The 1,153,433-nt window shown below is 41.0% G+C and overlaps 2 protein-coding genes and 3 long non-coding RNA genes across 18 annotated transcripts; 3 read left to right on the forward strand and 2 right to left on the reverse strand.

Moving 5' to 3' along the window:
* Nucleotides 1–13,122: 13,122 nt before the first annotated feature.
* On the reverse strand, nucleotides 13,123–70,771 carry ICE2 (interactor of little elongation complex ELL subunit 2). 8 transcript variants are annotated; one of them, XM_008953237.4, is made up of 17 exons: nucleotides 70,645–70,771; nucleotides 70,210–70,302; nucleotides 69,579–69,711; nucleotides 67,706–67,810; nucleotides 59,696–59,957; nucleotides 58,235–58,354; nucleotides 48,313–48,450; nucleotides 46,973–47,089; nucleotides 46,650–46,809; nucleotides 45,250–45,431; nucleotides 40,451–41,444; nucleotides 39,575–39,750; nucleotides 34,035–34,164; nucleotides 27,848–27,932; nucleotides 23,648–23,698; nucleotides 20,129–20,387; nucleotides 13,123–15,435 (listed from the first exon to the last, which is right to left on the reverse strand). In XM_008953237.4, exons 3-17 carry the CDS (start codon nucleotides 69,617–69,619, stop codon nucleotides 15,307–15,309), a joined length of 2,949 nt encoding a protein of 982 aa, XP_008951485.1. In that variant the 5' UTR covers nucleotides 69,620–69,711; nucleotides 70,210–70,302; nucleotides 70,645–70,771; the 3' UTR covers nucleotides 13,123–15,306. The 8 variants fall into 8 exon arrangements, with proteins under 8 accessions (XP_008951485.1, XP_054954438.1, XP_054954439.1 ...); XM_055098463.2 differs by lacking the exon at nucleotides 23,648–23,698; XM_055098464.2 differs by lacking the exon at nucleotides 20,129–20,387.
* Nucleotides 70,772–79,940: 9,169 nt separating this feature from the next.
* RORA (RAR related orphan receptor A) lies at nucleotides 79,941–823,643 on the reverse strand. 4 transcript variants are annotated; one of them, XM_034938859.3, is made up of 11 exons: nucleotides 817,311–823,643; nucleotides 270,235–270,264; nucleotides 123,217–123,302; nucleotides 106,312–106,453; nucleotides 102,925–103,320; nucleotides 97,212–97,333; nucleotides 95,237–95,369; nucleotides 94,467–94,574; nucleotides 92,643–92,753; nucleotides 91,577–91,689; nucleotides 79,941–89,252 (listed from the first exon to the last, which is right to left on the reverse strand). In XM_034938859.3, exons 1-11 carry the CDS (start codon nucleotides 817,474–817,476, stop codon nucleotides 89,088–89,090), a joined length of 1,572 nt encoding a protein of 523 aa, XP_034794750.1. In that variant the 5' UTR covers nucleotides 817,477–823,643; the 3' UTR covers nucleotides 79,941–89,087. The 4 variants fall into 4 exon arrangements, with proteins under 4 accessions (XP_034794750.1, XP_034794752.1, XP_063452767.1 ...); XM_034938861.3 differs by having other exon boundaries at nucleotides 268,729–270,264; nucleotides 817,311–817,429; XM_063596697.1 differs by lacking the exons at nucleotides 270,235–270,264; nucleotides 817,311–823,643 and adding an exon at nucleotides 184,620–185,561.
* On the forward strand, nucleotides 80,173–191,531 carry LOC103783214 (uncharacterized). Of its 4 annotated transcripts, XR_008621082.1 has the most exons (5): nucleotides 80,173–80,244; nucleotides 102,100–102,225; nucleotides 186,233–186,420; nucleotides 190,159–190,223; nucleotides 190,595–191,531. It is a non-coding gene; the product is annotated as an uncharacterized LOC103783214 (long non-coding RNA). The 4 variants fall into 4 exon arrangements; XR_010109929.1 differs by lacking the exons at nucleotides 186,233–186,420; nucleotides 190,159–190,223; nucleotides 190,595–191,531 and adding exons at nucleotides 120,037–120,218; nucleotides 120,998–121,180; XR_001337181.5 differs by lacking the exons at nucleotides 186,233–186,420; nucleotides 190,159–190,223; nucleotides 190,595–191,531 and adding exons at nucleotides 120,037–120,184; nucleotides 120,998–121,180.
* Nucleotides 273,140–278,807, forward strand: LOC130540834 (uncharacterized). The gene is made up of 2 exons (XR_008954833.1): nucleotides 273,140–273,566; nucleotides 278,285–278,807. It is a non-coding gene; the product is annotated as an uncharacterized LOC130540834 (long non-coding RNA).
* LOC134729078 (uncharacterized) lies at nucleotides 816,733–853,686 on the forward strand. The gene is made up of 3 exons (XR_010109930.1): nucleotides 816,733–816,870; nucleotides 846,315–846,419; nucleotides 850,906–853,686. It is a non-coding gene; the product is annotated as an uncharacterized LOC134729078 (long non-coding RNA).
* Nucleotides 853,687–1,153,433: the final 299,747 nt, after the last annotated feature.

Here is a 1,153,433-nt window from a genome sequence, read left to right on the forward strand (position 1 = left end):
GGATAGCTTGAGCCTATGAGTTTGAGGCTGCGGTGAACTATGATTCCCACCACTGCACTCCCCCATGGATGACAGAGCAAGATCCTGTCTCTAAGAAGAAAAAAAAAAAAAGATAAAAAGAAATCTAATTTGTTTTGACCATCTGAAAAAGCTGCCAGTATCTACCTGATTATAATAATCAAGGAACCCCCAAGAGTCATTCAATTTAACAAACATTGAGTATCCACTAAATGCCAAGCCAGGCAGGGCTACACAGCACATATAATAGGAAGAAACATCAAATTCCACCTTAAGGACTAGTGGAAGTTAATATGTAATGATAATTTGACAAATGCATCAGATATGAAATCTAAGTGCCAGGAGAATACAATAAGAGAATGACTAATTCTGTCAAGGAACAGTTCACCATTAGAGAAAGGAAGTAAGCCATTCCATCTTGGCCAATGCATTAAAGTTGTTCATAGTTAGTTGAAGCCATTGCACAACCATGAAAGAGGAAATGTAACATAAACCAATGTATTCTCTATCAGCAGGAAGTGGCAATGTAGAGAGGTGTGACTGTTTATTTTTAAACAAATCATCCAGTATAAAAACAGGTGAAGAGAATTAGTCATTAGAGAAGGTAGGTATTTGATTAATGCCATCATTGTGAAGATAGTTTTGGAAACCCTCTGCTTAAGTATTTCCCTCAAAGCTGAAGGCAAATTCTGGTCACTTGAGAGGAGTTTTGAGGAAGAGCTAGCAGTCATTCTGGACCAGGGCTGGTGATTAAGAGGGGAAAAGATAGTAGCAGAAGAGGATACTGATTTGATCAGGCCCTCATTTGATAACATTGTTCAGTGAACTCAGCAAGATTTATTTTCTGGTTGTAAAAAATATTTAATCATTCTGATATGAGGGCTGAAGTGGATATCTATCAGTCCAATCAAGATTTTGGACTTCCTGAAATACTCAATATTCAAAATCATGTAATATTATTTAAAAGTAATAATTTGGTGAGGGTAAAAATGTTCAAAAATGTAGTGAACTGAAATGGAATATTCAATGATAACATGAATAATGTACTTACACAGCAAAAAAGAGTTTAAAAATCCAGTATTCCCACAAGCAAGGGAATAGCTAAGTGTGATGTGGTTTCCAATGAATGACATCAGCCCTATGTAAGTCTCCACAGAAATAGGCTAACATCTGCCATCCCCTTCCTCTTCCAAAACCTGTGGTATTCTTGTGGGCATTCTGGATACCTGGAACAAGCTGAAACATGAACCCAGACAACAAAAGAGTTAAGAAGGTACAGACAGGCCGGGCGCGGTGGCTCACGCCTGTAATCCCAGCACTTTGGGAGGCCGAGGCGGGCGGATCACAAGGTCAAGAGATCGAGACCATCCTGGCCAACATGGTGAAACCCCATCTCTATTAAAAGTATAAAAATTAGCTGGGAGTGGTGGCGGGCGCTGTAGTCCCAGCTACTAGGGGGGCTGAGGCAGGAGAATAGCTTGAACCTGGGAGGCGGAGGTTGCAGTGAGCTGAGATCACGCCATTGCACTCCAGCCTGGGCAACAGAGCAAGACGCCGTCTCAAAAAAAAAAAAAAAAAAGGAAGGTACAGAGTTAGTGGATGCAGGGTTGGACCTGAGACATCTGCCACTCACCCAAGCCAGTCCTCAAAGATGTTGACCCCTCTCCTAGGGCTGCAGCTACTCTTCCTTCATAAACAGAAATCATATCTTGGAATAGTCAACATTGCTTCTGTTAGTCTACTAATAAATTATGTATATTATAAAATTATCTGCCCTGTTTTGTTAAAAAAAACATGAAGCCCTTATATCCTTAATATCTAATTGAAAAGGAATGGCAGAGAGGTAGGGGAGAATGGCCTGGGACCCACATGGGCTGACAGTATAGGTCTCCATATTACCATTTTGTTTTAACTGGTTTTTTTTTTTTTTGGTGTTTTTCGTGTTTTTTGAGATGGAGTCTCACTCCGTTGCCCAGGTTGGAGTGCAGTGGCGTGATCTCAGCTCACTGTAACCTCTGCCTCCCGGGTTCAAACAATTCTCCTGCCTCAGCCTTCCAAGTTGCTGGGATTACAAGTGCCCGCCACCATGGCTGGCTAATTTTTGTATTTTGAGTAGAGATGAGGTTTCACCATGTTGGCTATGGCTGGTCTCAAACTCCTAACCTTAAGTGATCCACCCGCCTTGGCCTCCCAAGGTGTTGGGATAACAGGCGTGAGCCACTGCGCTGGGTTTGTTTTAACGTTTAAGCCCAATTTTCTCTTTCAAGGCTGCAGCATCTTTTTTTTTTTTTTTTTTTTTTTTTTTTTTAAGACAGAGTTTCGCTCTTGTTGCCCAGGCTGGAGTACAGTGGCATGATCTCAGCTCACCACAACCTCTGCTTCCTGGATTCATTCAAGCGATTCTCCTGCCTCAGCCTCCTAAGTAGCCCACCACCACGCCCAGCTAATTTTGTATTTTTAGTAGAGATGGGGTTTCTCCATGTTGGTCAAGCTGGTCTCGAACTCCCAACCTCAGGTGATCTGCCCACCTCAGCCTCCCAAAGTGCTGGGATTACAGGTGTGAGCCACCGAGCCTGGCCTTTTTTTTTTTTTTTTTTTTTTTGAGACAGAGTCGCACTCTGTTGCCCAGGCTGGAGTGCAGTGGCGCCATCTCAGCTCACTGCAACCTGTCTCCCGGGTTCAAGCAATTCAGCTGCTTCAGCCTCCTGAGTAGCTGGGATTACAGGCACGTGCCACCATGCCCAGCTAACTTTTTGTATTTTTTGTAGAGATGGGGTTTCACCATCTCTACAGGCTGGTCTCGAGCTCCTGGCCTTAAGTGATCTGCCCACCTTGGCCTCCCAAAGTGCTGGGATTACAGGCGTGAGCCACCAACCCCGGCCCAACATCTTTTTTTTTTTATTTTAATTTTTATTAGATATGGGGGGAGGGGTCTCACTATGTTGCCTAAACTGGTCTCGAACTTCTGGGCTCAAATGATCCTTCAGGAATAATTAAAAATTTGTTTTTGTAAAGCCAGGGTCTCCCTGTTGCTCAGGCTGGTCTTGAACTTTTGCTCAAGTGATCCTCCTGCCTCAGTCTCCCAACATGTTGGGGTTATAGGCGTGAGCCACTCCTGGCCAGAGCCACTGTACCTGGTTCGACTTTAAAAAGGTTAGGAGAAAAACCAGCTAGATAAAAAGTAGCATTTAAAGAGTTATCCGGCCAGGCGTGGTGGTTCATGCCTGTAATCCCAGCACTTTGGAAGGGCTAGGCGGGCGGATCACAAGGTCAGGAGATCGAGACCATCCTGGCTAACACGGTGAAACCCTGTCTCTACCAAAAAAATACAAAGAAATTAGCTGGTCATGGTGGCGGGTGCCTGTAGTCCCAGCTACTAGGGAGGCTGAGGCAGGAGAATGGCGTGAACCTGGGAGGTGGTGCTTGCAGTGAGCCGAGATCACGCCACTGCGCTCCAGCCTGGGTGACAGAGCGAGATTCCATCTCAAAAACAAATTTAAAAAGGGTTAACCATTATTTCTTTAAGTGACTTTCTTGGAAGGTTACCACACTTTTTTCCACATTCAAAGTTCACTTCCAAATGATATAATTCAAATGTAATTCTCCAAAGAAAAATTTTGAAAGGAACCCCTATCCCATTTAGCTTTGGAGCCTAGAAGAAGGAGAGGCACCTGCCCCACTGTGTGTGAGGGTCTGTAGTTCTTACCCCCTTATTACTTATTTGTTCCACTCCAGTAGATTTAAAATCTGCACCTTCCATCTCCTTGGCTTGGCTGCATTCTCACCATATGTCAGGCATATTTAGTACACAGAAACAAGAGTGAACAGCTTGCCAAGTAGGACTGATCACTGTAAACTTAGGGGTGTTTTTGTTTTTGTTTTTTGGAGACAGGGTCTCACGCTGTTACCCAGACTGGAGTGCAGTGGTGCAGTCATGGCTCACCTCAGACTCGACATCCTGGGCTCAAGTGATCCTCCCACATCAGCCTCCTGAGTAGCCAGGATGACAGGCACATGCCACCATACCCGGATAACTTTTTAAAATTTTTTGCAGAGGCGAGGTATTTTCATGTTGTCTAGGATGTTCTCGAATTCCTAGGGTCAAGCAATTCTCCTGTCTCGGCGTAATCCCAAATTGCTGGGATTACAGGTGCGAGCCATTGCACCTGGACAGCCTTAGGTTTAGGTTTAGATTGAAAAATAAGGTCTCCTGAGCTCCATGTCCTCAGACTTCCGTAGTTTCCAACCTGCCCCCTCAATTTATCCTATCTATTGTAGTCATACTTTCCATTCTAGAAGTTTAACCATCTTGCCTATCCCAACTCCCACCCACCCCCCCCCCATTAAAAAGCTTTTGATTATTTCCCATCTCAAGATAACTTCCACAGTCTTTTTTTTTTTTTTTTTTTTTTTGAGATGGATTCTCTGTCCCCCAGGCTGGAGGGCAGTGGTGCGATCTCGGCTCACTGCAACCTCTGCCTCCCAGGTTGAACTGATTCTCCTGCCTCAGCCTCCTGAGTAGTTGAGATTACAGGCGTGTGCCACTACAATACTTCACATTTATACAGTGGGTTGCATTTTTAAAAGAACTTTCATGTTCATTATTTATTAGATGGGTACTACAGCCAGTAGGATATGCTAGAAAGGCATTAATATCCAGGTTTTGTTTTGTTTTCTTTTTTGAGACGGAGTCTTGTTCTGTCACCCAAGCTGGAGTGCAGTGGCACGATCTCTGCTCACTGCAAGCTCCGCCTCCCGGGTTCGCGCCATTCTACTGCCTCAGCCTCCCCAGCAGATGGGACTACAGGCGCACGCCGCCTCGCCCGGCTAATTTTTTTGTATTGTTAGTAGAGACGGGGTTTCAGCGTGTTAGCCAGGATGGTCTCAATCTTCTGACCTGGTGATCCGCCCGCCTCGGCCTCCCACAGTGCTGGAATTACAGGCGTGAGCCACCGCGCCCGGCCATTATCCAGGTTTGACCGATGAAAATACCAGGACTTGAAGAGGGAAGAGATAGGGCCTTAGCAAATGGCAGAGTTGAGACTATGTTTCAGTGCTCTTTCCCCTTTCCTCCCCTAACTGCTTCTTCCAACAAAATCCAACCCTGAGCTGGCTACTTCTAAGACTCAACCTCTCATACTTTTCTTCCTCTGAAAGTTGCAGCTGACAGTCTTAACATTCCGAAGACTTCCTCACTGCTGGATGTGAATTAACTCTAGCACTGGGCTCCTGGGAGGCAGAAGGCTTGGCTGACAGCCTTGTATGCAAAATGACATTTAGGCCTTAGGCACTTAGTCAGTTACAGAGTCCTGCTCCTTAAGAGTAAAAGTTTTCAGACGCTAGAGTGTAATATCAAAAAAGCCAAACCGAATTAGGAACGGACCTATCACTTTATTAGCCTCCCAACATGCACACATAGACAGAGCTATGCAAGCCTGCTGCACTGTGACTTCACACGCTCCCCCACCCCACTTTCCGAACTCAGAAGAAACTCATTGCGCAATTCTACGAGACTGCAGATTGGTGCTGGACAGAAACTATTTCCAGTTGCCCATTGTGGCACTTGGGAGTTATAATTTGCATCACTTTTGATGGGGCAGAGGGGAGACATTATACCTGCAAAAAGTGTTCAATTATTTATTTTTCACAATAGTAAAACTCTTGTTTGGGTATTGTTGGGACCCATGACTAGATATTAGTTAAAAATAAGACACCAATTCCCTAAAATACAGACCAGACATAAAATACATTCTATTTCTTAGTTGTATAGAAATGTTAACTTTTTCATTCAATTAAACAGGTGGATCTTAATCCCTTGATCATTTATTCTGGATCCCTTTCTGACTTTCAGTTGAAAACTTCAGGGACAAATGTAAATATTGTCTCATGAAGGATTATGTAGTCAGTGAGACTGTTCCCAGACATGATACTCTCATTATTTATTTGGAGTTCCATCTGAGAGGTTAAACCAAAAAAGCTTTGATTTTTTTTTTTTTCAGTTTCAGCGGCTTAAGTTGGACAGATGTCTGCTGAAAAACCAGTTTGCAAAACTGTGTATGACTCATGTTTACTTGGCGTTGGAGAACATTATCTATGGATGGTGAGGCGTAGGAAAGAGTGGGCATATTTTCAGCACACCAGTGATTGGGTACAGGTCTCTCCCTGTGAGAAGAGGTAAGTTTTTGTTGTTGTTGTTGCCCCAGGAAGAAGAACAGACTACATACTTAGGTGGAGACAAGTTTTGGCTGAAGGGTAGAATGGTTTTGTTTGTTTTTTGAGACAGGGCCTTGCTCTATTGCCCAGGTTAAGAGTACCGTAGCGCGATCACAGCTCACTGCAGCCTTGATCTCCGTGGCTCAAGCAATCCTCTCACCTCAGCCTCCCCAGTAGCTGAGACTACAGGTGTGTGCCACCACGTCCAGCTAATTTTTTAATTTTTATTTTTGTAGAGACAGGGTCTCACTGTGTTGCCCTGACTGTCCTCAAACTCCTGGGCTCAAGCGAGTCTCCTGCCTCAGCCTCCTGCGTAGCTGAGATTACAGGCACATGCCACCATGCCTGGCTAATTTTTGTATTTTCAGTAGAGACGGGGTTTCACCATGTTGATCGGGCTGGTTTTTTTTTTTTTTTTTTAAGACAGGGTCTCACCCTGTTGTCCAGGCTAGAGTGTAGTGGTATGATCATAGCTCACTGCAGACTTAACCTCTTGGGCTCAAGGAATCCTCCCACCTCAGCCTCCCAAGTAGCTGGGACCATAGTCATATGCCATCACGCCCAGTGAACACTTTCTTTCTGGTGCAACGTGATGTTCCAGATTCATCTTCCATTGTCCCTGACTCAGACTTACAATCAGTAATTTCTTCAAAGAGCCCTGGTTTCTTTTAGTGAAGAACGGGATATAGAAACCAAGATCTGGATGTTACATGTGCCATTGCTACTAAATTGTCACTGCATCTAGACCCTCTCAGCAGAATAAGGAAATATGGGACGGGCACAGTAGCTCATGCCTGTAATCACAGCACTTTGGGAGGCCAAGGCGGATGGATCACTTGAGGTCGGGAGTTTGAGACCAGCCTAGCCAACATGGTGAAACCCCATCTCTACTAAAATACAAAAATTAGCCAGGCGTGGTGGTGGGCGCCTGTAATCCTAGCTACTCGGGAGGCTGAGGCAGGGGAATTGCTTGAACCCAGGAGGTGGAGGTTGTGGTAAACTGAGATCGTGCCACTGCATTCCAGCCTGGGCGACAAAATAAGACCGTGTCTTTTAAAAAAAAGGGCCAGGCAAGGTGTCTTATGCCTGTAATCCCAGCACTTTGGGAGGCCAAGGCAGGCAGATCACCTGAGGTTGGGAGTTCACGAACAGCCTGACCAACATAGAGAAACCCCATCTCTATATTAAAAAACAAACAAACAAAATTAGTCAGGCGTGGTGGCACATGCCTGTAGCTACTCAGGAGGCTGAGGCAGGAGAATCGGTTGAACCCGGGAGGCGCAAGTTGTGGTGAGCCGAGATTGCACCATTGTACTCCAGCTGGGCAACAAGAGTGAAACTCTGTCTCAAAAAATAAATAAATAAATAAAAATAAATAAATAAAATAAAAAATGTATGCATATGTACTCACACAGCTGTAACTGTTTCTTCATCTCTCTCACTGTATATTAAATACCATGAGTTCACTCTGATACTTCCAATTCCAATCGAATACCACAGGGTTTATTCTTGCCTTCCCCTTTCCCATTATCTGTATTTTTTTTTTTTTTTTTTTTTGACAAAGATTCTCATTCTGTCTCCCAGGCTGGAGTGCAATGGCTGAACTCAGCTCACCGCAACCTCCACCTCCTGGGTTCAAGTGATTCTCCTGCCTCAGACTCCCGAGTAGCTGGGATTACAGGCGCCTGCCACCATGCCCAGCTAATTTTTGTAATTTTAGTAGAGACAGGGTTTCACCAGGTTAGCCAGGCTGGTCTCGAACTCTTGACCTCAGGTGATCCACCCGCCTCGGCCTCCCAAAGTGCTGTGATTACAGGCGTGAGCCACCACGCCTGGGCCCCATTATTCGCAATGTATTTATTTGCTTAATGAACCTGATATGTAACCTAAGTCCAGGCCCTTGGCCCTAACAAAGGGGAAGAGGAGTGTCTTAGTCTATTTTGTGCTGCTATAACGGAATACCACAGACAGGGTGATTTATAAAGAACAGAAACGTAATTCTCACAGTTCTGAAGCCCAGGAAGTACAAGATCCAGGCACTTGCGTCTCGTATGTGCCTTACTGTGTCCTCACATGGTGGAAGTCAGAAGGGCAAGAGCGGATGAATTTTGAATCCTCACATGACAGTAGATCAGAAGAGGGTGAACCCACCCCCATACACCCTTTTCATAATGGCCTAATCCATCCATGACCTAGCCACCTTCCCAAAGGCCACACCTCCCAACACTGTTGCATTAGAGATTAAGTTTCCAACACATGAATTTTGAAAGGAAACACATTAAAACCATAGCAAGGAGAAAATAAAAAAAGGCCAGGTTGGTCTCAGACAGGCAAGCCCCACCTTTCCTGGTGTCTCAGCGCAAAGATGAGCCCTAAACATAACATGCCTATCTATTCCTCCCCCCTAAGTTACAGACCCACATTTTCAGTGTTCTATAGGACATCCCCGTAGTTGTTCTGCTGACGTTTAGTTGAAAACACAACTTGTCTTTTCACCCCCTCTCTATTCTAATATTTTCATTTAAGTCAGTGGCGACACTTAGTAAAAACCTCAGTTGTCTTTGAAACATCTTACTGCATAATTCTGTACATACATGCTATTTCTTCGCTTACTGAGCGATCTGGGCCCTATGTTCGCTTACTGAGCTATCACACCCCTACCTCCAACCTTATCAGCTGGAGAACATGCACACATCAATAATCCAGATGCTCATTAACTTGTGATGGAATTATATCCAGATTAACTCATTGTGAGTTTAGGCTGAGCACAGTGGCACATGCTAATAATTGCATCACTTTGGGAGGCTGAGGTGGATCACTTGAGGTCAGGAGTTCAAGACCAGCCTAAGTAACATACCAGGTCCTCATGTCAACAAAAATAAACAAACAAACAAATAATAAGTTGAAAATATTGTAAGTTGAAAATGCATTTAACATACCTAACCTACCAATAAAAAAACAGAATGGCTGTATGGATACTTGAAGTATGATTTCTATTGACTGCATTTTGCTTTGGCATCATTGTAAAGCCCAAAAATCCTAAGTTGAACCATTGTAAGTCAAGACCATCTTTACATATTGATTAAATGTTTGCTGCTTGCCAAGCTTGATTCTAGATACAGGGGAAAAATAAGATACGGTTTTTAGGTCAAGTTTTAGCTCATTTATGAGATCTTTTTTGATGTCTACAGGTAGAACAACTCCTACCTCTTCATGTAACTCTTACCCATTACAGAAATTAATCACAATATTTACATTTTTGTACCCATTTAGATGTCTGTCTCCTTCTGTGAAACTGTAAACACTGAAAAATGTGTTTTAACTTTGTATTCCCAACGCCTAGCACAATGTCTGTTACCCAGTTGTGATTCAATGTTACAAGTAAACATTTATTTTGAGGATAGGGTAAAATCAGATATCTGCTGCCTCTTAAATAGCTTTCCAATCTATACCTTTTTAATACACCTGCTATATGTCTTTAATACACCTCCTTGCCATTGGTCTTTCTCCTCTCTAAATAATTCTTTATACTGTAGCCTTCCTAAAATTCATCATTTTGCTTAAAAGCCTTTACTGCCTCCTCATTGCTTTCCGATTCAAACCAAACTAGGCATAACATTCAAATCTCCTACTATTGAGCTCCAACATACCTCAACTTCATCTCCCACTTATCATATTTCACCCCCATGCTTTTCACATGACCAACTTCGCTACTTCCTAAATCCAGCTCCTCTCATGATTTTCCCTCATGCTGCAACGCTCCACTTCCTTTTTGTCCACATTTTTACTTGTCTTTCAAACAGCTTAAAGGTCATTCCTACTAAGCCTTTCTCTGATTTCTAAGTGTCCCTTTTTCTTACTCCTTTGCACTATTGTGTCAGTTGAACATTTTCACTTATATTATAGCTAATTATGCATATCTATCTCCTGAACTAGATTAGGAAATACTCTTAAGGCAGAAACCAATCCTAAATTTACCTTTAAATCCCAAGAGATTGGTATAATGCATTACATCCAATAGATACTCAAAAAATGCATTACCAATTCAACAGAGGACAGGCAAGGTTTTGATAGGTGATAATAAATCCAAGTAGACACAGAATCATGTACAATAGCATGCAGGCAGGGACAAGAATAGCTAATTTATGCAATGTTAAAGCCTGGCTAGAGCAGATGTTGCATTAATGGCAGTGCTTGGAAGGGACCGGATACTCATGTTATCAATGTGGCTTTGCCCTACTGGCATATGTCTGTTAGGATTATGTGTAAATACTCTCCAGCGCTGTATATTATTATTTTTTGAGACAGAGTCTCACTCTATCGCCCAGGCTGGAGTGCAGTGGCACAATCTCGGCTCACTGCAAGCTCCGCCTCCCGGGTTCACACCATTCTCCTGCCTCAGCCTCCCGAGTAGCTGGGACTACAGGAGCCCACCACCACACCCGGCTAAGTTTCTGTATTTTCAGTAGAGATGGGGTTTCACCGTGTTAGCCAGGATGGTCTCGATCTCCTGATGTCATGATCCACCCACCTCGGCCTCCCAAAGTGCTGGGATTACAGGCGTGAGCCACCGCACCCGGCCTCCAGTGCTGTATATTTCTAAATAAGCAAAATCTAGGATAGGGAGAATAGAAAATATTCCTTCTCCCCACACCCACAAGAAACAGATTTTGAAGAAAAGGGAAGAAAGTCAACCCACTAATCACAGAATCTTTATAAGGGTTCTTCACTTTCAAAACAGCAATAAATTTATACTCAGGCTTTCCTCCTACTTTCTTAAAGAATCAACCAGGCTATAGCTCATATATTGAAAGCAAACACATCTGCCAAGGCAAACTCTTGACTGTTTAAATCTGTTTGATGAAGTAATCTAGAGATCCACCATCTTAGAAACACAGGTCTGGTTCTTGACTCTTTCAGTAATTTTTGCCTGGCAGGGCAGATCCAAATCCCAGATAGATGCCTTGTAAATGTGTCTGCCATTATATACCTTGATAAGTAGTCTGGACATGAGTGAAGGGGACATGGCAACAGTAGATGGATAAATGAAATGGATCCCCTTTATTTCTACATCTCAACAAGAAACTCAATAAATCTTAATATCAAATACGTTAAGGTTTGATTAAATACTACATACCAAACAACAAAACAGAACAAAACAAAATACTACTATATACCTATAATGCATAGAAAACATCTTAACATCTTTACAACATGCCCATTAGGAACTACAGATGCAGTATGCTAATGAAAAGTTAAAGTTTTCTTTCCTCTCCCTCCCCTAAACCTGTTCATAGCATATGTGATTTAAAAATACGTTCACAAATTCTTTCCAAACTTCTCCCTTCAAGGGTGGAGCTTAAGTGTGGGCTTAGCGACTTACTAATCCTTCAGATGACTGCAGCCCTAGCCAAGAGCCTGACTGCAACTTCATGAGAGACCTGGACTTTTGACTTACAGAAACTGTGAGATAATGTTTGTTGTTTTAAGTAGCTAAGTTTTGGGATAATTTATTATTCAGCAAATTGGTTATAACCAATATAGCACACAAACCTAGAATCCAAAAGTAGAAATGACTAAAAAAAAAATAAACATTTTAAATTAACTTTCTTCCCACTCTAACCACACTATTTTCTCAATGGGCTAACACCATCATTTACTCAGTATCTCAAATGAGAAACCCAGAAGCCATACTTTACTCTCCTTACCAACAACAAAACTGAGTTGTCATTTTTTTTTTTTTTCCCTATACATCACTTGAGCCCACTCCTATTCTTGCTGCTTTAATTCTGGGCCATTGCCATTTTTCAGTTACTACAACACAGGCTCCCAACATTTCTTCTTTCGCTTCCCAGCTCCATCGCATTCTCTAGACTAATGCCAACAAGAGCCCTTTTCAAATACATATCTGATCATGTCAATTAATTAACCTTCACTACTGGTTCCCACATTGCACAGGACAAAGTTCAAATGTCTTAGCACAGTGTTTCTGTCCCTATCCTGCAGTTTTCTCTCTCATCTCCCATGTTCATAGCCTACAATCTCTCCAACTTTCACCTTTTCATAGGCTGCTTAGTTTCACTTAGTTTCTTTGTGGAAGACCTTTAATTTTCCCTTATAAATCCTACTATTTTTAAAAGACTCAGCTCAAGTTCTATCTCAGGAAACCTTAACTACCAAGATCTGGTTAGATGACTTGCTTACTTTATCAAAGCACTTATCACATAAAGCAGTATAGTGTCTTCCACTAGAATGTGATCTCCTGAAAAAAAAAAATCTTTGATACCTACACATTCATGCATCTAACTAATATCTGCTAAGCAACTACACGACAGGCACTGTATTAGGTGTTTATTACTTAATGGTGAACAAAACAAATATGCCCCTGTCCTTGCAGAGCTTGTAATCTATAAGAAAAGAAAATCAAAGAAACAAATAAATATGGTGAGATCTGAAAAAACAAGGCTATGAGAGAGTAACTGTGGGGACCTACTTTGGAGTGCATGGCACATAGTTGCACTCACTTACTGAATTAAACTGTTTTCAAAGAGGTGTGTATAAATTACACCTTCACTGCTGAGGTATAAATGGGCCAGGGTGATCACATCCTTGCTAGCCCTAAGTCTGATTTTCAAAAAAAAAACTTGCTCATTTTTTGAGATAGGGTCTTGATCTCTCACCCAGGATGGAGTGCAGTGGCACCATCATAGCTCACTGCAGCCTCGAACTCCTAGACTCAAGCGATCCTCCCACCTCAGCTTCCCAAGTAGCTGGGATTACATCCTGCTAAACATATTGTCAGTTACTTCTTGGCTTATAAATTCTCAGTACTAAAAATCAAGAAAAAGAACATAAAGCATATCAAATGTATGTTAAAAAAGGAGGCTTCACTAAGCACAAGCAAAAAACTACCTTTATATATGATCAGTGTTATTCAAATACATGGATAAGATAACACATTTTATGATGTAAAAAGTAATATTTAAAAATTACAAGGCAAGTCTTTCTGGTATTCAGAAGTCTGAAGCAACCACTGTCCAGCTCTTTAAAAAGAGCACATTCCATTCTGGTGCACACAAATGTGCATTAAAAATAAAATAAAAAAGTGTAAGAGTACATTTCAAGGGAATCCCTGCCTCTCCCTTGGCTCGCTGGCAAATGATTCACAACCAAAACATTTCTGGGATATGTGACTTAAGGAATAAAAAAACTCAGTGTTTTATAAAAGGGAATGGCAGGATGAGGAAATGATTTATCAAGATACAATTTTACTAATAATTACTTCTCAAATAACTTAAAAATGTTTTATAACAAAAAATCAAAATGAAACAAAACTTGGTAGTTGAATATAAGTATTTTCAACTGTTACAACACTTGAGGAGATTTTTCGGTCTAATTTCTCAGAAATTAGGCCAAAAGAATAGCTATTCTTTAACACAGAATAGCTAAAAAATTTCAATGTGAAGCAATTATCTAGGATTACAAAACTTATATTTTACAAATGACATACATAATTTCTGAAAATTTTAGTGTAAGGGTTCTAAAGATTAAACAAGCCTGTCCTGTTTTTTTTTTTTTGTTTGAGACAGGGTCACACTCTGATACTCAAGCTGAGTTCTGTGGTGCGATCACGACTCACTGTAGCCTTGACTTCTTGGGCTCAAGCAATTCTTCTGCCTCAGCCTTTTGAGTAGCTGGGACTACAGGCACACCCCACCATACCCGGCTAACTTTTTTATTTGTAGAGATGAGGTCTATGTTGCCCAGACTGGTCTCCAACCCCTGGACTCAAGTGATTCTCCCGCCTCGGCCTTGCGAAGTGCTGGAATTACAGGTGTGAGCCACCACGCCCAGCCCTGTCTGTAGTTTCTTAAGTCCAAATTTGCTACAGCAACATCAGTTGATTATGCCCTTTTCCAATCATCTGCAGGCCCGGAAAATTTAAATCAATCAGTATAGATGAGGATAAAAATAGCTTATGCTGGCCAGGCACGGTGGCTTACCCCTGTAATCCCAGCACTTTGGGAGGCCAAGACAGGCGGATCACAAGGTCAGGAGTTTGAGACCAGCCCGGCCAATATGGTAACACCCTGTCTCTACTAAAAATACAAAAAAAAATTAGCCAAGCCTGGTGGTAGGTGCCTGTAGTCTCAGCTACTCGGGAGGATGAGGCAGGAGAGAATCGCTTTAATCCAGGAGGTGGATGTTGTGGTGAGCTGAGATCATGCCACTGCACTCCAGCCTGGGCAACAGAGCGAGACTCCATCTCAAAAAAAAAAAAAAAAAAAAAAAAGCTTATGCTTTACCACATTAACCTTGTCATTTGGAGCAATGACACTGACTTTTTTTCTGGAAAACATACCTATCTCTTTGCTTTCAGCAGTGTATTTCAACACTCAGCTTGAATCTAGAGATAGAGGCACCTGTCATCAAACATGTTATACCACCAAATTTTTTCTTTTATTAAACAAACTGATGGTTGCCAAACAAGAAGTCAGTAATCTGACTTTTCAGAGGCAGGGAGTTTTTATTTTTGGCTTCTGTAATGGAATTTCACCAAGTTTTTAAAGGTATTAACTTTATTAACCTGTAACATTCGTCATTTTAAAGGAGTATATAAAAACTGTCAAAAGGGGTCAGAAATAAGGTTTGCGATGCTCATAATCATCTTCAGCAGTGGCAACATTTAACTTTTTGAGTCAGTCGCAACAGACTGGCAATATAACTAACACAATACATAATGATAAGTGTTGTTCTTGATAAAAAAACCGAATTATTTTTCTATTTACAATTTTTAGAAAAGGTTTAATGTAAAAATATTTTTCTTCTTTATATATTTCCCTGCCATGATAATGTTAAAACATATCAAGATCCTCCTCAAACTTTAAGGGTGAAAAGCATACCATTCCATTTTAGTTGAAATATTCCTTCACATAGCCAACACATTTTTTCAAGGCACTCTAGCTACTACAGGAAAAATGTTCCTCTTGCCTACTGATTATTTTCCCTCAAACTTATCTAAATTAAACACTGTTATAACTGTTTTTTTAAATTTAGTTTTCCATGGTACAGTCCTCAAGTTATTTTTCTTTTATGTGGAGCCCCTCCTTCAGTTTCAACTTGCTGAGCAGGCAAGCAACTGCTTTTGGTTTCCATGGAAACTGGATTCCTGTGGCTGCGTGTAGGCATTCTCGTTCCACCAATCTAAGAGATGAAGCAGAAAACAGAATAGCTTAATGTATCTACAACATACCTATATACAGTCAACTCTGTAGTATTTATACATGTATTAACCACCTTGCAAATAAGCTCTTATATATTTTTCATCTCCAGCTAGCTGGCTGTTTCTAAACAAGTTTTAATCTGACACATTTTTAAGTACTAAACTTTCAAATAACCATCAGAGAAGTTGATAGATCTGAGTAGATGGGGAGAGAAGTGAATGGGGAAACTATTCTCTGTGTTAAATTTATTAGAGGTTGAAAAGATAAATTAGAAATCAAGGGAATGACAGGCCTTATGTGTGATGTGTTTGAAATTATTAAACTGAAGGACAAGAAAAAGGAAGGAGTAATAGGGAGGAAGCGAAAGGAAATACAAGAAGGTCAGAGGTGGTAAACAGGGAGAAGAAATTACATGGACAAACAAGAAAGATAATAAGAAGGGTAGGGAAGATAAGGAAAGAAAATGAGGAAAGAGATGAAGATTAAGAAAAAGGGAAGTAAAAAAAAAAACAGTAAAAGTGTAAGGAAGTTTCAAGACAAGAACCCAAGTAGCAGGGAAATCCTGAAGGGCTGAAAGAGGAGAGCAAGAAAGAAATAAGAAAAGGGGAAGAAAAAACTGGAAGGGGGAATACAGAGGATGGGCAAAGGGGAAGAGGGGGATTAGAGTGGGGGAAGGAACTTTGCTGTGGTTCTACCTTCAAGTCTACCCTTCCTTACCCTCACTTTCTAGCTCACACAGTCAAAGAGAGGTGGTCTATTTTTTTTCTTTTGAGACAGAGTCTCGCTCTGTCACCCAGGCTGGAGGACAGTTGGCGCGATCTCTGCTCACTGCAACCTCCACCTCCTGGGTTCAAGCGATTCTCCTGACTCAGACTCCTGAGCAGCTGGGATTACAGGTGTGTGTCACCACGCCTGGCTAACTTTTGTATTATTAGTATAGAGATGGGGTTTCACCACGTTTAGGCTGGTCTGGAATTCCTGACCTCAAGTGATCTGCCCGCCTCAGCCTCCCACGGTGCTGGGATTATGGGCATGAGCCACCGCGCCCAGCCAAGGTGGTCTATTCTTAAGACAGAATCCCTTGCTATGTAGTCATGTTAAAGATGTGATCTATAAAAACAGCAATGGAGAAGGCCAATCTCACAGAGAAGGACCAAAGCTGTATAGCCTGAAACTATTTCCACAGAACCTGCCCATATCTGCCTTTATTTTCCCTGGCCACCTTGTTCTCCTCTATTTCTTCATATCCCGTCCAGTCAATTTCAGGCCTGGGACTGAAGGGTGATAGTGTAACTCCAAGCACTCTCTCTCATAATGCTAGCCCAACAGAAATACTATTGGCATTTGCTCCAAGGGGTTACAGACTCACTGAAAAAGCTCGGACTCTGGCTTCCTTTATTTAATATCTACTGTCCCTTTACAAAGCATTTTTTTTATTTACATTTACCTGACCAGAAAGGACAAATTGAGTACAGATTTGTCTGTGTGAATCTGATGAACTTTTGTAATATACTGATTAGAAAAGTGCTGTGACTTTTGGATGATCTATACCACTCCTCACTCAGCTGGTATTTCCTATAAAGGTATATTGACCACACTAAATCTATCTGTTAAAATTTTTGAGAAAAGCAAGCATTTTGAAAACCTCCACTGCAAGACTGTGTGTGTCTGAATGTGTAAAATAAATGTTTATTACAGAAGATGTAGAAAGAAAAAAGGGATAAGTGTGAAGCTGCTGCAAGAAGACTGGAAGCAGAACTCAAAAGTAGCCCAGGAAGCAAATGGGACCCTTAAATACAATCTCTACTTGATGCAGTAGGGAGGCAGATGCAGGCTCTACTGGCATATCTCTCAGGGTTAGTACCAAAGGCACTATACAAGGATGAGATCAGAGTTCAAGTGGACTTGTGACTATGGGATCACATTAGAGGCAGAAACGTTTGAACAAATTTTTACACCATGAAAATATGCAGATGATTTCTATTTCATATAGGTCTTACTTCCCTGGTTTCCTGAAAGCTGTCATCTTACCATTGCTGCTAAAACTAGAATCCATATTTGCACTTAGATTGGTTGGGACTAGAAGGCCCATTCCCATGGCCTAGCTAGGAGGTAGGGAAGAAGATGGGGTAATTCCTATCAAACACAGGGCTAGATTGTGGGGAGGTGAGTAGATCACCAAAAACTTTCCACTGGCTTTCAAAAATATATCAAACCAACTATTAGTTATCTAATTGTCCACTGTACCTAATGCTGGGCTCTACAACAACCTGGGCCTGGATAATCTCGTTAAGTATTTGTTCCTGGACTGAATGCATGAAGCACACTCCGTGATACACATGTAACTGAACTGTTGTAACTATGTGGCCAAATTGTGAACATATGGAATTTCTCCTTTTCCAAATACAGTCACATTTTGGTCAAAATGAACTACATATACAACAGTGGTCCCAAAAGATTATAATGGAGCTGAAAAATTTCTATCATCTAGTGATGTCGCAGCTGTTACAACATAACAGTGCAATGTATTACCTTGTCTACGTTTAGATATCCAAATACCAGTGTATTACAACGGCATACAGTATTCAGTACAGCAACATGCTGTACAGGTCTGTAGACTACCTAACAGCAATAGGCTATACCATACGGCCTAAGTGTGTAGTAGACTACACCCTCTAGGTTTGTGTAAGTAAGCTTATGGTATTTAAACAAAGACAAAATTGCCTAGTGCTGCATTTCTCAGAATGTATCCCTGTCGTTAAGTGATACATGACTACAAATTGTGTTATTGTACTAAAGCACATTCTAGACATTATTTAAAAAAAATCAAATCATTAAAGTATTTCCAAAGCATAAAGCATTCAACACTATTTTAGTGTCAGTCTATATCAATAAGGAAAGTATATTACTCATTTTTTTAGAAACACCTTGCACACACATAATACATTTTTCCTTTCACTTAAAGTTGTTCAATTCCAAGGTATTAAACTGTTCATTTTCACTAAAAAGGAATAAACCACTCCCACACAGAATTACATGTTATAGGTGAGAGACTATAATCAGTGTTTCTAAATTAAAAGGAAATCATTCTCCTAGAAAAACACAGATCCTTCAAAAATAGTTCTTCAATTATTTTTGAGTTACTTAAGAAAATTTTTCCTTAGGTTATAAAAGTTACTACTTCTAGTAAACTGGAAACAGACAACCAAAACTGAAGATAAAATAGCTTAAAATGCTAACAAGTAACTTTCTCCATTCTTTCACTTGTCCCAACTTAACATTTATATTTTCTTGGCCAAAGCTAAGTAGGAATGTACAAGGAGTTCTCATTTCTAAAAGGATACTCCCAAATAGTAACTTAGGGTGGAGAACTGAAAGACATAAACAAACAACACTGTTTACTTTAAATTATTTAAAAATCCTCAGTATTTGCATTCCAGCTGTTTCTCATAAGGATTTGAGGACATTTACAGATTAATTCAGTATAGTACAGACAGTGAAAAGGAAGAATACACAAGTGATAGATGCTCTGGGGCAACCACAATGAGAAGATAATGACTCAGACAATAATTCTGACTCAAAGACTTTTGGCAGTAAGTAAGGAAAATATACTGGATCGCGTCCTGAACACATTCAGAGTCATTTGTAGAGAGCAAAACTTTTTTCTTTCCTTTTCTTTTTTTGAGACAGAGTCTCGTTCTGTAGCCCAGGCTGGAGTGCAGTAGAGTGATCTTGGGTCACTGCAACCTCTGCCTCCCAGGTTCAAGCGATTCTCCTGCCTCAGCCTCTCCAGTAGCTGGAAATGATTACAGGTGTGCACCATGATGCCCAGCTAATTTTTGGTAGAGATGGGGTTTCACCATGTTGGTCAGGCTGGTCTCAAACTGCTGACATCAAATGATCCACCCGCCTTGGCCTCCCAAAGTCCTGGGATTATAGGTGTGAGCCACTGCGCCCAGCCCAGTGCAAAACTTTTCTAACAACTAAACTCGAATTGGAATTTCCTACACAATATACAGAATGAGTGACATAGCAGAGAATAACTCTAGCTATGGGTTTATAAGCTTCAGATAATGTCATTCAACTGTTACTTTTGGCAAGGATTCTATAAAGAGAGTAATGTTAATTGTAATTCAGTAAATACTGAGTTACATAATACCTAGAAAGACACAATTTAGTCCTTGATACTTTAGGTATATTTTTAATTAGGCACTCTGTTCACAAACTACTATTACTTCTTTTTCCTCATCCTAATTAACAATGTTTAATTATATCATAATTTTATTACATGTACTCTTCCGCAAATTGCCTAAAATACTTAATGAAATGAAACCCAGTATATATAAATAAAAATTACAAAAAACCCCACAACTTTGCTTTTCATAGGAATATAAGGATTTAACTACATGGATGCCTTACCCATACACCCACTGAGCAAGCTAAGAGAGTTTTCTTTAGTTGACTTATAAATCTTGCAAAAATAAAAAAGTTCCACTACCACGAAGACTGGACTCACCATGGCATACAACTTTATCCTTCCTATGGATATAGCTTTTAGAATGGTGCTGTGATTAATATGACAATGAGAACATCAGGGTGAAATATGGTAAAGTCAGTGAAATAGACAAATAATAAACAACCTAATGAACCTTTAATTTCAAAAAAGATCTTACCTTTTGTTGTGTTGTGGTATCCAGTGATTTAGGTGGAAAAGTACAAGGTATTCTTCCATGATGGATATGATATGGTAATAACAGGCTGGGATCTAACGGGACCCAGGGAACTGAGAGACTGGAAGGTACACCAGGAAGGCCGCAATGTGTTTTATACAAATTGTATGCTGTCCTAGTAACTTTTCCATCAGAGGCCTTATAAATCAGGAGTGAAGAATCTTCTGCTGCATGAGATAACAAGTAGGAACCCTCCTGCAAGCTAAATTCACACAATGAAACTCAACCCACTGGCTCACTGTGTCAATTTCAACATCACTTTCTTAATCATAATCTATTAGTAAAATTGAAAATTATGAGAAGATCACACCACCTCTAAAAATACTTTTATGACAAAATAAGATTTAAGAAATCTTTAAAACTATTTTTATGCTTTTTAGGCAACTAATTTTAATTCTTATTCCAAAGTTCAGAATAGTTGATCATTTTCTTTTTACTTTTATAGCAATTCGTAAGTTTTCATTTAATGGGAAACAAACAGTGTGCCTAATTCTCTAATCCATAGATTAGATATTTATAGGTATCTATACTGAAAAGCATTCCTACAGCATTTTCATTCATTTAACACTGCAACTATTTTGTACCTAATAATAGATAGATGACTAGATACAAAAGTGAAGGTGATATGTTTGCTACACTGAGTAGTTTAAAATAAAGTGGAAGAAACAGTCAATGGAACAATCACAGTACAACATGAGGTGCTATGAGGATAACAGAAACAATAGCAGCTAGCAGGTATTAAATGTTTATTATGAGCTAACTACTGTATTATGGCTTCAAATTTATTTTCTATTAGATCTTCCACAATAAACCTTCAAGGCATATTAATTTAGGGTGATAAATAAACAAATTAGAGATGCTAAGCAATTTGCCCAAAGTTGTGAGTGTAGGCTTAGATATAAACCCAGGCATTGGAACTCCATAGGCCATACCCTTAATCACGATCCTCTACTGTAGCAATAACAAACTATGTTGAACATCAAATCCACATTTTTCCTTTCTCCTTATAAAGTTTTAAATAATTCAATGTATCATCTTAAAGAACTAAAGGGATATGAATAAATATATTGTGCTTTCTTAGGATTACACAGTCCTCTGGATCAAAGATGTTAAGGAGAACATCCGTTCTTTACAATATATTATGAAAAAATAAAGATTTATCATACTTTAGCTATACAGATTTGCCTATAAACCAAATCGGTTACATTTTCATCAATTTTTAAACTGAAAATAGGTGTTGACAATTGCTCTTATCCTCTGGAAATTTTTTTTCCCAATCATTTTCATATTTCCATATAAAGAAATGAATAATTATTTGATAGTAGGAATAAATAACATTTCAAAGATTGAGTTTTAATCAATGAAAATCATATATCTTAACCACTTCCACTAAAAATGGAGAAAGCTTTCATTTACAGAAGAATATATTAATATTTAATTCATGGAGAATGAGAGATACTCTAAGGAGGAGTACCTTACAAGTGCTGTACATGTCTAATGTACATAGATGAATATAAGCTATGGTAGACAGAATAATGGCCTCCTAGAAATGTTTATGTTCCAAACCTGGAACCTATGAATATGTTACATGGCCAAAGGGAATTAAGGTAGCAGATGGAATTAAGGTTGCTAATCAACTGATTTTAAAATGATCATATTTTACTAATCACAAGAGCCCTTAAATACAGAAGAAGAAGGCAGAAGAGACTCAGAGGGAGATGCGACTGTACAAGTCCAGAGAGATGCGACTTAACTTGGCTTTGTAACTTTGAAGATGGAGGAAGGGAGCTACAAGCCAAGGGATGCAGGTGGCCTCTAGAAGCTACAAAAGGCAAGGACTAGATCCTTCCCAGAGCCTACAGAAAGGAATGTAGCTTTGCCAATGCCCTGATTTTAACTCAGTGAACCCTGTTAGACCTCTGACTTGAGAACTGTAAAATAATAAATTTGTGTTGTTTTATAATCTTAATTTGTGGTAATTTGTTACAGCCACAATATAAAGCTAACACACAAACTAAATAAAATATTGATAATAAAATTTCAAAAAATAGCTGGCAAATTTCATGCATAAGCTTTGTATATAGCATGAAGAACAGAATATATAAAATAAAAATCCTGTCACATAATCACAGAATATCAGAACTGAAAAGTACCTAGGAAGTTATTGCACTTGACACCATCATTTTACAAATAAGGAAAATGACATCAAGTTAGATAATAGAATTCTTCAGAACTAGAGCTTTGAGATTTTGACTGTAAGTTCGTTTTCAAGTTTAACATTTGGTAAGGGCATAAGAGAAGGAATGCAAACATTCATATAACAAAACAGTTTGGCGAATCATCAGGGGTAAAATCCATATCCTAAGACTTGCCATGGATCTAAATGACTGTTCATTTAGCTCTATGTTCTTTTTTTTTCTAGAGGAAGTCTCACTCTGTCGCCCAGGCTGGAGTGCAGTGGCACATCTCAGCTTTGCAATCTCTGCCTCCCGGGTTCAAGCGATTCTGCTGCCTCAGCCTCCTGAGTAGGTGGGATTACAGGTGCACGCCACAAAACCCAGCTAATTTTTTTGTATTTTTAGTAGAGATGGGGTTTCACCATGTTGGCCAGGATGGTCTCCATCTCCTGACCTCATGATCTGCCTACCTCGGCCTCCCAAAGTGCTGGGATTACAGGCGTGAGCCACTGCGCCCGGCCTCTATGTTCTTTTTTTTTTTTTTTTTAATCTTGAAAGTGAAAATAATATAGCTATGGTGGGCTGAATAATGGTCCCCCACCATGATGTCCTTATGCTAATCACCAGAACCTGTGACTGTATTATATTTAATCGTTTTGCAGGTGTGATTAAATTAAGGATTTTGAGATGAGGGGATTATCCCAAATTATGTGAGAAGGCCCAAAGTAATCACCAGGAACCTTATAAAAGGGAGGCAGAGGAAGATATTACCACAAAAGGAGAGAAGGCAATGTGATGCGACACAGAGATCCAAGTGACATGCCCTGAGAATGGAGGAAAGAGCCACAAGTCAAGGAATACAGGTGGTCACTAGAAACTGACAAAGGTAAAGAAATGATTCTTTCCTTAGTCTCCAGAAAGGACCACTCCTGCTGACACCTTGACTTTTACCCAGTGAAACTGATTTTGGATTTCTGAACTCCAGAACTAAAAAGAGAATCAATCTGTTTTGTTTTAAGCCACCAAGTTAGTGGCAATGTGTTACAGCTGCAATAGAAAAATAACATAATAATAGACTTACAGGAAAATGTACTTGCAAGCTCATTAAAGCCAGATACTAAATTACTTTATATTTTTACAATATAAATGTTTACATTTGACATAATAATTTTTGCATTTCTAGGTTATTTTGTCTCTAATCCTAACAGTACATTTTCAAAGTTTCTAAGAATTTTCATCTAAGAAAATCAGAAGTATCAAAGCAAAATGCCTAAAAAATACTTACCTACTTAATTTCTTTAGAATGTGTTGGAGGATGTTAAATAAATTGGAAATCCTGATAAACAAAAGAAATTCATGTAAAATTAAACTGCAAAAAACTTACTTTTAGCAATTATAGCTCCTCAGGCAGAGAAATGCCCTCAAGTAACAAAAACAGCGGATGAGATAATGTAATACAAAAAATACTGAAACTTATTTCTATTTGGATTAAATTATGATATTTACTTAATTTTTTTAAAAAAAATTTCTTTTTTTTTTTTTTTGAGATGGAGTTCTGCTCTGTTGCCCAGGCTGGAGTGAGTGCAGTGGCGCAATCTCTGCTCGCTGCAACCTCCACCTCCCGGATTCAAGTGATTCTCTTGCCTCAGCCTCTCAAATAGCTGGGACTACAGGCATGCGCCACCACATCAGGCTGATTTTTTTGTATTTTTAGTAGAGACGGGGTTTCACCATGTTGGCCAGGCTGGTCTTGAATTCCTGACCTCAGGTGATCCACCCGCCTCGGCCTCCCAAAGTGCTGGGATTACAGGCATGAGCCATGGGGTCGGGCCAATTTTTGCCATTTCATGATTTCCTTTCATTATCATAATGTATTTGGCTTTTTGTGAGTCAGAGAGATCACTATTTTATGTTCAAATTATATACTTAAAAAAAAACGCTGGCCGGGTGCAGTGGCTCACACCTGTAATCCCAGCACTCTGGGAGGCCAAGACGGGCAGATCACAAGGTCAGGAGATGGAGACCATCCTGGCTAACACGGTGAAACCTCATCTCTACTAAAAATACAAAAAATTAGCCAGGCGTGGTGGCGGGCGTCTGTAGTCCCAGCTACTGGGGAGGCTGAGGCAGGAGAATGGCACGAGCCCGGGAGGCAGAGCTTGCAGTGAGCCGAGATGGCGTTACTGCACTCCGGCCTGGGCAACAGACCAAGAATCCGCCTCAAAAAACCAAAACCAAAACCAAAACCAAAACCAAAACCAAACAAACAAAATGCTAAGAGGTCTTTAGTAAAGCTAATATGCCGAAGAGTTTGTCTTTCAGAGATGGTGGTGAATTAGCTTCCAAAAAAATTGATAGGTACGTTAAACCTGTGATGACAGAGAAGCCACTCACTCGGGACAGGATAGCTAAAGGGAAATAAAACACAGGTTTGTTTTTTTTTTTCTTGCTCTGTCGCCCAGGCTGGAGTGCCAGGCTGGAGCGATCTTGGCTCACTGCAAGCTCTGCCTCCCGGGTTCACGCCATTCTCCTGCCTCAGCCTCCAGAGTAGCTGGGACTACAGGTGCCCGCCACCACGCCCGACTAAGTTTTTGTAATTTTAGTAGAGATGGGGTTTCACCGTGTTAACCAGGATGGTCTCATCTCCTGACCTCATGATCCACCCGCCTCAGCTTCCCAAAGTGCTGGGATTACAGGCATGAGCCACCGCACCCGGCCAAATACAGGTATTTTAAAAATTTCTTTAGTAGTTCTTCTAGACCTAAAGTCCGTCTGTTCATCCTTCCTTTCTTCCTTTTCTTCTCTCTCTCTCTCTCCCTCCCTCTCTTTATTTTTATTTTTTTGAGACGAGTCTTGCTCTTTTTGCCCAGGTTGAAGTGCAGTGGCACGATCTCGGCTCACTGCAACCTCCGCTCCTGGGTTCAAGCGATTCTCCTGCCTCAGCCACCCGAGTAACTGGAATTGCAGGTGCCCACCACCACACTTGACTAATTTTTGTATTTTTAGTAGAGATGGGGTTTCACCATGTTGGCCAGGCTGGTCTCGAACTCCTGACCTCAAGTGATCCACCTGCCACAGCCTCCCAAAGTGTGGGGATTACAGGCATGAGCCACTGCGCCTGACCTCCTTTTTTTTTTAAAAAAAAATGTTTTTCATTGAGAAAAGCGAGGCAGGTGGAGAGTAGGGTATGGAAAAGCTTTTCTATTCACATATGTAAAAAAAAAGTTACTGTTCAAGAGAAGCAGTCCTTGTAACAGAAGCAGACATACTGAAGTACAAGCAGAGAGTTCAAATTTAGATCTGGGACCCTTAAAAAACAATGTCAAGCCTGTGAAAGCTGGAACTATGCGGCTAGTAGAAGTCAGAACCATTTCTTATCCTAAGTAGGAATCAAACATATTAACTACCAAGACTGCAACTAGCTTAGCTGTGTGCTCTAGGGCATACCACTCTAATATTTCCTCATATAAAAAATGGAGATAATACTACCACCAGCCTTTCCTAGAAGTTGTGAGATGAAAATGGGATAATAATATTCATAAATTATTTTGCTTTGCATTTAGACATTTAGAGTTCTGAGTACGATAAATTCATTTCAGTCACGTGTATAATGATGCTTGGTAGAAGGGCAAACTTTGAGAAGTTAGACTCTCAGAGTTTTTGACTGTACTATCCTTTCCCTTTCCTGTAATGGAGTAAAACGTTTGCTTCCCATGCACGGTGGCCACTTTGGCTCTAGCCTCCCTTAAGTAAAAAGGCTGGTGCCACTGGCATTATATTTAATTTGCAGATGGAGATAATATAAACGGATCACAAATTGGGTCTGTGCTCCATCAATGGATGAATGAATAAAATGTGATTACACACACACACACACACACACACACACACACACACAATGGAATATATTCAGCCATAAAAGAAATGAAATTCTGTTATTTGCATCGTGGATAGAACTGGAAGTCATTATGTTAAATAAATCAGGCACAGAAAGACAAATATTGCATGCTTTCAATCATATGTAGAAGCTAAAAAAGTGGATCTCATGGAGCATGGAGATACAGAATAGCGGTTACAAGAGGCTGGGAAGGAAATGGATGGGAGAAATGAGAAGCTGGTTAAGGGATTAGACAGGAGGAATAACTTCTAGTATTCAATACCATAGTAGAGACATTACAGTTCATCATAATTTACTGTATATGTCCAAATAGCTAGAAGGGAAGAATTATAATGTTCCTAACACAAAGATAAATGTTTGAGGTGAAGGATATTTCATTTATCTTGATTTGGTCATTACACATTGTATATGGGTATTAAAATATCACATGTAGGAGCCGGGTGCGGTGGCTCACGCCTGTAATCTCAGCACTTGGGAGGCCGAGGCGGGTGGATCACGAGGTCAGGAGATGAGACCATCCTGGCTAACATGGTGAAACCCCATCTCTACTAAAAATACAAAAACTTAGCCGGGTGTGGTGGCGGGCACCTGTAGTCCCAGCTACTCTGGAGGCTGAGGCAGGAGAATGGCATGAACCCGGGAGGCAGAACTTGCAGTGAGCCGAGATCACGCCACTGCACTCCAGCCTGGGCAAAAGAGCGAGACTCCGTCTCAAAAAAACAAAACAAAACAAAACAAAACAAAAATCACATGTAGGGCCAGGCGCAGTGGCTCACACCTGTAATCCCAGCACTTTGGGAGGCCGAGGCAGGAGGATCACCCGAGGTCGGGAGTTTGAGACCAGCCTAACCTATATGGAGAAACCCTGTCTCTATTAAAAATACAAAATTAGCCAGGCATGGTGGTGCATGCCTGTAATCCCAGCTACTCAGGAGGCTGAGGCAGGAGAATCGCTTGAACCCAGGAGGTGGAGGCTGCAGTGAGCTGAGATCACACCACTGTACTCTAGCCTGGGCAAAAAAAGCAAAACTCTGTCTCAAAAAAAAAAAAAAAAAAAATCACATGTACCCCAAAATACGTATAACCGTCATCTACCACTAAACAAAGAAAAACAAAACAAACAGTACATACTGCTGGCCAGGCATGGTGGTTCATGCCTGTAATCCCAGCATTTTGGGAGGCTGAGGCAGGCACATTGCTTGAGTCCAGGGGTTTGAGACCAGCCCAGGCAACATAGTGAAACCCCGTCTCCACAAAAAATACAAAAATGAGCTGGGCATGCTGGTGCACACCTGTAGTCCCTACTTGGGAGGCTGAGGTGGGAGGATCCCTTGAACCGGGGAGGCAGAGGTTGCGGTGAGCCGAGATCACACCACTGCACTCCAGCCTGGGTGACAGAACGAGACTCTGTCTCAAACACACAAAGAACAAAAAAAAAAGACAAAACAAAACTGAGTCCAATGAGACCTCTATACATAAAAAGACTAAAAGTCTTGAAAATAATTTAAGCTTAAACAATATTTACAGAAAAATTAATGATCACATTAACAAATTTTTCAATTCTCACCACAAAGTAAACTTTCTTACTTGAGTGCTGAAAGCTTTTCTTTTAATTCTTCTGAGGTAATTTCTTCCAGTAGAAAAAGTTTTGAAGTAAATGCATCGATATGCCCTAAAATAAAATATCAAACTTAGAAAGAACAAGCAATTGCAGTATATAGAAAAAAAAACAAACCAAGTTATCCTGTCTCCTTAAAGATTACAAATTTTAATAACTGTGAAGAAATTTTACATTTTAAAAGGAGAAATACACATTTTATTAAGTCTTAAGTAAAGCTATATTTTAAAATGACATAATTCGGATTATAAAACATTTATATTCATTCTAAAATATTTGCTGAATATATGTTTACACATGTCCACACATACGAAATCATTTCAAAGCCTACAATTTATGAACAACAACTATTAAAATACTGGTGTTTCTAATTCCTATTAAAGTTACATTTAATTAGCCAGGCGCAGTGGCGGGCGCCTGTAGTCCCAGCTACTCGGAAGGCTGAGGCAGGAGAATGGCGTTAACCCGGGAGGCAGAGCTTGCAGCAGTGAGCTGAGACTGCACCACTGTACTCCAGCCTGGGTGACAGAGCCAGACTCTGTCTCAAAAAAAAAAAAAAAAAAAAGAAAGTACATTTGCATGGCGTTTATGAGGAGAATTATGTATGTATTATCAAAATAAGCAGATAAAATCAAATGTACGGGGCTAAGACACACTTGGTTCTTAAGGTAAAAATTAGATTATGAAAATCTGGCTTAATATTTTTTAATTAGACTGGGTGTGGTGGCTCACGCCTGAAATCCCAGCACTTTGGGAGGCCGAGGCGGGCAGATCACCTGAGGTCAGGAGTTCAAGACCAGCCTGGCCAACATGGTGAAACCTCGTCTCTACTAAAAACATAAAAAAATTAGCCAGGCATGGTGGTGGGCACCTGTAATCCCAGCTACTTGGGAGGCTGAGGCAGGACAATTGTTTGAACCCAGGAGATGGAGGTTGCAGTGAGCCGATACAGTGCTACAGCACTCCAGCCTGGGTGACAGAGTAAGACTCCGTCTCAAAATATATATATATATATATTTATTAAAGCACACCATAAGATTTCCCAAAGTTAAAAAAAAAATCAAAGCAGTCAGTTCCAAGTTTTACTTTTTTTTTGAGACAAAGTTTCGCTCTTGTTGCCCAGGCTGGAGTGCAGTAGCATGATCTTGGCTCACTGCAACTTCTGCCTCCTCAGTTCAAGTGATCCTGCCTCAGCCTGCCGAGTAGATGGGATTACAGGTGCCCACCACCAGGCCTGGCTAATTTTTTGTATTTTTAGTAGAGACTGGGTTTCATCATGTTGGCGAGGCTGGTCTCGAACTCCTGACGTCAGGTGATCCACCTGCCTCAGCCTCCCAAAGTGCTGAGATTACAGGCGTGAGCCACTGAGCCCGGCTGAAGTCTTATTTTTATTTATTTATTTATTTATTTTTTTAAGACAGAGTCTTGCTCTGTCTCCTGGGCTGGAGTGCAGCAGTGAGATCCTGGCTCACTGTAACCTCCACCTCCGGGGTTCAAGCTATTCTTGTGCCTTAGCCTCCTGAGTAGCTAAGACTATAGTTGTGTGCCACCACTCCCAGCTATCTTTTTTTTTTTGGTATTTTTGGTAGAGATGGAGTTTCATCATGTTGGCCAGGCTGGTCTCGAACTACTGGCCTCAAGCAATCCACCTGCCTTGGACTCCCAAAGTGCTAAGATTACAGGTGTGAGCAACGGCACCCGGCTCCGATTCTTACTTTTTTTACAAACACAATATGAAACTAGAATTCCAAAAAACAAAACAGCAAATTCTCAATATGATGCTTTTGTTATAACAAGTAATGCGTATGTTCTAAAACAAAACAGGTTGAGAGCTAACACCAAGGTCCTGAAATATACCAAGGAAGAGTGACATAAAAGAGTCCTGGGTTAAATGTTATATAAGCAAGTCAACACAAAAATCGTATGTATTGTACCATAGTTAAAAACATCAACTAGCATGATGAGAATATAACACGTATCAATGTTGAAGACAAATTGTTTTTATTTTTTTAACTCCTAATATTTAGGTATCAAAACAAATTACCTGGAAAGCTGATGTCAATCACTGGGACAATTAAAAATGCACATAATTTAATGTTTCATTTTCTTACCAAGCCCCCTTTCATTTGCTTTATATGCTCATACAAATAATTAGAAACATTTTTACCAAATGGCTTCCTTCTAAGACACCAAATTCATTTGTTCCCATACCTACTTATTATATGTAACACTCATTACACAGTGGCATTTCTAATAACAAAGACACATTGTAATGATTTAAAAACCATAGAAAGGAAATACTAAGCATAATAACTTTTAGATGTTTACTAATTATGTCTTTGAGAAGACTAATAGTTCGTACCTTTTGAAAGAAATTCATTTAAAAAAGTTTTATAGTACATGTCAAATATGGTCTGTCAAAAGTAACTATACAGAGAATACCATACTAAGTGCTCTAAGGATCTACCTCCTCAAGGAGTTCACAACTCTCTCAACATTGGAGCTTTCTAACCTGTGGGCCTCAAATAAGATATATATGTGCTTAAGATACTCATCACTTCAGCCCTTCACGCAGCTCAGCAATGCTTGGGATGGCAAAAGCTTCCTGGCTATTGCCCTTCAGCCACAAGCAATCTCTCTTATATATCACAGTGTGCTGTACAAATATTTATGTGCATCAAGGTTGGAAAGCACTGATTTATAGAGGACAAATAAAATCTATACATAATAAAAATAAAGCTTTTATATACAAGCGTTCATTCATATATATATGCACATAAACATATACATGCATACATGCATTCATATGTGTATAGGTAGGTACTCCTTGCTTTGCATGCAGTGTGACCATAAAAATGCCCATACAGGCTGAAACCCTACAATTGTAACAATCAATAGGGAAAATTACAACTGTTTGGTTACCTTTAAAATTTTTATCAAAACACTATAAATTCTCTATCAATCATAAATGTATAGGAAAACGAAAAGAACAGTAAAATATTTTAGTATACTGTAATTCAAAAAATTAAAGTGTTTTCTTCATGAAATGTTAATGAAGAGCAGTTTGAACAGTGCTTGTTACCTTCTTGCACAACTTGTCATAGGAAGGATGCATCTTTTCTTTTTCTTTTTTTTCTTTTTTTTTGAGACAGGGTCTCTCTCTGTCGGCCAGGCTGGAGTGCAGTGCTGCGATCTTGGCTCACTGCAACCTCCGCCTCCCAGGCTCTTGCGATTCTCCTGCCTCAGTCTCCTGAGTAGCTGGGACTACAGGCGCATGCGACTACTGCCCAGCTAATTTTTTACATTTTAAGTAGAGACAGGGTTTCACCATGTTGGCCAGGCTGGTCCTGAACTCCTGACCTCAAATGATCCACCCACCTCGGCCTCCCAAAGTGCTGGGATTAGAAGCTTGAGGCACCGTACCTGGCCGGATACATCTTTTCTATGCCATGGTGAACCGTTATATTCCTAAGGATCAGCTTCTGACACTGTATCCTTGGTGCCTTCAATGTCATGAAATTATCTTCAGGATTTGTTTACTGTAAAATCTTATGCCAGTGTCACTTGTTCATCCTTTATGTCACAATGCTTTCACTAAGTTTGTCTGGCAGCAAATCTAGAGTCACTGGAACAATAGCAGTGCCAACATTCCCACTCTTTGCTATTTCCTCTGTAATTCCATTTATGTTCCATTCAAATTTCACTTCTGGCAGTATCACCTTTTGTTTCTTTGCTTTGCTTTAATATTGTTTGGTCAATTCTTTTGATTATCTACTTTGGTAAAATATCACATGGGTTTATCACTGGGAGACAAAGAGTCAACACAACTGCACATTCTGCTTTCTGTGCATGAACTCAATGGGTACACAATAAACAATTATAAACAGACTTTGAAAGAAGTGACATGACTGGTCACTGATCATGATTTGCCTGTTACTTATGTAGTGATCTGTGGACTGAAGAGCCAGCAGTGAAGCTTATACTTTATACAATTACTCACTGTTAATACACGGTCATAACTAAAACTTGTGCTTATTGAAACTGTGTGCTAAGTGAGGACTGCCTATATACCAACTATATAGAATTGAAAAATATTATAGGGTTGGAGGGTGAATACAGAAGTTGCAGTGAGACTATGTGGGAAACTGTCTTGAAGGAGTAAATCTTCAAGTTTTTATGGGGAAAAGATAAAAAGAGTACTGCAACTAGGGAAAGCGGGGAACATGTTTATAGCAAAGCAGAGCAAACAAACAAATCACACGTGTGTTGATTCTACTGCAAAAAGAGACTATAAGCTATAGAATTGATTCTCAAAGTGTGGTCCCTAAACTAGCAGCATCAGTACCACCTGAGAAAGTCTTAGGTCCCAATACAGACCTAGTGAATCAGACACTCCAGGGTGGGGCCAGCAATCTCCACTTTTAAAAGCACTTCAAGTGATTTTCTTGAACATCTTCCTTAAATTAAAAGAGTATTATAACATTTTTAAAAACTCAAAAACTCAGATGTTATCCCCCCATACCTACACCCCACCAAAAAACCCCGAACAAACCAAAATCCCACAACCATACAATATATGCTTTTCACCAAACACTTGTCACAGAAGCCAAAAATACTATCCCAGTACATTGAAATGAAAGGCTCACAAGAGGATAGGATTCACAGAGAATAATCAGCAGTTAGGATTACTTAGGATTTTACAAAATAATTAAAATGAAGTAATCCATACAGTTGATGTTAAACTGTACATTTAAAAACTGAAAACTTAATTTTTTTTTTTGTCATGAATCTCCATTCTCTGTCAGTACTTTAAACAAAATTTCACTCGTAAGTTTTTAACTGGGCCTTTTCTAAAATGGATGTGGCTGGCAAATTGCATTCAAGTAGCTAATGTTGAGATTGTTGGTGTGAGGTCTTTGGAGGAACATTGAAATTTTGGTTACAGAATGAAAATTACTACAAAAACTTCGAGTATGTGTATGAAGGAGGAGGAGGCAGGCAGTACATCACCAATTAGTGCATTTAGCTACTTCCTTTTTTGAGTTAAGCAGAAAGAATCAATTATCTACTTAATACTCTCATAAAACATGAAAACAAAATGCTGATTAACCAAAACAGGAAAAAACATTTTAAGTGAATAACCTTTCTTTAAGAAACACACCCTCATAGGATTTATTACATACAAGCAATCAAGCTATGCAGTATAACACAAAATTTTATTAGACTCAACACAGAATTTTATCAGACTCTGACCTTAAGCTGTTTATTGTCTAACAGGAAGAAGGGATAGGTGTTAAGAGAGAATAAAGTACAAAGTAACAAGTCAGAGAAGTAAAAGACTGCACTAAGAGATCAAAGAAAGCAAAAGACTACACAGAGGAGCAGTCTGAGATGATTAGAAGGGATTGAGATTTATGGGATGCATTGAGATGTTCGATATTGGACATTCCAGTGGGAGGAAATACTACCAATAATGACTAGCAAGTAATCTATTATGTGAGGATGTTAACTGTACATGAAATGAGCCAATGCAAATTGAACTTCAGCCTAATCCCCATACCCCAGCAGAACAAAAACAAAGGAAAAAGTCATTTCATCAAAATATTTGAGGTTTTAAAAGTAGTGTCATTGTAAGAAAATTTCAAAATAAATATATAGGTCAATAAATAGTTAACCAATTAAACAGTACTCTAAGAAGCTAGAAAACAAATGTGTATTTTTGATTATACTATTAAATAAGTGTTTCTAAAATAGGTCAGCATGGTAGGTCATCCCTGTAATACCAGAGCTTTTGGAGGCTAAGGTAGGAGGATTGCTTGAGGCTAAAAGTTCAAGACCAGTCTGGCAATATAATGAGACCCCATCTCAAGAAAAAACAAAAAAATTAGCTGGGCATGGTAGCACATGCCTGCAGCCCCAGCTACTTGGAAGGCTGCAGTGGGAGGATCACTTGAGGCCAGGAGTTTGAGGTTACAGTGAGCTATGATCACATGACTATACTCCAGCCTGGGCAACAGAATGAGACCCTAAAACTAATAAATACATAAATAAAAACGAAAGTAAAAAAGGGCAGAATAGAAGTATTCACAATTGAATTTACAAGTATGTAATTACAAGAAAATTAAAAAGGAGAATAAAGACTTTTGTATAACTTACCAACATAAAATGAGCTGTTGGAATGCAATAAACTTTCAGTCCATAAGCGACAAAGTTCACTTTCAGTCAGAGCTTCAACTCCATAACAAGCTTGATACTCTACTTTTGGTAGTACATAAACTGGAAATTGCTGCAATGCAAAATTATACTTTTTCAAAGCTTTATTAATTTACTATTAATAGCAAATACATTTGCCTATACAGCTTTGCCACTTTCAAAATGCTTTCAGGTAATCTTATTTCATCCTTTCAATTACAGCAGGAGTCACACTGTAAGGTGGATACATTCAGGCCTGATGAACAGAAGAATGTTTGGTGCCAAAAGGTGGATGGATGAAAGAGATCTCTCCTCACCATTCCCATTTGTGACCAAAATCAACATACCTCCCCACATAGGCAAGGTTTGATTTTGGTCAGGGAATGTGACTGACAGCAGACTCCTTGCAACAAAGCCTATCATACATAGTTGCCCAAAGGCTCAAAGCCAGATGCTGGGAAGCACTGACTTTTTTATATACTAGTCATTTTCAAGAGGATAAAAAAGGTAGAATTTTTTTCTCCTTTAAAGCATGAGTCACATCGTCTTAGGCTCAAATACTCTGAGCAGCTCGTTTCATTCTACAAATGAAAGAGCACTAATGCCTACATTAACACCTGTTTGTCATTATCTTCAATTTAACGGCTTTATTTCAGACACGAAGTATCTGACAAATTATCCATCCAAATTCACTGGTCAGGACACTACATAAGTAAAATGACTGTACCTATTACTGGCCTAAGGGAGCGTAAGCAAAGAAATACATGTTGTTCACTGTGCTTATGCTATCTCATTATCTTCAAAGAAAACTCTACTCTTAACAGGAGTCTATTTCCAGTTGCAGAAAGAGAAACACGATTTAAGGTACTTAACTTGAACTTATAAGGCTAATTAGTACTTCTGACATTATACTGTGTCACCATTTACAGATTTGAAAATATTTCATCAGTATTTCTTAATTCTTGATTTTTACAAAGTGGCAAAGAGTGGCCTTGGTACAATGGTGGTGTAAGAACAATTCAAATCCACTAATATTTTTGTTATCAACAGTAAGTGCTGTTTCATGTGATTTGCCCTTGAACTACGTGCATGTGAGAAATCTGGTGATCTTGTTAAAATGTAGAATCTGGGGTGGAGCCCAAGATTTTACATTAATAACAAGCTATTGTTCCAGGGACCATACTTTCAGTAGGTAAGGCCTCCAGTGTGTCTTCTCAATTAAAAACAAAATTAAATGTGATTAAGATTTTACCAATAAAGCATTTTACTATGTAATTTTGCAAATAGTTATCTGCATATGATTTAGTCTCTCGTAACTTCAGAGCAAATAGGAGGTCGAGATAAATTTGCTCAGGCTGGGTGCAGTGGCTCATGCCTATAATCCCAGCATTTTGGGAGGCTGAGGTGGGAAGATTACTTAAGGCCAGGAGTTCAGGATTAGCCTGGATGAAACAGCAAGACACTGCCTCTACAAAAAATTAAAAAAAAAAAATTAGCTGGGCATGTGGCACATGCTTACAGTTCTAGTTACTCAGGAGGCTGAGGTGGGAGGATCACTTGAGCCCAGAAGTTCAAGGAAGCAGTAAGCTATGATCGTGCTACTGCACTCCTGCCTGGGCAACACAGCAAGACTCTTGTCTCTTTTAAAAAAAGAATGAATGAAATTTGCTCAAGGACACATAGCTAGTTTACAGCAGAACTGAAAAAAGTTGACTGAGAAAAAGGATCACATTTCTGGATTAGAAATGGGTAAGAGTTAATTCCATATATTTTAAAAAAATTTTAAATATGTATTATTTCTAAAAAGCAAATACTTTGGGAGATTTTCTTTGATAAAACTACTCTATCTATAAAACCAAGTCCTAAAACCAGTTTAATTTCTGTATGTATTCTACTGCCATCTCCAGGAAGCCAGGGGAAAAAAACAGGCCTGAACATTTCATCTTTCCTTAGTATCCCAAAATTGAAGTAAAAATTTAAGGATAATCAAAATTTTCATACTGTAAAGTTTACTATTTTTTTCCCTTGATAAATGGCTCCCCAAGTAAAAGCTTTTCTTGGTTCTGTTCCAATTTTTCACATAAAGCACTTAGGATACTTGGTTCATTGAGACAGACACTAATAGATATTATGACATCATCCAAAGTTCCTGGGTATGGATTTCATAATCATGTATTGAACTCAGTAAATTCTGTTTTATATCTTGTGGTCCAAATTAGCCTCTTTATTATTATTGTTTTTTTGAGATGGAGTTTCACTCTTGTTGTCTAGGCTGGAGTACAATGACGCAATCTCAGCTCACTGCAACTTCCGCCTCCTGGGTTCAAGCGATTCTCCTGCCTCAGCCTCCCGAGCAGCCAGGTTTATATGTGCACCACCAGGCCTAGCTAAGTTTTGTATTTTTTTAGTAGAGATGGGGTTTCACCACGTGGGCCAGGCTGGTCTCGAACTCCTGAGCTCAGGTGATCTACCTGCCTTGGACTCCAAAAGAGTTGGGATTACAGGCGTGAGCCACCGTGCCTGGCCTAGCCTCTTTATTTTATCCCATCACTTGAGACTGGCTGATGTTTTAGGTTCTCCTTTAAAGTGCAACTCTTATTAAGCAGAGTTTTGGTAAGGAAACATAAATGATACTGGAAACTAAAATGACAACTAAAATAATTGAAGAACTGAGGAAAAATAAAGAAGAGATGAGGTTCTTGGACAGCAGAGGTTGAAGACACTTCTAAGTATTTCAAAGCTCTAAGCAAGTTGGTTTTTAGGTAGGAAATACTAATGGGGGATGTAATTTTGCTGAATTAGTTTAAATAGTACCACTTACAACATTTTCAAACTGGTGCCTCAACCTCCCTAAAGTTCCCTTAGTCAACAATATCACCCCCTCACCATTTTCCTCATTTACTCGGTGCCTATTTACTGAATTTCCATAGGATAAAATATTTTGGAGAAACAGAGATGAATAGGACATAATTCCAAGGGGCATACATTTTACTAAGAGATTTAAACCATAAACTACTACATATAATAACGGGGGCAATGTAAGCATTCATTGAAAATTTTAAAATTTTATTCTGAGTTTGACACAATCAAAAATATAAGGCTTCTATTTAGACAGTCTTTAGGGTGTGACTATTTTGATATATTTTGATGAAGAATGAATTTTCTTCTATAAGGTTATGTCTTGAAATTTACAAATTTCACCTTAGTCAAGTGAATTACAATGTCCTTACCAAGCTGTCTTGTTCAAGAATTAAACTGGTATCCAAAATTTCCCTAGGCTATTCTTACTTAAGAGATACCGGCCATCAACAATTTCTAAGTGCTGTAAGCTGAAAAAGAAATACAAAGTGGTATGGGTTCACAGAGTAGGAAGTTAAAGAAATGAGGTTAGCCTCAAAATAAATCAGAGAGATAGCAAGAATCAAAGAAATAAAACCTTGAAAATACAATCTATAGGACTGATACTATATGTATTCAAGATGTTCAAGCTTATGGTTATTAAGTTTATTAGTTAACACAGATGAGGCAGGAAAAATTAGCAAATAAAGTCAAATCTTTTAATTCACAGGATGTTATAGCATTTATCTAGGAGGAGACTATCAAACCTACAGAATTTTGTCATTCCTTGAGTTTCTCTTGTAAAGAGCACTAAAACCAAACAGTTTTCAATTAAAGCCATTTGGTTTCTAAAATTTCAAGTTTGAATCAATGATAAAAACTAAATTATGTGAATTAGAAGTTTAATAATTTAGGACTTTATAATCTTCCTTCTATTTAACAAAAGATAAAAACATTATCAAGCACAAGTTCCACCAAGTCCACTGGATTTGGGTGGACAAAGTGTACATCCTGGATCTGGATGGGTTGGCCTTAGTTTATCATAGTAGTCAAACCCTCATGCCGCTGTTATTAGCAATGTGGAAAAGTTGGCACTTTTAAAAAATTTTTTTTGAGATAGAGTCTCACTCTGTTGCCCAGGCTGGAGTGCAGTGGTGCGATCTCGGCTCACTGCAAGCTCCGCCTCCCAGGTTCACGCCATTCTCCAGCCTCAGCCTCCCACGTAGCTGGGACTACAGGCGCCTGCCACCATACCCGGCTATTTTTTTGTATTCTTAGTAGAGAGGGGGTTTCACTATGTTAGCCAGGATGGTCTCAATCTCCTGACCTCGTGATCTGCCCACCTCAGCCTCCCAAAGTGCTGGGATTACAGGCGTGAGGCATCACACCTGGCCCAGTTATTCTTTAATATGATACAGTAGTCAGGAAGTACTCCACAATGATCAATAGTAGAACATCACTAGTCTGGATTCACCTGATCCCTACCTCAAAACACAGACATTCAAAGTGGTCAGTGATGATTCTTATTGGGCAGTGGGTTAGATAACAAGAGACAGAGACACCAAAACTTGTTTTTTTAAATGTGTACTGTGACAAATACATACAACAGAAAAAGTCCTCAAGAAAAATTAAAGGAAACACACTTTAATATTACATACTCAATTATAATATAGAAGATTCCCTTTATTTACCAGAACTCAGTAGTCATACACACAAAAAAATGCAAACTAATCTGAAAGAGAATTTCAAATATGAAAAATTTTTAAAAGAAGTAATTATTCAAATTGCAGCAATACATTTTTTTTCCTGAGGAAAATATTTATAAACCCAAAAGAAACAACAGGGGAAAAAAGAAAGGAAGAGATTTGGTCTTCTAACAGTCCTGAAAAGACCTTACATATGTGTGAAAGGCCATCTTTCAAAAGTTCTACTTGGACTTCTAAAGTAAGTCAACAAGAGCCCCAAAGTGAAAAGAACTCGAGTTCACATGTAATAATGGAAATCCAAATTCCCAGAGAAAACAGGTATATATGTGCCAATCTAGATGTAATCTATGATGATGCCATTTTTAAAAAAGTTTATAAAGGTGGAGTACCCCTTATCTGAAATGCTTGGGACCAGAAGTGTTTCAGATTTTGGATTTTTTTCTGGATTTTCGAATATTTACATATACATAATGAGGTATCTTGGGGACAGGACTCAAGTCTAAACACAAAACCCTTTTATGTTTCATATCCACCATATACATAGAGCCTGAGAGTAATTTTATACAATATTTTATATACTTTTACACATGAAACAAAGTTTTGACTGGAGTTTGGACTGTGACCCATCATACGAGGTCATGTGTGGAATTTTCCACTTGTGATACCATGCCGGAGCTTAAAAGTTTTCAAACTTTGGAGCATTTTGAATTTTGGATTACGGCTGCTCAATCTGTATATTCCAAGCATGAATGTTACCGGCATTTATGGCTACTATATACAAACACTTTCCCTTATTAAAATCGATCTCAGCATTTTAGTAAAAACAAAACACAAAAAACAAAACTCAACCTGAAGATACTACTATGAGTGCTCAACAATTTAAACTTCACAGTAATGGCATGTTAAGTATCTATTGATTATTTATGTGATCATATTCTAACTCCGCAAATAACAACTTACTCTTCTGATTTTCTTCCGTTTTTTAGAACGTGGTCTTGTCTCTATCCTCTGGACACTGCAGCGTACGAGTAACAACAGGTCTTGCAGGCTAAATAACTTATAAACAAAATTTCCTTCCTGAGGAGCTAGGTATTCCGATGTATCTTCAACATAGTCCTGAAGTTCATATGGCAATCCTTTAAAAATAGTATTTCTCATTTTTAAAATACATTAGCTCTTACCCATCATAAGCAAGGATACAACAATTCAATTAACTATTTTTAAACTTCTATCATCTTTAATTTTCTACTTCTCTGCCTAAGGGACCCTCACACTATTACCATTTCTGTTTACTTTTACTGGAACTGCAGTAAGAGCTGAAATCCTAGCTTTAAGGTTCTTCTCCTTTTAACCTTCGCTAACTCTAGGCAAAGTATAAATTCGTGAGACAGCATACCATGTGAGAAAAATAAAGTTTAAAAAGTAATGTTATTCCTAATCTAGGCAGAGCTGAGGAGCAGATTTATTTCACAAAACCAAAAAGTATAAAACTGCAGTCCAACACCAAGTATAAATAAATTTTAAATCAATCAATGTTTATGATTATTCTGGATGCACTTACCCTTCACCAATTTGACAAATCACATTACCTATAGCTTAGCAGTCACTGTACATGTTAGATAAACACAAGTTGCAAGACCCATACGCCTTTGTATACATATCTAGAGAGGATTATTTTGGAAGCTGAAATACTGATCAATAGATTGAAAAAATGAAATATCAGTGACTATATGACAATTACAAAACAGGTTATGACAAAGTAAAGGAACGAGGGAGAAAAACCTAAGGAAAAAGAACAAGTAAAACACTGTAAGCTCTTTGTAAATATTTACTTACGTCCTTTTGGCTTCTGAAATGCAGAAGGCCATCCAGATTTCGGCCAACTAGAGGAGTCTGAAGGACCAGACAATTGCTCAGAAACAGAAGGCTGTTTAGAATTTTCTAAATTCATTAAGGGCAATTCGGGTACTTTTCTGGAAATTGGCTTTAAGAGCTCATCCTGCATTTTTAAAATCTCTCCAACTGGATCAAATTTTTTATATACTCGTTTGATAGGTTTTTTTAAAACACATGACTCTTCAGGACTACAAGCAGTATTAGCCTGGTTTCCTACAGAAGCCTGTCCTGAGGAAGAATTTGGACTAGCTGGTCTAGAACTTAAGTTAGAACCCACAACAGCTGTCTTTCCATCACTATTATTTTTACACTCTGTATCAATGATTAAACACTCCTCATCTGTATCACTGCTGCAGAGAACTGTATCTTCGGTTTTTGCTGCTTCTGATCCAACAGTCTTTTCCTTTGAGTTGTCTAGGTTTTCCAGAACATTAGGTCTTTCACCATCAGCATGTACCATATCTATAGTCATATCATTTTTATTAGAAGTTTCAATTTCCTGAGAATTTTCTAACTGTAAGGCATCAGATATTTTCAAGTCACTATCTTGTATCAAAGGCTTGTCAGAATTTGATACCTTTTCACATGATTCAAATCCCTGATCATCTTTATTTTTGCATTCCTCAGGGCCACCATCCATACCAGTGACCAGCTGTTTCTCCTTTTGCAATTGTTCCATCAGAATCTGAGATAAACTTCTAGAATTAGCAGAAATGTCTGGTGCACTTGGTGCCACAGTTGTAGTTCCTGCTTTGGGGGCTGTAGGAGCATCTGTCATGTTAGGTACTGTGGAAGTACTTGCTGGACTTGGTGATTTTGATGCTTTGGTGGTGGTTACTCCAAAAGTTTCAAGTTCTGTGACATCATCATCAAAATCCAGATACAAGTTTTCAAGACTCTCAATTTTTCGGCACTCGTTGACTTCACAGGACATCTTATGTAAATAAATTGGTAAAGTATTAGTAAAAATTTCAAGCCACCCTACCTATCTCTTAATGTCCCTATCCCTGTCATACATACTTCCTGCTCTTTTAAAGTAGAAAGAAAAGTCTAATGATTGTAAAAGGTTCTTGTTTAAGATGACAACAAACTACTACCAGCTATTATTAACCTTATCTTCCCACTGAAATGTTCATGATAACAGGCAAATTTGCCAAGTTATAATAGCACAAGAAATGGAATATTTACAAACTACCACATCTCAAGAGGAATTTCAACAAATCAAAAAATAGACAAGACCACAAAGAAGAAATGTAGGGCCAAATGGGAGGCAGATTTTCATTTATGTCTACTCTATAGGCTCCTGCAGAGACACTTGGTCTTAGCTGACCAGGAGGAAAGTCCCTCTGCCACTGTGAGGACGCTGCTTTCTAATGCGTCCAGAGAAGTGTCGCCAGCTTCTGGTGCACCCTTAATATCAACCAGTGACTTTCTTTCCACAACTACTCAGGGAAAACAACTCTCAGCAATAAAAGATGGGGCAAAAATTGACAGAAGGTGGTTTATTGTATTCTGAGACATGAAGTCATAAATGTTGTTTTTCATGTACTGTTTTGGTAATGGAAAAACTACACACAGCTTTAACTTATTCAGGACTACACTGTCCCCTCTACAAGGAGACAAGCACCAGAAGACCTCTCTTCAATCTGACAGAGCACTTTAAATACCACAGAAATTTCGTAACTGGTTATGTACATCCACTAGCCTTACAGTTGAGGATTTAAGAGAAAGGTTCTAACAGTCAACAGTAGTGAGTAAGAAAGATCAACTCATGTAAGTTACTTAACCTCTCTGAACCTCAACAGCCTCATCTCTAAAACAGGTACAGCAGGGGCATCTTCTTGGATTTGTTCTCAAGATTAAGTGAGAAATTATATATAGAAAATCTCTTGGCATAGTGCCTGTCACATAATAAGTAGCCTCTCAGTAAATGGTAGCTAGTGAATGGTAATTCCTACTAAAAGACTACCAAATTTAGTAAAAAAGTATAATTAAACTATATGCTGCTTATGTGAGGCATTCCTACACAAAAAGGTTAAAAACAAAACAACTACAGATGCCATCAAGAGATAAAAAGAGGAAGAATAGCAATGAAAGTGTTAGACAAAGCAGAATTCAAAGCAAGAAGCGTTATATAGAAAAGGGAGAAATGCTAGTTTGAAAAAAGAAAATCCATGATAAACAGATAGTGGTCATAAATTTTTATTGTACAAACTGAAAAATAAAAGAAAAATTTGACAGAGACACAATTATACTAAGTCAATGAGATACTGTCTCTAAGTAAAAAATAAAAAGGAATACAGAAAGTATGAATAATATTAAACGATGAGAATATATATGAAAGATTGAAAATACATATATAAACAGACTACAAAGATATACTTTTTCCCTTTCCAAGAATCCAAAGGGCATTTCAAAAAATGAACTATAAATTAATATACAAAGAAAATCTCAATATAGACCAAAGCAGAATCTGATACTCTTATTCTATGTTCAGAAGGAAATAAAATTAGATATCATTAAGAAAAATGTAAACAAACAATAAACTCAAGCACTTGAAAATTTAAAAACATTCCAAATTGTTGGACTACAGAAATCAAAATAATTCCAGAACACTTAGCAACATAAATTAGACTAATAGACATTAAGAAGTATAATAATTTGAGGCAAAAAAGGCATTATCATCCTCTCATTTTTACTTACTTTTGCTAGTAAGCAAAAAAAGCATTATCATCCTCTCATTTTTACTTACTTTTACCTGCACAATCCAGAAAAAGCATTTTACTCCAAGTTCAGGGCCTGAAAACTCAGGCTGTAATTTCAGAGAAAGCTCATTTACTTCTGGTTCACCCTGACTCCTGAGGTGCAGCCCCTTTGGGGTCCAGGCCCTTGGTGGAAAACTGAAGTTTTCCTTTTATCCCCCTAGTCCTATGATGCTGCCAAAAGCACAGTTCATTTTCTTAGTTGCCTCTTCAGAACTGGCACATATAATCCAAGGAAAAAATGACCCTAAGTAATAGGCTTACCTTCTGGGAATCCTGTTTTCTTCAGTATCTCAGCCCTACAATTCCTCACTATCTTGTTAGCTTTTTGATACTTCTAAGAAAGACATTTTAATATTTGTCCAGCTTTTTTAGATGTCATCAATAAAAGGAGGGTCCAAATTACCTGGTCTACCATTACTGAAAGAAGCCACTGTCAATTTTCATCCCTCTTAACCTACCTCATGTTTCTTCTTGTTACTGCCTGACATTCACCTCAATATAAGTTTTAGGCAGATTTTTAAAAGTAAAATGTGTAAGAAGAAAACATAAGTTAAAAATGCTTTATGACATATGTATCATAAAAATATTAAAAGGCAAATGGCAAAGAGACAAACATAAACAAATATAAAAACCAAAAGGCCAATATCCTTAAAATTGTATGAGCTCTTAAGTACAAGAAAAACATTTTTATATTTTAAAATTTTGTTTGCTTCCTCATTTTACTCAAGTTTCTGTTCACATTTCCTATCCTCAGAAAAACCTTCTTAATCGTGAATATAAAATGACCCCTTCCCCACCCATCTCTCTATTTCCCCTTAACGTACTCTATTTTTCTCCATAGCATTTACCACTACCCGCTTTTTTACTGTATCTGGGCCCTCTGCCACTTATTTAAGGTCTGAGGGAAAACAGGTTTTGTTTTTATTCACTGCTGCTTCCTCCCTGCATAGAATAGTATCTGCTTAATAAAAACTTATGGAATGAATGAATCAAGTTCTCTATAAACAATGTATTTAAAAATAATGGAAAAAATATTTTAAAATACAGAATAATAAAAGCTAATATTTACAGAGTGCCAAGTGTTACTCTAAATGCTTTATATGTACAAATTCATTTAAACCTAAACAATCCTATGAGTTAGGTAATATCATGATGCCCATTTTACAGATAAGCAAACTAGACACAGAGATATTATGTAATCTGCCCGAGGTCACATAGCTACTAAGTATACTGAAGATTAACAATCTGGCAAAATACTTTCTGTAACAATCAAATTAAGCTCACCTGTTCCTTTTCACACTTAAAAACTCTTAGATATGGGTCAGGTGCAGTGGCTGACGCCTGTAATCCCAGCACTTAGGGTGGCTGAGATGGGTGGATCACCTGAAGTCAGGAGTTTGAGACCAGCCAGGCCAACATGGCGAAATCTCATCTCTACTAAAACTACAAAAAATTAGCTGGGTATGGTGGTGCACACCTGTAATCTCAGCTACTCGGGAGTCTGAGGCAGGAGCATCGCTTGAACCCGGGAGGCGGAGGTTGCAGTGAGCAGAGATCGCACCACTGCACTCCAGCCTGGGTGGCAGGGTGAGGTTCCATCTCAAAAAAATAAAACTCTTGAATATGAATGAGACCAATTAAACAAAACCTCATATTAACCACCACCATCAAGGAGTTTTCACTACATACATAACTAAAAACCGTGCTCAGCCTTTAACATAAAATATCAAACTTAACCCTCATAATAACCTCGTCAAGTAGGTACTACTTCCTTTCATGTATGAAAGGAGAAAACTTAGGCTGAGGGAGGTTAAGTTAGTTGCCTAAAGTCTAGCTAGACTCAAAATTCAATTTCAGTTTGAATCTAAAGCCTGTATTTTTAACTACTAGGTTTAGGGATTTGCAATAAAACTTTATGCTTCAAAAGGATAAACAAGTACATTCCCCTTAGGGGAAAAAAAAAGCATTACATACGTCCATTTCAGATATAAACTCTTCAGGTTTGTCCATAAAGACTGCAGAGACTGGAACAGATGTGTTTTTGGACATCATAAATTTTAACGGAACTTCATGAAAGATTTGATTTCTCTCTCTCATAGTCATTTTCTTTTGGGGAAGTGGTGAATTAATATATATTACTTTAACTGGTTTTGAACCTTAAAACAGAAACCAAAGAAAAGAGGTGATTAGTAGCTAATTGTGATATATTTTTTAAAAACAGGATGTATGACATGAGGATCACCAAACAAAGAGACACAGGAGAATGGCAGCACATGTCCCATATATTTGCTACCCTTAGACTAGCAGATATTAAAGTCCTTTAGAAATCTAAGGGCAAGAAAATCCAACTGGCAGGAGAAAAATGTCTTTCTAGCAATGTTTAAAAAGGATTTTCTGGTTTTTACTATTATATTCTTACTGTCATTATTACTCAGTTTCTTATAGGAACTTGCAAAAAGTGATGAAATATTTACCACATAGAATATATTACATTTAACTCTAATTTGTAGTTTTGTTTCAATAGACATAGTCTTTCATTTATTGTATTTATGCTGTGACATATATTAACTCTGAAAGATATTTAAAAAATTAAATATCAAAACAGTATGGACATAATTTCTTATATACAGGAATATGCAAATATTAATTTTATTGTCAAAAGAAAGACTACCCTATTGCTTATATGTATAGACTTACTGTTATTCCAAATTCCGATAATGAACAAGTAAATAAGTCATAAAAACTCACCCATTTGAGGTTGTCTACTAAAGTACTACGTTCCTTTCATTTCAGTGAAAGACAGAACAACCTGACCATTTCATGTATTTCTTGGCCACCCTATGCCATCATTTTGTCTCTAACTCTCACCCTTAAACATGACTACAGGTGCTATAGACCTAATTAATTCATTTAGTAGTGCTGAGCCTAAAGTAGCTTTACACATAAAAAAGTTTTACTGAATGTGTCAAACTTACATCCTCCTTAAATCAGTACTTTGATATCTGACAACTGACCATCTATATTTAGACAGCTGAAATGAAATGGTTCCAACCTCTTTTTTCTTTTTTTAAAATTTTACTTTAAGTTCGGGGATACATGTGGAGAATGGGCAGGTTTGTTACATAGCTATACATGTGCCATGGTGGTTTGCTGCACCTATCAACCTGTCATCTAGGTTTTAAGCCCTGCACGAATTAGGTACTTGTCCTAATGCTCTCTCTCACCTTGCCCCCCATCCCCTGACAGGCCCCGGTGTGTGTTGTTTCACTCTGTGGGTCCATGTGTTCTCATTGTTCAACTCCTATTTATGAGTGAGAACATGCAGTCCAACTTCTCTTTTTTGAGAGCATTATTTGACATAGCAAATTACAAACCTGCAACAGGTATTACTTGAATACACACTGGAATTTCCCACTGTTCCTTGTACGTTGGTCCATGATTATTTAATAAGGTAAATAATGACTGACTAGTTAGAGCTATCTGAGGGTGATATCTGGAAACAAGCTTCTCTGCATTTGGATCTTTACTAATATCCTGAAAAACAACAAGTAATTTGTTACTTGGTTATACTTATTGAAAATTTCTTCAATAAAGAACAAAAAAAGTCAGAAAGGGGACTTTGGGACAATCGGGTTAGATATATTTTGTGAGATATCAAAGATTATTTAGGAAGATCCAACGTTGCCTTGGTACTTACATAATGCATAGCTTCAGCTGTTTGTTCTGACGTTTCGATGGTAGTTATATCGTCCTTTGAGAGCTGCAACTTTATAGGCATTGAGGGAAATACTGTTTTCACATATTTTACACTGCCCTAAATATGAAAAAAAAAAATCATTTTATTGCAAAAATCGCAATGTATTTTTTTCTAAGAAAAGTATCTTTCATCATATGAAACTCTTAACTTGAACTTTATAATTCTACTAAATGTAAACATCAGATTTAGAAACTTTATGCCAAGATATTCATGTTTTTGCTTAACAACCACTACCTGTGGGTTTTTTTTTTTTTTTTTTTTTTGAGACTAAGTCTCACTCTGTTGCCCAGGCTGAAGTGCAGTTGTATGATCTCAGATCACTGCAACCTCTGCCTCCTGGGTTCAAGCAATTCTCTCACTTCAGCCTCACGAATAGCTGGGATAACAGGTGTGTGCCAGCACGCCCAGCTAATTTTTGTATTTTTAGTAGGAACGGGGTTTCGTCATATTGGCCAGGCTGGTCTCAAACTCCTGACCTCAAGTGATCCGCCTGCCTCGGCCTCCCAAAGTGCTGGGATTATAGGTGTGAGCCATCATACCAGGCCAGTTTCATAGAATTTTTCCTGCCACTTTAAAGTCTATCCTCTCCTTTCAGGAGATACAAATCATAACAGGGGATGGTAGAAACTCCAAAATATCCTCTCCACACACTTATTTCCAATATGTTTGTCAATAAAATCCCATTAAAAAAAGGGGCTTTCTGCTTGTATTCAGGGGCATTCAGATGGGTGGTAAGAAAAGAAAATCAAGGAACAAAGTAGTGACATTCTTAAAAACATGAAGTATTTCTATCCACAGAATAAAAAGAAAGGGAAACAGATTGGTATTACATATTTTAAAAGTTATCTAATTATTGCTTAAAATTTAAATACAATGTCTATATAAAATATACATGAGCCAGGTGCAGTGGCTCACTCCTGTAATCCCAGCACTTTGGGAGGCTGAGGCAGGTGGATCACCTGAGGTCAGGAGTTCGAGACCAGCCTGGCCAACATGGTGAAATCCCCACTTCTACTAAATATACAAAAATTAGCCGGGCTTGGTGGCAGGCGCCTGTAATTCCAGCTACTCGGGAGGCTAAGGCAGGAGAATCACCTGAACCTGGGAGGTGAAGGCTGCAGTGAGCCGAGATCATGCCATTACACGCCAGGCGACGAAAGAGAGACTCTGTCTCCAAAAAAAAAAAAAAATATATATATATATATATACACACACACACACAGACACACACAATATTTCAGACAAAAAAAAAGCTTATATCCTCTGATAATAAACCTTACCAATGCAAGAAGAGTTTTTTCTAACTTTAATCCCATCTCTACTCTGAATGGGAAGAATCCCATTAAGCTGGTGACCTCGTGGAGAGTATAGAATTCTGAATACTTTTTCACTTGTTCAATGCAAGCTCTTAAAATTTTCTGAGAAATAGAAATTAAGAAAAATTCATTTGTATTGTATTTCTCTAATAATGCAAAAAGAAAATTTTTAGTTACATGTGACTATGTAATTATTCATTGCAAAAATTAGCCCGATTTCATTAATCAAGCTACTAATACACACATTGTATATTCTTTATTTTCATATTTTTAACCCAGTTACTTACAATATTGATGTTTAATACTAAAATTAGCAGTCTCATTAAAATTTAAAATTAGAGAAGACACATATTTTCCATGTTATTTAAGAAACTGTTAAAGGCACATAAAAATTTCAACACACTTTTCTGCAATCAAAGCAGTTATATGAATAATTAGAAATTAAGTAGTATACTCTAAAAACATTCCCAAGCACAATCAATTAATGAAGTAGTTATCTTACAGGTCACTCTAACCTATAATCTAAAAAAAATCAATGAGAAATGTTATAACTAATCCAAATGATGGAGTACTTAGTATTTTCTTTCCTCCAAACTGTTTTCAAAATATTAATGACTTATCAGGAAACGTAATCAGTAAGTTAATAAAATTCACAGCTTTCTGTGAGAATAATATGTGCCACTTCTGATAATATAGAAACAATTCAGAGATGCACAGCTGTTGGGGGTGGGGAAGAGTTGTTTGATTAAAACACACACACACATTATCTTCTAAGATACATATTTTTTCTTCTTCTGTCAATGAACCTTATCTGAAATGTCTTAGAAAACATTTTAGGTCATAAAAGCTCTTGACATCTTCTTTATGTATTATCTTTATCCTATATATCTACATCCCCTCTCCCTTCACATATTTGTAAAATATGTCACGTTACAAATCAGTAACTTTACTCCAGTATATCTTTTCATCTATAGTTTCAGAACCCCTTCCGCCCTTTTCTAATCTCTACTGCCTGCTATCTTTCACATTTTATCTCTTCATCTATGCTTTTCATGGAAGATCTATTTAATTCATGGTATCATTTGTAACTAACACAGATGTGGACTAATATGGAAAAGTTTTAAAAAATCTGAGTCAACTGCAAACTCGTATCTGCAAAATATCTTTGCTCCTTATTTGTACTATTAGTTAACTTTCACTTGCAACATTCCCTTCCTATGGTAGTTATTACAAGAATTTGAATATGCAAAGGAAGGTGATAAATAAGAACTACGTGAAATAGAGACCATTCTTGTTAGATATTCATTGGCACATCATTCCTGGTAAAACTGTGGTGGATGTTAGTGTTTTTAACTGAATTTACTTAATTCAGTAACTACAGCAAGAGAGTCAAAGGAAAATCTAAGACAGTTTTACACCTATACTCTGATACATTATACAATTATCAAAGTATTTTACAACTGGTATGTATTCGATTAACTAAACGATCATTATTTAGCTTATGTAGCAAAAAAAGTTTTATATTAATAATTTATCTTTCTTTGAAAAATAACTAACTGAACACAGGAAGTTAAAAGATTCAGGCTGTTCCCCATCACTCACCCACTGAGTGCTATTAGTATTTAATACTCAAAATATCTTTGAGAATTAAATACACCAAAAGCAAATGCATTTATACAATACAGATCTATCATTATAAAAAAATGCCCCCTAAATTTTATTTTGGGCTGGAAAGGAAAAATATTTCTGGGCTTGGTGAAAAGTGAGGAAAATATGCAAAAACCATAAATCAACACATAGAGGAGAAACTAGAGCAGTGAGCAGTAAGAAAACCTACGAAAGGTGAGGTGGCTTGAGGGCTAATTCTTCAACCAGTTCTAAGATCAGGTGGGAAGCGAAACATAAGACTTCTACATTTAAGCAGGGATTTGAACAGATATATGTACACTTATGTTCGTAACAGCATTATTCATGACAGCCAAAAGGTGGAAGCAACTCCAGTGTTTATCAATGGATGAACAGATAAACTAAATGTAATACACACGCGCACACACAAACACACACACACACAATGGGATATTAATCAGCCTTAAAAAGGAAAGAAATTCTGACACATGCTACTACTTGGACAAATCTTGAGGACATTATGCTAAGTGAAATAAGCCAGTCACAAAAAGACAGATACTGTATGTTTCCTCTTATATGGGGAACCTAGAATAATGAAACTCATACAGACAGAAACAGAATGTGGTTGCCAGGAACTGAGGGGAAGAGGAAACAGGGAGCTACTGTTTAATGGGTACTCAGTTTCAGTTTGGGAAGACGAAAAGTTCTGGAGATGGATGGTGGTGATACTTGCATAACAATGTAAATGTATTTAACGTTATTGAACTGTACACTTAAATGGTGAAAACGGTAAATTTTGTTATGTATACTTTACCAAAATGAAGGAGAAGCAATCACTGAAAATGGTTGAGAATTCTCCAGAACTAATGGAGGCTATAAATCCATAGACACAATAAACACAATCAGCCAGCAGGATTTTATTAAAAAGCATATTTTTATGAAACTCTAAAACACCAAAATTAAAGTACAGTAAGAAAAGACAGAAGCCCTAAAAGAAATGACAATTAGACAACACATTTTTCAACAATAACATGAAGAAGTAGGATTATCTTTAAATATTGTGGAAAAAAGGTAACTGCCAACTTTGAATTGCGTATGAAATACAATGATCTTACTAAAATGAGAACAAGAGAGATAAAAGATTTCCAAATAAACAAAAATGGAGATTGTTCACCATTAAGAGACCCTCATCAAAGGCACATCTAGAATACACAGGTTTTCAAGAGGAATGAAAGAATCTCAGAATGTAGGTTTGAGAAGAAACGGTGGGCCAAAATCTAGCAAACCTGTAGATAAATTAAAACAAATATAGTCCATATAAAACAATAATGTGGGTAAGTTTAAAAAAGAAACAGCATTACAACAAAAATAGCATACAAGTCAAGAGGGATGTAATGAGAGTCAATATGCTCTATGATTTCTATATTGTTTGGGAGGCTAGTTGATATTGAATAATGGAAGTATTGACTATAAAAATTCAAGAGTAACCACTAAGAGAACACAAAGTAGACATGTAAATTCCAAACCAACAGAGAGGGGGAAACTAGGAAAAATGTCAATCCCCTCAAAAGGAGTTAAAAAAAAAAAAAACACAGAAAAAGTAAAACAAGCAAAAACAAATCAATATATACCGTCATTATAATGGATGTAAATCACTAAACTTTCTAATTAAAAGAGATTATCAGATTTTATTTTTAAAACAAAGGAAAGCAATCTAGCTGAACAGTTTTAATCCCACCTACATTTTTGTAGAAATGGACAAGCTGATTCCAAAATTTACATAAGAATGTAAAGAACCCATGATCTCAGGACTACAAAACTACAGTTAACAAGACCATATGGTTTTGGCATCAAGACAGACATACAGATTAATGGAACAAAATAGAGTCAAAAAATTGATCCAGGCTGGGTGCGGTGGCTCACACCTGTAATCCCAACACTTTGAGAGGCCAAGGAGGCAGGTGGATCACCTGAGGTCAGGAGTTCGAGGCCAGCCTGGCCAACATGGTGAAATCCATCTCCACTAAAAATACAAAAAAATTAGCTGGGTGTGGTAGCAGGCGCCTGTAATCTCAGCTACTCGGGAGGCCGAGGCAGGAGAGTCGCTGGAACCCGCGAGGGAGAGGATGCAGTGAGCAGAGATCACGCCACTGTACTGCAGCCTGTGCGAGAGAGGGAGACTCCGTCTCCAAAAAAAATTGATCCACATGATGGTGACGAGGTAACTCAGTAAGGGAAAAAATACCCTTCTCAACCAAACTCTGTGCTAAAGCAGAGTTTCTCAACATTGGCATTACTGACATTTTGGACCACATAATTCTTTGTAGTGTTAGGCTGTCCAGTACACTGTAGGATATTTAGTAGCACCTCTGGCTCTACCCACTAGACGCCATCAGCACCCCTACCAAGCTCTAGACATTGCCAAATGTCCATTAGGAGGCAAAGTCACTCTCAGTTGAAAATGACTATGCTAGAACAACTAGATATTCATACGGGAAAAAATGAACTTTGATCCTTACCTTGTATCTTACACAAAAATTAACTTGAAATCAACATAGACTTATTTTCATGTATAAGTTAAAACTGTAAGCCCTTTAGATTAGGGTTTCTCAATGCAAGCACCCCTGACACTTCCAGCTGGATAACTCCTTGTTGCGGGGGACATCACTCACATGCATTTAGTATGTTTAGCAGCATCCTTGGCCTCTACGCAGTAGATACTAGTAGCATTCCACCAGTTGTAACAACCAAAAATGTCTCACCGTCAAAGTCCTAGGGATGGGTGGGGTGGGGGGGCGGGTCAGGAAGGATTAAAACTGACTCCAGTCTGAGAATCACTTGGGATAGGCAAATATTTCTATGCTAGAACACATGAAATCACTAACCACAAAAATTTTTGATAAATTAGACCATTAAAATTCTGTTCTTTGAAACACTATTTTAAAAATTTAAAAATACATCACAAACTGGAAGAAAACTATATATAATGGAGTTGTATTCAGACTATATAAAGAAACTTTATGGCTTAATAAAAATAAAAGCAAATAAAAAAATCAGCAAAATACTTCAATAGACATTTCACAAAAGAAATGCACTTAAAATGAGTAATTTTTATACGTAAATTATACCTTAATAAAATTGTTTTAAAAATTAAATGTGGATTTAAAAGGGAGGCTTTAGTATTTAATGGCTATATGATGCTCTAACAATAAAAACACAGTGCAATCTTTTAAAAAATGTGGGGGAGAATGAGAAGAGCATAAGAAAAATAATTTCAACTGTTTTCAGTAATCGTATTGATCACTAGTATTAATATTGTTATTTTGAGGCTGTTGTGAGTGTAATGTGGGATAAAGCAAATGAGACATATGAGGTATTTTTCCTTTAAATCTATTTCCTAGTTCTATCCACTGAATTATTCTCAAAACAATGATCAACCCAGGAGCATCCGTAGTGCCCAGATTGTAGTCTTGAAATATCATTTCACACTAAAAGAAACAAGGGCTCTTGAAAATGGCTGATTCCAGGGCCAGGGCAGGAAGTGTACAAAATGAGCCTCAAAGACTACCAGACTGACTGAAAAGCCAGCAGGAAGAGCCTCTCAGTGAGTTAATACTATTTGAGGCTTACAAAGGATAATAATCGTAGTGGACAGAAACACATATATATTTAACTCCATGATTTAATAATAACATTTTAAAAAAAGAAAAGACACCAACATTGGAGAATAAGAAGGAATTTTTTTTTTTAAAAGTGGTATTTAAAAGGAAAGAATCTAGTATTTATTCTGCTACATGGTAAGCTACATGAACTGGGAAACCAAATAGTAAGTAAGGGAAAGCATATCTTTTAAAAAGTATTCCAATGAATAAATGATGCAATCAGAATATTACAACTGTGCAAACCACAGTGAATGAATCCATCTAGGCAGTGAGCATTAACAGCTGGGGTGGTGGGGAAAATGTTAGTTAACATAAAATTTCAGTCAGGAGGAAAAATTCAAGAGATCAATTATAAAACATGGTGATGATAGTTAATTACAATGTATTGTGTTCTTGAAAACTGCTAAGAGAGTAGATTTTAAGTGTTCTCACAACAAAAAAACAGGTTTGTGAGGTAATGCATATGTTAATTAGTCCGGTTTGGCCTTTCCACAATGTATACATATTTAAAAAACATACAGTACAAAATAAATATATACAATTTTAACTTGTCAATAGAAAAAGATAAAATTCAAAACAGAAAAAGAAGAAAAACTGCAACATACATAGCCCATAAAGTTTTTGTATTTGGAATATACAAAGAAATCTTACATATCAATTAGAAAAAATGAACAGTCATTCTGCAAGAAAAAGTGAGCAGGAACATATGAAAACATGCGCTCTCTCTGGCTCTCGCTCTCTCTCTCTCTCTCTATATATATACATATATATATATGTCTGAGATGTGGAGCAACAGAACTCTTAAACACTGCTGGTTAGAATGTAAATTGATATAACCTGGTATAGCCACTTTGGAAAACCATTTGCAAATCTACTCAAGTTGAAGATACGCATACTCTATGACCCAATAATTCCACTTATAGGTATACAAACAGTTCCCAACTTATGAAGGTTCCACTAAATGATTTTTCAAATTTATGATGGTGCCAAACCATTGCAATTTTGTCACAACGTACAGCATTCAATAAAAGACACTCAATAATTTATTATAAAATAGGCTTTGTGTTAGATGATTATGCCTAATTGTAAGTAAATATAAGTATTGTGAGCATATGTAGAGTAGGATAAAATACACTATGATATTTGGTAGATGAGGTGTATGCATCTTTAATTCATTACAGGTTTACTGAGATGTGACTCTATCGTGAGTCAAGAAGCAACTGTATATCCAACAGAAACGTGTGCATATGTGTACCAAAAGAAATGTATGAGAATTTTCTTAAGAGTACTGCTTAGAATAAGCTCCCAACTGGAAACAACCCAAGTTCTGATCAACAGGATAAATTGTAGTTTATTAATATAATGGAAAAATGGACAGAAATGAAAATGAATGAACTACAACTCACACAACCTAAGAATCAAAAAGCACAAAACTGAATGAAAGATGGAAGGCCCAAAAGGATTCTGTTCCCATAAAATTCAAAATCAGGCAAAAAGGGCCAAGCACGGTGGCTCACGCCTATAAACCAGCACTTTGGGAGGCCGAGGCAGGTAAATCGCCTGAGGTCAGGAGTTCGAGACCAGCCTGGCCAATATGGTGAAATCCCATTTCTACTAAAAATACAAAAATTAGCTGGGCATGGTGGCAGGAGCCTGTAATCCCAGCTACTTGGAAGGCGGAAGCAGAACAGCTTGAACCCTGGAGGCAGAGGTTGCAGTGGGCTGAGATCGTGCCATTGCACTCTAGCCTGGGTGACAAGAGCGAAGCTCCGTCTCTTAAAAAAAGAAAAAAAAATCCCAACAAAATCAGGCAAAAGAGAAGTATAACTACCACCCTCCATACACACACAAAAAGCACAGAACTTATCACCACCAAAGCTGGAACACTGATTATTCATTCAAGTAAGGAGAATGTTATTTATTATACAAGAGGACTACACAGGGGGCTTCTGAATTACTGGCATTATTTTATTTCTTGACCTGGATAAGAGTTACGTAGATGTTTACTATATAATTATCTGTTAAGCTGCATCTATTTTTTCTTTCGTTCTATATACTTTTCCATATGTACGTGACATTGTACAACATAAAATTTTAAAACTAAAAGATCTCAGAAAAATATCAGTGAATCTTTGGGATGGGGATGTAAAATACAACTTAGAGAAAATGTGCTGCCACATCAATATGGAAAAAAAATGATGATGTTTATCATTTATCATTAGCTACCAAGTAATGTACTTTGTTAATAAAGTACAGTTTTATATTCACCTAAGAAATATCTACATTGAGCACCTGAGCATTTAAGCGTGCCAGACACTATTCTAGTCATTGGAAGACCACGAGTGAATAAAACAGCACTTACAAAAAGGCACTGTTTTACAAAAACAGTGAGGGGAAGGACAATAAGCAAAAATAAAATGTGGTAAAGGGAAAAGTGAGGGTCATACTACATTCCATAGGGTAATCAGGGACACCCTCATTGATAGGTGACATCTGAACAGACAGAGACCTAAAAGAATCAAGACACTACTACACGCAGAAATCCAGGGAATAGATTGAGAAAAATAGAAACCCCAAATGCCAAAGGACTTAAGGCAGGACTATGCTTGCAGTATTGAAGAAATGTAAAGGCCAGTCCGCAGGTGGGGGAAGAATAACTGATAGGGCAATTTGTAGAAAGTGAGGATGGGGGATGGGAGGGAGGGGAGAGATCATGCAGGCCACTGTAGAACTTTGTAAAGACTCTTCCTAAGAAAGATGGGCTGTAATCCCAGCACTCTGAGAGGCTGACGCAGGAGGATTGTTTGAGGTCAGGAGTTTGAGACCAGCCTGGTGAACACAGGAGGCCCTGTATCTAAAAAAAGTTAGCTACAGTGGCATATGCCCATGTCCTTGTTATTCAGGAGGCTGAGCTGGGGAGGATCACTTGAACCCAGGAATTCAAGGCTGCAGTGAGCTAGGATTGTGCCACTGCACTCCAGCCTGGACTATGACTTATGTATTAAAAACATCATTCTGGTCTTTTAAAAGGCACTATCAAAACAAGAATAGCTGCCAGCTCCTTTTCCACATAGAAAATTATGACATTCCCTTTGGATATATTTAGGTTCACAGAAAATAAAAATCAAATTCGTTTATTTAGAAGAACCATTCTTCTGGTTCGTATTAACAACAAAATTCTTCCTTACAGTGTTTTTTTTTTCCTTCCTTTTTCTGAGACAGGGTCACGTTCTGTCATCCAAGCTGGAGTGCAGCAGCACAATCAAGGCTCACTGCAGCCTCCACCTCCTGGGCTTAAGTGATCTTCCCACCTAAGCCTCCCAAGTAGCTGTGACTAGGACTACAGGCACATGCCACCATGCCAGCTAATTCTTTTTGTATAGATGGGATTTTATTATGTTGCCCAGGTTAGTTTCAAATTACTGGGCTCAATCCTTCTGCCTCGGCCTCCCAAAGGGCTGAAAAAATAGGTGTGAGTCACCGTGTCCGGACTTTTTAAAAAAACAGTGAAAGTGTAACACTCCTGCTGTCCTTCAACTTAGACTGGCTAGTTTTGTTTTTTTAAACTATGGTAAAATTTACCATCTTATCCCTTTTTAAGTGTAGAGTTCAGTAGTGTTAAATATATTAACACTATTGTTCACAGTGACCAGCTTTAAAGGCTTAAACAAATTTAGAATGATATTTGTAAACTCTACTACAAATATATGTGTGTGTGTATATATATATATAGTTAATATTTAAGTAGTATACTTTATTCTTTTTTTTTTTTTGAGACAGGGTATCGCTCTGTCACCTAGGCTGGACTGCAATGGCACAATCTTAGCTCACTGCAAACCTCCACCTCCCGGGTTCAAGAGATTCTCCTGCCTCAGTCTCCTGAGTAGCTGGGATTACAAGCGCCCACCACCACGACTGGCTAATTTTGCTATTTTTAGTAGCGATGGGGTTTCGCTATGCTGACCAAGCTGGTCTCGAACTCCTGACCTCAGGTGATCCACCCACCTCGGACTCCCAAAGTGCTGGGATTAGAGGTGTGAGCCACCACGCCTGGCCTGTTTAAGTAGTATGCTTTAATTTTCTGGTAGGCTCAATGAATGATGGTAGGGTACAAGCTGGGATGATATACAGGTCTTACTAATAAATTTGCATGAATGAGTGAAGTATCCAAAAATGAACTCAGAGTTGAAATTTATCATTTTATGGCTGGTTACCACAAACATAATGAGCACAAGTTCACTTGACCGAGTTTTAAAAGGCCATTCAGACTTTTAGGGACCAGGATAACGCTTTAAACGCTATTCTCTCACAAGAGAAGTCAGTGGGTCAGTTCAAACTATTATGTGAATAAAATGTAATGATACAATACAGTAGTTGGATTGTTAAAGAATATAAATATACATAAAAATATACTATAGTACACAATTTTGAGATGTTAGTTTTTCTACTATTTTAATGCATGATGAAGAAAAGACCTGTGGTTTTTAAATTGGTAACACTGACAGTTCCGAATGCTTTTGGTGGAATCATCACACATTTCAGAATGCTGCTATTGCCTATCACTTCGCAATTTACACAAATGTGAGTTGTTTTTTTACCTCTGTGAAGAGACGGGCATCATCAGAAAGCATATTATAATCCTGCGCACATTTCTTTGCAGAATTCTGCAAAAACTTTAGGAACTCAGTAACTTCTTCGTTCACATGTTTTTTCATATCCTGATTTTTAAAAAAGTAGACATGTCTTGGGATAAAAAGTTTCATTAAAAAGAATCACATTCTTAATCATTGCTATAATAATTTGGACTTAAAGAATAATTAAAGTATCAAATCCAAAGCAGAAATCAAAGAAGTCAGTAAAAATTATTATGTAGTAATGATAAACTGTTATTAAAAACTCCACAAAATAGAAAAGGAAATGACTAAGACTATACAATACACGCTCAGGAATTGAGAAGTTGATTTTATAAAATGCTGTCAAAAAAATTTTTTTTTTAATTTATTTTTTTGAGACAGAATCTCGCTTTGTTGCCCAGGCTGGAGTGCAGTGGCACGATTTCGGCTCACTGCAACCTCCGCCTCCTGAGTAGCTGGGGCTGGCTATATAGGCGCCTGCCACCTCACCTGGCTAATTTTTTGTATTTTTAGTAGAGATGGGGTTTCGCCATGTTGGCCAAGCTGGTCTTGAACTCCTGATCTCAGGTGATCCACCTGCCTCAGCCTCCCAAAGTGTTGGGATTACAGGCATGAGCCACTGGGCCTGGCCTCAATTTTTTTTAAAAAGACATACATCCGAATAGAAAAACGAGCAAATAATATAAATAGGCAAGTTACCAAAGAAAAAATAAAAATGGCTTATACACATATGGAAAATGCTTACTGTCATTAGTAATCATAAATTAAATTAATGTAAAGCAAGAGATCATTTTTCCCATTTTAAATTAAAGGCAAAAAAGGTAATGTCCAATATTAGTGAAGACAGTTTTTTCTTTTTTTAAATTTCATTTCGATTTTCTTTTACCTTACCCCTGTAGGATTAGAGAAGATAGTTTTTTCAAAACCTGTCATACAACAGAGGTACAAGCAAACTGGTTTACTTTTTGCAGAACAATTTATGCATGTGTAACTGCAGATCAAAGCTTTGAAAACATGCATAGGTTTTGATCTGGCAGTTTTAAGAATTTATCTTATGGAAACTATCATTGATATGAACAAAGATTTTGCTACAAAGATGTTCAGCACAGCATCATTTATATAATTGAGAATTTGGAAGTCTTAATTGAAATAATTAAGCAATAATTTAAAATTGGTATAATCTATGTAAAATTCTACTGCTAGTACTTAAGATGAACTGGAGCGAGTCATGCTCAGAAGTAGAGCAAAATGCTTGAACTACAATGGAACCAACAAAAGAATTAAAGCACCATTGCTCTCTCAATCTCCTTACGTTTTCCATTTTAAAAAAGATGACGGGACCTAAAAACAAAAATGTAAATTTAAGATAAAAATATTTCCTAATTTTTATTATTTTTTCCTGAAACTGAAGAACACAATACATACCAAGTACTGCAAGTAGTCATTTTTATTTATTCCAACAGCTTTGGAATTTGCAGGAATCTTTGCGTATTTAACCAACAAGTCCACATAACTCCTCTGCTCTCTCTGTGAGAAACGAGAGAAACGAGGATAAGGAACTCTTGGTTTTGGAAGAAGAACCATTCCAATTGTGGTTTTAACTTTTTCCTTTGCTTGAGTTGCTGAACTAACTGCCGGCTCATTTTCTACAGAACTTGCTGAGGCATTCAAATTTTCTCCTATACGTCTGGAAAACAAAATATAATTTACAAATATGTGCTTTTCACATGAAGATTACTATCATGGAACTTCATGATTCTCAATCACCAGGGAGAATATAGCGTGATTAACAGAGTAAACTCTGGATTATTATCTAACTCTGCCACCTGCATTTTGATGTTTAGCCATTTAAAGTAGATTAAGTATTCTGTGGCATATGATCACAATGCAAACTTACCTTCAATTACCTGATGGAGAGGAAGAGGTATACTTATTCAATTTAGAAGTTTTTTTCCCATTAATAAAGAGGGGAAAATCATTCTTGCCAATTACACATGCAGGTACTTTATGTTTACATTTTATTAAATTTGAGTTTTTAATACTTAAATTCATCACTAAGATTTATCAGTTAATATGGTGAATAAAAGCTACTAAGAACAGAATGTAAAGGAATCACAAATTTGAGATTAACAAAATTCATTGAGATTCTAAATGTTCTGATTTCCTCTGCTTATCTCAAAAATTAAGAAAATTCTAACATTATGCACGATATTTTTTGAAAGCAGTATTGGTTTTGGAAAAGTTGTACAATCCTCTATCACTCTGGTACATGGCTGAGTTCATGGAAATCACTTTATGCTTTTCATGGATGCCAAAGAAAAATCCTGGCGTATCGTTAATGAAATGTACCAGAAGAGAAAGTAGTGAGTAGCTTCAGAACCTGTTACCATATGTGTTTATGGAATGTGTGAAGGTTGTTAGAATCACAATGGAGTCACCAATGTTTAAAAATCCCTTAATATCATGGAATACTATGCAGCCATAAAAAGGAATGAGATCATGTCCTTTGCAGGGGCACGAATGGAGCTGGAGGCCATTATCCTCAGCAAACTAACGCATGAACAGAAAACCAAACACCACATGTTCTCACTTATAAGTGGGAGCTGAAAAATGAGAACACAGGGACACAGGGAAGGGAATACACATGGGCGTGTTGCGGGGTGGGGTTGGGGTAGGAGAACATTAGGAAAAATAGCTAATGCATGCTGGGCTTAATACCTAGGTGATGGGTTGGTAAGTACAACAAACAACCATGGCACACGTTTACCTACGTAACAAACCAGCGCATCCTGCCCATGCACCCTGTAACTTAAAAAAAACCAAAAAACAAAAAACGCAAAACCCCTGATAATAAGAGCTAGTGAAGGCCATGAAGACAGAGTTCTCATGTTTGAATTCCTCATAAAATATTTCTGCAAGGGTATTTGTTCAGGAACTGCCGGTCCTTGGATTGGTGTCACCTTTGTTATTCATCTTTCAAAGATCAAGTATAACTATTTCAAAACAATCAGATAATCCTAATTTTTTACTTTAAAAATCTTTGTCCTCCTTTACCTCCCTGAATACGCACATAGTTTACCATGGCATACATACTCCCATTGCAATGCTTTACTCCCAAATAAATTTCTTTTATTTTAGAGAGTTTCTCTGTTACTTAGATTCACAAATGCTACCCCTGCTTTTAAGAAGTCACCTTATCCAAATTAAAGTATATGAACACAACTTCCTTATCTTATTCATAATCCATCTCTATTTTTGCTATTCAGTTATTGTAATCTACATTTTAAATAAGAGACTTTAGAAGTGCATCAAAAACTATACTTCTTGGCCTGTACACTATAACTTCCACCACAGTAACTGCTCCTATAACCTGGTTCCAAATTACACAACAATCCACAGAGGAAGGGAAACTAAAGAGAAAGATGGACATCTGCTGACTCATTCTTCATTCCTCCATTTGTTAATATTTATTAACTACCATGTGCCAGCCTATGCCAGGTACTGGAAATACAACACTAAGTACAGTACCATCTCCAATCTCCAGGACATTATAATCAAGTGCATTAGACAAGTCAATGAAGAAGAAAGAAAAGTAGATATGTACATCAACACAATGGGACTATGGAGAACTTAGGTTTCCAAAGTGAACATACCAAATACATGACTGAAGAGAATCCTAAGAACATAATGATCAGGGATTAAGGGAAAGAAAGAGTAGAAAGAGAAAATATCCATAGCAGTGGTTCTCAATCATGACAGTTTTAATGTCCCCAGGGCATTCTGGAAGCCTGTAGGTGTATTTGGATTGTCACAAAAGGGGGGAATTAAAGGCATTCAGAAGGGGGGAATACTAAATGCCTGCAATATGCAGTACTATCCTGCATATTTTAACAGTCCCCTTCAGGCTTTCTCTTACCAGGTACAAATAAGTCTAGTCCGTTATTATCTCTTACCAGGTACAAATAAGTCTAGTCTGTTATTATTTATCCTAACAGTACATTTTATTTTTCCTATGATGATTTTATGGTATGCTTCAATGTCTCTTAAATACTTTAAATGAACTTAAAATAAATGAACTATATTCATTTTAACTGATGCATCTCACTACCTCATTATATCTCATAATGCAGTAGCCTATGAGTTTAAATACTAAAAAATAAATTATTTCACACTTATAGGTATAGGATATATTTATTGTTTTTTAAAATTATATCTATTAATTTCATTTTAAGCTAGTAAAGGAGGTATCTTATTTCTTATAAATACACGTCATAAAAAGTGGGAGGGTATCAGTCTGATACGGCTGAGAACTACTAATTTAGATCTGCATCTGGACAAAGGGTGAGTTACATTCCATCCAAAACTACTACTGATTAGTTTTAAATTAACTTTATAATACTAGAATAAATATGGCAAAAATTCCAAAAGATGACAACACTATTTTAGAAATATGTAGGTCCCCAAATAAAGCAAAAATATTTAAGACCACTCTCTCAGAGCTAAACAATGGATAAAAAACTACTCAAAGAGCTGATAAGGGGATGAGAGAAGAATTTTGGAAATTAAAATTAGGATGCTTAGGTTGGCTCTGAAAATAACACAGGTAAAAAAAAGACACAGCTACTAAAGTTTCTCAAATAATTGTATAAAAATAAGCATATTTTAAGTAAACAAAATGAACATTAACTGCTGATCTTGGGAGAAATGTATTACAGCAAATTGACTTCTCACTAGAAAACGTCTTGAGAGCTCTTCAAACTTAACAGTATTGTGTCTTCACTCTTAACAGTACTGCTTCACAGCTGTCACTCTGAATATGAGAACATGTCCGTCCTTGTGCCACAAACTGGCAAATTTAATTAAGCTGCTGCAGCAACAAGATGCTGACTCAGATACGCCAGACTAGGAATGTCAAGAAATTCTAGCAGTTTAAATTGGCTACATTCAGCAAAGAATGAAATGGTAGCACATCAAGATCATTTCCTTTTGCAGTGCTGTCAAGAACTTCATCAGGGTGTAAACCAAAAGCATCTGACAGGGTTTTTCTATTCACGTATACAGCATTATATTTTATTTTGGTTGATGGTTTGAAGTTTTGCCCCTGCATTGTGTCAACTACCCATTCTCCTTTCTCAAAGTTTCTATGGAAAAAAAAAAAAAAACAGGGTAGAATCCAAAACTTTGAGTTTCCTATACTTTAAGTACTGGTTTGGTAGCTTGTTTAAAAGTAGCATTTGGAAATGGTGCTTCTAGTCTCCATTTCAAGTCTACTAGTATCTTCTGAGTTTGATTTATTTTCCTAAGTTAAACGTGTTAAAGCTTTATATATATATATATATATTTCCATTTAAAGCTATTTCCCCGCTTGTTTGCTTAAAACTCAGTTACGAGTATCTGCAAACAGAAACTTTAATTAAAAAAAAAAAGGTAATTGTTTACAGTGGCTATTTCTACATGAACGGCTCACGGGTCATTTTAATATCCTCTTTTATTTTCTTGGGGGACTTTCCAAATATTCTATAATTTTTTTTCATGCTTCAAAGAAAAGTAACACAATATTAACTTTTTATATTATTCATTTGTAAAAACACTATTCGAGTTGTTCTTTCACTTTACAAACACTTATGGAGCACAGAGAGTAAAAGGAAATTTTTTTTTATCTTGAAATTAACAGAATAAAAGGCCTTGTTTTTCAACAAGAAAACAGTTGTAAACAATAAAGCCTGAAATAATTGTAATAATTATTACAGCAATTAAGAATTATTACAGTAATTACTGTAACAATGACTGTAATAATTCTTAATAAAACAAAGTTAGGAAAAAAGACTAGAAACATCATATCAATAACTTGTGTATTTTTTCTATAGTACAAAGTAAATTATACTAATAGATTATTTTGTGCTCTATAGAAATCTAAAGAAAACAAGGATATTCTAAGAAAAAAATATTTTAGGAGTTAGGTATGCCCAACTTCCAGCAAAATGCCTTTTTCCTTGTACAAAGCCAGGCTATAACCCACACCTGGGATATGCTGAACAGAAGTGGACTTGAAAAGAACCGTAAAAATAAACTTGGCACACTGGCGTGCACCTATAATCCCATCTATTCAGGTGGCTGAGGTAGGAGGATCACCTGAGCCCAGGAATTTGAGTCTAGTCTGGGCAACATGGCAAGACACCAACTCTAAAATTAAAAATAAAATGAGAAGCAGTGGCAAGATGAAGATTAATACCTGAAATTTTTAGTATGAAAAGAGAAAGGCTGAGAGAAAAGTTCAAATAAGTTGTTTTTTTGTTTTTTTTAAATTTGAGATAAGGTCTCAAATTTTGAGATGGGGTCTTGCTCTGTTGTCCAGAAGTGCAGTGGTGTGATCATGGCTCACTGTAGCCTTGACCTCCCAGGGTCAAGTGATCCTCCTACCTCAGTTTCCCAAGCAGCTGGGACCACATGTGCATGCCACCACACCAGCTAATTTTTAAATTATGTGTAGAGACAAGGTTTTGATATGTTGCCCGGGCTGGTCTTGAACTCCTGGCCTCAAGTGATCCTCTTGCCCCTAGCCTCCCAAAGTGTTGTTATTATAGGCATGAGCTACTGTGCCCAGCCAAGATTATTTGTGTGTGTGTGTGTGTGTGTGTGAGTGAGTGAGTGAGAGAGAGAGACACACAGAGACAGAGACAGAGAGGGTCCCACTCTGTTGCCCAGGCTGGAGTGCAGTGGCGTCATCCTCGCTCACTGCAGCCTCAACCTCCCTGGACTCAGGTGATCCTCACACCTCAGCCTCCCCAGTAGCTGAGACTGCAGGCACACAACCACCACACCTGGCTATTTTTTGTATTTTTGTAGAGACAGGGTCTCACCATGTTGTTCAGGCTTGTCTTGAACTCCTGGGCTCAAGTGATCCAGCTGCTCTGGCCTCCTAAAGGGCTGGTATTACAGGTGTGAGCCACCTACGCCTGACCTGAGATGATTCTTTTTTTTAAAGATAGACATATGTTCTCTAAATCCCAGGACAACAGAATTTATAGGCATTTTTTGATCCAAATAAACAATGGCAATTCTTTAATTGGTAGTAAGTTTTAAGAAATTAGTTATCCTCAAAAAACTTTACAAGTTGAATAACAAATAGTTTTTTAAAATATCCATAAATGTACATACATAGGGAGTCTATTGCTTTAACTTTGTATATCTGACATTAGCACAGACATTATAATTATGCACTTTGGCAAGAGGAAAGTTGCTTCTGAAACTGCCTCTTTAAAACGTTTATTTTTAAAAAATTGTCTCTTTTTTTTGTAGACAGGATCTCACTCTGATGCCCAGGCAGGAATACAGTGGCACAATCACAACTCACTGCAGTCTCAAACTCCTGGGCTCAAGTGATCCTCGTGCCTCAGCCTCCTAAGTAAGACTATAGGTATGTACCACTACACACAGCAAATTATTTTTGGAGAGACGGGGTCTCAATTTGTTGCCCAAGCTGGTCTCAGACTCAGGCCTCAAGTCATCTTCCTGCCTTACCCTTGCAAAATGCTGGGATTACAGGTGTGAGCCACTGAGCCTGAACTAAAATTGTCTCTGTAATATAACTTCTGCTTGTTTTTATGTAAACTTACGCATTCATTTGATGGAATCAAAAAAGCACTTTTTTCTTTAATGCTTTTTAATGGCAATCTGGCAATATCTATCAAAATAAATATATATACGTACCCTCCACTGACAGGAGTTTATCCTACTTATACAAACACATGTAAAAAGGCTGCTCACTGTTTCTAACAGTAAAGGAATGGAAACAAGCTAAATATCAACAGAGGTCAATTTAAAAATTATATACACCCAACTATAGAATACAATACAGCTGTAGGCCGTGCATGGTGGCTCATGCCTGTAATCCCAGCAAGTGTAGTAGGATGTGCAGTAAATGGAAAGTTGTTAGTCCTGTTTTTAAATCCATTCTGCCAATCCATCCTTTGATTGGGGAGTTTAATTAATTTACATTTAAGTTATTGATAGGGAAGGACTTACTACTACTGTTTTCTGTATGTCTTACAGCTTTTTTGTTCCTTATTTCTTCCCAGTGAGCACATGTAAGTCTTTAAAGAAGTCTAAATATAAATGAGAGAAAAGGTAAGAAAGTAATTAGGAGAATATGTGGAGTCCAGGGATTATTTAAAATAGGAAAACTTGAGCATGTTCAAATACTGATTAAGTTGGCCAGGCAGAGTGGCTCCTGGCTGTAACCCCAGCACTTTGGGAGGCCAAGTTGGAGAATCACTTGAAGCCAGGAGTTCAAGATCAGCCGGGGCAACACAGCAAGACCATGTCTCTTCAAAAACAAAACAAAAACGAAAAAGTAATCAAGATGACTGAAAATGGGAGAGAACAAAGATAGAGGAGTAAGAGGGGACAACGGACAGAAAAGATAAGTGAGAAAGCAGGAAAAGATGGGGAGATACGCTTCCTCCACTGTAAAAGGAGAAACGAAGAAAGTAAATGTTGAGCTTCCCTGGGGGAGTTTCCTAATTCCTCATTTGGTGTATTTATACATTTTTCTAGTAAACTCAATTACTTGGTTTCCGGATTCATCAACAACAGAGTAGAAATAGTCGATCAAAAAGCTAAGAAGAGCTACTACAGGCAAGTTGGCAGTAAGAAGTAAAAATTATCAGTTAATAGTCATTAAATATCAGAGAGGAAAAAAACCTTTAGCAATTTGGCAATATCTATTAAAATATAAACTGTACATATTGTCTGACCAAACAATTCAATTTCCGTGAGTATATCTTACAGAAATAACTATAAAAATTCACCAATATATTGTTTTTAATTACCAAAAAAAAAAAAAAAAAGGGAACACAATGTTTTGCAACACAAGACTAGTTAAATGAATTAAAAGTACATCTATAAGCTATATAGTGAGGTAATATGCAACCATTAAGATTGAACTAAATGCTGGGACATGAAAAGATATTCAAAAAATCACTTAAAATGACAGATAACTGCAAAACAGTTTTATAGTATATTTTTAGTATGATCCCATTTTGTATTATATACCTGTATATTTATGTGTGCGTGTACACGTTATAAACAGTATACTGCTTAGTACTATACTAAACAATTATTAGTATAATATTGGTACTATACTAAAACATTTATTGGTATAAATGTTTCCATAGTATTATACTATATTGGTATAGTATTATAAAAATATTGGTATAGTTTAGCATAGTATTATAAAATACTATAAAACTGTTTTGCAGTTTATGTGTGGAGAAAGGAATGAAGATCTGAAAAGATAAATACCAGTGTTAAAAGTTGTTTTACTTTAAACATTTCTATAATCTGAATGTTTAATACTAGAGATACACATAAAACTTCAACTATCAGAAAAACGACAATCAAATATGGAAATAAATAACCAAATAAACATATTACCTGTTGGATAAAACACGTAGTTCTTTTAAACTTGGAGCCATGGAATGATCTTTATAATTTTCTCGAGAGAAAAATGCCTTAAGGCCATTTTTGGGGGAAATATCCCTGTGAAACAAAGTAATTTACTTACATTTGACAATTCAAAATCTCATGCTAGACTACGACACATAATGGCACAATTGTAACTTACAATTTCATACCTTCTTACCCCCCCCATCCCCAGACAATCTCTTCTTACTACGTTTAATTTCATATACCAGATCTGTGGGCTTAGAAGTGTTACTTCTTGGATAGCTTTAAACCCAGGCCCATTATGGAATTCTCCAGCTCCAATAATCAGCTCTACATTTTCTGTAGTACACAATTAAATAAATGTCACAGAGACTGGAAAGTTAAAGATAGAAAAGTCTGAAGTATAATCAAGGGTCTGTCAAAGGCTGGCCTCACTTCTGGCTCTAGGACATAACATTAAGATATTTGGTTGCTGAAAACACTTCTCAACTTATTTTTGTTTCATGCACTACTGTGCTGAGCCAAAAGACACTACAAAGACTAAATAGCCTAGCTATTTTGTTTACTTTGGCAAATGGGATAACTGGTTTGCTAAAACCACCTCAAAGGTGATATGATTTTTCATAACACCATAATTAATTTAGAGACTAACATATTATATTCAATGCGTTCCATATAGTTAGGCATCCAAAAATGCTGTTTGAATGAAGGAATTAAAAATTTGAAAACACTGAATCCATTAACGTTACTAGGGAGGACAAAGGTCAGTAAAATTCCGTGGAAAAGGGTAATTCCAAGGGCTACAATATTGTGCAAAGGTTCTAAACCACAACTAGTTCCACAATGCCGGTGGTATACAAGAGCATCTGTGCTACATCTGAATGCATACTTTATAGCACTGGCAGGGAATGCAAATGTGCATACCTCTTACCTAATCAAATGGTAACTTCTGGGTGTCCTAGTGCCCAGATAGGAAATTCTAGCATATTTGCTCCATACTCTTCTCCTTTTTAAACTGTTCTTAAAGGCATTTATCCAAAAAACTATATTAAGGTATTAATGGTAAAATTAGAAAGTCTTATTTGCTATGTATCAGTATAGTTTCTTATTACCTTGTCGTGGTATTGTATCTGTGACATCTCAATAAATTCTTAAGTTTCTGCACATCATATAAAAACAAAGTAAAGGGTCTCAGGGATTGTGAGCTCCCTGGGGATGGGAGTGTTGTTAGCAATAAACAAATACTCACTGAACATACTGACTTAATAGTCTGAGTCAGGTACTATTTTAATACTCTTTGTAACCATTTATAACATTTGATCCTCCTTGGCTGGCTTAGTAAATGTGTGTTAAAATGAACTAAAGCAGCACATGTATTAGCTAGATGGCTACAAAACCACTATGTTATTTAACCAGGCTCTCTATTTGCAAAGTTCTCATACACTTTTAAAATACAGTCTATGCATTTATATCATTTGATATAGATTTCAACATAACAAAAAGCATGTCTATTCTTAAAGAGGGTCTTTTTTATTACTTGTATGGAAATGGGCCAAGGTTCTTGGACTCAAGAAAATTCCAGTATCTCTCCTTCACAGGAGACCAACAATAAATACCCGAGGGAATTATACCTAAAAATAATTTGAGTGCTGAACTGTGTTGTTCCACTATAGGAGTGGAAGTACAGTCAGCCATAACTCTAGCATTCCGTATGTGAAGATGAGGATAGGGTAAATTCTGAGACCCTAAACTTGTATTTTGTTTCCTCCAAATCTCTCTATGCCAGAAATCTATTTTCTTATGTCAACCATCAGCCCCACTACACTCCTCTTCAGTGGATTACAAAGTGGCTACAACTCACCAATTCAGTCCTGGTTCACTTATGACCATCTTGGAGCTCATCTTCCTAGATTTCTCCTTCACTCTAGCTCACAGTTCACAGCTGCCTGGCTGCGAAGGCTCCAAGAGGCAGGATCCCTCCAGAACTTACTCAGCTGAGTAAAAACAAAAGGCCAAGATCAAAAACAAGTGATTGGCTAGGCCAGGTGCTATTAGGTGAGGAAGAATCTCTCCCTAAACATCTACCCTCAACAGACTGTGGCACCTTAAACAGAATACAGCAGACCCAAGGTTCTTTGTAGCAGAGCAGCAATGACGATACAGGACGAGCCCTTTTCCATTTAATCTACTCCGGGAGTGTTACTCTTAGGACACTCACTATGGAAATAAGAGCTGAAACAGAACGGTGTTCTCATTGCTTACATACTAGGCCACTTGATGGCATGGAACGGGAAGTCAACTCAGTTTTCCATTCCCTTACTGCCAAAATAAATCTTTTGTTTTCCCGACCATGCTTTGTTATGGGGCAGATTCTGGCAGGCACTGCATGACAAAAGCTACCTCGATATCAGGAATCTTAGGCCTTTCACAAAGAACCTCACATTTGAGGAGACTTGAGGTCAACTTAAGTGACATTTCACAAGATCACTTACAGACATCATCAGGACTACAAATCAGGCTTGATCTCTCATGTTCAGTACTTCTCCTGTGACCCCAGGCAGACTGATAAAGTGACGTGCGAGAACCTAATCAAATTTAGGAGTCGGTCTCTCGGCACCGAACGGGCCCGACCGGCTCCCACTTAATCTACCTCTCACACTTCGACCCAGTGTGGAGCTGGGGGGGAATAGTCGAGGAAGGCAAAAGAAACGGCTGAGGGAAAGGGGACGGAAAGAGAGGGGAAACAAGGTTCCAGAAAAGCAGGTAAAAGGACAAGCAAAGCAGGGGTAGGAGCCGCGCAGAGCCAGGAGCAAAGGGTCCTGGCCCGGCCGCCATGTTCCCTCCTCCCGCCCCTGCATGAGCACGCCCGCTGGCCCGGCAGCGCCCTCCCGTCCGCGTCTGGGCTGCAACACAGCCTTTCCGCCCACCTCATGGTCCGCGGCGGCTCTTGCCCAGGCCGCAGCCACACACCACACACGCTCCACCCCACTCCTCACATTGTCGCGCGCGCCCAAGAAAGACCATATTTAAAGGATGTAGCAGCGCCGACTCGGCCCTGCGTGATGACGTCATCAACGACATAGTGGGCGGGGCCTTGCGTCTTGACGGCTGCTCCCCTCCTTTCCTCCCGCCACAAGCGCTCGCTGTGGTTCTGGCAGCGAAGGGCGAGACTGGGCTCGCCAGGCGGAAGTGGTTGGAGACTGCGTGTTTTCCTAGAAAGTCCTCGACCTTCGTCGGGGAGAGGAGGGGAGTGATAAATTGGAAGGCGGACAAGCGACAAGTGCAGTACTGGAAAGACCCAAACATACTTGGTTGTGACCTCAGGCAAGTTTCCTGACTTCCCTAACCCAAACTCCTCATATGTAAAATGGAGATGAAATTGTTACTGCTGCATCATACGGTTTTTTGGAAAGGATTAAATGAAACAAAGGAAGAAGCTGTGCTCTGCACAGTACCTGGCACATAGTAGGGCCTCATTAAGTGCTCCTTTACCTCCGCTCCACTCCCCATCCAGTTTTAGCTGTGAGTTCAAACACTAGTTTTGTTCTCATCCATTACGGAAAGATTTATTGACCATAAACAGAGTACTTTGTGCTTCGTGCTGGGTACACATGGACTAAGACTGAATACTGATTTTTCCAGTGCTTTGGATCTCTGGCAATCTAAGACATTTACATTAAATACAATAGAAAGTAATAAACTACATAAGAAAGGTGTATAGATTGAGGTTAGAGGGAGAGGAATAGCTAGTGTGAGGGGCAAAACGCAGCTTTGAATAGTATTGAGTACTTACATGTCAGTTACTGCACTGAGCACCTGCCATGTGAGCTCATTTGAAGAATGTGGGTATGTGGAATGAAGAGAAAGGGCATTCTAGACAGACCAGCACAAGTGTCAAAAGACAAAAATTTGACACATCTAAAGATCTCAGTTGGCCTTATTGCGATTCTGGAATCAGGCAACACTTCATTCCATAAAATGGAATGAGTGTCCCAATGAGTGGAACAGAGGAGGTTGGCATTACGGACAGAAAAAAGGGCTGTAGAAAGTAGAAACAAAGAACAAAAAGCAGATTGATCATTTCAAAGTTACTTTCCTGGTAAGGTGGAGACAGACAGTACAATAGAAAGATAACTGATTGGTTAACATCAGGTTACTTCAAGTTACTCTTTGCTGTAGGGACTAAAACAGAGGAAATTCATTATCTTGCTGATTGAAAATTGAAACTGGCCTGTTACCTCTGTCTCCTGATTTCTTGGAGGGCCAGATAACTCAGTTTCGGTGTGGTGAGCATGAGTGATTCCATTTTTATTTTAGTCTGGTCTCTTGGGGTCTAGTGCAGAAGTTCAAAACAATGGCCTCCTATAATTTTTTTTAATACAAGGAACTGCATAAACTTATTGCATAAACAGAATCTAGTGTGTGCTATTAGGGAAGCATGTTCTACATTTTATTTTAAGACAGAGTCTCCCAGACTGGAGTGCAGTGGTGCGATCTCAGCTCACTGCAACTTCTGCCACCTGGGTTCAAGCGATTCTCCTGCGTCAGTCTCCCTAGTAGCTGGGACTACAAGTGCATTCCACCACACTTGGCTAATTTTTGTATTTTTTTTTAGTAGAGATGGGGTTTGCCAGGGTGATCTTTAACTCCTGACCTCAAGTGATCTGCCCACCTTGGCCTCCCTAAGTGCTGGGATTACAGGTGTGAGTCACTACACCTGGCTGACATTTTAGACTGATTTAGAATATTGTTAGAAATTATGTTAATGTAAAAAATATGCTACAGGATACCATAGGTAGTTTATTTTGCCTGGAATGCAAGGTCTCTGAAGAGTAGTAGAGGAAAAGGGGTTGGAAAAACTGGTTGAAGCTAGAACACGTAAGATTTTATAAGCCAGACTAAGGAAGTTTGACTTTATTGTATAAGAAATAAAATGCTAGGAAACAAACAAACAAAAAAGCTTACATAATGACACAATCAGAACTGGCTGGCTGTGCTTCAGGAAAGTTCACCTGGCAACCTACGGAATTCATTGAAGGGAGGAGGCCAGTTAGGAGACAGTGTTTGTGAATGCTTAAAAAAATCAACCACTACAATGCCTGGCACTGTGCAGATAGCATTTCTTTTTTTCTTTTTCTTTTTTCTTTCCTTTTTTTTTTTTTTTTTGAGATGGAGTCTCCGTCTGTCGCCCAGGCTGGAGTATAGTGGGGCGATCTTGGCTCACTGCAACCTCTGCCTCTCGGGTTCAAGCGATTCTCCTGCCTCAGCCTCCTGAGTAGCTGGGATAACAGGTGCATACCACCATGCCCGGCTAATTTTTGTATTTTTAGTAGAGACAGGGTTTCACCATGTTGGTTAGGCTGGTCTTGAACTCCTGATCTCGTGATCCGCCCACCTCGGCCTCCCAAAATGCTGGGATTACAGGCGTGAGCCAACATGCCTGGCCGCAGATAGTATTTCTTATTAGGTAAGTGATGTGGATGGCTTGCGTAGGACAAAGGCAGTGTAAAAGTTCATGTGTTGGGTACTGTCTCACAAAGCATGCAGTCAGGAAGAGTTGGGGACACCTGACCTGGCCTGAAGGAACTGCTCTAATTGTTTAAGAGCTCATGCTGCTGGGAGGTACCTGCCCATGGTAGTGTGATATGGTAGCATTACCATACAGCTCTGTGTTGAGATTTCAGATCATCACCAAACAGTATGCTCTGAACTGGTATATCTGAGTTTCAGTGGTTGCAAGATAGCACACAGAATCAGAATTTTTAGAATCAGAACACGATTTGGAGATTATGTAGTCCAACCCTCTTGTTTTCCTTACAAGGAAATGGGCTCGTTTCAAGATTGTCAAGTGACTTTTCCAACATCACATGATCAGTGATAAAACTGATACTAAAACTCAGGTCTCATAATTCTTGCCAACGTGTGCATTGTGCATCTTCCCAAAATTCATATCTTATATGAATATGTAATTCATATGTCATATTATAGGAGCCTAATGGCCTCCTATAATTTTTGTTTACTACAAGGAATCCTAATGGTATTTGGAGGTGGTATCTTTAGGAGGTAAGTAGGTTTAGATTAAGACACAAGGGTGCAGCCCCAATGATGGAGTTCATGCCCTTGTCAGAAGAAGAGAAACCACAGCTCATTCTCTCCCCCAAGTGAAGACACAGCAAAAAGGTAGCCATCTGCAAGCTAGAAACAGAGTTCTCACCAGGAACCAAATTGGCTGGCAGCTGGATCTGGACTTCCAAGCCTCCAGAACTGTAAGAAAATAAATGTCTCTTGTTTAAGCCTCCCAGGCTATGGAATTGTCATAGCAGCCCCAGCGGAGTAACATACAATACAATAAATATATGCATCCTTTCTTTTCTGTTTTGTGAACCACAAGAAGCTTAGTGGCAAGAACATGGACTTCTGGATTCCAGTAATCTATCTCAGGTTGGCATCTCAGTTTTTCTGTCTACTGGCACCGTGATCCTAGGCATGTCGTGTGTCCTCTTGAGTCTCAGTTTCTTCATCTGGATAATGGAGGCAGTGATACCTCACCTACAGAATTGTTGTGAGGACTAGAAGTAATATATATAAAAAGTGCATTGCAAAGAGTAAATGTTCAACAAATACTAGCTCTTAGTATATAATTTTTCTGAAAGAAAAATCAAAGATGAACAAAACACAGTGGAGATGGCACTGTACAAAGACCTATAATGCAAAGAAGAAATGGTGGGCTGGCCGCGGTGCCTCACGCCTGTAATCCCAGCACTTTGGGAGGCTGAGGTGGGTGGATCACCTGAGGTTGGGAGTTCGAGACCAGCCTGACCAACATGGAGAAACCCCGTCTCTACTAAAAATACAAAATTAGTCTGACGTGGTGGTGCATGCCTGTAATCCCAGTTACTTGGGAGGCTGAGGCAGGAGAATCGCTTGAACCCGGGAGGCATTGGTTGCACTGAGCCGAGATTGCGCCATTGCACTCCAGCCTGGGCAACAAGAGTGAAATCAGTCTCAAAAAAAAAAAAAAAAAAAAAGGAAATGGTATACATATATATATAGAAGATTCCATGGGACCACAAATGAGTAAGAAATTCATTCTGATGGAGATAATTTAGAGATTACTTCAGAGGAGTTTAATTTATTTTGGGTCTTGAAGGATGCGTAGGAGTTCACTGGGTAGAAAAGGGGTTGTGGGTTTTAACTGTGGAAAAAAAAATCACAGAAGTGTGAACAGCTCCACATATTCTGGGGAAGAGGAAAAGCTATTGCATCACTGTGTTGGGGAAATGAAGGTTGTTGGACTGGAAATGGTGAAGCGGACTAGAGATGGTCTTCATTGCCATGCTAGAGATTTTGGACTTTATTCTCTGCATTATGGGGAATCTGTGTGTGTATATGTTTGTGTATCTGTGTTTTAAATAGCTTGAGTTATAAGCTACATACCATAAAATTCATTCATTTTAATTGTACCATTAGGTGACTTTTAGTAAATGTGTGAAGTTTCACAACCCTCAACATGATAAAGTTTTGGAACATTTCCATTAACCCCCAAATCCTGTGTGCCCATTTGTAATCAGTCCCTCTTTCCAGCCCCAGGCAACCATTAATCTACTTTCTGTCTCTATAGGTTTGCCTTTTCTGGACATTTCATTTAATGAAATCATACAATATGTTGTCTTTTGTGTCTGGATTCTTAGCATAATGTTTTAAGGATCATCCATGTTGTAGCATGTATTAGTATTTTTTCCTTTCTGTTGCTCAATAGTAACTCATTTATGGATATGCCCATTTTGTTTATCCCTTCAACATTTGATGAACATTTAGATGGTATCTACTTTTTGGCCTTTCTGAATAATGTTGCTGAGGGCATCATTTATGTGTACAACATTTATGTGAACATTTTATATGTACAAGTCTTTGTGTGAACTTTGCATTTTTATTTCCTTGAGTAGATAACTAGGAGTGGAATTGTTGTATGGTAAATTTATGTTTAACTTTTTTTTCTATGTTGCTGACACTGGTTTCAAACTCCTGGCCTCAGGTGATCCTCCCCTTGGCCTCCCAAAGTGCTGGGATTACAGGTGTAAGCCATCATGCCCAGCCTATGTTTAACTTTTTAGAAAACTGTCAGATTGTTTCCCACAGCAATTGCACCATTTTATTCTGGGATTTTTAAGCAGAAGAAAGATGTGGTTTTCCATTTCTGGTAAACTGGGGAACAAACAAACCCAGAAGTTGAATGAGAAGCCAATTTAATTTTGAAAGAGTTTATAACAGTGTGTACTTCTTTGAGTTTACAAAATGTTTAATTGGACCAGAATTTAAAAAAAGAACTCTAAAAACTGCAAACATTAACTAAGCAATTACTAGGTGTTCATTTCTTCTTGGGGACCAAATCAAGACAGAGAAATGTGCAAGATCATCTTTTTTTTTTTTTTTAATCAGTAATAAGTCATTTTCCTACCCCTCAGCTAATGAGCTGCCTTTGCTTGATTTGGGGTGAACTTGGCCTTGGAATAGTTTACAGCTTGGTAACTGCTTCACTCAGGGAATTGCCTCATGAATTTACAATTCTCCATAAGGTATTTTCAAAATGAGAATCCAGAAATAGTCCTCTAGCAAAAAGGTTTCAATCTAGTAATTGATTCAGAAACTTTTGGGGAAAATATTGTCGCTAATTGCAGTTTGTTCAAATCAGGCCTTTCAGCAATAAATGGTGTTTCAAGTGGAGAGGGAATCATCAATGCCAAAAACCAGCAAAATACTCTGGCCTAGGATATGCTATGTAAGAATAAGAATGGCTAAAGTTTTCGATTTTTTTCTACTCAGAAGATAATATTTTCTAAAATATATTTAGATATGTTCTGTATTATGTGGCCCCTGGGCTGAAAAAAACCCCAGAAATCATTGTTCACTTGAAAGATGGTCTTTTATAGCGCGTAAGTGTTCTACAGAGAGAAGTTGATAACAGAGATAATTCCAAGCAGAATAATTTAAAAATTGTATTTGTCTTTAGAATGCAGTGTGTGTTTTATCAGAGGAGTAGAGAGAGAATGGTAGAAGGGGTGGGTATGGGGCTTGTTAGGAAGTCATTATAATAGATTTTGGGCGAGGCTAATATTAAAGTTAATTTTTGTCCTTCAAGCAAAGAGCAATTGATAGATGATATAGCTTCTTCCCCACAAAAGGGAAGTTATCCTGGAATTAAAAATATTGTTTGAGAAGTCTATCAAGTGGTTAAATAACAAATGGATTACTGAGATGACTGTATTATACTGGAGTAGACTGTTCCCCTCCCAAGGAGAAAAAAATGTAGAATCAAATTAAATACAGGAAGACTGGTTTCTCTCTTTCCAACATGAGAGATAAATGACATTAGAAAAAAACCAAGAGTTTTCTTTAGCTCACCACCGGTGGCAAAGTGAAAGGAGAGAGCTCCTGTTAATCTCCTAGAGTGACGCTTCTGCCACCACTGGGAGTCCAGGCTTGCTTCAAAAGCTGGGGGCGAGGAGTAGAAGCAGTAGGGGAGCCATCAGTGTGAATCTGCTGGAATCTAGGGGGGTTCTCTTGACCAGACATTCCCTTCTCATCCTCAAGTTCCCGAAATCCCTTAAGCATGGAAGTATCTTTTTTTCTTCCTGTCTCTGATGACTTACATTACATTAATAATCTCTTTTGGACCATGGTTTTGAACACCACTGGGCCCTGTCTTCAATTTCTTATTCAAAAGGGGAAGCCAAGGTGCTTAACTGCATCTCAGCACAGCAGCAGCTATCTTTCCTACCACCATGCATGTGGCTCGGTGTTTTCACAGACCTGTTAGGAGAAGCTGAGGCCTCTGCACCTGCCCATTTGGTACAAATGCACGTTAGATGTGAAGTCCGCTTTTGAGGGGCTAGACTTGCCCCTTGCTTCCTCTTGCCTCATGAAGAAAAGTTTAGTAGTAACAGTAGCAACTAAGACATTCTTGAGGTCATGTCTTACTGACCAGTCTATGGTTATTACTTTTGCTTTCTTTCCTAGACTTTATTAATAACCTGACATTTGTTATCCCTTCTGCTTTTCCTGTGAGATCATCAGGAACAGAATTTTAAGAAGTCTCTTCTATATTCCCGTTTACCCTTTTTGAAACTGAGCAAGCTAATCCAGGATAAAGAGGTGGCTGAAAATCATTATTTTTGGCAAAAGGAGTTTAGGCATGAGTTTGGGCAGAGATCTAGAGGTGACAGATTTCATATTTTAAACTCTGTTTTCATTAACTCTCAATTTCTGCAGACACCGGAAAGTGTAGTGTTTATAATTATGTAGAACTTGATGGTCTACAAAGATTTCACATGCATAATATTTCATTCTTTTTTTCTGAGGTAGTTGAAAATAAAAGCAGGATTAGGGATTGTTTACTACTTGCAGCAACTTTGGGGAATAATTCAGATATTTATTGAATGCTGCTGAGTGCAGGGGATGCTTAGGCATTATGGTATGTGGAGGAAAATGCCAGCTCAGTTGCCTTTATTCTGACTTCAGAGTATTTTATAATTTGAATGTCCTTGATATTACATTGAAAATAATTGATGATGAGGTTTTTGCACCATTAAAATGGTGTAATACTAAGCTGATGCTAAATTTATGGTTCACCCCTAAGTAATTTACTCAAAGGAAAGGGTGGGAGTGGGGCCATGACACTGCAGGTAGTCAGAGACTCTATTAAAAGTCTTTGGCAACATTTCTACAATTCAATTTTAATGACTTCTAAAGCAAAAATGACAATCTATGCATTCAGGTTTTCTCTCCTTCTGCACTCAGGGAAGATAGGACTAATCAGTCATGGCACCCTTTTCCTATGAGACAGGAAGCAACTTCAGAATTCTCAGTTCTGCATTTCCAAGAGTGACTGTCAATCAGTGGGTGTTATCTCACAAGTTAATACCTTTTTCTTTGCCTTCTCTGATCAAAAGCGTTGCTTGATCCTTTTAAACATTATTTTCCCTGCAAAATGGCAGCAAATAATTTTTTTTTTTTTTTTTTTGATGCAGAGTCTTGCTCTGTCGCCAGGCTGGAGTGCAGTGGTGCGATCTTGGCTCACCGCAACCTCTGCCTCCCAGGTCCAAGCGATTCTCCTGTCTCAGCCTCCTGAGTAGCTGGGACTACAGGCACGTGCCACCAGCCTGGCTAAATTTTGTATTGTTAGTAGAGACAGGGTTTCACCATGTTGGTCAGGCTGGTCTGGAACTCCCGATCTCGTGATTTGCCCATCTTGGCCTCCCAAAGTGCTGGGATTACAGGTGTGAGCCACTGCGCCCAGCCAATAATTTTTTAAAAAGTGCCTGGCCAATAATTTTTAAAAAAGTGCTACACCGGCCAGGCGCAGTGGCTCATGCCTGTAGTCCCAGCACTTTTGGAAAGACGAGGTGGGCGGATCATGAAGTTAGGAGTTTGAGACCAGCCTGACCAACATGGTGAAACCCCGTCTCTACTAAAAGTACAAAACTTAGCCGGGTGTGGTGGTGTGTGTCTGTATTCCCAGCTACTTGGGAGGCTGAGGCAGGAGAATCTCTTGGACCTGGGAGGCAGGGGTTGCAGTGAGCCAAGATCGCACCACTGCACTCCAGCCTGGCGACAGGGCGAGACTCCATCTCCAAAAAAAAAAAAAAAAGCCAGGCACGGTGGCTCACACCTGTAATCCCAGCACTTTGGGAGGCCGAGGCTGGCGGATCACCTGAGGTCAGGAGTTCAAGACCAGCCTCAACATGGAGAAACCCCGTCTCTACTAAAAATACAAAATGAGCCGGGCATGGTGGTGCATGTCTGTAATCCCAGCTACTCAGGAGGCTGAGGCAGGAGAATTGCTTGAACCTGGGAGGGGGAGGTTGCGGTGAGCCGAGATCTCCCGCCATTGCGCTCCAGCCTGGGCAACAAGAGCGAAACTCCGTCTCAAAAAAAAAAAAAAAAAAAAAAAAAAAAAGGTGCTGTGGTATACACCGGTGCTTCTCACACTTTAATGTGCATACGGATCACCTGGGATCCTATAAAAAGGCAGATTGATTTAGTAGGTCTGGGTGGTGCTGGGATTCTCCAGTTCCAACAAAGTCGCAGGAGATGCGGTGCTGCTAGTCTGGACCACACTTACCTACTCTCTCCTAGACCCTTCACTAGAGACAGGATGTAAGCTAGGAAACTATGTACAGTCCAATTCAATAACCAAGAAAAAAGAAGAAAAACAAGGCAAGTGTTCCATTAGAAGCTGAAGTTTTATTATAGGATAACAGTACATAAAGCACATCTAAAATTGATGTGTTCAATGCACTTTTAATAAAGGTAATGTAATATTAAAGGTACAGTTTCTAAGTACAATATAACAACATTCATATTAGAATGAAAATTGGAGTATTTAAAAGACAACATTAAATCTCTTTTGTACAGCTTGTATTTACAAAATGAATCAAAATATTTTTTTTTTAAATTCAGGACTCAATAAAATAAACAGCTGGAAATAAGCAGACTACTGTAAGAGTGAATTGAAAAGAAAACCCAAGGTAAGTGAAAAGTTGGACGATCCTCTAATAAAGATCATTAGCAAAGTTTTAGTTCAATACTAGTTTTAGGATTCCCATAAATGGCTTGCATTTTTAGTGTGGCAGAAAAGGAGTTTTTACATACTGTACACAAAACAGACAGCATATATTTATAGGTACAGTATTACTGTTTCCAAACTTGCATGTATATTTACAGAAGGCTGAGTTTGTTTACTCAAACAGAGGTTTGTGAAATTTGTGTGCTTAATCCTCAAGACCTACACACAATTAGAATCAGCATTTCATGTGGTCTTTTTAAATGTGGCTTTAATACTTGGTTGTAGAGGAGAATGTTAACCGTAAGGCTTGGCTTACTTTGTAAATTTAACAAAACAACCCAGGAAAAACGTTTTAACTGGGGCACACTTGTTATCATTTAACAATTGTCAAATGCTGACATGTGCTAGCCATTGTGCAGACGCAAAAAGATACATACAATCTCTACCCTCAGGAAGCTTAGGTTGCTAAATGGTGCTTTAAAAAAAAGGTTTCAATCTCTTTCCAAGAGAGGCAGTTAAGGAATGATGTGATTTATATTAAAAGAGATTTCTCCCTCAACTGTAGCCAATCCACTTTAAAAGGTTAACTACTAGCATTAGCTCTCATTAACCACACAATTGCATTTATAATTAAGGTAACAGCAACTCTTCCACAAAAATGGAAAATGTCTAGAATTGTGGGTAAATATTGCAGTGCATGGAAGCCAATAATCATGGCTTGAGAATTTATCACCTTCAATTACAAAAAGTGCAGTAAACAGAAACATTTGCTCTACATTTATAAATTGCTCAAAAATCTTTGCTAAAGATCTTACAAATTCAGTAATATTACAGAACAATTCTAATCAATATTTAATAAGGTTAACTACATCCTTAGTTAGATATTTGATAAACTTTGCTTTTCAATAATGCCAATAGATCTTGGGAGAATGGGTAGAAAGGCTTAATTAAGCTACTTATTAAATAACTTTAAAAATGAAGGTCCTTCACTCAGTTCATGGAACTGGTTGAGGTCATACTGAAACAGAACATCCCGTGTCGAATTTGCTTTATGGCCCATGTTATGGCAGAGGACGTCTCCATCCTTCTCATGACTCAGGTAGGAGGGGAAAGGTTTATTCTGCCATCAAGCCATCTAGGATATTTTATGTAAATGCCTATTATCTATAATAGGAGCTAAGAATACAACTGTGTTAGGTGCCAATAAGACAATTCCTTAATAAGAAAAAAAAGTATGTTACTCCATTAAACAAGTTTCTTTAGGATCTTGAAGGCCTGGCAAATTATTTTTCAGCGTAGGAGATATGCTGTAAAGCCAAGTAGCAAACATAAAGTAAATGCTAATAAGTTTCCATATAGCCATATTTATAAACAAATTCACCCTATAGATGTCAAATATCCATACTAAGGAAGTAATTTTATCCTAATTAAATACACTCTAGAATAATTTATATAATGATATTATGTATTTAAAGAGAAAAGCATGTCCCAAATCCAGCACTCTGATACAGCTGCCAGTTGGGCATAGGTAGATATATATATATATGTATATATATACAAATATATAGTTATACTCAGTGAAATTAACAAGACCCAAAGGTGGTATTGTCTAGGAATAAAAGGGATAATTTTTGTTGTTCACAAAAGTAACTTGTCTAGCACCACACATCAGAAAAACACAAAAATAGCACACTCTAGTTCTAAACAGCTATGTCTAAAATAGATTATATAGTAAAACCAGTATTATACAGCATATTGTGGATTTGATAAACAGATAAATATTTGCACTGAGTTGGCTGTTTATAATATAACATTTTCTTATCTATACAGAATGAAAGCCAAAAAGTTAACTGTATAGAGATGTGCAGAACAACATTAAATATTATGACTCAAAAGCAGGGACAGGTAAATTTGAAAGAAGAGTAAGAGAGAAAATGTTTACAGGCCATTACAAGTTCTTAAGTTAATAGTAAATAAGGAATCGATTGCTCAAGTTGAAGAAAGCAGTAAACAAGAGATTGCATTTACATGCAGATGTCTAAAATTTGTATTTTTTAAGTCTATGCACAAAAGTCATTTGTTTTATTGCTTGACATTCAGTTATGGCTAGATTATTTAACCTATTTTTTTTGTACTTTGGAAACAAGAATATTGTTAAAGGTGCCATAAAAATGGACAACATTGAAAACGGTTTGCAAATAAACCACCTAACACTGCAGTTCTTTATACATATTAAAAGCCTTGTCTGGGGTTTGTCATATGTTAAATATTATTTAAAGTGGGAAAATATGTTGTAGCTTGAAGCCTCCCATTGGCCCAAACATCCAATACAAAAACACATCTCCACAAAAGGAGCAGGCAGACAATACAGGTACATTTATAGAAGCAGCCAGCTAATGTCCTAATGTTTAAAAATTTACCACTGTTTAATATGAGATTTCAAACTGTGTGGATAACAGGAGAATTTTGGATTCAGGAAGATGTATACAGTACATATGGATTTTTTTTGTGAAATCATTTTCACTATATTGCTCAAGAATTATCTGCATTTACATATGCAATCTGTTCAGTGATAATCAAGTTCCTAGAAATAGTATTCATCCACATTAAAGTAATAATGATGAAAAAGGAATCACACATGAACACTGGAGAGAATTTAGTTGTTCTTAGAGAACAACATAATGGCATGTGCAACATGTCAAAGCTAATAGCAAGCTATCTTTCATTAGTTCTTAGAAGGATGAAAGTAAAAGAAGTGTGGTACTGCTAATGTGGCAAAGTACATTAAATGTAAACAGCAAACACAGATTTCCTAGGCATCTATTTAAAATATTCATATTCACTTTCTCAATATAAGACTCCATGTTATGTTGCATCACTGACAAAAGGTTGTTTCTATTTGGATTGAATATTCTGTCATTCATTTATAAATAAATGACTGAATGTATTTATTGCTCTAAGTTCTGAGGGTTTGGTTGAACATGGAGATCCCCCCCTGCCCATCTAGGATGGCTACTTGGTATGAAGTCAGGCTTCTGGATTCTTTTAAAAATTATTCTGAGAGCCTGACAACACTGATCTCACCTACACAGACAGACAGACAGACCCAGAAGTGAAACCAATTGCACTGTGGAGACATTGCTAGTCAGTCTTCTCATCTCTTAAAAATAAATAGCAATAGGAAGGTCTCTATAATACAATCTGATGGAACCTCTTTACTAACATTATGTTTAGGGATAGAATGAAGACCTGTATCATAGACTATTACCAATAGATCAAGATTTACTGTTGCAATTGCGTTTCTGGGCACATTATTTGATCTATAATATAAAGTTGTTTTCATGGGGTTCTATATCATAACTTTATAAGAAGTGGCAATCACATGTTATGTAAAAATGTCAATAACGTGTGTGTGTATACACACATGTACAAATATACATAGAGAGGAGAGATTTCTACCATTTTCCATATTCTTTATTATCAAAAACAACATGGTAAAGGTATCCTTTTCATCTTATAGACATGGGAAGTTTTCCCAGATTATGTTCCTCTATCATAGTAAGAAAATATATAAATCTTCTTGTGAATGTGAATCCCAAGGTGGAAGAATCAGAGCCAACAATTACATTGAACTTCTCTGACTTTATGGAAAGTAATATGTGGAATATGATAACAAAACTGTATTTCAAAAATATAACATGTAACACTAAATGCTGGCTCGAGTTGCTGCTGTCATACAGGCAGGTTTTGTTTTGTCTTTAAACATTAGCTCTTGTAATGCCTCAGATATAAACTACACATGTAGAAGTAAGAATTGTTTTCCATGAAGGAATTTTTGGTTTGCTTCTAGAGGAGAACACATGAAAACAATAGTTAATTGCTGGTATTTTAAAAACATATTTCATCTTTTACCTATATCACTGTACTGATAGGCAGGTCTCTCCTCTTATTACTGGATTTTAAAATTTTCATCCTTAATATGTAGAATTTGAAATAGTTTTTAACATATGATGCTATATATATATTTATCATGAATATTTTAATTATTAGAGAAATGGTAACTGGAATATGCAAGGACTATACTTTGAATGATGTTCTTTGCTGGTACATTATTAATTTATCTTTTGAACACACTGGCATAACTTTGCTTTGGAAGTTATTCAGTGTTTTGAAACACAAGACTGACGAGCACATCAAGTTCTAAACTCAACAAAATGAGACGAGAGTAGAGTTTACACACACGCAGTTCTATATAGTTCACTTGTGCCTTGGAGGGATAGTATTATTATCATTATTATTGATAATAAAAAACACAATTTGTCCCAGTAGTACTGGCCACCCTGTTTTAAGAGTTTTAGGAGATCCCTGAGCACATTGTTTCTGACTCTTAACCCCAACTCCAAAATGATAGGGCTTCTATCGTTGATACCAAGATGGATTGTCATTCACAGTAAGTCAATTATAAGGTGCTTATTTACCCTTGTTTTTCACCAATCAGCACAAAGAACTGCCAGAAAATAACTTTTTATTATTATCTTAAAATAATAGCATTGGAAGGAGATATGATTTAAACAATCAATGTTTGAAACAGTGGCTTTAGGATTATTATCTGGCTGCCCCTCAACAATAACAAGTGATTCGATCGACATTCCTTAGCCAAAAACAAAAGGCAAAACAAAAAAAACCAAAAAACAAAAAAACCCCAAAAAACTGTACAAATATGTATTTTTCCCTGAGGGATCAAGGTACACCCGCAAGTGCTCTATGTACATATTGCACTAGAGAGGAATGAAGAACATGTGCAAAAAAGCAACAATGAGAGAAGCTTACATACTACTTAAACCTTTTCATGAAAGATACTACTAGGTTGTTTTGCATTTTGGAATGTCGGAACACAACAACTAGCTATTCCTTAGTCTAAAACTAAAAACACACATTTCTACTATGGCACATTCAATGAAATAAAAAGTTTTCCAAAGACAGATAGACAAATTCCATCAAGAAAATAATACAAAAAGTTTGTTTGTATTTTTTTTTTTAGAAAATTACATTACTTTCTTTCTTTGTTTCACATTACAAAATCTTTTTTTCTTTACACAAATCACATTTTATTGCAGGAATATTTCAAGTGCCATCAAATATTTATAGAAGGGTTAAAAAAATAGAAGTCTCTCTAAAGTGGTCCAGACAAGGCTTTGTATAGAATAAATCTTTTTTTCCCCATCTTCTAGTTTTGATTTAAGTATTTTGAATACATTTTCTTTTCCATTGACACTTAGTAGCCTAGAAGCGGTCCGACGCACACACATCATACACATGCAAATCACACACACACACACACACACACACTCCTTCCTCACCTGACCCTCAGCCCACCCCCATACGCTCACAGATAACTGGGTATCCACACTATAAAGAACAACCAAACTTAGAAGCAGTGTCTTAAGTCATGTTTTTCTTAAGTTAGAAAGGGTGAATTAGGATGCTGAAGACTTTAAAAAAATCCATAGCTTTAATACACGTTAAGATGCTGAACACTTTAAAAAAAATCCGTAGCTTTAACACAATTTGCAAATGTCCAAAAAGCACTTTCATCTGTACTTTTGTTTGCATTGTGACCAAGGCCAGGTTTTTCACAATATAATAACCATTTGGACACCATTGGAACAGAAGGTATTCAGGCTTTGTACAAAAGCCTTATTTGCCTTATGTAAAAAAATTGTATAAAGGCATTGTAGCAGCGGGGCTGACAGTGATGTGGTTCCAATCCTTAAAAGACTATTGGAGATTGAAGTTTAGGAAACTTTAATTATAAAAACTATTAAGGATAATTGTTCTGATATCACCCAAGTATTTTATGTCATCACATAGGTGTTTTTATAATAATGAAGAAAGGAAAATGCAGTTTTTCACATCCTTTTCTGAGCTCCATATTTTTTTTAAACTGAATTTATTGTTTAACATCAGATCCCAACTTAGATCCAAATAGTAGTCAGTTGTTTCCTTGTTTCATGGAGCATGTCTCTGTCTACAATTCCATCCTATTATGTCAGTCAGTGGACTTGGCTCTTAAGCTCCACCGCTGCTTTTCTTTCAGAAACACCTGGGAAGAAGCATCATATTACCTATCTTGGTTTACCGTAAAAGCAATGTCACCATGGCATGACTATTACTGTGGTTAGAGCATGATTGTTTGTAGGTACATGCAGAATCCCTTCTGGGAAAAGGAATTTCTTTTTAAGTTCATCATTATGTTCTCTCTCACCCTTAGAGAAATTCAATTAGCTTTTATTATTTCACAAATCGACACTGGAATTAGGTTTAGTTGCTCTTTAATGCGCTAGCACCTGAGGCTGGTCATATTCAGAAAGCTTTGGTTAAAAAGAAGTTAATATACTTTAATAAAACCATTCCCAAATTTAGTGAATCTGAATGACAAAAAAACAAACCAAAACCAAAAAACTAAAACACAAAACTCAAACAAAAACAAAACACCATTTCCCCCCAGAGGAGAAACAATAGAAAAAAAATGGATGAATAAATAACTGAACTAAGCTTGGTACTCTTTTCAGAGTATAAATACTATTGATCTTTAAAGGAACTATGCTTACTTAAATTAAAGATTTGATTTAACCCTTCTTGCCCCAATATAAATACTATATGCTGACAGTTAGCATCTCTCTATAAACACATAAAATTTTACATGCCTGTAAGAAATTTAAAGGAATATTACTCTTCTATTTATGGTTAAACTCTTACTATGTTTTTGGAAAAAAAGTTGGATGTTATTTAGGCTTCATACACACATCTGTGTGAATAATACCTTCCCCTTTTCCAAGTCCCTCAAGAAACAAGTCAGAAAAGTCAGTGGAGTTAGAAACAGAGTGAAGTGCTCTGGGAAGCCCATGCTGGTAACCTAGCATGACGTGAAGAGCTGCAATTCCTGTAGAAGATTCCGCAGGGACCCCAATGGCAGAGGAGACTATTTCTCAGACATAAAGGGCTGCATGGAAACTCCTACCTTAACACCCATCGGAGATGTTCCCTTTTCTGTACAAAATGGTCTTTGACCAGTAGTTTGAATCCCACCCCTAGTGCGACTAAAATCATCGTCTAAATGCCTACATTCCCAAAAGGTCACTTGTTTTTAAAATATGCACATCTGTTTATCAGACTGTTCCTTTCCCCTTCCCCCACTAGGGATTATTAAAAAAAAAACCATGAAATTAAACAAAAACAACTCAGTATTTCTCACCTGAACACACAAGCCAAATAATCTTCTAAATATTTAATAAAATAAATTACAGTCCACAGTTTCCTAGTGAAGATAAATACAAGAGTAAATGTTTGCAGCTAGCATCAACTTCACTTTAAAGGCTTAAAGTATTTAATATTTAAATAAGAGAAACTGGTTCAACATTGTATGCTTCCCTCACCCTCCTATCCATCGTTTTTCAAATATGGAGAGCAACATTCTTGAATTATAGCATCTATTGACAACAAATCTAGAATTAGTTCACTCTGAGATAAACTCATAGGGTTCCTAGATTATACCAAGAACATAAACATTCACAAAGTAAATGCTTCATGTCCTCACATGGGGAGTGTGCATTTGCTCAGGATATAATCTTTGGGTCCTTCTTATAATAAAAGCTAGATTCCAATAAATATTCTGGTTATTGATTTGTTCTCAAAGCATAAGAATTCCAAGTTGAGACCGAGTCCATATTTAACTACTGAATTGTGTAAAATGAGATTCTCCTCCCCCTCGCCTCCATGAGGTGGCATTTTAAAAAGCTTTAAAAAAAAAAAAAATGAGCATGATGGTATATGTCCACCATGCCAATCAATCATTCAACTTTGTATGAAGCATAAACACATCTATCATTAAACTTACCAAAAAGCAAAGTATAATTTAGGGAGAGTTCTGTTTCTAATTCCAAATTCACATGTTAAAAAAAAAAAATCCAACGTGGTGATTTCTAGATATGACCAGCCAGTCTCTTAAAAGTAATTTTGTAAACAGCAGCATAAATACCTCCCAACGTACCTTCCAAGCCTTCTCAGTTAAACTTGTGTTTCTGGTGCACATGCGACACGACAGTGAACACGCTAGCATTTAATTTAAAGAAAAAGGTGCAAAATGAAAGTGCCTTATCAATTCAACAGGAAAAGCTACACCAGTAACTACATTTTATATTACTTAAAACAATATATAAACAATATCTCTTTTAGCTATATATAGTCTTCATGCCCATTTACCCTGTAATATATTATAATGCTATTGTTGCTACTGCTATGGACCCTTTTCATGCCATCCTGCGGACTGGCAATAATCGGTGAAAAAATAAAAACTTCCTTCATGAAACAAAGAGCTAGTTGTGCAAAGTAATGCCGCAACCTCCGCTATGCACACCAGTCACCGATTATTGCTGGACTCTCTGTTGTTACTGACAGATTGGTGACTCTGTAGAAAGTCTGTGGGCAGTGAGCTACAAGAAAAGGAAATCCTCCGACTTTAGTACCCTCCTTCTGTTGTAAACAGAGGTCAATGATCAAGAAGTCAAGACAGAAAAAGGGTCCATATCTGTAGGCATAATGGAAATCATATGCATGAGAAAAACAAGTTCAACTTTTATTTGTTTTCATTGTTTCCCCTCCTTTGCCTGACCCCGATCACCAAAAGATGTGCAGTGTGTGGCGCTCCAGGTCTGTGCAGGGCCATATAAAGTGTCTCGGTTAATTTTTTTGTTTGTTTTTCATGTTTGTACTTCAGACATTCTAGAAGTGCTTAGGTGATAACATTTACCCATCAATTTGCATTGCTGGCTCAAATTCTGAAGTGAACAACTCCTTGTATAATGGAGGAAAATGAAGTCGCACAATGTCTGGGTATATTGCTTTAAATGCCATTAGCTTTTCTGTATGTCGTCCACATAAGGCTCTTAATGTAGACACCTTGCATATTAACTGTAAGTGAAAGAAAGGACACACCGTCAGGCAAGAACAGGCATAAGCATCAAAGATCAGGGAACCTGAATGATCTTTATGACATTGTTTATAATGGTGAAACACACTTAAAGCAACTTAAACATCCAGTAGCAGAGGATTGGTAAAAATAAATGATGGCTGGGCGCGGTGGCTCATGCCTGTAATTCTAGCACTTTGGGAGGCCGAGGCGGTTGGATTGCCTGAGCTCAGGAGTTCCAGACCAGCCTGGGAAACACGGTGAAACCCTGTCTCTACCTAAAAAAAAAAATTAGCTAGGCATGGCAGCGTGCGCCTGTAATCCCAGCTACTCGGGAGGCTGAGGCAGGAGAATTGCTAGAACCCGGGAGGTGGAAGTTTCAGTGAGCCGTGATCACGCCACTGCACTCCAGCTTGGGTGACAGAGCAAGACTCTGTCTCTTAAAAAAAATAAATAAATAAATGATGATATAGTCATGTCATAGAATGCCAAGTATACATTAAATATGATTTTCAAGATGAATAATTCAATAACTAGAAAAGATGTTCATAAGCAAAAGTTGGCACAGCTTGTCAGCAGCAGACTCATACAGAACCCAAGGCTCTTGACTTCTAGTCCAAGATGCCTTCTGCTCTACTTCCTGGAATCCTGCCTTCTACCACTGTGCAAAAAGATGTCTAGTGATAGAGAAGCGGGTGAGGGTCAGTGGTGGGTGGGTAGTGAAGGCACTGCAACTGGAGGTGATGGCATCCTCTACACATTTTATCCAGAACTGGCACTAGTCAACTCCGATAACTACACGTTTCTTTTCGATAAGGAGTTTTGCCTGTAATAAAGCACTGCTGGGTCTGAGCAAAATAATAGAGTCAGAAGGCCTGGATGGAGGTCCTAGCATTGACCATTTACCAGCTGAGGGTAATGACACAATTTGCAAAATTACTTTTAGATTCCAAAGCACCTCACAAAGGCAAACTGCTTATTATTTTAACCCAGAATAACCTTCTCTAGGAAATGTTTTCACCAGATCTTGTCCACATGTTAAGTGCTGTTTATAATCAGAGATCCTAATGGTACTCTTGCATTTGGGCAAAGAGATGGAGAGTGAAGCTCCTGACAGGGCTCCTCCCTTCTACTTCCCATTCCTGCCCCGTTTGCTCATTTAACAGGTGCAAAATCAAAAAGCAAAACAGCAATTAACCCCCAGTTACCCCTTTCTGACCTAACAGGTGCGAAATCAAAAGCAAAACCAGCAGTTAACCCCCAGTTACCCCTTTCTGGTCTAACATAGCTATAAAGGAGAAAAAAAAAACAAGCAAACAAATAAACAAGAAAACAAAACCAAAAACTTCTCACATCATCTCACACAATAAAATACATAAAATAAGAAAGAACAGGGCTGATTGTTCTAAGACCAAATACATACTACTAGCAATGGTACTGAAGGATATTAGCACATTTAAAAAATTGACATTATAATCATTTTTATTGTGAAAGATAATGATTGGTAAAAATGAAACCTTATGCTTGGAATACAGAGTAGTGATGGGAAATTGACAAAAATGCAAAAGTCATTTACTGTTGATGACCAATAAATTTAATGGAAGTAGAACTAATATTAGTATATATGGTCATCCTGATTAAGTCTTTTAGTCCTTTATAACTTCTTCCTAAATTCAAAGATTATAGGCTGGGCACAGTGGCTCACTCCTATAATCTCAGCTCTATGGGAGGTGGAGGAGGGAGGATTGCTTGAAGCCAGGAGTTCGAGACCAGCCTGGGCAACATAGCAAGATACCCATCTCTACAAAAAATAATAAATAAATTAGCCAAGTGTGGTAGCACATATACCTGTAGTCTCAGCTACTCAGGAGGCTGAGACGGGAGGATCTTTTGAGCCCAGAAGTTCAGGGTTGCATAGAGCTATGATTGTGCCACTTCACTCCAGCCTGAGAAACGGAGTGAGACCCTGTCTCTAAAAAATAAATAAATTCAAAGATTATTTTTCCAGTTTATGTCAGTGCAGAATATTAACTCTGCTTTATGCCTAACTTTGATGGAAGAGAATTTCTAGAATGTAATTTTTTTTCCTACATTGCCTTATTGTTGCAGGACACTTTGTAATCAACGATAATAAGTATAATTTAGACTGAATAATGAGCTGTGGCTCAACAGAATTTTTTTGAAATGGAAATTTATTTCTTTTTAGTAGCCTGTTGCCTTCTGATACTTTTGGGAATTGGTCATATGACTTACATGACCATACTGGCAGCATGATTTGTGCCAGGGGATAGTCAGGCCACGCCAACTAGAAGCCTTTGGCACTCACCTTTGTTAGTATTCCATCTTCTCGGTGATTCTTCTGTAGGACGTGTTGAAGAGCTAGCTGAATTTTCTGTTGCAGTTTTTCAATTTTTACCTTTTCTTGCAGCCATGAGCGATCTAAACATAAAAAAATGATATTCTTTAGCATTCCTCTGACATGGTGTCAGGATCCTTCTTCTCCGAATTCTTTTGATACGGATAATTATATCACAATGAATATTTAGAGACTCAGAGGCCAGTTTCACTCCTCTTTCAAAATTTCTCCTAATGGAATGAAAAGTGATCTAAGGAAGTTATAAAACAGGGTGTTAAACCTTTCCATTTTTACCAATACTTAAAGGAAGGATCCTCCCTTTCCAAAGGATAAACAATTAAATATGAGGCCATACTCATATGAGTGCAAATGAAACCATCATAGCCCCTCGAGACGTTCTAATAATTATACTTTGGAATGAAATATTCATTATCGATCCTGCTAGCTTTTTTGAAAAATAGGAAAGTTTTCTTGTAATCCTTGTCAACTAAAATTGTCAATAGAATTCCAACTGACTTAAGGGTTGTTAATTTAGGATAAAGTCTTTATGTCTAAGTCTTCCAAATAGAAGGTAGTAACTTAGCAAAAGTGATTATCCCCAAACATGCACTACTGGTTGAAAACACAGATTAAATTCAGATAATCTAGTGGATGACATCTAAATGGATTTTAACAAAAAATAGGATGTCTTAAAAATCACGTTATCCTGGAGACTGGTGTTAAGACAGGCAACCCTATTCTACCACAGCATTTCTCTTGGTATCAGGAGGTTAATTCTGGACTGGATTTTGTTCAATTCTCATTTCTTTACATTTTGTCTGAAAGGCATGAGGTTTTCTCAAAAGAATATATGTTTGTGTTGGATGGGTGGAAAAGAGAGGGTGTTATTTGAAGACTTAAAATCCAATTTAATAAGGGTGGAGACCTCTCTTAGTAGCTCCCAAATATTTTATAGCTATTAAACGCATGGGCCTTGTAAAAATTCTTTATCTTAGACAATTCTAAAACCATTTTTATTTTTATTTGGTTGTCTTACCTGCTGACATCAGTACAAATGCAGAAAATAATGCAATTTCATCTTCAGTCAGGTGCATAGAACATAAACTCTTTCCAAATTCAAACACAAAGCTAATAAAGTCTTCACAACCTGCCAAAATGAAAACAAAGACAGTTTAGAATTTTGATTATTGTCTTAGGAGAAAAACCTAGGTCTTAGGTTTTCCTAAGGTTCTCCTAAGTCCAATAGAAGGTCTTAGGAGAAAAACATGGGGAAGGTGAAGAGAGATCAAGTGGTTGAAGATCAGAAGGAATAGTAGTAACATTTCTACAGTATAATAGTTTAAAATCTTAAAAGAAAAATCTGTTTAGCCATCACCACCACTTCCATCACATCACCGTTGCCACTGTCATCCTCATTGAAAATAATGAGACTGAACTTTTGTTGTGTGATTACTGTGGCAAGTACTGCTCTAAGATATTTCTTTGGGTTTCTTCTTATTTTAAAACAGCTCTATGAAGGAGGGATTATTATTATCCCAATTTTAGAGGTAAGGAAACTGAGACTTGGAGAGGAAAGTAATGCACCTGTGGTCACACAAGTAGAAAGTACAGCTTAAGAAGAAGCAAAGCTAGGCTGACTGATTTCAGAGCCTACACTTTTAACCTATAGAGTCTAATAGCCATATTCTAACTGATACGTTAAATTAACTCATTTTTGTTTTCAACTCTATTTCATCTGAAACATCCTTAAAAATGTTAACAAATGACACATTCTGGTGGTAAAACTATTATAACTATTTACCAGCCTGAAAACACAGAATGTGAAAGTCCCCTAGAATAATAATCCGTTTTCCAAAAGACTGGTTAAGTTTGGTGTCTATTCCTTCAGATTTGCATATTTTACATATAAATGTATATATTTAAATGACAATGTGCTACATGACAGTTCATTATATATATCATCTGTCATATAACTTTAAAAAAAATCACTCATTTTAGATACTTATCCATTCTTCTTAATAACTATGTTCATTTTATTTAAATTATAGAAATCCAAAATTTATTATTAATTATTCTGAGACAGAGTCTCAATCTGTCACCCAGGCTGGGGTGCAGTGGCATGATCTCAGCTCACTTAAACCTCCACCTCCCGGTTTCAAGTGATTCTCCTGCCTCAGCTTCCTGAGTAGCTGAGACTACAGGCATGTGCCACCATGCCCAGCTAATTTTTGTATTTTTAGTAGAGATGGGGCTTTGCCATGTTGGCCAGACTGGTCTCAAAACTCCTGACCTCAGGTGATCCGCCTGCCTTGGCCTCCCAAAGTGCTGGGATTACAGGCATGAGTCACCGCGCCTGGCCCAAAATTATTTATTATAAAAAATTATTTATTATAAATGATATATCATGGTTTCACTTAACTGTAACTTTTTTATTTCTTTGATATCTGCATTTCAGTCTCATTAATGGTTACTGTTTGAGGGGGATGGAAGGGCAAAGCTTTTGCCCTTTGCTTAATTTTATGTATCAACTCACATCCTAAAGGTCATCTGAATAATATATCACCAGCAAATCTGGTTTCTTAAAATCTGGAAGGGAACTGGAAGGACACGTCATATAAATCCCTTTGATTACCAACTAGATAAAATGCAACTCTACATCTTTACATGTAATGTAGACAAAAAACTTTTGAGCTATATGACTTTTCTACAGTGACTAACTAGAAAGTAAAATAGGTATAAAACCCCTTAATTTTTGTTTCTAAATAAACAGTTTTCATTTTGTCCAAGCAGAGCTTTCACTCAACCCGCATCTTTTCCTATAGCCCCGATTTGAAGAAAAGGCACCTTGATATCCTCTTACCTAAGGATTTGAAGACGTCGGGGCTGGCATACTTCCCATCAAAGTACACGGTGTTGTTCTGAGAGTCAAAGGCACGGCACATTCTGATAAACACCACCTCTAGAGAACCTAAGCAGAGGCAGAAATGGTTGGGGTCATTTGGGTCATCTGATGTTAGTGAGTTTGTTTCTAAGGTGCTCATGTAGAGACTCCTTCTGAAACAGCATGGTGGGTGTCGTGTGCAGTTTAGCTAGCGGGTTCTCAGTCACATCAGCTGTCTATCCAAAAGGGCAGAGTTTTCTATGTAATTAAAAGACTGTTGTGCTGAAGCTAAGCCCTGTTTAACTGAAGTGAGGGTTGATTTGTAAATTACTTCCTTAGCACTCTTCTGCCTCGCAATGCAGAGTCTCAGAGTTGCTAGGAAAGCATTTATTCATATGTACTAAAACCAAGAATCAAAAACAAGTATATCTTTCTGAGTTCTACTTCCTTCTTCCTAACATCATAAACTCGGAGGACTTGGAGTGTAGAAACAAAACACACGTGATGGGAAAATTTGGGAATGTAGGTGACCTTCAAATTAATCTTTTCACCCAGAAGAGAAGTGGGGGGAATGTTTCCTGAATATATCTTAAAACCTTTGAAAAGAACTCCATTTCTGCTAAGAAAAACCTGAGCTATTATCATTGGAGAAAAACTGTTCCCGACACCTTCCTTACCAAGCATTTCTTTAATAAGCGGGTGAAAGCAGGTTAGGAAGAGATCTCAAAATTTACTTGCAAAGCACATACCTGCTTTTAGAAGCACAATTTGATCATTTTGACACAATTCCATAAATCCATCAATGCGTTTGGCAAACTCCACCACATACTGTATAGCTTCTGTAATTTTGATGGCACACAATTGCCACATCACCTCCCGCTGCTGTTAAAGAGGGAAACACATTAACATCCTCCAGGAAGATGTTAGGTTTTGTAGCAGAAGCTGCAGAGTTATGAAAGCAAAGCATGCCACTGCTTTAGCCCTGGGCCACGAAGAGTGGCAAAGTGGGATCTTATTTTATTTTATTTTATTTTTGAGATGGAGTCTCGCTCTGTCACCCAGGCTGGAGTGCAGTGGAACGATCTCAGCTCACTGCAACCTCTGCCTCCTGGGTTCAAGTGATTGTCCTGCCTCAGCCTCCTGAGTAGCTGGGATTAGAGGCACCTGCCACCACACCCAGCTAATTTCTGTATTTTTAATAGAGACAGAGTTTCACCATGTTGGCCAGGCTGGTCTTGAACTCCGGACCTCAAGTGTTCTCTGCCTGGGCCTCCCAAAGTGCTGGGATTACAGGGATGAGCCACCATGCCCGGTCTGGATCTTCTTTTAAGTAATTATTTTACCTTGGGAAATTTAACACCACTTTACTTTGGGGGAAGGGAGAAAAGGAGGAATCAGCTGAATTTATTGTGCACCTACTGTGAGCTAGGTGCTTTATGACATCCTTGTTTTAATTCACTTTCATAAGAATATTTTTTTCTGGCTGGGCATGGTGGTTCACGCCTGTAAACCCAGCACTTTGGGAGGCCGAGGCAGGGAGATCACTTGAGGTCAGGAGTTCAAGACCAGCCTGGCTAACATGGTGAAACCCTGTTCCTACCAAAAATACAAAAATTAGCCAGGCGTGGTGGTACACACCGGTAGTCCCAGCTACTCGGGAAGCTGAGGCAGAAGAATTACTTGAACCCGGGAGGCGGAGGTTGCAGTGAGCCGAGATTGCGCCAGTGCAACTGTCAGCTTGGCGACAGAGTGAGACTGTCTCAAAACAAAACAAAACAAAAAACTGGTGGATATGGGAGCCAGGATTCAAATCCAAGCATCTCTGACTCTAAAATCCTATTTCATATACTTTGTTGCTTCTTACTGTTTTCTTGCTTCTCCTTTGTAGCTTTGGCTGCTGGCATTACCTGCTACCTCAAAGGCAAACAAAGCAATGTGTTGCTATTCCCCAACATGTCCTGTTAAATTCCTTTTATATTCGCACTCTCCATTTCAGTTACAGAATGATCTGGATCTTTTTCGTTGCTAACTTGTTTCCCCAATCTTAGTTTCAGACTGTTCCCACCGATATGATGGGGTGGAAGAAACACTGAATTAGGAGCCAGGAGTCAAGGTCTGGTCTTGATGTTTCACTCTCCAGACATGCCAACGGATGTTAGTTTTCCTCAAATGTAAAATGGATTCACCTAGATAATCTTGTTGATCTGGGTGTTTTATAGAAAAAGGCAAGTAGGGTACTATTTGTCAGCCTCATATTGCTAGGTTCAGACTGGAGTTATGATCACAGCTTCTAAATTTTTTTTGTATATACTCCCTAATACAACTTCCAGAAACATGAGGCTTCCTTGTCAACTTCCAGAAACATTAGGCTGAGATTATTTTACATGAACTTCCAGACCTTAAAATCTTGATTGTGATATTGAGACAATTCTCAATTCATTTAGACTTTTGGAAGCTGCTTAATCTATTCTCCTGTTGACAAATGGAAGGAGGTATGTGTATACCTAGAAAGCACAATAGAAATTATTTGCTATTGCTGAAATTTTGCATCTCAGTTAAATGGCAAAGCTTCAAGTACATTAGTAGCTTCAGAAAAAAGATATTTAAACAGAAACCTGATGACATTCATTCTTTAGTCTGTGTGAACTCTTGACCAACTTTCCTATACCAACACCCTTCGCAATATTGCCCCAATCCTAGGAGGAAAAATTCCTCAGATCATACCTTGTTTTGATAGTTCTCAATTTCTTCCTGTAAAAAGGTCTGCCACGTTATCTGCTGGAGCTCTTCTCTCAAGTATTGGCAGGTTTCCAGATGCGATTTAGATATATTCTGTGCAAGGTGTTCTAAGGAGAAAACGGGAGATCACAAACATGAAAAGCGAAGTTCTTTGAATAATTGGTGATTTAATATTTGCTTTAAGAAATAACAAGTAGAAAACAATGTGCTGTGCGAGTTTTGACTGTCTTTACACATTTAAACAAGTAATTTGGAACTGTTTTGTATTTGGGAACGTGAAGGAGGACAGGGACTTTGCAAAGCCAGCATTTGAAGATAAGACCTGGTGACTTCAAAGACCCTCCTGACTTTGCCCTTGTTCTGTGCCTTTATACCAATGTCTAGGAATGAAAAAATATTGACCTAGATAGACATAGGAAATGATTGACGTGGTGCTTCTTCTTGGCATTTTTATGAAGACACATCTGCCATATAACATTGACCTGGGAAGGATTATTCTTATTCTTGAAAAACTAGAAAATGATATTCTTTTATGGTGACAACTAGGTATTTCTTTTGTTTTTCCTGCAAATTGCAGAACAAGCATTACTGAGGGCCTACCATGTGGCTATGCATAGTGTAGTTGTGAAGCCACATACTCTGGAGCTAGACCATTTGAGTCTGTATCTCAGCTCTGCTGCTTACTAGCTGTGTGATCTCAGGTATGTTATTTAACCTCTTTGTGCTTGGTTTCCTCATTTGTAAAATGAGGGAAATGGTACCTATTTCACAGGGCTGCCATGAGAATTAAAAGAGTTGAGCCCTTAGAATGGGGAGGATTACTTAGAATGTGCTACAGAATATTAGTTATTATTATACTTGAGCATAAGGAGTTTGAAGATATGAAAGACCTAGAGGCCAAAGTTGTTTTCTCTAGGAGCTTGTAATCTGGTGAACATGTATGAACACACTGGAAGGACAATTCAAGTCTAGATAATAAGGTATAAAGTTGAATTACAGAAGAAGAGAATGAAAAAAGTAATTGAAGCTGTCAGAAAAGGAAGAGATTGGCTGGGCGTGGTGGCTCACGCCTGTAATCCCAGCACTTTGGGAGGCTGAGCTGGGCAGACCACTTGAGGTCAGGAGTTCAAGACCAGCCTGGCCAACATGGTGAAACCCTGTCTCTATTAAAAATACAAAAAAAATTGGCGTGGTGTTGGCTGTCTGTGATCCCAGCTACTTGAGAGGCTGAGGCAGGTGGATCACCTGAGGTCAAGAGTTCAAGACCTGCCTGGCCAACATCATGAAACCCTGTCTCTACTGAAAATACAAAAATTCGCTGGGCGTGGTGGCGGGTGCTTGTAATCCCAGCTACTTGGGAGGCTGAAGCAGGAGAATCGCTTGAACCTGAAAGCTGGAGGTTGCAGTGAGCCGAGATCACACCACTGCACTCCAGCCTGGGCAACAGAGCGAGACTCCCTCTTAAAAAAAAAAAGAAAATTATATCTGGGGAAATGGAACAAGCAGTTTTGTGCTTGGTGGATTGGAGCACAGAGAAGCTCAGGCAGGAGGACCACATAGAAGGCTGCTAGAATCTAGATGCCAGGAACTAACAATTTGGAGCAGCTTGATAATAATTGTTCTGGAAGGGAAGGATGATTAAAGAAGTATTTTTTAAAAGAATTGACAAAATCCCATGAATATAAAACCATATCAAAAAATGATCCCTCTCCCTAGGGTTTTGAGTATAGAATAGGCAAGTCATTTTAAAAGAACGGTGCTGAATGCAAACTTGGCAACACTAGGGAGAATATCTACTTGTTTGGAAATTTGTTACTGCTTTTGTCAAACAGAAGCAGACTTGTTTGTGTGAAAACAGAGCAGGTTCACCTAAATGGAACTGGAAACCAGAATCTCCTTAGAGACACTGAAACATAATAAACCTGAATGGCCCTACTTGGCAACACATAGACACTAAAACAGCATGAATAAATAACATAAAAAATAAAACACAAATAAAAGAACAAATGTAAAGGAAAGAATGAGAAACTGAGAGTGAGAGGGAGAAGCCAGTAAATTACATGTCTTAGAATCAGTGACGCTGGAGAATAGGTGAGTAAAGACAAAAATAATGGGGAGTAAGAAACAAGAAAATACATAAATAAGGTAGTGAACTACCTCTTTTGGAAAGAACTCTCACTATATAAGATCATTTCTAGAATGTAAACCAATTTTTGCCGATAAAAAAATGATGAAGAGTCTTCGCAGGGAAGTAGGGGGGGATGCTGTGGAGTGAAGGATGAGAAGAGGCTCATATCATTTCCTTCCAGGTTATGTTTCATTTCTAGTTAATAAGATACTTAGCATCTTGTGGTTTCACTTTGTCTTAAGAAACTGTGGCCACTTATCCCTACCTATTTAAAACAGCCAATAAAAAGTGAGACAACAAATCATGCAGTGCACATGACATACCAGTAGAGGGCAGTGGTTGCATTCACACCATCTGCTCACCAACAGCCTTTCATTCCAATTCATAGTCGCTTTGGCAAGTGTAAGATTTTAGACACTTTGCTATTTTTAAATCTCCATTTCAGCAAAGGCGAGTATGGTCAGGCTGAATAAAATTCGAGAATTTAAGCGTGGTCTCTCAGATAAAGTCTGGAATAGTGAAATACCTCGGGCTAGGAGTTAGGAGACCTGGCTTCTGTCTGGGCTCAGCAGATAATCTATAGTCTACCTCACTTTGTGACTGGGGCAAGTCATGTGCCCCAACCATGACTGCTTCAGCAATACAGCCAGCGCCTCGATACTTCAGATGGGAAGTCCTCGCTTCTGAGTTAGTCACAGATTTTCATAGTGGGAAGGAACTTTAGACAGCATCTGGTCCAAACTGTCCTTGTTTAACAAATAATAATGACATTAATAATTATGATAGCAGTTAACACATATAGCATTCACTATATGCCAGTCCCACATAATTTGTGTCTATCCTGAATATGTATGTTTTCTCACTTAATCCTTATAACAACCCCAAGAGAAAGGTACTAGTATTATCTCCATTTTACAGAGGAGGAAACTGAACCACAGTGAAGTGACTTCTTCAAGGTGTCACAGCTGGCAAGTAGCAGAGCTATGATTCAGACACAGACCTTTATATTTTAGGAGTAGAGAAACTACAGCTCGCAGATGTTATGTGATGTATACTGGGTTGTATAACTTATATTAATGCCAGGACCACAACCCATATAAGCGGATTTCTTGTCTCATGCTTTGCCCAATATATCAGTTGTTTCTCCTGCGCAAAGCTTTAGATATCAATTATAGTAACAAACATAATTTGCACTTAAAACCTAGGTCGTTTATCTGGAATGTATAATTCAGGTACTAATTGTACACCAAGGGCAAAATTTCCTAGCCAAGGATGAAGACATATTTTTCACTAAAAGTAATAGGTTGTGCATACTACACTTGAAAGAGAGAATTGGACTTAGGATGTGTTGGTTTATAATTTATTTTCCTATTATACAATTGGTTTCACTTGTTTAAAATCTGATGACAAAGTTTAGCCTAAAATGAAGTCAAGAGTCTTAGTTAAAGAGATAGCAGGCTTTAAGCCCCAAAAGAAATACCAGGGAAATTTAAGTAGCTTTGGAGAAGCAGCAACAAGACTTGGGCCACTTTCATGATACTCTTAGCTCCCTGAAACACTTTGCATGTATAAATGGGATAAGAGAATTAGAGCCCAATTATATACTTTCCAGATAAATGCTAGTTTAGTTTTGGGTTTGGGAATTCTCCTAGTGATGATCTCATTTAATTTATCCTGGTAAATGCCACAACACCTGTGAAAAATCCCTAATTTAAAAGCACATAGAGCAAGCACGAGGGGCAGGGCTCCCAGACTGCACTGGAAAGTGAGACCATGGAAGAGGAAGCTGACTTGTCCGGGAGCCTCAGGGAATCGGCTCAGCCATTTCTGGCCCCACTTCGGTATGAGTGCATTTTTTAGCCAAAGTGCCATGTTCAAGGTCACGCTTTGCCTAAGGCCTATGGATTTATTTCAGGATTGAATATTTGACAAGCAAACAGGACAGAGTCACTAGTATTTATGGTAAGGTGGAGGCAAACCTAAAGTGAGTCAGGTCATTTTTCATGGTATCATGTCAGCTTTCAATCAAATCCTTATTCATATCTGAAAATTGTACTTTCATTACAGTTCTGCTTAAGGCTCAGCCAACCAAGATTTCATGACAAAAATGGAAGGTTTTTGTTCTAGTTCAAGAAAAAAAAAAAAATCAAACCTACCTCTGCTCAGCTTGGCTTCTAGTTCAGAGGTTTCTCTGTTAATCAAAAGAGCTGCAATACACCTTTTAATGCTGTTCAGTGGTTAAAGACCAGGCTTAAAATGTCCCTGCTCTTGAGGATTTAAATTTAGACCCATAAAGAGATGCTTGTGTAAAAACCGTAAAGAACATTCAATTTGTTCTATTTGGAGAAAGATTTTACTGGAAATATAAATTTTCACTTAAAAGATGTTTTATGGGGTGCAGAGGCAGAGAAACCGTCTAAAGAACACAGCCATTATTTCTGTGAACTGAGGATTTCTGTGCTCAAGTCTGAACCTGCTGTTTCTTTTCCGTCTGAAGTCTTCATTCTCTCCTCGTATTAACTTAGTCATCTCCACAGCAACTAATTGAAATATCCCAAAGGATTATAACCTTGTGTGAGGAACCACCAGGAGGAGCAGATCAAATTTAAAAACTACAAAGGTTCTTATCAAAGTTTTTCTAATAATAGTGCTGTACTTAAAAATCGATTAAATATAGCAGCGGATGTTAACACAACTTCCTCGAAATGGAAAGTTGCCCATTGTCTGTGTTATCAACATTTCTAGGTCACATCTCCCAAGAAGCAGTAACGTTCCAGCAATAAGAAAAGGACAGTTTTTTGTCTTTTGCATGGTGAGCCTTATATGAATTACATCAATTTTGTCACCAATATCCATCATCAGAACATTTTGGTAAGTAAAGAAGCTGATTTCTGTTGAACATTTATACTATATATCAGAGTTGCAAAAATGAGATGCCTACAGGGGCTGTGCATATGATATAAATGGCGGGAGTCAGGTGGGCCCATTGAAAGGTGTAATCCCCTGGCTGTTGCCAGTTGGCTGTTGACATTCACAAATGTTGGCCCAGTGTAAATAGATCATTTTTTCCCCTCCCACAAGAAGCTAAAAAAGCTGAACTTTTGGGTATAATTATCCAAATTTAAATAGAAGCAACTGATTCAAAAATTTTAAAACTCTGCCCTGGGCAAAAAAATATGTCTGTGGGCCAAGTTCAGTTTGTGGACTGCCATTTTTTTTTTTTTTTTTTGTCACCTTAGGTATAAAGCAATCCTTGGAATATAACTAAAGTAAACCACTAATGAAGTTAATGTAGCCATTTCCTGAACTTACAGTTTTCTGCAGAATTCAAAGACTGCTTCCGTTGGTTTTGCCCCATTTCTAATGCTGAGAGGTCAATGCATGTATTGGATAAACCATGGGAAACAGCAGAGGGTCAAAAGCAAGGGGGCAGGACAGAAAATTAAGTGGCCCAAATGGTAAAGGTGAATTGCATCATTTAGCAGAACTCATTAGAGGAAAGTCAGACATACCCCTTTTACTTCAAAGGGCATGAATAGAGCATCCCAGGAGAAGCATGCATGCCATTACCTAATTCTGCCATGGACACAGTTGGGGAAGTCTCGCCGTTGGTGAACGAACAGTAGGGAAAGAAGCCTGATGCTGGTGTGTAGTCACATATTGGTTCTGGTTTGATTCCATTGATATCAAGACCTGACTGGTCTGGGGAAGGCTGTATGTCCAGGTAGAAGCTGCTGACGGCGGAGTCTGCCTTACTCCCCTCAGGGGTGTGCCCGTCAATGTAGTTACTGAGGTCGTCGTGAAGTTCCGTCAGCCCGTTGGCCGAGATGTTGTAGGTGGGCGTCAGCGGCTCAGCCTCTCCAGGCTGCTGCTGGTGGTCGCGCTGCTGCTGCTGCATCCGGTGTTTCTGTACTTCTGCATACAAGCTGTCTCTCTGCTTTTTTGACATTCGGCCAAATTTTACAGCTGGAAGAAAAAAGCCAAACCATACTACATACAATGCGCTTTTCTTCAATATTCTCTCCTGCGAGCTTTGGGGTTTCCTTTGAAGTCTCACACAATCTCAATCCAAAACTGCATGACCACAAAATAAGGACATATTCAGAAGTGAAAACAGTTCCAACCCACACAGACTCGCTCCAGCTCCCCAACAGCAAACACACATCCCAGAGAAACTCATGTTTCAGAAAGAGGCCTGGTGCAGGTAGGAGGGGCCCAGAGAGATGCCACTTCTGTTTCCCTGCTGTCACATCCCCCCTGTTTCCACTGCGCCCCACTGATAACTTAATGGGCTTGTTCACTCTCCCCCCCGTGCAGCTGGCTTAGGCTACCTCTTTCTCTCCCACGTTCAGACCAAGGCACAGGGAAGCAAAGACTCACAGGGTTCATCAAGGAATAAGCAGTCAAACCTCAGCGTTCATTCAGTTCACCGTCTTGTACGCTCCGACAGTTCTCCCTGATCAAATGGCCACTTCTGCAGCTTCATTGTGAGGTCTGAATGAACTGGATGAGGCCTCTGTAATTCTTTGAATTACATCAGAGTACCTGACCTAAGAAGCCCCCTCCTCCAGTCATGGGTCATGGGTCATGGCAGCCCCTGTGGAACCCTGAGACCCATCTTTATTTATTTAGTTAGTTATTTTGAGACAGAGTCTTGCTCTCTGTCACCCAGGCTGAAGTGCAGAGATGTGAACATGGCTCACTGCAGCCTCAACCTCCTAAGGTTCAAGCGATCCTCCCGCCTTGGCCTCCTACGTAGCTGGGACCACGTGTGTACACCACCACACCCAGCTAATTTTTTCACTTTATGTAGAGATGGAGTTTCGCTATGTTGCCCTGGCTTGAGGTCTGGAACTCCAGGGCTCAAGCAATCCTCCAGCCTCATCCTCCCAAAGTGCTGGGATTACAAGTGTGAGCTACCACTCCCAGTAGGACCCATCTTTAAACACTTTCTGCTGTTCCCATTTAGCCTCAAGTAATCACAGCATCAGGATTTGGAAAGGACAAATATGGTATTATAATATAAGATCCTTATAATGTATGATCCTTGTTGGGCAGATTTCTGTTTGTAATGCTTCTCTTTGGGATGTGTCCCCATATTTAAAGTGGAGCAGTCACTATAATGAATAACTTTCCAATTCATTCAGAATATCAAATGAATTCTTGTGAAACACCAAGATAACTGAAAACAAAAACACACAAACAAAAAACCCTATGATTTCCTGGTCTGAATTCTTGCATGAACTCATTTATTTTTCAGCTAGACTCAGTCTTTGCTGGAGGGACTTAGTTCTCCTAATTGATTGTGGTTAAATTTATAGCTGATGGGGTGGATGCATTCATCCATTTGACTATGATCGTAGTTATAAGAGTCTAGGGCAGGAGGCAGGATAGATGGACACGAAGTTGGGAACCAAGGCCCTCACAGTGGCCAGGTGGTGAATTCTTTTCTTGCCAAAGAGGACGCGCTGTCCTTGTTCACAGAGGAAACAGGTGAGCTGGAATACTGGTCACTTTCCAGTTTCCACAACTCAGATAAGAAACTTGGGTGGGGCTGCTCAGGCAGCAACCAGGCTGATGTGGGCTCTGAATTTCAGAACCATAATTTCTTAACCTCCAGAATTCTTTCTATGCCTACAACAACTTGTGCTATTTCTTATATGCAAAATTTTCAGAAGGCATACTGAAGGTGCTTAATTTTTTTGAAAAAAATTTTCTAGGACTCTCAAGGGGCCTAATACCCACAGGTGAAACTTTCTGCTGTGACTCCGCAACTATGATTTAACTTTTGTATTAATATTAACGACAGTAATTATATCCTGTAAGTGAAATAAAGGGACCAGCTCTTGAGAAAATGCACACACAACTTGTGATTTAAACTTACAAATTGATGAGATATACCTAACTTTGTCAGTTTAGTACCATCGGAAGATGAAATCTGCAGAGTTGCATGTCACAGGAATTTCTGAGAATATGGTGGAAGTTCTGTGATTTGTATCTTCCAATGTCAAAAGCTTCACTTTTGTAGTGGTGCACAGAGTGCCTCTTAGAATACGCAGGAACAAAAGTGAACTCGTGCCTATGTAGATCTACAGGCGCTAAGAACATCAGATTATGGGGAAGGCAGACTGTTGGAAAGCCTGCTCCGCATTCTGAAGTATTTTTCCACAGGCTGAAATTCCACTGGAGGAGACATTTTCCTTCAAAGGGATCTCTTAAGAGAGCCAGCTGGTATATTTGGAAAAATCCTTAAAATGGACCCGCTGTGCTTTCTGCCCAGTTTCCACTTATAAGCATAACTGTCTTGAAATCTGGTGTTGATTATTCAGTGCACTTAAGATAGTTTTCCAGGAAGATCTTGAAATGTTTTGTACTTGAATGGTAGACGGTCTCTATTCCTTAAAGTAGCTTCATTTAATGAAAAGAACACTTGTCATTGAGCCATGCTTTGCACTATTTTCACACATTCTGTATGTACAAATATTTGGCTTTGGCATGTGATTCAAAATATCCAGTTAGCATAAAAGCGGCTTCATCCCAACCTCCAATAGACTTACTAGTGTAAAGCAAGTAACAGTTGTGGTTCACATTTCCTGCAGGGGAAAATGCCTAGAGGAGACATCTTTATTAAGGCCTTCAGATGACACTTACCGTCAGTCAATCGACCCACCTATAATGGCTGAAATATCAAAAATCTGAAGGTGTTCTGAGCACAAGACACTTCTCCTCCACACCACCCCCACCCATCAGCCAGCCGGCTGACTCTGAGGATGAGGAGGAGGAGGAAGCAGCTGCTGTGAGTTCCATGTAGCTGCCAGAGGAGCATGGGGGGCGGGGCGTAAGGTGGAATACTGAGGAGGGGGCAGGCGGGGCAGATATTGGCAGATCTGAGTCCAGGTTTCAGAAGGCACTTTCACAACCCCGTGCAACTGTACAACTCAAGCTGTGAGAGCTCACCATCTCGAGACATCCCTACGGCAAGGCATTTCTGTAATCGACAGTGTTGGCAGCGGTTTCTACTGGTTCGATCAATCAAACAGTTCTTCTGACGAGGACAGGAGTAGGTGGCATTGCTTTGCTGACTTCTCCTGAAAAAGCCCTGTGATATGGTTGTAAAATATAAAACAGGTTAGTGTCAGAATGAGTGGTATGATACTAAAGGCAGGATGCTAAGCACTGAGTGGCATTAATATTTAATGGAGAATTAAACTTGTAGCAGAATCATCCAGGAGACCATTAATGAAATTAAAGTCACTTCTTTATCCTTGAGTAAAATTGATCCCCAGAGCCTAATCCTCCATCCCTTATACCTGCAAAACTTTCTTTAACTTCAACAGACAGTTGCCCATGTAAAAGGCACAGGACCAGGTCCTTGTTCTTGGCTTCTGATGATCAAAAGCAATGTGCCTGATGGAATGATACAAAAGGACTTACCTTTAGCCTTTATGTCTAAGAGATTTTTTGTAAAATAAATACAAAACACTTCCCTGGAATATCCAAGTTAAGGAAAATGCAGCCACACCACAACCTAGGGCACTGTGAACCTGGTGAACCATGGTAATCTTCACTAGCCCACTTCAACACACGGCCCTTTAGGCGTTTCTCACTCCCCAAGTCTGAATCTGCTATCGCAAGCATTAGATAACACTTGGATGGATTATTTTGGCAGATCAGATTGGGAATATTCCCTCATCCCTGGCAGTTTAGAAATACCACATGTTCAGAACCATGGCCTTTAAAGATGGAACAAATCCAGTCCAATGCTCATCAAGTTCCTCTCATGTCAAGTGCTGTTTGGGAAATGAGAGGGGATACAAAGATGTATAAGGAGCTACTGACCTCAATAACTTTATTTTTGTTTGTTTTTGCTAACTTCCTGAGCTGTATTCTTAGCTGATTTTCACTGTTTATTCTTAGAGTGTCAAGTTTTCCTTTTAGTGATGTTTTAACAGCAACCCAAAAGCTTTACTACGTAGTATTTTCATTCTCATTTAGTGAAAAACATGTTCTAACTTTCAATAGATTTCTTCTTTAATCCAGATATGATTTAGAAGCATATTTCTTAATTTCCAAACACATGGGGGCTTTTTTTCGGGGGAGGGGGCAGGGTCTTGCTCTGTCACCCAGGCCAGACTCCTCGGCTCAAGCCATCCTCTTGCCTCAGCCTCCTGAGTAGCTGGGACTGTAGGTGCACACCACCATGCCTGGCTAATTATACATACATACATACATATATATATATATTTATATATTTATATATACATTTATGTATACATTTTTATATATTTATATATTTATATATATTTTTATATATTTATATATTTATATATTTATATATATTTATATATTTATATATATATATATTTATATATATATTTTTGGTCGAGATGGGGGTCTCGCTGTGTTGTCCAGGCCTGTCTTGAACTCCTGGCCTTAAGTGATTCTCCCACCTTGGAGTCCCAAAGTGTTGGGATTACAGGCATGATCCACCTTTTTATCTTTTTATTGCTGATTTATCTTTCAGTGATTTTGCAAGCTAGGGATGTATGCAGAAAAAAAATAAGGTAAGTAGAGTCATTTCCATGAAGCAAAGCCATGAAGGGTACAAAAGAGAATTATTACCTTCAAAGCTTTAGTTGTGAAGATAGATGACCCCAATGAGGGCGACACTAGTGGGGAGAGGTAAAATCCTAAAGAATTAACAGAGTGGTAGGCAAACTGATAAGGGTGCTCTCCCACCGAACGATTTTTCTGGAGGTCAATTTGGCAGTTGTATCAAAAATTTTTAAAAAGCCTACCCACTGAGCTAGGCTTTTAAGGAATACACCTTAAAGAAATATTTAGAATGGTAGAAAGATTTTCCTACAAGGGTGTTCTTCACAGTACTATCTATAATATAGAGAATGTAGAAAGATCCTAACTGTCCAACATTACTGAATTAAAAGAGTCATATTGTATACTCATACAATGGGATTCAACCACTACAAATGGTATTTCAGAAATATAATTATTGATATAAAAGGTGATAAAAATATACCATTGAATGTTTAAAAAAGGAACTAAAGAGCTAAACATAGTATAATCCAAGTTTTGGGGAAAAAAAGGACACCCATATATTTACTATAAAAGAAGATTTGGAAAATTATGCCCCAAATTGTTGGCAATAGTTGGTGGGGCCAATCAGATTTTAATTTTCTTTTGTTCATCTGTGCTTTTTTTTTTTTTTTTTTTTCCTACAATAGGCAGATGGGAAGGTATGTGGGCAGCTTGAGAAGAAGTGCACCTGCCTTCCTTTGTAATGGCTGGGGGCCTTTGTCGACCAAGTTGATGTATATGACCTCAGTTTCCAGTTCTTTGGAAAATCCATCCTGGGATGGGACAGGGCAGGACCCTGACTTCTCACTCCTCTTGCTTTCAGCCAAGCTGCTTGCTAACCTTGACATGGGCAAGGCTGGGGGCCTCATGTCTCAGACTGTCTCTCTGTTGTACTTTAACTCTACCCTTGATCAAGTCCCGCCTCTTCTGTAAAGCAATCTCTCTCTTCTGAAAAATATCTAAAGCTATGTTTTTTATTTTATTTTATCGTTTGTGTGTGTCTGTTTCCCCTGTGAAAAGGAAGTAGGAAGAAGTAAGGCTTTCTTTGGGGGCTTACTAGAGAGAATTCAAGAAAATATAAATGGTCACAGAGGCATATAATCCTTAGAAAGAGATACCAAGAGGTCAGCTGTCTAGGTATTCATTTTCCCCTGAGACACATAATCTCTGTCCAAGCTGAAAGGTGTTTATCTCTTTCTTGAGACTCTCTCACCGTTCATAACCTTGTGTAAAGGCATCACTGTGGATGCTTAAAATCAGGAATGTATTTGTTTTTCCTTTAGCTGAAGTTGGGTTTTGTTTGCTTCACATTAAGCCTGTTACAGTTTCTTGTATGATCACCGAATATGAGGAATGTCTGAATGATCTCTTCTTTTTTTCTTTAAGTGGAGCTAGTACTTGAGGGCTGCCATGGTATTTCCTAGATATCTCTTATGAAGACCAAATCCCAGCATCTGTCACCTTTCTTTCTAGGCTCTTTTCCACCTTGCATATTTCTTCTCAGAATCCTTTCCAATTTCTTCACTACTTCTTTTTTTCTTTTTTAAAACTGAGGCAGGGTTTCGCTATGTTGCCCAGGCTGGTCTCGAACTCCTGGGCTCAAGCGGTCCTCCCACCTCGGTCCCCCAAGTAGCTGGGATTCCAAGTGCGAGCCCATGTATCTGGCATTATTTCTTCATTTCTTTCAAAAGTCTGAAATCCCTAACTAGACATAGCTCTTGAATAATGGTTGGGTCATTAATGAAAAGGATGCCACTTTTTAGTTTGCACACACACATTAAGTTAACTTCCACCCACCATTAATAAAGTCCAAGACTGCTAACATAGAAGCCATATATTAATCATCAGTTAGCTCTGCTTTAAGGGCATGAGGATGATGATGACAGATTATCAGTCTTACTGAGTACTTGTAGTAACCGTATCTTTTTATTCTGTATTTTGGATGCAGACATCTTCGGGCTTTGCAGACAATGGAGGGACTGCCCTTGCAGGGCTGGATAACTCCTACATACAGCAGACAACCTGCTGTCAGCCACCTCTCACACAAAACCAAGTGGGCTAGAGCCCACACCCAGGACACCTTCTTCATCAGGCCCTTACGCTTCTCGCCATGATTCCCCTGCCCTGGTCATCCTACGGCTAGGTACCAGACAATTAGGGACAGCCCCTACCTCCTAGCGCCGTCTGTAATGATTCAGACTAGCCACTTATCCTAATCCTGCTCATCCTGCTGCGCCTTCCTTCCTGTGGAAAACACCATGGAGGCTCTTGGCAGTGTTTCCCCACATCCCTCTCCCCTTCACTGACCCTGGCGCTTCCCCATGTGTCCCCTGTATGGCGTGGCATGGGCCCTGTCTCTAGGGATTTGTGAGTCCAGCACTCCCTCCTTAATCATCGTTTTGCTTTCCTCGTTTCAGTTACTTGCGTCAACTGCAGTAAAAGAATATTAAGATATTTTGAGAGCGAGAAGGGAAGCAAAGAGAGAGAGACCACATTCACATAACTTTTAATACAGTATATTTTAATAATTGTTCTACATTATTATTATAATAATTGTTCTACATTATTATTATTGTTGTTAATCTCTCATTGTGCCTAATTTATAAGTTCAACTTTATCATAGGTCTGGATGTATGGGAGAAAACAGTATCTAAAAGGTTCGCAGTTTCAGGCATCCCCATGAGGCTAAGGGGGGACTACTGTGTAACAAACTTCTTCCTTCATGACAGTCATTTCCAGATCTGTGTGTCTTATGGTACCTGATTAAAACAAATCCCAAATACCATTAAAACAGCACTGACTTCATACTCTATGCTTTATGCGGATTGTGACATTTACTTGTGACAAGGGCAATATTGGGCAAATCTTATCATTTCCCTGGTTTTAAGGCTGAAAAAACGGAGGCTTAGAGAGGTGTAGTGACTTGCTCACAGTCCTCGCTGTAGCATGGGGTAAAGCCAGGATATGACTTCACATAGTTTAACTCCAGAACTTACACTGTCATCTTGTTTTGTTTTTCTGCTTCTCTTGTGTGTCAAAATAATTCCTCCTTAGTTGTTCTCATATGGGGCAACCATTAAATTAGGCAGTGTAAAAAACAAGTTATGCAGAATAAAGTAGCAAGAGCAATCTACTCTGAAATTAGTGTTTTCCCTCACTTTAGCACCTTTAGCTGACCCAGCTTCCTACCGCCCAGACATTTTACAAAATCTCTCTCTGCAGTTGCCTCCTGATCTGGATTAGGAGTCACATAAGAAAATCAGTCTCATGAGTCCATCATTTTTCCTCATTTCTGACCAGAAGTATTCTGCCCCATTTGCTTCACCTTACTTATTTCTAAATCACTCTAGCTCATTTAAACAAACAAACAAACAATGAAACTTACTGCAAGGGCACAGAATAACTATCATTAAAGATGTCTGTGTAATTAGGCCATAAGTTGCAAGGCAAACTCATGAAGCATTCCGTATGTTCTTTGAGCAGTGGCACTGTGGCTCGAACCAATGTCCAGCTTCCACACTATCTGCTTGGAAGAGGATTACCCTTATTTGGAAGTCTCAGTTTTGAGGATTTGGGGAAAGCAGGCACGCAAGCAGACACACCTTATTCTCTACAGCATCATTTATACCTCAACTAAGTCAGCTGAGCAAATGCCTGCTGAAAAGTTCTGGGAGTGGCATAGCTAAGAACCAGAAAGGCGATCTTTCTTTTGGATTAAGTCAACAGAGTCATACCCACAAGGAGAACTATCAAATATCAGATGCGAGAGGTGAAGTGGGGTTATAAGGTGAGAGCTGAGAAGGGAGAAACAGGGTGAGTAAACCTCCATCACTCAGACGAATACTGAACTTTGCATTTCAGGAAGAATGAGGGTTTGGGTTGCTTCTTTTTCTTTTTAAAAACCTCTTCTTTTCAGTATTCCTTGGGGGGCGGGGTTCTCAGAGGATTAAGGGTTTGGAAAATTAAACAGATAAGATACTAAGAGTTAAATAACACATAAGAGGAAGGATTAGAAAGAGGAAGAAGAAGAAAAGTAGAAAGTGTGGTAGGTACCTTCCTACCTCAAGGTAGAAGTAGTGTGTTTCTAAGTACAGAAATAGATTTTGTCTGACTGGGGAGAAATCCTGCAAAAGGATTAGGAAGTGAGTGAGCTGAGAGACGAATTCCAGGGATTGGAAGTCATACAGAGAGCAGGGGAAGCACAAAACTAGGGCATGGAGTTTTGGGTGGAACTGAGGAGGCATAAAAAAAAAAGTGCTGAAGTTGTGAGCTGGGAAAGGTATCAAGTACGTAATTTGGCAATTTTGTTATTTCTAAAAGATGAGCTAACAAATTACTTGGCTGTCATAAAAGTTCACTTTTTATGGATGTTAAAATACATGGAGATGTTCATTTACAAACATGGTGGGCTTGAGCCAGAGAGCCACCATGATACATTTCAGGTAGTATATGTTTAGTGTGACTGTGGCGCACTACCACCACCTAGTGGCAGCAGATTACCATGCAGCTATTGCAAATAGAAAATTAGAATAAAACAAACAGGCCTTTGGTGCTGAAAGACTTTGAGAGATTATCAGGTACAGCAGTTGACATATAGGTGATGCATCAGAAACACCCACAGAGCTTTTAAAAGATACACCTTAGATATATCAAACCAGAACTATATATCAAACCAGAACTTTTGGCGATGTCGTCCAGGCATACATAATAGTTTGAAAAATGAGAAATTGCCATTTTTATAAGTCAAAAAGGAAAAAAATTGTCATTTTTTTTTTTGAGACGGAGTCTTGGTCCGTCACCAGGCTGGAGTGCAGTGGCATTACCTCGGGTCACTGCAACCTCTGCCTCCCGGGTTCAAGTCATTCTCCTGCCTCAGCCTCCCGAGTAGCTGGGACTACAGGCGCGCACCACCACGCCGAGCTAATTTTTGTATTTTTAGTAGAGACAGGGTTTCACCATGTTGGCTAGCATAGTCTAGATCTCTTGACCCCGTGATTCGCCGGCCTCGGCCTCCCAAAGTGCTCGGATTTACAGGCATGAGCCACCGCACCTGGCCACAATTGTTATTTTTATAGTAAATATTTTTTAAAAGCTCCCCGAAGACTTTGATTTCCTCTTGTTAAGAACCAGAGATTGATTCTAGTTTTCTGATTTGCCAAAAACAAAAATGAAGTTTAGAATGTTAAATGACTTGTCCAAGGTCCCATGGCTGGGACTCAATCTCTTGTCCTGATTCTAAGTCCAGTGCCCTCTCACTTATGTGTATCTTCTTCATTGTGGGACAAACAAAACAATGTCACACATTCTCGATTTCCTGACACAGAGTCCCTACATATCCACCTTTTGTTTCAATTCCTACTGTCTCAAAGACATCTCTCCAGTGTTCCTCCCTTATTTCACCTAGCTTTTCAAAACGCCTTGTGCTTTTATTTCTGATACGTGTCTTACCTTCTCTGGAAATTCTATTCCCTAATACTTTTTCTTTAAAAAAAAATGACTGCACACTATGAATTTTTCACTGACCCCATTAGATGGGCGCTTGGCAAACTGGGACAGAGGCCATGGTGTTTAGGAGAAGGCTCATACCAGGTTGCAAGAGCTGAGTGCTAAAATGTCAGGAATTTTGTTATTAAGGCTAGTTATTAAATCTGTTATTACACATTAACTGACGCATTCCTGACATAAAAAATTAACTACTTTTTAATGATTATTTTACTATTATCATTGTTCTTCAGGTTGTCTACATCAATTATCCTTATATCTGAAGGTGGAAATACTATACCATGCTGTGCTGCTGTGCATCCCTTCCCTACTCTGCATTCTGTGAAAGAGCGGGTCGGGTGGCTTGAAAATGGCCATTGGTGGGATTATTTACACCACAGAAATTGGCAAATGTTACAGATCAGGGTTTGATTTATTATTTTGCTTTATTGTCTAGATTTAAAAAGTGATGGCCCAATGCAGTGGCTCATGCCTGTAATCCCAATACTTTGAGAGGCTGAGGCAGGAGGATCACTTGAGGCCAGGTGTTCGAGACCAGCCTGGGCAACACAGACCCTGTCTCTACAGGAAATAAAACAATTAGCCAAGTGTAGTGGCATGTGCTTGTAGTCCCAGCTACTTGGGAAGGTGAGGTGGGAAGATTGTTGGAGCCAGGAGTTTGAGGGTGCAGTGAGCTATGATTGTACCACTGCATTCCAGCCTGGACAACAGAGTGAGACCCTGTGTCTTAAAAAAAAAAAAAAAAAAGACCAGGTGTGGTGGCTCACACCTGTAATCCCAGTGCTTTGGGAGGCCAAGGTGGGCAGATCACGAGGTCAGGAGTTCGAGACCAGCCTGACCAACATGGTGAAACCCTGTCTCTACTAAAAACACAAAAATTAGCCAAGCTTGGTGACAGGTGCCTGTAATCCTAGCTACTCAGGAGGCTGAGGCAGGAGAATTGCTTGAACCCAGGAGGCGGAGGTTGCAGTGAGCTGAGCTCGCACCACTGCACTCCAGCCTGGGCAACAGGGCGAGACTCTGCCTCAAAAAAAAAAAAACAAAAAACAAAAAACTGATGAAAATTATAATAATGCAGATTAAACTTAACAGTACATCATATCCAGTGCTCCCATTGTGAATAACATAAAAAGTGGAAGAAATGTTCCTCTAGTATTTGAAAACTATTAACTGAGTCAGCAAGGAAGTGGTTCATGTCATTGTTGGCGAATGAATGAAGTTCCAAAATGTCTTCGTTGTTTCACTCTCTTCTTATTCATTAATGTAAACAAAATATCAACCAACATTCATGTTGGAACTAGTCTTTCCTCAGTTGTAACCATGCAGATAGATGTAGGAGTTCAGCAAAAATCATGAGAGCATTCAGTGAGAATCATTTGTCTATATGAAATTTAAAATAAAGAATATTGTATATTTTATTATTGTTTGAAAATTATGTGAAATTATATCAGTGAGATAGATACCAAAGTTATCTACATACAGATAGACACTTTTTGCTTTCCAGAGAGCCAGTTGTTCACAGCTTACCAGCATGTGGCTGGCCTGAGCCTCATCCTTGCTGTGTCACCAGCTCTCCATCACGTTGTTTCAATGCGTCCCCCTGACTTTGGATAGGCATTCACCCAAAGTTGTGGTTTGGCCTTCTAGAGCCCCCATTGACTTTCTGGAACAGAATATATATATTTAGAGATAGGGTCTCTGTCACTCAGGCTGGAGTGCAATGGCGTGACCACGGCTCACTGCAGCCTCAACTTCCTGGACTCAAGTGATCCTCCCACTTCAGCCTTCTCAGCAGCTGGGACCACAGGTGTATGCCATCATGCCTGGCTAATTTTTAAATTTTTTGTAGAGGAGACAGGGTCTCGCTTTGTTGCCCAGACTTGTCTTGAACTCTTGGCTTTCAGTGATCCTTCTGCCTAGGCCTCCCACAATGCCGGGATTACGGGCATGAGCCATTGCACCCGACCTAGAAGAGAATGACCCACAGCCTGTTTCCCAGCTGTCCTCTCCAGTGTTTGCTTGCTCAGTGACAGGCATCATCTTTCCCTCAGTTACTCAAGGCAGAAAGATGGGCTTCACTTAATCTCTGCCTCCTCCCCACCCATATTCAAGCATCACCAAGTTAGGCTGCTTCTTGGCACCTTCCTATTTCTCAGATCCATCTACTTGTCTCCATCTTTACTGCAGTTTTCTTAAGTTTCCATGTCTTTCACTTCTTGAGTTGGTTATTATACAACCTTCCAATTGGGACTCCTGCTTCCATTCTCATTCCCTCCAATCCATTTCACACAGTTACTAAAGATATCTTTCTAAAACATCAAACTGATCAAGTCACTTCTCTGCTTATGAGCCCTTAATGGCTCCCTGCTGATGACCAGGCAGTGACCACATGTCCGGGCAGCTCTTCTCAAAGTCATAGAATGACCAAGCCTAAACTTCTATGTTCACAGTTCCCCAAAGAAACTCTCTCCTTCCCTTCAGGATTCACTGAGAAGACATTCGGTTGCTCTGGGAACCTCTCTGACCTGGGCCCTCTCAAAGCTGGTTGAGGGGCCCCTCCCATGTGTACCTTTAAGAGTCCTCTATTTATCCCCCTCCTAGCCCTTACCTTGTTGTATTATTAATGTCTACCTTTTCCAGGGCCTGACTGCCTTGTTTCTTTGTTTCCAGTAGCTAACCCAATACTTAGAGAAGTCAACAAATACTTGTTGAATGAACAACCAGAGGAAAAAATGGTGGCAGTGATAAAAACAGTGGTGATGATATGCTGCGCACCTGCTCCCTACTAGGCACCATGTCGGACACTTTGCCATCATTATTTGCAATCCACAACAACCTACAATTGGCAAAGTAGGGATACGTATATCTGCTTTACAAATGAGAAAGTTAAACTTAAGAGAGGTTAAGCCGTGTGCCCAAAGTCACAGAGCAGGTAAGGGGAGGGCCCAGGATTTGAATTCCTGAATCCTAGGTGTATCTTATTCCAAAGGCCATAGACTTCTTAATACACCACCTAAAAAGCACCAAGACAAACATGTAGGGCCGACTGAATAACAACAACAACAAAAGATGAACAAACAACAAAACAAACACGCAAAAAAACACTTTTCAATTTCTGTAGTCCGAGTTCCCTCCAATGGTTCAGATGAGGGAGACGGCATTTTATAGGGTATCAAATACCAGGTTTCCATACAGGTAGGAAAGCACTCATTTGTCAGATAAATTTTAAAAGCCTGGAAATATGCCTGGCACTTCCTACTGGAGTTTTAATAGTTTTGTCTAAGTTCATGGGCTGGCTGGACGCTGCACTGTGGGTGTGGCTGGGAAGGTGAACGGGGGTCTGATTCTGAGTTGTCCCCTCCTGTGTGGGGCTCCTTCTCAGTGAAACAGAGGCTGAAATGCTGATCTGATGTTTGGTCTTTTGACAATTTTCACTTAATGAATTGATTCCTACAGTTCATTAACATACCCACTTCCACTTCTGTATACACATATGTCTTAATTAGCTGCTCATTGGCTGTTTAATTACAAGAAAACAGCTGACAGCTGCCTTGCTGAATTCTAATGGCAGACGCTTTGGAACGGCTACACACTTGCTTTTGACAACCAAGATTTATTCATAACTCTGTGATTTATTGTGAATGCTCATATGCCTGCCCAAATTATTGTATTTTCCAGTACAACTAAAAATTTGGAATTTGGGGTGTATGTCTACCTTTCATTTTACGTCTGAGACTAAGAAAAGCAGAGATGAGAAAAGCAGAGAATCTTCTATGTAGAAGCATGTACTGTGTTGCAATTTTATTTATCTTGGCAACTTTCTGTTGAGAATGTTCAGAAGCATGGGGGTGAGAAGGAAGAAATATCTCTGGATCAGTGTGGGCCAAAAGTTAATTATCTGGCTAGAGGGGGAAAAAGAGGATAACTTCATTTTATTGAGGGGTAAACATAAAGGGCATGCATGGATTAAAATCAAGCAGATGAAATTATAAAATTAAAGTTGGGTGGGGGTCAGAAATAAGAGTCCTCAAAGAAGCATATGAGGAAAAAAAGTTGTTCTTTAGAAAGAGCAGGCAGCCTCATTCACGAAAGTTAGCTGGTCCAGCCCTATACTCATACATCTGGCAGCAATAAATCACAGAAATTCAGATTTCCTGAGCTACGTTTTTGTTCAATAGTGACTGGCCTCCCTGTAGAATTGTATGCGCAAGTGGTCTCTGATTAAAGCTGCCCACGTGTCATATTTGGTAAGTGTCGATATCTGCTTTTGACTGTGCTTTGCCATACTCAGATCCAATCCAAGTGAAGACATTCAGCAATGGTTATTCCCAAGCACGTACGAGGGACCTGCCCCAAACCAGGTGCTGTGTCAGGGCCCTATCTACAACATGGCTTCGAGCCCGGCGTTTTCTGTGAGCTGAGGAAGGGCAGCAGTTACTGAGACATGATTAAGATCTAAACAAACAAATAAAAAAAAAATCTGAATCATCTTGATGCAAATTGGGTTTTAACACAGCCCTACCACTTGCGCATTTCATCACAGGACTGGAAGATTTAGCTAAACAAAAATTTTCGCTTACTGCCTGTGTATAACAGAACCGAAACTCAGGCATCGTAAGGATGCAATAACAGCTTGTCCTCCCCCAAGTGGAATTTTCATTTTAAATGCCCAGCTCTAATACTGGGGCCACGTATTAAAAAGCATTAAAATAAAAATGTTGAGCATGAATGTATCAATGGTGAAAAGTGGACAGAATTAGTTCACGACTAGCGACATTTCACAACTGAGATAATAATATTAGAATCCTCTAAAAGACAATTTGAGCCTAAAAGGAACATTCATATAAAGCTTCTTTTTAACCTAAACATAAAAAGCTCCAGAAATGGCTTTAACTACTTCAGTGGGGGAAGGTGTCACTTATACACACCAGATATTTTTGAAAAGCCTTTTTTATTGTTTAAGAAAATATATTTGTTAACGCAGAGACATTGTCTCAAATTATCTTTAGTGGGTAGAAGAGGAAGCTTTGAATAAGATATCATCTTAAATGTATTGATTGGTAAGTGTATATTGGACAAATGAATGCCAGTTTGTTCTTAGTGTTATCAAGAGGAAAAGGTTTTAAATGTAATCAGAAACCAATTCACTAACCCCAATACTGGATCGTGCATTATCATTAAAAAACTTGCAGTTAAAATTGTATAGCCAAAATATCTAAAAGGATATGGATTAAAAAATGTATGTGTGTCTATGTATGTGTGTCTTGAGATCAAATGTTCATCCTCATCATCTGAGCAGCCACTGTATCTCATGATGAAATTAGGAACAGAAGTTGAATGGCAAACAAGATGATTTCTCAAAAGCAAACCTTAACCAATGATTATTTTCCTCCTAACACTTCATATTTTTATTCCCTTTGAAGATTGAACTTTAACATCTATAGCCTCTAGTGTTACCATGGCCTTTTCCTGTGCTGGCATGGGGCACGACCTGCCCCTCCTCCCTGGCAGGCCTGCCCCAGCTCACGTTATGCCCCCTCATCATGCTCACCCAAGGCTGAAACTAAATTCTTTTCCAAGAGCTCAGAAATGTCTGTATGAACAGAACTAAAAACCTTGCAGGCCTGGATTCTAACATATGTTCTTCCGAAATGCAATATTCAGGCTGAAGCAGTGCCAATACATTGTTCCCTGATTCTTTCCAGAGAACAAGTAAAATACGTTTATAATAAAAACCTTGGCATAATGGAGTCCTTAAAAATTTGAGGATGGTGTGCCTGTCTACCCTCATCTTCCACTAGCCACAGAAAGTGACCCTTTGCTTCAATCAAACTGAGTTATGTGCTGTCCCCTAAATACAACCAAGACTGCCCTTTTTCTGGGCTTTTGCCTCTGCCATTCCTTGTTCTCCTTCTTCCTCAGCACAGAATGCCCTCCCAGCCACCTTGACTGGGAAAATCCTTCCTCAGCTCCAGCCCGCGGTTGGTTCCTCCTCAATGAAACCTTGCTAGGCCAGCTCTCCTTTAGACCACCTAGCTATGCTGTCTAGTGGATATGTGCTTCTTTTTTCTTTTTTTTTTTGAGACAGGGGTCTTGCTCTGTTGCCAGGCTGGAATGCAGTGGCGCCATCATAGCTCACCAGGAGCCTTGAACTCCTGGGCTCAAGCAATCCTCCTGCTTCAGCCTTCCGAGTAGTTGGGACTTCAGGCAAACACCACCATGCCTAGCCAGTTTTTTTTATTTTTAATTTTTTTGTAGAGACAGAGTCTTGCTGTGTTGCTCAGGCTGGTCTTGAACTCTTGTGCTCACATCTTCCTCTCAACTCAGCCTCCCAAACTGCTGGGACTACAGGTGTGAGCCACTGTGCCCAGCCTATATGTGCTTCTTATGTATATCATAGATTGTGGCCTTACTCTATATTAGTTCTTGCATTGCTATTTAGCTTTCCCTACACAGGCCTCATCTCTACAACTAGACCATAAACTGCTTGAGGGAAAGATGTGGTCTATGTCTTTGGATCCCTTACAGTGCTTACATAGTGCTTGGTCCCAAGGGAGCGCTCATAGTATTCTTTTTTATTGGCAGATTCTACATAACACATTGCAAATGGTCACAACAATCAAGACTATATCCATAGATGTCCCAGAAATAATATCTGACTATACAGAGCAGCATTACCAAGCCACCAAGAAGTCTGCCTAGTAATGACAATGATAACAACAGCTAACACTTAGTAAGTGCTTGTGATGCATCTGGCATTCTTCCAGGTACTTTCCTTAAATGCATGTGACAACCCTATGAAGTTATTACAATTACAGTCCTCATTTGACAGATGGGGGAACTGAGGCACAGAGCAGTGGTATAGGTGCTCAAGCTGGTAAATAGCAGAGCTGGGATTTCAACTCGGGCAGTCTGGTTCCAGAGTCAGAGCAGAAGCATGACACCTGCTGTCTCTCTACAGACAGCAAAGGGGTTGGGGAGAGGATGAACTAGGAACAGCCAGAAATGACAGAAAGAGCTACTAAAGCTTCTACCATTTTTGCTGTTCATGTGCAATGCTTAGCAACTATGTGCCAAAATCATTATTTCAGCAATTAAACAGGTCCTCTAGTTTCTTATGGTGTCAGCTTGTTAATTTAAAAATGCAATTTAAAATACGTTCACAAAATGATTAGCTCAGAAGATGACTGATCACCTTCTTCTCTCATTAGATATCTATTTGATATGTCTAATGTGAAATTTTTCTTATGTTTAATTACACTATCTCAGCAAAGTTATTTACAATTGATCATGATAGAACCACCTTTACCTGGTTAGAACATGATAAATAATTAACATAAAATGGCAAAAATAGAAGTCTTTTGACTTCTATTTTTATAACTAGGAATAAAAGTGTTAGTTATAGCAGAGAGAAATTATAATGGAGAACAAAGAGTATATGTATCAAATATAAACAGGTAACATTGTTCAAGTCCCTGGCTAGGCATAGGCCCAATCTGTTAATAAAATTATGTTTTATTTATTTTGTGGTTTTCATTGGATAAAGTCAACAGAGCAGAGGAACAGAGCCACAGATAACTGAAAACCACTTTGGCACTGAGGAGGTATGCAGACAAGCTCTGGAAGGGAATCTAGAAAAATGGCAACTTTGGAATAATAGATACCTTTTGTTTTCTTATCGCTTTAATTTTTGTCATGATAAATATTAAGAATAAAAAGAAAATTCACATTGTTTGTGCCATGGTACTCAGTCAACTTAGGTTTTACTCAATAGCATGTTGTTAATTAATCTTCCAAATTGTTGGGGTATTTCATATGAAGTAGCACCTACCCCCACCTTGTCCTTTCCCCAGACTCCATTCCTAGATAATCACTTCTGTCAACTCCTAGATAATCACTTGCCTTACTGACAGATTCAGAGGAAGCCATCAGTTTTTTGGGCAGAATGAAGGGACAAATGGTGAACTGGTATCCGGGATGCTGCCTAGAACCCTGTCCATTTAAGAAGACACCCAGGTGATACGCAATGCACAAAAAGCACTGGAACTCCCAGCAGGCAAGCACTGCAGTCTATAAACCCTCTATTGAGAAAGGCCATGACATGTCTACCAGGGACACAGATTTGGGAGGCAGAACACAAGACAGGGTGAGGGTGAAAAGCAATGGCTACCTGGCCACGTCAGCCAAACCAGCTCCAAAAATCAATGCGATGACAGTGGTCACAGGCAGATCACTCTAACCTGGGATGGCACAGATCAGACAGATTATTTCATTTTGTTTTGTTTTTCATTATTTTTATTTACTTTTTTGGAGAGAGGGTCTCACTCCATTGCCCAGGCTGGAGTCCAGTGGTGTGATCATAGCTCACTGTAACCTTGAACTCCTGGACTCAAGTGATAAACCTGCAGCTGTCTTCCCTGAGTAGCTGGGACTACAGGTACACACCACTATACCGGGCCTCTCATTTTGCTTAATTTATTTAATTAGTCAACTAATTTTGAGGGAGGGCAGATTTTGGAAGTAAAGGGCATAGATGGTTCTGTAGTATGCGGAAATCTGAAGCTTTGCTAAGATGGGATCAACATGAAGCATCTGTACATGTACAAATTAGCAAATGTTACCATGACTAACAGTAAAATGAAGAATTAAGGAAATTATAAGGTTAATTTCCTTGAAGTCTCTCAGTAGTCATTTGTGTCTATAGGTGATTTTGTATTTTACAACGTTGTATTTTCTAATTTCATGAAAGGAAAGCTAACCAAATTCGTGGATTTTATTTTTTGCCTCAGCCTCAAAAAGCCTTAGGGCTGATTCAGGCCTGGTTGTAGCAATCGGCTGTCTCAAAGGCCTCCTGCATGTTTAAATAGCTTCTCTCCTGTTTATTTTGCACTGTTTTATCCTGTAAGCTGTCTCGAGGCCCTTCCAATATAAGCATGAGGATTTAAATCTTAATAAATTGAGATTTGAATAACAGAGGTAATCTGGGCTTGGGGGGGGTCTTGAATTATTGGGATAAACATCTCTGTTTCTCATCTGCACATTATGCATGTGCTGTACACATTGCCCCATGACCAAGGTCAGAAATAATAAAATAGTCATAGCAGAAATAATACTGATAATATTTAGACTTAAATAGCACTTTTCTGTTTGTAAGGACTTTTTTATGTACAGATTCTCCTTCTATTCTTGGAATAGTCCTAAACAGTAGAAAGATCAGGTGTTATACCCACTTTAAAAATGAAGCAACTGAGTGACAAAGAGATTAAGACACATTCAAAACAATATGGACAAGTGGAGGCAGTAGGACTGGAACTCAGGTCTTCCTGATAGCTTTCCCACAATTTTGCCAGATGTGTTAACATTATGTGTGCTAACAATAAGACTCAACTCAATGACATTCCAATTAAACTTACTGGAGATGTCTTTTTATAAGCTTATGACAGGGACATTGTAGAAGTCTGGAGTTAGCTCTTTTTTAAAAAAGATTGCCACAGAGATTGCTCATGAGTTCAACTCTGGGGTTGAAAGTAATAAACAAGCAATGCTCAAATACCTTTTTGTAATCTATTATTTTGAAGGAAGGAGTAAAAATATATATAACTTCTTTAATTGTAATTTAACACCAAAATATTTCTTCTATCCTGTAATTTCTTATCATTCAAAATTCTAAGGAGTTGAATTTTAAGACATAAGTAGAGACATACAAATCACAAAGATATATTCTAACAAACATTAATAGAAACAACAACAATTAAAAAGGCTTACCTTGCAGCCTTCACATGTAATGACACCATAATGGATTCCTGATGATTTGTCTCCACAGATCTTGCATGGAATAATTTCAATTTGAGCTGCAACAGAAGCACGCAACCAGTTAATTACATTTTCTTTTAAACACCTTATAAAAGCGTTCCCTGATCAGCATTTGTATAGTGAAAACTAATAACCTGCTAAACATTATACTGCATTAACTATTCATTGCTGAACTGTGAGGGTCCCCCTAGAGCCCTGGACTAAATTATGGCTGCTCCTTATATAATAGCTTTCGGGTTATTAAAATGGGTCATTTGAGAAGGTGTTTAAGAACCCACAAGAAGACTGGAATCAGCATTTCAAAGCCTTCAAGAACTGGAGAGTTCGCAGTTTAGGCCTCAGAGCAAAGCAGATACTGAAATGTTTCCTCCAATCTCATTTTCTATCATTATTTTTAAAAGATCATAAATCTGTCTTGGCTGAGCATTATAGCTTGACTGCTAGAGAAAAATACACTCTAAAAAGTCAGGTCTAGTTAGGAAAATGATTCAATTCAAAATATTAATCAGTTACATATGATGGTAAGAATTCCTTATCTTTTAAAAAATTAACGCAGTTGCCACGTGTTAAAAATTAGTCCATTTGTGTACAATCAGAACCTTTCAACCATAGAGTTAATATCTTGTTTGAATTTAATAATGATGAATCCTGACAAATAGGATGTGTTGCTTCTGAGTTCTTTACACTGGAAATTTAGTTCCTGGTACAGAGGGCATGTGTTTCTACCCAACTGATTACTTAAAGATGCCTCATGCTGGAAGACCCGCAAATAACATGTATCACACCAAAGTTCTCAAATAAGGCAAAGCACATTTCTAAGCAAACACATTATACCTCAGAGTTAAAAAGAGCATAATTAAGGATAAAAAATAAGGAATAATTAGGCAAAAGAAAATCCTTAGATCAACTATTAAATAGAATTTATATGTGAAATAAAGACCAATGCTGAGCTGTATAGACAGGATGGGAACAGTCACCAGTTTACCTGGAATGTGTCATTACGCTAAATTCATTTTCCATGGTTTTCACTACTGGGTATCATGTTAGATTACCTACTGAGTTACACACACAAACACAACTGCAAGTGCCCAAGTCTATTTCATTTCTGTACAGCCCTTACCTAGCCCCAGACCTTACACAGAGTAATTTCTTTGTCCAAAGAATATGTCACATAGTGTAAGTACCACACAGAGACACACAGCCCACTCTTTCTTCCAATGTAATCCCATATCCTGGGATGATTTCACAACCACTTACTTTGGATTTAAGGTGATGTTGCATTCGATACTTAGAGCGCACATGAAACTATTGGATTTAACCTCATTATAAACCATGTGTACTGCTAACTCCCTTTCTCAGGGCCTAATACAAGTACTGTGGTGACTTTTAGGGAGTGCAAGCTATTCTAAAAGCTATCCATCATTTTTTTAGTGCTTGCATACTGAGTCTCTTTGCTGTCCAAATTTAGAGATTGTTCCAGATCTCACATCCAGTGTATTTTCTATACTCTGGAGGCTTTCTAATACCCCAATAATGGTGACTTTGGACACTAATAGGTATAGTTTGAGTTAAGCAACTTAAGCAAGTTAATATGTTTAAGGTTGCATTCAACAAAAGTTGTCATTTGCAAGTCTGCCTCATGTTAACACTTGGCTTGATTTCTTCAAGAAAAATTCTTTATGAAATATGATATCTAATAATGTCTCATACTGCACAGTCCTTCCAATATGTTTAATATAGTCAAGGCAAAGGTTTGTGCCACAGATCTGCAACTCTAGAGAAAGCAAGTTACGCCTAACATTTTTCAGAGACGTGGAAAAGCCAAGTGGAAGTAGAGAAATCCTGAAAGGTGCTATCAGCTGAGAGTTATTGCCTGCTTTTCCCTACATGAATTGAGTAGGCTAGAATGAGAACCAGCCTCCTTACCCTGATTCCTAGGAATGTAATAATTAGGCAACATGAAGTCCTTGAACCACCTGTTAAACAGAATTTATACATGAAATGAAGAAGACCTACTTGGAGCTGCTTCTGTCCATGTCTCACCTCAAGGTGTAATGACAGAAATTAGGGATGAACAAAAACCTCTTTAGGTCCTAGCATTTAAGTCAGCATCAAAACTACCTGACGCTAAACTTGGGCCTTTCAAGAGTTATCTTCATTCCATCTTAACAATGAGGGAGATCAAGCATGTCTATTTAGTCCTTTACAAGAATATGAAGGCCCTGGGCAGGGCATATTGAGAACAATGAGTAGAACTGCATCTGGACAAACTGAAAATGATATGCAGTATTCCTGTACAGTCGGCCTGGACTCACAGTGGATTACTAATTAATTAGAAGTGAAGCAACGATGTTTAAGGCTGTGACCAAGATGCCTGCCTGGCATGGAGGTCTGCTCATGATGGGGGTGGCCTTGGGAGTACTATACTGGCCCCAGCACTTCCACCCTTGGAATGGCTCATGTCCTGGCAGGGGTGAGGGTAGGAGTGCGGGTGGGGAGCAGTTGTAGTACAGACCCCAGAGTTTGGTGCCACTGTGACACAGGACTGATGGCCTGAGTCAGGCTTCAGCTTGCAAGGGTTTTCAGATCTGGAGGATATTTGAGCGGAGACAGTCACGAGATCTGTGGAGGCCAAGACGCTTAGGATAAATGGACTCACTGTAGATTGACTTGTATTTCCAAACAGGGGGGCCATTCACTTAGATCTTTGTCCCCATGTGTCTGTGCTTAGTTCCAGTGGGCTAAAGAATCAGATTTAATTGAAACAGGCTTCACCGGGAATCTCTCGGTAAGGTGGTAGAAGGGTTTCTGGATAGCAAGTTGAGGTATTCTGATTGGTTAAACTGTTCTCCTAGGCTTCCTCCTGCTTGGTTCTCTTATCTCAGATGACAATTTCAGTTGCAAATGCACTTTAGGAAATGACTAAAATCCTCCTACTCCAAAAGCAAACCCTCTGAATGTGATCTGATCACACGTGTTGATATTCCCAGAAAGCGAGCATTTGCAGATTGGAGCAGGGCACTTGCTCAGCCCTTCATTTAACCCAACAATGCACAAAAGCCCTCCCCATCCCCCATTTTAGTCAATTTCCAGAATTCAAATGAATCCATGAGAAAAAAATGCAGTCAATGCCTTGCAAATTTTTCAAAAGGAGGCAGTTTAGTTTTGTGAATTTGAGTTTTCAGTCCAACAAGAAGGAGGAAGACAAAAATCCCTCTGCCCTTTGCCTTTCATCGTGTAGGCTTTTCAGTTTCCCACCAGGTAGTGTGGTGTCTTCTCAAAACAATCTTTTAACACAAATTATGAATCTTGGCCCATATATATACTGCGCACATTAACTCAGCCAGCATTTCAAAGGATGAGTTCTGTCAGACAGCACTACTGTCAACGTTCACAAGTATATTGATTAAATTAGCCCACATACATATTCATCCCAGCAAAGAGGTTTATTGTGTAGTGGAATATCTGGAGCAAGATGCGCACATATAATCATGAATTGGCTTCACAATGAACAATCTTGCTATGAAAAATTCTAATTTGCCCACATTTTCAGCTCTATTGCCTAAATAATTTGCTCTCTCATGCACCCTGTGTAATTCAAGCAGGCTCTCCACACCTGCAGAGGCAAATGCAGTTTCAAGGAGCTGACAACAAGTGGCAGCGGGCATCAGGAAATCCTGGAATGCAAGGGTGCTAATTAACCAAGTGGTCCTTGGGGCTAGGCTGTCATTTAGCACTGCACTTCTAGAAGAAGTTTGCTTTGAATTTTTAATTATAAAAGGAACAAGAACTTGGGCACTAGCATTCTTAAGATGACATTTATTCCTCAGGACCTACCTTAGGAGATAACATGGTCCAGAGAACAATGCCCATTTTCCCAAAGAATTAAAAAAATAAAAATTGTATGACAGGCACCCAGTACTTCATTCTGTGGGTGAGTAGTGATCTCTCAATAATAATCTAATTTATAATAATAATATCTACATGTATTTGTGCTAATAATGTGTCACGCATTATATCTCACTCACTCCTCCAATACCCTATGCGGTAGGCATCACTTACTTAATTGTTACTGTCATCATTGTCATCATCATCATTGCACTCTTATTAAGCAATCACTAACCAGGGCTCAAAAGACATCCCCTAAGTAGTTTGTTTAAACTTAACACACTACTCAGGAATTGATGTCAACATCTCTTGCTGGGAGTTATCCCCTTAGTTAAAATAACCATCAACCTTCTAGGCCACTGATCTCAGTTCCACAAAATTCTGGTTAGAATTTTAACCCTAAAATGACCAATGTCAACGTTTGACAGTTCTTAAGGCCGGGCAGATTACTTAACCTCTCTGAGCCTCAGTTTCATACTTGAAGATTCAAGGATGTGATACATAAATGACATACCGTATATATGATATCTGTATGAGCATTTTATATATGTATTCTCTATATATGCCCATCACATAGTTCTTAGAAATAGTTGGCACTCAATAAATAGTAGTTATTATTATTGTTGTTGTTGATAAGAACTCCTGCCTTATAGTGAAATGAAATTCTTTCCTCCAGACTTTAAGCTCTTTCCGAGGTGGGGATAGAGAAAAGCTGCTTATCCTCCAAATAACATGAGAGGCAGTTCCTACCAGCTACCACAGCAATCCTTCACAACATTGCTGCTTAACTGTTTGCCACAACACAGTGGTATGTTGCAATAAGTTGCAGGAGTGTCACAGGGAATTGGTTACTAATAAAAGTTTTACAAAATTAAAGTTTTTTATTGGTTCACATAAAAACTAAACTAATATAGACCCAAGGTTACCCCAATAATATCGTTCACTCTAGCTCAATTGCACAACCAAATATTTTCTTGAATTGGACTGAATGGGGTGGGGTTACTGCTGGCTTGCCAGGAAACGGCCAATGGCCGAACCTTGGGTACACCTATGAGAACATGTCTGTCATACTTATGAATGTCAACCAATTTTGTGTGTCTTGCAAAAACGGTCAAAAACTAGTGCTTTAAAAAGCCTATCTTTTACGCAGATCTGTTGATGGTGTTTTTTTCTGGAGTGCAGAGAATATGGAGGACTTTTCACTTGCTATGTTACATATTTCTCTAATGTTTGAATTTTTTACAACCAGCATGTATTACTTTTCTAAGCAGAAAAACCAATAAAGATTAAAAAGAAAAACCCTAAGGCATTTGATTTTATTTTCAGTAAAATGGCTTGAGTCCTTTATGGATTAGTCACTTTATTTTATCCCCTGTTTAAAACTGCCAGGGTATTAAAGGCTTCTGCAGCTGCCTGAATGGCGGTCTGGCTTGCGTGTCAAGGTTAGCCGGGGGAGAGCTGCAGAGTCTTCACCTTATTCCCTGGAGGGCCTTCAGGAGCACCAGGCTTCTAGAATTTTGTGGCCCCCTTGTTTCAGGGCTTCTAAAGATGGTCATGCAGGTTGTGCTCTGCCCAGTGCGGCCTAGCTGAGGGGTCAAAAGTAGAGGTTGAAATGCACCTGGCTGTGAGCCTTGCTGCAGAGTGACTGCAACAGCCTGGATAGAGGAAACCTTTCTTCAATCTGTCTACCCAGACAAGCTCCCTTTTTTCAAACCCTCCTTCCAGGGGTAGTGCCCCTTCTCTGTAGTGCTAGGAGTGGACAGTTCAGGGAGCAACATGCTTTCTCTCCACTCTGCCATGGGAGGCCCCAGGACACCATAAGGGTTTGCAGAGAGCTCTCATTACATCTCCATGTGGAAGGGGAACAGACCATCGACCTGGACCTGTGGCTTGGAATAGAGTATGGGTATGTTCCATAGCACAGGCATGTTCAATGGCCATCAGGGATGAGTAGAGCCGAGTTATAGCTGCATCCTATGCAAACTAACGATGAACTTGTTTGGCCACTTGGTCTACTAAGTTCATTTTAAATATAACACTAATATGTTTCCTTAGTACATTATTTTCTTTTCTTGATTTTGGATTCTTTCATGACAGTATTTCATCCTTGCTGAACATCACCAAAACAATTAGATCTCCAAATAGAAAGCCCTACTCCTTCAGTAAGCAGTCTCGCAGTCATTTTTGGCAAAAATAGTAATGCCTGAGTTTTTGCAGAATTCTATATAGTTTTCAAAGTTTTTATCCTTGTTAGCTTGCTTTGATTTTGGTGCTTTCAACATCCCTAAAGGAGGCAGATAGGTATTATCATCCCCATTTTACAGATACGGAAAATGAGCCTCAGGAGGGTTAAATGGCTTCTTCTCTATGTCCAGATTTCCCAGGGTTTTGATGTAGACATAGCCACAAGAAAGACAGACTTGGTGTCTCTTTCCTATTCAGGATTATTTGATGTGTTTAGATTTATGCCATCACTGATCTGGGGCTCTCAAGAGGACATGACACCAAAAAGAAAGCACTGGGAGTCAATTCAGCTAAGAGGTGGAGTTGGCCCTTCCAGGTCTCCTTCTGAGACTGAACTCCCTGGGTGGCCTCAAGCAATTCACTTACACCTCCACTTCCTCCATCCATAAAATGGGAATAATTCTTACCTCCCAGGCAGGTGGTGGTAAATGAGTGCTCACAAAGCTCTTTGAAGATGAAAAACCTATATAAATGGGAAGCTTCAGGAAGCTTGCCACATCATTCATGGCAAAGATTGCAATGCTGTGTCCTATTACCCATATCCAGCTATGCCACAAAGAGAATAAAAATTACACAGTACCATAATTCTCATCTGCTAGCTAGACTTACTTAAATGTTTTTTAATCATTGGTTTCCAAGATGCTTTCCCAAGGGACTGATGGGTCCAGATGTTACTATCTTATTCACAACTTAGAAGAAAAAGAGCACTTAGATGGAGAGGTCGCCTCTCTATGCAAAGTCCTTGACCTAGCTTTATCTAGGGCTTGTACAGTCTTGTCGGGGCATCATGGAAATGGCACGATTCCCACTTGTTAACATAATAAACATATATGTCACCCTCTGACATCCCAAGCCTTATTATTAAGTTGACATCTGACTCAAATGAGTCTATCAAATTATAGCCATTTAAAAAAATGTTCTGCATCTTACTAAACAAGCCACTTCTCAAAAACTTCAGTTGGATTGTAATTTCTCCGGAAAACTTAATGGCTTAAAAAAAACCATTTTTCAATAAAAAGTGTTGAGTATACCTGCCAAATGCACACACACACACACTCCTCAAACCATCAAGAGATCAAACATTTGTGAACTAAATTTAAAATAAGACAAAATTGAAGTTTTGGAACTTTGACGATTTTTCTTCAGTCTTTTAAAGACTTAGGTGTGTAAGAGTTAAAATACTGCGCCAGAATGCCCCATCTGAATTAAGAGAAAGCTGAGCTGTGTGTGCAGGAAATCTCTGAAGAATAAGGAAGCCAGGCACATCTTCTCATGTGGCTTTCTGTGAATATGCAGGTGGTTCTGACAATGGGAACTGAATATTAATCCTTTGTAATATATTTCCATCCCTACTAGATTAAGCTTTCTAGAGAAACTGACTCACATTCCCTGATGCATATGTATCTCTGCTAAAAGCCAAATCCAAATGAGCACTTTTATCCCTAGACAGGGAAATTCTGTCAAATCAGAGAGGAAACAGATTTTTCATATAGAAGAACAGTGGGTGGCTTTTTTAGATCCAGTTCTCTCTAGAATTCTCCTATCACATAGTAGTGCACAAACTGTTTAACTTTAAGGCAATTGACTCTATACCTTTTTTGGTATCTACCTGGTAACCAATTTAAACCTTGAGTGAAAGACCTGAACAGCAAAATAAGCTTCCTAATACTTCATCCTACTCATCCAGTGGGTCAGATACTAAATAAGTAAGTTCTCACCCAATAAATGATGCCACCATGATCAGCAATACAATCCTTTTTTTTCTTTTTGTTTTTCCTCTCTTTTGCCTTTGTAAACAACAGAACGTATTTGTTGTTAAGGATTTGTGGGGTTATGTGATATCAAGGGCTAAGATAAAGGTAATTGGCTATTTAATCAATGGTTCTCAGTTGGCATAAGGTCCCTCTAAGATTCTAGAATTAACTACATTTTAAAATATAAAGTCCTTGAAGATTTTCTAGGACCCTGGGATCAGTAACATTTAACAAAAGTCCTCTTTCTCTAGAATCTCTCGGGGTGGGTTAAATGTCATTTCATATCAGCAGGAAAGAGAACCCATTTATTTTGCTAAGTGATTAGACTGTGCTCAAGGGAAATTCCTAATAACGTTGTTTCCAACAATAGTGTCCCTTACATAATTCTGGATAATACTAGACAAGAAAAGTCATCTGACTCACAGAACTGCATACGTATTTTCTTGCGATCAACCTCACTCTAGATACCAATTCCTTTTTTTCTCCTTAACAGGAACAATTACGCTACATTTAGGTGAAATCTTCCTTACAGCTGAGAGCACTGGGGTCAACTCTTTGCTTTCATTGCTCAAGGTCTGTTTTTCACAACAGAAAAGAACATCTTTAAAACCATACCAAATCTGGTGATCTAGTTTCTGCTCAACCAAAAACATCAGAATTACACTTACTGCATTTTATGAAACAATCTTACTTTAACCAATTACCCCCAACATTCTCACACCTAAGCCTACGAGAAAACCACTCCACTTTGCAGCTGTCTTAACTTCACACCAAATTTCACATAACCCCACAAATTCTTAACAACCATTGATTACCAATTCCACCTGCACAATTTCCATGACCCCCCCCCCCCCCTATAACTGTGCGGTCACAAAACCCAGCTGCATGAAGTAAGATGTGCAGAAATGGGTCAAAATAACAAGAATCCAGATTAAGTCATAAAAGCTTACCAGGTAAAGGAACCCATCATTTCTTTCCATGAGCTCTGATGGCATTCTGAAGATCTGCTACTGCTCACTGAATAGATGTCACTCAAGAAATATTCCCCAACTAAATAAACTGGACTCATGGTAAAAGATTGGAAATAACTTAGAACATTAAACCTTGAAAATGCATTTACATCCCTCTATAGCAAGCCCAGAACACTAAAAAGACAACACGTTTATAGTCACAGGAACATGGTGTCATGACACCAAAACTTTCTTGGTCCACAGATCATTTTAGTGGGTGAGGACTGTTAAGAGAATTAGCCCACAGCCTGTATTTCTGCTCTACCTCTGTGCTGTTTTCCATTTCAATAAAGTGTCCTTAGAATTAATAAGAGGATGAAGCTTTGGGTGAGAGATGAGGGAAGGGTCCGGTTTTTATTAAAAATCACAGGCAAATTATTTAGGCTTGCCAGAAGCGGAAGTGTAAATGTTTTCATATTAACCACTTTAAGATTGTAAGATCTTGAAGAATTAGTGACCAACTCCTAGAAATTCAACTAGTTCCTTCACCTCCAGTTTCCAGGACATGGTCATTAACATCTAAACAAAAAATATGGCAAGTTCTAAGCCTTTCAAATACATCACAGATATATTTCTGAACTGTGGCTCAATGGTATTTCAAAAAATTCTCTTTTGTAAGGCTTTTCTAAGACAACCAGTTCAGCCAGGCATACTAATGACCAAACAACCTGAGGACTTGTTTCTGACTTTCCCTAAATGCATGGTCTTTAAACTTGCTGATTAAAGAAACATTTCCATTCTTAATTACAACATATAAGCTCAACCTGAGAATGGATAGCAATATTTGTGGATAGCTGAAGCACAGTTATTTCTGTGCCTATTCCCAAGGGGAAGTGGCAGGAGCTGGTGGCTATTTCTTAGTAGGAAAGGGAAATACAGAAAGAGGCAGCAGAGCTTTGGGGATTTAAGTAGTTGCGAGACATAAGGAGAAGAAATGCTCTGGACCAAGCTAAGAGATTGTCAGATTTATTTTAAGAAGGTCTGACATCTGAGCATCAATGCACACACTATAACACCTCATAAATGTCATTTTTTCCCCCAAGAAAACGAAATGTATAGCCTGTGTATTTATCTTGAAGCCACTTATTTTTATGTAAGTCATGCACTAGAGGCAAAGTAAGAACACAACAGCCATGTAAAGATATCAAAACGAGGCCCGCACCACTGTCCTTCCTATTCCATTTTCAGTTTCTGCTCCTCTAGTCCAAGGTGCTTCTTTTGCCTGCAGAGACAAACATTTCAGATGACATTCTATGACTGTCCTGAAAACACTGCTATCAGCTATCCACTGTTTGGCAATGTGTGTCTCTGTCACTTAAGATAGCTTGAGTGAGTGAGTGTGACATTATCACTGCAATAAGTGAATCTTTCTAATTTGCAGTAAAAGTAAACCATTCACACACTTTGGTACTTCACTACGGCAAGGTTTTGAAATCCATTTCACAAGTGGTGGCAGCACATTTCACATCGGATGGAAACACACTCTGATTGCTAACAGCTGCTGTGGGCACAGCTTACTGTCAAAGCCAGAGCTCAGAATAGCAGGTCCTTTTTAATGCCAATAGCTGCTACCATCTTAAATGGTAACACAGGCACACACACACCACACACACACACACACACACACACCCCACACATGCACACCGTATGCTCACATGTACCACACATACGTACACTACACACACATACCATGCTCACACACACCACAGATGCACACCTCACAGCACAGCACACATGCACACCTCACACACACGGCACACAGGCACACCTCACACACACATGGCACACAGGCACACCTCACACACATGACACACATGCACACCTCACACGGCACACAGGCACACCTCACACACGGCACACATGCACACCAACACATACACACGGCACACATGCACACCTCACACGGCACACAGGCACACCTCACAGACGGCACACATGCACACCTCACACACGGCACACATGCACACCTCACACACATGACACACATGCACACCTCACACGGCACACAGGCACACCTCACACACGGCACACATGCACACCAACACACACACGGCACACATGCACACCTCACACACACGGCACACATGCACACCTCACACACAGCACACAGGCACACCTCACACACGGCACACAGGCACACCTCACACACAGACGGCACACATGCACACCTCACACACGGCACACATGCACACCTCACGGCACACACGCACACCTCACACGGCACACACGCACACCTCACACATGGCACACAGGCACACCTCACACATGGCACACAGGCACACCTCACAGACGGCACACAGGCGCACCTCACACACGGCACACAGGCACATCTCACACATGGCACACATGCACACCTCACACACACGGCACACGGGCACACCTCACACACACGGCACACGGGCACACCTCACACACACGGCACACATGCACACCTCACACACGGCACACATGCACACCTCACACACACGGCACACATGCACACCCCACACACGGCACACATGCACACCACACACACGGCACACGCACACCTCACACACGGCACACATGCACACCTCACACACGGCACACATGCACACCTCAGACACACGGCACACGGGCACACCTCACACACATGGCACATGGGCACACCTCACACACATGGCACACATGCACACCTCACACACGGCACACGGGCACACCTCACACACACGGCACACGGGCACACCTCCCACACACGGCACACGGGCACACCTCAAACGACACACAGGCACACCTCACACACAAGTCTATTCAGCTGCAAGTCCTGCCTCCACTTGCTGAGAACCTGCATGACTGGGCACCAAGGATACGGCACACACACACACCCACCCCACATACATACAGTCCACACACACACAACACATATACACCACACGCACCACAGATGCACACCACACATGCCACACACACATACACTGCACACGCACCCTACACACACACCCCACATGCTTACACATACACCTCACCCCCCACCCCCAACATATGGGCCTACACACGAGTCCATCCAGCTGCATGTCCTGCCACCACTTGCTGAGAACCTGCGTGACTGGGCACCAAGGACACAAAAAGGATGCACAGAACCCACCAGTGCAGCTCATCTTGTTACATTAGCTTCACTGCATAGGAATTAAGGATGAAAGTGAACTTTTTTTTTTTTTTAAGGAAAAAGAAGAGTTGATTATGACCTTGAAGACAAAGTGTAGAGATTTGATTTGCAAAATCTAGAGTCTGGGGTTGAATCTCTACCCTGACATTTGTTAGCTATGAGAACTTGGACACTTTCTTAATCTCTCTGTGCCTCAGTTTCCTCACCTTTAAAACGAGCCCTATCTCATTATTACAGGGTACACAAGTAAAGTGCCTGTAGCATCAGTGCCCACCACATAGTAAGTGCTCCATAAATGTTAGCTATAATCATCATCACTGTCTTTTTTTTTCTTTAGACAGGGTCTCACTCTGTCACCCAGGCTGGAGTGCAGTGGTGCGATCACAGCTCACTGCAACCTCCACTTCCTGGCCTGAAGCAATCCTACCACCTCAGCCACCTGAGTAGCTGGGACTACAGGCACACACCACCACACCTGGCTTTTTTTATATTTTTTTCAGTAGAGATGGGGTTTCACCATGTTGCCCAGGCTGGTCTTGAACTCCCGGACTCAAGTGATCTAGCTGCCTTGGCCTCCCACAGTGCTGGGATCACTGTCTATCTTTTAAGGATGATAGTATTTGGCAGGGGCTGCAGCTGGAGTTGAGGGAACTATCAGAAGAATGAAGGATAGGTCACTGTATTCCTTTTGTTGTATAACGACATGGAGTTTAGCAGCTTTATTTCTAACACAGAGGCCTAATGTGAGAAACAACATTAACCAGGGCACGATAGAAAGAAACCAGTGTTTCTTTCTAGGGAAAGCCCACAGTGAGGCTGGCATCTTGGAGAGGTGGTAAGTGGAGGAAGTGGGAGAGAGGCCTCACACACTGGTAAAGTGGGGAAAAGACTGAACTACAGGGTTCGGAGGCTCTCACAACTGCCTGTGCAGTGAGCAAAATTCACCAAATGCCTGTAACGCTTTGTGACCCTCTTTCTCCAGAGCTCAGCCTCCTCTTCTGTTCTTAGGCATAGTGCTGCACTACATAATCTTCCAGAGCCAGTCCTGCTGTATTACACTGTGATGTGAAGAGTGAGCTGAACTCTCATTTCCCCAACAGGGACCTCTTTTTATGGCAAAACCCAGCAGGTTTCATCTCGTCAGGGAAAAGGGATAGAAAGTGGAAAAGAATTCTACCTAGTAACTAATTTTTCATTTTCATTGGTTTAGGAAAGGAAATACAATGAACTGTTCTCTTCGAGATCCAGAAGAAAAGTTCTGGCAGCTAGAACACCGTTTTTATACACCGAACCCCTCGTGCTCTCCCTGCTTTTTTGTTGTTGTTGTTGTTGTTGTGCTTAATGTTAGAAAATAACATTACTACTATGAAACGAAGAGAATTTTTTTTCAAAACCATGTCTTGCCATTACAGATGAGACAAGGCAACACCATGCTAATACGCTGTTGATGTAAAAATAAAAGTTTTTTTTCCCTTCAAAGTAAACAAGTTAATTGAACGTGCTAGGACAGAGTTAGGTTATTTTTTTTTTCCCCTCTCTTTGAAGGCCACTAATTGTGCCCTTTTGCTTTAAATCAATAGAGGCAAAGCCCACAGCAGATAGTGTCAGTAATGCAAATCCATTTCCTATTGTAATTCACTTTTCAGAACAAAACCTTTTCCATCAGCAAAGCATTTTAGAACCTCAAGCTACACTGTTCCCACCTGCAACTGTCTAAGGTATTGGAGGTCAAGGACAGTCCAAGGCCAAGTCAAGGACCATCAGGACACAGAGGAGTAACTTCTGAGGCAGCCCCCGGTGGTAACATAAAAGCGTAATATGCATCAGACAAGTGCCTTCGCTGTGAGATGTTGGGGAACCAAGCCCAGTGGGGTGGCTGGCGTCAGCTCAGTGTTCCAGAAAAGCCAAACTGTTCACCACGACTTGCCCTGATTTTGCCTTCACTGCTATTCAAAGAGGCCTGAAGCAGTTACTGAAAGCAATTCCAAGAAATTGAGTTAAAAAAAGAAAATTAAAGTTTAGAAAAAAATCATTTGAATAAGTGCGTAGACTTACAAATAAATTCTGAATGGAACAGAATATTTGAGGGGTTCATAACCTTTGGTATATTTGTTTTAAAAACCAGCCGCACCTCAAACACACCCACCAACAATGAGACGAATGGCTAGCACTTATGAGGAATTATTATTCATTTAAAATACCCTTTAAACTATGTCACAAAGATAAATTTGTTTAGTCCTTACCTGTCCCCATGCTTCAAAATAAACCATAATATTTCTATTGAAGCCAGTTTCTTGTTCTTGGAATCAGCTTTTTGAGTTGTCAGTTAGGCTAGATGAGCTGATTAGTATGGAACTTAACACTGTCAGTAGCAAAACAGGTGCTCTATCAGAGAAATATCAATCCATTTTAGGAATGTTTTTGAGAGTGAACTGTGGTATCTATGAGAGAAAAATCAAGCCTTTTCCCTCTTCTGGTCTGCTACGGTAAATGGTGTGACACAAGGATGTTTCACTGCCCAATTAGCATGGTCCATTTTAAAGTGAATCTGTTATTTTCCTTTCCTTCCTCATTCTTGACTTTTAGACACTGCAAGTTAACCTCAAAGAATGTCTTCTTTGGGCATAATTTTACAAATATTCTTTAAGATCCTTTATCACATTTCAAAGCACTTTGCGAAAACAAAATGTCCTCAGTGGGGCAGGTGAGATCTCAGGAATAGTGACAGAATTCATTTTAAATAAGTCTGTGTGATTTTTCTACTGTATCATTGCAGGGACTTTGCTTAAAGAGGCTTTAAGGAAGAACTTAAAATGGAGAAAGCCAACTTTTGAACGTGGTGATCAGGTTGCCTTCAGTCTCTTCTACGTCAGGGAGTCAAGGGGCTGTGGAACCATCCGTTCCACCTGCTACATGCTTTCTCACCCTTCTCCTAACCTGACAAATACTATGTGGCATCTCCATCATGGTTGACATTGCTAGGCCCTACCTTATTCAACTCTAACTGAAAAATGGGGAGCAAGACGGGATTATGTAAGAAAAAATGAAAAACTTTGAGGGCCAACTAACAGATTTCCTAAACTAATGATGTATTTTAATATTCCAGGGATTTGATTTAGGACAAATTGTTATTTGGATGGATGCTTGTCTATTGAGAGAGTAATTGTTAAACTAAAGGAAACTGGTCACAAATACTTTAGCAATGGCTATAAATGACCAGTGGGCCAAGGATTTTGAGATCGTGAGAGACTTCTCCAGGAATGTTGTCATTCATTTCACTCCAGTGTGGCTCTTTTCCTCCATCGGCGGTAAGCCAAAACAGTTCCCAGGAGAAACAGATAGAGACAGGAAAATAGGTAGCAGTTCTGTATAGTCTTCACTAACAGCTCATAAACCTTAAAAAAATGGGATTTTAATAAAGCCCATTTTTATATTTTTAAACATAAAATGGAATAAAATGCTGATAGTTCCAAAGGACTTCCTGTGGGGAAAGCTTCAATGTCACAACTAAAATTTACATCAAATTCCCCAGCACACCCTTGTCTTCAACCGGAGTTTGCGTAACGGAGGTTTGCTGAGCCTGGAAACAGGGAATTCTGTGTGACTGCAGTAAAAGCACCAAGCGGCCTCATGACCAAACTCTCCTGCCTCTTAGTGATTTCTGAACTGGTGGCTGAAGTCAGAATTGTCCGTGATTACTGTCAGATTATGACAATGAAAGTCACCATTCTGTGTTCTTTTGAGCAGGATTTTCCCTTGTGTTGTCCCTCCCTTCAGCTTCCCACACTCACTGCTTGCGTAGAATTTTGTTAGGGGAGTAGCAGTTCTGACACAACCAAAGATGTGTACGATCAACAGTGGGGTAATGTGGATAACTGACACGTACTGTGGGCGTGGAGATGCTCCTATGTTGTGGTGGATGATAGCCTTCGAAAGTTCTTTGTTGTCTTCATTGTCATCCACTCTATTAATGTTCTAGAAGAAAGCTAGTGGCCAATATTTTCTTCCAACAAATTCACTGGCTCCAACCTTGACAGCAAAATGAGGATGGGCGTCAAAGTTCTTATGTTGTCATTGCCCCAAACTACTTGGAGCTACTTCTTATGCAGCTGCTCTCAGTGCCAATGAGATAAGACACAGCTGTACTTTATAGTCCCTCTCCTCCTTTTTTTTTTTTTTTTTAAAGATAGGGTCTCGCTCTGTCACCCAGGCTGGAGTGCAGTGGCGTGATCTCGGCTCACTGCAACCTCCACCTCCCCCAGGGTTCAAAGGATTCTCCTGCCTCAGCCTCCCGAGTAGCTGGGATTATAGGCGCCCACCACCACGTCTGGGTAATTTTTGTATTTTTAGTGGAGACGGGTTTCTCCATGTTGGCCAGGCTGGTCTTGATCTCCTGACCTCAGGTGATCCACCCACTTTGGCCTCCCAAAGTGCTGGGATTACAGGTGTAAGCCACCATGACTGGCCTTTTTTTTTTTTTTTTTTTTTTTTTTTAAGGAAAATGGCCTGGTTTGGTTTCTTCACTTACCTTTTTCAGCATATTAACTATTGGTTGTTTTCAAATATCAAGCTCACTTTTCTAGGAGAACTATGGCCACTATGGAGAATATGAAAACATTGCTGAAGGAGGTGAAAGCCATTTCAGAAGAAGAGTTATATATTAGCTTTTGGCAGTGACAGCGTTATGGGCACGGACATTCAGCCTTTCCAGTTGACTGCTTTGAAGGGGCAATGTTCACGTGGAAGTATACCTCCTAGTACGTTTGCTAAAATAAAATCAGCTTCATTACCTAATAACATAAATGACTTTGGGAGAAAACTCTGAGTCTCATGTTTTATTTTTCCTGATAATGCTGTTCAATTAGGGCAGACTTTGTGGAAATTCTGATTTCATTACCCATCACTGCTGCATGAAAATACGCTTTCTGAAGTCACGCTCTGAAAGAAACTAAGTTGTTTGCTACAACTACCCCTACACAGAAATTAGAAAATTATATGACAAGAAGTTTACTTCAGCCTGCAGTTGGGACATAGGTTATTACTGAAAGTAGTCGTCGGCATGGTTTCTGGTTTCACAGTAAAAGAAGACGACTTGAAAGGACTCAGTGGTTTTGATGCTCTTCTGAAATGAAAACACTCAGTGAGCACATAGCATTGGGTTGTCATTAATGTCAGCCAAGCGAAAACACTGTCTCCATGAACACTGCAGTCATTTCCCCGCCGAGACCATGACTTTCCACTCCCTGGCATTTTGGGCACTGTGCTAGTACTTTTCCAAAAGAGACTCTTAAGGCAATTCATTCTAGATAATCAAACACACATAACAGTCTTAAATGAATAGGTGGCCTGAATTTGCTAAAGTCAGCCAACAATTTCCAGGGGAGAATGTGTTATTTTCTGAGAAATACTGTAAGGCAATGATGAAACCCTCAAGCGCTGGGAGGCACGAAGTATAACTACTACACTTCATGGTAAATAGCATTAGTTTATTTATTTATTTATTTATTTGAGACAGAGTCTCGCTCTGTTCCCCAGGCTGGAGTGCAGTGGCGCGATCTCGGCTCACTGCTACCTCCACCTCCCAGGTTCACACCATTCTCCTGCCTCAGCCTCCCGAGTAGCTGGGACTACAGGTGCCCACCACCATGCCTGGCTAATTTTTTGTATTTTTAGTAGAGACAGGGTTTCACCGTGGTCTCGATCTCCTGACCTCATGATCCGCCCGCTTCGGCCTCCCAAAGTGCTGGGATTACAGGCATGAGCCACCGCGCCTGGCCAATAGCATTAGTTTTAAATCATGTTGTGGATAAAAACGTAATCAAGTAGCTTTACATTGCTCCTATTAAACTTGATACACACAGTTTAACATGGTCTTGTGGAAGAAAACAGGAAAAATCTCTGGCATTCTCAATATGTTCTATGATATGTAGCAGCTCTTATGTTCTGTGTCTGTCGCCCATTTTGTAAACAGGCAACAAAACACCATACTTCATGCCAAAGTTACGAGAAACAAGGAATTAAGCATGTTGTGTTGGATGGAGTTAATGATATAACGTTAAAAAATAACCCCACAGTTTCCATCTACTCTCTTGCTCTCTGCAATCAAGCTGGGCATGAGAGAAGAAAATAAAGTGATTTTCTTAGGTAGCGAGCAAGTGTTGGAAAGTGGCATTTACTATATCACCAGGGCATATTTGTTGTTGTTATTTTTCCTCCCCCACTCATTGCCCATGAATTAATTTCAGAAACAAGGCATCAGGGAATAGACTAAATATAAAACAGTATTTGCTATGTTTTTTAGTGTCAAACACTATAAGACCAAGGTACTAAACTTCGAATGAGAAAATATTCTGCAGTTTCTCAGGATCTCACATGTTTGTCATACTTCTTACAGTGGTAGTATACTATTTTTAATATCACTTTTACATTGCCGTGATTTTTAAACACCAAGGTAAATTCTCACAGAAAGATTGCCTGGGGATAGGTATGTGTGTGTGGGAGGGAGGATCTGGCGATACTCATATGGTAATCTTTTTATTTCATCCATTTTCTCTGCTTTCAAATTATAAATTCAAACTATAATGTCACTCTCCACCCCCTCCCATCTCCTTCCCAATCAACAAAACAAACAATAAAATTCATATTTTACTATGTGTATTGTGAAACAGCCTACAATAGGACACCAGTGCTTTTTAAAGTCCTACTTTTTATAAAGGGTCTGATTTTCTTCTGGCCATCAACTGGATTGTAAGGACAACATAGCTCATTTTATGAAACGAAAGTGATATTCGAAAACTAAGTGGCTGAAGATGTAATTGTCTATATGTGAGCTGCTTCTGACCTTGAAAAAAGTGTAGAAGAGGGGCCGGGCGCGGTGGCTCACGCCTGTAATCCCAGCACTTTGAAAGACCGTGGTAGGTGGATCATGAGATCAGGAGTTCAAGACCAGCCTGGCCAAGATGGTGAAACCCCATTTCTACTAAAAATACAAAAATTAGCCGGGTGTGATGGCACACGCCTATAATCCCAGCTACTCGGGAGGCTGAGGCAGAGCATTTCTTGAACCTGGGGGATGGAGGTTGCAGTGAACCAAGATCGTGCCATTGCACTCCAGCCTGGGCAGCAGAGTGAGACTCTGTCTCAAAACAAAACAAAACAAAACAAAACAAAACCAAGAGGCACATTTAAGACTTGAAATTTAGATGGAAATTTTAAAGTTTTAAGTTGTTCATATTCTACCCCAAACACATTCATCTCAAAAAATAATATTTAAAGCCATAGAATTTATAATTTATGCGTCAATAGTTTCTCCTTTAAGTGGTCACCAAAAAGATATCAAACTTTTTTTGCTATAAGAGCATATTTAAAAAATATCAATGAAAGTGTTACCAGTTTTCAATCCTCCTCACTTGGACATTAAAGGGATTAAAGTTATTGTCAGCACACACATGGATCAGCTTTCAATGGAAAAAAATTAATGTTTTTTGATGTTGTTTCTTTTCCTTAAGGCTCAAGGACACTAGGAGAAAGACATAAATAGAAGTATATATTATCATCTAGATGGTGACTCTCCAAGGGGATGATGAGGGAACAGAAGTAATGCTACCCTAATTCTGAAATAATAAAAGCTCAAGCAATGAATGGCTGAATTCACACCTCAAAATTTCATGGAAGACAGGCATACAAAAATAAGCTTTCAAAATTGAATGAACTCATTACCACAATTAAAGAAAACAAAAAGAAACATTTTGCATAACTGCTGGTTTTGCTGCTCCTTCTGCTAATTTAGTTTGTCTGGAAGAGCCACTGTGTGGACCACCCATGCTTCAATGCACTTAACCAACACCTTTAGAAGAAAACAGGATAGCTACAAAGTCAGTGGTATCTTTTTATGTTTCAGATTTCCATAAGGCGATTTCACAGTATTGCAGAGTGAAATCAATTAAGAAATAACTATAGCTATATAGGGAATATGCAACACATTAATATATTTATGGAGACTATATCTAGGCACATTTATTTTCAGCATTTGAAAATTACTGGTGAGAGTGAGTAACGTCCCTTCCCTGTTGTTTTGATAATCTCATGTCTTTTAAGCAAAAGGAAATGTATACTGCAAAATAGCTTTACCACTCTGACCTCAATATGGAGTAAAATGACAGATAACAAGCAGAAGCCAGTCAGTTTCACAAGTAAGTGATTCTGATGCTTTGGCTCATCCTGGTCCCTGCTCAGTTCCCACATCCTGATCTGGCTGACTTAGTTAAAACCTGCCATTTCTAAAGTTTAAGAAATTAAACATAGTTTGGGAGTACAAAGAGCCATCTTTGCTCTGATCTCATTAACAACCTCATAAGAGTTCATTTCCCTCACTAACTGTCCTCAGGAATGAAAGTTAAAAGACCTTGAATAATTTTTCCTACCGCCCCACAATGATACTGTACTACTGTCCTCTTTCCTGGTCTGAAACTCCTCTGGAAAGAGATGCACAGCCTCTAGTAAATCATAGTTTTTGTTTTGTTTAGTGTACTCTAAAGAGCTACATGGAACCTTTTAAATCATTCAATGCCAGGTCCATAAAGACCTCTGTGATTAACAAATCAAACCCCTTTCTTTTCAGTCAAGGCACCTGAGACTGAGAGGTAAAGTGACTGTCCTAAGGTTACCAAGCTGGGGCAAGACCAAGGTGATACTGCCACCATCTGTTCATTCTCCTGCCACCTTTACAACTGGGGTTTATCCCAACCTCCTCATTTCACAGAGAAAAACAGAACCAGTGTGAACAGAAACAATTCACTTGGGAAGAGTGAGCCGAGGCTCTTTTATCAGTGTAGGTGGTTGAACTTCGGTAGCCACAGGGGACCTGACTTTGAGGACACAAAACACAGGATCCTTCGTGGTTCACAGTGGTGGTGTTAGGGAGAGGCAGTGAGCCTTGCATCATAGGTAGAACACGATGCAGCTGCAGGTGCAGACAGTTATCAGGGAGAGAAGGGCCCAGAAGACTGGGAAAATGATAGTGGTGTCAAACAGGAAAATTACACTGAAATTACACCATGTCTTTTTACATTTTCCTCAGTCTCCGTCCGAGCCACAAGTGCACTGCAGTCATTTCAGAGATACAGAAGCTTATCTTGCTTTTTGAAAAGTTTTTCTTAATATTTGTCCTAGGGTCCACAGGAAATGAAAAACCCAAGGCATCCCTCGCCCTCTCCCCGCAAGTCACCTGCTATGAATACCTGCATTCATTCTTCAAAGCCTTTATCACTCCCTGGAATGCCACGTATTTATTAGCTGTCTCCACACATTAAGAATAAGATGTATAGAGCAGGAACCTGTCATTCTTCTCCATCCTATCTTCTCAGTGCCTGCTTCAGTGCCTGACACATAGCAGGTGCTCCAAAGGAATAAATAAATTAGGAAATCCTACCACCTGCTTCTAGCATGTAATATCTACTACCCTGGAGTGGAATGAAAGGGTTATTAAAATACCCAATGACAGCCTCAGGTCTTTCCTTCTAGTGTGGAAACTCTACAGCAAGAACCAACACAAATTAAAGTGTCTAAAAAAATCAATTGGGGCAGGCATCTTCTTCTGAACTACATTTACTAGAGCCTGCCACCCACAGATGTCAAAGGAATTCACAGGATTAAAAGAAAAGGCTGGAGGTGAGAAAGTTAATAATTACTCTTGCGACATCTAGGGCTGGGCTACAAGTGGTCAGCACATGGACCTCTCCATATATGTTGTTAGATGTCAAGGAGTGGCTTTACAGATAGACAGCCTTGGACCCCAATGCTAAATCTTCCACTTATTAGCACTGTGATCATGGGCAAGTTATTTAACCTCTCCAAACCTCTATTTCCTAATCTCTACCACAGAGATAACAGTACCTACTTCACAGGGCTGTTATGAGGCTCAAATGCAAGAATATATGTAAGCAACTAGCTCAATGCCTGGCATACAATGGTAACTGCTATTACTATTGTTATATGAGCTATTGATATTTTTATCTGATCCCAGATAATACTCAATAATCAAAGTTAATCTCCATCTGCTTTTCTGAACCAGGAATTACTGCTTTATCCTGGGATTACTATAAGGTCAAGATGGCAAGTGAGTTTCAGCTCATATTCCGAGTCACATGGATTTCAAGTGAATGCTTGGGGGCTGGTTGAGATGCACTGTGCTGTGATTGATTGTGACATGTGCCAAGGGTGTGGAGCCAGGCTTGTTGGTTGGTTCTAATATTAGAATTGGTAAGCCTCTTGTCGTAGTATCACAGAGACTAACAGCTATTTTAATATTGTATAATAAAGCATAGAGAAATCAAAAGAATGGGCTAAGAGTCAGATGGTCTAAGTTCTAATTTTAGCTCTGCAACTAACTGATGAGAAGATCAGAATATGCCACCCCAAATTATGACACTTTGGCATGAAGATTATTTTGAGCTGAAAGCAACTGAGAAACAGCAGAAAAAGCTCTCTACCCTACCCCTATCTGCCTATAGGCAGGGCATACATTTCCCCTTGTAAAGGTGCCCTCTGCCCCAACCCCATACCAGGAAGAGGAGACAACCCTTATCACTACAGATGGGCACTGACTTAAATCTGCTAAAACAAACCTTATTGAAGTAACCCTTGTCTTCCATTAGTTCCCACATATATTTACCTTCCCACAATATATGGCCCCTAGAAGCCTCAAACCATTTTCCTTTATCTTGTCACTTATCCATAAGTTTATTGCCCTTTGTTAAAATGGTATATAAGCCTCCAGATCTGATGACCTTCTTGGGGGTATTCACTTAATTTCTGTGAGGCTCCCTCACATGCATATAAAATAATCCTTTTTCTCCCATTAACCTGTCTTTTGTAAGTTTATTTTGTGGGGCCCCAGACACTGAATATAAGCGGGTAGAGGAAGAAGTTGGGTTTTTTCCTCTCTAACACTGAGTAAGTGATTTTAATCCAGTCACTTCTCTTTCTCTGTAAAGTTATTTCCCATTGAAGTACTGTGATTTGCTGATAATTGATTTTTTTAAATGTAAGTAAAGTGAAACACATATAGCTATGACAGGGCCTGGGGTACAGGATGGGTATGTGTTATGATTATTTGAAAGAAAAATAAAAGCACAAGGCTATTATATGGAAGTGTAACAGTTAAATATTTTCTGTCCTCATTCAAAAAGATTGACTCTTCCTATCAATGAGGAATATATTCACAATGAGATAAAATTGCAATATTTTTGGCACTAAAAAAAAATCAGCAAATGCTTAGTAATTCTCCAAGAAAGACAAGACTGTTGTGAATATGGGGGCTCTTTAATAACCAAGGCACCATTTAAAAATAGCTAGAATTAATTACAGGGCTAATGACCCATTGAAAGGCTTATTTAAATACCAAAGCCAGCACTGAACAATCATGGAAAATATGACTTAAAAGGGCTTTAGAGAGCAGAAACCAGGAACCGCAGTTCAAACAAAAAACACATTATCCTAGAACTCTAGCTACTTTGGTGAGAAACATTCAGGATGCGAAAAATCTCAGGGGAGTTCTCAGGCTGGGTAAGAGAAGCCACTAGGATCAACAGAAAGACAAGAAGATGACACATACGGTCACCTGTTTGGAAAAGAAGGACTGCCATTTAGCATTCACCCAAAGAGAAGAGAGAAGAGCCCTTCAAAAACCATTCTCCCCCAATCATCAAGGCTTTCTTTCCCCCACGCTCACCCCCTGGTTTTCTGATGTACCCATCCATTTTTAATGTACCATAGGATAAAATTAAAATTTCCACAGAGAGGAAAACATATATTTTAATAAGTCTCTGTGGCCACTTTAGAGCTGCATTATCTCCAAGAGCTTCCTGTGTCTTGGTCCTCTGTGCCCTGCATCCATGCCATCATAAGCCAAAGAAGAGGTGATAATCTTCAGCGTGCCCTACTTGCCAGGCAAAAATGATGCCACTGCAGTTCTTAGCTTCTCTCTGTACCAAAATGGCCTTTCTGTACGTCAGTATCCTGGGAGCACACCAGGTGGCCAGAGCTGAAACAGTTTCATTACTTCATTCATGCCCATTGATTAAATGCATTACTCTTACCCTTATTTACTGTGGCCTAGACATGCCTTGTAGTTGCCTTGCTAAGTTAAAAGTGTCATAAAATCAAAAGGTTCCAAAGCCCTTGAGAGCTCAAGGTGGGGAGGTAGGAGAGGGAGTGAGGCACTCTCGACATATATTGGTTTCAAGGAGCAAATATAAATTTTAGTATAAATTGCTGTTCACAATAACGCTTTTAAACCAGCAATTATTTACACTGTACTACTCGAGAAACCCTATAATTATTCTGAAAGCACTTGCCAACGTCTACCCTGTTTCATAATTGCCAACACAGCCTTGTTCAAAAGAATTAGTGGCAATGTTAAAATTCTGTTTGGTACTAGGTTACTGTTTGAAACAATTAGTGATTGCACGATGTTGGGATATGCAAGCAGAATGGGGCCAATAAAGTACCCTAAGAATGAAATGGTCTTGTGTTCATATTCACAGGTGGGAAGAAAAGGAAGGTGGTGGCTGAAAGGGAAGAAAAATTGCTTGAATTTTTTTTTCCTTTTTTTTTTTACTACTTTCCCAAGAAATACTGTCATCTGTTGAGCAAAATGACTTTAAGAAAATGTTTTTTCAAATGCTGGAAATGGTAGTGATTTGAAGGAAAGAAGATAACCCACTTCTCCCTCTTCCCCACTCCTTCTTGCCTGGAAAATATGTTTCTATTTCCGGCCTTTACTCCTGATATTTGTAAGTGAATCTGGGTAGTGATTGTGGAACCTCGGCTTACACATCTCAAAACACCCATCTGTGCAGGTCACTTGACTTTGCTGACCTATTTTCTGCTGTTTCTTTCTGTTACACAAATCTCCCCCACTTGAAAGAGCAATAGTCCCTCTACTTTCCAATGAAGCACAGACAGTAGAGAGATTTCTCACTCTCTGTAAAAGCAAAAGCTTTTGGAATGTCTGGCATTTCAGGTGAGTGTTTAGGAAAAAACGGATCTCATCCTGGGTGTCTCTCTCATCTTTATTTCATGCTTTCTCTTCTTATAAACCCACAGCTGTGGACAAGGGGATCTGTGTTCCCCATCGCCAAGTGAAAATACATTCTAAATCGACCCTCAAAATTGAGGGTGCTGTGCAAAGTTTCATAAATAGAAACAGGGAGGAGAAAAATCTGGCATGACAGCTTCTGAATTTAAGCCATTTATTCTCACCTCCACCCCACTTCTATCGCGCCTTTTCTCTTTTATGAACAGGTGATATAAAAGCAGAGAACTAAGGCAGTTACCTAAATAAATTTTGTATTACTTGTCTAAATATTTTAGGGCAGTGTTTTTTCTATTCTGAGTGTCCAGGCTATTTTCTTAGTTCTCGTGTTCACTCTGCAGGTGAAGATATTGTCACTGACTGGGGAATGTGCCTGTGGACCATAACCCAAAGGTGGCATCTTTTGTGATAAAACAGGTATAACCCTGTTTCATGAGTCTATTGGCCACGAAAGAGATCCTCTATGCCTGGAAGTTCACGGCTTCCCCTTTCTCTTCATCATTTTCTGGTTCTGCGGGAGGCTCCATCTTTGATTCAAACCTCACTTCTTCCTAAAAGCCTTCGTAAATGAAGAAACCTTGCAAATTACATTGGATGTTTCCCCTCACCATTCATGTATCCAGTTTGTACTTCCTTATCTTCCTTTTGTGAATATGGTGGCTTGCCATTTTGCCTCCAGGAACACTTGTTTGTCCACCCCAATCCAATGATAAAGGACAAAGAAAAGATTTATCAGAGCTTGTATTTATGCATAGCACATCCCCAAATGCTTGAACAGCAATAAGTACCCAAAAAAGTACTGTTTAGGTAGCCAACTCCCACTGTCTAATTTAATCCCACTGAAACTGGATGTGTCTTTTTCTCCTTTTGTTCTAAAGAAACTTGTTCTACTACTATTTGCTGGCAGGAATAATTTTCTGCCACCTGTAGTACTCTCTGCTTCTGTGAAGGCTGAACTTCAAGTTGCTGTGAAAGAATTTGCATTATCCCTCTATAGTCATACCTAAAATTAACCCACTGTCTTAAGTTAAATAAGATATAGAATGCTCACAACTGTTATGGTTATCGGAGAACTAGAGAGTGAGGCTTTCTGGCACTACGAGAGGATGTAGAAGATGACACATGTGGTTTGGCCTTTATTTGGAAGCAGCAAAAATCACAGAGGTGGTGGTTACAAGACAAAAAAGGCCAGGTGAGTGAACACAAAGTTTTGGCTGAGTTACTTTGTACTATTATGTAATGAGATACAAGCTCGGCCTTGCTTGAGTTTAAATAACCATAATGAACTGTTATAAACTCTGGGATGGAGGCATTATAAACATAGGAAATTCTGTACTTGGTCCTCCAGTTGGTCAAGTCTACTTGTATTCATAAGGAACACATTCCCTTGGGCTACAAGAGAAACATTCTGCAAACTGGAAATAGAAGTTACTTTCTGGATAGTTCTCTCAAAGAATATAATGAAGTAAACCCGAACTTCAGAAATCTCTGTGATCATGTATTTTAGAACATCACCAGAGCAAATAGCAATGAATCTCAGCTGATTAGAGCTTTAGTAAGTAATTGGGATAGCTGAATATCCAAATAACTGGAGTGTTATCCAAGTAAACACATGAAAACAAAGAGGGCAGTTATCGTAAATATTTTTAAAGAAATATTTCTAAATTATGACCTATTTCTTTTCTTTGTAGAGAATTTTGAATCGAATTTACTTTCTTGATGATAAACAGTCATCAGAAATTTTATTTTAAAATTTATTAGAAATTTGGAGAGCAGGATGTTTGGCCTCTGAATGGGAACCTTAGTAGTGCCAATGACGAAAGAGAGAATTAAATATGGGTGATGTTGAGAAAACCAAGATTTTTGTCTAGAAGTATGCCCAGTGCCACACCGGGGGAAAGGGAGGCAAACACAAGACTGGGCCACATCTCCATGGTCTCTGGACGGAGGACAGGTCAGGCCTTTGGATTCACTTACACAGACGCCAGTAAGAACAAAAGCATCACCTGAAGACAGGATACACTGATGGAGTATTTGGAGAATCCCAAAAAGTTCATCCCTGGAACGAAAATGATAGCCTATCTCAAAAAAGCTACTAATGGGCATTAATTAGTTGGCCACTGCCTTGTTTATTACAAAACAGGAACATCTCATGACTTTTTTGTGTGTACCATAATTTAATAGATCTCATACACCAGAATTCAGATCATTAATGTCTGACCGAATATTTTTGTTGGGCAGTCCTGTTAACTAAGACTGGATTGTGGTTAAATGCGTATGTTTGATGTTTCTTTGAATTTTAATAGTAATTTCGATTCAGTAAATGCTATCACTGTTTCCCCCTTCTAAAGATATGGTTGGACTTCATTAGTAATGTTCAACTCTTCATAAAGATGGTGAATACCACCTTAAAACCTATTGGAGATTGGTTTTATGTTTAGATTTATATAACTGGTTATGTGAATATATTTAAATACTTGGGAATTTCCTTCATTGTCTCAGAACCAAGCAAGAGTCACCTGTATTTTGTGTTCTGTTGCCTCTTAAAGGCAAGGTCTGAAGATCAGGTAGCAATGTCTACTTTATATTTTTGGCTTTGACTATGCCAATCTAATTAGAATTCCCTGTATCTAAAACGGTTCCCTTTACTTACAGAAAGGCATTTTAGTGTAGGCTTTAGAAAAGTGTGCAATATTTAGAGTGATATTATACACTAAAGTGTAGTAGTTGAGAAGAGTTAAATATTTTTTATTTGATATTACACTTTGGTGTGTAGTGTAATATCAAATATACTTTATAAATAATAAAATCTTATAAATAACAAAATCTAATAAAAATCAAATAAAGAATATTTAATATTACGCACCAAAGTGTAATACCAAATAAAGAGTATTTTACTCTTCTCAAAAAAATTTATTAGACACTTATGAAAAAAGTATAAAATTATTGTATATGCTGTAATGCTCTGAAGGCCTTCTAAGATTTATATGACATTTTGCCCCAACACTAAATGGCCCTGGTTTTTATCCTTTTTATGTTTTTTCTTCCTCCTTCATCCGTAGTTTTCCTTCCTTCTGTAGTCATATGCTAGATCTTATGAGGCCCTCCCTCTACTTGTAATTAATATTTTGTCTTAGAATTAGCTATGTCTTGGAACCCAACCAGATAACTAAGCTTGTGTAAAAACCAATTATAAATAGGATGTACTGGGTCTAAAGAGATTTCCTCTGAAATCAAGTGCATTCACTGTAGTGCTTGAACTTTGGGACTCTGTTTTGGCAACCTAAAGGCCTATTTGCTTACTTCCTAACTTCTCAGATGGTTTGTGACAGAGAAGGTTGCCAGAGGACAGATTCATCACAGGTGAGGTATTGCTGTAGTAGGAAGGCGAAAAAGGTAATTGAAAGACCCTGTTCTTCAAATTACCAAGAGAAAGATGTCGTGCAAGGAATAGGACAATGACCTTTCTGTTATTTGCATTACGGCTTGATAATTATCACAAGTACATTCAGTTTGAGAGTTTCTCGATCTCTTCTCAATGCCTTCAAATAGATATGTTATAAGACATGGCAAATTGATTCTTTACCTAAGTGAGGCCAGTTTCACATTCCAAAAATATTTCAAAGCCAAATACACATAACTTTATAAATTTAGCCACTGTTTTTTTTCCCCTTGACTGTTTTATTCTTGACTGCAATAGCCAAGAGTTAATATAGTTGCGTTTTCTTAAGGAAGCAACATAAGTTCTAACAATAAATCTGTGAAAATGAATTTGTGATTTTAGTTCATTTTTGGATGATTTCAACCAATCATTGTAGCCCATACCTGGCAAAGCAAAAAGTTTATCACAGCAACTCCTTATTTTGCTCCGTATGAGATTGTATTAAATTTAGATCTCTCCAGAACATTTGACTCCCTTCTTAAGGAGATTTATGTTGAAAATTATCATATAGCCACAAAACGCAGTCCATTTTATATTAAAATGTGAGTGTATTTCTAAAATTTTTTCTTTTGTTTTGTTTGTGTTCTCAAGAATGCTTTCTAAAACAAACTCATGTGACATAAACAGGGCCAGCTTGCCCTAGTTACACCCTTACTATTTCATTAACAAAGGAACTGGGCTGCCATTCTGTTTTTGTTACGCTTATGCTGAATAACTGTACTCAGCCAGCTGCCATGACTTGTCTGCAATCCCAGCACTTTGGGAAGCCAAGGTGAGAGGATCACTTGAGCTCAGGAGTTCAAGACCAGCCTGGACAATATAGTGAGACCCTGCCTCAAAAAAAAAAAATTAGCCGAGTGTGGTGGTGCCAGTCTGTGCCTGCCTGTAGTCTCGGCTACTGGTGGGGGAGAGGGGCCTGAGGTGGGAGGATCACTTGAGCCTGGGTCACGGCTGCAGTAAGCTGTGGCAACAGAGCAAAACCCTGGGTGACACAGCAAGATGTGTCTCAATAAAAATAAGTATATAACTGTATTCAAATGACTTTCTTCTTCTAATGTGGCTGCCTGGGCAATTTGTCCATTTTTTCCCGGCAGCAGCTGCTAATGTTTAAGTGTAATTTTACGCTAAATTTTTTTTAATTAAAAAAATTAAAAGTTACACCAGCTTATTGAAGCAAATATAGAAAATACAGAAAAGTATACGGAATAAAAAATAAAACATATCGTCTTCACTGCAGAGACAACCAAGTCTTTAAAAATGTACATGTCTGAATATACACATCTGTACTCACACATGAGCACACACACATGTTGGCAGTGATGTTTTAAAATGTAAGTGTTTTTATACATGGGAAGTTTTAACTTGTGTTTTTTTAAATATGGAGAATGCAAAATAATAATAAATAATGAGGCATAATTGTAATTGTGATGACAAGAAAGTAATAAAAAAATGTTAAACTCTTTAACTCTGAAACTAACGTTAAGAATTTTATCCCGTGTTGTAGATCCAGGAACACGAGGAAGATGCTTTAACAACATGGCTCTCAAGGTTTTTGGACCCCCTTCCATAATGTAATAGATTCTGAATTGCAAAATACCAATACATTTTGTTAAAGGGTCAAGAACTATAGAAGGAAAGTACATCTCAATCCAAAACTATATCCATTGAGAAAAGAAAAATAGCTCAGAACCGTATGAGCTATATGAGTGATGCAAAATTTATCACGCCCTGAGAGACATAATATAGGACTTCAGTCACACTCCCCCCATGCAGGGGTGGTGGTGGGGGACTATTTAAAGCCATTTTGTTCCTGACTAGATGCCGCCTCCATTATCTTCATGTTACTGGAATCTGTGATACACAGAACAATAGCTTATGGGTTTAACAAAAAAAAAATTTTTTTTCTTTTTTTTGAGATGGAGTTTTGCTCTTGATGCCCAGGCTGGAGTACAGTGGCGTGATCTCGGATCACCGCAACCTCTGCCTCCCAGGTTCAAGCGATTCTCCTGCCTCAGCCTCCTGAGTAGCTGGGATTACAGGCCTGCACCACCACATCCGGCTAATTTTGTATTTTTAGTTTCACCATGTTGGTCAGGCTGGTCTCGAACTCCCGACCTCAGGTGATCTGCCCGCCTTGACCTCCCAAAGTGCTGGGATTATAGGCATGAGCCACTGCGCCCTGCCAGTTTACAAAAATTTTGTTGAGACAGAGTCTGACTCTGTCACCCAGGCTGGAGTGCGATGGCACGATCATAGCTAACTGCAGCGTTGACCTCCTGGGCTCACACAATCCTGTTGCCTCAGCTTCCTGAGTAACTGGGATGACAGGCATGTGCCAATATGCCCAGCTAGTTTTTACATTTTTTTTTGAGGTGGGGTTCGGGGGGGGTTGTTTTTGTTTTGAGACAGAGTCTTGCTCTGTCGCCCAGGCTGGAGTGCAGTGGCTCTATCTCGGCCCACTGCAACCTCTGCCTCCCGGGTTCAGGCGGTTCTCCTGCCTCAGCGTCCCAAGTAGCTGGGACTACAGGCCCATGCTATTATGCCCAGCTAACTTTCTGTATTTTTTTTTTTTTTTAGTAGAGATGGGGTTTCACCATGTTAGCCAGGATGGTCTCGATCTCCTGACCTCGTGATCCACCCGCCTTGACCTCCCAATGTGCTGGGATTACATGCATGAGCCACTGTGCCTGGCTTTGAATTTTTTGTAGAGATAGGGGTCTTGCTATGTTGCCCAGGCTGCTCTCAAACTCTTGGGCTTAAGTAATTGTCCTGCCTCAGACTCCCAAAGTGCTGAGATTACAGGCATGAGCCACCATGCCTGGCCAATAGCTTATGTTATTTAAATATAAATTCTTGGTAAACAATTTAGAAACTGCCTCTTATTTCTTCCTTTAAAAATTCACTTGTAACTGCTGTTAATCCGAGTGTACAAGGCAACTTGAATCTATACTCCCAGGTGGCTATCCTCAAGTTTGGGCTCAAATAAATGCTATACTTAATCATATTTTCTGAATCTTGTTACTTAAGGCTGACACGTATAAGTTGAAATTCTCCCAAAGTGAACATGGAGTCAGTCTACCAAAGTAAAACCAAACTAAGGTGAATATTTAAATATTCAGACAAACATCCCTGCTATTGAAAAAATCACAAATATTTGCTTAGCATCCACTAAGTGCAAGATGCTGATGGTGCAAATACCAGGTGTGCCAGACAACTGCTCAGCCTTTTATACCTCTTGGCCTAACTAGACACACCTGCAGTTTTCCACATGGAATTCCTCTTCTTGCACTTTGGCTTAAGCATGCATTTTTTCTAATGGTGGAAAATATTAAACAGACTTTTGCGTTAGAAGGTATCTCACTTCACTTCAAAGCAAAGTCTACCTTGTGAATTTAATTAGGGAACCTTCATGAGATTTTAGCCCTTATGTATATTTCCAACTATTTTAGTCATCAAGAACACTTACTGTTCCAATTCTGCCACTGATGTGGTCAATCTTAGGGAAATTTCTTTGAGCCTCAGTTTCTTCATTTGTAGCATGGGGATCTTACCCACCTAAAACCAAACTGAGATAGCACAGTGCTTGGGGGACAGGAGACTCTCAGTAAACAGCAGCTCTTATTGTTGTGCCCCAGAGAGTCTCTTAGGAAACGGGCTCCCCAGAGCTTCAAACCATGGCTTTTCCTGTGTGGCTACATCACAGACATTGTTTATCAGAGGACACATCTTCTAGTTCACTGTGGTTCTTTCTTGGTGGTCATTGGAAGTTTGCTCCATTACAGCAAGTACACACACAGGTAGCGATGGCCTACATATTTATTTTCAAGCAATGTTTTCCAGCAGACATGGCATTCAGTGTTGTATGAAACATCCCCATACTATTCCACAGACCTGCATGGGGCTTTCACTTTGCCCTCTATTGTACAGCCTTTCATGGGCTGCTTGACTTGAGCACACTTCTCACTACATACTTCATTTTATTGGGATATGAATTTTATATCCAGATAATGAATCCAAAGTCTGAGAAAGATGCATGCTTACAATTGGTATACAGCACGGCTGTGGAGACATGTTGAGAAGCTCTGGGATGAGACACCTAAATTCAAATCCCAGCTCACACTTCTGTGTGAACTTATGCAAAAATTTTAACCTTTTGGATTCTCAGTTCCCCTCATCTGTAGAATGGTTATCCCCATTATGGGTTATCCCCAGAGTTGTTGAAAGTTAAAAGTGATCATGCTTGTTCAGTGTTTAGCCCAGTGTTTGGCATAGAGAAAAAAATGCAATAAATGGCATCTTATAATGCAATTGTTACTGATTTTATCTTAACATAATGCTCTTTACATTTGGCCCACCAAATAAGATCATCTTTTGGAGCCATTTTTTACTGCCAGTGAGAGCCATTTGGTGAGAATGATCCACACTCTCATCTAGTTGCTTTTACCTTCACTTATGAGAGAGCTGACTAGGGATAGGGGTAAACTGAGGGTGACAAAAGACTATTTTCCTGTGTTCTAAGTCTGCTGGGCTATATTAAATCTGATCTTTTGGTCTCATCAGGACAATCCTTTAACCAGGAAAGGGGGGGGCCTGGGAAGACTACAGCTTGCTAGAGCAAGTCATCCTTGACATGTTGAACTTTCAACAAGTTTATCACTCAAATATATTTGGGGGATAGGGAATCTGAGAAAATCCTTGATTTAAAGTATTTTATCAGCGCAAAACAGTGATTATTCTAAGACAATTATATGACAGCATAAAAGTATTGATATTTAAATATCTCAATACCCCAATGACACCCGAACGCAAACCCTGCAACCAGTACAATAATAGCATTATTATACATTTTTGCTTCACTTTGTGGGACTTTAAATTTAATGCCAGAACCAACAGCTTACAAACTGCTGTGGACAAGCAGTGACCCCCTTGTGAGCTCGGTAAATGTTATCTATTGTATTCTACCAATATCTCAGCAAAAAGACAGAGTGTTCCTGAAACAGTCTCTAAAGTCGTCCATCAGAGCTTTGAAGAAGAACACTGTCTTCTTTTCATGTGGGCTGATTTTAAGGGACAATAGAGGTTTAACAGAGGACAACACAATTGGATTGAGATAAAACTGCTATATTCCCAAGAATTCTCCCATAAAGGTAAATTCCACAGATAAGACATTTACTTTTTTCTTTTTACATTTTTTGGTTTTAATTTTTAAAGTTGCTTTTTCTTGCAACTAGAAGCTCAAGTACTATTGCTATTCAGTGTTGGTTTCAGATAGTGCTAGAGGTGGCAAAAATAATTCTGCAAATGCGACTCACAGTGTGCACATTATATGTAATCTATTTTCATGTATTCATTAGCAGAGACATTTGGAATACCTTGTTGCTGAATAATGAAATAAATTGCATTTGTCCAATATCGTCCCATCTATATCACATTTATTCCAGACTTGAGCCTACACCAATGTTATTCAACAGCCAACTCTGTCTCATTCATAATGGATTTTTCTCCAAATGGATCTGTTTCATGTTAAAATTAGTGATAAAGTTAGTTTTTAATGGAATAGGCAGCAGGCAACAGCAGCTTCCGAAAGTATAACCTAATGGGGATAACTTAATTATTAGCCATATCACCCTCAGAGAACCAGGATTATAATAAAACTCAATTTGGTACAAACATATATAGATACCACCCCTGTTTTTTTTTTTAAATTAGTTAATTATGATGTGGCCTGAATTGATAAAGTCAACACATCCTCTCAAAGAACCACTTAAACACTTAAGGAAAATGAATAGTCCTTGGATGCAAGGCCAGGTATTTGACGGATTTATGAATGTCACTCACCTCCTGGCTTGAACAGAAGTGAATTCTGATACAAGTTTCTTGCCCACCTACACTCTTGATGCTGGTAAACTGTTAATTAAGCATTTCGGTAATATAATGCAAAGTTAATAACAGAGACCTATAATTAACATACACTCATATGTGCACTCTAAAAATAGGGTATCAAGGAAAGTCTTCCTATTAGGTGATGTGATCAAGGATTAATTGGTTAATGTCTATATAGCCCACCTATACATAAATAAGCTTATGATTATTATAATTATGGAGAGCAGAGTTCAAAATCCACTTCAAGTTCAAAGAATAGTAATTTATACATCTAAGTATAGACGCAAATATTTAACTGTAAAAATACTTATTTTAATGCTATTCCAAATGTTTAATAAGTATTACTCGTCACTCAAGTTTTACTTTTTCTTAGTAAAAAAATCATAGATGTTTCAAAAAATAATTCCCTTTTGCCGTTAATAACATTTTAATGGTATTTTAATTTTTTTTGAAAACTTGGTCATAGGCAGGGAAGAGGGAACGTTTGGTGTTAATGCAGAAACTGCCTTGTTAATCACAGTGCATACTGGTGGATGGATAAGCAGAAGGTGATTTAAATTTATTGAAAGCTAGGTTTATATGAAAAATAGAGCAATAAAGTTGGCTTCCCAATAAAGTTGGGTTCCTAGCCTCCGAGTCTTACATATTACTTGAGGTTGGGGAGATGACTGGATGAATACATGGTAGCAACTTATAAAGATCATAATAACAGAATATACCAAACCAGATTTTTTTTTAGGGAATTTGGGAAGATTATTTGTCATTTGATTTGGGCCACAGAGAATGACTATCACACTTCCCTAGGCAGTGAAAGTTGCGATGGGAGTGAAGAAAAGCCAAGGAGAGGTCCCAGCATGAACATGCGTGATGTGTTCAAAGAGAGGCTCACTGTGTCTCAAGGGCAGGGTAGAGTGGAGCAAATGGCTCAATATAAGGATAGAAAGTGGGTAGCCAGGTTGGCGGGACCTAATCCTAAAGGGCCTTGAATACTCTGTGAAGGAGTTTGGACTTATTTTCTAGGTGACTTAAGCCTTCAGAACAGAAAGGAGTCTGTTTAGATTACGTGTGAGAGCTCATCTGTCCAATGTTCAACCACACAATCTCAATAATGATAAAGATACTAACAAAGATGAACTAGCCAAAACCATTAATCTGCTTCCATAACGAGCTAGCCTATGAGTTTTTAAAATATGTTTCTAGCCATAAATAACCAGGGGATTTCACATTAAAGTTCAGATTTATAGATTCTCTTAAAAAAAAAAAAAAAAAGACCTGGTGATGACAGACCAGTTATTCCAAACGGCGACAGAGCCAAGGGAGGTGCTCCCTTTCCAAAGCATATGTGCCATCCAGCGGTCCAAGTGCCTCCTCTACCTGCCACACTCACACCACCTGCCTAGGGGCACTAAATGTTTGGGTTTGCACCTTTTCTTTTAGAGAGATGCCCTCTTTTATTATCATTATTATTATTATTATTATTTTTTTTTTTTTTCTGAGACTGAGTCTTGGTCTGTTACCCAGGCTGGCGTGCAGTGGTGTGATCTCAGCTCACTGCAACCTCCATCTCCCAGGTTCAAGTGATTCTCCTGCCTCAGCCTCCCGAATAGCTGGGACTACAGGCATGCACCACCACACCCAACTCATTTTTGTATTTTTAGTGGAGACAGGGTTTTACCATGTTGGCCAGGCTGGTCTCGAACTCTTGGCCTTAAGTGATCCGCCTGCCTTGGCCTCTCAAAGTGCAGGGATTACAGGTGTGAGCCACCAGGCCCAGCCGATACCCTCTTTTATTAGCAAGAATAATTCTACCATTGCATGAGTTCATACATACTGATTATCTCCAGCTTCTTTTGGTAATGCATTACTTTCCCTTTTTTTCTTTCTCATGCCAATAAAGTTTTCCATTTATTCCTTTACTTAAAATTGAAGTTATACGGTGTTAAATAAAATGTGTTTGGGTTGAAAATGAAAATGAAGATGTCATATGTAAGGGGCCTAGAAAGCATGCTCTGTGGCAGGGTTTCTCAGCCTTGGCACTACTGACATTTTGTGTGAGATAATTCTTTGTTGTGGGGGCTGTCATGGGCACTGTAGAATGTTTAGCAGCATCCCTGGCCTCTACCCACTAGATGCTAATAGCACTCTCGAATTGTATTAATCAAAAAATCTCTCTAGACACTGATAAACGTTCCCTGGCGGTCAAAATTGCCCGCAGTTGAGAACCACTGTTTTATGGAGAGAATGGTTTCCAGGAAAATAAGCTCTGGATAGGACAGTGGTGCTCTGCTGGAAAATGGATAGGACAATGCTTATGTCTCCTGCTGTTACCTCTGCCCCTGTGCACCTTTCTGTTCTGCCAGAGACAAGGGTTGCCCCACCCACAGAAAGGTGGAACAGCCAGGCATCCTGAGGGTAGTGATGCCAAAAGAAGCCCAAAGTCCTCTCCTACCTGGGAGAAACTTCAGCACCTCCATGAGGCAGCATGGCAGTGAAGGCTTTCTCTGCTCTCTACTGCTGATGTAGTTAAGGGAAACAAGAAAGAAATTTGCATGATCTACTCTCAAGACCCAAACCTCCCTGTTTGCATACCCCGGGCTCAGTGTGGTGTCAGAATGCTTCTAAGGAAGGAAGAAGCCTCTTTTCTCTGACAAGGCACTGGGGAAGTCTAGTCTAGATCTCACTGGGGAAAGCAGGACTTGCTGCTGCTATGGGAGGCAGGAAGCAGGCCAGGCACAGATCCTGGAACACATCAGACCAAAGTTCAGGACCTCCTCTCCTTTGGCTCGAAGGGCCTTGACCCAGAGCTCACTCACCTGAGAGCTTCTTTCACTTTTCTTGTAATATACATTTATCTTGAATCTAAGCACTGTTGTTGTATTATCAAACTGTCAGGATGGTTTTATATGTTTTCCTAGTACAAGTAAAAAAGATTAGTTGCTTTGCAAGGACGGAACAGGGAGTTGTTGATGACAAAGTGAAGTAGGTAAAAGTTGACTAAATAGTTTTGATATTTTTCATATGGATTTCAGTTTAGATGGTTTTGCGCTAAAAAAAAAAAAATCTCAAGATTATGGCATTTCCTGGAGTTTAAAATAGGCTGACAATACAATTTACAAAAGGCCTTTTTGTGGTTAGTGTCTTTTCACACCTCTATCTTCTGGCATTTAGAATCTAATCATTTCTTTGTGGTAAGAGGTATTATATATAGAAAATTGGTTGAATTAAATTAATCAACGAAAGTGGCTTGTTCATTTTGCACTCCTTCTCAAAAGAAACCACTGAGGTGGGAGGACTGCTTGAACCTAAGAGTTCGAGACTAGCCTAGGCCACATGGAGAGACTCCATCTTTTTAAAAAATTAAAAAAAAAAAAAAGCCATGTGTGGTGTCACATGCCTGTAGCCCCAGCTACTGGCGAGGCTGAGGCAGAAGGATCACTTGAGCCTAGGAGTTCCAGGTTACAGTGAGCTATGATGGCAACACTGCACTCCAGCCTGTGAGACCCTGTCTCTTTAAAAAGAAAAAGAACAGAAAAAACCCAAAGGATTCATTTTTACAAAATTCAAGTCTTCTGAATGATGCTTAGTAAATATGTAGTAGATGCTCAATACAGGCTAGCTAATGACAACAGTGATTTTGGTCCTCACCGTAATGGGGCGGAAGGGTGGTGGTTAAAAGGGGAAACAGGGCAACAGCAAAGAAAAATGACAATTAGTCTCCTCATTCAGTAAATAATGAGTAAATGAAATCGCAGTCACTCCCTTACAGTAACGACAGCTCAAAAGGGTGAATGGCTTGAACAGGGAAGGATGAACAATACAAGGGTAAAAGAGGGATGCAGACAAGGAAGGTTTTGAGTAAGTTAAACCTACTGGCGACAAAGAACGTACAGAGAGCAGGGCCAGGCAGCTGAAGCATTCTTTTATTCACAAATCAATGGAAGCTATTCAAGCCAATATGGTTTGATTTCGCAGATATTAACTGCAGCTAAAGTGATGCAAATACGTCAGCAAAAGGAGAGCAAGATAAACATGAGAAACCCACACTCGTTAAAAAGGGAGATGAGAACAGAGACTGACATTTAAAGATCAGATTAAAAGGATAGGAAAAACGAGAGAAAAGTAAGACAATGTGAGTATGAGATCCTTCGACAGAAGGGAGGTGAAGGGGACAGATCCAACAATCCCCCTGCTTATTTGACTCCGAGACAAGAGAGAAGATAGCCGATCACGGGCCGTCAGTAACACAAACACAGCCCGGGCACTTCATAAATATTTGTTGAGTAACTAAATGTGCATGAAAAATGCCTTCCTTTCTGGATGTGAAGATAAACTGAGATTTTATATGGTACCGTATTAACAAGTTTTTGTCTTCAGGAGAATGCTTAAAACCATGGACAGTATTATTTTTGTTTTGTGTGGGTGTATGTGTTTGTTTTTCAGACGAGGTCTTGCTCTGTCACCCAGGCTGGAGGGTAGTGGTATGATCACAGCTCACTGCAGACTTGACTTCCCCAGGCTTGGGTTATCCTCCTACCTCAGTCTCCTGAGTAGCTGGGACTATAATGCGTGCCACCATACCCAGTTTATTATTATTATTATTATCATTATTTTGCGTTTTTTGTAGAGACAGTGTTTCACCATGTTGCCCATGATGGTCTTGAACTCCTGGGCTTAGGAAATCTGCCCACCTTGGCCTCCCAAAGTGCTGCGATTACAGGTGTGAGCTACTGCGCCTGGCCCATGGACAGTTTTAATGATGATTTTAAAACAGCTATTCATTTGGATAAATTTCCATGAGCCTCATCTTGTACCCCTGACACAGGTGCCATCATAGATTCAATTAGAGGGTCACGGTACAGTAGTTGGAGCACTAGACTGAGACTCAAGAGACTAAGGTTCCAAAATTGGCTTTGCTGCTAAGTGTGTGATGCTGGGCCAGCCACTTAACCTTTCCGAGTTTCTGTTTTCTCTGGGGTAACAGGAGTGGCTTGGACCAGGTAACTCTCAGGCCTCTCTCATGATCCTACATGTGCAATGAAGTACATTACCATATTAATCAGCTATTTCGCCCTGTCTGTATCCTGCCTTGTATGCCCAGTGTTGAATGGCAGATAAAAGTTCTTTTTTTTTCTCTCCTCATTTTGCCTGCTAGTGGCTTGTCAACAGTAGTTTCTATAATCAATTCTGGAAATGTTTACCCATCTGTATTATCTGAAGGCTGTTATTTACTGTTCTTGGTATTTTTTTTTTTTCCCGGGGGGTGTAGTAATTTCGATGTGCCTCCCACAGGAGACCACAGCAAACAACAAGGATACATTTTCACAATACTCAGCATGAAGGGACACTGTTTTGCTGATGTCCCTGACACAGTTTGAATTCATCGTAATGGTATATTTGAAGTGGTTTCCTGTGTTTTTGTGTGTGTGTGCGCCTGTAAAGACTAAATTAAAGCTCCAGTGCATATGAGTCCTACTGTGTGCTGTTACTCTTAACTAGAATTAGTTTTTTCTCTTTTCTGTGAAAACACAAATAATTGTGCAGGCCAATTAAACCTTTTGATAGAAATGAATAGCCTAGTTTTTAAAAGAGTTAAAGAGGCCTAAGACATCACTTACAGCACTTTTTGGTATCATAATATTACATTTGAGCTCTCTGTGGCACTCTTAGATGAAGCATGAACTATGGAAAGATCATGAAGAGGCATGAGGGGTCCCTGATTTTAGTCCCTGCCACTAACTTATCCTGGCATGGTGTTTAATCTCCCAACTACCCGATTATAAAGTTAGCAGATTGGACTAGATGACTGCTAAGGTCTCTTGCAGGTCTAATAGTCTATAAAATGCCCAGCTAGCTATGAGACTGTTGTATTTAGCTATGTCACCTTCTACGATGAAAATTTTCTTCCCTGCTGGGAAGTTATCAAAATTCGCTTTTTAGAATGTTATGCCAACACATAAATTGACCTCACTGCATTTGTTACCTCATTAAAAAAGTAATAATCCATGAAAAAGTACAAGGTGTGAGGGTGATTTATGTAAACAGAATAATACCTTACCTTAAACACACCAGAACGTACTGCAGAGCACATAGGAGTAGCTCATGAATCCCAGCACTCCCAGATGAGGACAGGGAGGCCTGATATCTAAATTCCATGCATGAGATTCCATAAGTCTATGGAAAAAATACTAGGTATACCCTCATCCATTGCTCACTAGCCATGCTTTGAATTTGGGAGCCTTACAATTACATAGCAAAGTTGAGTAGCTTTAAATGTAGAAAGCAGGTCAGTGAGTGGCTTTAATGTGGATTCATCTGTTGGAGAAGATGTGGTCCTGCATTTCACATGGCCAGCAAAGGGCAAAGAGGGGACAATCACTCAGAAATGTGTATGTTGGGGGAAAGAACCCCATAAGAAACCTACCAGAAAATGGGCATCATCCCTCATATTTGCAAAGCCTTTCACAACTTTACTAAACACTTGAATGCTCTGGGCATAGTGAACCATAAGAAACAGAGGGTTTATAACCCACAGGGTTTAATAAATGCATGGCTATTATAGACAACTGGATCATCCGGCTTTTACCATTGGTAGCAAGAAAAAAAAAAGAGGGGCTTTTTAGTCATACTCCCTCCTACCATTTAAAAACAAATCTATACATAATATAGATAACAAAACTATATTTATGAAGAAGCGCTTATTGATGGGCCAACCACCTGAAATGTATTACCTCATTTAACAACCTCAAAATAATCCAATGTGGTTGATGCTGTTTTCATCCTGGGTAGGAGATGAGAGCTGAGTGAGTTAAGCCACTGGCCCTGTGGCAAGGAAGTCAGATCACCACTATTCTGGATCAATTTGTCAAGTTTCAAGTGTTTACCTTGAATACAAAAACAACCTGAGAGGCAGCTGGCAACGAATACTTCTTCACAGTTTGGGCATGAGTCCTGACTAACGTGTACTAAATTACCAAGCATATCTTTAAATAAATGTGTACCACAGCAACTCTAATTCAAACAACAATCTTTAATGTAATAATTACACTGGCTGTGACACGAGCTCAGCCGAGAGTGTATTTTTATTTTAACAAGGCTGAGTAAGTACATGAGTGTGGGCTGAGCTTTTTGCTCGATAGTCAATACTTGAAAGCTGGCTCCAACCTTTAATTTAAGCATTCGCTTGTAGCACCAACAGGGCTACAGGGTTTCTAGTATCAAAGACACAATCCTCCGTCCTTTCATGGCCCTACTTCTGTAAGCAGCATGATTGAACCGCGGCACCACAGAAACTTGTTTTCCCTCCTTCTGGCAGCGTTAAGCCAAAACACTACTGCCCCATTCATCTTAGCGACATCATAATGAAGTCCCTGAATCAATTTATATCAAGCAAAGTGCAGAAATCCATTGAAGACTCGTGGCGGATGCCTTTCATACATCTCTCAACACCATACAAGAGGCAGAGCGGCCGCACAGAAACCCAAATCATACCGCAGAAGAGACCTTTGCCGCATCCAAAAAGCTTTTTTATCTCTTGAAAGAATTAAGGGAAAGGAAGACACTGAGAATATCTGATTGTTTCTCGTGTTTCTTCACGTGCCTTAAAAATATCTGGCAGCCTCCCTCCGTGGCCTCCCGGCACCTTCAGTAGAAAGAACAACTCCCGTAGAATGAGGGTGAGAGCCTGTCATAGTTCAGACCCCACCGGTCTCCTCTACATGCCTTGTCTCCTGCAGTCCCCGACTTGCCTTGCTCGCTGTCTAGCTTTCAAGGATTTTCACAAACTACCATTTGTTGGCAATAACCTTCCTTTGCTTCAAAGCTCAGCTAAGCCTTCACTTCTTCCAAAAAGCTGTTCCTAACCCCTCAGTCTGATTTGTGCTCCTCCTCTGTGCTCCTATCATCTCCTGCATTCCTCTGCTCTAGCATTTACACTATGTCATGATTTTATTTCCACCTTGGGCCCTCCCTGGCCTGTGAGCTCCTTGAAGGCAGGGACCACTTCTTTTCATCTTTCTGGTTCCAGCACTTTTTATAGTGCCTGGCACACATCAGATGCTCAATCCATTTCTATGTGTATTTTGTCTACTTCCATTCTACTGCAGTGTTCAGAAAAAGCCCCTAACCTCAATTTGCATGATGACCTAATCTCGGAATCTGGAACAATGCGAGTTTCTGAGACTCCAGTGGTGCTGGGGCTGTTGGGTCAGAACAGAGCAGGGTTAGCCCAGCCCTGCGAGTCTGGCAGACTCAGCCCCCAATTGGAGCTATGTGCTAGCCCTGTGATCCTAGACAGGTTGCTCTGCGTCTCTGAGTCTCCGCTTCCTCCTCTGTAAAAAGGAGGATGAAAGGCTAATGTAAGTATTAAATGTGGTAATCCATTTCATGGTGCTTGGCACACAGGAAGCGCTTTATAAATGATAGGCTTAGAACATATATTACTGGTTACAAATAGCAGGGCTTGGAAAATGCAGAATTAGAAGCCTCTTATGTTATATGATGAGAAATTTCATGCAAGTTCTTCTTCCATCAGCCCCCATCTGACCAGACCACATAACTCATATGCTTGGGCACTGGCAAAGGCCCCTGTTAAAATGCAATGTGTACCGGCTAAGACTGGATGAACTCATTACCCTAACTTCAAACTTGAATGCGTGATGTGTACCATTTACCACGTGTACAAGAGGATGAGAGGATGGGGATGTTAATAACAACACTTCTTCAGTGCCTGCCATATGCTAAGTGCTTGTCACATGTGAGACACTGCATTAAGTACCTTCCACGTGTTACTTCCTTCTTCCCAAAAATCCCTATGAGGTAGATGTTATTATCATCTTTATTTGATAGATGATAAAACTGAGGTTTAGTGAGGTTACATGACTTGCCCAAGATCCATCAGCTAATCCGTGGCATTTCTGGGACTTAAGCCTTATATTTGGAAAAATTTCCAGATCCATGCTTGCTCTTATGCCTATGCCAACTTTCTGAGAGTCTTTCTTATTTCTGTATCTTGTGTCACCCGGAAGAGCCAGGAGAGAACGGGACAGAAGATCAAACTACTGAGTCAGGGGCAGGAGAAGAGGAGGAGGTCTGGAGATTGTACTACTCGATTTTTTACGTGGTGATTAGGCAACTCTGCCCTCAGCTAAACCAGAAGGCCACCGAGAGCCCGAAGAGAGGAGATGATAAAGTTTGAAAACATAACTCCGTTTGTCTAATGCCAGCCTTAACCTAGGGCCAGAACCTTCAGCAAAGAGCTAGAATGTACACAGACAGCATTAAGTCTTAGAATACCTTCCTATTCCTATAGCAACGTCACCACATCTTCTGATTCACTTTTTCCTTCCCATTTGACTAGCAGGTCATTCAAAAGCCAATGGTTATAAAGCAAGAGAACAATCCTGTAAAGGTTGATACTTGGCCTTCATGATACGGAGTTACAGCTTTGTACATGTACCTGAAGTATAAATGCCTTCAGTTTCCCTACTGTAAGGTCGTAGGTCCAGTTTACCTCTGTGAAGTGGTGGTACAAAGGAACTGAGAATAAACAAAATGTTTAGTAAATGACAGAGTGAAAAATTCCAAAGTCGAGTCTAGAGAATATTTTCAGTACTGAGAGTATATTATTTACAAAAAAAAAATTACTGGAATCCTCCTGCCCTTTGGTAAGCTTTTTATTGAAGTGCAACATGCAAACAGAAACAGACACAAATGATAAATGTAAGCTTTATGAATTTTCACAGGCAATACTCCCAGATCAAGAAAAAAAAATGTCCCTTTGGTTTTTTAAAATAGTTTTCCATGCCTGGGTCAAAATCACCGAATAATGCAAAACTTAGCTTACAAAATTTATGTTTAAAGTTCAGTTAGCCAGGAAATGCTAAAAGTTTAATAAAATACAATGCCTAAACATGAGCCATTTTATTTTACTTCAAAGAGAGTAATTATCTTACACTTGTATTTCCCAAATTGGAAAGTTAGAAGTTTTGTTTTCTTTTTAACCACGAATGGGCATGTAGTTATTTCTCTCACCCTTTAAACGGCCAGGGTTTCCTCAGCTGCACCTTCCCAACACCCTCTCCAAGAATAGAGCATGGCTTGCCTTGCTTTCCTTCCTCTTCACTCCCATCCTTCCCCCACATCACCACTGTGAGTTGTTCTGAAACGGGGCCATCTCATTCTCCTCAGCCCTCCTAATTTTGGGTAGATCCACAGAAGACAGGAGGTGCTTTTTCTCATGGGCAGCGTGGCTGTGGGCCATTGCACAACCTCTGTTTATACAGTGAGTATGCTTCAGCCTATCCCTTTAACTGGCTAATAAAACTATGCTGGGAGCAACGTATCCCAATATTCTGAGACTGATTTGGCTCTGGGGGCACCAACTTCTCTCTTAGTTATAACAGTCAGAAGCCAGACCCTGGAAATGCAGAATGTGCCAAAACACATTTGCTCCCACTCAATGGACAGCCTTTTGATAGGAAACCAAATGGAATGCAAGACCTGAATGCCCCCTATTTGATAATAACAAAGAGGCAGATGGCCCAGCCACAAAGGGCAATGTGAATGTCTATATGTTAGATGCCAACAAAGTGATTATAAAATTAAGGACAAGTATTTGGGCATTGCTTTCTAACTGCATGTTATTTTTCACAAGAAATTTCAGGGAAGGTTGGGCTTTCACATATTTAATTAGTATAATGGAACTGATTCTGCCAAGTGTATCTGTTAGTCGAGGGCTTAGACTCCTTGTCACACTCAGGTGCTGACAGCTATCTGGGCAGAACTCTTCCCCCTTGGAGAAGGTCTGAGGGGGAGTGAATGGTGTATGTGTTAAGGTGCCCATCACTTGCATGGTCGCAGGCCTGCAAGGGCTTTCCATCTCTACACACAGTGATAAAATTCTCCAAGGTGCCTACATTCATGACAAAAGTTTCACATCTTTCAGGAGCTGGGATAGCTCTGGAAGTGGTACTAATTGTATAAAAGCTTTTTCCTCCACACCAGCCCAAACTAAAAAGAAAAACAGCCATCATTTACTAGTACTATTTTTGCTAATATAGGTTGCAGATGATTAAAGATAAACTGTAAAGCCTCTGTAAACCACAAATTTTATGCCCAGATCTTTGCTATATTAATAAAAAAAAAAAAAAACCAAAATCTCTGAAAATAGAATATCACAAAAGATTCTGGTCTTCCACTGTTATGAAAGATGAAGACATTATAAAGAAAATGAGGATTACAAAATTTGCTCTTGAATTCATGTTTGAAAGTGCTTTCTTTAATATAATTTATAGCTCATCTGATAAATCTGTCTGAATTTAAAGCCCCTTCTATTGCTACCTTGTGGTTTGTCATACAATTTTCAGACTATGTCTCCTACAGTAAATTGTAGAGCAAGAGCTCTCAAACTTTTTGGTCTCTGTATACTTTTATGCTTCTAAAAACTGCAAAGAGGCCTGGTGTGGTGGCTCACGCCTGTAATCCCAGTACTTTGGGAGTCTGAGACAGGCGGATCACCTGAGGTCAGGAGTTCGAGACCAGCCTGGCCAACATGGTGAAACCCTGTCTCTACTAAAAATACAAAAATTAGCTGGGTGTGGTGGTGCGTGTCTGTAATGTCAGCTACTCGGGAGGCTGAGGCAGGAGAATCACTTGAACCTGGGAGGTGGAGGTTGCAGCAAGCCGAGATCGCGCCACTGTTCTCCAGCCTGGGTGACAGAGTGAGACTCTGTTTCCAAAAAAAAAAAAAAAAAGCTGCAAACAGCTTTTGTTTTTGTAGGTTATACATCAGTCATTGCCATATTAGAAGTTAAAACTGGGAACATTTACACAATTTACTTATAATTCAACTTAAAATAATAGTAATAAACACATTGCATATTAACATATAAAAATAAGTATATTTTATAAGACAAAAAGTTAGCATGAAGAATACCATTATTTTACATTTTTGCGAATCTTTTTATATCTGGCTATTAAAAGAAGACAAGTAGATTCTCATAGCTGCTTCTGCATTCAATCTGTTGTGTTATGCTCTTATGGTTGATGTATGTGAAGAAAATCTGGCCTCACAAAGATATGTAGCTAGAAAAAGGGGAGGTATTATAATAGCCTTTTCAGATAATTTTGGATATTCTTCTGTGGTACTACACTAAAACTCAACAAGTGGTAGTTTCTTAAAGATTAGTTAGAATATGGAACCTGAAGCCATATCACTGACTTTTTGTACTTTGTTAAATTAAAATACACCGGTATATTTTGCACTTTGAGTGGATCATTTACCTACATATATTTTTATAATATCATCCGTGGGTCACTTGGAAACTACTGGTTCACTGGGTTTTGTATATCTTCCAGATTTTGGCACATTTCATTATTAGATGTGGTTATATCAAGGAATTATGTTGATTAATATCACTACCCATACCATCAGAAAAGTTTTTAAGTATTGGGAAGCTGTCAGATTCCTGGGGTTGGATACAAGTTTTCCAAAATTCAGATTTTTGCCTGAATGTATGGGCAGTAAATACTGTGAACTGTTTTTCAGGAGATAACAGACTCAAAGTTCATTTTTGAGAAAATATATGAAACATATCCACATCTGAATAATTATAGTCCGTTATTCTATTAAGTGGCATTCCATTCAAAAAACAGCTAGTTCAGCTCTTAACTCAAACAATGACACAAGTACTTTTCCCTGGAGACAAACATCGTACTTAGTAGTATAAAGCAGAAGTGCTTTATGCAAACTTCCAATTTTGTCATAAATAACATTAAAAAGGTATGGACTCGAGGGTCAAAATTTAATAAAGTTAATAAATTTTTCTGCTTCATCAAGCACATTCTTAAATGAAACTTTTTTTTTTTTTTTGAGACAGAGTCTAGCTCTGTTGCCCAGGCTGGAGTTAAGTGGCACAATCTCGGCTCACTGCAAGCTCCACCTCCCAGGTTCAAGCCATTCTCCTGCCTCAGCCTCCTGAGTAGCTGGGACTACAGGCGCCCACCACCACGCCCAGCTAATTTTTTGTATTTTCAGTAGGGATGGGGTTTCACCATGTTAGCCAAGATGGTCTCGATCTCCTGACCTTGTGATCGATCCGCCTGCCTCGGCCTCCCAAAGTGCTGGGATTACAGGTGTGTGCCACCGCGCCCGTTTTTTTTTTTGTTTTTTGTTTTTTAACAGCAACTGCACAGTAATGAAGAATACCATGACTGCTGGTACAGCTTGGCATTACTGTCCTGCTTCCTGCTAAGGTGCCAGCAGTTTTACCCACCAATGCTTTGCACCATTAATACAAATGGTCACCGTAGTAAAAAGGGGAAACAATGCCTCAGTATTGTTATGGAACTGGTTTTTATCTCTTGGAGCTTCTGAGAGGGCCTTGGGGCCCCGCAGGGGGTCCCTGGATCACACATTGAAGACCACTACTGTAGAGGATATTATCTATAAATCCAAACGCTCTCTAATCTGCTAAATGCTTATGTCCTTGTGGGGTTCACGTAAAGAAGATTTAAAAGGTTTATTTCTGTCTCCACTCTCCTGCCCTTCCTGCTTAAAAAAAAAATTCCATTGTGGTAGTTCATCATAAACTGTGTGTATAGAACAAAGAAATTACAGTACTGTTGATTTCATCAGCATTTTCTCCTAACAAAGAAAACTAGCTATTCTAACATGCTATTGAGAAAACTATTGAACTACCATGAGTTATAGGAAATATGACATGCTCAGTCCCCCCTCCATCTCACCTAAGTCCCAACTCTCTCCCAAACCTTTCACTTTGGGGGTATTTTGGATGAGCTCTTAGTAGTGTCCTCAGAAATAATTGGTTGTCCTAATTCAGCCCCATGCAAATTAATGCTCCCCTAAAGAGGCCTTATTATAATTTTCAACCCTTGATGTCTACATAATCCCCTATAGTTCTTTAACTTCTTGCTTTCTAACTTCTGTTTACCGATGCACTACTTTTGTCAGCTCAGTATAGCATCAATTAGTAACACAGTTGTGTTTATTAGGTCTCCCTAGAGCCTTGAGAAAGCTGCTTTGTATTTATTAATGACTACACAGAGCACTACTATTTTTCAATAGCACTTAAAAATGAGTAAATTACTGAAGATGAACTATAAAAGAACTTTAAATTTCAAAGGCAAGCAAAAAAAAAGCACATTATTTAAAACCACTCATAATACTTGCATGGTTAATTTTATTTTCAATGTAATATCAAGAGAGAGGGAAGAAAGTCAAACCCAGACTCTTCTTCCTGTTCTACTTTTGGCATTTTGGAGTACACATGATTCGAGTTAGAGAACTGAAGCACAGATCTGGTGATTAATTAAGAGCTGGTTTAACAGGTCTAAATTTCATTATCTCACACACCTGTTAAGTAATGCACACCTGATTCAGCAGACATCCACCCACAAGGTTAATCTCAAAAAATTAAGCAATCAACAGGAAAGAAAAAAGAGGCATACTGCACTAACTTAGGTCCAGTTTTATGTTCTCAAGCATAATTCCAATCCACCAATTTGAAATGTATCCACTTTGTTTTCTCTTATTTTGTGAATAATTCCCTGTACTACATTAGGTGAAGTTAGAGTTGCCCACACTGGTATAGAATTCACTACTCAAGGAAACCAGAGAGACCAATCGCTCCTGTGATGAATCTTTCCGAACCAAACTTAAAGTGATGCGAGCAATTATGGCGTTCATTTGCCCTGCTTTTATATTCCTGGTCATTTATGAAATGAAGACGCTGATCTGCAAAAATCACTATGCATTCATGAAAGGAGCTCTGGGAGCTCCCCCTGAGGATCTGGCTATGAGGCAGAAACATACCTCAGTGCACTTCCTTTGTCTTGTGCTCCCTCTTTGATGTGCAAGTCACTGGTGGAGTAAGCTGTGATCGCTTTGATGTTGAACTTCTAGACTTTATTGTTACTAGCATGCCTACAAAGAGAGCTGTCAGTCATTTCTTACATCTGAACAACCATGTTTCTTTACAGCACCTCTTTTACAAGCATCAATCCTTAAATACATGTTTTCACATTCCTGCTGATTACCACACTATCTTTGTTGGGGGAGGGCTGTGCTCAAATATAACTACAGCACCCACATTTTCTGTAAACACCCTGAGGCATCATCAGATGGCTGGTAACCAACCTTCTTCAACAAGAGAAGCCCCAGTGCAAAACATATTTCTAGCAAACGAAAACATTCTGAAAACGCTCGATCCATCTTAACAGTCGAAATGAGTAGTTTAGCCAATATTTCCCCTAAGCAGCCACTGAAATTGCATAGAAACTTCCAAGCCACTTCAAAAGGGATTCTGAACGCAACAGCAGCAGGGGGCTTAGAAAGACTGCCAAAACTCTGAGACATCTTAACTCATCTTAAACAACTTTGTTTCTCTGCAATAGTGGAAACAAAATGCTTCTGTTTTACAGGATTTTGCTTGTGGTAGAAACATGGCTTTTGAAATGGATTTCTATCAAACCAATTGTTTTGTTACACAATATCATTTTCAAAAGTTGCTTGATGTTACGGATGCAACTTAAGAGGAGGATGATTTTTCATAATCTTGTGTCTAGGGCAAACGTGGCTGTGAATGCAATGTAGGTACAATTTCTTAGATATATACAAAATAGGCGGTATGCAAATCTTTAAAGATCTCTGTTGAAAAAGATATGGCTCTAATTTCATTTACCAGCTCCCATCAGATTTTCTTTTCAAACTCCTTTATCGCTTCTGAAACTGCTGAATATTATCAAACCCCACTGGGAAATTCCACACAAGGAAATAAACTTAAGGTGCTTACATCACACCATGCTGGTTTATAATGAACTGCTGTCTTTTTGAATAAATGTTTCAATGAAATCCAAGTTTTTAAAGATGCCAGGTCTCAAATTAGGAAGTTAAATGATATTTTTTCATGCTGGAGCTTAGTTCTGTTTTTCTTTTTTATAAAATAAGATGGCATCACAAGAGATACATTGTTTCTGCTTGCTAATAAACTGCAGACGATACATTGGGAGAGACTCAATTTCTTTGGGTTCCTGGCCTGGAATATTTGGTAAAGAATAAAATTACTGTGGTATGCAATGGTTAAGGCTACTCCATGGTTTCCATTTTTAAACAACTGCCCCCGCCCCTTGGTTTTAAATCAACCATCAAAAATGGAAAAAGCTTTAGGCTACAATTTGATAAATAAGGTATGACTGTAATTTACTAGAACTAAATCTGGGCATATTTATTATTAATATTAATGAAAACTTGCTTGTTCTTAAATTTATTTAAATAGCATAAAGTAATTACCTCTTTCTATCTTAAATTTTCACTTCCAAAAGGAACTGATTAGCTGATCGAAGGACCTATAGCAATTAAGGGTAGAGACAGGGAATAAGGAAAGTAGGAGGCATTTGTTTGCCTCTCCCAAGTCTCAAACAAGAAACTAGACCATGTTTCTGTTTTAATAGAAACACTTTCATAGAACGGTAGAGATGGAAAAGATCTTGGTGACTACCAAGTCCAACCCTTTAACTTTAAAAACAGGGAAAGTGAACAATTGAGGTTTAACCTGACAATTATTGCACCGCAGATCTGGGACAATAACCCATATCTTCATCTTCCCCCACCCTATGTAGGGGGGTTTCCACTACTCAACATTGTTTTGCTACACTGCGGACAGGGTGACTCATGTACAAAGTGAGGGTGTTGGGCTTCAGAGGTTTCTCAACCAGAATTATCTGAGTTCTTTAAAAATGTAGCAATACTTGAGCTCTACACCTTGGGACCAATAAAATCAGAAATCTGTAAGAGCACAGCCTGGGCTTATATATCTTTTAAAAACTCTCTAGATAGATTAATATGCAGACCAGGTTGGGAGCAGATGACCTGTGAGGTCTATTGCAAAATGTTCACCATCAGTTGGGAAAATTTTTTGATTCAGTTCCCTGATGTTGACCCATGAGGCCATAAGCATTTCTAAACCATTATACTGTTTTTACAGTGGCCTAGCTGTTGTTATTATCTGCATTTATCTAGTTCATTGATATGTTTACTTAAGTATTACCTACCTCTCCCACCAGAATGTACACTCACAGAGACCAGAGACTGACATGATCACTGCTGTCCCCTCGGCCGCCAGCATCACATCTGCCACAATAATGAGATACTACACCAGCATTTTCAAAAGAAAAAGGGGGCTGGTGTCGCAGTGTGGAAGCAGGCAGGTAGTCCTTCTCCACACCAGCCAGAGGAAGTCTACTTTCATCTGTCCCACCAGACTAGAATCTAAGCTGCACGAAGGCAGCATTTGGTCTCCCCTGTTTGGATGTCACCTTCAGAGCCTGGACACTGGCAGATACACACCAGATGCTCAGTGCCTGAGAAAGGCCACGTGCTAAACAGGAAGCACTGATCAGCTTCCAGGGCACTGAAACCTTTACTTTGTGGCTGAATAAAGCAACCTTGAAAAGACATCACTGTTTCCACTGAGTTGGCCTTGACTTCTGCAGTAAGACTCCTAGCCTGCTCCTGCTAAGTGGTCACAGTATTGGCAAGACCCAACCCAGGCACACACTGAAGGCTAAAATACATTGTGTCTATGTCACATGCAGAGGCTGGGGCTTCTGGACAAGGCTTTATGCCGAAAAGGAGTACAGTATTTGAAAAGTCTCACAGCAGCCTCCAGCACCAAAACAGCCTCAGGGTTCTCTCCTGTTTGGGCCACTTGGGGTAAGAGATTTGAGGGAACAGTCTGCCCACTTGCTTCTGCATGCTGGTTGATAGCAAGGCCAAAGTTAACAGAAAAATATTTCAAGTGTGTTAATAACAATGCCAGAAATTGCTCACATCTGGCACCTCTTCCATGCTGAAGGGAGTGAACTAAAGAGAAGTGAATGGTTACCTTAATATAATTTACCTTTCTGAGATTCCCTTTCCTCGTGAGTAAGAGGAAAGGGTTAGCCCCGAGCAGTGGTTCGCAAACCTGTCTTATCCTCACAAGAGGATCTTTTACAAAAGAAGATTCCTTGGCCTCCCCTCCTAGGCTTTTGGAAGCAGGATCTGTGCAGGTGTTGCTGGAGAACGGCATTTATTTTTTAAATGCTTCCCAGATGACTGTGAAGATCAATGACATTTGGGAACCACTAGAGGACTGGAGGACTCTGCGGTCCACCTGGCTCTGACAGGCTAGAACAGAGAGCTTCACAAAGTGAGGCCTAAGGACCAGCTGCATCAGAAACATCTGAGATGCTGTGTAAATACACGCCTTCGTGGGCCTCACCCCAGACTGACAGAATCAAACTCTGTGTGAGACCCAGGGATCCGCCTTCTTAAGACTCTCTGGAGTATGGGTTGTACTCTACAGTTTCAGAACCACTGTTTCAGGCAGGATTTTAGAGCTAACTTATGGCTTATGTGGAAGCAAATCATGTTCATCCATAAGTATAGGGTTTGACTTTATCCGGTTACATTAACATTTCATTGCATTGTTTGGCATGTCACAGAAATCTCCTTTGTTTTAAATGGCATGTAGCTTATAGCAAATGCAAATGTGTAAGTCCAGCAGCCATAAAGCAGCCTTCTCTGACTAAGTGTGGCTGCCAACTTCTCAGTGCATTTTTTAAATGCTGATTCATGGCTTAAGACACTTGATTGGGAGGAAGGTGTCTCAGCTCCTATTATAAAAGCACAAAGGTGGTACCTGAATTACCTAGCACACAATAGGCACTTAAGTATTTGCTGAAACAAATTTATTTACTTATTTTCACCCACTGTTCTACAGAAGATTTGAAGTGAGATGAACAAATAAAAAGAAGGAGAAAAAAAACCTTTCCAACAACCGAAAAATGAAAATAACATTCTGTGAAAAAGAGAATACTTCTCATGTGGTGAAAAAAAATCACACTTCTGGGTGGCGCAGTTTGTAAAACGGTTGGCTTCAATAACTGATCTGAAACTTAACCACAAGTCTTCACTTCTGAACCACTGCCTTATTTCTATGATAGAAAGGTTTAAACAGCAGGTTTTCCTTGCTTTTTATTTTTTTTCTTCTTTTTCATGAAACGCTGCAATTTCATCTTTCTAATAGGAACACGTAAGCACTATTATCCTTTACAAGCCTGGTGATTATTTGTCATTATTATTACCCTGGTTATTCTAGCTCAGATCAGCTTTGACTTCTTCAGCAATGCAAAATTCATATAAACGTGCATTCTTATACCTCTGTGTAGCACCAGGAACAAATAACATTTAAGTAAATAGGAAGATCTATATTCATTCCTCAGATTCCGACACAGAAATCAGATTGTTTTACCATTGTTTCACACTTGTTATAACACCAAAATCCAAATCCACAATCCACTTGTATTATCTATTTATCCTAAAAAATATGCAAATGAATGCTTGTCGCTACCTCATGCAGAGTTTCTGACATATCCTCTATCTTATTTTTTAGGCAAACTGTATATACTTAAGTGAACCAAATGATCTAACCATAAATCTTCAGAAACCAAGGGGTTAATAGTTTTTTTCATCCATGTTTAAAATTGTTTTATTACCCCCCAAAAGCTACTGTAGTTTACTTTTTTACTAAATGTTTATCATTTTTGAAAAAGAAAAGCTCTAGATTTAAAAAGGGGAAACGCTGAATTTAGCTCATCAAATGACCTCTTTTTAAAAGATATTCAAGGGTTGGGAAATAGAATGGAGTTTGAAACTTAAAAAAATACGAGGATTACTAAAAATGTCATAACAATTGTTGACTCACAAACCAAATTTCACTTAAATTTAATATTGAGCCGAACAGCAAATAAATCAGCTTTAAGTTAAAAATTTTTTTTCCTTTACTTCCTGCCAAGCAAACTTTTAAAATTCAGTATCTCTTCCACAGTTACATTTCTGATAACCATGAAAAACAACGAGTTAAACTTTTGAATCTGGAATAGAATGTCTCATTCCAATTAAGAAAATAACTACAACCTTTGACCTTCCCACTAGCCTGATGGGAAATTCACTGGCACCATTATGGGTTTAGCCGTCCATGTGCAAGTAACCACTAGAGGGCAGCCTTATCTCATATCTGACATGCGGCAGAAAAATACCTGAAATGCTTCTAGTGTTCCTTTAATTATTTTTGTAGTATCTTTGATTTTCCTGGATACTTAATAATCAACTTCAAATGGAACTAAAAGTATTCCTAAACAGTTCAAAAGTCCACTTTCACAAACAATGATATCACAAAGACTGGTGGTGAGAGGTGCTAGAGATACAGCTAGCTGATGTTATCTTTAAAATTTTAAAACAAAAGTTTTTCATCTTTAAGTCATGGCTGCCTCTTTACTATGTGCTGGGTTAAGTGCCAAGTCAATTATATCACAACTGGCACTTGGGGTCCATCTTTGGCATCAGAATTTCAAGTGGTTCTAGGCAAACTGAAGTGTGTTTGAGGAAGAAACTGACCAAGATTGTGGGAAGGCAGAACCACACTTACAGCAAAAAGGACTGGAGAGGGACAGCAGATATTACGTATTAGAGGGGTGTGTGTGTGTGTGGGCGCGCGTGGGTGTGCGTGTGCGTGTTACAGTACTAGTCTTCAAATGACTTACAGTCTTTCATTTGAAAGATGGATTAAATGTGTTCTGCACAGCCCCAAAGGAAAGGATCAGAATTAAGGGATTAAAAGTACAAAGGAGAGAGTTATGCTTGATATAAGAAGACTTTTCTAATTCAAGATGGAGTAACCTACCTTTAAAGATAGTGAGTTCCCCATCGTTGGAGGTGTTCCAGCATAACCAGATAACTACTTGGCAGAAATATTGTGGGCAGGGTCCAAATCCCAGTGAGACATTCATCTGAGTGACTTTAAAGGTTTCGTCTGAGACTGAAATAATCCTTATCTGCTTTCAGACAAACACACCTTAATCCAGCAGTCATTAAGGCCATTCCCCACTAAGTGAGAAATGAGCTTTTTCAGATCTACTTGAAAACTTTTAGACTTCACGTGATTTTCTAAAAGACAAACGATTTCTCAAGAATAGATCTACAATCATGCCCCTAAGCTGTCATGAAAACAAACAGGACAGCACTCACAAGCATGAGAATTTGTAAGCTTTATACTACACAAAGTCATATTAAAATTAGAAGATGCATTTGTGAATGTTCCCTTTGCCTAAGGATAAGTGGAACATATAGATATATCTCTCAATTCTATCATAATGGCGATTGGTTATACAGGTTAGCTGTACTTCATGGTATTCTGTATTCTTGGGGAAAATAATGCTTATATTTCACTCATATCCTCTTAAAACAAGCAGACTTAATGAAAATCATGGATGAAGAGAGCTAATGATAAGCAAATAAGAATAACCCCATTTGTACCAAACTGATTTTATTAAATAGTAATTTAAAGATATTAGGCTCAGCAAAGCATTACATAATTGGATCTATTTTTTTCCCATATAAATGCCAGAGTTATAATTTCCACTAACTAGAGACAAAGTTATATCCAGGACGTTTTTCACAGCTTCCTCCAGGGGAGGCATGAAGATAGAAATTAGGGTTGTAGTTCTTGTTTCACGTTATCAGATGGAAAAGCTAGGCTATAACGCAACCTCTGTGAGCCTCAGTTTCTTCATCAGTCACTGATGGGACTATCAGTGCCTCTCTATGGAGGATTAAATGATGTAAGAGTGTTTGTAAACCATAAACCACAAAATAAATATAGATTAGCATCATCTCCCTATTTGTTTATGAAATGCCTAGTAAACTTCAGAAGCAGTAACATTTTAAAAAATGAAATAACTGGAAAACCTAGGGAATAATCTTGACATTATTTTTTATACCCACAGGAGCAAAGATTTTTAAAGTTATCGTATTATTTCCTGAAAATATGAGATGAGGGCTAACAAATTTCATTCCAAAAAGAAAATCCAGAAACAAAAGATTTCAGCTGCTTCCTTGCATTTTGCCCATTGGATAGTATAGGCTATTATCCATCTATTTAGACCTCCTATCTCTTGACATAGCACTCTTGACAATTAACAGAAAAATCATGTTCTATCATGTCACACAAAATACTGACGGATAGAAAAAGCTCTGACTACGACTCTCTCAGTTCATGAATCAAAAGGTTGGGATGGAAGGGAGTTACCTTCAGTAGAATAGCTAGATGGGGGAGACAGAACTTGTAAATCATTCCTCAGAGGGTCTGTATGTGGTCTTTGAGATACTATCAAACGTCAATTCACACCTGACTTGTCACTGGTGGATGGCTCCAAAAAAACTGTTTTTTAAGTAGAGAAACATAAAAGTGGTGTAGCTGCTGACTCTGAGTGACTAATTATGGCTTTAAAATTATTAAATATGAAATATATAAAGGCAGCCTTGACTTCTTACTAATAAATGCTGTAAATAGTAAAAATGAATGCAGAAAACATTTCCATGACAGAGTATTCTTAGGAAATTTGTTCCACATAAGGGGTTTTGTTGATCCCTATAATAATTTAAGAGATTTTTAAGAAAACTGAACCCTACGTCTACCTCTGCAAATCTATTCATCCATCCATCCATCCATCCATCCATCTATCCATCCAGTAACTTCTTTTCTCCAGTAAATGGTCATTTATAAATATTATTTTCCTAGGTACCCCAGAGCAAATAACAAAGTGGCTGGGTGCTATTGTAGGTGCTTTGCAATTATCACCTTGCTGATCTCATCCACTTTTATTGGGTTTCACTTGAGTGGGAGGGAAAGATAGGAGAAAAAGGAGACTAATGAGAATTATTAATATATTTACAAGTGTATCTACTACATATTAAAGAGCTAAGGTTTAGATGACATACTGTATATTTTTAAGTGACTATTTCTGTTTAGAAATTACATTATTTCATGACTGGGCAGCATTAAATAAATTATATGGTTCTCAATTCAAATCGTGGGCAAAAGGGTTTACTTGTGCATGCTACTGCTTTGTATCTCAAGTAACGTGATTGAAATATATAAAATCAAGAGGCTGCCCATGAAAATGGTGCTTTTAAAATACTCTCTACTTCATGGAGGGTCCAGGCTTCTCCCTCCTCCCATGGATAAATGGATTCAGAAATCCTCTTTGTCTTTAAAAGAACTGATCCCTTCTTGCCAGATAAGCATTCTGCTCAGTAGTGGCAACCATTTGGGTTTTCTCTTTTCAAGATCCAGCCATCACCTTCTCCCAATCCTTCCCATCACAGGTAACAAAAATGGTACAAAAATCCCAGTGAAGGGATACCAGGCAATGGGTCCTTACAGTGAGATCAGAGATCGAATTCTAGTTTCATTTCGTAGAAAGAAAGGCCAAGTTCTTCAAAACTACAGAATCGTATTTATTAAGAGTTGGACATACTACCAACACATACAGTATTTTCAAAGTGGTGAGGAGTCTTGCATTTGCACATGAATCAGGCCGGACGAAGAATCTATGGGCCAGGAATTCCCTTTAAGCCTCCCTGTGCTCTTATAACTCCATTTACACGAACACAGGCTGAGCACTCATATGAAGCAAAGGGGTATATCATCTACTGAAACTGATGAACGTCTTACATTTCCTTTCAGTACTCCAATGCCGCGTGACATCTGGCCAATGCACTTTTATGATGAGCAGAACAAGTGCTCCCCCGATTATAAATGTTATAGCTGGCTCTCTCCCTTTGCCCAAGAAGCAATCCAAATGGTATTGGAATTTTGTTGTTAATTAAACAAAAGCAAAATTGAAGGATGAGACTAGAGTTACTCAAATGAAGATTTATTACATTTGAGCATGAAACTAAGCCTAAACTTATTTGACAACTAATGCAGAGGAAGGATTTTCTTCTTTGGTGAGTTCAAAGGGCCTGATTTACTGATGTTTAAAAAACATCAGTAAATCAGCCAACAAAGAGAATCTTTCTTTTATGGTGGCTTGTTCTCTCCTCCCTTGTCCACATGCATCCACATACCAAAAAGCTATATTGTAAACAGTATTTCTGTTTTGCACGAAAAATCTAGTTATACAAACTGTCTTACACATGGAACCAATTTAACTATTAAAACTGAGAAGCAATAGGGAAGTATTTAATAAGATTCTAAGCCAGTTTTTTCCTCTAAATCTGATATGGAAACATTTACAACATTCCTCACTTCCCCACAAACTATTTTCTCTTTCAGCTTAAGTTTGCACCAAAGCAAGATAATCCCATTAAAATTCAGGATATTATGATATTGGGAGTGAAATATTCTAATTGTTCAGATGCATTCTCTCTCCCTCTTCCTCTACCTATCTCTCTCTCTCTCTCTCTTTCAGGCAGCTGAGTTTATAGAAAAATTGCATTGCCAGTACTTCTAAGGCACTTTTTTCAAAGCACAATACTATGAAACTATTATTTTATGGCAGACAGAGGTCACTCCAAGTGTGGGGGTAGCGTGTGTGATTCTCATTATTCTATTAGCAAGGGATAGTACGGAACTTCACTTTGTAGAATTACAAAAGCAAAAGCCTATGTACTAGGAAACATCAACTTTAAATCAAAATATTAAAACGTACTTTCCTTTTTTTTGGTGGGTCGTTACTGTTCATTAGGGGAGAAAGCAGTTTAAAATGTCTCAGCCTCTCGCCTTTCCTCCAATCAACACAAATTATATTAGACAAAGTGGATAAAGACTGGCATTGACATCTTCCAAATAGCAAAATCTATTTTATAATTTAAAGACAAAAAATGCTTTAACTGCAGAGGGCATTTAAGACGTTTCACACTTACAGGGCTAATGAAATGCAGGACTAGCATAAAAGTTTTTTCGGGGGGTGGGGGAGAATAGATTTTTTAACATAAGAAGTCGATAAGAAATCTTAATAATTTTTCCTCCCAAATAATTTTAAGTGCTTAAGAGCGTGGATCACGGGAGGTTTCCTCTCTTTTACTTATATGAATTACATATTCTAAAAATGATTAAATCCCATTCCTCTCAAGCCACAGGGGAAAAGAGAAAATTTGCTGTGGGCACATTATATAGAAAGATTTCATCTCAAGCAGCTCATCTTAACGTCCAGTACGTTTCGGCCTGTTAATAATTAATAAAAGAGATGCCACCCAATCTCTAGTGAAGAAAGGCAAAGCTCGGTGATCCGAAAGTAAACCCAGCGCAGATACCGAACTGGTGTCCTTCATTCCAGATTGCAACAAAACCCCAAACTAGCAAACGTTTAACAAGCGCTTGGCACCCGCACGGGTGGCTAGGACCCGCAAGACAGTCTGGGTCTGCACAATTGCTGCGCATTAGGGAAGCCGCGTCCGCCGCAAACAGATGGGGCTCTAAATCCCCAAGCCTGGCGGCCGGGCCTGCGAAGCAGCTCGGGCAGATTATCCACGGCGAGGAACCTGCGGGCGCACAAGCGGGCGGCGGGCGGCGGGCGGCGTGCTGCGGGCTGAGTTTTTCCGGAGCTGTTTGCAACCGTCCCAAGAGCGAGTCTCGGTTTCTCCGGCAGCACGGGCGACTTCCTGCACACCTCCAAACTTTAGCTTTCCCATCAGAAAGTTCCCTGACTTGCCACGGTTTCTCTCCTTCCCACCTGAGAGGACCTAGAGCCAGTCCTCCCTCCAACCAGATCCCCCTCCCCTCCCGCCCCCGGCCGGGCTACGGAGTCCTGATGAGGGCGGAAGGCCGGGCCGCCCGGCAGGATTGGCCGCGACTAACCCGCGCCCGTCGGCCCTCACCACGGTCTAACCTCCCCCCCTGCCCGCGGATCCCGTGGGCTGCCGAGTTCCTCCCCACCTCCATCCACCAGCCAAAGTGTCAAGCGGGGTGCGCCGCGGCTCCCTGGGCCGCCGACAGCGTCTTGGCACGCTCGAGGCGCCCGTCTCGCTCCGGCCCGCGCGCTTTCGGAAGTGGCCGCGGCGGGACACAGCGCGGGACACAGCGCGGACCTGCGGCACTTGCCCGGCCGGCGGCCGCTGAGGCGCTCGGGGACGCAGGGGGAGGGCGCAAGGCCTGGGGCGCTGACCAGTCCCCGGGGATGACATCGCGACAACGCGCACGCACGGCCCTGCCCGGCCGCGGCGCCTCCCCGACCTAGGCCGGAGCTGTCCCGGGTGCGGGCCCTGGGGACCGGCCGCGGGCGTCCCCGGCTTCCTCTGAACTCCGCAGACCCTCCCCTTCCTTTCCGAAGCGCGGCGACTCCCGGCAAACTTTCTTTTGGGAGACCCGCCGGGTGCCAAGCGGACCCAAGAGACTGACAGGAGCCGGAGGGGGCAGCAGAGGGGGATCCACCCCGTGCGCCTTTGCCCCCCAATCGGAGGCAGGCCGATCCCGTGGCCGGGCTCAGGTGGCGCCGCGGCGGTGGCCCAGAAGGCCCTGGCGGGGCCCCCGCGCCGAGCCCCGGGCAGTACGTGCGTTCGGGCAGGCGCGCCCACCCCTCCCCCTGCGCGCCCTCCTCCCCGCCCCCCGGAGCCGCCAGCCCACCCGGCCCCGGCGGGGCGCCCGGGCTCACCTTTCATCGCTGCGATCACAAAATACATCATTTAAACCGCGGTGCGGAGAGCGCAGGGAGAGCGGATGGTCCGACCCCGGAGCCCCCTCTGCCGCCGCCGCGCCGCCGCCGCCCGAGCCACAGCAGCAGCTGCCGCAGCTGCCCGCCCGCCGAGAGCCATCCCGAGCCATAAGAGGCTCCATGTGACCGGCTGACATCACGGCCGCCGCTCTGTTTACACCGCGCCCCTCCGCTTCCTCCCGGGGCGGGAGGCGGGAGGCGGGAGGCGGGAGGCAGGCGCGCCCCAGCGCCGCGCCCCGCCCCGCCCCCGCGGGCAGGTGAGTAGCAGCGGCGGCTCTGCTGGCCCACCCCGGCCGGGCCTGCCCTCCCGCGCCCCGGGCCCTCGCCCGGGCGCCCGCCTTCCCCTCGCCTTCGGGATCACCTGTGGCCGCCGGTCGCTTTTCTGCACGCAGCGCCCCGCGGAACGCGCCTCTGACCACCTTCTCCCCCCACTCGGTGGGGCAAGAGGCTCGCAACCCGACGCCACTCTCCCGCTGGCTCGCCGGAGCACTCGGGGGCGATAAATGCGCCAGCTTGTTGGTGGAAAAGACAGGTTTGGTCTGGGGAGCTACGGTCACCCGCATTTCCTAGAGCGCCCCAGCTCTAATCGGAAGGTACGGCCCCCTTCTGGGCCGTGGAGAACGAAGCCACTGGGACCGTCCGGGGAGTGGAGTAAGCTCCTCCGAAGTCTTTCTGGAGAGACTCGGCCTGGGCGGGGGAACTCCGCCCACCCAACCCTTGGCAACCCTTGGATATTGGCAGTTATACCAATAACCAAGGTCCTGGTCTACACCTGTCCCCCCCCAACCCCCTTCCCCGCGTCCAAGACCACTGATACCTGCAAGGAAAGCCGGAAATTGTATGTGAATCACCTAAATGAACTCCAGTTGCCAGCTGATTTGAGCCGCTAAATTCCCAGGCTCTTCCATATCTCTCCAGAGAACCCGTCTACAAGTAGGAAAAGCTATCGTTTTCATACCCTAAAAATGAAACACTGTGGTAATTCTGACAGAAAATAAAGACCTCTGAAGGTGAACTTTGTACATTTTAACATGCGACTAAGACTTAATTCCCTCTAAACTTTGAAGCTTAATTCTTTTTACTGTCCTTATGGAACTGTAAATCATGACGTTATTATTTTACAGGTCAATCTCTTTACAATGAATTTCAGATGCTACAAACCCAGAGTCTGCATTGTTTAAAACTTTGGTCAGGGTGTCTATAGTACTGAGCATAACAGAAAAAAATTCTGAAAAGCCAAGTTTGCGTACCTATTGCGGTTCCTTCACGAAATTTCATTCTGCTTGCTTTTCTGTTGGTCTGTTGCCACGCACAACTTAAAATATCAGAGGGCTATTAGCTGTTGCATTCATGATGATTAAGCAAGGATAATTCTAGCATATTTTTTTCTCCATGTAAGTGAGTTGCTCTTGCCCCTGAGTTGGGCCACAATTTAAAACACAAGCAAATAATCAGCACTGTAGAAAACAAGGATTCATACACTCCCTCCCCAGCCCCCTTTCAAGGCAAAATTGAGTCTTCCAAACATTTATACAGCGCTCTGATTTAGAAGGTCAATAAAGTTCGTTGTCCTTCAGTCAAGCCATGGCTTTATAAAAGTTTGATTTCAGATAAATTCATTCTAATACAGCTTTTTTTCTTAAAGATTTTTCCCCCAAAAAAAACTACAAAGAAAAGAAATTATAAAAATGTGAACCCAAGACCTACCCATGTTAACTCAGCTGTCCAGCCATAGCAAAGTGGACAAGAGTTTCAAATGAATCAGCCATACCCACTGTAATGTTTACAATTATGAAATTAAATCACACCACGTTCCTATGATGCAACTATATCTCCCAATGAGGCAACGCCCCTCAGTTACACTGACACCATCATTCACATTTGGTTATTGATTTCCCTTGTGCTAACGACTAATGCCAAGCTATCCTATAAGCAGGTCCCAGGTACAATTTTCTTTCTTTTGTATCGTTACAGGGTGGAAAACCATCGGAGACTGCATCCTCCTAAGTATGTTCTTCCCTACTCAATGCAAGTGAACCCAGATATACAACTCGGATGATTCACAATGCTACTTTAAAACAGTATCCTGCTTTAGAAAACAATGTTTTCAAAAGAACCAAATCTATTAGCTCTAGCGTGCCTGTGAGACATCTGACTCCAAGGTGAATAATCTGACATCACTAGTAATCAGTATTTATTTCCAGATCATTTCAAATGAAATCAGTCATTGGGAACAACATGTAACATGACATCTGCTCCTGCAGTTATAAGTAGAATCATTCATTCTATAGATATGTCCCCAATAGAAATATAATCTCAAGTACTTATCTGAAATATTTACACATTTATTCAACAAAGACATTTCCAGAATAATGTAAAACTGACCTTGCCCTTTAGAGATGTACTTCATTCACTTCCTACAACTAATGAGCAACAGAATTTCAGATATGAAGCCCTAACCTTCCAATGTAGCTAGATGCTATTTGTAATACATGCCTCTATTAAATGTCTTCAGCTTTTAACCCAGGTTATATTACTGTTCTTTATATTAACACAAAGCTCTTTGAGAGTAAAAACTATAGGCTGTTTTTTTTTAAGCCACTCAAAATGCACATTTTCTATGACATTATAAGGCCCCAACCAAACAAATCAGTCAGGAGTAAAAGGGAACATCTCCCATATTGAAGGGACATCTCCCTTCAATAATACCAAATTGGAGCCATAAATGATACATTTTAGCACAAACTTTTACCCACTGTATATTAAAATACAATCATGTAAAAGCCGGGCATGGTGGCTCATGCCTGTAATCCCAGCACTTTGAGAGGTCAAGGCGGGTGGATCACTTGAGGTCAGGAGTTCAAGACCAACCTGGGCAACATGGTGAAATCCCATCTCTATAAAAATAAAAAAATTAGCCAGGCGTGGTGGTGCATGCCTGTAATCCCAGCTACTACTCGCGAGGCTGAGGCATAAGAATTACTTGAACCCAGGAAGTTGAGGTTGCAGTGAGCCGAGATCACACCACTGCACTCCAGCCTGGGCGACAGAGCAATAATCTGACTCAAGGAGAAAAAAAAAATACAATCATGTAGAAATACAATAAAATATTAAAATGCAATAAATATGTAGGAATAATCGTTTGGATTTTATTAAATAAATGCTTATGAGTGCCGACTGTGAGAGAGAACACAGTGCTAAGGAACATATTCTTTCTTTTTCTTTTTACCAAGTGTTCTGAAAAAAAAAAAAAGTAAAGTAATATTGCTTACATGAAGATAATTAAACAGAATGGGACTTCTTTACCAGGAATGGGAGTTTGTTATATATTAATTTGCAGCTCAAAGGTTTCTGTTGACTAATCTCAGAAAAAGAAGGCACACAACATACTTATAAACACATGTAACTCATCTCAGAGTCTCCCAGGATGGTCACAGCCCCACGTGGTGTTCCTGTGTGCTGGGTTCCACACTGAGTCTGCCACTTAGTGAGAAAGTAGAGAGACACTTCTAATGCCAAGTTGTTCCCAAAACCACCTAGGGGAAAAGATGGGTGCATTTTTGCAGGAGTCTAGACGGTAGTATCACTAGTAAATTGGTGCCAATCTTCCTATGTTACAGTTTAAATAAATGATACTTGACTTTATGAGAGTATATTTTGTTTTTCACCACACAAGTTCTGATCTCATAATTTGCCACCCCAAATCACAGATATAATGCTATTGGGGAGAATGACAAACCAGTGGACTGGCAAACTTATCCCGAATCTGCACGTGGCTCCTAGGACAAAGGTGATTTCAAAGTTTGCTGATGCATGTGAGGCACAGCATTTTGATTTTGTCTCACCCAGGCCCTGCGTCTCTCTCTCCAGTGTGCGTCTGCTTGCTAATTCAATTAATTTTGTTATAGCTGAACAAGAAAGGGATCAGTGAAAGGTTAATGTGGTCCTAGGCAGCTTGATTCAATGGAATCCTTAGCCACCACTGCACTGTGACCTTTAGGAGTTGAGCCATCCTGGTTGAAATAGAGCCAGGGGACCAAGTTTCCTATAAACACAATAGGGTCAGACCCAGAGAGTTCTAAAGCAAGGATACTTGGGAAGCTATGGACACGTCACAAACTAACCTAGAAGAGATCACAGCCTTGCTTAAATATGAGTCCAGAAGGAGCCAGTTTCTCATAAAGGAACACTTACAAATGGAGTAATACTGGTGAGACCCAGAAGCCAACAGTAAGACAAGGAGCTCTGCTGTTTATGAGTATAAAGGGGGACGGGACAAGTGGATTAATGTGGTTTATCTGCCTTATTCAAGATTTTAAAATGAATATAGATGTACATTGAAATATGCATGTATGTATACATATGCATAGTTCATGAAATATGGTGAAATAGACTACATTTGGGTGGCAAGAGACACCTACAATTTTACACACTCACACCCACCCACACACACATACACATATTTCTCATAATCAGCCACACTTACTGAGTAGGTATTATACTGACACTGTGATGGATAATCAAACAAGAATAAGACAGTAGCCCTGACTTTGAGAAGGTCACAAATCAGCTGACCTGTGCTCTGAAAACTGTAGAGTTCCATGAGTCGGTCCAAACATTCCTAAAGGTGTAACATGTTTGGTTGCCCATTGAAAAGATGTTTGCGCAGCACTCTGCCACTCACTAACAGTCGATAGATGACTGCAAATCATTAGTGTGGCTTATTAGTGTAATGGGATGTTGGAGGTGAAAGATTTGACTAAATGGAGACAATGGTGCAGGGCTTCTGGGATTTCTGGAACCATATATTTCATACACCTATTAGGAAATTCAGAGGACTGGCTTATGTTTTGTAATCATTACAATAAGGAAAAGGGTAAAGTTCACAGGCATACAGAGCTGAGCAACCTCCACAGAATAGGTGGGTGGCAGGTGCCTCACTACACACACACCAGTCAAGGCAGGAAGGGGAGAAATGCAAACCAAGGCCAAGAGGGACCTCCATTCCTTTATGTCCTCATGCTGTGTCCTCACCCCATTCCTATACCTGGCAGTGGTACAGGAGATACACACACACACACACACACAACACATATATATACGTAAGCGAACACAAGAAATACAAGTGAACTCAGAATCTGGAATCCTGGGTCCAGGATAGTTTCACACTTGTCATTAGCTTTCTACATCACATCGGGCAAGCCATTTTACGTTTCAGGACACCAGGCCCCTCAACTGTAGCCTGATGGAGTAGGAACTGACTGCAACGGGCCACTACCACTGGAACATCCTGTGACTGCTTTCAGAATCATTCCCCATCCACTTTTCAGGAACACTTTCTTCCCTTTCTCTATGCTGTGCCATATCTGCTTACTTCTCCAAGAAGCCTTCTTTGTTTGCTTGAACTCCATGGTATGGTGGAATGGGCTTTGGCATTAGATGAAGTTGGGCTCAAAACCAACCTACATCCCACTCACTAGCTGTATGAGCTTGAGCAAACTTTTGTTTCACCATACGTCAAATAAGGAGAGTAGAGCCTTGTAGGGCCACTAGGAGGATTAAACAGTATACAGAAAGGAAAAAGTGATATCTCTCAGTAGAGCTTACAAGTGGAACTGCCATCACCACCCCATCAGCCCTTACATTGTTACACACACAGCACCTGTGCCTGACATAAAATGTTAACCCTTAATCAAAATTTGTTGAAATGTTTCTCCGCATGCACTTTTGCTGAGCGTTCTACAATTTTGAAACTCGTGTGTGTGTGTCGTGTATATAAAACAAGTATAGTTGACCCTTGAACAACACAGATTTGACGTGTGTAGGTTCACTTATATGAGAATTTTCTTCCGCTTCTGCCACCCCTGAGACAGTAAGACTAACCCTTTTTTCCTCCTCAGCCTACTCACTGTGAAGACAATAAGGATGAAGACCTTTATGACAATCCACTTCCACTTAATGAATAGTAAGCATAATTTCTCTTCCTTATGATTTTCTTCATAACATTTTATTTTTTCTATGTTACTTTATTGTAAGAATACAATATATAATACATATAACATACAAAATATATGTTAATTGATTGCCTATTTTATTGGCAAGGCTTCTAGTCAACAGTAGGCTATTAGTAGTTAAGTTATGGGGGATTCAAAAGTTATATGCAGATTTTTTACTACAAGGGGGTCAGCACTTTTAAACCCTACATTGTTCAGGGATCAACTGTATTTATTAAGCACCTGCTAAGTATTGAGGACACAAAGATGGATAAGAATTAAATTGTCCATTGACCAAGAGGCCCCGTGGTCTAGCAGGCTTTTTATGTCTTATTTCCTATAGGAGAGAAAGTTCCCATCCAATGAGCAATGACTAAACACCTTCTGTGTGCATTACACTGTGCTAGTACGTCGAGAGGAAAGGACAAAAATCAAGGTATCAGTCTATCCTCCAAGGAGCTTGCAATCTAGTAGGAAAATAAACGCAATGCTTATAATGTAAGGCAGAATGTGTGGCACATACTCGAAGTGTTCCAGAAATAAAGTACCATGTAAGTCAAGAATAAGAGTGGTTACTGTGTGCGGGGTTCATCTGAAACTTTAAGAGAAGGAGGACTTCATGAAGGAGATTTGAGCTAGACCTTGAAGGCCAAATCACATCTTGGTGGACAGAAGTAAAAATGAAGAGCCTCTTAGAAGGACGATAGAACACAGTTGTAAAAGTACAGGCTGGGTGCTGTGGCTCACGCCTGTAATCCCAGCACTTTGGGAGGCCAAGGTGGGCAGATCACCTGAGGTCAGGAGATTGAGACCAGCCTGGCCAACATGGCGAAACCCCATCTCTACTAAAAATACAAAAATTAGCCAGCTGTGGTGGCAGTTGCCTGTAATCTCAGCTACTCGGGAGGCTGAGGCAGGAGAATCACTTGAATCCGGGAGGCGGAGGCTGCAGTGAGCTGAGATCGTGCCACTGCACTCCAGCCTGGGCGACAGAGCAAGACTCTGTCTTAGTAAAGAAAATAAAAGAACACAGTTGTAAAAGTACAGAGACAGAAAATGCATTTCTCACTCGAGGAAACTAATAATGAGCATTTACCAGAGATAAAATACACACAGATAAGAAGGGGAGAAAGCCCAAAATGTAGGTTGTAGCTATTTCTTCTGCCTTCCCTCACAGTGCCCAGGACAGAGCTCTGCAAACTATACACTTTCAGAGAATGATTTTTGAAAAAATAATTGGAGGTAGAAGAAGGGAATCGTGCTTCAGAAAATAAATCTCTTTGCAGCTTGCCTATTTCATAGTCTTATTGCAAGGATTAATCGTTGGTTTGATAGTCATAAAGTTAAATTACACTTAATAAAACACATAGAGCAAAAGAGTTCTACATCACAGCACACCAAGGAAGAATAAAACTGGAAATGGATGTTATTTCATCAGAGTGAAAAGCTAAGCAGAGCATTTTAGGATGAACAAGATAAATGGAATGTTATTTGATTTTGTATCTCATCCATTTCAGTTCTGAAAATTATCTGAGACAGTTCTATTAATATAGATGCTTCATATATAGGCCATATTTTATTTTTTAAAGAACTATCTTAAAAATATATTTTCAAATAATGGAGAAAAGATAAGCGGTTACAGATGGTTTTCCCTATTTTTGTCATGCATGATCAAGGACTGCAGAGTAACGTGGGCTTCATTGGGAAATCCAAATCTCGCAGCTAGGAGCGTTCCAGGAGCAAATGCTGGCATTATTTTGCTTTCACAGGGAAAATATGTTCCTGTTCAGTCAAGCAAAGTAATCAATTATTCTGCATTATGAAATACTCATTTTATAACTATTGACATTTCAGACAGTTGTGCCACATGTCAATAGTGGTTTTGATGCTCACATTTAAGCTCCAGCTTATAGGATGGGATTCATCTGGGCTGACAGTGTCTGACCAGAAGTCTATTCTCTGCTCTCAGAAGTCCATCTATTATTTATGTCCAGTCCTACACTGTGGAAGTCTGTTGTGAGCGCTAAAACAAGAATAGATTTGGGTATTTTTTGTTTTAATAAAAAGGTTAAAATTTTCTCAATATGTTAGATCCACATTTTAAAAAATCACTCTTCTCTTAAAATCTCTTCCTACATTTTGTAAGATGGAGGTAGATTAAATTAGGCATTCCAGTCAGAAGTTCCAAAATTCCTGTTAGATTTTTAGTATCTAGTGAAGCCTTGTGTCCTCAAAAATAATTTTGTGAAATCAAAATGGCTTTCCAATCATTATATAATACTGTTACTGTTGCTGCTACTACCTCTCCTACTGGTTAACTATTCCTTGGAACTTCCTGTGTGGCAAGCATTGATTTTATGCTCTTTTTAAAAATCATTTCATTTATGGAAAAACATTCTGTACTTTTATTACATTCATTTTACAGATGAGGAAACTGGGGCACAGAGAAATTAAGTGACTTGTCCAGGAGGACAGGGCCAATAACCGGTGGAACCATAAGAAAAAAATCCAGGTACACTGATTTTAGCATGTGCACTCCTAAACATTATGCTGCAACTCTCAAAAATTGAATTAATTTTTCCTTCAATTCAGCATTACTTAGTATTTCAAAAATAGCAAGCTGACTTCTCCAGAAATCAAGAAGTACTACCCTCATAACATCTAGGCATGTGTGCGAGAAATTGTTTTATCACTGGCTTCTATAATTGAGCAAGGTTAGCATGTGTCATTATGAATTATTGCACAATTTAGTAAATTATTTAATTACTACTAATGAGGAAACATACTGTACATGGTTGTAATTATCCTGTTGGAAAACAATGTTGCCATTTGTACATTTAAGAAACACTTGCTACATACCAAATTAACTCTTGAGGGAAGTTTATTTTGTATTTTGGAATAATCAAACAACTCTAAATGTTGTTAATGGGTGTTAGATAGGATTACAAGGAAACTAAAAAATACACAAATCAAAGCTGACATTCCTAAAAGACTCCAAACCAAAAACATCTGTTAAAAAGGTAAAAAAATAATGATTTCATAGTTCATGATATTCTACAGAAAAAGCACAAGATATATTTACTGTTTTTACTTTTCCAAATTGTTTCACTGCTGCTCTTTTCATAGTTTTTGCAACATATATAATATAGCAATTTGTTCACCTACTTTAATCACCCAACAAATGGCTTTGATAGCTTAATAATCTTAAGCAGAGCCATTTATTTTCAATGTACTTTGAGTAAACTGTTATCTACGTTTATTAAGTGACTGTAGTTATGCATAGTCTTGTTATTTATAAAAGAACACAGTACATACATAGCCTTGGGATGTTTTGACAACACATCTTAAGTAAAATATTGGTAAAATAATTTTCAAAATATAATAAAAGTGAGAAAGAGTGACTTGTTTGTGTTAGCTACAGTATACATTATTGAGAAACTACTGATATGCATTATTGAATTTGTTGTAGAGCCTTAAGTACGTAATAGTCTCGGAAAGCCCAACTCGCCCATTATTTCAAAGGTTAGGTACATGTTATATGGTGAAACTGACTTTCATAGACCAGAATGTAACGGTGATTTGATTTACAACATCTTTGCTCCTTGAAATATAACAGAGGTAATGTAGCAAAGCCATTATAAACAAGGAAGAATAAAAAAGGGAAATACCAGAGTTCAAGACACTCAAAGAGGGCATATGGTAAGTCTCTCTGCTTCCAAGGACACGAACAGTTAACTGTCTGTTTCTGACAGTTGCCTATCATTAAATAATCATATTCAAGCAAGATAAGTGATATTATCATATTTGCTCTGTTGTCTTGTTTGTTATATTATCCCAAGGTCAGCTGCCATTAAACTGGGTAATCCAAATCAAACAAAAGTTTTGTCCTCTTATGAATAATGCATATACTGGAATCATATTATGATTTGCAGATTTCAGCACTTGTCAAAAAACTAGTAAGAAACTGTTTCCTGTCACCATGTTAGATTTAGGCATAACAAAACAAGAGAAAAGAAAACATGTTTTATATGTTCAGAGAGATCGCTGCTCAATTTGCAGTATAACATAAACTACTACATAGTGGTTATTTTACACTAACAGTATTTTATCAACTAGAACTACCGTAAAACATATAGAGTGCTCTCTATTTTAATGGTATTTTCTGATGTCACCGTGTCAAACTAGAAGAATTGCACTTTGATTCGTCTTTCAGATCTCAGTTTTTTAATCTTATTAAAATATAATTTACATGTTGGAAAACTCACCCTTTTTAGGATACAGTTCTTTGAGTTGTGACTAAGGCATTTAATTGTTTAACCACAATTAAATTAAAAGACAAAGAACAGTTCTATTCCCCTCTCCCCCAATATTCCTCTGTGCCCCTTTATAGCCAACCCTCCACCCCAAATCCTGGCAACCAGAGATGTTTTGTGTCCCTACAGCTTTGCCTTTAAAGAATATTATTTCAGTGGAATAGTATATTATGCAGCCTGTTGACTGGTTTCTTCTACTTAGCATAAAGCATTTGAGATTCATCCCGTGTTGTTGAGTACAATAATTTGCTCTGTTTTATTGTTGAGTAATATTCCATTCCACAGTTTGTTTATTCATTCCTCAATTGAAGGACAGTTGGGTTGTTTCCATTTTATGGCAATCAAAAATAAAGCTGGTATAAATATTCATGGTACAGGCTGTGGTGTGAACCTAAATTTACATTTATATTGGTAAATACCTAGGAATGGGACTGTTAGATCATATGGGATGGATATATACATTTAATTATAAGAAATGCTTGATGGTTTCCAGAGTAGCTGTGCCATTTTGCATTCCTATCAGCAATGTATGAGAGTTCCAGTTGCTCCATATCCTCTCCAGCACATGGTGTTGTTGAATATTTATCCATTCATTGCTGATTTTAGTTCTTCAAAGTAGTTAAGTTCTATAAAGTTCCCAGGAACACTGAATTTTAAAAGACAAAATTATTCCTCCTAGAGGAAATAGAGGGTTAAGTTTCTGTGAGTCTGTGCTCATAACTTTTTTGTCAACTGATCAATACCTAACTTTGTTTTATGTGTGTTTCTGTTTAAAGACATCTTATTTAGTATGTATTGTTGATTCAATAACACTGCACTGGCAGCCAACAGCAGTATAACTCATGGCTAGAGACAGCTTATGTAACACATTGTATTTTCTCCATTAAGACATATCACAATCTTCTTGCGCTTGAACACTAGACAGCACTTCAGCAAGCACTGTGCTTGGGGATCATTTTAAACAGTGAGACTTATCAACAAAAAGCACAAACAGGGCGGGGCATGGTGGCTCACGCCTGTAATCCCAGCACTTTGGGAGGCTGAGGTGGGTGGATCACCTGAGGTCGGGAGTTTGAGACCAGCCTGGCCAACATGGTGAAACCCCGTCTCTACTGAAAATACAAAAGAAATTAGCCGGGCATGGTGGTGCGTGCCTGTAATCTACGCAGGAGGCTGAGGCAGGAGAATCGCTTGACCCTGGGAGGCGTAGGTTGCAGAGAGCCGAGATCGCACCACTGCACTCCAGCATGGGTGACGGAGCGAGACTCTGTCTCAAAAAAAAAAAAAGCACGAACATTAGAAAAATATGGCATTGAATAGACTTTAAAAAGGACACCTGTTTATAATATGACAGCTGAAACAAGAGGGCAGAACATCACCTCAATGGACCTCAGTGGGGAACCTGTTCTAGGACACTGTGTGCACATACTTGTCTGCCAATGACCGCATACCCAGTGTTGATTTTGGGGTTATAAATAAATTTTAGTGAGTATGCAAATTTGTAAACACAAAATCCTCCAGTAATGCGAATGGACTGACCTTGTTTATCTGCTTTTTTTTGCCATTCTATGGTCTAAGTTTAAATGTCACTGCCCTATAGACATCTTGTTCTTCTCTTTTTTGTAAACCTGATTCGTCACCCTCTTTTCAAATCATTTATTATCTTTTCTGCCTTCTTCTTTAGACTCTCCACACTAGAGTCAGGAAACATACCTGTCTTATTCGCCATGGTATTCCTTATATCATTAAGGCTTACCATAGTGCCTGGCATACATAGATGTTGAGTAAGTATTTGTTGAATCAGTGAATACTTCTCTGAAAGTAGCATGTATGGAAGAAAAAGCACTGGAATTGGAGTTGGAAAATCTGGTTTTCCATTCTAGTTCCAACAGTGGCTTTGTGATTGGTGACAAGTTACTTATATTCTTTGAGCTTCAATTTCCTCTCCTGTACAACTGAAAAACTAACACCTATCTTCAGAGATGTTTTTAAGATCTTAAAAGTCAGGCAATAAACATGAAAACCGTTAGTATCTGGCACACTGTTGATACCCAATAATCACTGGATTGGAGTGGTTTATGACCTACCACTAGACATTTATAACTGTATGAGCAATATAAAATATACTAACAAACAGTGTGAACAGTAAGTTTATTTGGAGATACAGATAGTGCTAACTCTCCATGTATTTGGCATTATATACTCAGAGCTCCCAAATAATTAAGAGAATTTTTCACTTTAGAAGTGGATCTTTTGTTATTCTGTCAACCTAGCTATGTTCTTCAGAGTCAAAGGTTCTACACACGATATACTATGTACATGTCACCATGAAAACTGATAATTTGTCTACTCGATTTCAAAAAAAAAAATTCCTGAATGTTTAAAAGCAATTCTTCAATAATGTAGTTAGAGTTTGTACTCTCTGGAAACAAGATTTTTTTTTTCTTTCAAACACTCCTAGACAAACAAGGACATTTAGTTAAGAAGCTTAGTATGATTCTGTCTGAAATGCTTTCTTACAAAAACCTATTGTATCCCTTAGGATTTCAAGGCAATAAAAACCAATAATTTTAATAAAATTATGTCAATCTTCCCGCATATAACTAAGGCTAACAACATAATCTAAATGTTAAACTATAGTGGAAAAGAAACTACGTAAACAATGCATAAGGTTACTTCACTCAAAATTTATACAGATGGTTTTCTTACAAAATTACGATGATCAGATATGATTAATGATACGATTTAAGATTATTGGTCTTTAATAGAGGCAAAACATGATGACTCACTGACAAAGCAAGCTAATAGCAGGGAGGGAGAGAAGGTAAGTTTGTATATTTGATTACAAAGCAAAACAGATAAGTAGAACCACAGAGTCAATAATGATGATATTATATGAAACTTTCATTGTTTCCTAACTTACATTTCTATGAACTTTTCTGGAGATGACGTTTTTTAAACATATAAATCGTCATTAGGAACCTGACAACAGTTCTAAATCAAACCTAGGGTTTAAAACATCATTTGCCGACAGGCATCCTCCAAGTGTTTTCCGCAGAGGCACATCACTTCTGATTATTCCCAGGCTATTTTAAATGATCTTGGACAGGGCTACTGAATGACTTGTCAGCGAACAGGAAAACATTATGACACCACTTCTCCAGATTTCTTCCCAGAACACGAAATATTTGGGATCGTTCTAATTGAATCAAGGCTAGCTTGAAAAAACAAGTTAAGCTTCACTCTAAAGCTTTCAGTTTTAACTGGAGGAATGCTTCTAACATATGGCAGCTGGGCTCTGACTCACAGCAACCTTCAAATTCTGGCCAAAATGTCTGTTTCCTGAGATTGTGTCTGATATGCCTGTGCATCCCTGGTGGGGCCCAGCAAGCATTCAGTAAATGCTATTGTTGGAACGAATGAATGAATTAAAGGGCTCCTAATTAGGAGCTACAAATTCTTCCAGCAACAAAATAATCCCATAGGAAAGCTGCAATGTACTTGGAATTGGTATCTACGAAGAGTTCTATTTTCAGCTCCTTTACAAATTATTTTTATCATTTATGCTCAACTTGGTCTTTCTTGTTGTTTTTTTTTTTTTTAAACCAAGATGTGAAAAGCACAGAAGCATTTTCTAGAACATGAAAGACCAGTATACTTTGTAGAAAGTTTCATTTGTATGTAGCTTGTGTGTGATAATTATTTTTAAATCTCAGTTAATCATCATATATTTTCTCGGAGCAGACTTTGGGTGAGGCACTACGTGAAATGTTTGAAAAAGATAGTTAAAAGGAAAAAGTCCTATACTTGACTATGCACCAAAAATTGTAACTAACACTAGTAGAAGGTATGCAGTTTCCAGTAAGGCAAGTGGTTATCTAAAGAAATACTAAATTAGAACTGCTATCTCAGAAGTATAAACAATTGCTATAATACTTTTCAATCAGACATCTCTCACATGAAAGCCTTGTGAAATGGAAGACAGAAGCCGAAAAAACAGAAAAGAAAAAAGAAAAGAAAGAAACAAAGATCAGCAGAGATACCACTAAAACTCCAAGAACCAAAAGTTTGTATATGTGCTTTAAAAAGCATCCCTTTGATATTTACTCCGAGGCTTTTTTCTCTTATGTAAGATATAATTCTGACAACCTTGATGTCTGAACTTCCAGTATACCGGAGATATTTTGGAAGCACAACAGAGACTTGTGCTCATAGGCGCAAAGAGAAACAATAAATATTGAAGGAAGAGATTTAAAAAATGATAAAAAGTTAGACATAGGAACTCAAAAAGTATGGCAGCATGGAGCCATTTAGCATAGGGGCAAAGAGCCAACCACACCTGCCGAGTTTCTGAGTGCATCCTGTATTACAGCATACTGTACACACCATAATAATTAATGGTTATAATGACTTTGAATCACTAAGGATGTATTAACCCATGAACTCTAAGAAGACAGGGACTTACATAATATATTTTGAAAGCTCCCCTTCCTCCTATAAAGTGATTTAGTTTAGGCACTTATAGAAATACACTGCAGAAAATTAATTTTTTATGATGTATCTCATTTTCTGATAATGCCTTGAATGTGACATGGTATACATACCTAAAATAATAACCCTAACTATTTAAGACCTTACACTCAAGGACTTAAATAGTTCCTGTTTCAGTAAGCTGTGTTCTGAAGCATACTGGAAAAATAAAGCGTGTTCTATAGGAAGCTACCTGCATTATACACAGGTATTTTATTTAATTCTAATATTAGCCAAATATCAATAAAGTAAAAACTCTTCAAACACAACCCTTTCCCCCTATTTAAAGCTAGAACGTTTTTGTAAATATTTACTGGAGTGATGAGTGTTCAGGGCTCAAGTTTATTTATACATCATTCTGTGAAGGTATTTGTTGCAATTGCTATTTATATAATAATGTTTAACCTGCCAGAATTCTGGAGAAAGAAAGATTAGCAGTTAAAGCAAGTTCAATGGGAAAAAAAAGAAGAAAGCCATAGACACAACTTGGCATTGTTTCCATTCAGTGCAGGTGAAGTGACAGGTTTCTAAAAGTATGCTTTATCCATGCACACACATGATACCGATACCTTCTTCTTGGCTGCAACGATTCTTTTTCAAAACTGCTAGCCTGTTTCCAAGGCAGCTGCAAAACGTCCGTGAAAACTAGTTAATTTGTAAGAGGCATGGAAACTGCTGCCTCTCCACCTGCCAGGCTAGATCCACATCGTACAGACTCTACAATGGCAGGAGCCGAGGGTCCTGAGATAAATTTTCTCGGCTCCTGTATAGACGGAGGAAAGGGAAGTGATTGCTGAGAATGTCCTAGACATGGACGCGGAGCTCAGATGCTTTTGGGTGTTCTGTCTCTTTCACTCCACATATTGTCCTGGATGCAGAATAATACTTTTTGTATTAAAGTCACCGTGGCCACCTCCAAATTGCTTTCACATTTTATTGTTATTATCATTATGTTGTTGTTAATGAGAATACAGCTGAAAGGCTATGTTTGACACTTAAAAACAACCAAAAATCCAGCAGGCAGGAATCATCCCCACTCACAGATAGGGTAAGTGAAGCTCAAAGAGGCCTCTGGTTCAGCAGATCACACCGCTGATGGTAGAGCTGGGACTCTACCATCTGACTCCCACTCTAGTGCTCACTACATGTTGCAAGATGCTAAGTATTGAAAACTGATTTCCTGTTCCTGAAGAGTTTATATTTTGAGAAACACAGGTTGGCAAGTGTAAGGAAAGTTTTCCATGGTAGGACTTTGAAAAGGAAACAGGAGGCTGTTTTTTATTTCTTCTTCAGAAGATTTTTTGTCACCACTTCTATCTTTCTTTCTGTTCATACATTTTTATATTATCTAATCACTCCTGCCACGAGAGATAATTTACATGGCTCTTCAACAACATGTCACCAATAAATCACCAAACACATTTTAATAAATCAGGCCTCATAACAATCTACAGTAAACCGGATCATATGATGTTGAGCATATACCAAGCCTGGCCATCTCATGGGGGTTTTACAGTCTCTGGTCCTTTCTGTGTGACCGAGAAACACACACAGTTTACAAAGGGCCCCCGTGTCTATCATGACATTGGCCTTAGAAGTTAAGAATATACTTGCAGTTGTGTCTCTTCATTTTTATGGCCCTGTATTTCATTAATTTCATTAAGTCTTCCTTGTACATTTTAATGTTTCATCCATTCACATGGTCAGGAGGTCTAGGCAGGCTGATTCATATTTGCTTACCAATAGCAGAAAGGAAGGGTTCCTATGATTAAGTCAAAAACTGACCTCCTTTCCACATTTAAGGGATTATCATTTGGCATCTCTGCTCCACAGACCTTTGCTCTTAACACCATTTGCTTGGTATGAAATACTGAATTAATTTAGAAAAGAACCATGATTAGGTACTAGGGCTTTTGAATTAAAACGTGAAATACTTAATTAGGCAAAATAACATGGAACATTAATGGGAGGGATTTTAGAGGAAACAAAAATGTGGCAGCCTTAGGGTTAAATGACTTTTAAAAGTCTCAGGTATAGGGAGTGACAGACCCAGAAATAAAATCCTCAACATCTCATACCTGCTCAATGTTCTGATCATTTGTCACACTCTAGGAAGAGACAATAAATATATATCTGTGGAAAGTCCATAAGATGGAAATGAGGTGGCCTGCCTTTCATCATTTGCAATGATCACAGACAAAGCCATTTATAAAAATACCTGCCATAACAGAAGCCGCCGCATCTCAACCCAAAATGGGAAGACACAGAAGAGGATGATAAAAATGAAATCATGATACACGAATCCTCATCCTATCACCAAAGTGGTTGCCCAAAGAGGGGTCTCCACGGTTGCCTGATGAAAAGCACAAATCATGGACTACCCACTGGGAAAGTGGGGACAGAGAAGTGAGGGAATGGCCTCTTCTTCAGAAGGCTGAATGGCTGGACTCTGTCGAATGAATAGATAACACCATTGCAGAACAGACAGTGGAGATGAAAGTAGGAGCCAATGAAAACAGAAGCAGGGAGGAAAACCATCAAAGGCGTGAAAAAATAACAAAAGTCCAGGGACTGATGTGATCAGCACCCACATGCTAAAATTGCAGCTCGAGAGAGCCGTTTGAAGCTGCTAAAGAGATTTAATACAATCTGGAATGAACAGAAATTGCCATCAAATAGAACAGAAGGGCCACCAAGAGACCTTAAGGAAGGGCAACCTAATGGAATGTGAGCCCTGCAAAGAGCTCACGTGGCAATGTCCTTTTGAACATCTCAATCATTCTAAAGTGTCGTGTAAGTCACACACACACACACACACACATACACACACACAATCCAGGGTCTGTGGGGAATTTTGATGGGAGGTGCTCATCAAAAGTCTTAAATAATGCAAGGCAATGGCAATCCATCCGATCTTCCACTCTGAGGACCAGGAGCAAAGAACAGACGCAGGTTTCATCAAAGCAGCCTCTCATCTTTCTAGCACATCTGCAATGTCCATCTCACCAGGGGTGACCTTCTGAGTGAACTTTGGGAGAGACGTGCTCTTTGGTTTTGTCTGGGTTGCAGTTTAATTCAGCAGGAAGCGGGCTGTGGCTGGGAACCACAGCACAAAGAAAATCACGGTAAGGAGGTGAAAAATGCGGGACTGATCGACAATAAGTGAGATGAAATAAATGACTGGTAGTTTTTTATGAGACCAGCAGAAGAAAAATATATATGTATATATGATAGGTGATCACTTTTAAGGCTTGTTCCCCATTGCTGTTACTAAGTAGGCAGTGATAGAAACAGCACAATTGAGCAATAACACTGAGATCAGAGAGAGAGAGAGAGAGAAGGAAAAAAACCCCCAAAAACCAAAAGGATCAGAGAGGCTCTTTAGGACTGTGTCCAATCCAGGGCGACCATCCAAATACAAACTTTGAATTTCATTCAAGTGCCATGTGGATAAATTGCATTGTGGAGATAAAATATAGAGACTTTAGAAAATGATTCTGTTTTCATGCAGATCATTGTCGATAACTCCTCAGGACTGAGAGTGTTTTGGTTTGTGCAAGGTAGAAAAATCAGAAGATAATAAAAAGTTCGTAGTAGATAAAGCTAAGAAGTCATGTCACCTAAAGTGTATGGGCCAGTGGTCTTTCCTAATTTCAAACAAAGGGAAAAAGAACGTATTCTAAGTAGTGACAAGTTAAAGGGAATCTGCATTTGGTGGTAAATAAAATTTCTATTGCCGCTCAATTATCTTCACTCTGCCAGGCTGGGTATTATTATATAGACAGTGGGGAATGGAAAATTCTTTCCTCTTGAATGGGTTCAATCTCTCAGACCTCAGAAGATCTCCAAGGGAATCTCCATAGCAGGAGTGGCTAGACCCTTGTTTCAATATCTTCTGTCTCTAACCCTTGGTTGTTCATTTCATATCCTACCATGTTTCCAGCACTGAATCAGCCCCAGAATAGGACATGAGTAGAATGAAAAAGGGATTCGATTTGCCATAGCTTTAACCTTCCTTAAAGTCTTCTGTGTTTATGTACTACGAGTTTTCTAGCGATATGAAAATGCATCTTTTTAATAATTCTGTTCTGCATTTTCTTTGTCTTGGTAGAAAGCAAAATCAACATGTATCTTTACCTCAAACAATCTTGAGTTTTGCAAAAAAAAAAAAAAAAAAGTGGAGTCTTCTTTGCACGAGGAGTCTAGAGAACTCTTAGCACCTAGTAGGTGCTCAATAAATACCAGCCAATAGGCAGGGCTCCTTTCCTCTGACAGCTGGCCATAGACACAAGCTGCTTTGGGAAACCTGATGGAGAGACCCGCCTTTCTGGCAGAGCCATCCTCACTCTTTCATCACTGCACTCAAAGATATTACTGATGTTGGTCCTCTGGTTTTGCTGCTTTTTTCCTCTGACTGGACTAACTGAGTCTACTCTGCTCACTAGCTGCCACTTCAGAATCCTGTCACGCAGCGGAAGGCCAAAGGACATTTTCCCCTAAGTCCTTTTAACTTCCTGGCATTCCGTTTTTCAACCCCACATTAAAGGTGCTGATGTTTCATCCTAGTCCTACCAGCCAATGGGTGGCCTCAAGTTAGACTAGGCAGGGCTTCTATCGGCTCTTTCCCTGTTGGGCACAGGGAGAAGGAACCCAGAGAAATGTTTCCTCAAGCTCATTTTCTAATTTTTCCTTGGATGCTATCACTGAAGTTCTGAGATCATGTATTAAGAAACAGACACATTTGAAACTAACATACAACAGATGTCAACCTAGGGCCAGGATTGGCCAGCAAGACTGATTTTTTGCAAGTTCTCAAAAATAATTTTTTTCTTTTTGCTTGCCTTTTTTCCCCTGTGCCCTTGTCCAATGCCCAGTCATCTTATAATCCATTAAAGCTGGTATACCAATTCTGTTTCCTTTCCAAGACAAGACCTGCCAACTTGAAAAACAAAAATGAACCTCCCCTCTTTTTGGCATGTTCCTCCAAGCCTCAACTAACCCCGGGCAGAAACTAGTGGATGTATGCCCAGTTGAAGCCTGAGGTTAGAGTCATAATTTTTACCTCCTTTAGCGAACAATTCCCTGGTATGTTCCTGAATTGTCATTCTTAGTATATTGCTAGACCAGGCATTAGCAAACCCAGCAGACTGGCATTCTCTGCAGTTTGGTAGAACAAGCCTGCTGTCATACGGAAGCTGAAATCTGAGACACCTCTGTACCTAGAAGAATCTCTCTCTCTCTCTCTCTGTTTTTTGTTTTTTTTTTTCTCTCTCTCTCTGTTTTACTCTGTCCCCAGGGGTAAAGTATTTTCTGCAAACATGAAATTAGTTTATATTTTAAGGGCTTTGGATTTACTAATTTTGACTAAGTTAAAAAGGGCAGAGCAGTCTCCTAGTACTCTCCTGAGTGACTCAATCTGTGATTCTTGGGAAGGGTTTAATGGACATATTTTATTTTCGTTCAGGGTGACCTCACTGATCATTGTGCAGAATGCCTTTTCTTTTTTCTCCTCCTTAAAACAAAATAACTGCAATTTTCTAGGCATTTCCTAGAGAAGAAAACTGTATTTTTTTTTACTTATCTTTAAGGCCACTGTTCAGGAATTTTTTTTTTATTCTATTTAAAGTGTAGGTGAAGGTGATTATATCTTTCCAAAGTCAGTAAAACAAATGTGTTGCATAAGTCATTTCAATTCAATTAAGAGAAACAGGTCAGATGCTAAAATATTAGTAAAATCAATTATGAGTAATAGGTCTCCTGTTAACATGTATCACTACAACCGCCTCTCTCATAATATTTGAATAAATTACATTTGTTTCGTATCTCTGTGTGCCTGTAACATACAGGGGTGTCACTTGACCATAAAACCTTCTCTATTTCCTTCTCTTTGTTACATTTTCTCTGGTGTGCCTTGGAAATGACATATAGACTAACCCTTTAGAGTGAAGGTTTTTCTAAGGAGAGAAAGCCTGGTAACAAATTAAAAAGAGCTTTAGAGTCAGATCCAGCTTTGAATCTTGTCCTGTCACTTGTCAGTTAGGCAGGGAACTTCATCCTTGGGAGCCTTGGTTTCCTCACCTGTGAGGGTAATAGTACCTTTCCACGGGGTTGTTCTACGATTTAAATACAACAACTTGCTGTAACATGCCCACCAGATTGTCAGGCACGTCTGGCATTCATTTAATGAATGTCTCTTTGTGAACTTTTTTGAAAATCCTAAAAATTGCTAATATATAAGAGAAAATAATAATCACAAAATCTCAATTTGATATCTGTTTGTGTGTGTGTGTGTGTGTGTGTGTGTGTGTGTGTGTGTGTTAGGATTACAGCCACAAAGTCACCTGAAAAAAAAAAAAAGGTGTCAAAGAGAAAGACTTTCTTCTTATTATTTGGTAAAAGGGCACCCTCAAAATCTCAGGTAGACAGTTCATGGGAAGGCCTTATGGGACAATAAATTTCTGCTGCAACCTCAGTAGCCTTTCTTTCAGACAAACAACTGATATCTGATATGGGGAAATTATGTGAAAAAAAAAAAAAGAATACAACATTGAGTCTATGCCATAATTGGAAAAACATGAAAATGACATACATATATGATAAAAAATGAAAAAGGAAAACTGGAAATTTTTTGGTAGGTTAGTAAAAAAATGGTCATTTTTTTCCTTTGTAAAATCCTTTATTCTTACAGGACTTTTGAACATTTAAGTGAAAAATAGAGAATTGTGTGATTAGAAATTCATCCTTTTAGGCTGACAGGCTACAATGCCTGTCGGTTGAGAAAGATAATATCTCAGGAAGTTAAGTACAGTTTGGCTTAATGGAGTACTTTCCTCCTAATCGCACAGAGGAAATGCAAGCATTGGCATTGACTGCTGAGGAGGAGGAAGGAAGGACAATTTTGGAGCATGGGCCATCCGCTGAGGGGAGCAGACCTGGAGATAGTAGACCCTAAATCGAAATAAAAAAATGGGAGCAGCAAGGCAAATCAGTACAAATGCAACCTCTGGAAGGTTCTAGTTGTGTAGGAAAGAGCATTAAGGTTGATTCTTTTGGAGCGTTTCTGTGTATTTTTGAGGAAAAGAGGCATTCATAGGGCGCATTGATGAGAAAGTCCCAAGAAAAGCATTCAAGGGTTTGGAATGCAGTTCACGGACAATCTGGCTTATAAAGACATGGCTTCTGTGTCGGTTCTATGACCCTTTGTGGGGAGGGGGCAGCATGGCACAGGAGAAAGAACAAGGTCTTCAGGGCTTGACAGAATAAGGTTCAAGCCCATCTCTGCCACCCACTAGCCATGTGTGCTGGGCAAATGGCTTAACATCTAAAACTCAGTTTTCTCAAGAAATAGGATACTTAATATTTATAGTAATCATAAGGTTTAAATGAGATTATACACACGCACATGCAGACAGACACTGACATGCTTACATACATATAGCTGCCTGGAGCATAGTAAGCTCTCAAATAACGCACCTTTTCTCAATGCAGGGAGCAGAAAAGAGAAGAACTCCCTTAAATTAATAAAGTTCTTGGCTGTGGCTCCATCCCAGTTTATGTGCTCAAGTTGAGACCAGAACAGCCTGCTCAGGGAGCTACAGGTTGAAGAGCTGTCAGGGAAAACAGAACAGCGTCAACCCACACACAGCCCCCTTTCTGCTTCCTAGAACCTGGTGGTGGATCAGCTGCCACTATCCACAGCCACCCAAGTCCTAATGCTCTCTCGTGTTTCCTCATCTTAGTGCTAGTGCACTTGGCAGAGCTGATGGCTCTGATTCCTGTATTTTGAATCCTGTAATAGCCCATGCTGACCACACTTGGGGTCAGGGGATATAGATAAAGGGGCACTGGGTGGCTTCTCTTCTCCACGGAGCCCTGAGATCGAGTGCTTCTAAGTCCTGAAGGTTTGCCTATCTTATCTGGGAAACCAGTAATAGGAAAGAATAACACCCCAGCCGGTATCTCTAACCCTCACCTTGCAACAAGTGTAAAATGAGAAGGGGAGGGAAGATTCGCCCCAAAGTCTCACGAGATGGGGCCTCCAAGGACTTATCAGGAGCTTGCTAAGCAGGTAACTCTGTACCGGGGGCTCCAGCAGCAGCCGAGGAGGAGAAGGCTGATAATGGGATTTGCGTTTACCCAGCAAAACCAACAGGGAGCAATCTTCAGTGGGTGGAGGAAGAATGTGAGCTCACGATAGCCCAGGTCCGGGGAAGCTGCTCCCTGCCAGCCTAGCTCATAAGGAAGTTGTTTATGTTTTCTGTTTGCCAAAAAACCTTCGTGCGCTGCTGAAACCTGTTTATCCTGAACTCCTAACAATCAACGCATGGCAACCAGTTCTTCAGATGACAAGTCCTTTTGTTAATGAGCAAGGAATGACTGACGAGGCCCTGCTGCCTGAAACCCCTTAGCTGCATGGAGTTCTGTGGATGGAGGTTGAGAGGGCTGCTTCGAAAATAACTCTGTTTTCTCACTCTCCATTCACCCATGTGCCCCAGCTCTTGACATGTGAGCAACCTATAAGCATGATTGTTATGAGCATGTCTCATTTGGGGGGTGCTGAATTTAGTTCCTCTAAAAAGTGCCATTGCTCCAGGAGAAGCAAATGCACCCCTATTGGACTCTTATAAAACTCAATGTGAAGAGCATTATAAAATACCTCAAATTTTGTCCACATATATACACTCACACGCATAAAACACTTTATGTCCTGTTTAATGTATGCATGCACAAACTTAGGCACACATATGTATTTGTGGTCTGGGGATCAACCGAGAGCAAGGTAAATTAGGGAACATGTGAATTGGCAGTGCTAAACAATTTGATAAAAGTGTTGATCAAATCCCATAAGGGTGTGTGTGCTCAGGGTGGTGCTATGACGCGTCTTCAGTGTGTGTGAGACTAATGTCAGCGCATGCGTCTGCCCTCTCATCTCTCACCTTGTTGTCTGTTAAAATCTCGTCTCCCACACCTGCCAGGCAACCTCCCAGTTGCACGAGGGCTGTCATTGGTTGGTGAGGATTGAGAAATTTTGATTTGTTTGTTGTTTTACTGGTATCTGTTGTGAACCAAAAGTTAGAAAATATTCCTTGAGTCCTTGTGAAGGCTCAGAAAGAAACAAGAGCCGGGAAGAGCAGCAGAGGGGTGTTTGGGGGAAGTTGTGAAGAATTCCAGGGGTCATGGGGTTTAAGAAATTCTGATCTTGGAACTGAAACAGACCCCAAACATGTCAGAACTGCATTTCAGGAAAAGAGCTTAGGAAAGAAAGTTTCTCAGGTACAAATGAACTGATTTTCCCTGAGTAATCTTGTGCGTTGCACAAATAAGAATGACCATACCTGCGTTCTGTGGTTGAGGTACATCCAGGTTCAGCTCGACTAGCTGCAAGGTTTGCTGAGTCAGGGGAAAGGCTGTAGGAAACCCCCTGGTCCTCAAAACCCCCCTTGTTCTCAGACCAGCCTCACGTCTACCTCTATAAGTAACAGGTTGAGTTCTCAGAGAAAATACATTGAAGAAGACTTGATGTACATGCTTTTACTGTGATGGGCAAGATTCATATAAAAGACAATGCATTTGGGGGAAGACCTGCACAATATAGAATTGCTTCTGAAATCAATCAAACAAAAAAGCCCACAACAACACAATAGCCCCAAGCTTTCTCTCCTTTCTGTCCTAGCACAACTTATCAGAGGCAGGGGTGATATGATGATATGTATTCTTTACTAGTGAGTACAGTAGGACAGGGAGTGTATCTGTCTGGCTCAGTGTTATAGTCACAGAACCCATCACAGTGCCTGGTATACAGTAGGTGCCATTTTATTGCTCATATTTGTTGAATCAATCAATCACTCATACAAGGGAGAGAACCCAGCCCCAGTCTTCATTAAGCGCTTGTCCACTAATTGAGGCAAAGAAATCGTACCTGGTCCATTGAAATTTGGGGGCCCTATTTTTACCACAGAAACACAGGAGCAAAGGGTGAACTCTGTACTGAGTTTTGAAGGCAGCAAGGTCTGAGGAAGCAACTGCGCAAAAGGCAGAACGTGACAGTGAGAATTCCTCTTGGAGAACATCCTATCCATAGACTCCCCCGGAGGGACTGCCTGCAGAACTGTCATTGGCCAATTTCAATGCGTGTTACAGATTCATAGCACAGTGGATGATGAGCTATATTAATCAGGAAGGAAGGAAGAAAGAGTAAAGAAAAAATACACACACACACACACACGCACACACACACATACAGAGAGAGAGAGAGAGAGAGAGAAACCTAAAACTGTGAGCTTCTTCACAGCCTGGTCTTCATTAAGAACTTCAAACCTGGTGATGGGCAGATTTGCCCTGTGGTGGGAAGGAGGCCTCAGTTCATCCAGTTCTTGATAACAGTTGCTAAGCCCAAGTTTGGGCAGGACTGTTCCAGAGGCTGGGCCTGGCTATGTCAGGGTGTTGCTGTGGGTATGGGGGAAAGATAGAGAGGCAGCTAGGGATAAGAGGTGCTCAAGAAGTCTGCTGTACTCTTGGCAAGCCAAACTCTGGTTCTTAAAACTAAGAAGTCATAGAGAAGTGAATGGGGCTTGTAACCGAGGGCAATTTTTAATTATCAGTTAGGAATAGACTACTACAGGCCACAGATAAGGTGTTAAACAGATGTTCTTTTAATAGTTATCCATATCTTTCTTTTCTTGGCCAGTAACACTTAGCTTGGCTGGTTTTCTTCTCCTGTGTTCCTGGAGGTGGGGCAGAGGTGACTGGGGACTCTAAGAATCTGACAGTAACACCATCCTCAGAAACAGTGACGGAGTAATGCTTGGGTACCAGCATTCAAGACTCAATCAACTTTGGCCAAGGCCAAGGGCAACCTCTGCTACATTGCCCTCTGCTCTGACCCCTGCCTACCCACACAGCCCCTACAGATACATGTAGCAGGTGGTGACACAGATCCCATACACGCACATCTTGAAGCCCGTCCTTTGTGTTCAGTATTGCACCCCAGGCACCTGGCACACAGCAGTGCCCCAAAAATGTGTCAAATGTTGGATGACTGGATTAAAATATTAGGAGGCAGGATACCTACTTTATGTTATAGTTGCCCCTACCAAATTTCAACTCACTAGAAAATATGTGAACACAACTTAAAAAAAAAGTATTTATTCTCCAGGAGCTTTATAAGAGGCAGGATACATAGGTAACATGTTCTTTATACTTTGATGACAAAAAGAAAAATGAATGTATTTTCTCATTTCAGGATAGGAGAAAGTCATCCTTCTTTTGAGTTTTACCTCTTAAAGATAATCCCCTTCTCACTCTCCAAATGTCACTTTCCAACATTTCTATGTTATGGGAATAGGTGATTTCTTTGTAACTTTTCCTGCCTTGCCATTTCTCCAAATCTTGCTAATCTGCTGGGTTTGAAGCTCATGCATTTGTTTTTCCCATCTGCCTTAACACCTCCTTGCTGACACATGCCCAAAGGTGCCCAGCATAAAAAGGGAGTGGTCTTCAAAAACATAAACTAGGTGTTCCCTGTTCAAATGCAAACTTGACAGGTATTCTCACAGGGAATACTGGCACCTTTCCCTCAACAGCTGTACAAAAGGTTAAAACTTGTTCCTGGCAAACACAGTTACACTAATGCATCCTACATGGATTGTCCCTTCTTGTGCTTCACTAAGCTCTAATTGCAATCATGTTGGACATCAACTGCTTACTGTAATGTTTCATAATGTAAAGTGCACTCCAGGATTCAGTGGTGCTTTCTTCGAGTTAAAGCATGATCGTGGTAACGAAATGACTACAAAAATTGACACACATTCTTCAATAGATCATCTTTCTTTGGAGACAAAGACAAGTTGTGACTCCTCCTATTATTGAGGATTGAATTTAGTTTTATGCACTGTCAGCAGCCACCTCAGCTGCATTTGAACAATTTGGGGACAAACTATCTTGGGGCTACAAATATGGCAACCCATATTCACAGATGATGTATCGTGATGATGCCTTTTACGTCAGTTCATAATCATCAGGGCTGAGGAAATTTTGTTTTGCTTTGTTTCCTAAAATCTTTTAAAATTTTATTGCATAAGAATATCATAACATATAAGTCAACTGAGAAATTTAGTAGTAATCCTGTAACACTAAACACATTAGCTGCTTCCCTCCTTCCCCTCATCTCATAGCATTGAAATCTGTCTGCATACAAGCGGGAGTTCTGCCTACAAGTTGGTCCCCACATTTTCTGTATCGCCACTTTATCATAATGAGTCATAATGTATTACCACACAAGGATCATCCATCTTGACCACTTCACTGTGGCTCAGGAGCTGTCAGGTCCACCAAACCACTCACGATTTCAGGGCTTTATGCTTTTAAGATCCAGAACCACGGGCATTGTTTGAGGCACTTTCTGCAGAAGGTGTACCGCATCTTTGCCTGCTTTTGCAGGCCTCAAAGGACAGACAGCCGTAGTCCACTAGGCTGATTCTCTCTGTTCATTTATTCAGGTTTCCAAGAGCTCCATCCACCTTCTCTGACATCTTCCCCAATCATTCCTGCCCCTAAGATTCTTCCTGTCCCTTCAACTCCTGAAGGTCCCACGGTCAGCATCTCTCACTATCTCCTTTTGTAGCTAAATTATAGATGCTTCGTTACCCTAACCAAACTCTGTTGCTTTTAGAGTGAGGAATCTACTTTAGACTTCTTTGGAGTCCCAGGATATCTGGTGCACAGTAAGTATTAATGCATATTTGCAGATGGATCTGAATAATATTTTTGAGATAAGCATCAAATGGAAAGTAAGTGAAAATAACATAGAAAATGTGAAAGGGAAAAAGACATCATGGTATTAGCTCACATAAGGACAGGCACCACATCTCATCCCTTAAGTGACTTAATCTCTCTGTGCTTCAGTTTCCACATCCAAAAAATTGAAATCATAATAGAACCTACTTCATAGGCCGTCATGAGGATCAAATGAGTTCTTATGTGTAAAGTGGTTAGAACAGTGTCTGGCATGCAGCAAATGGTACATATTTTTAAATGAAAATAAAAATTAAGTAACATGGTAATGTCCAAATCTAGGGTAGTACCTGCCACAGAGTAGCTGCTCAATAAAGGCTGAACTCAATTACTGTCTGTTTTGTGACACTTGCACCAGCATGGCCCTGGGAGGGAGCAGCAGCTGGGACCAAGGGGCTGGCTGGTGACAGTATCTTCCAGAAGTGTTTGGGAAAGCAGTAAGCTCCACACTCCAGTTCAAAGGCTCTGGAAGTTACCAGGTTCTGCCACAAACTCGTTTGGCTGGAGTGCTCCCAGGTCTGGGATGTGTGGCTTTTCGGGTTAGTCCAAGGCACAGTTGCCGGGCGCCCTGGCGCTGATGGCTGCTGGGGAGAGGGGGACAGCCCGGAGCTCCGCCTCCCACTAGCAGCTCAGAGCCGGCACGGAAAGTTACTGCATGTGAACGTGGCAGGAATGATGGAAAGCCCAGGGCTGCCAAGTGCTGCAATCCCGGGCTGCGTTTCTTATGCTCACAGGCACCGGCTCTTCAGGGAGTCTAGTCTATACACGCTTCCTGTGCATAACTGTATTCTTTCAGCAGTTACTATACTTTGGCGTAGAGGGAGGAGACAAAAGTTTGAGGGAGTGGCAGTGAGGCATGAGCCAAGATCCCATACACAATGTCTTCCTTGCCCTAAGATGTTCCTAAGAAGAACTTATAATTTCACCCACTGTATTGTGTATCTCTGAACTTTCATCGAATATATATATATATTTTTTAAGAAAATACCTCTTTATCAGGTTCAACCCACCAGAGGCTTCCATTTGTCTATTTGCCCATCCATTTTTTAACAAACATCTCCTAAGCATCAATTATCTGTCAGCTACCCAACTAGGCCCTGGAAACCCAGAGAAGCTCATAGTCCACTGCGGAGCCAGAGAGTAAATTGTTGCTATATGACATGAAGGGCTATAACCGGGGCACACACAGAGAGCTGCCTGGCAGAGAATTATTTCTGCCAGGTGGGGACAGCAGCCTGCACAGGCTTGCAGGGGTGCCTTGTTAGAGCTGGGCTTTGAAGAATGACTCCAGTGGGGAGGTCACCAGGTGAACAAGTGGCCTAATTAGGCTGTGATGTACATTTATCATCTTTGTCCCACACCTGCTTTTTAAGCGAGGCTTTAAAAATACAAAAACAGATTGTGGGTTGGAGAACAGTATTGTATCAATGTTACATTCCCTGATTATGATCATTGTACTGTGGTCATGGAAGAGAAAGACTATGTTCCTAGGAAATCTACACTGAAAAAGAGTAAAGGGTGGGGGCCGGGCGCAGTAACTCACACCTGTAATCCCAGCACTTTGGGAGGCCGAGGCAAGCGGATCACCTGAGGTCAGGAGTTCGAGACCAGCCTGGCCAATATGGTGAAACCTCATCTCTACTAAAAATACAAAAATTAGCCGGGCGTGGTGGCAGGCACCTGTAATCCCAGCTACTCGGGAGGCTGAGGCAGGAGAATTGCTTGAATCCGGGAGGCGGAGGTCGTGGTGAGCCAAGGTTGCACCGCTGCACTCCAGCCTGGGCAACAGGAGTGAAACTGTGACTCAAAAAAAAGGAAAGTGGAATGTTCCCTCCATGTAGTACCCATAGTATGTGTATACTCCCTCTATAATAGTATATATAACAGTATTTATACATGGGGGTGAGAATGATAAAGCAAGTAGAGCACAATGTTAATAATTAGTGAATCTGGATAAAGGGTGGGTGGGAGTTAGTTATGCTACACTTGCAACTTTTCTATAAGTTTGAAATTATACTAACACAAAATGTTAACAAAAATGTATAAAATACAAAAGATACTAAATCAGCTTCTAAAATACCAAGATGCAGGCTAGGCGTGATGGCTAACACCTGTAATCCCAGCACTTTAGGAGGCTGAGGTGGGCGGATCGCTTGAGCTCGGGAATTTGAGACCAGCCTGGGGAACATGTGAAACCCTGTCTTTACTAAAAATACAAAAATTAGCTGGGCATGGTGATGTGTGCCTGTGGTCCCAGCTACTCAGGAGGCTGAGATAGGAGAACCACCTGAGCCTGGGAGGTGGAGGTTGCAGTGAGGCAGAGGTTTCAGGGAGACAAGACTGCATCACTGCACTCCAGCCTGGGTGATGAGCCAGACCCTGTCTCAAACAAACAGAAAGAAATACAATACCAAGATACCAATGCTTTTTATTACCATCATTCTGAAAAGGATCAGCAATACTCAGGACATAATTTTAAAACAATTATTTTTTGAGATGCAGTCTCGCTCTGTCACCCAGGCTGGGGTGCAGTGGCAAAATCTCGGCTCACTGCAACCTCCACCTCCTGGGCTCAGGCGATTCTCCCATCTCAGCCTCCTGAGTAGCTGGGACTACAGGCATGCGCCACCACACCTGGCTAATTTTTGTATTTTTAGTAGAGATGGGGTTTCACCATATTGGCCAGGCTGGTCTCAAACTCCTGACCTCAGGTGATCCACCCGCCTCAGTCTCCCAAAGTGCTGGGATTACAGGCATGAGCCACTATGCCCGGCCAGGACATAATCTTTGCAAGGTTGCAGCTACCCAGTGAGACCCTGGAAACCCTGAGGAATGCCGTGTCTTCCCTGTGTCTTGCCTCACTTATTCACTCCCTTCTTTTTTTCCCTGAAACCTTGAAATTTACAGTATAAAAGAGCCAGGATAGCAGTGAAGCCCACCACAGGTGTGCTCTGCAAAGTCCCTGAAAGAGGAGGGCCCAAAAGATGTTGCTTGCCTCTCTGCAGTGTAGGGACCCCCAGGAATCTAGAGAGGGGTCAGTCTAAAATATTTAAAATTCTTTAGTAATGCCCAGGAGGGGGCAGTCAGCTTAGCAAGGATTTGGGATCTATCAGCAACTACAATTCTATTGCACTTGCTTGTGATACATTTTTAAAAGCAGAAAGCAAAAATTAAAAATAATAACAGCAGCAGCTAATATTTACCAAGGGCTGATATACCCTAGGCACTTGTCTAACTACTTAACATGGACATCTCATTGATTCCCCCATGAAAGCACCATGAGGTAGGTACTGCTAATGTTCCCATTTAACAGACAAGGGAACTAAGGCCCAGCTAGTCAATGGTGGAATTGGATATAAGCACAAGTGGCCTGGCTCCAGAGCCAGGCTGTTGCCCATAACATTATGTTGCTGTAGGCTCTGGTTACCGCTTTATGCAAATAGGGACAAAGGATACAGAGGGGGATGAAAGCAGTATGATTAGTTGGGGTGGCAGGACCGCAGTAAGTTTACTTTTATTTTGATGTTCAGTGTTATTTATGTATTAAATAATTTTTTAAAATCAAAACTATTGGTTGATCATTTTTGACCCAGGAGATGCAGTTTGAGATATGTGTGCCTAACATAGAATTTTTTTCACTAAATAAGTTATAGCTTCTCTGTGACTTGTTTTCTGTATCTGAAATATGAGATGATATTTGCCAATATTTTCCCACTAAAATTCTTGCTCGAAGGTTGAAATTCTGTGTATGGTATGTGTAGGATATGGAGCAGGTGGAGAGTAGGGGGTGGGAAAGGGTGGGGAGGCCTATGGTGGGGTGACTACAGAAATACTCTATAGGACAATTACTCACTGGTGGAATCAAACATTATGCATGAGGCCAGGCTGTGCTTTCTATTTATAAGGTATTGTTCAACATTGGAAAGAAACATCAGATCTGAATTAGGGTTTTTATTTTTTCCACCTTTCCTTCCTTCTTTTTTTCTCTACATCCCTCTCTTCTTCCCTTCCTTTCTTCCTTCTTTCTTTTCCTGGGCCACTGGAAGCAATGTTTGGTCATAGTTATATATTTTATCTGATAGAAGAGACTAGCAGAGACTTAGACCATAGAAAGTCAAGAGGCCTAAAGACCTTAGCATATCTTCCTTTGAATCCAGGGACACGACCCGCTGATATAATTTAACCTCATTACCACATGAATGGAAGAGGTCCTCTTCCATTTGCTGCATATATATATATATATATATATATATATATATATATATATTTGCTGTATGTGTGTGTATATATATAGTATATATATATTTGCTGTATATATATATTTGCTGTATATATATATATTTGCTGCACATATATATTATATATACACACACACACACAAACACACACAATTATTCATTGGAAATGTATCTACAAAAGGTAAATTGTTTGAGGTAAATAAAGGGACATGCTACTATGGCTAGAAACTATGTTGGTTAGTTGGTATTTTCTTCCTGGTCACCTTTCAGGCAATCTGGATAGAAAGCACAGCTTTCATTTCTGTGTAACATCCATCTGTGTTCAAAGATGCTTTTGAGAGGGCCAAGGGAACAATGATTTAATGCTGTCAAGTGCTTTGAGATCTCAGACAAAGAAGCTCTGTAAATACTGAGCATTAGCAACCCCAGTATCATTCCCCTCAGTATTATCAAGGCTTTGGAAAAATTAACGAAGAAATGGGCCCTGGCATATTGAGAGCAGCAATCGCTTCTGGAAAGCTTTAAAGACCCTCTACATTGGGAAATGTAGGGCTTAGTGAAAACACTTGCCCAAGAACTACTTTTCTTCGTTTGCAAATTCAAACCACCAAAGACTAAAACCTGCTACAATGTGGAAAAGAAATAATTAGATTAAAGCTTTTCAACCAAGCTCCAATGGAGAGAGGGCAAGGGATTGTGGGTGTGCATGTACTTAAGAGACACAGACATACAGAAAGACACAGACCGGGCTTCAGAAAAAACAACAACAACAACAACAACAGAAAAAAGGCTTTTGTCCATGTTTAGATTTACCACAAAAACAAATCTTTTTTTTTGTTTTGTTAAGTAAAAAACGTATTCATTATGTTTGGTGAGGTTGTAGGGCAACAGGCACTCACATACATTATTGGTGGCCACATAAACTGGCAAAGTCTCCATGAAGGACCACTTTGCAACATCCATTAATATTATAAATGCATTTACCATTGTCCTACTATTCCGCATCTAGGAATTTATCCTGTACCTCTATTTGCATATGTACAAAATGGTTCATGTTTGAGGATATTCACTGTAGCTTTGTTTGTATTTGCAAAGCCTGAAAACAAATTAAAAATTTATTAGGGGATTAAATAACGTCTGGTGTATCATTAAAATGGAATATCATACAGTTGTTAAAAAGAACAAGGAAATTCTGTACGAAATTGCTATGGAATTATCTCTAAAGATGTGGTGTGAATTGAAAAAATCAAGATGCAGACAGTGTGTACAAACAGATATATTTGAATATGTATGTTTGAATTCATCATGCTAACATATTTATAGAATGGATTTTCGGAAGGCTGCATAAGAAATTGGTAACTGTGGCTAAGGCATAAGGCTTACACGTCTAACTTTACATCCTTTCGTACCTTTTGAATATTGTATCATGTACCTATGTGTCCTATTCAGAAAACAAATTAATGCTAATGGTGTATGAAACCACTGATTAAACAACAAAGAGAAAATATGAGCTTTGAAACATTTTCTAGGGATGGGGGTCGACAAGTTGTGTCTTCAGAGCTCCCATGTTCTTCCTTCCTCAGCAGGGACAGGCTTCTCAGCACGCTGCTGCCTCAGGGAGCCCAAAGGGACACCAGGAATGCTCAGCCTGTGTTAGCTCACGACTATTTCCCTGCCTCTAACTTCTCTACTTCCCCACAGTTCAACCCAGGGTGGGTAGCCTGGTGTCTGTTTGAGCTCAACCTCCCCAAACCAGGAAGCCCACAAGCTGTACCAGTCACTGTCAAACATCTATCTGAGCATACAGGGAATTCCCCTCTTGGGACTGACAGGGAAAATGATCCCTAGGGATTAGGGCCTCCACTGGGCTGTGTCAAACATATTTCATAGTTCCTGCAACTCTGACCAGGGATCGTTTTGAAATTCGGGTTTTGTTGTTGTTGTTGTCGTTGTTGTTGTTGCAAGGAACAAAGACTCACCAAACTAAAGGGTGATTCTTGCAAGAATGCACATGGAGTAATATGAGTAGCCGCGTTCTCATGGAATTTAATAAGAATTATAAAACAACAACCTCAAAAATATCATTGATGAACTACTTAGCTGCCCAGCATGGTGCTCAGTGCTTTGCGTGGATTGTCTCCTTTCAACCCCATCATAAACCCATGAGGCTGTCGCTGTTATTACCCCCATTTGATAGGACATTTGGGCTTGTAGAGGTCATTGTCACCAGAGTGGGTGGGCTGCACAGAAACAGGATCGGGAAAATCTGCTGCTCTCTTGCTGTCCCTCTCGTGGGCAGAACAGTTTCTCTGCCTTAAGGTTACTGCCTTTCCCTGGATGTTTGCCTCTCAGTTCTGATACTAACTGACTCACTCACTCACCACCATTGGGCTCATTCATAGACTTTGCTTCCTTATAACAGCAGCTTCTACAGAGGGATTCACGACCTTCTCCACCTCAAATCTCTGTGCTTCAGCTGCTGCCTACCTGCCTCCTCCTGTTCAGATTTCCCCAAGAGAGGACTTGAGAGATCACCCTTCTGTTGGAGGCCAGCCACTTCACTGGTCACCTCCTGACCTTTGGCTTGGGCATCCCACCTCGGGTTCCCATTTTGATTCATTCCTCTGTGGCTGAAGGGTAACAGTCCTCATGGGCTTCATCTTTTCCTTCACTCGTCAGATATTCTTGGAGAACTGACTTTAAGCCAGACATTGGGTTGTGGGTGGTGGGCGGAGGGTACACAGTGATCAGCAGAGCAAAGAACTTGCTCTCAATGGCTCTTACCTTCTGGCTCCTTCACCTGCAGGTGTGGGTGTGGCAGACATTCTGGCCTGTCCAGTTCAAAGACAATGACCCATGATTGACCACGGCACTCTTGCCTCAGTCTCTAAGTCACTGTCTCCTGGGGCCCCCTCATTCATGCCTTTTCCTGGTTACCCATCTGCCTCCAGAAACTGGGGCTGTGCTTTGCCCCAGTGTACTATGGAGTCCAAGGTGATCAAACAGATGGCTCCAACAGCTGGGTGGAGAATGATGGGGAGGAGTATGGGGGATAATGCTCAGAGGCCCTGTGAATCTGCTGCCATGGGCAGTGGAATCCCAGCCACAAAGAATGAGGTACTTACAATTCTGCCATAATTGTTGACTAAATTCCAAAGCTGGGCTCCTCTCTTTTCTTTTCTTTCTTCCCTTTTTTCAATACCAAATAGTTTGAAAAAATTCCATGCTTTGTCAAATGCCCTTTCCTAGGCTCAAATTCACCTTTTCCAAGCGTCTTTCACATTCTTCAAACTCTTATTAATCCCTCAAAACCCAGCTCCAGGCATTGCCCTCCTCAGTGATTTCTTCTCTAAATTTGAGATAATCATGCCTTCATATGGACTACTTTTGTACTTGGCATACATTTTTATTGTTACCCTTATCATACTGAGTTGCAAATATTTGTTTAGATGTGTGTCTCCTCTCCTGGAGTATAAGCTTATAGAGAGCAGGGAACATGTCTTAATTATTTATTTATTTTTTAATTTAAATAAACTATTTTAGGATAGTTTTAGAGCTACAGAAATTTGTAAAAATAGTACAGACAATGCCTGTATACTTTATTATCTGGTTAACATATTGCTTTACTACGGTATGTTTGTTACAACTAAGGAATCAACATTGGTATGTTACTGATTATTTCGCTAGTTTTTACCTGGTGTCCTCTTCCTGTTGCGGGATCCCATCCGATCTCACATTATGTTTAGCTGTCATGTCTCTTTCGCCTCCTCTGGTCTGTGACAGTTTCTCGAACTTTCCTTGTTTTTGATGATCTTGCCAGTTTTGAGGAGTACTGGTCAGCAGTGTTGTAGAATATCCCTTAATGGGTTTGTGTGATGTTTTTCTCATGGTTAGACTGGGGTTTGTTTATTTTATTTATTTATTCTTTTGGAGATGGGGTCTTGCTTTGTCACCCAGGCTGCAGCGCTGTGGCACTGTCATAAATCGCTGCTGCCTCAAACTCCTGGGCTCAAGGGATCCTCCTGCCTCAGCCTCTGAAGTAGCTAGGACCATAGGTATGTTTACTGCACCCAGCTAATTTTTACATTTTTAAAATACAGACAGGGTCTTGCCATCTTGCCAGGCTTGGTTATTTTTAAACACCAGCACTGAATTAAATACCCAGCATGTACCACCTAGCACAGACCAGGCATTTAATTAATGTTTATTGAACTGAATATAATTCAAGCATTTCTTCAGCATCTTCTACATAAATAGAAGCCTGACTGATGCCCTTGGAGAGGTGAAGAAAGGAACTCAAGTCCTGTAAAGATCTTCCACACAGCTGAATAATAAAAGACAGTATGCACCCAAATGTCAAGTAAGGAGAACCCAGAGAATGACCTATTGCAGCTCAAGAGATGAATTAATCAGAATGAGCAGGTGAAGTCAGCATCTGTGTGAAAGAGGTGTCTGGAAAGGGGGTGGGTTTAGAGAGGCCCTTTTTAGTTCTCAAGCACAAGGACCTTTTCCCTGAGCTAGGGTCTGCTCACATGCTGAGCCTGAAGTCCAGAGGTATTTCTACCCCTCTTCTCTCATGGCTGGCAGGCTTCTCATTCTTGAGGCCTTGGCTTAAATGTGACCTCTGCAGACCTACACTGTCTAAGATAGGCTCCACCTGCCACTCTGTCTCACAGCACCCCGATTGTTTTCTTCATAGCTTTTCGATGTTTATAAGGATTGACTGTTTATTCTTTTTTTTTTTTTTTTTTTTGAAACAGAGTCTTGCTCTGTTGCCAGGCTGGAGTGCAGTGGCGTGATCTCGGCTCACTGCAACCTCCACCTCCTGGGTTCAAGCGATTCTCCTGCCTCAGTCTCCCAAGTAGCTGGGATTATAGGCATGCACCACCACGCCCAGCTAATTTTTGTATTTTTAGTAGATACGAGGTTTTGCCATGTTGGCCAGGATGACTGTTTATTCTTTATTGTCTGTCTTTCTCATTAGAGTCTAAGCTCCTTGAGGGCAAGTACTGCGTTTTGTTATTCACTCTGGCAGAGCACATAGTGGTTCTCAAATTGTCTTGCTGTATCAATGAATGGGCTGATGTTAGCTGAGACTGAGAAGGCATGAGACAGTGACAAGAAGATATGTGAGGATTTGCTGTAAGAGGCCCTGAAATGGAGCAAGAGTGGACTGGGTAGGCAGATGGGATGCTGCCAGGTCATCAGACTGATCACAATGGTGTCAGGTCATACCAAATGGGGTGGCATAATTTGGGCAAAGGCCAGCAATGTACTAGGTGTGGGCTGCACAGATGTACGGGTCATCCAGTGATTTTCCATCTTGGAAAGGCCAGCCAGCATTCACAGGACAAAGATGGGGGGATTAGGAATAACTGAGGTCAAGGGAGGGGCAAGGGCTATAGGAGCATCTACATAAATCAACACTAAGAATGTATTCCATGAATGAAAGTAACACAAAAGCTGTTGGCAGGCAAGGGTGGAACCCAGCCTAACTTCCATGGTGTTGTCACAAGCCCAAGAAGAAAAAGGGAACTCTGGTGAATACTTCTGAATGACAAAGATAAAATGGAAGACCTATGATTTGGCTATTGGGCTATAAAAATGGACAGCCATCACATGAGGAAACCTAGAAAAATGAGATAATGAGCTTCAGGGCTCAGAATGGAAAGAACCCCATAGAAATCTTTGATCTTTTCCACCATGAGTTCTACACTGATGCAAAGGACAGAATCAGAATATACATTCCCTGATTTGGAAAGTATATATTTTCCCATCCAAGTTCATTGTGAACTGCTGACCAAAAGGGCAGTGTTTTATACAGATTCTGTCTAGAACTAGCCCAGTGGGAAAAGCCTCGGAAAGCATATGGCAAAGAAACTCAGACTCCAGAGTATGATTTAGTAACAGAAAGAGTGGTGTGTCTTGTCTTTGTATGCCCGTATAAATAATCACGATGGCTGAACTCTGCTATTTTTCATCCAACCTAAGTAACAGCTTTGAAAAAGAAAGATAACAATGACCTGTGTGTACAGCGTCCAAGGGAACCATTAGCAGTGGAGCTCCCCAGGCTCCTGGGATGACCAAGCACATGGTCCAACCAACCATCTTCTGACAAGGTAGGGGTGGGCAGTGGAAGGCAAAAAGAATGGCTGCACTTGTGTTTCTGAAGGTCAGACCAAGAAACCAAGGAGCGTGTCTTTGTTATTTCAAATCTATAGCCTTTGAAGTCCCAGCAGGTAAGTGGGTGAGTCTCATATACAGCTCAGGAACTCCTTTCTCCTCTGTACCTCCTTAGAGATATAGGGCTAAGACAGCCCAGGTGTTAGCCTGTCCAAGCCCTTCATTGGCAAAGGAGGAAACTGATGGGCAGAGGACAACACAAACCGCCCAAAGTCACACTGGTAGATGGCATTTGGGCCAGGATGAGACTTTCTTTTTTTTTTTTTTTTTTTTTGAGACGGAGTCTCGCTCTGTCACCAAGCTGGAGTACAGTGGCACAATCTCGGCTCGCTCACTGCAACCTCCTCCACCTCCTGGGTTCAAGCGATTCTCCTGCCTCAGCCTCCCGAGTAGCTGGGCTTACAGGCACCCACCACCACACCCAGCTAATTTTTGTATTTTTAGTAGAGTCGGGGTTTTACCATGTTGGCCAGGATGGTCTCTATCTCCTGACCTCAGGTGATCCACCCGCCTCGGCCTCCCAAAGTTTGGGATTACAGGTGTGAGCCACTGCACCCGGCCAGCAGCATGAGACTTTCTAACCCAACTTTCTTTTCCCAATCCTAAGCAGCCCATCTGGGGCTATGTGACTGACCACTAAAACTGCCTCTGATCCCACATTTTGATTTTTGCTCCCATAAGCACTGTTCACAGTTTTCCCCCTCATATTACTTCTATAACAACCTTGAGGTGGTCAAGGAAAAGAAAAAACACCATTCACATTCCTAGGCATTTTAAGGAAATGCACACCAGGTATCTGACCCAGACTCCTACTTCCCTACCAATCTCCAGCTCATATCAATTCATTTCCCTAACAGCAAATAGGTGTCAACTTTGTAGATGGAAAGTAATTTCCCTGCAAATATTACCAGAGAGGTTACTGGCACTACTTGACAGTTTTATTATTACTTTTGTTTTGCAGTAAGCTGGGGGAACTCTACCTTTGCCAGGTAGAATACTGAGAAAAAAAAAAAAGTAGAGCTTTTAACTTTGTATTAGTTTTAATATCGGAGGGGAAAACAAGAAACAAAGAATATGTGTGCTGTCCGCATGCCCAGTACGGCTAAGGGCAACCTCACAGGATCCTGGCTTTCCTCACTTCTCACCCACAAACTTTCAGATCCTGGAGCTTCAGTGTGGGTTAGAGGGAATTACTCTGCAGCAGCTGAAAAGCCAGCTCACAGGTGGGCCGCTGGGGCGATTTGGCAGGGCCTGCTTGTAAACACTGGCTATCAACTCCTTCACAAGGTAAGCCAACCAGGGGCAAGTTAACTCGCTTTACTCTTCTCCGGGTTTAATAGAAGGTGGGTATACTTTTATAAGAACCCAATAATCTAAATATTTCACACGTAGACAAGAGAACTAGAAAGCCCCAAGAGAACCGAAAGAGTATTTTATTAATAACTATTTATGTGTAGTAGCTACTTAAATTCATGTTTCACTACCTATTTTTTTTTTTAGATGGAGTCTCACTCTGTTGTCCAGGCTGGAGTGCAGTGGCGCATCTTGGTTCACTGCAAGCTCCACCTCCCGGGTTCACGCCATTCTCCTGCCTCAGCCTCCCAAGTAGCTGCGACTACAGGAACCTGCCACTACACCCAGGTAATTTTTTCTAGTTTTAGTAGAGACGGGGTTTCACCGTGTTAGCCAGGATGGTCTCGATCTCCTGACCTCGTGATCTGCCCGCCTCGGCCTCCCAAAGTGCTGGGATTACAGGCATGAGCCACTGCGCCCGGCCTCACTACCTATGTATTTTCTAAAGGGTCAGATAGACTTAGGTGTAGGTTGGCCCGAGAAAATGCAAGGTTCCCAGTTAAATTTGAATTTCAAATACACAATGAATAATTTTTTAGTATATTCCAAATAATGATAGGACATACTTTTATTCATTGTTCATCGACACTGAGTCCATTAACCAGCTGGTTTATTTATTATTATTATTTTTCCCCTTGCTTCATTCTTTTCTGACCTTCTGTGGCTTAATTTTAGGACTCCTATTAGAGGGTGGAGGGAGAAATACAACTCACACGCATCGGGTGTCCTACTTATCATTAGCTGAGGCACAAGTTTTGGGAGGGGAGGGATTTGCTACTTTGAGCTAAAAATGGTGATTATCTGCATTCTCTCTATTACCATATGGACAGAATTAGCCATAGACTGATATTTTCCAGAGACTGGATTTTGCAGGCCAGTAAAATCCAAAAAGAAAAGAAAAGGAAATTGGGAAATTGTGAGAAGATCAATATACTGTTGCCAAGTTTAAATTTGATCAAAAAAGGGTGTTTAAAAAAACCCCACAGCTACCATCTTCAATTACCATTAATTCATAAAAGAAAGCAACATTTCAATACCCCAAAAGTAGGAAGGACACACTCTTCTTTATTTCTTAAATAAAGTTGGCAGCTTTACAATGGATTGCCCTCATTTTTGTGTAAACTTCATCACAATCTGGTGCTGGCTCTGAGATCTGAGAATATGCAGACCAGGTCATGCCACAGCAGCACCTATAAAGGGACAGCAGCAATACTGCACTTTTCACAGGTTTGTGTTGGTAGCAGATAACCACAGAGCACCTTGCAGTAAAGGAAGGAGAAGGTGAACATGTGCCAGTTCGAATTCTGATGATCTTAAATTAATATTTAATTTAAGCATTTTATTTCTGAGATGTATATTATTTGTGTGGAAGCATAGTGTGATTTTTCTCAAACCACAAAGCATTTCTTTAACTTATAATATATAGAAAACGTTTTTCCAAACTTCCTTTGGAGCACAGCTCAATCTCTGAACTTTTCCTCCCTATCTCTATAAAATGAATGCTTCAGGAACTGGATAATGTGACGCTGAACTTAACCCTTCCTAAGAGAGTTCAGAGGTCTTTGAAAATACAGGTAATTAAGCCTCCTGGTTCCTGAGAGCTGGCAGAATGTGTGACCTCAGCTGAGAAGAGTTGGGTATTTGCCAAAAGGCAGGTGTAGTTGGTAGCAGTGCTCAGAGACCAAGTCCCCAAGTTCAGATTTTCTATCCCTCTTCCCACTGTATACAAGGGAAAACTATGGTGTGAAAGTGGATGATTGCCTGAAATTGCTGAGTAATTAAAAGGAACCATGATTAAAATAAACTGCCCAGCCCCAAATCTCATATGTAGTTTCTTTTATCTTCCTCCAACCTGAGAAATGTATATAAAGGTATTTTTACCAGGGAAATCCTTCTTTAAATAGGGTTGAAACTCAATTTCATATGCTGCAGAGAGATGCAAGGTATTATGTACCAATGATCCCTAAATATTCTTTTCTTCTTCACATGGCTGTGAAGTTGCAAACCGAGTATCCTTTTCAACGGCTTGTTGAAGCAAAGAATTAAATATACATATACAGACTAAAATATATGTTAGTATATTCTTTAGAAATATGAAGAATACCCCCAGCTTTTCACAGTGATAATCTCTGGGTGGGGTCTTTTTAATATTATGTTTTTCTGTAATGATGGAGTTTTAAAATAATTGTAATTGTCTATTACTTTTAGAATACGTAAAAAAGACACACAGCATGCACATTCTCATTAAAAATCACTTCAACCTGGACTTTTGGGATGTCCTTTAAAGTCACCTAGTACTTGCACTTTCCCACAGTCCTCTGTCCAGCCTCTCTCAGTGACCTGAGACATTCAGTGCCACTTGTGTATTCCAGACATTTGTCTTTCTGAGAGAAGCAGTGCTACCACTTTTTTTTTCTTTTTTTTGAGCCAGAGTCTCGCTCTGTTGCCAGGCTGGAGCACAGAGGCGCAATCTCGGCTCACTGCAACCTCCCCCTCCTGGGTTCAAGCGATTCTCCTGCCTCAGCCTCGGGAGTAGCTGGGACTACAGGCGCCCACCACCACGCCCGGCTAATTTTTGTGTTTTTAGTAGAGACAGGGTTTCACCATGTTGGCCAGGCTGGTCTCAATCTCTTGAGCTCGTGATCCACCTGCCTTGGCGTTCCAAAGTGCTGGGATTACAAGCTTGAGCCACCGCACCTGGCCCACTTTTTTACCTTCTCAAAACCCCAACTCTTCTGTAATTACTGAAGCCCAGGTAATTTTCCCCCTAGCCCCATTGAATACTGGCTTGTTTTCATTTCTTTCTCTTTGTCTTTTGCCTTACTAATTCTGATGTGATTGTTTTTTCAGCCTCAACTGAATAGCAGGGAGATTTTGGCTTTCATTCCAGAATGATGTTTCACAGAAAGTCAACTCTTGTTCCAGGTATGTGATAAACATCTCACTAGTGAACTTCTTGCTGTTTCTAAGCGATTAACGGTTTGGTTAGCAAGCCCAGAGCCCTGCAGATACGTTTTGCCTCCTACATAAGAAGTAAGCTAATGAAACCCACGGAGCATGGCCTGCCCCTCTGCTTCCCTTTAATGGTTTCTGTCACCCAGGCCAGGCTGCCGCCACCATGACTCTGCACATCGATGTGCCGCCTCAGGGCAAGCAGAATGCAAATGACGGTGGCCCTCAAATTGCAATTTAAGGATAGCTGTTATATCTTCCCATATATTTCTCTTCCTAACCCCCAAATTTGAGGATAATGTGCTGTTTTAACTTATTCTTAGTAGGAAGAATGTTAAACCTTAGGGTGATGGTAGTGTATTGCTGAATTCTGTGTTTTGGAATAAATTAGATTTTTTTGATGTGGAGAAGGGAGAAAGGGGGAGAACTAAATGCAAAGATAATTTGATTTTAAAAGCTAGAGTTTCCTGGTTCCTGGGTTCTAGATATTTAAAAAATAGCCACAATTAATTATGTAATAAATTGTAGGAGGTTGTCAAGTTGTCATCTTTATTAAGGTGTTTCTTGCCAGACATATTCAAAATCTGTGTACTCAGATGTTAACTGCATTTGACTCTATTGATTAAAATATACTTTCTGCCATCAAAATGGAACTCCAAGATGTAAAGGGAAAGAACACTTTAAAAGGCGTTTCCAAAGTCGTCTTGGATAGAGGAGCTTTCATCCAAGGGTGCTATGTGGCATTCCGGAAATGAATCAGAGACTTGGGCCCTCCATTTCCTTAGAAACAGAGACACGCTGAAGATCGTTAGGGTAAATGAGTGGGACAAAGTACACTCTGCATTTTCTTTTTAATTTCAACTAAAAAAAATGCTGCACTCTCGTCTTGGCTGGAGAAATATCCTCAGCCTGTTCATCTCCTATCCTCTGCCCAAATCAACTCCAAATTTGACTGACTGAATTTTCAGTTCCTGTATTTTCAGATCAGTTCCTGTATTTTCAGATCTGGCTCTCTCTGTCGTTGTGGTGGTAGCAGTGGTAGTGGTTATGGAGTCTGTAAGACTTACCATTTTAAAATGCCAAAAGCTCTCTTCAGGTTAAATAGTCTGTCTGATTCTCAAATGAACTCCGTGAGGAAGAATGTTCTGTGTGTATCTAGAAACCTTAGTTCTACAAGAATGAGAGCTAAAGAAGCTCACCCATGTCCCACAGAAACCACTTCTTCCCTTTCCTGAACAAGAAACCCATGTTCTTCATCTACTGTCTGTCCACCCAGGCTTGGAAGACAGGTGAAAACAATCCCATCTTTCTATTCCTAGAAAGAGGTAGGGATGTGATGCTTACATTCCCCTGGCTTTTACTTGCATCAAATGTGGGAGGAAGGAATAAAAGAGAAGAGGAAACTAAAACCTGAGAAAGGGGAAGAAGAGAAAGTATTAGGTTGATGCAAAAGTAATTGTGGTTTTTGCAATTACTTTTAATAGCGAACCCCCGCCCCCCAAAATCATCTAGCAATCTGCCCTCTGGAGTGAACTTGAATAAAGGTAGGTAATAGTACCACTCTTGGCTTAGAAGTATCTGATTATCCCTACTAACCAGTACAAGACATAGATTTCTGAAGGAAAAGGATGCCTACCATTGGCTCTTTTTTGTTTTTGTAGTTTGATTTTTCTTATTTTTTAAAAGGTTCTAAAAATAATACATATATACCTGGTAGAAAATTTGAAACTTAGAAAGAAGTTAAAAGAAGCATACAAAATATCACCACATCATATTATCTTATTAGCCAAATGCAACCACCACTACCATCCAGGGAGGGTTCTTACCAGTATTTTTTCTATTTTTTCCTATGCTTTTAAAAAATCTTCACAGCTAAAATCATTCTGTGCACAGAATTTCACATACTACTTTTTATTCAATCAAAAATATTTTCTCATGTGTTTATTCTTTAAATATTTTAATGGCAGTATAATTTGCCATCATATGACTATATTATAATTTATTAATAATTTTCATAATAAAGGACATTCAGAGTGTTTAGAATTTTAGCCATTATAAATAGTATTAAATAAACATGGTTTTTGTGTGCATTAATCTTTACTTTTTAAATTATTTCCTTAGAATAATCTACTGGAAGTAGGATTACCAAATCAAAGAGTATCATCATTTTCAAGACTTTAGTACTTATCACCAAGAAAGCTGTATCAATTTATATTCACAGTATATTAATGTCTTTCTGAAACTGACTGAATTGATTAATGTCATTTAAAAATCATGCTATCTTGTTAGGCCTCTGATACTTTGTATTTACTGGTAAGGCTGAAAATTGTTTACAGACTAATGAAACACATTATATATTAAGGTTATTTATTTTGTGCCTTAATATTTGAAAAAATACATCTTCTTATCAGTTTGCTTTTTGTCCTTTTTGCTGATTGTTTATGATCATTTTTGACATATAAAAATTTTATTTTTCTCTATATTTCAATGTATTGACCTTTGTATTCTGTAATTTCTTCTGTTACTGTAAAGTACAGAAAATCTGCCTATATCTAGATAAATATGCAGAAATACATTCTCGTTATTTAATTAATTTTTCAAAAATATTTCTTTAATTTATCTAGGATTTAATTTGTTATACGGCGTGAAAAAAATTTATTTTTCTCTGATAAGCTAAAAATCATCACGCACAATTTATTACTTTTTCCCCACAGCTTATATATGTATTCTATTGACACATATGCAAGATTCTTTTTACATATGCGAGATTATGTTTTGGGGTTTTCTTTCAGCACTTTACTGATCTCTTTGCCTATTCATTTATCAGTAGTTTCTCCATCCCTAGTCCTTTTCTTTCTTTTTTTTCTAAAGTTCTTTTAACTATTCTTATTTCTTTCAACTTAAAAGGTGGCCAAGATGACATACCAGAAGGCTGTCTAAAATTATTGGAGAAAGAGAATCTTTGCCTTTAAAGTTTTAGGTCTTAGGTGAAAACGATGCAGTGTTAGCTCTTGTGTCTGTAAAGGGTGGGGTTCATGCTATGACACAGAAAATCAGAAAGGACTTTCTTGACATTTGTAGAAACAGTAATATAAAGAAGAATTAGGTACCTTTTGGTTCATCTTAAGAAAAGAAAATTTCCAGTGAGGAGATTGAGACATTTAATGTTAAAAAGATCCTCTCTCTTCTAGGGCACGAGTAAAGATATCAACCCATCTATCTGTAGAAAATTGCCAGAAACTGTCACAAAATAAAAAATGAGAGAAGGCCTGAATTACGACAGTCCTGGTGGGGTTCTACAAGGTGTGTGCCAAATAATTTTGTTTTCTTTTTAAGGCTTGTTAACAGTGGATAGCTTAAGGTGATGGGGTTATAGGTGATTTTTTTCTTGTCCTTATTTAACTGTATTTTCTTTTTTTTGTCAAATTGTATAAAAGCTTTTTTTCTTAATAATGGCCTGTTAATTAACATCTAGAACCCAGTACTAGAAGCATTAGTCCCAAGAAGTGCAAAGTTACAAAAAGTGGATTTTCTATTTCTTCACCTCTTAGCTTAATAGACACAGAAACACTAGAACTCATCTCATTAGAAGAGGTTTTGTGAAAATGAGACAGGACATATCTAAACCAAGTGCTTTTCCTCCGAATAAGATTTAACCCAAAATCAGGTTGGGGACTGGATGAAGTTATGAAAAAACTACTCCTTAAAACTGCTATTTCTAAAGCTAATAGGAATTCTTTTGTAGTGGGCTTTTTCCCCTTGACTACCAACGATTGATACATCTTGCATGTTAAAACGCAGAGGGCTATAAGTAAGTTTTCAATGGAAATACTTTTTTTTCCCTGCACCTTCCCTTTTTGTGATACAGTTGGCACTATTTTACTGTCTTAAAGATTCCCATTTTACTTTAATGGTCTCTACTTTCCCCTTTTCTTAGCTCTTCTTAATTTTTATGCTTTTCATTAGTAGATAATTCTCTCTGGCTGACCAACGGGGATGAGGGTCAGAGTCACGGGCAATATACTATATCTGCGTTAGTCTGGCTTGAGAACAGCGAAACCGTGCCTCCTTCTCGAATTAGTCACTTTAAGTATAAGTGATGGGCAGTCTCTGTGACAATGATTTTGTCATAGTAAGCACTTGAAATACCTGCTGCAATTTTTTCACCACCCCCCTCCTCCCCGTTTCAATCAGGCAAGTTTATCTTTGTTCTTTAAACCATAAGCAGGTTTTTATATATATATTTTTTTGCATGCCACATTGAAAAGAAATAAAAACCAAGCACCATACATGTCAATTAAAGGCATAAACAATTAAGGGATAGTCCATTTCCCCCTTGAATCTTTCATGCTTATTTTCCCTTCTTAGAATAACACTTAAAAGCCATCGAAGCTTCAACGGGACCAGTGTCTCCCCGTTTCGTGGGGTGTAGAGCAAGGTGTGGGAGGAGCGTTTGGCATGTCAAGTCTCTGCTGTACAGTGGATCTCCACGTCCCGGCTTCCAGTGGACAGCCCTGTGAGATGGAGAAAATTTCCTTCCGCTCAGATACTGTCAAGGCCAATGTGCCTTTCAGGAGATTGTCTGAGAGATTTCGAACATTGAAACTGTAAAAACAATTGAGCTGGACAGATCCTTGCCACCACTTTTTCTGCTAAATATAGAAAAGTTGTCATCGGGTTGCGCAAGCAATTTCCAGCTACAGCACCTCAGGAGGGGAGGCGGGCTCCTGTCTCTCATAGTTAAAGTGCATAGAGCTGAGCCGACCCTGACTCATGGGTTGTGAGGAACATGGGAAGGTGGTAGAAGAGTAATGAGAGAAAGGCGTCCTTGTTTTGGTTAAATATAATGACATGGGAAGATGTGCAGTTGATGATGGTATTTGCTTACAATGTCATAAAGCATCAATACTTTGCAAGAAAGGGGTAGAAGGAGCCCTACCCCAGGAGTCTGTGCTCAGAGTTTCTCCTCTATCATTGCTTTGGAAAACACTGTTGTATAGTGGAGGGAGACTGTGAGATATGGAGCCAAACGGGCATGGGTTGGCATCCCAGCTTTATCACTTACCCTTTGTTTGATTTGGAGTTAATTACTTAACTTCTCTGAGCCTGAGAGTCCTCATATAGAAGATGTGGGTAAAATAATATTCCTCTCGCAGCATCACTAGGATTCATGTGAGGAGTAAAGTACATGGCACTACTAAGTGCTCAGCATTTGTTGGCGCCCTTCCCCTTCTCCCCTTTTAGGCAAATCATTTAAGCCCCCTGGACATCAGTTGCATCTCTCTTAGCAAGTCCTATTGGTTCTACCTCCGGAATATATTTAGAATTTATCCACTTCTCTCTATTGTCATTGCTGCCATGTCAGTCCAACGTGTAGGCCGTTGCGATGCCTTCCTAACTGGTTTTCCTCCTTCTGTTTTTAAACCCAGTGCAATCCATCTCCACATAGCAGGCAGAGAGGGCATTTTAAAAATGTAAATCACATCATGCCCCTACCCTGCCTAAAACCCTCCCGTGGCTGAACTTAGAGTAAAATCCAAGCTCCTCACCACAGCCTTCAAAGGCCCATGTGATCAAGCCCCTGCCTACCGCTTTCCTTTTAGACTCCACTTGCTACTGCTTTTTTCTTCTATAAATTTTTTTTTTCCGGTTGTACTGGCCCTTTTCAGTTTCCAGAACACTCCAACTTTATTTCTACCGCAGGGCCTTTTAATTTGCTGTTTCCATGGCTTGGAAGATGCTTCTTCTAGATTCTCCTGTGGTTGAAACCTTCTCCTAGGTCAAATGTTCCCTCCTAAAATTTGTCATCCTTGACCTAGTCACACTATCACAGCCCTAATTTATTTTCTTCATAGTACTTGTCACTATGTGAAAGTATCTTAAATACTGTTTATCTGTTTATTTTCTGTTTTCCCCCATGAGAATGTGAGCTCCAGGAAAAAAGGGGACTATGCTTTTCTCTTCTTTTAATTTTTTTTGAGACAGAATCTCGCTCTATTGCCCAGGTGGTAGTTCAGTGGCGTGATCTCAGCTCACTGTAGCCTTGACCTCCTGGGCTCAAGCCATCCTCCCACCTTAACCTCCTGAGTAGCTGGACTACAGGTGTGTACAACCATGCCCAGTTAATTTTTTGTATTTTTGTAGAGATGGGGTCTCGCCACATTGCCCAGGATGGTCTCGAACTCCTGGCCTCAAGTGACTCGTCTGCCTCAGCCTCCCAAAGTGCTGGGATTACAGGCAAGAGCCACCACACCTCGTGTGGGACTATGCTTTTCATTGCTGAATAAACCCAGAACAATGCCTGTACCTAGGAGGCCCTTGGGAAGCATGTGAAGAATGGATTCTGAATAAATACGTATAATGGGATAAAAATATCGTCCTGAAAGTTGGTGACTGGATTTGAAAAATCTATGTCCTTTCCATTTCTTTTTTTCTGAGATGGAGTCTTGCTCTGTTGCCTAGACTGGAGTGCAATGGCACAATCTCAGCTCCCTGCAACCTCCGCGTCCTGGGTTCAAGTGATTCTCCTGCCTCAGCCTCTCGAGTAGCTGGGATTACAGGCATGTGCCAACCATGCCTGGCTAATTTTTTGTATTTTTAGTAGAGATGGGGTTTCACCATGTTGGCCAGGCTGGTCTCGAACTCCTGACCTCAGGTGATCCGCCCGCCTCAGCCTCCCAAAGTGCTGGGATTACAGGCATGAACCACCACGCCCAGCTTCCTTTCCATTTCTAAAGATTCTATGATTCCTTGGACAGAAAGACTAAATCCTGGGATAATTTTAAAGAAACACAATTAGAAAATTTTCAAACACTCAACATATAGTAACTCATATTAAGTTTACCAAGTAGAGCCACTTCGGGTATCTGCTTTAATAAAAAAAAAAAAAGGACTTACATTTTGCATGTCAAGTATTTGTATGTCAAAGGATCCTTCTAACCCATTTAAAAATTTTGTACCTTTAAGTAGCATTGCGATTCTCTGAGCAAACCTATTTAGAGTTTGCTTAGCATGCCCTTTCTTCACAGATCTTGAAAAGGAAAGTGACCCCACAATATAACACATCTGCTGAAAGAAGTGGCTCAGGTGAGCTCAGGCTGTGTGAATAGTATGTCCTTTAGCTCAGGGAGTCATTCTTTCCACTGTGCTCTGTGCACGTGAGACCACTGCTGGGGCCGTGCTTTAAGAGGGACACGGTAAAGTGGATCACATCCCAGGGAAGTAAGTAGAAACCAAGTGAGGAGAAAAAAAAAAAGAAGAAAATGGGAATGCCTAACTTAAAAAGGAGGGGATGGTAGAGACCTGATAGTTGTCAATTATTGGGACCAAATCTGAAAAGACAGATTTGGTGCCATTCCATGGGACAAATTTGGAACCGGTGAGTAGAAGCTACTGAAAGGCAGAGTTGGTCCAGTCAGTGTAGGACATTTCCAACAGTCTGGCCTCATACCTAAGTAAAGCCCTGCTTAGAAATATAATGAGCAGATGCCTTTTCTGGATGTTAAAATTTCAGGCAAGTAAACTGCTAGTCAGCTATGTCCTTCCTACAAGGATTCCTCTTATTGTAGATGGGTAACATGCACACTTCCGGGAAGCTCTCAGTGAAATCTCTTCACACTGCTCGGCATAGTGGTTCACACCTGTAGTCCCAGTGCTTTGGGAGGCTGAGGTAGGAGAATCACTTGAGCCTGGAAGTTCAAGACCAGCCTAGGCAACAAAAAATTTACAAAAAAAATTTAAAAATTAGCCAAGTGTGGTAGTGGCATGCCAGTAGTCCTTGCTACTCTAGGTGCTGAGGTGAGAGGATTGCTTAAGCCTAGGCGTTCAGTGAGCTATGATCACGCCATTGCACTCCAGCCTGGGCAACAGAGTGAGACACTGTCTTTAAAAAATAAATACAGGCTGGGCCTGGTGGCAGCCATTTGGGAGGTTGAGGTCAGTGGATTGCTTGAGCCCAGGAGTTTGAGACCAGCCTGGGCAACATGGCGAAACCCCACCTCTATTAAAAACGCAAAAATTAGTTGGGCCTGGTGAAGTGTACCTGTAATCCCAGCTACTCGGGAGTCTGAGGCATAAGAATTGCTTGAATCCGGGAGGCGAAGATTGCAGTGAGCCAAGATTGCGCCACTGCACTCCATCAGCCTGGGCGACAGAGCGAAACTTGGTCTCAAAACAAATAAATACATATATACATGCACACAGTAAGTTAAATTAAAAAGAAATCTTTTTACATATTCTATGTTGCTTAATATTCTTAGGTTTGCATCAATAGTGTTATTTCTACTCTGTCATGTGTGGAATATGATAAGTCTGCTATTGCTAATGACCTAGGCCCAGAGAACTTTGAATTTCAAAAGTTAACCTAGAATCTCAGAGATCCATGGTTTTATATTCTGACTTGGAAGCAAGTCACTGGCTATTTCCTATTCAAGAGATTTCTAATCTGGAAGGCTGAAGGAGGCTACCACTCTTCTTGGTGAACAATAGTTTGTGTTCCAAGAATAACCCTGGGTTTGAGGATAGAAGATAAGAAGATAAGGCTGGAGAGTTTAAGAGTTGTATTAGATCTCCTTTTAATCTGCAGCCTAGGCACTATGTTATTTTCTACCTATGCCTTCCAGCAGGGGTGGCTTATAACTCCAGGCAGAAGCTGAACCTCCTTGGCGACACCCCCTAGCCTGACCCCTCTTTTCTCCTTCTTTCCTTCCTTTGCCTTTCATTAGAATTCCTATGAGCCTTTGAATGCTTAGCATGAAAATGAGCCCATTTTATTTTTGGAACCCACAGAGGCAGCCCTGAGGGGAGTTATTGTGTTGCTTTTAGCAGCTAAACAAAAAGGTGTGAAATCATTTGCTGGCTGTTCTAGAATGGGAAAAAATAAATAAAAAACTGAGAAGGAAGGTTCAGGACAGTGTGTGGCAGCTTGGACAGAACCTCGTGATGAGGGCTTCTCTGAGACTTATTAGTAACCAAAGTGACTTTGGGAATGTCTGTGCATTTCTCTCACCTTCCCAGGAAGTTACTAGAATAGCACAGGAAGCCACTGGGATTAAAAAAAAAAGATTGATTTTGCAATACTATTTCCATGTTGCCTTGAAAAAGACTTGAGGAGGGGACTAATTTGAGAAAATTCCTTAAAGCTCTTTGTAACATTTCTTATACAGGCAGCATGAGGGAGAGGAGAGAGGACTATTTTACCAAGATTTTAAGACTTTCAAACAACCAGGGAAGGCTTCTGTGGACAGGTATGTGAGTCTTTGACACAGGCCCCTAATTATTTAAACACATTAACAGTGGTAAGAGACAAAGGCCTCAAAGAACTCAAGCAACAAGAACTTCTTGTGAAACTTGAGGTTTTTGCCCCATGCTAATAACATTCATTGAAAGTCGTCTCCTGTTTTGGGGGGCTGACGGCCCCAGATACGTCTCTTCTTGGAAGAAGATTATATTTTGAAATGTCTCTTCATTAGAAGGGCAACTTCATTTTCAATTGGAATCTTTGACCTGGGATTTCTTTTTTTAAAAATTATGGAATATTTTTAAAACGGCAAAGTATTAACATGTAAACATGCAGAGACATGGTAAACTCATGTCCTTATTCCCAAATTTTCACATCTGTTTTACATTTAGACCAATCTATTTGAGCTCATTTTAAAAGAAATGAAAGGTTATGGTTGTATCCTTCACATTTCCATGCCTCCTTCTCTCTCTTCCCAAAGAGACAAACCGTGTTCTGTGGCTGGTGTGTGTCCTCCTTCCTGGACTTTTAGGCAGTCCTGACCAAGTAGCCACTTGGCCTAATGAACATGACCTTTGGAGTATTTAGGGAGCCTGATTTCAGTGGCTGGAGGATCTCTCCTTGCGGGGGCCAATCACTGGGTCCGTCTTATGAAGGTGGCTAAGCCTTCTTTTTTTCAGTATTCAAGGCCAGAATTACAGTATAGTAAAACAACAGGAAAAGGCAATCCTCCTCAAAGTACTGTTTCGTTAACCGAGTCATCTATAGAATAAATAGTATTGATTTTCCCTTTACTGCCAGGAAGTATGCCATGTGCTGAGATATAATGAGTCACAGATAAACCAGTAGAAATTAAAAACACTGTAATTCCAAAATCTCTCTTAGGGAAGGAACTGTCCCGGTTTACAAAAATTCCATGATAAGCTATGACCTTGAGGATATGAGTGGCAGGAATCAAGAGACTGTTGGGCGAAGAGGATCGTGGCATGAGGGAGGGGGAAGGAGAGAAGGAAGGAGGAGAAGAGGAGAGGAGGAAGTAGGAATCTCAGGGTGGGAGAGACAGAAGATGGATGAGAGTGGCAAAAAGGACAAAGGAGGGAGATGAAAGGGCATGTGGCAAAATGGCTATGATGAAAAAAAAAATCTACAGTGGCTCAGCTGCTAGAAGATTCTAACAACAAGGTCCTGACAGATAAAATTTTTTTTTTTTTTTTTTTGAGTCAAGAGTCTCACTCTGTTGGCTCACTGCAACCTCTGCCTCCTGGGTTCAAGCAATTCTCCTGCTTCTGCCTCCTGAATAGCTGGGACTACAGGCATGCGCCATCATGCCTGGCTAATTTTTGTATTTTTTGGTAAAGATGGGGTTTCACCGTGTTGCCCAGGCTGGTCTCGAACTCCTGGCCTCAAGTGATCCACCCGCCTCAGCCTCCCAAAGTGCTGGGATTATAGGCATCAGCCAAGGTGACCAATTTCCTTACAGATCAATTAGAAGTCATTTGTGTTAATGTGAAGGAAGCCCATTATTTACTACCCATCCTCTTCTTCCCACTGCAGTAAAATGTTCAGTGAAATAGGGTTTTTTTTTTAAATTAAAGGCTGATTTCGTTATATGTTATCATACATATATACAGCATATACATATACGTGCCATGTACACACAGACGCATATACACACTTCTCTATGTAAAAGATATCTGGATAAACTGAAACAAATCAGTAAAAAGCAGAAATTCCGCACCATATGTGAGCATGAAAACACAACTTCGGGGCCTCCCCCGTATGCTCTCAAAGCTAGGAATTCTCAGACACCCTGGCAAAGTCTTGACCTTCATTTGGCATTGGAAAAGTACATTGAGGGACATCTCAAAGGACAGGGAGAGTTTATTTGTCACCAGAGTTGAGGGCCAAGCTTATTGTTTCATAGTTTTACACTGTAAGTTATAGGGAACATGATTTGAATATGGGGGTAGACTCTGAAGTCATAATTTATCAAACCTCTACCATAGCTGCCCAAATGCTCTTTTTCCTTGCTTCCAACTCGCAAACTCTTAATTCATCTTTTCAGATTCTATTTAAATGTCACCTTATCTATGGAACCTTCCCTGATTCCCCAGGGAGGGTAATTTCCTCTCCTGAACTTCTATATTTCTCCAGATATCTCTCTATTACAGCCTGTATCACATAGGATCACATGACTTTGAACCTTAATACAAGGTGGACCTCATGGTATCACTTTTGAATTCCCATTGCCTAGTGAGACGTGTCACTTTTGCTGAATAAAACCCGGGTATGTGAGCAATAAAGAGAAACTTAAAAGTGAATGCACTGCTTCAGAAAGACCAGACTTCCAAGCCCCCGAATGGTGGCACCACTGTCCCCCAATAATTTTGTTACTACTTGCCATTTGTTTTGCCCCTTGTTCCTATTTTGAATAAGAACCCATTGCTCTCCAGAAGTAAAAGCAATGTGATCATTTGTTTGTTTATTTACTCCCTGCACCAAGACCCAGGGTGACGAGGCTGGATTGCACATGGGGCGTGGGCATCAGAAACTGGAAAGTCTCACCCTGCCCAGCCTGTCTGGCTCGTATGCTTGGGCAAGTCACATAGCTCCTGTGGGACTCCGTTTCCTCACCCAGTGATAATGACCGGCTTCACAGGGTGGCTGCGGAGCTTAATTAAGGATTGAGAAGGAGGCAGAAAATACAAAGTGCAGCATACACGCAAATTTCCCATATTTATTTTTGGGCTCAGTAACCTGTTGGTAGGAGGTGTTTATGACCTGGAAGAGGAGTCTAGCAAGAGATGTAACTAGCTATTCTCATTCCAAAATGGTTCACTTGGTATTGACTGGGAAATGGGCCATGTCATTCTTGCTTTTGTTCGAGTACATTCTGTGGCCCTTCCTGCTAACTTTCTGGGTATAGCTTGCCAACTCTAGGCCTCAGTTTTCTTGTACAAGGACTGTATCTATCTTTCCTTTATGCTCAGATATGCTGTGATGGCTTAAGCTTTTTCCTTAGTGCTTATACCCTTAAGCCGCACTCAGAAGTCAGAGGGAAGGCATACACGTTTGTGAGTGACCCCATGGGGTAGTTCCCCAAGCCAGAAAAGACAGAGACTTATGAAGCCCTGCATAGGTGACACCCGAAATCTGCCTGGCTTTGCGGATCCCGGCCTTTCTTCTAAGTGCTTGGAAGACCTCGGCAGATTCAGTCAGCGTTTTGATCACTACCAGAGCCTGCAGCTTTGTTGCTAATTGTTTGCTGAATGAATTGAGCAAAAGCACAACTGGTCCCAAGGCAGGAGTGAGGAGGTGAGGGAAAGACAGAAAAACAAACCAGAAGAGAGGACTGGGTGACTGCCTTGGAAAATCTTATTATTACTAGTACATTTTTTTGTCTTTTAATCACAAAGGCTGTCTCTGCACTAGGACTAAAGAACCAGAACTGTTCAGAAAGAGAGAAGAGCCCAGCGCCTTATACTCAGGAGATACTGAAAAACATCATATAAAGTGTTTACTGTTGAGAGAAAAGTACACATCAGAGGATGCCCATTATTGATATAGAGCCTTCTCTGTATCTGGATGAACGTGACCAGGAAGTCACCCTCAGCCTGCTGCAGCTGTTTTCAGAATCTGTGGGATCACACCCCAGAGGCAGTTGGGTCAGCCGCAGGCATCAGGTGAGGAGGAGGAAGAGTGAGACAGCTATTACAGGCTGCCGGACCAGGTGGCTGTGAAGAGGTGTGGGGCCACCAAGGCTTATATAAGGAGGATGGAGAACGCAGGCCAAAGGGGAGGCTGTAACGCTGACTTCGATTGGCTAACTTAATATAAGGCAGACTGAGGGAGGAGGAGGAGGGCAGGAGAGAACACGCTTTAGAAAGCATGACGGTGTCTCATTCTGTTTGCAAGTGAGCAGGTAGGTGCCTTCCAAATATGATCCTGAAGAAGGTGCAGATAAATGAAAAATTGGATATACAATAAACCACATACCTCTTTATGTTTATATATGAACATATTAAAGAAGGTTGGCTTTAGTAGAGTATGATGCATATTCTAATTATATCAATATTGGATGCATTGTTAGTACCATTTCTCAACTTCATTTAAAAATCACTTTCAGAAAATACAAAAAATAATTCTGAAGATTTTAACCTTAGGTGCCCGTAGATCATTTTCTTAGGAAACTGCAGCTTTTAGAAATGCTGGACATACTTTATCCAAAGCATTATAACTGGTCTTCCACAAGCCTAGGATAAAGTTTTCCACAGAAACACTACTACAGAAAAATGCCACATGCCATGGATTAAACACTGAAACCAGCTAATCACAACACATGAGAACAAATGTAGCATGTTCAGAGAAGTACAAATATGTTGAAACATGTCTGTCATGAAATCTGATCTTAACAATCCTCTGAAGACTAGCCTTTTTGCAAAGAGAACTTATGACTAATATACCTCACGGAGGGGGTCTCAGTTTCTAATAGAGTTAATTTTATCTGCTTTGATGATGGAAACGAAAGACACCCTGGAAACATCCTCTTAATTCTAAGCACCATCCACTCTTTTTGAGGGGGGAGAGGGAAGCTTTCAGTAATTCCCAGTGTGTCTTATACTGAATATATAGAAGATGGTAAAGCAGGGCCAGGTATTTCCAACACTTAAACTGCTACTTAACCATCCACATATTAAAGGAGTTTACATGGATTGTCAGCTACGAAAGAGGTTTCTCAATCTATATCCCACTCCACAGTCAACTCTCCTCACAGGTGCACTTGGCTGTGGGGCACTCATAATCTCAGAAGCCGATAAGGCTGCCAAGTTCAAGTTGCCGTGACTCTGAACATAGTATAATATTCCCATTCCAAGCCAGAGCCCGTCACTTTTGTGGCTATTCAGATGAGGGCCCTTCTTGGTACCACTCTGACTCACATACACTGGCTGCAGTCATGTAGCAGGTGAAGGACTTAAGTGTCACTAAGTTGGTTTCCAGTTGCTTCCAGGAAAAAAAAAATCCCCAGCATATAAGATTCTTGCTCCTGACACCTGGCACTTTCTCCTTGTGTTCATGGCTGCAGAGAGAAGATCTGGCCATTACTGTTTTGGCTTCAAGTGCTGCCTCCCACACACATATTGAGGGGCTCTGCAACAAACAGAAACCTAGGGACACTGACATTTTGGAGGCAGGGTGTAGAAAAAAACACTGTATGTGTATCTGAAAACTCTGCCATGCACGTCAGCCCTGACACGCCACTTCCTAGCTCTTCTAACGTCAGAACATTCTGTGTTAGGAGTTGCTAATCAGTCTAATATCATATGTAGTTTAACGGTGTTGAAACACATTTGCCAGAAAGGAGGCCAAAAGGAAGGGCCCCTCTATTGCTATCTTCTGCAAAAGATCTGATCACTTGTGACTGCAGCCCCTCACTTTGCCCCCAGGTGTTTTCTCCCTGTGTTGTTCTTGGGCGTGTTTAATTTGGACTGAGCATCCATGGAGCTGTGTAAACACTGAGGTCCCATGAATATTACAATATTAAACAGCAGTGGTAATTACCAATAGACCCCTCAAAAAGCAATCGAATAGCAAACTCACCTTAACTTGGCCTTTGTATCTCTGGCAACGGAAAGCTCAAAATGCAGTTCTGTCATTTTTGCACAGTCATTTACCTTGACACCCTCCCTCTGCCGTGGAATCAAATCTCCATGTATAAAAATAAACCTAGAAACTTTCTGTTCACACGTTTTGAGGTATGTGCACCAAATGACACACTTTGGGAGGTAAGCACGAGTCATGGTAACTGACCACATCCTTTATCTTTTCATCCTAAGACTTAGCAGAACTTTATCTTTACAATAAAATGGCCTTTAGAAGTGGGTATCACCAACTTCAGAATGTGAACATCGTTACTGAGAAAAAGCATTTTCCTTTTAAACAGAAACCAACAACAGCCATGCATTAAAAGGCCTGAGAAAAAAAAAAAGTTGAGCTACCACAAAACAAACAAATATTCAGCTTGGTTTCAGGAAGCTTAGAGAGGATCAAACAAGGCTTTCTCTATTGAAGTTGTTCGAGAACATTTATGGTTATTTCAGCTTCAGTTTCTATTTACGCTGCTGGCTTTTATGCCTCGACCTCAGGAGGGCATTCCAACTTCAGGTTAACTCACAAGTAGCTTCAGAAAAGTTGGCCTGAAAATCCCACCCCCAGAGTGGGGGAGGGGAAAGCACGATGGTTCACATTGGTTTCCAAACACCTTTCAAACCACTGCTTTGGCCTTGAGTCGAGGATATCTCAAAAACTGGGGAGAGAAATTCCACGGAGAGAGGGTGAGAAAGGTTTCTCATGGTGTGAACATTCATATAGGGAGACTATGTCTTCCTGCGGGATGAAACCAGGAGAAGAGAGCACCAATTTGCGGAGCCCTCGTGAAGGTTTCCACTCAGGAGTTTGCAATTTTCTGTTGGTCCCTAGGGAGGAAGATTTAGTACATGGTTGAATTTCCAAGCAAATTAACTTCCAGAATAAAGGAGGAACTATGCCTACTCTTTGCAAACAATATTTTTGTTTTATAAATCTATTTAGTTTTCAATTCTTCGTGCCATTTATCCTCATAACCACGTTTTGGTTGGTATTTTTAATCCCCTTTTGATGGATTAGGAAATTGAGGTTTAGAGATTAAGAAACAAGCCCAAAGTTATACAATAAATACATAGAAAAGCTAAGATTCAAACCCGGGTCCTTTTGCCTCTAATGTCCGAGTCCCTTCCAATATGCCACACAGCCCCTGACCACTCCCTTCCGTTAACAATGCATATTGTCAGTGGTGGAAAGAGGAAGAAACTTTTGGAGTAGAATAGTGAATGGTTTTGATTAGGGAGCGGATATGAGGCAGAGGAAATATTATCACTTTGGTGGTTGTTACTATGTCCCCATCCTTTCATGGAAACATATGGAAGTTTTCTCTTAAACGTACATGTCCGAACTTGCCGGTGAAATTTAAGTCACACCCTGCATATGGTGCAAGTTCATCTCCGAGAAGCAAGAGATGAAAAAGCCGCTGTTTCCAGATGTATCAAATCTCATATAAATACCACACGTTGCTTGCCTCTGGAGAAGGTCTCAGTAAGGTTTGTCCAGATTTCAACATAGAGTATTCCTATTTACATATGTCCCGCTGCATACATACTTAGCTATGTCAATATCCACTTGGCATACTCTGGAGCTTAGAAAAAGTTTCCTGCCGAAGCTGAACAGCTTCCCTTGATTGCTCCTTTGCAAACCTTCATGGTTTTTTCATTATAACAGATTTTTGATTACACAAAACATGCCACTATTCTATGGTACAAAATCAAGCTACATCCCTTTACCCAACCGCCCTTCCCCCATAACATCAATACCAAAAAGGCTTCCACTCCAGGGGGCTTCTGGGAGCATTCCCACAAACCACACAGCTTTCTGCACCCTCCTTCAGCCCCAGTCTTTTTAAAAGTTAGTACAACATGTCCATAAAGGCCACTCTCCCTTGCAGAGTTTTGAACAGCCACTTTAGCCACCTAAATCTGAGAGAGATAAATTTACAATCCACTTTAGGTTTATGTGGGGAACCATAAATATCAGGCTTGAGCCCTGAGGGCTAGAATTTCATGGGCCGTTAAGCATGTCACCAGGTGGAAAGCTGTCAATAGCTGGATGTGAGTTACACTGAGATAACCACAGGGGCCTGGCTTAAGAAAGTGTAGCCCTGATCAAAGAGGGGTGTCCTTTTACCTTGTTCCATCACTCCACTCACCAATTCTCCCTTCCCGCCTCTGATCTCAACCTCTCCTTCACTTCCTGTTAGGTGTCTTATGTGCTAGGTAGCAGACTGCCTTTTTTATTTTTTTTCCTCTAGAGTGAAAGGTTGGGTGACATATGGAAAGAACAAGAGATGTGCAGTTCTGGCAGACCTTGATTTAAATCCTCGCCCTGCTATTTAGTAGCTATGTAATAATGCACAAGTTACTTAACCCAACTTAGCTCATTTTTCCAACTGTGAAATTATTAAAGATAATTAAAAGCATAAGAAAGGCATAAGTAGGGCCAATGGGTAGAGACTGTAAAAAGACAGATTGCCTACTTAGTAGACAGAAGAACTTTCTAAAAGCCAGATTGGCTCGAAAATAGAATGGGCTGCCTTGAAAAGAAATGAAGAAGTGAATATTCTCTGTGACAGGTTTTGCGCATAAGCCGGATGCAGGGTGGTAGATCCCGAGAATAGATAGGAGTTTAGACTGGCCACTGCAAAGGATTTCTAATCTTGAAATTCCATGGTTCTATGATTTGCATATGTGTCCTTCCAGAAAAGCTAAGATAAATCTTCTCAAATCCCCTATGCGGAAGAAAAGTAAATTGGCATCATATTTTTTCATTTTCATTTTCCTTCTAGAAAACTAATCCCTTCCATGTTTTCCCCCTTCCCTCAATTAGTTGGTAGAGAATCCCATTTCCATCAAGTGCACAGAACACATTTAACCATTTTGAAACACTTAACATTTAACACAAACCACATGGCCGTAAGTTTTAATTAGTTCCCGCTATACAAATAGGTCCATTTTTAGAAAAATCAAAATGCTCAATGCTGGTGCTTGCTCTCTTCCTCTCCATTGTTTCTCTGTTTGACTAGCTCAGTGGCACTTTCCCATCCTGCCCTCTTGCTGTCTGAGCCCATGGCACCTGCCAATAAAAGTGATGACAGGCTTTGATGCTCACACAGGTTTGCAACAACAGAGTTCACTTCATAATCACCAGACTTCAGCCCGTAAGCGTGATCTGAGTGACACTGGATTTTTTACCTGAGATGTTACGCTGTGGGCTTTCGTTTCTACAGGTTATGAACCACTTTGAAAGTGATTTTTTTAGCTTGCTAGGGGGAATGACCTATGAGCCTGCAGACAAATCTCAACTGATTGGGCAAAGCCCAAACCCTTATTAGAGTGCTTGAGTTTGCTGGGAAAACTGGCTGCCACATATGAGCCACAGATACAAGGTCGTCCTTTGGCATAATGTGTACAGGTGCATGCGTGTGTGTGTGTGTGTGTGTGTGTGCGTATTTGAACAAGTTCAGGTCATGAAGCAAATCAGAAGTACAAACCAGTGTCTTCTGTTTGGCCAAAGTGAATATCAAGGGAAACCACAGAAGATAAAGTGCACTCGTACAACAAGGAGTGATGGGAGGGCTAAGCCTAGGGCTCCCGTCCTCACCCTCATCACAAAGTGACTGCTATGAATGACTGCATGTTGATTGGCCAGGCATGGAGGAAGCACATACTTATACCAACATGTTATTTATTCGGCCAGATATTATTGTCTTACTTTTACGGATAAGACTCAAAAAGATTAAATAACCTGCCCACAGCCACATTACTTGTAGGTGGTTGTGATGGAAGTTGAGCCCATGGTAATGGACTTTTCATGGCACTGTCCACTTTCAGAGGCTTTCTCAGCTCAGAGTCCGACTGTATCTGCCTCTCAAGCCCTGTTTCAGCCACCTTGTCTCATTTTTTTTTTACTCTGATATCATATTTCCTACAAATAGTGGCCAAATTCTTCCTTCTCCATGTTGGCTGTCTTATTTGCCTAATGTTATGATTTGTGTTTCAGATACCCTAGGGTATCATGTTTTTCATCTTTTGAGTGTCCAAAACTACAAACAGCTTTAGGGACAATTAAAATCTCAACAGGAGCAAGGATTCTATCAGGAGACCCTGACCTTTACAGCCAACACTTTACATGAAGAAGCAGCTTCTCTTCTTCTCCCGTGAAGGCCGCCTCTTTAGATAGCTGGGATTTAGCATGCCTGTCATTTTAGTCAAAGGAGCTGCTGAATAAAGACTTGTTGACCAAAGCTTCTCACTGGCTAAGGACAGAGAAGTCTTATTTCTTCTCTTTGCAAATGAAGATTCCAATCTTCTCATCCTGAGACAGGGGTAATGCAACTGTTTTGATTTGTACCCTAAAATGTTCCATGGTACACTGAACTGTTTTCAAGGTAGAGTTTTAGAAGAGGCCGATTTATTTTTGACCTTGACACAATTTGAATTTAACAAACATTTTTTTCCATATTTCACTTTACACATTTGTTTGCACTGAAACTGCATGACTAGAATAAAGCATTCAAAACAAAGCAGGCAAGCAAGCAAGCAAACAGAAGCCCATCCCACTTCTCCCTTGCTATGCAACTAGGCAAGTAGACCCGAGGCTCTCTGAGATTTGAAATGCTGTGTTCCTTAACGCAGTAAACTGAGTAATGTGTCCCCACCCCCACTCCCCAATGTCCACATCTTAATTCCCAGAACCTACAAATATGTTATTTTAGGCAAAAGGGGCTTTGCAGCTGTGATTAAATTAAGGATCTGGAGATGGGGAGATTATTCTGGATTATCTGGGTGGGCTCAATGTAATCACAGAGTCCTTATAAGAAGTAGACAAGAGGGTAAAACACAGAAGGTGATGTGACCATGGAAGCAGAGGGACAGAAGGAGACTGGATGATGCTACGTCGCTGGCTTTGGAGACAGAGGAAGGAGCCATGAGACAAGGAATCCAGGTAGCCTCTAAAACTGGAAGTCGGGAAGCAGATATTCCCCTAGAGCCTCCTGAAAGAACTGGCTGAGTGTTAGCTCAATAAAACTGGGTTTGTACTTCTGATCTCTGGAACTTTAAGAGAATAGTTTTGCATTGTTTTAAGTCCCAAGTTTGTGGTATTTTGTTATAAAAGCCATAGGAAACGAATATACTTGTTTACCACTTACTGCATCTCTTATGTCTAGTATTGGGCTTGGTATATGAGATGGACTCGTAAAGTAATATTTGTTGGATGCACTGAAAATATAAGGGAAAGATGTCATGAGAATGGAATGTACCAAATTCATGGCAACTTTTTAAATTTTTATTTATTTATTTATTTATTTATTTATTTTTGAGACAGAGTCTCACTCTGTCGCCCTCATGGAAACTTTTCTGATTTAAAAAATTCTCTCTTTCTTAGGATGAAAGAAACATTCCTTTAAGGCTCAGAAGGGTGTACAGTTACCCAGATATCCATGGCAAGGCGCCAGCAGTTACAGAGTTGTGTTTTAGCCCTTCAGGCCTAGCAAGCTCTTTCCTGGGAGCAAGTAAAGGAGACATAGGCCATGATAAACAGCACTTAGTGGCCAATTGCTTTAAGAATACCTGTTTAGTGTTTCCAGGGACTCAAAGCTCCAGGGGGACAAGCAGGAAGGAGAGGCAGTGTCAATTACTGTACAATACAATTAGCAAATTCCAGCACCTTGAGGAATGTTTGGTATATAGTAGGCAGTCAGGAAGCAAATGCTAGAATGAATGACATTCAGAGCATGTGACCCCTTTCTCCTAAAGCTTCCTACAGTAGAAGTCAGTCTCCTACTACTTCTACCTTCTCTGTCTCTTTGGATGTTCATTTTCGTCGGATTTTACTCATATCTGCTGAAGAAGAGCAAAGGGGAGTACCTTTCAACCTCAGACACAGACACATGTATTTGTCAACAGGCCACACATATTCTGGGCACAGGGACTGCAGACCATAGCAACGTACCTCACCTTTTCTGAGACCCTCACCCTTGTTCAGTATTTGTAAGCCTTTTAATTTAAAGAAAAATAAATTAAGCCATGCTAGCTGATTAAAGAATAATTCCAAGGAATTTAACACTTAGTGATTATATTAGTGATGTACAATAACTTCTCACTTTGGATTCTTTTTGATGTATTATGGAGGTAAAAATCAATATTTTCTACCAAACTGGAGAAATTTAGATGATCTATTTTTGAGATATAGGTTCAGAGAAAAATTAATGATAAAGACTGGAATAACTCTAGTTCCCCCAAGTCAACATCTGATTGGCCCTTAGAATCAGAATTTAGGAAGAGAGAGGTTTGGGAGACCATGCAGTCCTGCTTCCTCACTTCGCAGATACGGAAACCAGGCCTAGCTGGAATTTCCCCAGATCACACAGCCAGGAAACAGCAGGCTCAAAACTAGGGCCTTCTGAGTCCCCAATGCAGCATGCATATGTGTTTGCCTTGTTTCATTATGTAATGGTACAGTGAGTTTGGAGGCATACAAAAACAGACAGACACCAATCTTGCCTTCAAGGCGTTTACAATTTAGCAGGGGAGATAACACATATATATAAAAAACTTACTAGACAAAGTAAACAGCAGTATGCTCTATAAGACAGGTATGGATTAAAAAGGAATCTTTAAGTCATTGAACCTGAGATTCTTTTTTTCATTTTTTAAAACAATAGTAATCAAACTTGTGAAATAGTGAACTTCCTCCATTTTGCAAGATTCCTCGAAACCAAGTACTTGGAATATAACTTAGTTAAGGATTGCACAACACACACCATTTGAGTATCTGATTTGGAAAACTAAGCCACAGAGCCAGACCACACAATGCACACTGGTTGGAATCTGCTGGGCAGGTATCTCCCCGTCTGTCCAGGCAAGCCAAATCAAATAAGGCCCTGAGTTAAAAAGGAAGGAAAAGTAACGGATAAATCTGTTGACCACCACTCTAGGAGGCCAAGGCCTCTTTCCTCCCCATAAGAGGTGGCTTGCTCTAAAATAAAAATACCACACTTAAGCTGTGATAGAGGAAAGCCCGTGGTTTGGGACCCAACTACAAAGTAACAGCAAAAGAGAGATTATTACTCCCTAGTGACTCTCTTTTTGGTATAATTAGAAGAATAGAAAGACCACTGAAGAGTGGGATTTGTGAGAAATATGGGTCATGTGTCTGCAGCACTAGTTGCTTGCAGAATTGGCTATGTGGGTTGGCACACAGCACCGTGAATATTAGAAACCACAAATCTCCAGGGTTTCTTGAACAAAGTAAAAGGCCTTGTCTTCAGATTGCCAGGTTGGAGGCTGGCTTCTGAAAGAAGCCCCTGGGTGAGCTCCAAAGCTACCTATGCATTTCTGCCTTCTCCGTCTCTTTCTTCTCCTCTTCCTCTCCCTCTCCCCATCCCTCTCCTCTTATTTTCGATATTGCATCTTGGTGGGTCTAACTGTAGCTTTGCTTATGCCAATACCCCCCTGCCCCACCCCCTGGGGAAGCAGGCCCTCTCCATGACAACTGCTGACGCAGAATCCACAGAGCTCTGGACAATGGGACAAACCATATTTCTATGAACAAAACCAAGGTAAGTGGATTCCTTTGCCCTTGGAGGACTAAAGGAGTTACTCCCCAGTCAGATTATGCTGTAATTGAGGGCCCAGAAAAGGAATGAACTTCCCTGTGTAGACAACAGAGCCAGTTCTTGAAAAGCTATGCCAGTGTGCAGACCCTTTAGAATCTCCTCCTTGGGAGCCTGAAATGGAAACAAAGTACTTCCCTGTGTTCACCTGTCCAGTCGTTGACTCCTCTGCAGAATTATTCTCTTGGGTTGTAAGTAAGCTAAGTCTTCTATAAGGCATACTTCAAGAAAAAAAGGAAAACATAAAATGAGTTTATAAAATCCTAAGGATTAACTATACCTTGGACACAGATAAATTGCCACGTTTATCACTGCACTTCCCTTTATCTCCTCCTGAGATGCTTTCTCGGTTCCTCCTTCACTGCTCTTCAGGTTCTGGAATATTTCTTAGCCAACACTTCATCCACGGTGACTTCCAGGACCCCCAGTGAGGGGTGGGGTTTCCTATTTTGTCTCTTTTCTTGGCCTCTCCATCCAAAATATTTAGATGGTGCATTCGTGGCCTTTCTCTCTCTCTACCACTGCCTCCTCCAAAAACAAGGAAAAGCGGGGAGTGGCGGGTGGAAGGAGATTACATTTTTCTTTCTTTTTTTCTTTTTTTTTTTGGAGATGGAGTCTTGCTCTGTTGTCCAGGCTGGAGTGCAGTGGCATGATCTCGGATCACTGCAGCCTCTGCCTCCTGGGTTCCAGTGATTCTCCTGCCTCAGCCTCCTGAGTAGGTGGGATTACAGGTGTGCACCATCACGCCCAGCTAGTTTCATCATGTTGGCCAGGCTGGTCTCAAACTCCTGACCTCAAGTGATCCACCCACCTCAGCCTCTGAAAGTGCTGGGATTACAGGCATGAGCCACTGTGCCTGGCCCATTTTTTTCTCTTATCCTTGGTGCTTTCCATATAGTAGGAGGTCAGGGAGATCAAGGGGATTCCTGGATGCATAAATAAAATCTGCATTTCTTAGGAATCTGATGGACAAGAGAATCCAGAATCTCTGCAATGGGCAGAAGAGAGGACCAGACTTTATGGTTGATCTCCCCACAGACCATAACAACAGGGCAAAGCCCTTCTGTATGTATTTCTGTTTTCACATGTATCTGCACAACCACGTGTTTAGAAATCAGAGGGTTGCTATTTGTAAAACTCTTGAAAACCCCTCTTTTAAATTGTAAAAATTATTTAATAAATGCCAACCCAATCTACTTTATCTCAGTGAGCTGCTATTAAGTGCAAAGAAGATAACATGTTACAGGTAAGTCTGTGCTTAAAGAGCTTTGGCCACAAAGACTAAACAGGGTCCATTCTCCCATGTGAAGAAAAATGTTTCTATTTCAATTGTGATGTTTGGAATTTCACCTTAAAGTACAAAAAAGGCACTGTTTCTATAGTGCCTTTTGGAAAGGCACTGTAGAAGTGGCTGATGGTCCTTGTGGAATCAGCTGGCCAAGTGTTTCCTCCTTTCTACCTAGACTGTCATTGGAGTATATTGACCCATCCCTGACAGAAAGTCTGTGTAAGCCCGAGGAGGAGGAACAGGCCGCAAACCTGCTGCAGAGCATTAACAAGAACAGAATTAAAAAGGATCACTTCTGGGACTCATCACACAACTTGGAAATCATGTTCAATAAAAGAAAAGATAATTTGGGGTCACACTACCTGAAATGAACATCTGACACTCAGTCACTGGTCTGGATTTAGAAAACTGCTTTGATCCCCGGAGGGAAGATTGTTAATGAGTATTTTAAAGGACAAGATTGACGAAGCATGATAGAGTTGAAAAGGGTACTGGTTTTGAAGGGTCCCAGTCTTGCTTCCACTTCTGTAAGCAAGTAGAACTGACTTTGAACAAGACACATTACACTGCCCTGAGAAAACGTCCTCATCTCTAACGTGGGAGGTGAAGTTAACCCTCTAGTCCATCCAACAATCAAATCTAGGCCTTAATGACTATGAAAACATGGAAAAAAATTTAAAACCAGAGCAGGTAATGCTTGCAACTTTTCGCTACCTGAAAGGAAGGTCAGACAACCTTATTATAAAAGGTAACTTTTCTTACTTGCATGCTAACAATCAATGCATAATTTACATAGCAATGCATACACTTTATATAGTTCAAGAGATCATCGTTGACTGCCTGAACTTGATATGCTTCATCCTTGTCATGTCCTCCTCACTAAATACTAACTACCCAAAGTGATCAAACCCCAAATGTAAAAATAATCATCTGATAAATCACAGACAACAAGGAGGTGAAAAAAAGAACTCAGTCAAACATTTTTGAGTTCATAAAAAAATTGAATAGCATAATCTACCACTATGTTCCCATCCCCCTGCTAAAACAATATTTTATCACTCTGGCTTTATTTATTCCCAGTCCTCCCCAACATACTTATTTTCTGGAGCATTTTAAAGTAAATCTTGGATATCTTGTCATTTCATCCACAACTACTTCAGTCTTCATCTCAACTAATAAGGATTTTTTAAAAACTACTACCACGACAGTATTATGCCTGACAATATTAAAAAATTATTTACTATCATCTAAAGAACCAATCAATATTCAAATTTCATCAATCATCTAAACATTTTTTTTTCTTTCAGTTTTTGGCTTGAATCAGCATCTAAACAAGCTAAGAGGTGAAACTGATTTCACCCAATTCACAATCCTTTGTCTTTTAAATATTTCTTTTAGATGCTGACATTACTTAGACACAATGTATCTGGAACACAGATAATGTGAAGGTCAGCTTCATCGCAATATTATTTGAAATGTCTTATTCTATGAATCAGATATAAATGTAGTTAAAGGCTCAGAACTGGAAAAATATCAAGTAATTCTCAGTTTTCCCAAATGCATAAATGATTTAGGCAACCTTAATGGAATGCTTTAAAGATATTTTGCTAAATCTTACACCATTCCTAGGAAGAATGCCTCTGACAGACTTTAGCAGCTTTTATTTTGCCCATATAAAAGCTGGATTTCTTAGACCGTGGAGCAGCCTAACATCACAGATAGTATTTTCAGTTGTAGTTTCACCTGCACCTTAAAAAGAAATCTACCTGCATATGCTGGCAACGAGGACATCTTTGAAAACAGAGCTAAGAGCCTCAAACTGTCAACTCCGACTTTTGGGAAGAAGGGAGGCGAACAGTTTCTCCATTCAGCTTCCATGAGGCCTCTCTGGTAACACACAGGCACTGCTGTGACTCATAACCAGAAATACTGTTTTATAACACCAGTCTGTGTTTTGTAACACACACTGAAAGAAAAAAAAAACTATTTAGAAACCAAAACCAAGCCCTACATCTGGGCATTGGTATCAAGATCTCAAGATGTCAGAGTGGCTATTTAATTCAGATAAAGTAGGCAAGTCCTTATCCCTTTCCTTGGCAAGAAAGTGGAGGCTTCCTGCCTGCTGCACATGCCCACAGGAGGAGCAACCATGAATTTAATTTTCTTAAAACAGAAGCATTTTCAGACTTGTGTTTTCCTGGACAGCTGCCTAGTGGCTGTAATCCATAATAAGGGCGTGTAATTGACAGTAATGTGAATCACTCACTGAAATTCTGGCAAAAAAAAAAAAAATAGAGGAGTTTTTTTTTTTTCAGGAAAAAATTAAAGAGCAGATTCATCCTGTCCATTGAAAATAGCAATTACTTTACATTTCAGCTCATTAGCTACCTTTATATAAAAAAATCACTGTAATTTGTACTAACTATCAGCAAGTGTTGTAAAGAAGTGGTGCAGTTGCACGAGGCATGCAATCGGATGTGCTGGGCCAGGCACAATCTGTAAAATGGCAAATGTAGATGAGTTACTTGATATAGCATACATGCGATTCCTGGCCCAAGAGTGAGTTACAGGACACTGTCCTAACAGTGATTTTGCCACTTAAAAAGCTGCTATCTGCCTGGGACCTTGTAATTATTATGGTAATACCCAGGGCAGACTGATCAAGCTGCCACTGATGTCTATGGGCAGTTTCAGAATTCCTTTCACTCAGACACAGGGATCTCCAAAAGAATGGTTGGGGATTTTCCCAGGTAGAAGCTGTTGGAACCATGGAAACTTTGAGACCAGGTAAAGGGTTTCTCCCATCTATTAATTCTCTTTGAATAAGGGGAAGAATAATCTCAATTAACTTCACTATCAACCTGAAAGGGCCCCCTCTTTTCCAAGGCAGAGGCACGGGAACTAAACACTGGAAAGCTACGGAAGATTTAATTCCATTTAGATAAACCCTGACTCCATCAGAACCCGAGAGGTTCAGATATTTTTCTGAAACTTCAGCACCTGTGAAACTAGCAGCCCTTGTCCAGAACTACCTGGTATCTCGAGCTTCTGGTCCCAGAGGGAACAGGGGTATTTTGACTTGTGAAAATCCCATGAATGCATGAAGAAAAACTTGGGACTTTAGAATGCTGAGGTCTGTGTTAGGAAGATGTATATTGAACCAAAGAGTGGAAACACTTAACCTCTTTTTCTCAGTCAACCACACTCTATGAAGAAGGCTTGGATTTATTTTCTCCTATTGGGATCTCCCATTCTTAGAAGAAAAATGGAAGTCAGATTTCATTAAAATAGAGGTAATGTTGGGATTTTGATGAATGAAACTAAAATTCATTTTGTGCTTTATCATTAATTATTTCTGAGAAGCTTTTTCTCATATGACAACAGTTGGGGGATGGTATTATTAGCTTATGATGGTTCCCATCTTTGACAGCCACCACTAATCTCCTACTTAATTCTGGCTTAATTTGCAAGTAGTTGCTAACAGGCAAAATGAGGGTGGAGTCTCATAAACCACTAAAAAGAGAGACTTGCTATGCATATAAATAGGCCCTGCAAAAATATTTCAGATACTGTATCTCAATTATTAGACAGTAGCAAACTGTCAAAATCTAAAAAGTAACATGGAATATGTATAACTAGTTCTATGCAGGCATTCTTTTTGTTCCTATATGAATACATTTTATGTGAGCCCAAATGGTTGGAAATGTGTTATTCATTTTTATAATTGAGAAAAATGTGTTAACGCTCTGGAATGTCCATGTGTGGAAAAATAAAACGTTATATGGAATTGCACACACATATGATTTATAATGCATGCTTCCAGGACCAGAAATCCTAACGAAGAACCTTATTCAACAGAAAAAAAAAATTTTTTTCTTCAGTTTGTGCAATTCTGGTATACTGTAATGCTGAGGCCAAGCATATATTTTATTAAAATCCTAGCTAAGCAATAAAATATGTGTCATTTTAAATAAAAGAAAACATGTTTTTCACTAAAGCTAAATTTCTTGTCCATTTTTGCCCCCCTGTAGTGGATGCTGTCGTGTGCTGCACAGGTCCCTCCCTTTAGGATGGAGGCCCTCATTCCCCTGGGGCCCTGAGTGTTGACTGCCAGTGGCTCATAGCTGAATTGCTTCCTGAGATTTGTCCTTAGGTAAAGTGGAGCTGCCTTGCCCAAGGTTATGCCCTTAGGTGCAGCTGGCACCCAATGGCTGCCTGATGCAGAGTAAAAGATGCAGCCCCCTTGCTTCAATTTGGTACATCACTGAAGGGCCACCCCCACTCTGATCTCCCTGTGGCATCTGCTGAAGCCTATATTGCAACTGTTCAAGTTTTCCTTCTGCCCAGTCCAGCTTCCCTCACTCCCTATAGGCATTGTCCCTATAAGCACACTCCCATAAACTTTCTGTATGCCAGTTTCAGAATCTGAGCACCTATTCTTTGGGGAATTCAATCTAAGATACCTTCGTTTATTTAAGGATACTTTAGTGGAGTGATTAGCTGGGCATAATGATGAATTTTAGATCAGAATATGGTAGAACTTCACTTTCTTCAATGTGAGATAGACCCAACTTAGCCTTTATGCCAAGAGGGTTAGTTCCAGAAGTTTTAAAAAAACTCTAGCATTGCAAGGTGAGCTAAATTAATGGTAATGGTACAAAATGAGACTTTTTTTGTTGTTGCTGTTGCGGAGTTTCACTCTTGTTGCCCAGGCTGGAGTGCAATGATGCGATGTTGGCTCACTGCAACCTCTGCCTCCCAGGTTCGAGTGATTATCTTGCCTCAGCCCCCCAAGTAGTTGGGATCACAGGCATACGCCACCATACCCGGCTAATTTTGTGTTTTTAGTAGAGATGGGGTTTCACCATGTTGGTCAGGCTGATCTTGACCTCCTGACCTCAGGTGATTCACCCACCTCAGCCTCCCAAATTGCTGGGATTACAGACATGAGCCACCACACCTGGCCACAATATGAGAAATTTTATAATGAGGCTTTGCTATTGAAAATAATAGAAGAATCATGTACGATATGTAGATGATTGGTCACACACACACAGAATGTGAGAAGTTGGCTCTTCTACATTTCAGTGGCATAATTAACCCAACTCTCCAGAATTCTTGTAAGTAAGACTCTGGGATAGAACGAGGAAGAACTCACTGACCACTAAAGAGTAGGTAAAGCACTAGGAAAATCTGTGAGAATGAGACCCATATTGGTCATTTTGTTCATTAGAAATCTAAGCTAAGAGAAACGTATCAACCGAATCTCAGGTGAAGCAATTTAGGGCAATAAAAACATATTCTCCTAAATGATACTGTCCCTGAGTGGCTCCCCTAGTGAAAATGAGAACATCTTCCTGTCTCTCAAATCACCCCAATTATACACAGGATTAGGTAACTTTCACAAATCAGGCCATGGAAAGTTCTTTGATTTAGAGATACCAGGCAGGACTCTTTTTTGAGGGGTGTGGGAGCAGGAGGACAGGAGGATGGTGGTGAGGATGTGTGTGTGATAGTAACAGTTTTTCCTTTTCCAACATCAAAAACCATAGGCCTTCTAGGACAGCTTCTACTTTGATTGCACTTGGCTGTGTGAAAGAGCAGCACAAAATGAAGATAGCTCCTCTCACTGTGCTATTAAAGACTCCCATCTGAGAAAGAAAATGGGTGAAGGAGGCTATAAGAGATGGCCTTTCTATCAAAAAATCAACTTCAGAAGCCTAAAAGATCTTCTTCCTTCATCTTGTTCTCATTTAGCTTGCTAATAGACGCCTCATGAGAAAAGAATTATTGTGAAGCTGAGAAAGTAAGATTTAAATTTCCTAAGAAGAGACGGACTTTACGTTACAGGCAAGGGACTTTTTTTCTCTTTTTACAATAATTCCAAAGTGCTTTTTGACCTTGGAAGAAGAAAATCAGTGTTAAGATAGAATTGGTTAGGTCATCGCCTAAGGAGGCATAAAAGGCCACCAGGAAATAAATTAAAATTAAAATAGATTCTTTTATTGGGTCACATCTCATCCTCTCATTTATGAGCAAGGCTTCCACTCAAGCAATTGATACTGCAGGGGATAATTTTGCTCCTCTTGTTTTGACTCAAGAAAAAGTTACAAACAAAAGTAGGGAGGGAGCTGCATATGAAGCCTAAAGGACATTTTTAAAAGAATTCCAAGGAAAAGAGCACAGAAACTGTGGTTGTGTGCAGCCACTGATGAGGTGGACAATAGTTTTGAAATTATTGGTTCCTGCTAAACTAAGGAAACATACTTACATTCTAGACCAGACAAACATAGCAAGTCACGTGTTCTGACCTTGAACAAATAAATGTCATTTCTTTCCAGAATTTACCTTAAAATTCAATAAGTAATCTGGGATTATCAGGACATCTACTTCAGAAACTGTTAAACATTTTAGGATTACTTTTTCTTCTCTAGACTGGACAAATACAGGATATTTCCCTTGATAGGATACACCATTCATTCTTGGAAAGGTCAGCCAATTCTCTTTTCTAGTAGGTAGTTTCCTACTTTGCATAAATGTAGATGCCAGTGGTAACTGAAAATGGTCCCTTTACCTTTTACTCTATAGATTCGATAATCTGATTTACATGGATAATGCAAACAAATGGTGTTCAAGAGGTCACTCAGAAAATTAACACATTCTTCATATCTAGAAAGATAGGCAAGTATTTTTAAACCTGTCGATAAGATTCTGACTTAAATCTTACAAACTGCAGAAAGAAACTTTAAAGCTATCAGCCCTAAAATTTAGCCCTAAATACTGAGACTCAAAATGCATATGGTAAATTGCCAGATGTCAAGCAGCCCTTTGAATTATAGTATCAGTTTCCAAACTATTATAATGCAAATCTCACAATATAATTTCAAGTAATAAATACCTATTCTTTCTTTCTTTTCTTTTTTTTGAGACTGAGTCTCGCTGTGCAGTGGTGTGATCTCAGCTCACTGCAACCTCCATCTCCTGGGTTCAAGCAGTTCTCGTGCCTCAGCCTCCCTAGTAGCTGAGATTACAGGCGCCTGTCACCATGCCTGGCTAATTTTTGTATTTTTAGTAAAGACGGGGTTTCCCCATGTTGGCCGGGCTGGTCTCGAACTCCTGACCTCCGGTGATCTGTCTGCCTTGGCCTCACCAAGTGCTAGGATTACAGGTGTGAGCCACTGTACCCAGCCTATTCTTTCTTATAGCTGTTAACAATGAAAAGATCATTATTTTTGGCCAAACTGAAATGAGCGACAAGAGTGGTCATAAAATTGTGTATGTATACACACACATACAGACACACTTATTTAAAATCTACAGGTATTAATTGAGCACATAGTAGATACTGATCACTCTGTTAAGCCCAAGGGATACAAAGATAATTTTTTTTTTTTTTTGAAACAGGGTCTTGCTCTGTAGTCTAGTCTAGAGTGCAGTGGTGCACTCTCTACTAACTGTAGTCTTGACTTCCGGGGCTCAAGCAATCCTCCCAGCTCAGTCTCCCAAGTAGCTGGAACTATAGGTGTGTGCCAGCATGCATGGCTACTTAATTTCTTTTTTTTTTTTTTTTGTAGATACCTGGTCTCCCTATGTTTTCCAGGCTGTTCTTGAACTCCTGGACTCAGCAATCCCCCCTCCTCAGCCTCCCAAAGTGCTGGGACTACAGGCATGAGCCACCACACCCGGCCAAAAAAATTAAAGAATATCTAGTAGGACAAAGCTACATAAACAGCAACTATTCTGCAATACATTTTATACTGTCACCTTAAGAATGTACTGTGGGGGCTGCAGCAATTAACAAGGTGGAATTGGAGAAGGCTTTGCACGGCAGATGCTACTTGTGTTGGCCTTTGATGGAGCAATAAGACTTTATAGGTGCAGAAGATGATGAAGGACATTCCAGGACAAACAAGATACTACAGATACAAAGGCACCGAGGTATGCCCATGCATGGAATCTCCTGGGAACAGATCATTGAGGATGGCAAACACTGCCTGCATGGGAGAAGTCATGAAAAGAGCAGTGGAAAGATTAAGACCAGATTGTAAAAGGCCTTGAATGCCATACTTAGAATTTAGACTCCTCAGGTGACAGAAAACCTTACAGGAGGTTGAATGAGAAGATTCCACCTTGTTTCTAAGGAGGTAGAATCAGAAGATTCTAGAGAAGGCCACAGTCAAGTTCTAGAGAAAGCCACAGTTTTTCTTTTTCCTTACTTTTCTTTTTTATTGTGCAGGAGCAGGAATTACCGAATGTAAGGCTGGTGTTTTCTAATATACCTCATCTCAGAGAATAGAATTTAGCCAAGACAGATTTTTATCACACTCTTAGCACACAGTGAGTCTTGGTACCACTAGACAAGACTGGGCTCTCTTCCCTAAAAGATTCACAATCGTCCCTCTTACTGTTGGTGTTCTGTTGTATTCACACTGCAAAGCAAAACAAGTGCCAAGCCACACCTTGAGTTCTCTGCTCTGCAGGTTTACTGCCTGACAAGCCTTAAAGTTAGAAAAATATTTCAAGCTGAATCTGTCACTAACAACTTTATATGGTTTGTTGTTTCCTGTGTTGCTTGTTGAGAATGCCTGGCCACTGAGAAACGAAATCGGAGGCAGATATTTCTGACAGCGAGCCTCCCTGCCGGGTGCTTTATCATTCTTTATGTTAAATACATCACCACACTTAAGCCCTTGCAAGCCAAGAAGTTAAGGTTATGGTGTGGACAATAAAAAACCGATTTTTCTCCTAATTGCCTACATGTATTAGAAGTTTTTGAATTTACACAGGCCATGGGTAGCAGAGAGTATAGTTCGTTTTTTGTTTCTTTTTGTTTTTGTTTTTGAGACAGGGTCTCACTCTGTCACCCAGGCTGGAGTGCAGTGGTGTGATCATAGCTCGCGGCAGCTTTAAACTCCTGGGCTCAAGCAATCTTTCCACCTCAGCATCCTGAGTAGCTGGGACTATAGGCATGCACCCCCATACCCAGCTAATTTTCTTTTTATTTTTTGGTGGAGATGGGGTTTTGCCACGTGCCCAGGCTGGTTTTGAACTCTGTGGCTCAAGTGCTCTACCTGCCTCAGCCTCCCAAAGTGCTGGGTTTACAGGCATGAGCCACTGCACCCAGCCCAAAGAGTATGATTCTATTTTTTTTTTTTAATTTAATTCCTCTTCATGACAGTCTCTTGTGGCAGGAAAGTGGTTAGTTTATAGATAGAAGAAATCTAGGACCAAAGAGATGAAATAATTGGAAATCATTGTTTTGATAGAGTCAGGGGCAGAGTTTGTGACAGCATGACAGCAGCATTCCTTGGCTGCTGCTCTCAGGGGGAAGCCCGACAGCCTTGTTTCCGCTGCAGACTTAACTGTCCTCACTCCACGTAGATCAGTTCGATTCCTGAGCCCGAATGACAAGTTGAACTACCAATAATGCCTTGCACAATGTTTGAAGCGACATAATCAGCCGGAGAGGGACTTGTGTCAGTTAGACTTTGTCTCCTTAAAAATCAAGAGCAAGAGTGGTAAGAGAGAAGTTTTTAACAAGGAGGAAAACCCTAGACAGTTGTCTCTAAGGTTCTTCACCACAGCTTCAAGGACAACCAGGAAAAGAGCTGCTATTTGAGGCAACTTCATTATAAAATCATTTTTAATAAGCAATCTTAACAAAGAGAGGGAATACTCTTGTGGAGAAACCCTCCAGGGACCCAGAGGCTGCCCAGTTAAGTTATTAGGAAGTTTCACACAAGGGACCAAACAGCTATTTCATTGGCCTCGGGGGACAGAGTTTAGTTTTCACCTGTTCTCTAGAGGCACTGGTGTTATCCTGTCTACTAACAGCAGAGACTGGTAACAATCAATTATCCCGACGCCCCAACCTGGTGAGGGAAAGTGAATTTTCAGTTTTGTCGACACAAAAAGACATGGTGTAAGAGAAAGAGAGATAAATTAACTCAATATGATTCATTATACTGGAGACTAAGAACGCGCAGCCAATGAAAATGCCTCATCAGGACCTTGGTATTCTTTAAGTAAAACGACAGAAACATATTCTAAGGAAATTAAGAAATATCCATAATGAGAAAAGGATGCTTAGTTGTCCTCTTACCATAATTGTCCAGCTACATGAGGGAAATAATTCTTTGTGCTGATGAAAAAGTAATAGTCACTGCAGTTGACTTTCCTACCTAAGGAGTGAGCAAGGTTTGGAATTTGGGGTTTAAATTTTTATAAAGCTATTTGTAGCTGAGTTTAAAAGGGTTGGAAAGACAGAGGCTCCCAGGGTAGCAGAGTAGCCTGCAGCCAATTAGCAGCTCGAATGAAAGAAAGCAAGGAGAACCATTAGCTACAAAATTCAAAGTGCTTATGTATTTTTCAAGTTTCACTGCACATTCCATGCCTCTGATTTTAATGAAATGGCAAGAACGGGTCTTACAATTAGACCTTAACACCGTGGAGTTAGAGAAAAAGTGAACATCCTTTTTCTTTAATAATCAGAAGAGCCTTCTCTTTTCGGACCAGATCTCTCCTTCTCAATAAGCATTTTTTTGTTTGTTTGTTGTTGTTGTTGTTTTTTAATGTAGTTGGTCACAGGAGCACACACAGAAGTAGTTCTAACCAAGGATAAAGATGTCACCTGGGTTCAGAGAAGGGACTGGAGCAGGGAACATCTGATTCACATAACCCTAACTAAATGACTGTGGCAGAAAAACACTGTTTATAGGTCACTGCGTTTTTTCACACACCTTCTGTGGCTCCACATTGGTTATGAGAGAAAGCCAAAACCTGCTCTCTGTTCTTACTGGTCTCCCTTTTCCTTGTTAATACTCTACTCCAGTCAGACCGATCTACACAATCATCCCTGATCACACCTAATTCTTGCTACCCTTCCAGAGCAAGCTCAGCTCACCACACATGTTCCCAACTCATACAGCATTTAAACACATATTCTATCAGGTCGGTGCAAAAGTAATTGTGGTTTTTGCCATTGAAATGGCAAAATTTCATAGCCCTGCATTTTCCTGCAATTCTTTCATACTGAAAGTTCCTCAAATGTGTGTGTCCTTTCTCCTAGATACAGACTAAACTATTAGACAGGGAGGAATATAAGTTAGATTACCTATACTGCAATATGCCTTACACAATGTTAGGCACAGAGCAGGGGTTAAGAAATATCAAGCTAAGAAAATCTGCCTGGCTCCCTGCCCTATCTTTCCGTAGGTATGAACTGCAGTCTACTTTCCAGCCTCTGTTCCTCAGACCCCGATATTGCAGGTGTCTGGATTGCCCACCATATAATTTCCTTCCCCTTTCCTCTAAGAAAAAAATGTAAAATAAAAGATTTATAGATTAAGGCCTTTCCACTGAATCCAAACCTTAATCTAGCATATCCTACCTCTTTTTTTTTTTTTTTTTTTTTTTTTTTTTTTTTTTGAGATGGAGTCCTACTACATGGCCCAGGCTGGAGTGCAGTGCTGTGATCTCAGCTTACTGCCGCTTCAGCATCCCAGGTTCAAGCGATTATCCTGCCTCAGCCTCCCTAGTAGCTGGGATTACAGGTGCACACTACCACACTCAGCTACTTTTTGTATTTTTAGTTAAGATGGGGTTTCACCATGTTGGCCAGGCTAGTCTCAAACTCTTGACCTTCAGTGATCCGCCCGTCTCGGCCTCCCAAAATGCTGGGATTACAAGCGTGAGCCACCATGCCCGGCCACTCCTCAATATGCCTTCTAATCAGTATCCTTGGCTATTAACTATTTAAGACATTAAGAGCTGGAGTTGATGCCTAGGAGACACACAAAATCAAGAAGGGAAAGAGCTATCACTCCTACATAGAAAAACATGTTTTCCCAGAAGTGGAAGTGGATTGGGTGGAGAACATTCCATTGCAAGGGATTTTGGCAGTCAAAGGAAAACAATAATTGAATAGCTTAAAAATCTTCATCATTATAATGTATAGATGTGGATGTCAATTATAATCCAAAGGGCCATGTGACTACAAATGCACTAACTTCCTGGCCACAGAATTGATAAAGAAATCAGTGTAAAAAATGTAGTGTCACCAATGAAAGTTAATGTAGAGTGATCACTCTCTTCTTGTTTTAAACACATTGGCATCTCTGTTTCTTCTACGTTTTTATTCCTTTGCATACAGATTGCAATAAAAAGAGAAGCTGATATAAGTGTAAATCCAGTCCTAAGTTCAGATATGCTTAAACATCCTCAAAATCTAGATGTTAATTTTCTTATATATCCCATTGAGATATATATATATCTGTTTCCTGAGCATTCTGTTAGCTTCCAGGGTTTTTTTGGGTTTGGATAGGTTTCAAAGAAACCACTGTGTCCTGAATCATAGTACTGCTTTGTGGCAATGAAAGTTATAAATGAATTACTAAGTTGGTCTAACAAAAAATTATAAATTTATTATAAATGTCATTAATGTCCGTTAAAGGCTTTGTTTCAGAGGAAGATGGGTTTGTGCTGTACGAAATATATATTATTACTAGTGTGGGGTACATAGCTGTCCTAGAAGCAGAAGTAACCACTTTGAACAATTGTTTTATTATGGAATCAGTTGTGTTGTATGACATTAAGTAGACATCAGTTCTTTGATGAACTAAGTTAAATTGTTAAAAAGATAAGTAATGGTCATTTAAAGTAAGAAGGTTGGCTAGGCACAGTGGCTCATGCCTGTAATCCCAGCACTTTGGGAGGCTGAGGCAGGAGGATCTCTTGAGCTAAAGAGTTCAGAGACCAGCCTGGTCAACATAGCAAGACTCTGTCTCTCTCTTTTTTTTCTTTTTGAGACAGACTCTCACTCCATCGCCCAGGCTGGAGTGCAGTGGCGTGATCTCAGCTCACTGCCACCTCTGCCTCCCGGGTTCAAGTGATTCTCATGCCTCAGCCTCCCAAGTAGCTGAGATTACAGGCGTGTGCCACCACACCTGACTAATTTTTGTATTTTTAGTAGCGATGGAGTTTCACCATGTTGGTCAGGCTGGTCTCAAACTCCTGACCTCAGGTGATCTGCCTGCCTCGGCCTCCCAAAGTGCTGGGATTACAGGGGTGAGCCACCAAGCCCAGCCAGCAAGACCCTGTCGCTACAAAAAACTAAAAATAAAAAACAAATTAGCTGAGCATGTCCCAGCTACTTGGGAAGCTGAGGCAGGAGGATCTCCTGAGACCAAGAGGTTGAGGCTGCAGTAAGCCACGCGCATGCCACTACACTCCAGCTTGGCCAACAGAGCGAGTCCCCTTCTAAAAAAAATAATAAAGTAAGAACGCTGTACAGTTTCCAGTAGACTACTTCGTTTAAATACTTTTTTTCACATAGTGGGAATAACATTCCCCTTTCTTATAATCAGTTTGTTCTTCAAGCTTAGAAGCCTATGGAGGTAGCATAGTTGTAAGGTAAAAGGAAACCTTGGTCAATTGTAAGAATGACTATGTTGCACTTGGCTTTCTTCCTATACTTTAGAGTGGAAGAACCACTCTGAAAAATGAAGCTCTTCATTTTAAAAGCATTTAAACTGGGGATTGCCTTCACATCCTGGCTCCACCACATACTAGCTAGTTGTAGGACCCTTGACCTCGGTTTTCATCTGTAAAGTGGGGATAGTAGCAACACCTACCTCACAAAGTTGCAGTAAAGATAAATAAATGAACACTTAGAAAGTGCTTAGAGAAGTGCCTAGCACTCAGTGCCCCACAAGTATTAGTTAATGTTGATACTGGAGATAACAGTGTGGCTCTTATGTGTGCACAAGGGGGCAATCTACTCTGTTTTGACTCCAGGCTTTGCCCAGCTGGCTGAGTTAACAAGGTTTTTCACTTCTCTAAGCTACTTGTCTCTCATGTACATTTTCTTATTTAAAATGCGGGTGCAAGCAGTACAAAGCTCATAAAGCTGATGAGCAGATTAAATGAGATAATGCACGTAAAGCATTAAACACAATGCTTCGAATATTCAGATTGCTTGGTAGGTGGTGTTCCTGCTATTGCTGCTGCTGCTACTACAAGTAATGGTACTACTGCTATTACTTCTGCCATTATTACTGTCAACATTAAACTAAGCATATTGCAAACTTATGTCATAGACATCTAGCGCTTTTTAAAAAATCAATCTAATCATGTCTAACTAAGCATTTATCAAGTATGTAATAAGTCTATCAAGTCCACACCAATCCCTCGTAGGCTAGGCATGTTTGTTTTCTCCCTGGTAGTGATTATGGATTTTAAAGAGCCAATCACCATCTCAACACACCCTTTGGAACCTATGTTATGAAGTGGGAATACAAATACTTTTTGTCAAAATGCAATTCATGAACCTCAAGTCTACTAACTGGGCAAACTTGAATCAACTGGATGTTGGGATGGAAATGCTCAGGTAACTATTCAGTTTTTCTATGGAGTTCACAGGTCCTCGCCATGAACTGTGGGCTTTAGGACTATGCAAATCTTCTACTTTGGAAGAACTGACTGGCAGGGCCAAGTGCAGTCCATTTATTTTTAATATGATGAGACAGAGAAATCCTGTTAAGCTTAGGAGGGCTTGGCTCTAGCTGAGCAGGCTGACTCTAAACAAGGCAAACGCTTCCAGACAGTACAGAGGGATTTTTACTTTCTCAGACTGGCTGATTTGAAGAAACTAAATAGATGTTACTCTGTAAGAATGGGTGGAGATGAGCAGCGGGGATAGGTTTTAGCACCCAGGGTTAAATTTTTGCCTTTTGCTTTATTGCTATTTTATGCTTGGATCACAATATGAGAATCCTCGATGTTTTCTCTAGTTTTCTTTTCCTCTCCCATACTTCCAGCTTAGTTTGTTTTCCAGTTATGAGCTGACTTATGGAACTGGTACACTTGGCATTTGTGTTTTCAGATTGTTTTATGTGATTATGCACTTCTATCCCACCCTATCCCCTATCTTGTCTCCCTCTAGTCTTTACTTACAACTAGTCTGTAAACGCCTGGAAGGTAAAAAGCCTGTCAGTGCAGAGTAGGTCCTCAATGAATAGTTGTCCCTTAATTAGCCCTTTAAGAGGCCAGCACCTGTATTTTAGTCATGACCCACTGCCAACAAGCTTACTGTCTGAGATAGCTGGTAGCCTTGGTAAGCTAAGCAATGAATCTTCCAGTTACTTTGTGAGTACTAGGTTATCCCTTTTCCTGACTATTTGTCAATGGGCAGACAGGATCTGGATGAAGGCCTACTAAAAGAACTTCAGCGTGGCTTCTTCTCACATCTGTCCTAATGGAACACCCTGCCAGCAACAGAAATTATAACTGCCGTGAGTCACTGTGAGTCACATGGGTTGCCACGGAAACCTACTAACTATATCACCAAAGCACCTTCCATTAGCTTTGCCAAGAATGGTTCCTGAGTTTTCCTGGACTGTGAAAACAATGTGGGTGAGCCCCAAGTTTGGGGTTGCTAAGAGTCTACAATAAAAAAGTATGGCCTCAAGGAAAGGAAAAAAAATGAGAAAATAAGGTTATTCTAGTTTTTGGATCTCCTGAGTAAATGGCAACAATTGTGACAACTTGTTGGGTTCATTTTGTGATATCAACAAATGCCTATGGAGAGGAGGTTGAGGCCTCAAAACTAATTTTCTCTAAGTCAAATTCAAAGCCAAGTCTCTGGGGTGAAAAGTGAATACATTAACCTACTCCATTTTCAATGATTGCAATAAACACTTTTTAAAATGGATGCAAAAGATTAGTTCTCAGAGAAATATTTTGATTTGTGCTAAAATATTTTACTATTGAGAACTAAATCTTTTTATAAATAACACAGTGCTTTAATTTTATATTGTAGGTATTAGCCTGCTACAATCAAACATTTGAAAATGTACTAGATTACCTTTTAATGGCTATTCATGTTAAATGAAAACATTTCAGAAGGTTCAGAGGCATATCTTGTTTGGGTTTTTATTGGGGAAAATTAACAACTCAAGTTGGGAGTAAACTGACACATTTTCCTGACTGCTTCCACTGAGTAACCTGCACCTTTCAGAAGCTTGTATCTGTCCCTCAGTGTGGGAGAAAGCAGGCAGGGCAGGCTAGGACAAGAGGTACAAGGACTGTAAACAAGGATGAGAACAGAAGGAAGCAGCAATGGTCTGATGCCTCTGGAAACGGTTCAGGGGCCTACCAGATATCTTTTGGGTCTGTGTTGTGGTGGCTGTCTGATATATGTCCTCTGAGGTTAGGACTCCATGATGCTAAACTTTCCAGTAGCTGGAAAGAGCTAGGATGATGATTTGTTGCATCTTTTCACCTCCATATTTATCCTCTTGTAACGTTGTAGCAAATGCAGAACTATCCAAGAAGAATTAGACTAAGAATTCAGGAGTGAATGACTCGTTGTCCTTGGCAAATAATAAAAACCAACACAGCAGCTGATTCCGAAAATGATACTTATCTGCATGGTGGCTATTTCAGCAGGAAAGAGACCAGAACAAACTTGTGAAACACCAAAGCAAAGCAATCTTGAAGGGGTCCAACCAAATACATGTGCTATATAATCCCCAGGAAAATTAAATTGCAATTCCACACCACAGTGTAAAATTGATCTAATATTAAAAACTCTCTTTTATGTTTGCACACCAAAAACCAACAGCAACATTTCCTATCAACAATTGAAGAACATCACAAATATAAGAATTCCTTGAACAATTTGGGCACGAGAAACACTAGAAATTCCAAAGCTTGTCTTCTCCCACTGGCCAACTAAACAGAAAACAAACACTTAAGGTACCCTTCTCAGGAGCTTAGGAGAAACTGAGTTCTCCAACGACTATGTCCATGGGCTCCTCTGAAGCTTAACAATCAAATTTCCTTTCATGGGAATTTCTGGCTCAAGTCACCCAAAACATTTATTTTTTTTTAAAGAAACAATACCTGTGCTTTCCAGATAACAAGGTGGACTAAAATACTATCTGGTGTCACAACTATTCAGGCTCATTTTGCAGTATGTGCACCTCTGTCTTGTGTACCTGTGAGCTGACACTCTGGTCTGATAATATATTCTGCAGCTGTACATATTAATTTGTAAGTTGAACAATCTCTCCGTGAGGGCAGTTAGGAAACCAAGATTGAAATTGCTAATGTCGGGTGACTTCAGCTGTCGATGATTATGTAGTCAAGTCTTGACTAAGGTTTCCAGAACCCTGGCTAAAAATGGAAGTTTTGAGATGGTACAAAAATGAATTCATACACTTCACTGATAGTGAAACTTTTTGAAGAACAGATGTCAAGATGATTTAAGAGGAGCTGGAATTTAACATCTTAAAAAAAAACGTATAGGCAAGTTAGGACAGTTCAGTTTTCAAGAAAAATTCAACAAATGCTAAAGAAGAAGTAATTTGGGTGACTGTTATAAGAGAAAAAACTGACTGATTGTCTTTCTCCTCACAAGCTGTGGGCCCTGTGGAGATGCTAAGATCAGAAATACGATGGGCTGTCTGCTGAGCTGGGTGACAAAAACAATCTCCATGTTCAAGTGGCATGGAGGACTTCCACTAACATGTAACTTGGACAATTCAATTTCTCCTTGGCATATGTAAAGTTTTGTGTCAACTGTGTTTTCAGGTGCTATTCTTTCCAATTTTGTCATTTGGCCATTTTTATTCTGGGCCCTCTCCCCCAAATCATGAAAGTAAACATCAACCAAAACAATATCATTTCTGATCCAAATCTTTCTGTCCATTATATAAAAGGAGCTTTAAGTCTTTCTACATTGACTTCAAGCTTAATGCCTAAGAATTTTCTTGCTGATTTTCATAGTTAGAAAGGCACTCAAAGTCCACCCTGTGTGGCTATATCTTGATTTTGCATTAAAGCCAGTATAGCTGATGAAATTCTTTAAGCCTCTGTGGAAAGACCCACCTGGTTCAAGTGTCTGTTATTAGAACACCAATTTTTCCTCTCTAGCCACCACTCTCATGCTGTCATCTAAGTCCCTCCATGAATTTAAACTCAACCACAGGCTGTTGTTTCTGCAATAGCCCAAGAAAATTATTCTCAGGGATGACAGTTCCTCAAATGTCTCTCTTTATATGGACTGTCTGTATACTAGGTAACATCTAGATTTCTGTCTATGTTATCTTATTAGTTGAGATGTACTCTTCGTGTCCAGTGGAGCTGAAGTAGTGGTTTTGTCCACTTATCTAAGAGCCAAGTCATAATGCAAACAGTCAGTAGCTTTCTGTACATTGCCAGGTGGCCAGGAGTCCATACCCCAAACCACCATAAACAGTAGGCACAATCATCAGCCCCTGTTGGGGAGAGGCCCAGGACTGAGCTAGCAGAAAGACTGAATTACTTACCACCTCTAGAGTGGGTCCCTCCGGGCCAGGGACGAGCTCATGGGCAAGGCTGTGCAAGGAAGCGCTCTGTACCATGCCTGCCCTGCGGATATACAGAGGACTTCAGTCTCCTGCACTGTCAATCTCTCAGTCATCATGAGCTCAATTATGCACCGACAACAGCAAGAACAAGAACAACAACAACGACAAAACAACCCCCAAAAAGCTAAGGGTCACAGACTACCCTGATGGAGGGACAGCCAACTGGAACTGTGCATTGAGAGATGGAGGTGCCATCCGGATCATGTGTCTAGTACGGGCCTGACCTTTTCATTGTTCCTCAAGCAAACATTCCATTGAAGGCCATGAGAGAGCCACGTGGAGAGACTGCAGGACAGGGCCCTCAGAGTCAGGCAACTTCTCATCCAATTTGACGTTTTTTGGTTTTTTCTTTTTTTTTTTTTTCATTTTTGTTTTCTACAAATACAGATAGACAGACAGACAAACCCAAGAGCAGATTTCAAGAATCAACTGAGGCACAAGATAAACTACTTTGATGTAATACAGATGTTTTCCCCCAAACGTTTCACATGAAATAAAAAAATTTAAAGTGTAATTAGGAAAAATTGGGGGATACATCCTTGTTGTCCCTGTATTGTGCCATAAATATCTCCACTGCTTGCCTTCGAAGAATGCCCAAACGTATCTCATAGGTAGCACGTATCCGTGGTCTAAAATAGTCATCAAATTCTAATGACACCATTAATTCAAAGCCTAAATAATATGCTGGTCAATTACAGTGAAAGTTGACTGCCTGCATCAATGATGTCTTGTTTCATCCTGAGGTTCAAGGCACAGTCAAACATCATTGCTCAGATTGCAAATCACAACACCTTACATTGACGTGAGTTTGTAACTTATGGTGTAGTTCAAATGAAGGCAATTGATGAAAGCAGTTGAACCTGAGAAGTGGGATGAATACAGAGCATAAATCCAGCACACGTTTCCACATCAAACTACCGATGCCATTTATCAGGGCCCTCGCAGGCCATGCCCGTGGTCGAGCGACAGCGCCTCTATTCCCAGTCAGCATCTCTGCTCCACAGACATGAGTACGAAACGGCCTAATTTGTGAACTAGTGGTGAGGAAAAGGAGACCAAAGTTTAAAAGAAATCAAGGTGATGTTTCCTAGAAACATACCAGCTCTTCTAAGAAGGATCTAGGATAAGGGTGATCAGTAAGTAATTGATCCTCCTGGCTAGATTTCATGATTTTTCTAAAGCTTCATGGCTGGAAACACTGGAATTCATCAGAATATGTCTCTAGCCTCTCTCTTCAACACACACTCAGTACAAACAGGTGGAGATGTGCCACTTCCGACCACTACAGATTGAAAAAAAATGACCTCTGTTGACCATGGATCACAGCTGAAACATTAGTATATACTTGAAGGGTCACAGCAGCCAGACATATGCGAATTCCAACTCTTCAGAAAACTTTGGACAGAAAAAAAATGCATTACTTACATGTATGTGTCTTCTTCGTTACTGAGATACCTGGAAGAGAAGAAACAATAACATAGGTTAGAAAGTGCCCTGTGTGTGCTGCTTTGAATGTCCGTCATTCCCAGTGTGCTCAGGAAGGCGTTTAGTTCAGATGGGGAAGTGGAAGCAAGACCAGTTTTAACATTGCACAGGAGTGTCACTAGACCTACCCCAAAGGCATGCAACCGTGACTGATGAGGCAGCGACCATCACCTCCTGGTTTAAGAGGTTCTGTGGTAAAAGTGGGGAGCACGGACAATAACTAAAGAGGGTTAAACAGGACGCGAGGAGACTCTTATTTTTTATTTTAAGTAGGGGAGACAATCATGTTTATAGGCAGAGTGGGAAAGATTTAAGGCACAAGAGAGCAATGCCAGCCTACTCAGACGAGGGTAAGATGAGCAACACGGCAATTAATTTGCTATGGCCATTGGTTCTGTGTTTACTCTTTAATGAAAACGACCCTTCCTCCTCCCATGAAGCACAACTTTTAATGGTGAGGGGGAAATACATCCACCAAATGTACCTATGTGTCTGTACTCATTAAGGTCAGAAAGGGAATCACTGCTACTTCTCTAAAAATGGTCCCCAAATGTTTCATACAGTTGAAACACAACTGAATGAAATGTATGAACACAAACTACGAAAACACGAGCGATTCATGAGTCAGCACCCTTGATATTTCAGGATGATTTATAGGTAACAGGTGACAAATAGAACTAAGCAACATTTGGCACAGAAGTCCTGATAAAGATAGCATAAATGTATGCTTTGATGCAAACAACACTATCTCCATTTCAGAATTACTACATTTTGAATCCTTTATGCTGCATTGTTCTTGGGAGACGTTCTTGAGACTAAGTAGGCTCAAAGTCATAAAACTGTTGAAAACATTTAGCCTGTGACTAAGAACTGTGGTAAACCTTGAAATTTTTTTTTCTTTCAAGTTATTAAGGGAACTATTTAACCCACCTTTGGAAAGTAAAAGTTGTTGAAAAATTTGGCAGCCACATCAGACCTGTTACTTAGCTAGGGAACATGTCGTACGGGGAAGAAATCTGTTGTGAAAATCCACGGCAGATATTTTTTAAAAAGTTCGTTCCGAAGTTGTGAGCCAAGACCAAAATCACACACTTGCTCCCCCCAACACTTTCCAAAGGACTTATTTAGGGAAGCTGAAATTACATAGCCCAACTCAAATTCTTCTCCCCGACCCCCGCAACTTTTATTGAGGAAAACTATTGTTTTGTTTGTTTGTTTGTTTGTTTTAAATCATGTTTGAGTTGGCTTCACAAAGTGAAGTTAGAACCTTCTAAAAAAATCCTTGAAGACTGTCTCACGTGAAAACTACAAAAGTGTTCCAGAATTTTTTGAAATAACCTTTATCGTGGGAAGGGAACTTCCCCCAGCAGCAGCAGGGAGTAAAGTTTAAAATCTGAATACAATTTGCAACTCCAGCTCATGACACCAGCACCAATAAATTGATACATTAGTGCACTTTCAGCATTATGAGAGATATATGTGTATTTTCCTTAGGAAATAGTGCTTTCTGTAAAATCACTTTGAAGAGAAAGTGCTTAGGCTGTCTCTCCTGATTATTCAAAACCTCCACACAATTGGATTTAATACAGCCCAAAACGACCTATCTATATTCGCTGAGTGTGGAACTATTTTCTCTTGACATCCAAAGGCCTGATGAAAATACCACTGCTTAGACTTTTCTACTTAAATGTATTATACAGCGTGATGCAGTGTTCTCATCAAATATTTTCATGACGATTACATTGATAATAGATTTTGAAAATCTTCCCAAGAAAGCTGCTTGATCTCGAAGGTCGCAGTAGCTGGCATGGAGCTAAAACTTTTCATTATCTGTCTCCAGGAAGAAGCATGACTTTGGCAACAACACAATCTCTCGGTCCCTCAGTTTTGTTTAACTGTCAATTAATAATCAATATAAATAACTGGGAGCTACGTTTATATTGGAGTTGCCAGATTTAGTAGATAAAATACAGGCTACCCAGTGAAATTTGAATTTCTGATACTAATTTGTAGTTTATCTTACATTCAAATTTAACTGTGCATTCTGTATTTTATATGGCAGCCTTAACCTATACAAGAAGAATGTAAATTATATTTATTATAGCCAATGAAGATATAACAATCAATTAATAAACACATTTTTATGAAGAAAAGCTTAGAAGACACACTCCTGACACAAGAGCAATATTTGTTAAAATTGCATTACAACTGCTTAATTATGGAGATATGACTGTGCATGATATTTAATTTTTTTTAACCTAGCCATTCTGAAGACAGAAGTCTATTTCCCTAGAGAAAGTGAACAAACAAAAACAATACAAACACACAAAAGGCAAATTTAATGAAAAAAATCAGAAAATGTATTGGAATTCTCTTTGATCCTCTGAAACCTAATTTCTCCATAGAAGCTCTAGTACTTCATAGTAAATGATTCCATAGAAGTACCAAAAAAAGCAGAAAACATCCTTTTCATTTCACAGATGGGGAAACTGAGGCTCAGGAAAGTTTAATTGGCATAATAAGACATTTCTCTGTGGAAAGTTATATTAAACTGGAAGTACACTCATGGCAAATCTTTAAAAACGCTAGTGTAGATGTACCCTCAAAAGAGTAAATACTCAAAAAAGTTTTACTCCTTGGAGCATACCACTCAGCAGTCAGCTCTGTAAATAATTTAAACCTATGGGAGTGCCCTCAGCCATATTTAAACCAGGAAGACTCATCCTGAGTTTGGGTGAAAGATGTACTCAGATGCTGATGCAAACACACAGAAACCACAGTCCCTACTACTAGAAGAGCATACTGAATTGAATCTAGAATGTTCCGGAATATTCTAGAACATAGTATTCTGCCAGGAATCCAGCTGACCGAATTACCCACACTTGCCCACCTTAGGCCTTCATTCGCAGCAGGCATGTGTGCCTGGGTTTGTTACCAGCAGCCATTTTCCCACCCTTAAATGACGGATGGGTCTCCCCTTTTCTTTTTCTCATTTTCCTAGAGGTTACAAGATTCCTGTTTTTCTCACCAGGAAGAGAGGTCAGCCTCAGTGAGCTCATAGCAGTCATACATTGCCAGTGTTTTTCCTCAAGTGGAAGGAGAAAGGCCTTCAGAAAAAAAATCGTATGCAAACCTAGTGCTACCACCAGCAGCAGCTCTGAATCGAGATTTTTGGGAGAATTCGGCTTACTGAAGATAAACTACAATAAGTCTCAAGGAGGCAAATAATTCTGATTCTAATGAGGAATCCAAGAATAAAGGCAGCTCTTAAGGTAACTAGATCTGGAGTCAAGCTGACCTGAGCTTGCGTGTATAGCCCATTTTCCTGCTTCTAGGTTGAGAGACCTTGAACAAGTTACTTAACTTTTCTAGTCCTGAATTTCTTGGCTTTTAAAATTGTATACAATCATGATGACACTTAAAAGACTGTTGTGAAAATTAAAGGAAATAAGGATGTATGAAGAGCTTTACAAATTGGGAAGTGTGACACAAATGACTTTGGTAAGGGGTGAGCAACTCACATAGTATTAGTTTAACCAAACTGAATTACCATGTGATACTGAAAGCTATGCCATTGCTACTCATGATGTCCCTCAGTTTCATACTGACTCATGGCCTAGGACTCTGGTTTTCAGACCAAGTACTCTGACTAGAAAATATCCTCATATTTGATGGAAGAGAGCATGAGACGGAGAACCAAGTTCCTTAAAGTAAGTGTACTCTATTCTAGATCCCAAGCTCCATTGGCTTTACTCTCTAAAGTCTAGAGAAAGAGCCTGGTATGGTGGTGGGTACCCGTAATCCCAGCTACTCGGGTGACTGAGGCAGGAGGATAGCTTGAGCCCAAGAGTTCAAGTCCAGCCTGGGCAACACAGTGACACCCAGTCTTAAATTTAAAAAAATAAACAAAAGGAAGCTGCCTACTCACTAGCAAGTGGCTGCATTATCCAAGTGGGCTGCTGATCAACACAGGCAAGGACTTTGGTCCCCACTACCGAAGGGCATCGAACCAAGTCCAGCTGTTGTGCAGGTTTTGATTCACTTCCAAATGACTGGGAAGAACACCAAGATCCTTCCCCAGAGATTCACAAACAGACCACGAGCAGGGTAATGCTCTCTACAGAGATAGGGACTTGATAGAGTTGTGGTGAATGACGGGGTGGAACCAAGTTTCTAAACCTAAAATACACATACACCCTGAGCCCAAAGTGAACACAGTGGATGACTTGGGCAAATAATTTAGCTTCTCTGGGTCTTAGTTTTCTTATATGCAGAATGAGGTAGTCAGTGACTTTTTTTTTCTTCCAGACAGGTTCTCAGTGTGTTGCCTGAACTGGAGTGCAGTGGCACCATCATAGCTCGCTGCAGCCTTGACCTCCCAGGCTCAAGCCATCCTCTCACCTCAGCCTCCCTAGTAGCTGGAACTACAGGCATGTGGCACCATGCCCAGAGAATTTTTACTTTTTTTGTAGAGATGGGGGTCTTGCCATGTTGTTCAGGCTGATCTTGAATGCCTGGCCTCAAGCAATCCTCCTGCATCAGCCTCTCAAAGTGCTGCATTAAAGGCGTAAGCCACCTTGCCCAGCCAACATGATTTCTTAATTTCCCTTCCAGTTCATCAACCAATGGCTCCTTGCCCTGCTTCTAAGCTATCAAGCCAAACCACATCTTTCCAAGCAACAGGCTGTCAGATCTATTTCTCACTGTAAGAAATCCAATGTGGCTCATAATCAAAGGTAACCCCCTGAAACTTTTTTCTTCTTGCCTTTAACAACCAAAGAAGAAAAAAGACAGTGCCCACAAAAGGTTATATAAGTAAAAGATGCACTTTTCTTGGGAGATCTTTAAAAATTATCTGGGCTAGAGAAAAATGGCACCTTTTGATAAAGCTGTAAGACTCCTATTTTACCCAGATACACACACACACACACACACACACACACGGCAGGTGTATTTCCAGATTTCCAGGTAATGCTTGAGCACAATTTCTAACTTAACAATATGACAGAAGTTTTAAATTGCCAGTTAAACCCCTAAAACTAAGAGGGCTAAAAGGCCCCAAAATATTCGGTCCAAAGCAAAGTTGAGCTTCTAATACAGCAAAAATGCTTGACTCTCTTTAACTGGCCATGCTTCAAAGTAAAGCAAAGGAAATGTCATGAAAATATCACACATTTAGCCCTGCCATGGTTATCAGTAGGGAAGTTTCATTATAGTCATCCCAGAACAGAGCACTTCAGGAATGTAAGCTGGTATTTCCCATCAGTGCCAAATCTTGGACCAGTTAACTTTCTTGACGGACTTCTAATTGTCTCTTGGTTTGTAGGAAATTGTCTGGGTATCCAGTTAATTTTACTTTTTTTTCTTTTTTTTTAGTAAGAGGTGGCATTTTTCCTCTTCCCAAATTTTGCAATTACCAAACCAGCATTTCCAGAGGCCTTGTATCCTGGACAAGGCCCTAGACTTGATGCCACTCTGCCACTTTGCCAGTATTCAGCCTGTGTGTCTTCTTTTGTCCTCTTTTGCAACGAGAAAACAACTTTTGAGATAGAGATATTATAAACATGAAAAAATTCTGTGTTAGCATTAAAAAACGAACAGGCTGGTCATGGTGGCTCACGCCTGTAATCCCAGAACTTTGGGAGGCCGAGATGGGTGGATCATGACGTCAGGCATTTGAGACCAGCCTGGCCAACATAGTGAAACCCACAGTCTCTATTAAAAATACAAAAAATTAGCCAAGTGTGGTGGTGGGTGCCTGTAATCCCAGCTACTCGGGAGACTGAGGCAGGAGAATCACTTGAACCTGGGAGGTGGAGGTTGCAGTGAGTTGAGATCACGCCACTGCACTCCAGCCTGGGCGACAGTGCGAGACTCCATCTCAAACAAACAAACAAACCACTCAAAACCATGCCATGTAGGTTTCCTTTTATTTTAAAAATATGTCAATATTTTTACATTGCAGGTGAATGTGGCAGGGAGGAAGAGATGTGTTGAGTGATAATGAACAAAGTCTTGAATTGGCCCAACTCATGTCTCTACACCAGGCTTGCACGTTGACTCCTCCTTTAATTCCTAGAAAAGGAGGGCTCCAAATCTGAAGGCTTTCACAAGATTTATTCTCCCTCCCTGCAAGATGTCCGAGTTAAAGAAGACACCTATTATTTAAGCTATGAGAGCTTGGGCAAATAGCTTAACTTCTCTGAGCCTTTCTTTTCTTATTCCATAAAATGGGAATAAAATTCTTAGGACTAGGTTTATAGTAAATGTAAGATAATTCACATGGGGCACAGGATATAGTACCTCTTTCCTACTAAAGTATGTTTCTTATTGCATACACCTTGTCAGTCCACTTTATATTAGACAAACAGAGAGACAACCCTTGACTGGACATAGGCAAAACCCATTAATCCTGTTATTAAACGGGATAATCTGGGAAGGCAGCATTGGAGAGCTAAGGAAATAATTTTCCAAATAAAACCCAAACACTTAACCCACTCCCTGCCACATTCTCAACAAGCATGCTGCAAAGGCTGTGGTCTCCTGGATCCGCTGTGCTCTCCTTACTTCTTTTTGACTTCCTCATTGTGAGGCGCTAGCAGTTAAAACAGCAAATTTACACGCAGTGCATGAACACTAGCTAAGAAACGAGGCCTAGAATTTAGGCTTCTTTTTTGAATAGCTAATAATTGTTTTCTAAAGAAAAAATATCACTTTGTGCTGGCCTTATGTCCCCCTCCTCCTCAATCCTGAGTTGTCCCAGAAGACTGCTCCATTCTACACATAGTCAAAAAGAAAATCTATGCACGAGGCGGATCCGGAACACAGCCCGAGTAGGGCCTCGCCAAACAAAATGATGTTACAAAACAATGTCCTTGTCTAGGACAAAAGAACTATTAATGATAATCAGTACATATTACTGAAAGTGCTCCAAGTAATCTTTGGACTTTGTTTCAAAAATTCTTAATGGACACTAATGCTTAGAGTTCACTCAAAAGAGAAATAAATTATGTGCCAGGGTTGCAGGGACCAAGGACAACACGTGGAAGGCATCAAAGCATTAGCAATGTTACGACAATCAAACATTTTGTAATTGCATAAAAAGCCTTTAAAAATCATTTAGATATACTAATTATGAACATTAATAATACTGTAATGGGAGGTTTCTTTTATGTTCGATTTGAGCCTAGGTTGAGCTGTTTCGGCAATAATATTTCAGCTCTTTTACCAACCAAGGTGCTTTTGACGCCATGAAGAATATTCCATTTTAGTTTGAAAAATGGTTATGGGAATGGATAAGAGGAATTTTTCCTGTTTTTTGAATTCGAAAAAAAAATCTGTGATTGCTCTCCATCTCTAGGTCATATTTCCTGACATTAGTGCCCAGAAATATCTTTTAATTTTGGACAGGCAGACCAGAAGTATGCCCTCTTTCAAGTCCTGCCTTTATCTTTAACAAAACAGTTCCAAGGACAAAGCCTCATTCCGGGTTCCCCAGCAAAGGCAACATAAAGAGACCATCAGTCTATCTGAGAAAGAAATCTTCAGACAAAACTTATTTGGGAAACATCCCTCTTCTCAGAGATTACTATTCAATGCACTACGAAAAGTCCATATGTAAGGAGGGTAATTTCTCTTGTTATTTACTCGTCCCAAAGTATGATTAGTACTTATGTATATTAAGAATCATAAGAAGCCTTATTTTTTCAAATTGATTTCCTTTTATTGAGTGTCTGTATGGAAGATGATGCTATCCATTAGATATTACCTGGTTGATTTAAATTTGATCTTGGAGCTCTGAGGGCAGAGGTGTGAACTGATATCAACACTTTCAGCTTAGCCTTCTAGAATTGAGCAGTTTTATCTTCTAAGTGAATAATTCAGCTCAGGTAAACAGCAGCAGCTTTCACCATGCTTTTCCAGAAATGCTTTACTTTATGTGCCTCTGCAATCTGTTAAATCTGTTTATCTTTGTCACTCATATGGGCAGGTACGGACGTGAACTGTCTGTGGGTGACTTGCCTGGATGCCGGCTATAGCTGCAGCCCCCAAAGTCGAAGCTACCAGAACAGATTGGATGAGGATGGCCCAAAGATTATGGAGTTGCTGGCCCCAAAGCAAGTCAGACACTATGGGAAGTTTGCATGAATCATGCCCTTGGATAGACAACCTAAATCATACCTCATCGAGCATGGATCCTGGTCAGCATACCAAGTCAAGGCAAGTAAAGACTGAAGAAATATCACCTGGTCTGCAGCTCCCCCCAAAACGAAGTCTGCTACTGATGGCAGAAGCATAGATAGACCAAGGGTATCACTATGTAATGATGGAAGAAGGAAAAACCCCATGCATTCACTCATGTCTTGAATCACCTAGAGAAGAGAGGGAATCTGCCAAAGTGGACACAATAGAAATTCAGTTCTAAATTTGGAGGAAATGAGACCCACTCTCAGATAAGATGAAAAGTAAAAGACCTAGGATCCAATGGGGTATTAAACAAATATTTAAAAGTAGAGAGGTGGTGACCAGTTATTTCCTGATATATAGAATACCATGGGTCCATAACGAATTTTTTAGAGTATCAAATATTATTAACACTTTGAAGAAGACACATGAAAAACTGATTAAATTATAAATTAGGAAATCATAGATCATTACTATTTGTAGCCTCTCTACTCCCCTCTGATTACAGAACTTTAGGCAGTTTGTCTGGATTGGTGATTGCTGGATAAAAGCTCAAGAAAAGAAAGTAGCCATCAAGATACTTCTCTTGGGAGGCCGAGGCGGGCAGATCACTTGAGGTCAGGAGTTTGAGACCAGCCTGGCCAACATGGTGAAACCCCATCTCTGCCAAAAAATACCAAAAACATTAGCCAGGCATGGTGGCGCATGCCTGAAGTCCCAGCTGCTCAGGAGGCTGAGGCACAAGAATCACTTGAACCCAGGAAGTAGAGGTTGCAGTGAGCAGAGATTGTGCCACTGAACTCCAGCCTGTGTGACAGAATGAGACTCCGTCTCCAAAACAACAACAACAAAATACTTACCTTGCATTCATAGATTTTATGAAGAAAAGTTTGGTATTGTTAGATTAGATGTACAAGCTATGTTCCCATATGGGATTTTAGACTCAGGAAATCTGGATTCTTTTCCCAGCTCTGCCACTTACCAGCTATATAATTTGGGGCAAGATACTCTCTCCGATCCTCAGTTTCCTCATCACTAAAAGGAGAGGAAAAAGATTTCTTCTTTCATTCTAAAATTCCACCACTAGAAATTTTAGGAATTAATCATGAATATACACAGGAGTTATCATAATATTATTTATATCAGCAAAACATTCAAGGGAACACCCAAATATTAGCAGTAGAGGATGGCAAATAAAGCATGATATGTTTACCAAATGGAAGACGCTACCATCATTAAAATAAAGAAAAATAAATCAGAGACAATGATGTTCCAGCTGCATTATGAGAAACAAAAAAATTCAAAGTCCCAAAGCATAGTATATCATTTTGTCAAAAAAGGAAAAAAAAATGTATAGCAAAAAGACAAAAAATACATACACCAAATTAATGAGAGTGATTATCTTTGGGTGGAGGAATTATGACTGATTTTTCTTTGTCTATGTTTTCTAAAATTTCTATAAAACACCTGTACAAATAAAATTATAATAATAAGAAAGAAAAGTTAATATTAAATAACTATTCCACAAGGTTACTGTGAAGATAAAATGAAATAAAGCAAGGCAATGTTGACCTAATATTAGTTTTTAATATTGCAAACATCTCTCTGTGACTGTTAGGAGACCCAGTTTCCTATGGCAAGTACTAATTGCATTATCCTTTCTAGAGAACCCTATGTGAAGTCTGAAGTGAAAGTGTGATAGCATAGCTGGCTACTTTCAGGAGTGCCCTATGGTGATGGATAATCTGATAATACTTGCCAAAATGGTAATCATAACCAATATGCTGATAAAGTTCTGAAAAATAAGGCTTGCTTAGTACCATGTATTTTACGCAGTGCTCGAGAATGCAGCGAGAGACCTAGGGGCTGACGTGGGACAACTTTTGACTCCTAGGAAAACCACCACCCTTTAGCTACCACACAGGTGTTTGCCTAAGCCAATGACTATAGGGCATATGACTACAGTGTCAACACATACCAGCAACCAAAGGCCTGTGGAGACCTCTGCAGTACAGGTGCTACCTCAGAGACTGATCACAAAATCCTCAAGGCAGGAGTGAGCCCTTTCATCAGGACCTCCTGATAAATCTCCAGGAGTTAGTGCCCTGTAATACAAAGAGGATGACCTCTGGAGTCAGAAAGACCCAGGTTGCAAGCCCAGTTTCACTTACCAACTAGTCGTTTCACTTGAGGCAAGCTACTTAGCTTGAGCCTCAGTTTCAATATCTGTAGGATGGAAGTAAGGACACCTTTTTCATGAGGCTGTTGTGATTATCAAAAGGTATAGGCAGTGCAAAGCTGAAAGCAGTCAGCTGTCAGTGAATTCTATTATCTAAGCAATGTTATCTGATGGCAATGCATCTTACAGGAATGCATTGGAATGTTCCATAGAGAAGGGAAGGAAAAAAGGCCCATATGTCCTTGGGATGTGACACTAAGGTGGCCCTGAGCTTCAGAATAAACTATGGGTTCTTTCTGAGATTGACATACCTTGTTATATTTTGATTGATTTCAACTAGCACAGTTCTTCTCTTTTAAATTATTCTTTTTCCATTTGTCTTTTTTTAAATTTTAGTTTTAAAAAGGTTGTAACGGGTTGAGTTGCATCCCCCAAAAAGACACATTCAAGTCCTAACTCCTGATACCTGCGAATGTGACCTTATTTGGAAAGCATATCTTTATAGATATAATTAAGATGAAGCAATACTGGTCCAGGGGCCAGTCATCTGAATACTTAGACTAAGTATTTAGATTTAGTCTAAATTTAATTACTACTATCTGTGTAAGAGGAAGGAGAGGGAGATGTGCATTCAGGGACACAGACAACACATAGAGAAAAAGGCCACATGCAGATGGAGGAGGGATTGGAGTGACATAGCTATAAGCTCAAGAATGCCAAGGATTTCTAGCAACTACCAGAAGCTAGGAGAGAGGCTTCAGGAACTTCTTCCCTAAAGCCTTCAGAGGGAGCAAGGCTCTGCTGCCACCTTGATTTTGGGACTTCTAGCATCCAGAACTGTGAGAGAACGCCACCATCCTTTAGCTACCACACAGGTGTTTGCCTATGCCAATGACAATTGGCGTAAAACAATTTCTGTTGTTTTAAGCCACCCAGGTTGTGGCACTTTGTTACCACAGTTCCATGAAATTAATACAAAGGTCCAGGAAATGTTATGAGTGTAAGGTGTCTGGCAATAATACTCTGGGGTCCTCCAAAAACAGAGTGTAGCTGTTTTCTTGCTGCCCCACCAAATCCATTCTCCCATTCCTCCAGGGCAGTCAAGTTTTAGATGGACACATAGCCATCCAGTTAGAGGCTGTAATTCCCAGAGTCCCTTGCAGCTGGGTATGGCCGAAAGACTAGATTCTTACCAAGACATGTGACCAGGAGGGGCGTGTGTAACTTCCATGTCACTTAAAAGGAAGCTGTTCACTCTGGATATCCTTTCTCTCTCTCTTTCCATGGACTGGAACTTGCATAAGGCCATGACCCAGCTCCAGCCATGTGGGCAAGGCCACCTTTGGAGACAGGAGAGAGCACCCAGACAGGACCTGTGAGCAGAGCTTCCTTGGCAGCCTCCACTGGCTTCAATACCACAGGAGAGAGAAGCCAGCTTCTACCTCATGTAAGTCACTGTGTTCTTGAGTCTCTTTGCTACAATAGTTTTCAACCTTTACCCTAACAAATACACAGGGTTAGGAAATAACTAGTTTATAGATTAAAATCCCCAAATGTTAGATCTGGAATAAAGAAATTGTACCTCTCCCTGAAAAAGGACAGCAAACTGGGACTCAGAGGGATTAGGCAACTGTTTTCAAGTCAGCCAGCCGATTAGGAGCACAGCAAAAAGTAGCACCCTACACAGGAGTGGCTCTGTGGGCTCTGAGGCCTGGACGCGTTGAAGTCTTCCTGTTACCATACAGGACACCTCAACTGGACCCAGGAACAATTTCACTAGCCTTACTTAGAAGCTCCATGTAAGCCAGAGTGACTTTTTGAACTATAAATCCGATCACATCAGTCCCCTGCTCAAACTCCTTCCACAGTTAAGAGGGTCCTACATGATCTGGCCTGCCTGGTTCTCCAACCTAGTGTCTCCCTCTCTCTCTGTCTCACCCATCTCATTCTTCCACACTAGCCATCTTAAATTTTCTCTAAAGCTCTAAGCTTGCTCCAGACTCACATCCTTTCTGTTTGTAGTTCCCTCTGCCTGTCTCACTTTCCCTCCACTTCTCCGCAGGTCTCCTTCACATCCATTCAGATCTTTGCTCAGCTCTCATCTCCTGCTAGAATGCTTCCCAGCCAGCTTATCCACATTCGCTCTCCCTGCCCCCCTCTCCATTTTGCTTTACTTTGTATCTTCACAATGGTTCCCTCCTCCTGACATTCTATGATGTAGTTGCATGTCTTCCCAACAATTTCAATTCTTGAAGCAGGGACTTCCCATCCTTGGTATACCACTGTATTTGTGATGCCTAGAATGGTGCCTGGCACATAGATACTCACAAAAAATTGTTAACTGAGGATCAGAAAAACTTGTTAAGTGAATGAAGTTGACTCCCCAAAGCCACACATCTAGTTTACCAATAGTGACTCCAAAGCTCCTGGAAGTGTGTAGAGAAGACAAGAGGAGCATAGAGGGTGAGACAAGTGCTAACTGAGAAGGTCGGGGACATCTAAAGAGAGGTTTGCACAGCTGAAGAGAAACTGGAAGGCTACATACAAAGAGTGAGAGGGGAGAGAACACACGCTAACCCCAGGACCCAAAGCAAAGGTCAGGCAATCAATAGAAAAGTTAAAATGGCACTTTTAAACACTTGTGATAAAATTGATTTGGTCATTACCAGGGCTGAACACAGGGCATGCATGCTTCATCTGTTAGAAAGATCTTTATGATCTTGTTAGCAGATCCCCAACCCAGAAGCTGTAAAGGTTATAACCCAACTTGTAAAACTAATCTCATATTGGCTCTGGGATAATAAAGAATCTGCAGAAAACTTTTTAGTTAACCATATGCTACATACAGCAAGAAGCCAGGCTTGTGTGGCTGGCTTCTCCTACATGGCAATTCAGGATAACTCTCTCATTTCTGAGATTGAGAAAACTATTTTGGAAACAGTGATTTCAATATGCATAGTTCTTAGATACAACAGCTTAGAGGTTAACTTGAGTTTAGCAATTTCTCTCCTATTCAAAGTGATTTTATAATAAAAAGTCAGCATGCCATTCCCATTGAATTAAGCTGGGATCAGTTGGAATAGTAGTTTGGCAAAACTGTTTTTGCCAGATTTAAAAAAAAATACACTTTATTTTTAAAGATAGCTCTGTTTTATATTTGCATAATCCCAATTGTAAATATTTAGTTTATTATTATTATTACTTAATCTGTGAATTTTGGGTCATTCTTCCTAAATAAAACAATGCAGCATCATTTCTTGACTAATACTCTTTTGGACCACATGGCAGGTCTATGGGGTAGTACAGAAAGGAAAAATGAGTTCACGCTACATAGCAGGTCCAGAAAACAGAACACAATAACAATCACAAAACATTTCTAAGCAGCCCTGTAAAGGAAACAAGGGAGAATGTGAGAGCACTGGGCATTTACTTTTGAGCAGGATGCATGCTAAAATATGTAAAGATGAATTGATATGATGTCTGGGGTTTGCTTTAAAATGCTTTAGCAAAGGGAAACAGGGATAGATAAAGCAAGTGTGACAAAATGTTGGTAAGGCTGAATCTGGGTGTTGGGTATAGGGCAGTTCATTCCACTGTTGCCCCTCTTTGCATTCATGTTTGAAATTTTCATAATAAAAAATTCAAGCCAGTAAGGGCTGGCTGGAAAACTTTAAAAAGAGGTTCAATCTCTCTAAAACTGTGTGAGTGATCCCAACCAAAAGAAAGCCCAGGACCAGACGGATTTACAGCTGAATTCTACCAGAGCTACAAAGAGGAGCTGGTACTATTTCTTCTGAAACTATTTTAAACAATTGAAATAGAGGGACTCCTCCCTAACACATTCTATGAGGCCAGCATCATCCTGATACCGAAACCTGGCAAAAATACAACAAAAAAAGAAAACTTCAGGCCAATATCCCTGATGAACATTGATGCAAAAATCCTCAATAAAATACCAGCAAACTGAATCCAGCAGCACATCAAAAAACAAATCCACCATGATCAAATTGGCTTCATCCCCGGGATGCAAGGCTGGTTCAACATGTGCAAATCAATAAATGTAATGCATCACATAAACAGAACTAAAGACAAAACCACATGATTATCTCAGCAGATGCAGAAAAGGCCTTCAATAAAAGTCAACATCCCTTCAGGTTAAAAACTCTCAATTAACTAGGTATTGATGGGACATACCTCAAAATAATAAGAGCCATTTATGACAAACCCACAGCCAATATCATGCTGAATGGGCAAAAGCTGGAAGCATTCCCCTTGAAAACTGGCACAAGACAAGGATGCCCTCTCTCACCACTCCTATTCAACATAGTATTGGAAATTCTGGCCAAGGCAATCAGGCAAGAGAAAGAAAGAAATATTCTTTCAAACAGGAAGAGAGGAAGTCAAACTGTTTGCAGATGATATGATCCTATATCTAGAAAACCCCACTGTGTTAGCCCAAAAGCTTCTTAAGCTGATAAGCAACCTCAGCAGTCTCAGGATACAAAATCAATATGCAAAAATCACAAACATTCCTATTCACCAACAGTAGACAAGCAGAGAGCCAAATCATGAATGAACTCCCATGCAGAAGTGCTACAAAGAGAATAAAATACCTAGGAATACATCTAAGAAGGGGAGTGAAGGGCCTCTTCAAGGAGAACTACAAACCACTGCCCAAGGAAATAAGAGAGGACACAAACAAATGGAGAAACATTCCATCCTCATGGATAGGAAGAATCAATATCATGAAAATGGCCATACTACCCAAAGTAATTTATAGAGTCAATGCTATTCCCATTAAACTACCATTGATTTTTTTTTCACAGAATTAGAAAAAACTACTTTAAAATTCATATGGAACCTAAAAAGAGCCCGTATAGCCAAGACAATCCTAAGCAAAAAGAACAAAGCAGGAGGCATCATGCTGCCTGACTTCAAATTATACTACAAGGCTGCAGTAACCAAAACAGTTGGCAGCATGTTTTCAATCTACTTTCTGATTTCCTCATCTCCCTCTGTGAAGTAAGTAGTGAAGATACTGTTGGATCCATTTTGCAGTGAGGAAATTGAGTGTCAGAAAAGTGGAGGGGCATGTTTAAGGTCAAATGGTCCCTGTAAGGCAGAGCTGGGCCAGAGCTCAGTCAAAGGTTTTTGTTTCAGTGGCCATTAAACTTATTTCCTCCTCCTCCTGACACTGGCCCAGTGATTTAAATGCTCCTCCCATGCCCACATCAAAAGTCAAAGGTACCCGGCAAAAAGCACAGAAGACGAGCATCTGAACTCTGGCTCAAGAGCTCCCTGTGGTCTCCATGCCTTGCAGCGTTAACTCTTTCACCAATAGGCTCTCCTAGCTTTACATTCTGGTTGTCCTTTCTCATTTCGTACAGTTTGGATTTGACAAATGAGAGTTTCGATGGTGTATTGTTGTGCACATAACTGCCCCTCCGTTCTACCCACCTTGTATTTGTGAGCAAGAGATATATCCAGGACTGGAGGGGCCTCGCCCAAACCTCGAGGACACTCCTCACTGCCAGGGTGAGAGACTGGACCCTTATGATATTGTATTATCCAAATGCATGTGGATCAATCCTGCCACACACAGCCAAGTGTTCCCTTGTCTTTGCTTTTCCCCACATAATGTAAAACCAGCACTCTCAAGGCCTTTACAAATTGGTAAATCAACCCATATGCAGTGAGGTCACTTTAGTTACCTCTAATTTCAGAGCTGTCACTAATTGGTCCCAGAATCTCTTTAAATTCAGGTCTACAGGGCCAGAAAGAAGCTTGAAATTATTTGAATACCTCATTAATGGACAATGTATGAACAATTTGATCTTTCAGCGCAAAGTGGGATTTATTTGTCTATGAAATCTCAGGCTTGCCATCTACCCCCGGTTGACTGCATAATTGTTCTTGCCCTGCCCCATGTTAGTCAGGTACTATGTTAGGTGATGGGGAACAATGGCAGACAAGATAGTAATGATCCCTGCGCTCATGGTGCTTAGGAGGAAAGGCCTATGTATGTATTCTAGTACCAGCCAAAGCCTCTGCTAGTGACCCAAATTCCACCCTGCCCATACATGTTGCATCAGCCCCACCCACGTTCCTAGAAGCCATCTCTTCTCCCTAGGGAAGCCCCAACACTGCTCTTCATATCCACAACTTTAAGGAGCAAAAAGTATTTTAGGGACACTGAAAAAATTCAGGCTATACTAACTTAGCCCAACCCTTAGCATGTTCTCTTTTCATCTTTGTCACTTGAGACCCTGTGGACTTTTTTGTGAGGGTGCCAATATCCATCCGAGTATGTACATGACAGGGACTTCTTCTTGGCTTATACATTTCCTCCTACAAACATCTTGATTTTTTTTTTCACTTGCATTTCACCAGATCCTGTTACAGGATCTAAATATTCCAAATAATTCTTACAATTGCTATATGATGAAGAGAACGGATCCTGTTACTCTTTATTTACGTACATAAAACCCGTGCCTCAGTTTCCAAGGTAACAGAACAAAGAAAACAAGTCATCACCCTGATGCCAATACGGACGAAGGTCAGACAGCTTTGATCTCAGACACCAGGCACTTTTCAGCCAGCGCAACATTCTCATTTTTCATGATTCCTGCCCCGCGCCCCCATGTCCCCACAGCTATGCTTCCTGTGGCTTACTGAAGGGTGCTTTAAATATGGCTCGAGAAAGTACACGGAGGAAGCAAGTAAACTTTCAGGATTTTAATTCCAGCAAATGAAGGCAAAAGTGACTAATCAGAGTGAAGAGGACTCAGTCAGGAGCATCAGTCGCAGAATGAATCAGCCTCAGCCAGCAAGTATGGCACAAAGCACTGTTCCTGCGACCACCAAGCCACAGATAAACCACCGGCGCTGCAAAGAACTCCTACATCACTTATAAGCTGACAGAAGTCTTATTATTATTATATATTATGCTGAAACTCTGAGCCTTACTGTAAGTCATCATTTTATATAGTTTTCACAATGACAGTAAAATCCTGCCACAAGTGGCACTGTCAACTTTTCTATGAGCACTTTCTTTTCCTCACGGTGACATTCAAAGTTCAGAGTCTCCTTCATCTAAAGGAGCTGTCCTATCAGCTCGCAAATGGGAACAATTCATTTAACCTGCACTCCAAGTACAGCCACGGAGCCGAGTAAAATATGTATAGGATCCAGGGGGAATCGGTCCTCCCAGCTGGCCTCTCCTGCCATTTGATTCATTGACGAGAGTCCCACTTTCTTTCCACTTAGGCTGATTTACAGAAAAAAAAAACATTCCAGAAAAATTAAGTTAACTATTAGCCAAATCCCCTCTAGCTGCTGGCTTGGATTATATAACAACTCCCTAATTCCAGAAGCTAAGGAACAGAAGGCCAGCATTTTCTCTGATTTCCTATAGTTTTAAAGCCTTTCCACTCTACCCTCCTTTTCTCCCAGCCCACCGCACCACCACATCACCACATACGCCTTTGACAGTCTACATGGCTCATATTCCTCATTTATTTTAATTATATTGGGTGCTTCTGCTTACACACTGCAATGTATCCTGGCTTCATAAAATACTCACTTTATATGACCCTTGCTTGCTGCCTTTGACCCACTCACCGTGAAACACTTGCGGAGCCAAAATTCTAGGAAAAGCACCTGCAGTTATTAATGCATTAAACCAGTGTTCTGAAACGACTAAATGCATTATTTCTGCTGTAGAAGAAAATGCTGAGGTGAAGCCAGAGCAAAGGTAAAAGACCTGGTTTTCCTAAAATGGATATAGCCTTAGAGGCATTTATATTCTCGGAGGACACAGTCCTGATTCTTCTGATCATTTTTCAAATCGACTTAATGAGTGTGAGATGGCCTGCTCATTAAACTGATATAATAGGTAAATATCACCTGCATTTAGGGTGGGCAACAGAAAGAGGGCAACTGTTTTCTGGGATTGTAAAGGATTTGCAAAGGGAGCAAAAATGCGGGCCTGGTTTCTGAACGAGATTTGTGTTCTGCTCTCACTTTTGACTGGCTGCCACAATACACAGGGCGAGAGATTTTTAAGCTTTCATGAACTAAAAGCAACGCCAATTGCTATGGATTGCTTTTTATAGAATTTCGAGTAACTTCACATTACAAATGTTACCTCTGCTTATGACTTCCTTAAAAGATAACCAAATGCCAAGCCCATTGGAATAAACATCTAGAGCAAAGAGCTGCATGTACCCCAACAAACTGTTTTTTCAAAAGCCACAAGCCTAGGTTAGATGCTTTGTCTACCACACTGCCGCTCAAGTGAAGCCTCCCTTCTTCCATCTTCCAAGTATAGCCAAAACCCTAAATACAACCTTTTTAAGGATCCTTTACAAAGTGGATGTTAAAAGTGAACAAAACCTCATTGAACCATCTATTCTTCTTGCTTTAACCTGCAGAGTCATCTACATTTGCTATTTCCTTCAAGTCTACTTTTTTTTTTTTTCCAAACACTGGAAACTTCAGAGCCACTCACACATTGCAGTAATTCTGCCTGCTTGCTCTACATAAAATAAGGCCTGCTCTTGGGTTCACACAATCAGGCCGGTTACTCAGTAGAATCCGTGGTCTAGGGTAACTCTGAAGAGACGTAAATTTCTAATTTTTATACTTTCCTCAAATTTCGTATGTTATTTTTGTTATTTCAAAATCCAGTGCTTTATAATAAATTTATAGGGTGCCTAAGGGGGTCTCCATTCATATTATATGGTATCTCATTCACGGCTCCTCTGGGAGAGAAACACAGAGTTATACCTCTCAGTCAGCCAACAACACTTCCGCTTGTGAAGTTCCTATATAATAATGAGAAACGAGGCTCCTGTGGGTATCCCACACATGTGTGTAAAATAAACGCCTACAAAGTGAAAATGATGCCATGCTACACTTAAAGCAGGATCATGTGGGTAAGCTGGAAAAAACACTTCCGTGTCTGTAGTCGTGAAGTGATTCTGTATTTTATTGTAGACATTGTATCAAGTCTCAGTTTCAAGTGATTTTTATATATACTCCATGCTTCAGCTGAGATGTCTTCTGTTCCTCCTTCTTTCCAGGAGCGTCAGCAGCTATAGTCAAGTTTCGAGAATGGGGAATGCTGTGGGAGTGTGCAGGCAATGGCCTAAAAACAATAAAAAAGCCCCACTAAAAGCTGGCTTGCTTTTGATTATTACTCTGTGCTGACAATTCTTAGTAATGTCAGTGATAAAATAAATTACTGGGCCGACCACTCCCTAGCCTGCCCCTCGTTGACATGGCACTGTGAAAGCACGCCAATATCTTTCTTAAGAAGGATACATTATGATTTAAATACTGAAAATACTATATATTCACTGTAGGACATGTAGAAAAAAATTTTAAATGTTTTAACGGAGAATTAAAATTTACATTAACTCTACCACTTATTGATAATCATAGCCCTTTATGTCATAATTACTTTTTTGGTTATTAAAAGTAATTCTACTATAAATATCCTTGTTACATAGATTTCTTTTGGCATTTGTGTTTTTTTGTTTTTGGAAGTACATTCTTGAAAGTTTAACTTTTAAAAAGCATTGAATAGATATCATCGTGTCCTGTAAAAAGTGTTTACCAATTTATAATTCCTAGATTAGTGTACACCTGTCCCAATGCAGAACTTGATCATGAAAAATAAATCCTGATAATTTAACTGGCTAAAAAGGTGTCCCTTTAAAATTGACATTTCTTTGTTTAATTATGATGTTGTTTTGTCTGCATTTTTAAAAAATTTTGTTTTTGTTGTCTAAGTTTCTTGACTTTTGTATTTCCTCTTTTGTTAATCGCCTGTTCATAATCTTTGCTCACTTTTGTATTGTGGTATTAGTCCTTTACTACTTACTAATTTATAAGGCTTCTGTATAGTTAATCATATGTTGCCTGTCTCCCCAGTTTTTCTTTTAACTTTTGTTTAGTTTGTTTCTTGTATATGTAAACTAGCTCTACCACTTATTGATAATCATAGCCCTTTATGTAATTTCTACCTTTTTGGTTATTAAAAATAATTCTACTATAAATATCCTCTTTAAAATATCCAACCTAGTAATCTTTTATTTATGGTTTCTGCCTTTCCTTGCATGCCTATAAGGACTTTATTTATTGCAAAAATATATTCACCTATACTTAAAATATTTTTATGATTTTACTTTTTATATTTAATTTAAAAATTCAAATAAAATTATCTAAATATACTTTTTTCTTGCTCTAGTTTAGCTTGCACAGAAATTGTTTCACTCCACTTCTCAAGATTTGAATCTAAACAACACACCAACTATCTTATGTCTTTCTCTGTTCTCCCGAGAGGTATGTCACTGTGTCTGTTGTGTCAGAAAAAAAATCAGGATATCAAAAAGGCTTAGAGCCAAATTCTAGCCCCAAAAATTTACATGTAGAATCTGAGTTAGCTCACCTCTTCTTTAGAAAATAAGGCCAACCATTGAGATTTGGGGCATCTATTTCTTAAATTTGTTTTTACTGAGTAAACCTCGGCAAGTTTCCTGACTTCTTTGTAAAATGGGGATTCTAATAAGAGAAGCACAGTACTGTAGCATCTATATTTAACACTTTCTGTAACAGATTACTGGTATAACAGGAAGTTTCACTTTTATCTTTATTGTATTTAGTTTTTGCCTGCCACAACAACTACTTAGGATATTTTAATATTTACCAAGAGTTTTCCAAATAGGGCTAATTCTATTTAAAAAAAAAAAAGAGCCCTTGTGCTATTTATACAAGCTTGTTTAGATTAGGATTATATTCCTGAAGCTAAGAGGGCTTCATTTGCTGATTTCAGACAAAGTACACATAAAGAACATGAAATGACACTGCTGAGACTGTTCCACTAGTTTTCTGTTTTTTGTCCGGAAGGAAAGCCAGGGAGGTCAGAGAGACAGTAAGTTCTTTGCAGAGAGGTCCACCCTGCCCAGATATGGGAACTGTGCTCATTAGGAGAAGTAGTGGGGGAGAGGATGCACATATTTTCTGAAAAAACTGGAGCATGGGAAGAATAATGTGCACACTGGCCATCAAATGAGATTTGAATAACAATTTACCACTCTATTCAAAAGTGTCTAAAATATAACAACCCCTCTTTATTACTCCCTTTTGCCAGGACATTTGCCATCCCAGAGGTACTAAGAGACAAAACTTTCAGCAGCAATGCATTCCTTAAAGAGAAGGACAGCAGGGTAGTTCACCTTTGATCCTGTCTGACCATACCCCAAATCCTTGACATCCTTAGCTTTGCAGAAACTGGAGGAAGCAGAGCCAATGTGATGATGCTTAAGGGAAATCTTTCATGCCACTGATAGGAAACAGGAATCCAAAGGACATTTTAAACTCATTCCTCAAAGATATGGGGATGAGTATAATTTACATTCATCCTCTACTTCATGATGGGGAAAGAACAGCCCAGTAGTCAAAGCAAGAAAAAAGTCAGGAATCTTTTCACTGGTGTATTTCATCAGCAATAAATGTTTCCCCAACAAAATGCTGTATTCAAGGCATCAAGGAAGTTACTTAATGAAGAAAGGCACCTGGCTTCTCAGCCTTTATAGCTCTCCAAATGTTCCATGTTTTTAAAGACCTCCAAGCTTTTTTCTGTTCCTTCTTCTAGGGATGCTCTTTCCTTTTTCTTGACTGGGCTAATTCCCATTTATCCTTCAAATCCAAAGCAGGGCTTCACTTTGTCATCACACTCAGAGTATATTGGTTGTCTCTCCCTAGCACATCCTTAATCCACCCTGCTGTGGTCTGTTGTGCAGGTTGGTCACAGTCCAAGGTCATGGGTGAAGGGATGGGTGGGGACATGTTTCATTCGCCGATTGCCAAGCCATGTGCCCTGGTTTGGGTTTGCCTCCACCCCGAGGAAGGAGGCACCTTTTAAAAATCACCCAAAGGTGGCCTACTCTTCTCTGCACTTACCATTCTCTTGTTTACTTGTCTGTCTGTTCACTACTCCCACCACGTACATTCATCCCTCACTATCTTCCCTCTCAAAGAATATAGAACATCACTCCTTCCAATTAAGTACACGGACAATATCTTTTATCTCTTGATCCTAAGCCCCTGCCATTGTGTCTGGCACATAATAGCTTCTTGGAAAATATCTCTTGAATATTTGCTGAATGAATCAAATGTGCCTTCAGGAAAGGTACAGCTTTATGCAAACGCCTTAGCTTCCTAGAAGTACTGTAAAAAAAGCTTCACATGGGCAAGAACCACCATGGATCAAAGGGGACTGAAGAAGTTAGGAGAAGTTTATGGAGGAAGTGAGTCAGTATCTCACAGGATCTCACAGAGAAACTTCTAACTGGGGATTCAGTTTCTCTCAATTTAGTGTCCGGTGAACAAAGGATTTGGAACTCACCGACGTACTGCCTCTGCTCTCCCCTGTAACTGTGAGAATGCATTCACTAGCTCAATCACTCACCGCAATATTTATCCATCACCTACCACATGCAGAACTCTGACAATGCCCAGGCCCTCCACCCGCAGCACAGGCTCTGGGGAGTGCCCTGTCCCTGACTCGGTCTGCTGTGATTTTTCCTGCTCTTGTCCTTGCGGGCCCATGCTGTTTCTATAGGAGAGAGAGGAACGGTGCTCCTCTCCTTCCGTATTGCAAACATGCTCACCAGTGACCTCAGAAGTCTGGAGGGAAGAGTGATGAGGCAGTGTTTTAAAAGGGCTGTGAGGTTATCAGGGACTGTTACATCAGTCTTTGACTCTTCAAAGGCCTGGAATACTGTAAGACAAAGCAACTTCTCATAAAGGTCACATTTCTGTAATTCCCTCTGAGACCCTCCCGAGGAACGCTTAATTGATCAACTAACATGCAGGAAATGCTCTAAAAGGCAGTTTTCACAAACTGGTGGAGGATAAAGACAAGATCTTTCTGAGAGAGGTAGTTTAGGATTATAGCTGAGAGCACAGGCAGATGATGGAGTTTGAGGCTGGGATCAGTGCTTACCAGCGGTGGAACATTGGGCAAGTCACTTACCCTCTCAAAGCCTCGGCTTTCTCTTCTGTGAAACTGAAATAATGATGGTACTCTTCTCATAGGGTTGTAATTCGGCTTCAATGATCTTTTTTTTTTTTTTTTTTGAGACAGAGTCTCGCTCTGTCACCCAGGCTGGAGTGCAGTGGTGCGATCTAGGCTCTCTGCAACCTCAACCTCTGCCTCCTGGGTTGATGCGATTCTCCTGCCTCAGCCTCCCGAGTAGCTGGGATTACAGGCACGAGCCACCATGCCTGGCTAATTTTTGTATTTTCAGTAGAGATGGGGTTTTGCCATGTTGGCCAGGCTGGTCTTGAACTCCTGACCTCAAGTGATCCGCCCGCCTCGGCCTCCGAAAGTGCTGGGATTACAGGCGTGAGCCACCGCACCTGGCCAGTTTCAAGGATCTTATGTCTGCAAACCATCAAGCAATGACCAGTGTGGAATGAACTCCTTCAAGGGTATGTGAATAACCTTAGGAAGTCACATCACTTATAAGCCAGTATTAATATTAATGTTACCTAGCTTGGAAAATTTTACAAGGATTAACTGAAACAATGCATGTGCAAGTGGTTGTCACATGGTAGGTCCTAAAAACGGTAGTTCCTTAAGATTATTGGCATGAGATTTTTCTATGATGCTATGTTTAAAACTTCATTCTTGAAGGCTGACTTTAACTCGGTTTGTTTGGGAGGAAGCCCTCTCCTTCCATGGTCACCTTGTGTGGAATGGTGGAATGGGCCTTTTCCCTCTTGCCATTTTCATTCAAAATATCTGTGGCAGTGCTGCGGAATATTCCAATACGTCCTCTTGACCTCTATCCATAAACAGCCTTTCTCACAATGAGATGTTCCGAGTTTAGGAGCCTTGCTATTTTCAACAAAGAATTAATTGCAAAGTAATTAAGTTTAGAGCAAGGGAATAGATGAACCCTGTCTATCATAAAGGAACAGTGTGGATGGTGACATAATGGAGCAAGGAGACGATGCTTCAGATTAACACACACACACACACACACACACACACACACACACACAATCTCTTTTCTAAAGCACACAAAGAAACCTCCCATCACATATATTGACAAGATAAATCTAAGCTGCTTAAAGAAGCACTTAATTTTGTTCTCATTAAGTCGCAGGGTTAAGGGCTTTACCCTCAACGCCCATGGAAGCAATGTTAGGTTTTCACCTTGGAAAGTTCTCTGAGGCCCTAAGTCCATTGACAAATATAGCACTAAGATGTGTTACAGAAAATTGCATCTGAAAGCCAGTTGCTTTGCTGGCCTCATTCCCACTTGGCTCTGTGTTCTTCAATGAACATAGAATGCACAGAGAGCACCAGAGGGGCACACGTGTTCATCCCTCTGCCTTAACGCACACAAATTCACGACTGATCAGCAGTGGATCTAAGGTGGGAGGGTGTGCAGCTTAGATGGGGACAGTCACAAGCCGGTTTTACTACTAGAGCTAGGAGGCTTAATCTTCTTAATAGCGATTAGGTTGATGCCACCCTAACATTTTCTCTGGTTATTTCAGGGACTGAGAAGGTGCCAGCTCACATCACACATCCTTTCTGATGATATGAATGGAGAAGTCTATGTCATAATTTAAGGTGCATTCTTACACATCCTGTGTTCTGATTAGAGCAATATATTGCCAGATACCTCAACTTTGCACCTGAAAACACAGTACCTGGGATTTAAGAAATATTTGAGCACTTGAAAGGAAGAAAGAAAAAAAAAAAAGGAAAGAAGGGAAGGAAGAAGGTCTAGAAGGACACATACCAAAATTTTAACTGTGATCGTATCTAGTAATTTTCTTCCTTTCTACTTTTATGTCTTTTCCATAATTGTTATAGTGAGTATTGTTTTACTTTTATGACGGGTACAATAAAATGAACTTGATTTTGATCATTTACTAAAACTGCTTTCAAAAAACATCAATTCTAATACAACGTGCTTTAAAAGTCTTCATTACCCTCAAGGAATTTTACCTCTGACTCTAGGCAACACAGCCGTGACAAAAATGCGCCACTCCAAGCTTCAATAGACAAAGTCTAAAGTTAAGGTTTTTCCCGAGGTGTTTACATCTCGGCTCTTCTCTGGTGCTTTTTCATGGTTTGGTTTGGAGGTGAGTTGTAGGAGGGGCCACACTGGCATGCGGTTGCAAGGAGAGAAGGGTGTTGCTGCCCTCCCGGCATCACACCCATCCTAAGAGCAAACACAACCCACAAACTTGGGTGTCATGCTGCCTGGGTGGCTCCCCAAAGGTGCTGGAGGCACACTCCTAGAGGGTGGGGCCGAGGAAGCTGAGAGGCAAAAAAATAAAAACAATGGCCAGGGCTCTGTTGGGCAAGGTTTTCTGTTGTCTTCTTTCTTCTTGCCCCTACTGTCCACAGTATTTGGCTAGGTTTTGCTTAAATCTTTCAGAGAGGAGTGTTAACCTCCCAAAATGAAATAAAATATAAAAGGAAATAAAATAAAAGCTTGAAACAGATGACCAGGAATGCCATAGAAAGAACGTAGAGATAGAACTAAAGTTTAGGGTACTTCAAATGTGTAATCTAGGTCGGACGGGCACTGATTCACAGAATACTGTATTAGAGACCCTCACAGCAAGCCTTGTTGGTTATTGATTCAGTTCCAGACCATGGTTACCTTTCGGTATTGTACAATATTGGCTTGAAGTGCTCCACGTTTGCACCCCTGACTCATATTGCTCTGGATGGTGAATGAGCTTGCACACGACATCACATTGCTCCCCACTCTGACCTACATTATGTTTTGCTGTGAATGACTTTAATGGATTAAGATCTGATTGGCATGAGCTTCCACGTGTGACTGCCGAGGGTTGGCAATGCTTTTCGTGAGCCCACAGAGGCACTGCAGACGTTTGCTCTGAGTTTTCTTCTCGAAAATTTTGCTTTGTGTTTTGTTTTGCTTTCCTCCTAGTAAGAGTATCGTTCTCATTATGACATTTTTGTGCCAGAAAAAAAAAAAAAAGAAAGAAAAAGTGAGCAGTTCCCTACCTACACAGTGAAAAAACCTAGGTGGTTTTTATTGTTATCCAAAACACAGGGCATGCTGAACTGGTTTCATTTGAAGGCAGGGCTTGTATTAAATGCCAAATAAGGAATTTTTACACAATGTGGAAAATGAGGCAAATATAAAATGAATATTGGGTTGAGTTTTCCCTGAAATTTCTGTGGACTGGAGTTTGGATTTAAAATTTTCCACTCATAACTTACATTATCAATTTGTAGACTATCACCACAAGTATGTGCATAATGATGACCCTGTGATTTCTGAACAGTTACTTAACTACAATGGGATTTAATCAAAGGATTCAACAATTGTAGGGGCAAAAGGCCGTAAAATGAACAAACTTAGAACTGTAGAGCTGTCTTTACTATGCAATTATGATAAAGGTCGAGACAAGGCCATTTTCTAAAAGCAGAGAGGTGATTGTAGTGTCTATTTTCTTTGGTAACTAAGACCTTAAAAACAAGCTTCTGAAGTTATGGTTAGAATTAGAAATCCGTCCCATCCCCTTCACCAACCAACCAACTGACATTTTTTTATTATTAAAATTTTTTTAAATATATATTCTGTTCTATAGACTGTAAGAATTAGGAAAACTGGGAGATAATTTCTCTAAAGGGAAGTATAATCTATTTGCTTAATGATCCTACAAGGAGCTAATAAGTATCATCTCTCTTAGAAATAATAATACTTTGCTTTTATATAGAATCTTTCTCCAAGGACTGCAAAGTATATTACAGATAATATCTAATTAATCCTCTTAGGGTCCCCAGGTGAAAGGGAAGTGGCAGGTATTATGAAGGTTCATTGGCACCATCAACATGTCTCAGGTGAGGAAATGGAGCTATAGAAAGCACGGTAAAAAGGGCACACGCATAGTTATTTAGGCTAGATCTGCGTGACCTCAAAGCACCGAATCCACCCATTGACAAGAAGAATCAATTGAGTTTGAGCAAAAAAACAGGATCGTTTGACTGAATGCTTTGCCTTTTCCACCAGCTGGGTTCATGTAGCATGAGTTTTAGTAGATTTGCCAGTGAAAGAACCCACATTACCTGACTTCCAGCCTGGTGGCTTCTTCAGAAGGACAGCATGGGTAGTACGGATTGCTTCAATTTCCCATTTGCTGCTTGACACAGCACCCTCAAGCAGCACATCAGCCATGTGGCTGTGGTTTGGTTTCTCATTGTCCTTTTAAGTTTGGTTGCCTGGAGTCTGTCCATTGTTCTCTGCAAAGTGGGTTTGTGTGGGGTATTTTGGGGGTGGGGCATGAAGGAAAGTAGTATGGTAAGAAAGGGGCAGGGGATTGAATAATCTGTTTTGGTAGCTTCTATCTGTTGAAGCAATAGGAGATACACTACAAGTCTACATCTTTTGTATCAAGATAAATCACAACCTGAGTCTTGAGAGAGGGAAGTATTTGCCCTGCTGCAAGTGCTGCTCCATTTCACTTTTATACATTCCATGGGCCGAATTCAGCTTCCCATTGTCACAAATCCTCTCTGGAGACAGAAGCCCATACCAGTGTCTTGATCAATACCTGATGAACAGGAAGAGAGTGCTTCTGCAAAGAGGGAGCAAACCTTAAAATAAAAGCCGAAGTAGCACTTCCTAAGCTTGAAACTCTTTCACTGACAAGCTCTCTGCGGAGTTGGGGCTCAGCTAAAATCACCTCCCAAAAAGGAAAAAGCCTCCAAGAGAAAATTCAGTCAAATTAACAAACTAGTTGCCTCTGATGTGAACTACATTTTTGACAGGTTGAGATAATAAATAGTTTCTGATTCTTACTTACCTAGCTCAGGAGAAGTTGATAGTGGTTTTACAAGAGAAAGACACTAATAATGTCACTTGTTTTGCAAATGGAGGCATACAACATGCTCTAAGGGAAGATACCACTTTTTTCAATGTTGGAACTCAACAAGTCCATCCGATGGCCCTCAATTGGCCACTGGAATCTGTAACCGTTGGTTTGCCACTAGACAGGTGAGCATCTACTGAAGCTTCTCAGAATGGAAAAGCTTCCATTCCGGCTGTTGCGAAGAGAAGAAATCTCACCCAGTCCCCTGAATTCACTCTAGCCTGCTCTCTGACTCTAGCTTGCCCCTCATACAAGTACGAATATTTCCCTTTAAGCATCCATGGTCATCTATTTCTTTATTTTATTTATTTATTTGAGATGGAGTCTTGCTCTGTCACCCAGGCTGGAGTGCACTGGCGTGATCTCGGCTCACTGCAAGCTCCGCCTCCTGGGTTCACGCCATTCTCCTGCCTCAGCCTCCCGAGTAGCTGGGTCTACAGGTGCCCGCTACCACGCCCGGCTAATTTTTTGTATTTTTAGTAGAGATGGGGTTTCACCGGGTTAGCCAGGATGGTCTCGATCTCCTGACCTCGTGATCTGCCCGCCTCGGCCTCCCAAAGTGCTGGGATTACAGGCGTGAGCCACCGCACCTGGCCCACGGTCATCTATTTCTTGAAGCCACTCAACTGGTCCTTAAGTCCACCCACTGACATAAATCCTCTTTTAATAACCTCGTTGACCTCTTCCTCTCCCACAGCTCTTCTCTGTTTCCATGAAGTTCCCATTTGTGTCCAGTTGTTGGCTGGTACACTGGCCATCCTCCAGCCTGGAATATCACCCTACTCTCTAAGTTTAGCCTCTCCCCTTATTTAATACTGGGGCACCATAGTAAGTTCTTCCAGATCTGCTTCTCATCCTGTTCCTCTCAGTCACCCTGTAGGATTTGTATAGAACACATTGTATACATACTTGAGTTCATGTTTACCACCCATTTGCAGGCCTTTTTTGTGGATGTATGCTCAGCCTCTCCTTCCAAACTAACTGTCACCTCCTTGGACTGAGACTTAGAGTTTAGGGTTTTCAGGATAGAGAGCTTATCTGTTAGGTCCTTTGAACCACTCCCTAGCATTCTGGCAATAGAGGAGCCCTCTGTATTATTCGTGTTGATAGCCCAACTAGGACTTTCCTAGGTACCTATCTTCTTTTTTAAAACAAAATGTAGCCTGACCAACATGGTGAAACCCTGTCTCTACTAAAAATACAAAAATTAGCTGGGCTTGGTGGTGTGTGCCTGTCGTCCCACCTACTTGGGAGGCTGAGACAGAAGAATCGCTTGAATCCAGGAGGCGGAGGTTGCAATGAGCCGAGATGGCATCACCGCACTTCAGCCTGGGCAACAGAGACTCCGTCTCAAAAAAAAAAAAAAAAGGAAAAAAAAATGTCACCAACATCACATCCAAGTGGCATTCAACTCTGCCTTGCATTAGAAGTTGAGTTCTTTGTCATTTTATGCCTGTGTGTGTGTCCCAGGGTGGGTGGGAGAAACACTTACAAATAGCTTCTATTGAATAAAGGGCTATGAAGGAATTTTCCGTAACACTTGCACAAAAATTATTGCATTTAACTCCCCAGGCTCTTCATAGAAATCCTAACATCTTCCCCTCCCTCCCAAGCCTTTTCAGTTCCCTACACTTTCCCCTCAACCCTGTTTCCAGGGTATAGCGGCAATAGAGCAGCTAAGTCTGTTTGGTATTCAGTTAGAATTATTTATATATCAGAGCTCAGGCTTGTTTATGCAGTAGAATGCTGAAAAGGAAGTGAATCAGATCTATTCCCTAACAGAGCATCCAGGGGTCAGGGTGAAAACAAATACTGATGATAAGGTAAAATCCATGTTCTACAGTCAGCTTTATTATGAACCTCAAATACCACAGCCACGCAGGACCAAGGCCTTGATGTAGTGCCTGCATAGCTAGCAAAGAATACGTGAGCAGCTAGTCATTCCTATCCTAGGGAAGCTCCTGAGCCCATGAGCATGGGGAAAATCCCAGATGCCTTCAGGAAACCATTGATTTTCCATCCCTTCCTCCAGGCCTACACATCCCAAAACTTATATCAGAAAGATCCGTGGTGGGATTCTACAATATAACACACCCTAGCTTGATTAACTTTATGTAAACATATCTTTGAAGTGACTACATTTAAGTTTTTCAGCAGCAGTAATTAACAGCTACTACCATTCACTGAGTTTCTACTATGTGCCTGGTATTATTATACAGCTCTCATTTAATTCTACAACAACTCTGAGAAACCATTAGCATTACTCTCATTTTATTGATTAAGACACTCAAAGATGCAAAATCTGATATCTATGAAGTAACAGACTGAGGATTAACACTCGGGCTCCTTTGATTCTAAAGCCCATTGTTTTCCTTTAGATCGGGGTCCTTAACCCCTGGTACTGGTCCTGTTAGGAACTGGACCGCACAGCAGGAGGTGAGCCGAGGGTGAACCAGCATTACCACCTGAGCTCCAGATTCTGGCAGATCAGCATCAGCATGAGATTCTCACAGAAGCATGAACCCTGTTGTGAAGTGCACACGTGAGGGATCTAGGTTGTGCGCTTGTTATGAGAATCTAATGCTTGATGATCTGTCACTGTCTCCCATCACCCCCATATGGGACCATCTAGTTGCAGGAAAACAAGCTTAGGGCTCCCACTGAGTCTACAATGTGGTGAATTGTATAATTATTTCATTATACATTACAATGTAATAATAATAGCAATAAAGTACACAATAAATGTAATGTGCTTGAATTGTCCTGAAACCATCCCCCAACACTCCTGCTCCCACTCTGTGGAAAAATTGTCTTCCATGAAACCGGTCTCTGGTGCCAAAAAGGTTGGGGACCATTGCTTTAGACCACCCTGCCTCTGTATGCCACATGTGAGGCAGTGGCTGCATTTAGAAGGTGGGGGCTGAAAGTTCTGCTGAGGAGGGAAGAAGTAACTTGAATATCATGTGTCTGGTCTGTCAGGAGTTTTTACCTTGGTTTCACTGTCTCAGAAACACTCAGGGCTGGAGGCCCGATAGGAGAGAGACTGGATTCTTATCCAGTTTATGCCACTCTGGACAAAGCCCTATCTTGCCTTGCACTTAGACTTGGGAAGACAGGTTTCTCCTTATGTTAAAAATTAGTTGGCCAGGTGCAGTGGCTCACGCTTGTAATTCCAGCACTTTGGGAGGCCGAGGTGGGTGGATCACCTGAGGTCAGGAGTTCGAGACCAGCCTGACCAACATGGAGAAACCCCATCTCTACTAAAAATACAAAATTAGTTGGGCCTGGTGGTGCATGACTGTAATCTCAGCTACTTGGGCAGCTGAGGCAGGAGAATTGCTTGAACCCGAGAGGCGGAGGTTGCAGTGAGCCGAGATGGCGCCATTGCACTCCAGCCTGGGCAACAAGAGCGAAACTCCATCTCAAAAAAATAAAAAACAGAATTAGTTATATTAAAAAATAGAACAGACAATGCTGCCACTGTAAGTCTTCAATCAGAGTGCAGATAAGTAACCCGTCTAAGATGTGGTGCAGGATATGTTCAAGTCTCAACCCAGGCAAGAGCTCTGTGATGAGAAGTTGACTATTAATGGCTGGGTGGCCTTCACCTGGCATGCATTTACTCACATTCTCACGGCTGTAACCCAATTTCCTTCCTGAGCAGTGGGATGATGTTGGTGGGCTTTCTGGACAGCTCCTGTGGTGCCTCCGAAAAGCAGGGCTCTGCTTACTACACTGGTCCCAGGGCACAGAAGAGGGAGGGAGGGCCCCGCATGAAGAATCCCAGGCAAACCTCCAATCCTCTATGCTCCAGAGCACACAAACAATCAGGACCTGTAGGCCTTTCAGCAGAAGGGGCCTCAGAGATGATCCCTCCAACTCCAGCACTTAGAGGTGGGCAGACAAGGCAATGAGAAAGGAAGCTCCATGCTTAACACTGCTGGGAAGTGGTGTGCTGAGACTAGAATTCTGGGCTTTTTAAACTCCACATCATCAGAGCTTCTCCAGCCTTGCTCTGCCCCTGCAGCCCAATTTGGGCACATTTATCCCAAAAGAGGTTTTGCCTCTGTACGGCCTCATAAGGACGGGTCACTCCTGTCCCTGCTTTGAGTAACTCCCAACACAGTCTCCGTGCCCTCAAGGCTATGTGTATTTCTCACTTTCCCTGGAACTAGTCACTCATGGACACTCTGCACTCCTACTTCTAAACTGCATACTTCTGCAGGCCCAGGCCTACATATCTTTCTTTCTTAGCTGTCAACTTCTTTTTGTCCAAGTAGCTGCCAGCATAGAACAGGTAATCAATACATATTTATTAAATAAATGAATGTATAATGAATAAATATCAAAAAGCTGCCTATAGTACTCAAGAAGATGGACAGTTTCAGGCAGCAGTTAATTAGAAGACAACTTCAATAAGGGGTAATATAAGGTGGCTCTTCTTCCCCATTTTTGCATCCTTCCTTCCTCGCACTCACACTGTGAACCAGAAGGGTTTACCTTTAGAGTGCTATTCTATGGTTGAAGAGGAGGCTAGGCTGAGGGTCTCCTTCCTCTGTCTTGTCAGAAGCACCCCTAATGGTGGCTAATAAATTCGATTGCATCTATCCTTCAGTTTTCTAACCTTCTGTCTCTTTTGGTCCTACCTTCAGCTCAAGGGCTTAAGAAAGAAGATATTTCTTTTGGTGAAGATGATTTAACCTTTGATTGGACCTCCAGGTTTCTCAAACCCTGTCAGCAACCCACCTTTGCATCCAAGACTTACTAGGAAGATCCAACATTTAAAATACCACTACTGAAACAAATTATATGATAATAAAACAGCAAATTCCTTAGCCTTCCCACAGTCACCCTCAAGATGTTATAAATTATAATAGAAGTGGTTTCAATTCTTTTTTTCTGCAACAGTACAATAAAACTATTTTGTGATATGTAGTCTAATAATACACAGATTTTTTTAAACAAATGAAATCTGAAATGTCAGTGACAGTCTATTTTTCTTCTATGAATATTAGAAATCTTAGCAAGTGTGGCTGATACTTTCAAATGGGACTCATATCCTACATAGGACATGTTGATAATATCATTGCATTAATTTGGGGATGATGAAGACTTATTCCAGAGGTGGTATACCAGTTGTTCCCTAAATATTCTATTTGGATTACAAGTGATTGTCTAACATTTTTAAAAAAATTGAAGTATATTCCAACATTTAAACATCTAGATGTTTTCTTTAAAAAGGTGTGTTTTGTTGAATATAGAAAATAGGCAATACAAGGTCTTTGTTCCTGCATTATACAATTAAATTTGGTCTAAATGAGTGACTGCCATCTTTAGCCAGGACACAAACTCTCTGGTCAACATAACCCACAGCACTCTCTATTGTCTAGTGGAACTGAGGTCATGTGTCAGTTGCCATTTATCACTGGGTTTGCATGATGGTTTGGATTTATTTTGGCTTATCCTTTTGATATGTACCCAGACAGCTTAAGGTATCCACCTAACTTCTGCAGTCATCTGCGATAGGACCCAGTGTATTGCAAGGCATTACATGACGGACTGGACCCAATTCAAGCTCTGGTACTTGTTCCCGAGGCCAGAAGGCAAGCCTTTCTTGCAAACTGCACAAGACTCAACACAGTCCTACTGCTTCCAGGAAGGCTTTTGTGACTGCTGGTGCTCAGCTTTTCTTTATTTCCCTGACGCGGGGTTCCCCAGCAGCCAGAACCAATGACACCACTTGGTGAGAATTCACATTGTCGTTCAGTTGCTTGACTTAGAACAGATTTGTCTTTCTACGGGAGAAAAACCCCGAAGATGAAAATACTATCTCTTGGACAAGAAAGCCTGACCTCTCTCTGCTCACAGCTATTGGACACATGTCCTATTCAATAGAGCGAATACTTTGAACCTGGGTTAAGCAGGGGAAAAAAAACAACAATTTAGGTTACCTTAATCAGCAAGGCAAACAGACTTTTCATTTCCTTTACTTTTTTTCAGACTGTGGCCAGGGCTTCCCTGGCAATAAAAGATCATACCAAATTGTTCTAAATTATGTAGATGATAGTTATTAATATAATCATCTTCCATAAGAAAACAAATGTCATAAAGCCAGCAATCCATACCAGAGAAGCCCAGGAATGTTCCCCCTTAGTAGGGTGTCCGGCTAACCCGGGCGCTGGCAAGTCATTCCTCCCCTCACAGTCTGAGGCTGAAGAGGTCACTTGGTTTGAGGAAATGGCTCCTCAGCTCCTCCTACCCCCACTTTACCCACTAAGAAAACCAATGGCGCCTTTTATCAGTTTGGCAAAAAGACAAAGGGAATGTTTAATTCTGTACTTAAAATTCTTGGTTCCTACTGTCAGCATTCCCAGTTCTCAGAGAACACTGAATGGATATTTGAAGAGTTTTGTGAAACTGAGACTGAACAGTGGCAACGAGGAGGAAAAGATCCAAAATTAAAAGAACATTTAAAAATACACGCCCCCGTACATTCCACTCTCCTCACTTTTCTCTCCTCCTCAACCAAGTCATATTCAGCCCTTAGGAATATTCCCACAGGAGGGAGGTGATGTAATATCCTCAGACTGTCTGTGTTCCAGTCCCAATTCACCCTACCTAGCCATGAGGACTTGGGTAAGGAAGTGAACATCTCCATGCCACAGTCCCCATGACAGTAAAGTGAAGTTAACAACAATGCCAAGTTCTGGAACCTGTCATCTATGAAGGGCTCAATACATATAAACTACTATTATCATTTTAATTTTCTAAGGAAAGCACCTGATTACAACAGGATTTGCAATACAGAGTAACAGCTGCCAACTGGCAGACTGCTGACCCTAGCCTTTCAAGCTAAGACTTTGCAGGGTAATAAAGTGAAGCTCTCTAGTCATTTCAAATGAGTGAACTGTTCTCACTTGGCAAAACCGGGGCCTCTAGAAATCTAGAAGAAATTGAATTAGCACCTTCTTCATTATCTCTCTCTCTTTTTTTTTTTTCGAGACAGAGTCTCACTCCGTCGCCCAGGATGGAGTGCAATGGCGTGGTCTCAGCTCACTGCAACCTCCGCCTCCCGGATTCAAGCAATTCTCCTGCCTCAGCCTCCCAAGTAGCTGAGATTACAGGTGCATGCCACCATGCCCAGCAAATTTCTTTTTTGTATTTTTAGTAGAGATGGGGTTTCGCCACGTTGACCAGCCTGGTCTCCAACTCCTGACCCCAGGTGATCCACTGGCCTCGGCCTCCCAAAGTGCTGGGATTATAGGCATGAGCCACCGCATCTGGCCAATTCTTTTTATTTATTTATTTTTTGAGATGGAGTCTTGCTCTGTCCCCCAGGCTAGAGTCAATGGTGCAATCTTGGCTCACTGCAACCTCAACCTCCTGGGCTCAAGCGATTCTCCTGCCTCAGCCTCCCTAGTAGCTGGGATTACAGGCACCTGCCAACACACGTAGCTAATTTTTGTATTTTTAGTAGAGATGGGGTTTCACCATATTGGCCAGGCTGGTCTCGAACTCCTGACCTCAGGTGATCCACCCGCCTCAGCCTCCCAAAGTGCTGGGATTACAGTTGTGAGCCACCGTGCCTGGCCAATTATCTCTTTTAAAGAAGGATTTTTCTTCTTACATAGAAGATTTGTGTTTAAGGGGGATCTTGGGATGTCAAAATGGGCTCTGCCTTTTCAATCTGAAAATATACTGATGTGATGTGTGACCATCTAAGAACATTGCTGCACTTGAAATGTGGTCTATAAATTATTTTATAGACTGAATAATGTAATCATGCTCAGATTAGAAGGCCAGAAGAGGCTGTATGAGGCCCTCTTTTCACAGAAGAGTCATCCAATCCCTGAGAGTTGAGAGACTATGACCAAAATCAAGTGAGGGGTAAAGATGGGGCTGGAATTCAAGTCTTTTGGCTTCCCATCAGATGAATTTTTCATCTCACCAAGCTAACTCTGATAGCTAGGTTGGATGACTATGCTGTTGGAAAGTGCTGGGCCTTGTAAGACTTTCTGATTCTAGCTCTTTTTGTGAGAGAGGATGAGTTTTAATAACTACACAAACACCCTATTTATTCTCAAGCAGCCTGTGATGCAGGGCCTTGGCCATACCTCCCAATGTGTCATCATTTCCATGGGAAGACCTACAAGGAGCAGGAATCCAACATACAAGGACATAGTGAGAAGCAAAGAGGCATGAAAGTGGATAAGAATCTTAGTGGTGGAAGTTCGAAACCACTGAATAATGAGAAACTTTTTTGAACACAATGATGTGGCACAGTCAGCTGTAAAACATCTTCTTCCTTTGTTAGCTTTCTTCCAAAGTGTCCCAGCGACAGGCTGGTGGTCAACTTTCATGGTGTTTCTCCAAAGACCTTCACGTGGTGCCTCATGGCAGACGTTCCTTGGAGATTGTCTAAGGAGAATAGAAGAAGCCTGGGCAAACACAGCTATGAAAACCACAACTTCATTCATTCCTGAAGGTTTGCATTCACAAAAATTGCACAAATTGTTCTGCACATTGAAAAATAACACCAAAATCTTATTTTTAGAAAGGGAATATAATGACACAATTGGGGTTCCTTTAGTTTTCCAAACAGTGCCCAACAGTGTTTCCAAGAAAGTCATGAGCTAGCTTTTTTCTAATTGTGTACACAGTTGTGTTTGTGTAAATGTACACAACTGTATGCATGTACACAAACACACTCAACATTTAATAGCCAAAAAGCCCTCTAAAATGTTAGGGGAAGGAAAGATTCATTTTCTAGTTCAAGTCATCAGTCTTAAAATTCACAGTTGGGAGAAATTCTGCTACAATGAATTATGTAAAAAAATTATGATTCTTCCTCTCAACCTAATGTAGGAGAATTGCCTTCACCCACAAATGATCTTACGCTACACTAGAACTACTCAGTCAGCATCTTTAATTATCATTTCCCACCAGCCTCTAGGCCAGTGCTTTTCAAAGTTTAATGTGCATACGAATTGCCTGGAGATCTTATTAAATATGCTAATTCTGATTCAGTAGGTCTGGGGTGGGCCCTGAGATTCTACACTTCTTATAGTTGCCGAGTGATGCCACAACTTCCAGCCCATGGACTAAACTTTGAGTAGCAAGATTCTAGACCAAGCCCACTTAACACGGTTCTCTCACTAGGGCAAGAAGCGGGCTACAGCCAATTTTATGGCTAGGATGGTAGACTTCTGTGAGGTGCCATATTCCCTGTGAATCTTCCCCTTCTTCAGAGATACCACCTTCTGTATCATCTTTCTTCCTTCTCTTCTGAATGCACTTGCAGTTGCAAACCTAAAGGAGACAGCCTGTTGCACTGGTCCAGGGAGAAAAGCATGCAAACTTGGGTTTGAATTTCATCAATACCACTTACAGGCCAGGTAATTCTCTCTGAGCCACATCTGTAATATGGAGCTAAGATACTGTGGTGTGATCATATATATTGGTTTTCATCCACAGTCCCTGGCTCATAACTCCCATATCCTTTGTTACAGTCTTTTGTTATAATGTTGATTGTGTGAGGCCTCAGGGACAGGTCTCTGATCTTCTCCTGCCCTACGGTCACCTGCCCCAAAGCAGGACTCTACTCTTTCCCCACCTTTCTGATTGTAGGTTTTAAGACCCTCCTCAGAGAGAGTCCCACCCTATACTCTGAAGAGAGATAATGCTGAAATCATGACGCTTCCATAAAAACCCAGGAGGGCTGGGTTCAGAGCTGAATATGTGGAGGTTCCTGGAGAATGGTGCCCCAGGGAGGGCATGGAAGCTCCGTTCCCCTTCCCCCATACTTAACCCTAAACATCTCCTCATCTGTATCTTTTGCAATATCCTCTATAATAAACTGGTAAACATGTTTTCCTGAGTTCTTTAGACTCCTTCAGCAAATTAATTGAATCCAAAGAGAGGGTGGTGGGACCCTCAACTTAAAGCTGGTTGGCCAGACGTTCTGGAGGCCTGGACTTGCAACTGGTGTCTGAAAGCATGGGGGGCAGTTGTGGGAACTGAGCCTTCAACCTGTGGGATCTGAAAATATCTCCAGGTAAACAGTGTTAGAATTGAATGGAAGGGTACCCAGATGGTGTCTGCTACTTGGTGTGTGGGAAAAACTCCCACGCATGTGGTCACAGAAGTCTTCTGTGTTGATTATTGTTGTGGTGGTATGTATGCAGAGGGAAAACTCAGTTTGTGAGAATTTTTCCCAAAGTGGAAATCCACCCGAGCTTGTTATGGTAGATAAATGAGAGAATGTACAGCACCCAGAACAGTGCCTTGTACGCAACCATTCAACAAACAGCAGCACCCTTTTCTCTTTCTTTTCAAGTATCATGCCCCAAGTCGTTCTTCATCCATGGTCCCAGCAGGAAAGACTTGAGGGCATAGCTTGTAATACCTATAGCATGTAATAAAAGTCCTATGGCACTGGCAGTTAGAAGGCAAGGTACAATCTTCCTTTCTTGGCAGTAAGTTATAAAACCTTTATCATGTTTTTTTGTCTTCTGTCATCACTCCTAAATTGGTATATTTGGCATTGTCATTAATTAACTAACACATTTTACTGAGCCCCTATTATGTGCCAGACAATAAATCAAAAATACAGATGAAATCTCCAAATGCAACCAGCTCCCAGATTAGCTAGAGTTTAGGTAGAAAAACTCTGGATAATTGATTAAAAGGTCGCATCTTCTTCTTTCTTTTTTCTTTTTCTTTTTTTTTTTTTTTTGAGACATTGTCTTGTTCTGTCACCAGGCTGGAATGCAAAGATGTGAACTCTGCCCACTGCAACCTCCACCCTCAGGGTTCAAGCGATTGTCCTGCCTCAGCCTCCTGAGTAGCTGGAATTACAGGCATGCAGCACCATGCCAGCTAATTTTTGTATTTTTAGTAGAGACAGGGTTTCACCATGTTGGCCAGGCTAGTCTCGAACTCCCGACCTCAAGTGATCCACCCACCTTGGCCTCGCACTGGGATTACAGGCACATTGCATTTTCATTCTAAGATTTGGTGTTCTACAGATAGGACCTTCGTAACAGCAAAGTTATGTCACTATGGTACAGTTGGCATAATAAAATTAGTTCAACATATAGGCAAAAGAAATGATGGTCTGGACATCACTGGGCAGAGTTTTTATTCTTCTAAGTTCATCAGTTACTGGTAGAAGGATCGTGCTAGAATGCTCAAGTTTCCCATCTCATCCCTGATGCTGCATTCAGAAGCAAACACCACACCTGCCAACATTCTAAAGGTGGTTTTCTTGTTGGGGAATTCAAAGTGAAGGTGACAGCAGAGAATAAAAGACATTCACTTAGCAAATGGTCACTCCTCACTTTTAAAAATGAGTCCGGTAAATGAAAAAACGTTAGATTTACAAATTGAATAGAAAAAACACTCTATAAGAAGGTTTTCTGGCTAAATGAATGAAAGGTATCCGTCTGTGGTTTAATCACATTTGATTGAATAACGGTTGTTAGCTAAATTTGACTTTCCTGTCAAAATTGTCACCATGTTGCAAACTGACTTTAAAAGACTAACTAGAGCCAGAGTGGAGCAGTGAGAAATTAATACACAAAGCTCGGGTAACAAGGAATTCATCTAACCATCCATGTCTTGACCTCTTTCTAACCCAAAGTACAAAACTTGGCAGGAAGCAGATGAGGAAGTCATTAATATGTGGAAAAGGATCTCTCAAAGGCACACCAAGACCCTGTGCCTTTCACTGATGAAAATCAAAAGGAATTGTACAAATATTTACCACAAGAAAATAATTCTAAAAGGTGAAGGATTTCCACAATTGACACAGAGCTCTGTATTACTACCTAGGCAAAGTTTCTGGTTAGTACACGCTCCCGTGCCGCTCTGAAAGTGAGGTGTAGAGGTCAGAGTTCAAGGACTGGCCTTGAGCTCTTTAAAAAGATAATCAATCAGCTTTGTGTGTGTGTGTGTGGGTGTGTGTGTGTGTGGCATTTCTAGTTAAAGATGCAAAAGGCCTGATGAAAACTGTTTGGTTATGATTCAATGTTTTTCCTCCTTATTTGGGTCTTTACTTGATCAAATCAACTGTAAATTTGAATATGGACTCAATATTATATAACATTAAAGAATTATTAATTTTCTTTTTGTTTGATCATGGCATTATAGTTATATAAACATATTTAAAAATATATACATTGAAGTATTTAGTGTTGAGATGACATGATGTCTGAGATTTTCATTAAAATACTTCGGCAAAATAAAAAAATGTGTGTGTGTGTGTTAGCAGGAGGGGTAGGTGAAACAACGATGGTAAAATGTTGATGGTCATTGAAGCTGAATGATGGGTTCACTGGAGCACTGCACTTTCTCTCAACTTGAGTATTTTTGGAAATTTTCACAATAAAAGATTAAAAATCCAAAACCACAAAATATAGGGTTTCTTAAAAAGCACTACAAATAGTTTACACAACAATACTGACTCTTGCCGTGAAATGCAGAGAATAGGTGCAAAAACCCAAGAGCAGTAATTAATGGCCAATCTTATGTGCATTCCTTTAAGCACAAGCAGCTGTCATAAACATCTTAATTTAAAGAGTTGGGGTTTGGGGAATCATGGCACTGCAAAAAGCTACGTCCTGCTGCTGCTCCACAGAACTGGTACATATCAGACCCTTAAATTTTTAAACACAGCTTTCATGTTTTTGAGAGCTGAAAAACCTTTGAAAAGTCAGCTTGTTAGGAAATTCACCTTGCAGACTCCTACTTCAAGGGTTGGTGGAGGTGCTTGGGTACCGGAAAAATTGATTTTGGGGTGGGGGGGGGAGGTTCACAGGTAAAATAAACATGTTGTGTGCTTCAGAAGAAGCTAGCTTGCTCTAAATATACGGGGCGTAGCTACATTGCAGTGTTGCCTTTCAGCAATGCAAAATATACCACCTGGCTAGAGAGGTATTTCAAGTCTACAAAGCCCCACCTCCTAGCCTTTATTGTTCCTTTTCCAGTCTTTGTCATAAAATAGAAAGAGGCGGCATTTTGAAGACGGAAGAAGCACTAAACAGGAAGCAGGAGCCTAAAATCGAGTTTCTCATACTGCTGTGTGTTACTGTAAACACTAGGCCATGACCTGCCCTAGGTGCTTCTTCTGTGACATAGGATCAGCATCTCACACCCATAAAGGTCTCTTGAATCCCTTAGGGCCTAACACACCTGAATACATGGGCTGTGATATGGGAGCTAGTCTGATGCCTCCATCACCCCACAAGATGTAGTCCTCTCCCTGACGGCAAGACGGCATGCGAGAGTCGTATTTGGGTTGTAAAGTTGAATGCGAGCAGAAAGAGGCAGACGATAGCTAATATAATCTAAGTCAACCATTGAAAAACCCAAACTGTCCAATAAAAATACTGGAATGGACCCAGTCACCTTTTATCAAGGGTACATTTAACCATCCTCATTGGTGGCTACTTCCATTCATGGTCACGCCCTTCCCTCTTCCCTCAGGAACTCAGGATTTGTGTGTAAATAAGGACGTGTTGTGGTATTCTGGGTGCTGATGGTTCCCCAGGAACTTAGGGACACCTGTGTGCAGGGCTGCACTTGACAAGAAACAAAGTTGCCGGCAGCACAGGACAAGGCCTCCTATTAATTTCTCGAATCGATCCTGGCAGTGATTATCTGGTCCAGGAAAGAACAGGTCTTTGTTCATAGCACCAGATTTGAATTTTTTAAAACAACACTCTCTATTGCCCGTAAGAATGACTAATAACGGGCGGCTGTAATTTCCCAGAGTTTGTGGGTATGACTTCTTCAGCTTTCCTTGCATTTGAATTTGCCATATTTCGACTGGGGGCTTCCTAGGGCTTTCAAGCACAATGTAACCAAAACCCCCAGCCAGCTCTCGGTTCAGCCTGGAGAACTTTGTGGTACTCTCGAACTTACTACTTCCTGCCCCCACACCTGAGAGTCTCCCCGCACACTGTTTTCCCTGCATCATCCACCATCAATCAAACAAACAGAGAAACACAGAAACCTCAGTTCTCAACTGCAATCAATACAACCTCCTTTCCTGGGGTAACGCTGCCTTCGTTTTAAAGGTCATGGAATGAGTCAGGGGCACAAGAGAGAAACAGAGGCCGTGGGTTCTTTGACTCCACATCTCGCAGAGAGATCGGTGGATCCAGAAAAATGACCTCATTAAGCTGCACCAATTGCCAGGCGGGGAGAGCAGTCCAAATTAACAAAAAATCAGAGTGATCAGAAAACAGTTTTGTTATTTTACACATGGTCTCAAGAGCTAGACAAGTAAATTTGCCTAGTGTATGTTCTAAGTCACAAATAGATAAGAGGAAATTGAAACCACAATAGCCAAGCACCTCCCTGAGGAGACCAAGGCTGGGCTTCCATTACAATAATATTCTTATTTATGTTTTCTCATGCACATTATTTAAGTATATATTTATTTACTCATACAGACCAGATTTGTTGAGTACTGCTATGTGGAATTCACAGTATGAAGTGCCGTGGGGCAGGCAGACCTGGGTATCCTCAAAGAACTTGGTAAATAGCTATTTCTTAACTGCTAGTAAACAAGTTTCTCTTCTAGTAAGAAAAAATAATGGCTGGAAAACTTATTGACACCTTCAATACACAAGGCTATTTTGCACAAACCAGATATAGGAAACATTTATATATGGAGCTTTTCTAAAACAGATAAAATCAGGGCTCAGCCTTCTTTATGAAAACAAAAAGTAAAACACTTTGCAATTTGAGCAAAGATTATTTCTGCAGAGGGTCATCTCTAGTAAGAGGTGCCTGCTCCTCAGACCAAGTCTGTCTCTTTCAGGGCCATTCCTTACTGGATGGTGACTCATTTTACTCAAGGACTCGCCCTAGACAGCGTGCAACCAACCCTTTAGAAACACATCAATTGTTTAAACAAACTATGCCTGTATGCATTTGCTTAGCAAATCATTTTGTCACAGATTTAGCCCAGCCAGAGTTTAAATGATCACAATTACTGAAACTATACCAATACCTTTTCTACTGAAAACCTATCAAAGAAATAACATCGGTTCACATTATCATTATTGATGCTTGCCCTTTTCTCCCTTAACTCCATTCTCTTCCCTTTCAGTTTGTTATTTATTTTCTTATGTTCTGAATTTCAAGAAGACTTCCATGTGTTATCAACATATGGTACATCATTCACATAAGTACATAAAATTCTCTATATGTCATTAAAGAACTGAGCTTGTGTTCCAGTGAGTGAAACTGAAGAGGAAATAAAAACACAAAGATAACCCCACAAACTAAGGTGCAGCGAAAATAGCAGTACCCTTCCCCCATCACTCACTGCACTATTTCTTAGAACTTTTATCTTTACATATGTACAAATAAACAGAGTGTTTCTGTTCTGCCTTATTTGTGTAGAGGACTTACGTGCAGCTCTCTGACCTTCCTCTGGCTCTGATTGGCCCCTGAGGGACGTGGATCACCCACATGCAACAGGCTGCTGACACCAGCAGAAAGCTGTCTTTCAGAAGAATCAAGAGTCCCACCTAAGGACATCATGTCCACCTGCTCTTCCCTGGTTCAGCTGACTTCCCTGGACTTGCTTTCTTGTTGCCCTGACCTGTGCTCCGTGCCAGATCTCACAAACAAGGCTGGACTCTGCTTATTCCTGGCCAGTCTTGTCCTGTAGTCATCCAAGAAAAATACTGGAAAGGAGGACCACAACCTTGGCCAATGGAGACCCTGTCATTCTGATGAACATTTCTAACACAAGATGTGAAGACCCTCCTTCCCATTTCTCATCCTTCCCTCTCCATGTCTCACAAACACCAAGTCTATTCCCCAGAGAAGTGGTCAGGGTGCAGTGAGTCAGGCAGCCAAAGTAATCCTGCAGGTGAGCATGTTGCCACTGACCCTTGAGTTTAACTTCTTACCAGATCTCTGCAAAGATAGAAAAAAACTAGCTTGCAAGAAACCCCAGCTCTCTGGATGATCTGTCCTTAGGCTGCTGAGATTTTCAAGGGTGTGCAGACAGTTGAACTTCACTTATTTTCAATAATTATAAAAATACATAAGAATTTTATGTATCATTTAAATGATACATAGGGACTCCTTATCCAAGAAAGATATTGTCAAAACTAGATTTTATAAAAAGGCTAACCATTATACATAAATAAATGGCTTAACATATAAAGTTTTACTTTAGCAATAGCAGCTACCCTTAGTTTCGATGCGCATATAGGTTGAAAAAGGTTTGCTGAAAGAGAAAAATAGACTGTTTATTATCTCAAAACTGGTTGAGATTGACAAATGTGATCCTATCAAAACCATTCCCCCCCCCTACTCACATAAAATGGCCATGTTCCTTCTTTGAAAATTTGTGGAAAATTGCTTTTTTTTTGAAAATTTATTCCCCTCAGGGCACATAAGGCGCAGGGAAAAAGCAAAGGAGAAACTAAGTTAAACTAGTTGAGTACTTTCTCAGTGAAATGATTTGAAACATCAAATCCCCCTAAATAAAATAAACAATAGATTATCTGCAAATAATCCTTCCTGGAGGTTTTCACACCAAAACAAATATGGAATAAACTCATGAGACTTTATCAGAGTCAGAGTTATGACTCTAGCCAGGAGTACACACAACTCCATCCATCCATCCTGCCATCCACTCATCCATTTATTCATCTATTCAAATAACAAATCAAGAAGTATTTATTGAGTGCTTACTACATGCAAGATCTTGCTCTTGGGGCTTGGAGGCTACAAGAAGGACCAAGGCAAGCTCTCAATCCACAAGGAGGGTGAGAGAAAGGAAAAAGTTTGGAGTATGTGCAGTTGTGTAGAGGTTTCTTCAGTGCACCAGAGACCAGATGGATCTGCGTGGCATGGTCAACACTGTAGCCCTTGACCTTATCTTAGAGAAACTAAGTGCTTGAGGTAAAGATGTTAATTCCCTTAAGGCTTAGCAAATGTACCAAATCTGATAGTGTGCCATCTGTATACTGACTTTACCTCTGGCTTCATGTTATGATTCCTACCTTTGTTTTCTTTCCACCCGGATTTATTCATGAATTTTTATCTTGGATACTCTATGTGGTATTATAAGCCACCTCAAATCCTCTTGGGAAATAAAGGGGTCTAAATTCTTAAAGGATAAATACAATTACCCTGCTAGATCACTAACAATGAAAGCAAGGATGGTAATTCTTATTATCACAGGTAACTTTCATTGAGGGCTCCTATGTGTTGAGTACTGTTCCAAGCACTTTACATGTATTTTCTTGTTTATTCTTTACAATAATCTTTTGAGATTGTTACAATTATTATCCCTATCATAGTAAAGGAAAACGAAGCACAGAGAGCTTATGTAATATGCCAGCATGTGGTAGAACCAAGATTTGAACCCATACACTTTGAGTGTGGAGCGGCTCCTTGTGTTTTATCCAGGTGTTTGGGCTCTCCAGGTCTCCTGATGGGACAGAAGCCCATTGCTTCCTGCTCGGACTCAGTAGCTTTCCCTATTGTTTGACTTTAGGACTCCGATGCTGTGTCCTACCTAGTCTTAGGGAACTTCTTGAATATTGGCCCCATCTTCTCTGATGCTGTGGCCGGTTTAATAGGAGCTCCCATATCTGAGTACTGTGTCTCTGGAGGGCGAGCTCCTTAAGAAAAGAGTGGGTCTTGCTCACTTTCTAATTTTGAGTACCTGGAGGCATACATGAGCCATAGCAGGTGTTTAAGAAAGGCTGCTGTGGGTTGACTGAATGAATGAGGGTCCCACCACTTTCCGGTGAATACTGTGCCTGAGATCTTCTGGCCACCCTCCCAGAGAGGCGCTCCCAGGTCCTGGCTCCCTCCTCCCCGCTCCTCACACTGGGCCCTTCATGATAGCTCTGTAGCTTCATCTGCCTATGTTTGGTGACTTCTACCTGTCTAAGTGATGCTTCTAAAATTAAACAACTATTAATCTGTGAATGGTAAAGCATATGCATTCAGATTTTATCAAAGCAGAAAGCACATTTTACAAGGAAAAAGGTCTTTCTGATTAGCGATTATAAAATTGACTTAATTTCAATCTAGTTTACCATATTCAGAAGTGCCACATTCAGAATTGGAATGGGCACTTTTAATTATCTCACGAGTTCAGGCATTTCAATGTCTTCCTTTCCCCCGATTCAGCTTAGCAAAATGCCAGCACCCCTCTCTTTCCCACTCTCACATGGGTCTTTCTCCGTATTTTCTGCGCTCTTATTACCTGGACTATTTGCTTGCTGATTAATCATGTGTAACTTAGTGATACGCATCATGGTGCTCAATTGTTATTTAATTCCTGCTTTGTTAGTTCATGGCACGCATGTTTCTATCGCCCATGGAAATTTTTTTTAATTTTTAATTTTTATGAGTACATAGTAGGTGTTTATATTTAGGGGGTAGATGAGATGCTTTGATACAGGCATGCAATAAGTAATAATCACATCATGGAAAATGGGGTCTCCACCCCCCCAAGCATGTATCCTTTGTGTTACAAACAATCCAATTATAATCTTAGTTCTTTTAAAATATACAATTAAATTATTTTGACCTTAGTCACTCTGCTGTGCTGTGAAATACTGTTTTATTCTTTTTGTTCTTTTTTGTACCCCCTCCCATGGAAATTTCTTGACAAGAGATCATTGTGACTTGTGCCTTTCGGGATCTAGTCACTTGAGAACTGGTTCCATGGTGCTTCAGTAAAGGCCATGAAATTTCATCAAAGACTATGTCCCTCAAATAAATCTAATTAAATGTCCTCCACTGGGTCATTCATACGAGTGAAGTGGAAGGGAGGCCATATAGAGCAGTCTTCAGGCAGAACTCTGGTCAGAATTGTAGAAATTCTGGTCACAAGGCAAAGGCAAGAAAGGCAAGGGGTGAATGGTAGTGGTGGTGGTTTGAGGGGCACACTTTTTGAATCACCACATCAACTAGGTACCAGGCTAAATGATTTACACACCTGATTTCACTTAATCATCTGCATAACCCTCAGATGTTGACATAATGCTGCCTCCCCTTCTGCCCATAATTAAGGCCATATAGCTATTAGGTGATGAGGTTGGGGTGTGACTCCGGGTTTACCTGACTCCAAAATGATACTGTTTCCCCTATATTGCTTTCAGAGTCACCTTCACTTTTCACTGCATGCACTGTCCAGAATCCCCCTTTAAGCTCAGAATGAAGGAAATGAAGGTTAATGAGAGGTCATGCTGGCAAGTCTAAGAAATGAATGGGGTCAGGACCAATGGAGAAGGAAAGTGGAAATGTCTGCATTCTTTGTTGTCTCGGGATTGCAAAAACAAAGGAGGCAAATGGTTCTAAGCAGGTCAGTAAAGGCCAGTATTGAGCACCTACTGTGTGCAAGGCAGTTTGCCACAGCACAGGGCACAAACAGAACTGGGACAAGGTCGTATTACCCAGGCTCCAGCTTATGTGAAAGCCAGCTGGGCCAGCAGGACTCATTTCCCTTTCGTTGCTGCTGGAAAATCAGCATCCAATCATCTCTTGAAAGACCAAACCAAGGTAGTTCCTCAGCCTTGCTTTGCGTAGGCCCCGCCTACAGCCTCGTCTGCATGTGTCTCCCGTGGGGCTGCAGACGCGCCACTGCGTCTAGGGGCCGGTGGGTATGCGGGGAGACTAAACCAGACTTCAGGCAAGCAGGGGGTTAATAGCTCATAAAATAAAACCCTCTAACAGAAAAATGTTATTTTAATTGTATTACATTGAGGAGCCCTGAGGGTCGTGGGGTAGATAATCAAAAAGGACAAGGAGGAAATTAAAAAAGGGAAGAAGGCAATCAAAAAGGCCATTTAGGAGAGGCCCTTAATCCTCAATAGAAAGAACACTAATTATACTACAGAATCTCCTTATAATTAACCCTGATATAAAGTGTTTTTTGAGCAGTAATAACTTTCACATTCACAATCATTTTGATCGCAAACTCCTGTGAACACCTCACAAACAGCAGCTCACACAGGTTTGCTGGTTTTTGTCCCCAGCAAGCCCAGGGATTACACTGCTGTTCATAACCAAAAAGACAAATATTTCTGCCCTCAGCTAAGTCCACTGCTTCATTGAACTCACCCATTGCTTTCATTTTTTTGTTGTTGTTGTTTTGTTTTGTTTTTTGGCAAGAATAGCTCAAAAGTCAACCATTCTTGTACCTCCTTCCCCTTCTTTGCAATTGCTTCCCTGTGCTCGTTTTTAACTTTTAATATGACTTGGAATATCCCACGGTTGCAAAACTCACTGAATTCCCAACATACCTTCCTTAGTGAACAGACCCCTGCTTAGATTTACCTACACTCCTAGGGCACACATTGCTGTAATAGTTCTTAACGTTTCCAGACAAAAGCAAGGATTCAGACGGACTCTGCTCAAATCCCATCCAAAATAAGAGCCTCACATTCCTCTCGCTGACAGCTGATCCCTTATGAACCAAAGCTCTAAACTGTCAACTAGAAAATTTTAAGCACAGAACAGAACAAGGAAAGAACGCAGACAGTTATAGATTTCAGGGGTCTCAGGGTATCTGGAGGCAAAGCAACTGGGACCAGTGCATGAAGGGAGAAGGTCCTGGAACAGGTTGTTTGGGACTTTAAAAAAAAATGGCGTGAAAGTGAAAAGAATCTGTCCCTGTCCTTACATGAACCGGCCATCGCTCTTATCCCACCTAGTAAGAGAAGGAGCAGGATCTCAGATCCCATGAGATCTCTGGGAGATAGTTTCAATGGGGCACCTGCCTGCCAAGTGAAACTCTAGGAGAGGTTCACGGGCACTCACTCCTGACATTCACAGCGCTCTGAAGGTATTCGTCTCCTCTGAATGCACTCCTGGACCTGGCTTCACCTCCTCCTGGCAAATACACAGCGGACGTATCTGAAAGGTCTACCTGCTCACAATGGGCTACATCCCCACTTTAACTCGGAGACTGGGACACCAAGGTTTGTGAAACACTGAGCCTAGTATTTTTCCTCTGTATCAAAAGAACGAATGCCAAAGGATTTTTTCCATTTTTCCTTGAATGTTATTGGAACTAAAAACCTTACTTCTACTTCCCATCCGGGTGACTATTCTTCATGTAGAATTTAACAAGATAAGAAGATGCTTCCTTTTTGCTTTTTTATTTATTTACCTTTTTAGAATCAGGTCTCATTATGTCACCCAGGCTAAAATACTTTTTTGCTTTGTAAACAGAATCCATAACCAAGAGACAAATATTCTCTTACCATTCAACAATATTAAGTATCTGCAATATACCCATCCTCCCAACTCACCCTTGGACCTAGACAATACAGGATAGGAATTATATTGACCCTGCTTGTGTAGGGACAAGGTTGCTCCTCTTCAGTTACCTATTCAGTTGAATAGCAAGTTATAGCTCATTAACACAGAAAAACATAGGACATTAGTTCATTTCCACTTAAAAATATCCCTACTAAGTAAATCATCATTCGTTTCATCCAAAATACCTACAGAGACACACAATTCACTTATAAAGTTGAATGAGTGGATTAAAAATGAAGAAAAGATTATAAGTCTCCCATTTAAAAAATATTATAAGTAAAATGCATTTACCAGTAAAACACACTAAAAGGATCTGCAGAAACATCCCTGCTCCATTCATTAATGCAACAAGTATATGCCAAGTGCTATTCATTTCTCAACACCTAAAGGTGAGCGAGGCACAGATCCTGCACTAAAAAAACTTCAAGTGTAGTAGGGGAGGTAACTCACATTTACATATAATTCAACTGTAAGTCAGAGTGCGAAAAGTCATATAAGAAAGGTGCAGATTTTTAAAAACTTTATACAATAATAAAATTATAATATAAATGTAAGATATTATTAATTGCATCTGGTAGAGGTCTCCCCTTGAGTTATCCCATCTGAACACAGAGCTAATACATTGTTATATCCATAGGCGGGATATTTACAACTCCCTTTGTTGGGGTTTTATTCTAGGTGTAATTACCACTAGCAGGACAGGAGCTGGAAGCCAATAGGAAAGGCCGAAGCTGATGCTGATCTTTACCTCCCCGTTTTTGGTGTCCCTTGCTTTGAGAAGGCAGGCCCCAACACTGGGTTCCCTCTCACATCCCCCCACCCCACCCCATATTCTGAGTTCCTCCCACCTCTGTTCTGCTCCATCAAAACTTCATTGACAAAGAGCCTCATGGATGCCACTAAAGAGGACAACACATTAACTGGAAATGCTCAGTCTCTCGATCACTTTCCTTACTCCAACCTCCAGTGATACATATTTTAAAAGAGTGTCCTGGAGATGAGTCTTTAGCCAAAAGAAACTCCACCTTAGGAGAAGTGGGGACAACAGAGTCAGGAGTCCTGGATTCTAGTCCCAGATTAGTCACTCAATGTAGTACCCTAGGACAAATCCATTTATGTACCTGAGCCTCCATTTTCTCCATTGTTAGAATTCACCAATAGCAGACTCCCAATGTCCTGAGTACGTAATATGCAATATAAAGCTCTCATGAATTATGCAAATAAATTTAAATACAATCATGAGAGGGAATTTTAGTGAGGTGCAAGGGATCTTTTTGACAGGAACCCTGTCTGTATTACCTTGGGTAGGGTAGGTTTGTCCTGAGGCAAGACCTGTGCCAACAAATGGCATTGAATCCAACCCAACTGGATTGTAATCATTTATACAGTTGTTAGTTGATTTCTTCTTCTGTGTATTAAATCTAAAATATGAAGTCTAATCCAACTTATACTTTGTGTAGTCAGGGTTAGGGATGGTATTTTCTATGTAATATCTTACCTCTCTGCTTTAAGGCTAGTTGTGGACAATAGATTTAGTTTTTTAAAAAATTGCTAGATTCCTTCTTTTCTGGTTCCATTTCTGGAAATAGCAACATTAGCAGCACTGAATCAAAGTGGTTCTTCTCACGACTTGTCCCTTGTCCCTTTTTACATTTATCTCCTGTTACGCCAGCACAAATGAAACCATGAACAAGAGTAAACAGCGAATGTTGGGGAAGGAGTTTTCAAAAGCAGACCTTGGTATCACTTTTAAATAGTCCACAGTTCTAAATGAGGCTGCAAGCATCTTGTCTTCCTTCAGTTGACTGCAGGAGAAGATCTGTACTAGATGATGCTGGAAGGTCTTCCTCTATACAGGAAGACGGCTTTCCTCCCACACGGTTTCAGGTGTGCACACATGACACTCGGATGTGACTGTTAGCAGCTGGAAACTTTGAGGTTACCAAGGACCGTAGGAAATGCCATTCTTCTCATTCTGAAGAACTGAATTTGGCCAAATGGTCTTAACCTTTCATAGCCTGATTTCTTTTGTGGTTGTCATATCGTTCAATTAATTTAAACTAACCATTCCTTCTTTAAAATATAGAAATAATACATGCTGGCTGGAAAAATCTTAAAAAATGCAGTAGTATGTAGAATACAAATCAAAGGAGCTTTTCACTTCCCCTGCATTCCTTAATCCTTCTCTTCTCTTTTGAGGTCAAACTTTTAAATATAACATTTTCTAGGCTACTTTCTGTGCTTTAAATATATGCTTAAATACAGATGTATGTATGTGTGTGCTCACTTGTATTTCTCTTTGCATGTTTTCCTGTGATCATTTCATTTTACTTAATACTATATCATGCATTCATTTCCAAGTCAATATATCTATATTTGGTTACTTTCTAACACTGTTTAGTATTTACAAGGAATAAATAGAAAGGTATGTTACAATATGAAAACTTTATGTCTCAACAAAATCTCAGTGAGCTATTCATATAGGAAAAGAATTTTTTTTTTTGACAGACAGGACAGTATTTTCATTGCTTCTTTTTAAACATACTTTTATTTTAAGTCCAGGGGTACACCTGGTTTGTTACATACGTAAACATGTGTCGGGGGATTGTTGTACGGAATATTTCATCACTCAGGTATTAAGCCTGATACCCATTAGTTATTCTTCCTAATCTTCTCCTTCCTCCCACCTTCACTGCCTCTTAATAATAATCTGTCATATATTGAGGCTAACCCAGTAAGCAGGAAAGCAGCCCAGCATCTTTAACTCAAGAAACCTGTGAACTTTGGTGAGCCATATGGAGTAAACAACTGTCAGTGATGGTGGATAAGGTCATTTAAGCAGGTGTGTCTAGAAAAGAATGATGCCCCAAAACCCCAAACAATACACTTGAATTTCACCAATAAAAATTCATTCCTTTGGTCTAAACATGGCCAATACTAAGCCTTCTCTTTAAACATGCGTATGTGTTTGGGATAAGCAACCATTTAGTTTGTGGGATGCTTTCCTTTCCAGAAACCATGCTTCAATCTGAAAACACTGAGTGTTTCTGGTGAAAGAAGATTCTGACACTGGGGAGAGGCAGACACAAAATAGAGAAGATGTACTGAAGGAAGAACACAGAAAAAAGTCAAAACAGCAAGGATTCCAAATTAGCCGAAGAATCAGTCCCCTGCCTAGAGATGGCCCCAACTGCTAAGAGGAAAAGTTAACTTCAGGTGAATAACATTAGATTTTTTAGAAAGGTAAGTGGTTTCTTTGGTGAACTAGAACAGAAGAGGCAAGTAGAGCAAGCACACCAACACTCCCACTCCTTGTTTACAGCAGACATCACTAATCTATTGTGGCATTCTTGGTACTCCAGGCAGCCACTACCAATTGACTGCTGTTAGTGCCCAAAATGAAATACAGTTTGTCATTCAGTCATGGGAGTCATCATCTCCATTATTAGCAGCCATGAGTTTGAATTTCACAAGTAGACATGAATTGCATAAGCTTAAAGTTGCTGTCAGGGTTCTTTTTCAGCCAAGTATCTGCAGAGAAGGACACGTCCCAGGGAAAATAGGAGGTCTCTATTAGCTAATGAATTAGGATCCTGCCATACCAGGCTAGAAGCTCCGAATAGGCAAAGGGAGAGCACTGAGTAACCAGCCTCTCAGAGGCTGAGTTGAATGGTCATCTAAATCAACTGTGCTATGGAATAGGATGCATCTCTAGCAGATGCTGGGTACACAGAGTTTTCAAGAATTTAAAAAAGACGTTGCCTTAAAATGTCTTGTTTGGATAGGGCCATTTCTGCATATACACCCCCAAATTAGATTATTTTTAAAAGGTTCTATTATCTAAAAATACTATGTAACATTTTAAAATATAGTAACCATCAAGGAAAACAGAGACTGAATCTAACAGGAAGAGGATGTGAGTGTCAAATTGTTGGATTATATAAGATGGAAAGGTAGGTGCGGGTGAGCCAGCACCTTTCAGATTCCTGAGAGGCAGCAAAGTCAGGGTGCCTGTGCAGAAGTCAAGCCAAAGCTTTTCTCTCTGTGGGAAATCTTCAGCAAACAGCCAGTTCCCTGAGCTCAGGACACACCACATCTACCACCACATTTCAGGAGGCTTACTTGGAGTTTCAGTGTAGAAGTTGTCCTCAAAAAAATTAAGCAAATTAATCTAGAAAGCCTTAACCTGATTTGGCCAGCTTAGTTCAACTGTGTCAGAGGGAGGTTGAGCAAGCCCTTCCAGCTTGTCTGAGATGTGATAATCATTCTCATTCTCTCTCTCTCTTAATCACTCGTACATATCCACCCCTGGACACACACACGTGTACACACACCCCCCTTTACATAACCAACACATGAACACTTACACAACCCTACATACCCTGACATGTGAACAGTTAAACATACTTACAATCACACACACACCCACATACACTCACATACTTACAGCTACGCACACACACGTGCACTTACACGCTTCCATAAAGACTATCCTGTTACCACCCTTCAGAGATGCAGATTCAAATATTGCCCCATCCCCCATCATAGTATTTTCTTTCAAAACAAAAACTACTTTCTTTTGACAGAAATCTCCGTCTTCGAAAGGGACACTCTCATAAACATTAGGCCTTGGGGACTGTGTGGAAAATAAGCACACACCTGCTCTGCGGCCAGCCCCTTTATTGCCAAGATGGCATTGGCTTGCTCCTCTGGAGGAATTCTGGCTCAGAACTTTTATAAGTTGGAGACTCAATTATGCTTCTTATGAGTTCCCTAAATCTGGAAATGGAGGTAAATAAGGAAATGCATTAGTCAATGTCCTTCTCAACCTCCTCCCCTACTCATATTTCAATCTTTTCCCCCTGCTTTCTTGGGGTGATTTCTTTGAATTAGTAAAAACTACCGACTGTAGAGGCCAAAAATGAGGCACAATATTGAGATGGGAATAAGGACAGTGGAGGACACAAATGCCAATGTTACATATGAGTATGACCAGTCTGTGTGGGTAAATCCCCAGGGCATGCAGTTTTTGCGTGGGCTGAGCCAACTCATGTCATGCCAGACTCCACTGAAGAGTGAGCAGTGTTACTGTGAGATACCAAGGAAATAACACACTTTGACATGAGATCTTTAGATTTTAATTAAAATGCAAATATTAATGTTGTCAATATTGGGGGATTAGAGAGGATATTCCCCATGAATAAGTACTGAGGAAGAAAAAAGACCATGATCTGAAAGTTAAACTGTATGATCTCCCATAAAAGGGGATGGCAGAGATATGCAAAGTCACTTTACGGAGCTTCTGGAAGGCAAAATTTGACTGGAAGCTGCCTGAATTTACAAATCCATCAGAAGGAGGTATGATAATCAAGCATGGCCATGGAAGCAGAGAGAAAAGAGAGTTATGGAAACAAACATGGGCAATGGCCTGCTAGGATTTTTCAGGCCTGAGGACCCAATCAGTTGTTCCCAGTGGATGGGAAGTTGAGTTGCCCAACTTATGTGTATCCAACTATCTGCACACAGGTGAGCAGTTAGAATAGGGGCAGAGAGAGAGAGAGAGAGAGAGAGAGAAAGAGAAAGAGAAAGGAATGAGATGGGAATGAGGAAAGGAATAAGAAATGAAAAGAGGGCAACAGAGTGGGAGGAGAGAGACAGAGTGAGATGGAGATGAGAGAGGTGACTCTTAATCCTTCATCAGCCTCTTGAGCTTCTCAGAAGATGAACATCTCTCTGTGCTCAGCAGGATTTTTAGTGTTAATTACAGCTGCTGTTCATTCAACGTGACCCCTAAATCAGTGTTCTCCAACTGAGGTCTTTGAACCAACAGCATCAGCATCACCTGGAAATTTATTAAAATACAAACTTGAGTCTCTCCCCAGTCCTACTGAATCAGAAACTCTGGAGGTGGGGCCTCTCAGTGATTCTGATGCACGATGAAGTTTGGGGACCACTACCCTAAACACAAGCCAACTACCACATCTGGAGCTCCACTGAAAAAACAGCTGGAGAAATCTCTCTTCTTAAACACTGTAATATTCTGATTTTAACACAGGAATGATTATTTTATATATCAGTTTTGAGAGCTTGAGAGATTTGAGTCTGCTCTCTCATCTCTGAACACGGCAAAGACAAGACAAGTTTTTGAGTCTGTGGAGCTGAAAGTTTGTCTTTGTAAATAGGAGACAGGCACCAACATAATGGCCCACCGTTAGATTTCTTGGGACCCCTGACCTCTCCATGTCCTGTGTGGGTACTTCTCCGTTTTCACACACTTAACAGAAAAGTAGGTTTCCCTGATTTGAGAGGGATCCACACCTTGATAACATGCTGCAGAAAGATACAGTATACTCTTCCAAAAGACTATTCAGCATGGTGTAAATGTAATGGCAATCATGTAGAGACTTTGAAGTGACAGATGGGGCTAGAAATCTCTGTGATACTTTTGGCAATGGCTAACTAAACTGTTTTCCTGCATTTCTAATACATCAATCTGGTATTTGTTTCTAGCCTGCTTTTATTGTTTCATTTTATCTGCTATTTGCACTCAGACTTGACTTGCAGACAACCATGGGCAGCACAGTTGGGTATAAAAGAGAGTTATTTAATGGTGTTATTTAAGGTGTGCACCTTAGCCACGCAGTTTACAAAAGCAAATCTCTGTGAAGTACAAAGCATCAGAGAGCAAAACAACAGTCACTGACATCTCTTCAGAGGAGAGAAAGAAGCTGAGTCACTGAGCCTGCAATTCAAGAGAAGGCAAATATATCACAGAACAAAGAATAAACCTCCACCCTGGGTCACAGGACATCTGCCTCAGAGATGTTCACCAACACAGAAAGATTTGTTGCTTATGATAAAAGACATCTGTGACAAGACATACTGAACAAAGGATTATTTGACCCCTAACTAAACATAGCTGCTGTATAAAAGGTTGTTTTTTTATATAATATTGCCAAACACTATTTCTGTAGCTCTTTTAAGAAGAGGGAGAACAGCAAGTGTTGTTAAATCTGTGGTAGACATCATTCTAAGCTGTACCTGGGAAAGCATATGACACCTCCATCGTAACTGCCTAATTTGCTACTTAGGGATAGAAACTAATGCTACTTAATTGAAATAAAACCAGATGCGCTGCTGAGAGCCTACCACCTTTAGAATTATGCTAAGCATCACAGAGAAAAAAGGAAAAAAAACAAAAACAAAAAAAACCAAGTTGCACTTCGGCCTCCAGAAGAGACAAGGTAAACAGAAGGTGAGTTCAAAGATGTTTGTATTTAGAGAACTCCATGTGAATTGGAATGTGGCAGGAGAAGCTTTCATAGAAGAGATGAACTTTGCTCAGTGGGTACAATTTCACAAGGCAGTTTGGCAGGAAACACAAGCAAAGTAGCACAATGGATTCAAGGCTCAGTGGTTTTGAAGATAAAATTCAATCCCTCACTTCCACTTGGGATGAAATATTGGGAAGCAGCAAAAGTGTCACCAGCAGGAAGGTCAACTCACCATTGGAGACAGACTTATTGACTTGACTGGCCAAGCCCAATTTAATCCTCCATCCCCAATTCTAAACACACAGTAGATTACATGTACCCATGCCCTTCACAACACACATTTCAGCTGTTACCTCTCCCAATTATCTTGCTTACCTGTCAATTTTAAGGCATCATCTAGGGATCAAGCAGATGCCTTCAGAAGCCAGGACTGAGTCTAGGGGAGGGGCTGAACAGGTTACAGGGCTGGGGGATTCTCACTAGGGATGTCAGTTCACTGCTGGCTAAGAGTGGGGCCCAGATTCAGTCTTCTCCTTTTTTTTCCCCTGGTCCCAAAGTATCCTGGAACAGTGTTTTCTGGTTGGGCTATGAGTTTTCATGGTGGCAATCTCAGTTGGTACAGGAACCTAAGGTAGACGGCAGAGGTGCTAGCAGCATGGCGGGAAGTCGGAGTTATTAAGGAAAATATCCGAAATACAACCCATTGTGTCTCCCTCTTCCAACTAGCAATAATCAGGAAGGCCCTTCAGCTTCAGTAATATTTGAGAAAGGACTCCTGCACCCAAAGGAAAACCTTTGCATAGGCCAGCATTCGGTTTAAGACTTTTGGCCTTGTTCTCTCAGTTCATGAACTCTGATTTGATATTCTGTTACCTGAACAAACTCTGATCTGATATATATTTTTTTCTTCCTGAAAAAGAAGTGCATTGGAGGTATGGTGATTTCCAGAGCATCTCTGAGGAAGTGTAAGTCTGTTTGTGTGGCCCCTGTCTACCATGTATTATAATGATTTATGAGTCTGCCTCGCTGTCCCCTACTAGATTATCAGCCTCAACATTCTCTACCTTGCTCAGTCTAAAAACTTATACTGGGGAAACATTCAATAAACAGTTACAGGCATCTACGGCCATACCTCCCTGAAGGTGCTCGATCTTGTCTGATCTTGGAAGCTAGGCAGAGCCGGGCCTGGTTAGTACTTCGATAGGAGAATAAATAGATACACCTTGGCTAAAGGAACATAGCAGTGAGAATTCAAGTTCTTGCCACCTTCCCAATGCCTCGAAGACAGAAAACTGAGGTCTTGCTAGACCTTTATTTACCACCGCTCCTTACCACTATGTCCTTTCCTAGAGCCCACCTGTGCAGCTCTTCCTAAATGCCTCAGCATCCAAGTGTACTTTCAGACCTGAACCCCTGCAGCGCCTTTATCCTGGACCATCCTGCTACAACCATTTCATAGCTGTGCATCACTAGAGGGGATGCCAGTGGGTGGGTAGGGAAGGTATCAAATTGCATGGAACAGGAGAGGGTACAATCAGGTGGATCATGCTGTCACTGCTGCTGGACGGTCTCGTGGTCCAACTGCACACAGCCCTTCTGGAAAAGTGATGGTGTCTACTTCTACCTATTTCCAGGAAAGGAAGTTCTATAACTTCAGGCAGACAATTCCTATGTCTAAAATTCATTACGTCCCCTAGTAATTGCAGGATGGTGCTCTTGGAAGAGCACCACCTATTGGCAAAATGACCAATGGAAGGTTAACCTCTAGACTAGTGCTTCTCAGGGTGTGGCCTCTGGACCAGCGGCAATGGGCAGTACCTGGGAACTAGGTTAGAAATGCCAGTTCTTGGGTCCCATCCCAGACTGACTGAATCAGAAACTCTGGGCATGGGCTCAGCAATCTGTTTTTAACAAGTCCTCCAAGTTACTCTGATGCTCACTCGTTTCAGAACCCCTGGTCTATAGAATGGGGGCTATAAGCGTCATGTATATATATCAGTTGTCAATTTAGAATTACCTGTTTGTTTGGCTCAGGTTTCTTCTGTTTATTGCTGCTTGTTAGGAAGAGATATCCCCTGCATTCCATAGATTGTGTGAACTGTCAACTGGAGAGGATGGGATACAATTTTCACAGGCCACTGGGCTCCTGGAAGCTCAGGCTATTTGACTTCGAAGAACTACACACAAGACCCTGATTAATAAATTTGTCAAGAGCTGCTCCTTTTTGTGACAATTCTAGCAGAGACTTCGGTGACAGCCGTCCACTTTTATGGATTTTAACTGAGTAATTAATAGGATAACAGTTACAAGTGCAAGTTAAGTGCGTATTATTTCTCCTGGATTGGGTCATAAATAAGTAATATAGCTTTTGAAAGTGAATGGGAAGAGACGCTTGAAAAGAAAGACCTATTGGGAGCTGAATGAGGGAGCCCAGACTTAATTTGAAGCTCTACCTTCTCATTTTAGTGAAGCAAGCAGTTCCACAAGGGATAAGCCGAGACCGTAGCAGCTTCTGTTTCACTTTGTGCTTCAGCTATAGCCAAACATCGACAATGTACCAAATGGAGACATTTTTGAAACTGTCCTCCTCTCACAGATATTAAAAGCAAAAACAACTCTTCAATATGCCAGAGGCAAGAAGAAAGGAGGAGCATCAGCAAAGACTGAGGAATATTTTACAACACAGCTACACAGACTATTACACTTTTATCTTTTCCCAGATCCCCGGCTGACTCCTGCCCCAACCACAAATTCCTGGGCTGCTCTAGGATGTAGGGGCCACTCACCTGTTCCAAATCAATTCAGGGCCTCAGGGCCACATCACATCTTTTGTGGGCCCTGGGCGCTTTTGGCTTCACAAGACCCTTTCTCCATAATCAAAAAATAAGTAAAAACTACATTTTATGATTTCATTGGTATTAAGACAAATATAATCCAGGCTGGATTTCATCATTATGTATTCATTATTCTTACATTCATTTTGTCCTTCTGATTTGAAAAGAAATGAAAATTAAAATAGTTTTGTTGGTCCCTAAAAGTCCTGTGGGCCTGTGGTCGTTTCCTACGACTGCTGGAACAAAGTTCCACTCACTGGTGGCTTACACAGAGGAAGAGCACTGTCTCACAGATCTGGAGGCTGGAAGGCCAAGATCAGGTTGCTGGCAGGGCCATGCTTCCTTTGAAGGTGCTGGGGGAAAATCCATTCCAGTCCTCTGTCCTAGCTTCTCAAAATCCTCTGTCTTGTGGCAACATAACTCTGATCTTCACAAAGCATTCTCCCTGTGTGCATCTGTCTTCAAATTTCCCCCTTTTATAAGGACACCAGTCATGTCCGATTAGAGGCCCACCCTACTCCATGATGACCTCATTTTAACTTAACTAATTGCTCGGAACAGCCTTATTTTTCAAATAAGGTCACATTCCAAGGTACTGGGGATTATGATTTCAAAATATAAGTTTTGAGGAGGGGGACACAGTCCAACCCATAACACAGGGCTGTGGCCTTGTATCTAATGAAAAAGTCACTTCTTTCAAGGACGTTCTCTGAGATTCTGAAGGCAACATAGAAACCCGGGGTCTTCAGTAGCATCAGAAATGTGATAAACACCCAGGGGTGGGGAGAGATACATTTTTGGTTTGGGGCTGGGCGCAGTGGCTCACATCTGTAATCCCAGCACTTTGGGAGGCCCAGGTGGGTGGATCACTTGAATTCAGGCTTGAGACCAGCCTAGGCAACATGGCAAAATCCCATCTCTACAAGAAAACACAAAAATTAGCCAGGCGTGGTGGTGTACACCTGTGGTCCTGCTACTTGAGGGGCTGAGTAGGGAAGATCACTTGATCCCAGGAGGCAGAGGCTACGATGAGCCCTGATCGCACCACTGCACTCCAGGCTGAGTAACACAGCAAGACCTTGTCTCAAAAAAAAAATGTTTTTTTTTTTTAAAGGAAATACTTCACCACACTTCCAGGAAGATTTTGTGTGGACCAACTCAGTCTGGGGGAAGGTGAACTTCTCTTAATGCCCCACTTCATACAAGTGCCCTGCCTCGGGGACCTCCCAGTCTCTGATTTAGGAGCAAACCTTCCTCCACCTTGAGCTTTTCATCCTGCACATTTACCGCTTGTCTCTGGGAGCTGAGCACCACTAGGTATTGAGGAAGGAAACGATTTCTTTTTTTAAAGAGATCTGATTTTCATGGAGGCCATGTACTTCTCGTGCTCTTTTTCCCATGTTAACTTTAGCTTTTTTCCTCTCCTGAAAGAAACATTCAGCTTGCCCCTGGGTCTTAACTGACAATCCAAAACAGAGGAGGAAGAAAGAGAGGTTCCATCCAAAGAAAGAGATTTGTCTATCTCCCCTGGACACCAACCTCTCTTCTCCTCACCTGACTCCTCTCTTCTATTAGAAAGGAGAGAAAGGGAGCGGGGGAAACTGGAAAGGGGACTTGAGATTATCACTCCCTTTTTTTTGGCTTCAGTTTTTTTAAAGTTACTATCAGTCCATGGCAACAAAGGCCTCTGAATTCTTTCTGTCTGTGGCTCAATGGTTTAATTATCAAAGGATTCTATAAACCCCAACAATGTGTGGGCTACCCAGCTCGTTACCCCCCGCACTTCAGAAGAAAAATCACCTCACACAAAAACAGCCAAATAAAGTTGCACAGTCCGAGAAGGCCCATCAAGCGAGAACCGAAACAGTACATGAACTCTGCCTGTCCATTTAAATTGCAAAAGCTCCAGCTCAGACACACAATTCGGTCTGGCAAAACCATTCACAGTCCTGGATGTGAACTGGAGCCTACGACATTAAAGGCACCAAGGACAATGCCAGTGAGGCTGTGTCCAAAGCTGGACTATCTCCATGAAATGGTTCTCTCTGAGCAGGCAGAGGTAAATAACAGTAATTCCTTTGAGAGTGTGCATGCCAGAAATGAAGAGCTTGAAGTTTATGTGCGGGAGCTGTTGAAACCACCCCAGGAAGACTTTTTCTGTCAGCACAAATTATAATAAAAAAATCTCAGTGGCACTCTGAGCTGTAAATCTCTTAGGTTAACTTTTTAAAAAATCTGACATTGTTAGGTACATACGCAGGACCAAATGAGGTATTTCTTTTAACTGTTCTGCTCTTCATAGAGCCTCTCTCTCTCTCTCTCACAGCTTTGGTGGTTTTATGACCATACTGAAGGAGCTAGCAGAATCCTGTTGCTACCAATAGAGGGTGGGTTGGTTAACCTAACAGACTGACCCGAAAGGTTGGGCAAACCCCAGTGAGAAAGCAGCTGTGGCACTTTTTGAGGCTGTGCAATTGGTTCACCTGTATTTCCTGCGTGGTGTTGAAACAATTGCAAAATATAAGCCTAGGCATTCTTCTTGGGCAGTGGCAATGGTGTGGTTTAGAGTGAATGGACATCCCATGCTCCAGGTCAGTGATAAACCGCTTGAGTTATCCCCAAATCCTCTCCAAATGCTTCAAGCAGCTAATCTTACAACACTGACCATTAACAAATAATGTGGGACAGGAAGAGAAAGTTCAGTGAACCAATGACTCAAATTCAATTCCCAGCCAGAAACTTCATGGTGCACAGAGGACAGTGTCCTAAGGAACAGTGGCTCTTGCTTAATATGACCTTCAGGCTTTCTTTACCTTGCAGGGGCTGCGTGCACTCCCAGGCTTCTCCTTCCCTCAAAGGAGAAAGACTGTTTACTCTGTTCATATGATCTCTGATGATAAGAGACTCAACAGGCCATGGGCTTCAGGGGTTCTTTCTTGATGCTATGAAAACCAAGATCAGGGGAAAGTGAGATGGGTCTATGCCTCCTTGGGTAAGAGCTTCTAGAGAATGGAATAAAGCAGAGGATAGGGTCAGACAGACTGAAAATTCTCAGAGGGTTGTGTTCCAGGGCAGAGACTGCTGTTGGTTCCTCCCTGTCTGGCCCTGGAAATGTAGAGGTTTACAACTGGGCCATTAGTAAATGCCCCATAATTCCTGATAGCAGATCTAGTTCCCCAACCTTACTGCAGAGGCATGGGAGCCACGACTCATTGGCCTAATGGACTCCAGGGAGTTGGTCAAGGAGGTGCAGCCCTCTCCCTGGAAATTTAGAGTCTCAGGGACCTTCTCACTGTCTTCATCTCTTCATTATTCAAGTGGGAGGCCTCAACAACCTTGTCTTCTTTCCACACTTCCTGCATGGCCGCATGGCCACAGCTGATCCCCTCACTCGCCTCAGACCAACTGTGCAAATCTCCTTGGGAAGCAACATGCCACTCCCTGCCAAGCCTCCTCTGGACAGCGCCTGCGAGTTCCTTCCCTCTCCACTGGACAAAAGTTTCTCTCACAGCATTTCTGTAACTTCTGAAACCCAGCCTCCTCCAAGAAGCCATTCTAGATTGATTAGAGAGAAATGCAAATAATTCCTGTGACTACAACTGGAGATATATCTATATCTATCTATATGCATAGATAGATATATATGTGTATGTATTGGGAGTTATTATCTTCAACAGCCACCAAGTTTCTTGGTGTCTCCTCACTGTCATCCACATTGAATGCTGTTATTCTTTTAAAAAGTGAAAATAACTTCAATGTTTGAGTGATTATAAAAACGTTATATGCTCACTTAAACAGGTAGATATGTAAGTGCAGAAATCTATTCAGAAGAATGTGAAAATCACACAAACCCCACTACACACAGAGTAAACTTTTCTTTTTATCTGACAGGTAAAAATGGTATGTGTCTATGGTGTACAACATATTTTGATATATGTATACACAGTCGAATGGCAAAATCAAAGCAAGCTGTTTAATATGCATTACCTCACAGACATCATTTTTGTGATGAGAATTCTTAAAATTTCTGATGGCAATTTGTAAGTATTTATTATTATTAATTGTAGTCACTACGATGTTCAATAGATCTCTTGAACTTAATCCTCCCGTCTAATTGAAATTCTGTGTCCTTTGATCAATGTCTCCTTGATCCCCCCAATCCTCAGTCTTTGCTAACACTATTCTCCTCTTTGCTTCTATGAGTTTGACTTTTTAAGATTCCACAGATAAGTGAGATCATGTAGTATTTGTCTTTCTGTGCCTGGCTCATTATTTCACTAATGTAATGTCCTCTAGGTCCATCCATGTTGTTGCAAATGACCAGGACTTCCTTCTTTTTAAAGTGGAATAAAAAGCATTCCATTGTGTATTGTGTATATATACCACCTTATCTTTCTCCAGTCATTATTTGATGGACACTTAGGTTGATTTCATATCTTGACTATTGTGAATAATTCTGCAATGAAAATGGGGAGGCAGATACACAGAAACAAGTTATATGATATCCCTGTTTATGTAAATGCATTTATTCTATTTTTTTTTTTTTTAGTCTCACTTTGTCACCCAGGCTGGAGTACAGTGGCGCAATCTCAGCTCACTGCAACCTCCGCCCCCTGGGTTCAAGTGATTCTTGTGCCTCAGCCTCCTGAGTAGCTGGGACTACAGATATGTACCACCATGCCCGGCTAATTTTTGTATTTTTAGTAGAGACAGCGTTTTGCCATGTTGACCAGGCTGGTCTTGAACTCCTGACCTCAAGTGATCCGACCACCTCGGCCTCCTAAAGTGCTGGGATTACAGGCGTGAGCCACCGCACCCGGCTGTAAATGCATTGACTCATGACTGATACTGGTTCTATGATGCTGGCAAAAATTAAACTTAGGCTAATTTCCATAGCAAAGGTTAAGTAGCTACTTATTAATTGGTCTTGTTTACACGCCTACCATGAAAGAATTATTTTTAGGCTTAAGTGGAAACCTTAAGCTTGACTAAGACCATCATAAGAAAACAGTGACTAGCATATCTACTTGAAGTGGAAGATGAGTGAGCTTCAATCCCATTGTCACTCTGCTATAGACACTGATAAGTCTTATAAAGGCAAGAAACACTAGTTTGAGTGAAAGAATGACTGAGGTTGACAAAAGAAGTATCCACAAGGCATGGTGAGTGGATCTGCCAATCTCTCTGCCCATCTCCAGACAGTATGACTCTGATTCTAAGCCCAAATTTAGTGGGAGGCTCTGCCGCCACATCTTATGTGCTGCTGGGCTTGGTGAAGGTTAGCAGTCACTGTCTCTGTTACATGCATATGTGACAAGGAAAAAGTGATTTACAGCTTCTCTTTCCCTCTTGTCCTCTAGGGAGAAGAGAACCTCCGTCCAATTTTATCCTGGGCCTTATTTTTCCAATCAGAGTCATGGAATGGGGATGAAGGAGAAGAATAAAAAGAAGCCAAGACCATTTGGTTGGTTTCCATTGGAGAAACCAGACTCACAGGAGGGGAAATGCTAGATCTGTAAGATAAGCGGTGGGTGAGAAAAACATAAGAATCAGAAAGCACTAGGGTTGAAAAAAAAAAGTTCTGGGAAACTTACTTTTTTTTTTTTGAGAAGGAGGAGTGGTTAAGGCAGCTGTCATATTGTGATAGGTGGAATTTTGAGGAGATAGATAGATAAAGAGATTTTTCAGAAAATCTGCCGTAAGCTGTGGATGGAACTCTTCCTTTAGCATTTTCTGAAAGACTGTAATAAAGATATACGTTGCTTTTAAATTATTTTTGAAAACCAATGTGTGCTTCTTTGGGAATGACACTGTGCTGACACGGGGGACACGAGGCAGCTCCATTTCATGCAAATTAGGTAGAAACAGCTGTGTCGTTTGCTTAGGGCTCTCAGTTTCTAGAGGACAGACTCCCATACCCATGTAGCTGATTCGGTTATATCCAGGGAGGCATCTTGCCATAGTTACAAAAGCTCTGAAGTAGGAACCTGAAGACCTGCATTTGAGTCCTGGTTCTCCCTCTTACCAGCTGTGTGGCCCAGGACATGTCACTTACGCTCCCTAAGTTCAGTGTCCTCACCAGTAAACTAGGGGGCAAGAATGGTGCTATGTGCCTGCACCCTGGACTTCCATGAGAATCAAGTAAGATAAGGGTATGCCAGCTTGCTCTGAGGACTGTGAAGAGCCACCCAAATCATTACTGAGGAAGGCCCCTTGGACAGCATGATATTCAGCAACTTACTGTCCTGGTGATAACAATGGTGGCTGCGATGGTTCTGAGACTGATTCTGCCCAGGGCCATTAACAATTCTTCTCTACTCCTTCCTGGTATCTTCTCTGAGTCGGGAGCCAGGGAGGAATAAACTCAGTCCTAGGAAACCTACTGGGAACTGGACAATTTCCCCACCTCATTTCACCCGGGGCCTCCACCACTGATTAAATGGAAATGCTGGAGGGCATGATGGGCCCAGGCCAGGATTCTCTTGAATCCAGCCTATGCCTGGCCACCGCGCCCTGTGCTGATGGTGACTTCACCCGCTGGCTCCCATCTCAATGGACGGTTCTTTCTGAAAGGCCATTTTGTGACTCGTCTTGGGAGTGCTTCATTCATGCTGGCTGAAGTTATTTGCTCAAAATTAACTCTACTCAGCCCAAAGCAGCCAAAAAGAAACCGAATGAGACAGCAGGGAGTGAAGACCTCGCACACTCTAAATTTGCTTCCAGGGGAGTTTTCTCTGCTTTCCAGGATTCCAGCAGAATCTCATCCAACCTCAGAGGCAACTGCTAGGCTGAAGCCAAGAGCCCACCTTCTGTGAAGTCCTCTCCCCATACGTTCCCGTCACTCCCAGGATCTGCATCTTCCTGTGCAAAAGTCATCAGACACATGTCCAGGTAGCTACCTGCTGCCTCAGAAGCAGATCTTTTCTTTTTGTTTTTAGTTGCGGAGACCAAAAACTTGGCCAATTCTGTCTCTGGTCTGAGGCAAGAGTCCTTGCATCTGATTTTCCTAAGAGGCAGCCCAGAGGCTGGTCAATAAGGAGCTGGCCTGCTTTCCTTGGCCTCGGCATGGCCAGAGAGGCCAGGGCCCAAAGCAGCACCAGGATCTTGAACTAAGACACAGGCAACTCATTTCACTTTCCTGGCCGCCTCAACACATCTGTCTTGTTGGCCTGTGTCTAAACCTCTTGAGCGATTCCAGCTGCTGAGCCATGCCTGTAGACATGGCGACATTTGGTTTCTGTTAAAACAGAACAGGTCAGTGTGTTCACCTGCTTCATTTTTTCCCTCCTGCACAAGGACAGGGACAGAGGCAGCCAAAAACTGATGCTGCTGATTTGGAGATCTCCCATTCTGTTTCAGTGACTTCATGCCTTGGACTGGCTGCTGCTAGGTCTTTTAAAGCCGCTTTATTTCCTGTGTATTTCCAGCACTCAGCCAAAAAGAATGTACACTATGAAAAAAATGTCTACTACCCTCAATTGCAGACCCTCTGGAAAAAAATATCTGGAAGGCTTTTAAATAAAAGAAATAATTACAACCTGCTGAGTGCCTTACAGAATCCATGAAACTCGACCTTTTCCAAAATATCATAGTATTTCCTGTGGCTTCTGTAGGCTAAGCCTTCGTGGATTTATAAGTATGTGTCCAACACAGTCTCTGGGCTCCATTTTTTAAAATCCAAAAGTCAGAGTTGAAAAGCACAAATCCATACTCTTGGAAGACAGCATCCCAAAAGGTGTTAAGTTAAAACCCAGCTGTAAAAATATAGGCTGCCAGCTGTCAGGGGTGGTGGGCCATGTGCATTTTTTTTTTTAATTTAATGAATGGAGGTTTGATCTTCTAGCTTGCTGCCCAGTTGCAGCTTTTCAGATGCTGAACATGTCAGGTATGCCCTGCAGGTGTGTATAGTTACCGCTTACAACTACATGGTGGGTGGAGAGTGGTTTATGAGCCTTGAGATTCATAAATTCTAGTTTTTAGAACTCGCAATATAAGGATGGTTAAAAATTGGAAAGGGAGAGAAAAAAAAAACATTCTGACCTTAAACTACCTGTGATCAATGATGCAGACTCCTGGTAGCCGGTCCCAAGAGAAAACTGAAACCTTTGAAAGACAAACCCAAGGAGACAGAAGTTTCTATTAACTTTCCAGAAGAGGTAAAGATTCTAAGCCTGGGTTCACTGTACATGTCTGTGTCTTGCTATGACTGTGTGTGGACAGACAAGATGAACTAGAGGGTGCACAATTACATGGATACTTCGTCTTGCATAGACCACCTCAAATATGTGGTCATAAAAAATATCTTTCCCTAGGTGTTTTTGAAAAATAATTCAGATTATTATTTCAACTTCATGCTGTAGGTTGCCTGCCTTAGTTAAACCCGAGGAACTAGGGACTTCATTTCCAGTGGGGAAGAGTCGAATTCCATATCAAATTACTCTGAATAAAATAGTGAGTAGAAACTCACCGATCGACTCTAGTTAGTGTCAGCCTCAGGCTGAATTGGGAACTGATTACCATTTGTGTTCACAGTCTTCTGCCCTCCCCTTTTGTTCCTCTTAACCCTCAATGTTAGAGACCCTCTATTAAAGCTTGGCAGCACCCCAGGCTGGGGAATATCCCCCTGCTCAATCTCTTCTCTAAGAAACCAATAAAGTGATTTTGGTTAAGGTGAGAACAGCTAAGTATGGCCCACCTCCCAGATAACAGCAATGTTTTAATCCTTAAGGGAGAGTTCAAAAAAAGTCAAAATCCTTAGAAACAAGGCAAGCTGGTGAGGAAGATCTTTTTAACTGGGAGATGGGCATGTTCAATGCTTCTTATCCACCAGCTTCAAGAGAGTATGAGAACACTGCCTGAGAGATGGGAGTGTACAGATGAACTTGATTTACTCTATAAATCAAGGGTAGGGTTCGAGTGACTGGAAGTAGAGCAAAGATATCGAAACAGATTTTTAAAAATTGGCATCACTTTACTTAGCCTCGATCTATTAAATAGAAGAATACATACAAATATTTTTATACAGAAACAAAAATTCTAACATGCTCCAATCACCTGCCAGAGACACTTTATAAACTTCCTACCATTTGGACTTGCTTCCACCATTTCAGAATTTCAGAATAGGTGAGGCTTTCCCATGTGGACCACAAGAATGACTACTGTGCACAAGGAGAGGCGGTTTTGAGATGCACAGTATGTGATTGCTGGAAGACACAAGCAAGGCAAGGAGTAGAATGTGCAAACAGGCCATGGTAAGCTCTCAGATGAATTGCCTTGGGCTCCCAGTTAAGCTACAAATCTAGTAGGTAGAACCTTTCTTGTTTCTACGCCTCTTCTTTAGGGATCTAATTCTTAGTAAAGCAACTCAGAAAGAAAAAAAATAATAATGCTTCTTTGTTTCTAGGACTTGGCCTTTTGTTTTATAATTAATATAGATTCCCACCCAATGCATAAATGTTTAAAGCATCATTTATATTGCATTGCCCACTTGTTAAAGTTTAAAATGTTGCAAATGGCCAAGAGTCTGTGCTTCAGTTACAAGCAAACTTGCTCACCCCATGGTCTTAATCTCCAGCAAACAGTGGCAAAAATGAACCTCTGGGTCAACTTTGTGTTTGCTGCACATCCTTTGCCATTATAAAATAAGATGAAAAGATTTGCTTTTAAGTCAAAGCCTAATTTAAAATATTTTAAGTATGGACATAAATGCGCTGGCCTAAAATGTGTGTGTTTGCACATGTGTGCACATCTATATCACATAGTTTATATAGAAATGGATGAAAAAAGTAGTCCTAAGCCAATACTGATATAATTAGCCAAAAAAAAAAAAAAACCACACATAAGGAGACATAAATTAGTGCCTTCAGACATAGGGATTATTTTGTTAACAAGGGAATGGGTCCAGAGATTGAACCATCTGTATTCAAATAAAGTAAGAGGTTCCTCCTCACGTGGTTCTTATATATGTTAATGTTTCACACTTCTTTGACTTATATGTCAACTCACAGGTGGATTGTGCAGTGGCTTCAAATTAAGGCGGCCTCTTAGTCAACTTGTCCTGAGCTGGGTTCTTAACTAGGTTCCTGACCTTATGACCTTATGACCAACATAGCTCCTGGTTCAGTAACTGAGTCCTTGTTCAGTTCTATCCTGGTTCTCCTTCTAGGCCTCCCAGGTCTCAGCCTGGTTTCTTTGAATCCCACTCTTACCACCCTAATTTTTAGGCAGTATGGATTTCCATTACAGGGTTATAATGCAGGAAGCACGGCATTGATAACGGGAAGTTGGGGTATGTTTCAGCAACACCTCCCTATTTAAGGGGGAGATCAGTCTGCACTAGTGGGAGTGTTTGTATTCTAGAATATTTTTAAAAGAGGAAGCTCGAGTGTTTTCCAGTACACGGAGGAACTCTAGATAGCTGTGAAGGAGTTTCCCGGTTACCTTAATCAATGTATAAGTGATTGTCAATATTTTGTATAATAGATAATCATAAATTTTAGTAAATATAAGAATCACCCCGGGAGCTTGTTAAAATGCACATTCCTAGAGTCCATCCCCAGGGATCCTGATTCAGAAGTCGTGGGGTGTAGTTTATGAGCTGTGGTCTTTCCCCCTATTCTCTCTTGGATGGAATTCTGAGAAACATGGCTCTATGCCTTCATTGAACAACATCCACCTACAAATTACAAATTTTAATTTCATACAGACTATTATTGTTATACAAATATTTACTGTCTTTAAAACTTTAGTACATCCCTTACAATCTCACTTGCACCATTAATTCTTCCAGTAAATTATTTCTCTAAAACAGAGATGTAAAACTTAACGTAGCCTGATCCAGATTGAATTACCGCAAATTGCTCTAAGCGGGGATGAAATATAAATTAATGAGATTTCTGTAAATGCTTATTTTTTTCTAACTAATATTCTATGGTGGTGAGTTATGATATGTAGTCAAATATTGAACTGTTTTAGCTATTTTAGGAGATTAATTTAAAGGCTATTTTTACACTAGCTAAGAGAGGGAGAATAAGTTGATGATCAATTTAAGTAACCCTTACATTAATGGACTAAACTTTGTGGGAAAAAGTAAATGCAAACCAGAATTGCCCAGGTAAATGTTGCAGGCTGTCTGTTAGCACACTTAGACACTGTCTCCTTTTACCAGGGGATATGATGGAGAGAAAATCTGTTCCCTGATTTTAGGCACCTAAAGATCTAAATCTAAATAACAAAAACAATAATGATAATAGCTAATATTAGGGCTGGGTGCGGTGGCTCATACCTGTAATCCCAACATTTTGGAAGGCCGAGGCAGGAGGATTGCTTGAGCCCAGGAGTTCAAGATCAGCCTGGGCAACATAGTGAGACCCCGTCTCTACTAAAAATTACAAAAAATTAGTCTGACGTGGTAGTGTGCGCCTGTAGTCCCAGCTACTCAGGAGGCTGAGGTGGAAGAATTGCTTGAGTCTGGAATGTCGAGGCTGCAGTGAGCCATGAGTACACCAGTGCACGCCAGCCTGGGAAACAGAGCAAGACTCTGTCTTAAAAACAATATAGCTAATATTAATCAAAACCTTTCTATGTGCCAAGTATTTTTCATTTATTATTTCATATTATCTTCACTACATCCCTACAGATGGATACTATTATCAGCTCCAATTTACAGTTGAGGAAATAGAGGTTCAAAAAGGTTAAGTAATTTGCCCAAAGCCATACAGCCAGAAAGTGGCATAGCCAAGTCTGACTCCAAAGCCTAGGAGACCCAGATCATGTCTACAGCTGAGAAAGGACTCACTCTCCACAATGCCGCTGGTCTCCTCAATCAGTATTTCCTTTGTTTTAGGCATAAACTAGCTAGCTAAAACCTGCAGTTTGAAGTTCATGTCAAATGAAGTGACATACAGAGAACAATTGTGCAGATAATTTTCTTTAGAAAACAGAAGCAGAGAAAGAATCCCTTTTAAAATTTCAGTTTCAATATATTTTTGCAAGCATATTTTTGTCCCAGATGCTACCGTGTTCAACCTTGTCTGAGTCTGGTGACCAAACCTCAGTGAGCGTTCTGTCCAGGTATAGCAGCTTTTTTGAGCAGCCTAATAATTAGGCTCTCTATGTATATAATATTTCGAGGAGAGAGGACATCAAACTGAGATTAGATTAGAGGAAAAAGAGTGAAAGAGGACCATGGATAGTAATCTATACCCTTTTGTGATCAGCATGTAGAAAACAGTTTCAGAAATGTATTTTCATTTTTCACTTAAAAAATATTTGTATTTTACCTTCAGGGAAGGTATTCAGTATTCTAGCAGTTGCTTCAGAAAGAGGGAATTGGCTGGCACTGTGCCATGCATGCTTCATAGACAAAGCCACCTAGGTCCATAAACACAGTCATCTGAGGGGCGAAGGGCAGGGAAGGATTCAAGCACCTTAGTTCCAACTCCAGGTTGGATGTCCCTCTCGTTACCCCACGGTAAAGGGATTATTTCACTCCACTGTGAGGACTTGGCTGGAAGAAGGCATTTTCAGGCAGGCAGTGAGGAGAGAAGGGAAGAAAGGCAGGTGGGAAGCAGAATCCAAGACAGTGCAGAGGGCCTGGGAGACCAGGAGAACAGGGACAGCCCACAATCAGAGGCCCTAAGGAGTATGTCTCCTAAGAGCCTTCAGCTGAATGTCCTTTCCCTCCCCATGGCGGGGCATCTCTCTCTACAACCTGTCCATGGTTCACTTTGTTCTGCCTCCTTCAACAGTGATTCCAACCCTGTTGTCATGTATTGATTACTTATGGCAAATAACATCAGGAGGAATTGGCAGTTGCGTGAAGATCAGTGGTGGGAATAAGAAGTGGGACTAGCAGGAAACGGATCACCATCATTAGTATCATTATTATTTAATTAAGCTTTGCTATTACAGCAATAAATAATAACAATGAGAATAATAATAATGACGATAAGCTAGCATTTAGTAGATCAGGCGCTATGCCAATCATTGAAAATATGCATGCTTATTTAACCCTCAGGCTATTTTGATCAGTATTTTCTTTATCCCACTTTACAAATGATGTTGAGGTGTAAAGAGATAAGTACCTCGACCAAGGTCCTGGGCAGGTGAGTGGTAGTGCTGGGGCCCAGATCCCAAATTCTGACTGCAGACTCTGACTCCAGCACCTGCTTTCTTGACCACTGCGGGCCTGGCTTTCACAGGTGTTACCTTCCTGCATCCTCACGGCACCAGGTTGAGCTTGGTGTCGCTATCCCTTCTTATAGATGAAGAAACTGAGGCTCAGAAACAGTAAACAATCTGCCCAGGGAGGAGGAACAGAGCTGAGGAACAAAAACAGGCCTCTAAGCTCCTCTACCAAAACTGCATAGACCACTCTGTAAAACACTCCAAGTAAGGATGGGACTTTATTTCTCACCCCTATGACTCCATGTCTAGGTAGAAGCAGAAGAGTTTGGGAAGAGATCCGACAACATGTGTGACGAGATAGGGAAGCTGTATGCATTTAACCTATCTCCAGGGTCCCCATCACTTGAGAGAAGGGCCATCAATAAGGAGGTGGAGAAGGATCATCCGAGCTAGGCTGAGTCTTCTTTGACTTGCTAAAAAAAAATGGGGAGGGAGAAGGCAATGGGCTAGTATGGGAAAGAATAAAGAAGAGAGAGGGCAGACATCAGGAAAGAACATCAGGCAGAGAGAAGCGTCTTAGAGCAGTAATCACAACCAAAATTTCGGGCACCAACAAAAGCCCATTGACGCTCAGACACCTCTGACTTTCCCCATTTCCTTCCCGATGGCACAAATGGAAGCTCTGATTTCCTCTTTCCTTTTCCTTCTGGCTGATGCATCCTGACAAATACAGTATGTAAAGCGCAGGGACGTGTGAAAGGAAAGTGTGGCGACGGTTGTTTTCCATCTCCCAATAATAGCGTTTCAATTTGGTACCTAAATAAACAATCTATTTTAGTGGCTCCCCTTTGATATCTCCAATGTTCCCTTCTGTTATTTCTGGCAGTTCCCAATCCTGTGATGTGATTAGAGAGGATGATTACACTTACATAACAGCATCAAATTAATTTGCCGCCGAGAACAACAGCGGTAGGAAATCATTGGAGTTCTCAAATTGCTCCCCCCACCCCCACCCGCCTCGAGTTTATTTAAGTGACATCAAGGGATTAGAGCGAAGTCGGTCAGTAGAGCACTGCTGGGAAAACAACCAAAACATCGACTCTGACCTTGTAAACGAAAGAGGAACAGAGCAAATAATGAATAGCGCTGGTCCCAGGCCTGGTGCAGGGGCCATTGGATGAATCAGCCTCCCAAACACACATTTCCGTCTGTCTGCGGGAGAAAGAAACAAACTGTACCTTTCAGTGCAGATTAGATCCATTTTCCTGGGGCTATGTCCAGCCAACCAGGGACTGTCAAAACCAAAGATATTTGAGATTTTGCTTATGTTTCTTTGCTTCGCTTTTTGGCCCCTTTTCAAAACAACAAGAAGAATGTAAAAGTTGACTTTAATTTTTTTACTCTGTGAGCCCTGAACAAAAATCCAGAAAAATAAAGCAGAGGCAAATATTATTGCTTCTGGTTTTCTAAAAGATATGACAATAACAGCTCAGAAAACTGTAGCGCATGATTCCACCAAAGGTTAGAGGTTCAGAACAGGGAGCAGCACGTGGATGGCGTAGAAAAGGGACCCCTTTAAGTCCTACTCGCAGTTTAGTTCTGACACGAACCTTCAACAGTTACTTCAACTCTCTGAGCCTTGGTTTTCTTACCCAAGATAGCAGATATTACCGTCTTTCATCTCTGTTACAGGGTTGGTGTTCACCCATCCGTTCATTCTGTTAATCCATCCATTCAACAAGTATTTATCGAACACCAATTCTGTCTCAGGAACTCTGCTGGTAACTGGGAATACCAATGGACGTGGTCAGCCCTAGGAGCTTATGTCCTAGTGGAACAGGGAAATAAAAACAGCCAGTGTGCTCTGAGGGCCTGCATGGGCAGGCACTGACCTCTCCACCCTTCATCCCTTATCACATGTGAATTTCACAACCACCATGCATGCGTAGGTATCTCTATGTCTATTTTACAGATGAGGAAATTGAGCCCAGATGTGGTAAATAACACTACGCCAAATCACACTAGGAAGCAATAAGATTGAAATCCAAACCTAGGTTTTCAGAATTTAAAGCCATGCTATATCCCTTTATATTTTTTGGAACCTGACAAGCTCTGAAGCACTCTGCAAATACAAGGAACTACTTTAAGTGTGTTTGCACAAGCTGTTCATATACTAGACAGACATCACAAATGCATGAATTTCTATTGCTTTAGTCCAGTAATTACAGCACTTGATTCTTTTTAAAGCAAATCCACTTCTATTATCCCATTTGATCCTTGTAACAGCATCATGATACATGTGGAGCAAGTATTATTACTCCCACTGGACAGATGAAGAGACCAACATTAAGCAACTGGCCAAGGCCCTTGACCCAGACCTGGAACACTGGTCCGTGGCTACTCATTTGCTCTTCTTCCTCAACCTCCTCTCAATGAGTCTGAATAAGGATGATGTTTTCAGTTTTGGCCTCAATAGAATTATGGTTACTTCCTATATTGTGTTAGTCTTTTGAGTCCTAACGGCATCCCTTTTTGGGTAGAAATCCATATTTACAATATAGCATGAGGTATTTTTATATTTGTCTGCTTTGAAAATCATCGGCTGCTTTTCCACCTTAGGAGAACGTGTCACATTTTCCCATCATCTTTTGTTTACATCATTGTTTCACTACCATGGAGGTTTCGTTGTGCATTCCTCTCACTTAGCTCTTTTAGAAGACTGCTCTTAACACCAATATATGGGGTTTCCAAAGTTGGGATTACTCCAGTTAGGTGAATTTGACCCTTTGTTCCAAACAAACTCTTGCTAATTCCAGCTGTACTGTAGAATCCATATCATCTGAGTCTGCTTGTTCATACTTCTCTTACTTCATAAAATGGACATCAAAAAATTATTAGGGCTGTTTTAGTCTCATGGCTTAGTTCCTTGCTAGTTCTTCTACCTGAAATGCTTGACCCCCAACTTTGACGCCCTTCTCTCATTCTTCAGGGACAACTCAACTTCCACATCCTTGAGGATACATGTCCACAATACCTCTGCCAACATTGACATCCATCTCCTCTGAATTTCCAAATCCCATAGACTGTCAGAGGTTTGCTGCACAGGCACATTGGAGGAGCTCTGGTCCTAGTCCTTTCTTATACAGATGAGGAAACTAGGACCCAGAGAGGGCAAATGACTTTCCAGTTGGTGGCAAAGCTGGAAATAGGGCTCCATTCTCTTGCTTCTTGAAGCTAGCACTTCCCTTAGACTCCTTTTTCTTTCCTTCTAATGTCTGTGGAATGTGGGTTGTGTATGCTCAGTCTGGAATGGATATCTCTCTTATTATCCCCATAAACTCAGTGCACTTCTTGAAGATGAGAGCTGAGTCTTTTTTTTTTTTTTATACTTTAAGTTTTAGGGCACATGTGCACAGCGTGCAGGTTTGTTACATATGTATACACGTGCCATGTTGGTGTGCTGCACCCATTAACTCATCATTTAGCATTAGGTATATCTCCTAATGCTATCCCTCCCCCCTCCCCCCACCCCACAACAGGCCCCGGTGTGTGATGTTCCCCTTCCTGTGTCCTTGTGTTCTCATTGTTCAATTCCCACCTATGAATAAGAACATGTGGTGTTTGGTTTTTTGTCCTTGCTATAGTTTGCTGAGAATGATGGTTTCCAGCTTCATCCATGTCCCTACAAAGGACATGAACTCATCCTTTTTTATGGCTGCATAGTATTCTATGGTGTATATGTGCCACATTTTCTTAATCCAGTCTATCATTGTTGGACATTTGGGTTGGTTCCAAGTCCTTGCTATTGTGAATAGTGCCGCAATAAACATACGTGTGCATGTGTCTTTATAGCAGCATGATTTATAATCCTTTGGGTATATACCCAGTAATGGGATGGCTGGGTCAAATGGTATTTGTAGTTCTAGATCCCTGAGGAATCGCCACGCCGACTTCCACAATGGTTGAACTAGTTTACAGTCCCACCAACAGTGTAAAAGTGTTCCTATTTCTCCACATCCTCTCCAGCAGAGAGCTGAGTCTTTTTCATCTCTGAATCCCATAGCATTTTTCACAAACCCAACACATAGAAGCCGTTCAAGAAATGGTTGTGGGATAAATGATTGTTCTTCATGGAAATGATCTGCCTTTTCACCTACAAGGTTGTTTGCTAACTCATCTCCTGTTTGTTCCCTCTCTTGTTCTTGCAGCAGTTTCTCTCCTCCATGCAAATCATGTCCACTCCATTCCATACCTCTGCAGAAAACCCTGACTTCGGCTTAACCTGCATTCATTCATTCACTCATTCATTTATTCACTGAATATCTGCAAAGTGTCTGTGCTGTGCCAGGCACCGTCCTGGTACAGGGGATGTAGCAGTGAACAAAACGAAATCCTTGCCTTCGTGGGGCTTATCATCCCTCAATATCTCCACTTTCTCCTAAGTGACAGCTCCCAAACTGAGGGAAACCCAGGGTTTCACAAAAAACTTTCTGCAATGTTCATATCATTAAAGGTGATAATAGCAGATATTTTAATTTCTACTTAAATAACTGGATGAATGTAGTGAATAATTACATATGGTTTTCATTTAAAAGAGCAGAGTTTGGCATCACCTACCTGTGCTCATGACTTCGTCACCCTCCACCATTGGGTGAGGAGCTGAATGTTACCAGTTATTGTGGCAACTGAACCACGAGGCAATTGAAAATGTTTATTTTTGGTTAATTGTTTAATTGATTAAGTTGTCTGATTCTCACCCACAGCGGGTTTTTGGTAATGACAAATAGTAGAAGAATTCTGAAGTAAAATTTGAAAAGTTTATAAAGACTGTGCATCTGATGATAACTTTATAAATATATGTCAAGGTATTCTTCACCGGATTTCAGAATTGCATTTACCTGTCACATAACCCATTAAGATCTCTCCGTTAAGTTCAAAAATCAATGTTAATAATGGAAAGTTTGGTGTTGCTTATATCCAGTTTGGCTTTTAATATTTTGTATAGATGTGTTTACTAATAGCAGCCAGAAATCCTCTTTTATTTCACTAGAAATAAAGAATAAAAATAAATCACGTTTTTACCCAAAATGTAAGCTTTTCTAGCATTAGTTGCAAAGGCAGATTTTGTCTGTTTTTGACTACTTTTGATACTGTGAGACACAGTTAAATTTCAACACACAGTTCAATGTTTATTTAGTTGCCAAACTAAGCACACTAATAGATGTCATTTTAATGTATGTTTCATAAATGGTCATTTCTTACATAATTAAAGCAAATTAAACCATGGGCATCACTTTTTAGATGGAACTCATTCAGAATTTATTATTATAATCCAGGAATATTAGTAAATACTATATTCAATTAATTTTGTAATAAAATCTTTAATATACACTTATCTAAAATGACGCATACATTCTAAAACATTAACTCACTTCATTTTGCATTACATGCAAAAAGATTAGATGTTTAAAAAAATGTTCAAATTATATATATTACTATGAAATGAGTGCAGAAGTTTAGAAATGGTTGGGGAACGCTGTTCTAGACTCTTTATATCTGCCCTTGCCCTTACCATCTTTGCACCTTCTCTAAGACAACCGTCCTTCTCAGCACTGTTGATCATCTTTTCTCTCCCTTGCATCATCAGTCTTTCCTTTTCTACTTTCTTCTTTCCCTCAAATCCATAAACATTATCAGGTCTCTCTATTCTACACGGCCAGCCAACCAGCTATACACAGGTTCAGGAAACCTCCTTCCCAGTCCTGTCTTCCCCTCAAGCTGCCACCTTACACAGTCAAACTTCTGGAAAGAGTATTTTTCTGCCATTTTCTCTGCCTCAGGGCCTTTGCACTAGCTGTTCTTCTGCCTAGAATGTTCTTCTCACAATTCTTTGCATCACTGGCTAAGTCCTGCCATACAGGTTTCAGCTCCTGTAAGAGCTGACCAACCATGCTACAGTGCCCAAACAATCCGTCTTCTGATTCTGAGTATTTATTACTATCTGACACTTTCCTTGTCCCAAAAACAGAGCACATCCCTGGATGTGACTCCAGGGTGTAAAATAGTGCCCGGCACATAGAAAGTGCCCATGCTTACTTGTTGAATAAAGGAACAGACAAGTAAATGATGAACCCTTTCAGCCTCCCTTGCTGGTTTCTTCCCTCTCTCCCGACCCCCAAATGCTTGCTTTGTGCAGGAGTCTGCCTTTTAACCTCTTCCCTTCTTCCTTTTCACACTCTCACTGGGTTATCACAGCCAGCCGTCACCCTCAGAATTCCAACATTCACCCACATGGAGATGGCAAACACAGAGCATGGTACAGCCCAGCAATGCAGACATTGCTAGCAGATCTCCGCTCTCTTTTCAGGATAGTCTAGTGTGCATGGTGATCCAAGACAGGATCTTCCAATCAATGGGACTGGCACCTCTAGGTGAAGGCTATTTGCTTTCTTTGACCTATATGTCAATGACTTCCCAAATCTATGTTGGCAGCACTGGAGTTTTCAGACCCCTTTGTCAAACAGCCTTCTGGACACTTTCATTTGTTCACCTCTACCATCCAGCACAATGCCTGGCGCAGGGTGAATGCTCAGTAATTCTCCATGCTACAATAAGCATGTATTCAGTGACACTACCCACTCAGATAGTCTCTACCAGCTTGCTAGGTATAAAAGGGAGGCTCACCTATTTGTGCTTCTCTTCTTTCAGAGTTGTGGTGGCAATTTGCCAGGTCTGGAGCACAGCACCCATCTGTAACAAGTTACACGTTTTGGCCAATAGTCCCACAATTTCACCCTTGAGTTCCTTCAAAACTCTTGGGTGGCTGCCATCAGTTCCGGTGATTTATTTACACCTAGGATGTCATTCTAGGACATCCTGTCCATTTGCCACAACTTGTTCCAAGGCTGCAGACCTCTCTGTTTTCAAATACAGTTGGGGAGTGGGAATTTTCCTCTTCACCTCCATGGTAACAGCTAATGCCAAGGATTTGCCACGACTCTCTCAACTAGTTTTTGCTCATTTTTAAAGTGGTGATGATCAAGTGAGTCCAACTGATATAATGGTCTCTCTCATTTTTTCACTGCCATCGGTACATAAGAAAAGAATACTTTCTGATTGGCATAGAAATTCCCTGCAAAGTCATCCTCAAATTATCTCCTGAAGCACTGTGCCAACTAACTCTATAAAGTTCCAGCTGATAACTCAGATGGATTCAAAAGCTTTCACACCCACCAGATCATTTAATCTGAATTAAGAATTCTGAAAGATCGATAAGAGAGGCCAGATGGTTACCACTTTACAGACGAAGAAACTGAAGTCCAGAGTGATCCAGAGATCTGAATGCCACATAGCAAGTTAGCACCTGAGCTGAGGCTCAAACCATTCTTCAGATTTACAATCCAGTGGGTTTTCTCCTTGCTACACCTTGATTCAGTTGAACTGCATCAACCTATTCTAATCCAATCAAATGCTGAATGAATAGTCATTAGGACAACTGGAAAGAACTAACTGACGTCAAAATGGTTGATTCAGTAGCCACATGCATCTACGGCCTCATGTAACAAAAATGCACTCTGCTAAGAAATATTCCCCAAGGAGAGCCTGAGAGAACACACTGAAGAGTCCTGCCTTACAGAGGCCAGCCTGGACTATGTTTGAGGGTGGACAACACAACACACATAAATACATACATAGCTTTGTGCATTTCAAGGCTTAAAAGTTCTTGTTGCTGGATTTTGTCTTGAGATTAATTGAATTCTCACTATAGGATCCTCAACTGGAATCCAGGTTGAGGGGGACATGGGGGCCAACTCTAGCAATGAATACATCATCAAACGGGGGGCAACTTTGAGTCAGTAGCAACCACAATTCCCACAAGAGAATAATGAGGAAGCTGAGTAGTTGGAAGAATTAAATACTGGCATTTCATTTTTAGGATCACATTTTGCGTGCAACCACAGCTCCAGACCTGAAAGACTGGCCGTCTCAGATTTGCCCATACACATAGAGAAATCTGCCTCTAATGTAATCTGACATCGTCCCTACTCTCTGATTAACCACTTTTGGGTAGGCCTCAAAGAAGTGCGTGCCAAATGATGCCCTGTGGATCTCAGGAGCTGCCAGTTTCATTTTCCCTTCTACCTACTCTTTTCCCAAGTATTATCTTGCCAGTTGGGAAGATATGATGGAATGGAAAGAAATATTTAACCATCTTTGATACAAAGATAGGAGGGGGAAATATGATTTGCTATCCTATTTTCCCCCATTGAGGAGATAAAAAGTACTTTGTTAGATTTAATTTCTTTGGTACAAAGATTAGTCTGAGAGTATTTTGAACTTGTCAGTCATTCAACTCAGTATTTTAAATTTTTTAAAAGCATAACCTTGAAGTATATGTGGGCTTTTTAAAATAGTTTTAAATTTGAAGCCCCTGAATATTTTATAAAAAGTTCAATTTGTATGTGTGTTTTTTAAAAAGGTTTTAATTTACTTCATTAAAAGCTCTCTGAGCTTTAAAATATTTTTTTTTTCTAATGTTTCTGAGCCTTCCTTTGGAAGAATAAAATGCTCTTCTAAGAAATGTCAATTGATCGTTGGGGTCGAGGAACTGTGCAGAGGATGAATGTGGGCTAAACATTCTCTGGCACCTAGTTGATCTCTCTTCCACATGAAGCGTATTTGCTAATGAAGGGAGCATTGGTATGGGACCGAAGAAAGGATTCCCTTAGTCTGTTAATTTACTTGGAATAATTCATTAGCTGACACTTTTAGCTATGAATTTAGCTGGTAAATCCCAGATCACCCCAATATTATGTGTAAAGAGGATAGTTCAGTCTTTTTGTGAGAACTTTGGGAGGATGGATTAAAGCCCTTTCTCCCATAGTTACCCTGACATAAGGGAGCTTGTTAATAAAGAGCTCTTTGGATCCTTTCCTTTGTACAGGCACTGTATGAATATTTATGGAATATTTCATCTGTAAACAGCATTAAAATATAAACAGAGCATACCAAGAAATAGGAAGGCCATTTTCACCTAATGCATAGCAGTGCTGTGAAAATGCTAGGGTTCCATTCCTGGTTATCAGCTAAGGAACAGCAAAGAAGGAAAAAGTTATTTGTTTAACAAATCAGGGGGCAGCAAGTCGTGTGATCCAGTGGAGCTTTGGTATTCTTGTTAATCAAGTCTTCTGGGTAATTGAATGACGATGCATGTCTATACATGCAGACAGACACACACACACACAGACACACATACAGGTGCCTGATATTTGTAACCACTGTGACTGGTCATATGAGATTGTTGCTTTTGTAGATAAAAAGTGGTCAAATATCAGAGTTTTTGTATGACGCTGCCTAATTAGTGCCACCCTAAGTTTCCGGCCTTTCTCCTTTTGGGCACAGGGAGGGGTGGGAATATGAAATTGCTGTTCACACGTGGGCTCCTACTAGCAAGATGAGCAGGAAAGGGAGGAGAGGGAGGAGTTGAATGAAACCTTCACAGAGACCAACTTCTGCAGATTCCATGGGCAACATTGCCTCTTCGAAGCAGCAGGATGGAGGATGTGGGGGTGCCACCCAGCCTGTACACCAAAGACACTTCCCACTCACCAGTTGTGGCTGTGTGCTCTTGATTGCAAACCTCTGGTACCCATCACAGATGTATTATCAATTTTCAAAGGGATTCGTATACAATAAAATACACTCAACAAGAAAACCACCCAGAACGCAATGAATCATTCTTTGATGATTCAGAAGGCACTTTAGGATCCTGTAGTGCCTTAGGGGCAGCATTACAAACATCAATTATCTTATGGTAAATGTGTAGAACAGCTAGTTCACAAGTTAAGAAAGAGCTGGGCAACTCTCTTTTATGATATGTTTTTTTAAAAAATTATGTTTTATCCCAGGCCTTTTCTACTTTCAAGCTCTTGCCCAGAATGTTGCTTCTATTTTTGCAAAAATGGCTCACTTACCAGCTTGGAGAAGTACCTCTCCTATGGTGTGCCTGAGTAAGTAAAACTGAAATTGTCTCATTTTCCTATGAGCCATTTCTGGGGGGAGACTTCTGTCCTTCTCCCCTAACCATTTAGGTATGCCTCTAATTAAATTCAAAACACTATATGAGAATTTTGGTCTGACAAAGATGACAAATATTTGTTTAGAAAGCTCAGTCAGGTGGCACACTTATGCATGGTTCAGTTTCAAATGTTCCTTAAAACCAGGAGGGTGTGTGATTCTATTGAATTCAGGCCAATTGCAAGCTAAGTTTCTCCCTCTTTGCAAACTACAGTAGTTGGTAATGAAAAAAAAGAAAAGTCTAGTCCTTGGAAATAAAGTTCTTGAGCACTTTTGAAAACAGACTAATCCAAAACATCTGCAAGAATTTTATCTTTAAAAACCCAGGTGTCTAAAACATAAGGGGAAAAATATACAAATGAGACTCTGTCAACCAAGTTTTTGAAAAACAGGTTTCTAGCAGAAAAAGAAGCATCTAGAATAAAATGCAGCTGGCTTTATGAATCTTTATTTTCCATGGTGATTCTTCCTTTTTGGTCTTCAACAAAGAATGGAATTTCTAGGTATCTTGTCAGATTTTCCAAAAGTACTATTAAACTAAAACGAGGGGATTCCAGGCAAGATAACATCTCTGGGAGGCTCAACTCTGGCTTGAATTTATTAAAAACTTCTGGTTCTTAATTTAAATTTTAATGGTGGTAGACCCAAAGCAGCCAGACACGAAGGTTATGGTATCAGATGTGAATAAGTGAAGACAGATGTGCTGTATTTCTATCAAACCAGAGGCCTGGGCCTTGCCCCATCTATGGTGAAAGGTCACCAGAATTCAGAGAAAGGAGGACATATTACAGCCAACTGTGTGCCTTTAAAGAAGTGCATGAAACACACACAGTACACACACACACACACACACACACACGCACACACACACCACACACACAGGGAATAAAGGAGCATCTCCAGGTTGCTTATACACATATTTCCTCCTACTATTACAAGGTGAGCCTACACATGATCTAAAGAAATGTCATTTTGCTTGAAGCTACTGTGGCTTTGTAGCTACATTTTGTTACAAGTTCAATATCATCTAACCGCTACCCTAAAATTATGTCTGCAAGGGGGACTATTGGTATTTCGTAAACTGCTGCTGCTTCTCCTCTTTCTCTGTTAGACATGGTCTAATGGGTTTAGAAAATGACATTCAAGATGCCGCTTTGCCAATTAGAACTTCCGCTACCTGATTCTTGAAGGACATAGCATGCCTAATTGTGTGCTCAGACATTGTATTAAGTTGTTTTGAGTGCTGAAAGTCTTTTAACCTTCATATAGACCCATATTCATAAACAAAAATGTTTTCAGGGAAAAAATAACAGGGAAAAAGGCATTTAATTACAAATAAAAGTACTGTTTCCAATATGCACAGATTTTTTTTTTTTTTTTTTTTAACCAACCTACCAAAGCAAAGGCAGGCTGCAGATGGTGAAAACTGAGTTGGGAAAACTGCACAGATATTTTCCCAAAACGTTCTCAGCGATGCTGCAAATGCCTTTCTGGGTAGCTGAGAGGAAAAGACAGCAAGCATCATCTTGCCAGGGGCAGAACCTATTCTCAAGCCACTTTGAGAGCAGGAGTTGAACAAATATGATTTAGATGTTTCCCCCGCCCTGGAAACATGGTCTTGGGTTAACCGGTCCTTGGACAAATTTAAGAACAGTGTCTCCTACCAGGGAAATTATCTCATGCAAGAAAAAAAGTTCCCTTAAGCATCAAATTATTTTTCCTTAACTTTCTTTTAGGAAGTTTCCTTTTCAAAGTTTAGGAGGTTACACAGCATGTTAAACTCTTGACGAGATCTAAGGCAGAGGAGCGAGGAGGTTCGCTGCGGCCAGCCTTCCAAGAGAACCCAGTCATTAAGGAGCCCCAACTGTCACCAATCATACGGATCCCCATGTGGAACACACTTTAGCATGAACACAACCTTGCCTCGGAAAGCATACGTGGGAAAATATGCCAGGGGGGTAGCTCCCCAATTCTCCTGCCCAAAGATGTTTGCCATAGACTACGCTGACTGGCCCATTCAGGAGCCCCTCGGGTTTCCGCTGGACCTACCCTTCTGATTTGAGATCATCCACGTGTTTTCCCACCTCTGGAGGCTTTTATTTTCTGCTTCCTCCCTTCTTAGTACAGTGCCAATCACTGCTCTCCCCCGCCGCCCCCCTCCCCAAAGGCTCTCTGAGGCTGCTCCCTTTGTGATTGGCATCTCATTAATGAAGAAGGGCTGGTGTCTCTCATTACAGTTAGAGTGAGTGAGAGGACCTCAGAACTAATTTACTTGCTCTCACTAGGGAAGACACTTGCCTCCATCAAGAACTTCACTTTCCTGCTGCCTGTGGCAATAAAAGAACCCGTTTTGTTTTAACATTAATAAGGTGAGAGAATAGAGAATTTCCAAAAGAAATTAAGAAAGGCAAGAGGGTAGGTGTTGGCCCATGGAAGTTTCCCTAAAGCAGGTCTGATGGTGGAGTTCAGTGAGAGGCCTTTGATGCGGCAACATCTGGACCACATAAAAAAAAGCCTAGCAGGCAAATAAGAGACTGGCCAAGCAGAGAGGCTGGGGTGGGAAGCGGGAGGCATGGGTTCTAATCCTAGGTCCTAAGTCCCTGAGTGACCTTGGGCGAGTCTTTGATTTTTCTCTGGTCCTCAATTTTATTATCAGTAAAATAAACAAATGGAATAAAATGGTCTTTTAGGGTTCTCTCAGCTCGAAAATTTTAATATTCTGTAAATGGGGCTCTGGACTATTTAAAACTTTTTTCATGTTTGGAGTGAGTGTTTTTATCTCTGGCAACAAATTAGAAATTCCTCCAGAATTAAAGAGCATGGAATGGAAATCATTTGGCTTCTCCAGCTGAAAAGGTCAACTAGATTCAGAAATGTACTCCAAGGCTGCACTGTCTGCATGGAAACCTAATTAGAGATGATACTTCATTGGGTAATAGGGATCAAACTTATCTGAGCTTTCATCTGGATATGTATTTTTAAAAAATTACTCTGAGTTACTAATTCATTTATCTTTCTACTTACAGGAAATTCCACTCATTGATAAAGCTCGGCTTCGACACCCCTGCTCACAATGAAATACCTTCCTTGCCAGCCACATTGCTTTATGATCGTGCCCCTTTACCACATGGTACTTGAAACGCCTTGTCATTTAAGAAACCATAAAAACGACGTCTTTAAAAATGGGTTCATCATTTAGCTGGAGATGGCTTCTGTGCCTGGAACCAGAAGCCTGTCCTCTCGGTGGTATGCCTCCACAAAAGGAAGCGAGCTACCACAAAGGACAGCATCATGTGTTGCCTTCATTGCTATTGAATCGGGAAGTTGGTGCCCAGTTTCAATATGGATGACAAAGTAGTGGGAATCTGAAATGCCTACAGTAGAAGTAAGGGTGTCTTTATATTGGGAATATCCTTGATCCCAGGGCCCATTTCTAATTCCCCCTTCTCTCTTTCCCTGATACAGGCTATTTTTGAACGAGAAGGACTTTGGCTCAAATCAACAGTTTGGTTTCTTACTGTTTACATCTATGAGTCAAAGTAGCTTGCTCCCAGGATCCCCCACCAAACCGAATGAAAATAAATTCAATGTGTGCCCACTGAGCCTGGCCTGGGAGTTCTTGAGATCAACTCAGAATCATGGTCTTTCTGTCACTCCCAAAACAATCCTACCTAATTCTACTTGTTCCTAAGTATTGCCTTAGGATACTGACAGTCTTTTCTCCTACTTACAGCTTTTGAATGAAATTAAAGCTAATCCTCTCTGGCTTGGTCGGGTCTTGTGTAAGATTCCCACACCCCACAATCAAGGCCTTGCAATGTGGTGTTAGAAGAGATAGCCAAGTTACCACACCTGCATCACGATTCGGATAAGGATAGTATTTTTTGCCTTCCATGAGACAGCTTTGAAAACCTGAGTCACAGAAGCTGCTTCATGCAAATCCTTCCACTCTCCTCCTCACTGCCAGTACATTGGCACCTCCTTCTTAAAATGAGAAGAGAAGCATAAACAAGACCTCTGTGGACCTCAGAATAAAATGTAAGATCTTCAGATTTCCATCGCATGATTTCACCAGGCCAAGGCAGCCCAGCTTCATTTTTACGTGCACTGTGGTTCTAAGTATGTACAGTGGTGTAACCCGCTCCCCCACCTAACCCCCCAATATTGGTACTTTACTCACTCAGCTTCTGGTAAGAAGAACAAACAAAAAGAATCAAAGAGAAGAAGGCAAGAAACCGGGGACCAATTTTCAGGTCATCCTTTCCTTCTTAAAAGAAGGAATTCGCCTGCAGTGTCTGTAATTTAGAAGGTTTTAATGAATGGCTTCTAAATTATTTATTACGCATAGAAAGCTGTAAACATCCCTCTCTAAACCATTATGATATTATCTGGGCAGGAGTCAAAAGGTTCAAACATCTGGCACTTTTCACTGGACTGTTGTTGAAAATAGTTCTGCTCTGTGAATGTAACTTCTCTCCTTCCTTGTTATATGGAATTGTGTGTGAGCCTGTGAGCCTGCGAGCCTGTGTCTGTATCATTCACTTGAGATCGTCAAAAGGCATCCTGGCTTTGTAATTTGCTCTTTTGCAGACTTTCGACTAAATAAGAGATTCCAAAATTAGTAAAAAAAAATATAATAAAGTAAAATAAAGCCAATTTAAAAAGCCATCGACAGAATATACAAACTGGATATTCAAGCAGAAGTGTTTGAAATGCCTCAGCCTCATTTCAAAGAGCTTCCTGCTGTCAAGCCCAAACACCCAGACAGGTAGACTGCTGTGAAATATGTAGGCGATGCCTGCTGCCTGATTTTCAGATGGCGAGGAGGCATTTGAAAGCATCAAAGTTCCCTGTATAGATGTGTGTACATTAATCCCTGCCTCTGTGATCTCTGCACTCGCCTATTGTAACTTGCTGTTTAATAGATTGCCAAACTTTGCCCTTCACAGACTGCACATTTTTTTTTTTTTCCCAAGGATCTGCTCCTCTCCCAGGAGCTTCTTGCTGGGGCCGAGTTTTAAAAGTTTTCATTCCTGGGCTTGTGCTATGGCATTGGGTCACTCTTTGAATTCTGCACTTTTGAACACCTCACTTGTTGGCTTGCTTTTCCTCGCCCCTGGTGTCGATGTCTGTATGTGGCTAAAGTCAGTGCCCTCCAACCACGAAGCATCTGCCATAAGCCAGCCCTGATACGAATCATTAACAACCACAGCACTAGCCTTGTAAGAGCCTGTAATGTAGTGGGAGAGAAGATAGAGATCAAAGGCTGTCAACTGGCAGCCCACAGGTTGTGTATGGCCCAAAGACATGTACTGTTTTGCCTACACTGTGTTTTAAATTCAGATTAGTAACTAACACAGAAAAGATGGGAAATTTCACTTAGAAATCTGTGCTTCAAGCTTCTCTTGGAAAATTGGAAGGTGTGATTAAACAGGGCTTCCTGCCTGCATGGGTCCTGTTTTAGTTGGGATATATATTTTTTTCTAGACTGAGGTGGTGGAACAGTTACCATTAAGGACCTCAGCCTTGGCTTTCTTGATATCTTGATGTTACCTGCTGGCACATTGGCCTTTTGAACCTGTGGTCCATGATAAGGACACACACAAAGGCAAATACTAACTGGAAAATTTGGGGGATACCAGCAGGTACTCTAAATATGTCATCTCATTTGATCTTCTAAACACACTACAAATCTGCCATTATAATATCCACTTCACACATGAAAAGTTGAGGCTGTTTTTAAGTACCTTGCCCTATTTCACACAGCTGACGATAGAGGAGTTGGGTGTTGGAACTAGAGCTATTAGCTTTGAAGCATCCTTCTTTTCAATTAGAAAGGCAAGAAAGTCCCCAGGAAGGGTGCAATATGGGCTGCCAGATCTCACATTGTCTTCTCCCACTGAAACTCAACTCTGCTCTAGTCTAACCACACCACACTTCTCACTGTACCCGAGGTATTCTTGGTCATTTGATCACTTCTTGTGTTTGTGTATTCTATTCCCTGTCCTCACCTTCTCTTTTGTACCTGCAAACTCCCTTCTTGCTTTGCAAAACCAAGAATAATTGTTATTTCCTTTATGAAGATTTTCATGACCCCTGGGTCAGTTTGTCTAACACTGGGGCTCCTAGAGCCTCCATTTCTACTCAAGTGTCTCGTGGTAAAAGGTCCGTATACTGGTGGCTTTTCATTGGACTGTCAGTTCCTTAAGGGCAGGGCCACATCTCGTTCATCACTCTACACCACCATGCCCAGCACAGATGCCTGATATGCAGGAAGTACTACTCCATGCAGGGTGGCCTATGGGTGGAGTTTTCTGGGCTGAATCACACACTTATCAAGATCTCCTTGGGGGAAGTGAAATTGAATTGGAAGGGTCAACAGTAAATTCCATCCGTGTTTTCATTTGTTTTCTCATCCCCCATCATGACACCCTCGCTTATCTTCCAAACTTTCTGCTTAACAAGACTTTGCCGCTGCCTCCTCTTTTGCCAGATGGCAATGCACTCACTACTTCCAATACCCAGATACATCCATCAAGCAACTTCAAATTTGAAACACATCAGAAACTTGCTGGGCATGGAACAGGTAATGAGGAAATGGCATATGTGCACTGTGGGATCGTGAAGGGGCTGTAAAGTTAATCAAGAAAGAAACAATTCCACCAAGAGCTTCTGAATGTACCTGAAAGGATGGGCAGGTTTGTCCAGGTGTGAGCCGTAGGCTTGCTGAATGTCTCTTTCTCATGTGGGTTATGGGAAACCAATATGCCTCCAAATCACTGGCTGGACCTCAACTGAACTTTCAGTTTTTATTTTCCACTCCCATACTATTTTTGAAAGCGTTAAATAATTGCCTCTACAGCTAACCACTAAAGGCCTCATTTAACAAAAATCAATATGGAGCAGTACAAGCATGGAATAAACCAAACCAGAGGCCAAAGCTTAAAATCCATCTCACAACTGAATCATAAGTGGTAAAATTAAGAGCAGGTGCACTGACAGACAGAGGTGAAGGCTGGCCTGATAAAATGGATTTTTGTTATTTCTAATGAACTCATCACATGCAGACAATGAGAAAGGACTGACCAGGTGAGAGGGAGGAGCTGACTTTGGCAACGATGTGTCTTCTCCACAAAATGATTATTTCAAGAAAGGATGCAGAGTAGAGGCTGTAGTACATTTAGGGGAGTTTCAATCGGCATTATTTCATTTCTCCTCCCTAACAAATCTTCACTGAATGTGTACTGCATGTGTGGTTATTTTTAAAATGTGCACAGTGAACACAGCTTGTGAAACTTCGGTCATCATCCTAATCAGGCAACTAATGCCCTATTCAAGATTGGTGTATGCTAGCGACCACATTTTAGAACGATTTTACCTGGTGTGAACAGAGAGTAAAGAAGGGCCACCCCTTTCCCTTAATAACAGGTTCTTAACTGTTAGTCCCAGGAAGTAAAGCAAAGGCAAATGAACTTCCATGATAAATATTTAAGAAAAATAATCTTTAATTGAGTTAGAATGAAAGTAAATGTGCAAACTGCTATTTGAGATAACTGTCTCGATAAGCCTCTTGCAAATATAATATGAAGCAGAAAACCTGTTAACTCTTTTTGTCTCGTCTTTATTCACCAGGGTTAGGTGCTCTTACATGGCAGGGGGAATCTGGACTGGTAATATCTTGATGAAGTTGCAAAAAGAACAAAAAAAAAAAACCCATTTGGTTGAGCACTGTGAGCTGACATATGCACCTGTAAGCCAAGATAATTACAGAGCTGCTCTGCAAATTTGGTTAGGGTTTAGGGGATAATCTTAGACTAATAAAATAAACCATCCTTGAATGTTCTAGTCACCAGGTAGCAGAAGCCTGCTTAGGTCTCAGTGGATTCCTTCTTTCTGGTCTCATCGGCAGTTAGATATTGATGTTATAAACTCTTATGCCACGAGCGTGCCTCTCTGATGTCTGATATCCATTTGGAATCACCTCGGAAAACTCATTATTACCAGCAGTTTCTTCAAGCAGACCACCCTCTATGCTCCTGAATGTTCTCTGACCAGGCTGGGCCTTTCTTTTCCTCTAATAATTAGCCACCCATTGTCCCCCTCCAATTTCTTCCAACCCTGTTTCCTACCCCTTGCATTTTTCTTGCTTCTTTCATTTTCCCTGTGTATGCTGACTGCCTAGTTCCTCTTCTACTAAATTATGCTCTATTATTTCCACTGCCTGAAGAACTCACAGCTGAAGCATTATTTCTAACCTTATTTTGTATTCCTAGCATGTGCTATAACCTGTTTTGAGTTTTATTTGCAGCCAAGATGCTGACACAGCTCCAATTTTGTTTTCATATTTTGATTGGGTAGGAGTGTTCATTACTGTGGGTACTAGGGTAGGGAAGAAAAGTCATTTTAAAAAGGCACAATTTACACCTTCGTTAAAGGGCTTTTTGTTTCTGAATGCTGCCCATTTAAATTCTAAAAACTACAAATGTTCAAAAAACATATTCCTTTTTTTTCTTGGAGAAAAGAGATTTTAATGAAAATTATAGAAGTCCAATGTAATTTTCCTATTATGTTTTTAATGTTGTGCCTATTATGTCTGATCTCCTTTTGTGTTTCTTAACTGACCAGCACATACAGGCAGGTGTGGAAAGCCTAGAAGTCAGGGGTTTGTAAGAAATTATGTTTTCAAAGCCCAATTCAGCTCTACACTAACCAGCCTTCCCAGGGACAACTGCCTCATTTGTGACATTATTGAATTCATGGTTCATATTAAGCTTATATCTCATAACCAGGTAATTCATGAGTTTCAGCTACAGGGAACCCCTTAGATGGGGCATAAAATTTCCAGTGAGCTTTCCCATAAAGGAAAGTGTAGGATGAGTGAGGTTTCATGCTCCTTTACGTTTGTTTGTTTTTTAGAGACCCAGTCTCATTTTGTTGCCCAGGCTGGAGCTCAGTGGCTACTCACAGGCCCAATCATAGTGCACTGCAGCCTCAAACTCCTGGGCACAAGAGATCCTCCTGCCTCAGCCTCCTGAGTAGCTGAGACTACAGGAGTGCTTCACCATGCCTGGCTAGTTTTCACGGCTCTTGATGTATGATTCTCAGGCTCCTTTTTGGAAGAGATTTAATTTCATGGGACTCCTCTACTCCAAAATCTTCAAGAACTCCACAGTTAAGGTTGTCAGGTAAAATGCTAGATACCCAGGTACATTTCAATTTCAGATAAGCACCAAATAATATTTTTGTATAAGTATGTCACATGCAATATTTGGGACATAATTATATCAAAAATTATTCTTTGTTTATCTGAAATTCAAACCTCTCTGGGCATGTTGTATTTTTATTTGCTAAATCTGGCAACCCTATCCACAGCGCATAAGGGAACAAGCTTTAACTCTTAAGGTAGGACTTCTGAGTCCCCCATAGACTGACTCTCTTTTCTTTCTGCCTTATTTTCTGCTATATCCAACTCCCCCTATCCTCCCACCCTCCATTCCACTGAGTTTGAGTTACTTTCCCATCTGGAATGCCTCCTTTCCTTCTCTCGCCCTGGATTATTCAAGACTGCCTCCACAGGGAAGCCTTCCCTGAACACTCAGCCAAAAGTAATCTCTTGGTCTTTTTAGACCAGTGAGCTCGTTCTGTGTGGCCCATTCATTGGTACATCTCACACACTTGCCTGGGAGCTTAGCTATCATTTCATCTCTATACTGTATTCTTTCCAAGAGGACACAAGCTCTTGGGTAGCAGTGACCTTGCCTTATGTTTCTTTGTGCACTTTGCAGTGTCCAGGACTAGGCCTTTCATATAGTTGGTGCTCAAGGGATACCTAGTGATAGAAAAGGCCACTATTGATTGTCACCGAGCTGCTCTCTTTTGCAGCTTCATGTTTCTCACACTTCTTTCCCTGCATTGAGGGAAGGCTCAACCTGTTATCCAGAATGTTAGCACGAACCCCATACGTGAACTTCATCATATACCTCATTAAAAACTTGATAGCCAGGTTCATTTCCCATGGACAAGCGAATAATAAGTAATGCAAAACACAGTCTTATGTGGGCAAGCCACTTGTTCTCTCTGTAGATCAGTTGTCTCATCTGGGAGAAGGGCCTGGTTCCTCCCCTACCTCTCAGGATCATGAGGATACATGAGATCTTGGAAAAACATAGGTAGCACGGTGCTGCAGTGCATTTAGTGATGAGGCCAAGAACATGGAATAAACTTCTCTAAGTATATTCTGTTTAAACCGGATCCTTCAGTTGCTCATGAGAATTTCAGGGTACATGCCAGCAACAAATTTTCAAATCATGGCTGACAAGGTGGGATTTTTATTTTATTTTATTATGTATTTTTATTTTTATTTATTTATATTATACTTTAAGTTCTAGGATACAAGTGCACAACGTGCAGGTTTGACACATAGGTATACGTGTGCCATGTTGGTTTGCTGCACCCATCAACTCGTCATTTACATGAGATATTTCTCCTAACGCTATCCCTCCCCCAGGCCCCCACCCCCCTGACAGGCCGCGGTGTGTGATGTTCCCCGCTTTGTGTCCAAGTGTTCTCATTGTTCAATTCAAGGTGGGATTTTTAAAATGACACAATTGGAGACAAAAGTAGCTGGCAAGCAGGTGGCAGGATTCTCTTGCTAACCTAGGGTACTAAGTCTTGGTCACTGGAAATTTATATTTACAAACTACCTCATATGATTGCCTGGATTTTAGAAATATGCAAAAAATAAATTTCTAGGGAAAAATACCACAGAGTAATAATGTCAGCTTTAACTTTCTTTAAAAACTGTTTTAAATGTTTCTCTTTTAAAAAACTATTTTGCTTTTCCTCGTATGGGTCCCCACACCTACCTTGTGTGAGTCATCATCTCATGCACCAGGGCTTTCGAAACGTGATAAGTAAAGCAAGATGTCTACTGTATATCTTGTTAGGAACTTGCTTTGCCTTTTTGCTCCTGTTGCTCTACAGAAAAGATGGAGCGTTCATGAATGGCAAGGTGAGCCACACGTAGGGGCCGTCCTAGCCCAGACTGCCCAACACTCCTGCAAAACCTCATTTCACTGCTGGATCTACAGGCAACCCCTGCACTGCGATTCCTCCTCCTCACACCCACATTCCAGGCTCAATTAGTGGAATCCTAGTCTTATATCCACACCATGGCAGCACATTAAAATGTCTCTGATTAAGCCCTGGATTAGCATGTGCCCAGACTTTATCTTAATTGCCGATTAAGATTAATCCCGCCAGGGAGTTTTCCAGGGCTGCTTTATTACCATGGGGTGAATCATTACATATTTTGAGTTGCAAGTTCCATTTAGCTTTCTTTGACTAAAATGGGAGACCCAGACTCTCTTGGCCTCTAAGGAAGGGGCTCTTTATTGCTTTCTGAAAACCTCCCTTGACAGCTCATTTGCACCTGAAGGTTGTGGGGATGAAGCCTTGATCCGTCTTGACAAGTCTATGAAAACTGGAACACAGGGAGTCACAGGCTTTCCGGCGGGCTCTTGGCTTTAAAAATCTACAGTGAACTTTGACTTGAAGAATGATCTTTATATACTCGGTGCTGGCTTTATCATTCATAGTGATTTACTGAAAACCTTTTTTTTCTCTCTTTCTCTTGCTCTACATGGATGTACATATTTGTTTTCTGAACCGTTTGAGGATATAGTATATACATGGTCCTTTAGCTCTGCATACTTCAGTGTGTGTTTCCCGAGAATGGGAATAATTTCTTACACAATCACAACTGAGTTATGAACTTCAAAAATTTACATTGGTACTTTTTACCAATCCTGATTTTACCAATACTTTTACTAATATTGATTTACTCCAAAATCTACTTCACTAAGTGATACCCCGATAACTATTAAGTCTGGCTACAAAAGAGAGAATTGAAAGCAAGAGAACTCTCCATGTTAGAGGTAAAGTGATGAGACCTAGAAAAGACAAGTAACTTAGTGAAGGTCACACAGTGGCAGAAGAGTCCAGACAAACTCAAGAACTCAGGGGCAACTTCTAGCCACTGAATTGATACGCACATAAAGACTCAAGAAAGGTCAGGTCAGTATCGACTCTGGAAACATCCAGAGCTACCGGGCCAAGCAGACTTGACACTACCCTACCCAGATATGGAAATTTCCCAAGGGCAGAGGCCAAGAACTCTGTTTTTGAAAAGGTGTGCTTCACATTTATGTAATACATAAGAAAGACTTGAGGATAGCTATACCTGTTTCACTGAAATACTTCTTTTCTCCCAGCTTTAAGAGGCTAATTGTTCATGCAATTCTGTTTGGCTGTCTGGGGAGGCATAAGTCAGGAGCATTCAGCAGCAGTGTAGACATCAGTAACGTGGCACAGCTGTGAGACCCTTTGATAACAGTACGTGCCTTTGGCCTGACTCAGACTGCAGGACCTGGCGGACACCCACAGCCATGGCTTCTGGGGATTCCTAATAGGGCAGTTCCCTGCTTTCTACCTCAGGGAACCTGATCATGTTATCGCTCTGAATGGGTTGGTTTTTGTCAGAGCATCTGGGTCAGGTGAGTCTGCGTAGTACTTTTCAATGTCAAGGCTAGTCATGATACTCATCGTCAAATCTCTGGCGCCATTCTGTGATGTCTCCATCTCAGAATCTGTCCTAATCCAAGAGCCAACAACGGAAATGGCTTCATCCTGAGAGGCCATCAACAGAGACTTCAGAAGGATCACAGAGGCCCAATCTCCTTCACAGATCCTCCACCAGACATCCCTTCCTAAGGACTCTTCCTCACATGGCTGTGGGTATTCCCGCTTCTGCCAGTAGAGTGTATGCCAAGAAAAGAGAAAGCCCGTCTCTGGTTTCCCTACCCTGCTTACTGCCCTGGGCGGCTACCAGTCTTAGTGGTATTTGGGAGTCCTAACGGATGCACCCATATCTAGGTAACACAAATACCCACAGTCTTTATCTTCCTTTACACTAAACTCATGAGATACACCACATTGGCCACTAGTATTTCTGAATGGACAGAAGTCATTTGCTGGTCTCTTTCTAAAGGCTGTAGTCTGCCACTTCCATGGTAATTTCATCCTAAAGCAGAGCCTAAGAATTGAGGACGAAAGCTTTCTCTTTTGTTGAACCCACAGCATAACCATGTTCCTTAGATTCTATTACAAAACAACCATTGGCTTTAACTGGAAACTTGAAAATTTAGGGTAATTATAGTATCAATTCATGATTACTCAACACATTTCCTCAACTTCCTTTGTGACTGATATTTTGAGTATGTTACTGTAACATTCGTTGAAGAAAGTGTGTTGTCCTGAAACAAGTGAGGCCTGAGACACCCCACACGTCTAAGATTTCTTACCTATGATTCATGTGGCTGCCAGAATATCTTTTACCTTCTTTCTTCTTTCAACCCTTCTCTCTTAAGTTCCGTAAACTTGTGTCGGGCTTCCTGAATTTGCCTTCAGCACTAGTAGTAACATGACTATAAATGGATGGGTTTTCCATGTTATTCTGGTCCAAGCTGCAAAAGATTAGATTCCCCACCGAGCCCTGATGGTGGTATTACTAGGCTTTAACTTGATGGGACTGACTTCGTTAATAGAATTCTCTCTTCAGTTGTTTGACTATGTTAATGTTGCTAGAAGGAAAAAAACCCCTGATTTTCCTATATGTAAGCTGTTTTCAAATTTGCGTGGGGGTTCTCTTGAACAGATCTGCAGTTTTCTTCCTATGGAGACACTACAATTACATGTTCCTTTTTCTCTTTATAAAAACTAATATCTTGCTAGGCACTCCGCCAGGAGTACTGAAATTTAGTTCTGATAAAAATCCTTCTTGGATATTTCTGGTCTAAGCTTTAAGATCTCTTTTCCTTCTTTCCCTCTTTGCTCTTTTCCCCTCCCTGATTACCCCCTACTCAAGGCACGAGCACACACACGCACAATTCATTTATGCCTACCTTGGAACAGATCTGAGCCAACATATTCCCTGGGGGGAAACAACGGTCTCTTTTCCTATTAATGAACAGTATGTTGTTGCAGATTCATGGAGGGCTTAATTTAATAAACATGGAAAGATGAATATGCTTATGGGACATCAAACCTCTTTAGGTTTAAAATTACTGACATAGAAGAATTGTCTCGTGAAGCACCCAGTCCTTTCATGGCTGGGTCATTATGGAATACAATGCCGCAGGGGAAAAACATCCCCTACCTGGGGCTTCGACTCCTTCTACCCTTTGACTCCATCTCCTCCATCCCTAAGTGCCAGAGGAGGCGTCAGATGTGCAGAAGTCAGCAATAACTGTGTGTGAACTAGTTCAACCTCCAATTCTGTGGCTTAGTCCTTATCGGTAATTCGATGGGAACCTGAAACTTTGTTGAAGGGAAGGTATTTTGCTGGCTCGGCTAGAATTGAGTTTAGACAGCACCCACGATATTGTGATAATCAACCAGCTTGAGATGAAGGCACTCATGACCAGCTTGCAGGAGCAGGCCTCGTCCCAACTCCTACTCCCTTTCTCTCCCCGCCACTCTTATTAGACACACTTCAGACTGAATCTTCTGTGGTCCCCACCTCACTCTTCCCACTCTTGAGCCCCTTCCCCTTCATCTTGGATTAGTCTGTCAGATGGCTAGGTAATCTGGCAAGGTCTTCAGGAGAGGAGGGAAATAAAACAGGGGGAACTCTGTCCAGGCATTTAAAGATGCAAAAGGCTGCCTGGTGGGGAGCAAAGGGCTGGGAAGCTAGTGAGCACCTACAGAGAGCTGGGTGCTGGGGAGAAAGAAAGGAAGGAGCATCAAAGACTTCACAACCAGGCTTTCTTTAAGTACATGTGCTCTTCTGCTCCTTTTAAATTATGCAAACCAAACTGAGATAGGCACAGCAGAGTGTAGATCCTGCACTAAAAGGGTAAGAAGCTTGCAATTGAGCCATGGCTGTAAAAGGTAAAGACAAGGTATGGGGTCCCCAGGGTTTGGGGTCCAGCTCTGGTTAGGGGAGTGGAGTTCTTGTAAAGAGTCCTTAAATCTTTCTCTAAACCAAGGACTGTCTAGACACGGCATCAGTAACAGTGCAATTACTGTCTTTGGATTTATGCAGTCCTATCCTTACCATTCTGTTTAAACCTGCAACCTGCCTCCCTTTTTCCTTGCCCTATTTTTCCTTCTTCCCTTAGCACTTATCACCTTGTACCACTATACAATTTATTTATTTCTTGTATTTACTGCTAATTGTCTGTCTTCTCTCTGCAGAAATATATGCTCCTCCAAGACATGAGTATTTGTCTGTTTATCTTCATTGATATATCTCTAGTACCTGGAGTAGTGCCTAGTTAATAATAGGTGCTGAATAAATATTTACTAAATAAATGAATGAATGTTATTACTCCTTACAAGCTGTCCCATACTCTAAAACACCAGGAGCCCTTTAAGACGGGCAAAAACAGAGCCAAAATAACTATGCAGAAACAAAGCATAAGAATGTTCACAATTTAGTCTTCTCTAACAAAGTATATTCCAATTAGTTAAGTGAAAAGCTGAATACAAAACAAAATAAGACCCGGAACATTAGCTCAGGAAGAAACACGGATACGGAGAAATCACAACGAGCAGCCTCATGGTATCATGGAAAATTGATAGCCTAGACATCACGAGACCCTGGTTACAGTCCCAGCTTTGCATAAATCTGTGTGACCTTAGGCAAATCACCTTGCCTCTCTGGGCCTCAGTTTTTCCAGTTAAGTTTGATTCAACTCAAATATTTAATGTGTGCTCATTTCATCACTTCTATCTCTAAAACGGCATAATCTTACCTAGTCCCACCTGATATTAAGATGCTAAAATAGCCTACTACCTAAATGTGATCATTTCTGCGAGAGAAATTAAGATTGCATGCCCGGCCCCCTATCACTGTGGGCTGCAGTCCCCAGATGGATTACACCTTCATTTTAACGTCCTTATTCAGCACGGCAGGCATTTACTCTAAGAGGTGAAGTCGAAAGAGTCCCCTCATGCAGCAGAGTCCAGGTGCTCACCTCTAGTAACCACTTTGGAGAACCGAGAATCAAACCGCAATCTCGGCAGCACAGGGAATGAGTAAAATACCCATAGTCGAGGAGCGTATTGAACTGCTGAGCAAGGGGTGTGCAAATACTATTTCAAACGGCTTAAAAAGCATCACAGCAATGTAAGTGGGTTACGGTTGCCTCACAAAAGCACATCTGGAGGATCTCTTTGCTCTCTTGCATCCTTGAATATTGAACCCAGAGAAATAAATTGACTTGCTGTTTAATCCAATAGTCAATATGAGCTTCTAGTGTATAGACTCAATTGACTTAAAACTCAAGCTATAGCCTCCGGCAAGAAAAATGTAACACAACTGCGCAGGCTTGGTATTGATACATATCACAGGTAGCTGTTTCTTCAGCAAGAAACAATTATCGAATGCTCAGTGCTGAGGGATCAATGTGCTTCATAATTTCTGATGTGGCTTACTGAACAGCTGGGCACAGGTTTTGGTTTTTGTTTGTTTGTTTGTTTGTTTGTTTTTTAATCTTTACGGGTCTGATGGCTCTCTAAAGGGATTAGGTTATTGTGATTTTTTTTTTCCCATGCAAAAGGACCTGCCTTTCTTTCCCTGTTCTAACGAAAGGGCACCCCCCACTGAGTTCCAAAGAGCCGTTGCCCCTTAAAGTGCCCTCTGCCATGCATTACCTTAGGTTATGTGGCAAACCTAACCCCATACTACAGCCCAGTTACCTCGGTGCAGACAACTGGCTGTATTGGATTGTTTTGCTGTTGACAACAGGATGGATTAGCAGGGCTAGAAATTAAATTATATTGAGTATTCTTTAATGCCTTATGTACAAATTTTTCTGGCTGTCAGATTCTCTGTTTGGCTTTCTCGGGGCCTTGAAGGTAGGGGGTCAGGAACTAAGTGTTTTGAGAACTGACAGCTCCCTTTAGCGAAAAACAGAATTCTCCCACCCTTACCCCTTCCCAGTTCAAAGAACTGCTTCCTGCTTCTTTGCATGGAAGACAGTTACTATTTTTTTCTTTCCCTTTTGAGTCAGGATCCCTGGAGAGCCTTATAAGAGCACAGTGTCTACTGGTTAAAGGGTAACCATTTTCAGGGAATTTGCATTAATCTTATTACATTTTATCTTCCTTCAGGGTGAGGGAGTGGGACGGACTGTGAGGTTTCCTTTGAGTTTCAGGTTTAGACACACCCCAGAACTCAAAGTAAAAATTATATAGGCTTAATAATAACTTCCCAAGAAGCCTTTTCAAGTTCAAAGTGGATTGTAAACATTAATTAATCAATTCCTCCTCCCAACACTGTGTGAGGTATGAATTACTCCCATTTTATAGATAAGAATGTTTAGGTAGCGAGCATAAATAACTCGTTTCAAGCCTAGATTGGACTTCTAGTCAGTAAGGGACAAGCAATTTGGATTGCTGTGCAAAGTGAAGGCTCATCAGACTTTTCTCATTCACAAAAATTAAAGAAAACCCGTCCTAGGAACCCAAGCCTCGTTGTCTCCCTGGATTGATCCAAGTGGCCTCTCCCAGGTTGGCCCAACTCTTATCTTTTTGCATCCTCAGTTTTCTGGCCAGAAAGAATTGCCTTCCTCCAACACAATCACAAGGAGTTCAGATCAAAGGCTCACCAATGGTCCATTTAAATGCCCAAGGCTGTCTAATGCATCTCTCCATAAGACTCCCTGAATGGAGGCTTGGGTTTTACCAGGCCAGCCCTGCCATCGAAGTCATTTGCAATCCAGGCTGCTCACTGCACCTGCTGCTGTGGAAGATGTAATAGGAGCAGGAAGCACCATAGAAGGGGAAATGCTGTTTGGCACAAGTAAGTAAACACATAGGTTAACAGGCCAACACATCTTGCAACCTTTCACTATATGAACCTGTTGGCTAATGTTAGTAATCCACACTTCTTTTACAAAAGTCAAGCTGGTGGTCACTTTGCAGGAAACTCTACAAGGTTTTTCTCAAGACAGTCCTAGCAATGAAGCTTCCAACAAACTTAACATGGTTCTACATTTCCCCAGGAATTGCTGTAAACTGATAAGCACTGATATTCTTTCCATTGACTAAAACATCATGATCAGTCAACAGGCCTGGGAGGAATGATCTTTGTGGCTCATATGCACCAAGGAGGTTTGCCTCAACTCGAAGGGTGGAGACACTCAGATTTCAGCCTTCCCTCATCAGAAACACATTTCCTCATTTGGATATGTGTTTTCCAAAGCACTTGGGGGTTTTCAGCAAATCTTTATACATCTCATGGAAGTAAGAAGAAAAAATACTCATACTTCACAGAATACATGTGACATGTGTCTGTTAGGTGGGGAGAGGGTGGGGAGGAGGAGTTTTAGCTGAGCTGTAATGAATATGAGAAATTAAAGATAAATAGAGGGAGAGAATTTTCTTTCTTTTTTGCCACGCTGGGAGTGGAAAATTTGGCCTAGTGGATCTCTACCCTGGCTGCTTATCAAAACCATCTGGAGAACTTTTGGAAACTCTTATGTCCAATTCAGTTCTACTGCATTTGCTTCTCTGGAACTAGGGCCTATGCGGGAGTATTTTTTTTAAAAAGTTCCACATGGACTGGTGATGTGCAGACAGGCCTGGGAACCACTGGGCTGGTCTAGAGAGCCCAGTGTAGACAGTGAACATCCGCATGTAAGATACATGACCTGTCAAAGAACATTCAAGAGGGAAGTTCCTTTAAAAAGAATCAGGCGAGCTTCTCCTCGCCTAATAGCTTCCAACTAGCATCAGTGTTCAATTAATAATGTAGTTTTATTTGATGTTTCATGTGAGAAACTATTTAAAAACAAGAACTCTTTCATTCTTTTTTTCATTTAAATGGACTCAAAAGAAACAATTTGCTTGATAGATGAGCACAATGAGGGATTCTATGACCGTAAAATAACTGAAAATGAAAAATGATTAAAACAACAAAACAAAAACCACACTTCTCCATCTGCAATCCACATCCGTGTAGCCATGTAGTCGGAAAATTTATTGAGGGTCTATTGTGTTTCAGGAACTATGCATGAATCTAGCAGTGCCAGGGTGAGGCAGACACGGTCCCTACATGCTAGTGTCACCCATTCTAGCAAGGGAAGGGACAACCAAAGAGAAAAAGCACTCTGATAAAAGCTGATTTTTACTTGCCTCTTACCAGAGGTCATGCAATCTTCCAAGTGCTTTTTGTTCCATATCTCATTTTGTCTTCACAGTAACCTTAGTAGGTGGATTCTATTATTATCCCCATTTCACAGATGGGGAACTAAGACTTAGAGGACTTCAGTAACTTCTTGAAGGTAACAAAACCTGTAAAAAGGAGAGCTGCATCTTTTGGACTCAGTAGATCAAACATATACATCCGCCTCCTTCTGCTTCTTAAGTGCATAGAAGGTATGCTGAGGCTGGCTGGTCGTGCTAGGGTGGAGTGGGGGCGACTGAGCATATCCTTGTCTCTTGTTAAGTCACTGCTGCTCCAGGTGAGAACAAACTCATCTCTGGTGCCTGCAGCTTTCAGGGTTGGTGTTGAGGAATCCCCTTCCCCTTGAACTTGCATGCTTTATGGTTAGCAGTGCCTTTGAGGCCACACACATAAGCGAGGAAGGAAAACATAACCAGCCCAGAGTCCTCGTGCTGGGGCTTAATTTGGTACCTGAGAGTCATTCATTCCAGTTCCCGGGGCAGGACTCTGCCTGGCCTGCTTACCAGTGTTTCAGCAGCACGGAGGGGACCCAGCCAGCCCACAGAGTTAAGCGCAGCTGATCTGTAACTCCAAGTCATCTCTTTATCCCCTAACCGTGCTGCTCCACGGGCAAGTGCAGGGACGGAGAATGCACGCTTTGCCACAGTTCAGTGAGCCGAGTGCAAGCTCCCTTAACTTGGCTGTGGTGTCAAGTCACAGTTATATAACCCCTGGGCTGAATGCCTCCCTGGGGTGGGGGGGTAGGGGGCGGGCAACGGGGGAGCAGGAAAGGCACTATTAGTATAATGTTAAGAAAACAGACTCTGACATCCTCCAGAGTTTGAGAGTCTGGAACTGTTTGTTTCCCATTTAGTTTGTTTCCCACTTTGTTCTACAATCTTCAAATCCCAGATTTTGGAGTCTGGGCAGCTGTCGGTGGGGAGCCCAGCAGCGTGAACTGGACTCAGCCCCTTTCAGGCAGTGGGCTTATTTAGCTTTAAGAAATGTCCCAGGCCGGGTACGGTGGTTCACGCCTGTAATCCCAGCACTCTGGGAGACCGACGAGGGCGGATCACGAGGTCAAGAGATAGAGACCATCCTGGCCAAAATGGTGAAACCCCGTCTCTACTAAAAATACAAAAATTAGTCAGGCATGGTGGCAGGCACCTGTAGTCCCAGCTACTTGGGAGGCTGAGGCAGAAGAATTGCTTGAACCTGGGAGGCGGAGGTTGCAGTGAGCTGAGATCGCGCCACTGCACTCCAGACTGGCGACAGGGTGAGACTCCAACTCAGCAAAAAAAAAAAAAAAAAAAAAAAAAAAAAAAAAAAAAAAAAGAAATGCCCGTTGCACGACTGTTTTCAGAAGACCAATGATTAAGAGCACGTGAAAATTAATGCACAAATACAGCTAAGGAAGTGTACCATATAGCTTTTGCAACCACTCTTTTGCTTTGAAAGTGTTAAAGTACACAACTGGAAAGATGGAAAGACCTGAGATTGACGGCATTGTAGATACTTCTGGAAACTTTTCAATAAGGACGGCAGAATAAACAAATGTGTTCTCCTTTCACGATCTTTATTTTGGTAAGTCCGTTTCTCTTGGCCACAAGAATTACAACCATCTTTTCATTTTTTTAACTGCAAAGGCGGTCATATGATATGAAGTCACTCCATATCACAGAAATCAATTGAAGTTTTATTCATGGAGACTCTTCCACAGCTGCCATCTGCCCCTCCCGCTATGAGAAGCAAAGTTTCCCGAAGACAACCCCTCTCTCAAATGTGGCCCTAAAACATTTTTAATGAGTAGTAAGAGACAAGTGAACATGTGGGAAAATGTTCATCCCTGCTAGTAATAAAAAATGCAAATTAAAGCAACTTTGAAAAGGTAACATTTCAGTTTTCGGAAATAATACCCTAATGCTGGCCAAGCTGCATGGAAACTGATAGACTCAAATGCTATAGGCATTGAGTTAAACCAGCATAATTCTTCTTGAAAGAAATATGGCAATTGGTAACCAAAATTATAAAGATGTGCATATCCCGACCCAGCAGCCTTCTCTGGGACTATAGGCTAAGGAAATAATCTGACAGAAGCAAAATGCTACACAAATTGTACTACTGCCTTTAATGATCAAATCTAATCACAGACATACACACAAAATTCCAGAAGGAGCCTAATGTTCAATAATGGGGGATGGCTTAGCAAATTCTGGTATATTGATAATGGAATAGTAAAAAAAAGAAATCAAGCTGCAAATACAAAGGGGGTACATGTAAGATCTAATGTCACTGGAATCAGAGGATTTACTTGAATGTTTTTATCTTTTTTTTTTAATATACCAAAGAAATAAAGGCTTTTGTACAGACTGTACTAGGAGGCCCTTAAAACAGCTGTTTTCTTGTCCACCTCATCTCTGCAAAGGGGTGTTTATTTCTTTTCTATTTAAAAATTAATTAAATTTTATTGACAAAAATTATATATATTTATTGTGTGCTACACAATGTTTTGCAATATGTAAACATTATGAAATGGCTAAATTGAGCTAATTCACATATGCATTACCTCCCAAACAGTATTTTTTGTGGTGAGAACACTTAAAACACAAAGGGGCTTTTATTAAGGATTTTGAAAATGAAAATAATGAAATACAGAGGGTCACCAAGATCACGCTGGATACAGGAAGAAGGCTTAAAACATCGCATCCTTGAGTCTCTGGTCTAAGTCAGGTCCTTGGCCTTTGAGTCTCACCTTTGCAGAGGGCCTCTTCCATTTTCCCACATGGGATGACTTTGAAAGGTGCTAAAATGCGGCCCCACTCTCCTCATACCAGCCATATGAGCTCACATCCATTCAGGTCCCGGAAGTACCTCCAGTAAGGGCCTGAGAAAACTTTAAATGCCAGGGTTTCAGAACCTTTCAGATCAACAACCTGTCTGTTAGCCACCCTGAAATGAAGGAAACCCAGATCCATGAGTCTAATCATCTTTTCAAGACTAGCAAAGAAGGGAATTTCTACGCATGATAATAAACCATTCCCACAATTAGTTTAACACAGTGATTTCTGGTCAAACCTAGGGGAGCCATCCCTCCTTTATATCAGCAGCTTCCACATGCTGGTCAGTAAACAGTATGAGCAGGCCCATGCTTTGGTTCTCACTGGTCTGTATCTAATTGGGGAAAATAAGGATAACATCATAAGTTTTCATGAAGCTAAATATATTCAAAGGAGAGAATTATTCCTTACTCTAAGATAATGTCCTTTCTATTTTTTCAGTCCCCAAAGTCCACTTTTTAGGGGAAAGATGACAAAAAATAGATGGAGTGATTTTGTTGTTGTTGTTCATGTTATTCCTTTGCAGTAAAATATAGGGACCCTGTATTGGCCTCCCCAAATGTTACTGAAATCATACTGCTTCATTAAGCACATTAACCTTGGATCTTCCATTCAATGGGGAAGATGGAGATTCTGGACATTCCAATTGGGTCACTCCAAACTGTTTGGCAAAAAGTTCTGGTCCTGCTGGCATTTCAAACTGTGCTGCACAACCATTACAGAGCTTTGATTCCATCACTGTGTCTGTCTGTCTACCCTACCTGGCTGTGAGCGTCTTTGCCCAGGAACCAGTGCCTGATTCACCCTTCTGTTTCTGGTGACTAGCCCAGCACTGAGTGTACTGTTGTTAGACTGAATCCATAGTTGGATGTACAATATGGGTGAAATGCAAAGAACAGCTGTAAAATTGAAGAGAAAGCTTTCAGTGTTGGTTCAGAAGACCTAATTAGCATCCTGGTTCTGCTATTTAACAGCTGTATGACTTGAGCAGTGACTCTCTCTCATACTAATTTCTTTTCTTTAAAGTAGAAATCCAACCTAACCTCTATAAAGTAGATATGTCGCCTATGCCCTTCACCAGTATCCTAGCTGTGTCCTTGCGTGAAGGGTCATGTGAAAGTGCCTATACATATATGTTAATTTCATTCATTTCTCTCCATTTTATTCCCTGACCAGATGCTTCTCATATTTAGATGTCACCCCTGTCCCAGCCCTGGCGAGAGGAAATTACAAAGCAAAAAGCCAGATCCCCCAACCCAAGGATGTGGAAGTCCAGAGGCAGCTGTCAGCAGGCTTCAATTAAAGACAAAATCAAATACAAGCAGCATCCGTTTGCATTTACTCACGATTATTGTGTTTGACAAGATAACCTGTACCCACTTGTACATTCATTACAGAGCTTCTGAAATGATTTTTCTTTGTCTGTGAACATAGGAATTTTTAATGAACAGTTTCAGTGTCTGGTTTCATGCACTCGAAAAGTAAACATCAGTGAGCATCTTTCTAACAGGCTTGATCCATGCCCTCAGATGGTCTACCAGGAGGCAAACTTGTGTGGGTTTGAAACTTTCTTCCTGAGGTCACTGATGGAAACAAAGAAGGAGAAACTTTCAGCCTCCCCTTTCCAGTGATAAACATTTTAAATAAATGAATAGGTAAACAGAGAAGGGATCTCAATTTTAATTGCTAGTAAGTGAGGCATAAAAAGGAAAAGAGAGAGTTGTAACTGCCAGGACAATCTCATGCATTCTTTTGAACAGATTCATCTACAAATGAATGTGGCACAAGGAAACGTCAGGTGTTCTGCATGCAGTAGCTCAGGAAGCTCAAGTCAGGTCTCTCGTCTGTCCCTCCAGCTAGCTATATCTCACATCATGCTTCCTCACGTTTCAGGGCTGCAGCCTCGGTAGCCTTCACCCAGTTCCTCAAATATATAATCCTTCCTCTATCCACAGGACCTTTGCATATCACACTCCCTTTGTCTGGTTCAGTCCTATTCATGTTTCCGATCATCTCTTCCTCGGGGAAGCATTCCTCCCCTCCATATTGAGGCTAAAGTATTTCCAGGGGACAAATCCTTCATTGCGTTTGTCACTGTTGTTGTTTTACATTGATTTGGTGGCAATCTGACAAGCTCTGTCTCCTGCAGAAGACTGTATGCTCCACACAACAGGGCCTGTGTCTCTGTTCTCCATCTCATCTCTGGCACCTCACATGGTTGGTACTCAGTAACTATTTGTTAGGCACTAAATGAATGGAATGAATGGATCCCTGACAAATAACTTCACCAAAATCTTTTATTAAAGACTTGCCTTTGCAAGGAACCCTGTGGAATACGCCAAAAGACATGGTTCCATGCCTCTGGGGGCTTCATCAGCTGTAGATGTCATGTTTATACATACACAACATCACTACAGTTGAGAGTTGGGCTGTATCAGTGTACAGGAGTGCTCTGGATAGGATGTTCTACCTCGGACAAGCCACTAAATACATCTGTCCCTCCATTTCCCCATTGATCAAATGGTGACAATATCAGTGTGCTCCTTGTTAAAAGGTCAGGGGATAAAACAAGATAACAGAAACAAAAATGCCTCAAAAAGATAAATATTACTAATACCTTTTACCTAAAAGTATCCACCTCCTTTACCAACTCTACAAAGAGTCTTGAGCCTCGCTAGAGAAACACGATGGAAGCTACTCTCTTTGTGAGACGCACCTTGCACAGCAGGAGTGGGCTGGGCCAAGTTGGGGGCACAGTCCAGGCAGATGGGAAGACAGAGATGGGGCTACTCTAGAGAGCTAAAGGACACCAACCTTCTGCCACCAGGGCCAGCCAGGGTTGACAGTGGATCACGTGGCCTCCCTGAAATAGGGCTACTGAGCAGCTTCGTGATGCACAGAGACCCAGGGGAAAGGAGCAAAGGGCCAGATCCTGCTGCAAAACACACTGCCCATCTGCCCTGAGGTCTGTCATTCCTCCAGTGGTCCTTGGGCCCTGTCTTGCCTGGGACTGGCAAACAAACAGGAGGCCTCCTCCCTCCCTGATGCTCACCCGACTGGATCCACACCTCACTCAGCAACAGCTGTGCGAGTGCAGGTAAAGTCTTTCTGGAGTCTCAGCTCGTGATAAGCATTTAGCAACCTTCCCAGCGGAGGTGTGGAGCAGACAAATCATCACAGAGTGAGAACCATGGCTTTTCTCAGGGTCAGTGTCTCAGGAACCATGGGGTGGTGTGTGAGTGGAATCTTGTCAGTGTTTTGTGAAGATACCTAAGACTTTCAGTCTATAGCTCTGAGAATGTCATCCCATTTTACAAATGAGAAACAGAGAGGTTAATAAGCAAATCTACAGCAAGTCATTTAATGCTGCAAAGGTGTAGTCCATGGAAAGAAATCTAACAGGAAAACTCAAGAGAAATGCTGGGGAGCGCCATGGGGCCAACAGAACAGAAGGCCCTGTTACTGCTCAAGCAGCTGCCACCAAGCCTGCGAGCTCAAGGATGCTGGGCTGGCTGAGGGACAGATGTGGCAGGCATGCATGCGATTCAACAATGCAACAGTCCCTTTCTTGTTTGTTTGGAAAGGTTATACCCGCCTCGAATGCTAACAGCAATCACGAAGGAGCCACTAACTGTGGCATTTCTTCACAACATTTCCCCTGCAACTGCGGTCAAGGCGGAGGGACGGCCACAACCAGTCATCTTTTCTGAGTGTTCCTCTGCAAGGGGTGGAGTGGGGACAGCATACGTTAGTGGGCTGAGAATTTGCTTATCTAACAGAAATACAGCTTAACTAACCAAGGGATACATATAATTGTTCTTACAAATTCTGCAACCCATACTGAGCACTTATAAAGGCCAGGCCCTGTGAGAAATACTGAAAATGCAAAGCTGAATAAGGCACCTTGACTGCTTTCAAGGAGCTCTTTCCTAATTGGCTAGGAGAGGATATAACCCAAAATTTACAGCTGCCTTTTGGCAAGCCTATCACTGCAATCTACAAGGTGCTATGGGAACTTCAGGGAAGGAGAAACTCTGTGGGAAGAGCCTAGGAAACCTTCCCCAAACAAGGCATTGATGAAAGAGTGGAAGTTCATCAGGCATCAGAAAAACCATTCATTCATGTATTAACATTCAACAAATACTTAAGAAGTATTGATTGTGCTGGGCACCCTTGTGGCTGCTGGGGATACTGCAGTGGGTGAAATAGCCCAGTTCCTACCCTCATGGAGCTAAGTCTGGTGGCAGTGATAGGCATACAAATAGTGAATCACAAACTTGGAGAGGTCTATGAAGGAGAAGTACAAGGTGTCTCAAGAGTATCTATCTGGGGAGCTGATCATGTCTGAGAGGCAGAAGAAGCTTCGGTGGGGATGTGACATTTGAGCTGAGACAGGAAGGATGCTGAAAGCAGGGGTAGGCTGAAATTTCCGGGCTGAGCAAGCATCATGTGCATTCATCCACTCCACTGACATTTATGAAGAACATGTTGTTGCACCAGGGTCCCTGATGATGCACAAGACACATCTCTGACCTCAAGGAGCACACAGTCGAGTGGGGAGACAGATGATTGCAATAGAATGTGCTAAGTTCATGGCTGGTGGGGTGGGGAATGCTTTCCCATTAGAGGGAACAGTGTGTGCAAAGGCCAGGAAGGCACAGCTCAAGACATTTTAGTGGGAAGTTAAGGGTTCCAAACTCCCCTCAATTGACTGCTATGTGAGGTGTGCTTGACCTATCATCTTTCTTTTTCTTGCTTAAGAACGAAACTCCTTTCTCTACTAATCACGGTATTGCTGCACCAAGAAGAAGCCGCCTCAGCAAATGCTGACGCATGCATTTTGCAGTGAGCTGGAAGTGCCTGGCCTAGCTTGGCCTGTGCCTCCCTCCTTTCCTCCCCAGGCAGGATCCACACAGTCATCAGCACCACAGGGCTGATTGCTTAAAGAAGGCACCCTCCCTGCCTCATTGCTCCAAGCTGGCCTCAGCCCAGGTACCTCGGCCACACCCAAGGCCCATCCAAACCTGCTGTCTGAGGGTCAGAGCCCCCTTCCATGAGAAAGCCCCTGTCCCGCTTAATAACATTTTCTCTCTGCCTGTCTAATTAACTCCGTCACTGTATCTGCAGTCAGATAAAATGCTCATTTCACACCACATTAATTTTTATCAGCTGAACATTAAGCAACACAAAGCTATCTATGCTTGGTTTAATTTACATACTGACAGACCTACAAAGTGTTACCCACAGTGGCTGCGAAGCAAATAAGCAGAACTGGCATCAAGCAAGGCTCTTCAAAATGAAATATTGATTTGCAAAGCTGACAGTAAAGAAGGGTTGGAGGGCTATGGGAGAAGAAGCAAGGAATAGAAGAGTGATTTTTCCTTGAAGAACAATTATTGATGTTGTCACCAGTAGGCCTCCCAAAGGCCAAACAGAGGAGCCAGCTGAGGCCAGGATCCCAAGGATCAGGTGTTCCCAAGGAACACAGCCCCACAGTCCATACTGCTCCCTGGAGAAGGACTCTCTTCATCCTGGCATCAGAGGCCATCCCAGCCTGAAAGAAAATGCCCTCAAACAGCAAAGTTTTTTAATCACATACACAAACACATAATATATCTTGCTTCTGTAACTTTGCTCAAGCTGTTTCTCTAGAAGAGTCTTCCTTCTATTCCATGGCCAAACTCAAGCACCACCTCTTCCAGGAAGACTTCCCTGGACACCCTGCTTCCTTACAAATGTGTTGCCAGAATTCCCAGCACTGGGTCTGCATTGCACCGACTATCCATACCGTTTCTTGATAATCTATATGTATGTTTCTTTATCCCACTGGTTGTGAGCTCTTTCAGGGACAGATCTAGGTTTGGGGCAGCTGAAGTTTAAGCAAGTTAGGGGATTTTCTTTAAGAAGAAAGAATTTTAAAATATCTAACTTTTGCAAATATTACAGAAACTTATAACCATGAAAATAAATTACTAGGGGCATTCTCAGGGCTTTAGGAGAGGCCGGTGCAAATGAAGGGTCCTGAAGTTTAAGTTTTATCAGCTTTGAAGTGGGTCTACTTCTGGTCTCTTGAGTGCAATTCCTTGCTTGTAACAAGCATTCAATAAATATAGGCAGCATGAATTAAATGAATAAAGAAAAAGGAACTACTTTGGGGTGCCCAGTCTGTGATAGGCACAGCCAAATAACTTTGGGAAGGATATTCTCCTCTAAGCAGCACAGCAGCCTATAGATGATACAACCGATAAGTGTTGAAGCCAGAATTGATTTCCGAGAATCACCTTCCTCCATCTGAGAACCTATGACCTAAGAGAAAAAGAAGCAATACCCCAAGTGAAAAGACAAGTGGCTCACACAGGTTAAGTCTTTAGACTTTAGAGGTCTTAGCACTCATAATTTCACCCAGACCAGTGGTTCTTCCACTTTTGTGAGCATCTAAATCACCTGACTCACTTACTCCACGGCAGATTCTCTGACCTGCAAACCAGAGAGTCGAATTTCTCATGTCTGTATAATTGGAGTGGAGCCTGAGAATTTGTATTTTAAATGTGTCCACTCACAATCTTGGTGCAGGTTTTCGAAGACTACACTTTGAGAAACCTTGACTCAACTACAAATGTTGATGTTGAAGGGAAGTGCACCAGGAGAATTAATTGGGTGAGTGCTGATGGAGAGGCTAGTGGAAAGCTGTATTTCCTTCAAGAAGCTGGGATGTGACTTTAACATGATGTGGCACCATGGCCTCAGGAAGACTGGGGACTGACAGAGAATGGAAACCGCAAGTCTAGAACCTGATGAGTAAGAAGGCTGTAGACATATTTTAAAGTGCCTAGGCAAGCCACCAGTTTGAGAACATCCCTCGTCTTTGTGTGACTTTCAACCTGCAGATGTTTTCAACTGAGTCCCCCATGAAGGAGAGGAGCTGAAGACCTTCTCCTACCACAGGGGCCAATGCTGGCTGAGTATTCTGCTTTGCTATATTAAGAATTTCAAGAGGTAGCTCCTGGATATGTAATGCACAGCGCTCTTGTCCTGGTTATATATGGCTTCTCATGAAGGAAACTTCTGGCCTAGCTTCAATTTCACAATTATGCATGCTGGGGCTTGTAGGTACCAGATGGTTCCAGGGTTACCACAGGTATTTTCCTTTCAACACCATCATGGTAACGTTTTTCTCTTCAGAAATGTCTATGACCTTCAAAGGCCCTAGAAACCCCCCACCCCCGCCCCACTGTCCCCCAAAAAAGCTTCAGAATCCAGGACTGTCTATTGTTTCATTGTCTTTTGCTTGTTTGGTGGTGTTTATTGGGAAGAAAATGCAATAGATGCTTTGGTATCGAAAAGTGTGGCTCTTTTAGAATCAAACGTACATAAAACTGATTGTAGAACGAGCCCAGGCTGATGTCATGGGCTCTGAGTTCAGGCCTGATTCAGTTACTACTTGGGCAAGTCACTTAACTTCCCTAGGTGATCTCATCTGTGATATAGACTTGATAATATTAGTTCTGCCTCCCAGAGCTGTGATATGGAGACAAAGTGTTTTGAAATATCTAAATATAAATGTAAGGGCTATTGGCTTTTGGTCATAATCTACTAACCCCTTACAGATAACAACTAAGTTATCTACACACAATAATTTTTAAAAACCATTTTCAAGGCAATGGAATGCAGTCAAAAGTCCAACAGGAACTGGAAGGGAGTCTGTCCCCTGAAACATGAACCTTCACCAAGTAAAATTTATGAATTTGTGGGGTTTTGTCTGGGAGCACTCCCAAGTTAGCTTTCAGCTCTGGAGAGCTTGAACTGTCAGAGAAATAAGTCAGGAAAGGAAAAAGAACATAAGGGGAGAAATTCTGGAAAGGTGGGAACTGCAGAGGCAGCGAGCTGCAAAATCTATGTACAAAATCTGCCCAATCCTTGGCTGGCTGCAAAAATATATGTGCATGAGGGAGACTCCAAGGGACCCAATACAAAGAAGCAGCTGGAAGCTAAAAGAACAGAAAAGTGACTTTATCTGCTGTCGACCGCAGGAACAACAGAGCTGGAATTTGAGTCCAGGCAAGTCGAGTGGTTGCTAAAGCAAAAATTATTTTCAGAGAAACAAACAGAATCTAGGGTCTCTGCAACAATCATTTGTTTTGTCTATTACCCAATCCAAAGTCACCATACATGCAAATAAAGAGTAAAATGTAACACATAAGAAAAAAGAAAAGCAGTAATAAAAACCAACCCCAAGAATACTCAGATAATGCCCTTAGCTGATAAGTACTTTAAAGAAGCCATTATAAATATGTTCAACAAATTGAAGGAAATATATACATAATAAATGAACAGATATGGGACTTCAGTGAGAAACAGAAACTATAAAAATGAACCAGATAGAAATCCTAGAGTTGAAAAGTAGAATGAATATAATGAAAAAAAATACTACTGTATGGGCTTAACAGCAGACTGGAGATGGCAGGAAAGAGTCAATGGACTTGAAGATGAACTAATAGAAAGTATTCAATCTTAAGAACAAAGAGAAAATAATGAAGAAGAGTGAACAGAGCCTCAGTGACTTGAGCATTATAAACCATCAAACAGTATACATATATGAAATAGCCAGTCCCAGAAGAACAGTAGAGAGAGAATGAAGCAGAAAAAGTATATTTGAAGGAACGGCTGAAAATTTAACAAGTATGGTTAAAGACATCAACTTATAGATTCAAGAAACTCCCCACATCCTAAGCAAGACAAATACAAAGAAAACAATATCTAGACAAACCACAGTCAATTTTCTGAAGTCGAAAGATAAACAGAACATCAAAAAAGCAGCCAGAGACCTACAGCAGAAACAACAATATGAATGATAGCTATTTCTCTCACAAATAGCAAAGGCCAGAAGACAATGGAATAATATCTTTAAGGTACAGACTGAAAAACATTGTCAACCCAGAATTTTATCTTCAGGAATAAAGAGAAAATAAAGTCCTTTTTGGATAAACTGAGAGATTCATTGCCAAGAGATCTGTACTAAAAGAACTGGAAAAGAAAGTTCTGCAGTCTTAAGGGAAATGACACCAAATGGTAACTCAGATCTACAGGGAGGAGTGAGGATCACTGGAAATGTTTTCTCAAAGATGTAAGAAGTTATTAATTTTTCCAGTGGGTAGCAAATTTATACCATATAATCATACTTTGCCCTATAGCAAATGACACATTGCCTCTTTGTCACAAAACCCCTAAATTCTACAAATACTGTTTTTCCTGCTCCCTTCCTCCCCATCCCCACCACTCCCTCAAAAGAGAGAGAGAGAGAGAGAAAAAAAAAAAAGAGAAAGAAAACTTGATTTTATTTTCTAGCTGTGTGACCTTGGGTGAAAAGTTAACTTCTTGGTGTTTTAGTTTCTTCATTTATAACAAGAAAAAGTGGAGTAAATGATCTCAAAAGTTCCTTTTGGCCTGAACATACTGTGATTCAGACCAAACTGGTGCAGTATGTTAGGAGTAGTCTTCATTTAATTTTTACTATTATTATGGTTACAGTAACTAAGTCTTAGTCTTCATGATCAGACAAACTCATAAAATTCATTCAAGAACTAATAAGGCTTAGAAGTGTCTTACACACCAACATCCTGTGGAGTCTCACCACTTAAAAACAACAAAAAAATATGCTGCCATGGCTGAAGTAATCAAATGAGGTAAGCCACAATACATGTGCTCTGCAAACTGCAATGCCCAATGCAGACAGAGGTAAGGTGGTTTGATTATCCCAACTGTCAGATTCCCTTTCACATTTTCAATATATTGATGCTGGATGCCAGTTTCTTAAGTCATCTCAAACACCAAGGAACTACATTAAACCATATCGGAATGTGCTTAGTCAAGTGCGAAAGTTCACTGCACAAGTCTTGCCTGTGTGAGAAGCAGAGAGTAAGGAAGCCTTGAGCCCCCAAGGACTGGGAACAGTTAATTAAATATTCAGTGTGTCCATGTTTCACTTGGGGGAGAATTTATGAAACTTCAAAGAGCTTTCTGGTGATTTGCCACAGAGATGGACTTAAGCCAGGCTAGACTCCAAGGCTTACTGGCCACCAAATCCTGGGAGGCTGCCCTGGGGTAGCCTTCCTCAGTCCTGATGCTCTGTGACATTTGAGCCGTGCAGGCTTTCTCTCCCGCCTCAGTGCCTCTGTGATTCTGCCGGATTAAGCAAGCAGTGGGAAGTTCCTGACTCAGACAGTGCACTCTAGAACGGGTTCTTTGAGGACCTGGGTCCCAGCTGGCTCTCCAAGGTGACAGGGAAAAGGTAGAAAAATACAGTCCCTTCTTTGGCAGCCTTTTCACAATTCTGCTGAGTGCCGTGTGTTCAACTGTTTCTTTTCTTCCCCAGAAAACAGTCACTGCAAATAACATGCTGTTTGGAAACAGGTCTACTTAAAATGCCACATTCATATAATTATTTACAAATACTGGCATAAATGAAATAAAGGTCTGACTAAAACAGAAAATCTCAAAGCCCAACACTATTGCTTTAATGAAGAGAGTAGAGAAAGGCTGAATAATCTGCTGTTTCACCGCATTCTTGAGAAACCTTTTCTCCCTCCTGCACACATATTCCATGTTTAATCTTCCTTTTTTAATTTGCTCCCATTACCCAACTTATAGCACATAATGAAGTATACATATCACCTGTGTTTTCAAATGGCTTTTCGATAGATTTGAACATGGTCACCAGAGAACCATTACACCTGTGTGTATGCTGCCCTTTGGAAGAAAAACGACTATAAAGTCCTAGGGAAAAATACTGGGTGCATACCACTGAGCCAAAGCTTGCTTTTAGATATCCAAAGCTTGCTTTTAGATATCCAAACCTCCACTGACGTCACCAGCTAACTGAGTCCCCAATATCCCTATGAGCTGCCTGCAGGTTTCCGACAGCAAAATCCAATACATGTTCAAAATGGCAATCATTAATTTCTAAACGATTGGCCACTGTTTGTTGAATAACAGTACTTCTATTCTGACAGGGTGGAGTTATCATTCAACCAGAGGCAGAGAAAAAGCACCTGGCTTCCTTACTTGCTTTCTGTTTAGAAGGGTGCTCTGCCTCATGCGCCCATATCCTAGGGCTCACTGCTCACAAGCACCGTAGGCCTGGAGTTCTGCCTGTCCACTTTCTGTCCTTCAACCACACAAATGTGGAAAATGGGTGGTGCTGAGATTCTGCTCTCAGAGGGGTTCATTTCAAAACAAATCCTGGACCTTAGCTGCTAAAATGTGACACCCCTTCCCACTGCTTCTCAACTACATAAAAACCTCAAGAAACCTACCATAAGCACTGGCATTTATAATCTATCACCATTTTGCTATGCATATAGGGTGATATCAGGTATCCAAAATCCCCACACACTAGATGTATGCCACCTCAGGAACCGGGAAAAAAGAGTCCTTACCTCTGAAGAACCAACCTGAATTTTGTGGTTGGTGGTGGAGACAGCCATAGAGAGAATTCAAAATGGTAACCCGAAGTCAATGTTTCAAATGGGCTATTCACCTTCTGTAGGCTGGCAGGAACTCTTCACCTTTACTCCTGTGCTCACCACGAAACAAGAGCAGCAGCAGCAAATAAAATCCCAACTCAAAATGGGCTGCTTGAGATATAGAATTTGCTTTTATATTCTTCCTCTCTGAACTGTGTTGGAAGGGCAGCCAAACCCCGGGAGAGTATTTTTGAGCTAAGAATTTGACAACTGTTTAGACTGGAAGCTCCCTGAGGGAAGGCTCAGTCTTTAAACTGTATTTCGCTGAGGCACAGCTTGATACCATGGTGGTATATGGTAGCAATGATGAAGGAGGGATCTGGAACAGCCACTGATCTCCTAATATCACAACTTCAAACAGCTTCCTGCCCTCCCTCCCTCCATGGTGAGTAAGGCAGAAACAATAGGTTGATTTGTCAACCGCAGACAATCAGAGGAGGCCTTCCTTATGGCGCCTCCCTATATATGGCAACTCCCCTCACCTAGCCCACCATTCTCCCCTCACCTCCATCCCTACCAGATGTGACATGCCTTGTAGACTGTAAGGCACTGCACTACCATAAAACATTACATAAGACGAAGTAATGTAATGGAGATAACTCTGGGAAATTACCCAAAAGGCCTCATGCCTCGGTTTCTTCCGCTTTCAAATGGGGATCATACTACCTGATGTCTTGCCTACATTACAGGATCATTGTGGGTATCAAAATGTGTAAAGCCTATGCAAATATAACCATCAACATTATAACATTTTCTTAACCTTTGCATCCTCAAAAAAGGGAAGTGCAAAGTGAATGTGTGGTTCTTGACAGAACTGAAAGAAGCCTGAAGTAGGAGTGAGACAAGCCTTAGCTGTGGTTCTGCTACGTCTCCTCCTGGGTGCGGGAACCAGGCTCTCTGCTCTCAGTGCCTCTCTGTATCACAGTGAGGGTGGTATTCTAGCTCTGCTGGGAGACACAGAATGTACGCTGGAACAGGCTTGAGCTCAAGAGCTTCCCCATGCACACGACTCTCCAGGCACTCACCCTTTTGACTTCCCCACATGGAGATGCCTGATTCTAAACTTGGAGAGGTAATGAGACCTAGCAGGTCAGGCTGGGCCAGCCCATGGCAGTGACCAGGTCAGTATAAGCTTTTCAACCTCTGAAAATCTTTAAACTATTTGGGAAAACAAATTACTCTGAAAGAAAGTCAGACAGATACCACTTTATACCCACTAGGATGGCTATCCACCCCCCACCAAAAAAAAAAAGAAATAAAATAACAAGTGTTGGTAAGGAAACTGGAAACCTTATGTGTACATGCTGGTTGGAATATAATGTTGTCACTATGTAAAGCAATTTGGTAGCCCCTCAATAAATCAAACATAGAATTATCATATAATCCAGCAATTTCACTCCTAGGTATATACCCAAAAGAACTCAAAGAAAGTGTTCAAAGAAAAACTTGTATGCAAATCTTCATAACAGCATTGTTCACAATTGGAAAAAGGTAGAAACAACCTCAATTTCTCATCAACTGATGAGTCGATAGACAAAATGTGGTACATTCATACAAAAGAATATTATTCAGCCACAAAAAAAAGAATAAAGGACCCATACAGGCTACATCCTGGATGACCCTTGAAAATATTATGCTCAGTGAAAGAAGCCAGTCACAAAAGGCCACATAATATATTATTCCATTTATACAAATACCATGAGTAGGTTTATTATTATTTATGTCTAAATATATTTTATTTATATATTTATATAATATATAATTAGATTGTCTATATATTTATTAATTATATTTATTATTATTATTATTATTTCTGCACAGAGGCAGAAAGCAGATTAGTGGTTGCCAGTGGCAGAAGGGAATGGGAAATGGGATTTCCTTTTGGGATAATTAAAATGTCCTGGAACTAGATAGTGTCATGGTTGCATAACTTTGTGATTGTCCTAAATGCTACTGAATTGCACACTTAAAAATGATTAAAATGGTAAGTTGTACATTATGTGTATTATACCATTAAAAAAAAGATAGCCATACATAGGTGGGAATGAGGTGGCTGGGAGAAGGGACAATTCTGGAGCTCCTGTCGACGACAGCCTTCCAAAGCCATCTTTGCTGCACTGTGTGTGCCTTTCCAAGGGCCTGGGTTGTACATTAATTGAGAAATGATTCCTAATAAGTCCCAAGAAGCCACAGGTCTTTTCCTTACAAACAGGAAACAATCACATCTCATGGCAGCTCATTACACATTCTTTGGGTACCATGAGTTGTTTTAAAACCGTGAAATTAGTTCTGGCAGAGTTTACAGAAAAACACCCATGAGATGAGACTGAATGAGTTATGTAAGACTTCTCGCACTCTGCTTATGAGATATTAACTCCTTACAGGCCCAGCCAAGGACACCGGTGTCATTTATAAAGTAGTGAGCACACCCTGGTTCCCACCAAGACCAGCACGCGGTTGACAAGAAGCAGCAGTGGAGCCCTAGATCTGGATGGGCTCATCGAGCAATTGCCAGCTTCAGCAGCTAGGTACTTCCTTCTCCACAAGAGGCCGGTGAGGCTGCTAGCCAGGTGAAGGGACTTGCTCACACAAACTGGCTCAACTAAAAGTTCCAGTCTTTTCCCAGGAGTTAGGTTGACCTTTTGGTGTGGTGTACGGAAAGCTTTAAAATCAACCAGATGTGTAGAAGATTAATACGATCATCACTGGCCTACAGCTATGCCACAAGACCAGCCCCACCCCACCAGGAAGATAAGTAATCTGATCCATTGAGCTTGAACTCTGGCATTAAGGAGACACATATTTCAAAAGTTTCCGTCTGGCAATAGTCAATAAATTAATTATTATACATGAGAAAAAAAAACTTATTTAATGTGTGAGCCCCAAACAATGAAATGAGCTCAGGAGCTTTCCTCCACCCCTTCCCCTTCATTTCCCCAACAGACACACACACACACACACACCACCTGTAGTGTACTTACAAAATATGTATGGAATATTTTACCTATGAAATATACTTCATAATTTATTTAGAAAGTAGCAAAGCATTCAAAAATGAGTTTAAAAAGCTTGTTCAAGATTTGTCTCAGGAATCAAGTACTGAACTTGGAGAAACCTTAGGACTCTACTTAGAATCCATGGACTCTTATTTTAGAAATAACATGCTTAGTTGTCTGGTTCCTGAGCACTAGCTCATTGGAAGAGGAGACAGGGAGCACTGCAGCAAGGTACCCTAAGCAAGAAGTGAGTATTCACCACCAGAGTGGGAAGAACAGAGAGGACTAAAGGCAAGCAGAAGTCACCAAAAAAGTGGCACCATCCCAAGCCTGGAGCCATGGGAAGTGCCAGCAAACCCTCTCACCCTAACAGGCAGCATGGTAGCGGAGAGGGGACACAGGCTTAAGAATCAGACAGATCCAGGTCTGAAAGCCAGACCTTGCTACTTATTAGCTGTGCAATATTGGGTAAGTTACTTCCCCTCTCTGACCCCTAATTTCCTTCTAAAAAGGAATGATATATCCCCACTCTAAAGTGGAGGCAAGCATGTGTACCTTACAGGGCCTTTGTGAAAATGGGATAAGTTATATAATGAGCTAAGAAAGGCATCTAGTTATTGCTCAATAAAGGACTTTTTTTTTTTAAAAAAAACTCAAGGACAGTGTATTATGGCGTGGGCTGATTATTCATGCTCACAATGAGAACCTTGAGTCATGCCGAGAGGGCTGACATATAGCTGTGTCCTCAGTGAGAGGGCAGGGACCTTCCCTTTAACCTACCCCAGGACCCCAATACCTCAGGCCTCCGTGCCCTCGTGCTGGTCTCTGGAACTATACTCAGACTCTCTATCTCTCTTTGAAAGCTACTTGCAGCTAACTATTCTTCTGTAAGTTATCCAATAAACTAATTTATCTTAAGGTGTCAGTGTTCAATAATAGCAAAGTTTTCATGGGAATCAGTTAGCAAGGGGGAACCGCTATAAACCAACAGTGATGTTTCAGCAAAGGTGACAGACTGATGAGGAATTCACTTGGGGTCTGGGGGCCTTCTTGGCGTCCTCTCAATTAGACTTTGTAAGCGGTTTCCTTTTTATGTCTAGCCTGAAACATTACAATATGGAGTCCAGACACTTCATGGGGCCCAAGCACTGGCTGCTGCTGTCTGGCACGTCTTTATAAGAGTTAGATGTTGATACACATCCACTCAAAACACAATAGCTCCTCTTCTGATCGATTCATATTTATTTATTTAATTAATTTATAAACTGCATTGGTCCAAAAACATTGCGGGGGAGAGGAGTCACTAAGGTAAACAAGTTCAGATGCCGAAAAATCCCACCACCAAGATACTAAGTATATCACATGCTTCATGCCAAGATGCACTGAAAAATCAAAATCATTTATTTTTCTTTGTCTTACTTTCCCCTGCAATCTGATGTTCTTCTAAACACCCATGTCCCAGAGACTGCAATAGCAGAGAGGTAGATAACGAGGGAGGGGCACAGGAAGAGACAAATGGCTGAAGCATTTCAGAATTTATCAAGATATGTAGATAGGAATGGATCAGTCTTTGTCTTGCTCTCTGTTTCTGTCTCTCAGTGCCTCTATCTCTTCAAAATAATAACAGAAATATTGCTAAGATCAAATTAAAAAATTGTCTCTGGCTCTATTTCCTATAGAGGGCTGCAGCCAGGGCTGTGTTATTCACTTGTCTATCTCCTGGGCCTGCAGCCATGTGCTACACCAAGTCTGCCTCTCCTCCCAATCTCGTATTCAGCCACCCTCACGTTGGTTGCCCAAAATTGGCTACGGTGAGAGTATTTACACCACAGAAATTGGCAAACATTAGACATCAGGGCTTTTTTTTTTTCTTCCTTGCTCAGTAGAACAACTTCTGTAGAGTTAAACATTTCCCAGCACACTACTGATACAAATACTTGTTAAATGAACAAAAGAAGAATGACACGCTGTTCCACTTAATTCAATCATTTCCAACACCTCTCTGGCCCTAATCATGACAAACCCCTCTGTAAGTTCTTCTCCACAACAGGATGACATGCCCTGGGATTCAGTTATGAAGCAGAGAAGGAAATGCCAGGAAGACTAATTTAAAACAAAATTTCGTTTTGGTAACAGCGTCTCTGACTCAGCTCTGGTGGAAAGTATCAACCTTATAAACCCACAAGGAAGAGGTGAAGATTTCACATCGTTTCTTCCTTTGATGTTAAAAAGAGAACCTTCTTGAAGGCTGGGACAGCACTGTGAGAGGAGGGCCGCCAGGCTTGCAGAGAGCAGTCCCTTATAGCAGCCTCCTCTTGGTGAACTCAGGGGGCGAGAGACTTTCCCTGAGCCCGAGTGTCCTGGCTATAGACCAGTAACTATTATAGTACCTCCTCTGTCTACCCCACACAGCATCTACCTCCCAGCCCCCCAAACTCCTATTTATCCTCCAGGACCCAGTTCATATGCCGCCCCCACCTCTTTGGGAAGAGGCCTGGTCCCTCAGCATGCAGGTCTTTCCCCAGGTCCTTCCTGTCTCAACTCCAGCATTTACTATGTTGGGCTGCAGTTAGTTCTTATCGATTTGGTCACTCCTCTGTCCCTCTGTGACGCTCTCAAGGGCAGGGGCGACGTTGAGCCTGCATTCCCAGTACTTTCTGCAGTGCTTGGCACACAGCAATTGATTGCTGCATGCCTATTAAAGTGAACCACTGAAAAACTAGACGTGGAGGGACTTTTAAACTGGAAATGTAATCTATAAAGTATAAAGAGTTATTACCAAAGGCAGACCACAAAATAGAGTGGCACATTACTGCCAACCCTTAGGAACAGCCCTTACTTGGCGCGGACCCTATTGAAGCATTTAATCACCTCACCACTAGGTAAAATTTGTGAAAACACCTGGTGAACTTGGGTGGAAAGGCTCAATTAGGAATTACAGAGAACATTCTCTAAGTAGTGGCCTCCCCCTCCCCCTCCTTCGACAGCTTTATCCCAGGTTTCCACACCCTCCCTGCCCACAGGGCTCAGAGGTAACAATATTACATAAGGAACGAATGCTGCCTTCATTTGTTTTAATAAAGAAACAGCCCATTTAAAGAAACACAGACTTTAGTGGCTTAGATATTTCTGAATGTGAATATGACCCAGAGGCTCAGGAATACAGAACGGCTGTCTTGAGAATGAGCATTTTTTTCCTATTTAAAACATTCTGGAAAATTGCTCTGTATCCCCGTGCCAAGATGAAAAAATAAAAAACATAAGGGCTATTTGGAATGTCTCTGCATTTTACAGATGACTTTAATGCATAATGTTATAAAGACATGAAGCTCTCTGGCCTCAAATGCCCCCAGCGCAGCCGCCTGAAAGCCCAGGAGAGGCACGCCACGGTGTGGAATCTGTGAGCAGACCCCACAAAGAAAACTCACGGTTTCAGATGAGCTTTGTGGTTGTTCGTGGGCTTTTTAGCTTACAGAAGTCTCCTAAGAGGATGCAAGCAGGCTTGTGTGGAATAATCCCTTAACTGTATGGTATAAAATTTGTTAATATAAAATGGTAATGATGATGATGGTGGTGTATCTCAGTGTAAGAAGCTGTTTTCACATATATTTCATCTTGTTTTATTTGATATTGCAACCACGTTAGCTAGGTAGGAAATGAATTACTGATGTTATAGATGTGGAAAATGATGGCTGAGAGAGGGTTGTGGCTGGCTCCAGATCTAACTGCTAGGCAATGAATGGTCTGGCACCAGAGCCCAGAGCTACTGTACAATGCTTGGTGGGAGTGGGAAGCTGAGTAAAAACAGGCACCACTGTTAAGTAGGGAAGATTTGAGAGCACACAAGTGCTGGATCCTTACAGACCCAATTCTGCACCTGGGCCCTGACAAGGACAGGCTACATGATCATGGGTCAACTGTTACAACCTTCTGGTCAATTTCCTCATCTGCATATGTGAATAGCAATTCCCAACTCATGGGTTAATACGCAGACCAAGTGTTTGGGCTCCATTACAGCACAGGTAGGAACCAAAGAAGTGGTAGCCATTAGTATTTTGTCATTATTTCTAGCTTTACAGAGGGCTATTGGTCCTGTAAAGGGGCTCATTTCATTTGTTCATTGCGACTCTGTCTGGGTGGGAATTCTCCTAAATACTTCATGAGGCCCATCTCTCTCTTCCCCTGTAGAAGCTTTGCCAAGGACAAATAGCTCAAGTATCTGGCTTCCATGTTCCGAAGGAAGAACCTTGCCTTTTAAGGCATAATGTGTGTGTGTGTGTTTATGTGCGTGTATGTGGCATGTGTGTGTATGTGTATACGTGGGGTGTATGTGTGTATGTGCATGTCACGAGCCTGGTGGCTTATGTCTTTTACTCCTCTTTACTTTTGAAATAATATTCACCTGTTGTTGTCTTTTTCAAATATTTCTATGTCTACAGAGATGAAAATCTTAGCCCAGATTCAATAAGGCAAGAAATCAATTAAGGTTTTCATTTACTGCTTAGCCTCAAAAGATAAGACACTGAGAGAGGACCTAAGAAAGTATGTACAGTTTCCTGGAGGTTTCATTCTGGGTTCTGTGTTCTAGAAAAAATAAAACAGGAAGGAAAACCCTTACATGTCCTATTTAAAACCTAAATGTTTTGTTTCTTTTTTTAAAAAAAAAATTTAAAGCCACACCACTTTATTTTGATTAATATGGACAACTCCAACAAAAGAAAGATGCCTCAATTTTTTGAAGACAGTCCTAAACCTAACAGCTTGGTTTTTAAATGGTTACATTTAAATATTTCTTTCTCTATTCATTTCCAAACCTGGGCCATAAATCACCCTTATGAACACAATGGCCTGTGCCTATAGCAATTTATCATTTGGATAATGTCACTTGTTCAGGTGTGCACTAATTTATGCCTCAAATTAGAACTCCTGTTGGCTGAAACCTTGCCTTTCACGTGCACATCCTGAGCTTCGGCCCCTTCGGACCAGCTGGGAATGGTCCAGGCAAGGAAGAACCTACGCAATTCTTCACTCAGGGGAGGGGGATGGAGGTGATGAAAACAGAGCTGGGGCTTAACAGTTCTCTTGAGTTCACTTGTTTAGACTCTTAATGTTTGTGGCCCAAGGATGCAACCTATTAGGAAATACTCAACAAGTCCAGACTAAAGAGGAGGTCCCTGCATGCAACGTGCATGTCAGCTTTTGCTGCTCCAAGAAAAGGCAAGGAATTGAACAGCAGTGGGTTCAGAGCCCACAAGGCAGCATTGCAGAGAGGGAGGGATGCCAGAGTGGCTGTCCCAAGTTGGAGGCCTAGCGTTGCTGCTAATTCCCTGTCAAATCATCTTTCTGGGCCTCAGTTTCCCTAGCAGTAAAAGAATTCTAAGATCTTCCTTCTCTGGCATTCTGTGACTCTCTCTCAGGAGGAAGTAGTTGTTTATTACTATAGCCAGCTGTTATTACTACCTACAACCCCCAGGATATCCCTATTTTCTCCAGTTACCCAAAAAGAGACGGCACAGAAACAACTCTTAAGTTTCTGACCCACAATATGGAGAATCGGTACTTACACATTCGGCAGGGAAATCTCTATTTGGAATTCTCCCCTTCTATCTCCACTCTATATTTTCTCTCTTTCACTGTCTCTCTCTTCCAAATATGTCAGGAAGAGACAAAGCACTTTCTAGCACCAGCATTAAAATGAACTACCAGGGCCAGGTGCAGTGGCTCATGCCTGTAATCCCAACACTTTGAGAGGCCAAGGTGGCAGATCACCTGAGGTCGGGAGTTCGAGACCAGCCTGACCAATATGGAGAAACCTTGTCTCTACTAAAAATACAAAATTAGCCAGGCGTGGTGGTGGGTGCCTCTAATCCCAGCTACTTGGGAGGCGGAGGCAGGAGAGTTGCTTGAACCCGGGAGGCGGAGGTTGCAGTTAGCCGAGATCACACCATTGGACTCCAGCCTGGGCAACAAGAGCAAACTCCATCTCAAAAAAAAAAAAAAAAAAAAGAACTACTAGTTAACACATGTTTGCTCTGTGTTAGCTGTTATGTCATAGTTCTTTAATAAAATAAATTCATTTAGTGCTCCCAACAACTTCTGGAGGCCCACACGAATCCTCTTCATTTGACAAATTAGGAAACTGAGGCTCAGGGAGGTAACTTGTCCAAGATTGCATAGGGAATGACAGCATCTGAATCTGAAGCCAGGGCCGTCTGAATCCCAAATGAGTACTATTTCCACAGTGCTGAAATGAGCAAGTTCGTGAATCAGGGCCATTTAAAATGTGGCTAAGTGAGTTTGATTGCTTAAGCTCCATTGGTAATTAAGATCAACGGTAGCCAAGAAGGACTACAAATATTTTTGAATTTCCACAAACGAGGGGTGTGACTATAGAATTACATATGTATGAGATTAAACAACCGATTTCAAGAGCCACACACAAAAATTAGTCTCATTGCATTTTAGCCAGGGTTTATATATTTGAATTGTAAATTCAGAGATCCTTTCTCGGTTAATATCTCTTTACAACTCTGTGATAATAGCTCTTAAATTATAATAGGCTCTCTCTTTCAATAGAAGAAACCAGAAACCTAAAATTCACATTTGTTCATTGTTCTTTTGTAATGCAGTCATTGACTTTCTTATATGTGTAGCTTTAAACACAATTTCCTCATCGCCCAAGTAAATCAAGGGAAAATGGCTTCCCAGACACAGTTTTTAAATGCACCAGTTTTGTTTAAGGCGTGAAAATTGTGAGAATCCCATGGATCCAGGGTGATGAATCACTGCTTCCGCCAGTCACTTCCCCAACCTGCAGCTGGAGTTGTCCCAAGCTCCTCTCTCCCACACCCCATAGGCAGCCATCCCCTCTCACCATGACGCCACTCTCCTCTGACACGCAAGGGAACACCTGCCAGAGGGTGACTTCACCATACCCAGTCACTCTGACAACAGCCCAAATAAAACCATGTCAGTCATTTAAACCAGAAACAACAGTCCAACAGGGCTGGGGAATTCAAAGTCATAGGAAAGACAGAGAGAAAGAGGGAAGAGAACTGTTGCCACAAACAATTAAAACCCAGGCACAAATACCTTAATGTAGGAAATGCAGGGAGAAGGAGGCAGCAAGAAGGGAGGAGTCAGGAGTCAGAAGGGACTGGGTTTGAGCCCAGCACTTACCGGATGTGCAACCTTGGGAAACTTACCTACCTTCTCTGATCTTGTTGTCCTATATGTAGGATAGAATAACAGGACCCAACACATAGAGTAGTTGGGATTCTGAGTATTTATGTAAAACGCTTAACACCTAGTTAGCACTCAATCCATGTTAGCTGATAATATATTGTATCATTGATACAGGATTACATGGTAGGTCTATGAACACTCTAGAGCCCAGTAGGCTCCTCTCTCTGGCAAACTGAGCAGAAAGAGCCTTGGATTCCAGTCCTGGTTTTGCCACTGGCCAGATGAGGCAAATCACATTACTTGGTGTCAGTTTCCAATTCTGCCAACTAAGAGGGTCATTTCAATGCCTTCCAAAGACCCTTTTATAGCTCTATAATATGGTATCTTTTCCTTTACACAATGTTCAATACCAAATTGGCAACACAAGTCACAGAAGTTTAAATCTCAGGTGTTCAGGAGCCTCTTCGGAGGACCAATTCTTCTCTCTGTCCCAGGAATCTGTAGGGGGTAGATTGGGCAGGCTTTGGGGCCTAGCAATGGTTTGTAAAGCCTCCCTCTTGATTGCTTGGCCAATCTGACTGCATCTCTCATAAGCATTTTAGGCAGTGACATGCTGCCTTGAAATTCTTCCTTTCAGTAGAAAAGTCAGATCTGTCAGGAGGAGAATAACTCCCTGCTTTTGATTTCTTGTTAAGAACCCAAGGCGGGAAAAAAATGCAAGGAGATTAAAAAAACAAAAACAAAAACTTTGGGGCAAAGGAAAATACATACTCTAGCAGCTGGCTGGCCAAGGTGCCCGAGTGAAAAGCACCCACAATTCTGCACACTCTGACTATAAGTTTATCTCTGTATTAAGGTGTCTATAGCTCCACCCATGAACAGCAGCCACATGCAGACTAAATCAGGCCAGACCAGAATGGAATAGTTAAAACATCTCTTGCCATGCCTTCCGGAATGCCACTCTTTTAATATCGCAGAACTCTCATCAGTATTACTAACGGAAACTTCTAGATTGCCTGTACTGATTTATCTCCCAGGGAGTTGCAGTGGTAATGAGAAAAATGGCAATGCCTGGGATCTATAAGACTTGGTAGTTTCATAAAGGACCTTATCTATATACTCTCTTTTGATTACCTGCAACAATGCTACAAAGTAGGCACTGTGGGTATTATTATTCCCATTTTACAGATGGAGAAACAACCAACATGCTGAGTGAGTTAAGGACCAGTAGGTTAGGAGTAGAGTTAGAACTGGAGTCATGGCTTTCTTGCTTCCCATCACATACCCTCTCCCTTTTTGGAACACCTTTTATGGACAAAAAGGAGAAAAAGGCAGGCTTGAAGGTGTCAAAGGAAGAAAATTGGGCCAGTTTTCTTTGTAGTGAGGCTCCTGTCTATTTAGAAAAAGTCATTCAATGTACCTTAAGGTAAGAAAAACCATCTATGACAAACCAACAGCCAACATTATACTGAATGGGGAAAAGTTTAAAGCATTCCCCCTGAGAACTGAAACAAGACAAGGATGCCCACTTTCACCACTTCTATTCAACATAGTACTGGAAGTCCTAGTCAGAGCAATCAGAAAAGAGAAAGAAAGAAAGGGCATCCAAATCGGTAAAGAGGAAGTCAAACTGTTGCTGTTTGCTGATGATATGATCCTGTACCTAGAAAAACCTAAAGGTTCATCCAAAAAGCTTCTAGGTCTGATACATGAATTCACCAAAGTTTCAGGGTACAAAATTAATGTACACATATCAGTAGCTCTGCTATACACCAACAACGACCAAGCTGAGAATCAAATCAAGAACTCAACTCCTTTCACAATAGCTGCAAACAAAACAAAACAAAACAAAACAAAAACTTAGGAATAACCAAGAAGGTGAAAGACCTCTACAAGAAAACTACAAAACACTGCTGAAAGAAATCATAGATGACACAAACAAATGAAAACATATCCCATGCTCATGGATGGGTAGAATCAACATTGTGAAAATGACCATACTGCCAAAAGCAAGCTACAAATTCAATGCAATTCTCATCAAAATATCACCATCATTCTTCACAGAACTAGAAAAAACAATCTTAAAATTCATATGGAGCCAAAAAAGAGCCCACATAGCCAAAGCAAGCCTAAGCAAAAAGAAAAATCTGGAGGCATCACATTATCTGACTTCAAACTATACTATAAGGCCATAGTCACCAAAACAGCACGATCTTGGTATAAAAATAGGCACATAGACCAATGGAACAGAATAGAGAACCCAGAAATAAAGCCAAATACTTACAGCCAACTGATCTTCAACAAAGCAAACAAAAGCAGAAAGTGGAGAAAGTACACCCTGTTCAACAAATGGTGCTGGGATAATTGGCAAGCCACATGCAGGAGAATGAAACTGGATCCTCATCTCTCACCTTATACAAATATCCACTCAAGATGGATCAAAGACTTAAATCTAAGACCTGAAACCTAAAGATTCTAGAAGATAACATCAGAAAAACCCTTCTAGACATTGGCTTAGGCAAAGACTTCATGACCAAGAACCCAAAAGCAAATGCAACAAAAACAAAGATAAACAGACGGGACTTAATAAAATTAAAAAGCTTCTGCACAGCAAAATAAATAATCAGCAGAATTTACAGACAATCTACAGAGTGAGAGAAAATCTTCACAGTGTATACTTCTGACAAAGGACTAATATCCAGAATCTCAAACAAATGAGCAAGAAAAAAACAATCCCATCAAAAAGTGGGCTAAGGACATGAATAGACAATTCTCAAAAGAAGATACACAAATGGCCAACAAGCATATGGAAAAATGCTCATCATCACTAATTATCAGGAAAATGCAAATCAAAACCACAGTGCAATACCACTTCACTCCTGCAAGAATGGACATAATAAAAACAATTTAAAAAATAGATGTTAGTGTTGATGTGGTGAAAAGGGAACACTTTTACAGTGCTGGTGGGAATGTAAACTAGTACAACCACTATGGAAAACTGGGTGGAGTTTTCTTAAAGAACTAAAGGTAGATCTAGCATTTGATCCAGCAATCCTACTACTAGGTATCTACGCAGAGGAAAATAAGTCATTAGATGAAAAAGATACTTGCACACACACGTTTATAGCGGCACATTTTACAATTGCAAAAATATGGAACCAGCCCAAATGCCCATCAATATATAAACATATATATGTTATATATATGTTTATAATATATAAAACATAATTTATATATATGTTTATAATATACATTATAAACATATATACAAATTTATGTGTATATACACACACACACCATGGAATACTACTCAGCCATAAAAGGAATGAAATAATGGTGTTTGCAGCAACGTGGAAGGAACTGGTATTTGCAGCAACCTGGAAGGAATTGGAGATTATCATTCTAAGTGAAGTAACTCAGGAATGGAAAACCAAACATCGTATGTTCTCATTCATATGTGGCAGCTAAGCTATGAGGACACAAAGGCATAAGAATGACACACTGGACTTTGGAGACTCAGAGGAAATGTTGGGGGGTGGCAACGGATAAAAGACTACACACTGGGTACAGGGTACACTGCTCGGGTGATGGGTGCACCAAAATCTCAGAAATCACCACTAAAGAACTTACTCATTTAACCAAACGCCACTTGTTCCCCCAAAACCCATTGAAAAAATAAATTAAAAAATGTAAAAAGTCCTTCAGCTCTAAATTCTGTAAATAAATATTCCAAACATCCTAAAAATGGCCAGGTGGATATCAAACTTGAATTGGTAAATTGTGTGGTACCAGTGGCCTGAACTACAACAATTGATAGCAATGTGCACAGTTAATCCCAATTCTGTGTTTTTCAAAATTCATTTATTTAAAGTTGTACCTGCATGTTAAAGAGACAAATAATTCTACAAAGCTTTATAGAAAAACCAACAGTCCCTGCCCATATTTCTTATCGCCAAGGGCAACCACTTTCAACTTCTTTAGCTGATTCTTTTGATATTTACCTCCATATCTCGAAATAACAGGTTTATGTAACTACTTTTTGATGTTTCTGTTTTAGGCTTTATCTATTGACCTTCCACGACGGAAGATGAGGTTTTTGCTTTCTTTCAAGAACTCCCACCCCCACCACACACATGCACATTTCCTGTTCCCCATCCTGCCAATTGCAATTTATCACAGTTTTGGTTGGATCAATATTCTGTGCTTCTGGTTTTATGACAATGTAAATGCTATTCACCAATGGGGCATGTTATATACAATGAATATTCTTTCTTTTCTGTATAATATTATGTTTTTTTTTCTGGCATTAATAATTAACTTTTTTGCTCGCTTAATTTTCTCTCTACTTATTTCTTACTCAACTCCAAACTCTCCAAATGTAAGTTTCAATGCATTCAGACAAATCAGGTGTTCTTGAAACTATTTCCCCAGGATCCTGCTGACCTGCTCCAGTCTAGATTGTTTTGTTTCTGGGCTGTTGTAAGGCTGTTGTGTTGTGATTTCTCTTTCTCATGATCCTGAGGACTCTCTTCACTCTCTATTTTGTTGGCTTCCTTGTTTTTTAGAGCCTCCTGTCTTTCTTGGTTTATGCCCTCAAGTTTGATGGTGCATCTTTCAGTAGTCTCCTGAAAGAGTGTGTGTAAGCTAACATTTTGGAGACCACACATATCTAAAAATGTTTTTGTTCTAACCTCACATTAATTAATAGTTTGGTTAGATAGAGAATTCTACACTGGAAACAATTTTCCTTTGGGACTTTGAAAACCTTGCTTCATCACCCTCTGGTTTCCATGTTGCTGTTGAGACATCTAACATGGGTCTAATTCTTGATCTTTTATACAAAAGCTGCTATTTTTCTTTGGAAACCAAGGGCCTTCTTGTGTTTGGTGTTCTGAAATCTCATGATCCTGTCTTAGTGTAGATCTAACCTCACCCCTTACACTGGGCATTTGAGAGATTCAAGGAGAAACTTCAGTGTTGGGAAATTTTCCTGAATCACCTTTTGAATTATTTTACCCTTCCCATCCCCTGCTTATTTTTCTCTCGTTTTTTGCTTCTACTCTTCAATTTTTAATTTATTACAGCTCATTATTATTTTTGAGTATTCCTTTTTTTAGAACATTGTTCTTTGCTCATGAATGCAATATCTCTACTTATCTTTCTGTGTTTTTTAAAGTCAAGGGTATTCCACCCTTTCCCTCCAGTTTTTTTTTTTCCTCCCTTTGTAGTTTCTGTTTCCTCTAACTTGCTGCTTTCTCTGTATCTCACATTATATGCTTTCCTTAAATGACTGGTAATTCTGATTTATCTGCTCTAATTTAAGAGTGGGGCATTAAAAAGCTGAGTGTGATTTCTGGGTACACGAAAGGGGTTCATCCACTGTTAGAATAATGGATTAGGCCATTTCCTTGGGGAGCCACAATGCCAGCTTCTTTGGTCTTTTATTCCTCTTAGACTAGTCAGATACCACAGAGAAAATTCCAGTTGCTGCTTAGAGATAAACATCTGGCTGCTATTGTGTGGGAGACAAGTCCGAAAGAGAAAGCAGGGAGTCTTCAATTAAATACATGAACCTATGTCTTAACCCCACTGTTTGCACACTGTCCTGAGTCCAGAGACACTCAGTTTCACACTACCCAAAGGATAATTGTCTAGCTCAGGGGAGGGATGGTACCATTTCCTAGAGTGAATCTAGGATAAAATTGCTATTTCAACAGACTTTTCATCCAACTTATTTTTAGCCCATCGATTTCATTTTCAGAGATACCTGGTGCCATCAGTTCTTAAACCTGCGTGGCACTGGGTTCTGTGATAATCTGGGTTTTCCCCCTTGCTGGCTTGGGATTCAGCTTTCCTGTATCTGATAAGTCAGTTACCACTATTCCATCTGCTTTCCAGCTCCCAAAATATTGTTGCCAATCTATCCTCCACTATTCTTTTTGGTCTGTGGGTTATTCTTGAAAAAGACTCTTTACAAATCATTTTAGTGGATTTTGAGGAGAGAATAGAATTACACATGTGTATTTAATCTGCTATCTCTAACCATTCTGTCTAAGCTCCTTCATTCTGTGTTTAACATAGTAAAACAGTCAAATATACTTTGGACCAATGATATAATACAGAAACATTGTTTGAAAAGAAATCTTAATCCACTGGAAAACTGACAGTTTCTTTATGGCATTTATTATTACCCACATCTCAATTCTCATTTCTGACTAGTCCATCTCTGCAGAACCGGTCCTGCCCAATGGATTTATAATCTGCACCTTTCAAATACCTATTTGATCATTAATCCACAGTAAGCAATGTGGGTGCAAGGCCAGCCAAGGACCAAGGTGTGTTAATTTCATTTACTGTCTCTTGGGTGGCTAACAACTTTCCATCTCAGGTTATTTATGCAAGTTGAATCATTTTCATATTCATTATTTTAATGGTGAAATGGCAAAGTTTTCTAATTATTAAAAATCCCAAAGTTGAATCAAGCAGTAGCATTCTTTAGTTTTTAAGAACTGTGCACATTGTGGGGAAGCATCACGTGTTTATAAGCACGGCATCTCTGATCACACTACCTAGATTTGAATCTCTGCTTCCCTTTGTTTGACCCCAGAAAATCTGCTTAACCACTCTGTGCCTTAATTTCTCCATCTATAAAATGGAAACAACAATAGTACTTAACCTGTAAGTTTATTGTGAAAATTAAATGAAAGCAAGGTGCGGTGCCTCACACCTGTAATCCCATTACTTTGGGAGGATGAGGCGGGAGGAATGCTTGAGCCCAGGAGTTTGAGACCAGCCTGAGCAACATACTGAGACCCCATCTCTACAAATATATATATATTTAAAATTAGACAGGCACAGTGGCATGTATCTGTAGTCCTAGCTACTCAGGAGGCTGAGGTGGAAGAATTGCTACAGCCTAGGAGTTCAAGGCTGCAGTCAGCCATGATCATGCCACTGCACTCCAGCCTGGGCAACAGAGTGAGGCCCTGTGTCTAAAAATAAATAAATCGATAAATAAAGAAGAGTAAATGAAATAATATGTGGAGAAAGCAAATTCCCCAGTGACTGGCACAAAGAAAGAGCTCAGTAGATGTTGTCATCTCGTATTTTTAAGGACTTAGGAATAACATCAATAAATATGTATTAAGTGGCTTAAGGAGACCAGAGACACTCCCTCCTTGTCCACTGTGATAGAAGAGAAGTAGCAGTGTCGTCTGAGAGTTCAACTGTAAATTCAGCACCTAGCAGGTTTGAGCAGAAATACAGAAAGTCAGGTTGAAGGAGGTATCAGGTCAGAGAGCTCTAATGCAGTGTAAGTGATGGAATCTGTACATTGGATAGGTGAACATCATCCAGAAGGGGCATGTCCTATCATTGTAATAAAAAAGGACACTGCCAGTTGCTGAACTATAGTGACACCACCAAGGCAACGGGACTGTGCTGGTCAGAAGAGGCTGTGCCCTATGATAACAAATCTCTACCTCTCAGTAGCTTACAGAAAAAGCTTTATTTCTTGATTCCATCAGGTCTGATGCAGATCGGTGGTCTTTCTCTATCTTGTTTCTCTGCCACCTGCAACATCCTGCCTCCAAAGGCACCATAGGAGAGAAAGAGAGACAGAAGAACTAGAACTTGTATCCTGTCCATTTACATTCCATTTGCCAGGACTCAGCCTCACGGCCCCAACCCAAGAATGAGGGGACTGGGAAATACCATATCTTCTCTGCCCAGGAAGAGCAGACAGGTTGGTGAGGGCAGAGACCATTGCAGGCCACTCGCTTTGTGGTGTTCTATCTGGACGCCCAGCTGCTTTCTCCAGGGAACACCTTTCTGTATCTTCATTGAGTGCTCACGGTTGTGCATGACGGGCTGTGTTTGCTCACGTCCCACGAAGTGTATGGGTGGCAAAGTCTTGAAATCTGTGTGCTTAGCTCTCTTAGGCTTCAAAATAGTGAGAATCTAGGCAGGTAATGTGTTAGGAGCTCCACCCCAGTGCTGAACGGGGTCTGGAATCTGTTGACTAAAATCTAGTCTTCAAAATGAGCCCCACTTAATTGTAACCTTTGCCCATCTTCCCATCAGCCTGCCATTGAAATCTTAGCATACATTGTGTGGCTGAACTTAGACAGTCTAACTGGCCACAGTTGAGGGAGTAAAAACTACTACAGAATATTATATCTTTATTATAATTACCTATCAGATCAAATGTAATAAGAGCAATATTATAGTATAGTTTACAAAGTACTTTTACCTGTGTTGCCTTATTTTATCTTTGAAATAATCCTGAGAAATAGCATAATTATCATAATTTTATATAATAGAAAATCAAGGCTCAGAGAACTGAAGCATCACATTTAAGATCAAAACTTGTGTTAATTTCACCTTTTTCTTTGTCTTTTAGGTAAATGTCGGATACTCAGTCCTGCTTAGTTCCATGTTATGGGGGAGAACAAGGTCTTAGAACTTGAATAGCATATAATCTATTTGGATAAAAAGGCACACTACATATCATAAAACAATCTATGAAGATTATGAAAGAATATATTATTAGGGACTAATTTAGCTCTTCTAGTCCAAAGGAACAATGTCACATAATGAAGACTTAACTTTTTATATGGTTTCCAAGCCTCCTACAGTGTCATGTCTCCATGCCCTTACTCAGGCTGTTCCTTTTGCCCAGAAGGACTTTCTCTTAGTTCTCAGACCAACCTTGGCTCCTCCCCAAAACTTTCTCCAACTCCCCAGGTAGAATTAGCCAGCGTTCTTCAAGGCGTCCTGCATGTGACTCTCCTGTACTGAAGCATGAATCATATGCTAAGGATGCTGATTTTGGGTGGAAGCGGACGAGGCTAAGGGGATCTATGGTATCTTTTTCTCTTTCCAGATGGAGCTTCCTGAGGGTAGGAATTAAGCCTTATTCTACTGTATCTCCAGTGTCTAGTGCAGTTCCTAATATGAGTTAAATATTCATGGAATAAAATAATAAATGAAGAGAGAGCACAGCTTCCTAAGATGCCCAACATAGTCCCAGAGATGTCTTTTCCAAGCTTGAATCCAAGCCGAAGAAAATGGATGGAAGAGAGGAAAGGGGCTGCACAAGTGGATGCTGAGGAATTGCTGGGCTTCAAACTCCTGCCATCAGAAGAGGAAGCTCCTGAAAATAGTGGCCTCTCTGTCCTTCCATTTCCCTCCCCACCTTACCTGGCTTTGTTTGCCATTTTCAACCGGTGCTGTGATTTTCCTCCAAAGCACTGTCCTTGGCATCATTACGAATCAGCTTCTCTCTGTGCATAAAGGCCCATGAGAGTATGGAGAAATAAAGGGCACATGTATTAGGATTGCTTCTGGGTGCTTCTCCTCTCCAGCCCATCCTCAACCCTGGGGTGAGGAAGGTAGGACCAGGGTCTCTAGGGTTTGTCAACCCTGTAGGTTTATTCTTTGCCTAGGCACTAGGTGAATCTGAATCCATGTTCACAAGTAGGACACATGAGGCGAAAGGGTTGATCAAACATAAAAATCCCCAGGTTTTTTTTCCCACGGTTTGACCTTAAGGAAGTCAACTAATCCAACTGTGTTTCAGTTTGACTCCTCTATAAAAACGAGTCTAATGATGCTTCACCCAGCTTGTGGAGGAGTGGCCAGGCTTAATTAACCAATGCTCATTTCTCTCAGCACTTTGGATGTCCTCCATGGGCACAAAATTATGTTATTACTTGGAATAATAATAATAGTTTCCCCTAATAATTCTGTGTTATTATTGCATTTAAGGAACTGTATTAGAGGCCTTCTGGAACTAGTTTAATACCTATAAATGTCTCTCCCTGGCAAAACAAGGGAGCATTGCATGGTGATTATGGTTTGTCTTACATTTCAAAACTAGTCCGTTTAAACCCTCAGCAGAGTCCTTAAAACAGCGCCTGGCCAAGGGGGACCTCTTTCAATCTCAATTTGCTGGACCACTGACAGCACTGAACTTGAACAAAGTGGCTTGTTTTCACAGCCGAGGACTTGGCAACTCTAAGGGCCCAACTTACAAACGTGGAAAGATAGGCACAGAGAAAAGATAAGCAGACCCAGCTTCCCCCACTGCAGCCAGAGCCAGGTGCCGAAATCACAGATCTGACCACCATTGCCCACCCTCCCTGCCCCGCCACCACTTACTTCCACCGGCTCCCCTTGGCTCTTCATTAGAGTCCAGTCAACACCCCCCGAGGTGTGCAGAGCCCTCCAGCTCATCTTTAGATGCCCCCTCCCTTGCACTCTGTTCCTCCATTCTGATCTTTTAAAAAAAATTTTATATTTCATTGACAATAATAGTATATATTTATACTATTTATATACGATAAACTATATAAACTATATTTATACTATTTATATACTATAAATAGTATATATACTATAAATAGTGTATTTATATACTATAAATAGTGTATATATATACTATAAATAGTATATATTTACTATAAATAGTATATATATTTACTATAAATAGTATATATATATACACTATAAATAGTATATATTTTATATGTTAAATGACGAGTTAATGGGTGCAGCACACCAACATGGCACATGTATACATATGTAACAAACCTGCACGTTGTGCACATGTACCCTAAAACTTAAAGTATAATAAAAAAATAAAATAAAATAAAATAAAGTGTAGTGTTGAAGTCTCCAACTATCTTCCTGCATTTGGAAGCTCTGTTATTAGGTGCTATATGTTTATAATTGTTATGTTTTTCTAATGGGTTAACATTTTTATTGTTTTAAAATGTCTCCTTTTATATGTAGTCACATTTTCTGTTTTAAATGATACTTTTTTCTGTTAGTAGTGTACGCATTCTAGCTTTGTTATGATTGCCATTTGCAAAATATATTATTTTCCACCCTTAAAAAAGTTTTATATTTCATTGACAAATAATAATAGTATATATTTACGGTGTACAATGTGGTGGTTATGATACACGTATGCATTGTGAAATGAACATATCATCACCTCACAGACTTATCATTTCTTTGCAGTGAGAACATTTAAAATCTAATTTTTTAGCAATTTGGAAGTACAGGCAAGTGTCGGAGAGATTGTGGGTTCGGTCTCTAGACCACGGCCATAAAGCAAACATCGCCATCAAGTCACACAATTTTTTTGGTTTCTCAGTGCATCAAAAAGTTATGTTTAGACTATACTGCATTCTATTAAGTGTGCAATAGCATTATGTCTAAAATACTTTATTGCTAAAAAGCTGACACAGAAACATGAAGTGAGCACATGCTTTGGGAAAAATGGTGCTGACAGACTTCATCGAGGCAGGCTTGCCACAAACCTTCAATGTGTAAAAATATGCAGTATCTGTAAAGCGGTGCAATAAGATGATGTATGTCTGTATATAATACATTATTATTAACTATAGTCCCCAGGCTGTGCACCTGTGCAATACAACACCAGAACTTATTCCTCCTGTCTCCATCCTGGTCTTTTGTTTCTTCAGTAACACCAGGTCCAATCTCTCCTTGGTGCCCTGACACACCTTGCTCCTAGCCTGGCCAGCCCTTTCTCCCGTATCTTTACCTCTAGTTCCCAGGTACACGTTACTGCCTTCCCATGTGTGGGCTGAGGCCCCTCTAGGGTGCACCCACAACACCCTGTGTTTGTCCCCTGTGCCAAATCACTTGACAGAGAGAATCGTACCTACCTGTTTACTTCCAGGTTTGCTCATATACTCTGTGCGGGCATGAAATATGTCAGTCTTGGGCCCTGGATCTGCACACAGTAGGTGCTTCATCAATATTCATTGAATGAATAAAAGGATACAGTTTTCTTTTCTCTCTTATATACTATTTTCTTTTACTCAATGCCCTGATTTTAATGCTAATCCTTCCCTACCCTCTTTTATGCCAGTCACAGGTGAGTAATATGGATGAAAAAATGAAAAAGAAAAGGAAGTAGATTCTTTGAAAGGAGAGAGAGAAATACTGTGAGTGAGAGGGATTAGGAACAAGGCAAAGTGAGAGAGAAAGAGGGATATTTGGATGGGGAGAGACTAAAATGAAATCAAGGAACAAGTACAGGATTCTATTTGGGTTGGTGCAAAAGTTATTGCAGTTTTTGCTATTACCTTTAATGGCAAAAACTGCAATTACTTTTGCGCCAACCTAATAATAATATGTTAAAATGCAAAAAATAAAATCATCCTTAAATTTTATTTTTCAGGAATTTTCCACATAAGAGAAGTGAAGAGGGAAGGAGAAACCCGTTAGAATTATTTGCATATATGATTTCCTTTTATTCCTCATACCTTATTAGACAGGAATTCAAGGTACATTTAACAGAGGAACACAAAGAAGCTCAGAGAGGTGGAGTACCTTGCACAAAGTCACACAGCAAAGTGGCAAAGCCCAATGCAGAACCAGCATGTGTTTGAATCCCACCTTGCCCATTTATAACCAGGATGAAGTGTTCTTCCTTTGGGACTCTAGAGCCTTCAAAGGTCCCTTCTCTTTGGGATGCAGAAGAGAAAGGCAGTAATTAATAACTAAGAGGAAAAAGAAACTTAGCACACAGCTAAATGCTGCACTTTGAAGAGTGGATTCTTGCTTTTGCATGAAAGATTAAAAAACAAGGATTTCTATCTTTCATCAGTAGGACAATGAATTGAACTGGTTTTCTTTGGCTCTTGGTTTGTCTTTCCTATGATTAGGTACATGTTTCTGAGCCCTGTGTACATAAGCTCAGCACGAAACTTGCTATTTCCTTGTCACAGCAATATTTGCCACGATGGTTTGGGGCAGGCAGAGAGAATAGTGCTGCTGGACTTTTGCAAAATCAGCCAAAGGAAGGCCAAGAGGCATGTTGAAGAACAAACTCTACACCACTGTTTGCCTATCTTAAAGCCTCCCTGACGATAATGAATAGATTCCAGCAGCCCAGACCATTACTGACAGCTAAATAACTTGGTCTCACTCTCTGGTTTTCTACATCTAAATATCCCCTCCCTCTGGGGCATGAGATTAAAAACAAAAATCTTGAGCAGAGCAAGCAACAGTCTTGTCTTTGATTTATGCTATTACTGGAACTGTAGTCCTTGAAAGAAATTCCTTCACCACCATAATGAGGATGAAGATTCCGTTAACTAATAAATCCTTCAGGAGTATGCTCTGATGCTGTTGAACTTTTCATGAAAACATGATGTACAAGAAAAGAAGAAAGATTTTTAAATAACACTATACAGACACACATCCGCTATGGAATTAGTCAAGGCTTCGAAACACCATGTGTAAGAGAACCAGGTTGACAATCAGTGATAATACATCTCTCCTGAAAATACTAGGTAACTTAGCCTTTTCTTCATTCCTGGGCCTGCCTTTGTAAAGGGAAGGGAGAGAACTAAAAACCTACCAGTGATTCAATCAGAAAATGCAAATGAGGTCAAGTTTCTTACAGGCTTCTGTGAGATTTCTCTAGAGAAATTTCCACAGCATCTCTGCTGCTGGCGCCCTTCGGAGGCTGGGGCTCGTCTGTGGGGTGGGAGGAATGCAGTACGAGCTTCCTCCTTTTTCCTCGGACCTGAGTGGATGGTTGAATTCCAGTAAGGGGCTCCCTAGTGCTTTGGGAATATCACTCCTGGACTGAAGTCAAACCCAGACAGACACACACACACACACACACACACACACACACACGGGTTGCTTTTTCATGGGTGGAACTCATGGCCAGCCCCTCTGCCCTGTCTCAGAGTGAGGACCCTGCATCCCAATCAGGCAAGAGGGAGGCTCCTTAAGTGAATCCCTGTGTTCTGAACCGATCCTGCCTGCTTCCCTGCCTGCTTCCAGGGCCAGCATCTCCACCCCTGCAGATGCCCCAGGGCAGTCTGGAAGGAGCTGTCTCTCACACAACCACGCCTCTCCCTAACATCCCAAACTAAAAGTGTTCGTGCGTGTGCACGCGGTCCTCCCCTGGGCCACAGAAGTTTGAAAAGCCTTCCCTGCTATCTTTGATTGGGAAACTAGTCGATTGGGACAGGCTGACGAGTGAGGCTGCAAGTCAGGACGCTGCACTCCACCTCCCATCACGTGAGGGTGGTTCAGGGAATTTACAGGGTTTCTCTTTGTTCAGCACAGGTTCTAGCACGTGTTTTGAAAGTTGCCTATTTTTTTTAACCCAAAGGTAGGTAAACACCACCAATCAAAGCTCTAAGCCAGTTCCCTTAAGTTTTAAGATTGGACAGTATCAGGTGTTGTCTTTCAAGGGGTTGAAAGGAAGGAAGAGACAGGAAAATCCCCCTCACCCTAGCTTTAAGGGTGTTGGAGGTCTTGAAGAAATGGACAGACCCTTGATTAAACCTTCTATATTTTTATGTAAAACATATGAAAAGGGCTGGTGAAAATGAGGCCTGCATTGTGTGAAGAAGATTTAAGATTTGAGGGAAAAAAAGGCGCATTCTCTTTTCTGTAAAATTTTTAAACATTTTAAAGCTAAATGCTACCCTCTTGGCCTATAGCTTTCACACTGGGAGTAAAGGCAGAGGGGTGGGGGTGGAGGTGGCTGGTGAATGGGTCCTTCAGGAAACTTTGAGGAAAACAACACAGGTTTCCCCTAAACCGTAAAAACGGCACATCTGGAGGTCCCAACTTCTAATTTTCAATCCGTCAGCTTAGTCTTGGTTTTTCATTACTGAGGTTCCCTTGACTATATAGTATCTCACAATGTCTCTCAAAGTGCAGTCACAGACTACAGATGAGAGAACCATGAGTGAAGCTGCTTAAAATGCAGATTCCAAAGTCCTTCCCTGAAGGATTCTGGTTGTGGTACAGGGATCTGTATATGGGGTGGTTGATCTCTAACCCCCACCCCCCACCCCAGCTCTGCGATTCTATGCTTCTAGACTCTCTGGAAGGGAACACCACCAGGAACTGTGGCTGTCCCACTGCCAGAGTATACCTCACCTATGCCAGGTGTCACCAATTGCCTATTTCCAGCTGTAGGGCCTAGGACCTTGGCCAACATTGGCTCCTTCCACCAGCTAACAGGGCCAGTTGGCTGTACAAGGGATCCATCTTCCACTGGAGATGCCTCCAGTGCCTCCAGGTTCACTGATCATTGGCTGCAGTGTGTGCTCTACTTAGCCAACTCCCCCTTGCCATAGCCTCTTTCCGTCTCCCTGCTGTCTGCTGTTCCCTTTCAGTGCTGACTCTTGTCCCCTTGGCTGTTTGGATCCGGGGCTCCTAGCCCCTACGCTCTGCACTGGGTCCGCTCCATCTGCTGCCCGTGTCCTGGCGCCTGTGGTCCCCTTAAGTCCTCCAGAAGGTAGGGCTCGAATTAAGAGCCTGCTCCTTCTTCCTTTCACCACCCAAAGTGGCTCAAAGGCTTCCACGTGACTAGTAACTCACCACTTTTATCCCCTATCTCTCCTCTGTATTCCTCAAAGGCTGGGAACACACTTTTGTCATTTCACATCATATTCTAGTGATTTGTATCTCTTTCTCCTCCCTGCCTAGGTTGTAAGCTCTATGATGCCAAGGACTGTGTCTTACTCATCTTTGCATCCCTAGCAACTAGTGTGGGGCCTGATGGTACTGATAAAAACATTTACTGAGTGCTTACTATGTGGCAGGCATTGCACTAGGTGCAAGATACTCCTTTGTGCAATACTTGCTATGCCACTCTATCCTCACAATCACTCTACAAGAGCCCCAGTTTTATTAATCCCATGTGAATAAGTGAGAGCAATGAGGCCAAAGGGTTTAGGTAATTCGATCAAAGTCACACAGCTAGCATGTGGTCAGCTGAGGACTGGAATCCAGGCAGTCTGACTCCTGAGCCTCATACTAAAAACTCAAAGTTTGCTGAATAAATAAAGGAAATCTGAATAAAGCAATGAGTAGCAGTATTCACAGAAGCACTGAATTTTAGAACTAAAAAAAATATACACACTATGTAGTCCAAACCCTGATTGTATTGCTAGAGAAACTGAGGGTGAGAGCAATGAAACAAGGTGTGGTGGTAAATGGTAAGACTCTTATTTTATCAAAGGGAAAATTGGGGTTCAATTTCACTCTTACTTCCACAACTGAAATTGCCAGAATTTGATCATTTAAAAGAAGCATAGTTATCTCCTAGTTCAAGAGCCTCATTTTGCAAAGGAAGAAGTTGTAGCCCAAGGAGTGCTATGACTTGCCAAGGTCTCTACTTCACCAGAGCAGAACTGGAAATGAACCTGGCTCTCCTAACTCCAGCTACACTAACACAGACCCGTGAGCCAGCCCATTCCCCACCACTCTCCCATCCCAGCTTCCCAGGTCAGGTACAGACAGTCCAACCGTCCATGATTTAACCTCAGTGGAAACGCTCCACACTGGAGCTCAAATGCAAGGCAAGCAGGTCCATCCAGATCCAGTTCTTTCATATGACAGGTGGGTAGAGTTACAGGCTCACATTGCAACTGGGGATTTGTGAGATCCACCTCAGAAGAAGGCAATGCTCCCCACAACGAGGCTGACTGTTGAGTGTGTGAATCAGCATCTGGGTGGTGAAGCACCCCAGGATGTATACACTAGCCAGTGCTCAGCAATCAGCACCACGCTTTCTGGCACCACCTAGCATGCGCATTAGCTGCCTTTAAAAATGCTGATGCCCAGGGTCAGGCCCGGACAAATGCTAACAGAATCTCTGGGAGTGGGGTCAGGCATCAGTATTTCGTTTAAAGGCACCACCCCCTGGCTCCAGGTGATTCTAATATATGCTAAGCTAATTCATAAGGCAAGTGAAATGTCTTCCATCCAAATTAGCAGTGTCACCTGGAAAGGTGTTAGAATCCAAATTCTACATTAGGTACCCTTCATTATTTTCTTTCTTTCTTTCCCATCTTTCCTTCCTTTCTTCTTTCCTTCCATCCTTTCTTCCCTCCCCTTTCCTTCCTTCCTTCCCTCTCTTTCTCTCTCCCTCCCCTCCCCTCCCTCCCTCCTTTCCTTCCTTCCTTCTTTCCTTCCTTCTTTCTTCTCTTTCTTTCTCTTTCTCTCTCTCTTTTTTTTCTCCCTTCCTTTCTTTCATTTTCTCCCTTCCTTTCCTCCTCTTCCTTCCTTCCTCCCTTCCTTTCTGAGACAGGGTTTCAAACTGTCACCAAGGCTGGAGTGCAATGGTGCAGTCATAGTTCACTGCAATCTCAAACTCCTGGGCTCAAGCAATCCTCCTACCTCAGCCACCTGAAGTGCTGGGAGTACAGGTGTAAGCCACCACAGGCCTTCCCTGTTATTTTCTCTCATAGCACTCTATTGTTAGTTTTCATAACACTTAGCAGGATGTGAAATTATACACTTGTTTATTTTATATCCTTTGCCTCCTCCCAACCTCAGATGGTAGGCTTCATGGATAAAGGCCACACATGTTGTGTTACTCAGCACACCTCATGCCTGGCACACAGTGGGCACTCAATACACATAATCAACAAATGGATGGATAGACATTAGGTGCATATAGGCAAGACAGATGTCTGAATTTTTCATTTTTTGGAATTCATTGCTGTAGCCTTATAGAGACAGAACACAAGCATATGTAATAGGCACTTTATCTTCCCCAGAAATAAGGAAGTTTAGCTTACTGGAGTAGGTAACTAGGAATTTTTTTTAGACAAGTTACCAGAAAAAAGAAAACACCAAAAATAAATAAATAAAAACAGCAGGTGCTGATAAGAAATTAAAAAAAAAATCAATGTAACAACTTTGGCCATAAGTGTGGCTTCACCTAAAATCCTACTGCTTCTTTAAGTCAAGTCCCTAAATATTTATTAAATACATCTTGGGGGTGGCCAGCATATTAATACTTTTTTTGGAGAAATAATAAAGTTTAAAACATGGTTTATGGCCTTCAAGTTTGTTGGGAAAGTGGAGCTTATTGAAGTAGAATTATAAGAAGGATAACATAAGTTAATAAGTAGTGAAGTGTTATTCCCAACACACAGGCCGGTGGAATGCATACATATATGTGAGCTGGCAGATCCCCTTTCCTAATTTAGGTTCAGGGGAGCTCCAAGGAAGAGATCTGCATGAGGAGAGCACACTATGGGCTGCCATAATCAGGAGGATCTTTGTGAATGAGGAAGAGGTTTGGGACTTGCAAACATTCTTGATTCAACCAGGCTCTTGGAAGTTAATGTAGTCAACATTTTCCCCTAGTCCTTGTGTGGAGAAGAGGTCTAATCTATGAAGTCAAAACAAACTTTGTTCTTGGATATGATTTGGGGGTTCAAATGAGGAGACACAATTATCTCTTTGAGCTTTAAATATCGTTTTGCTGACAGAAGACAACTGGCTCTTTTCATAGACATCTTCCCTTATTAAAAAAAAAAACTCCTAAAGTGCCAGGAACTGGGGTGTTACATTCAGTAATAAAATCCATGTTTCAAAACTTGGTGTGCTCATGGCCATATGCTGTAGTGATTAAATCAGACTAGCTGGATTCAAATCTCATCTTCTGCCATTTAACAGCTGTGCGACTATGGACAAATTATATAAACTTCCTTTGTCTCAGTTTCCCCATCTATAAAATGGGGCTAATAATAATTCCTCACTCGTACGATTGTTGCTGTGAAGATTAAGTGAGGTGATTTTTGTAAAGTTTCATAAGAAATGCTATAGAAGAGTTAGCTCTCATTGGAAACCAAACCTAATCTCAACTCACACCCATGCAATCTCCCATTAAGATCTATTTACTTATCCAAAAGACCACCTAAAATGAACTGCAAATCTGCTAGAGGACAGAATAACAGCTGGCCAAGGACAAAATAACCTAATGGTTGTGGAAAAGGTCACAGCAGTGACTTCATAATGGAATATAAAATATCATAAAGACAGTCCAAATGGGCTAACATAGGACTGTATGGCTAGGAACTTCCAGAGCTGCCTGCTGCTGATACCTGGGACTTACCTCAAGTGATGAGAGCATTGTTTGTAGGAGAAAAGTATAGGGTTCATCCTAATTTGAATCAGTTGCTATCTTTCCTGTGCCATGGCATCAGAGGTATCTGTTGTCAACCAGGGCACCTTCTAAATTCTTGTGCCACTGTTACTGAGCAGAACCAGAAGAAAGTGTAGTGGAGATGGCTTGCCACAATCCATCACTGCTTCTAGAACCACACCTCAGAGCACTTGCTAAGTACTTCTATGTTCACACCACCCAAGCACAGAGAAGGCATTAATGCAATTATCATACAGGAAAGTCAGGTTTGATAGGCAGAGCAGTAAAAATGATGTAGTGATTCTGTGGAAGTCACTGTGACATTAATAACTATATTCACTATTCATCAGAGACCAGAATTTGAACTATGGCAAAGCTATCTTAGAGTCTCATTCAGGAGGTTGGTTTGAATCACTGAAGTTCCATAGAGGGTTTGATTCAAGATGGCCTAATTTATAAGTCCCAAGGTCAAGAACCAGAGGCATTATAGTGAAATCCTAGCACATACACAGTCAGCACCAAGTAGGCCTGCTTCTCCACCTTCCATCTCCATCCTTCACGTGCTGTGATGCCGCTTTCCCCTTCACACAAAGCATGGCCCCGAAGAACAGCGAACTGGTACCCCAGCAGCCTGACTCTCCCAGAACCTCCTCTTCTGTGACATACAGGACTTGGGTTAGCTAATTTCTAACATCTTTCCACTTCTAACATTTGAATCTAAGATTGTCTTTAGTAGGTAAAATTTAGATGTACCTTGTCTGATTATTGGGCAGAACAAGCAGCGGCCATCCAGAATAACATGAAGAGTATCCTTACTGAAAAACTCTCTCCCCTTCTTCCTATCACAGTTCCTGAAATTCTAGCATTATAAATATATTCCTTTGGGCTTCAAAGCCCTTTTAAATTCTTAAAAGGCTTTAAATTCTATGAAAAGGCAGGTAACTCTGAAAACAATTTAAGCCTTCACTAGTTCTCACCTTAGGCAGGGCCAATTGGTCAGACCGCTTTCCAAATATGAGGAAGCCACAGGCCCTATGGGAAAGGAACACTGGATGGGGATGGAGTGGATCCCAGTCTACCCAACAGTAGGAACTATGTCTCATTCATGGCCATAAATCATGTCCTAGTACTGGCACATGCTTGGCACTTTTTACATTTTCTTTTCTTTTAGAAGGAAGGAAAGAAAAAAGGAAAAAAGAAGAAAGGCAGGATTAATGAATGAACAAACCAGAAATTACTACTGAGAGTATTTTCCACACCTGACCTGGTCAGCATATCCCCAAGGGCACCTTTTCAACTTGGGTCCCGGGTGCTAAAAACAACCCCTGTTCTCAAGGGGCAATTTCCAGCCTGGCTGCTGACTTCCCTTAGCTCAGAGAGGGCCCTTGCTATCACTGAGGACTATTCAGGGACTGAGGCAGCCCAGGCCATTGCAATGCTGAGTCCTGCACCAGTTCTAGGCGCTACACTTTTTTTAAGCACTTGATTTAAATGAAGAAAGAAATTGGCTTATATTTTTAGCAGCTCCTGCTACTAAAACTCATTTGACAAAAGTGCCAAAGGGACAGTTAAGTCTGAGTATGATTTTTTTTTTTCCCATGGAGGAGGAGGAGGGTATAATTTATCTGAAAATGACTGGTACTTTCCTGGCCTGGGGACATTATTCTATCTGCTCTCTCTCTCTCTCCCTCTCTCTCTCTCTCTCTCTTTTTTTTTTTAAAGACACACCTGTTCTTTTCCTTCCCATCAAATTCCAAGCTTAAGATATTTACTGTCTTCAGGTTTAGTTCCTAAACCCTAAGACAACCTCAGAAAGGGAAAGGTATATAATTGGAGTCTGGAAACTCCATAATTTTCAGTAACATTTTAGAATTAGCAGCATCTAAGTGGGTATACCAAAGCCCTCCATAATGTGAGTATAATATCAAGTTCTTGTAGGAGTATAACATTAAGCCCAGTTAAAAAACAATATTAACGCCATTTCTACATGTACTGGGTATCAGATTCAAAGTGTATGACTTCAGAGTGCCCCAAGCCCCTCTTCCCAATGTTTCTATTACTGACTTGCTTAGTATCTACCTGAGGTCCCCTCCATTACAGCTATGGGGAGAAATTCTTTTTTCTTTTTCAGGGCTGAGGCACTGTTCTGTCAGAAGGCTCTGCTAAAATACACATATATTACTTTTGAAAGTCACATATTAACCCAATGCTTTCTAAACGTAAATGACTTCAAACAATGCGTTAGCTCGTGGAAACTGAGTCTTGAAAGAACAGGAGTTTTAGGGCTGCTAAGAAAATGTCTGGCACGTAAAAAAATCCAAAATGAACTCATTTGTTTATTTGTTATTTGGAAACTTTTCCCCAGAAACACAAAGTTATGAAGAATGGTTATGTTCCCAGAGGACAGTCTGAAAAAATATGTTTTATAACCATAATGTAATTGAAGTGTACTCCTAAAGGGTATCCCTGAACCACGCTGCATGGCCAGGCTTCCAAGGGAAACTGTGTTCAGACAACCAGCTTGGAAGGCCAGGACCCCAGATTCCTGCTGCTGGGACATGGGGGGTGTTGGAGCTGCCTCCTGGGAGAGAGGGGGCTCCTGAGGAATCTGGGTTGGGTGAGCAGCTGCCTGTGCGGGTCCCTGGGAAGAGGCCAGCTGCATGTATGGATGTTTGCTCCCCGTGAGCCTGGGGCTGCTGATTATTGCTGCTTCCAGTTCCAATCCTATAAAGGATTCTTGAAGACTCCTTTATAGCAGTCAGGACCATTACAGCTGTCAAAAAACGATGACAACTACTGTTTGAGATGTTTTATAGACAGCCGGATATAACCGCTCATTCATGTTAGTAACCCCTGGTATAGTGGTTGGCATGTATTTGGTGCTCAATTAGTACTGGATGAAGTAAGACAGATTCGTGCACATATCAGAGAAAAACTAGTACCAACTATGTTGGACATTTCATTGAAGAGGGTCACTAGGGTGAAGAACAGGCAATGCCAGGAGTGGTGGGCACTGCACCTGGAAAAGGTATAAGGCAGGAGGCGGGCAGGGAGCTGACACTTGAGGAGACAGCTATGAGGGAGTGGCGGTAGCTGTGAGGAGCAGGAGGGAGTGCTGCTGGTGGGAAAGTCAGGGTCAGGAGAGGCAGCACCCTTCCCTATCCTTTCAGCCTTGACTCAGTGTCTCAGCCTGGCGCAGGCAAGTAAAGAGACATGGTAGGTGAAGAAGGTGGCCCTGCCAATCTAGTAATCAGTTCCAGGTAGAGAAAGTCTTGGGTTGGGCCCAAAGTACTTCAAAGGGCTCCAGAAGTAAAGAGAATCTATGAGGAGGACAAGGGAAGGGAAGGGGAAGTGAAGACACTCTAGTGCATGTAAAGTCTGGATTTAGCTACAGTGTGAGGGTCTGTTCATTTCCAGCATCTCTGGGCGGCTAGTGACTGAGGCCGCTGAGTGTGGAGAGGACACACCCTCTGAAAGCCCCCACATAGGGGAGAGTGCACCACTCTGCCTGGTCCAGGCGCATGGGGGCTCTGTGACCCTCAAAGAGAAAGCTCCTGGGAGGCACTGGGGCAGAAACCATACGGGATATTTCTTTATAACCTTAGGAAGAAAGTAATAAAAGTCAAGTCTTCGTTAATAGCTTCTCTAAGGACCACCTCTTTACATTTTCCTTTTCTCTCTTCTTCCTGATTCCCATTGATTTTGATTCTCTCTCATGATCAGACAACGGCTCTCCACCAGTAGTTCTCTAGTCTCTCTCAAACCTGTGTAAAGGTGCAGAATTCATTTGCATTCATTATGGTCTCAGGGCAACTCATTTACTTTCATCTTGCAATATCCAAAGAGTTGCTCATTTACTTAGATCATTTAAGGGTTTCCAGAAATCCTGCAAAGAAGACATTAGGTGTCCCTCTCCCCCTAAAACTTTCAGAAGAAGTTTTGCACACCCCATGGGTCGGGGGGACTGATGCCTTGGAGCCAGTGAGAGAACCAGTCAGACAGAGCATTCAGTAAGAACCTATCAGGGAGGAGATGCCTTTCTTCTGGCCCACTGTGGTTCAAGCCTCACCTTCGCTTACCTGAATTGCTGCCAGCCTGGAGACAGGAGATGCCTCCAGGAGTTTTGCAGCAGGAAGTCTTCATCCCCCCTGGCATTTATTTATACCTTAGGGCTAATGGAATTCAGCAGGTCACTGCTGCCTGGAGCACTGGCCTGTTCAACTCTACGTGTCACCGGGATGGACGATGCCCTCCTCAGTCCCTGTATCAGTGAGCAGGGGGCAGTGAGGGTGACAGAGGGCCTTTTCAGGACCTTTAAGGTCACGTCTTGGAGGTTTTAACTTCCACCTCCACATGGGCCCGATTCTGCCAAAAAATAGTTGTCTGGCCACATCTCTAGCTTGAGTTCTAGTCCCACAGGATCCCCACATTGACTAGGAAGAAACTTCACACATCTGGAGGCCTCCACCAGTGACTCCTTCCAGAGTCATCTGTTCCTTACATGGTATAAGCTCGCCAGGACAGCACATGGAAAGAGTTTGTCAGTTCTTCCATGAGCCATTGTCATTTTATGAAGCAATCCGCTGAAAGGGTAGGGCCCAGACACTTGAGATTCCTACCAGGAGATGGAAGAAATCTCACAGAGCACCAGAAAACTCCGGAATAAAAGGCCAGTGCTGGTGATGAACTCTTGCTTCCGTTCATTGGTAAATTCACACATTTATTAATGTCTTCAGTGAACACATACTTTATTCACAACACCAGAAGACAATTAACATACTGTCTTAGCAGTAGTTAATGTCTCCCTACTGTACTGTAGTCTTCTCATGGTGACCTAGGCTTTACTTAGTTTAGCACTGTGCTTGGCATACAGTGGGAGCACAACAAATAGCTCTGAGTAATGAATGAATAAACAAATAAATGAACAAACAACTTTAAAGATATCCCACTGAGCACATGACTTTGTGTTAGAACTCACTCAAAGGTGAGGAGTCATACCATTTGTCTTGGATTTTTGTAGAAAATATCTACTTCCATCCATACCTTCACCCATTTTTTAAATAGTAGTTTTGTGCTTATTCTTTTTAAAAATAAAAAACTTTATTTATAAATGTAATACGTATTGGCAGCGCACCAGCATGGCACATGTATACATATGTAACTAACCTGCACAATGTGCACATGTACCCTAAAACTTAAAGTATAATAAAAAAAAAAACAAACAAATAGAAGAAAGAATTATTTATTTAGAAAATGTGGGAAAATACAGATCAGCTTAAGGAGTAAACCAAAACTTGTCCACAATCTCACAAACTCTGTTAACATTTTGGATAATTTTCTGGCACTGTTTTTTTCTGTATATAAAAATTTACAAAATTGGGATCATGCTGCAGATGCAGTTTTAGATATTGATTTTTCCACTTAACATTATATCGTGAGCATTTTACCACATCATTAAATATTCTTTGAAAATGTTACACTTAATGGCTGCATAATATTATATTATAGCTCTTCGATTCTTAACTAAGGCAGATTTATTGTCCTTAATAAATCCCTAAATCACTACACAATTGAAATTGTTCCCTGGCTTCTGTAACTGTCTTAGTGGCTGATGCAGATTGAAAACTTTTACAACATGACAAGTACTTCCAGGCAAGAAAAGCTGTTTCAAGTATGGCTGGATCTCATCTCCAGCTTTTTCCTCCTCAAAGCTACTAATTCATACAAGCATACTAATGGCTTTGGAATGTTTATTCTCTTAAAATTGGAGGCTCTAGGGTACACAAGAAAACAGGCACAGAATGTGATGAGAAACACATGGCAAGTGTCTAGTTGATTCACAAAACACTCAAGATTTTCTTGGGCATGAGGGACCACACCTCAATTTAATGGAACAGAAATATTTTAGTTCTCTACAGTAAAGTGTTGTTGCTAAAAATATATGTGTGTGCATGCACGTGTGTGTGTGTATGTGTGTGGATCCATCAAAAAGAGAAACCCCAATTCAACATAGACACACAGCTATGCACTTGTATAGTCAGCGAGGAGACTGAGAATACCTGGAGAGGCGATAGTGAAAGAGAAGCAGATGAAGGGCCTTTACAGTTTGGGGAACAGTAAATAAGCTGTGTCTTCGGCTCTCTTCTAATGAACAACTAGTTTCCAAATGTTACTGTATTCTCTTTCACTCCCTGGGTCTCATCCTTTTCCAATCCAGTCTTCTTTGCCTTGAAGCTGGATCATTTGACAGGGTCTATTGAAACTTCTAATGAGGGGAGGTTACATAGAGAGCTCACTCCAGCACAGCCAGGACAAAGATGGGATGGTATGCCTGGCAGGGGTCACCCTCACGACTCAGTGGTCACACCTGTGTCCTCTGGCTCATTCTCTCCTGACATCCCAGCTTGAGAGTGGATACTACCTCCTAATAGCAAAGGACACACAACAGACATCTCTCCTAGAAAGCTATTTCTGGGCTGCTCATTGGCCACTTCAATGGAAAATCTTCCCTGGAGGTCAGGTCTGAGGCAGGTCCTTACATTTGCTATAGGTGAGTCTCCCAGAAGCTCACAGTTATATATCTCTGATAATATTTTAATACAAAACACCATATCCATGCATTTGTCCCCACCTCATTTGGGTATTTTGAGTTGAGGGAGAGAGACACCACACTCTCCAGATGAATCTTTCTCAAGTGCTTTTTCAACACGTCATTTCATGACTCTTGAACTCAAAACCATTCCGGTGACCTACTGGAATGCACCCTAGTGTCTGTGTCTGGCCATAATGGTATGTTGCAATCATTTCTGAGGATGTCAGAAGAAACACTTGTGGCTGATTAATACTTTTAAAAACAAGCGAGTAAGGTTCAAGGTTGCCCCTATACAACATCACTCTCAGATATGCCTCCTAAATTGGGAAAAAGGTGAAGTGGCAGCTAATATGGTAGGAGGTACACAAAGCCTACAACCTGACCTTCTGGGACAGTGTCTGCTGAGCTGCATTTACGGATACAGCATCATCAGCCACACGAATGCCTGCTAACTATTCTCTCGACCAACAAAAAAATTTGTATGTTATCGCAAAGACAGCTAGCTGTGGCTCAATATCTATTATCCCCTTCTTCCATAGCCAGAATAAAGACCATATTTTCCATCCTTTCTTGCAGCTTAGTGCAACTTGGTGACAAAGTTCTAGAAAATGAGATGTAACTACAAATGAAGCACACAACTTTCAGGTGGGGCCCTAGAATGAGGCTGACAATCTGCACTCCCAAGCCTATCCCACACCACCCCTCCAGTTTGCCAGGAATTTTCCTGGTTTTAGCATTAAGAGTCCTGTGTCCTGGGAAATCCTGTAGTCTGGACAAAACTGGGATATTAGTCACCTACCTCCCCATTTCCCTCTTTCCTCAGCCTATTTCCTGGAGTATGGACTTGGTGGTGAGCCACCTTGAACATGCAAATAAAGGCAGACCCCAAGAAAGACAGGAGAAGCCTGGGACCCTGCCAGCTTCATGGAGCACAACTGTTACTCCAGCTCAGACTTCGATGTAAAGGACAAATCAATTTCCATGTTGTTTAAACTACTAATTTTTGAGGTTTGTAGCATACTCTTAGACATCTATACCCAAACTAATGTATCTAATTTCATAGTTTACCTTGCTGATGAAAAAAAAAATGGAGGTGGGGTGGAAAGTCGATTCATCAAAATTTAAATATGCCAGAGGAAAAGTGTCATTCCCAAAAACATCATCTGTCACATTTTGTTAAGGAAAAAATGTTGGGCAATTTTATAGGACTGAAGTCCGAGGCTTTACCTGGCATTTCTCTCCTGCTGTTACCATGCCTACACTGTGTCTCCCGCCATCCAGCCTTCTCCTCGTCCCATCTAGCCTTCTGTTCCATCCCAACTGAGTGTTCTTTTTTTTTTTGAGACGGAGTCTCACTCTGTCGCCCAGGCTGGAGTGCAGTGGCGTGATCTTGGCTCACTGCACGCTCCGCCTCCCAGGTTCATGCCATTCTCCTGCCTCAGCCTCCTGAGTAGCTGGGACTACAGGCGCCCGCCACCATGCCCGGCTAATTTTTTGTGTTTTAAGTAGAGACGGGGTTTCACCGTGTTAGCCAGGATGGTCTCGATCTCCTGACATCATGATCCGCCCGCCTCGGCCTCTCAAAGTGCTGGGATTACAGGCGTGAGCCACTGTGCCCGGCCGAGTCTTCTTTTTTTATTTGTATTTTTTATTAAGACGGAGTCTCACTCTGCTGCCCAGGCTGGAGTGCAGTGGTGCTGTCTTCACTTACTGCAACCTCCACCTCCCAGCTTTAAGTGATTCTCCTGCCTCAGCCTCCTCAGTAGCTGGGATTACAGGCATGCACCACCATGCCTGGCTAATTTTTGTATTTTTAGTAGAGATGGGGTTTCACCATGTTGACCAGGCTGATAACTCAAACTCCTGACCCCAAGTGATCCACCTGCCTCAGCCTCCCAAAGTGCTGGGATTACAGATGTGAGACATCCCACCCGACTCCAAATGAGTCTTCTTCCTGGGTCCTTCCTTTCTATGTCCCTTTCTCATTTGCTACTCTCCAGTTAAAAAACTCTTCTCTTTTCCCTTAAGTTCACCAAACCCACCAAGCCCAATCTCCTTTACCATTTTTCGTTACCATGATTTCATCCTTTTCTGGAATCTGGCAACACCTCTATGAATTTGGCATATACTTACTAATATCTTTGTACTGTCTTTTTCATGTATTTAGGTCTTGTATCTCTGGAAAGGTTCTAAGATCCAGGGAGGAAGAGTGGTTGAGAGAACATAGCTTAGGAGTTAGAAGATCTGGACTGACGTCTGGGTTCCAAGACTTGCCTCTTGGGTGGCCTTGGATGTCAGTTTCCTCATTTATAATGTGACGGTGATTATAACTCCTCTGCCTTTGCACCATGAGGTTGTGAGAATTGGACACTATAGGAATACATCATCAACCAGTAAGCACCTTAGCCATGCTAATTGTTCTTCAGAAGCTATCCTTTCTCTAATGTCCCACTGGACAGCCCTAGCATGCTTACCACAGTGCTGGGAATGTAGTGAATGACAGCCCCATAAATCTTTGTATAATGGATGAGGAAAAAAGGTAAAAATAACAGTTCCTCAAATATTATAAAACTGCATAGAAAAGTCTCTGCCTGGACATCTCCTTCAAATGCAAAGAAGGCACAAAATAGCGGTACATGTCAAACTGAGGTCTCAAACCCCAGTTCAGGGGCAACCTTGAACCTTACTCTCATGTTTTCATTTCTGAGTGGTTTTAAAAGCTAAATGACTCCTTAATTCATGGTAATAAAGTCTAAGTCAATAATGCTACAGATCCAAGGTTAGTTCCTGTGAACAGCGGCACCACCCTTCTCAGCCTCAAGTCCGTGTGCTCCATACCTTGACATGAACACGAGTAAAAATCAAAATGGCCCCAGATATGTCCTAGGATGCCAAGAAAGAAGTGGCTTCTGCTCAGCAAGCTGCAAAGAGAGTTGCTATTTTCAGGTGCTCTCTAGTTTGGCAGATTACCAAGGTGATGATATTAAGCTTAAGACTGCCTGTTAATGGAATGATAAATGTGAGAAATTCAGTGAGGCCACTTAAGCAAACACCAACTGAAGGATAAAAAGCATCATAAAGCCCATGGGGGAAGAATTCAGATGCAGATTTGCCCAGCAGCCCAATGGACCTACTTCCATCCCCCGATGAGGGGCTGCGCATTTGTTGAGGGGAAGTCATTTTGTTCGCATCTGAGAGTGACACAGCGACCCCTCGACAATGCTGAGACCTAGGCCCAATGCCTCGAGTTTTCCTTGCTTGTTCCCCTTTTCCCCTCTCACACTGCAATAGTATATTTTCCTTCAGGACCCTCATCTTCGCAGGATTTTTTTTTTCCCTCCAAAAAAAAACTATCTTTGTTTTCAGAATAGGAGTCGACAAGCTCGGCATCACTGAACTATAAATGATTAGTAGTTACGTTTCCTAGATATATTTAGAGCTTTAAAGGGACTGGAGGTTCTTAAACACAGAACGTGGACTTGTAATTGTGAAGCTCAAGTGTCTACTAGACCGGGTAGGAGTGGTATTGTAAGGGAAAGTGGTTTTGAAGGGAGAGACACCCCAGTCACTTCAGAATAACATCATTTGGCTGCTGTCTTGGCTGCATCTGCACAAAGTGGGACCAGAACACTGCACACAAATTGCTCTGATCAAATCAAGGGGCCCTAAAGGAGATCAGGCTTGGCTTAAAAGCTCTTGGGCTATGAGTTAATAAGAATTTTAATAAAAATGGAAAGTATAGCCTGGGGCCATGGTACAATATCTCTCTAGGTTGCTGGTGTTCTATCAGTCAATCATATAATCTTTCTGACGTTACTAAAATGAAGAGGGTAAGCAAAAACTGTATGGACCAAAGATTTCAAAAACAGAACCTACAGAAACAACATCAGCTCTCTGATTGGCCTTCCAGAGCCAGGAGATATACCTAAAAGTGAAGTCTTCCCCCGAATGTGAGACACCAGTGAAAACAACCTGTGCCCAACTCACTTCACATCACAAAGCAGTTTCCATACACATATAACTCTCATGGCAATCGTGATTTCAGGTTATGACCATCTCTATTTTACAGGTGAGGAGTCTGAGGATGGGGTGTGGGAGCCTTGATCCAGGTCTTTGACTCTTACTTCCCTCTCCAAACTCCTCAGTAGCTTATTTGTACATTTGAACTCAAGCTATTGAATCGTTACGATCCTCTGCTTTGGTTTACTATTCTGACATGCAACCAAGTAGATGACTGGCCTCTGTCATTTGATTCAACTCTAAAGCCAGAAAATATTATTAATTCACCTTACCTCCAGGAATTGGCATTGATATGAAAACTTATTACTGATTTAAAAACAAATAGCTTCCCTGGTATTTGTTTTTGTCTGCAAAACTCAAGTTCTGTGATACTCAAGGCATACATGAATACCTAGAGTGTTGCCCGATCACTTACTTACTTCATTACACTGACCTCTTTTAGGGTGTCCAGCAGTGACAGGCATATTTCTGATGGTTAAGCATTGGTCACAACAGTTTACATGCAAACTTGGTTTGTTTTTGAAATAGATGGCATTTAGCCGAAAGTCTAGTCTATGTGGTGTACCGTTAGTCAGCATGTGCTGGCGTAAATGTCATTCCGTGGGAAAAGAGCACCCCCAGGCAGGACTATGATGTGGCTTGAAACATCCCTCAAAGATCTGGGCTGGCCACATTGCTTTATGTGCAGATGGAGAGAGGAGACAAAAAAAAAGGAACTTCCTTCTTGCTCTGGATTTTTTAAAACATGTACAATGACAGAAGGAGAAGAGATGTAAATTCAAGGACACTGGTTGTCCTTGAATTTCTCGGACCATTCTTTATCCTTGCCACAGGCTCCTCCCTCTCTGCCTGTCCAGAAGTGAAGGTCCCGCAGGCTTCCTTGAGCAGTAGGCTGGTCATCCCATGCTCCACACTTTCCCTGGACACTAAGAAAATCCCCAGCATCAATCTCTAAGCAGAGCTCTCCCTGGGTCTAAGCTCCCTCTCCTATGGCTCCCTGAACACTTCCACCCACACGTTCAGTGGGGACTCCAGACATAGCATTGTCAGAATCAAACTCAGCCTTCTTGCCTAACCTACTGTTTCCCAGGTTTTCCGTCTTAGCTGGAGACGCCTCCATTTAACCCCTGCAGGAAAGCTGAGAATCTCTACCATCAGTCCTCTTCATCATAGCTCATGTCCATTAGTCACTGAATCCTCCATGAGCTGTCTCCTAAAATATCCTCCAATCAGCTCCCTCCTCTGCCCTCCCACCTTTACTCTCCTAGGTCAGGCTGTCCATGTCTCTTGCTTTACTCTTAGGCACCAGCCCACATTCTTGTGTACACTGCAGCCAGCAATGCTTCTACATAGCAAATCTGACCAGGGCCTTTCCCTGTTGAAAAATCCTTCAGTGGCTCCCTAAACTCATGCTCACATACAAAATTCATATTCATACCTTGACCTTTTTTTTTTTTTTTGTAGATATGGGGTCTTGCTAAGTTGCCCAGGCTGATCTCAAACTCCTGGGCTCAAGAGATCCTCCCACCTCAGCCTCCCAAAGTGCTGGGATTATAGGCATGAGCCATCATGCCGCACCCCCTCGTTGACTTTTAAGGCCCTCTTGAACTTTGTCTTTGGCCCTTCCTTCCTGTCACTGAAACTCTTTCTTTCTTATTCATTTTCTTTCCCACATTTCCTATGTTTGTGTCAATATATCAAATTAGAAAAAGCAACTGACTAGGAAAAAAATGAAGCCTATTTGATTGAGGTGATTCCAGATGTGAAATGAAGCTTGGCGAACACCAGCTCCTCTACAGGTGGGGCTTTAATAATTACGAAGCAAGAAGGATGCACATATATCAATCAATGTGCACGCAGCACACTGCCAACCTCACCCCTCCTTGCACACGTCAATACAGGCTCAGGCTTGGTAGCAGGTACTACAAGTTCCACATGTGAAAAACACAAAGCAAGAAAATCGCCACCTCCTGCCCTGCCTTCCACGGGGAGCCTGTTTGGAGCGTAGGGGCGCACCCACTCTAAGTCATGTCTCAGGCTGGCCTGTAGCCTTGCCCTTGGTTTCCCTGTCGAACACAGCCTTGTGCACCATTTCCCCCTCTAAAGAGCTCACCGGGAAGACAGTCCTTACTGTCTTCATCCGCTGTGAAATCATAAACGGCTCCATTAAACAAGTTAGCATCTGATTGTTTCTTCTCAGGTTGCCAGAAAAAAAAACAAAAACCTGGATATTTGGACACCTCTGGGAGCAACTGAGTTGTCTGCTTTGCATGCAGGCATTTGGCATGTGAAGGTACAGCCTGAAGGACAAGAGCTGCCTCCTTCATGTCTGTGTCCTTGTTGCCTAGCATGGGAGCTGGCAGAGAAAACGTCTGAAAATACTTGAGAAGGGGCTTTTAGAAATGAACAACCCAGCTCTACCCCATGAAGAGGAGCGTAGTGGACCATCCAGATCCTTCAAGGCTTGGCTTCCAAGTCCTTCTCTGAATACAGACTCTGTTCTTACTGCCTCTGAGATCCACTCGAGCCATCCCAAGTGGTGGGATGAGCTGTGTTCCCTACCCTCTTAGACCTCTATCCTATTGTTTCTGCCACCCCTACTCTCCAGCATGCTGTTCCATACCAGACCTTAGAGTCCGCTTTATCTACCAACAACCCTAGAAAACAGGTGTAATTTGTTGACCCAGACATGGCCTGGGCTGGGGATTTTACTCTATGACCACATAGCACCAAACATCTGGAACAGAAAGGGAAAAAGCTCTCCAGCTGTTTCCAGACATCCAGATGTCTGGCATGGGAAAGAGGAACATCCCGCCACCTGCCCCATTGAGGGTGTGCTGTCCAAGCAGACAGGCAGCAGGTCACCGGGCCATGGGGCCAGCCTCTGTGGTGCAGGGCTGCCACTCTGTCTCTGTGCAAGATGAGACTTGACCTCAAACCTCCAGACTGAAAGACCCCTCTTTCTGAAGTTTTCTTTAGAAAAAAAAGTGGCAGAAGCCACAGTAGGTTCATGGGGAACCCCACTCACACCAGATGTAATGGCGTCTTTTATTTGTAGGTATCAAAAAGTGTGGCCAGTTCAAGATTTCCCTCCCTGCTTTCAGTTTCCAGGGCACATGGTTTAACCAAAATCATGTTAAAAACTTCAGTGTCTTCTGGCTTTAACTCAGTTCCCCCAGACAATTTTCTTCTTTTCCTTTCAAGGGAGCATTTGGCTTTCCACCTGGTCATCCTTCAAAACATTCATTCAACACACACACACACACACACACACATATATACTTTTTTTTTTTTCAGAGGGTGTCTCACTCTGTCACTCAGGCTGGAGTGCAGTGGCGCGATCTCTCCTCACTGCAAGCTCCGCCTCCTGGGTTCACGCCATTCTCCTGCCTCAGCCTCCTGAATAGCTGGGACTACAGGCGCCTGCCACCACACCCACCCGGCTAAATTTTTTTTTTGTATTTTTTAGTAGAGACAGGGTTTCACCGTGTTAGCCAGGATAGTCTTGATCTCCTGGCCTCGTGATCCACCTGCCTCGGCCTCCCAAAGTGCTGGGATTACAGGCGTGAGCCACCGCGCCTGGCCTCAACATATATTTTTTAAGTGCTTACATGTCAGGCATTGTAAGAATAGTATTAATATATTGTACCCTTAATGAATATAATGACAATTTTGACTAAACAATAATCACATTAAAGATGATGATAATAATTGAAATTACATATTGACCATTTATGTACCTACTGAATAATCTCATTTGTATTTCTTTACTTAATTTATCAAACCACCCTAAAAATAAATGCATTACTTTTAATGGCAAAAAACGAAATTACTTTTACACCAACCTAATATCTCCTAGGAAGCTCAGAGAGATTAAATACCTCACAGAAAGCCACACAGCATATTGATAGTCTAGCTCGAACTTGAATGCAAGTCTGCCTGGAGTTCAGCAATCACACCCTTACTCACTGCATTATATCAATGCACATCTGCATAGTGCACGTGGCAGAGAGGAACCAGGGTAGGTATAATGAGTTTGTAACTCCAGAGAGCACCATTGTATTCCATGAGACTGGCACTGGCTAGAGCACAGTGTACAGCCTACACGGTGAATGACTCCCCTTGGAGTTGTGAGACACAGTGGCCCTGTCCTGTGTTCACTTACAGGCACCAGAAGCATGGGAGGAAATAAAATCCCGTGCCTATGTATATGTGCATATATCATATATGTCTATGTGCAGGTATGGAGTGTCTAGTATGAAGGCTGGCATCTAGTAGGTGCTCTTAGATCTTTGCTGTTTGCCTATTTAAATAAAAACATTTTAAAATGTAAATAGAGAAGGCAGATGCCGAGACTGGAGGAGGAAGTAAGAGTTACGCCCTGTTGTGGGTAGCAGGCAGGGGCTGGAGGGAGAGTCTGGGAACAGCCAAGGGATAAGAGCTGTGATGATGGGCGGGGTCTGAGTGTGTAGAATTGGGCCTAAGATGGCTCTCAGAGGGAGGAAGAGACCTGGGTCTGCAGCAGCAATTAGAACTGTTTCTGGGGTTCACCTCACTTGCTGCCTTAGTATGAGAACTAGGTTTCCTTTGACAGCCTGTTTCTTGGGTGGTCCATTTTTGACTCGGAAGGCTCATCAGAGGGAAAGGAAGGATGCCTATTCCTCTGGTGCCTGGTCCTCTCAGCCAGTGTCCTCTGCACCTGCCCCAGAGGGCTCTGACACAGGCCTGGTGGAGATTGAGAGCTCAACATGGGGCCAGGTGAAGGCAAAATTCCCCAGGTTCTTAGGCAAGATTTGATTCAGATCTGTGGCTGTGAAGCCAGGCCTTTTGCCCTTAACCAGAAGTCTCCAGACAATGGATTTGCAGCCATGACTCATAGAACCCTGTCCCCACTCTCACCAGCAGAGGCTTGGCTCTGGGAAAGATGGTTCAGGACTCTGGACCTCAGGAGTCCCATTTAGAAAAGGATCAAGAGAGTGAGATGTTTGCTCAGCTGCCTTTTCCCTCCAGAGAGGGACACTGCATGTGCCCCGCCACTGCTAGGCTGGAGGAGGAGAAGAGCGAATGAGCTCTGTGTTCACAGCACATCTTCTTACCCAGCCTCTCTGGACATCCCAGGAATGGGGGGCTTAGCTTCTGGTTTGTGACAAGGGGAGGATGCCTTCATTATCCCCTAATCCTGTCTCTGTGGCCTGGCAGCCTGACTGACAAAGGAACCTGCCTGGCACTGTGGCAACTGCCATCGAAGCCTGACCAGCTGGAGCCCAGGCGATAGTTTTTCGAAAGCTGTTACCCAAAAAAAGCAACACTGAGTTGGGTGTAGAGATAACTATCTCTGCTGTCACACCACACGGGGAGGGAGGGTAGCGACAATACCACCTCCTTCCTCGACAACGATACCTTACGGAAGCCAGAGAAATTTAGGCATTGAAAGTAAAAACATTCAGCGTACTTACCAAATGTTGACTGACTCCCCGTGAGCATTTTTTCAGCAGAGAGCTGAGGGAAACAACTTTTTCTTGTTTTCTCTCCACGCCATCCCACAGCTGACACAGCTTGGAGAAAGACCACACACCCATAGACTGCAAACACTTCTCAGGTGGCTGTGAACCCTCTCGGGGCCTCAGGCACTACAAGGTGCCCTCCCTGACCTCCTGGCTATGAAACACAGAGGAATCTAGGGCTGAGTGATTGTGTGCTACCAAAGAGAAAGAGAGAGGAAGCAAAGCCACAATTTGGATCGTCCTGTGGCTGCCGCGGCCGCAGCCATCCAACCAGCAGCTCGCCTGGCAGTGCCTACTGGCAATGGGCTCTCTCTGTCTCTCTCTCCCTTTCTGTGGCTCTTTCTTGTTTTCTCTCTCCCTCTCTCTCTCTCCTTTCTTGGGGGTTGTATTGGTTCTGGAGAAGGAGGCCCCTGCCATTGCTTCTGACATTGCACAGGAAAGGAAGAGTAAAAATGCTATTGAGAAAGACCTGGTTTTTCTGTTTTTCCTGGAGGGATTCCTCCCTCGCAAAGGGAGTGGATTAGAAATGATGGAATAATTCGAAGGCCACAAGTGGACAGGTGGAGCCAACACCCCTCCACACACCTGGTCAGTCCATTTTCTGCCCTCGTTCTCTCCTCCCCGTCATGATGTTGTGCTCCGCCCTTTATCTCCTTTTTTTTGGTTGTCACAGTTTCAGCTCATTGTCACTTGTGAGGAAAGGAGAAACCAACCACTGTATCTGGTGTAAAACAGCCTCAAACCTTTTTGAGAAAAGCAGGATACAAATGAATCAATGTGCCAAGCAGTGCCCTTGGGGGTGTGGGACCTGGGTCCAGTGATCCCAGATGGTGGCCTTCCCCCAGGAGAGAGAACAGCACTGTCTCTCCTCCCCTCGCACAGCAGTTTGGGTCACTGCCATCACGGATGCCTTCTCAAAACATATCTTTGACCCCTTCTTCCTTCTCTGTGGTTGCCAAGCTGACCCATCCCTTGCTCCTCAGCCATCTTCCTTTCTAAAGTTCACGAATTTGTGTTTTCCACCCCCTTCCCTTCTCTACCACCCCAGGGCCGTCGTCCACTTTGCTTGGATACTGACAGAGCCTCCTTGCCAACATTCCTCCTTTCTCCCCAAACTGATGACAGGTGAAGATTTCCCCAAACAGCAATTGATTTAATATCATCCCTGCAGGAATATCTTCCTTGGCTGCCCATGGGCTGCAGGATAAAGTCCAAATACCTAGTCTCGGCAAACAGAAACTTCTACATCTTGACCCTAACTTACTTTTCAAAGCATTAATCATAATCGATATTTTTAAAGCTACCATTTATGATTTATGGGCCACTTAGTACACATCAGATACAGTGTTAAGCATTGCTTCCTGAGTTAGTTCTCACAAGAGTCCTACATGAAGTTTCATTACTTGCACTTTCCATTTTCAGGCCTGTAGAGATGAAGCAGCTTCAGAAGGCTGACAGTGAGTCAGTGGTCAGTGGTGAGCATTGGACTGCAGATCTTATGATGTCAAAACCCATGCTCTTGACCCCTTCACTGCCCCTTCTACCCGAACGGATGCCCTGTGCTGCTGTCACACCCCTCCCCCGACCCTCCACACAGGTCCTGGGCTGTCATGGTCACCCCCTCCCAAACCCAAACTGGTGCCTGGGGCAGAGGAGCTCTAAGAAGTCCTCAATCCATATGAGCTGAAAGTTCTCAGCCTTCAAAGTAGAAGATCGGGTGGATAAAGAAGACATGCAGCCCAGGAAGCTTCAAGTAGATGGGCAGTGAGTGCCGGCCCGCCACATCTGCTGAGTGAGAGTGGGTGGTGGAAGAGCTGGGGCTGGCTGTACTCATTTGAAACGTGGGCTCTTTCTCTGCATCCTGCAGCAGCCTCTTTCTCTGTCCACCCTTCTTGTTCACCACCACACCCCTCACGAAACTCCATTCCTAAGGTAATTCTCCAAATGTCCAAACCCAAGATCTACTCAGCCAAGAAGCTGGGTTCTGCCTCTCTCCCTCCCCCTGCTGTTCTGCTGCAAGGAAATGGAAGAAGGAACAACCTCGCTGGGCCACTTGGTGATTTGTTTTTTCCTTGCTCAAAGCACAAACATGCACAAATCTCAGAGTCCCCATGTTAAGCAGAGACGCTCCCTGGTCAGTCTCCTGCACTCTAACTTCCGAAAAATTAAAGAGTCAAGGCAGAATCAGACAGGGTAGAAGGGAGAAAAGGCCTCTTAGTAGCCATAAAGTCCAGGTACCTCATTTTACAGATGAGGACATTGGAGCCTGGAGAGAAATAACTTGTCCAAGGTCATTCAGTATCAGAGTGCTAGAGCCCACACGGTTCCCAAGGCCTTTTCTCCCAGGCGGAGAGCTCTTTCCCTCTCCCTGTGATGTGGCTGCTGCAGCCACACAAACCAACTGTTCTTGTAACACGTGTCATGGTCAAATGTCCACTAGCTGCCCAAGGGCCAGATGAGTTACAAGAGCAATTCTTCCCATGACTTTACAGTTGTCAGGAAGGGTCAAGGACGCTTTCAAGATTCACACTCTGACCGTGGCAAGCCAGGTTCTCGGAGGGTTAAATGACTGATGAAAAGAAAGCCAAAGGCCGAGTCAGAACCAGGGACAGAACGGCTGGCACAGCCCTGTCTTGCTGGGGAAGGCAAAGTTCTCCATTTTGGCAAGGTCCATGAATGTCTCTTTTTGCTTTTCCTGGGTCTCTGGTGCACTTGTTGGATTGAATCTTAAAGCATACCCTGAATGCTAAACATCTCAGGATAATGCACTAAGTCCTTCCTCAGCTGGGCTGGCCCATCTTTCTACAGCCTCACCCTAATATACCTACTCTGCTCAGGGCACAGGAAACATAGCCCACACTTTCACATCTTCATTTACTTTTTTTTTTGTTATTCTCTCCACCAGGAATATCTTCCCTTCTTTAACTGGCAAACCTGCACTTGACTTTGAGGATGGAGTTTAGATGCCTGCTCCTTTTCATAGCCTCCTCTGGCTCTTCTCTCCTAGTCCCCTCACTTGTCTTCCCAGAGAACTCTGTTCCTGGCACCTCTCTGCCCTTCCTGAGTTGAATTCTAGCTATTTGTTAACATGTTTTCTCCTATGGCTGTCCTGAGGCTCTCTCAAGGACAGTGACTCAGTCATATTCATCTTTGTACCCTGGGTTGTCAGCTCAGTTACTGGGACACAGAGGGAACAAAAGAATTACTACTTTAAACTACACAGAAATGCATCTACTTAAGGAAAACTTTGCTCCAAGTTCCCAAATGGAAAAGCCAATGAAGGAGTTGTTGTTGTTGTTGTTGTTTGCCCCTAAGAGTATAGCAAAGGCCCCCAACCAGCCAGTTTTCATTCTGAATGGTAAAGTGTCATTTTACAAGCTGCTGCCACGAGCAAGCCTCCACGCATGTCGAATGCACACTTGTGTGCATGCACGCACACATAGGAGCTAGAAGGAGCTGGTTGCTCTATGGCAAGAAGCAGCAAAGAAGATAAGATCACCATACTGCAAAGGAAGGTAAGCCACGTGATGATGTGGGTAACCCCAGGCACAGATGATACCCTCAGCGAGGCCCAGCTTAAATCTAACCACATCATCTTTTCATGAAACAGACATGAAAAAGTAAGACTAAGACAATTACAAAAAAGGTGGTTTAATGCCTTCTTGCCTCGATGGTATCAAAGCTATTGGCTCCAAGGCTACACTTGGGGAAACAATTCTCTGAGATAAGGAGATGAACTATCTGCTCAAAAGAATGTGCAGGAAGCCAAGGTAACTGGGCAACACATAATGAAACGGTTTGTGGCCAATGAGCCATCTAAACAAAAGTATCCCTGGTAGGCATCAGTTGTATAAGCGAAGGAAACCAAACCCACCCTTGTTTCAAAGTGAAGACTTTGTGGGTGCCAGCGTGTGTGTGTGTGTGTGTGTGTGTGTGTGTGTGTGTGTCCTCACTAAATATTATAGTTAAAGTGAAATTCACAGCTCCTCCAGCTGTGGCTGACACTGGTATAAAATGAAAAGGTTGAGAAGGTGAGACTAGTTGTCATACAGCAACCTTGAAGTGCCTTTCCGGGTGGCACTGCCTGCTATGTGAAGGCTCATTTGCTGAATGACCATCACTACGTCAACACAAATTGAGATCTCAGCATTGATTTATCGGTGTGTGTCCCAGAAAGAGACACTGCATTTCAGCATCACGGTATTCTGATGTAGTTAGGTTCTGAATTCTCTGAGCCACAGACGATGGTATGTTTCTCCTCTCTGACGCTCTGCTAATGCCTCGTCCCTATTTCCCTGAAATATGGTTTCCCCCATCAGTTTTCAACCTTTTCATTTCCCCAAGCAATCTTCTGATGATTCTTTAAGGTCCCCAGATCCACAGAATGTGACAGCTGGGATGAGCTTCCGGGGGTGCCGATTGGAAGCTTTACAGGCTCTAAAACTTGCTACTGAATCTCAGCTCTGGCATTAGTCGGTGTTCTTTGATTTCAGGTAAGTCACACAACCTAAATCTCAGCTTTCTCATTTATAAATTGGGACTAACAGAACCCATCTTCTAGTTGAGTTTGCTTTAGAAATATATAAGTTAATTCGCATAAAGTACTTAGCACAATTATACACCTCAGTATGTGAAGCTATTTTTTGTTTGTTTGTTTGAGATGGAGTCTCGCTCTGTCGCCCAGGCTGCAGTGCAGTGGTGCGATCTCGGCTCACTGCAACCTCCGCCTCCCGGGTTCACACCATTCTCCTACCTCAGCTTCCTGAGTAGCTGGGACTACAGGTGCCCGCCACCACACCCGGCTAATTTTTGTATTTTTAGTAGAGACGGGGTTTCACCGTGTTAGCCAGGATGGTCTCAATCTCCTGACCTCGTGATCTGCTCCCCTCGGGCTCCCAAAGTGCTGGGATTACAGGCGTGAGCCACCGCGCCCGGCTGTGAAGCTATTTTTATTACCACCACCAGCGTGATCCCTTCAGACCCTCTTAATCTTGAGGTCCAGAGAGATAAAGTAACTTGTCCTAGGGAAATGAATCTTGGTTGAGACAATAGCTATTGTCTCTGCTATACAATGATTAAACCAAAGATAGCAGCAATCGTAAGTGGCTGGCAGGGTTCAGGTCTACTCGCTCCCAGGTCAGAACCACATTGGTGCCCGTACTGTGATTTATCATTGCATACTTATTTTTTTCAGAGTGTAGCACTTGATAGGTACTGTATAAATATTTATTAATCAGCTGATTGCAAAGATCACTGCTGATTTTCAAAGCAACAGGTTTCTCCATCGTAACTGCTTCTCCTCCACACTATCACGTCCTTATAATTTCAGAACACTCATCTAGGAAGGACTCATACTAATGTGTTATCAGAGGGAAACACTCCACCCCTTTTTGGAATGCAGATATAGATTGCTCCAGATTTCAGGAACACTAATTAGAGCCACTGGTAATTTGACTGAAGCGCTAAAGCCCCAAAGCACTCACAGAAGGCACCTTTGTACTCACACATTAGAGCTTTTGTCACTACATATCAAAAATGGTCAAGCTGCCTTTTGATGGTACCCACAGGCTGGATGACAGGGTCAAGATGCCAGCCCACCAAATCCATCATCAGAAAGAAACTCGGGGCCAGCCCATCTCCTAAAAGCTGAGTATGTTGCACAGATTGCTGGTTCTAAATAGGATATTCTAATAAACATTGCTATTGTTTTTATTGTCTTGTGCAGTATTGAATATGCTTCTCACACACTAGACTTTATGCAAAACCACCATGACCTAAATGTTTAATTCAGATCTTTATTTTCTGTTTCATAACCCCTTTCAATATCACTGTAAAAATCTAAATGGATATACATGATGCTCTTTTGGTACCAAGCTTTTTGGGCTATACTTTTATGGTTAATATCAGGGTCACAGCAAGAGCTCAAGAGAGCATGGGTATAGCTTAAAAGTGCCTGGAATATACTTCTTGTCCTAGCAATTGATACCCTCTCATTGCTTCATTGAATTTTTCCTGTTCTTAACCTCTGCCCTTGTTTTCAGTAATATTAGTATAATGAGTTGAATAAATGGCCCTATCTATAAAGAAATGGGAAAAAAATCGGGCTTTGGCTGAAACTCCCTTGAGGATTAAAGGTATAAGGGTGAACGCAGAGGTGAACTTAGATATCTATGAAACAAACAGAGACAGGGTGTTTCTCGGAGGTTGCAGCCAGGCAAGAGTCTAATCAGAGTCTGTGGCTGAACCTCATCAGCTTCACCAGAGGACACATCCTTTCTAGAATCTCCTGTTGCATCCCCTACTTCCTGTGGCCTACTCAGAACCTCTGGAATTGGGGATGGCTGATGGGAGTGACAGGTGGCCCATATGTTCTGTGACATTGCACTGTTCATTGCTTTTCTGAACACCTTTGAATAGACTTTGCACAGGATTCTGAGAACAGTGCCTAGACATGTACTATCCAAAAGTAGCCACCAACCATATGTAGCTGTCGAGCACTTGAAATATGGCCAGTCCAAATTGAGGTATGCTTCAAGCATAAAACCCACACTAGATATTGAAGATGTGGTACAAGAATGAATACAAAATATCGTATTAATAAGTTTTCCATATTGATACCACGTTGAAATAATAATACTTTGGATATATTGGGTAAAGATAAAATGTTTTATTAAGGTTAATTTCAGCTGTTTCCTTTTACTTCTTAACATGTGGCTACTAGAACATCTAAACTGACAAATGTGATTACACTGTATTTCTACCAGACAGCACTGCTCTAAACAACTGCCAGAGAAACTGTCTTCATCCATGTACAAGTTAGCCCAGTGAGAACACAACTTTCCAGCCCTCTGCCCACATTCCACTGCACTCAGAATGAAATCTGCGCTCCTTCTCTGGCTCCTGCAATGCGGAGGGACCTGGGCCCTGCCTCCCCCTCCAGCCTCCCCTTGCTGCTCACTTCAGTCATGCTGGCATTTTCCTCAGAATCTGCAGGCTTGTGCCAGGTCCAGGATCTTTGCAGCCTGTCCTCCTCATCTGTTTTTGTCGTGTGGGTCTCCTCTCAAGTGGCAGCTCCTGGGAGAAGCCTTCCCTCACCTCCTGTGGTAGGAAGAATAATGGCCCCCAAAGATGTCACCTCCTAATCCCTGGAACCTGTGAATATGCTACCTTACATGGCAAAAGAGACTCAAATGAGGAAGAATTTTGAGATGGGGAGATGATCCTGGGTTATCCATGTGGGCCCCATATGATCACAAGAGTCCTCATAAGGGAAAAAGAGGGAGGAAGAGGAGTCAGAGTCAGAGGGGGAGGTGTGATGACAGAAGCAGAAATCGGAGAGATGGAGAGCCATGAGCCAAGGAATGCAGGTGGCTTCCAGGAGCTGGAAAAGCCCAAGATACGATTCTTCCCTGAAGCCTTCAGAAGGAATGCAGGCCTCCAACCTGTGTTAGTCCATTCTCACATTGCTACAAAGAACTACCTGAGACTGGGTAATTTATAAAGAAAGGGGGTTTAATTGGCTCATGGTTCCACAGGCTGTACATGAAGCATGGCTGGGGAGGCCTCAGGAAACTTACGATCATGGCAAAAGGTGAAGGGGAAGCAGGTACGTCTTACGTGGTGGAGCAGGAGAGAGAAAGAGCGAAGGGGGAGATGCCACACACTTTTAAACAACCAGATCTCATGAGAACTCACTCACTATCATAAGAATAGCAAGAGGGAAATCCACTCATAATCTGTTCACCTCCCACTAGGCCCCTCCTCCAACACTGGGGGTTATCATTCAGCATGAGATTTGGACCGGGACATAAATCCAAACCATATCACAACCAATTTTAGACTTGTGACCTCTAGGACAATGACAGAATACATTCATATTGTTCTAAGCCAAAACATTTGTGGTTATTTGTTATAGCAGCAATAGGAAATCAATATACCTCCCAACCTGAGACTGTGCCCCACCCATGCCCCAGCTCCTCTATTCCATCCTTCTGGGTTCTTCTTTTTGTATCCTTTGCTGCTATCAGACTGTTTCTAATTTCTTTGTGGATTTGTTTACTTGTGTATTTTCTGTCTCTCCTGACTAGAATGTGAGCTCCCCTAGGGCAGAGACCTCCTATGTTATGATTACCTCTGAGTACTCTTGCCTTTGAACTAATGCCTGACACACAGCAAATGCTCACTGGTATAAATAAATGGTTGAATGAAGAAAGGAATGACAGACAAGCAGTTATTTGAAACATTCACTTATAGCCAATTGGATATCATCTGAAAACTTTTAGGGAAAAAGTACACCCCAAATATTAATAGATGAAATGGACAACATTGACAGATACAGATATCGGACAATACTTGCTATTTACGAGGTACCATGATGATGCTGTGGAGATACAAATAATTTGATGATCCTCCTACAGTCTCCACTGAGAGACAAGCATGGGCACATCATAAAACATGGCCAAAGTATGGTTTTAATTGTTGGGGCCAAACGAGTGGTGGCACTTTAGGTATGAACAGTGATGTGCTGATAAACCAGCCTGCAAAACAACAGCAAAGATAAGGGTCTGATTTGCAATGTTTGCCAATTTCTGTGGTGTAAATATTCCTACAGTGATTGATTTCAAGCTACCATTGTGATGTCTCTGAATGTGGAGCTGGGAAGAAACATGTACACAAGGATGGTTTTGTTGAGGAGGTGGGATTTCAGTTGGACCTATCAGGGTTGGTGGGATGTGGATGGCCTGGGAATAGAGGAGGAGGCATCTTGCACACAAAGGGAAGAATCTCTTCAGGGCTAGTGAGGTGCGTCTCAAAGGCCCCTGTGGCTCCAGTGGGTTTCCTGTCATTGAGAGAAACAGAAATGAGCAACTAATGAGACGTCATCATGAAGAGGACTCCCTGGAAAGATGCAGGAGCAGGGAAGACATAGATAATTTTCCAGCCCTGTGGTCATTTTAACAAGCATGGCGGTATAGCTAACGCACAGGCTGCCAAATCCCAGGGAGGAGAATCAACAGTCCGTGTTCATGGAGCTGGTCCCAGGAAATCCAGACCTGAATCCAGGCTGATGCCCTCACTCATTCTGCCTCTCACGCGTTTAGGGTCGATATAACATGCAGCTCCTCCAGCCCAAAGATGAGCCAGCAAGGGAACTTAGAACAACCCTCTTTGGAACAGTTCTCAAAGTATACCTCCCTGAAATTCCCCTCCTCATCCATGACTCATCCCCTCTAATTTGCAGGCATGGGAGGTTTGATTCTGAGGATATTAAGACAGTGTTTAAGATGTTGGTGTGATGTTTAAGCGGGGGGTCAGATGGTACCCGATTCAAATCCTGACTCCACATGACTCCTGGGGAGGTTACTTGACCTCTCTAGACTTTGGGATCCTCATCTCTAAAATGGGGATAATAATGATATCCTCCTGAGAGGGTTTGGAGCAGATTATATGATGCCTAAGAGACACCCTCTCCTGTGCCTGGTGCATGGTAAGTGCCCAATTCATGTGCACATTGATGGTGATGATCATGTTTTCCCCCTCTTAAGGCCTTGCCAGACAGAGCAGAGCTGGTTTCCAGCAAGCCCCTTTCCCATCCATAGTCACCTGCCCATCAACTTGCTCTGAGCAGGGAGCCCTGTAGACAACTGGTCCAGCATCCTCCCAGCCCATGTCTTCCCTGCTGATCACTTTAAGAGCATGCATTCTTCTGTGTTCAGGGTGAGATGTTTTCCTTGCTTTGGGAATGTGTCAATGAAAGACAAGGATAAGGCCATTATGTGAACACAGGGACAACAACGAAAACAAGACTGCATTCTGAAAAGCACCAAAAAGCCTTATTTTGCCTGAATGGCCATTATTTTCATTCTTTTTCCCCCACACAAAGCACCGGAGCACATTTCATTCAGTCTGTTGCTGAGTGAGTGGGTGTGAAGATGCAGTACAAACAAAAGTGGTAACATATTGCTGTTGTCAGGACTCTTGTTAAGCGCTTTGCGAGGTGCACCAAGCTTCCCTGCTAGCACCACCGCTTGAGTCATCAGGAGCAACGATGTACATATACACACATAAATAGAAAAACCCTCCATAATCCTTGACATGGCTACACGGCAATTTACGAGCAGGAGCTGGATTTCAAAAGTCTGCAGAACATAAAAGCACAATTTTCTTCTAAGATGACAGCACCTTGTCGGCCCCTTCCACAGTCTTATGTGTGGATCCTGCCACCTTGGAGATGCAGTTCCTTCTGTGCAAGAAGGCAAAACTGCTCCATTCCTCTGACACATTAGGGCCCCTGGGTGTGAGCGTGAAAGGCCTCAACGGGGTTGCATGTGTTGGCAGCCAGGTGCCTGGAGAGTGGGGAGGACATGTGAGGTCCCAGGGTGCTAGGGTGTTCTAGGTCCCAGGCTATCCAAATCATACCACTCGAAGTAGGAGAAAACCTGCTACCTCCTACTCTGAGTTTGCTGAAAATAAAAAGCAATTTTGAACAGGGGAAGGAGGTAAATCTTGGCACTTGCTTCCTTTTGCCATGTAAATCTTGGCATTTACCACAAATTGTCCTTTCTTAAAGACAATTCTGTGGCTTTGGTTTATGGCAATATTATATGTGTGTGTGTGTGTGAGTGTGTGTGTGTGTGTGTGTGTGTGTACGAGTGAGTGGGTGGGTGAGAGAGAGAGAGAGATTTTTTTTTCCCCACAGTTTTCTTCCTCCAGCTTTTGTCAAAAAGCTTACTCTACCAATGATGTAAGTTCTGAGAACTTTTCTTCCGGATCACTGGATGGTTCTGAGGAAGTAGGAAGTGTGTGCTGATAATGTCTCAGCTCCCTGAAGGGCAGGATTCCCCGGCCATGTTCCCCATCAAGTCTCCAAGGTACCCATGTGTGCCCACATTGTAAAGTATTTACTGAGTGAGCTGGGGAACAAGCAACACTATTGTGACTTTTTCCAATTTCACAATCCCTGACAGGCCCTGTCAGAGGGATCCCTGCCCCGATGGCACACCAGCGCTTGAACCTCAGTGCAGGGCCTGTCCCTATGTGATTCAGCCAGAAAAGCATCATGTTTAAGGACACCATCATGGGTGTTCTTACTGAATACCAACGATGTGTCTGGCGTGGTGGGGTGGGTGACACAAGGGTAAGGTAGTCCATGTTTGGAGGCTTATAGGAGCTAACATCATACATGCTTTGAGCCTCTTCCCACCTTTCCCCAACCCATGTCCAGGGGTTGGCAACTTGCCTTGGTATGGGCCAGCTGCACAGCTGTGCGTGATGCTTGGCAAGTTTGTAATGTTCACAGTGCCTATAAGCTCCAGTCCCGTGTCTATAAAGTGAGGATAACAACTCCTAAGTTGCAGGTTTGTTGTAAGGATTAAATGAAACTATATACATAAAATACCTACCATAGGTCCTGGCACACAGTAGGTGCTTATGAAATTTTCATAGTCAGCTTCGCTTTGATAAGTAGTGAAAAAAAGCTATCTGAGGAAACAAGATGAACATACAGAAAGCAACTTGGGAATATTTTATAGTTAGCAAATAATAAAGAACTAAGTAGAATAAATAATGAGACCTTTAGAATAGGCTCAAGCTGTCTGCAGCCTGGAAGGGAAATGAAGGATGCGGGGTGAGTCTGCAGCAAACAGTATCATCAAGGACAAGGACTGGAGATGGAGCTTGAAGAGATGGCCTAAATGGCTGTGGTTCCTCTTGGATGACAAGATTTCTGGTGTAATAAATAACGTCATTTGAAAAAAAAAAATTCAAGTGCCTGATTCATCTCATGGGATCATGGGAGTGAAATGAATATGAGAAGGAAACATGGGCTGGTCCAGGTGGGACAAAGGCCCTCTTCTGCTGACAGCATCTCCCCCTGAAAGATTGCCGGTAATATCCTTTGTGTCTGTCGCTGTGGCAATTAGTAATGACCCCCAGCTTGGCATTGAGAGCATTCCTTTATAACGAGAGCCAGCCAGACACAATCTCTCTGCTCAGAGTTCAGAGCGGAGGGGGAGAACCAGGCAGATCCACACGGTACACGCTTCCAATTAAAAATACAAACAGAAGCAAAGCAAAATGAATGTCACAGAAAAGAAAGTGCTGCCACCCACTCTTGGCCTAAAGGTCACTGTGCCACAGCCTTGGCCATTATCTGCAGCCGCAAAGGTCAGGGGGGCTGTCTGCATTGCTGGGGAGTATGTAGGCTTTCATAAGGTCTCAAAATGACTGTTGCTCTGACACCAAAATTGGTGATAAGCTCTCAGCAGAAGACGATAATAGAGAAATGGAGTGACTGTAACCTTTTCCGCCATCTCTCTTGTCGGTTCCATGAAGCAGAGTCACAAGGCATAAAACGAGAAGTTTCCACATTCTACAAAAGACTACAAGATTGCTGACTTAATTGGGTGCGTAACAAATGGCTATACCACTGCCAACAAGAAGACATCAAAAAGGAAGGAGAAAATAGCGATTAAAACATCTCATGACAACCCTTTGAATTTGGAAACTGGCTCCAGATATACCTGGACAGGCCTTGATACAAGTGCAGGGAGCTAGCCATGTGGTTCCATTAATATTCCAATCATTGTGGCCCAGCAGGGTCAACCATGCCACTAACTAATTTGTTGAATTTCAGGAGAATTTAAATATAGGAAGAACTGGAAGAACACTGGACTTGGAGTCAGATAGACCTGCATTCAAATCTCAATTGTTGTCCCTATTTGATGGACAATATTATAAAATCTTTTACCATCCTTGTACTGTAATTCCACAATGTTTTCATCTGGAAATTTAATGACTTTAATAACTACTGCACAAGGTCCCAGTAAAGATTAAATGTGAGGAAAAACACCAGAAAAGTTCTTAGTAAATGATCAGGTACAGTGGGGCGTGGTGGCTTACTCCTGTAATCCCAGAACTTTGGGAGGCCAAGGCAGGTGGATCACGAGGTCAAGAGATCGAGACCATCCTGACCAACATGGTGAAACTCCATCTCCACTAAAAATACAAAAATTAGCTGGGCATGGTGGTGCGCATCTGTAGGCCCAGCTACTTGGGAGGCTGAGGCAGGAGAATCACTTGAACCCAGGAGGCAGAGATTGCAGTGAGCCAAGATTGCACCACTGCACTCCAGCCTGGCGACAGCGAGACTCCATCTCAAATAAATAAATAAATAAATAAAAATAAATGATCAGGTACAATACAAATACAAACATAGTTCGAATTCAAATACAAAAATAACTTGAATCATTATTATTATTAGCTAGTAATATCATCCATTATCCCTGAGAAAATCTCTACTCCTATCCGCTCTGAGGTAACGTTGTTTTTCTGTATTTAGGCCATCCAGGGAGAAAAATTTTTGCTGTTGATGATAAACAGAATCTGCAAAATGCTACATGCAGAACTATTTCGTTGGGTTGATATATAAAACACTAAAGGAAATAAACCAAGGCACACGGCACACACATGAACATATGGCTGAATATGGCCTTTAGTAGGTATCAGAAACAAAATTAGCAACTTGTAGCACTTCAGCTAAGCTTCCTAGCAACAGAAATACATAAATAACAAATACTTATGATGATTATCCCTAAAAGTCACTGGAATATTAGCATGTGATATTGGTCCCTCCAAGTGTTCTCTAGCTCAAGGCAATTGGCATTTTTCAATTACTTAGGTAATAAAGTAGTTGATGTTTAAACCTGCCAAACATCGAGGACGAGGCATGAATGATACTTTGGCAGTTTAAAGTATTGGCCTCCTTCCTTTCCAGAAGGAAATCAATCATTGAATCACCACTACTTCAAACTCAGAATCGCCCAACATAGCAACGTGGGTTTTCCTTCTAAAGTTCTGTGCCTGTCCCTGTTAAACAGGTCTGGAGAAGATGCTGGTAGTCATTTTGAGCATCGCACAGTAACTGAAAGGAGCTGACAGGCTCAGGCTGGGCAGAGCTTACGATTGTGCTTGTCTGTGTGGCTGACCACATGGGGGATGCTCTCGGCATATAACTTCTTGGGAGACACAGCCAATTTGGTAAGATGTGGGAGAAATCTGTACTTTAAAGTTTCCTGGAACACTGGGTATCAAAGGAATGAGATGTCTCCTGGCCTTTCATGTTGCAAACTAGAGGGAGAGACACAGCTTAGCAGAACAGCTAAAGCTTAGGATCAACTTTTACAGTAACATGGAAACCACACGACAGATTGTATAGGCGCCTGCATAACTTCTGACTCATTCCCCAGGTGCTTCTGTTCTTTATAGCTACACGGAGCCATGTTGAGGAGACAAGACCAGAGCAGTATTATTCCACTTGATGAAACTGGTCATATTTGGTCATACACTTATGAGGGAGGACAACAGCAGAATTAGAGGCAGTGTCTGAGTTTACTCTGCCTTTGTGCAGGTAAAATGTGACTCAGATACCAGAGGGTGAATGTGTGGATCCTTACACTTTATTATTTATTCTCTTGCAGTGTTTGCTTTTATTTATTTATTTATTTAATGAAACTAAGTCTCGCTCTGTCGCCCAGGCTGGATTTTGTGGTGGTGCAATCTCAGCTCACTGCAGCCTCCGCCTCCCGGATTTAAGCGATTCTCCTGCCTCAGCCTCCTGAGTAGCTGCGATCACAGGCGCCCGCCACCACTCCCGGCTAATTTTTGTATTTTCAGTAGAGACGGGGTTTCACCACGTTAGCCAGGCTGGTCTCGAACTCCTGACAACGTGATCCATCCACCTCGGCCTCCCAAAGTGCTGGGATTACAGGTGTGAGCCATCGCACCCAGCCCTGTTTGCTTATTTTTTTAAAAAGCATTTATGCATTAAATTGAACTAATATTAAATACAGTGTAGATTTCTGGGCTAACCTCACATATACTGAATCAGGAATTGTGATGAAAGGCCTGGGAATCTAAACTTTCAGCAATCTCAAGGGATCCTTAAACCCACTCAAGTTAAATATGGTGGCCCTGCTGATCCATCCTCAACAACCACATCCCTGAACAGATCTGAAGATCATCCCTACCAACTGGGGAAACTGATGAAGTGGAGAAGGAAAAGTTAAAAGACAATGAAAAGAGCTCAGGTAAAACTATCTTCTTGGCATATTTGAGGCCACTATTAAGTGGCATAGAACGTTTTGCTTCTGAAGGAGGAAACCGTTCAGATGCCTTCCACAACTCAATATTTTCTTTTCCTCTCAACCCTCTCCCCAGTAATAACACTGAATAGAGTTCACCTTTCCAGGTCTCTTCCTGTCCAACCACTCACCTGTTAAGATTTAAAGCATGGTAGCGGATCTTCTGAATAGAATCTCTTGGGGTGAAGAGGTGAGATCCATCACTGATTTTAAAGAATCACTGACCTTTTTTTTTTTTCTTAGAACTGGAAGAGTCCTTAGATATTATCAAAATATTTACAAGACAAAGATAAGTCATCGATGCAAATGAATTAATACTTTTACAACTTGAAAAAAAATGTATAACATTTTACATCATGCTTGTATCAAGGGGGAAGAAACAGTATGCTGTAGAGTGTGAATTCAGGTGACTCCTGGCAACTGCATGTTTAATTCAAATAGAGCAAGAGAGAAAGTGCTGCCTCTTTTCTGGACAGGGAACACTGCCTGAATGAGAAGAGTTTTAGCTGACATTTCAGAGGTGGAACCTGGACTGTCAGAAGCATGTGTTGGTAAGGACAGAGAGGGAGAAGGGGTGCTATTCTGGGGACAAATTAGTTTAGGAGAAGGCTCAGAAGAGAGATTCACCAATTGGGTAAACCTTGAGTCTATCAAGAGAGGAAGGATGAGGAATAATGGGAGAATGTCAGAAAGACAAAGGAAACTCTTGTTCCTAATCTGTGCGTAGAACACTGGAAGGATGAGCACAGAGAAAGCCATCGTTGCTTCATTCATTCCTCCACTCTTCATTCAATAAACGTCTAGTGGGAGAGCATCCAGGGATGAATGATACATAGTTGGCGCCTATAAGGACCTTGCAGGCTTGTGGGCCAGCCAGAAAAATAATGAGAGGCATTTTCATTATGGTGGGACAAGGGCTATGATGAATAGTTGAGGGGCACATGGGTGAAGTATAAATGCAGACAGAACATGTTAGGGAAAGCTTTCCAGATAACATGGCACTTCCCAGGGCTTGAAGAGAAACAATGAACAGAGATCTGAACCCAGGGGGAGCTACCCGGCAAGTCAAGTTCCCATGAAGAAGCCCGAGACTGAAATGATCTTTGCTCATGCACCCCAAATGGAAGTAAATGTATCAGATGTGAGTCTTTGCCCTCTCCACCTTGAACACCCCATCCACACAACACAACATGCCAGGCTTTGGAATGAAACCAGCAGTGTACACTCAGCCAAAGTGACTGATGTTGCTTTCCGGGTATTTGTAGCTGAAGGTATGCCTACTCCTTTCCCATACAAACAGAGGAACTCAGCTGGCATCAAGACTCAGCCTCAAAGCATCCAGCCAAGCAGAAGGCCTACCTGGCTGCCGCACACACCCTGCAAAATGGCACACAGGTGCTATCATCCAGCTAGCAGCTTCAGCCGTGTAACCAACTCCAGAGTGTTGACAGCTGCAGTAAAACTCACTTGGAGTTCAACATAATTAAGCAAAATGATTAGTACTGAAGAGAAGCTGGCAACAAAGAACTTTGGTTTCTGAGGCAAAATTATAGGATCCCAGGATATTAGAGCTGGAAGGAGGTCTTACAGATCACAGCCAGCCACCTCCATTTCACAGATGAGAAAGTCAGGCCAAGAGAGGTGAATTGAAGGGCTGAGGATGACAGAAGAAGCTACACAGTATCAGGGTAAGAGTGAGGACTCTGAGATCGGTCACACTGGGGTTTGCAACCCAAGTTTGGAACTCACTGACTTCAGGACAGCACCTTGGTTTCTCTAAGCCTCAGTTTCCTTTCTGAAGTTTGTGTTGCTATGAGGATTAATTGAAGGTTATTGCAGGGCCTGTTGCCCATGGCCAGTATATAACGTTCCTATGGAGAGTCAGAACACTGGGTCCATGGCTTTGCTTCACCATGTATGAGCTGTGCTTCCCTGGGTCTCAGTTCTTGTACTTACGAAATGGAAATAAAGATGCTAGTACCTGCCCTAATTATTTGCCAGGATAGGTGGAAGGCTTGTGGGTGAGAGCTGTGTACACTTCTAAGCAAGTTTTTGTTATTACTATTCCCATTATAGCAAAAACATGTTCTGGGTCTTTCTACTGGTAAGTGGCAGGGCCAAGACAGGACACATGCAGTGAAAAAAAAAGACCAGGGACATTTTCTCCCGGGCAACTGATGGACTGCAATGTTTGGACTCACCCAGTATGGTTCAGAAGGTCTGATGGGTCAGTGATGAGCTCAGGCGGGAGAAGAAATCTGCAGTGTATTCAATGCCAAAGGGTCTCATTTCTGGGTGGGAAGGACAGTGGGGATGGGGTGAAGCAGGGGTGGGCAGCAGGAAGGAGAGGAAAGAACCTGGGGAAATCAAACCACCTGCCTGGGTTTCACTCTGAGTTTTCAGATTCATTAAAAAGAAAGAAAATACACACACACACACACACACACACACACACACAAAAGCACAAAGCAAAACCTCAGTTTGGTCAATCCACAAAAAATGAAAGACAGGGCTGCAAAAAGTGCTGAGAATGGGATTGCTCGACTTTTCACAGCTTCAGCTGGCTTACAATACCCTCAGCTTGGTGCTTCTCCCGAATCCACATCTCAAACGCTCTAATTAGATTGTGCAGCCGAAAGAAGGCCCGGTGCCCTTGGAAATAAGTGATTGCTTACTTGCCACAGGAATGTTCTGTGCTTTCATAGGCTTCATCTTTTTTTTTTTTTCCTGGGGGCTTGGGAATGAATTGGGCAATTTCTTAGGTGTCTGCTCCACAGAAAGATGTTGAGCTTACATTTGGTTTCTCTTTTTACCTAGGTTCTTGCCTCTGCCTGAAATACTCTTGGTCTGGCTTCCTTACTTGCTCACCTGCTCACCTCTAAGACCCAGTTCAGGGCTCCCACAGGATCCATCCACCTAAATCCTTACCAGGGGTGCCTGTGGAATGGTTACTGTTTACCTGTCTTCCCACCAAGAGATGATCCCCTAAGGACAATGGCTTTGTCGTCTTCATCTGTTCAACTTTGTGTTCCCTATATTTGGCATGGCGCTTCACACCTGGGGCCTTGCAACTCAAAGTGTGGCTTATGGCTTAGCAGCATCAGCCCCACCTGGGACCTTGGGACCTTGTGAGAAGTGCAGAGATCTCGAGCTCCACCCCAGACTTACTGAATCTGAATTTTCTTTGCCTTTTTTTTGTTTTTTTTGAGACAGGGTCTTGCTCTGTCATCCAGGCTGGAGTGCAGTGGCGCAATCATAGCTCATTGCAGTCTCTTCATGGGACTGCCCAAGAGATTGTCCCATCTCAGCCTGGTGAGACTATAGCAACACCACACCCAGGTTTTTTTTTCTTTCTTCCTTTTTTTTTTTTTTTTTTAGAGATGGGGGTCTCACTTTCTTGTCTAGACTGTAAATTTTCAGTTTAACAAGTTTCTTATGTGATTTGTGGCCACATTGAAGACTCACCAGAACAGGGTGGGGTGGGGAATACTTAATCAATATTTGTGGAATTTACCCGATGAAATCCAGTTATTCCTGCTGAATTTCTCTCTCCTCCAGGAGGACATAGCAAACGACCTGAGGAAGGTGAATGCTGCAACCCTCTCTCCTCAGCCCTGCAGCCGATCCCTGACATAAACTCCTTGAAGTTCAGTGGCCTCTTTCCATGCACCTACCACCTACACCTGCTACTTTCAAAGAAACCACAACCTGGACCGGGAACACAACTGGACGTGCCAAAATGCCTGAGGACACTTCATCGAATGTGGCTGGCTTGATGGGAAGCTGGCATGACTAGAAATGTCAGGAGTCTTCCCTCTCGAGGTTTCAAGCTTTGTGTTTCTGATTCAATGGTCCGGATTGAGATCAGATGAGTCAAGTTCAGATGACCATGCAAACCTTTAGATGGGGCCTAAAACCAAATCTGTGTTCTCAAACCATTCCAAATGTGTTCATCACCAGTTTTAGTTTACCATACCACCCAATCCAAGAGAGTGCAGTCATTTCTCTAATAGCAGATGCATAATTTTCTCATCAATGGAAAATCTAAGTGTACATCGCAAGGTCAAAAGTTGCGAGAAACTTGACACCTTTGAGATTGTGCCAAACCTCAAGCTTGCAGTAATAAGGGCTCTCAGTCAAACCTTCTGAGAATGAAGTGTATTTGACCCAACGTTTAGCATAAGCAAGCACGTACTATGCTGTCCCTTTACAATGGCTGAATTCTTGGCTAGACTATGAAGGAACACAACAGCCTAAGCAAAGCCTATATAAAACATCAACCCACGGTCATGGCCCAATGAGATATAGAGATATTGTTGAAATCCAAGAAAGTGAAACAAAAGTCCTGAGCCTTATTGGCTAAATTCCCTTAATTGTGACACACTAAACAAGTAACAGTCATTAGTTCTAGTATCATGTAAGTACAACATTCTAAAATGTCTACTACAGATATCAAAAGCATTAATTCAATGTACACTTACTGGGCACCCACTGTGTGCTAGGGGAAGTGTGCTAGGGTAATGGAGATTCACCATGGAACTACCTTTTATTTTCCCTCACTGCCTTTCTCTTTTCAAATATTTAATGACCATCCACTGCGTCCCAGAAGTTGCCAGGCCTGGGGCAGGAGATTCTCTCTCCTTAAGGCCCCTGTGTCCCAGCTGGGAGTGACAGATACATCAACCAATAAATAACATGGTGGGAAAAGTTCATTAATAATGATGTGCACACAGTCCTTAGGGGTATCCTTGACCATCATGCTCCAGCTTAGATCTCTGAAAACGACCTTTTGGCTGTTACTGAGGATGTCAGCAATAAAACTGGATCCTAAAGAAACCATTCATGATGAAATATCCTTATTGGAATTGAAAATGCATGAGGAAATCACACATGTAGGTCCCAACTGATAAAGCATTAACCATCCATTAAGTTAGACAGGAGAGGTGGCTTAATGTCAATAACATATCTCAGAAAAAAAAGTGCTTATCTCTTGATTTTTGTAGATCAAATCCCACTAGAGGAATTGGGTATGTTTGTAGACCCAACCACTTACATTGATAAGGCAGTTTTCAAAGTGCTTTTATAAGTATTTGCTCATTGGGTCCTCAGAGTAACCCTGGAGGTAGCTGGTGGCTCACCAGTGTGGCATGGTTGTCATGAGGACTACTGTACCATGCTCTTCGTCAAGCAAAAGGCAGACAGTCACTCTCCACCTTTTTATAGATAGATTGACTGATTGATTGAGATGAGTCTCACTATGTTGCCCAGGCTGGTCTTCAACTCCTGGGCTCAAGTGATCTCCCTGCCTTAGCCTCACGAGTAGCTGAGACTACAGGTGCGAGCCACCATGCCTGGCTCATTCTTCATTTTAAAAGCATAATAAATACTCTTTAAAAATTCCAAGGAACAAGATGTCCCTCTAAACTGCCTTCTTCCTCTTCACGTAATTTGACATTAAGTGTCCTGGTGTGTTAAGCTTGCCTCTATTTAAATAGCCCTGCAGAAGGCCATACCACTCAGGCTTAAGGGGACAGAAGGTACTCTGTCCTTGAAGCATCATGACACTAAAAGTTCATTAAGATCTCTATCCCAGCTATTACACTCCTAAGGTCACTGGGCTCTCCTCAATAGGTATATTAAGCAGCAGCCTCAAGAACGGTCCTCAGTTTTAGGATGCAAGGAAAATAATTCATGAAGGTGATCAACTTTAAGTTCAAATTATATTCACTCTAGATTTTACCATGGCTCCTGCCCATGAATATACCATCTTCCATTCACATCTAAGGCAACTAGTTCAGGGTGAGAGGAAATGGGCACTTTATGAACATCTGCTATATACAAATCTTTACCCACCTTTTTCCTCCTTTAGAATTTTTCTAACTCAGTGGACTCTCCATGATTCAAAGGAAGTCCTTGATTTTCACTCCTTCTCACAAGGTTACCTCTTACAGGTAACAGTACCCTCTTGCCTGCAAAGGTCAGTACAAGAGGATAGAGGAAAAAGCTAAGGGAATCTCAGAACTGTTTATGTGCTAAAATTCTTAGCTTAGATGTATAGATGGACAAGGAAAAGTGGGCAAGAGAAAGTAAAACTAAAATTTAGGCAAGGAAGCCAATTACCCAATAAGGAGGGAGCCTAGCATGAGAGTATCAGACCAGACTATCTCAGACCCTTCATCTTGTGGATCAAGGCACTGATGGAGGGCATTGTAGAAAAGTGTTGAAAGCAATATGGCAGACACTACTGGATTGGCAAATTGCATCCACTCCTACCAAAGGATCACACTCCCAGAAGCTAAAGGAAAGAAATGGAGAGTGGGAGGTGTATTTTGGGTAAAAAAGAAAAAGAAGCGCTTGTATGAATTTTCATGTTATTTCAGTGAAGTCATAATAGAACAGCTTCCCTTCCCAGAGCTTGCCCAGAACAGCTATTTAAAGGGGGAGTGAGAACTGTACAAGCTTTGACTAGATTCTGAGGTCGGAGCCTTAATTAGAGTCACAATTGTATTGTACATCTATTTGTGTAACTGTTCAATTAGGAGTGTAATAGCTGGGACAGAGATCTTAATGAGCTTTTAGTGTCATGATGCTTCAAGACTGCCCTTTTTTGGTTGTTGTTATTATTAAGCTTTCATATAGGGGCTTTTCCTCTCTGCTGTCCAACTGTGTGGTTGTCCCTTCAGGCAGGTTGAAATGCAAGACTGAGTCTTGGTATATCTAAACTTGGGCATTAAAAATGGGCTGTCTTCCCCTTATCATCTTCATGATTAGCTTGTGAACAGTTTCTTGGATCTATCCTGTTATCAACATAAACTCTAGGAATATTGGAATATTAGGGCCAATCTTTTACAATTGAGATAACTGAGATTCAGAAAGATGAAGTGAACTACTGGACACAGCACAGATAGTGACAGAGCCTGGGCTTGCACATTAGTGTTCTGACCTTTCAGGAACAAAACAATCACAATGCCTGTACATGTCATAATAAGGTCATTCTAACACTACAATGTACACCAGTACCCAAACTGGATCATTCATTTAAAAAAAATTCATTCCCGAAGACATAGTTTTTGTGGTCTTAATAGGTATTTTACTTAATTTTCCTCTGCCTTTCACTACTTAGACTTGGGTACAATTAAAGATGATATTTATATTTTGTGTTATATAGAATGAACAGCACTCAAACACATTCTTATTTAAGCAAATCTGGCCTACAAAAAGCTGTATTCATGAACCCTCACCAAATAAATGGTGAGGATGGTTTTTTGTTTTGGCTTTAGAAAATGATTCTCTGCCTTAATTCCCTCACATGTAAAATAGGCATAATACTGCCATCTACCTTACAGGATTGTTGGGAAGATTAAATGAAGTAATGCAGTTAAACTGTTTAGTAGACTGTTTGGCAGAGCTTCAAACTCAATCAATACTAGCTGCTTTTGTTCTTATTCTTTTCATTATCACAAAAGGGTGGCCAGAAGATTATGCATGCCAACTGTCAGAATCTTTTTTTTTTTTTTTTGAGACAGAGTCTCGCTCTGTCGCCCAGGCTGGAGTGCAGTGGCACCATCTCAGCTCACTGCAACCTCCGCCTCCCAGGTTCAAGCAATTCTTCTTCCTCAGCCTCCCAAGGAGCTAAGACTACAGGTGCGTGCCACCGTGCCCAGCTAGTTTTTGTATTTTTAGTAGAGACGGAATTTCACCATATTGGCCAGGCTGGTCTTGAACTCCTGACCTCGTGATCCGCTGCCACAGTCTCCCAAAGTGCTGGGATTATAGGCATAAGCCACCGTGCCCAGCCCTCAGAATCATTTTTTATATTTTGTAGGAGGAGGCGGACAACTGGGGTGGCATGGTGGGGGTGGTTTAAGTGTTAATATTTTGAGATGATTAAAAAGGAAGAGAAAATGAATGTCAGAGCTTGTGAAAATGACTGTTGAGACAAAACAATTACTCTGTTATAAATTAATAATGCAATTAACTTATGATACGTTATTGAGTGCTTGAAGAATGGATAGCCCTCAAATATTCTCTTTAAAACCCATTTATTGCCCAAGATAAACTTAAGGGTAGTGTCACATTTTGAAAAATGTTATTTTATTGGCCATAATTTTTCACAGTTCCGATGGGGACTTAGTGACAGCCCAACACAGCAAATGTCCTTCATGTTACCATCCTTGTTTTGATTTTTTTTTCTTCTAAAGCTAAATTGTCCTGGGACACTCCAAATGTGATTTATTTGTCCCAAGGCCCGTAGAAGGTTCCACGTAGGTGAAAATGGATGTTTGGCTAGTTGAAGAGAAATGGAAATGAGTTCTGCAAGCTGACTTACTCAGTGGAAATGGGTAAGTAACTCAGGAACATTATATCACTGTACATTCTGACTATAAGGAATTCTGGATAATTCATGTCCCTTATAGATACATATGAACTTACACATGATCTATCAGGAAGGAAGAAGACAGGAGCCCCATGAAGAGGGTGGGCATCTCAGTGCCAGGCCTTTGTGCTATGTGCTTTATTTACTCACTTAGTAATTGCAACGGCCTAGTGAAGCTTTAGGTTCCAAAGTCACAGAGCACCAAGTGACACTACCACTGGGATTTGTTCCACATTTGGTATTGCTAGTATTGTGGAGACTTTGTTTTACCTTGCCTCTTCCTTTGGGGAACAGTAGTAGGCATCCACTTTTACAAGAAAGTTGATGCTGTGAAGAGGAAATAAGAGGCCAGATAAATTCAAGGTAAAATTAATGAAGATATGTTTAGATCCTGGTTCTCCCATTGCCTGGTCCAACGTTCTTTCCACCACATTCCAGTCCTTAGGGATGAGGTAGAAAGAGAAAGATGTTTGATAGACCTGATAAACCCTGAACAGGGCTCCCTGTCAGAGAACTTGGGTTCCAGTCTAGTCTGTGAATTTCACTGCCTGAAACCTGGCTCTTTACTTCCTCACACCTGTTTCCTCATCTATCAAATGGAGAAGTTGGTCTAGAAGATCTCCAAGGTCCATTTCAGATCTAACACTCTATTATTCTATTATCTTTGTGCTCTGGTAAGTAGAAGCATATAGCCCTGGGCTTATTAATATTAACTGGGGCAAACAAGTGAAATTAGTTTATGAAAATAGAGCTGTGGTTTTTGCTTGGAGCCAAATCTGCCTTATGAGACTCACTTTAAGCATTGGTAATGGGATTGCTGATGGCTCCTTGGCCAGAACCTGAATGCCCTGCTGTTACACTTTCCAGGTGGTGCCAAGGGTGAGCGTCCTCTGTAGACACATGAAACTGAGGCACCACACAGTTTAAGTGAAAGGGATAAATCAAATCAGTCACAGTCAGCCTGACTCATCTTTTGTCTATCTTTCCTCAATGCTTGTTCAGTCCAGCTCAGTACGAAGGCCAACCCTTCCTGGAAACAGCCCCTTCCAGTCCCAGCCTGCATTGAATGGGTTGCTTCACCCAACCACAGAGAGTTCCTACTCTCTACACTCATATCATTTATATTTTGGGACTCAGGCCTGTCTGTATGTCTCAATATCTGAGAGCTATAATGAAGATCGTTGTGTCAGGGGTAATGCTTTATGCCTTTGTTCAGGGGAGAGATGGGATATTAAAATTTTTTGGCCTAGACAACTTATCTTCATTTATTTATATATTTTTACATGTGATATTTTGATACAAACATACAATATATAGTGATCAAAGGGCAAAATGCATCACCCCAAGCATTTACCATTTTTCTGTGTTAGGAACATTCCATTTCTCCTCTTTTAGTTATTTTGAAATAGACAATAAATTATTATTAACTATAGTCACCCCTATTGTGCCAATGAACATTAGATCCTATTCCTTCTATCTAACTGTATTTTTGTACCCACTAACCATCTCCTCTTTATATCCACCTCCCCACTATTCTTCCCAGCCTCTGGTAGCCATTATTCTACTTTCCATCTGCATGAGTTCAAGATTTGTTTTAGCTCCCACATATTAAATATTTGTCTTTCTGCGCCTGGCTTAGTTCACTCAACATAATGTCCTCCAGTTCCAAGTGATTTTGTGATTTATAACAAGAAATATATATTTGGTCTTCATCCATTTCTGATACTGAGTTCCTAAAATTCCAAGTCCCTTGGAATTTCCAAAGGGCTAAGAGAATGAAGGCAAAATAATCATCTTTTATTGTTCATAACATACCCTTTTCAATCACACCTGCATTTATATTAATGACTGCCCTTTAGGAAGCTCCTAAGGATGGGGGGCTGGTTGCCAGAGGAACAAACTGTGTGATTGGGACTGTCAGCCCCACTCTCCAGACCTCTAGGGAGGAGAGAGGGGCTGGAGTTTAAATTAGTCACCAGTGGCCAATCATGCCTACATGACAAAGCTGCCATACAACCCAAAAGGACAGGGTTCAGGGAGATTCCAGGTTGCTGAAGACATAGAGGTGCTGGGAGGGTGGCATGCCCATCCCCTATATCTTGTCTTATGCATCTTTTCCATCTGGGTGTTCCTGAGTTGTATCTTATCTCATCTATCTATCTATCTATCTATCTATCTATCTATCTATCTATCTATCTATCATCTATCTATCTACCTACCTACCTACCTACCTACCTACCTACCTACCTATCTAGTTTCGAGTCAGAATCTTGCTGTCATCCACGCTGGAGTGCAGTGGTGCGATCTTGGCTCACTGTAACCACTGCCTCCAGGGCTCAAGCGATTCTCATGCCTCAGCCTCCCGAGTAGCTGGGACTACAGCTGTGAGCCACCATGCCCGGCTAATTTTTGTATTTTTAGTAGAGATGGGGTTTCGCCATGTTTCCCAGGATGGTCTTGAACTCCTGGGCTCAAGTGATCTGCCTGCCTAGACCTCCCAAAGTGCTACCACACTCAGCCTTTTTGTATAAAATTTTTTGTATCTATCTTTTAATATAAACCAGTAATTTAGTAAGAAAACTGTTGTCCTGAGCTCTTTGATCTGTTCTAGCAAGTGATTGAGCCTGAGGAGGGGTACTGGCAACTTCGAAATTATAGCTGATGGGTCAGAAATCACAGGTGACAACATGTAGATTGACATCTTAAGTGGGGGCAGTATTGTGCGACTGAGCCCTTAACTGTGGGATCTGATGCTATTTCCAGGTAGATAGTGTCAGAATTGAGTTTAATTGTAGAACACCCAGTTCGTGTGTGCCACAGAACTGAATTGTTATAGGAAAAGAAACGCACACATCAGGTGTCATATGTGAAGTACTGAGAGCAGTAGTAGAGAATCTTTCCTCTTAGGGTATATAGATGGGAGGTCATAGGCTATATATTTGACCTACATTGCCCTTTTTGCCAAGTTTATTTTAATGTTCTGCTCTTGGGTTCTAACAAAAGATTCATTAGAGCCTAAGTGTATCAACGTGCTAAATAATTAATATGTACTCTATAGAAATTTTGTTGAGGCTACAGCTACCAAGATCTCTTGATATTCTCTATATGAGATCCTATGAGAGAGTTTTCTCACAATTTAATTTCAAGAAAATGGCTACCCCGTTTTAATGATCATTTGATTAATAAGAACTGTGAATTGACAATGTCTCCCATTTTATTTTGGTTGCCAGGAAGTCCAGGTGAAATACGAAATAAATTGATGCACTCTTTCTTGTTCTATATAATATGTATAGTATATTTTTAATTTGGTCATGATAGTTTTCAATTTTACTTACACGTTCCCTGATCCTGCTTCTCTAATCTTATTTATATTTTGCCATTGTTATATATCAGAAGTTTCCTTCTATTTTCCCCATATAGCTCTTAAAATAAGGTGAAATACATATAAATGTACAAATAACACCCATAATTTGTTTAAATCTAAAATGCCTAGCATGGTGCCAGAATTTTAGCAGTTAATAACTACTGCTTGATTTATAGGGAGACACATTACACCTTATAGAGAAGCAGTTTCTGAGAGTCAGAGCTGGCTGGAGAAGAACTGCATGGTCCCTGTCACTGGAGGTATCTGTGAATAAACTAGATAAGCACTTTGGCTCACTTAGTTAAGCCTTGGTTTCTTTAACTGGAAAATGGTAGTAATAGTATCTCCCTTGGAGGTCACTGTGAATAGTATAAGTTGGTACATGTCAAGCTCTCAAGCTCTTAGCACAGGGATGCACATTTGAAAAAAGTAGCCTTTATTATTAATGAGGACTTGTGCATTGAAAGCTGTTTTATTAGCTTAAGTACACTTCCAAACCTGATGGTTCTGTTGGGTTAGCAAGCCCTCAGTCATCAGAAGAATCATAGACTTAGAGTCTTGGACCAACCCTGCCTGTGTGGCTACTGTGAGAGGGATATAAAAGCAAATGAAGGACTGGATGGAGTGGCCTTTAGGCTTCCTTCCACCCCAAAGTGCGTGGTACTTCAGTTTCAAACCCATTCAATCAGAGATGGCATAAGGGTGTCTGGGAGAAAAAAAGGATTCTAATGTCATTTTATTAGAAGTTCTCCCTTCTTTCATGTGTAAATTTCACTTGGGACCTTATCAATTGGATATTAAAGCATTTTCCAGGGGGAAAAAAACACTCAGAAAGAGGAAAATTGAGAAAATGTCTGAGAGCACTTCATGCCTTCCTGTCTATCTGTACATAAAGAGCTGCTTTCTTCACAGCTTTCCAAACACAGGTTGGCAACCTGATTATTTCCACTAGGCACAGACACCACACTTCAAACAAGGAAGCTGACCAGAACCCATGCCAAACATGATGGATGTTCCAGTTTTATTACCATCAACCTCGGACCAAATCACTCCATTATGCACCCCCCATTATTTTACAGTATTTTGATGGTGGTATCCTTCAGAAAATGGGCCACATCTAGAAAAAAAAGAACACATCAGTTCCTTATATTTTGGCTGAAATGACCATAAAATTGCAGGTCCTCAATGCAGCCAAGGTAACCATTTTTTCCCACTGACCTTTGTGTAAGGAGTTGTCAGGCATCGGAATGTGGCTGAATTAATAGGTAGGACCTTTCCCAGAGATATAGAGGGCACAGGCTGATTTCGTGATTTTATAAACAGATTTTTCTTTTCCATGAAAATCCCAGGAGAGGCATCTATTACAGAGGTTGGGACTATAGGTGTCACCCAGGATAGGCCACAATATAGATTATCCAGGTGCACCTAACAGGAGAAGGAAAGGTGGTCTCAATAATGCAGGGCATGTTTCAGCTTAATACTCCTGAGTTCAGCCAATACTTTGGTTAGAAACATGATTGGAAATCTCTTGTTGATAGAGTCTCTCCAAATAGACTCTATCAACAGGAGATTGCCAGTGGGCAGGTCTGACGGCACGCAATGTCTGGCATGTGGCTGGTCACATAACAGGTATTATAAATATTTGTTAAAAGTTTCAATTTGCCCCAGCTGCTCTCAAGTAATGGCTTTTACAAGTCCCAGACTTCTAGGAGCGAAAAATGCATAAGCAAGTGAGCACTCCTCCCTCTCCCCTTGGAAAACCATAAAATGGACAAGAAAGTACATAAGCGATGCTAGCCCTAAGGGGAACCCTGGCCCTGACACGTTGTGCCAACCTCCTCTTGTTCCCTCTGGCTTGGTAGTGCACCACTGTTCTTGCTTCCTCCACACTTATGTCCCAGAGGAGGCAACTTGACTAGGATACATTGCACCACTCAGAATTCATAATAAGATCAAGAAGAAGTGACTTGAGGACTCTTTGTGTTCCTTGGTTGCCTGCTTATCTTTTCTCATTGTGGTTGACTGGGCCAAGGAAACTATCTCCATGAAGTAGTCTTTGCAACAATGGTATAAGAATTCAATCAGACATGTGACTAGGCCTTCCTATTATTCATGATTTCAGTCATAAGGTAATGAGCAAAGCAAAGGTTATTCTGTTACCAGCTGCAACTGGCTACAGAAACCAGGTGCTATTTATTCAGAGAGTTATTGAACTGCTGGTATGTACCAAGTAGCATGCTAAGCACTGTGGGGCTAAATAAAGGTAAATTAAACAAACATCCTATGCACAAACTAATTATCGTATGAGGGGGAATTAGACACCTACTTACATGACCAGAGAGTGAAAAGTGCACCTAAGAGCTATAGACAGCGATTTTTGTGGATTTTAGAGGAGAAATGATGTCTTCTGTTTACAGGTATCTACCAGGTTGTACGGAAGAAACAGTTCATATGCTGGTCCTTAATGGATAAAAGGCATCTGGACCTGAGGAGGTGGTGGAAGTGTAGTGAGAGTGGCAACAACCATAGAGCAGAGGGGCGTCTTTAGCTAGCAAATCTCTGTGGGAGGATACATTAGACTAAGAAGGCACTTGGCCATTAGATTACGTAGTCAGTTTATAACTGTATATGTGTGGTGACGCTCAAACACTTTTGCACAGAAACCTACTTGGCGTCACAAAAGCATAAGACCTCCTGGACAATGGCCTGCATTTTCCCCTCCCCACTAGGCATTCTGGTTGTCAGTGGTCACAGGCATTTTATGCTAGGCCAATATGGGTCACTTGTAGAGTTGTTTAACTGTCCCTGTGACATAAGCATAGGCTTGCCTTTGGCAATTGTACAAGACAAGTCCTAATCCTATTGTTCTTTTCCAAGACAATCAATGTGATCTCTTGCCAAGAAGTATTTTTTAAACAACTTCTTAACTCTCTCAGTTACTCTACTAGTCCTGTTAGGAAGATACATCTGGTTTGCCAGACAATCAATGCAAGTTGGAGAGGTTTGATACTCATGCAAACACAGCCAGATCCTCTTTTCTCTAAAGTGAGAACTTTTAGAAATGCCTTCTTGAGCACATCGGAACAAGCATAGGAAACAGTAATTAGAATGGACTTCAATGCATAATAGATCAAGTCTACAAAAGGAGATGGGTTGGAGATATCCAGGCAACAGTAGTTTTGCACGTTTCCCCAAATTACATTCCTGTTGCAGATCAAAGATTTGTTTTTTTTTTTCAAACCATACCAAAGCACACATTTGGAAGCCAAACTCCTCAAGGGCACTTAAGATTTATTTGGTAACCTTCCTGTTAAATTTGGAGTTCAGCTTACAAGCTTAAGGTACACCAAATAATGGCCTTCACTGAATCGCTGCCCTAGCAAACAAAGCATTGTTTATGGGATTGGAGAATGACATCTACATGAGGTTTGAAGTATTTTATGTGCATAATGTGTTTCAAGGGCCATGGCCAGCCAGACTACCTGTAATGCCATTCATCAAATAAATACTAATATCACCAACTCAGATTTTGACTCTCTTCTTCCTTGTGGGAGCCATTCGACCTAGGAGAGTTGATGAGGGAAATATTGCCCCTATATTCCAAAGCTGAATGGTTTTTCCACTTAAGAAAGGAAGACTTTTCCCTTTTACAGAACTGGCTCTCTCTTGTCCAGTCTAGCCAGTTCAAAGCCTCTTATGTGAAGCAGTCAGCTTCCATATACCACAACCATGCATAATTAAAAACTTTAAGGATGTTAAATGCAATGCAGTATCCTGGATTGGATCCTGGAAACAGAAAAAGGACATTAGTGGAAAAAACTGGTAAAATCCAAATAAAGTCTGGACTTTAGTTAATAGTAATGTGCCAATGTTAACTTCTGAGTTTTGGCAAATGAATCACAGTTATGTAAGATGTTAACATTGGGAGACACTGGGTAAAAGGTATGCAGAAACTCTCTGCGTTATCTTTACAACTCCATGCAAATCTAAAAGTATTCCAAAGTAAACAGTTTATTGAAAGCTTTGCGGATGAACTTATGCTTTGGAGAGTAACTCACTGGCAGCACTATGAGGGAATCTCTATCATAAAGCAAGTGTGCCATAGCAGAGTAAGCACTAGTCTAAGAGATAGGAGCCCCATGTCTGAGGCCCAGGTCTGTACATACTTTAAGCTGTGATCTTGCATTGGCCATTTAACCTCCTATAGAATGAATACCTACATCTGTGAGATGCTCTGCATCTCTCACAGGGGTATTAGGAAGATCATATGCAAAGATGCTCTGGAGAATGCAATGAAAACCTAAAAGGATAACAAATTCAAAATGCGGTCTGAGCAAGACGTTGGGTATCTTGAGAAGGTACTGAGCCATGATCCTCAGGCAAACACAAAGGCAGCTATTGTTTGGTCTTAACTCTGGAAGTGGGACAGCAAGAGAAACTTTTCGAATGGTACCTGAAAGACCACAGCAGGGTCTCTCAGGGTGCACAGAATTTAGCAACCAAGTATAAAGTAGGGCAGTGAGAACAGCAAAGGTTTTGCTTGGCATCTCCCGGAATCTCTGAAACTGCAGAGTGGAATCACTTCTCTATTTAGTGACTGAAGAGGTGGTTCATACACAAGTAGAGGAATCTTGTGGTCCCAAATGCTAGCACCACCACTTGTTGATTTGTCATTCCAATTAATTAGTTCTTTCCTATGGCAGTACATCTGGTCTTTCTTGCACAATTCCCCAGCACCAACAATATCAAAGTCAACTCCTTAGCATGGTGCACAAGCTCCTTCACATCTGCCCCCCTGGCTCATCTCCTGCCTTCTCCTCCTTACCTCCAGCCATGCGCCCCTATGTGCTGTTCCCCAAGTGCACATATTGTTTAGTGCTATGTGCTCTTCACCTGCTCTTCCTCCTCTCTGGGGTGCCCTTCCATATCTTCCTCACCAGCGCAATCCCTACTCAACTTTTCTTTTCATAATTCCTTTATTTATGGGCTCCCTCTTTCCTCTTTTCCTTCTTCTTAGTTTTCGTTTTTCACATCAAGTGCCGAGTCTTTAAAGATTCTTCCTTGATCTTTTGTCTCTCCCAGTCTCAGCTGGTGCCCAGAGCCTCTTGTGCCCAGAATTTCCCCTCACTCATGATTAAAGTGTTCATCTCAGATTCTGACTCTCTCCCTAACACATCCTCCACACCAGATTGTGGTCTTCTATGGGTAAAGGTCGTGTGTGTGTGTGTGTGTGTATGTGTGTGCAAGTTATCTTAATCATTTAGCCAAATATTCAGTACAAAGTAGGTTTTTGGAATAAATGAATGAATGAAGAAATGGTCATGCCCCTTAGATCTATTCCAGAAGTATGCAGGTACTTCTAAAAGGCCAGGAAAACTTGGTATTACATGTTAAAAGTTACTTCTATTAGAATAATTTCCAAATACATTCATATAACTTGTGGTGAGCTCACACAGTTCGGTATTATTAACAATATGTACAGAGGATTTTGCAGAATGACATAATGAGAATGACAACATTTTATGACTAAGTACCAGATAATGAAAGAAAATTAATTAATTTGCTGCTAAGATAAATGACTATACAAACTTAGCGGGGAAAGCTGCCACAGCTATTATGTTTCTAAGTTTGTTCTGGAATATAAAGTACCTTCCACTGAACAACTCCCACCTCCAATTAGCTGTATTAGCTCTATTAAGTTGAAATGCAGCTAGAGATATCCAGTTGCTGGTTTAAACATTCCCAAATAATACATTCTGGAGCAAAAAGCAAATTTTGTAGGTAATAGGTATAAAATATCAGGGAATTTATCTTTCACATAGTAATTCACAAAAGAAAGGGCAAATACAGAATGCAAAGCAGTCTGTCTATCCTTCTATAAATATTCGCCAATTAGCTTATAGGGAAGTCACTTAAAACAAATAACCTATTTTTTTCAATGTTAATATTAATTTTACCAAGCCAAGGCATGAAGTCCTGAAAAGGGAAAAAGAAAAACCTACAACAGCTGTTTATCTTAAATCTGGCATCCCTTCTTTGGCTCAAGAAAATTGATAAAAATCTCATTTTATAAGTTCACTGCTACATAAAATTTATACATTTGAACATTAAATTTTATGGGTTTTGTTTTGTTAGGGGAGTAGATTATACTAAAATTCTGCTTATTTGCAGACAAAGCTGTGTCCTTGAGGGTACAGTTGAAGTTAGAAACAAAATGTTTTATCTTATTTTTTTCAAAAATATGCATTAAGCATCAACTGTGTACCAGGCACTGTTCTAGGTGCTGGGAATACAGCAGTAAACAGAATAAACTTTCCAACTTTGTAGGGTTACATTCCAGCTTAGGGGTCAGTAAACTTCCATAAAGCATCAGCAGAGTAAATACTTTTAGTTTTGTGCCAAGACTGTCTTTTGTAAGACTCAACTCCGCCATTGTGGTACAAAAGCAGCCACAGACAATACATGAAGGAATGAGTGTAGCTGTGTTCCAATTCAACTTTATTAATATAGACAGGCATGGGGCCTGATTTAGCATGTAGGCCATTGTTTGCTAACTCCTATTCCAGCGTAGAAAATTTCTTCTTAATCACCAAAACTAAGTAGGGGTATTACAGAATTTATGGAATGATTTACAGAATTATGGAAATTTAGAATTGAAAAAGGACATCCACTTATTTTAACCTTATTTTGCCCTGAGGAAGTAGGATCATGGTTAAAAGTGTGGCCTCTGGGGTCAGCCTGCTAGTGTACAAATTCTGCTTTTTCACTAACTATAGGTGATTTGGGGCAAGTTATTTAATCTTTCACTTTTTCTCATTGATAAAGGGAAGTGAATAATACTATCTACACCTCAGGAGACTCTTAAGATAATCCAGGTAAACATTTATCAGGGCATATGGCTCACAGGAAACTCACAACAAAATTCTAGCTATTCATCAGAACAACAACATCATCAATAACAACAACAATAATGGTAACAACAAAAACACTGAGACTCAGAGAGGTGACAGGACTTGCAGAAGGTCCCATAGCTAGACCCCTAGCTTACTGACCCCTAAGTTTACTGACCCCTAAGCTGGAATGTAATCCTACAAAGTTGGAAAGTTTATTCTGTTTACTGCTGTATTCCCAGCACCTAGAACAGTGCCTGGTACATAGTTGATGCTTAATGCATATTTTTGGAAAAAAAAAAAAAAGATAGAACATTTTGTTTGTAACTTCAACTATGCCCTCAAGGACACAGCTTTGTCTGCAAATAAGCAGAATTTTAGCATAATCTACCCCCCTTAAAAAACAAAACCTATACAATTTAATGTTCAAATGTATAAATTTTATGTAGCAGTGAACTTATAAAATGTCCAGTGTCCAAGTCAGGATAGGAACTCAGGCTCTGTGCCTCCAAACTCAGGAACTCGTCTGATCACTTGCTGTCCTTCCTGGATCTCGGTAAATCATGTGATCCATGAGTAATAAATGTTGGGTATGTCTACAAATGGTAGCAGGACTCACTCAGTTCAATAACCCAGGGAATTCTAGAGCTGGGCTGTGCTGTATGGAGAGGCACTTCAGGGAAACAGACCTTTGAGAGTTAACCGAATCTTTCTGTTAGAAATGTGTCGGCTGTTGTCTCACCAGTATGTCCAACGGTGAGGATACCAGTGGAAATCACCCAGGAGAAGAATATGGTCATTCTGGGAATAAATTCTGCAGCCACGGTGGATGAGAGAACCCAATCCCTCTAGATATGAATGAAGCCAGGCCTTCAGTAGTAGATTCACTGTGAACCAGAACGCCTGCAGGAGGTTAAACATTTTGGCTTTTTTCACCTGATGGCAGGCTCCAGTGGACCACCCAAGGAGCCCTTTGAAATACTACTTTTCATGGTAATTATTTTCAAACTTTTGCTTGTTTCACTTAAGGATCAGGTTCTCTAAAACCTTCTTTGAAGACCACAGTTGTTCAGCGTATTTAATGTCAGTTATCCTCAGGGAAAGAGAAAAACCAGTTGTGAAAGCCAAGGGTTTTATATACCACCACACCCTCCTGAAGTCCCACAGATTTCTACTATTTCAAGCAAATCAAGCCACAATAGCATAAATGTTCTTTCAAGGAACTTTAAGCTAATTAATTGTGAATGTGACAGCTAGAGTACAGAGAATTAATTTCCTGAGGTTGGTCTCCCCCCACCAAAAAATGTGTTTTTTCTGAAGTTGGCTTTCTGGGATCTGTCATTTGTGGGCTCTTACAGGAAGTGGTGGGGGCTAGGAGACCACCACACTTGTTGGAGGCACTCGGAATTCTTTTGACATATGGTTTTGCTGACTTGAGACATCTGGGCCATATTGGGCTTAAATTTGATTTTAAAATCTTTCTTCTTAGGCCAAAGATAATGTTCTCTTTGGAAATCCTGGACATTACTGCACTGATGCCCATACACATCAACCTTTACACATTTTTTTAAAACCTTCGTTATCACATCAAGGCGATGTGATAAGAGTCACACAACTTCAGTCTGCTTGTGACACCATGGAGCACACTTGTTGGGATTTTTGCTGAATTTTTTTTTCTGAAATAATTTTTACATAGTACTGTTTCCAGGTAATTTTCAAAGAGAAACTTCATCTAGTGTTTGTGCTTCAATCATTCATATGTTTAATACATATGTATGGGACATCTTCTATGCCTGAGAGATACCAGGTATCTGATATCATGAAAACATGGCTCTTTCCTCAAGGATTAGTGAGACAGACACCTAGTCACAATTCAAGATGCTAAGTGCTATTAAATTTTGTGGATATTGGACATATTTTCACTTGCGAGTGGGAGCTAAATGATGAGAACACATGGACACATAGATGGGAACAACACACACTGGGGCCTTTCAGATGGTGGAGGGTGGGAAGAGGGAGAGGATCAGGAAAAATAACTAATGGGTACTGGGCTTAATACTTGGGTGATGAAATAATCTGTACATCAAACCCTATGACTTATGTAACAAACCTGTACTTGTACACCTGAACTTAAAATAAAAGTTAAAAAAATACTTTGCAGATATTGGGGAAGACTTTTTAGAAGAAAGGACGTCTCAACACAAGGCTGAGAAGTAGTTCACCAAGGCAAGTAAATGAGAAGCACACACCAGGCTAAGCATGTATGAAATCCAAATGCAGATACAAGGACCTCTTAAGACCTAATGTAGTATTACTGAACAATGAGAGCCTGGGTTTCTTTCACCTGCTTGGTGTGGTACACTCTTAACCTTCTCATCTACCTCTCTCTCCCCAGGACTTAGCATAGTGCCCGCTATTTTATAAGAATACAGTAATAATGTCAAATGAATGAATGAGTGTTCTTATGACTTTTTTTGGACACAAATGTTCTTCCCCTGAGATAGTAAGTTCTCTTAAGATAGGGTGTGAGGCTGTTTTGATGTAATCCAAAGATAACTTAACTGATTTAGTCTGTGAGTAAAAATGGCTGTTGTTATTTTTAAAATCCAGGTAGATGTTATCACTCTCATTGTTATTCTAACACTGTTATCATATCCAAGCATTTTGAATGAAAACACCAAAGTTTATCTTATAAATAACAAATCCATTACAAATCTAAGACTCTGTTAACAATCAAGATCCATATTAATGGAGTTCCTGACACTTTACTACTTCAGAAACACTAGTAAAATAAATTAATAAAATAAAGCAGTCAAAGCAATAAAAGAAAGATTTCACTTTCATGCTACGGAATTATGTCTGAATATACCCATAATTTCTTCCCTTTGCGGATAATGGTAAAATTGCCTAAATCATAGATCAGTGGTGCTCTAATGAGACCCGATTTGGATTCACTTCTATTCAAGGCAAACTAACTGTATATAAATGCCTTGCTTTAAACATTCACAATATTATACAAACTATCCCACTGAAGTGAGTTTGGGCTGGGAAGAATAAGGTGTGGAGCCTAAATTAAGAATTTTCCAGCGTTGGCCAGGTGCGGTGGCTCACACCTGTAATCACTTTGGGAGGCCGAGGTGGGCGGATCACGAGGTCAGGAGATCGATGCCATCCTGGCTAACAAGGTGAAACCCTGCTTCTACTAAAAATACAAAAAAAAAAAAAAAAAAAAAATTAGCCAGGCGTAGTGGCGGGTGCCTGTAGTCCCAGCTACTCAGGAGGCTGAGGCAAGAGAATGGTGTGAACCTGGGAGGCGGAGCTTGCAGTGGGCCGAGATCCCGCCATTGCACTCCAGCCTGGGCGAAAGAGCAAGACTCTGTACCAAAAAAAAAAAAAAAAAAAAAAAAAGAATTTTCCAGTGTTGAAGACGACAGAGTGACTTTCTCCTCACCAGCCTCACCCTCTGGGGACACAGAGAGAGCTGCAAATTTGGCATTACCCAGTTGGTGGCTGGTGTGACTCAGAAGGAGGGAAAATCATGGCTCAGAAACTGAAGATGTGTTGAAACCACCTTGATCTTCTGAGGCTCTGCCTGCTCGCCCTGCAGTGGCTGAGTCCTGACCATCCTCGGAGGTCACTCCTGCTCCCTGAAAGCTTTGCTCCTCTGCTAGTACTTTTTAGCCTTCTTAGCTAAATCTTAACTTATTATTATTGCTCAGACCTCTGTCTGAAAACCTGGGCCCTGCAGAAACAGCAGCTATTGGAAGCAATACTCCTGTAATGACCTACTGTGCTTATTTTTCTAGATGAAGTAAATTATGTCTGAGGTAATGTCTTGCAGGGCATTAGTTAAGGAAAAATTCCCATTAGGTAGGCCTCCCTATAGGTATCCAGAATTGGTGTCTTATCCTAGAATGTTTATTTTAATTTTCTTAATTTAAGCTCCTTGGATTCCAGACCTCCAGACCAATGGTGGATCTGCTCATCAAGCCCCAACTCAGCCACTCATCTGTCAGCTTGTGCAGGTTTTGGGACAGGATCTGAAGACCTCCATGACCTTTCTAGTTCTTGGAGTCATGATTTCTAAAATCTGGCTGGCCTTGGTCTTCTTGGCTCCCAAGGTCCTCTACTGCCCAAGTTCCTGTGTCACAAAATCAACTGTTTCCATGTGTTAGAAGCATACACTTCATCTCCACTAGCAGCAGCAAAGAATGATCACCTATCTTTGTAGGGGAGCAGGGGTTTACTGCAATAGAGAACCAGGGTAGTGGGGCCCACAGTGCTGAGTTTCAATCTGTTGCTAGTTGCTAACCAGGTGGCCTTGGAGAAGTTTTTTTTTCTTTTTTTAACCTTTCCAAACCTCAGTTTGTTCATCAGTAACATGAGAATAATTATGGTACCCATACATCATAGGACTGTTGGGTAGAGTATATGAGATAATATATTTAAAGCCTTTTACAGAGTCAGGCACACAATCAATGCTAGAAATATTAGCTGTTCGTGTTAGTGTTACTTAGAGAAGGGAAAGCAAATAACTATCAAAAGTCAATAAAATGATACTCTAAACATCTAATTAAATGCAACTTGATAATCATATAACTGTACATTTATATGATTTGAAGCATTTTTTCCTAAAAAGAACAGTTAGTTTCTATGATTAATTATTTAGATTACAGAAACAAATTTGAGGACTCACTTTGAGAGGACATGAAGTGGCACCAATGGAGATCAGACATCAGAGGATATCAATGAAATTTATGTCTAACAGGCTAATAGCACTGAGGGTTAGGGTCAGGGTTCTGGAAATTCCTCTATATTAAAAGGAAATGCTTTTAAATGTTACTTAGCGGAAACAAATCATTTCCTTTTTCACCACTTGTAAAATAAGTCACAAACATAAACCTTCCACATCTATGTGCCATTTTAGAATGCTGTTTCCTTTAAAAGCAGACATACAAGCCATCCCCATGAATGTGGGATTGTCACTGGGTCACTAGATAAAGGAGATTTATAAAATCTGTGACTGCATTTCCTGTAAGCATGCTTTGAAGAAGTAATCTACTCCTTCACCCATGGGTCCTAGAATATGGCCTGCACACAGACAAATGTGTAAGTTGTAAGGAGCAGTTCTGCCTCCCTCAGAGGCTGAAATTCTTTCTTCTGACCAATCACATCTCACCTTACTCTTTGGTTTCCAGGAACATTTAAGGATTAACTACTGGAAATCCTGTAAGTCTATAAGCCCATGTATTTCTATTCCCTCACCCACTCCTCACCCTGGCATTGGTTTGGCATCCACCTCTTCACTCTATCTTACTTTTGGTCCTAATTTCTAAACAATGATTTCTATTAGGTCAACCCTACTGTCATTTATGTAGGTCAAAAACCTTTGAATTTCACCAGGCACGGTGGCTCATGCCTATAATCCCAGCACTTTGGGAGGCCGAGGCGGGCAGATCACGAGGTCAGGAGATCGAGACCGTCCGGGCCAACATGGTGAAACCCCATCTCTACTAAAAATACAAAAATTAGCTGGGCGTGGTGGTGGGCACCTGTAATCCTAGCTACTCGGGAGGCTGAGGCAGGAGAATGGCTTGAACCCAGGAGGCGGAGGTTGCAGTGAGCCAAGATCATGCCACTGCACTCCAGCCTGGTGACAGAGCAAGACTGTCAAAAAAAAAAACCAATGAATTTCAACAACTTCATTTGATTCAACCTATTTTTCCCATTGTTAGTTTATGGATTTGTTGTAGGCCAGCTCAAAGCCTCCGGAAAAGGAGAAAATATATGCATATAGCAATAATCAGCAACAGACTGGTTTTTATAGATATTCAACATAACACAAAGAAATTAAATTTAATACGTGTCTGACCTGAGAAAGCCAGAAATAAAAAAATCCGCCGATGCATTTAACTTTTTTTCTTAGGGTATGCCTTGCTTTAAAGGTGAGGCAGGTACTAATCTACAAAACAAATCTTGCCACCTGACACCTCAGCCTCTATCTCTCACCCCTATTTTAACCTCAAGGCCTCTTCTGTAGACCCCATTATGGACTCCTCAATGGTTAGACAAATGCTGATCTAAACAAGGATTAATTAGAAGTGAGATGAAAACAATGCTCTGTACTCTGCCTTTTCCACACTGAGTCTTATGACTCCAAACTTCATCATGATCTTTGGACCCTTGCTGCACTTTTCTTATTGTCAGCCTCTGCTTTTGGACTGCACTTGTCTTTCTTCCCACTGCCACACCACACCCCTATGGCCTCCTAAGCTGCATGGCTCCTGCCATTCCCACATCTGGACACACTCAGCATGACTGTCTCTGCTGTTTCCAGCCCCACTAGAGAGACACCCTCATCAGGCCAGGAGGCCCCAGACAGGCACCTCTGACGAGCCCTGCTGGGACCCAGTGCTGGGCCACCATTTCTCCCAAAGGGAGATTCAATATATTCAACTGTCCCGAAGTCTCTACTCTACATTGGATGAAACACGATTTTACCATGACTTAGAAAATCAGGATATGGCTTAAACTACGAGGTTGGCCATTAGAGCTGAGGCTCAAAGCACATTTCAAAACCCAAAATGGCCACTCTGTCACTGTCATTTCATTTTTAGTAAACCTCTAGCCTTTCTTTTACCACCAAAAAACAAGAAGAGAGAGAGAGACAGAGACAGAGAGAAAAGAGAGTGGGAGTAAAAGGGAAAGAGTTAGAAAACAGGGTGACTTTTTCTGAACAATGGTTGCATTAAAAAGTGTCCTTGAAGCAGAGAGACCACTCAAGAAGGAAATAACACCTCAAACCAGGGGGCCATTCACCAAAAAAGAGTTCACATTTGAAGCTGTTTGCAAAATGTTTTCCTGTGTCTGCTTTCCCTTGTTCACTACAAAACTGATGAAAAATAAAGATGATAAATATGTTTATACAAAAAGAACCCATTCAATAATTCATCACCTTGTTGGCTTACAATATAACTACTCCAAAAGAAATGTGTTTTCCTACCCACTGACCATGAATGGATACCTGAGACTTAAATACGGCTCAGAGCATTGTCTTCCTGTGCACGTGTTGCGGAACTGTCCCCAGTATGCTGCCTGTGCTAGTTAACCCAGGTGGGGCTTCAGCCTTGATTTGCCCCACTGTTCTGTATCTTCCATCTCTTATGTCTCCCACTACAAAGCATGCTGGCGAACACCCAAAGTTTTGTTTCGTTGCAACCACTAAAATTCACTAGACACGGAATTATAGTATTTTTCAGCCTAGAACAGCATTCTCAATTAGGGGCAATTTTGTCCCCTAGGGTATATTTGGCAATGTTTAAAGACATTTTTGATTACGACAACTAGGAGGGGAGTATGCACAGACCTCTAATGGGCAGAGGTCAGGGATACTGCTAAAAACATCCTACAACGCACCAGACAACCCTTCATGATAAAGAATTTTCTGGACCAAAATGTCAGTAGTGCTGAGATTGAGAAACTCTGGCCTAAGTGGAACACAGTAGTAAGCATCTGCTAGGCCAAAGCCTAGGGAGGGAAGGGATGACAGGATTTGCCTAGAACTACCCAGTTTGGAGGTGGTAGAGCTACATGTGGCACTCAGGTTAGGTAGTGCTATATATTTCCTCTACAGCATGTTTATTCTAAAAGGACTTACCCTTTAGATGGAGCTTAACTACACACACACACACACACACACACACAAACACACACACACGGTCTAGAAGGATACACACCTAGACGTAATTGGTGATTACTGCTGGACATACGATTGTACTGATTTTCCCTCCTTGTTCTGATACGTTCAGCCAAGATTTGTTTGGTTTGTTACTTTTGTTTTGCTTTACAATAAGTACTTACTGATTTTATAAGCAGAAAGAATAAGAAACTATTTTTATTTTGAAAACTATATAGGGAGGCCGAAGTGGGAGAATCACCTGAGGGTATGGGTTAGGAGTTCGAGACCAGCCTGGCCAACATGGTGAAAGCCCATCTCTACTAAAAATACAAAAATTAGCTGGTCTTGGTGGCAGGCGCCTGTAATCCCAGTTTCTCGGGAGGCTGAGGCAGGGGAATCACTTGAACCTGGGAGGTGGAAGCTGCAGTGAGCCGAGATCAAGCCATTGCATTCCCGCCTGGGCGACAGAGAGAGACATCGTCTCAAAAAAAAAAAAAAAAAAGAAAGAAAGAAAGAAAGAAAACCTATATAAAATGCAGTTGAATTTAGCTTGATTAATATTTATTGCCGGTGTGAGCACAGCAAGAACAGCATTACGAGTCATAGGAAAAGGATGGATACGTGGTACAAATAGGGACTCTTTTGGAAAACTGACAACATGGATTCAGAGTATTAAATATCTAAAATATGGCTTAATAAATTATAGTTTGAACAAAATATATAAATTATATTAAAAAGTGTTGGTTTAACCCCAAATATATGCAAATGATGGAATGGTATGCAGCTGTCAAAGATCATGTTTTCCATTATTTCAGTGTTGATCTCCCCATTAAACTGAAGTCCATGAGGCCAGGGATCTTGCCTTTTCAATTCCTTCTGCATCCCTTCTGCATCCCTGGTATCCAAAGAAGTTCACACAGTAGGTATGTAATAATTATTGTTGAATGATTAAAATGAATAAATGAATATAGTTATCAGTGACAGTATTACAGATAATTAGAATCTTTTTATTTTTCTGTTAATATGTTTCTAAGATTCTCCAATAAGCATGTGCTACTTTTATAAATAGAAGATAGATTGTGTTGTTTGTGCAAAAAGTAAAGGAACAGAGAACTTAAGTAAAAAAGAAAAATGGAGTACAAAAGAGTATACGAAAGGGTGTTGAGTACTTGGAAAGCCCATTCCACGATGCAACTGAGGGATACCACAATGTGGCTACCATGGATTCCAAGTGTGGGTGTTATATTTAGCCAATTGACGGCCAGCACTCCTTTGTCAAACTGGTTTTCTCTTCCAGCATTCTTCTCTGATTTGAGCTTTTCTCCCACTGGTAACACCAAGAGCTAAAACAATGGAGAAGCTACAAATCAGATTCGTTGGTTATAGCCTCCAGTGGCCCCCACAGTATTGGAGGCATTGTGGCAGCCGTAGAGGCTGGAGGTGCTTTTCAACTGGATTGCGTCCGTGGCTGACAAATGGAATAAAAGAGCTATGCTGTGGTGCTCAAAATAGAACAGAAAAAAAAAAAAAAGGATCCCAAAGAGAGAAAGAGAGAGAGAGAGAGAGAGAGAGACAAGAAGAAGAAGAAAATGGCACAGACATGAGAGGCTAGCTTCTGGAACAACCTAAAAAGACCAATGTTAACCCAGACCCATGAATATGATTCTCACATCCTTTGTAGAATTTTTTTTTTTTCAAAAGTGCCTCTTTGGGACTGCAACCCTGAAAAATGTCATCTGCCCCTTTGCTGGAAGACTGGATACTTATGTCACCCAGTAGAAAAAAATGCCTGGTGATTTTATGTATATTTGACTACTTGTGGTTATCTGGGTGAGGTGATTGAAGAAACAAACAAATCTAAAAATATAAATCCACATTTGTGTATGGAGAGAGAGCAAAAGAATCTGAGTGAAAAAAATGAAAGAGGGATACAGGGAGAGAGACAGGGAGATGTGGACAGCCTGTAAAACAGGGTGGGCCCCACAGTAACTGTCATGGGGTAGAGTTAGCAGTTACTGAAGTGGTCTGGAGTTTATTGACTCTATTAAGGGCCTATGTCAAAACCCATTCTCTCTTGCCTTCTTCATCCTCCCAAAATTTTGAGACAGTATGTCTTTACGAAGAGAAAAATCCTTTCCTCCTTCAATTAGAGCTATAGCTCAAGATGAAAACAGCCCCCAAAAGAGCACGGGAGTCATGAGTGTCTCACTGTTTTTGAGCACAGGTTTTAGGGACATAGAGCAAGGATGATTGGGAATCCAGGGGTGAGAGGAAGGTGGGAGTCACTGAAGAAATAACAGGCCCCCAAAACAAATGTTGTTTTCCTTATAGTTTGGACCATAGCAAGCCCTGTCTTTAAAAGCAGCCTTTTCATTTCATTCTATGAAAACAGCGTATATGACTGTAGTAGATTAAAGATGGCTATATATTTTTAACGCTCCCTTCAGTGAGAAGTGGGTTTGATTTCCACTGGCCTTGAATCTGGACTGGTCTATAATACTTTGACAAATAGAGTACAGTGGAAGTGATGCCATGCCCATTTGGGGCTCAGCCTATAAGAGAACTTCATAGCTTCCATCATGTTCTCTTGTAGCCCTGATCTTCCACATGAGAAGTCCAAGTACTCTGTAGTAGAACCATGTAGAAATAACCTCAGAAAACATGGAGTGTGCAGTTGAACCCCAGACTTCCAGCTATCCCCGCCAGGTTACCAGATATACAAGTATTGCCATCTTGGACCCTTCAATGCAGCCTGGCTGCCGTTGAATACCAACAAGTGACTAACTGATGCTAGGCAGAACAGAAGAATTGCCCGGCCTAGCCCTGTCTGAATTTCTGACCCAAGAAACATTGTGAGATATAACAAAATGGTTGTGGCTTTGGCTACAGAATTCTGGAGTAGTGTGTTTTACAGTGATAGACAGTCTGGTCCAGGCAAGAGGATGACAATGTCTGTCTACTTTCAATGTTGGCTTTGAATCAAAAATATATATATTTCAGATAGATTGATCGACAGAACACAATTTGTAGTCTTTATGGAATGCAGTACAATGCAAATGCTATCTGTTTGTCTCAGCTCAAATCTTAGCCTTGCCATTTGCTCTGCAGTATATAACTTTGGCAAACTACTAACTTCTTTGAGCCTCAACTTCCTCATGTGTAAAACAAGGATAACAACATCGCCTTGATGGAACGGTTGGAATTGTTATATGAGAAAGCAAATGTGAAGCACGGAGCTCAGGAAGAGGTGTGCACAGCCTGTGCTCCCTGAGCCATCCTGTCTGTGTTAACGTCCAATTTTCAAATCTCAGGCAGCTTCTCTGCTGCCTCATTTCCTGGTCACTCTGACTTTTCCTAGGGAATCACTTCCCCACTGTTTGTCTTGTTGACATTTCCACCTGACTGACTGTTAGACCTTCAGCAAATAGAGGGAATCTTTAAAAGAACCATATCTGGTATCCAAAAAGTCCTTCAGTAGCCGAGAAATTGTTATATGTGGAGATTACATTTCCCCCCAAAAAATCAAAGAACATGGTTTGTTGTAAGGCGGATGATCTAAACACCCATAATATGAACATTAAAAAAAGATCAAAAAGGAGTTCTAAGAATTGAGATGGTAAAAATAAGAAGAAGGTTCTAACTTGGGATTTCATTGAAGTGACTGGACAAAGGTGAGCAGGTGGGGGCCCCTGGATATGTTTCCCATCTCCCGGTCCTACAGCTCACGAGGGCTGAGGCAGTAACTAGGTCTCAAAGGCTATACACTGCAACGTCTTTTGCCTACAACCAAGTGCAGAAATATCCCACATGAAAGGCCCGAATTCCATGCCTGGGTGGTTCCTGTGGAACCTTTCCTCGCACTTGCTTATGTTAAACTCCTTATAGAGTCAGCCTGCCAAGGGCCACCCAGTGACAACCATGGATTTCAATTCCTCCTGCAAAATATGTCAACCCATTTGTTTACTCAATATAGACAGCTTTGATCTCCATCTGAGGTGGGTCTAACAGTAATGAAAAAAGCAACTTTTCTTGCATAAACAATTGTAAGGATGATGAAAGAATCAAAACTCTGAAAGAACAACTTAAGACATCACTAAAAGGACTGTGTCCTCATCCAGGTTTTGCAATGGGGATATTTTATAGTTACAACTTCTTCCTAGACAACTGAGTCTCTTTCTGAAATGGTTTGGCACACCTGCTAAGAGTTTGTGGCATAGACTTGGAAGACGACTGAGAACTTTGAAATCCCTACCCTTTGCAAGGACCAGAGGACACTCACAGTTGCCACATTTAAACCCAACAGCCCACTAGAACAACATCATCTGTGACTATCTCTCTTGTGCTCCTCGGCTACAAGATCGTCTTCCTTGATAGTTTTTATTGCTTCTGGAAGTAATTTGCTCTTCATCAGGTTATCACAAATGAAAACCAAGACAGGTCAGAAGAAAGCTGGCTTCTTTGTCAGCAAGATACTTCCCTTTGCCAGAGCTGAGAGAGAGAGAGAGAAAGAGAGTTGGAATTAGAAAAAAAAAAAGGTTTCAAGTCCCTTTCTGACATCTGTGATCTTTTAACAGAGATGTAAAGCATATGAGATTTGCAACCTTTCGTGGCCTGAAGGGATCCAGTTATTTGGCCAGTTGTGAAGACATACTCTTGTTCCTACTCGCACTGTCATGCTGTCATGGGGGGTGCATGCCTGTTTCATGATAAAAGGAAGCTAAACGGGGTTTTTACAGGAATTTCAGAAGTCTCAGAATTATTGAAGACTCATACCAGGATGAAACCCAAGTTCTTCAAACCAAAGTGAAGCAAATGTGACATATTATAGACAAGAGCAGAGGAGCAGGAAAAAAGAGAAAGAAATGACAAAGAAGCAGGAGGACAAAATGAATAGAAAAAAATGGCATCTTTTCATGCATGTTGGATGTAACTCCTGGGACATCAATTTCTTTCTATGTGGTTATACGTTTGTGGTTATCAGGCATTTGGACGGGCAGAATGGAGGGAAGGGGTTTTTAAAAATAACACACTCTCTTTGGCACAGGACAGTACTAGCATGAAAGGCTGGTTGTTTCAAAGGACTAATCCAGGCTGTGGGGCTGTCCTGCAAACACTGAATCATGACCTTGCCGGCACCTTGCTGCGGGCATCAGCAGGAGAAGATGTGGAGGTTCCAGCAATGGTATTTTGTTCCACGTAAGACCGACCACATTCCCTCACATCTTACTTCACATAGTCTAGCACTCCGTGTAGTCCAATATGGGCATCTAAGAAGCAGCAGGCTAATAAGAACCCAAAATGAAGAAAATCTAAAAATTAGCCCGACTTAGCCAATAAAAAGTAGCTCCAGCTAACCCAGCCAGACCTTTAGGAAAGAGCCCAGGAATGTCTTTCTCCATCCTTGCCCTGCTCCTCAACCTCCCCTGTGTTCACCAGGCTCCCAACTTCTCTTCTTGCCTCATACATACCCGGCCACAGATGCTGTCTCATCGGCTGGATGCACAACACTTCAATGGAGCAAGGGCTTTCTGTTGTTGTTGTACCTGCCCTCTTGCTCCATCAACTCCAGGTGAGTATTTCAGGGTCCCAGCTGGGCGGTCCCAAACCTGTCAGGTCTGACCACCCCACCTCAGGGGACACTGGCCTGACCTGAAGCAAGGGCAGCAGGCCGGTGGGCCTGGTCACCAGTCCCTGGAGAAGGTGTTTCTACCACGTTCTTTCAGTGTGGTGAAAAGGACATGTGTGACTGCTAAGGAAGAGTTACACGGGGCGAAAAGGGAGAGGAAGATTACGTGTGCACATGCACACACACACATGCACATATACATATGCAAACACACACATGCACACACACTCACACTGGCAGTCTTCTCAGGGAAAGCAGCTGATGATTATGTTTCCGCAACTGAATAAAATCAAACCCAAACCACAAGGTAACAGCAGCCGTCTGGCCCGCCCTACACATGGCATTTCTGGGCACAGTGTGGCCGATTATATCCTTCACCCCACGGCTCTTTCAGCCCTGCTGTTTCTGGCTCTCCTCAAGATTCTCTTTCGCTTTAAGACATCAGGCGGGTGCTTGTCAATTAGAGTGAGCCACAGAGAAAAGCTGTCTGTGCCCTGGGAGAGGTGAACCTGCTTCTTGATGAGCCCTTCCTGAGCCAGCAGCAGGCCTCCTGCCCAGAGAGGATGGGGCAGAGAGATCTGACCAGGGGATGGGCAGAGGGAGCCTCACACATTCCTGCTCCGAGGAGTGGGAGGGTGGGTGGGGGCAGAGAAGGAGCCTTCACCACAGAAAAACAATGCGTCTTCAATTGTACAGAAAGCCACTGGGATCAGAAGCTGCTCACGCTGTTTAAGAGATGCTTAAGGAAAATGGGGCCACCTCAGAGGCACCTCTCCTGACCCTTCTCTGCCACCCCTAGCCCTGTGCTCAGGGTCAGAGTTGCCTCCCGTGTCGCACACTTATCCTGTGTTTACCCCACCATTATCCTGGCTGCAGCTGACTACTTCCCACTTGATGAACTCCTCGAGGCAGGAACTAGATTCTCCAGTGCTGTGCTTCCAGCACCACGCCCAGCACAGACAGGGGGTTCACTCAATGCTTGTGCAGGGACTGACATCTAGGCAAGCTTCCTTTTGCAGAAGAGGAAACTGGTGCTTAGAGAGAAAGACAGGGAAGGGAGTGGGGCGGGGGGGAAAGAAATCCCCCCTTCTGGAATACCAGGGAGCATGTTAGGCATCTGGCACTCATTTGTTCATTTTCCTCTCAGAACCCTGGTGAATTAGGCTTCACTGCCTTGCAGACTTCCTAGTGAGTGCTGGGACATCCATTTATTTGGGAGAGAACAAAATGCACAGTTGTACGAAGGCAAAGGCTGAACAGTTGGGGAGAACGGCAGTTGGAGAGAAGAGCATCAGAGGCCTCGTGGTAAACCGAAATGAGAGCTGCGCTGTGCGGGAGGATGCCTGGGAGGCACCAACGCCCCTGGAACTTAGATCTGGACTGCCTTGCAGGCAAAGATACACAATCCCCCAAGTTAAAATGTTGAAGGGCAACAGACCAAAACCAGAACAACACAGTTTCCACCTCCTCCCCTTCACCTTTGCCCATTAGCAGAGTTAAATTTATACCAGAGTTAAATTTCTATGTATGAACTCACACGCAGAAACCAATATACACTACTACTGGAAACGTCAATCATGACAACTCTTTTGGATGGCAACGGACGTAAAAATAACTTAAAAATATAAAATTACTTGTGACACATTTCCCATCTTTCAGCCATAATTTCAGAAATAATTAAGAGATTATTAAAGAGCATCAAGTAATTTACCAACTTTGAAAATAGAGGAAAATGTATCATACATGTATTCATGTACCCTGGAAGGTTCCCTACTGAAGCCAGGCCCTACTGGGATTCTCGGAGTCTATCTTTCCACAGTAAGCCCTTGAGAGGTCAGTCTTATTTTCCAATTGTCTGTGCTATGCACATACGCATCCCTGCATTATATCAGTACTTGTTTAAAGTCACCTGATGTTAGAGCTGAAGGCACTTTCACGTTCATTTATTCTAACCCCCTTATTTTACATTTGGGAAAATTGAGAGCTCAATGAGTTTTCTCAAAGTTAATAGTGGAGGTGGGCCTGGAACACTGTATATTTCTAAAATACCCCATTTAATGCCACTCTTTAACTACAGACCACACCAACTCCCCTCAGAAGAATGCAGGGTACACAAATTTTAAATAAGGAAGAAATTACATGCTTGCCATCAAGAGGTGTACCGCTTGTCCACACCATCTCTGCTTTTCTCTTGCCCTGGAGGCCCCAGCAGCAGAATCGTGAGCACATAAGCCATGGAGGATGACGCTGCAGAGGAGAACATGTGTTCCTGTGGTCAGGGCATCAGCCACCATCGCCCTGCTCGGGGCCCCTTCACAGGGACCAGAGAGAGTAGTGGTGATAAGGTGTGGCCGAGGGCTGTTCTTTTTGAGCCATTTTAGTGATGCTGGGATGTTATGCAAGGAAATCTTTGGCATTGCAGTAATCCTGGATTATAAATAATTTAGCATATTTCTTTGTAAACTACAGGCCAGAATCCTTGCAAATAAGAAAGGATTAACTTTTTTAGAAGTACTTGCTCTTGAGACTTTAAGTTCAAGGCAGAACAATGCTTGCCGTGGTAATTCCATCTATTTTAAGATCACAAAACCATACCAAGTTGAAACCAGAGCAGAAGATATTAATGCAGTGCTCTCTCTGAAGTGCCCAATAGTGGGACGAGAAAGCTTTCAAAGGGAATTAAGTAGACAGAGAAAGCTCCCTGTTCATGTCCAAATCACAAGGAGGCGGCTGAATAGGATTCACAGTTCTCCGTGGGAAGGACCCACACCACAGCTAATGTTCAAAACAGGGGGGAGATGTCTCGGGAAGATCAAGGACCCAGAATTCTGCTGTTAGAATCAGCTGCCTGCCCATTAGAGCCTCAAAAGGACCCTCTACCATGTGTGAGCCAATATGATCCTGCAAATGAGCCCATTTTTCTTTTTGTAACTGGTCCAAACTTTATCTGAAGGAAGCTATCATTATGTAATATCTCCAAAGCACCCTTGATGTAAACTTCAGATCTGATATGTGGGTGTATGTATGTGCACGTGTGTGTGCACATTGTGTGTGTGCATGTGTGCAGTGGGAGAGGGTGAAAGGACAGTGAAGAGTCAGATGCACATACAAAGTAGAAAAACTGATGGGCAGCTGCTCTGAATATGCAGGAACAGAGAAGCATCCAGGGAGACCCTCAGGTCAAGGCTCAGCACCTGGTACATCACACAGACAACAGACATGAGAGGAACAAGATTAGCTCCAGAGAAAGTCAGAGCCAGGAACAGTAGAAAAGTCAAATGGGCAGCAAGAGGCGGAGACTCAGAAACCATCAGCCAGTAAGTAGGTGGCAAGGCAGGAGCATGAAGGACTAGGACAGTCAGTGAACTGCACCTCCAAAGCCTGTCCTCCAGTGCCCACTCTGCTCTGGCCTCTGCCTGTCTTTCCAGCCTCATTTCCTGCTATTCTGCAAGTGACTCCTTTACTCCACCAAATTATAAATGCGGCCTACTCTGCATGCTGTTTTCTAGCTTCTTGCCTTTGGTTTTTCTATTCTTTGTGCTAAGAAAATCCTTTCTCCCTTCTCCTAAAAATGTATCTCATTTTCCAAGATTTAGCTTTACGGTCACCACCTCCTGGATGCCTTCGTGGCTTCCCAAACCTTCAGGGTGGGTTTAGTACCACTCCTACAAGCTCTGATGATATCCTGCCAATTTCCAAGCTTCCTCCAGAGGAAGATGACAAAGAAGTCTCATCTTTGAAAAAAGCTCTAAAAGAATTATGGCTGTTTGGGGCAGGCGCTGTGTTGAGAATGATTCCGAGGCCTCATCCAGAATCCATTGGAAAGACTGCTGCAGTCAGTTACGGATGCCTGCCATTTAAGGGTGTGGGTTGAAGTTTAGCCATTCCTGATGAGGCCAACATCTTCATTAGGCAGATGAGGAACCTGAGGCTGAAAGATGGGAAATGTCTTGCCCAGTGTTACAAGGCTGGGTAACAGCACACTCAGATGGGAATTCCAGGTCTTGGGATTCCTAAGCAAGTACTCCTTTTAAATAAGATTCCCAAAGATTCTAAATCAGGAATATTGAAACTCTTAACATATTTTTAACTTTTTTCCAGGGGAGGAGGGTAATTATATAGTGAAGGAGCCAGTGAAGAAAAACTTGAAGCTTTTGCAATTTTGCTTGGACACCCACTCACCTGAACCCGTGTCTTATGATGTTTTCTCCTGCCCAATCCTCCAAAAGTCCCTGCCTTTATGCTTTTTTTAAGTGAGCACTGTTGGTACCACCAGTGTCTATTACCCAGGTTAAAATGAAGACTTCCAGCTGACTCTCCTGGTATCACGAATATACAATCAAAATGGATGCCTACACCTCTGTGTCAGGGAGGAAAAGTAGAGGAAGTTGAAGCCACATTTTCCAACTTCATCCTTCACTCCTCTCACTCTAGAAGCTGAAACTTTCCTGACAAAGAAATATACTTAGAACGGTTTCATTAGATAAACTCTTTCCCTATCTTACTGTGAAAGAAATTTTCCAGTGAGTTCCAGTTTCAGGAGGTTACAAGGTAAAAGGGAAGGAAAGTTGGCATGCTCCCAGCCTGACAAGAAGTTGTCGCATTACCATCAACGTCACATAAATTTAGCTGGAACACTGTATCGGATTCTATAATGCACTTACCTGAGCCATTAAATGGTGAGAAACACATAACATTTGCCTGCCCACCCCCTCTCCCATTGCCCTCTGCTTCTGTGAGAGTTTGGGATTCCAGATGAATTCTCCCAGCATAGCCTCAGCCTGCAAAGGGTTATCTAACCTTTAAACTTCAGTCCAGCAAAGCAGGCTGAAGAGAATCACCAGGGTGTCTCCTGTTATGTGCTTCAACATCAAATGACCTGCTTCACCAGGTTACCCAAGGACACAGCTTTAACCAAAGACGTGAGAATTCCCAGAACTGGAAGCAAATGCGAGCTGATGATAGGACATTCCCTAAACCCCCTATCCCAGGATGCTCGACAGCAATTAGCAGCCATGTCCTTTGTCTCACCTCTGCTGTGTTTTTAGCAGCTCAGTTTCTTCAGAGGACAAGGCAAGAGGGAATGGGATTAGGCTGGGAGCCCTGATTTTCTGAGGGAAGAGGGTATTAAACATTTTCACTTGGAGTTTCTCTGAAGGGTTTCTGGACAACCAAACCCCCACTCCGCGCCCCTGCGAAACTCCTCCTGGCACCGCCCCTGACTCTCTATTTTCTTTAGGTGCCCACCTTACCCCTCCACAAGAAATCAAAGCAGCCGATATGCAGTTGAATTTCCAAGTGGATTCCCTTGTATCCGTTTGTCTGGGTGTGTGTGTGTGTGTTTAAAAATTTTTAAATTTTGGATAAGCCCTCTAAGAAAGAGGCTCCTAAGGGAAGCGGGGGCTGAAGGAAGGAAGAAGTGGGTGACAAAGCCTCTAGGGGATCAATAAATTCAGCTGCTCCTGTGTACAAGGGAAAGGACAGTGCAGGAAGTCAGATGGGAGAAGAAATCCCAGAATCATAAATTTTAAAGCTGAAAGGATCTTTAGAGGTCACCTGGCATAACCTCCTCTATTTTATAAATGAGGAAACTAAAAGTCAGACATGCTAATGGACCTGCCCAAGGTTATGTAACTTGGCGATGAGAAAAGGAGGACCCAAACCCAGACTTCTCAAGTCCCCCGTCTGGGTCCCTTCATCTTCTTCACAGCCCACAGCAGCTGCCACCTCGGCCGAGCAGCCATTTTGATCGCTAAAGGGCCTGCGGGAAGACCCCATGGCCACCCCCAGACACTTCCCATGATGCTCCTCTCCTCAGAAGCCATGTCATGGCTGCCCACTCTCTCCAAAGACTCCCTCCACCAGCCACGCGGCCCGCAGCCAGAGTTCTTCCTGTGAAGAGCCCTCACCGCTTCACTTTTTATGTGAAGCTGGCAAAGCCGCTTCAGCGATCATTTTTTAACACGGCAGCTCCCTGACAAGAGGATTAAAGCAGGCGGCTTTCAAAAAAGTATCAAGAATAATTTAAAACGCAATATGTTAATGCTTGTCTAGAGTTTTGTACACTTTCGTGAAAAGTCATCAATCTTTCCCGCCACACCCTAACGACAATCCTGTAACTGGCACGGTTTTCCGACATTAAGAAAAAAAATTAGTGAACACAGTCATAAATTAGGACCAGAAATCTAACTGCAGATGAGGCTTCCGAAGTCACAAAGCAAAATTGGGCGTGGAGTCACAAACTGAGGATTTTTGAGGGAGTAGGTGGTGGTTATTTTGGAGGATGGTTCCTTTGCAGTCTTCCTGGAGGATGAGCAAGGGGATCAGAAAACTGCCGCTCAAACGCTAGTGTGCATCAGAATCACCTGGAGAGCTTGTGAAAACAGATTGCTGGGCTCCCTCCCTAGACTTTCGGATTCTGCAGGTCTGGGGCAAGGCCTGAGAATATGCATTTCTAGCACGTTCCCAGGAGCTGATGCTGCTGGCCTGGGGAACCATGCTTTGGGAAGCTCTGGGCTGAAAAGACACTTTCAGGCCTCCCCTGGTGTTAGGACTTCATTAAAATATAGAAGCAAGAATGTGAGGTGCAACTTAAACATCCCTGCATGGGGACAGCAGGCAAGGCGGGAAATAAAATCGCACAGACACCAGGGCTTGTCGTCACAGCATCAAGCAGTGCCTTAAACAGGGAGGTAAGCAGTGTCCTCCAGCTGCTACAGTCACCTCTAAAAAGATAATGCCTGTCTGAGCAAAAGCAAACACCAGAAGGCTTAAAAACCTGGGGTCCCCATGCTCATTCCTCAAGCAGTTGAAAATGTCTTTATGTAGAGAAAGTACAGTGTAAATAGAAAGTAGGGCTCGACTTCCACAAGCTCAAGTCAAAGAATCTGCTGAGAAGGCCACATGACACACGAAATGAAATCCAGGTCCTTGATACCCGGAGGCAAGAAAGCGAACGGAAGATCCAAGACAATCCAAAGGTTCCTGAATTTTTACAGTAAACAGTTCTGATCGGATTCACTTGCTATTTTGGAACATACATGAAGTTCATTAACTGGCATATATTAAAAAAGAAAAAAAATTAGAAAAAGAAGGAGCTGGAGGACAAATCAGTAATTGCTCCTTTAGAGCAAACCAAAGTTACTGAGAAAATCTCCTATAAAGGCTCTGTCAAAACAAGTCACTTAAGGATTAGTGAGAGCTAAATCCTCCGTCAGAGAGATTTTTCTCAACAGTCGTAAATGGGTTTTAGTATCGGAAAATCTTAGAAAATATACTTCTCCTGCCTCCACCCCCCTCTCAGAATGGCTCTTTCAATAGCTCGGCATCTTGTGGGAGCACAGTATTTCCTTAGGCTGAGGCTTTTTATTTAAAAAATAAAATAAAATAAACTCTGTCATTCATGGCAAAGTCAGTGGCTGGAAATAACTCTTTACAGGCATGGAGTGCATGTTTCAGAGGCTTGCCCATACAACACACATGGTCAAGTACAGCCTCAGCAATTTCCCTCCTAACAATTAGTATAAGCTAGGGCTCTTACTTCGACTTTTTACCTTGTTCCATTTTTGGTCTCATTTTCTTAAGGCTTCACTGCTCAATTTGTTCATTTTGTGAGGCAAGAGCTTAAAGTTCATCCTTAAAAATGCGTAGGTGATTCAGTTTTTTAATTAGAAAAAAGCAAACACTGCTAATCCCAAACCTTTTCAATGGCAGCCTTCTAGGGGCACACATTTTAATTCCATCAGTAAAGGGTCATCTTATTCATTCTCTTATAATCATCGTGGGGGCCCATGCTGTATTTCTGGGCACTCTCTGGAGTCTATGACACTGGATTACAGAGGTCTGTCTCTGTTCATTAAGTGAGTGTTCAGAGAAGACCCACTCATCCTGTAAGCACTTAGAGACACTCTGGAGTTTGATCCTCATGAGAGGGTGACCTGGCAAGGCCATTTTCCTGTCTGCTTCCCAGATGGTCACACTCTTCTTTGTCTGCCCAAGCCTTTTTTATCTTATCAGTACTCAAAGCTAACACATCTTAGACATCATTGGTACCAATCAATGGAAAGCTAACACACTTGCACAACAGTCCATATGTGAATAAGCATTGATTTTACCCCCCTTGGTTATAGACTGCATTTCTAAACTTTCCATTTCCTCCATTAGACCCTTTAAAAACATCCATTTGTCAGACATAAATATTTCTCCTGATACCCACACAGCAAGTCTTAGTTACAGGCCTGGTTTTAGGCATTACTATACTAGGCCATTCCTTAGCATGTGTGACATGAGTGAGTAATCAGAAATCCCAACCCCAAAATATTTCCCTTCCCAATCTACCTTACGCCCAAAATTTCACCACTGCAAAATCCTTAAGACACTTTCAAGTCCAGAAATACCCTTTTAATATTAAATTATTCTGAGAGGCAACCCATTAAGTCTGTTTAATTAGCAAGACTCTGGAGAATTTAGCTTTTTTTTTTTTTTTTTTTTTTTTTTTTTTTTTTTTTTTTTGGCTGCATAGCCAAGGGAATTTAGGGTTGGAATGACACAGGCCTGCGTGGAAATTCAAGAGCTGTCATTTCCTAGCACCATGAAGTTGGGCAAGTCACTTAACCTCTAAGAGGCTCAGCTCTATCACTTTATCTAAGTGGGGCCTGACACTTGGGTAGTACTCAATAAGAAAATTTCCTTTCTCATGAGCTGGCTGCTCAGGGAGAGGAGGTCAGGACAGAATATCTACCCAAGGTTGAGAAGACAGAGGAGAAACCAGGGCACATCCTGGAGAAGGCAGCTTCAGGAGTGGGTCCTGGGGTCTGGGGTGGGGTGGGAGATGTTTTCGATGTTGTTTAATGGGCGGTAGTGGGACCAAGGAGAGTTCCAGTCACTTGGAAAACAGGAATGCAGAGTGGAGGCAAGAGCCATAGAAAAGACAGAAAGCCCTAGAAGGGGCTAGGAGGGCCATCTTCTGCCACTTCACTCATCTGTGGATCACCAGGTCTACCCACAGTTTTACAAATTTCACTCCAGTTCTGCCCTAACTTATTACATATCAGGGCCTTTCACTCATTATCTCAAAAATGACATATAGAGATCTTTGCCTGTGGGGTTAATGAGTAATCAGGAGGTATCACATTAATCTCCATTTCACTCCAGAATAAGTTAAACAGTTGCCTCAAATCCTTCTCCTGTAGAGGAAGAGGGGTATAAATACTAGGTAAATATGTAAAGAAAAGCATGAACCAATGACCTCAGTAATGGTTCCAGAGACCAGGAGTCCCTATTCTGGGGGTGAGGATAAACGTTTCCATGTCTGATTTACCCTTGCTCAGGGATGAACCCATGTTTCTGTATTCCACATCCACTGGATAGACGCCCTGCAGCTAAAGACATCTTTTTGAGCCCCCAAATTGAAGCCTTTGGATTTCCCTATGACTTGTGAATTGTATTTATGTAGGTATTCTGATGAAATTGCACTTCCCTCAAAAAGATGAAACTTAAATGAAAGAGGATGAACCTGGAACATGTGCAGTGTGAAAATTTACACAGCAAAGGAGCTAAGTCTCAGCCATGATCAGTCTATTTTGAGCTTCCTGTTAAGCACCAAAGTGATGGAACAGGACAAAGAAAAATTGTCCCCACAATAAATAGAGGATGACCCCTGTGAAAAGTAAAGATAGAGCCCATATTGGATTAGAAAAAGACTTGATATTTCCCTCCACCTTTACCTCCTTCTACGTCTATCCAGGAGTAACAAAAATGGTGAACATGGGATCTTAAGTAGTCAAAAAACTGTAAGATTAGGAAAGGAAGCTGTAATTGTTTAGAATCTACTATGTGCTAGGGATTTTATGTGTACTGACTCATGTAATAGATGAGATGAGAGCACAATGAAGCAGAATACTTTTCTCCACTTTACAGGCCAAAGAAGCAGAGGCTCAGCTTGGCTCAACTGCATATCAGCAAATGACAGGAATAAGATTCAAACTGAGTTCTGATGACTCCAAAGAATGTGTGGGGCAGGGTCAGGATGGTCTTTAGGCTTTGGAGGCCTTCTCTTTACTGGAGGCACAGGCTTTGTTCTAGGTTGTAGGAAGAGAAGTAAATAAACTGGTCAATCTTTGTGTATATAATTTTCTCAGGGTTGAAATGGTGGCAGGGGAGCTGGCCCTAGTGGCTCACAAATGCAATCCCAGAAACTCAGAAGGCTAAGGCAGGAAGATCGCTTTGAGAATAGCCTAGGCAACACAGTGAGACACTGTCTCTAAAAAAAAAAAAATTTAAATTAGTCAGGACTGGTGGTACACACCTATAGTCCCAGCTACCCTGGAGGCTGAGGCAGGAAGATCACTTGAGCCCAGGAGTTTGAGGCTGCAGTGAGCTATGATCATGCCACTGTACTCAGCCTGGGTGACAGAGTGATACTCTAACTCTTAAAAAAAAAAAAAGAGAAATGGAGGCAGGAAAGGCAGAACTCTTTAGAAAACAAGGCAATGCATTCTGGCTTTTTTGGTTTTTGAGAAACATCACATAGGCTGGATGGTGAAGTGCTCTAAGAATATCTATTCAAAATGACTATGAAAAGGTTCTATCTAGCATACAGTTTTCAGGAAGCGGATATGAGGGCACAGCGGATGGGTTTGGGGTCAATGAATGCATGTTCTCAGGCTTACTAATAGATGAGACCATGGTAGATATTCCCTTGAGCTTCCAGAAAGCACCCAGCAAGTTAATGCATTCATGCCACTGTAAACTAGCATTTGAGTAAGGGGTGGTCCAAACACCCTACTTATGGAGGCAAAGAGCAGCAGCTCATCTGTGGACCACTAGGGGTTGTTCGCAATGCAACAGAAACCACGTCTTAACCTTGACAGGGCAGCCAGTATGTAATCATGTTTTACACATGTCATTTTCCAACTTCATCTTCTTTCATCCTTCTGTAGTATCTCCCAGGGAAGATCTCAGAGAAGTAACTGCATATACCAGTTTCAAACACCCTCAATATGAAGAGCATGGAACTCTGCATTCAGCTACCTAGGCATGTCAAAAGCACATCATGCAATAAGCCAATGTTTAGTATATGGTCCAACATGGACATGGTACCTTCACAGCTCTTATCTGATTGAAATGCATAGATGTGGATAGGAAATGACATGATTACTAATTTTCTGAGAGGAAAAAGGGGAAATCCAGTATAGTGACTGAGTGAAAAGTTAGTAATAAAAGGTAAGTGACCCAGACAGGGAGTTTCCTGAGCAAGCATAACCCAGCAGTTTTTAGCCACACTTCTTTCATGGCTTTCTCTTCAAGTTAGGTTGACAGATATCTGATCCAATGCTTGGCCATCTACTGAAACCACCTCTTATCATTCCACCAGGTAAGGACGTCAGCAAAAAGCCTTTTCACCACAAGTAGCAACCTACTTTCCAAAACAACTCCCCGCACTTCAAACTAAACCAACGACTAAGTAAACCCAGATTAAATAGAGCTTTATCAGGATGGAGTTTGAGTAATCTCTAAATCAACAAATTCTAGGGAATGTGTGTACAGAATATCCATTATACAAATGTCAGACCACAAAGTCAAACTCTTTGTTGAGATGCTGTTAAGGCCTTCCCTAATACAGCCAATATAGCAGAGTGGGAGAAGTAGGGTCATGCTAGCTTCTATTCCAGAGCCTGTTTTTCCTTATGCAAAGGCCAGTAAAGCAAATTTTCTGCAGAATTATTTTAGTTGTTCCTAAAAAGAACAAGATAGCCTTTCCTCATTAGTCTGAATAGACAGCTCCTTTACTGAGTTGCTTTAATTGCTGTGGGTTAAGCTTCACTATCACACATCCTCACAACCATAATACAACTGGCATCATTTGGCGCTTTTTGACTTGGTTAACTACAAACTACAAAGTCCAAGATGGGAAAGGTCATTTATTGTCTGCCAGATGGGATGTTTCAAAATGAAATGATTTAGTCACATCATTAGGAGAAAAGGGAAGAATTAAAATGTATGCTCACATACAGATTTCAGTACGCACACAAAATGATCAGCACAGGAAAACATAAACAGCAGCCCAACAGCACACAAGTTACAGCACACAAGTTACACAGACTTCCTTAAATGGTATCTTCTACATTGATGTTGAAAAATGTGGATTGCTATTTTAATACTGCTGTCATAACACTCTAGTACAACTGGTGGCATGAGGCTGAATATGCCTCAGAGTCAGATAGAGCTGGGTCCAATACGGGACTCTTCACCTACTACTCATGTGTGTTTGGGGCATATATCTTATTTCCAAAACTGCCTATTATTAATCTATAAAATGAGGACCATATGGGCCGGGTGTAGTGGCTCACCCCTGTAATTCCAGCACTCTGGGAGGCCGAGGCGGGTGGATCATGAGGTCAAGAGATCGAGACCATCCTCGCCAACATGGTGAAACCCCGTCTCTACTAAAAATACAAAAATTAGCTGGGAGTGGTGGTGTGCGCCTGTAGTCCCAGCTACTCGGGAGGCTGAGACAGGAGAATTGCTTGAACCAGGGAGGCAGAGGTTGCAGTTAGCTGAGATCGTGCCACTGCACTCCAGCTTGGGTGACAGAGGAAGACTCCATCTCAAAAAAAAAAAAAAAAAAAAAAAAAAAAAAATAGGACCATATGGCCTTCCTCCTAGGTTTTTGCATAGATATAATAAGGTTACATGTAAAGTATCTGCCCCTGACACATACTACTTCCTGAATATTATTCCTTTCCACCTCTCCTTATGTGTGTGTGCATGTGTGTGCATATGTGTTTAGAATTGAAATTATGCCTATATGTAGAAGGCACACAATAAATACTTCTTGTCATTTACTCAATAATGGACATTGATCATTTACCTTTTACGCTAAGTGAGAAAGTCTTAAATGATCTTGATTCATGATTTTTTTTTTTTTTTGAAATGGAATCTCATTCTTGTCGCCCAGGATGTAGTGCAGTGGTGCGATCTCAGCTCATTGCAACCACTGCCTCCCAGGTTCAAGCAATTCTCCTGCCTCAACCTCCTGAGTAGCTGGGATTAAAAACGCCAGCCACCACATCCAGCTAATTTTTGTACTTTTAGTAGAGATGGGGTTTCGCCATGTTGGCCAGGCCAGTCTCGAACTCCTGACCTCAGGTGATCTGCCCACCTCAGCCGCCCAAAGTGTTGGGATTACAGGTGTGAGCCACCACGCCTGGCGATTCATGATGTTCCTAATGGTTCTGTCCATTTTTACAGCCCATCTCAGCTGAAAGAAATACCTAACAGTTCCGTTTATTTGTAAATTACACCCAAATAACTTAACAAGTATTTATGTCCTAACAACTTGATTTCTGAAAAAAAGAATACACATAAACTAAAAGAAAAATGAGTCCCATTCACTGTTAAATAATCCTAAGTGCTTAATAGTGAGATGCATGCGCCTGTTGGGCACTACGCAACTTCTCAAACTCTGGCATCAGGTTGGATGCCCTCACCCTTGTTTCCTGCTCCACATTGATTTTCACATGGTCCTGTTTTATATTACAGCAACTGACAAGAACTTAGCTTCTCAAAGGTATGACATCACTGAAAGAAAGTTATGCATTCCAGTAGTGAAACTGTGAACTACCTTGAGCTAGTAGTTCACACGGTGCCTGACAGATGTCAAGAATTGCTGTATTTTCCTCAACTATTTAAAATATTTCCTGGCACCCCTTTGAGGCCACTGCAATGTCCAGGGTGCCTCAGCTCACACCTTGGGAACCCGGAGGCTAATTAACCATAGTGAATCAGATTCATTTTCTATGCTACTACTGAAATATGAATTAGACAATATTATAGATAAAGCTGAATAATAACATGACTTGTTTTAATACAGTTCTAACTCGATTTTCTACTTCGATTCCATTCTTCAGCCATTGATATTTGGCTTTTTAAAAGCTGTCCTTGTAGTGTCATATGGTCACCAGATAAACTCTGCAGTGAAGGCTCTTTAGATTCAAATCTATGTTGAACTATTTCAATTTTATGATTTTTTTTTTTTTTTTTTAAAACACAGAGTAACCCAAAGCTTACCAGGTGATCCTTCTTAGTAAAAGGGATTTGTGGGCTGTGGATCAGCTTCCCACTGATTCATCTGAGATGAAGACAGGACCCTCCATCCTGCAAAAATGGGTTTGAAAAAAGAAAGGAACTCTCCTTTTACACGTGAGAATGGCTCAGCCCTAAGAATGCTGCTTGCAGGTTCACTGTTCTGCATTTAGAATCCAGGCCTAGAGAAGCAGCACGGCTTGCCTCTGCTGTGAATCAGACTCTATCTTGTGTTTTTTAGAGTCATGTCTACATAGCTGAAAGATGATTTGGATCTTTTTCAAGAAGAGAGTGGTAAGGTGAGGTACAGTGAGGCAGAAGACAATGCTGGTCAATGCTTTAAAATGACTCTCTGAGAGGAAAACCCTTGGTTTCTACTCTCTGCTGATTTCTGTGTTAAAAATACTCCCACCGTGGTTGAACGAGGTCACTGAATTCAGAGTTAGGGAAAGAGGCACACAATCAGCTCTCACGAGCTGACTCTAGCCCTTCACTGGGCAGAACGCTTTTCTCCTCTTCTACAGCTGCCCGCGGAATGCTCTGAATCTAGGGGCGTACTCCGCTGAAAGGAAGATTTATAAATGCTCACGTTTATTAGCTCCTAATTGAGGATATCTGCCAGACACAATAAATAAAGTTGAAAAAAAGAGTGCTTTGGAGAGAAAGTAGGCTAATCCGAAGCTTTTTATTCAGGGGATGAATTCTGGTCTTCCTCTCTGTATATGGGACACTATCTTGACCTTTCTGGCTGAGTCTATTAGCTCAGAGGTGGCACTCCAGTGGTCAAGTCAACTGGCATTCATCAAGCACCAACCACAGGCTTGAAATTTATATTAGTTGTTTTGGAAGGTTCCAGGAGAAGACAATGTAGACTCCTGAGGAGGGGAAGACGTAGGTGAGGAGAGAGGCTAACGGCACATGAATCCTGCAAAACTGGGCTCTAGACTCTTCTCATTGCAGCTTCAGAGTAAATCAAGTAACACTGTCTGTCTTCCCAGAGGTACCCTTGGCAGAGACCAGCAGGATCTGTTGTTTCTACTGTTGGACGCGTTTATGGGCCCTACTGGCCGATTTGGCAAGCAGCTTTATATAAAATGTCTTCCGGAACCATCCTTTCCCCTGTGAGTCAGTCATCCTCAGAGTCCTAATTCTGTCCAGTTTGCATCAGGCCTCCTCAGTCTCTGTAGCCCAAAGCACACGATAGGGTACCAATGTTCAAGGCTCTGCTTTATTTTGAAATTCAACTGGTGAAGCTATTATATTCTACCTACTATTTCTCCAAGTAGTATGCAATGCAAAGTGGCAATTTTACACCGTGCTAGCCCAACATAAATTCACAGATGAGTGCACACCTTATTTGGAATAAAGAGAAACACAATAGTTATTAAAGGGGTGATTACCTTCCCAGGGACCATGAATTTAAAATTATGCAAAATCAGAGGTCGGTCTCTACAAGTTCACATAGTGATTTAAATGGGGGTAACAATGAATATAATATCTTCTAACATGTTAAAACTTCCACAGCAAACCTCTTATATAATGCTTTGTTGCTTCATTGATTTGATAAGCTTGTGGGGGTACATTTTGCATTCATATACGACGTATAAAGTATCTTGTTTGCTTTACAAAAATGAAACGTCAATAATAACAATCCTCAGGTTGCTATGATTTCTCTGTCATACATACTGAGTGCTCAGTGTCGGGAACAGCATTTGTTTTGCCCTTGAGGAATTTGCAGAGCAGTTAGTAGGTATCGGTGTCCTTTGTAGTGGTTCAAATAACATATAACTATCGTAATATATTTGAAACAAGCCAATTATTATGCCATTTGAACATTTTTCCTCCTTAAAATATATCCTCCTTAAGATATATCCTTTTACTGAAGGACTTCTCTCTTAATAACGTTTTTCTTTATGATATGAGCGTCCTGGCTGGAAGAGAGCTGAGCTTCAGATACATGGTGTTGGAGTAAGGAGAGAGTCTTTTCCCTCAATGGTTATTTGCATGGGGGCTAAGGAGCCTCCTAGTTGGGGAGGTGAACTTGAACTGTAGCAACAATCAAGATTCAAACATATATAGACAAGTATGATGGCTTGAAGAGGAGACTGCAGGCAGAAGTCAGGAGGCAGGGATGGAAAAGAAGGGTCACTGTGAGAGAATCCGGCAGGGCCAACAGACTCAGCCACAAGTCAGCAAGTAAATGGGGAGATGCTGAAATGGGTGAAATGTTCTCCTTCAGTATGGTGGCTGGTGTTTGAACTCATTTTACCCTCTCTTCCAGGGGCTGTGCACACCTTAGGTAGAAAGAGCTATACATGTGAACTGAAACAACTCTCTCACCAAATTCTAAGACACTTTGGGGCTCAAACTACTCTATTCAAACTACCCATCTAAATGAGCACAGAGACAGAAAACTTTTTCCTCACTTCAACACGGGCTGCTATCCTGTCACGGTAATGAACAACGGAAGAAGGCTGGTGGCTGGGGCCTTCTCATAACCATGAGAAGAAACAATAAAGAAAAATAGGGGTGGTGTGGTTTGGGGTGGTCAAGGCCAATGTTGAAGACATTGATACAGCTCAGAATAGCAGGCAGCATCCAATGGTGAGTGGAAGCCCAGGTTAATTCCAAAACACACATAAAACATGTCTACCTCTTTGGGAACTCAAAAAATGTGAGGTTGGGATGAGCTGCATGAAGGACTGCATTACCTGAACAAACGGGTGAGGGCTTGAGGCTCTGGGGGCGCTTGTCTTTAATGTTAATGAGACTCATTCATACCATGGGCTGGGGAGGCTTGGAAATATTTTAGTTACATAAACTGACATCAACCCCTCTTCTTCTTTTAATTGATATGCAGTCTTAGCCCTGTTATCATCTCTGATCTTGACCATTTCCCTTAGCCACTGGGCAACAAATGTCTCCTTCTGAACAGTTGGGAGAAATGTAAATTCACTGTTTTTTCTCCAGAGCAGCCAGAGGTTCCTTAATTTGCATCGTTATATGAGTGCAAAGCATGATGATAAAATATGCAATTCTTAAGAAATGTCAAAGACAGCTCATTAGATCAACTTTTTTTTTCTGTGTATTTTTTTTTAAACAGGGACCACTGTGCTTCCTTTCAAGTGACAAGAGTTGTGACAGCTGCTCTATAAGGTATTCAATGGTTAATTAAGACACGAGTGTCATTGCTGAGCTCTTTTGTGTTTCATAGAAAGCAGTTGCTAAACAGATGAAAGTAGGTCTGAGGCAAGGGGTAGCATAACGATTATTTCAATTAATAAATAGCTCTAAAAGTGAAGGAAGTGATAAAGGCCTCAAGAGCGTCTGTATCTGCCCCGGTTCCGTCAGGAAAACTAAACAGAGCACTTGTGATTGCCATTGCTTCTGTTTAAGAGATCCAAGCAAGTAGGGTCACCTGTGCTGAGCAGGTTAGAGCCTGCCTGGTTCTTGGGGCACCCCCTAGTGACATGTTCCTATACCCTAGCATATCCCTTTCCTTGCTACTGAAAGAAACGGTGCTGAATTCACCTTGTTCTTCCACCCTCATCATCCTTTATTCTCCCCCTCTCTTCTACCAAAGAAGCCCTAAAATGTATTTTCAGATAAATATCAGGAAAGCATTGATAAATATTTCAGAGGTGTTTCATAAATAAATCAGCAAATCTACAAAAAGACTTCTCTCTTTTAATGAGATCTTGTCTGTGGTATATCCCTTTTATTTGAGCATCATTAAAACCAGTTGGGAAGATTTTTATACTGGACTCTCTTTTGGGGGGCTTCATAATATATGAACAAGCCTGCTATGCGTCTGTAAAACATGTAGCCTCTTCTTCTGACAGATTAGGCAGCCCTGGCGCGAGGGAATAGCTTTTACTCTTTTTAAAGTAAATACTAATCAATAGCAACTGTACCGACAAAAACCTTCTTGCTGCCTAATTGCACCACAGCTACTCATAGACCCCAACAGAATTTCCCCCTAGATGTAACAAAATTAACTACCAGGGGCTGAGCCAGTGAATTATCACCATCTCTCTATTCAAATGTAATTAACACAACCCCCCAACTACCACATGTACCATTAAAGTACCATTTGTATGTGTAATTTTCAAACAGGGTCTAAAGGTCGTGCCCACATCAATCTTTTCAACACACACATCTGCACAGGAAATCAAACTGGCAGGGAGGTGGTCGCAGCCATTCTAGGAAATCTCTCCCTCTCTCAAATATTGTTTGTAGTTTCTCTTCTGCAGCTTAATGCCCTCTGTGATCTCTTTGGCCGTGTCAGAAATAGCCAGACTGTATCAGAGGCAAACAAGTGATTTAAGGAATTTTAGCAAGCCAATCTAGTACCCAGCCCTGGCCAATCCAGGGGCTAGCTATGCAGGAATCTTACTGATAGTTTGGGATGGATACTACGGCCATGGTGGTTAATAATAACTAAGATTTTTATTGTACATTCAGATTATAAAAAAACTTGTACCTGCATTTTTCAAACTCATTATTATTATTGGCAGTTGTAGTAATACCAGGGGCTATATATTGAGCATTTGAGCTAAGAGCTTTACATCTATAGTTTGTCAATTAATCCTCATAACAACTTTATGAGTTAGGAAATATTTCCTCTATTTTAAAACCAAGGAAACTGAGGCTCAGAGTGAGTGTGTGACTCAAAATGCTCCAAGCAGCTAGAAGGAGGGAGCACCAGGGTTTGAACCCAATTTTCTGACTCTGAGGCTCATTCTGACACATAATCACTTTGGGAGGGAGGTATCATCATCATCCTCAGCCCCCCACCAACATTATCATCATCACCACCATCATCATCAACATCATCTGCCTTTCATACATGAGGTAAACAAGGTACAGAGAGGTGAAGCAACTTGTTCAGGGCTACACGGCACAGAAGAGTATAGAAGAAGAGGCTTGGAGGCAAGATAAAGGGAAGGGGCAGTCATTGGGGATTCATGGAATAGATGTCTCTCTAAATGTCTCTCACGTCCTGGTGGCCATTCCATCTGTCACTTTCAAAAGTCAGTGGAAAGAGCAATGGAAGAAGAGTCAGGAGACAGGGGCCATCCACTCAGACCAGACACCAGCTGGGTGACCTTGACCTTGACATTCCCTCTCTGGGCTCAGTGCTCTTGATTACATAACAAGCTAGATTAGAAGATCTCTCAAGTCACTTCCAGATGTAACATTTTAGGCTCTTCATTTGTGAATTATTCGTGCTAGAAGAGGCCATATGTGGAAATTTAACACAGCAATAGTTTCTCAAAACTTCACCTGTAATGTGCCTGTTAGGACTCAGACACCCATGTTGTCACAAAGCCATCTCTTGATAAAAGGAGGAGCCCTGGGCTGAGGATGCCCACATTTAGTGTTTTTTTTCCTCAGAAATACTCTGCCACTCCCAGAGCCAACACGTACAAATAGCATTTGCTGCACACCCTCCACTTCCCATGTGTCATTTGGCAAGGCTGCCCCGCTTGTCAAGAGGGCTATACAAAGTCACCAAGGTCTGTAACTCCAGTTAGAACTCAAACACTGTAATTTTTCAGCAGCAGAGTCTGTTGTGAGAAACCTTGCTCCCAGGTGCACAGTGAACACAGAGGGTCCTTCTCTAATGGGACTCCCTTGACTTCTTCCACTCAAAGACGCCTGGTTCCAGCCTGTGAGGCTGTGCATGGGGTCAGCTCCAAGGCTCGGAACGTCCCGCCTCCACCCAGATACACACTGGCCACATGTGTCTGGGGCTCCTGAGTTTTTCTCCGGCCCATAGCTCACCCAGGGCATGAGTGCCTTCTGCAGTTTAGTTTATAGTTGATCCATGCTGGTGAGGCCTGCCTCTGAGTCAGGGCCACCATTAGCCTGGCCTTGAGGGGACACGCACCTTCATGCCTGAGCTGACCGTGGGGTGTGTGTGGAGGGGGCGCTTTTGGTGTCCAGAGGCACTTGGCATCACATTATATCCATTTAAATATGTTTTCCCTTGATTCTGAATGAACTGAGAGAAACAAAAAATACTAATCAAAATGGAATGCAAATATCCAAGGCTCCTTTCTCTCAGAAAATGCCCTATTTTCCCCCCTCCATGGTACTAATGTTTTAGAAATAGAAGGCACCTCTGGAGAGACAGGATAATACCAAATTTTCAAATCTGTAGAAAATGAGTACAGGGGTAGGCGGCACTATTAGCGCTACTAAAAATAAGCTTTGGGAAGCTACAATAAATGGAAAAACCAGAAGAGTCATTCCTTTTTTAAACTGTACTGAAAATCCTGTATGTTCAGGAGCCATTTTCTCCAGAGATTCCAACAATAATACTTTGAATTCAATATCCATTTCTACAGTGGTCTCTCTCCCATTTTATCCCCCTCCCTTCACCACTGCCCCAGTAATGCAGGCTAAATATTAAGCTTATTACCCCCACAGAAAGTGTGGTTCTGCCAACTGAACATTGCGCCAGATACCAAGAATTGAGGCGATTATGCCCTGCATGCTGCTTGGTATACTGAAGATGGGCGTTCTTTTACTTTATTTTTATTTCATTTCATTTTTTTTTTTTTATTAAAGAGAGTTCTAAGGTTACTGTAGACAAACAACCCAGGGATTGTTTGAAGAAAAGGGATATCCCCTCAGACTTGGGGATTCATTTCTCCCTCAGTGGCTAAACCTCTTTGTCATTATTACCTCCAGAGACAGACACCCAGGGATCTGCTCACACCACCCATCTCCAGGCAAGTTGAAGCATGTCCTGGAAAGCCACCTGAACCCTGGACAGCTCCGCCTGACTAGAGAAATGGTGGCAAAGGAATTCTTGCTGTGGTCCCAGCGGTGAGCATAACAGAGTTACCTCTCTCCACCCCAAATATTCAGACTGCAAGGACACTGGCTCCCAAGCTTCGATCTGCTTGGAGTTCCATTCCAGGTACTCTGCTGATGTCTCGGCCAGCCTCAGCCACAGACGCCCAGCTGAGCTGAGCTGTTCTGAGGAGTCAGGAAATTTGGGGGATTTTAACAGAGAAACAAAGCCTGGCTCCCCACGTGTCAAAGCTCTGGAGACTAGCTCCTTAGAACCTAGGTGGGCTAACGGGAAAAGTCAATGTTAGCAGTAAACCCAAGATCAAAACGTATTCCATGCCTTTCCATCTTCTCTCAAACATAGCCTTTATCGAACGATTGAACCCTCATGCACATAAATAAATGGAGAAAGATATACTCTGAAAAAAAACTATAGAAAATAGAGTCACAAGTTATTTATAAAGGGGGGATTTGTTAAAGTAGCCAATCTACTTCCCTCATTTTATAGGCAGAGAGACAGAGGAACAGCAGGTTGAAGGTTCAGAACAGGATCCCCACTAAGCGTGTGTCACATTAGGGGACAGAACACTAGCATGGGCTTTTGCCTCCTAATTCAGCGTTCTCACCACCCTTGTTGTTCCATAGAGCCTCTGGAAAGAGAGTGGCCTCAAGTGGGACTGGAGTGAAAGGCCAAGATTGAGAACGCCTCCCTAGTTTTTACAAGGTGGTCTGGAATGTATTATTATGTTTTTTCCTTCTTTAATTCAGTCTGGGCATTTTTGCCTCTTAAAAGCAGCTAACCCTTTACCACGGAGGTGATGCAGAAATCTACTCATCAAGTAAGCCTGAAAGCCCTTTGCTTCCTGCAGAAAAATCTATATGTGCCCTTCAGCCTCATAATTGAGTTGCAAAGGGGAAAAATAAAATTGTTTCCTAGCTGTGTGGAGCCATTCTACCCAACATGCCAATAAAAAGCAAGTGGTGTTTTTGTCCATAGGATGTCCAGGTTCAGAGTCAGATCCATGAGGCTAAACAAGGGCTAGGTTATTACCAACAAATGATTACACTCCAGGTTGTATTGAACAGAGTGAGATATGTGAACTCTTGAGACTAATTGGAGGGGGAAATGTCAATGTTGACATCCTCTGACTGGATTCCTTAAACCACAGTGGAAACTAACCCAGAATCTTAAAAATGCTGGCTTCCAGAAAGCCCTATTCTTATCAGGAAATGTGAATATTAATCCTAGGCAAGTCACTTAGCCACTACTGTGTTTCTTTGCCATCAGATAGTAATAGCCATCTGCGGTATCTTTTTTCAGAAAATTATTTGGAAGATCAAGTAAATAGGGTAGAGCATTTTAACTAGTGAAATACTCCTCTTATTCAATCACAGTTATTCTCTGCAGTATGTGGAAGCAGGTTAACACCATCTACCTCAAAACAACTTTGTGAAGTTGGGGGTCCCGTTTTAGACATGGGAGGACTGAGACTCAGAGAGTTTAGGTGGCTCATCTAAATTCACAAAGAACTTAGAGAGCAACAGACAAGGTACAAACCCAGATTGGCTAGTTCCATCTCATTTTCTCCATGGAATCACATGGCTTCTCTCTTGATACATGCAAAATGCTTTTAAAGGTTAAAAGAGTGATACTGTAACAACTAATTGAATTCATCCCCACACTGTCAGTCATGTCAATATTTAGGAGTTCACACTTCTCTCCATGGACATAAATCATCTTTATGAAGCTCTGGCTGTTTTTTTTGTTTGTTTTTTTGTTTTTGTTTTTTTTTTTTTTGAGATGGAGTTTTGCTATTGTTGCCCAAGCTAGAGTGCAATGGCGCGATCCTGGCTCACTGCAACCTCCGCCTTCCAGGTTCAACGATTCTCCTGCTTTAGCTTCCTGAGTAGCTGGGATTACAGGCGCCCACCACCATGCCCAGCTAATTTATTTATTTATTTATTTATTTTGTATTTTTAGTAGAAACAGGGTTTCACCATGTTGGCCAGGCTGGTCTCGAATTCCCGACCTCAGGTGATTCACCTGCCTCAGCCTCCCAAAGTGCTGGGATTACAGGCATGAGCCACTGTGCCCGGCTGACTCTGGCTGTTTTTGTAACTACAGTAAGCTCCTCTGTGACGGAAGCTCCTAGTTGTATCTGATTCACTGGTGGGCTGATGGAATGCCTGGACTAGTCTTCAACACACCTTCTGCTCTCAAGGCCATTTCCACGGCCATGTTTGAGAACATCAGATCAACCCAATTTTCTGTCATACTCAGTCAGTTGACTTTACTGGCGGACAAAATAGATAGTTGCCTTCCTGTTGTGATTTCTAGGATCTTAGGGGAAAGCCCTTCTTCTTCACTACCCTTCTATCCCTTCCCTTAAGGTTTTAAATCCTTGAATGAGGATTTAAAAAATCATTCTAGAATGAAAGACAGGTTTAAAGTGCAAATATATTAAAAAGCCAAGGACGCATTCTTTAATGAGTAAGTAAAATACTAAGCAATTCTTTTTGGGAGAAAGAAGGGCTAAAAGAGAAAAGTGTCAGGTAACGGATTTTTGATTTTTTTTTTGAAACAGTCTCGCACTGTCCCCCAGGCTGGAGTGCGATGGTGCAATTTCAGTTCACTGCAATTGCCAACTTCTGTGTCCAAGTGATTCTCGTGCCTCAGCCTCCCAAATAGCTGGGATTACAGACGTGCACCTGGCTAAGTTTTTTTTTTTTTGTATTTTTACAAAATACAAAAAAGACAGGGTTTTGCCATGTTGGCCAGGCTGATCTCGAACTCCTGACCTCAAGTGATCTGCCCCCATTGGCCTCCCAAAGTGCTGGGATTACAGACATTAGCCACCACAACCTGCCCAGTAACTGATTTGAGGGAAGGTCACAGAGGTGGAGAAAGGGCACAACAGGCATATTAGAAACTCCTCAGTTTGTCCAATATTTTGCTTAAGGCAATGCCTGTTAAACTCTCTGAACCAGGCCAGGTGCAGTGGCTCACGCCTATAATCCCAGTACTTTGGGAGACCCACGTGGGAGGATTGCTTGAGGCCAGGAGTTTCAGACCAGTCTGGGCAACATGGCAAAACCCTGCCTCTACAAAAAAAGAAAGAAAGAGAAAAAAATAGCCAGATGTGGGGGGGCTGCATCTGTCGTTCTAGCTACTTGGGAGGCTGAGATGACAGGATCGCTTGAGCCCACGAGTTCAAGGCTATAGTGAGCTATGATTGCACCACTCTAATCCATCCAGCCTGGGCAATAGAGGGAGACCATGCCTCAAAAAACAAAACAAAACAAAACAAAAAAACAAAAAAATCACCACCTCGCCGGGCATGGTGGCTCACACCTGCAATCCCAGCACTTTGGGAGGCCGAGGCATGTGGATAATGAGGTCAGGAGATCGACACCATCTTGGCTAACATGGCGAAACCCCATTTCTACTAAAAATACAAAAAATTAGCCAGGCATGGTGGCAGGCGCCTGTAGTCCCAGCTCCTCAGGAGGCTGAGGCAGGAGAATGGCATGAACCCGGGCGGCGGAGCTTGCAGTGAGCCAAGATCGTGCCACTGCACTCCAGCCTGGGTGACAGAGCAAGACTCCATCTCAAAACAAACAAACAAACAAAAAACAAAACAAAACACAACAAAAAAAAATCACCACCTCTAGGTGCTAGAGAAACAGTGTTTGGGGAATCCATTAACAGGTGTGATTTAAAAATTTTTTACAACTGCTTTACTGAGGCATAGTTTATATACCACAAAATCCACACATTATAAGCATCCAATTTAATGATATTTAATGATTTTTAGTAAATGTATACAGTAGTACAACCATTACCATAATTTAGTTTTAGAAACAAGTTCAATTTGAAAAAAATAGTGCTTTGAAAAGGTATCACTGCTTGCCAATTATAGCACTATAGGGTTTATTCTTACTGACAATCTGCCTAAAGTAGGCTCCACAAAACACTGGGTAAGGGCAGCCACGCTTTGGAGGACTTCCTCTTTCCCTGGCTTCTGAGTGATTATGTGCTGGGATTCAGGAGTGAGCTCAGAGTTCACCACCTCGTGCTCAGGCTCAGGGAGGGGCCCTTGGTGTGGACACGGAAATCCCTGCCATGTCCATAGCCTCTATGCTCGCCACCTGGAAAGTTACAGAGAGCTCCCAGTTACACCTCTGGTTTCTAGAGCCAGTAGAGCAAGCCTGTGATCAGCCCCTCCACCCCAGCCTCCTACAGCCACCTCTCCTAGGAAAGCCTAGAGGAAATTGGCCAACGTCTTGGTATTCCATTCTGGTTGCCAAGTCCCCTTATTGTTTTTGCATTTCTAAGAGACTGTCAGTACAACTTCCCCCGTGACTGCCACGTGACAGGCTGTGCTGTCCTTTATCTCAGGGCACCAAATGACTTACTTCATTCCAGGTCTTTCTGTTTCACTGTGAGTCAGGTGGAAAACAGAAAGGTGGCCCTATTTTAAGGGAAATGTTAAAACAAAGACAATGCTGTGCTTTGCTGGCATTTGTTAGCAGCAGACACGGTTAAAGAATGGCTATGGGCAAATATTTGGATGACTATAGAATCTGCTTAAGTGCTATGGATTTACTGTATAGGGTGTCAAAGTAACAACTGTAGAGTTGGAGTCTATTAAAGGGGGTCTCAACAAAAAATATTTATGCCTTTATATGCATGCTGCTTTGTCTTTTGAAAATTATCTTTCCTCTTTTTTCCATCTCATAGTTCCCTCCAAACAATTGACCACTCCTTTTGCCATGTCACTGCTTCCTATGGAACTCAGTCCGGTGGATTAAGTGTTTCTGTTAATGTCTGTCTCCCTTTCACACTGAGTTTTGCAGGAAAAGGACCATGCCTCTTCACCTCTGTAACTCTAGTGTATACCACGGTGTCTGGCAATAGATGATCTGCACTCCATTGACTGGGAAGAGGCTGTGAAAACAAAGACGGGTGCACATTCAGAGCAAATATTTCCTGCTTTGGCTGTGCTAATTTGCTGTACTTTACACAGTCAGGGAATGATGTGTGATCATTTGTTGAATTAAGAAATTGTTTTGGACTCAAGAAGCACCAAATGTAAACTGCAATGTCAGACTGCGAGAGAAAGGGCGGGAGGCTTTGGGGAAAGGGCTTTCCCAAAGTGCTTGCCCATGGGGAGGTGAGGGGGAATGCAGGCTCCTAGCCACAGAGAATGAATTCACTAAGTCCACCACCATGCTTTGTGAGAACCAGGCAGCCACTCCTCCTTACATACAACCCCAGTCAGATCTATAGCCATGACAAGAAATACAAAGGTGTGCTTTCTATTTGTGGTTTATGGAATTGCCTTCGGGATTTGAATTTTATCTACCATGTCCACTGTTCTGCCTCCAAGACCTATCACGGTACCTGGCACACAGAACGCAGTAAATATTTGTGATGCAAATGAATATTTCATAGTTCAGCTGGCTTCTTTCCCATGTTTTTTTTCTTTAACTGTGCACTAAAACCACAGTGTCCTGGAATAAATTTTCTATTGAACATCTCACTTGACTGGGAAGTAATCTGTGAATGTGATAAAGAAATGGATAGCAAATCCTTGGAAACCAAGGCTTGGGAGTTCCATCATTTAGGAAACAAAAGCAGTCAAGACTAAAAATCTCAGACATCGTAAAGTGATTACTCACCTTCTGAGAGACCCCAGAAATATCAGAGGACACCGGGGGTCAGTGGGCCATCCAGGAAGAAGCTTTGGTGAAGGGGAGGGCACTAATGTTTCTTTGGCACTTATTGGGTATTGGGCCAAATGCTTCCATCTTTCATTTCGGTACTCACAAGAAATCCTACCAGATGGTCATGGTGATCATGCCTTTCCGAATGAGGAGGGGAGATCAGAGAGACTATCTATCATACCCAAGATTGCCCAGCTAGAAAGTAGCCACACCAGAACTTGAACACTAGCCTATCTAATTCTAAAAACGCAGCTTTTTCCAGCCCAACATGTTCCTCTGGATTTTAAGTCCCAGGAGGGCAGAAACAAGGCTCTGGGCAGTTATCTCTGTAGCCTGCTCTCCCCAGCATGGGCCAGAAGAAGCATCAAGACATGCTTTCTGAGCTGCATTTCAGATCATGAGCATTGGGACTTCTTTCCCCAATAAGTGGTCTGACTGAATCCTGGCCACTGCCTCCACAGGCACTCACCTACAGAGTGCTGGCCCTGGAGGAAGTTCTCAGGCAGCACTGATTCCACTGGGGGGGCACAGGCCCCAGTGCAGAGGAGGGGCTCATTCTTAGGCACATCACTTCTCCTCTCTGGACCTCAGTTCCTCATCTAAATTGAGATGATTTGCCAGATTGTTTCTCGGCATTGTCAAAGTTTCCATGGTGGCGCGAATACTCTATTTCTGCACAGTACAGTACATTCACCACTAGCCACATATGCCTACTGAGTACTTGAAATGCGGTATGACTTAAGAACTGAATTTTTAATTTTATATCATTTTAATTAATTTAGATTTACATTTAAATAGCCACATGTGGCTATTGGCTCCATTATTGGGCAGTGAAATGAGGAAGCTTCGGCTTGAAGAAGTGGAAGAGGAAGCAGCATAAGATCAGAATTCTAGCTCGCTCGAATGTGGGTTCAAATCCCAACAGGCTGTGGGGCCAAGAACAACATATTTACACTCTTCAAGTCTCAGTTTCTTCTTCTATAAAATGGAGATAATAATGGCTTCCGCATGAATTTGCTGGGAAAATTAAATGAGATAAAGCACTTAGCACATTGCGCTTCACATAATAAGGGCTCCTACAGGAAGGCTATTAGAAAAAGTTCATAAAACAGCAGAGACATGGGGGTGTTTCTTTCCCTGATCAACCCATTATTTCACTCACCAACATGTCACATCTCAAATTGAATGGAAGGAAAGAAAGGTTTAAAATCCACTGGGTGGGGCACTGGAGGGGGAGGTGAGGAATGATGGAGACAAGGCAGTTCTGCCGACTTTACACTTTTCCCAGGGCTGTTCCTGTATGTGTCGTTTGACTGATTGGGTCAAATTACACAAGATCTAGCTAGATATTCAGATTCCCTCCAATGCGTCTGTGTTGTGTAATCCTCCCCGCCTTGTAAAGGAACAGATCTGATTGGCCAGGGATTGTACAGGTGGCAACTTCACTGAGATTCACAATGCATTGGAAACAAGGGAAGAGACCCTGGTATGCTATGACAAACGTGCAGACAGTCTAAAACATCAGGACAACATTTTCTATGTGATTTAGCTGGTATTTCTGAGCTGGAATAATTAAACAGAGATCTATCCACTTGACTAAAAGAGGAAGCAGTCGATGAGGAAGTCAGTCCCTAGCTCCCTTTGCCCCGAAATATGCCAATTCTGAATATTTCGCATCAGCTTCCTCTTAATAAATAGCTTACCACTCATCCATCCCTCGAAAATATCATTAGAATTGCCTGGATATATATATTTTTAAATACCAATGCCCAGGCCACATCACATTCAATTAAATCAGAAAAGGTGATAGGTGAGTATGACACTCAGGCATCAGGCATCAGTATTTTTTAAAGCCCCCCCTGACCCCCAGGTGATTCTGACGTGCAGCTAAGTTTAAGGCCAAGTGTTAGAGATCAGGGTAGAAACTCAGGAGTTAACTGCACGGTGAGCCCTGATCTGTATCACACACTCAGGGCCTAATCAGAACATGCTGATGTTTCGCTTAGCATACATTGCTTATTGCAACTAGAATATTTCTCAACCAACATCCTTCTTAATAAAGTCTAATTTGGGCCAGTTCTACACTGTTAGTGTTGACAGGGAAATTCCCCATCGCACTGGTGATGGGAGGGGGTGGTGCTTTCAAATCAAGCCTTGAAGAAGTATCCGGCTTCCAGAGCCCAAAACCCTCAACAGAGGAGCTGCTTCAACAACTTCTGCATACTGCCACCTGGTGGGGCCTGGACCCAACTTCATCACAGCTCTTCAGCCTTGGGCACCTACCCGCCTCCCCAAACAGATGTAATTTAGGAAAATGTCATGCATTTTCAATCCAATTTACTGGTGCCTTCCACATTGATCAGACTTCCTTCTCCTTTTTCCTCCCATCTGGTTAATATAATTATTGCTTTTACGTGGCAAAGCCATTTTATGTAATAGCTTTGTTTGTTACTATGGTTACAAGTTTAGTAGCCCTTTGGAATATAAATCTATCATCCCTGAAAGTAGCTTTCTATGTGTCAAGGTGCAGCCCTTATGTAAGGAGAGTAACGGCGTTAGTTTTCTGTCGTAAGGAAAGTGGCCTTTCTTGGTCTTATTTTTGAAAGTTCTACGAGCCTAGCCTAGACACTCCCGGGAAATTGCTGGGTGCTGTCCCACTTTTTCCCTCTGGAATTTTCCTAACTGACGAGGCACCCACGAGCAGCTCTAGCTGGGAGAAAGGAGGGAAACGTCGGCCGAGGGGCAGCTGTGTCTGCTGGGCCAGAGCCCTCGCATTGCATAACTGGTGTTTTTCCTGGTCAGTTTACTCTTGGCTGATTTATTTACCAGTTAAAGGCAAGGGCTGAGAATATAATCTCTCAGGAGTTAAGTTTCTTTGCGTGTAATCCCTTTCCCTCACGCATCTGAAGCATCGGCCCTTATTTCCTGATGGAAGTGGAGTTATAATCTCCCTTTGGAAAGTGGTAAGAGTTCAGTGCTGGGTTCAATCTGCCACCCTCAAGTGACAAAGCGTGACAGCGTCTCTGCTATAGTGCTTCACACCCAACTGAATCAGACGCAGCCCTCTGAGCACAAAAGTGGGATGGCCTGTGAAGCTGGGCTTTCTTCCCATTCTCAGCCAGTAACAGCAAACCTTGGAGAGTTTATACCATGCGTCCCTGTACGTAACCTCATCTAATCCTTACGACAACTCCAGGAGGTATGCGTTGCCATCGAGTTGGCATCACTCCCATTTTACAGAGAAGGAATTTGAGGCTCAGAAGGATTAAGCACCGTCCCCAAGTCATATAACTAGTGTGTGGGACTTAATGTCTTTGGAAAGTCCTGGTTGCTAACTTAACAGAGCCTCACTTTCCAGATTCAAGGAACCATGAGAAAAGAAAGAGCAGGCAGTATCAATGCCTTCACTAAAGCCTTGATTAAGCCAAACTGAACAAACATCAACAATCTTCTTCCCTCTTCAGGAGAAAGTTACTGGTTTGGTAGGCCATTAGTGAATTTCCAGTGGCTACTAATTAACTAACCATGTCATTCATGTTTATTATCACAGAGCAGGTACGTGTTTATTTACACCACTCACACGGCAGGATAATTTGCAGTTATATAATTTCATGGTAATTACGATTGGAATTGCCATGTAGAAACTGGGCACTTTGGAGATGCATGATTACCAACAACTAGCTACCTTGGAATTACCCATTAATGACATGATTAGTTGTGGCTTTGTAAGAAAATGTTGTTATGAAAGGGACTTTATCTTTTCATTCCCAATTGACAGAAAAGCAGGAACCTTGGAGATATCAGAAATATTTTTTTTCTTCTTCTGGCAGGTGAAGAATGTAGTTGTACAGGTTTGTCCTGTTTCTGGGCATGTCTGGGGTGCCTTGGTGACAGGGAGGGAGCAGAAAGAGATGTGTGAGCTTGAGCAAAGGGTGCAGGCCCTAAGCTGTACCAGGCTAGTCTTCAGGTCTGTTGAGCCAGGGTACAGCCAGGAATTACCAACTTGTTAGGCAGGGAGTAAGGAAGCTCAGAAAGCCCGTGCTTGGGCTAAGGGGTACGAAACCCAGGAGACTGAATGACTGCCTGTCCTCTGCTCTGTGGGGACCAAGAGAATATAAGGAAGGCAGAAGCAGAGGAGATGGTAGGTTCCATCTACTTATGATGCTATGAAAAGACATGCGGCTTATATAATATGCACTAGGCATGAACCACCCTGCCCCCAAATACAAAACTGGTCTCCAGACTGTATTTCTTGGCAACAGTGGCCTCCTTGGCTTTTCCTCCACATCCCCTTGAGTTGACTGTCCTCTGAGGCTGCTCTTGCTATTGATTCTCACTGGATATCACTGGGCATGGGGAGGAGAAACCCACACAACGGGGTGCCTGGCATATGAAGAATAAGAGAAACTTTAGCTCTTAGAACTGCAGGAGACCCCTCGTTTAATAGAGGAGAAGCCCAGGGCCCAGCAGGGGTGAAGGAAGGTATGGTCCAATGTCACAAAGCAGATAAATGGCAGAGCCAGGCCTGGAGCCCACACAGGCCACCTCCGAGTGATTTTCCATAATGCAATTCCTTCATGAGGGAGGAGTTGTTGATGCTTCAAAATTGAGACTAGGCTAATATAGATAATACCTATATAGGGAGTGCCTCTGCATCCATTATAGAGGCTACTCTGGGATATTTAAATACATGTTTTTTACCTGATTACGGCACCTATACAAAGACTCCTGTATCACATTCCTTTCACTGGTCAAGAGCAGGCAGACATTTGCACCTCCTGACCTGCAATGCCCACCTACTAATAGATAATGAGAAATTTGAAGTCCACACTGATTCCCTTTTCCTCTAGCTGCTAGGAAGCTGAAAAATCCATCTTTTCCTTAGGTAGGAATTTTCATACGGTTTTCTTTTCCTCTCTTTTGCCTGATATCTGCTTTTGTTTTATATATTGTTTTGATCTTTTTGTACCTGTGTTTTTAGTATAAAATTTCTGGATGCAGGTAGGGCTGTCAACTAATCAATAACAAATAAACAAATAATAATCTTCATGCTTGGTGTTCAACCATGCAGGAAATAAAATCTTATAGAACGTACAGAAGAGCCAGGAAGGATCACACACTCCACTGTGCTAACTACACACGAAGGAGAAGGGGAAGAAGGCTCAGTTTTAGTGGAAAGGAATAGGAAAGAGAAGACGCCTCTTCCTTTATCAGCTCCATCACAGCTTCAGCAGCACTATCTCACCCCACTAACCAAACATCCAAAGGACTTGGAGGCAGAAAAGAAAGCTTCTGGAGACCTTGGAATTATGTATGCATCTATCTATGTATCTATCTATATATCTAAGTATCTATGTTTCTATCTACGAATCAGTCATTTTATCTTCCACCTCTATCATCTAAGTTAACCTTTCTCTAATATTTCTCTAAGGCTAATCTCATCATCTTTGTCTTAAAGAAGCAGACTCAGAATTAAGTAATGTTTTCAACGTCAAAGAATAAGTAGATCTGGGATTTGAACCTATGCCCATTTGTAACTGAAGCCCACATTTTTTCCTGTCATATCACCCACATCCTCAGACCATGGCTGTCACCTGGAACTGTCAGTAGGCCACCCATTTTAGGTCTCTCTTAGGCCTAAAGTCACCAAGCTTTACCCGTACCCAAACTGGGTGCTAGGAACAACAGGTTGGGCACTAAGATATGACAGATGTGGATTACCACATACCCCAGGGAGAAGCCTACATACCATGGGTTCATAGTTAACAGCGAGCTATTACAATAGATATTGTTCATCCTCAAAGATGAAACTGTGATGAGACCATTGCTATAATATTGACAAATCTTCAGGTACACCAAATGTGAATATGAATTTTATTGAAATCTTCATAACATTTTTCCGTTTGCTGATAGTTTAAACAATTATGTTCATGTTTCTCTCTGTGAGATGACTTTTGGTGTCCTGGAATGACATGCTATTGTGTAAAACTACAGATGCAGGACACCTCAATGGAGTTCTTTTCTTGCATTAAACTTACTTCAAGGAAGATTTATGAAGCCTTGAAGGTCTGGATTGGGCCTTGGGGCTCATCATCAACCCAGGACCAGAATATCAAGGCCTAAATTGCAGTCTTGGTTCTACCTCATAGCCTTCTAACTGTGCTATTCTCCAGTCTTATAGAACTAATCACATAAAGTGGTTAATTTCTTAACCTATTTGTAGAGACAAATGGGTGATAGAAAGAAAACTGGAGCTCCTGGTTCACATATGCCTACCCCATGCCCCTGCAATTCCACTGCCAGGATATATCCAACAGAAATCCATACTTATATCCACCTGAGGACATGTATAAGAATATTCACAGAGCCACTATTCATAAAAACCCCAAAATGGAAATACCACTAATTCCATCCCTAACAGAATGGATCAATCATGGCACATTTCTACCGTGGAATACTACACAGCAATGAAAAGGAAAGACCCATTACAGGCATCAACATGGACAAATTCTATGCACAGAATGTTAGGCAGAAGAAGCCATCCATAAAAGAGTACATAGCACATGATTCAATTTAAATGAGGTTCAAAATATATGCAAAAGTCATCTAAGGTGCTAGAAGTCAAGACAGTGGTTACCTCTGAGGAAGGGTAGTGACTGGCAAGGTCATGAGGTGGTTTTGGAGATGCTGATCCTATTCCATTTCTTTATGTGGGTATAGGTGATGTGTTCACCTACAAATTCATTGAGCTGCACAAATATGATCTGTGCACATTTCTTTGTATGTGTTATGCTCCAATACAATTAAAGAAAAAACAGGGTTCAATTCCCATCTCTGCCACTCACCATGTGGCTTTTGGAATTCACTTTACCTTTACGCTCCATCTTCCTCATCTGCGAAACCAGCATAATACAATTCACTAACAGGGCTGCTGTGAAGATCTAATAAGAAGCTGTGTATAAAACACCTGGCACTGAACCTCACACATGGTAGGTGCTCAATACATGGTCATTCATTATTAAAATTTTAAAAATGTGATGGACAATACTGAATATATACAAAACTAAAGAGAATACTATAACAGACCCCCATGGACTCCGTCACTGAGCTTCAATAATTATCAGCCTATGGCCAATTTTGTTTTATCTGCATCTGTCTCCCCAACCGTTAAAAAATATATGCACAGTCTACAGATATATGCTTGTTTTTGCATATATACATCAGTTTGCATCTCTGAGAAATAACTCTTTTAGAAAACATAATTTAAAAAGATCAGTGGTTGTTGGGGCTTGGGGGAGGGAGGGATGAATAGGTGGAGCACAGAGGATTTTGAGGGCAGTGAAACTGTTCTGTATAATACTATCATGGTAGATACATGTGTTTATAAATTTGTCCAGACCTGTAGAAGGCACAACACCAAGAGTGAACCCTGACACAAACTATGCAATTTGGGTGATAATGATGTTGGTTCATTGATTATAACAAATGTGCCACTCTGGTGGGGGATATTCATAGTGGGAGAGTGGGGGGAAGGGGTATGTGGAAGCTCTTTGTAATTTCTGTTCAATCTTTCTGTGAAACTCAAACTGCTCTAAAAATAAAGTCTCTTTAAGAAAATACTCACATCCATGATCATTAAAGACTACTGCTACTATCCTATTTCTTGTCCAGTTTTCCTAACTCATAAATATATTTTCACAACTGTTTTGCTCAAATCAAGATCCAAACAAGGTATACTTAGTATGCATTTCTTCATTCTTAATTAATTCAATGTCTTAACAAATCACAAAGGCAATAGATAGGAAAGCTGTTTATGACTTTGGCCACCAATCACATAATACTTTGTGAGGAGAGAAAAAAGGGTATTGTCATGAAGCCTCCTAAAAACATCCAGAGTTTCTGTCTGTAACACTCTTCTGAATTCTTTAGAACCATGGATGGTTGCTGTCACTGTCAAAACTACATCTAATACTATAAAGGAAAGACCCTTTAACACAAGACTGTGAATACAAATGGCAGAGCAGATACTATTGTCACACATATATGCAGAAGAAATTCTGTAAGGGGTATTTCCGGGAAGACAGACAAGGTGTGATATCTGGTGTCACTGTGTGTATGAAAGAAGCGTTTTAAGATCCTCAAATAAACATACCGCCCAAATTAAGGTGAAAGTAAAGCAGACAGGACCCACTTTTTGCACTTTGTATCTTTTCTCTCTGCTCTTTCAGCATTGCCCAAAGAAGCTGTCGTTTTCATCTTGCACACTGGATGCCGTCCTCTGAAGTCTGAATAAAGGCCGGATCACATGCCTAAGCAGTATTTTACCTTGTGCTGATTCCTTAAAAAAACAGATTGTCTCCTGGATTGCATGCATCTAGAAGTTCTTACCACGTTTTATTAAATAACCAGCTAATGCTTCTGCTTCCTCTAAGGAGATCATGAGTCCCCCACTCCCGAACAAAGGGCCTTCATTTTATTCATCTGTGTATTCCACATCCCAGCACAGCACCTGGCACATAGTGGGCCCTCAAACAAATGTATGTGGGATAAATGAACAGAAGAGAGTGAAAAGAGGCTGTGAGGAAAGCACTGGATGGGAAGCTGGAGACCTGAGGTCATCTCAGCCCCTGACACTCAGAGTCACTTGAGTCAAGGCACCAACTTCCGTGGGCTTCCGATGATTTCTAGGGTCTCTCCCAAGTCTTTTTAAAAAAGGCACATAATCCTAAAATGTGCTTACTTACTGCTTTGCTGTGTTGATCCACCTAGTGACTTATATCTAAAGACTAATTGCTAAACAAATTACTGAGGCCTTTCCGAACGCTCCACAGCAACAAAACTTTGTTTTTCCAGTTGCCCCATACCTTCTGTGTCATTTATGTTCCCACTACAGATCACAGTGGCAACAACCCCACCCAGAAGAGCCAGGAAAAAACCCTCCCCTCTAACTCACCATAGGGCTTGCCATGTGCTAGCTGTGGTTCTGCTAAGTTGTGCTGGAAGCTGGAGTGGGCAAGGGCTCAGAAGCCTTCTCTTTCCCCCTTAGTCCATGCCTGGCCCTGCTGTGGGCAGAGCTATGATGACTGACCATGATCATGTGTGAGCACGGGGCAGTGTGATTTAAGGGGTGAGCACTGGCAGAGGTGGGTCCAGAAAGGGCCAGCCCACTGAAAACTTCCCAAGTGGGTGAAACTCACCTTGGCACTCGCTCTCCTCTCTCCTGCCCTCTATCCCATACCCCATGTGTAGCATTCCATTCCAGAAAAGAACTCTGACTTTCAGCTTGTTGACAACTTATCTCCTGAAGGTGTTAGCTGACAACTTTTCTGAGGCAGAAGATGTGACCAATATAGGTGCTGGGAGAACGGAAGGAAGGGGTTGAGTTACATTTATTCAGTACTTTTTCACTCATTTAAAACTAAGCACACAACTGAGAGAAGTACTCTTCTACTTTTAAGAAATGTTCTTATTGTATCACTGCCGCTAATATACGCTTATAGTCTAAAAATATAAAAACAGATTTGAACAAAGAAGAAAACTAAAGTTACACATACTATAGTCCTTTAAAATTGTAGAGCCTTCTAGATCTTTTCATATATTTATAAGTGAATATATTTCTTACGTGCCTGTAATCATACTTCTGCTCATCTGATTTAATGGAATTCTATTGTATCTGTAATGGAATAGAAATTCTTGTCCTTGGATAAGTCACTGGCCCTTTCTATCCTCAGATTCCTCATTAATCAGTAAAGCACGAATACACAGGAAAATTAAGTCGTGAAGCACTAAACCACAGGGCGGTGCGTGGAGGCAGCCAGGCCATGTGGTGGAAATACTGTGAACTATAACAACCATAGAGATATGAGGAGTGATTATTGATAGGACACATTACCATTTTCAAGGATTTAAAGGTAATCAGGCCAGGCACAGTGGCTCATGCCTGTAATCCCAGCACTTTGGGAGGCCGAGGTGGCAAGATCACTTGAGGTCAGGAGTTCGAGACCAGCCTGGCCAACGTGGTGAAACCCCATCTCTACTAAAAATACAAAAATTAGCTGGGCGTGGTGGCACATGCCTGTAGTTCCAGCTACTTGGGAGGCTGAAGCAAGAGAATCCCTTGAACCCGGGAGGCAGAGGTTGCAGTGAGCTGAGATTGGGTCACTGCATTCCAGCCTGGGTGACAGAGCAAGCTTCTGTCTCAAAAATAAATAAATTAATAAAATAAAATAAAATAAAATAAAATAAAATAAAAGTACTCTAACAATTGAGGAAGTGCCTCCTTATCACATCCTGACAGGCGGACCCTTGCTGCAGCCACAGGTGTAGACTGCTCTCTCAATGGCATTTTTTGAAAGTTGTCAGTTTCTTGGTGCTGGAACCTCTCCCAGCTCAGAAGTTGCCACCTTCAGACTATCTATCTTCTCTAAATGGGACTGGCTTCGAAGAGAATATTTGAAATGTCCCCATATTCAAACTGAAAGGAGACAGGCTGGACCAGTAAGACCAGCCAAGAGATGTTGAGTTACACATATTGTTAGGGGCCACAGAGCCCTACTCTGTTTCTCCTCCACCTGTCTGATCCCACAGTACTAACAATACATTGTCTGTAGGCCCAGTTGTAAAGACTCTCGCCCCTGTGGACTGGCCGTCCTCAGCGGGGAGTCAGGGAATCCCCAGCGGGGCTGTCATGGAGCTTTGGCCCAGCAGCCCCACAGCTCACTCAGAAATGCACTGCATGCCTGATACAGTGAATGATCATCAGACTGGCCATTGGCGGCTGAGCACTTTGCCTTTCTGGGCTTCTGTTTCTTCACTGGAAGCATGAGGGTGTGGAATCCAAGGACTATCAGAATTCCTTCCTGCCCAGATGCCATGAACCTGTACGTTTCTGTTCATTTTTGTGTTCTGCTGGTACTCAGGACAGTGCCTGTAATAATGCAGGTACTTAGAAGTATCTGTTGAAGGAATGGGTGATGAATAAATGGGTGGAAATTCTGTGCTTACGATGAGTGGAAACACAACGGTTGGTGGGAATTAAACTCTTAACACATCACATGGTGACCAAATATGCTGAGGCCATATGTGGCCTGCATGGTCTGACATGATTGGAGGCACCCCTGACGGTGGGAGGATAGAGTAGATTGAATGAGAACTGCTCTTGAACACCTAGGATACAAGGCTGCTATATGAGGGGCCAGAAAAGATTGCATGAGGGCCTGGAGATGGTACCATTCATGACAGGTATACATCTATGGTTTTGGAGGCATCTCCATATCTGCATTTCTTATAAGCTTGTGCATATAGTGACACACAGCTATTCGAAAGCCAAAAGTCCCTCAATCCAGTGACATTTGGAACAGAACCTGGAGCATAACCTGGAAGGCACCTGCAGCAGAACCTGGAAGGCACCCTATCTGACCTGGCATCAGCTGACACCTGGCTGTCTACAGCTTTCCATAAGCCCTTGCCAAAGTCGCACACTCCCCAACAGGCCCATGGACTCAGCAGTACTTGGAGACCGAGTCACTGGGTAGATTATAGAGTTATCCCAGCCCCCATCTTGCTCAACCCCAACCTGCGGTGCATTGACTTCCCAGTGAAACAGAACATTGAATGACATTTTAAGCACAGTGGTACATCTTCTCAGAGAGGGTATTTGGCTATAATATGCTGCAAACTTTAAAATGTGCATATACTTTGCCTCTGCAGCTTCATGTCTAGGAGATCATTTGAGAAATGCACAAATATATATGCACATGGATGCTCCTTAGTCTCGTTTATAAGAGAAAAGCTGGGAACAAACTAAATGTCTATTACTACATATCAGCTGAATACATTATGATTTACTGATGAATGAAATATCCCGCATCATAAACATGACGCATAAAAATATCACAAAAGATGTCCACAAGCTACTATATCATTGACTAAATAAAACTGTCTATATGATGTAATTAATCCATGTATGTAAGTACATCCAGATAGACTGTACAGAGAGAGATGACTGGAAGGATCCTCATGGAAGTTTTAATTTACTACCTGGCTCTTGAGATTTGGGGTAAATTTTCCTTTGTGCTTCCTATTTTTCTTTACAGTTGGAACACTTCATGATAAGTGTGTTGTTGATATCAGGAAAAAATTATTATCATTTTGAAATAAAAAATAATTTTATTGGAAGCCTTGGAAGGGAAAAAGAGTGGAGATCTCTCCAAACAGTTGAAATGAATTTCTAAGCAGGTGCGCGCTAGTCACACACATCCTTCCCACCTCTCTGACCAGATAGGAAGTGCTCAACACATGTGGACCAGTTCCCTACTAGCTGCCAGGTAACCAATACGTGAAGCAAAATGGGGATTCTACAAAGTGAGAGTCCTAAGGAAGCTCTATCCTATGCGATATGGAATGGAGGCAAAGGATGTGTCCTACTGTCATCTGTAATGTTCACTTCCCAGGACCCAGCCATATACTTGGCAGTAAGTAGCTGATGAACATTCCAACCATTATTAAATAACACTTCTTTCAATTTCGAATATAGTCTTTGCAGCTTCCTCTTCCTTCCTACTTCTAACTACAGGGGAACATAAAAACCTGAAAACCGTCTGAGTGTGGCGGCTCATGCCTGTAGTCCCAGCACTTTGGGAGGTAGAGGTGGGTGGATCACTTGAGGTCAGGAGTTCAAGTCCAGCCTAGCCAACATGGTGAAACCCCATCTCTACTAAAAATACAAAAAGTTAGCTGGGTGTGGTGGTGCACATCTGTAATCCCAGCTACTGGGAAGGCTGAGGCATGAGAATCGCTTGAACCTGAGAGGTGGAGGTTGCAATGAGCCAAGATCACACCACTGCACTCCAGCCTGGGTGACAGAGGAAGACTCTGTCTCAAAACAAACAAACAAACAAACAAACAAACAAAAAACACTGAAAAACCTAATCCCTGCAGAATGCAAGCGTCAGATTTTGAGACCATTCAGTCCGATGTTCTCATTTTATAGAGCAGGATACTCATTCTGGAGAAAATAATTCAAGTTGGCTATTGACAGTGTCTGGATTAGAACCACAGTCTTCCAGCCCTGTTTTCTCCTCACCTTCCTCACAGCCATGCCCTTGTTTGGGGCCCATGCTTTCTCTTGTTTGGACTACTGCAACAGTCATCAAGCAAGATTTTCCTCCCATCCTCCCATCTTCTCCAGGTCACATTCCCTGGCACTAGAGAATCTCTCTAGAACACTGAACTGCCCTGCCCATATCTTTTCCCTGAATAAATCCCTTTAAATGTTCCTCATAGACTCCAGGACAAAATTCAGACTCCCCTGCATCTCACACGAGCCTTTTGCAACATATTCATGGACCACAGTGGCACCCTGAAGAAATAATCTTTCACACACAACAGCTGGAAATACTTCATGTTCCTTTATTGTCAAGTAAATGAGGGTTTCTTCCAAGGGACTATCCTGTAACTACTTAATTTAAGGATTAACTAAAACAGGAAGTGCTAATCAGCTCCTGAAAACACAACCAACATTCTAGGCAGGAAGCTCGTGGAAGCCAACAACAAAAGCATTCGCGCTCAGTATGCCTGCCTTCCCCTTGGAACCTAATATATGGTAGGACCTCAGTAAACACTACTTGCCAAATGAATAGACTAAGTAATAATCAGAAGTGGAGAGGTTAAACTAATACAATGGGCAGTGAAAAGAAAAGCTGTTTTTCGTTTTCTTAGACCCCTTAGAACTGAAAAAGACTCTGAGTTTGTCCAATTCGACTCCCTCATTTCACAAGGAAGGCATCTGAAGCTCAGAGAGACCAAGTGACCGCCCTGAAGTCCCACAGCATGTTCATGGGAGAGTTAGGACTGTGCTGGGAGCTTCTGATGGTTTCCACTGTGCCATGCTGACTCTCCAGGCAAGTCTAAAGTAATGCTGGCAATAATGCACAGAGCTCTAGGCACAGGCTCCTCTGGAAGGTGCCAGACAGCATACAGGCTGGGGCACCAGGTGTACAGCTAATCATCCCCAGAGAGGTTTACCTGGGCTTCCAAAGGGTTTTTTTCTTTTCTTTCTTTCTTCTTCTTCTTTTTTAAATCTTGAATTGTTTGGTGAAGAGTGTCTGAAGCCAAGGAGCAGACACACTTGTGTGCCCCGCTCCCCCTCTTCCCTCCTTTGTTCTTTTCTTTGAGCTGGGTCCATTGGAGGAGCATTGTATGGTGCCCCTGCTGGGTCTACAAGGCCCTTTTTTGGTTCAATTAATGAGCCATAAATAACCCAATGAAGGTGTCAACAAAGAGGGTAATTTATCATACCTTGTCAAGACGGCAAGCTTTGTGAGGCAAGCGCTCATTCACAGTCTGGTGCAACATGTTAAGATTTATTCCTGGCCAGGTCCCTCCTCCTCCAGCCCTCCCTCCCCCCATCAAAATTTATCTTCCACAGGAATCCTCACAGGTGTGCTGCTTTGACAAATAAGCTATGAAGTCTGGTATTCATCACTGGCTGGTCTTTGTTGAGAGGAAGGCAGCGGGAAATAAATTTATGTTAGAGGGAAGGTACTTGTGATTCAAACACACTCAAGGGGAGCAACGAGGTTATTTCCATCCTCCTGGTTCTGCAAAAGGAGAGAAGGAGATAATGCTAGGACAGCCACTTTCTTCAGTTTTTACTACTTGATGGAAGAACAGCCAGGAATTTACTGAGATGCGCGCTTAGCTGTCAGTCTGGAGGCTCCAGTCGCATTCTCTTGAAAATGTTGGGTTGGGAAATCTTACAGTGGAGTAGAAAGTGCTACAAGACATCTGATATGCCCAGAATCGCCATACCAGGAGGTTTTCCCGCTTCGCTCTTCAACTTCTGGCTTCCCTTGGAGTGCTCATCCTGAAGTGTGAGTTTGCATAATAGCCATCTGGGAGTGCTTGCTAAAATACTGATTCCCAGGCCTCCCCTCCAGCCCCCAGAGATGCGGACCTGGGAAGTCTAGGGAGAAGCCCAGGAATGTGTATTTTGACAAGCTCGCCTCTGTTCTTGCCTTCAGACGCATATGGTTTATGGAGCACATTTTGGATCAACACGTGCTGCTTAGAGTCTCTGGTGCATGCATCTGAACTTTCTGCAATGATGGAAATGCTCTCTATTTGTGTTACTTAATACTGCAGCCACTAGTCTCTTGTGGCTGTTGGGCCCTTGAAATGTGGCTAGTGTGAGAGAGGAATGGAATTTCTTAATAGTATTTAATTTTAATTTATTGAAATTTATATAGCCATGTGGCTAGTGGCTACCATTTTAGATGGTAGAGCTCTAGCCCATCATTCTGCATAGTAGATACAGACGAAAAAGCTCAACATAAGACCTGATATGCCAGTCTCCTCCTACTCTACCCTATTTTCCAGCTAAGAAATACTCCAAGTCCCTGGGGTGTGCCCTATTTAGTCATTTCTAAACAGGAAGAGGGAGGAGCATATCCTCCCACCTCCATTCTCAAGGTCTATATAAGCCGAGAGACAGAAAGATCCAATTTCTTAAGTGCCTTCCATGTGGGACGGTGGGAGGCATCTTTGAGAATTACATATGGTCTCCCAATACAGGGAGGGAAGACAAATATACAAGTGACCCAACAGCAGGTGGCCCACTATGAAGCTGTAGAAAACACCTATAGATGCAAAGTGCCAGTAGTCCTCAGCCTCCCCTAGCAGATGTGAACACTTCCGGACACCAGCCATTCCCTCCCCATTTTGGAATTAATGCAACAGCCTTGTAGCTCATTATGCCCAATTCACTGAAGGAAGTTAGACTTCTGAATTCCTTCCTTGAAGTGTCCAAGGTAGGTTTCCCACTGTCTGCCCTGTTGAGATGGGACCCACCTCTGTGGTTACACTTTGTATGTGGTGACTGTCATCACTTGCTCATCTGCTCACCTGTAGACTTTGAGGTCCGTGAGCAGAGATTCCCAATCATTTATCTCTGAGCCAAGAGACCGACCCTGGTGGGGCAAAACCAGTATGTTCTAAAATGAAATGGCCTCACATCTGCCTATATGAGGCCTCTTACGTCTTGCTTAAGGATAAAAGTGGCCCTTGAAAAACAGAAAGTGGTCTGTTCTCTGAGGGTAAAAGGGTGTAGGTGTTCCCTTTCTACAGTGTTATGAGAGGGACTTAACCCTTAAATGTGTATTTTAAATGGCAGGGGGAAGAGGGGGAAGACCACATGGAAGAGTGACTGGTCCAGGGTCTGGGGAAGAACTCCCTGTCTGTGAGAAAATTCCACCTGGGAAAGAGAAGGTGAGTCTGCCTAGAGCAGCAGATAGGCTCCAGGTCCATAAGTGGGGCCAGGCAGGCTTACAGGAGTAGGAGGCACGGAGGCACATTGGGAGGTAGGCTGTTCACTGCCCAGAGGCACAAAGCCCCTGTCCCAGAAGTGAAGGGCAGCCTACAGGCCTCCACTGGATGCCCTGCCACCCACGGACAGCCCCTCCCTGCCCGAGCACTCTTCCTTACTCACTCCTCTGGCTCCATGGGGAAGCAGAATCCCAACTCATAGCTGCAGGAGGAATAGCTGAAGAGAGAAGAGGCCTGGCTTCAGCTTCCAGAGCTAAGCCCTGCCAATCTCCCAGACTCCTGCAGTCTTTCAAGTCTCCGACATTTGATTCCTCCTTTCTTCTCATGAAGTGTCCTTATTTTGCCTCTAGAAAACAGGCACTGGTATCAAGAGTTGCATGGCTGATGCCAAGACTTAATGCTCCAGAGTGTCTTGCACAGGGCCAAAGCTGCCTCTTCTGGCACACACAGAGTTCTACAGAAGGGCCCCCTTATAGGCCACCAGCCACTGTGAGGACCTCATAAGCAAATGTAAGGGCAGGAAGAGATAGGACATGGTCTGGCAAAAACCTCAGCCTTCTCCCTAAGCTCTTCTGCCTTATGATGCTAATAGCTCAGACTCAAAACAGTTGGCTGAGTTCTCCAGCTAAATATTCATTTCTCCAGCTAAATATTCATTCCTTCAATATTAACACCATGTCAGGGAGCCATGTTAAGCCATTGCCTCAACTTGGCACTGCAGCTAAACATAATGAAATGCCAGAAATTAGGGTCTAGAATTGATTATGGTACCAATTCTAAGCCTGAATTCTCAAAGCAATATCTAGAAAAATATTGAATCAAGAGATTTTTTTTTTTAAATGAAGATCCTATACTGGAGGGAGATGGGCAACTTCTATTTGGAATAACAAGCAGTATCAATGTCTTTGAATTCACCTTGAAAACCAATCCTTTGGAGTAGAAAGAATTCATGGTATTTGAAATGTCCAAGATTACTAATGAGGGGAAAATCTGAGGGACCTGAGAAGGTGGGGTTGCTTGAGAAGCAGTAAAGCTTCTCAATGAAGAAATGGAGATGCCATGAGCAGCTGCCTTGGACCAGATTCCAAGGCAGTGTCTTGTAAACTCGGCCACGATTAGGGCTGGGTCATTCTGGACCGTCCTAAAGAGAAACCATTAAAAACCATTAATTCCTTCAGATATCACAGCTGCTTACTCATAGTAGCTCATTCATAGGTAAGGAAACTGAGATCTCCCTAAGATCAAATAACTAACAGGTATGTTAAAAAGTTTCATTTGTTTACGTGTTACTACCAAGGGCCAAGTTTCTCCATGTAGTGCAAGGAAATAATTTCCGTGCAACAGCTCGAGATATGCAGCTTGAGTTTGCCTGAAGCCCTGGCACTGTGAATTGCGGCTCCTTCAGATCTTGCAAGCTACCAGCGATTTGGCGGGGTGGGTAACTGGTTGGGAAACCTCCCAGGAAACCACAGCTCCTGCAAATGACTCAGTAGGTGGTTCCGACTTCTCTGAGTCAGAACCAAGCCCATGGCCCAGCCCCATGCCAAGACTCCCTGGCATTGTTGAGATGCTCTGAGCTTGGCTGGCATGTGACACTGAGGACCTCTGGTGTTTGTCTGCAAAGGGATGAATGCTCTTTCTGATAAGGAACCAAGGAGTGTGGAACAGAAAAGCAGCTGAATTCTCTCAGTGGCCTGGCTCTCTCTTGCCCCCTCAATCCCTGAACAGTGTTGATGGCTTCCTACATCAGACAACCTTTCACTTAAAAACTTACTCCTCTTCCTTACCCAGGAGTTTCCAGGTTGCCTCCCACAGTCATGAACTTGCAGACACAGAATGCTTAGTTCTAGTATTGATTCTGCCGCTTCCCAGGGCTGTGACCCTGAGCAAGTCTCCTACTGTGGGCCTCAAGTATTACCCATCCTAATTTCATCATCAGCCCAATTGTCCTCTAGTGCCATGATGATCATACTAATCTTCCAACCCAAATTCTCCACTGGCTCCCACTGCCTATGGAATCATGTCCAGACTTCTTAGCCTGGTATTCAAATCCCAATCTCTCTTTTAAGCCTCAGCTTCCTCTATTATTCTCCCCATAGCCTACGTTCTCAGCAAATTGGACCACTCACTCTCCCTAAATGTACTGTGCATTTCCCATTCCCTGTGCCCTTGCAGTGCCCTTTTCTTGAGATGCCCTCTCCTTGCCTCTGGAAATTTTGCCTACGCTTCCAGGCTCAGATCAAATGTGACCTCTTCCTCCAAGCAGCTTCCGCAGCTCATCTCTTGTGAAGCCCCCTTGATCTCTCACATCACAGTTTGTCGGCACCTTCCTATTGACATAGAACACATTATTCTGAATTGCAGGCATTTGTGTGGATGACTTCTCTCTCCTCCTGGATGGCATAATCCTAAAGGAAGAGGGGTGGGGGAGGATGTCTCATTCCCCTTTCAATTTCCCATCATGCCAGGGTATACAAATCTGTACTAATGAACAAATGAATGAATTTAGAAAATCTAGATGGATGTTCTAAAATTATCTACAGCTGTGGTATTTCATACCAGAGGTGGCTGCACATCAGTAATAAAAACCAGCCCAGACACAAGCTTTTCATATGGGAAAAAGCAGAGGCACTGGTGCGATCCATTCTGTTGGCCATGAAATGTCTTTGGGTGTGTGCACACAGACTCCTACAAACCAGATGCAACATCTGCTTTTGAAGGGCCCAGAGAGGCTGGGCTCCCTCATTTCTCAAAGTGATGAGAAGCGCATTGGAGTCTTGCAGCTGACAGTCGTTCGGTAAAGAAACACCTACTTAGCATAGCCCCAGCTCCAGCTCCACACCATATGCATCAATAGGGGTGGGTCACAGTGCCCTCTTGGCAGTAAGCCAGGAGGAGATTTGAGGTTTGGTTTTGCTGTGCTCAACAGGCAGTCCTGATCTACATTAACAAGTCTCCTGCTTCCGTGTGACTAGCTAACAAGGAGACTGCTGCCTGCCTCATGCAGGGAGACCTTTCCCAAAGCTTGGCACCTGCCCTATGCTGGCTCAGTGGAGGCCAAATGGGGGAGCAGAAAGGAAGACATTGCTGAAGTTCTCTTTTCCACTTTCCTTCAAGAGACTAGACCAGTATTCTCAAACTTTAGCAAGGGTCAGAGTCCTCTGGAGGGCTTGTAAAAAGAAAAAAAAACAAAAACACAGATTGCTGGGCCATAACTCCAGAGTATTTGACTTAGTAGCTCTGGGATAAGGCCCAAGAGTTTTTTGTTGTTGTTGTTGTTGTTTGTTTGTTTTTTTTCTGATATGAGGTCTCACTATGTGACCCAGGCTGGTCTGGTCTTGAACTACTGGCCTCAAGCAGTCCTCTTGCTTCAGCCTCCTGAGTTGCTGGGATTACAGGTATGAGTCAAAGAGTCATCACACTGGCTCAAGAATTTGCATTTCTAACAAATTTCCAGGTGATGCTGATGTTGCCTGTCTGGGAGCCACACTTTGAGAACCACTGTATTGGCTACTCCAAAGAAAGGCAAATGAAAGCCCTCAAGCCATCACTGGCTGGACAAGAGGTGTGACTGTCTCCCTGTCTCCAGGCTCTGCTCCATTACAATCTGTCCTCTACTTTGCCACAGAAAGCACCTTTCTAAAGCACACATCCACCTATGCCATTGGCTGCACTGCCTGTTCCTTGCCTATAAAATACAAACTCCACAGCCAAGCTTATGTTGTCTAAGCCGTTAACTGTGTGCCAAGCACTGTTCTAAAACCTCTACACATTATTAGCTCATTTAATCCACATAATTCTATGCAGTAGGTACTATTATTATCCCCATTTTAGAAATAATGAATCCCACAGGGGGCCCTCAGGAAATATTTTCTGAATGAATGAATAAAAAGATGCTCACAAGCATTTACACTGTGTACTACAGAGGACTATTTCCATGCCAAAGGAAACCATCAAAAAGTGAAGAATTGGCTTGCCAACCAGTCATTTGTTCCTGCACTACACCAAATAACCCGTTTGCCTGTAATTGGCTGGATATTCTGGCTTTGTGTAGACATCTCCTCGCTGGGAGAAAAGCCAGAGTTAATCCTTCACAAAGCGTTGTTTAATAATAACCAGAAACTGGAGGAGAACAGAAAAGAACACAATGATCCCACACAAGCTGAGGAAAATGGACTGTTCAAACTCACAGTGTCCATGCTGCCAGTAAGGGCCCTTGGTGTGGCCTGAGGTTTCTTAATTTTTATTATAAAAATAGAACATGAATATGTCTCTCCTGATTATCACCACCAAATGCACCAGTGAAAACATCTATGGCTACACATTACTCTAATGCAACACTAATGCTTACGTTGGAACAGAAAATCAGGTCATCGTCGAGAGTCTATAAATGGACAGCCCTCTCCATCCATTACTTATTTATGTTTCCCGCCCTTTGCTTAACCAGCCTTGAGGCCCAAACAGAGAAACACACCATACATAAAGTTACCAGTCCAGATAAATAAAACATCAGACTCAAATTGGCAGCTTCATCCTTCATTGCTTTGGAGGAGGTGGACTTCAACAGCCAGATGCTGCACAAATGATCAGCAAAATGTGACCCTTTGAGACCGCAGCAGACTAGTCATTCCTAAGACGTGTATCTTCCCAAAAGTTAGCTTTGCCCTTTTTAGAGAACATTCTTGTTTACTGCAGACAGAAGACAATGATCCCAAAATAAGTTTGAGCCCAAATCTCTTTGAGTTGGGCAAACTGAGACTGACATTGTTGAATTCATCACCAGTTGAAGTCAAGGGTTTCCCCATGTGGCCGGCCCTACAGTTACTCAGCCTGAAGGCTCATCATGGTAATATTACCCATGGGAAGGTCTGCATATTAACGAAACCATCAGAGTCCCTGTGCAAAGTTCCAGCAGAAAAACAATGATGCTAGGACCCAATCCTATCTGATGGCCCAGAGGTATCTATGGCCCTGGGGGAAGCCCTTCTTAGTAAAAGGAAGACCCATCTCCGGGAACAAAATGACTTGCCTTGCTCCTTACAGTCTTTTGTCTGTCTACTCACAGCAGCCATCTCTTAGATTGAACAAAGTAGGATGCTTTTACCTAGTTTTCAGCTTAGCCTTGTGCTAGGCAACCTGTGAAGTGGCTCTGATGGAGAGAGCTGGTGTAATTAGCAGCACAGGGCACGTTTCCAGAAACAGCCTGGATGGAGAAACAGAGGGCACCCTTGCACACCTGTCACACCTTCAGCCTCTGCTCAAAAGTGTCCACCTTCTTTGTCCACAGTAGCTACAGAAGTGAAAATGTTTGCCTCGGCATCCTCTCCATCACCGTCACCATCACCTAGCCCCCAAACGGGGATCACAGTGCTCTATCCACCCCTGAGAGCAACTGTGTGCAGTCACCAGCAAGGATGGTTCTGCCAGAGTGACGGGCACTGCCTGTGACCATACAGTGGCAGCGGTCAAAAAAAAAAAACCCTTCTGCTCAATACTTCATCTTTTCCTGTGTGCTGAGAATTAAGTACCTCTTAGCTAGTTAGAAAAACTAGCAGTTACTATTGATGAAATGTGTAAGACAGACATTTTGTTAGGGGCAGAGGAGAAAATAGTAGAAATCTCCAGTCGTTGAGGACTGTCTCTAAAACCATTCAAATCAAACCACTTCAACAAGGATAAAGCACTGTGCTGATGTAAGGGATGGTCATTAGATAAGAGGAGTATTACATCTTATGCTCTGTGAAGGAAAGGGTATAGGTCTTATATTTTTTTTAATCCAATGATAACAACTGCAAACATTTACTTCATGTGTGCTAGGCACCATATGGAGTGCTCGATGTTGGATTATCTCATTTCATCCTCACAATTTTATGAGGAATATATCATTATTATCAACCCATTCAATGGATGAGGAAACCGAGGCATACAGCTGGCAAGTGGCAAAGCCAAAGTTAGAACCCAAAAGTCTGACACCAAAACTCAAACTGCCCCCTCTGACACAGAAACTTTCATGGAGCTCAGTGAGAACTCTAGGACCAGTGTAGGCACTCTCTGAATTCTTCTAGATAGCACTGAGCTTGAGTATGGTTGTTGTTTAAGAGTATTTACTGTCTGGGTGATTATTCTGGCTCATTTCATAAGGCTTTTATCTTGGTGAGAAAGCACTCACCATCTTCTAGTTGGAAAGCCAAGGTCTTCCAACCTTGGGAAAATCCTGCCTCATTATGCCAAGAGTTACCAAACAGCACAGGAAAATATTATCACAGATTTCCTGAAACTGGGTGAGATCATTCAGTTCAAAGCCTGCACAATTCTGTTTCATATGCACTGGGGGCAGAAAAATGTATGATTGGTCCTTAGAGCTCATTCTCATGGGTGATTCCACCAGTTTCCCAGACTCCAACTTGGGTCTTCCCAGTAGTGTCTGCTACCACCAAAGACAGTAAGGTGCAGTGGAGGGAGTTCTGAACCAGAACACCTGGTTCACGTTTCAGCTCCAACTACTGTTACAGTTTGTGTGACCTTGAGCAAATCACCCAGCCACTCTGGCCATCTGAAATATTATCAGTCAAATGGGGATGCTGATATTTGTGATAATGTTACATAAACTTGCCTACCTCAGAGGCTCACAGTTAGGACCAATGAAGATTCTATATGTGAAAACACAGGTTAATATAGAGCACAATAACAGTGATAATAGCTAATATTTCTTTTCTTTTTTTGCTTATGATGTGCCAGGAACCTCATGAGGTGGATCATATTATCTGCAATTGCTGGTGAGGAAGAGGAAGGAGAGACTCAGAGAACGAAAATTAGCAGAAGTAGAATTTGAACCTAGGTTTTTAGGTTCAAAATAGGTTTTTCTAGCTTGTGTACACGAGCTAATGTTGCCCTAAAGGGAGTGAAAATTGATTTTTGAGGGCCAAAAAGTTGCTGTTTTTATATATAAAGTACAGATATACACATCGTACATAAACAAACACATAGTGTATCTGTATCTGTGGTATTACAATCTCGTGGGGAGAGTGATTAGAAAAAACAATGTCTAAAACAGGTCCGTAGGAGGCAATAATGAAGAAAAATTTGAGAAATACTGGTCTATCTTCACTCTATCATTCCATTTCCCATAATTAATAAAGATGATCATTGTTACCATGACAATTAAGTTTCTGCAGTGGAAGGTTGCATGCTGTATTCAAATATAGTATCTGTGAAGGTGGTGGCCAGTTTAGTTGCCACTGTAGATGATCTAGCTTAGAGGCCATGTGCAAAGAATTCAAATATTTTCACATTTAAATTCTAAAGTGTAAAACTTCTGCCAATCAAAATTAAAAGGTAATGTGTCATTAATGCTACTCACTCTACACCCTGGATACAGGTACATGGTTAGATCAGTTCATACAAACTAGAGGAGGGAAACACTCACTTAAACATTTTAAATAAGAGGGAGGCAAGGAGGATTTCTTGAGGCCAGGAGTTTGACACCAGCCTAGGCAACACAGTGAGACCTCATCTCAAAAAAAAATTTTTTTTAATACTGGGAAAAATAAAAATGATAATTGGTGCATTTAGAACATTAATACAAATCTGCCTAGATCTGCCACTGGGGATACAGATTGCTTCTTTTCTTTCAGCTACTGAAAAAACTGGAGATTTGTGTGTAAATTCCAAGTAATATCTGTGAATTAAATAAAAAGGCACTGGCCCATGCCCCCTTTCTTAAACAAATCAGGCTTATTCATGCAACATGCTTCCAGAAATGTGTTCAAGTCCTGCCACCAGTGATGGCTCGATCAAAGTTATTTGCTCAGGCCATTGCTCGTTGGTCCATTTCAACTTGCTACGTCCTGTAGCCATCTTCCTCTCTCGGACCTCTTCCCTCGGCATCGCAGCTCCTGACCTCCACTTTGGCCTTAGCGCTCCCTCGGAGACTTCTTGTCATTCCAATCATGGATTCACTCACTCATTCACTCACTCATTCATTCATTCCATTCATTGTATTATATTCAACAAGCTGTGACCTTGTTCCCACCATGAACCAGGCATTCTTTCAGCATGGTAGCCCTGCCTCTCAGGTCTGAGAGGTCCAACTGTCTGGGCCAGCCTTGTCCAGATTCTCTACTGGACAAAGGGGGCTGGAGAGGAGGGGCACGCAGTCATCAGAGGCTTCATTTTGTACAAATTGCCTTTGAGGTGTTCTTCTGACTGCAGCACAGCAGGGACGCACGTGCTCACTTGCAACTCTGGGCCAGGCTGGTCCTGAGGTACCTGTGATAATCAATCCAGTTGCCATAGCGGCCTTAAGTGTTCATTTACCACTATGCGACCTGGAGCAATAATATATTATGCCTTTCGCCAGAGGGAGCCGTGCCAGCCTCAGCACAGGGCGGCCGTGTCGGCCATCAGTCACCAATCCCCTTCACAACCTTTTGTTCCCCGCTCATTATGGTGAATTATAACAGGGGGACAGCACATTTTTCAGGAGAGTTTCTCCTGTTAAGTCTGAGAGCTAACTCTTCCCGGGTTGTTCCAAGTCGGCTGTGCTAGCCCTGTACCCCTGCAATGTTTAAGCACGGGACAGTGCCGTTCACTGGACTTCCCTCTTTTCCCTCCTCTTGCACTTAGAATGGCTGAAAAGCAGTGTGTGTGCACATTTGTACAAGGCAAGATAAAAAACCACTCCAGCGTATTTACTATAAATATTGGATACTGCATTTTGTTGCACTCTGTCATGTGCCCGAAGGCCTATCCTGGTGGTAAATTACATTACAGAACACTAAATAGGCCATCATGTCAGCTTTGAGCCTTGGCATTGCTACTTCAAGATGAGTAGAAGATCACTTCCAAAGTCATACATGGGAGGATCAGGGGCCAACACCTCCAACCCTATCAGCATTTTTTGAAAATGTTTCACTCTAATAGTGATGGTGAACATTCTAAGATCCTAAAAATTAGAAGCTGGGTCACAAGATTAGATCACTGAAAGAAATTAAAGATAAAATTGTTGGCTAAGATGATTTCTAATAGCCCCAAACCAGAAACAACCCCAAAGGCCATCAATTGGTAAGGAATAAACAAACTGTACGTCCATACGATGGAATACTATTCCAGTAATAAAAAGAAATTATAATACAACAACATGGATGAATCTCAAAAACATCCGCTAGGTGAAAGATGTTGAACAAAAAAGAATGTGTATTATATTATTGTATTTAGATAAAACTCTAGAAAAGGCAAAATACAGAGACAGAAAGCTGATCTGTGGAAGCCAGAGGCCAGGTTGCAGGGGGATGGGATTGAGAGCCAAGAGGCCCGAGGGAACATTTTAGGTGAGGGAACTGTTCTATGTATTGTTTCTGATGGTGGTTATGGTTGTAAACAATAACCAAAATTCATCTAACTGTATGCTTATAACTGGATTACATTGTATGTAAATAATATTGTAGTCAGCCTGTAATCCCAGCAGTTTGGGAGTCCGAGGCAGGTGGATCACGAGGTCAGAAGATTGAGACCATCCTGGCCAACATGGTGAAACCCTGTCTCTACTAAAATACAAAAAAATTAGCCGGCATGGTGGCGCGTGCCTGTAGTCCCAGCTACTTGGGAGGCTGAGGCAAGGGAATTGCTTGAACTCGGGAGGCAAAGCTTGCAGTGAGCCAAGATCGCGCCACTGCACTCCAGCCTGGCAGCAGAGTGAGACTCTGTCTCTAAATAAATAAATAAATAATCATAATATTTTAGTCAGTGGAAGAAAAGGAAAACAAATGTTGACCAAGGCAAATGGCCATGATTTTTCTCCTATGTGATAGCAGACCTGCAAGAAAGAAGTGGTATTGTATAGAAAAACAAGTTATACTCATTAGATAAAATCAAATGAGCCAACTTTGTGAACCTAAGCTTGGAGACACCAAACACTTCATAATTTTTATGGCATGGTGATAAGCTATTACATATACCACCCCTGGGATGGAAAAGCCTTGTCAGTTGCAGTTCAACCTCTGGTTAATTCAAGCTGGGTCTAAAAGGCACTAAATTGAGTGTGGTTTCACTTCCTTGGACTTCAGGTTCCTTGTCCTTGAAGTGGAAGGGTTGGATGAAATGGTTGTTAAAGCTTCAAAATGATACAACTGTGCCAGTCTTTGCTCAACTCCAAGCTCTTTAATGTGTTGGCATCTTGCGATTCCATTTAGCTATTAGGATCCCAGGGCCAAATCTGGCTTGTCCCAATGTCATTGTTCTACAGAACAGGGTGAAGGGGCCTAAGATACTTGGAGAAAAGTCTACCAGTGCCATGGTCAACAGTGGGCCCTCCCAATGAGACAGCCTCGGGCTGAGTTCCCTGTCTGGAGACAGCAGCCAGTTTCTATGATGCTTTCACCCAGAGGTGTTCTTGGAAGATCTCCAGTGTACTTTATTTTTAGTTCCTTGGTGAGTGCTCACTTTGTATTCTAAGAAAACTTTTAGATCTCAAGACAAGGAATTTTTGATCTCACTTTTTTACGCAATTATGAGTCATTCCACATGTTAGCATTAGCAACCCAAGACCTCCCTCTCCTCACTGATCTATCTTTTTCATCTCTTCAAAGATCCTGGAGGTAAGGAAGGGTTTGAAATGTTTGCCCTTGAAAAGAAAAGAAGTACAAACCGGAAACTGGTGACTAGCACTGCTGTTGTTACCAAGAAATAGTTTTTAAAAGCAGACCTTTTAGGAAGATAATTGTTGATCTTTGCATTACCCACCAGTCCAGTGAGCAGGCAAATCTCCTATGCATAAAATCTGCTAAGTCTTCAAGCAAACTCACCTTTCCTAAAGGATTGAATTAAAACTTAATCCATAATATCTTGGGAAGACTCCCCTTAATTTTTTAAAAACATGGAATTTTTTTTTCATGTGATAGATCTGGTTGAAAACTAAAATATCAGCAAAAGCCATAGCTAATCATAAACGTAACTATTTATGGAGCCCTTACATAATGGTCAGCTACTGTGCACACAGTAGATCTTTCAGACCTTACAACTAGATGTGGAAACTGAGTCTTAGTGAGTTTATGTCTCAAGGCCAAGGCTGCCTCGCCTGTAAACAGCAGAGCTGGGATATACACCCTTATCAGACCAAATCCCAAATCAGTGCTCTTCCCCCTAGTGCTTATTGTCAAATTCTGGTTTTTCAAATTGTCAAACCAGAACCAGGTTTCCGTTTTACGTTTCTATTCATAAGGTGAATTATGTGTGTTAAGCAAGATGTTCGGCAATTATTTGTCCATGGATGAAAAGGTGTATGTTTAGGTTTCTTGTATCTTATACTTTGCTTCACATTAGGGATGTAGCCTCAGGCACACATTCATGTGAGCAGTGACCTGTAATCAGTTTATAAGATTATCACTTAAAAGAATTTTCCTGTTACTGATGATACTTAGAGATTGGCTGTTAGAATGCTGTGTGAATGTTATATGCATATACATACAAACATGTTTTCTCTTTATCCTTGATCTTCCTATCCTCCTTCAAAACAAACACCGTCTTTAATCTTTAGGTTTATGTGCAAAAGTGATAATGCAGACATACCCTGGGATGGAGGTGGGGAGGACACAGGCAACTGGGCATAAGGAGAGATAACAAGACACAATTCCAAGACTGGCCTTTGCTGGCCTTACACATTCTGGAACAAATAAAGCTAACAATATTATCAAGCCCACGAAGCCCTGTTAGAGTTGAAATTGCAGCTCACTGAAGGTCAAATTTATTAGATTTTCTTTTCTGCCTTCACAGAATGGTTGAATAACAACTTCCTATTTTTAGCATGAACTCTCCTTTGTAATTGCTTCACCCAAACCAAGAAAGCTGGAGTCAGGGTACCTGTATCCATCTTTGGTGGCATCATGTTCTAAATCAAGTCCAAGTAGCTATGCATAGCAGCATCTTCTTATTTTGAGACTTGGCCCTTCAACTAGTGGTTTAGAAAGAAAGGTGACTTTGCTAGGATGCTGGGGCAAAAACCAGGGTGCTGAGGAAGACTGCCAGGTTCTGCAGGACATTTTAAAAGTACACTGTCAGGTTTGGGGTTTAACCTCTCACATGTCTTTCTTAATTTTTTTTTTTTTCACTTTTAAAGTTAGCTTAGGAACGTCAATTCTGATTCTATTCAATCTTGTTCTGGCTCTTGTAGTCTCTCTTCTGAGGCACTCTTGTTCTTTGCTGTAATCAAGGTCATACTTAAAAAGAGATGTTATTTCTTGATCAGGGTTTTGAGAGGATTACATTTTCAATGTGAAGGTTCAGCCACTGTTTTAGAGGACTGTACTAATGAGCATAAGACAGAAGGTCTTGGCCCAGTGTGGACCCGCATTCAGTTCTATTCTCCAAGGATGACATCTTTAACCTCAGCCAGCTATTTCGCCAAAGTGAGTAATGGGTCGGCTGGGCATGATGGCTCATGCCTGTAATCCCAGCACTTTGGGAGGCCGAGGTGGGGGGATTGCCTGAGCTCCGGAGTTCAAGACCAGCCTGGGCAACACGGTGAAACCCCATCACTACTAAAATACAACAAATTAGCCGGGCGTGGTAGCGTGTGCCTGTAGTCCCAGCTACTCGGGAGGCGGAGGCAGGAGAATTGCTTGAACCTGGGAGGCAGAGGTTGCAGTGACCCGAGATCATGCCACTGCACTCCAGCATGGGTGACAGAGCCAGACTCCATCTCCAAAAAAAAAAAAAAAAAAAAAAAAAGTGAGTAATGGGTCAAAGGGGACCAGATGAGAGCATAAATGAGCATAAATATATCACTTCTATTAACTAAACAAACCATAAAATGGAGGCCTTTTGCCATAGTCAGTCAGTCGTCCATTATCATGACAGGAAAAATCACACATATGCTCTCATATGAGTTGTCCATCTGTCAAAGAATTTGTATAAACCGAAGAACAGTAACATGCACTGAACATGACAAGCACCTGGGGAGCTTTAAAAATTCCTGAGGCCCAGGCCACCCTGGTCCCACCCGGGAAGTCTGACGTAACTGGTCTGAGATGGAGCATGGGCATCAGTATAATTTAAAAGCCCCAGGAAGATCCTCCCATGCAACTAGAGCTAAAACCACTGGTCTAGACCCAGTTGGCCACAGTGAAGACTGTACTAAGGGCCAGGGACTCTGCACAAACTGCCTTAATGGGTGGAATTACAGGTGGTAAAAAACAGAAAACCATATACAATAAGCAGCACGGAGCGAGGTGCAGTGGCTCAAGCCTGTAATCCCAGCACTTTGGGAGGCTAAGGCAAGTGGATCACCTGAGCTCAGGAGTTCAAGACCAGCTTGGGCAACATGGTGAAACCCCATCTCTACCACAAATACAAAAAAGAAAAAATGGCCAGGTGTGGTGGCAAGCATCTGTGATCTCAGCTACTTGGGAGGCTGAGGTGAGAGGACTGCTTGAGCCCGAGGGGCAGAGGTTGCAGTGAGCTGAGATCATACCACTGTACTCCAAAAAAAAAAAAAAAAAAAAAAAAGCAGCATGGCCCAGAATTCCTGTCTGATGCTTCCCATATTCCCAGAGGGCAATACACCATTTCCAATAATCGTCCCTGCAGAAGGATAGAAAAATGTCAGCAACAAGAGTGACACTTAAAACTGCACGCCAGACCCCTGTGGTTGAGATGCTGCATGCCCAACATGGTCTGACTTCCCACTGATTGACCTAGGCATAGCACCAGGTGGAGCATGCAGACATATCAAGGTTTCCATAGGGTCCACAGCTCAGAGATATAACAGATGCCCGATAGGAGCAAAATGAAAGATTGAAACAAAAACAAACAGCCCACTTTGGTTTTAGAGCAGAGAAAGCTAGGAGCTGATTGGCTTAAGAGCAGAGAGGAGGAAGCCTATAGTTTAATATACCCAGCAAATCCAGCAATATGGGGCTGGACCACCCCATATAGATAACCTATAAAATATAATTTCCCTCCCCACCCTCTCTCTGAAAATCCAAACTCATGATCAAATAAACTGCACAAATCATGGGAAAGAACAGGAACTCTCATCTCTCTTTTTAAAGGAAAATATGTATTCCAAGGTTCCTGTTGGCACGAGCTGGACATTACAGGGCTGATATCTCTGGGGACAAGGCACAGTGCAGGCTTCTTGCATGGAGGCAAGTGGTGCCAACTGGCCAGCATACCAGGTTGGCTCTCTTCCAGGACACAGTGGCTTGCCTGAGCTCCCGTCAGGGGAAACATTGTTATATCATGGCTGCTGCAGACAAGAAGATGATGGAAAGGATAAGGCTCTCCAGGCTACAACTACCGAGAACAGTGCTTGTTAGAAAAAATACTTTTCACCATTAGGGGAGGAAAACGGCTCTTTCTCCAAATTCCTCCCATTTGCTCCCCATCCCTGCCATGCATAACAATATGTTCCATTCAGAAGTAGTGTTAGAAATAAAGGATTGCAGACGAAACTGTACTTTGGAAAAGGGAAAATAATTGGTTCAGTCAAGGGGCACTTTTTTGGCAAACCCAAGGCAACTCACCTTGGTACATATGCTTGTCTATCCCAGTGCACATGATGAGAACTGAAATCGAGAGGTCACTTCTGTTTGTGGGAAAGCCAGGATCACTTAATTGGCCAGAAGAGCCAGAAGCAAGCTAACCTATCAACCTAGTTTTTAATCTATGAGGCAGAATCTATTCCCTGACTTTTTCACACAGGTGATGATGCTCATAAGTTCCCCCAGCAGCTGGGCAGACTGACGAGTCAGGAATGTACCAGGTTCCCCACCCTGAGTTCAGGCTGGGCTCACTCTAGCACTCAGGTGGGTTATATGCAGGAGAAACCAAGGAACCTCCAGGAAGAAGATGCATTCCAAGGGGAGAGTGAAGCCAAGTGCACCTTTCTGAATCAAAGATAATGAGCCAGGATCAGCGGGTGTGCTGAGGGTGATTCCGCACAGCGTCCCCCACCCCGACTGTCCTATGTCCCATGGGAGAGCAGCTGCAATTGCATGGATGAATAAAACCAAAACGAAACAAAAAAGGGCCGTTTTCCAGAAGTCATGGGTAGCACCTGGCTAGTGCAAAGTGCAGTCTTGGGTGCTGTGCTGCCTGCAGCCTCCGCAGTGGGAGATGGTACCTAAACAAGGTATTGGGAAGAGTTGCAGCAGTAATGGCATCATTAACAGGCAGGACATGGGGCCTTGGGGCCTCAGGGGCAGCTATTTGTGGGCATCAGAAGTGGCATTAGTGCTATCCACAGACAGCAACACCACCCCTATGGCCACCTGTGGGCATCTACAGTGGTGGATGATGCCTTGATGATTTCCTTGGATGTCATGGCTAAGCCATTGTTTTCTGGCAGCTGCAGCTTCTGAAGATGTTACTGAGAGCCACAGAGAAAGTGAAGACGGCTAAGACAACCAGGTCATGTGAGACATGCCCAAGATACCCAGATTGCTTAAAAGACATTTGGGAAAGGGAGCATTTAAAGTTCTTTCCAGAGGATGGATGGGGACAAAACTACCTGGAGAGCCTATTTTTTATTCCCAGGCAAATATGACTGAAAAAAAAAATCACAGGTGTTAAAGAAGAAAAATAAAATTGGATGAAAAAATGTCTCTGATTTTTCTGGTGATGCAAATACAAGGCATCATCCATTTAGAAGAAATAAATCCATTTTTTCTTTCCACTCCAAAATGCCAACATTTACAAATGAGTTATAGAAGTCACTTCTGGAAGGCAAAATACTCTCCATGGTTCATTTCCTCAGTCACTCAACAAATAGTAACTAAAAATAGATGAAGTTCCCAGCTAGTGCAAATGTCTGTCAGGGATAAGTAACAACAGAAACAACAATATATAATTTATGCCAGACTTTTTTACATGAGCAACCTCATCTAACACTTATGACCCTACTGTGACAAGTATCATTTTCTCCTATTTTAAAGATGAAAAAACTGAGGCTTAGACAAGTTATGTGACTTGGTGAAGATAATAGAAATATTAAGGGAAAGAACAAGGTCACACATTTGCATCTTCCAATTCTAGCCCTAGATTCTTCCCATCCCCCACAACAAATATAAGATACGGTCCTATTCTCTGCTTTCAAGAAACAGACACAAACCCATTAAAGAACTAGAAACTAGAACCTGTTTCTATTCTCTCCTGGTTCTAAAGGATGGATGCAGAAGAGACTGATAATTCAGGCAGAGAGGAATCAATGGAAGCTGGAATTGTCAAGGAGTTGTTCCAGAGCAGGAGAGATATAAGGATCTGAACAGGCAAACAGGAAACAGGCAGAGTTGAGTAGAAGTATATTCTGAGCGGTGGACAAGATGAAGAAATATGAGCTTTCTTCCTAAGGTGTGCTGGAGTGATGAGATACAGCACAGTAGTGGTGTCCAGTCCTGCATTCTTTCCTTCCCCAACATCTCTGAAGCACGTAGCATGCACCAGGCACCTTGTTACACCCAGGAGCACAAACCCCCTAAGACACAGTCCCTTCCCCGTGAAGCTCACAGCCTAACGTGTTGAGACAGCTGAACCCCACGTGATTCCCAGGCCAGCCAAACTGCCTCCTACTATCCATGATGAAAACATCAGAAGTTGCCAGCCCAAATCTTGCTTGGCTTCTCAAATCAGGCTGTTTATCAGCACTGCTTCACACAGATAAAACCTCTCAATATGGAGCTAAAGTGGAAAAAAACTCAGCACGTAAAAATAAACTGCCCCAAATCGTGTTCCCTCCCCACTCCATTCAGCGCCCAGTATCACTACACACGTGAAAATGCCACGCAGCCCTGGACCTGAGCAGCAGAGCAGCTGCTGTGTGTGGACACAAAGTACAACTCAGAGCCCTCTCCACTTCTGCTCCAATTGTCGTAGCCTCGTCTGAACTCTGAGCTGGACGCTCCACTGCAGGATACAGAGCATGAATTGAGAGAAAGCTTCCTAACCTTCATATTGTCAACTGGTGTCTTGCTGCATTTGCCACAGATCCCATAGTGTGGTGTTAGAAATGGTGTTGACACACTCCCACATATCTTTAGCGTTACATTTCCCATGTTGCTCCTCCTTATATCTTTATCTGCACTTGGTTTATGAGTGAAATCAACTGATAAGGCTTCCATTTCATACCATCTGTTATGTGTCACCAACGCTGGTTTTGTAAAAGAGATGAGAAGGATCTAAGACTATTGAAACTTTCACAATCATTTCCAGCTCGGTAGGCTAGAAACTGAATCTTAAAGAGTCACTGGACACACTCAAAGAAGAACTTCCCACTCCAAGACACATAATTGTCAGATTCACCAAAGTTGAAATGAAGGAAAAAATGTTAAGGGCAGCCAGAGAGAAAGGTCGGGTTACCCTCAAAGGGAAGCCCATCAGACTAACAGCGGATCTCTCGGCAGAAACCCTACAAGCCAGAAGACAGTGGAGGCCAATATTCAACATTCTTAAAGAAAATAATTTTCAACCCAGAATTTCATATCCAGCCAAACTAAGCTTCATAAGTGAAGGAGAAATAAAATACTTTACAGACAAGCAAATGCTGAGAGATTTTTGTCACCACCAGGCCTGTCCTAAAAGAGCTCCTGAAGGAAGCGCTAAACATGGAAAGGAACAACCGGTACCAGCCGCTGCAAAATCATGCCAAAATGTAAAGACCATCGAGACTAGGAAGAAACTGCATCAACTAACGAGCAAAATCACCAGCTAACATCATAATGACAGGATCAAATTCACACATAACAATATTAACTTTAAATGTAAATGGACTAAATGCTCCAATTAAAAGACACAGACTGGCAAATTGGATAGAGTCAAGACCCATCAGTGTGCTGTATTCAGGAAACCCATCTCATGTGCAGAGACACACATAGGCTCAAAATAAAAGGATGGAGGAAGATCTACCAAGCAAATGGAAAACAAAAAAAGGCAGGGGTTGCAATCCTAGTCTCTGATAAAACAGACTTTAAACCAACAAAGATCAAAAGGGACAAAGAAGGCCATTACATAATGGTAAAGGGATCAATTCAACAAGAAGAGCTAACTATCCTAAATATATATGCACCCAATACAGGAGTACCCACATTCATAAAGCAAGTCCTGAGTGACCTACAAAGAGACTTAGACTCCCACACATTAATAATGGGAGACTTTAACACCCCACTGTCAACATTAGACAGATCAACGAGATGGAAAGTCAACAAGGATACCCAGGAATTGAACTCAGCTCTGCACCAAGCGGACCTAATAGACATCTACAGAACTCTCCACCCCAAATCAACAGAATATACATTTTTTTCAGCACCACACCACATCTATTCCAAAACTGACCACATACTTGGAAGTAAAGCTCTCCTCAGCAAATGTAAAAGAACAGAGATTATAACAAACTATCTCTCAGACCACAGTGCAATCAAACTAGAACTCGGGATTAAGAATCTCACTCAAAACCACTCAACTACATGGAAACTGAACAACCTGCTCCTGAATGACTACTGGATACATAATGAAATGAAGGCAGAAATAAACATGTTCTTTGAAACCAATGAGAACAAAGACACAACATACCAGAATCTCTGGGACGCATTCAAAGCAGTGTGTAGAGGGAAATTTATAGCACTAAATGCCCACAAGAGAAAGCAGGAAAGATCCAAAATTGACACCCTAACATCACAATTAAAAGAACTAGAAAAGCAAGAGCAAACACATTCAAAAGCTAGCAGAAGGCAAGAAATAACTAAAATCAGAGCAGAACTGAAGGAAATAGAGACACAAAAAACCCTTCAAAAAATTAATGAATCCAGGAGCTGGTTTTTTGAAAGGATCAACAAAATTGATAGACCGCTAGCAAGACTAATAAAGAAAAAAAGAGAGAAGAATCAAATAGACACAATAAAAAAATGATAAAGGGGATATCACCACCGATCCCACAGAAATACAAACTACCATCAGAGAATACTACAAACACCTCTACGCAAATAAACTAGAAAATCTAGAAGAAATGGATAAATTCCTCGACACATACACTCTCCCAAGACTAAACCAGGAAGAAGTTGAATCTCTGAAGAGACCAATAACAGGAGCTGAAATTGTGGCAATAATCAATAGTTTACCAACCAAAAAGAGTCCAGGACCAGATGGATTCACAGCCGAATTCTATCAGAGGTACAAGGAGGAACTGGTACCATTCCTTCTGAAACTATTCCAATCAATAGAAAAAGAGGGAATCCTCCCTAACTCATTTTATGAGGCCAGCATCATTCTGGTACCAAAGCCGGGCAGAGACACAACCAAAAAAGAGAATTTTAGACCAATATCCTTGATGAACATTGATGCAAAAATCCTCAATAAAATACTGGCAAAACGAATCCAGCAGCACATCAAAAAGCTTATCCACCATGATCAAGTGGGCTTCATCCCTGGGATGCAAGGCTGGTTCAATATACGCAAATCAATAAATGTAATCCAGCATATAAACAGAACCAAAGACAAAAACCACATGATTATCTCAATAGATGCAGAAAAAGCCTTTGACAAAATTCAACAACCCTTCATGCTAAAAACTCTCAATAAATTAGGTATTGATGGGACGCATTTCAAAACAATAAGAGCTATCTATGACAAACCCACAGCCAATATCATACTGAATGGGCAAAAACTGGAAGCATTCCCTTTGAAAACCGGCACAAGACAGGGATGCCCTCTCTCACCACTCCTATTCAACATAGTGTTGGAAGTTCTGGCCAGGGCAATCAGGCAGGAGAAGGGAATAAAGGGTATTCAATTAGGAAAAGAGGAAGTCAAATTGTCCCTGTTTGCAGACGACATGATTGTATATCTAGAAAACCCCATTGTCTCAGCCCAAAATCTGCTTAAGCTGATAAGCAACTTCAGCAAAGTCTCAGGATACAAAATCAATGTACAAAAATCAGAAGCATTCCTATACACCAATAACAGACAAACAGAGAGCCAAATCATGAGTGAACTCCCATTCACAATTGCTTCAAAGAGAATAAAATACCTAGGAATCCAACTTACAAGGAATGTGAAGGACCTCTTCGAGGAGAACTACAAACCACTGCTCAAGGAAATAAAAGAGGATACAAACAAATGGAAGAACATTCCATGCTCATGGGTAGGAAGAATCAATATCGTGAAAATGGCCATACTGCCCAAGGTAATTTACAGATTCAATGCCATCCCCATCAAGCTCCCAATGACTTTCTTCACAGAATTGGAAAAAACTACTTTAAAGTTCATATGGAACCAAAAAAGAGCCCGCATCGCCAAGTCAGTCCTAAGCCAAAAGAACAAAGCTGGAGGCATCACACTACCTGATTTCAAACTATACTACAAGGCTACAGTAACCAAAACAGCATGGTACTGGTACCAAAACAGAGATATAGATCAATGGAACAGAACAGAGCCCTCAGAAATAACGCTGCATATCTACAACTATCTGATCTTTGACAAACCTGACAAAAACAAGCAATGGGGAAAGGATTCCCTATTTAATAAATGGTGCTGGGAAAACTGGCTAGCCATATGTAGAAAGCTGAAACTGGATCCCTTCCTTACACCTTATACAAAAATCAATTCAAGATGGATTAAAGACTTAAACGTTAGACCTAAAACCATAAAAACCCTAGAAGAAAACCTAGGCATTACCATTCAGGACATAGGCATGGGCAAGGACTTCATGTCCAAAACACCAAAAGCAATGGCAACAAAAGACAAAATTGACAAATGGGATCTAATTAAACTAAAGAGCTTCTGCACAGCAAAAGAAACTACCATCAGAGTGAACAGGCAACCCACAAAATGGGAGAAAATTTTTGCAACCTACTCATCTGACAAAGGGCTAATATCCAGAATCTACAATGAACTCAAACAAATTTACAAGAAAAAAGCAAACAACCCCATCAAAAAGTGGGTGAAGGACATGAACAGACACTTCTCAAAAGAAGACATTTATGCAGCCAAAAAACACATGAAAAAATGCTCATCATCACTGGCCATCAGAGAAATGCAAATCAAAACCACAATGAGATACCATCTCACACCAGTTAGAATGGCGATCATTAAAAAGTCAGGAAACAACAGGTGCTGGAGAGGATGTGGAGAAATAGGAACACTTTTACACTGTTGGTGGGACTGTAAACTAGTTGAACCATTGTGGAAGTCAGTGTGGCGATTCCTCAGGGATCTAGAACTAGAAATACCATTTGACCCAGCCATCCCATTACTGGGTATATACCCAAAGGACTATAAATCATGCTGCTATAAAGACACATGCACACGTATGTTTATTGCGGCATTATTCACAATAGCAAAGACTTGGACCCAACCCAAATGTCCAACAATGATAGACTGGATTAAGAAAATGTGGCACATATACACCATGGAATACTATGCAGCCATAAAAAATGATGAGTTCATGTCCTTTGTAGGGACATGGATGAAATTGGAAATCATCATTCTCAGTAAACTATCGCAAGAACAAAAAACCAAACACCGCATATTCTCACTCATAGGTGGGAACTGAACAATGAGATCACATGGACACAGGAAGGGGAATATCACACTCTGGGGACTGTGGTGGGGTTGGGGGAGGGGGGAGGGATAGCACTGGGAGATATACCTAATGCTAGATGACGAGTTAGTGGGTGCAGCGCACCAGCATGGCACATGTATACATATGTAACTAACCTGCACAATGTGCACATGTACCCTAAAACTTAAAGTATAATAAAAAATAAAAATAAAAAAATAATAATAATTGTAATGTGTATGTGTTATTCAAGATTGCTGGCATTCTCTCGTTTTAAAGTACTCATGAACATTAGGAAATATGATAATACATATAAAACATATAGTATATTTCATTATATAGTAAGTACTCAATAAATATCAGACAGACCTCCATAAGACCTCCACTTGTTGTCATACATAAGGTTACCCTGGCATTGACTTCATGTCTTTAAAAATTCCTGGTCCTAAATGCAACACAAATATTTTTCAAAAGATGCTAAATATTCTTGGGAATTCAACACAGTAAGAACTCACATTTATACACTGCAAAAGATTTTGTGAGTCGATTTTTACAAAGTTACAACTGCTGTCTTTTGCTGGAGAAGAAATGGAGACTTGGCCCCCATATATGCTCTATTCAAGGTCACAGAGCCAGGGTGGAGCAAGAGGAGTCAGGCCCAAACAAGAATGCTGACTTCCAATCCTGACAGTCCCAATGCCTCTCTAGTTCTTCCTTGCTGCTTTCCAACATTTTTTTAGTTTATCCATTTTGTGTATTCCACTGAGAAAAGGACACTTTATAGACGTATATTCTGCAAAGAGGTCAGATGACATCTGAAATTGCAAAGCGGTAGACAAAGCTTTTGAGCAGGATGGTATATTATTGAAAACAGTTAGAAAATAATGAACAACATTGTAATCGCTGGCACAATTTTAAAAAAGATTGCTTTACCTGGTTTTGTTTCCTTTCTGGTTAGATAATTTCACCAGCAGGTTTGTAACAAAAAGAAGCAGGGCAAGCAGATTCTCTTGCTGGAAATTTAATAGCATGAAGTTCAGTGATGAATAGAATTATTTCTCTTATTTTGATCATGCTTTGCCCACAGTATGAACTCAATAAACACTTGTTCAATCAAATTATTATTACAATGACTTGTTGTTTTTTTTTTTCCACTGGGCAGTAATAACTTTAATTTGTATAATGCTTTATAGTTTACAAAACATATTCTTCATGTATTACCATTTAATTCTCACAGCAATTCCAAAAGGTAGATACTAATTTCTTCATTTTACAAATCAGGAAGCAGAGGCCCAGGTAAGACAGGTAGTTTGTCCAAGGTCAAAACTGCTCACAGAGCAAGACCTGCTAGAAAACAATGACAATTTAAAAGAAAACTGGTCTTTTAGGGGAGGAAGTATAGCAGAATGGGAAAGTATAGGAGCTTTGAAGCAAACCACCCAGGTTCAAACCATGTCTGTACGATGCACTAGCTCTGTGATGAGGCACAGGTTTCATAAATATTCTGTGTCTTGGTTTCTTCATGTATAAAATGCAAGTAACGGTAATAGCTGCTTAGCAGTATATTAGTTTGTTAGGATGACTTATATGAAGTGTTTGGCATTTATTGAGTACTCATCTTAAGGACTCAATAAATAGCTATTACTGTTACAATGATTACTCTTTCTGTCCTCAGAAAAGTATCTTAGTAGGCCCCCTCATCCTTTCAATTATCAGTACATACCAGTCTATTATAAATTGTAGAGGAAGCTGTGAGTTAGGGACATAGCTCAAGCACTGGAGGTCCTCCGTGTGAGTCTTGGTCCCACCTTTATCAGCTGTGAGATCAGGAGCAAGTTTTCGAATCTTTCTGATGGCCAGATTCTGCATCTATGAAATGGTATCACTCTTGTCCTATCAGCCTCACAGTGCTGCTGTATAAGTCAGGTGAGATCTGAAGGGAAGGCACTCGGTAGTCCATTCATTCCCTCATTCATTCATAGCCTGTTGGCAGTGTGCCTCCTAAGTGCCAGGCACTGTGCTAAACAGTGGTGATTCAAAAATGAGTCAAGACGATGGAGGAGACAGACGGGTAGAATGATAAGTAACTGTATTAGAATATGCGTTCAAGTAAGGTATTATTACAATGCACTTATACTGAAATAGACACTTTGCAGGCTATAAGAGTGCTTTAAAAATGTGAATTCAGCCCACATTCTCACTGCAGAGAAAAGACTAAAATCCTCTCAGCAACCACATTCAGGAACTTTGCCAAGAAAGGCAGGTGAGGACTCCATTGTGCCTGTCATCCTTCAGCATGGAAGAACTAGTAACTGCAAGGGCTATGATTGTAGCTGTCGTTCCAACAGTTCTGTGACAACACGTACCTCCTCAAACACAATGCAATAGTGAGGCCTAATGTCCCAGGATTTATTTTCATTAAGTCGATGCTTATGGAAGACCTAATATGTGACAATCACTGTGCCTGGTAAATAATGTTGGAAAGAACACTTTGCTCAGTCCCTGAGGGGGCTATAGTTCAGTAAGGCAGAGATGCACATATACTAGTTATTTTGAAATAGCCTGACTGGAGGTCAGGAAGGCTTCCTGGAGGAGGTTACACCTAATCTTAAAGGGTAAGAGCTAGTTAGCTAGAGAAAGGGGGGACAGTATGACAGAAAAGAGAAGAACATAAAGAAGATAGAGACTGTTCTAAAAGAGTTAATTATCCTAGTGAACTGCTACATTTTCCTCTCAAATATAAATACTTGGTCCCCAAATATAATCATATCATGTCCCATACTTTTCATGATTTATCCTATAAGGAGCTTTGTAAACATAACTAATACTCAAAATGACCTATGAGGCGTGTTTGATTTCAGAGTCTTTTTTTTTTCCCCTAATCCAGGATACCTTGAAATGAGAATAATTAGCCATCTGCTTTGATTCAATGTCTCCTTTGAAATTGTTCGTCTACTTTATTTCTTCAATTGGATAAATAAATTATTCAGAAACCTGACTATGGGAGCACACAAATCTAAAATCTGAGCTAGAATTTTGGTGGGCAAAAGTTCATATCTCATTACAGAAGATGTTTGATATAAATATTAATTTTCCTAAAGTGGTGATGGCAGAGATTTTATACAAAGGATGTTCACATGGATTAAACACCAGATTCAAATTACCTGAGCCTTTGCGTGCATGGAGCATCAAATTCCATTTCATCTTGATAAGAAGCTGCCCTGGAGAGTCATTAGGGATTTAGCAGGCTAATGTGGTCCACTGCCCCCTTACCAAAACATATGACTGTCTAAAATATTATTTATGCCTTAATTGCCTTGGCTAGAGGTGGAGAGGAAAGTGGGATTTTATAATATCCCATATAATATAAATCTTGCCCCTGAAAGTGAACAACTGTATATTAATTGCCTAGCGTAGATGCTCATTCGATTATACCCAATCTTTCCAACCACTCTGGGAGGCTGGAATTTTATCCCTGTTTTAAAGATGAGGAAACTGGAGCACAGAGAAATTAAGTATCTTATTCAAGGTCAAATAATTGAGACTTAGCAACCATTGTTGTGAATAATAAAGGAAATAAAACGCATGGAAAATGCCTAATCTGGTGACTGACAGCTAAGAAATAACGGCAGCCGTGGCTGTCATTAAGAAAATCTACCATACACAAAAATGTATGGAAAGTACATTTGGAATGTGTCCTGTGGGAAGATGATTCTTGATTGTGGGTCAGGATATGGCACAATCTGAGACGTCCACTCAGTAGGTTTGCACAGCAACTTGGCTCAGGCACATTCTTAAGTGGCTGGCAAGGACGACCTCACAGAGGCAATGGCCCATACTCTCTGCACCAGAAGAGCAAGAGTCCCAGCAACCAACTCTCTGACAACAAGCCAGACATCGAAACTCTTCAAACACCATCCAAGTCTGAAAACTGCACACGTATTAAAGTTGTACCTGCAAAGAGATCCTTATGGACATATTCCAAGGCTGTAGAATTTTGGAAATTTCAAAAGCTAGAACTACCAGCTTGCTTGGTACAGCCATTGCCATTAGGTACTTTCGTGTAAGAGGAATAGAAATTGTTTCTTTTCCTTGCTTTTATGTCTACTGGACAGAGGACTATGGCTGCTTGACTCAGTGTAATAGAGTGACAAGTAGGAAACTGATCCAAAGAGATCTAACAAAATATACATTAAAAAATCATTTTCCTGAAACATTCAAATAATTTCAAGTATGTGGCATTTTAGCCTGACTAATCTAAATTCTAGCACTCTGAAGGAAGGGCTTTCTGGAGTCCTAGTTCAACCATGTACCTGATAGTGACTTTGTTCCAATGTCTTTATCTTTAAACTAAGGTATTAGGCAAAATCAGTGTGTCCTGAAACACGCAAATGTTGAAAGATGTTTCCAGGAGCCTTAAAATAAAAGGGTTCTTTACAAAAATAAACAACAACAACAACAAATCCTTTAGATATGGCTCATGTTTGTATCCTTTCTTGGAGAGTCACCGTGCTAATGGGAGCATATTAAAGAGCCTGAAACTCCAGATGCAGACATATTAGTGTCCTTTAAGTCATCATTTCCACATTTAGTGGACCATGAAGTGTGACACCTTTAAACACCCTGGGAAACTGGTAGAACACATTTGAAAAAACACCGGATTAAATGGTCCTGAAGGTTCTTCTACTGCTGCATCCCATGATGCTCCAGAGAAGGCTTTTTTTTGTTTTTTGTTTTTTTGCCATAAAGGTTTATGGTAGAGACATATCTGTGAAAAATCTCTCAATTCCTCTCTCATCTAGCACTTGTGGCCTCCTTCTCATCTCTCTTTCCTGGCCTTGGGGTAAGGGTGTGGGCTTGCCATGCAAGAGGAGGTATCCTCTATACTTCCCTATAGCCAGTATAGATTGTAAAACTTTCCTTTGAAACCCCCTAAATAAATGAAAACAGGATTTTTTTTTTTTTTTTTTTTTTTTGTGGAATGAGGAAAAAATTGACTGAAACTAGGATATGAGGTTCTGGACACTTCCTGGTTTACACAGACACCTGGCTTTACCTCCCTCTCATTGCTACAAAGACTAGATTGATTTTGTGGTCCCTTCCCACTCCAAAATTACATGATGCCATAGAGACATGTTAAAGAAGAATCTTTATCATAAAATCATTAGCTTACGGCTGGCACATTTAACAAGCATGGTGCTCTCATGCAATTCCTGTAGCAAAGACAACCTCTACAAGCAAATGAGCCAGCCATTTTTACTTGTCCTCCTGAAACCAGCCTCAAAGCTGGGGGACTCTCTTAGGAAGTAGCAGCTGAGATGGCACTTGAGATAGACACAGATTTAGGCAATACAATTGTCCATCTGATTAAAAAGAAAATACCTGCTCAAAAAATAGTCGTGTTGATGATTTGGCCTACTGGAATGGCTAATTAGGAGTCTGCGCAGCTGATCTACTGAATGGGGCAGCGACTAGAGAGTTACACGATCAGGAGAGATGAATTGCAGACACACCAGTTTCTCCTTAAAATCCATTTTCATCATGTTACACTTTGGCACACAAATCTTTTTTTTTTTTTTTCTAAAAACAGTTTTCCCTCTTTCCTACTGCACGAAGTCCAAATTCCTCCAAATGACTTCTACGGGCCTCCAAAGGCTGGCTTCACTTGATCGCCTCTGGATTTTAACACGTTCGCTTCACTCTAGACTGTTTCGCTTTTTGGTCTCCCTGCATCACCACCATCATTCCTCCTTTTTAGCTGTTTGCTTTACAGGTATTATTTCAAATAACCTCAAAGCAACCCAAGAGACAGACACCATTGTTATCATTCCCATGTCATAACTGGGAAACTGAGGTTAAGTAACTTGCCCAAGGTCACACAGATAGCAAGCAGCAGAACTGCGATTTAAGCCAAAGCCATCTGTCTCCAGAGTCTTCACTCTTAACTCTCAGTTTATATAGGCTTTATTCATCTTCTTTCCCAAGTCTGACCACTCCATCAAGGTCAAGGGCAAATCTCACCTCCTTCAGGACATTCTTAGATCTCTCTGGCCTCTCACCTGGCCATTCCATTTGCTACACTTCCCCACATAACATTTCTTTTCTCATGTTGTGTCATGCTGATCTCTGTGTGCATGGATTCTGATTGGACTGTTAGTCACCTGAAGCTGGGGACCAAATAAAGCATAACTCCTATATCTGCTACGATGCCCTGCATGATGTAAAAGGTACATCATGCACAACAGAAATCTGTTCACAGAAGAGTTCTCTGATGGTCCTATAAAGGCATTGCTCCAGCCTCAATCTTCCCACCTGAGATACAGGTACACCTGGTCCTTGAAGCCAAGATTCACAAAGATAAAAAAAGGTAACAAGAAGAAAATGTTTATCACCCATTGATATACGTGACAGAGACTTAAAAGTCAAGTGCCGATAATATGAAGTAACCACACTTGTGTTGCCATAAAGCGTCTCAGCTGCTACTTTAAATTTGGCCTAAGATATGAATGGGCAGGAGCCTCTTTCCTTTGAAAGACTTTCCTGGCTCTGAATGGGCCAAAGGAAAGGAGGAGGGAGGAAGAGGGGAAAGAAGTCATTATGGCTTTAATAGTTTAATCCACCGATATATGTTGTCGACCTGGCCGGCCTCCAGGAGCACTGAGAACCGCCAGCTCAAGCCAACACAAGCACATGCTAACTTGATGGGCAGTGTAATGAGACACAGATTGTATAGCTGAATGTAGGCACAAAGCCCTCATCAGGTTTATGGTCCCTGGGGTCCCAGCCTGAAAACAGTAACTGACACAGGCACCACATGTGCTGGGTTTAGACATATAAACACGGAAGGCCTGCGAATATATATATGAAAGGTGCTGGGGTTTGTATTTGTTTGGCCCAGTGCATGAGCTGCAGATGGGCAGATTCTGCTGGAACATTGAAACGTGCCCCGGTCCTGACCGAGTGCTGTTTTCTTCTTACTGTGACCACGAGGCAAGAGAGTGAGAGTGAGCTGCTTTGAATTCTGAGTATCTTTGCTTTTCTGGAAGTTTTAAAGTTGAGCTTTCTTCTTCAATGCCTTCAATTATCACAGTGCAAATGATTATATTCCCAGCACCTCCACCCAATAGCTACAGAAATTTGGCATTTCCTGTCCTGACTAGAAAATGACCTGGCACAGACCGAGCGTAAGCCTGGCTCTTCAGCTTTTTTTCCTGATGCAGACTTTAATTCATTTCCCCTCCCCACTTTCTAACTGCTAGAGAAACAAGAGATTAGTGCAGATGGATGGAAATATTTTTTCCGCTTCAGCACTTGCTGTCAGAACCAAGTACTAAGAAGGTTCTCAGACAGTGTCTCAGGCAACCTGGAAATTCCCAAACTCATCTTAAACAATAATTACCTGGTCCCAAAAGGAATGCACAGACCAAAGAAGCTGTTTTCTTCTGAGAGCAGCCCCTCGACATGCCACTTAGAGTTCTAGTCGAGGCTGGACTGCTTCCCCCTCTCCTCCACTTTACCCTAGCTGTTTCAGAGCTGTCCTTGAAACATTAGCACACCATTTTAGAGACCATAAAATGAACACTTGGCAGCCTGAACACGTCCACCTGCCCAAACATGAATGTTGCTCTTCACTGATAATCATGGTCCCCAGGAGCCAAGGGTTGTAACACTCTGTTGAGAGTGGTGGCATGGTCTTTGTCTGAAAGGGCTGACAATCAAACTAGGAAAACACAAGCCTTGCTCAGAAGAATTGGTAGCAAGAGATAAAGGCCAAGGAAGTCATAGAAAATAGGTGCACCTTATGTTCAAAGTAAGTGGTTGCAGGAGATTGGGAAGACAACATGGAGGTGGTACCATTTGTGGTCATGAAAAATAGGTAGGGTTTTAAAAGGTAGGAAGAGAGTATTCCTTTCAAGGGAAATAGCTTAAGTAAATGTATCTAATCACCTCTATGTTCCTACTACCATGATGCCTAAAAGCAGCAATCATACTATGTACCAGACACTCAGATGCTCTACATGCATATGCATGGTACATAGCGTAATTCTCAAGCTTATGAGGCAGATATGACTATCCCCATTTACACTTCAAAGAAATTGAACTTTTCAGAGGGTAAATGACTTGCCCCCAAGCTGAATAGCCAATGGGTAAGATCAGCTCTGATTCTAAAGTGTGTGCTCTTAACTGCTCAAAGGCATAGAAGTTAGAATGTGCGGATGGTGCAGGGGAGCCCCTGTTGCAGAGCACAGGCCTGAGGCATGGGTCATAAGGCACTGTTGACTAAGCAGAGGTCTTAGGCCTGAATAGCAGAGATGAGGAATGATGGAGGTGGATGATGGGAGCAATGGTTGAAAAGGGCCAAGTCTGCAGGGAACCTACAGAGGTTTATGTTAATTTCTCTTGGGCCTAGAGCAATTATCTGGGTGGTGGTGGAAAGGATGCTGGCATTATCTAGGTTGTGGCCCCTTGGCCTCCTGGAGGGGGTAAGCCAATAAAGAAATTGCACTTATTTGTGAGGTTTCCCTTGCATTCCTCTGCTCCTGTGCACCTGACTGCTGAAGGCATCCCCCTCAGCTTCATCTGAAGCCCTTTTTGAGCACTATATGTTGATGAAAGTGTTCTACTAAATGCTATAGAACTCAGCGGGAATGGCCCAGTTAGCTCTGCTAGCACATTCCAGGAGACTCTGGCAGACAGGTGTGGATTTCAGCCCTGGCTAACATGAACAAGCTCAGGTTCCTCTGCAGTATCCTAGCCACAGTAGGAACCCTTCACAAGCTTTCTGGCTGGGATATTCGAGGGGAGGTTCATCAGTAGGTGGTTTAAAGCCAAAGATTTATATCAAATTATTCCTTATGTCTAACTTAAGGGAATGGAGAGACATGAGAAGCAAGGTGGATTTAGCATCTCTTATTTGCAGGTGGCAGTGTACCTTCATTTCACATTTTCTCTCACATAAAACCCCTGTTGTCCTGTAAGATAGGAATCATCTCATTTAATAGACTGGGAAACCATAGCCTAGAAAGTCTTAATAATTTGACCATGGTCACATAGCTGGTAAGTGGTATAGTCTGGTTTCAAGTAGAAGTTCATCTGATTCCTACCCCTGAATGGTTTTCCCTTTCTGTTGAAGCCATGTTGGGGCTCTATGGAATATTTTTAGTGCCTGAGGCATTAATATGCCTATCTGTATAAGATGAGGTGTGGTGTCCAGATGAAGAGGATACCCCTGGGTAGCCCATTTCTTTATGAAGCAGGGATCCCAGTTTGAGCCTTACTGCTACTCACCCTAGGATTCAGGTATGGCTGGTGGAAGGTTGGGGAGGCTCTAGGGAGCTTCCTGGGAAAGCCCTCCTCTGAAAAGAATGAGTCTTGAGAGGAATAGTGGGAGGGTGGGGATGGAGCAGAGGGGAGAGGGTCATGCTAAGATTTCATTCTGCTCCTTTCCTTGTAGCCATATAGCTGAGTCCTGGGGAGAGATAGAATAAGATGGCTAGTAAAGACTCCAGGGCCCTGGGGAGTGTAGGGAGGGCAGTGCTGCCTTGTGGCAAATGCAGGTGAGTACAGCCAGCAAGGCTTGGGGTGAGATGTCCTGCTGGCACAGCACACCGTGGCCTGAGCAGTTGCCAAGGGAGCTTATGAATGCACTGGGAGGAACTAGTTGAGAACACTGCTGTCTGTCTTCAATCACTGCAGCCCTTTGGCAAAGAGCGCCACAGTTGCTGATGTGGGAGGAAAGGGAAATGGTGGCTGGAGTGGCCACTGAGAGGATGGCTTCAGAAGCATATGCAAGTGACCCTTCTGGGAGAAGCAGTGGTACAGGGGCAGTGGGTAAGGAGAGCTCTTGTTTGAGACTCTTGGGAACCATAAGTTGCACTGAATTACGCCATACTAATTATGCTATGGGGATGTTCCCTGGGCCAAAGAGAAGCTTCTCTTCCTCTCTCCCTCCCTGTAGCAAACATTTATTGAGTGCCAACGATGAACCAGGCATAGATTAGGTTCTAGAGATTCTGAGATAACTATAGGATGAAGTTATCCCTCAATGAAGATACCTTCTTAGTCCAACAGGACTAGGGTATTATGGGCCTTGGGTACTGCGGTGATCTTTAAGCCCATCAGCACCTGTGGAAGCCCCATGTCCCGCCACCAGTTTTTGACATCTTGGAGCTCATGATCCACCCTTGCTTCCCAGCATCATTTTTCAATACCCTGTCATACAGCATCCCAGCAACAGAACACAAATGGCAAAATATCACCCTCTTCTCAGTCCTATTGCTTCTCTCACCACCTAGTTAGTGTCCTGGTGTTGTCCCAAGGCGCAGTAGTCAGGGCCCAAATCCAAATGTAGAATTAGCAATGGTCTCTGTACACTGGGCTTAAAACTAAATTCCAGCATTAAGGAAATGCCTAACTGTATAATTACATGAGACTCAGAGAGTCTCACATTGGAAGAACTTAATATATCTGAGCAGAAGAAGAAACTAGCCCAACGCAAAGCCATTTTACATCTTTGTAAAACAAGACAATTCAATAAACATGACATCAAGGGGAATGAGTCCTCTGGAGAGGGCAGAAGCCTCTTTCACATTGATGAAGCTATTAAGATGCAAAGAAGGTTGCAACTTGATTTCTCTGTTTGCAAGCGCTATTTTTCTCCCCAAGCACTGGTTTCTTTGCTTTTCTTTTTTCCCTGAAACACTAATTATGCCAACCTCTTTCTCTACTCAAAACCTGACCAAACCTTCACCCTGTCTCACGCTTATGACCCTACTACGAACCCTCCCCAATCAGGCCAGTCCATTCCCTGTCCATGTGTTAGAATTTTAATATATATGTATTAGTTTGCTAAGGCTACCATAATAGAGTATGGCAGCCATAACCAAGTAACCATAACAAAGTAACCACCCAGTCTGAGTGGTTAACATGACAGAGATTTACTGCCTCACAAGGCTACAAGTCTGATATCAAGAAGTCCACAGAGCTGGTTCCTTCTGAGGATGGTGAGGGAAGGGTCTGTTCCAAGCCTTTCTCCTTGGCCACTCAATGGTCATCTTCTCCCTCTTTCTTCATATCACCTTCTCTCTGTTTCCACATTTCCTCTTCTTATCAGTCCTGCTGGATTAGCACCTACCCTAGTCACTTCTTTTCACTGAATTACCTCTTTAAAGACCCTATCTATAATATGGTCACATGCTGAGTATGGGGATTAGGACTTCAACATATGAATTTTGTGGTGAGGGGACACAATTCAACTCATAATAATACTCTCTAGACATGGCTTTCTGATTGGTTTCTGGAAGATGAGTCTTATTTCCCAGCTGGCTCGCACATTCCACCAATGTGATTCATTTCTGTTTTCACAAAACTTAATGGCTAGTTGACTTAATATTTACAATTTGTAAGCTCCAAGAAAGAAGGGACTGTACCTTTCTTGGGAGCCAGTGCTAATCCTAGAACAATATCTGGCACATGGTAGGAATGTATTAGATGAATGAATAAGTAACCAGAATGTTACACATTGGGATTACATCCCTCTGACCTTCCAGAGACTGGCCTTGTTTCTAGAGAACAACCTGATCTTGGCTTTCACTATAAGAGAGAATGCTTCTACATTTCTGATAAACCTGGTATGTTGTAAATATGTTGCATCAGCCACAGAAGTAAACACATGCTAGCAACAACAGGCAGTCAAAATACTCTTTAAGTGTGATTGAATAGAATTCTGATTATACAGTTTAGCCAAGGAAGTCGGTCCAGCTCAGCACCAATTTTCACAGTCAAAGCCAATTTGAGCAACTTGGGACTGAGGTTTAAACTCTCAACTGCCATGATGTTTCTGCAGGGCCATGAATTGGTGTCATAGCTTTAGGATATTCCACTCTTCTGCCACCTCAGCAGAATGATCCTGGAAATACCCTAAAGCAGTGCATTACCCAAAATGATTATCCATGAGTCCAACTGGGACCAACTCCCTATCTTCTACAGGGCATGGAGATAGATTCTAATTAGTAGCAGAACCTGAAGTTAAGAGTTGCTCAAGACACATCATGACTTTAAGTCCTTGCTATTTGTGTATGTATATAGATACTTAAATATTTTTTGTAGATTTTTTAAAGCATATGACATATAATTTTTGTTATACATTGGCATATATATTTATGCATCGACAGATGTACCATATTTATATGCATGTTTACAAATATATGTTTTCACGTATCATGTGTTCTTTTTAGCCTCTATTTCATTACCCCTACCCCCAAATATTACCAATTAACAGAGAATTTGAATTGGGAATCAGCATCAACAAAATGTGACAACATCGAATGGAGCTAGGAGGGACAGAAGCAGTTAAAGCAAAGAAGTGCCTATGTCCCTGGTTATGTCTATCATTATGACATGCTCCTCTCCATCCAAAATGACTGACGGGCCTGTAATTTGTTGTTGCTGTTGTTTTGGCACATATTTGCAGAAACAAACTTGTTCATGGTCCCCCTGCTGATAGCTCAACCATGCAAGTGCCATAGGAAACAGACGTTGGCATTTGAGCTGCTCACAGTCTGGGTCGTTCATAAAAGTTTAATTTTCTAAAAATATTCAGTGAGGTGCTTTTCCTGAATGAGATGACTTCTGGTTCATCAACGTATTTATGTGAGTAAATAGAAGGCAGATCAGTAAGTCAGGAATCTAATCAGCTATCATCCAGTCCATCTGGTTTAATTAGAAAGCCCAGCCGCTCACAGGCACCTTTTAGTAAAAGGCTTCAGTACTGGTTCCAGAAAGGCGGGGGTGCTTCTGAATGTGGTTACAAAGGCTTGCCATCTCCCCTGCCTCCACAGAGCCCCTTATCAAACTCCCATCACAGAACACACTTGAAACATATCAGTGCATGCCTCTTAAGGGCATGCAAATGAAGCTAAAATGTGGCACAGGGGAAACACCACTGAACATCACGGCCAGTCCCTCAATTCATTCGATAAGCATCAACTTAAGCACCAACAATAAATATGTACTGGTGCTTACGCTATTCCAGAGACTGTGTGAATGAGCCTTGGACTAACCCTGGTTGGGGAGATCAGGACGTAAACAGATAATTCCCAAACTCTGAGATGCACTCTAAGGTACTGAGGGAGCCCCAGGACTGGAAACCTGCTGAGCTGACTCTGGAAGGGCACTTGGGAGCAAGTATGGACAGAAGGGGAGCAAGGAAGGTTATAGCCAATAGTTCTTAAACATACGCATGCACCAAAACCTTGGTACATTACAAATCGTGGGTCCCACCCTCAGAGTTTCTGATTCAGGAAATCTGGGGTGGGGCCAGAACATTTTCGTTTCTAACAAGTTTCCTGCTGATTCTAATTCTGCTGGTTTGGGGACCATACTTTGAAAATGGGCTAATAGGGCCAACCCAGGCTCACACTGGAATCAACTGGGAGCTCCAACAGCTACTCAAGCCTGGGTCTCCTCTCTGGAGTTTGTGATTTAATTGGTTTTGTATACAAACTGGATATCAGGGATTTTGTCTGTGTGTTTGTATTTTAAAAATCTCAAACTTACAGAAAGGTTGCAAGCACAACATAAATCTTTTTTTTTTATTATTAACTGAGCCATTTGAGAGTAATTTGTTGTCTTGATGTCCCATCTTTCTTTGTAGTGTATTTTCTTACAAATAAGAACATTCTCCTACATAACTAAAATATAAACATCAAAATCAGTAAATTCGCATCAGTACATTACAACCACTCAAGTTTTGGCAAATGTACCCATCATGTTTTTGATAGCAAAATGATCTAGTTCAGGATCACAAGCTGCCTTTAGTTGTCATGTCTCTTCTTCCTCAATCTGAAACAGTTTATCAGGCCTCCCTTGACATTCATAACCTTAACACTTTTGAAGATTACAAGACTGTTATTTTAAAATATGTCCCTCAATTTGGATTTGTCTAATGTTTCCTCGTGATTAGATGCAGCTGTACATCTTTGGCAGGACTATCTCAGTAGCAACTTCTTACTGTACCCTATGAAGTGGCCCATGGTTTCTGTGTGTCCCATTACTAATGATGTTTACTTGGTTCACTTGATCAAGGTGGAGACTGTCAAGCTTCTCCACTGTAAATGTACTCATTTTCCTTTTGTAATTAATAAGTCCTTTTTGCAGAGTTCTTTGAAATTATGTAAATACTTTGTCATCAAACTATCAATTCATTAGGTAATAATCTGTATCACAGGAAATCATGGTTTCCTATTTTGTATATTAGGTTATAATCTGTTACTATCATTATTTCTTTGAGACCAGTGTGGGCCCTTCAATCTGGCTCTGACTTCTGGGTTTTTAAAAGCTTTTTGGGTGATTCTAATGTGCAGCCATGCTTAAGAACCACTTCTCTAGGTAGATCAAAGCACCTATATTCAAAGGATATTCAAAGGATTGCAGGCAACATGCAGCAGCCTCAGGGAACTGCAAGGTTTTCAGTGTGGCTGGTGGACAGGATGGAGAAGGAGATGAAGACAGGGAGAGATTCAGTCTTTAGATTCATCTGAGCCCAGACAGCCTCATCATCATTATCTCCGATGACAGCATCCTATCCCTCTCTACACACCAAGCTATCACTCCATACACCATGGTGGTACTGCCTCACAGTTAGGTACATGGTTTTCAGCATAAGGGAGGGGGTTTGAGTTCCTGCTCCAACACTTCTTAGCTCTGCAACCTTGCACTAGTTTCCTGTTATGGGCTGAATGTTTGTGTTCCCTTCCAAATTTATATTTGGAAGCCCCATTGTGGCTGTATTTAGTCATGGGGCCTTGAAGGAAGTAATTAAGGTTAAACGTGGTCCTGTGGGTGACGCCTGAATCTGATAGGATTAGTGTTTTCGTAAGAGATACCAGAGAGCTCATGTATGTGCACTCTTGCACACGCACTCTCTTTCTTTCTCTCTCTCTCCAAAAAGAAGCGGGGAAAGAAGAGCTCCTGTGAGCACACAGCCAGACGGCAGCCGCCTACCAGCCAAAAGAGGCCTCAGAATGAAACCTACCTTGCTAGCACCTTGATCTTGCACTTCTCAGCCTCCAGAACTGTAAGAAATAAATGGCTGTTGTTTAAGCCACTCAGTCTATGGTATTTCCCATCTGTAAAATGGATACTAATGGTCCTATCTCATGGAGGTCTTGTGAGGTTTAAATGAGAAGGAAACAAAGTACTCAGCATGCTCTCTGGTTCTCAGTAAAGGCTTAACAAGTGTCAGCTATTGCTTCACTTGTCCTCAAACACACCCTGTACATTCCCACTTCTCCGCCTTTGTTCATCATCAGTTCAATTCCGCAAACATTATTTGAGCAAGTCCCCACTGCGTGCCAGGCATTGTATGAGGTCCTGGGGATATAGAATGCAACAAGGCCTCGCTTCAAGTCCAAAGCCTAGAGTGAAGATGCTCCCCACTGCTGGCCTTGGTGAAGCTGTTTCAGATTCCATTTGGAATAAAGGGACTGATTCACAAGAGGAAATAGGAACTTGGTTTGAAACCTGTTTCACAGCATTGGGCTGCTGAGAAAATGAGTAAATCATAGGATTAGATCCAACAATTTCTCATAGTATCCCTTGGTTTTATGATATTCATATGGTAATAAAGTCCTCTCCCCAGCTTATCAGTAATTATCTGAGGCCCTCCAAACTAATACGGGTGTGTATTTTTTCCTTGACGATCACAGAGATTTTTTTTCCCTTTGTGTTGGTCTCAGGTATAAGAAAATCACACTCTAAAATGAAAAGAACTGTGAAGCAATTAAGCAAAAATGGAAGGGCCTTCCTATGCTCCAGGGTAATTCAGATAGGAGAGAGACAGAAACATTCCTGAGCCACGTGCAATCATCACTTACAGCAGGGGTTCAACTGACTCATGTTGGAAGAAAGCATAGTCATAATTTTATACTTCCTTTGGGGGCATAAACAGAAAAGTACTTTCTTGGTTTTTGGATGAGAACTAAGTTAGGATGAGGGAGTCAAAATGAGTTTGAGAAGATAAAATATGAAGAGTCCAAAATGTCACCCAAAGTCCATATTGAAGCATGGAAAGGGACATCATGCCATGTGTTAGAGGAAACTCAGCTTTGGCTTGGACACTTTTACAGAAGCCGCCCTCCTCTGGACTCCCCTAACACTCCATTTGTATCTCCACTACTGCCTTTCCCGATTTCCTCTTTGCTTTAGACTGTTTGAGTATGTTCCCTCCTAGACAGTGAGTTCCTTAAGGGAGAAATTCCTCTCTCATGGGTCCTTGCTGGTGTCTCCCATGGCCTAGCACAAAGCAGGTGCACACTCCCCACTCCCAGGCCCGCATGTCCCTAACTGCAGTGGGTGGCTGGGCACACGGAGGACGCGGATGTCCAACATTTGGCCTCGGATCCAGACATACCGTGCTTTTCCCTGCTGCTGGAAATTCCCACTCTGTATGGTTTTCCTTAATATCTTTGTGATTCTTCTCCTCACTCCATTGCAATCCTTAAATTTTTTTCCTCTTCCCCTGTATCATTCTCGACCTCAGAACTAACCTTTCTGTTTATAGCCACCAAGCTCCCTTTTCTTCCTTTCTTAAAGCATTTCTGCAAACCTCTTAAAAGCTCTTTTACAGACATGAATGGTGGATGAAAGACCCTGCGGAGGTGTTCACTAAAGAGTCACATTCTCCTTCCTTTTGGCCAGTAAGAATGTTTAGGAGAGATGTGGATGTTCCTTCAGTTCACAGGCAGAACTTGCTCACACTGGGCCAGAGAGAGGGTGTGGAGCTCCTGACACTGGCCCTCCCACCATCGGGCTGTCTGGGCCAGGGCAGTGGTTCCCAAGCTGCATTCCCTGAAACCTGAAGCTTCCTTGGCCCTCCAGGCCTAAGGAGAGAACAAGAATGGGAGAGGAGAGTGGATGGGGTCATGCCTCCCGAATTCATGCTTCAAACACAGCCACTCTGCCTTCATCTGTCGTACAGATTAGGCTTCTCTAAGAGATCCGGGAAGAAAATAAAAATGGTGCCACTGCTCAAATATTTTGTAAGCCACTGGAGTAGTGGGAAAAAACAGCCAGTCAGATCAATTGAATGTTGGCAAATCCTTCCTTTAAGGGTAGATTGGATTTGCATATTGGAAACCATCAAGAGCCACTTGGAGTCAAGCCTGGTGAAAAAATAATGTGAGCACAAGGAATAATAATACCACTGGAAGGCAAAACAACAAGGACAACAACAGCATAAAGAGCAGGCTGCAGCTATGATATAAAAATACGCATGTGTATGTGTGTAGCTCATGAAGCACTCCCAGGAGAAACTCCCCAACCAAGCATCTGTGATACTGTTGGAACAAGCACAAAAACTGACCTTACAAGGTGATGACACTGAAGCTTGGAACTCACTGGTATGCATAAATTCTCCTGTTCGTTATGAGTATGGCTGAGTGTTCATTATGAGTATGGCTGAGTGTGTGTATGCATGTCTCACTGCACGTTTCACTGTTTTAAAATAAAGTCCAAAATTTCTCTAGTCTTTGGAGAAAAAAAATGCCTCGTGGTGTTTAGTCTGGATTTAAATGTTGCTCTAATGCTTACTGGCTGTGTGATCCCAGGAAAATCATTTCAACTTTTCTAAGCTCAGTTTCATCATCTATCAAATGGAAATAATAATATTACTTACTACATAGGGATTTTGAGAGGTTTAAATGTGGTAAAGCATGTTAATTCCTCAGCATAAGGACTGGCAAAGAATAAGTTCTCTTAATAGTTGTGGCTCTTAGTATTATAATTGCTATTATCATTATCCTCTGACCTGAGTATACCTGACTCCAGCACACCTGGCCAGAATGCATTCAAGATCCCCTTCTCTCTTCAGTTAACAGATGAGGTCTTTAATTGACTGAGAAGCATTTGGGAGGAAAAAAAAAAAAACAGTGAGGGGCAACTTTGCTAAGTCATCCGATGACTCATGGGAAATCCGGAATTAGAACAAAAAGTAGAGGCAGTTTGGTCAGCAGGGCATGGGGAGGACACGCATTAAAGCCCCATGTATTTTGGTGTGTGGAGACATTGAAAAAAGAGGTAGGGAGGGTCCTGGAAAGGAACATGAAAGATGCTGAAACCTGAGGGCATCTTAAAATCACAGGTTCACTCAGTGTCAGAGTGAGATCTGTGAGAACCCTCATTCTAGTCCACACACAGTGAGGCCCAGAGAGGTGAAGTTTCCTGCCCAAGGTGGCCCAGCTCCTGGGTGGATGAGCAGTATTTAAGCACTTGCTTATCTCCTGATTCAAGAGCCACTGACTTTTTCCTGCCACCTACCCAATTTCTCTGCCACCCAGAGGGCTCTGTCTGAGCTAAAAGGGTTTATGAGGGTCGGGCAGGGTGGCTGAGCAGCCTTCGCCCAGTGCTCTGAAAATGCTCTGGTTTTTCAAGTCTGCAGCCTCAAAGCGTAGCCTGCAGTAGTTCTCCTGTCTCACCTTCTACTAAAAATGTTCACTCTGAAACTTGTAACAGTGGTGACCTCTGACAAACGGCACGTCCCAGCTGTTAACATTATTCGGCTTACAACAGAAGTTGCCCTCACGACCCTTGTAGCCAGGCCCAGGGAGGAGGTGACACTGTCAGGGCCAGGCCTCAAGAAGAACAAAGAGAAAAGTCACCTTGGCACTCAAGGTCTGGGAACGGCTGGTGGCTCGATCAGGCTCCCTGCAATCACTCCCTTCTGTAACCGTGGGTCGGAGACATGAATGCTGCCTCTGGACTCGCCAATTAGGCCCAGCCATGGGGCTGCGGAGCCCCACACAAGGAATCCCTATTAGCAATTAGCTGATGGAGGATCACTTTATACCAGGGCTTATTTTTAGCACACTGTCACCTTTTCACTGGGGCCAAACCTTTTGTATCCAATCCATACCTGAGTTGCAAGACATTGCATTTCAAACCTCTGTTAATTGACTTCATTAGTTAATGTGCTGCTCCTTGAATCCTGGGGGTAAATGAGCAGATGAAGAAGACTAATTTAAAGAAAGTCTGCAGACAACAGAGGAGGAGGGATGCCCCTGCCCCCACCCTGGCCCCCGTGGAGCCCACGTCAAGGAGCATCAAATTCTCCCCAGGCTTAACTCCATTAGTCATCCCTGAATCCTCTAATGAGCTTAGGTTATTTCCTGTTTTTCCAGGTTTTGATGAAGGGAGCTGTCATAGGAAATATGAAGACTGTGTCTGTATCTGAACCCCAAAGCAGCTCTCTTCACCAGCACCCCCTTGCCAGCTCATTTCAGTTCAGTTGTTTCACCTCTCAGGCTCCTTGTCTATACATTGGGAAAAATTGCTGCCTCACCCATTTCTCCCCTTTACACAGCCAGCCAGGTAGTTCTGAGGAGCAAAGCCCTGCTAAGGAGAGTGTGATTAGCTCCCTGGGGTGATAATGGAAGTCATTCACTCTGCTTTTTCTTTGTGGCTCCTGAGTTATCAGGACCCTTAAGAGCCAAAATATATGAAAAATTTGTTCTGGAGTTTTAGCCCTCTAAAGGCCTCATTCATTCCACGTGCACTGAGTCTGTGCCAGGTTCCTTGTAAGCAGACAGGTATAGAGAAATCCCAAACAAGGCCCCCCAAAGCCACAGATGAGTGACAGCATCATACAACTTAAATGCCAGGGCCTGGCCTCATCCTAGAACAGCCTCCACCCCAGCGTGGGGCAAGGGGACCACCGTATCGGGTACCTTTTCCTGAAGGAGGGGCCCTCACAGCTTACAGAACCTTTGCAAACAAAGATTCAGCCAGTGAAGAAAGGGAGGTGGCTTTCCTAGGCGTTGAAAAGAGGATGGGGACAGGCTGGCACATCTGGGGAAGGGCAAGCAACACTGTTCGGCTGGACATGGTGAACAAGTGTGGACCTGAAGAGGTGGGATCTGGGCAGGTGGGCCAAGGCCAGACTGCAGAGAGCCCGGAATCTTTCCCGAATGGGAGGGGAGCTGAGAGGCTACTGGGATTTCAACAAGGGAAGAAGCGTGACGAAGCACACGTCTTAAAAAGATAACTGTGGAGAGAGTCAAGGGCGGAAGGGGCCTGGGCAGGGTGAGCACAGATGCCCTTGGAAGCTGCTGCATCTAGCAGGGCTTGGGGAGCAAGTCGCCTGGGCAGGGAGTAATGGGGGCCTAAACAATTTCAATCCGTCATAACATACATTGTGAAGATATGCAAAGCTTTAGAAGTGAGATCCGAAAAGAGAAAGCAAGCAAATCGAGTACTGGGTGCCTGATTCCAGGAAGGTGTCCCAGTCTGCCAAGTTCCTTCCCAGGCTGAGTCCTGTCACTGTCAAGGCATCTTCCTGGATTTGTCAAGTAAGGCTTGAGCTCTGACAGACCTTCTGGAAGAAGTCCATTTTCAGTTTGCCAGACTTAAAAAAACAGTAAGAAAATTGGATCCTAGAACTCACTCTGGAGAGCACTGAAATGAACATGTGGGGTCCTATTCAGAATATGTTTGCCTTGAGTGTATGGAATCTGGGTCACCTTCACTGAAAGCCCCTCTCCCTCGCAGGCTAAGCTGGATTCTGGGGCCCTCCACTTCTCTCCAGGAAGTGAAGGTAATCATGCGTATGTGTGAGGAGTCAGAGGATGAAGAGTGAATGAATGGAAAATAACTGATACAGTATTAGGCTGGGCACAGGAAACGGGAGACCCCTAACAGAGTTCCCTGATTGGGCACAGGAAACGGGAGACCCCTAACAGAGTTCCCTGATTCTTACATGCTTGACATGTGTCCCCTCTTACTTCACAGCCACCAACACTAAACACATGTACACGTGCATACATACATGTGCATACACCCACATCTCAGTTCCAACTCTCAGCTAAGAGTTGGCATTTGCATTTTGTGAGGTTTTCTTGGGAGGGGACCTTTCCAGAGAGCCACAGATCCCCCTACACTCATCTCTTCTCCTCACCTACCAGCAGGGACTGGCTTGGGCCATATAAGCTGGAGGACTCATGTAACTTCTCTTGCTTTAAGGTACTTGCTGGAGGTGGAGCAATTAATCCACAACTCAGCCCAGGGAAGCAGACAGCAGATCATCATTTCACTAATGAGATTGCTGAGCCGTGGCTCGGAGTGCGTGGGCCTGGCCAGGTGGAGACTTGATGCTGGCAGGAGGGGCGTTAGAATCCTCAGCTACCTAAGCCTGTGGTGGAGCAAACAGCCCTGTGGGACTCAATGCGTTTAACCCTTGGATTTTCACCCAACACTTCTGCAAGTCTCTTTCCTCAAATAAACCATCCCCCATCTGCATAATATGGAAGCTAAGTAGATCGCCCACAAAGAAAAGAGAACAATCCTGTATAAAATGAGGAAGCCAGACTAAATAATTCCAAAGTGTCTTTAGGCAAATGCAGACCAGAATACAGCATACTGAAGATGGATCCTTTTAGACTCACTCCTTCTGCTTGTCTGGAAAGCCCAGGCCTGCCAGCATCAGTGGCGACATTTCAATTCTGCCAGTTTGATCAGACCACGTGGATTTTCTCTCTCCAATACACCAGTTGATAATGAAGAGACAAATGTTAGCTAAGGCAGCCCTGGTCAATCCCAAAGTCCTTAGATGCAAAAGACAGGGAAGGTGCTAATCATCTCAGGAGGAGACCCCAGACGGGCTCATTAAAACCATTAGAAGAAATCCCTATCTCCCCCACCACACCTCCACAGAAACCCTGACCCTGGTGAGTGAGCAGGGATTACAGGGGCTTCCCTTGCACCAGTTCTTTTGGCTTAGGAGGGAGGACATGGCCCAGCTCACCCACCACCTGCAGCAGCAACAGCAGCAGCAATTACCTTTGAAATAATCCTCGCTGGCACACCAAGTATTTGTTATGAGTCTGTGCCTGGAAGTAAATATCACTTTTGTTTAGGTGACCATGTATCCTGGGTTTCCCAGGACAGTCTGGTTTATGCCTGTTGTGCTGACACACATATGATTAGTACCTACTGCCATGCTGAAAAGCGTCTTGTTTGGGCAATAATGTATGTGGTTACCTAAGCTCTACCAAGTTGTTTCAAAATTGATTGGAGGGAAAAAAAAAAAAAAAAAAAAAACCTATAGCGCCACCAACAATTAAATTATGAGATTATTTTTCCAAGATCACAGTGACTCAAAGTTTTCCCTCATAGGTGTTATATATTTAGTTTGAGGTACTGGTGGGGAGGGGGTCATAAATGCAATTTAGTGTTATAAGATTAGACAAGCAAGAATGGTATTCTGTAGCCTTACGAAATCACGAACACATATCAGTTGTCAGTTTAACAAAGCATCCTCTGTTTAAAAATAAAATATTATGCTAAAAACAAATTATATTTAAATAAGTATATAATTATACTTATTTTTAAATGCTTTCCTATGAAAAGAAAGGCTTTCCTGTTTTTTTAATGAGATAACATTTGATAATATAAAATTAACCATTTTAAGGTATACAATTCAATCGTTTTTAGTGTATTCACAGTTGTGTATGACCATCAAGACTATCTAATTCCAGAACATGACCCCAAAAAGAAACCCCATAGCTGTTACCAGACAAGCCAATTCCCTCTCCTTCATCCCCTGGCAACCACTAATATATTTTCTATCTTGATGGAGAACATTTCCTATGAATGGAAGCACACTGTATGTGTCATTTCATGTCTAGCTTCTTTCTCTTAGCATAATGCTTTGAAGGTTAATCCATGAGGTAGCATGTATCAGTATTCCCCTCCTTTTTATAGCTGAATAATATTCCTCTGCATGGAGATACCAGATTTTGCATGCCCATTGATCAGCTAATGGACATGTGGTTTGTTTCCACTTTTTTGCTATTACAAATAATACTGCTATAAATATTCAATGTACAAGTTTTCATGTGAACATATGTTTTCAATTCTTGGATATATACCTAGGAATGGAACTGCTGGGTCAAACGGTAACTCTATGTTTAATTTTTTGAGGTACTGCCAAACTGTTTTCCACAGAGGCTGGATCATTATACATTCCCACAAACAATGATTACGAGTTCTAATTACTTTACATCTTCTTCAATCTTTCTTATTTTCTTCATCATCATCATCATCACGATCACCAACATCGCCAGCCTAGTGGGTATAAAGTAGTACCTTACTGTGGTTTTGATTTGCATTTTCCTAATGAATAATTTTCATGTGTTCTTTCATGAACATCTTTTTGCAGTGGCTTTTTGTATATCTTCTTTGAAGAAATGTCTATTCACACCCTTTGCCTATTTTATTTTAATTTAATGATTCAGTTGTCTTTTTGTAGTTGAGCTTCAAGAGTTCTTACATATTTTGGATACTAATCTCTCACAAAATATCCTATATACAAATATGTTATCCTATTCTGTGGGTTGCTTTTCACTTTCTTGGTAGTGTCCATTGATTCACAAAAGTTTTTAGTTTTGTTGAAATCCAATTTACCAATTTTTTTCTTTTATTGTTTATGTTTTTGGTGTGACACTTAAGAAACTATTGCCTAATCCAAAGTCCTGAAGATTTATACCTATGTTTCTTTCTAAGAGATTTATAACTTTAGATTTTACATTTAAATCTTTCCTCTATTTTGAATTCCTTTTTTGTACATAGTATGAGGTAAGGGTCCAACATTATTCTTTTGCAGGTGGCTATCCAATTGTCCTGGCAACATTTATTGAGAAATTATTTCTTTCCCATTTGACACCCTTGTTGAAAATCAATTGACCATACCTGTATGTATTTCTGTGTGGACTCTCAATTCTATTCCATCGGTCCATATGTCTATCCTTATATCAGCACTACACTGTATTGATAACTGTGGCTTTGTAATAAGTTTTGAAATCAGGAAGTGTGAGTCCTCCAACTTTGCTCTTTTTTTTTTTTTTGAGATGGAGTCTTGCTCAGTAGCCCAGGCTGGGGTGCAGTGGCGCGATCTCGGCTTACTGCAAGCTCTGCCTCCCAGGTTCACACCATTCTCCTGCCTCAGCCTCCTGAGTAGCTGGGACTACAGGCACCCACCACCACGCCTGGCTAATTTTTTTTTGTATTTTTAGTAGAGACGGGGTTTCACCATGCTAGCCAGGATGGTCTTGATCTCCCGACCTCGTGATGCACCCGCCTCAGCCTCCCAAAGTGCTGGGATTAAAGGCGTGAGCCACCGCACCTGGCCCTTGCCTTTTTTTTTTTTTTTTTTTCAAGAATATTTTGGCTATCCAATGTCCCTTTCATTTTCATTTGAATTTTAGGGTCAGCTTGAATTTTAGGATCAGCTTGAATTTTAGGGTCAACTGCAAAAAAGCAGCTGGAATTTGACAGGGATTGCATTGAATCTGTATATCAATCAGGGGAGTATTGCTATTTTAATAATATTAAGTCTTCCAATCCATAAACACAGAAGATGATTTCTTTCAAAACTCTTTTGTAGTTTTCAATGTATAGGACTTTCACTTCCTTGGTTAAATTTATTCATAACTATTTTATAATTTTTGATGCCATTTCAAGTGGCATCACTTTCTTAATTTCATGTTTGGATTTTTCATTGTAAGTGTATAGAAAGACAACTGATTTTTGGATATTGATCTTATATCCTACAACTTTGTTGAACTCATTAACTCTAATAATGTGTGTATATGTATGTATGTGTGTGCATGTGTGCGTTTCTTTAGGATTTTTTAGAAAATCATGTCATCCACTAATAGAGGTAGTTTTAACTTCCTTCTTCTAATCTGGATTCTCTCTTTCTCTCTTCCACTTCTCTCATTTTTCACTCTCTTTCTCACCTAATTGCCCTGGCTAAAATTTCTAGTAAAATGTTGAATAGAAGTGGTGAGAGAAAACATCCATATCATGTTTCTGATATTACAGGGAAAGCTTCCAGTCTTTCACAGCTAAGTATGATGTTAGCTGTGGGTTTTTCATAGATGCCTTTTATTAGGTTAAGGAAGTTCCCTTCTATTTCTAGTTTGTTGAATGTTTTTATCACGAAAGGATGTGAGATTTGGTTAAACCCTTTTTCTATATCTATTGAGATGATCACATGGGTTTTCCCCTCTTCATTGTATTAATATGGTATATTGCATTGACTGACTTTCATATGTTGAACAAACTTTGCATTCCTGGGATAAATTCCCATTAGCTATAATGTCCAGCCCTTCTAATATGCTATTGGATTCTGTTTGCTAGTATTTTGTTGATAATTTTTGCATTTATATTCATAAGAGATATTAGCCTGTAGCTTTCCTTTCTTGGGATACCTTTTTCTGGTTTAAGTATCAGGGTAATACTGACCTCACAGAATGAGTTAGAAAGTGTTCCCTCTGCTATTTTTTTGGAAAGATTTTGAGAAGGATTGGTGCTAACTTTTCTTTAAATGTTTGGTAGAATCCATTGATGGAGTCATCTGGTCCTGAGCTTTTCTTTGTTAGAAGTTTTTTCTTGTTAACTCAATATTTACTTTTATAAGTCTATTCATGTATTCTATTTTATCTTGAGTGTCAGTTTTGGTAGTTTTTATATTTCTAGGACTTTGTCCATTTTATGTAGGTTATCCAGTTTGCTGGTATATAGTTGCTCATTATATTCTCTTAAAATCCTTTTGTATTTCTGTAAAATTGGTGGTAATGCCCTTCTCTCACTTTTTAATAACTTTACTACTTTCTTTTATTTCTCTTCATCAGACTAGCTAAAGGTCTGTCAATTTTGTTAATCTTTCCAAATAACCAACTTTTGGTTTTGATGATTTTTTTTCTATTATCTATTCCATTGATCACAACTCTAATCTTTATTATTCTTTTCTTCTGTTTGCTTTAGGCTTAGTTTGCTTCTCTTTTTCTAGTAACTTAAGGTAGAGTTTAGGTTATTGAGTTCAGATTTTTTTTATGTAGGTCAGGTGTCATAGTGACAAACTATCTCAATTTTTATTTATTTGGAAGTTTCTTAATTTCTCATTCACTTTTGAAGGATAATTTTGCAAGATACAAAATTCTTGGTTTACAGTATTTTTTTTTTTTTTCAGCACTTTGAATGTCATCACACTGCCTTTGGCCTCCATGGTTTGTGATGAGAAATCAGTTGATAATTTTACTGAGGATTTCTTCTATATAATAAGTTGCTTCTCTCTTACTGCTTTTGAGATTCTCTATTTGTCTTTGATTTTCAACAGTTTGATTATGATGTATCTCAGTGCAGATCTATTCTAGTTTATCTTACTTGGAGTTCATTGAGCTTTTTGTATGTATAGATTGATATTTTTAATCAAATTTGCAAAGTTTCACCATTATTTCTTCAAACCATGGTTCTACCCCTTTCTCTCTCTTCTCTGAGACGCTCTTTATGGGTGTATTGATGGGCTTAATGTCCTCCGGTCTCCTAGGCTCTGTTAATTTTTCTTCATCTTTTTTTTTTCTTGTTCCTCTGACTGGATACTCTCAATTTACCTGTTTCAAGTCTTCTCATTCTTTCTTTGGTCTGTTCAAATCTTCTGTTAAGCCCCTCTAGTAATTTTTTCTTTTAGTTATTCTACTTTTCAATTCCAAAATTTCTATTTGGTCCCATTTTATAATTTATATCTCTTTACTGATATTCACTATTTGGTGAGGTATTGCTCTCATAACTTACCTTAACTCTTTAGACATAGTTTCAGCTTTTTGAATATATTTACAATAGCTGATTTAAAGTCTTTGTCTAGTAATGAACTCATTTTCACTTTCTCACTTTCTCAAAGACAGTTACTGTTGATTGCTTTTTTTTTTTTCTCCTGGTATGTGCCACTGATGTTTCTTTGCATGCTTTGTAATTTTCTAATTGAAAATTGAAGATTTTGAATATCATAACCTGGGAATCAGATTCTCCCTCCTCTCCATGGTTTGCTATTATTGCTGTTATTTTATTTGTTGTTTATTGACTTTTCTGAATTACTTCCATAAAATCTGTATTCTATGTCATGTGTAGCCACTGAATGCTTAGTTAGCTTAGTGGCCAATTAATATTTGAATAGAAATATCCTTCAACACTTGGAACTAATAAATCATCCACTCCTAGCCAAGGGGCTCTGTGTCCATTGTGTGGGGGTGGGAGGATACCTTCAACACTCAGCCAGGCAGTTTACTACTCAGCCTTTGCCTTCACTTCCTGATTATGCGTAGCCTAATGGCCAGCCAGAGTTAAGAGACTGGGGCCTGCCTGCATTTTTCCTGAGTGTGTGCACAGCCCTGGACATGTGAATGTTCTTCTAAAATCTTAAGAACATGTAGGACCTTTTCAAAGACCTTATTCCCTACAGCATGTCATTCCCTAGACTTTGCTTCCAAGTTTTTTGGCTAGTCTATTGTTTCCCCCAATTGTTATCCATTGCCTTAGACAGTAGAGAAGAATGTTTAGACCATGCTCCCTTGGGAGCAGCTTAGTATAAAGCAAGTTCCCAGTCAGGAGAGATAAAAACATGTGTCTAGTAGCATGTCTTCAAGGCAGCCACCAGATAGATCAAATTAGAATTTTCTGTAAATAAGGTCCATTCTGCTCCCTCATATGCCTGCACTGGGAATGTGGGTTGTTATTTCAAGGCTGCTGCTGAGCTGGGGATTGGAGTACGGGATTAAGATAAGTTAAGACACCACAGTTTTGCTTTTTTCATTAAGAATTGACTAAGGTTTTTTGTTTTTGTTTTTAAATAAATGCTTCCCAGAGTACTTCAAGTATTTGGTTACATTCCAGAGTTCTGAAAAAGCACATTCTGATGGTTATTGCCACTTTTTTCCTAGCTTTTATAGAAGGGTGAACTTTTGGGATTCCTTATTCCACCATTTTCTCTGACATTACTTGTTGTTTTGTTTTGTATTTTCATAAAGGCGAGGCACCTCCTGCTTCTCCTGGATGTCATGGGAAGCCAGCTACCTTTATAGTCCTTGAAGAAGACTGGAGGGTGGGGAGTGGGGGTTGGGGGTTTCTAGGTGTAAACCAAAAATTAAATTCTTAGTGCCACCCCCTACTACAACCAACTGAATGGCCCCTCCTCTCAGCCAAAGGGATTTCAAAGAAACCTGCAAAACTAGTTCAGGCCATGATAGGAAGGAACCAGGAAAGAGTGGTTGGACATGTTTCATTGTACTCTGTTCCCTTTGGCATCCAGGCACAACTGACCAGCATTAACAATAAAACAGAGATCTTAAGACTAACAAAATAGACTCTTTGTAGCAATAAGATACCAAATTCCAGCCTGATTCTAGTATAGCATCACATGACATAGCAGGTGCTGAAAGTATCAAAGTGTTTTACCCCAAAATATATTTCTTTGTCACATTTTGAAATAGCCCTGCAAAGCTGTCTCTGGTGGGGAAAATTTACATTCTATAGAAAATCCTCTTCCCTTTCTAGTTTTTTCCTGATCTGGGAGAGATTTTAACTAAGAGTCTGGCACCTTTTAAGGTCTGATGAGAGACATACACCCTCTATTCTGTCTGAAGCCTGCTACCCAGAGGCTTCATCTACATAATAAGAACCTTGGTCTCCATAAACCTTTATCTTAACCCAGACACTCCTTTCTATTGATTCCAGGTCTTTAGATAAGAACTCTTTCAACCAATTGCCAGTCAGAAAATCTTTGAATCCACCCATGACCCATAAGCTCCCACTTTGAGTTGTCCCGCCTTTCCAGACTAAACGAATGAATACATACCTCAAATGCACTGATTGATGTCTTATGTCTCCCTAAAATGTCTAAAACCAAGCTGCAACCCAACCACCTTGAGCATATGTTCTCAGGACCTCTTGAGACTGTACCTTGGGCCACGGTCATTCATATTTGATTCAGAATAAATCTCTTCAAATATTTTACAGAATTTGGCACTTTTTGTAAACATAGAGAAGAGGCAGAATTTATAATTTTTGATTTGTATATTTCATAGCAAAATTGTAACTCTGCTGTGTTTTTAACTCCTAAATACTCCTGGATTGGTAATATACTGGGGATAATACCAAAAACTGTTTCTGAGAATATGTTAGTAGGATAAGAACCAAGATGTGAAGAACAATTACAGAGTTTCTCATATACAATTATTTTCTGATTCACTTTATAAGAACATATAGCACCCCAATTGAGTAATGATAATTAACAAGATGCTTTTGTTCCTTTAGGTTTTAAAAATTACACTTTCCCTATGAAACTAGATTTAAGCAATGGAATATCTTCAGGATAATACTAACAAAGAGAGGTTGGAGAAGGGTGCATTCTACGTATATTTTTGTTGTTTTTAAAAAAGAATCGTGACAATAGTAATAGCAATTAATTGCTTTTACCAATAATGCTACTAATTATTTTAATTATTTAATATTAGTATAATAATAATAGTTATTATTATAATTACTACTGACAGTTACCTACTTACAAGTCTTATTGGAGAGAGTGGGGGAATGTGGACACATAAATACACACTATCTAATGTCTACAAACAATTTACACAATATAGGAGGTAACATACACAAATACTAAGGCACTGTCTGTAATAACCAGTGCTACTCAAAGTTCATTTGGAGCAGAGCTGATTTGCAAGCTTGTTGTTATTGGTTTGAGACAAGATAAATACAGAAATTGAGAGTAGTGTTTAGAAACTTACAGCACTTTGACAATGGGGCACATCCCCTCCAAAGTGAAATGTGTTGTCTGTGACGTTTAATAATAATAAGCCTGGGCTTGGACTACATATGTCTTTTTTTTTTTTTCCTGTTTCATTCTTCTGGTAACTCATTTTGATTATTCCCTTCTTTAACAAAAGTATTGGTCTGCAATAAATTGGGAGGGAGAGGGGAGGAACTAGTTCTTCACTATAGATAAATGTCAGTTTAGAAGATCTATGCTGTTTGGTTTGGGAAATGAAAGGTTTGGGCTACATTTATTGTTTGAATTTGGAGGGACAGAGAGATTACTAGGGACTAGAGTGGTTTGAGCAGGATTTATGGAACAAGTGTGACTTCACATTGTTACAAATTATAGGTGAAGAATGAAGGAACATTCCAGGATCAAGTTTCCTAAAATTTGGAAATAAACTGTGGAAATTCTCCTAAGGTTTGTATCTTTCTTGTCTGAATATAAGAATCTTTTTCTATTATGATGAGTGAGATCAGAAAATGAATTAAAATATTTTAATTTCCTCCTTGGTTTTGAAGTTCTTTAAAGAAGGGATTTAGAATTTAAATAGTATGGTTATTAGTATCTTTGAGTGAAGGAGAAAGCGTAAATTAAATGTCTTCTCATTTTTTAAATTAGGTAGAAAAGCTTACTCCCACTTAAGAAAAAGAAGAACTAAATTAAAATTCGTTTCGCCCTGAGAGCAATCAGTATATCTAATCCAAATTGAGAAAAATGAAATCCTTTTTAAATTTTAGTACCTGTATGTTCAAAAGCCATAATTCTGTTTGGAAATCTATGAAGGTACATTTTTCTCATATACGAAAAATTAATCTTGTGCTAGGTAAGAAACTCATCCTCTTTTTTTTTTTTTTTTTTTTTTGAGATGGGGTCTCACTCTGTCGCGAGGCTGGAGTGCAGTGGCACGATCTTGGCTCACTGCAAGCTCTGGCTTCCGGGTTCAAGCAATTCTCCTGCCTCAGCCTCCTGAGTAGCTGAGACTACAGGTGCGCGCCACCATGCCCAGCTAATTTTTGTAATATTAGGAGAAACGGGGTTTCACCATGTTGGCCAGGCTGATCTCAATCTCTTGACCTCATCCGCCCGCTTCGGCCTCCCAAAATGCTGGGATTACAGGTGTGAGCCAACGCGCCCAGCCGACATGCTTTATTTAAATCAAGGAGTTCTCAAAAATTAAGAGTTTATCTGAAGATTTAAATTAAAACTTCCACAGTATTTGAAGGCAGTGGGAACCACGACTGATCCGAATCAAGTTACTTAAACTTAGCAGTGAAAAGTCCCTGGGCCCTAAGAAGCTAAGACTTCCTGGTGGTCCCACAGCAAGACATAAGTAGGTGGGACTAGAATATTGGACCCTGGATTGAGAGTAAAGGTAGTACAGTCAACTGATTTCTTCTTTTTTTTTTCCTGGAGACGGAGTCTTGCTCTGTCACCCAGGCTGGAGTGCAGTGGTGAGATCTCGGCTCACTGCAACCTCCGCCTTCCAGGTTCAAGTGATTCTCCTGCCTCAGCCTCCCGAGTAGCTGGGACTACAGGTGCACACCACCACACCCAGCTAATTTTTGTATGTTTAGTAGAGATGGAGTTTTACCATGTTGGCCAGGCTGGTCTTGATCTCCTGATGATCAGCTAACTTCTAATCCAACATCCTTACTTTTATAGTTTCCTATCACTACAATTAGCCCCTTCAGACATGTGCTTTTCAAGTTCCTGAACAATTTGAGGCCACCTCTTCATTAATTGGCCAAAGTTGTCAGTGATCATACCAAGTTAGACAGAGGTGACCGGCTAGGTGAGAAGCTGGTAACTCTTTGGCCATGGGAGCTTTAGACATGGGCTCATCTGAGACAACACAAGGTTATCAGGGACAGGGTGAAGGCTTTCTTTCAAGTTCACAGTGCCCAGACACACAGACCCTGAGTTTTTGAAAGGCTCTGAAAGTGCTTAGATCATAAAGCACACATCACATGCTGTAGTTGTTGTCATTGACCTGTGTTTGTCTCTAACTGCATGAAAACTCTCAAAGCTGTCACATGGGGGTCAGGCTGAGCCAGCAGGATTGTAGAAGTACGGACCAACTTCCACGTTTTCCTGAAGTATCTGCTCTGTCTCAGTTTAGGGGGAGACAGAAAGACCTAGAATCACTGACACCTTGATTCAACACAATCCGCAGACTGGGTGATTAAATAAAGCACTTTGGTTTTTTCATATGTTTGTTTGTTCATTTTCTTTGCCTGTCCTCCACTCAAAGCACTTTGGATTCAGCTACTTTGGATGTCCAGTAATGCCAAACATTCCTGGAATAAGACTAAACTTGCCTCTCCAAGTTTAGTCTTGTAATCACATAACAAGGAAAGACTGGTAATCACATAACAAGGGATATGATGATATTGGTTGCATGCTGAGGTCAGCTGGGTAGACTGATGCTCAGAACAGATTTCAGGACTAAAGACATGGGGTTATAATGTCTCATTATTTCTTCCCATGCCACATGGATGGTGTCTCCTTATTGTAGGGCACGTCATTCTCACCTCCGTGCCTTGGTCCCAGCTGTTCCTTCTTTCCTGGAGGATGGTCTGTCTAATCATAATTATCCAAGACAGACTCCAGATTATCCAAGTCTGCTTATTCTTCAAAGCTCAACTCAAATCCTACCAAAACAGTACTGCATGATGGGAAAACCATGGACTTCGAGGTTGACCAGATCTGAGATGGGCAAACAACCTCTCTGAATCACAGATTCTTTATCATAAAATTCTGGGTCATAGTGAGGATTAGGGGTGCTCAAAAATGGTAAGTATTACAACTTTCATTATTCCAGCCAATTACTGATGCCCTTCTCTCATTAATACCAAAAACCTGAGACTTATAACCACATCCTTCAGGATGTGTATGATTTGTACAACATTTTGGGGATTTCATCGTCTCCCCAGACATTCTTGAGGGCAGTGAAGGCACCTCACTTCTTTGAAACAGAGATTCAGTTACACTGAGTATCCACTTAGGGAGCCCTTGCTTTGTGATAAGTACTGGGCTGCCTTCATTTAACTCTCCAAAGAGTCCTGAGGAAGCAATTTTTATCTCAGTTACAGACAGGAAAACTGAGGCTCAGATTTATTGGTTGCATGTCCAAAGCTGCACAGCTAGCAACTGGCACTCTGATCTTGAAGGCAAGCCCTCTTTACCTACAAGTGCTCTCCACACAGAAGGGGCTCAAGTGCAAATACTGATTGATGGGCTGGATCCCACTCATATCGCTGGTCTAATTGCATCCTTTTCTTCGTGGCAGCTTGGCCTGCTGTCCCCTGGCTGCCAAGATGTTCTTACTCACACTGCTCTGCCTTCACTCTTGCCATTGTGTTGAGAATCCATCAATACAAAGCTGTACAATTCTAAGTACCCAGGAAGTGAGCAGACCATATTGCACAGGGCAACTAAGTGGTAAGAGTGAAAACAGCGTAGCAGACGGAAGCCCTAAGCAGGTCCTCCGGGCCAGAAGGAGGGTTGGGAGAGGGAAGACACTGGGGGCAAGTGACAGGTTACCTAATTCTAGAAACAGGTAGAAATATTAATTCCCTTTGGGGTAGAAAGTCAGAAGCAAATGTAGCTACAATCAGTCATAGCATGCTAATAGCCAGGGAGTCACATTTGATGCTTCTGGAAATAGACTGCTCACCTCGTAGGTCAGAAGGCAATTACCTCCATTCAGCTCAGGAAATGCCTATTTTTCAACCAGTGAGCATAACGTCTGGGGATTTTTGTTCATCTGTTGTTCCGCCTCCACTGGAAAGAATATATAAAAGTCATAGCCAAAGGCAAAACACTTGCCCTGCTGACAAACAGCCCATTGACCATAGCAAATCCTCTGCTGCTAAACTATTAGAATTATGACTCGCTGCTTCCTTGGCAAAGACCTGCCCTAGATGAAGTGCTCCAAATGCTGTAGCTGTCTCTGTCTATTCCCACACCTCCAAAGACTCTATGATGTTTAAAGGCCACCTGAAACATTCTCAATAAGGTACACAATGCAGTTTAACAGATACTAACATCTTAAAGGGCTGACCTAGATTTATCTACTCCAGGTGCACAGATATTGGTATGTGCACCCCACTCCCCATTTCCACTTACTTTTCAGTTGAAACTACTATGATCTCACTGTCTTTTCTTTTACACCGAAGGAAAGAAGGAATCATCCAGAAAGGGTGCGGGTTGTGGGGCGGGCACAGTGATAAAGGCAGAATAAAGAAAGAAAAGGGTATTTTTTGAATGTCCACCATGTATACATCATCCTGATTTAAACCTAATCACCTTCAGGGAAAAGTATTCTTATTTTATTTCTATTCAGGTGAAAGGTCCATCAGATGCAATTAGCCATTTTAAAGTGCACAATTCAGTGGTATTTGGTGCACTCACGATAATCTGCAACCACTACCTCTTTCTAGTTTCAAAACAGTCTCATCGCCCCTGAAAAACAACCCATATTTATTAAGTAATTGCTCCCCATCCCCTTCTCCTCTCATCTCCTCTTAATGACTAATCTGCTTTTTGTCTCTATGGATTTGCCTATTATGGATATACCATATAAAAGAAATCATGTAATATCTGAACTTTTGTGTATGGTCTTTCTTTTAGCTTAATATTCTCAAACTTCATCTAAGTTGTAGCATATATCAGTACTTCATTCCTTTTTATGGCTGAATAATATTCCATTGTATGTAAAAACCACTATGTATGTATCCATTAATCAGTTGATGGATATTTGGATGGTTTCTGCTTTTTGTCTATTATGAATAATGCTGCTCTAAATATTCAAATTTCTGTGTGAACATATGTTTTTCTTGGGTATATATTCAAGAGTGGAATTGCTGCTTTACGTCTGCTTTAAGATGGGGAAACTGAGGCAGGAACCCTGCCTGAGGTGATTTAGCTTGTTCGTGGTAGAGTCAGGATTGGAATCTAGTCCAGACCACTCCAAAACCACTTCTTTTACTTTTGTTTTTATAAGAAAAGTAGTCCATTCACAGGTCCACCCACTATACTTAGAACTTCTTTGGCTAAAAATTCTGTGATTAATTATTTTTGTCAGAGATTACTACCTTTCCACTCAAACACCCTGAGGTCATATGATTAATACCACTAATTTGAACTCATGGATCCAATAGTTTCATTTGGTTCATGCTGAGATCTGAGCTTTTTGTTTCCCAGGAAAATCAATAGCAACAGACTTTATCTTGTTAGATCAAATACAACTTTTATTTTTAAAAGCTCCAATTATGCCCTAATGCACTGTTTATGTACTCAGAGGGCTTAATGAGATAATAAATGAAATTTTAATTTGACAATTAATAGTGTAAAAGTGTTAGGATATTTTGGAATTAGGAAGGCTTGTGTGTGATTTTCTTTTCTTATTAGCCCTTGTTTTAGGATATAATTATACTTGTGTCACATTATGACTGGGCAGCAACTCAATTATTAAGAAGTAGAAAAATGAGTAAATTTCCTACTCCTGTGCCTTTTGTAGCAAGTTATGAAAACAAAATAAAAAGTAAAATGTAATCAGAAATGCTAAGAAATGGTGTAATTCTTTCATTTCCAATCATTCCCGGGTAAGAAATGGCTGATCAAACAGCCAATACCTTTATCATGAATATTCTTCAGGAATGTAAACTGATAAGACAGCAGATCCTGGAAGAACTTGGGTTCTCGGAATGAGACAATGGAAAATTTAAAATGTGTGAAATGTGTTACATATACAATTACAAAGTCATTTCCTCACACACCTGTGTATGCACACACACACACATCCAAGCCCAAACACCTACACCTACAGCATGAGTTTTCCAGGGTTCCAAAAAAGCAAAAATACTTGGACCATTATTTAATACACATTTACTCAATACTTGAGGGTGCCAAGCATGAAACATTATAAAGGAGTTAAAGTAAATGGAATCTCAAAATACAAGGCAAGCAAAAATCAAATTATAAACCTTAGGTTTAGCTAAAGTGAGTTACTGACAACTAAGTAAAATGTTCTTCATGTCATCAAATCCCAAGTAATCTTTATCTATATGTCATGTCTATTAAAAAAGCAAACAACTGTTTTTCAAACTAGCAAGAGCCAAATCTCTTTCATTTTTCATTTATTCAATAATTACTGGATGCTCACTATAAAAGTAAAATTTTAAAAAATGAATGGAAAACCCAGTCCCTGTTGAGAAGACATGGACTATACCCAGGAAATAATAAAACTTCACTCTTCTTCTCAGAACCAGGTGGCAAGAGAACAGAACTTCCTGTATCAAGCTGACTTCTAGCCAAAGACCAAAGAACAAATATCAGTAAAGCAAGTAGAAACTGTTTGTTGAGTGAGTGAATGAATGAATGAATGAATTAAATACCACAGACAGAATAAAGACCGTCAGATTTACTTGGAAACTACAGACTGGGTAAGGGGAGACTCAAATGTGGGTTTTCAAGGAGGTAATAGGCTTCAGTTAGAGAGGTCAGTAGAGGATATTTCTGGACCACTTTGGACATGCAAAAATTAACTTGACAGGCAATACATATCAAAAGTCCTAAAAGCTTTAAGAGTGTTTGTGTCTTAATAACAATAATTCTAAGAGTTTTTGTTAAAAAAATGGCTCAAAAGATGAAAAAAGTTTAAAAGTAGTAAAGTTTTAAAAAATATAAAATGGTATTTAAAAGTTAAGACGGTGTGGCAGCTCACACCTGTAATCCCAGCACTTTCGGAGGCTGAGGCGAGAGGATTGCTTGAGCCCAGCAGTTCAAGGCTAGCTTGGGCAACATAGCAAAACCCCATCTCAGCCAAAAAACAAAAAACAGAAAACAAAAAACAAACAAACATTATCTGGGCTTGACGCTGCAAGCACCTGTGCTACTCAGGAGGTTGATGAGGAGGGAAGATTGCTTGATCCCAGGAGGTCAAGGCTATAGCAAGCCATGATGGCATCACTGTACTCCAGCCTGGGTGACAGACCTGGGTGACGGTCTTCGTGGCTCAAAAATAAAATAAAATAAAATAAAATAAAATGGTAAAAAGTTAGAAACAACCTCAATGTCTAACAATAAGAAATAAGAACATTATGGTAAATAAATAAATAAAATCAAGTCTTTGGATTTAAGGAGAAGCAGATGTGAAATAGTGTTAAGTAAAAAAGATCCATATGAAAATGTTGTTAGTACTATAATGTATGCTTTTACACATTATTGTATTAATAAACACCAGAGTTTCAAACAAGGAAGAAAAATGGATTCCTGCTGGAGGAAATGGCACAAAGAAGGCCCATGGGTTTGGAATGACGGAGAGAAGAGGAAAAAATGGAAGACCTGATTAAAACAATTTCAACTAGTTTCCAGGATTTAGGCCACATTCATTTCTGGTTAAGCACCGAGCTATGATGAAGTTAACCTAAGATTTTAAGAAACACTGGCACTTACGGAGGGAAATCTAGGTACTTGTATTTCCTATGCTTGTCATAGGATAAAGGGCCTACACAACCCATACATTACAAATTTGCCATTACAACCCACGTAGGGTAGGTCCTACAGACACAACATATATAAGAATGGGAACAAAGAATAGTCAAGACTAGATCTTCCTATCCCCCACGAGTGGGTATCCAGGCCTAGATATAGATGGCAAGCTACCATGGGATCACTTCCTTCTCATTGCCACAACAGGTCTGAGAGGGAAGCTTTACCTCCACGATCATCTACTCATCTGTCGTCATCCCTTGTCCCACAGTCAGAGCCTCTGACACCGTGGATGTTTTCAGAGAGGCATTCACACAGGTTACAAAGATACAAGAGAGATGTATATCTGGAAATCAGAATGCACCTGTAGACATTCAGTAAGTCAAAAGTCAATCTGTGCTTTAAAAATAAAGTCTACTTCGGCCTGGTTTGAGTACTTAACTGATACTTAAAACACTGATACTTAAAAGAGAAAGCCATATAGAAAAATGGCTTTCCTGGATCCGCATACCAAAAAACTTCAAGTGCTTCAGCATGAAACTACTGATCCATAAATTGCAGAGGTCCCACCACCCACCCCCTCTCCCAAAGTGCTGGACTATTTTGAAATGGAAAGTATGAGCTTCTGATCAAGCTCTTCTGCCATACTTACTTGTCCTTGGCATTGGTTACTTAACAGTGTAGGTAATAGCTGTCTATTTACAATATTCTTATTATGTTAAGCTCAGCTCTTTCTTGGATAGTGGTAACATTTCCAAGTTGAAAAAGTACCCTGCAGGTCTCTGAGAAATGGCTAAATCTGTGCATTCTTCTAGCATGTAAAATGTCCCAAGTATTCTTCCTCAGGCACTTCATATATGGGATCTCACTGACCTTCATAACATTATTGTGGGGAAGGTATTACTGTTCCCCTTTTATAGACTGGTTAAGAAACTTACAAAGCAAGTTAACAACCTGGGATCGGCTGGGCACAGCGGCTCACTCCTGTAATCCCAGCACTTTGAGAGGCCAAGGTCGGTGGATTACCTGAGGTCAGGAGTTCAAGACCAGCCTGGCCAACATGGTGAAACCCCATCTCTACTGAGAATACAAAAATTAGCCAGGCATGCATGGTGGCAGATGCCTGTAATCCTGGCTACTCTGGAGGCTGAGGCAGGAGAATTGCTTGAACCCAGGGGGCGGAGGTTGCAGTGAGCTAAGATCGCGCCACTGCACTCCAACCTCGGTGACAGAGCAAGACTCTCCATCTCAAAAAAAAAAAAAAAAAAGACCTGGGATCTACCTTAAATGTTGTAGATACGTTGTTACGATCAGTACCGCATTTAATTCTCATTCAACCAGTCCAACTCCTTTTTCTAAGGAACCTAACTGCAATCTTTTAAACCATCAGAAAAAGCATTTGGTATTCTTAGACACCCACAAACAGTGCTACTAGTAGCTTGGATAAAGACAATTTAGGGGGTGGATCCCTGTACACCAAAGGTAAATTGATAAAACATTTTCCCTATAATATTTACCTAGATACATTATTTTCAAAGGAAAATAAAATATAATCTCTATCTAAAAATTCTAAGACCTATAAAAGGGGCAAAAAACCTGTGTTACCCTCATCTGGTATAAATGCACTAAGTAACTTGGTAAAACTTTGGGTTCATCATGAAATGAGTCTGGGCATATTAAAAATTCAATGTTTTGTCCAAGTTTGAACTGGACAAACAGGTTTATCTCTGAAAGCTACCTCAGATAAACAGAGGTCACTAAGAGTGGTTATCTAAGCCGTGTGGCATTTATTTATTTTTGCATTACAGATTTCAAAACAGAGAACAGAAGTGAGTGGCACTAATCCTGATGGGAAAAGCCCTCATAATTTCTTCTTTATATCCCAAGAACTTCAGTGATTACAACACTTAGAGGCTTCCATGGCGAATCTCCTCAAATGTAGTAGCTGTAATTGTAAATATTCTGCTACCGATTTTCTTTAAAAGAAACTGAATGGAATGTAACCAATTGTTTGTGTAAATAACCAGACCTACATCTCCATTCTCAAGCCTATTCAAAACCCCTCCCTTCTCCTTTGACTACCATTTCATGAGCCCCAGGAAAAAGGGGTCTAGACCCATTAGCCTGGCTTCCTGTTGCCATCTCTGCCTTTCCCTGCTTCTTTGGGTACCAGATCTTTCTGTCCTTGTAGGAGGATTTGAGAAGGAGAAATCCTATCCTCCTGCCCTGAAGCCTACATGATTATAGCCCAGGAATAGCGGAATGCAAAAACTGTGACCAGAAATCAAGTGGTCCAAGAGCGGGGAACAGGATGCTGAGAGAGCACTGTAGGTGAGATTGAAACCAGAATGAAGGCATCTCAACATACGTCTTCTTTCAGGTCCTTCCATGCCCTAGCCCATTGTAACCACAGGCGTGAATGAACTCACAGGCCTCCTTGAGAAAGCCAACTTTATCAACCTTTCGAAGACCCTTCGTTTTAACAAGTGTGGATATTCTATTGGGGCATTGGGGTGTCAAGGGCCAGAAACTTTAAAAGGGAAAGAAAGAGAAGAAAATCAGGAAGTGGTGTAACAAAGGCCTAATTACAAGGGAGGAGTGTCTCTCTACAGACAGGTCACTGGAAGGATGCCAATGGCTCTCGCTGCATAAAGGAAAAGATTGTTATAAAAAGATTTTTAAAAAAAGAAGAAGAAGAAGAAAGAGGCATGGCAGTGGAGACTGGGAGGGTGGGGCAGAGAATAGGGAAATGAATAAGAATAATGACTTAAAAGCTTTCTTTTTTTTCTGGTTCTCTTCTTTCCTTTCCGCAGATGCTCAGCTGAGCCAGTGCAGCTGGCTCCCTGACAAATGTGGAAAAATCAGCCAATTTGAGCTGGTTGTTAGCAGTCCGGGTACAGAGGCTCAGAAAAATGAGGGCCTGCCTCAGGTGTGGCAGCTGAGCTTCCCGAGTGTTCTCAAATGATTCTCGGCCAGCGCGAGGCCTCCTGGCCTTCAGGGCCTCATGGGTGCTCCCTTCTATTTCCTGGCTCCACATTCTGATAGGCGTGACCTTGGAAGAAGCATCTTCCTCCATTTGTTCCTCCTCCCCTCCCCTTCCTCCCCCTGACCAGGTCTCCTTCCTTCAAACTGGTGGGGCTTCCTCCCGCTCACTTAGTAAAAAGCCTATAGCACAAGGTCTCTTGTCCCCAGATGTTTGAGCACAGATCCGATAGCCCAACTCAAGACCCCCTCAAAAATGCCTGATGTGTATTCCTTTTCAAATCACTGCATTGGTCCACAGAGTCTGTTGATATGCTGGCAGAATACCCTGGGGTTTCCCTACAAGACAGTGAAGGCTTCTTGGTAAATGTTCACTAACACCAAATAGTACGCCCCACATATTTATGTCCTCATTGTTATGTCCACACACAGAGTATGAATATGAAAAAAGAATGCACATCTGACCATTCTGTTCAAGAAAAGCAGTCAATATTTTGAGTCAAGTTCAAGGGGAAAATCATTTTCTTGCAAGTAGCTGTGAAAGTTCCTTGCTTATCAGATTGTCCCCTTTCCAATGATTCTTGTTTATGCATTGATAAATAAAAATAACAAAAATGAGGAACTAAGATATTTAAGAGCTTATGTAAGGGAAGTTTCTAGAGGGATGGAAATGATCTAGATCTTGTTTTTTGTTTTTTGTTTTTTTTGAGATGGAGTCTCACTCTGTTGCCCAGGCTGCAGTATAGTGGTGAGATCTCAGCTCACTGCAACCTCCGCCTCCCAGGTTCAAGTGATTCTCCAGCCTCAGCCTCCCAAGCAGCTGGGATTATAGGCATGTGCCACCATGCCCAGCTAATTTTTGTATTTTTAGTAGGGACGGGGTTTGCACCATGTTAGCCAGGCTGGAATCGAACTCCTGACCTCAAGTGTTCTGCCTGCCTCGGCCTCCCAAAGTGCTAGGATTACAGGCATGAGCCACCACGCCCAGCCCTACATCTTGTTTTAATTGGTGGTTACATGGTTATACACGATTGTCAAAACTCACTGAACTGAACACAAGATCTGTATACTTTGTTGTATCTCCATTATATCTGATTCAACATTAAAGAATTTCAGGTCTTTTGTTTCAGTAACACATTGAGGTCTACACCAGCACAATGAAGTGGCAGCTACAGTAAAAAAGCACAGGGAATACATACATTGTGTCATATCATCAGTTACCCTTTAAATACAATATAATATCTTCAGGCCGGGCACGATGGCTCACACCTGTAATCCCAGCACTTTAGGAGGCTGAGGTGGGTGGATCACGAGGTCAGGAGATCGAGACCATCCTGGCTAACATGGTGAAACCCCGTCTCTACTAAAGATACAAAAAATTAGCCAGGAGTGGTGGCGGGCGCCTATAGTCCCAGCTCGGGGACAGAAAAAATTACTCGGGAGGCTGAGGCAGGAGAATGGTGTGAACCCAGGAGGCGGAGCTTGCAGTGAGTGGAGATCACGCCACTGCACTCCAGCCTGGGAGACAGGGAGACTACGTCTTAAAAAAAAAAAAAAAGAATATCTTCAAAAGAATCTAACGTAATTTTTATACCATCCTCAAATACATTTTAGGAGCCTATAAAGTCCACAGTGGGTCAAAAAGTTTTTTATGGAAGAAGAGATGATATTGGAGTGTGTGTGTGTGTGTGTGTGTGTGTGTGTGTGTGTTTGATTACTGCTATTCTTATAAACTGAAAACAAAATATGATAGGTGATTGAATTGGTTGTTCTCAGACGTTTTGATGTGGGAAGTACTAGCTGGGAGCTTGGAGGGGAGGGTCAACATAATTGGTTTGTTTGAATTATACTGATTTACAGATTAAGTAAGAATGTTTGTGTGATTTAGGAAGAGAATGATAGCACTTCAGAGGTGAAAAGGTATCGGATTTATAGGGTCTATTCTCTCATTAAATCAATATAAAAATAGAGGCTCAGAGAAGGAAAACAATTTGTCTACGAACATACAGCTGTCTCGTGCCAAACATGAATCTTCCGAGAGTCAAGTCTGTTCTCCTTCCAGTTTTTCATTAGGTTTATTTTACATGACATTCTCTACAATATTTTGAAGAAAAGATATATTTATATGTCATCAACTTTCTAGAAAGTAATATTTTTATTAATATTAAAAACATCTTCAAAAATTGTTTTTCCCCTGAGAATGGCTGCTTCTCAAATAGTGTGTTTTAAAAAATTAAGATAGTCTACTGATATACTCAAATACTCACATTTATCTTCTTAGAAAGCACCCATGTATATCTTCCACGTGATAGTTATGGCTTAAAAAAAATTCAAATTTATGTTGCTGCTGTCCCATCCACCCATCTCTACAATAGAAGATTCTAAAAAGTGATTTTGTCACCAGAAACCCACATTTTCTCCCATCTGGACCTTGAAGTTTCCTTTAACTTTGCTTTAGTGATTGGGCAAGTCATCTTTCTTTCTGTGGCTTTAAGAATTGCCCATGATAAAGTAAAAGAGCCATAATCTCAAGGAAACCATTTATTAGGCTTAATCAAAACATAATACTCTTGTTTATGTCTTCAGCACATTGTTTATGGAGAGAGTGAGCCACAATGCACAGACACTATCACGATGCTCCGGTGAAGATGGGTGATTTAATGCCCAAGAGCACAACTGAATCCACTCTAGAGACCAATAGGTGTGGCTCAACCATAGCTTCAAAATTTCAGAGGAAGTTCAGAAACCCCATATGGGTTTGCTTTGCTTTTTCTATTCCTTTTAACCAAAGCTGCCTTCATCATGTATAATTCTTTCTTTTTTTCTGAGACAGGTTCTTGCTATGCCTCCCAGGCTGGAGTACAGTGGCCCGATCACAGCTCACTGTAGCCTCAAACTCCTGGACTCAGGTGATCCTCCCACCTTAGCCCCCTGAGTAGCTGCGACTACAGGCATGTAATACCACACCTGGCTGACTTTTTTAAAAAAACATTATAGAGATGGGGTCTCACCATGTTGCCTAGGCTTCACCATGTATATTTCTTTCTTTTCTTTTTTGAGACAGAGTCTGGCTCCTTTGCCCAGGCTGGAGTGCAGTGGTGTGATCTCAGCTCACTGCAACTTCTGCATCCCAGGTTCAAGCAATTCTCCTGCCTCAGCCTCCCAAGTAGCTGGGATTACAGTCACATGCCACCACGCCCAGATAATTTTTTTGTATTTTAGTAGAGACAGGGTTTCACCATGTTAGCTAGGCCGGTCTCGAACTCCTGACCTCAGGTGATCTGCCAGCCTCAGTCTCCCAAAGTGCTGGGATTACAGGCGTGAGCCACCGCACCCACCCCACCATGTATATTTCTGACAGCCTCTTCACAAGGCTGATAACTTTGTGATATTCTTGACAGGTCCCCAATGTCTCTCTCAGCTTGGCCAGGGCCCACCCACCTACCCCTTTGTAGAATCTCGAAACAACACCTCAGCATCCTGGGAGACTGGCATGATAATATTCGTTTTTCAGAGCAAGAACCAAACTGACAAGGAACAGCCATAGGAGGCTCAGATCAGGGCTATCTCCGCTCAGTGACAGGGAGGTCTGTCTCTTTGGGAGAGGTTGAAGACAGCTAAACTGGAGTGGTTGCCAGGGGGAGAGGGGGATCCAGAACACAATAAACAACCACACTGGATTCTGCTACAGTCACAGCATCCCAGAGCTAGAAGAGAGCCTGAAAATCATCAAGCATGGTGGTTATCAAGCAGTTGTTGCTGATGTGTTCAAGCAGTGAAATTCTTTTTGAAATTAAATCTTCTGTGGACCCCTGGCATAGAAAACAATTAAAATTGAGGAAGAGGTTGCTGAGCAGTGAAAACATCCTCACCGTTTGATAGAAAGATTCCTCTCACGGCATACGGAGCCCTGAAACACTGCTGTGGGAAGTTTCCCAGGCTCCATTTGAACGTGGGGTTCTCAAAAGAACAGTGACAGGGAGCTCACTCCCACTAAGGCTCACTCCACCATAGGTAGCCCAGACTAGCAGAGGGTATCTTCCTGGCACAGACCTGGAATCTGACTCCTGCTAGCTTATATTCATGGATGTTAGCTTACCTTTGAGGCCAAATAAATTAGCTTGTATCCCCATTTCACATGGGAAAATCTTCATATATTCAAAACTAGCAGGTTGTCTTTTAGACATGCCCTTCATTACATGGCAGGCTGTGTCCACGCCCCATCTCTCCCACACATGTGCCCAAGCTCACCCCACCTCTGCCCCTGCCGCGGCCTTATCAAGACTTCCTGTACATCTGTCTGTGTGTGCTGGGGGCTCAGCCTTCACGAGGACCCAGAGGCTCCTTAGGGAAATCCACAGGCCCTTGTGCATGTGAACAATAAGGAAAGGAAAAGATTTGGCTTTTGGGTTCTTCATCCCCCCTCCCACCAGCTTCAAAGTTGACCCCACCCGTTCTGAATTGAGGGCCATGAAAACTGGCTTGTGGCCATTTAGAAGAGGATCAGATTCTGGGGGCAAATTCTAAACAGACTTTGCATGTGAAAAGAAAATAAAAACAGCTGAATTACAGACAAGAAATTAATCTGCCCCTTTCCCCCTCAAAAAAAGGCATCCTAACAGAACTACTTCAAGATTGCCAGGGAGACTTCCTGCACGTAACATTAAATGTTTCCAGCAGATCAACAGCTGGAAAAGCAAAGTTTTCTTTTTTTAAGTGTTAACATTTCACAGTTCCAATCGTTTAACAGATGTAAAATTATAGGATAAACTTAGCGTTTAGCTTTTAAAAAATTATTAGCTAAATATCTTTTTGGAAAATACAGTTGATGGTGAGTTCTTCTTGATGATGATGGCAAGAATATTTTAAATGTTCATTATACTAAAGAAAAATGTTCATTATACTAAACCATACTTTAATCAGCTTAACATGTGGCTTACACAGGTTTACCTAAGATTAACTGGACATTTTAAGGCCTGGGAACAGATTGTTCTACTGACCAGCCAACTAATGTAAAAGATGAGAAGAACCAAGACTGGGAATGATATCAGATGCAAAGTGAACATCCCATAATCGAAACGGATGATGACTCCCGCTGGTGAGTGAAGGGACATCAGGATCACAGGTTCAAAGGCAAGGAGACCCTTGTCCAGGGAGCATGCCTGGGAGAGCAGGGAGAGGTGGTGTCCAGCCACTGCCCTTCAAGCAGGGGGAAAGTGAGTGCAGAGGATTGAACCAGAGAACAGAAGCTGCTAACCTGACGGAAAATAGACCTGGTGAGGGAAGGTTAGTGGAATTGGGGTGGTTTTGACCTCAGAAGTAAGAAAAAGGGCAATTTGATTACTATTGTCCAGTACATGACTGACCCTTATAAGAGGCTTTACGGAAATTAAATGAAAGCAGGAGAAATTCAGGTGGCCATTTCCAGAGGGAGGCCAGGCAAGCCAAGCGGGAAGTGATCAGCCAGGGAATTAGAGGACCTGGGTGGACCCAGTTTGTCACTTTCATGTAGGGACACCTGAGATAAGCATCTTACCCTCTTGGGCCTCAGTTTCTTCATCTTTAAGATAAGAAGACTGTAGCAAATGACTATGAAGATTCCTCCAGCTCATGATGATCTTTTAATTAAAAATAAATGGAAAAAAAAGACCTCTCTTAACTGAGGTTAGTAAAAGTATCAAGCAGGTTTCTGAGGGCACTCCATTTTAAATTACCTTATTATTGGGCAAATGTCTAACCCGCTGGTTTCTTTTAAGTCCTTCCAACATTCTGGCCCTGGCCTGCTTTGTCCCATCCCAAGTTGCAGTCCCATCACTCTGTCCCTCACCACTGCGATAAACACAATAGCTACCAATCCACGGTCTGCTGGAGGAAACGACGCTTTTGAAAAATGAACTATAAATCCCTGTGAGAGCGCAAGAGTGTGCTATAAAAAGGTCATTAATAACTCAACTTAGTGCTCAGATTTCCATTGGAACTATCAACCACAAAACAATCTGCTTCCTGGCTGAGTAAGGTAAGGGCTCCAAGAGGAGCACAAAGCCTTTGAAGCTGAAATGTTAGAGTCAGAGGAAGAAAACTAACGTGATGTGCTGGGCTAGTTTCCTTGAAATAGATTTAAGCTTTACAGTGCCCCTGGGAGATGGGCATTTATTATATCTACCACTATAAGCAAGCAATCAAAATTCAGAGAAGTCAAGACGGCTGCCCAAGGCCACATGGGTAGATTGTGGAGTCACTCTTTCAACAAGTGTCTCCTGAGTGCCGGCTCTGTCCTAGACACTAGGGATACAGTAGGGGAAGCCAACATGGTAACTGTGCTGGCAGAGTTCACTTTCTAGTGGGAGGAGTGAACAGTTGTAAAAGCACCAGTTAACAGGAAAGAAATATTTGGTAGTGTGAAATATGACAAAAATTAAATCAAGGAATAGGACAGAGAGTGACTGAGGGGTTACTTCTATGTGGCCAAGGAAAAAAGAACTCTCTGAGGAAGGGGCATTTAAACCAAGAACAGAATGACAAGAAAGGCACAGTCATACAAAGATCCAGGCAAGAGTCGGCTGAGGTGGGCAGGAGGAAAGAAGACAGTCCTAGAGTGGAGACGGCCAACTTCAAACAGAGCGTGGCCCACAGGGGCAGCCATGAACAGGCAGGGCAGCTGGGGAGCTGGTGGCCACCAAATGAGCTCCTTTCTCTGCCAGGCTGTTGAGGCGGGCTGACTGGTTTCATGTCTGTCTTTCCATAGAATGAATGGGAGGGAAATAGAAACCATGTCCACATGACATTAGTACCTGCATCTAGGAAGGAGGAGTTAGTCCCAGGAAGGCTGGCCCTCCCATCTGGCCACCCTGAGAGGTTTCAGTTCCCTTCTGGTTCATGTGCCAAGCTTACCTGTCAGCTTTCACCTCCCAAGGGATGCAGCGTCAGTGTGTTGAAGCTGCAGCATATGAACCAATAAAGCTACCTCTGAGTAACATGGAAGCAAGGTAGGAAGGCAAAAACCACATCCCACGGTGATATCAGCCATATTTCTTCCACATGGCAAGTTTTATTTTGTTTAATTTAACAATAAACTCATTATATTAACTCGATTCAATAGAAGCAGCAGGGGGATTTCTCCTAATTTAATCTTGGGCTTTGGGGCGTCTTGCTCAGTGTTAAAACAATACCATATAAAAAGATTAAAGGGATTGTATTATATTGAAAAAAATATGTTAGCGTCTCCGAATGCAGCCTACCTTTAATTTAGAAACTAGTCAGCCTACTTCTTACTTTATCCGAAGTGTCATCTAGTCAAGAGGGCCAATCTCTGCAAGCAAATCATGCCGCTTTAGGGTTTAAACTCCGCAAAGTGAGCATTTCATCCATGGAGGTGATGCTCCAATTTGAAGAGTTATTAGATACACCCAGCCAGGGAATATAAATAACTTGAGCTTACCAGTGTCACAGAACTGGTTTTCTGTAAGTCACTTGAAAATACAAGGACATAGGGCCGGGCATGGTGGCTCACGCCTGTAATCCCAGCACTTTGGGAAGAAGAGGCAGGCAGATTACGAGGTCAGGAGTTCGAGACCATCTTGCCTAACACAGTGAAACCCCGTCTCTACTAAAAATACAAAAAAAAAAAAAAAAATTAGCCAGGTGTGGTGGCGGGCACCTGTAGTCCCAGCTACTCGGGAGGCTGAGGCAGGAGAATGGTGTGAACCTGGGAGGCGGAAGTTGCAGTGAGCCGAGATGGTGCCACTGCACTCCAGACAGAATGAGACTCAGTCTCAAAAAAAAAAAAAAAGGAAAAAAAAGAAAAGAAAATACAAAGACATAACCAACAATCTGTATCAATCTATGTATCCATTATATAGGCTATATAGTATGCAGTTTAAAACGAAAAGTAGTGCCTGACAATTAACCGTTATAAGAAATAATCTCCAAGCCTTTTAGAAGTCTTGAAGGATTGAAGAGACTATATAATCTGCTGATTTAGTGATTTGAAATCTGGGGATTCCAAATTCACACACACATATACACACACACAATGGCTAGAGACCAAACAATGTTTTTTGTTCTCAGCTGGCAAAATGAATTAACAAATTCATTAATTGGGATGCTGTTTATGCTTGTACTGAATATATATGAATGCAGGCCCACTCAAGGATTCCAGCTGGGAGATGCCAACTTTTGAAATTCAAAGACAAACTAGATTTATCTTTGGTGCCTTCATAAGCTTATTGTAGTCACACTGACCATGTGGGTTTGTGTGTCTAAGTGAGGCCTGTGAATATTTATTTAACCAAGCAAGTTTTAAAGTCTATTTCATGTCCTTTCAACTACAAAATGCAAAACAAAGCTAGCCATGGGTGGTGGGAAGACAGAAGAAATTATCTTTATACAGGACTGCTTTTAGAAGAAGAAAGAAGTGGCTGAAATCTGGGGAAAGGTACAGATAATAGCTGTGATTCACTCCAGCCGTAGCTAACAAGGCCATGTGCTTTTCCTGGTGGGAAGCAGATGGGAAGGATCTGGAACAGGGAGAACAAGTAGGGAAAGGAATAAGCCTTGGATACACCGCTGTTTCCCTGTCTCTCTCTCACATGGTCTTTCTCTCCCTCTCTATGAGAAATCTTTTTTCATGGCCCCCAAAAAAAAAAAAAAAAGTTTGAGGAACAAAACAAGATCCCATTGTGGAGGGACTAAAGACACGCCACAGGGAGCTTCTGTCACACGGTTCAGATCCCAGAGTGAAGGGGAGTCAGACAGGAGGTTTCAACTCTTGAAATCTTTGTCATGCATTTGCTTTCTTTATTGACAGTACTTCCTTCTTGTCATGGAAAAGTGTAATTTGCCAAAAAGGGGGCAGTGGGGAGAGGGGAGGAGTAGAAAGAAATGGGGAGAGAGAGGAGAGAGAAGAGAGAGGGAGAGAGAAAGAGAGAGAGAGAGAGACTAATACGTACAATACAAATAATACAGCAAGAGGAAGCATCCTATTATAGAATTCTTTATGCTTAAAATGGAGTCTGAATGGTTTTTTTTTTTTCATCTAAAAATAAGCCTGCGACCTTTTGCATTTTTCAGGCCATAAGTATTTCTGCAAGGTCCAGAGTCCCAAGGCACATGGGGGCAGAGTGAGGGCTGTCTGGTCCAGGTCCCCGGAGCTAAGAAGTATACCTGTCAGAGAAGCAGCAGCCAGGTTGAAAGAGAAGGAATCCACAGAGGCCTGGGAGGGTACTCTGAACCCCCACTTCCTCTGTCAGTTATTGATTAAACCTCTTACACATACACACCCGTTCTAGGGAAGCTGAACTTTAATTTTATGCCTCCTGCAGAAAACAGAGATGGATACAGACATGGGTCTGGGAGGAAATAACACTCAGCAACATAAGAAGAACACACACCTGCAAACGTTGCCACGGTTAGATTTTTTAAAGTGTAAAGAAATGAAAAAAAAAGTCGAACCTCACTTAGAATCAAAGCTATGCAAACTAAAATGTGTTACACTTTTTAAAACTTATCCAATTAGCAAAGATGAAAAAGAAAGATAATACCAATGTTGATGAAGGTTTATGCAGACAGGCGCTCTTATGTCTATTCAAAGTTGGAATAGAAATGAGTAGTCTTTCTGGAGTTAAATTAGGCAACATGTTGCAGATGCCTTAAATGTGCAGATTCTAGTGCAGCAATTCCACTTTTAGCAGCATATTGTATCAGACATATGCAGTAGGATGTTCATCACAGCATTGTTTAGCAAATTGATGGAGACAATCTGAGGGTTCAACAATAGGATGATTGGTTAAGTCAATTGTGTTACATTCATACGACAGATGTGATTAAAAGTTATGCTTGGCCAGGCGTGGTGGCTCATGTCTGTAATCTCAGCACTTTGGGAGGCCGAGGCAGGCTGATCATTTGAGGTCAGGAGTTCGAGATCAGCCTGGCCAACATGGTGAAACACCGCCTTTACTAAAAATACAAAAAATAGCCAGTCGTGGTGGCAGGCGCCTGTAATCCCAGCTACTCAGGAGGCTGAGGCAGGAGAATTGCTTGAACCTGGAAGGTGGAGGCTGCGGTGAGCTGAGACCGTGCCACTGTACTCCAGCCTGGGCAACAGAGCGAGACTCTGTCTCAAAAAATAAAAACAAAAGTTATGCTTACAACAAATACATAACTAATGAAATGCTGAGGAAATGTTGCTAACCTAAAAATGAAATCTGAAAGCTTTCTCTCTCTCTCTTTCTCTATAATATGTATATATACATACACACACATATATGTATTATCCATATCCATACAATGCTTATGTTCTAAGCGTATAGCTAAATGTACTTGCATTACTTAACACTCACAACAACACAATAAAGTATACACTATTATTGTGGCCTTTTCACAAATGAAGAAACTGGAAAATGAGAGAATGAAAACCTAAACTCAGGTGTAGTCCAGTCTAAACTATATAAACTTCCTCTCTTGGCCATGAGTAGGAGTGTGCGTATGTCTGTGTATGTGTGTACATGTGCCTTCCTCATGAATACAGATACTCTGAAATGTTCATAGTCACCTCTTAGTGGTAGGCTTAGAGCCATATATATATGTTTTTTGTTTGTTTTGTTTTGTTTTGTTTTTTTGAGAAGGAGTCTCGCTCTGTCACCAGGCTGGAGTGCAGTGGCGCGATCTTGGCTCACTGCAACCTCCACCTCCTGGGTTCAAGCGGTTCTCCTGCCTCAGCTTCCCGAGTAGCTGGGATTACAGGCAGGCGCCACCATGCCCAGTTAATTTTTGTATTTTTAGTAGAGATGGGATTTCACCGTGTTGGCCAGGATGGTCTCAATCTCTTGACTTCATGATCTGCCCACCTCAGCCTCCCAAAGTGCTGGGATTACAGGCATGAGCCACCGTGCCCGGCCGTAATATTTTTTTTTTATTGCTTTGTGCTGTGTGTTTCATGATTTCTACAGTGACCATGTATTTCTTTTGCAACTAAGAAAAAACTGCAATTAGCTTCTCTTTTGAGATGTTCTTCTGATTATGATTATCTTCTGACTCGTTGGAACTCAGAAGGTGTCAAGAAGAGGGAGAAAGTAACTAACAGATAATTTTCCCCTGGGTGTACTCTGAAGCCCAGGAACAGCCACTGGGAAAAGTCTGCCCGTGTGCCCTGGGAAAGGTCACTTGACTCCATGAGGTGACAAATAAAAGTGATAATGCATGTGTTAATAAAAACACCTGCTGCACACAATCCATGCTGTTGCTCCTTCCTCTGCCGGCCTCTGAAAGACACCAATTCCAGCAGTGGTATTCTCCAGACTCCCCATCAGACACAGTTGGAATTTTCTCAGGAAAGACCATGAACTTACAATCAAAGGGAAATACATTCTGCCTGAAGAATGCATTATCAGTGCTCACTAGATGCAACTGACTGTCCCTACTCTCGTAAGTTCTAACTCCCTTTGAATTATTGTCCTTGGTTTTGGAGCTTATTTCTATCTCTATTACAGGGGTTTTCAAACTAGAAAATGTATCCTCTTGAAATGTCACAAAAATCCTTCCTAGAATTATATGGACATAGATAATTCTAAGGAAATTAAATTCCAGAATCTCAATTTCCCGGAGTCTTTCCTAAATGTGTCTGATAATGCATTTGTGGTTAAGAGGTCATGCCAGTTTACTCACCTCTCCATTTACAAGCTTGCTTCTCTTACCTTCAAGCAGAAAGACATAATTTTCACCTATGGCAAATCTATTATAACTCCCTGTCCAGGGCTATGAACACCATTGGAGTTCTTGCCCCAGAAAGGACCAATTTGATATAGGGGTTAAAAGTAAGCCTTCTATAATCAAGACATTATAAATCCAAGGTAGGTGGTTGGTTGTTTTGGGTGTATAATTCAGAGGTTCAAAATGGAAATGACCTTGCTCTAATGAAACTCTGTTCCCATCACATAATTGATAGGCAATGTTTCTCACCATTTATATGATACGGACTAAAACAAGGAATGGAATTGATATTGAACCCTTGGCAAAAATAACATTCATCCATAGGTTAAAAAACTAATTGGAAATAAAGAACCATCCATCTCATTAAGAAATATATTTCTCATAGACATTAACTTCTATATTTAATAATTGTTTATTGAAATGTTCAATACATTTGTGTTGTTTTGATCAAATTTGTTCTAAAAATCACTGTAATGATAAATCAATCTAGAAGATTTAAAAAATTACCTATACCTTTACGGTCATAGGATTTAAAAAATTTATTTACACATATTTTTATTACAAAGGATTATGACAGCATGATCAATGAAAGATTTTTAAGCATAAAAATATGTAACATTAGGCTAATGTTATATAGGCTAATGTTATATATTTTATATAACATTAGGCTAATGTTATATATTTTATATAACATTAGCCTAATGTTATATATTATATATAACATTAGCCTAATGTTATATATTATATATAACATTAGGCTATTATATATTTAACATTAGGCTGTTACATATATAAAAAGTATTACATATTTATATATATAACATTAGCCTAATGTTATATAAAATATATAACATTAGGATAAAATTAGGATAATAGAAATTATCCTAATAGAAAATTAGGATAAAAGAAAAAAGATGTAGAAGTTTTGGGTATCAAAAAAGAGCTTGTTCGTGTATTTCTTTAAAAAATGAATGACAGCAAACATTTACACCAAAATAGTATTTAGATTTCACTAGATACATTTCAAAAGTGACAAGTTTTATTTTTAAATGTAAATATTGATAAAATGCCAGAAATTCAATCCTCTGCTATTGAAGTATTTAAACTTATGATAAAAAAAATTTAAATGTCAAATTTTGGATAAACGTGGAGGTATAAAGAATTTCAAAATTCTGTGTGTGTGTGTGTGTGTGTGTGTAGTAAATGAACGACAAAAAATGAAACCCACTGTCTAATGCATCTCATGACTATTCTTTTTCCTCCATGGGACCAAAGAATTTACTTTATTGGGTTTAAGGGGGCTAATGAAAATATTTGATTTAGTTCTCTAAAGAGATCTGGCCATATTCCAGCTGCACTCAGAAGCCAGGTATATCAGCTGGGTCTCTCGAGCAGGTGATCAAGAACGCATGAACAGGAATGAGCACAGGTCAGCCCTGAGGAAGAGGGTCATGTCTGATACTGGGCTGTTCCCTGATGGGTGGAATCAATTTGACTCACAGAAGGAAAGGAAAACTAAACTTTCCACCTGTGACTTATAACTACCATCAGGTCATTTATGCTATCATTTCCAAGAATGGAAGAAATCCTATGGAAAAAATGTGCATGTAGATGGAATTCTTTTCCTTTGTACACATTTGACTTACCCCTTTTTAATGCCTTTTACTTGATTCCATTAGAAAAAAAAAAATCCACAACTGAGTACACTATGCTTTAGAAAAGCTGCGTACATATACCCACTCTCAAACGATGAAAATGACTTGGAAATTAATGATGTTGATGTAGAAAAATTGCAGGAACAGGCATACTGCTTTTCTTCCTCTCTGCTGACTCTGACCAAGGGCAACTCCAAGGATAGAAAGTTATCCATTTGATGAAATTAGAAAGACACGGGGCATAGAAAGGGTCAGGTCCAGCCACTTACCACCTCTGATAGGATAAACATCCTATCAGAGTCTCGGTTTCCTTATCTTTAAGGTGGACTTTAAAACAGACACCTTGCCTACTGCTTCACAAGACTGCTGTGAGTAGCAAATACAAATGTGAATCTGAAAGAATGTCATATGCCATTAGTGATTCATCACTTTGAGTATTAACAGCTCTTCAATGCCATCGCTGTTAGAAGAAGAAACTTGGTGTTCTCCATCCCCTTCTCGGTCCTGATGCTGCCTTTCTTTCCCTATAAAAGTAGCCCATTCCGGGGGAGGGATGGGTAGGAAAGTTGCCATTGATTTTATTAAGATAGAGTAAAAATTTATTATAGGAAGGATGCACATTCCAACAAAAGCTTAGGGCCTGCAGCCCTGGTTTCACTCTTAATGAAAGAAACTGCCACAACTCTGGGCATAGTCCTATGCTTAAACAACTGTGTTTAGCTTGGTGGAAATACACCAAGATGAAAGATGTCCACCTTGATTCATCCGTATGATACAGGAAAGAAAATCTGGCAAATTAGAAAGACATGGGGCATAGACTGTCTATTTATACCTATAAGGTCAAGACTAATCTTTAATTTTAATTCAGATAGATCGTCTTAATGAAGCTGTTAACAACAGTGAGAAATGGAAACATCTGATTTGTCTTGACTACGCTTAGACCTCACAAATCTTGAACTACAATCCACAGAATCAAGATCACTCAACGCTTACTTAAACTGATTTCTGTAAGTAATGTCAAAGCTCTATCCTGAGGTAAAATATTATTAGTCCTGACATGATTAACCTGGGCAATTGACACATAAAAAGGATCTTAATCCATTAATTTGCTAATTGGTGTTCATTACTTTGGACATGGGCTTCGACATGTCAGCCTAGTGTTCATCTGTAGGAAATAAAGACCCAAACAGGGTATGCAACTGTGCAGATCTGACTGCAGCTTGGAAAAAAAATTGGAGTCTTCAAATTCTCTGAACATGAAAATGAAAAACACAACTAATAAACAGTTGTGTTGCCTTTTCGTCTTTGCCCCCAACTGTACTGCTTCATTTTTAACATATGTTTAACTGCTATTTTTTATTAAACTCATATTTAGGCAGGGAGGAACAAGCTTACCACATATGCTTTGGGTTATATGCTAACTATTCCTTGTCAGATGGTGAGTTAAAAAGAAAGACACTGGAAGAGTAGAATTAAATGTAAATCTGCCTTATGAAAACCCCTAGCTTTTGAGAGGAAACACTTCTATTTGAGAGAATTTGGGACAGGTAATTTTTCAGGGCCCCCTGGGACTTGAATCTATTACTATCATACAGAGCTTCTGTTTCAGGTAGAGTCATCTTGAGTCCCATCTGAGATGTCCCTGAAGTGCTAAAATCATCCCTTTAAGAATCCATATCTAAGACGGTCCATATCCTGGACCCTATTCTTGGCTTATAAAGTTGTAGTGAAAATTAGTGACCTTGGTCATATTAGGACTTAGTTGCAAGTACTCTCTATCAAAGAAACAAAGGGCTGAGAGATCGATCACCTGGTCTGGCCAATTGCATGAATGCACAGGCATACAATCCAAACATCCCAGGGGTGTGGAGCTTCCATTCACCAGAACTGACCAGGAAGGGAAGTGTTCACTAGCAGATTATAGAAAACATGATTTTAATGTGCCCTCTCTTCAATATTTACTGTGAGCCCTTGTGCCTCAGTTTTCCTACCTCTGAAATGGAAATAAAAACATCAATGAAGTCATATTAGGACTTAGTTGCAAGGGGGTGCTGTGTAATGCCCAGTGGACAATAAGAACATTGCATGACTTTAGAACCTGGAGATGAGGACTGTTGGCTGGGAGTACTCAAATAAATTTACTCCCTCAGGTTCTTCCCTCCTATTTCTACTTAAATCAATGAGCCTGGTTCCTTAGTTCTGTTCTGCTGTTATTCCAAAACTCTCAGATTCCATGCATATATATTGATTAAGCCAAGCACATTTCAACTACATCATGTCACCTAAACATCGTGTAAGGCTTATATGATTACTACTTGATGATATAAAAAGATTCTGATGAAGTCAAGTGCGAAGGCAAAGGTCATTTAAGCAAAGGCAGAGGTAGGAACTGAACCCATATCTTCTGATTCCAAATCCAGCTTTCCTCCCACCCCCCTCATTCAACTGCACACACTTCTGGCTTCTTGTCATTTCCTTCCTCTCTCCATTTTGTATTTCTTTCCTTTTCCTCCACCATCTGCATCTTCTGCATTCTCTTCCTTGATCCATTCTCTCATGAGATCCATTATCTCATCACTCAATCTGTTTCTCTTCTATAGAACTGCTATTAAAGTTCCTGAATTCTAAGATAATTTTCTTAGAAGGATAGATATGTGGGAAGGAACTCTAATAATGATATCCTAAAACTAATGATGTTAGGACTAATAAAATGACAAAAGTTTTGCTTTTGTTGTTTGATTTTAAATGTATAAATCTCACTTTAAGTATCTGTGAGCATAGTTGGCTTGAAAAAAAAAAAAAAACAACAACCTGTAATCCAAAGAGGAAACACAGTGCCGTTTCCTTTGATTTTCTCAAGGGAGATATTGGGAAAATACTCTCACGGAAAGCGTATCTGCAAAAGCTTTCCTACGCATTAAAAAAAAAAAGAACATAAAAAGTATTAGCTATTTGACACTCATAAAGCAGACTGAATTACTCTAGGCATTGCTGGGTACCTGGCATTTACTACAGTCACTTGAGCTATTTTGATTTATGAGGGTTTAGCCCTCAAGCAGGTTAGGTTTAACTAAACTTGCTACCAAGTGCCCACTTAAGGATTCTTTCAGCAAACAAGAAGAAATATTCTTCACTTAGAGTTCATGCCACCAAGCCTCAAGCTTCACTAGTAATGAGGCATTCATTTCCAGAGAGCTTGCCCTCTGTTTTCTCCACAGCTTCCCTCAATTTACATCTCTATCAAAGAAACAAAGAGCTGAGAGATCACCTGGTCTGGCCAATTGCATGAAATGCACAGGCATGCAATCCAAACATCTCAGGGGTGTGGAGCTTCCATTCACCAGAACTGACCAGGAAGGGGAGTGTTCACTAGCAGATTATAGAAAACATGATTTTGATGTGCCCTCTCTCCAATATTTACTGTGAGGCTTTGTGCCTCAGTTTTCCTACCTCTGAAATGGAAATAAAAACATCACCTATCTCATAAGATTGTTTGGAGGATTAAATGAATTATTTCAAGCATAGCATGTAAAACAGGTGCTAGAAGATGATATTAAGTATGCAGTAAATTTAGCTAATACTATCAATGCTTTCCCAATTTGTTCCTATAGGGCACCCAAATTGGTACAGTAATCTTTGCTGACAACCTTCCTCCCCATCACAAGTCTCACAAACACTAACTTGTTCCTCTTGCCTTATTCTCTCTCAATCCTACCCTTTGCTAGTCAAAATTAAGTTCTAACAAGACAACTGGACAGATGAATTTGTAAGCCACCTAAGGTATTTTCTCTCCCAGGGAAAGGAAAACTATAATTCAAACAAAATTCATGTCTCAGAAAGATTCTTAAGCAATCACTTTAATAATAGACTTGTAGGTTAGCAGATAAATGTTTTTTTGATCAAATATCCTTTCTCAAGTGCCTGGCAAACACTGTTTCACTAAACCAAGTTATCACTTTTTTTTTTTTTTTTTTGAGACAAGGTCTCATTCTGTCACCGAGGCTAGAGTACAGTGGTGTGATCTCAGCTTACTGCAGCCCAGACCTCCAGGGCTCAAGTAATCCTTCCACCTCAGCCTCCTGAGTATCTGGGATTACAGGCACACACCACCACACCTGTCTAATTTTTGTAATTTTTGTAGAGATGGGGTTTCACCATGTTGCCCAGGCTGGTCTTGAACTCCTCAGCTCAAGTGATCCGCCTGCCTTGGCCTCCCAAAGTGCTGGGATTATAGGTGTGAGCCACCGCGCTCCCAGCCTCATCTAACTTCTTGATTCATCTGCTCCCAATTTTAATTACAATCACAGGCAAATGGTATCTTGGGATGACAAACTTCCCTGAAATCTTTCTGGGTACATGTCTTCAATTTAGTTCATGGAGCACCAAACTATAACCACAGAAAGTGAATTCTCGTTCCAGACACATTGTTTATTCATTCAGTTGCATAGGATAAGTCACTTTACTTTTCTGAGCCTCAATTTTCTCATCTGAATAATGGAAACAATAATATGTATTCACATAACCACAGCTTGAGAACCAAATCCAGCTCGTCACATCTTTTTGTAAATAGAGTTTTATTGGATCACAGTCATGCCCATTTGTTTATGAACTGCCTCTGGCTGCTTTTGTTGCGGAGTTGTGACAGAGACCGCATGGCCCATAAAGCCAAACATATTTAACTATCTAGCCCTTTACAGAAAAGTTTGCTGACTTCTGCTCCGGATGACTGCTGTGAGAAACCAGTAAGATAACTGACAGGGAAGTGCTTTGTTACCTGCAAATACTGATGTAAAATGTGAATCTTTATTATTGCCTTTTAGATGTCTACAGGATTAGTGTGTCGCTCACCCTGTAGCTGCATTCTTCCTAGCTAAGCAATCCCAAACACCTTGAGCCTGTTACCTATTAGGCCAATTTAAAAAATTTCTCTTGTTGCCTTTGTTGTTGGGTGGGGTATTTTTGGACTTGCTCCAGTTTCTCCTATTCATTTTTCTTTTAAATTTTAATTAATGTATAGTATACTGGAAAGGTTATTATCTGGTTCTCAAGGAAAATCTCAGTTACTATAGCCAAGAACTGGGTTGGCTTTTTTTTTTTTTTTTTTTTTGGAGGGTGTCTCGCTTGGTCGCCCAGGCTGGAGTGCAGTGGCGCGATTTCGGCTCACTGCAAGCTCTGCCTCCCGGGTTCACGCCATTCTCCTGCCTCAGCCTCCCGAGTAGCTGCGTCTACAGGCGCCCGCCACCACGCCCGGCTAAATTTTTGTATTTTTAGTAGAGACAGGGCTTCATCATATTAGCCGGGATGGTCTCGATCTCCTGACATCGTGATCTGCCCACCTCGGCCTCCCAAAGTGCTGGGATCACAGGCGTGAGCCACCGCACCCGGCCGGGTTGGCTTTTTAAATAACAGCTCTGTAATGAAGTACTCTTGGTCAAGTAGATACAGCAGGATCCAAAACCAGTTAAATCACTAACTGTGAACATTTGAGCAAATTATTTACCCTCTCTCGGCCTCAGCTTCCACATCTATAAAATGAGAGCACAAATTATATACAGCTTCGAGAGTTACTGTTGAGATTATTAAAGTGTATTTGTAAGCAAGCTGACTTATGCAAAATGCCTGGCACATAGTAGGTCCTTAGACAAGGCTGCGGATGTGGCTTCCTCATGTCCTTGACAGAGAGACATTTTTCCATCACAATCATGCCCAGATGATTTTAAAATTGTGAGTCCATCTATTGGGCATAAGTATCCTACCTTACATTTGTCCCTATTGAACTTCAACTTGCTTTTGATTTATTGAGGTCACTTTGACTTCTATTCCTGTCTTCTAAGGAGTTAGAATTTATGCTCTTCTGAATTTGTATTCTGTGAACCTCATTTCCAAAGGATGAAAGAATAAGAGAAAATACAGGTTAACTAGGGTCATAAGGCTAGCTGTCTAAGGCAAAATTAAGTGTAGATTTGACACAATTATTCAAAACCCAATACGACAAAATGTTTTGGCTGTAACTATCAAAGCCTTAAGAAAAAAAATACATTTTCCTATCAATTTTTCACTTCACACTGCTAACACAGACGAAGCCAACGGGGTAGAAAGACAAATGGGTGGTCAAAATTAACAGCATGCTTAGGGAACAAGGAATAGGGAACCTGCGACTTTCCTCCCCGGCAAGCTCTCCCTGATTTTTAAATGATTCTGCCTTACCAAGGTTTGTTTTGAGAGTGTTTTTAATCTGAGATATTTTATCTGCTAAAACCTTATTTTTTCTGCTCCATTTTCTGCATTTTCCTCCAGCATCTTTGATTCTCAGCATTTACAGCAAGCACCGGATCTCTCCTATAGCCCGAAGCTCGTTAAACTACCACAAAATAAGATATAAGCACCTCATTAATTACCATCATCAAGAGAATTAGTGTGCCTATCAATAAATATTAAAGTTGCACATTCTATCTCTAAAGAATGAACTTGCTATGCACAGGTACTGGATGCCTTCCCACCTGAGACAGATCTCAATCACAGAAGACAAGGAAAGCCCTGGCGGCAGATTCTATTTTAATCCAAGGATTTGGGGAGGGACTTTCCTGCCAACTAAGGATTAGTTCTTTTCCTTAGAGCCTTGTGACTTTGAAAACCAGCTAAAAGTGCATATCAAAATGTAAAATGCCTAAATCAGCATTGTGGGAATCATTTAAAATGTACTGACAAAGCTGCTCTGATAAGTTGAGATATTAATTCAAAATTTTTAAGTAAAAAAAATTAATTACATTGAAATACACAAAAAAAATGTTTGGAAGAAAGGCTTTTTGCTCACCTGCAATTTCTAATTTTCCAATAACACAATAATTATACTAGTTCATATTTATTGAAGTTATTATGTAGAAGACGCTGTATTGAGAAGCGTAGGTGCTCATCTGTTCACCACCACAATGCCATGAAGTCTGTGCTATTATTATTTTACTCACCAAAAATGTGAGGCTTAAAGATTGAGCAACTTGCTATAGATCACAGATCTGTTTTTAAAAATCAGCTGCATATGTGGGGGAAAGAATACCAAACAATTCTAAGAATATGCTCCAAATGATACAAAATTATATACCTGTAAAAGAGCTTATTGCAGTCTTAGGTTGCATTAATTGAAGAAGATGGTCCAGGAAAAAGGAGGTAATGACCTTGCCCAAATCCTTGGACCTCAGAATTCCTCCAGGGGTCTGTTTTCAGTATGATGAACACAGTTTACGTGGAATATGGATAAACCAGGGGGAACGTGGCCAAGACGACCGGAGGGCTTGAGTCATGATATCGGAGAGATGACTGCAGGAACTAGCAGTGGCAGCCTGGAAACAGAAGAGTATCAGGCTTTGTGAGAGACTGTAGACGGTGTGAAAACAAGAACATTAGCTGGGCTCCAGTTTCCCCTTTTTCTCTCATTAGTACCACAATGTAGAGTGAGTTATTTAACCTCTCTACATCTCAGTCTTCTCATCTCTAAGACGGTGCTAATAATGGCACTCTGCTTCATACAGTTCTTGAGGGAATTTAGATGAGATAATACAAATAAAGCACTGACCATTGCACCTGGCATTCGAGAAGCTCCTAGCAAATGCTAGCCACTAATATTATGGTTGCTGTCATCATTGCTTCTGTGGTTCTTAAAATAGAATGGTGATTTCCAAAATCACTGCAGAAAATGGTCTCCCAGGATAAACAGGTGGCATGCCAACAAAGACTTCACGGTTCCAAAGGTTTGGGAAATACCAACTTAGAGAAAGTTAAGCAAGATTTGTACTCTGTGCATGTGGCTCTCCAAGAAGAGGTAAAGTATATAACAATTCCCAGCTGTGTTTGGTTAGGATCATTTTTAAAGAACACTCCTTGGAAGGAGTGTGTTCTACGAGCTTTAGGTCCCATGACCACAGAAGAGTCTACATCGTCATAAGCTATGCCCATCATCTGACGTTGATGAAGCACACCCCAGAGAATCTGCCGGGAGGTTTTGGGACCCATAAGGAGTAAAGAATAGCTGAATGTGGTGAAATGGGGAGACAGGTCACTGGGCAATTAGAAGTGTGAAAATGTGCCTCGTTGGACACAGGGTATGAGGCAAGCAGAGAAAACTGGTGGAGTAGTGCCCCTGGTAAAAGCTTACTTTTAAAGTAAAATGGCCCAGATAAACCTGATTTCATTAAGTGAGACCTGGAAATAAGGTTGCCCCATATATACTCAGCCGAAGACGTATGAATGAATAAAGAAATGAATGAATATTTTTATTCCAAAGTTACCCTCTTTCCTATAAAACATATCATAAAAGTCACACCATTATTATTATCATTGATTACCATTATAGTTAAAATTATAAACAACATCCAAACGAATATCACCTGAGCCTTTCTTTTCCAAGTTGAGTATATCACATAAAGCAGGCTCTTTTGATTCCTACGTTTTTATTTATTGGCGTAACCTTCAGGGCTCCATTGGAATAAGTAACACTACACGTAAACAAGTTCCAAATGTGAGAGATTCAACAGAATCCAGGACAGGCTTTGTGTAGACATGGATTTTCACATGCTTATTCAAAATATTTGCTGTCAACGGTACTTGGTGAAAGTGATTGTTACATACAGCATGGCTAACTTTTTTATGTAAATGAAATGCAAATGTATGCAATGTTATCTTTAATGCAGATGTAGCAGAAAGTATTAAGATATGCTGAGAGCCTAATTAGGTCCTACATCAAAAACTATATATAAACTTGACTCCAATATCTCAAGAACACAAATTGAGTCTAGAAATCCCAGTCTGCAAGCTTAAAAAAAAGATGTACATATATATTTTAAATCACAGTTCTTTTTCTTTTCCCTTCTCTAAGTCTGAACACTTGAAAGGATGATCTTGGACAGATATTTCAGCGTGGGGGAGGGGGTGTGGAGTGGGTGGGAAATGAACAAGTTTCTTTCTAACAAAAACCAGGAAGCAAGAAAAGAAAATCAGCCACGAGCCCCCCAAAAAGGCAAAACAAAGCTGTCTTGTGCTTTCCGTTTTCATATGAAAAATGATGACGTGCCACAAAGCATATTTTTGCATTTATTTCCATTTCTAACCTTCCTGGAGACAAACATATGTGCATTCCTTCCTAATCGCTGTTACAGTAAAACCTTATGAACTCCAGTTCCACTAATTCTCCATGTTGATCCTTCTGACGGGGTGAGCGGAAGTTTACCTTTATTTAAGGAGTGAAAGGGTTGACAAAACAAATAAATATCATAAAAAGCATTGCAGCATGCCTGCTCAACCTGCATGATATAAGCTCTTCTTAAGCACTTAGAAGCATTGTTCATATAGGAAACTATTCAACTGTCTTTTCTATTGACTACAATAGATCCTCCGAAAGAATGCTCCTATGTGATACTTTGTTAGCCCCTTATAATTTACTATGCATAGTAGAAAAGTGATAAAATGGAACATCTTCGTAATTGTCCATAATCCAGGCTCCTTACTAATTCTGAGGAGTCTTGCCTTCTGATTCCTCAGCAAAGTGTAGTAGGCTTAGAGTGGCAAGTACCGGGGGCCTCTCCTGGGCTCTAGCTGTGACTTGCTCTGTGTCCTTGGACAGCTCAGTGGCTTCTTTCCTGCTAGTTTTATGGGGCTTTTCTTTCCCCATTCACATTCTAAAATTGCTTTGGGAATCAAAATAGAAAAAAAAGGACGCAGAAACAATCAGAAAAGTATGGAAAGTACTTTATAAATGTAAGGTGTCACTGGTCTCTAAATTGTGAGGGCGTGTGGGAGCGTATGTGTATGTGTAGTGTGTAGCGTAGTGAAAAACTGCACATGCACACGCATATATATATTTGGATTCATAAATATTTACAGGTGTATATACATCTGCATGCATGTATATACGGAGCATGCATGTATATACTGCATGCATGTATATTGTACTGTGCTCATATATAACATGTGCATAGGTACTCATGGATAAGTACAGATGTATATATGACTATACTGACCTCAGAGCAATCATACATATAACACATATGAGTACATATGTATATGATGATATACTCAAATATACACACATATATTGACACATAACAGACACACATCCTCATAAATGGTAAGGATGTATATGTCTATCTCTGCCAAGGCACACATTAAATGTGCATATATCTGAGCTAATTAACCTGTGCACCTTGCCACAGAGAGTACCTGAAATGGCCCAAGACAAAATCTAGACCTATGTATCCAGGCTGAAGGGCTTAAAGCAAACAGAGCTTATCCAGCTCTATTCCCCTCTGAGTTTTCTTCCATCTTATCTAATACACCCTCTGAAAAGAAGGATCTTTTTTAGTTCTGCTAAGATCCCCAAATGCTCTTAACATCTCCAAAGCTCTCTAATACAAAAGGACCCAGTTGCTGCAAGGCACAAGAATTGCACTGGCTTCACAGCACCACAGAACATGCCCAGCGGAATACATTACACACCGCTCCACGCAGCTCCTCTGAAATTGATATTGCTGGCATCACTCGCCCCAAATTTCTAACATTGTCATGATAACCCCATTTGTTCTCAGGAACTGCTTCCCACATTTTAAAGGAACAGAATTTTCCCCATGTCTGTCCTTCATCAGGCCCTTTCCTTAAAGAAAAAAGAAAGTCTTCCCCTGGGTTCTTCCTCCATTTTGTGTAGTAATTCCTAGTGTTGTCAGTCGATGATTATCAAGTATATACCAAACATTATTTCCTGCTAATATACAATCTGTGCAATTTTAACCAGGCTTGCACCCCAAGCTGAGGACAATGGAAGGTTTTGTCTTCGTGCTAAATAGTTTGGTTCAGAGGATAATCGTTAGAGATGCTCAAAAGAGGTGGGGTTGTTCCGGGCTGGAAAAGTTAGTGAACGGGGGGAAACCTGTCCTGCCCCACTCTCACCTTTTCCAGCACTCCCCTCAAAAGAGGAAACCATTCAGCTACTTCAAGTCTCTCACATCTGTACTTATCCATGGGTACCGTACCTTCATGCACCTTGCTTCTCCTTTGTGCCACTCTCCTAATGACCATCTTCCCTCCTGATGGGGTTCCTGATGTCGGCCTGACCACCTCTCCAATGGCTGGTCACTGACGGGGCCTGCCTGCCCCCAGAATTCACCTCCAAAGTACAGCATGCTCCTGGTTCCTTTGCCACTTCTCAAAAAGCTTCTTCTGATTTCTGCTCCGACACCAACTTCCCGTCCTCTGACCTCCACTCTTCTCTCTCTGTATCCTTCACCACCACCCTTCAGCATTAACCACTGAAGGAATCGCTAACCTCTCTCAGAGGCTCCAGATTCACATTTACAAGTGTCTGCTGGACATCACCACAGAACGTCCCTTTGTAGAGTATCAATGAAACCAGCTCTGAATGCTGCATCTTCCTTCCAAATCCTAATGTGGCTGCCACTGTCTGAATTTTGCAAGTTTGAAATGCTTCATATATGTCTTTCTGTTCCCTTCTCTTTAGGACTCCACATTAAGTCAGCATCTCAGTATCACCTCCACTTAGCTTCCCACCTCTGTCACTTACATTCCATCCTCTCTCCTACTACTCAAGTTCAGACCATCCCACCTGCAGCCCAGGATGAAAGCACTCTCTTTGCCCCAGAAGTAGCTAGCATCTTACCATGGAAAGCATGCACACACTGGGGAAGGAAGAGCCAGGATTCTAGTTCGGAATTGCTGCTTCTTCACAAATAGACTTTGGGCAGTGACTCAATACTTTTCAGGCCCAATATTCACATCTCTAAAATGTGAATGAGGCTCTTTTCTTATTGTTTATTGAAGATAATGATGTCTGGCTATTGTTACAACAACCAAGGCTTCCCTTCTCCAATCCAGATGCTTCCAAAACCTTCACCCTCAGAGAGACTGATCAAGGAATATCAACAAAAGGCCCTTCACATCTTTATTTTGAAAAGTTTCCCAGGCAATCTTGGTGCACTATTAGATTTTGTAGTCTCTGCTCTAATCCATCATTGAACTTGAAGCTGGAATTCCCTTCCTAAAGCATAACTCAAATCACATTATTCCCAAACTGAGAAAACTTCAAGGGCCCCGTATAATTTCCTGAGGACATTTTAGGCCCCTCATCTATCTTTTCTCCTTCCCAAATGGTAACAGACCTTTGTGCTAAATTAGGCTATTTCTTGCTGCCTCTCAGTTATGATGAGTTCAATTGTATCAGAAACTCAACTGACAGTGGCCTAAACAACTAAGCATTATTTTTTTCCATATAACGTGAATTCTGGGGGCAGATGGCTTTGTGCTTTGCTTCACTGGTTGTACAAGGTCAGGGATCCGGGCCACAGTTGGTAATTCTCTTGGTCCTCCCCTCAAGGTGGGGAGATGACAGTAGCAGCTGCGGCAAGCACCAAGTCCACACCTGTGTTCCAACGCTGGGGACCGGAGAGGCCTGCAAAAGAGAGGTCCTCCTTAACGCCCCCTCTCTAGTCTATTGGCCATAAATGGGTCACATGGCTACAGGGGAGGCTGGAAAAGTGACTGCGATGTTTCAGCCTCTGTAGTGGGAGACTAGAAAGGCAGAGGCTCCGTGAATGACTATGAGTAACCAATTATTAGAAACCCCTAAATACACCGTCAGTATCACTGCCTAAACTTAGAATTGTCCTTTTCCAAACCTGTGTCTGTTTAAATGATTATAGCTAACATTCAGTAAGTGCTTGCTATAGGCCAGGCAGTGCTTCAAATGCTTTATGAGTATTAGTTCTTAATATTTACAATAACTCTGAGGCAAGAGGATTATTCTAGCAATCGTAGAAGTGAGGACATTGAGGCTGATCAAGGTTCAAACACAGGGAACCTGACCCTGGATCCCACACTCCTGGCCACAGAACAACACTGCCTCTCAAGGAACAGCTTAAGCATAAATCTTCTCCATGAAGAGGATCTTGCCTGCAATCCCCGGACCAGATGCACACTTCTCTTCCTTAAAATCCTCTGATGTACTTCTCCTATGGTGAGGGCAATGATATAATCCAAAGTAGGGCATGTCTGAGATGCACGGAACCACTATCAATAATTACAATAGGAAAACACACTGTCCTATGCAAACAGGGATGTATGAACATCCTACCTGCGGTTCTAGCCTCCAGGAGAGTGCTTGTGTACACATCCAATTTCTTCTTACTGGTGCACTGGGATTTTGAGGGCGGGCACTATACATGAATGGTGTATCACCTGGATGGGCTTCATATGGTGCTCTGCTCAGAATAAGTGCCCTTGGTCAATTAGCTATGTGCTGACCCGAGGGAGCCTTGAAAGGCTGACAGGATGTACTTACACAAGGGACTACAGGGTGGCATCTGTAAAGAGTGGGAAAGGTGAAGGCTCTAAATCAGATTTTGCCTGAATTCAAATGCTAGGTCAACCATTTGCAGGCTCTATGATTTGGGACATTTTACTTCACTACTATGTTGACTGAGTTCTCCTGTCTATAAAATCATGATAACAAAATAAATTTCCCTACAGGGTGTTTGGGACCACTGAGTGAGCTAATTGCATGTAAAATGCTTGACACAGAAAGACTCCAAATTTAGGCAGCTATTAATTAATACAAACATGCTCATTAATTTGTGGGAAAAAATGTAGATGAGTAGAACGGGGCACGGCAATTGTGTTACATGCTAAGGTACCGCAGGAAGATAAGTTTGGATTGTGTGTGTGGCTGCTGGGCTTGACCTGATAGGCACCATCTTTTTCCCAATGCTTTTAAGAACAGAGCTCAAAGTTCAGACTGCCATCTTTGTTTTCATGCCAGTATTTTCAATGGTGCACACACAGACACACATTCTGTTGATGCAAAATCTGCTATGGACTGGGATGGGGTCATATTCAGAGCCCCGCCATGATAAATAAGACTCCTTTCTGTACTTTTGTGCTTTCTTATTTCAAAAGTGGGTAAAAATGTGACCCCCTAGATACATTGTGGCAAAGAGTGTACAGATTTAAGTAAAATGGTTAACTGAGAGTTAACTGGTTAATTCTATTCTAAAACATGTTTGTGGTTTTGCTGTCTGGAGGTAGAAGAAAATGGTAGGTTGAACATAAATGCAGGTTTGCATCTTGTCTTTGGCTCCTCAGGTAAGAGATGCAGGGAGGCAGCAGTATCCCTAGTGGTAATCAATGTTTAAGAACTGACAGGCCGGGCACGGTGGCCCACACCTGCAATCCCAGCAATTTGAGAGGCCAAGGCGGGCAGATCACTTGAGGTCAAGAGTTCATGACCAGCCTGGCCAACAAGGTGAAACCCCGTCTCTACGAAAAATACAAAAAAAATTAGCCGGGCGTGGTGGCGGGCACCTGTAATCCCAGCTACTTGGAAGGCTGAGGCAGGAGAATCGCTTGAACCCGGGAGGCAGAGGTTGCAGTGAGCTAAGATCGTGCCACTGCACTCCAGCCTGGGCAACAGAGTGAGACTCTGCCTCAAAAAAAAAAAAAAAAAAAAAAAAAAAAAAGACAAAACTTGTATTAGTCCATTTTCACACTCCTGATAAAGACATACCTGAGACTTGGGGAAAAAAGAGGTTTAATTGGACTTACAGTTCCACATGGCTGGGAGGCCTCAGAATCATGGCAGGAGGCAAAAGGCACTTCTTACACAGTGAGAGTAAGAGAAAAATGAGGAAGATGCCAAAGCAGAAAGTCCTGATAAACCCATCAGATCTCATGAGACTTATTCACTACCATGGCAATGGTATGGGGGAAACCACCCCCATGATTCAAATTATTTCCTACTGGGTCCCTCCCACAACACGTGAGAATTATGGGAGTACAGTTCCAGATGAGATTTGGGTGGGGACACAGAGCCAAACTATACCACTCAGCTTTTGCAGGGATATGGAAAGGTGGGACAATCTCAGGATCAGTTAGAAACCTTTAAGACAGCAAACCTGTTGCTGGTGTTGCTGCAGTGTTCCAGGTAAGAGCTTTGGATATTTTTGTCTAAGCATATTTGGGTTTCCTCTCATGTGAGTGGACACTGAAACAAATGAACTAGCTATGAAAGATGCACCTTTATTCATTGTAATCTCAACCCCAACTTCTTCCTTTTCATTATTTCACATGGGATGAGAGACCTTATCACACTGTCTTCATCAGTAGATAACTCCCACTAACTCAAGAATAAGCAGAAGTATCCAGTTTGTATACATGGATATATAAAACCATGGTATTCTCCTACTTACTTTGATCAACCCCAATTTGGCATGTCCAGTTACTGCCCTGGGGACCCATTAAGAGTCTATGGAAACAAAAAATGCATGAACGAGTGTTGGGACTTGATTACAAGTCCAACCCTCTATAAAGGCCACGGCATACTTCTGTTTATTTAGTATGCACAACTCTAAGAGAGAGAGGTAGTAATTCAGTCTGTTGGGTTTCTCCACAAAACCTACCCTAAGGACACCAGCATAACAGGGGAACAAGTCAAACTGGGGTGGAAATCAGTTGGTATTTAAAAAAATTATACAAGTAGCATTCATCCTAGGAAAAAGCAGAACTTTCTTGGATCTCTTTTTTTTTTTTTTTTTTTTTTTGAGACAGAATCTTGCTCTGGTGCCAAGTGCCCATGCTGGAGTGCAGTGGTTCAATCATAGTTCGGTGAGGCTTTCACCTCCTACACTCAGGTGATCCTCTCACCTCAGTCTCCCAAGTAGCTGGGACTGCAGGTGCAAGCTACCATGCCCGGTAATGTTTTTTGTTTTTTTTTTGAGATGGAGTCTCCCTCTGTCACCCAGGCTGGAGGGGGCAGTGGCACGATCTTGGTTCACTGTAACCTCCACCTCCTGAGTTCAAGTGATTCTCCTGCCTCAGCCTCCCGAGTAGCTGGGACCACAGGCATGCACCACCACGCCCAGCTAATTATTGTATTTTTTGTGGAGACAGGGTTTCACCGTGTTGGTCAGGCTGGTCTTGAACTCCTGACATCACATGACCTGCCCATCTCAGCCTCCAAAGTGCTGGGATTACAGGCATGAGCCACTGCACCTGGTCCTGGCTACATTTTGTATTTTTTGTAGAGATGGGAGTCTCCCAATGTTGCCCAGGCTGGTCTTGAGCTCTTGAGCTCAAGCAATCTGCCTGCCTCAGCCTCCCAAAGTGCTGGGATTAAAGGTGTGAGCCACCGCACCCAGCTGGAAATTTGTTAGACCCCTTTCCGCACTTGATGTTAGCCAACAGACCAATAAGCAATTTTATATCTTCTGGCTTACTTTTTGTTTGTTTTGCTTTGGTTTTTGTATTTCATGTTTGGGAGCAAGGCAAAAGTGCCCTAAGGTTTTCGGTGTTTAAGATCTCCGAAGTTTTAGGCCCAGATCACATATCTAATGAATCAAACAGCCAGGATGCAAACCCATGCCTCTGTGACCCAAAGCCCCTTCATGTATAAAATGATGAGCCCGGGTCAAGCTCCAGGATGCCCCGGAAAGTTCTAGCCATTCTTATGGCATAGCACTGTACACTGGGACATGACTTAATTTCTCCACAGGCTTCTCAAATCCTAAAACACGTCTCTGTCCACACCTGAGGCTCGGTATCACAAAGCCTTGTGAAAACACCTCTCCTGAGAGAACTTTCAGCCCCCAGACAGCCGCTCATTCCCTTCAAGGGCTGTGGTCCCAGGTCCCGGGCCCTAGCTGTGCTTCAGTGATATGATTCAGGAGCACCTCCTCCAAAGCAGCAGGGCAAACCCTGTTATTTTCTGGGAGCTGTTGTCCTTGAGTCATTACCTCACACTCTTAGAACTTCTTCCAGTTTCTAGAGATGAAAATGCGACTCAGACAGTCTTTGTGACTAAGGATAGAAGAGAATATAAGGGTGAACACAGGACACCTTGTGGACTGAGGACATAAGTTTGTAAAAGCTCCCTGGGCTGATGATTTTAATACAAAAGAGCCACCAGACACGGTTCTGAGTTTAAAAGTAGAAGAAATCTAGTCCAGTGTAAATCAAGCTTATTAAGGTAAAGAATTAGTGCAGAAAAATTAAATGAGTGGATGAAGAAAAAAGTTTGGAAGGAAAAAATAATCCTCCTACCTTTTACCAAATGAGTGTTGGCAACATGGGTTGGAGTTGCCTTTATGCACATAATTTGCCATGCCTACATTCTTTCAGGGCCTACAATAATGTTCCTAGCCGTGTATTTGAATTAACCAGGCCCAGAGGATAAAACTTTCAAATTAAACACATTCCTAAAGGATTTCAGGCTCATTGTGTATGCACCAAGGAAACATAACATCCTAAAAATAATACGTACACAGAGAGAAGCACATTTTCCATGAACATTAAAGTGGAATATGAATTATGACCCAGCTCATGGGAATAGACATCTGATTACATGCAAAATGGAGCTTTTGTAAATAACATCAGTCTTTGTGAGCTACCACAATTATTATCAACCATTTAATTTTATTCCCTAGCAACTCATCCATCGTTGTTAAAACTGTCCACTTTTGTTTTTTACCTTCTGAAGCATGAGGCTCCGAATTTTATAAAGTTCACCGTTAAAGCTATGTAGATTACCAGCCCAACAGCGAATGAGTTCACGAAATTATTAGATTCACCAAAGCATATGCTGCATTGCATATCTGCTATTTTGGGATGTATTTTGCTGGTGAATTGCTAGAAGCAGCAAAATTACAACGGTAGCCATTCTGTTCACTTTTTATACAAAGGAATCATGAAAATATGTTTAAACTTTTGGTATTTGGGTATTTAAGTGCAAAGTGACTCTCAAGAAAATCAAGTATACTTCTTTCTGTCTCCCTGGCCTGCAATCTTTGACACTATTCTATGAAATACCATCCATAATTCCAGTTGGTCTATGTCATATATAATACGCCTGCCTCATAAGTAGTAAAATAAGCCACTTTGTGCCTTCACCAATTCTATTTCACAACAAAGTCAAGAGACATGTTTATTAATAGAACTAAACTTTTATTGATAGAAGTTTAAACAGGAATAGATGAAGGATGCTGCCAAATGCATCCTTTGCCTGTTCCTATTTTAAACTCAAAAACCAGACACAAGAAGTACCTATGGCTAATCTTTTGTTCTGGGAGAAGTTGCTAGGTGGCACCTCTGAACAATGCCTTTAACACCTTATGGGAGACCTGACCTCATAAAATACGTTGTATTTTCTTTCCCTTGAAATTCCATTTCAGTCAGAGGTGAGGATTTTCATTGGCTTCCAGAAACCTTTGAGTTTTAACTGCATCAGGAGTAAGCTTAGAAAGCCTCCTGGCCTGCAAAAAAAAAAAAAGCTGTTGAATTTCCCCATGCAGCTTCAACAGCATTTATCATTGTAACTGAGCTGTATTTGGTTGAATTATAAAAGCCTGTTTGTTTATGTCTCTTCTAATGGAATATGAGCCCAGTGTGGGCGAGGGTCCATTACTACCATATTCATTTGCATGCGCCAATAGTATTAGTTGAATTGATATTCACTGAAATGAAGAGAGGACTATTTAAGGTGGGAATGCAAGTCTATATTTCTGGTAAACATTTTAACATTTTAGTCCCAATTTCTTTTTAGTCTTGGCCTGAAAACGTATTAACTGGGAGGGCTAGCCATACCTTTCTATTGGAGCCATTCATTTGCCCATTAACACAGAAGAAGTAGAAGAAATGAAAGGGCAGAGGTAGCTTATTCTGTTTTTAGCATCTACTTTGTGTCAGACTTTGGCTCGGCGTTTTGTTTATTTTGTGTCATTTGATCCATAACTATACTACTGAGATTGACTGAATTATCCCCATCTTTAAAATTAGGAAACTGGGACTCAGGGAAAGTAAATAACATGCTCAACTAATAAATGGTGGAATCCAGATCTATCCAGCTCCCAAGCTTGAGCCACGTCCTCTGCTCTGTTACAACAAGTACGCTTTTACTCAGGCATCATCTCTAACTTTCTTCTTTAATTCTCTACTTTAAATCTTGCAATTAATAGGAGATCCTAGATCTGCCAAAATGGATAGATAGTACCTAAAACTATGGTGGTTAACATGTGATTTGAAGTTAGAAAAACTATGGGATAAGGGCCAAATTACATTTTCTCTCAAAGTCTCAGTTTACCAACCTGCAAAATGGTAACAGGCAATGTCTATCTCCCAAGGTGGCTAGGAGAAATAAATGACCTTACAAACCTAAAGCCCATCGCACTGTGAGTACCTAACCCACAGTAAGTGTTCCACGAAGGGTAGCTACTGCCATTATAGCTAACCACTTGTTCAAGCAAAAATATTTCTACCATAAATTATTTCCTATACTTTAACAACAAAGAGAAAGTTTGCTTAAAAATATTTTTTTTCCCCAAATACTGACAAAAGCTTGCCCTGGGAATCCCATTCCTCTTCACATCTGACAGTAACCTGGATTTTGACAGCTCTGCTTCTGGCTCACAATGTATTCACATCAGGACCTGCTCTGCTTTTGCCCATCATGGTTACTTCTACATTTTTGCAACTTAATTCCAATAAATATATAAAATAAATGCTGAATTCTATTAATAAATACACAAACGGGTAAAGGCATGCTGGGGGCATGAGGAGGAGTTGAGTGGTTTATGGAGGGCCCTTCCTATCTCCAGCACAATAGAGGCTATGCCAAGGAAATTCATACAAACGGTCTAGATAAGTAGACTGCCATAAACAATCTGGTTTTAATGAACTAAATTAGGATTCATTCATTCAACAAGTATCTAATGAGCTCCTACTATGTGCGGGGCCCTTTGTTAGGTGTTAGAATATCATGGTGAGTCAAAGCAGATACAGTACCTGCCCCCTCTAGTTTACAGTCTGTTAGAAAAGACCAGCATTAAATTAGGCCAAGAATCAAGCAAACAAAAGTAGAATTGCAACCATGACAAATGCTAGCAAGGTGACAGACACAGTGCAGTAACCCTATCTAGCAGGATCTGGCCTAGTCATGCAGGTCAGGAAAGTTCACTGAGGAAGTGATGCTGAATTCAATATTTAAAGGCTGGCCCAAATGTCTATCAACTGATGTGTGGGCAAATAAAATATAGTCTGTCCATACAATGAAATATATTCCACCATAAAAAGAAATGAAGTACTGATTCAAGCTAAAATGCAGAGGAACCTCAAAAACATTATGTTAAGGGAAAGATGCCACAGTATTGTATGATTCTACTTACATAAATTGTCCAGAACAGGAGGGATGGTGGTGGTGAGGGTGGTGGTGGCTGAAGAGTGACTGCTAGTGGGTATGATGGGGAGTGAGTGCTAGAGGATACAGGTTTCTTTTTGGGGTGATGAATATATTCTGAAATAAGATAGTAGTGATGGTCTGAAGTAAGATAGTGGTGATGGTTGCACACCTCTGCGAATATATTAAAAACACCGAATTATACACTCTAGATGGGTGAATAGTGAGGTCTGTGAATTAAAAAAAAACATCTAAACACCAACCCGAACCAGATGGTCTGTGAATTATATCCCAATAAATCTATGTGAAAATACTGCAAGCCTAGGGAAATGACAAGCTGAGGAGCAAAGCTCCTGTGTGTGGTTGGAGGACACATGATGAGCACCATTGGAAAGACAGAAAAAAAAGGCCAGGGAGGATCAGGCCTGAGATGAGACTGAGGAGGGAAGCAGGAGCAAATCCACACAGGGCCCTGCCAGCCATGTTGATGTTCTGTTTATCCTAAACGCAATGGGTGGCACTGGAGGGCTTTAAGCAGGAAAGAGGTGGAGGGAAGAGGAAAGGACACAATGGAATTTACATTGTGAAAAGATCATTCTGGCTAAAGTAAGGAGTACAGACGGCAGGGAGTTGGAAAGCTTATGTGTAGGCCAGTTGAGAGGCTGCAAAAGTCCAAGGCAAAGGTGGTGGTAGCATGGATGGGCCGAAGTGAAGAGATTAGAAAGATGTGTAAGATGTTAAATCAACAGGACAGGGTGACAGACTGGACCTGAGGGTAAAGAAGGGAAAGAATTCTTGTTTTCATGTTTTATAACAAGATGGATAGTGGTGGCACCCATGGGAGACAGGACACTGTAAGAGGCCCAAGATGTCAGAGGGAGAGAATGAGTCTGGTTTTAGACATGGAGATCAAAGCCTATGGTATCCAAAAGGAGCCACGAGGAAGACAGTGGGTGCAATGATTCCAGAGCTCACTGGAGAGGCCTGGGCTTGAGATGGGGATCTGTGGCTCACCTAAAGAGAGACAAGTGGAGGCATAAGTACGCATGATCCTGCCCCAGTGAGATGACAGGAAGGCTTGAGACTGAGCTCTGAGGAGCCCTGACACTTCATAGCCTGAAACTGCATAATTGGAATCTCATCATAAGACAAACCCAAAGTGATGGTCATTCCATGAAGTAACTGACCTAGAGTCATCATCTGTGTCAAAGTTACGGAAGTCAAGGAAACGCTAAGGAAGTGTTCACATTAAAGGAAACTAAAGAGACCTGACAACTAGATGTAATAGGTGATTCTGAACTAGTACCTTTGGCTATAAAGGACGTGATTGAGACAATGGGTGAAATTTGAACGGGGTCAAAGGATTTGAAGGTTATAATGTGTCAGTGCTAATTTGCTGATTTTGATGGTTGTATTATGTATATGCAGGAGAATATCCTTGTATACAGGGATTACACACTAAAGTATTCCAGGTATTGGGGCATGAGGTTGGCAACTTATTCTCAGATGATTGAGAAGAAAATTAAGTTTATCTGTACTAGTCTTGTTACTTTTCTGTAAGCCAGTGGGCATGACCCATGTGAGAGGTAGAGTGGGTTGTAGAAGAGAAGGAATAATCCATGGTGCACAGGTCCTGAGAAGGAAGAGTTGAAGCAAAGGAAGTTTGAGAAGAAATTTAAAACAGTTGTCATGTTGTGTGAGAAAATGAGTCAATCAGAGAATTAGAAGATTGCCAAGCATATTTGGGGCCCATAACAGGATGGTGATTATGAACAAAACAATGCCGTGACTTTTAAGCACATTCGAGAACTGAAAAAAATGTAGCATCTAAAACAGATTTTTAAGGTTGCGTGTATATCCAACTTACTAAGCAAGTTTATTTCTAATAAAAGATAAGCTATACTTTATAGTATCTCTTCCCCATTAATTTTGAGAAAAACGCAAATGATTGTGAAGGATATTAGAAAAATATAGTTTAAAACTCACAAAACTATGAAAGTCAGTTTATGTATATGTATATGTGTGTATAAAAAATATGCATATGCACACATACACATGTATATTTCATTTTAATTTAAAAACCCAGGTTATTTAAAATATCATTATTCAAGTACTTCAAGACCAAAACAGTTGACATCAGTAACTGTTTAACTGAACTAAACTGAATTTATTTACAAATTGTCACTCTCTTGACAAGATTTGAGCAGTGGAAAGGGGTAAGAGAAACAACGGCATAAAAATATCAAATCCAAAAGTATTATTAGCTAGCTGAAACTCAATTATGATATAAAGAAAAATTCCTTTTGAATACCAAATTTTGTGAAACAATGGGATACTTATGAAAGTGTAATTTATATTTATTTTCTTTTCAGATCTCTAGGTGAAGGATGCCTTTATTTCACACATCTTCATCTGGGATCTATAATGCTCAAAAGAGATTATGCCTCCAGTTTATTTATTTGCATTATTTCTTTTCTATTATATACCAAGTGGTAACACTCTTGGTCTGGTTTTCCTGAGATGCATATTTGAACCAGGACTTGACTTAGCTCAGCAAGCAACTAACTTCCTGGGATATTGTTGCTGAAGTTTTGTACTATGTGGTTGTGTGTATGTTCTAGACATACATGTATGAAGTAGTTAAAGTTCTTCTTGGCAAATTGGTGGTTGGGGGAGGATAAGGGTTACAACTATATCTACTGACTTTTAGAGGTATGCCAGATGTACTGTTCAGTGGAAAAAAATATGCATGGTATGATGCTATTTCCACACCAAAAAGAGAGGAACTCCCTATAAATGTGTATCCATGCATATGTACATCTGTATTAGCAAAGAGAAAGATGTGGAAGGATAAATCTGTTATTACTTGTTCCACGACGATGGGCAAATGGAGAGGATGACAGAAGAACCACAGGAATGGTTAGAGACTCTTCTTATGCAAAAGACTATATATAGAAGTTCATGTGTACTATGTAAAACTGTTCCTAATTTTGTTTTCATTATCACTTACTTCTCTTCTGAAGAGTTGGAAGATATTTGTTCCTCCTACCTAATCTGCCAAGGATGGTCATTTTATCGCTGATTACCTGATAGGGTTTGTCTCAAAACAGTGTCTTTTTGTGTCACAAGGGAAGTACACTGTGAAAGGGACTTATTGCACGTAAGCATGTATGTCAAATTCAGCACATGCTCTACCCATGAAGAACACTACAGTTAATTGACTGGCTAGCAAAATTACATGCAGAGTACTTGAAATTATGTAGGATTCCAAAGAAAACCCTTCCAAGTAGCTTACATCACATTTTACCAGTTGTGGTTACCATTTGTACAGATCCCTTAAAAAGCTATAAAATGTGACCCAAATGTAATTTAAAGCCAGAAGTGTTGAACTGAAGAAGAATGGTATATCTCCCCCAATACACAAATCAAGTAGAATCCTGCAAATAGTGCCCTTCTGGGCATGAGACTGAGTCATATGAAATTTGGCTAAACTCACAACCTTGAAAGTGAATTACAGAAGAGAAAAAATTAAAAGTTGGTTTTCAAACTATAAGCCACTGAAAGGTAAAAACCAAGAACTTCTATATTTGATCAACGGAGTAGACCAAAATTGCCCTCTTCACCTTTTCACATGACAATCATATGGAGTGTAATCACACACCCAGGTTGGACCAAGGGTAGATATTAGAAACATTTTACATTCACAACTAAAGTCATTTTGAAAACAATGAAAAGAGGCCAAAGTTAAGTCTAACAAATGCTTAAGAGTTTTCTAACACAGCCCAGACATCTACCTATTCCTGCCCTGGCTTCAGCAAGAATTATCTTCATACAAGATCATAAACTAGGAAACTAGTTTTCATTTATGGGTCAAAGAGCAGTACAGGGGATCCTTCTGCATAAGGCCACAGCAGCAATTTGGAACAATAATAAAATAAGGAATCCTTTCTTATTACCTATGTCTATATAAATATTACATGCGTAAACATTTATATTATGATAATAGCTATAATTTATTGACTGCCTACTATGTGTCAGGCACTTTGCCAGGTGCTTTAAATACTTTATGATACTTACTCCTCAAACAACTCTGCGAGGTAGGCATTGCCTTTCCTGTTTTACAGAGCGGGGAACAGATTCAGATCTGTAATTTGCTCCAAGTCACTCAGCTGTTCAAACCGAAGGCTATCAGATTATAAAAGTCCACGCTCTCTTGGCTATACCCCAAGGAGTTTGTGCATGTTGATCACTGAGCTTGGAACAAATTTAGGCTCCAGTCTATGGCTACAAAACAAACAGGAGAGGCAAAGCGGGTCTTCCATGAGGCAAGAGCTGCCTCAGGCAATCAGGGGAGAGTGCTGCTGAGTTTTCCTTTAGTCCAAATGTTCCTTCTGTTCTCAGATTGTTCAGAGAGGACTAATTCTCCCCAACAATGCTTCCAGTTCAGTCCTCACTTGCAAGCAAAACTCAAGAGCCCCAAATTTATAGCTTTATTCTGAAAAAAACAAACAAACAAACAAACAAAAACCAGTTTTGCTCTCAGTGGGACCCTTCAAATTTGTTAAGACCTCCTGCCATTTTCTTTCTCCAAATCCATCACCAACCAAGTGAGAGACAGAGGGTGATTCATTCTTTATCTCCAAATTGACCTAGATAGTAGCTCCATATAAATAAGACACTCAAGCCTACAGATTTTATTAACTTAATAGTGGGTCTTATTCAAGTATTATTTACTTGCTATGGTGTCCAATTTGGTCGCCACCAACCCACATAGCTTTTGCACATATGAAATGTGGCCAGTCTGAATTGAGATGTGCTGTAAGAGGATACATACATCAGATTTTCCAGAATTATTATGAAAAAAGGGATGTAAAATATCTTATCAATAAGCCAGGCATGGTGGTGCATGCCTATAGTCCTGACTACTTGGGAGATTGAGGCGGGAAGATTCCTTGAGCCCAGAACTTTGAGACCAGCCTGGGCAACATAGTGAGACCATGTCTCAAAAAAAAAAAAAATCTTATTAACTATTATTTTATATTGGTTACATGTTGAAACTAAAATATTTTGGATATGTTACATTAAATAAGCTGCATTATCAAACTTAATTTCACCTATTTATTTTTATTCTTTTTAAGGTAGTTACTAGGAAATTTAAAATTACATATGCCACTTCCATTATAGTTCAATTGGACAGTCCTGGTCTAGAATGAAGGCTTGCCAAAGCTATTTAAAGACTGTTAAAGTTCTGTATCATACACAGGCTCTTTTTGTTTCAGTTTAATCCTAGAAGGAAGAAATGTGTTGAAATTGCAGCTATATAAAATCCTTGATGGACTGAAACTAAGGGGGAAAAAGAGGAAGCAGGTGGGTTTGAAAGAAGGAAAAAAGGAGTATCTAGCATTTTCTTTTAAAAATGTCATTCTTGATTTATTTGGTGGCACAAAGTGATTTTCTTACGTTTCTCAGACTGCTTGAGTCAAACAGTCTATATGGAGGCTATTCCCGGATCTTAGTTGAAAGCTGTTGCCTTTCTAATTGTTTAACTGATCACTTCTGAACAACAATTATAGCTCATTGTTATTCCCTCTTAAAAAACCATTGACATCCATCCAAAAGTTATAGCTTACAGGTCAGGGAATATTTACGTGATATTTATAGTCTGTGAAGAAAACCCTGGGGAACTGCCAGTAGGGAGGATTATTTACCAATTTCTTTTTCTTCAAGTTTGAATTTATTTGAGATTTATATCCAAAAGACATTTTGTAATCCTGTGTAACTCTGATGTGTGACTATAATTGTGCATGTTGGTCAAGTTCAAGGAAAAAAAAAAAATCTCTTTTCTTTTTAATAGTGGGGGCCGGGAACCCTGGTTGATTCCACTAAAAACATCACAGACCAAAAAAAAAAAAAAAAAAAAAAAAAAAAATCCACTCAAGGAAGTAGCGTTACATACTTGAAGAATTTTCTGAAGTTAGCCAAGAAAAATAAGCTACGATCAAGGAGGAAAAGCTGGAGTTTCAGTTTTCTGGAGATTGTACTTCCTGGTAACATAAAAACAAAAGTTAAATTCAGAAAAATTCAACTATGAAGTTAGCATCACATAAAAAACAATGGAAAATATTTAACTATGCGCATATGTTTGTACACAAACAGAAATAGATATAAACAGACCTTAATTAGCATTGTAGACTTTAATTATCTTTGTACAGTAATTGGGAATGGTTTTGTTCTGATTTATTCCATAATGCTTACTGTGTTCTGTTAACAACTCATTTTTTTCCCCTTCCAGCCCATAATAGAAGGCTTTTACTGCATACTTTATTACATCTGCTTCTCATTTAATGACCATTGTTCTGGTCTGTCAGAGCGAGTGGCTATACAACTTCCCAAATCTGCAAGATTAAGCAAATATTTTGACAATGTCTAGTTTCTTTTTTCCTTTTTTTAAAAACATACCAGATAAAAATAAAAAGATTTTTACTTACCCACACAATGTTAGGAGAGTTTTTAATCTAACGACAATAAAGAACTAAGCGGCAGCGAAATGTACTTCATGTGGCAAAATACATCAAGCAATTTTCTGTCCCATTTCACTTAAAAAGTCCTAAGAATCTGGCCTGAATCACACAGCTGGGGTTAATGGGAGCACTCCTGGACTGCAGGGAGGTTGTGGGCCCCTGGGCAAACCACGTGGAGACCTCCAAGCTTCTAGAATGAGACAGAGGCCTTCTGCTCATTTTGGAGGGCCCCGGCAGGTAAGCTGAATGATAGGTGTCTGAATCACTCACTATGAAATGTCATTTTTAAAAATGGTCATGCTACATACAAAATTGCAATACCACTGATGGCATAAGGACCAGGGTCATAACTCTCCCCAAAGAAGGTGGATACAAATACACAAACAGAAGCATTTCTAAGCAACTGGGCAGAGAGATACAGAGAAAACAGGATACAGCGAAAAATCTATTAACCCATAGGCATTCATTAATTCTACAAATGATCTAATGGTGGGAAGCAGAAAATACACAAATAAACCAACAAAAGCATGACATGGACATAAATGCTAAGAGGGAATGGTATGTGGAAGATGCTGCAGTCAGTGGAATGAGGCAAAGGGGTTAAGAACAGATGAGCTTTCAAGAGACAGTCTATGCCTTTCAGAGTAGTTTAGGAAAAAAGTTACCGAAAGATAACTAGGAACAGAAAACAAGGTGACAGAAAGGACCGCATTAACCCCAGAAGCATAGGCCTCTTAAAACTTTCTGGTGGGGAGCCTCTCCTTGGAGGCAGCAACCAGGGAAAATTCCTGCAAGTAGGTCCTACGGGAGCAGCCAGAATTCTACTAGAAAGACAGGAAAGACATGACAGGGATGGGTCTGTAGGAGAGCATCGGCAAAGACAGCAAGAGGATGCAACCCTCTTTAGAGGAAGCAGAGGTTTGCCTTGTTGCTATTAGATTGCCTCACATCTCCATTGGTTTGCGTTTACTATAGGGAGGAAAGTACAAAGCAGGATATGTATGTGCTTCAGGAAGCTTAAGTGCAAGGCAATGGGGTTCATTTGTGAGCTACTGGCAAACCATTTGTATTTGGGGTGGGCGTCCCGTGTAGCACGCCTCTGGAACAGTCCCTTCACTGTTAACACCACTGACTGGGCCCTTAATTGGAGCAGGTCTGAGCGTTTTAATAAACATCTTTGATGAGTTCTCTGGACTGTTCCATTAAACACTCATTCTACCAAAAATGCCTGGTAATTCTCTCTAAAAATGTTTTCTTGTTACCGCTTCCAGTTCTTTCTAAAGTTAGGCAGTACAAAGAAACAAAAATCCAAAAGACTTGACTTTAATTTAGAAGTCTCAAAGAGAGTGTTCACCCTAGAGCAGAGATTTCTAAAGTTGTAGTATTGGACTCGCTTGCCTCCACCCCCACCCCTGCCCTTCTCTCAAAACAAGAAAACAAAGCAGCATCAAAGCTTGAGGTACAGAACAGAATAAAACATGTTGGTGCAGATTTGCTGGCCTCGGTGAAAACAACCTGAATCAGTAGGTCTTGGGGTATCTTCACTTTTAACAAACACTACAGGGGATTTTGATGCAGTCAGTTCAGGAATTAAATTTTGAAACACACTTTTGTCAGGAGGCAACAGGGTAGATAGCTTAAGAATGGGGTAGGAAGCTAGACTATAGGAATTCAAATCCTAGCTCCTCTACTTCCTAGCTGTGTGACCTTAGGAAATAAACACTCTGTGCTTCAGTCTCCTTATCTTCAAAATGGGATAATGGGAGCAATGTGTAAGAATTGAAAAATATGTAAAGTAATTAGTACTGTGCCAGACATGTCGTAAGTGCATGAAAAATGTTAGCCACTATTAACAGTGGATTCATCCCAAAGTGATTTCAGCTAATAAGCCAAATTTGGGTAGAGGAAGTACGCTGAAGCAGATTCCAACCAAACCAATGAATGAATACAGCTAAGCATAAAATAGAATCCTTATTAGGTATCCTCCCACCATCATTTCAGTATGGTCAACACCAGTCTATAAGCTGTACGGACATCCTATACAATATCAATCTCCTGTAGCACAATATATCCTAACAATTCTCTTGGGCACAGACGCAGCCACAGGGCAGGAGACAAAGCAACAGAACCAGCAAGCATACACTCTGCTGCCTCACTTCATGGGAATCCCATTCAACACCAGTCTAGGAAGAGATGACCTTGGAATGCAGATCCAGTTAATTCAATTCAATGAGCATTTATTGAACCCTTGTGATGTATCAGAGATTCACCTAGATGCTGAGGATAATACAAAGAACAACAAGAAAATCACCCTGTCCTCAAGGAGGTCATAATCTAGTGGGAAAAAGAGATACAAGTAATTGTAAGGCAAGGTGGCCTGAGATGAATGCTATAATAGAAGATGGAAGAAGGCCATGCGAACACAGAGTAAGTAGTAATTAACTCTGATGGGGGCAGTCAGGAAAGGCTTTGCTGAAGAGCAGACATAGCATGCCATTGTGAGAGATCAATAAGGCAAGCCTATGAAATTGTTTAATGACTTTATCATTCATGGAAACAACCCAGAAAAAGCCTGAGGGACCATCTCTGTCTCTGCATTAACATGGGTGTGCTTAAGATTTGATTAAATGTTTGTTGTTTCTGTAACAACGCATTTAAAAAAAAACCAAGTATGAACATTCATCTATTATTCTGATCTTCTTCAAAGAGAAAAAGAGTCCTAGAATACTTTTCTTTTTTCCAAAGCAAACCCTCTGCATTAATAGCAAAAGAAGAATGGCAAGTTATCGAACGTATTATGAACTAGTTAGCCAAAGCGCAAGTCTGGGAAGGCCCACATTTGTTTTATGTAGCAATAAGACAAAATATGAGAGTTTTTTTCTTCTTATATATGGTTGCCTCTTTCTACTTGACTATAATCATTAATAATTTCTTTGGACCAGCAGAGGAAACAGGTATTGATCACAATAAAACATTGCATCCACAAACACTTGCTATAGCAGGTAATGGTCTCCATGGAAACCCTCCAATAGAACCAATCTGAATTCAATTTCAGAAGTAATGAGAACAGATAATTTTACACTCAATCAATCACTGTCAGCTGCCGTTATCAGCCAATCAGTCATGTCAGTCAGTCACACTCTCAACAAACTTCTTCTGTGGCATGGTCAGATGAGAATGTTTTGACATCCAGAAGCAACACGAGAAAATTGGCTCATCTTTCCTGGCAAGATGCCAAAGACACAGCACTGCATTGTGTTTGCTAAGGCAATAAACAATCCAATCAAAATACACTGTGGTAGCGGAAGATTCTAGGCAGCAATTTCAATAATTGTTATGATACTGATGGCAGAGACGTACTTTCGACCCAAAAGTCATATAGTTTAATCCTCTCATTTAAACATGAAGAAACAGAGCACCAGAGAAGTTCAAGTATCTGCCCAAAGCTGCACAGCTAACTGGTGGAAAGCCCACGACTAAAACATGAGCATTCTCCCCTTCCAGTGCTCATCCAGGATGCCTTGCTGCTGCTATTCACTGCCTTCCTTTTGGAGGCAAGAGGGTAAAGGGATATTTGAAGATTAGGTTCTAATTCTAAACAGAGAGCCCCAAGCCTGTGGGAGACTCACGGGATATTTGTGAGGCTTGTGCTTTGGAGCCAACTCAAACCTCTTGCTGTTTGGGGTTAGCTCGTCCTTGGCCAAGTACAACTTCTGGTTTCTAAGGAGGAACAAAAGATTTTGAAACACTACAGGGCAACCAAATCACTGTTACAAAATGACATTTTCGATAAGTTTAGTGCAGGACTATCAAGAACACATGGACTGAATTCCCTAAAAATGCTTGGGAGAGGGAGGTAAAATTTGAGGGGAAAAATCTGCTTCTGGCAAAATACAGTTGGGCTCTTGTCAACCTCAAACGTTAGAAATGCTGGCATTTGGGAATTGTGAAGAATCTGAAAGGTGTCTGGTTTCTTTCTTTTTTCTTTTTACTGCATTATTGCTTTGTCCATTTCTCAGAGACAGTTCTCTGAGGCTGAGGTTCACATTCTTCCTTGGTAAAACAGATGGTTGGGAGGCCGAGGCAGGCAGATCACGAGGTCAGGAGTTCGAGGCAGACAGATCACGAGGTCAGGAGTTCGAGACCAGCCTGACCAACATGGTGAAACCTGTCTCTACTAAGAAAATACAAAAATTAGCTGGGTGTGGTGGTGCACACCTGTAATCGCAGCTACTCAGGAAGCTGAGGCAGGCGAATCACTTGAACCTGGGAGGTGGACGTTACAGTGAGCCAAGATTGCACCACTGTACTCCAGCCTGGGCGACAGAGTGAGACTCTGTCTCAAAAAAAAAAAAAAAAATAGATGGACCAGCTTGATAGTTTGCAAACTTCAATGTGCATGGGAACTTACAAAATCTGTTAAAAATGCAAATCCCCAGATGCCACCTCCAGAAATTTTCATTCAGCAGATGAGGCTGGGCCCAGGAATCTGCCTTTTTAACAAGGGACCCAGGTAATTCTGATGCACTTTCTTTGCCAATCAGTGTTAGAAAACATTGGTTAACTAATGCTATTTGGTAAAGAATTTGGGCCATTTTGTTGATGGTAGTTTTCCAATTACATTCCTCCCCAAACATTCCAACTTCGTAAGTTGTGTGTATCACCCATATTACAAGAACATAATTCTAATGGTTATGATCACAAGCTTTTATATATATATATATATAAAATATATGAAATATACATTTCAAATATATGAAATATACATTATAGTGCCACTTTCTATTAGCTGTAAGTAGGCTTTATCTTAAATAGGTAGGTGGTATATGGGACACTAATACATCCCATCAGAATTTGTCTAAGGCAAATGAGGTGAAAAAGCAAAGCAAGAATATGGGTTCAGGCTTGAGCTAAAACTAGTAATTGCAAAAAGAACAGTTTGGAAGCTTTCACATGAAATGCTTGCTTCATTTCTCTAGTCTGCTTGCCTGACCTCAGCTCACGATACCTATTTTATCTTCTCGCAAAACACTGATATAAAGCTTTTTGCCTGTTTCTACATGTAATACTGATCTTTTCCCTCCATTTCCTTCTGGGCTTTATTTTTTTTTCTTTTTCTGATGCATTTCAGGACATTTGATGAGTCTTGGAGTGTGTTTAAACGATGACAAGCATGTGATGTGTACACTAGGTAGACCGTACACCCTATGAGGACAAATACAGTTCTTTTTTTGCCATTTCATCCCCTGAACATGTCACAGTACCTGGCACAAAGCACTTAAAAATATTCATCGAATAAATAAAATGAATGAAAGGATGGATGGATGGATGACAGACAAGTAAAAACTCATCCATCTGGAGGCTGAATGAATGCAGATACTTCAAAAGATCTATACTTTATAGTCATAATCAACAATCACTCATTTTTTCAAAGGTTGTTTTTATTGATAAAACTCTTGGTTAGGTGTTGTTGACCCCACAGAAACCAAAAGCAACTATAGTATTTTGTAATTATGCCTTCCTTTGTAAAACCAGCTATCATATAGATTTTTCTTTGCAGTATTCAGGCTTATTTCATTTTTGTTTTGACTGAAACGGAAATATTACTGGAAGCTAAAATAACTCATAGACATTGGGTGAACCATAGGGGAGACAGTCAGGAATGGGGAGATGGAAAAAAAACCCAAAACTCACCAGTGCAATCAGCAACAGATCCTCTAGAAGCCTGTAAAAATTAAGACAACTTTTAAAACTCTCTTTGCCTGTCATCACTACACACATCCCAGGCTCACAGTCTTTCTGCATCATGCAGATGACAGAGGTAACCCTTAGGAAGCTTAACTTATCTCACTGGTAGGTTTCACAGCCTCATGCCAGTGACGTCACAGAAAACAACTTTAAATCTTCCATGAAACAAGCAAACTGGAGGAGAGATGAATTCAATGAGCTATCAGAGGTGCTTTCCATCCTATTAGAAAAAAGGAGGAAAGCAGGAAGGAAGGCAGTAAGAAAAGGAGGAGAAATTATCATTTGTCGAGCATCCATTGACAACCAGGCGCCACACTAAACTCTTCATATTTTATCTCATTTGAAGCTTATTATATTTCCAGGGGGTGGAAATTCATTGGTTCATTTTATTTTATTCATTTATTTACTTTATTTATTTTAGAGACAGCTCTCACTTTGTCATCCAGGCTGGAGTGCACTGGCACAATCATAGCTCACTGCAGCCTCGAACTCCTGGGCTTAAGGGATCTTCCTGCCTCACATTCCCAAAGTGCTGGAATTACAGGCGCGAGGCACCATGCCCAGCTAGTATGTTCATTTTATAGATGAGGGAAATAGGGCTCAGAGAGGTTCATCCCCATGCCCCAACAGCTAATGAACAATAAAGCTGGGACTAAAGTAATAGCAAATATTTACTAAGGACTTAACGTCAGTCAGTTTCATGTGTGTTAACTATTAATTCATTGAATCCTCCTTTTAATCTTATGGGGTAGGTACCTCTATGCCCTTTTCAGAGGTCACAGAACAAACACAGAGAGGTTAAATAACTTGCCCAAGGAGTCACAGCTGATACATAGCAGAGCTGGGGCTGGAACCTGCGTGATCAGCATCAGACCCTCGTCTCTTAACTACCACACTCAGCCATTCTGTACAATAGGGTCTAGGTTGGCCTTTTTCCAAAGGCTAAATCCTTTCAGGAATACAACTTTGATTTTATGTTTCTAGAGAAAACAAAAAAGGCATACCTCAACAATAGCCTATTAGACTTTTCCAAGCATGACAAATCATGTGTATTTGTTATATATACAGATAGGCTATGTGGTCTTAATTAAGGTGACCATATAATTTATTGTCCAAACCATGAAAGAAGGTGCTATCAATAATTATCCAGGGACAACAGTGGTAACCTGGAACTGTTCCAAGATGGCAAGGGTGCCTGGTCACCCTAGTCCTAATGAATAAATACACACACACACACACACACACACACACACAAACACACAAACACACAATTAGATATCGTTACTTTCAGACACATTCTGATACTACCCGCTGGAGTACGGATGTGGAGTTAAATGCTTTCTAACACTGTGTGAGCCCACCCTCCTCCCACCTCAAGAGCTGCTAGCCCTTTCTTTACCTAATGCATTTCTTTTAACTTGTTTTCTCACAAAAGACTGTACGTAATTGGTCAGCCACGAGAGATTAATTTGTGCTTAGCTGGCTGAGCGGACACAAGATAACTCAATAGCGGATGATGCCAGTGCATGAACCAGCAGCTCCTCTCGATAAGCCTTCCTACCTACTCGGGACCTCGTCCCTCCCTAGCCTGCTTCTTTGGGAATTGCCAGCCAAGTCCTTTACTTTATTTACCTCATTTTTGCCTGCCTGGAGAAATTCAAACTTGCAGTTTTTAAGTTTCTTCATGGGCTATTTTTCTTACGGAAATAGAAACAGTAGCAAAGACACCCAGACTCTCCCCTTCTAAAGCAATGCATCAAAGAGTGCACTGGGGTATGTGGATAGCAGAGAAACTGAGCAAGGGCAAGTTTATGCATATCCTTTATCCTGCTCACATTGTTTATAACTGCAGTCAGACACAGACAGCAGGCTGAGAGTGATGGACATGGCGATGACAATGGCGATGATGGTGATGGGAAGACTTCTAAGAACTTACAAAGCGTTTTACACAGATGATCTCATCTAATGCTATCTCAGCCCTAGGTGGTGGGTGCAATTATCATTCCCATTTTAGAGATGGAAAAACAGATATTTACAGAGGGCAAACATTCTGCCCCATGTCCAATCTAGGTAACTTAACCTCAGAGCTAACACTCTAACCCACAGGGCCTGGACATTCAAATGCACAAGTCAACCACAGATGACAGAGTACAGGACAAATTGGACTGGAGAGATCCATGCCTCCCAACTCCTCATCTCACAGATGAGAACTCCAGTTCAGTCCTTTTGCCTCCTCCAGAAAATACTTACCTGTCAAGAACTTTGTAAAAATGAAATGAGAGAAGGTTAAAAACATAACCAAGAAGTGCTACATAAATGTTTTCTGCTGTCACTAGACCAGCCCTTAAACGCTATTTCAGAATGTATTACTCTAATAGAGTAATTTTTAAATACCTGGACATCAGAGCTAATTGGACATCAGACATTGGAGCTAATTCCACCTAACCATAGAAATGCACTGTGGCCTGGGTTTATGCCTGTCATACAGTTCCCTCCCACGGCATGTACATTTGCCACATCCCAATACACTGCCAGTAAAGATAAAGTACCTTCTAATATACTTATAAAAGCACAGAGTGCAGGGGCTAGGGACTATAGAAGAAGGCAGGAGGCAAGGAAGCAAAGGGTTTTATTTTTTTTTAATGTCCCCAACTCCTCTAACCTGGTCCCTTTGCTTTGTTTGGCTGGTACGACAGGTGGTGACTCTTAAGCACTGTGTAGCCTGCTCTTGTGTCCAGATTATCCCAAGCAGCCTGAAACTTCAAGAGAATTTGCAGTAATGCACAAGTCAGGATTTGGTTCCCAGAGCAAAGCTGTGCTCAAAGGATTGGACATCAGAAACAAACCTAAAAAGAGCCACAAACACGGACCCCAGGCTCCTCCCACCCCCTCCCTAACTCACCTGTAGGGTTTAAAGAGATTCCATTTTAATGAAGCAGGATGGGCATAACACTTGGGAAGGAAAGGAAATCTGGCCTACCCCAAAGCAATTAGCTTCCTCTGCTAGGAAGAGACTGTGCTTGTGTCCTGAGGTTTTTATTTCATTTTTCCTCAAGGGGATGGGAAGTTCGCTGGTCTAAGATTCATGCCTTTGAGGCTGCTCCTCAAGTGAGGAGACCACGCGGCCCTGTAACCCAAATGCCAGGCCCTTGGTATCACCTTCCGCTCCTCTCAGAGACACCTTGATGTCACCTTCCGCTCCTCTCAGAGTCACTCTGCCGAGTCGCCCTGTGATGAGGACATTATCTGGACCTGTGCTAATACAGGTGGCTACCAGCCACCTGTGGCCACCGAGCACTTGAACCTGGCCAGTCCCAACTGAAATGTGCTGTCAGTGCAAAATCCACACCTGAGTTGGAAGTGAATAAAAATATCTCAATTTTTTTACATGAATTACACATTAAAATTGTACTATTTTGGATATATTGAGTTAAAATATGTACCTCCAAAATTAATTCCACCTTTTTCTTTTCAATTCTTAAAAAACATGGTCACACAAATATTTAACACTGCGTCTGTGGTTATCATATACATGCTATATTTCCACTGGACAGCACTGTTCTAGACACTCATCAGGTATGATGTGCTCCATTTCCCAGCAGCATGTGTATCAACCAGGAGCCTGCTAGAAATACAGAATCTCAGGCCCCATCCCAGACCTACTGAATCATAATCTGCATTTTCAGAGATCCCCAGGTAATTTGCATGCACATTAAAGTCTGTGAAGCACTGCCCTGGGGCCTAAAACATTACTTGGCACACAAGAGGCACTTGAGAAATATTTGTTGAATGAATAAATGAGTTATGTCTAGGAAGCTGCTGTACTTGGGGGCACTTGGGAAAATGTGAAGGGCTGTCCCTGGCTTTCTCCTTAGCTCAATTAATATTGATATACTCATCAGATTAATCACCTTTCATTTTAGTAGCTGATAGGGTTTGGCTGTGTCTCCACCCACATCTCATCTTGAATTGTAGCTCCCATAATTCCCACATGTCCAGGGAGGGACCAGGTGGGAGGTAATTGAATCATGGGGGTGGGTCTTTCCCATGCTGTTCTCATGATAGTGAATAAGTCTCACCAGATCTGATGGTTTTCTAAAGGGGAGTTCCCCTGCATATGCTTGTCTGCCGCCATGTAAGATGTGACTTTGCTCCTCATTCACCTTCCGCCATGGTTGTGAGTCCTCCCCAGCCATGTGGAACTGTGAGTCAATTAAACCTCTTTCCTTTATAAAGCACTCAGTCTCAGGAATACCTGGGTTATAAACAGACCTCCAGCTGAATGTTAAGCACTCTAATGACTGAGAAGCTGGGGAGTATGGGGCAACATCTTTCAATTGCTGCGCTGAAGTAAAAAGGCTGAGACAAGGACAGAAGGTGGGGAAGGTGAGTACTCTGAGGCACCCAAGCTGCATAGCACTGCTTGTGCTGGGATCACAAGGTGCCCAGATCATCCAAGGGGAGTACCAGGTATAGAGGGGAGAAGAAGACCCTAGAACAGGTCAGACAGTGCAGAGAATGAGGGCAGGCCCAGGCCAGGAGTCAGGGAGAGGCTGGGCCTCAAGGCATACTGCAGTGTCCAGCAAATCAAAAATCTGACAAGGGACTGGCCTACATCCCTACTCCCCATTCCATTCCTTTCTAGACCTAAAATCTCAACACAAACGGAATGTCTGATCACTTTAGCTATAAAAACATATAAAGCCGTATTTTTCCCCCTTAAATCAGAAGCAAATGCTAAGGGAAAAGGACTTCGTGGCATGCAGAGAACAACAGGCACAACTATTGTCTCTGTCTCCTGGCAGTCTCCTCCAGACATCTGCAACCCCCACCGGAACAACCTCAGACCAGAACAAGAGAGGGCTGGAAGGTTGGTGGGGAGCAGAGAGAAAAGAAAGCAAGGACTGAGAAATCCGGGGACAGGGTAGATCAACGGAGAAAAGGGGAGGAAGTGAGAGGAAGCAGTTAGGTCTCAGAAGTTCCACCAGAAGCTACATGTGTGCATGGGAGAGGGAAAGGAGGGCAGGGGAGGTAGTGGAGAGAAATATGAAGGTATGTCTTACATAAATTTCCCTTTTAATTAGCATGAGGAAAAAGAGGAATCTACGTCTGGCTGGAGGGCACTGTACAAACAGGACGGCCCTTGTGCAAACTCAACTTCCTTCACCCCATTCTGGCAAAACATGGCCAGCTCTTTCTCAGCTTTGATAATTGTCCTAGGGAATAGTCTCCGCCAGGAGAGGTGGTGGGGAGACAGCCAGCAGGTTTCTATTAGCCAATAAGCCTCTCACAAAGGGGAAGGTGGTCGTGGGCACATGGAACTGAGTGTCGCAATCATCCTGCTGCCACCATGCTGGAGCAGCTTAGAGATCCACCTGAGTGAGCCAGAGGCGAGCCGCAGGAAGGGTACTGCAGAGATGTTCATGCAAATGCAGGGTGATCCCCAGGTCCCTATACCAAGCAGCAAGGTGCCTCTGACAAATGTTGCTTAATATTTTTTAAGCAAATCAACAAACCCCAGCTGGACTGGGTGGAATATTACACAGCAGGATCCAGGACTGAACTGAGGAAAGGGAGCTAGAATTGATAACAGATGCCAACAGGCCTTCAACAGAGAGGGAAAAAACAGCCTTCAACAGAGAGGGAAGAAACAGCCTCCTCTGGTGTCAACCTGAAGTAAGGTTCTTTTGACTTCGAGGCTGCTCTGATGAAAAACGAGGACATTTGGAGGTATTCAGAGCCAGCCTCCTGCCAAACAGCATACTTTGTCAAAGTGGAATTGATATTTGCAAGCTCAAGGCCCTTCTTGGAGAGCATCTTTTGCTCGAAATGGCTGCCTCGGAGTTCTCAACCGCTGAGGCAGCTCTACCTAGTCCTTCATTTCTTACCTTGACTGGGGCAACCAGCCGTTCCATAGCCACCTCTGGTGTGAAACCTATAAGGATTCTCTCTTTTTATTCTAGAAGGGGTCTAGGTCTCTGGCATGCTGAGCGGCCTTCAAAACCACAGAGGGCCTTCTTTGATGCCGTGGATGAGTGGGTTCTGACCATCCTTATGCCCAGCATCCAGGGATTTGCACTAGCTCTCTTCAGGTCACCTGGCACATGGCCTGGGCCCCCTGCAGAAGCCCTTGCCACACAGGATTAGGAAATAAGACAGACTGACCAGGGGACTGATTTGTGTTCCCTTACTCTCAAAGGATTTCAAAAGGAAGACCAGTTTTCTCATTCTATACTCACATTTTTCCTGAAGAGGAAAGCAACAGGACTTGGGTTTTTGCAAGTGGGAGGGCATAAAATGCATTAACACCATAGAAGTGCCTCTAGAGGGCTTGGTAATTGCAGCCTCAATGTGTTCTCTACCTTCTTACAAGGGCAAATGGAACTTCTCCTTGGAGTGTCTCTTCCCTTGTTCTTGAGACATAAATCAGGATAAAGGTGTCGAGAATGGTAAAACAAAAACAAAAACAAAATTCAATGAAAAATCTGAAGCATCACTCATTTTGCGGTATTGTTCCATTTTTAAAATGACTGTTTAACATTTTTCCCCTTTTTTGGCATCTGATAGTACACATAAAATTCCAATCCTTTATTGCCCCCAAATTATTTATATTTGCAATAGACCCAGAAAGAGAAGTGGAGGAAGTGAAGTGTGGTCCTCCAGCCATGACTTTTTGCCTTGGTTTTCCCAGCTATTAAAAGGGAGATATCATCATTCATTCAACAAGCATTTCTTGCGGACCCATTTTCCACGACGGAACCATCCAAACCAAGACACTTCTTCCTATTGTGGCAAAAATGAGCAACGTTAAAACTCCCCAGAATGCAGAGGTGACTCACGTGTTTATGTAAGTAAGCATTTAGATATGGCTTTGGAAAAGAAAACACACACCTAAAAGAGGCTACCAGCATTTGAATAAAGTGTGTAACCTGGGTGTTCAAAACTGTACAACAGTTTCTGTGTACTTTAAGTCACTATCCTTCATACTTCTTCCCTTTAAATTCTATTTGAAACTAAATAATATCAACAATACTTTAAGTAAGATTATGCTGGTATTACCGATGAAATTATACGCAGGTCTGCTTGGCCTGTTCTCATGCGTAAGCCTTTGATAACTTGTTCCTAGGTTATCCAGTTCTGCTTACCTGAGTACCCACTTTATCCCAGGAAACGAGACCTGAACACTGTGTCCTGGTTTCATCTTTCCAGTGAGCCAGGCCTTCTGAGGCATTAGCGGCTCGGCAAGACCATGGAGGTGAGAGAGGCACAGGCACACTCCAGATGCAGGGTCTCTGCCCTCTGTCAAGAGTCACACAGCAGAGAGGACAAGACTCCTGTCCCGGGGGAACTGTTTTTCCTTTTGCCCCACACCCCAGATATCTTCGTGACAGCCCCTGCCCTGAAAGCCCGGTGAGCGTCATGGCGGAGGAGCCAGCCTGTTTCCGATTATTCTGACTGACAGGGACTATCTGCTGCTGTGTGCAGTTGTAGAAATGTCATAAGCTCAGGACTCAGGACACTTTGACGTCGAGTCCAACAGGACCCATAGAGTCCCCTTGAACAATTCTCATCTGTGTGGGAAGCCTAAGGGGTGGTTTTAAGTAGGGGCTGGCAGGAGAGTGAGGTCTGGGCTGCTTCTTTACGGCTCTTCAAGCACCGGCCATTTCCTGGAGTTTCATGGGAGTCAAGACCTACTTTTGGCCTCAGACACAGTCAAGGATCATCCTGATGCAAAAAAACAAAATCACCTTTGAACCTCTTCCTCCACACCATCTTCCACTTTGGTTTTCCGCTATGCCTTTGTACTGGGGACAAAGACTATCCACAAATCCTTACTTTAAAAAAAAATGCCACTGAGGTAGTGGCTCTGAATCATTCCCCCTTGGACACCCCCACACATCTGAACACCCTCGTGTCCCAACACCACATCTGCTGAAGTTGACTGGACCTGAAATGCTGGCGGCTCAGTGTTTTCGGAAACTGCGGAGAGTTCTCCTGCCACAATTCTCTTGTTGTCGTCAAAAGCAATTACATGTTTCAGATGATGAAAAGCACTGTCATGAAAAGCTGGCACAGCAGCCAAGGAGACAGATGTATTAAACCACACGGCTTCTCAGAACTCCCACTTATGTTGGAGCTCAGCACAGAGATGAGCATGGTGATATCCCCTCCTCTAACATCCCCCCATTTGGATTTAATGCATGAGGCTCGTTTCTGATGAGTTGCCAAATTCTTTCAGTGGACAAACACAAAGTTGCAGAATTCAGTGATCATACAAGTCCATGTCCTCAAACGACAATAATAATACTATATATGCAAAGATGCTACCATAAAAAATACAGTAGGTGGACTTTTGTGAGTCAACATAAAAAAATCCAGCATTTCTAACTGGTAGCATGAGGAGTACCAGTCTGCAGGATGTTAACGCACTGATAGGCTATGGACAATATATTCCACACTTACGGAAGTGGGGAAACTATAGGTCAGACAAAGCTACAGGTACTTCTTTCTTTCTTTTTTCTTTTTTTCTTTCTGAGATGGAGTCTCCCTCTGTCGCCTAGGCTGGAGTGCAATGGCATGATCTCAGCTCACTGCAACCTCCGCCTCCCGGGTTCAAGTGATTCTCCTGCCTCAGCCTCCTGAGTCGCTGGGATTATAGGCGCACACCACCACACCCGGCTAATTTTTCATATTTTTAGTAGAAACGAGGTTTCACTGTGTTAGCCAGAATGGTCTCGAACTCCTGACCTAGTGATCTGCCTGCCTCAGCCTCCCAAAGTGCTGGGATTACAGGTGTGAGCCACGGCACTTGGCCCAAGTACTTCTTAACTGCAGGACTTCTCAGAGGCTTTTAATATGGTAATGAGTGCTGTGCAGTGAGATGACTCAAATCAATATATAGCCAACACATCTGATATGACCACAGAACCCATTTCCCTGAACACTTTTTATCACCTCCTAGAGCAGGGGTCAGAAAACTACTGCCCATGTGGTCTGATCTGGCCACTGGTTGTTTTCGTAAATTTTCACTGCCCACAGCCAAGCTCATTTGTGTACATGCCGTCCACGGCTGCTTTCACACTGCAGCCGCAGCGATGAGTCATGAGACACGCACCCGTGGCTCACAAAGTCTAAAATATTTACCCTTTGGCCCTTTACGGAAAACGTGTACAAACTGTGTCCTCTGAAATATAGTTTGGGAACCTACTTCACTCATGATATCAATAATTCTAACAAATTTCAAACAATTTTTAAAGTCAACATTGAGAAGCTTTCCATGGTTAGAATTTAATAATTACAGTCAATAACTCTCTTAAAGCATCGTGTCAATAAAGTAGAAGGACACTGTGTAATTCTATATGGTCTCTGTCTTCAGGGAGCTCCCAAGCTAGTTTGTGAAAAAGAGAACTCAAGGCACAAACAACTGGGAGGCAAGAGATGTTCTAAACACTAAGAGGAGGCAATATGGCATAGTAGAAAGAATGCAAGCATGTGTAAGAGTAAAACATACACAGGGCGCAGAGTCACAAGAGTCAGGGGTTGGTCTTGGCTGTGATACCTTCTCCTGTGATAAGAGTAAGACCTGCTTTATTGAGCACTTACTATGTGCCAGGCACCATCCCAGTTGCTTTCCATGAAGGATTGCTCTTTAATTCTTACCATAATGAATAGGTACTATTATTATCCCAGTTTATGGGCAAGGAAACCAAGTCTTAGGTTGACTAACTTATTAAAATAAAGCACATACCTAGTAGGTGGTGAACAAGAGCCAAAACAAGTCTCTTGGTCAGGTAACCACCACGTTATAGTGGCTGCTGCTTAGGGGCAGCATGTATCCTCTGCATTTCCCCAGAGGTGATAGAAGTAGTGGAGAGGGTAGTGCTCTCTAGGCTCTGACACACAGCCCATGTTTGCTGACTCAACAACCACACAACGTAATGCTATGGCACCTCAGGTGGCAGGGAGGGTATTGTGGGCTGGACTGATCTTCAGAAGGCTGCATCTGAGCAGGGTATGGAAGGATGGCAGAAGGAACAGGGGAGTGAGGCACTCAGGGTAGACAGAAGGTGATACTGCCACATCCTCCACTCAGAAGGAATCTGGAAGGTTTTGACAAATATGTACATTTTGGAGTGGGAACAGCAGAAAGTAGGGGCTGGCTACCCACTTTCCACTACCCCTATCCCCACTCCCCCTAGGGGGTGAGGCAGAGATAAGCACGCTTTGTGGGGCACACTGATCCACAAACTTGAAAGCCTGAGCTCCACTCAGCAGCAGCCTGGGCAGGATGAATGGTGGTGTGCAGGTGTTTGCGGCATGCATAGCTTCTCTTTCTCCTAGAGTCAATCCAGTGATCCCCTGCAAAAAGAATCCTCCACTTGACCTGAATGCTCTGTATTGGCACCTTCTGGACAGGAATCCTATCGGGTATTTCATCAAAGCATCCCACAGCAGTTTTAAGTGTGGCTCCATGAGAGTAAGACACCAGGACAGCTGTGCCACCTAGTGATGCTTGCCTGTACTGTCTGCATCCCAGAGAGTGGGAGAGGCTTCGGAAAGGACTGGTATTTGCTATTTTTGGCCAACACTTCTACATGCAAAGGAATCTGAAGTCTCCGCCTGGGCTTCAAAACATTTCTTGTGGCCTCACTGACCATTCCCGTGAGCCTCAGGGGACATGAGTGTCTTCAAGCTAAGAGGGAGCAGTCCAACTCTGCAGCACGAATTACCAAGGAACATACAACAGACACTTCCCCTCCTCCATTTCTGCCTTTCAGCAGAAAGGGAGGGTGCACCTCCTCTTACATCCTATTGTGGCTGCAATAACCTGCTTGCTTTCTTGTGCAGCCTGGAAGTCTTATGCACACAGCACCTGCTGCTTTCTAAACTAAATAGAAATGCTATCGTCTGCAGTCAGAAACAGAAAAGACAGAGGATGCCTGGTGAGGATCTGTCCTACATCCCAGAGTGCAAGAGTTAAAGGTGCTAACCATTAGTGTTATGTGGGTGCAGCTTATGCACACAGAGAATGATCAGTGTTTTCATTTAATAGGAACTCTCCTTCACTCCCAAACACAGCAGTGGAGGGAAAGGCCTTTTAAGCCTTATTAAGGTTGAGGAAAAACTCTGGTGAAATTATACTACATATTTTTGTTTCTGTCTCTACTTCAGATTCCTTGCAAGAGGTCCACTGGAAAGCTAGAATTCTAGAAGTCAGGATGGGAAAGCCTCATACGTAATGCTTTTGCTCCTTTGAATTACAGTTAACTCCAGTGGTGCCACTGACACTTCTTTCGTGTAGTCGTTCTAGTATCGTACGATGCTAATACAAGTAAGCTATGGCTATGTGTTTTCCGTAAGAAAGGAAAACATCAGTCCAGGAGAGAAATGGAGGATGAATGATATTTATCAGATTGTAGCTTCTGAAAATGGATTTGCTTTACCAGATCAAAGACAGCCTGTTTCTACACATCACCAATTCTGTGGGAAACATTCCAGATATTCTGAGAGCGCATTTTGAGACTGAGTAGTTGGTTCCCTCACTGACTGTTTCTACTGTAAGTAATAGTATATTTCCATGCACTCTTGATTGGTATTATACAGTTCATCAATAAGACAAAAGCAGAAAAGAGGTACAAAGAGACCAACAGGGAAGAAAGACGCGAAGATGAAAACTTCAGCAGCATGCCACGTACAGTTGGCTTGGATGTACCCTGCACAAAAGTGTCCAGCCTGTACCTCGCTGACCTAGCTGTTCACCGGTACAAGATTAAGGAAGTGACAGCTTTTCCTAATTCACTGAAAGTGCTTTGGGACTAAATTGTAGCACAGTATAAGTAAAGTATCCTAAGGGGAAAAGAAAACTCCATATTCATGATCCTTAATCTATTTTATTGATTAAAGATTTAGCCAAATACATCACTTCTGCTTTTGTCCCTGTAACAACCAATGCTGTGTTATCAGGAACAGATAAAACCAGACCTGATCGGAGCTACTCAATCACTTGGTCCTGAATCACTCGCTTTTCACCCAAAGTCAACAGTCTTGATTCCTCATATTTTAAGATGCTCATTGTATTGTACTGTTACTGTTTGCATACAGCTGTCAGCTGCAAAAACATTTTTTTTTAACACAAAAATCTGGCTTTTGCCCCCCAACACCCACCCCCTTCCCGGGAGACTCCATGGTAGCCTACTGACTCACACTGACAAAAAGGACAAAGGCCCTGGGTTGTCTCTGCCGCCTGCCTGTCCAGATGTAATTAGGCCTCACACAGGTAACCCCTTGGGCAGCAGAGAAAGCTCAGCGAGAGGGCACGGGGTTGTGAATACAGTTTCACAATGATTTCCATGGCTGCCATGAAGGCTCTGATCAGTTACAAATGGGCAGATGCCAGGATGACCCTCCTGATTCCCTGGTCCCTGCTGGACCTGGATCTGGATCTGGATCTGGTGTCCAGGGAAGAGCAAAGACCAGGAGAAAGAGGCAGAATCCCAGCAACAAAGCCTGGGTATGCGGTCTTTGAGAATGCCTCAAGAAAACAAATTCTTGCTTCTCCCTTTTCAAGGGGCTACAGGGAGACGACACAGCTGATGGTTATTTTTGTAGCCAGATAACAAGTAGTGTTAACATTGGGCATAGTTCAAACAAATGTGCTCCGTTAAGAATCTACACAGCGTGAAGAGTGTTTAGACTTCATGTATTCCTTTAGCACTCCCAAAGCATTAGATATATATGTATTATACATATATGTGTATTATATGTTCATACATATATATAAACATTCTTCAGGGAGGGTTTCCTTCAGAAAATTCAATACTCAAGGAAAAGGAGTTAAGGAGAGTTTATTTTGGTTATTTTCTTTGTTTGTTTTCTCCAAAGCTATTTCTTGAAAAAGGAATCCTTTCAAAGTAAATAAAGGAATCCTTTCAAAGTAAAATAGACTACATTACATTTTTATCCCAAAGCTGCCGGGTGGTAGGTGTGACTTGGAAAACTGTAGTTTGTTTCAAGCAAATCCACTTGGATTGAGCATGAAGGAAAATAAAATTAAAGGATGATGACGAATAAATGGAAATGTTTAAGGATCACTTTAGCCAGCATCTTCATACTTAATTGTTGCTTTTACATGTATGTAGTTTTTCCTGAACACAAGAGGAAACATATGGTAATGTGAGGAACAGAAAGAATAAGATGGGAAACTAAACATTTGAAAAGAACTTTCATTTTCTGAAAAAAAAAAAAAGTTCTCCCATAGATGCAACAGAATTAATCTTCATTAGTTAGCACAGCTATACTCTTCTTCTTAAATGTCTCAAATGATACTGTGACTTCCCTTAGAGAGGAGGAAATCAGGGGACAGCAGGAATAACTAAGACAGTAGGGCTAGGGGCATAGCAACAGGATTGGAACCCAAAGCCCCTGGATTTCTCATCCTCACTGAGGCACAAGAAACATCAGGCCTTTTGATTTAGGCTCCAAGCAATAATTAGCATCTAATAAGGTCCCTTCAATGAGGATTTTTACATATATTTCCTATCACTAGTATATTATTTTAGATACTCTAATTACTTTTGAGGTGCTGGTGGTATATGAATAATATAGGTAAATGACACTACGAGACAAGGCACTGTTTGTAAATGGCCAAATTCTCTGGGCTGTACTAATCAAACAATGGTTGACTCTCCCTTTAACTTTCATCATGCATTTAAAACAGTTTTTTTGTTTTTGTTTTTTGTTTTTTTTTTTTTTTGGTGGGGGAGCAGTGAGACAGCATCTCGCTCTGTTGCCCAGGCTGGAGTGCAGGGGTGAGATCACGGCTCCGTGTAGCTTCCACCTCCTGAGCTCAATCAATCCTCCCACCTCAGCTTCCTGAATAGCTGGGACTACAGGTGCACACCACCACATCTGGCTAATTTTTGTATTTTTAGTAGAGACAGGGTTTCACTATGTTGCCCAGGCTGGTCTCGAACTCCTGGGCTCAAAGGATCCACCTGCCTTGGCTTCCCAAAGTGCTGGGATTATAGGTGTGAGCCACCGTGCCTGGCCTAAAACACAGTCTTGAACTTATCTGGATAAGTGCAAGGTTCTAAAGGTGCCACCTTGACCATCCTAAGCCTCCTCTTCTTTTCCCCATTTCTCGCTTTTTAAAAATTTGAATTTATTTTTTGGTGTAAAGCTTAATAGCATGGGTTTTAACGTGTTTTGAGGGCTGCTTTTCATTCAGACTTTTCACCACTCTTCATCGCAGCAGTTCCTGGAGTAAGCATGGCTTCACTAAGGGACCGAGGCCACAGTGAGAATTAATATTTATTTTTTGGCTAATGTTTGCAGAGTGCCTTAAGCTGTTCAGCAAAAATCACTTATTTTCCCAAAGAAAACACACTCGTCTCACTTCTCTACCATCTCTCCCGCCGCTACAATGCCTTGCAGGTGTGTCAGGTTCTTCAGGTGTTTTCCATGTTCAGGTCCTGGGCCAGGCCATTATTAGGCCCACCCTACAAAATGACTTTAGAAAAACGGAGGCTGCTTCAAAAATTCCAACTGGTTTTTGAAAGTAATACTAAGCAAAAGTACACAGGCAGAAAAATGTGATCATCCTGAACTTTTATCACACATCAAAATTTCCCTCCTATATTTTTAGAACCATTTCAGTGAAAAGTGTAGAATGGCATCGCTAAAGTTTATAGGCAAAGAACAGAATCATTAGGATTTGAGACATGTTTTCAGAAAAGTGCCTTTAAATAATTAACATCATGACACTCTTCCTCAATTCTTCATCCAGCAGAGTAAATGTCTCTTGACAGGTAATAGTCCTTTATGTGAAGCAGTAACTCCAGTTTGGTCAAGGTAACTAGTGTTATTGAAAAGCATGCTTTAATTAAATGCAATGTCTTAGAAAACCATGCTGTTTACAAGTAATAAACAACTCTTAAATATTCAATTAATCAGCTATCAACCCAAATTCATAAAAGACCCACATACTACTTCTATGCTTTAAAAAGGAAAAGGGACATATTAAGAGTGAAAGCAGGTTAAAGAAAAGAACTAATCAAAAAATAAGAAACCAGGAAATGACATTGTCAATAGTGAGCACCCGTTTTGGAGTGTGTGCTATGAATTTGCTGGCTCCGACAGTAAGTATTCTTACATGGGCTTTCTCATTTAGCACTACCCTAAATCCTGTGAGGTGGTTATTAGCATCCTTCCATTAGATGAAGAAGCTGAGGTTCAGAGACGTTAAGCATCTTGTCCAAAGGCAGTCGCTCTTAAATGGAAAAACTAAAATTCCTATCTGGAACTCTCTGAATCCCATGCTCCTTCCACTATTCACAGTGCCTCTCAAACAGAAGAAAGTAAAAAGGGGAGAAACTGAAGAAGTCAAAACCCAGGATTATTCAGAAGTACGGAATTAACCATATTTTAGGTAAATATGTGTTTTCCAGTCATTGGATCAACCATGATGTGATTCAAACTGGCTTTTATGAAAGCCAAAGATACCAGATGGACCATCCTTCAATCTGGTGTTTTTGTCATCTAAACATGGTTCTAGAAATCAAAACAAATAGAAACATGAAAAGCATTTTTTTAAAATATGGGCAATCTCTATTCTAGAATAAAGGCAAAGAATGAAAAAATAATTATCAAAACCATTCCTAGAATAGACAGGGCCTATTTTAACATTTAAAAAGGCAGACACCCGTCCAGTTTCCTTCTGCAAATAGTCACCAATCACTACTTCTGCTGAGTACAGATAAAAATACCTGATGTGGTTTTCCAAAGGGCTTCTCACAGTATTTGGCCTATTCAACCTTTGCATCTGCCTTCCCTCTTGGCTCCTGACTTTTTTCAGGTGTACCATGAAAAGGCAATGCCTTTAATGATCTACATTTGACAAGACTGGAAATTAACCTTTTAGTGAATCTTTCACATTCAATGTGAAACAACAGAACCGATGGTGATGTGACATTTTTGGTAGGTGCGTACCTCAAAGGCGCCTGCCTTCAAGATCTCCCTGAACACCCAAGGGTATCTCAGGCTGCCAGGTCTCCTTAGACTCGACAGGCGAAGGGAGAGGAGGAAGGGAGAGAGAGGAAGCCTGGGCAAGCTCTTGGAACATCTACATAAAATGAAGGTATTCAAAGCTGCTTCTATTTAGGTCCTATGCACTTCATTACACCTGGCTTTTTAATATTCTAGTATAAAAGAGAAATACAGGAAAGAGTCAGAATATTGTTTCTTATTGTCAAGCCCCCCAGTGCAGAAATACACAAACATTTGACTTCTATGCCCCACACTCACACGTGATCTTTCTGCCAGCATTTCTGGGAATGATCATGTTTAGAATTTCTGCTGGGAAGGCAAGCGCCTTCAGCATTTCTTTAGATGTCATGAAGCATTTTTAAACTGAAAGCACATGAAATTTGGAGTCAGCTCATAACACTGACATGTCATAGTGAAAGTAACAACAAATACTTACTCGTCTCTAAGGTACCATCTTTCTTGCACCCCCACACTCAATGTGTAATGACCACCTCTGAGACACAGACATCTATAGAAACTTCTTGTTTCTTTGTCTCTTTCGTTTCCCCTCAACACAGGGAAGCAAGGGGAGGAGAAACCATGGAAAAGTACTAGCCTTTGTACAGGGCCACCATCAAGATCCAGCACTTAACCCTGAGCACCCCACCCATACTTACTGGAGAGCAATGATAAATCTAAGTAGATGGCTTGAAACTCTAGGACTTCTAAAATCTCTCTCTTCATTCAGGAATCCATCCTCCTGGAAAAAAGACCACTACGGATGGGGAAGCTTGAAGGACAGGCATTTAGATCTGAAAGGCATTTAAGAGGAGATTCAGCAAAAGACCCTGTGGGACTAAGGATTTTGCGAGTCATTCTTACATGAGTGTGGCTTGCTGCTGACTGAGTAGGATGTTTTCTGCTGCTCAGTCCTCGCCCCTTACAGGCTGGAGTAGTTGGGGAGGCCTCCTGAAAGAGGAAGGACTTTAATCAGACTGTGATGAGGGCAGGGGGTCCCCTGGTAGGGAGGGGAGCAAGAGCAAAGGAGGAGATAAGAACCCGCAAGGTGTTGTGAGATTGTGAGGAAAAAGCACTAGTAGAAAGGTGACTTTTAGATGAGGGAAATATAGATCAGAAAGGCAGGGTGTCGCCAGGCAGAAGAAAGCTAGAGTTTTGGAGTTCTTCCATGGGGAGCTTCTGAGCCACTCTTGGCACCCTTAACCATTGGATGAGTGAATGTGCAGGCGGTGCCAGTTCAGGAGGAAGAAGGAAATGTTTTAGGGAACATTAATCTTACTACAGGGTCCTGGATAACTTTGAAGGAAGTCAGCTCAGGGGTGAAGAAATCAGCTTAGAAAGCAAGGAACTTAGCCCAAGTAGGAGGTATTAAGGCCCTGGGTTCAGGTCTGTGATAGAAGTAAGCAAAAGGGGTAATCTGAAGAATGTCAGGAAAGTTACAGACTAATTGAATATCAAAGGGTGAGTTGGGGAAGACAGAATAAAATTGCTGATAACTAAGCCTTTGTGCTGGAGTGAGAAGAAGAATGATGCCAGTGTTCACAGAGCCAGGGGATTCAGGAGACCCTCTGTCTAGGGCCTAGCACTTTGTATCTTAACCAGATAGAACACACTGTATCATCACACTGTATCATAATGTGGCAGTGCTGCTCATTCCACTGTAAACTAGGCAAGGACAACGTCTCTATGTTATCGGCCTTTCTATGTTTAAGCATCCGAAGCCCAACGCCTAACACAAAAGGGGTGGTCAGTAAATATCTGTTGTACAAGGCAGGTTTCATTTTGGAGGAAGATGAGGTAGTCATCTGGAAAATATGGTGAATTTACGGTGAGAAAGCATTTCCACAGGCATGATAAATGTTGAAATTTTGGAGAGTGAGGTCATCTTTGATTTCTTCCTTAATTACTAACTACCTCTGCCGTTCCTCTAATAGTGTACAAATACTCCTGCATCTTCCTCCTAATGTCTATCAGTCATGGCCTTTCCTTTCCAATGGGCAGAGGGATGTTACAGCTCTGCAGACAGATTATAGTCTCCTACAGAGAGTGCAGAGAGAAGATAAGAAAGCCAGTGACTGAGCCTCAGGGGATGCCCCTATGTAGGCAGAGGAGGAAAAAGAGGAATGTCATTCCCAGTTGCTGTAATAGAGTCAAAACAACCAAGATCCTTGCCTACTGAGAGAAACATAAGATGTAGGCCAATGGGGCCATGTGCAGATGATCTCAGGTATCAGATGTTCACTGCACATCTTAGAGTGATGTTTATTCAACTGTAGATAATAATATTTAATTGTCACTCTTTGAAAGATGGTTCACTTTAAGTTCCCTGAGTAGCATAGAGTTATTCAAATGTACCTATTTATTACAAGATCATTGTATAAGGAATTATGAATGTTTCTGGAAGAATAGGGATTTGTAGAAATCTTCCTTGCTCCACACAAAATCTGCTTTGAGATACGCTATTGCCATTTGTATCAACAGAATCTTTCCTCCCACTAGGAAATTAGAGCCCAGGATTTCCTGCTATTTATGAGTTATAATAAAAGATTCTTCTTCTCAATTTTTTTAATGTGTCCTGTCCCTAATTAGGGCTCAGCCTGAAAGCTGGGAAAAGGACAGATGGTATCAAGGAGAAAAATGACAGTGAATTCAAAGTTCCCATTTTGGCAGCCAATCACTCTAATCAAGAAAAAGGGATTTGGTTACTTTCGATAATAAAATAATTCTTAAAATGTAAAGGATGAAAAAAATGTAAAGGATGAATTAAAACAGTTCCACACTGAAGAAGAAGAAGAAGAAAAGAAGCCTTTCTGACAATCACCACCCAACTACTAGTTCCATGGAGGTGGAGGGGTTTCCGTATTATTCGATTTATCTTCATTGCCTAGAGCACAATGTGGTTCCAGATCTCAGTCAAACCCAGGAAATGAATAGATTGTAAACTAACTCCTTTCAGGGAGAGACAGAGTTCACACTTCTTAGGATCTCCACCATGCCTAGTATCCTGCTGGGCCAAAGTGTGTGCCTGGCAAACATGTCCCTGGTACTTGGACATCTCTTTCCCGCGTTCCTCTTGGCTCTCCTACCTTCCCCTACTCATTCTGCTCCTGGGAGAGTTAATGCATTGCAGGAACCCTTCTTCCAGGCCTGGTTTCAGGTGGCTGTCATGACAGCACCCCCTGAGAGCAGGCACTTGCCATGGGTGCCTTTCAGGTACACCTCAGGGTAGGGGTCGGGGGCAAGGGTGACCGTGAGGTTCACAGCAGGGGATGAAGTGAGGAGACCCCATCCAGGTAAATAATACCTCTCCTGACTCCCAACCAATGTGAGCTGCTCAGGGAAACTGTGGACCCCCTCACTGGGGTGACGTTCTAGCTTTCTCATGCCAAGGACTCTCAGGGAAGGCAGTTTGGGATGCGCTTCAATGATCCAGCCACCTCACTCTTTCTAGTGAAAGGAGAAAAATGGCTGGAATCTTACATCAAGACAATGGAAAACAGGGGTGTCCAATCTTTCGGCTTCCCTGTACCCCACTGGAAGAAGAATTGTCTTGGGCCACACATAAAATACACTAACTATAGCTGATGAGCCAAAAAAAAAAAATTACAAAAATACCTGATAATGTTTTAAGAAAGTTTACGAATTTGCATTGGGCCACGTTCAAAGCCATCCTGGGCAGTGTGCGGCCGATGGGCCATGGGTTGGACAAGCTTGATATAAAATGTCAAGCCTGAATCTAAAAGCAGGTATCCTCAAAGTCCTCACGGCTGAAGAAGGAGCTGCTGTTCTTCCTCCCTGGAATTTGGCATTAAAGGGCATTGCAGGGGCTGGGTGCGGTGGCTCGTGCCTGTAATCCCAGCACTTTGGGAGGCCGAGGCGGGCGGATCACAAGATCAGGAGATCGAGACCATCCTGGCTAACATGGTGAAACCCCGTCTCTACTAAAAATACAAAAACATTAGCCGGGCATGGTGGCGGGCGCCTGTGGTCCCAGCTACTCGGGAGGCTGGGGCAGGAGAATGGCGTGAACCCGGGAGGCAGAGCTTGCAGTGAGCCGAGGTTGTGCCACTGCAGGTGTGCAGGGAGACAGAGCGAGGCTATATCTCAAAAAATAAATAAATAAATAAATAAATAAATAAATAAATAAATAAATAAATAAAAGGGCATCGCAGGAAGTCCTAATGTCAAGGTAATGCAGCCAGGCATATCTGTTGTTGCTGACCTGAGAGCTATGGATGCTGTGAGCAGGGGCTTGGTAGGCCAGGATAGACAAACTTCTGACCTCGCCCCTCATTCTAAAGTGTAATTCCCAGATTTTCAGTAACTTACGTACCAACCTCTAAGCCCCTTTATGGTTTATTCATTCCTAGGTATATTAAAAATAATTCAGGTTTACATAATCTTTCTCTAATTGCAAGAGTTAAGAGGAAATTTAAACTACTGCTTTAGTTGTTGCGCACATGGGTCTCTAGAGACAGGGTGTTAAGCATCACTGCATCACCACTTTGCATATAGGAAGCACTCAATAAATGTTAGTAAGGCCGGGCACGGTGGTTCACGCCTGTAACCCCAGCACTTTGGGAGGCCAAGGCAGGTGGATCACTTGAGGTCAGGAGTTCGAGACCAGCCTGGCCAACATGGTGAAACCCCATCTCAACTAAAAATACAAAAATTAGCCAGGTGTGGTGGTGGGCGCCTGTAATGCCAGCTACTTGGGAGGCTGAGGCAGGAGAATCCCTTGAACCTAGGAGACGGAGGTTGCAGTGAGCTGGGATTGTGCCACTGCATTCTAGCCTGGGCCAGAGAACAAGACTCCGTCTCAAAAAAAAGTTAATTGGAGGAATAGAAATACTATAGGTAAAGACAGTACCCCCACCCTACGGAGCACTGCCACCTCTTCACCAAGTCTTCTTGGCTCTGAAGGCCTGACAGTGCTTTCAATGTGGACACAGGCCTTGTCCCCACACAGGGATTTTGCTGTTCTGTTTGATCAAGCCACAGAACTGGGGAGACGGCTTTGGGCCCAGCTTCCCAAGTCTGTCTTTTTCTTAGTCCTTTCCCTGAGATGCAGCTCCTGTCTTGCTCCCCTAGCCCCTAGCCTCAGCTACCCTCTACTCTCTGCAGTGCTGCATGGTTGATTCTTTATTTCCTCTGCAGCCTGCCTCTCTGTGCCACTCTCCTTGGAGAATGAGCAGAGCAGAGCCAGACGCCAGGCCTGGATGGAGTCAGGGAAGAGGTCTCAGAGGAGGGAACCTTTAGGGGAGTGTTGAGAGACAGGAGGAGCGAGCCAAGTAGAGAAGAGCAGGGCGAGTGATTCAGGCAGAGGAAACAGCTTGGGTAAAAGCATAGCATGTCTGTGACCCCTGCTTCTCAGATGGGCGGCCTTCAGGAATCTCTGGGAGCATTTGCATATCATGTGTATATTAATTTATGTATTCAATGTATGCTCAGCATTCCTATCTGGAGTGATGAGAGTGATTACGCTCCCTCCTCTCCCAACTGCACAGGGATGCAACAGGAATGCCTTATCCAATTGAAAAAGCAGTCTCCATCCCCGAGTGAGGGTATTTCCATGCTCACTACCAAGGTTCAGGGACATGCTCCCCAGAAATAGTCTGTGATGAAGCACGTGGTAGAATAAGGCATCCCACTTCACATGAACTCTGTTTTCTATACTTGTTTTTTTTTTCTAAGTTATGATAATCTGAAAATGACAGAATTTACACAGTTGGAGTATATTTCCTGAGATCCCACCACATAAAGAAAAGATCATAATATAAGGCATGAAAAGTGGGAACTCACAGACCCGGCGTATTCACCAGTGTGCTTCCTGACCTGGAGAACACAACTGCAGTTGCCAGGCTGGCCCTGTGAAGCCCACAAATCAGGACACGCCACTTAATGGCACCACCAGCAACATAGCCTTCCCTTGGAGACTCAATAATATCTGATCCCTTCACAGCGTGGAGCTGCTGATGTTCCTAACTACAAATTCAGGCTCCACAGAAAACATGGCTTCTCTTTATTTTAGATTATCTTATTTTATAAAAAGCAAGAATATATAAAAGATATAGAGAAAAAAGGCAGACAGAAGCCACTGCCCAGTGAGAACCTGCTAGAATATAAAAATGTAACTTGATAAAAGAAACAGTTACCTAGAACCTGGTATACAGTAAATGTATAAAACATTTTATCTTTCATTATCTAAATGTGAAAAGGAATTAAGTTAAGATCACTTGACCTTGCAACTGTACAAAATGAATTTTTGTACATTAGCATGATCAGCCAACAGTGCAATAAAATGTAAAATAATATCTTAGAATCAGATTAGCCTGGGTGAAATCCTTGTCCTCCTAAATTGTATATCCTTGGAAACACCCTTGAAAGTTTCTAAAGGCTGAGTCTCTTCATCTTTGAAATGGAGATATCTGCCTGCTGAGGAGATTAGATGGTTCATGGGTATAAAGTATTTAGAGTGCTGCCTGGCACATGTGTGTGGTCAATATTAACTATTGTTTTTAGAAAAGAAAAAGAACACTAAATGACAGTTTTTCCATTTAAAATTCCCAAATCAGGTTTCCTGTGAAAATGGTAAAACATGAGCCAGCATTGCAGAATAGAGAGCACGTTTGGCCTAGCTACTGAAACTGGGAAAATGCTGGGAAAGCCAAGTTCTTGTCCTGGTGCTGAACTGCCTTCCGTCTGGTGTGGGCAGGTCAGATCACCTTGCCGGGGCTCTTTCTCACTTCAGAATAAAGTGTGAATGGAGTTAGTGCTGGATAATGTATCAAGCCCATTCCAGCCACAACATTCCAGAGTCAACCTCGAGGGCAGCTGTGATGGCAAAAGTCAACACAGTACATTTTATAAACCATAATTAGAGGACAGAGTGATCAGGCCTATTGCCCACATTATGTAATTAGCCCTCTGCCTCCAGGGAGGGAGTGCCTGTGTGCAATTATGCAATCACATTTTGAAGGGAAAGACACCAACTCACATCACATCATCAAGAACAATTACGATTCACTTGAGTCACAGTTTCCATCCGCGAAGGTTGTCCAGGTAATTTTAGTCTGTACCTTTGTAGTGCCAAATATTTAAATAGTTCCTTATTTTTGCAATGCCTTGCAATACAAAGGCACATTTACATGACCCACTCTTACTGGCTTTATATTAGACCGGCAAGTTACATCCCATTATACCTGGACCATAACCTACTACTCCCACACATGCAAACTGCAGGGATCTCAAACTTTAGAACCAAGAGAGTCATCAGGGAGCTTGTTAAAAATGCTGACACTCCTCGCTCTATATTGATTCTGCAGGTCTATTGTGGAGCCCAGGGATGTGCTCTTTTTAACAGCCTCTCCAAATTCCTCTGGTGTCAGTGGTCCACAACATGAAAAAAAACTAAGATTTACCATGGATAGCTTTGGTGGAGACAATGCAGATGGTTGCAGGACCAGCATTACATGAATTGAGGCTTCTGTGCCTCCCCCAGTCATCGGGAAGCATGAAAAGCTACTGCCCAATCCCCCCATCCCCTTTCCTGGCACAGAAGCAGAATTCTAGAATTTCTAGGCTATAAGCCAACTTGGGAGCAATAAACATTCCCCAAGTTCCCCACTCCACCCTGTCCCTTCACACGTAATGAAGCTGCTTCATTACCTGCCCTGAGCTACTTAACTCACTCTTCCCTATCTCCCTGCAACAGAGACTAACATCAATCACTAAGTGTTCCCAGTACATCAAGCAAGGAGAATCTTGAGTCCAAAGCAACTGAGAAAGCAATGTATCTAAGGCTCCAGAATGTATCACAAATCAACAATAGTGTTATCATTTGAAACTCAGCTCAAATGTCACTTCTTCCAGGAAGACTTCCTTAAAGGTAACCGCTCCTCACAGAATCTGTTTAAGATTTTCCTCCTAGGTAATAACATGACATGCCCACAAAAATCTTCACCACAGGTAGCAAGTATCAAATGTACTATAACTGTTTATAACTGTTTTATTTAGACTACATGCTCCTTGAAGGTGGGGGCCATATCTGTATCATCTTTACATCTGCAGCTCCCCTCTGTTTCACCTAGTTAACTCTTACTACTCTAAGTTAAACTGCCATTTTCCCATGAGAGCCTTCCCTAACGTAAGTCAATCCTTACTATAAATGCTCATTCCACCCTTTTCTTCTCTTTTCCAACACTTCATGATGCTTCTATTTTCCACATTGACTGGTTAAACCATGTCTCTGCAATCCCACTAGCTCCATGAGGACATCAAAGGGGAACAAAACAAAAAAAAAGTTATTCAAATAATATCTCTTTAATAAATAAATAGATTCAGATGACAATAATGCTAGCCTGGGAGAGGCTGGTCAGAGAATATGGGGCAGAGTGGGATACCTGGATGTTCTACCTTTAAGGTGCTGTTTGATCTTGGTTGCTTCCTACTCTTTCATTCAAAGAATCCAGTATAAAGCTCATGCTGGTAAACATGTGACTGCAACACTGGGAGAGAAAGGACCTTTTAGAGCACAAAAATTATCTGCCAAGACCTTGTTTCCATTGCATAACCCCTAACTTTCATGCAAGACTCTGATCCTACTCCTTTAATCTGACTACATTTCATATTCTCCAATAACTTCTCCATTCTACCTCAAAAGCAGGCAATTTCTCTTTCTACCATAACCAGTGTTCCCTTCAAGGTTGGTTGCAACTTGGGTGAAATATCTCAGTGGAAAGCCAACAACTAAATCCCATGCTCAATTTTCCTCTTCTGGGCTAGGGTTTGGGCCTTTTACTTGTGTCTATTTGTCTGAGAAATTTACTAATGTGTCTAGTGGTTTTTATGATTGTAAAGACCCAGTTTGCAATGGTATATTGGCACTCATCTACATTCCACATGCATCAGGAGCTTCCCATTTTCACCTATCACTCATCAACTTTTAACAAACACAGCCTAATGATTCCATGGTGGTAGACAGGCAGTGTGGAACCAGAAAGGAACATGACTCTGCTATGTGTTCATTAGCCGTAATAACATTTCAGAAAAGAAACTTAAGAATGTTACATGTGTACTATAAAATTTCTTTCATCTGGGAAACTTTTTTTAGGACCAAAGTGACAAAGATGTGAGTAGTCTACAACTTCTACAATTGTGGGAAGACAGGGCATATTCCTTTTTTTTTTTTTTTTTTTTGAGATGGAGTTTCATTCTTGTTGCCCAGGCTGGAGTGCAATGGCGCGATCACAGCTCACTGCAACCTCCACCTCCCAGGTTCAAGCAATTCTCCTGCCTCAGCCTCCCGAGTAGCTGGGATTACAGGCATGCACCACCACGCCTGGCTAATTTTTTTGTATTTTTGTCGAGACAGGGTTTCTGCATGTTGGTCAGGCTGGTCTCGAACTCCTGACCTCAGGTGATCCACCCACCTTGGCCTCCCAAAGTGCTGGGATTACAAGCGCGAGCCACTATGCCCCGCTGGCATATTCCTTAAGAACACAGAACACCCTTTCAAGAAGTTCCAGCTCTTTTTGGAACCAAGTAGGTAAAAATGTCATTTCTCAAGTCCAAAGAGTCCAAATCTTCCTTCTTCTAGATCCACATGCTATGAAAGGAAAGGGTTCATAAGACAAAAAAAAAAAAAAAAACCCAAAAAGGTGGATAGCTTAGGCCTTGGTCCACCGAGCACTGTCATTTTTGGCAGCTGCATTAAAGGTACGATTGTGGAAAAGAATGGCTGCAACCCTGATTTCAATGTCAGAGGTTAAAGATTTAGCCCAAGTGCTCTAGCTCTCCCAAGTTAACCATTATTGACTTATTATCTATGTATCTATGCATTAGTCTAAACTTTTTTTTCTTTTTTTTTTTTTTGAGACAGAGTCTCACTCTGTCACCCAGACTGGAGTGCAGTGGCGTGATCTCGGTTCACTGCAACCTCTGCCTCCCGGGTTCAAGCGATTCTCCTGCCTCAGCCTCCTGAGTAGCTATGATTACAGGCCCATGTCACCATGCCTGGCTAATTTTTGTATTTTTAGTAGAGACGGGGTTTTACTATGTCAGTCAGGCTTGACTCCTGACCTTGTGATCCGCCCGCCTCGGCCTCCCAAAGTGCTGGGATTACAGGTGTGAACTACTGTACCTGGCCTAAACTTTTAAACTCTCATTAATTTTCAACTTGTGCAATTTGACTTAAAACTGCCTCTAATGATGTTGTTGACAACGAGGGTAATGGTAGCCATTTGTTAAATACTTTTATAAATTTCAAAAATTATGGCAGGTGGACATGCATCTCTCATTTAATGATTTTAAAAACAATTTTAAGATTGTTATTTCTTTCCTCTTCAGATAAGAAAATCAAGAATCAGAATGATTAGGTGAAATGCGCAAGACCAGACAAATAAATGGTGGAACAAGGATTTAAACACTGGTGTTCTCATCCGGTACAACATGCTGTCACCCTCAAAATATATACATATGTACTGCTGCCAGGTTCAAGGAACAAGTCCAAGTTTATGCAGTCCTGCTCTATAATGTTCATCCCATCCATTCTCAGCTTCCTACATAAAATATACTAAATGCATTTGCCCTTCCAAGGTAATATCTGAAATCCCTTGGCTACTTTAGCCCTGTCAGACCCTTCCTTGGTTTTGTTAGGTTGTTCTTGACGAGTATTGGTCTAGCTGTAGATGATATTATGAATGGCCAGAGGGTCAGAGATATGCTTTTGGTCTTTGATTCCAGCATCCTCCATGATTATACCCAGCACTAGGTCTCTGAACCAAAGCCATATTTTGGTCAAAATATTTGGAGAAATGTCTGAAATGATTTATAAGCCCATTTTCTAGGTTATCACCTATAATTCTGGCTGCTCACCTCCAGTTGTAATTTGAGGTGTTTCTTTTTCCATAGGTTTGGTTCATATGGATGCTCTTCAGTCTCTTTTTAACACACTTGGCCCATGATGGCTTTGTATTTCTCTGTTAGAAAGATTCAGAAGTTTCACTACACAAAACATATAGAGAAGTGTTAAACTGGATTAGCTCTAACCAGTGCTTAACGGTGTGTACTGTCTATAGTTCTCCATTCAGAGAAATAACATTGTATATCTAACCACTGTTTCCTCTCTTGAAGATAGCCTCCACCCATGAGAGTGTTTCCTCTGATATTACGGTCATTAACAATTTTAATGGAAGGAAATAGCTGGAAAAATTCACTATGTCAATTGCATTTATTTGTCAGAGTCTCATGATAATGGTTCAACTGTTCCATGTTCCTTGACATCCTGGACTCAACTTCAGAATATTTCATTGCTCTGGGCATCTAAATGTATACAAGCAAAGCAGAGTAGGTGGGTGCACAATTGTTCTATAAAGCTGAGCCATCCATTTAGTCAATATAAACCATTCTGGGAAGAACAGGATTTCTTTGCTCACATCAGGAGTCTCAGGTACTGGAAATGACCACGTTCACCCATGTATAAGCTTTAGCTTAGCTCATTTAGCTCAAGACCTGCAACAAGTCACCCAATAAAATAGCAAAAATTTTCTTGGGCACACAAGCGGTTAAAACCATTTCTCCACTCAGTGAGATGCAGAAACAAGTACTCTTGAAAAAACAAAGAGAAATTAGTCTGATAATGGAAAACCACTGAAAGCAATTTATGAACCATTCCCCCTGACAATATAGAAACTCTTAATATACTGTACATAATTCAGGGTCGGTCTTCTTTTGATTCCTTCCTTCTAATCATCCACCTTTCTAGCAGTAATACTGACATCTGAATCTCTTTTTCTCACTGTTTCAAAGGGATATACGATAGCAAAAATGGCTATGCAGTGGATGAAGCTAAAAGCTTGTATTGTTTATTCAATGGTACACCTCTGATAATTTAAAAAGAAGATTAATCAACCAGCTGTGAAACCAAGTATTTGCAGAATCTAAGCACTTATGTAAAAATCTACATTTGTAGCTGTGTGCCCTTAAACAAATAAACTGGTTGATCACTGCAAATTAAAAGAACTTAAATGGTAAAAACTGCCATTTCTTTAAAAACGATGACAGTGAAGAAAACACTTTTGCAAATAAAATTGGGTGGAGAATCTAATAAACAGGGAGCTATGGCATCCCAAAGGAGAAAAAAGCAAAAAGAAATTTCAGAAAAGATAACAAATTAGTTTAGCAAAGTCACAAAAAGAGAGGGCAGACAAAAATAAAGGCATAGGATGCAGCGTCCAGGGAAAGAGGAAGGGGCGAGTGGAAACAGCTGGAATTGTTCAGCTGTGTCAACATTCGGCTGTTTCACAGATTGACTAGCAAAGTGTCATCTGAAACCAATTACATTCCCAAAACCCCACGGACCCAGTTCATAACATTGATTAATCCACATTGTGAAAAAGTCCCCAAGCAAAACTAGAACAGCTGTCAGCCCTTGGAGCTCAAAAAACAGCAATTGCTTGAGGAAAAAAAAAAAAAAAAAAGAAAGAAAGAAAAAAGAAAAGAAAAGAAAATCTCCTCTTGAAATTTTAGGGATTTTCAGGAGGTATGTCTACTGCAACCGAAGATAGATTTAAAACAAACTCCTCCACCTCCTGTCTGTTTGAGCACAACTGGCTATAATTAGAAAAGCAGGGGTCATGTTAGAATAAACCCAAAGTCCATTCCCAAAGTCAGAACAGAACTGCCTCACAGTCTCTAATACCTTGTATCTTTTTGCTCCTTTCTGGAGAAAACACCATCGTTTGATGTTTTTAAAAGTATGTTTATTTTTTCTTCTCATTATTTTAAATGCATTAATCTACTCCCTTTGGGCCCATAAAAATGTAGTTATATGTTATACGTTTTCTATTAAAAGCTGTTTTTATACCGTTTGTTCTATTTCACAGAGGTAGAAGAATACATAAAGTCCTCGATTTGCAAGCATCCAACTTGTGCATGACTCAAATACAAAAATGGCGACCACACCTCTCTGATGTGCAAAACTACTGGTATAGGAGCCTGTAAAAGTTTTCACACACACCCGTATGCCCCCATGGGATCCTAGATACCTCGTACCTTCTAGCAAAGCCACTCATCCGAAGATGACTCACTCATGGCAAATGCCTTGGCCTTGACTCTGAAGCTACTGCAGCTAGAAATCCACCACCAGGTACGGTAGAAGAGACCCCAACACCATATAAGCAGCCACGAACATCTCCTTAAGAAGTCTCAATTTCTGTAGACCCTGGCCTAAACTCACCACTGTGAGGATGCAGAAGTTGTAGGCATCTGATCCTTTGGACAGATGTTTTCCACGGAAATAAAATACATGCTTATTCATTTGCTCATTCATTCAGCAAACATTTATTGAATGTCTATTCTATCTCAAACACTGGGTTGTACCCCAAAAAGCAATGTTAGCTTACAAAATGTTTGCACATGCTGAATTTTGTAGATGGGTAAACTGAAGCTCCAAAAGGTTTAGTGACCTGCCCAGGGCCATCTAACTAGTAGGTGTTGGAGTTTGTACTCAAACTGAAGGCTATCTGATAACATTTCATACTCTTTTCAAAAACCATATTTACTACATTATGCTTGACACAGGTTTTCATAAGCTAGCAGGGGAGCCCAAAAGCATGCGAAATATAGTTTCTACCTGGAAATGCATTCCAAGTTACAAAAAACTGGGTGTAAATTGGACTTTAAGAACATAAGCAGTTTACATATTCAGATTACATTCTACTTTTGCTCTCTCCTCTGTAAATACCCCATTAGTAATCTAATGGACTCCTCTGCTGAAAAGCCATAGTGTAATTGCAAGTTTTATGAATTGAAGTATGTCTTTGATACTCTTATCCTTTTTCTTCTGCATGCTTATGCATATGTAGCACTAACCAATATTACCAATATGAGGTTGTTTCTAAGTCAAAGCATTCAGAGAAACACAAACTTTGACTTCACTGGTACATCCTTGGATTTGAAAAAGGGGAGGGGAAGGGAAGGGAAGGGAGGGGAGGGGAAGGGAAGGGAGGGGAGGGGAAGGGAAGGGAGGGGAGGGGAAGGGAAGGGAGGGGAGGGGAAGGGAAGGGAGGGGAGGGGAAGGGAGGGGAGGGGAGGGGAGGAGAGGGGAGGGGAAGGGAGGGGAGGGGAGGAGAGGGGAGGGGAAGGGAGGGGAGGGGAGGAGAGGGGAGGGGAAGGGAGGGGAGGGGAGGGAAACGGAGGGGAGGGGAGGGAAGGGGAGGGAAGGGGACGGGAGGGGAGGGGAGGGAAGGGGAGGGGAGGGGAGGAAAGGGGAGGGGATGGGAGGGGAGGGGAGGGGAGGAGAGGGGATAAGAAGGGAGAGGGGAGGAGAGAGGGGAGGGAAGGGGATAAGAAGGGAGAGGGGAGGAGAGAGGGGAGGGAAGGGGTGGGGATAAGAAGGGAGAGGGGAGGAGAGAGGGGAAGGGAGGGGACAGGGAAGGGGTGGGGATGGAAGGGGAGGGGAAAGGGGAGGGGTAGGGAGGGGAGAGGGGAGGGGTGGGGATGGAAGGGGAGGGGAGGGGGAGGGGTGGGGAGGGGAGGGGAGGGGCGAGGGGAGGGGTGGGGAGGGGTGGGGAGGGGAGAGGGGAGGGGAAGGGAGGACCCACAATTCACTGAGCCATACAAAGGAACAGGCTTATTCTTTGGATTTCAGAACTGAGATGAAGGTTACCAAAAGCAACAAATTATTTTAGATGTAAAGACAAAGTGTTACTAAATACTGTTCTCCAAATAGTAATAACATTCCTGGAGATTTGCAATAGGTACCCTCCCTGCTGAGTTTTGAAGGATGTGTTGGGTGGGACAGGGTATAGTGAATGAGTAGAGATGGGGTAGAGGGAGGATACTCAAAGACAGGACAATAAGAAACAACCACTAAAGTCTCTAGACAGATCCTCTGATTCTTTTTACTATTTTTCACCCTGGAGGATATTTATAATTATTGTTTTTTAAATGCTCATGATGTCACAGATAAAGAACACCAATTGCTCCCAATAGAACTCTAACTACAGTATGTGTTTACAAGAGCAAATTACTGTTTATACACGGACAGGATTGCGAATGAGGCAAAGAACATTACAAATTATATGTTACTAAAGAAAAGCCAAAACATTTCCTTTCTTTTTTTTTCTTTTTATGAGAAGACATCATTACCTGTATATGCCCCCCCTTCTCAGTTCCCTCAATGGACATTGGCATTGATGAGCCCATAAGTACATGATAAGCCTACAAGGACAACAGTGAGTTTATATTTTTATGTAATGATTTTAGAACATGGGATAATATCCAGAGTGATGGAGGTAAAACTATTCACATTTCCATATTCCAAACTACTTCAAGAATCACTAGAGTGCAGAAGTTATAACTCTAAATGCTGAATGGAGAGATCATCTGTCCCAAGAACTACACCCATATGACTTTGAAATAAATCTATCTCAAAAGGCCTACTATTTAACAACAACAGCAACAACAAAACTTTAAAAGAACCCAAATGAAGTTTTGTGTAAGTTGGTGTCTTTTTTTCTATACATTTTGAATGACAAAAAGCTGCTGTGAGCTACACTGTTTTTATTTTATTATAAACCATTCTTATTTTATAAAACACAGCCCTACTCCCAGAAAAAATATTTTTGTGAGCTAATGGGGGTCAAGACATATATCTGAGGCTACCATATGACCCTAAGAAGAACCCAAGGAATGCAGTATTAGGACTGCCTCATTGTTTGAAATATTGTTTTAAGGATTAAATGAGTAAAGCCCATGTACAGTGCTCAGAACAGGGCATGGCCCATAATAAAAGTGTTGGAAGCATGTTAGGTGTTCAAAATCAGTGTTTGCATTCCATTGGAGTTCCAGGAAAAGTGAATTCCAGGAATTTATGTTTGGGTAGACCTAAGGTAGTTTTGCACCAAAAGAAGACTTTGAAAATGGAGGGTTTCCTGTCCACTTTTCGCCACCATCAATTGCATCTTTTCTTAACTCTCTGTAGAAAAGAAGCTGAGAAAGAGCAGACAGTGCATGTCTGCACTGAAGTACAACTGGCCAAGGGCCGGACATGGTCTCTCTTCTCTTGCTTCTGTGCTGTAAACGGCTCCTCTGAGCAGTTCCTTGAGATTCGTAAGCCAAAGGCTTTTGTTAGATTGTGAGGCAAGGTAGAGGGCAGGGCGCAGGTATACCATTTGTCACAACAAGCTTCCTTACCACTCCTGTTTTATTTAAAACTCCGCTCCTGTTTTATTTAAAACCAAAACACTCAATCCACCATGTGGGATCCTTAGTAGCACACATCTCAAAAGCTTGCACTCATTCAGGGTTGGAATGGGCAGTGAAGCTTATCTAGGCACATTTCTTCACAGCCCTGTCATCGGGGTTCAAATTCTCAAATGGCATGAACTGCCTAGCAATAGTGCCACTGTTTTTACTGTAGGGCTGTGACTTGCCTCCACCTAAGGGAGTTTCAATGATATGGGCTTAGGGAATACAGGGAAATAGACTTGTGCAGAGTTGAGAAAACCTCAGAATTCAAATTCGCATCTCAATGAATCACGTACCCGACTTAAAGTAAGGTAACCATTAAATAGGAATGCATATCTTGCCTTCCCAAGCTACTTCCTACATCAATGTAATTATGCTTCGTCCATCTTTAGATGAGAGGCAGGCAATCCATGTTAGATCTACTTTAAAAGAAAAAAAGATGTTGGGGTTTTCTGGAGTTACTCAATTTCTCCACAATGTTTTGGCACCCTAAATGCCAAGCATCGCTGAATCAGTTGCTAAATTTCAAAAGGCATGCCCTGGCTTCAGATACATTAATTTTCTGGAATAACAAGCAGTCCATTTTAATGAACATAAGACACTATTTCCTTCATCTTACCACTCATAACTGAGCTTAATGATAAAACGTGGGGTGGCTCAGAACCATTGGTGGGCTTCAGTGGTTTTCTACTCAAGAACAAGGTCAACTACAGAATGGGGGCTAGATACAAATCCACAGGGTGTGCTTGCTATTATCATGAAGAGCAAAAAAGCTCCTCCAGGCCCCCCACCATCATGCCAACACACTTTGATCTCACTTCCCCTTGTGAACGCTTGAGAGGATAAGCCTGTCCCTGTATATGAAGCCTTAGCTGCAGTGCTGGATATATTTATGTTACCCTTTGCAAGCCTAAAAGAACAAGATCAAAGGAAAATAAGACTGGTGCCCATTAGAGAAGCCATTTGAGAACCCATAAGTCATCCATAAAGGAGTTATATAATTTAAAAACATACAAGCACCTACTCTGTCCCAGACCCTGCCCCGCAGTAGCCAACAATCCACTCAGTGATACAGACACAGACATAGATACTGGATATGGCAATTATTCTGTTACTTCAGAAAGAAACCATTTCTTCTTAACTAAGCCACAGGCAGTATATCTACAAATGGGTTTAGAGTTGGCTTGAAATTGATTCTGACTTTGAAATGCTGGTAAGGGAATAAGTCATATCTGTTAATGCTTATCCTTCCTTCTTATAGGAATAATTTTTAAAAAATCATTATTCTACTGGACTATTCCAAGGCAAAGTTCATGAGGGTGGTAGACTCCTGGGAATATTTCTCAAGGTTCTAGCTCCCATCTTTTGCTTCAGGTGAGGTACAGGCCAAACTGTGGACTGCAACTAACTCACAGGAAAGCCATGGGATGTTTTAAAGTTTCCTTGGAGAAGTCGGGTGTGGTGGCTAGCGCCTGTAATCCCAGCAATTTGGGAGGCTGAGGCAGGTGTATCACTTGGGGTCACGAGTTTGAGTCCAGCCTGGCCAACACGATGAAATCCCGTCTCTACTAAAAATACAAAAATTAGCCAGGTGTGGTGGTGCACACCTGTAATACCAGCTACTCGGGAGGCTGAGGCATGAGAATCACTTGAACCCGGGAGGCGGAGCTTGCAGTGAGCAGGGATCGTGGCACTGCACTCCAGCCTGGGTGACAGAGTGAGACTCTATCTCAAAAAAAAAAAAAAAAAAGTTTCCAGAGAGTAACAGCGGCACATTCAGATTCAGCATGGACTGCTACTATTATTTGAAACTACTAACAAATGGAGCTAGCAGGTATTTCTCTTGTTACAGGGGCACTGTGAAAAAGTTCCCAGACACAAAAGCACCATGAATTGAGAAAGTCCGGGAGCTTTAGGAATCTGGAGGGAGGAGGCTCTCTCCATCAGACTTCAATGTCCTCAAGCAACAGGCAAAAGGGCATCCCTGCTCTCCAAGGTCACCTTGAAGGGAGTTGCCATGACTCAGCCTTGTGTTCGACCATGCCTTCCTAGGGAAGGCCTGCAGTGGGTGTGCGTCTGTGCAGATCCATCAGCTTAATGAATCAGTAAAGAACTTTGCTCCCCCCATTAGTCTGTGCTTCTCATTGGTAGGGCACCTTCAGTCAGGAATCTGTTTGAGTGGAGAAGTAAGGGTTTGGGTTGAGCAAAATCCCATCCCAACCCCTATCTCAACTGAGCAGAACATCCTATGAAAGAGACAGGGCAGGTATAATTATCCCAGTTTTTGAGATGAGAAAACTCAGGTCCATCTGAGTCTAATGAGGTTAATGGATTTTCCCAGAGTCTCAAAGCTACTAGAGCAGAGCTGTGCCTTGACCTAAGTCTTCCATGTCTAAACCTCCTCGCGTTATACCACAGCTGCTTAGGTTTTGAGCAAGAATTAGTGCCCTTCCCTGCTTCAACACACACACGCAGTGGAGAAGCAAGGAGTCATTCCCCTCAAGGCAAGAATTGTCCTATATCACACCCTCCCCATACGGGCTTGTGGAATTACTTGGCTCCTGGAGCTGCTAGGCAGCCCTAAAGCATGCAAAGGAGAGAAGCTGCCACATTGTTACCCTGCTGAGGCAGCTGGGAGGCTGTCTCAAAGCCAGCCTTCACTTCCTGAAAGCTTAGTCCCCGCCCTCTAGCCCTGCTTCTACCCTAGGTCATCTCTCTCCTCTTTGCAGGAAAAATGTCTGTGGAGGGGCTCAAGGACCTGCAGGGATGCAGACCCGTGATTCTCTGACAGGAGGATGCGTCAGATGTGCCAGGGAAGGTGTGTTAAAGCAGAGGTCGCAGGGCCTAACCCCCAGAGTTGCCGAGGGTAGGGCCAAATAATATGCATGTCTAACACATTCCCAGGTGATGCTGACGCTGCTGGTTCAGGGACCACACTCGGCGATCCACCAACATAAAGTGACTTGTCTCTTCCCAGGATCTCACTTATTGCTCCACGCAGAGCAGAGATACTTATTGAGCAAACATTAAGGAGGGCATCTCTTGATCATCTCAAAAAAAAAAAAACGTTTCAACAACTTCTATCATCAGCTCTGTTTTGGACCCAGTGGTAAAAGTTAAAGTCCCTGCCTTCCAGGAACATGCAAGCTAAAGATAGACTTAATTCATGTAGACATGCATAGAAAGATAAGACTACCATATTCAGATTATAAGAAATCCCACTGAATAAAACAAAAGGCTTACAATAGAAACTGCAAAGTTCCTTGGGAAGTCTCCAAAGTTTGCACTTTTTAATTTTCAGTGATACCATCATCATGCCGTGGATCACTGTGCAGATGTTACAACTGTATTTAATCACAATTCTAAAGCCAGATTGGGCTGCTCCAACCTAATGGCATGTGAGTCCTTGAACTGCCATCAACTGGATCTGACAGCAGGCATGGCTGCAGCAGGCAGTTACAGAAATGGGTTTAAATGTGTGTGACTCTTGGTATCAAAGAACTGTGAACTGTTCAGCTAAGCAGAGGAATCATCAGAATAATGATCATTTTTCACTCTACCCCCTCTCCCTTGCTTGTTCAAAGTAAAAAAAAAAAGCCCTTAATTGCTTCTTGAACTACACACAAGTGGGCCGTTGACTGTGACTGTAATTCAGCATGGAGAAGCAAGGGAAACACTAAAACAGATTTTGTTGCGGTAATGCCTTAAACGGAGAAAACACTGCAGTGGGATCAGCAGGCACAGGACACTGTTAAGTAGAATGATACCTCCTTAAAGCACGGCTTGAGATATTGTCAGCTGTTAAAGTAACATTTAATTGTAGATGATACCAGGTGTGATCAAGGGGGAATATATTAATACAGGGGGTGTGGTGGGGGCAAGGAAAGGGTAGTGAGGGGAGAAAAATAAGGAGAGAGAACAAACAAATGATTTTAGAAGGAGAGCACATTACGGGTGCCCTACCGGATTCAGGCTCCTAATGAAGAAGACATGTTTAGGGGAACTGAAGAATTGTGGATTCAGTCATTTGCCATTTATCTTGAAAGACACATCCAGATAAATGATTACATCTTCAGAAACTTGAACCATTTCCTTCATTCTAGACTATGGGTACCTAGATAGGGTTATGAACGTGAAAGGCAGAAACTGTTTTGCCCATACTGCCCTTCCATCCAAATCCATGACCCTCTGTCTAGGTGGCACTGGCTACAGGGAACAGAAAACAGATGCCTGCAACTGAGAAGCCTACTGCCAACTACAAGCCGTTTGTAAACACTTCTCTCCATGTTTACCTAAGAAAGATGCAGGCTTTCCAAGGAAAGCCTCCTTTTGAAAAATGTGCCTTTTTATTTCTCTGTGCTGTTAGGTCCCTAAAATAAAAACTAATGCCCACAATTCTTTATAAGTCTCCCATCTCACTCCATCCAGAAGCATCTCTTCTTCCCTTAGATGTTTTTTCAACTACCTTACAAAGGTAGTGCTTCCATTTCTGTACCCTCACATGCAGGCCTGCCCTCTTGCCTAAATATTCTACTTCTGTACCAGCAGAGAGTAGGGTGAAGGCCCACCACTTTTGTTTTCTGTTCTCCACATAGTGGCTATGTCACATCCCCAATGACACTGAACTGTAATCTTGCTTGCAAAACAAACCTCGGTGAAGAGAGCAAGCACTCTTGTACTGGAAAAAGCCTGACACCTACTTCTTAGTGAAGTAACCACTGGATAATAAGAAAAAAGTAGCTGGTAGTAATTAACATCTATTAATACTTACTATGTGCCAAGTCCACACTAAAGGCTTTATTTTTAAATTAAAAACAATTTTTATTTTAAGACGGAGTCTCGCTCTCCCCAGGCTGCAGTGCAGTGGTGCAATGTCGGTTCACTGCAACCTCTGCCTCTCAGGTTCAAGTGATTCTCCTGCCTCAGCCTCCTGAGTAGCTGAGATTACAGGCATGTGCCACCACACCTGGCTCTGTGTGTGTGTGTGTGTGTGTGTGTGTGTGTGTGTGTGTGTGTGTAGTTTTAGTAGAGATGGGGTTTCACCATGTTGGCCAGGCTGGTCTCGAACTTCTGACGTCAAGTGATCCGCCTGCCTTGGCCTCCCAAAGTGTTGGGATTACAGGCATGAGCTACTGCACCTGGCCCAAACTAAAGGCTTTAAACAGATTCTGTCATTCAGTACCAACAGTAACTATTCTAGGCAGATACTATTATGATCCTTTCACAGAGAGGAAAACCAATGCTCAGAGAGGATAAGGAGATTGCAAAAGTCATAGTGACAGTGGTAAAGTCATGCTTTGAATCCACATTTCTCTGACTTTGGTGTAAAAGCTCTTATACTCTATTAATGGCCAGAAACTGTACCACAACCAGGGCACAGCCTACACAGGGACAATTTGAAGGAGGGTATGGCTATCTATCTATCTATCTATCTATCCATCCATCCATCCACCCACCCACCCACCTACCTACCTACCTGCCTACCTATCTCATGGAATCAGGAGCTTAAATGTCTACCACATATTGGACAATGATCTGATTGTTCTAATATACTATTTCTAAACTTTATAACAGCTCTACAAGGTCAACTCTTTAATCCTCATTTAAGAAATAAGAAAACCCAGAGTCCATACGAATGAATAACTTATCTACCTTTCCACAAGTGGTAGGTACAAGTGATTAATTGACTAAGTCCACATGCTTCCCACTCTGCCTTCTTAGCTTCACGTGCCCAAAACTCCCTTACTAACCAATTACAGACTTATTACCATCCTCCTCCTAATTTCCCAAAAGAAAAAAAAAAGTACTAGCTCTAATCTAGGACTATTACAAGACCATCCTCTTGCATATCTTATCTTTGTGAGCATCAGAAATGATGCCACCAATTCATTTAGACAGTGCCTTCAAATTCTCATATAAAAGGTACTTACTATTTAAAAAATGGAAATGTATAACAGTGATACTATTAATAGATCAATTAAGGAGATTTAAATCACTTATTTCATTGCCAGATCGTAGATGCAGTACTATACTGTTCATCGAGTTTATGAAGCTTTCTCCATGACATAAGCCTGACTTTATTCCCCTGATGGCATGATATGCTCTCTCACTCTTAACCAGTCACAGTCCCACTCCCATCACCAAGTATCATGCAAGGATTTCAAGGGTCTCTTAATAGTAGCTACGTTGACTAGTTCATCTCCTACTGATTTACCTACTCAGTTTCAGAGGAATTAGGTAAAAAATGCATAACTCCATTGGCATTGTTGAATTTTTTTCTAAACTCTTGTGATAGGGATGGAAAAAAAGGACAGAGATAGAGCATCAGTTAGCAAATATTTACTGAGAAGGTATAATGTGCTCTGCTCTGAGGCACTGGATACCCAGCAGAATAACCCTTGCCCTTATCCACAAAGAGCTGGCTAGGGAGTTTTACATGAGCTTTACATTTGCTCGCCTGGGCGCTCTTGGGTGGTGGTGGTGAAGAGCTCGTGTTTTGAATTAGACCTGGTTTGAAACCTGGTTTTGTGGCTTTATTTCCTGTGCGACCATGAGCAAGTTACTTAAGCTCTTAAGGGCTCAGTTTCTGTCTTTGTAATGGAAATCATAATACTCATAATAGGATGGGAAGAAGTAGCAAATCCTGTATATAAAGAGGCCAGCATGTGCCCAGCACACAGTAAGGATTATGGGAATCAAGGACCTAGCACACAGTTGAACAGAAGAGAGCTGGTTCATGGGAGCTGCTTCTCAGGCAGCTCAGGAAGCTGTGAGTTATTCAGAGCTTCCCTCTCTTATTTATTCAGGGCTTCGCACTCTTTTCCTTGGTTGCAACTCCCCACTTCCCTACCTCCAAACCCCATGCAAATTTCACCTGGTTAACCTTTATTCATCCTTTAGTCTAATCTAAACCTCCATTCCCTTTTCGTCCTGAAATTCCCACCTGATCACAAAAGCACCTAAGCTTACCCATATCTTTGCACCTGTCACTCGCCTTTGAGAGTCCCTATTTTCTTGCCTATACCCCCTGCCAGAGTGAGAAACTAGAGGGCAGGACCATGTGTCAGCACTATGTCCCCAGCTCCTGGTACAATAATGGACAGTAGCAGGTGTTCAATAATCATTTGTTTAGAAGGCGAATGGATGAATGCAAATAGATACCATGTCCAAACCTGCATAGATCTGGCCTTAATAAAAAGGGCATGGCTCAAATGCGGCATCAAATTCTGCTGCCCCGTCTTGTGCCTGGTATCATTAAATCTCCAGATAAGAAGCAGGAATGGCTGCAGTGTCACTTTGAGGCCTTTCTACCGTGACGTCATCTGCTCGTCCTGCACACAGTGGGTATAGAGTACATTACATGGCTTAGCTGGCTCTTTCTTAATAAGATCATTGTTGCTAGATATGGGTGTGAATGTGGATGCAGTTCAGATGTTTATACCAACGACTGGCATAAATAAACGAGGAAAGAATTCAGGTCGGTCCAATCATTAGTAACAATATCTTCTTGCTCTCCTGGGAGCTGTTTCAGATTTTGGCTTCATCCTCACCCCTACATAAAGAGACAAGGATGGGATTGCAGCTTCTAGAATTACAACCATTTTGTCAACTTGTCATTTGACTCACTGTCTGGCCGGTGCCTCTCCCTCTGGGTCCAGAGACATTTTGCACAGGAAGAAAGCAATAAAGTGAAGTCACAGGGCCGACGAATTCTCCAATCTTCAAAGCACCTCGTTCTGCCCCACAGAACATACATATTTCTGGTAAGCGCCATGGAGAGCCTCACATCTGTTACCTCCTGCACCGCTGGGAATCAAAGCATTTATCCCCATGAGATGTTTTCTAAAGGCCTGAGGGCACTGGGCCATTTTATCCTCACTCCCTTGGAGAGAGCTTCTCTGACTACATGAAAATACCTGAAAAGGCTAACTTTGTCTGTTCCTTATTGCCTTAAAAATAAGAGTACTCTTAACCTTTAGGGATTTATATTTGGAAGAGGGAAATGAACTAGATACCGCTTATAAAAAGGCAGGAAAGTGAGTCATTTTTTAAATTGTTTACAAGCTTGGGACCAAAAAATATACATATTTACAGATCTCTGAATATACACTGGTCTTATTTCCCCGTGTATATTATACCTTTTCTCTATTATCTTTATGCTTTTCAAAGAAAACTAAGTGGGGCCAGGCATGGTGGCTCACACCTGTAATCCCAGCACTTTGGGAGGCCGACGTGGGTGGATCACGGGGTCAGGAGATCGAGACCATCCTGGCTAACATGGTGAAACCCCATCTCTACTAAAAATTCAAAAAAATTAGCCGGGTGTGGTGGCGGGCGCCTGTAGTCCCAGCTACTGGGGAGAGTGAGGCAGAAGGATGGCGTGAATCTGGGAGGCGGAGCTTGCAGTGAGCCGAGATCACGCCACTGCACTCCAGCCTAGGCAACAGAGCAAGACTCTGTCTCAAAAAAAAAAAAGAAAGAAAGAAAGCTAAGTGGAACCTATACAGCAAGTGCTAGACACCTAGTTGATTATTCGAATAACTAGGATATACAACCATTAATTAGTAAAAATTAGCCCTGGGAATAATAACTAGAATTCTAGAAAGCTGGGAAACAGCCCATATTTAGGGTTTCGGCTTTACTACTTACTAATCATTTCCAAAACATGGGGATACTACACAGTCACCTCACAGGTTTACTGTGACAATCATATGTAAAAATAATTTTGTAAAGTGCTGTACTTCTTAGTAGTGACAGGTCTTTCTACAGTTGCCCCTTAAATGACATAGGTTTGACTGCCGAGGTCCACTTACACACGGCAGTCAACCAAACGCAGATCAAAAATACGGTATTTGGCCGGGCGCAGTGGCTCACACCTGTAATCCCAGCACTTTGGGAGGCCGCGGCGGGCGGATCACCTGAGGTCAGCAGTTGGAGATCAGCCTGGCCAACATGGTGAAACCCCGTCTCTACTAACAATACAAAAATTAGCTGGGCATGGTGGTGGGCGCATGTAATCCCAGTGACTCAGGAGGCTGAGGCAGGAGAATTGCTTGAACCTGGGAGTTGGAGATTGCAGTGAGCTGAGATCACACCATTGCACTCTAGCCTGGGTGACAAGAGCAAAACTCCATCTCAAACAAACAAACAAACAAAAAAAACACATACACAATAATACAGTATTTGCAGGATGCAAAACCTGCCCCTACAGAGGAGTGACATTTTGTAAACGTGGGTTCTGCAGCACCAACTTCATCACTTGAGTATGTGTGGACAGGCAGTCGAAGCAATCCCCATGAACACCGAAAGATGGCTGCAGTTCTTCATTGGGACTGAAGGAGAAAGGCCAATGGGGTTGCTCTTTCACAGAAAGACTTATATCAACATGTTTTTTTAGATGCTAAATCATGTTTATAATTAAATTGGTTATTTCTTTAGATTTCTTTTCTCTAGGACATTCTAGGATTCTAAGAGAAGAGATAAAATACGAATAATTTATTTGATCTGTTTAATACTGAGAAAGAATTGGAGAGTGTTGTCCTCAGTAGAAGCTTAGAAAGCATCTAAAGAAGGAGAGGCTGGATGAATTCCCCAAGATGACATACTGAAAAATAGAACCAGGCTGGGATGGAAGGGCTCCTGACTCCTCCTTCAGTGCTCTATGCTAAACAAAACCTTCCTTTTTGCCTTTCCACATGAAGCCCACATCTGAGACCACAAAAGCGTCCCTCTCAAAAAGGTGTGGAATTGTTGTGAAAGCTGTGCCTGGAGGACGAGGGCTGCGCCTGACTGTTCGCTGCAGGATTCTTTCTCTTGTGCCTCCACAGTAGGCAAGCAGGACTGATGTTCCGTCGTCCCGAGGCTGACACGGCTTCCCTCTCCCAGCCTGAAAGCGTCCAAATGGGTCACACTGGCTTCACTAATAGTGACCATGTTATTAAAATTCCAGGCAGAATCCAAAGTGCAAGATTAAGATTACAAAACGCCTAGTTCCGGTAGGGATCAGAGAAAAGAGGAGACCCATTCCTTTAGATGATCTGGGCCAAGAGGTAGCAGTTCCTTCATACAAAGCCATCTATACCTATGGACTTTTTGGAATGGGGTAATTAATTCCTTAGTCCCTCTGAATCTGAGGCTGAAATCTCTCCATGTTCAGAAGCCTAACATATTTCACAAAATCCTCTGGTGCAGGAAAAGCCCAATTTAAACAGACCCAAATAACCCCAGAATACACTGTTGCCGACTCCACATCTGTTGCTGTGTTTGTTCATCTGGAAAGGATTCTGTAGTTCTCAGGCACTAAAGGGGAAAATTAGGAAAGGGAAAAAAAAAGCCCCCTCAGCTCACACTTCCACCCACTTCTCCAAGCACCTTCTCCCTTACGGAAAATTGCTCTTCCCAGAAAAAATCAAATAGAGTCAGCCTCCTCAAGCAAAACAAACAGAAGATGGAATACGTAGGCTTCTCTTGTTTATCAAGTCTAAAAGCATGAGGAAAACAGAGGGAGAATATAAAAGGAGGGGATAAAAGGAGTCCTTTCTGGTTGGCTTCAGAATAATATGAAGAAAGCACAAACAAACCCTGAGCCACTCATGCACAGAAAGCTCTGTCTCCACCCCTTTAGGGTTGAACCAACATTTAAGGCCCAAGAGTTAGCTGGGTAAGAGGTTGGTAAGGGACTTCCTACCATGGAGATTATTCCCTTACAGGTAACGTGAAGTGAGAGACATAAGAATATTGAAGGGAGCTCTCTCACCTCAGACTGGCTCCAAGAGGGGCTATCGATGCCACTCCCCTAACTCGAATTTTCTGTCAAGCTTCTCAGAGAAGGTGAACAAATCATTTCCTCTCTCTGTTTGAGAGTGCTCTCGTCTGTTTGGTTCTTTGGGAAAGCACAAGATTCTTCTAGATCCCATTAACCATGCTTGATGAGAAGTCCACCCGCCTGGACATTCACCCACCATGTCAGGAAAATAAAAACCTAGGTAGCAACTGTACAGATTCTAAGTCAAAAAAGAGAGAGAAAATTGCATACCCTCTCTAGGAAAAGCAAACCACTGACTTTCTGAGGTCTTTTGTTTAAGCCCAAAGATAATTACAAGAGATGGATAATTTATTTGACCTTTTTCAGAGGTACCTAAATATAGGAAATAGTTAACACTTTCCTGTGGGACTTGCTATATCTTCTTAGAAGCGAAGGAATATCTGTGTATGTCTCTGTCTCATTTCCTAAATTTCAACTATTCTATTGCCAGTTTGAGTTCTCTTGGCAGAATCTTCAAGCGTTCTCAGTAACAGATGCCTGGAGGAGAGGGATGCTATGAGTTCTGAAACAGAGCAATGCACAGAACCGGGGAAGCAGCTGCTCCGCTCTAGTCACTGTGTATACAACTTCACCAAAAGTGTTTAGGAAACAGATCATTCTGGAACCTATACCACCTATTCAAAATTCAGGCCCTTTCAGTTCTACCCATCCTTTTTTTTTTTTTTTTTTCCTATGCTGTTTGTTTTCTGCCATGAGCTTTAGCAATCTGTTTATGTTGTGAGTGTGTGTGTATTTGTGTGTGTTTCCCTCTCCAGCCTGGCTGAATTATCCCCAAGTGACTCTTAATCCTCAACCATAATTCCCAGTGATTGCACTGACATGATAACGGGGGAGCCCATTTTCCTCCCACCCCTCCTCACTCCCTCCCCCCTTGTTGCTAAGCTCAGCCAAGGATGCTCTAGGGAGCTGTTCATTTAAAAGAGGAAGTTCACAGCAGGGTCACCAGGCTTTTAAACAGAGAGAGAGGTTGCCCAGGGTAAGAAGAGAGCTCAAAGTCACAAACCCTTTCCTTTGTCCTGTGACCCCAGCATGTGGGGACATCAGTCCCAAGTCGTCGCTCTTTCCGAGGCCCCTGACATCCCCACAGCGTACCTGGCTGGGCACTGTGACTAGCAGAGGTCTGGACTGGGAATCAGAAGGCCAGCACCTACCCTGAGCTAGCTGTTTCATGGTGGGAAAGTGACCTGCCCACTCTTGCCCTCAATTTCCACAATCACAAAAATGGGCTGGACAGATCTGGCTGGATGATGAATCAAGCGGTACTTCTCACATTTCACTATTCACAGTCATCATCCGAAGACCTTGTTATAACAGACTCGTGGGCCCGCCTGAAAAGGTTTTAATTCAGTAGGTTGGGGCCAGGACCTGAGGATCTGCATTTCTAACATGCTCCCTGGTGATGCTGATGCTGCAGGTCTGAGGACCACACTTTGAGAACCACTGATCCATGGCCCCTTTCACTCCTTACATCCCACTGCTCTATTCCCAGGATGGCACAAGAGCAGTCAGAACTATTTGGCCCTGGTCATGTGAAAAATTCCCCAAAGGACTACAAAAGTCACAGGCCTCTCCCACACTTAAATAGTTTTGTTTTTCCATGCCCCCAGCATCCACTCACTTATATGCAAAGACAAGCAGCAAAGATATGGAGTGAGGAGAACTACTGGCTTAACTTTAAGTTGCCAACAGTTGCTACCCCTGGGAGGCCATTTGCAGTTATAAAACAGAAACAAGTTGAAATAGCAAAATAGGAATAAGAATGAATTATATAGGCTCCTCTTGCCTAGGTTGCTATGCTGGGTCATAGTTTGTCAACTGCACAAGTCACCTGGAACAGTGCAATGTAAATTTGGTAGTCTCACACATTGTGTAAAGAGGTATAAAAAATAACTCCAAAGCAGTAGGAAAAGAAGTACTATCATGCAGACCTTCAGATATTTACCTTGTTCTTCGCTCTATAATCCTTTTCAAACTGCAAAACCAGAAACCTTTCTGCCATTTGGCAATCTGACTGTCATCCATCAAATATTTACAAATTCCTGCAGACGTCCATGATCACAGAGTTATCTGGCCTTGTGCGAAAGAGCAAAAGCACTGGGCTGGGGATGCTGGGATTATGTCTGAGAAGGAATTCTGGTTCTAAGCTCCTGCTTTCAGATGCTGAAGTATTTTGACCGATCTGAAATTCTAATTATTTAACTGCGATAGTTTATGCTAAGGCATAGTTGTAAATGAGAACTTAATGAACTCAGAGTAATGTCACTAGGCCAGAGTTCTCAGCCCTTCTACCTGTTTGAAAATCTTTGCTATATTGAGTTACTGCTACTAAGAATATTATATGCATCAGAGGAACTAAAATCAAATAAATATTAAGAACCACTGCACTGGGACAAATAAAATTTTGAGTCAACATTTTATTCTTTAACTTAAAATTTGATTTGGCCGCTTTAGAGATTGCCAAATGGAATGGGAGCCAGATAAGGGGTCCTTTCCCAAAAGTTCTAAAAAAGTCTTTTTTTTTTCTCTAAATTTCCCAATAGCTTTTAAAAAATCTGTATTTGTTTGAATTGGAGGCTAGCAAACTATGGCCCACTGCCTATTTTTTTTAAATAAAGTTTTATTGGAAAACAGCCAAACTCATTTGTTTACGTGTTATCTATGGCACTTCTATTGTACAACAGCAGAGCTGAGGAGTTGCTACAAAAAGCATATGGGCAGGGTGCGGTGGTTCACGCCTGGAATCTCAATGCTTTTATAGGCCAAGGCGGAAGGATGGCTTGAGTCCAGGAGTTTGAGACCAGCTTGGGCAACACAGCAAGTCCCATCTCTACAAAAAATTTAAAAATTGGCCAGCCATGGTGGTGTGGCCTGTAGTCCTAGCTACTCAAGAGGCTGAGGTAGCAGGCTTGCTTGAGCCCAGGATTTTGAGGTCACAGTGAGCTATGATTGCACCTGGGTGATAGAATAAGACCCTGTCTCCAAAACAAAAACAAAACAAAACAAAAAGCGAGCATATGACTTGCTTAAAATATTTACTATCTAGCCCTACACAGAAAAAATACTGGTTTAAATAACAGAAAGGAAATAATGACAACACTTACACTTAAAGATGTGATGTATAACATGTATACTCCAACCAATTACCAGATAAATTAATTACAAACCTGTTGGATCAATCCTATCAAGCCAATGTCAGAACCCACTCCTTTTTCCTGGCTCTCAGCAGTGTCTTCAAATGCAAAGTCATAATGCTTTGAAATTCACTCAGCTGTTTTAACAAACTTTTGAGAGCCTATTCTATTCAAAGTGCTAAAATCAATTTAAGTACTGAAAATTTATACATACCCATATCCACCAAAAACTAAAAGCAGAGCCATACTAATCACAAATTTCTGCATGTGATTTCAGTCATATAAAAACAACATATGAGGAAGGGGACAAATGAGGTCTTTAGAAGCCATAAGTCTGCAGTTGGCAGATAAAATGCCATCTCAGATAATCACATTCAATTGTCACTAATGTTAATATATGTTGGTAACAGTCGAGCTTGCACACCAGAGGTTAGCTTTACTGCCCATGTGCAGATGTTTGCAATACTGAATCTCTGCCATAACCCTGTGGGAATGGCATTTTTTATGTGTTCTGCAGTGAATTTATGGCCAGGGAGCCATAAATGTTATAGTTCTTTAAACCTTTTGCTTTTGGAGATTGTCACAGTGCTTGAAAAGCAGAGAGACACAGATGTCTTCTGTTAGCAAGCCATTTCTCGATGTGCTCAGGGATACGGCCTACGCCAGCTCCTAAAGTTCCAGTCATCTGTGTTATCAATGCTACGCAGTTTGAAACCCCACTCTCGAATTGGTTCATTTTGGATCTACAGAGGGTTATCAAGGCCTGAATGTGCCAGGTGCTGGGCTAGGCTCTGAGACAAGGCCCTTGACCTCAAGGCACTCACATGTTGGCCAGAGTGACAGGTCATCTATGAAATATGACATGGTTAGTGTCAAAACAGAGCTCGAGAACAGACCCATCAGAGAGGGCGAAATGACAACCTGTGGAAGTCTGCTCGCAGGAGAGGCCATATGCCTGTATGAAGTCTTGAAGGGCCAGTGCAAGATATGTAAGCAAAGAAAAGTGTGTGCATGTGTGTGTCTCTGTGTTTGTGTTTGCCTCCAAGTGTGTGTGCATGTGTTGTTCATGCAAGAAAAACTGCACAAAGCCACAGCTGCAAGAAACGGGATGATTTGTTCCAGAATGCACATGTAGTTTGGTACTAAAGAAGCAAAAAGCGGTGGGGGATGGGGCGACAGGAGACATACAGCTGTAGAGACTGGAAAGACTGTGGGCTTAGCAGAGAGGTAGGTAGATCTTGATTCAAATTCTGGCTCTATCACCTACAGGTAGTGTAACCTCAAGTAACTTGCCAAATCCCATAAACCTCATGTCCTCATTAGTAAACAGAACCTCAGAGGATTAATACGAAGGTGAAGGGAGGCATGGCTGGGTCTGAGAGCAAAATGGGCTAGTAAACTAGTAAACTAACAACGAAGCCACCAGGGAAGAAAAACACTCATTCTGTACAGCAAGAAAAGGTCTTCCATTTTCTTTAAAGAATTCTATCTAAAGTCTCCTCCATCATCACTGAATAATGATGGAAGAAGCCATTTAAAAGAGGAACTGAAAAGCACAGCCAAACCTCTAAAATCTCCCAATCACCCATGTCATCATCATGCAGGTGAGAAACACTGCTAGGGAGACTGTGAATCACAAATACGATTGACACTGTTCAAAACGGTAGCCTCCTAAACATCTTCCCCAGTGTCTACACCCAACTCCAGCTCTGTTTGCTACATGTGCCCCCAGAACCATTGGGAGTGTGAAACAGACCCCCTGAAGTAACACAAAACCCACTTCTGACATACCAGGAGCCATACAACACATGCAAAGTTTCTTTCAAGATAAATGAATCAGCACCTCAAGCATAACGAAAGGAATGAATTTTCTGTTAACTGGGCTTTTCCAGTTTCTCTTAGAGATAATAAAAAGCTCCCAGTGAATATGAGTAAATCCCCCTACTGTAGAAAAAAGTCCAAGATAAGTGGCCACCCTTCCTCAAAGCCTGCCTTAGTTTTATGTGAGAGGGAATTCCACAGAAGAACAGAGACCTTGCTAACTTGGGAAAACATCCCGTTTCTCACAGATGTAGCTTTGTTCATTGCTTTTTCTTGCATGAACAATACACATATACACATGTGCACATACATGCACACAAACATGCATGTATATACACAGAAAATGGCTGAGACCTGCATGGCTGAGACCTGCATCTTTCAGGAACTTGGTGCAAGGTGAAAAGGATGCCTTTCACTTGCTTGAATACACAGGCCATCCTTGGAGATCACTTCTAAAAGGTCTCTAGACAGAAGATCCTGAACCCAGAAAGGCAGTCCTGGTGTAGCCCCAAATGAAAAAGATCACCTTGATCAAGAAATTCTCCTTTAAAGGTTTCAGAGCCACATTTTTCTGTGCGTGGTGGAGAACAGACCTATCCAGCTGCAGCAAAAACCATCACCGTAGGCTCTGAAGTCCTGGGATTGGTTTCCTGAGTTCCTCTGTAGCCCACCGAGCAGTGACAAGCAGCAGGCTCCAAGGATGCCCTGACCTCATCAAGCTGTTGGCAAATACAGCTTTCCAAAGATGGAGGGTAGAACATTCCCAATTACCAGGCCAATGACCATTCTGAGGGTAGATAAAACTAAGCAAATGAATCATCCAAGGGCAACCTTTAACTATAAGACCTGGGGGCTGGAATTCACTCTATCTCTAGCCCCCACTTCAACTTTCAAAGCACCAAATGGGGCAAGCCCAGGGTTTTTGCCCAGAAGACTTTTCCTTCAGAGAAGTTTCTCCATTCATAATATTCAGTAAGCAGAGAAGGATGCAAGAGTTTTTCTCTAGCGTGGGGTAAAGTGAGGATAGTGCCCGTCTAGGAACCCTGGTCTGGGTTCTGAGGATCAACCGTTTCACCAATTCCTGGGTCAGGCTGAGTGAATCACTTTCAAGACCTTGTATTTTTTATTCTGTTTACTAAGAGATCTGAATCAACTAGATGATCCCAAAGCTTCCTTCCAGTTCTCAGTTTTATGATTCTAAGTGAAAATAACCCAAATCAAGGTGTCCCTCTGTGAATATGAATGAGGCAGCTGCCAACACACTGTCATTTGGGGGCTCTAAAAAAAGAAATATCCCAGCCTCTATTGGAGATCCCTGAGAATCTTGCCACCTAGTGATTCTTGGATCAAGCATTAAGGCTGCTAAAATGTACTCATTGTGTAATTTGGGAATGCTTGCCCATTAACTCATTATCAGCCATTTAGTCACCCATGTAAAGAAAGCTATACAATAAAGTCAGCCAAAGGTTATGTAATTTTTGCTGAGGCAGAACAGGTCTTAAATCTCTAGCCCAGGAAGATGACAGCAGCCAAAATCCATCTATACTGAAATGATTATGGAGCTCTAGACAAGATGAGACAAGAGACAAGCTGTTTAGTTAATGAGAATCCCAAATCTCTCCCGGTGAAACAGGAATCAGTGGTCTCCAGCTATCATGTCACACAGCCACACTCATTGTGATCTGCCACTGTTATTCACCCCTGCCTGGTAGCTTTTGTCACCCCCAAAACGCCCCCCAAAATTCACCACCTCGACACACGCAGTCATTTATGAGTCTCAGAAGAGCTGAAAACAGTGTCTGAAAACCTCATGATCTCACTCTGTCCCTGCTAATACCTAAAACAGTCCACTGTTCCATTTACACAGGCTTTTCTTCAGCAGATTTACAAGGTAACATCTGCTTCAGAAACAGATGTTTATGCCAGAATTCTCTTCTGCTCATTAATGCTTTTCCGGTTAACATCTAACTATCTCACTCATTAGTTCTTAATAATACTTTTCGTATCCGAGCCATGCCAAATACGCACTCTTTAGAGCTCTGCATTATTGTTGCTTCTGTTGCTGTTGAATTACGCTGCTGAATAAAGGAAAAGTAAAAATAAGCCCCTCTAAGAAGGCTGCTATGTGTCAGAGCTCTATCTTTGTGAACTGAACAAGCTGAAATCAATTAAAAGTGTGTGTTTGGAGAATGCATCTCAGCTGTCTAATTGCACCACCTCTGCTTTAGGGCCAAAGTTTGACTCCCTGCCAAATTGCCATCAAAATGGGCGTCTGTAAGCGCTGCTGTACTCCCTCCGCCACTGCCTGGGCCTGATGCAAGCGCTTGTGTAACGAAGGAAGCCCAGTGCACCCCAGGGCTTGGCACATACACTCCCACTTCCCAGGGGCAATCCTCAGCTGTGGGGCTCCGGCAGAAGATGCCATGAAACCTCTGGGATGAAGGTCCTGGGACTAGATAAATTATTCCACCCGACTTCCTCAGTCAGCCAGCCTTAATAGATTGACTACAGGAAGCATTCGCATGATGCTCTTTATTTATCCACAAGCAACTTCACATAACAAGAATTAATTCAGGAAAGGTAGACTCGACATACCTTTGCTGAGTGCCTAGTAGTGTGTTGGGCTGCTAAGTATTTTATACCCATCCATTGTTAGAAATGTAAGTACTGCTTGTGTGTATTCATAGGCAAGGGAAAAGATAAAGTAAGGTTCATTTTTTCCTGATTTGTTCCTACAAGGGTATATGTTAAAGTGGTCTTTTAAACTTGTTTCTACAATGGCATATGTTAAAATGGTCTTTAAACACTTTGAAACACTTGATGGTGGCCCCCAAGACTAGCTTTTATGTTTCCAGAAGCCAACACCGTAGTCAAACAACTGAACAAACCAAGACATAAATAAAGCTAAAGTTGGTCTATGCAATAATGGAAAAGCCAGTCCTCTAGGGAACTTGGGCCAACACAAGGTATTGTTTGGGATCAGGAGAAAGGATGCTTAATAAATCATCAACAATAGTTTCCATGGTTACAATAAAATGTATAGTCACCTATATTGTTTCGTTTTATAACCATTCTTACAGGGAAGAAATAACGAAGGGTGCTGGTGATAAGCAAATATGAAACTCACTTAAAGGCTGGCAGTATGTTCAAAAAAATATGAAATAAAACTGAAACTAAGTCTAATCAAGTAAACTTTTAGTTTTTAGGTCTCTCGGTAACCAACATTTCTTGGTCCCAATGAACGACATTGCAGCTCCATAATCTGCTCTGTTCTTTTTATAGTAGGTTCTTCCCTTTCTGCCTAAGTGGCTGCTTTTCAGCAAAATTACTTGGCAAACACTGCTTTATCAAGTATAAATCAGATATGCTACTCTGGAATCTAAACCCACAAAGAATATGCCCCATAACACTACATGAAAATGAAAAGGAGAAACACTGCATTCTTGCTGCCAAAAGAAATGTAAAAATATGAATGAAAATGATTGCTGGGTGTGCCTTCCATGAGATTCCATTTAAACAACATTCCCCATTTACTTACATCTCTACAATCTGATGGGCTTACATATTGCAAAATGAAATAAAAGCACATTTTGTGAGGAAATTAAAATGTTATGAACTGCCCTGGGTGGTGTTGGCGTTATACACAGAATGGTGAGTCCTAACCACAGTCAAAACCTTGTTCCCCTCCAGTCAACAGATATCATCTGAGGCTTTGAAGCAAGTGCTAAGGGAATTCAAGCTGGAGATTTAGGGGCTCTCCACAGTGCCTCTCTCCAGATAAACTCCAGGGGATTCCAGGGTGACAGAGTAGGTGAATGCTGAAGTAGGTATAAATAAAGTATGACATTGCACCTCCCAGCCCTCTTGTTTAAACATTCCCCACTTCCAGACCTACTCTGCTGCTTCTTCCTGTATCTGCTGTCAATACTGCTGCCTCGTTCTCCTGGACTTCTGAAGTGTTTCCTTAGATCCTCTAGTTAGACTGATGGCTAATACCTACCTCATGTGACTGCAGTCACAGTATTTACTCATTTATTCCACAAAGAGATAAGCAAACAAAAAAAAAAAGGTAATATTCTTCCATCTTTTAAGAGTTTTCTTAAATCCCAACTAGAAAGATAAACTTCCTTTCCTATTACTGTGTTCCTACCAATATGAACGCATTAGGTGCCACAAGAAACCATGCTAGACCCAAAGTTTCCCTAAGACAGAGCTCAAGGGCTTGCACTAAGCAGCTGTCAGGTGTGGGTCTGCCAAGGGCACCAGCCAAACAAATGATATAGGCATGAGGCCACATGGTGGACTATCTGGGGATTATCCCAGATCCTATATCTGGAGATACAGACCAACAATGCTGCGGCTACAGAGCTGGTGACTTTCTCATCCCTGTACTCAGAAGTTACTTCGGTCACAGGGGACATGCAGAAAACCATGCAGGAGAGTAATCTATACCCCGATATGGTAGTAACTAAAGATGATGGGTCAACAATAAGTAGGCACGCTCATCTGGACTTTTATAGAATTGCTCTTTGCTTGAGGAAAGCACCTTTCACATCAACCCTTTGGAAGTGGTGGTGTGGCAAAGCTGTTCTCATGACCCATAACTCGATGGCCACCTCTGAAGCTAATCAACTGAGAAGGTCAAAAAGGAGCAGGCACATTTTCTCTTGTTCCACAAGGTCTACAAGTAGTTGTTACCTACTGACAGAGTTTCCAGAACTCCATGAAACGGGGTTTGGGCAGGCACATACTGCACGAAAAGGAAACAATGTCTGCCATGTCAATGACCTGAAGAAGACAGAGATGACCTCAGGTGAGGATTACAAACTTCTCTGCTTCCATCGCCAAGTCCTTCAAGGCACGTGATGGCCAGAGATATTTTCCAAGGTTCAACATGGCCTAGGGCTTTGTCTCAGTTGTAGGACTTAGGCACAGGAGAGAGCCTCATGCTGGTGAACCTGGCAGGTCAAGATGTTGATATTCATTAGAAAGACTTAGCCTTTTCTCCTAAGCATAGAGCATCAGGAGGTATCCATTCCTGGGGTAACTACTCCTTTATGTGAGTGAACAAAAATAATGAGATTTCCATAGATTCCAAGGAGATATCAGAATAGTGAGAAGTCTTGCCCCCAGAAAGACCTATAGATTTAGGAGGCAGAGATTCACCTTCCAGTTTTAGGAAGGAAGATCTAGACCATTAAATTGACCTTGGAATGGTATTTTTCCTTACCCATTCTAAGTAATCAAATATGACCGCATGATATAATCAAGCAGATCCAGGTAGTAGGTATCTCAGCTGTTGCTGTCTGGTGTGTTTTAAGAGACACCAGTACAGAGCTCAGCCCTGCTCCAGCCGTAGGTGATGCCCATCCAATGAATATAGAACACACCATGGGAAAGAGTTTCATCAGCATTGGTCCCACTTCTCTCAAACAAGATGTGGTAAGGTCCAAAAAATGCACCCAGCATGTCTTATGCTCATTGTTCTGTGGGGAAGACAAAATTAAGAAGGAATTAGTTATTTCCAGCACAGATAGGAAAGATCAGGAAGGAAACAGAAAACATTATTTGAGCCACTACTGGGTATCCAGGGCTGAGCCAGATGCTGGAGATACAATGACAAAGAAGACCCAGTTACTGCCCTTCAGGGGTTTGGTGCACCCAGCAGACAAATACTTGCCCCAAACCTTAGGTAGAAGAACAACAGATACATGTGCATATGCCTCAGGAATGAGAAAGAGGCGTTCCTCTGCCTAAGGAAGAATTCAGAAACGATGCTACTGGAGCTGGTTTCACCAGGCAGAGAAAAGGGGAAGAGGATTCCAGGAAAAAAGCACTGCATCTTCTTGAGAGCCCATAGTCTTTCTGCATCAACCTGGTTTCTTCAGTGTTCAGGACAGTGCCTGGAATATCATGGGGACTCAATAAAGGTTACTGGATGAATCAGAGAATTCAGGGCATGGATGAACAGAATGTCCTTTGGGTGTAAAGGTGTAAAGCTGTAATCAGGGAAGGCCCTGGTCAGTCCTTGGTTTTGAAAGATTTTTTTGGTGTTCTGGAGGCTGAGCTGACTTGCCCAGGGATAAGCAAGAATGCTCAGGTAGGCGGCTGCTGCAATGGTCTGAAGGGTATATGCCGAGATGATCATAGGGGGTAGTTTTCAGCAGTATTTTAGATACTTACAGTAGGAATTTATTTACCAAAAATATATTTTTTAAAATACCTATCTTTAAAAAAGACAATGCCTTTTAAAAGGCTTATTTCCTGGAAAGAAAGAGCTTTTAATAATATGTACTAATAATTGTAAAGGAAGTTACATATAAAACCAGTAATGAAAAGACTGCATTCAACTAAACAAGGTTAATGCCTACCCATCTGAGGAATCTTGGCTACTTTGTAAATATCAACTCAGTCTGCGGGCTGGGCCCTGGTGACAAATGCTTTCTCCAATCTTATGGAGAATGAGGTTGTGCAAGGACACAAAATCTAAAAGTACGTAAACTAGAGGTTTTGAGCACTTTTTTAAAAGCAGCAGAACCCTTCGCTTAAGCAAAATCTTATGCAGGATCCCATAGGCAAATCAGATTACAAATAAGGATGGATGCTTGTTCGAGGTGGAGTGCTGGGGACTGGAGGACCCCAAGGTCCATGATTTTCCATCACCTCCTGGCCTTTTGAGGCAGCCCATACAGGCCCTGAACAAACACCCAGGGGCCCCTTGGGACACAAACTACTTTCTAAAAGTCAGGACAACTTCCAAACTGGCCCATCTTTTATACTAAAGGCCTGGTCCTCAGAATGATGAGATGGCCCCTGAAGGATCTGGACTGCTACTTCCTGCTGCTTATTTGATCATTGATAGGGGGTTTGGAATTACGAATCACAAGCCAAAGGGCAGACTCCAAAAGCTTGTCTGCAAGTGGAAGAAGTGAGAGGAGCAGGAGATTGGCTCTTCTTGGTGAATCCCAGAGCTGAGGCTTTGCAGATGAGGAAGGCAAGACCCCATGCGGACAGCACCTCACCAGGACCACACCCACATTGGGGGAGTGTGAGGCAGAGCCAGGTGTGAAGGCTCCTGAAGTTTCTAGGTGGCTTTGGGGAATGGCTGTGTACACTACTGTCCCTTATAGAGCTGCAGCCTTCTCGGACTCGGGTACATGCTTTATCCAGTGTGCTCTGGTATAAGTTCACAAGCAGTGCAGCATGGGGCAAATCCAATGACATTTTGTTCCTTCGCAGAGACTGATAAGCTCATTTAGTAGCGACAATTCACAGTCCAAAAGAAAATGCTGAATCTCACTTACAGACATAGTAAAATTCAGGCAAAGACAGCCAGATAGCACTGGAAGCTATTTTAGACATGCATACATATTTTAATACCATAAATCTTTATTTTTCTTAACAAAATAGTCCACAAGATTATCTGTTACAACCAAGTCCCCGTGAGAGAGGTTATAATCCCCATTTCAGAGATGGGGAAACTGACTTGTCCAAGCTTCCAGGGATGAGACAAGAGCTGGATCCTCCTTGCACACAGCTGCCCGTGGAGCTCACACAAAGAGCTTCCACAGTCAGCAAAATGTAGGCTCCTAGTGCCTAGGGAAGGCAGCTCAGAGTCATTAAAAACTGGTCCTGTCCCATCCCAAAAGGACATCTGGATAAATACACACTGGGGAACCATTTTGTGAGTGTTCGTGATACATTTCCCATCGTGCCCTCAGATCAGCTTCTCTCTGGTGCAGCGCTTTGGGAAACACTTCTCTGCTAGCCTGATATACAGATTTGAGTTATTTCAAGTCGATAAATATTTACTGGGCATCGCCCATGTAGAAGGCACATGTGCACGGCAATGGATACAAAAAATAAAAAATAGTGAGTAACACAAGGTCTTGGCATCCCAGAGGCTCTTACTCTACTAAGGGTGAACAACATGAAGAATTTTAAAACAAGGCAGAATGTGAGAAGTACTATAAAGAGGAAAAAGCAAACAAGAGGGGGAGTGTTTCCGATGGGGCAGACTGTGGAAGAGCTTGTGGAGGAAGCGGGATTTGAGCAGGGTCCAGAAAGTCGGGAAAGACTGACTCGCAGATAAACAGGAGTGAAAGGAGGGAGGAGCCTGTCTTGACTGGTCTGCTTTCCAGCACATTGGGCTGGTTAAATATCTAAATTGTAATAGGCTTTCTGCATGCAAAATAAATAAAAGGAATTGCTACATACCTGGAATTTGCTACAAACTTTCCCCAGGATTTACCAAGGTCCCACATTTTCTGGCCTTGCCTCTTTCTCTGACCTCAGTTCTGTCAACCCTCTCCTCCCTCCCTTCACAGTAGCCACCCTGTTCTCCAAGGGGGCTCCAGGACTTTCTGCTTGTCATCTTCCCTCTGCCTGGAAGGTAAACTCCATCAGAGCAGGGACTTTTGTGTTACTTATAATTTTATCCTCAGTACCTGGCACAGAGTAGGAGTTCAATTAGTATCTTTGGAATAAATAAGTGGATAAAATAAAGTTCTCAAGTACAGTACAAAGGAGGTGACAAATGTAGAATTTCTTCTTGGATAATTTCTCTGGCTGTTTTTAATTTTTAAAATACATCTATCTGGGCTGTAAATCGTGATTTCACCTGCCCTAAACCACAAGGACTAACTAGTGTTAATTAAGTCTGATACACCATTACTCTTCATTCCCAATGTACCATTGCAGCTTCTGAATACACGATCATTTCAGTCTGCACACGAATGCTTCGCCTTTTAATTCCAACTTCGCAGTTGAGAAAACTGATACTCAAGGCCAAGAATCTTCTCAGTAGTCAGAGTCAATAACTGCAGGAACTAAGAGTGGAACCCAAGTTTTCTGCCTGGTATGTTGGGCCTAGAAGGGAACTGCTATTCCTATCTTTCCATCTTTCCTTCCACCTTTCCTTCCTTCCTTCCTTAATCCTTCCTTCCTTCCCTCCTTCTCCCTCTCCTTCCTCCCTCCCTCCCTCCTTCCTTCTCTCCCTCCCTCCTTCTCTCCCTCCCTCCCTTCCTTCCCTTCCTCCTTCCCTCCTTCCCTGCCTCCCTCCCTGTCTCCTTCCTTCCTTCCTTCTTCCCTCCCTCCTTCCTTCCCTCTCTCCCTTCTTTTCTCCCTCCCTTCTTTTCTCCCTCGCTCCCTCCTTTCCTGCCTCCCTCACTGCCTCCCTCCGTCTCCTTCCTTCCTTCTTCCCTCCCTCCTTCCTTCCCTCTCTGCCTTCTTTTCTCCCTCCCCCCTTTTTTCTCCCTCCCTCCCTCCCTCCTTCCCTTCCTCCTTCCCTGCCTCCCTCACTGTCTCCCTCCCTCTCTGTCTCCCTCCTTCCTTTCTTCATTCCTTCTTTTCTACTTTTTTAAGAAACAAGGTCTGGCTTTGTCACCCAGGCTGGAGTGCAGTGGCATGATCACAGCTCACTACAGCCTCAAAATCCTGAGCTCAAGTGACCTCCCACTCCTGCCTCCTGAGTAGCTAAGCCTACAGGCACATGCCATCATGCCCAGCTAATATTTTGTATTTTTTGTAGAGACAGGAGTCTCACTATGTTGCCCAGGCTGGTCTTGAGCTCCTGGGTTCAAGCAGTCCTTCCAACTTGGCCTCCTCAAATGCTAGGGTTACAGGTGTGCACACCCAGCCTGCTACTCCTATTCTTAACATCAAGCTGTAAAGGGCTTCCATGTATCAACAAGGGAATGTGGTGTGATCTGAGGAAAATCTCACCCTACAAACAGGAAATATTAAGCAAGTTTTGACAGTTACTCCTCCTTTGCTTTGCTTTAAAGTGAACTTAACCTCTCTTGATTACTGTTATTGGAATGTCTAAACTTAAAAATACTAAGTACTGCTTAGGAGCAATCGTTATTTTAACTGTGAATTAAGAGCATAAGTCTTTTGTTTAAAATTCTCTTGCGTGTTCTACTGAATACTTCCAAAGGTTCCGGGCTGTAATTCCCTTGCAGGCAACGTACGCTTCACTGAAATTTTTCATTTGCAAATTAGGTTCGTTTATGGCAGAAAATGAAAAGTCATCATCAGACAGACCAAGAAATGGGGCCAATCTTTACCTAGAAGGAGTAATTAGCTGAAATATCTGTGGGGAAATTTTTATCTTTCACGTATTGTCAATTTTACAAAGGTACGAAAGAATCACTCTAAAAACCTCAAGAACATATCTAATTACGGTTTACCCCAGTGACTGTTCATATCTGACTGTTTACTCAGATTGGAATGGGAATTGCAGACATTCCTTGGATGAGACCACACTCCACAATATGGAATTCAGTAATGAAGTTCCGGTTCACAACCTCCCAGTGCAAAGTTTGGGCAAGATTCAGATGGTTCTGTAGATGTCAGTTCTAATTATCTCCTAAAGGACAGTCTATATTGTCCCCCACTAAATCCCCAGTGAGGGAAGGGAAACCTTTCCTTGGAACATTACCTCCCTATTTATTTAATTTTCTAGATAAATCAGGAAAGATACAAGGAGAATGGAAAGGTAAGCTCACACATCACAGGCATCCTTGACAGTAGTGGGACATTAGACTGCTGATCAGACACAGGTTGGTGGTTATCTATAAAACGTTACTTATTACTTCAAAACCAACACACGCAACGCATACCTCCTACCAAAAAAACAAGCTCTTTTCATCACGATTGTGTACCATGTTCAGCTCTGGCCATTTTTATTTCCAGCAAGTTGGATTCATTCCATTTTTAATGGCAACTCCTTAAGGAAACGCTCTTTTTAAACCTGTGTTTTGAGAAATGAAGTTAATGGGCCAGAACTGGTTTATCATGAAATACTCATCAAGTCAGGAAATAAAGTTCAAATCCTTCTACCCTTAGGTGAATGAAATTCGTTTGTAGGACACTCCTGGAGTAACTATCTAAAGGTCATCTTTCTAGTTAGTGAAGACAGTTCTAAAATAGTAAACTTGGGTTCACTGCTATTACCTTTTGTCAAACTTAATTTAAAAAGAAGGAAACAAGTCTGATACTAAATCTAATAAAGTAGTCAATCATCTTAAATTATAGGAATAGAATTCAAAAGAGCCAGAAATTGTCTCCTTTCCTCTCCCCACCAACATCTGGGAATGAATGGTCAATTTTCTTTTTTTTTTTTTCTTTTGAGATGGAGTCTCACTCTGTCACCCAGGCTGGAGTGCAGTGACACGATCTCGGCTCACTGCAGCCTCCGCCTCCGGGTTCCAGCGATTCTCCTGCCTCAGCCTCCTGGGTAGCTGGGATTACAGGCACGTGTCACCATGTCCAGCTAATTTTTTGTATTTTTAGTAGAGATGGGGTTTTGCCATGTTGGCCAGGCTGGTCTTGAACTCCTGACCTCAGATGATCTACCCTCTTTGGCCTCCCAAAGTACGAGGATTACAGGCATGACCAGCGGTGCCCGGCCTGAGCGGTCAATTTTTAAAGTGTTCTCCTAATTTATCAGAGCATTTTGCAAAGCTGGAAGAACAGGCTGTACATGGAAGAAGCAGAACAGTGTGCCCTTCTCCACTTCAGGGCTCCAGGGCTATCTGTGGCTAGAGAGGTCTCACTATGTTGTCCAGGGGTGTCTGTGGCTAGAAATCTTCAGGGCCACCTGTGGCTAGAGAGCTGGGACCATTCATTTGGCATGGGGCTGCACTCCCCCTAATGGAAAGGGGCCATGACACATTCCCATGGCTCTGGTTTTCAATATTCCTTATCAGCCATCACATTATCTATCACCAGCACATGCCCTCAGTTACAATTAACTAGAGCACGGCTTATCTTACACTCCTTACAGTTTAGGCTAATGTCTTTCTGAGATTTGGGAATGGTTAATCACATCCCCGGTATGTTGATTCTTACCAGCTTTAATTTCAGAAAATTATACTACCTGGAACACCAGCGTGAGAAACTATGTACTCAGACCACCCTGTATATAACTCTGTTATAACACTTATTCTACTGTGTGGATTGATAGTTTATGACTGTCTCTTTCACCAGAATCTCCTTGAAGATAGATAATGTGCCTTAGCTTGCACATATTAACTGCTCATCAAATGTTTGTAGAGAGAACAAATTAAGTTAACAGTGACTAGCTGCTTAAATTCTTCTCCATGAAAGTACAGAGTCACAGCAACCTGCTACAAATCACTCATTCATTCACTGTTCTAGTCAACCAATATTTAAAATACACGGAAGACATCCAGATGAACAAAACAGACATGGCCCCTCCTCTTAGGGTAGGGATGGTTAATAGAGAAGACAGACAATGAACAAGTAATCACATAAATGAATATCCATTTGGAAATTGTAACAAAGTAAATGGAAGCAAAGTAGGGTCATGAGAGACTGAAAAAAAGGCTTGTTTATTTTGAGACTGGAAGGATCAGTAGGGGTCAGCTGTGGAGAGAATAAGATAAAAATTTCGAGGCACTGGGAACAAGATGTGCAAGGGCCCCGAGGTAGGGAAGAGCATGATACATTCACGAAACTGATAGATCAGTATGGCTAGAATTCAGCAACAGGAAGGGTAAACCAGAATGATCCTAGAAATTGAATCTCTCTAAAATCGAATCTCCCCTTCTTTTCTCTGAGTATCCTTCCTTTAAAATAAGAAAATAACGTCACACAAGGCCTTGTAAACCTGGTAAAGGGCTTTTAATTTTGTCCTCGGGGGAAAAGAAAGCCTTTCAAGCAGGAGAGTGACAGAACCAGATGTGCATTTCCGAAAGGACATTCTCCCTGCTGTGTGTGCTGGAGGAAAAGGAGGTGGACAGCAGAGGGCAAAAGTGGGAGATGGTACAGAGGGCCACTGGGAGTCAGGGTCAGGACCTGGACCGGGTGGGGACAGCAGACAGGTTTGCTATGAATGCTGGAAGTAATTCTCAGGGTCTTGGTGATAGAATCCATATGAGACAGAGGTGCAATGTGTGCCTGGGTTTGTGTGTGCTCGGAGCTAACCTGGAATACCTAGCCTGCCCAGCTCCCAAACCATCTCCCAAGGCACACAGGGAAGGCGGGGCTTTGGTTAAGAACGCACCCTAACAAACCCCAGGTCATCCCCCGGATCCTAGTTCTGGCACAAGCTACACATACATTTCTCCCAGCCCTCAGCACAAGCTTCTGCACCCCGGCCCGCGTCATTGCCCCACTGAGGAAAGTGGATGCTTGAGAGAATCCGTGCTTTCCTCCTTGTCAGCAGTTGTCAGCAGGGTGCAGACACCCACTCTTGGGGTCTCCATATGAGAAGCCCCTCCTCAACCCGACTGACTTGACAAGCTCAGGGGTGCCAGTGAGTGGACTACAAAACGTCACACAGGCAGTGAAATCTAATGTCTCTGTCTCTTCCTTGAGTGGCCTATAAACATCCCTCCCTTAAAAGAACAAAAGAAAAGCCCTGCTTCCCGTTGTGAGTTCTGGCCTTGGCTGCCCCAACTGTCAGAGCCACAGCTGAGGACCTCTGGCCTCCCAAGCCTTTCGTTTTTGCTCTGTATTCCCTCTGCTCCAGGCCCCTGACATCCAAAGCTCTTCTTAAAACATCCTTTGATATCCAATTTCCTTTTGATATGGCCCCTACTGTCAGAAGCACATTTTTGTTTTCTTGCTGGAGAACTGATCCAAATTCCTCTCCTGTGTACCCACAACTTCCTGGTTCTGCTCATGGATCCCCGGGCTGGTGCGCTTAATCCTCACAATCACTCAACCTGCTCTTTTCCAGGGATGCCTCCTACACTGAAGCATGCACCTACTTTTTCTTTCTTTAACATCCAACATTCTAATCTAGCTTTTCTTGCTTGACCATTCTTTTCCCTACATGACAGCGTGTTACACATTCAGATTCCTCCCAGTTAATAGACTGGATGCTTTTTTAAAGAGGACCAACAGAGGCTTTTCAAAGCCCCAGCAAGAAACTCCAGTACTTTGTTTAAGAATCATTCTGTATTTTGAATATGAATGTCTCTTAATTTTGAATGCCCAGTGAGGTTAAAGACAGACAAAAATTATTGAGTGCCTACTATATGCTTGGCAGAGAGATATCTGTTTAATAAATGTCTTTATTCAGACACCTTCCTATCTCCCTTATTCCCTAACTCCTTTCACTTATTCTAGGTGGGTAACTCAAGCGCAGTGTGCTCTGGAGTATGAGAGAAAGCGATGTTGTAAGCAACCATGGAGAAGATGTGGGCTGCCCTCCTCTCCTGGGCGGGGCTGAGGAACTTGGCAGTGGAGGATGGGCTGTGAGCATCAGCAGGCTGCTTTGGGGCAGGCAGGAGGGAGCCTTCACCATGACTGCATGGGTAACCAGTCCCCAGACAATTAAGAGTTAACTGGATAAATTTGGGGTTCTCCAGGACCTCATTGCTCCTACTACTCCTTTGATTCCGGTAAACTCAGTGTAATGACTTCCACTTTCCAGAAATAATCCATGGGGTTAAGAACTTTCTCCAAGAACTCACACGGAGGGTGGGGTGCCCCCTGCAGCAGAACCCTCCCCACATGGAGCTGACTTTGCAGCCCACCACCAACACACACACCATGACCTTGTCCCTGGCGCCCACAGAGTGTCTGGCTCCATGACCACTAAGGAGGCTCTGCCTGCCACTGCTAGGAGACCTCAATGACTCAAAGTCAGAGTGTGCATAGGTTTGGGGCTCCATTCTAATTCTCAGGGCATTCACACTGTCCCGGCAACTCACCCCCAGAACAGATCCAGATATGGCAGCCAGCAGATAAAGACCTTTATGTGTGGGCAACACCAGGATCATTTGCATGTAGGAAAGAGGCCATCCCCCACCCCGTCCATTTACACAGGCAGAATGTGCCCTGCCGCTTGGACCTAAAAAGACCTCTGCAAGCACCACAAGGTTTATGAAACCAAAGAGAACCAGCAACAAACTCACTGAATCAGAGGGAAGTAGCAGGGGCTTCTTCCCCTCCCCTGATGTTCACACTTGGCCAATTTGTTTAATTTCCTTGGCAACTATGGACACGCTAAACTCACAAAAGTTAATTCTCTGAGAGAAGAAAGATGAATCTTAGATAAACAAGGCTGCATTTGGGGAGGTGGGAAAAGCCACATGATGCATGTTCTAATCTCCCCTTCCACCCAACTCACCTGTCATCTTCCTGTGCTTCCTCACTGCAAAATCAGCATTCCTCTCACGGTCAGCTATGCACAAAATATCCTTCTGTTCTCCTGGTCACATCAAAGCACCTTCACGCTATGCAGACAGGTCATTGAGGGAACGGAGAAAATTAACAAACGCACCTAGGTTATTTCTATTAAAATTAGCCCCTCAGCCGGTAGGCTCTGTCAGTTTCCATTGAACACAAACTCTGACAAGTCTGGTGAAAACTTTTAACCTTTCCAGGTTGTGTCAACAGCTTGCAAACACAACAGGAGGATGGTGCCTCTGAGTTCTGCCTTTCCTTTTGGAATAGAGGAGGTATCAGGATTTGTTACCAGCAGCTTTCATGTTTATCTTCACTGCTCTGCTCACTCCCCGCTGCCACTTAAGGAGCATACAAACACCTTACTGGATAAAGACAAACATCTGTCAATTGTCTATAAGGTCCTGATGAGATTTAGCTTTTTGCCTATTTCTCCCCTCATGTCTTAGCCCACTCTCCCCGGCTCTCTACTCAGCTCCACTGAAGGCCACCTTATGGAATTCTTCAAAAAAGCAGGTAGAATTCCTCCTGCCACAGGGTCTTTGCATATCCTGTTCCTTAGCATGGAGCCCTCTTCTTACCTAGTGATATGGTTTGGCTGTGTCCCACCCAAATCTCATCTTGAATTATAGCTCCCATAATTCCCACATACTGTGGGAGGGACCCATTGGGAGGTAATTGAATCATGGAGGCAGTTTCCCCCATACTGAACCATCTGATGGTTTTATAAGGGGAAATCCCTTTCACTTGGTCCTCACTCTCTCTTGTCTGCTGCCATGTAAGATGTGCCTTTCGTTTTCTGCCATGATTATGAGGCCCCCCCGCCGCCCGCCCAGCCACGTGGAACTGTGAGTCCACTAAACCTCTTTTTCTTTATAAATTACCCAGTCTTGGGTATGTCTTTGTCAGCAGCATGAAAATGGACTAATACAGCTAGTTAACCCTTACTCATCTCTTGGGATCTCAACTCAAAAGTAACTTTCTCAGGAGAGGGATGGTCTAAAATTTATACTCTCACAGACCTTTTACATTTATAATGAAGCATGTTCCATACTTGGGTATTATATATAGTATTTATGAAATTATTTATCTAAGGTCTGTTTGCCCACTAGAATAAAAGTTTCATGAGAGCAGGAAGAATGTGTGATTTGTTCCAACACGGAACATGATATATACTCACTAAGTGTGTTTAATTATTAGATTAATTAATAATTTTATCATGTCATACCTCTAGTTAAACATTTTCCAGTGGTTCCCATGATATTTCATAAAGTCTGAAGTCTTCCAAAACCATCTGTAATGGAATCTCACCCAATCATAGGAATTCAAGATTATTTATTATTAATCCCCTCAAAGGTATGCTCCTCTTCTGCCAAGGTCATTGGTTGACTGTGCCTCAACCATTGCCCCTCATCTAAAATAGCTTCTTTTATCTCCCCTCTGATTATTCAAATCTAGTAATGCATGAAAATGCAGGGGCATGTGGACACCATAACACAATGTAAGGAATGCAGCTCTAGCTCCGAGTCCTAGGTTCAAATTCATCTATCATGACATATTATGTGACCTTGACCAAGCCACTTACATGCTCTGAGCTTCTCTCTTTTAAAAGAACAAAAGTGATATCTACAAGGCTACTGCGGAAGTTAAAGCACATGGTAGATACTAGGTAATTATTAGCTCCACTTCCATTCTTCAGGTGAGACCATCAAAAACCTATATGGTGAAAAGTTGACATAATGGAGAAGCAGCATGGACCAAGTTCATCTACAAAATTAGTTGCCAGGAAAACACAGGTTTATCTTCATAAGCTGGCAAGGAGATTCTCAAAAGTGGTATATGGGTTCATTCCCACCGGTGTCAGGCAGACCCTGGAGGTAGGTCTGCTCTTCCTGGTAGCAAAGCAATCTATGGTCACAATGATTTGTTTCTTAAAGGGCCCTACAAAAACACTAGTTCTTATCAAAGCTTAGCATCCTGTGTCTTTGACCATCTTGTTCAATGAGAAAGAGTTTAGGCAGCATCTGCTACATGTTCAACATTCTAGTTATTACTGGAGAGGATGAAAAATATTACACATGGGCCTTTCCCACAAGGTATTAATAGTATAGCCAGACAGGAAAGAATTGCCTTGATGAGGTGAGACCATACAGAATTGAGTTTTAATTGTGTGCTATAGACTAAGTTCAGAGGAGAAAAAACAATCAAAATAATTACTCATTCATTTAATAACCATCTGTTAAGTATTTACCAAACACAGGACAATGAACTAAAAAACTAAAACACAACCAGCTTTTTAGGAGCTTGTAACTCTCTCCACCTGTGATCCCCTTTGTTCCAGCCATCCAAATCCTACTCACCCATGAAGGCCTTGGTCAAATCACACAACCCCCACGAAGCCTTCCTTAACCATTCTGGACCAGCTCCCCCTCCTCCCATCTATACTTCTCAAACATTGTCTATTTTTCACACTGATTTTACCACTCACCTCACATTTGCATGGCCTGTGCTGTCAAATACAGTCATCTCTACTTGCATAACTCTCATTTCACTTTTTTTCTCAGTATATACATCTTTCCATCTATTTATAAACCCTGGGAGGCCAAGGGCCCTTGAATCTTCTGCCGCAGGTTTAAAACAAATGCATTTTTATTTGAATTAAAGTAGGTCTTCCTACGAGCAGTTCAAAGTAGAAAGAAGGGATAAGGATGGAAAGTGCCCTTTATGGAACACGTGCTATGTGCTGGGTCCTTCCCTCAGGCCTATTTAAATCCTTATAATCCTAGAAGAAGGTACTGAGTCTTCTTGGAATCCTTCCTCTCCTCCTACACACATCATCCTGAACATGGTCACTGAGCAGCCAGCATCTGCCCACCTTGGCCCTGGCTACATTCATTGCTGGAGTGGGAGTATATTTAACTGTTTCCAAAAGCAGGGAGGTAATTACTTGCTGTATCCAATGAGCTGGAATCACCCGTGCTCTGCTTGTTTCTAATGCGCCCATCAACCAAAGCTAAACACACAGGAGACCACCATTAGAAAACGCAGGCTCTTTTTGCATGACTGCCTATTTGAACAAACTCACAAAGGTCTTAAATCCAAGTAAGACCATCTAAGAATGCAAAAGTTTAAAAATGATAGGTGGCAGTTTTGCCAGGATGTACGAAACTGCAGTACTTTTTTTATTTTTAAAGGAAGTCCACTATTCTCCACTTCCCAAAAAGTTCTTTGTTCTTTTGCTCTAACAGAGTAAATTATTCCTCACCTTGGGCAAGTTGGTAGGAACGTGAGAAAATTACATTAAATCAGACATCCTTGAGATCAAAATAGATTGGAACAGGGGTTCTCTTTGTTTAAAATAGATCTTCAAAGAGAAAGTAAAAGAGCTTAAGGGAAGAAAAAGTTGTCAAACACCCTCAAGCACTTTGGAAGCACCTAAGATCTACAAACTATTGATATGTTAATTAATATTTACTTTTATCTAGTATAGGTGTTTGCTGGTCATGGTCTCATTACCCTGTGGCTCTTTTGGCCCTTGAATAAAATTTCATTTCTTGAAAGACATTAGAAAATGCTTCTTTTTCTCTCTTTCAGATGGTTTCCTCTCCCTTATTGCAATTTAACAAGACTTCACTCTGGCTTAAAGCTGGACACCGAATCCCAGAGAGAATACACTATCCATTCACTCCATCCACCAGTAGCCTTCTGACCAGATCAAAAACAAGCCATAATGGACAAGATACAGAAAAAGTAGAAAATTTTAATCAGTGAGTAATTAATAACTCTGTATTGACCAGTTGCCAGAGTAGGACTTCTCCGGAATTTAAAATGTCAAGAGAAAGAAAATCCTGTTCAGCGATAACCCTTCTATTTCAATTCTGCAAAGCCTTCACTGCTGAAAATTCCTTCAGGGCCCAATACAAATGTCCATGGGATAGTTTATCTCCCCTGGTTCTATTCCAGAGAAGATGTCCCTTCCAGGTTCTTGAAATTTCTTCCTTAAGTGATCCCTAGTACCGATCCTGATCTTGAACCAGTCAGAAAATAAGGTCATGCAAAATAGTAAACTTAAACCATCAGGAGTCAAATTCAGATTCTTAAGTGTCTAAGGAGTCTTGTGACTTTGCAGTGAGCCAATGATTTTTTTTTAATATTAGTTCATGTTTTCTTTTAAAAAGCTGATCCCCTGCACAATGTTACTGCTAACAGAATTTTTACTTTCTTCCGGAACAGAGGTTGGCAAACTGACCTGTGGGCTGAATGCCTGTTTATATAAATAAAACTTTATTGGAAACACAGCTATACCGATTTGTTGACATATTATCTATGGCTGCTTTCTCCTTACAGCAGCAGGCAGAGTTGAGTAGTTGTAAGAAAGACCACATTGCCTGCAAATCCTAAAACATTTACTGTATGGCCATTTACGGAAAAGTCTGTAGACCTTTGTTACTACTAAACCATTACCACTAAAATGCACAGTATCAAAATTACTCCTCTAAGGTTTGAGGAAAACATGTTGGCTATCTTAAAACCTAAAGCCAATTTTTATTGTATGATTAATTCAACAGTGGTCATTCTGGAGACCTTCAAAGAACGACAATCACCTTTTATGATCTAATTTGCCATCACCATCTACAAACCCTGTTTTGCTATCTCATTTGACACACCCTACCAAAAAATTAGGAATGTGCCAATACTGTCTGTAAAAAGCACTAACCAGCAGCACCATATGATAATAACAGGCCAGGCACAGTGGCTCACACCTGTAATCCCAGCGCTTTGGGAGGCCGAGGCAGGCAGATCATGAGGTCAGGAGATTGAGACTTCCTGGCCAACATGGTAAAACTCTGTCTCTACTAAAAGTGCAAAAATTAACTGGGTGTGGTGGTGCACGCCTGTAATCCCATCTACTTGGGAGGCTGAGGCACGAGAATCGCTTGAACCCAGGAGGCGGAGGTTGCAGTGAGCCTAGATCGCGCCACTACACTCCAGCCTGGTGACAGAGCAAGACTTCGTCTCAAAAAAATAAATAATATTAACCAGTACCATAAGCACTGTGCTAAGCATGTTACGTGTATTGTTATGTAACCAAGATGTAAGATACACAAGGGTAGGGTTTTGTAGTCCTTGGAACTTAGAACAGTGGCTAGCACATTGTAGCCACTCAACAAAAATTTGATAAATGAATGAAAGTTAGTTCTCCCATAAAGGCCACGGGATTTATCCTGGTATTGGCAAAGTGACACGCAGAGATTTGAAACCAGGTGGTTTCAGTCAACACCTCACTGCCTCTGTTATCACATGGTTCAGCCAGCACACCCTCATCCAGCCCATCTTGTTTTCAATTAAATAAACACCCTTTGGCAATGGAATAACTAAATCTAACCTGATTAAATAGTAAGCATTTATTGGGAGTTGATTTACTTAGCACTGTATTAGAAACTACAAACCTAAAAAGAAATCTAAGATGCTTTTGCCTGTGGCACATGCAGAATAGTACGCTTGTTAAAAGCATGAGCTCTGAAAGACTGCCTAATGTTCACATCCTAACTCCATTATTTCCTTGCTATGTTACCTTGGCAAGTTATTTATCTTCCCAGTGCCTCAGTTTCCCCATCTGTAAATGGGTGTGATTATAGTATCTGAGAGCTTGATCCACAGTAACAGTGCCTATGGCATTCTAAGTACTAATATGTACCTGTGAGTGATTTGTTATTACAGTCATGTGTCCCATAAAGACATTTTGGTCAATAAAGGACCAAATATGACAGTGGTCCCACAGGATTATAATGAAACTAACAAATTCCTATTGCCTAGTGATGTAGCCATCAAAATGTCTTATGGCAATGAGTTAATCACATTTGTGGTGATGCTGGTGTAAACAAACCTACTGCACTGCCAGTTGTATAAGAGTACACACAGACTGGCAAGGCGTGGCGGCTCACGCCTGTAATCCCACCACTTTGGGAGGCCAAGGCGGGCGGATCACGAGGTCAAGAAATCATGACCATCCTGGCCAACATGGTGAAACCCACCTCTACTAAAAATACAAAAATTAGCTGGGCGTGGTGGTGCGCACCTGTAGTCCCAGCTACTCGGGAGGCTGAGGTGGAGAATCACTTGAACCCAGGAGACAGAGGTTGCAGTGAGCTGAGATCACACCTCTATACTCCAGCCTGGCAACAGAGCGAGACTCAGTCTCAAAAAAAAAAAAGTACACATAGAATTATGTACAGCATATAATACAGGATAATGATAATAAATGACCATGTTACTGGTTTGTGTATTTATTATAATATGCTTTATATTGTTATTTTAGAGTGTACTCTTATTTTTTTTAAATGATAACTGTAAAACAGCCTCAGGCAGGTCCTTCCAGAGATATTCCAGAAGGAGGCATTGCTGTTATAGGCGAGGACAGCTCAATGACTGTTATTGCCCTTGAAGACCTGCCAGTGGGACAAGATGTGGATGTGGAAGAGAGTGATACTGATGATCCTGATGGTCATAGAGTCATCCATAAGGCCTAGAACTCTCTTCCACTACTTCCTCTGGTGAATTTCTACTCATCCTTCTTGTTGGACCTTAAATGTCACTTCCCTGCACTAACCTTCCCTGAGCTCCTTGTCGTCCAACTGGATCAGTATTCACAACGCAATCCTCATACACCGCACGCCCTGCACTTCTCTCCCCATGGATATGGCGCTCCTGGACTTGTGCAATAACTGTCAGCTACATGTGTGGAGTTGTTTGTTTCCTTGTGTCTTGTTTCCTTCTGTATTCCTGTTCCACACATAGGAGACTTCCATAAATGTTCCTGGCCTGAATGACTGTGCAGTGTAGACCTCCCCCCAAAAAGGAGAGATTGTTGTCAGTTTGAAAGTCTGCAGAAAAGTGAGACCAGAGATGGTGAGACAATAAAATGAAGGAGGCTGAATGGTTTGCAGGTCTCGATTTGATTTTATTTTCTCTTTTTAAGGTGAAGGAACAATAGCAGTATGTGATTTCCAGAGAAGAATGTGTATAGCTTATCCTCAAATCTCAAAACCTCCGTTAAGTAGTTCTAGAGGAGGTAGGGCTGGGTTTTGTCTTCTGTTGAGACAGATGCAGTGATTATTGGAAGGCATGCTTACTGGTGCACTGGTTCCTTTACCACAAGTCTGGGAATTACCACTGTATTCCCCAAGGAGGAAGAAAACCTGGGTAGGGAGATTTTCTTTTCAAATAACATTGATTTGGTGATTGATGGCAACACTACAAAATAAACTTTTACTTTTGTTAATTCAGTACGGTTCTTGAGTGGTAACTGTTCAAGTTTATATACATATAAGTATATAATATCTTTCTTCTGCTCTCTAATTTGCAATTATTCAATTCAGAAATCCTGATTCTTACTAAAGCATAAGGTATGGGTTCTCTTAAGATTCTCACCTATCTTATTTCTGAAGATATTACCAAGTATGCCCTTATTTTTGTGAAAGTATAAACCTTATCTCCATTTAGCTATCACAGACGGAAAATAAAAAATGTTTTAAAAACTAAGGAAAAAGAATTGGTCTTAATATGCAATGCAAATGAGTGAATTTTATAAAAGGCAAAGATAAAAAAATTATAATCCCTTTGGCATGCTATTCATTAAGAAAATTCTTCCTAAGGACTATGAGTTTTAAATATGCTCAGCAAGTCAATCATCTATTCATTCATTCAATATTTATTGTGCATTCATTTATTCACTCATTCATTCAATTCAACTAATTTATCGAGCAACCCTGTGTATAAGCCTCCTGCCAGGTGTGGGAGGTTGGGTTCACTGAATTAGACATGTACCTGAGTAACTGTGCCAGTGCAGATGGGAATAACGTAAACTCCACAATATTCAAAGTGTGCTCCATGAACTGCTGCTGGTCCTCAAATTGGTCATTGTTGGTCTGGGGCAAGAGAAGTACAGAAACTGAGAGCAAGCCTTTTAAATCTTGCCCATATATGTGATTGTGTAATTTTGTGTCTGTTAACTCTAATAATAAAAAATGGAGCTTGCATTTTTAACTGCCTTTTTCTTTTACATTGTACTTTATACAAGTATTGATCCATCATGGACTGGGGGGCATGGGGCCAGTTCTTGACCACAGAAAGTCTGAGAAGCCTTGCTCCAGGAAAGGAAAGTAGCACAGTGCCAGGAAAGAGGGAGAGTAGGAGAGTGTGCGCGTTTCCAGCCTGGGAAAGGGAAGCGGGAAGCAATCTGAAAAGCCTCCCCCAGGGGGAGTGGCATTTGAGCAAAGCCTACCAGGATGGGGACGGTTTGGAGGCAAAGACAGGAGAAAGGACGTTTTGAGGCAAAGAGAAAGGTTGAGGCCAGGAAGTAAAGGGTTTATGCAGGGTGCCACGCGTATTTAACGCTCTGTAAAGCACAGAGCAGGCGAGTAATGACGATAATAATAGCAGCTAACATTTATTGAACACTTACCGCAAGCCAGGCTCTGTGCTAAGAACATGGTGGGAATTATCTCATTTGTTCCTTCCAACTACCTGCAGGGACACTGATTTGTGAAAATCGTTCCCAGACAGACGAAGGATATTAAATAGGAGGTGAGAGTGCCCCTCGGGGCAATGGGCTTCAAGAGCACAGGCAGACGGGAGTCAGATGCCGTTCAGGGACAGCTGGGCACCAACTCTATTGTCTGTCTCCTCCTAGATGAGGATGTTGCCTTACTGGGCCTGAGTCAGGCTTGTCAATGTCCTCTTTAAGTGGTGGGCATAATATTGTCCTGCAAGTTCTTTTGGAATGGTGATGTGAGCCCAAGGACAAGAATGAATGGGCAGGTAAACAGAAAGCATTGGCTTGCCAGGTCTAGCACAGCCCAGGCTTGCTGCAGACCTTCTTCACAACCCTGGGGACAGCTCTGCTGGGCTGTGCTGCATCTGGCTCCTGCTATGGGTTGCCCCCTGGAATAGGTAAGATTTTGTGCCTTTGGCTCATTAAATGCAGACCTTAATCTAACCTTACAAGGTAAGTGTTCTGCTCTTTCTAGTTAGTACAGAAATGCTGCATTTGCTTTTAAGTAAGTGTGAAGTGATTTGTAAAGATGTTTCGAACTCAGGCCTAACTGCCTCCAGAGATGCAGGAAGTAAGACCAGAACAGTAGGTGGGGGCCAAGACATAGATGGAGGCCCTGATTCCCAGGTTTAGGACCTGAACTTTGATTCTGAGGACAGCAGGGAACATAAAAATCATATGGGAGCTTCTTTACCTCCACAAAGAACATTCTTTGGCTCAGCAGGACAATATGGTGGGAAATGACAAAGTAACTCCTGTGGCCCTAGGTCAGGTTCTCTTGAGGAAAACAAAAAGGCTGGAATGATATAGCTCTTCGTAAACCAGGTGCCTCCAGTGCCTGCGGTTATTCCCAAGTCCACATTTTGCAGACGGGGCCCTAAAATGTCTAGCTAGGAAGTTCCTGAGCCTGTTTTTTTAAAATTCTACACACATACACGCAGACACACGCGCACGTGTGCACGCATGCGGATATATACATCCTCACCTTTTCTTGAGATTACTGCTCAGAAGAAGGCACTTTTGGTTTGGTCTGCTTACCAGTTTGTGAAGCACTTCAGCACCTTTTAAGATGTCAAGTGCCATAAAATCAACGTCCTTGTTATCGTGGTAAATTGACCTTCGTTGCCAAGGCAAAGTCAGAGACAGAGTTAACCATGACAACCACGAATAGCTGTTCTTTGAGGGCCAAAATCATGATTTTCAATGTTTTTCCATCTGAAATAGGGGAACATTACTCACTACAGCCTATAACTGTTTCCTGTCCCATGAAGCTAAATTCCTACGCCAGCAATATGGTCTCAACAGAAGCCCTGAAAACAGAAATGTCACTCCGCAAAGTTCTTATTTCAGCCAACAAAGCTTTAAGTTTAGACTTAACTGTGAAACTGAAAATTTGGCTCACCACAGAGGGAACTGGAGAGACTTTTTTTTTAAACACCAGGAGACTGATGTCACTGCTTTGCCTATCCAATGTCATCTCATCCCTCTCCCCCAAACCCAAGCAAACTCTGCAGTGAGTGACAAACGGCTGAAATTTCAGCTTTACCCCTCAGCTAGCAGGCACTTCCAAACTCATTTAATGCTCAGGTAAGTTTTAGCTTTAAAAAACTTGGTGGGGAAAAAGACCAGGTAATTTATCCCCTATTCCATGAAAAACAGGGGAGTGGGGACCTATGTTAATATGATCTTTAGCAGAAAAATGCAGTGTTGTTAGGCCTGGTTTCTCATACAGATTTGTTTACTGTATCCATATTTACTAAAATGTTTGTTGCTGTGACTACAAGAAACCAGGGATTAATATTTACCTCTGTTACATGAAAGAACTTACTGTCCCTTTTCTGCAAGTATTTGGAGTCAGAGATTCCTTAAGTAAAAACGCTATAGGCGAATGCTACACCTGAAAAGTGGCTTAGCAAGATGCTGAGTTCTAACCCACTCTGATGAAATTGGTTATATAATTGGCCTTGCATCACGGATGGTTATCCCTATACTTTGTTCTTGTCATTTCAATCAGCCCAAGCAAGTGCACCCCTTCTGATTTAGAGACCCAACCAATATTTGCCCACACAGACATGGTCAGGACAACCCCCAGGGCCTTCGTATGTTGGCTCTTGGCCCAGACGGTATAAGAGTCCATTTATGACATCAAAATATTACGTAAACTCCCACATCATTAGAGTTATGCTTTTAACCTATTCATTTAAAACGCTGACTAGTTATTTAGCAGTGCTTTAGAAAATATTTCTAAATCCCAGAAGCATCTACATTTATGTGAAAGATAGAGCAGAACATGTTGCGTGTACAGTAGGCACTATTTGGTGGCAGGAGTCTGTGGCTTCCTCTACCCCCAGTGAAGCCTAGAGGACTGCAGGGATCCAGCACCCACGGGTTTAGAGTCTTGGGTCTGGTCCAATGAAGACACTGCTCTCTTTCATATCTCCAGAGTCCATCAAGGAGCTGGCTTTCACATCCTTTAATTTGGCTGCCTTTACTGGGAGGTGCTTCACCATGAAGGCTTGCTAATGGATATTCCAAAAAAAAAAAAAAAAATGTAAATAGGAGCCACATTCAAGAGCACCATTTAAAATGAAAACCCACATGAGGTCTCCCAGCAAACCACTAACTTTAAAGGGAGCCTGGCTGACTAAGAAGACAGGACACTGGATCCTGGACATGCTGCACCACACAGCCTGCCGGCCACAGCCCTGCTTCTTCTGACCATGGAATTTCCAAAACAGACTCCCTCAAGGAAAGCCAAGAGCACATTTTTGTGGCATTAGAGTGAAGTGAGGTTTCTCTTTATTAGAGAGAGAGATGGCATTGTAAATAGGCTCATTTTCCCTCATAAGGTACCAGTCTCCAAAAGACTGCCTTCCCGGAGAAGTACCCTGGGAAGGAAAATGCCTCAGTTACGGTACCACATGGTTTGGGGGACTCAAGCTGTCTCCAAAAAGCCCTGAGAAGGAAGGATCCATTTCAGCATCACAATTTTTCTGAACCAAGCGGGGATCAACAATGTGGGCACCAGAACTAAATGATCCAGTAATTATTCTACAAGGAGGTCCCAAAGGGCCCAAAAGCCATGATGTAATGAACAAGAGGAGGCTCAGCTCCAGAGGGCTTCCTTTAGGAGGTGAGTCATGAGCTGTGTTTCGCACTGGCAGAGAGGAAAGCTACGTGGGTAGGGCAGAAAAAAGTGAGCTGTGTCTAGGGGACAAGATGAATTGGATAGGTGACTCAGTGTCAAAGATCCACCATTAGTGAAACACTGTAGACCAGGCAATGTAAGGGTGTCCCATAGGAACCCACTGTTGATCCTTCAGCACTTAAAAAAAAACCAAAAAACTAAAACCACTGTTCTTGATGCAGGATGAACCATTTTAGCAGTGAGGGGCAAGATGAATTGGGACAGCAGGGAAACTAGCTATGAAAATGGAGTAATCATTCAGGTGTGGTATAGATGGCATTGGAATGAAGACGGTGAATATAGGAATACAAATTAATAAATTAGGCTCAACCAAGAGATGACTCCTGAGCAAATTATCAGACCTACTGCCCAACCGTCAGCCCAGTTTTAGGATTTTAGGGTTTTAGACAAAACAGTATAGGGCTTGGCTATGTATACCACTGGCCTACAGTACAACCTATTGCTACCCTACAAATAAGAGAACAGCAGTTAAAGACCTTCACATTTCCTCTTCCCCTAAGCACCTCACAACATATTCACCTATCACCGATTACCCCATTCCTGGACCAAGCGGCCATTCCTTTGAGGTCACTGATTCAACAAGGTAGTGAAATAAAGAACTTACCCAGATGATTACAAATGCCATTGAAATGTGACACTTTCAAATTGGAGAGGGCATGAAGCTCAAATGATATGCTCATTTTACGGAGGAAGAAGCAAAGACTGAAAGCATTGACGAGGTTTCCTCAGGCTCTGAGAGAGGTGAACTGGGTGTTGGGTGAGTTCTGTTCCTGGCTCTACCCCTGAAATACTGGAAGAAGCTGAGAGAATTTTTTTTTCTTTTTTCTGAGCCTCAGATTCCACATTTGTAAATAGAAAAAATATAACTAAATGGCTCCTAGGTCCCTGCTAGCGCTAACTTCTCTTGTGATCAGTGCTTCTAAAATTGCAATGTGTCCAGGTGGGGAAGTTCATTTACCCCCTATCTGGTTTACGCTCACTTAAGGGAGTGATTTCTTTCCTCTGAGGCTCTCATCTTGCCCATTATTCAGAGTGAGCTGCCTCCTGGTGTGCTGTCAAAATACATCAGCTTCAAAGACAAACACACACCTTTCAATCCCAGTCCAAGAGAGTTTACTGTATAATTTATGATAATGTTAAGTCTGTTTCTCATAAATGTTAATGGTGCTACATTTTTTTTCATAGATGGGTAATTCTCAGAAAAGCAGCTGGATGTTAAAAGTTACTTTTTTATTTTTATTTTTTAACATAAACTGCCTCAGCCAACAAATCTGATTAAAACAAAACTCTCCAGGATGGCAAGGCACAAAGATTCTGTTAACGGTAGTAAGTAAATCCAAACAAAAATCATTCAGAGATTCTGTTCTTATAATTGTTTATCTACCATGATTTGATTAAGTTCACATTCACAGACTTTTCTCCATTTTAATGTGTAGATATTAAGAACTTTTTACCTTAATCCAATTCTTTCCACTCCTATAAATTGCTGAACTTGTACATTAGTATTAATATAACATGCCTAAGTACCTCCCAAAGTAAATTCTTTCCTGCTAAAAATATTTTGCTAGCAAATATTCGGCCTTTTCTCATTTATAGAAACTGTAACCTTTACTTCGAAGTGCCATGCTTCATCTTTTATACTCTATAGAATTGTTTTGACTGCTAAATGTGTTTGAGGAATTCTCTCCCAGACATTAGAAAGTTGGATTTTGAAGTCATTTGAATCTTTCAAAGTTATTCCCTGACGAAAGAAAATGCATCAATAATTTCAGATTAGTTACCGTACTGGAGCTTCTGAAATTCCAAATTTTCTATTTTGAAGCATCAATTTATAGAAGAATGTAAGTATTCTTAATTTTTGATGCTGTAAAATGCAATAACAATAGACATATTTTAACACAGAAAGATAAAGACTTCAAAAGTACATAAACAGCCAGAAAAACATACAAAAGAATTAGTTTAAACACCTTCAAATTGCTTGGGCTCAAGATACCTGGGTTCTAATCCCTCCTCCACTTGATAACTCTGCAACCTCATTCATTGATTCATACATTTATTCAACAAAGGCGTATTCGGTTTGACACCAAGGTACTGTGCTGGGCATTAGTGACAGAGAAATGCTAGATATGGTCTCTATTCTCAAAGAGCCCATAGTGTAGGGGAAGAAACAGCCATGCAAACAGATATTCCTACAGTGTGGTGGGAACATTAATACAGATATACAGAGAGTATTGGAAAGGAAAGAGGGTAGGGGTGGGGGAATGTCAGGGTTTCAAGTTTTCTTAAGGAAGGTGATTCCTCAACTGAGCCTTCAGGCCTGCCCTGTCTCTCGGCTTCACAGGGCGCTTGCGAGGCTCTCGTAAGATAAAGCCCGGTAAAGGCCCTGTGAACTAAAGCACAAAAGAGCTGTACTGGGATTATTTTCCATGGTGAGAAATAGAAAAGCTACAGCATAATGAGTGAGTTCTTTTGCATCTCTGGCTATTAAGGAAAACAACCAAACATGATTTGGAAGAGGGTTTTTAAAAATCCAGTTTCGGCAGATTTTCTCACTCTTATTTGTATGTATAGAGGACTTAAAATGAAAGGACTATATATCTCCATTTCACAGATCAGGTCATTTAGGCACGGGGCCCCGAGAGTTAAGAAAGATGGCCAGGAGAAGGAGAAAAAAAAGTCTCAGCCAGAGGTCAGAGAGAGCAGCTCAGGAACCTGGAGCCGGACGGCAATGGTGGGGGATCGCGTTTTCCTTCTGTGACACTCTCCTCAAGGGTGACGCTACCCCTGCCAAAATAGGGAGGAGGAATGATTTTTTTTTCCTTCATAAAAACAAGTCAGAAAGGAAATAAAATCCACATTTAAAACTCCCAAATGTTTTTTGAAATAAGTATTTTCTTCATTTCTTTTCCAAGGCAGACAGAGCAGGCGTTAAGGCTGAGTTCCTCTTGTCATGTGAAACAAAGATGGCCCTGACTACCATGTACTGGGAGACCCATAATACTCACATCAAGCGCAAAAAGGAAACAAAAAATAAAAAAGGAATTCGTGAGGGTCGGAGTTTTTGGAAGATGAACATGGGATGACAGCATGAGCTGGGTGTTGAAGTCGGGAAGATGCAGTCAACAGAGGAGGAGGAGGAGGGGTGGGCGCCATGGAGCAGTCGTGTGAGCCAAGGTGCAGGAACAAGCACTCAGCTTACCCAGAGGGAGGACCGCTTCCCAGAGATATTCTCAGGGGCAACTTTCGTTTTTTGGTTTGTTTTGTTTCTTGAGGCAGGGTCTCGCTTTGTCACCCAGGCTGGAGTACAGTGGTGCCATCTTGGCTCACTGCAACCTCCACTTCTGGGCTCAAGCAATTCTCCCACATCAGCCTCCTGAGTAGCTGGGACCACAGGCATGTACCACCATGCCTGCCTAATGTTTTAAATTTTTTTTTGTATATATATATACATATATATATACAAAATATATACATATACAAAAAATATATATACACAAAATATATATATACACACACACAAATATATATACACACACACAAATGTGTGTGTGTATATATATATATATTCCCCCCCCCCCCCCCCCAGAGACAGGGTTTTGTCATGTTGCCTAGGCTGGTCTGGAACACCTGTACTCAAGCCATCTGCCTGCCATGGCCCCCCAAAATGCTGGGATTGCAGGCCACCACACCCAGTCATCGGGGCAACTATCCTTCAGGGCTTCCTCCAGTAGGGCTCCCCAGGTTGGCCTTGAGGGCCACAATAAAAAATCTGACTTAGCTCTACTCCTTCCCTGTCCCCAATCACAGTTATTCTTGTGGATGAGGCAAATGGCAGCAGGACAGCTGGAGTATACCAGAGTTGACTCATTTATTTTATGCATGCTTAGTGTGGCAGTCCTGGGGACATGAAGTTCCAGTGAAATCCAGTCTTTGTGCTGGAGAAGCTCATAGATCTGTGGAGGAGGCAGATGCCGACCCACTCACTGTACAGTACAAGGGGTTGAGGGCAACAAAAGAGAGGTGTGCAAATGCTAGCAGCAACAGGTGAGGCAGGGAGGAGTTTTGTGGAACAGAGATGATGGTAAAGGAGAACATGAGTGCACAGGGATAAAAACACACAGTACGTTTTGAAGACAAAGGAAAAGCCAGTGTCAGATCTAATGTGGATGACCGTCTGCTTGGGCTGTGGTTCTCAGCCCTGGCTGCCCATTAGAATCATCTGGAGAGTAAATACAGATGCCACATGTCCTATATTTTGATATGGGTGGTGGCTAGACAGATGTATTTCTATGTAAAAATTTATTAGGCCATATACTTAAGATTTGCATCCTTTACTGGCTTAAATCACACCTCAATGAAATTAAAATACTAATCCTTACGCTTCAACCCAGACCAATCAAATCAGAATCTGATATGCAAGCAGAGCTGAAGACCATTGTTCCAAAGGAGGAATTTTAAAAAAACATACCTGGCCGGGCATGGTGGCTCACGCCTGTAATCCCAGCACTTTGGGAGGCCGAGGTGGGCGGATCACAACGTCAGGAGATCGAGACCACCCTGGCTAACACGATGAAACCCCGTCTCTACTAAAAATGCAAAAAAATTAGCCAGGTTTGGTGGCAGGTGCCTGTAGTCCCAGCTACTCAGGAGGCTGAGGCAGGAGAACGGCGTTAACCCGGGAGGCGGAGCTTGCAGTGAGCCCAGATTGCACCACTGCACTCCAACCTGAGTGATAGAGCAAGACTCTGTCTCAAAAAAAAAAAAAAAGAAAAAAGAAAAAAAAAAAACATACCCTACTTCAAAGGCCACATATTTTTAAACATGAATCAAAGCCTTAGATTCCACTATCTACTATGGAGAAATTAACAAAAACAACTAAAATTTATTGAGGTTAAAAATCAAGCCTTATTTCTTTTTTTATTATTTTTTTTTGAGATGGAGTCTCGCTTTGTCTCCCAGGATGGAGTGCAGTGGTGTGATCTTGGCTCACTGCAACCTCCGCCTCCCAGGTTCAAGCGATTCTCCTGTCTCAGCTTCCCCAGTAGCTGGGATTACAGGCGCCTGCCACCACACCCGGCTAATTTTTTTGTATTTTTGGTAGAGACGGGGTTTCACCATGTTGGCCAGGCTGGTCTCAAACTCCTGACCTCAGGTGATCCACCCGCCTCAGCCTCCCAAAGTGCTGGGGTTACAGACGTGGGCCACCATGCCCAGCCAATTAAGCCTTACTTCTGATCCTTGCCACCACTCCATAACGCAGACTAAGTTATAGCCATACTATTTTACAGATGAGGACATTAAGGCTCAGAGAGGTCACTGTCTTGCTCAAGGGCACAGAGCTAGCAGGAAGTGGAACTGGGTGGCTGTCTGCAGTGGAGGGATGCATATGTCTCCGAAGAGATCCAAGTATCTTTCCTTAAGGGAATTACTAAATATCATCAAATGACTTTTGTAGCCCACCACCATATCTAACTCAAGCTCTAACAACTTCTTTAAAAAGAAGCTTTTGCTGCTACAGAAAGAATTTCTGCAAAGCAGGAAGCCTGAAGTCAGCAATGATTAAACTGCCCCTTGAAACCCTTAGCTACTTGCACATCTCTTTGTCTTTGTGGTCTCATCTCAGCAATTCGTTTCAGCTTCAGTCTGCACCAGGATCTCAAATCTGTCATGCTGAGGGCAAGAAGAAATGCCCTCCTAACAAGACTCTGGGCATCGCTGGAGCTGCCTGCAATCCAGACTTCCAAAGACTCATATTCTTCATGAGCAGGTAACGAAGCTCATAGGAACAGGAGAAACTGCACAAAAGCAGAAAATGACAATTCAGAACACACACCCATCCAGTGATGGCATTAAGGAAATCCTCAAAGCCCTTAGCAATGTAACTGCCAAAAGAAAAAAAAAACGACTTCTTATATAAAAAAAAAAAGGGCCCAAGTAGAAGTTATAATAAGGATCCATATACATACTGCAGGTTATGAAAATTACTGCAGCGTTAAAAGTGATAGTAGAATAATGTCATCTAGTGTATATGAAATCCTGGACAACATAAGATGGGTTGCTTAGCATAAAGGCTAATACTGCTTAGAAACACCAGGGAAATAAGAACTGTATGTAAGAGGAAAAATATTCACTTGGTATTTCTGGATCACCTCTCTGCTCTTTGCAGGAGAGTAAACAGCATTTCCGGATGGCATCTCAGCAGTTCTTTACATTGAGAGAACTTCTTTCTTTCTTAAGCCAGGCTCTGCTGTTTGAGCTGAAAAGTTCGGGAAGACATTATTCCACATTATTTCTTCATTCCCCGTTCTATTTCTAAAATCTCACAATGGATAACAGAGAGGGCTCTCTTCTATTGTGGAGAAGACTGAGAACCAAGGGAAGCATTTGAAAAGGGGCAGTTTTGGAAAACTGCACACCAACGGTCTTTTCTAAGAATCCAGACACAAGACCTATGGAGCTGGAATATATTTTAAAGTGTGTCCTCCAAATTCTCAATTTTAAAAATGAGGAAAAGAAGACTCAGGGCAGTGAAGTGACTTGCCTGAGGTTACACTGACTTCATGGCAGAACTGGGTCTAGTAAAGCCGTAATTTACATTTTATATATGGCTGCATAACGTTTAAAGCCCTTTCTCAGATATGATCTCATAAATACCCTATGGAGGATATCACTTTTTTTCAGATGAAAAAATTGAGGCTAAGAGAATCAGTAATTTTTTTTTCCCTAAGCTTACACAGCTAGTAAGGGGTGGATCTTTTTAAGACAGGTGTCTGGAATCCCTCTCTGGTATCCAGAAATTGCCTGTGCCAAGTGTGTGGCTAGCATGCAAACATCCACATCTGTACCAGGCTCCATTTGTCCTGATTTGCTCTAAATGTAAGCTACGCCATCCTCTCTGCCCACACCCCAGATAAGGCTTCTTGCCTGTGCATTACTGAGTAAAATATATTCGGGCAGCTTCAGGCACACGCTGTACTGAGAAAATTGAGACAAAAGGCTAAGGATGTTTGGGCACAGGCAAGAAGCTAGATTACAAAGGTACATCACTTTCATATTCATTTGTACATTTTTCCTCATAAGAAAATTAGGCTTTAATGTAACCTCAATTTCAACCTTGTTGCTTTATCGCCCAGAGCCCATTAGAGAGCTATTTCCCAGGGCCAGGAACTTATGATTGGAGGTCAGGAGGCTGGGGTTTTAATCGACTCATGATGAAGCTGCTTTCCCGGGGTGTCACTCACTCTTCTGTCTCAGCTCTGCCCTGTTCTCAGGGCGGTGGGTAGGGGGTGCACCCTACATGAGCAGTGAGGATTTTTCTTAATACACCAGAGGCTGAGTTAACTGCCAATGAGGCGAGGGGGGAGCAGGGAAGGGGATGGGAAACGGCTTCGTTCATTCACTCACAGACCAACATATATCAAAACTGAGCAGCTAAAGCTTGCAAATACACTGCCCAAAATAATGTAAGGGCAGGACGTGTTCCCTGCCCTGGGCTAAACCAGGTGTCTAATCCATATTAGGGGGCACATGAAGAGCCCCTGAGGAGTTTCACGTGTCCCATAACAAACAATCCTCAAAAAATTCTTCATATAAAACTATCTGCAAATTGGGAATGTTCTCACCCACTGGTTCTAGATCCACACTGGAAACACCGAGGTAGGCTTAAAAAATGTTGATGCTTGGGCTCCACAACCCTTTGGAGATTCTAATATAATTGGTCTGGGGTGTGGCATGGCCACTGGGATTTTTTAACTGTCCCTTCCCCGTCTTCCAGGAGATTCTAACATGCAGGCAAGTTTGAGAAGCACAGCTCCAGCAGAGGCCTAAGCCAGATTTCCCAGCCTGCCTCTGACCTGAAATGTCTCCCTAACCTCCATGTCCATACCTGGGAAATAAGAGGGAAGGGCATGACCCTACTGTCTACTTCCTACATGCTGGGGCCAACCATTCCAGGTACTTGACACCTCTGGGTAGGATGCTGGTGAGAACACCGGAGCAATTCACTTCAGCCTGCTGCAAAATCCTCGAAGTCTCGCTTATCCTACTAAATAAAATGTTTATCAGGCCTCAGACTTCAAAACATACATGCGAACAGCCACTGGAGGCCTGTGAGAAGGTTCCTTACCCGCCAGCACCTAGCACCATGCCAGCTCTGCTGATTCCCTTCAAAGCAGATTTCCCTCGCTGCTTCCTGAGGTCAGCCTCCTACCTCTTAGCCCATTATGCAGCCTGGCACCCCTGCCATTTAGGTGTTGGCTGCTTTTCCTTTAAGCAATTCCCTTATCGGGGCTCAGGGATAATGCAAACACCAGGAAAATACTATTTTTATATTCTAGTGGGTACAGCTTATAATAATTCATGCTGGTAGGTTTTGTTTCCTATATATTTGGATCCTGACTGCGGTCTACCTCCAGGCAGGAACAAAATGGATGCAGTTGGAGGCAGCGGGGGAGGCTCCCGAAGCGTTTGATGCCGATTCAGCACCCTCTCTGCCCCCCGGAGAGCAGAGTGTGGAGTCTCACAAGTGTTGCTTCTCATCAGGAAGCTCAGGAGACCAACAGCAAGAGGGACACACTGGAACATGGCTTTCTAGCCAGAGAATCCCAAGAGAAGAATAACCCTTTAGTTTCCGATGTAGGTCATTCTTTAAAAGCAATGCCTTGTCTATATTTATTTAACTATTTTTTAACCTTGTTTTATTTTTTTCCCAGCATAACTTTTCCTCAATTCCTTTGCTTTTCAAATCCTGCCTGGGAGCAATAAAACCTCTATCAATAAGACTTTAAAACCCAGGCTCTGTTACTAAGGAGGCTTGTAACTCTGAGTACTCAAAGACTGAACCCCTCTCTGAGCCTCAGTTTCTCCATCTGATAAGAAGATCACACTTCACTAGCTGATTGCTAACCTTCCACTCTGACCTCACATGACTCTATCACTGTAATCCCCTTTTTATTCCATTATAATCTTTGGGTCTTATTTCCAGCATCTAATCCATGGCAGGCATTCACATGATCTTTCCTTATACAACCCATTCTTATTCCACCCCTGCAAAAATGCAAAAGAAAAAGTGTGTGTTTGGAAAGGGAGGGGATCAATTGGATTTTTTCAAATTTAAAAATTTTTATCATCAACCCTTTCTGTTATTGCAATGTTGGTGGTGATGAAAATAAATTGCCTATAAAATATAAAACTATACCTTTTTGGTCCACTAAATGTCATATTTTACATCTATTAACACTAGTATTCATACCAAAAGCCAACTATCGTATTATTGTAAAAAGTGCATCTTGTGAGGGCAAAAGGGATAAGGATACTAAAAAACGTGACACTGAATGCCCTACACATGTTTATGGAATCTTATGGTGTTTGGGTATTATCCTTGTTATCTCAGGTAGAAAGGTGTTATCAAATTATAAACTTGGGGGCTGTTGCTATCAAGAGCAGTTAATTTCTTTATTGATACTATTAGATTACAAAATATGTCTATTCCACTAACCCGACAAAAAGAGCACAGTGGTGTTAAACAAGTGGGCACAAAGGGCCAACAAATTTCGTGGAATTCATGCTTATTTCAATTATACAGTATATCAGATTGTTAGTTAGATCACAATGAATATGTTATTATTTGATCCCAAATATTCCTTTTTGCAAAAATTGGATTACAAAAGTAACTTTATTATACCATTTCAATTATTTCCCTATGAACTAATTCTTTTTAAAAATTGACAATGCTTCTGATTCCTCTATTTAGCAAGAATTTTCCTGTTCTGTCCTTCCTCTTTTCTCCTCCCAGTTCCAAATCAGAAGGGTCAACAGGAATACACTTAAAAGTCCTATTTTCCACCAAAGTCCTAATATCAAATGCTTTTGATTTGAATAAAATCAGTTCCATTAGCACATTTTAAAAAATCAATTGGCTAAAAGGTAGAGAAAAACCATCACATTTCCTGTGAGCAGGATTGTATTGCCACAGAATGGTGGCATAGGATCCAGAAAAGCAAAATTTCATGTTGGGAAGCTGTGCTATGATACCAATTGACATAAGTATTAATGTTGTGATCTTTTTGAAATCTTGTATTACATTAAATTATAGTTTTGCAGCTGTGTAAGGAGTAATGGGAAGAATTCTGGTCACTTCTCTTTAAAAAGCTCCTCCTCTGGGGCTACAAGGAACCAGGCTTGGCTAACATAAGCAGCCCTCCAGTTGACAGCCAGACATAGAGTCTCCACACCCTAAAATCATCAAAGGCTCTCAGATGTCTTTTCCCCTCCAGCTTTATTACAGTCTAACTGACACACAAAAATTGTATGTGTTTACGATATATGCACAATGTGTATACAACCTGATATTTTGATATATGTACACATGGTGAAATGATTAAATCCAGCTAATCAACATATCCATCAACTTACACACCTTTTTTTGTACTGAGAACATTTAAAATCTACTGTCTTAGCAATTTTCAAGTTTATAATAAATTATTTACTATAGTCACTTCACTGTATGACATCCAGAACTTATTCATCCTAATTAAAATTCTATACCCTTTGACCAACATCACTTCATTCCCCGTCCTTGCTTTTTAAAAAATGACTACTGTATAGGGACAGTGAAGAGTATGAAATAAGGAAACTATCTATTTTCAAAGAGTTGTAATTAACAAGTTACTAGTTTTTTCACCTCCTATTGTAGATGCCAGATAGAATATTCACGTCTTATCTTGTTTGAACATCAAAACACTCTCCCACATACACCTGATAAATATCACTATCTCCATTTTACAGAAGAGAAAATGGAAATTTAAAGTGTTTAAGTAACTTACACAGGACCTCCCTATTGGAACTCCATGAGCCTGCGATCAGCCCACGCTCTCTCCACCATTCCATGCCACTGGAGTGCACCACAAAGCAAGATAAAACACCAAAGAGGAAAGCAACTTAGGTTGTTAAGTCAATAAACTAAGGCAAACAACACTGCATGCATTTTATTCTTCCAATATATTTTTGGCGGAGAACAAATTGCCCTGGGAGAGGTATTGTATAATTTCATTTGGAGCCTCATCCTTCTGGTAGCGCAAACTGAAACACACACACACTAAAATCAGATTGCAATTAAAATCCAATTATAAATATATTACTATATTAGACACCTACCCAGGAAAGATCCAGCAGGGGACCTTCTCTGAAAGGCAGTGTGTCACAGTCTTCAAACTGCTTCCATGTGTACTTCTGACTGTGCCCCCTGACCTTGAGTGTGTGTTAAACAATGCTTGGCAGTTTTTCTCTGAGTGGAAAGGACTCAATTTATGTCTCATCATGCAGTAAGTTTAATAATACTATTACCAATTTGCTTTGGAGAATGACATGCAAGGAATATTAAATCTTCCTCATGCAGACTATTAAACAAATTAAACACAGCATTTAAACTGGTGGGATTCAAGAGATGGAATCTGTGTGAGGTTAGGAAACGGAGTCACAAAAAAAGGTCCACATGTGACGTTCACACCTTTTCGGCTCTTTGTTCAAACTGTATGTTATATCTCTGACTTGAAATGTCTGGCAAACAGATCTCCAAAGCAATGGGCAGTCACATCCCCTCTACCCAAAGCTTTGTTTTCTTACAACACGATGCACAAACGAAATGAATGGCAATCAACACCAAGTATGCATCATGTCTGACGATTCTGGAGTTTCCTTTCAGTTGTCTTCTAGAAGATTTGTGCTGCTGGCATTTAAGTTGATTTTCTTTAATTTGACAGAACATTTCAACAGCAGAACTCAGGCTTCCAATATTTTTCAATAGTTGTCCTTGAGCTCATTTGTCATCATTAACACGGGCCATCCAGACAGATCACCCAGCACAACTCCATTCACCCGTCCAGTTCTCCGGTGAGGGTGCAGTACCTGGGCTGGCTCTCAATATTTTTAATTTATGAAAATGTCTAAAGGCCAGCCACCGGACCCCTACAGTTTCTTTTTAAGTGGTCTGGCATAGACTATGAGGCCACACTGTATGCATCAGCTTCTTACAGCCATAGGACAGGTGCTAATTAATCTACCTAATTATGCAGTCCAGTAGAAGAGGCTTACCCATAGGATTTTAAATCTGGAGGAAAAAAACAAGGGAAGGAGAAAGGGAGGGAAAATGCTTTTGGTTTCACACTGAAACATAATTTCAAGAGTCAGCTTATTTATCATTTCTACTTAAGTTGGAATGATTTGTATATTTTCCCTATATCATAATTGCTGTGTGTGTGTATGCACACGTGTGTGTGTGTGTGTCTGTGTGTGAGTGTGTTTCTGCAAGGGTATACTTTTAAAGCACTAGAAAAAAACAGCAAATTGACCTGAGAATTATTAGCTTACCTTTATTTTTTAAACTGCAAATACAGAAAGAAAAAAAAAATCTAAACAGTATATAAACTTAAAATCAGTCACATGAAACATGCAGGATCTCAAATGATGCTGTAATTCCAGCAGGCTCCTGTTTGCAGTTAACCACTTACAGGGCCAGTCACTGGAATTCCCTGGGCATCCATACAAATGAATATAATTACAGATACCATGAGCACAGACCTATGACGCTGTTGATTATGTTAGATAACTCAGGGATACGGGGAGAGAGAAATCCTGGGGTGTGCAATCGATGTTGTCACATATATTCCCATGGTTTTTCCAGCTTTACGGAAGGGTTGAAATGTTCTTTCTCTGGTTCCAACTGCCAGGGACACATATGAATGCTGTGATATCTGTCAGGGAAGGGGAAATAACTCCTGAATTTCCTCCAGGGGAGTAAAAGCAGATCACAAAGGATCTAGTGTCTCAGAACACAACCAAATATCGGCAATGCATCCTGAGAGAAGAGTCAAGTGCTAAGCAAAGTCAATCAGCACACGATGGCCCCAGGAATGAGAGCAACCAACCTGGTCCTGCACGCTCATTTACATGGGACCCAAGAAGAGACACTGGCCGTGGCACCACGCGCCTGCCTTGGGCCAACTCCCTTCTACGAGTGCCCTTAACCCTTTACAAAATAATAACTAGTGTTGTGAATTAAAATAGCTGAAAATAATTTTTAAAAATGAATAATTTAAGAATTCACATGTCTCGTTAACACTAAATGACTTTCCAGCTGGGCAGAAAATCAAACTCTGCATTTGGCAGTTTTACAAGTCATTATGGAAATATGTCTACTCTTCATTTGATCTCCTATTTCTAGATATCTTCCCCACTTCTAGATATTTTCCTTCTCTATATGTTACAGAAGGTATTTCAAAAGGCTAAAAAATTGGGTGCCATTTGTGATTCGAGAGGGGAAAAAAAAAAAAGAAATAGTAAAATACCTGGCGATTTAAAATGGCAATGTTTTCTTGAAAACATTGTGTTAAGTGAAAGAAGCCAGACATAACAGGCCACATATTGTAATGATTCCATTTATATGGAATATCTAGAAAAGGCAAATATACAGAGACAGAAAGTAGATTAGTGGTTTCCAGGGACTAAGGAGAGGAGGTTATGGTGGATGATCGCTTAATGGGTACAGGGTTTCTGCTCGGGGGGGATGAAAAGGTTCTGGAACTAGATAGTGGTGATGGTTGCACACTGTGAATGTACTTAAAGCCAATGCCTGGTACCTTTTTAAATGGTAAATTTTATGTTATGTATAATTTGCGATTAAAAATGTGATACTGTTTTAAATGGTAGAGTTTAAAGCTTGGGTTCTAATGAATGACAGTTCAGTCAAAGGATCAGAAATTCCGGGCACTCTGCTAACCCTACCAGGGCTTCACAAGGAATTTAAAAAGAGAAGGACAATGCTTCCATCTCCCTGGTTTCCTGTCTTAATCTTCTGATCTTGAGATCTGCCTGCAACTGAAAGAGATGCAGAACTGGGAAAAGAGGAACAAGGTGGCAGATCCCCACTTTCCCCCACCTTTCTTAATCAAAAAGACCAACACACATTCAATAAACAGGGTTTCCAATGTATTCCATTTCCTCAGAGTGTTTACAAACAACAAGAAATGAAAGGTGTATAAGATTACTGCTTATAAACTCCAAACTGCTCTGCATGGCTGCACCCTGATAGTGTCTCCTTTCTTTATCAAAAAGGAAGAAGAAAAACAGGAAGAAAGCAGAAAGGGAATGGAGAGAAGGAGAGATGACAGTATCATTAGACACCTCTTGGGTCATGAGTGCCTAATGAATATCTTTCCATTGCTCTGAAAAGAAATAATATATTAGTTATAATATTAGCATAATAATTTACTGGTTATTTCATCTATAAAATGGACACAACTCATATTTGTTTTGGAAGGGATGAGATAAATGTACACATCTGATTTCTGATGCTGGGAGTTGGCTCTACATGATCTCAGAGCCAAAGACTTCAAAATCTTCCACAACCCTCTCATTTCACATGTGGAAAAAAACAAAGGCTCAGGAAAGAAAATATCTGAAAAGATGATATTTTATGGTGGGCTTTATAGGTTTTGATTCTATGAAAATGGAAGAACCAAGTGAATGCTTTGTGGACACATTGCCTTTCGCAGTGTGAGATGTTTTGGCAGGAAGGTCTGCTTAGAATTCAGAATTTATAGATATGAGTTCAAACTGTGTTTCGCCATTTGATAGCTAAAGTATTGAGTAAGTAATTAATATATTTGGGGCTTAATTTCCTCATCCATAAAATGGAGATAAGTATATCTAGATATAAGGTCACTTAAAGGATTAAATGAGAAAAATACAGGTAAATGATTTGGCACAGTACTTGGAGCAGAAGTACTTGGTACATGGTAGTTGTTGGTAGCATTACTACTATTAAAATCCACTCTAGAATGGGTGTTCCCTAAACAGTTCTTTCAACTTTTCTGCACATTTCAAAATGTTCATAATAAAATGGGAATCACATTTTAAAAACATAGGGCTTCAAGAAGAAATAAAGAAGAGAAGGTGAGCATCTATCTTCACAATTACTCCTGGTATCACTGAGACCCAGCCAAGTTTTAAAAACAATTCATCAATAGTGGTGAAGCCCAGGTCTCCTGACTCCAAATATAAGTCTAACCAATATTATATGCATATAAATAACTTCAGTACACGCGTACAGTTCAGACGATGCACCTACTACTCAGCCCTCTGTAATATCCAGTGAGGCAAAACCCAAGTCACTCAAGAGTGGGAAGGATTAGCGTGCTATGGTCGGCCAACCAGGTCACACCACTTTTGAACACTGGGTGTAAACTTGATGGTCACTAACATTCCTGACCACGTGCTTTTACCAGGATCTATGTCACTAACTCTCTAGGTGGCCTCATCCCACTTGAGATTCAGCAAAATGCTTTCACTCTTTGTGTATTTATCTGTTAATAAATAAATCCATGTTTTAAAAGTTTTGAATTATCTGTAGAAAATAAATCTAGACTCTTTCATCAGAGACTTCTAGCAGATTTCAGCAGCATTTGCTGGAGCAAGGTGACTCCAGCATTTCTCTAGAGGACACAGCTGCAGGCTCTTTGGAGCTACTCCTGGGTTGGGTTGAGTGGGGACTGAGGACTTCCTGGGGAAAGACTGAGGGAAATTATAGGGGACTTTGGCCATCCACTGGAAAACTGGAGGAACTGGGATCTAGTTACTCATGCTATAGAAGTAATAATGTTATTAATAGAACATGTGCTACACTACTGACTATCCGTCAGACAGTGCTTTAAGCACTTTTAATGTATTCACTCATTTAATATGAAATGAAAGGCAACGTGCCAACATCGGAGCTCAATTTGGTACAGTGGAAAAACATACTGAGCAGAAATTCCAACGTGGGCAGGGCTGGGGAAGGAGTAGGGCAGGAGTGAGAAAAATGAAACTGGACTCCAGTTCTGCCACCAAACGGATGTGTAACTCTAAGCAAGTCATTTCTCCTTTTTTTGGTAAAATTTCATACTTGGCAAATAGGAAAAACTTCACTTGGAAAAAATAGCACTGAATTGGAACTGGGGGTAGATGCTGTAACCCTGATTACTAGTGGAGACGGAACTTACGGGTAGAATTCATGCCCCTTGGGGCATTCTCCATTGCCTCCCTCACTTTCTCCTTCCCTCCCTCCCTCTCGCTTTTTAAAATAGAAATCAGATTTGCATTCAAGTCTTTTAAAAAAGGAGGAATTTGCTCACTAATCTATCTATTCCTGGTATAAAATGGAAGTAGAAATTCATTGAAATGCATGTAATCTAGGGGTTTACAGAAACAGTATCATTCCAGAAAAATGAATTCAATTTGTTTTAATTTCCTCAAAGTTTAACCACATTAAATGCTAGCATATATACGTGTCAACAGGAAAATTATTAGTTTTTTTTTTTATCTTAACGGATGTTTGAATGATTGATAAACCATGACCTCCATCAAGACAAAACAAAGACAATTCAACAAAGTGTCTTACAGCTAGATTGTTCTTGCTGTTTACAAAGTTTTTTCACGGTAAAGTATAATTACCCTCGACCCGATTTTATAGGCATTACATATCCCAGTTCCGGATAAAAGGATAAAAGACTTTTATCCTTCTTTTCAATATTATTTTTATAGTAATCACAAGATACTTTAATAAGTAAGGTCAAAAGATAAATAATGAAAATGTAGATTTCGATATGCTATAATTCCAGTTGTAAAAAAAATGAAGTGCAATAACTTAGGGTTTGTTCTTTAGCAATTATAAACATAAATAGAATTTCCTTCAGCTTTTACACAGATTCTAAGTCTGCTGTAACAGTCCTGCTGTCAGAAATGCAAACAGCTGAAAGAACAAACACCAACTTTACCTACTGTTCTATAAATAAGGTTAAACTATACTGCTGGCAGGGGAAACGCAGCCCATAAATTTGGTACCACCATTTGCTTGGTACATTTATATGATTGACCTGTATAAATGTATGCTGTTTTCACTGTTGACACTTTTATAAATATAAAGAACTGCTGAATAAATCCGGCTATATATCTCTTTGTATCAAAATGGAACACTCAACTGTTGTGAAATCTGGCGGTTAATAAAAATAGCCTGCTTTTTTATTAGCTTCATCCAACTATGAGAACAGAATAGTTTAACAGTAACTAAGTATGCTTCAAAAGGTAAACTCTCTAAAAGTAAAATTGTAAATACTAGAAAATGTATCATACTAGAAAAGGTATAAAGGGAAACATTTTGTTCATTATCCCCCCACCAAAAAAAAAAAAACTTGCCCTGTTTTTTAAGGAAATACTTTTAAAATTATGCATACAAAGTAATATCGATCAGGTAATATATATAATGTTCTGCATGGTAACTGCTAATGCCCTCTGGGGGTGTAAAGAGAAAGCCATTCTTCTTTGCATCTTCCTGAGCCTTGTAACCATGGAATAGTCACAATGTGCATGGCAGAACTCTCAGAAGACTTAAGGTAATGATTGGAGTAACAGTAAAATAAACTACATTTACCCTTTCCGCAAGGTTACATAACCACCTTATGAAAACAAAACAAACGAAACCAAAAATGACCCAAAGTAAAAAGAATCTGGAGAAGCATCTATGAGGATAAAGAAACCCGGAGAGTTGAGGGCTGATGGCTGATCAGAGAATGAGGTCCGCTGACTCTAATGTCAGGCAAGCCCAGGGGAAACGGTGAGTCACAAGTCGGGATGGCCAAGGAGGGCCCAGACAGACAAAAGTTTTGTTGGCTCGAATGGAGGTACTCTGGGGCCACGACTACATTCACCCCATGAACTTACCTTCTCTGTTCTCCTCCAACCTGAGATAAACCAGTCCTTTCTTGAAATTGACTGGGTGCTGTGGCATTATACTTAAGGTTTCTTTTTAGTTCCAGGAATCTGGGAACATTTGCTATGATGCCACCCCCTTACCTTTTCTAACGCCTACCCTTCTTCCTACTGCATCATCAGGCTCAATGAAAATAAATCTTTAACTGTAGCAAAATACACTTAAATTCTTCCACAGGAAGGCAAAGGCTCATGAACATCTTGCCAAAACACAACTGAAAGGAGAGGCCAAGTTTGTTTGTTGAAATCACTGTCTGGTTTCTTTTACTATATGTCTGATTTCTTGCAGACTCAAGCAGGTAGGTCACTGATTTCTGGAACCACAATTTACTATGTGAACAGCCCTGGGTTTCCTTCCTTTGCCCTCAGAACTGTTATTTGGGACTCAGGATGAGCACCCTGATTTAGCCATTTATGGCTCAGTGAAACTTTATGTCCCTCCCTCAGAGTCTAAGAATTGGCTTGGCCAAGCCAGCCTGAAAGTGCAGAATGGTCTGCTGGCTTATTGATGATCTAGAGTGTTCATACACTAAGGAAAGTTTCCTCATCAGTTTGATTTTAAAAAGATTCCCTTTCCCACTTAAGAACATCTAGTCCAGTAACAACAAAGAGCATGGGCTCTGCAGACTGCTGCTGGGCTGTGAATACCAGCTCCCTATGTAAGGTTCTGTGCCTCGGTGCCTCATTTACAAGGCCAGAGGTTCTAACAGTATCTCATAAACTCTGCAAGGCAGGAGCAAAGAATCCCTGGAAAACATTGAGGAGGGTGCCAGGAACAGAGGAGGCACTCAATAAGTATTAGCCTTTACTATTAACCCATTAAAAATGCAGCAAGAATTCCTATTCTCAACCCCTTGGGTAGGAATAATAATACAAAACTATGCAATGGCCCAATGTTGATTTATTCAAACACAAATGTGCTTACAAAATCACATTCTAGATGATGAAATGCACACCACAATGTTCAAACCTTAGACCTTGTTCTGGTTGTCCTTGGCGCAGTATACATGACACAAGCAAGCATCTGACAGGTGTGACCACACTTTGAGACTCTTCAGAGTTCTATGGGCCTTTGGAAGGGTGGGCAGTTTCCTTCTTCAGTGGGTCACTCACTCACTCCCCAATCTTCTACTTACTACCGCCTATAGAATCATAGACCCTGTCCAATATACCACTAACCTGAGAGATTTCAAGCAAAAAAATACCCTTCCAGGCCACTTCCATGCCACTATCCTGAGAGATTTCAAGCAAACCCCTGTCCAACATACCACTGTCCTGAGAGATTTCAAGCAAAAAAATAGCAGTGGCTCATGCCTGTAATCCCAGCATTCTGGGAGGCTAAGGCAGGCAGATCGCTTGGGGCCAGGAGTTCAAAACCAGCCTAGCCAACATGGCGAAACCCCATCTCCTACTAAAAAAAAAAAAGCCATAAAACTTAGCCAAGCGTGCTGGTACGTGCCTGTAGTCCCAACTATCTGGGAGGCTGAGGCATGAGAAACACTTGAACACAGGAGGTAGAGGCTGCAGTGAGCCATGATTATGCCACCACACTCCAGCCTGCGCTACAGAGAGAGACTCTGTCTCAAAATAATAATAATAAATAAATTTAAAAATAAATGTTTGCTTTAACAAAACTTTTGTATTATGTGTTCCTATCATAACTTTGGAAGACTAATAGTATCTATTCTACTTACAGCAAGTGCAGACACAAACTACCAATAAAGCCTATTTTGTTTCCCAAAGTGTTAGAATAATATCTAAGTGTGATAGTTTTTCTCACACTTTGATGCTATTCTCACATTTGTAATGTTAGAAACTTGTATTTCCACATTAAAAAAAAAAAAAAAACCACAACTATCGCCAAATCCTAAAACCATGTGGCTACAAAATTCCAGTACATCCTTATCCCCCTGCAGAGCTGCTTTTGCCGGGTACCAGGGAAGCAGAGAGCAGGACTGCTAGAAGCAGGGGTGGTGAACTAAGAGGTAGGTAGATATGATAAGCTAGCCCATTGGAAAATCTAACAGACACCGAGCATCACTGACAGCCAAACCACACATGGTCTCAGATTAAACAAGAGAGAGCCAAATAAGTGCCTAACATCTTGACCCAACTAGCCAACTTGCTGCCACCTTTGAAACACTAGTAAAACTAACCCATAGCTGTATATAGGCTAAGATGAAGAAAATGAAAATGGAAAGCTGTGAGGGGAAATAAAAGCTTCCAGCTCATCAAACGTTCAAGATAATAGGTTACCAAGATGTCCAGGTGGTATTTGTTTGAACATATTTGTTTATCACTTGTCTTCCTTTTTAGGTATCGACCCTGGTTTAAATTTAGTGTGCCACTTCCAGATTTATTTTCCACTCTTCTTGAAAGGGGGTGGAAGAGTTCCTGGCCATAGAAGCACAGAAGCTGGCCTTCCCTCCCCCACCCAAATATTACCACCCACCCTCCCATCTGAAAGATTTGTCCACAAGACCATATGAGAATTTCTTCTTATACTACCTAAATTATCCTCCTATATACCATTTCCCCCCATTTTGTTTCTTAAACAGTTATGTGATGCTGACAGGCACTGTTATCCAGTTGTTACGTGTGATGCTAGCGTTGGGTCCATTTTAGTGGTGCTGAAGTTCATAGTTAAACAAATTTGTAGCCAGTATCAAATGTTTGGGGTCTCATCTACAGTTATTATCAACAATTCAAGCAAAATCATTTAAGTCCTTTTTTTCTTTTAAAGGGTAGTTACTATTTTTTTCATTAAAGAAAGAAATGCAATAGACTACAATGAGACAAAACACATGAGCACATGTTACCACAAGACAGAACTGGGGAAGAAAAGGGATTTTATTTCTTGTAAAGAAACAAGAAGTGGACACGCAGTCGAAAGAGCTGTCCTTCAGAACGAAGGGTTTCAATCAGTATAATTCAGAGTTACAGGGACTCATGAACCAACTCAAGGCTTGAAGTGAGGATGCTAATCATAATGATGGCAATTATAACACATTCCACGGCAAAGCATTTGAAACTTTGTTCACAGTGCCTTCCTCTACAGGACACCATCTCTTCCTAACATTTATGGTCTTAAAATAAGGCTCATGAATATCACCTTTATTTTGAGTCCAAAGTCAAGATGGCCTCAGCTTTACATAAGATATTTCCTGGAATTTGCTCTTTTGGCATCCACTCATTCCAAGAAGAGAAGGTCCAGCATCCAATGACTGGAGACCAAAGCTGGTAAGAGTCCCCTCTAAAAAATAAATAGAAAAGAAAGAAAGAAAGAAAGAAAAAAGCAAGGGTGTCCAGGGTGGCAGAGTTCTCTCTCCAGACCAAAATAAACATGACCAACATGTAAATGAAAAATAAGATCCTAACCAAATCTAGCTCTGTTTATTCTAAAGTTATCCTTTGAAGACTACAAACTCCAACATGTTTTATTTCTCTCCAGGCTCTTCATCATTCACTCCCTCTGTAGCTCATACAATACAGACAATATCAGCAACGGCAGTTATAGCTCTAACTTTCATTTTCTCTCTGGCGCCCAAAGTGGCCCAAACCTGGAGACTGTGGCTCAATTGCCTTTTGTGTTTTTGAACATTAACTTTCTTAAAGGAACAGACCTTAAGTTCTTCCTACAAAATTAGTATAATGCACACACTTATCCCCATTTGTAAAATGCCCTCTTTCCTGGCAGCACGTGCCCATGGCCTCACTGAACCTGCAGTTAAAAGTGGCATCAGCTTGCAGCAGCAAGTCACAGAGCTGTGCCACTGTGCTGGGCCGTTCCTAACACAGATGTTCTCCAGAGCCACAAACACACCTCCTCTTGGGCTCAGAACACAGCTAAAGTGCATTTAGCATTTTGAAATTTAAAACATGTGCTTAGATGAGTGCCACTCTTGCTGAACAATCAATTTGCATTACATTAAATTAACAGTAATGGACGGCTATAAAATTACACATTTTATGCATTAAATTTAATGATGAAATAATAGGTAATAACAGGTTACCAATTCTGACATAACTATCACACAATCAGTAAATTCACTCAACAATAATGAATAACTTCAAACATCCCATTTCCTGGGTAACAATCTTGAAAGAGAAACATATAAATTGGAAAGTTATTGTCCACCAGGAAAACATAATTACCCTGGAAAGAGACATACAGGGGGCCATTAACCTATAGCATATGGTTACCAGAGACTTTTCCATGCTTTCTTTATATTGAGTCATTTGGGAAGAATAAATACAAAATCACCTCTATTTTGACATGCTGTTTCCATATCATTCATTTTTATGGTAAAAAACACTAACTCACATGCTTGGAATAGGATGAGAACAAAGGTGGTAGCTCTTGGTAATCCAAGAAAGTGAGAAACATATGTATTTGGTTCTTAAGATTCATTTGGGTTTTTAAATTAAACAACATGATTTATTTTTACTTGTTTTTTTCTCTAATTATCTATGAGCATGAGACACTTTTCAAAAAAGAAGTACTTAAAAAAAGTGACTCACATAGACGTGGGATGGAGCTAGATGGTTTCGTGTATGCTGAATGATGTCTGAACAAAAATATTCGGAGAGCAGACTTCATACAATATAAAAACCTAAGTGCTTCAGGTTGGCCATCATTACTCCCCCAGGGTTACGAAGACCACTCTGAAAATGCTCCAGGTGCAATGTTTGCCTGTTTTGAGCACCGATCTTTGGATGCCCTTTGACAAAAATGTGTGAGTCTTTATATGGCAAGAAATCCAAGTCCCTCCATGTCTCCAGATCAAACTGCTACCCCCCAGCAAAAAGCTTGTAACCCCATAGATAGAGAAGCTCCTAGAGATACAGGGAGGGCCTTTTCCTGCACAGTCTAGGCTGCATTCTGTGGAACGTCTGTGCCCCTCGGGACATCAAGAGCTGCTCTGAGGGGGAAAAAAAGCCATTCTAAGCAAAAACAAATGTTCTGCAAATGCTGTCCTAAACAGAGATAAATGCCATGACAGGGACACTGCATAAAATAAAAAAAAATTTTAATTTAATTAAAAAAAAAACCAGGCCGGGCACAGTGGCTCAAGCCTGTAATCCCAGCACTTTGGGAGGCCGAGGCGGGTGGACCACGAGGTCAGGAGATCGAGACCATCCTGGCTAACAGGGTGAAACCCCGTCTCTACTAGAAATACAAAAATTAGCCAGGCGTGGTGGCAGGCACTTGTAGTCCCAGCTACTCGGGAGGCTGAGGCAGGAGAATGGCACGAACCCTGGAGGCGGAGCTTGCAGTGAGCCAAGATCGCGCCACTGCACTCCAGCCTGGGTGACAGAGCGAGACTCCGTCTAAAAAAAAAAAAAAAAGTTAAAAACTTTTCTTTTTAAACTGCAAAACTCTCTATCTTTAATGCTAATATGCACTGAGAAGCAACAAGGGGGTGATAGGGCAGGCAGTGCTCCCCAAACTAAACTGACCACAGAAATATTTTCCACAGAACAACTACAGCTACCTCACCAATCACCATCGTTCCACGGAGCACAGTCTGGGAAACACTTGTCTAAATAGATTAGAAGAATCAGGACATTTTGCCCCAAAAGACCCACAGTCTTGCTTACTTTCTTAGAAAACAAAAACAAACCAACAAAGTAATGAAAGAATAAAAAGTAATTCACAAAAAGACTGGGACATAAAAAAGGAGGGCGAGTCTTAATACATCAACTTTTGGATTGGCAGGTGAGAAAATGTGACCAAGTTAAACCAGAGGCCACCTAAACTGGCAGTCCAACAGTACTTCTGTGGCTTTAAGGGACTTCGTTCTCACTGTGGGGAGCAGAGCACTTCAGAGAAGCTGATGTGCTCGATTCTGCAGGGAGAGCTTCAGTGGAACCCCTTGCTCACCAACCTCTTAATGAAATCGAGAGAGTCGACTACTCCTGCCTCCGTGGCTGGCACCAGGGCAGGAGAGACAGAGTGAGTTTAAGATCTGATAGGAGAAAAGAACCTAAAAATAAATCACAAGAAAAAATAAAAAGATGTCCACCCCTAAAAGCTTGTAGCTTCGTTTTCTGAAAATTCTAGCCCCTTGCCCTAGGTTTTCTTTAAAAATATAGTTAAATGAATTGGATTGAAAGGAACTGTTACCTGATTGGAAGTTCCTCTCACACCAGAAAAGTTCTGTGAGATGCTGGAGGACACCATTTGGCACTTCCCAGACTTCATTTGCACATTCTCAGTTGTACTGCTATAAATGTCACCACTGGTGTGCATATACATTCACAGTACACTGAATGTACAATGTTGAACTTATTTTTCGAGAGAGAAAAATTTCTCTTCAACATGTCAATGGTCTCATTTTACCAGTGTCTGCTCACTTCCAAAAATGCAAAGACAGAGGAAGAAAAGTTCGTTCTGTCTTCACTCGCCTTATGTATACGCAGAAGGCCCAACACGGTACCTAAAATTTTCAGCAATACCATGATTCCATTAAGAGCTCTGGATACAGGTGCTTTTAAAGTAGGTTAAGGAATTATGTTGCCTGGTAGGGATACTTAACATACCAGCACCTGTAGGTGTGCTTGATTAGTAACCCCCGCCAAAATTCTACTCATCCTTAAAGACTCAGTTTAAATGCCATCTCCTTCAACATATATTCTATGATGTTGCCACCCGGATGTGACTTCTTCCTCACTTTTTAATTGTTATCTGCTTGAACTCCAAAACAATGCCCCGATCCAGAGCAATGGAACCAGGGAAGATACGTTCCAATGGCAGACAGAAGTGATGAGGAACGATCTGATCCCTATGGGAGCCACTGGTGAACTAGAGATCTACAAGGGGACCCCAAAACTTTAGCAAGGAATAGCAATGTGGAGTTACGGATGGGAGAAAAAAAAACCTCATAGCAGAGGCGCAGAGCTGACCTTACAGCAGTTTTATCAGGGGTCAGCCCTTTGCCTAGGGTTTAACGCTGGTACTCTGGGCAGTGGCAGGGGGTCAGGGGGAAAAGAAGAAACTATTGTACATTCATATTTGGAGAATATTTTTAGTCTTGTGTTGACGTGTGAGCTGCCAGCACAAAATACACCAAACACCTTCCTAACTCCCTCAAACCAAATAAATAAATGAAAAGAGAGGCTGTTGAAAACCTTGACAAGCAGCTTGTCAAGAAAAGCTGTTTTTTCACACAAGAAACCTCCTTTCAGAACCCTAAATCCTACCAACTTCCATTCTATTTGCAGTACCCTTATCTGTTAGTATCACAACGGAAAAGTGTAAATTGGACCCAAAAAAATCCTCTTTATTTTTAAAGCCAAAAACTGATCAAGGAGTTCTGTCTACATTTCAAAACACTGTATTCATATTTCAGAGATATATTTATAGACTATACAAAGAGGTGCAATATTGACTTCTGGGGTTAATGCAATATCCCATAGATTTATCTTATACATTAGGTTCTTCAACCTATGTTACTGAGAATAAATTTTTCATGATCAGTTAAGCTTGTAATCGATGTAGAATTTGGAATGAAGTATTTATCAGAACAATTTGTGACTGGAATGATTTAAAACCAATACACATGTTATGTAATCTTCTGCCCTGTTATAAAATCCAACACAATTGCTTAGGACTAGCGAGAGATACCCAGAGAGCAAAAGAAAATCTAGAAAAGTGGCAAAATGATCCATTTTAATCCCACTGACCAGCATGAGAAAGGAAAAAAGAAACCAGAATAATGCATTTTTTAAAAAAATTTTAGAAATCTATTGGAGAAGAAACCTCAGAAAGACTTTAGAAAAGGCGTTAACAGCTTCAGAGATACAAGACTGCTGAGGCTCAAATAGTACTACGGCTTGATTTCATAAGGACAAGATTGACCCTACCCAGAACAGCCAGAATGAGAAATAGGGAGTGTGGCTTTATCAGGCACACAGCAAGGTCCTGCAAGCCTGCCTGGCAGGCCCCGATCTACTGCTTTGGGTTTAAATATCCTCAAATCGCCCTGCAAAATACAAACAGGTCGACTGCAGGAGGCACAGAGACAAACCTTCACGTGAGCTTGGATTGGACTAACACCTCATTAGCAAAGAGCTGCCTCACTCAGGGTAGGTTCAGGAGGGGGAAAGACAGCCTGATGCCTGAGCAGGTGAGTGCTTCCAGGTGGCCCCTGGGCTAAGTGGAAAAGGGGAGGGACAGGAGGGTAAATATGGGGAAAGCCTCTGAACAAAGTACAAAGAAGGGAACAGAAGGAACTAAGACAGCAGTTACCCCTTTCACATTTTGTCAGAGGATCACTCTGTGAATATAACAGTAACAATCTTAATTTCAAACTACATGCAATATAGACCATTTATAAAGTTTTTTTTTGTTATTGTTGTTGCCCTGAATATCTCCAGGATTTTTCTGTGGATTCCCAGCATGTTTCAGCTGAATTCTCTAGCTCCCCACCTCCTCTGAGCACTTGCTGGCATATTTCCAAGCTCCTCTGGCATCTCTCAATTCCTCAGGAAGATACCTATTAGCCCCTTCATCTTCCTTTTCCATTTTGAATAAGACAGTCCAATCTTGACAATTATTAACTATAACTCATCAAATATGTTCCTCTAAAAAGACATATTTAGGGAAGCACTGACAAAGACACTAACAGACAAGCTGCTTCATGCTGGTTCCCATTAAAATATTTAAATATGTTTTCAGGAAAGAAAACTTTTAAGTTATTTTTCCAAAACAGCTATAACACTGATTTCAAACCTGACAAAAATAACCCAAAAAGAAAAGTCAGATCACTCTAATTTATAAATAATAATGTAAAAATATGAACTCAAACATGAGCAGACAGAATCCACCAGTGCAATAATAGAATAAGATACCACCAACAAATAGAGCTTATTAAAGGGATACCAGGATCATTCAAGAACAGAACTTTTACCTCTGTCATTCATAATATCAATACATTATAGCAGAAAGATCCTATAATCATCTTCACGGGTGCTAAAAAAGCATTCGACAAAATCAAAATCCACTCTGATTTAATAGGCCCTTAATAAAATAGAAATCCATGAATATTTTTTGATATGGGAAAGAGAGATATAGATACAAATGCATCAGCTCAAAAGCCTAAATCATACTAAATGATACCCTAAGAGGCATTCCTATTAAGACAAGAATGGTCATTGCCAATACCCTATAATTTTACACTTTCTAATTAGTACTAGCGCAATGAGGAGAAAGTCATGAATAATAAAAATTAGAAACAGACAAAATTATTATTTTTGCAGATGATACATGTATGTACCTAGAACGCCAAAGAGGATCAACTGAAAATGGATGGATACATTAAGAGAAAAGGTAGATGCTTATAAAGCTAGTACACATAAATAGCTTATATAAACAAAAGCCAATTAAATATACAGAAGAAAGGTATCATTTTTAAGAGCAAAATGGGCATACATTTAAAAAAAATAAATTTAGAAAAGTATAGAATTCACAAGGAAAAAATTTTAAATCCTACAGAGAGATGTAAAAGCTGGCAAAATAATGGAAAGACAGACTTTGTACTTAGATGGAAAGACTCATTGTAAAGATGTATTCTCCCCTAAATTTAATGTGAAGCCAATAAAAATGTCAATAAGAGTATTTTGAAACTTGGAATGTTAATTCTAAATTGCACCTGAAAAATTAACCTGTGAGCATTGCCAGTAAAATTCTGAAATATAAGGTTATTAACTCTATTGGCTATTAAGACATACAGTAAAGCTAAGGAATTAGAACAGTTTGTTATTAGCAAACCAACAATCTTCTGAGGGAAAAAATAGTTCAGAAATAAACACAATGCACATAGAAACATTTGTTATATAATAAAGTTGACATTTCAGATGTGGGAAAATGGTGGATTGTCTAATAAATATGTTGGTACAATTGGCCAGTTAGTAGGGAGAAAATAATGCTGGTTCCACTCTCACTTCTTACATAAAAATAAATCTCAGGTGGCTCAAATATTTAAATGTAAAAAATAAAGATCTTAGCAGAAACAAAGGAACATTAGAAAAACAATAATCTTAGCATAAGGGAGGCTCTATTAGGCAAGGGACAAAAACCAAATGCTATCAATCAAAAGAGAAAGAAAAAAATGATAAAGTTACATTGCATTCGAAACTTCTGAAAGGCAAAGAAAACCAACAACAAGGTGAAAAGCAAATGACAAAGAGGCAAAAGTATCTGCAACTAATATGTTAGATAAAAGGCTAATTTCTCCTAAACAGAATCCCTTCAAGTCTCTAAGGAAAGAACAAGAACCCTGTGTAAAAATGGGTATGGTTATTGTCCTCTACTGGGCTCCCTGGGAAGCAGATTTAGGAGGTGGAGAGTCATGTGCAGGTTTATTGGGGAGTATTCTCAGGATCAACACCCACAGAGGAAGGAAAGGAGCCAGGACTGTTCAGAGACGTTAGGCAGTGATGAAATCACAACAGAGACCTCAGCTGATTCCACAGGCAGCTCGAGCTGCGATGGCCATTCAGAGTTGTCCCAAACTGGTAAAAAAGGAGCTGAGCCTTTTAGTTTTTGGATGTAGGGTATTCCGAGGAAAGGGGCGTGACTTGGCCAGGGGAGTGTGTTCAGCGAAGGCTGAGTTCCTTCTGCTACCCATATGCACAGCAGCTAAGGACTGAGAACTTGGGTCCTACAGAGGGATCTGGGCAGCTCAGCACAGCTGCCATGACTGTTAGTAGGAGGCAGTTCATAGAAACAGAAAAGCAAATAATGGCTAGTCCATATACAAAAAGATGCTCACTCCGTTCATAACAAAATGTAAATCAAAACGAGTATCATCTCTCTTATCAGATAAGCAAAGATAACATGGTTGGCAACAGAGTTGTTAATACTGATATTCTTAATACTGTTGAGTGGAATGTGAAACTCTAGGATCTCTTGGAGGAAAATTTGGCAGATCTTTCTAAATTTGAAATACACCCTTTGACCCAGCACCACATTTCTAGGAATTGTTCCTATAGACAGAGTCACATGTATATCCAAAGTATGCACTAAAGTTATTAACATTGGCTACTTTGGGGGAGTATGTCTGGAAGCGAAAGAAAGATAGGAAACTATAAGTTTCGCTGTATATCCTTTTACAGTATATTGAATTTTTTATTCTGTATGTGTAATTTTTAAAAATATTAATGGTCAAAAAGGAAATCTGAACATGAATTTGAGATACCTATCTATAAAGATATCTTGATGGTATACGCCTCTATCTAAAAGAAGCCTTTTTTTGTTTCCATACTACTACATCTAAAATATCTTCTAGATTCTCTTACACTCAATGTCATAAACTTACTTCTCTATACAGGATATCTGTACAAAGATTTTAGAAATCTAGATGTATTTATCTTATGCATAGCAAACTACACCAATTCAACTCAAATCCTGGCAGTTGTTAACACTTTTGGAAAGGGAACTGAGCTACTGATATACTACTGTGTGCCTACTATACTAATAGGCACTTTAATACATTATCTAATGTAATCCCAACAATCCTGCAAGTTACGTCTTATCATTCCCAATTTACAGATATGGACACAGAATGCACACAGGTTAAGTATCCAGTGCTCTGTCATACAACTGAATGTGGGGGAGTCCAGGCTACATCTAGATGTGTACTTCCTTCGATAACATGCTCCTACCTCCCAGGGTATTTTCCTTTTGGCTTCCAAAACATTTTGTAAGCAACCACTGGTAACCTCAAGTAAGTGGTATGATTTCCATTATAAAGAAGAAAAGACTGAGAAAGAGTAACAGAGAAATGTCTTTCTCTAGCTCAGAAAGCTACAATTTCACATAGTCCTAAAATGCCTGTCTTCATCTTTCTGTTATCTCCTTTTGAATACACTTTAATCCACTCATAACCCTTTTCCTAAAAGAGAATTCAAAAGACTGAGGTGGAATCTCTGCCTCAGTCTTCCTCTTTGAATTGCCATCAGAAAAAGGATCAGGGGAAATATGTTCAGCCAAGAGAAGGGGGCAGTATCCCAGCACCATCATTTTCCTTTTAAACACTAAACTCCAGGCTATATACTGGAAACCTATCTTAGGGCCCATTATATGAATCCCACAGAAAGAGACCCACAAATTTGGAGACAAAAAAGCAATAGGGAGACAAAGTGAAGGATGCTTCTCTCAAACATCAGGACAATTTACTTAACTAATGGGTTATGAGATAGCAGGTAGCTTGAGTTTCCCAATATCCAACGGAATTGTTTCCCAAATGAAAACAACCAATGCCACCAAAAATTAGACTTGAGCCAATGGCAGAAATCCTTTTTACAATATTTTAATCGTAAGTAATCAGAATGCATGATGGGTTGGTTTAAAAATATGTCGAGGATTTTTCCCCTAGATAGTGTTGCTGTTATCCAAAGGAAAGATGCTATTGCTTCTGCTCCACTGACACTGTTTATCACTTCGCCCAGACCCTTCAATAGAAATTGCTGTTTCTCACTGCCGACCATCTGTTGTCATCTACATGAAAGATCTACATAAATCCCTACTAGTTGCTGTATTTCAGAAATGCCCCCCACCAAAGAAAATCACAGATTAATTGTTGCTGCTTTAAAACTCTAAGAAAGGGAAATGAATCTAAATATACCTTCCTCCCCCCAACACACATAGACATACACACACACACACACACACACACGCACACACAGCAACTTTCATCTATAATTTAGAAAATGGATGCAGTTCAGCAACAGTTAAAGACTAATTTCTTATGCTTTTTGTGCATTTACATAATTGATTCGCTAGATAATGCACTCTGCTTCCTTATTTAATAAACATGTTAATGATTTCAGACAATTACTCAAAGCTGCCTACAAGTGTCTGCCTAAGAAAAGCAACAAAAAATAATTAAAATGAAAATACACACCAAAAGGCACATCCTTCATATCACATTACACAAGATATTAAGTCAATATGTCACCCTGTCACCAGTCACTTGCTACCTGCTGTTATACATTTATTCAAATTCTAATGTATTAGCTGAGGCTGATACATTGGTTAGACACCCAAGCGGGCAGACACACAGAGCTAGAAAATAAACCTGGTGCTTTGTCAGGGTAGAGGCAGTAAAATAGCAGCAGCAAAGGAGGGGAGACAATAAAACACGGGACAGAAACAGAAGGTTGAAGCAGACGCTTTCACAAGAAAACCCTCTTCAGGCTATTCATGGTGGGGGGCAGTCACGGGGGAACTAAATGGATTCCATTTCCTCTGCCACCTCTGAGTGCTTGGAGAGCACCAAGCGGGCCAGACATCACAATAGGTTAGATTTTGGCAGATGCCTCATGCATTCTGGCCATTTTCGGGCTTATTTTATTCCCCAGAAACTTTGCATGCGTCAACCACTAGTCATGCCTTGAACCACACAGCACCGTGGTCATTTCCACCACCCAAGAGAACCGTAAAGGTGGAAAGGGGCATTAAAGGAGCTCAGATGCCAGACAGCCACGACTTTGGCCCTCTGTGGTGCCTGGCCAGTCCCACTAGGCTTGGCTCTTCCAGTTCCTGCTGGAAGCCATGTTGCTTGGGCACCATGAGGCTCACCCTCCCTCCCCAGCCCTCCAGGAAGAGAGAGGTGGGTAACCCGACAGGTGCAATAGGACTCTGAAGAAGGAATATGAGAGCTTCCGGCCCTTGCTAGAAGCTAGCTGATTCTGGCTGGGGAAGTCCTGGTTCCAAACCTCATAGAAGATAGGTTGGAAGCAGGAAAAAAAGATGAAATTATTTGAGGAGAAAGTTAGCTGTCCATCAGTAACTTCTTCCGCTAGAAAAGGAGTGTAGGAAGAAGAGTAAGTAAACAAGAGGCTTGCTTGACCAGGTGACACTCTTCACATTTCTAAGCCCAAGTGTCCTAGCTGGAGTTAACCCATGACTTCAGTCCTAAAAGAAAGGTTGATGGTCAGTAGGCACGTGCACACACGCGCGTGTGTGTGTGTGTGTGTGTGTGTGTGTGAAATCTTTAGGTTTTTTTACCTGCCTCCTTCACTGTATAAGCCCAACCTGTTCACTGTGTATCATGCAGAGGAAACAGGCAGAAACTTGGCAGGGCAGGAACAAGGATAGTTCATCCAGAATTACCTTAAGAAATAGGCATTTTATCAGGAAGGTTACGGAGAGCCACTAGGGGACTTGAAACAAAGGGTGACAGAAACTGTTTTGCTTCCAGAAGGATCATTCTGGCAGTAAGGTGGAAAATGGCATGAAGGGAACAAAGAGACCAATGAGGAGGCTGTCACATCAATCCATCGATGCCGAAGGCGTGAGCCAAGGGACTGGCAGTGGAATCTGAGTGACATCAGCGGCAACATGGGGCTAAAAGAGGAGCCACTGAGGTTTTGAGGATCAGGCCACAGCAGTGATGTGGAAGGAGATGCTGGTCTCAGAGTGGAAGGGAAACAGGAAGTGGGCAGGAGGTAGGTGGGTATCAGGGTGGAAGAGGAGGTATGGTCCTTAACACAGCTTTGTGTCAGTTGGATGCTGGCATTCAGGTGCCTAAAGTACATCCAAATGAAGTATTCAGAAGATGGTGCCGGAATTCTGCCTGTAGTTTCACTCTCCCACATATTAAATGGTCCACTAGACTACAAAGGCAGCAAAAGGGATCTTTTACCCGGGTTATGGCATCACCCCGCTCACCATCAGAAAGACTCTCTCTAGTCTCTGGAAACAACAAGGCATGAAACAGTAGATCCACTCCTATCAAGTAGCAATAAAATACCTAATCAATAAATTAATTTAAACCACCCCTCCCTTGAAAAATAAAGAACAACATAAATAGAATGGGAAGGAATGACATTAATTGCACTCCTGCAATTTCATGGCCAATTCATTCATGTTAGAAAGTGGAGCAGATAATTCTCCAACCAAATGTCCAATATTATTATGAAATTCTTATAAATCTACTCAGCAGTTAATTTAAAATTAGATTAGAATGGGATCATGAAGCCTGACTAGGCCGAGGGGAAAGGTAACCTAGGTGACCTTTTACAGAGGAAAAATCTACCCAGGTATGAAAGTTGATTAACCAAAGGGAGTGCACACACCCTGCCTAAAAAGCGTGTGGACTGCAGAAGGGAGGGGCAGCTGCATCTACGGACAGACCCATGATGGGGGCTCCCTCTGCAGCTCTGTTGGGGCTTCACATCAGACAATGTGCTCGGTCTTCTTGATGATGCCTTCTACAAATGAACAAAAGCTACATTCCAGGATTCCAAATGCTGAGGTGTGGCTTACGTAATCAAATGTGAGCCAGGTGTTAGAGACTTCATCCATTCAGCTGACTCTGTTCCTGTGCTATCTCCTACAGAAAAGGCAGCCTCCTCGCCAGCTTCCACCAGAAATCCAACAATCCCAGACCTATTGTGATTGTTCGTGTTACTGAAGGTCTGCAGAGCCATGGCGGGGGAGTTCCCATCAGAGAGTCTCTTTCCATGTCTCTATGCCTAGCAGCTCCATCTCTGGTCTTTCTCGTCTCTCTTCATCTACAGAGAAACCTCATCTTGAAATCTGGATACCCAAGGACTTCACTCTATCCTACAATGAACTCATCAGACAAGTTTCTCATCAAAAGAACCCCACCACCACTACTAGAAAAGAAGTTACTTCAGCGGCTAAGAAGACATTATTCTCTCTAAATCATTTCCTTCTTATTTATTTATTTATTGCCTTTCCTATCTCCCTCCAGAAAGGATCTGAAGAAACTTACAGCAAAGGAGTGATGTGCCATAATTCAGCTATGAGGAAGGGAGGGAGAAAATACCCTGACCCCATGATGATTAGAACTGTTGAGATTCCATATGAACTCCAGCCAGGAGCTCCAGGTAGCCACAACAGAACGGAAAGCACTTTTCTGGAATAGCTATTTATTTCATATTGTTATAATGATAAAACATCCTGATACCCCAGAGGAGAAAACTTCAGGGCAGCTTTCAAAGCATCAACTTGGAAGGCCAAATTATTGGATAAGAAGTCCCATTTTGTCTCGTTCATAGCCATGTGACTTCAGACAGTTTTCCATTTTCTTTATTATTGACTTAAGGAAAGAACAGATATCGGACTGGGAGTCAAGAATTACTGGTGTGATGATGAACTCTGAGTCCAATGGCAAACAGCTTCACCTTTCCAGTGAAACAGGAGGCAAGAACCAAACACAGAGCTTTCCATCTCCAATGTCATATGGTTTTTAAGATAAGTATCATTGGTTTTCAAAGAGTACTACACATGGTTAAACTCCTTCTAAGTGGAGAGACAGGACTAACACCCTCTTATAAATTAACTCCCAAGCTTATATAGTATCTTCAACAGCCTGTGGTTCTGTGTAACAATAAGCCACACATGACAAGGGGTGTTCCACCATATTTCTTAGAAGTAGAAGAAATACACAATCAGAAAACCACACGTGAAGCATTTATTGGCCTCCTTCAGTTAATCCTCTTTGGGCTTATAAAGCTCTACATCGATTGCCATTCTTTAAAATACAGTGTACAGTTTAAAAATAAGCACTGTAGAGCCATCATTTGCACACACATGAACATTCACAAATAATATGTACATACAAACAGACAATCTCATACATTTGGTCTATATTTAATGACCTTGTTCAGCCCTCCCTATGCTAACACTAGTATGTATAACAATCTTAATTTAAACCCATACTCAAAAGATAACATTCCTAATGAAACAAAATTTCAAACTGGAGTTAAATCTGTCTCCTAGACCAAAATATACAAAAAGGCTCTTGCTTATATTTTTAAACTTCATGTGACTTATTTAAAGATTCAAGGTTTTCGCTGAAATGAGGCATAGATGACTAAACTCATTTCGGCTAAGTAGTAACTCAGGCAGAATTCTACCTGTGGATTTGGATTAATACTCCTCATCAAAACATATGGAAAGCAGTTTGACCAGGGGAAACTATACTTTTCTCTTGTTCTGTTTAAGGCAATGGTCTGAAAAAAAAATGTGCTGGGAGGAAAATTGCCATTTCTCTACTTGTAAGTGGGCATTTGTAATCATTACATTGTGTCAGCTGCCCTTTGGTGCTTTCATTTTTTAAATTAATTTAAATAGAACTATGCATATCTGCAGAGCTTTTAAATTATTAGAAGGCAAAGACTTACCTTACCAAGCAAGAGAATACAGGTATTGGAACTTCATGGATTACCTGACGCAAGATAGCAAGTAAGTTGCACACATGCTGTAATTCCTACCCATCATCCATAGCAGACATCACCAATAGATCATGAATAGCACTCTTTTACTCTATGCCCAATGTAGCCTTAGATTTCTTTTCATTGATACCAATTGATAGTACATGAGATGAAAGCTTTTTGTATTCTGTGATGTCATCCAAGCCTGATGTTATGAGAAAGACACCAAACAAACTCCAAGTTGGGTAAGATACACAGTAGTTAGGCAATAGAGCCAGGCCTACACCCTGAACTCTAAGCTCTAAATACAGTGCTCTTCCACTAGACATTAAGCACAATGTTGTACACTTAATATGTAATCCTAAATAGGCTGAGTGAATAGATGAAACTTTCCCCTTTGTTCTTCAGTACCTTCTCCTTTTCTTTTGGAAAGATATGTCTAGAACAAAGCCCCTAATCATTATTAAGTCATAATTTTTGGGTACCAAATGAAGCTTACTAGGCAAATAAGAAATATTGCAACTCATCCATCTGTTCAAAATACTGGAGTGTCCCATTATAAATCATCTCATGATATCAATCTAAATATCCTGCATGTTAAATCCCACAGGATAAGAACTGCACACCTCTGATTTTGCTACTATTGATCTGTGACACCTTGAACTGAATATTCCCTTCTCTGGCCACCACTGTCTTTACCTGTAAAATGAAAAGTTTCAAAGATCTGACCTCTAATATACTTTTTGAATACGAAGCTTATCAAGCATGTACTTTAAATTCAGCAGCTATTTATTAAATGTCTCCTGGAAGCAGAGCTCTATGACAAATGCAAGGCAAAGCCAATGGAAAAAAAACCTAAATTCTGGATTCTGCCCTCCCTCTAGTTCCTGCATTCACTATTAGCACATGGTTTGTCTTGCCACTCGCCAGGCCCATATCACAAAGAGGGCCCACTGTGCTCTAGAGTTGTGGAAAATCGTTGTTCCCCTTTCTCCATGAAGCTGTCAGTCAGAGTAGTTTGGGAAAAATTCCAGTGCGATTTCATTCTCCGCAGCTCAATAGCTTCTCTATATGCAAACTAAAAAGAAAAAACAAACAAATACAAATTCCACCAAATATCCTGGTGGAGAATGATAAACCCGGAAAGGCAGTGGCAGGAAAGCAAATGTTATAAACACATATTTTAAATGAACGTTTTTCTGAAGTCAACACCTAAAACTCACATTCTCTTAAAGCTTCCCCAACTCCTAAACTGGAGAAATAGTTGAGTTCCTGCCCAGCTATCAATAAAAAGAAGCTACTAGAAGGAAGTGGAATAAGCAAGCAGTCCCGAGGAATATGAAAAAACATGCCCATTCACTGTGAGGAAAAGAGTCATTACAGATCTAATAGATGTTTCCTTCCAAATCAAACATGTTTATGAGCAAAAGTAATATTTATAGTTAAATATCATATATTTATATTTAAATGTTATATAATCATATATATTATAAAATATTATATGTAAATATTATATTGTTAAATATAGTTCAAATCTAGAAAAAATATTCTATTGTGTTTCACTTATTCATTCAACAAATATGTACTAAATCCTTTTGTGTGCTAAGTACCATTCTAGGTGCCGGGGCATTTAGTGAACAAGAGATCTTTCTGCCCTTATAGAGCTCACATTTATATAAAAATGAAGCCTGGAAAGCAACTTTTTAGGACATCTCTCTAAGCATCCATCCATCCACAGACTCAAAGATATTTATTAGGTAACTACATCATGCCAGGCTTTAGGTTAAGCTGGGAGAAAATCAAGAACCTAAGATGCAAGCACTTGTAGATAAATAAGCAACTCCCTACAGAATAATGCAGGTCTGGACAAAGCACTGTGGACAGGCTGCTACTCCTTTAAATGTAGCTCACTGAAGAGCTACTTTCATGGAGGTACGGACAAAGCATTGTGGACAGAGGGGTGATCAATGTTCTTCACATTTTAGAGGAAGACAAGTCACAATTGAACTGGCCTTTGAAGGTGGGTAGATGTGTACCAGGTCAACTAAGGGGGAAAAGGTGTCCTGATTGATAATCCTATCAGAAAAAAGGTCACGAGAGTACACAGAGGGTTGGACATCCACAAGAAGCCCTGGAGCCTGCAGCACTAGGTAGGGATTGGAAGGAGAGGATTCCGGAAAGGCAGGTTGGAGCCCCAAGGAGGTGGTCTCAATGTCATGTCCAGGAGTTCGCCCTTAACCTGCAGGAATGGCAAGATGAACCCATTTTTAGTAAATATCTGGTTCAATTAAGGCTACACCATGTATACCTAAGTGGGGTGGGATGGTTTATCCCTCAATGTTTTGATTCTCCTCCAACTCCAAAACCAGTGAGGGAAATTTTACTAATTATTACTAAGAAAGGACATGGGAGTGTGAATGGCACAGGCTGGACAGAGCCCAACACATTCAGAGAGAGAGAATTTTCTTCCTTTCAACAGCTGCATCCAGTGAGCAGCTGCTAACCCACTCATAGTGCCAGAGAGACTCAGTGGGTCTGATGGCTGTTAACGGGCTTTATTACCTTGTTGAGTACCTCAAACTCCAGTTACTAATTACAGGGCATCGACTTGAATGTTTGGCTATATAATTTTTGTTAATTGATTTGCATGAGGGGATTTGGGCACGATCAGCTGTAAATGTTCTTCCGGCTCTAAAACTCCATGACTCTTCTCTATTGCTACATGCATCAATAATGACTTTGTGTATTTTGGATTGTGGGTTTCATGCATGGGCTCCCCCTTCAATTGCTAAGAACCCTCAGGAGCAAAGTTGTTATGCAAGGGCACACAATGACATGGAGGCCCAGGCCGGAACAGGACGCAGCCATTATCATTCATGCTAGCTAGCATTTATTGATCTTCTATCAAGAAACAGATTCTGTAAGGCCAAGCCACTTCTAGCCATTTAGACACCTTGCCTGCAGTGGGCTCACACAGCTTATAGACACGAAGCAGGTGGTTCTGCTTGATTAGAGAATCTCAAACTCTTATATCCTGCACTTCCTAGCCAAATCCTTTCTATATTTCTCCTTCACTTTCCAATACCAGGTCTTTAACTCACCCCTTTTCTCATGCCCTGTTCACCCTTTAACCTCCCCAAATCCACAGCTCATTTTGAAGGCATTCCTCCCCACCAACAACATTACTCTTTGGGGTCTTTGACTGACATTCTTTTTCTTGGCATTTCCTATTTGTGGGATGAAAAGGGGTACAAAAGTAAAGGCCAAGATAGGAAGGACCCACAGGTAGGCTGATTCAATATTTACATACCAGACTTCCCTGAGACCATCAGCGAACTGCTGGTAGACCAAGCAGTTCACACTAACTCTCAGAGCCATAAGCCTTTCTAATGCCCTGGCTTTCAAGGTGAAAAATACAATTACTAAGAACTGTGAGCCACAGCACTCCATTACCAACTGAGCTTCCGGGCAAGAGATCCTTGGAAAAATCTCTGTAGTGGAAACAAGTGATTCTCAGTCACAGACAGGTCACAGATCTACGTGACCTGTCATCCAGACGGGTCATGAGCCATTTGTTGCTAAGAGTAGTACAAATTTTAAAGTTTCAAAATAATTAAACTTTACTTCGTAAATTACAGGAGATTCAAGGTTATCATACAGTAAAGTCCCTCTCCCAGCCCTGCATTCTGGTATGTTTCATCAAGTGGGAAGGAAAATGGTGGTCTTAGAGCTAGGGTACCCATTGTGTCTTTGCCTCACTGTGAGTGTGTGTTCCACATGGAAATGTTATTAGGGCAGTTGTGGCAAAAAATACACATTGACACCCTCGGCTGGCTCAAGAATAGAGAGTGGGCTGAGAAATGGGAAAAACAATGGTTCTGCCTCTCGCATTGTGAAAGGGAGGTCACCCGGGCAAGGAGTATTTCTTTGGGCACAGATGCAGAGAATATCATGTTCCCGGATCCAGATGTTCGAAGAAAGTTACAGTTAGACAGGACAAATACATTGTGGAGTTCTATATACACTATGGTGACTGTAGTGAATAACAATGTGACTGGCACTTGGTATATTTCAAGACAGCAAGATGATTTTAAATGTTGTCACCACAAAGAAATGACAAATGTTTAAGGTGATGGACATGGTAATTATCCCAGCTTGATCATTATACAATGTATACATGCATTAAAACATCACACTGTGTCCCATAAATATGTACATTATGTGTCACCTATTAAAAATTAATTTAAAAAGATGAATATCAGCATGTTACTTCAAAAATAATTAAAAATAAAATTCCATTAACCTTCAAATAAATACTAAATAAATAAAATTAAGGTGATTTTCTATAGCTAAAGAAAAGATAGAAGAAATACATCTTCAGGCATATAAATCTTAAATCTTGAAACTAGCCAAATCCAACTCAAGAGAAAGCACCAAAGGGGTTTATATTTTGAGAAGGAAAAAACAGTGTGAGGAAAACAGAAGGTTAATGAACAAAGCTAGAAGAGTTGCCCGGTTTTCCCTTTTTAAATACACCCTAGCTGTTTGGGGAGTTGTGGCCGCAGGCATGGGAAGATCTTTGGAAGATTCCTTGGGCTATTAGGCAACAGAGACTGATCAATGGGAAAGATTAAGCAAAATAATACACTTGTCTATGATGCCTGACAAATTCTGTCTCATCTTCAGCTGTGAGGGGAAAAAAAATAATAGTTTCCTCCAATAACATTAATTACCCAACCACAGAAGAAACTTGACAAAGGCTGATGATGTGTTTACAAACAGCAAAGGTGGTGAATCACCAGGCCCAGATCCAAGGATTCAGATACCTCAGAACCACAGCTTTCTCCTTGCCACACTCCAGGTGGAAGGAGACCCCGCGTTTCAACCCAGCCAAGGCAGGAATGCACACACGGGCACTCTGGACTTTGTGTTCTGGAAAACGGGATTATACAGAGAAGACACCGTTGACGTCTCAGAACCCAACAGGCTGGGTGTTAATCCAGCTGTAACCATTCACTCTCCTTGCACATGACTTTTCTGGAAGATATTCCCCGAAATTTTGCAGAAGAAAAAAAAATCTCATGATCTGCTCAAAAGCCAAAGGACTGTTCCTACTCTTTACTGGGTGAGAAGCCAGTTCCTTGTCACTTCTCTTTCTTTTTTTAAAGAGCATAAAGCAGAGGAAAAGAGGGGAAAACAAGGGGGGAAAAGTTTGAAGATATGTATTAAGATATGTTAAAATCTGTTCCTGTTGCCATTTTAGTATGATTCTAGATTTTTTGTTTGTGTTATAATTTTTGCAAATGGTCCAATAGTGTGGAAAAGGAGGCTGCCTGAGATAGTCGGTTCCTTGAGTTGTTTATTTTAATCAGAAAAGAAGAAACAAGCAGTTTCCTTTCTGCCCCCACAGGCCGGCACCCCTACAGTACATGAGTCATAAAATAGCTCCTGGAAGAGCCAGTTCCATCAAGTCTTCTCAGCAACTCTCCATTACCTTCCCCAGAGACCTGGAGAGATGGCGCCAGAGAACAGCCCAGCAGGAATCTGTGGGAGTGAAAAGCAAACAGGAAGCCTGAGACCCTAGGAGGTAGAAGCACTCTGAGAAGGAGGAAAGTTCTGGAAGCTACAGCATTATAAGAGCCATCCTTTAGGGTATAAAGATGAAATACAGCAAAGGCTTGGAAACAGAAAGACCCTTAAAACTTGACGTCTTCTCCAGACTCCCCCATGTTATAAGAGATGTTAAATCTGAGGTGAAAAGAGGTTAATAAATTTGTCAAAGTCACACTTTTATAACTTAGTACTGGCCCATATCAAGGATTTGCTTTTTCAAAGGATTTTCCAGGTTGCAAAATATGGCCAGTGCAGATTCAGCCCAATACCATCTATCTTTTGTAATGAATGGTGAGAAGGATGTTCATCTTGAAGAACCTGGGTACTGCCAGAGCCTCCAGTTCCTTCTAAATCAGCCAAACAATAGTTTGATCAACATATTTTCAAGGTAGAGTATAATTTATCCTTTTCCAAGCTTCAGAAAACCAAACAACCCTGCATGGTACACGTAGTAAATCTGAAACAGAATATTTAATTAAGGTAGCACATGGCACATGGTAGGTACTTAGTAAATGTTCGCAGGATGAAAAAAGAATGACCAAAACCAAGTATTTTGACCAAGTGAGAATAGATTATATCCTCTGAACCATTAAGTTTTGACACCTCTTAGAGAAATAAAAATAGCCCTTTTGGCATAAATGTAGGCAACATCATGAATACTGAAAGGAACTTTCAATCCAGAGACCTCTGTGTTGGGCATGACACCCAACTAGCTGTGTGATGGTAGGGAGGTAGGTTAACTCTTCTGTGTTTCAGCTAAAAATAAAATGTTAAAAAATACCTTTTAAGGTTAATGGGTTATTTGTGTAAACTAAGTGATAGAGTGAATATGAAACTACATTTATAAAGTTTAAAATACTGGACTCAGCTAGATATTTGCACTACACAGATACAATATATTTGATCCTCACAGCCGTTTGTACCCAGCTTACTTACCCCATTGTTCTCCAGGAGCCAAGATTTAAGGGACAGCCCTCCTCACCATGTGCTGGCACAATGAAAGGCACTGGGCACACACAGATAAGACAAAGAAAAAAATCTTTGCGATTGATTTTAAGCAGCTCTCTCCCATTAGCGTATATGTTTTAAAGGAATCTGATTCTCTTTACATCTAGCTGAGTGACTGGCCCTAGTTTCGTGACTGCCACACAGTAGGCTGTTATTAAATGACTGTTAAATAAATCGATAAATAAATGTGTTCATGGTGGAAGGAATGAAAACAAACCCAGCATTGGGATAATCGCCCCATCCCTCAGACCCAGATTAGTAAAATTCCATAATATGCAAAGCTGAAGAGAGCAACAGAGTCGGGCCTCTGAGGTATGTGTATGTTCCTCAGCTGGAGCCAAATCCCAGACCCTGGAGAGCATGGAAAGCCACAGTTCAATTCATGAGAGGATGTGCCAAAGCCCAACCCCAGCTGCACACTGACTTGTCGGAAAACTTACCAAATTCCCTTTCAGAAGGGTTTGCTGTGACCACTATCCCAAATGGAGTGTTGGTCACATGTCAGACTTGGACGCCAAGTCCTTGTCCACAGAGTGTGGGATGAGCAATTCCATCCTGACAGATGTGATCCCTGGAGTGCTCGAAGTGACAGTGTGGAGTTTTCCACTCCTCCAGACAGCGGGCAAATATGTGCTGACCTGACTTGGCTTAAACGAAGACCTGACAGCCTTCTCCTCTCTGGAAGTGTCATCTCAACTGGAGATCAGCCAGGATGTCTTTGCAAGTTGTGGGTTCTCAACTTTCTAGAACTGGCGGGGGCTGGGAAATCTGCAACATTAATTGGATATTAACTTTTCATTCCTCCTCCAAGCTGGCTAATGTTGGTCAAAGGCATATGATTTTTAACCTATTTTATGTCTAAATGGCTACATAGCTCATTACTTCCTAGGTGGCTGCCAATCTTTGCCTTTATTGAATAAACAATTTTTGAGCACTTCCTATATGCCAACCACTCTTCTAGATTCTTTGCAAGTGTCCACTTATTTACTGCTCATCCACTCCTCCGAGGTAAGTACTATTATTTCCCTCAGTTCGCAGATGTGGTAATAGAGACCCAAAGAGGCTCAGAAACTGTTCCTGGTCTGGATTGTTGCGGGAGCTGTCGTGTCAGCTGAAACAATATTTGATGAAAGACTGTGCACTTTGGAGAATAAAATGGCTCTGTTCCTCTTCAGGAGTGAGTCATTCTGAAGCACGTTCTATGGCATTTAAAGGATGAAGGCAAGGATGGAGTGGGGAGGTCCGCAAGGAAAAGTACATTGGGAATATCGCATTCACATCTGCACCTTTAACCAAGGACAGAGGATATCAAGGGAAGTACACATTCATGATGTGGTAGGATCTTTTCTCAGATTCAATCTTAGTCATTTTACGACTAGACCTCAATAAATCGCAAGCATGGTGTAACATATATAAATATACAGCTAGACATAGGTAGATATAAATAGATAGATATAACTAGACAAATCAGACTCTGATTTAAGAACAACTTCCTGCCCTTTGTTAATTGGAAAATAATCAGCTCTCATAGATCCTCCTACACAGAATGAAAGGGGGTTACTTAGCCTATATCAAGAGTCCCATTTATCAGCCTTTTTGAAGGAAATGCCACACCCCTTCGAGACACATCTCTCCCTATAAAGAAGCAGCTTTGCCTTTCCTATTTACCCATCTACCCTTGCTGAACATCATTAAAACATTAAGCCATCATTTAACCTGAGAGATAAAATTTAACCCTGAAAATGTACTTCCAGTTTTTTTTACTTACCAGCTTGTCACCTACAGCTAATCCCTTTCTTCCATCAGAAACCCTTGTCAAAAACTGATGGTTATTGCATGCTAATTTCACCACAAATACCTGATCTGAATTCTAAGTAATTAGCAAATCAGGTAACCTGTGAGATGCTGATCTTTTTTTATAATTACAAAAAAGCTTGTCACGGAGGATATTTTAGTTCAAGAACATTTCCAATCAGGAAACCTAACATCGTGTTCCAAAATACCACACTGTATTGCATTCATACATTTAGGTGACATATTGACTGTGGATAATAATGTACCTTTGCGGCAATCACACTGCATTTTGAATGTGCAATGGCAACGAGGTGTGCATTATGTATGTTTTACCAGTTTGGGCAGCTGCCCATAAATAGGGATTAGCTATTACCAAATTCATTTTGTGAGGTTCAGTTTCCTATTGTGAATGAAAAGCATTTGTTTGCTCAACTAGAAATATGTATGTGTACTGATAATTTTCATTTTGTGAGGATCTGAAGATGGGTACACTCAGATGATAAAAGATAAAATTCCCACATAATTCTGAAAATCAAATGATTGGGTAGTGGACCCTGGGATAGAAGATGACTCATTCCAGTTCCTTCTCTGCGATCACCAGGTGCGTGACCTCAGTTTCCTTACCTATAAAACAGGAAGGCAAATAAACACCTACATCAAAAGGTTGTTGAGAAGAATAAAAGAAATGATGTGACAATGTTATACAAACTTAAATCAACACTCCACATAAGCTCTCATGTTCCTGGCATGGAGCACTCATCCAAGAACTGACAGGACCTACTTCAAACAAACAAAAAATAACAGCAAAGTTGCATAAACCTGCTTCCATTACTGATGCTCATAAAGCGGTTCCCTGTTTATAGATACTAGCTTATTAGGTCTATAGCCTACAGTAGTATACGTAAAGTAACTACGAGGTGAGAAAGATAACTTTTTTATAATTTACAAGTTCATATTACATTACACATTTTCACAGCATTGCTGTTTTAATGTTGAACCACATTTCACACTATAGCTATCTTATTGAGCTTTAATATTCAGTAAATATGTTTATTCTTATTAGAATTTCAAACAAATATAAAAATCTCTGGAAAAACAGAATTCTGCAAATGTTAAGCATGAAACAGCGGCGAAGAAGGGGACTTTGCTGAGAATGCCATGAGAATCTGATGCTTGCCCGTAGCTGGTGCTCAGTGCCTGCTTGATGAAGAAATGGATGAGTGAATAAACTATAGAGGTGATAAGAAACATAGTGGCAAGTGGAGAATTTCAGAACTGCATGCTATTTTAGAGCTATCATAATTGATCACAGAAAAGATGGAGAATTCTCTGGGAAATATTAGGGGGTTATGAAGAGAGCTGTCTTCACAAACGAAGACATAAAAGTCACAATGCAGAGTGAACACAAAGAAAATTATTTTTATTTCTTCACTGAGACCCAACCAATCATTTGCCCAATGAATGAAGGTTTCCCATGGAAATCTGGGAAGGATGTTTCTGGGGCAAGTACCAATCTATCAAACCCACTTTGCACTGGGGCAAGCACGGATGTTTGGAGACGAGCTCCCATTGAAAGCCAATTGTATTTCACTGAAGCAAAAGGACAGGGGATTGGGTGCATTTGGGAGGCGGAGGGGGTCTGACAAAATAGGGGTCATCTTTTTACTCAGAAGCCCAATATGTAAAACAGGAAAAGGCTGAGTTGCTCTGACTGAAGCAATGGGAGGAGAGATGATGCCGGAGCCAGAAGGATTGTGGATCCCATATGAAGTCTCAACTCCATGGTCCCCCAAGCAGTGGGAACACTGCTCTTGTGGACTATCTTTCTGAATTTTTTTGAGAGCTTTACAGTAATATAGGGCAGAAAAGCAGCAGCAGTCACTTTGATCCAGGGTTTGATTTTATTTAGGCAGTATGATATAAAATCGGAAGAATTTGCGTTTTGGATTTGAGAGACCTGGGTTCAAATGCTGGCTCTGCCATTTTTCAGCTACCTGGGCAAGTGCTGAACCTCTCTGAGCTCAGTTTTGTCTTCTGCAGAACAAGAATAAGTAACATCTATCTCACAGACTGGCTGGGAGAACGTAATGAAATAATGTATGCGCATTCACATAGCATGTGCTCCATAAATGTCAGTTTTCTCCTCTTCCCATCTTTTCTTAATGTTTTATTGTTTTGACTGTTCTTATCTCTACTACCGGGCTTGGGTGCACATAACTACAAAAATAGAATCTCAAAAAAAAAGTCCTTATCTAGTATTTGAATCTTTAAACAGTAAGCAACTTAGATTGTAGATAATTTGAAGATGCTAATTACAGGCAATTTCTTCTCATAGCCAATATGAAGTGCAAATCTATTAGTCTAAAGACATATTTATCTTCCCCCCGTGAAGGCCACTTAAAAACAGAAACTCATGGGGTCCAAATAAAAATACAATGATATATTGTGGCAATAGTTCAATAAATTATGGTATAATCACTATGAACTGCATATGCAGCCACTGAAAATCACGTTTTTGAGCCATTTTTAATCACGTGGCAAATGCATAAGATATTTGATGCAAAAGGCAGAATGCAAATATCCAAAAATAGAAATGTAGATATATACACATATATGTTAAAAGTAGTCCTAAAAGTGAATATTTTATTGTTATTGTTTTCTATTCCAAAATAAGCATCTGCTTTTGCCTATAGTCAGAAAAAAATGAAAAATGGCCTTAAAAATATTACACAGTAAAGAAATGACATAGCTGTTATGAACTGTAACGAATGTTCTTTGCAGTGTAATGTGTAACTTTCCCCTGCTGTAGGCATCCATATAAAAGTGTCTTGGATCATCACTATTCCCACAGAAAGATGTGTCTGGTAACCACATGATCTGGTCCTCGGTCCTGGGTCATTACAGTGGTCATGGTTTCAAATGAACTAAAACGTTTTCAAAAGCAAAAGAAGAAATATCTTAGTCCATATTTTAATAGACTTTAGCCTTGACAAAAGGCCACACACGAAAGCACCCACAAGGGCTCCTGTTCATGGAGGAGATGCTGCCAGTAGGGGCATTTCTGGTGCTAACAGTGGTCTTGGTGAGGGACTCTACCAACTGTGAGTAACATAAGGGGGAAAGGTGACAGCCGTCCATGGCCCTCTCTTTTAGCCCTGACATTTAAAAATAATTTTTATAAATTAATAGAATTCTAGATCTGGCTCAACCCAAACCAGCTGCCTCTTATTATGGCTAAAGAAACCAAGGTAGGAAAAGGTTAAGAGTTTTATTAAATATCTATGCACCCACAGTTAGCAAAAGAGCCGAGACCATAAACGAAGTTTCCCAACACACAATCCAATCCTCCTTCACTTACCTAATAACTACTTTGGCCAGCTCAATAAATGGGCTGTCTGTGACCAGTTTCCAGCTTCTTACAAGTCTTCAACATAAAACTGGAAACAAGGCCACTATTACTGGGGAATTTGGCAGAACACAGAATTGTTGTATGCTACATTTAATAGGGTCAGAGCAGGTCTTGCCACCTATGCGTCACTCACCGCACTCAGCAGAACGATTCATAAGGTGCAAGGACCTGATTTATGTTGGGTGATAAGTCAATGAATGAATCAATCAATGCCAATGGCTCCAAGTGGCAAGAGAAACACACTTAACTTAGTAACACATCATGATTTCCTTCCATCTATTTTAGTGGGGTTTTTAAACATTCTGCTTGCTGTTTTCCAGTTAACTATCTATTTCTCTGTTTATCTGTGTGTGGATATGTTTGCATCCACCAGTTACTTTAGTATCAATATGCCAAATCATGGAAGGCCACATAGAAATTAAATGGACAAGGGGTCTGGGTCCCAGAGCAGAGCCTAAGAGGATCCGTGTTCCAGGAGACACCAGTTGGTCAGGGCAAATAGAACACTAGCGATCAGCGTCATGATGAGACGGGGCACCTAGCAATATCTATTCAGAGGCAAGTCAGTTTTCCAGAAGACATAAATTCTGCCAGGTAAAGGCCTCCTCTAGAGGGCAGGACATGTATAAGGTTCTGGAATCTGACAAATTAGACAAAGCAAGAAAACACCACCAGCAGCCAACACATAGACCTGAGTCTAATTGTCAGATAAAAACAATTCAAGATTTGTACTTCCTACTAAAGAAGGGGAGCCGATGAGGGAAGAGATGAAATTGAGACCAGATATGTGTCAAGCAGGGCACACAGGTGACATTGAAGCAGTGGTAGCTGGTCAGAGAGGAGTCACAGCTGCTGATCTGCTCAGGGGCAATGACAAATTCCACAGAGTTTGTCACAGGAAATCTGGTGTCATCTTCTCATCTCAAAACCATCACACAGCTCACACACAATCACACACCATTCACTGAGAGCCTTTTACACACAAAGGACCACACTGAGCTCTTAACATGTCATTTATTTCTCCAAAGAGATTGTTGCCCGCATGATTCACATAGAGAAACTTAAGCTTGGCTTAGATGAAACCACTTACCCAAGGTAACACAGCAAGTGATATAGAGGGATTTAATCCAAATTAGTCAGATCACTGAGTCTGGGCTCAATAAACTGTTAGATAGTTTAAACACCTATGCAACCAAAAAACCCCAAAGCATACACAAGATCTTACAACTGGAGGTTTCATCTCTCAAGAGAGTGTAGGTGTCTGTGCATCAATGGTACAGCCAATAGGTGAGCCCAGGTGGCTCAGTGGCCTGTATCAAAACAAGAACATGTGGAGCCTGTAGTCTTAACTACGTATTAATGGGTACTTTTTCTGACTTTGAGTATAAGGTTTCATCAGCACTTTAGAGATATTTTCCACATTTGCTGTCTCTCTGTAGTGTCCAAACCCATAAATTACCAGCAGCGGCTGGCAGGCTGAAAATTTTCATATGTGGTAAGACCACTCTACTCCAGGCTGATTAGAAAGATTGGGAGTGAAGGATCTGTGGAATCTTTAAAAAGTAAAAAGCTTGTTTTTCCTGAACAATCAGGTGTCATTGCTTTTTTATCAAGAATAGTAACACAAACCTAAGCAATGCAACCATTGCCGTATACAGGTCCTGCTTGTATGAAAAGGCTAGAACGGTTTGCAATTAGGACAGCAGTTGTATGCTCTTAAGTACCTACAAGCCCTTTGTTCCTGTTGGGTAGATCATATGAGCTCTGGATGAACTTGCTCCAGCAAAGCCCTTTCCTCCTGAGCAATGCTAGTTACATCTTTTTTTTTCTCAACCTCTGACACAGTTATCACAAATTCTGCATCAGTAAGGTCTAAATTAACACTATGTTCTGTACCAGATCTGCAGATTATATAGAAGGCTACTGTTAAGGGCTAAAGAGATCTGGAAGCTGAAAGACTGATTTTTGAAAAATTAAGAGAGGTATGGAGGGATAACAGAAAAAATATAAATGTTCCAGGTAATTAGAGAGCACTTTCCAAGAAGCACCACAAAATTGCAAGTGCCCATCAATACTAAAGAATACCATGCTGTTGACAGTACAGCAGAGAACCTTTTCAAAGACAGATCGGCAGCTTTACCCAAAGCACCCTTCACCCTGCACCACCTACCCCTCTCCTGTGGCTCCATCACACCCTCCAAAGCTCCTACTGAGAAGAAGGCATCCTGCTTCTCTCTGTAGGTTCCCCAGCAAACCCCAAAGAATAAACTGCGTAATTGTGAAATACAGAATCTGTGTGTGAAAAAACACTTGTTTCATTCTTTTCACCTTCCTGCTGCCTCAACATAGGGAGTATCTTCCCCACGTCAACACCACACCAGGCATCTGGGGGCATAAGCCAGTTTTCCACAAGATTTGGGCTAGAAATATTTATTGTGGCTGCAACTCCAACTGTCATCCATTCGGATTATTTCTTGCAGGAATCATAGCCCCATCTTCTCAACAGTTCAAAAGTGGCTGTGTGTATCCAGCTCCCCTCTTTATTTCCAGGGCATTTCTGTGATTTTAGAGCTGCTAAGCCTCACCAAAGTCAAGTCCTTTATCTAATTCCTTCTTTTGATCCAGTGTCTTTATCCTAGACCACGGCCAGTGGTTGGTGGGTTTCAAAACTCTTTGTCTTTTTCCTGCAGAACTTTTACCCTAAAGAAATTCCATTCTAAATGCCAATATGTAAAATAGATCAAAGGCTTGATTAGAAGAGAGTTGGAGACCTGGGGTCCCACCAATCCCCAAGGCTGGGGAACCTGAGGGTTCTGTGGATCACTTGAGAGTGGAAACACAGAAACATGACTAGGGAGAGGAGGGGTTCACAGAAATGAAAGAGGGGCAAACAACATCCCACTTTAAACATGAAAGCTGAAAATCTTCAACCCATTCTTAGTTGCACAGGGCATGTGGAAATCTCGAACTCAGAGGCCTGCCTCACAAACATTAATAATATCTACCCCTTACTCCAGACACTTGCAGAGACCTCATTTAATCCCCACAACTACTATCTGTGGTTTATAGATTTTCAGCTTACAGATACAAAATGTGAAGCCCAGGATGATGAAGTAACTTGTCCAAGGCCACATAGACCTAAGTGGCAGAAGTCTGACCTGAGCTCGATGTGGGACTCTGAAACCTTTACTCTTAATGCATGCAGGGCTGCCATCAGGTGCAAGTTTTTCAAACTCTTCTGAGTGGGGCGCATCAGCCCAATGAAAGGATATTCCAGTATGTGGAAGAGAAATGTAGCAAACGTAAAGACTGATGCCATCTTTCTTTCACTTTTTTTTTAAAAGACTGCAACATTTCAAGAACTCGTTCCTTAAGAGGTTACTGAGGACCTCGATGAAGATGCAAGAAAGACACTGACAGTATTCATGATCTATTAAACTGACCAGTTTCTACTAAATACCTACAACATGCCCAAGCACCAGAAAGACACAGATGAACATGTCTCTTGGAATACCAGAATAATTTCCCCATGTCAGCCTTGTGAATCTGTTTAGAGAGGAGGGCCCAGGGACAGCAATAGGAATAAAAACATGAACAGACACAGAACAGGAGCAGGCAGAAGAACAGAAGAAAAGGGATGAGGCAGGAGAGGAGTAGTTAATCTTACACAACATTTGGACTTTTCAAACATAATTGCACATCCATTGACAACTGTTATATCACCTTATATTTACCCAGTGCTTTTTGTTTGAATCTCACAGCAGCATGATATTATAGGAAGGGGAAATATAAAACCAAGTTTTACAGCTAAAGAATATGTGGCCTCAGAGAGGTCATCTTTCCAAAAGTCACAGACGGAGACTCCCTCTGTTAGAGGGAGAGCCAGAGCTAGGATCTGGACCTCAAGACTCCTAGCACAGTGCTCATCCGACCACACAGAGCGCTACTTGTGAAGCAGAACATACCCTTTACATGTCATCCACAGCTACAATGCTTGCCAGTGGCCAGCATGGTAATAAAGACTCCATTCTCATGCACATCTGCATAATTAGATTACTTTTCCCCATCCTCATCCCCACAACCTCCTCACCAACAATTCTCTGAGCCCAGCTATGCTCACCCCTTCTTAAGACCTGCCCTCTCTGGAATTACAATAGACAATGACAAAGAAGTTGTAGTTGCCAGATGTCTGAAACTGCAGTGACACACATACACAAAATCACAGAATCGGCTGCACCCCCAATGCTTCTCTGTTCAAAATCCAGTTCTTCTTGTAATGACATCTAATCAGGCCCTGGAATCAGCTGAAACGAGAGCTTCTGTAAAAATCACTCTTCACTCGGTACTCAGCAGTTAAGTCTCTTAAATGTCAACCTGCTAGGAATTACTTTAAAAGACTTTTTTTTCCTTCATTACAAATCTCAAAGCTATTGAGTCTTTTCAACTTCCAGATGGATCCTGATATTCATATTGTCCAGAAAATGACAATGTTCTTTGTCTGCTAGGTTTGAACAATTTTGAGTTACTTAAAGAATGTGTCCACATTATTACAGACACTGAGGTTAATAATAAACATTGAGATCCTTATCCAGATATTTATAAGCCTTTAGAACTCTTTAAAGGATGCAAATAATTTGACCAGGATTTTTTTTTTATGAAGAAATTTCTCTACAACCAGGACTCTGGCTAAATCCATTAGCCCTACAATTTGGCTATGTGACCACCAGGTGGTGACAGTGTGCCACAATTCAGGACCAGCAAGGTTGGCATCAGGGAGGTTTCCCCACACTTATGTTGAAAACCAGCCTTTCAAATTTAGATCTCACTTAATCCCCTGCCACATTTAAGGTGTTACTTTTAATACAGCATCTCAACCACCACCTCTGGGTTAGGTCCTTCATAATCTGTGGAACTGAAATCTTTTAATGTGGCATTCAGGACCCTCCAAGGTGGTCCCACCCCACCCACCACTCTCCTACACAGTCCCTGTATTACAGCCACACTTCAATGCATGTTTCCTGCACATTCACACAGATGCAAAGATGGTTCTAACATTTCTTGCTTCTGTATATTTGCTCTTGTGGATATCCCCTGATGTTCACCCACCTTTTCAGGCACCTATAAAACATTTGGAAACTTGCTCAGACAAAACTCCACCAAACAGTTGTAAAAGCCCAGAGTTCTACTAGTATTTAGGAATATGCTGAGTGTTGTTTCCTGTAGAAAACTTGTAATGTATATATATAATATATATTAAAAACATACATATATACACATATATACACGCGCACGCGCGCGTGTGTGTGTGTATATGTATTTTGAGACGGAGTCTTGCTCTGTTGTCCAGGCTGGAGTGCCGTGGCGTGATCTTGGCTCACTGCAACCTCCACCTCCTGGGTTCAAGCGATTCTCTTGCCTCACCCTCCCTACTAGGTGAGACTACAGGTATGCACCACCATGCCCAACTAATTTTTGTATTTTTACAAAATTACAAAATAGTAATTTTGTAATTAGTAGAGACAGGGTTTCGCCATGTTAGCCAGGCTGGTCCCGAACTCCTGAGCTCAAGTTATCTGCCCACCTCGGCCTCCCAAAGTGCTGGGATTACAGGTGTGAGCCACTGTGCCTGGCCCTTGTATTATATATTAATCTTGATATTTTTAGGATAAATAAAAACGTGTGTCTTAATGAGAGCTAGATCACATAACCTGCCTTATCTACTTAGCTATTTCTCTTGAACATCTTTCCGTGTCATTAAATGATACATGAAGCGTTTTATGGTTCCCCTCACCAGGAGTCTGCTCAGTCTGGTGGACAGTATGCTGGGCTTGAAATCAAAACACCGAGATTCAGTCCTAGTTCTAGCAGGTGCTAGCTGTGTTTGGGCGAGTTATTTAACCTCTCTGAGGCCAAGCTGCACGGGTGTAATGCTTACCTCCCAAAGTCTCTGACAGCCTAAATGAGATCACTCATCTGATCATTTCTAGCTTGGAACCTGCCTTGGAGTGACCTCTCAATTATTACCCATTTCTATCCACTCAGTTGATGTGATTTCTTTCTCCCTCCAAGCCACACCACTCTTTGTACCTTCCTGTGCCTCCATCCTGCTGGATCTCACCTTAAAGGAGCTTGGGAACTTGCTGTATTCCCCCTGCCAGAGCATAAGAACACTCCTGAAGGCAGGGCTGGCCTGACTCCTCTGACTGGCCCCAGGGATCCCCTAGCATATGCCAAGTCCCCTGCAGACGCCAGGCATCTGTGGAACTGAATGGGGAATCCAGCCTCCCTTCGCCTTAACCCTTGCCATTCTGGGCCTTGCACTCTTGCAGCCCTGTACACAGCTTGAAAAAAAAAAAAAAAAAATCTGGCGTCTTTTAAGGCCCTGGCTTGACGTTGATGCTAAAAAATACTTTCAATCTGGAGCTTGGCTCTTTGGGGTCCCGATGATACCTCTCTGCCTGGTATCCTCTGCCTACAGCTTCTCTCTTGGTGGCCAGCTCTGCCTCCTCTTCTGCAGGTTCCTCTTCTGTGGCAGCAGAGGATAACCTTGTTAAGTGAGAGGAAGAGTGGTATCCCCTCTCTGCCTCTTCCTCACACGGGACGTAAACACCACGGCTTCAGCAGGGAGCTAGTCCATGCTGAGGCCTTCTCCAGCCTTTCTAGCCTTGACGTTTCTTTATTGTTGTCTGTGGCTTGGTTTCGTTTTTCCATTTTCATGAAAAAAAAAAAAGCTTTCTTTTCTTGGCTCTTCTTCCAGCAGTTGATTGATTTGCATTGGATGCTGAAGCCACTTCCTGTTTTTCCTTCAAACCCCCCAGCAATTGTCTTCCTTACAAACGGCCTCAGAAAAAAAGAAACAGCTCACATTCATGGTACAGGGCACCTGGGAAGAAAAATTCATTGGATTTCATCAGGAAGTATGATGTTCCTTGGGCAGCATCTCAGGGTGGACCTTTCTGTTGACCCTATCAGGATGGTAAAATTGAAAAGAACCCCCAGAAGGCAGTCCTCACTCTGCAGGACACCTACTCCCAGAGGCACCGTGTCCATCATAATAGTTCTAAGTGTGTGTACTAGAATTGGATGTGGGTGTGTTTACTTCTGCACTGCCTCCTAGCTGTGTGACCCAAGGTGAGCTGCTGTGCCTTGCTGACCCCCAGTTTCCTCATTTGTCAAGTCGGTTGAGTCATAAGACTTCCTGTATTGGTTTCCTGTGGCTGCAGTGATCAATTACAATAAATGCAGTGGCTTAAATCAACACAAATCTACTAACTGTTCTGAAAGTCAGAAGTCTTCAAATCAAGGAGTTGGCAGGCTTGTATTTCTTCTGAAAGCTGTAGGGAGAAATCTGTTTTCTTGCGTTTTCTACTTTCTGCAGGCCACCTGCATTCTCTTTGCCCTTTCTTCCACTTTCAAAGCCAGCAGTGTAGCGTCTTCAAATCTTTCTCTTCCTGTTTGTGTGTCCTGTGCTTTTGTCATTAAATCTCCTTCTTTCACTCTGACTCTCCTGCCCGCCTCTTATAAGGACCTGTAATTACACTGAGCTCGCCTAGTTAATCCAGGATCATCTCCCATCTCAAGGTCCTAACTGAATCGCATGTGCAAGGTCGCTTTCCATGCAAGGTAACAGATTGCCAGGCTCTAGGGATTGGGGTATGGACTTCGCTATTTTGCCTGCCATACTTCTCTCATAAAACCATTATGAAAATATAAAAAGAGCATATGTGTATTTTTCAGCACAATCCTGGCACATTGTAAGTGCTCCAAATATATAGCCATGATTATATCAATATACCAATACCAGCACTAGCAGTCAAAAGAGAAGTGGTTGTTAATGCTTAGTTAGATAAAGCAGAGCCATTTGGATCAACCTTGAATGAAAGCAAATGGAAGCGTAATTGGGGCTGGATAGTGCACAGACACATCCTTTTACAGTTTCATATCCTCACTCTTCGTTTTAAAAACAAATGTTTACTGGGCACCCTCTAGATACCATACTTTCCATTCCTCACAATAGTCATTTCTGGTAGATGTTACCGCCTTACTTTACAGGTGACGACAGTAAGACTTAGGTTACACAATTTGGTCAGATTGTTCAGCTGGTCACTAGCAAAGGCAGGATTTGAATTTGCTTTTGTCTGATTTAAGCCCGCCCTCTTTCCAGGCTCCAGGACTTGGCGACATGCTGGCTCATACTCCCTCTGATCATCAAAACTACACCAGACCTGCCCCACAGGCAGCTGGCACACTTGGCTTTCAGGGCAGAAATCAAGTTCTTGCTTCTCCGGTGTCCTCCACAGCCGTACACCCATCCAGGGGCACACGGTGGGTGGGCTATGCCATCCTTGTGATCTTCCTAGGAACAGGAGAGCCCAATGAGAGGCCTAAGTGCTTCTGGGGCAATGGTTCTCAGCCCTGGCATGTGTCACGATGACCTGGAGAGCCTGCTAAGCCAGACTGTTGGCCCCACCCCCAGAGTTCAGTAGGTCTGTATTTGCATTTCAAATAAGAACCCAGGTGATGCTGATTCTGCTAATCCAGGCCCACACCCTAAGAACCACCCCTCTGCAGGGATCTGGAAGTAAATTTATTAAAGGAGAATACACTGCTCAGATGTGGGGTATTAACACTCACTGGTCCCCACCCACTCCACTTCTGGACTTCTGCAGAGCTGCTAGCCCTACTTGACTAATACTTCCCAGCAGAGGGGCAGTCTCCCCATAACCTATGACACATCGCTCACTTTCCTCCACTGCTCCTGGAGGTGGCCCCCATTGGGAATCTTAGCTTTACTGGCCACATCTTTAGCAGAGAGGCCTGGGTCATCTGTCCTCCCTGTATCTTCAGCTCAGCCAAACAATAAAATACAAGACACAAAACGTTGCCTTTGAAAATGAGGCAGCTGGGGAGAGGAACGATGCCTTTAAAAGGGCAAAGGTTCTTTGGGACACCGATCCTCAACATCTCACCCTGCAGCTCAAAGTCAAGGCTTGCCAGGGTTCAAGTTCTCAAGTGTGCTTCAGTGGTGTTATTTAGATGTGACCCTATAGGCTGAAGGGCATGCACATTAGCATATTTTGTAACAGCTGTTGATGAAGATTTTAAGTCTTGCTCAGGGGACCAGTTGCAGTGAGAAGCATTTTATGAGAACAATACATATTGTAGACATCTGAATATATTTCCATGAGAAAATAAGGATGAAGAAACAAAAAAAAATGGTATAGTGTTCTTACACAGCAGATGAATATTTAATACACTGGAGCTTATCTTTAAGAGAAAAAAATATCCTTTGCAATTTTACATGCTTCCTACAATAGCAATCCATATACGAAATGACAAACACTACAGCCACCCATATAAATACCACGTATTTCATTATTCCTTTCTTACGGTGGCACAAAGACCAGCTGCTACATGAAGTATCATGAAAACATAAATTAGTGGTTATAAATAGCATATTTAAAGGATGAGGCCATCTAAAATCGGTTGGTTTAACAGAGGCCAAGAACAAGTCTGAGGAATTGATAAGACAGGAGGGAAACTCAGGTAGTATATGCAGATCCCAGGACAGCAGCCCACAGATGCTCCACGAGGGGCTCTCAAAACAGAGTTCAAGGGGGATAAGTCTCAGGGCCCCGGAGGAATGATCCTACTTTCAAGTTGACCCTTGCCACCTCAGGAGGGACCAATTCAGAGACTGCTTATCACCACTATTTTTAACTTCTTGGCAATATAACCAGTACAATGGGAAAATCGCCCAAAGTAAACACATACTCTCCTTTGATTCTTCTCCTGGAAAGCAGTTTTCTACTATTTTCCGTTAGAATCATTTCCAGGATAAATCACACTTCAGAGGCAGAGCTTAAGTCTAAGGGTCCTCTAAGGAGCATGTATCCTGGGCTGGGAGGAGCTAAAAGAAGGCATGTCTTTGCTCTCTGCTGTAGATGCTGTGTCCAAGCAAGTCCTTTGAGAAGCCTCTGCAAGTTTTTCACCTTCAAGCCTCCTGTGTTATTACTATTTCCTGAGTTTTGCTACCAAACAAAATTACCTGTAGTCATATATAATTATTTTTCCATGAGACAGCTTAATATTGATAACATTTTTGTGGTTTTTAAATTTTATTTTTCCTTTTCCATCTCTCTTTCCTGGTATTAATAACATTTTTGAACATTTTCTTTATACTAGGCACTGTACAAGGATCCTCTCATGTAATCCTCATCTCAATCCTATGAGCTGGGTACCACTATTACCCCCACTTTATATATAGGAAAACCGGATCACAGCAGTGCAGTAACTTGCTCAAGATCTTGCAGCTTGAAAGTGGTGGTACGAATCTAAAATCCAGATCTGGCTTCAAAGTCCATGCTTTTAACCACTGCACTGTGCAGCCTGAATTCATCCATTCACCATATTATGTTAATACAGTTCCATATTAAAGAGAAAACTGTTTAAACTATTTTAAAACTTAGGAAGGATAAATGCATAACTTGTGTTGGAATTTTTTAAGCACATAAAATAGTTTCAGGCATCCCATTCAGGTCTTCATGGACCCCTAGCTGTCCTGGACCTCACATTAGAAATCACTGACCTAGACCCACCTGAACATCATTTGCCATGTGAATCTTCTAGGTCTGCACAAAACACCTAGTTAAAAATATTGTCTGATGCTCTGGAATAACAAGTCAAATAAAATCAAAATACGGAATGACATTCAAGCCTCTTTTTTTGAGTGTGTGAGATGGGGTCCTGCTCTGCCACCCAGGCTGGAGTGCAGTGGCGTGACCACGGCTCACTGCGACCTCAACCTCCCAGATTCAAGAGATCCTCACACCTCAGCCTCCCGAGTAGCTGGGACTATAGGCATGTGGGGCCTGTGCCACCGTGCCTGGATGATTTTTTGTAGAAAGGTCTACGTTGCCCAGGCTGGTCTCCATCAAGGCTCTTATTAAAATGGTCCTTCCTATCTTTTCAGATCCATCTTCCAGATCTGTGGTATGCACACTGGGTCTGAATCAACAGGTGAGGGGCCTGGGAATCTGTGCTTTTAGCAAACTCCCCAGGAGACCTTTATTGGCAGAAATTTTGGAAACCATTTCCATCCTGTTCATGGCCATTCACAAACATGGTAACTCTGACCTCCTGGGGCAACTCACCATTTACAAGGCACATTACCTACTCTCTCAGCTTTCTGCCAGGGCTCATGCCCATTCTCCAGCCTGAAATGTATGTCTCATGCTTTCCTCCCAGGTCTGGCTCAAAGGTCTCCTCTGGAAAGCCTTCTCTGCTGGCTTCTGTTAGAATCTGTCACGTCCCCCCTGCCCCCACACCACCCAGCTTACATTCTGCCTTCTTCCATAGGGAGCCATTTCCTAGTTTCACCCAGTAAGCTCTTTAAGAGTTAGGCTGGTTCTTACTAACCTTGGCTTCCCCAGCTCTTAGCCAACCACTGGCCATAGAAAATTCTTAATAAGGATCAGCAGATTTAATTTGTCACTGGCAACCGCAAGTAGCCACTGTTCTGGAAACAGACTTCTCCCTTCTCACGCAGCTTATGCCACTGGCAAAAGAGGGGCGGGAAATGTGATCCAGGATTAATAATGCACAGATGTTTCTCAGGAAGTAGTATATCACTGTGTCAAAACTTCCTGTCATAAATTCTGACAAAATATTTTAGTATTTGCATTTGTCATCCTTATCAACCACTCTCATACATGAAATGGAGCAAATGACTCCTGAGCCTGACTACACCTTCCCAGGCTCCAGTGTAAACCTCAGCCATACAACCCTACATTTTAATCCTGCATCTGTTCCGTAGGGAAAGAGAATTTTACTGATTGCCAGCTAATGTTTATTGCATACTTACTATGTTCCAGAGACTAAAGCCTCCATTCTTATGCATATCTGACCCGCATAATGGCTCTCTAAGGTGGTATTACCATCATTTTCTACATGAGAGCACTGAGCCCAGAGAGGTTAAATAACTTGCCCACAGTTGCACAGCTAGTGAATTTGGGGTTTGAACCCAAATCTGCTTGACTGCAAAGCCCATGTTCTTAACTATTCTACTAGTTTTTAAATAACAAGAGACTCATGATTTCACAGGGTATAAACAATGACATCAAAATATAAGTGGAAGAAGGAAAGTCTCTGGGTCTATACTATGGCTAGCTGGAAAACACTATTTCAGCAGTAATGGGTTTGCATCACATAAGCTCACTCTGTCTAGAGCACAGGGATCATCAGGCAAAAGTCCTGGTGGGCAAGGACAGCACTTCAGGATGCCACGAGGGCTGTGTCCGTGGTCCTGAAAATTTAGGAAAATTTAGGATTCAAATTTAGGAAATAGTACAAGGCTGCCCAGCCCAGTCCTCAATGAGCACAAATGCCAAGCTGCCTCAAGGGCAGAGAGTCTCATGAGATTTTACAAAACACAAGGGCCAAGGAGACTAGGGAGTTCTCTCACCTCATTTTCTCATTTTAAAGATAGGGGCCAGGCACGGTGGCTCATACCTATAATCCCAGCACTCTGGGTGGCTGAGGTAGAAGAATTGCTTGAGTCTATGAGTTCAAGACCAGCCTGAGCAACATAGTGAATCTCGTTTCTACAAAAAAGAAAAAAAAAAATTGCCAAGCATGGTGGCATGTGCCTGTGGTCCCAGCTACTTGGAAGGGCTGACGTGGGGGGATTGCTTGAGTCCGGGAGGGTGAGGCTGCAATGAGCCATAATTGTGTCACTGCACTCCAACCTGGGACACAGAGCAAAACCCAGTCTCGAATAAAATCGAAAGGAAGATGTTGAAACTGAGGCTCACCAAAGTTATGTGTTTGCTCAGGCCACAGAGCTAATGAGCCACAAAGCTAAGTCTCAGACCCATATTTCTTGCTCTGAGTTGGGCTTGTCTTCTTTCCTTAAGTTTTATTTTTTAATCTCATAAGAAAATGTCACAAGTTATTGTAGCGGTGAAACAATGAGGGCATACACAATGAAAAAAACCTCTCCTATCTCACGCCAACCACAGGCTTCTGCCCTGCAAAGATCACCAATGTCAATGGTTTGGTAATACACCATCATACAGGTTCCTAAATTCATCTATATATCTACAAACACACACACACATTCTTTCTTTAACAATTTGGAGTACACAGACATTTATTTACTTTGAATCTTTTAGCACTTAACATGTGTCGAATATATTCCCAGATCAAGCAGATTTAGCTCTTTCTTATTATATGCTGCCCCACACACCACAGTCAAGAGGTTGCACATGTGTTCAAACACTCTCTTCTTGGTAGATAGTCAGACTATTTGGTGTTCCTTCTGCGGACCGCCCTACTGTCAGTTAAGTAATAAACTCTGTTGATACAGGAGTGGCCTCTAACTCATTTAGTTTCCTGTGGATCAAAATAAAATCCTGGTCTCCTAAATGGGTGCGGCTGGGAGATCACTTGCTTTTCAGAGAGTAGTTTCCATTTCCTGTACATCAGATGGTCAGCCCTTTAAGCAAGCCAATCTGCAAAAAGAAAATATTTCTTTTTACTTTCATGTTTCAGAGATGGGATCTTGCTATGCTGCCCAGATTGATCATGAACTCCTGGGCTCAAGTAATCCTCCTACCTCAGTCTCCCAAAATGCTTGGGGATTACAGGCATTGGCCACCATGACTGGCTAAAAATGAATTATTCTTATCAACTGCTTAAAAACATGCTTACTAAGCCATATGAACATGGGCAAGCTGCAGTTTCTTCATCTATAAAATGGGAAAATAATAACCCTTACAGAGTTGTGTAATTCATAGTTAAATGAGATGACACAGATAATGTGTCTAATATGATGTCAGGAACACAGTAGGCATTTAGTAAAAATGACTACTATTATTATTGTTGTTAAAATTACGGCATTTATACACTAACAAAAGAGGTATGCAGGTTTTAACATAGATGTTCATGCTTTATATGTCCTGACTTCAAATTAACATGTAACTGGCCTCTGGAACATTCACAGCCCTACCCACATTTATTGAATGCCTGCTCTCATAGGTCGGGGGAAGGGGATGGCGAAGAGGAAGCAAACAGGATTGGTTGGCCTTAAATGGATATCGATGATTGAAGATTTAAAAGACATTGAAGACAAAATCCCTACACAGCCATTCAGCGTTTATAACGCACCTTCTGTGAAGTGATGGAAGGAGTTCGGATGTTTAATTCTAGAACTTTTCAACATCCACAAATAATGCTACTTCCAGCAGAGAAGAGGAAGATTTGCTGCTCTGAGTTAAAGCTAGAGAATCCAAGTGAGCACAAAGGCACTTCAAGGAAAATGCAATTAGAAAAACAGGTGAGTGGGGACTTGGGTTTCCAGAAATGCGTGCTTAGAAATACTGACAGGCTTGGGCTTTTCACCCGAGACGTTTTACATCTTTAAATATGTTTGTAATTTGAGTGGTCTGCACACTCCAGATTTTGTTTTGAAAGGGAAACTTTATAAATCACTGTATTATTATTACAAATAATTGAACTAAAAACTAAGATGTGGTTGCACACGTTTACAACGATGTGAAAAATACGGCTGTCAGCACCAGGGCCCAGCTTCCATCACATAACTGTGCGTTTTAATGGACATTTGAGTGTTACAAATCTGGCCAGGGTGGGAGTCAAAGGGAGGCATAAAATTATATAATAAGAATAAAAATAAAAATAAAAAACAAGAAAGGAATTGGAGCCCGGTGCAGTTGCTCACGCCTATAATCCCGTATAACCCGAGCCCTTTGGGAGGCTGAGGCAGGCAGATCTCTTGAGGTCAGAAGTTCGAGACCAGCCTGATCAAGATGGTGAGATCTCGTCTCTACTAAAAATACAAAAAATTAGCCAAGTGTGGTGGCATGTGCCTGTAATCTCAGCTGCTCAGGAGGCTGAGCCAGGAGAATCCCTTGAACTCAGGAAGCGGAGGCTGCTGTGAGCCAAGATTGCACCACTGCACTCCACCCTGGGCAACAGAGCAAGACTCCATCTCAACAAAAAAAAAAAAGAAAAAGAAAAAAGAAAATGAAGGAAAGAAGGCCAAAGGGGAAGAAATGAGGAAGGGAGGCAGACAAAAACCTTCCTTCCATCATTTTCTTATTCTTAGCATTAAAAAAGACTCCAAGTGTTACACTGGAAAGTGTGTTTAAAATACTCGGATTCTAAAAAAGAGCAAAGAACCTAATGTGTGTTTTTCAAAATGCTTTGATTCTAAATCCATTCAACTATAAATCTGAGTTATTACTTTGAAAGCTAGCTACATCCTGACTTTCCTAAAGTGATACAAAATATTCAATCCCAGGCCAAGAAAAATCCCAAACCAACCAACAGAAGGCAAGGAAAATTGAATACAGAAGCTTGCAATTTGAATTATTCGGATCCAAGGAAATTAAAACTCTTTCATCCTTTTTCCCCAGTTAATTTTTAAAACATTTCAAATACATTGCCCTAAATATTTGAAAATATAATCTGAAAGTGCTCAAATTCTATTTTATGAGCAGAAAAATATGGATTAAATATATCAATTTTATCTAGAATGCTCACAGCCATTTCTTTCAAGGATATTGGAAAATACTGGTAGTGCTGTGTCTACTAAAACACTTCTAAGGCATCAGAGGAAAAGCTTTTTGATATTTTGATTGATTTAACTCTAAAATAAACCATCACCCCAAGATTCTTTTTAAAAATAAAAGATACTCTATGTGAAGAAACAAAAAATCACGCAATTCTTTCAATATATACACAAATACTAAAAAGGAATAAACAGGTTGTGAGTTAGTTACAAAAAAGAAAATAAGCTTACATATAAATGACAAACAACCTAGCAGGAGACAACTGTTAAATGGAAACATGACACCCATGGCAAGTCCTTGAATAGCTAACCATATAGACTATACCCGCTTTTGAAAATATCTTTTGATGGGGTAAAATGTATTGCTATATCTAACCCATTATTTAATGTTTTAACATGACCCATCTACATACTTTTTCCTTTGGTACAAAGAAAATCTAAACACATGCATTCTTTTCTCTTTTGTGGATTCAAACCAAAATAACCATGGTCACATGAAGGATGCGTGATCTCCTCTGCCAGGATGTAATATGGACCCGAGGGCCTCAGCCCACAGCTCTGCCTCCTCAGGTTCTTTTCAAGGCACCTCCAGGATTCAGTATCTCCACTCTATAGAGGGAAGCAGCATGATTTAGCACAGCAGTTCCCACAAGTGTGGTCCGTGGTCCCTTGCAGGGGTCGACTCTTCCAAGGAAACCCATGAGGTCAAAACAATTTTCATAATACTTTGACAAATAGTAGAGTTTTCCAGGGGTGACATGATGTGTGATACCACCACACACTGAATGCAGAAGCAGAGCTGGGAATCCAGCTGTTTTCTATTAAGCCAGACATAAAAGAGATATGCAAAAATAAAAAAGAATGCCACTCTTCTAACTGTTTTTTGTTTTGGAAGATTTTTGTTTAATTACAATATGTTATTTATGTTAGGATGCAATGGGTTTATAATATTTTAAAACACATGTATTTTAAATTATTTTCTCTATTTTCAGTTCTTGGATGGTAAGTATCAATAAATGTAATTCACATAAACAAAAAGCTCTTTAAGATCCTCAATAATTTTTAAGAGTATAAAGGGGTCACGAGATCAAAAAGTTTGCCAACCAGTGATTTAGCATAATGCCTGACATATAGTAAATGTGTGGCAAATGGACAAACTGATGGATTAAAGGGTTTTAATAATTGCTTTCAAATGTTCAGAGTTCAATAAATGAACATGGCCAGTAAAGATCTTTGGATAACCATCTTCAGGTCCTCCACACCTGCTTACACATGATTTAAAAGCAAATGATGGTAAGAAGACAAAACCGTAGGCTGGGCGTGGAGGCTCACGCCTGTAATCCCAGCACTTTGGGAGGCCGAGGTGGGCAGATCACCTGAGGTCAGGAGTTCGAGACCAGCCTAGTCAACCCAGTGAAACCCATTTCTACTAAAAAAAAACAAAAAACAAAATAGCTGGGTGTGCTGGTGCATGCCTGTAGTCCCAACTACCGAGGAGGCTGTGGCACGAGAATCACTTGAACCCTGGAGGCAGAGGCTGCAGTGAGCCAAGATCGCGCCACTGCACTCGAGCCTGGGCAACAGAGCAAGACTCCATCTCAAAAAAAAAAAAAAAAAAAAGACAAAACTGTAGAGCAACAATTACTACACTAAAGATACCAGGTAAGTATGGCTTAAAGCCAAGTAAAGGGAGGATCCAGGTAGGTAGCAGTACAAATACGTTTTCTTCATCAATGACTTCATTTATCCATCCTATCACTACTTATTTCTCATTTCAGAGAAATAATATCTTCTACGAATTTGGAGAGGATGTTGTTCTAAAGGGTTGTATGAGATTTAATACAATTAAACTATGCAACACCTTACATGGGTCAGTGCTTATAACCCTACAAGGTTATAGGGTCATTTGTGTGGACCAATTAGTTACCTTGCTGTGTTCTGTGTCCACAGTGTTCACAACTTTCTACCAGTTTTCTTCCTGGCAATATCTTACTCATCTTGCAAAATCCAGTTTGGACAACACCTCTTCCAAAAAGCTTTCCCTGAATTCTTCTTTTAAAGAGACAGTTAAAAATTCCTTCCTCTCTTACCTCTGTATGTTGTGCCTATGTCTATGGTAACACATTCTATTGAAATTCTGTCTTTTTTGCTGTCTTCCTTACTAGACCATGAGCACCTTGAAGGTAGGGCCTGTGGGTTGCCCACTTTTGAGTTCCAGCACCTAGCACACTGCCAAATATGGCAGACACTTTAAAAATCCACATAAAGAAAGGCCAGGCGTGGTGGCTCACACCTGTAATCCCAGAACTTTGGGAGCCCGAAGCAGGTCTCCTGGATCACCTGAGGTCAGGAGTTTGAGACCAGTCTGGCCAATATGGCGAAACCTCTTCTCTACTAAAAATATAAAAATTATCTGGGTGTGGTGGTGTGCACCTATAATCCCAGCTACTCAGGAGGCTGAGGTAGGAGAATCATTTGAACCTGGGAGGCGGAGCTTGCAGTGAGCCGAGATCATGCCACTGCATTCCAGCCAGGGAGACAGAGCGAGATTCCATCTCAAAAAAAAAAAAAAAATCTAGTCAGTCACCTTACAGGCCAATAGGACTAGTATTAGAATTAAGTAAAATGCTAAGGAATACTAAGACAATAGTAACATTCCATATGTTTCCGGCCCAGTCAGAAATCCAGCATGTGTGTCTTAGTGAGTTGGTCTTAACATGTTTGAGAATGAAGGGTAGCCATTCTACCATTAAAGAGCCATTAAAGAGAGCCCTTTCCTAAAAACATTATCTCCTGGAAGAACACTGAGCTCTTTTCATCCTTCTGAAACGATGCAAATTGCAAATGGTAAGGCAAGAATTTCAAATGATAAATTAAACCAAGGTAAAAACTCACAAAGCAAAAAGCAGTACTAAAGTGAAAAAGGGTCAATTAGCAGAAAATGACCAGAAAGGGGGAAAATGTGACAATCTGGAATGCTTATGGGACGTCAAAGAGGGTTTGAAATTCATGCTCTGAAATTAATCAGACTTTGTTGCCACCTTTTCAGTGACATGCCCATCAGCAAAGAACAAGCATTTTCATTAGCAGAACAAAGAAAAAAAAGTGTATGCCTAGGATTAGCTTTGGCAAAAAAAAAAAAAAAAAAAAGTATAAAGTAGGTCATTTCCATGTTCAGCTTTAAGAATACGGCCATATGGTAAGAATTAAGATGTTGCCCAGAATCTAATATGGGAGAGATGTCTGCATACTCCAAAAGAAGAGAGAAATACCAAATACCAGTAGCACTAGAGTGGAAATCTGAGATTGGGTAACTAAAGGCAATCTAATCTTGTGAAAAGCTACAGAGAGGAAAGGTCTTGAACATAAAGAGCTTGTCCTTTCTTACAGCCATCCACTATAATTGGATGTATACCCTTTTGTGAGACTTTGAAAATAGCAATTTATTTCTCATTCATTAATCTGATTTCAAAATACCCTTAATGGATGTCTCAATTACAGAGACTCCAAGGTCATATAACACCCAGACACCCTTCATATCTGTTTTCTTTACTGTATTGTAACTCAGTTTTCCTTATTAGAGGTAGAGTTTTAGCCAAGAAGGAAATCTCACCATGGAACTACAGAATGTTACCAGTGAAAGTCTCTCTAGGAATTGACTAATCTAACCTCAGCCACTTTAGGAAAACTGAAGCCCAGAGAACTCAAGTTCCTCGCCTGAGGTCACACAGCTCAGTATCATCAGGAACAGACCAGTCCTCAGGGTTTCCTTCCTCCACTTCAGTGTTGTTTCCATGATAGCAAAACAAAGTAGTGCAGATACTCTTTTGGAAATGTGCGTTTGGAAAAATTGCTAGCCCTGAGCACCATTTCCTCTCTACATAAATAAAAGCAATGCTTTACACCTGCTACCATCACCCTGGGAACATCCATGGTGTGTGAGTTTATTCCCTGGAGCCAACTGCAGGAAGATGGAAGACAGAGCATCGCATGAAGCCACAGTGCTGTTTCCGGTAGGAGAAAGGTTAGAATGAACCATGACAAAGGCTTGAAAAGGAGCTTGTGGTAAGTTTAAGGAGAAGTAGAATATTTCCTAGCCCCAAAGTATTTGTTGGTTACAAAGGGAAACATAGTGACTTTATAGTGGAGATGGCTGGCAGACACCACCTTAACTAGGGAATCAGATCGAGGTTCACATCACCAGAAATGGGACAGCTCGATGTCATGACACAATATACTGATGATATGATATGTTATGGAGAGCCCTTCACCTCTGTGTGGTGCTCTTCCCCTAAATCCACAGGCTCCCTTTAACCAGGAGAAAATGCCAGAGAACCCAAATTGGGGGGCCTTCTATAACATTCCTAACCAATGCTCTTCACAGGGATCAAGATCAAGATCATAAACAACAAGGAAAACCAAGGAATCATCACAGGTTGGGGGAGACTAAGTAGACAACACAACTCAATGTAATGTGGAATCCTAGAACAGAGAAAGGACGCTGGCAGAAGAATGAGTCAATCCAATAAGGTCTGTAGGTGGTGGCATTGTGCCAATACTAAGTTTTTAGTTGATAACTTGTACCATGGTTACAGAGGTTAACTTTGGGGCAAGCTGGGTGAGGAGTATGCAGGAATTGCCTGTACTATCTTTACAACTGTTCTGCAAGTCTAAAAGTTATTTCAATTTTTTTAAAAAATGTGGCCGGACATGGTGGCTCACGCTTGTAATCCAGCACTTTGGGAGGGCAAAGTGGGCAGATCACCTGAGGTCAGGCGTTCCAGGCCAGCCTGGCCAACATGGTGAAACCCCATCTCTACTAAAAATACAAAAATTAACTGGGTGTGGTGGCAGACACCTGTAATCCCACCTACTTGGGAGGCTGAGGCAGGAGAATCGCTTGAACCCGGGAGGGAGAAGTTGCAGTGAGCCTGGATCACACCATTGCACTCCAGCCTGGGCAACAAGAGTGAGACTGTTTCAAAAAAAAAAAAAACAAAGGAAAAAAACTGGCTCATGGATGGACAGAGAACAGAGCTGAAGCTTTTCCCTCCTCTCAAACCCTTGTTAGAATCATTCATATATCACTCTTTCAAAAGCAGTTTGCACTAGTTCTTCTTATCCTCATTTATTCTGATTTTTTGTGTACCCATCTCTTAAAAATGGTAATGTTTTAATGACAAAGACCAGGGAAGAATCTTTATCACTGCTAAGAGCACCTTGTCCTGTGTTTTTCCACAAAGCAAATGCTCAATAAACAACTCTGCTACATGAATGAATGGGTTACAATCAATAGTCTCATGTCCTCCTTTCATACCTCTCTTCCCAGCAATTTTGTCAGACAGACACGCCTTGTCTAACCTTTCCCATCCTTGGAATGGGAAGGCAAAGTTTCCTGGCTGCTCCCACACACCTCTGCCCTAACCCAATGATCCTCTCCTCATCTGTTAATTCAGAGGGCTGAACTGACACAGAGCCATCTCCTATCAAAGCCCAGTTCCCATGTCCACAGAACTCAAAAACACATCTCTGAACAGCTGATGTGAGAATGTACTTGCTTCCCACAGATGAGTTCCACGCATTGCGCTGCATTTCACAATTTTGCCCCATCTTCCCATTCCATAAGTTAAAACATAAAATTTGCATTTGCAACCATGTGTCTATCCCTTCACAACACACTCCCCTTACACACTGAACGCTGAGAAGCAATAGCTATTCACATTTCCCTGTGCTCTTTGCCTAGACTGCTCTTCACCTCCTTTTCAGTCCAGAAAAATGGCCAGTTATCTTCCCAAACTTCACGCATTACATCATCTCCTCCAGGAAGCCCTCCCCAGACACCCCTCAATTTCCCCCCTAAGATAACTCTCTTTCTCCTTAGAATTAAGGAGAGTCTCTCTTTCCTTAGAATTAATCACTTCCTGCTCTGTGGTACCTATGTACCTGGTATGAAATTCTGTTTCGGTAGTTGTAACACTTAATCTTAATTATCTATACACATCCATCTCCTCAACTATCACAGGAGCTCCTTGAGAGAAGTAACTTTGCTTTATTTATTGTATATACTTCGCCCCCTAGGGGAGTACTTGGCATACAGTCAGCCATACAGTAAAGGTTTGCTGAATCAAAGGACTGTTAGGAGACTGTTAGGCTGGGAGTGATGGCTCAAACCTGTAATCCCAGTGCTTTGGAAAGCCAAGGTGGGAGAATTACTTGAGGCCAGATTGTTCAAGACCAGCCTGGGCAACACAGTGAGACCCCTACAAAAAATAAAAATAAAAATTGGCTGGGCATGGTGGCATGTGTCTGTAGTTGTTGCTACTTGGAAGGCTGAGGTAGGAAGATACCTCGAGCTCAGCAGTTCAAGGCTGCACTGAGCTATGATTGTCCCACTGCACTCCAGCCTGGGCAAAGGAGCGAGACCCTGTCTCTCAAAAAAAAAAAAAAAAAAAAAAAAAAAAGAAGAAGAAGAAGAAGAAGGACTGTTACCTCTATTCTTTGGCTCCTACCACCCAGGAACTTATCAAGGTGGCAGACACATGGAACATGCAGGCGTTACCTGGAACAAATGAACCCAGACTGCAAAGCTGTTTCGCAGGTCCTTTTGCTTGTTGCAGAGAGCTCATGGTTTGGATGTGTCCCTCTGTAAATGAGGTTTCAGCACACTGATGAAGCATGAAGTGATTACTGCTGACACTCTGATTTCTCTGAGCCTCTGCAGCAAACTAAATGATATTTAGCCTCCAGACCTGTTGATCCCATCTTTTTTTTTTTCCTATGAGCATTAATGTTCAATAAGAGGACAAGAAATGAATTTAGGCAACCAGACTGGCAGGATCTCTAGTGACACCACGGCTACTCAGGTATAAAGAAAAAGTGAAATCTTCCCAGAATGTTCTCATCAGAAACTTCATCTCTGCCAACTCTGTAATCAGAGTGGTTTTCCTTGATTGCCCCGACGTTGGCAAAACCTTAGGATAGCTCCTAAACTTCTGGCCAGCTACACTGCTATCTCACTGGTCCCCCAAACTAGAAATCTTAGATCTGTCAGTCACTGAATTTTCTCTCTTTTGGCTCCCACATTCAAGTGAAAATCTCATGCTATTGATCATGCAACAACTGAAATAACCTAAACTACCACTCTGCTCCATTCTGTGGCAGGACTCAAGTTCCAGCCTTTGATGCCTTAATTCTAGAACATCCCTATCTGCACCTCAGGCCCAGCCTAATCTCATCTCTTCCCCATGGCTCTGAGGGTCTCCTCAGGAGAAGGTGGTCTGCAGTCACACACACTTCTCTCTGATCTCTTATCACACAGGCACCATGAAACGCCCAGACCGAGACCTGCATTGCTGCCATTCTTTTTCCCTGGAATGCCCCACCCTGTTTCTCTACTGGATAAACTCCTATACATCCTTCACCACCCAGCTCTAAAGCCACAGTGGTTAACCTTCACTCTAAGAAAACACATCTGATTATTCAGTACTCAATACTAAAGTTCTCTCTGTGGCTGGCTCCTCCTAAAACGTGAAAAATTAACCATCTATGATTTGTCTGCAAAATACAATCTGTTTGTTGAATTTAACTATTTAACTGCTATCATTTAAGCCTTCATATGCATCTGTCATGTCTTTGATTAGACTACAATTTCTTCCTTGCTCAGCACACTGCAACCTAGGGTCATCTAAAAAGACATGCTGGTTAAGTGACTAAAAAGCAAACATCATCCTGTATCAGCCCCAGGATTATCCCTGTAATTCTCAGACCCTGATGTGCATCAGAACCACCTGAAAAGCTTGTTAAGAATCCAGATGCCCTGGCCAGGCACGGTGGCTCATGCCTGTAATCCCAGCACTTCGGGAGGCCAAGGTGGGCAGATCACTTGAAGTCAGGAGTTCGAGACCAGCCTGGCTAACATGGTGGAACCCTGTCTCTACTAAAAATACAAAAATTAGCCTGGCATGGTGGTCCATGCTTGTAATCCCAGCTACTCAGGAGGCTGAGGCAGGAGAATTGCCTGAACCCGGGAGGTGGAGGTTGCAGTGAGCCAAGATCATGCCACTGTACTCCAGCCTGGACAATGATGTGAGACCCTGACTCAAAAAAAAAAAAAAGGTGGGGGGGAAAGAAAAAGAATCCAGATGCCATGGCACTGTCCCCTGGGAGGGTCTACCAAAATCTGCATTTTCCAAGAAGCCCCCACTCCTCCCAGTTAACTGTGCTGCTCCTCAAACATGAAAACTACTCCTTCCTACTGTGGGTTTGGTGAGCTCCAGTGCCCTGCTTGCCCTTCGGGCTCACTCTGTCTGGAGTCAGAGGTCAGAGGTAAAATCAGGAGGAGTCACTAAAGAAGAAAAAGTTCAGAGCCCTCTGTGCTGGCTTCTCTTGGGAAATGGCTCCCAATCTTGGAGGCAGCTGAGAGGTGATTGTATCTGGAGAGCACACAGACTACTTATCTGCTCTCTCTGAAATGCCAGTGAGTTTGAAAGGCACTTTGTCCAATTAGAAGTGTGGAGAAATATTCATCCTGTCCATGACAAAGATGAAGTGCTTCTTTCAAAAGAGGCGGTGGCAGGCTGCCAGGTTTAAGAAGTCCAACTATTCCACATCGAGCCAGCAGTTATTAATTAGTTTTATTAGTGGCAGGTCCTTAATGCAAAATGACAGAGGGAGACAGAGAATATCCCCGTTACTACTAAAATACAAATTGTCCAGATTTAGGTTGTGTTGTTCCCCAACATGTACAGGCGGCCCGCCAGGCCCAAGTGGGGAACGGAGAAGGCAGCCAGATGCCTTTCTGCAGAGTTCCGGACTATTAATGGCATGACAAAGAGACTCGGATCCTTACCTCAGGTAGCTCTCGAGAGGAAAATCCACCAATTTTAATTATCAAGGAGGAAGAGCCTCCAGGGGGAGGATAGGGAGATCTGAGGGAAAAACCAAGAGGAGGAGGAGGGGTGGCGGTAGGGATGGGAAGTGGGCCCGTGTTATTCACGCTGTTCAACACGGCCTCTGCATAACAGCCTCTTCCACAGGGAACAGCGCAGGGCTACTTTGCTGAGAATTAGTCTTACACTGTCAACCAGTTTTTTATGACCATTAATCACATTTGTATTTATAAGCGTTAAGACAGGAAAATCAAATCTCATGCTTCAAAGCATATGTTTATCACCACAGGCATAAAAGGGAAAGAAAAAGTTTACAAGCCCGCACTGTTGGCAAGAGCTGCTGCGTGTCTGGTGACTTCCCCAGAAGCACCCTGGGGGCTCTGAAGAACGTTTTGTAAGGGAGAAGACAGAACTGCCCAGTGCCTCACTTTGGTAATGTTTCTCCTTCTTTCTGCACCAGAAATTCCTAAGGCAGAAATTTAAAGAAGTTCCCCAACATCCTCTCCCTCAACCCTCCCCTAACACACCCCTGAACTCCCTGCCTCAGGCCTGCCAGGCCTTCTTCCTCTGCCCCACGAGACAGAAGATCCCGACAGGCTTTGAGTGATGTTGTTCTCACCACAGCTTTTCTTTTAGCAGCTGGCATATTCCCTGTCGTTCCCCCCAAATACCCAATGACCCAACCCCAAGCTGTCTGGGCTTCAAAGAGGTTTCCCCACCCCACACACCTCAGGGCCACCTTCCTCCAGATGGGAGCGGGGATGGGGAAACTCTGCAAAAGGTCACAAAGTGAATCGTCTTTGCGGGCCAAAAGACGTTTTGTCAGCAAAACGGGGCCTAGTTTGCTGACCCTTATTCTGGAGCAGCAGTGCCCAATCTAAGAACCCAGGTACCAGTGAGTTCTGCAAAACTGGAGGGAATATTTTAAAAATTCTAATGGAAAACATGCAACTGTCTTCATCACAACAGCACAGGCTAACCCAGATCTCTCGGCTGGAACCATATGGGCAACCTGTTTTAAGAGCACCTACCTCACATTGTCTGAGTAACAACTAGGAAATAATCATTAATGATTTAAAAATAATAATTTAAATAAATAATTAAAAAATCAAAATACAGCTGGATGATCAAAGTCTTTCAAAACATGGGTCCACAATGGAAAGAGGGCAGGTGATAAAAGTGGCCCCACTGGTCCTCTTCTTCCTTTGATAGCAAAGAGGGGTCTCAAAAACGTCTAACGTCACGTTTCCTAAGAGATTTCCTCAAGGAGCTCAACACACTTTTAATGAAGTAGAACATCATCTCCTAACCTACGAGTGACCAAGGTCAAGGTGAAAAAGCCTTACTCCCACTTTCAATATTAAGAACTAATATTGCAAGTACTCACTGAGGAAGAAAAAATTGTGTAAGCTCATCAGAACCAAAGGCATTACCAACCCACTCTCAGATTTTCTAGAACAGTATGAAAAAATACACAGCACTGGGGAAAGAAAATAAGAGCAAGGGGGATGCAAGAGCAAGGAGCCCCTGCTTCTCTTGCTGAGTTGCCAGGTAAGAAACAGCAACCCACGAGCCTAAAAGCCATGTTGTCTTCATCTTTGACTCCTTAGTGTTTAACACAGTCCTTAAATGTCCCTTGAATAAACGCATTTTTACATTCATGATAGATATTATAAAAGATTTAAAAATGAACATGAGATGATCTTTGCCTTCTTAAGGTTAATGGTAAAATAATGGAGTACGTCAAAGGAGAAAGACATAAATAACATCCAGTGCCTGTATCCAGGCACTCTATTTGCCGGCTCCCACTCGGCAGCTATGGGCTCTTGTTTTTGAGAGGATCTTCTCCAGCCTGTCTATCTGGTTTCCCACCTCCTAGCTGCTCTGCAGTGGATGATTCAAAGGATGGCTGGAGAAGGAGCCCTGTGGGGCCAGCACAATGTCAATATCCCAGCAAGAAGGAGGGCTGCAGCTTCCACAGGGCCCCAGGTGCTGAAGATAGAACAGATATCTGGCCAGGTGTGGTGGCTCATGCCTGTAATCCCAAAATTTTGGGAGGCCGAGATAGGCAGATCACGAGGTCAGGAGATCAAGACCATCCTGGCTAACACGGTGAAACCCTATCTCTACTAAAAATACAAAAAATTAGCCAGGAATGGTGGCGGGCACCTGTTGTCCCAGCTGCTCAGGAGGCTGAGGCAGGAGAATGGCATGAACCCAGGAGGCGGAGCTTGCAGTGAGCCGAGATTGCACCACCACACTCCAGCCTGGGTGACAGAGCGAGACTCTGTCAAAAAAAAAAAAAAAAAAACCACAGATATCCATCATTATTCCAGCATTATTTATCATGGAAAAAAAACAATACCAAACTGCAAACAACCTACATGTTTGTCAATAGGGATGAATAAATTAATACATGTCTACACCAGGTGAAATTTTGCAATTCTTAATAAAAAGAAAAAATGAGATTTATATCTATTGGCCTGAAGTGAAGCTCATTATATCTTTTAAAGTTTATCTGTTCCTCAAACTCCAAAAGCCTGGTGAGGCTAATTCTCATGCTTATCAATAAAAATTACTTTTCTCCGTCAATTAGTATTTGGTCCAGAAAAAAAAAATCAGTGTGTCTTGCTTTAAGAACATCAGTGTGCTCAGAGCTAAAATTAGGAAACACACACAAAAATAAAACCTGACTTTACAAGGGGCATTTTCCTATTAACAAAAGGGACACCAATAAGTTCTATAAAATTGATTGTTTTACACGGTGCATGGAAAGCATGATGTTGCATAGAAACTAAAGTGATATATGTCCTGCATAAAGTGAGGCCTACCTTTAAATATCAGAAGATGCTTTCCTAAAAAATAAAATCATGAGATAGATTACATAAAGAGTTCAAAGGACGCTGGGCATGGTGGGTGGCTCAGGCCAATAACTCCAGCACTTTGGGAGGGCAAGGTGGGCAAATCGCTTGAGCCCAGGAGTTTGAGACCAGCCTGGGCAACATTGCGAAACCCCATCTCTACCAAAAATACAATGGGAGGCTAAGGGAGGCTATGGGAGGCTAAGGGAGGCTCAGGTAAGGAGGATCTCTTGAGCCCGGGAGTCAGAAGTTGCAGTGAGCCAAAATGGCACCACTGCACTCCAGCCTGGGTAACAGAGTAAGACTCTGTCTCAAAAAAAGAAAAGAAAAGAAAAAAAGAATTCAAAGGAGAACTGACATATCACCCAATGGGTATATTACAGAATGCTTGCATGTATGTGTGTGTGTGTATGGTTTTATATATATTTATATAAAGTATAAATGCTTTTGCTTATATATATGAATCTCATTTTCCCACTGGCTTTCCTTAAAAACTAAACAAAACACAAACACCTTACTGATCTTTAGTAGCTCGTAAGCTGATTTTTAGTCTTTCAGCTGAGAGGAAATGGTCCAAAAAAAAAAAAATACTAAATACATCAGGGAGATTTTTCATACATTCACATTTCCATGTGGGAAGCAGCATTATATAGTGGAAACAACATAGTCTTTAAAATAGAAGAGATTTGTATTGAAAGGCTGGCTCCACCGTTACGGATTTGGGCAAAGCTCTGAACCTCTGTTTGCTCATCTAAAGATAGGAATAGCTGCACTTCCCTTGCACCATCATCATGCGGAATGGAAACACTACACATGAAGCCTCTGGTACAACTCTTGGCAGAGTACACACTCAGGAATTGTCATCTGTATTATTATTTCACAAGCTGACATTTTTTAAAGGAAAGCACATCTAGGCTGCCATCTCCTTGTAGCAAAAAAAAAAAAAAAAGAAAGAAATCAGTTCTGATCAAGGGCACATCTAATACTTGAGAGTGAAATGTGAAATGGGAAGATGACACCACCACACAACCAGCCCCTTCCTCATTCATTTAGATGTGTCCCAGGACACCACAAGGCTGGCTATTGTACTTCTTAGGCTGTGTCAAAACCATTTTAGTCAAGCCCAGTGCTTTGCAGATAAACACATTGCCAACCTTTAAAATATTCATCTTCCCCTCTATCGTTCCTTCCAATGGAATTGAGACACTGACTGCTTATCGGTTCTCCCTTTCCAAACAATAAGAACAGTAAAGTGGTACTCATGCAGACGCAGCGCACATAGTAATCCAAGGACAACTCTGTCCATCAAGGAAGCTTCAGCAAGACCCAAGGTACCAATAGGCTCATTTATGATTCTGTGTCCTCACATTCTGTAGTCTTGCATCTGTTCTGAAAATCTGATGGTTTATAAAATAACAGGAATATTTAAAAATTAGGTCTGTAGAGTGGGATAGGTCTGAATGTCAAATACTATTGCCACTCAAGTTTCACCTCTCTAAGAAAAGCCTGCCTAGAATGAAGATACAACTGCTGTCCAGGCTTAATCTAAACCTTGCTTAATGGTCCACAAGGTACTTGGGTTGATAGAGCTACGTGCAGATTTTAGGCGGTAGCTCTCCATAGAGCATGTTGCATGCAAACAGAGGTCGTGTCAGCACATGTCACCCTTAACCAACACGGTGCTATTTAAGTAAGTGCCAACCTGCAGTTTCAGCAATTGTGATTTATTGAGAAGGGTGGTGTGAATAATGCGGAGGACTTGACCATTGGCCTTTAATTCCTCTCATTTAGACAGGCTGCTCTTCGCTATAAAATAGTCATTCTGTAAATTAATGTGTTTTATTTTAAAAGTGACATGTTGTACTGGCTTATGCTTAAAGGCAAATTACTCTGGATTGCCAGTTTCCTAACCAGGCTACAAGGGATCCAGCATACTCTACCCAGAGTAGAGGAAAAATCTATACAATCAGTAAAAGATGACAATATCTACCATCCCCACCCAAGACCCAGGTACCCCATTCACCAACAAGGACATACCTGCTACAAAATAAGGGGTACAGTGCTCAGTAACTGAGGACCTCTCTGCAGCTCAGCACTGGGCTCTGCCTCATCTACCTGGAAGCACCCCAAAGACAGTGCCTGCCACAATTCACTGTGGTCTACACTGCCCTGAGACCCAAAGCCAGTCAGGCAGTGAGTGAGTCTATTGCTTTCCCTTGGTTAGCAATGAATAATGATTTATGGAATAGATTATAATGCACACTGCTACCAGTACACATCCCAACCTACCATGCTCCTCACTGAGTATGTGATTTGTTTCCTAGAGACTTGAGTTCACCTCCCAGCTCTGAGACTCTGGTTGTCAGAGAGTTCCAATGAGTCCCTTAACATCTCAGCCTACATTTTCTAATCTGTGAAACGGAGCTAACACTTGCCTTACACGGCTGTTGTGAGGTCAGACAAGGTACCTATGGCAGTGATTGGTCAACAGAACAGTGTTTGCACATACTAGTTGTTGCTATTCCTATTATCTTATAACTCCTTGGCACGAAACCTTCAACGACTCTCTATTATCAAGTGAATAACAATGAAACTCTAGCCCAACAATCAAGGCCCTCGCCAGCCCCTATTCTCTCTCCTATCTTATATCTTTCAAACTCCCAATAGGAACCATCTATTCCAAATATACGTCATTTTACTTATCCCCGAACACATGATGCCAATTCCTACCCCTTACACTTTGTTTCTACCATCCTGAAATACTTGTACTTCTGTCTTCAGCAAAGCTTAGCCTATCTAAATTCTATACTTTCATAAAACGATAATATATTTTTAGAATCTATATGTGTTCCACAAGAATAGGCACAAGACCCAGTCCTACCACTGGGTATACTACCTCCCAGCCCCGCACAAAGTTATACTGCTGCAGGGTGGAGAAGGAGGTGTCACATGAACCAGCCTAAGCTAGTGAGTATTTTTTTAAGGATTCATTATAGAAAAAGTTAGACTTTTTCCCTTAGGTCTCTTGCTGTAGAGGAACTGCCTGTGAATAGAGAAAAGCCAACACAGGAACACTTTGACTCCCTGGATCCAGCCCTCCCTGAAGTTTGATCTCCTCCTTAAACTTTCTAGTTATATGAGCCCATTAATTCTCATCTTTACTTAAGATAGTTTGAGTCTGTTTTTCTCATTTGAACTCAAAAGAGCTACGACCAATACCAATAATAATAATAGCAGCTCCATTTGCTTGTGAAGAAACATTATGTTAATTGCTTTACATATGCAATATCCTATAATTCTGTAATTTTACAGTTGTGGAAATTGAGACCCAGAGAGGCTCAATCATTTTCTCAAGGTCACACAAATAGTGACAGTGTCAAGTGTCACCAGTCCCAGCTTAATGCTTCATTTCCACCATATGCCACCTTGAGACACTAACCTTAGCGGATGGCTCCAGGGGCACGTAGGAAGGGTTGTTGCTCTTAACGCGGCCCCTTTTTCAAGAATTGCTGTAGTTGGAAGCAGCTCCACAGTAATTTCCTATAGCCCTGGGGAGTATGCTTTTACCAATGGCACCTCTAGCTGCCCTTCACTCTCTCTTGCAGCAGGGCCAAGACTGATAATGAATGGCCCGTGGGAAGCGCACAAAGTCCAACGTGAATCAACGATAGCACTAATGAAATTGCTTCAAGTTCTAGAGCAGAAGGTAAACTGAATGCCTTTCAGAGACATTTGAACTTGTGCCCTTCCAAGTTCCCAGAGAAGAAAGAAAATGCACATGGGGTGCAAGCCAAGAGTAGGAACAAGCCATCACATATTTCTTATTTTTACTTAAAATCTGTAACACAGGCTGGGCGCGGTGGCTCATGCCTGTAATCCCAGCACTTTGGGAGGCAGTGGCAGGAGGATCATGAGGTCAGGAGTTTGAGACCAGCCTGGCCAACTTGTTGAAACCCTGTCTCTACTAAAAATACAAAAAATTAGCCGGGTGTAGTGGTGGGCGCCTGTAATCCCAGCTACTCGGGAGGCTGAGGCAGGAGAATCACTTGAACCCAGGAGGTGGAGGTTGCAGTGAGCTAAGACTGTGCCACTGCACTCCAGCCTAGGAGGAAAAAAAAAAAAAAAAAAGCTGTAACACTTCCTCACTTCGACCATATTGGTGGAGAAGGCAGTATTCCACATACATCATTCCACAGACAATGGCCATTTGTCTATTTTTTCATGGTTCATATTTTTGAATGCAACATTGTACATTTCAGCGTGGCAGTAAAAGGGCTTCCTGAACCTTATTTCACCATGGCCTAAGGCTTGGAGGTTATTAGGTGGTATAGAGGATTTCTAAAACACAGGTAGAGCCACACGGCCTGGGTTTGTATTCCAGTCATATAATTTTCCAACCGTGTGACCTTGGGCAAGTTAATTAACCTTTCTAAGCTGGCGTTTTCACCTTGTAATATAGAGATAATTGCAGTACCATTCTCATTGAAGTGCTGTGAGAATTAAGTCAATGCAAGTAAAATGATTAATATAGCACCAGAACAAAAAAAAAAGCCCTTTAGTTGCTGTTGTTGTTAATAATAATAATATTGTTAATGTTGTTATTTCAACATCACCAATTATGATTTTTTTGTGACACAGTGATGTCTTTAGGATCTAAAGAGGTATACAGGTGGATTTACCTTATCCCAAAATAGCCCCGGTCTCTTTTTTAAAAAATGCATTCTGTAGTTCTTTTGACTCTGTAAGATTTTAGGTTGTCAGCTATTACTGCTGTCAGGCTGGATGTTACTTACATTCAGCTTCCAATGTATAATACAGTGCAGCCAAGCTCGTGAAAGTTAGGCATTAAACAAGATTCATACCATTAAGGGTTGCAGTAACTCTCTCAGCCACTAGAGGTCTACTCCACATTCATGGGTTCGCTCTTCCCAGAGGTCTGCAGGTCTAGCCAGAGCTCCATGCTTCAACAAACCAAACCACACTAGATACGGCAAGGATTTCCTTAACCTGGCATTCACAGTTCTCCACAGAGGGGTTCCGATCTACAGTTCTAATCAATCCCACTATGTATTACACACAAACCATGACTCCCAGAACAAATGCATATTCTCATTGTTTTCCATATGGACCTCAGTCTCTTCATCTCTGTGCTTTGACCCTACTATTGACTGCATTGATAAGCAGTTGCCGGCCTTCTCCACACACAACCCCCAACAGTCTTTCCACCTGTCCAAATTTTCATCCTTCCAAAACTGGTCAGATCCACATTTATAAGAAGCTTACCTAGTGATCTATCTTCTCCTTTGAATTCATTGAATTTTAGGTCTATACCACTCACTAGTCAATGAGTCACAGCCTATTTGTGACATTTCTCGTATTACCCTGTGCCTTTATCTAACTCAGGGCCTACTGACACTGTGCCTCTTCATCTAGATGGTAATCTCCTGAGGCCACATCCCACATGAGTGTCAAAAGGGACGAAATGTCTGACCACTTACTGAGCACCTAATATGTATGTGCCAAGCACAATGTTGGTCATTTCATAATCTTGATCAGTAAGCCTACTTGACAGATATGTCTATTCCTTTTGCAGAAACTGAGCCTTAAAGAGACAAAATGACTTGGCCCCTAAGGCCTCACTGCTATTTTAGTGGCAAAACCCACAATTGCTTTTGCACCAACCTAGTAGTAAACCAAGGGTCGCAATTCAAATACAGATCTGACCCCAAAAGTTATGTAATTTTGCCCCATTATATCACATCTATATCACATCTATCCAATATTGCAGGCAGTAACTACTCAATAAATATTTCGGGGTAACTTGAAGAGCTGGGTAGCAGCTTATGCTGAATAGCTGCAATATCAGACTATCATCAACCAGTAGCTTGCATCACCAATCCTCAGACCCCCTGAGTCCGTGTGACAACTTAGCAGCTCAGCAGTTTACCTGATAAGCCAGGACTATTTAGGGATGGAAAAGCCTCCTTCTCCAGCATTCCAGCAGTTCTGAAGGTCCTGTGCCTGGCCTCACGAGCCCATTACAGGTTGCAAAGATCTAAAGATCTTCTCAGAAGGAAACTGAGGAGACAGGAGGCACTGAGAAGCTGCACAAGCAGCACTTGCGTGATTCTCAGAGAGTACATGAGGCTAACGCACACACTTTCCCTGCTAGCAGCTTTGTAATTCCAGTAGCACGACGACTCAGTTAGCCATAATATTATGAAATATGTCGCAAACAACTGGATTTCATTTCAAACAGCATAAATTAACAAATTGCACATGTGCACAGAGCATCTGCTAACCTAATAATTAAGATATTTAAAAAGTCACCTAATAGCACCAAAGTCAGAATAATGGAATAATTGTTACAGTGTTTTAAAAAAATGTAAAGACACATAATCCAGTCACCCGTGCAGCGCACCAAACGGAGGGCTGCTTTCTCCTGATCTCTTTGAGCACCGTGTTTGGATTAGCATGATGTGAAAAGCAGCAACTGCTGTTATGTAACTAAACCCTGCATATACAGTTGTCAGTCTGGGTAAATTTAACTCTGCAGGTTTAAGGCAGAGCTTGCTTGCCAGAGCAGAACTTAGGAAACAACAAAAATTTAAAGACATATTGCCCCATGGACCACAGGGGAAAGCCGATGAGGGAGCTGTTCAGGCAGCAAGGTGCAGAAAGCCAGCGTTACTTCCCGATGCCACACCCGGGCCTTAGCCCCCTGTAATAGCTGGTTTGAAAACAATGACTACTGACAAGAGCATGCTTGTTCAATTACAAAGCTGTCTGCATTTTCCCTCTCCCTACATGGCAATAAAGGCACTTAGGGGGCCTAATGTAGTTAGGAAAGAAAGGCACTGAAACCCAGAATCAGGGGGAGACTTTAATAACAGGTTGCCTTACAGGGAGAACAAAGTGGATCCCGTCTCCAGGCAAGGGCTCCCCCGTTCCCATGGTGTGGAGAAGCCTGCCAAGAGCCGAACCGCGGCCTGAGTTCTAAGCACCGCCGGTCATGTGGCTCACGAGGAGCCCATCCACCTTCCTGCACCTCAGGTTTGCCAGATGGAAAATAAGGGATGAGGGTTAACTCTCTGGTGGTCCCTTCCAAATCTCTCATTTCTCCCTCTGGTTTCATTGGCAGATCTATATTCGCTATAGACAAGGAATAACTCTGTAGGTAACCTCTCATTCTAAACCGGGCTCTGTCAGGTGAGGCTGAGAGAAGGACATTCACTGGGAACCGTCAAGATGTTAAAAGATATCAATCCCATGGGCCATGTTTCCAATCCTCCTCGCTACCCAGACGAACTCATTACGAAACAGGTTTGTCCTGGATCCCATCCAAAAAGACCTGGTGAAGTCAAGCACAACGAGGAGGTTCCCACTTCTCAGGTGTCTCTCCATGCACATCTCAATGCCTTAGGGAGAGGGTATAACCAGGGAAGAGCCCACCACCACACGCTGAAGGGAAGATCCCTCCCAGGGGGTTCAAGGGAGGCTGGAGAGTGGTACTGCTTTGGCTGCTGCTTGTTTTGTGTGGTATCAGGGACATATTCCACAAGGATGTGAGTAGACTCGAAGAGATGCTCAAATGACTCAGAGCATTTGAAAGATTTTCCACTCTGTTTTATAAACGCAACAGGGCCAGACTAGAGGAAGCAAGTGAGACGCTCATCTCAGGCGCAGGATTTAAGGGGATCCCAAACAACTCAGCCATCTAGATAAATAACATTTTAGTGCAAATTTAAAAAAATTGATATGGATGCAAACAATCCATGATGAGCAAAATACCAAAATGTTAAATAAAGAGAGCAGCAGTCTAGGAATAAGCAGACAGCCAGGTTCTTTTAAAAGAGTGGGTCTGGCTCGTGTAAAATAAACCATTGTAACATCTTCCAATCCCACTTTAAATTTAGATCTAGGAAGATAACCTAGATCTAGGAGACTTGAGTGCTGATGATTTACCCACATTCTCATCTTTGTCATATCCACATCTGCATTTGCTAAACATTCTCATCATGGATGTTCGGGAATGAGCAATACCAGCCGCAGAATCGTACTAGGAGGATATGCCAACAAAAGGTACGCAGCTTCCATCCTTTGAAACTAGACTGAACAGAAATTTTCAAGGACGACTGTAGGAAAATTCATGTCCTGGAAAGAAGTATTATCCAAAAATGTTCAATTCTAAAATGATATTTCTTTGAAATAATTATTATTTGAGTAGAGATAAAGCTTTGGCCTGCATTATATTCTCTCAAAAAAAAAAAAAAAAAAAGACAACTACTATATATACTGATACCTATTTATTTTCTGGAAGTGTAGTTCAGCTGATGCCACCCCCAACTCAAAAACCTCAGAGGGCTCCCGACTGCCTGTAAACTTAAATTCAAATTCCAGAGCCCAGTAATCAAGAGGCTTACTCTCCATACTAATTCCTATGATTTCCCTTAACTCCTCCTTCTTTCACTCACCCGCCAGCAGCCCTGTCCATTCTCCTGACCCAGGCTTTCCAGCCTTCCTGCCTTTGCTGAGGCTCTTCCCTCCTAGGAGCAGGAAGGCCCTTCTCTCACCACCTGCTAGCCCATCTCTCCTCTTCTAAATCTTATTCATTCTTCCCATCTCAATTCTAAAACTGCCTTCTCTGCGAAGCCTGAGAACTCTGTTAGGTGCTGAATTATCAGACAAAGAAAAGTTAGCAAGTGATGGCCCCAAGTAGCTTTTGCATTTTAATTTAACCCTAAATTAACCCAAATGCTTAATTTACCAAAAATGCCTCATTTTCAAAGCATACTGATTATTCCTTCTCTGCCCTCGGGAGCAGTGCCAATAGGGGCAGGAAAGAAAGCGGAAAAAAATGAGAAAAAAATAAAGCTTCTTTTCCTCATGGACTCCTGGAACAAAGCAGATATTCAATAAATGAATAAACAAACAAATCCAATTTTTTATGGACAAGAGGTTAGTCCAATGGCCCCAGGAATCAGTTACAGATATACAAGATAAATATTCTCTGTATCCCAAAAAACCCACACAAAGAAACACACACTACTCTCGGCCCAAGCAGGGAAAGAAAGAAAAATCCCGTTTTGACTCCTGAGGCTTAACTGGGATTCCCAGCTCTCCCAGACCTGTGCTGCCTGCCCTGGGTGATTTGTTTCCGAAACTAAGGGCCTGGTGCTCAAAGCCTGATTTTCTCCATGCAAAGCAATTCAAAACCATCTTAGTCACACAGATAGAAGGTGAAAATATATTGCAAGCAAACTACTGGACTGAGGTCTAGTTTATCAAACCAATTACACCGAGATGTTATGGGAAGGGGGGGAAATGTAATCACATATGACAAGGATTATCAAAACTGCTTACACAGTAAATCAGGAAACTGATAACAGGCTGACAACGGCATATACCTGACTGAGGAATTTCAGGATTCCCCAGGCTTGTAAAACAGAAATAACAACGCAGAACGAGCTGTGCCGTGCTGTCGGGCACTGGGATACACCTGGGTGAAGGGTGGAGGGTGAGAAAGGCCTGGGACAGGTGAAGCAAGAGTCTGTCTCAAGGACCCTTCTCCAAGACCTTGTTTTGCAGGGTGCCCTTTCTTGTTACACTCTTCAGAAACATCTTAATGGGTCCTGACCTTGGTCAACACAGAATTAGAGCAGTAAGTCAGGGGTGACATGAGGAAACTCCTTGGGGAACAGAAAGAGACACAGAGAAATCAAAGTTGTGGTAAGGACTGGGGTCTATCAGAGCTCCACCTTGACAGGAGAGTCGGGAAAAGAGTCATTCTGCTTTGTTTCTGGCATCAACTGACTTTCTGAGGAATGGCCTAGAAAGCTATATGGGGCTTCACGAGTAGGGACGTGCAGGCACACTGAGAAGCTCTCGCTCCTTTTTGGACCCTGCCTTTCAGGGTGTTGAGAGGCCATCCAGGGTAGGCAAAGGCATGCAGAGTGGTGTCATGTTGTACCCCAAATAAAAGGGCAATAAATTAACTTTCTGGAACGTAGAGTCACCGCAGGATCCATCGGGGCCCAGAGCAAAAGCAAACTGCAGGAGATACCAAATGAATCACTGACAGACAAGACACCAAAATAGAGGCCCTAAATAAAGCAACTGACCTGGAAAAGGAAATAAATACCTACATTTTAAAGGAGGGCCCTCCTAGTCTTCCCTGTGCCTCACTAGGTTTGGGGTTTTGTTCACAATTGTGGCACCTTGAAACACTCTAAGAAGTTTGGCTGACTCAGGAGGGCACAGGCTTAAACTTTATCAACATCGGAGACGGCCGTGATTTGCATCAAGTTCAATGCTGTCCTTTTGGCAGTTGTTGCACTTAATTGAGTGAAAAAAGCTGTCAGTCTAAAGCCCCAATCCCAAGGTAGATTCACTCTGAACTAACCATCTGCCAGGGCTTCTCCCAGGGTAGTCAACACTTATCATCCAGAGGACTGGATTCACTTTCTCATAATTAGATCATTCCTGAATTAAATTGACGGTCCCAGGGAAAAAAAATGCAAAGTGTGTTTTGAGACCAGAAAGCGGAAGCCGACTTGTTTTAACAAATGCAGAAGACTACATATTTTTCCACAGCAACAGAGTGGCAAATAAATGACTTTTCCTAAATTAGGCTGCACAACAATTATTATTTTTCATGCCATCCTTTGAATTATATTCAGGTTTTTATTTGGAAAGTTAAGGCATTTCTTGGAAGCTCCACACACAAACCCAAAGAATGGGTAGCTAGCTGTTCAAAGTCCCAGGTACCCAAGCAAAGTCAGGCCAGGTTGACCAATCTTATCAAATGCTGTGAATGTCAAAGTCTCTGTGCATTTGTTGGCACACCCATGAACCTGCTCCTCACTCAAAATAAAGGGAAAGAATTACACGCAGTTTCTTGTATCCCAAGGTAGCCATTTGTTGGAAAGGCCTGGGTTAGGGGAGTCAGGTCAAACAAACCACTAAGAGATAAACCTGGAACCAGGTCCCAAAAGCAACATAATCATGCTCTAAGCAAAAACAGGTGAAGATATGAAACAGGAGGAGAGTCTGAAGGTTTCTCTGTAAACATGATTTCATTCCCTGACAGTAATTGGGTGATTTGCCTCGAGTCAGACTCAGTATCGTGGGCACTTAACTGCACAAGGTTTTTCAAACATTGCACATTAACTCAAATTTTTCCAGGAAATATTTCTGAATTAACTAAAGTGCTTAGTAATTTTTTTCTATTGTTCTTCAGAAGTTTTCACACCACTTGGTTATCACTATTTTTCTGATGAAACACAGAGACAGAAACCAGTGAAACACTGTCTCATAGGGCCTTCTCCAACCATAGGTTAGGAAAGATTAATTTAACTCAAAATAGAATGAGACCAACACATTTTTTCCTGAATATTCAGATTAGACATTTCCATGCTTACTTTTGCAAGGGTATGATATTAGAGGTAAGATAATGGAAAACACAAAGAACAAATTAGTTCCTCATAACATTACAAGCGAAATCGAACTATTAGATTCGATGTAATATCTATATATGTAATATAATATTTCTATTTCTCAAACTTTTAATATTTATCAACCCTGCTTGATCTTTTTTTTTTTTTTTTTTTTTTTGAGATGGAGTCTCACTCTGTTGCCCAGGCTGGAGTGCAGTGGTGCGATCTCAGCTTATTGCAACCTCCGCCTCCCAAGTTCAAGCGATTCTCCTGCCTTAGCCTCCCAAGTTGCTGGGATTACAGGTGCGCACCACCATGCCCAGCTAATTTGTTTTGTATTCTTAGTAGAGACGGGGTTTCACCATGTTCATCAGGCTGGTCTCAAACTCCTGGCCTCGTGATCCGCCTGCCTCAGCCTCCCACAGTGCTGGGATTACAGGCATGAGCCACTGCTCCCGGCCCAACCCTACTTGATCTTAATAGTTACCTGCAGCATTTATTAAAAACATAAGGTTTTGGGGTCCTTCTTCTAGAGGTTTAAATTCAGTAGGTCTGGGCCTCAATAACCTTTTACACAAACTTACCAGATGCAAAAACTTAGAGTGGAACACAGAGGCTAGAATCAAAGCAAAAAGAATAAGAAGAAACGTACAGATGATGCAATGCTGGCCTGGGTCAGGGGCACTCACCTTCATCTACACATACCCTAGGCGGGTAGGGCCTGGGGTGCTAACAACCTCATAGGAGCAGGAGATGAGATCTTGCAGCCTTGCTTGGCCAGAAGCTAGAATTCAGATGCCTATTTTAAGAGTATCCTTGAAAAACAAACCCCTTCATGAAAGAAAGACTAGAAAAACTCTACCCCTTGCCCAAGGAAGTAAAAAAGGAACTTGCCATCTACCTGGAATTCCAGGTAGAAAAAACAAAAACAAACAAACAAACCAACAAAAGTAGGCCCATATGAGAAGCTGAAATCCTAAACCTATGGAATATGCAAACGTATTTAGGCTCTGAATTTCCACTACCCTGTGTTGCAGGATAGAGACACTTGTATGACCCAAGAAACACAGTACTCAGTGAGAAAAATAATTTCTGATGAAGATGATTTTACAGTCAAAAATTACAATCATATAAGGAACAAGTTCACTATACGTAAGATACAAATAACAGAAATTAGTATACCTTAAGTACTTGACATAATTGACTAGTATTAATATAAAACAAGCAAGTCTGAATATTTTTAAGAAGTTTTAAAGAAGAAGATATAGAAAACATAATGAAGGAACAGAATACTATGACCAAAAAATAGGCAAGTTTTAAAAAATTCTAGAAAGGACAGACAAACATAGTCACTTAAAATTACACAAAAGACATGACACAAAAGAACGCATTTGGCATGTTTCCATTTATGTGAAATTCAATAAGAGGCAAAACTAATCTATGATGATGGAAGTCAGAAAAGCATCTAGCTTTGGGAGGATATTGCCTCAGAGGGGCTTTTAGGGGAGCTAGAAATGTTCTCTGTCTTGATCTGAGTGATGGTTTCATGAGTGTTTTCCCATGTAAAACCATCATCACTTCATGTATATTAAACTACCATTTAGGAATTTCAACAGGCAGTTTAAACAGCAGAGTAGATAGAATGAGTGAACCATTCATTCTGAAAGAACCAAGGAAACTGCCTGAAACATGAGACAGACAGAAAAGGAGATAAAAGATATAAAAGAAGTGAAATGGGATAAAATGAGTAGATCACTCATATATCCAACAGAAGCTTCAGAAAAAAAGATTAAGAAAAGACAAAAGTGTCCACGAACATTCTAGAATTAAAGGAAAGCATGAGTCTTCACAATGAACAAGCACAAGTCTTGAGCAGAATAAATAAATAGATCCATGCTTAAACATATCATAGTGACCCTGCAGAACACCAAAGAAAGAGAAAACCTTAAAAGCAACCAGGAAGACAAATTACCTGCAAAGGAACAACAATATGACTGACAGCAAACTTATCATCCGCAACATTAGATGCCTCCTACTGGTCAAAGGCCACTGCCAAGCCGTTGACAATGTGGAGAATGAGTTTTGTTCAAAATGTTTGCAGAGAGTACCTATTTTTTCACTGAGGCTGTTTAGTGTTAAATGCATCCTTCCTTCATTCCTTCAACAGACTGAGTACCCACTATGTGCCAGCCTGGGCAAGGAACGTTTCTGCTTTCAAGGAGCTCAACACTGTGAATTCAGGTGAGTTGTGAGTGCTGTAATGCAGAAAATACAGGTGCTCTAGAGGGCAAAGGAATGATGTCAAATCCAGAGGAGAGAAGTCAAGGATAGCTTCTTGGAAGAGGGAGATCCAAGCTAAGACTCACCAGATGGGTGGGAATTAGCAAGTGACGACTGTGAACTCCATGAGAGCAGGACCCCTGTCCGTCTTCACACGAATGTATCCCCAAGATTCAGAACAATAACTGGCACTTAGGAGGTGCTGCATAAATGCTTATTAAATGAATGAATGAGTGGATAAATCGATTGTAATGGCAATCAATGAGTGGATAAATCAGAGCAGATAAATCAACACAGGTATAAGGGAAAGCACATGGAGGTGAGAATGCAGAGCATGTTGGAGGACCAAAGTTCAGTATGGCTACAAAGGCGAGCATGTATGTGAGTAGGGGAAGGAGAGATGAAAGATGAGTCTGGAAGGCTGGACAGGGGACACTTGAGGCCAGGTTAGAAGGTTTGAATTATATTCTATGAGCAACCGGAATCCAATGTAGGGTTTTAAGCAAGAACATGAGATATGAGATTTGCATTTCCAAAAATCCACTTTGGTCCCAGTGTCCATGTCAGAAAAGTGAGCACTGTTCCATAAGGGAAAAGAGCACTTCCTCACTGGTATTATGACATGCAGCTTTCAGACTTCCACCCAAAAAGTATGCGCAAGAGAGAGCGAGCAAGAGAAATTGAGACTGTGCGTGAACAGGTCTAAGAAATAAACATAAAATCCTGGCTATCCAAATCCTGCAGTGGGTGTATTTTCCAATCAGCCCTGAGGCTTATGGAAGAGATAAAATAGGAAAGGAATATGTCCCCAGCTCCAGCCGAACATTCTGTTCAGGCTTTTCAATCTAAAAACTTCAATGTGCTGGTCGGCACCATTGCTGTTCTCGTGTTTGGCCTACGCTGGGCCAAATCCTGCCCCAAAATATCAACGTGTCATATGTGGGCCCAGACAAGGCTTTCTAACTCTTCTGAAGTTTGAGTTTTTTCCCCTTCTTATAAAAGCAGTGAGCCAGAGAAGAGTCCATGGTAATAATTATGGCTTTTCTTGTGTGGACAGCATCCAGAAAGGGGCAGCAAGCCCACAGAGCCTGGCTGAATAAAGCCCTTCCTCAGCCAATGCCAACTTCAGCAACTTCTCTGTTAGCAGCTCTGCAAAGCACCGGTAGAGCTGGCGAGGGTGGGGGGCAATTCTGAGGATATGTCTACCTTGCGTTCAAGGGTCCTGCCATGTCATAAACTCTGCATCTTTCGTATTCATAGTACACAGCACACGCCTCTGCCAAGCCACAGTCGCAGGTTGTTCTCAACAATTGGTTAAAGTTACTTGTCAGAATTGCACGCAGGAATTCCTCCAGCAAGATCAGAGTTTCGCTTTGTCTAGTCAGCCGGAAGTCAGCTAAGACAGTGAGGAAGAGAGTAAAATCTCAAGGAGTTCTCTAGCACATCCGTCTCAGGCCTAGGAAGGGCAACAGGATACCTAAGGAATGAAAGGAAAACCTGCAACCGGAAGAGTGAAGGAGCTGGCACAGGAAAAGCCAGAGGGCAAGAGAAAGTAGAAAAACAATCTCTAGGGGCGGCTGTGGTCAGCTGACTTGGCTGAACACTGCACAACTCCAAGGAGCTCCATTTGCTTAGGCTGCTTGCTACCTCCCACCTCCACACATGGAGAAGGGCACACACACAGATGAAAAGGGAAGCCAGGGTGCTGGGGCTGTTACGGAGACACATTTAATGCAGTTAGGGGAAGGGGTTGGGGACCTGGGGTTGGTGGTATGGTAGGAGGCACGAGCCATGGTCGAGAGCAACCTTCTGGACTCAGACTAAGCAACTCTTCTAGGCCTCGGTCCTCTCATCTGCAACATGGGGATCATAATTCTTGCTTCCTAAAGACGCAGTGAGAATTTTAAGGACTGAGCCCAGTGTGTTCAGTACCTAGAGCAGATTAAGCTATCGATAAGAGCTCCTAACTATTGTGAACCACTATCAAATCACATACCAAACTCTAGGATAACATTCTTATTAACTCACTGAGGATGCAGATGATGCTTTATTTAATCTTTGTAACCTCAGCCCCTAGTGCAGTGCCTGGTGAATATAAGAACTGATTATTGCAGAAGGAAGGGAGGGAGGGAGGAAGGAAGAAATTCTTATGTCTATATCATGGCCACCCAGCAAGCGTCAGGCATTATTTTGAACACTAGCATATTCACAAATACTGTTTGTTGAATGGAAAGTATTCATTCATCAGCTACTTACAAAACAATAGCTGAGGACTTGCTGTATGCAAAGCACTGTGTTAAAAACCCTGGGAAACACGTGGATAACCCCACGACATCCCTGTTCTCAAGGATCTCATAACTTAGCCAGAGACTCCTACATAAATCATCCTAGCAATAATCAACTATGATAATACTATAATATAGGCCCAAATAAAAGAGGATGCTGACCATCCCGCCCTTCACCCCCACCATCAAACAAAAGATATGGCATTTTTTTCCTAGTTCCTTCCTGATGGAGAGAAGAAAAATTTCACCACTTTAAAGCTGTGGGAGAAAAGGAGAAGAATGTGATCACACCTGGATGCAGTTTGCTCATCCTCCAGCCTGGCAGCACACAGCTCTCAGCAGCCCTCTCTGCCCAGTTGCCAGATCTCAGGCTCAGCACACAGGAGGGTCTGATGTTTACTAAACAATGGCCTGGCTTATCTTTCTCCACAAGAATCCTACCATATGGATTCAACAAAGGCAAAGCTTTCGCAGGACCCAAGAGGCAGGGTGTGATGCTCTAAAGGATCACTTCCACCAGTGGGAACAGTCTAACGCCTAAATTCCAAAAGATATTACTGATACTGTTTATAATTAGCATGCTAAATAAAATTGAGGCAAGCTGCTGGCTTTCGTAGGCCTCATCCCATTATGCAGTTAGAAGAATATGTGTCTGTGTATATGTTTGTGTGTATATATATGTATGCATATACACACATGTATACATATATACACACACACATGCATACATACACACATGCACACACACACATACTACTTGTTGGGCCCAACCTTTCTGAAATTTATAATAGAGAAAGCCTACAAAACATATTTACCACACATATGAAGATGAGAAAGGCAAATGGAATAGACTTTCTCCTTCATCCTACAGGACGTGCTAGCCAAGGATGGATTCCAGGAAGTTAAATGGACCTAAGAACAGCTGAGACTCAAAACATACTACAGATTAACCACATTTCCAGAGCTAGGTTTTAAATGAGAGAATCATTTGAGGAGCATCCAGAATACTGACTTGCTACCCTCCATTAGCTAGAAGCTCAGCAAATGGAAATGCACATCGTGGCTTCACTCACAACATGAAAAGAACGACACACATTAATACATTAGAGTTGTCTTCTCTATGGTTTCTCTTTAAAGAAATCAACAGCCCGAAGACTTAGCTCAGTCCTCTTCTCATCACATCTACCTTTTCATCACAATTATATTTGGCAGTCTTTGTGATTCCGAGCTGAAAAGCAAAGTATGAGGCTGTTTCCCTCTGTGGGTTTGTTATTGTTCATGATAATTCTGATGACTTCCACAGAAAAATCCTGAAAGTGACATTACTAAGTTAGATTAACAGCCAGTGTCCTTAACTCTTGCTTCCAAATACTTCATCCAATGTGTAAAACAAATGCAAAACAACAAACAGGCTGTCATTGGGAAAGCTTGAGTCAAGTTCCCTAATGCAGAAACCTTACATTCATATTAATCACATAGCAAGGAAAAGTACCTACAGCTAGTGCTTTCACATTACTGATAGTTACTACATAGCTGCTTAATCACATTTTCAATGACCCAGCCAGCTCAATCTACTGACTTGGAAGGGTTTAAAACACAAAGCTCCGGCCTCTTCTGCAAGGGAAGGCCTGAAATAAAGACCTCGCATTTCTCTAAGAGAGACCTGTTTTTTCCCAGTATGGGGGTAGGCAACAGGAGGGGAAGCGCTCCAAGGGTAGGAAAGGAAGAGAAAGGAGACTATCAGTTGATGAATGAATAAACAAAATGTGATACATCCACATAATGGAAGATTATTCAGCAATATAAAGGACCAAGGTACTGATCCATTTTATGACATAGATAAACCCCCAAAACACAATGCTAAGTGAAAGGAGGCAGACACAGAAGAACACATAGTATATGATTCCACTTAAATGAAATGTCCAGAAAAGGAAAATCTATATATAGAGAAAACAGATTAATGGCTGTCTTAGACTAGGGCTAGGAAGGAGGAGTAACAGCAAACGGGCATGTGGATCTTCTGGGGCTGATGGAAATGTTCAAGTAGACTGTGGTGGTGGTTGTACAACTCTATAAATTTACTAAAAATTATTGAATTGTATACTTAAGATGGGTGAATTTAATGGTAAGTAAATTATGCTTCAATAATAATTTTTTTAAAGTTGGAATGAATAAAGAAGTATATTTTTTGGTGGTTCCTTTAAAAATCACAGGATTATAGAATATCAGAGCTGGCAGGAAGCTGTAGTTCAGTGCCTCTCTGTACTAAGGAGAAGGTGAGGTCTCAGGGTGGAAGCCATTTGCCCAGAGCCACTTACATAATTAATGGTGGGCTGGGATCAGAACCGAGGCCTCCTGGTTACTTGTCCAGTGTATTCTTCACAATTTGTCTTCATTATTTTGCTTCACATAAACACTCAGGGCATTAACCATAAAGATAATAAAATATCCTCACAAACAGACGTGCCTGATTCAATGACCAGAATGTGTTTGTGGTATATATCACACTGGATAACCCATGATTTGGTTATTCTCCGCTTGCGTTAGTACTTATATTTTTCGTTTTCTTGTCTTCTCAGTATTTGTTTTTAGGTAAAATCCACGGCTGTTTATAAGCTTTAAATTGAAGGTTCTTTCCTTACCCTAAAGATTCACAGATGAGTTTTTCAGAAGCTGAATCGGCTCTAAAAGCCTCACTGCTTCAGTACTTCTAACGGCAAACATCCTAATTCAGAGCTCGCCACAGGGGCTTGTCTTTCTAATAGAAATGTAAAATAGATCTTTATTTGCCACAAAATTAAAATGTGATCCAATTATGCACAATATGAAGGAACTTGTTGTTGAATTACAAAAAAAAAAAAATTCACACACTCTAATTTAAAACAATGATACCCCAGCCTTAATTACCTTGGGTTTCACTACTGTGATTTCAAACAGTACAGGAATAGGAAGAGAGGCGACCATGCCTAGGATAAAATACACATAGGAAAATACGACTCTGTTGAAACAAACAAATGACAAAGCTAAAAAATTTTAACTTTTTAGAGACAAATCAACCACCCTGTAAATTATCAGTATGCTTTAGGCATCAACCCATGTTATGAAATGAATGTTTGTGTCCCCATAAAATTTACATGTTAAAGCACTAATCCTCAGTGTGATGGTATTAGAAGGTGGGGCCTCTAGAAATGTGAGAAAATAAATGTCTGTTGTTTAAGCCACCCAGTTACGGTGTTTTGTTATAGCAGCCTGAGCTAACTAAGACAGCCAAATACTTTACTTTTGTACAGTTGTGCAGACCTCTGTATAACTCATTACAGTGATCAAGGTCAAATGGTTACACAACATCCCTTTCTCAGGAACTCGATCAGGGGTTATTCATGTGCAATAAAGTATGTGAGAAAATATTTAGCCTCCCTAAATCTGCATTTTGCAAGGGGCTATTCTTGCACTGACTTACTTATACATTTATAGTCTATCTCCCAATGCTTTTGCCTTGGCATAAAGTGAAAATTAAAATAGAACTGCATATTTAGCTCAACTTCCCCGCCACAGAACCAGTCCCTAACTTTCTAAAATGTACTTCAGCCTTAAAGTGATGCCTGTCTCGAAACTGCTTCACTTTTCAGGTCTCTGTGTGTACAGGGGCCAGCTGGACAGATGCTCCCGGGATGCTGAGGGTTCCCCCAAGAGGCAGGTGTCTCCTCTAGAAACATAGATGTTAAAATGTATAGTTAACAAGGAAGGGCAGAGCTTCACTAACCAGCAAGTGCAGAAGCTCAGAATTGAAGTATACTGATGATCTTACACTTAAGAAGACTCCAAACTGCCCACAGGGATCAGAACTTTTCTAGCCAGTCTTTCTCTGACAATGCCCAGTACTGTTTCCTATTCCATCTAAATGACCCAGCTGATACCTAAAATGGAAAGAAAAATTCCAAAACTGAAGGCTGTACTTATAGGCAATAAGGCGAGGCTAAGACCTAAACTAGATAATTTGAGGACAGGGAACAAAGATTCCATTTCGATTCCTGAAGGTTACCCCCATACCTATTATAACAGAATAAAATAAAATAATTCGAAACTGCACAACCTCTAACTTATCAAATCCTATATATGCCTCATTTTCTCAAATGACTCCTAATTTGTGTAAAGAAAAAGGCAAAAAGAGAAAGGACAGAAGTATGTCAAGGTGGGCTAAAGCTATGAATACCCTTTTATGTAAAATAAGAAAAAAATAGATATACACGCATTTTTTAAAAGGGAACTTTTTGAAACCTTGAGCCGCAAAGAGGAAAAATTCTTGGCTAAATTGCACCACTCAAAGACAACTAGACTTACGGTCATAAATTTCTTCTCCAACCCATTTCTTTCAGGATTCTTACAGATCCATGGCATTTTGCAAACTGACATAGGACCCTTTCAAACAATGCAACCTAACCTTCACCAACAGCTGATTCTCTTCCTACTCTTCTGCACAGAGAGGCCCTGACCCTCAGCTGTCGCTGGAGCTCGAGATGGTGGCCAAAGCGAAAGCAGTCAAGCCGGAGAACTCCCGAAGGTGGTTCTCAGGTAACCAGCTGGTTAGATTTCATCTTGTGTGAGTTTAGCTTTGCCTAGCTAGGCCAAGGAGGCACTTGGCCTGGGTTTAGAATGATTTCTGTTTTTCTTCAGGGCTCAATTATAAACAGCCCAAAGAAAGGCTCTGCTGTCCTGAAGGGCACCTTTCAAGAGAAACAAAAATGGGATGCCCGCTTAACAAAAGGGGACTGTTTGGCCACCAACGTCCTGAACAGGGTCTGAGTGTATAACTGGAAGGGCTTTCTGCAAAGTTAAAAAGACAGAGAAGAAAACAACAGCAAAAAAAAAAAAAAAGGATCATCACAGAATCTCCCACTCCAAACCTTCCTTCCGCTCAGAAGTGCCAACAGATAAAATATAAACCCCTTTGAAGAAAACTCCAGCCGGAGCTCAGCTTTCAGGTTTTAGAAGACACTGGCATCCCAAGGCCTTCCCACTGTCAGATCAAACACACACAAAATATTTCCCTGATATTTTCCTGGTTTCGCCCACACCATAAAAAACAGGCTTTCCTTTTAATCTACTTACCACACTGTGGGTGAAGGCCTCTAATTTCACAGCACAGAGATAACACAAATAATTCATATGACACATTAGTGAAATATTGACAGGGAAAACATTTAGTCAGAGCTCACCGAAAACAACAGGGAGCTCAGTGATGGCCACAGAGGGCAGAGGGATGCCTTTCCAACAGGGCAGAGCCCCCTCCCGCCACACTACTTGAGTTGAAGATAAAGTCAGCCTATTTGGATCCGAATTGTTTTAAGGCAACAGGTCTTCATAATTACACAACATTTTTCTGGTCCCTCGATGGGCTGCAACATTATCAACCTCCTTCCAAGACTTCCAGGGGCTGCTGCGTATGTGAAAGTCCCTAGAAAACTGTTAAGTGCCATCAACTTGCAGCAATGGCAATCCCACCCAATCATAACCAAGGTCAGCATCCGCCTGGCCAAACACTTGTGCATTTCTTTTTCTCTTCCTGATCAACTTTAAAAAAAATTCTTTCACTTAGTTTCCCATGGCTAGACCCAGCCTTTGAAGATCTCACCCCCTTTCTCAACACCCTCTTTCAACTTCCTCTCCTACGAAGTCTTCCTCCCAGGGCAATAAGACCTATCCACAGCTACTATTCATTCCATTTCTCCCACCCTTAAGGTTCTGCCAAGTGTGGGGCAGATTGCCCTTAGAGACAGGGCAACTCAATGCTGTCTGTGTAGAAAGGTTTGTTTGTTTGTTTTAAAAAAAAAAAAAAAAGGCTGCAACACTTCAATCATCAGTTGGGCATGTTGGGAGAGCACCATCAAAGCAGAGAAAAGTGAAATGCAACCCGAAACAGCAAAGGGTCTAAAACCTGACTCTGGGCTTACAAACGTTCTGACTTTATTTTTACTTATTTATTTTTTGGGACGGAGTCTCACTCTGTCGCCCAGGCTGGAGTGCAAGGGCGCAATCTCAGCTCCCTGCAACCTCTGCCTCCCAGGTTCGGGTGATTCTCCTGCCTCAGCCTCCCAAGTAGCTGGGATTACAAGTGCACACCTGGCTAATTTTTGTATTTTTAGTAGAGAAAGGGTTTCACCATATTGGCCAGGGTGGTCTTGAACTCCTGACCTCAGGTGATCCACCCACCTCAGCCTCCCAAAGTGCTGGGATTACAGGCGTAAGCCACCATGCCAGGCCCATTCTTACTTTTTTACACCTTATGTAGATGTAGGGTCTCCAAGTCCCAATCCACTTTTGTGAGAGACTTTTCTTTGTCATCATACCAATCCAAGCCCTTCAGTTTCCCAACCACACCCACTTAGACCTTAGATTTATTTTCTGCTGATATCATTTCAAAATCCAAGAACATCACCTCATAGATGTAAAAATTCACCTTCTAATCCTCTATCAAGAGTGCTGCTCAGAGTTAGGACTCCAGCTCTCTAGCCTGGCCCTCCTAAGTGCCAGATACTTGCTATTGCTATTTTTTTGTTTTCTTGCCTAATGCCACATGTAACATATTGTCACCTGCTCCCTGCTAGACCCCCATTCCCCGCTGCCCATCAGATATGTCCCTGGAACTTCCAACTCAGCCCATCCCAAATTGAACCCATGCCTTCTCTCCTCTTCACACTCTACCCCACTACACTGTCCCAGCCAATAATCCCGGCCCACACTCTGCGCTTGACTCCTGCCATTCCCTCCATCGTGGTCTCCCAATTCCACTTCCTGGGGAATCCTGCCGCAGAGTCAACTCTTCTTCGCCTTCCACTCCCAACCCTCACCCCAGTCTTGGCCTTCAATATCAGTCACTAGAATTATTACAGAATCTCCTAACTTGGTTCCTTGTCTCCCTCCCTAACTCCACATAAGTATATTTAAGTACCTTACCAAAAAGAAATCAGGTATTTTTCATTTGTTCAAAATTTTGCTATAAGACAAGGTCCGAAATGCTTAGGCTCGCCCCTGCCTACTTTCTCCAACCTCATCTCCTACTCCTCACCAACATACTCAGGCCAAGCTACATCTCACTTATGTTACCTGAATGTGGCATGAACTCTCCCCTTGGGTGCCTCAGCCTGGAATGCCCTGTCACTTTTTGCCAAAAGAATCTCCTCATTTTTCTAAAACCCAGGCAGGCATAATCACCTCAGTGAGCTTTCCCTAACTCCTCTTGGGGCATTTTCTCCTTCTTCTCTATGTTACAGGTTTCCTAAGTATCTCTACTATAGCATGCTACATCTTTTTAAAGTAATGTCTTTCTTGCCCATCAATTCACTTAATTCAGCTTTGTCGCTCCATTGACTAACATGGGACCTGACACATAGTAAGTGCACAAGAATACTTGATGGATCAGTGCAAGGAGGCGATATATTCTATTATACTGCCCTTAAACATTTGAAACTTTCGAGGAATAGATTTTCTTGCTTCATCCCAGTCCTCCCTCAGCTGGCTCATCTTTCACATATTGATTCTAAACTGCACGTCACTAGCATCCTGAGGGCATTCACCGAATGCTCATGTAAAAGGCAGAGAGATATGGGACAGAACACTGAAGACAATCTATAACCTTGCTCCCAAGGAACTGAGACCAATGAGAAGATAAACACAGCTGAAGTCGCAAAATGTGAATCCAATGAGGACTATAACTAATGAGAGCTAAAACCAGAGTGTGTTTGCTACTAAGAAAATAATAATGGAAAAGACCAATTAATAAAGAGATGTTGTCAAACGCCATGACAATTTTCATTAAAACATTTTATTAGGCTGAATATGATATTGATGCTTTTTCATTGAGGTTTGTATTAAAACTTCTCCACTAAATATATTCTTAATTCAGATGCCAGGCATTGATACTGTCTACTATCTCCTTAAATCCTTGTGGGGTTTAAAACTTACGTTGTTGATTTCAAAGACAGGGAGTGAACAGTGGCTTACGAAGCAAATTGGCTTTCAATATATTGATCATCAGAGCAAGCATTATATATACGAAAGTTAAAGGTATTCTAAACTACATACAATCTCATCTCTATGGACAAGTCTTTCTGAGGTTCTAGATTACCAGATGGTGGTGTTGGCAATGCCACAGAAGCAAAATCCAAAAGCGAGGGCAGGTGAGAGATGGGAGGCCATCAGTATAACCCCTTCTAGATGCTGTGGTGGCAGAATGCAGAGAGGGGGCCTTGGAGGCAGCAATCCAGACTGGAGATGGACCAGGTAAGTTTTCAGGACCTCCCTGGCCATACCACCCTAACGGTTGAAAACTCCTGGACAATTACTGCCAAACTATCCCCTGAAGCCAGTCCTCTTGTGGGCGAAGGGATAATGTCACTGGAATGTCATCAAAGTTTAACACCTTCTTGGACTTTTTTTTTTTTTTTTTTTTTTGAGACGGAGTCTTGCTGTGTCCCCAGGCTGGAGTGCAGTGGCACGATCTCGGCTCACTGTAAGCTCCACCTCCTGGGTTCATGCCATTCTCCTGCCTCAGCCTCCCGAGTAGCTGGGACTACAGGCGCCCGCCACCACGCCCAGCTAATTTTTTTTTTTTTTTTTTTTTGTATTTTAGGTAGATATGGGGTTTCACCGTGTTAGCCAGGATGGTCTCGAACTCATGACCTCGTGATCCGCCTGCCTCAGCCTCCCAAAGTGCTGGGATTACAGGTGTGAGCCACCGCGCCTGGCCCTTCTTGGACTTTTTAATCTACCTGTCCCACTGGCAGCAGCCATGTTGGACGCCGCCGTCTCAGGTCCTATTTCTGCTCTTAGGGTTCATGTGTGACTTAAGGCATAGAAATGTGCCTCTATCTTTCTGCTGTGGAAAGAAAATTGTTTGACAAATGTCCTTCCTTAGGAGATAAATGACAAAATAAAATGATCATTCCTGGGCCCTTAATACTTCTTTCCAAAACTTGAGAAATACCAGTTAATAGGGGTTCTCAGGCATGGTAATAAGGATGAAGAGGTTGAAACAAATGTAGAAAGCCTTGTTTTCAAAGCCTGGCATTGATGCCATCATTGAGTTGACTTGTCATAATTAATATGTGTCCCCATTCATAATCAACTTGTTAAAAGGCAACATAAGCCAAGCATTTTTTTATGCCAAAGTCATATATCTTCTTGATCTGCCTGACACAATATATATGTGTGCATGTGTGTGTATATTTATATATGTGGCTGTGTATATATATGTATAAATAAATTCACTTTGCACAGAACCAATTATTTTTGTTCACTGACTGTTCAATATTACAGGACTGGGGTTTCTCTTCTCAGCTAGAGTCTATTTCTTAAAGACCAGCTCCTCTACGTCTGCATGTGTGTGTATCACTCACACTATCACAATACAAATTAGACAAAATAGATGCTTAATGGTGTAATTCACTTTACAATGGCACTATTATTACAGCATTACTCTATTTTCATTACTACCGCATATTAGAATCGGCTTCCAACATGTTTGAGTGAAGAAATAAAACAACCTAATCACAATGCCAATTAATTCTGTAAAAGTCATGCAGTATATCAAAACTAAAACATTTCACAGCCATCTCAGAAAGACAGGATTCCATACTTGCTTCACTATTTTTAGCCAGCTATGCCCCTACTCCTTGAATACTTTGACCTATCCTAGTCCAGTTATAAGCCAAAATCGATAAAAGACCCTAAGCAAGTTTAATTGATTCTCTAAGAAAGGATATTATAATCCATCAGCACACCCTCACCTTGTGCTAACATTATTTTCCTGGGTTTACCTAATACCATTGTGGTACCAAAAACTACTCTTTCTCACGCTGTTCTCTCATCAGCTCAAATACTGTAACAGCAGAGCAATTTCAAACAGGTTGCGAGTCTTTTAGAGTATTGCTTGCAAAGTGCATGTAAATTATTAGATTACATTACAAGTGAAAGACTCAGCAGTGGGTCACCATAGTGGAGCATTAATGTACAGCAAGTTGAATGGAACCCTTGCAGACAAGCTTCTCCAATGTGATTTTTTTTTTGGCAGAAAGGAGAAAGTGAGTAAAGGGAAGGGAGGGCAAGGAATGATGGGTTGGTGAAAAGTGAAGTCTCTGAGAGCACCAGGGCAAGGTGGGAATAAGGTAGCAACCCCAGCCTCAGTGCCTGGATGGGGCAGCCAGAGGGCAGTACAAGAATAGTGGGAGCAGGGAGACAGGGAAAAGGGAAGGAAGAAGCCAGACAGGTATGGGAGGTAACGTCAGGAAAGCTCAACAAGTGGCTGATGGGGCTGAATTTCAGTGATTTGTCCTCTTTTAATTGGATCCAGCCCATGGTGGCTGAACTGAGGGATTAATGAATTTACCTAAGGTCACACGGCTAGCACAGCACACACCTGGGTCTTGGCCCAGGTCTGTCTCACTCCTCCCAGCAGGCTTGTAAAAACCACATACACATATTGTCTCCCAACACGTCCAGCTTTGGTCTGAGTTGCTCAAGACTAGAGTAGGCCTGATCGTGCAATTGAGGGGATCAGTGGATTCAAGAGAGGCAGAAGTCACACAAACAAGTGCAGCCGAGTCCAAACCGAAGGCCCCATTGGAAATATAAGACAGCAGGAGATGTGCCTGCAGAGTTGGGAAGTGCCTAGCTGGTGTACTGAGAAGGCAAACACCTCTGCAGGACAATGTGGAAGAGAGTATCTGCATGGTTAATGGGCACCTATTTTATGCAAGGTATCGTGCAGGGAGTAAAAACATAAACTGTGGTCTTGATCTCCTTAAGGCTAGGCTCATACCCGGAAAATAACTATCAGACAGCATAAAAGAGGCCTGGCAGAGGAAGAGGTTACATGTTCACTAAATGAGCAAAGCCCATATGACTGACTGCTGTAACAAACAGGAGTCTGGGAGCTTCAAGAGGGAGAAGGTGGATCTTATCTGGAGTGAAAATGATGGTAGGATTTCAATGAGCAGAGAGAGAGATGGGGACTAGGTGAGACAGAGGACGAGGGGAAAGGTGAAGGCACATACAAGGTAGAGAGATGAAAAGGCCAAGTTCAAAACATATTTAGAAGACAACCACCATAAATGCCTGGTCTGAGGTGACCCAGGTATTTCAGTGAGCTTCTTAGAGAAATGCCACCACTCAAATATAAGATCCAGAAAGGCAGGGAGCTCGCCTCTCTTGTTTGCTGCTTTATCCCCAGGCCCTAGCACATAGAAAGTACTCAGTAAATATATGTTGAATGAAAGAACGCCACCCTTGGGCTCTTACACACTGATGTCAGCTCCAAGCAAAAGAGGGATCCCAGAATTTATATTCTAAGCCAGTCTAGGCAGATGTGCCTCTAAATCTACTAGCATATTAATGAGCATGTGCTAAAAGTGGCATAAAGATACTGTATGATTATAAATAATAAGTATTTACATTATTTTCCCTCCCCCTCCTCCTCCCTGAAGTCATAATGAGTAACACCTGGAGCTTAACATCAGTTACTGTGGAAACACTTCCTTCCTCCCCCACTGCTGGGCCATGGTCCCCCAGAAAGGCTGCTTCTACTTCATGCCCAGGACAAGGTTTTTAAATAGTGAGGAGTGGCTCATAAATAGATCATGAAACCAATGTGGTGGCTCGTAACCTGTATTTTAAATAATAGAGCAAACACAATCACACATCACAAGTGAAGGGTAAATATTTTACATGAAAAGTTTGTGTGTGTGTGTGTGTGTGTGTGTGTGTGTACTAGTTCACAATGTAATATATTTTTCTCATTGTGGATCACGGTATTAATGTCTCAAAGATATCGCCCTGAGAGGCAAGCGGTTCCAGTGTTAGGACCTGTAATATTCAAGCTGAATGACCCTTGTTTTACCGGCTAAATGTGCCTGTCAAATGGTATTTCTCTTTGGCCCGGTAAACTTGACCCATCCTGAAACACTGAGATGTTCTGTGTAACATACTAAGTTCAGAATCAGTTCCTTCAAAGGATCCCGAGTTTCACAACACACAGTCTTTTGTGGAAGAAAAAATGATTTATTTTTTCTAATTACAAAAGTAACATATACATAATGCAAGAACTTCAAAAAATACAGAAAAGCACAAAGAAAAAGAAACTCACAGGTAATCCCAGCATCCACAGATGACCACTTTATCATTTCATCATTTTGGTATTCGTGGGTCCAAGTTAATTTACTAATATAACACACACACACACACACACAACTATAATTTCCTTCTACAAAAAAGATGGCATTCCGTGCACACTGCTATGAAAGCTGTTACTTTTCACTTAGCAACGGCTGATAAACATTTTTTCTTGATGAGAAATACTTTTCTAGTGCAACATGATTTTTAATGGCTACATAATATTCCATTCACAGACTTGATCCTGAGCATCTCTAGACAAGGCACAGCCTTAAATCCTCTACTTTGAGAAAACAAGCTTGCTGCGGAGACACACATCTTTGCTGTGGGCCCCCTGGCTGTGTCTAGCTCTGGTGAGCACTAAGCATGAGATGCTCAACTCTATACCTATTAATAGAAAGTAAAAATAGTTTTGCTTTCCACTAAATCCGAGCATGAGACTTGGACACTATTTTCACTATGTTTTAGAATGGCTTTACTGACATAGCCACAAGCTCACTGGTGGATTTTTAATTAATAATAAAAATGCCCAGTGGGGTTAAAAAATAACAATTACTGACAATGTTCCACTAATAATGCATGGCCAAAATAACCCATGGTTAATTTTGTACATAATCTACTGCCTAATGCTAGATCAACTTGCACACATCTTAATAGCCTCGTTAGGCTGGGCGCGGTGGCTCATGCCTGTAATCCCAGCACTTTCGGAGGCCGAGGCGGGAGGATCACGAGGTCAGGAGATCGAGACCAACCTGGCGAACACGGTGAAACCCTGTCTCTACTAAAAATACAAAAAAATTATCTGGGCGCGGTGGCTGGCGCCTATTGTTCCAGCTATTTGGGAGGCTGAGGCAGGAGAATGGCGTGAACCCAGGAGGCGGAGCTTGCAGTGAGCAGACATCACGCCACTGCACTCCAGCCTGAGCGACAGAGCAAGACTCCGTCTGAAAATTAAAAATAAAAATCCTCATTATTCGAACTTTGGAGGATCCTGGCACAGCACACAAGTGACAGGAACATGAGGTAACAAAGTACAAGACTTGGGTTCTAGTCACAGTCTTGCTGCTTACTAGGAATGTGATCTCGAATAGGTTACCTTTGTCAGCATCAGTTCAAATAGGGTGGGCTAGGCTCGCTGATTCATAAAGCCCTTTCTGGCTTTAACACACTTTAGTCTAATAAAATAGGACCAAGTGGTAGCATCATGAGTAAGTATCATATATTTAACATACAACCCCAAGTTCAAGACTAAAAAGTCAGCTTTAGAGGGTTCAAGAGTCCTTTCAGTGTAGCTTCAGTTCTTCTTCTGATTCCCTGTGAGTCCTCAAGAATGCTAGGGAACCTCACCAATCCTTGACTGTCATCCTTCACACTGTGAAATTTTACAGCTTGCAGGTTAACAGCCTGGTCTATAGAAATTGCCCGGGTTCCCACTTTCTGCACACATGTGCTCATCCAAAGCGCGTGATGAGTGCCAGAAATGGTAAAATACAACTCTGGCAATTTCACACTTGTCACCATCAGTCAACTAATAAGAGCACTAAAAGAGGAATCATTTTTTGATGATCAGGTTATTTCATTTGCCTTTGCTTTCCCAATGCTTCATTACCTGGACAATGGAGAGTTATGAGCAGTTCACCCTCCCAGTTGCCCTGTCCTTTCAGATATAATATCCCTGTCACACAAACATTCCTGAGAGTACATGCTGTATTGTCACATGGCCTTTTCATCATCCACTGGTTTTATAACTGGAAAGTGAAAATGAAAAGCAATGCAGTTTATTTAAGAGGTTTTAGACTTGCTAAATATACATGTGTGTCCTCTGTGATTGGATGCTGAAAATCCATTAATTTCCACACAGCCACTCCTCCCCATGACTGGCATCGATCATATGGGATGAGATAAGCCTCTTTGCTTCTGGAAGGGCGGAATCACATCTGGTTGCCTTTTCTCTGTCTTTGTCCATTTCTTCAGGTTTCTTTAAAATTAATTGGAAGAGTCAATAAACACGCCTGCCAATTCCCTTTACACCCTAGGAAAGCAGCTCACCGTGCCCTTCAGACCTATTCTTGCTGTTTTTCCAAGTACTCCCTTACCTGCCTTTGTCAATTGGCATTCTCGACAAGTTCGTCATAACTTCTCAAAGTGTCAACTTTTCCTCTTTTCATTGCCCTTGTTAAAGATAATTTAAAATTAGAAAGTCACATTCCCAGCCATTTCAGAGTCAATGCTAATGTCATTTTCCTTTGCATAGAAGTCTCTTTTCCCTCTAGAGGCTCCCTGCCTTCATCCACAGCCCCCACTCCCCAGCCCCAAACAGGCATTGTTAATCTCTGCAGGCACTAGTCCATTCCCCTATTTCATCCTTCTTATCTTTCCCCCAAAATACTTCACCCAGTGAAACACACTTTAGCTTGTGGTTCTCCTTCCTTCACTCCACTTCAGAGAGAAATGTCTGGGTCTAGAGATTGTAAAGTCACCTTCAGGAAAGAAGCATACAGTTGGCTGTCAATTAATCAGGATAAGACAGAAAAAATTACACCATGTGCAGCTCGGCTTCTCAGTACATGCATTTATGTTTTGGGATCAAGAGGATTTCTTCCGTACAACCTAAAATTCATATTTATGGCTTTTGTTTGGCTATAACTAATTCCCTACCTAACTGCACAGTAGTTAATAGTCTGGAATTCTTAAAACAGTGATTACCATACTTCATAGTAGATTCAAACGATGGTCCCTCATTTCCCCCTCGTTCTATTTCACCTCTATTCTTGCCTGTTTATTCTTGGTAGCATTCTTTGCTTATACAAAAAAGTCAGACGATTTTATATTCTATAATTTTTATTCTCGTGGCTAGTTTGACATAGATTTTAAGCCCGTTTACTTTCCCCCATTAAGCACAGACCTAAACATCACCATTCTTATCACGTGTACAATCCCATCAAGTTTCAGAGTGTCATTTATACACAATTTTATTTCTTCTTACTTCTTTCACACACGCCTACCACTTACGTACAGCAACTTCACTACATTCATATTTCATAAACTTCATCAGTATTCAGCCAAACCCTCCCCCGAAGTAAGCTAGGTATTTTTAACACTGCACTGCCTCTTTCAGTGGCTTGAGGATCCTATACTAAGTGGCACCCTTCGTTGCATCCCAGAAGAGTTTATCTATTATGGTCTGTGCGTGGATGAAGAAACTTCCTAATTGTTTCAGGAAACTTTAAGATGTTCATAATCAAGCCAGGTGCAGTAGTACATGTCTGTAGTCTCAGTTGCCAAGAAGCCTGAGGCGGGAGGATCCCTTGAGCCCATCTCTTTAAGGAAAAAAAAAAAAAAAAAACTAAAAAAAAAGTTCATAATCAAAATTTAAACACCCAATAACATTGTTAAGATGATTCTAGGCTAGGAGATTATAAATCCTCTATACCATAATATTTCCCACTCATTTCCATCCTCTGACACAGAGTTTCAGAGAAAACATCTATGGTATAGAACTCTACCTGGGGCAGCCTGGAGTCCTCCACCACCTACAAGGGTGTGTGAAACCTGTACTCTCAGCTGTCAGTGGGTGCTGTACAGGGCTCCCTAGCTCACCACCAGGGCCCCAGTTCTGTGGACAAAACCATCACCAGGAAACCACAGCGCCATGCCATTGTTAATGTGCCATACTATGTAACGTGATAAGACAGTCTGTAATAATGACGTGTCAGTTAAGGCCATAAAAATATGTTAGGAAAAAAAAATTGTTCTTGCACCAACACAGGGGAATTGTTACCTATAATTCCTTTTAGCATTAGCATGTAAGAGCTGGTGCAAAAAGCCGGCCTGACTAAACTGTGAGCTATGGTACATTTATTCCTCATCATGCCCTATTCCTCTCTTCTAAGGATTTCTTTAGACAATCTCCTTGATGTCTTTGCTCCAAAATCAAGAGAGAAATAATAATAACTGGGCTGTCACAAAAGAACATCAAGACTCCCAAGCTGAATTTCCAACACTACAATATCAAAGATAATCACAAGACAACTGCAGACTATATCATTAAGTCAAGTGGGACATCCCTGAGAAAGTCAGCTTCTGATGGTGTGGTTCCGGGGATGCTTTCCATATTCGTCCAGTGAAAACAACCTGTGCTTGGAAAGAGGGTTTCCTTTGGGGCAATCGAAATGTTCTTTGTTGACATTCTTGGAATTATTCCTTCTAACCCTAGAGTTTCCTAACTTTCAGGATTTAAGAGCCTCATGCCAAAGATACCCCTTCAATATATCTATGGAAGAGTTAGGACTACCTGGAGTTTCTGTCTACCATTAGATGGGAGAAAACTTATATTATGTTATCATAATACAGTAAATAACTTATTTGAAAATATAATATCCTTCCTGAATATTCAAGAATGACTTTACCGCCAGGCATGGTCATTCACACCTGTAATCCTAGCACTTTGGGAGGCCGAGGCGGGTGGATTGCCTAAGCTCAGGAGTTTGAAACCAGCCTGGGCAACACGGTGAAACCCCGTCTCTACTAAAACACAAAAAATTAGCTGGGCATGGCGGTGCGCACCTGTAGTCCCAGCTCCCCGGGAGGTTGAGGCACAAGAATTGCTTGAACCCGGGAGGCAGAGGTTGTAGTGAGCTGAGATCGTGCCACTGCACTCCAGCCTGGGAGACACAGCGAAGACTCTGTCTCAAAAAAAAAAAAAAAAAAAAAAGACTTTACATCCTCTTTAACTCCAAAGAAAGAATTAAGAAGAGCCTAAGCTCTGGATGAAATTTTCCTATAAAGTAAAAATCTCAATTAACTAAAATCAACTAATTGAATTTCTATTTTGCTACTTGCAACTTAGACAACAAGGGAGGAAATAACAAAACATACTGATATTGAGGATTTAACAAAAAAAGAAAGAAAGAAAACAATTTCCAAGTGGGGATCAAGATAGATTTAGTCCAATCTCTGACACTGTGTCCATTTACAGTTCTATAATGTACAATTGGAATTCATACTCAGAACAGTGACCTTGTGGCACCATAAGATTCTCAAACCTCAAAGAAAGATTCAGTTACATTCTCAGTGTTCTTTCTAGAGTAGGAAACGGGACTAGTACGTTTAGAAAACATATTCAACAAGTAAAGGACAAAAAATACTTTGGGTTAATCTACTGTTAGTCAGAAAAACCAATTCATCAGTAATGTCCTGGCACCCTTAGAGAAAAATCATGGTTTACTGTGTATTAATCAACACTTAAACACTGATTATCAGTTTTTTTTAAAGCATTAATTTAAAAAATACAATTTTATTTTAACATACAGCCTAAAAAGATGGGTGAAAAATTTAACAGCTCATTTCTAAACCAACACTTCCTGCGTGAATTAGATACCAAAAAAAAAAAAAAACCACTAAAAAATGATAGAAGAGAAAATGAGAGACAGAGAGTATTATTCCTAAATTTTGAGTAAGGAAGATAATCTTCATATTCAGAAAAGTATTCCAAATTCTGGATGAGTATTCACTCCAACACTTGAAGGCCTTTCAAAAATACTCTCCTTGTTTCTGCACACTTTATCACTAATCTGGGATGAATGGGACAGGAATCTGTGAGCGAGCAGATGAGGTCTACCTCAAAGTCCCTGTATATTGGCTCATGGGAGACAATGAATGTGAACAGCCAGATATGTCATAATAGGAGAGGTGCGTTTCCTATAAATTTTTTTATTTTTGTTTGTTTTTGCACACATGGCAATCACATTACAGCTCTTTCCCCAGATACCTGGGAAATGTAGTTATGCATTTGGCTTCCACAGAAGTGTAAGCTAAGAAGCTCAATTCATCAAGTAGCCTGGGAAGATGAAGGGGGAAAGGAAGAGTAAACTCAGAACACATGGCACATGCTTAAGATACCATACCATATGAACCTCTAATAACCTCCAACTCCATCTGTCCTGTCAACATGGTACCGCAAGCTCCTAAACACAAAAATGGGAGAAGCTGGATCTTAATTCAGAAGTGACATGTCCAAGGAAAAGAACCCATGGGCTTGTCTCACTCGAATTCCAAAGGTTAGCTCTGGACAGAGGGCAGTTTGCTTCCAAAAGTGATTCAGCTGTCACTAAAAATCCTCAGAACATTTTTATCCGGAGGCACATCTATTACAATTAACATTCTCACACCTCCCTCTGTCCCACTTCAGGAGTCTAGTCAGAAGTGTGTGCTACAGCCCCCACCTCTGCTACCTTGAAAACAAGCTGAAGGGTCTCATCATTAGGGGCTTCAATGCAGGCTCCATACTTCAGTTTCAGACGTAGAGGCATTTTCTAAAGCCAAGGGCTCCTCACCATGCCAGTAGGTATTGGAAAATTCCAGCAGGTGACTAACATTAGAAGAGTCTCCTATAGATGTTTTGAACCACTCAGGACTTGAATTCTAGATTAATAATTCAATTTTTTTTAAGAAATAAGGGGGAAGCAACAGAAAAGGTTATCATAACTATCATCAAATGCCTTTTCTATAATTATTATATTACATTTTTAAAGGGTATTATTATAAATGTTTTTATGAGCAATTTACCGGAAAATTAAAGTCCTTTAGTTTAAAAAATAATTATTTTATCCCTCTGGCAAAGGCTTTTCTCCCAGCCAGCAGCTCTTTCAAACTATGGGGCATCATTTGTTCACTGTGGCGAGCCGGGTCCATGTGAGGAAAGCTGATCTGAGAATCAATCTCTAGAAAGGGCGCTAAATTGCTAGGTAAGAGCACCTACTAGAAAGTGAATCAGCCAAAACTGAAGGGGGCAAGAGAGGCCACGCACTTTCAAAGTCAAAGACATATGTGGTTCTAGAAGTCCTCAGGGCTACACATAAACTACAGGCCCTGTTAACTGATTTTAAGTCAATCTAAGCTGAGCTTCCAGGGGGTTCGATCTCAACCCAACTGAGCTTTTCACTGTTAATCCCATCTTTTGGTTTCGATTTTTCCCTTAGGTCTGCCGGCCCTAAAAGCCTTCAACCTTCAGCACTGGTGTTCCAAACCAACTGTGTGGTGGTACACAGCCCTGTGTGGATAACTTCACTGAACTAAAATATGTAAGCTTCTGGCAAGCACATATAATAACGAGATTCTGAAAAAGCGTTTTTAACAACAGTTATGTCACGAGGCTCATGGCTCCCTGAAGTCCCTGAAAGCCTTGTTAAATTAAAGATTCGCTGTGGTTTTTTTTCCGCTTCATTCCTACTTCCCATGTTGCTTCCTGCCTTTCTTTTTTCTCTTTCATTGTGTTGTAAAGATGGAACTGAGTGACACCAGCTATCATTAATATCATCTAGAAAATGGAAGAGTTTCATTAAAACTGCTAACATTCCCAGCAGTTTTATGGACAGGGGAAGGTCATCTTTCAGATTATAAAGCCACACACCTGATTTTGTAAGCTCAGGCAATAAAGGTACACAGTGCATCCACACTTGGATTCCCAAGAGGGAGGAATTCAACAGTAGTCTCAAGTCTACCTAGGTAATGTCTCATGAGGTCACTGCAATGTCATGAGAATCCAGACCACAATTTCAAACACTGACTGGGTAGAAGCTAAACCTGCTACCCTTTGGAAAGTATCTCCCAAATCAGAAAGCTTCCCATTTCACCCAACGCCAAGAACTCCACTCCACCCTCCTGGAGGTTGAAAATGCTAATCATAAGGTGATGACGTTTGCTTTTCCTTTCTAGTTGTGTGCCTTTATGTTTTAAGTATTTAAAAGGCGTAATCACCTAGTGTGTAGGTTAATTTCTTTCCGATATTGTAATTTATGCAACATTAATACTGGATGCCAGCTCCAATTTTCTTACTGCTTACACTCTGGGAGCCGGCTTGCATATTCTGCCAACTCCATTACATCATCTGAAAACCCAAACATTTCCCATTTTCAAATCACTCTCAACTACCAGGCATACTTACACATTCTCTCTTTTTCTCCCTAGCTCACACACATAAAGATTGGTACCCCTGAGGAGCAGATGCTACATCTGAGGTTAAAGTCTGCAAATGCACATAATTTCTGGAAGCTATTACTACTGCTGTGTTAGCTAAAGGATGCCTCCATCTCTGACCTTCCTTTTTCCATTCAGACTGTTATATAACCTAGTGCCTGCGTGCAGGATGTGAGTTGAGTGTTTGGGCCTTACCACCCCCCTCCCATTAAATCTTCCAGGAGGGACAGACAGGGGCTGGTTCAAAGAATGAGTTGGGGTGGGGGCAGAGGGTGGGGGGAAGGGGATATGGGTCAGCAGGTCAGCTGTGCAAGATGTATCCCACTCCTACTATGCCCCTCTCCCCTTTTTGCTGAGCCTAAGGGGGCTGGTGGCACTGAATGCTCCAGCGTTACATAATTTGCAAGAACAGCAAGTTACGGATTTGCTAGTCGGTTCTGCAGCCTGCCACCCTGATCGCTTGCAAGAACACCTTCTGGCAAGAATGACACCTGAAGATGTTAATAACACAGGGTGTGGGGGGGTCGAGAAGGGTGGCAGCACAAACCAAAAATTAGTGCAGCTTCCTAAATACTATGTCCCCCCATTCCAAAAAAAAAAAAAAAAGCCCCAGAAACACATGAAGGGGATTTTCTCCAGTGTTTCTGATTAACCCTGTTACATAACCCGCTTGCATTCCAAATCCACCGTCTCAGGGTCTAAATATACTCTTTGCAGCCAAAAGCTCCCCGCACACAAACTCACCGAGCTAGCGGCAGGTCCGGGCCCCCAGCCCTCATCCCCTTCCCTTTTGTCCCAGCCCTCGCCGCCCCCCTCCCGCTGAAACCGCGGTTCGCCGCGGTCACCCTTTGGAAATCGCCTTTAATTAAATGTTTTTCGCGTGTGTCATCCTGATGGCTTTTACTGTACTCGAATTCCGTGAATGGGAAAGCGCCTGGACAGGGGGTGTGGCTAAGGTGGGGGGGGGATACTGTAAAACAGCCAGCACATGATCAGCCATATTCCTACCTCCAACTACAACATCGAGAGGAAGGGAGCAGTTCCTGGGGCCCCCATTCGCCTCTACCCAGCCCTCCCCAACCGCCGCCAGAAGCCGAGTGCAAGAGGAGGGGGCGCGCTGGGCCGGTACCCAAGCCGGGGCTGGAGAAATCCTCTCCGTCCCCAGCTCCAGGCGGCTCGCGCGAGCACGCTTCCTCCGGAGTGACAGGCGTGATTTATACATTATTTACAACAGTAATTAAAGCTGTAGCTTCCTCCTGTTCTTTGCAAACTCCAGGCGCATTCAAATAAATAATCCCCCACTCTCGAGAAAAACACACATCAGTTTCCAATACCTTTAAGAAAGAGTGAGCTTTCCTCAACAGCTTACTTTAGGAAAGGAGGGAGCAACTGAGTCCCCCCGCCATCCCCCCCAACACACGCAGACACAGACCAAACACCAAAATGAAGAGTAAAAATCGCCAGGGGAGGAGAAAACATTGCTTGCACTATCCAACCAGCATACAACTTGCACTGACCATCCCCAGGTTCCTGCAGAAACGCTTGGAACCTCCGAGAGGGAAGGATTCCCAGAGCAGAAATAAGTTTGGGTGCTTGCTTTTGTAGACGCTCCCTCCGAATGCGCGTGGAGCGCCCCACAGGACCGCCGCCCTCTGCGCGTTGGCGCGCACACGCCCCCCGCCAGCCTGGGCGCCGGGCTCCGAACCCCCGGTCTGCAAACTTGCGCATCTCCCCTCGCCGCGCCCGCCAGACAACTTGGCGAACAGCTCGCTCGCCCGCACCCCGCTTCCTTCGGCCCTTCCTTCAAATCCCAAACGCACCGCCGTGCTCCAGAGAAGGTGTCCACGTCGCCCCCAGACCCCGGAGCGCCCCCTCTCCACCCCCGGGGCTTCCCAGGTCGAGCACTCCTCCCGCCCCCCGCCCAGATCTGAGAGGGACCGAAAACACACCCCCGACTCGGGCAGCCAGGGCCGAAACTGTCAAGAGGAGATAAGGTAAAGCGGAAGGAGGGTGGCCATAAACAGATTTTTTTGCCCCTTCTTAAAAGGACACTGCCGCTTTAAAAGTTTCTTTCCCGGGCCCCCACTCCCCGCATCTCCGTATTTTGGGGGAGCGTATTTAATTGAGGCAACGCAGCTTTCCTCCTGTGTTTGCAGAAAAATCAAAGCCAGGGGGGTGAGCCCGCCGGCTGTCAACCTTCCCGCCGCCTCCCCCGCCCCACTCTGCTCCCGCAAGCCGAGAACGGGCTGCAAAAGTTTGCAACATTTCTGGGGGGCGGAGGGGGGAGGGGAGGGGGGTCCTCCGGGCTCGGGGCGCCGCCGCAGGCTCGCGCGCGGCCGCCGGACCCCGCGCCCCGGGCGCCCGCTCCCGGCCGCCCCCCGCTCCGCGCCCGGGCTCCCGCCGCCCCCTCCCTAGCCCCTCTCCAGCCTCCTACCTCTGCTGGTGCTGGAATAGCTCTGTCTGCGCACCGGGGCAGGCGGCTCGCTCTTGCGGGCGGATTCCTGGTTCAGCGGGGTCTCCCTGGAGCCGGCGGCCGCGTCCGCGCCGCTGCTGCCTGGCTCGCTGGCGGCGGGGTCGGGGGCTGCCGGAGCTGACTCCATGTTTTTTCCCAATGTAGAGATCGCTGGAGATGGCGAGCTCCGAGACTCCCTCTATCTTCTGTTTTCAGAGCAACTCTATGGTACCAAAAAAAAAAAAAAAAAAAAAAAAAAAAAAAGGAGAAGGCGACCGGCGAGAGCAGGAGGGAGAGAGCAGGCGGCGGCGGGCGGGCGGGCGAGAGCGCGAGGGAGCGCGCGGAGTGTCTGGGTGGACGTGTGTGTGCGCCCGAGAGGGGACAAGAGGCGGGTCTGGCCACAGGCAGCGCTAGCGAGAGCTTCTCCAGCCGGCCCCCACACCCACATTCCCCACCCTCCAGACCCCAGACCGAGAGCCACAGACTGGCTGCCAATTTTGGGAGGTGGGGAAAAGAGGGGAGGAGGAGAGCAGAGCCTCCCGCGCCCCAATCCTCCCCTCTCCCCAGCCCAGGGACAGAAATTAAAATCGGTGAGATGATTCCGTGCCTACTTCTGAGACTCTCTCGGGAACAGAACTCGTCCCCATCCGCTGCCAGCTTGGGAAGAGACAAATCCGATTGCCCACGTCCACGTTGGGAAATCGCAGGTAGCCCCCTGCCAGCCCTGCCGAGGGCTGAGGAGAAACTAAAAAGGAATTAGAACGGGGCTGACATCCCAAGGAAGGCGGAGGATGGGAGGACGTGGCACTTTTTACTTTGGGATGGGACGGCCAGTGGGTTTCCAATCTTGGTTAAAGACATCTGTGTCTAAAACAGATTTTGTGAATCTAGAAGCGCCATGGACAGTTTCTGGCATGGTTGAAAGAGGTCGCTTTCAGCTCCTTTGCTGTTTGTCCGCGAAGGATCCAGAAACCATTTGGCAGGGCATTTTCTACTGAAGAAAACTTTGGCCTGTTTGGTCGATGACTATCTAAGCTGGATAAAACATGCCACGCTGCATCTAGCTCAAGCGTGGCTGCTAATTGTCAATTCCCACTGGTACTTTTCCTATTAAATGTACAGTCTCATCCATAAAAGGTAGATATACTGGAGAGGCATTACTAATGCCCGGATAACATTCAGATAATTAACAGCTCCTAATAATTCGTATTATTATAGGCATCATTCTACACCCTTCTCCCATTGAAATACATTCATCCCCTAGTAGGTACCTAAAACTCCAGGAAAGCAGATAATTGCATCATCGTTACCTTGACCGCAAACTCCAGGATGAAGGAACAATACAAATTGAAAGAATGGAAAATATTCCAATGGTAGTAGCCTGATTTCTCTGCCTTCATACTCAATCTACCACTTTCTTTTGCCTGCGAAGACACTGTGGAAATACGCCCCACCTTCCTTTCAAAAGGATCCAAAATTTTGACAATAAATAATATTATTAGAGGCCAGAAGGTGGCATAAATATGTGTGCTTCAGAACGTGGGGTAGGCGGAGGGAATTGGGGGACATTTTTCTTTTGCTAACTTCCTGGTTTGGAAAAATGCTTTAAAAAATAATAAGTGCAGGAAACCCAGTTAGCTAATCCTTCAGAGGAACCGCCATATGCCAAATTTCACACATAGTTTCTGTTACTGTTACTGATCTTGATCTTATTTCAAATACACAATGCCCTTTGCCATAGTCTGTGTACTAATCAGCAAAACCTGTGGTCCACTCTTCGGGGTGATGTAAATGAGATGTGAACAGTCCTGATACCTTAATCCTGTCTCTGCAAGGATCCCTGGCTTTAGCCTGTCTGTTGGCGCCTACAAACAATGCACAATTGTCTCCTCCATCCCAAATCAGATGTGTGGGTTTCCCCATACATCAAAGCACAGATTTCCAGAGCAGCCTTCACACCATTTACCATTGGTTAGCCTGTTAGTAATGTTCTTGATGCAATTGACCTAGCTTGTTACACTTGACTTTTCTAAGGAAACAAATATATCAAAGTGTACAGTTTAAGAAACAACTTCCTCTGGGACAGTGAGCATCTCAGAATACATTGGCTGCCTCATGTTTATTTTAGAATACTTTAAAAAATACTCGTCACATTAAATTTCACCAATAATTCTATTTGGGACGCAAGTGACTTAAAAAGTATCCCTGGTTTCCTTTTAGGTACCAGTAGCAACTTGTTAACATTTTTTATTAAGTCTGTTCCCCTTGGACCTTTAATGAGTTTCTTACTGTTCTCCTTTAACTAAGGTGATATTTAGTCACCCTGAAAAGACCATCTAGAAAATAGTCATAATGACCTGAATCAATTAAAATAGACTCTATATTCCCTTCAGAAAAAGATCGCAGCTCCAAAAAGCCATTTCTCCTAACTCTCTAAGACAATTACTGCTTCTGCAATTTAAAACAATTGGGAACTCAAGTGCTTTCCCCAAGGGAAAAAATAAAAGTGAGTGAGATACATTCCTTGACTGTCAATCACTTTGACTAAAGTGTAAATTACCTGGATTGGGGAAGCATTTGAAACCAGAAAAGCACAGTGATTAGGTTTATATTTCTTTCCTTCCGTCATGCTCCCTTTCGGATTACTAATTAAGGCTTTCCAATTTTCCAAATATTTGAAGAGATGGGAGCCTTCCTTAGATTCTGCTCATTGACAAAGGGCAACAGTATTTGCTTAAAAATGGTTATTTTACTTTGCACCGAGTTCCCTGAAAATGGCTTAGAAAAGCTATGCTTGTGGAAGAGATCAGCCTAATTTCAGTTTTTTTGTAACTCCTCTTTGCAACACCACAGCCATCGCCCCCTACCTCCTTGCCAATCCCAGGCTCCTCTCCTGATGGTAACATTACTTTTCTCCTGCTCTAAGGTAATTCCTGGGAACCTCAAAGTTAACTTTGACTCCTCTCTTTTGCTCCTGCCCCTGGTTCTCCACATCCTAACATGCTTGCCAAGTGCTACAAATTCTACCTACATGACATATGCCCCTCCTTTCTGCAGCCATCCATGCAGTTCCAGACATTATTGCTCACCTAAACCATCTCAGTAACCTCTTAAATAACTGGCCTTCAGTCTTATAACCATTCTAATCCATTCCAGATAGTACTGCCAAGTTAATTACCCTGAACTACAGCTCTCATTTCCCACCATGTCACTCCCCTACTTACAAGACTTTAATGGCTCCCCATTGCCCATGCAATTAACAGCTAACTAGTCAACGCGGTATTGAAGGCTCTATCTCCCTATCTCTGCACTCCTATACCAAGGATGGCAAGTCGATCTCGTCATGTGGAAAGGTGTGGGCTGTGATTGATTTATGTTATCTCCCATGGGTGGAGGATAGGGAGTGTGACACTCCTGGCAGGAGTTTGTCAAACTGTCTTACATCCTTATGTAATCTCCACAATCCATGTGCAGTACTCAGGCCAGGCCACATGCTGCTGCCTGCTCCCCCTCCTACTTCTAGTCCATGATACATAGATAGTTGCCTCTGCCTCTTTTCCCTAAAGGCCCTCCCTGCCTTCTCTGTTTACTGAAATCTACCTTCCTTTCAAAGTTAATTCTAAATGACAGCTCCTCTGTGGAGCCTTCCCTGATTTACCCCAAACCAAATATTTTAACTATCTTAGTGCTGTGCACCCCTCCTAAGGCATTTGGTCTGCTCAATCTACCTTGTATTGTGGTTGTTTGAACATTTGCTTTATCCTCCCTGGTGGAAGACATGCTCCTTAAAAGCAGGGACTGTGCCTTTGCACACAGTAGGCATTCATTAGAGTTACTGGATTTGGGGAATGCAGTTGATGAAGTCATCAAAAAGTAGCATGTCCACACGGTAATTCCATTACCCAACAAGAATGAAAACCTAAGCATTTCAACTTTCAATCACTTGAAATAAGCCTTTCCTTCTTGGATAAAAGATTCATCAGCATGTATATGCTGTTAAAATTTATATATGCAAAAAAAGTTGACAGTTATTTTCTTGCATTTCTTGAGAGGGAGAGAAGGGAAATGATGGAAATATATAGTAGAATTTCCTTGGGAGTATGGAGCTTTCTACAACATGCACAAGAACAAAGAAGACAGAAAATTAAAACTGAGTGCCCAGACAACAAGTTTTCCTTCTTTCAAGAAAGCATCCAGAAGCTGAAGCTGGGCTATGTGCTGAAAATAGAAGACACACCAATGAAAATGCAGCACTGCTCTTGGGCATGGGAGGGGCTCCATCTCACTGCTTGTCATTAAGTTGTCCCCCAGCTGGTAAAGTCCAGGGTAAGAAGGAGCCAGAGAATCAATGATGTAAACCTGATATCCTCCTGGGTGGTAACAGGAGAGCCAGACTTGCCAGACATGAGGAAATAAAGACGAAGATTGAAACATGCAGTGTCCACCCTGGATGATCCACTCCACCCATGCCCATTTTATAGGTGAGGAAATGAAAATATAGAGAAGAAAAGTGACTCGCCCAAGGCCACACAACTAATTGGTGGCATGATGTGACTGACGGCTTCAGACTGCCTGAAGTCAATGCCCAACTCTGCCACGTGCTGGCAATGTGGCCAAGGGAAAGTCACTAACCATTTCTATGCCTATATTTCCTCATCCATAGATGAACATTGTTGGGGTTAGATGAGATGATCCTTCTGAAATCTTGGCACTCAAAATTCTGCTCTTATCATTATGCATCTTACAAGTTGTTATAAAATTCTGTATAAAACAGCACTGTCCAATACTAGCCATTAGCCAAATGTGTCTATTGATTTCTTAAAATATGGTGAGTTCAAATTGAGATGTGTGATAACTGTTAAAATCCACATTGAATTTCAAAGACTTAGTACAAAAATGTAACGTGTCTCATTAATACTTTTTTATTGATTGCATGTCAAAATGATCAGAGTTTGGATATATTGGGTTAAGTGAAATATTTAAATTAATTTCATCTCTTTTAACTTTTTAAAATCTGACTACTAGAAAATTTAAAATTACTGTGTGGTTGATAGCATTGTCTATTGGAAAGTGCTGGTATGGACCATCTCCAGCTCATAGTAGGTATTATAACAATTTAATAAGAGTAATTTCTAGGGCTCAGCTGGGGCTCAAAAGGTAGCATCCAGCCGGGCACTGTGCCTCACACCTATAATCCCAGCACTTTGGGAGGCCAAGGCAAGCAGATCGCTTGAACCCAGGAGTTTGAGACCAGCCTGGGCAACATGGTAAAACCCCTTCTCTACCAAAAAATACAAAAATTTAGCCAGGTGTGGTGGCACACACCTGTAGTCCCAGCTACTAGGAAGGCTAAGGTGGGAGGATCACTAGAGCCTGAGAAGTCAAGGTTGCAGTGAGCCATGATGATTGTGCCACTATATTTCAGCCTGCGCAACAAAGTGAGACCTGTCTCAAAAAAAAAAAAAAAAGTTAGCATCTGTCTTGTCACTTCACAAAATTTTAATTGTGCTGCTGCTATTTGCAGGGCATTACGCTGGATGCTAAGGAGAACAGAGACAAAGGTATTGGGTCTTGTAGGAAAGGTAAAGATGTGCACATCAAAACTAAGTGTAATTGTATGCCTCTGTTAAAATCCTTTAGGGATGAGGCTTACGCTGCCCTAGAGACCTCCATAAAGCAACTAATAATCTTTCCAGGGCATGAAGCAAGAAAGACCCGGTCTTGGGCAGCAAATGTTCCTTTTGATAACTTCTAGAACTAGGGCTGAGGAATTGGAGAAGAGAAAGGCATTTAACAAGCGGCAAATGCCAGGGGACATGAGGAACAGTTCTTCTGTAGCCCAGTGTTTTCCAGCAGCTTCACCTGAACTTCACCTGGGTGAGATGAAGGGATGTTGCATTGGCCTTAGTATCCTTCATAGACCCATTATGACCCCACCGAGATTGAGTTCACTAGTATCTCTGGCTGGCTTTGGGACACACGAGGGTAAAGAAGGCTGGATTGTAAGCTCCTTGAGGGCAGGGACCTTGTCTCACTTGTTCATCTGTGCATCCCCAGTGCCAAACACTGTATCTAATACGTGATAAATGCGATATTTGTTGACAGATTGATTGAATAATGAGGTAGGGTCAAAATAAAAAAGAAAACTTAATAAATCAACAAATAATGGAGTACGATTGATTGCATACCCACTAAGTTCTAGAAACTTTCTCATGTCTGATACGTATTTTATAGATTATATTCTTCCACTTGGCCATAAAGCAATTTATTTTCTCTAAGATTGCATTTTTTCCAGCTATAAAATGGACATGATGACTTTTTAAACCACTTATATCACAGTGGTGTTGGTGAGGGGCAGGTAAGATAACATAGATGAAAGTGATTTGGAAATTCTAGAGTAGTCCACCCAATAGAACCATGTATGTGTTCAATGTGATTATCACGCCAACGTGGCTATTGAGTACTTGAGACACAACTAGTATGAGGGAGGAACTGGAATTTTTCCCCTTTAAATAGACTATTTTTAGAGCAGAAAAAGTGAGCAGAAAGTAGAGAAATATCCCATATATTGCCTATCCCAACACAGGCACAGGCCCTGTCACTGTCAATATCTGGCATCAAAGGGTACATTTATTACAATGGATGAACCTACATTGACACGTCATAATCACTTAAAGTCCATAGTTTACATTGGGGTTCACTCTTGGTGTTGTTCATTCTCTGGATTTTGACAAATGTAAAATGACATGCATCCACCATGATAGTATCATAGAAGGTAGTTTCACTGCCCTGAACGTCCTCTGTACTCTGCCTATTCATCTTTCCCTTCCCCCAACCCTGGGCAACCATTGATCTTTTTACTGTCTCCAAAGTTTTGCCTTTTCCAAAATGGCATGTAGTTGGACTCATACAGTATATAGTCTTTTCAGATTGGCTTCTTCACTTAGTAATGTGCGTTTAAGGTTTCTCCGTGTCTTTTCGTGGCTTGGTAGCTCATTTCCTTTTAGCACTAAATAATATTCCATTATTTGGATGTACCGTGGTTTATACATTCAGCTACTGAAGGACATCTTGGTTGCTTCCAAGTCTTGGCAATAATAAATGAGGCTGCTATAAACATGCATGTGCAGGTTTTTGTTTGAACATAAGTTTTCAACTCCTTTGGGTAATTAACAAGGGGCACAATTGCTGGACTATGTGTAAGAGTATGTTTAGTTTTGCAGGAAACAGCCAAACTGTCCTACAAGGTGGCTGTACCATTCTGCAGTCCCACTAGCAGTGAATGAGATTTACTGCTGCTCCATATCCTCACCAGCATTTAGTGTTGTCAATGTTCTGGACTTTCGCCATTCTAATATTCATGTGACTGGTAGCTCATTTTTGTTTTAATTTGCTTTTCCCTAATGACATAAGATGTGCAGCATCTTTTCATATGCTTATTTGCCATCTGTATATCTTCTTTGGTGAGGTGTTTGTTCAAATCTTTGGCCTTTTATTCATGGGTTTTTTTTTTTAATTGTTGAGTTTTAAGAGGTCTTTGGCTATTTTGGAGAGCAGTCTTTATCAGATGTATCTTTCCAAATATTTTCTCCCAGTCAGTGCTTGGCTTCTCACTCTCTTGACACTCTTTCACAGAAGAGAAGTTTTTTAATTTTAATGAAGACCAGCTTATCAACTATTCCTTTCATCAGTTGTGCCTTTGGTGTATGTATGTGAAGGCATCTAGATTTTCTCCTATGCTGTCTTTTTTTTTTTTTTTTTGAGACAGAGTTTTGTTCTTGTTGCCCAGTCTGGAGTGCAGTGGCTTGATCTCAGCTCACCTCAACTTCTGCCTCCTGGGTTCAAGCAATTCTCCTGCCTCAGCCTCCAGAGTAGCTGGGATTACAGGTGCCTGCCACCACACCCAGCTAATTTTGTATTTTTACTAGAGATGGGGTTTCTCCATGTTGGTCAGGCTGTTCTCAAACTCCCAACCTCAGGTGATCTGCCTGCCTCGACCTCCCAAAGTGCTGTGATTATAGGCGTGAGCCACCGCACTCGGCCTCCTATGCTGTCTTTTAAGAGTTTTATAGTTTTACATTTTAAAGTATACAATCCATTTTGGGTTAATTTTTGTGAAAGGTATAAGGGCTGTGTCTAGATGCACTACTTTGCATTGGGATGTCCAGTTGTTCCAGCACCGTTTGTTGAAATGACTATATTTTCACCAATGTATTGCCTTTGTTCTTTTGTCAAAGATCTGTTGACTACATTTATGGGTATCCATTTTGGAGCTGTCTATTCTATTCCATCGATCTATTTGTCTGTTCTTTGAGAAATACCATACTGTCTTGATTAGTATAGCTTGGAACTGGATTTTTAATTTCATTTAACTTCAATTAACTTAGCATTAAATAGCCACACGTGGCCACTGGTCACTGCATTTGACAATGCAGACTGTTAATGTTAAGTTTTACTCTTTTGACTTTCTAAGCCCATCCTCACATGGTTACTCATTCATAGATTTTAGGATCTATAAATATTTATTTTGTATCTGCCTTGTGAAAGACCTGTAGGAAATTCTAAGATGAATCAGATAGATTGTACATCCTTTATGAAAAGCTAAGACAAGTTCATAAGCACCTGTACTTTGCCATAGAATGGGTTCAGGGTCTCAGAAGAAGAAGCCAATATTTCTTGTTGGAGAAATCAGAGAAGGCTTCCTTGCAAAGGAGGCATTTCATGAGTTGTTTTTGCTGGATTCAGGACTACTGATACAAATTTGGGAAGTGGGTATGGGAGTAGATGAACTTTTTGCAAAGAAAGTTGAGGTTGCTGACTCCATTTGTATTCTCCAGGTGGACCTATTCTTAGTGTTGCACACAAACATGTTTTCATTAAGGAAATGCATAAGAATCTTCTCTGTCAAGGCAATGTGCCACATGGAATCTATCTCACACATACATAATTTTTCACCTTATATTGGTGGTTTTCAAAGTGTGGTCTGCAGACCAGCAGCATCAGCGTCCCCTGATGGACTTAATAGAGATGCAGATTCTCAGGCCTCAGCCAGACTTAGCTGAGTTACAAACTCTGGGGGTGGGGTCTAGCAATCTGTGCTGTCACGAGTCACCCTGATGATTCTGATGCACACTCAAGTTTAAGAATAACTGTCCTATATTCAAGACCACCTGATTAATAAATGCACTTATGGGAATGCCATAAATCCTAAAAGAGGGCTTTTCTGGGAGATGAGACCTATACTTCTGTGGGCCTATCATTTGACTTATTATTTCAGCACAATCACAAAATTCCCAGCACCATGTAAGAAACCCTATCATAACTAAGGATATGTATGTCTGATCATTTTGGTAGTAGTTATATAGAGAGGGCTTTTTCTCTGTTTTTCCACAAAAACTTGGAGAGAGCTTAAAGTTGAAAATTTAAAAAAGAAAAAAAAAAGGAAAGGAAAAGGAAAAAAAAAGCTGTCAAACTAGCCTGGGGCACTGATGATTCAGAATGCCAGCTCTGCCCTGGTGAGGATAGATATTTAGATGGCAGCCCTGTGTGAAACTGAGTAAGAAATCAGCAGGAAATATTTTCTGCTTAACAGATCAGAAGGGTGACAAAGACAATAGCACTGTTCCAAAAAGCTACATCATGGCAGGCATGATGGGTCAAACCTTCCTTTAGAAAAAGTTATAAGTTGTCTTTTTCTCTCACGAAAGAAGAAATGTTCAATTATCCAAAATGTTGGCCATCTCACTAAATAATCTTTTTCTTATTTTAGGTATGTCAGTTACCTCTTACACAAAAATGCTGCCTAGCAAACCACCCCCAAACTCAGTGGCTTACAGCAATAACACTTCCTTCCCATTCTTATGTCTATGGGCAGGCTAGGGTTCAGCTACATTTGGCTCCAGGCTGGTGATTGGGTTTGGTTCTGCTGTATGTGTCTCTTCCTAGGACAGTGGTTGACTGAAGCATGCTCTTCTCCTGGCAAAAAAACAGGTGCACATAAGAGCAAGCCCATTTGCCAAGCAGCTGTCAAATCTTAGCACACATCACATTTATGAATTCTCCATTGGCCAAAACAAACCACATGGCCAAATCCACAGTCAAAAGGTGGGGAAATATCTTCTGCCCACCAAGAGATTATAGCAAGGGTGTTACTGCATAACCCTACTACAGGGGAGTGAACGACTGAGGACAATCATTCAGTCACCCAGGATGGCTTATCGCTAAATCAGAAGTTCTCAAGCTTGGCTGCACATTGTAATCACTGGGGGAGCTTTACAAAGTCATGATGCCTGGGTCCCACCCCCAGAGATTGTGGCTTAATTGGTTTGGGGAGCAGCCCAGGCTGAGAGTAGTAAAAACTCCCCAGGTAATTCGAATGAGCAGCCAAGTCTAAGAACCATTGGTGTTAAACCAAATGCTGTTGATTAAACAAATGTAATTTTGACTACTGCTTTGGGGCGGACCCTTTCCCATTCATTTTGGGAACTCCCCATCTTTTAAAACCTTTTGCAATTAAAGCACATTACTGTGTCAGATGCAATTTCAGTTCCCTCCAGTAAGCAGCCTCGGGTCAGGTTCATAAAAAGGTATCATCAGAGATTTTCTTAGTGTTGAATTCTAATGAATTGTTGGTGATTCTGTGTGTTACTTATCTATCGTTAAAGTGAAAATGCTGGTGTGGGTGCTAATTGCTGTCTACATTTCCAAAGAATCCTTGTATGGGAGTGGAGCATCTTGCTGTATCATTAGAAGTTAGGATCTATCTTCCCAAGGCATAGGACAGTAGCTCAGATAATGTACATTTTATTTTGCTTTTTGTTTATTTTTGTATTTTCTATATGTAAATACATTGAGAAAGATTTCCTTTTTCGGGTGACTTCTGGCACTCAAAATTCTATAAATACATGGAAGTTGTAAAGGAGCTTATAAAGGTTTTGAGGACCTTATAAAGATATCTTCTAAGGTTTTGTTTATTTTATTTTATTTTTGCCATACATTTTGGAAAGCGATGCATGGAGCTGATTCCAACTGGCACCCTCATCGTTTATAAGCCATGTTTCTTCCCATAGGAGATTTTGCCACTTAAGGGTCTCTGTATATTTTTAGTCTTAAAATGTTTCATGTTATTTATTCCATCACTAATTTTATTTCACAGTTTTCAGTTTGGGATATTTTTAAACTTGTTTATGACACTGTAAAAATAAAAATATTGCATCATACCCCCTTTTCTGACTTTTTTTTCTGTGTGTAAGGAAAACAATATTTTAAGGACCAATCTATGTTTTAGAAAATCCTTCATATCTTTCATGGATCTTCTAGACATAGTGATCAAGCAAAAAAACATCCTCCCACAATGTCCCAATATGATGTCTGGCTCATAGAGAGCTCATTTGTTGGAAAAAGAAGAAGATAAATAATCAGTCTGCATATTATTTCACCCCTCAATTGATTGCTGGCTGTCAGGATGCTTGAGATTTTGAATAACCAATCAAATTATTAATTTTTGGATGAAATTCCATAACGCTTTGGCTAATTATTGATGCATATGCAGATTAGGGGGAGCTCTGTGTAGAGCAACAAAAATGTCAGTGTCTAAGAAGAAGAAAAAAAGATACATCTGCCCTGCGCATGAGTCACTGGGAACATATTGGATACATTTATCAGAGTAGGAAGCACTATAGAGTCAATAACATTTCACTTTGACACTTCACATCCAAAAGTTAGATCCACAAATATTTTCTTCCGGGGGACATGTTGTCATAATGAAGAAAATAAAGCTTTGGGACTACACAGCTGTTACCCTTCATATTTATTCCTTGATGACATGCCCCACCAAAAAAATGCATAATCAGGCACCAACTACCTTTTTATTGCAGGGGGCTGAAGGCAGGTGTCCTAGAACTGCTGCCAAAAAGCTGTGTGACTTTGGAGAAGTTGCTGAACATCTCTGAGTTTCAGTTTTTTTTTTCATCTGATAGATTAAATGGTTTCCAAACCACCCCCTGCAATTCATTTTAATTGCCTAGAGAATACTTGGCACTACAGAAGACACAGCGTTGGAGGGAGCTGTGTTTCAAGAGATGGATAAAAGCAGATGTTCAACATGAAAGATGTTATGGGTGGAATGTTCTGGTGCTGAAGACATTCATTAAACCGAAACATAACACTAGACACTTGGAAAATAGACAGGGTCCTTAAGTGACAGGAGGAAACCAGTGAGGTCAGTGAGGAATTGGCCAAAGTCACTCACAGAGTTGGTAACTGAATGGAAGAAGGACCTGGAACTCAAAACTCCCCATTAGTGCCCTTTCCTCTGCCCCAGGCTGCTTCTTTGGCCCAAGTTCAGCAGCCTTGAGATTTACTGGCAGCTCTCACTGTTTGGCTGCTGAAAGGGCACTTTAACTTACCCTTTGTTTTAGTGTGAGCAAAGGGATCTTTGAGGGCAGACACAGCCTACCAGATTGGAGACAAAATCATCCCATTGAATGTGGACCGAAGTATGGCCAGTCTTTCAAGTTCACTGTCAGCTGCACTGTAACCAAATGATCGTACAAGGTCAGCAATCAGTCCTGGTCTTAACCAAGTGTTCAGGCTGGATTTGAGTTTATTTGACTGTACTTCCTTGATCCATTTGGGCAAATGGTGCCACTTTTCAATCTCAGGGGTGCCCCAACACTGCCTCCAGAGAAGATGTGGTTAAGACTCGGAACCCCTGCCTTCACTCTTGGGCTTGGGCCTCAGGGGGAAATATCAGCATGCCTTGAAACATACTAGGGTTGTTACTTGCATTATCACGTGGAATCCTCAGTGCTAGGAACTGAGTGGTGGAATCCTTGCTTGGCAAAGAAACAGCCCAGATGAATTAAGGGGTTTGACCAAAGCTCTGTGGTTAATATTCAACAAACATAGCCTGTCAACCTAGGTCTGTCTAGTTCCAGTGCCCATGTTCTTCCCACAACACATTTTCTCTCTAATGCAAAAATAATAAAATGAAAATAAAAGATTAGGCTGAAATCTCAGGCTACGGAAAAGAAAAGGGAAAAAAAAAAGATGAGTTAGTGAAAATAAGTAAGAATTTTAAAATCAGGGTCCAAATTCCAGGTCCTTCTTCTTGATCATCATCCCATCCTCTTCAGCACACACTAGATATTGCTATACAACTAATGACTACTGACCACTCACCCTTCAAGTGCTTTATACTTATTTCCTGTACGTTACAAATATTTCCCACATGGCAATGCAATGAGGCAGCTACTGTTATCACTCGTTGTGTGGTTGAGGAAACTGGAACACAGGGAGAAGATAAATAGCATGACCAAAATTATGCAACTCATGGTGTCAGAGATGACGTGTGCCATCGCCCCCTCCCCATTTCAGACTGACACCAGGTTTGCCCTTGACCACTCAATGTACCTGCCAAATTGTTTAAAGTTCCCAGATAAATCACTTTCCTACTGGGGGAACCTGCCCCCGATAGTCACATAGTTTCTTTTCTATTTTCCCTAAGTGTCAGCCGGTCTGAGAAGTAAAGGGACAGAGTACAAAAGGAGAAATTTTAAAGCTGTGTGTCTGGGAAAGGCTTCACGTATCGGCAGATTCCATGATACCCCCCAAGCTGCAAAACCAGCAAGTTTTTATTAGTGATTTTCAAAAGGGGGGAGTGTATGAATAGGGTGTGGGTCACAGAGATCACATGCTTCACAAGGTAATAGAATATCACAAAGGAAATGGAGGCAGGGTGAGACCACAGGACCAGGGTGAAATTAAAATTGCTAATGAAGTTTTGGGCATGCATTGTCATTGATAACATCTTATCAGGAGACAGGGTTTGAGAGCAGACAACCAGTCTGACCAAAATTTATTAGGCGGGAATTTCTTCGTCCTAATAAGCCTGGGGGCACTACAGGAAACTGGGGCTTATTTCATCCCTACAGCTGCAACCGTAAAAGACAGCCACCCCCAAAGCGGCCATTTCAGAGGCCTACCCTCAGGGATGCATTCTCTTTCTCAGGGATGTTCATTGCTAAGCAAAAGAATTCAGCGATATTTCTCCCATTTGCTTTTGAAAGAAGAGAAATATGGCTCTGTTCTGTCTGGCTCACCAGCAGTCAGAGTTTAAGGTTATCTCTCTTGTTCCCTGAACATTGCTGTTATCCTGTTCTTTTTTCAAGGTGCCCAGATTTCATATTGTTCAAACACACATGCTCTACAAACAATTTGTGCAGTTAACGCAATCATCGCAGGGTCCTGAGGCGACATACATCCTCCTCAGCTTACGAAGATGATGGGATTAAGAGATTAAAGTAAAGACAGGCATAGGAAATCACAAGGGTATTGATTAGGGAAGTGATAAGTGTCCATGTCCATGTCCATGAAATCTTCACAATTTATGTTCAGAGATTGCAGTAAAGACAGGCGTAAGAAATTATAAAAGTATTAATTTGGGGAACTAATAAATGTCCACGAAATCTTCACAATTTATGTTCTTCTGCCATGGCTTCAGCCAGTCCCTCCGTTTGGGGTCCCTGACTTCCTGCAACACTTTCCCTCCCGGACATCAGCTTCCTTGTCAATCAAACAAGGAGGCTAGACTAGATTCATAAGGTCCTTTGCAGACCTATCATTTGTTAAATTTGTGTAGGACAAAAAGACTAAGAAAGATATATGATTAGGAAGAAACTAGAGTAAGAAGAGAAGGAGGAGGAAAAGCAGTGGACCAGGGCAGTGGGGGTGTGCCTCTTTCCCCACATTGCCTATTTTATTGCAACCCTAAAGGAATCCTTCCACATTCTGGTCAGCAGAATTTTTTTAAGGCAAAGGGCCCTGGCTTTTCAGGTTTTGAGAGATCTTAAAGAGCCAGAAATTCAAGTCCTGTGTTCTAGGGACAGAAAAACCTGGATTCAAGTTTAGGTTTTTCTCTGATCAGCTCTGTGACATCAGGTGAGTCATTGCTTCTCCTGGGCCTTAGATCCCTCATTACTAAGATGATGGCCTCAGTAACCACAAAGTCCTTTTCTGTTTTTATAGATAGTGATTCTGTGGAAAGTATGAGTACTTCCCCCACAGAACTCTGAAGTGTTTACAGCATGGGCTTCTCTGGGTTAAGGCACAGAAGACTATAACTAAACTGTGACTTTTATGCAAAAGGAAGTACATTAAATCTATATGTACCATTAACCCCTCACTAGTCATTTGTTTTGCTTATTCATATGATTATATCATCATTCCCTCCACTGACAAATTAGTTACCATTTATTGTGGGGCACATAAGTGTGAGGCATTTTACCAAGTAATGACGATGAAGCTATGACAGCCTAGAGTCTCAGCTCAAGATGCTAGTTGAGGGGGCAGAGGTGGGCATGATGTGGGAATGTGATAAGAGGTATGCATGAGAATTCGTGTATTTGTTTGACCCCATTCATCAGAGATCAGAGTCATCATCATCCATTAGCAAGTTTTGCTATGCAAAGAGCAGGGGTTTAGAATCTCAGGACATGTGTTGAGATGGCAAGCTCTTTTACCCTGATAAGTCTTTCTCCATGCTAGACTGTATCAAATTATGTTCCATTTCAAGGAACAAAAAACTCAACTCAAAATGTCATAAGCAAAAGGAAAATATGTCATAATGTAAGAGTTACTCTGTTAAGATGGACCTGGGCTGGGCTAATTTTGTAGCTCAGTGATATCAACAAGGGTTTTTCCATCTCTGTTCTCTGCATCCTCTGAATGTCACCTGAATCCCTCATGCTGACAAAATAGCTGCCACTGCTCTAGGTATTACATCCAGCAGAAGAGGGCTATCTTGTCCTTGTGCCTTTTTTTTTTTTTTTTTTTTTTTTTTTTTTTGAGACAGAGTTTTGCTCTTCCCTCTTGTTGCCCAGGCTGGAGTGCAATGGCATGATCTCAGATCACCACAACCTCTGCCTCCCGGGTTCAACTGATTCTTCTGCCTCAGCCTCCCGAGTAGCTGGGATTATAGGCCTGTGCAACCACACTGAACTAATTTTGTATTTTTAGTAGAAACAGGGTTTCTTCTCCATGTTGGTCAGCCTGGTCTTAAACTTCCAACCTCATTTTTCTTTAAGAGAGAAGACAATTCCAAGTAGCCCCTCAACAGACTTTCAGTCTTGTCTGTTGGCAAGAACTTATTCACAAGCCTACTTGTAAACCAGCCACTTAAAAAGGAACTGGGAGTACCAGAATTGGCTTAGGCTAATTGAGATTTATTCCTGAATAGTTGGAAGGTCACCTTTGCTGGAGGAGTGGGTGCCTGAACACAAGTGCAGTCCTATTAGTAAGCCAGGACCTTCAGCTCCTCAGTTGAAAGGGAAATAACTATTCTACTTTTGCAAGACCGTTGTGAGTATTAAAATCATGTAGCAACATTTTGAACATTTTAAAGCACTCACAGATATAAGGCACTATTATCCCTCTACTATAAAGCAGAGATTCTCAAATTGAGTGAGGATCAGAGTCCCTTAGATGGCTTGTTAAAACAGATTTCTGGGCCCCAGAGTTTCTCATTCAGTATGTCTGGGTGAAGTCAGAGAATTCCTTTGTCCAAAAAGGTCCCAGGTGCTGCTGCTGATGGTGGCTCAGGATCATGCTTTGAGAATCCGTGTTCCAGACTATGAGTTTCTTGTGCGTAGGGACCATGTCTTATTTCTGTTTACATCTCTAGCACTTCAGTGCCTGGTGTGCACAGTAGATAGTGAGTAATAATAGCTAATATTTATTCTATACTGAGCACATTATTAATTCTTTTACATGGATTTAATGTGGGGAAAGAGGCACACCCCCACTGCCCTGGTCCACTGCTTTTCCTTTTCTTCCTCCTCCTTCTCTTCTTACTCTAGTTTCTTCCTAATCATGTATCTTTCCTTGTCTTTTTGTCCTACACAAATTTAACAAAGTAAGGACCTTTAATCCTTACTGTAACATCACGAAGGAGGTACCATTATTACCCCTATTTTACAGATGGATAAAGTGAGGCATAGATGCAGAAGACTAGTAAATGTGAAGCCAAGATTCGAACTCAGATTTATGTCATTCAAGAACCTGTGCAATTAACTAAAACTTTATTCTGAATGTAAGTGGTTGCTGATTGTTGAATGAATGCATATAAGATTCTAAAGGAAGGACAAATAACACAGTTGTATGCCAATGAGTTAAAAAAGACAAGGCAGAGCTAAAGCATGGGCCAACTCCTTGGGAATGTAGTCCAGGAAAAGCCCTTGACACTGGGGATCCTGGGCAGAAAAGTAGCAGGCAGCACAACAGGCCCCCTAGGGAGGGAAGATCCTCAGGGAGGTGACTCTAACCAAGGGGAAACAGCTTACACTCAGGAGCTCCAGTTCACCTCCCTTACTCATTGGCCTTGGCTTATCTTTCACTGACACAGCAGCCCTGCATGAGATGTGATGAAAACATAAGAGCACCAAGGGGCCTCATTCTCCCCATTTTCCACCCTCAGCTGTCCATGCATTGCAGGGAGAATTCTGAGCATGCATCCCTTGATGTGAAGGAAGCCTCTTTACAGATGTGCATTCACTCTCTAAGTCACCAGGGTACCATTTGGTAAATTGCTGCTGCAAAGCAGTGAATGGTACCATGGTGGCCTCACAGACTGATTGTATCCCTAAAAGTGTTTAATTTATCTCTGGGGGGAATTTACACCCTGGGAAAATCTGCTTAAATGTACAAATGAATCTTCTAACCAGCCAAGATTGAAGATATCATAAAATAATAAAGCCAGAAGGCTCCCTGAAAGCAACAGGTTCATCCCTCTCCTGGTACACACTCACTACACAGTCTCAGGCAGGTGGATGTCCCTGGTGATTTCAGAAGAGCAGAGGAAGGAGGTTCCAGGATGTCATTCCACCTCTCTGATCCTCAGAATATTTTTGCTCACCTCACTTAAATCCCTTCAGCAGTAGCTTCGGCTCATTTCAGTCTTCTCAGCCCCCAGTGAAGATGGAGGACAGATGATCAGCCGCACCCTCTGAGTAAGAATGTTCTTAAGCATGAAGACAGCCAGTAAACTTCTAGTAGGTCTAAACCTTTTAGGGTTAAGCCCGAGTTTAATGACTTTTCTTTCCATTCCTTGATGTAAAATTAAAATGCCAAGAATCACTCTCTCATTGGACAATTTCAATAGCATCTCAATCAGGATAGACTTCGTCACAAGGTTGTAGTCACCAACCACCAACTCTTAATAGCTTATAGCAACCAAGGTTTGGGTCTTACTCACACCAGTGTTCGCTGCAGGTCAGCAGTGTGGGCTCTGCTCTTCACAGTCATATTTCAAACATTATTGGTCACTGGACCAGTGGGAAATCATGCATGGACTCTTGCAGCTTTCACCTGGAGGTGACAGTTGTCACTTCTATTCACATTGCATTAGCCAAAGCAAGTCACATGGGCTCACCTAACTCAAGAAGGCAGGAAAGGGAAATCCTAACATGTTCCCAGAAGGGAGCATGGGAAATACTTGGTAAATCAGCACTAATGACAACCACAAGGAACATTCCTGTGTGGGAACTTCTTTGAAAAGGTATTTTACATCACATACCTGGAAATACCTGGAAAAAAGTTCAATGAAGTTGTGAGCATGTATATGCAACAGGAAGATGAATCTCCAGTTCTGTATTTTTACTAGCACATGCACTTTTGGGGGGAGCTATGTCTATTACAAAAAATTAATATTTCCATCTCATGTAATAGGAACACATTCAAGGGGCAGTAGAGGAGGAGAGAGATGTAAATTCAAATGAGCTAGTGTCTGATTCTATACTACACATTGAGAGTAAAAAATGAATTAAGAAACTGTCCCTAGTCTTAAAGAACATAGAGTCCATCAAGGAGATAGTCAAATTAATACTTAAATTCACTATAATGCATTATACCATAATGGGTAAATATACAAGTTTTGGGATCAAAAAGACTTGAATAGGCATCCCAGTTTCTATCTACTCAAGTGTCTTCCTCACAGATTGTCCATAATCAGAGTGGCCTTCTTCAGAGGGCTTCTGAGAATTAAAGTAGGCAATCTATGTAAAACATTTATAGCACATACTATAGAAATGCTCAAAAGAACATTTTATTGGAATGAAGGTTCAGTCCATTACAGGAGCACAAAGGGGCCTTAGTCTAGGACACTAGGGATGGTTTCCTGAAGAAAAGTGGCTCCTGCATTGTGTTTTGAAAGGTGAATAGGGTTTAGTTAAGGAAAAAAGGAAGTTAGAGGCCTTCATAGCAGTAAAGATAATGCAGCCATGGTCCGGGACCTAAATCAGAACCAAGACATAGCTGGGTTCAAACCCTTGTTTTGCTATTTGTTAGCTATGTGACCATGGGTAAGTAATGTCAACCCTCCAAGGCTCCGTTTTCTGATATATTCCTCATGGGGTTGTTATGAGTATTACAGTTCCAGCTAGCATTTGATTAACTGAATATGCAATAAATAAAGGCTTGAACTTGTGCAAGAATGGAAACATGAGATGCCAGTGCTTTTGCCTACACTACATTTTTACCAGTGCCTTGGATTTATAACAAAGAGCATGAGCTCACTGCCATTATTCCATGCACAGAAAATGTACGAGAAAGGCAGTTTCATTGGCCAGGGTTGAGGGCAAGAGCGAGGAATAGAGCTTTGTGTTTGTTTTTTGTTACAAGTGGTAGGGTTCTTGTTAGCAAAGGAAGATAATTGACTTATAGTTTCCACCAAACTTAAGCCGCTTCAGTTTGTGCCAGATGAAAATTAAATAATTAGCAAGGAATGCTCAACTCCAACATCCTCAGCCAACAGCCTGTTTCTCTATAAAGATGGGCCCCCAGGGAATGGAGATGGATGTAACTGCAATTAAATAGGTGCATAAACCTTGCAGAGAGCTGTCACCGCAGTGCCAGAGCTTGGCTGGGATCTATTCTAGAGCATTCATCACCCCCATTCATGGTTTGCTCCAAGGGAAAGTGCATCAAAATGGTGGTGAGCATTCCCAGATCTGCCCATTCTTAAAAAAATAAAAGTCCAACAAAAATGTCATTCTAAAATGTTGTCCATGAAAGATGATTGTTTCAGAAAATATAGTAGAGAGGGTCTGATGTTTCTTTTAAGGTTTCAAAGTCATAGGCCCCAACCAAAGATGTGAAAAGATATATATTTTATCACCTTACCTGAAATTCTCACAGTCACTACTATCTTGCCTGTAAATAGAAATGTATGCCTCCTATGCACACTTATTGAGTATTTACTGTGTTCTATACCCAGTGTCAAGTTCCGTGCATGTAATACTGAGTAAAATATAAGCCCTCCCTGTGGCTTCACATAATTCAAGACTAGGTTCAGCTCTATATAAAAGAAATCTATTCAAAACAATGTTTTAAACTACCTAGAAGTTAATTCTGTTTCTTGGATAAAAGAAGAGGAGCATGAAGTTGAGGACTGATATCCCAGCTCCATGAAGTCAGGGGCCCTGACTACTCCTGTCTTGTTGCTCTGGCCTGTTTTACATGATACCATACAGTACAATATGGCTGCTTTAGCTCCAGCCATCACATTCACATCTCAGTAATCAAAAAAGAAGTAAAGGCAAGGATATTAATGCTTCTTCCCTCTAAAGACATTTCACAAAACCCAGATACTTCCGAGTTTCAAGGAAAGCTAGTAATTATATAGTTTTTTATTCTGGGTTGTCATGTACTCAGCTAATAATTGGGAGTTCTGTTACTAAGGAAGAAGGCAAAAACTGATATTGAAGGACAATTAACAGCTTTGCCACAGGATTAAAAATCTTGCTTGCTTTCTTTTCTGCATTGTCTTATTTATAACCAAACCACTGAAGTAGCACCATTCTTTCAGATTAATAACAGCCGAAAGTTTTGTGTGAAAACCAGAATGGGAAAATATAAAAATATCAGAGATATTTTAAGGATGTCCCTTCAGGAGATCATTGTTTAACCTCTTGGGGAAAAATAAGTGTAGATGTTTACTTCATGCTGCAAATAAAAACAAAATCCCTGAAGATAAAAAATTCAAATACGAAAAACATGAAGTATTCCACAATTAAATTTAGGGTGTTATATATTTAATCTTGTGGTGAGTAGGGTCATAAACAGATCACACACACATATATCACACACACACACATATACACACAAATATATACATGCAACACCATGCACAGAGATGACGTACTAGGTAACGTATTTGAAATGGTAATATAATGATAGCCTTAATGTAAGAAAATGATGAAAACTCCAAGTGTAAAAACGACAAAGGCAATTTACAAAATAATTACATTTAATTTACATGAGTTTAAACATAATTTTGCCAAAAACAAATAAAAAGGAGATAAAAATCCCAAGGAAAATAATTGGAGTTATTCTACCCACTATTCCACTCAATAAGCCTAAACTCTAGATTGCACTTGTAATAAGAGATGAGGACCTATCTCTTGTCTCTGTACTTCATGGACAACATAAGGGATCTTTGAGAGTCATTTGAACTGTATCTGATCTTTTGCTTTAAGGGCTGTTTTTAAAATCTAAACGTCATGTGGAATGCAACATCTCTTTACCCAGAACTGGTGAGGAATGGGGGAGATGGACTTTCTCACTCACAGCTGGTGGGAAATAAAAGCTGATAGAAGCTTTCTTGATGATAATTTGGCAATGCAATGCGTGAAGTTCAACAGCCTGGGAGGTGTTTGAGAACTGTAGCTTGTTCAACAGGCATGGGGACAGACTGTTGGCAGAGCTGAATAACAACTTAGTGAAGCATTTCAAGAAATTAGGCTTGCTAGTTGGCCACATTTAACCATTTTTTTTATTATGCATCTCAATAGAGATATAGGTCTATAAACCAGCGTTTCTTCAGGGAGTCCTGAGAATCTGGGTGGTCTTTGATAGTCTTTAAAGGGTTCTCCAGGTCTTTTCATGGTTTCAGAGGAAAAAAGGCTTAAAGAAATTCTGTTTATATATGTTTGAAATGTGAACTTCATTATGATCTTCTAGAAATCTAGTTATAGTGCTAATAACCATTACATTCTTAAATGTTGGTTATGCACTAGTAAAATTGCATTTGTTACTCTGTCTTGACTAATTTCAGAGAATCAGTGTACTTAACATTGGTTAAAACCTTTTTCTGTCCTTTTGGGTTATTATTTCATTTCTTAAATTTGAATTTATTGTTGTTACTATATTGTTGTATCATATTCTCAATGAACTGAAAGGATCAATAATTCAGAAGTCACTGACTGATGTGAGTAGTGATAACACAATTCAAAATAATGTGTAAAACATGAATTGTGGGCTGCTCCAGGGGACTGCTCCAGTGCAAATTGTGGGCTGCTCTGTGAATTCACATTCAAAAAGATGTGAATCTCTGTGTGCTGGGACACCTGTATTTGCAAGTGCGATGGCTTTTCATACACAGTCAAGAAAGAAAAAAGGGAGTAGGAAGAACTACGATGAATCTGAAAATTAGATTTTATTGAGCCAGCCAGCTATTCATTCTCAATTCTAAGTGTTTTGTCTGATATGGAACTGCCAAATCGTGGCATGAAACCACCACATTAAAAAAAAAATTCTCTCTAAACACAGCCACTTCTCTAGTAAATAAATTTATATTTTCCATAATAAGCACAAAATAATGTTTTCTAGCATGAAATTGATGAACATTGTTGCTAAAGGCAAACAAGAGACCAAAACTACAGAAGCATCCTTCAAAGTCACACTCCTTATAGCATAAAAAGGAAAGAGTGTTACTCCTGAGAAGCTTAGGAAATGATAACCAATATAACATATATTACACTTAGAGAAAGAAGTCAAGCTATTGGTGAAATTCCTTTATCAAATGAGACAGATGGACATAGCATAACAACAGTGGCTTACAATGTGGGAGAGCAATTACTCTCCCATATACAGGCTCACGATTGGAAGAAACCAATGATACAGAGTGCATAAATCAGGTCCTGGAATATTATGGTGCTTGTATAAGGCAGAAATGATGATTAGCTTTTGTTTTGTTGATCACAGAAAAAAATTCATGTACAGGAATTTAGGTAATGGCATTTTGTGAACTAAGATAAAACTGAAAAAGGCATATTTTGCTACATATTGATGAAACACCAGGCAGGTATTCAACAAGAAAAGGAATTTCCACGTACACACTAAGAAGTCTTATCTGAACACCAATCTACAGACTGATTTATTCAAAAAGGGCAATTGGGAGTGAACACTGTTCTTTCTGGTCATGACTTAGTGCTGAAGAAAATATTGACCTCTGTGAATATAAGCAAATTACACCATGTATGTATTTTTTCACTTTGGTATGCTAACAAGGCAGTAAGGTACAAGAATGCTTTAATACACTGGTATATGCTTCCTGTGAAAAAGAAATTATGCACCAAAGTTTTCGAAGTCCAGGGGTATAACTTAAAATATTCAAAGCTATGTTAAAAAAGAAGAGTGCAGCCAGAAGACTTATTCTACCTTACTTTGAAGCTTACAATAAAGCTTCAGTAATCAAGACAGTGTGGTGCTGGTATAAGAAAGAAATAGATCAGTGGGACAGACTAGAAAGCTCAGAAATAGATCCAAACTTATGCCATCAATTAATTGTTTAACTTAATTGTATTGTAATAAAAAGTCTCATTACATAAAGTCACCATTGTAAAGTGTGCAATTTTACAAAGCATATGGTTTTTGTAGTATACTGGCAATGTTGTGCCATCATCACCATTACCTAATTCCAGAACATTGTGAACACTCCAAAACGAAACCCATAACTGTTAGCAGTCACTCCTCTACTCCTTACACCCCATCCCCTGGCAACCACTAATCTAGTTCTTAATCTCTATGGATTTGCCTATTCTGCATACTTCACATCAACCAAATCATATAATATGTAGACTTTTGTGTCTGGCTTCTTTTATTAGTGTAATGTTTACAACGTTCATTCATGTTGTACATGTATCAGTATTTCTTCTTTCCCTTTTCATGGCTGAATACTATTCCATTGAATGGGTATATTACACTATATTTTGTTAATCCATTCATCTAGTGATGAACATTTGGGTGGTTTCCATTGTTTCAGTATTATGAATAATGATTCTATGAACATTTGTGTACAAGTTCTATGTCAACATATGTTTTCAATTATCTTGGGTATATAACTAGGAGAGGAATTTCTAGGTCATACGGTAACGCAGTGTTTAACTTTTGAGGAACTGACAAACAGTTTTCCACAGCAGCTGCACCATTCTACATTCCCAGTGACAATGTATGAGCGTTCCAATTTCTCCATATCCTTGCCCATAATTATTATTGGTAATTCCTCAAAGATCTAGAGTCAGAAATACCACTTGACCCAGCGATTCTATTACTGGGTATATACCCAAATAAATATAAACAATTCTATTATAAAGATACCTGCACACATATGTTCATTGCAGCATTATTCACAACAGCATAGACATGGAATCAACCCAAATGCCCACCAATGATAGACTGGATAAAGAAAATGTGGTACAGGTACACTATGTAATACTATGCAACCATAAAAATGAATGAGATCATGTTCTTTGCAGGGACATGGATGGAGCTGGAAGCTGTTATCCTCAGCAAACTAATTCAGGAATAGATAAGCAAACACCTTGTGTTCTCACTTGTGAGTGAGAGCTGAACGATGAGAACACATGGATACATGGGGGTGAACAACACACTGGGGCCTGTTGGGGGCTGGGGTGGGGGTAGGGGTGGAGAGAGGGAGAGCATTAAGAATAGCTAAGGAATGCTGTGCTTATACCTAGGTGTTGGATTGATCTGTGCAGCAAACCACCAAGGCACATGTTTACCTATGTAACAAACCTGCACATCTGCACATGTACCCCAGAACTTAAAAGAAAATTTGAAGGAAAAAAAATCTCAAGGAAAAAAATATTATTGCTATAGCAATCGTAGTGGGTGTGAAGTAGTAGCATGGTTTTAATATGCATGTCCCTAATGGCTAACGATGTTGAGCATCTTTTCATCTGCCTATTGGCAATGTTTGTTGATCTATTCAAAGAACCAACTTTTGGTTTTATTGATTTTCTCTATTGTTTTTCTATTCTCTATTTTGTTTACCTTTAATCTTTCATTTCTTTCTCTTGCTTTGGGTGTAGTTTGCTCTTCTTTTTCTATTTCCTTAAGGCAGAAGATTGGATTATTGATTTGAGATTTTTCTAATTTTAATGTAGGTTTTTATAGCTACAAATTTCCCTCTAAGCACTGTTTTCACTGTGTCCTGTATGTTTTGGTATGCTGTGATTTTGTTTTCATTTATCCCAAAGTGTTCTCTAACTTTTCTTGTGGTTTCTCTTCTGATCCATTACTTATTTAGAACAATGTTGTTTAATTTCTGCATTTGTGAATTCTCTAATTTTTCTAACTTTATTCCATTATAATTGGAGAGCATACTTCGTATGATTTCAATGATTTAAATCTATTAAGACTAGTTTTGTGGCCTAACATATGTTCTACTCTGGAAAATGATTCTCGTGCACTAGAGAAAAATGTGTGTTCTGCTCTTGTTGGATAAAGTGTTTTATAGATGTTCAATTGATTTTTGATCCAATAGAGAGAGCAAAGTCTTTTCAACAAATGGTTGTGGAACCACTATATATATCCATATGAGAAAAAAATGAACTTTTACTTCTCCCTTATACAATGCACAAAAATTAATTCTAGGTGGATCATAGCCTTAATATAAAAACTAAGACATCCAGCTATGTAGTAGATAATATTTTTGCAAATTGGAGGTAGAAAAATTTTTCTAAGGTAAGACAGTACACAATAAACACAAAAGAAAATGATATATTAGAATTCATTGCAATCAGGAACTTTTGCACATCAATAGACACTGATAAGAAAATGAACAGACAAGACATGGACTAGGAGGAAATATTTATAAAATATATATCTAACAGAAAATGCATATTCAAGACACATAAACAATTCCTATGACCCAATACTAAAAGGACAAATAACTCAATATAAATCAAGTAAAATATTTGACAAATATTCTTCATAAGACATATACAAATAGCTATTGAACGCATGCAAATATGCTCAACATCAACAGGTAAATGCAAACTAGAGCCATAATGACATTTTCATAGAACACTACATACCCACTACAATGGCTAAAATTTTTTTTGTCTTTTTAAAAAATTTTATTATTATTAAAGTTTTAGGGTACATGTGCACAATGTGCAGGTTAGTTACATATGTATACATGTGCCATGTTGGTGTGCTGCACCCATTAACTCGTCATTTAGCATTAGGTATATCTCCTAATGCTATCTGTCCCCCCTCCCCCCACCCCACAACAGTCCCCGGAGTGTGATGTTCCCCTTTCTGTGTCCATGTGTTCTCATTGTTCAATTCCCAACAGTGAGTGAGAATATGCGGTGTTTGGTTTTTTTGTCCTTGCGATAGTTTGCTGAGAATGATGGTTTCCACTTTCATCCATGTCCCTACAAAGGACATGACCTCATCATTTTTTATGGCTGCATAGTATTCCATGGTGTATATGTGCCACATTTTCTTAATCCAGTCTATCGTTGTTGGACATTTGGGTTGGTTCCAAGTCTTTGCTATTGTGAATAGTGCTGCAATAAACATACGTGTGCATGTGTCTTTATAGCAGCATGATTTATAATCCTTTGGGTATATACCCAGTAATGGGATGGCTGGGTCAAATGGTATTTCTAGTTCTAGATCCCTGAGGAATCACCACACTGACTTCCACAATGGTTGAACTAGTTTACAGTCTCACCAACAGTGTAAAAGTGTTCCTATTTCTCCACATCCTCTCCAGCACCTGTTGTTTCCTGACTTTTTAATGATCACCATTCTAACTGGTGTGAGATGGTATCTCATTGTGGTTTTGATTTGCATTTCTCTGATGGCCAGTGATGCTGAGCATTTTTTCCATGTGTTTTTTGGCTGCATAAATGTCTTCTTTGGAGAAGTGTATGTTCATATCCTTCACCCAGTTTTTGATGGGGTTGTTTGTTTTTTTCTTTTAAATTTGTTTAAATAGACAACACCAAATGTTAGCAAACATGTGAAGCCATTGAAACTCTCATATTGCTGATGACCTTTAAAGTGCTTCAATCATTTAGGGGAAAAGGTCTAGCAGTTTCTTATAAAAGTAAACATATGCTGACCTTATGACTCAGAAATTCCAATCATAGGTATTCAACCAGGAAAAAAAACATATCCACAAAAATACTTACACAAGAATGTTCATAACAGGATTATTTATAATAGCTACAAACTGGAAATGGCTCAGATATCCACCAACAGGAGAGTAATTAAGTAAACTATGGTATATCTATACAAAGTAATACAGAACAGAAATGTAAAAGAATGGACTACTGACACAGCCAATGGGTTGGGCAAATCTTTAAAATGTTATGCTGTGTGAAAAAGGCCTTACAGAAAATAATGCATACTGCATACTCTATTATTTCATTTATATGAAGTTCTAGAACAGGCAAAATTAATCTTTGGTTAAAAAAAAAGTCAGAACCTGATTGTCTCTGGGAGACAGATGTTGTGCGGATTGTCTGGGAAAAAGTATGAGAGATATTCCTGGAATGATGGTACTTCTCTCTATATTAGTAGGAGTTTGGGTAACATAAGTGTTTGTTTAGATCTGTCAAAACTCATAGAACAGTACATTTGAGATTTATGCATTCATTGTGTGTACATTCTATTTTTCACAAGGAACTATAAAAAATTTTGAACTCTAGTTAATGCATGCTTCAATTTACTTTAAAATGTATCAAAATAAAATGAATTGGTGGATGGATAGGAGTATGGAAAGAGTGATAAATGTATAAGGCAAATGTAGTAAATATTAACTGTAGAATCTAGGTAGTTATGAGTGTTCACAGTACAATTCTTTCAACTTTTCTGTGTGTTAGAAAATTTCATAAAAGCATGTTAAAAAACAAGGGTCTGATAAAAATAATAGAATCATGGCTCTCATAATTCTTGTGAAGACCATTTCCATGATTTTAGGAGTCTAACCATCTGTTGTTTCTTAGTGTAAGTGTTTTAAATAATATAAGACTATTATTTCAGTTAAAAAAAATTTTTTTTAGTGCTGAGGATAAAGTGTTAGGATCCCTTACAAAGACCAAAGTGTGGTGCAAATAACATAACTACGAAGAATATTATGTTTTCCATCACTTGATTTTATACACTCGTCAGAAAATGAGAACTATAAGGACATGCAGAAATACTTTCCAAAATCAAATGCGATAATGTAATAAGAGCAAAATTGAGAATCCATTTGCTGCTATCTCTCAAGTTGAAATATTCAACCTTCTGGCTTTCGAATACGATATGCTCATTGATTTAGCATCTGACTGAATGATGAAAGTAGTCTTCACCGGAAAATCCCTTCATAATTTCTATGTCCATATTCAATCTAGAAACATTTGTCAGAGTCACCAAAAACTTGCTGCCATTCCTGACAAGCCGTGACTGTAAATTTGTATTTTCTAATATAGTGACTATAAAGAGCAAAGAGAGAAATCGACTGGATACAGAACATGGCCTGTGGCTCAACTTATCTGTCAGATAGTAAAACAGTCTTAGCCCAGGTTCCCTAGAAGACAGAGCCTAAGGCAAAGATTACCTGTTAACACTTTATTGGTAGGTGCAATCTCAGGAAAGGAAGAGTTAGGGAAAAGGAGAATTGATTAAGGGAAGGGGGGAGATCAAATGCAAGATAGTGCATTATTGAGGTGGTCAAATTCCATACCAAATACAGCTCAGTCACTTATTCTTACAGAGATGTCATCATTGAGACCATACGTTACGTGTTCCAGAATAACCCTTGGGAAGGGGTGAGTTGGGGAGAGGGATGGAAGTGGGACACAGGTTGACACATTTATCTTCTGGTTCCCTTTGCCTCTCCTCTTCCAGTGTTTGAAGTCCACCTGAGGCCCTGCTCTCTGTTCATCACCCGGCCCTTCTGGACACCCATGGAGACTCCAGAATACCGAAGGGTCCACTCCAGCCAGTGCACAGGTGTGGAGTCCTCTCCTTGTCAGCTGACACCACAGACAGCTGCTGCTTAATGCAGACTTGGTGGCAGTAGCTAACTTTTAGAATCTTGGGAATAGAGTGAGCTGTAGTTAGAGCATCTTTGGCCAGGAGGTAAGACATATGGCCATGATGAGAGGGACTGAGTAGAGCTGGGGAAAGTTCACAGTGGGCCTGGTATGGATAAGTTGATGAAAGATTACAAACAATAAAAACTTAACATAAAGTTGACGCATGAAATTATCATTAATGCTTTAGTTTAAATTTTAAATATTCTTTTCTTCTAGATTTTCTAGTTTATTTGCGTAGAGGTGTTAGTAGTATTCTCTGATGGTAGTTTGTATTTCTGTGGGATCGGTGGTGATATGCCCTTTATCATTTTTTATCGCGTCTATTTGATTCTTCTCTCTTTTCTTCTTTATTAGTCTTGTTAGCGGTCTATCAATTTTGTTGATCCTTTAAACCAGCTCCTGGATTCCTTAATTTTTTGAAGGGTTTTTCGTGTCTCTATTTCCTTCAGTTCTGCTCTGATTTCAGTTATTTCTTGCCTTCTGCTAGCTTTTGAATGTGTTTGCTCTTGCTTTTCTAGTTCTTTTAATTGTGATGTTAGGGTGTCAATTTTGGATCTTTCCTGCTTTCTCTTGTGGGCATTTAGTGCTATAAATTTCCCTCTACACACTGCTTTGAATGTGTCCGAGAGATTCTGGTATGTTGTGTCTTTGTTCTCGTTGGTTTCAAAGAACATCTTTATTTCTGCCTTCATTTCATTATGTACCCAGTAGTCATTCAGGAGGAGGCTGTTCAGTTTCCATGCAGTTGAGCAGTTTTGAGTGAGTTTCTTAATCCTGAGTTCTAGTTTGATTGCACTGTGGTCTGAGAGACAGTTTGTTATAATTTCTGATCTTTTACACTTGCTGAGGAGAGCTTTACTTCCAACTATGTGGTCAATTTTGGAATAGGTGTGGTGTGGTGCTGAAAAAAATGTATATTCTGTTAATTTGGGGTGGAGAGTTCTGTAGATGTCTATTAGGTCCGCCTGGTGCAGAGCTGAGTTCAATTCCTGGGTATCCTTGTTGACTTTCTGTCTCATTGATCTGTCTAATGTTGACAGTGGGGTGTTAAAGTCTCCCATTATTATTGTGTGGGAGTCTAAGTCTCTTTGTAGGTCACTCAGGACTTGCTTTATGAATCTGGGTGCTCCTGTATTGGGTGCATACATATTTGGGATAGTTAGCTCTTCTTGTTGAATTGATCCCTTTACCATTATGTAATGGCCTTCTTTGTCTCTTTTGATCTTTGTTGGTTTAAAGTCTGTTTTATCGGAGACTAGGATTGCAACCCTTGCCTTTTTTTGTTTTCCATTTGCTTGGTAGATCTTCCTCCATCCTTTTATTTTGAGCCCATGTGTGTCTCTGCACGTGAGATGGGTTTCCTGAATACAGCACACTGATGGGTCTTGACTCTTTATCCAATTTGCCAGTCTGTGTCTTTTAATTGGAGCGTTTAGTCCATTTACATTTAAAGTTAATATTTTATTTATTTATTTATTTATTTATTTATTTATTATTATACTTTAAGTTTTAGGGTACATGTGGACAATGTGCAGGTTAGTTACATATGTATACATGTGCCATGCTGGTGCGCTGCACCCACTAACTCGTCCTCTAGCATTAGGTATATCTCCCAATGCTATCCCTCCCCTCTCCCCCAGCCCCACAACAGTCCCCAGAGTGTGATGTTCCCCTTCCTGTGTCCATGTGTTCTCATTCTTCAATTCCCACCTATGAGTGAGAATATGTAGTGTTTGGGTTTTTGTTCTTAGGATAGTTTACTGAGAATGATGATTTCCAATTTCATCCATGTCCCTACAAAGGACATGAACTCATCATTTTTTATGGCTGCATAGTATTCCATGGTGTATATGTGCCACATTTTCTTAATCCAGTCTATCATTGTTGGACATTTGGGTTGGTTCCAAGTCTTTGCTATTGTGAATAATGCCGCAATAAACATACGTGTGCATGTGTCTTTATGGCAGTATGATTTATAGTCCTTTGGGTATATACCCAGCAATGGGATGGCTGGGTCAAATGGTATTTCTAGTTCTAGATCCCTGAGGAATCGCCACACTGACTTCCACAATGGTTGAACTAGTTTACAGTCCCACCAAAAGTGTAAAAGTGTTCCTATTTCTCCACATCCTCTCCAGCACCTGTTGTTTCCTGACTTTTTAATGATTGCCATTCTAACTGGTGTGAAATGGTATCACGCTGTGGTTTTGATTTTGCATTTCTCTGATGGCCAGTGATGGTGAGCATTTTTTCATGTGTTTTTCGGCTGCATAAATGTCTTCTTTTGATAAGTGTCTGTTCATGTCCTTTGCCCAGTTTTTAATGGGGTTGTTTGTTTTTTATTGTTATGTGTGAATTTGATCCTGTCATTATGGTGTTAGCTGGTTATTTTGCTCGTTAGTTGATGCAGTTTCTTCCTAATGTCCAACAATGATAGACTAGATTAAGAAAATGTGGCACATATACACCATGGAATACTATGAAGCCATAAAAAACGATGAGTTCATGTCCTTTGCAGGGACATGGATGAAATTGGAAATCATCATTCTCAGTAAACTATCGTAAGAACAAAAAACCAAACACCGCATATTCTCACTCATAGGTGGGAATTGAACAATGAGAACACAGGAAGGGGAACATCACACTCTGGGGACTGTTGTGGGGTGGGGGGAGGGGGGAGGGATAGCTTTAGGAGATATACCTAATGCTAAATGACGAGTTAATGGGTGCAGCACACCAGCATGGCACATGTATACATATGTAACTAACCTGCACATTGTCCACATGTACCCTAAAACTTAAAGTATAATAAAAAAAATTTTTAATATTCTATTATAAATTGTTTATAAATCTTTAAAAATTTAACCTACAATTGTTGTCTTTATGTATGAAGAATATCATATAAGTGGTACTTGGTGGCCAAAAATTAGAGAAATGTAGGTATATATTGAAGTCCTTGTAGGTTCAGGTGAAAAAATTCATTAATTCATATAATTTATTATATTGTGAGCAAGACAAGGCATTGTTCCATTATTTAGCCATATGTATTTTAGAATTGTATCAAGAAGGACAAAGCCAATAATAGTGACCAAAGTATTAAAACAAAGCATGTAATCTCGTCAATGTACCGTAATAGGAAACTTCGTATCCATCAGTTTCACTCTGATACGTCCAGGGGTTAATTTTTACTTATCCTGAGTGCAATTCAGTGGTTGTTTTTGGTTTCTTTGTTTGTTTGTTTCTCTTTGGTAAATGAAGTCTTTCTTTAGTTGCGTTAACATCTCAGCTAACATCTTTTCAACACTGCCTTTCTGCCATTCCAAATCTTATTTCTTGAACTTTACACCTATATTTCCCAGTCTGTTACCTGTGACTTCTAAATTCCTCCTTCCTATTTTCCTTCTTTTAATCTCTCATTCTGCAATTTAGATTCATTTTTTAGTATTATCTTTCTAGCCATTAATTCTCTTTTCAACTGTGTCAGTCTGGTGTTTATTCTGCCTTGTGGGTTCTTCCATTCTTGAAAAGAATATATCTGTCATTTTCAGGATTTCTAGCTGGTGGCTTTACTAGTCCTCTAGAACTTCTTTACTATTTTTATAGTTGTTCTTGCTTCCTTTAACTATTTAAAGATGATTAATATATTTAGTTTGAAATGTTTTTCAGAATCCTCTATATCTATTTCCTCAAAGTTAAATTCTTTTGGACAGGAAGGCATCTTTCATATCTCAGTTTTCCTCATGAACTTTGACATTTTCCATGCAAGTTCATTCTGTGTGGGAGTTTTGTTATGTTTTTCTCTTTGCACTCAATCTTCTCTATCTAGATGTCATTTGGTTGATTTCATCAGGGCCCCCATGTTTAGGTCCCTAGTTCAGAAATGGGTCTTGTATTTGGAGTTCCTGAGCTCTTGTTCCATGGGACTATATCTTTAATCACCCAACCATTCAGCTTGATGCCATCCACAGACTCAGGCAGTAATTGAAACTTTTTTCAGCCTCTGTTCACTGAAAAACCTTATCCCAGAATGTTTCCCACAGTGTGAATCATGAGTCGGTATGTCTGATCCCTTTTTCTTGGGAATGAACCCTTTGCTTCTATTCTGGAAGTCCAGTAGGACCAAAGTTTTAGGTCTCATTTGTCCTTGGATGTTTCTGGTCTACAGAAATATTTGCCATATCTTCAGTGATAAATGTTTTAAAATTATTTTAATAGAAATATGTTATTAATCTTTTTTTGCATTTAAAATATGAGTGTGTATATTTGCACAGAGTTCTGTGACCAAACATCTCAATATATTGAGTGAAGTTCAAAAATATAATAAATGACATTATTCTGATATATGAATATGCTAGATTAATAGAAATGTAATTTTTAAAACTCTTTTCTTTTATTTTTAGATGGAGTCTCACTCTGTTGCCTAGGCTGGAGTGCAGTGGCGCGATCTCAGCTCACTGCAATCTCTGCCTCCTGGGTTGAAGCAATTCTCCTGCCTCAGCCTCCTGAGTAGCTGGGGTTACAGGCGCCCACCACCACACCTAGCTAATTTTTGTATTTTTAGTAAAGACAGGGTTTCACCATGTTGGCCAGGCTGGTCTTGAACTCCTGATCTCAAGTGATCTGCCTGCCTTGGCCTCCCAAAGTGCTGTAATTATAGGCATGAGCCACCGCTCCAGGCCATTAACTCTTTTAAAATATGCATATTTTAAAAATAAGACGTTAACTTTTAAAATTAAACCCAAAGGCAGTTATTAAGGCATGTGAAAAAAAAATTGGCCTTTGGGAAATGCATCACAGCGTTACTTAAAAACAAACAAACAAAAAAGAAACAACTAAATGATCAAAAATAGAGGATTAATTAAATAGATTGCGCTACATGCACACAAGGAATCTTCATAGTCATTAAATATAATTATATGGACGTATTTTTGACAAGAAAATATTTTTACCATCTATTAAGTGAAAAAACAGTTTATAAAACAATTTATTCAGCATAATCTCATGTGTATTTACTGAAAGGGGATGGAGTAAAATATTGACAGTAGTAACCACAAGATGGTGGATATGTAGGTGATTTAAAATTTTTCTTTTCTTTATTTGCCTGTATCGCTTTCTTGTTATTTTCTGTTTAGCTAACTTTGAAGTTTCCCTTGTTAGATATTTTAATCTCTAAATTTTGATTTTCTTATCTCATAAATGGGAATAACCACAGTAAGTTCCCCATATGATTATTATGGGAATTAAATGAGATAATTTATACACATCAAGCCTTCTAGCACATCATCCAACCAAAAGATAAATGAGAAAGCTTTGTAAAAGGACAGATGATAAATATTTCATACGTTTAACTATAGATATAAGACAAGAATAGAGTACATAAGGGGTTAAAAATATTACATATTCTGATACAGTAAAAAGAATACAACTAAAAAGTGACAGAAGAGAAGAAAAAGGGAGACTGTAGAATAAGATCACTGACTGTTCTATAGGTAATAGAGGGGAATGAAATGGTTCCTTTAAACTGAGGGAGAGATTAAGCAAGTAAAGAAGGAATTAAGGATGCTATAAAAATATTAATATAAATGTAACCACTAGAACAAAAAAAGTACCTTCTAAAATACTAAATTTTTTGAAAAGCAAAGAGGACACCCCAAACTGAGAAACAAAATCAGTAAATACAACATAACACACAGTACTTTCAGTATAAGCTAGGTCAAGTGGATAAAATATAGATAATGACATAAAATATCTAAACTACATGATCAATAGCATAGATCTTTTGGAGATATATGTAATATTGTACCCTGATGAGGATATGCTTTCTTCTCAAGTGTGGATGGAAATTTCAATACAGGTAATTGTATATACTAGGGCACAAAGTAGATTCCATAAAATAGAAATATTGCAAACAACACTTACTAATCATAATGCAATTAAGTAAGATATTAAAAAAAATTCCTTTGGCTACAAACATAAATTACAGAAATACTAAAAAAAAACTGAAAACACTACATGTCATAATATCGTATACATTTAAAGCAGTGATCAGAGGAAAATTCACAGCCCTAAACATGTATATCAATGAAAATGTGAAAAAATAAAAATACGTATTAAATTCCCAATTCTAAAAACCAGAAACAACAACAAAAGCAAACACAAGAAAGGAGATCATAATGATAAAAGCAGAGCAGAACATCAGAACAGAAAATCAGTAAGTCAAATTAAGAAATCAAAATCCTGATTCTTTGAAAAAAATCAACAAAATAGCAAAACGAATAGACAATCAGCTCAAGGGAAAAGGGAGAAAATGAAAATATATTAAGAAATGACAAGACGACTTAACTACTGATATAGAGGCCATTTAAAAAAATCACGAAAATGCTTTGCACACATTTATGCAAGTAAATGTGAAAAACTAGAGGAAATATATACTAGGCAAGTATAATTTAGCAAACTGACCTCAGTGATCATAGAAAGCTTAAAAAGACCAATTTCCACAGAAGCAAGCAAGAAAAAGTTATCAAGGAACTATCCCCCAAAGAAGCACAAGCCCAGATATTTTTTGTAGGTAATTCTCCCAAACTTTTAGAAACTGGATAGCCTCAAAGCCCCATAGATTGTTTCAGATTGTAGACAATGAAGAACACTTTCAAATGGTTTTTGTGAAGCAAGTACAATATTGATAGCTAAATGTGATAAAGATAGCACAAATAAATTACAGACAGTATCACTTGTAAATATTGATTAAAAACTTTTGAACAAAATATGCAAAAGACTCCTACACTCCATTAAGAAAATAATATATCATAACTTATTGTGGTTTATACCAGGAATGCAAGGATGGTTCAATACTAGAAAAGTTGTTAATATAATTCACCATATTAATAGCTCTAAAAAGAAAAACAATATAATTATCTCCATAGTTTTTTTTTTTTATTTTAGAGACAGGGTCTCACTGTGTTGCCCCAGCTGGAGTGCAGTGGCTATTCACAGACATGATCATTGTACATTACAACCTTAAACTCTTGGCCTTAAGTGATACTACTGCCCCAGCCTTCTGAGTAGCTGAGATTCCAGGCATGTACTACTGCACCTTCCATAGATTTCAAAAAACATTTGATATAATTAAACACTTATTTCTAATAAAAAAAAATCTTGAGAAAATAAGAATGAGTAGTTCCTCAACATGTGTGTGTGTGTGTGTGTGTGTGTGTGTGTTGTACTTAAGACTATTTGCACATTTCACTACTGAAATATCACTGGGGTTGATTATAAGGTATTGCTTCAGACACTGCTGAGAGTTTTGCCTGATAAATAGCATATTTATCATATGACTTTTCTAAGATCAAAATTCCAAGATATAATTGGTCCAAGAGTTCTGGATAATGGATAGTGGATTTCTTCTGCTGCTGCTATCAACATTACTACTAGTTCTACCATGTAACCCCCCAAATAGGGCCAGGCAGAGAAAGGGAGAATAATACATTGCAACATACTTGATAATAAAGAATTGGAGACAACAAAAATTTGCAATACAAAATAGATGGAATAAATGAAATATTTGTCATCATTTGTGATGACTCTGTAGCAACATGAAAAAAATTACTTCCACCATACTGTTAAACAGAGGAAAAAAATAGAATATAAAAATTTTAATTAGGTTAGAATTTAAAACATAGTACTATTTTTAGTAATACGAATGATATGGACTGAGGTGGCATATAGAAAACTAAAAATGAGTGACTTGCAGAAATGGTAAAATTTTAGGTAATTATTTTCCTAATTCAATTTTCTGCATGTTATAAAACTGTTTAGGAATTAGTTAGAATGATACTGAATTCAAGTTTGTCTAAGTATCGCCAAGGACATTGTCCTTGATTTGTTCTTTACACATGATATGAATGTATCCAATTATTACATGTACCCCCAAAATATGTACATCTATTATGTATCAATAAAAATAATACATATTTTTTAGTTATATATAATTTAGCAATCTGAGAACCTTGTCCATTTGATACATAGAAGACTGATTCTATGTAAAATCATAAAAGAAGAGATTACCATGTCAAAACCTCCCTGTCTTCCTGGTCAGTCTTATACTTGCCCTCTCAGAAAAACGGGTTCGAGCACCAGGATTAGGCCCACCCCCACCTTTGTTGGACCTGGGGCAAGAATGTAAATAGAAGTCCGTATATAACACATCTAAATATTTAAAGAGATTAATTATTTCACAAACAGTTAAATATGTTTTGACAGATAATGACAGAACTTAGAAACATGGAAATTCATGGTTTTTATACGACTGATAACAAGAAAATTATTGAAGACACCTAAATTTAATTATTGCACATGTCTGGGTGATCTGTTGATGGGCTTTCAGTGCTTGGAAGAGTAACAAAATACTGACACATGTATATGTTTTACAAATTTTTATATATCAATTCCACAAAATTTATTTTTCTGGCTTGTATTTACCCCAAATCATTAATTATGGGTTATAATCAAGATTTTGATTTAAATTGTGTTCTATGACAGTGATGATCTAAATGATTAAGAAATAAACTTATGTTCAATCATACAAAATGTGAAAACCTTTTATCAAAACAAAAATGAAATTGATATAAAAATGGAAAAAACTAGCATCCAAACAAATCCTTCCCTAAAGTAGACCTCAGAATGGCAGTGCCTGTGTTGGTGGGCATCCTGATCTGCAGTGACTGGATAACATGTGCTTGCTCCTCTCAGTCTGTCAGAGGCACTGGGAGCCCAGTAATGTGGGCTGTAGACTTCCCTACTTAGTTTACATCAGCTGTCTTTGAAGTGTTTCTTACCAGCCCAAGAAAAGCATGAAATCAGTTTAGCAGAGAGAAATAAACAGATGGACAGAGTCATTTATTTTGAGGGGAACTCTGTGCTGTTTGAATTAAAGTAATGAGCACTTTAAGATGCAGTGAAGCTGTTTTTACATTTCATTTGAGTAATTCAAGATGTAAACAGAGCCTCATGGCGGATGAGCAATACCACACTTCTTCAGCTTCTGAATATTCTAATAAAGGATTGGGAAAGGAAACATCCTTCCTCTGAGAGGAGGTAATAATAATGATGGTGATGCTGTCACCAACAGCATCTTCTTTTTGAGCACTGTCACGTGCAGGCCCTATGCAAGGCACTTTTATCTACATCATCTTTAATCCTCACCACTATTCTACAAATGCCTGCTCAAAGATGAGGAAACTGAGTCTGACAAGTTAAGAAACTTATCAAGGGTACAGAGCTTGTAAGTGATGGAACTCGGATCTGAACCCACTCCCCTATGATTCTAAAACTCTTTGTCACTCTTTCTGCTACTCCACGGACTGAGGAAGGTCTGCTCTCTTCCATTCATCCACCGAAGCATGGTTGCTTTGCTTGTATTTGAATTTAATTGCTTTCTTACTGATGCTCTGTAGCTAAAGTAAGAAGCATAGCAGTGGTCTGCATTCTGGCCCAGACTCCAACAGCTATTAGTTTGGGATATTCAGCAGGTTACTTGATGTCTCTGAGTTTCACTTTCTCCATACTTAAAAGGGGGATAATGATACATTACCTACCAAGGGTAGTGAATGAAAAGGCATTTTTGGGGGGTAGGCTGGTTGCGAGGACAAAAGTATAGCAACGATGTAACAAGCTATTCACATAGTAGTAATTATAGCATAGCATAGTTTAGAATAGTACAATATAGTATACCATAGAATAGAATACAGTAGTACAGTTTTTCATTGAATAGACTAACATAGTATAGTATAGTACAGTATAGTATAGTATAGTATAAATAATAACAAGGTGACCTGTGTGCAATGCTTTTTGATTGTTAACATTAAATTGCTGGGAAGGAAGTTGTTTTAAAATGTATATTTTAAAAAACAGATTCATATATCAAATAACAATTGTCATTCAATCTCTAAGAATTTGTATACATAATAGGCATCAGACTCTATAGTAAGAACAGGATCAGAAAGCAAGAGGAGAGGAGATATGAGAAAGTATCATATTCTCTAAAAACCAGTTCTAAAGATCTCCTTGCTGTAAGTAACTGTATCCTTGGACTACCATCACAGCATTTTGGGTGCTAGCTATCACCCCTGCTACATAGGCCTAAAAGTTCAACCTTCAGAACCTTGACTGGTGCCATGATACAACTCCATGAGGTTATATCACTGGGCTGCTGATTGCCTTATTCACCTCTGTGTCCCTGGTACCTGAGGGCAAAGCAGTCACTCAATAAATGTTTGCTAAATGAATTGAATGCATAATAAAATGCTCTGCATCCATCAAACAGGCTACCAAAGTGCATTTCTTGACATGAGAATATATTTATTATTTATAATTGAACAATTATTAAACAAAATGTAATACTACCTTTTTTTGGTAAGAGAATTATGCTTAAGTACAGGGAAACACACATACCCATATATTATCTATAGTAAAATACCTAAGAAGAGAGACAAAATATTGCCAGTGATTATCTCTGGATGGTGAGATTTTAGATGTCTTTACATTTTATTTCATTATCCTCATTTTCTTATTTTAGACAATAAACATGTCTGACTTCTAATAAAATGTATGGTATTAGAAGGAAAAAACCTCTTCTTTCCCTTATCAATGTCATACATTTCAATAGCCTCGGATGCCTGGCAATGGGAGAGTCTGCACTATTACAAACTGGTGAAGTGTTGCTGCTGCTGTCCCCAGTATTCAGTAATGAGGGGAAAGAGGGCAACTCTGTTCAGTAGCAAGAAAATGGTACTCAACCTTTGAGTCTGTTAGTTGGATTTTCAAATCTGCATAGGAGTGTGTATAGGGGATTCATAGTTTTAGATTCTTGCTCAGGGTGAGGCTCCAATAAAGAATAACTGGGTTTCAAGACTCAAATTTGCTTGGCTCCCCAGTTACCATTGCCTTAATAAGAGAATCCAGTTAGCAGACTAGTATGGAGAACAGAATGCAGATTAGGTTTAAGGCTAACTGGTTATGTGAATTTGAGCATGGTTTTTAACTTCTCTGAGCCTGTTTCTTCACTGGCATAATGAGGGGATTGGAGTATGTGATCAAATATTTTCTGGGAATATATATTTTGGGATTCTCTTTCCACCATGATATCCCGTTGGGGCCTGACTGCTTAAAACAAGAAAGTCAAAAGTGATTGTTTTTGAGGACATGTGACTGTTTTCACCCAAAGTCATTAGCTTTCTAGGATCAGAAAGTTGCTCCTGCCTTGGGAACAGGCTTCTATACCTCTAGCCTGGGCTCAGCCAGAGGCCCAGCACCTTCACATGAAAATTCATGATATGAAAAGATGCTCAATATAAACTGTCATAAAGGAAAAGAAAAATACAAAGGAAATGGTAACAGAGATCCACTCTGGGAGGTGGGATGATAAAGATACCCACAGCAAGGGGCTGTTGAAAGTTGATTTCTTAAGACTCAAAGACCTCTACTCTGTTAATAGCTGCTAATGTAGACCTCAGGGACAGTGGGGCAAAATGGGCATTATGCAACTTCTCCAAATACTTTGTGTGTATGTGTGAGTACTAAATAAGCTAACACATATAAAGCGCTTAGCATGGGGGCAGGTAGCTAAAAGGTACCAGTTAATGGTGGCTATGATTATTGTAACTTGTAAATGTGGTCTGCACTCTTCTTTCTTCCCTCATCACTTTGACCATTTCATTTCTGCTTCCTGTGTTGCTGTGCAGACTTTCAAGTTTTCCCCTATTATTTTCCTATATCAAATACCTTACCTTCATCTTTGTATGTAGTTTTTGTTCCAGAGGTAGCATTATACTTGCAGGCCAGTGGGATCTAACTGGTTAACCTGGAGCAGAAAGTATACAGTGTCAATATTTAGAGTGGCACTATTTGACTGACGGTGGTTTTCCCTTCTCAGAGTAATTACTCTTTGTTTGGATTCTCGGTTTTCATAAAAGAAACTTGGCTTGCTAGCTATTACATATACCAAATGAAGCCTAAGCTTGTGTAAATGTTGAATAATGAATTAAAATAAAATTGCTGCTAGTGACAGGCTTTCCATGACTCAGTGTGGTTTTGGAGGCAAAAAGTCCCCTATGTCAGCTTCCATGAAGGAGAACATTAGAGTGGCCACATAGTACAACCTCATCGCAGTTCCATTTGGCTGAATGATACAGACAGCTTTAGAGATAAGCAGGGGCTTTTGAGTCCTCCCTTCCTGAAAACACAAGCGGTCCAAATGTTGACTTGGGTACCAGTAACTTTCATGAAGACAGAGGCCTTGGAGTTATACTCCACCCTGTGAAGCTTAACTGCTGAATGTTGAAAGCACATTTGGAAATGATTACATCTTTCAGGACACAATCAAAGACTCTTTAGTATTTAGCAAAGAAGCAATCAAACATACATTTGTGGAGGGATTGGTGAAAGCCACTTTGGCCAATATCCATCAGGAGACATTTTAAGACCCAATATCCTTAAATTTAGTTCTATTCTGTAAGACCCACCGAATCTCCATTGCGGATCACTGAGGAAGAAAAAGTAAGTGCCACATGATGTTAATCTAAGTGAATGTGATTTTAGTCCTCAGGCAAGTAAAGAGAAAGGTAGGAGATGAACCTTTAGAAGAAAAGTCATATGGAGAGGTGGGGCAATTTATTTTGGGCATGGTAGAGTATGTACTTATTCTAGTTGAAATTAAGAGAGAGTTTGATGCTAATATGTAGACAAATATTCCTTGATTGGATTAATTAGTTTTTTTTAAAGAACAAAGATCTTTGCTGAAAAGATTAACATGTTTCTTTTTGACCCCAGACCTACCCCTGTTTCCAAAGCCTCAAGGTCCTTCAACCTCTGCCAAAGCCGTTTTCTACCATCAACCAAAGCAGCCGAATCAGGATCTGAGCTAATTCAGCTCAGTTCAACTTGGCAAATATTTACTGTGCATATTTTACTCTGCTAGAAACAGGGGAGACACAGGTGAAGATGTAGTCCTTACTCCCAAGTAGCTCACAGTCCAACAGGAAAAAGACCTGTCATCAACAATGAGCTTATCTCTGTGAAGTTACTGAAAAGTTAGAAGTAGCCCCAGGTTACCACAGTTACATAAACAAGGACCTGTGAGGCAGTGCCTGCCCTGGAATTTCTGGTTAAAAGAGGTTCAGGGACAGCAATCTAATTGTATGTGCTGGGAATGGGGCAGGATGGGTGGGTAGCAGGTAGGGTTGCCAGACTTAGCAAATAAAACTACAGAACACCAAGGTAAATTTGCAGTTCAGATAAACAACAGATAGATTTTTAGCATAAGTATATCCCATGCAATAGTCTAAGTTGTTTTTTTTTTTTTTTTTTTTTCTGAAACTCAAATTTAACTGGGAATCTTGTATTTTATATGGTGGGCCTAGGAGTTGCCTTGCAGTTTTAGCTTAGCATTTTTACTGAAGACTGAGACAGTGTCGAGGTTAGGAAAGTCTTCCTGGAGGGAAGAACCCAGGGGCTGGGTTTTGAAGACTGAAAATGAGAACCTAGGCCCTTTGAATCAAAGTGTGATCTACAGACAAGCAACACCAGCATCACCTGAGAGCTTGCTGGAAACGCAGACTCTCAGGCACCACCCCAGACCTACAGACCCAGAATCCGCATTTTCACAAGATGTCCAGATGATTCATATGCACATTAGTGTTTGAGACGCCCTGGTCTAGGTGAACAAGAACAAGGAGCAAATAAAAGAAATGGCATGCCCATATGTACACCTACCCAAAACAGCACAGTCGTCTCGTGAAAAATCAATCACTTATCCTCTATCACACACAGCACAGCCAGCAATATCTTGCACTTTGTTATTATTATTTCTTGCATAGCTATTCTTCTTCTTTCCATTATAGGAAGCAAGAAGGCCAATATTACTCTTATTTAGCAAGAGTTATATCCTGGTGAATGGTCAGAAATTTAAAGACATAAAACTTAGTTACAACCTACTAGGTTATTTTCATTCATGTTCAATTAAGGGTTTAGTGTACAGTGGGCTACACTTTCCGTGTATGTAATTCTGACATGCATTAGTGATTCCTCCACATTTTTATGGTTCCTCATGTGCATAACTCTACCATGCATTAATGCTTCCTCTACATTCTACAAATGGGGAAATGAATGCCTTGAGGGTTGAGTGACTTGTAAGTTTCAAATGCAGAATTCTAACCCACAAATGTCTGACCCAAACTCTGCATTTTTTGCCCATTGCTTTTAAGAGGTGACCGTGAACAAAGTGAGAAATGTTTAACATTCTAAAAATCTTTTAGAAAATTCAGGTTAAACAAACATTGCTACAGACTTCTAGACATTTTAGGCAGCATTTTTTTGTTTTGTTTTGGTTTTATGGGGGGGGCAGCATTAACTTGCTAATTGCCTCAATTGTACATTCTTGCATGTATATAAAATCGTGGGCCTTGTTATTGGCCTACCATTTTCTCTTCTCTTCATTTATCTAATCTCAAGGCTCACCTGATATTGTTTCTCTTTGTTGTTCCTTAAAATGGTTTCCCATAGTGCCTTAACTCACAGGGATCCCATTCCTGGACCTTCTTCCAATTCTTTGTTCTTATTGATTCTGCTTGTGGTTCTCAATTTTCCCCCAAGAAGTGGGCTCTTAAACAAACAAACAAAAAACTGAAATCATGAATAAGCCAAATTTGAAAAGAGAAGTAGAGCTCTGGAATGCCCTATCTACCCCAGACTCACCTCTTCCCTCCTCCAGTGTTCCCCATGTACCTCCCAAAGATCCCTTAGGCACGTGGAGAACATTGGGAGGAGATTGATGTGTGCCACTTGTATTGCCGTCTCAATTTGTTCTTGTACCTGTGTCTATTTTCCTAAATAAATGAAAGCACCTTGAGGGTGGAGAATATTGATTATCATGGCTGCCACCTCATCCAAATCCCAAAATGGGGCTCTGGTACTTCTGCGCATAAGAGGGCAGAATATTTGAAGGCTAACCCTGAAAAACCTAGAAATATGGTCATTTTCTACTTTCGTGTCTCTCCTCATGATTCCTAGCACAGTGCGTTCCACGTAAAATATGTTTAATCAATTCCGTACATGCTGATTAATTGACTGCTCTTGGAGTTAAGTGGATCATTTTAATTGTGTTGGCTGAAATATATTTATTTAAATTGTATAAATTGACTGCACTCTTTATGAGAGCGTGTTAGTGAATAGTGTTCTCAAAATTTAGAAATAGTGGAAATAAGAACAACATACATCCGGACAGCAAATAGCTAAATAGCTACCATCTGATTTACAGGTTGTCATGCTTCTTCAGAAATAAAAATATGTAGTCAGATAAAATGTATTATAAAGATCTAAACTCTAGGAGGAACTTTTTGTTTGGATATTCTCCTTCCTTAAACATTCAAAAGTTTCTTCTACTACCTTGAGGATTAAATCCATAAAGCAGGTAATCATTTAAATTAAAACATTGCTGAAAATTCAGATGGGCATATGGAATGGTTTCCTAGTTGCAAATGGAATCTCTGTCACATAAAAAATTGTGGCTTCTTCAAAGTCTAAGTGAATGACTAGAACGCTCATTCCATCATTCGTCTATTCATTCATTCACCAAATATCTATTGAGCAACTTATACATGCCAGGCACTCTGTTAATACAAGTGGTTATACACTAAAACACTGTATGCACTCCTCCAAAACCTCATGTTCTGCAAAATCATGCACTTAAAAAATAACAGGACTTGGAAGAAAAATAAAGTTGGAACAGACCACTCAAAACCTAGGCTGTTTTGTAACCAGAGCACTAACATGAGTAACAAAAAACAATAACAGTTCTAAAAGTTTTAACATAGTTAAAAAGACATGTTAAATTTCTAAATAATAAATACTGTGGTAAATATTTACCAACTACTGTAAATATTTATTAAATAAAGAGTTGTTAAAAGGTGATTGGTTGCTTGGTAGAAGTGGGTGTGAGGTGTAAGGGAGGGTGGAGGCCAGAGGTCACTGAAATATGGAAGCGGGGCCATGGACGGGGAGGACCGTGTTCCAGCACTTCCAAGACAGCGTGGAGATGCAGTCAAGAGGAAGAGTGAGGTGTATCAGCTCAGATTTCCCTCAAATCAACCTTAAGAGCAGGATTTTGGTGCAAGTAGTTTATTGGGAGGTGATCTAGAGGAAGCACAGTAAGAGAGTGGAATAATGAGCAGGCCAGGGAGGAAAGTCTCTTCATTTTATTACATGACATCAGTGAACAGATTACTACTGTGGGCAACTGGGACTCAGCCCAAGTGGGACGTGTCTGGCTGCAGATCACCACTGGGTCATTAATTCCTTAGCAGTTCTTGCCGTATGTACAGCCCAGGCAATCTCTCTTGGCTGTCAAGGAAACATACTCAGAGAGATGCAGATAGTGACTTGCAGGTCCTAGAACCTTCTGCAAGTGACCTTGGAGAAGTATGTAGGCTGGGAGGATCCAGGAGGGAAACTTAGAAGGTCTGCTAGTGGGCAAATGAGGATGTATACAGTGAGGCAAATGGGCACTGGGTTCAGTATTGTATTCATTAGTGGCTTGCTGGGATCAGCTTTGTTTGATTGCATCAGTTACTGTTTGGTGGAACAAAACTGTGGAGTGTTAGCACATATTACCTAGGAATCAGGGAAACTTCCAAGTTATGCTTATATCATATCCCTATTTATGAATTGTGTATGGGAATATCATCTTTTTTTCTCTTTTTCGTTTTCTTTTAGAGACAGGGTTTCATTCTGTCACCCAGACTAAAGTGCAGTGGCACACTCACAGCTCACTGCAGTCTTGAAATCTTAGGCTCAAGCAATCCTCCTGCTTTAGCCTCCAGAGAAGCTGGAACTACAGGCATGCACCACCATGCCCATCCATTTTTAAAAAAATTATTTGTAGAGACAAGGTCTCACTCCATTGCCCAGGTGGGCCTTGAACTTCTGGCCTCAAGTGATCCTTCTTACTTGGCCTCCCAAAGTGCTAGGATTATAGATGCGAGCCACCATGCCCAGCAGGGATACTGCTGTTGAATAAACTACTGAACTGCCCCTGATTGCAAGAAACTTCCAGGCTAGTGGGAGAAACAGGAGTTTAGATTTCAGTGAGGCGCTACGGGAGAATATGTTACAAAATTCAACACATCCCCAAAGGTAGTTCCCCCCTCCAGTCCTGGGGCATCAGGGAAGAGACACTGAATTTCTGAAGGATGAGCAACAGGTAGGTAAGTAGGCGAGAGGAGAAGCCTAGGGAAATAAACATGTAAGAATACAGGGTGAACTTCTGATGATGAAGTTATTGCCCACTCCCTACAAATCAGCAAAGACCCCTGGATTCCAAGAGTTTAGTGTAAGAAAAGGGGGAACAGGAGGACTCAAATTTGGGTCCTCGAAGAAAAAATTTAAACCCTAAGGTAGATGCTCAAATTGATCCCTGCCTCATGCAGAGCCTGGCTGGCTGCAAGGATTGGATAAATAATAAATACCAGCCCCTTCTGTCTCTAGGATCAGTGTCCTGCCTTGACCTTGCTTATCAGATCAGGTAGGAAACCGAGGGCCTCCTTACCACATGTGGTCATTACATTTCCCATGGCATTTTTCACAAGAGGCTCGGGCTGCTTCCCTGGCTGTTCTCCAGGTAGGTAATTATCTTGCCTCCTGTTCTAACTCCCTTGTGGTTTCAGTTGTAGGAGAGAGCCTTCTTCATTCCCACGTGATTGGCTGCTGGTACTGAAAGGCTTCATTCCGGAAATCTGTTACCTTCTGCCCTGGAGCTTGGCTGGCATTCAGGGGTGGGAGAGGATGTTTGAGGACAACTTGGCTGGGTCTATCCTTACTAAGAGAAGTAGAGAATTGGGACTAATTTCCTAATACATTGAGCACCAAATGTAATTATTTATCGTATGACCTCATTTTCAAAAAATATGAAAACCTGGAGTGTTCAGGGAAATGAAAAAGTTTCTTATTCAAGATTACCAACATAAAAAGCGTATTCTTTAGCTTCACCATAAGGTATGCTGTTTTGGCAAAGTGGTGGGTAATCACGATGGTCAAATTTGCTGAAGATGACACACCTGAGGACAGAATATCTGCACTAAGACTCTACCAGAAAATCTGTCTATCTGAATCTATCTATCTATCTATCTATCTATCTATCTATCTATCTATCTATCTATCTATCTACCTACCTACCTACCTACCTACCTGTCTATCATAATCATTTCCTTCCTTCTTCATGCATTATTAGTGAATAGCTGTCAGCATGCAAACCTTGGTGATGATGTTCCAGGCAGTTTCATCAGGCAACCAGTAGTTTCTGAGTTGGTTTTGCAGTTGCATGGCCCTGGCACAGGAGATATACACAATGACAGTCCCTCCCCTCCTCCCTCAGTTCACTTCCAAGCTGTAATGCAGCTTAAGAGGACCAGTTCTTAAAACAGGCCTGACTTTAAATTCTGGCACCACTACTGCTGCATTCCTAAGCAAGTTAAACTTGAGAACCCACAGATTCTTCATCTATAAAATGGGGGTAATAATATTGGTACCTAACTATTACTAATTTAATAGAATAATAGATTCCATGAGATATTGAAATCAAAGTGCACAGTGTCTGATGCCTAACAGGTTCAATATGGTTCAATATGTGTTTGTAATCATTAATAAAACACCAAAAACAGATACAAAACATGACTGCACTGCTAAGGGAAGAAACGCCCAGTCCTCCTGTTCTGTTCTCCCCAGCAGCTCAGAGAAGAGCTGGTGCTTGGTAGAAATATAAGATGGTTGTTAAGAATATTGGCTTTGTGGTCAGCCAAACCTGGTTAGAATCTCAAGTTTGTTACTTATCAGCTCTGTGATACCAGGTAAGTTAAATGACCTCTCCAAGCCTTGTTTCCTCATGGTAAAAATAGGATAGTTGTAGGATAAAATGCAGTCGCTATAGGATCACATAGAACTTGCCACATAGAAAGCACCAAACAAATAATAGTCATTACTATTAGAGACAATGAAGAGGAAGCATTTGATGATTTGACCATAGGAGCCACTCAAAATGCAGCTATTTTTTAATCTTTATCAATCACTTGAAAATGTCTGTTATTCAATATTTATCAAAGGCCCAGTTGAAAGATACTGTCCATGGAGGTCTCATGAAGGGTAATAGTCCCTCCCTCTCAGCCATGGAACAAGCCAGTTCATCTTAATGCAGAAGTAGGCTTTTACTGACTTTATCTTTGGCCCTCCGCTCCTGGTGAGCATTGGAGCTCACCCAAGTTATCACATGCATGAAAATCACTGTAGTTTTTTCTTTCTTTCTTTCCTTTTTTTTTTTTTTTTGAGATGGAGTTTCACTCTTGTTGCCCAGGCTGCTGCTGGAGTGCAATGGCACAATCTCGGCTCACTGCAACCCCCACCTCTCAGGTTCAAAAGATTCTCCTGCCTCAGCCTACTGAGTAGCTGGGATTACAGGTGCATGCCACCATGCCCGGATAATTTTTTTATTTTTAGTAGAGATGGGGTTTCACCATGTTGGACCAGGCTGGTCTTAAACTCCTGACCTCAGGTGATCCACCTACCTCGGCCTCCCAAAATGTTGAGATTACAGGCCTGAGCCACCGCGCCCGGCTTACCATTGGGTTTAAGCAGGGAAATTGTTGAAATCAAGACCACTCCTTCAAACAGTATTACTGTTTGAGGACCTGCAGACAGAAAGTCCCTCAGACTTCAGTTCCTTGAAAACCCAGACCACTTCAAGTTCAACTTGTAATGTAAAAACTTTTAATTTTGAAATAATTATAGATTCACAGTAAGTTGCAAAGATTGAACAGAGAGGTCCCATGTACCTGTCACCATTTCCCCCAGTGGTTATACCTTAGATAACTATAGCACAATATCAGAACCAGAAAATTTAAATTATCTTTAGGGGCTTTAATGAAATGTATAGCATACCTAACTGATATTAACCCTGAGTTTTTTTTACTATCTTCTCTTCATTTTTCTCTTTATTTTGTTTTCTCTTTCCATTTATTTTATTATATTTTTACATCAAATCCTTTTAGGAACAAGATTGGGAATAAATTAATAAATTTAATGAAATATCCTTGTATACTAACACTATGCTTTATAGAGTTTGGAATATTGTTCAAGTTAGGTGAATCCATAACCAGAAAGAAGTATAAATTCATAATGTCTTTTCTCTGTACTGTAGACTCTTACCAGAGCATTTCAGCATAAAGACATTGGGTAGCCCAAGGACAGTTACTTAATTGACTAAAACTTGGTTTTTTTAATGATCAAATTAGAATACTACTATGACTGTACTATAATAATAATAGGTAACAGCTTTTGAACATCTATCACCTGCCAGACACTATGCAGAGCAATTCACATGCATATTTAATTCAATCTGTTACAATTCAATCCTATCATTAAATACTTTCCAGGAATATTTAAGTTACAGATGAGGAGACTGAGGCTCAGAGAGGCTATGTGCCCAGAACTTACACAGTTAATAGACGACAGGTTGGCCAGGAGACCTCTACTATGGCACTTGGAACCATATTCACATTTATATCGGTGATTTAGTTTAAATGACATCATCTGTCATAATTAACTTCAGCAAAATGACATTATCTGTGACATGCCGTGAACTTGATTTTGGTTATGAGGATTTATTTAATCTATAACTTTTATATGAAATAAAACTGCTAAGGATCTGTACTTTATTTTATGTTTGTATATTTTAGGTATCATTCTGAAAATAGTTGGAGTCAATATTAGGGAGAATTTTTTTTCCACTGGCAAGGTTGATACGTTTCTCAGATTTGGGAAATATTGATACAGGGAAGTTTCATCTTTTATCTGTTTTATCTTTTAAATCTTAAGTCTACAAGATTTATAAACACTGAGAGGAAAAAGAGATCCCATTGGGATGGGCTAGAAAAAGTGGGATTTGAACTAGCTTTGAAAGAAGTATGAAATTCAGAATGACATCCAGCTGCAACACCCACCACCCAGGTAATTTTTGGTAGGTTTGTCTCACGTGGATGGCTAGAAGGGTATTCTTCTTTCCTCAAGATTCCAAGTGGAGCCCTTCAAAAGCTGAGAACTTGGTTAAAAGAGGACAGCTTTCCAAATAAAGGGGGATCTGTCTTCAGTCAGAAAACAAGTTTCAGATAAGTGGAGATGAGAGAGAAACCCCTCTTGCTAGAAGAGTCCCAGGCATGCAAGGGGAAATGAGTAGAACACATCGAGGTCCTATATAAACCAGGCTGATGGAGCCAGGGACCACAGTGAAAGTTAATTAAGATGAATTAGAATCAGAACCAAAACCAGAACCACACAGTGGAAGGCTCTGAACATGGAATAAGGAGTAAAAAGCTAAACAGTGGGGAGCCATTGTATATCTTTGAGTAGGAGATTGGTATGAAATACAAATGCAGAAAATGACTAGAAGAAGGGAAAGCTTGCTGGACTAAAAAGAATATGGGTTGTATTCACCAGAGTGGGGCTTAAACAAGTGGAATAAGGCATGTGGGAACAACCCTCCTTCACTCCCAGGGAATGGGGACTCTGACATCAAGGAGTACTGAAGGGCACTAGTGAACTCAGACCGGTTATGGCTAGAGTCTCAACTTCCCTGACGGCTTCCTATATTTTGGTTAGATCTATACACATAATAGAGAAACCTTAATATTTTTCCCTTGTCCTGCTGGCAAAGCTTGTGACTACGCTATCCCACTGGGACCAAAAACCACATTGAGATTCCACAAGTACATTTTTTACAATACTGTGCAATAGCACATTCAGAAAGACTCTTCCCAGGGTAGCTACTGCAATCAACATTCTCACTTTGGATTTCTATAGTAAAGAACTTGTCTGAAGGTTTCATGCAGAGAATTCAATTTATATCATCCAAATAGGTGAAACATGAAGTGTACCTCCCTAGCTCCTGGAGTTGGTAGCAGTCCCCATGTTTACCTTCACTATTTTCTGGTTTCTGGGAGCAAATGAATTGAAATTCATGTTACAATTAAAAACCATTAACAAACATCAGGAATAAGAAGCAATTAGTTAATGTATTATTTAAGGCTTTACTACACTTCAGCTATCAAGGGCAATCATTCATTTGCAGTAAAATTCATTTTACCCATTGTTAAATGCTTAAGTGTCTACTGATAACTGAAAATATGTTTGGATTTGCTTGAATCCTACTCTAGGGAACAATACCTTGACAATATTTCCTGATCAAATACCTAAAATTATGGCATGGGGTCTAAAGCTAAATATATTAACTTTCCAACCCCCCTAAATGCTAGTCTATATATTTTGCTATAGATTCTTTATGTTAATCCATCCATAATTTTTAAATATCTGTTCTGTTCAGGGCACTATGTTCAAAGCTACAGGGTAGTTGAAATGTAGTTATTATCCTCCATGAGCTTCACTTCTTCTCAATGGATGTAGTTAACTAGACATTAATAATGACAACAATATGGCTAGACATTTATTCCAGCACCATTTATTGAATAGGGAATCCTTTCCCCATTATTTGTTTTTGTGAGGGTTGTCAAAGATCAGAGTGTTGTAGGTGTGCAGCTTTATTTCTGGATTCTCTATTCTGTTCTATTGGCCTATGTGTCTCTTTTTGTACCAGTACCATGCTGTTTTGGTTACTGTAGCCCTGTAGTATAGTTTGAAGTCAAGTAGTGTGATTTCTCCAGCTTTGTTCTTTTTGCTTAGTATTACTTTGGCTATTTGGACTATTTCTTGGTTCCATATGAATTTTAAAAAAGTTTTATCTAGTTCTGTGAAGAATATCAGTGGTAGTTTAATAGGAATAGCATTGAATCTATAAATTGCTTTGGGCAATATAGCCATTTTAATGATATCGATTCCTCCTATCCATGAGCATGGAATGTTTTTCTAATTGTTTGTGTCATCTTTGATTTCTTTGAGCAGTGGTTTGTAGTTCTCCTTGTAGAAATCTTTCACCTCCCTAGTTAGCTGTATTCCTAGGTATTTTATTCTTTTTGTGGCAGTTGTGAATGGGAGTTCATTCCTGACCTGGCTCTCAGCTTGACTGTTGTCCTTTGCAGGGACATAGATTGAGTTGGAGGCCATTAACCTTAGCAAACTGACACAGGAACAGACAAGCAAAATCCCACTTATAAGTGGGATCTAAATGATAAGAACACATGGACATATAGAGGGGAACAACACACACTGGGGCATTTTGAAGGGTGGATGGTGGGAGGACAGAGAGGATCAGGAAAAATAACTAATGGGTACTAGGCTTAATACCTGGGTGATTAAATAATCTGTACAACAAATTCTCATGACACAAGTTTACCTATATAACAAACCTGCACTTGTACCCCTAAACTTAAAATAAAAGTTAAAATACATGACAATAGTAACAATAACTGTCTATAGATAATTTTTTTAACAAAATTAAGAGCTGGCTGGGTGCGGTGGCTCATGATCCTAGCACGTGGGAGGCCAAGGAGGGCGGATCGCCTGAGCTCAGGAGTTAGAGACCAGACTGGACAACATGGTGAAACCCCGTCTCTACCAAAATACAAAAGAAATTAGACGGGCATGGCAGCATGTGCCTGTAATCCCAGTTACTCAGGAGGCTGAGGCAGGAGAATTGCTTGAACCTGGGAAGCGGAGGCTGCAGTGAGCTGAGATCACACCACTGCACTCCAGCCTGGGTGACAGAGCGGGGCTCCATCTCTACAAAAAAAAAAAAAAAAAAGAGCTTTCATTCATACAATTTTATCTTTTAATTTTCCATTTAATATTCAAGGGGATTCTTTGAGATAAGAGGTAGGGAGAGGCATGACTAGCTACATTAAATAAGAAAAAAGAGTTTAGCTAGAGACATTTAATAACTTACTCAAAGTCACAAAGTTGGTGATGGGAATAGAACTAATATTGAATTTCCAGACATGTGATGAAGTACTCCATTTACCTACCGACTGAATTTTTAGTTATATGACACTAACATGTCTCCCATATACTGTGGAAGAAGTACTCTGTAATGGTAAGGCAATTTGGATGTAGGGATCTTCAAAGTAGAAATAGCAAATTTCTGTTTTAGAAAATTTCTGGCTTTATACCAAATTCAGAGGGGTAAATTGAGCTAACCCTGGATACTACCTTTCCATTCCAAACAAGATAAATTATGGATAGACTGTTTAAAACTTTAAACAATATGTACCTAACCATGAAAGCAAGAAATGAAAATGCCCAGATGCCAGAAATGAAGAGGAAACTAAAAACTAAAGTCATGAAAAGTTGAAGATAGAGAGGCATGAGATAACAGGAACTGCTAGGTGCCCTGGGACGGGGAGAAAAACACCTGATGAGGAAGGAGTCTGGAACTCAGGCAGCTGGCACTGGGCAACTGGTTCCTGGCCTGAGAAACTCAGCTCTGTGGCCTGAGAACTGGCACGGTGGCACACAGTCATCCCAGACTGCGAATGAGAAGCATTTGCTCCAGAAAGAAACTGGAATCCCATGCTCAATTTTAAAAGAATCATGAGAAGAATAAAGAACATAATATTTTCCAACCAGTAGAGGGAAAAGTGGGAGAGAAAAAACCTTTCAAAACCTAAAAATAAAAATTAAAAAAAATCTTAAAAGGAGACAAAAGACCTTAAAAGTTAACTAGAAAACATAAAATAGTATAAATAAGTCTAAATATATGAGTTATAAGTGGCCTAAATACAGTGGTTAAACATACAGATTGTCAAATTAGTTAAAAAATAAAAATTGAGTACATCTAAAATCTAAGGGCATGAAAAGATTGAAAATAAAAGAATAAATGAACAAACATGAATACATAATTATATGTTACATATATCATGCATACATATATGTGTATATCTCAAGAAAATACTCAATAAAATTTAGATAGCTTTATTAAAAACTGACAGAAGAGATTTTAAGACCATAAGCAATATTAGTGATAAATATGTTATCCATATGATAAAAATATAATTTACTAGAGAGCTATAACAATTTTAATTTAAACACCAAAAATAACAAAGTAAAAATTAACATGAGTACATGAAGAAATTGAAATTTTCATAATTTAATAGATTTCAATATGTAACTTACTATAATGATACCTCTAGAACTGAGAATTTAGTAAGAATATGGAATATTTGAATAATACTCAACATGCTGGATATAATGGATAGAAATAGAATGTTATACCCAACAATTGAAGAATATATATTCTTCTAATAAATTCCAGTAAATTCCTAATAAATTCCAATAAATTCCTAATAAATCCCAAAGAAATGATATTATACAGATCACATTTCTGAACAAAGTGAAAATAACTTAAAAATCATTAAGAAAAAGAAAAATTAATCCCAAATAATTTAGAAATGAAAAGTTCGTTTCTAAATAACTCATAGGTCAAGGAATAAATCATAGTAAGCAACTGAAAATATTTAGAACCCAATACTAACGGAACCATAATATATAAAAACCCATGGGATGCAGCTACAGGGGTGTAAGCACAAGATATCTTAAATATCTTAAATGCTTTTATTAAAAAAATTGAAAATCAGTAAGCCAAGACTCACCCTCAAAGCAATTAGAATATAGAATGAAATAAAATAATGTGTAACATGATTTCCATTCTTGTCTATGATATAAAAGATTATATAACGTTACCCCTACCACTAAGAATAACTAAGCAATCTGGGTAAAACTTAAAAATGAAGCGTTTGAGGGCAGTAGAGATCAACCAAGGTTGACAGGACTTGAGAGTCTAAGATCCTAAAGAGAAGGGAAGCACATTGAGGGGAACCTCACATTTGTCCCCATTTGTTCCTCTGAGGGGATTTGCTGATTTGTGGAATAAGGAAAAGAAGTAGAAATCATCAGCATGAGGCTTATGACAGTCTCATTGAGGTGAAGAGACAGAAGTTAAGAGTTTGGATCGCCAACATGGGCAGAACTTGAGAAGCCCAGATCTCAAAGAGGTAGGAACTGCAGAGGAGTCAGCATGAAATTCTACATGCAATTTTCGCTATAGCTGTTTGTCAAGTCTTCAGTTGCATATGCACAGGGTAAGGTGTCAAGAAACTAAGCAGAAAGAAGCTACTGTAAAGCGAAAGAACTTGAATAGAGTCTTTGGTTGGAGAAAAAGAGGTTGGAGTTGGGCAGCTACCAAAGTGGAGAAGCCCCAGTAAACACCCCAGGCTTTCAGTTGAGACACCTGAAGGGTACACTCTAGGAATCAGAGCTTGCCCTAGAAGCAAAAGCAAGTTGAAATTAAAGACTCCTTTCTGCCAAAAATATCTGAAATCCAGCCTCACCTGGATCAAGGTGACCTCCCTATATGCTATTCACCTGCCAGAAAAAGAATTAAGTATTCTCTGTAGAAAGATAACGTCATCTAGATCCTTCACAATTTTTATTGTTACATACAGTGTCTAACATTCAATTAAAAATCACCATGCAAGTATAGAAATAAGACCACATGACAATGTTAAAAATAAACAGGCAATAGCAATAGTCCCACAGGTGGTTACAATATGATTTCATGCTCCAGAAAATAGAGGAAAAGACAAAGCATTTTATCAGAGAATGCATTGGAGTTTATAAAAAAAGGGATCAAATAGAAATTTTAGAAATAAAAGTATAATAACTGATATTAACAATTTAATATTGGCTTAATAGTGGGTTGGACACAGTAGAAGAAAGGATTAGTGAAGATCAGTAAAACAAATCTCATAGAAGTTCAATATACAAAAATCAACTGCATTCCTATATACCTGTAATACCTAGAGGATATAAAGTGTATCACTGATAATGGCAAAAAAGTATCTAGCAAGAAATCTAAAACAAATAAGTACGTGACCTTTATGGGGATATTTATAAAGACTTAAATAATTGGAGAGATTTTGCATAATTACAGATTACATCAGGGTTCCCCAAACTATAATATGCATATGAAACACATAACATCTTGTTCAAATGCAGATTTTAACTCAGTAGGTCTGGGGTGAAGCTCAAGATTTTACATTTCTAACAAACTTTCAGCTGATGTCCACGTTGCTAGTCTATAAACCAACTTTGAGTATCAAGAATTTAGAATGCTCAATATCATAAAGATGTAGGTTCTGCATAATTTACACAAATATTTCAATGAGATTTGAATGAAAATTGACAAATTCTTTCAAAGAATTTTACAAGCTGGTTTTAAAATTTGTATGATAGAGGCTCAGTGCAGTGGCTCATGCCTGTAATCCCTGCACTTTGGGAGACTGAGGGAGGCGGATCACTTGAGACCAGGAGTTCGAGACCAGCCTGGCCAACATGGTGAAACACCGTCTCTACTAAAAATACAAAAACTAGCTTGGCATTGTAGCACATGCCTGTAATCCCAGCTACTCGGGAAGCTGAGGCATAATAACAATTGCCTGAACCTGGGAGGTGGAGGTGGCAGTGAACCAAGATGGCACCACTGCACTCCAGCCTGGGCAACAGAGCAAGACTCTGTCTCCCAAAAAAACCAAATAATAAATAAGTAAATAAGTAAATAATAATAAAATAAAATTTATATGGTAAAGTGTCACAAATAGCCAAGGCAATTTTGAAGCAGACATTTAATGGAGTTTATTTTTAATCAAATAATAAATCTATTCATAAAGCTAGAGTAAATAAAATTGTGTGGAATTGGTACAGAAAAGACAGATAAACCAATGTAACAGAATAAAAGGAAGGAGCAGGCCTATACATGAATACAAACTTGACATATGAAAGAGGTGGAACTGTAGAGCACTTAGAAAAAAAATTTAATGTTATTGGTATGATTAATTATTTATATGCAAAATAAAAATAAAATTGAAGCCCCATCTCATACCATACACAAAATAAATTCCAGGTAGGTGTAAGCACTAAATTTCAATAACAGGACTTTTAAATTAAAGAAGAATAAGGTGAGGAGGGGTTCAAGACGGCTTACTAGAGGCATCTGGTACTTGCCTTCTCTATAAGGAAGAACCAAAATAGTGAGTAGATAATCACACTTTGATTAGATTATTTAAAAAAGAATATTGGAATTAAACAGAGAAGTGACAAGAAACACCTAAATCAAGGAAGGAAAGAAAGCAAGGCTGCCTGCTCAGCTAGGATCAGCTGGAAGCCTGGAGAGGCTTCCCAGCATGGGGAAAGGATAAGTGAGAGACCCCCAGTGGTCCACATTTTCACTATGAACTCCTCACCTATAGACAGAAAATATAGGGATGGAAACAGACATTCCATGCAATGGTCTCCAAAGAAAGCAGAAGCAGCTCAGTCAAAAACAGTAAAGAGAGACAAAGAAGGTCATTATGTAATGATAAGGGGATCAATTCACCAAGAGGGTATAACAATTCTGAACATGTGTATGCATCCAACACTTGAGCACCCATATATATAAAGCAAATATTATTATATCGTAGGGGAGAGACAGACTCCAATACAATAGTGAATGGGGACTTCAACACTCTACTCTTAGCATTAGACAGATCATCTAGACAGAAAATTTACAGTGAACATTGGATTTAAACAGCACTTTAGTCCAAAAGGATTTAATAGACACTTCCAGAACATTTCATCCAACAGCTACAGAATATACATTCTTCTCATCACCACATGGAACATTTTCCAGGATAGATTATCTGTGAAGACACAAAAGTCTCAAATTTTATTTATTTATTTTTAATTTTTGTGGGCACATAGTAGGTGTATATATTTATGGGTTACATATGATATTTTGATACAGACATGCAGTGCATAATAATCACATCAGGGTAAATGGGGTATTCATCACCTCAAGCATTTATCCTTTGTGTTAGAAACAATTCAATTATACATTTTAATTATTTTAAAATGTATAATTACATTGTTTTTTAGTATGGGCACTCTGTTGTGCCAGCAAATACTAGGTCTTATTCTAACTATTTTTTGTACCCATTAACCATCTTCACTCTCACCTTTCCCACACTCCTTTTCCCAGCCTCTGGTAACCATCCTTCTACTCTCTGTCTCCAGTTCAATTATTTTAATATTTAGCTCCTACAGATAAGTGAGAACATGTCGACATGGTTTGGCTGTGTCCCCACCCAAATCTCATCTTGAATTGTAACTCTCACAATTCCCACATGTCATGGTAGGAACCCAGTGGGAGGTGATTGAATTATGGGGGCAGGTCTTTCCAGGGCTGTTCTCATGACAGTGAATGAGCCTCACAAGTATTGATGATTTTAAAAATGGGAGTTTTTCTGCACAAGCTCTCTTTGTCTGCCACCATCCATGTAAGATGTGACTTGCTCGTCCTTGCCTTCCTCTATGATTGTGAAGCCTCCCCAGCCATGTGGAACTGTAAGTCCAATTAAACTTCTTTCCTTTGCAAATTGCCCAGTCTCAGATATGTCCTTATCAGCAGCGTGAAAACAGACTAATACACATGTGAAGTTTGTCTTTCTGTGCCTGGCTTATTTCTTTTAACATAATGACCTCCAGTTCCATCCATGTTGTTACGAATGACAGGATTTCATTCTTTTATATGGATGAATAGTACTCCATTGTGTATACGTGCCACATCTTTTAAATCTAATTATCTGATGATGGACACTTAGGTTCTTCCAAATACTAGGTATTGTGAATAGTGCTGCAATAAATGTGGGAATGCAGATGTCTCTTCAATATACTGATTTCCTTTCTTTTAGGTATATACCTCCTAGGAGTTGTATTTCTGGATCAGAACCTCCAAACTGTTCTCCATAGTGGCTGTACTAATTTACATTCCCATCCACAGTGTACAAGGTCTCCCTTTTCTCCACATCATCACCAGCATTTTTATTGTCTGTTTTTTGGATAAAAGCCATTTTAGCTGGAGTGAGATAATGTTTCATTGTAGTTTTGATTTGCAATTCTCTGATGATCAATGATGTTGAACACCTTTTCGTATATCTGTTTGCCATTTGTATGTCTTCTTTTGAGAAATGTCTATTTAGATCTTTTGCCCATTTTAAAATTGGATTGTTAGATTTTTTTTTCCTATAGTATTGTTTCAGCTCCTTATGTATTCTGGTTATTAATTTCCTGTCAAACAGGCAGTTTGCAAATATTTTCTCCCATTCTGTGGTTTGTGTCTTTACTTTGTTGACAGTTTCCTTTGCTGTGCAGTAGCTTTTTCAACAAATTTTAAAAACTAAAATCATATCAAGTATATTCTCAGACTACAGTGGAATAAAACTAGAAATTAATAATGAAGAAGTTCAGAAACTATATAAATACATGGAAATTAAACAATATGCTCTAAAATGACCATTGGGTCAAGGAAGACATCAATAAATATGATACATAACAAAGGACAAAATTATATAATCATCTCAATAGATGCAGAAAAATCATTTACTAAAATTCAACAACTCTTCATGATAAAAACTCTCAACAAAATAGGCATAGAAGGAAATATCTCAACACAATAAAGGTCATATATGATAAACCCACAGTTAACATCATACTGAATGGGGAAAAGCTGAAAGCCTTTTTTTCAAGAACTGGAACAAGACAAAGATATTCACTATCATCACTTCTATTCAACATAGTACTGAATGTCTTAGCCAGAGTAATCAGGTAAGAGAAAGAAATAAAAGACAGCTAAATTGGAAAAGAGGAAGTCAAATTGTCCCTCTTTTCAAACTATATAATATTATATCTAGAAAAATATACAGACCCTACCAAGAAACTCTGAGGTCTGAAAAATAAATTCAGTAAAGTTGCAGGATACCAAAGCAACATATAAAATTTTGTAGCATTTCTATAATGAAAGAGCTGAGAAAGAAATCAAGAAGGCATCTCATTTAAAATAGCTACAAAATACATAGGAATAAATTCAACAAAGGAGAAAGACCTCTATAAGGAAACAACCATACTACCCAGAGCAATCTACAGATTCAATATAATTCCTATCAAAACACCAAGTCATTTTTTACAGAAATAGAAAAAAAAATCCTAATTTTTTTGTGGAACCAAGAAAGAGCTTGGATAGCCAAAGTAATCCTGAGCAAAAAGAACAAAGTTGGAGGCATCACACTACCTGACTTCAAAATATACTACACGGCTATAGTAACCAAAACAGCATGGTATTGGTATTAAAAATAGACACATAAACCAATGAAATAGAATACAGAAACTCAAAATAAATTCATGCATTGACAACCAACTAAATTTTTACAAAGATGTCAAGAAAATACACTAGGGAAAGGACACCCTCTTCAATAAATTGTGCTGGGAAATTGGATATCTATATGCAGAAGAATGAAACTGAACCTCTGTCTCTCACCATATATGAAAATCAACTCAAGATGATTTAAGAGTTAAATGTGAGACCTGGTACTATAAAACTACTAAAAGAAAACAGGGGAAATGCTTCAGGACATTGACAAGGATTTTATGGCTAAGACCTTCAAAGCACAATCAACAAAATTAAAAATAAATTAGACTATATTTAAAAGGCTTCTGCACAGCAAAGGAACCAGTCAACAGGGTGAAGAGAAAATCTGTTGAATGGAAGAGTATGTTTGCAAACTGGTCATCGGATAAAGAACTAATTTCCAGATTATACAAGGAGTTCAAACAACAGAAAAAAAAATACAAATAATCCCATTAAAAGTGGACAAAGGACATTAATAGACATTTCTCATTCAGATCACCAACAAGTATATGAAAAAATGCTCAATATCACTAATCATCAGAGAAATGCAAATCAAAATCACAACAAGATATCATCTTACCCCAGTTAGAATGGCTATTATCAAAAAGACAAAAAATAACAGATGCTGACAAGGTTGTAGAGAAAAGAGACTCATATATGGCTAGTGGGATTATTAATTAGTACAGCCACTATGGAAAAAGTGTGAAGTTTTCTCAAAAACCTAAAAATGGAACTACCACACGATCTAGGAATCTCATTACTATTCATTCAAAGGAAAAGAAATCTGTACATCAAAGAGATACCTGCAGTCCCATGTTTATTGCAGCACTATTCACAATAGCAAAGATATGGAATTGACCTAAGCGTCCATCAGCAGATGAATGGATAAAAAACATGTGGTACATATACATGATGGAATAATATTTGGCCATGAAAAATAATGAAATAGTGTCATTTGCAGCAACATGAATGGAACTAGAGGTCCTAATGTTAAGTGAAATAAGCCCGGCACAGAAAGACAAATTTTGCATGTTCTTACTAATATGTGGGAGCTACAGCATTTTATCTCATGGAGGTAGAGAGTTAAATGAGAGATACTGAATGGTGGGAAGAATGTGTGGGTGTTGGGGGAGGGATGAAGAGAGGTTGATTAATGGTACCAAACATACAGTTTGATAGAAGGAACATGTTCTAATGTTTGATGGCAGAGGAGGGTAACTATAGTTAACAACAATGCATTGTTTTTTTAAAAATATTGTATGTTTTGGCTGGGCGCGGTGGCTCACGCCTGTAATCCCAGTACTTTGGGAGGCTGAGGCGGGTGGATCACGAGGTCAGGAGATGGAGACCATCCTGGCTAACATGGTGAAACCCCGTCTCTACTAAAAATACACACACAAAAAAAATTAGCCGGGCGTGGTGGCGGGCGCCTGTAGTCCCAGCTACTCGGGAGGCTGAGGAAGGAGAATGGTGTGAACCCGGGAGGCGGAGCTTGCAGTGAGTCGGAGATCGCGCCACTGTACTCCAGCCCGGGGACAGAGCAAGACTCCGTCTCAAAAAAAGAAAAAAAGCGTATGTTTTAAAATAGCCAGAAGAGTATAGATTTAGTACAGATAATCATCTGTGAAAAACGTCAACATACATCTACCATGATTCTTGTTGTATGTTGTTCAGCCTGAGTCGGCAACTGTAGCACTGCTGTCTTTTTCTTTCATTTTCACACTTTATGTCCTGCTTTTTACACTTATGAATATGTTATGTTTATCACTTCATGTTGCCAATGTAAGAGCTACCTCAAAATTTTGAGTAGCTGCAGAATACTGTGCTTATATTCAGAGTTTGGGTTGCTTAAGATTTTTCACAAATACAGACAGCGCTGCCATAGGTATCATTTTATACCTTTATTCGCACGCTTATCTGGTTTTTTTTTTTTTAGAAGAAATTCCTAGACACAGTATTGCCAGGTCCAAAGTTGTGCGTGTGTGTGTGTGTGTGTGAGAGAGTGTGTGTGTGTGTGTGTGTGTGTGTGTGTGTGTAGTTTTTCTTTGCTTGCTTCTAATTTTGTGGGGTTTTCTTTAGTCCTTTTAGTTTCTTTCCGTGCTGGTAGGTATAAAATTCTGCGCTGTTTTAATTAACATTTCTTTAATTATAAAGGACATTAAATATTGTTTACTTCTCCATTGGCCATTGTATTTTTTTAACTGCCAAAAAAATACTACTTGAAGTATTCCCAACACATAGAAATGATAAATACTCAAGGCGATGTATACCCCAAATACCCCGACTTGATCATTATGCATTCCATGCATGCAATAAAATATCACATGTGCTCCATTAAATATGTACAAATATAACATACCAATAAAAATTTTTAAAAATCTACAAAAAGGAAATATGACAGTGTTTTTATGACTCAATGTATGGAGGGATTTCTTAACAATGCGAATAAGCATAAATGTTAAATTAATAGATTGAGAGCTTTGACTAAATTAAGGTAAAAATTTCTGTAAACCGAAAGTCACCAATAAAAAAAGTGAACGATAAGTCTCAGACTGGGAGAAGACATTTTCAGTGCATACTACTGGAAATTAATTAGCATCCTGCTAATTGTAAAGCATCCTATAAATCGAGAAGAGAAGGAATTTAAAAAATAACAGGAATAACAAGCAGAAACTCAAATGGCAAAAGTAAAAGCATAAAAAGATGCTACATCTTGCTGGGGACTAGAGAAGTAAAACACAAATGAAAATCACAAGGAGATATAATGTCCAGCCCACCAGAATGGCAAATATGAACATGCTGATAATTCCTGGAATTGACAATGAGGAGCAAGGCGAAGTGATCTTATAACAGGTGGGAGGATATTTTTAACTTTGGAGAGCAGTTTGACAAAATCTGTTAAACTGACAATAGCAAGTTCCTGTTATTCAACAATTCCTTTCCTAGGTATTTGCACTAAAAGTTTTTATGCACATGTGTGCAAGTTGGTATGTACTGGAAAGTTGATAGCATTATTTTGGTAATTGCAAAAAGTTAGGAGAAACCAAAATATATATAAACAGTAGATTGAATAACCATATGACAGAATATTATGCCATGGAATATAATATAGAATTAAAACTAGATAAACTAGAAATCTATGTATCAACATGACAAATTAAATTTTTGACTAAAAAATGAAAGTAGCATCAGGATACCATATAATACCATTTTATAAAGTTTAAAAATATATTAAGCAAAACTGAATATTATTTGGAGGAATATATGCACATGTAAGGGTCCAAAAACTACACAATTCAGCAGTGCTTATCTCTGGAGGTGAGGCGGAGAGGTGATAGCAATTGAAAAGAACTACATGGGGCTGCAAAAGTATTTGTAATATTTTATGTCTTAAGCTGGCTAATGGCTACACAGGTTTACGTTATACTATTTTTATACCTTTTCATATGTCTGAAATATTTTATTACAGAACAATTTTTAAAAATGGTCCAGAAAGATTAAATCTGCAGGACCTTGTTAGAAGCAAATGCTAAACTGCTAGATGAGATCATTTCCACAATCCAGGCACTACTGAGAAAGTGGAAGACAACTGTTGAAAATAAGCTAACAGTAAAAAAGATATGAAGTACATCAAAAAATCCGCCCCCATAAGAGAGACCCAGCAGACACAACAAATGAAAGAATTCACAGTTGAGAAACTAAAGAAAATAGAGCAGTTTCTAAAGGACTTCAAAATAAGTATGTTTAAAAATGTTCAAAGAGATAAAAGAATCAACTGATCTCATAATGTTAGAAGACGTTATGGAAACAGAATAAGCAGACTTGAAAATAAACACATACTCTAGAATGGAAAATATTGCTATCATAATTGTAAGACTCCACAGAACATGTCAAAGCAGACCAAAGCAAAAATTAATAAGTTGGAAGATGAATCTAAGAATGCAACTTAAAGACTCTAAAGATTCATGATAAGAAGGAAGCAATGAGAGAAGTGAATAATAGACTACAAAACTCCAATACATGCATCCACAAGAGTTCCAGAAGGGGAGTGAAGTAATGGGGAATAGTAACACACAAATATGGTTATGTAGAGAATTTCCTAGTAAGACATGAGTTCTCAGATGGAAAAGTCACACACCAGGTTCCAAACTGAAGAAAACTGAGAGAGAGAAAGCTGGAGAGAGAGAGAGAGAGGGAGAGGGAGAGAGAGAGAGAAAGTCCGAGAGTCAGAAACTGCAGTACATCAAAAATAAAGAAGAAACCTTTAAAACTACCAGAAGAGATAAAACAGATAACCTATGAGGAACAACATCCAGGTTGACAGAAGATTTTTCATGAGCCACAAGGTAATCTGGAAGAAAATGGAATAGTGCCTTCAAAGTGTCTAAGCAATAATATAGCAGCCAATCTAGAAGCCTGCACTTACCTAAACTATAACTCAAGAATGAATGTGAAATAAGGATATTTTAACACATACTAAGAGAATTTATTAATCATTGAAATAAATTTTGAGGACAGAAATAGAATTTAGAAGAAAGGAATAGAACGGAAGTGGTAATGGTGATTAAAAACATTAGTAGGCATGCACATAAAAATAAAGGCTGGTCATAAAAAATAATGAATGTTAGAATTTAAAAATAAAACTTTATAAAACATGAAATATTTTTGGGGGGAAGTTCAGGTGGATTAGAATGTTCTCTTTTGCATCTTTATTCAAGATGTTGATTAACTTTAGACTTTGATAGAAAAATACAAAGACATACGCCTTAAAAAATTCAAGAGCAATCACATGGGAATAAAGCAGAAATTTACATCTTGCAAAGTAGTACATAGCAAAAAGGTAATTGAAAATCTCTCTGTTCAACAGAAGGCAGGAAATTAAGAAAGTAGGGGAGGATGAGAGGAAGGAGAAGAGAGTCAGGAGGAAGGGAAGGGGAAGGGGAGAAGGAGCAGCAATAAAATATGTGGTAAATAAAAATCCAAATAAGATAACAGGAATTAGTCCAAATACAGATGCTCCTCAACTTATGTTGGACTTATGTCTCAATAAACCCATAATAAGTTGAAAATGCATTTAATATACCTAACCTACCAAATATCATAGCTTAGCCTAGCCTACCTTAAATATGCTTAGAACACTAACATTAGCCACAGCTGGGCAAAATCCTCTAACACAAAGCCTATTTTATAATAAAGTGTTGAAAATCTCATGTAATTTATTAAATGCTATGCTGAAAGTGAAAACCAGAATGATTGCATGAACACTTGAAGTATGGTTTCCACTGAATGCATATCCTTTGCATACCATCCTAAAATGGAAAGATCATGAGTAGAACCACTGTAAGTCAGGGACCAACTGTATATTAATGTAACAATATACTACTTGCGATAGTTGTACTTATTAAATTCACTAACCTAGAGTCCTTATTTATTCAAACACTAATCTAGATATTGTTGTAGAGGTATTTTGGAGATGCGATTAAATTCCATACTCAGTTGACTTTAAGTCAGTTGACTTTAAGCCTGGAAGGCCTTGGTTCATCAATTGAAAGGCCTTAAGAGCAGAGTTAAGGCTTCCTCGAAGGAGAAGGTATTTAGTTTGTGCGCTGCAGCTTCAGCCTATTCCTGAGAGTCCAGCCAGCCCTTTCTGACAGCCTGCTCTACAATTTCAGACTTGCCTAACCAGCCCCACAACTGTATGATCCAATCCCTTGCAATAAATTTCCTACTGGTTTTGTTTCTCTAGTTGAACCCTGACTGATACACTCTGTATATTAATAAAACTCACATCTTTACATGCAAAGATTCTCAAATTGCACTAAAAATAAATAAAAATGTTCTTGAAGAGAAACACACCTAAAGCATAAAGAAGGTCGAAAATTAAGGATCAAGAGAATGTGTACAGTAGGCCAATTCATACTAAAGGAAAGCAGTGACAGGGTAAAGAGTGACATTACATGAGGATAAGAGTGCCTCTGATGAGCAGTGACATTAGGACCAACAAAAGAGTCTCCCAGAAGTCACCCGTACTTCCAGTGAAATCCCAGCCCTTGTGAGTTTCTGGGGTACTTGATCATTCCCTTCAACATCTCATACAAGCCCAGACCACTTCCTAAGTTAAACCTGTACATTTTAAAACTTTAAATTTTGAAATAATTATAGATTCACCTCAAGTTGCAGAGATTGTACACAGAGGTCTTGTGTCCCTGACACCCAGTTTCCCCCAATCCTTCTTCCCTCAACATCTTTAGCTCCTGGCAACCACGAATCTGTTCCTCATCTCTATAAATTTGGGAATGTTATATAAATGGAATCACAGCACGCTACCTTTTGAGAGTGGCTTTTTCACGCAGCATAATGCCTTTGACAGCCATTCACGTTGCTGCGTGTATCATTAGTTCATGCCTCTGTACTACTGAGTAGTATTCCGTAAACCTGTACCTGTTTTTAAATTCTAATAAAAGCTAGGAGTTTTGTTAAATGCTGCAGTGAGCTGAGATCATACCACTGGACTCCAGCCTGGGTGAAAAGAAAAGAAAAAAACTAGGATTAAGAAGGAGCATGTAAATATTGTAGATATTAGACATGGGAAAACTGGTAACATCCGTGCAGGTAAGAACTAAGAGGGCAACTGTGAGAATGAAGATGATGGGGTTGTTGAGAGATGGTATGAAGATGGACAATTTAGGACACGGCACCTGGCGGAAATGACTGGGGGTTGTTGGTGAACAGGGAGGGAAGCATTCAAGGTGGCTTAGACGTTTCTTGTCTGCATACCTGGTTAGATAACAGTGGAATTGGAAAAGGAGGAATATGTTTCAAGGGGAAAAAGAAACTTCAGCTTCAGATACTTTGGATGAGGGATTCCAGGAGCACTTTTAGGTTGCAGGTGAAAATGTGGAAAGACTGAAACTCTGCAGAGAGTCTGGAGGGGCTGCAAAATTAGCCCTGAGAATGGATGAGCTTACTTCATACAAGATTTTCTAAATACTCAGTTTTTAAAGGATTTCTAACTAGTAAAGAGACCTCAGACTGAATAAACCAAGTTGGTCTTTAATCATGAAGTTCACATACCACTGAACCAAGATTTTGCTCAGTGTGTTACTTGCTTATTTATTTATTTTGAAGGGATTAACATTTAAGAGTTACACAAAAAAAAAGAAAAAAGAAATGTTTAAATTCAAGGCTTAAAGGAATGGCTGTGGGAATTTATACCTGTTGTGGGGAAAAACCATAACTATAGTGCATTCTAAACTTGTCATGATTTCAATTTACAAACATGAGAATAAACTATTCTTGTTAGCAGTTGATGATCTTTTAAATTACAAGCTAATACTTCCTGGAGCAAAAAGTTTTGAAAATTTCAATATTTTGCATTCAGATTTCCTATCTGCCATTACTTAGGTAAAATCTTAGGTGTGGGGAGAAAGAGTGATTAAAATTGCAGAAATGTTAGTAATAATAAAAATAATAATAGTAATGGCAGCAACCAGTCCTAAAATCAATAACCCATGGGGTCTACTTGAAGTCTTTAAAAAAATTGTCTCTGTATCTTTAAAGTTTTGGCAGTTTTGGAAGAGGCTGCTTAGATTAATGTCTACCTTTTATTCTTCTGTTTCCATACTCAGTTCCTTTTTGAAGCATGAGTTAGTTGAGGTACTATTTGTGGAGGAAAAAACCAAAATGACTCCATTATGTCTCGGCTATCCCCTAAACAGTCCGTAATATTTTGCCTGTTTGTTTAGAATGCACCTCTAAGTATATCCTAGGAGAGAGATTCTTAACCCCCAATCCATAAATTGGCTTGAAGCAGGCCCTTGAACTTGTATACATAATTGTGAGTGAGGTGCATGCATTTTTCTGGAAGCTGGTCTTAGCTTTCCAAGTTGTCTATGAAGACTCAAGAAGCTCAGACCTCATCTCCTGGGATCTTTTTACGATCTGGGACTGTGGTCCTACGGTATACTCACTCTTGCTTGATTCTGAGCAGTGTGTGTGCATTGGAAAATACTTCAGGCTAGTATTTAGGAGACATTTATTTTAGAGCTGTCTGTACTCTAAGCTTGCATTAACTTCCAACAAGTCACTTTTTCTCTTTTGGCCTCAGTTTGTTCATCATTCAAATGGGAACAGAATGTCTATCCTACTCAGATAGACTAGACCAGCTATTGTGAGACTAAAATAAGGGAGTAAATACACTCTGAATAATGCAAAGTATCCTAATGAAGCCAGATATTACCTGCGGCTTGGAGCCTTTGCTTTGTACTCATGCTTCCTTCATATTCTTTCTCTGCTTCTTTATTTTCCTGAAGGCTGTTCGTCCCCTCAATTCTGCATTCTCTACATTTTTACCCATGTTTTTTAGGTGCTGCAGTAGAGACAGACAAAAGGAAAAGATGTTGATTGGGCAAGGGGTCACTTTAAGAACTTGCTACTGGCCAGGTGCGGTGGCTCACACCTGTAATCCCAGCACTTTGGAAGGCCAAGGCGGGCAGATCACCTGAGGTAAGGAGTTTGAGACTAGCCTGGCCAACATGGCGAAACCCCATCTCTACTAAAAATACAAAAATTAGCTGGGCATGGTGGTGCGTGCCTGTAATACCAGCTACTCGGTAGGATTAGGTAGGAGAATTGCTTGAACTCGGGAGGTGGAGATTGCAGTGAGCAGAGATCACACCACTGCACACTCCAACTTGGAGACAGAATGGACTCCATTTCAAAAAAAGAACTTGCTTCTAAGAGGAAAATATTAATATTTTGCTCTCATAGAGTGTGTCAGCTTTTCAAGGCATTTCATATTAGCTGCCATGCTTCTTCACCATAGCAGACCAGGAAGAAGTTTTCACCACACTCATTTAATTTGGAAACTGAGGCAGAGACCAGGAGTCCAAGGTCACTCAAGTTATCAAGGGTGGTGCTAGGGCTGGAAACTGAGTTCTGTGACTCTGGGTGCCAGGGTTTTGTCAGCATTTCCTTGAGACTGATCTTGGGTGGCAGACACAGAATCAATCATGAGAGTATTTTGTAGTCAAACAGCGAGCAGATATGCATCAGCAATCCCTGTCTTGATCCATCCCTTTTCTTTATACGATGATCCAGGAGGAACTGTCTGTCTTCCATCGTGTCTGTTTTCAGACGGATTTTGACCTTGCAGCTAAGTCTTTCTCTCACTGCTGACTCTGCTCACTCTCCTTCAACTTGATTCATTTGGGCCCAGTGGTTCCTGCTTGGGAAAGGCCCATCTGGGAGTGCTCAATACATTCCCCTGTCAAGCAGGGGAAAGAGCTGCACTTGCAAAATGAGGAAACTTCCAAGAGGGCTCTGGCCAGAAGTCAATTTGCAATTTTGAGAGCAGCACTTGATCTGGAAACTGACATAACATGCCTGTTGCTTATTACTTCAGAATGCTGCTACATAGCTTTTTACTCTTGCCAATAGTGATGAATGATCTAAACCAGTATACTGCTTAAGTTTTCAGCCAGTCTTTTAATGTGCAGGCATCTCACATACATTTTTTGGGCATCTACCAATGCCAAGTTCTCTGGGTAATAAGAAAATGAAAGTTGAAGGGGCCCACTCCAGTGCCTCCAGCATTCAGGAGATAGCAGTGGTGTATAGTGACTCACAGGTGCTTCTGGAGAAAGCTGTGCTCAGTGGCTCAGGGTTACAGAAAGAGAAGAGACTAAATTGTCAGGCTTAAAACATTAGCTTCAATAAAAAGATGTTCCACATTGTATGTCATCAGGCAAATGCAAATTAAAACAACAATGAGATAACACCACACATTTATTACAATGGCCAAAATCCAGAACACTGACACCAACAAATGCTGGTGAGGATACAGAGCAACAGGAACTCTTATTCCTTGCTGGTGGGAAAGCAAAATGCTAATGCCACTTTGGAGAACATTTGGCTATTTGTTACAAAACTACACATACTCTTACTATATGATCCAGCGACCACACTCCTTGGAGTTACCTGAAGGAGTTGAAAACTATATCCACAGAAAAACCTGCACACATCTTTCTATAGCAGTTTTATTCATAATTGCCAAAAATTCAGAGGCAACTAAGATGTCCTGATATCCTTCAGTAGGTAAATGCATAAATAAACTGTGGTACATCAGACAATGGAATATTATTCAGTGATAAAAAGAAATGAATTATCAAGCCAAAAGACATGGAGGAAACAAATGAATATTAGTAAGTGAAAGAAACTCATCTGAAAGGGCAACATATAGTATGATTCAAATTCTATGACATTCTGGAAAAGGCAACACTGTGGATACAGTGAAAAGATGAGTGGTCGCCCAGGCACGGTGGCTCACGCCTGCAATCCCAGCAGTTTGGGAGGCCAACATGGGCAGATCACCAGGTCAGTAAATCAAGACCATCCTGGCCAACATGGTGAAACCCTGTCTCTACTAAAAATACAAAAAATTAGCCGGGTGTGGTGGTGGGTGCCTGTAATCCCAGCTACTCGGGAGGCTAAGGCAGGAGAATCGCTTGAACCTGGGAGGTAGATGTTGCAGTGAACAGAGATCGTGCCACTGCACTCCAGCCTGGGTGACAAAGCGAGACGCCATCTAAAAAAAAAAAAAAAAGAAGAAGATCAGTGGTCACCAGGGGTTAGGGGACAGAGAGGGATGAATAGGTAGGGCAAAGAAAATTTTTAGGGCCATAAAACTACTCTGTATGATACTATCATGGTGGATACATGTCATTATATATTTGCCTAAACCCACAGAATGTGCAGCACCGAGAGTGAACCCTAATGTAAACTATGAACTTTGTGAGATTATGATGGTGTCAATGTAGGTTCATCAGTTGCAACAAATATACCTCCCCGGTGGGGGATGTTACTAATGGGGGAGGCTGTGCATGTATGGGAGAGGGTGGGATTCACACATAGTGAATCTCTGTACCTTCTGCTAAATTTTGCTGTGAACCCAAAACTGCACCAAAAAATAAAGTCTATTTTAAAAAGTTTGAAAGCTCCATAAGAGCAAGGATCTCGTCTATCTTGTTCACTGCTAGATTCCCAGCTCCTAGCCTAGTGTGATGCTCAATAAATATTTCTTGATTGAATGACTAAATAACCTCTGTCTGAATTAAGGAGAAGGTTTCCTGGAGAATGTGAGATTTGAGTAAGCTTGATGATGAGTTGTGCCTCCCTGGGCATGGAAGTACAGGCACAGTGTGAAAATTACAGGCAAAGAGAATAATTCAATAAAAGCACAAAAGCATGGAAATGAATGAACTGCTTGGGGAACTTCAAATGATCCACCATCGCTGGAGTTTCGGAAGAAAAGTGGAAGGAGATAAGGACAAAAACATTGACTGGTGTCAGGATATAAAGTCATCATTATGACCCTCATGTTACAGAGGAAGAACCTGAGGCTCAAAGACGATAGGTGACTTATCAAAGGTTATGCATTAATCATATCTCTATCCTTTCTATGTATGGGTATCATACTAAGCACTTTTTGTGCACTGTCTCATTTAAATCCATATAGCAAGTTTATGAGATGGTTACTATTGTTTTTCTAATTTTATAGATAAAAATAATAAGACATAGGGAAGATAAATAACTTTTCCTGGGACATACTGTCCAAGATGGCAGATCGAGTACACAGTATGGCCTCTTCTTCCTGACCTAAATCCCTAGAAATGAATGAAAACAACTTTTTTTCAAAGAGAAAAAGAAATCACAGCAACAATGGAAAATAAGGAGAGAAATCCTGGTAGACTAGAAGAAATTTTAAGACAGTTCTGAAAATAAGCATCAGGATATAGACTGAAGAATAAGCCTCTTTTGGTAGAGTTCTTTGATGAAGGCTGGGAATAACACTAAGAGTGCTCCACTCTTGGGAGTGGTGGGTGCCCCAAGTAGGGGACCAAGGATGATGACAGGCTGATGAGTGGGAGCAGCTGGGCTGCTGAGCCCCTGCACATGCTTCCTCTCTCCTGGCAGGCAGCCATGGCTGAGGATGAGGGGCAGGCGGGGTCTGCCTCCAGACTGGAGCATGGGCTTGGGGGGAATGCAATCAGAGACCCACAGGAAGGGACACGTCATGGCAGGGAGAAAACTCTTCACTCATCGATAGCTTCACAGGTTCCATGCCCAGAGGTGTGCTGTCTCACTCCACCATAATTTCACCAAAAAAAATCTGGAATTTGAGCCTCAGCAGCACATCCTAGCCCTCCCCTTGCCCAAGAGTCACGAATTCTATTTGTGCACACAGATAGAGCCAACAGGTAATAAGGGATCTGAGCACAGAGATGGGCCCCCGATTAAGAATTACCAGCCAGGGTGAAAGTTACTTGCCCTCAGTCATCCCTAATTTGTTTGAAAACCCTAGTTGGTAGCAACGGCTTGGGTTCTCCATCTTAGGTCTCCACAGTGACATCTCTTTCCATTGTGCCAAACTATTTCCTAAATTGAACGTGTGTTATAGGAGGGGTCCCCAACCCCCAGGCCATGGACCCCCATCCATGGCCTGTTAGGAACTGGGGCACGCAGCAGGAGGTGAGTGGCAGTGGGCATTACTGCCTGAGCTCTGCCTCCTGTCAGATTAGCAGTGGCATTAAATTCTCATAGGAGCAAAGACCCTATTGTGAACTGTACATATGAGGGATCTAGGTTTTGTGCTCCTCATGAGAATCTAATTCCTGATGATCTGTCACTGTCTCCCATCATTCCCAAATGGAACCATCTAGTTGCAGGAAAACAAGCTCAGGGGTCCCACTGATTCTACAATATGGTTAGTTGTTAAATGTAAATGTAATGTTTTTTTTTTCCTTTTCTTTTTTTTTTTTTGAGATAGAGTCTCACTCTGTCACCCAGGCTGAAGTGCAGTGGCGTGATCTTGGCTCACTGCAAACTCCGCCTACCGGGTTTATGCCATTCTCCTGCCTCGGCGTTCTGAGTAGCTGGGACTACAGGTGCCCGCCACCATGCCCAGCTAATTTTTTGTATTTTTAGTAGAGACAGGGTTTCACCGTATTAGCCAGGATGGTCTCGATTTCCTGACCTCGTGATCCGCCCACCTCGGCCTCCCAAAGTGTTGGGATTACAGGCGTGAGCCACCGTGCCCGGCCAAATGTAATGCTCTTGAATCATTCCAAACATGCCCCCTACCCCTACCCCCAGCTCTGTCCATGGAAAAATTGTCTTCTATGAAACCAGTTCCTGGTGCCTAAAAGGTTGGGGACCGCTGTGTTATAGCATTGTTATAGCATTGTGTGGATCTGCATCCCAGCACTGGGGCAAGCCCTGGACGCTACATGAAAAGCTGTACAATTTTTGTTGGGATATTGACCCACCTGGCATGAAACACACACTCAACACAAATTCAGTGAGTGTCTCTTGTGGGTGCAGAGCCTTCCCCAGGGCTGGGGGAGCAGGTGCTGTAAGGAGGAAAGGCAGGAGCATGGACTTCGGAGGGAGTTCAAAGCTGAAAGTCATGGGCCCAATGAATGGGTCTCCACAAATAATGGAGAAATGAAAGGACACCCAAAACTACTTAGTTTGAGCCTCATGAAAGTGGAGACCTTGAAGGAACTATGCTTCATGGAGGGTAAGGAAAACAGCAATGCCAAGAGTCTGAACCCGAGCCTGAATATGGGAATATTCAGAGAAGGCACTTACGTGACTCAAGGGAGCATCTTTGTCTGGGGCAGTAGCAAGACAGCCTGGTTTTTCCCACTTGTGAAAATGGGTAGTGTGGTATACTACCTTCCTAGGGCTGCTGTCACAAATGATCAGACACTCAGGAACTTAAAACAACAGAGATTTATTGTCTCACACTTCTGGAGGCCAAAAGTCCAAGATCAAGGTGTCAGCAGGGCCATGCTCCCTCTGCAGGCTCTAGGGAAGAATCCTTCCTTGCCCCTGCCAGAAACCCTTGGTGTTCCTTGGTGGGTAGCTGTATCTCTCCAATCTCTGCCTCCATCATCACATGGCCTTCTTCTAAGGACATCAGTCCTTGGATTTAGGGCCTATCCTGATCCAGCATGACCTCATCTTAACTCATGACATCTGCAAGGATCCCTTCCAAATAAGGTCACATGCTAAGGTTCCAGGTGGCCATGAATTTTGAGGGGACATCATCCAACCCCGTACAGATGGTATCACCTAATCCTTCCTATAGGTGGTATGATTTATAAAGTGACTGCCAAGACTCTGCTTCTGGACACAGGTTCAGATTTTCTTGACTCAAAAATAGCTTGGCCACTCAAGGTGATGGAAACCCTTCCTGTAACTTCTGAAACTCTCCTAAACGATGGTTATCTACCATCCTTTCTCCCAAGTCATTCTGAGATGCCCAACAGTGCAGCTATTCCCTCCCCTTATTTGTTAATTTCATATTTGTGGATAAATGAGAATGTTATTCTCCCTCAAATAGTTTGCTTCTGCAGACAATGTACCGCTTTCCCGTTTCTATTTTAAAGCTGCGCACGCATCTGTAAGAAGACGGGAGTGTTATGTAATACCTACCATTTTTGTCAAAACCTCATCTCACCCCATTGCCTGATACAGGAGGAAGCTACTGGTGTGAAATTTGCTGCTTTTTTTTTTTAAGGTGAAGAGTATATTCAGATGGATTTCATACCTCACATTCATAAGCAGGTCCATTTTTAAGAGACTATAGGTACTGTGTTAATGAAAGATGAAATTCACATCCATTTCCTGTATAGCACGCCAGCAATGATGGTACAAATATAGCTGAATACTCTGCCTTTGCCTTTATAGGTATTTTAAAGAGATGCCCTAAAGGGAAGCATGCAGACTGATCTACAGAAAACGTCTTAAAGAGAGGAAGACGACCAAGAATATTTTCCCTTCTGAAAGGTTATGATGTTAAAGTCTTAGTCCATTTGGAGCTTGTCATCTGGACTATTGCAGTTTATAAACGAGAGCTACAGCAGCCCCAGGGGGCCTCAGAAAGGAAAAAATTACTTCAGGAAAATGATATTTCTTTGTTAGAATCAGGGCTTTGTGAGAGGTGAGATGGGCCAGCTCAGGGAGAGTCAGGACTTGGAATCCAGTCGGAGCTGCAGGCTTGGGCCAGGTGTCAGCACATAGGAGCCAAGGCAGGGCTTGGGAAGCACAGACACGGGGCGGGTGTGAGTCTGAAGTTGCTCTGAATGTAGGGGCCAATCTGTGAGACGGACATTAGCAGGATGCAAAGTTCTATTAGACCAAAGTCCAGAGTGAGGCCACTCTAGTTTAGAGTATTAGCCATTGTAGGGAGTGGGAAGATGACTGGGGTCCAGAAAAAGGGGGTCAATAACGTAAAGGTCTGGCATTGGTATTATGATCCTGGTCATGGGAAAACTGGGCGTTCAAGGGGAAGACATCCAGTCCAGCTAAGTTCTCAGACATTCCAACCTGGGATTGGGAAGGAGGTAAAGAAGGCCTTGGCAGCCACTTTGTAAATTGTACTATCAATAGAATGGATTGAGTGATATCATCTCTTCTGGATTGAGTGGTATTTCTTCCAAATTCATGTCTTCTGGAACTTCAGAGTGTGACTTTATTTGGAAATAGTGTTATTGCCGATGTAATTAATTAAGATGAGGTCACACGAGGTTAGGGTAGGCCCTAAATCCAATGACTGACGTCCTTATAAGAAGAAGGCCATGTGATGATGGAGGCAGAGACTGGAAAGACACAGCTACAAGCCAAGGAGCACCAAGGATAGCTGGAGTCCAAAAGAAGCTAGAAAGAGGCAAGGGAAGGATTATTCTCTAGCGCCTTCAGTGGGAGTGGTGCTGCAAGGAACCCTGGAGCACTTCATGCAGCACCATTTGGTGCTATTCTCTGCTACTTCTGGGTCTGTGTGTCCCATGCCCATTGGGTCTGTGAGCACCATGAGCTCACAGCTTGGGGAAACTTGGGGAGCTTGCTATTTTTTGAGGCCTGGGAGCTTTCTATCCCGCATTGGTCAGCTTTGGTATTGAAAACAGAACTAGACTTAAATTTAAGAGCCCTGGGCTGTGTTTTATTACTTATTTAGGTATGCATTTATCCACTTAGCGAATATTTATGGATCACCTAATGTAGATCAGGCACTGAGCTACGTCCTGGGGAGATATAGATACATAACAGAGTCTCTCACATCACGGAACCACTGACTGGTGACATGTCCAGTCAGTTACATTCCTGTGAAATAATGCATAAAGGTGATAACAGAGGATTATAAAAGCCCTGGGGGAGGCACAGCAAAGGTAGCTGAGGGGAGATGGGAGATGGTGGAAGGCAGGAAACGGTCCACGAAATGAAACCCAAACAGAATTTGTAAAGAGTAAACAGGAGTGAGCTAGGTGAAGAGGGCGGGGAAGGCATTTTAGAGAGAAGAGACAGCATGGGCAAGTGAGTGGAGGTGGCATATGTAGCATTTGCAGAGACCCCCAATCAGATTGTGTGGCTGGAATTAAAACCTCTGAAGCAGGGAGGAGTGAAAAGAAGAGTAGAGACATATATAAAGATGCAGATGATGAAGAGTCTTGAATACATGTTACAGAACTTGAACTTTATCTACTGGTAATGAGAAGCCACTGACGACTTTGAGCAGACAGTGGTAGGGTCAGATTTGTGAAGGATGGATTGGAACAAGGCTGGAGGTAGAGGCAGGAAGAGGAGGTTGTTGCAATAATTGAGGTGAGAGATGCTACTGAGCTGAACCAGGGAAGTGGGAGAAGAAGCGGGGAACAGTTTATCTTAAGAAACATTTAGGAGATCAATCAAGAATTACAGCCTTGTGAGCTTGTATAAATTAAGGCTCAGTTTCTGAGCCTTAATTTTCTCATCAGTAGAATGGGAAAGAATGATAGCCAGTCCATAGAGTTGTGGAAGGATTAAATTAGGTCACCAATGACCAAATGGCTTGCAACTTCTCTAATGCTTTGCAACTTCAACTCAGCCTCCAGGGTGTGGCAATTAGTAGATTTTCCATAATATTTGTGGAATGGCCTACCTTGTGCCTAAATGATGGCCAACCTGGAGAAATACGTAAATACTGAATAGTTTCATAAGCTAACTTAGAAATTTAAAATGTGATTTTTAAAGCCCAGGTTTATAAGTACATACTTACTTCTATGCGCTTTCTAAAATATATAATTATGTTCTCTGCTCACATAATTTTATCCATTATAAAAACTGAGCATATCACTGTCACTTTTATTGCAGGATACTGGCAGAATTTGCTTTACCTAGCAGATGTGTTTCTGAAAATTTTACTTGTAAATTGATTTTAAAATGAGTCAAATCATACTTTATTTACACTAGGGAGATGCATTTCAAAGAACCCTCTGGTTGTGTCTCCTTTGGTAAAATTAATAATTATCTTGAATTTTTGCAGGGATTAAATATGAGCCTCTACATACTTAAATTGGTGGTAGTGGTCTATATAAAATATATTTAATATACAGAAAATGTACAATATCTGTTCAAATAAATGAAGCAAAGTTTCTCAGCCTGTTGCTGTGTGGTTGGACTTTTTAATACCCATCCATTGTAATTTAAGACATTCTCCCACCAAACGTGTCAAATTAACATCTACATTAATCTTCTTCATACTTGACACAAACCCAGTCCCAACCCTGCCATTACTGACATGAGATCAATTCACTTTCACAATATGATCTTCTAAGAGACAATAAATTACACACTTTCTATTTAGTATCTAGTCAGCATCTAATTGCATTTTGATTTGTTTCTTGATGTGCGGCTGGAGTGCTGAGAATTGGACATAGAAAGTCGGATGAGTCATATGGCCTAATTATAACTTGTAATTGTTAAACATAACAATATTAATATGATAAGTGCTGCAAATCAATACTAAAAATGTTCAGACAGGAAAGATTTATGGCAACACGGATTTATAATAATGGTCATTTATGAAGCACCTACTATGCTCCAGGAACTGCACTTGTTACTTTATTTCTACCTCTCCCCTAGCCCTAGCAGATATTATTATTTCTCATTTTGCAAATGAGAAAATGGAAGCCTAGCTATATGCAGTCATTTACACTAAGTGACCCAGCTAGGACCTAGCAGAGCTGAAATGTAAATCCTCAACTAATATCCTGTCAGGTCCTCTCACTTGGAGACCTGGGTTCCAGCGCGGTGTGGGCTTCTAACTTACCTTTGTACCTGGGTTCCTCATCTGTCACAGAGGAGTTTGTTCATTTTTATCTCTGAGACCCATTCTGCTTCCTGACGTTTTCAATGAAGTTTCAAGAAGGCCTTGAGCTACTTTTAAACAGCCTGGCATCCCACCACACCTCCCCATAGTCAATGAATTCCAACTTGAAATCCAAGAATAGCTAAACCTCTACTTCAGTCCCAAGAGCCATTTCACTTACTGAAATACTTACCACACTACCATCCAATTACTATGTAAAACACCTTGGGATACCATTAATACAAAAGGTTATATATTCTAAAACCCAAATGTCATTTTGTATTAGACATTTTCTTAAGGGCTACTTATCTCAGGATGAATTCCAAGAATGAGTGCTTAATAATTATTTTGCATTTAAACAACCTACTTATGAATTCCAGGGATACATTGTGCCACAGTACGGCTTCTTCAGGATACAGCAATTATTATAAATGCTGGTGGATTAACTACTACAGTATTGCAGCCTGACAAAATGACACATCTGTATTAGATCACTGGTAGGTCATCAGGCAAAATCCTTCCTTCTTCTCCACCCCCAGTCCTCATTCCAGAAAATAGGGCTGTAAGGAATATTTCTCAACCCAGTAAGAAATAGTATCAACCCTCAGCAGCTTATACAATATATGTAGAACTCCAAATACTGGACCTGGTCATAGACATTTTTATTATTCGGTGAATTGCAGTACAAACACATCCCTCTTAAAAGATGCTGGGAAGAAGATTTTTAAAAGCCAAGATATTTTTACATAGACTCCTGATGAATTTGACTTAAAAGCCAACTCAGCCACAGAAATCTGGGGCTTAGGTCTGTTTGGATTTATAAAATTTTTATTAAAAGAATAGGATATAATTTTGGAGAAAACAGGGCTTGGATCAAAACATGTGGATTCGTTCTTGTGTGCATATATGTGTGAGTGTGTGTGGTGGAGGGGGAGGGCTGGGATAGGGAAAAAAGTTCAGTTAACCTCTTATGAACTCAAACAGCCAAGCTCCATGCAGCTTTAATAAGTAATCACTTGGTGATGAACATTTAACAGTCTCATTAAATCATAATTTAAAAGATTGCTTTTTTTTTCCCCCAAACAAATAAAACTCTGTTAAATTCTAATAAGTATCTTTGGAACAGCTGTTTTGTGCTACAGAATGTGTAATGACCTTATAATTGTATTAGATGTGGCATGCAAATGTTTATGTTTCTGCTCTACTATGAAATGTGCTAAATAACAGAAGCCAAAGAAAAGGGATCCGTTATGAATTCCAACGGCACAAGGGCTGCATTTCCAGAGATGGTGGGGCGGTGGGGGGTCCTCAGTCAATTTCTGACGTTGATGCTGGGCTGGGCTGGATCAGACTGAGGCAGGCTAGCTGGTTGCCATACAGTTGGATTCCCTTCTCTACCTGCCACCGCATCCTTCACTTCACCTCAAATACCCACCATGACTCTTAGATCTTAGAAAAACCTACTCTCTGATCAGACTCTCAGGTTGCAAGGGCTCAGAATTTTCAGGGCCAGCTCCTGTTTTCTGTGGATTTTTTTTACATTAGAAAAATAAATCTGATTGTATATGTTTGAGGTTTACAACATGATGTTATATTGTGAATTTCCCCTAGCATGGGCGTTGCACGACTGCTGTTGGTGCCGTAGGTCTGCTGTCCAGCACTACCCTTCAGGCCTGGCAGGCTAACCCGTGTGAACTTGAACTCTATCTACTGGCTTCTTGGCCTTCTGCTCTCCTTGGGTGTGGCCAGTGGGGAGCCCAGCAGGAGGGGGCAGAGTGAAGTTCAGTAAATAGTTCCCTGGCTCATTCCCTGTGGGGTTACCATGGATTGTGTCTCTTTATATATATCTCCTTTTGTACTGTTTATTTTAGAATTGAGGGTACATGTGCAAGTTTATTACAAAGGCATATTACCTGATGTTGAAGTCTGGGGTATAACTGAACCCGGCACCTAGGTGGTAATCATAGTACCCAATAGGTAGTTTTCAGCCCTTGCTCCCTTTTGTCTCTCCTGGCTCTAGTAATCCCCAGTGTCTATTGTTTCCATCTTTGTGTGCATGTGGACCCAATGTTTAGTTCCCACTTATAAGTGCAAACATTCAGTATTTGGTTTTCTGTTTCTGCATTTGTTTGCTTGGGATGATGGCCTCCAGCTGCATATACATTGCTTGATGAATATAAAGCATTCTTGTAAAGACATGATTTCACTCTTTTTAATAGCTGCATGGTATTCTATGGTATATATGTACCATATTTTCTTTATCCAGTCCACTGCTGATAGGCTCCTGGGTTGACTCCATGTTTTTGCTATTGTGAATAGTGCCATGATAAACATACAGGTGCACATGTCCTTTTGGTGGAATGATTTATTTTCCTTTGGGGCTATCCATATGCAGAAGATTGAAACTGGATCTCTACCTATCACCATATAGAAAAATTAATTCAAGATGGATAAAAGACATAAGTGTCTGTTTCTCTACCAGGGCCTCAGCTCCTATCAGGAGGCCTTGCTCCAAAGGCTCTTTGCCTGGAGGTTCTGGTAACTTGCTGCCTCCTTTAGCTCCTTCAAGCCTCAGAGTGGAAACAGATCCTACCTGGTAATAGCCCTGGGGTGCTCCTTAAAGAGATGTCCTGGCAAACTAGTTCTCCAAAAGCAAAAATGAAAATCAAAAAAACAAAAACAAAAGCCAGATGTGTAGTGTTTGCTGATTTCCAGGATGTAAGCGTTCCCACCATGGCTGATTTCAGACTATCAACATGGCGTCACTCAAGGCAGAGATGGGAAGGATCTCCCACAATCGACTGTCCCAGCCTTGGTGAGCTGGCTGCAGCACCCAGCCGCTTCCCCACAGCCTGCTTACACCTTTCTAGTCTCTTCATTAGGCTCTGCACATATTACCCATTTTGACCTCACCGTCTGTTACCTGAGTGACACAACCTTCTTCTGAAATGGTGGGCCTTGTGTGCTCATACATATGTAGTGATGCAGAAGCATCTCTGAAGCGGCACGATTTCTCTTGGGCCAGTTCCTACTGTTAGAAGTTCTTCCACCAGCTACAGGGGGATTTGCTCCCCTGGGTCCCCTACTCGGAGTATCATGATGCTCCCAGTCTGTTTCCAAAGTGCAGGTACTGGAGCTCTTCTCTCTCCCATTAGGGGTCTACATACAAGTGAACGAGGGTGCTGTGGCTGGGTTCACACTGCTATTGAACCAGGGGTTGACAAATCCCATCCCATGACATGGAGGCAGCTGCCCTGAGAAACCTTGCTTGCCTGGGTCTGAGATGGCTCCTCTCAGGCAGCCACTGCTCGTTTTTGTGAGGGTCTCTCCAGCAACCTTGAATCCACCCTTTAGTTTCAGCATTTGCTGGGCCTCGTGCTGCTGATGGACTCCATGTCAGGGCAGGTGCTCCTGTCTGAGGCTTCCTACTCTGAGCTGTCCTTTCTTTTCCCTTCCGGATCAGCTCCCTCTTTTTTTCTAGCCCTTTCAAGTCAAATAAGTGCTTCCAGCTAATTTGCTCCCATAAGAGATCTCAGTGGTTCATCGGGCAGAGTGTAGTGCCCTGGGATATCTCAGACAATGGAAATTAAAAAAAAAAAGAGCTTATTTACTTCCCTTGGGGCTAATTTAACTGTTATTACCATTGCTAGTGCTGCTGTTGGTCATAATACTCTGTAACATTTATTAAGCACTTACTACGAGTCAGGTGCTGTCTAAGCACATTAACTTATTTAAAAACTTGTATCAATCAGAGTTCCTGCCAGAAACAGATGGCACACTCATATAATTGAAGAGGGTTTAATGAAGGAGTTATTTATCCCTGTAAATGTATAGTCAGGATTAAGAGAACCAAGTAGGAATAGTATAGCACCATAGACTACCAACAATGGGAAACATTACTACTCATCATGACAGGGAAGGAACAAGGGGAGATAACAGTGTTCACAGAATTTAGAGGTGCAAGCTGTGAAGAGAAGCAGGTTCCCTACAGGAGCTGTGGTGACAGAAGTCAGCATCCACCTCCAAAATTAAGAGCTCAGTGAGTATGGAGTGGATGGACATATTGGGAGGTGATGAAGATCCTGACCCATTTCTTTCCACCTGATGTTGGCTAAGCCTCATGGAAGTGAGAGGGCCCAAGAGCCAGGTGATACAATCCATAAACCTTAGCCTCTTGGATATTGAGCACAGCAGAGAGGGCTGAAAATGAACCTCAGTGGGAACTGATATATACAGAACAAGCACTATCAACCCCAATAAATAAGTATGACCATCCATCAACCTTAATATGCAAAGCAGCTGGATTTGAACCTAGGGAATTCAGTGGCAGAGCTTTTATACTGCATTCCAAGGCTCATGATGGAGTTTGCAGAAAAGGAAAGTGCTTCCATTTGCTCCAAATTAGTGTTCTCTTCCCCATTCCATTTCCAATGCCCAGAGATGTCATAGCCATGAAAATATGAATGCAAATTGACTTTTCAGAAGGTCACCCCAGAGGTCCATCCTGGGCAGGATAACTGCTGTGTATGTTGTGATAAAATCAGTCTGTCACCACTCATTTGGTACAAATGGTAGTTTCCATTTGTTCATCTTAGTTCTGTTCCTTGGGGCTACAGAAACCAAGCCTGTTTCTCTTCTATCCGAATCCCTTTGCATGCGGACGTGCAGCCACTCTGCTTCCTTGCAAGCTCCTCTGCCTCATTGAGCCTTACTTCCCTCAGTTGTCTCTCTGCTGAAGTTTTGGTTGCCTTCACTGAACAGAGCCCTTTCCCTGGCACGTGGTTTGATATGCACCTCTCTTAAAGAAGACAATCCCTTGTAGAAGTCCCCCTTTATTTGCATACAGGGAGGCAGAAGGAAGAATAGTTTTAGAGAAATTTTGGACCCATATTTTCAAAGGAAAAGGCTCTATATTTAAAACCCTTCCATGTTGCTGAGAGCAAATATAAACTCTTCCTCAAATAGATTTCATTTCTCTATTAAGGTAGCAGAAAGCTACACATACATTGACTGAATTATTTTAACATCAAAACACCTTCCTAAAATGAAAAGGAAGCTCTCAACTATTATTTATTTATTGAGACAGAGTCTCTCTCTGTCTTCCAGACTGGAGAGCAGTGGAGCCACAATGGCTCACTGCAGCCTCAACCTCCCAGACTCAAGTGATCCTCCCCCTTCAGCCTCTTAAGTAGCTAGGACCACAGGCATTCTCCACCACGCCTGGCTAATTTTTTAAATTTTTGTAGAGATGGGGTCTTCCTATGTTACCCAGGCTAGTTTCGAACTCTTGGGATCGAACGATCCTCCTGCCTCGGCCTCCCAAAGTGCTGGGATTACAGGTGTGGGCCACCACGTCTGGCTTCTCTCAACTTTTATAAGAAAGATCACTCAAAAACTTTCTGCAAAATTTTGTACAACCACCACCATAGGCAACCTCTATGGTGTGATCTTTCCTGATAATGTGTCATTTCTCCTTTGATAAGCTAGTGAGAGCTGTAAAGATATCCTCTCTTTTTGACTTGACTTACAGGGAGTTCCTTGTTAATTTGTTCATGCAACGGTTGTAGTAACTTACTTTACCTCAGGCCTTCTGGTACTAGTCTTGTTGCTGCATCCTGACTTTAATTGCTCTACAAAAATTGTGTCCTTCATTCTTTGATTAAGTAAGCTAGTGATAACAGTAATTAGTTCTATGTCTAGTAAGTTGACATAGTGATTTTTATATTCTTTTCTGATCCTTACATCAACCCTATGAGGCCTACTGAACTACTGCCATTTTGATGTTTTTAGATAGCATTCAGGGAGGTGAACTAATTTGGCCCAAGTCACTCAGCTTGTGAGGAGTGGCCCCTGTAGAGAGAATAGCAGAGTGAGAAAAATGATTTTTGAGCTCTGCAGTCTGTGTGGTGCATGTATCGGTTCATGCCAAGTCCACTTGACCTTGAGCAAATCACTTACCTGAGCCTCCCCTATGTAAGCTTCACTGTTCTCATCTTTAAAGTGGGAATAATGCTTGTACCTACTTGACAGGACTCTTTGAAAAACAGAAATGAGATAATCCATGAAAGCACTCAGCATACCTGATGCTTAGTAAGAACCCAGGAAATGCTAATTATGATGATGATGATGAATATTATTTAATCTAATTCCAGGCTGTCTTCATTTTGCCTAAGGCTAGCCTTCTTTATACCACCATGCTACCTTTCAGAGGTTATAAACAAATGGTAAGCATACTGCATTCAAAAGTTTCTTTTTTCTGAATGTATATATATATGTTCCTCCCCAGACCTGATGTCAACTTGCAATCCAGCAGACCCTTGAGTTACACAATATAATTGGAGAAAGCTGCTGGCCAGGAGCAAGTTTTAGTCATGGACTGATGCCACAGAGGAATGGGCTGCATCAGCACCCAGGGGAGGGATGGGGCTGATGGTACTGCTGGGATAGGTGCTCTTGCCTTACACTAGCACCTCCTCCAAGAACAGCTCTCTCTGTCATTTTGGCAGCTGCTGCTCTCACAGTGCCTTCTGCAGGGCCCATTACTTTACTGGAAGACACCCCAGTTCAGAATTTACAAATAAAGAAATAGGCTACTTGGATGGGCCACTTCCCTTTCTGGGCTCTGTTTCCTGATAAGTAAAGAGGATGGGTGGTGGTGAGAATGGACACCAGGATTTCCAAGTGCCACTGTCTGACCCCAAAACCAATGTGACCTCTCTGTAGGGAAACTGGCTAAAAGGCCCCCAGGACTGAAACATCTCCTCCACCTACTGGCCTGTCCCAGTTCTCTCTAGCACGTTCTATGTAAGGACATGGGGTCACCTGGGAGGCACAAGAGAATACGAAGATTCATTGATAAGATTAACACCCATTGTCAATTGCTGACTCTAGAGAGAGGGGAAATTTGAAGGATCAAGTCACGTATTTGTAGAGTTTGAAGGCTGAGCGTGGGGGAGTGGAATTAAAATAATAACATATGATGTTACATTTTACAAAGGATCGCCTCATGCATTATCTTTCATTCCCCTGACAAATTCAGGACATAGGTGTTGTTATGTGAGTTTCTTAAGACCACACAAGTAATAGTCTGAGAATTAAACCAGAATTTACAGCTCAAAAACCAAGAGATGCTCCATTACACCGCCCACATTTTTATAGCTCAGCCCAGAGTTCAGGTTTTTCTGAACTATATATGTGTTATATATTTAAAAATTTGACAGATCTACTTCCCCCATTTTCCAAGACAGTCTACAGACATGACAAAACACAAAGTTCAGGGCAGACAACCATGTTCAACAATAGATACTGCAGAGGTGGCCTGGAGGTGGGGTGATGTTGGAACCAGCTGGTTAAAGTTTCAATACTGTTGCCTTGACTTTCAAACTGGCTATCATCACATCTACTCACTCCTCACCCATGGGATCCCATCAGTCCTTCTGAGGTTTGGGCTTATATCTCATTTCACAGCTGTGTGACTGAATTTTGTGTCTCTGCAGGTTTTGCTTGTTCAGACACCTCAAGCTGTCAAGTGGCATGTCATCTCCCCGGCAATGAGTCACAGACCCATAAAACCTGAGTGCTGTGCGGGCTTTCTGAGAGGCACCGTAGTGTCGATCAATGGTCCTCAAAGTTTAGTGTGCATCAGAATCCTCCGGAAGGCCTATTAAAGCACAGATGCTGCCCCCCTCACCTCCCGGAGTTTCTGGCTCAGGTGGTCTGGAAGGGGACTGAGCGTTTGCGTCTCTAACAAGTTCCCAGGTGAGGCCGATGCCACTGGCCCAAGAACCATTAATACCAAGGTGGAGTAAGGTGGAGCTTTAGCATTACCAAGATTTTGGTGCAGTCTTGGCTCAGCTTCTTAGACAAATTGCCAGACCTCCTGGAGGTTCAGGCTCCTCATTTTGCAAGTGATGATAATAGCATCTACTCCACAAAATTACTGAAAATGTTAAATGAGATGGCCCATGTGTAACCCAGGGGGCAGATGTTCCCTGAATCATCAGGCTGTGACCATGCAAATGGCAGAACTCGGCACACCCAATAATAGAGGACACCCAATAATAATTCACTTGTAGAAAAGCATCCATAAGCACCTAGAGTCTGAAGACGATTTGAAGAGGAAGTTTACATCACACCCCACAACCAACAACTGGAAGTCCCTCCTTCAACATTCTTGTTCTCCCAACCTCCTTCCTTGGCCTGTTAGCCATGACCTTTTATCCCTGACCCAGACTGATGGAGGTCCCCAGTGACACTGGATGTCTTCTCTCCATTGTTCACAACCTTAATTTCTTTCACATTGAAGGAGACAGAGTAATTTACCTCTCTGCTAGCCTTTCCCCTCCCACTCTTGTCATGACATTTGTACAACAAGTCGCCTCCAGTTAGGAGCACGCACCTTCCTGCAGGAAGCTCTTGGCCATCTTTTGTGACTTGAGTTTGCCTTTTTCTTAGTAGAGCATCTACCCCTTCCTCATCTCCCCTACATTGGTCTCCACCCAATTAAAAGAATAAAGTATCTTCCCTGTCCCTGCAAGTTATTATACAGCTGTTTTCTCAAGGAAGAAATAGTTTAGGGGAGAGGCAAAACAAACAATACCTGGTGGCACTTGGGCCTCCTTAGACACACTCCCAGCCTCCCGCATCTCCTCCTAAGGGGTCTGAAAGGACTTGCTTCTGACATGCCATTAGAAGATTCTTCCCTGGATCTGATGGCTCATAGGGCAGGGGTTGTCCTCACTCTCTGTCTGCTGGCTGATGCTTCCAGCCCCTCCAAGCATTTATCTGTCAGCAGGATCTCTCAGAGTGCACTGGAACAGTGTGGCATTACAGCTCCCTAGGCTGATTAAACCCACAGCCTGAGGCTGCCCTCTTCCTCTGCCATGGAGCCAGGGCCCACCCTTCGGCCTCTCACTCTCACAGCCAGATGATACTGGCACTTCTCTCTGGTGTCTCAGCCACCATCAAGAAAATGAGTCTCCTGTCTCTCAAGCCATTCCCCTCCCTTTGAAAATCTCGCTCTGCATCCTCTCATGTATTTCCGATTGGAAGCTCTGGTTCCAATACACCTGCTCTTGTCCTCCATGGGCTTTAATTATCACCCCCCTCCCATTTCTCTCTAATTTAAAACTAGCTTCATGAAAAGCAAGACCTAGGAAATCCCAATCCCTGCCTCGCTGGGAAGCGAGCTATGTCTTCCAATCATGATTGCCCTAAATGGCTCTCACTCTGACTTACTCCAGCAAGCCTCATTTTTCAAACCGTATCCCAAATCTCCACATCTCTTAGTTTGTTGCCACTGTCTCCTAAATCCAAAAATGAAAGCAACAGTGTTTTTATTTTTCCCTCTTGGGGCACATTGGCCACTAAGGTCTAGAGGGTCTCCACATATCAAGTACCCCTATGAGCACTCAGCCATAGTAATTGAGGAGCTGTTGACTTTGGGGCCATGTTTGTTGCCTGAGGTTGGATCCAGTGAGCTTTGCATTAATCTTCTTTGATTATACACCCAGGTGTCCCTTGACCTCTCCCAAAGAGGCGAATTTATTTAATTATCTTACTCTTGTGGTTGGAGGAGCTTAGGATCTGATTTCAGAAAAATATATGAGTTCACATGTGATAAGCTGCTAACCAGTTTGTTTTTGTTTTTGTTTTGAGACAGGATCTCCCTCTGTTGCTCAGGCTGGAGTGCAGCGGCATGATCTTGGCTCACTGCAACCTCCGCCTCCCGGGTTCAAGTGATTCTCATGCCTCAGCCTCCTGAGCGGCTGGGATTACAGGTGCCTGCTACGACACCCGGCTAATTTTTAAGTTTTTAGTAGAGATGGGGTTTCACCATGTTGGTCAGGCTGGTCTTGAACTCCTGACCTCAAGTGATCAGCCCATCTCGGCTTCCCAAAATCCTCATATTACAGGCATAAGCCACCGTGCCTGGCCGCTGCTAACCAGTTTGTTTGGAAAGACTGTTTCACCACTCAGCCTATGTCCTTGTCAAAAAGGGATCATAAAATAGGGCTCATGCTAACATCTACTTTAGAAAAAGATTGAGAGAATTAAGGTATATGTGAAGCCTTTTGCAAATATTTGGTACTTTTAACAGGTGCTTCTTTTATTTCTAGGTGCACTCACCTATTCTTTCTTCTGAGGTTTCTTCTCCAGCCAATACATAACTGAGCATTTGGGCATATGAATAAAGTAGGATATTCTTTTGTCATTTTTACTCCAGGTGACTAGGCTGCCCTGCTCCCATGGAGGGAAACACGTCCAAGTTGTTGTCACGTTAATCACAAGCCAACTGGGAGCAGGCTATTTACACTGTGTCACTTCCTCCAAGATTCGATTACTGTAACTGCCTATTGACTATGTGGTCTGCCAGCTTCCACACCAGCTCCAGCTGTCAGGGTTGGGAGCAGGGGGCAGTTTGTATCATGGCGAAAGAGGACGCTTCCACACCTACACCAAACCAGCTTCTGAGCCTGCCTGTCCATCATTCCCAAGCCCTTGTTTAATGTGCTGGTCCTCAAATTGCTCCTTTTCCCTTTGTTGGTCTGGTATAATGCATCCCTGGCCACGGATATCTCTCTGCATTTTGCCTTGGATTCTGTGATCAAATCCTGCCTAATAGAATTATCCAAGGTTATACAGAATCTTGTTTAAAGATATGTCTTTTCATTTGGAATTGTCTGATGCCCTCACTGTATTCTTTTTTTAATTTAAGCTTTCTGCTTATCTCATGCTGCTTAAATTGATTTTTATGAATCATTTGGCTTCTCTACTGATTTTTCCATTTTATTTCATTAGTGTTTTTTTTTGTGGGGAGGGTGCTAGTGACCGTTCATTGTTGCTTTTTCAGTCAACCAAGTTATGGGCTATCAGACTTCACCCTCAGCTGGGGAGCCAGGTGCAAACTTTCATTTTCTTCAGTATATAAATTGGTTCGAAAGAGGATTCATGAATGAATTTAATTCCTGCCATTTCAGGCATGAGTGCACTGTTCAACCTCCCTGCTGATGCCTCAGCCTAACTTTACACAAGTTGTCCCATGTTCAGTTGTCATCCAGAACGGAATTTGGCTTAAATCACTGCCATCTACTGCGATTGCCGCAGACAAATCTTTCCAGTCATCTAGCTCTCAAATGAAAAGTGATTCCTCACTGCCCATTTGATGGAGGGTAATGAGGTGCTGTTTCTACAAGATTACTTACCCAATGAGACAGGAGGGCTTGTTTGGAAAGACCTAGACAGGACCCCAGATGGCTCTGGCTGAATACTTCTGGAGAATTGAGCTAGCATTTTGGCAGAGAGAAGTCAATGCATTTTCTCCTCCCTTTAAGCCCCAATAAATTAATGCAGCTGTTTGTCTTTATAAAATCCTCTTCAGCATTTTCATTCTCCCCAGTGCCTAGAGCAGTGATTCTCTAACTTGAACACCCATCAGAATCACTAGCGCATCTCACCAAAACACAGATCCCTGGGTCCCACCCCCTGAGTTATTAATTCAATAGGTCTGCCTTGGGACCTGATGGTTTGCATTTCTAACAATTTCCCACGTGCTGCTGCTGCTGCTGCTGCTGCTGCTACTGCTGCTGCTGCTGGTCTAGATACCGCACTTTAAGAACCATTGGCCTGGAGTATGTAAAGCCAGCAAGCCATTGTTGCAGCCCTCAATCATTTGGCTGCTTTCTCCTGTTCCAGTCTTGTCTTCCATTGCTACCACACACTGACCATTCACTGGATCTTTCATTCATTCACTCACTTAGCATATATGTATCTGTGGATAATAAATCCCTTATAGTTCTTGAAAGCAGCAAAGTACTACCCATTTCTTGCCTTTGCTGGTTGTTGTCAACTATCCTTCATCCCCACCTCACCTGTCTGGCTCATCCCAACTCATCCAAGTTTTATGTCAAACACTAACTTCTCTGTGAATCCGTTCCTTTCCCAGTGAGTCAGCACTTTCATTTTGCCACTACTGGACTTTGCATGATTCCCCATCATAGCACTTGTTACATTGTATTTTGGCTGTTTCTTTATACATTTTTGCCCTTGCTACACTGACTTTCTGACGGCAGAGTTTGTAATTTAATTATCTTAACTCCAGACCTCATACAATGCCTACCTCATGTTTGCTGCTCTGTATATGTTTGTGGGTGTATTAGTTGGTTTTCATGCTGCTGATAAACACATACCCAAGACTGGGAAGAAAAAGAGGTTTAATGGACTTACAGTTCCACATGGCTGGGGAGGCCTCACAACCATGGCGGAAGGCAAGGAGGAGCAAGTCATGTCTTACATGGATGGCAGCAAGCAAAGAGAGAGAGCTTGTGCAGGGGGATCTCCCCTTTTTAAAACCATCAGATCTTGTAAGACTTATTCACTATCATGAGAAGAGCATGGGAAAGATCTGCCCCCATGATTTAATTACCTCCCACCAGGTCCCTCCCACAACTCATGGGAATTCCAGATGAGATTTTGGTGGGGACCCAGCCAAACCATATCAGTGGGATTGATTATTTCATGTCAGGGACATCCACTTGATTTAATTAACTAGGAACTTGGGATTGAATGTGATTCCGTTTGATAGACGGGCACACTGTTTGTTTTGTCAGTTGGAGTCCCGTGTAAGTGAAGCTCAAGGAAGAGTGCTTGTCCCCTCATAGGTCTGGTTGCTTCACCTTATTCCATGATCTCAATCTACATCTCTAATAATCAGTAAGGAGCTGAGCCAGAAAGCAGAGATGTTTGAGATTGTTGTATGTTTGAATAGTATTCTATAACATTAAAACATGTTCACATCCATTATCTTAGTAAATCCTGAAAAATGGTCCTATGATGTACTATGATGCTCAGGTAGACACAACTCATCATTTGGTTTGGAAAAATTACTCTATGCAAAGAGCCTTCAATACAGTGATCAGGAGGTGAATAGCAGTCCAGGTCAGGGATGGAGAGCACAGGAGGAGAGTGGGCACTGCTTTGGGCAAAGAAAGTGTCCAGGACTGGACTTAGGAGGCACGAGTTCCTTGGTCATGATCCACTTATGGATCTCTCAGCCTCAGTTTCTTCATCTGTAAAATGACCTAGCTGACTTCTCAGGTCTCTTCCAGCCTTAAAAATCCTGTGATAAGATCTTTAGACTAAAAAAGAGGTTCATTTACAAATTCCCAAATGAACCCTTCAAAGGCAATGCTGGCTTCAGATTGACATTCTCCAGAACTATCACAGCTTATTCTCCAGTGTGCATCAGGCCACGCCTCTGAGGGAAGGGGCTAAGAGAATACAGGTTAGTTCCTAGGTGGAATGCTCACTGAGGATGTTTTTAAAAATAGACTTTGGAATGGAACTGAGCTCAGATTCATCCCAGACTTTGTTCTGCGCATTGCCGGTATTGGTCTTGGTTTTCCAAAGGCCAAGAATTTTATAGCGTATTTTCCTCTTTGGGGACCTCCATACATGAACACAAAGCTCAAATGCTCACTGGAAGTTTCTCCTAACTCATGGCTTCAGTGAATAACTCAGTGCTTATGACTGTCCAAGCAAGATTTCCAGCCCTGATCCCTGCTGGAGCTGCTCAGCATTCATGCTGTGTGCTCTACCTGTTACTGCAGAAGCAACATCTCCAAGGTAAACCTATCTCACCTGCCTAATAAGCTCTACTTTCTAGGGTTCTCCAAATCTTTTAATAGAATCCTGTTACCTATGTTTAAAATGATGGATTCCTCTTTGACTCCCACTTCTCCTCACTCTATATTCTAAAGGTCCCATCCATTTGTTTCTGGGTTATTTCTGCTCCCCTTTCCGGCCTTTATCTCACTCCACTGTCCTAGTACAGGTCTCTACATCTTGCCTGGAGTTGTGTAGCTGGCTTCCTTTAACATCTATTTCTCTGGCTACAACCTGTCTGTCCTTTGGAAGTCGACTCTGAGGATCCATGAACAGGTAATATATTACAGAAGGGCTTCTGAGAGAAACTGGTAAGGAAGTGCAAGAAGCAAGACAGGTAATGCAAAGAAACTACGCAGGATGGATTTCACGCAAAGTCTCAACCTCAGCCTGGTCCTGTGGGGGAGTTCTGGAGTGTAAATTACACTTCAGAGTTTGTGCCAACTGAAGGGAAGAAAGCCGGGCCTTCATATCTCCACACTGTCAGTCATTGGCTAAGGGCCGCCCCAAGGGATGTTAAGTCCCAACATTTTCAGCACTCTGCTTGTTTTGTCAAAGTACCTCCTGTAACCCAAGGCAGGCATCCGAATAAAGTCAAAGGTGTGAGCTGTTAGAAGCAAAAATACAAATCTTGGGGTGGGCCTGTGGTGGGGTTGGGGGAGGGGTCAGAGAGAGCAAAAGCAGTCTGAGGGGACCTGGGCACTTGGCAGAGCATTGACAGTGTCCACTATACTGACCTTCACGATATGGCCAGCTTAACATTGCCATATTACTGCTCAGTCATTGCTTTACTTAGCAACCATTAATGCCTCCCTAAACTTTCTAAGCTCCTTAACTACATCGAAGCTTCAATAATTTAGCACCAACAACTTATCCATGCTTGCCTTTTTTTCTTCACAAATCTTACATTTCTGACAGATTGGTTTAGTATTTTACATACAGATGAGAGCTTTGCAGCCTCTATACCTTAGCCCACTCAGTTCCCTCTGCCTGGAATGGTCTTTAATCCACATCTGCAAATCTTACTCATCCTTCAAAGACCAGGAAAACTTTTCTGATTATCTCCCAAGAGATGAGGTCTTTCCCTTTTTGGCTCTTCCCTAGCACTCTGTCTGTTCCTCGACACATGTATTATGCATGTAAGTGGTTGTCTCATCTCTCCTCTGCACCAGTGGCCAGACTCACCATCTCATTTCTCTTTGCAGCCTTCCAGCACCAATCACAGTGCTCAGGGCTTGGAAAACAAAGGATGTTATAAATGCTTGTTGAATAAATGGTTGAAACTCCTCATGTGCCTATGTCAGACAAGAGGGTGAATTGGGAAGTGACAGCCCCCTACCTCCAACTGAGTTCTTGAAATCCAGTTTTTTAGATGAGATGTTTAAGTCTTTGGAAAAAAATGGATCTCTTCTGCACCTTTTTCATGCCTACTTTGTCACCCCCTGCTGTGGAGGGGGTGCAATGGTGAAGCTGGTGTTAAAAAAGAATTCCAATTCACCATGCCCTAAAACAACTCTTTCTTTCAAGGAAATTATAGTAAATAGCTTAATAAACCACTTAATATGTGTAGCATATGTAACACTCAGGAGTTTTTTGGTTTCTTTTTTGAGATAGAGTCTCGCTCTGTCGCCCAGGCTGCAGTGCAGTGGCGTGATCTTGGCTCACTGCAACCTCCACCTCCTGGGTTCAAGCAATTCTCCTGCCTCAGCCTCCTGAGTAACTGGGATTAAAAGCACTCACCACCATGTCTGGCTAATTTTTTTCATATTTTTAGTAGAGACACTGTCTCACCATTTTGCCCAGGCTGGTCTTAAACCCCTGACCTCAAGTGATCCACCTGCCTCGGCCTCCCAAAGTGCTGGGATTATAGGCGTGAGTCACTGTGCCCGGCCTCAAGAGTATTTTTATGACCATAAATGTGAAGTGGTTTCCTATTGGGAATACTGCTGGGACAGCATTTAAAGACCTGGGGTCTAGTACTGTCCCCACCATTTTGTACTGTGAGGCATTGATCAACTCAGTTAACCTTTTTTGGGTTCCTTTTTCTCATAAGTTAGTGGTGTGGTTGGGTGAGATGGTATCAAAGAGCCTCATTAGCACTGTGTTTTATGATTTCACCAGGAGACTTTACATGCTAGCCACTGCACTAAGTACTGCAGATATGAAGACCAATGTCATAGTTCCCTTGACCACAAAACTCTTGGAAATGTGGCTGTCTAGGATGCCCTTGAATATCATCAAGGTACCCCAGAAGAAAGCTTGTTCTGGTGTTTAAATTTTCCTTCCTGCATCTTTTCCCCTTTCGTTCCAATCAAACCTTTTATTGAAAAGCATTGAAGATAAGCCTTCTTCTTCCATTGGGCAAGTCTTTAATCACAGGCAACTCTCAGGAACTTTGAGACTTCAAATTTGTTCACACAGTTTATCCCATAAAACACATACATAGAGATAAGTAGAGGAGAAAAAAAGCCATGTCAAGTATGGATCCCAGCAGTCAGCTAGGTTCACTCAGTAGCCATTTGATGGGATTACACACAATTACTCACTATCACATGCAATTCAAATTAATGGCAGAGTCTAATGAAAATTCCCTACACCATGGACCACTGGGTTCCCTCTTACATACTTGAAACTGACCTATCAAATCATGAATACTACCGGTCTTCTCTCCTATAGACTAAACAAACATAATCATAGCCCCATTGACCCTCTTGATTCTTCCGCCTCTCACTCTTCTGATTGACTCTGTTAAGATTGTCTGAGATGTAAGTGTATGGTTTTGTTCACTTATTAAATACTTGTCTTTACCAAGTACTGCATAAGTCTTTACAGGTACTAAAATATTGACAAATGTCCAAGGACTGGAGGAGATTCCAGCCTAGTACTCTTCAGGTGCTCTAACCAGTTCAGAATTATTTCTCTTGGTTTGCCCCTTCTTCCTGCATGTGTAGTCTAAGACCATGTTTGTATTTTGCTTCACCTTGCATATAAAACTCTTTGGCCTGTAATAAAAAAGGCTAAAAGTGTCTTCATTTTTGTTGTTGGCTTGACTGTGTTTTCTTTCTGGACCAATTACCAGTGCATTATATGATATCACTGGATTCCCAAGCATGAGGCAGCAGGTGCCATGCATTTGTGCAGAATGATTTTGTTCTGACTTAAAAGCCTCTTGTCAGAATCTGGCATTTTGGAGGGGGAAGGAACATTGCTTAAAAGATACCCTTTTGGAAAGTTAAGAGCTTTGGTTTTGGACAGAAAATCTCCCCTCCTAGAGAGTTTCTTCTCTTCCCCATACCCCTTGCTATAAAGCATGGAAGCTGTAGACCAGTTTGGAAGGAAGATATTTTATGGTGAACTAGCTCTGGAAGTGCAATCCACCTGAGTTGGCTGGAGAGCAAGTTTACTCAGAGGCCTCACTGTTGGTGAGGTTGACAAGGCTCAAGATTTGTGATTCGACTGGAAATGCTACAGGGCAATGCTATGCACGTGCTGCAAAGCTCCATTGGGAGGTGAAGAATCTCTCCCTGGTTTACCGTAAAGCAAACCTCTGGCTTCTTTAGGGCACCAATAGGAGAAGTCTTCCCCTCCTTTGTTGTACCATTTCCTCTCCTTGCATGCTTCTAGGTGTTTTTTGTTTTCACTCAAGATCCTTAATCAATATGACATTTTCCATTAAAGGAAAGTAGTGGGGGTAGTAAACTTTGAAGAAAACTCAGATTATTTTGTTTGGGCATTTATTTTCAGGGGGGAGAAAGTTTTCTCTTAGATAATTTCTTTATCTTTTACCTGGAGATAACGGTGAAGAGATTGTAAAACAATGCTAAGAATAATTTTATGAGGGAATATAAGATTGCTTCTAAGCAATACCTGGCCCATATCTTCAGGTAAAGGATGACAAGGATTTTAGATAGGTTCATGTGAAAATGTGCATTCTCTAAGCAGCTGACAATGAATGGGTATCACTGATTAACACGTGTCTATTCCCTGTATGTTCCTCGGGGTCAAATCTAAGAGAAGCACCATCCTGGGGAATGGTTACGAGGGGCCGTGTTAAGGTGGGAGGGGCTTTTGCAAGAATGTCCAGAGTTGCTCAGCTAGAGAAAGATTCCTATGGTACTTATGAGGGGGAAACGTCAGTTCTGTTGAGTAAAAGAAAAGTCATAAGTAAGGGAAGAAGTAACATGGACAGAAACTGGGGCATTTAGTAGTTGGTTGGAAAAGCAAGGAACAAAGTCATTGCAGGTGCATACTCCAGAAGCAATGCCACAAAGAATGAGAGGTACCCAAATCCCATTTTTAAGGGTTGCCTTACTGTTTCCTACCTCGCCAAGTTTACACCATCTGTCTCTTCCCTCACATGGTTCTTCTAAAATGGTCTTGCCATGTCACTGTTCTCCTTGTCTATATTTTGCTGAACCTTCAAGGCCTAGTTGAAGTTCTACCTTCTCTGTGAGGCTTTCTTCTTATTCCCATTGCTCTCAGGTCTAGTCACTCTGTTAACTCTTTGAGAACCACATGACTTAAATGGCAGGGCAGATGCAATCCTTTTTCCTAATCATCTGCATCATTCTGTCTAGGAGTTTACCTCAGCATATGCTGCTGAAAAAGAACATGTTTTGTGCACTAATTATCTCAGATAGATGCTACTTGTCTCTTTCAATTAAATACCTTTCAGGGAAGCAGCAGTGTAGGATAACTTCTTTTATCCCCAAATGTGTGGCAGAGTGCTAAGTAATCATAGTAGCCAACATGTATTGTACACTGACCATGTGCTTGCCATTGTACTAAGTACTTTGCAAGTATTAACTTATTTAGTTATCACAACAACCCTATGAGGTAGCTACTAGTATTATCCTCATTTTACAGGTAAAGAAACTGAGACTTAGAGGAGTTTTGTAAATTGCCCAAGACCACACAGCTAGGAAGTGGGAGAGGTAAGGTTCAAATGCAGGCTGTCCACACCATTGGTCATTTATTGTAATGGTTGCTGCTAGGTAATCTGTAAATGTTTAATACTTGTTAGTGGATCAATTTTGGCTAAAGAGGGAAAAAATTAACTCTAAAGCATCCTTTGTACAGAAAGGGGGCTCATGCTTCATAGTGAGTATTCCTAATTTCCTGTTACTTGAATTTGATTTGAAAATTGAATAGAAAAAAATCAGTCTTTTCAGGCTGCCCTTGGGCTTTTATTAAAAAATACAGGAAACACAGAGTCTGATCAGGGCTTTCAACTGGGTTCCTCCTCATCTAAAGGTGAAGTGGAAACTGGGCAAGTATCCAAACGCTTTACCAAACCAGCTCATGCTACTGGAAGCTCCCTAGAAACCATTTAGGGGCTCACAAAGCCCATAGTACACAGGGAAACCTGGGCTGCTCATGAAAAGAGGAAACAGGAAACAAGCATCAAAGAACAAGCTCTTTGGATGATACGTTCACGTTACATATATGAATCATCTCTCAATAGAAAGGACAAAGGCTGCTCTTTGCTTCCAGGCTTGTTACGTCCACGCTGCATCCAAAGTGGTAATGTGGTGTTTGTTAAGGTTGCCCTTTGAAAAGCTCTCCTGGTCTTCCAGAAATGCAAGCCAGCAGCAGAGTTGACAGGGAGTGGTATAAGCAGTCCCTTGTGGAGCATGAGGATTACCTCCCCTCCCCCTATCATCTATTTGGATGTTTATAAATGAGTAACGAGGTCAATTTGGGACAGGCAGGTTTTGTGCCACAATTTGGACAGATGTTCAGAGGCTCTGGAAAGCACAGCTGCCTGGTCCAAGTGGTGGTTCTTGCCAAAAGTACTAAGTGTTCAAAGGCGATGGGTCACCAGGGACGCTTGGAGGAGTCCACTGATTATCAGGGAGTCTGCTGGTATTGATGCTTTCCAACCAGATTTATACTTGTAGAATCTGTAGCTTTCACAAAGTACAAACACATAAAATCAAAAGACATTTTTAGAATTCATAAATATTCTGTTAACATAGTTGTCAATCTTTGTTTGCTTATATCCAAAAAGATTACATTTGTATTCTCTTCAATTGGTTGAAATTCAGCTTTGAACCAGTCACTACTAAGGTGTCTGAGTGCCATTCTAATTGATGATATGATTTGGTCATTTTGATAACAGGCACAGAACTATGAAATGGAATAGGAAGATATTTTTTAGGGTACATGTAGTTTACATGATACTGAATGTGAAATGGCTATAAAATGCCAGAGCTGCTGTGGAGATATCTAATGAAGCCAAACAGGATATGCCATGGGATTAGATGTTTCTGCCCAAAGGGCATTGTATCCATTGTTAGGTAAGATCATACATCTGTTTTTTTTTTTTTTTGCTATTACAAACCATGCTAGCATGTACATTTTCTGCATGGCTCTTTGTGCACATTTGTTGTTTCCCTAGGGCTCATACTAAAAGTGGAAGACCTGGTCTGTAAAGCAGACACATTTTCAACCATTCTAGTTATGTTCAAATTGCCCTCTAAAAAGGCAGTACCAATTTGAACTATTACCAGCAGTTCTTGAGAGTCCTGACATTTAATGTCAGGTCCTTTTATGTTTGCCCAGCTGGTTGGTATGATATATTTTTTGTGTTTTTTGTTTGTTTGTTTGTTTGTTTTCTTCTTTTGAGACAGACCTCTGTTGCCCAGGCTGGAGTGCAGTGGTGCAATCTCAGCTCAGTGCAACCTCTGCCTCCCGGGTTCAAGCGATTCTCCTGCCTCAGCCTCCTGAGTAGCTGGGATCACAGGCATGCAAGACCACACCCAGCTAATTTTTTGTATTTTTAGTAGAGACAGGGTTTCACCATGTTGGTCAGGCTGGTCTCCAACCCCTGACCTCATGATCGGCCCACGTGGGCCTCCCAAAGTGCTGGGATTACAGGCGTGAGCCACCGTGCCTGGCCAGTATGATATGTTTTTTAATCATCTTGTTTTCATTGCTCTGATTTCTAGTAGGGCTAAACATTGTTACATTTTTTTTGGGCAAAGGATTACTCTTCTCTGGAAGGTCTGTTATTTCCATTGCCATTTTCCCTATTGGGTTGTTTCTCTTATTATTTCAAGAATTCTTTATAGACTCTGGATATCAGTTCTTTGTAAGTTACATGCATTGTAAACTGTCTCCCAGCCTGAAATTTGTTTTCTTCATTTTCTTTCTTGGGTCTATTTTTAAAAAGAATTGTAAAATGTTTGTGCAGTCACACTTAACAACGTTTTCCCCTTCAAAGATTATGCATTTGTGTCTTGTTTATATACTCTTTCCCTAACCCAGTTCACAATGATGTTCTTCTATGTTTTATTATAGAAGATAGTTTTGCTTTCCACATATAAGTTTTTAATCCACCTGGATTTTATTTATAAAATATGATGTAAGATAGGAATCCAATTTTGTCTTTTTCCATAGATGGCCAATTGTCCTCACATCCTATTCTTTAACAGTTTATTTGTTTTCCTGTGATTTATAATGCTATTTCTGTTGTGTATCAATTTTCCATTTTTGGTACCTCTATTTCTGGTGGCTATTTTTTGTTGCTCTATTGTCTCATTTGTCGATCTGCCTGTCTTTCTGTCAGTAGATGCATCATCTTCTTTAGGACAGCTCTATAAAGCATCTTAATATCTGATAGGGCTAGCAGAACTGTCAACCAATCTTGTTCTTTTTTCCAAAATTATATTAGCTACTTTGGGCCTTTTTCTCATCTAAATCAACTTTAGGATGAGTTTGTAAAGTTCTAAGAACTTTCTTTGTATGTGTATTGACACTCTTTGCAGCTACAGGTTAATTTGGTGATAACTGACATATAACAGTTTGTTTCCCAACCAATGAACATGGTATAACTTTCCATTAATTCAGACAATCTTTTATGTGCTTCAATAAACTTTTGTGTTTTTTTCCAGAGAGATCATAGACATATTTGTTGATTTTAGGAGTAATTGTCTTAGAGATTTGTTACTATTGTGAATAAAATATTTCCATTTCATTTTAAAATGTTTTATTCTTGGCATATATAAAAATATTGGGTTTTGATTAGTAAAAAATATCTAGCTACCATGTTGAACTTTCTTATTAATTATGAAAGGTTTTTGTAAATTTTGACGGACCTTCCACATAAATAATCACTATAAGTAAAAACGTTTCTCCTTCCTCTCCAATTCTTATACTTATTTGTTTTTATTTTTTATTTTTTTGAGATGGAGTCTCACTCTGTCGCCTAGGCTGGAGGGCAGTGGCGCAATCTCGGCTGACTGCAAGCTCCGCCTCCCGGGTTCACGCCATTCTTCTGCCTCAGCCTCCAGAGTAGCTGGGACTACAGGTGCCCGCCACCATGCCCGGCTAAGTATTTTTTGTATTTTTAGTAGAGACGGGGTTTCACCGTGTTATCCGGGATGGTCTCAATCTCCTGACCTCGCGATCCACCCGCCTCCGCCTCCCAAAGTGCTGGGATTACAGGCGTGATCCCCCGTGCCCGGCCCAATTCTTATACTTTAAAAAAAAATCTTAATTCAATAGCTAGAAACCTAGAAGTGGTGATAGTGAGTATTCTTGCTATGCTTTTCAATTTAATGAAATTGCTTTTAAAGTGTCGCATTAAGTATAATGTATGATGTGAGTTTTGAATATATATCATCAGATTAAGGAAATTGTCTCCAAAATTTAGTTTGCTAAGGGTCTATTTCCTGAATAAATATTGAATTTTGTCAAATGATTTTCCTAAACCTATTAAAATGGTCACATTTTTCTACTTTAATTTGTTAATTTGCTGTGTTACATTATTAATGTTTATTCTTTAATTTCTAGGGCTAAACATATTTGGGTGCCATTTAAGAAAATACTGCTAAATCAGATATGCTAATATTTTATATAAAATTTCTGCATCTATATTCATAGTTGAGGTTGATCAATAAATTCATTTTCAAATATGTCAAGATTATAACAACCTTATGATATGAGCTGTAAAACTTTTCCTCATTTTTCTTTTTGTTAATTTTCTTTAGAGTTTTTGTTTTGAATCAAAGTTGTAAATGCACAAACTTTAAAGAGTAAAATAGTTTCTCTAAGGTTTTCTACAATAACAAAAAGCTTCCTTCAACACCTAACACTCCTGTCCCTCACTACAATTTTTCTTCCTCCAGGGACAAAAAACTTTTAGCTGATTATTTTGAAATTTACCTCAAGATTACTGGAAAATATGCTTGCATTGTTCTTGATTTTGCAATTTAATAAGTATTGATTTCCTACTATAAAGAAGGAGGATTTATCTTTCTTTCCTTCCCTTGTTCCTGCACACGCATATACTTTACCTGCCTCTCCACCCTCCCGATAGAGTCATCTTATAATGCTGGTTAGATATGACTACATCAGTGTTTAATTATAAAGACTATGTAACTGCTATTCAAAATGAAGACAGTTTTTGCTCCCTGCACCTTATTCGCCTTTTTGGCTTAAAGTAAATAATAATGGTGTTTTTATTTGTTTTGTTTCATTTTGCTTAGTTTCTATGTTTTATCACTAATTCAATCCCAAACTAAACTCCTCACCAATTGTCTAATAACCTCCTCTTGGACATTCAGATATCATAGGTATTCTAGTCAATTTTATCTTCTGCAAAAGTCTCTGACCTGCTCCAAAATAGACTGGCTGCTGTCTATACTGAGTGGAGAGCTGCCATTCTGAGATTTTCCTTCATTACCATCTTGGAGATTCCCTTGGCTCCTTTCCTGTATGGATGTTTCCTGAATTCCATGTTTTCCACTGTCTTTGGATGGGTACATGTTTTGAGATGTTACATGGCTGAAAGTGTTTATTATAACCCTCCTTGAATGCTAATTTGGCTGATTATAGAATTCTATATTGGAGACAGCATTCCTGTAGAATTTTGAAGGAAGGTATTGCTCAATAGCCCCATACTTTCCAGTGTTAATTCCGAGGAGTCCGAAGCCATTCTGATTCCTGATCCTTGCTATGTGACCTATTTTCACCCTTCTGGAAATTCGTATGTTTTCCTCTCTGAGCTGAGCGTTCTGGCATTTCAGAATTATATTCTTTGTGTAGTTCTATTTCTACCCACTTTTCTGGGCACTCAGTAAGCTTTCTCAATCTGGGAACTAAGATTCATTTCTGAGAAATTTTCTTGAATTATTTTTATTACGTTTTCTTTCAATGCATTTTTACTATTCTTCTAGAATTTTCAGAGGTTCGACCTCTTGGACAGGCTGTCTGATTTTCTTATTTTTTCTCTCTTTTTTTGTTTTTGTCTTTCTTTCTAGCAATTTTCCTTCACTTATCTTTGACAAATTCTATCAATTATTGTGTTCCTTCAATTTAATTCTAATTTTCAAGAGGAGATGATGGTCGTTGTTCTTTAGGTAATCCTTTTTATGGTAGAATGTTCTGGTTTTATGGTCAAAATATTTTCTAATCTTTCTCTGTTATGACCTTGACAATGATGTTTTGAAGTTTTCTCCTCTCTGCTCAGTCTCTGTTTCTTCTAAGTTGCTTATTCCTGTTGATTTTGGTCTTTAACTTTCATTTTATAGGCTTTCCCTCAATGTCTTGTGTCTAAGTTGTCACCTTGCTTTTCTGTTTAGATCTTTCCTCTTGGACAGTTTAGATCCCAAGAATAGACTTTTCCAATCATACGTGCCTGAGTGCCCTGCTACTGTTTTGGGAAAATAAAAAAGACTGGCATAGACCTGTGGGAACTGGAGATCTCAGCATTAAATATGCCCATGTTTTCTTAATAGCCTCTGTTTCAGTGTGGTGCCCCCACCCTCAGTTGTGCCAGCCTCCTCCAAATCACAGCCTCTGTTGACCCTTTTTGGTCTTTTGTTGGGGGTGAGGGAGGGGAGTTTCTGGGCTGTCAGGAGTAGGGAAGAGGATGTGAAGAGCTAAATGCTCTTTAGACTTTCGACCCAACATTTCTTCACCCCATTTCCTGAGGTAACTGGTGTGGACAATTCCTGAGTCTTTTGGGGATTCTGGGAAATCTAATGAGTTTTTGGCAATTTCCTTTGCAAGTTTAAAATTAGTTTTCTCAAGTCTGCTAAGTTCTTTATGCCTTACCCCAATGCTTTCCAGCTTCCAGAGTTCTATTGCTTTCTGATTATTCCTGTATTTGTCTCCAGTTTACTTCTGATCTCAATTCCACTTTATTCTGACCATTCTTTTTTTTAGATATCTCAATATTCTTCAAGTATTAATATATTTCCTCAAAGTTATTTTCAAATTATTTTGTATGTGATAAGGTAGTTTTTTTCTTCCAATTTGACTATAAGCCCCCAAAGTGTTCTCATTTTTACTCCGATCATTTTCCCAGAGTATCTACTGGAGTGGTCCCCTCTTATCCATGGAGGTACATTCCAAGACCCCTAGTGGATAGTATGGAACTCTATACATACTATATTTTTCCTATACATGCATAACATGATAAGGTTTAATTTATAAATTCTGAACAATAATAGGGTTAACAACAACAATGATAAAATAGAGCAATTATAACAATATAGTATAATAAAAGTTACGTGAATGTGGTCTCTCTCCCTGTCTCAAAATATCTTAGTGTACTATACTCACTTATTTTTTTTGGCTGCATTTGGCCACAGTTAACTGCAGTTAACTGAAACCGCAAAACCATGGATAAGGGGGACTATTGAACACTCCGCATTTGTAGGACTTGATGCCTGTGGGTAACTACTGTCATATTCAAGCAACACATTCAATGTATCACCATAAGCTGCTCCATGTCTAGATACAATATTTGTGTAGAATTGCATCAATTTTTTCTGATCACCAATGTGTTGTAACCAGCAGCCAACTGGACATATATTAAATAATGGTTGTGATAATGTTGAGAAAGATGGAGATAGGACATTATGGATGTCTTTAACTTTTTAAAAGTAGTTCCGTGTAACTCCAGTACTATGGTATATATGAACAGGTGTTAATAAACAAAGGAGTGCTGGTCAAATTCATGTGGCAAATACTGGGTTAGGCAAACTTAAATAGGCTTCTTTATCATAGGATTTCTCAGAGCCTTTAATATGTTTTCATGCATGATACAGCATTTTCCACATTTTCTGTCCACAAAATACTTTTGTTTACAGGACACATTTTCACATATTTTTTGGTTTACTTTACATGTAATGAACTTAGAACAAAGTGTTCTAAGTTTTATTCAGGAATTTTTGGTTTTGTTTTCTGGTTTGCCTTGCTTTTAGGTTGTTGTTGTTGCCTATGTTTTAAAAATCTAGCCTCCAAGTTAGGGCAGCTGTGAAATATTAAATGTAATTTTTCCTTAATTTTTTTTCTGACCACACTTTAAAGAATAAGATTAAATAGAATATTTCTTCATCAGCAAGAAAAGAAGAAACAAGGCCACATCCTGTGTTATACCAACATGCTTTCTAACTAAAGGCGGAGGTCTGAATGAAATCACTGAGCACTAAGAAATCATAGTGCAGTTCTCACTGATAGAGCCAGGAAAATACCGTAAAAACAGCGTCCCAGGGAGAGTTTGATGAGCCAGACTGTTATAATGGGTGAGTCGAGAAGAAGGCCAAGTCCAAGAGGACAATGTTTGGGGAAGGGGCAGACAGTGGTCTGATCTTAGGCTTCTTCTCCAAGGGGCTCATCTCATCATTCATGAGAGCCAAGGTGGTAGGAGCCAAGAAGATCGGAGCTGTGAGCAGCTAGGAAGCAAGCCTAAACAGGATGAAATAAGGGGCTCAGGGGCTCATTATTATTGAGTTCTGGCTGGGGAACCTAGGATGGGTTGGTTGGTTTAAAGTAACAGGGCTGGCCAGCCACGGTGGCTCACACCTGTAATCCTAGCACTTTGGGAGGCAGAGATGAGTGGATTGCCTGAGCTCCGGAGTTCGAGACCAGCCTGGGCAACACGGTGAAACCCCATCTCTACTAAAATACAAAAAAAAGTACCTGGGCATGGTGGCATACGCCTGTAATCCCAAATACTTGGGAGGCTGAGGCAGGAGAATTGCTTGAACCCAGGAGGCGGTGGTTGCAGTGAGCTGAGATCGCACCATTGCACTCCAGCCTGGCAGACAGAGCGAGATTCTGTCTCTAAATAAATAAATAAATAAATAAATAAATAAATAAATAAAGTAACAGGGCTGCACCCAGAGTATAAACTTTGACTAAGATGGCCTTAACTTGATTAAACTTTAGACAGGCTTCTTCCTAAGTCTAGGCTCTTCCCATTCTCTTTTTTAGAGCATTTACTTTAGAAAATTTTCTATTGTAAATTATTTCTCTGCCCCTTTAAGATGTAAACCTTTTCACAGCCTCTAGCCAGTTATGCCACCCAGGAATGTCTTTTTCAAGAACTTCGGGACTATCCTTTTGGAATGTAGTCATGAAGAAAGATAGTGCCCCTGTTTCCCAGTCTCTGCAGGGGGGCAGAAGCCTAACTTTGATTTTTAAGTACCAATTATCAAATATAGATGCCCTAATTGCATTGATCAATATCCCCACCATTTGTTTCAGCAAAGTTGAGTTCAATCTCTCTCCCCTATTGCAACAGATTTGAATAAAATCTTCCTTACTGATTTTTAAAAAGTAAAGTAAAATTTTTTAAAGTAATAGGGCTGAATCGGGTGATAAGTCACATATCTTAAAACAAGTTTCAAGTAATTCTGTTCCCATATGAAAGAGGAGGAACTCGGATCCTTTCAGGCTTGTATGACTTGCAGAAGGTACATGAGTGAGCTGCAGAACTGCTTAGAGAATAGTTCCTGGACTTTTAGTTCATCATCATTGCCAATCTACCATCTTGCTTTTCATACATGCTTCTTTAGCATCCTTGGGGCAATTGAACTCACTCAGATATGCTAACACCATCATCCTAAGAGCCTCTCTAGCTGCCAAAGCAAGGGGGTTACAGTCAAAGGCCAGAATCCTCTACCTGAAATCCATGATAATGCAAACATGTTTCCTGGGATTATGACACATGGGCTTCATCAACAGAAGGCCTGCCTACTTGGAAAATCTAAGGTCACTTTACATATACATATACATATACATATACATATACATATACATATACACATACATATACAGAGAAAGAGAGAGACTAAGTTTAGCATGCAGCACAGAAACAAATATATTTTCCTTGTGTTAACTGCTGTTCAGAGTAATGCAGCCAGACCACAGGAAGCCTTAGCACCCTGCTAGAAAGATGATGTTCAGAGATGATTCCAGTAATGAGGCTTGAGGCGATTAACCCTGGTGCCCAACACAGCTGGCTGAGTCTAGTTTAATAACTCCGATAGCTGGATAGGCATTAGCTCAAAAGGGCTGAATTCCCTACCCCAACTGCCCACCATCACTTAGTCATCTGGGCTCTGCAATCTTGGCTAACATGCAGATCTCTGGACTCCAAACACATCACCCTGGGAGGTTGTCTGCTTCATCCTGTTGGTGCTTCCTGCCTGAAAATGCCCAGAATGCTTATATATCTTAAATCCAAGCCCCCAATCCAGCCATGACCCTTCAAGTAGGCTGACTCACCCCCACCCCTGTCGCTATCCCAAGTCCATGCTTCTGGCTAGCCCTCTGTACCCTTTATATCATTAGTTTGACAAAGCAGACTTGAAAGTTAATGATTACTTTTGGTAAAGCACCTTGAAACATTTCTGTTGCTATTCAAGAGGAAGCTGTGGGGTGACTTTTCCTGTCTAACAATACCTGGCTAATTAGAAACAACTTCCTTCTCTCTCCATTGCTTGTTCTTTAGGCTAATGCTATTTTCACTTCCCATCTCCAACTTTTTTTTTTTTTAACGAAATGTAAAAACAATATAGCAACCAAAATTTTAATTTAAGAATTAAAGAAAAAATAAAACTGCAGAGCAAATACCCAGGTCTCACACCTCAGAACAATTCTTTTCTCTTTAAATTTATTCCTTGTCTCTCCTAAATATCTCATATTTCACCTGGTAATATCCATTGTGTAAGAATAATTCCATGTGTTTTTATTTAATACTCTATCTTAGAATTTTTCTGCACATATAATTTTTCTTAATGCTCATGACTACTTGATATTCCACAAAGTTGCTGTCACAATCCCATTATTTCTAGAAGACCCCATTTATTTTTATGAGCATCATTTCACTAACTATCCTTGTGCTAACTGCCCATTATTAAAGCAGACACTTTAGCATCTTATCTTGTGTTAAATTTTCAAAATGAGAAAACGAAAGGGAAAACAAGTTATATAAGAAAGCAAGCATCAGAGCCTAGGAATTACAGATCACAACTCTATCACCAAGAATTCTGGGCTGATTTCTGTGAAGTCAGAGGTAAAGATTAATCTAAGCAAAGAAGGTGAAGCCTGAGTATTATGAAGTCAGGAAGACATAGACCTTGAGGGTCAAAACAGAGAGGGGCTTGGAGTCCCCAGGTGATTCAGCCAAGGCAGTATTGTAAAAGAGGAGGTGTCCTTCCATAGAGCTTTGCTGTCTGCCCTCCCATTCATTCTTCTTGCTGTTTTGGTTGTTTCTCAGATTACCAGGGATGGGGGCATTTAACAGGTATTATTTGTGGCTGAAGTAACTTGATGCATATTTGCTTTGCCTCCAACTAAAGCAGCATTCAGAAAACTGGAATTCCAAGGGTGCGCCCTAGAATGGCAAGTTCATGCCCTGCCCATGATGTCTCCCAAGAGGATCTGCTCCACTCATGGTCCTTACTGAAGGGGGAAGACAAGGGAGCTGTCCTCGGTTGGATCGGGGTGGGCACCCAACTCAAAAGCAGCCTAATGCCTGATCTGTGAAAACAAACTGGGCCAATCTGGTTTTGTTTTAAGGAGTTTTGCTGTTTGGAGACTGAGGGATTGTTGCCAGTTAGTGACAGTATAAAAGAATACGCATGGAGTAGAGGAGCCTGTCAGTCACAATGCAGCACATGGGATGAAGTTAGGAGGAAATGGCAATCGAGTGAGGTGGAAATGAAAACAAAGCGAGCATCCTCGTGCAAGAATAATCAACAGAGAAGAAAAGCAGTTCCCCAAAGATATTCCAGTTCGTGCCTTTGCTAGTGCCTGTTTCTTCATTTCCTGGGTGTAGCATACACATGCATCTTTTCATTAAATCTTTTCTTTTTCCCTCCCAGAGGCATCTGAGTGAATCTCCGTTCCAACTAAAAGATCACTGTGTCAAGGACTCTAACAATGAAGTCTCAATAAAGAAGAAATTCCCCAGAAATCCCCAAATGAGGTTGCCTTAAAGTCACATTTCCAACATACAGGAGATTTGGCAAGAAAAACCAAAAGAGCTCATTGCCTACCTTTACAGGCAGACAATTAAACTAATTAAAAAGTGAGGTACTGTATGCCTTTTGCCTTCAAGGTCAGGGCTTGACTTACTAGAACCTTGGCAAAGTCTTGCAGTCTGAAGAGAGTAAGAAATCATCCCTGCCGATGACAGACTTCTGAGTAGATGGTTAGTAAATCAAGGTCCTGATGTGAAATGTTGATGCTATTTAGCCCAGGACGATGCAGGTGAAATATTACCAAGTTAATCACAGAGGGAGGACTCCAGGAAGTCACTGGTCACTGTCCTTAAGGAAAAGTGTGAGATGAGATCCTGGTTGCAAGGAGCAGGACTATAAAACCAATTTAGAGCCCCAAGCCCATTGGGATAGGAGGGAGTTATCATTAAGAAGATATCATTTGTATTTGAAAAAGTGAACAAGAGCCTCCTTATTTGGCAAACAGACTATGTATTCTGAATGGGTAAGAAAGAGGAGGGTAGCCTACTCCAGGATTGGTATAATAGGATTGGTAATATTAAACTCCCAATTGCAATGATGGGTTCCTCAATATATTCAGAATAATCATAATAATAAGCACATAGTAGAAAAAGCACAGGGCTGAAACAGCTGTGTCCAAACACCAAATCTGTGGATTTTAGCTTTGGGCTGTGGGTCCATCAATTTCCCTTCTTTTATTAAAAGGGATTCATATTCCTATTCTTTAAGGTGGGCTATTCTTGCTTAGGTGGTTCTCCCTTGGGGTAGAATCAAGTAAGAAGTTCCTGGCTGACTTTTGCTTGGAAAGACAAAGGGCAGATGCCCAGAGTCCAGACTCCCACAGAAAATGCCTGTGGGAACCCCAGCACCCAGTGTATGAATATTCACTTTCTGGGTGCTGTAGCCTACAGATGCCCCGCAACACCCACTGTCCTTAGGTGAAAACTGCAGTCAGGCTCCAAAGGGACTTGTTTAGAGACTGTCATACTTTTCAATTTTCTTGTGGGGCTTTTTAACATGAATTATTACATACCATCCTCACAGCTATCTTGCAAGGGAAGTGTTATTATTTCTATTTAACAGATGAAATTGATGCTCTGAGAAGTGAAGCAAATTGTCCAAGGTTGCACAACATGCAGGCAATAGAACTAGGATCTGAACCACTCATCACATCACAGTGTGTGTGCTCGTTCCATATCCTATGGAAACTCTGTTTAGTGGGTTGTCATCATGGCACTTCATCAGCTAATTGCAGGCTGCTACCACTGCCTTTCTCACAGTTTGTCCTAGTTCAGTGCTTCTCAACACAAATGTGCATGTAAATCACCTGGGCTCTTGTTAAACTGAGCCCAGTGTAATTTGAATTAATATGAATTCAATAGGTCTGGAGTGGGGCCTGAGATGCAAGTGCCCAGGTAGTACCGATATTATTGGTTTGCTGACCACACACTGAGTAACAAAATGCTAGCTAACACCCAACACTTGCAAACTATTTGCTGGGTTATGAATAGAACCCCCTTTTGAAGCTCAGTATCTTCTCTCTCACTAAATAGTTAGTGGCCAGATCTGTGAAGCAGTCTCAAATAGCTCTTAATGAAATTAAAACCAGACTGACATCCCTAATACTCTCCAGCTGTTATCCAGTATGTGTCATTAGGGTAATTGTGTGGGAGAGCTGAGAGTTGAAGCTAAAACAATAATCTAACCAAAATCTATTTAAAGCTGCAGGCAACACTTGATTGGTAAGGTAAGGAAATTTAAGATGGAAATCATGGATGGGAGGCAGTAGTAGTAGCTGTACCAGTATCATTAATTGAATGCCTTCTATATTTTAAATTAGGCATATATTTTATGGGTAATTCTTATAGCAGTTCAGCAATATAGACATTATTATTACTTTTTAGTTACTCATAGTCTACTTTCATTGATAAAGTAATCTAGCGCAACATCCAAGAATATTTAATATTTAAATTTGTTAATATTTAACATAGGACAAGAGAATACAAATTTAAATGTGGAAACAAGAAGAAATAATCTGGGTACAAACAAAATAGTGCCAAGAAGGTGGCCCTCAGTGACTGCAGAGGGATTGAACACATTCTTGGCTCTCAGTGAGCCATACTTGGTTCTCAACTTTCCAGCAGCCAACAAGAAAAGAGGAATCTAGCCAGTTGAACATTCTATAGTGATCATGCAATTAAAAAAAAACAACAAAAAAAACAAACCATTTTCAAAGACAGCAAACTGTTCTTCAGACCAGATCATAAAAGATATCTTCTCTCCTACCGGGGATATCGTGTGCTGTAATGAATGACTTTCTCAACAGCTACTTATAACAGTCTCAAGGATGGCTTTCATTAGGTTATGTTTACTGTGATCCTCAATGGAGGCTGATGCATTGAAACCAGGCACGATTCAGAAACGCAGTCCTTCTGGGACAAATGTAACACAGCCTAGCATCTCACATTTGGTGGCTCTGGTTTGATTCAGAACTACATCTTGGACAATCTGAAGAAATGGAAAGGTTGTGTGTCCTTCCAGGAATCTCCCTTTCCGTTGTCATCCCCCCAGTGCCATTTTCTTCAAGATGATAATGAAGGACCCACAAATAAATTAACTAAATAAGGTGCTAAATGCTAGAAGGAAAATAACAGAGTATATTCCTGATAGAGATTAAGGGTGGTGGGCTGGGATGGTGTACAAGGGGGTAGTCAGGGAAGGCGTCTCTAAGGAGGTGGTGCTCAAATGAGATCTGCGGAATGAGAAGCATCAGGGGAAAAGCATTCTGAATGCAAAACTCCTGGTGCGGAAAGAGCATGCTAGTTAGAGGAACAAGCAGAAAGCAACTAAATGGTCACATCTTATTGGGTGTTTACCATGCAGCTATGACTGGAGATGTCAACCAAAATAATTTATTTTAGAATAGTTGATCAATTTCTCTTCCTCTTTGCAATAATTATTCAGCAAGGACAGTCAGACACTCATTGTTTAATGTAAGAAGCCCTATCATTTACGTGTAAGGATGTATGACTTTCTTTTCTCTATAGTGGGACACATACATTTTGCTTATTCAAAATAGGCATCAGATCTTTAGGAATCACATTAAATACAGGGGATATCTCTCATGTCCAGGCAATTATGAGGCCTCCTTGAAGCCTCATAGCACCAGAATTTAAAACACAAATTTGTCCAGAGCGTAGACCTTTGCTTCTACACAATCGAGGGTACTAAAGCTTGAAGAGACATAATCAACCTTAGGATAGTCCTCATTTAAGGACATTATCTGCCTTGGGGCTCTGAAGAAGGAACGCAGTAGCTCACAAGTTCGCCCTTGTAGCCCTACCCTGGAATATCAGCCTTAAGAAAAGCCAGCTAGGTGGGATGGCTCACGCCTATAATCCCAGGACTTTGGGAGACTGAGGTGGATGGATTACTTGAGGCCAGGAGTTCGAGACCAGCCTGGCCAATGAGGAGAAACCCCATGTCTACTAAAAAGAACATACAAAAATTAGCTGGGTGTGGTGGCAAGCGCCTGTAATCCCGGCTACTCAGGAGGTTGAGACACGAGAATCGCTTGAACTCGGGAGGCGGAGGTTGCAGTGAGCTGTGATCATGCCACTGTACTCCAGCCTGGGCGACAGAGCAAGACTCTATCTGGAGAATTAAAAAAAAAAAAAAATGCCCTGCAGGTTCTCTTCACAAGTATGTGACCCTATTCTCCTAAATTCCACCAGCAAAAGTAATACTATTGCACCAAAACATACTATTCAAATGCCCACTTTTCCTGGGGTTTGCTAAGCCCTGGGGTGGAGAGGTTTCCTGTCTATGGATACAACTGCTTTTTTACTTGGCTGGTCTTTTTCCTCTGGACGCAGTGTAGATTCCAGCATTCCATCACCATTGTTTTGCTTTTGCAGAAACCTCTGCTTCTTACTTTCTCCATCTTATTTATCAGACAAGACCCCAGTTCTGGGTGAGCTCTCCCTTTCTTCTCTGAGCTTATACCCAACCTGCTCAATGTGGATAGAAAAGATGAAAGATAGCTGTCTAATTCACTTTAAATTCATGATCTCCAGCGTCAAATGGGCACTCAAAACTGCCCAGCAGGTCTTTTATTTTTCTCTTGTTGGTTTACTTTCCTATTCCCTGAGAAGACTGTTTTCTATCTTCTCTTCTCTCCTGAAACCTCCTACATTCCTTTCTCTACACTCAGATGATGACTTCTCATTTCATGGAGAAAATTGAAAAATCATCTTCCCTTCACCAAACCTGCAATCTTCATCAGGGCCCATTTTCTCCTTCTTTGCTCTGGTTAAAATGGAAAATGTACCCTTTAGCCTATCAAAGTCTAATTTCTGCATGTACACCCTGGATTTTATCCACTCAAATACTGTCCTACTTTAGTTATTCCTTGTTTTTACATTATTAATCCCTCTCTCTCTTACTGAATCAGCCCCACCAATAAATAAACATGCTCTCTTATCTCCTGTATTTATTTGAAGCAAAACAAAACAAACAGTCTCTACGGACCCCACATCGCTCCATGTACCACCCCATTTCTTGAGTTTGTAACCCAAGTCTACATACTGCTGTCTACATACTGGCTTCACACTCAGTCCGCCTTTTGCCCCCTCCCTCCCTCCCATCCAATGACCTCAATATGCAGCGCAAAGTTTCCAAAGACCTTCAGGATGCCAGGTCAAATGGACAACTTTTAATCCCCACCTTATTCAACATCTCAGCAGCAGACAACTCCCCTTCCCTTAGGCTCACTTCTGACTCCCATGACACCTGTTTTTCTCTTTTATGTGACTTCCAAATTAGAATGTTCTCAGGACTCAGTGTGAGCTGCTTTTCTCTCTCCCTGAGCAACCTCATCCAGTCCACTGGCTTATGTGTTTTCAGAAAAATTGATTTTCATTTTTTATCAGAGAAGCACGTGTACAGAGCTTAAAAGACAGACAATATTGGTAGAAAGTCTATTCATATTTTCCAAACATCAAACACACTAGATAATCTGACAGCATCATTTCTTTTCCTGGTTTCTTTACTCTGATAGGCTGCCGCCCTCTTCCTCATTCAACCTGGCTCTCCTGCACAGCTGACATCCTGAGACGTCCCTTCACCACTCTTCTGTGTTAAGTAAAATATCTCCTGGATCTCTTTCTCTTTCTTGGTTTACAACTTTATTTTGCTGAAGAACATCCTTCAGTAGCTTCTTAAGAAAGAGTATATACATTTGAATTCTTGAAATTATTAAAATATTGTTATTTTCTTTTTTTGGTTAGTAATTTATCTAAAAATATAATTCTATGTTAAAAATAATGACGACTAAGAATTTTGAAGCACTGTTCTGTTTTCTTCTAATTTTCAGTGTTACTGTTGAGAAGTCCAGTGTCATCCTGATTCCTTTTACTTTATATGTGGTTATTTTCTTTCTGTCTAAAAGCTCTAGTAAGATCTATCTCTGGGTTCTAAAATTTCTCAATGGAATGTTTCACGTTGTGTGTCTTCCTTCACTCATTGTGCTTGGCACTTAGTGGTCCCTTTTCAATGGGATAAATGTGTTTTTTAATTTGGAATATTTGTATTAAATCAAATTAGTTGGCTGTTGGGCTTCTTGTATCAATCTTCTAATTATCTTCTGTCTTTCTTGCTTATTATATATTCTTTTTAAGTTCTTGTTCTATGATTTATGAAACTGCTTCTATTTCATCTTTTGACCTTTCTATTGATTTTAAAAATTTAATTGTCAGATTATAATCTTCAAGAATTCTTATTCTCTGTTCCTTTTTCATAGTATCTTATTCTTGTTTGGTAGACATCATGTCATCCCTCACCCATTCTAACAATATTAATTTTCATTCACTTGCAACTTTTTTGTCTGCTCTCTTCTAAAAATTGTTTGCTGTGGTTTCTCTTTTATTTTGAAGATGTTCCTAAAATGTCTATTCTTCTTGTATGTTTATTTGTATTTAAAAGAGAATTAATAAAAGCTGCTTGCAAGCTCTGTGAGCTTAGTGGGGCTTGACAGCTGGTATATTATATTGTAGATTGTACCAGCCAAACTGGGGATTTTTAAATTCCTGAAACCTGGCTTTGGACATTATGATCTATCCAGAATCTACCTTTCATCTCTCTCTCTCTCTCTCTTGCCTGAAGCCTATTATCCTTTTAGACTTGTGCGTATACATCACTACTCCAGTGGAGCTTTGTCTAGCCATTCTGTCTAAATAAAATAGCTCCCATTATTTTCTCTCTCTTTCCTTACTCTAGAATATTTACCACAATCTAATTTATGTAATTGATGGACTTATGTATTATGCAATTGAGTACTTTCCTGTGTACATCCCATCATCCAACAACAAACTTTGTGTGGACAAGAATCATTTCTATTTTGCTTAGTGCTCTAACTTCAGGACTTTGCACTGAAACACAGCATGCTCAACAAATATTTATTCAATAAATGAATGAATGGATGGATGAATGAATGTATGGATGAGTGAACGGATGAACAGTAATTCTAAATGTTTAATCAGTCTCAACTGTAAGTATGTCTATAACATTAGGCAAGTCAATTAACCTTCCCAAACTCTGTTTTATTTAGTCTCTTCAGATATAGAGAAACACTGCTTATTCTACTGTAGAGGTATTTATGAGGCACAAATGAAATAATAGATGTAAAAGTGTTGGGTAAAGAGGTTTCATATAAATATGAGATTACAAAGACTCATATGAAAGAATATGGATCATTCCTTTTCCTTTTTTCTTCTAATTTTGAAACCACAATTTAACACTTCAAAGATGATACCTTGGTAGTATTTCTTAAGTGGTGTTAAGAGTTCTTTTTAGAACAAAATTAACTAACTCTTCAAAGTGATTTAAATCAGATATACCTTGTTTGGACTCTTGAGCAAATAATGTCATAAGAAGGTTTTGGTTTCTGGTTCTACTCAATGAAGGGAATTGGCAATGTCAACTCTTGTTCTACTCTCGATTACAAAAATAAAAAAGAGTATAGAAATTCTGGTTCAGGCCTTTTCTGGATCTATTGAGATAATCATGTGGCTTTTGTCATTGGTCTTGTTTATGTGACGGATTATGTTTATTGATTTGCATATGTTGAACCAGCCTTGCATCCTAGGGATGAAGCTGACTTGATTATGATGGATAAGCTTTTTGATGTGCTGCTAGATTCGGTTTGCCAGTATTTTATTGAGTATTTTTGCATCAATGTTCATCAGGGATATTGGCCCAAAATTCAACAGCCCTTCATGCTAAAAGCTCTCAATAAACTAGGTATTGATGGAACGCATCTCAAAATAATAAGAACTATTTATGACAAACCCACAGCCAATATTATACTGAATGGGCAAAAACTGGAAGCCTTCCCTTTGAAAACCGGCACAAGACAAGGATACCCTCTCTCACCACTCCTATTAACATACTGTTGGAAGTTCTGGCTAGGGCAATCAGGCAAGAGAAAGAAATAAAGGGTATTCAATTAGAGAAAGAGGAAGTTAAATTGTCTTTGTTTGCAGATGACATAATTGTATATTTAGAAAACCCCATCGTCTCAGCCCAAAATCTCCTTAAGCTGACAAGCCATTCAGCAAAGTCTCAGGATACAAAATCAATGTGCAAAAATCACAAGCATTCCTATATACCAATAATAGACAAACAGAGAGCCAAATCATGAGTGAACGCCTGTTCAGAATTACTACAAAGAGAATAAAATACCTAGGAATCCAACTTCCAAGGGACGTGAAGGACCTCTTCAAGGAGAACTACAAATCACTGCTCAACTAAATAAAAGAGGACACAAATAAATGGAACAACATTCCATGCTCATGGATAGGAAGAATCACTATTGTGAAAATGGCCATACTGCCCAAGGTAATTTATAGATTCAATGCTATCACCATCAAGCTACCAGTGACTTTCTTCACAGAATTGGAAACAACTACTTTAATGTTCATATGGAACCAAAAAAGAGCCTGCATAGCTAAGACAATCCTAAGCAAAAAGAACAAAGCTGGAGGCATCACGCTACCTGACTTCAAACTATACTACAAGGCTACAGTAACCAAAACAGCATGGTACTGGTACCAAAACAGAGATATAGACCAATGGAACAGAACAGAGCCCTCAGAAATAACACCACACATCTACAACCATCTGATCTTCGACAAACCTGACAAAAACAAGCAATGGGGAAAGGATTCCCTATTTAATAAATTGTGCTGGGAAAACTGGCTAGCCATATGTAGAAAGCTGAAACTGGATCCATTCCTTACACCATATACAAAAATTAACTCAGAATGGATTAAAGACTTAAATGTAAGACCTAACACCATAAAAACCCTAGAAGAAAACCTAGGCAATACCCTTCAGAACATAGGCATGGGCAAAGACTTCATGACTAAAACACCAAAAGCAGTGGCAACAAAAGCCAAAACAGACAAATGGGATCTAATTAAACTAAAGCGCTTCTGCACAGCAAAAGAAACTATCATCTGAGTGAACAGGCAACCTACAGAATGAGAAGAAATCTTTGCAATCCACCCATCTGGCAAAGGGCTAATATTCAGAATCTACAAAGAACTTAAAGAAATTTACAAGAAAAAAACCAACAACCCCATCAAAAAGTGGGCAAGGCTATGAACAGACACTTCTCAAAAGAAGATATTTATGCAGCCAATAGACATATGAAAAAATGCTCATCATTACTGGTCATCAGAGAAATGAAAATCAAAACCACAGTGAGATACCATCTCACACCAGTTAGAATGGCGATCATTAAAAAGTCAGGAAACAACAGATGCTGGAGAGGATGTGGAGAAATAGGAATGCTTTTACACTGTTGGTGGGAGTGTAAATTAGTTCAACCATTGTGGAAGACAGTGTGGTGATTCCTCAAGGATCTAGAACTAGAAATACCACTTGACCCAGCAATCTCATTACTGGGTATATACCCAAAGGATTATAAATCGTGCTACTATAAAGACATATGCACACGTATATTTATTGTGTCACTATTCACAATAGCAAAGACTTGGAACCAACCCAAATGTCCATCAGTGATAGACTGGATTAAGAAAATGTGGCACATATACACCATGGAATACTATGCAGCCATAAAAAAGGATGAGTTCATGTCCTTTGCAGGGACATGGATGAAGCTGGAAACCATCATTCTCAGCAAACTATCACAAGGACAGAAAACTAAACACCGCATGTTCTCACTCATAGGTGGGGGTTGAACAATGAGAACACATGGACACAGGGCAGGGAACATCACACATTGGGGCCTGTTGGCGGGCAGGGGGCTGGGGGAGGGATAGCATGAGGAGAAATACCTAATGTAAATGATGAGTTGGTGGTGCAGCAAACCAACATGGCACATGTATACCTATGTAACAAACCTGCACATTGTGCACATGTAACCTACAACTTAAAGTATAATAAGAAAAAAAAAGAAATTCTGGTTCAGCAATGAAAATTAAGCTACCCCTATATTTGTGGCATTATTGTCCTTTAATATTTGCCCCAAACTCACCAAAAATAGTGATTCCCAATTCTGGTAAGTGTGTGGTTGAACTAGCACATTTATTCATTGTTGATAGAAATGTAAATTGATAAAATTCTTCTAGAAAGCAATTTAGAAATATCTATAAGATGGTTTAAAGGTATTTATATCTTTTGGTACCATAACTATTTTGAGAAATTATCCTAAGGAAATAGTCCAAAATATAGAAAATACTATATATTAAAAATGATTATTTCAGGTATTTAAACATTTTAACTATTATATTATTAATTCATACATTTCTAATAATATATTTTATAATATATATTTCTAATAATATATTAAAGCTTCAGTAAATTTAAGGAGTATATTTGGTGGAATATTATGCAGCCACAAAAGTCAGGATTATGAAAGCTACACAGCCACCTGGAGAAATGTTTATGAGATATATATACCCTATATATATATATCTCATTATATATTATATACCAAATAATATATAATGATATATATCATTTGATTTATAAATGTTTGATATGTATTTATATATCAAATGATTATCTATATAAATATATCAAATGATATATCATTATCAAATTGTATATACACTATTATTACTGATTTTAAAATGCTTAAATTTTTAAAAAGTTTAAATAATCATGACCAAACACATCCTGTTTAAATGGTAAAATAATGGAAAAATTACTTTTCCACAGGGGCCTGGGGATTGGCCAATTGGTTAACTGCATGGTGTGTTTAAACTTTAGGAAAAGGATATAAAGAAAAACCATGAAGGGGAAGGGAAAATCACCTTCCACCAGATGTTGAGCTTCTTCAAATTGAGACATTGCTCTCACTTTTAAAATACTCCCTGCATGGGTATACATGTGCCGTGGTGGTTTGCTTGTATATCTATGCAGGGAGTATTTTAAAAGTGAGAGCAATGTCTCAATTTAAAGAAGCTCAACATCTGGTTAAAGGTGATTTTCCCTTCCCCTTCATGGTTTATCTTTCTTACATGTATCGCAGAACTTAAAGTATAATAAAAGAAAGATATATGAAAAAAAAGAGGCTTCATGCCGTAGTGTTTGTCTCTTGCCCTTCCAGCTTCTGCCATGTCCACCATGTGAGGACACAGCTAGAAGATCCTCACCAGACACCAAATGCCAGTGCCTTAATTTTGGACTTCCCAGACCCTCCAGAACTGTGAAAAATAAATTTCTTTTCTTTATTTAAAAAAATACTCCCTGCAGAGCTTAACTTGTATCTTGGCACATATTAAACAGAAGCATGATTATCAAATGCACAGACTATTGGTCTTTGGCTCTAGTTCCAGTTCTGAGTCTCTTTCTGATTCTTACTGCAAGATTGAACACTAATAAGGAAGCAGACAGGCCTCCTTTTAAGAGTATCTCATACTACAGGGGAGTTGGGCAGATATCTCTAGCTCAGGTGCTACCAAACTTTTCCTATAAAAGGCCAGATAGTAAATATTTTAAACTTTGCAGATCATGTGATTTCCATTGCAGCTACTCAGTGTTGACATAGTAGAGTGAACATAGCCATAGACAATTCATAAATGAGTAAGCATGGCTGTGTTCCAATAAAATTTTATTTACCAAAACCAAAGGATGGGCCATAGCTTGTGGATCCTTGAAAAAGCTAATGTTTTTGTCTTCATGTGATTTTGATGCTCCCATTTGTCATAAACGCTCAGTTAGTTCCAGGATTTCCTTATCTCTTTAAACAGCTTCTATTTCCACCGGGCAGTAAACCCATTTAGTTTCATATCCTCAATATGTCCTCTGGAGCCTTGCTTTTGAAAGTACAGTCGACTGACTTGCAACATTGGCATCATCCAGAAGCTGGTTAGAAATAAGAATTTGGGATCTACCCCAGATCTGCTAAATCAGAATCTGCATTTTAGCAAAGTTTGAGGTGATTCATATGCACAGCACAGTCTGAGAGGCACCACTCTAGAGGAAAAAAAATCACAGTTGTCCCTGTAGAGCTGCCTATAACACTATGATACTATGTGGTTCTTTAAAGAAATTAGGGGAGCAGCCGGCTGCGGTGGCTCACGCCTGTAATCCCAGCACTTTGGGAGGCTGAGGTGGGTGGATCACCTGAGGTAGGAAGTTCAAGACCAGCCTGACCAACACAGAGAAACTCCCATCTCTACTAAAAATACAAAATTAGCCAGGAGTGGTGGTGCATGCCTGTAATCCTAGCTACTCGGGAAGCTGAGGCAGAAGAATTCTGCCTTGAACCCAGGAGGCGGAGATTGCAGTGAGCCGAGATCACACCATTGCACTCCAGCCTGGGCAACAAGAGCAAAACTCTGTCTCAAAAAAAAAAAAAAAAAAAAATTTAGAGGAGCAAATCAGTGTGTTATCACCTGGTCTCCCTCCTGGATGACTCCTCAATGCCTCTTTGCCTCTGTTAAGGTTGGCCAAGGGACTACTGACAGATGACAGCGTTAGGGCTTTTCCTTTCTTCCCCAGTATAGGGTCCATCCTTCCATCTAGTCAGGGTTTAAACTCAGCTAAATAACAGTACTTTCACATTTCTCTTTACATGGCTCTCCTATAAGGCACTGGGTCCCCAAAGTAATCTAAGAACCTAGAGTATCCAATAATTCCATGAGGCAAAGGTACAAATCCACTAGCCACAATCCTGTTCGTGAGGCCATTAGGTAGTTTTTAGAGAGATGTACTACAGCTTACTATGCTTGCGCCCAAACTGTGAGTAGAGACATATTAGGTTGAACCACATAAAAACAGCATCTTGGTAGGTCAATAATTAGTTGGACATCATTCATTTCACGTGGTTCAACCTAATGATAATACAAATAACTCACATTATGGCTTAACTGCTGTCATTTGTTCTTACTTACTATTTGCCTTGTTGGGCAAATTTCACATACCATTATTCTAGCTAGCTCTCAAAATGACCATGTAAAATAAATGTTTGTGTTTCCTATGTTACAGATAGAGAAATAGAAGCTCATAGAAATTGCATACATGATCCAAGATTAAGCTGCAAACTGAGGTTTCAGTTTCAGAATCTAGGTTCATTCCATTGAATCACACTGCTTTTCTAAATATCACTTTTTAAAGTTCAAGTCCAAACTCTAGGCCTATAAAAACAATCATGGCTTACATTTGAGCCAGATATTGAGGAAGGCAAAAGCACCTTAGGTATTCTGTGTCCCTGGCTCCCCCTTTCCCCCTGACATCTGTCTAGGTTACCAGTGCCATCATGTTGCTTAGGGGCGTCCACTAAAGAGCCTTGTTGATCCCTGACCTTCCTTTGCTCCAGACCGCTGGCTCTTGGTGGTTTACAACCCTTAGGATGCATCAGAATCATCTGGAGGACTTGTTAAACACAGATTGTTGACTTCAATCTCTAGAATTTCTAATTCAGTAGGTTTGGAGCTAGGCCCAATAATTTGCATTTCTACTACTTCTCAGGTGTACTGGTGCTTCTGGCCCAGGTGACCATAGTTTGAGAACCACTGTTCTAGACGTTGACCTTTCAATCTTCTAGCCCCTTGTTGGAGTTAGGCTCTCCTGGACCTCTGACCCTCCCATTCTTGTTCACTGCTAAACAAATGTGAGTAGCTATTCTGACTTGATAAATTCATGGGATGATAATGATAGGTAATAGTAGAGTGCTTGCTAGATGCCAAGAACATTTGGCACACATTTAGATACATACAAATGCTGTGTTGTTTCATATGCAACCCACTGCGAGAGTAGATTATACCCCACTCAGGGGTGCAATTCTTATGTCGGAGGTGCCCTGGTTATGTTTTTCACTTTTTGGTGGGAGGGTCTTAAGTTTTCCTTAATCTTTATCTTGAGTCCCCTTCCAGTGTTCAACATTCTTTCTCTTGCTGCCCTGGCTTTACTCATGGAAGTCCTCAGGATAGTGTTTGAGCAGGGGGCTGAATGAAAAGAAAACAATGGTCTGCATACACAATAAGTTAAATGTGTGTACAGTGACCGAAAGTCTTTCACTATGTGAGTAACTTGGAGTCCTCCAATGGGTAATGACTGCACTCATGCATCACCAGAGAGAGGCTAGGTATTTTCTGTTTCAGTCCCCTGGGGCCTTTGGAGTGGTTATCTGCCATATGCCTCTCTCCTAGATCCTTCTCCCTTGGAACTCTCTCTTGATTTCTTACAAGTGGGAGATCTTCAAGTTGGTGACACTTAACTTGGACAGCCCTCATCTCAGTACCTCTAGAAATTCCTGATCACACCCTTGGCTTTAGCCTGTCCACTCCTCCTTTTTGCTGCTTTGATGCCGTAAGCTTGTGTCTTATGTAGGCTTCTATGCCTCTGCACAATAGATACAAATCCTGCCAAAGCGTGATTTTTTTTCTCTAGTTTCTTGTTTCTCAGGTATATCTGTACATCACACCTTCAAACCACATTTTGTGTCCTAGGATGGCAAAAGTTTTCATTCACTCAACACACATGTGTTGAATGACTTTTAGATGCCAGACACTGTGTTAAGAATTGGGAGGGCAGATATATTCAACATGCAATATTTGCCCTAAATAACATCTTGTATTTTATGAAAATCCTGAGTATACTGACACTGAATATCAGGCCATTGAAAACACTTGGATGTTTTTGGTATGTGATAAAAAGAGAAGCTAAATGACTACACTTATTACTGTCCGACTCAAGGTAGCCCCACCCATAAATGAAGTAGGAATGCCTTAGGTGGCATGTTTTTAGGGACTCCTTCCTCAAGGTTGCACAGATTCTTCCATTCTTTGCTGCTTTGGTTGTGGTAAGGGTAATATAAATATAAGAGGATTTGTCTCATATTAATTCAGATTCTGTTTTTCATTTTAGCTATCCAAAGGAATAGGATATAGGTCAAAATAGCTTTTATGTGGGAGAGAAGGTTGAGGAGTTGGTATCTTGAGACTTGGGTGCACGAATCATGGCTCAAGGGGCCAGGAATAACAGGGAGTTTCCTGAAGATTCCTAGCCAGCCAGGAATTATCTTGGGAGTGTTGGGTGTCTGTCAGCAGATGGGAATGAAGATATAGATGATCAAAACTCTAGAGTTAAACTTCAGTTACGCAAATGTTAACAAGATAGTTTTCTTTAAGGGCATGAAATTAGTCTTATTCACCAGGTCCAATTGCATATGTTGTCCCCTCCCCTTTGGCTGAGGACTCTCATTCAGTATTTCAAATCTAGTTTCAAATAAGCATTCCAAAGTCTTAGTGTAGCTCCAGATGAGTAGCCTCTAAACCAGAAATTAAGAGTCTGAGAAATCTAGCTATGAGCTGAGAGGTTGGCAATTGGGTTTATAATTATCAACATTCTCAAATATCTTTTTAAACATAATGGCAAAAGGCTCAAATCATAAAAGTAATGATTGACAGGTCGCATTGTGTAAAACAGTTTTTTAAGGCATTCAAAATGCCATAAAGACAATTTTAAATGCAAACAAGCTGGGGATTTTTTTTTTTTTTGCAAAATGTATGGTAAAAATTTTATATTACATATTTAATAATAAACACAGAGCTCTTTCAAATGAATAAAAAACTCAATACCCCAACACAAAAAAGGTATATTAATTAGGGTAATGCTCACAATTGAAAGAGCAAAATCTCAGTAATTTATTACAATAGACATTCTTTCTCACTCATAAAGTCTAACATAAATACTATGGTGTGAATGTTTGTGTCCCTCCAAAATTCATGTTAAAATTTAATCCCCAAATAGGTGGGGCCTTTGGGAGCTAACTAAGTCATGAGGGCAGAGCCCTTGTGAACAGGATTAGTGCCCTTATAAAGGTGACTCGAGGGAGCTTGTTAGCTCCTGCCCCTTTGCCATGTGAGAACACATAGCAGGCTCCATCTGTGAGAAGCAAGCCCTCATCAGACACCGAATCTGCTGGCACCTTGATCTTGGGCTTCTCAGTTTCCAGAACAGTGAGCAATAAATATCTGTTGTTTACCTAGTCTAAGGTATTTTGTTATAGCAGCACAAATAGACTAGGACAATAAGTAAGTGTTCATTGTTGGCAGGGGACTTTCGTCCCTGTAAAGATTTAGAGTCCCAACTTTTTCCAATTACGGCTTTACCATTTTCAACATGCGGCCTCCAAGATGGTTGGATTCCACTTTATGGGCTGATAGAAGAGAAAAAATCTGGGACTGTGCATGGGAGATTTTTACAGGCCAGTAGCTCATGTCATGTCCTATTGCATAGAACTGAGTCCCAGTCACGTGGAAGTGCATAAGTGCAAAGGAAGATGAGATATATTGTACAGCTCTGTGTCCAGGAAGAAGAAGAAATGGTTGGTTAATAACTTTCTATTCTCTGCTGCAGCAGGTTGCCAAATTTCATGCATTCTAGAAACCAAATATTTATATATCCACTTATAAACACCTGAAGCGCTATGAGTCTTTATCTAAACTGAGACCCTAAGATAATAGATGTGAGAGCATCACAGGGGAGACGAAAGGTGTTCACAAAACAGTCTTGTGACTGAACCGCTCATTGACTGAAAGAATATAAAAAGAATATGAAGTTACAGATGGGAAGAGGATTTATTTAGAGAGAGAGAGTTATTGGTGTTCTATGAGTTCCATACTTCTCTTTTTTAAGCCTTGGAAAGATATTTCAATGAGATCACTTGGAGAACTTAATATATGTGTTATGGCTGAGAAGTCTAAAGAGAGAGAAGCTGAGGTAAATAGCTGAAAGAAGGGAATTAGAGGTTGCGGTTTGGGAAGTAACTTCACTCTTGTCATGGATAGGAGGTTTGTGTTTTGTGCAGGCCAGACTTGAGAACCACATGCCAGGAGAGTTGGTGAGCAGTTGCTTCAAATCCTGACCAACAGGGGCCACTTGGAGAGATGTGGAAACCTCAGCAGAGCAAACTGGAGATGTACTGCCAGATGCTTAGAGGCTCAGAAAAGCAACCATCCAAAAGGAACACATCTACTTGTGTCAAGTGAATTACAAGTGAGAAATTCTCAGAAATGGGATGGGGGATCTCCAAAGAACCCCCTAAAATGCTCCAGGAGAGAAAACATGAGTTAAGTACTTGTTAGGTCCAGATAGTATTGAGGCCAACTCATGACAGCATCAGTCAAGTCAGAACTCTCTTGTGTCCCTTTCTTTTTCTCCCTCCCCATCTTCCAATTCCATAGCATCAGAAAGCAAGTGGGCAAGTCAGAGGAGAAGAAGAAGGGCTGGGTGAAGAAAGAAGGAGCCCTCCTTTCTCACTGCAGGAAGCTGCCACGCATGGGCCCATGGTGGAGGGCAGGGAAGGTGGCAGGGGCTGGGGAGCTTTACCTGTAAGTAAAGATTGGAGCTTAGATTACTACTCTGGACTGGACATTAACTACTGAACCAAATTGTTTTATGAACAAAAGTGACTGAAGAACTTGTATCTGAAGTGACCAGGTTTTCATCCAAGTGGAGGATGGAGGAGTTTTGATGTACAGTACAAGACTGCATATGTGATTTCCATATAACCATTTCACCCACACGTGTACACAGTTCAGAAAAGATAATGACAATCTGCTAACAAGCATACTGCCTGGATGGTGGGATTATAGCCAAGTTAGTTTTCTTTTTTTATGTATATATATCTGTGTATTTCAAAGTTCCCACAGTACACCCTGTATTTACCATACAATCAGTATGATGTACATACTGTACAGTGTGCAATAAATTGTACATAATTGTAAAATATTCTGCCACATTCCATATTGCAAGATGACTATTTTCCTGATACCTAACATCAAAATCATCGAGTGTAAAAGCCCTAATTATTTGATTTATGAACATTACACTGGACATGAAATCCATTTTTAAGTGGCCATATTCATATCAGTTCATGTTTTAAAGTGTCATGTTTATAGCAATTGAGTGATCATTTCACAGTGCAGCATCTCTACCCTTTTGCCCTCCAAACATCTGTCTGCTATTTCTGTATTTCTTCTTTCTCGGAGTCCTCATTAAAGTTATCTGTCTTAAAAGAGAAAAACTTTGGCATCCATCTCAAATCCTACATCTTCAAAAAGGTTTCCATCATTCCTCTGTAAATCTCTTCCCCCTCCAGACTCCCACAGTGAAAGAATTTGGTCATATAGCTGAGCAATTGAGGAAGTACTGTCTTATGCAGATAGATTCCTGGATGTTAGGCTTATTTTCTTAACTAGATCGAAGTTTCTTGATGCTAAAGTATGCTTGTAGTCTTGCCAAATGCCTTGAGTCCCTAACAGCCTACTCCTACGCATCTATTAGGTGCAGACAAAGTGTTTACTACATTAAATAAATTTAGGTAAGGGGACATGCCTTCTTCATTCATCTTGTCTGATAACCTCTGCGATCTTGAGGCACTCAGGAAGGTTTTTCTAGCCATGGTTATAAGACTATTATTGTTTATCTGGTTTGTATTCTCTTGCCTTTTGGTTTCTTGCCTACCAGCACCTTTATCTGATGGCCTGCATTTGAAGGGTTTTGTTGATCCACATGCCAGGTGAGCTCCAGAAAAGGAGGAGGAATGAGAATAAATATCAGCAAACACTTCATACCACATACACTTGTTGTTTGACCTGGCTGTGAGTTAGGAAATGATTGGTAGACTATCTGCTTGTGCTATTTCCCAAAAAATAAATTATTTGAGGCATTATCTAATTTTATTATTATCCTTAGATACTTTTCATTAAGCTCCTTCTCTTTATATTTTATAAGGCACTTTATAAATATTATCTCAATTAATTCTCACAACACTGATAAAATATAGAATTATTTACCCTCATTTGCAGATGAGGAACCGAGAGGTTAAATGACTTTTCTAGAGTCATTCATCGGCTAAATAGCAGTATTGAGATGTCAGTTCAGGTTTACTTGCATCTAATGCCAGCAAAGACTTAAATACAAATGTTAATAGCAGCTTGTTTTTAATATCCCAAACTTGCAAACCATCTGAATGTCCATTGTCAGATGAATAGATAAATAAAATGTGGCATATCCATGTAATGGAATACTACTCAGCCATAAAAAGATAGGAACTACTGATGCATACAACATGAATCGACCTTCAAAACATTATCGTGAGTGAAACAAGTCACTAACAAAAGACAGCTTATCTTATGATTTCATTTATATGAAACTTCAAGAGAAGACAGGTCTAGAGATGAAAATCTGGTCAACAATCGCTTAGGACTCGGGATGTCAGTGAGGATTTAGTACAAATGAAAAACAGGGAATTTATGGGAGATGGAATTCTTCATACTGCAGTATAATGGTTGTACAGCTGTTTAATTCAGTAAAAATTATCAAACAAAAGAAGAACTGTATGGTATTTTGAGTTTAATAAAGCTCTTAAAAATGAGTATACCCATTTTAAGTGTACAGATGAGTATGCATCACTCCATTCATGACACTGGACATTTCTACCACTTTCATAAGTTCCCGTGTACTCCTTTCTAGTCAATCCCCATTTGTCCTGTCCTCTGGTTTAGGCAGACACCGATAGATGAGTTTGACTTATTCTACATTTTATATAAATGAATCATATAGTATTTTCTTTATTGTGTTTGGCTCTTGTCACTCAGTATAATGTTTTTGAGAATTATATATATTGCTGCATATATCAGTAGTTCATTCCGTACTCCATTGTATGAATATAAATTTGTTTATTCATTCACCTGTTGATGGAAATTTGTGCTGTTTTTAGTTTTTGACGATTATCAATAAAGATACTATGAACATTCATTTACAAGTCTAAGTAATACCTTTTGACTTTATTGATTTTCTCTATTAGTTGTTTCCTATTTCACTTACTTCTGCTGCTAATTTATTTTCTTTCTTCTAATTTTGAGCATAATTTGCTTTTTATTTTCTAGCTTCTTAAGAAGGAAAATTAGATCATTGATTTTATACCTTTATTTAGTTCTAATATATCCATTTAAATTCTTAATTTTCCTCTAAGCATGCTACGGATTTTTATATATTATATTTTCATTATACTTTAGTTTGAAATTCTGCCTAATTTCCTTTATGTGATCTTCTTTAATCCATAGGGTATATAAAAGAGTGTTGCTTTGTTACCAAATATTGGGTGATTTGTAGATAGCTTATTGTTATTGACTTTTAATTTAATACTGTTATGATCAGAAAACATGTATTACAGTTTATATTCTTTGAAACACATTTAAATTTGTGTTATGGCCCAACATGAAAAAGAATGTCTATTATACAGTTGTTGGATGTATTATTCTATAAATGTCATCTAGGTCAATTGGATGTTTCAGGTTGTCAAATCTTCCATAAACTTACTGATTATTTAACTATTCTATTAATTATTGAGAATGAAATATTAAAATCTCCAACTGTAATTGAGGGTTGATCTATTTCTCTGGTCATATGAATTTTTGCTGTATGTATTTTGAAACACAGTATTAGTCATCAACACATTTAGGACTATTATACCTTCTCAAGGAACTGATCCTTTCCTCATTACGCTATTTCCCTTTTTATTTATAATTAGTTCTCTTTATTTTGACTTCTGTTGGCCTTACAGTTATGTAACCACTATAGCTTTTTGATGCATAGAATCTCTTCATTTTATATCCAACCAGTCTATATGTTTGATTTTAAAGTGTATGTCATGTAAACAGCATCTATTTATATCTTTCCTTTTAATATAGTATGTAAATCTCTACCTTTTACTTGAAGCATGTGTTACATTTACATTTAATGTAATTATTGATAAGGTTAGGTAGAGACTGTCATTCTGGTATTTGTTTTCTACTTGTTCCTCCCATTTCTTTTTTACTCTATTATGCCTTTTCTGCCATCTTTCAGTGAATTTAATTCCATTCTATTGGATACAAGTATTCCATTTTATCTCCTTTATTGACATTTTAGATATATTCCTTTGTGTTATTTTTAAATTATTGCTCTAGAGATTAAATATATCTTTAATTTATTACAATGTACCTTCACATTATATGCCTTACCAAACAATGTAAGAATGTTAACTTAGTATAATTCATATTACCACCGTACTATCCTTTATGTTCTTATGTGGTTTACTTTTATCATGATATAAATTCTTATTTTTGTTTTAAAGTCAATAATCTTTTACAGATATTAAAATACACATATATAAATATAAATAGTAAAGATAATAAAAACATTTTATATTTACTCTTTCTGATGTTTTTCATTCTTTCCTGTAGATTTGAATTCCATATGGCATAATCTCCCATTCAGCATGGTAAACTCCTTCTAGTACTTCTTGTAGTGTAGGTATGTTGGAGTGAATTATTTCATCTTTTGTATATCTGGAAATGTCTTTATTTTGGCTTCAGTTTTGAAGAATGTGTTTGCAGAATATGAGCGTGTCAGCTGACAGGGCTTCTTTTTCTTTCAGAATTTTAAAGATGTCTTTATATTGTTTTATGCCCTATACTATTTCTGATGGGAAGTCAGCCATCATTGTACTCTGGTATGTAATATGCCTGTGTTTTTTTTCAACTTGGCTGCTATAATATAAAGATTTTCTTTTTAACTTTAGTGTATTTGAGTATGATGTATTTAGATTTGGTTTAATCTTTATCTTCTTTCTTGTGGCTTACAAACATTTTGAATATATGGCTTGAAATCTTCTATCAGTTTTGGAAATTTTTAGCTCTTCAGCCATTATCTCTTCAAATATTTTTTCTTTTTTTAAAATTTCGTCTTAAAAAAAATGGGATACACGTGCAGAACGTGCAGGTTTGTTACATAGGTATATGTGTGCCATGGTGGTTTGCTGGACCTATTGACCTGTCCTCTAAGTTCCCTCCCCTCTCCCCCCACCTCCCAACAGTCTCTGGTGTGTGTTGTTTCCCTCTCTGAGTCCATTTCTTCTCATTGTTCAACTCCTGCTTATGAGTGAGAACATGCAGCATTTGGTTTTCTGTTTCTGTGTTAGTTTGCTGAGGATGATGGCTTCCAGCTTCATCCATGTCCCTGCAAAAGACATGATCTCATTCCTTTTTGTGGCTGCATAGTATTCTGTGGTATATATGTACCACATTTTCTTTATTCAGTCTGCTATTGATGAGCATTTGGGCGTGTTCCATGTTTTTGCTATTGTGAATAGTGCTGTAACAAACATACGTGTGCATGTATCTTTATAGTAGAATGATTTATGTTCCTTTGGGTGTATAACCAGTAATGGGATTACTGGGTCAAATGGTATTTCTGGTTCTAGATCCTTGAGGAATCACCATACTGTCTTCCACTAATTTAGATTCCCACCAACAATGTAAAAGCATTCCTATTTCTCCACAGCCTTGCCAGCATCTATTGTTTCCTGGCTTTTTAATAATCACCATTCTGACCGGCGTGAGATGGTATCTCATTGTTGTTTTGATTTGCATTTCCCTGATGATCAGTGATGTTGAGCTTTTTTTCACGTGTTTGTTGGCTGCATACGTGTCTTCTTTTGAGAAATGTCTGTTCATATCCTTTGCCCACTTTTTGATGGGGTTGTTTTTTTCTTGTAAATTTGTTTGTAAATTCTGGATGTTAGACCTTTGTCAGATGGGTAGATAGCAAAAATTTTATCCTATTCTGTAGGTTGCCTGTTTGCTCTGATGATAGTTTCTTTTGCTGTGCAGAAGCTCTTTAATTTAATTAGATCCCATTTGTCAATTTTGACTTTTGTTGCAATTGCTTTTGGCATTTTTGTCATGAAGTCTTTGCCCACGCCTATGTCCTGAATGGTACTGCCTAGGGTTTCTTCTAAGGTTTTTATGGTTTTGGGTTTTACATTTAAGTCTTTAATCCATCTTGAGTTAATTTTTGTATAAGGTATAAAGAAGGGGTTCAGTTTCAGTTGTCTGCATATGGCTAGCCAGTCTTCCCAGCACCATTTACTGAATAGATCCTTTCCCTATTGCTTGTTTTTGTCAGGTTTTTCAAAGATCAGATGGTTGTAGATGTGTGGTGTTATTTCTGAGGTCTCTGTTTTGCTCCATTGGTCTATATGTCTCTTTTGGTACCAGTACTATGCTGTTTTGGTTACCGTAGCCTTGTAGTATAGTTTGAGTTCAGGTAGCGTGATGCCTCCAGCTTTGTTTGTTTTGCTTAGGATTGTCTTGGCTATACGGGGTCTTCTTTGATTCCATGTGAAATTTAAAATAGTTTTTTCTAATTCTGTGAAAACTTTCAATGGTAGTTTGATGGGAATAGCATTGAATCTACAAATGACTTTGGGCAGTATGGCCATTTTCATGATATTGATCCTTCCTATCCATGAGGATGGAACGTTTTTCCATTTGTTTGTGTCCTCTGTTGTTTCATTGAGCAATGGTTTGTAGTCTCCTTGAAGAAGCTAACATCCTCATTAGCTGTATTCCTAAGTATTTTATTCTCTTTGTAGTGATTGTGAATGTGAGTTCATTCATGATTTAGCTCTCTGCTTGTCTATTGTTGGTGTAAAGGAATGCTTGTGATTTTTGCACACTGATTCTGTATCCTAAGACTTTGCTGAAGTTGCTTATCAGTTTAGTTTTTCAGCTGAGATGATGTTTTCTAAATATAAAATCATGTCATCTGCAAACAGAGACAATTTAACTTCCTCTCTTCCTATTTGAATATCCTTTATTTCTTTCTCTTGCCTGATTGCCCTGGCCAGAACTTCCAATACCACGTTGAATAGGATGGTGAGAGAAGGCATCCTTGTCTTGTACTGGTTTTCAAAGGGAATGCTTCTAGCCTTTGCCCATTCAATATGATATTGGCTGTTGGTCTGTCATAAATAATTCTTATTATTTTGAGAGATGTTCCATCACTACCTAGTTTATTGAGAGTTTTTAGCAAGAAGCGATGTTGAATTTTATCAAAGGCCTTTTCTTCATCTATTGAGATTATCATGTGGTTTTTGTCTTTGGTTCTGTTTATGTGATGGAATACATTTATTGATTTGCATATATTGAACAAGCCTTGCATCCCAGGGATGAAGCTGACTTGATTGTGGTGGATAAGTTTTTTGATGTGCTGCTGGATTTTGTTTCCCAGTAGTTTATTGAGGATTTTCAGATAGATGTTCATCAGGGATATTGACCTGAAATTTTCTTTTTTTATTGTGTTTCTTCCCAGTTTTGATATCAGGATGATGCTGGCTTCATAAAACGAGTGAGGGAGGCATCCCTCCTCTTCAATTGTTTATAATACTTTCAGAAGGAATGGTACCAGCTCCTCTTTGTATTTCTGGTAGAATTCAGCTGTGAATCTGTCTGGTCCTGGGCTTTTTTTTGTTGGTAGGCTATTAATTACTGCCTCAATTTCAGAACTTATTATTGATCTATTCAGGGATTTGACTTCTTCCTGATTTAGGCTTGGGAGGGTGTATGTGTCCAGGAATGTATCAATTTTTTCTAGATTTTCTAGTTTATTTGCATAGAGGTGTTTATAGTATTCTGTGATGGTAATTTGTATTTCTGTGGGGTCAGTGGTGCTATCCTCTTTATCATTTTTTATTGTGTCTATTTGATTCTTCTCTTTTTTCTCTTTATTAGTCTAGCTAGCAGTCTATCTAGTTAATTAAAAAAGGAAACAGCTCCTGGATTCATTGATTTTTTTTGGAGTGTTTTTCATGTCTCTATCTCCTTCAATTCTTCTCTGATCTTAGTTATTTCTTGTCTTCTGCTAACTTTTGGATTAGTTTGCTCTTGCCCCTCTAGCTCTTTTAATTGTCATGTTAGGGTATTGATTTAAGACCTTTCCACCTTTCTGATGTGGGCATTTAGTGCTATAAATTTCCTTCTTAACACTGCTTTAGCTGTGTCCCAGGGATTCTGGTATGTTGTCTCTTCATTCTCATTGGTTTCAAAGAACTTCTTGATTTCTGCCTTAATTTCATTATTTACCCAGGAGTCACTCAGGAGCAGGTTGTTTAATTTCCATGTAATTGTGTGGTTTTGAGATGAGTTTCTTAATCCTGAGTTCTAATTTGGTTGCACTGTGGTCTGAGAGACTGTTTTTTATGATTTCAGTTCTTTTGCATTTGCTGAGGAGTCTTTTACTTCCAGTTATGTGGTCAATTTTAGAATAAGTGCCATGTGGCACTGAGAAGAAGCCATATTTTGTTGATTTGGGGTAGAGAGTTCTGTAGATATCTACTAGGTCCACTTGATCCAGAGCTGAGTTCAAGTCCTGAATATTCTTGTTAATTTTTTGTCTTATTGATCTGTGTAACACTGACAGTGGAGTGTTTAACTCTCCCACTATTATTTCGTGGGAGTCTAAGTCTCTTTGTAGGTCTCTAAGAACTTGTTTTATGAATCTGGGTGCTCCTATATTGGGTGCATATATATTTAAAATAGTTAGCTCTTCTTGTTGAATTGTTCCCTTTACCATTATGTAATGCCCTTGTCTTTTTTAATCTCTGTTGGTTTAAAGTCTGTTTTGTCAGAGACTGGATTGCAACCCCTGCTTTTTCTGCTTTCCATTTGCTTGGTAAATTCTCCTCCATCCCTTTATTTTGAGCCTATGTGTGTCTTTGCACGTGAGCTTGGTCTCCTGAATACAGCACACCAATGGGTCTTGACTCTCAAATTTGCCAGTCGTGTGTCTTTTAATTGGGGAATTTAGCCCATTTACATTTAAGGTTAGTATTGTTATATGTTAATTTGATCCTGTCATCATGATGCTTTTTAGTTATTTTGCAACTAATTGATGCAGTTTCTCCATAGTGTCATTGGTCTTTATATTTTTGTGTGTTTTTGTAGTGGCTAGTACCAGTTTTTCCTTTCCATGTTTAGGGCCTCTTTCAGGAGTTCTTGCAGGGCGGGCCTTGTAGTAATGAAATCCCTCTGCATTTGCTTGTCTGGAAAGGATTTTATTTCTCCTTTGCTTATGAAGCTTAATTTAGCTGGATATGAAATTCTGGGTTGAAATTTCTTTTCTTTAAGAATGTTGAATATAGGCCCCCAATCTCTTCTGGCTTGTAGAGTTTCTGCTGAAAGGTACCCTGTTAATCTGACAGGCTTCCCTCTGTAGGTGACCTGGCCTTTCTCTCTGGCTGCCCTTAACAGTTTTTCCTTCATTACAACCTTGGAGAATCTGATGATTATGTCTCTTGAGGTTAAACTTCACGTGGAGTATCTTAATGGTGTTCTCTTTATTTCCTGAATTTGCATGTTGGCCTGTCTTGCTAGGTTGGGGAAGTTCTGAATAATATCCTGGAGTATGTTTTCCAGCTTGTTTCCATTCTCCCTGTCTCTTCTGGTACTCCAGTCAATCGTAGGTTCGGTCTTTCTGCGAAGTCCCAAATATCTTGGAGGTTTTGTCCATTCATTTTCATTTTTTCTCTAGTCTTGTCTGCATGCCTTATTTCAGCAAGGTGGTCTTCAAACTCTGATATCCTTTCTTCTGCTTGGTGGATTCAGCTATTGATACTCGTATATGCTTCATGAAGTTCTCATGCTCTGTTTTTCAGCTCCATCCGGTCGTTTATATTCCTCTCTAAACTGATTATTCTATTTGTCAATTCTTCCTACCTTTTATCAAGGTTCCTAGCTTATTTGCATTGGGTTAGAACATGCTCCATTAGCTCAGCGTAGTTTTTTATTACCCATCTTCTGAAGCCTACTTCTGTCAATTCGTCCATCTGATCCTCTGTCCAGTTCTGTGCCCTTGATGGAGAGACGTTGTGAGCACTTGAAGGAGAAGAGGCACTCTGGCCTTTTGGGTTTTCAGCATTTTTTCATTGATTGTTTCTCATTCCTGAGTTTGTCTAGTTTTGGTCTTTGAGGCTGCTGACCCTTGGATGGGGTTTCTATGGGGGCTTTTTTGTTGTTGTTGTTGATGCTGTTGTTGTTGCTTTCTGCTTATTTGTTTTTCTTTCAATGGGCAGGTCCCTCTTCTGTAGGGCTGCTGCGTTTGCTGGGGGTTCACTTCAGGCCCTATTCATCTGATTATCTCCCATGCCTGGAGATGTCACTTCAGGAGGCTGGAGAGCAGCAAAGATGAGTGCCTGCTCCTTCTTCTGGGACCTCTGACCTCGAGGGGCACCAACCTGATGCCAGTAGGATTGCTCCTGTATAGGGTGTCTGACAACCCCTGTTGGAGGGTCTCACTCAGTTGGGTGGCACCGGGAATAGGGCCCGTTTAACAAAGTACTTTGTCCTTTGGTGGAGGGGGTGTGCCTCGCTGGGGCGAAACCCATTCTTCTGGGCTGCCTGGATTCCTCAGAACCACCAGGAGGAGAGGCTAAGTCTGCTGGTCCACAGATACTGCAGCTGCCCCTCCCCCTAGGGGCTCAGGCCCAGGGAGATCCGAATTCTGTCCCTGAGCCTCTGGCTGGAGTTATTGGAGATCCTGCAGGGAAGCCTCACCCCAGTGAGGAAGGATGGGTCAGGGTCAGGCCTGAAGAGGCACTCTGGCCACAGACTGCCACAGCCAGTGTGTTGTGCTGTGGGGGACAAGTCTTGGAACTAAGCCGTCTAGCCTCCCTGGCTCCAGCAGGGGAAAAGCACAGCCTGGAGCTATAGACATGGGTGCCGCCCTTCCCCCGCCCATGAAGCTTAGTGTGTTAGGCAGTGGCGAGTCCCAGTGCTGGCTACTGCCCCTCCCCCAAGGAGCTCAAAGGGCTTAGACGGCAGGCAGCGGCAGCGGCAGCTGCAGTGCTGGTCGCCCCTCCCCGCAGGAGTTCCGTAGGCTTAAGCAGATTCCAGCTAAGAGGCTGTTGAGAATCTGTGTGTTCCAGGGTTGTGATGCTAGACTCCCGTGGTGTGGGTTCGCGAGTGGGATCTTGCAGTCCGTGAGTTGTGCAGCTCCGTGGCAGAAGCACAGTTTCCCTGGTTGGGTAGTGCACTCACTCATTGCCTCCCTTGGTTGGGGGGAGGGGGCTCCCCTGCCCTGTGTGGCTCTCAGGTGGGCCGCTGCACCACACTGTTCTTCTTTCTCTCCGTAGGTCATGCCAGCCTCCTAGTCAGTTCTGATGAGAGAACCTGGATACCTTGGTTGCCGGTGAAGGATTCACACGCTTATTTTGGTTTTTTTCGATGGGAGCCTCCAAAGGCCCCACTGTTACTAGTTGGCCATATTGGCCCCACCCCTCCAAATATTTTTTTTCTACCCCCATTCTCTCTCTCATCAGCTTTTGGAATCTCAATAACGAATGTATTAGATCATTTGATATTGTTCCTCAGTTTTAATTTGCTTTCTTTTTTTTTTTTTCTTCTCTGTGTTTCAGTTTGGTTGACTTTCACTAAACTTTCTTAAATGTTGCTGACGATTTCCTGTGATTTTCCTGTGGCTGTAAAACCTTTTGAATAAATTAGTCTTTTGTGGTATCATGTTTTTTATTCCTAGCATTTCTACTTTGTTTCTTTGTATAGTTTTCATCTCTCTGCAAATATATCTCCTCTGTGAATACATGCTATCTTTTCCACTAGATTCTTGGACATATGTTTATAGTTATTTTAAAGTTCCTGTCTTAAAATTCCAATATTTCCTATCTTCACCCTGGCTCACATGGTTTTGCTTCTTTGGTAGTATTATTTTAAAAATTATATGCAGACGTTGTCTATTAAAAACTTGTAGAGACTGAACTAAATAATGCTGCTCTCAGAAAAAAAGTGCCTCTTTCCCTGTAAGGCCACTATTTGAGGAAGCTTATTCTATCACTGATGTAGTTTATGTGGGTTTATAATTTAATTAGTTTAATAGAGCAGTAGTTAGATTCTATTTACCACTAGCTTTAAATATTTTGAGAGCATCATAAAGAATTTCATTTCAGCAGGACCTGGAATATCTGGTGACTAAGTTGCTCAATTTTTAGCTTTCCAAACTGTGAGAATTATTTCTTTGCCTAACAGCCCATGGCATACAGCTTCTTCAGTTAATAATAAGTTCCTTTTTTGGGGGGTCTCACTCTATTACCCAGGCTGGAGTGCAGTGGTACAATTATAGCTCACTGCAGCCTCGAACTCCTGGGCTCAAGAGATCCTCCCGCCTCAGCCTCCTGAGTTGCTAGGACTACAGGTGCACACCACCATGCTTAGTTCTCTGAGAATTTCTTCTGCTCTTCAATTCTACCAGGGTGAAGACTAGGATGAGGGAAGCAAGGCAGCTAGGGCACAAAACTCCCAGGGTTGTGTAAGTGTGGTGTTGGGGTGGCAGATTTAATGTGTTAGACTGAGGGGGTGAAGATAACTAACAGACTTCTTAGTTGGTTGATTGAAACCTAGGCCTAAATACATCCAATACTAAATAAGTTTTGAATGCCAGACATGTCCTGATGCAGAGGAAGATATCCAAAGTCTTAGAGAGAACTGGAATGCTAGAGTGGGCTTATCATGTAATATCTGCTCATACGCTTTCTCTTTATGTCCTCTGCAGCATTATAAGCACACACTTTTTACTACACTGTGAAAAAAGATTTGCTAGGGGGGGTCCAGCTTCCTTAAAGAAATTTGTCATTGTCATTCTCTAAAGGCCATTAATAACAGTGGGAACTGCTGTCATTAAACTAGGCTCCCTGAATTCAGCAGGGATGATAAAACTTCAGTGTGGCAGATACTTCATGGTGGCACTGAATTGCCAAACACTGAGTGAGCATGGTTACTATAATGAGCAGTAGAGCCAAAGTTGTTATAAGAATAATATGACCTGGCCGCCGCTTCCGGGTCCAGGCCCCTCGGGCCGCCTGCCGCCGTCATGAGGCTGCGGGTGCGGCTTCTGAAGCGGACCTGGCCGCTGGAGGTGCCCGAGACGGAGCCGACGCTGGGGCATTTGCGCTCGCGCCTGAGGCAGTCCCTGCTGTGCACCTGGGGGTACAGGGCACGTTGGTTTCTCTTTCAGATTTATTTTTACAGTTGAGGCTGGTTACCTGGACAGAATTTAAGCTTCAGCTTGTGAAAGTAGAGAGAAGGACTGTGTGGTAGATAGAGCTCCCTCTCCCCTCTCCCCTCTCCCCTCTCCCCTCTCCCCTCTCCCCTCTCCCCTCCCCCCTCTCCCCTCTCTCCTCTCCCCTCTCCCCTCTTTCCACGGTCTCCCTCTGATGCCGAGCCGAAGCTGGACGGTACTGTTGCCATCTCAGCTCACTGCAACCTCCCTGCCCGATTCTCCTGCCTCAGCCTGCCGAGTGCCTGCGATTGCAGGCGTGCGCCGCCACGCCTGACTGGTTTTCGTATTTTTTTGGTGGAGACGGGGTTTCGATGTGTCGGCTGGGCTGGTCTCCAGCTCCTAACCGCGAGTGATCCGCCAGCCTCGGCCTCCCGAGGTGCCGGGATTGCAGACGGAGTCTCGTTAACTCAGTGCTCAATGGCGCCCAGGCTGGAGTGCAGTGGCGTGATCTCGGCTCGCTACAACCACCTCCCAGCCGCCTGCCTTGGCCTCCCTAAGTGCCGAGATTGCAGCCTCTGCCTGGCAGCCACCCCGTCTGGGAAGTGAGGAGCGTCTCCGCCTGACTGCCCATCGTCTGGGATGTGAGGAGCCCCTCTGCCTGGCTGCCCAGTCTGGAAAGTGAGGAGCGTCTCTGCCCGGCCGCCATCCCATCTAGGAAGTGAGGAGCGCCTCTTCCCGGCCGCCATCACATCTGGGAAGTGAGGAGCGTCTCTGCCCGGCCGCCCATCGTCTGAGATGTGGGGAGCACCTCTGCCCTGCCGCCCCGTCCGGGATGTGAGGAGTGTCTCTGCCCAGCCGCCCTGTCTGAGAAGTGAGGAGACCCTCTGCCTGGCAACCGCCCCGTCTGAGAAGTGAGGAGCCCCTCCGCCTGGCAGCCACCCCGTCTGAGAAGTGAGGAGCGTCCTCCCTCCTCATCTGGGAGGGAGGTGGGGGGGTCAGCCCCCCGCCCGGCCAGCCGCCCCGTCCGGGAGGGAGGTGGGGGGATCAGCCCCCGGCCCGGCCAGCCGCCCCGTCCGGGAGGGAGGTGGGGGGGTTAGCCCCCCGCCTGGCCAGCCGCCCCATCCGGGAGGTGAGGAGCGCCTCTGCCCGGCCGCCCCTTCTGGGAAGTGAGGAGCCCCTCTGCCCGGCCAGCCGCCCCGTCCGGGAGGGAGGTTGGGGGTCAGCCCCCCGCCCGGCCAGCCGCCCTGTCCGGGAGGGAGGTAGGGGGGTCAGCCCCCCGCCCGGCCAGCTGCCCCGTCCGGGAGGGAGGTGGGGGGGTCAGCCCCCCGCCCGGCCAGCCACCCCGTCCGGGAGGGAGGTGGGGGGTCAGCCCCCCGCCCGGCCAGCCGCCCCGTCCGGGAGGGAGGTGGGGGGGTCAGCCCCCCGCCCGGCCAGCCGCCCTGTCCGGGAGGTGAGGGGCGCCTCTGCCCGGCCGCCCCTACCGGGAAGTGAGGAGCCCCTCTGCCCGGCCAGCCGCCCCCTCCGGGAGGGAGGTGTGGGGGTCAGCCCCCCGCCGGGCCAGCCGCCCCATCGGGAAAGTGAGGGGCGCCTCTGCCCGGCCACCCCTACTGGGAAGTGAGGAGCCCCTCTGCCTGGCCAGCCGCCCTGTCTGGGAGGGAGGTGGGGGGTCAGCCCCCCGCCCGGCCAGCCGCCCCGTCCGGGAGGGAGGTGGGGGGGGTCAGCCCCCCGCCCGGCCAGCCGCCCCGTCCGGGAGGTGAGGGGCGCTTCTGCCCGGCCGCCCCTACTGGGAAGTGAGGAGCTCCTCTGCCCGGCCACCACCCCATCTGGGAGGTGTACTCAACAGCTCATTGAGAACGGGCCATGAAGACAATGGCGGTTTTGTGGAATAGAAAGGGGGGAAAGGTGGGGAAAAGATTGAGAAATCGGATGGTTGCTGTGTCTGTGTAGAAAGAGGTAGACATGGGAGACTTTTCATTTTGTTCTGTACTAAGAAAAATTCTTCTGCCTTGGGATCCTGTTGATCTGTGACCTTACCCCCAACCCTGTGCTCTCTGAAACATGTGCTGTATCCACTCAGGGTTGAATGGATTAAGGGCGGTGCAAGATGTGCTTTGTTAAACAGATGCTTGAAGGCAGCATGTTCGTTAAGAGTCATCACCACTCCTTAATCTCAAGTACCCAGGGACACAAACACTGCGGAAGGCCGCAGGGTCCTCTGCCTAGGAAAACCAGAGAACTTTGTTCACTTGTTTATCTGCTGACCTTCCCTCCACTATTGTCCTGTGACCCTGCCAAATCCCCCTCTGCGAGAAACACCCAAGAATGATCAATAAAAAAGAAAAAAAAAAAAAAAAAAAAGAATAATATGACCTGCAGAGATCTTTGATGTTGGCTTGTTGTTATTACAATGTTCCTATAAATGAAATAGATGGGCAACCTACTAAGGTCTTACTTGAGTTGTTTAAACAGAGAAACTCTAAGCCTGGTGAATGGAAGTCTAATCACCACAGTAGGTATCATGACCCTTCCCAGACTTGAGCCGGTTCACAGACTGAGAATACTTTGAATGAGAGGGAGGTCAGGTTTCCTTGAAGAAAAACCATGCTATACAACCAACGATCTATACTATCAATCTTATTTGCCATTCATACAGCAACCAGTGGATGTTTTCCAAGGTGATTGTGAATTGGGGAAGGGGGGACTAATCGGGCTTGCTCTGAATTGATACCACAAATGCCATTGTACAACTATAGTCAGAGTAGAGGATCGGGAAGGCCATGTGATCAGCGGAGTTTTGGTCCATCTCACAGTGGGTCTAGTGGGTCCCTAAACTCAGTTTTTTTAGGTACCCAGTCCTAGAAGGAATAATTGGAATAGAAATCCTAGAAACTTGGAGAATATTCACTTTGGTTACTTAGTCCATGGAATAACAGCTATTGTGGAAGCAATGGCCAAGTGTAAGCCACTGAAATTGTCTATCTGCTGAAAAGGTAAGCCAAAAGCAAGACCACATTTCTGGATGGCAGAAATGAGGGATACCATCAAGGGACTTGAAATATGTAGGCATGATGATTTCTACCATATCTCCATTCAACAATGCAGAAGATACATACACCTTGGAGAATGACCATGGATTACTGTAAACTTAATCAAGTGGAGAAGATGGCTTTTCCTGTGGACATCAGTGAGTCTTTTTCATCAGCCACTGCCATTCTTGCCCAATGGACTCACAAAGTTGCCATGGTGACATGGAGGAAGGTTATGCATGGGCTTAGTAACATGGCCACTCTTGAAGTCCAACCTGGCTCCTGTCACTACAGAGTACCCAATCTGCCAACAACCTGCTAAGCCTGTGATATGACAATATAGCATCACTCCCCAAGGGCATCAGCTAGCCACCTGGTGGCAGGTTGTTGACATTGGAGTACATCCATCATGGAAGGAGCAGAGCTGTATTCTCACTGGAATGGATACTTACTGCGAATACAGATTTGCCTTCCCTACCTACAATATTTCTACCAAAACCATCACCTACTGACTTGTGAATGCCTTATTCACTATCTTAACATTCAATACAGCCTAGTGTCCAAGGATCTTGTTCTATAGCAAATGCAATATGGCCATGGGCACATGCTCATGGGCTGACCACATCTTTCAATCACCCATAAAGTGACTGGCCTGACAGAATAGTGGAATGGCTTTTGAAGTTCAGATATAGTGGCTGCTGGTAGCAAAACCTTGCAGGTCTGGGACAGTGTCCTCTAGGAGGTAGTATACGCTCTAAGCCAGCAAGCAATATATGGTTTCTTCCATAGACAGGATTCATGGGACCTTGATGAGGGGTGGCCATGGCAGGGACTCCTCTCATTATTATGCCTCGTGACCTGCTAGAAACATTTTTGCATCCCTCCCCACATCTGTGTGAACTGCTGCTCTAGAGGTTTTACTCTCCAGAGGAAGAATGCTTACACCATTGGGCACAGCAATGGTTCTCTGAAAATGGAAGCTGAAACGGACACCTGGCCATTTTGGAATCTTCAAGACAGTGAATCAATAGGAAGAGAAAGGGATTTTTCTACTGACTGGGGTGATTGAACCTAACTACCAGGGTAAAATGGGGTTGCTATGATACATGACGGGAAGGCAGAATATGTCCGGAATGTAAGAAATCCCCTCTGGAACCTCTTAATACTCCCCTGTCCTATGACTACATTAAATAGAAAATAACAACCCAATATAGGATTGCTTATGGTCAAGACTCTTCAGGAATGAAGGTTTGAGTTACCCCATCAGGCAAGGAATCACAACCAGCCAACACATCTGCTGAGCACAAATGCAATGTAGAATAGGTAGTGCAAGAAAATAGTTATAAATACCAGCAATGACCACCTGACCAGATGCAAACACAGACATGAGGACTATAGTAGTTTTGAGTAGTTCTTTCTTATTTTGATATAAAGTATTTGTGTATATATAAACCAATTTTTTTCTCTTGTCTTTTCCAAACCTCCTACCATCTGACATACATAAGATATGTTAATAGTACTTAAACTTCTATGTCAGTATTTAAATTATAGGATATTAAATAGGCAATGTGACTCAGATAGAAGAATGAAATCACTAAAGATGGGAGGGAGGATAATGGCATCCCAGTGATGTGCACATTCTAATCCCTGGAACTTGTGAATATAGTAGGTTACGTGGTAAAGGAGAATTGAAGTGGAAGATGGAATCAAGATTGATAATCAGCTGACCTTAAAATAGAGAGATTGTCTTGGATTATCCAGGTGGCCCAATGTAATTGTAAGGAAGCTTAAAAGTTAAAAGGGGGTGGTACCAGAGAGGTCGCAGGATAAGAAGGACTTGCCATTCTATATTGCAGGCTTTGAAGTAGAGAAAGGAAGCTATAAGACAAAAATGTAGGCAGCATCTAGAAATTGGGAGAGGTAAGGAAATAAATTCTTCCTTAGGGCCTGCAGAAGAAACACAGCCCCGTTGACACCTTGATTTTAGCATTTTGGACCTCTGACTTCCAGAATTATAAGATAGTACATTTGCATTGTTTTAAGCCAAGAAGTTTACGATAATTTGTTAAAGCAGCAATAGGAACTAGTACAGAAGGTTAGCACGTTTTGAGTTGCAGGAGAGGCACCCGGTGCTGCTGCAGCTGGTGTACTTTATCACTTGGCTATTCTCACCTGATTGTTGTGAGGCAGCAGCTTGGTCACAGTTTCTCCAGCTCCCATTGGACCCTCCTTCAGCTTCTCCAAGTGAAGAACACCCTCCTGGCTCAGATGGATGTTGAGCTCTGTGACAAAGGGTACCACCTTCTCCTACAAGACACCTGCACCATCACAATGGGAGGGTTGGATACACTGAGAGATAACGGTGGGCCCAGTCTATTCCATGGATTTCAGCTCATCATGGGTTCCAGTTTTTCCTTTTTCTCCCCTACTTCATACCCATTTTCCCTTCCCGACACCTGTCCTTCTGACTTCAGGCTCAGGCATCAGATACAAAGCTGTTAACAATGACCTAATGTGAAATTCATACAATAAATCCTGATTATATCTACCACTCCTAGTGTTTTTTTTCCCTCTCCTTGAACTCTGATTGATGCAGTTATGCATTTAAGCTACTTTCATGACTGTTGTTAAGGATTTTCCAGCATTTTTATGTGTTTAGAGCAGGAATTAGATCCTTCTATGTCAGCTTATTCTGCCGTGTTGAATATAAGTCTTCTAAGTTTGCTTTATATTGTTAAATTTATAATTTCCCTACCTCCTCCCAACATGCCCTCTGTTATTTAGTGGAGAAGCTTATACTTGGGCACGGATTCATCTATCTTTGAATTTACCAGTCTCACTTTGTCTCCACAAATTCTGAATAAAAGCAGCATGAGAGTAAAACACAAGTAAAACTACTTGTGTCTCATGTTTTTTTTTTTTTTTTTCCAGATCCTGCCAGACATGGGAAAAATCTGTTTACAACCACAGAAATTTGGCTCCAGCTCCCACCTGTTATTGTTCTGGAGGCTCCATTCCTCTCAGTCCTGCTGTTTGCTCCTCAGTGACAGGTTCTCGGCCTCCTTAAATGGAACCAATTGAGCATCAGCTTTACTCTGCTGCAGCATTTATCAATGCCCCATAGGAAGATGGAAGGCATTTGTAGGCTTAGATCCAGGACACACTGAACTCCTTTGTCCCATAATTTTCTTATCACTTCATACCCTTTATTACTATTGCCTTTGGACTGACCTTGACCACTAGCCCTCCCATTCAAAACAGGAGTTTTCTCAGCCTTGAAGCTTAGCTCCCTTCAGTGCACATGTCTTCTTACTCTTCTCTACCCCAGATGAGCATAGATGGAAGGAATGAGCAATTTTTACCTCCCCTTCTCTGATCAAGAATCCTAATCATAATATCTTGGTGTCCAAGTCCCAAATTCACTGCATGAAAATAGGACTAAATTCCCTGAAGCAGGTAAACAAATTGGTCACCACCATGACTCTTTTTTTGCTTTTGTTTTTTTAGAGATGGAGTCTCACTGTGTCACCCAGGCTGGAGTGCCATGGCGCGATATCAGCTAACTGCAACCTGCACTTCCTGGGTTCAAGTGATTCTCCTGGTTCAGCCTCCTGAGAAGCTGGGATTATAGGCACAGGCCATCACCTTGGGCTAATTTTTTTGTATTTTTAGTACAGGCAGGGTTTCATCATGTTGGTCAGGCTGGTCTTGAACTCCTGACCTCAAGTGATCTGTCCTCCTCGGCCTCCCAAAGTACTGGGTTTACAGGCGTGAGCCACTGCACCCGGCCCATCATGACTCTTGATAGCTGCTTAAAGTATAATTTATTTGTAGTTGTCTTCATCTGTTTACATTGCTATAAAGGTAATTTATTTTTTAAAAAAGAGGTTTATTTGGCTCACAGTTCTGCAGGCTGTAGAAGAAGCATCTGCTTCTGGTGAGGGCTTCAGACCGCTTCTATTTGTGGCTGCAGGTGGAGGGAAGCAGGCATTACATGCGAAGAGGAAGCAAGGGGAAGGAGGTGCCAGGCTCTTTTCAACAATCAGTTCTCGTGGGAACGAATAGAGCAAGAACTCACTTATCACCATGAAGATGGCACCAAGCCATTCATGAGGGATCTGGCCCCATGGCCCAAACACTTCCCATTAGGCCCCACCTCCAACACTGAGGAATCAAGTTTCAAAAAGAGATTTGGAGGGGACAAATATCCAAACTATATCAGTAGTGTTAAGCAAACGCCAGATTGAGAGAGGTATAAATGCATTTCTACATATAAACTGGCCAACACATGGTAACCAAGGCAATTTCTGAATGCTGATCTAAAAGGACAAATGTTTCCTGATGGTCTGTGTGCTTGGTCCTGCAGGGTCTCTTGCCTCCCTCACAGGACAGGAGACTATGGACCAAGGGTCACCTGGGCCTCCAGACTGCATGAATCTCTACTACCTTTGCCTTTTTGATTATGCACCAAAAATTTGCTTGGGAGAGTTTAGACACATTAGACAAATACCGCATTAGGAGTAAAGTGGCATATTGTTCAAGAAAACATCTGGTATGGTTTTATCATTGCTACTAACACATTGTATTACATTGGGCAAGCCATTTTATCTTCCTTGGCCTCTGTTTCCTCACTTGTGAAGTAATTAGACTTCATACTTTAAAACACTTTCTAACACTAACAGTCTGCTATTATCTAAATAATGGGAAAAACATGTCAGGGTAGGGATAACAAGTTCTTAAACTATAGTTCCTTATGGGGAAGACTGGCTCTGGGCAATCCTAATTGTGATATACTGATATAGGAACTCACAAAGAACAAAACTTGAAGATAGAATCACAGCAGCTCTGGTCTACAGAAGGAAAGATAAATCTGGCTATATTCAGACACAAATCAATCAACTAAATAAAGTAGCAAAAGAGAAAGAGAGGAATTCAGCTTGCACTTACATATTTAACCAATATTTATAGTTTTAGCCACTGTGCTAGTCACGAGGGAACGAATCGTGAGCAAAACAGCCATGGCCCTTACTCCGGTGAGCTTACGTTCCAGCAGAGGAGAAAGACATTGATTGAATAATCACACCAGTGGATAATTACAAGCTGTGATAAATGCTATGAAGGAAAAGCACAGAGGCAAAGTAAGGGGTCAGGGCAAGCTTTCCCAAAAGTGTCATTTGAACTGGGATCTGAATAAGTTAACTGGAGACTTATGCATTGTATGATAAACATTGCTAGAGATCAGGATTTGTGGGGGTAGTTTTAGACAGGCTGGGGTTGAGATGTTTTTGAGATACCCGAGTGGAGATGGAGGCAGTTGGATACATGAGCCCGAGGTGCGGAGGAGAGAACGGGACTGGATGTATATATTGGGAGCTGCAGTGTCTACTCAGCAACTGAAGCCAAGGCTGAGGAATAAAATGCAGTGGGAGGAGAAAGAAGGCTAGGAGTATACCTTGAGGAACTATCATATTCAAAAGTAAAGAAAAAGGAGGTTAAGAATGGTGATCAGGGAGATAGGAAATTGGGAGAGGGAGGTTTGTGGAAGCCAAGGTTGATGGTGTTGAACACTGCTGAGGCCAGAGAAGAGAAGAGAACAGGGCCCATTGGGTTCAATGACAGGAAGGTCATTGGTGGTCCCAGTGAGATCTGTTCAAGTGGAGGGAGTCATGGAGTAAATGGGAGGCGAATAAATAGAGGCAGAGGGTTTATGTAATTCTTTTAAGTAATCTGATAACAAATATTTAAATGTTAGGTTTAAAGAGATGCAGGAAGGAAGCCTGAGATCGGGAGTGTGCCAATTCCTTCTGGTTATGCATTCATTGCCCACTTTCAGCAGTTCTGGGCATGTCCCTGACCTACTGACTTAGTCATTCATCCACCCATTTGCTTATTCATTCAGTAAGTAACACGAATAAAAAACCATCTCTGCCTTTGAGGAGCTTACCATCTATTGGAGTTCAGGGTTTGCTTAAAATACTTCATTTGAGTATCTGCTCTGTGGGAAGCACTTTGCAGAGATGGACACAGAGATGAATAGGACATGCCTGCTTCCTGCCTTCAAGAGTAGAGTCTATTGGGACAATACAGGAATCAGCAGCAAATGCAAAATAGCATTTCAAGACTGTTTTGTCCGTGCCCAGCTGTCTATGACAGTAATGTTGATTACAAGTTAAGCTAAACGGAGCTATGAACTAAAGAAAGGCAAGCCTAATGTGATGTTCCTCCTTGTTCTTTCTGGAGAGAGAATTATAGAAGAGTGTTGCATACTCAGGGTGAATAGGACCTAGAGGTTGGGTTAGTTATCTGTTGCTGTACAACAAATTACCGCAAACTTAGTGTTTTAAAATATGAAACATGTATCGCAGTCAAGGATCCAGGCAGAGCTTACTTGGCTCCTCCACTTTGTGTCCTTCACACGTTGCAATGAAGGTGTCATCCAGGGCTGTGGTCTCTTCTGAATGCTCCACTGGAAAGGGTTGCTTCCGAGCTTATGTGCTTGTTGGCAGAATTCAGCTCCTTTGGGACTATTGGACTGACCACATCAGTTCCTTGTTGGCTGTTAGCCAGAGACTTCCCTCAGTTTCTTCCTACATGGGCCTCTTACAACATGGCAAATTGCTTCAGCAAGGCCTGCAAGCCTATCCACCACAGGTATCCAAAGCTACCATGAATTGCTAGGTAAGTTCTGACTCTTGATTTTCATTCAAGGTACCCAGATGATTTGTAATTTGTTTTCTAAGCCTTGTTGACTCTCTTAGACAGCTGGGCTCTGACACCTTCATTGCAATAAACTCCCAATTCCAGTAGGCAGCAGGGACTGGACCCTGTCTCGTCTTGATGAATTTCTCTGACTCATGACACTGGCACTGACCAGAAAACAGGAATAATTGCTGTCTTTGTGCCATTTCCATCCCTTTGGTTTATAGCCCTAAGCTAGATCACATCACCTTCAAGCTCTGGAATCTTGACTCATCCTTGAGGATATGACACTTACTTTCTCCCGGTCAAGCCATATGAATGTGTGGAGACCTGCTAAGCCCACACTCTGGCTAGAAAACTCCTGTCATAAATCTCATATTTTTAAAACAGTTTTATTGAGATACAATTAACACATCATAAAATTTATCATTTAAAGTGTATGATTCAGTGGCTTTTAGTATATTCACAGAGTTGAGCAACCATCACCACAATCAATATTAGAATTGACCTCTTAACCCAAAAAGAAACCTTGTATTCATTAACAGTCACTCCCCATTTCCCCCAAACCCTAGACAATCATTAATCTACTTTCTGTCTCCGTAGATTTTCATATTCTGGACATTTCAAATAACTGGGATCAAATAATATGTGGCCTTTTCTATCTGGCTTTTTTCACTTAATGTTTTCAAGGTCCATCCATGCTGTACTTCCATCAGTACTTCATTCCTTTTTATTGGAAAATAATATTCGATACATATTATCAACCATACATATTACCAATGTTCATAAATAATATCGATGTACAAGGCATTGTATGGATATACCACATTTTATTTAACCATTCATTTGGATGGTTTCTACTTTTTGGCTATCATGAATAGTAATTCTATGAACATTTGTATATGAGTTTTTTTGGGTGGACATATGTTTTCATTTCTCTTGGGTACATACCTGGGAGTGGATGGTTGGGTCACATGGTAACTTCATGTTTAGCAATTTGAGGAACTGCCGAACTGTTTTCCAAAGCAACTGCACCATTTCGCATTTCCAGCAGCAATGTATTAGGGTTCCAAATATCTCCACATCTTTATCAACACTTGTTATTAATTATCTTTTTGATTATAGACATACCAGTGGGTGTAAGGTGGTGTCTCACTGTGGTTTTGACTTGCATTTCGCTGATGGCTAAATGATGCTGAGCATCTTTTTATGTACTTATTAACTATTGGTGTATCTGCTTTAGAGAAATATCTGCTCAAACTCATTGCTTGGCCTCATATGGTACCTGGCCCTTTCTGATTCTCCTCTGGCCCCTCTCCATGGGATAGGAATCCAGGATCCAACGAGACATGCCAACCTAGAGCCCATGGCCCCTCTGGGAGATGATGCTTTGCGTACTGGGGAAACTGGAATTCCCTGTCCAAATGGGATCCTTCAGGTCTCTTAAGTCTGTGGACCTGAGGGCAGACCATACTGCCAATCCACACACCCCAAGTCCTAAAGGGTGGCCACCCAGGGGGAAACTGTTTGTGGAGAGTATGGTGGAGCATGAACATGTGGGCAGGGGTGTGAGTGTGGCCCCTTATGGTGTAGGCAGAAGCAGGGTGGGAAGAAAAGGTGGAGGCTGACCTGGGCCTAGAGATGAGCTCTCCCTGTGCTGACAAGTTCTAGAGCAGAACTCCTAGGAATGTGAGAACTCTAACTTCACGCCTAGTCTTCCAGGTCATTATGAAGACAATAATTTTCAAAACTGGAAGACAGAACTTATTTAACAGTTTGCAGGCATGATTTATAACTTTTAAAACATTGGACATACATTATGCGGACTTCCATGTGTTCTTTTGCTCTGACCTACAAATAGAATAGTAGGGTCAGGGATGAAATTGTCCCTATTGCATGCGCTTCCTTTGCTGGGAACTCCATAGTTGTGGGTTGGAGCTTGGTCAGGCCACCAAATACAAAGGGCAAATGGAAGTAAGTGATATGCATGAGCCCAGAGAGCTTAGCAGCTAAGGGCAGAGGCTCCAGAGCAAGGCTGTCTAGATTTTGAGTCCCGTCTCTACCACATACTGGCTCTCTGAACTGGACTAAGTTCTTAACAATTCTCTAGGTTTGTCTCTGCAAAATGAGAATAATTATACTATCTGCCTCAAAGGAGTTCTGTGAATTTTAAATGTGTTACTACTTTCAGAGTATTCAGAATACTGCCTGGCCTGGAGGTAGCATTCAGTGCTGTCATTATTGAGGGATGCTGTGGGCACCAGAGAAGGCAGAAGGCAGACTTTCTCAGATCTAGTTGTCTCTTCTTCAGTGGAAACCCACTAAGATCATCCCTAAATCCCAAAAGACTGCACGGAAAGGGACAAATTCCCAGGGGTAAATTTCTTTCTGTTTCCATGGCCTTTTAAGACAGCAACCCTCCCCAGCAAATGCCAAGAAGCCCTGGTTTCATACTCCAACATTCTCTAGCATTTGCATGAGGGCACTCTGAGAATAGCTTATGCTTGAGAAGGGGACTTGGGGCGGGGGGTGCTAAAAATGCTAAAATTTGACTAAGTCTCCAAATGAAAAATACAGCTTTAGGGAAAACCAGAGACATCTCCTTCTTTTTCTTTCTGTCTCATAATGCATTGTGATGAATAATGCCCCAGGGCTGGTGTATGCAAACTTCCACTGTGCTCGTGGAGATAATTGAATCCCCTATAATTATGGGCCAAAAAAAAAAAAAAAAAAATTAGAGAAGGCTGTGGATCGGCCCAGTTTGGCTTTTAGCTCACAGAACCTACAATTATTCTGCAGTGATTTTTATTTACCTATTTAGTGCTTCCACTAGGCCGGGAAGGAGAAAGAGAGCCGGAGAGGGAGAATCTAGTCATAATTCAGCCCTCATGGTTAGGCAGCAAGCTCGAAATTGAAAAAGTTATTCAAATGGATAATGAAATGGGGCTGAGTTTCTAATGTCCTCCTCCATGGGAAAATGGCATAAATTGTGGGGCTTTGCAAATGGCTTACATGCTGTTTGTGATGAGATTATTTAAGAGTCAGCTTGGCCAGGCGTGGTGGCTCATGCCTGTAATCCCAGGACTTTGGGAAGCTGAGGCTGATGGATCACCTGAGGCCAGGAGTTCAAGACCAGCCTGGTCCAACATGGTGAAACCCTGTCTCTACTAAAAATACAAAAATTAGCCAGGCGTGGTGGTGGGCACCTGTAATCCCAGCTACTCGAGAGGCTGAGGCAGGAGAATTGCTTGAACCCAGGAGCTGGAGGTTGCAGTGAGCTGAGATCCCACCACTGCACTCCAGCCTGGGTGACAGAGCAAGACTCTGTCTCAAAAAACAAAACAAAACAAAACAAAAATGAGTCAGCTCAGTGATGCTGCTGTATGAGGGCATTATCCCAGGGTGACCTTTGCACCTGCATCCAAAGGAAGAGTGGAGTCTCTGAATTTGGTCTTCAGAGGGTCATTGTCAGCCAGTGAGTGGAACCAGGGACTCTTCTGGGCTGCTGAGATCCTCACTGGTGAAACTATGGGTAAGAATTGTCTTTCAAGGCTGTGGCCTCAGATGAAATGTTTGAAACATAGTCAGACAATCAGAGTATGTTCCTCAGTGCTGCTCAGTCCAGAGGAGAGGTTGATAATATAAAACACCTGTCAAAAACAGCATGCGGCCAATCCTAGAGGCTGGTGGAGCTGTGGCCACGACCACACCTCTCCCGCCATCTATTGTGAGGGTCAGCCCCAAATAGTTTCCTCCGTCTTAAGAATAGGCAACAAGCACATGGTGATCACTTCTGTTACATGGCCCATCTGCAATCCCCAATGAAATTCAACGTTAGTTTTGAATGTAATAACAAGCACTTTTATGTACAACAGCTCAGGGAAATAAGTAATCTACTTTATTGTCACTTTATAGATCTGGAGTAACTAAAGGGCAGGAAGTAAAGTGATTTGCTCAAGCTCATATGGTTAGTGAGGCCTTGGAGCCAAGGTATAAATCTGCGGCTCCATAACTTTTCACCATATTTAAGCCCATATCCCTTTCATAATTGGAATTTTGACACTCAGATTTTGAAATCTGACGTTTCATGATCCAGAGCAGCACTGTCCCAACAGAACTTTCTGTAGAGATGGAAATGTTCTATAATCTGTGTTGTCCAATATGGTAGCCCCTAGCTACATGTAGCTTTTGAGCACTTGAGAAGTGGCTAATGTGATTGAAGAACTGAATTTCAAATTTTATTACAGTAAATTTAAATTTAAAAATCACATGTTGCTAGTAAGTTACCTGCCATATTAGGCAACAGAAAACTATTCACCTATCCAAAGGAAATTTGATCCTACTCTAGACAAACACAGTGGTTTAGAGCATGCACTTCAGGGTCAGATTATTTCATACAATATCCAGTCAAATGAGAAATTAATGAGAAAGGAGCGGGGAGCTTTGAAGAAATATAATGAAATGGCTTAGAAATCAGAAAATTGAGGTCTAAGTGTCTTATAATATATATATCATTGTTACTGCATTAATATATGACTGAAAAAAGAAAAAATATAAAAAAGTAACTGGAAAGAAGAGGTAATCATTTGTTTAATTTTTCCCTAGCAGTATCTTCCTCATGTTGAACTATGGAGAAATTGTGAAGTTTGGCAGCAAGAGGCACAGTCCCACTTGCAGAGAAAGGTGATCTGGCAGGCAGGGGATGCTCACTAGGGAGGTCACAGCCACAGCTTTGAACGAAATCAGGCAACTTGGACTTGAGGCTGAATGTCACACTGGAGACACAGACATATGATAGGTATCCAGTAAGCCCCGGGATCTCAATTCCAAGTGGAACAGTGAAAGAAAAGAGTCAAAATTGTGTCTTTTTGAAGCAATTAAAGAGAATACAGGGTAAGAATCCAGGAGCCTGATATGTAAGACTTAGAAAGTTCTAGATTCTACCAGAAGTTTGCTGCCAGGATGTAGAGAAAGAAAGACAGGATCTAAGGATGGCCATTGTTGCAGCGAAGAGTTCTGAGATGCTACGGTGTAGTAGCAGTTGTTGCTGTTTAGAGACAGGCGTCTAGGCTGGAGGGCAGTGGCACAATCACAGCTCACTTCAGCCTTGAACACCTGGGCTTAAGGCTGTAATTACTGAGGTATAAACCTCACATGTGGGAGCAGCATAATCAAACACCAAACAAAGGTCAGGATGCATTCGAATGCAAGTCAAAGAATCCCCAGGTAGTGTGTTTTAAACAATAAGGACATTTATTATTTCACACAGTGAGAATTCCAGAGGTAGACAGAGTGATTTCAGAGTTTGATTACTTTTATTGCATTGTATTCTCATGACAATTTCATTAGCGAAGTTCGTTTTGTAGCCATGAAGAATTTAAAGCTTTGGGAGGTTAAATTACTTGTCCAAAGTCACACAGCTGATGGAGCCAAGTTGAACCCATAAAGCCATGGATACTCCAGGTACCTAAAGACTACATTGCAGTGAGGTTTACCTTATATAAAGGATTTTTTTTGTGTGTTTTACATCAGCATTAGGAAAAGGAAATAACCTTTATCCCATAAGATGTATCCAAGAAGATATAATTTCCATTTTTTGAAGGTCAGAATTCATGGCAGAGAGAGATCATGAACACAGTGTCCAAACCACACAGCAGGTCAAATTGGTAATGAACCCTATGGCTCAAAACAGAGCTTCCTATCAGAACTATCAGGTGTCATTTCATAGCTCCCGCCCCTGTGGAAGAACAGTAAACAAACAAACAAACAAAATCAAACAACACTTCATGCCTCACAGTGCTGGCAGAGTGCTCCATGATGCCAGTCTCATTTTTCCCCCCTCATTCCCAATGGCTGCTGTTTCCACAAAATGAAGAGACAGTGAGGTGGCATGACATGGATTCAAAGCAAAGTGAGAATGCTGAAGTCAGCATCTGCAGCCCTGAGGGTGGACCACCCCAGGAGAAACTGACCCCACACCAAGGACAAAAGGAAGTCCTGGCCTAATCTAGGGAGGTGGAGTCTAAATGTTGAGCCACTTGACCATCTGTCTCTATTTAAAGCCTCAAACTGGATTTTGTGTCAAAAAGTAGCCCATGAGCAAATGAGCCCATAAGCACACCTGCATGAAAAGGGCTTTAAAAATGTGCAGCCTGTATATAATCTGAGAAAAAGGTATTACTTTTGGTTGTAGAGAACGTCCACAATTGGAAGGTCTCAAACATATTCAATAGATAGATCTAAGCTTGGCTTAGCCTATGTGGAGTGCTATTATTTTTCAAAAGGTAATTATCCATGTATTACCTTATCTGTTGCCAATGTCACGTAACACTGAGAAATTGATCAGCATACAGCCTTAAATGTCTAAGACTCCAGAATGGAAATAACTGCCAAATATGGATTAAATTAATAAAAATAATTCCAAACATGATTAGAGTCACTCTGTTGTATATCCCACACAGCAGGTGGGAAATCCTTGAGAAGAATTAGGGAAAGGTTTAGAGAAAGCAGATTAATGGAGAAAGATTAAATGTGTTTCAAAAGCAGTACAAAACATATTTTAAATGACAATCCTTGCATAGGCAACATTAAAAGGTACTTGGACATATGAAAAATTCAAGCACTTGATTTAAATGTACATCGTGCAGTAAAAAAATAGAAATCTGTCCATGTGGCATAAATTGTACCCATGGGAGATGCTGGAGAGTGACAAATATAAGTGGTGATAAAGTTATTTTTCTTTCTATCTTTGCATTTAATTACACAAGTGATATGGAAAACATGTTCTTATTGTAAAAAATTCAAACAGTACAAAGAACAATGTATAGATCCCCCTGGATGTTGCAACCTCCTTGCCAGCCCCTCCTTCCCCATATGCTTATTTCCCAGAGTCGCCTGGTGCTAACTGGGATGTGAGGCTTCTGAGCTCCTTCTATTCATCTACCCACGTACACTCACATATGTACATACATTTTTGTTTCTTACATAAATGTAGACAATAACGTACATATTATTTCATTACTTGCTTTCTCTTCACATACTAATATATCCTGAAGCAATTTTTCTGTTAGTACATATATATCTACCTTATTTTTAAATGTCTGACACAGTATCTCATGGCATGGGTATTTCATAATCTATTTAGCTAATGTCTTGTTGACTATAGTTGGCGTGTTTGCAATGCTTTATTATAACAAAGATTCCAAAGAAGGCTTGTTTACTGATTTTCCAAGAGATATATCAGAGAAGGCATTATTTCTAGTGGACTCACTTAAAACTCGCTCATGACTATTACTAGATAGGCAGCCTATGGTGAACCAATTAATGCCACTTCTGCTCCTATGGCCGAGACCAGGTAGCCATTTGCCATGACCCCTCCTCTTGATTTATTAGCATTCTAATCACTGAAATTTAGGGAGGGTGATCCACCACATCACTGCATCCCTGAGAAGCAATGCCATCTGCTCTCTACGGGGTGTCAGAACCCCTCTCCTTCTCTCTTGTTGGTCTGTAGAACCACACCTTCCACAGAATACATAAATAGCAGTTATTTCTGAATAGTGGGTCACTATGAGATTATTTATGCTTGTCTATATTTTATGTTTCTATGACGTACATGTATTACTGGTGTAATAAATAAATAACAAAATAGTTTTTTAAAGGTACACGGTATTTTAAGAAAATCAGAAAAGAAAGCAAGTGAGCAAGCATGAACCTGGAAGTCACACGGACTCAACCATAAAACTTTATCATTTATTAATAGTAAATACATAATAACGTATATTACATATAATTTAATAATATGTAACAATAGATATATGAAAAATATCTTTTTTTTTTTTGAGACGGAGTTTCGCTCTTATCACCCAGGCTGGAGTGCAGTGGCATGATCTCAGCTCACTGCAACCTCCGCCTCCCGGGTTCAAGCAATTCTCCTGCCTCAGCCTCCTGAGTAGCTGGGATTACAGGCGTGCACCACTACACCTGGCTAATTTTTTTATTTTTAGTAGAGACGGGGTTTTGCCATGTTGGCCAGGCTGGTCTCAAACTCCTGACCTCAAGTGATCCACCCTCCATGGCCTCCCAAACTGCTGGGATTACCAGCTTGAGCCACCGCGCCCAACTGATAAATATAATCTTTACTTGTAATCTATATGTTATCTGTGTAAAACTAAGCAAATTGCTCAATTTCTCTAAAGCTTAGTTGTTGTTTGTTCTTAAATAAAAAATAAGGATGCTAATCCAACCTCATAGAGTGTGAAGGTCAAATGAAATGATGTTCATAAAATGTAACATAGTATATAAGAGGAACAAAATGGTATACAGTGTAACACAGTGATAAAGAACATACACACATGGGGTTGAATGCCTGCTTCATCACTTACCTAAAGAGTGACCTTGAGAAAATGTACTAACCCTCTGAATCTCAGTTTCCTTATCGATAAAATGAGGATAATGTCAACTCCATAATGTGATTGTGAGGACTAAATAAGAAATTATATCCTAGCATTTGACCTACCATGTGGAGAGTTCCCAATGATTCCCCTACTACCAAAGGTCAGTTCCCCTCCTGTTCTGTTTTCCTTTTTGTTGATTGCAAAACTTCAAATGAAACAAATACTATGACTTCACTAAGAAAATATGGTGACGTGGTTACCAAGGCTTACTTCTTTATAGTTTTGCAGGCAATTTAGCAAATGTTGTATTGTTTGATTCACATAAAATCCTCTGTGCTAGACAGAAAACGTCATGGTTTTTGTCATGGTTTTTCATTGTTGTGAAACAATTTCCCATGGATGTCTTATGTTTCTGTACATCTTGTAAGCAAATGCACTGACAGCCTTTTTGGTGGACTGTCTCATTAAGGATGTTTTTATCAGGAGCATCAACCTCTGGAACAAAGAGCAGATTTGTTCACTGTTCAGTATAAGAAAGATTATATTGTCTTCCAGGGCAACGGGCAGATTTTCAAACAGCTCATTATAAAAGATTTGGGCTTCCTAAGCTTGGAGTTCCTCAGCTGCGACGCAAAGCCACTGTGTGTATGGCATGCACCTGAGCCACTCTGTGAATCCCCGTGGGACTTGGGGGCAAGGGAAACTGATGCAAACATGAAGCTCATACTGCCTGCTCTGGGATGAGTAATAAAGTTCTTCATCTCTGAATCACAGTCTCATGTCTTCTTCCAGCATCCATAAAACTGTGGCAGACTAACATATTAGCTTCCAAGTAAGGTAAAAGCTCAGACCCCTTATGTTCTTGACAGCTCCACAGTGCATGGGACTACCATTCATCTACCAGAAAGTATGGAGACCATTCTGAAAACCTTCATCTCCTTATCTTTTTATATATTTCAAAACCAAGTCCTGTCAGTTTACCAGGTAAATATGGCCTTGATTTGTCTAGTTCTCTCTCCAACATTACTACCACCCCAGTTAAACTCCCACCATCATATTCTGAGTGACTGTAGTAACCTCCAAATTTATCTACTTGCAGCCCCTTTGACTCTACTCTAACCCAAGATTTCTACAGTAGCCAGTACTCTTTGAAAAATGAAGATCTGATAGTGTGACTTCCTAAAACTTTTAGAATAAAGACAAGATTCCTTTACATGACCACCACCTTTCTTTCCTGACTTATGTGACATCATGCTTCCTTCACTCTTCCAGGTGGAGCCACATGGGCCTTCTTTCATTTCTTTCTTTTTTTTGAGACAGAGTCTGTTGTTCTGTTGCCCAGGCCTGAGTGCAGTGGCGTGATCTCGGCTCACTGCAAGCTCTGCCTCCCGGGTTCACGCCATTCTCCTGCCTCAGCCTCCCGAGTAGCTGGGACTACGGGCGCCCGCCACTACGCCCGGCTAATTTTTTGTATTTTATGTAGAGATGGGGTTTCACCATGTTAGCCAGGATGGTCTCGATCTCCTGACTTTGTGATCCACCCGCCTCGGCCTCCCAAAGTGCTGGGATTACAGGCATGAGCCACCACGCCCGGTCAGGCTTTCTTTCTTCCGTTTCTTAAATTGTCTTATACCGTTTTGCAGGTTTTGCAATGCACAACACTAAGGGGCATCAGTTAACATCACGCACATCCAAGAATTCAACAATCTTCAGGCAACTAGCAATAAAGTGTCTGGGGAAAAAAGGGGCGTATTTTTCTGATTTTTCAAGGGCATCACAAAGACCACTATATTTTTATGACCATGAGGCCTTTGAATATGCTGTTCCATTTGCTCAGAGTACTCTACTTCTTTTGGTTCAGTTTTCTTGTATTTGACCTTCAAACGCTAATTCAAGCTTCACTTCCTCAGGAAAAGTCAATCTTCCCTGATTCCATTACTCCATAAAATCTTTCTATTATATGCCCAACATCCCTTCTTCACAGTGCCTGCCACAGTTAATATTTTATCTTTATTTGTAAGTCAAATTTATTATTTTATGTTTATTTATATTATTCAATTAATGTCTGAATCCCCCCTGGACTGTAAGCTCTGTGCAGAGAAGGATCATTCCTATATTTTATTCACTGTAGTGTCCTCATTACTTGTTGTCAATAAACCTGGGTTGTATGCTGAATAAATAGACAGGGTGGGAAACATTATCCCAGTTTTACAGATAAGAAAATTGAGGCTTACAGATGATAAGTGAGTTTTCAAGGTCATAGAGCTACCAAGAGGCAGTGCCAGGTCTCACATTCAGGTTTCCCAAATGTACAAGTTTCTTTCCATGAAGGTTGTTCCTTTGAGTTCAGGACGGACTAGAAAGGTCTGCCTAAGGGGAACCGTATATAGTAGGAGAGTCTGGAGGATGGTTTATTCTCGGAAGGGTGTTATGTCTGTAAACTAAACAAAGGAACTAAAAGAAAAACAGACAAGAAGAAAAGACCATGGAACCAGATGGTAGATCCAAATGAGAGGTGGGGCAAGGGAGGGCTTACATGGGAGATGGGCAGCAGACTTGGTGGCCAGGAGGATTGGGTAGAATGAGGATTGAAGAGTAGGTGTAAAAGAGGTTAAGAGATTGAGAACCTGACCCTCAAAGACTGGTCTCTGGGCACTTGTTTTCAGAACAGAGGCATCTCCTTAGGAAAATAAAAGCTACTTATAATAATAAAAGTAATGATAATGGTCATTTATTAGATACCCTGTGTGTGTGTAGCCTTGTGTTAGATGCTCTACCAATGTAAATTTAGTTGGTCCTCTAAGCAGACTGGGGAAGACGCTAGAACCCTGGCTTGTCCTTTTCTTCTATTTGTTTTCACCATTCTAGTTATTAAGTATGTAAAGTGTTTCTCACTTCTTGTGTTTTTCTCACTTCTTGTGTTTCTCTCACTTCTTGTGTTTCTCTCACTTCTACTTTGTCTCCTAGTCCCTACCCTCCCTCCCATCCTTTTTACAGCCAGGGGTTGGGCCTCTGATACCCTCCATGAAATTCCACTAGGTCTGTCTGTCTTTCCCCACCCTCTTTCTATTAAATTAATTGCCATTAAGGTTTAAATGACTAGCAGATTCTTACTCGATTCTTATCTCTCCCAAGGACAAATGTATAATAATATTCTTAGAGAAATATTTAAAGTATTCTTCTAACCAAGTAAATGGATCTTTAATGATACTACTTAAGGCAGAGAGGCAAGATATTTTTGAAGGGTGAAAAGATTTACTAGACATTTGAAATTACATCCATACCTAGGTCTCCACTAATTCCACCTTTGGAAGATTAATTCATTCTAGGTGTTCTAATCCTCCCCATCCCTTTTCCCACCTCTATGTTAAAATTCTATGACTTCACATGCCCCGTGGCCAGATAGAAACAACTTCTTTGTATATCAATAGCAATTCTCTTCACTGTCAACTACATCTCCCTGCACCCATGGGATCCCTGGGAAATGAGAAAGCTCAGCTGTCTCCAGGGTGTGGTGAATTAGGGCAGTTGTTCTGTTCCCTTTTCTACTGTAGAATGATTGGGATAATTGGGAGAAAGGTGGTTAGATGGGACTCACTTTTTGAATTTGTGTTATACACACAGCCAAGAGCTGTTAGAGATCTTCTGACAGTAATGACTAGTCAGTTTCTAGTTCTTTGAAGGTGCATTTGGGGTTGGCATGTGACATGGGGGGCTTTTTCTCCAGCCACAGTTGAGCCTTTAGGAGCTCCATGAAGAGTTTAAAGAAGTTCTCCAGGATCTGTTTCCATCTCCTGTAGAAATCTTTTCATTCTCATATGGACTGGGGTTCCTGGTTTCTGACCTGTTACTTCAACCCTAGATTCTGCCTCCTGGCTCATATCCCACGTATAAACATTTCAGTTGAACTGTCTACTTGGCTTCTGATTTTGATTTCACTAATGAAGGTCGCCTCTTGGGCCATCTTCTTTTCTATTCCCTATAGACCCAAAGATCAGTCACCCTATACCCTCTGCCCATTACAAGCTTCTGGGATTCTACTGTTCTGTGTTCCCACTTACCTGAGAGGAGAATTTTGATATAACTATTAAATGCCTTGCTTTGCCCTCAGACCACAATTAAGAATTGTTTAGCCAAGTGATTTTAACAAAGGTTACAATAAGAATGCTGCTTAAGCCATTATCTTATGGGTACTTCTTGCTCAGCCTTTCTTCATAGACAAATGAGAATTCAGAACTTGTATCCCAGGGCTTCGGCTGAATATGGGGATGTGGTGCAATGAGCCCCGTGAACTCGGGATAAAGGTGAATACCATGAGACAGATTGTGTCCAGCAGCAATCAAAGTAAAAAAGCCAAGCTGTTTGGATGATCAAGACGAAAGTCTGCATGGCTTGGCCAAGGAGAAGAATCCAGGTACTAAATGATGGAACCAGAGGGTACCTTGTCAGAGAAGAAGAGACTGGAGACCAACCTTGAGTTTGCTGAAGGAATCTCCAACCACTTTTTACAGGGTGCCTGTAGCCTCAGTTATAGATGTACAGACAGCTGAGTTAAGGGGCCAAACTGGTATAAATAGATATGTAGTAAACAGATTTATACATTGTAGCTTTTCAACTCTGGTTCTTATTAGAAAAGTTCTTATTAGGTACCTATTATGAGTGTATCAGTCAGTGACTGCTGTGTAATAAACCAACTCAATGCTCAGTGGTTTAACACAATTTGTTTTATAAATTTATAGGTAACATTATTATAACCCATGTTTCTAGGGGTTTGTTGCAAATTGGCTAATGTAGGCTGGGCTCATCTGGGTGGCTCTGGTCATCCTTGTTGGGCATACTCATGTGTCTGTGGATTGGCTGGGACAGGAAAGTGGTAGAGCCTCTGCTCTAAGCTAGGGCAACTTTGTTAGGAAAGCTCCACTCTTCAACTTAGTTAAGAAAGCTCCTCCTGAGAATAGCAAGCTAGGCCAGCATGTTCTCACAGTGATGCCAGAGGAGCAAGAGCAGAGCAGAAACACATAAGGTCTCTTGAGGCCTCTTCTAGGAACTGGCATAATGTTACAATCTGCTGCATTCTCTTGTCCAAGGTATACTTTGTGATCAAACCCAAATCAAAAGTCAAGGGAGTACATTCTGCTCACAGTGAGAAAGCACTGTAAAGATAAATAGCAAAGAGGGTAGATGCAGGAAGGGGAAATAATTGAAGAAAATAACTCATTCCATAAAGTGTGCTAGGCACTCATTGAAGAATGGTATGCTCTTAGATGCTTTATCATCATATGTACAATGGGTAAGTATTTTGATCCTGATTCTATAGAGTTCAAAATGTTTACATCAGTCATTAAGGTAACACATCAATTAAGTGGTAAACAAATTTCAACCCAGCTTTTTATGGTTCTAAATTTGAGATCTTTCCAATATGGGATAAGAATTCACCAAGTTATCTGCCTCCATTCCAGTTAATTTTTATACAGAGCATACATACAAACACCTACGTTATATGTGACACTTTAACAATTCAACAAATAAAATTAAAATAAAAATGAAAGTTAAAAACAATCCTTATTTTATTGTATGTTCTTCCTATTTGCCAGTATATTAGTCTGTTCTCACACTGCTGACATCTGAGACTGGGTAATTTACAAAGAAAAAGAGGTTTAATGGACTCATGGTTCCATGTGGCTGGGGAGGCCTCACAATTATGGTGGAAGGCAAAAGGCACATCTTCCACGGCAGCAGGCAAAAAGAGAATGAGAACCAAGTGAAAGGGGTTTCCCCTTATAAAACTATCAGATCTTGTAAGACTTATTCACTACCACGAGAAAAGTATGAGGGAAACCACCCCCATGATTCAATTATCTCCCACCAGCTCCCTCCCACAACACATGGGAATTATGAGAGCTACAATTCAAGATGAGATTTGGGTAGGGACACAGCCAAACTATATCAGCCAGCAATCTTCCTGAGTCTTTTAAAATTTTTTGTCACTTATTCTTTGCCCTTATAATATTCTAGAAAGTTTAACATTCTGTATTAATAATTGTTCCTGCCATTCATACATATAGAGTTGGTATTTAATATATTATAACATCGAGCTCATTAGTAAAGCAATTCTTTCATGTCATGAACAAGCATTCCATTACTTAAAACAAAAAATTCTAACACCTTAGCACTAAGTATAGCAATTTGCTTTTGTGATGTCCCTTTAAAACATGTTCAGAGGGTTCATTTAAAGTTCTTGTGCCAGAGTCAGGCCTGTGAAATGTGTGATGACTATGGTGGACTCAGAGAAATGATGGCCTGAATCATCATGCTGGGGCCTCAAAGGGATTATTCCTATAGGCAAATGAGCTTTATTTTATACAAATTCAAAAAAAACAATGTAGGTTCTCATGACTATGCCCCAATATCACTGTTGGAAAGGGATCTTGCTAGTTCTCAATTGCTTAACAGGCATCTGCTGAGAAGCAACACGATGAGGAATCTTCACAGCCCCCATCTCACCATGTCAAGAAACTACGAAGAATCGCTGCTGACCAGGCCCCCAGCTAGTCTGTGAATTCTTCCCAGGTGAGAATTAGTACCACACCCATCAATTACAGCAAGCCTGATCTCTGTCCTCTCCATCAGCCTGTTTTAAAGCCTAAGACCAGGACAAATCCATTCTCACTTTTGAACAGGGGAGAATTATTTATACAATGACAGTCCGTGGGTGGTTTGTGAAGAAGGCAATATAAAGAAGAGAATATGTCTCTTCTATGTCTTTGTCAGCAAACTGAACTAAGAGTCAAGAGACGTGGGATCTGGTTCTGGTTTAACTACTAACCAGCAGGGAAACCTTGGGTGCACTACAACCCCTTCTTTAGCCTTAGGTTTCTCATCTGCCAAGTTTGAGAATAAAAAGTTAACATTTTAGAACCAGACGGTCCTAGGTTCCAGCTCCACATCAACAGAGAGCTGGTAGTTCTTGGGCGTATTACTTAAGCTCTTAGAGCCTGAATTGTCTCATCTATTTAACAGAGATAATGATCGCTACTTTCCTTTCCCTGGAGGGCTGAGAAAAACTGTTGGTGCTCAATAACTGTAAATTTGCTCCTCCACTTTGATCACTCTCTAGCTGTACTGTTGTGGAATTCCAAAAACTAGACTATTGATGACTTGAACAATTCTTTTTTCTGTGAGATGTGTCCTCCTAATAAGTTGCTGATAATAACACATGACCATACAGCTCTTTTCAAGACATTTTTCGGTCATACTCCATTCTATCAAATTGACAAAAGACTTACATTCTTATTGTCTTATTTCCCATAGAAATAGTCTCAAACCAATGGGAGGATAATGGAAATTTTTTCAGTCCTGTGATCCCTCTACAGGTTCTTCCTATGCTTACATTCTCATGAAATTGCACAAGATCACACACAGCAGGTTTCACAGTCATGAAACTAAAAGCCACATTAAACCACAATGTGATGTCAGTCTTGTCTACCACTCACCATCTCACCTCAAAAACAAGTAGGAAAGGTCACATTTGGAGAAGAAAGCTTTATCTTCCTTTTTCCTCTAGTTATTAAGTTTACTGAAAGTTTTAGGGGAAAGGATTATTTTTTATTTTAATTCTGAAAAATGAAATACATTTAAGGGGTTTGATTTGCCTGACTTCCCTTCTGTCTCTCTGGATCCCAGTGGTTTGGGGAGCTATGGCAGAAAGGCACACGTGGGAGCACATACATCAGCCTGAATATACACTGAATATACATCAGTCTGATTGGCAGGTTCATTAACCAGTTATCTTTAACATTGTGCATCTTCCTTTGAGCTAACCAATTCAGAAAGTTATTGATAAGTGGTCTGTAATATACGGCAGACCATATAGAGATTTTAAATATGTTGTCTTGCTTGATTCTTAGATCTGCAGAGCAATGATGGTGAGAGAGGAAATGAACAGATATTTGATTCTTATAACTTAATAATTTCCATATATGTATTATGGTTGTTTCATTGAGACCTTTACTGCATGTCAGGTCCCATGCTAAGATCTTTGCTTTCATTATCTCTTTTAATGCTTCCATGATGTAAGTTGCTATCACTCCCATTCAGAGACAAAGTCTTTCAAAGGTTATCCAGCCAATAATTTGTCAAACCACTCTTGTCTAACACCAGAGATAAAGGGTCTATGAAAGAAAGCATTAGGTCCAGGAAACCCCCTCATATTATAGAAAGTAAATACTGGAGGTGAGAATTGGGCCCTTTAAAGTCAGCACCACTGCTCATTTAAATACACCAAGGCTTGGCTTATTTTACCCTGACAAAGTGCACTAAAATCCCCTTGCTGGGAGAAATAGCAATTAACGTGGACCGTAAGTATATGGGCTGGTATTACGTAGTTGGAAAATACTGAGGTCAATTTCTCAGGGTGATCTTAAGTGCTCATGGGGGACATCACTTAGGAATAAATATATCATGATTTCTCCCATTCCATGAAAAGACATCGTTACAGTGACATTGAAAAATAATCACACATATGGTTGAACCATATGAAATTGCCAAACTCAAACCAATTTATAACCTACAAAGTGACAACTTTATATGGCTCAAATGTTTAAAAAGCAAATATAGTTCTGGTGTTTTTAAACACCTACACTAATTCTACTCCTTCCTAAAATCCCACTAAAACTTGTGAAGTAGATAATTTTAAAAGACAGAAACCTACAAGGAAAGGAAAACAGGACAGGCAACAACAATTACAAAATTTCGGAGGCTGAAAAGCAGGCAGATGAGTGATAACTAATTTAGCAGTTGCAATAAAGCTGAATCATAAGATAAAGTGAGGAAATATAAGGACCAATCCAAGTTGCATTGAAGAATCTTCAAGAGGCTCAGCACCCATCAGCACTGGAGCCTCTGGAACTGGGAGTGAAGAGATGGGAAGCTAAAGTCAAAAGGGTTGGTGAAAAACATGTTTTGAAGGAGTTCCCCCACCCCTTTTCTCATTCCTTAATAACTATCCCTTCTCCATCTCATCAAAAATCTGGAGGCCTCTTCTCTGGCGAGGAATGTTTTTAAAAAAGGTCTTTGGACATGGTGTTGACAGAAATGGTTGATAGCAGTGAGTGGCTAATCGCATATCCAATGCTGAAAATTTCTAACCCTCTCCTATGGTTCAGCTGCCACAATACTGGTAGCCAGACTTTTGCCCTCCAGGCAGGATTTTGGAAGAGTACTCCCTAGAGAATATAACAAGCCCAAGGGGAAAGACATAAAAATAACCACAGGAGAGGTTCCCTAAACAACACATTCAGAAAATGCTACAGTGGATCTCAAATTCAATCAACTATCCCTTTCCCGCAATCACGAAAAAATAAGGATTGAGTAACAACTGAGGACAACCTGTAACACAGAAGAGAAAGGCCAAAAATCAAACTGAGAAATGCCACTTATACGTGGAACCTAGAACAACACACAATCATTAGTATCCCCAGAAATAAGAGAAGACAGTGTATTCATGAAAGTAGAATGCTGTGAAAAATAGAACACACACATACACAGCCTACTTATGAAATTAAAATCATCACAGCAGAAGTGAAAAGCTCAATAAAAGCATTTTTAAAGAGATGTTTTAAAGTCAAAATTGAATGATTTGTTTAGAAATCCAAAAAATAGTTCCAGAGAGAATAGAATAAATCCAGGGAAGGAAATAATCAATAAAATGATTCAAAAAGATTTCCTGCAGTGGAAGGACATGAGTTTCCAGACTAAAAGGGCCCACTGAGAGAGCAGTGGGAGGAAATGTACACTTTGTAAAATTTCAGAGTACTTGGCTCAAAGACTACATAAGCTGTCAGTGAGAATCAACAGGTACACGAAAAGAAGAATAGTCAGAATACGTTTAGATTTCCAAACAGCATTACAGAAAATCTAGAGGGCAGAGAATCCAAGTCTTTAGAAAATTCAGTGGAAATTCCTAGCATGGCATTGTTCTGCTGGTGTAGATAGCACTTGACAGATAGAAAGGGAAGACAGAGGTATTCCAGATGGATACACCCAAGAGAAAAATGGAAAAGATAAATTTCTTAGTGTGGTTGATGTGCGGAAAATTGTGCTAAAATTTTGGAAGGTATCAGGAAAATTAGCAATATATGCAGACAACTAATGATACGAAAGACAAAGAAGACAATCCACTTCAGAAAAGACAAAAGGCAAGAAAGAAAGCAAATGTAATTCTCTACAGTGCAAAGCTGGGAATAATATTTGCATAGGAGCACTACACTAATAACTGAATATTGATTTAGCCAAATATAATGGGGACAGGGAAGCAGAGTGGAAGGAGCTGAAACCTCATCTATCATAATAGAAACTCAAGATAAAACTTAAAATTCATTAGTCCAAAGAAAGCAATATATGCATATTATTCAGAAATGTGTGTGCTTAAATGCCAGAAGAAAAAACTAAAAGAACAAAACTGTTCCTTGAAGAGGGAGATTGAAAAGAGTGTGGAGCAGTGACACAGGGAGTAACTTAGAAACTGTTGTGAGCTTTTTATGATTATTTTTAAGCCATGGGCATGTGTTACTTTGATAGAATAAATATTTTTTTAAAATATAAGTTCAGTGAACATGAGGATACAGCCCCTCTGAAAACAAATTTTTTTCCCAGTTTTGACACAGGCCTTCTTACTATTACCAATACTTAGAGAGTGGGCAAAATTGGCAAAGCAGTATGTTAAGTACTGTTGAGAGAGTCACAAGAATACATGACTGAAATAAATTCATCTTAGGGAGTTCGAAGCTTTGACCTTACAAGACCAGTTGAGAAAGAAGAGTCAACGCTTCCTTGTGTATTAACCAGAGCTGTAAGCTCAAGAAGTACATAGGCTACAAAACATCGTATACAAGACAGCACATTTTGGTAAAATGAATATTAATTACTAGTAAATAAGTTTAAGAAATAAATGTTAAACTATTTCTTATTTCCCTCTGTTGAGCTTTAAATCTTCATTACTTTCTAAAGTGATCTTTCTGTCTGTGGGACTTTGTTGACAAATGGTTTCATGTCCTCTGGGCAAGTCTTGGAACATTCTCTTTGTGCTTCCAAGGAGAATAATAATCTTGGCAAGAAGCTGTAGTTGTACTAGCTTTATTTCTCTTAGCTGCGGGTGAATGTCCCTCCAAGGGCTCCTGCTCTGGGCCAATTTTGGATGGGTGAAGTGTGACATAATTCTTATTTTTGCATCTGACCATTTACAAGAGGTTGTCTTTGTCCTTTCAGTTTCAGTTCTGATAGGTCACTTTGTGGTGATCTATATTTAAGAATTGCTGTTGAGAAACATTGTCTTAGCATAAATACTAGACGTTGTGCTTTAACTCTTCCCTCACTTCTCACCCCCTTGCTGGTCTAGGTTTTCTCTTGCCGAATTGCCATAACTCCTCATTCTTTTGCTTAGGTCTCTCATTCTCTTTTGCATCGTATCAAATGTTTATACAATTTTATGGGATTTTGGTTGGTGGTACATGAGCTCCTATGACTAACTCTTTAACCTGATGAAAAAGCCTCCTTTGACACCTTTGCTTCTGTTAGCACATTTGCAAGTTTGGTTTTGTCTTTTGCTACCCCTGCAAGCTCCCATTTGTAGTTACATTTTTTTTCTAATTTCTATCAAAGATCTATGATTACATGATTTCTGCTGCCTCTAGGGAGACTGTGTCTTTGTTGGTGTCTTCTCTATGTTGTTGTCGACTTTCTGTTCTTCTTTAGAGTTATGAGTGTGTTTGTTCAAATACTCCCTCCTACATTCTCCAAATTTACACATTGGTTTTGGGGCCTAAGTTCTGAATTCTGGCTGGTGCATTTCTTCATTTCAGGTGTGTCTTCATCTGGATTGTGGTGGATCTACTCTCTAAGACTTTGCCTATGTCTAGAATAAGGAGAGGAGACCTGGAAGAACTGCAACTTTAAACTCAAGAGATACTGAGAATAGAGAAAATACCTGCAGAGCTGGGAAGCCAATGGGAATACGGAAAAGCTTGCAGAATTGAAGAATCCTGAAAACCCCAAGTGCTTTCAATCCAGACCCAGGCTCCCAGGGGGACACTGTGATGGCACTCACTCCAACAGTTCCCTAGCAAAGGTCTCCAAGCTGGTCTCCTGGAGAATGTTCCCTTCTTGGAAAGCTGCAGCTAATGAAACTAAAATAAATGATAAAAGGATATTTGATTCTCAGAAATCCCGTTTTCAGTCAATGTGACTAGAATACATGCATTTAATAAAGTAAAGCCATCTCTTTTTTCTTAGTTTATATGTTCAAAATAAGATTTACTTATGTTGCTGATGGCATTTACTCATGTCGTGTATTCATTAAACATTTATTAAGTACCTACTAAGGTCCAGGTACTGTAAATTGGCTTATTCTTTTGGATTATAATTCAGCAGCACATATTTGGAGTCATTTTTATACGATTGGTATCGGTAATCTGACTCGTGGGAATTTGTCTCAAGGTAATAATTCAGATGACAAAAACATAAGTAATATGGAAAACATATTTATAGCAGCAATATTTATAATGGTAAAAAATCTAAGTGCCCAATGATAGGAGAATTAAGATAACAGTGGTATATTAATTCCATGAATGTTAGGTACTTACTGCAAACAATAAATATAAAGTTTAGTAAATGGAAAAGAGTACATGAGATGTTGGGAACAAAACTAAGACAAAAATTCCATTAAAGTACAATTGCAATTATATAAAAATATTTACATAGGTATGAAAAGTGACAGAAAACAATGAGAAATGAAATAGTTGATATGATTAAGTGGTCATATTATATCCTTATTTTTCTTTTTGAAAAATTATAAAGCTGTCTTAAGAGTAAGTAAAAATAATGACACGAATTAGAAAACATCTTAAAATCATCTACTTTTTATAGCACATGGCAATATGCAATGTATATGGAACTCCTAGGATCCTTAATATTAATAGTTTGGTTACATATGGAAATGTTTTGACCCTTGATGTCAAGGGAAACAGCATTCTCAGAAACCAGCAGGGATAACCAATATCATCCAATACTCAAGGGCACGTAGTTTCCTAGTCTTAGCTACTTCATTTCCCAAACCAAATTTCCCTGGTTTCTATAACTCTTCAGTTGGTTTCTCACTACTCTAAGGAGTGATCACACTTGTCCAGTGCTTTCAGAACCTTGAACTCCTTAAGAGATCTCGGGGGTAATAGAAAATTCAGCTCATACTGAGCTAAACACTTACACTCTGACTGAGCCTGGTTTCCTCACATGTAGAAAGGAGATGATAATAGCTCCTCTCCCACAAGGCTGTAATGACAAGGTATACAATGCACCCAACACAATGCCTGCTCCTTGATGGGGCAGGGCAGGGGGACCAATAAAGAGGTATTTCCTATTTCAAGGTTAAAAAGCCAAGTAAGGTTCTACGGGCCATGCAGTGTGAGAAGGTTGGTATGAACTTTTGTAAATAGTCACCTCTCACTCAGCTGGCACCAAGCTCTGCCATTGCAGAGTGTGACCTCAGGCAGCACGGTGGGCTGTGCCCTGAAAGCAAGTTTCTGGCAAGAACATTTGACTGCTTTTTTTATTATTGTAAAGGCAATATAATTTTATTTGTTTACTAAAAAAACACTTGTAAAGGAGTGAAAAGTGGAAAACAATTCCCAGAATCTTCCTTCCCTTTTAAAGAAAATGACTGTTAACATTTTAAAATGTACAGTCATGTGCTGCATAGCAATGATGGATGTCATATATATCAGTGGCCACATAGGATCATAATTGGGCTGTAAAATTCCTATTGCCTAGAGATGTCGTAGCGCAATGCATTACTCCTGTGTTTGTGCTGGCACTGGTGTAAACAAATGTACTGCACTGCCAGTCACATAAAAGTCTAGCACATACAATTATGTACAGTACATAATACTTGAAAATAAATGACTCTGTTACTGGTTTATGTATTTATTATATTTTCAATAATTATTTTAGAGTGTACTCCTACTTATAAAAAAACAGTTAACTGTAAAATGTCCTCAGGCAGGTCCTTCAGGAGGTATTTCAGAAGAAGGCACTGTTATCATAGGAGAGGACAGCTCCATGTATGTTGTTGTCCTTGAAGAGCTTTCAGTGGGACAAGTTGTGGAGGTGGAAGACAGTGATATTGATGATCCTGACCCCGAATAGGCCTAGGTTAATATATGTGTTTGTGTCCCAGTTTTGAAAGCAAAGTTTAAAAAGTAAAAAATAAAAAAATTTCAAAACAGGAAAAACTTATAAAATACAAATATGAACACTTTTCTACAACTGTACAATGTGTTTGTGTTTTAAGGTAAGCATTATCACAAAAGAACCAAAAAGTTTAACAAATTAAAATGTTTATAAAATAAAATTATAGTTAATTTTAAATAAAGCAAAAAAATTGTTAAGGACTCCTTTACTTTTAGTGAAGAAAAAGAGTTAAAACATTTTTAATGGTAAAGTTAAGGTTTATTGTTTAATAAAGAAAAATATTTTTTCTAAATTTAGACCTCATATTCACTCACCATTCATTCATTGACTCGCCCAGAGTAACTTCCAGTTCTACAAGCTCCATTCATGGTAAGCACCCTACAAAGGTGTACCATTTTTTATCTTTTATATTGTATTTTTTTGCTTTACTTTTTCTATGTTTAGATACACAAATACCATTGCATTACAGTCGCCTATAGTATTCAGTACAGCAAGGTGCTTTACTGATTAGTAGCCTAGCAGCAATAGGCTATAACATATAGCCCAGGTGTGCAGTAGGCTATACCGTCTAGGTTTATGTAAGTACACTGCATGATGTTCACATAATGACAAAATTGCCTAATGATGCATTTCTCAGAACATATCTTGGTTATTAAATGATGCATAACTGTATTTCTTTCCAGGCTTCTCCTCTGCATAGGTTTTGGCTGGTAATCATATGCAGCGTGATGACAACTGTAATGCTGCACATGAAATTTTGCATTTTGGATTTTTTATTTAAATGCAGTAAATAAGTTTCTGGCAAGATCGTTTGACCCATTTCATAGTTTTCAGGGCCATTTTTAATGGCTACATAACATTCCCATTTGGAAAACTTATAAGTAGCATGCGTGCTTTCCTTTCTTGCCCCAAGAAGCCACTTGCACTGCCTTTCATTTCTAGGAAGACATCTGAGTTTTCCAAAGGACTCTACATCACAGAGTCAAAGGTGTTTGGGAGCACAAAAATCTTCCTGGAAAGGGTGGAGTAAAGGGAAAGAGGAAAAGAAATAAACAGAGGAAGAGAAAGGCTGAAAGAGGAGAAAGGGAGAGAGAAAAAGTGAGGCAAGAAAGAGGAGGAAAAGAAGAAAAAAGGAGAAGAAATATGAAACAGACAAAATATGAAATAGAAGAAAAAGTAAAAGAAAAGGGAAGAGAAGAAAAAACAAGGAGAAGGAAAGTGGGAGGAGGGAGCAGGTAGGAGGAGGAGGAAGAGGAAGTTTGAGGAGGAAGAAGAAGTTGGAGAAGAAGAGGGAGTTTGAGGAGGAGAAGGAAGGCAGGGAGAGGAGGAGGAATCTGAGGAAGAGAAAGGTTGGTGGGGGAAGAGAAAGATGGGAGAAAAGAGGAAGAAGTGGGGAGGGAGAGGGGAAAGGTGGAGGGGAGGAAGAGAAAAGTGTGAGGAGGAAGAGAAAGTAGAAGGAGGAGAGGCAAGTATCTGGTGTTTTTAGATAAAACCTGGTCCCCTTTGATTCTTCCATGATAGGTGCTTTCTAAGGAAGATCATGATTCCCTTGGAGTCTTGGCTCATTGGCTTCCAACATATCACCAGCCTCTGTCATTTTCTTCTCAATCATTCATATTTAAGGCTTGGCCACTGGAACTTTTGGCATTTGATAAATCTTTATTTTGAATCACAAACACATTTAACTGACATTCTTCTTTCTGAAGACTCATCATTACTCCACTAAATGGATGAAGGCCTTTAATTGACTCCTTGGGTTTCAAAGGGCTGGGTCCTTGAATTCTGCCTCAAGGGATTCCATTTTGTTTCTTTTTGATTCAGTGTCTGGCTGGGACTAAAAATCTCTCTTCCCCAGGTTTTGCTCCTGCGGCATTCACCACGTGCTGACACTTTTACAGTCCCTGGTGGGGCTCTGGGCCCATGTGCTGCCTCCCGTTTTGGAAAAAGTAAGGTTTACGGAAGATTCTGGAAGCCCCTTATTCTGCTACCAGTTGATCAGAGCTGCTGAAATAAGGGCCCTGAGTCTGGCTGTCCTCCAGTCTGCTCAGTTAATTATGAGCCTGGGACCTGCCATTGCTCACAGGATGACTGTGGACATCAGAGGCACTGGCAGGTCCTCCAGTAAAGGCTGGAGCAGGACATGAACAGCTTGCCAGCATGTCTGCTCATCCCGTCACCCCAGATGCCAAATGCTGTGCCATAGTGCTTTGGCAGGAAGACCCTCCCAATCAGTGGGTTTGCAGGGCCCTCTTCATCATAGCAGTCCAAGCCCAGCAAGCAGACAGACCCCTCCAGCCCCAACAAACACACACACAACCAGAGAGGGCAGGGATCGGGCTGCTTCTCTGCTAGGGAGGAGCCATGGTCAGAGAACCTGGTGTTTAAACCTGTCTCTCCCACTTGGGTCCTTTGTGACTTAAGTCAGCAAAATGCCTTAGACTCAGTGTCCTCATCTGTAAGATGGGGACAAGAATCCCTGTCCTGGTTACCTTGCAGAGTTGTTGCAATTGTAAAGGATATAATGGAAGTTAAAGTGCACAGTAAATAAATGTGCTTCACAGGTCAAGGGAGAAGGAGAGTGCTGTAGTAGTAGAGAGAAGCTCTACCATTGGATTGGAGCTTTGGAATCAGGAGTCCTAGGTCCAGATAACAACTCTGCCATCCACAATATGCTTTCACTCAATTCCCTTGTTCAGTAAGTGGAGCCAGCAATGCCCTCTGCCCTTCCTCACAGATATTTTTTGAACATCAGGTGAGATAAGGGGAATAAACCTGGGAAGTGCTTCAAGTAAGACACTATTAATATTATTAGCCTCCCTGTTGTTATGGGCACTATTGTCAGAGGCAATGCTCACCCTTGGTGTTATGAACCAAGCTTTTCCATTTCCATCCAAATTCAGCCCAAATCAATTGAAGCCTCACCCACAAGGTAATGGAATCTAGAGGTGGGGCCTTTGGAAGGTTATCAGGGTTAGACGAGATCTTGAGAGTACAGCCCTGTTGATGGGATTAGTACCCCTTTAAGAAGGGATACCAGAGAGCTTGCTTGCTCTTTCTTTGCTACAAGAGGATACAATGAGAAGGTCGCCCTCCATAAACCAGGAAGAGAGCACTTACCAGAACTCGGCCGGGCTGGTGCCCTGATCTCAGACTTCTAGACTCCACCACTGTGAGAAAATAAATTTCTGTTGTTAACCACTCCGTTTCTGGGAAGACTAAGAAACTTGGTGTTAGGCCCAGCCAAGAACACGTTTCGTGCCCTAGATGTGGACCTGTTATCATACTCCCCACCATAGCTGGCAATCACCCAGGGTTGGGACTAGGGTCAAGAAAATGAAGACTTGCCTCAAGGCAGAATTTAAGGTGGTGCCTGAAACTCAGCACCGAGATAAATATTTCAACACAATGTTAAACACAACAACAATTTAATGCAAAATATCCAGGATGAACAAAATACCAAGATTTTAAGTAAAGATGAGATCAGTAACAGTGCTATATCAAGTCACATTGGAGCCTGAGGCAAAAGGAAAAATTAGTAAGAGTGAATTTATTTTAACAATTTTGATATTTTGCTCACCATGGATTTTTTTTGCATAAATTTAGATTTTAAAAATATTGCCTTAAAATATGGATTTATCTTGATTGCTAAGTCTTGAGCCCACTGAAGTTTTGTACCTGAGGCAAGTGCCTCCCTCTCCTAACCTTAGTCCCGGACCTGTAGTCTCCAGTGTCGTGTCATTTCATGGGGTCTACTGGCCCATGACCCTGTCTCTACTTCTTCCTTGACAATCTAAATTTACTGTCTACTGTCTCATTTTTCTAGGCCATGCTCAGTAAATCTATGATGGATATTGAATTCAGATTTACTGAATAGTAACTATTGACAAAGGATTTATTCTCTCAGAAATTGGCCATTGAGCAAAAGTGTCCTTAAAACACAATGTGTGAAGCCAAAAGAATGAATCTCACACGGTGGAATGTTAATTTTTCATTCAACAAACAATTATGAAATGTCCAGTGGTTTGTGTCTTATGCTGATACCGAGGATATTTAGACGAAAAGATCCTCTCTGTTCTGAAGGGCTTACAGCCTCACAAGGAAGCCAATGAATGACAGCACAATGAGAGCGGTGCTCCACGGCAGACGTGGGGAAAGGGAGGGCCGGGAACAGCTCTCAGTCCTGCCTCCAGAACCATTCTTCACAGAAGACTCACCGAAACTCACCAAAAATAGTAACTATTTTATTCTGATTCTATTTCAGATATGCTTATTGTAGAAAAAATTGGAAAAGACAAAATATAAACAAGAAAATAAAAATATTTACTCTCACATCCCAGGTATGACTATTGTTAACATTTAGCTTAGTTTCTTTTCAATTTGTATCCATGCCTATATTTATATCTGCTAATATAAATAAGGTATAAATAAGATATAAAATAAGGTGTGCCCAAAATACGGAACTGTTAAAACTTACTGCCTTCACTTTGTTCTGGGGCCTGCATTCCAAGTGATGGAGTTAAAGAGAAAGAGAAAGAAAAGAAAAAGAGCATTTTTACTAAAGAAAAGCTGTCTTAAAATAGTGGGATCCATTTTTAATAAATGTTCATTCAATTCCAAGTTCAAACTGCCCATCAGTACTTGTCTTTCCTTTGAGACTCTCCTGCCTGCTTCTTCCATGGTTCTGGGGTACAGGAGTTAGTGTGCCTGTCCTCTGAGAGGTGGGGGTCTCCCTTGGCCTCTCATGAGAGGTCACGTGGGGATCATGTGCCTGAGTCTGTCTGGTGTGGGTGTGCTGCTGGCACCACTGCTGGGGAGCACGGATCTTGCCATTGCTCAGGTGGCCATGTGCCTGCCTCCATCCTGACCTCGAGCCTCTTCTGGCTCATAAGTTCTCTCAGCACTGCCATGTGCCCCATCCTGGTGTGAAGCAACTTCCCTGCTACCACCTAGTCTCACGGCAGGAGAAGAGTTTGGGGAGATGGACACAGGTCAAAAAGGAAGGAATTTGAGTTTTATTCTAAATGCATTGGAAAGCCATTAGAAGGTTTAGGCAGATAATTGATACGAAGCAGTTCTCATTATGAAAGGATCACATTCATTGCTCTGTGAGAATGGATTGGGAGAGACAGGAGTGGAGGTAGGGCGACTAGATAGGAAGCTATTGCACAATCCAGGCCAGAGGTGATAATGGCCTAAACCTAGGTAGTGGCCACGAAGATTAGAGATAAATGCAGGAACTTGATATGGCAGGACTTGCTGATGTGTTGGATGTTTAGGACAAAGGGCAGGTGGATGGTTACCCCACTATTGACATGGAGGAACCTAGGTTGGGACAGATTTTACATGAGGGTGAGATCAGGAGTTCTGCCTTGAACATGTTGAGTTTCAGATTTTCCTGAGATCTTCAAGGGGAGATGCTAAGCAGGGAGCTGGCTGTGTGAATTCAGGAAACAGGTGTGGACATCGTCAGCACATAGAGGACCTTTAAACCCATGGCAATGAATGCAATCACATGGTGATTCATGTAGGCCAAGAAGGTAGAGCCTCCACCTAAAGAGCTTGAGTAGAGGAAGGAACAGGGAGAGAGGGGGTCAGGGAAGAGAAGTGTGCCACAAGCCAAGAAGAGTAAGGGTTCAAGGAGAGGAGGACATGGTGAACTGTGGGAAGCTGCTGAGAGGGCAACCAAGGGAATCCCTTCTGAGAAGCACTCCACACCTCCCCTGGCAGTCAGGGAGCCTCTCCTATCCTCCCCCACCCCTCCCCAGCCCCAGATATACTCTTTATACACTCATCACATTTCATTGTAGGTTTTGTTAACATATCTGCCTCCCTGACTAGTCTGAGAGTGATCCTAATTTATCCTTGCATCTCCTCCAGAGGTAGCCCAATGTCTGATCAAGTCTCAGTTCCCAGTAAATGTTAAAGGAGTTAAAAAGATTAATCACTAGGGCGAATGAGGAGGCTGTGCAGAGCACTGGAAGAGATCCATGAAGATTAAGAAGGGGCTGTTACTCCTTCAGATAGAAGATGAGCAGGCACCATTCTAATAGAGGCATGGCTATTGCAGGTGCCCATGTCTGCAGGGCTGGCTCCTCTGGCCTCCCTTAGAGAAGCTCTTCTTCATGGCTGAGAGGAGGGGTCAGCTTGGGAATTAGCTCTACTGATTGTTGGCATTTGTGAGAGTTTTGGAAGGTGGAAGTGGGGCAGATTGGCTGCTTTCTGCCGGCAAACATGGCCCAGGGACATGCAACTCTTCCTCAGCATCGTACAACTTGGGGAGCTTCAGTGGTGGAGGCAGTGACTTCCTATCGCTGGATCTCAGTGACTGCAGAATGTTCTGCAGCTCTGGGGGCAATCTCCTTATTGGGGCAGAAAAGGCGGCTTCCCTGGTGGGTCAGGTCTGCAGTGCTCTGGGGGTCATCTAGCCCAGCTTAGGGCTCACTCCACCAGCCCCTCAGTGATCTGATAAGTCAGTTTCCTGGATTACATGTTGTTCTCTTTCAAATACACAGGGGGTTTCTGGTTCTGGTTCTCAGTGTTCACTGAGAACACCATTCCCTATAACTCTTCTAAGCAACAGCCTGCAAGGAGGAAGGAAACAGGCAATTAACATGGTGAAACAATTCCTCCTTCCTCTGTCTGTCCACCCAATTTCTGGAGGCACATGACCCAGGAGTGGCTTCACTGGAGTTGGTTCCCTGAAATGGAAAACCATGAAGGGTATGAGACTGCGTAATATATGCTGATGTAAGGGTCAAACAGAAAGTCGGAGATGAAGGTGAATAAGACAACAAATAATTCTGTGTGGGACATTCTGTGCAGGTCTCCAAATTAAATGGAAATGGTGGGGATTGATGAAAGGTTCAGAGCAGGAATTGTGAAATGGCTCCTGGCAGCAGCCTGAATCTACTCTGCACTCTGTCATGATGCCATTGCCTGGGACTTATGAATTTTGCTTGTACAAGATTTATTATCTTATTTTAAACTACAGAATTCCAAAACACAAGGCAAACCCGGGCCCAAAGGTCTTTGTAGAAGTGGTAGCAGCTGAGAAGGGGACATTCATAATGGCACATGGTAGGTGCTAAAACTTGCCTAATGAATGAAGGAATGGTTAATAAAGGGCTTCTTATGGCATGGCTGTGAGCATTCACCCTCACCTCTTTTTCTGTGGTTGAGCAAAGTGTTTTGAGCTGCGTTTGTGCTCGCTTGATACGTAATATTGTTAAGAGCTTGATATTGCTCTTTGTAAACCTCCTCACCATTGGGACTATCCTCCTTGCTGCCTGCCTCCTCCCCCTTGTCTTCTTCAGCCTGGAATGGCTTCATCTCTGCTTTCTCTCAACTCACATAGCCCAAACTTGGCAAACCCTGGATCAAGTCCTACCGTCTTCTTCAAACTGCTGAGTTTCTCTGATAGACATCTCACCTCTCTGAGCTGGCAACACCTTGAGCTTGTACACACTTTAGAGAGTTTCATCCTGCTGAGTCATGAAGCTAGCTGAGTAACATTCATCTTGCTGCTAGAATTCCTGGAGGGGAAACCAGCTCACCTGCAGCCCATTGCATCTGCCCACTACTTCACAGGCCTTAACTCTTTAAGTCATCATTTCAATCCTTCAAAAGACACAAGGGATCTTAGAGTTTAAATAACTTTCCCGAGGGCAGCCGCCTTGGAATTGGCCAAGCTGGAAATGGGCCTTAGTTTGGAACTGAGTCTGTTTGGACCTTGTGTGTGTGCTTTTGTGTGTGTGTGTGTTTGTGTGTGTGTGTGTGTTTGTGTGTGTGTGTGTGTGTGTCTCCTTTATTTAGTTTACCACATGAAGTATTAATAATTTTGGTTTCCAGCTTCATCCAAAACCATCATTCTCAGCAAACTATCGCACGGACAAAAAACCAAACACCGCATGTTCTCACTCATAGGTGGGAATTGAACAATGAGAACACATGGATACAGGAAGGGGAACATCACACACCAGGGACTGTTGTGGGGTGGGGAGAGGGGGGAGGGATAGCATTAGGAGATATACCTAATGCTAAATGATGAGTTAATGGGTGCAGCACACCAACATGGCACATGTATACATATGTAACTAACCTGCACGTTGTGCACATGTACCCTAAAACTTAAAGTATAATAATAATAAAAATAATAATTTTGGTACATATAATAATAATACAGTGATTATGTTTTTTAAATGACCACATTTGTTATAGATGCCCACTGAAGTATTTATGGTAAAATAGCATGATGTCTGATATCTGTGTTAAAAATTCCAGAAAAATCAGTGGATATGTGTGGAGAAAAAGTGGATGAAATAAGACTGGCAAAGTGATAATTATTGAAGATGGGTGTTAGGTACATGGGGGTACATTTTATCATTCTTTCTACTTTCTGTATTTGTATGAAATGTTCCATAATTTTTAAACCACTATAGATATTATTAATTTCCCGTGTAACTCACTCTAATCTCATTCTCCTCTCTTCCTTCCCAGATGGAATTGCCATGCTGAACTTGGTGTTTTTACTCCTTTCCATAATTTTAGTATTACTATACATTTAATTATAGTATTACTACACGTTTAATTACAGTATTACTACACATACATGTCTTAAACAATATATATGATTAGTTTGCACATTTTCACAAATTTATATAAACAGTATCATACTGCACATTTCCACAGAGTTTTTGCAATATATTCATGTGGACACATGGATAACTCTAGTTCTTTCTATTTTTAGGTAAGTAATACAAAGTATTCAACAGTATGGCTATATCTAAATTCAGCCCTATGTTGATGTATATTAAAGTTGTTTTCAGTTTTCAGTTACCACAAACAATGCTGCAATAGACCTTCTGAATATCTCCTGTATAAATGTGTGAAATTCCCTTTAGGATACTAAGTAGTGGAATTGCTAATTTATAAGGTATATGCATCTTCCTCTTAACTGGATCTTGCTAAATATTTACTAATGAGGTAGTGCCAATTTATACTCTTCTGCCGTATATGAGATTTCCATTTATAGTCACATCTTCATCCTCATTTAGTATTTGAAGACTTCAAAATGTTTGCTAACCAAATTGATGTGAAGGAATATCCACTATTTTATTTTATTATTTTATTTTATTGTTATTATTTTTTTTTTGAGGCAGAGTCTCCCTCTGACACCCAGGCTGGAGGGCAATGGCATGATCTCGGTTCACTGCAACCTCTGCCTCTGGGGTTCAAGCGATTCTTGTGCCTCAGCCTTCCTAGTAGCTGGGATTACAGGTGTGCACCACCACGCCCAGCTAATTTTTGTATTTTTAGTAGAGATGGGGTTTTGCCATGTTGGCTGTGCTGGTCTCAAACTCCTGGCCTCAAGTGATCCACCTGCCTCAGCCTCCCATAGTGCTGGGATTACAGGCGTGAGCCACCGTGCCTGACCCCCATTATTTTAATTTGCAAATATCTGATAGTGAGGTTGAGCATCTTTTTATCTGTTAATATTCTTTCATTTTCTCTTTTAATTCTTTAAACTGTGTCTAATCTAAAGCTTATCTCATCTCTTATGCTTATTTTAATATTGTTATTTCCAATATTTTTAAAATTTCGGCTTTGTCTTTTTAAAATTTCTGCTTTGGCATTCTAAACATTCTTACTTTAAACTCTTGGAAGATTATAAGATTAATTTCATTCAGCGTGAACTCATATTTTGATGACTGACTATTGATTTTGTAGACTCTTAGATTTTTATTGGTTTTTGAATTTAAGTGTGCAGGCTCAGTTTGAATTTGGGATTTTTTGTTCCTATGTTTGTTTGTTTTTTTTCTTCCTCTTTCTCCCTCTGTCCACATCCCTTTCTATCTAGCATTACCAGTGGCTCCTTCTTGGATTCTTAGATTCTCAGTTTAGACCAGGGTCTTATCATGGTATTTCAGGTCTCCCTTTTTAAGGTGATATTGAGAGCACTGGAGAATCATTCAAGGAGCAAGGGAGGGGCTGGTGTCAGATCCTGTTTGTGAAAAATACCTGTGCCTTACTGCCTTCAGAGTCTTGTAGCTTACTAAAGGCAAAAAGCTCCAGGTGGTGGTCAATAACACTTTTTTTTCAGCTCTTATGCATAGGACACCCCTACACCAGCCTGGGCTTCAAGAAAGGAGCTTGGCTTTGGTCTCCTTCTTTGCATAGAGCAATTTTAGTCTTACTTACCCCACATACGCATCCCCTCTCTGGCCTGTCTCTGTTTATCACTTTCAATTTCTCATCTGCTTCTATTTTACAGAAATGGGTAACCAAATTTTCTAATCCAGCTCTGAATTTTTTTCAATTGTATTTGTAGTGGATAGGCACCTACACAGAAAGGGTGTGTTGGGTGAGATTTCCGATAGTCATTGTGATTAGAGATACAGGCTACTTTGCTCTGGGAGTTAGCTTTTTATATCCTGGGCAATTTCTCATAGGGTTGTTATGTGGGGTTGTTGAGACAAGATACGAAAAATACTGAAGTCACAATTTTGAAGACACCATTCTGTTGTGCTCAGGACTGAATGTTTCTGCGAAGTATGTTGTGAATCTGATTCCTGTTTTCTTGTGAGTGCACAAATACACACAAATGTATGCATGCATGCCTTCATATTTCTGTTTGCAAGTATAATATCTATTTGTCTAATTATCTACTTGTGTATATTATGTGTTTATATCTTTATTTGAAAGTATTTACCCTTTTCTTAGGATTTTTTTTAATGTTCTGAAATTGACAAAAATGAACTGATGTGTGAACCTTTTCCTTCTTTCTTATTGATGCTCAGTGAAGCCTTTCATTCAGAAAACTTGTATCTCACTAGTTATGGGAAAGATTTTCTTATTATTTTTATGTTATTCCTCCTCCATTTCTCTGTTCTTTCTTTTGACAGATGTTGCCCTTTCTGGATTGACTTTTGTGTCTCATATTTTCCTCCTTATCTTATTCTCATATCTTTTTTGTTGTTCTTGTTCCATGTTTAGAGAAGCTCCTTAAAGTTTTTCAGTAGTTCTTTAATAAACAAATTTGTTGGCAAGCATACATTTTTTTTTCTTTCCATGAATTCTTTCTTGTCCTTTAGCTGATTCTTTTTCATGGTGGCCTGTTCTTGCTTTATAGGTGAAATATATTCTCTCTTTCTAAGGATACTCATAAGAAGTTTTAACAGTTATCTTCTCTTCCCCAGATTCATTCTTGCCTCTTAGGTAATTTGTTGTGAATGGTCACCTTCCTGCAGTTGGGTTAGCTCAGCTGTCCGGTGGTCCTTGGTCATCTTCCATGTTTATAAATGAAGGACTCTGCTGAGCATCTGACCCCAGAGAGCACTGTATGCAGACTGGTTAGCACCAGCTTCTCCCTGGATTCTGTCCTTGACAGGATGACTGACCAGGCACTTTCTGTCCCAGATGCACTCAGGGGCTGCATGCAAAGAAGAGACTCTGCTTTCCTTGCAACCTTTCTGCCTTGGGTCTCCCTTTTCCCTGGTTTATCAGTTAACATGACTCCGTCTCCTTTATACTCCTCCAGAAAGTTATCGAAGTCTCTACCATAGATACACCTCCCCATTCCTATTCTCAACATTTGAAAAAATGTGTTTCATTCTACATTGTCTAAGCCTGATGGGACTTAGGAGGCAGAGAATAGCAGGTAGCTTAAGGGGTTCACCATCTTGAAGCAAAACATGAATGGGACGAACTGATAATTAAAAAAAAAAAAACATCGCTCTTGCTGCTCTGTGGAAAGGAGGTTGGATAGGGCCATAAGTTAGAGCTCAGAGGCCAGTGAGGTTCATCAATTTCTAATGCAAGGTGATGGGGCCATGTCTGAACTGAGGGAGTCAGAAAAAAAAAAAAAAGAAGTAGGAGGATAAGGGAATGTATTTTGAAGGTAGGGCTGACAGAGGTCTCTTTTCACTTCTTCTGAACATGTCCATACTTGTGTGAGATCCTGGGATTGAGATAAGAGGGTCTGGGCCTCAGATGACTAATCTAAGAGAGTAGCATGCAATAGTGGATAGAATACCAGGTTGGGACAAAGGCAGGTCTAAATTTGAATTATACAAGTGATATTTATAGACTACCTCATAGCCTCAGCATCCACATTTATAAAATGGGTACACTAATACCTACTGTTTTCAGTCAGGCAACAGAATTCCCTTAGACAACTCTACAGAGGAGAATTACTGCAAGGATACAGGCAGCTTAGCCTGGAAGTGGGAGGCTGTTCAGAATCAGCTGACCATTGACTGAGAAGGCTTTCTTAGGTTAAGTCAGGGGGCACTTCTGTGCAAAGAGCGGCATAGCCCTGCTTTTCTGGCCAGAGTGAACTCCATGTGTTCAGATAAAAGGAGACCCAGGAGGCATAAGTACCTTGACTAACATATTCAGTACCTTATCTCTTAGGGTTGATGTGAATAGCAAATAAAACAAGACATGTAAAATACATAGTAGGTAGTAGATTTAGATGAATCCCACTTCATTAAAAAACAAACAAACAAGAAAACCCACTTGCATTCCTTAAAAAAGTGGATTTAATAATTGTTAGGCTACCCAGCTTTCCGTATTATGGGACATCCTAATTAGCAAAAATTAGTTTAGTCGTGGAAATGTAAGCAGGCTTTGAAATGCATCCAAAAATAAATACTGGAGAAATAAAAGATCCCAGGAATTTGGGGGAATTACTTTGTTTCCTTGGTTTTGTTTCTTTGTGAAAATCTCTATTGTAAATTCAGTGAGTTGAATTAATTATGCCTGATACATGCCTTCCCCTCTTTGTTTTTCTTGAAACTCCAAGTCAAAATATGATTTATATGTTCAGCACCATGACTGCTCAATATCTATTTCTAAATCTGTATCGTTAAAAATATATATGAAAACAGAACCTGTTATACTGTCATTTAATTAATAAAGGCAGAATTCTCAGTTTTCCCACCATATGCATTCTTTTGTTCAGTTGCAATGTAGGTGCTATTTTCTGCATTCCTTTTTAACTTTTAATAAACTTCCTTTCTGTAAAGTGTGGATACTGTTGTAAAAGAGTAGCTAAAACATATTTTCAAAAGAAAAACAATCCTTAACTGAAAATTGATCCAAAGGAAGGGGGGAAAAAGAAAACTACCCTGACACATTCACATAAATTTAACATTCCTTATGTGTTACTGCTTATTAGATTGAAAGACAGGAAAGAGAACAGCCTCACTTTTTCTGATTTTGTATTTTGTCACTCAGTTCTTTCAGTTTTGTCTCATTAACACTTCTGCTTCTGTAGGAAATTGGAGGCGTGTGGAGAGAAAACAGACTCTGGGGTCTGAAGACCTGGAACTGTGTACCAGTCCTATAGTTAACAAGCTCAACCTATCAGCTGAGGAATAAGTAGGTTTGGACTAGGCCTGGGCTTCCCAAAGAAACAGCCTAACACTGCTGATCTGGGATTTGTGAACATTCCATAATATTGACTCACATAATGACATGTTAATCCTTTTCTTCAATTTATGTTCAGTACTTTCTTGCATTATATCATGGAGAAAGCTTCAATTTTATGCTGGTATGTCCTTAACACCTTTCTATCCTTGATCTTAGCCAAAAGGTTGAGAAGCAGTCTTCAACACCTTTCTAATCCCTCATTGATTTTCCTTTTTTAACAGAGCAAACCTCAGGCTCAGACCCTTTGGCAGGCAGCAGTATCTAGCTGGAATTTAAAAATCAGTCCCCTCACCTCCCACGGCATTTGATGTTAAGGTCACTACTAATTATGGCAAGTGATCTTGCTATTCCATTTACAAAAATAATACAATGTTTTCTTTTAAAATAAATGAAATCTAAGTTTTAAAAGTATGTCTAATGAATACAGTCACATGTCACTTAACAATGGATACATTCTGAGAACTGCATTGTTAGGTGATTTTGTTGTTGTGTGAACATCATAGACTGTATTTACATAAACTTAGAAGGAATAGCCTACTACATACCTAGGCTATATGGAATGGCCTATTGCTCCTGGGCTACAAACTTGCACAGCATGTTACTGTACTGAATACTGTAGGCAATTGTAACAAAATAGTAAGTATTAGTGTATCTAAACATATCTGAAGATAGAAAAGGTAATGCATTGCACTAAACATTAGAATGGCTATGATGTCATGAGGCAGTAGACATTTTCAGCTCCATTATAATCTTATGGAACCACCATCATATATGTGCCTGTCGTTGACCAAAACATCATTATGCAATGCATGACTCTACTATTATTTGTACAAGAGGCAAATAGTTATGGCTAGGATGGTAAGTGATATGATTGAAGCAGAAAACACTGGTCTAGATGATCTCTAAGAGCCCTTGCAGCTCTTGAGCCTAAGCATTCCCACTTTCTGTGCCCATCAATTGCTATTTCTGTTAATAATGCAAACACAGTTTCAGAGGATCAAACACACCTACTCCATCTCCCTTATATGACAATTCACTGGGTCCTGTGCCCCTCAGAGTATTTATATAACAAACACAGGAAGAACCTGTAGTTCATGACACTGGGTTGTAAAAGGAAAGTGAGAAAGCAGTACTTGAGGAGTTTTAGGAAGGCTGTAGACTTCTGGTTAAACGTGACAGATTGAACACATGTTTACTTTGGCTCTCTCTCAAAACCCAACTAAAAAGACAGTAAAGGAAAAAAACAAGTTTAATCTTATAAAAACAAGGAGAATGGAGAAACAGTGGACCAGAGACCCTAAAAAAGTACTTTGGAAGGTGGAAAACTGATGGATGAAGGATAATTGGAACATAAGTGCCTGAACAGAGAGGTACCAGGGAAAGCCAGATGATTCACGCTTTAGCACCTTGGAAAAGCTCAGGTATTAGAGATGCCAGATTCCTCTAAAGGCAGCAGAAGAGCTGCCATCAGAATGACTGCTGGAAATTCTGTCTAAAGCAGAGTTTCTCAGCCTTAACACTATTGACATTTGGGGCTGGATAACTGTTTGATTTAGTGGTGATCCCGCATCACAGGAGGTAGAGCAGCATCCCTGGCTTCTACCCACTAGATGCCAGTAGCACCACCTCCCCACTGTGACAACCATGAAAGTCTCCAGACATTGCCAAACATCCTTTCGGGGGACAAAATTTCCTCCATTTGAGAACTGCTCACCTTAATATCACTAAACCCTCCCTGAGCGGATGCAGCCAAGTCTCTATTGCTTATCTACCTTGACAAGGAACCAGAGGTTTATTCTGTGGATACACTGGACCAGAGAAGCTCCAGACCTGGAAACAGGAGGCACAGAGAAGGCAGGGGTAAGGCACTGTCCTGAAAGCCAGGCATTAGGTAAAGTCTACATACAGAATCCAAGCCTCTTCCCCTACTCAGCTGCTGGAACATGGCCAACCAGTGAACTACCTTCCAGGAATGGAGATGGAGAGGCTTCTCTGAAGAAAGTGGCCCTAGAGAAGACTTAATATTTGAGGGCTCCCCTGAGATACAGCCAGATCCTGCCCAGTCTTCCTGTAGGGGGCCACAGTCAGCAAGTACCCCCTCCACAGATACACATACACATACATACACATGGAGATACACACACACACACACACACACACACACAGATACACATATACATACATAGACACACATACACATGTAGAGGCACACAAAGACACACATGCATATACAGACACACAGACCCACACAACACACACGTGCACACACACATGCAGAGCTTCTAACGAGTATTTTTGTGCATCATTCGCAAACTGACAGCCAAGGGGTATTTGTCAGATTGTGTGGTGACAATAAACAAACCCCGAATCTTAGTGGCATATGCTAACAGTTGTTTTTTGCTCACTGGTCTGCAAGTTGGCTGTGTCTTGGCTTTGGCCGGGCTATGGTTCAGTTGTGCTCAGCTCCAAGCTGGAGGGCCTCAACTTCCATATTGAAAGAGCTGACTAGGCTGGGCACAGTGCCTGTAATCCCAGCACTTTGGGAGGCCGAGGCGGGCGGATCGCATGACCTCAGGAGTTCGAGACTAGCCTGAGTAACATGGCAAAACCCCGTCTCTACCAAAAATACAAAAAACAAACAAAAATAGCTGGTCTTGATGGTATGCACCTGTGCTCCCAGCTACTTGAGAGGCTGAGGTGGGAGGATCATTTGAGCCTGGAAGCGGGAGGTTGTAGTGAGTAGAGATTGCACCACTGCACTCCAGCCTGAGTGATAGAGTGAGAGCCCATCTCAAAAAAGAAAAAAAAAAAAAAAAAAAAAAAAAGAAGAGAGAGAAAGAAAGAGCTGACTGAGTGCTCAGTGCAATTAATTGTAAAGACCCACAAAGGAACACATCAACTAGATTTTTCAAAGTGCTATAATGAAGAAAAGAGCCCAGAAGGATTGAGGATGAAGGTTACGTACAAATAAGAGTTATTAAAATGGCACATGACTGCTCACCAGCAATGTTGGATGGTGGAATCTAAGGGGGCAGTGCTTTCAAAATTCTGAAGGAAAAGGTTCGCTAATCTAGAAATTTTGTCCACCAAATTATCGATCTAAGCATAGACTAACTATTTTCAGGCATGGAAAGTCTCAGAACTTTCCCTTACATGGGGCTTTATTAGAAAATTACTTGTGGACCAAGGTGGGCATATCACCTGAGGTCAGAAGTTCGAGACCAGCCTGGCCAATGTGCTGAAACCCTGTCTCTACTAAAAAAACTAAAATTTGCAAAACATGGTGGTCGGTGCCTGTAATCTCAGCTACTCGGGAGGCTGAGGCAGGAGAATTGCTTAAACCCAGGAGGGGGAGGTTGCCATGAGTTGAGATCACACCATTGCACTCCAGCCTGGGCAACAAGAGTGAAATTCCATCTCAAAAAATAAAAAAGAAAATTACTTGTAGATGAGTCCACCAAAATAAGGGAGTAAAGTAAGAAATCGGAAGATGTAGAATCCAGGAGAGACAAGAAAGGGATTCATGGTGCCTGAAAGCTGTACCCAACTGGCAGCTGATATGTACAGGGAAGCCAATTCAAGTTGGAATGGAAGGGTGAGGGCTCTGGAGAGGATGTATACTGTACTGAGAAAAAATAAACACAACTTGAGCAGGCCAGCTTTATTTGTCCACAGAGGCAATTTGCCTGAGGCCCTGGGCAGATGAGATCCTGCCCTGGGTCCTCCTCCTACCTGCTCCTCTGATTGGATGAAGCACCTTCAGAACTAAGGTGTATTAAGCCATTCTTGCATAGCTATAAAGAAATACCTGAGACTGGGTCATTTATAAAGAAAACAGGTTTAATTGGCTCACGGTTCTGCAGGCTGTACAAGCATGGCACTGGCCTCTACTGGGCTTCTGGTGAGGCCTTGGGGAGTTTTTGCTCATGGCAAAAGGTGAAGTGGGAGCAAGAGAAAGAGAGAGAGGTGCCACACACTTTTAAACAACAAGATCTCTTGTGAACTCACTCATTGCTTAGGGAGTGGTGCTAAGCCATTTATGAAGGATATATTCCCATGATCCAAACACCTCCCATCTGGCCACAGCTCCAACACTGTGGATTACATTTCAGGATGAGATTTGGTGGGGACGCAGATCCAGACCACATTATTCCATCCCTGGCCCCCTAAACCTCATGTTCTCACATTGCAAAATACAATCATCCCCTGCTTAATTGTCCCCAAGAAGTCTCAATTTGTTTCTGCGTCACTCAAAAGTCCCAAGTCCAAAGTACAGCATCTCTTGCAGAGATGAGTTCCTGACAACTATGAGCCTATACAATCAAAACAAATTATTTACTTCTAAGATACAATGGCGGTACAGGCATTGGGTAAAGATTTCTGTTGCAAAAGAGATAAATTGGCCAAAAGAAAGGGGCTAAGGCTCCACACAAGTCTGAAACCCAGCAGGCCAGTCATTAAGTCTTAAAGCTCCAAAATAATCTCTGTTGACTCCATGTCCTACATCCAGGGCACACTTACTGCAAGGAGCGGGCTCCCAAGGCCTTGGGCAGCTTTGCCTTTGTGACCTCTCCACACTCAGGTTGTAAGCTGCTGTTGTTTCCACCATTCTGGGGTCTGGAGGGTGGCAGCACCCTTCCTAGAAGTCCATTAGGCAGTGCCACAATGGGGACTCTGTGTGGGGCCTCAAAATCCACATTACCCCTCTGCACTACCCTAGTAGAGGTTCTCTGTCAGGGGTCCACTTCTGCAGCAGACTTCTGCCTGGACACTCAGGCTTTTCCATACATCCTCTGAAATCTAGGTGGAGGCTGCCAAGCCTCCTTTACTATTGCACTCTGCATATCTACAGACTTAACACCATATGGAATTCACCAAGGCTTATGGCATGCACTCTCTGAAGCAGTGGCCTGAGCTGTATCTAAGGCCCTTCCAGCTGAGGCTGGAGCTGGAGCAGCTGTGAGGTGGGAAGTAGCTTCCTGGGGTAGCACAGGGCACTGGAGCCCGGGCCCTGGCCTGCAACACTATTCAGTCCTCCTAGGCCTCTGGGGCTGTGATGGGAGGGGGTGCCTAGAAGATCTCTGAAATGCCTTCTTCCTATTGTCTTGGCTATTAGCACTTGGTTCCCTTTTAGTTATGCAAACTTCTTTAGCAAGTGGTTGCTTCTCAGTTTGCTTGGATTCTTCTCCAGAAAACAGGATTTTCCTTTCTATCACATGACCAGGTTGCAAATTTTTCAAACTTTTATGCTCTGCTTCCTCTTTAAATATAACTCCCAACTTTAAGTAATTTCTTAGCTCCTGAATCTGAGCATAACTCGTTAAAAGCAGACAGGCCACATCTTGAATACTTTGCAGCTTAGAAATTTCTTCTACCAGATACCTCAAGTCATCACAATTTTTGTTTTTGTTTTTTTTTTTTTTGAGATAGAGTTTCACTCTTGTTGCTTAGGCTGGAGTGCAATAGCGCGATCTAGGCTCACCACAACCTGTGCCTCCTGGGTTCAAGCAATTCTCATGCTTCAGCCTCCCAAGTAGCTGGGATTACAGGCATGCACCACCACACCTGGCTAATTTTGTATTTTTAGTAGAGATGGGATTTCTCCATGTTGGTCAGGCTGGTCTCGAACTCCTGACCTCAGGTGATCTGCCCACCTCGACCTCCCAAAGTGCTGGGATTACAGACTTGAGCCACCGCGCCCAGCCATCATCTGTCTTAAGTTTACACTTCCATAGAGCACTAGGGCATGAACTGCATGCAGCCAAGCTCTTTTCTAGGGCATAGCAAGGATGACTTTTGCTCCAGTTCCAACAAGTTCCTCATTTCCATCTGAAACCTTGTCAGCCTGGATAGCACTGTTCATATCACTATCAGCATTTTATTCACAGCCATTTCATTCATATATTTAACTTAGTGTTTATAATATATATAACATACATATATAGAGATTGAAAATTACTCTTTTAAATATTGAGATATAAATAAAATGCAAAGATGTTTGAGACAGTTGTGTGTGTCAGCTGGTGGGCAGTAGTGGGTGGTTGTCAAATCCTTATCTTCCATGGTAATATGTCAATAGGAAGGTTCTTTTTAATAACATTGAAAAATCAAGATATGGACCATGTATATACTACATAAAAATATAAAAGTGAGTTCTAGAGAAAAAATTAAGTGTTTAAACTGGCTGTCTCTGAAGAGTAGAACTTGAATGTGGGGCAGAGTGCATAGTGATATTTTTCAGGATAAACCTTTCAGTACTATTTGCCTTTCTGAACCACGTATGTGTTTTACGCTGATATAAATAATTTTTTTGTTAAATAAAGGCTTGGAATGTCAGTTAGAAGTCTTAATATATAGAATATAGAGGAGAGAATATAGAATAGTGAGTATACAAGAATATGGATAAAAGCAATAGCATGACACATTTTTGATATCAATAGGGAATAAGAAGAAGATAGAACACAGTGGAGAAAAGGGAGCACATGTTAACACAGTGAAGACACGTGGAAAAGTCACAGACTTTAAAAAAATAAAGGAGAGAGACAGAGCAGACATTTGTTTACAGTCTACTAAGTGGCTGGCAGAGTGCTAGGAATTTTACATATATCTTATTGAATTCTCATGACAATTCCATGTAGTGCATATTGTTAGTCTCATTTTACAGGTGAGAAAACATGAAAGTATAACTAGGAACAGGAAGGTACCATGGTGCATAGGTCTGGAGCAAGATGCTCAGGTTTAAATCAGGCTTCCGGCATTCATAAGCTACAGTCACCTTAGGCACTAGCTTTTTCTTCCTGTGCTTCTGTGTTCTTCTATGTAAAATGGGGATGAAGATGAGAATGAGGATTATTATTATATTATCCCATCTCATACTCATATAGCCCATCTCATAGGAATATTGTGAAGAATTTATGAGCACATGTATGTAAGGCATTTATAAAAGTGCCTAATACACCATAAGTGTTATTATTGTAAAAGGCATGCAACCAATCAAGATGGAATGAAAACAATTGGTAGATATTTTCTGAAACTCAGTATCCTCCTATTATTTGATCTCTCTGGGCATCTGGAATCACAGACCACTTGCCTAAGATCACATAACTATTCGTTACTGAAGGTAGACTTCAACTTAAGTCCTTCCTCAGAGCTCAGGCTCTTTTCTCTATAATCTGTTGCCATTCATTAGCTAATGGGAAAAGTGACCGAGGGGCCAGATACAAAAGCAGAAAACATCGACACTAGAAAACAAGAAGAGGAGAAGGAGAGAGGTGGCCAGTGAAGGAGTTAAACAAGATGATGTTGCGTCAGATAGAGGGGGAAGTGTGATCCATTAGGATAAAAATAAGATGGCAGCACGGGTAGGAGAGCATAGAAGATTGTGTTGCTGAGACAGAGATAATATCCAAGCAAGCACGAGTAAGTAGGACACTATGATTGGCAGAAATGAATTTAAGTAGGGATGGTCTCGGGAGAAACACTTTAGAGAGCCTTTAACTTCACTTACTTTAACTCCTGCAACGCCGACAGAAAGATCCCAGCTGGACTTTCAGAGTTTCCATGTAAGGAGCACTCATTTCCCCTCTGCTTCATGCACTCTGCTTTCCAACCAACTGCATTGTGATCAATTTTTTTATTTTGTGATGATTTGTTTAATACCTTTCTCCTTAACCCAACAGTGAGGTCTGTGAAGGCTGTCTGCTCCATCATGTTTAACCCAGAGTTGGCAGCACGTTAAAGGAAGAAGTAAAGGGAAGGAAGAAGGGTGTACCTAGATATTTAATAAATTATACTTTAAGGGTGGCCCTGAAGGCCTGTAGACCATGCCAGAAGTCATGAAAAAAGACTCTTTTATATAAATTAGCCAATATTTTGGTTTGGGAATCAGAATATGCAACCTGGAAGGATGTTAGAGGTTATTCATTTATTCCCTCATTTAACTAATGTTGACTAAACGTTTAGAATGTGCTGGGTCAAGTACTAGTTACAAGGGACACAGAAAGGAGTTGGACATAATCCCTGCCCCAAAGGAACGTGCTTCCAGTCTAAAGGGGAGAAAGAGGAGACAGATCAATATAATAGGAGTTAATGGGGGATTGGAGATAGGAGAAAGGAGAAAAAAAAATGGAAAGCAATAATCCATTCTTGTGACTGTTCATTAGATATTTTATTTTTGTTAATGTTTCCAAAGCATGCAGGGAAATCTAAACTTGCCTAAAAAAATAGCCAGATGGAGCCCCAAAAGTCCTTCCTTCCAGTGGGCTAGGGAAGGGGTCAGGGATCCGGTGATCAGGCAGCTATCACTGAACGACTTGTGCCAGCCCCCATCTCTTTCCAGTGCGGTGGTTTTCAGATTGGGCTTTAAGAAGAGCACGTCTGCAGCCATAGAGAATTGCCAGCTTTAGTTCTGCCCTGAAATGGGCATAAAAATGAAACCACTCCCAAGCAACCTATCCATTACTCCTACCATCACTGTTGTTAGGTTTTGTTTAAAAAAAATTAACATATTTAACATAAAAAATGTAGGAAGGAAGTATTTTGGTAATTGGAGCATTTCTTTAAAGTGATTGTCTCCTCTGGCCGGGCGTGGTGGCTCATGCTTGTAAACCCAGCACTTTGGGAGGCCGAGGCGGGCGGATCACGAAGTCAGGAGATCGAGACCATCCTGGCTAACATGGCGAAACCCCGTCTCTATTAAAAATACAAAATATTAGCCGGGGCGTGGTGGCGGGCGCCTGTAGTCCCAGCTACTCGGGAGGCTGAGGCAGGAGAATGGCGTGAACCCAGGAGGCGGAGCTTGCAGTGAGCTGAGATCGAGCCACTGCACTGCAGTCTGGGCGAAAGAGCAAGACTCCATCTCAAAACAAAAAACAAAAAACAACAACAACAAAAAAAGTGATTGTCTCCTCTTTAGTGTATGCAGGATGATACTAGAAGCCAGGGAGCTAAAATGACTTAATCAAGGTCACAGAAAGTTGGTGGCAGAGCTAGGACCAGAACCCAGTGACTCCCAGGCCAGCGTTCCACCATATATAACAACAATGTCCAAACAGTGATGAGAAAAATATGAGCAAGCCTTTTCAGTTCAGGCTTCATCCTATGACAGTAGGTTTCCAGGAAAAGCCAATCTTGTCTTTGTATATTCCAGCCACTTATGCACAGGCTGAGAGTCGAGGAAAAGCAAATCCTCTCAAATGGAAAACCTGCATAAATAATCCAGCTGATAGAAGATAGCTTCTGAGATATGAGTGGTTGCCTCTCATTACCAATATTTAAGTGTTTTCTTGGCATCTCTTCATTCCGCACATCAAGAAGGGTGCCTTTGAAACACTGGACACACAAAATACATCATAATGAAAAAAATTAACCTTTGCATGTCAATCCTTTCATTTATTATCTTACTCATTTTCTCCTTATAACAACCCTATGAAGTTGGTGCGGTTGTCATTTTCATTTTAGAAAAAGGAAAACTATGGCTCAGAGAAATTAAATATCTCGCCCCAGTTTACTGAGCTGGTAAGAGTGGAGCCAGGCAGGATTTGAACTCAGAAGTGTGACTGGAGTTCATGGTCTTTTCCATTATGTTCTAACACATCACTCTAGAGACAATTGTCAGACACACATCACCACCCAGGGATATGATTGATTCCTGTCAATCTAGAAAGGAATTCAAAGTCTCTCACCTAATGACAGTAACAAAAATTTATCTGAAGCACTGAACAGTTTACAAAGAATTTTCCACATGAATTCTTTTCTCTAATATTTACTCTAATCTATGAAAGAGATAGAATTATTCCTGTGAGGAGCTGGAACTCAGAGAAGTCAAATAATGTGCCCAGGTCACCTAGCTACAATACATCCAAGCCAGGATCCAAACCTCATCTGCCTGCCCTTCCAGTCTGAACTCTTGGCACTGAATTTGCTTTCTAATGCATTTTTACCCCTGTGACTACAGAGGCAAACTCTGGTGGGATATTGTTTAAATGGCATCATATTTTACTAAAATTTTATAATGAAAGTATACAACATACTAAACTACACAGTAAGCACTGATTTATCTAGAAAACCTCAGATAAGTCAGAGTTTTTCTTCCAATAATGCCTGATAATCATAATAATCTGTCTAGAAGAATGGCCCTGATTAAGTTTAAAATCTCAAAATGTCAACCAAGAATGATTCTATTATATTCAGGATTATTTAAGATTCTCATTGAAATTAATAATAGCTTGCTCAAATTTATACAGTCTTTGCAGTTTATAGAAGATCTTCATGTTCGTTATCTTATCTGACTTCACAAGATGATGGGCGTATTCAATTATTATTATCCCCATTTAATAGAAAAGGATTTTGAAATTTGGTGAAGTTACAGCTTACTTACAGTGGCTTGCAAGAGATAGCGCTGGAGCTTAATCCAAATCACCTGACTCTAGTTTAAAGCTCTTTCTACAACCCCACCTGTAACTTCCCCATCATGTGCTTTTAAGCTAAAATCAAACTCTGAAGAAGATTCCAGATGCAGTATATATACGTACCCTTCCTAGCATTGCCTAAGTCTTCTGGAAAACTAAGTTTATGGAACCTCTGACAAGCATCCTTGGTGTTGGTGTCCTCCAGGGCAGGGATGTCTGTCCTCACTGTGGTTAGACTGCTGGTGTATTTGGTGGCAGATGTGGGAGCCTGAGGTTTCTGGGAAGGACCTGCTCTCTGCAAAAACACCCACAACAGAGAAGTGTTCGAGAGGTGGGAAGGTGTTTGGAAATGGCTGGAAGAGATATGACAAGCATGAACAGATACAGCTTGGGGAGTGAGTCATAGGCAGGTATTAATGAAAAGAAACTTAACACTTGAACAAAGAATAGAATCACTCAGAACTGTGGCAAACTTGATGAAAATAAACGCTAATACCTATCCCAAAAGAAATGGCACTGGAGACAGCCCACAGCGCAGGACATCAAGACTACTCCTTAGAGCCCTGGCTGGTTTTTGCCTCATATCCTACAGAAGCCAGTGGGGCAGAAGTAAAGTAACCAGCTGTTGGTCTGGCTATGTACTATTGTCTGTTTCATGAATTGCTCTTATTCTGTGGTATCTTCTCTGCTTGCCTGCATAAGAACATTCTGCTCCTTTTCACAGAATGCAGTCCTGTTTTCCTTTAGGCCCAGATCAATATCACCTCCTTTGTTAGGCTTTCCCTGACCTCTCTCCCCGTGCAGAGTTTAATGTTCTTTCCTTTGGGTTCTAACTCATCATACTGTGATGTAATGTTTATGTACCTGGATGTCAGCCACTGAACTGGGAGCTCATGTAGACCAAAGTCTTTCTCACCCTGCAATGTATAACAAACTACCCAGCACAAACTGGGCACCTGAGAGATTTCAGCTGAACACATGCATGAAGCAAACAGCACTAATAAAGAATTAAAATTAACTTTGAATGAATTAGGATGCTCAGTGAATGGGAAGTGGCACTTTCTATTTAAATGAAGTTTTCCAAAAAGCTCTTGTGTCTTATCTAATTGTAAATCATCTATCTCAATTTTACCTGTCCTTGCTCCTGCTTAAACAGAAGCATCAGTGAATATCAAGAATCTGTCCTTGCTGTTGGAAAGCACAGGAAGGAGTAACTGACTCTAATCAATGAGATTGTAGCAGGTTTTGAAACCGACATCTCCCCTCTTCTAATACTGCTCTCATTTGAATGACTTGTTTGATATCTGTATCCTCTATTAGGCTTCGTCAGCTCTGCAGGGGAAGGGAACAGACTGCATTGCTGCCTGGGGTATCTCAAAGGCCTAGCATAGTGCCTGGCACTGAGTAGATTTCAGTAGCACTTTGTTTACTGAATGTGTACACGAATTAATAAATCAAGGGCTTCACAGGAAAGGGGGCTCACTGAGCCTCCCATCATTCATACCAACCTCAGGGCTACATTTACAGAGTGCCCACTGTGGATCAACTGCTCTTCTAAACACCTCAAAATTAACACAGGATAAGGACCATTGTCTATGTTTTACAGATGAGGAAACCGAGATTCCATGAGTTAAGTAACACGCTTAGACTCATATCACCAGTTTTTGGCAGGCACATCATTCAAACCAGTTCAAGCCTGATCCCAAAGTGAGTGTGTAGATAAAGGGGAAAAGCACTTTCTGGCTGAGAAAAAAGCATGGTAAAGGTGTGGACATGGAAGCGACTGATACGTTGAGAAACTGGCTGGGGAGTAGGGCTGTCCAGGGAGGAAGAGGCTGGCAAGGGAGCTCAGGTGGGGCTTACCACAGCATCCAGGACTATAGACTATACCAGATCTGCACTAACCCCAGAATTTCCCTTAGAAGGTAATTTTCTGCATAAATCCTAGGTAATAGCTTATTTGCTAGGTCTTTTGCTAAACACAGAAGTATAGAGAAGAAAATTTCTAATACATCGAGGCTCCAATTACTTGGGTTCCAATTAATTAAATTTTACTGTCCTAGCTAGTAAAAAGTCCTAGCTAGATTACTTACAATTAATTTTTTAAATGAAAAATAATGTTATTTTACAGAAAAATTACAAAAATAATACAGGGAGCCCCCATATACCTTTTATCTAGTTTTATAATGTTAACTATTTACATAAATAGTGTATAATGATTGCAACTAGGAAACTAACATTGGCACGACACTATTCACTTACTCCAGACTTTATTTGGATTTCACCAGTGTTTCTTCTAATATCCTTTTCTGTTTCAGAATCCAGTCCAGGATCCCACATTGCATTTAGTTGTCCTGCCTCCAGAGTATCCTTCAACCTTGCAATGGTTGCACAAACTGTGTCTTTAATCACCTTGGTACTTTTAAAGAGTACCGGTCTGCTGGTTTGTAGATTGTTCCTAAATTTGGGTTTGTTTCATGTATCATGATTAATGTCACATATTTTTCACAAAATGTGCCAAATGTTGCCATCAGGGCAAGTCTGTCACCTTGCATCATACCAGGGGGTACAGGATGTCACCTCCACCTTGATCACTTGGTAAAGATGAAGTGGGCTGGGTTTCATCACTGTAAAGTTACTATTTTCCCCTTTGTAATAAATAAGTATCTTGGTAGAGATACTTTTAGACTATGCAAATATCCTATAGCTGCTCAAACTTCTGCTCACTAGTTTTAGCATCCATTGGTGGATCTTGTCTGCAACAATTATCACAGTGGTGTTCTCATATTCATTTTATGTTTTTCACATTTCTTGGGGAGTAATGAATTGGAACTATACCCTAAAGGAAAGTTGCCCCTTCTTACCCACGTATGTATTTATTCAATTATTTATTAATATCAGAGTAGGCTCATGAATATTTATTTCATTATGTGGGCAATAATCTAATACTATCTTTTTTTATTTTCTTGTTCAAATTGCTCTGGAGTTGGCCACTGACAACTCCTGTGTCCTTTTGAAATGCCCTAATCCTTTTATTAATACTTCTCACTTTGCAGCACCCTGGATGTGCCAGGTTCATCTGGTTTTTTCTGCCCAGCCTTGGAATCCACCAACTCTCCAAGGAACCTAGATTCTTTTTATAGAAAATGGCATTCAGAAACCAAGATCCGGGCACTAGATATGCATATTGCAACTAGGGTGCTATTTCTTCTAGGCCCTCTCACTAGACAAAGCTAGGAAATACATATATATATCTTCACCCATGCATACTCATACATACATCTCTATTTCCATATCTATCATTTCATGTATATGTTACAAAACCATGAGTTCATACTAATACCTCTGATTCCAACTTAATACTATAAGTTTCACAGCCTTTACAGTTTTCTTAATGAAGGCTTACTTTTGGAACAATTTTCTATCTCTCCCTATATTTAAACACTGCAGCGCATCACCAGATTTCAGAAATTCTGCTGTGCTGAACCAAGAAGAAATATCTTCTAAGGCAGATGAGAGCAAAGGTATCCCCTTATGTTTTCATTGGCCAGTTTTATGTCACACACACCTAACACAAAGAGACACTAGCTGGCCCCTGTGGAAATTTTAAAGACAAGGAAAAGTAAAATGCTAAATAACTACTTGAAACTTGAAAGACCCCTTCCTCAGGTTTCTGACAAACCATCCCCTACAGTACCTCAGATTGAGTAATACCGTTTAAGGGAAAGAGAGATTAGGGATCACGACTTGTAATCAGAGAAGGCCTCTTTGCTGAGGCCAGAAAAATTAGGCCCTTTTCAGACCCTTAGCTTAAAGTGGTCAAACTTAGCCTCTCTGTATTACAAATGGGCTTCCACAGAAGAACTACGGCACTTTTTTCAAAAGCACTTATGGGTGTGCTTCCAGAAGAGGCCTGCTTTAGAAACCATAAGAGACATAAAGGGAATATGAAGGAAAACTAAAATATTTTGGTATAATGCATGAGGAAAAAGAAGGCATCAGTAGAGTAAATGCCTCATTATGGCACAATTTCAGCAGGACCATGCATTAAATAAGAACCTACTATACCCCAGTCTTACTGGAGACAGAGAGAAACAGAATATTCCTTTTATTATAAGGTGGAATTCATGAATTTCAGTTGGTGTTATTTCTGTATTTGAAATATGACCAAATGATTGACGTATTTAATTCAACTTCAATGAATCCCTAATGTGTGTCAGGTACCATGACAGATGCTAGATGGATAAAGGTGAATGGGCAATAAGCATTTAACGAGTTGGGTAATACATGATTTAATAATACTAACAATAATAAAAGTTGAAGACTGGAGCTCAACTGAGCATTTCAAGTTCTGGTTTTGCTTTTTTTTTTTTTCCTGATTTTGTGGGATAATGTATCCTCTTTCCTCTTTTGTTGAACACCATGCCCTTGCTGTATCTTGCATTCTACCCATAGAGATATTCCTCCTTTTTTTCCCCCATGTCCTCTTGATAGTCTAATTGTGCAAAAAAAAAAAAAAAAAAAAAAAAAAAAAACCAAAAAAACCCTTTTGCTCAGTCCCTAGCACACTTCCTGCCATGATCCCAATTACGCACCCCTGTCTACCCATCTACATTGCAGATGGGAATGCAAAATGGGGCCCTATTCTGCATTAAATACTGAAAAAAAAAATGACCTAAAAATCCTTTTTTAAAAAAAAAAAACATTCCCTATTTCCATGTCTTTAGAGGCTTGATAAATTTTTTTTGCAAGATATTGGAGGTGAACAAGAGAGGGGCTAGAAGAAAATAATGCTCTCATGAAAATTCAGAACTCCGGTGTAGACTTGCTCATGTAGAAGAAACAGCCCTGACACTCTGGTCAGCCCATTGTCAAACAAGACTCAAGATACCCAGCCCCTTACACATCTTTGTTTCCTTTTTTTTTTTTTTTAAAGAAGTCCATATCCTTAAAAGCCCCACAATAGAGGAGACATTCATCAGTGACAGTGCTGTTTTCCAAGCATCTTTATGGAGGCTTAAAAAAGAAAGCAAAGTTTAATGTACATATCAATGAAAACTGTTTACAAGGCAGAAGATTGCACCCAGCGTGAGCCTTCTGACACATTTATCACTTCATTCCAAAGCTGGGTGGGAAGAAGCGACCTTCCGACAGCTGATGCCTGGTAAAAAGGATGAAGAAAGTGTCAGAAATTTTATGAATCTTCTGCAGGCAGTTATAATAGTGAAAATGATCATGATTCTTTTCTCCATCCCCATTCATAAATCTCCGTCAGCACTTGAAGATAACACTGACGATCTATTGTAGTCTTTCAACATACGGTACTATTGTGGCAGCTTAACTTAGAGCCCAGGAGTGGTACCTGAAATTGGAAGCCTTCCTGGTAAGGTATGTACTGATAAGATGCTGAAGAGGGAGAGAGAGTAATGGGAAAAGAAGCAGGAAGTTGGGGTGGGAGGGAGGCAGGAAAGAAGGGTTCTAGCCCTAACTGTATGAAGGGAAGCAAACCACTTTGCATTTCTGTGATCTACTTTTCTCTGTCAAATAAAAATAACAATATTTGCTTTTCCTAACTCACAGGAGAAATGTGAAGAGAAAAACAAGATAATGGATGTAAAACCACTTTGAAAAGTTGAAAGCACTATGCTAATATAAGGTATTACTATTCATATTATTGTGCTTTTGTGGTGGAAAATGTTCAAAGGAGAAGGATCCAACTAATTAGCAGTAAATGTGTAGCTTGGAAAAGATATGTGGGCGACGTCAGGCGGGGAAGAGAATCTTACACTTGTATTGGCAAAGCTGAAATTCGACATGAGTTCAGTGTTCCATATTGCCAAGCTGATAGTATGTGCTCAATAAATATTTATTGACTGAGTGATTACTTTTAGTGCATTGTGTAACAGTTGTTTCTGTAACGTCTTCCTCACTGTGGCAGTTGTTTAAGACAGGAATTACGCTTACTTAATTTATCACTCTTTCCCAGAGACAGTTACAAGGCTAGCATTCAATAAATATTTATTGAATAAATGAAAAAAATAAATGAATGGAAGAAGGAAATAATGGCAAATGTCTCCATAATTATGGTGAATCAGTTAAACTAATGATTACTTAAAAATTCAGCAGGCCGGGCATAGTGGCTTATGCCTCTAATCCCAGCACTTTGGGAGGCCAAGGCAGGCAGATCACTTGAGGTCAGGAGTTCAAGACCAGCCTGGCTAACATGGTAAAAGTCTGTCTCTACTAAAAATACAAAAATTATCCAAGTGTGGTGGCGCATGCCTGTAATCCCAGCTACTGGGGAGGCTGAGTCAGGAGAATCGCTTGAATCTGGGAGGCAGAGGCTGCAGTGAGCCAAGATTGCGCCACTGCACTCTGCCCTGGGCAACAGAGACTCCGTCTCAAAAAAAAAAAAAAAAAAAAAAACCTGAGCAGTTTAGAACCACGTTAAAAGACTTATATAACATAATTTCAAGAGTCTATAACACTACAGTAATGAAGACTACTGAATACTGATAAATGGATAAACAAATAGATAAATGGAACAGAATATAGAGGCTAGAAACCCACATTTATACAGTCAAATTTTGACAAGGGACTGAAGCAATTCAAGGAGGAAAGAAAGTATTTTCAAAGATGGTACTAGGATCACCGGGTATCTATAGGAAATATAAACCTCAACTCCTAACTCACAACATCTGTAGAAGTTAATTCAAGATGGATCACAGATTTAAATCTAGAGTGAAAATGAGAAAACTTCTAGAAACAACCATAAGGGAATATCTTCATGATCTTGGAGGCAGGCATATTTCACTGAGAGGTCATAGAGAACACTAACAATAAAAGAAAAAAATAATAGGCCAGGAGCGGTGGCTCATGCCTGTAATCCCAGCACTTTGGGAGACCAAGGCGGGCAGATTACGAGGTCAGGAGATGGAGATCATCCTGGCTAACGTGGTGAAACCCCGTCTCTACTAAAAAATAGAAAAAATTAGCCGGGCGTGGTGGCGGGTGCCTGTAGTCCCAGCTACTCGGGAGGCTGAGGCAAGAGAATGGCGTGAATCTGGGAGGCAGAGCTTGCAGTGAGCCGAGATTGCGCCACTGCACTCCAACCTGGGCGACAGAGCAAGACTCCGTCTCAAAAAAATAAATAAATAAATAAAAATAATGATAATAATAATAATAAATTGGAGTCCCTAAGAATAAAATCTTCTGCTCATCAGCAGACATGATTATGAAAATAAACGAAGAGCCGTAGGCTGAGAGAAAATATTTACAATGTATATATTTTGAGTATCTTCACTGACATTTGAGAGAAATGACTACTCCCGCTTGGTCTTGGTCCATACCATATTTCCTTCCCTCCCTCATGGTTTTCCTCCTGCTTTGGACAACCTCTCTTGGGCTAATTTTAGGCTTTTCTTCTTGCCTCTTGTATTCAGAGTTCCTTGGGGCTGTATCTTGAATTTTCACTCCTACCTTTTGGAGATCTCATCTCAATTCATGATTAGAATTCTGCCTATATGTTGATAATTCCCAAATCAACATTTTTTTAATTTTTAGTTTTTTTATTTGTTTTTTACTGTAAAAAAAAAAGTCAATACGTTTTTGGGGAACAGGTGGTGTTTTGTTACATGAATAAGTTCTTTACTGGTGATTTCTGAGATTTTGGGGCACCCATCACCTAAGCAGCCTACGCTGTATTCAATCTGTAGTCTTTTCCCTCACACCCACCGATTTCCCCCAAGTCCCTCAAAATCCATGGTATCATTCTTACGCCTTTGTGTCCTCATAGCTTAGCTCCCATTTATGAGTGACATTTATACAATGTTTGGTTTTCCATTCCTGAGTTACTTCACTTAGAATAATAGTCTTGAATTCCATCCGGGTTGCTGCAAATGCCATTATGTCTTTCATTTTAACGGCTTAGTAGTATTCCATGGTATATATATATCACATTTTCTTTATCCACTCATTGATTGATGGGCATTTGGGCTACTTCCATATTTTTGCGATTGCGAATTGTGCTGCTATAAACATGCATGTGCAGGTATCTTTTTCATATAATGACTTTTTTTTTTCCTGTGAGTAGATACCCAGGAGTGGGATTACTGGATCAAATGATAAAATGATAGATCTACTTTCAGTTCTTTAAGGAATCTCCACACTGTTTTCCATAGTACTAGTCTACACTCCCACTGCCAGTATAAAAGTGTTCCCTTTTCACCACATCCACGCCAGCACCTATTATTTTTTGATTATGGTCATTCTTGCAGGAGTGAGGTGGTATTGTGTTGGGTTTTTTTCCGTCCTTTTTTCTTTTTTGAGATGGCGTCTCACTCTGTTGCCCAGGCTGGAGTGCAGTGGCATGATCCCAGCTCACTGCAACTGCCCCTTCCCAGGTTCAAGTGATCCTCCTGGCTTAGCCTCCCAAATAGCTGAGACTATAGGCGCACACTACCATGCCAGGCCAATTTTTGTAGTTTTAGTAGAGATGGGGTTTCACCATGTTGGCCAGGCTGGTCTCGAACTCGTGACTTCAGGTGATTCACCCGCCTTGACCTGCCAAAGTACTGGGATTACAGGCATGAGCCACTACGCCCGACTTAAACTTTTCCCTGTTCAGTATAACGTTGGCTGTGGGTTTGTCATAGATGACTTTTGTTACCTTATCACATGTCCCTTTTATGACAATTTTGCTGAGAGTTTTAATCAGAAAGGGATGCTGGATTTTGTCAAATGCTTTTTCTGCATCTATTGAGATGATTATGTGATTTTTGTTTTTAATTCTGTTTTTGTGGTGTATCACATTTAGTGACTTGTGGATGCTAAACCATCCCGGCATCCTTGGTATTGTCTTTTTAATGTGCTGTTGGATTCTGTTAGCTAATATTTTGTTGAGGATTTTTGTATCTATGTTCATCAGGGATACTGCTCTGTAGTTTTCTTTTGTTGTTGTATGCTTTCCTGGTTTTGGTATCAGCGTGATACTGGCTTCATGGAACGATTTAGGGAGGATTCCTTCTTTCCCTATCTTGTGGAATAGTGTCAATAGGATTAGTACCAATTTTTCTTTGAATATCTGTTAGAATTCAGCTGTGAATCCATCTGCTCCTGGGCATTTTTTGTTGGTAACTTTTTAATTACTATTTCAATCTCTCTGCTTGTTATTTGTCTGTTCAGAGTTTCTATATCTTCTTAGTTTAATATAGGAGGGTTGTATATTTCCAGGAATTTATCCATCTCCTCTAGGTTTTCTAGTTTATGCATGTAATGGTGTTCATAGTAGCCTTGAATGATCTTTTGCACTTCTGTGGTGTCAGTTGTAATATCTCCTCTTTCATTTCTAATTGAGCTTATTTGGATCTCCTCTCTTTTTTTCTTGGTTAAGCTCATTAATGGTCAATTTTAATGATCTTTTCAAAGAACCAGGTTTCTGTTTCATTTATCTTTTGTATTTTTTTTCAACTTTAGTTCTGCTCTGACCTTGGTTATTTCTTTTTTCTGCTGGATTTGGGTTTGGTTATTCTTGTTTCTTTAGTACCTCGAAGTGTGATCTTAGATTGTCTGTTTGTGCTCTTTCAGACTTTTTACATAGGCATTTAATGCTATGAACTTCCCTCTTAGCACTGCTTTTACTATATCCCAGAGGTTTTGATAGGTTGTGTCACTACTATTATTCAGTTAAAAGAATGTTTTAATTTCCATCTTGATTTTATTCTTGATCCAACGATTATTCAGGAGCAGCCTATCTAATTTTCATGTATTTGCATGGTTTTGAGGGTTTCTTTTGGAGTTGATTTCCAATTTTTTTTCCACTGTGATCTGAGAGAGTACTTGATATAATTTTGATTTTCTTAAATTTGTTGAGACTTGTTTTGTGGCCTTTCATATGATCTATCTTGGAGAATGTTCCATGAGCTGAATAGAATGTATATTCTGCAGTTGTTGGGTAGAATGTTCCATAAATATCTGTTAAGTCCATTTGTTCTAGGGTATAGTTTAAGTCTACTGTTCTTTTTGTTGACTTTCTGTCTTGATGTCCTGTCTAGTGCTCTCAGTGGAGTACTGAAGTCCCCCACTATTATTGTGTTGCTGTCTACCTCATTTCTTAGGTCTAGTAGTAATTATTTTATAGATTTGGAAGCTCCAGTGTTAGGTGCATATATATTTAGAATTGTGATATTTTCCTGTTGGACTAGTCCTTTTATCATTACATAATATAATGTCCCTGTGTGTCTTTTTTAACTGCTGTTGCTTTAAAGTTTGTTTTGTCTGATATAAGAATAGCTACTCCTGCTCGCTTTTGGTGTCCATTTGCATGGGATATCTTTTTCCACCCCTTTACCTTAAGTTTATGTGAACCCTTACATGTCAGGTGAGTCTCTTGAAGACAGCAGATACTTGTTTGGTAAGTTATTATCCATTCTGCCATTCTGTATCTTTTCAATAGAGCATTAAGGCCATTTATGTTCAAAGTTAGTATTGAGATGTGAGATACTATTCTATTCATTGTGCTATTTGTTGCCTGAATACCTTGTTGTTGTTGTTTTCATTATGTTATTGTTTTATGGGTTCTGTGAGATTTATGCTTTAAAGAGATTCTATGTTGGTTTATTTTTAGGATTTGTTTCAAGATTTAGAGCTCCTTTTAGCAGTTCTTATAGCACTGGCTTGGTAGTAGCGAATCCTTTCAGCATTTGTTTATTTGAAAAAGACTGTATCTTTCCTTCATTTATGAAGGTTAGTTTCACTGGATACAAAATTCTTGGCTGATAATTGTTTTGTTTAAGGAAGCTAAAGATAGGACCCCAATCCCTTCTAGCTTGTAGGGTTTCTACTGAGAAATCTGCTATTAATCTCATAGGTTTTCTTTTATAGGTTACCTGTTGCCTCTGCCTCACAGCTGTTAAGATTCTTTCCTTTGGCTTCAATTTAGATAATCTGATGACTATGTGCCTAGGCGATGATCTTTTTGTGATGAATTTCCTGGGTGTTCTTTGAGCTTCTTGTATTTGAATGTCTAACAAAGGCTGGGGAAGTTTTCCTCAATTATTCCCTCAAATATGTTTTCCAAACTTTAGATTTCTCTTCTTCCTTGGGAACACCAATTATTCTTAGGTTTGGTAATTTAACATAATCCCAAACTTCTTGGAGGTTTCGTTCATTTTTTAAAAATTCTTTTTTGTCTTTGTTGTACTGGATTAATTCAAAAGACTTGTCTTCAAGCTCTGAAGTTCTTTCTGCTGCTTGTTCAGTTCTATTGCTGAGACTTTCCAGTGCATTTTGCATTTCTCTAAGTGTGTCCTTGATTTCCAGCAGTCGTGATTATTTATGCTATCTATTTCACTGGAGATTCTTCCATTCATATCCTGTATCGTTTTCTGATTTCTTTAAGTTGGACTTCACCTTTCTCTAGTGCCTCCTTGATTGGCTTAATAATTGACCTTCTGAATTCTTTTTCTGGCAATTTAGAGATTTTGTCTTGGTTTGGGTCCATTGCTGGTGAGCTAGTGTGATCTTTTGGGGGTAGTAAAGAAACTTGCTTTGTCATATTAGCAGAATTGTTTTTCTGGATCCTTCTAATTTGGGTAGACTATGTCAGAGGGAAACTCTGGGACACAAGGGCTGCTGTTCAGATTCTTTTTTCCCACAGGGTGCTCCCTTGGTATGGTGCTCTCTCACTTCCCCTAGGGATGACCAAAAGCTGGGGGCAGGGTTAGGCATGTATGAGCTCAGACTCCTTGGGTAGGGCTTGCTGTGCTTACTGTGGGGGTGTGGTTCTCTCAGGCCAATGGAGTTATGTTCCCAGGGGGATTATGGCTGCCTCTGCTGCGTCATACAGGTCATCAGGGAAGTGGGGGAAGCCAGCAGCCACAGGCCTCACCTAGCTTTCATGCAGCCTGCAGCCTGCAGCCCGAAAGGCCAGTCTCATTCCCACCGTGCCTGTCCAACAGTATTGAGTTTATTTCCAGGCAGCCAGTGAGCAGGGCTGAGAAGTTGCCCCAGGCTACAAGCCTCCCAGCTGAGAAAGCACCCCAACTCACAGCTCCTTGGCTGTCCCATGGAGCCTGCAGCGGCAGTCCACCTTCTTCAAAGCATATGTGGAATCTCTCAGCTTTCCTGGTATGTTTCTGTGGCAGTTCTTGGAGCAAAAGTTCACAATGTGAGTCTCCACATGCTGCTTTGTCCATCCAAGTGGGAACTGCAAATTAGTCCTGCCTCCTAGCCACCATTTTCCCATAATTCTTACCCAAATCAACATTTCTGAGTGACTTCTCATGAACTCCAGGCTTGTATACTCAACCAGATGTTTTCTGATGTTTCCAGATGGATCTCAAATTCAATGTGTTCATTACTAAATGTATCCTTCTTTTCTTCTTCACCACAAATCTGCCACTCCCACTGTTTCACTTTCAGTACAGGAGAGCACTATTACTAGACCACACAAGCCGAGACCCTGTCATTTAAATTCAATGATTCCCAAGTCCTGTAGGTTTTCTGTCCCAAGCATTTTCTCAGGTTGCTTCCTTCCTGTCCATTTCTATTGTTATTGCTTTTTGCCATAGATGTTTAGCTTCTTATGATATCTTCTTCCACTACTGCAAGAATTTCCTCACTCTTATCCTTGCTGGGAGTCTGCACCCTCCTCCCTTCCATGCTCGACATTACTTGCAGCCACAGTGATCTTTCCCCAACATAAATCTCATGTTGCTACTGTGTTCAAAATCCTCTGATGGTTTACTTTACCTTCAGGACAAAATTCAAACTCTTTAGTTTGATACCCAAAGCCTTTTTTAGTTAATTCCACTCACTGCACAACACATCTTAAGTTTTGGTTCTCCTGGCAGTGCCTGAGTAGCCTAGCCATCCATCTCTTTGTTTGTCAATTCATTTATTACTACTGAGTGTTCATCCTGTCCAAAGAGCTATGATGTTTCACCTTCCTGAATCTTACATGAAGGATACTGACCTGCAATTATGACTAGAAAAGAGACACTGGGGGCTTCACACTGACAGAAGTTTTTGGTTACAGAAATTCAGCCCCTACTCTTCCTTATTAAAGAGTTAATTGTCCGTGGCCACCGTCTTTTTTTTTTTTTTTTTTTTTTTTGAGACGGAGTCTCACTCTGTCCCCCAGGCTGTAGTGCAGTGGCACAGTCCCAGCTCACTGCAACCTCCACCTCCCGGGTTCAAGTGATTCTCCTGCCTCAGCCTCCTGAGTAGCTGGGACTACAGGCGCGAGCCACCATGCCTGGCTAATTTTTTGTATTGTTAGTAGACACAGGGTTTCACCATGTTAGCCAGGATGGTCTCGATCTCCTGACCTCGTGATCCACCCACCTTGGCCTCCCAAAGTACTGGGATTACAGGCATGAGCCACAGCGCCCGGCCCATAGCCACTGTCTTTAATGCGTTTTGCACTTTTTTGTATATAACTAACTTCCAAAAACCCCTAGAGACTCAATACAATGGTCTCTTCTCCTGAAAGACTTACTGACTCTCTATCTTATTTAGATATTCCTCAAACCCCCCTACAAGCATAATGGCCTTGGTTCTCATACAGGCCTTACCACACAGCATTGCATTCCTCTATCTCCTTGCTTATGTGTCTCCCCAGCTAAATAAAATCTCCATGAAGGCAGTATTTAACATTTTAATCCACTGGAACGGGGTGGCTTTACTGACTTGTTGAATGAAGTCAACCTCAGTTGCATTCCTATTCACCCACTTCCCTGCTCAATCATCTTGGAAAAATTATGTAACCTGGGAAATTTCTTTGAGTCTTCTCGGTTGTGATCATATTTCATAGGACCATATTTTGAGGAGATTGAATAATACAATGTACGTCAAACTTTAAGCACATGACCTGGCTTCTGGTGGATGGTTCACAAATGTTAGTTCTAGCAGTTTAACCATCATTTCCAATGGTGTAAGCCACCTCTGGCCTTCCAGAAGAAGATATCCTGAGGTATAAACTATTACAGAAAGAGACTGTATTCCTATCGTTGGCCCATTCTGTGTGAGAGAAAAGTCTGGAGACATTTGAAAGATAAAGGCTGTATGAATTGACTACATATAACACATTAGATGAAATACAAATAGAAAGTCAAATCGGACATGATATAATTTAACATGAACATGTGACTCTTGCAAGTCATCTCAGTATGAAGTTAGCTTTCTTCCAGAAACATTTATTCCTTCACTAAACAAGCTTCCACTATGTGTAGAGTCCTATGAAAGATGTGATAAATGACCCAGGAATAAAGCAGACCCAGCGCTGGTTTGGTAGGAAGAACATAGAAAGATTTATCAGAGACCTTTGATCCAACTCCTGGCTTTATCATTTACTAGCTATGTTATCCTAGACAAAACTCTTAGTCTTTCTGAAACTCAATTTCCTCAGTTGTAAAATAGAGATGATGTTAATAAATACCTCCCTTAATTTGAATAATAAATGAAATAATGTAAGAATCACATGATAAACCTTGAAGTGCTATAGGAATACATCAATTTTTATTGATGTGCTGCTTTTTTTTCTTTGTTTTCCTCTTTTATTTTACTTTATTATACTTTAAGTTCTGGGATACATGTGCAGAACGTGCAGGTTTGTTGCATAGGAACACATGTGCCATGGTGGTTTGCTGCACCCATCAACCCGTCACCTACATTAGGTATTTCTCCTAATGCTCTCCCTCCCCTAGCTCCCCACCCCACAACAGGCCCCGGTGTGTGATGTTCCCCTCCCTGTGTCCATGTGTTCTCATTGCTCATCTCCCACTTATGAGTGAGAACATGCAGTGTTTGGTTTTCTGTTCCTGTGTTAGTTTGCTGAGAATGATGGTTTCCAGCTTCAACAATGTCCCTGCAAAGGACATGAACTCAAAGTAATTTATAGATTCAATGCTATCCCCATCAAGCTACCACTGACTTTCTTCACAGAATTAGAAAAAACTACTTTAAATTTCATATGGGTGTCCTGCTTTTAAGAAATTTAGAGCCTAGCAGGGAAGATAAGACATATCACGAAATATGGAAAATAATGGCCACTAGTTGAGGGAGTCTGGAGGAGCTGAAGTGTGCAAGTGCTCTTTCTTAAATTCTACTTTGTTCACTTGAGTAAAGGCACTTTGGTTTTGGCATCTTGTTTTGTGTTTTGCTTCGGCCTATCTCCCTTCCCTCTCTCCTACTCACTTTCATGTTTTTGCTTTTGCTGTCCCGCTGAGCAAACAAACAAACCTCAAAGCCCTGTGCTTGTTCAACTCATTCCCACTTTCCAACCTTTTCCATCACAGATCTTTTTTTCTGACTCTGACTTATTCTAAAAGATGAAGATGCTGACCTACAATTACGACCAGAAAAGAGAGAGTGGGGGCTTTACACTATACGTTTTTGGTTACAGAAATCCAGCACCTACTCTTCCTTATTAAAGAGTTAATTGTCCACAGACAGCTGTTTAATCCACAATATTTTCATGTATCCAGAGGAAAGTGTGAACCAGAAGCTCTCAGAGAATGAACTATCAGAGAAGGCATGCTCAGTTCAGCTTTCTTTAAATGTGATGGGGTTTGTAGAGATAATAAATATAACTTTTTAAAGCCTGGAGTGCTTGATTAATGAAATGAGGCTTCTTTCTACTAGATCTCATTTACAATCTAATTTACAATGTTCCATTTTTTTGCTTAATATTAAGGGACAATATTTTATTATAAGGGATTGTTTTTTCAATTAATATGCACTTATAATAGATTTTCTACATTCTTTAAGGTAATTTTGGGTCCTGAGGCTACCATAGCTCTGATATTACAGTGAAAATAAGTGAGAATATAGGGTTTGGCTTTACATCTAATGTTTCATGGGTATAGCTATTTCAGAAATCAAGGTAACCTTGCGCTTAAACTTAATAGAACCATAAAAATACATTAACCTTAAGGTTAAACCCCATTTGTATTTATAAATAGGGAGCAAATTTCTCAGTAGCAGAGATGCTATTGTGAATTTATCACCTTTCCTCATGTCAGTATGAGACATGGACCTAGTCTAAGGAGAGAAGTCAGAACAGGGCAAACTCTACAAATTTAGGATTTTTTTTTTTTCATTTTAAAATCAGGGATTTGGTCAACATTAGGCTTTTCCTCAAAGTGTGTCCTATACAGTCCTATAGGTCCCACAGGTATCTTCGATACTGCCATGAAGAACAAGAAAAGCTTTAAACATGCAGAATTCTGGGCCTTCCCAGCTACAGCCAGAGAAATTCTGCTTTTATTTTATTCTAACATATTGAGCTTCTGAAAATTATTTGAAATAAGAGTTATGTTGTTATAAAGAACACATTGACCTAGGTTAACCCTGAGATTCATGTCAGAAAATTATTAAAAACTAAATTTCTTGAAAAAGCCACCAGCTCCAAAACATCTAGAAACATAGGATAAAATGTAAAAATGTCTTTTTAAGTTTGGCTAAGTTTTCAGCAATGAAAGGCAAAACCTGAGGGGCCCAAAGCTAGGAGGAGTGGAATCAAGAATAATAGCCTCCTACTGAAGCTTTTGCTGCTTTCAGGGCCTTTGCCAGTCCCTGTGACTTGAGGGACTAGATGGCTGCATGTGAGAACCTGAGACTAACCTTGGGACTGTACACGGTATGAGTTCAAAATTAAGACTCCTATACAGAGTCAAAGGCCTTCAAAGGAGCCTAACTTCAGTGAAAGGGTGGGCTTGAAAACTTTAGCTTGGTAACAAGAGGAGAAACTTGTTAATCTGGGTATAAACTCTTGTGAGGGAAAAAATGTCTCTCTTGAGAATTTGTGAACACAGATCGGTGCTCACATGAATCTCAAGCTTACCTCTGTGCTATCAAGGTGATCTAGGAAGTCACCTAGATATCGATTTATAATTACCATAGAACAAGCATATGGCAGGAACAAAAGCAAAGCTTTCCTATAAAGAATCACTCTTAAAATGGACTTTGCAGAACTCACATGAAATGAATAAGTTGGGAAACCAAAGTTGTAAAACTCTGAGAAATAAACCAAAATGAATTAAGATTGACAAAACCACAAACAAAAGATTTAAGACTCCTGTGGATTTTAATATGAATTGTCAGAAAAATACTACAAAATTGGTATGTTTAAAATGTGTAAAGAAATAAAAGAGGGAATTGAAAATATGATCAAGGAACATTATGAAAAAAATAGAAGGACATCTTGAAAAAAAGAGAAATTCTAGGAATAAAAAAGATCACAACTTTAAAAATTAACAACTCAATTGATGGATTGAAAAGCAGAGTAGAGTTAAAGAATTGGTGAACTGGAAAGTAGCTCTAAAGAAATTGTTTACTGTATACTGACTGTATACTAAAGTAATTAATGTTTAAAGAAGAAGATAAAAGTATAATAGAATAATTTAGAAAAACATTGACTATTGAAAGAGACAGTCTAGAAAATGTCTAATCAAAACTTCGGAAGGAAAGACTAGTGAAAGTAGGAGTGGGTAATATTTGAATGATAGCAAGAATTTTCAGAATTGATGGAAGTCACAAATTCTCAGATTCAGAAACCAAAACAAACCTCAATAACAAAAAAATTCTATATCTAGAAATAAAATTACAGAACAAAAAAGATAAATAAAAAACAGCAAAAGCAGCTTTAAAAAGATTACCTTCAAATAAATAACAATTGAACTCACATAAGACTCCTTACAGCAATATGGAAATCAAAACAAACTGAAATATCTCCAAAATTCAGATTAAAATATCTATACATATATACCCAGGAAATATATCTTTCCAAAATGAAGATGAAACAAAAACATTTTTAGACAAAATTGAAGTTTACCAACAGCAGATCTTCACTAAAGGAATATTTAAAGGAGTACTTTAAGAAAAGTAAACATGATTCTAGAAGGAAAATATGTATCTAAAAAGGAATGAGCAAAGAAATTGCTTCCAGAGATTAAGTGCTGTGATTCTGTGAAAGTTGTTCATCTCTAATCAGAAGAGGCTATTTTTGGGTGGGAGAGATGTGAGAGAGAGAGAGAAAACAAAATTTCTGCTCTTTTAGAGGAAGACAAAATAAAATTTCTGATCTTTTAGGATTAGCAACAATATTTTACTATTCAAGGTTTGCCACAAAGCGTCTCTATAGAATCAAATCTACAAAAAATGAAGGAAAACTGGGATTCACAGGTAACAACACTTCTCAGCTACAACCATTATACTCTAGTAGACGCCTCTATCTCATCATTCATTTACATATTAATTGTACATGATTTTAAATATTCCCTCATGCATTCCTATCCATTCTCATCCTTTCAAATTGGGGTACCTACCAAGGAAATACCATATTTCTATATAATTTCTGCTTGAGAGTGCTGCCTTCAGTGTCATCAGAAACCATAAGTTTGAAAGCAGCCTGCAGTAGTGCTAAAGGCTGGAAGAAATTATTGAAGAGTGCTGCAGACCCTGCACTGAGAAAATCACTGTTTACACTTCTTCAATTGCATTAACTGAGCCAATTAGTAGTAAAAGCAGCTTCTTTAAAAGATGAAAAGAAAATATAGTAAATATCAGCCCATCGTTACGTAAAGTGCCAATCCAAGTTTGTATACTGTTTGTTAAAAATTATACAAATACGGTAAAGGGTGAAGGTCCAGTCAATTGTTTTATTGTCCGGTCAGCCCTGCTGTGATAAGTTGTTTCTTATCCTAGATAGTGCCTGGGGAAATCCTAAAAATGGCAGACAGAATTTAAAAAATAAGCTCAAAGCAACCAGCCTGTGGATTCTGGAAGCAGCTTTATCACAATTACCTGGGTATCCTTGTATAGGAATGAACCTACCTACTTTTCTTTTCCTGACAGAGACGTATCACTGTTTCCTGCTACCACCTCACTCCCACTTTCCAAACCATCATTCCGGTATGGAAATATGGTACTAATATGTTTGGCATCCTGGAGCGTTCATTGTACTACATTTACAAAAGGGCATTGTCACTCTGTGCATGAACCAAGGCTCACTCTTTATTTTGCTGTTCTCTCTTCAACACAGCTAGTGACTAAGTAAATTAAGGTCTTGCTCTTCTTTTTTCACACATTCCTGAACATTATGGCCATTCTGTTCAGTTTTTAATAATGAGCCAGGGCAGAATCTGGTAAGATTCAAGATTTGGATTGAAGCTTTAGTGAATGATGAAGACTCCTTAGATTTTAAATCCAAGACATTTGCTCTTTGCTCTTAAGAGTGTTATGAGAGCTTTGCATTGGGATTCTTCAGTGCTCTTGCAAGCTAAAATCAAAGAAGTCTTGTTGTTTCACATTTGCTTACTGTTCCTATGTATTTCTCTCTTGAGAGATGGTAATAATTGCTAACATTAGGTGGGTGCTTAATTCTTGCTAGGCATCGTTCCTAGTGCCTAATGTAAATTAATGTTAGTATTACAATAATATCCCTATGCAGTACTACCAAAACAGTCTCCTTTTTACAGATGAGGAAAATAAGGTCTAGGGATTAAATAACTATATTCAAGGTCACAGAGAGAGTTAACAGTGAACGTAGGAATTAAACCCAGGCAGTCTTTTCATATTGAATATACTATACTCTGCTCTTGGAGCGAATGGGGTAGATGGCAGAACAAGATTCTGCCATTCCTGGGACCTGATTATAAATCCAGTAAATAGTGCCAATACCCCATCCCAGTACTATACAGGGAGGTAATCCAGGAAACCTGCACACCCACTGATCGGGTTTTTCCCAGAACACTGCTGTTCGCCCAATGTTCGTTCATCAAGGGCCTCTGCCTGGGCTTCGTCTATTCCCTGATGTCCTCTATTCCCTGATGTCTCCCACATAAAGCAGGCTGATCTACTTGCATCCCATCTGGAAGTTCATTAATTAAAAACACACTGGGAGCACCCCAACTCCTTTTTGAAATTTTCTTGGAAACATTCACTTTGTTGTCATCCCTTCTCCTACCTCCTGCTCTGCTCCTGTGGTTTGGATGTGTTTGCCTTGTCTGAATGCAATTCCAGGTCTGGATTCCCCCACAAGCTTTTGGATAGTGAACTTTGGTGTCTAGCTTGACTCTTTCTAGGATTGTAGCTTACACTTATCATCTGGCTCACCCTCTCCAGGCTGCTGTGGGTAAAAATCCAGAGCTGACTGAATTTGGAGCTCTTGGTTCTCACACCAACCTTGACTGGTTGGCTAATAAGTGTCTTGTTCACATAGAATGAGTGAACCAGATCTTCAAAACAGACCTACAACCTATTAGGCTGGAACTGCACCAAATTCTGGCCAATGTGAACTTGGCACCATCTCCCCTATTCCCACTACTGCTGACACTCTCCCTCCCATGTATCAATCACGTAGAACCACAATTCTCCTCTCTCTCATGACTTACAGATTCATCCTCTAGGTATATTTCTGTCCCTTTGCCTCATTCCTATAGTGTACCACTTTTGAAATTGAGGCTGGTCCAAATCTATCCCCCTTAGATGGTCTGCTTATTGCTCTTCTCAGGGTCAACTCTGTAGTTACATAAGTTTACTTGGACCAGATGTTATCAAATTTCATCCCTTGTCCCACCTTTCTATGCTGCTGAGATCTGATAGGCCTTATTCCTGTGCCAGCTTGAGTTCAACCAATGGCTAAGGATGGCTCAATGACAAAGCTATCCTGAGCTTTACCAAGCCACAGTAGGGAGGATTCTCAGAATCCCAAGATTTAATATTGCATGTTTTGTATTTTCAATTCCTAGAGGACTGGGTTCTTGGCAGTTTTTCTCTTCATAGTACTTAGCACAGTGTCAAAAACATTTGAGAAGTAGACAAATGGGATTTTTGAAGGATGAGTCTGTTGGGCAGTACCCTCTTTGTGGTGGCTAGAAATAACTTAAACAACAAAGAAATCCAGGGGTAGGATTAGCCTTGGAGGCTCCTGGCAATTCAGACAGTGCTATCAGGGTTCTCTCATTCTCAGTTTGTACTGGGTTTGGGCCTTGTTTGTTGGTACCATCCACAGGCTTCCTCCATTTGGCAAGAGGAGGGGATCATGGCCAAAGTCATGCTTATACTATTCTAGAATAGGAAGCCCAGGAGAAAGTGGGAGCTTGTCTCACTTAGTCTCTACATGAAATTCAGAGAAGAATCCTGACCAACTGGGCATGAGATCATTCCTAAGCCAATCATCATGGCCAAGGGTCATGTGTACTAAGATTAGCCAGGCAAGGGTCATATGTCTTTTCCTATAGCCAAAGGGATAGCTTGTGTAATTAGCATCCTCTTTAGGACCTAATGGACTTGGGCATGGGCATTTGTCCAAGGAAAGGAATGCAAGTCAGATGAAAATAACAGATGGTCACTATAGCAGGTTGCCCTGGGTTCAGGTGTGTGTGTGTGTGTGTGTGTGTGTGTGTGTGTGTGTGAATTTCTCAATCCATTGTTCAGAACTGCATGAATTTCTTCAGCTGAATGTCTTTCTCACTCAGCGGGGGCACCAGAGCTCACTCCTGTTTGCAGCCTTCATTCTGAACCAGTCGCTTTCATTATAGATCACATTTCCATCTACTCCCATATACCTTGAAAGATATTGCCTTCCAAGTTCATTATTCATTCTCCCCCCTTGGACCTTATCTTACTTTTCAGTCTTGATCCTCACCATTTTCTACTTTACCATGATCTTGTGTCCTCTTCAGCCACAATTCTGGCTGGCTCTGGTCAACACTTCCCCAGCTCTGACTCAGCCCTTGAATCTCCCATGGACCTACCTACATTAGTACCATCATCTATGGATGGTATCTCAGGGGGGTTTGCAGTGACTCACACTTTCATAGGGCCGTAAGTTCTGGCATTCTTTGCCTAGATATTTATAATATTAAGGAATTTCCAGATCCTTATTTGCACTTGAAGAGACTTGAATGATGCCTAAACTGTCCTATTCTCTTTTTTTCTCATCCAATCCCCCAATTGCTTTAAGCCAAATGTCCAGACATAGCTTCCGCTCTTTTGTTGGTTTAACTGCTTTTTGTTGTCTTTAGCTTTGTGGTTCTACTAAGGAGGAATCTAGCCTTTTCTTTCTTCTCCACAATTGTCTCTTTGTCTCCTACTGTCAAACAAATATTTTTTTTCTTAAAAAATGTCATTAGTTGCCAAACATGTAGTTGTTTCTTCTGATATTAACTTTTGTTACTATAGATGTGACATCCTTCTTCCCTTCTCTCCTTTTTTTCCCTCCATGAACACATTTCTTAGGAGTCATGTGAGTACTCTCATCAGGCTGTTGGTGAGGGTATGAGGATAAAGATGATACATGCGAACAACAGGAAGCCACAGCAACTTCAAAGGCTGAGATAACCATTGTCATCAGGTTGGACTCATTTGGCAAGTGTCACCATATCTGTCATAAAGGCCAGGTATTTTAATGGATACAAATGTGTGTATAGGACAAAAGAACATTGAGTATAGCCTGTTACTGAGCTGGCTTAGCCTCAGTCTGGGCCAAACTGGCAAGTAAAGTCTATCTTCAGTGTCACAGAAGGTATAGTGCTTATGCTGAGGAGCCAGGTTTTTCATATTGTAAAGGCATTTTTGTGCAATGCTTAAAAACTTAAATTCTGTGGTGAGTAAAAATGGATTCATATCCCACTCCTGTTATTTACCAGCCATATAACCATGGAAAAATCATTTAAGAATTTCAAACCACAGTTTTCTCATTTGTAAAGTGGTCATTCATTAGATTCAACAAACACTGAGCACTTAGTATGTGCTAGACACTGTTCTAAGTGCTGGAGAAGCAGCAATGACTTCAAATCCCTGCCTTCCAGGGTTCTGTCTCTAGTAGGAGGACAGAAAATACATGAAATAATCAATCACATAGCATCTTAGAAGGTGGTAAGTGCTGTGAAGAAAAAACAAGGATGGTAGATAAGTTTATACTACATTACCTCACATGAAATATAGAAATCTTGTAACAGTATAGTTCCATTTATCCCCCATTCTTTGTGTTATTGCTGTAACATATAAAATAGCTACACAAACCATAAATTCTATAACATTGGGTTGTTGTCTTTCTGCTCCTTAGCTCAGCTAGGTCTGAGTTTTGTCTCACAATCAGGAAGAATTAGGTGCATGGACACTGGAGAGTGAGTGGAGTAAAATTTATTAAGTGAAAGAAAAACTCAGCAGAGAAGAGACACAGTGGGTGTTTCCCCTACTCGAAGGTGGGGAAGTTCCCTCTCGTGTGACTGGTCCAGGGCCTTTCATGGACTCAGAATGGGGAGTGCATGCTAGTTGTTTTGTGAGTATGCAAAAAACTTTAAAGTAAAGAAAGCACTCAAAGGTGGACAAGACACTGTAGAAAACCAATTAGGAAAAGGTAGGTATAATAGCAGTTTTAGAGTCTTGTCTGCTAATTTCAACATCTGAAAAATCTCTGGGTTATTTTCTGTTGAACACTTTTTTTTTTAACTGGGTCTCATTTTTTGTTTCTTCATCTGTCTAGCAATTTTTTTAAATTTAATTCTGGGCTTTGTGGTAATATATTGTCTTACAATGAAGAGTACTGACTCAAACTCCAAACTCTGTCTTTCCTGTAGTGAAAATAAGCTGAGATTCCACCTCAGTTCTTTAAGCTTCCATATGCTGTTTTTGCTGGGGTCCTGGAATCTCCCTTGAACGTGCACAGTTCAATGACTAGTCAATAGTTAGAGGACTTTATCTTCATATTTTGAGGGGTTCAACCCTTCTGCAGCTCCCTCCTTTCAGGTATTTCTCCTTTAATTTTCAAGCCACTCTGACTCTGCCTGCACAAAACTTTGTCCTCTGATACCTCAATTCATCAAGTCTGTGGCTTTCTGTAGCCCTGCCTCATGTGGAATGCAGGTGCCCTCAGGCAAAAAGTTACAAAGATGCACACATTATTACATATAATTCCTGTCATCCAAGGGTCAAAAATGCCTTACAGTTTCCTTCTACACTTGGTTGTTCTCCAGTATTTTCAAATTGTTTTTAAAACATTTTGTCCACATTTAAAACTGCTATCTGTAGGAGGGATAATTCAACCAAGTTTTCTACTAGTATCAAAAGCAATAATACAGTTTTGAATATGTTAGACTTGACATATTTACTAAACATTCTTGTTAAAACACAGAGTAGGCAGTCACAATATACAAGTATGGAGTTCAGGGTAGAGATCTGAGCTGGAGCTATACATTTGGTAGGGATCAATTTATAGATGCTATCTAAAGTTATAACACTGGGGAAGATCACCAAAAAAGTGAGTATAGATAAAGAAGAGAAGAAACGCAAGGACTGAGACTTGAGCGTCTTCGAAGTTTAGAAGGCTTCGAGAAGAGTTGACAAAGTAGACTGAGATGGAGTGGCAAATGAGGTAAAAGAAAAACCACGTGATTGTGGCATCCTGGATTCCAAGTGGAAAAAGTTTTAATAGAAGAAGGAAGTGATCAATTTATCAAATTCTGCTGATAGGACAAGTAAGATGAGAACTAAAATTGATTATTGGATTTAGCAATGTAGAGGTCATTGATGACCTTGGTAAGAGCAGTTTTAGTAGAGTGCTGGGGGTAAAAGCCTGACTAGAGTGAATCATAAAAAGCAATTGCCAACTTCATGGAATTATTGTGAGGATTTATATGACAAATCACAAATTATGTTAATATATAAAGAGCTCATAAAATTAATGAGGAAATAGGTTATTGTTTAATGGATACAAAGTTTCAGTTTGGGATGATGGATAAGTTCTGGAGATGGATAATGCTGATAAATGCACAACAATGTGAATGTACTTAATGCTAGTGAATTGACCAGTTAAAAATGTTTAAAATGGTAAATTTTATGTTATGTATATTATACCACAGTTAAAGAAAATGGCAATCCATAAAAACAAGCAAAATAAGAGTGTTCAAAAAATACAAATGGCTGTTAAACATATGAAAGGAGTTCTATCTAATAGTTAAATGAGCTAGCTAATTAAAGAAATATAGATTAAAATGGACAAGTAGTACATTCCACCTATCAGATTGACCACTTTGAAAAAGTTTGATGATATATTGTGCTGGTAAAGACATGGAGGAACAGTACTTTTTTTCATTATTAGTAGAATGCAAAATGGTATAATGTTTTCAAAGAGCAATTTTCCGATATCTATCAAAATTAGAATGGCATATACCACTCGATCTAGTAATTCCATGTTGATGTACATATATATTCATACATATATAATTTAAATATATTTACACACACATGCAATTACTTATTTAAAGAGATATTTTTGCTATATTGCTTTGAGTAGCCATAGACTAGATAAATCGATCATGGTATAAACATGTAGTGGAATTCATGATTTTTGGGCAATAATTAAAGAGAAGAAATCTGATCAACCTAATCAGCTAAAACAAAAAAAAAGCAAGGTACAGAACAATACATATAGTATACTAGAATACTGATGCAGAAAAAAGAAATATACGTACATATATTCATAAATACAAACACACACTCAAATATGAATACACATAATCCTAAAACAGCTCTGGAAAGACTTGGGAGAAACTGTTACAGCTTTGCCTCTATGTAAGAGACAGAAGACTGTGGGTCTGAGGTATGAGGGAGACTTAGTGTTTACTATGTCTTTCTATACGTTAAAAAAAAACTGGGGTTGTTTTTCTTTATTTTTTTTTATTTGAGACAGAGTCTGGCTCTGTCACCCAGTCTGGAGTGCAGTGGCGCGATCTTGGCTCACTGCAACCTCAGCCTCCCAGGCTCAAGCAATTGTTGTTGTGCCTCATTTTCCCGAGTAGCTGGGATTACAGGCACATGCCACCATGCCCAACTAATTTTTTACAGGGTTTCACCATGTTGGCTGGGCTGGTCTCGAACTCCTGGCTTCAAATGATCCGCCCACCCTGGCCCCTCAAAGTGCTGAGATTACAGGCATGAGTCACTGCGCCTGGTCAAAAAAGTGGTTTTTTTTTTTTTAACCATGTGCCCACATTACTCTTTAAAAAACTTCATTAAGTATAATGTAGACAAGAAAAGTGCACGTAAGTGTACAGTTTGATAAATTTTCACACACAGATGTAACTAACATAGAAACATTACCAGAGTGCCCCTGAAACCCTTCTCCCTCCCATTCCAATATTACTGCCCCAAAGGGATTATCTTTTCATTTTAATGGAATATTTAGATATAATTCTTTCAATGCCTAGACCTAATCATTATCTGTATTATTCCTCAAAACTGGACAAAGGGCAGAATGTTTTTAATTCTCTATCTCTTCTTCATCTCCCATAAAATATTATCTGAGAATTCAATTCTCTATTGCTACTACTTTTAAAACATTAAGAACAGCTTGTTTAGATTAAGCACTTTCCTGGCTCACCTGCTTCTTATATCTCCTGTCTTTTTGTAGGGGTCTGTAGTCATGTTTGATATTCTTTTCAGTTGTCCTCTTTCTCATCCCCCTTTCTATCGTTTGGAAATTTTCTCCCCCATAATCTAAACCTTGCTTACCATGAGAGAATTTGGAAGTAACAGAGATTTGCTTTCCCCGGCTGCCTTGCAGCATGGACCAGGTCTGCCAGTCAGATACACTCTCCCTAAGGAAGCCAAAATCTGTCTTGATGATGGGAGGTGCCAGAGCTGGCAGCTGCTTCTGGTCTCCAGAGGCAACAGGGGTGGTTGTTCTAGTGGGAGCAGCCACGCAATATGTTTCTGAGATATTTCCATGGTTATGTGTTCAGAACTTGCATCCATAGTCCATTTTACTGCTTTAGAAAATTTCCATTGTATAAATACAGTGTAATTCATTTTTCCATTTTGCTACTTAGGAACATTTCAGTCTTTTTTTTTTTTTTTTTTTTGAGATGAAGTCTCACTCCATCACCCAGGCTGGAGTGCAGTGGCACAATCTCAGCTCACTGCAAACTCCACCTCCTGGGTTTAAGCAATTCTCTGCCTCAGCCTCCTGAGTAGCTGAGATTACAGGCGTGCGCCACCATGCCCAACTAATTTTTGTAGGTTTTGTTTTTTAATTACAAAAAGAATGCGACTTCCAACAAACTTCAAACACATTTCTTGGTGCACATGGGCAAGGGATTCTCTCTTGCACACTAAATATTCATACCCTATCCCATCCCAGAAAACTAAATCATAAGATATAGGAGTGCAGTCATAAAACTGATAGAAATTAGATTATCCATATAAGATACATATCTGACATCATCATCGTTAGAATTCTAGACTAATCCACTGAAATCTAGTTCCCCTGCCACCACTGACCTTGTAGTAGGGAGGGAATATGTATCCTGTATCAATTTCAGCAAAATGTCTATTCTCATCTCTTTTGGAGAATCTGAGAGATTTCTGGTATTATCCTCTTGACCAGTCTTCTCCAGTGACCTGCCCTAGAAAGAACCTAATGCCCTTTTGCACACTCAAGAATTAATACAGCACTGTGAGTTACCTTTGCTCAACATAAAAGGCATTTGAACAGGATGTAAATAATGCTTTAGCACAAATAGAGAAGTTTCTAGTAGTTGAATTTTATGACTCATTGTCTGAAATAGTTGAAGGGATGGTGGGTTTTCTTCCTTCCTTCCTTTCTTCCTTTCTTCCCTCCCCTCCCCTCCCCTCCCTTCCCTTCCCTTTTCTTCCTTCCTTTCCTTCCTTCCTTCCCTCCCTCCTTCATAAATGATACCATCTATGCAGCCACCTTCTACAGATCAGGCATGCATTCCCTGAGAGCATTCTGAAAAAATGGATGCTTTGGGCTCATTTGCATTTCTAATGGAAAAGAGGCAAGACATTCCAGGAGCTGAATCCTAGCACAAGTTGGGCTTGGGAAAGTGCTACAGGCAATAATATTTTTTTCAATTCTGTACTGGGAAGAACCTAAAATGTACTTAGCCAAACACCCTGAGCCCTGAGGCACTCGAAGCAAAATGTAATCCATATGTTTCTGATTCATTTCACTCACCTCAAAGGCTTTCAGAGTGGGGTTTCACTGCTAAGAAGTTTTCAAACTGTTCAACTTTTCCCTTTCACCACAATAAAAAGAATTCATCTATTGAACCCATTTCCCAAAAGATAGTAACATACAGGCTTAGTATTTAGGATTCTAATTTCTAGGATACCACATGCAACTGAATATATTCTGCATCCTTAAAAATCTGTCTTTTCTGTGTGGTTTAAAATAGAAGCACCATAACATTTTATTATTATTATTATTATTATTTTTTTATTGAGACAGAGTCTCACTCTGTCACCCAGGCTGTAATGCAGTGGGATGATCTTGGCTCACTGCAACCTCTGCCTCCTGGGTTCAAGCCTCAGCCTCCTGGGTAGCTGGGATTACAGGCATGCACCACCAGGCCCAGCTAATTTTTGTATTTTTAGTAGAAATGGGGTTTCACCATGTTGTCCAGGCTGGTCTCAAACTCCTCACCTCAAAGGATCCTGCCCACCTCGGCCTCCCAACGTGCTGGGATTACAGGTGTGAGCCACTGCACCCGGCCCACCATAACATCTTAATAACAAGCTGCAGAAGGGGAGAGGAAATGTAATGTTAAGGAATGATTTTGTTTTAAAGATACGGAGGTTCTCAAGGTTAGAAGGGAGCTGAAATTCCATAATTTAATTTGGTCCAATTTCCAACTCACTTATATGATGTTGATTATACTTAATATTTTTCTCTTATAGGCAAAATATTTCTTTTTTCCTCCCTCCTTTCCTCCATCGCTCCCTCCTTCCTTTGACACAAAAAGTTTTGCAATTATACATTCTAGGCAGAAAATATTTTGGTTTCTTATTAGAGCATTTTACAGATAATCTGATCTCTTGTTTGTTCCTCTTAATTGGAAAAGGTAGTCTCTGTACACATAAGGAGTAAAGTCTAAGGGGGTGTACAGAGCAGAGCAGATCCCCAAAATATGTTAGCTGTTCAGGGAAGTGAACAGAAATAGCACAGAGGATAAGCAAGAAGGCCCAGGATGGGACTTGAATTTAAGGAGGAATCTGGTAAATATATTTAGAGGATCCAAACTCCGTGCATGAGATTGCTGAGTGCTAATCCCAGGGCAGAAACTGCTTGCTTTCTGGCCCATTTTATATAATCTGCTACTTATATTTTATAAAAACTCTTTATATTTGCCATTTCTTTTAATAAAGAATAGCCAGGAGAGAGTGTTCAACTGTCTACTCTTCCATCTGCATGCACAGTTAGAACATTTTGATTAAACTGCCTAGTCATTTCACACAGTGAGACATTTTTCATCAAATAACTAAACTAGTTAATTCTGTCAGCATGCTTGAGTTTTTTTTTTTTTTAATGACACAGAGTCTTGCTCCGTTGCCCAGGCTGGAGTGCAGTGGTACAATCTCGGCTCACTGCAACATCTGCTTCCCGGGTTCAAGTGATTCTCCTGTCTCAGCCTTCCGAGTAGCTGGGACTACAGGTGCGTGCCACCATGCCCGGCTAATTTTTTGTATTGTTAGTACAGACAGGGTTTCACCGTGTTAGCCAGGATGGTCTCCATCTCCTGACCTCATGATAGGCCCGCCTCGGTCTCCCGAAGTGTTGGGATTACAGGCGTGAGCCACCACGCCCAGCCCTGAATTGAATTTCAACTGAATTCAAGCCTGACAAGTTAATCGAACTAGTTATAGCTTAAGTAAAATTATTCTAGTGAGCGCTGTCCTTGAATTTTTTTGAATTGACAAAATTTATATTACTGACCTGAATTTTCAAGTTACTCAGGTCTAATACTTTTCCATTCTATCTAGAGCCATTATGACATATGGTAAATGAAATGCAATTTTCCCCAGTAGCTTATTTAAAAAAAGACTAAAAATAGCTTTTACTTCACCTGCAAAACTTTGCTATCCAGATTTTCCATTATGAAGAGGAAATTAGTCAATAAAGAATAGGACAAAAAAGCTGTGGAGAGGAAAAAGTTAAAAAGAAATACCAGTGGTTGTCTTTTTTTTTTTTTTTTTGACACAGTCTTGCTCTGTCACCCAGGCTGGAGTGCAATGGTGTGATCTTGGCTCACTGCAAGCTCCACTTCCTGGGTTCAAGCAGTTCTCCTGCCTCAGCATCCTGAGTAGCTGGGATTATAGGTGCACACACCACCACAGCCGGCTAATTTTTGTATTTTCAGTAGAAACGGGGTTTCTGCATGTTGGCCAGGCTGGTCTCGAACTCCTGACCTCAGGCGATCTGCCCACTTTGGCCTCCCAAAGTGCTGGGATCATAGGCGTGAGCCACCGCGCCTGGCCACCAGTGATTGTCTTTTATATCGAAGCCCAAACTCTGTCCTGGAGTGATCCATTTCCAGTGTCTGTAGTTTATGGGAAGGCAGCCTTGGGAGGAAAGTGTCCCCTTCCCAGGTTCCCTGCTCTAAATGCGAAGAATGTATGGCACTGATGTAGCGTTTCCAGTGTTTCATACTGGAATAGTGTTTATAGACATACATACTGTTTTCTGCATGACATTCTCTTATTATGCAAAATATATATATTTAGTTTAAAACTAGTTGACTAGGGTTATATAGAAATGCTTTGAAATATTCCTGAAAAATTACTCCATTTACAAAATCATATTCATGGGTTGCTAGATGTTAACTTAATGGGAAGCTGCTCTTTTTCTCATATGTAGCCAAATTTAGGGTCTGACTAAATTTTACACCACTTTTTTCAGTTAGTACCCAATTCCCTTTCTATTCTACACCCATCCCAATACATTTAGTTTCATAAAAATGTTTAGGTTCTCACTGAGGAATTCCAGGCCCTGGGGTACATTTCTAGAACTATCTGCCCCTACAAGACCTTGCCCAGCCACACTGGTGGATTCTCTGTTCTGGGCATGAGTGTATCAGCCTCTGCATTTCTCACCCCTCACCCATTGCTGAGGTTGTTTCCTCCATCTGGCCTCTCCTTCCTCTCCCCTTTACTCATATGACTTATCCATCTTTGAGACTTTCATGTTCTACTTCATCAAGATGGAAGCTTTTTCTTGTCTATTGGGTCCACAAATTTCTCCCTTTCCTGAAATAGATCAGCAACTTTCCTTTTGTGCCCCTCATCTGGTAATGACATGCTATCCATTATTACTAGACATGATTACATACATTTTGAATCTTTACCCTTTTCTTCCAACTAGATTGAAGTTCATTGAAGAAAGAATAAGTGCCGTATGTTTTGGATAAATACATGGTAACAAACTCAAGTTTTTTTTTAACATCATTATCACCAACATCACCATCATCATCATCACCATCATGTAATATTAATAATACCTTACATTTGTTTTAACTTTTATTTTGTTTTAGATTGGGGGGTAACATGTGAAGGTTATATAGGTAAATTGCATGTCAAGAGGGTGTGTTATACAGATTATCTCTTTACCCAGGTGCTAAGACTAGTACCCAATAGTTATTTTTTCTGCTCCCCTCCCTCCTCCCATTCTCCACCCTCAAGTAAGCCCCAGTGTCTGTAGTTCCCTTCTTTGTGTTCATGAGTTCTCATCATTTAACTCCCACTTATAAGTGAGAACATGCAGTATTTGGTTTTGTTTCTGTGTTAGTTTGCTAAGGATAATAGCCTCTAGCTCCATTCATGTTCCTTCAAAAGAATACGATCCCATTCTTTTTCATGGCTGTATCGTATTCCGTGGTGTATATTTACCACATTAAAAAAAAAATCCAATCTGTCACTGATTGGTATTTAGGTTGATACCATGTATTTACTATTGTGAATAGTGCTGCAGTGAACATTTACATTCACGTGTCTTTATGGTAGAATGCTTTCTATTCCTTTGGGTATATATCCAATAACGGGATTGCTGAATGGTAGTTTTTAGCTCTTTGAGAAATTGCCATACTGCTTTCCACAGCAGTTGAACTAATTTGCACTCTCACCAACAGTGTATATGTGTTCCCTTTTCTCTACAACCTCACCAGCATCAATTATTTTTTGACTATTTAATAGCCATTCTGACAGGTGTGAGATGGTATCTCATTGTGGTTTTGATTTGCATTTCTCTCAGATCAGCGATGTTGAACTTTTCTCATATGCTTGTTGGCTGTATGTATGTCTTCTTTAGAAAAGTGTCGGCTCATGTCTTTTGCTCACTTTTTAATGGGGTCATTTTTTTCTTGTACATTTGTTTAAGTTCCTTAAAGATGCTGGATATTAGACCTTTGACAGATGCATAGCTTGAAAATATTTTCTCCCATTCTGAAGGCTGTTTACTCTGTTGATACTTTCCTTTGTTGTGCAGAAGCTCTTTAGTTTAACTGGATCCCATTTGTCAATTTTTGCTTTTGTTGTGATTGTGTTGTGATTGCTTTTGGCATGTTTGTCATAAAATCTTTGCCTGTTCCTATGTCCAAGATGTTATTGCCTACGTTGTCTTCCAGGGTTTTCATACTTGTGGATTTTATATGTAAGTCTTTAATCCATCATGAGTTGATTTTTGTATATGGTATAAGAAAGGTGTCCAGTTTCAATCTTCTGCATGTGGCTAGCCAGTTATCCCAGTACCATTTATTGAATAGGGAATCCTTTCTCCCCATTGCTTGTTTTTGTCAGCTTTGTTAAGATCAGATGGTTGTAGGTGTGTGGCCTTATTTCTTGGCTCTCTATTCTGTTTCATTCATCTATGTGTCTGTTTTTGTACCAGTATCATGCTGTTTTGGTTATTGTAGCATCGTATTATAGTTTGAAGTCAGGTAGCGTGATGCCTCCAGCTTTGCTCTTTTTGCTTAAGTTGCCTTGGCTATTTGGGCTCTTTTTTGTTTCCATATGAATTTTAAAATAATTTTTTCTATTTCTGTGAAGAATGTCATTGGTAGTTTGCTAGAAATAGCATTGAATCTATAAATTACTTTGGGTAGTATGGGCATTTTAATGATATTGATTCTTCCTATCCATGACCATGGGATGTTTTTCCTTTTGTTTGTGTCATCTCTATTTCTTTGAGCAGTATTTTGTAATTCTCATTGTAGAGATATTTTGCCACCCTGGTTAGCTGTATTCCTATTTTTTTTGTAGCATTTTTGAATGGGATTATATTCCTGATTTGGCTCTCAGCTTGGCTGTTGTTTGTATATAGGAATGCTAGTGAATTTGTACATTAAATTTTGGATCCTGAAACTTTGTTGAAGTTGTTTATCAGCTGAAGGAGCTTTTGGGTCAAGACGATGGGGTTTTCTAGAAATAGAATCATGTCATCTACAAACAGGAAGAGTTTGACCTCTTCTCTTCCTATTTGGATACTCTTTATTCTTTCTCTTGCCTGATTTCTCTGGGCAGGACTTATAATTCTATGTTGAACAGGAATGATGAGAGAGGGCATCCTTGTCATATAGTTTTCAATAGTACCTTATATCTGAATGGTGATATACATATCATTATATTAGAACCATGTAAAATGAGTGTGCTACTCATTCTCACAATACAGTTTTGAAACAGTTATGACAAATTATGTCCATTTCACAGAGGAGGAAACAAAAACCTTGTGACTTGTGCAATTTCATATTGTAAGTGTCAGAGACAGAATCAAAGACTAATTTTTGGGGGGGTGGGGGAAGGGATATTAAGATAAATCACAACTTATTTTGACTCCAAGATAAATTTGACAAAAGGAAGCTATTTTAAAATCACTAAATGAAGATGTACACACCTTCCTAGTTGAAAACTATTATGCACTAAGCATATGCTCTCCATTATCAAAGCATTTACCCATACGATACCATGTAATCCTCATAAACTTCCTAAGAAGTAAATATCACCCACTTTTACAGCCGAGGAAACTGAGGTTTATGAATTTTAACTCACCTGAAATCACACAACAGAAAGTGATAGTCTAGAGTAATCTTAGAGGGCCTGATTCCAAAACACACCCTCCTTCTATTACATTATGCTGCTTTGCTAGAACCCTAGAGCAAAAGGAAAAGGAAGAAAAAAACCTTATAACTGTGCAGACTATCTGCTCAGAGATAATACAGATATTCCTACATTGAAAAGTAGTTTCATAATCTATCTCAGTTACAGATTCATTGATGTATTTTTGTTTGTCATGTTTTTCTCACTAATTTTAATCTATTTTGATACCTATTTGCTTTATACTATCCATGCTTTGAAAAGAATAGATTTGAGACTTCTGCTTTCAGCTACAATGGTGTAAAGATAAAGACAGTGTTAAAAATTCATCTTGTAAATCCTAGAGCAAGTGCTAAAATAAAAAAAAAAAGAACAAAGAGTTACAACTAATTAGCCAATAGTGGAAACGAAATGGAATTATTAAACAACTCTATTAGTACAGAAGAATTAAGGAAAAGAAGAAAGGGACAAAGAACAAATGGGATAACTCAGAAACAAACAATGAAATATTAGATTAAATCTAAACACATTACTAATTTTATTAAATGTAAATGCTCAAAATACTCCAGCTGAAAGACAGAGATTGTCAGACTGGATAAAAAAGCAATTATATGTGGTCTAAAGAAATGTAATTAAATATAAAGATACAATTTAAAAGTAAAAAATGAAAATGATATGAGGAAATTATTTATATTTTTTGTATTTTTTTTTTCTGGCTTTATTTCCCATTCTCTGGGCCTGCTCTGTTTTTCAGTCATGTAGTTTCATGGGAGTAGTAAAGGACCAAAAATATTATCCAGACCTTCTGTTTAGTTATTAACCAATCATCTGCCACTTAATGAAACTAAGAAGGAAAAAACCTGCTAGCTGTCCAGTGTTGAACAGGTATTGATTTTTCTTCTAGGGAAACAAGGAAATACATATTTATATAGGTATGTTTCATTTTTAAATTTAAACAAATTGTTTTTGAATCATTACAATGATGGGTGTTCACTGTAGAAAATCTGAATATCTTGATAAACACAAATAAGAAATTAAAGTTATCCAATATTATGCCACTTATATTTCACACATTTCCTTTTTACCAAAGTCAAGCATGTTTTACAAAAAGGAGACAAAATTTATTTCAACTTTAAAACACATTGTGTATATCTTTTCATGTCAATATATCTTCTAAAATTCTAGTGATTATTATTCTCTCATATGGTATATTGTAATTTATCACAATAATTATAGCTAATGTGTATTGAACACTTACTGCCCGGCAACATGCTGAGCTTTACATTATTTATTTGGTCCCTATCACTGTATATCTATGTGAGTAACATTAGTTGCCATGACAATGTTCTTTTATATTGTAATTAGGCCAAGTTCTCTTGTATTATAGGAAATGTTAAATTTTCCTTTGGAATTGGCTTGGCCCAATTGGCTACTCCTTCTACCTCTAAAATGTTGGATCTTTCTATTTCTAGTTCATGTGTCCACCCAATACAGCACTTCACCTATTGAATGTATCCATGACAATGTGTCCCTCAGTTGCAAAACAAATTGAATTTTACACATTGATATAAACTTAGTGAATGCTGTGAGTGCTTCCGCATTACACTGTAGTACCTCCTAATCTCTTACATCATGTGACTAATTTGTGTCCACATTTTTTGCTATTTTTGGCAATGCTGTGATGAACATCCTTGTGGGTATATAAGTAAATTGTATTATACTCATGCCATGACTTTCCTGATGTCCAGATGTTCTCACTCCCTCTCAAGACCTGAACTATGCACTAAGATACTCTATTTGGTGCTGAGTATAAGTCTAATTCAGTGGTGTGTGAGATCGACTTCTGTTAACTTGTAAGAGTTGATGGTGTGCATCTTTTTTTACACTTAGCATTGAGCGAAATCACATCGAAATCAGCCATGGGGGTGTATTTACACTCCAGAAATCAGCAAACACTGTAAGTCAGGAAACTTTCTTTCTTTGGAGGGCAGATTGTGAAACATTTACTAGCACATCCCTGGCTTCATTGATGAGTTGATACAGGTATCTTGTATGCAGCACTACACAGTGACTCAGTTGGCATAATTCTTAATCAATATAGTGTTGTCCACCAGCCAAGAAGTCTGCAACACAGCAGTGATGAATATACAGTGTGGCGCAAGGTCACACAGCCAGTAAGTGGCAGAATCAGAATTCTAACACCAGATGTTCCCTGTCTACAAAGGCATATGTTCCTCTGCTCCATCTTCACTGTTTCAGGAAAGGGTAGGGCCCGGAGACAGACAGCCTGGCTTTGTCTCTTGACACTACGACTGTGGGTGGGTTATTAGCTTCTGTATCCCTAACTTTCCTCGTCTGCAGAAAGGGAACTAGAGTAGTACCTATGTAATTGTGATACTGTGAGGGCTAAAAGAAGTAATGAATCCAAGGAACTTAGCACAACACTGGGCACATAATAAATGCTCAATAAATATTAATTATTTTTAATATGTATATTTTAAAGCACACAGTGTAATAAAACTGATATCATCTGGAATTAATCTATCTTTTATCCCACAATGTTCGTTTTAAGGTTAGGAATGTTTGACAGTTTTGTTTTTAAAAAGATTTAAAATTGAATTGAGCACATAAATTCTTTTTTTGAAGTTAATACATATTTCACCTATAGTTCCATTATGAAACAATTATTTACCAGTTCGCTTAGTTGATCAAGTACCCTTAAAAGAAATATGTGGATTCATAGGAGTCTTTGGATATCTGGAGAAGTGATTTCCTTTAGAAAAGTTGCCATGCCATGACTTGAATACTTAATTTTGGTTAATCATTAGAAATCTGGTTGTTGCTATCTTGGACAAACATAATCCCCTTAGACATCTCTTTATGAGGAAGCTGTCCTTTGGACATAATGTTCCTGTCATTTGAAAGAACACCTCTTGATAAGTGGAAATATTAACTTTCAGCAGAGAATCTTCTTCTACCAAATTTATTCAAAATGAGTTTAATATTCTCTTTCAATTCCTCTGTCAATTGATGGTGAGGAAGAAGTTCTGGGGTCATGATTATCTATAAAACAAAGATAGGAACAGATTGAATAGAACAGTGCCTGGCCTATTGTAACCTCTGATACATATTGAATGAATAACGAATCAATCTGAAGTGGAGGTTGTGATGCGCGCGCGCACACACACACACACACACACACCCCTATAAGCAACTTATATATAATACACACACACAAAGATAACAACTGAAAAAAACCATAAAATCTAATCTGAAATAAAAGCTGTCATGTAGATCATCCATGCATTTCTCATGTTTTATGGGAGCAGTGTTTTGACGGATGGCTTTTTGTAATGTGCCTGGTACTTCTCTTGAAGTTATCTGGCAGCCCTGACACTGAACACTGAGTAAAGAGAGCACTGACCCAAGAGGGCTTCGTGGAAAGGCAGAACTGGCAGTCAATGGTCAAACCTGACAGCAAAGACCCAATCCTTTTAGCCATGTTTTCCTCAGCTGATACCCTAGACTGTGATGAGAAAGTCTGAAAACAGATCCAACATTTGAAGTGTCCTTATTATTTTTGCTCGTTTTCTAGAATTTGGATTTCAATGGCATTTCCTCTGATGCTATGGTGAAACTTTAAGGCAGTTTTTAGTTTTCTGTGGAGTTTTGACAACTGAAGCCAATTTCTCCCAGTGCAAACATAACTTGCCTCTCAGCTCTGCCCCAGGTTGAAAATGTCAGCCACTGAGAGGCCTACCCAGGCTGCTGATGGCCAGGGGCCAATCAGAAAGACACTTTTTCTCTCCCAGAGTTCCTCTCAGAGAATGTTTGCTGCCCCATTTTCTACAGGGATCAAACAGTGACAAGTGAACAGTATGAAGTGGTAAGTCAAAGTCCCCTAAATTCTAACAAGCCCAGCCCGACAGAGACCTCCAATGGCTCAAAGACACATGCTCTTCTCACTACCCTGTTCTCTGTTTCTGTCAGGCCAAATGGACTAGTGAAGTAAGGAAGATAGTGGACCTCTCCAGCTAGTTCAGTCAAGGAAGAGAAGAAAGATATATTGTGTATCAAGAAACATCAATTCTCATCCTGCCTCTGCCATCACTCGTCAAAGGAAGTGACTGCCTGGTCCCTAGTCTCCTCAGCTATCCAAAAAAGATGTGAACCACGTGATCTTGAAGGCTTTCCAAACCTGCTCTTTTAGTATTTTCAAGGATCCTACATCTATGGAGTGTTTACTGAGTGCTTTGGGTTGTCCTAACTTCTTCATATGCATCGCCTCACTTTGTTTTCACAACAGCCCGTTCCACTGATATTATTTTCCTTTTGCAGAGGAGAAAATTGGAGCTCAGAAAGGTTAGGCAACTTGGTCAAGCTCATGAATAGGTATTAGGGCAAGGATTCAACCCCAAGCCAGCCTTTTCCAAATCCCACATGCTTACTCCCTACCCTGAGCTCTGTCTGACACACCCTTGATATTTCTACAGCATTCAAAAGTATCTTAAAGTACAGTCAGATCAAAGTCTCAGGAGATCTTCTGGACACTCCTCTAAATGTCCCTTTTACAATTTTCCATCCTCCCACCCATGGGTATTAAGAGCCGAGTTCTATATTGTGTTTAATGGCAAACGTCCATGCAACACAAAGAAGCTGCAGGATCTTATCTGGTCACTTCATTTGTGCAAGCAAGGCTGTATGGAGTCCGGATGTCTGACTCATCCATCAGCCCTGGAATCTCTTTCAAAATGTACTGATCTCCTGACAGGAATGGGCAATGGCTTCACAGAAAATGGAAAGCTCTGAACTTTTGCCAAAATCTTAAACCCAATGAAACCCAACTGCTTACACTGAGGATGGGTAATAACTCTGTTCTCCTGGCTCCTGCAAAGTCAAAGACGTCTCTCCTTCCATTGCTCCAGGCTTAATGAATGACAAATTAAAGTGAGCCAAACATGTACCTAGCAAGGAGGGCTGCCAGAGATGGATTTCTGATCTAATAGCCTTAGGATTTTCTCTGACATGGTTAAGTCTGAGACAGTTCATTTAGAGGAAAAGCAGTTAAAGGAAATCTGATAGAAATCTTCCATTACTGCTAAGGCAGAGGTTTTTACGAGTCAGAATGGGGAAACAGGGAGAATATGTGCCTTGGTCTCTGTGGGCCCCTGGTACGAATTCTAATTCTTCCACTTAACTGTGTGATCTTAGGCAAGTTAGATAGACTCTCTGAGCCCTAATTTCTTTATATAAAAAACTGAGATAATATTATTTGCCACATAGATTTGTCATGAGGATTAAGCGCATTAATTATGTAATGTATCTGGTGGCACATAGTAAAAACTTAATATGTTTGTTACCCCCAAATTTCACAAAATTATGAAACTTTAGAGTAAAAAGAGACTCATGACACTAAGTTCAGACACTTGATATTACAAATTAGAAAGGTGAATTCCCAGGGACTTAAAATCCAAAATCATATAATTAATGGTATTCTAGTCCATTCTATCTGTACCTATCTGACATTTTACAGCTTCTTCATTTAAACATGTACTTATCCATCAATCAACACAATTTATGGAGTGTCTCGTATGCACTCAGCACCATGTTAAGAAGTGTGAAGGATTAGAAAAAAGCATCTCAGGCCTCATCAACAATAGGTGTAGAGACCCTGCTGTGTACTGTGTTCTGAGCTTCAGGCCTGGGGATGATAAATTAAGTGTAAGACATGGTACATGGCTCTAAGGGAAGTCACCATTTAGTTAAGAAAACACTATCTCACACAGAACAAGTAGAGAGCCAAGTAAGGTGTCTTGTATAAATGCAAATGGTATGGTTTAGATGTGGAGCTAGGAGAAGAAAATAAGTAAGCACTGGAAGACTTGGGAAAGGCTTCCTGGCGTTGTCTAGCATTGAAGGATTATCTTCCTAAAGAGTCTACAGATCGTCCCTGACTTAGGTTGGTTCAACTTAAATGGAATGAAAACAATAGACATTCAGTACACTTCTTGATGTATGAAGGAACTATGTGCAGATAAACCCACTGCAAGTTGAAAATATCGTTGGAAGTGCATATAAATAAATAAGTTTATTGGGATATGACCCCATTGCAGTTGAGGAGCATCTGTTCTTTTAATGTCAAAGAGAGGCTCGAAGAGCTCCTTGTGCTCCTGGGAAGATGACCACTGAGCCTCTTTCTACCTACCTTTGCCTAACCCACCAACCACTGAACACTGAGCCCCTGCAACTGCCTGAGAGGACAGTCTCTGGACAAAGGCTATAATTAGAATAGATTCTTCACCTCCCCTTAAGAGACAATAAGGAAACCATTACACTTTATATCCTTGGGAACCTTCACTTCCACAGAAGTCTGTGCCTCCCAGCTTCAAATTCTTAGACTCCCTCTTCAAATGGACCCTTTGGACTCTTCTTGTACCCTACAACTGTATACATCTTCTGATCTGTGGAACCAGGGTCTGGCATAAATGAAATCTCCTCTTTGTACTCTGAATAATTTATCCACTTTCTTGCTGATGCCTGGTTCTCCCCTCTGGACCTTGCCTCCGTGCCAACCCCCACTACTAGGAGAAGTTCCTTTTTCTCTTACTTCCTATATACTACAGGCCCTGGGGTGACGCGGGGTCCTCCTTGCTCATCATTGCTGCTTCCAGGCACCATCCCACCATTAAAAATGCTCTTTTAAATACATGTCATCAAATTACACCACTCACACCTTTTACTTCCTCTCTTGTAAGCTTGATTTATTTCGTTAAAACTATGAGCCCCAAGTTTATCATGTTTCTTTCTAACACAACTTCTGTAACCACTCTTAGATACTGGTGACCTCAGTATCTGTTGTATGTTTCTACATTTAACCTCATCAACCTGTTCTCATGGTCAAATCCTAAACCTTATAATTTGAATAATGGTACCAGCTTGGAAAACTCAATTTCAGACATCTCAGCCTCACACCACCCCCGTTAGTCTTTGTAGCTTAATTTCTTTGATATGCCCATTTCAGTCATTTTTCACTGCCCTGAACCTCTAATCTGCTGATCCAACCCCTTGCCCGTAACTATCCACATGCCCTCCCATCTCTTCTTACCTAACTTAGGTGCCATGACCCATCACTCCCTTGCACATTGCCTCATCATCTACCCTTTGCCCTTCTCTCCGTTTTCTTACTTACCTGGAAAATCCTCACCTCTGGTTAAATTTGATGTCCACACTCCATATCTGAATCTGAGAAACTGAACATGGCTGGAGGAAAAAACAGTTGATTGGTCACACTTTAAATGTATGACCACAAATTTTACATATTTCCTTAGTCAATTCACGCTTTGTCTCACGTAGATAACTATTTTATACCTTTTCCAGTTTCCTTACATCTTCCTCACCCTATCCCATCCTTAGGCTTAGCAGATGGCTTTCCCTCTTATATCAGTGAGAAAGATATTTAATTAAAGAAAACTTTCTCTATCTTCCCATGCTTTCAAGTCTAGACACTCTGCTCAGCCCCAGATCATATGCCTACTTGTCAGCTCGAAGATATTGCTTCTGCGATTGCCCATATTCTCTCCTAACTAAAATTTCTCCTATATCCTAGATTTTCCTCTTAGGCAAACCATTGTGGTTCCATATTTGCAATCTCAAACCAACCATAATCCCTTTGAGTCCAAATCCCCTTTATTTACAGTTTTATTTGTAGCAAACCTCTGAAAGAGTGATCTACAGTGACCATCCATCTCCTCTCCAGCACCTCCCATTCTATCTTGAGTCTCCTCGCCTCAGGTCTTTGTTCCTACCACCCACTGAAGTCCTCTTGCCAAGGCCCTGATGTTGTTCAAATCTAATGATTAATTCTCAGTGCCCACACGATTTTCTTGAAGTGTTCTTAAGAATTTCCCTTGCTGAAATATTCTGGGATATCTACTCTTCTGCTTTTTCTCCTACTTTACTAGCTACTGATCTCACTTATTTAGCTAAATTCTCCTTTTTTCTTTTTCCGGATATTTCCAAATATTCAAGTGTACTTGGGCTCACACTTCAGGTCACCTTTCTTTCTAGCTCCTGTCCCTAGGTATTCTTGTCAAGTCATCTTGTTTTTCAGTGCCATTATTTAAACATACTAGTGACTCCCAATTTTATAGATTCAGACCTCACTTCAACCCCAAGTTCCAGACTCGTATATACAACAGCCTACCAGCTGATTGTCTAATAGCCATTACAAACTTAACATGAAAATGAATCTCTTGATACCCTCTCCCAAACCCTAATTGCCTTCTCCCTTAGTCCTCTCCAATTCAGTCATAGGCACCACCGCTCACCCAGTTGCTCAGGACAAAAGCCTTGGAAACATCCTTAATACCTCTCTTTGCTTTACACTCTGCCTCCCTACACACAAATCCAGCTCATCTGACATGTTGCAGGTTCTATTTTCAAAAAATATTTCCCAAGTTCCAGATTTTGCTTCTCTTAATATAGTATCTAGATTTCCAGACCAAGCCTACCCTTAAAAACAATACAAATGCTAGTTTGAAAACGTTTTAAACTCTTTTTTGAGACTAAGGTCAAAATCTCGGTGGAGGTAAGAATTCAGACAGATAATCATTGCACTTCGGAACTTGTGCCATGGAGTATTTAATAAAACTGAAGAACTTGAGTTTCATATTTTATAGCCTACGCCTCTATATGAAGAGATTGATAGCAGAGCTTTCTGCCACAAAGCTAAGACCATTAAGAGTTATGTCTTTCATGGAAGAGACAACCAAAAGTAAATCCGCTTCACTTTCAAACCTCAACCAACTGCAAGAAAAGTTGCACTGATGCTGAGCAATGATGAAAAAAGCTCCTGAGAAACTGTCACCATGAGTCACTCCTAAAATTTATTTGTAGCCCAAATTTACATTATCTAGATGGTTCTAAATTGTTAAGCTGTGAATTTAGCTGAAAGGAGACCTAGGTGGTAGATATTCCAGGCCCCTGTAAGAAGCAGATGCAAATTCTCTACGGAAAAATTGATCTTTTGTCCTAAGCCTCAAAGGAGTCCTACACATAATTTTCTTGACAAATGGTAATATCACAGTAAAGAAAAAGAGACTTTGAATACTGGAATTGTCACACACTGAATTAATTTAGCCATGTTTACTATGTTTAATATACATATTAATTTTCTTGAATAGGAAACTCTAAAGAATAGTCAAGCAGATTTTCAACAGAACAAAATTAAGCCTCCAGAAATAAAAAATATAATCATTGAAAATAAATATCAATTAAATGGTTAAACACCAAATTAGAAGCTGTTGAATAAATAATTAATAAACTGAATTATATGTTTGAAGAAATAATTTAGACTGTAACACAGAAAGACAAATAGAAAGTATGAAATAAGCTTAAGAAAAGCAAAAAATTGTGTGAAAATATTGAACATCCAACTAAATGAATTCCAGAAATAAAGGAGAGAGGACATTAGAAAGGGACATTATTAGATGAAGGAATAGTTGAGAAACTTTCAAAAGTGATAAACCCCACCAATCTACAGTTTCAAGAGACCTAATTAATCCCAAGTAGAATAAATAAAAAAATAAAATTCACATCTTGACACATAAACATGAAATGCAAAAGAAACAAATACAAAGAAAAGACTTTAGCAGCATCTAGGGGGAAAAGACAGGTTACCCTTAAACAGCAACAGTGACACTAACAACTGATTTTTCAACAACAGCAATGAAAGCTAGAAATTCTAGAGGATGTACTTCATGTACAAGGAAAATGATCCCAGATGCTAGTTCTGTGCTGCAGGAAGACATGAAAGGCAAAGTATACCGTGAATACATAGGTAAGTCTAATCTTAACTATGTAGCAGCCACTCCTGTGCATTTGTTCAAGCTCTGTTTACTTTTCGTTTTAGTTAGGCAGTGAGGCTACCTTTCTTAGGGTGCCTGGCAATTAGTTATAGGCATGTGACTGTCTTTTGGCCATTAGTGTCTGAGCAAAAGTAATGTGGGTTACTTCTGGAATAAAGAGGTAAAGAAATGGTTGTGCCTTCTCCCATGGACTCTTCTCATTTGCTGGCTTAATGAAGAGTGTTCCAAGAACTAAATGAAGGTAGAGCCATAGGATGGAAGAAGCCTGGATCCCTGAATGGCCACAAAAAATGTTGTTCAACCAGAAATATCCCCCATTGGAGTGAAGCATGAGTAAGAAATAAACTTCTATAATACAACCACCGAGATTCCAGGATTTAACTTTGAATCCCTAGCATTACCTAACTAACACATTTACTGAAGGGTTAAAACAAGGTTCTGAATCAGAACACGCTATAACAATTGCCTGTAAGTTGGGGAGTAGGTATGAGTAAATATGAAACTTAACTCTTCTGAGATTCTTGATTTGTCCTAAGGGAAGGTAGAGGTATAAACTTTGACCTTCAATACATTACATATACATTACATATACATATTGTAATCTCTCAGGTGACCACTAAAGAAGAGAAGCATAGAACATAAATTCCAAAAGTGAGAAAAACTTGAATAAGTAAAAATAATGAAAAAGAAGGTCACAAAGAAGGGTCAAATAAAAAGCATAAAATAAGATGGTAAACATAAATATAGAGGCAATTGCATTAAAGGTAAATAGACTAAATGTTTCCGATAAAAGATAAATCAGAATGGACTTTTAAAAGCAATTATATGGTAGTTACAAAATATACATCCACAGGAGAATAGTTCCAGGACCCCTAACCCATGGATACCAAAATCCACTGATACTCAAGTCTCATATAAAATCACCTAGTATTTACACATAACTATGCACATCCTTCCATATACTTGAAATAATTTCTAAATTACATATAACACCTAATACAATGTAAATGCTATATAAATAGTTGCTATGCTATTTTTTAAAATTTGTACTGTACTTTTGTTGTTGTATTGTTATTTTTTATTGCTTTTTCCTAAATATTTTCCATCCATGGATGGTTGAATCCACAGATGCAGAACCTGTAGATATGGAGGGCTGACTATATCAGACTATCAAGTGACACGTTCTTCTCATGAGGATAGCAGAAGCAACACAAGAGTGAGTAGTAGCACAGGATATCTCTAAGGTTAAAGTTTGGATGAAAGTGGCATACAGTCATTTTCACTGATGCTCTTTTGGTCACTAGTCACATAGACAAGCCCATCTGTCAGTGAGGTAGAGAAATATATACCACCTCAAGCAAAAAGAATTGCAATGTCACATGGCAAAAGATATGGACATAGGGAAAAGTGAAAAGTTAGGAATAATAAGGCAATTTATCAGAAATAGAAGAAAATTTCTTTTAACTGATAAATGATATCTACATAAAGTAAGCAAAAATCTACAACAAATAACATACATAGCTATGACACTTGAATGGTTTCTCTTTGAGATAGGGAGAACATAAAGATGGCTCCATTACCATTTTTATTTGACATTTTTGTTGAATATCAGTGGCAAATCAATGTACGGAAATCATACACTAGCAGTCTACATACTAGCAACAAACACGTTTTCGAAAGATACAGTTAATGCCTCAGCAATATAGAGTATACAGTTGACCCTTGAACAACATAGGGGTTGGGGCACTGATCCCTCTGTGCAGTTGAAAATTTGTATATAATTTTGGTTCCCTCAAAACTTAACTACTAAGAGCCTACAGTTGCCTGGAAGCCTTACCAATAACATAAACAGTTGATTAACAAATATTTTATATGTTAACTATGTCATATACCATATTTTTACAATAAAGTTAGAAGAAAAGAAAATATTAAGACAATCATAAGGAAGAGAAAATATATTTACTCTTCATTAAGTGGAAGTAGATCATCATAAAGCCCTTCATCTTCATCATCCTCACATTGAGTATCCTGAGGAATTAGAAGAGAAAGAAGGGGGTTGGTCTTGCTGTCTCAAGAGTGGCAGAAGTGGAAGAAAAATCCACATATAAGTGGACCCTACAATTCAAACCCGTGCTGTTGAAGACTCACCTGTGCTTAGAAATGTACATAATGCACGATGTTCAAGACCTTTCAGAGCAAATTATAAAACTTTATTGAAGAATAAAGAAGATCTAAATAGAGAAATATATGGCCTTTATGGATTGGGAACACTTAATACAGCAAAGATACCAATTCTTTCCCAAATTGATCTATACATTCAATGTATCCCAGTCAAAATCCAGACAGGATTTTGGATTGAACTTAGAAGTAGATACCAAAATGTAGATGGCTGGGAACCATCTGTTATAGCCGTATGAACAGGGGACCACGGGGAATCAGAGAAGTAATTGATTTTCCTAACTGAAACTCAGACAGAAGGGCGAGGTAAATGGTGCCTTTGAATAGCTCTATAAATCCATACGGAAAGGGGGAAATAGGCTCTTAATGGTTGAGACAAAAAAATGGGGCAGGAGGTTGAGAATAAATTTTCCAGAGACTTTTGACAGCAAACTGGAATAAAAGTCATGAGTCATCTCAGCTGGAGTCTGAACTAAGATTTAAGTTAAGAAAGAGGCAATTTATTCAAGTCTAAGGTTATATTCAGGGCTAGGATTTATGCAAGAGGTCCAGGTATTTGATTTTTTAAAAATAGCTTTTATGAAATATACTTCAATGAACACTGAACACAGAACAATGTAGATGTAGCATTATATATCTTCATATTTATATTTGGCTGTTTTAATTATGAGTTGTACTTTTGTAAGGAAAGACACAGATGCTTGTGTTGCCTTCTAAGTCATTGGTTCTGAACCTTGGCTTTCATTAGAAACAAGCAGGGAGCTTTAAAAATCCTGATGCCCAGGCCACATCACAACAATCAACTCAGAACCCCTGGGAGCGGGGCTGGAGCATCACCAGTTTGTAAAATTTCATTTGTGATTCTAAGGTAGAGTCAATGTTGACAACCTCTGCTTTAAGTAAAACCAAGCCTTCGTGGTTGTTGGCTCATTAAAGATATCAATTTTGAGAGCCCTCTCTAGGCAAATTAACCCAAAATTTCTGTGGATACAGCTTAGGGACTGTCATCTTCCCAAAGCTCTCCAGGTAATTCTAACTTGCTGCCAGGGTTGGAAACCACTGGTTTTAGGCCTTCTACTTGATCTTAGCCACCACTCTCAGCATTGCAGTACCTAATGCTGATTTTCTATAACAGATGTCACTCTTACACATCTGGATAACTCTTTGAGTGGTGAAATGGCTAAGTCCAATTAAGAAACTTATCCAACATTTATTTACTGACTGTCAAATACACAAATAGCATTTGTCTTTGGATGAAAAAAAAACCCTAAACAAATACATATTCTAGTTTTTGGTAAATTGTAGGTGGTCCCAGTACCACCAAACTCTGAAAAGACCCTAACAACATTAAGGATAATTTATTAAGATACAAGGCATGTATATCTTTTCTCCAATCCCTCAAATACAGTCCAGTCATATGAACCATATAGCACCTCTCCCATTCTCACAGCTTGGGAAAAGGGGAGCGGGCAAGGGGGTGATAATAGAAGGCAACATCACACCAAATATTATAATAGTCCTGTCAGCCCTGTCGTACCTGAGAAGTGTAGTTCACACTCACAAGAGCAGTGTAGCAAGTTATGCTCCTCTGGCACCTCCTTGGCAGGCATGTAACTACTAAATGACTTAGCAAAATCTGGAGCTTAGAGGCCAGGGCACTCATTTGCAGCTGAACATATTGGTAGGAATCATCCGTGGACCCCATGGACACCATGGCTTTGAATGGTATTTCTCCATGTGCCCCTTCACTGGATGCCAGTTCATAGGGAAAGCATGATCCCCAAAAACCTAAGGAACAAACTCTGTATTCTAAAACGTTTCATTATGCTTCTATTTTATAACGTTCTTTTGCAGATATTATCTCATGCAAGATAGGTTGTCATTCTGTTTCATTTTTATGTATTGCCTTCATGGGTTGGAACACTTAATATGGCAAAGATATATAAGATATTCTGGATATATAGAAATCCAGAAAAATGAGGAAGTGGCTCAGGGCCCCGTGATGAGTAGGGACAGACCTGGGATTTAAACTCAAGTCCTTCCCCCTAGAATCCATGCTTTCCTCTCTATTATAATAGGAACACTTGACATCAGTTTGATGCCTTGTGATACACAAAGCACATTTCCAATAATACTTTTTAACGAGAAGATATAAGTAAAATAACAATATGCCAAGCACATAATAGGCACTTGATATATAAACTTCCTTCTGCTTCTTTTTATTCATATATTATTTACTGTTCTCTTTTGCTCAAAGGAATTTGAGTAGACCATAACCTTTATTAACCACAGGGCCTAATAAAATAAGCAGGATTGGCCATCACATTCTGTCTCCTAATATATTCCTTTGAGTGAAATGGTTTCAAGGTCAGAACATGGAATTGAGCAGTGCATGACCTGGGGCTTCATAGGCCAAAGGGAGAATGACAAATAGCTCTACATACCAGAAAGAGCATGGCCTCTGATCCAAAAGGAAAGTTGGAGCCCGAAACTTCAATTCTAGATCAAGTTTCCACAATGGTGTTCACCTTTACTTTGGACAGATTTCCTCTTCATAATTGTTATGGACTGACGTAAGGGTTTGGCCACTAAGATACTGTTTTGACCAGAGTCCCAGGAATAGTTATATCCTTTCCAGATAATCCTTCTTCCTTATCCTCTCCATCCACTCTCTATCCTGAGACTGTTGTACACAGGAGACACAATAGCAGAAAGGGAACGAAAGTGCCAGGTCATTGACAGCTGTGTGAGAGTCCAACTCCCAAACTAAAATGCTGATAAAAACCCTTGTTACAGCAGGTGGGTTAGGCTTGAAGCCAAAGTGGACAAACCTCCAGCCCTCTCCTAATCCCCAGGCCCCCTTATACTATGGGACCAGTGTGTTTCACATGAGGCTGTGAAGACGGAGAGAGATGGTCAAGGTCAACTTATCCACCCAGCCATATGGAAACAAAAGAGAGAGGGATACGAGACCTCCGAGGGGCTGTGTCTGTCTCACTCTACCAATTCCACTCCATTTCCACTGCAAAGAGGAAGTTGAGTGTAAGAGCAAGAGGGGAGCCCTGGGTTTTGCCTTTTAAGACACAGTAGCCATGTTTGCTGGTAAAATGTGGCCCCATGAATGTTTTGCACTATGATCAACCAGCTCATCAACTCCTCCTCCCCTGTAGGGAATGCAAGGTCTAGGAGTGGAGTGGATGGAAGTAGGCCTGGTTGGGAAGATGGGTAGAAATATCCTCATTTCACACATAGCAGATACAGGTTCAATTTTCTTCGTTCCTTTCTTTGCTTTTCTTTTATTCTTTTGCTCTAAAATATCATGCTTATAGATTTTATGATGGTAAAGTCTTGGCAAAAAATTTAACGCTAATACTACCTTTAAGGAAAACAGAACATACCATGTGTCCTGCAATCACAGGGCCCATATTCTGACAGATTATTGACCACAGAATAATACTCCTCTGCCCCGTCGTAATTCCCTTGTTGTATGTAGCAAGAATTATTCCCTGAGTTTCTGCGTTTCCACATGAAGAAGGCTATTCTCTTTTGTTAGGATGCTCAAGGTCCACTTTTAACAACTTTGAAGTTTTCTGCTTATAAGGATCTCCTACTGACTGCCTTCAGGCAGGTAGGAATCCTGAGGCCCTCTGTGTCCACTCTATTTTCAAGACTTGTTCCTGCGACCTTTTATCAGTCATGCACTCCTTATCTCCTAAATAGTTGTCAGATCAGTCCCCTCCTCTCTACCCCCATCACAATGGCAATAGCTTCTTCTTAAACTCATTTTCCTAGCCTAATCTTTTTTTTTTTTTTTTTTTTTTTTTTTTGAGACAGTTTCACTCTTGTTGCCCAGCCTGGAGTGCAGTGGTGTGATCTTGGCTCACCGCAACCTCTGTCTCCTGGGTTCAAGTGATTCTCCTGCCTCAGCCTCCTGAGTAGCTGGGATTACAGGCATGTGCCACCATGACTGCCTAATTTTGTATTTTTAGTAGAGATGGGGTTTCTCCATGTTGGTCAGTCTGGTCTCGAACTCCCAACCTAAGGTGATCCACCTGCCTTGGCCTCCCAAAGTGTTGGGACTACAGGCGTGAGCCACTGCTCCCAGCCTCCCTGGCCCAATCTTTTCTCTCTCCAGTCCACATGTCCCTCTCCAGATGTAAGATTTAATTCTGATCATGTTCTTCCCCTGGTAAATATCCTTTGGTGGCTGCCCATTGCCTATGGCTGAAGTTACCAGCTCCTTAACATGAAATTTAAGGTTTTCTATGACCTAGCTCCTTAGAATGCTCAAACGTCATTTCCTTCCTTCGAATTTTACGTACCAGCAACATCATTCTTCAGGTAGTTTCCAGTATACCTGCACACGCTATGTTCTTTCATCCCCATTCCTCTGCTTGGAATGTCTCCTTACCTACTTATCATGCCTACCCCCTTCTTCATCTGGCCAATTCTCATTTTTCCTTTCCACGTTCAGCTCAGGTGCTACTTTCTCCAGGAAGCATTTTGGCTATCCCACCCCACTCCCTGCTGCTGTTGCCTAAGACATTATCTGTACTGTTGCCACAGCATGTACTATACAATGTGAAATTTTGTCCTTGCCACTAGACTGCAGAACTCAGGGACTATTCTCAGTATCCTCAGCCTCCAGAGCTTTGAAGTAGGAGATCTGCATGCCACATTTCTTACAACCCAAAATAAGGCTTAGAAATAGCTTCAGCAATTCACATGGGAACCAAGCACTTGCTTAAATAGTATTATTTGCAGGTAAAATGGCAAAGTCCATCTCTCATACTAATTTCATGGGTTAGCAGCAGCTACCTGGTTATCTCTTGAGGATTATGAAGAACTTCTGGATGCTATGAAAAAAAGTATGACTGAGGATACCCACCATTAGGACAAGAGAAGTGCCCTATAGCTGCCATTCTGGATATAAAAGAAAAGAAACTCATATACATTATCATCTAGATCAGATAATATACACATGTGGCTCTATGGTTATTTTGCTTTGTTTTAATTTCAGTACTAACCTGCATTCTTATGTGTTACTGATCCCATATTATTGATCACGTACTGGTTGTCAGACACATTATGTAACTTTCTGTAATCACTGTTATTAAGATAGTAGAATATTAACTTAAGGTGGTGGGCCTGGAATTCAAACCCTGCTCTCCCTAACTTAGAGGTCCTGGCTCCATCCAGTGCATCAGCTCTGTCTTCCTTTAAGTTCGAGCTATTGTTACCCAATGTCAAATCAACACTGATCACGAATGACGGAGGCGCAGCCCCTGACAAGATGGAGCTGGAAATAAGCCTGCTCAGGGCCCTTAGCCGCATCCAAGCACTTGTCCTGGACCGTGCCTCTCACTGTGCAGGGTCTGAACACTTGAACTCTCTCTGCAGCCCTGGCTCATGCCTCACTACTCACTTGCTGGCTGCCCACGACCCTGGCTGGGTGTGATGGAGCTGCTTCTACCCTGACCCTTGGCCTCGGGAGAGAGGACCCTACTTGCCCCTAAACGCTTTCCCTGGCTCCTCACTCTGCCACAGGGACCAACGGTAAGTCCAAGTGAGAATTGGCCAAAAGCTGAGGAAAGTGGAATGGATGTACAGGATACAGAGCAACATGCCAACTATTGAGACTTCTCCTGGGTCTGCTGCCTGCCTCCTCTCCTGGGGGCAGTTCACCCCATAATGTGGAAACTGCCCCAGGCCTTAGAATCTGGGCTGAGCCAACCCCTGTGCCAGGAAAAGGGAGTATTTGTTCTTTTTTCTTCAGAATATTCTAAGTCCTGCCTTCCAAGTTCTCATTTCCTGACCTAAGACTGTTCTTCCAGGATGAGACACAGTGAAAGAGCCCACACTCTTTGGGTGAAACTCCACCCTTGTCCCCAGTTCCAGAGTGCGGCCTCACTCTCATAACCTGGTGACTCAGTCCCAAGCCTGACATCAGTATGTTTCCCAAAGCCAGAGTTTTATGTCATCATGGTCATCTTTTTACACAAGTCTCACCATAGTAGTTCCCAAAGAGAACTCTATCTTAGTGGGCCATGGACTTCGAGTCTCCTCACTGAACTAACTTCCAATCCATTTAATGAATGTTGAAAGAGCAGTTGCTATATATCTATTATTCCAAGTTTATTATGGCAGTGATAGATAATTCTTCAGAGAGGGAGGTAAGGGGGAACAGAAGGAAGGGAGAAAGGAAGACAGGAGAGAAAGAAGGAAGGAAGGGAAGGAGGAAGAAAAGAAGGAGACAAGGAAAAAAGAAAATGAGTAATAAAGGTGATTTCCATTACTGGGATTAGAAGGGTGAGACATGCCTATAGTCAAGACTCATTGGGAAGGCTTTGATGTGGAAACTGGGTCTCTCTGTGGGAACCAGCAAGGCAAAGAGTATACTTGAGAGGGCCCTAAAAACAGAGAACCGCTCCCACTGCCCCCAATTCAAGTGAGGATGCCCATTCCTGTTTCTAAGGCTACCGGATAGCACCAGCCATAGTCACTACCCAGCTGCCTGCCCTAGGAGCTCTCCATGGTCCACCCATGCACAACATCAGGCAAGCTGAGGCCAAGCACCCACACTGACCCACTTCTCCATGTTTACTAAGGCCTGATTGCCTTAAGAAATAAAGGGACAGATTTTAGCAAGGTGGGGAGGAAGGCAGAGCAAGGTTGTGGCAGATCACATGGTCATCAAGGTGGGAGGAAGCCATTCATTAAAAAGCATATTCTTCCAATGATGGATGGATACCTCTTCTTTGATGTTCAGGTGGCATGTTTTAAGATTGGTCTCTAGACAAACCTTTGCAAGGTAATTAGTTCCAACTATTGCTTATCATATATTCCTCTCCATGCTTTTGTGTCTCATTTGTCTGTTTGTCTTTTCTGCTCTATTTTCAGACAAAGGGGACTTAAGCAAAAAAAAAAAAAATTTCCAAATGTATTCATGAATATTTTAGCATGTATTTTGTGTACACATTCAATATTCTCTCCAGGGCACTCAGAGCAAGGAAGCGATAAGAGGAAGCTAGACCACTGTTTGGTGCTGGCTGCCCAGCGGCTGATGGTTTCAGGAGGAAGGGGCCGATTCCCTAAGCTGACATAGCCTGAAGGGCTTCTGCAAAGCCAAAAGATGACATAGAGTTTTCCTGGTAAAAGGCAGAGGGTGGTAGGGGTGTGAGGGAGTGAGGTGAGGAGGAGAGGAAAGGAACAAGAGGACAAACTACCATGTCTCTAAAGAGGTATAATGACTGCCTGAATTCATTCACTCACTCCAAATAAGTTGAACACTTGCTGTGATCCTGGATCTACACTGCTTTTAGGGATACAAAGTTGAGACATAGTCACTGCAACAAGGAGCTCATAATCAAGAGGGATGCTAGCACAGAAATCAGCAGCCATGACTCAGTGTCGTGGATGCTGTGAAAGAAGCATCAAGGGGGAAGGAGAAGCCACAGGAGTGGGAAGTGGTATTCAGGAAAGACTTCCTGAGGGAGGCCATACTTGAGCTAAGCTCTAGAGGATGAGTTGCCTTTAGACAGAGGGCCTCCATCCAGGAAGCCACATGCATGAAGGTCCTAATGCATGAGAGGCTGAGGCCAAGCCCATGACCAGAGTGGCCCTGAGTGGCTGGAGTGAGAGAAGGGGAAGGCGCAAGAAGGAAGGCTGGAGGAGTAGAGCTCTGTTGCAGAGTGGCTGGTGTGCAGTGCTAAGGAATGTGAACTTTACTGACAGACAACAGATTTAGAGTCATTTAAGGATTTAGAACCTGCTCAGCTTTGCATTTTGGAAAGGTCACCCTGATAAAGGTTTTGAGGATCCATGAGCAGGGAGAGGTGAGATTATTGTAATGATGCAGGAGAGAGATGCTGAGGGCCTGGATGGAAGCAGTGGGTGGGAAGAGGGCAAGGGGATGAAGAGGAAGGATGGGATGCAGATACATTAGAAGTCAAAGGGACAGATCACCAATGAGATGTGGTGCACGTGGGAGTCTAATCCTTCCTCCCACAAGTGCCTGTGGGTGAGGGAGGGCAATAGTGGTTAAGAGCTAGGTGATCTGGGTTCAGAGGTCATCCAGTTGCTGCCATTTACCAACTCAGTGATTTTGGGCATCTGCTTCTGCTCCCATAAAAGAGAAAGGGGTAATGAAAGATTAGCTTAGGCAGGCACCTGTAGTTCCAGCTACTTGGGAGGCTGAGGCAGGAGAATCGCTTGAACCCGGAAGGCAAAGGGTGCAGTAAGCCAAGACTGCGCCACTGCACTCCAGCCTGGGTGATAGAGAAGACTCCATCTCAAAAAAAAAAAAAAGAAAGAAAGAAAAGTAAAATTAGCTCAATACTGATAAAAGTCAACTCTTGTAAAAACCCTTAGAACAGTACCTGGCATAAAATAAGTACTCTATGCATGTGCTCAATAAAAGAAAATCTAACCCTTGAGCTGGGGGAGAGATACCAGAGGGAATGCGTTGGGATGGGGTAAGGCTAGTTTCCTAGTCAGGGTGAAAGGTGGTCTAGACCACAGTGCCACTCAGAGTGTGGTGCTAGGACCATTGTTGCTCCTAGAACCCTTTGTTAGAAGTTTGTGACAAGTTAAGGCACAAATAGAGAGTAGATATTTATCAGCCTTTATACCAATTTGACATTGCTGCTATAGCCAAGGAATGTGGTTCTTTTAAATTTTACAACCAGATGGATTGCAAATTAGCAAGCAGAATGGTCATGCACCCGAGATGGTTTGAGAAGCCTTGGTGGAGAGCAATGGTTCTCAAAATTTGTTTCATGTTAAAACCACTTGGGGAGCTTTTAGAAGATTTGACACCCAGGCTGACCTCATTACAATTACAAGATGATCTCTGGGAGAGGAACTTCAAACTCCAGTATTTTTTTAAAGTTCTGTAAATGATTCTCATGGGCAGACACATTTGAGAACTAGCGGTCTAGACAAAGGCTGAATTTTTATGTGCAAATAAATCATCGAGGAGCTTGTTAGACTGCAGATTCTGATTCATTAGGTCTGAGTGGAACTCAAAAGTCTGCATTCTTCACAAGCTTCCAGGTAAGGCTCTTGTTGTTGGTCCATGGACCACACTTTGAATAAGATCTATGGGAAAAAGTTGTGCCTATCTAGCCAACTGTGGTCATTCGTATAACAGTGTAGAATTTGACCTGCAAAAGAAACCAGAAGGCAGACAGTACAGAAGAGAAAATTAAAGCTCAGAGACATTACAAGCCAGTAAGTAGTAAAACAAGGACCGCAACCTAGGCCTCCCATACTCAAAATCATCATTTCCTTACTCATCACGTCTTTGTCAAGACTACTATTTCTGGCTTTGGCTTTATGCTTCCATCTGCAACATTTCCTCCCTCACCCACCACTCCCACCCTAGTCACTGGTTTTCTGTTATAATAAAGTAACTTTCAGAAAATCATACAGTTTTCTTGGCTGAATTAAAGAGAACAGGAAATTTGCCCATATGTAGGCCTAACTCTAAGCAAACCTTTATTCACACTTCTGTCTTCCAATAATATTTCATCAGAGTCCTTCTAGGAGTAAAGAACAACCAAAGAGAAACAAAAGAGGAAGAGTGGGATAAATCTTGTGGGGTGAATGTGCTTCCTTTTCAGGGAGTATTTGCTTCCTAAATGATGACAATTAAAAGAAAATCGTCAAATGCTGACATCTCAGATATAGGCCAGAGCACAGAGGGAGAGCTCCTGCAAGCCCCTTTTTTTTTGACACCCCTAATCATTCAACTCTATGTGTTTGCAAAGGCCGAGACTTGTATCTGACGCAAAGAAGAAGGCTGGGTGTGATCATCATAGACCCTTGGCTCAAACTGTTGATTCAGAATCCTTTGCGGTCTTCTGGTTTTCATCACGCCACTCCTGTCTGGCAGAATAGTCAATCCTTTGTCTCGGCTTCCAAGGCATTTTGTACATTCTCCTATACGGCATTAAGGTCAGGGGAATGTATGGGACTTCTCATCAGACCATAAGTCCTTTCAGCTCTAAGAGCCACATCTACACCCTATGCAGCCTTGAATTCTTAGTTACTGGACACACAGCACATGCCCAGTTACGTTTTGTTGAGTACTTGAACAAACAAACTCCCGTTTTACATGCAACATGACTTAAAATGTGGAAGACTGAATAAACTGGAGAATACAATGTGATATGCAAGTTAGGTGTGACGTGGCAGCTTCCAAAGGGACATCAGGCTGTCGTCACAGAAAGAGTGAAAGCTGGAGAGTGGGGCTTGGAATGAGCTTTGAGGAAGATAAATGTGCAAGCAAGGAAAGACGGTGAGACTCTGAAGTCCACTGGATTCTGAAGTGGCCCTGCAGACTTCAGAGGTTGCTTAGCACGGAGTTGTGGAGTCCCAGTGACTGCAAAGCACATCATGAGTCCCAAAAGATAAATGAACGGAGAGGGTGAAGTAGTGTCCTCAACTTCTATCCAAAAGCGTCTGCCAGAAAATGGTGGGGAAGTTTCAGAGGCGATAGGCCTGCAATAGGAAAGACCTCCCACGACTCTAACCGCCATGAGCAAGTTGAAGGACATAACTGTGTCTGGGAATTTGGCTGCATGGGTTGGGGAATTGCCAGCTTCCCAATCTAGCTTCTGTCTTAATGGTGTTACATAGTGTTTTATGTTAATTAAATGTCTACTGTAGGCATGTGCCAAGAGCCTTGCAAAATCCGGTACATGGGGAAAAAGAGGACAGGCGTGCTGACCGCAGCAGCCATTCCCAGGTGTCTGTAGACCAAAGTGGGAGAGGCATAAAAACCTTCACTGGGCCCTTGATGGAGATAATTGGAAGAAAAAAAAAATCCTGTACAATGCAAACAATTGCTGCAGAAGGGTTGAGTAACATACCTGGGTCCCCTGCAAAAAAGAGGTAAAAATTGGATGAGCCTTCTACCTCTTCATTCTGCCTTCTCATCCACCTCACCTCCTTGCTATCAGTAGAAATCTAAACTGTTGGTAAATTAAAATAAGAGCACATGGTGGGAACAGAAAACATTGCTGTCACACAACAAGAGTAAAAACATTAGAGGTCTTGATAATGAAGCCATGGTTTGGATTTACTTTTTTGCCTTGTGCTACACGAGTCAGGAGCATTTACTGTGGGCCTGGCCCTATGATGAGTATTTTACAAACATTGCCCCTACAAAGCCAAGCTTGGAGTTAGATTCAATTATTAAGAGGAAACAGAAATTAAAAGATGTCAGGTGACCTTCAGAGGTGCCCATAGAGAGCAGCAGAATTGGAATTTGAGAGAGCTGTACATGTGGACAGCCCGGGTGCTTAACTACTACCTTGATGGCCTCCTGGCCTGGGGGTTGGTCTCACTTCGAGGCACCTCAGCATGAGAGTGGAGGGTAAGAGAAAGGCCTTCCTAGAGAGAGTGTGCTCTCACCTTTCCTCATTCTCCTGCTTCTCCTCCTCACCTCCTGCGCATCCTCAGGCTCAATGTCCGCTCATTGCAAAAGAGAGGGATGTCATGGCATCTTCTTCAAGCATCTTTTTAGAGCTCTGCCTCAGCAGCCCAATGTTCAGGCCTTGTCCAAACTGTCAGAACTGTCTGCCTGCAGCCCGTGCAGCAGAAAGACCATCTGTCAGCCTCTGACCCGTGCCTTCCTGTCTCACGGACCACTTGAGCTAGCTCTATGCTCCCTGAGAGCCTCTGAGGTCCCTGGCTCCACAGGCCATCTCCCAAACCTGACTGACAACTCCAGGCAGTTAGAAGACAGGGTGCAGAGGGTGAGGGTGAGCTTAGCTGAGAAACCGTGCTCTCGATGGCAAAACACACACACAGACACACACACACACACACACAAACACTCTTTTCTCATTTGGATCATCTTCTTGCAAGAAAATAATTATTTTATGCAAGCTTTGATTGAATACAAATACCCACTAAATTATGTAAGGAATACATACCAGGAATAGGTATGTTCTTAATACCTCGTCCTCAGGTTAAGCCATATCAAGAAAATAGTAGGTCAGCATTATGAGATTATCTAAAATTATTGTGAATAGTTTCTTACCTTTAACCATGTAGCCCAGTAACTCTCAACCCAAGCTACACAGTAGAATCATGTGGGGAACTTAAAAAAAAAATCAACGCTTGGGGACCATTCTGGACCAATTAAACTGGAATCAATGGAATAGAGACTGAATGCGGTATTTTAAAAAAGTTTCCCACATGATTCAAACATGAGTCGTGGAGTGAGAATCACTAAGCAACCATGATGTCAAGGAAAAAGGGAATGGCTAGGTGGCAGGGAGGTATGGGGCAGGGGGCACTACTGCTGATTTATTTTGGATGATCAGAAAAGCTTTCAATAAATATATGACCTTTGAGCTGAGATATAGGTAACAAGCAAAGCATTGCATACAGAGGAAATAGCAAGTGCAAGGGGCCTAGAGTACAGTAAGCAGTGTATTTCTCAAAAACAAGACAGCACTGTGGTCCAGTATAATGAGAGAGAGGATGAATACTAGGAGATAAGGTTCAAAGGTGGGACAGTGGCTGGATGTCTAGAACATTGAAGCCTATGGTCAAAAGTTTGGATTTTCTTCTAAATTTACTAGGAAGACATTGGAGTGTTTTAAGTGATGGAGAAATACCGTCTGATTTTGTTTTATAAACATCATCTTAGCTATTCCATGGAAAATGGACTTGGTGGTGGCAGCAGAATGGGAGCAGAGAGGTGGGCTGGATATCATTGCAGGATGTCAGGAAGGAGATGACTAGCATTGTTGCCCTGTGATGCCAGGACCTTGAGGCAGCCATTTGTGGACATGGCTAAAAAGTATGAGAACAAAAATCCAACATGCTATGGGGAATGGAGAAGAAAAAGTCCAGATTCCAGCAGCATGGTGAACAGCTGAACCAACATGGACAGACGCCTACCCCTGGACTGCTTATCTGAGAAAAACAAACCCTTATTTGTGAAAGCAAATGCAGTCCGGTTTTCTGTTACTGGTAGTTAATGCATTGCCAACTGATATTACCACTGTTTTTATGTCAGGCACTGGTTCTAGGGAGCTACACAAATGAAAAACATTGCATCCCTGATTTGCCCCCAAATTTCAACTGAAGAGTTGGAAAATTTGCTCCCAAAAGTTGAAGACTACCAAAATATTGCAGTGCTTTGAAGCATGGACTAGCTTCTCTCATTTGGATAGATCCAAGAAGCAAGAGCTTCACTGTGGATTTGATGAAAGCTGATTCTTGCAAATCTGGCCATGAAGGGCTAACAAAAACAAGCTAGGAGAAATAAACTCACAGGGAGAGAATTCTAATTCAAAGAACTAGCAGAGAGCTCAAAAATCATCTGGTCCATGAGTACAAGAGTCTGTTCAAAGAGAAGCCTCCTTTGCTTGAGGGAGTACATTGAAATCTGAGACTGGACAAGGGGCAGAGGGAAGATTGCAACCAGGAGATGACGTTGCCCTTCTTCTGGTCTCCATTGCTATTTTCAGCGCAGGCTTTCCAACTTATTCATAATTAGTACTTGCAGTGAGATAAGAAAAGAAGAGGTAAGGGCACCGTGGCTGGGACTAGGAAGGGAGGATATTTTATCAGCAATGAGCCCAAGCTCCTAAGCAAACCCTGATCTTGTCCCCGTGCTGAGTAATCCCTCCCCACCAGCTGGAGGCTGAGAGGGGCCCAGGAAGTGACATCTCTACCAATCTGCTGAATAGGACGATGGATGCCTGACATCCCAAGGTGGAACTCTAAACATATTTTCCTTCAAAACATTATTTTAATCAGTGATTAGATCACATAGTACTGTATTCCTGGTGCACTTGGATTCAGTAGATCATTAGGAGCAAGCCTAGTCTCTTATTCTTTCTTTAATGTTATTTGAAAGTCACTGTAGTTTAAGTTTCAAAAACTGGCTTATAAAGAAAGTTTTTCAAAAGCATTTTTTCTAAGTTGAGGCTTGCCTGTACTATCTGAAATATCATGATATGTACATATATATTCAAATACAAAAATTTTGGGTCCCTAGGTGCTGGTGACATTTACTGATGCTTAGTTTTTTGGACATTTCATTTTGACTCACTGGACTGACAAAAATATTCTTTAAATTGGAGGCAATGTTGTTTTTAGGTTAAAAATTCTCATTTTACCATGAAAATATCTTTCTCCAAGAAAAGAATAACCTTCTTAAATGTAAAATAAATTAGTTTTTAAAAGTTTATTTAAGCTTTAAAAAGTTAGAGCACTATGTACATATATAGACAGCCAAATTTATTCATTTTTAATTCCCTGGTTTTATCAAATAGAAGAAATAACGTTTATAAGAGGTTTTCCAATTGGCACAGTAAGGAAAAACATTTTGGATATTTCAGAATATACTGTGAGAAAATATTAAGGCACATGTTTTCTGAAATATAAGTTTGACATTTTGGAGTAGTATTTCATACTGTTGACGTCAATAGCCTGATGACCAGTATTCAACTACAACTTAACTTTCTTTCATGTATGTTGCGAAAAAAGATTGTTTTCATTATAGTGAGTGGATTTTGATCAACTGCAATGCCATGACCATGATATTAAGAAGAAAAGTCTCTGAGATAAGAGGAAATGTTTATAAGATTTGTAACACCAATGTTACTAAGGAGAATCACATGTGCCAGTACAGGGAGAGTAAAGTAATAGAGAATCTTCCATATCTGTAATACCACAGCACACATGGTGCATTTATAAAAATTTACATGTTACTAGGCCAGAAGGCAAATCTCAACAAATTTCAGTACATTAATATTATTGGAGCATATTTTCCACCAAAGTGGAATAAAATTATAAATAATAAAATAATAGCTGTTTCTCTTCAAGAACTTTAAAAATAACCCTCAGATTACTGAATTACTCATGAATAAAAGAAGAAATCATAAAGAAACAATAAAACATCTAGAACTGAATGGCAGTGAAAACTCTCCAAATAAAAAAGTTTAGGATAACACTAGAATGTTACACCCTTCTCCAAAACATGCTTATTCTCAATGATTATATTAGAGAAAAAAAAGACTAGAAATGAATGAATGATTCAACCCAAAAGTTAAGAATTGGAACAAATAAGAAAAAGAATCTAAATGTAAGGAAAAGAAAGGGTAACTAATAAAAAGCAGAAATTAATGAAATAAAAAACAAAACAATGATAGAGACTGACACATTAAAAATAAATTTTGGCTCATTCATTCAAAAAACATTTATTGGTTGATACAGGCACTGGGAATTCAGTAATGATCCAAATGAACAAAAATCTCTGCTCTTTGGGAATTATTTTCTAGTTGAGGGACAGACAAGGGGGACAAATAAATAAAATGTATACTATGCTAGATGATGATATATATTAGAGAGAAACAAGAAAGCGGGAAAATTGGATACAGACATTGCCTGGAGACTGTCAGGTGAAATGTTACAGGTGATGGCTAGGGAAGATCTCAAAAGGTGGCATTGACTCTTTAAAAAATGAATACAGTTAGATACCTTTGGACAACCTGATCAAACATTAATAAAAGGACAGCAATAGTGCTTGCTGAAACAACATTAGCACTGAAATAGATCACAGAACTATTTATACAGTAATACAATATATATTACATAGTAGTATATATTGTATATGAATATATACATAGTAATAAGTATATAAATGTTATTAGAAATGAACTAGATCATATTTATACAAAATATTTGATTAGAAAATCTTTAAAAAATTCAAGGTACAACTTCACACTTAAATTTGAAGATGTAGACAAAATAACAGTTAAGAAAAACTACCAGAAGAGAATTATAAAGAAATAATGAATAGTCCTAAAATCATTAAAGAAATTGAGTAGGTATTCAGAAATGTAACCCTAAAATCCCCTCCAGGAACAAATTCTACTATGCTTTCAAGAAACAGTTTGTAGAGTTTAACGGTGGCCCCTCAAAAAATATGACATCAAATCACCAGAACCTGTGAATATTACCTTATTTGGGTAAAGGACTTATGTGGATGTAACTGAGTTAAGAATTCTAAGATGAAGAGATCATCCTGGATTGTCCAGGTGGGCCCTAAATCCAATGGTGCGTCCTCATAAAAGATATACAGAGAAGAAACACATAGACTAGGAAGAGGCAATGTAGCAATGGATGCATCCGCTATCCACCAGAAGCTGGAGTAGGCTAGGAACGGAATCCCCCCTGGAGCCTCTGTAGGGAGCGTGACCCTGCTGATACCTGCATGTCACATACCTGGCCTCTAGAACTGTAAATGTCTGTTGTTGTAAACAATCAAGTGCATGGTTGTTTGTTACACCACTCACAGGAAATAAATTCACAAATGATTCCAATATTATAAAAACTATTCTACATTTTTTAAGCAGAATGCTTATAACTCATTTCATGACCCTACTGTAACCTTTGTACTAAACTGACTTATGAAAACAGATCTATAACTATCAAACAAAACATAAGCATCTTAAATACAACAATGCATATGAAAAGTAAAATACTATACCTAAGAAGTGATAGTCTTTGAAATGCAAGAGTGTTTTAACAGAAGAAAAATGATTAATCTCCATTAACAATTTTGAGGAAACAAAATAATTATCTTGGATACAGAAAATGCATTTTATAAAATTCAGAATAGTGACAAAATAAAATAAAATTCTTAGAAAACTAGGAACAAAAGAAAAATACCATGAACTATGATTAAAAAAGGAAAAGGATTCAAGACCTAGCACAAACATATTGAGTGATGAAATATTTGAAGGTCAAGAATAAGGCAAGGGGGATCTGGGATGGTGGCCACAGCCAATGACTGGCTGGTAGAAGTAGAACAGGTGGGCTCCACTGCTTCCAGGAGGGACAGCTGTGAGATGCCAGTCAGGTTCCAGCTCCCTGTGGGGTCGGGCTGTGGCCAGGTGTCAACTCAACCCACACCTCTGCCTACCTGCTTCCCCTGCCCTCTTTTGATTGCCCCACTCCCTTACAAGTTTTGACCGGGAGCAATCCCTCAATAAATCACTTGCACAAGGAACCACAATTCAGATTCTGCTTCTAGGAAGCCCAACCCAAGACACTGAACACATTTCAGTGTCAAATTTCCTGACTAGATTATTCCTAAGAGTAAACATTGCCTGTCACTGCTATATAATAGCACAACATAGTCATTTCTAGTTAGACTCTGTCACAAAAAACGCTTTAGGCCAACAGAATATAGACTGAAATGAGGGCTGCTGTTCTAAGACACTCAATAATATTGTCTAATAGTCCCAAATCATTCTCATTTTCTCTCTGCTTTAACCAGCTTTCACAGAGATACTATGTCACTGCATGTCATAGAATCTGACCTCTAAATTCTGTTCTAGTTCTTAAACACTGTGATTCAGTAATATTAGACTATATACTCTCTTTGAATTTCAGAAGTTGAAGAGGCCCCAGGGACCATTCAGTCCTTCAGATGAGGGAGAACAGAGTGAGGAAAAGGAGAATGACTAGCCAAACCCCTAATTTCCTGTGGTCTCTCAGCTCTAGATCCAGCAAAAGAAAATAAATAAAGGAAGCTTCCCTAAAATGGTAGGGGTGCATATCCTCTCCTCTGCACATATGGTGGGTAACAGGACCTCTGCCTCCACAACAAGTCACAGGGTGACAGAGCTAGGTTGAGAAGCTCACTCTGAGGAAGGAAGACCTACAGTCAGAAGAGGCATGCCAAGTTATCAAGCATCATTTGGAATGATAAAGATTTATGACACAAAACTAAGTTCTTTCTCCACTTAGAAAATGGAGAATCAGGTCAAATATTTAAATGATTGAGATGAAAAATTATGACATTAATAACTATCACACACTGAGTATTTACCATGTGTCAGGCACCTGAAGCCTCCCAACCCTGTGATTTTTAAAATATGATGTGGAGTTTTTAAAAAGTGATATGGAGTTTATCATTTATTATTATTCCTATGGATACACAATAGTTGTACAAGTTTATGGGATACATGTGATTTTTTTTTTTGTTTTTTGGAGACAGAGTCTCACTCTGTGGCCCAGTGGTGTGATCTCAGCTCACAGCAACCTCTGCCTCCCAGGCTTAAGTGATTCTCCCACCTCAGCCTCCCAACTAGCTGAGACTACAGGCACATGCCACCACACCCAGCTAACTTTTTTGTATTTTTAGTAGAGACGAGGTTTTGCCACGTTGGACAGGCTGGTCTTGAACTCCTGACCTCAGGTGATCCACCCACCTCAGCCTCCCAAAGTGCTGGGATTATGGGTGTGAGCCACCATGCCTGGCCTAGATGATATTTTTATGCAAGCATTCAGGGTGGAGTGATCAAATCCGGGTAATTGGGATATCCATCACCTTAAGCATTTGTCATTTCCTTGTGTTGGAAGCATTCTAAATCTTCTCCTCCAGCGATTTTAGAATTTGTGATAAACTATTGTTAACCATAGTCATCCTACGATGCTGCTGAATCCTACATCTTATTCCTATTGAACTGTATTTTTGGATCCATTAGTCAACCACTCTTTATTCCCTCCTCCTCACTACCCTCCACTGCCTCTAGTAACCACCATTCTATTCTCTACCTGCATGGAATCAATTTGTTACCTTCCACATGAGAATGCTAACATTTGATATTTGTCTTTTTGTGCCTGGCTTATTTCACTGAACGTATGTCCTCCAGTTTCATCCATGTTGTTGCAAATGACAGGATTTCATTACTTTGAATGACTAAATAATATTCCATTGTGTATATTTACCACATTTTCTTTTTCCATTCATCTGCTGATGGACACTTAGGTTGCTTCGAAACCTTGGCTATTGTGAAGAGTGCTGCAATAAATATGGGAGTACAGATATCTCTTTGATATACTGATTATCTTTCTTTTGTTATATACCCAGCAGAGGGATTGCTGGATCATATGGTAGTTCTAATTTTAGTTTCCAAAGGACCCTCCACGCTGTTTTCCATAGTGGCTGTACTAATTTGCACTCTCACTATCAGTATAGGTTCATTCCCCTTTGTATTCTTGCCAGCATTTGTTATATTCTGTCATTTTGATAGCCATTTTAACTGGGTTAAAATGATACCTCACTGTGGTTTTGATTTGTATTTCCCTGATGATTAGTGATGTTTAGCATTTTTTCATATTCATGTTGGCCATTTGTATGTCTTTTGAGAAATGTCTATTCAGATCTTTTGCCCTTTTTAAAATCAAATTATTATTATTGCTGTTGAGTTGTTTGAGTTCCTTATATATTTTGGTAGTTAATTCCATGTCAGATGAATAGTTTGCAAATATTCTCTCCCATTCCGTAGGTTGCCTCTTCACTTTGTCAATTGTTTCCTTTGCTGTACAGCAGCATTTTTAGCTTGATATAATCATTTGTCAATTTTTGCTCTGGTTGTCTGTGTTTTTGAAGTTTTACTCAAGAAATTTTTGCCCAGATCCATGTCCTGAAGCATTTCCCCAATGTTTTCTTCTAGTAGTTTAATTACTGTCATTTTTACAGTGAGTCTACTAGACTCCAAAGCCCGTAATCAGTTAACTCTAGCCCTTTACAACTGAACTGCTGGTTCTAGAACTTGAGTTTGCACAAAAATCACCTGGAGTTCTTGTTTAAAATTCAAAGCACCACACTCCACTCTTAGAGATTTGAGCTCTGTAGGTCTAAGATGGGAGCCAGAAGTATTCAGTGAAAAAAATAGATAGGTGATTTGAATGCAGGTGGTTTTAGGGTAACACTGAGGAATACTAAATTTCACTTCTCTGCCTTAGTTATCTGAATGTCTGAATAGTTTCTTTATCATAGGAATAGGAAAAGAAGCAATAATGTAATCTATCATAAGACTTAAGAAGAAGTTACTGGACCATCTATCTTTTTTGCATAGCACTATGTTTTAGAATGCTTCTACCCATAAGACAGAAATAGCTTAGAATAATTTTGTAGGCTAATATTGAATTTCTCAATCAGGTTTCATTTTAGATGACTTTTGCTACACAATTAGTATGAACAGTTATTTGAGTGCACTATGAAATTTTAAAAGTTGTAATTATATACACAAATAAATATAATGTTTTAAGAGTTGTTTGGGACTCCAACCTTATTATCATGCAAATAATAAATTACATACTGTGCCATACACACAATTTTTGGTAGTGATTGAAACAAGAACCTATTTCTCTAACTCCTAACACTAGTTACATGTGGGTCTTTCTCTGTAAAATATTTTTAGTACATTGTCCTAAAAGTCTTTCTATTATATAAGATTTTTAGTTAAATTAAACCATTTTAAAAAACACGGTGAAACCCCGTCTCTACTAAAAACACAAAAAATTAGCTGAGTGTGATTGCAGGTGCCTGAAGTCCCAGCTACTCGGAAGGCTGAGGCAGGAGAATGGCCTGAACCTGGGAGGCAGAGCTTGCAGTGAGCCGAGATCGCGCCACTGCACTCCAGCCTGGGCGACAGAGTGAGACTCCATCTAAAAAAAAAAAAAAAAAAAAAAACCAGCCTAGTGTTTGTTCTTATCCTTAATTTTGAAAGCTAAGTCCCTGGGAAAAAAGGACTTGAATTACGTATATATCTCATCAAGAAAACAGTGCATACATTTGAATGCACAAGCCACAATTTTCTTATTGACATATGGGTAACTTACAGAGGAAAGATTTCCATGCATAAATTCTACCTACGTTCACTTATTATTTAGTGTTTGTAACTTAGGTTGAAGTTGTGAGGTGATCTGTATCTTCCAAGGAACAGAAGACAAAGTAATCAAGCACACCCACCTGTAGCTCTGTGACACTCAGGTTCTCAGGGTCACCAGTTGACACCTTCAGGAGACAAAGAAGTCTTGGGCTCTCAAAAATCCCACAAAGCAAGATGGCCACCACAATGGAACCCAAGACAAGGGAAGACTGAAGTCCTAAAGCCAGCAATTGGTAATGACAAAAACAGAGGTAAAGTGCTCAAGTGAGGCTGACTGATGAGTCACATTTTAAAAACAATGACCAAAGTCAAATATCTCTGTTCTTAAAAGTTGTTTCAGGGCCAGGCGTGGTGGCACATGCCTGTAACCTTAGTGCTTTGGGAGGCCAAGGCAGGTGGATCGCCTGAGGTTAGGAATTTGAGACCAGCCTGGCCAACATGATGAAACCCCATCTCTACTAAAAATACAAAAAAATTAGTCGGAAGTGGTGGTGCGTGCCGATAGTCCCAGCTACTCAGGAGGCTGAGCCAGGAGAATAGATTGAACCCGGGAAGCAGAGGTTGCAGTGAGCTGAGATTGCTCCATTGCACTCTAGCCTGGGTGACAAGAGCGGAACTCCAACAACAACAACAAAAAGCTGTTTCGGGAAACCTCTGAGTTGATCTATGTCTACAAGACTAAACCAAAACATTAATGGTGAAGAAAAATGTCCCGTCTAGAAGAGTTGACTGCTGTCCATTAAAACAAAAGTGGAGGTGGGATAGCAGAGGAGGGGTGAAGAGTAAATCATAGGATTTAAACAGATGATGACAAGGCCAGGTGCCCAGGGACAGACAGATTACTAAGAAATTTATGATATGCTAATTTCAATTCTGAGTCTTGTCACTCATTTAAGTTCCAGTGTACTCTGGACATCTCATAGTCAAAATATAACCATTTGGAACATTTAATATCCATGAAAAGATTGTAAAACAAGAATGTAAATGAAAAAAGCATTTCTAAAAAGCCAATGAAATTTGTCTTTTCTTTATACCAACTACTTAGCTTCCAAGATCGCCAAGGACTTTTCAGAAAACAGTGTTTATTGTCAGTGATTCAGCAGGGAAACTGATCTGCTGGTCTTTGGCTTGGCCACATCTGAGGCCAATTCCAAGAATTTCCTAACTTAGAGCTTAATCATTGGAATAAGACCGAAGGCCTAAACCCAGATAATTCCTATTTTAGATACAGACCTCATGGGCTGATTTACTGGTTTTATCTTTAAAATAGTTTCAAAAATAATTGGGCTGTAGGAGTGAAAAATCCCACTCTCTCTGTATTGATTGTCAAGACACATAGGGGAGACTTCAGAGAAAAGTTAACATCAGCCTTTCCCTCCCCACTCTACCCTCAATACCTGCCCATCTTACTTTGGAACTACATACTTCAAACATAGGGCCCCTTTTCTACCTCCTCCATATCTCTCCCCCAGCACTCATTGTCCTAACATCCATATCCACTTCCATTTTGACTCCATCATGATGCAACAGTTAAGCTCCTAGAGAATACATTTGATCATCTTATGCTTAAAGATGCCCACAAGATAGGACTTAAATTTGTAACATAACATTAAAAGACTCTTCACATTCTAGGCAATGGATTGGCGAACTACAGCCTACGTGCCAAATCTGACCCACCAACTCTTCTTGTAAAGTTTTATTAGAACATAGCCACGCCTATTCATTTGTGTATTGTCTATGACAGCTTTCATACAAGGGTAGAGTTGAGTAAGTCTCCCCAAAGCCAGAAACATTTACTGTTGTTTTTTTTTTTTTGGTTTTTTTTTTTAGACAGAGTCTTGCTCTGTCGCCCAGGCTGGAGTGCAGTGGCACAATCTCGGCTCACTGCAAGCTCTGCCTCCTGGGTTCACACCATTCTCCTGCCTCAGCCTCCTAAGGAGCTGGGACTGAAGGCGCCCACCACCACAGCCAGCTAATTTTTTGTATTTTTTTTTTTTTTTTTTTTTTAGTGGAGACGGGGTTTCACTATGTTAGCCAGGATGGTCTCGATCTCCTGACGTCGTGATCCACCCGCCTCGGCCTCCCAAACTGCTGGGATTACAGGCATGAGCCACCACACCCGGCCACATTTACTGTTTTTACATTACCAACCCTGATCTAGGCCTCAATTCACTTTTTCAGTCTCCTTTGCTGTCTGTCCCCAAAGTAAGTTCACTATACTCTAAAACCAGACTGACTATTCTCCAAACATACCACTGTCTTTTAAGAATACTCAGTTCTGAATACATTGTTCTCTGTTCCTTGAAAGTTCATATCATGCTGCTAAAACTGGTGAGCTCCCTCTCTTTCTTTACGTCTCAACCCAAATATTATCTTCTCTGTGAAACCTTCCCTGACTCTCCCCAGACAGATTGGCCTCTCCCTCCTCTATTCTGTCTTAATACTTTATATGTGCTTCTGTTATAGCATGTATCACTTCATATCTCACTCATCAAGATATCTTATTAGGCTATGAGCTCTTGGAAAGCAGTTGTCTGAATTTTTGTATTCCATGTATCTTGCCGAGTGGCTGACTTATTTACATGTTCACTAAGTGTTTGATGAATGAATGAATGAGCGATTTGCAGACCATGCATATTAATTTGGAACACTGGCCATGTTTGTTAAGTTATATTTTACTAATTTAATTAGCTTAGTCATCTTACAGAAAAATGTGCTTTGCTCACGGGAATGGGTTAAGAGATAGTGTCCAAAACAATTTGCAATTTATCCCTACCACAGAAAAATAAAAACAGTCAAAGCAAAACTGAGTATCCTATGTTTATACCTTAAGAACCATGCATTCTTATAATGAGATATCAAGGGGGTGTCTATAAAGTGGAGTCTTTCTATTTAACTACTTCTCTCTGTTTCCATTCTCAAGGAAGAAAGAACAATTGCACAGTTGAGTTTTAATTAAGGCAACACTTTCCTTCTCCTTAATAAAAATCCAATACACCAAGTACAGATTTATTGATTAAAATCTTAAATTCCACTTTTCAAACAACATAAAGAAATCCTTCCTCAGTCCTTTTGTAAGCCTCTGTATTGATAAATTGACACATTTAATATTGAGTCACTCTTAGACCAAAGAGTACTTGTGTATCCACATTTCTAGTTAGCAAAATGATGTTGGAAAAGGTAGAAGTAAACTTATGACACTAGCCTATTTTTTTCATGGTATAATGTTTCCTAACATCTCCCAACATTGAATGAAGCACTTTTCTGAAAGCTGAAAATATTTTTTTATTGAATAGGCTGTAACAAGCACTAGAATAAAATGTTCAATTCATACAACTGAGATTGATTCATTTCTTTTGTATCCACTGTTTATGGAAAGATTTTACCTTTGAAAGACAACTAGTCCTATAGTTTCTTGAAAAGCTAAGGTATGCATTAAGTAGAAAAATAATTAGACACAAAATATTAGAAGATTCCACAGATCCCTCCTGGAAAAGGCTGTGTTGAAGTTTGAACACTTACATGGTGGCCCCCCACTTTGTCCTTAGGGCGGGACACAGCTCGCTTCCCTGGCCAGAGTCTGAACATTTCTCAATCACTGTGGCTGCACTGGCTGGAGGGGGGTTTGCCGTGTCAAACATTATTCTCATCCTTGTCTTTGGCCCATGCCAGGCCACAGCCCACTTCCTATGATGGCAGGACTTGTATGAAGCTACCATGATTGAAAATCAAATTCATATCCTAGGGTAACTGATTCAGAATCAGATCTGACTTTGAGCTAAACTTTTAAAATCATTTCTGAGCTTTCATGTTGTCTTCTGAAAAATGGAAAGGATAATAATAACACACCAACTGCAAAGATGAATTAATGAGCTAAAGGTGAAAAATCAATCTATGAAGCTAGGAGAAATACAGATGAATTTTTTGAAATGATCTTTGGTTAGAGAAGGCTTTTCTAAACATGAAAACAAATGAGAAACCAAAGAGGAAAAAGATCAGTGGATATTTCTCCAAGGGTTTAGAAAGAAAGTTCTCAATCAGAATTGGGTGAGCTATGTGGGAGTACGGCCTTAAAAGTTGCTATTTTTTCTTCTATGTTTGAGCAGGGATTTGATATGTTTCCTTGCTGTGGTGTGCATGTCCCCTCCAAAACTCACGTTGAAATTTAATCCCTAGTGTGGCAGTATCAAGAGAGGCCTTTAAGAGGTGACTGGATCACGAGAGCTCTGCCCTCAAGAATGCATTAATCCATTCGTGGATTAATGGACTAATGAGTTATCATAGGAGGGGAACCGGTGGCTTTATAGAAAGAGGAAGAAAGACCTGAGTAAGCAGGTTTGCCTGCTTAGTCCCCTTGCCATGGGATGTCCTGCACTACCTCAGGACTCTTCCAAATGTACCTCATCAACTTTGGACTTCCCAGACTCCAGAATTGTAAGAAATAAATTTCATTTCTTATAAATTACCCAGTTTCAGGCACTCTTTAATAAGCAACAGAAAATAGACCAAGATATTCCTTATCTGTAATATGGAATGGCCTTAGAAGTCCTAATGTCTAGCCGGGCTCAGAGGCTCACGCCTGTAATCCCAGCACTTTGGGAGGCTGAGGCAGGAGGATCATGAGGTCAGGAGATCAAGACCATTCTGGCTAACACGGTGGATTCTACAGTGGCTGTCTCTACTAAAAATACAAAAACAAAAACAAAAACAAAAACAAAATGAAGAAGCCCTAATGTCTGCATATTGATTTTCCTGTTGTCCCAATTCCTTTTGAATGTCTCCACCACATGCTGCATTTTCTCTATGTGTAGTGCTTATGGCTGTCCTACAGAAGTGCATATTCCCCTTGTCTTTCTTCCTGTATGAATGCCAGGCACTAGGCGAAAACATGGACATGTAAGAATTTTAAATATTACAGCGACCCAGAAAACCCAGAATAATTAAAATCTGTGACTATGCATGTGAATGCATAGACTTTTTAATAAAGTTCAAAGCCAAATGACAGACTATAGGAAAATAACTGCCACATTTATGACAAATGCTTATTAACATTCTAACATATAATAAAAATGTTTAAAACAGTAAGAAAAATACTGGTACATTCATAGAAACATTGTCAAAGACACAGAAAGATAATTCACAAAAGAAGAAACAGAAATAGCAGTAAACATATAAAAATTTATCATTGGTCAAAAAGTTCAAATTCAAGAAAAGACATTGTCCATTTATTACAATGATTCTCAAACTTGCTCTGCATCACAATCCTTTGAGGAGTTTTTGAAAAACACACGTCTGGGCTTCATCTCTCAGTGGTTCTGAATTAGGAGATAAGAAGTGGAAGCAAGAACCTGTTTGACAATTGTAAAAATATATACTCAGAATGAGAGCACTTGTTCCACGTATCTTCAAGTGTTTTCAAAGCCTAGCACTATTCATACTATTCTATAACTACCTGATTCCTGAGTTTCTAATTTTGATGTAAGTGGTGTACTTTATTTGTTGAGGTATCTCTAGAATTTTCTTACTACTGCTTTCACATATAAATAGAGTTCCAGATTTAGAAATGTATCATAAACTTTAACCTTTAATACTCCATAGGCTTTTATCTATTGTTTTCTGCTTTTTGGAGCTTGTCATCTTCTCTCTTTCCCTCCTTTCTATCCTCCTTTCCTTCCTTCTATTCTTTACTCATCCTTAAAGACACAAAATGTTCTCCAGGGCTAGTTCCTAATCAACAGCAAAGGTTGAGTCCTCAGACTTCCTTAGACCTTTCTACTGCCCACTTGGGGATTGGCACACCTGCTTCTCAGTTCAGTTTGATATGCAGTGCCCTTGCTCAATATGCCGTAGACAGCCTTCTTCTAGCATAAGTTCAGTTGAGCCTTGATCTGATATTTGCTTTTTTGATGTGACATAGAGAATCAGTCACAGTTTGAAACAACATCCACCATTCATAAATATTTCATCTTTAGTCCTGTCTGCAATATTTTTCCTTAGACAACCAAGAGCTAATACTTCACGGGCTAATGTGAGCTTTGAGTTACAGTGACTGAATGTAAAAAATAGCTGATGGGGTGGGGAAGAGTAGGATTCTGGGCTTGGAAGCTTGTGTTTAATTGGGTTGCACCTCCCTATTTTCCAGGGCAGGGCAGGGCTAGTCAAGTCTGGTCAGTGGGCGTGATTAGAGCCTTCACAGCCAGTACCTGCCCTGCTCTCACAGAGCACGATGTGGTTTGTTATATGTAATCCTACAATGGGCTTTTCAATCCATTTCCATCAGTGATTCAGTTGGTGTAAATTCCCCAACCACAGCAAATGTAGTTGACAACTCTGTCGCTAGTTTCTATGTTTTTATATATTTTTTGAAGCATTTAAATAGGAAATTAGGAGAAGACTTATTGGGCACATTCAATTTATTATGATGACAGCTCAGAAGTAGAGAGTCATATGTACATTCTCCAAATCTCCCACTCAGGAAATACATGTATCAGAGTTTAAGAGTCTGTAATGAATAAAGACAGAAAATGGGCTAATTGAAGGTGGTACAAGGGAATTAAAAACCCTAATTTTACAAAAATGTACTCACTTTATTTTATTGTACCCCCTGAAGGTAAGCAGAATGTAATTGGGGAATAACTTCGGTTAACAAATGGTGATAGCTAAGACACTTTAAATTGGATTAGAAATTTGGAAATATACTACAAAATGAATTATGTAAATATAAGATCCTCAGTATACTTCCAGAACTATAGGACCCAAGGTTGCATTATGTAGCTATATTATTTGCATATATGTATAATTTGTATACAAATTATTGTAGATTGGAGCTGTGAGATGAATACGGTAGGGCTCAGAAAGAGATCTGGATCCTAGAAATCATCAGAAAGGGAAGTAGTCAAATACCACACTGTGCCCCACCACCCAGTGCAGTTCTGGTCATTGGGCCTCGATAAAACTTAACAACCTAGAGAAGGTTGCAGAAGGACATCTCAACTGAATGAGAAATGGACAGCTAGGGTTCCTGCTCACAGGACTGGGTAGACCTGCTGAAAGGAGAGAGTAAGTTCAAACACTGCAGAGTGATTTCAAGAGGTCCAATAGATTTACTCTCTCTCTCTGTACACACAAACACACACACACACACACACACACACACATGAATGTTTCTTAAAACCATATATTTGGCTCTATTAATGGCCTTAATAGGCTATTAGCTGGAAGCACAGTTGTTGGAGGCAAACTTTTCAAGGTGACTTGGAGAAGGACAGTCTTGGGTGCCAAGGATAGAATCCCGGGCTGGCTGGATGGCTAGACAAGTTTTGTTGCAGCATCTCTGATGCTTTATGACTGCACAGTACATGATAAGTGTTCTTGTCACCTTTTGCTTCTTGTGCTTTCAAATAATTATATGAAATTGGCTGTGGAATATCTACACTCCCTTGCTGTAACGCTGTTATAAGGTGCTGATTCTCAGTACTGGCTTCAATAGAAGAAAGTGGGAGAAACTAGATAAGGAAATACAACAGAAAATAGAGTGCAAATACAAATAAGGAATGCACTGCTTTTCTGAGTTACCTCAGATGAACCTTTAAGGGATCCTGTAGCAAAATTTCAATAGCAGGTGATCCAGTCCTAAAATATAAGGACCGATATCATTACCCAGCACTTTGCAAGACCCCAGATGAGTCCCAGGAGGCATAGCATGTGCTATCAATGTGGCTCCTATCTCCTAATCCATCTCTTAAATTTTTTGTTTGCTTTTACCAGAGAAAAACATATACCTACCACCTATTGAAGGGCAAGTAGAGCAGAAAACATTTTATAGTATTTCATCTTCAAAACCACAGCCCTACAAGATTGGGAATATCCTTATTTTACAGATAAGTGAGGCGTACAGAGGTTAGAAAATTTCTGAAGGTCTCACAGCTAACAATTGATGGGGGTCATAATTTGAATGTAACTTGATGTATAACTTGATCCAGATATAACTCCATTCCAAAATCCAAGTTCTGAGCCACTTTCCCACAGTCCTTCTAGTTGAATTACAAAGTGAGCATCAATGTTAGTCTCCTCGATGACAAATGAAGCTGTCTACAAATATATGCTGAAGAAGAAAACTTTATGGCTTCAAAAGTGAAACCAGGAGGTAAATGACTGAGGTTGGCAATGTCAGATTCAGTGTATGGGGTTTTTCATGCGCCAGAGCCTCTCCTGTGGGACAATGTCCATAACTGAGCTTGTCATGCCACCTTGCCATCCTCACAACTTCCAGCAAACCAACTGCGTATGGACATCTTATTTTCCTTGGCTTTCTTCTTCCTCTGCCCCTGTGGCTCTGAGCTCACCCTATCTCTTGGGCTCAGCTTTTTGTGCTCTCCCCTTCTGCTGTGAACATGGTCCCTTGGCTCACCCGCAAGTCTGCTTGCTGCTACCCTATGGAGGCACCTTCAGTGACCTCTTTTACTTTGGCTAATATCTGACCTTAGGCGAAACCTGGTTTTCCGCTTATTACTTCCTCACTTGTTTTGACAATTAGAAGGGGACCCATTCTGTTGTACAGGAAGAAGTCTGTCCCAGGAAGTGGATCTTGGTGCAATATGAGGAAGATTTCTCTAGTAGTCAGGGCTATGAAAAGATAGGATGATCTGCCTGGGGTGGTAGTAATAATTTTTTGTCACTGGAGGGATTCAAATACAGTTGTGTAATGATTTGGTGAGGAGACCTCAGTATCTATGTTGTGAGCAGTAACAAAGACAGCCAAAACCTCAGCAACTTGCAACAACTCAGGCTTATCTGTCACCCAAGTTACATAGTATACGTATGTCATGGTTTCATCGTGAATCTCCTCTTCATCATCCTCCCTTAGAGTCCCAGGCTAACAGAGCAGCCCTTACCAGGACACTGCAGGTTTCATATCAGAGCAAAAAGAGAGTTATGGCAAACCATGAGTTGGTTCTTAAAGCCACAGTTCAGATGTGACATTTGTGCACGTATTCAATTGAGTAAAGCAAGTCACATGGCCACTCTGAGTTAAAAAGTGGGGAGATGTATAATTGCCCCTGAAAGAGGAAGACAAGTTCTGTGCCCAAGCTTGGCATCAGTGGGGCAGGGAAGAATAAGGGACAGTGAATCTTTGGAACAGTGACATAAGCTACCACGATGTCACTACTATATTAGGGGTTCTAACAGTGAAAATTAGGTGGGTTCGGCCACATAATTTGTAAGTTTCCTTCTAGCCTTGAGATTCTGTGATATGTAAGGACCTCCCAATCTTTTTGTGAGAAGCAATCACTTTTTGAAATATTGAGGCAGGAGAGTCAGGGCATAGAGTGATAAGGACTGTAAAGTTCCTGAAGGAGGTTGGCAGCAGCTTCTTACTATGCCCTTCCCTGCAGACTCTGAATGACCTAGTGTCCAGTAGAAATATGGTGTGAACCACATGTAAATTTAAAATTGTCCGTGAGTCACATTCTAAAAAGTTTAAAAAGCCACAGGTAATATTCATTTTAATAATTTATTTAACCCAGTATATTTACAATATTATTTCAACATAAAATCAATATAAAAATTACTAATGAGATTTTTTACATTCTTTGTTTTATACTAAATCTTCAAAATCTGTGCATAGTTCACACTTAGACCTCAATTTGGAGTAGCCCCATTTTAAGTGCTCAAAACATGCGGCTAGTAGCTGCTGTATTGGACAGTATGCATTTAATGGAAAATGCTAAGCCTCTGGTGTCAGATACGCTTGGATTTGGGGTCTCAGGTTGGACCAGGGGGTGGTCCTTAGCTGTCACTATTGAACAGAGTTGGAGAGAAGCAAGAATAAACAAGGTTTCATAAGTACCACCACAGAGGCATAAATATAGTGTAGTGGTTACCATTGCAGATTGGGATTAGACAGACTAAATTTGAAACTGACTTGATTGGAAACCAGCTATGCCACCTCCAACTCTGTGGTCTTGGGTAAGTTAACGTAACTTTTTTTAGTCTTAATTTTTTATCTGTAAAGAGAGGAAAGTTTTACCTTTCTTGAATGACCTATGCAAGGATTGTTGATAGCATACATATGTTGCCTGGCACATAATAGATACTTAGTAAATAGTAATCAATGATAAAATTTGTATTATTATTTGGGAAGGAGGAAGGTGCGTAGAGGAGAGAGAAATCATTGCCACAGGGCTGGGAGGTTAGTGGCAGCCACTAAGCAGGTTAGAGTTTATAATCAGGGAGTAGACAGGAATTGCTCAGGTAGAAAACTCTGGTCTGCATTGTATTTCTTCACTGTTCACTCCACAGGTCTTGCTAAATCATTGTCTTACTCTAGAACCTTTCGATTCAATTTCTTCCATTTACCATATGGTCTGCTTCAGTACTTCTAGAAAGAAAGGCTTTGAATTTCGCATTTAGAATGGTTTAGAGAAAGTATTTAGAGGACTTGGCATGCTGTTCAGGCACAGAATATAAGGAGATCCTTTCCTAACAGTGCATTTTCAGCATCATCTTCAGGGGTCCAGCACAGAGCCCAAGAGAACATGTCCCTAGACAGAGAGCATATCCCCAAATTAATGTACCTAATCATTAGGGTGGGAGAAAAAGAAGGCTGGGGGGTTAAAATATGACTAAAAGCCATAGCCAGACCCTCTTCTTTGGCTCTGTCTTGAGAAATTCTTCCCCTAAGTCTTCCCACAAGCTAGCCAGACCTCAAGTCCTTTATACTACGAGTGTCTTGGGAGAAAGCACACACTGACTTCAAAACTGTTATCAGCACCTTCCCAGGGATCAAAAAAAAACAAGCAATACGGATTATACCTCTTAGATGCCAAGTTTGAGAAGGTTCACAATACACTAATTTTCCAGGACAATGAATGTCTCAAAGTTGATCCTTGATCCTGTAGCAACACAGAGAAAGAGCTATGTCCTCTGGGCAGCCAAGAAGCACTGTTTTCTTAGCAACTGGCACCATTAGCTTCAGAAGGGGATAAGCAACCATTGGAATTTCAAATGGCGAATTTCCCAGAAAAGCATTCTTCTTTTCTGAGAACAGCACAGATTGGCTGGCTTAAATGAGGCACCTGGGGTGATATCCTGGCACCCAATATACAGCAAAAATATTGCCTGAGTGTTTCATAATAAGAATCATTTATAGTTTCAATTTGCTATATACCTTTAGCATTTTTTTAAATTGAGAAAAACTTATTTTTCTAGCAGTAAACAACTAAACATCATTATAGCTCTCTTAGAATCCAATAAAAATATACACTATCGAGATAGATCAGAAAAATAGAGTTTTTCACTCTATTTGATCTTGCTATTTTACATGAGTAAGAAAACAAATGAATCTTTTATGAACTTTACTTTCATCATGAATGATGTTATATATGACATTTAAACATACTCTTAATTATTTACTACATTTTTTTCTATTAATTTCTTGGTACTTAAAAATAAATTGAGGGGCTTTTCTTAGGAAAGGGGTTGATTTTGCATGAACATACCTTTCAGCTTTTCTATGCAGTCTGTTCACTTGAAGGACATTCCCATATAGGATCCAAATTCTCCATTTCCTTTGTGCTGCAGTTTAATGAAACCCCAGCATTTTTCTTGCTCCAAAAATGCCAAATGTAGTTAAGAATGCCTTGATAATACGCTATTGCTAAAAACTATTTATATTCATAGTTTCCTGACAGTTTGCTGCTTTTTGACATGGTATCTCTCATTGTAGAGCTTTGGCCAATATATATGTATATATATTACATGTATATTTATATTACATAATTAACACATACAAATATTTTACTGCATTTTGGTCTCCAATTGCTACCAAACATATATATACTCTGAGGAATACAAATATGTAAAGCACTTATTATCAGGATACAATGCTAGACATATATCTATAAATCATCTTTAAGTGGTTATGAATATTTTAGAAGCTAGGAATAATATATAGGAAAGCAGGATGCCCTAAATTTCAACCAATGTCAGTCTCACATTTTACTGCTCCTGTATGAAATAACACATTAGCATTGAGTATGAAATTAAAAGCCAGACAGAACTAGTTGCTTCTGTGAAGCCAATGTGTGCATATGTGTGTAGATGGGTGTGGGGTGTGTCTTTGTGTGTTTTAAGTGAGGGAAAAATATTAAGAGGAGCTGAAAACATTTTAAAGAAGGAGATCATCACCTTCCACTTTATGGAATAACATGCAGTGTCTTTCATAAGCAAATACACAGGAATCTTTTTTCTTCATTAACATTTGAGGCAGAGAAGGTGAGTATGGCTGCCATCATAGGTTGGGAGATGTGCTGGCCTTAGGGATGAGGAGGACTCCAGGGAGGGAAGCAAGTCCACGGATGCGCCATCCCAAAGTCTCCTGAATAATTGTATAACTTTGTCAGTGGGTGGTTTATTTGTGGAATTTTTCCCTGCTGGCCAGATAATGAGCAGGTGATTGTTCAGATAAGCATAGCTAAACACTGTTTGCATATCATTCGGAGAGTGCAGGACCACAGCACCTCTGCCCACACTTCATCACAACCTCACTGTGCATTCCCCAACCTGTGTTTAAGCTGAGAGCAAGGTTCCTTATGGGGATGGCTACAGTTCAACATCTCTGGCCTCATTTTAAAAAGATAACACACCATAATGCTGTGCTCATTCTTGCAACAGCAAGTATGTGAGCAGCCTAAAAAGAGAGAATGAATTAAAATGCTGTTAATTACGCTTGAGGCTATGACATTCCTTCGTAAGTAATTACGAGAGGGAGAAGTGTCCCCAGTGTTTCTGGTTTCTGATCGTTTACACAAAAAGTAGGAAGAGTGTGTTGCCCTCATCTCTCAAGTTCTTGGTTTGCGGGGGTCCTGATGAAGCCAGTCGCCTCTGTCAGTATTTGGAAAGCTGTCTACTAAAGCTGTGTCTTTAACACCACAATCTCACTGTCAAGAGGGAAGTGTAGTCAGAAGGGTGCCTATAGTAACAGAAATAACCCCATTTTTACTGCTTTTGCATATTACAACAGAAATTTAGAGCTTGCTGAGTTATCATCTACATTGCAGAGGTGGCCACTGAGGCCCGTGGTCATACAACTGGCTCAGTAGGAACTTTCAGTTATGCTTTTCATCACATAAAAGGTCTTCACTTATTCACTGAGTAAAAACAAAGAGAAAGGAAGGTAGATATCTGAGTAGTTAGTGCTAAGCCCTGAAAGCTGAAATAACTGCATTTTTTCTTTAACAAATCTGTCACCTTGAGAGTCTCCCTTGACCTCTTGCCCCAGTTACCAGAGGGAAAGAAATGCCAGGCACAGCTGAAATAGGAAATGCGACACATCTCGTACATTGTCTTTGGCAAATGGATTACAGGAAACACTGATGCTTTCTGATGTTGTTTCAGCCGCGTTTGGGGACAGTCTGGAGTTGTGGGGTGGACCTTGGCAGATTACACGTGTATCAGAGTTCAGAGGTTTATTTGTTCTTGCAGAGACTCCAAATACTCTTGAATGCGGCACAGAAAATGAATTAAGAGAGAACAGGGCAGCTACAGGTACTTATGGACGTGAGGAGACTTAATAAAGCCTCTGTTGAGATGAAAGGACGTTAAACTCCATTAGCAGTATCCTTGCGAAATGCACACACACACACACACACACACACACACACACACACACACACAAGCAAGACATCCTGAAATGGTTGTCACAGAGCAACCCACTGCAAAGACTTTACATCTAATTGAAATTAATGATGCCTTCAGCAGCCTAAATTGAGCCCCTAGACCTCCCACCTATGCAAATTCAACAGGCAGGACTCAGCTCTTACAGAATTTGGTTTCCACCTGGCCTCCAGTTTTGAGAGTCTCTGCCCGTCCATGTTAGGAAGTATTCTTGGAATAAATCAAATTTACCTCTAAGAATGTTTGTGTGAGACTAGATAGAGACAGCCTGTAGGAAAATCAAGAAATTCACAGAACTTGTATTTGGCAAGAGTCAAAGTTTCTCATCTAGGGACTATGTTTTCTGAACCAAAAGATTTTTTGTTTGTTTGTTCATATTTTTGCAACTGCCAGGTGCAGAAGAGAGTCTAGAAGATGTGTTTTTCTTTTGTAAAGCAACAAATATTTATTTAATCATAGAAACTGAGAGTTGAAAAGGATTTTACAGATAAAGCCTTCATTGGGGCTGAAATTTGTTTTGTGCTTTGGTTTGTTCAACAGCTCTTTTTTGTAGCACGTGTTTCTCAAAATGGCAGCACATTGCAATCAGTTGGGAAACTTTAAAAAAAATACCAATGCTTGAGGGAATCTCATTTAACTGGCCTGGGTGAAGGCTGATTCGAAAATACAGCAATGTTTGAAAACCGCTATTCAGTAGATTTCCAATATATCCATCCATCAATACACACACACACACACACACACACACACACACACACACACACACACACAGTAATTGTACTATTAATAGGATATTTTAAAGCAACTCTCAGGTAGCCACTTGAATACAATTGAAAGACTTCATTTTGATGCTAAAATATTAAGCATCTTAGATGGTTTTATGGAGACAGAATTAAATACTTGAAATTGGATCTGATCCACCTGGTGATTTTCACTCATCCCCCACAGCCAGACACCACAAAATAATCATGCTTTTCCCTGACTCAACCCAAACAGGAACTATAGCATGATGTCGACTGAAATTAAGGGTGTTGCAGCAGAAATAATTTAATAAAGGTTTATTGGAGGCCAAATTTGAGGACTGACCCAGGAAGACACACCAACAAAGTTGGGCATGTTCCCAAGTCTGTGACAAATGGAAATGCTTTTATAAGAAAGTTTAGGAGAAGGGAGGGGAGGCTCTTCCTATCAGAGCAGAAAACCCGTCTAGCATTTCCCAGCCAATTTAACCTTCCAGCTCAGCCAGCCCAAGCCCTCCATGGCAAGAAGGCTTCCCCCATTAAACAGTTAATACACTGCTTTGAATAAACAGCAGAATTTCTGTATCATTCCTACTTATGAACAAAGATCCAGCACTCTTTCCAAGGCCAGCTCTGAACATACTAGCAGATTAGTGGCTTTGATTATTTAGTCTACTATTTTATTTGAAAGCCAGAGGAAAATAAGGCTAAGAGACCACAGTTATTTAGGCTTTCTGGAGAGGGATGGAAAGGATAGGTTACATGTGCAATTAGAAAGTAATCAGATGTGTCTTCTCCCTATCTACCACCATAACACCCCTTACAGGCCTCAGATATGGTTCTGCTGGAGAACCTTAAATATTCATGATCAGATATTGTTTGGGTTAAGGCATTGAAGGTATCTGCCAAAAGGCAAATCTGGGAGGCAGCACTTGCTGCGATTCTGAATGGTATGGGGGCTGGGTGTGAGACCCCTGCTCAGGGCTGGGGTGGGAGTGCTCTTCTGGACTACACCTCCCCTCCCCACACTGAGCTGAGATCACTGGAGAGGGGTGATGAAGGATGTTGTTACTAATGGGATTTATTATGCATCTCATATGCATGGTGTGGAGATATATTTTTCAAAAAACTAAGAACGATTGATTTAAACCAAGAGTGATTAACATTTTGGCACAAATTAGTTGATCAGATGCTAGCAAAAGCCCTAAGGACAAGGGCATGAGAGAGGAGAGAGGAGAGATGTCATGGGGAAGGAAGTGGGACAGTAAAATCTAAGACTTGGGGAGGTGATCCCAGGTGAGGTATTGCCCTGCGGGTCTTTGGGCAAGAGGGGAGCAGAGAAAGGGGAGCTGTGAAAAGACAGGGGTCAAGAAGGATCTGAATCAAATGCAAAGGCTCTGAGGACAGATTCAAACCTTTCCCTGACTCAGCCCAAACAAGGAGAATTTAAGTGTTTGTTTTTTCTAGTGTGTCTTGATCAAATTAAATGTAATCAGAGATGAAAACTGCCTGTTTTCTTTGTTCCTTTTGCTACATTAAGAGTGTAGCTAAAATTTACTAAGTGCTTGTCATGTGCCTGGCACCACACTAAGCACTTTATACTGTCTCTATGAGCACCTCTAACAGTAGGGGCTATTATTGCCCCCATTTAAAAAGTAGAGACCAGACCAGGTGCAATGGCTCACACCTGTAATCCCAGCACTTCAGGAGGCCAAGGCAGGTGGAACATTTGAGGTCACGGGTTCAAGACCAGCCTGACCAATATGGTGAAACCCCATCTCTACTAAAAATACAAACAAATCAGCCAGGCATGGTGGTGCATGCATGTAGTCCCAGCTACTCAGGAGGCTAAGGCAGGAGAATTGTTTGAACCCAGGAGCCGGAGGTTGCAGTGAGCCCAGATTCATGCCACTGCATTCCAGCTTGGGCAACAGAGCGAGAGTCCATCTCGAAAACAATAATAAAATAAAAATTAAAAAAATTAAAAGCAGAGACCAGAGACATTAAATAGTTTGCCAAAGGCCCGATGGCTATCAGTAGCTGAGCTGGAATTATGAACCCAGTCAGTGAGTCCTACTGCATATTGTCTTAAAAACAACATTCTGCCCATCCTTTGTGAGTGTTAGGATTGCGTGTGGACGTGCATCTCAAAGAAAAGAGAAAATCTCTGCATTGTCTTTCTAGGGAAGCTCAGCAGGCCATTTATTTTTGAGGCCTTTACTTATCCTTAAAAGAAGACCAACAAATTTAGATTTTTTAAAGATGAGGTCTCTTTAAATCTCTTGAGCTTAGGACTTCCAGTCTAGTCTGGGCAAGACAGACTTGCAAAAGACTTGCCGAGGCTGGACTCAAACTCCTGGGCTCAAGACATCTTCCCACCTCGGCCTCCTGAGTAGCTAGGACTATAGTAGCACACCATTATGCCTGGCTCAAGTTTTATTTTTCAAGGGCTGTGACTCCTTTCACATAGGCCACTGAGTACTAATAAAGAAGATAAGAGTTGAGGTCAGGACTTCTGTGGTGTCTATGGAAACAGGGAGTATTACCTAGAGGAGAAAGGTGGGGAAGAGGTGTGAAGGAAACAGAGGCGCTTAGGGGCCTGTAAGGTTGGGACACTGGGTCATTCCTCCTGACTCATAGTCTGTGTGGGGCTAGTTAAAAGAAATAAGGCCTCTTACAGGGATACCTTTTTATAGCCCAGAATGACTCCATGAAAGAGATAACTTTCTAATACCCTTCACCTCAAATGATACTTGCAATCCTGTTTCCTCTCTTGAAAAATCAGGAGGGCTTCCAGTCTGAGCTGGAGATAACAGAATGTGCTTTGGTTTCAGAATGCCTTTCCCATGTCATATACTCATTTCTTAGAAGCCCCACATTTGTCTTTATTTTAAAAGCACAGTATTTAAAAAAAAAAAAAACCCTAAATGCATGTGCTTATGTTGAAAGCCCCCATCTGTTCGATTTGATTTCCTTTCCTAAGAGCTTTCAGAATGGCTCTGGCTTTTGTCTCTCTACCTAGTGGTTCTGTTGACCTTCTAACAGAAAAGCCTGAAACTGCGTAAGTTCCCTGTGCAACCAGCAAGGTGAAAGCAGTATCCCTTGGGGCCTGAGGCAGGACTACAGGCTCCACGGCAGGATGCTGCCTGTCTTGCTTGGTACTGTAGACCTGGTACCCACTCCAGTGTCCAGCATAAAGAAGATCCTTAAGCAGGAGACCCTAGTTCAGAGATAAAGCTATCTTTCCAAGTTTACTTAACAAGTATAGTTACCTATTGCTGCATAACAAATCACCACACTCTTATCACAAAATCCCACCAATGGCTTAGAACAGCAGGTGTTAATTATCTCAGTTTCTATGGGTCAGAAATACAGGGGCAGCTTATCTGGATCCTCTGCACTGGGGTCTCTACAAACATGGTGTCAGCCAGGGCTGCATCTCCTCTGAAGGTCTGACTGGGGAAAAATCCAACTTCAAGCTTTCTTACTTGATTGTCAGCAGGATTTATTTCTTTGCTTGTTGTTGGACAGAAGCCACCATCAGTTTCTTGCTACACAAGTATCTCCAAAATGTGGTCACTTGATTCATCAAAGGGACAGTCTGCTAGCAAGATGGAAGTCACACTGTTAAACAACCTAATCATGGAGGCAGCAATTTCTTACCTTTGCCATATTTTGTTGATTAGAAGCAAGTCGTCGGTTCTGCCTGCACTGAAGGGGGGCTACCTGTATGAAGACATGAATACCAGGAGAATGGATCACTGGGGCCATCATAGAGTCTGACCATAGCAATCAGATGATGATCATATGCCTGTGGTCAGCACTGCCTCTCCTTGCATTCCCCTTCCATTTCGGCCACCCATGCGTATGTACTTTGAACACACATGTAGTGTGACTTCTTTATTGAGTCACTCTTGTCGAATTCTTGACCTCAGGTGATCCACCCACATTGGCCTCCCAAAGTGCTGGGATTGCAGGTGTGAGCCACCGTGCCTGGCCATGACTCCTTACAATCAAGGAAACGTGAGAGTAAGCCACGATTATTGTGAAGAGGGCTCACAATCTATTAGAGGAGATGAATAAAAGTGATACACAAAATACGTACTGCAAGAGAATATTGGCACACACGAAAAAAACAGAGGGAGAGCGACATTCAATTCCAGAAACATAGGAAGTCCAATGAAATAAATACCACTTGGAGCTGGGATTGCCCAGGAAATTTATAGAGAAGATGTAATTTGAGCTGAGTCTTAAAGAGTAGTTAATAACCAACATTTATTGACCTTTACCTATGTTTTAATAAGTGTCTTATATAAAAGATTTTGCTAAATTTTCATAGTAATCCCCTAAGGTAGGTTTTATTATTATCTCCACCTTAAAGATGAGGAAACCGAGGTTCACAGAGATGAAATGACTTGCCAAAATCCACCCAGCTTGTAGATGGTAAAAAGAGAAGCAAGTCCACATGAACCCAGAGCCTACACTTGTTACCACTATTCAGCATTGCTTCAGACAGAAATGGTCAGTAGAGACAAATGGAGGAAAGGCCTTTTTAGCAGTAGGAATGGCATGAACAAAGAAGCAGAAGCAGGCAGACGGTAGCGGCCACTCAGGTAGAGAAACTGCAATTCCCTCTGTCTATGAAGTTTTCTCCTTAGCTCTTCATAGGGCTGGCCCCTTGAGACCTTCAGATTTCAGCTCAAATGTCATTTCTAGATAGTTAGGAACCCTCTTCTGCCACCCCCATCACCATCACAAGCTGCACTTTGTCATTGCGTCTTGTTTGGCCATTACCACTGTGTCCCCCCGCCAACCCCTTGTCTACACAGTGCCCAGCACAAAGCAGGTACCTAATCGAGTACGGAGTCATTACAGGAGAGGAGTGGCTATGAAAGCAGGGGCTGTGTTTTGTGTCATTAAGAAGTTTGGTTTTTATTCTGTAGACAATGATGGGGCCTGTGGAAGTTTTTTTGAGCAGGAGATTAACATAATGATAGCCAGGTGCTGGGGAAATGGCTTTGTGGGTGGCATGCTCTGGACAATGATACTGATAAGCAGTTTGCTCTAAGATTTCCTGCTGACCTTTGCTGTGACCTCCACCTCTCTAGCACCCAAAGATTTTCAGCTGTCTACCTTTCCCCTGCCAAGGAGAACATTCATTTGGAGTGAGATATTAGAGACTTATTTTTGTTCCTTCCAGGAAATTTTGAGCTTTAAATGAAGAGTTGATGCTTAACACTGGCTCCTGGGTTCCAGAACTGATTTTGGCTCTGGTATGCTGTGTGACCCAAGATAAATCTCTTCATGTCTCTGAGACTAAGTTCTTCTGTAAAATGAGGGGATTGGGCTAGATGCCAATTCTAAGATTTCATTATGTTTCTTTCTAATTTAAATCTAGAGCATTTTGATATATATATTCAGGGACTTTTTAAAAGTCTTTATTCTAAGAAGGACATTTCAATATCTCTAGTTACTATTCACTATTTTCAACATTTCTTGAGCACTGGTCACGACAAATTGTTGACTTATATTGCCCTGGATTACAGGTGAGTTGGTTTATTCATCTTGGTATCTTTTCTCACTTTCTGCTTCCTCCTCCACAAAAGGTCCAAAAATATGCAGGCATCCTCTTGTGAGACACAGTCTCAGGAGGTAGATGGGTGTCCAGTGTTTCTGCATTTATAAAACTGTCATGAGCCAGGAAATGCTCACAAGCCTGGGTCATCTTGGGAATGACAAAGACAGGATCAGCCAGCGAATGAAATGTCACGGGATTCCAAATGATGTGAAAGAAAGTGAAGAAAGACACAAATCACATAATTTCAGAAATCCTAGCACTGCTGCCCAGCCCCTCGTCCTGGCTTTCCTGCCTACCCTCCCTCCCCCAACTGTCCCATCCATCTCTGGAACCTTTCCTGCCATGCGCCTTCACAGCCTCCAACAAATATATATTTAGTAACTCCCAGAAAGATTTCCATCTAGGACGTCGCCACAGCATACAAATGAGGCCTCTGCGCAGTGTTTTATGGCTAGGTTGTTGTACAGTGGATTGCCACATCTGTTTAAGTTCCTGTTGTACCTCCCACCCCCTTTCTCTTGTCCACCACCCCAGTCCCCCCCTCCCCACTCACACAAACACAAGCACTCTCTTTGACTTCTGGAAGTGTCAATGATATTCCCTCTAAAACTTCAGAGGAGGAGATTGCCTGGCAGCTTTTGAAACTTTCCCTGTGTTCTGTTAAATTGAAATATTGTTTTTAGACCACGGAACAGAGTGGTGAAACGCAGTGGCGGTCTTGTCAGAGCATGTCAGGATGATCAATCTTTTTAAAGACCAGCAGGCGTGAAGTGTGACAGTGCTCAGGTGCTAGGATCCGATGTGTCTGACTTGCTGGAGTCTCTGTTTAGGGGGGAAATTGATCATATCTGAGCTGTGGAACCAGTAGGATTAATTGTTTAATCCTACAAGCATGTACGCATTTGATCGTGCATGACTACCTTCCTGAGTTGCACTTGGCAGGCTTTCCTTTCCTTTGTTTCCTAATCTGTCTTTTCCTTACCCCAAATCTACCACCACCTCTCCCCAAAAATCCATAAGGTACAAAATTTCAATCTTTGTATTTAAAACACAAACACAAAGAGCATATTTAAGTTTCTTCTTCTAACATTATTTCAGTACAAAGCAGAATTCATTAAAATAGAAATTAATCAAGTTTTGCTCACAACCACAAAGTCATTTAATGAAGAACAGGGGGCCTATCCTAAGTTTTCCTGAGAAGGAAAACACTGCTGTACATAAGAATTGGTGATGGAAAGGGGCTCAGTGCATCTGACACCTCTGTCTTCAGTCTTGCCATCTGTGAACTAGACAGTATTGGCGCACAGTCTGTGGCCACAGAGGCTGTTACCCACTTTGATTTGTGACAATCTTCTGTGAAATTTTACTTAATCCACCTAACCTATAGTGAAGTCACATGTAAAACAGATATAGTCGTGCTCAGATGCAGTAAGAAGCAAAAAACCACTTTACTTGAAGTGCTTACTTCAGTGATGGTTTCATTTGATGTGCTTAGTAAGTATTATGAGGCCACGATTGGGGAGGAAAAAATAATCAGCAGCAGTGTTCTCCAAGGGGATATCAAGCTCATCCTTTGGGAGTATGAGAAGACAGTATGATTTCTTTTGAAATTTATATTTTATCTCCAAAGGAAAAAAGTTAGCTTTATTAATCATGGATTGACTCATGGCCTCCCTCCATCTGTGTGTCAGATGTCTAAGTGACCTGGGAGGCAAGCAAGTTAGCCTGAGAAAAGTGTGGGCTCATCACAACAAAGACAAGTGGACATTAGGGCCCTTGCACTAGTTTTCATGTCAGTGTGTTAGGAAGAGTTAGTGTGCTTGCAGTTGTGTGGGTTTGCCAATATTATCCGGTTTTAATCAAACTAATCCTCACAAAATAGACCAACATATAAAAAAGATTCCTGCTCTAATTTTAAAAATGTATTAAAGATGCTGTCAAAAATTGTGAAAGGTCTGAGATTTTATACTACTTGCAATCTAACAATCTAGCCTGCCACATTTCATGGATGCTGGCAAAAGACACAAGACTCCTGGGTCAGAGACAAAGGATGTTATTACTTAAAACACAACAAGCATGAACCTCATGTAGGCCTTGGCTAGCCTTGCCCCCCCAAGTCCCCAGGGCCAATGTGGACAGTGCAGGCAGACGCTGCACATACAGTGTGTTTGTGTCACAGTTGAAAGCCTGAGTGAAGCAAACCCAAATCTTTTGTAATAGGACTGCCAGAAAACTTGCCCAACCTTTGCTCCAGAGGAAGACGTTATCTTTATAATGTTGGACAGCAAACAAACCTGCTTTCTGCTCCATAGGGAGCCCGTTTCTGTGTTTCATGGCTTTTTGCTATACAAACATCCTTGAAAAGATAGACCAGAATCAAAGTTGTCAGAGCTCCTGCTTGCCAGACATGCAGAAAAATAAGAGATCTGTGAAGAACTGTCTCACAGCAGATATTATGCACTAATGAAGTACAAATGAAAATAAGAAAATGTCTGAGCTTACATTTCTTCTCCAAGAATGAGCAAACCTTTTACTAAGGCATAAACAATGACAATCTATCAGATCTAACAAGAGGTCAGCAAAAAAAATTGTACATGATAAATGACTATCAAATATATATTTATATCTACTGCCTAAACCTTGATACAATTTTATATCATGCCTTGAAATATTAGCAAATGATAAGAGGCATATTTATATAATTTATAAATAAATATGCATATAAGTAAAGACAAAACTAGTGGGGGTCTGTGCTCGATTTGCTTAACATTGGGGGATGCACATTCAAAAGCATGTTAATCCCTGCTCTAGAGACAACAGTGGTATGATATAACTAGGACTTGGAAGAATTCCAGAATGCAAAATCTTTTGGCTCTACTAACAGTATACAAGTCATTCTTAAGTGCCTAGACTACCTCTTGAATTAGATTCAATCAGCTAAGGAGACTTGAACTTCCCCAAGATCTCTGCAAGCCAATTTCTCCAAGGAACTGAACTTTCCACTAGGCTAAAGGAGACCCTCCACCTGCTGAGGGAGACAAAGCCACCAGAAGATGGAGTAAGGCCTGGGGCCATTAATATTGTGTACCTTCCCCAATTCCTCCAACCTCAAACTTGTTGAATCAATTCAAATTAGCATCTGGGCCAATATTAAAGGAACATAAATCACAAAAGGGGAGGAGTGATGGGGTGAGGGGTAGGGGGGCTGTTAGAGGAGGTACAACCCTGGTTGTTAGTGAGAGTACAGCTCTGTCTTGCCTTTGAGATAAGGGTTTTACTCTTCATTTATTTGTCTCGGACTTAAATATACATATATAAGGCAGTTCCTCATCTTCCCTCGTTTCCCCAGGCTTTACCATCAGTCCTGGCGATTCCTCAACAGGGAGCCTGGAGCACTTGCTCCTGTTTACAGCCTCTAGGAGTCTATTTTCACAATTGTTTGGTGCACAGAAACAGAAGAGTACAAAAGAGTCACCCTTGGCTTATCTGCACAACCAAAAATGGTCCTAGTGCCTGTCTAGCAGTGAAGGCAACACTATTTCTCCATCTTGCAGTCAAAAAGCCAAAATAGTAGGAATACTTATTTCCAAATGACCAGTGCACAGATTTTGAGGTCCTAAAATCCTAGGTTTGAATACTGGCCCATTTATTGTTTGCAGTGTGACCTTGGATTCATTACACTGCATTTCCTTGGATTCCTCATCTGTTCACCTGGGTGGATGTTTATGAAAATATGAGGCTACTACATGGCACAAAGTAGGTGCCCCATAAACACTAGTTGTTCTTCCATTTTCTCCTTTTTTATGTTTAAAAATGAAACCTTGGCCAGGCGTGGTGGCTCATGCCTGTAGTCCCCGCACTTCGGGAGGCCGAGATGGGCAGACCACTTGAGGTTAGGACTTCGGCCAACAGGGCGAAACCCTGTCTCTACTAAAAATGCAAAAATTAGCCGGGTGTGGTGGCAGATGCCTGTAATCCCAGCTACTTGGGAAGCTGAGGCATGAGAATCTCTTGAAACCGAGAGGCGGAGGTTGCAGTGAGCCGAGATCACACCACTGCACTGCAGCCTGCGTGACAAAGTGAAACTCTGTCTCCAAAACAAAACAAAACAAAACAAAAGAGATTTAATTCCCAAGGCACAATTTAAGATGGCTAGAATGTAATCTCCTTAGGTCTTGGTAAATTGGCATAATTGATGGCCAGGCACCGCGGCTCATGCCTGTAATCTCAGCATTTTGGGAGGCTGATGAGGGTGGATCATAACGTCAGGAGCTCGAGACCATCCTGGCCAACATGGTGAAACCCCCACCTCTACTAAAAATACAAAAATTAGCTGGGTGTAGTGGCGCATGCCTATAATCCTAGCTACTTGGGAGGCTGAAGTAGGACAATTGCTTGAACCCGGGAGGTGGAGATTGCAGTGAGCCGAGACTGCACCACTGCAGTCCAACCTGGTGACACAGCAAGGCTCTGTCTCAAAAAAACAAAACACAAAAAACATAATTGACATGTTAAAGTAATTTTTTACAATGACGAGCATGAGGGTGAAAACATAAGATAAAAACCACAAAAGTGGTTTTGTAAAATTTTTATTTATGGGATATGAATGCGCTTCCTTGCATGCATATAATACGCAGTCTAGGTTTCTAGTGTACCCATCACCCAAATAGTGAACATTGTACCCAATAGGTAATTTCTTAACCCTCACCCCCTCCCACCCTCCCACCTTTTGTAGTCTCCCATGTTGATTATTCTACTCTGTATGTCCACGTTACCCTTTGTTAACTCCCACTTATATGTGAGAACATGCTGAGGATTGCGTTTCTCCTCCAAGTCCAACACAGAGTCGACCGGATGTTAGAGTTCCCAAATCTGAAATACCTATCAATTGTTGGCTAGACCTGAATATCTGTTAGAGGGCAGAACTAAAAACACCCTGGAAACATTCCCAGAGCTACATTTCTCCTGGAGCCAAGAAGAAAACACAAGTGATCCATTTTGAACTTATTGATAACTGTCACATTTCTTTTAGGGAAACGGAAGAGCCAGTTTTGGGGCTTGGTATCTGGAGTTCTCCATATTAAGTCAGGATGCCAAGATGGTCTAGAGCTGTGGTTTTCCAACAGGAACTGCCCATCAGAATACCAGGGGGAAGGTGAAAAAATATAGATCCTGAGGCTATACTACCAGAGAGTCTTCTTGAGGAAGAGGGCCTGGAAACCTCTATTTCAAAAGCCTTTTCCATCCACCCCCAATCATTTTGATGATCAGCCATATGCATATCGGCCAAAAGCCTGGTCCCTAAAGTAGAAACAATAACCTCTGGATTTTGCTTATTCAGACTTTCTTTTAACCTCAATTAAATATTTTTTTGGGACAAGCAGTGGGATCATCAATGAAATAACATAAGGATTATTTATACACTTCTAAGTAGAGTGGCCCCTGGGAAGCTGACCCTAAGATTAGCATGCAGGTGTTTCTATCAGGGACTCTTGGGACTAGCACCTTTGGAAGGGAGAAGGCATCAGGGTCCGGCAGAGGAAGATGCTGATCTGTGAGTAAGTCCCAGTGAAAGCCCCAGGTGACCCCATGGGGAGCTCTGGGGCTGGATGGCCCTCTAGCATCGTCCTGAGTTGGGGCAGAGGGTCTGGGCCTTTAAACCTCTGCATTGATCAGTCATTGAATGTGGGCTGCCTATGGAAAAAGGCATGATCTTTGGCGAGGTAGTTTTCTTCAGCCAAGGCAATCCCTAAAGAGGGCTGATGGCTGACAGCCACCTTCTGATAGCACTCCCAGCACCTGAGGAGACAAAGCCCTTTGTTTCTGAAGGGGGGATCTGGGCAGAAGGGCATAGTGGGTTTAAACTTCAAATGTGATTCACTTATAGCTGGCATTCCTTCAGCACCATGTTTAGGCAAGGATGAAATTCAGCATTCTCTGCCCTCCATAGACTCACCAGCTCTTCCTCTAAACACCAAGGAGGAGTCAGCAGCTGGTACCTTTCACAGCCCAGAGAACTGAGTGAGCAACCTATGTGTGGGAGTAAAACGAGACACTGGATGGAGCATTTGGCTCTTAAGTTTGATAGAGAAAGAAGCGTATCCGTGGTGAGAATACACAGCTGGATGGTGGGATGCACGAATGAGACCAAGAGTATAAGGGCAACCCCCGTGTAGGCCAGTGAGATTGATTATTCTGCTCTTTATTGTGGGGTGAGCATGCATTACACCATCCCAGGCAAAAGATTATATGGATACTCTGAACTGTGCCCTACTATCACTCTACCCCCTGCCCGGAAAAACATACCCCACCCCTAACAACACACTATCCACCACAAAGAGTTGGGCTCCCAACAGCTTAAAATCTCTGATTAATCATCATGAGCTTTCTTACGGCAGAAAATAATGTCATCAGAGTTGGATCTCAGATACTTGTGCTGATTTTGATATGCCTCTGCCAAATTTCACAGTGGTTAGAGTCCCCTAATCCCTCAGTAATTATTAGACATGTCTAGGAAAAAAACGTACCACTTTCTTTTGATGAGAATGATTGTTTGGTATTCCTATTTATTTATTCACTTGTAATGAGCAGTAGACACTTGGTGAGCCTGTTCCATTCCTCTATCAGATTCCTTTACGCATAAATTATTTGAGGGTAAGATTTATGCTCAAAGAATAATGAGGTAAACAGGAGCAAAGGGAATAATTTAAAAGCAATTCATCACAAAGAAGTGATCACATACATACCAAAAGCACGGAGAACCCCATACTGCTGCTCAGTTCTGTTTGAAGTTTAGGTCAAAGGAGAATTTAATCCCAAGGACCATTTCTCCAGTGAAACCTCAAAATGCTTTCTCTTGTTTTAACCGTGTTGTAACTTGAGACCTGACTGTTGAGAAAGAGAAACTGTGTGTACCTTCATTAAGATTGTTTTTGTTTACTTTTATTTTCTAATTTAATAAATTCATTGTATGTGTGTGTGTGTGTGTGTGTGTGCGTGTTTTCCTTAAAAGTTTCTTCTTGGAGAAAGAGTGTTCATCATTAATCGAAACTATGTTTGGTTCACCAAATGTCTTGAAAAACAAAAAGTTAAAGGAAGCCAGGCTTGGCGCGCAATTTATATGCAAAGACCTTTGATCAGCCAAAAGGCATTAAATTATGAATGAATAACTGAGACTAGAATGGTAAATATAAACATAATTTGATAACGGTTTGTCCTTGAAGTCAGACCTTACTCGTTTTACCTGGTTATTAATATTGGGACATCAGGGAAATGAGATAGAAATAATATATCTGCAAGACATTTCGTCATTTAGAAAATTGACAGGATTTCTTATTTGGATGGATATAATATAGAAACATGTTTTGGATAATCAGTGGCCCCTGGAGGAAGGTCTTTAGAGCCACATTGCAGTCCTGAATTTTTTTCTTTAAGTGCTGTCTTGTAACTAAAACAGATGGATAAAATCTGTGAATAACAACCTGAGCTAAGAGGACTAGTTCTATAGCTTTTAACTACCACCTAGAAACCTCTAGGGTTCAAATTTATCTCTAGCTTTCAGTCCTGTTGTTTTTGGTTGTTTTGTTTGTTTTTGTTTTTTGAGACGGAGTCTTGCTATGTTGCCCAGGCTGGAGTGTAGTGGTGGCATAATCTCGGCTCACTGCAAGCTCCTCCTCCCAGGTTCACGCCATTCTCCTGCCTCAGCCTCCCGAGTAGCTGGCACTACAGGTGCCCACCACCACGCCCGGCTAATTTTTTGTATTTTTAGTAGAGACGGGGTTTCACCGTGTTAGCGAGGATGGTCTCGATCTCCTGACCTCGTGATTCACCCCCCTCGGCCTCCCAAAGTGCTGGGATTACAGGTGTGAGCCACTGTGCCTGGCCTGTATTTTTTTTCTTCAAAGACTGTCTTGTAACTAAAACAGATGGGTTAAACCTGTGAATAATAACCTAAGCCAGGAGGACTAGTTCTGTAGCTTTTAACTACCACCTAGAAAACTCTAGGCTTCACATTTATGATTTCAGCCTGCTTTCTGAGCTCCACATTTGCTCACTAGACATCTCTACCTGCTGCTCCTGCAAGCACCCCAAACTCAACTCTACTAAAGCTGAATTTATCACCTCTACTCCACCTTCCAACTGTTTTACCCCCTGTAATTCTTAATAAATAGAAGCTTCACATAGCTTTTCAAGCTGGAGCCCTTGGAGTCATCTTTGACCTTTCATGTTAATCACACCTAAATATCTAATGGATGAGCAAATTCTGTTGACTCCGTATCTTTAGTGTCTGTTTTATTATAGGTGTTGGAATTAAAATTTAAAAAAAGAAGAAGAAAAGGGAGAACAACAGAGTATTGAACTTGAGTCATAAGTTAAACTAAAACTCCAACTTCCAAAGTAAACAATGAAGATTTAGAGGCTTTAGTCAATGGTGAGTTCTTCATGAATCCATAGTTTAATTGGCCTCAAAAAAGTTAATGTGACATGAAGCTGCTTTAATCATATTTTAGTGTTTAGAAGGTGAGGGGATAATTTTGCCGTGCTCTACACTGTCAGATCACAATTATATGCAGTTCTTGGTGGCACATTTTAATGTAAAAATAGACATAACTATATTCAGAAGAGGAGATAGAATGTTGAAGGGACTCCAACCCATGTTATATTAGGGATGTTTGCGGGAATGAGAAGCTTTCCTTTGGAGCAGAGAACTCTTGGGATGGATGTTATGGCTGCCTGCAATTTACTAAAGGATGCCATTTAGCTCGCTAGTCCCAAACTCTACTCTGTAGACCACAGCCACACTGGCCCCATAAGAATATCCTGGGGAAAATTCTACACATTCTTTGTTCCCACTCCTAAGACATTGTTACTCAGGTGACCTGGAGGGAGCACTCCCTCCTGAAATATGTATACTTTAAAAGTTCCCTAGGGCCCAGCATAGTGGTGCATGGCTTCTAGTCACAGCTACTTGGGTGGCTGAGATGGGAGGCTCACTTGAGCCCAAGAGTTTGAGCCCAGCCTTGGCAACATAGTGAGACTCTGTCTCCAAAAAAAAAAAAAATCCTCTAGGTGATTTTTATTTTGACACACAGTCAAGTTTGGGAACCCCCATGCAAATGAGAAATCAAGTTTTCTCAGCACGCAGCCAAAAGTCAGTGGATAGGAGAAGGGTCTTTGCAGACAATCAAGAGATACATTGTAAAACACAGAGCAGTTTAGAGACTTGACAGGCTGCCTTAGGAGGAAGGGGGGGAATGCTGAGTCACTAGGAATTCAAATATAGTTACAAGAACATTCTATAGACATGAAATCAAACACCTTTGGGCAAGATGGGTATCTGAACTCTATGATTTTTAAGATTCTATGGTATTTGTCAAAAGAAACAAAGGCCTATAGATACAAAGGAACTTTAAAAGTATTTCATTTTATATTATGTCTAGGGTGCAAAATATTCAGCTGTAGCAAAAATTGTCAGCACCCTACCCATATTCCCCTGAGCCTTACTTCAGCACCTCTTGGCCTGACTTACATCTGCACTTCTTTACCTGAGAACTTCCTCTGGCCTCCAGAGTCCACTCTGCTTACATACACAGTAGGCCAGACAGGCAGGGAACTAACCACCCACTGTCCCCCAGCAATGGTTGACTAATGACTGAGGAGTTGGTGAATAAGCCCCAGCCATTCGGATGGGCAGGCTTTCCACGGGCTCCCAGAGTTCCCAGGTGGGATGAAGCTCTAATCTAATGAAGCCCACAATGCTAATGATATTGGCTACCATCCCTTCCCTTTCTTTCCCAGTCCCCTACTAGTGCTTCCTGGGATCACTTCACAAATTAATCGTACTCAAATCCTTGTCTTAGGGTCTGAGTCTGGGAGAACACAAAATAAGACACTAACCAATTATTGCCAACTAAGCAGCAAATAATTACCTGCTAAATCAAAATTTGAGGCAATCCGGATTGAAAAGACATCTAATTAAAATTAAAAAAAAAAAAAAAAAAGAAAACCTGGCAAGTGACGACAGCACTTGCAGGCTGGGGTGATGGGGACAGCCACAGCTAAGTTAGAGAGTCTGCCTACCCTCAGCTTCTGTGATCATTTGTCTGAAAGTTGCTGTTCATTGAGCTCAGCCCTACCCTCCTCTCTGGGCTTATTTTCTACCCCTTGTCCTCCACGTTTTGCATTTCAGGCACTCCTTATGATTCCTCCAGCGTACCTCCCTTGTTTTATACCTCTTTGCCTTTGACTTTTCTGTTTGCCATTGTCCTAGAAATTTCTGTTCATTCTCTAAAACACATTCAAACTGTCTCCTCTTCCAGGAGTACTCTTGCCTCCCTCTAGACCATTTGAGTCATTTACCACTCTGATTATTCCTGTATCCTAGAGTAGAATAGTACAATTAATAATTAACTGGTTATTTAATATGAAAATAAAAGTGAGTTAAATCAGAGGGCACAGAAAAGTTCTTCCCTGCTTCTCTTGCACTCACTGCTGTGGAGCATCTCATATCAGGATAGTTTTCAATGACAATTAATTTACACACTAAGTTTCCTTTGTTCCTATGCTCTATAGCTAGTTGAATTAGAATGCAATCAGTCAACAAGTGTGCAGAACTTGAATCCAGATAGAGTCCCCTGAAAATAAAGAAGTATCATTCAGTAATTGAAAAGAACCTTTGAGAATAAAAGTAAAATTCCCAGGCTATCACCTTAATTGAGAAGAGCAGCATACAAAATTTTGTGTGCAGTATAAATTCAAAACCTCTGAGTTTGAAGAAAAGCAGAAGAAAATACACTAATGGTAACTGTGGTGAATCTGGGGTATGGGACGCCAGTGATTATTTTTCTGCTTCTCTTGACTTTTTGTGTTTTCTAAGTTTTCAGTAATGAGCGGGTTGCAGAAAATAACAATGACACCTTTTTCACCTGTAAGAAATGATTTCCTGCAGATCAATCACAATGGAAGAAATTTTATAAGTTATTAAAGAATTATCTATGAAACATGTCAGAGGCCATGAGGCTTCAGCAGCAGCATCACATCATTCTGCTGCCACATAATTTGTCCCAGAGCATAGAAAAGCTGAAAAGCTACACAATTTTATTTTTTAATGAAGGAAGAAGGACGCTGAAATCCAATCTTGGTAAAGAAGCACACACGCCCCTCACCTGCAATGACACTAATCAGTGTAGGTAGAAAAATATTAAATGAAATACTAGCCAATCACATTCAATAACATCTAAAAGAATCATCCTCTAAAATTAGATAAACTATACTAGAAATGAATAATTATTCAGAAAACTAATACTATAATAAATAGCATCAATGGGGCAAAGAAGAAAAACCATCTCAATAAATACTAAACAAGTAGTAGGTAAAATTTAAAAGATCTATTTTATGAAACTGGGAATAGAAGGATCCTTAACATGATCATCACACTTAGCCATATGGGATGTCAACTATGAATAACGTGCTCAAAAATAATTCTGACCTGTGTTTAAATTCCAGCTTCATGATTTTCTGGCCATGAGGCTTTCAGTAAGTTATTTAATCTTTCTGCTTCAGTTCTGTCTGTAAAATGGGCATGATGATTTCTTACCTCCTAGGGTTGGTGTGAGCACAATTAAAGTGACTCATATTAAGTGCTCAGTATAGTGCCTGGAACTTAGTAACAGTGTTATAATAACATTTATATATTAAGTGCTATGATGATGATGATGATGATAAGTAACACTAGTGATACTTGTAAAATTGATGTACTTCAGAATTTACTTGTGGAAATTTTTCTCTCCTAAACTTCAAACCCAAATATGTATGCCTGAGCTTCAGCCGTGGAGGGTCTTCTCTCAGGTGATTCTAATATGTACCAAAAATTGAGAATTGCTAAATTTGAAATCATTCCTAGCAAAATCAGAAACAAGATAGATTATAAAATATCCCCAAATTGTTGCCTATTGTTTCAAAAGATCCAAGCAACACAAAGGCCATGAAGCAAAAGTGAGAGGTATAATTGCAGATGAGGAAAATAAATTTATCTTCAGACGGTCTTTCGTTAAACATAGAAAATTCAAGACACTTCAAACATCCCCTCAGACCAGCCATCTTAGAATCAAGAATAGGGTTCAGGATACAAATCCATATAGAAAGTAGTTTTTCAGCAATATCCAACAACAATAATATACGGTAGAAAGAATCCCTTCCATGATAGTGCCAAACATATAAAGCACCAAGGAACAACCTGGTGAGAAACGTGTTGTATAAGAAGGAAAGTAAAATAGTTTACTGGGTGACATAAAAGATGAGTTGAATAAATGCAGAGATGTACAATGGTTCCAAAAGTGTGGGCTGAATATGGTAACTTGGGAAGCACTCCTTATAGCCTTCATGCAATCTCAATAAACATAATGGTAGATTTTTTAAAAATTAAATGGTTTCTATTACACTTGAAGACTGGACATGAGAGAATAAACAGACTGGAACTGACCTGGAACAGGTGTTTAATAAATGCAAGCTCACTTTCTCTTGCTGCTTAGCAAAAGGTCTAAAGCCTCATTCCATGGCGACTTCCCTTCCTTAAATGCCTATAATTCCTACAATTGCTATAGATTTGAAAATTTCTGTACAATTTTTAAAGGTTCTACTTTACATCGAATTTATTAATTTACATGGTTGGGACTTTACTCATTCTCTCCCAAATAGGTTGTAAAATCCTTGAAGTCAAGGACTAGGTTTTTGCATCTTTGAACCAAATGTGTAACATATGCTAGTCATCTGCAGGGAACGAGGGATGAAATAGAGATGGCTGACTACAAAATTGTCATTAGCTCATTACAATAGAATAAAATAAGATACAGTTAATCACAGTTTGGAAGTCAAGCTTAGGGGCCACCAAAGCAATGTGAATGCCAAGCATAGTTCCATGTTAGCAGAGCCTTCTTTTAGCTAGAGCAACTACTGCTGAGTAGTAGCAGATGTGGTGGAGGCCACATCTCATTCCTAAAATATGCTAGAGCTAATAGGCAGCTGATGTCAATTCAATAGGCAGTGAAGAATCTTGCAAAATAGGGGTGACCAATCAGAAGAAATGTCTACTTAATAGCAGCTCATGGACTATGAATCCAAAAGAATGAATGAATTTCCAAATTCCCAAAGCTTCAAAGCAGAGTATTTCAGATTCATGCTTTGAGTAGGCCTGGCAGATTCTCAAAGTATAGTGGCTGCAAATTACTCACTTGATATTTTAAGCATATTTTGTATGCTTAAATTTGTAAAATTTTGTAAAAGTTGAGGAGAAGATACTGTTAGTCAGGATGTATATGTGGGGAACATAAGTATTAAATCAGTATGTGTACAGTTTCCAAGAACTATGAGTAAGCAAACCACTTCTTGACTTCAACTGGATGTCAATTTTACCTAAATATATGCAGAGGATATTAATACTATACTTGTGTTTACTTTAACAACCACCAGGCCTGTGTGAAAATCAGCTTCACAGCCAAATAAAGTGACAAAAATGACAACTCCAAGAACATAGAAACCACTTTGCAAGTTTTGCTTGCATTTTCTGTGTAATCTCCAGAAAAGAGATCTTATACACTTCTACATTGGCTGCCTACCCACTTCTCAAGACCCCACTTAACACTCTGGGGAAGTGGGGGCTGGGGGTCTTACCAATCCTTGCCAACACTCACATCAGAAAAATACCTCCAGCTTTCAAAACTGGTCTAGTGTTCCAGCTATTGCTAAGAAGTGGGTAAATCTCACCCATAAATCACAACTCCAAATTTCTGAGCAGAATCACGAAGTTTCAGAGTGCCCATTCACACATTCCCCAAGTGGAGAGGACTATAGGAGCTCGCCTCCCTATGAGCTCAGCTTCCATGTGACTGATTTCACTGTGGCAGGTGACCAGATAATGATGATAATACCATAGGTCTGCCATCTCTCTGTTACCTCCCAGGTCCTCTTGCAGCATGGAGGGCTGTGACAAGTATAAGGCTATTTAAGACATGGCCTGCACTTTAACATAATTTTAGAACATATTTGAGAAGAAAGTTCAAAAAATAATCATAATTCCAGAAAATAAAGAAAAACTGTCAAAAGTATATTTGGTGAGAGGAAATTTCCAGATATGTGGTACAAGTGGTAAGTTAAAAGGGAAGCCAGAGGGACAGAGACTGCATTGTGGATGGGGTCATTAGGAGAGGTTTTCAGAAGAGTTGGGCCTTTAATCGAGAGGCCACATAGCTTAATGATTAAGGAAAAGCAAGCTGCAGTGATATCCTCTGCTTTCTGATTCTGTTCCAACACAAAGGAGCTGTGTGTCCCTGAGACTGTTATTTGATCCTCCTAAACTTCAGTTTTCTCATCTGTAAAATGGGAATAACAATAGTGTCTACCTTGTAGGTTAAGTCGGATAATAAATGTAAAGCAGCATCTGGTAATGTAGTAAGGGCTCAATTATGTGTTAGCACAAAAAAATAAAAATAAGAACTTGACCTTGAAAGATAGACTGTTTGGACATGGACGAAAGAGGAATAGATAATGCAGGTCAGATGATGTTCGGTGGGAAAGAGCTGAAGTCAGTAGCAGCTGCCTTATGTCACTTGCTTAAGATCCTGGCTGGGTGCGGTGGCTCATGCCTGTAATCCCAGCTCTTTGGGAGGCCGAGGCAGGTGGATTGTCTGAGCTCAGGAGTTCGTGACCAGCCTGGGCAACATGGTGAAACCCCATCTCTACTAAAATACAAAAAGTTAGCTGGGCATGGTGGTGGGCGCCTGTAGTCCCAGCTCCTCAGGAGGCTGAGACAGGAGAATTGCTTGAACCCGGGAGGCAGAGGTTGCAGTAAGCCAAGATCACACCACTGCACTCCAGCCTAAGTGACAGAGCGAGATTCCGCCTCAAAAAAAAAAAAAAAAAAAAAAGATCCTGGTTATTTCTAATAAAAGGAGTAACATCCATTTGTTCTTCTTCTTGGACTGTGACTTAGAAGAAACCACATCTTTGTTTCCCGAATTTTTATTAACACAGTTTGGGGCCAGCACAACACTATCAGAATAATACTGCAAATATTCAGAAACCCCAAGCTGAAAGATCAAAATAACTGCTCAACCCACAGGAAGGAAAGCACCACTGAATTTTCAGGAAACCAGACTTAAGAGTCATTCAGACATGCAAAAGAGTTGTGTCCCTAACACATCATTGAGAAAGAGTTTTTCAATTTAGTGAAAACCTGAGCCAATCTAAATATTTAGAATGGTGAAGACAACCTGCCCCTTCCTCTTCCTCCTCTCTACTTGTACCACCCGCTCCCTCACACCCAGTTATTTTCATATAATTTCATTTTCAGATTATTCAGCAAACCATGGGCTGAAATTTTGGCTCCATTCATCAGATGTTTTGGCATTATATAGCCAGAGCCAGTAAGTAGAAAACAACTCACTCAAGAAACATTCTAGCCAAGAAAGGGCAATAAATGGGCCATTTCACTATCATCCATAATGACTCCCACATTCCACATTTCTACATATGATCTTTCAATTACGGCTACAGATTGAGGATTTTAAAGCAATCTCTGCCATTCCAGGTGCAAGTACAGTTGTTTAATTGGTGTTTGTAGCTTAGAAGGGGGGGGGATTTATGGGACTCCTTTTCTATAGCCTCCTAAAATCCAGCTGCAAAAGCTAGAGTCCCTTACAAAACAATTTCACACCTAAGGATACAACATCAGGAAAATATTTAGAGGAGCAAAGAGAGAGCTAACTTTGGAATAGCAGCTTTCAAAGGAGGGAGGGAAGGGCTAGCCATGACGTCCTTCGGCTCCATGTTTCTGGAAGACATCTTTGGCCGTGGCACCAGATTGCCAGGTTGGCAGAAGTTCCCAGCAAGTGCTGCGCCTCTGCCTTCGGGGTGAGACCTGTCACACTTTTTCTTCTCAGACACCACAGGGTGGGAGGCATGTTAGAGAATCTACAATCAACATAAAAGTCAATTTTTATAATCACTTCTGTGCCGAATGGCCCACTTTCCCCCTTGTGCTTGGGGATTTCATTATATTAAGGAGAGGCGGCAAAAGAGGCACGTTCTATTCAGCAACCGGATACATCTTCAGGCGATCTCTGAGAGAGAAGATGGGCTCGTAGACCAGCTTGCAACTCCCCAGTAACTATGAGCACAAGTTCTTACAGGTCACCTTCAAGGAGGGTACTAGGGATCAACGTCTTCCTTTTTAATAGTGGGGAACAACTTTTAATACCTAGTAAGTACATAGCATTGCCGCAGTCCTAAGCTGATGGCATTTTAATTTTACAAAGCAACAGCTAGCCCAGGTTGAGGCCAAGTCTGATCTCTTCAACCATAATCAGCCAGTCCAGACCCTCATCATATCTCACCTGGAATACTGTAACCCTTTCCTGCCTGTCTCACCATATACCAGCCTCCTGTTCCATTCTTCCTTCACACCAATACTAGAGTTATCTCAGAGACGATGTGAACCCATATGTTTCAAAAGCTCCAGCTGTACCCCATTGCTGTGGGATAAAGGCCAAACATGGTTTAGTGAAAGACCTCACCCTCTATTGATTCTTCATGACACTGCCCTCTTTCACTTACTCTACCTCAATCTTACTCCAGCCCCTTTGAATTTCTACTTCTGAAAGATTCTAGATTAATATTTTTAAGTTTTTATAGATTCCATCTTCCATATTTCTGCTTAGAGAATTGATACTCTTGCTCCAAAAGTTACCTCCATAGTGAATGAAGCTTTCTCCGATGACCCTTAGACCTGAAAGATAAGTTTCTTCTTCCTTAGTGCTTCTGAGCTCTCATTACCCATGTCTATCAGACTAGTCATTATTCAGGATATAAAAGACTCGCAGGTTCCCCAAGGGTAAGGGATAGGTTTTACACCCTTTCCTTTCCCCTGGCACATACTGAGCATGCTAGACATGACCAGAGAAAGAATAAATGAGAGTGGATGTGTGCTGCATTGGGAGTCTGGATGTATATCTTCAGTTTACCCAGTTTCTACACTCAACAGACTACACTCTGCTCCCAGTCATGTGCTCACAGATGCTTGCCACTGACCCCAGCACCTAGGCTGAAAATCAGACTCAAAGCACCTATTCCAGTGGGAGATGAATTCCAGTACATAAGACCAACCCACCTGTCCTGTGGCTGAGCTATCTAGAGCAGATATTTGGGTCTAGATCAGTGTCTGGTTTATAGTAAATGTTTGACAAATAGAACAGAGGGAAACTTGATGAGGACCAGTTTCAAGTCTGCGTTGGAGCAAACATACATCAGCTAATGATGAACTTCCAAAAAGGGTTTGTGTTTGAAGAGAATATCAGTCCTCCTCTCGGGGGGTAGTAGCTCTGCTTCTCAGGCTCTGAACATGATTTATTTCTCTGGAAATGGGGCAGGCAGCTCACTCATTGGGGCCCTCACAAGCTTTATCATCTCTTTGAAGATCTCCCCGTATCAACTTGGTTCTTCCTTTTCTTAACCTCCCCAGCATACATTTTGTCAGTTAATTATAATCAGTTCTCTGGGTGTTTTCATCTTGTTTTCCCACCTGAGTAGGTACCAATTTAGATACATCATTTTTAGATCTCATAGTGAGCAGCCTTGTGCCAAGCACAGTAGGTACTCAACCAATTCTCATTAAAGCAAAATGTTGAGGACTTGTAAGTCAGAAGGGATTACATGTTTGTGTGTGTGTGTGTTTGTGTGTGTAAATAACAGCTAGCACCAGAATTACTCTTTGAAGGGAACTAATGACATGGAGAAAAATACATTGTTGGGATATTTGGGAGTGAAAATATAATGCTTTAGAAGGTCTGGAAGGAAAAAGCAGAGCTGGTAGACTAGGACAGAACAAGAAGTGAATTGTTTCACATAGAGAGCCAGAGGATTTGCTCTTATTCCCCAGAGGAAACAGGGAGTGGGGAAGGAGAATGAGGTCTGACTTGTATGGCCAGAGCCTGGGGCCCAGATTGGCAGGGATGGTCCTTCAAGGACTATGGTGTCTAAAATCAAGTCTTTATGGTTTCCCTCATTTTCCTTCCAAATGTTTTAAGTTTGCCTCCCACCCAATGGCCATGTGTGAGAAATCCATGTGACTGCTCACTAGTGACAGAGTGAAGTGCTGCATGGCCATCATCACCACCCTGATTAGCACACCTGAGCAATAAGCTGAGTGAATTCACAACAAACAGGAGCTCAGGGGCAGAGGTGAGAGCAAAGCCATGAGCCGCCTCCTCTTCTCATTTCCAGAGACTGGGAGGATGGGGTCTCACCACAAGTGGGATGAAGTTTAAACGAACTTCGGTAAGATTTCAAAGGGCAAGATAATGAAACTGACACGTTCCTGGCCCACAGATGATGGGCCTTCAAGCCCCATAGCTGTAAACAATACAGATGGGCACACTGAGGCCTGCAGCAGGGAAGGGACTTAGCCAAGGTCATTCAGCTCTTTGGTGGAGGAGCTGGGACCAGAACTCAGGCTTTCCCTAAACATCATGTCATTTTCTTCCACTCTGCGTAGTGCCTGTGTCCTCGAATTGACCATGGAGGCCTAGAAACAGGGTCTGTCCAAGACTGTCGCATTTGCTGGATTTTATAATTGGACAAATTTAGGTTACTGTACATGCCAGCAAAAGCTATTGTTTATCTAAAGGCTGGGATCACATCTGTGCCGATTGGCCATCTGGGAGAGCCATCTGTCACTTGGGGGAATCCTAAGGGGATCTGGCAGGGGTAGATGAGGTCCTGGGAATGGGTAGAGTCAGGAATGCTGCTAGTAGCCTCCAGGCCTCAATTACCAAGAGCCTCTTCACCTTGTGCTGTCTTTACTTGTCTGTGATGAAGAGCCTGGGAAACAGCTCCTCCCAGCTGCTGCGATGTCACATTTGCAGTTATTGAATACAGAAGGTTTACTTTCACCAGTCTCAGGACCAGGACCCGGGAGAGGCATCACAACAGAAGGTCTTATCTGGGAGGCTACCTCCTTTGTGCATGCCCTGTATTCCAAGGTAATCAGGGTGGCTCAGCAGAGCCCATGAAATTCACTCAGTTCTCTCTGTTCCTTTCCTGTCACGGAGATTGCCCTGCAGGTACAGATAGGTGTAATGAAGCTGAAATTGTGGTTGAAACAAGGGGATGCTGCAGGTCAAGGCAGCCACAGGTTTAACCCTTAGCTCACAACCACCAGGTTTGAGCAATGGCTGTCCCCAAAGAGTGAGCGAGCCAGGCAGTTTGTCTCCTCATGGGTCTGGGGAGGTCTGAGGAAGGGAACTGCCTATCCTGAGTTGATTACAAGAGCAACCAAACAAGAGAGGAAGAAGAACGAAAATACTATGCAAATACGGCAGCCTGCTTTTGTCTCTTCTAACCACAAACTCTAAACGTTTGATAACAACATCAAAACAGCAAGTTTCTTTATCCCCGCTATTGTGTCAAATGATGGATTCAAGAAAGAGAGGTTAAGGAGATTTAGTCAGGGTCAGCCAGCAAATCAGTAAATCCTGGAAATGATTCAGTCTCTCTGCTCTCTCCAACTACTTCCCTTCACTGTTTTCTACTGCCATTTAAATAGGAAGCTGTGTGAGCAAACAAAACATCATAGGTCCTTTCTAGCAGGAATGCAAACAAATGCTAAAAGTCATTTCCATTTTTGACTGGATGCAAATAACTTTTAGGTATTCTCTCTCTTTATGTTTTTCCTGAATGATTGCCCAGTCATGTTTTGAAAGTGGGAGAAAGAGAATGTTTCTGAACCAGAAAAGTGACCCTAGGACTAATCAGTTTTTCATAGGGGAAAACAGGTCTGTGACTGACCTGTGTATTTATCTATTAGCTGGTTAATGACCTGTTGCTACGCAGCTTTGGACTTGGGAGAGTGCAGGAAGTATATTTTTGCTGACTTTGAGGAGAAGTTTAAAATGACCTCTGGAAACCTACTCAAGGCAGCCCTGTGATTTTTGTGGGGATGTAGGGGAGGGTTGTCTAACGTTAAAAAGTCTATCCCAATGTGGTATACTTCAGGAAGTCTTCCCTGGACATACCACCCTCTCCGCACATTCCATATCCTCTTCCTAACTCTGTTTTCTCTTTCTCTTTAACATTTAGCACTACGTACCATATTATGTTTTTTACTATGTAAACATAGTTTTTACTTTATTTGTTTATCTTCTCCCCTAGTAGAATCTAAGTTTCATGATGGCAGATATTTTTCTTATTTTGTTCATGTTTTATCCCCAGGATCTATTACAGAGCCTGGCACAGGGCGTTGCTCAGGTATGACTGATTGAATAAATGGATGAAAGAGGATCAAAATGATAAATCATCAAGATGCTTATATAACATCTGCTGTATGTGAAGCACTACGAGGTGATTTAAACAAGTATAAATCATAATAATTCCCTTGTATTAGTCTGCTTGGGCTGCCATAACAAAATACCACGGACCAGGTGGCTTATGCAACAGAAACTTATTTTCTCACAGTTCTGGAGGCTGGAAGTTCAAGATCAAGGTGTCAGCAGGTTTGGTTTATTCTGAGGCCTCTCTCCTTGGTTTGCAAACAGTTGACCACCTTCTCTCTGTGTCCTCACATGGTCACCCCTTAGCCTGTGTCCAAATGTCCTCACATTTTAAGGACACCAATCAGATTGGATTACAGCCCACCCTAAGGGCCTCATTCTAACTTAGTCACTTCTTTAAAGGCCCTATCTCTAAATACCTTGTGAGATCCTGGGGGTTGAAGCAATCCTAAGAATGTTGGAGGGGGATATAATTCAGCCCATATTACTCCTTAAAAGGTATAAGATATATTAGAAAACCAAGATAGAGATCTTTAGATATAAAAAACCACCACATTATCAGGGAGAAAGAACACATGATATATAAGTATAAGACATATCTACAGACAGATAATGACGCAGTGCAGTGTAGTAGGCATGCAGTAGCTCCTCCTCTTTTTTAGGTCTTGAGCAAAATACATACACTTCTGAGTCTTGTTCCTTGTCTGAAAAAATAGGAATAATCAGATTGCTGAGACTAAATGGGATAATTTATGCCACATTCCCAACAGCTTGGGATGTAGTAGGTGGAGAGTAGATGTCGCTTACCTTCTTTTTCTCCTCTCTTCAAAAATATTCTGTTAGTTTTGGGTGCCACATTTTAACAGGGACCCTGATGGCATTCTGAAGACTATTGGTTCTAGGTGATTCTTTCCTTCCCCCTCCCAAAAGTGATACAACTTTTTTCTCTGATTATGTAACAATCTACATTCGTGTTGAAAAATCCTAACTAGAGACAAGTGAGGTAGAAAGTGAACAGAACCCCATAACAAATACCCACCCTGACAGATGATAACCACTGTTTACAGTTTGGTGTCTAGCCTCTGGCCTTTTTCTGTTTTTATATAAACATGTATTTGTTTTTCATATAAAAGTAAAGTAATTCATAACGGGTCTCTTTCTACGTCACTATGTATATATCCAGCCCTTTGTTTTTACATTTGCATTTCATTATATCGGGGAAGAAGATGGGGAATGGGAAGACTCCCAGCACACAGTGAGGAATGCCCAGTTATACAAACTCATTTTTCTCTAGAACTGTTCAGGGCCTTTAATATACACAGTGACTATCCAAGAGGATGATACAGAAAGTGGCATATGCCCCGTTATTAAACTGTTTTGTCTCAGCTCTAAATGCCACCCACCCCCCCCCAACTCTGCCTGTAGTGCTTGGATTACAACACTGTAAACCTCATTTCAGCCCGCCAGATTCCCTGTTAAACTCTGCCACTAAGGGGTGCTGGTGGATGGGGATGGGGAGAATGCAGGAGGGACTTCCTGTTTGTTTCCTGCCTGTTTCCTGCCTGTAAGCATCCTAGCAGCGCTTCCCATTGACAGCAGCAAGTACTTTTGCAGCCCCAGCTGAATAGTTTGTTTCTTTCTCAGCACTTACAGAACCAGCCTCTTGCATAAGAGGTTCCCCCACCAGGTGACTGGTACACCTACTTCAGAGGTCTGGATCCTAGACCCTCGGCGCCTCTCTTCTTTTGAGCTCAGAGTCTAGCACCAAACAAGTGGCACCCCCTCCTCAGAGATCAAAGCTTCAGCTCTGTGGTGCTTTCCCACAAGCTTACAGGATTTAAAAGAATCAGCCCTATGGACACCAGCTAGTATATTTAGTAATACTAGCCCTAGGGGTGAACACTCCTTCCTGCATTTGCTACCTCTGTGATAACTTGGTGTGCTTCTACATCTTCAGTTGCTTGGTTAATGATTTTATACCTTTATATTAAATTCTTTCTGTTCAAATGACTGGTAGGTTTCTATCACCTTGCTGGTCTGTGACTGATAGGAGACAATTAATATAGACCCTTCCTTAAGGAACAGCTCAAGGGTCCAGCATTTTGCTAAACACTCTTTGAGAAAGGTAGCTCTGAGCATTACTATTAAGTTAGAAAAAAAAATCATATAAGAAAGGCTCAATTAGACTCCATGAGCCTCCCTGTAGAAATAAGGGAAAGGAGAGCAAAGGCTATATATGCTACCAATTTCATATGCAACCATCATTTTTCAGCAACTAGGTCTGCCATTAGTGAAAAGACTTTGAAGAATCACCAAGATGCATATTGAAAGTTAACCCTAAGGAGTTATGTTTGAGCTAAGACTTGCGGATCTTGAACATTTAATCTTCATTTGAGTTCATTTTATCATTTGTTAAAGTCTTTTAGTCATTTTGGCTTAATCATTTGTCATGCTCCTTTTCTCTTAGATGTGTGGATTGGGACACCTTTTCTTTAAAATATAGTGCTCAACCCAAAAAGCCATGAATATTCCCTCTCCACTTTACAAAGCTAATTAAATTCTCTTTCCTACAATAGTATTGATTCTTCCTGCCAACTTTTCCTTTAAAATATCCTTCACACTCATCTTTTCCTACTCATTTCAGCTGCCACAACTTTCCTTTGCTTTCTTCTTCTCCTGCCTGGCCTGCTGTAGGAACCTTTCGACTATTCTAACTTCCAGCAGCTCCCTATTCCGGTTCACCCCCACCATGTCATTACCAGACTGATTTGCTGTATTCACTAACTCCTCTGGTCAAAGCTCTTTCTTCAAAGGTTCCCACGTATCCACAGGTCCAACTTCCTTAGCATGATGTTCAGATCTCCCTCAATCTAATCTTTGCAGTTTGATCTTCAGCAACTTATTTTCCTGACCTTATTACTGCGGTCAAACAACTTACTCATTGTTCTTAAATTGGCTGTTAGCTTTTTTTTTTTGCCTACAAGCTTTTCCTTACTTCATTGCCCTAATCAAGAATGTCCTACCTGTTCTTACTTCCCATCCAAATATCCTCTGGTCTTCAAGGCCTAAATCATTGCCCCCTTTTTTGGGGGGCAGGGGGACCGAGTTTTGCTCTTGTTGCCCAGGCTGGAGTGCAGTGGCACAATCTTGACTCTCCACAACCTCCGCCTCCAGGATTCAAGTGATTCTCCTGCCTCAGCCTTCCTGAGTAGCTGGGATTACAGGCATGCACCACCACGCCTGGCTAATTTTTTGTATTTTTAGTAGAGATGGGGTTTCTCCATATTGGTCAGGCTGGCCTCGAACTCCTGACCTCAGATGATCCACCCGCCTCAGCCTCCCAAAGTGCTGGGATTACAGGTGTGAGCCACCGCACCCGGCCAATCATTGCCCTTCTTTAAGCAGTCTTTCCTTACTCCTCTAGTAAGCTCATCTTCTTTCCCTGAACTCCTACATCCCTCAGTGTTTTTACTTCTTAATAATACTAGCTACCATTTATTGAGCATCTACTACATGACAGGTATGTAGCTGGATACCTGATTATCACTAATCCTCTCTACCCTTTATCCTGTTTTGGATAAATAAATGGAGACTCAGAGAGGTTGACAGTTTCCTGAGGTCATGTAGCTTGTAAAGAGGTAGAGTTTAGGGTAGAGGCTTCCTTCTTCAATTTTACCATGCTGTTACCTGTTGACCTTCAAGTCAGAAGGCCTGGGTATAACCCAGGCTCTGTCACTAATTAGCAGTCAAAGCTTGCATGGATCACTTCACTTCCATGGACTTAATTTTTATAGCTCCATGGCTCCTCCTATCACTAACATTCTGAGATGCCATTCACAGAGGGTTGTGAATCTAATTATGCTTTTCTAGATGAGAGAAAAGGCCTCAGACAATCCAGACTGGTGTTTTTATTGAGCCTTGAATTCCCAGGAAAGGGAAGATGTGGTGGGGTCAGGACACGGAAGCCATTGTTTTTTGCAGGATGCTTGGAGGCATCTTGTCATATTGAATTAAGCATTTATCTTTATTTAGAAACTCCAGAAATTTTACAGGAAGGGTTTGTTAAGGAGAGGGTTGAAATTGTCAACCTGCCATAGAATCGCAGATGAACAAAAGCTGTAGAGAGTTCCTTTTTCCCCTGGAGAGCAGAGGGGTTTGCCTTTTCATTTTGTGGGCCTTATGGAAGAGCAGACACATGTCTCTTTTTACAGACGGGAGATTTTGTTCAGCAACTGCCAAACCAACCTGGGCCAAACCCCATGGAGACTATTTGAGAGCTGGAGATGTGCAGCTTTTGCTTGAACATATATCCTGACCCTTGAGCCTTGCGGGCTGAAATTGCACAGCACTGACAGAGCCATGCACACTGAAAAAGGAAGATAATATCAAGGCAGAGAGGGGTCCATTTCCGTCACCGTTAAGTTGAATTCCTCAATGTCCTTATCCTGACCCTTGTTGTGGAAAGAATATGGCCTTTAAATTTAGGCAAACTGGATTTACAACCTGGCTCTTGTTATTCACCTTGCTTTCAGTTTCTTGTTTAATAAATGAGAGTCACACTACTCATCTTATTGCATCAGTTTTAAAATGAAAAGAAGTGATGAACATAAAGCACCTATATCAAAGTCGATACTCAACAAAGATTAGTTTCTCTCTCCACCTGTATCTTACATAGTTAACCCAGTACCAGCAACTAAACTGTATTTCTGAATTCAAATGGAGGTGTTGGTGGGGAGGGTAGATTAAGACGGCATGTCAGAGAAAGAAGCCACATGAACACTATCCCACTCCATATATTCTCTCCTCATTTGAATATCCCATTTGTCAATTTTGCAAGAAAGTTAAAAAAAAAAAAAAAACCACTCATTGTTTAGGATATTTCACGCTTTCCCTCCATCTTGCTTCTTGATGTAAATCCCAGAACAGTCCGTGCAGCATTTCTCAGCTCTGTTACCACCAATCCCAAGAAGTGGTTCTTCTAGCGTGCTTTTAAGTGCTCGCATGACTAATAAAGTGTGACATGGCTAAGATTTGCTAGCCTTCTCTTCAGTGCGTAGATTCTAGCTGACAAAATATGGCTAAATTTAGCTGCCTTCAGACAACAAGCATCTTACAAACAAAGAGGGCCGCAAAGGCGAAAATGAGCCATGACATGCCTCTGTCCTAACATGGATCTGCCCAGCCTCGCCTTGGTACCCCAGCCCTCGGCAAAGACATCTATGCGTATGGGCAGTGTCTGAACTGGGTGCTGATGGTGGCAAGGTAGACTCTAGGTAAGGTGGTTTTCTTGTGGACTCTGACCCAAGGGTCCTTACCAAGGTGGAAGGATGGGGGTTTAGGCAGCAACAGAGTGAGTGAAGATAATAATCATAATGCTAGAGGTTTCCTTAGCCCTGACTGTGTGCCACCCTATGCTCTAACCACAACACCCCACTGCCTCCAATAACAATGCATTATCAAGACTGGAAGAGAGCCCAGAGACCATTTAACTTAACACCCAAATTTTGTGCTTGCAACCATCAAGGCCCCCAAATGGGAAGCAACTTTTTCAGGGTTCCATAGCCAAAGGGTGGCTGGTTTAAGACAGGAGCACCATGCTACTGCCTCTCGGTCAACTTAAACTGCTTCACAGGAAAGAGAAGCGTGGGAAATCTGCCCAGACATATGGGAGGCACTTTGTGGAGGAGAATCATATGTTGCTAGAGCATTCTGAGAGCTAAAACTGTCTCCCTTCCAGTCCAAAGTTTGTGTAGCTGGATCCAAAACATTGTAAATGCATTTGGCATAGACGACGCAAAGAAACTGACCTTTCTGTGGCAGGGAGGGGCACTGAATGTGATAGTGGACACTCCCTGAGTTCAGCCAGACACTCTAGAGCAGCCAAGTAAGGACCTCCAATCGACTGGAGGCTCAGATTCAAGTTCCACTGAAGCTCAAAGGAAGAGAGCCACAGTCCCCCTGGGGGTGTCAGTGATGGAGCATGGAGGGAAATAGAACGATGCCTTTCGGTCCATTGTTGGAATTTCTGATCCAGGCACATCCTCTGAGTGCTGGGTATCACTTGTTGACAAGTGCATCTTTACCACCCCCTTATGCCCTCCCAGTATCTCAGGGGAATGATGGCTGGGAACTGCATTGTTCAGACTCCTGTGCCAGCAGGGTTCCTGATACGGTTGCAGTTCTCCCCGCAAGATGCACTTATATGAGTGGTAGAAGTAGAAGCCATTGTTCCTCAGGCAGGGTGGGTGAACACATGGCTTTAGCCGCATGTTATCAGTCGCATCCATGTTCCTCTGACTGGCAGGGGTTACAGGGCCACCTGTGAACACCGCCTGTAGTGGTTTTCTGCAGTTTCTTGACCCCTGGGAGGTGGTGATAGCTTCCTGATTCTCAGAATCACAGCTTGGTGGTAAAGCTGAAAGCCAGTGGCTGACCCCTTGTTTCAACTTATCCAGCTGGTCCTTACAAAGCTTCTGAAAGCGCCCGATTCCCTGTGTTCCATCCTTTTGTTTGAAATATATAAAGTGGCTTCTGTCCTCTTGACTTAGCTCTGTTGCCGAATACATTTAGTTATAATCAGAAGTAATTTGTTGAACACTTTCCTTGTGCTAGGACTATGCTAAGCATCATCTCATTCGATCTTCACTATAAGAACATAATCGTTCTCCTTATACAGATGAAAAAATGAAGGATTAAGTAGATAAAGCGACTTCCCGGGCTCACCTAGTTAGTGAATGGCAAGCTAAGGTGGTCTGACTCCAGACTCTTAGCCACTTTGAAAATTGGCCCCCTTCATTTCCAGATGACAGCCTACCTCAGGAGCATCATGCCTAAGGCTACCATCTAGGATGAGCGGAATCTCAAAGGAAGGAGAAAAAAGTCAGGGTTTCAAAGAGAAAAACCAAGGGACTTATTCCTTGTCCCTCCTCTACAGCTGTTCCATAGCTGATGAAATTCCACAAATATGCGCCAAGCTCCATGTACCCCATCCCCCACCTTGCATGTCCTTACTCTGTTACTCCTCACCATCACCTGCGTGATAGGGATTAATGCTGTCATTTTGTGGATGAGGCCAACTCAGATCTCCTCCATGGAGCCTTCTTCACTTGACCACCTGCCCCAGTCAGAAGGAAGGCTTCCCTTGCATTAGTGAAGGAATGGCAAACTGTTTCTAGCTCTCGTGTGGCAGGGATCTCAATTCATTTTGGATTGGGGTAAGTTGCATGTATGTTCACCTCTCCTGTTGGTTTGTAAGTGTCAGTTGCCAGGTGGCACCTTTAAATCAGACTACAGCAGGACCTTGAAGATGCCTCCTTGCTCTTTAATGGGGTCTCCAGAAGAACCCTGACTATCAGAATTTGGTTATACAATCCCCCAGCTCCTCTTCAAAGTCCCATTTCCTAACACATCTGCTTCCATAAGTTTCTGACCTTGACTCCTGACCACCGCTCTGATTCAGGTATGTGCTCACTTAGCTCTGCTTATCCGTTGACCTGACACCTGCTAATTGCCTGGTACATATAAATTGGAGCTGGATCTATACTGACAAATTGTTCTCACAACTCTCAATGGTCTGACTTACTTTTTCCAGGAATAATTCCAGTGCTCACATGGTATATTACTCCTCGACCCTATTTCTGATTGCCAGATAGCCTTGGGGTTTCTCACTGCCAGCCCAGTGACCCATTCTTGGTAGAGACTTGAGAAACATCTGCTGAATTGAAATAAAAGTGTATCTCCATAATTTGGGGGAAAAAACCTCAGAAATGAAAGATTACTGAAATTGACTGTTATCAAAGAAGAAAGAAGGTGTCATCTGCCATATCGGGGGCACTAGGTAGGTCAGGGAGGATGAGGATGGCTCAAAAGGTATTTGAGGAGGTGTTTGTCAGTTTGATTAGAGAATTCAGACAAAGCAGATTAGATAGGATCCAAAAGAAAGAAGAAAGATGCATGAAAGAGACTGAAAGTAGAGACCACATGGGGCTTTATAAAGCTGAAAGGCAGACCCGGGGAAGCAATTGTCAGGGGATAAGTGTCAAGAAAAGGCTTTGTAGGGAAAAGAGGCACAGGAGGGAATGGGAGAGGAGAGAGTGAGCTCTCAGAAGATGGAATATAAAATAGGGAAACAGGTCAAAAGCTTAGGAAACATATTAAAAGGGAACAGAGAAGAATAAAAAAAGAAGAAAGATGATAGGAAAGAGCAGGAGAAAGACAACTACAAATTCCACTAAGAATTAAAAACGAACAGGAAGATCACTGAAAAATCCTTCATGAGAGCAAAATGAGCTAAATGCATACTGGGAGATTCCTGTCATTGCTCCGAAGTTTTTGAGTTTTCAGAAACACTTCTGGCACTTCCATGATACAGGCATACCTCGGAGATATTGAGTTCCAGACCACCACAATAAAGCAAGTCACACAAATTTTTTAGTTTTCCTAGTGCATATAAAAGTTATGTTTGCACTATGCTGTAGTGTATCGTGTGCAATTGCATTATGTTTTAAAAACCAGTACACATACCTTATCTTAAAATACTTTATTGCTAAAAAAAAAATGCTAACGATCATCTGAGCCTTCAGAGAGTCATAATCTTTTTGCTGGTGGGAGGTATTGCCTTCATATTAGTGGTTGCTGATGGATCAAGGTGACTGTACTGAAGGTTGGGATGAATGTGGCAATTTCTTAAAATAAGGCAGCAGTGAAGTTTGTTGCATCAGTTGACTCTTCTTTTCATGAAATATTTCTCTGTAGCACATGATGCTGCTTGACAGCATTTTGTCCACTGTAGTACTTCTTTCAAAATTGGAGTCAATCCTCTCAAACATCGCCACTGCTTTATCAGCTAAGTTTGGGTGGTATTCTAAATCCTTTGTCGTCATCTCAACAATGTTCACAGCATCTTCACCAAGCATAGATTCCATCTCAAGAAAACACTTTCTTTGCTCATCCCTAAGAAGCAACTCATCTGTTTAAATTATATCATGAGATTGCAGCAATTCAGTCATATCTTCAGGCTCTACTTCTAACTCTAGTTCTCTTGCTAGTTCCACCACATTTGCAGTTACTTTCTCCTCTGACATCTTGAACCTCTCAAAATCATTCATGAGGGTTAGAATCTTTCAGAAGATTTGAAAAAAGGAATAGATGTCTTTCAAATACCTGTTAATGTTGATATTTTGACCTCCTTCCATGAATCACGAATGTTCTTAAATGGCATCTAGAATGGTGAATCCTTTCCAGAACTCTTTCAATTTGCTTTGCCCAGGTCTATCAAAGGAATCACTATCAAAGGCAGTTATAGCCTTACAAAATGTATGCCTTCAATAATAAAATTTGAAAGTCAAAGTGACTCCTTGATCGATGGGCTACAGAATGGGTGTTGTGTTAGTCTTGAAAACAACATGAACCTCCTGGTACATCTCCATCAGAACTCTTGGGGGGTCCAGGTCCACTGTCAATGAAACCATGCAGTAAACACATGTGCTGCCTTCAAGCTTTTGTTGTTTTATTTCTAGGGCACAGGCAAAGGAGATTTAACATAATCCTTAAGGGGACTAGGATTTTTCAGGATGGTAAATGAACATTGGTTTCAACTTAAAGTCACCAGCTGCATTAGCACCTAACAAGAGAGTTAGCTTGTTCTTTGATGCTTTGAAGCCAGGCATTGTCTTGTCCTCTCTAGCTATGAAAGTCCTAACTGGCAAATTCTTCCAATAGAAGGCTGCTTTGTCTACACTGAAAATCTGTTGTTTAGTGTAGCTGCCTTCATCTATGATATTACCTAGAACTTCTGGATAACTGCTGCAGCTTCTACATCAGCACTTGCTGCTTCACCTTGCACTTTTATGTTCTGGAAATGGCATCTTTCCCCAAATCTCATGAACCAACCTTTACCAGCTTCAGACTTTTCTTCTGCATCTCCCCCACCTCTCTCAGCCTTTGCGGAATTTAAATGAGTTAGGGCTTTGCTCTGGATTAGGCTTTGACTTAAGGGAATGCTGTGGCTGGTTTGATATTCTATCCAGACCACTCAAAATTTCTCCATATCAGCAATAAGCCTATTTTGTTTTCTTATCTTTGGTATGTTTACCATAGTGACACTTTTTTTTAAGATGGAGTCTTGCTCTGTCACCCAGGAAGCGATTCCCCTGCCTCAGCCTCCTGAGTAGCTGGGATTACAGGTGCATGCCACCATGTCCTGATAAATTTTTTGTATTTTTGCTAGAGATGGGGTTTCACCATGTTGGCCAGACTGGTCCTGAACTCCTGACCTCAGGCTATCCACCTGCCTTGGCCTCCCAAAGTGCTGGTGGCATGAGCCACCACTCCTGGCCTGTAGTGGCACTTTTAATTTCCTTCCAGAACTTTTTGTTTGCATTCACAACTTGGCTAACTGGTGCAAGAGGCCTACCTTTTGGTCTGTCTTGGTTTTTGGCATGCCTTCTTCACTAAGCTTAATCATTTTTCACTTTTAACTTAAAATGAGAGACATGTGACTCTTCCTTTTACTTCAACACTTAGAGGCCATTGTAGAGTTTTAATACTGGCCTAAGTTCAGTATTGTGTTTCATGGAATAGGGAGGCCTGAGGGAAAGAGACATGGGAATGGCTAGTTGGTGGAGCACTCAGAATACATAAAACTTCTATTGATTAGGCCAGGCACAGTGGCTCACGCCTGTAATCCCAGCACTTCGGGAGGCCAAGGCGAATCACAAGGTCAGGAGTTCGAGACCAGCCTGGCTGACATGGTGAAACCCTGTCTCTACTAAAAATCCAAAAAAAAAAATTAGCTGGGTGTAGTGGTGAACACCTGTAATCCCAGCTACTCAGAAGGCTGAGGCAGGAGAATCGCTTGAACCTAGGAGGCGGAGGTTGCAGTGAGCTGAGCTCGCGCCACTGCACTCCAGCCTGGGTGACAGAGAAAGACTCTGTCTCAAAAAAAAACTTTTATTGATTAAATGCCTTATCAGCTTGTTGACTTGTTGTCTTATATGAGTACTGTTCATAGTGCCCCAAAACAATTACAATAGTAACATCAAAGATCACTGATCACAGATCACCGTAACAAACATAATAATAAAAAAACTTTGAAATATTGTAACAGTTACCAATGTGTGACAGAGACACAAAGTGAGAACATGCTGGTGGGAAAATGGCACCATTAGACTTGTTCAATGCGTGGTCACCACAAACCTTCAATTTACAGCAAGTGCAGTATCTTTGAAGTGCAACAAAGTTATGGTGGTTAATACTGTCAACTTGATTGAAGGATGCAAAGTATTCATCCTGGGTGTGTCTGTGAGGGTATCACCAAAGGAGATTATCATTTGAGTCAGTGGGCTGGGGAAGACAGACTCATCCTTAATCTGGTGAGCACAATCTAATCAGCCGCCAGTGAATATAAGGCAGGCAGAAAAACGTGAAAAGGAGGGAGACGGGCCTAGCCTCCCAGCCTACATCTTTCTCCCATGCTGGATGCTTCCTGCCCTCTAATGTCAGACTCCAAGTTCTTCAGTTTTGAGACTCGGAGTGGCTCTCCTTGCTCCTCAAGCTTGCAGACAGCCTATTTTGGGACCTTGTGATCATGTAAGTTATAAGTTAATACTTAATAAACTCATATATATTCTATTAGTTCTGTCCCTCTAGGGAATCCTGACCAATACAAAAGTAAAGCACAATAAAATAAAATAAGATGTGTGTATATTGGTAAACCTATGCTAGAGTGAACATCAATAACAAACCATCCGCAAATTTCATTGCCTTGAATGACAGTGGTTTGTTTCTTGCTCATGCTATAGGCTCATTGTGGGCCAACTGCTATTCTGTCCTCACTTAGAGACCCAGACTGAAGGAGGCTGCATCTCACTGTGTCCCCAAATGCTGAGACAGAAAAAGAACATGGAGAATCACGTGCTGGCTGTTAAAGCTTCTGCCTGAGACTGAAGCATATTGTGTCCACTTACATTTCATGGACCACCAGTGAGTCACATGGCTATGGCTGACATCCCAGGAAGTGAGAGTGTCATCCTACTACATACTCAAAAGAGATAGAAATACTTGATCAACAGAATTAAAGACTAGTATGTGGTAAATTCTCTGGTTCCCTATTTCCAGCCTGGCATTTTCTTCACCAGAATTCCCAGAGCCATAAAGTGGCAGAGTAGGAAGGAAGGAACCTGGCAAAGTGCCTAGCCTAGCTTTTCAAACTTTTTGGTAGGGAAACTGAATCTCAAAGAGATGAAGTGGCTTATTGAGGACCACGCTGCTGATGGAACAGCCAAGCCCCTGATTCTCTGCTTTCCTTGCTGCTTGGACCACACCAGGGCACTTGTATTAGTTTAATAAATATCTACTCATTTAAACTACCAAGATTCATTTCATTTTGGAACAGGCTTTTAATTACTACTATAAGAAAAGGAAGGGTTCTTGCCAAATGCCTGGGTGCTGCCAAGTTCCTTGTACCTCCAATAACGAATCCCAACCATATAAATAAATAGAAGGCAATTAAGAGTTTGAAATAAGAATTTGGGTAGGATTAGAGAGAAATGTTTGATGATACACATTATCACTTCTGCAAAACATAGAATTATTTTTGGCCATTAGAAGAGATATGAATAACTATATATGCATATATATACATATGCATATATATACACACACACATATATATATACACACACACACACATATGTATAGAAATATATTTGCATCTATGTAGACTATTTCCAGAAAGATGTCCAAGAAAGTGGTAATAGTGGGAGGGCATCTGTGAGCAAGAGAGAGACATACATTTTCCCATATGCCCTATTGTACTGTCTGGAATTTTCTACCATGCGTGTATTACTTTTTCAATAAAAATAGTTAATAAAAAATACAAGTAAGATTTTTAAAAGTAACAGATGTCAAAAAATGCTTAATGGGGCTCTGCAGTATCTTTCAGAGTAATGTGAAGTAGAACAAGATGAGGAGAAAGACGAAAATGGAAGCAACTGACAGCACTTTCCAGCAGGCAGTACATTTTTTAGCAAGTTGCAATATATTTTTATGTCAGACAAGCATAATTTAAATATCATTAGGCTGGGATAGTCACGATCTGGGTTCAAGCCCCCCAAATGCACTGTAATCTTTTACTGTTACTCTGGGAGGAAATTACTTGAACCTCTCTGTGGTTCAGATTTCCTATCTGTTAATAGGCCAAGATTTGGGTTTCTTCTATCGAGGTCTGCTTGTGCACTGGCCACTTGGATTTTATTAAAGAGCCAGCACATGCAGTAGGAAGATCACAGACATGCTCTGGTTTGCATTCTACACCACCAACTTACTAACTGTTACATTTTAGACCTTGAGCAAATTTTTTAAATCTCCCTCCATTTTCTATAAGGTTGGGTAATGTCTGCCTTCCAAATTGCTGCAAAGATTAACTAAATGGCAATACAGTCATGTGTTACTTAATGACAGGTATATGTTCTGAGAAATGGTCATTAGGCGATGTTGTTGTGTGAACATCATAGTGTACTTACACAAACCTAGACAGTATAGTCTACTATATACCTAGGCTGTACAGTATAGCCTATTGCTCCTAGGCTACTCACCTGTACAGCAAGTTACTGTACTGAATACTATAGGCAATTGTAACACAATGGGAAGTATTTGTGTATTTAAACACATCTAAACATAGAAAAGATGCCGTATAAAATACCGTATAAGAGATCAAACATGGTACACTGGTACAGGGCATTTACCATGAATGGAGCTTGCAGGACTGGAAGTTGCTCTGTGTGAGTGAGTGAGTGAGTGGTGAGTGAATGTGAAGGCCTAGGACACACTGTGGACACTACTGTGTGTACACTACTGTGGACTCTATAAACACTGTACACTTAGGCTACACTAAATTTATAAAAATATGTTTTCTTCAATAGTAAATTAACCTTAGTTGACTATAATGTTTTTACTTCATAAACTTTTAATTTTTAGCTTTTTGACTCTTTCATAATAACACAGCTTAAAACACCTACACAAAAATATTTCCTTATATATCCTTATTCTATAAGCTGTTTTCTGTTTTTAACATTTTTTACCTTACAAAGCTTTTTGTTAAAAATTAAGACACAAACGCACGCTTTAGCCTGGGCCTCCACAGGGTTAGGATCATCAAGACGTCACGAGGTGATAGGAATTTTTAGCTCCATTATCTTAGGGGACCACTGTTGTATATGAAGTCTGTCATTGACCAAGTTGTCATTATATAGTGCGTGACTATACGAAGAATTCCTGGTACTTGAGGGTGTGCAAAAATGTTAAATTCCATTCTGAAACCATCTCAGCAAACTAACTGAGGATCCTACAGCTGAGGACAGAAATTACCCATTTCTGGCATCTATTTCTTTCCTTTAAATGAGTCTGTGTTGATGTAAACAAGGATGGGACAGGCCCAGATGGACGTGACAACCTTCTGGTAATCAGAATCTTTTATGCCTAACACATCTAATGCCTGGTCCCAGCCAGTGTGTCTCTACAGTGTTTTCTCAGCAAGGAACAAGCATCCTAACAAGGCAGCCTAATCAAAACCATGATAATAACTTTATAGGTCACAAAGTGCTTTTATACATACTATTCCATTAAATCTCCAAAACAAGTTGTGACTCATTCATTCATTTATTCAGTCATCAATTCAATAAATATGTATTGACCATCTGCTATGTGCCAGGCGCTGTACTAGGCACCAGAGATACATCGATAAACAAAGAGTTCTAGTACCTGCCCTCCAAACTCTTACAATATAATGTGAGGAAGCATATATTAATTGAATAATCATACAAATAAATGACAAATTAGAACAGTGCTGAGTGCTTTCCAGGCTGAGACGGCAGTGTGTGCAAAGACTCTGTAGCAGAAAGAAAAGGGATCTTACTCCTAGGGAACAGAAAGAGACCAAAGTGTTAATGGCATAGCTTGAGATGAAAAAAGGAGATGCTGGAGATGTGGGTGGGTGTGGGGGAGTCTTTGCAGGGCCAGGGAGAAATTTCCTTAGGAACTACGGAGAACTAACATTTGACAGTGGCCAACTTCAGAGAGCTGAGCTGACAAGGTACCCTAAAGAAGATGCTGGCTATAAACAGGTAGAGGAGAAGCATGCAGGACTGGCAGACTTGGGTTAAATCATCGATGCTTCCCGAAGGGAACTGTAAAATCCTGAGGGAGTCCTTGTCCTGTTTGTGTCTCCTAAAAGCTCTACAAGGGAGGGAGGTTGGGATTCATAATCCTTATTTCAAAGGTGACAAGAGCCAACGAGGTTATACGATGTTCAAGGGAAAGAGGTGACTTTAGGGCTCTTCTTTAATAAGAAATTCATGGCTTCAACACTTTGCTTGATACCTGTATCTTTTTTTTAGTTCTTTCTCCTAGTTCACAGACACTTACTTTTATTATTTTTGATGGCCTTTGGAAATTGTCCCAGTCCCCAGAACCAAGCAGTAAACTCAGTGAGTCTGCAACTGTGTGGCGCATCTTGATAAGTGGGGACTCCACAAACTCAAGACTGTGGAAATCTGTCAACATTTTGACAGATATTTTAAGGGAGAGTGGGTTGTAAGTCTTGAGATAGTCATTGGAATAGACAGCGGTTCTTAACCCTGGTTGAACTATGCCTGGGTTCTGCCCAAGACCAACTAAACCAGAACCTCTGAGTGAGGCCAAGTTTGAAAAGCTCCCAGGAGACTCTGCTGTGCAGCCAAGGGAAGAACCATTGTGTGGAGAAGCACACCTCCATCCATGTTCTCTGTTGTCAGTTATGTGAACTTGGGAAAGTCCTGCCTCAGGACCTCAGTGCTCTGTCTGTACACTTGTGGAGCTGTTCCAGATACTCTCAAAGACCCCTGCCAGCTGAGGCCCTGCAGGACTTTGGTTCACTTTAGGAAGCATGGCAGCAGCCACCACGATCCCTATGCTGGCCTGGGGTCTACTGCTGCCTGCCCTAAGTTCTTCCTCCAATTTGAGGCTATGGCATCATGGAAAAGGCGCTGGGCCTAAAGTCAGTTCCCAGTCCACACATGCAATGTCTTAGCTGACCAACATAGAAAATGGCTCTCGAACTTTCTAGACCTTGGTGTGCCTCATCTGTTAGATGGTGCTAATGTTAACCTTTATCAGTTGAGAAAGCAGGATGCTGGACCAGAGCAACCCCCCAGACTCTTCCCCCTCTAACAGCCTGAGAGAGTCCTAGTCTCCACCAAGGAATAACATTTATAAGAATATAAATACAAACACACAGAGCAGGTTCCCTAGGGTGAATGTTCTGTGGGCTCTGAAGCTAATGATCCACTCATAATATATTCATCCTTATCTCCACTATGCTATGCTGACCTGCAGCTTGACATTCCATCAGCAACACTGCCCAGAGCTCTGAAGCAAACTGAGAAGAACTGGCGCTACAGAATCTATTGTAATCTGCCTACCAGTCTCCAAGGTGCTGAAAGCTGCAGACGCATGGAAGCAGCATTGTTATTGCTGTTGGGAACACAATGTCACCATCAGCAAAAATGGGATGACGAAAGGGAGATCCCAAATTCGTGCAATGTGTGGCGTGGCCTGACTGATGGGCATCTGTTACCACTTATGTGCTGTGATCTCCGAAACTCCAGCCCTCTCCTGAGCTTCGTATTCAACTGTCCACTATCTTTTTAATGGCATTAATATCTCAGCCCGTTGCCCAAGGCATTACACAGAGGTCACCACAACACACACCTCTCCTTTACCTGGTGCACTGAGAGCTGTAAAATCTCATGCTGAAATATCTTGCGTATTCCTCCCCTCTTCTCTAAGCCCTTCCTGATCAATTGCACCAGCCTCTTAACTGCCCTTCTTACAAACTTCTCCCCCTTCAATCTATTCTGGCTGAATGACTTAGGACACAGTATAAATGTCACCCTAACTCCCTAAAGGAGGCCTTTCATGTCTTTTTTTTTTTTTTTTTTTTTTTGAGATGGAGTCTCGCTCTGTCACCCAGGCTGGAGTGCAGTGGTGCGATCTCGGCTCACTGCAAGCTCCGCCTCCCGGGTTCACGCCATTTTCCTGCCTCAGCCTCCCACGCAGCTGGGACTACAGGCACCCGCCACCAAGCCCGGCTAATTTTTTGTATTTTTAGTAGAGATGGGGTTTCACCGTGGTCTCAATCTCCTGACCTCGTGATCCGCCCTCCTCGGCCTCCCTAAGTGCTGGGATTACAGGCGTGAGCCGCCGCGCCCGGCCCATGTCTTTTTTCATCTAAAGAGATTGCCCCAGTATTTCTTTCTCACAACCCTACTTAGTTTCTTCATAGCCCTCATTACAGTCTACTATTACCTTCTTCATTTGTTTGTTGGCTTCCCTACTGTCTGTCTGTCACCCCACTAGAATATTTTTTGCTCATATGAGGCTCTGATATTTAACACAGTGCCTGGTACATGATAGGCTTTCAATAAATATTTATTGGGTGAATGAATGAATACAAAAATCTCATCAGATAAAGTCCAAGGTCTCATCCTTGCACACCAAGTCCCCCAGCATGTGGCCTGAGCCCACCTCTTTGCTCTATCCAGGGCACTTGCTCCCCATGCCCAACAATAAGGAGGTTTCACTATTCTCCAAATTGCCATGGCCTTGAATGTTCCTGGGAACTTTTATATGCTGGTCCTGATGCCTAAAATGGCATTCTCTTTCTTCCAGCAAACTCCTACTCATCTATGAGAAACCAGTTCACATTTCACATCTTTTAAAAAGCTTTCCTCGCCCCTGCCAATCTCTCTTTGGCACTTCCGTGGCACTCTGAGATACCTCTACTGGATCTTTTTTTGCACTTCATTTTACTCACTTGTTTAAGTGACTGCCTCCCACTCTGGACTGCAAGCAATTTATGAGCAAAGATTCCCTCTGTTCATCTTTGTTTTCCATCAGCACCTAGTATAGTCTCCAGTCCACAGTTAATGAATTTCTAGGAATTATGCCTGCAATTCCAGAAGCTGTCCCACATACATGTTGATTCCTTTAGAAGTCATAGAGACCTATAACTGGAAGAATTAAAGAGCTGATGCACCCGTACATCCTAACCATCCTCACAGGACACACCCAGGCACTCCAGTTATCTATGGACTTTCAATTGTGCCATGGAAAGCAGAAAAATCTATTTTTGGCAATATAGTCAGGTAGGATAGAAACAAGGAGATAGTCTTCTACTTTATCCTTCTGCTGGAGATAGCCATCTGTCATCTAACATTATTGAGTACCTGGTATGTATCAGGCCCTCCCAAAGTCAGATAGAACATGGATAGAACCTGCAGGAGCTCATCGCCCAGTAAGGGCAAGAAACTCTGCCTAGTTTAACTTAAAACCTAATCATTATTAAATAAATGAAGATTTCACCCAAGTTGGCTTTCCTGAAGGTCAATCAAGTAGCTCTTCATGGTTGCACAGGGTGGCTCACACCTGTAATCCCAGCACTTTGAGAGACCAAGGCAGGAAGACTGTGTGAGCCTAGGAGTTCGAGACTAGTCTGGGCAACATAGCAAGACCCCATGTCTACTAAAAATAAAAATTAAAAAAAAAATATTTGTCTGGCATGATGGCACATGCCTGTAGTCCCAGCTATTCAGAGGCTGAGGCATGAGGATTGCTTGAACCCAGGAGGCGGAGGCTGCAGTGAGCTGTGATTCTGCCACTGTACTCCAGTCTGGGTGATAGCAGATGGCACTGTGATGTGGAGCACCTGACCCACACTGACAAAGAGGCACGAGGGAAGGTTCCCACTGTGGCAGAGCTTCCAAAGTCCATGGTGCCAGGCAGCCTAGGACATGTTCATAAGCTACAGGGCACCACAAAAATGTGCTGATTTCAGAGCCTTCCCTAAGTTGCCCTTGAATCATCAGAAATATACAAAATAGCCCTTAGAAAAAGATCACTTGGATTTCCTGGATGGCTTGTCCCACTGCCCCAGAACACTGGCAGATGTCCTGATTGTTTATGGGCTTCACATTTTTTCTACTTTGGGGAGAAATGCCTCCAAGTGTGCAGAGCACAGGGGACAGATGGGCTGCCCCTCCAGGCTGCTATGCTCTTGGCTGCCAACTGGAAGAGATAAGCTTCCAGTATAGCATCCCCTATGCATCTGAAAGATAATGTCCACGCTCTTTACCCGGGGTGGTCCTCGGGAAGGCCAGCATCTGCTCACAGTTATTCTCCCCTCCCTCATCTCTGGCTAATACAGGGACACGTATCCCCAGGATGACCTAACCTAACTCAGGCTGAGCAGGAGTCCTTTTGAGATCTAGAATCTTTTATGAGCTTTTGGCTTCATCTCCATTTTTGGTTTTAAAACCCAAATTACATCTACTGCGTTCCTCAATAGAAAAGCTCCACTGGCCAGAAGGGAATAATAAATTTTATAAATTAGCCAATTAATCGCAACAGCAAACAATTAAGCTGGTGGGAATAGTCAGCATTCTACCTTCTTCTTGGAGGAATATTTTAGGATGTCTATAATTTCTGTTGTTGATGTTGGTTAAATTTCTATCAGACTTTAGAGATTGGCATTAACTGGGCTAATTCATAATGAAATAAAGATGATTTGAGATACACCTCTCTGAAAGTATGTACCAGTGAAGTTTCTCAAGTTTGTTTCATTCAGCTTGTGAAATGGTTTTCTGAAGGAGACAGACAACATTGATTGACCACTCCTGGGGCACAGTCATGGCACCTGTTACTCAAGGAACACACTTATGAGCACAAGACAAGACACTTTATCGGTGCTGTCTCATTTGGTTTCATGAGCCTTCACGGCCCAAGACTCAGAGGGTCTGTGGCCTGCCCATTCTACTTCTCAGGGTCTCACTCAACCTCACCCTCTGCTAACGTTTTAAGAAGTGGAACTTGGAGACTTGCTCACATTTTTCTGGTCATCAAATGCCTATAATTCCTACATTTCTTTTCACTGCTCTGGAGAGGAAAATGAGACCCTGAATAGTGATGACAGACATAATAAGCTACCATTTCTGAAGGGTTTATATGTGCCAGGGGTTCTACTCATATTTTCAGTCATCATCACAAATCTTCTATATTATAGATCACAATACCCATTTTATAATTACAAAGCAAAGGTTCAAAAAGGTTATGCACTTGGCCAGAGCTGCAGAGTGGATTTGAAATCAAGTTGATCTGCTCTGAAGTCTATATTTTTTTTTAGCTCTTCCATGGGCCAGGAAATGGGGTATTGGACACTCAGGAATACATGCTATGTGAAACAGGCCAGACCAAGTGGTTCACGACCTAGACTGTTGAATAGAGGACCCAGAGTCCAGACATTGACCAAGCAGGTCAGGGTCAAAGGGCCAGTTTACTCTCTTGTAAGAGGCACACAGAGCCAGTGACAATTACTTCAGTCAGTAGAAAATCACCAGCATTTTTATCACAGTATCACTGTGACAAGGTGGGGTGAGGGCAATGGGCTGCTATACCCATATACCTAATCATATACCCAATCACATACCCATATATCTATACCATATACGCATATATCTATATGCCCATATATCTAAAGTCAGAAATTTAGAGCTGGAAGGATTCTGAGAGACCATTGAAACCAACCCCTCCTTTTAGAGCTGAGAAAGTGAGAAACAAGAAAGGACAGGTGCCTTGCCCAAGTTCCTACAGTCTACTGGTGGTGGAGTCAGGGTTAGGACCCAGGGATCCTATATCCTAGACTTAATACATGTGTTATAGCGTTGGACATCTATGAAGCAAGTCAAACACAGCCTCTATTTTTTTTAAAATAAGAGACTATGATTAACAGGGAAACACACATAATATACATAATTCCTTGTGACTATGGAAGGGAGCCTACTTTACAATTGAGGGGGTCAAAATTCCAGAGACGGAAAGAATTTCCCCAGGCCCTATAGATGGCAAATAGAGATAGAACTAAAGTTCCGGTTTCCCAAATCTTAGCCCCCTGCTCCTTCCCCTCCCTCATTCTTTTTCTTAAACCCACTCCCCTACTGCCATACATCCAAGTGACCTTGAGCTCAACAAGATACTATGAAAAAATAATCTCACTATGTACCAGCTAATAAGGACCTCTCTAGAAGAATAGAAATCTTTAATATATAAAATAATGAATACTTAATGATTACAAATAATGAAATAATACAGTAATTAAATTCAGACCAATACACTTCCTTATTGACATATTAAGTTCAAATATTCGTCAAGTATATCCTAGGCATGCAAATAACAATAACTGTGCTTATAATGGTAATAACAACTTACTGGCCACCATTTTTATACATTATCTTATTTGACCCTTAAAACAATTCAGTAAGTAAATATCCTCATTCCTTACGCATAAATGCTAGCTTCCTATTTCAATATTCATTCTTCCCTTCCTTTTAGAAATAGAAACTTAATTTCCAGCAGGATATATTTTTGCCTAGTCAAATGTATTTCAGATACTCTTACACGTAACTGTGGCTTTATAACTAAATGAAGCAAGATAATCATATGAATCTTCCGTGGAGTTTCTGTGGCTTCAAATAGCTTCATAATCTTCTATGCCTTCTTCCTCATTCCTGCTCCTTAGAACATGACTCTAATGGCTGGAGCCCTCACTGCCATTTTGAACCATGAGGATAATGACTTTATCCTAGGCATGGTTAACCAGAGAATTTTAAGGATTCAGAGTCCTTGATCATTTTCAGGAGCTACTGAACAATTGCTGGACCACCTACCCTGAATATCCTTTCGTGTGTGTGAAAAAAAAAATTAAACTTGTTTAAGCAACATAACCCTAGGCTTTTTATTAAAACAAAAATCTAATCCTAGCTGATTTAATTCTATTTTGCCAATGAGGATAAGGAAGCTTAAGGAGGTTAAGAAACTTCCTCCACTTCTATAGAGAAAAATAGCATCTACATAGGATGCTATTTTATGTAACATAAACCTATTTTACTTTGGGGGGGAAATAGGAAGAATACATATCCCAGGTTCACATCCTGTTAGATTTGGATCATGTGACTGAGTTCTGGCCAATGGAATGTGAGTGGAAGTGATATATATCACTCCCAGGCCAGGTAATAAAATCCCCTGCACTATCATCAATGCTTGCTGTTCCTGTTTAGTAGTGATCATCTATGCTGAGGATGGAGGTCTCACAGAATAGAAGGACCTTGAGTTTTGCATGGCTTTGGGGAGCAGAAACTCCCGCCATGCCCTACAGACCCATGTTTAACTGTAACATAATAGGGAAATAAACGTTAGAGTATTAAGGTACTGAGATGGTGGGGTTGTTACAGCAGCTGGTGTTGACTACCCTGACTAATTAAACTTCTTTCAATTAGTAAGTAGAGAAGCTGAAATTTGATGGCTGCAATTGACTCCAAAACGTATGCTTGGGTCTCTGCCCTGGAAAAGTTCATGGCAGGTCATGAGAAGATGAATGGGTACATTGTTAGGTTCAACGGAGTTTTAGGGTTGTATAACAGAAGTTTGCAGAGTATACAACATGGTGCCGAGAAGGTAATGGTCAATTTTGAAGGTCTGAGAAAGCATTGGTCAGGAGTAGGGAAAGGAGACATTATACTAGTTATTTTTAGTATATAAAGAAGCTTAGGGTAAAACTTCTGTCCTCCATTACCTTATAACCAGGCTACGACAGCAGAAAAACTACAGAGGAAATAGTGGGAGGCAGTGCAGTGTGTGATTAAGAGACAGACTAAGTGACACAGATACTGAGAGCTTTTCAAGAGCTGAGCAGATAAGTGGAGTGAAATATGGAGTGGGCAGGGAAGACTTCAAGGAAGAGTCTGACTCCAAACTAGACCTGGAATGACAGATGGGATTCGGGTTGGTGGAAGAAAGATACAGGAAGTATTTCATGGGAAAGAAACAGTAAGAGAAAAGGCAATGGTGAAATTTCTCATTTAACAAATGCATTAAACCCGTATAAAGTGCCAGGGAGTTTGCCTTAAACTTGAGACAAAGATAAATCTGACAAATTTCCTGTCCTCAAGAACTCCAGAGGGAGTGAGAATGTCTCTGGATCAGTAATTACCACAGAGTAAAAACTGCTCTCAGAGGTGGTGCAAAGGGCAGTGGGAACATAAAGGACAGAGGAAGACCAGGAAGGAGCTGGGCAATGATCTGGCCAACAGTACATGGAAGACTTCACGGGGTCCTGAAGCAAGAGTGATAATTCTCCAGGCTGGTAAGGTGCAAGCAGGGAAAACCATCCCAAGCATGGGAAACAGCCTCTGCAAAGGGGGCAAGAAAGAGTATGGTGTGTTCACAGATAGTAATACAAGTCATGAGGCTATAGTAGAGATTTACACTAAGATGGAGTAATGGGAAGGGAGACTGGATAAAGAAGCAGAGGGGATTAGGAAGATTTTTAAAAATCTAGGCAGAAGAATGTACGTGAAATGGAACAATGGGGAAATGCCCACAGCATAAATAAGAGTTATGTGGAACAGGTACAAATAAGCTATTCCTTTAGAAATATGCGTGGAATCCACACCTCACTTTTCTCAGATTGGGGCACATGAGAGGAGAAGATACAGATTCAACATGGCTTAAAAATATGGAGGGAAAGTGTCAGTCAAGTTACAGTGCAGAGTTCCTTCCATCTCAGATCTCAGCCAACCGTGGCAAGGCTCAAACTGGGGAGCGGCAGAAGTAGAGGTGCATAGAGAGAAGGTGAGAAAAAGATATGGATAGTAAAGAGAATGGTTAGGAGACGTTAATAGTGGAGGTGACTGAAAGTGGAAAACTAAATAAGGCCTTCAGGAACCAGATGTTTTCTCCTCCTCTTCTTCTAAAAATATTGAATTCCTTACTCTGCCATCATTTTCCAAGTGTGTTTATGATTTAGCCATGAACTGTAAGTAAAAGATCAACAAATTGGAGATGATCAAAATTTAAGAATCTGCTGTTCCAAAAATCACTTTTAGGTAAATGAAAAAAAAAAAAAAGTAAGCCACAGACTGGGAGGAAATATTTGCAATATACAAATCTGACACAGGACTTCTATTTACAATCTATAAAGATGACTCAAAACTCACTAATAAGAAAACAAATTACCCAGTTAAAAAACAGGCAAAAGATTCGAATGGACACTTCACCACACCAGAGTTATGGATGGCAAATAAGCAAATGAAAAGATGGTAAACATCACTAGTCATTGGCAGTATGCAAATTAAAAACCATGACAAGATAGCACTACCTATTACTCTAATGGCCTAATTTTTTCTTTAAAGGACAATACCAAATGCTGGTAAGGATGCAGACCAAATGAGATTCTCATACATTGCTGGTGGAAATGCAAAGGGGTCACTTTAAAAACCAGTTAGCAGTTTGTATATAGAGTTAAATACACACTTACCATATGACCAGCAATTATGCTCCTAGGTATCTACCTACGAGAAATGAATAGTTATGCCTATATAAAAATCTATGTGCAAATGCATGTAACAAGTTTAGTCATAATCACCAAAAACTGGAAGCAAACTAAGTGTCCTTCAACTGGTGAATGGATAAACCAATTGTGGAACATCCATACCATAAAATACTACTCAGCAACAAAAAGGAACAAACTACTGATACACGCAACAACATAAATATCAGCATTTTTCTAAGTAAAGGAAGCCAGACTCAAAGGTCTAGATACCATGTGCTTCCATTTACATGACATTCTGGAAATGGCAAAACTACTGGAAGAGGAATAGATCAGTGATGACCAGGGGCTGAGACTGTGGGAGGAGATTGACTACAAAGAGGTAAAAGAGAACTCTTTGGAGTGGTAGAAATATTCTAGACCATGATGGCAGTAGTAATAGCATGGCTGTTTACATTGTCAAAAGTCATAAAATTGTTCACCTAATAAAAAAAATTCATGCTATGTAAGTCACACCTCAGTGACTGTTACTGAAAAATAAGAAACAAACAAACAGAAAACACCAGTGCAGAGAGGCACAGTCTCTTGAAAGGTGGCTATGGAAGGAGCTTCAGCCATGTCTCTGGACATGTGGTTCATGCCTCTTCCTCAGTGGCCATTGGCTGACTCTCCTTAGATGTGGCCTTGAATGAAGTGCAGTAGAGCTCACGAAACAGGCTTTCCAAACCACTGGGAAACCCAGCAGCGGGCTTCATGGTTAACCTATAGAAGGGATTAGGCATGGCAAACTGATTGAAAGAGGGGTCTAGGAAACTAATGTTGAAGTTGCATTTCCCAGCAAGCCCGTTATTCTTACTCAGGTTGCAAAACACAGATCAATAACAGCAAAACCTCCAGAAAAACCGTCATTTACACTCCACATAGGATAAAGATATGGTCAATAGTCATACTCAATTATATACATTTTTAAAAATTTAGGTGGCCTGGGGAGGGTTAGCCACCCCAGGGTTCCCTCACTGAAGTCAGCTTCTACTGCATTCACTTACAGAAGAAATGAGCTGCTTTTACCTGAAAAAGCAAGGTTCTTAACCTCTAGCTTCCCTCTTCTTGCCAACTCCTCAAGGAAGAGACTCTCTTGGGGGCAGGGACCTCAGACAGAAACATGTACAGCTCTAGGAACCAGGAGTATTCAAACGCCTTGGTGCTGACCTGGCCTTTGAAGAGACTCCAAGGGGGGTCGCCTCTAACACAAAGCGCATCACACTGCCAGTGAGATTCTCAGAAAACATTCCCTTTCCTCCTAAGACATCTGAGGGAAATATTTTACAAATTGAAGTATGTTTTCCCAGAGGGGACCATTTCTTCATCTCATTTGATTATCCATGAGGTTTTAAGCACCACAGTTTAAAGGGGTTTCGCTAGAATAAATTTTTGAATCAAATGGCCATGAAATCCCAACGGGCCCCCAACTGCTTTCCTTTGGTAGCACACCATGAGCAACTGGAATTAAAATGGAACCAGAGAAGATAATCTATGCAAAGATAAAGCCAGCTGAAAGGTAAAAATAAATGAGAACAAATCAGCCATGCAGTAGAACATTCACAGCTCCAGGAAAATATCAATTAAAAGTATTAGCTGCAAATATTTCCTGAGGAACTAACACTAAAATCGCCCACTGTGTCTCTCTTACTATTTACCTAGGTGTTTTAATTTGCACCTTATGCAAAATGCTTTTCTTCATCGTTTTGGTTTCCCATTTGCTTTATTCCTCGCTAGGCAGAATAATGACTGGATGCTTTAAAACATATGGCTGTTTTGACAACTTAGAATAAAATAAGTGAGTTACGTCTTTATCACTAAGAAACCCTATAATTTGGTAATTTGGCACTGAGCTACTTTCAGTGAGAAGTCAGCTTAACTGAGCATCAACCATGCCTCACACATTGTGCCAGGCATTGCGGTTGGAAAAATAATAAAGACGTAGTCCTGCTTCAAGGAGCTCACAGCCTGGAAGAGAATGTGGGTATGCAAACAAATTATAATAAGTCACCATAAGGGATACAGCAAGGAACAGTCTATGGAGGGAGGCAAATGAGTAACTCTGTCTGTGAAGAGTCTTTGAAGTTGTCTTCTAAGCCTGCTATTTGAAGGCTGACCAGTGATTCCCCAAGTAAACAAGGGCAGAAAGGCATTCCAGACAGAGGAAATGCATGTGGGGAAAGGGTCAGGAACGTTGACAGCATGATGCATTTCAGAGACCACAGGAATTTAGATAATGTAGGACTATCAGGTGCAAGGTAGAAGAGGAATATGAAAGCAGCAAGCAGAGGCCAGATCATAAGGAACTGTGTCTGCCATGCCAACGAGTTCAGACCTCACTAGTCGGTAATGGGGTTGCCAGGGCAAGGGTTCTAAGCAAAAGACAGACTAAATTATCTTTCTATTTTAGAAGATAACTTTGTCAGCTTAGGGAATGCCAGAGCCTGAACTAAAGCCTATGGCAGACGGAACAGGAAGACGATGATTCACCGAAGAGATATCAGAGAAATGCAACCAACCTATGTGGTACCCTGGAAGAAGGAGAAACTGAAAGTTGGATAAGTCTCAAGTTTCTAAATTAGGAGGCTTTGTGGTTGATGATGCTACCAACGAGATGGAGACACTACAGAAGAGACTTAAGGATGGAGGTAAGTGCTATGGTCTAAATATTTGTTCCCCCCACCTCCAAATTCATGGGTTGAAACCTAATCCCCAGTGTGATGATATTAAGAAGTGGAGCCTTTGGGAGGTGGCTAGGTCATGCAGGCAGAGCCCTTGTGAATGGAATTAGTGCCCTCATAAAAGTGGCCTGAAGCAGTTTGTTTGCCTCTCCCGCCAACTATGAGAAACCAGCCCTCATCAGACACCAAATCTTCTGATGCTTTGAACTTAGGCTTCGTAGCATCCAGAACTGTCAGAAACAAATTTTTGTTATTTATAAGTTACCTAGTCTAAGGGGTTTTCTTATAGCCGTTCTAATGAACTAAGACAGCCGGGAGGAGCATTATTCCATTTTGGATAAATTGAGTTTTCTATCTGGGTGGAGATATCTGGGAAGTAGTTGTTTCAAACCCCATGGTGGAAACTCACCCAAGGAGAAAAGGAGAGGAGCAGAAAACCAAACCAGACCCTGGAAAATGCCACCTACCTGTCGTGACAAGCAGAGGATGCTGATGACAAGAGCAACGCGTCCAAATGAAGAATGAGTCCAGCACATGCTAGAGATCTTTAGATTCCTTAACTGTTTGAAGAGCCCTTTCCTCAAACAAAATCTCAGGTGAAGCCCAGCATGTAAAACAGAAGTTGAGCTGCTCTCCCTGAAGTAACTTCACCAACACTGAGCCCCTTCCCTACATCTTTAGCCAACAGAGTAAAGCCTCAGAAGCACAGGACTGAAGATACCATGAGAATTAGGGAGCGTGGATGGATGCTCAACAGTAGAAGGCTTGAGGCACAGACCTCCCCCCAAAACTAGGTAAAGGAAATGAGAACTATATTGATGGGTGTCAACACAGAGTGCAGACTGTTTGCACCAGAGGACCATTTCCTTGCTTTCCACTGAAGACAGGGAGGTCCAGGGTTAGGTGGTTAGATTGGTAGTCAGCTTAAGTCTGGGCACAGTCTAGAGAGTGGCTGAGAGAGGATCAAGCTGCTAGTCCAGGAGTCTTACTACTGTATCCATTTCATTCCAATTTCCCTGGAACTCAACCTGGAGCTGAAACCGAAGCCCAAGGTAGAATTAGCAATTCCATCATAAGCTCTTTGGAGGTGGAAGCTATGGGTTTGGACTTCTACACGGTGGGCTCCCTGAAAGAGCTTACTAAACACTTCCTGCATGAGTGGCAGAGTACATCTGAAAAAGACCTGGGCTTTCTCCGAAACCATGCTGCTCTCCTTAGGACAGGGGACCTTCTGATCAAATAGAGTGTCTTCACTTACGCAGCATTATCCACCAGAATAGCTCCTTAAACCAAGGTAGATGGCACTGGAGGAATTACTGAGACTCCTGCCTGTCAGATGGCAAAAACACTTATGGAAAGATTGTAGATGATTGTCACAACAGCACTTTAAAATGCTAACCTTCCCTACAGTCAATGGCTCCAAGAAAATCTCATGAGACTGTCTGTGCCAAGGTGGCAAGATCAGGTACCAGGCTAGAATGGCAGCTAAATCTCTAAGCAAATAGAGGTGGTAGAAACAGGGCTGGAAGTGAGAGCTTAGAGCACGTCACTTCTGTCCCTTCCATGCCATCATGTGGCTTCTCAATGCTAAAATAACCTAGCGGGAGCCAGCCACAACTTAAAAATTCTTAGAAATAGGAGGTGAGCCTGAAAGATTTATTATGCAACAACCTCAAGGGCCAGTCTCAGACAGATACTGGAAGAGCAAGGAGGAGCAGGCAAGCAATTTGCCTTTTAATTTATCTTGCTCTTCTGGATGAAATTAACTTTTGGCTTGCTGCAGCACAATTTACCTCTAAGTTTGCTGCTGGAGAAGTTAGTGACATTGCTTGCTAAAGCTCTGCCACTATGCAAAGTTTTTTCCGACCGTTTCTCTTTTATACCAGGGGAGTGAAGATGAGGAGTTTGCTCCTTAGTCTGACTCAGAATCTCCCACTTGAATAAGTAATCTCAACCCAGATCATGGGACAACAAGACAGGGTAAATACACAACTCAGTTTTCTGTCCAAAGAAATCCAAGTCTCTTTGTTTTCCAAAGGTGAAATCAGAGGAGATTTAAATAGGCAAGGTGAAATTATCCAAATCCAATCTGGCTTGAGAGAAGAAATTCCACTTCCAATGTTCCCAAGCATCAAATGTGGATTTTAAGGATCAAATATAAAACAGACTAGCTAATGATTGCTCAACTTCCAAAACTCCCGGCAAGTAACACAGATGAGCTGATGTCCTCCTAATGCTGTTCTGGAATCCTGTTAGTGGAACGGAATGTCCCACAAGATTCCACGAATTTCTATATCTGCAACACAGGCACAAGTAATTTTCCCAGTATTCAGCTTTCTTTGTTCAATTGGAGCTGGTTTGGGAAGTGGTGTCTATAGGGGGTGCTTTTTGCTGGCTTTTTAAAATAAACAACTGACTGAAAGCCAAAAAAGAATCTCACAACCCACTACTGGAACAAGTCTCAGTGTGGATCTCAGGTTTTGGAGATGAACCACCAAGCAGACATTTTGGGGAAACCAAAGAACAGAGAAGGGTCAGGATACAACTTTCAGCCTACAAGTCACATTATTCGGCATGAGAGAGTACAGACACAACCATCAGTAACCAGGGACAGATGTGGGTTAACCTCAGGATGTTCAGAAAAATCAAAGATGGAGAAGGATGCAGAAACATTTGGACTTTCTGCCTTCTGACTGAGGCATCCTTATCCAGCTGCCAGTTCTCAGGAGCAAGTGACAGCAGGAATGCCTAAAACCTGGATAAGTGCTCCCAGCCAGGCCAGCCTCAGGTACTACATCTGAACTTGGCCTCAACAAGAAGGCTAAAGGGAAGGAATCTGATCACAGTGGCACCATCGGGACTCTCTACCTGCTTGCCTCATCCCTGGAGCTACTCATTAAAGTCCTACTCCAGCTTCCAGAGGCTATAGAACAGTAAGTAGTCACAAGAGCCACCATCTCTTTGAGCACGATGCAGGCATTCTAGACACAGTTGACCCTTACACAACACAGGTTCACACCGTGTGGGTTTGCTTACACTTTTTTTTTTTATTTCAATATAAGTTCCACCTATTGTGCCTGCCTCTCCTGCCTCCCCTTCTATCTCCTCCACCTCTTCCATCTCTGGCACATCTGAGACAGTAAGACCAACCTCTCCTCTTTCTCCTCCTCCTCAGCCTACTCAATGTGAAGATGATAAGGATGATGATCTTTACGATGATCCACTTCCACTTAATGAATAGTAAATATATTTTCTTTCTCTTATGATTTTCTTAATAACATTTTCTTTTCTCTAGCTTTGTTGTAAGAATAGCCTATAGTTCACCCGTGAAAAATGTGGGGGTTAGGGGCACCACCCTGCTGTGCCTTCAAAAATCTAACACTTAACCATGCATAAAACTATCATTGACCAGAAGCCTTGTCAATAACATAAATAGTCAATCAACATATATTTCATATGTATTTGAAATGTATGAGTCCACAGGCACAGAGGTACTAAAACCTATTCTCAATTTTTAAAAGTTATATAGAAGCAGCAGTGGAAACTACCCATACCCCCCAAACACACACAGTTTCCTGGCCCCACACTCACGCTTGATGCTATGATCTTTCTTACCTCCAGGTGGGAGGATGCTGGCTCTTATTTCCGTAGGCTGATTTCTTTTAGAGGGGGAAAATCCAGGCTCTGAGGCCAGGAGAGAAGGGGATGGACAGAAGTTCAGGTAGGTTCCCTTGGGGCTTAGAACTACGAACACTGATGAGACCCCAGCTCAGCCCTGCTGTCAACCTATTGCCCCTAGAATCACTGCTTTGGACTGATGCCCTGGTCATCAGAAGGATCCTGCTGAAGTATAAGTATTTCCTTGGCACACTGTACTAACTCACGATCCTTAATCACTTACTCAATGGTTTGAAAGGCAGCATAGCATAGCTGTTCATGTGGGCCAGACTGAGTTCAAATCTTGACTCAACCACATACTAACTGTAATCTTGGCTTAGCTTCTCTGTACTTCTTTATCTGTTTCTTTATCTGTAAATAAGGATGCTAATGCAATAATAGTGCCTATAGCATAAGAAAGTTATGAAAAGTAATGGATCAAGTACCTATAAAGATCTTAAAACCATGAGTTTGCCATATTGAAACCACTTTACTTTTTGGCACTAAGGGCTACCAAATAAATTCCTAAAGACCCACCTCCAAGAAACTTAAATTCTTCAAAGAGAAATGAGATAGGCACAACCATGTTAACATTCTAGGTCCAAAGTGGTAAGCACTGTAAGAGAAGTACAAGTAAATGTTAAGGGAGTTTTGTGAAGGAGCAATGTCTTCCAAAGTGTTGGAGCAGGGGCTGGGAAAACTTTGGAGAATGGAACCCAGCCTTAGAAAATCATAGGAATTTTATACAGCGTTATGGAAAATTCGGGCACTTCACAAGAAAGAAGTGCATGATAAAAGACAGAGGTAGAAGAACCTGAGGTTTGTGTGAGGAAGAAAAAATAATTTAGTTAGTGCAGAGTTTTTTGTTTGTTTGTTTAATGTGGTCACTATGATCTCTCATCTGGACTCCTGCAACGGTCTTCCAATCCTTCTCCCTGGTATCACTCTTGCCTGCCACAGAGCAGCCAGAGTGGTTTTGTTGACACAACCCAGATCCTATCTCTCCCTTCCACTAGCTTCTCATTGCATTTGGAATAAAATTCAAATGCTGTACCTAGGCCTATGAGGCCCAGCTTGGTCTAGCCCCCTCCTCTCTCTTCAATTTCAATTCCCATGGTTTCTTTGGTCCTTTAAGTTACAGCTGCGCTGGCATGGTCTCTTTTTTGTTCCTCTGATATCTAAGCTCATTCCTGCTTAAAGTCTCTGCACTTACTCTTCCCTCAGCTCAGAATTTTTTTTGTTTTCAAATTTAAGTTCTGGGATGCATGTGCAGAACATGCAGGTTACATAGGTATACATGTGTCATGGTGGTTTGCTGCACTCATCAACCCATCATCTATGTTTTAAGCCCCGCATGCATTAGGTATTTGTCGTAATGCTCTCCCTCCCCTTGCGCCCCACCCCCAAACAGGCCCCAGTGTGTGATGTTCCCTTCCCTGTGTCCACGTGTTCCCACTGTTCAACTCTCACTTATGAGTGAGAATATGTGGTGTTTGGTTTTCTGTTCCTCTATTAGCTTGCTGAGAATGATGGTTTCCAGCTTCATCCATGTCCCTGCAGAGGACAGGAACTCATCCTTTTTTATGGACGCATAGTTTTCCGTGGTATATACATGCCACATTTTCTTTATCTAGTCTATCACTGATGGGCATTTGGGTTGGTTCCAAGTCTTTGCTATTATGAATAGTGCTGCAATAAACATACGTATTCATGTGTCTTTATAGTAGAATGATTTATAATCCTTTGGGCATATACCCAGTAATAGGGTTGCTGGGTCTAATAGTATTTCTGGTTCCAGATCCTTGAGGAATCACCCATCAGGCTAACAGCAGATCTCTCTGCAGATACCTTACAAGCCAGAAGAGAGTGGGGGCCAATATTCAACATTCTTCAAGAAAATAATTTTTAACCCAGAATTTCATATGCAGGGGAGTTTTTAAAAATACCAAGGCTTCAGCCTCACCCCCAGCCCCTTGATTCTGATTTAATGGGTCTCCATAGGGTTGGAGCATTTGTAAAGCTGTGGTTCTGTTGGCTAAAAGCCAGAGAGTAGACTAGAGAGGTACTTAGGAGTCAGCAATGGAAGGCCTTGAGGGTTGTGTGGGAGGGAGGAAAGGGGCCTGGGAGTCTCCCCAGGCTAAGGCTTAGATGACTGAGGACCAAGAGGGGCTGTTCAGTGAGACTCAGAGCAAAGATGAAAGCAGCACAAAATAAGGAATTGTGAGAGGGCTCTCGTGTCTTCCTTGATATCACATAAGAGATTCATCATCCATATTTGATGAGAATCATTGGTTTGGTGTTTTACCTCACCTGTGGACAAGGAGCCCCACATGGGTGATGCCTATATTCTAAGAAGCTTGCCTTGCCTTGGTTCTGAACCTGTCTCTCAGTCTCCTCTCAGTTATTTCCCTTCTGATCCCTACAGCTCTCTTCACGGGTTTCCCAGACGGTACCCAGGGTTTGTATGGTTGGGCTTTGCCGGGCAGGTTCACGCTCATCTGCACCAATCCTTTCATGCATCTGCAGGCAGTTAATGCATCCCTTCTCTGCTTCAGTCTTTCCACTCCAAAGCTTCCTCCTTTCTAGTCAGCCTACCATCCCTTGAATGGTTCCCATGCTCTTTCTCTGCACCTTCTCCAGTTCTGCAGATGCGAGAGCCTGAAGTAGCATCCTGTATCCCAGGTGTGGATTCTGTGAGGTTCCAGGAACAACCATGATTCATTGAATAGAGACCTGCTCCTTTCTCAGTGAAACCCACCTTCTTCACTGGGAGCTGATCAGATTGCTGGATACATGAGCTTTTTTGCCCATTTTATTTAATATATACATATTACATATGTATATATGTATGTATGTATACACCCACAGTATAATAATTTGTTCCAGCTTAAAACCAAGTGCCTATTATACTCAAAATGCAAAATATGACTATTTCAGATTAAAGGGGCTTATTCTGAACCAAGTGGAAGGATGTCCTGTCTTCAAGACATAAGAGGCTTTCTTTGATTTCATTTTCCTTGGTCCCCATCTATTCAAACACTTCTTAGCAAATGAAGTTCTGCAGAAGAGAAGGAGCTGGGACGGCGTCGCTGACATCCTCAAAGAACAGAGGAACATTTTTAGCACAAACACCGTCACACACATTTTCCACCGCCTCAATTAGATGACATGCACTGTATGAAAATGACACCTGCCATCTATTCTTAAGTACATCACAAAATACAGTGATTTTATACATAAATCTTTAACAGAGGAGGAACAATGAGACATAAGCTCAGCGTTCCTTTGTTTCCAATCACCCTGGGTGTGGCGGCCATAGGCACAAGGGCAGAAACACACTTGTTCCCACAGCCTTTGCTGCAAAGGAGACCAGGCGCCACAAACCCTTCCTGTACTCACCCAAGCCCTCTGCTTGTAAATGTTATTTTTTCCTTATTTCAAAATTATCTAAAGACCAATTGGTTCCAGGCAGCTCTTTCTGTATATTAATTTTTAATTGGAGAAATAGCAATTAGATGCTGCATTGATTGCCAGTTCCCGTAATCTTTTTTAATTTGAGATAACAATCTATTCAAATATATATTCAAATATAATAACTGAAGTTATATACAAAACCAGCAGAGCAGCCCACAGGGAAGGGGTCTAAATTATACATGGAATATTCTGCACCTGGTTTGTCAGTTACAACAAAAACTTTACCACATGTGCTCTAGGAAAATGGTCAATTTCATATGTTGTTTTTATTAATTTCATTTTTGAAACAACCAGATAATCTCTGAAGAGAAGATTTTCATGGTATTAAGACTGCTTTTCTATACCCAAGAAACCTAAGATGTGTAGTTAATAAAATTCTTATTTAGCTCCTTTCTGTAGACACTGGCAAAAGGCAGATTATGAGGGAGAAAGAGGAATTACAGAGGAATAGACTCCCTGATTTGGAGGAACTCCCAGTCTGGGGCTGAGCAGATAGGAATGCAAGTTCAATACATAGACCAGCACATCTCAAGTTTTTACCAGATCTTCCTGAGTAAGGAATGTTAAGGCCTCCAGGGGAGCCTCCAATAAATAATCACCTTCTTCTAGCCCACTTCTGAACTGAACAATTTGAGAAAAACAGAAGCATCAAGGTGGAAGCCAAATATTACCTCTTTTATCATAGACACTAAGCAAGAGCCTCTGGCTTAGGGTGAGAGTTCATCAGACCAGCTAACTGAATCCCTGAAG

Source organism: Pan paniscus, chromosome 16 (assembly GCF_029289425.2).
Source record: "Pan paniscus chromosome 16, NHGRI_mPanPan1-v2.0_pri, whole genome shotgun sequence".
In the NCBI taxonomy this organism is placed as follows: domain Eukaryota; kingdom Metazoa; phylum Chordata; class Mammalia; order Primates; family Hominidae; genus Pan; species Pan paniscus.

Coding starts and splice junctions, on each gene's coding strand:
- ICE2 (XM_008953237.4), bottom strand. CDS start 69,619: ATGAGCTCCAAGATGGTCATAAGTGAACCAGGACTGAATTG. Junction 67,811..69,578: donor AGTGAACCAGGACTGAATTG/GTGAGTTGTAGC, acceptor TTTGTTTCACAG/GGATATTTCCCCCAAAAATG. Junction 27,933..34,034: donor CAACAGCTCATTTTATGTTG/GTAAGTTATACA, acceptor ATTTTATTTTAG/GGCATATCGATGCATTTACT.
- RORA (XM_063596697.1), bottom strand. CDS start 184,821: ATGCGGGTGACCGTAGCTCCCCAGACCAAACCTGTCTTTTCCACCAAC. Junction 123,303..184,619: donor AAAGCGACCGGCGGCCACAG/GTGATCCCGAAG, acceptor CTTCTGTTGCAG/CTCAAATTGAAATTATTCCA. Junction 95,370..97,211: donor TTGAGAACTATCAAAACAAG/GTATGATCTGAG, acceptor CCTCTTTAACAG/CAGCGGGAGGTGATGTGGCA.